At 41.1% G+C, this 1,150,839-nt stretch overlaps 3 protein-coding genes, 5 long non-coding RNA genes and 10 pseudogenes across 43 annotated transcripts, besides 71 other annotated features; 6 read left to right on the top strand and 12 right to left on the bottom strand.

Annotated features, from left to right (window-relative positions):
• RPL4P5 (ribosomal protein L4 pseudogene 5) lies at positions 61,862 to 63,287 on the top strand (annotated as a pseudogene).
• Positions 105,687 to 106,886: an enhancer, noted in NCBI's record as "MED14-independent group 3 enhancer chr9:7433352-7434551 (GRCh37/hg19 assembly coordinates)". NCBI's record gives its function as "activates an origin of replication core promoter dependent on BRD2, BRD4, P300/CBP and CDK7 cofactors, and independent of MED14, by STARR-seq in HCT116 cells {active_cell/tissue: HCT116}" and the evidence as "EXISTENCE:reporter gene assay evidence [ECO:0000049][PMID:35650434]".
• Positions 192,978 to 235,670, bottom strand: LOC105375970 (uncharacterized). 2 transcript variants are annotated; one of them, XR_929460.3, is made up of 5 exons: positions 235,555 to 235,670; positions 212,106 to 212,312; positions 196,362 to 196,973; positions 195,638 to 195,743; positions 192,978 to 193,566 (listed from the first exon to the last, which is right to left on the bottom strand). It is a non-coding gene; the product is annotated as an uncharacterized LOC105375970 (long non-coding RNA). The 2 variants fall into 2 exon arrangements; XR_007061414.1 differs by having other exon boundaries at positions 192,978 to 193,222; positions 195,638 to 196,973.
• Positions 194,103 to 195,536, top strand: LOC102723994 (uncharacterized). Its single transcript, XR_428445.4, has 3 exons — positions 194,103 to 194,319; positions 194,498 to 194,698; positions 195,187 to 195,536. It is a non-coding gene; the product is annotated as an uncharacterized LOC102723994 (long non-coding RNA).
• Positions 219,278 to 220,477: an enhancer, noted in NCBI's record as "P300/CBP strongly-dependent group 1 enhancer chr9:7319761-7320960 (GRCh37/hg19 assembly coordinates)". NCBI's record gives its function as "activates an origin of replication core promoter dependent on BRD2, BRD4, P300/CBP, MED14 and CDK7 cofactors, with strong dependence on P300/CBP, by STARR-seq in HCT116 cells {active_cell/tissue: HCT116}" and the evidence as "EXISTENCE:reporter gene assay evidence [ECO:0000049][PMID:35650434]".
• Positions 255,223 to 255,838: an enhancer, noted in NCBI's record as "OCT4-NANOG hESC enhancer chr9:7284400-7285015 (GRCh37/hg19 assembly coordinates)". NCBI's record gives its function as "activates a minimal SCP1, AML or CMV promoter by ChIP-STARR-seq in naive H9 embryonic stem cells {active_cell/tissue: H9 hESC(naive)}" and the evidence as "EXISTENCE:reporter gene assay evidence [ECO:0000049][PMID:30033119]".
• Positions 299,100 to 299,649: an enhancer, noted in NCBI's record as "OCT4-NANOG-H3K27ac hESC enhancer chr9:7240589-7241138 (GRCh37/hg19 assembly coordinates)". NCBI's record gives its function as "activates a minimal SCP1, AML or CMV promoter by ChIP-STARR-seq in naive H9 embryonic stem cells {active_cell/tissue: H9 hESC(naive)}" and the evidence as "EXISTENCE:reporter gene assay evidence [ECO:0000049][PMID:30033119]".
• LOC105375969 (uncharacterized) lies at positions 329,733 to 337,902 on the bottom strand. Its single transcript, XR_007061413.1, has 3 exons — positions 337,291 to 337,902; positions 334,632 to 335,250; positions 329,733 to 331,321 (listed from the first exon to the last, which is right to left on the bottom strand). It is a non-coding gene; the product is annotated as an uncharacterized LOC105375969 (long non-coding RNA).
• Positions 354,125 to 354,640: an enhancer, noted in NCBI's record as "NANOG hESC enhancer chr9:7185598-7186113 (GRCh37/hg19 assembly coordinates)". NCBI's record gives its function as "activates a minimal SCP1, AML or CMV promoter by ChIP-STARR-seq in primed H9 embryonic stem cells {active_cell/tissue: H9 hESC(primed)}" and the evidence as "EXISTENCE:reporter gene assay evidence [ECO:0000049][PMID:30033119]".
• Positions 364,590 to 819,375, bottom strand: KDM4C (lysine demethylase 4C). Of its 23 annotated transcripts, NM_001353999.3 has the most exons (24): positions 782,035 to 782,265; positions 747,106 to 747,266; positions 734,464 to 734,639; positions 725,493 to 725,607; positions 690,538 to 690,731; positions 660,177 to 660,226; positions 652,175 to 652,278; positions 647,006 to 647,143; positions 559,120 to 559,313; positions 557,473 to 558,396; positions 555,834 to 556,072; positions 553,572 to 553,894; positions 549,714 to 549,822; positions 528,359 to 528,540; positions 526,237 to 526,450; positions 524,309 to 524,385; positions 493,321 to 493,376; positions 491,038 to 491,146; positions 436,368 to 436,553; positions 434,738 to 434,836; positions 412,002 to 412,172; positions 374,881 to 375,000; positions 370,348 to 370,440; positions 364,590 to 365,685 (listed from the first exon to the last, which is right to left on the bottom strand). In NM_001353999.3, the coding sequence occupies exons 11-24, from the start codon at positions 555,874 to 555,876 to the stop codon at positions 365,509 to 365,511; spliced, it is 1,959 nt and encodes a 652-aa protein (NP_001340928.1). In that variant the 5' UTR covers positions 555,877 to 556,072; positions 557,473 to 558,396; positions 559,120 to 559,313; positions 647,006 to 647,143; positions 652,175 to 652,278; positions 660,177 to 660,226; positions 690,538 to 690,731; positions 725,493 to 725,607; positions 734,464 to 734,639; positions 747,106 to 747,266; positions 782,035 to 782,265; the 3' UTR covers positions 364,590 to 365,508. The 23 variants fall into 23 exon arrangements, 17 of the variants coding, with proteins under 17 accessions (NP_001340928.1, NP_001340930.1, NP_001340929.1 ...); NR_148679.3 differs by lacking the exon at positions 491,038 to 491,146 and having other exon boundaries at positions 526,237 to 526,446; NM_001354001.3 differs by lacking the exon at positions 434,738 to 434,836.
• Positions 391,538 to 392,037: an enhancer, noted in NCBI's record as "H3K4me1 hESC enhancer chr9:7148201-7148700 (GRCh37/hg19 assembly coordinates)". NCBI's record gives its function as "activates a minimal SCP1, AML or CMV promoter by ChIP-STARR-seq in naive H9 embryonic stem cells {active_cell/tissue: H9 hESC(naive)}" and the evidence as "EXISTENCE:reporter gene assay evidence [ECO:0000049][PMID:30033119]".
• Positions 392,038 to 392,539: an enhancer, noted in NCBI's record as "H3K4me1 hESC enhancer chr9:7147699-7148200 (GRCh37/hg19 assembly coordinates)". NCBI's record gives its function as "activates a minimal SCP1, AML or CMV promoter by ChIP-STARR-seq in naive and primed H9 embryonic stem cells {active_cell/tissue: H9 hESC(naive and primed)}" and the evidence as "EXISTENCE:reporter gene assay evidence [ECO:0000049][PMID:30033119]".
• Positions 579,425 to 579,524: an enhancer, noted in NCBI's record as "active region_28210". NCBI's record gives its function as "activates an Ori minimal core promoter by ATAC-STARR-seq in GM12878 lymphoblastoid cells {active_cell/tissue: GM12878}" and the evidence as "EXISTENCE:reporter gene assay evidence [ECO:0000049][PMID:35858748]".
• Positions 599,673 to 600,173: an enhancer, noted in NCBI's record as "H3K27ac hESC enhancer chr9:6940065-6940565 (GRCh37/hg19 assembly coordinates)". NCBI's record gives its function as "activates a minimal SCP1, AML or CMV promoter by ChIP-STARR-seq in primed H9 embryonic stem cells {active_cell/tissue: H9 hESC(primed)}" and the evidence as "EXISTENCE:reporter gene assay evidence [ECO:0000049][PMID:30033119]".
• Positions 608,197 to 608,246: a silencer, noted in NCBI's record as "silent region_19772". NCBI's record gives its function as "represses an Ori minimal core promoter by ATAC-STARR-seq in GM12878 lymphoblastoid cells {active_cell/tissue: GM12878}" and the evidence as "EXISTENCE:reporter gene assay evidence [ECO:0000049][PMID:35858748]".
• Positions 622,796 to 622,875: an enhancer, noted in NCBI's record as "active region_28209". NCBI's record gives its function as "activates an Ori minimal core promoter by ATAC-STARR-seq in GM12878 lymphoblastoid cells {active_cell/tissue: GM12878}" and the evidence as "EXISTENCE:reporter gene assay evidence [ECO:0000049][PMID:35858748]".
• Positions 704,654 to 705,830, bottom strand: ACTG1P14 (actin gamma 1 pseudogene 14; annotated as a pseudogene).
• Positions 704,916 to 705,637: an enhancer, noted in NCBI's record as "H3K27ac-H3K4me1 hESC enhancer chr9:6834601-6835322 (GRCh37/hg19 assembly coordinates)". NCBI's record gives its function as "activates a minimal SCP1, AML or CMV promoter by ChIP-STARR-seq in naive H9 embryonic stem cells {active_cell/tissue: H9 hESC(naive)}" and the evidence as "EXISTENCE:reporter gene assay evidence [ECO:0000049][PMID:30033119]".
• Positions 731,392 to 731,951: an enhancer, noted in NCBI's record as "NANOG-H3K27ac hESC enhancer chr9:6808287-6808846 (GRCh37/hg19 assembly coordinates)". NCBI's record gives its function as "activates a minimal SCP1, AML or CMV promoter by ChIP-STARR-seq in naive H9 embryonic stem cells {active_cell/tissue: H9 hESC(naive)}" and the evidence as "EXISTENCE:reporter gene assay evidence [ECO:0000049][PMID:30033119]".
• Positions 750,440 to 751,155: an enhancer, noted in NCBI's record as "H3K27ac-H3K4me1 hESC enhancer chr9:6789083-6789798 (GRCh37/hg19 assembly coordinates)". NCBI's record gives its function as "activates a minimal SCP1, AML or CMV promoter by ChIP-STARR-seq in primed H9 embryonic stem cells {active_cell/tissue: H9 hESC(primed)}" and the evidence as "EXISTENCE:reporter gene assay evidence [ECO:0000049][PMID:30033119]".
• Positions 762,656 to 763,247: an enhancer, noted in NCBI's record as "OCT4-NANOG-H3K27ac hESC enhancer chr9:6776991-6777582 (GRCh37/hg19 assembly coordinates)". NCBI's record gives its function as "activates a minimal SCP1, AML or CMV promoter by ChIP-STARR-seq in naive and primed H9 embryonic stem cells {active_cell/tissue: H9 hESC(naive and primed)}" and the evidence as "EXISTENCE:reporter gene assay evidence [ECO:0000049][PMID:30033119]".
• Positions 762,759 to 762,918: an enhancer, noted in NCBI's record as "active region_28208". NCBI's record gives its function as "activates an Ori minimal core promoter by ATAC-STARR-seq in GM12878 lymphoblastoid cells {active_cell/tissue: GM12878}" and the evidence as "EXISTENCE:reporter gene assay evidence [ECO:0000049][PMID:35858748]".
• Positions 763,248 to 763,839: an enhancer, noted in NCBI's record as "NANOG-H3K27ac-H3K4me1 hESC enhancer chr9:6776399-6776990 (GRCh37/hg19 assembly coordinates)". NCBI's record gives its function as "activates a minimal SCP1, AML or CMV promoter by ChIP-STARR-seq in naive H9 embryonic stem cells {active_cell/tissue: H9 hESC(naive)}" and the evidence as "EXISTENCE:reporter gene assay evidence [ECO:0000049][PMID:30033119]".
• Positions 764,432 to 765,024: an enhancer, noted in NCBI's record as "H3K27ac hESC enhancer chr9:6775214-6775806 (GRCh37/hg19 assembly coordinates)". NCBI's record gives its function as "activates a minimal SCP1, AML or CMV promoter by ChIP-STARR-seq in primed H9 embryonic stem cells {active_cell/tissue: H9 hESC(primed)}" and the evidence as "EXISTENCE:reporter gene assay evidence [ECO:0000049][PMID:30033119]".
• Positions 768,111 to 769,084: an enhancer, noted in NCBI's record as "OCT4-NANOG-H3K27ac-H3K4me1 hESC enhancer chr9:6771154-6772127 (GRCh37/hg19 assembly coordinates)". NCBI's record gives its function as "activates a minimal SCP1, AML or CMV promoter by ChIP-STARR-seq in primed H9 embryonic stem cells {active_cell/tissue: H9 hESC(primed)}" and the evidence as "EXISTENCE:reporter gene assay evidence [ECO:0000049][PMID:30033119]".
• Positions 772,158 to 772,801: an enhancer, noted in NCBI's record as "H3K27ac-H3K4me1 hESC enhancer chr9:6767437-6768080 (GRCh37/hg19 assembly coordinates)". NCBI's record gives its function as "activates a minimal SCP1, AML or CMV promoter by ChIP-STARR-seq in naive H9 embryonic stem cells {active_cell/tissue: H9 hESC(naive)}" and the evidence as "EXISTENCE:reporter gene assay evidence [ECO:0000049][PMID:30033119]".
• Positions 772,802 to 773,447: an enhancer, noted in NCBI's record as "H3K27ac-H3K4me1 hESC enhancer chr9:6766791-6767436 (GRCh37/hg19 assembly coordinates)". NCBI's record gives its function as "activates a minimal SCP1, AML or CMV promoter by ChIP-STARR-seq in naive H9 embryonic stem cells {active_cell/tissue: H9 hESC(naive)}" and the evidence as "EXISTENCE:reporter gene assay evidence [ECO:0000049][PMID:30033119]".
• Positions 778,231 to 778,913: an enhancer, noted in NCBI's record as "H3K4me1 hESC enhancer chr9:6761325-6762007 (GRCh37/hg19 assembly coordinates)". NCBI's record gives its function as "activates a minimal SCP1, AML or CMV promoter by ChIP-STARR-seq in primed H9 embryonic stem cells {active_cell/tissue: H9 hESC(primed)}" and the evidence as "EXISTENCE:reporter gene assay evidence [ECO:0000049][PMID:30033119]".
• Positions 780,952 to 781,171: an enhancer, noted in NCBI's record as "active region_28207". NCBI's record gives its function as "activates an Ori minimal core promoter by ATAC-STARR-seq in GM12878 lymphoblastoid cells {active_cell/tissue: GM12878}" and the evidence as "EXISTENCE:reporter gene assay evidence [ECO:0000049][PMID:35858748]".
• Positions 781,832 to 782,001: a silencer, noted in NCBI's record as "silent region_19771". NCBI's record gives its function as "represses an Ori minimal core promoter by ATAC-STARR-seq in GM12878 lymphoblastoid cells {active_cell/tissue: GM12878}" and the evidence as "EXISTENCE:reporter gene assay evidence [ECO:0000049][PMID:35858748]".
• Positions 782,092 to 782,331: a silencer, noted in NCBI's record as "silent region_19770". NCBI's record gives its function as "represses an Ori minimal core promoter by ATAC-STARR-seq in GM12878 lymphoblastoid cells {active_cell/tissue: GM12878}" and the evidence as "EXISTENCE:reporter gene assay evidence [ECO:0000049][PMID:35858748]".
• Positions 782,372 to 782,731: an enhancer, noted in NCBI's record as "active region_28206". NCBI's record gives its function as "activates an Ori minimal core promoter by ATAC-STARR-seq in GM12878 lymphoblastoid cells {active_cell/tissue: GM12878}" and the evidence as "EXISTENCE:reporter gene assay evidence [ECO:0000049][PMID:35858748]".
• Positions 783,463 to 784,174: an enhancer, noted in NCBI's record as "H3K4me1 hESC enhancer chr9:6756064-6756775 (GRCh37/hg19 assembly coordinates)". NCBI's record gives its function as "activates a minimal SCP1, AML or CMV promoter by ChIP-STARR-seq in primed H9 embryonic stem cells {active_cell/tissue: H9 hESC(primed)}" and the evidence as "EXISTENCE:reporter gene assay evidence [ECO:0000049][PMID:30033119]".
• Positions 789,573 to 789,632: an enhancer, noted in NCBI's record as "active region_28205". NCBI's record gives its function as "activates an Ori minimal core promoter by ATAC-STARR-seq in GM12878 lymphoblastoid cells {active_cell/tissue: GM12878}" and the evidence as "EXISTENCE:reporter gene assay evidence [ECO:0000049][PMID:35858748]".
• Positions 789,643 to 789,732: an enhancer, noted in NCBI's record as "active region_28204". NCBI's record gives its function as "activates an Ori minimal core promoter by ATAC-STARR-seq in GM12878 lymphoblastoid cells {active_cell/tissue: GM12878}" and the evidence as "EXISTENCE:reporter gene assay evidence [ECO:0000049][PMID:35858748]".
• Positions 791,224 to 791,685, top strand: SNRPEP2 (SNRPE pseudogene 2; annotated as a pseudogene).
• Positions 805,162 to 805,670, top strand: PRELID3BP11 (PRELI domain containing 3B pseudogene 11; annotated as a pseudogene).
• Positions 816,497 to 816,616: an enhancer, noted in NCBI's record as "active region_28203". NCBI's record gives its function as "activates an Ori minimal core promoter by ATAC-STARR-seq in GM12878 lymphoblastoid cells {active_cell/tissue: GM12878}" and the evidence as "EXISTENCE:reporter gene assay evidence [ECO:0000049][PMID:35858748]".
• Positions 816,717 to 816,866: an enhancer, noted in NCBI's record as "active region_28202". NCBI's record gives its function as "activates an Ori minimal core promoter by ATAC-STARR-seq in GM12878 lymphoblastoid cells {active_cell/tissue: GM12878}" and the evidence as "EXISTENCE:reporter gene assay evidence [ECO:0000049][PMID:35858748]".
• Positions 819,376 to 819,773: 398 nt separating the features above from the next.
• LOC124902117 (uncharacterized) lies at positions 819,774 to 824,056 on the bottom strand. The gene is made up of 4 exons (XR_007061412.1): positions 823,622 to 824,056; positions 821,257 to 822,365; positions 821,084 to 821,167; positions 819,774 to 819,816 (listed from the first exon to the last, which is right to left on the bottom strand). It is a non-coding gene; the product is annotated as an uncharacterized LOC124902117 (long non-coding RNA).
• Positions 823,726 to 823,945: an enhancer, noted in NCBI's record as "active region_28201". NCBI's record gives its function as "activates an Ori minimal core promoter by ATAC-STARR-seq in GM12878 lymphoblastoid cells {active_cell/tissue: GM12878}" and the evidence as "EXISTENCE:reporter gene assay evidence [ECO:0000049][PMID:35858748]".
• Positions 824,057 to 832,457: 8,401 nt separating the features above from the next.
• Positions 832,458 to 835,931, bottom strand: LINC02851 (long intergenic non-protein coding RNA 2851). 2 transcript variants are annotated; one of them, NR_184133.1, is made up of 3 exons: positions 835,872 to 835,931; positions 835,585 to 835,785; positions 832,458 to 832,696 (listed from the first exon to the last, which is right to left on the bottom strand). It is a non-coding gene; the product is annotated as a long intergenic non-protein coding RNA 2851 (long non-coding RNA). The 2 variants fall into 2 exon arrangements; NR_184134.1 differs by having other exon boundaries at positions 835,895 to 835,931.
• Positions 832,729 to 832,943: a silencer, noted in NCBI's record as "fragment chr9:6707295-6707509 (GRCh37/hg19 assembly coordinates)". NCBI's record gives its function as "represses an EF-1alpha promoter that drives an FKBP-Casp9 reporter gene in an ReSE screen in K562 erythroleukemia cells {active_cell/tissue: K562}" and the evidence as "EXISTENCE:reporter gene assay evidence [ECO:0000049][PMID:32094911]".
• Positions 835,650 to 835,779: an enhancer, noted in NCBI's record as "active region_28200". NCBI's record gives its function as "activates an Ori minimal core promoter by ATAC-STARR-seq in GM12878 lymphoblastoid cells {active_cell/tissue: GM12878}" and the evidence as "EXISTENCE:reporter gene assay evidence [ECO:0000049][PMID:35858748]".
• Positions 835,830 to 835,919: an enhancer, noted in NCBI's record as "active region_28199". NCBI's record gives its function as "activates an Ori minimal core promoter by ATAC-STARR-seq in GM12878 lymphoblastoid cells {active_cell/tissue: GM12878}" and the evidence as "EXISTENCE:reporter gene assay evidence [ECO:0000049][PMID:35858748]".
• Positions 848,168 to 848,778: an enhancer, noted in NCBI's record as "H3K27ac hESC enhancer chr9:6691460-6692070 (GRCh37/hg19 assembly coordinates)". NCBI's record gives its function as "activates a minimal SCP1, AML or CMV promoter by ChIP-STARR-seq in primed H9 embryonic stem cells {active_cell/tissue: H9 hESC(primed)}" and the evidence as "EXISTENCE:reporter gene assay evidence [ECO:0000049][PMID:30033119]".
• Positions 856,512 to 856,771: an enhancer, noted in NCBI's record as "active region_28198". NCBI's record gives its function as "activates an Ori minimal core promoter by ATAC-STARR-seq in GM12878 lymphoblastoid cells {active_cell/tissue: GM12878}" and the evidence as "EXISTENCE:reporter gene assay evidence [ECO:0000049][PMID:35858748]".
• Positions 858,285 to 859,033: an enhancer, noted in NCBI's record as "NANOG-H3K27ac-H3K4me1 hESC enhancer chr9:6681205-6681953 (GRCh37/hg19 assembly coordinates)". NCBI's record gives its function as "activates a minimal SCP1, AML or CMV promoter by ChIP-STARR-seq in naive H9 embryonic stem cells {active_cell/tissue: H9 hESC(naive)}" and the evidence as "EXISTENCE:reporter gene assay evidence [ECO:0000049][PMID:30033119]".
• Positions 858,285 to 859,319: a biological region, named in NCBI's record as "NANOG-H3K27ac-H3K4me1 hESC enhancer GRCh37_chr9:6681205-6681953".
• Positions 858,340 to 858,459: an enhancer, noted in NCBI's record as "active region_28197". NCBI's record gives its function as "activates an Ori minimal core promoter by ATAC-STARR-seq in GM12878 lymphoblastoid cells {active_cell/tissue: GM12878}" and the evidence as "EXISTENCE:reporter gene assay evidence [ECO:0000049][PMID:35858748]".
• Positions 858,530 to 858,819: an enhancer, noted in NCBI's record as "active region_28196". NCBI's record gives its function as "activates an Ori minimal core promoter by ATAC-STARR-seq in GM12878 lymphoblastoid cells {active_cell/tissue: GM12878}" and the evidence as "EXISTENCE:reporter gene assay evidence [ECO:0000049][PMID:35858748]".
• Positions 858,940 to 859,319: an enhancer, noted in NCBI's record as "active region_28195". NCBI's record gives its function as "activates an Ori minimal core promoter by ATAC-STARR-seq in GM12878 lymphoblastoid cells {active_cell/tissue: GM12878}" and the evidence as "EXISTENCE:reporter gene assay evidence [ECO:0000049][PMID:35858748]".
• Positions 864,576 to 865,023, bottom strand: RPL35AP20 (ribosomal protein L35a pseudogene 20; annotated as a pseudogene).
• RNF2P1 (ring finger protein 2 pseudogene 1) lies at positions 870,137 to 870,747 on the top strand (annotated as a pseudogene).
• Positions 875,064 to 875,208: an enhancer, noted in NCBI's record as "145 bp enhancer 135 fragment used in the MPRA reporter construct; PK_construct_1739". NCBI's record gives its function as "activates an SV40 promoter by MPRA in HepG2 cells {active_cell/tissue: HepG2}" and the evidence as "EXISTENCE:reporter gene assay evidence [ECO:0000049][PMID:23512712]".
• Positions 875,129 to 875,142: a transcriptional cis regulatory region, noted in NCBI's record as "HNF4 motif; enhancer activity is reduced when this motif is scrambled". NCBI's record gives its function as "necessary for full MPRA enhancer 135 activity {active_cell/tissue: HepG2}" and the evidence as "EXISTENCE:site-directed mutagenesis evidence [ECO:0005528][PMID:23512712]".
• On the bottom strand, positions 876,441 to 877,814 carry RPS3AP54 (RPS3A pseudogene 54; annotated as a pseudogene).
• On the bottom strand, positions 878,296 to 878,587 carry RN7SL123P (RNA, 7SL, cytoplasmic 123, pseudogene; annotated as a pseudogene).
• Positions 883,122 to 883,221: an enhancer, noted in NCBI's record as "active region_28194". NCBI's record gives its function as "activates an Ori minimal core promoter by ATAC-STARR-seq in GM12878 lymphoblastoid cells {active_cell/tissue: GM12878}" and the evidence as "EXISTENCE:reporter gene assay evidence [ECO:0000049][PMID:35858748]".
• Positions 883,122 to 883,662: a biological region, named in NCBI's record as "NANOG hESC enhancer GRCh37_chr9:6656576-6657082".
• Positions 883,156 to 883,662: an enhancer, noted in NCBI's record as "NANOG hESC enhancer chr9:6656576-6657082 (GRCh37/hg19 assembly coordinates)". NCBI's record gives its function as "activates a minimal SCP1, AML or CMV promoter by ChIP-STARR-seq in naive H9 embryonic stem cells {active_cell/tissue: H9 hESC(naive)}" and the evidence as "EXISTENCE:reporter gene assay evidence [ECO:0000049][PMID:30033119]".
• Positions 891,404 to 891,959: an enhancer, noted in NCBI's record as "OCT4-NANOG-H3K27ac hESC enhancer chr9:6648279-6648834 (GRCh37/hg19 assembly coordinates)". NCBI's record gives its function as "activates a minimal SCP1, AML or CMV promoter by ChIP-STARR-seq in naive H9 embryonic stem cells {active_cell/tissue: H9 hESC(naive)}" and the evidence as "EXISTENCE:reporter gene assay evidence [ECO:0000049][PMID:30033119]".
• Positions 891,960 to 892,515: an enhancer, noted in NCBI's record as "OCT4-NANOG-H3K27ac hESC enhancer chr9:6647723-6648278 (GRCh37/hg19 assembly coordinates)". NCBI's record gives its function as "activates a minimal SCP1, AML or CMV promoter by ChIP-STARR-seq in primed H9 embryonic stem cells {active_cell/tissue: H9 hESC(primed)}" and the evidence as "EXISTENCE:reporter gene assay evidence [ECO:0000049][PMID:30033119]".
• Positions 893,502 to 893,601: an enhancer, noted in NCBI's record as "active region_28193". NCBI's record gives its function as "activates an Ori minimal core promoter by ATAC-STARR-seq in GM12878 lymphoblastoid cells {active_cell/tissue: GM12878}" and the evidence as "EXISTENCE:reporter gene assay evidence [ECO:0000049][PMID:35858748]".
• Positions 893,652 to 893,761: an enhancer, noted in NCBI's record as "active region_28192". NCBI's record gives its function as "activates an Ori minimal core promoter by ATAC-STARR-seq in GM12878 lymphoblastoid cells {active_cell/tissue: GM12878}" and the evidence as "EXISTENCE:reporter gene assay evidence [ECO:0000049][PMID:35858748]".
• Positions 894,432 to 894,681: a silencer, noted in NCBI's record as "silent region_19769". NCBI's record gives its function as "represses an Ori minimal core promoter by ATAC-STARR-seq in GM12878 lymphoblastoid cells {active_cell/tissue: GM12878}" and the evidence as "EXISTENCE:reporter gene assay evidence [ECO:0000049][PMID:35858748]".
• On the top strand, positions 894,509 to 1,007,771 carry GLDC (glycine decarboxylase). Its single transcript, NM_000170.3, has 25 exons — positions 894,509 to 894,993; positions 895,546 to 895,624; positions 919,919 to 920,054; positions 929,882 to 930,046; positions 933,569 to 933,646; positions 934,960 to 935,107; positions 935,454 to 935,650; positions 938,033 to 938,129; positions 945,119 to 945,224; positions 947,248 to 947,387; positions 948,015 to 948,095; positions 950,946 to 951,043; positions 951,536 to 951,620; positions 951,796 to 951,837; positions 952,955 to 953,097; positions 974,809 to 974,884; positions 981,554 to 981,679; positions 983,936 to 984,085; positions 985,457 to 985,569; positions 986,729 to 986,870; positions 989,324 to 989,435; positions 1,000,092 to 1,000,187; positions 1,004,002 to 1,004,174; positions 1,005,450 to 1,005,530; positions 1,007,078 to 1,007,771. Exons 1-25 carry the CDS (start codon positions 894,739 to 894,741, stop codon positions 1,007,219 to 1,007,221), a joined length of 3,063 nt encoding a protein of 1,020 aa, NP_000161.2. The 5' UTR covers positions 894,509 to 894,738; the 3' UTR covers positions 1,007,222 to 1,007,771.
• Positions 894,742 to 895,299: an enhancer, noted in NCBI's record as "H3K27ac hESC enhancer chr9:6644939-6645496 (GRCh37/hg19 assembly coordinates)". NCBI's record gives its function as "activates a minimal SCP1, AML or CMV promoter by ChIP-STARR-seq in naive H9 embryonic stem cells {active_cell/tissue: H9 hESC(naive)}" and the evidence as "EXISTENCE:reporter gene assay evidence [ECO:0000049][PMID:30033119]".
• Positions 894,752 to 894,951: a silencer, noted in NCBI's record as "silent region_19768". NCBI's record gives its function as "represses an Ori minimal core promoter by ATAC-STARR-seq in GM12878 lymphoblastoid cells {active_cell/tissue: GM12878}" and the evidence as "EXISTENCE:reporter gene assay evidence [ECO:0000049][PMID:35858748]".
• Positions 894,992 to 895,061: a silencer, noted in NCBI's record as "silent region_19767". NCBI's record gives its function as "represses an Ori minimal core promoter by ATAC-STARR-seq in GM12878 lymphoblastoid cells {active_cell/tissue: GM12878}" and the evidence as "EXISTENCE:reporter gene assay evidence [ECO:0000049][PMID:35858748]".
• Positions 900,574 to 901,113, bottom strand: RPL23AP57 (ribosomal protein L23a pseudogene 57; annotated as a pseudogene).
• Positions 903,653 to 904,153: an enhancer, noted in NCBI's record as "H3K4me1 hESC enhancer chr9:6636085-6636585 (GRCh37/hg19 assembly coordinates)". NCBI's record gives its function as "activates a minimal SCP1, AML or CMV promoter by ChIP-STARR-seq in naive H9 embryonic stem cells {active_cell/tissue: H9 hESC(naive)}" and the evidence as "EXISTENCE:reporter gene assay evidence [ECO:0000049][PMID:30033119]".
• Positions 904,154 to 904,654: an enhancer, noted in NCBI's record as "H3K4me1 hESC enhancer chr9:6635584-6636084 (GRCh37/hg19 assembly coordinates)". NCBI's record gives its function as "activates a minimal SCP1, AML or CMV promoter by ChIP-STARR-seq in naive H9 embryonic stem cells {active_cell/tissue: H9 hESC(naive)}" and the evidence as "EXISTENCE:reporter gene assay evidence [ECO:0000049][PMID:30033119]".
• Positions 907,692 to 907,741: an enhancer, noted in NCBI's record as "active region_28191". NCBI's record gives its function as "activates an Ori minimal core promoter by ATAC-STARR-seq in GM12878 lymphoblastoid cells {active_cell/tissue: GM12878}" and the evidence as "EXISTENCE:reporter gene assay evidence [ECO:0000049][PMID:35858748]".
• Positions 908,625 to 909,467: an enhancer, noted in NCBI's record as "H3K27ac-H3K4me1 hESC enhancer chr9:6630771-6631613 (GRCh37/hg19 assembly coordinates)". NCBI's record gives its function as "activates a minimal SCP1, AML or CMV promoter by ChIP-STARR-seq in primed H9 embryonic stem cells {active_cell/tissue: H9 hESC(primed)}" and the evidence as "EXISTENCE:reporter gene assay evidence [ECO:0000049][PMID:30033119]".
• Positions 908,625 to 909,548: a biological region, named in NCBI's record as "H3K27ac-H3K4me1 hESC enhancer GRCh37_chr9:6630771-6631613".
• Positions 908,909 to 908,958: an enhancer, noted in NCBI's record as "active region_28190". NCBI's record gives its function as "activates an Ori minimal core promoter by ATAC-STARR-seq in GM12878 lymphoblastoid cells {active_cell/tissue: GM12878}" and the evidence as "EXISTENCE:reporter gene assay evidence [ECO:0000049][PMID:35858748]".
• Positions 908,989 to 909,068: an enhancer, noted in NCBI's record as "active region_28189". NCBI's record gives its function as "activates an Ori minimal core promoter by ATAC-STARR-seq in GM12878 lymphoblastoid cells {active_cell/tissue: GM12878}" and the evidence as "EXISTENCE:reporter gene assay evidence [ECO:0000049][PMID:35858748]".
• Positions 909,419 to 909,548: an enhancer, noted in NCBI's record as "active region_28188". NCBI's record gives its function as "activates an Ori minimal core promoter by ATAC-STARR-seq in GM12878 lymphoblastoid cells {active_cell/tissue: GM12878}" and the evidence as "EXISTENCE:reporter gene assay evidence [ECO:0000049][PMID:35858748]".
• Positions 916,535 to 917,330: an enhancer, noted in NCBI's record as "NANOG-H3K27ac-H3K4me1 hESC enhancer chr9:6622908-6623703 (GRCh37/hg19 assembly coordinates)". NCBI's record gives its function as "activates a minimal SCP1, AML or CMV promoter by ChIP-STARR-seq in primed H9 embryonic stem cells {active_cell/tissue: H9 hESC(primed)}" and the evidence as "EXISTENCE:reporter gene assay evidence [ECO:0000049][PMID:30033119]".
• Positions 941,551 to 941,790: an enhancer, noted in NCBI's record as "active region_28187". NCBI's record gives its function as "activates an Ori minimal core promoter by ATAC-STARR-seq in GM12878 lymphoblastoid cells {active_cell/tissue: GM12878}" and the evidence as "EXISTENCE:reporter gene assay evidence [ECO:0000049][PMID:35858748]".
• Positions 949,135 to 949,429: an enhancer, noted in NCBI's record as "tiled region #10661; HepG2 Activating DNase matched - State 5:Enh". NCBI's record gives its function as "activates a minimal TATA promoter and a strong SV40 promoter by Sharpr-MPRA in HepG2 cells {active_cell/tissue: HepG2}" and the evidence as "EXISTENCE:reporter gene assay evidence [ECO:0000049][PMID:27701403]".
• Positions 972,841 to 974,040: an enhancer, noted in NCBI's record as "P300/CBP strongly-dependent group 1 enhancer chr9:6566198-6567397 (GRCh37/hg19 assembly coordinates)". NCBI's record gives its function as "activates an origin of replication core promoter dependent on BRD2, BRD4, P300/CBP, MED14 and CDK7 cofactors, with strong dependence on P300/CBP, by STARR-seq in HCT116 cells {active_cell/tissue: HCT116}" and the evidence as "EXISTENCE:reporter gene assay evidence [ECO:0000049][PMID:35650434]".
• RN7SL25P (RNA, 7SL, cytoplasmic 25, pseudogene) lies at positions 997,885 to 998,144 on the bottom strand (annotated as a pseudogene).
• On the bottom strand, positions 1,033,184 to 1,127,039 carry UHRF2 (ubiquitin like with PHD and ring finger domains 2). Of its 12 annotated transcripts, NR_046386.2 has the most exons (17): positions 1,126,595 to 1,127,039; positions 1,119,096 to 1,119,326; positions 1,106,065 to 1,106,324; positions 1,079,447 to 1,079,665; positions 1,064,738 to 1,064,847; positions 1,062,430 to 1,062,616; positions 1,058,472 to 1,058,595; positions 1,058,139 to 1,058,246; positions 1,053,313 to 1,053,417; positions 1,047,837 to 1,047,935; positions 1,046,306 to 1,046,412; positions 1,042,878 to 1,043,040; positions 1,042,080 to 1,042,220; positions 1,040,307 to 1,040,403; positions 1,039,529 to 1,039,686; positions 1,035,547 to 1,035,645; positions 1,033,184 to 1,034,205 (listed from the first exon to the last, which is right to left on the bottom strand). NR_046386.2 is itself a non-coding variant. In NM_152896.3 (16 exons), the coding sequence occupies exons 1-16, from the start codon at positions 1,126,745 to 1,126,747 to the stop codon at positions 1,034,059 to 1,034,061; spliced, it is 2,409 nt and encodes an 802-aa protein (NP_690856.1). In that variant the 5' UTR covers positions 1,126,748 to 1,127,039; the 3' UTR covers positions 1,033,184 to 1,034,058. The 12 variants fall into 12 exon arrangements, 6 of the variants coding, with proteins under 6 accessions (NP_690856.1, XP_011516006.1, XP_016869742.1 ...); NM_152896.3 differs by lacking the exon at positions 1,047,837 to 1,047,935; XM_011517704.3 differs by lacking the exons at positions 1,047,837 to 1,047,935; positions 1,126,595 to 1,127,039 and adding an exon at positions 1,126,327 to 1,126,449.
• Positions 1,110,913 to 1,111,032: an enhancer, noted in NCBI's record as "active region_28186". NCBI's record gives its function as "activates an Ori minimal core promoter by ATAC-STARR-seq in GM12878 lymphoblastoid cells {active_cell/tissue: GM12878}" and the evidence as "EXISTENCE:reporter gene assay evidence [ECO:0000049][PMID:35858748]".
• Positions 1,126,222 to 1,126,651: a silencer, noted in NCBI's record as "silent region_19766". NCBI's record gives its function as "represses an Ori minimal core promoter by ATAC-STARR-seq in GM12878 lymphoblastoid cells {active_cell/tissue: GM12878}" and the evidence as "EXISTENCE:reporter gene assay evidence [ECO:0000049][PMID:35858748]".
• Positions 1,126,722 to 1,126,901: a silencer, noted in NCBI's record as "silent region_19765". NCBI's record gives its function as "represses an Ori minimal core promoter by ATAC-STARR-seq in GM12878 lymphoblastoid cells {active_cell/tissue: GM12878}" and the evidence as "EXISTENCE:reporter gene assay evidence [ECO:0000049][PMID:35858748]".
• Positions 1,127,182 to 1,127,321: a silencer, noted in NCBI's record as "silent region_19764". NCBI's record gives its function as "represses an Ori minimal core promoter by ATAC-STARR-seq in GM12878 lymphoblastoid cells {active_cell/tissue: GM12878}" and the evidence as "EXISTENCE:reporter gene assay evidence [ECO:0000049][PMID:35858748]".

Genomic DNA, 1,150,839 nt, shown 5'->3' with positions numbered 1-1,150,839 from the left:
CAGAGAGCTGGATGTATCCCTTTCTCCACAGTCCCCCTCACCACCCCTACATTCACTTTGCAGAACAGAAGGACTTCCAGGAAATGTGGACAAGTGCCTGGCATTCCCAACAAGGCCAGCTGCTTCCCAACACCTAGTAGAGTTCCTGCTGCACCACACACATATAATACGTATGTGTTAAGTTAATTAATGACCAAACTCACCTCTTCTAATTGCTCTGATAAAAAGTCTCTTTGCCATTATTTCTCATTGTATATTGCAACTTTCACTTTTTTCCACCCAAAATAAAAGCAACTCTGAAATATGTTATAGAGTCAATAGTAATCACTTTCCCATGTTCAATCTTTTCATATCATTAGCATTCTGAAAATAGAGGCAATTACTTCGTATTTGTTCCACCTCTTCAAACCCCCCAAAGCACTTTTTTCTTTCTCTCCAATGCTGCTTGTTATCAGTTTTCTTTTCCCCAACTCACTGTGAGTTGGAAGACAGGGATCCTACCTGGTAGCATCCTCAGCTACTTGCTCAGGAGCATGTTCGTAGTGAGTGCTTAATGAAAGCTTTTTATTTCTGAATGGAATCAAACGTTGTTTGTTCTCTGGAAACCTAGACTATTTCTCTATTTGGGGCATTTGAGATGGTCCTTCCCAGAAACAGAGAGATGGCCTCAGTGACTGTGGACTGATCCTTCCCTCCAGAGGTTCCCAAGATTCTGCTCACCCCATCATTAGTGAGTCAAGGGTGAGGGAAAGCCAACTCTGCAATCCATTCGTCTGGGTTTTAAGAATATAAGTGATAACCCTGCAAGCTAAATTAATGGAGCCTATGCCTCAGTGATGACTTATATGCATCATGGGGCCGAAATACAGAAACAAGGCCATTCACGAGACTCTGTGGTTTAGTGGGGAAGAGTGAGGTCTGGAAAGCGGGGCGGGGGAGCTGATTAGCACCATTTTCATTAACTTACAGAAAACCATTAGCGTTCAACTTATGGACAAAAAGTTCCCTCTTGGCTCAACTAATTCATTTTCCAGGTCAGGCTTTCCTGTGTGTGTCTGAGTGCACGTGCGCTGGGATGTGTGGGAGTCATTCTTTTTCTGCTGCATGGTTGATGTGTGCATGTGTCTGGGTCTCATTACATGACTGAAAATGTAAGCAGCTGGAAATTCATGGGACAGAAAGGCAGAGCTCATTACCAGGAACATTAGAGACATGGCCTATGGGGAGGTAAATTGTTTAATGTTAAATTCATAGAATTATTTGGCCTTTGACCCTGATGACCACCCTCTTAGACATAATTGTCTCTACTTTGGGCTTTTTACCACCCCAATGCTTGTTGGTTCTCTTCTTGTCATTCAGCTCCCTTCTTATTCAAATCATAGATCTCAAACCATCTGAAGAATATGAATGTATCCCAAATTTCTATAACACTCTTCTTGTCTAACTACCTAATTTTATTGGATGAGCTCATTCACCCCCATTATATTCCAAGATTAGATGCAATTCCCAAATTATATCTCCAGTCCCGACCTTCTTCCAGGCTCCAGACTGATTATGTAAGCTCTCAAGTTCATTTCTTCTCTTGTTTCTATGTCAGCTGATGGCACCAGCATACACTCAAGTTTCTCAAGATGGGGCCTCAGATCTGTCTTCCATTCTTCCTGCCTCCATCTTCACTCTCAATCTGTGGTCAAGTGAAACTGATTTTCTACTATGAATTATGTTTTTGTCTAAAAAATGCTCATCATATTCCAGGTCCTGCCTTAAGAGCTTTGCAACTCTGTGAGGAAGGTACTACAACTGTCTCCATTTTAGAGAGAAAGAAATGGAGATATTGAGGGGTTAAGTAACTTGCTAAAGGTCACATAGTTTAAAAATGACAGAGCTGGGAAAACCCAGGTGGCTGGGTTCAGCATCCCCATTCTTGAATCCTGTTCTCTGCTGCCCGTATATATCCAATTCCACTGCCTGGTCAAGTCATTGTCTTTCAATTAATAGCCATCTCTTTATTTTCCTCCTGCACAGCAGATTTTTCTTTCTAAGTCACCAACCTCTTTTCTATTATCTCTAATCTAATCTGACTTAAGTAGATCTGATCTCTACTAATTAAAATCCAAACCTTCCAGAACCTCTGAGGCCCTTCAGAATACATCCCTGACTCAACCCCAACCTCATGTCCTGCTACTCTTTATCCAAACACCCTGCCTTTGCCCCCTCCCTCCTCTGGCCTTCCCTTAATCTAATAATAATTACGCTAGCATCAAAGTATTGAGTGTCTAGGATGTATCAGTCTTTGTAATAGGCACTTTATATATTCTCACTCATTATCTTAGCAACCCTACAATGTAAGTATTTGTCATATCCTCTTTTTGCCAATGAGGAAACTTGCACTCTGAAAAATTAAAACTAATCTAAGGTCTCTTTGGAAGCGAGTGGTTGAGTCAGGATTTGAATATAAGTTCTGAATACTTTTACACTGTTGGTGGGAGAGTAAATTAGTTCAACCATTGTGGAAGACAGTATGGAGATTCCTCAAGGATCTAGAACTAGAAATACCACTTGACCCAGCAATCTTATTACTGGGTATATACGCAAAGGAATATAAATCATTCTACTAAAAAGGCACATGCACATGTTTGTTTATTGCAGCACTATCTACAATAGCAAAAACACAGAACCAACCCAAATGCCCATCAATGATAGACTGGAAAAGGAAAATGTGGCACATATACAACGTGCAATACTATGCAGCCATAAAAAGGAATAAGATCATGTCCTTTGCAGGGACATGGATGAAGCTGGAAGTCATTATCCTCAGCAAACTAACACAGGAACAAAAAAACCAAACACTGCATGTCCTCACTCATAAGTGGGAGTTGAAGATTGAGAACACATGGATACAGAGAGGGGAACAACACACACCAGGGCCTGTTGGGGGTGGGGGTGAGGTAAAGGAACTTAGAGGATGAGTCAATAGGTGCAGCAAGCCACCATGGCACAGGTATACCTGTGTAACAAACCTGCATGTTCTGCACATGTTTCCCATTTTTTAAAGAATAAAGAAAAAATAGGTTCCAAATTCACATGCTTTTTCCTATTCAATCAATAAATATATGTAAAAGTATACCAATAAATCTTAGAGTTATTTTCTGGGTTGCAAACGTGCCGTTTGACAATATTGCTGTGCGTGTACCTGGGAAATGCTCCTCAGCATTCCTTAGGACATTTACAAAAGGTGGTGGTAGGAGTGAGGGGTGGAGAGAGGATTACTGAGTTGCAGCTGACTTGATCAGGGAGAGCCAGTGCACTTGGCCACCTGGCTGCACTCAACTCAAACAATCAGGAACTCCAATCCCAAAGAAGCATTAGGTAATCATCATCAGAAAACAAACAAACAAGTGAGTAGCCAATCATATAGCCTGAGCCTTGTAGCTTAAATGAAGGGATGGAAGGTTCATCAGACTCAAAACTCAGCAGCCAGAAACAAGTAAAAATGGTTTTGTTAGAAGTTCCCCTGAAATTCTCTTTTGGCTCCTGCTGTGCAAAGGAAGGAGAACACCTGGCTCCCACAAATTGTGCAAACTATCCCCACATCATAAAGTGAAGGGAAGTAAGACAGCAAGCCTCATAAAGTGTATGTTGGGCCGCTGAGCCTCCTGCTGCCACCCTGATCAATCAGCCAAGTTATCCACATCACCAACACTAGAGGGCACTCTGCCTTCTAGCAGACAAATGCGTGTGCCTGGGCCCTGAGGTTGGGGATTATGTTGTCCACACACAAGATCTCTACTCAGTCCCAATGCAGATCACCCCGATTTATATTTTCTAGTGGGGTACAGGGTGTTATAGCAGACGGGACTTCTTGCTAAGTACAAGAAATAAATGTTTTTCTCCCCAACTGTCATGTCAACTTTTTGCCTGAATCTCAATTCCCTATAAGGGGATGAACAGAAACAACTGCATGTGGTGAAAACTCACCTCAGGCCTCCATATTTTGATCCTGAAATGGAGAGTCCTATTTTTCCCAGTCTTGACGTCTATCCTCAGAGAAAACCTCCCTGGCCACTTATTGCCCTGGCTATAGTCCTCTAATCAGGACTGCTAATTAGAAAAAGTGACTAGAGGTTAAAAAAAAAAAAAGTTTCATTTCATTGAGGCTGTTATAACACAATATCATAAACTGAGTGTCTTATAAACAAAGAAATGTAATCCTCACAGATCTGGAAGCCGGGAAATCCAATATTAAGGAAGAGTCATGTATGATGAGGACCTGCTCTCTGACTCAAAGAAGGTGACTTATTGCTGCATCCTCACATGGTAGAAGAGGAAAGTGGTCTCTCTGAGTTTTGTTTTATGAGGACTCCAGTGACCTCTCAAAGGTCTCACCTCCAGATACCATCACTTTGGGGAGTTAAGATTTCAACATTTGAATTTGGAAGGAACATAAACATTCAAACAATAGCAGAAGAGAATGAATGAACTTAACAGGATGCTAGCTATATGTTACGCAGGTTACTTTGGTCGGGGTGATGGTTTTGAACATATATCTTCTTAATCTTTACAGTAGGCCAATGAGGTCAATGGCACAATCCCATTTTACAGATGATAAAACTGAGGTTCAGGGAGATTAAAGAACATGTCTGGGTACAGCATAGATATGAATAACAATGAGAATTCAAATAGAAAAATAATTCCAAAGGCCATGCTTTAGGCTAGAGGTTAGCAAACTATGGCCAATGGGTCAAATGCAGCTTACCACCTGATTTTGTACTAATGTTTTGCTACAACACTGCCATGCCAATTTGTTTATGTAATTGTCTATGCCTGTTTTTATACCACAACAGTAGAGTAGCATAGTTGTGACAGAGACTCTACGGCCCCCAAAGCCTAAAATATTTACCCTGTGGCCTTTTACAGAAGGTTTGCCAAACTCTGCTTTAGGCATATGTGATTTGAGGCACAAAGAAAAGCCCTAACTTTAAATTTTTTCATAATAGTGCCTAAAATTTTACTTCTACTTCTTTGAGATCAGTATCACCCTAGGACACTATCAAATTTGAGGCATTGAAGCAGAATTATACATCTGCATCATAATTTCTGAATACCTTAAATAGTAATAGGGTTTAGAGCTTGGAAGGAATTGAGGGTTCTGGGAGATTAATTTCAAAACTTCTCATCTGTACAACTGGCAAAGAAGAGGTTCTAAATTTAAAGGACTGTATCACTAAGTACTGTGACATGTTTGGGCTCAAGCAACTTTGCTGTAGGACTGAACTTAACTGAGCGAAACACAGTGGGGCACTCCTGCCCATTTCATAAGAGTGTCATGAATCCTGGGTTTTCCAGCAGCACTGAGAATTCAGAGGAGCTCTGGGTTCCTGGATCAATGCTATTCCAGGGTCTCCAGATCCACCAGCACTGAAAACGTGGTGGAGAACTAGTAGATTGCTTGCTCCACTCACATCTAAAGGGAGTTTCTCAGAGAAGTTGGAACAGACTCATAGCTAGAAACAGCATCTCTGTGGAATTTCCTGGAACTGAGGCTGAGCACTTCCTGCACAGCGAGTGAAGCAGCAAGAAGACAAGAGGATAATCTAAGAGTACGCTTTAGGAATTATCGGAAATACTTTGAATGGGGAAACTATGAAAACTTACACTTCTAGCTCTTTAAGATTTAGCAACTGAGGCTCAGTGCCATTGAAACTAGGTTTTTTAATTTTAATCAAACCATATTTGTACTCACAAGCTGGCAAAGCTAAAAAGCTTTAGTTTCTGTATCAGTCAACTGGAACAATGAGTTGACACCACCACCACCCCCTCCAGGAGTTAGAAAGTAAATTATTTTCAAGGCACTTAGCATTTTTCCCTATGAGGTGGCTCTGACAGCTAGGTTAAGCCTCTTTTCACTCACTATGCATCTGTAATAATAGGGACCTACAATTCTCCGTTACCCTACCATAGAAACAGCTCCAACATGTGTAAGCCAAGCTGTCCTCCATCCTGCATCTTGTCTCTTTCTTATAGTAGTGCAACAGTTACAGCTTTTGTAGCTAATTAGATTTTAATTTTAATCCCAGCCATTATCTTTAATGGTTATGTCATGTCAGCTTGAACAATTTATTTAGCTCCTCCAAATGGCTATTTCTTAATCTAAAAGATGGGCAATAAAATATCTACGTCACAATGAGATGGGGTATGTAAATTGTGTTGTATGTTGTCTTCTGGTTGCTCAATAATATGTCTTCTGCTCAAAATACCAGAATGAATCATTTTTCTGATGGTGAAGGAGACATGCATCATCCGCCTCTTTCTTCAGGCATATCTGCCTTCTGACTACCTCTAACCCATTTCAGTTCGCAGGCCTCGGTCAGTGACTGGGAGGGTTCTGTGTCATCTCCCTACTGTTTCTATCTCCTTACCTGTCTGTCTCTTTCACTTCCCGGGTTTCTTCTTCTTTTTTTTTTTTTTTTAGAATTTTAGGAGGGAGGATTTGCTCATAAACCAGCAAGTGCACTGTCTACAAAATGACATCATGATAGATTGCATCAGTCTTAGATTTAGAAGAGGCAAAAAATGAAATAAAATCATCAATGTCAGGCATCAACAGTAGCCCATAGGTGATACCAAGACTCACGATAGTCAGAAGACATGGCCCCTGTGTTCTCCCCTTTCACATGTGGTTAGTTCCTTGGTTATGCTAATGGTGGTATAATGATGAGGATGGTGTGGCAACCATTTGTGAAGTTTCTGTTATATATCACATATTGTATTTGCCCTTTACAGAGGGAGTCTTAATCCTCTATAACTCTACATAATGGCTATGATGCTCATTTCATAAGAGGGCACTGGGGTTGACTTGCCCGACAGCTCATAAGTAGCTGAGCCAGGATCCAAATTCAGTTCTGACTCTAAAATCCATGCTCTCTCCTCTCTGTAATACTGCCTCTTAGAGGTAGGCTTACCACATCTTTCTTCTGCTTCATTTGCCCTCCTTTCCTCCTTTATTTCTTCACTCTTATTTCTTTCCTCAAAAAACTAAAATGTTTTAAAACCTCATTTTTTCCGTTTCCCTTTCTTCCTAAGAAACACATTCGAGAAATCATCCTTAACAATATCAAATCATTTTTATTGGCGCTCTGCAAAAATGATAGTGGTGTCACACCAGGCACTCTGAAAGGCTGGTGTATTACAGAGGAAAACTGCTCAAACTGCAGCTTCATGCTGTGGTGCTGTTCACAACTACTTCTTCATCTGCTACCCTGGGGCTATGAATGACAACCTGTCAACGTTCTTAGAAAGTTAAAGCTAGGAGGGAAAAAGAGGTCTAGATTCACATTCACTTATTTAACCAATGTATATTAAACTTGAACTATCCTTGAGACTCTGTACTAGGCACCGGGCATACAATGGTAATGAAGCCTTGATATCTGCCCTCATGGCACATATAATCTACTGTGAAAATACAAACAAGTGGCTGGGCGTGGTGGCTCATGCCTGTAGTCTCAGGACTTTGGGAGGCCAAGGTGGGCGGATCACAAGGCCAAGAGATCAAGACCATCCTGGCCAACATGGTGAAATTCCGTCTCTACTAAAAATATAAAAATTAGCTGGGCATGGTGACACGTACCTGTAGTCCCAGCTACTTGGGAGGCTGAGACAGGAGATTTGCTTGAACCCTGGAGGCGAACATTGCAGTGAGCCGAGATCATGTGCCACTGCACTCCAGCCTGGCAATAGAGCAAGGCTCCATCTCAAAAAAAAAAAAAAGAAAAAAAAAGAAAAGAAAATGCAAACCAGTTAGTTAACTGGTAATTAATTAAAATATAGTGGTTTGAGGGTCAAGATAGATTCATGGAGAGTGCTATGAGAGAAAAGGAAACATCTCAGACATAGAACTTGGGTCAATGTCACAATCTCTTAGGATGACATTTAAACTGAGATATGAAGGATAAGTTCACATTAGTCAGGTATACTGGATAGCTTCCTTCCAATTGCCTCATGTTCTTGTCATTTGCTGAATAACAAACTAAATCTAGAAATTGAGAGATGGAATAGGGCTCTCCACTCATGAAAATAAGCTGATAAACCAGCTTACCAAGCTGAGTTCATCATAGCCTGATGCTATGGATTGTAAGAATCTGGGGGTTCAAGGAGGCTGGAGAACACACACAGTCTCCACATACGAGGAACTGAGTTAAACTGTCTTCCAGCTTAGTCATAGAATTTCCAGTATCTCCAATACCATCATGGGCTGAAAGTCCCAGGCCACCATTATAAATCTTGGTTTTAGTCTGGTGCATAAGAAACAGAATGGACGACAACATAAACATGATACATGGGGAAGAGTGATGACATAGAGAAATAACAAATCAAAGCCCACATAATGTTCAATTTAAATGAATCCAAAATACAGAATTCAAAAGGAATATGAAGTTAGATAATATTAAAGGGAGAAGTCTCTCTGTCCCCCAGAAATGAACTACATAATCATGAATTTACTCTGGAAATTTATATGTTAAAGACATTTGACAAAGAATTATAATAAATATGCTTAAGATGCTCAAAGAGATAAATGAAGAAATAAAAACTTTTAACATTTACAAATTTAAGAAGTACAAGTGGATATAAAAGAAAATCAATCAGAAATCTTAGAAATAATGCATGTACTCAATGATACTTAAAAAGTCAACAAATGCAATAAATTACAGATTGACATGGTCAAAGAATTCATGAAATAGAAAATAGCACTGAGAAATTCATCCAGAGACAGTACAAAGATATAAGGAAATAAAGTGTAAAAGAGTAATTAAAAGATAGGAAGGAGAGTTTGGGAGACTCTAACATGTATCCACCAGAGTCCTAGCAGGAAAGAAAGAACTATTTTTACACACACGCACACACACACACACACACACACAGTTTTATACATATACACACATACATATATATATATATATATAAATGAGAGAATTTTCCAAAATTGAAGAATCCTAAGTTCTCAGATTTAAAGTACACTTTAAGTGACAAGAAGAATAAAATAAATCTATATCTGAGCCCATTATAGTAAAATACAGATCATCAAGAGTAAAAAGAAAACCTTAGAAGTTATTGGAGAGGTTTTAGTTGACCCTAGCATAAAAGCAGCTTCCTGAATCCTAAACTCTATACATTTGACCAAAATGTCTTGAGCTCAACAAGAAGCTCAAACAAAACCAACATAAACCACCTCTTCAAAATTACTAGAAGATAGATAGCACCACACACCTGTAAGTAGGGGAAGAAAACCACCAAATTCCAATGAAGCTCTCATGGCCACTGAAACCTTGTAGGTTTAGAGGGTGACGAGTTGCCTTTGGGATCTCCAAGAGAGGGGTGTATCAGACTTAACATAAAACCCAGGTAAAAGTAACTACCAGAAAGAGAACATGCGAAGTCTAGGACTTGGTGGTTTATACTACTGGAAACAGAGAAGAAGCATGTAAGTGAGTGAAATGAGAAGTTCTACTGATATCTCTAAAAAGCATTTTGGGCGAAGAAGATAGAAAAAGACAGCTATCTGCTCAAAGATGTGGCATTAAAGCAACATAAGAAAAATGGGAAGAAAAGTTAAGAGTCCTGCAGAAAAAAAGGGAAATACAAGTTACATGAACTCCTACTCTAATATCTTCACCAACAAAATGATTATTCATTAAAGAAACTGCCTTAACTATTCTAGCACAAGGAAGTCGTCTTCAGTAATGAGCCCTGTCACTGAATTGCCTCGGAATATAAGAAAAACAAGAACTCAGACAAAGTCTATATAGAGCAACTGTAAAAAAAAAAAAAAAAAAAAAAAAAAAAAAAAAAATTCTAATGCATACGTTTCAGTTGATGATAAACTCCCTCAAGAAAAGCAATGATGAGATAAAACTGGAATCCAATATTGAAAATGTAATTTCCTCAATCATTTGCAGATATTAAAATATCTAAAGTCAGAAATTTAAAAATGAAGAATAAAAGCAAAACTGGAAAAATACAATAAATAGTGATTGAACTTCAGAAAGAAATTAAAGAAAAAATCTCAAAAATGAAAAAAAATTACAAAGTGTCTAAGAAAAATAAAATCAAGAGTCATTGAATAAAGATGAAAGAACAAAGAATGAACATGAGAAAATGGAGTAAAAAGAGAGAGAAAATGGTTGAAAAGGAAAGCAAAGAAAATTCAACAAATGTATAATTGAAGTCACTGAAAGGACATTCTTCTCTCTATATATAAATGTGTATGTATATTATATACATATATAATACATATATATATAGTGTGTGTGTGTGTGTGTGTGTGTGTGTGTGTGTGTAATATCAGAAACTTTTCCAGAAATAAGAGAAAAAGAAAATCTACATACAAAAAGGGTTCACCTTGTATCTGGAAAAACTGACCTGGAATGATCAACTCTGAGACGGAGTCTAATAAAACTGAAGACTTAACTAATTATGATAAAGGTAACAAATTGCACAGGTATCAGATTTCTCAAGCAGAAACCTACAAAGGAAAACAAGAGTTAATAGTAATTTCAACAAACTCAAGGAGAGAAAGCAGGAGCCAAGGATTGCATATGAAACTAAGCTCTCCTGCAAGCAGCAAACCTACAGAAAGACAACTATAAATGTGCAAGAATTCAGGAGATGCTCTTCTTAGAAATGCTCTTCTTAGAAGCATTTCCTAAAGAATCTACTAGAACACAAGCTCCATGCAATCAAGACATGACTAGGAAAATTTAGACAAGGGACTAATAATGAGAGGTTAATACATTTAATCAAAGATTCAAGACTAAAATAAGGGTGGGGCATGGATGAGAGAATAGTATGTAAACATTCTATGTTTTGATAAAGTGTAAAAATGCAACTGACTATGAGAAAGAGAAAATTAAAATGGAATAATTGATCATTTAATAGGAAGTAGGAGTCAAATGGTATCATTTAAAACCAACATACAAGATAGTGAAAAGTTAACTAGGAAAAAAAAGGGCACCATAAAATGTATAGACACAAAACTAATCATTACATTAAAAATACAAACTTTTCTAAATACTAAAAGACATTTACTAAACGAACAGAGTGCTATACAAAGACTCTGTTGCATAAAGAAATATGACAGTGTTGAGACCAAACATATTAGTCACATCAACAAATGTAACTAGGCTTAATTTGACTTTCCTTTTCTTTTTTTCAGACCAGGTCTCATACTACCTCCCAGGCTGGAGTGCAGTGGCACCATCACTACTCACTGCAGCCTTGACCTCCCAGGCTCAAGCAATCCTCCCACCTCAGCCTCCTAAGTAGCTGGGATTACACATCATCATGCCTGGCTAATTTTATTTTTGTTTTTGTAGACACAGGATTTCACTATGTTGCCCAGGCTGGTCTCAAATTCCTGGGCTCAAGCTATCCTCTCGCCTCAGCCTACCAAAGTGCTGGGATTACAAGTGTGAGCCACTGCACCTGGCCTCAGTTTACCAATAAAAGAAAATGATTTCAAATTGACTCAAAAGTAAAGCCCAACTCTGTGCCGTACAAGAGAACATCTAAAATAATGTAACTCAAAGAGGTTTAAAATAAATCAATAGAAAAAGAAATTCAAAGGTAACAAATAAAAAAGAGAGCAGAGTGGCAATCCTAATATCAAAGTAGAATTCAATAAAAAAAGCATAAATGAGACAAAGCATATTTTATAACTAAAAGCCAATATTTACAATTTTATATATATAATCACAGACATATATATATATGTACGTATATCTCACAACAACTACCCATATAAAGCAAAACTACAGGAGATGCAAAAGAGGTAGAAAAAAATGCAAAATCATCAGAGACTTTAACATGTTCTCAGTACATGTTTGAGTTTACAATATTTAGGTAGTTTTAGCAGGCTGAAAGAATGCAATCAATAGTGTAGATCTTAATAATACATATATAACAACTCACCCTGATAATAAAGAATAAAACTTCTCAAGAACAGGAAGCATTCATAATAATTGATCATACATTCTTTTGCAAAGACAATGTTGCTAACTTCCATAAAGTAGAAAAATTACAAAAATACTCTCTGATCACAATGCAATATAACTAGAAATTTAAATTGACACCAAAAACCAAAATATGCTTTCACCAGAAAAAAGAAATTTCAAATGAACACTTTTTGAGTAAGTGGAAAAATACAAACAGGAATTATAGAATTTCTATAAAAATAATGCTAATAAAAATACTATATATCAGAATCAATGAGCTATATTTATAAATGATGATTAGAGTAAAATTCTTAGCTTTGAAAATTTATATCAATAACATCTAAAAATGGAAATAAATTAAATACCGAGCTGAGAAATTAGGAAAGGACAACAAAGAAAACTAAAGGAAAGCACAGGAAAGAAATAATAAAGTTAAAAATGAAAGTTATTGATGAGGTAGAGAGAAAAAAGCAAATTCATAAATAAAAATTCTAGTTTTTTTAATGTAAAAACAAAATAGACAAATTGCTAGCCAATTTAATGAAAAAAAGGAGAGAAAATACAGAAATACAGAATGAGAAATGACAAGGGATAAATATTAATACAGAGGAAGATTTTAAATCATGAAATTAATTTGCATACACGTATGTAAAAAAGTAGAGAGCTAGATGAAATGCATAATTTTCTATTAATATTTAATTTACCAAATTTACTTGAGTAGAAATAGAAAGATTAAATGATCCATTTCTGAGGAAGAAATGGCAAAAACAATGAAGGATCCATCCAACAAAAAAGCACAAGTCCAGGTGGTTTCACAAGGGAAATGTTACTAAAACTTTAGCAGTCACCAGATAAGCCTGATGGTACGTCAGTTGTCTCAGAGAATAGAAAATGGAAGAGAACTTTCAGATCCCTTTAATAGGCAATTATAATATTTATATCTAAACCTGATAAAAATAGCACCAAAAAAAGATAATTACAGACTAATATAACATAGGATTATTGGTGGACAAATCCTAAATAAAATATCTTCAAGTAAACTTCAACAGCACATTATGAACACACCATGACCAAGCAGAATTTATGTTAGAAATGCAGGAATTGTGCATTATTAAGAAATTGATTAAAAGAATTCAACAGATTTAAAAAGGTTTAAAAAGAAAAATTTTATAATTATCTTCAAATATGTTGAAAAGACATTTAACAGAGTCAAACACCTATCTTAATGAAAATAGTTAAGATTATAGGAGTGGATATCATTTTCTAATCTTGATAAAATATATATAGATACCTCAGTCCTAAAGCTAACATCTTACTTAATGGAGAAACATTAGAGATGTTCTAACAAGAGTGAGGAACAAGGCTAGCATGATCCTTACCCCTATTACATTTGACAATATATATTGGGGATATTAGCCCATAAAATTAGAGAAGAGCAAAAAGTTAAAGTCATAAGAATTGGAAAAGAAGTAAAACTATTGCTATTTGCAGATAAAATTATGATATGCCTCAAAACCCTTAGAGAATATAATAAACTACTTTAACAAATTTTTTTAAATCAGTAAACTAATATGCAATAAAATTAACATCTAAAAATTAATAGCCTCCATATGCACAAATAATCATCAAGCAGGTGTTACATAATGGAAAAGAAATCCTATTTATAATAGCAAATGTATAAAATGAAATAAACTTAGTAAGAAATATAGAAAACCTATATGAAGAAAACTTTTTTTTAAAAAAGGCAAAAAGTACATTTGAACAAATGGGAAGATATTATTTATTTGGGTATAGGAAAACTGCTTTGGACTGAGTGTTTGTGTGGTGTCCCCCTCAAATTGTATGTTGACACCCTAATTACCAATGTGGAGGAGAGGCCTTTGGGAGGTGGTTAGGTTTAGAGGAGGTCAGGAGTCCTCTGATGAGTAGGTCCTTACAAAAAGAGAAAGAAACTTAAGATCTCCCTCCATCCTTGCATGAGGAAAAGGCTGTGTAAGAAAATAACTAAGAAGCATGCCCTCCCTAAGAACCTGACCATGCTGGCACCCATATCTTGAACTTCCAGCCTCCAAAACATGAGGAATAAATGGTTGTTTAAGCCATTCTATGTCAATTTGTTATAGCAGCCCAAACTAAGACAGTATCTCAGTTGAGCAATCCCAGCTGATGGTACATGGAATAGAAGCAACCCTTCCCACAAAGCCATGCCCAAATTGCAGATTTGTACTCAGATCTTGATTTCTAAATACCATTCCCCACCAGGAGAAATGGCTGATTTCTGGGCTGGGGCAAACAAAGTAAAGATGAGCCTAAAATATATTGTTATGCCAGAAAGTAAAGGAACACTAAAAAATATAAAAGCAGAAATATGTTATAAGGATACATGAGTCACTTGGAAAAAGCTCCAACTGGCCAAATGTGGGGGATTTGATCATTGAAATAAATAAGGATAGCAATAGCAATAGATTACAACCTATTAATAAAATTGAACTCATTAATCCACACTGTAAATAAACAAGCAAGCAAGTAAACAAATACATTAAGAAAAGAGAAAACTCATTCCTATAATAGAATTCTGACTTATAAAAATATACGGAAAAAGTATGAATTTTGAAAACCACCTTTTTGTAATCATCATAGTAAGAAGTGATCCTGGCTAGAATCATCATAGATGTTAAATCTGAGGAACAGAAGAGTTTGATGGGAAGAGAGCACATCCCAAAGTATCTGCCCACATTAAATTATTAAGTACCAAAGGAAAAATAATAACTATATGGTGGAGAAACTGAACAATGCCTAAATCAAATGATCAAAATTGACATCATCTATAAAGGAGAAACAGACATGATGTCACTTCATAATATCTTGACAATAACATAATATCATTTATCTAGTAGTGCTTTCAAAAGTTATAACCCTGATTCTAAACGTGAGGAAATGTTGGAAAAATCACATTTAGATACATATTATTAAATAAACAGCCTGTATTTTTTAATGCCAATGGTAGGAAAGACAATGAAAAGCCAAGAAACTGTCTCAGATTAAAGACTAAAAGTCATAACTAAAAGCAACACCTGATCCTAAACCGGATCGTACAAGAGAAAAACCAAAATTGCTTCCTATAAAAAAAGTAATGGGATAATCAACAAAAGTGGAATAGGATTGTAGATCAAAGTAATCGAAGTTAAATTTCCTGATTGTAATGGCAAAGGTCACTTCTGATGAGTAGAATGTAAGACCGGATCCCTATTCTCAAAGACACTCTATTCTAATTGAGAAATGGAAACTACCGCATGTAACAATCAAAGAATAATACAAAAATTGGTGGCAAATTATGACAACAGAAAGTGATCAACTGAACCAGTGATTTAAGAAGTCTTCACAGAAGATATGACATATTAACGCTACCTGGAAGGAGGGATTGGTTTGAGGTAAGCAGCGAAGAAAGGACAAGCTATCCTTTGTAAAGATGTGCTACCAGTGTAAGCTAAGGCCGGGAGGTGAGAATAAAAATACAGCTCAAAGTGTGAGAGAGATTTGGGGTAGAGAGTCAGTGATGGGGAACGAGGGAAAGTCATTCTATATGTAAATGGGAAGCACCACAAACTTCAAATACACCTCAGTTTGGTTAGAAGAAATTAGGTTGTACAAACATGTGGGTTAATTTTTTTTTTTAACTTGGGAAGCTTTAAATATTTTGCACAAATGTTTTTTTCCTAAGAGTAAGTCCTGTCTTACAAAGGAGACCTCTATCTACTGCTGTCCATAAAACCTTCCGTGATGATGGAAACATTCTAAATCTATACAATCTAATATAGTGGCCTCATGTAGCTAGTGTGGCTGAGGAATTGAACTGAACGTATAACTACACTTAAATTTAACTAACAAATTTAAATAGCAACAGGTGGCCACTGGCCACCATAACTGGACACCACAGTTCTGTACCAAAGCACTCTCACAGCAGGTATGAGTGATACAGACATATAGATATATGCCCTCCCTTCCCATTTGACCTCTCACATGTAGACATACCTGTACCAAAGCACTCTCACAGCAAGTATGAGTGATATAGACATAGAGATGTATGCCCTCCTTTCCCATCTGACCTCTCACATGTAGACATACCTTCAGCACTCTCCTCTAACCTTTATTTTTGTAAAGGTAGCAGAATATTATATAAGGTATGACAGTATCAGAAACCTTAGAAAGTAATTAGGTCAGGGTTTCTCATTTCTGAAACGTAAAGGTCACTCTGAGGGATCACGAAGGTTGAAGCACTCTTGAAAACTAAGCAAATATTTGGAATTCCAGCTTTTTTCCTTCTTTTCTTAAGCTCACCCTTTTGCTTGCTGTAATGAAGTCTGCAGCTCAAGTGTTCGAAAGCTTGAAGCAGTCTTCACAATGACCTCCCACTAAGGCTCCTACAGGAAGGACATGGACGCGTCATAAGGCTGGGAGCTCTTTTCACTGTGATCTCAGCTCCTTGAACCCCATGGGAGAGAAGCAAATTAAGCTACCAGTCTAAAAATTCAGCTCCCAACATTTTGGCACATTTAGGCTTTTCCTTGGGTATAAAAATCCTTCAGGCCCTTATGCTCAAGAATGTATATTTTCTCTCCTAAAAATAAGTGAGCAGCAGGTGCCATACCAAACAAGTCTTAAATGATTTAAGCTGCAGTTGGGAAGGTTCCATAATGTAATTAATTCCAGTTACTGCTCATTTGGAGCTGGGGGAGGCTTTTGATCTAGCTGCATGAATTTCAGATCATTTCTATTGGACAGTTATAATTTTGTTATCAGTCTTTCCAAGTTGAACTTCTAGTCCATTTAGAGTAATGAGCATGCACAAGCACACACACGTCCCTATCAAAGGTCAACATCTGTCAACGCTGCTAAGAATAGGCAATATGCAATATTTAAGGGTTACTTCTAATTCCTTTCTAGAATTCCTTATGACATTTTATGCCTTGGCTCTATTTTATCACTGCTAGGAAAAGGCCATAAATAATTGGCTTGGGATGGGCAAGGGAATGTGCTCAGCCTCTCTTCTGATTATAAAATAATGTGGAGTGTTTTGTAAAAGAGGCATAGAAAACTTCTTCCTGTGTGTTTCGATAAATTCAATTCCAAATAGTTTATTCTCTTGTTCCCATAAAAACTTGCCAGACATTTCCATGTTGTTTTGGCAAATCAGCATTATTACACACAAAAATATTTAAATCTCCATAAAGGGTGACCAAAAAGGGGTAGAAAATCACAGGTCAAACAAAATTTTTAGTTGTTTTTGAAAGCATGCCCATGTTAGTCTTGACTATGTATGTACAGAGCTATGTCTATAAAATTATGCAAACAACATGTAAGAGGGCATGAAATAGGAGGCTTTTCATGAGAAGGTGAGAAAGGTCAGTTGCTGCAACCTAGAGAAGGTTGAAGATGTAGCCTCATAGTCTTGGATGACACCTGCAGTTCTCATGGACAGTGAGCATGTTACATTGAAAGAAGAGACCCAATGGGGACACTCTGTTAATAAGCACACGCTCCCATGTGAACTTGCAAGGAGTAAGAAAGGGGACAGAGACCAATGGAGCCTCATAGAGGTAAGACAACATGAAACGCTTGTTTCTTTGTACCACAAATCCTAGGCACGTGGTATTAAGCCAGTTTATTTCCAGATTCAAGTCTATTCCCATATAGTCTCCTCTCAAAATGTTTTTCTCTGTGCCCCAACATCTAAAGTGATTAGCTCTCTGATGAGTTTGTATGGATATTTCAGTTCCAAAAGCAAAGCAAAAGAATCTTATGATTTGGTATCAAATGAACATTTTAAATCTCACGAGTTATATTATATGCAAACAAAAAAGTATAGAGTTTTATCATTCCCCTCCTCTAAAGCAGTAGTGGTACTCAATGCTGGAAAACACAAGGTGCTTTTTTTCTGCAGACACTCCTTTCTCTCAAGGCCGTGAAAAATTAATGCCATAGAGAATTGAACAAAGAATATATAAACAAACCAAAATATGATCAACATCATTTGAAATCAGGAAATGAGAGTCAATGTTCAGTTATAATGGACTGCATTATTTCCTCCAATTCTTCACTTCCCCAAGATCTACATCCTTTGCCAGTTGACTTTCCAGTTGCTACCACTAAAGGGACAGAGTGTATTTCCCCTACCCCTGACTTTGGATTGGGACACGTGAGAAGCTTTGGCCAATACAATGAAGCAGAAACGACCATGTGCAAGTTCCAAGTCTACACCTTAAGAAGCCTGTGTACTTCCACTTGTCCTTTTATTCCTCCAGCATTGGCATGAGCAGAACATTCTCCAGCTTGCTCACAGGTCCTAAGTGGGTGCTGAGCCATGTGAGCAGAGCTGCACCAGTCACCACAGAGTGAAGCAGAGCATCTCCAGACAATCTGGAGACCTGTGGTCATTAAAGCCACTCAGCTGAACCCAGACCAGATCTGTGAAAACCCAGGAGAACTGCTGATATGTGAATGATTCCAAGGGATTGTTGTTTCAAGCTCTGTCTTTTGCAGAGATCTGTTCTGCAGCATTCTTGTTGTAATAGCACTCTAGTATCAGCCTCCACAAGATTCTTATAGCAAATACTACTTTGGGCTACTGCATACAAATAGGGAATAGGTTTCTGTCAACCTCAGAAATCCCTACACCTCTCTTTCTACGCCCTACCATCTCCCAGTGAGGCCATTCCCCTTCCTCCAGATCAAACATGAGAATCTCGCCTTCTCTTTACCCATACTGCAACTCAAACTTAACTCCCTGATGAGTTAGATTTTCCCATACATGTATTTGACACTTTGCTTACTTTCTCTAAGCCTTAGTTTCTTATTTGGTAAGTGGGGCTAACTATAATAAGTTTTCATTATTGTTATATTAAGTGAGATAATGCATGTAAACTACCTAGTTATAATAGGAACATAGAACTCAAAAACCAATAACCACTATATTCTGACCCTTGAAAATCACTCTCTTTTTAATGAGTGGCTGAAACCCAGAGAAAATATTTTTGAGATAAGATCATTTACAGATAGTTAAGGCAAAAATAATTGCCAACTAATCCCAACTTTTAAATAAATACTTAACATGTGACTTGAAAAAATTCCTTTGAAAATATGGGGATTTTTTGGTTTTTTTGTTTTTTTGTTTTTGCTATCTCTTCTAAGTAATTCTGAAGTTTAGAGAATTCTTAAATTACCCACAAAAGGTTCTCATCTCTTTGGAGATGTTTTAGTCTGATTAGCCTGAAAATTTGAGATTCAAATGATCCATTAACATTTTAGGCATTCACTGAACCAATATTCAGGGGTCAACTACAATACACCACTCCAAGCTAGTTGGTGCATGAGATTAAGGGGGCATAAGATAATTCCTTCTCCCTGGCAAATTATGAAATAAAAACGATGGGAAGTTGGTGCATTGACATAGTAACCACCGCCCAGCGTGGCATGTGCTGAGTTAATTATGAGTGAAGCTGACATTAACTAGAGTAGAAAACGAGGTAGAAAATAGGTGGAATACTTGAACTGGCATAATTTAAGGAGAGATTAACAAAAGCACTGTGTGCACAGAGGAGAGCAGAGCATATGGAGATGGCAAAGAGAATGCAGTACTGCAGAGGTAGTAACAGTGGAGCACTATCACCACCTCATGCCTGAAGGGGTAAGCAAAGAAAGCATTTACCAAATCCAGGAGTGAGAGGGCTGTGTGGAGAGGACCATCTGACAGGAACTGTGATTTGATGGAGGAATCCAGCCAGGCAAAGGGCAAGGGAGCTTGTTGATGTAATCCATACTTGTCAGCCTCCTAGGACAGAAAGCGAGGTCGAGAGACGATCCCTCGAGCATATACTATATCTAAGTAAGAGCAAGCATAGTACTCTATCTAACATGCTAGGTTACAGGAACCAACACCCAAAAGGATACTTTCTTAGCGTATTGATAGAGACATACTTGTGAGTACAATGGTAGCCATTGTCAGTGAAAAGTTACTCCATCTGGACTCTGCCAGGCATTTGGAATTTGAATCATGTTAGAACAGCCCCTGGGAAACTCTCCTACAAATCCAGAGGGCATTAGAAAAGATGAGCCTTAGATGAGATTATAGTAGGCTGGAACTTAAACTATAAATGAGGAATTCTGGGCTCTTTCCGTATCTTTCCTCCAGGGGAGGAACACAGGTAAATGGCCCTCCGAATTATCTCCACTTTAGTCCTGCTTGTTTATGGTCAGAAAAGGTTCTGCCAACACACTCCATAAAAGAAAGAGAACGGAGACGATAAGAGATTATTTTTTTAGCTAGGCTGCTATGTAACATTTTAAACATCATCAAACTGGACTATTTTCATGCTAGTTAAAATAATTGGCACAGGATATTTTTCATGACCCTATTGTACTAAATCTTTACTCTTAGACTCTCCTGGTGAAAATTAAAGTTCACTATTTCCAGTGGGGCCCTATACTTCCTGTCAACATAATTGTGGATGATGGTACCACTTATAATAGAAATAGCTATCATCTTCCATACTATAAAATACTGGTTTGGGTTCAACAGAGCTCTGAAGAGAAAGTGATATTTTGGCATTTTCAGTTTCTTGCTTGCAAAATGCACTAGCCTGCATACATACATAGTTGCTTTCCAATTCAAAATGAGGCTTTTCTTTTGGATCTCTGTAAGTCTTCCCTCCTTCCTGCAATCTCCAAATGATTTTTTCGCCATTATTTTCTTAGCATCATCCGTGGATGAGAATGCAAACAAAATTTCAAGTCCTCCTTGGCATCTCTGATTCTCTGAGGGTTCTATTTATACTATCATAATAGGGATTGATTGTACTATAGGATAAACAACCTTCAGCTTATGTAGGAATGTTTTCAATATCACATTTTCCATTCGCACATGTTCTCAATAAGTAACTCATCAACCAAGTCTTACTTTCTGTGATCTTTAATGCTCGCCTTAGGGCCTCCTCTTTTTCTTAATATTGCAAGATAGTAGCAAATAATTCCATAGTTAAGATTTCAAAGGCACAATATTATAGCCTTCTTATCTCTATTACCCATAATGAAAAACCATATTGCAGCCATAGTTTTCCAAAGGACTGTCTCATAATTAAACAGTATGCTTTTTGGAAATCCAGCTACTGCTTTTTTCTTCTTTTCATCTAAGTCTTCTGCTTAAAAATCTTTTGATGGCATCTAGTCTCTTTCAGGATAAATGCCAACCTCCTTGGTACTGTATTTATGCATTCCACAAATATTTATTGAGCGTCCTATCATAGGCACTGTTATAGATGTGAAAAGTATTTTAAATATCAACCACACTGAGGTGCTTGGCTCTCTCCCACATTCTACCCTTTCTAGACCCTGATTTTGCCTGTGTTGCAGCCCAGAGCACACTTCTAATCAGCCCTCCCCCGTTTTCCTGAAAATTCCTACTTCTCTTCTTGACTTTCCTAAGCAACACCTTCTGTGAGAATCTTCAACTCCCTTCACTATAGTTTTTTCATGACGTTGGCTGAGATTGTGGGCATTCCCGTCTCTCCCCCAATCTGAGTTCCATGTGAGAAAAGTTGGAATTTTGTTGCTCCTAGGGACCTAGCATGGTGTACATGGCCGAAGATTTGCTAAATGAATACAAACCTAACCAGTAGAGAACAAAGTTACTAGTTGAAACCCTGAGAAGAAATTTTCTCACCCACAATTAAGAATTACTCAGCTGGAACTAAAAGTCATCATTGAGACCACCAGTTATTCAGAAACTTTTCAGCACCAGGTGGGAGGCTGATCCGCTAGGGTATTGCAAACCCTGGCATGCACATTACTTGTTCCACATCTGCCCCATCCCCAACACAGCACAGCAGAGTTGCTATGTCTTTTGGGAAGCCGCTCGGCAGAGCAGCACATCCTCAAAGACAGGAGATAAGCCTTGGGAGCTCAGGGAGATCCGCCTGCCCTGAGTACATACCTGATTGTCAGAAATAGGGTAATTGTCTAATCACATTGTAATTTTCTCCAAGGAAAGATGTTACATGTAACCTCTTCATTTCCCCTTTCCCCAACCGTTTGCCTTGCACAGAACTGAATGCAATATATGCTTAATAATACTCTTTCGGCCAGGTGTGGTGGCTCATGCCTGCAATCCCAGCACTTTGGGAGGCCAAGGAGGGCGGATCACGAGGTCAGGAGTTTGAGACCAGCCTGGCCAATATGGTGAAACCCCATCTCTACTAAAAATACAAAAATTAGCTGGGCGTGCTGGCACGCACCTGTAATCCCAGCTACTTGGGAGGCTGAGGCAGGAGAATCGCTTGAACCCGGGAGGCGGAGTTTGCAGTGAGCCAAGATCGGGACCACTGCACTCCAGCCTGGTGACAGAGTGAGACTCCGACTCAAAAAAAAAAAAAGTACTCTTTCAAGGAAGAATATATTTCTGGAAAAAAAGAAAAGGAGGATGAGGCTGCATTAGTTAGTGAATCCCAGCTGCCCTAACAAGTATATCCCAAGTAAGTGTCTCCTCACAGCAGAGTTTTCTCTCTCACTGTGTGATAGCCCATTGCAAATGTACTTCCCAGACATTGCTTTGCTCTGGGTGATGGTTTAGAGACCCAGGCTTCCATCTTGTGGCACCACCAACAGAGGCTAGAGCATCTTCTTCATCTATCCAGTTGGGAGGGAAAGAAAACCTGAAGGCAGCACACTTGCTGCTTAAAAACCTTGCCCCAGAATGGCACACATAATTTCTGTTCCAATTCCGTGGGTTAGTACTAGTCACATGGCCACACCCAGAAGCAAGCAGCTAGGCAGTGCAGGCCTAGCTGAGCAGCCTCTTCCTAGTAACAACTCTGCCCTGGAAAAGGGAACCCCAATTTTGGTGTTCAGCTCCTCTTTCCTGACACAGAAATTCTTTGTTTAGGAAGTGGTAATAAAGAGATATACTTCTATAAAATTAATCCAATTTCTCCAAAAATGAAGCTGTGATCATAAAATACAAACTTCTGACTCATCCGTCATTTCTATATATCCCACTTCTTTTGCTAGGATTACTGCCTAATTTCTAAGAATCTCCATAAAGAGTCAGAGCTTTGAGTTCAGAGGTCTTTCTCTCTTCTTGAAGAATGTTCTGCATAAGATACGGCATTTCTCAGATTGTGCTCTGCAAAACATTTCTCTCTTCTGTGGAAACTTTTCCTAGCAATTAAATTTGGGAAACTCACCATGTTATACTTCGCTCTTGAAGTGTAACAATGCATGTTAGCATATATTACAAATACAAAACAAACACACCTCAAACTTACTTAACCACTAAGTTTATGTTATGAAAGATATCTGTGAATCACAAAATGCTATAGAAGACAGAAAACATAATAATAAGAATTAGCATATATTGAAACCTCTTATGTGTTAGATACCATGCTATCTAGTTAAATACCACCACCCTGTGAGGTAGGAATCATTTCTCCATTTAAGAGAAAAAAATTAGGCTCAAAGAGGTTAAGTGTAAAAGTTCCACTATTAAAATGTAATTTATTTGGGTCACTGAGAAAAATGACTGAGAGACTGTGTATTTCAGTTCTTTTACGGATGTCATCTATGAAAATGACAAAAATGATGTCGTCAGCAACCCCAGCTTAATGCCAGATGCATGGTAGGAGTTCATCCAGAGCTTTGCAAGACCAGTCCAGCAAAACTTGCAAGAAACACTCTATTTGCTTTCTAATCAGGCTTTACTGACATGTGTATTCAGTAGTGAGAATGAAAGAAAAACAGAGGGTGGTCCAGGACTCTGAATATAGAATTTCCCACAGAAGTTTCTCCCTCTGGGACCAATAAGTTCCAGTTCCCAAGAAGTGCTGGAACTGTATGGGGACTAAATTTTTACCAAAAGCCTTGCTAGTTAAAGGTAACACCTCATTAAGCCATATAGGCCCACTCTTAAAGAGCTTAGCTATTCACTTAAGGAACTCCAAGAGCGGACATTGTGTTCCCATTTACCACCTGTCTCCTGGAAATGCCTGAATTTCTGGAAATCATGATTGTGTCATTTCCATCATTGCATTTCTTTTGGGAAAGAAACAGTTTAAAGGATTCAAAAAGCTATTTGATCAGGAATCAAATCTTATAACAAATTAAATTATATTAACAATTATTACTACTTCTATATATATATCTGTTATCATCTGCCAGATTGTTATGGTAAGAATTCTTTATTCATTATCTCATTTCATCCTTACTTCCTTTTAAAATGGGCATTTATCATTACCATCTTACAAATAAGAAAATTGGGAGAGAGGTCAGAAAACCTGCACAAAGTCACAGAAATAGAGGTAGAACTTTAGCTCTATGATTCCACAATCTAGATGGATGGGAGTCAAAGATCCATGGTTGTACCAGTTCCCTATACTGCCTCCTCTTTAGGTTTCATATTTTTCATCCCCAAATCACTCGATAAGGTTTCTACTTAATTCTTCTGTGATCTGCAAAACACGCACTTTTAAAGTTATTTACTTCCTTCTAGGACCAAGCTGTGATTTCAGTAACTGCCACTAATTAGATAGTAGCAGCTTTCTGCATTATAACATGAAATCTCAGATACTAACAATTATGACATGGAATCTCAATTATTAACCACCCACATGTAGAAAAGCATGTGGTTCAGTAAAGCGAATGATGTCATTATTATTTCTCCAAAAGTTTAACTCAGTCAAAGTGATACGTATCATCGAAACAGGTAGATTGACTCCGAATCTAATGAAGCTTATGTTTCCAAGACCATGGGAAGGGTCTTAGCATTTCTGTGTTAATAATTTTTGTATTTTTTTTCAAAGAGGGTTCTCCAATTGTATAAGCTTAAGGATCCACAGAACTCAAAGGTATCACTGTAGTAGTAAAGAGTATGGGCTGTATGGTTGGTCTGCCTTGGGAGCAAATCCTGGCTGTACAACTTAATACCTGTGTGACCTTGAGTGCGTTACTTAGCCTCTCTGTGCCTCCATTCTCTTTTTTTAAAAACATGGGGTTATGACAGAGGATCGATCATAGGATTATTGTGTGAATAAAATGATTTATTGCAGCAAAGCAATTAGCAAAAAGCCCATAAAGTGATCAAAGGTAAACTACTATTTATTACTTTAATAGCATATGTGGATACTGACAGCCTATTTGAGCAAAATTTAATGACCTTCAATACTTACACACAACTGCTATTTTGCCAGCTAGAGTGCCACTATTATCTATTACCAATCACCATTTAAAGAACTGTTTTAACTCATATCTATTAATAGTATGAAAACATATCTTGAGTGAAAGTTCCTGGAATAAACTTATCATTGATATACTTCATTGTATCAAATAATTTAAATCGAGTTGCTGGCCCTAAGAGTTACTTTGGGGTTCCCAGCTTTCCTAGTAAGTCTCTTCAACTCTGAGTTATTGATCACCAAAACTAAAAATTCACCTATCTTTGTGGTCTAAATGTACATACTAGCCATGATATTTTGGTATATTTTCCTGTTTAATTGGCAGCCTACTAAGCTAACTCTTGCTCATAACTTTCTAAGCACAAATAACTATAATGGTAATCACACTGGTTTAGTATTTTACAAAAATTTCATCTAATCTTAATCATAATGCTACACTGCAGTTCAAGCAAGTGTCATTATTCCATTTTGCACAAAGAGCTGAACTTCAAGATAGTTGTATGGCTTGTCCAAGGTAACCCAGTAAGTAAATAGGGAAATAGAAGAAACCAGAATTTCTAAGACTCGAGATTTACATGGAATACATTTTTCAAAGTTCTAATCCCTTAGTAGTATAATGCATTTTCTTTTTTCCTTTTTTTTCCCTAAACCTGGATTCTCACTAAAGACACATATAAATGGGGTAATACTTTTTTTCTACAAAATATATTAAACTAATGATAATAGTGCAGAAGAGGTGTCAATAAATGCATGTAATACTCTTCTAGTGATTGCTGCTAATAACTTCAGGCAGTGTCACCTCTGGAGAAGCCCTCATTTAATAAGCACCACTGTCAAGTCCAGTCTTATGGACGGATAAATGTAATGGGGATTGTCTTGTGAACATTATTTGAGGGATTGAGAAAAATCTCCCATCCAAGAGAGATCCTTCTCTAGACTTACTGCCTTGCCAGAGAATCTGCCATTATTCCTTTTCAATTAAAACAGTGCTGACCCAAGGAAGCTTAGTTTTCACATGCAAGATTCCCTGGAATAGTCCGCTGTTTAAAGGCTGCCAAAGACAATTAAGAATAATGTCACAGAGGTGCAAACTGGAAGCATAATTAAGAATATGATGTGGCAACAAAGCAACATTATCAGATTTGGAACTGGAAGATCTAAAATTTAATCCTACTTTGATTTTTCTACTTTAGTATGCTACCTTCTCAGCTTAATGAACTGATTTTTTTTGAAAGCACTACTTAGTGCACTCTCATTCCGACTAGTATTCCTGGATTTTTTTAACCTTCAGAATTTTCATTTTTTCCTAACCAGTTAATCAATTCTATTAGTGATCTTGAAGAAGGAGTGAATAGCACATTAATGAAATTTTCAGTTGATATTTTTAGGAGGATGTAGAAACACCACTGAGGATACATAAATAAGGCAGACTGACAAAGATATACGGAGGTCTAAGTTAGGAAGGAAGTGCAAGATATTTCCCTAGGACCAATAATCTAAAATACTAGCAATCAGATAAAGTGAAATAAACTTGGTCATAAAATCAAGATACACAGGCTGGGAAAATGAAAGCATATTTGCTATCAACAATAAATAAACAAGTCACAAAACTATTCCATGCCTGGAAGAGTTTAATATTATATAAAGCTACCCCATGAAACAGGAGCCTGGAAAGAGCCACCAGTAACACAAAGAATGACTTTCAGCCTAAGAGCCAAGAACTGGATATCAGAGAGCTTGGGATGGTAGAAATAGAAGTGACACTTGTAATTATCATTGTAATAATAGTAAAGCCTTCTGTCTGCATAGCACTTTAAAATTTTAAAAGCTCTTTCACATATATAGTTTCATTTGATCCCCACAAGGACTCAATGAGGTGAACAAGAAAGGAATCATAATTCCCATTAGAAGAGAAAATTAGAAGTTCAACAGGAAAGTAATTTCTACAAAGCTATTCAATTCATGAATCCAGGACCATCATACAATTTCAGAACTCAATGATTCTTTAGCGATATCTAATCTAATTCCCTCTTTTACATATTAGGAAACTGAGGCTTAGAGAGAGAAAGTGACTTTCTCCAGAGAATTTAATTAGTGATAAAGCAAGCACTCGAACCCAAAGCCTAGTCCATCAATCTTTTCAACAAACTGTTGCCTTCTAGATGTTCTTGAAAGGAGAGGATGATTAAAATAGGCCAGGTTATGAAATCTGGTAGGAAGAGTCCAGAGCTGTTTTTAGAGTTAGATGAGAAAGATTTTCACTAAGGTATTTGCAATAATAATGACACTTGCAATGGAATAAATGAACGTAGTGAACACTCGGAATCAGAAAGATATAGATCAAATAGGCAGAGGGGCAAAAGTGACACCAGCAATATGGGCATTGATTTATGAAGAGAGACTGGGAGATTAAAAGTGCTAAATATGCATGACTTGACTAATAACTAAGGAAAGACAAGGAAGTCTATAAATATCTGAAGGGTACAAATGCTGTAGAGGATGCAAAAATATTTTAAAAGCAAGAGGGGAAAGCCAATACCATTAGGATTAATGAAACCCAATGAAGAAAGGGAAAAATAAAAGTTGAACATAAAGAAATAGTTAAAATGAGATTTCTTTTCTATGTTTGTCTTCTAAGTCCAGAGGTGGAGTCTGGCATTTGGGACATTTAAACTCTGATTGGACCAAAATCCGTAAGCCAATAACATGGAAGCCATGTCCCAAGGAGACACAGGGGCTGAGCACATGCCCTCAAAGGTGGTTTTTATCTCTTATTTTTATAATCCTGGAACCATACAACATTGGATTATCATTCATTTTGAAGACTGAGGCTGTGGAGCTTTGTGTAGTAAGAGTAGTGTGAACTCCTCTGTTCAAGGCAGAGCACTAGAGATGAGCTTACAAACTCCACCAAATGGAGCAAATCAGAATTGACTTTACAAAACTGCCTCAAAAATAAACGAGACATAGCATAATAGCATAGCAGAATAGATGTGTATTGACCTGGCTTCACCCACCTGCCTGTTCCCACATGAAGAATTAGGCAGGACTATCTCTTGCACCAGCAAAGGACATATAAGAAGCATGCTGGCGGATGCAAAGGTTGGATCCTATGCTTTTCTCCTTGTTGCTGGTATTTTACATACGTGGCCTAGGTTGTTAGCCTGGGTTCCAGGTTTATAGCTTTGCCATGCCTCTCAGTATCTGAGATGCCTTTCTGGGCTGGGCCTACCTTGTCTTATTCTCAACACCCATGCCCTTCTGAATTATGTTTCCTTGGTCAGCTATTGCCCTGCCCTGCATCCTAGTCCCCATGAGGTTTGATATTGAGATGTAGCTGATGTAATAATTGTGGTAATAAAAATAACAGCCCTAAGAAAAGACAAGATACCTGCTAAGTGATGAGAAAAAAAATGGTTAAGTCTACTGAAGCCTCTGCATGCCCTCAGCTTCAAAGGCACCTCTCTGCCTTGCCTAGAGCTCAGACTCTGGCTGTCCTACACACTATTCCCTTCCCAGGGATAGTGTCTACAGCTCATCACCAGTATCTATGAACACCATATCTGGCATAGAATGTTCAATAAATATTGATTAAATGAATAAATGAAACCCTTCTGTGAAACTCCATTAATTTATTCATTCAATAAATAAATGTGTTAAATGAACTGCAGCCTACTTGATTGGCCGAGGCTTGATTATCCTAATCTTTGCATGTCCAGATCTTAGGGATTTATTTTTTGGCCCCATATCTTTACCCACCAGAGGGAGTCTGGCTGAACCTGAACCTGGAATATTGACATAAACCTGTTTTGAAATATCATTACTTTCCAGAAATTGTAGTGGTTGGGCCCTGCTTACCCTATGAGAATAATGTAGACTTTGGCACTAGCCATCCTGAAACTCCGGTTTATCCCATGACTCTAGACCATTTGGGTATATGGCCACCTCCAGGGTTCTCAGTGGGTTAACACTCCAGAGCCCGGTCCCTCCAATTTCTTCCTCCCCAAATACTGCTGGAATGCCACCTTATCTCCCACCAGAACCCATTCCATTTACGAAAACAAATCACTTTTTCATTTTAAATCTTTTTTCTCTGTCTCTTCCTTTGGAGACTCATTTGTTCTTTCAAAAACAAAAGGATAACTGAGATTCTCAGTAGGAATTCTGGTTGCCATCACATCTGAGATCACTCATTAAAAATTTGCAGTATGGAAAACCACTGAAGATCATTACAGCTGTAGTCAGAAGCCAATGTGCCAGGATAATGAAAAACAATTCTGCAGTTTCCCCATGCTCTGTTAGTTGTAGTTGTCATAAATGAGTTGTGGAGACTTGGAGTGAATGATCCATATCTTATTGAACTGTCCTTTTTTTATCAGTGACAATTGAAGGTGACTGAGAAGCAGGGCCAGTGTCAGACTGTATCTAATTGGAAACCTTCTCTCATTAATGTCCGATGTTGACTTGGATTGCTTGACGAAATCAGGACCACAACGGAATGGATTTTATTATACAAAATGAACTGGTTGAGCTCTCTTCCACTTCAGTGTTTTTTTAACCTTACCCCACCCCTAACTCTGTGGCAGGAGCCAGCAGAGCAGGAATTTTGAGAAAGGCAGGTCTGTGAACAAACAAAGCGAAAACAGTAATGCAGTGAAGGAAATTGAAACCATATGGACTTTCATGCCACATATGTTAGGACAGTTCTTGGGCACTGCTGTGGAACCAGAAGACCAGGGGGACCTCTGAGAAGTCACTTTGACTCCACATCTTTAGGCAAAACTCCCCTTAACCTAGCCCGGGCGGCTCACAACACATGTTGCACGTAGAGGAGATGGTATGGAGAACACCGTCCACATCCTCCCTCCATCCTTTCCCGCTCACTGGCTGCCTTCATGAAATGCGCCCTTGGAAGCTCTTTTTAAAAGTTTGGGTCTTTAGCTAAGGTATTATATCCAAGAGAAAAAAGAGTGTTTGGATAAAGAAAAGGCGATTTTACTTTAGCTATTTTCCCTTCTCCCTGACCCTTACCACTTCTGGAGGAAATTAGAGAAATAAGGGCTGGATGAAGAGAGATGTAAAATCCCAGAAGACTACTGAATAGAATATTCCAGGCTCACTGAAGAAAAATCTCCAGACCTTCCTACTAAGACAAAAAAAAAAAAAAACAGACTTGTTTTGTTAAGGAAAACATGGCCAGTGCTCGCAGTGTGATTTTTATTAAGTATATTTTAGTGCTATAGAGGTTAAGTTTTGCAATCCGATTTTCGGGAAGACCGCAGTTTACTTTTTTTCTTATCTCTGGCTGCTTAAGAATAAACTAATGCTGACAATAACTACCTACTTTCTGAATGATTCGTTGAGCATTTCACAAATGTAAAAATGCTTTCACAATGCTTAACAAAAACTAAGAAATACAAAAAATTTCATGTGGAAAACACCACAAACCAAGACCCACAGATTTATTCACTTTCTCTAAAACCTTCTAGTCTGACAAATATGGCTTTTTAAAATATACATTTTATTGGTTCAGAGATATGCACAGTCATCTTCAGTTTCAGAAGATGAAGCAATGGCTAATTTAAGCTATTTTTATGCCTAATTAATGCTCATATCTTTTATGGTCTTTGACTCTCCTGACCCTGAGATGCTATGATCCAGCAGAATTTAAGAGAGAGACAGAGAGCCTGTTCTTGACACTACTGTTACATTAGTTTTTGCTCTGCCCCTTCTATCCACTTTTTATATTCTCTTCCTAACTTTTTACCCTTCTCCACTTAATGCCCGTCACTAAGATACCCACTTCTATGGCAACAGATAAACACCATCTTTTCTATTGTAAGCCTTTCAATTGTTTCCTTAGATCCATTCTCAAATCACATTTCTTTGTGTTTCTTTGTAAGAATTAAACTTCCAAACAATTTCATTCTAGTGAATTTTATAATAGTAAACTATTAATGGCAATATCATATTTAATATGTTGCTCACCCTAGGAACATTTGGAAGTAAATAGGACTACTAATTCATTGTACCTATATAAAATTTTGTTCTTAAGCAACACTTCAAACTTTGTGTCATGACATTGATTATATCTCATCCATCACCCTCCTGGGTTTCAGCAAATCAGAGATTCTTAGAGCTGGAATAAGTCTTAAAAGGCTAAGTTGTATTTATCATTTTTCAAATTAGAAAATGGAAGCCTAGAGAATTGAAATGATGCCCAGGTCACTTAGAGAGTCAATGAATGAAGTGGGTCTAGGGCTCAAATCCTGACTCCTAATTCAGTGTTCTTTCCACCACAGCACATAACCAGTTCCATCTCGTACTGTCTCAGATCCCAAGTGCTTCACTCAATGCTACTAAGAGACTCTTTCAGGCACAGAATTCCCTGGCTAAATAGGAAAAGATGGTAGAAAGGGTAATGTGATGTTAAGACAAAATCTACCTCCAGAATGCCTAGTGGTATTGATAAGTGGTATATGCTACCTGAACAGTGATCCAAAGAACACCTAATGCAGGAATAATTTGTATAATATTTTATGCTATGAAAATATATCTAAACATTTTACCCATGCTCGTACATTTTTGCATGACTACAACCTCCACTAGCAAATCTGCCAAGGGTGTCTTTGTAGAAAAGGGAATCAAACAGAGCTGGAAAGTTGTTGATGAGTAGTTGATAAAAATGAAAATAAATTATATAGTAAGCAAAGTAAGCAGGATCCCATCAGAGAATCAAAAATTATATTAATAGATGAGAAGAATTTCCTATAAACTGGAAGTGATGGGGGCCTCAGGAGAATGACCTTTGAAAGGATCTACTCACACACTGTGCTTTGTTGATATCAAACATCTGGCTGGAGAGAAAACCATTCAGTCAATCAACCAGATGTTTAGTCTACCCCCTGCCAAACATCTGGGCGATTGATGGGATCATTTCCTTTTCATTAGGGAGCTTGGCCACAGCAACCCAGAGGTGCAATCACAGCATGAGAACACAGCATGAGAATGACGGATAGCTTGACCCACCAGGATCCCCAGAGTGGGACATTTTTCAGGTCTGTGTGGGTCAATTCAACATCACTTTAGTTTGAGATTTGTTGGCTGTTTGTTGCTCCGAGACACTTTGATGCCAGCACATTTCTAAATCCCTACTGCATAAAGAACCCATGGAGGTTCTGAGATGAAAAAGAACACCTTATTGACATTCAAAAATAGGAGACCATTGGCTGAAAGCTACACTGGTTTCCTCCCAAATTGTCATTAAGTGACCTTCCTTTGCTGTTTCTACTGCTGTCGGGGAAGAGGTGGCGACATTTTGTTGGCACTGGCCTCGGGACTCGTAATGAGTATAGAACTTGGCTCCATTATAAAACATAATCCATCTGACAAAAGGAAATTATTTAGTGGGCACTCTCTTAATTATAACAATTTAGAAGAGGGAGAAGTTGAGGACAACAGCAGAAAGCATAACAATGTCACTTAATGAGAATTTTGTCTTTAGACTCCCTTCTGGTAGACCAGCATCCCCAAGGATTGAAGAGGAAAATCAACATTTACCAATAGTTTCTTGAATTCTAGTCAAAGACAAGGGGGAATAGGGGGAAATAAGGGAGTAGGAGCAAGCAAAAAAAAATGGGGAAAACAAAGGGCTGTATTGTCTTTATATTGAGGAATAACAGGATGACTATGACATTTGTGATTTATCTTCTGGAATTTTTTTCTAGGGGTAGAAGAGGCCTCTGGAGTGAGGGTATAGGCAGTCAGCCATGGGTCATGACTTACCCAGAAACACTGCAAGCTCTGATTCTAGGGATCTTCTGAAAGATGATCTGCAATTTTACTGATAGCCTTGTAGGGAGGCTGACCCTCTGAAGAACACAGTGTTCCTCTCCGAGTTTATCATCCTTGCTTACAACCATAACAATGCTAATGCCTCGCAGGTGTTCAGAACCCTGTCATTTTCACAGTGCTTTCATACAGATGACTTCTTTTGATCCTTGCACTTCACTAGGTGTAGTTTAAAGAAAATGGAAAGAAGAACATAATCAAACCTGGACTCTATGCCTATTACTTTCCAGACACCTTGCTAAGTACTTTCTCATGGCATCTTATTGGGACTATACAAATAAGGGCACATGTATATGTACTTCCTTTTTAAATGAGGAAAATATTGGTCTCAGAGAGGCTAATTTACCTGAAGTCACCCAGCCAGTGAGTGGAATTATAAAACTGGATTGGAATTTGAATCCAAGTCTCTTCCTAAAGCCATGCTTTTTTAGACCATGTTGCTACCACAATCAATGCTTTAAATTTACCCAAAAAAAAAAAAAAAAGCAAAAGACCTTCACTATAGCACTCATATTCCAGAATATAATGTAGTGACATAAAATCCTCATATGTATATATGTGTACATTTTTTTTAATATACACAAGACATCTATATTGGGACTCTTCTTGGAGGCCATCCATGCTAACATTAGACTGTCTTTGGAGTGTCTGAATAAAACAGAGCCAGTTTGATAACATTTATTTAGTCAGTCATTGAAAATCTCTAGAGCCACCATGTACTTAGTAATGTGTACTATACTAAGAAAAAAATATATGAGATGATCCCTGCCTTCAAAAAACACATAATTTTTCTGAAGAAATTAATAAATATCCTGTATACAGTAGAATAGTATTTAAGTTAATACTTGAATTTTACACATTGGTATAAGAAACTACTATAAACAGAATAAGATGGAATATAACTGTTAAATTTTTCCTACAGATAATAATTACTGTAGAGATCTGCTGGATAAGATCAAACAGTACTGAAGTGGGACCTGAGGAGGATACTTATTTTTTTAAGCTCTATCCTATCTGGGGATCTCTCTGGAATGAAATTGGAGGACGTCAGTAACAGGTCACATTCCAGGACCTATAGCTAATCAATGTAGAGCAACTCTGTCAGAGTGGCATTGTTACCTTCATTTTATAGAAGGGGAAACTAAGGCAAACATAGAATCCAAACCAAGGTCTCTCTGATTCCAAAGACGAAATTCTGTTTCATAAACTCGGAGAGGCATGGAATTTTTAGATATTAAAGAAAAAAATATGTATTTTGGGGGAAGGTTTCAGAAAATCTACGAAGTGGGACTAAGAGAGCCATGTTTGTTACACAACAGAATTAGATGAATTTAAATAAAGGTATTTACTTTGTGAAGATAATGTGGATAGTTAGGCCAAATGAAGATTTTTGGAAGGAAAGCAAGAGTTTTCTATAGGAATTAGGAGACTATTGTCAATTCTTTACCAAGATCTTATTTGATTATGCTGACAACAGTCTATATAATGGATTGGAATAAGGAAATACAGGAGTAGAAGAAATCGTTTTCTGTTCTAACGCCATTGTGATGAAAAACTCATCTTAATAATGATGGAAATCCATTCAGATCAGATCTTTGGCTACATGCAATGCATAGTTCAGTCCAGATGGGTACTGACCAAATCTGTGGAGAGACGTTTGAAGTAACCTTACCACTGAGAGGATTTGGGTGATATTTTGAGGACTACCTGCAGATACTAAAATCTGCAGATACTCCAGGGGAATATTTTGCTTCAGTGCTTTTCCCCAGGGTCATTTAAAATGTAGAGTCTTTCTTAGCTTAAATTTATTCATTTACAAAAATCTGAACATTTAGATTTATTTTTTGTTTGATTTTTTAATCTAAATCTGAAGTGAAAATTTGAATCTCCTGTTAAGGTAGACATCTTCTCAGCACCAATTCGCACATACAATGACTCCAGGGAAAGTTTCTGAAGCAAAACTTTCCCCTGGAATATCTGCAGATTTTGGTATCTCCAGGAGGTCCTAAAACCAATTCTTCGCAGATACCTCAACAATGTACTTTCAGGCTTAGACTTCAAAACTCTTCTCTTTGTATCTGCATTCATCTCCTAGGTAATCTCATTCATTACTGTGGTCCTAAATACAATCTCCACACTGATGACCACTGAATTCACACCTCTGGAACTAACCTCTACCTTGAACTCCAAACAAATATGTGTAACTATTGGCTCAACATCTTCACTTGGATGTCTAAAGTTATCTCAAACTTAACATGTCTGAAATAATACTTTTAATACCAACCCAATATGCTCCCAGAACTTCATAATCTCAATAAATGCCAGCTCCATTTTACCAGATGTTCTGGCCAACACTCCTAGAATCATTTATGACTCCACTCTCCCAAACCCCATGTCCAATCTATCAGCAAATCCTAATAGATCTACCTTCAAAACAGATCCAAGCCCACTTCTGCTTGAAGGTCTTTACATTCACTGCTCCCTCAGCCTGGAGTCATCTTCCCCTATGTGTCTGCAGTGCTTATTTTCTCACTTCTTTCAGGTCTTTACTCCGAAGTCACCTCCTCAGGAAGACATTTCCTGACCACCTTATGTTAGGAGGTCCCTCCCCCAACGATCACCCAACAGCCTTTTCTAACCTTGTTTCTAGTACTTATTTCCACCTAATTCAGCAGCCGCTGATGTCATCCTACTTATATCTCCTTGACCATACCCATGGCCTTCCCTGGAGTTCACCACAGACACCTTCCTTACAGCCTATGGCTTTATTTGTCTCTATGATAGATGGTGTTATTGATTTCCTCTGGCCATGGAAACATATTCAGTCTGTGGACAAGGCTGGCCAGAAATGCTGAGAAGTTAGCACTCTAGGAAGCAAAGAAGTTTGCGAAAAAATACCCCAGCTTTTTATCCCACAAGAGGAAGTCTCTGACTAGTTTTCTGCACTGACCTTCAGCAGGTCCTCAGGGGCATTCAGCCCCAGTTGCCCCACAGGAACCCCCTGATTAATGTGCCCTTTATTGAATTTTCTCCTTTCTGCAGCTCACACCTCTACTCCCTCACTGTGCTTCATGGGGTTATCTCCTAAATAAACTACTTGCAGCCAAATCCTTTTCCTAAGGTCTGCTTTTGGGGGAACCCAAAATGAAACATTTTACATGTTTATTTGTTTATCACCTATATCCCTCACCACAGGGAAAACTCCACAATAGTCAAGTTGTTTCATTCCCAGTTCTACCTCAGCTTCTATGTTCTTAGCACATAGGAAGCACTCAATAATTATTTTGTTGAATGAACTTGACTGCATTTGCATTTGATTTCTTGCCATTCGGCTATAGCATCATGGGTTGGAAGGTCTGTGCTATTGACTTGACAGAGAAGACAGAATGGAAGAAGGAAAGCAAGATTGTGAAAGTTGGGGAAAAAAAGCAGGAAAAAATGCATATTCTTTCTCACATGTCTTTCAAGGTCACAGGAGCAAGCTTCTGATAAACAGTGCCCAAATCAGAAGTGGGAGTGGTAATTTGGGGGGTCATGAACTCGGCTTCATCACAAGGCTCTCACACTCACTGGAGCAGTGGGCTCCATCACTGGAGCACAACAGGAGGACCAGGTAGGGAAGGAGTTGTGGACAAGACCTTATCCCCTTCCAGTGCTTTCTCTCTCTGGTCACCGGCCTTTCATCTGCATCTGAAACACAAGGGCTTCTTTGAGTGGCAGCCCTGCTCTGCTGGTCACCAGCTGAGAGGAAAGGTGAGGAGTTCGTGGATGTATTTGTTCTTGACTTCAATGAGCACCTCTTTATTTGGGGAAAATCCATCATTTCAAACACATAAGAAGGACCCCACCAAGTAACAAAGAGAAATGTTCATTAGGATGTTCCAGACGCAGAAATCTTCACCAGGAAAACAACAGATGACCCCATTACAACAGGCTCCTTGAGGTCTACAGGCCCCATGAACGCAAGTTCAATTTCAAACACACAATTGAATGAAAATGGCAGCAATTCTTTTTCCTGGAGATTCCAGAGCAGCCTCTCCAGTGAAAGCCATGAAGTTCTGGGTAGAGGAATGGAGTATTAGAGCTGAGTTTGGCTACCAGCACTGGATGACACTGACAGATGGTACAACCCTGGACAACTCCCTTCACATAACCTAATCTCACCTTCGAAATTCAGAACTTGAGGCAAACATGCTCTATCTAACAAAGTTGTCAGAATTAGATAAAATCATGAGAGAAACATTCTGGCACATCTTAGCACTCAATACACATTTGCTAAAATGCTAAAATGCTCCTCAGTGCTGCTCCAAACTTCACCACATTAAGTGGAGTGACTGCTTCCCCTCTGCGTGCTCCATCTTCCCCACAGACTAAAGTGTTTCCCATTTCCAAGGGAACAGGTGATGAGAAAGCAGATCTGAGCGGCTGATCAGATACTAAGTAGAGATGAATGTGAGCATAAGGTGGGAGGGGGAGTGTTATGTCAAGTCCATGCCTGTACATTGTCAGTCTGGGAAGGTGCACTCCTGGGGCATAGAGATAGGCCTTCTCTTTTTTCCTTCCTCATAATTCTACTTCACATCAGGGTCTTACAGGGCCTCCATAAATATTATTTGCAGATGATATCAGTGATGCTCTGCCTCCCACTCCTCCCCCTTGGATGTCTGACCTCATCTGAAAGAAAGCAGTCTTAGCAGTCCTAGCTTCCCTGTTCCCATGATGGTCAGGGAGGAAGGGGAGGAAGGGGAGGAACTATGGGGAACGGTGGGGCAGAGCTATTGGTGGCCTTCCACCTTCCTGCATCTGTGAGTCCCTGTGGAAAAGAAGTCCTCCACATTCAATGGAGGAACAGCCACAGCTCAAGGCAGGAGTGTGAGAACCCAAAGGCTGCTCAGAGGATTTCCCAATGGGTCTGGATCTCTTGAGGATAGCAGGAAGAGGATGGACTGCAGGACCATCAAGCCTATGTTATGCCTACTTAGTCAGCCCAAGACTTTTCCTGAATGTGTTAGAATCTCCTAAAATTACTGTCCTTTTAGGGCCTTAAGAATCAAGGAGAAGAAGAGAATAAGAAGGGAACTGTGTTTATCGGTTAACTAGTATGTGCAAACTGACTTATACCAGCTTTCTATACATTGCTCATTTAGTCCTTTTAACAACTCTGAAGTTAGTGATACATGTTACCCATATTTTATTTGGAATTCATATGGGTTAAAAAAAACGTGCCCAAAGTTATACAGTAAATGTGCCCTTTTTCACCTCACCCCACTGCTCAAGCAATGCAGGTTGTCAAAGATCCTTCCTATTGCTGTGAGGCATGTGCCATCAGAGCAGGTCATTTTGTGTGCAGGCATTTTGGCTGAACCCTTTGAATGCCATTGCTTGATAATCAGAGACATCATTATGGCATCATGAATGCATGTGCATGTGTTAGTGTGGAGAACCTGTCTCAACTCACATTGAGGACATGATCACTGAGAACAAGAGATGGAGAAGAGCTTGGTCCTGGGATAAGGGGAAACTGCTGTTGCAGAAAAGACAACTGTAAAGACACCATCAAAATATTATAAACTACGATTACCCTCCTGGGAGAATCTACAAAATGTATATTTTGTACAAGGCAACTCACCCTGTAGACTGTGGGAGGAAAAAAACCATGCCTACAGTACCCTAAGGAAGTTCCCTTGCTTGCATAAAACAGCCCTAGGATAGACCAAAAAGAAAGGCCTAACATCTTTGATGAAGAATAATTCAGTCTGAAGGAGAATGACAGTCTTTAAATCTGCACCTCTGTATCCCACCCCACATTTTCCAGCCTTACTCCAGGTAGCTACTCCTCTACCCTAGGTGCATCGGGGCACCTAGAAAGTCACTGCTGCCAATTTCAATGCTGCTATGCACTACCCTCTGTAGTGGCAAGAAAACAGAACTTGGAGTGGTAGAGCTTCAGCACAAATCTTCACAACATGGACGTTCACAAGGAATGAAGGCTTAAGCTAGTACCTTACCTCGCTGAATTTTAGTTGCCTCACCTGAGAAAAGAAGAGGTTTCTAGGAGAATTAAGTTAGACAACGTAAGTAAGCCAATACACCTACCTGCTCAATGAATGGTATCAACTATTGTACTATTGGCAATTGCTATTTCTTTGCTGATTCTGAAGTTTCCTAAAAGTTTAAGTGCTGCACTGTCTGAAGGAGATGAAGAGAGGTAATAAAGATGGCAAGGCCTCTCCATGCTCTTTCATTCTCTGATAATTTCTGGTTCCAAAGAATCCAGAGCTCCATAACCCACTTTAGTCCAAAGAAGCAGGCCAGAGAGACAGGAATGGAATGATGCACACTTAGAAACTGCCTGGGGCCAGTGTGCAAGCCCTCCCTTCTCTGCTGCAGAGACCCGGGCTTTACTCAGCTCCACAGGATGCCTCCATTTGCTGCCAACTCATGGCTTTGCTGTCAGGTGAAGCCAAGGCACATCCAAAATGAGAATGTTACTTACCACCTACTTGGCTTTCATCCAAATGTCTAGGCTTGTCTAGGGCATAAATCCAGGAAGCAGCCCTGGAGAGATGTCGGGTACTTTAAGATGACACTAAAGCCTGTGGCATGGACAGAGTAGAGGAGGCAGGAGAAGATGAAGCAGTGATGATGGTTGCTGTCTCCTCGACAGATTAAGGTGAGAGAAAGTGCCAGACTGGAATTCAGAAAATGAGTTAGTTCACCAGCCTTTCCATTTACTGGATGATTCAAATTTCTTGAGCCTCAATTTTTTCATCTACAACATGGGTTGACGAAGCTACATCTCTATAATTCCTTCTACTTCTAAAAATCTGTCTTAGGAAAAAAACGAGATTTTTAAAAACAAAAGAATAAGCCAGTTTATAAATAATTATGTAGACCCCACAGGATTCTCTGTGCTGTATTAGAGTGTTTAATTTAAAAGAAATATTGCCTTGGTCCTCAGTTTATGATTTTGACCTGACATTAAGGGCTGATTAGGTAGCCTATGGCAATATACAGTGATGATAAATTAGAATGTGTCCTGCACTAGGAATCGAAAGACCTGACTCAGAATCCTGGATCGATCCCTCCCCTGAGCTGTGCAACCTCTGGCAAATCACCTAACCTCTCTAAGCATCATATCCCTTTTTGCCTACTGTACAGAGGTTTGGCAGTCATAAAATCAATCATCAAAGTGAATGCATTTTGTATTCTGTAAAGCTGTAAACTAACACAAGACTTCATAAACACCATTACCATTATTTCCATTGTGGCCTACTTACCACAGCACTCTACAATGTTTTCACCAAGTTTGGATGATAAAATACCCCCAGCATCCTCCCATTTGAACTAAACTCTGACATAGTAGGCAAAGCTCTGTCTATCTCAGCCTTGTCTAGACATGGCTTATAGACAAGACACAATGATGGGGAAAGAGTGGCAGCCACTATCTAGGGACTAGGAGGCTGCTGAGATGGCAGAGGAATCAGCAGAGCTCCCAGTTGATTTGGTCCGTCTTTGGAGGTGTTCTGTGGCTCAGGTCTCTCAAAAGGTTCTGGTCTTCATAATATTTACACAAAGAAATCAAAGTAATTTGGTTAATGGGCACCAAAAGTACTGTTGCAAAAGTGGTGGAGTCACCAAACAGCAAAATAAAAAAATTTGCCCTATATTTTCCTATTGTGAGCCAAGATGCTAAGATGAAATTCAGAAGCTGAAGAAGTCTTCATGGAATGCTGAAGGTCAGTAGCCCTGTAGTGACAATCTTACGAGGCTGTGTAAGTCATCTGGAGGGTGGCTCAGGGACCTTTGCTACGGTACACAAGGCAGGCATATTCTCCCTGGTAACTGGATTCCATTAGCTAATCTTGCTCCCTTCACAGTGGGACTGGATGTTGGGCATGCCTAGTCAATCAAGTAGCTCATAAGTGTGGTTGTGGTGCCGGATAGCTCACCCAGGTCAAAGGCATGATCCAAAACCAAGTCTACACATACACTAAATCCACAAGCCAGGAAGCTGGTATAAGCCATGTCCCTAAAGCCAAGAGGGAAATTCAACAACTAGCTGAGTACAATGCACAAGCAGAATTTAAGAGCCAAGAAGATAATCCAGGAGTTTAGTTGCTAAAACAATAGTATGTTCAAAGCCAGTTGAGGCCGATGCCTGGTTGAAAAGTTTGGGTCATCATGGGCAGTGAAGCTCTCCTAGGAAGACCAGCCAAGAGAGTAGGAGGAGTCATTTTGAAGTTGCCGTGTGTTTAGCTGTCCCAAGCTGTCATTTAGCCTTTACATTAGATTCATGAGTGAAGACAATACTAGAGTAAAGACACCAGCAAGGAATGTTACAACACAACCAGCTCCATCTTCTTCTCTTCTACCACCTAAACCTACTACTCCTAGACTGGAAGGAAATGTGTGAAAACATTTTCAGATGGAATGGATATGATTCTATTTTGTCCCTTCTAAAATGTTACCTTTTGGATATATGTTATTTTTATAGCCAATAAAATATAGAGTATACTATAAAAACAGAAAAAGAGGAACATTTACCATTCCTTATCTTAGTCATTAAGGTCTGCTGCCACTGCTAAATACACTACGGTAGATATTTCTAGAAAGTGTTATGGGCAGTACTGATGTACCCAATTCCAGTGTCACACATCTCTTTTAACAAAAAAATACAGTCCCTTGTTTCCCAATAGTGGTGACTCAGGCTACTGTGGATGGCTAGCAGGACTGCTATTCTTAAATAAGCAGGATGTTTGGCTTTCCTCAAATTATACCCATGGGCGGTCATCTCCTTTTGTTACATGTACACCTTCTTTTGGGTCACTGGAGTATCTCTGACATTGTAGACTGAGGAAGAAGGAGGAAAAAAAGAAATAAAGGGCATAATATCAGCACACACACAATCCAATGAGGCATCCGCAGTATAAATATCTCCACTGAGAGAATGCATCTCTAACTGACTAAAGCAAAGATTGGGAGAAAGTGGAGAAGAACCCGAAAAAGCCATTCTTTTGTTTGGCAGCTTTGATTAACTCTACCCATATAATCAATTCCTCTAGAATACTTGTTTTGAAAACAGGACTGTGTTCCAATGTGAAAACTGAACCTAGCTAAACACAGCAAAGGAATACACAAAACACACACACACAGGCACACATGCACATCTCAATAGCAATCAGCTACCTCAGTTCACTGCTTCTGTTATGAGCCACACCCATCGACATCTGGTATTCCAATTTCCCATCTGATTTCAGCTGACCCTCCTTCCAGCTTTTCAGTTATTCACAAGCATCCACCTTCTGATGCCCACTGTCATAGGCAAACCTCATATCATTTTCAAGACAAAGTGCCCTATTTATTTTTTTATTTGTCTATGTCTCTACTGTTTAACTGTGTATAAAACTGTGCTACAATTTTTATTCATTATTCTCTGTTTTTTATGTGTCACTGATAAAGCTCTTAATTGTTTTACTTCTAACCCCATTTTTCTGCACAAGCCCTATGGTTTTTCTTGTGTGATTTTGATCAGCACACCGATTTTTAGAACACCTAATGTGACACACATTAAAGAGCTGACTATACAAAGTTCTGCTCTTGGCATAGTGAAAAAAATCAGGTATAACCCAGGCAGTGTGTCCATGCAATAACTCCTTTCCAGAATTTTAGGGGAAATTTATGCTTTTCTAAATCTGAAACCTCAAGGAAAATTAGTTTAGAGACTGGGAAAATGGGAGAAAGCATAATCCTCCGGTGAGAATTAAAGTTTAACAATTAATATGAAGACATTACTGGCTCTATAAGCCTCATGGTAACCACAAAGCAAAAACCTTTAATAGATATGCTAAAAATAAAAAGCAGTGAATTAAAACACACTACTAGAGAAAATCACTCAGCCACAAAGGAAGGCAGTAAGAAAGGAAGAGAAGAGTTAAACAACTAGTAAACAAGAAACAAAATGGCAATAGTAAGGCCTTACCTATCAATAATAACATTGAATGTAAATGGACTAAATTCTTCAATTAAAAGACATAGAGTAGCTGAATTAAAAAACAAGACTCAACTATATGCTGCCTTCACCTATAAACACATACATAGATTAAAAGTGAAGAAATGGAAAAAGTTATTCCACAAAAATGGACATCAGAAAAGATCAGGAGCAGCTATACTTAGATAAAATAGATGTTAAGTCAGAACTATACAAAGACAAAGAAGGTAACTGTATAGTAATAAACGGGTCAATTCCACAATAAGATGTAACAATAATAAATATATATATGCACCCAATACCAGAGCACTCGAATATACAAAACAAATATTAATAGGTCTAAAGAGAGAAATATGATGGAAAACATTAATAGTAGAGAACTTCAACACTGTACTTTTGGCAATAGACAGATCATCCAGGTAAAAAAATCAAGGAAGAAACATTGTAGTTAAACTATACTCTACATCAAATGGAACTAACAAACATTTACAGAAAATTTCATTCAACTGCCGCAGAATACACATTTCTCTCATTAGTACACAGAACATTCTCCACATAGGCCATATGTTAGGTCACAAAACAAGTCTCACAAATTCAAAAAAGTAGAAATTATATCAAACTTTTTTATTAAAATGGAATAAAACCAGAAATTAATAACAGGAGGAAAATTAAACAACGTGCTTCTGAACAAACAATGGGTCAGTGAAGAAATTAGGAAGAAAATCTAAAAATTTGTTAAAACAAGTAAAAATGGAAACACAACATACCAGAACCTATGGGATAAATACAAGCAGTACTAAGATGGAAGTTTATAGCAATAAACACTTACATAAAATAAATAAACACCCCAAACAAACAACCTAATGATACACCTCAAGGAACTAGGAAAGCAAGAGCAAACCAAACCCAAAATTAGAACAAGGAAAGAAATAATAAAAAGCAGAGCAGAAATGAACTCAATTGAGATGAAAAAAAATTGGAACAACAAAACAAAAAGTTGGTTTAGCTAGACTAAGAAAATCTTTAGCTAGACTAAGAAAAGAAGAAAAGAGACCCAAATAAATAGACACAAAAAAGGAAACATTAAAACTGACACCATAAAAATACAAAGAATCATTAGGGACTACTAGAAACAACTATACATCAACAAATTAGAAAACCTAGAAGAAATGAACAAATTCCTGGAAACACCCAATCTACCAAGATTGAAACATGAAGAAATAGGAAACTTGAACAGACCAATAACGAGTAATGGGATTAAAGAAGTTAGACATTATTGGCTCTAAGGAACCCACTAACTTCAGGTGGAAAACAAAACCAGGAAATTCTCACACATGATATCAAAAGCCAATGTCAGCATTTGTAGGAACCAGAAGAGAAATGCACAGGAGAGAAGAGGTCAAGTTCCAATCTGTTGGTCTTGCATGTAGCTATTGACCATGTTGTTGGGATGTATGTGCAGCCGATCTAGCTGCTAATGGTGAGTCATGCTCACATTAAAATAAAGATTAACAAGTTTATATGAAGAGTATTATATGACTACTATGAGTGGTTTTTAGAGAAATAAATTTTCAAAGAAAAATAAGTTCTTAATCGGCAATTCTGATACCTGATTCTCTGTAACACTATTTACCTTGCTGAGAGATACAAACATTATATTATTTGAATACTGCTCAGTGATGTTGCTGGTGTTTTCCAGTGTTCAAATATTCATTATAGGCTTCATTTTTTGGTAAATGCTACTAAAATATTATTATTTTTTTTTTTTTCTGAGACGGAGCCTCTACTGTCACCCAGGCTGGAGTTCAGTGGCGCGATCTCCGCTCACTGCAACCTCTGCCTCCCGGGTTCAAGGGATTATCCAGTCTCAGCCTCCCGAGTAGCTGGGATTACAGGTGCCCGCCACCACGCCCAGCTAATTTTTTGTATTTTTAGTAGAGACGGGGTTTCACTATGTTGGCCATGCTCGTCTTGAACTCCTGACCTCATGATCTGCCTGCCTCGGCCTCCCAAAGTGCTGGGATTACAGGCATGAGCCACCGCACCCAGCCAATATTACTTATTTTTTAAGCTGTCCATTACATATCTTTTAACAATAAGTAAAGAGTATAAAGAATGTTGGATATATTTTTTAAATAACTTATGATGTGGGGCATCCCTGAAAATGCCAAAGAATTGCAATTTCTCATTTCCAAAGATTAGTATCTTTCTGGGGCCAGGCACGGTGGCTGACATCTGTAATCCCAGCACCTTGGAAGGCCGAGTTGGGTGGATCACTCTGAGGACACAAGTTTGAGACCAGCTTGGCCAACATGGCAAAACCCCATCTTTACTAAAAATACAAAAAAAAAAAAAAAAATTAGCTGGGCGTGGTGGCAGGTACCTATAATCCCAGCTACTTGGGAGGCTGAGGCAGCAGAATCACTTGAACCAGGAAGGCGGAGGCTGCAGTGAGCCAAGATCATGCCATTGTGCTCCAACCTGGGCAACAAGAGAGAAACTCCGTGTCAAATATACCTATGTATTTATTTCTGGAATTTGGAAATGCTAAATACAGGCATGGTCCTTGGCCAAAATACAGCTCAACTTCTAAGGAACCTCAATGGCATGTTCCTCAAAGGTATATTATAGGCTTGCAATTTGGGATCCAAAGTCCCTGGAACAATATACTATATCCCACAACTGTTCTCATTTCTCTCTTGACCAGTTAGAGTTAGAATTCAGAACCAGCTTATTAATATTTTTTTAAACTCAGGCTTCAGACTTAGACACCATTACAATATGCACATGTGTGCACATATAAACACACACGCCGAAGAGACCACAGTTATAAAAATCTCCTTGGTCTTTTAAAAAAGCAGCCTCCCTTGGCCCAGAAGTCCCAGTCACTATTCGAATGATGGATAGAGGTTTCCATTTCTCACTCAGTCAGCCAGCTCTTTGTCTGCACCCCTTAATTTCAGAAGAAGCAGGAATTCCTCAGCAAAGCCCTTTCGAGGTTCACAAAGGCACAGCTGCCATAAATCAAACATTGGTGACATTGGTGAAGTCAAGGAATAGTGCTGCAAGTAACATTTTCCTCGACCTTGCTGAGAGAAAGTCAAGTCTTGAGTTTAATGAAATGAAATATCTTTATTGTGAACATGAATAAGCCTGCCAGAGTAGTTCTCTTTTGAAGTGACTTAACTGGTCTGTGAAGAGATTTAAGCCCAGTCTCCCAAATCCAAAGGCAGAAGCAGCCTTCATCACCCACCTGGAGGTATAGCCAAGGGAAGGCTGTTTTCTAAGCCCAGAGCTCTGTGCAAAGCTAACTAAAGCTGGGACATCTTGAAGGCATTGAAAGAAAATGAAGCAAACAAATGAACAGTGAATCCAAGAAGAACCAAACTCACCTGTCTCCTGGCCAGTATTTTCTCTCCACGGGCAAAGTAAAAACCCATCATTAGTAATAGACAAAGAAAAGGATGGCATGGTCTGCACTCTGGATTCAAAAATTGACTTTTTAAACCTGCAGACGAATTAAGTTATGAGTGGATGAAAAGATGTTACAGTTATTCATACAGTGGAGAGATTTTTCAAAATACTCTGGTAGAGTCAGAAAGCCCACTGAATTTAATTTGAATTCTAAAACTTTTATTAAAGATACAAGTGTGTTTTTGTTTTTAAACCAAGAGATAATTTTGTCCCTGTGTTATTAAGGATTAATGTAACTCAAAGGCAGACGTGACTTCTATAAAATGAATTTTATTTTTTTCCTCCCTTTCTTCTAGCTATCTGGAAAACAGTAAAACAATTAGGGAAAGAACAAAGAACTTCTCTATGTCTTTAGTTACCCTTGCTGAAGAAACGAGTCCCATATTCTCAATGCTCAATCCTTCTAAGGTTTACTGGGCAGGTCCTAACGGTTTTACTGGGCTTGTAAAATAAACATTTCTGAAGTTGAAATAGTTCACCTTGAGAAAACTTGTTCCAAGTTTTTATCCCCTCTTTTGGATATGGTCCTGACCTATGAACCTGATACAATGAGTTCCAGGTGTTGAACTCTGTGTGGGAAGGAGGTCCTGTCTGCCCTTAACTTTTCATAAAGAGTCCCTGCCCAGATAAATGATTCTCATTGACTTTTACAGATGATTTTTCTCTGGGCTCTCTTTCAACACCTAACTTATACTTAACGTCTTTATCTTCATACACACCCGAGAGAGAGAGAGAGAGAGAGAGATTCAATAATACAGATAATTTCACACTTTATAATTTTTTTTTTGAGATGGAGTCTTGCTCTGTCGCCCAGGCTGGAGTGCAGTGGTGCGATCTCGCCTCAATGCAAGCTCCACCTCCTGGGTTCATACCTTTCTCCTGCCTCAGCCTCCTGAGTAGCTGGGACTACAGGCTCCTGCCACCACGCCTGGCTAATTTTTTTGTTGTTTTTTTTTTTTTGGTAGAGACATCGTTTCACCGTGTTAGCCAGGATGATCTCAACCTCCTGACCTCGTGATCCGCCCACCTTGGCCTCCCAAAGTGCTGGGATTACAGGCATGAGCTGCCACACCCGGCCCACACTTTATAATTTTTATACAAAACATTCCATAATTAAAACGGTATTTATATAATACTTCTAAATTGATAGAGCCATTACAAAGATTTATGGTAGAAAACAAGAGATGGACTCCAACAATTCAGAATTGTCCCCAAACTCTATTGCCTGCCACAGAACATAATCCATGTTTAAAACAAAAAAAAACACCAAAAAATGGCTGACTTACATGAGAACCTATGGATAAAAGCAAGATTATGTGAGATAAAGAGTAGGACGGATAAAGAGTCTGAGTTGCAGTCGCAATGCTCTACAAGCATCTGTATGAATTTAGGAAATAAATCAATCTCTCTGGCGCCAGTATTTCAACTGCAAATGGTAGATTGCAGTGAATGTATCCTAAAGTTCCTTTGTAACCCTGATATTTTATAACTGCATTTATTTCTTAACAAGTTAGCATGTCTTAAATTGGGAGGCTTTCCAACAAATGCACCTTAAAATTGCTGTTGACCAGGTGGCCATCATATAGTTGTCATTGACTAAAAACTTGGTTAAACAACAACTTGGTGTGTAGTAGCTTGGTTGTTATGCTTGAGAATAAGAAAAGACAGCTGTAAGCTTTCAACATTTTAGTTACAAATTATTTGAAGACCATTAGAAGAAGGAATAGGAGAGTTGGTTGTAACTTCTATTGGCAATTTCTGGTAAGATCAAGAGAGCACCAGAAACAAATCTCATAAAATGGGTTTAGAAAAAAATCCTGGAGACAATAGTGGTACACTCATAAGAAACATTGTGACACAAAATACTTGATGACAGCCAGCCACATTCTGGAGGATAACGCAATCATTGACAGCCTGTTGCAAAGTAATTCAAAAGAGCCTACCTCTAAACGTGAAGAAATCTTAGAAATTCACAAACCAATTTATATTTTTCTTTTTTTCAGATAATATGAGTGATAAATGATAAAACATATGTGTTAATCTAAAAGACCTCTTGCATTAAACATAATATTATGTATTATGTTTAATACATATTACTGTACATAATATGTAAAGTATAACATACCTGTTGGTCTTGATAGGTATCATGTAATATTTATAAGTAATGAGAAAGCATTGTCATAGTTGCATCAACAACTTTTTTTCATCTGCATATGTAAATTAAAAGTGCATCTTAAATCTCTGACATCTCAGAAGAGGTAAAATATAGCATGCATAAGCTAGATATTGGAGGATCCTTATAGCAACTTCTGTTTTTTGCCCAGCATCAACCATGAAGAAGTCATCAACTTTTCTTGGAATTCCTAAAATCTTTTTGTACCAAAGTGTTATGGGGCAATACTGATTGCACTAAAGACTTCCAAAGATATATGGAGAAGGAATATTACATCATTAGTTGTATACTCTGTTCCCAGGCAAAAATAAAATCCCCATTGGACCAATTCTCCTCGCCTTTCTCAGGTCTCCTCTTCTTGCACTGAATTTGACTCATCTTCTTTCTTCTACCCATGTTTTAAAACTCGTTTCCTTCTTCTGGTTGTTGGGGACCTGTGTATCATTAGGGTTTGCGTGTACTCCTAGAGTACGCTTACCAATGCTTCCTTTTGACATCTTCAATCTTTCCCTAGGAAGGAATTTTTATACTACCGCTAAAAAGATAAAAATTTCTTCATGTTACCTGTGATTTATTTTCCCTCCCAATTGGCAATATTTGCTGCAGAAAAAGAAAAAGATGAAAACCTCAGTCAGCAATTTAAGGCACAGATCTGTGTTTGGAAACTTGTAATTCTCTACTCATGGACCTTACCACAATTTCCCAAATCATAAAATTGTGAACTACTGCAAGAGAAAATACACCTAGACCAAAGGAAAGAATGACACATCTGATGTCTACTGTAATAAAAAGTAATATTTAACAATAAAACACACAACTGTGTGATTTATTAAATGGAGGCCCTTCTGGAAATTTTTAACTCTAGAGCAAAGGACTTGACTGTACATTTTGCTTTAGGGTTTGGACTTAGTTCACAAAAATTGAATATGGCTGCTAAACCCTTTGAAAGGTTTTTGTTTGTCTATTTATTTTTTCTCTTGCATTAAGCCTGTGGGACTGGACACAGAGAGTGAAAGTAGGTTGTTTGCTTGGCCAGCATCCATATTCCCTTCCTGCAGCAATAGTACCTTGATTTCCTTTTGTGGATTTCACCTTTTCCCTCACATTCTGCCAATGTTGTTTTGAAAGAAATTGACAAAGGTAAATCCTGATTGACCTGAGTCAATTTGCATAGCTAGCCCCTTGGCCACAGGGATTATTAGATTAGCACGTATCCCAGTCAGACTCAATGAGACCTTTGCTGCACCTTCTGGAAGAAAAGAAACCCTCTCTTTTCCTCTGGCCTTAGCAGATTGAGGGAGTAAAAATCTCACTTCTCACATTGCTTTAGCCACCTCAATGCTATGAGCGGGAGCCAGACTGCGGATAAAGGCCACCCCCAGACGATGGTGAGCTGATAGATGTCTGTTGTCTACATTGTTTGCACCCTGAATCAAGCCACTCCTAAAGCTAGCCTTCCCCAGAGTTTTCAGTTACATAATCCAAGAAGTTTATTTTTTGCTTAAATCACTTTGTGTTTCTTTCGCTTGTAATATAAAGAGTCCCAGACAACATAGTGTACGTTTATAGCATCTAAAATAAGAATTCATTCCATATTTATTTTCTCACTCATTTTTAAAGCATTTACAGAGTACCTATTATGTGCCAGGCATTAGAAATAGAATAATGAATACTCTCCAGACCCTGACCCTCCAATAGGACAAGCTAGAGGTATAAGCATATGATACAATGTAATATGGATGAGGTGGAAGGCACTATCAGAAGACACAGGATGAAGCGACTAATTCAGCCTATGAGCGCCAACAAAAAACGTTAGCAGGTGAGGAAGGGACATTCTAAGAGAAGTAAATAGCTTGTGCAAAGGTCCAGGAACTGGCATGGCTCTTCTGGGAAACCACTGAGAGTCTGTTGTGTTTTGCACATGGGTTCCTGAGCTAAGGGCAGAGGGATGTGACTGGAAAGGTAAAATCCTTTATCAATTTTAAAGGACTTTGTACATCTGGTCATCAGTGACTTATGCACAAAGGGATGTCACTGTCAAGACCTGAACCAATAAAAAGATGCAGACATCTTCAAGTGGCAACATGAGTGCGTTTTCCTTGTCTAATCACCTGAAGCTGCCTGACTCAAGCCAGAGTTGCTCTCCTAACTAGGCCTCACTCTCCTCCCCCACCTCTGCTACAAAGAAGAATTGTAAGGCTGATGCTGACAGCCTCCTGTGCTATTGTGCATTTCAGATATTCATCTGTGCTCTGGAAAATGGCTTGAAATTCTCCATGGAGAGTGCAGACAGAAAGGTCAACAATTATGCAAAATGAGTAATAGGCTTGGAGCAATCAGGCCACACAGCTGTTGCAATGAATTCTCGGAAACCCGCCTGCCAGGTGTCTGTGTCTCTGCCCAATGGCCCTGGCCAGGCATCCAAAGCCAAGCCCTTAGTTAACTAGTATTCCTAGACAGCTAGGGGAGATTCTGAATGAAAGCAGAGAAAATCAGAAAAGCCACAGCTCTGTGTACAGGAAAAAAAAAAAAAAAAGTCTTCTTGAGGCTCCACTAAAGGCATCAGTGAATAATCTGTTCTCAGAGGTAAGAGGTTAAACAAGGAGCCAAGAGTTAAAAACTCCAACCTGGGGCCAGCCACACTTCAATGCATAGCCATGAAAATGCCTGAAGTGACCTTCTGTTCTGGGAGAACATCATATAGCCTCCACTTTTTCTGGAGAGGGAATATCAATCCAGCAGGAAAACATTGCTGAGAATCTCCTATGTAAAAGGTGCTAGGGAATGCAGAGACAAATCACACCTTAGGGTCCAGGAAAGAACAGGCAATCAGCCAATGTGTGCCAAATGTAGGTTAGCGAAGCCAACTGCTTTGATAAAAGAGGAAGGGAGTTTCCACATACGGAAAGCATGGCATCTGTTCAAATAAATGGCTGTTCCACAGGTAGGTGGCATCCTCACTGATAAGGAAACTGAGGACCAGAAAAGTGATCCAAGGTAGGGAGAAGAGAGATTGGAAGTAAGTCCAGCCCAATTCCAACATGACACCATTTCCCACTTTTCCAAGGATGGCAGAAAGCAAGAAAACTCTTTCGTAGGTAAACCTCAGCTTTTGAACTAGGATTTATAGAGTTTTACCAAAGCCAGGGTACAAGAAAAGGCACATCTTTCTATAATGTCACTGTCTTAGTCAGCTCATGCTGCCATAATGAAAGGCCATGAACAAAGTGGCTTATTTTTCACAGTTCTGGAGACTGGGAAGACTAAGATCAAGGCACTGGCCAACTGGGTTATTGGTGAGGGCTGTCTTCCTGGTTTGCAGACAGCCACCTTCTCATTCTGCTTCACATGTCTTTCTTTAGTGCATGCACTCAGGGAGAGGGAGAGAGAGAAAGCTCTCTTCCTTCCTCTTCTTATAAGGCCACCAATCTTATTGGATTAGGACTCTACTTTTATGACCTCCTTTAACCTTAATTATCTCCAAAAAGTCTTACCTCCAAATACACTTACTTTGGGGATTAAGACTTTAACGTATGAATTTGGTGGGGGAGAGGGACACAATTCAATCCATAGAAGTCACTTTTACTTGAAAAATTGGGAGGTGGAGAAATTGTTTTTTAAACCAAAAGAAACTCAATTCTCTATGGCTTATAATATAAATTGCTAAAATGTTTTAAGAGGAAAAAGTGGGTCTTCTGGTTATACCATGAGAGTTTTGAGGGCTTACCTTTAAGAATGCTGTGACAATTTTTGAGAGGTCTCAATAGAGGGGAATAGAGGGAGAAACACCTGGAAAGATAGGATGGAGCGAGTAGGTGGAGGGTCTTGAATCCCAGATGGCATGAATCCCTGAATGCTGATGAGGCTGACCATTTTCTGTTAGTCACTCCAGTCTCATTCTCCACCTTCTCCCCTGTTCTGAGCTCAGGACTCTTGCAGGCTTCCTGCTCTCTAACTTCCCCTTGGGTTCCCAGCAGGGGAAAAGTGGGCAGGGGAGAATGAGGTCAGAGAATTTACCCCATCCCTCATTGCTGGGCCCCTGCAGATCATCTCCTTTACTGAAGGCTGTTTCTATACAGCTACTCTCTCTGGGTTATAGTCTTCCGGTCATTATTTCTTCCTTTTGTCCCTTCAATCCCAGAAGTAGTAATGGCTTCACAGTGCTCCTATACCTAGGGTACGGCATCACTTCCTAGCAGTCTTCAAAAATCCTATCCATACTCTTGCAAACAGTCCATTCAGGGATAGCTTCATAGGAGTATGACTCACACAGTCTCACAGAGTTCCAAGCTTAGAAGTGCCTACACTTGCTTTAATACTTGAGATTATTAATAATTTTTGAACAAAGGCCCCCATTTTATTTTTATTACTTTTATTTTTTGAGATGGGGCTTCACTCTGTTGCCTAGGCTGGAGTGCAGTGGCACGACTGCAGCTCACTGCAGCCTCAACCTTCCCAGGCTCAGGCGATCCTCCCACCTCAGCCTCCCAAGCAGCTGGGACTACAGATGTGCACCACCACACCTAGGTAATTTTTGTAGAAATGGAGGCTTGCCAGTCTTGCCTAGGCTGGTCTCAAACTTCTAGGCTCAAGCGATCTGCCTGCGTTGGCCTCCCAAAGTGCTAGGATTATAGGTGAGAGCCACTGTTCCCGGCCTGGCCCCCCGTTTTTATTTTGCACTGGGCCCCACAAACTAAATAGCTGCTCCTGAACCCTTTATTAAACCCTCTGCAAGCACTGCATTCAAGTATGCCGTCTGTTTTTTTGCCAGAACCCTGGCCCCTAAGCCTCCTACACAGAGAGGAGGACACCCCTGGGCTAGCTGATTTGCTCAGTAGGAGGCAAGACTTTTCCCCCAAAACAAAGGAGGCCTTGGGAAAAGACACAGGTGTTCTAACTGGGCTAGTTTACTCCTGAAGCTGAAACTGAAATCAAGACCATGGGGCTGGGCACAGTGGCTCATGCCTATAATCCCAGCACTTTGAGGGGGCTGAGGAAGGTGGATCACTTGAGCCCAAGAGTTCAGGACCAGCCTGGGCAACATGGCGAAATCCCATCTCTTAAAAAAAACTACGAAAATTCGCTGGGCATGGTGGCGCTTACTTACAGTCCCAGCTACTCTAGAGGCTGAGGTGGGAGGGTCATTTGAACCTGGGAGATAGAGGCTGCAGTGAGTTTTGATCACGTCACTGTACTCCAGCCTGGGCAACAAAGCAAGACCCTGTCTCAGAAAATAAAAATAAAAATATCATGGAAGGCAGCAAGCTGAGGCTGAGGCCTGCTGGGTTCAGGACTATGGAGATGATAAAGGTTCAAGTCCTGGCAACACAGCATTTTAGCTCATAACACTTGGACCTCAATCACCGTTTCTGAAACCTCGGCTTTGCCATCTGGATAATACCGGACCTAACTCGATGAACAGTTGTCCACCAAAAAAACTGTAGGTGTATTAATCTCTGGTACATGACAGAATGTGCAATAAATATTTGTTAAATACATAGTTTGAGTTTATATTTAAACTCAAAACAGACTGTGAACTAGGAAGAAGGAATATGGAAGAAAAACAATAATCCAACCATCAACTCTTTTTTTCCCAGTGATACGTGGAAATCAAGGATTCTCTCTGCTGGAGAGTCAGATGGAAGCCGAAGGTCCAGAGCGCTATGGTAGGCACTCCAGATTCCAAAACCCGTGCCTCTGAGCAAGCTATCCCAGGGACAGTAGGGTCATTTGTAAAAAAAAACACAGCAGGGTAATGACTCCAAAAAGTAAGATACTCCTTTCCTATTCCCCACTTGGTGAGAACTGAGTGGCACCATGACCAAATTGCTCAGCTGCATCTGGATCATAAGTAAGGACATATTAATTAATTGTGGACCAGTTCTGCACTGATCCTGCCCACCCTTCCCCAATGGCATAAGAGCACTTTGGCCTCTGTAAGTCACTGGGTCATGCTTTCTCAGCACTTAATAATACACTTATTGGGTACCTACTGTGTACTGGCACTGTGTTAGGGACTTTCATTGTATTGCCTAGACTGATGGTCTGCAAAACTTTTCTTAAAGAGCTGATAGTAAATATTTTACGCTTTGCAAGCCGGATGGTCTCTACAATCAAACTCATATTTATTAACAAATATTTATTGCACATCCTGACAACTCTGGCACTGTAGTCTAAAAGCACCCACAGTCAACATCTAAATGAATAGGCATCTCTATGTTCCTAAAAAACCTTATATACAAAAACAGGTGGCTACTGTAATTTACCAACCCCTAGTCTAGAGCAGTAGGCTCTCCAACTTGCGACTATGTCGGAATCCACTGGGTGGCTTGTTGAAGCACAGACTGCTGGGTCGGACCCTCAGAGTTTCTGATTCAGGAGGTCTGGTGTCAGGCAGAAAATTTGCATTTCTAATAACTTCTCAGGTGATGCTGCTGCTGCTGCTGCAGCTACTGCTCCCACACTTTGAGAACCACTGGCCTAGAAAGTGTAGCCCTTTTTTTTTTTTTTTTTTTTTTAGGTTTTTGGGATGCATGTGCCGGACATGCAGGTTTGTTACATAGGTATATGCGTGCCATGGTGGTTTGCTGCACCTAATGACTTATCACCTAGGTATTAAGCCCAGCATGAACTATTTTTCCTAATGCTCTCCTTCCTCCCACCCTACCCTCCAACAGGCTTCAGTGTGTGTTGTTCCCCTGTGTCCATGCATTCTCACTGTTCAGCTATCACTTATGAGTGAGAACATGAGGTGTTTGGTTTTCTCTTTCTGCATTAGTTTGCTAAAGATAATGGCTTCCAGCTCCATCCATGTCCCTGCAAAGACATCACTTCTTTCCTCTTTATGGCTACATAGTATCCATAGTGTAAATGTACCATATTTTCTATATCCAGTCTATCATTAATAGGCATTTTGGTTGATTCCATGTCTTTGCTATTGTGAATAGTGCTGCAATGAACATGCATGTGCATGTATCTTTATAATAGAATGATTTAAATTCCTTTGGGTATATACCCAGTAATGGGATTGCTGGGTCAAAGGGTATTTCTGGTTCTAGATCATTGAGGAATCGCCACGCTGTCTTCCACAATGGTTGAACTAATTTACATTCCCACCGAAAGTGTGAAAGCATTCCTATTTCTCCACAGCCTTACCAGCATCTATTGTTTCTTGACTTTTTAAAAATTGCCATTCTGACCAGCATAACACGATATCTCATTGTGGTCTTGATTTGCATTTATCTAATGATCAGTGATGTTGAGTTTTTCATATGTTTGTTGGCTGCATAAATGTCTTCTTTTGAGAAGTGTCTGTACATGTCCTTTGCCCAATTTGTGATGGAGTTGTTTGCTTTTCTCTTGTAAATTTGTTTAAGTTCCTTGTAGATTTTGGATATAAGCCTTTTGTCAGATGGATAGATTGCAAAAATTTTATCCCATTCTGTAGTCTGTCTGTTTACTCTGGTAATAAGTTTCTTTTGCTGTGGAGAAGCTCTTTAGTTTAATTAGCTCCCATTTGCCAATTTTTGCTTTTGTTGCAATTGCTTTTGGTGTTTCTGGCTTGAAATCTTTGCCCATGCCTAAGTCCTGAATGGTATTGCCTAGATTTTTTTCCAGGGTTTTTATAGTTTTGGGTTTTACATTAAGTCTTTAATCCATCTTGAGTTAAACTTTGTATAAGGTATAAGGAAGGGGTCCAGTTTCAATTTTCTGCATATGGCTAGCCAGTTTTCCAGCACTATTTATTAATAGGGAATCCTTGACAGGCACAGTGGCTCATGCCTGGAATCTCAGCACTTTGGGAGGCCAAGGCAGGCAGATTGAGGTCAGGAGTTCAAGAACAGCCTAGACAACATGATGAAGTCCCGTCTCTATTAAAGATATGAAAATTAGCCAGGCATGGTGGTGCACACCTGTAATCCCAGCTACTCAGGAGGCTAAGGCATGAGAATTGCTTGAATCCAGGAGGCAGAGGTTGCAGCTGAGATCACATCACTGCATTCCAGCCTGGGCAACAGAGCAAGATCTCAACTCAAAAAAAAAATAGGGAATCCTTTCCCCATTGCTTGTTTTTCTCAAGTTTGTCAAAGATCAGATAGTTGTAGATGTATGCTCTTATTTCTGAGATCTCTATTTTGTTTCATTGGTCTATGTGTCTGTTTTTGTATGAGTACCATGCTGTTTTGGTTACTGTAGCCTTGTGGTATACTTTGCAGTCAGGTATCAAAATGCCTTCAGCTTTGTTCTTTTTGCTTAGGATTGTCTTGGTTACACAGGCTCTTTTTTGGTTCTGTATGAACTTCATAGTAGTTTTTTCTAATTGTGTGAAGAATGTCACAATTTTAATGGGAATAGCAGTGAATCTATAAATTACTTTGGGCAGTATGGCCATTTTCACAATATTGATTCTTCCTATCCACAGCATGAAATGTTTTTCCATTTGTTTGTGTTGTTTCTTATATTCTTGAGGAGTGGTTTGTAGTTCTCCTTGAAGAAGTCCTTCGCTTCCCTTGTTAGCTGTATTCCTAGGTATTTTATTCTCTTTGCAGCAATTGTGAATGAGAATTCACTCATGATTTGGCTCTCTGCTTGTCTGTTGTTGGTGTAAAGGAAAACTTGTGATTTTTGCACACTGATTTTGTATCCTGAGACTTTGCTGAAGTTGCTTATCAGCTTAAGGAGCTTTGGGGCTGAGATGATGGGGTTTTCTAGAAATAGGATCATGTCATCTGCAGAGACAGTTTGACCTCCTCTCTTCTTATTTGAATACCCCTTATTTCTTTCTCTTTCCTGATTGCCCTGGCCAGAACTTCCAATACTATGTTGAATAGAAGTAGGGAGAGAGGGCAACCTTGTCTTGTGCTGGTTTTCATGGGGAATGCTTCCAGTTTTTGCCCATTCAGTATGATATTGGCTGCGGCTTTGATATAAATGGCTCTTATTGAGATATGTTCCACCAATACCTAGTTTATTGACAGATTTTAACATGAAGGGATGTTGAATTTTATCGAAGGCCTTTTCTGCACTATTGAGATACTCATGTGGTTTTTGTCTTTAGTTCTGTTTCTGCGATTAATTATGTTTATCGATTTGCATATGTTGAACCAGCCTTGCATCTCCGGGATGAAGCCAACTTGATCATGGTGCGTAAGCTTTTTGATGTGCTTCTGGATTCAGTTTGCAGTATTTTATTGAGGATTTTCACATGGATGTTCATCAGAGATATTGGCCTGGAGTTTTCTTTTTTTGTTGTATCTCTGCCAAGTTTTGGTATCAGGATGATGCTGGCCTCATGAAATTAGTTAGGGAGAAGTCCCTCCTTTTCAATTTTTGTTTGGAATAGTTTCAGAAGAAATGGTACCAGCTCCTCTTTGTACCTCTGGTAGAATTCAGCTGTAAATCCATCTCACCTTAGGCTTTTAAGACCACAGCTCTGAAGCTGAGTAGCCTATTTGAATCCTGCCTCTTTCACCTGTTAGCTAAGTCACCTTGGGTAGTTTATGTTTCTTTATATTTCTGAGCCTCATCTGTAGAATTAGATGAATAACACCAATTTCACAGGATGTTCGGAGTTAAATGAGTGAATGCATGTGAAGTCCTTAGACCAGGGCCTGGCACATGATCAGTCCTCAAAAACTATTAGCTCCTGCTAAATGTTAGCTGATATCACCTCATTTTATTCTCCCAACAACCCTGGCCAGTTTATAGATGAGGTAGCCAGGGCACAGGGGGTTAAATGCATTGTCAACAGCACAGAGCTGGTAAAGGGCACACCCAGGGCCCTCTGTACTGTCCTCCCTCCCTAGCACCTGAGTCAAACAGACCTTCCTCATTGCCTCCATGAGACCCAGAAGAATAAAAGCCCACATGGAAGATGGGCCTTGTGAGCTAGGAAGCATTCTGATCTGTGTCCCCAGGGTCTGCTCCTGGAACTCAAGTGCAGTTATGCTCTTCAGACTCTGACACCCTCTCCTGTGCTTCCTCAGGCCACACTGGGACCAAAAAACAAAGGAGCCCTCCATCCATCCTTTGCACCCCATTTTCTGTCAGAAGCCACTGACCTAAATGGAACCACCCTGGGCTAGTTTAGGTCTTCTAACATTTACTGGCAAATGAGTTAGATGTTTTACATATATTATCTCATTTAATCCTCAATATGATTTTATATGGCACATACTCTCATTATGATCATTTAACAAATGAGGAAACTGAGGCATAATGGAAGTTGGCCTAAGCCACGCAGCTAGTGAGCCAGCATGCCAATGCAGAAACACAGATCAGAATGCTTCCAACATTTTTGTTCTTTTTACTTATGTAATCTTGTCTCCTTATATAGTTGAGTAGTAAGAAGACTAAGGAAAGAGAGCATTAGTTATTGTTTAGAGCAAAGAACTTGAAATGTCCAAAATGAAGCTTTCTCTCATAGGCAATTTTGGCTAATTTATCTGAAAAAATATGAATAAGTTTAAGTGAATCCATACCTTTCAGGTAAAGACGTGTTTGTAAATGTACTCTTACCAATATGAAACAGGAAAAAAACTGTGTGAGTTTTGCTCATGCATAGGTGGCTTTTATGAGAAGTGGGGAGAGACTTTTATGAGAAGAAAAGTAGAGCTGGAGTGGCTTTAACCCCTTATCGTTAAGAATGAAAAGGAAGAATAATCAAATGTACGCTGAAAATATAACAGCAAATAAGCTCCGAGGTGACATTTGGGCTATGTAGTTTTCTTCTAGCTGTGTGACAATAAGTGCCTGTTCAGCTGGCTTTTCCCAAAGCCAGAGAAAGGTCTCTTAGCTAAAATGTCACAATGCATCTTATTTTCTATTTTCAGTGTGTGTTCTGAGGGGAGACTGACACTCTGTCTTGCCCTCACTCACCGCTTAGAAAATAACAACAGTACAGCACAAAGAAAGTTAGGAAGGAAGGCGCCACTGTGGAGCTGGCTCGAGCTCTCTGACTTTCATTCCACAGAGGGTGCAAGCTTTGGGTGGAGAAGAGGTGGAAGAGATGAGAGGAGGTTCTGACATAACCTCCAAATGTACACTCCTAAGAAGTCACAACAAAAACATTTAACCTATTTTGCACAATTATGTGATGCTCTGGCAAGTGGTTGTTGGACTTACATTTAGAGATCAGAAAATTTTTATTGGCCAATTTAGTGGTTATTACTAAAGGTCTTCGGTCCAAAGAACAGCTGTCATTTGGTGATCTGGAGGTCTGAGCTCTGCCTCAAAGGAAGTCATGACCCTCCTTCTTTCTAAAACTCCCTGCCCCATTTTGGCTTTCAAGGCCACACATAATCTGTCCCCTGCCTACAATGTCAGCCTCATTCTCACCGCTCATTCTCTATTCTCTTGGTATTCTGCTGCTAGTTTTGTTGTTTCATTATTACCAACAGAGGTCTACACCCATGTGGTCCTTTCTTCCTGGGAGATCCTCTAAACATCCTACACCTTCTTTCCTATAACTTCATCTCCGTAACTCCTACTTTTCCATGACCCTTGTGAATCTGGGCCATGTTGTCCAATCTCAGAAGTATATTTGTGTTCAGAGGAGCATAGTCCAGAACCAAAATGTATTTTCAAAATTACTCAATCTTTTCACCGACACATGAAACCCTGATTCTACTGTCTTCTTCCAATAGAATTATTACAAGGGCCAATCAACTGATCAATCCATGTGCCAGCTGCCATTTTTTATTCCATACTTCCTGCTGTCACAGGAACAATGTTTCTAAACCGTCAGTTTCCTCTGTCCATCTCCATTTCGAATCTTTTCACTCAACTACTCTAGACAAATTACGACCCCAAAACATGCCGTCTCATTTTGCGTTGGTCATTTTCTTGATCTGGATTGCCCATCTACCCTTTTAGCCTGTCCAAACCCTAATAATCTTTCATAACTTAGTTCAAATGCCCACTCTTTGATAAGCATTTCAACAGCCGACCCTGTCACTTTTTCCTCTGTTGTTTCTGCTGTCCTCTCTTATAGGGCTTGCAGTATAATTTACATTACTGTTACTTGTTTATAGATCTGTTTCTTCCACTAGAGGGAGAATTCCTTGAAGTCGAGGGTTTCTTCTTACTTCCTTTTGGGTCCATAGCAAAATGATTTGTACAGTAGGTACTAATTATCTACTTACTGAATTTAAGTTCATATGTCATTTTAATATTTACATCGCATTTTCACATACATTTACTTATTAGTCATCCCAATGGATCTATGAGACATATAATATTATCGCAATTTTAAGAGGAAAAAGTGAAGCTCACAAAGTTAAATGATGAGTCTAAAGTGGTACAGCGTGGAGGTGGCCGATCTAGACTTCAAGCCAGGTCTCCAACTCCCCTTGTAGTTGTGAACGTCTATGATTCCGTAATTCTGTTTCAAATTTTATGCCAGAAAGGAGAGGAAAATGATTATTTCATTATAATATTGCAGAGAAAAAAGACTGGCAAATGCTCTTCCGTTATATGCAAGCTTGTATTATGCCCCATTGGAAATGAACATTATAAACATTAGCTTCAACAATGTAACATAACAGCAGCTTCTTTTATTAGCATTGTTTAAATATTTGGGTAATAAGCAGGAACACCTCATCAAACATATGTTCTCAGTCAAATATATATCCTCTATGCAAATTGTATGGAGTTATCTTTATTAGGTGTTATTTATTCAAAAGGCGGAAGGTGCCAACGTGCAGAAAATAATGAACAGACTGGACTGTGGAAAAATGGCTTAATTATGTAGGTCAAGAGTCCTTAACCAGACAACCAGAAAAAAATCACTTTACAGAAAGCATTGGGGGAGGGGGAACTGGCACAGAGATATGCATATATTATCTCCTGGCATATTAAAATAAGACTTGACTAATGTAAAACCACCTTATACAAAGTCCCCAAAAGAACAGAAATCTTTTCCTGTGGGTTGAGAGTGCCAAAACTGGCACAATGAAGGACATGTTCAAGGAGGAAGAACACGGTTTTGCTAATCTGAAGGTCTTTATTTGAATCTCTCTCATGTCCGTCACTTCCTATCTGGGTGATCCGGGACAAGTTACTTCCTTCTGAGCCTCCTCGTTCTCTTTGTGAAATGGGGATGATAATAATATTGAACTTACCAAATTGTTTATTATTAAGAGTAACTGATAAAAATCTACGTGACGCTTTTTCCTGGGGGCAGCAGCCGGGCTGAGAGGAGAGTGGCTGTCTACTCTCTCCGCCATGGCGTGTGTCCGCCCACTGATGTCGCTGTACTCCGAAAAGGGGGAGTCATCTGGCAAAAATGTCACTTAGCCCGCTGTATTCAAGGCTCCTATTCGACCAGACATCGTGAACTTTGTTCACACCAACTTGCGCAAAAACAACAGACAGCCCTACGCTGCCAGTGAATTAGCAGGTCATCGGACCAGCACTGAGTCTTGGGGTACTGGCAGAGCTGTGGCTCGAATTCCCAGAGTTCGAGGTGGTGGGACTCACCGCTCCGGCCAGGGTGCTTTTGGAAACATGTGTCGTGGAGGCCGAAGGTTTGCACCAACCAAAACCTGGCGCCGTTGGCATCGTAGAGTGAACACAACCCAAAAACGGTATGCCATCTGTTCTGCCCTGGCTGCCTCAGCCCTACCAGCACTGGTCATGTCTAAAGGTCATCGTATTGAGGAAGTTCCTGAACTTCCTTTGGTAGTCGAAGATAAAGTTGAAGGCTACAGGAAGACCAAGGAAGCTGTTTTGCTCCTTAAGAAACTTAAAGCCAGGAACGATATCAAAAAGGTCTATGCCTCTCAGCGAATGAGAGCTGGCAAAGGCAAAATGAGAAACCGTCGCCGTATCCAGCGCAGGGGCCCGTGCATCATCTATAATGAGGATAATGGTATCAAGGCCTTCAGAAACATCCCTGCAATTACTCTGCTTAATGTAAGCAAGCTGACCATTTCGAAGCTTGCTCCTGGTGGGCACGTGGGACGTTTCTGCATTTGGACTGGAAGTGCTTTCCGGAAGTTGGATGAATTGTATGGCACTTGGCGTAAAGCCGCTTCCCTCAAGAGTAACTACAATCTTCCCATGCACAAGATGATTAATACAGATCTTAGCAGAATCTTGAAAAGCCCAGAGATCCAAAGAGCCTTTCGGGCACCAAGCAAGAAGATTCATCGCAGAGTCCTAAAGAAGAACCCACTGAAAAACTTGAGAATCATGTTGAAGCTAAACCCATATGCAAAGACCATGCGCCGGAACACCATTCTTCGCCAGGCCAGGAATCACAAGCTCCGGATGGATAAGGCAGCTGCTGCTGCAGCAGCACTAGAAGCCAAACCAGATGAGAAGGCGGCGGTTGCAGGCAAGAAGCCTGTGGTAGGTAAGAAAGGAAAGAAGGCTGCTGTTGGTGTGAAGAAGCAGAAGAAGCCTCTGGTGGGAAAAAAGGCAGCAGCTACCAAGAAATCAGCCCCTGAAAAGAAGCCTGCAGAAAAGAAACCTACTGTAGAGGAAAAGAAGCCTGCTGCATTAACTCTTAAATTTGATTATTCCATAAAGGTCAAATCATTGTGGACAGCTTCTTTTGAATAAAGACCTGATTATACAGGCAGTGAGAAACAAACAAACAAACAAAAATCTATGTGACAAGAAAACTTGGAACATAGTACGTACTCAATTACTGAATATTATCATTACACTTCCTCCACTGACACATACGTCTCTTCTAAACATGAATTTTTTTGAGAAGCTGTGACTTATAGAAAATTTGGGAGGACGTATTCACCCTCTATTTCTATTCCAGATTTTACAATTCCCTTTCTCAAACACCTGTTTAATTTCATTTTCCTGGTGCCTTAAGAACAAACATCCTAATATCTCTAGCCACTTCTTTTAGATTAGGAACAATGACATTCAAGGTAATCAGAAAGGAGGAGACGGGAGAGGTAAATTCCAAAGGACATAAAGGAAATCTATGTATCAACAGACGGCCTTTCGTTCTTTCCCTCTTCGCAATTCTTTCTGCTCAGCCTAATTTGGATCTAACTGGAGCAGTGTTTCTCAAATGGAGGTGGTGATGTTCCCCCAGCGGGTATTTGGCAATGACTGGAGATATTTTTGGTTGTCCCACTGGTAGGTATAACTCGCATCTAGTAGATGGAGGTCAGGAATGCTGCTAAACATCCTACAGTGGACAGGAAAGTGCCCCCATCAAAAAAAAGTTTTCTGATCCAAAATGTCAATAGTGTCAAGGTTAAGAGTCCTAAACTGAACAAATTATGATCAAACTAGATATGCATAAAAGTAAAAGGCCCTAATCCAATTCAAGGATTATTTAGTGAGTTTTGCTCTTGGTGTTAAGCCCCTTACTAGCTCCTAGAGACAATGATCCAAGAGATTTAGAAGTAGGAGAGAAATTTGGCCATTAGGTCTCAATACTATGTGGAAACCTCTTTCTCCATTCAAGACTGATCTCTCTGGAGTTAGGTTCACAAGAATTCTTTTGCAACAAGATACAGTAGCAGTTTATGTCAGACATAGCTTGTAAAAACTGCAGGTTTTAGAGAGTAATTAAAAGAAGTCTTTATATGCAAATTACCAGCTTCTCTTAGCTAGAAGCTATCTCTGGATAGAGCTGCCTAGAGGAGGAATTTTTAACTTTGTTTTAAACATTAATTGGGAAGTTAGCTACTTCTGACTAAGAAATAAGTCCAAGAAGTTTAGTTTGAGATTGTTGTGTTGTTTTTGTGGAGGAAATTGAGAAATGCATATTGCCATATTCTAATCCTCAATGCTATAATGTGATACTTTTTCTTTTCTTTAGCTTCAGTTACTTTTTTTTGGAGACCGAGTCTCACTGTCTCACCCAGGCTGGAGTGCAGTGGCTTGATCCCGGTTCACTGCAACCTCTGCCTCCCAGGTTCAAGTGATTCTCCTGCCTCAGCCTCCTGAGTAGCTGAGATTACAGGCGTGTGCCACCACGCCCAGTTACATTTTTTTAAAAAAGTTAGTGAGGGGTGGGAAGTAGAGGAGAGCTAGAGAGCTGGTGGGAAGTCTCTATTCCCACAGGCAGCTCTTTGGGAAGAGAAAGAGGCTAGGAAAGACTTAATAGTGAGATGAACAGCCCAAGCTGTCTGTCTTAGGTTCCTCGGTCTCTCCTGGCTTTAGAACACAGCACCCATGTGACAGGCTTGGCCAGCACCACTAAAAACTAGATCTTGGGTGGTGGAAAATCTTGGCGTTAAAGAGTAGGGCCTCACAGCCAACACTAAAAGTTCAAGTTTTTTGAATGCCCATGTTTGTTCATATAGAATGGACATCAAACAGATTGGGCATAGCTGGTCATAAAGTACATTCCAGATTTGTGTTAGGAGAGTATTGGGTATGGAGCCTTCAAAGACCTACAGCATCTACAAAAGACACAAAGAGGCAAACAACAGGTCCTTCTCAACCAAGCATGGCACTTTAATGAGGAGCTCAGGGGACCCAATTACAGGGGCCTCAAAGCTGTGGCAAATGGACTAGACACTATGTGCTCATGTAGATAGCTGAAAAGCCTTGAAATCAAAATGGTACATAGGTAAGAGGTGAACTAAATCCAGGATTAGGATAGATATGCATCTACCTAGTATTAGGATAGAAGAGAGACTTGCAGAGGGCCATACGGATGATTGAAACCACCTCTTTACAGATTATGACAGCGAAAGAAATGTAGCATTGCTGACTCTGTCTTTTTTCTAGCCTCACAGGCTGGCTCTCCTTGCTCATTCCTAGATGTAGGCCAAGCGAACCATGGGAGGAATTTAGTTTATGGTTTAACTTTGAAGCAAGGATGATAGTAGTCCCTGCCTTAAACTGACCTCCTCCTTGTTTAGGGGACTGAAACAGCCTTTGTAAGACTGATCAAAGGCCACAAGATTAGGATTATGGGACAGACCTGAATTCTGCTAAAATGTAGATGTAATTTCTATAATCCCTTACTACTCGGGAGTCACGTGGCTAGAGGTCACATGATTTGTGACTTCCTCAATTGCTCCTATAGATAATGTCATTACTAAAGAACCTAAGATTGTTTTTTTCTAATGTTTTCTAGACTTTTTGCATTCTGATTTGCATTTTGATTTAAGAATTAACCCCCATCCTTCTGTTTTGCTGGCCCTGTGATTATTAAACTCTTTCCTGCAAAAACCTGCTGTTTTTTATGCATTAGTTTTTCTGGGCAGGAGGCAAGATGAACCCATCAGGCAATCACACTATTCTTATTGCAGGCTGACCAACTGCCCCACTAACCACTAAGGACTGGGGATGGGAAAGGGAATAAGACTCTCATAGGAGCCTACAATATTAGAGGGCTGAGTGATACCATGTCTGAAGACAGAAATTAGATGGCTGGGACCTAGAAACCAGTCAGGCAAACAATATCAGTGGGCCAGGTATCTTATTCATTCACTTAACATATACTTATTCTCAGTACTCAGGAATATAGTCACACCCATAGAGGACTTTATAGAGCCTGAAATCTATTAGGTGTTAGAGACTCCCTAGCATCCGTGAACAGGAAGAGGTTCAATAGGCAAACAGTATAAAGTGGCCAACCAGTAAACCTGTGTATAATCATGACAGGTGGAAAGTCTGTCACATTTATTGAGCAACTACAATAAGAAATCCACATAACAATCCCATAAGTATATTATTATTACACCATTGTACAGATTAAAAACACTAATGGTCAGAGATATTAAACACAAGTTTTCACAGGTGAAGATAATTAGAGAGAATTCTACTATCTTTATGTCCAAAGCCTGTTCTTCCCTTCCTCTGCACTAAACTTATCAGGGAAGCCTGGAAGCAAATGGTAGGGACTCACCCAAAGAATTTATTTGGGTATAGGATACAAGTCCCTGAGGCATGTGTAGGGAAGAATCAACCCAAGCCTTCCAAAGAACTAGGACATTAAGCAGACAATCAAGGGTCACTCAGGAAAGAAGGGACCAGGGCAGAAGTCCAGCCACTAAGCCTGGGGACAAACCCAGCAAAGGAGCCACAGTAAAGCTGAGCCACTGACCTCCTGGCCCGCATCTTACATCCCAACTGAGGGCACAGTTGTCTAGAGTGGTCAGATAAAGGATGGAACACGGCCGGGCACAATGGCTCATGCCTATAAATCCCAACACTTTGGCAGGCCAAGGTAGGCGGATTGCTTTAACTCACAAGTTTGAGACCAGCCTGGGCAACATGGCAAAACTCTGTCTCTTCAAAAATATGAAAATTAGCTGGATGCGGTGGCAGGTGCCTGTAGTCCCAGCTACTCAAAAGGCTGAGATGGGAGGATGGATTGAGCCTGGGAGGCGGAGGTTGTAGTGAGCCAAGATCGTACCACTGTACTCCAGCGTGGGCAATAGAGCAAGACCCTATCTCTCTCTCTCTCTCTCACACACACACACACATGCACACACACACATAATGGAACACCTGTTAAGTCTGAGTTTTAGATAAATGATTTTTTTATTTAGTATTAGTCATTTTTTATATTATTTGGGAAATATACTAAAAAATTATTTACCTGAAATTAAAATTTAACTGGGCATCTTGTATTTTTACTTGCTAAATCTGGCAGCCCTAGTGACTGTGCCACATGTGGGGATGAAGCCCCACAATCATGAAGGCAAGAGGGGTACAGGGATAAGGAACCTAGTACACAGCTATCAAAACAACCTCCCCCACCCCACCTTTTTTTTTCTTTTAACAAAAAGTTTCCTCCCATGTAGTATTTTGTAATTATACAAAAGACGCTTGGTAAAATGAAAAATGTATTCTTAACGATTAGAAACAAAACAAAATTTGAAACAGGAAAACATTACCCCTGGTAGAATAGGAATGGCGCTTTAGCATAATAAGCATGATGAGGAACGTCCTTCTGAAAAAGTCAGCTCATACTTGGAATTGCCAGGGAGGCACTCTGTGCTGGAGCTGGTGGAATGGTAAAGATAGGAGTCTCCTCACTGTCCAAATTGTAAGCCAATGCCTTTTCCTTCTGAAACTATCACCTTCAGAGGTTTGGCTATTGAGATATTATAAGTTAAGTAGATCATTGCAGGCTAGACAGCTGACAATCATTTATAATATTCTTTCTGTGAGTAAATGTCTTCCAAGCTTCCTGCAGTGATCTTACAAATGAGTTTTGGCAACACAATCTGTTGTTAATTGGGGTTTTACTACACAACCCTGCAAAATTTGGTATGTGTCCCACTGTCCAGCCTCATCACAGACCAGCCTCCTCTAGCTCAGCCTACCAGCTCATGACTCCTCTTTCAGTCCTTGAATGCCACAAGTTCCTTGCTGTGTTGGGGCATTTGCCCAGAATATCCAGCTCTGTGGAACCCTCCACCTCTGACTCCTAGAACAGCACCTTTTCTTTCAAGTAGCCTTGAACAGGATTCCTTAATAACTGCATTATCTAAGTACTATCCATCCAAGAACCCTCAAAATTACTTTCACTTTTATTAACTTATAAATTGATATTTATTATTCACTCTCCACTAGAATACAAATGCTCAAGGGAAAGGCCCATTACTGTTTTACTTTTCACACTTTTTTCAGAACCTAGCACACTGCTTAGCACAAAATAGAAAATTCATTTATAGAATATGTGTAAAATTAATAAATGAATGAATAATCTGAATGAGTTAGTAAGTAAATGAATGAAAGTTTATATCTTATCTTTCCTCTGCAAATCATGTTTTGTTCCTAGTTTATTCCTTATGATTAACACAAGCTCTTTTGACAGCTCATGTTAGCATATCTCAATTATAAGCAGACAGGCACCAATTTATCTAGTTATTTTTTTCATTCATTTGAGAGCCCTTAATATATCAGGCACTGTGCAGATTCTGGTTTTTTTGAACTGTGACAAACCAAATTCAACTCAAAGTAAAATCACAAAACATGTAACATGATGACAAACATCACAAGCTATTGTGGGTCAACAATGTATTTCATATAAATGAATTCCTCTTCCCACATGAACTTCATAAGGCCCAAGTTCGCAAATCAGCCTTTTTGCCTCCAGCCCTGTGTGCTTTCTGGCTCAAATTTGAAATCCTTTTGTAATATGTGGAGTTGCCAGAAAGGGCTTCAAGGTAGTAAAGTTACAAAATGGAGGAGGGAAGTTGGGATGAGATGAACAGTGAAAGGGAAGCAGAGTTCACATAGTTGTGCTGTCACTTCCTGGAACAAACCTGATCAAACTAGTCACCTTTCCCAAGCACTTCTCTGCAATCATGGTACCCGACTTTTCTCATCCTTCCTTTGTGGGATAGTTTCATGGCAACCATTGAATGTCGCAACTGTCTCCAGCCTAATTTGTGGATGTAATTTGTGCTTACGTTCTCCCAACTTTTCCAAACCTGCTAGCCCACAAGTACTGTTCCTAGAAGAACTCTAATGGCTTAGCTCTATCTAACCTGGCATCTTTTTTTTCCCACTGTTCCATCGAATAAAGCTCTCATCTTTCCCAGTAACCTGCCTCTTGAAGAAAGGACTCGGGTACACAAGACTGACCTCTTACTTTGTCTGGGCCTTTTTACCCTAGAGTAGGTGATTCAGAGCAAAAAGAAAAGAAAATTATCAGAAAGCAAATGAGAAGGGAAAAAAAATACAGAAATGCTGTCAAGGTCACCAGTATATTTTTGTTGCAGGATCACCCTAGGTGAAATTATTTTAATTTACCAGTTTGCAGAGATAAAAAATATCCCACTGTGAAAACCACAGTATTCACAGTAGTGTGTGGCACTGATGAGCTACACCATATGATAAAGCAAATTGAGATCAGGCATTTTCAAGACCACTTCATGATGGGGAAAAATCACATAAAGAGTTATAATATGGTTAATGGTATTGCAAGGCTGATCTCACTAATTTTACAATTCTCTTTTATGCATAGGTTATCATACTAATTAGCTGCCTCTGGAATATTTGTCATTTTAACAGAGCAATTTTGCATTTCCCTTTGCTTTAGTTCTGTGGCCTCCAACCTGACATTCACAGGTTCCAACAAATTTCAACACGTCACATGTTGTGGATGATTTGAAACAAGTCACCTTGGAGCCGGAGAACCTTTGAGGATGGCATGGTGGAAAGAACATTGACTTGGAAATCACATGTTGATAATAATGGCAATGTGGATGTTGGCAATTTACTTAATCTCTCTGAAAGTGTTTCATTAAAAATGAAAATGAGGAACCTAACTTTTGGGCTTATTGTGATGATGGAAATCATCTCTCTCACATGCCTAACATGTAGTTCAATAAGTGGTCCATATAGAATAGTAATAAAGCAAAATTCATTTTTTTCCTCCTCTTTTGATGTGTGAAAGGAAAATAAAACTTGGAACCCCAATTTACTATGTCAAAAGGAAAAAAATTAAGCTGAAAGCTGAGTTATGTAAGAAGCTGCCTTTCCTTTTGTTTCTAAGCAGATAGCTACAGATAAAAGCTACATATCTCCACTGGTAGCTACTCTATATTCACCCTATCTTACATAAAGTGCTGATTTACTGACACCAGGCAAATACATAATTGACTATCCCCCTACCTGCTTCCTTTCTCTTGCAACGTGTGAATTCGATAATGTGACCATACCCTCCCTCTTTCTCGTCCAGTCAGCTTTTCGTCTTTAAATATTGAACTCCTCAAAAATCATCTTTGGAGAAAGGCACAGACCCGTCTCCCAGACACATCCTTGAACTTGGCAAAATAAACTTCTAAATTGGTTGAGACCAGACTCAGATACTTTTTGGTTTACAGTTCCACGATTCATGTGAGTAGATCTAGCAGGGAATAGAAAATTCAAAGCTGTTGGGAAGAATAATTTCATATCCCAGAAGCTTCAAGCATTCTTTTCCTTCCCACTCCTCTTGGACAAATCAGAGGGTTTGCAAATGGCAGTACAGTAGAAGCTGATACTTCTCTCAGAGATGTAACACAGGAAGCCAACAATATGCTGTAATCAAGAACAGAGCCTTTAGGTGAGAAAATAAAAATCACTGACCTTGGTTTCAAGCCCAAGTCATGTCTAAATGTTTTACTATGGCCTAGACACCTTATAAGAACTAGATCCAGAACTTACATTTTAATTGCATGTACATGTAGATGACATGCATCATGGAAATGGGAAAAGTTAGAATGTTGGCCTGTGGAAGTATATTGTAATCTGTCAAGTATTATTATTGTTGTCGGTTTTGTTATTGTTAAAATAAAGGTGGAATCTGGGAAATCTACCAACGATAACAATGATTATTGTTGCCAAAGTACTAACAAAAGCAGAAGAAAAAAACTGCAAAAATGTGGTTCATTCACATACAACTCATGCCAATTATAGTTATAACCATCAGGAAAGCTTATCATTTATCCTTAACATTCTCCTCCAGAAATTAATACCAGCATGTAATCTGAAAATTTGACACAATAAAATAGGAGCTGGGCTAAATTCTTGACAATGGTTACTTATGGAAATTATGGAACTTTCTGTTATTTCATGCTGAGAAACTCTACAACATCCAAAAGTTATTATTTCCATCTTTGTTTCTAGTCTCCACTAGATCTTAATTTCCTTTCTTGGAGAAGTGTTTAATTGATGTCCCTTTCCCCAAACCATTAAGGCCAAACCTTCTTGCATTAGTGTAATCATGGACAGAGCTTTAGAAACATCATAGAAATCGTATGTAATAACCCCCAAATGGAGTATTTTGAACCAAATGGGATTAGGTCACATTCCAAGCACAGTGGAACTAAACTAGACACACAGCCTTTAGGAGTTTGCCCCTACTGCTGCTGCCTCACACACCTGAACACTTGGCAGGTCCTGAGAGAGCTCCCCTATTCCACCCCCCAGAGATTTACAGACTTTCAATACTAGAACATTCTCTCTGCCCTCTCTTCAACCAAATAAGTCTTACCTATCTTTCGTGTTTAATCTTAGATATTCCTCCAGAAAACCTTTCCTAATCACCCCCTCCCACCATAGCCAAGGCTACTTTTAATGGTCCTCCTATGTGTTCCCATCACAGCTACAGGGAGAATTTGGATGACCTCTTCCAAAAATCTCTCTCTCCTTCTAGACCACCAGCTGCTGAGAATAGGGACTGAGCCCGCTTCACTGTTTTTTTTCACAGCCCCTCACACATAGCAGCCACTCAATAAATAATAGCTGAATTAATAGGTTTTGAAAATCCCATCTCGAAAGCATTCACAACAAATAAACTGATTCCTCCAGAAAACAAAGTTAATTGCTCATTATCCAGCACATTTTAATAACATCAGCTACCTAAGTTGGTAATTCAGGCTTGAATTATATACTTTGCTTTTGAGAAAACCTATCAGTCATCATCATATCACCACATTTCATTGCTGTGTAGACACCACTCTGACATTATCTTCTTATGATTTAATTTCTGATCAAAGCAGGAACAACCAAGATATGAGACCAGAAATGTGTTGGCTCTGCCATTAACCTTGGTGGCTTTGTGGACGTTCCCCAAGCCTCAGTGTGCTTCATCACTGTCAGCTCTACCCTATGTGCTCCAGGAAAGAAGACAAATGAAGAAATGTAAACGTCCAGAGTGGAGCCCATGGGACTATACGTAGGATTGTTGAAGGAATTACTTGGGTATTTTTGCAACTAAATATGGTTGGCATTCAACATCACAACTTCTTCACATTCTCTCTTTCCGTCACTTTCCCTGAAATAGTCACATCGGCTTCTATTGTTTCCCTATGGGTCTGAGAGGCTCTGTTGAGGTTTTACAGCCTCGTTCCCGAACTCCTACTAACCAAACCCATAAGGTCAGTACCTTTTGAACCTAACTTTAGCTACTCCCCAAGCAGGCCAATTAAGGAGCCCACCTGCTGTAGATTGTGTTGCCTCCCAGAATATGATCACATATGGCTTCTTTAAAGGGGGTGGAGGAATGATGAATGTCAAAAACACGTGTTTATACTTAAACCTGTTATGCACAAGAGCTTTCAACTCTTCGGTAAAAGAGCTTCAATGGGGTTATGTGTGTATCTGCTGCCTTTAAGAATGATTGTCTGTCAAGTGGTTTTGCAGACTCCACAGAATCCCTCAAGGCAGTAGGGAAAAAGCAGAGGGATTGTAACCTGGAAACCAGAACAAGTTGAGGATTCATTCTCACCTCGTGACATCTGCAATTTGGGAAATGGGAAGGCTACAGAATGATCTCATTCACTTGAAGCCAGAGACTCACACCTCCTCCCCTGCCCCTGTGCCTATCATCTGTCTATTTTTAAAGGCAAGGAATCTTAAATGTGCTTCAAAAAACTAAAACTAAAGTGATGCTCACAAAAGCCAAAGTCCCTGGTTCAGTGACTGGATCTCCAGAGAGGAGGGTCAGAGCTTTATTTTTGCTTTCTGTCTCTTTCAAAGCATGCAGGAAAAATAGTTAACAGCCATTTGAGAATTGCAATTGAGTTTATCTCTGCTACTTTGGGTACCTTCCCTCAGGTTCCCAGGAGCAGGTACTTTTGACTAGAGGCAGAGGTCACTTGGTATCTTTTAATGAACCCTCTGAGGCTGACAACTCTGAGTGCTCTCTTAGATTTTTCTTCCCACAAAAAATTAATTTCAGCATTTTACATAAAATTTGTATTTTTATAAGAACCTAGGGACTGCAGCTGAGACAAAGCTTTAGTTTCTGCAATCAAATCTATAAGACAACTATAAGAATAGCTTTACCTTATTAAAAAACACCAGCATGAGGAACATTATAAGATTTAACAAGCCTTCAGTTACACATTTTTTTCCCAGTTACTTTTGAATGCAACTTGGAGTCTCTCCTTATAATGAGACCAGTATTGGCTAGAGTAGGAAAAAAGAATTCTTCTTTAAAACATTCTAAAGAGAAGGTTAAATAAATGGGTGCATGTGGAAAGATAAAATGTCTTGTATTCCCCAACCCTTCCATTTCCCCAGATTATCAGCTTAAAGCCTCAGACTCATGATGACATTGAGGTCAGAAAATGGGTCTCATTTCTTTAATCTATAAAGCAGCAGATGTGAAGGTGGAATAGACTAGCTGATCTTTAAGGCAGAGCTTCCCAGCTGCTGTGCCAGGCACTCCACTAAATCTCAAACGGATCACCAGTGTGCCAAGATAGTGATCGACTTTCTTGATGACTAGGCACAGTTGGACAACAACAGCCCTTAAGCCAATCATTTCCAGCTGCAAGCATCTTTGTCTGTTTATTCCAACGTGCTATAAAAGTATTTTCACTGTATGTATCCGCCATGATGTGAAGGTGTTAGAACACACTGGTTTAAAGTCTCTTCCAGTTCTGTTGTTCAATTATTCTAATTCTTATTTCCTTCAAGTAGGACTTCATTGGTGACCACTGCAGGGCTACTGAGTACTGCTGGGGAGGTGGCACTTCATGTTCTGTGTGATGGTATCCCTAGAGGTTTGCAATGCATGACATGCACAGCCCTGAACAAATGAGCGGAATGTGAAAAGAAAAGAAATATGTGGCAGAGACATAGTAGGTACTGAAGTTTTTTTAAGCAAACAAGAGATTGCCCAATGAACTAATACTTAAGACCATCACTGGGAAAGGGAAAGGTCATGGTAAGTAAAGGGACTCATTTTCCCTTGAGGTACTCACTTTTATGGAAACCTAACAGATCTCTTGTGGAAAACAAAGATGAAAACACAATAAAAGAGGAAATAAAGAGGAGATGCAAAGGCTCTCACTTAACTCTCAGAAAGGTTTTGAGTTGGGCAAGTATCCTGCCGTATGGCACAAGTGAATTGAGGAGCCTCTGTTCAGTGAAGGAAGAATGTTTGATTGCTGAGGGAAGAAATCACTGGGGTGCAAAACTGTGGGGACCCTTAGATTTTCCTCTGACCCAAGCGCCAGGGAACTTGGTTTCCTCAAGAAACAGAGGCTATCAGAAATGAAACCAACAAAAACACAGCAATCCAAATAAAAAGAGTTGAAAACACTAGGCACATTGCAAGAAACTGAGAATGTGAGAACATCTTACTCTTTGCAGAAGAAAGGTACCACTGGTGGGGAAAAGGTGTCTCCTACCATGAAACAAGAATTGGCAGAGTGGAGTTGTGAAGCTGGGAGAAGTGACGTTAAGGAGGCAAAGTAGGTGTAAAGAGTTAGAAGGTCACATATCCACCAAAGGAATTGGGGTAAATTTAGCAGCTTTGAAGGCTTTCAGATAGACACTGTAATCAACACACACAAAAAAGTAAAGGCAAAGAAGACATTGATCATTACAGGAAATTTTTTCACCTCTTTGTATTTCTTAATTACTTATAATCTTGCTTAATTTAAAAGTCATGTGTACACCTTACAGAAAGCCTGATGAAAATGGAGAAGTATAAACAAGAAAAAACTTACCCTTAATGCTACAGACAGGGATTGTCACTGTTAATATTGCACAAATAAATTAAAATGTACTTAGCTATTTCCTATGGTTGAACATTTAGACTCTATTTTTTCATTATGATAAATCCTCAATAAACATATTTTCCCTATCTTTGACCATTAGGAAACAAATATTCTTTGTTCCTATTGCTGATTATTTCTTTAGAATAGATTCTTTTCTGAGGTAGTCTGGGTAAAAAAGTATGAACATCTTAAGAACCTTAACACATACAAACAAATGAAATGCTTTCCAGAACCCTTGTACCAATTCCCACCAACATTTGAGAGCTCATTCAGTGCCCCTGACTAGTTTTGATTATACTTTCTTATACTTTTGCCAAATTAATGTGACATCTCCTTGTAGTTTTAGTTTGTGCTTCAGGTCAAATCTTTTTTATATGTTAATTACCAGCACTAAAATTTTTCCCCCAGCAATAGAATTTTAATGGCAGAAAAGAGATGCTCATGGACACCTTGACCGTGCTGGGAGATGAAGGGATGGAGGGACAGGGAGTGGCAGAGGAAGAACTCAGGTTTACAGATCAGCCAACTACAGACGGTGCACCAAATCTAGCTTGCTGCCTGTTTTTGTGTGGCCCACATGTCTGTTCCCTTTTTAAATGCTTAAAAACAACACCCAAAGAATATTATTTTGTGACATGTGAGAATATGAAATTTTATTTTGTATCCATAAAGTTTTATTGGTTCCATGCTAATTATTTCTGTATTGTCTATGACTTTCACACTGCAACAGCAGGGTTCAGTAGTTGTGATAGAGACATTACGGATCATGAAGCCTCAAATATTTACCATCTGGCCTTTTACAGAAAATGTTTGGTGACCCCTGTTGTAAGCGATTACTTACCCCCTGCTGGGAGTACAGAAATGTTCAGATTAGTAAGAAGCGGTTGGATTGCTCAAGTTTCTTTAGTAAGAGCATGCACTAATCTAAGATACTCATGCACTTCACCTTTAGGAGTGTAGGATACTCATGCACTTCGCCTTTAGGAGTGCAAGAGTGTCACTGAGCAGAGGTGAGCATCATTCAGATACACACCAAGGGAAGTAAGAGAAGTGAAGGACCAGATTGTTCTTACAAGGTAGTCTCAAAGCATAAAAGAATTTGAAAATCTCTGTAGCCACTGAATTATTTGTTTTCCTTGCTAACAGCAAATGTTCAAAGTGAATTGAAGCCATAAGTCTTCCTTGAAACTCACAAACACAGAATACTATATGTATGTGTATGTGTATATATAAATAGTAATGTATATTATATAAAATATATGTTATTATACATGTATAATTATTATATTCTAGAAGAGCAAAGCAAATCCATGAATTGACTCAGTAGCAGAGGAAGGTAGAAAGGTTCTGGTCTAAATATGAAGAAGTCTAGAAATCTAGCATTTGCCATTAACTTGGCCATGTAACCCCGAGAAAATCACCTGACATGTCTGAGATGTGAGCTGGAAGAGAGTTAATGTTTCTATCAGCTCTGGTATTTGCTGATTTTTCTTAGTCTTAATTCAGTGTTGCCTGGATCAACAGCAGCAGCATCACCTAGGAACTTCTTAGAAATGCAAATGCTTGGGCCCTGCCACAGGCTTACAGAATCAGAAGTTCTGGTGATGGGCCCCAGCATTTGGTCTTAATAAGTCCTCCAAATAATTACATTGCACGCTAAAGTCTGAGAAGTACAGATCTCTAAACCGTGTTTCTCTCTTGAAGGTTTTCCAATTCCAAAAAGCATTTAAGATATTTGATTTTAAAATCTGAGTTACACATTTATACTTGCAAACACCTTGCCTCAAAAAACACTCCTCCCAGTGACTCATTTTCTCCTTCCACTGGAAGTATAGGTTTGTTTAAAGATCATATTCATTAAGCAGGACCATCATCCCACCTGAATAAAGATCAAGAACCATGGGGAGGGGTGGGTAGAGAGAAGGATGCCCACCATTCAGCTCACCTACTTGGCACATGTGCCCCTGCAAAGCTGCAGCCTGGAAACAGCCCACAAAAGCAGAGACAGACCCTCTTAGTTATCGACCAGTATGGAACCTGCTGTTACTCAGTGTGGCAAATTATACTTAAGCTATAAAAGGACAACCTCGAAAGTTGTGAGTCTTGTACCTTTTCATGGGTTTGAACTGAGAGTTGATGACAGACAGCATCTGGATGAATTTCTGCCTAACCACAAATGTGAATACCATCCTATCAGTTGGTGCTGTGGGAATGTGCTGTTCTAGAAACCTGGACACCTGGCCTCCTATCCCACTTTGCCAGACTGGTTATGTGATCCTGAGAAACTCATTTAGTCTGTCAAAGCTTCAATTAACTCATTTAGAAAATATGAATAATACCAGTTATTGTACTCACCTCATAGAGTTCTGGGGAAGATCAAGTTGTAAGAAGGGGTGCAAAGGCCCTTGAGCACTCTCAAAATGCAAATTATTGTTATTCATGAATGCCTAATAGTCTTCAGAATATACTGTTTATATCAATTAGGATTATGTTCAACTGAATATAAGAAAAGCTCAACCAAGATTGCTTAAACCAGATAGGATTTTTGCTTTTTCCATGAAACAAGTCCAGAGACAGGCCGCCCAAAGCTGAGAGCAGTTGCTTGAGGAATTCAAAGGATCCTGGCTCCGTCTAGCTTTCTGTTCTAGTATCCTTAGCATTCAGCTTTCACCCTCACAGTTCCAAAATGAAGATCCCTCCCCACCCTCCAGGCATCTATGTTCCAAAGAGGAAAAGGTCTACCTGCTGAATCTGTGCCTTTACAACAACAAAACGGTAACTTTTTTGGAAGCTCCATCTAACAGAGCATATTCAACCAGAATATTAATGAAAGCAACAATTGAAACAAAACATATAGTATAATTAAAATATATGTGTTAAATTCCTAACAGTGAAATAATTTAGTAAACATAGAAATTTACCTTTAAAAAGGGGGAAGGAGTTGGAGGCATCGTAATGTCAATTGGATGAGGCTGCTAAATGGTCTAGGCAAGAGCAAAATACACAAAGACTAGCAGATGGGCACAGGTCTGTGGTTGCAAAAGAGGCTGGTCACCTGCAAAACTGGTATTTTTATCCTCTAACGTGACATAAGGTTCTGCCATCAAGAAAGAAAGGGCTGCAAAGGACATCTAGAATGACTGCTGAATAAGCAATCAAGAACGTTTTTCATCTCCGGTTTATCTTTCTACCTTCTGTTTCAATCTCATTGTCATTAGCTTGCCTCAAGTGAATATCTTGCTACTGATTTGGTTTCCCTTTTAGTTTTTATTATTGGCTAACCTAAGGAATTTTCTTTTAACCTATGAATTTATACCATTTACATCGCTGTGACTTTCAAGTATGGAAAATTTCAATTTTTATCTTTTAGAATGTTGCCACTTCATTATCTCTTTTCCATTTTACCAGAACCCATATTTTGAAATTATTTCCATCATCTTATTTTGTGTTTTCTATTTACTTTTTCTTTGCTTTTTCTCTTTCCATTCTTCCAGTTGAAATAATGAAGTTTTATTTATGCCCCTTCATACTTCTTCTATTGGTATCAAAGCAAACATCCTATTTTTATTCTGTTACTAGCTGCCTTTAATTTCTATCATGCATATTTGACTCACTAATTTCTAAAAGTACCATTATCTTTTTCCCCCTCGTTAACTTGTATTAAATAATACAAGTACCTAAGAATGCTTTAATTCAAATCACTTTTTTTCCTTCCATATTATTGTTATAATAATAATGTATATTTATTTTGGGGGAGTTCTTTTAAAATGGCATTGTATTAAAAATATTAAAACGAAGAGACAATGATGAAAGGGATGGAATTAGAAATTATAGATCATTAGAACTGCTACAAACAACTGTAAAATTTTGCTCTTTGCTCTGGGGAAACATCCTATAACAGGTAATTTAAAAGTTTTTAAAGAATATAAAAGGGGAGCTAAATACCTGAACATTTAAACAAAATGAAGCAAAAAAAGGAAACAAATTCACTGCAAGAGATGGAAATTACATTTTAAAGGCTGAAAATAATAAAGAAATTCACTAAACAACAGGCCCTATTGTCCTGGCTCCTTCAGAAAGATTACTGAATGGAAACTGGGAAGTGGTTTGGGGAATAGCAGATTCTAGGATACAGTAGGAAGTTCACAGGTTGGCAATGGCTAGAACAGCTGAGTTTTGAAGGCACTTTGCAGACACAGGGATGCTGGTGGCCCTGAAGCACAAATAATGAATATTTAGATTACAGATACATAGAATGTATATAGACATATCAATAATAATGCATATTTATATCTATATGTTTACACTTGTTTTGCTTTCTATTTTTTCTTCCTTCCCACATCTTCCTTTTTCTTTAATGAGAGCACATCTTTTACTAGTTCCCTGTAAAAGTATATGATTAGTAAACTGTCATTTTTTTCCTCTGAAAATTTATTTATTTTACCTTCTTTATTAAGAAGTATAGTTTCCCTTGGATCTCAGAAGATATTGTTCCATTGTGTTCTGCCATCCATTGCCACTGCTGGGAAATATACTAGTCTATTTGTGATTCCTCTGTTTGAGAAAATTTATTTTTCCTCTGATTCACTTTAAGATCTTCCTCTTTCATATTCTCCAGTTTCTGACAATGTGTCTAGCATGTGTTTTTTATTTATCCTATTCAGGACTTAGTGTGCTTTGTTAATGGGATAATTCAATTCTTTTTTCAAGTATGGAAAATTTCAATTATTATCTTTTAGAATGCTGGTTCTTCTTCATTCTCTCTGCTCCATTTTACCAGAACCCATATTGGATACACTTCATACCTTTTCACACTCTCCCCCATGTTTCTTAACTGCTCTTTCATGTCTTTCAGTTCTGAGATCTATAGTGTGGATGACTTCCTCAGGTGGCTGTTCCAATCGCATCAATCCTTTTCAGCTGTATCTAATCTGCCATTTAACTCATCAACTGCGTTCTTAATTTCAAATACTATATTTTTTATTTCTGTAATTTTTATTTAGCTCTTTTTGAAACTGATATTTTGCTTACAGACCTATTTTTATTATACACTTTCTTTTATTTCATTAATTCATGTTAAACATATTAATGTATAATCTTTCCTGATATGTTTGGTTATGTCCTCTATTTAGAGTATTAATTCTCCTCTTTCTTGCACATAAACTCACATGTTTATAATTTTGGTATAATGGACTCAAACTCACTGAGTCTTGTTTATCTTTGGGAGTCCTATAAGCATTGCATTTTGAGATTGTATCACAGAACAATTCTCATTTTCTTCTGCCAGGATCTCTAAATTATTAATGATCTTGAATGTATTTTATTTTAATTTCTTGTCCAGAATTCCTACACCATATGAGCTGTGTAAACACTGTTTTCCTCACCCACGCTGGAGGTACTGGGTTTTGATTACTTGTGGATGACTGTTTTTACACAATAAAGCTCCTGTTTTACACAATAATATTACAAAAAAACCCAGAAAACACCCACTACCAATGGGTAGTTTTTCAAGGCTCTGATCCTTATACATGGAACACAAATCCATCTTTCTCACCTTATCTAGGTCAAGGTCAAGTCAGTTGTCACCAGGTGGGGCTGCTTTGTTAATAGCTTTTCTTTCTTTCTGATAGTTATTCAAAGGCTGTAAAGTTACACCTTAACAAATAGGATTTTAACACAGGATTCTAAATAGAATAACAACATTTCTTCTTAAGCCTTAACATTTGCTAAATTGATTTTAAAGTGAAGTCTATTTTTAGCACTTGCTTCCCTTTAGTCTGGTTGCCAGTCACAGCAATATTTGACTCTGTCTTGTTACTTGGTCTCTAATCACCAGCAAATTTTTCTTGTTTCTATCCCCGATTCTCCTTATTCATTTTTGTACTCTATCTCATTCTCATTTTTTCTCATACACAAGTTCACAAGTGTGCCAGTTGTATTTCTTCCTTTAAGTAGTAATTAAGGATGTATGTTCATTTCATAGAAGAGACTCCTTTCCCCTTCTTCCAAGGCTCATGCCATTTCTGATCCTACTTTCAGACAGTACTAAGTACTACTGCCCTTATCTTAGCCACCTGTCAATACCATCATATCCCTTTGTGTTAACAATGCATAAATGGTGCTGCAGTTCCTAATCAGCTGCTGGATCTAAGTTCTTATAGCTCCATCAGAGTCAGAGCTCTTTCTGTTTCCAGTAGAAAGGGACTTATCCTCTGAATATAAGATAGATCATTTAGCTGCCTGGTGGTTCCAGTCCCTTAAGTTTATTCAAAAGTTAGCCTTGATCATACAGGTTGACTATTTCCTCTGCCATGGAATTCCTTTCATGTTCCCCAGTAATTGGCCTGAAGGAAAGTAAGAGGCAACATTATTAGCCTCCCTTCTTTGATTCCAGTGTGTTTAGAGGTAGGGTGACCATGTTACTTAGCTTCCAAACAGAGATACTTTTGAGCATGAAAAGGGGCACTTCTGTAATTTTAACAGGAAGGAATAAGCCAGGACTGCACTGAACAAACTACCCTATTTTCAGGTCCTTATGTATGTAGAAACCATCACTGCTTGCTTTGACCTTATAAAGTTACAGATATGCACACTCACACACACACAAACACACACACACACTATATATATACACACATATGTATATAGTTATATGTGTGTATACATATATATACATGTATATACATAACTTTATACATATACATGTATAAAGTTAAAGGCATATACACATATATATGTATATGTATGTGTATATATATGTATAGTGTATACATATATACACAAATTAGGTGCCATCATGACCATAACTTCATAAGGGAAGTGAGTTACCTAGGCATGTTTCCTAGGGTAGGTCTTGTTTGACAAGACTAAAGAGATGTAGAAGAAAACAAGTATGCAAAATGAGATACCAATTAACAGGGGCAGACAGAAACAAAGAGGGAGAGGAACAAGGGGAAACCATAGGCCCTACGGTTAGGGTAGCAGCTTAGCACTCCTCTGGTATACTTGACTTGGCTGAATTGTGCTCTGTCAATTTGCCACCAAGTTAAGCTGACAGATATTATGAGAATAAGCTTTATGAAGAAAAAGCTTTATGTGTAAAAAGCTTTACTACACTTACTATCATGTTTTTGAGGACATAGTTCATTACAGTTTCTTCTTTATAAATACTCACAGGAGAAATTTCTCACAATTTGGTCTTAATACCAAAAACTTATGTCTATCCTGAACAATTGCTTTACATTATGTTTATTTTATGGACCCAGAATCACGAGCCTATATGCCTTTTGTTTTGCAAACTAGAAAGCTCAAAATAAAATTTGTGGCCTCTAGGAAATGTACGTTACATATATTTTGCATATAAACTCCTCTTATTATTCTTTCCTCATTTTCCCTCTAACCAGATTATCTCACCTGTCTCTATTTTATTTCACCTTTAAAGTTAAAGGCACTTTTAATGAAATGAGAATCCCATCTAGCTCTTTACCAAAAAATTTACTTCTCTTTTTTAAACTATTGTCTTATTTTGATGACTATAGAGATGTAAACTTTATTAAGGCAGCATTATATTCAAAGATGCCTATGTAAGCACAGATTTAGACAGGACTTTTCACTTTGTGAATGAAAGAATGGCAGGAAAAAAAGTCAGTTGCATGTGTCACCAGGCTTAACTCAGACAATTCTTCTTATCAAACATTCTTCATTAAAAAATCTCACTTGACTAATTTTACTTTCAAATGCCATGAACACTGTCACAAATCATTTAGAGTTTCTAGAAGTAAGAATCTGTTATGAGGAACATGCTATAATGATCTGGACACCATCCTGACATTTTATTCCCTTGTTATAAGATTTCTGACAAGCTATGTTTAACAGGAAAAAAAAAGTTTGTAATAAAGCTTAACACTGCAATAATTGACTGCAGTGTAAATAGAACTTCACAATGCAGCCTACTTCCACCACTTTTATTTTTCTTTTTCAGAAAATTGTTTATTGGCCATTAGATCCAAATGTGGAGCATGGCCTTTATTACCTTGCAGGAAGATATTTCAAGATGTGCTATATAAATCCCCTACTGTCCCTCTGTTTCCTCTCACCAGCAGCTCAGTCATCTGGATGATAAATAAGCTCATGCTGGTGTTAGCGTTTAACTAGCAATGAATTTCACTTTATTGCAATATTTATGAAAGCTTTTTAAAATGTGATTAAGTGAAAGTCTTCTCATAGGCTGCAATCAATATTTCCTAGCATGAGGTAGAGAATCCATATCTTCAGAGTTCCTTTGTTCTAGTGAGATCTACACTGCTTTCTGGACAAAGGACTCCAATTTTATTAGTCAGGAAGACCCTTCATTTTAGAAATTGTTTATAGTATTTTTATTATGAAAGTTGTAGTATGTTATGTTTTGCTTTTCTTTTTCTTCCCGTCCCCCCACCCCACCCCTTTGACTGTGAAAGAACATGCGACTGGGGAATTTAGGCCAAGAAACCTGAGTCACAATAATTACCATTTCCAGGCTACAGCACTGTGTTTTCTATTAAGCCTGTAGAGCAATTAGCAATGTTTTACAACAGCTGTGAGAATTGTTGCTTGACCTCATCTGATTGCAGTTCTGACACTTTTAAGAACAAATTGGTAAACAGTGTTGGCTTCAGAGGCCCTTTCAGAGTTTGTAGGAGAGGAGTTGGCCTGTGGGGAGGAGAGTCTTTGACAGAAATGGGCTCAGAGGTAGCCCAGGTTGGAGAACAAATGATCCAAGAAAAATGTTGTCTTGTTAGCATGCAAGGACAGCTGGGATTTTTTAGGCTGGGACTCAAAGGCAAAGCCCATGTCAGCATTTGACAAACCTACAAAGATACCAGCCAGCTTGGCCCAAGGTGAGAGAAAAGACAGCCCTCTTATTCTTAGACATCAACTGAGAATAAATCCTAGATGGAGGAAAAGCCCAGCTCTTCCAATTTTCAATTGTCTGATTGCAATTTCAGTCTTTGCAAGGAGCCCTTTAAGTGTCCCTGTTGTGCCACCAAAGGGGACTTCCAGCTCCAACATGGTCCTGGCTCTGACACGCAGTAAAAACAAAGAAGGTCTTAAATAAGGTGGAGTGACAGCATGCTAGGGATGACCGCAGGTTTTGGAGCCAGCCAGAACTCAGGTTGAATCTCAGCTCACCTGTCACTTGGCTGTGGACAAGTAACTTTACTTATCTGAGATTTAAATTCCTTGTCTGTCAAGTGGGAATCATTTTCTCAAATAAAAGCTAGTGAATGTGACGTGGTAAGAGAAAAAAAATGGTGGATTAGGGAAAGGGTAACCAAAAAGTTCACAGATCAAATTCAGTCTACTGTCTATTTTTGTAAATAAAATTTTATTGGAACACAGCCATGCTCACTAGTTACAGACCATGGCTGCTTTCATGTTACAAAAGCAGGGTTCAGTAGTTTTAGCAGAGATCCATATGGCCAGCAAAGCCAAAAATATTTACTACCAGGCTCTTCGCAGAAAAAGTTCACCAACCCCTGGTCTAGACTATCTGGGATCTTCATCTACAAGGATAATCTGAAAAGCAAAATCTATCGGGTGACTCTTCCTATCAGAGGTTTAAAAAGTGATGTTATAGCATGCAAATGTTTAGTAGTCAGTGGTGAGATGTGTCCCACATACTTTGTTACACGCAAGTAGTATTTAAAATATATTTAAATAATTTTCTTATTTTCTAAATTAGTATAGGTTTAAAGTAACTCTTATAACAGTATTACAAATAGATATTTGTTGCTTTCCCTTATTTGTTCTATAGCTGTGAAGAATAATAGCAAACATTTACTGTTTGTAGTTTTCCAGATGCTGTGCTAAATACTTTATACTAATCATCTCATTTAATGCTCATAAGGATCCTCTGATAGGCGTTAATATTAGCCTCAGAGAGCCTATGCAACTGAGCAATCTCACCAGCTACAGAATGTAAGACAGATCTGTTGAACCCTATGGCTCTGTGGTTGCTCACTGAGCCACTAGGACTGAAACTACAAGCAGTCCAGCAAAACCTATTCTCCTCATCTTCCACAGAACCTGGACTTTATCTGAGCTTATGGCTGAATGACATTTCCCTGCCTCCCTTACAAATGCAGGCCTGCTGGCTGAGTTGTGTCCAGTGGAGTCATGCGTGTCTCTTCTGGGCTGGGGTTTCTAACTGAGCAGGTGGCTCTCCATTCTCCCCTTCCCTTTCACCATACGGCTGCAGACAATGACTAAGTTCTAGAGGATGGCAGAGCTACCAAATGGAAGCAGTCCAGGTCTCTGAACTGCCAAATGGAGGAGAGCTCTTTCAATACCCAAGGATCTACTTTAGACTGTTACATAAGGAAGAAATAAGCTCCAACTTTGTGCCAATTTGTGTTTGCATCCATTTATTACAGTAGTTTAGCCTACCCCAACTCAGAAAGCCATAAAAAGACTTTGATCTACTCTGTGCTTGTCATTATTGCTGTTGGCGTAATAATTTCTCTCACCAACTAACCTTGTGTCCCTTTGATATGTTTTTGTCTCAGAAGCCTTTTCTTTTCCTGTTCCTTCTCCTCTGCCTCTGCCACAATTCCTTTCAGGATCCTCCAGCCCATTTTCTTTTCTTTTCCTCATGGTCAGTGTTTTCCATTATCACTCTTTCCTTCCTGTCTACTCAGCTCCCTTCACCCATGCCAGAGCATCATTCCTTCCTTAATGGAATCATTTGATCCCTTTGAAGTATGAGGCTCGAGTATACACAGAATGCATCTGTGTGACAATGGAACCCTTATCCTGACCCCAAAGCCCTGATAGTATTTAAAAGCACTTAAGATGGCAATAGTCAGAGAAAGAAGTATGTCAGAGAAAAGCAGGCAAGAAAAAAAAAAATGAAAGATGGCCAAATGTGTTCTCTTTCTACAAGTAACTTTACAGTCTAGAAGGAATGCAGTAAAGACAGCCAGTGCATGTGCTTGGGGATTTTACTAAAAGATAGGACGAACTACTAAAAAGGATATATAGGGAGTCCAGTGAGTTCAAATAGTAGGAAGTAAGGTTTGAAACCTCATTTCCAGTTCCACTGAAGTCAAGATAAATTCATAGTTTGTGTATGGATTACTTTCAACACTAAAGAAGAAAGATGCATGTTTTAAAAATCCGTTGTGTGTTTACAGAAACCACAGTATATTATGGTCTTAGCCCCAGATGCCCTTCTCCTATGGCAGACGAGGACAAACGGGCACAGCTTATGAAAGGGTCATCTTTATGGAAAGGCTCTGTGCCCAGAAGTTCCATATAGAAGCTCAGCTCAGAAAAGCACACTGTGGACCTGCAGTGTCACCTCCACTTAAACATTGTCCTTCCATGCATTTTAAATGAAGGACATTGAGCATAACTTTCTTTTAAACAATGTTGATTGGCCTGTGGTTTAATATAGTGAAGACCTATGGGACCACTGATCGACATACAACATTTGCTCTTAGGCTTAATTTTTTTTTTTTTTTTTTGAGACAGAGTCTTGCTCTATCACCCAGGCTGAAGTGCAGTGGCTCAATCTCAGCTCACTGCAACCTCCACTTCCCAGGTTCAAGTAATTCTCCTGCCTCAGCCTTCTGAGCAGCTGGGATTACAGACACCTGCCACCATGCCTGGCTAATTGTTGTATTTTTAGCAGAGAGGACAGTTCACCATGTTGGTCAGGTTGGTCTGGAACCCCTGAACTCAAGTGATCCGCCTGCCTTGGCCTCCCAAAATGCTGGGATTACAGGCATTTGCCACTGTGCCTGGGCAAGGCTTAATGTTTCTAACCCTCTTACTGTGTTTTTTGAGTCTAGTTCTGGTGTCTGCTTGGATCAATTTTTCTGCTAGGCTAGAAGTTGTTATTCCTATTGGGTTTTGGTATGATTGATTATATTAAGTCCACTTCTGAACTTAAAATTTGGCTCTTTTAGAATTTTGCCAAAAATAAAAGGACTTAGAGTAGGGCTTTGATGGTGTCTCCTAGGAATAAAGGATTTGTGAAGATGGTTGAGAGGGAAAAGGGTCATTTGGACAGGGTAAACCTTTGTTACCACGTCCTATGAATAAACTAACCAAACCGAAGGGAGAAAAGAATCTCAAAAAGGCCCTAAAATAATAGCCATCATCATCATCTCTATTAACTAATAATTAGTAACATGAGATAATGAATTCCTAATAAGTGTAGCCATTCACCATAGATTTGAATCCTGGTTCAATTCCTCTTAATTTTTGTCATCATAAGCAGGTAACTTGTTTCTTAGAGTGTTAGCTTCTTTGTTTGGAAAGCAATGATAATAATACAAATCCCATAGGTTGTAGGCTGACCATAAGGGTTAAACAAGACAACATATGTAAAAGTGTCTGGCACATAATTGGTGCTTATTTTCAGTTGGGTATGTCCCCTTCCTAACAGTGTAATCATGATGGAATTGTCAATAAAACTGCCCCGTCAGCCTGGCCAAGGGATGACTGTGTATGCAGTGGGAGGCCAATCACACACTCTGTCTCCTGGGAATCTAAAACATGTGTGAGTCTTTAACAATGAATAATTGCAAGAGATGAGTCTTTCTAATGGGAGTTTCTGAAATAAGAGTATATCAGTCCTTAAGTTCCTCATACCAGACTCCAGAGAACTCTCCTAGTTCCTGCCCTTGACAAGATCCAATTGTTCAATTTTGCCTTAGAGTCTGGGATCTACCCAGTCTCCTTGCTTCATAAATCCCTTTTTCCCCTGAAGTTAGCCACTGGAGAGTTATATGCTTGCAAACAGAGTCCCAACTGAGACACCATGCTACCCTCTACAAAGATATGGCAATACTGACACAGAAGCACAGACTGTAATGATATCTTCTTTGCCATCACTCACCCCTCCAACCAAGGAAAAATCAACCAACCTGGTTTCTACTACTACATAACAACACGGAATAAACCTAGGTGCACATCAACAGTGGATTGGACAAAGAAAATCTGGTACATATACACCATGGAAACTACGCAGGCAGGAAAAAGAACAAAATCATGTTCCTTTGCAGCAACATGGATGCAGCTGGAGGCCATTATCCTAAGCAAATTAACTCAAGAAAAGAAAACAAAAAACTGCACGTTTTCACTTATAAGGGAGAGCTAAACATTGAGTACACATTGACATAAAGATGGGCGCAACAGACACTGGGAACTACTAGAGGGGGAAGGGAAAAGGGGACGTGGGCTGAAAAACTACCTATTGGGTACTATGCTCACTACCTGGGTGACATGATCATCCTTACCCCAAACCTCAGCATCACACCATATATTCATGTAACAAATCAGCATTTGTACCCCCTGAACCTAAAATGAAAGTTCAAATTTTAACAAGTAAATATGTATTTGCTTTTAAAGACAATGGTGATAGTGCGCCTAACAGTGTAAAAATGGTTCCATGTTGACGGCTGGGAGCTGAAATAAATTTTTTGCCTAATGTAGACTCTCTCTTCTTTAAAGTCAAAAACTATAGAACTATGGACCCAAGGGAAGCACTAAGTGGTCACAAGGGACAGGGGCTTGCCCTCTTCCACGGCAAAGCTTAAAGAACTTCATGGAACATGCTAAAGGCTGTTTTGTCACAGAAACAATCTATAAGAGTCACCCAGGAATAGTGCCTCTGTGAGAAGGGTCAACACCGCAATGTTGACAAACAAGTAAATACCAGGATGTGGTTCCCAGCATGGCCAAACCAAGGTAAGTTTCTACCCACTTACAACAACTGGAACTTGCCCTTGAAGCTTGTTCTTAACAAGCAGGCCCCATGAGGCAAAGGAAGCTGTCAGCAGTTGCTATTTCCTACACTCCCTAGAAATCTAAGCCAGGAAAACAGATAAAGCAAAAACCAAGAATGAAAAGCCAAGGTCCAAGAGAGCAAACTAGGAATCCACCGAAGGCATGTGAAATTTAAAAAGAAACTCTTAAAGTAAAAGTATTCCTTGCAAGGAATAGCAATAGACATGCCCGAGGAGGTGGTGTCACATGGAATCTGTTGAAAATCATTTTTAATGCATGGATGATGCTTGTTCTTTGTAGTAAGCCTACAACGGCCCCCTTCTTTAAAATTACAGAATTATTTCAAACAGTAAATCATCCTTTCCAATCATTTTACTCATCTCTACTTTGTTCCTTTTACCACCTGCCACAGCTAAACTTTTTATTTTTCTTCCATTCACTAATGTTTAACCTTATTCAATTTCAGGCAACCAGAATGAAAAAATAGAAGACATACACCCCTGGCAACTCTAAAAGCACTTTATTTCCATCCATCACTACTTCCTTTTCTTGCTTCTCTGAAGAGATATTTCTATAGTTGCCAGATTCAAACCTTTTCCCCACACTCTCCAGAAATGCCCTTCTTCTTGATGACTTTGCCCTGGTAATAATCCTCTTTCTCTCTCCCCTTGATGTTCTCTCCCTCTATTTCTTTTTCTCTCCTCCTGTCTTTCACATTCCTTCTCTCTATAGTGGCTCCCCCCCAACCACACACATACACAGAGCCTACAGATAGAAGGCATTTTGATTTTCCCCTTCTCCCACTCTTTCTGGGAATAGAATAAATCCTAGTATAATGTAATTCAAATCTGGAGAGGAGACAACCATTCTTTTAGCATAATAAGCCACATGTCCTTTAGGAGCAAGTAATTATTCTTTGTAGCACTAACGATCTGATTTTGTTGTAGGTGCTCTATCTAGAGGCAAGGTCTGCTCCATCACATGTAGGGCCCAGTGCAAAAGGAAAATGTGGTGTCTCATTTGAAAGGTGGGGGAAAAGTGCCACTAAAAGTAGCAACATACTAACCTTTGTCCTTTGTTCAGGGGTCTGTCAACGTGTCATGGTGTCTTTTATTTGTTATTTGCTGTTTCGCTCCTTTAAATACAGTGATACTTGCTGGTTGTTTGCAGATCCTCAGAGGTTTCCAGGGGCCCTGTGCAGTGACTCAGTGCACAGCTCACCATCTGCTGGACCCCCTTCCCGCCAGTCACTGGGCTGACCTTCTTGGATGGGGACAAAGAATCCACACTTGCTTTCCCACAGGCCAATGTCTCCAACACACAGAGATGGGTAACTCCCAGTGGAGTGCGTCATCTATGCCAGGACACACTCAGTACCTGAACGGGGTGTCCAGGAGGCCCATCCCACAAAGTCGCCCACTGTGCTGCCATGGCACTGCATGCACCTGCCTGGGTGGGAATAAGGCACGGCAGCAGTAGCTTAGGCAAAGATGGGAAAGGAAAGGATAAGATCTGGTGTCCCAGGCGGCAGGAAGAACAGGTATCCAAGGAATCCTCCCAGAGATTCAAGACACCTAGATTGAGCTGAGGCTTTGATCGCTCCCTGTGCCCAACCCACATCAGACTTCACTCACAAAACACAAACTCAAAGATAAAAAATACTAATAATTTCAAGTCAGTAATAATAGAATGTCCACCACAACAGCCTCTCAATACTCACACAGAGCTAAAGATTAGACACCAGGAAATGCTTGCCAACAGACATAGCTAAAAGTGGAAATTGGAAAGCATTTCCGCTTTCCAAATCTCATGAAAGAACATCTGATTAGGGGAGTCTATCTACTGCAAGAGAGTCAGAGAAGTTAAATTTTTAGGTTTTATCAATGGAGGCTAGAACTGGATAAGGCAAAGCCCCATATTTACCTCTTGATAGTCTTAATACCCACAAAGAGCTGGAGATTAGACAGCGTGAACATGTAGTCATCACCACTATGCTTATGGTGCAACCCCAGGGCCTAATTTCCTGCTCTTTATGGGTATTGAAACTATTTTTCAAATCTCCTCTATCATTCTCCCATTATTCCTTCTGTGCATCCTTCAGTCCAGCCATGGGTGGTGACTTGCATTTTTCCAAGCAGGCTCCACTTTGGAGTTCCTCTACTTTTGCCAACAATATCCCAGAAATACCTTTTCCTTCATTTTAAATCTGTGGAACTACCATTCATCTTTCATGGCCCAGTTTAAACATTACCCCCTCTGACATTCCCAGTCAGAGGCAATCACCTCCTTCCCTCCGTATTCTTTAATGACTTAGTGTGTAAAAACCTATTCATCACGTGTCTTGGTGTTGGCACACCCCCATTAGACTAAGACGTCCATGATGAAAAAATTTTATCGTTCTTTTTATAGCCCCTCTGCCTAGCTCAGGGTCTAACATACACAACAAATGTATGTTGACAAAATGAATCTGTTGAGCAGAGCTACAATTCTCTCCTATCAGACTTGCTCGTAAAGTGAGGGAAACTCATAAATACTAGTAAACGTACAAACAGGGTATGAATGTTGAATCCATTAGAGCAGAATGAAGTAATTATAGAGCAGAAAAGATAGTTGGTATCTCATAATAAGGGAATAACGTAAAGTATAAAACCTCTCTCTTGCTCTCTTTCCTCAGAGGAGTCTAGAATATGGAACTCATCAAGCTGAAGTACCGAACAGAAGCAAGTTAAGTGCCTACCTGTTATTTATATATCTCCCTCTTGTGGTAATTAGAGAGCCTTCATTTACTGTTATGGTAGTCATAATTAGAATTTAATAGAAACAAGGCACTCTTCATTTTTTAAAAAACTGCAATATTCATGTGATTTGAGGTACATAAATCCAGTTTCAGCTATCTATGTATCCTTAAGGTCCTAGTCATGAACAACGTAGACAAGAAGAATATACAGTTGGCCCTTGAACACCACAAGTCTGAACTGTACAGGTCCACTTATAAGTGGATTAAGTAGATTTTTTGACACAAAGCAGGAAAATACAGTATTCACAGGATGCAAAACCTTGAAACCGTGCCAACTTTTCATTTATATGGTTTCCCCCAGGCCTGAGTATGACGGGATTTGGGAATGACTGGATTCGGGTATGCAAATGGTCCTAGAACCAATCCCTTACAGACACCGAGGGACAACTGTATATAAAATATTCCAGTGGGTCCTTTCTTCTCAGTGACATCCGGTACTTGATTTTTTCTTCTTTTTCAGTAAAGACAGATATTCCAATGAAGATGCAGGGTGAATGTCAAATATTTCATAATGTGAAGATTCAGATTCTTTAATAGAGCATTTTTCTTTGAATACATTAGATTCTTTCAGTGCCTTAAATACTCTCTTTGGAAGTTAGTCCTTTTAGATAGACCATTACATGGGAGTTGCATCTAAAACAGATGGTCCTTTAGAATTGACCATAGGAGTATTGTTGTTTTGGTAATGGTCGAGTCCACCAGACGTCATGAAATCATGTATAATCACCTCTGACAATTCAGGGTCTTCTTTCTCTGAATTTATCTAGTGTACTTAAGGTTTTTATTCAAACGTATTTATTATTGGGTACACATGGACATAAAGATGGGAACAATAGACACTGGGGACTCCAAAAGAAGGGTGGGAGAGAGGGAGGGAGGCAACAGCTGTAAAACTTCCCGTCGGGCACTATGTTCACCATCTCATCTCTGGGTGATGGGATCAATAGAAGCTCAAAACTTAGGATCACACAATATATCCTTGTAACAAACCTCCACATGTACTCCCTGAATCTAAAATAAAAATGGAAATTTTATACACACACACACACACACAAACACACACACACATATATATATATATACATATATATATATAGAGAGAGAGAGAGTCTGTCTGCCATGTTCAATACACTTTTCAGGGTAGAAATAAAATGAAACACGATCCTGCCTTCAAGGGGCTTACAATCTAGTAATGGAGATAAATGATCTACCTAATAACAATAAAGAAAATGATAAATAAACGACCAAATTCAGTGGTTCTTAAAGTGAGTACAAGTGATATATGCAGGGGATTTTTAAACATATGTTTCTTTTAAGATTTAAAAATGATATTTCAAGGCCAGGTGTGGTGGCTCATGCCTGTAATCCCAGCATTTTGGGAGGCCAAGGCAGGCAGATAACTTGAGGTCAGGAGTTCGAGACCAGCCTGGCCATCATGGCGAAACCCTGTCTCTACTAAAAATACAAAAATTAGCTGGGCGTGGTGGTGGGCACCTGTAATCCCAGCTACTGGGGAGGCTGAGGTGGGAGAATTGCTTGACCCCGGGAGGCAGAAGTTGCAGTGAGCCAAGATTGTGCCACTGCACTCCAGCCTGGATGACAGAGTGAGACTCCATCTCAAAAAAAATTTTCAAATGGTATTTCAAAAGAACATCCTAAGTGATTCTGATATGCACATCTCCCCTCTTTAAGGGCCACTGAACTAGGAGGAGTTCAAAAGATGTAAAGATTACTTCCTGGATGCGGGCAGTAAAAATTAGGATGCCTTTGAGAAAGAAGGGACAAGTTTAGTACTGGGTAGTTCTGTGACACAGGAGTGTGATCTCCAATATCTACAGGGAGCAGGCAGGTAATATAAATAAGTAAATTAGGTCAATCTAGGTCAAGTTGATGTTAGGGAGTGCTGGGAATTAGGGCAGGTTGGAAAACACTTACCCTTTTTTATGTGGAATAACCACTTCCCAACTCCAGCCAACCATCCCATATAAGAGAAAAAGACTAATAAAGCTGGATCTTCCATTTTCTCAAGAGATACCATACATTTGAATTTTCTGGCAATTAATTTAAAACAATTTAAAGAACTATGTAGTCCCACAGTGCTCAGGCAAAACCAAACATGTGTGCAGATCACATTTGGCCTCTGGACTGTTAGTCATTAACTGAATCCACACTATTTCAGGCTCTGTGTGAGGTGCTAGAATACACACAACAATTTTGTTGCCTGCAAAGTGCCTATGGTCCAGAGAAAATTGACGAGAAAATGGACGATGACTGTGTCATATAGCCAGAGTCTCACAAAACTATGAGAGTACAAAGGAAAGAAAACTCACTGCTGAATGGGAAGAGACCAGCAGGACGTATTTCCCAGTCCTGACATGATGAAATAAAGAAACAGGCCGAAGCTAGCAAAGGCTCCAAAGGCAACCTCTAGTTGCCCTTACTGCTCATCAGCATCAGACACTTCCGTCAGCACCATGACAGTTTACAAATGCCATGGCAACAACCTGAAGTTACTGCCTCTCTTCTAGAAATTTCTGAATGACCCACTTTTTAATTTGCATGTAATTAAAAATGGTTATAAATACTGCTAGCGAACAGCTCAAACACTGCTAGTCTGCGTGCACTGCCTACAGGTTACCCTGCTCCACAAGGAGCAGTCACTCTGCTGTACACTGCTGCTTCAGTGAACCTGCTTTCTTCTACTGTCAGCAGAATTCCACTGAATTCTTTCCTGAGCAAAACCAAGAACTCTCCTGGGCTAATCCCCAATTTTGGGGCTCAGCTGCCCTGCATCACTGGGTTTATGGAAAGCTTCAAAGAGGAAGTGACATGTGAGTTCCATCTAGAAGAATGAGTAAGCATTTTCCAGGTTAACAGCTAGAAACAGGAACAGGCAAAGTGAACGCCATTTATAAGGCTCAGAAATGTGAAAGTATCCCTCTCTAAGAAGATCATCAACTCCATCAGGGCAATATATATATATATATATATATTTTTTTTTTTTTTTTTTTTTTTTTTTTTTTTTTTGAGATGGAGTCTCGCTCTGTTGCCCAGGCTGGAGTGTGGTGGCGCGATCTCGGCTCACTGCAAGCTCCGCCTCCCGGGTTCCCACCATTCTCCTGCCTCACCCTCCCGAGTAGCTGGGACTACAGGCGCCCGCCACCACACCCGGCTAATTTTTGTATTTTTAGTAGAGACGGGGTTTCACCGTGTTAGCCAGGATGGTCTCCATCTCCTGACCTCGTGATCCGCCCACCTCGGCCTCCAAAAGTGCTGGGATTACAGGCATGAGCCACCGCAGCGGGCCTACATATTCTGTCTTTTTAGTGCATTTTATCCTAGGCTGAGCATAGAAGACCCTCTATAAATAGCTTTGACATGTTGTGAGGTTCAAGGATATGAGATAAATAGTAAATACTTTTCCTTAGTGATCTGTAGGAATTATCATAATCTCTATAAAGCCCAAAACCCTTGATTCACTTAGGCTTACCATGACGTAAACAAGGTTCCTCAATTAGGAAGAAAAGAAAGTTTGGAAATCATGAAATTCCCTTCCCAAAGTCACACACAGCTAACCTTCAATTGCTCAGAGGTTGATTATCTAGTAATAAGAAATTCATATTCTTTGCAGTTCTCTCTTTCCTCTTTGATTTCTTTTTGTCTTATTCCATGATCATGTTATCTCCATCAGAAACTCAGGTAGGAGCCAGGTATCCAGCACATCCACTTGGCTACACATTAATAGCTTTGAGACAGAAACTGAGGTATATCAGACTCAGTGATTTCCACATTTTCTGATAATTTTAACCATCATATTCTTCTGATCCCCCATTACTAAGGATGAATTGAGTCAGCTAAACACTTCAAAGTCCAAGTACTGATGCTTCAGACTGCCTTATTCATAAAGGGATATTGAGTCTTAACTCCTTTTGCCACAGAAAGTAGGACTTCTAAGCAGAAACACAATTTCTTCTCTTAGGCTCTAGACAACAGCTACTAGTTCTCATGAGGACCAATACACCTAAACACTTTCTAAGAGGAATGGATGTGATTTCAAACTATGCTTGTCTTCAAGCAACAGAGTTCAGACATTCATATTATTTTGTGTTATGAGCAAGAAATGGAAACAGGAAAATACATTGCCATGTGATATACTATGGAGAAACAGTAAGGAGTAGTGTAAAAGCAGAAAAGGTGAAAATAATTTTCTGCCTCAGCTTTCCAAAGCCTTTAAATCTATCAGGGTTAAGGAAACAAAAGAAAATATTTCTTTTCCAAACTATTTCTTGGTACATAAATCTCCTTCATTGAAAACATTTTTCTCTCTTTCTATTCCCTCCCCAATCCCCAATTTATATAGTGCACTGAAGTTTTCCTTAACATCATTTACTAAATATATCACAATATACTCTTTCCCTGAGGCAACCATTTCAAAGAGACACCTTCCCTCAATCTGGGAATTTCTCAAATAAATCACCCCATTTGGACTTTCCTCCCTCAATATATTTAATGCTGTGAACACATTGTGAAGGTTATAAAAGCTAAAATTCTGCTCTAAAATATGAATATATTTGGGGTGTAGGCTGAAGGTGCAGAATGACTCCTGAGGGCAAAGTCAATTACCTCTTTGGTTTGTTGAGTCTCCAGAACTATTTTACAAATGTTTTTGTTAAAATAATAATCCTCCCCCACAAAAGAAGGCTGTGCCAAGCACTTTTTCCCTTCATGTGGTTTTGGAGGAGAACATTTGCAGGAGAACATACATTTCTGTCTTATTTAAACTTAGATCATTACAAGATTTAAGCGCATCTTGTCCCACAGCCAATACCCTTGGCTATCTGTGTAAATATAAATCAATATTGAAGAATGAGAACTTGTTTAAAACATAATTTCTCACATTTGAGGCCAGGTTATGTTGTGAAACCAGCATCTCCATATTTTTACTTGTTTCTGTCTAGCAAGCAATAGCCTGTGGACCAAATTAGACTCATGGACTGCTTTATGCAGCCTGTGAGCTAAGAATCATTTTTATATTTTTAAGGATTATAAAGTAACAAAAACAAAATGCACAAAGAATAATATCCAAAACTGAAGGTATCAATTTAGGCCCCTAAGCCTAAAATATTTACCATCTGGGTCTTTACAGAAAAGTAAGCTGACTCTTGATCTAGGCAAATAGACACCTTCCTGTTGTTCAGGTCCTTATCAAATTTCCAAGCACAGTTAACTCTATCCATCTTCACTTAAACAACTTATGGTATAAACAACTCACAAAAATAAGAGAAAGCTCTTGCACATTTGATTATGTGATTCATTTTCTGTATTGTCTTGGTTTAGGTTCTCTAAGAAGCATAGAAGCAAACCACAAGCCAAAGATTTAAGTGTAAGAGTTTTATTTGGGAGATAATCCCAGGAAGCACTGATAGGAAAGGAGGAAGTGAGACAGGACGGTGTGATGGTTAATACTGAGTGTCAACTTCATTGGCTTGAAGGATGCAAAGTATTGTTCCTGGGTGTGTCTGTGAGGGTGTTGCCAAATGAGATTAATATTTGAGTCAGTGAACTGGGAGAGGCAGACCTGCCCTCAATCTGGGTGGGCACCATGTAATCAGTTGCCAGCTTGGCTAGGATAAAAGCAGGCAGAGGAACGTGGAAGGACTAGACTGGCTAAGTCTTCTGGCCTCCATCTTTCTCCCATGCTAGATCCTTCCTGCCCTCGAACATTAGACTCCAAGTTATTCAGCTTTTGGACTCTTGGATTTACACCAGTGATTTACCAGGGGCTCTCCAGCCTTTGGCCACAGACTGAAGGCTGCACTATTGGCTTCTCTACTTTTGAGTTTTGGGGGATCGTGTGAGTCCATTCTCCTTAATAAACTCCCCTCCATATATACCTCTAGCCGGTTAGTCTTGTCCCTTTAGAGAACCCTAACTAACACAGTCAGGGAAGCAGCCACTAAGTGTGTGTGTCAGGGCGGGGGGGGGGGGGGGGGCGGGGGGTGGGGGCAGGTATCAAGCAAATGTTCTATTGTGAGTAAATGAAGTTTAAACCTGCAGGGGAACTCCAGCTGAGAGTTATTCCACATGTGAGGTGGCATCTCAGAGTTATTCCACATGTGAGGTGAGGGAGATAGGGCAGGAACACATCAACTCTCATCAGATGTTGGTTGATGGCTCCTTCCAGAATCATGTACTTCTCCAGTGCTTCTAGCTTGCTGCTCAGCTGAGGCCAGCAGAGTGACCTTCGATCATCACAGAAAGCCTTCAGTGGATGCTAGTGGCTAGAAGTCAACTGAAGTTATGGTTTGAGGAGATAGGGGTAGGGCATTAACACCTGCTACATTATATTTCTTGTAAATGCCCTACATTTTAAATAAGCTCCAGACTGTCACTGCTTCTCCAAGGTGGTTGCAATTTCTACAAAACAAAAACTTAAAACAGAAGGGTCAGTGGGAAAAACTAAAGTGTCTACTTCCACAAATTATATTTTTGTCCCTTCCTCATACCATGCATAATAGATGCCCCTTGCCCTTAGTCAAGCACTTTTTTCAATCTAGATTGTAGTTACTGGGCTTTCTTGCCCATTAACAATGAATAATGGACTTGAGCACACCTATGAGTAGCTCATTGAATTCCCTGAGCTCTAGACACACCTCCTGTCCCCCTACATAGCCATAATCTTATCTCTGTATGGTAATCATGGGTATCTATCCTTGTCAGTGTAGTATAGTAACTCACTTCTTGGCCTACTTGTTTACATGTATGAGGAACCCACAATGTTCAAGCTGCAATCATAGCTTTAGGATTACTGGAACCATTAATGTGTCCCGTAGTAGAAATGTCCTCCACTTACTCCCACTGAAGACCAGAATCTGTGGTTTAGTAGAGACTAAATCTGTGGGGATGAGAAGTACCAATTCCCCACATAGGTCACTGGGAATAATGGAAATGCAGTCATTCCTTCTTCCATATCTTGCTTTCCAGAACTATTGAGGATACAACCCTGTATAATGGACATTAGTTCAAAATATATATCACACAATGAAAGACAGTAAGTAGCCCAACCATGAAGGGTATATTCACCAAGATAGCTAAATGTTGCAGTGCTTTAAGAGGCCATTGCAACAATTCCAGCAGGTAGCACTTCCAGAATGGGGTGGTATATTTTAAGATCCGTGGATCCCATGGTGGTAAGGTGCTCATTGTCATACCTTTTTTTCCTGAAAAAATTGGTTGCTTAATCCAAGGTGATGCAGGCTTCTGTGATAATAAATCAAACAATAAGCACATAATCACTCTAGGTCCTCTGACAGGGGTGCCAACTAAGGCAATTGTATGCAAGGAAGGCAAACCCATGCCCAGAACCCATATTAATATAAGAAGAAATGAATTCCAGCCCTTCCAGGTGGAAGGGGTCCAAAGTAATCAACTTGCCATCAAGGAACTAGAAGATTTCCTCAAAGAATGGTAGTACACTAAGAGCTCAGCATTGGTCTCAACTGCTGACATTTTGGAGAGTCTGCAGTGGCAGTTGGATCAGCCTCGGTGAAAAAAAGATCCTTGTTGTTGGGCTCATGGATAACCTCCCTCTCTTTCACCGTGGCTACTTTAATGATGAGTTCATTTTACAAATACTGGTGGCCAAAGACAAAACTTCACTGGCTTCTACTGGGGAAGTCATTGATGTAACCTGGTTGTTTAGGGCCTCCTCTGGTGGGCATCAATAGCAAATACAGAGATTTGCAAATTTTGTCCACAATCATATAGAACTGACTACACATGTCTTCACTACATCAATTCAAGTTGATAGTCAGGTATACTCTGCAAAACTTTGCACAACGGGAGCATTTTCCCTCATCACTGTCTCCTAGGGCCACTCTTTTTTTTTTTTTTTTGAGACGGAGTCTCGCTCTGTCGCCCAGGCCGGACTGCGGACTGCAGTGGCGCAATCTCGGCTCACTGCAAGCTCCGCTTCCCGGGTTCACGCCATTCTCCTGCCTCAGCCTCCCGAGTAGCTGGGACTACAGGCGCCCGCCACCGCGCCCGGCTAATTTTTTGTATTTTTAGTAGAGACGGGGTTTCACCTTGTTAGCCAGGATGGTCTCGATCTCCTGACCTCATGATCCACCCGCCTCGGCCTCCCAAAGTGCTGGGATTACAGGCGTGAGCCACCGCGCCCGGCCCTAGGGCCACTCTTGATTGGGGCTGTAGTGCAGCAACAGTTCATACTACAACCCTTCTGTGATCCAGGCCTGGATACTTCCTCCTCCATCAGTTGGTCATTGTGAACCCCTGGAAGCCATAGGCAAGTGAGCTAAAGAAAAGGCATCAGTACAAAAGAGGTAGGTGTCATGGGAGCCTCAGCAACCTATTCACTCAGCTGTGCCCTGGGGACCTGCTCAGGCCTAAGTCCTGAGTATACTATTTTCATCATACAATGGATTGCTACTGTGTTCTCCCAACTTTACCTCTTAATAGGTCTGATAATATCCAACTCATCACAATGAGCTTCACTTGTATAATCACTTAATGTCCTCCATGAAGCTGAAGAGCATGCCAGGAACTGCATCTCAAACAATGAATACTTTTCTGCTGCAGATGGCATGGCTTTGCTCCAAGGGTCTGTTCTGTGACTCTCCTATTGGGGTTTGCCAGAGACCCTGTCACAGATACCTCTAATAACTTGAGATCTGCTGAGTCATATGGCCCAATCAGCTGTACTGAACTTGTACTGAAAACTGATACTGCTGTAGAAACCTCTCTTTATACTGCATTCAAAACTGGTAGCCTTATGAGTCACAGGATAAATGAGTTGGATATATTCCCAAATGTGGTTGGTGCTATATCCAAAATTTTCATAACAAGTATATGTCTATTTCTTAGTGGTGGGAAGTACAAAGGAAAGTCAATCATAACATGTATCCAGATCCCTGATCCCTAAAAACTTCATCTTTGTGGCAGGCCCCTGCATTTGGTAGGATTTATCTCCCATCCAGCAGTGTGCCTGTGTCTTACAAGAGCATCCAGAATGCTTGCCACTCCCTGTTTCCCAGGCCCAAGTAACATGATACTGTAATAATAAGATGAATATGATAAAACAATATTAAAAATGCCAACAATAATATACCCAAATTTTAATGTACACTTTCATTACCAAACTCTTAGGGAATAGAGTCTAAAAATTAAATTCCCATGAAAGTTAAAACCTCAAGTAATTAAAGTGTCAAATTAAGTTATTTTGCTCTCATGAGTTAGAAGTCCTAAGAAACTGAAGTCCAAATTATTTCTCCCCAATTTCTTCTTTTGGTCAATTCAATTTCAGAGTTCCCAATGCCTGGGTGGAGTTAGGAGCTCTTTAGCAGAGATGTTCTTTAGCACAATGGTCTTGCACTGAAATGCAAGTAGTTTCTTTAGGAAACTACAACTTAACTTACAAAGTTAACTTAATGCAATGGCAAGTCTTTATTGCACCTGAATTCTTAAAGTTTAAGTAGTTAGGCTATGCACTGGTCTTACATCCACCACATTTAGAAGGCAAGCCAGTCCCTCAAGGAATTTGCTCAAGGTCATATAGCTAACTAGTAAGTGGTAGCACCAACAGGCAAACCCTAGGCAGGTGCCCTGAGAGCCTGTGCTCCTAATCATGGTGCACTCCTCACTGGCTTCAGTTTTTCTGAGGTACTGGTTAATCTATGCCAGGTATTCAGAATACGTGATCTATGGGCTTCAGCTCACTTGGACTTTAAATTCATTAAAAGGTTAATTTGGGTACTATATATTTGGCTCTATATATTCACCATATTTTAAAGGGAAAAATACATTGTCTTTTCCCTCAGAGGATAATGCAGTCTTTTTTGAAAAGCAGCAACTACTGTCACCAGATGTTATTTGAGGAAGCTTTCTTTTCCATCTGCTATATTTAAAGCCTTCTAATTTCCCTTTCTCCTTTGAGGTCCTAGATTCTGGCACCCCAAGACTGGATTGAGTACAGGCTCTATCTAGTAACATAGCATTTACATTCTTTTGCAAACAGTCGCTTTCAGTGCTGTACCACAGTGGCTTAAAAAAAAAATCTAACTCTTAATAAAGAATTCCTGAGACCTAAGAAACAAACTCCAAGGTAATGTTTTCCCTTATTCATAATGAGCTAGCCTAGAGTCAACTGGAAACAAAATGGTGTTTGATCACTTTTGACCCTGAATACCAACTGTATCCCTCTCACATCACTCGCCTCACCCCTTACCCATAATTCATAATGGAATTTGGGTCAACCAATCTAATTCTGTCTATGTAGGATATACAAAACTCAGATGACTTTCACTTTACAAGCAGTAAATACTGTACTGCTTCCAATGTGTAAAAAGTCTGTATTTAGAAAGGCATTTTTCCCAATATTGGCCTCAGTTACACCCATGTGGCTTATATTCAAGTGATAGTCTACACACTGAGGACATCCAAGCCTATTAAAAACATCCCCTGACATCAGAGCTGCTGACAGAAAGAATGACATGTACACTTCCTGTGGGAAGCTCCACTTCTGGAGATGAAAGGTCTGGGCTATAAATGCCCAGTTTATCTAATCAATATTGCTAGTTATAGTTAAGTCAGCCCATCTTCACTCCTCCAAGAGAGGTGTCTCCACCAAGGGAGGAGATCCTCCACATGGAAGGAAAGTCTATAATTAGAGAATAAGCATTTTCTCCTATACATGACTAGGAAGATTCCTGCACATAATCTTAGAAAATAAAGTTTTGCTTTTGCTTGAAGATTTAAAGACCATGACATGAAAAAAAGAGTCCTCATGCTCAAAAATAAGTAAGTGAAAACATAGATTAGGTTTAGAATCTATGTGAAGTAGTAGTATATCTTGTCTCTAAATCATACATACATTCCTCCTCTAAGGGCTATTATGAATTCAACCAATTTTTAAGGAAGTCAAAGCAAAAGAGAAGAAATAAAAGGACAATAGTTAGGTCTCCTTTCTTTCTTCCAAAGAGGCAAGGTCCTGGAAAAAACTGATGAAGAAAAGCTTCTGCTGATGAATCCTAAGGTGACATTCATGATCAAACATACTTCCTCAGCATATGAGAATTGCCAACTCCCTCATCCTTTCACTGCTGAAACCACCTTTGCAAAGATTATGATAGTGAGAGGAATCTAGCATGGCTGACTTCATCTTGCTTCTGGTTTATAGGCTGGCCGTCCTCACCCGTTCCTGGGCATAGATCAGGCTAGCCATGAGAAGAATTTAGTTTATAGTTTAAAGCAAGGATAGTAATAGTCCCTCCCAAAACTTAACCCCCTTTGTAAAACTAATGAAAGCCTACAAGATTGGGATTATGAGAGGGGCCTGAATACTGCTAAGATGCAGGCATAGTTAAACTATTACCAGCCATCGTTCAGGAGGTCACAAGACTTGTAAGTTCCCCAGTTACTCCTGTAGGTAGCATCCCTATCGCAGAATCTCAGATTGACCTTTTGAGATGTCTTTGTAGACTTTTGCATTTCTGGTGACTGAGTCCACCCAGACCCACAACTCATTACTCAAGTGGTCCTGTGGTCCCCACCCAGAGGCTGACTCAGCACATAAGGACCATTTTTCCATACCCCTATGATTTCATCCCCAACCAATCAACATTCCCCATTTCCTAGCCCCCTGCCCACCAGGCTATCCTTAAAAAACCCTAACCTTTGAGCTTTCAGGGGAGACTAATGTGAGTGATAACTCTAGTTTCCACACATGGCCAGCCTCATGTTAATTAAACAGTTTCTTTACTATAATTCCATGGTCTCAGTGAACTGGTTTTGTCTATGCAGTGGGCAGGAAGAACTTGTCAGGTGATTATATAGCCCCTTTTGTTGCATGGAAAGTGAAGATATTGATGTTTTCTCTACCTTATCTCATGAGGCTGAGTAAAACTCAAAGCAAAGTAAGGAAGGGCTTTGTAAAGTGTAAAATGAGCCACACATGTTCACTGACATCACTCTTTCCCATGTAAGGGGAAAGTTTGTTTTCTTCATTAGTTGCTTAGTTTGGGTCAGTGTTACTTGATTTCAGGCTGTGCTTACCCATCTGCCCAACCCAGCAAGAATTTCCAATTCATTTCCAAATATAAAGCATTTTGGCCACTGCGATTTTCTACAGTGGATCCTAAACCAGATTTTTCTAATTCTGCCTCTTTTTCTCTTTGCTTGGAGCAGATTTAAGTCTGGATTATCTGTTTGGGTGGCGTCTATGCACAGTTTTGGCTCTATTTTTTTTTTTATCTCATTGGCCATCATTTCAATTTTTCTATTTGTCCCTTTCCTTCACATATAAAAGGCAGTAAAAATAGTAGAAAAGGTAACTACAACTGATTGAGCATTTACCACATGCCAGACATTATGCTAAACACTCTATATAAATTTAATCCTCACAACAGTTCTAAGGGAAGCAAAATTTCTATGATATAGGAGATAATTATGAAAAATTATCAATAATGAGTGAATTGCACATGTACATGTATGTACTCACACACACAAAAAAATTACTAAGGTTTATGGTAGGTATGCAGAGTCCTTGCAAAGAGTCACTAGTACTTCTTTTGTGGAATCCTTTCTTTGTCCCAGGAAAAGCCTCACAAGCTCATAGGCTAAGTTCACACGGCCATCTGACAAGCTTCCTTACTTGGACTAAAAATGATGTCTCACTAAATCCTTGTGATGAGTCCATATTATAGAAATTATCCTTCTCATGTTGTGCATGGGGAAATAGTATTTTAAAAGCTGGCTAAGTGTGAGCCCATTACTCTAAGAAAACAACACAATTTCTCTTGAGGAAACAAATCATTCTTTTATTTGAGAGGCCATGTTTATGAAATGTATAGCTATAGCCTAGTCTGGATTAAGAATAAATAGAGAAAATAATAAATGCTTTTGTTCTGCCTAAGAAGGTAGCAGATATTTCTTCAAAGAGTGAAAGGAAATTTGTGTTTAATTTCGATTTGAAATGCCCATCAGTGATAGACTGGATGAAGAAAATATGGTACATATACACCATGGAATACTACACAGCCATAAAAAGGAATGAGATATGTCCTTTGCAGGGACATGGAGCTGGAAGCTGTTATCTTCAGTGCAAACAAATGCAGGAACAGAAAACCAAACACTGCATGTTCTCACTTATAAGTGGGAGCTGGATGATGAGAACACACAGACACAGTAGTCGGGGAACACACACTGGAGCCTCTCAGTGGGTGTGGGGAGGAGGGAGAGCACCAGGAAGAATAGCTAATGGATGCTGGGCTTAATACCTAGGTGATGGGTTGATCTGTACAGCAAACCACCATGGCATATGTTTACCTATGTAACAAACCTGCACATCCTGCACATGTACCCCGAAACTTAAAAGTTAAAGAAAAAAATTTATTTGATTTGGTTTGGGCTGTTTGGTTTGCTGGGTTACGAGTACAGGTCTTAGAGAAGCAAAAAGCCAGGAACGGGTCCTCAGGGAAGGATGCACCCCAGAGACAAGGAAGCAGATGGTACAGAAAAAAGTTTTCAGTGATTATTTCTTGTGGAAAGGAATAATTGATAAACTGGTGAAACAATGAACATTGATTTTCACATACAGATGTCTCCAATTATGCGTGAAAATCCCCCTCAGTTTTCCACATACATCGAGTAAAAGAATTGTGTCACATACACCAATTCTTGTTTTAGTCGTATCTTGTAGGCATGATAAGGAGTTGAAGAAAATCAAAATATTTTACCCCAAAATACATTTCTTTGACATATTTTAAAATGACTGCCACAGGGCCAGCAGACTCAATTGGCCATGAAATTTTGTGGGGGAAATTTGCATCTGTAAAGAATCTCCATTAATGCAACCAAGACTTCCCTTTCTAGGCCTTTCCCAGATTGAGAATAGATTAACTGAGAGTCTGACATCTTTAAAGTTCTGGAAAAAAAAATTATCATTTATTCTCTCTGAGGGCTGCTACCTGTGAGATTTTACGTACATAACAAGGCCACATTTGCTAGCCAGGCCTCTTTCTTTCTCCATTCCATGACCTGTCTTACCCACTGTTTGTGGCCATTCTCTGAGCCTCCATTCTTTCTGTAACCTGAAAATGGTATATAAGCTTCTGTACCTCATTGGGAGTTGGGTTCTTCATTCTGAAGGCTCTTGTATATACATGTTGCCTGGACCAGCAACCTCAGCTGCCCTACCTGGCATAGATTGTGATATAGCAGGGCTCTTTCTGCTCTACCCCCCAGGCAGATTTCTGGGCATTCAGAGCACCCACTCAGCTTGATCAACAGCCTGACATGCTCCACCCATCCTGTGCCAAGATCCTGGTTCAGAGAAGCCGTCTCTGCTTCATGCCCAGGCAGATCTCCAGGCATTTAGAGCACCCACTCATCTGATTCAGCAGCCCATGCCACCTCACTCTTTCTGGACACAGATCGTGGTGCAATGAGACCCTCTCCACAGCAGCCCAGGCAGATCTGCAGGCATCCAGAACATCCACTCACCTGGATAAGCAGCCCAAGCTGACCCACCCTTCCTGTGCTGAGATACAGGTGCAAGAGGGCCCTCACCAATACACATTCAGGCAGATCTCCAGGCATTCAGAGTGTTTGCTTTCCTTGGTCAGCAGCCTAAGTCACCCCACCCTTCCTGTGTACAGATCTTGTTTTGGGGGCACCTCTCCACTCCATGTGCAGGCAGATTTCCAAGCTTTTCCTACTCACCTAAATCAGCTGCCTGACCCACCCCACCCTTCCTGTGCAGAGATCCTGGCACAGAGAGGCTCTCTCTGGTCAACGCCAAGGCAGATCTTCAGGCATTCAGAGCACCAGGTCTCCTGGATAAGGAGCCTAAGCCACCACACCCTTCCTGTGCAGAGATCCTAGTGAAAGAGGGCCCTCTATGCTACCTACATAGGCAGATCTGCAGGGATTCAGGTCACTTGCTTGCCTTGTTCAGCAGCCTGAATTACCCACCTCTTCTGTGCAAAGATCTTGGTATAGGGGATCCCCTCTGCTCCACACCCAGGCAGATCTACAGCATCTGGAGCACCTACTCACCTGGATGAGTTTAGGCTGCCCCCAATCCCTGTGCAGAGAACTTGGGACTGAGGGGAGTTTCCCAGTTCCATGCCTAGGCACACCTCAGGGCTCTTGGTGGCCACTCACTGGATTCTTCCTCAGTGCTGGTGCTTGTGCCTGCCATTAGCAGACCTGTAGGTGAGACTTTGCAGTCTTGTCCCACCATCTTGCCCCACCGTCTTGCCCCCGACAGCCCCTTCACCCAACATACCAGGGAGCTTAGAGCATTGTGCACTCCATGAATCAGTCCATTGCCTGAGGCAATAGAGAGATTCTCCTGGTAATCAAGAATCAAATATATACCCAGCCATGTTGGCTGCAGCCAGCTTTTACCCATAAGCATCATCTACCAGCTTGTAGCTTGAACCACTTAGCCAAATATAAAACCTGCCAAAGGAAATACAAAGAGATATAAAAGCAAAGCCAAAAGACTCTACTCAGTAAAAGTAGGGGAAAGGGAAAGATAAGACACAGTAATAGCATAGGGGGAAAAAAAAGAAAAAATCTTACCTACATGAAAAATAATTACAAGAATTAGAATTGTCATGTCTCCAGATGTGAAAGAATTGGTGCAAGAATTCTGACATCATGAAGAATCTGAATATAATGACACCATCAAAAAAAAAAAATCACACTAGCTCTCCAGCAGTGGTCCCTAAACAAAAAGGAAACTCAGAAAAGACAAAGAATTCAAAGCACGGATTGCAGGAAAGTTCAATGAGGTTCAAACCGATATTGAAAATCAATACAAAGAAACTTCTAAAGCAATCCAAGAAATGAAGAAAGAGATAAGCATCCTAAAAAGAAATTAATCAGAGGTCTGGAATTGAAAAACTCAAATAATTTCAAAACATAACTGTAATATTTATCAATAGACTGAGCCAAGAAGAAAGAATCTCAGAGCTTGAATACAGGGGTTTTTTTTTTTTTTTGAGCTAACTAAATCAGAAAAAAAAATTTTTTTTAATAAAGAAAATCCTCACAAAATATAGGATTAAGAAAAGCAAACAAACCTATGAATTATTAGCATTCCTGAGAGAGAAGGGGGAAAAGTCAACAACCTGAAAAACATATTTAATAAAACAATTCAAGGAAATGTTCTTAATCTTTCAAAAGAAGTAAATATCCAGATACAAGAAATCCAGAGAACACCTGTGAGATACTATACAAAGTGAACATCACAAGGCATATTGTCACCACAGTGTCCAGTGTCAATGCTAAAGAGAAAATCTTAAAGGCAGCTGGAGAAAAAGATCAGATCACACACAAAGAGAACCCCATCAGGCTAACAGCAGACTTCTCAGCAGAAACTTTACAAGCCAGGAGATTTGGGGGGCCTATATTCAGCATTCTTTAAAAGAGGAAATTCCAACCAAGAATTTTATATCCTGCCAAATTAAGCTTCATAGGTTGAGGAGAAATAAAATCTTTTCCAGACAAGCAAGCATGAGGGGAATTTGTTACCACTAGACCAGCCTTACATGACATATTTAAGGGAGTTCTAAACATAGAAACAAAAGAAAAAATACCTGCTACTACAAAAACACATTTAAGTATATAGCTCACTTACTCTATAAAGCAACTGCAAAATGGAAACTACAGTGATCAGCTAACAACTTCACAGTAGGATCAAAACCTTACATATCAATATTAACCTGGAATGTAAATTGTCTAAAGGCCCCACTGAAAAAGCAGTTGAAAGCTAGATTAAAAAAAAATAAGAGCCATCCATCTGCTATCTTCAAGAGACCCATCTCACATGTAATAACACCCATAGGCTCAAAGTAAAGGGTTGAAGAAGGACCTATCACACAACAGAAAACAAAAAAGAGCATGAAGTCACTACTTTTCTACTAGATAAAACAGACTTTGAACCAACACCTGTAAAAAAAAGGACAAAGGGCATTACATAATAAAGCATTCAATTCAACAAGACTTAATTATCCTAAATATATATGTACCCAACATTAGAGAACCTACATTCATAAAACAACTAATTCTAGACCTTTGAAAAGACTTAGCCACACAATAGTAGTGGGGAATTTCAACACCCCACTGACAGTGTTAGATAGATCATCAAGGCACAAAACTAATGAAGAAATTCTGGACTTAAATCGACATGTGATCAATTGGACCTAATAGACATCTACAGAATACTCCATCCATCAACCATAGAATACACATTCTTCTCATACACACAAAGACAATACTCCAAGATAGGCCACATGCTTGGCCATAAAGCCAGTTTCAACAAATTCAAAAAAATCAAAATCATACCTCTCTAAGTCATTAGGCAAAGCCAGCATCACCTGGCAAAGACATAACAAAAAAGAAAAATGACAGGCCAATATCTCTGATGAATGTAGATGAAAAAATTCTCAACAAAATACTAGCAAATCAAATCCAGCAGCACATCAAATAGTTAATTTAACACAATCAAGTAGGCTTCATTCCTGGAAGGCAAGTTTAGTTCAACGTACTCAAATCAATAAATGTGATTCACCACATAAACAGAATTTAAGACAAAAATTATATCATCTCAATAGATGCAGAAAAATCCAACATTCCTTCATGACACAAACCCTCAAGAAACTAGGCATCAAAGGAACATAGTTGAAAATAATAAGAACCATGTATGTCAAACCCACAGACAACATCATACTGAATGGGCAAAAGCTGGAAGCATTCCCCTTGAGACCTGGAACAAGACAAGGATGCTCCCTCTCACCACCCCTATTCAACATAGTACTGGAAGTCCTAGCTACAGCAATCAGGCACAAGAAAAAAAATAAAAAGAACCCGAATAGGAAAAGAAGAAATCAAACTATCTCTCTTTGCTAATGATAATTCTATACCTAGAAAACCCAAAAGACTTCACCAAAAGGCTGCTTGCACTGATAAACTACTTCAGTAAAACTTCAGGATGCAAAATCAATGTACAAAAATTAGTAGCAGACAGAGGAGATAGAACAATATTGCCAAACAGAAACCTCCAGAGATCATTCCCTCACCCCAACAGGAATAACAAATTGAACAACTTGTCATACCAAAAAAGCACTTCATGAGAACCCAAAATCAGATGAGGAATATAGTACCTGGTTTTAACATCACATTAGAGAAAGATGTGCTGAAAAAGGTAGGAAAGACAGTCTTGAATTGCCTACACTACCACTCCTCCATGCCCCAGCAGTGCCTGCGTGGTCCATAAAGAGAATCTGTGTGCTTGGAGGAGACAGAGTACAGTGATTGTGGAAGGTTGCATTGGAACTCAGTGCTACCCTGTCACAGCAGAAAGCAACATGGGGTGGCACTCATCCATTGCCCACAGAGGGATAATTGAGATGAGCCTCAGCCAGAGACAAATAATCTATCCTAGTCATCAGAATCTGGGTTCCAGCAGGCCCCACCACCAATGGCTAAAATTCTCTGAGGTCCTAAATAAACTTGAAAGGTAGTCTAGTCCACAAGGACTGCAATTCCCAGTGCTGTGCTGGGCTCAGAGCCAGTGGACTTGAGGTGCATGGGACCTAGTAAGACAACAGCCAAGGCAATCATCGGAGTGCTTGTGTCACCATCCCCCAAACCCAGGCAGCACAGCTCACAGCTTTGAGAGATGCTCCTTCCTTTGGCTTCAAGAGAGGAGATAGGAGAGTAAAGAAGACTTTGTCTTGTAACATTGATATCAGCTCAGCCACAGTAGAATAGGACATGAGGCAGATTCCTGAGGCCCCCACTCCAGGCCTTAGCTCCAAGATGACATTTCTAGACACCCTCTCGGCCAGAAGAGAACCTCTTTCCTTGAGGGAAAGAACCCAGTCCTGGCAGGATTCATTACCTGCTGAATAAAGAGCCCCTGGCCCCTGAATAATCAGCAGTGGTAGACAGGCAGTACTTGTTGTGGGCCTTGGATGACACTGAAAGTTGTGCTGGCTTCAGGTGTGACCCAGTATATTCCCAGCTACGGTAAAAATGGGGAAGGGCTCCTTCTTGAAAAAAGGAGAGAGAAGAGTAAAGGCAGCTGTCTTGCAGCTTAGGTAACAGCTCAGCCACAGTGAGGAAGACAACCAAGTAGGTTCTGGGATTCCTGGGGTTCCCCATTCCAGGCCTGAGCTCCTGGACAGCATTTCTGGACCTGTTCATAGCCAGAGGAAACCTCCAGCCTTAAAGGGAGAGACCCAGGCCTGGCAGCATTCATCACAAGCTGACTGAAGAGACTTTGGGCCATGAAAGAACACTGGCGGTAGTCAGGAAATATTCTCCATAGGCCTAGGGCAGCAGTGGCCACAAAGATACTCCTCTGCTTGAGGAAGGGGGAGGGAAGAATGGGAGAGACTTTGTCTTGTGGCTTGGATCCCAGCTCAGCTGCAGTAGAATAGAGCACTAGGTAGATACCTAAGGTTCCTGACTCCAAGACCTAGCTCTGGGATGGCATCTCTACACTTGTCCTGGGCCAGGGGTAACTCAGCATCCTGAAGGAAAGGACAGAAGCCTGGATGGATTTTCTACCTGCCGACTGTAGAGCCCTTTGGCCTTGAGTCAGGAAGTGGTCACTGAAGGCCTTGGTTGAGACCTTGGCTTCAGGTGTGACCCAGTGCAGTCTCAGTGGTAGTGGCCACAGAGGTGCTTGTGTCACCCCACTTGCAGACTCATATAGGTACTACTTTGGTCATCCTGGCTAAGAGCCAAGAAATTCCTAGATTACCAGGCAGAGACTCTTTTTCTCTTCCATTATTTTCTCTAAAACAAATGGAGTCTCTCTGTCCTGAGCTGCCTGGAGTTGGGGAAGAGGTGAAACAAGACCACCAAGCTGGTGCCTCTACGAGTCTGCAAGAGTCACAGTGTTACTGGGCTTGGGGCATCCCCTAATGCACATATGGCTATCATGGCAAGACTTAGATCATAACACTAAAGTCGCTTTGAATATTTGGAAAGAATTCCCAGGAAGGACAAATACAAACTAGCCCAGACTGCAATGACTACAATAAGCACCTAAATCTTCAACACCCAGACACTGATTAACATTTCCAAATATCAAGACCATCCAGGAAAACATGACCTTACCACATGAACTAAATAAGTCACCAGTGACCAATCCCAGAGAGAGATATATGCAACCTTTCAGACAGAGAATTCAGAATAGCTGTTTTGAGGAAGTTCAATGAAATTCAAGATACCACAGAAAAGGAATTCAGAATCCTATCAGATAAATTTAATGAAGAGGTTCAAATAATTTTCATAAGTCAAGCAGAAATTCTGAAGTTGAAAAATTCAATTGACATACTGAAGAATGCAACAAAGTCTTTCAGCATCATAGTTGCTCAAGCGGAAGAAATAATTAACAAGTTTGAAGATAGGCTATTTGAAAATACACAGTCAGAGGAGACAAAAGAGGAAAGAATAAAAAGGAATGAAGCATGCCTACAAACTTTAGAAAATAGCCTCAAAAGGGCAAATCTAAAAATTTTTGGCCTTAAACAGAAAATAGATCAGGGTAGAAAGCTGATTCAAAGGAATACTAACGAAGAACTTTTCAAATCTAGAGGAAGATGTTAATGTTCAACTACAAAAAGTTTACAGAATACCAAGCAGATTTAACCCAAATATGACTACCTCAAGACATTTAATAATCAAATTCCCAAAGGTCAAGGATAAAGAAAGAATCCTAAAAGCAGCAAGAGAAAAGAAACAAACAACATACAACAGAGCTTCAATACATCTGAAAGCAAACTTCTCAGTAGAAACTTTACAGGGCAGGAGAGAGTGGCATGACATATTTAAACTGCTGAGGGGAAAAAGCTTTTATCCTAGAATAGTATATCAGCAAAAATATCCTTCAAGCATGAAGGATAAATAAAGACTCTCAGATAAACAAAAGTTGATTTTGTCAACATCAGACCTGTCCTACAAGAAATAGTAAAGGGAATTCTGCCATCTGAAAGAAAAGAACATTAATGTGCGATAAGAAACCATCAGAAGGTACACAACCCACTAGTAAAAGTAAGCATACAGACAAAGAATGTTATACTACTAATTGTGGCATATAAACTACTCATATGTTGCATAGAAAGACTAAAGTATGAACCTATCAAAAATAACTACAATGACTTTTCAAAACAGACATTATAACAAGATACAAATAGAAACAAAAAAAAGTTAGAGTGGAGGGAGGGTAAAGATGAAGTGAAAATGTATTTTTATTAGTTTTCTCTTTACTTTGGTTTTGCAATCAGTGTTAAGTTGTCATGAGTTCAAAATAATGGGTTATAAGATGTTTGCAAACCTCACTGTAATCTCAAATCAAAAAACAAAACACATACAAAAATAAAAATCAAAAGCAACAAAGTAACTCATACCAACAGAAAAAATCACCTTCACTACAAGGAAAACACAAAGGAGGAAAAGAAGAAAAGGCCACAAAACGACCAGAAACCAAATAATAATAGCCGGAGTAAGGCCTCACCTATCATTAATAACACTGAATGTAAATGGACTAAACTCTCCAATCAAAAGACAGTAGCTGAATGGATTTAAAAAAAAAAAAAAAAGACCCAATGATCTGTTGCCTACATAAAACACACTTTAGAGGGTGGGGCTAAGATGGCCAACTAGAAGCAGCAGCAATCAGAGACTTCCATCAAAAAGAATCATAAATAGTGTGTGAATCCTGCACCAGCAACCAAGGTATCCAGCTTCTCTCATCAGAAATGACTAGGAGGCTGGCATGATCCACAAAGAAGGAGGAAGAGCAGTGTGGTGCAGCAGTCCACCTCAGAGCCACATGGATCACAGGAGCTCCCATGCTGTGCGTGCTACCCACCCAGGGAAATCGCACTTTTTCCATGGAACTGTGCAACCCGTGGATCAGAAGATCCCTCTCATGAACCCAGGCCACAGCAGCCAGCAGGGAAAGACAGCAGCCAGCACTGGGACTTATACATGCCTAACACGCTAAGCTCCCTGGGTGTGGGAAGAGGAGCATCCATTTCTGTAGCTCCAGACCACGCTTTTCCCCTGCTGGAGCCAGAGAGGCTGGATAGCTTAATCCCAAGAGATGTCCCTCACAGCCCAACATAGCAGCTGTGGCAGACTGTGGCCAGAGAGCCTCTTTAGGCCTGACCTTGACCCATCCTTCCTCACTGGGCGGGGCCTCCCTGCAGGAACTCCAACAACTCCAACCAGAGGTTCAAGAACAGAACGCTGATCTCCCTGGACCTGAACCCCTAGGGGGAGGAGTGTCCACAGACTCTGTGGGCCAGCAGACTTAGCCTTTCCTCCTAGTAGTTCTGAGGAATTTGAGCAGCCCAGACAAGTGGGCTTCTCCCCAGCAAAGTACACCCCCTCCACCAAGGAATAGTCAAAGTACTTTGTTAAACAGATCCTGTTCCCCGTGTCACCCAACTGGGTGAGGCCCTCCAACAGAAGCTGTCAGACACCCTGTACAGGAGCAATCCTACTGACATCAGCTTGGTGCCCCTGAGGTCAGAGATCCCAAAAGAAGGAGCAGGCACCCATCCTTGCTGTTCTCCAGCCTCCTTGAGTGACACCATGATTGCAGACAACATGATTCTATAATTAGAAAACTCCATCATTTCATCCCCAAAACTCCTTAAGCTGATAAGCAATTTCAGCAAATTCTCAGGATACAAAATCAATGTGCAATTGATTGAATTGATTGAATTGGTAGAAAAGATAATATCAGAGCAGAAATAAATGAAATTGAAAATTTAAAAGTACAAAAGATCAACAAAATAAGTCGTTTTTTGAAAAGATAAACAAAGTAACAAACCTTCAGCCAGACTACCAAAAAAAAAAAAAGAGAAGATCCAAATGAATAAAATCAGAGATGAAAATGGAAACATTACAACCAATAACATAGAAATCCAGAGGATCATTAGAGGCTATGATGAGCAGCTATATCCCAATAAATTGGAAAACCCAGAAGAAATGACTAAGTTCCTAGATACATACAAGTTATCAAGATTGAACGATGAAGAAATTCAAAACCTGAATAGATCAACAACAAGTAATGAGATCAAAGCTGCAATAATAGTCTCCTAGGAAAGAGAAGCTGAGGACCCAATGGCTTCACTGCTGAATTTCATCAAACATTTAAGAGAACTAATATCAATTCCACTCAAACTATTCCCATAAGTAGAGCAGGGAATACTTCCAAGCTCATTCTATGAGACCAATATTACCCTGATACCAAAACCAGACAAAGATATGTCAAAAAAAGAAAACTACAGGCCAATATCCGATGGGTATTGACACTGAAACCGTCAACAATATACTAGCAAATTGAATTCAACAACGCTTAAAAAGAGCATTCATCGTGACCAAGTAGGATTTATCCTAGGGATGCAGGGATGGTTCAACATATGCAAATCAGTCAATGTGATACATCATATCAACAGAATAAAGGACATAAACCATATGATCATTTCATAGGATTCATATCAAAAAGTATTTGATAAAATTTAACATCCCTTCATGAAAAAAAAAAAACCCTCAAAAAACTGGATACAGAAGGAACATACCTGAGCACAATAAAAGCCATATATGAACAACCCACAGCTACTGTCATGCTGAACAGCGAAAAACTGAAAGCCTTTGACCTAAGACCTGGAACACAACAAGGATTTCCACTTTCAGCACTGTTATTAAACACAGTAACGGAAGTCCTAGCTAAAGCAATTAGACAAGAGAAAGAAATAAAGGGCATGCAAATTGGAAAGGAAGAATTCAAATTATCCTTGTTTGCAGATGATATTATCCTATATTTGGAAAAACCTAAAGACTCCATCAATGAACTATGAGAACTGATGTATTCAGTAAAGTTGCAGGATACAAAATCAACATACAAAAATCAGTAGTAGCATTTCTATATGCCAACAATGAACAATCTGAAAAAGAATTCAAGAAAGTAATCACATTTGCAATAGTAACACATAAAATAAAATGTCTAGAATTAACCAAAGAAATGAAAGCCCTCTACAATGAAAACTATGAAACATTGATGAAAGAAATTGAAGAGGACAGAAAAAAATGGAAATATATTCCATGCTCATGGATTTGAAGAATCGATATTGTTAAAATGTCCATACTATCCAAAGCAATCTACAGATTGAATGTAATCCCAACCAAAATACCAATAACAGTCTTCACAGAAATAGAAAAAACAACCTAAAATTTATATGGAACCACAAGAGACCGAGAATAGCCAAAGCTACCATGGGCAAAAAGAAAACAACTGGAGGAATCACATTACCTGACTTCAAATTATACTACAGAGCTATAGTAACCAAAACAACATTATACTGGCATAAAAACAAACAAATAGACAAATAGAATAGAATAGAGGACCCAGAATAAATCCTTACTGCACTTGTTTTCAACAAAGGTATCAAGAACATACACTGGGTAAAGGACAATCTCTTCAATAAATGGTGCTGGGGAAACTGAATATCCATATGCAAAAGAATGAAAGTAGACTTCTATCACTTGCCATATATAAAAATCAAATAGAAATGATTAAAGATCATCCAGGCGCGGTGGCTCACGCCTGTAATCCCAGCACTTTGGGAGGCCGAGGCGGGCGGATCACGAGGTCAGGAGATCAAGACCATCCTGGCTAACACAGTGAAACCCCGCCTCTACCAAAAAGACAAAAAATTAGCCGGGCGTGGTGGCAGGCGCCTGTAGTCCCAGCTACTCAGGAGGCTGAGGCAGGAGAATGGCATGAACCCCGGAGGCGGAGCTTGCAGCGAGCCGAGATCACGCCACTGGCACTCCAGCCTGGGCGACACAGTGAGACTCCATCTCAAAAAAAAAAAAAATCAAAAAAAGAAATGATTAAAGATTTAAATCTAGGATCTCAAACTACTGAACTACTAAAAGAAAACATTAGGGAAACTCTTCAGGACATGTATCTGGGCAAAGATTTTTTGAGTAATAACTGACAGGCATAACAGGCAACCAAAGCAAAACTGTACAAGTGGGATCACGTCAAGTTGAAAAGCTTTTGCACAGCAAAGGAAACAACAACGTGAATAGACAACCCATGGAATAGGGGAAAATATTTGCAAACTATTCATCTGACAAGGGATTAATAATCAAATACATACGGAGCTCAAACAGCTGTATAGGAAAAAAAATCTAACAATCTGATTTTAAAATGGGCAAAAGATTTCAATAGATATTTATCAAAACAAGACATACAAATGGCAAACAGGCATATGAAAAAGTGCTCAATATGATTGATCATCAGAGAAATTCAAATTGAAACTGCAATGAGGTATCATTTCACCCCAGTTAAAATAGCTTTATGCAAAACACAGGTAATAACAAATGCTGGTGAGGATGTGGAGAAAAGGGAACCCTCATACACTGTTGGTAGAAATGTAAATTAGTACAACCACTCTGAAGAAGAGTTTGGAGATTTCTCAAAAAACTAAAAATAGAGCTACCATAGAATCCAGAAATTCCACTGCTGGATATATACCCCAAAGAAAGGAAATCAGTATATCAAAGACATCTGCACTTTCATGTTTATTGCTGCACTATTCACAATAGTTAAGATTTGGAAGGAACCTAAGTGTCCATCAACAGATGATTGAATAATGAAAATGTGGTACATACACATAACTGAGTACTACTTAGCCTTGAAAAAGAATGAGATCCTGTTATTAGCAGCAACATGGATGGAACTGGAGGACATTATGTTAAGTGCAGGACATTATGTTAATTACAAATAACCCAGACACAAAAAGACAAACTTCACATGTTCTAACTTATTTGTGGGGGCTAAAAATTAAAACAATTGAATTTATGGAGATATGCAGTAGAATGATAGTTACCAAAGGCTGAGAATGGTAGTGGGGGGAGGAGAGTAAATGGGATGGTTAATGAATACAAAAACATAGAATAAATAAGATCTAGTATTTGATAGCACAACAGGGTGACTACAGTGAAAATAATTTATTGTACATTTAAAAATATCTAAAAGAGTACAACTGCATTGTTTATAATACAAAGAAAGGATAAATGCTTGAGATGATGACCATCCCAATTACCCTTATGTGATTATTATGCATTATATGTCTGTGTCAAAATAGCTTATGAACCTCATGAATATATACATATATAACTACTATGCACCCACAAAAATTAAACATGAAAAAATAAGTAGCATTTCTAAACTTCAATAACATTCAAGTTCAGAGACAAATCAAGAATACAATCCAATTTAAAATAGCCACAAATATATACTTAGGGTTACATCTAACCAAAGAGGTGAAAGATCTCTACAGGGAAGACTACAAAACATTGCTGAAAGAAATCATAGATGATACAAATAGGAAAACATCCCATGCTCATGGATTCCACAAACCAATGTTGTGAAAATGGCCATACTGCCCAAAGCCATCTGCAGATTCAATGCTACTTCAAAGCAATCCTAACCAAAAACAACAAAGCTGGAGGCATCACAATACATGATTTCAGACTATAAGCCTACAATAACCAAAACAGCATGGTACTGGTACAAAAACAGACACATAGACAAATGGAACCAAATAGCCTAGAAATAAAGCTGCACACCTACAATCATCTGATCTTTCACAAAGTCAACAAAAATAAGCGATGTGGGAAGGACTCCCTATTCAATAAATGGTACTAGGATGGCTGGCTAGCCATATGCAGAAGAATGAAACTGGACCCTTACCTTTGACCACATACAAAAATTAACTCAAGGTGGATTCAAGATTTACATGTAAGACCTCAAACTATAAGGATTCTAAAAAATAAAAACACTAGGAAACACCATTCCCGACCTCAGCCTTGGGAAAGAATCTATGACAAAGGCCTCAAACAATTTCAACAAAACCAAAAATTGACAAGTTGGATCTAACCAAATGAAAGAGCTTCCGCATAGCAAAAGAAACTATCAACAGAATAAGCAACCTACAGAATGAGAGAAAATATACGCAAATGATGCATCTGACAAAGGTTTAATATTCAGAATCTATAAAGCACTTAAATAATTGAACAAGCAAAAAAAAAAAAAAAATACCCAGGCTGGGTGTGGTGACACACCTGTAATCCCAGCACTTGGGGAGGCCAAGGCGGGCAGATCACCTGAGGTCAGGAGTTCAAGACCAGCCTGGCCAATATGGTGAAACCCTGTCTCTACTAAAAATACAAAAATTAACCAGGTGGTAGCACACACCTGTAACCCCAGCTACTTGGGAGGCTGAGGCAGGAGAATTGCTTGAATCCTGGAGGCAGAGGTTTCAATGAGCTGAGATTGCACCACTGCACTCCAGCCTGAGGACAGAGTGAGACTCTTCAAAAAAAAAAAAAAAAATTAAAAAGTGGGCAAAAGACAAATCACAGTAAGATATCATCTCACACCAGTTAGAATGGCCATTATTAAAAAGTCAAAAAAAAAACAGAAGCTAGTGTGGCTGCAGAGAAAAGAGAATGCTTAACACACTGTTGGTGGGCATGTGAATTAGTTCAGTCCCTGTGGAAAGCAGTTTGGAAATTTCTCAAAGAACTTAAAACAGAGATACCATATGACCCAGCAATCCCATTACTGGGTATATATCCAAAAGAAAATTAATTGCTCTACCATAAAGACACATGCACTTGTGTGTTCATTGAAGCACTATTCACAATAGCAAAGACATGGAATCAACCAAAGTGCTCATCAATGGTAGATCGGATAAAGAAAATGTGGTATATATACACCATGGAATACTATGCAGCCATAAAAAAGAAGAAAATCATGTCCTTTGCAGCAACATAGATGCAGCTGGAAGCCATTTTCCTAAGCAAATTAATGCAGAAAAAGAAAACCAAACACAGTATGTCCTCACTTGTAAGTGGGAGCTAAACATTGGGCAGTCGTAGACAAAGATGGCAAAAATAGACACTGTGGACTACTAGAGGGGGCAGGAAAGAAGCATGAGGGTACTACACTTACTACCTGGGTGATAGGACCATTTAGATCCCAAACCTCAGCATCACACAGTATGCCCATGTAACAAACCTGCTCACATACCCCCTAAACTTAAAAGTTGAAATTATTTTAAAAACTGCAGATGTAAGGCAAGCTATTAAACTGATTGGCTCAATGACTCAGTGACACTCTCTATTCACTAATATTTCTATTCCACCATCCTTAGCATCTGCTTCTAAGGTTGGTTCTATTTATGACCATCAGATTATTTCAACAACAATGGGGCTATATCCTTTCTTTTTCTTCTTTTTTTTTTTTTTTTTTGAGATGGAGTCTCACTCTGTCACCCAGGCTGGAGTGCAGTGGCGCCACCTCGGCTCACTGCAAGCTCCACCTCCTGGGTTCATGCTATTCTCCTGCCTTAGCCTCCCGAGTAGCTGGGACTACAGGCACCCACCACCACGCCTGGCCAATTTTTTGTATTTTTAGTAGAGACGGGGTTTCTCCATGTTAGCCAGGATGGTCTTGATCTCCTGACCTCGTGATCCGCCCGCCTCGGCCTCCCAAAGTGCTGGGATTACAGGCGTGAGCCACAATGCCCGGCCCGGGGCTATATTCTTTCTTATTCACAGTGGAAAATAGTGCTTCAGCATGAATCATGACTCAAAATTATTGTTTTGCTTTCTGATTGGGCCAGTGTGAGTCACATCATGCTTATCCTGGTCAATGTTAGCCTTGGACCTTGAACAAATTACCATTCATTCTATTCCTCTCCTATTGAATAAATGTCCCTGTTTCTATACAATAGGGAGAAGGGGCATTGGAGAGTCAACAACGATGCATCTTTTATAGTGTTTCATAAGAAAAAAGGTGGATGTGTGACCATTCCAATAGAGAGAAGCTGAGAATATATACAGGGAGATATACAGAAGAGGGGGAGAAAAAGTTATAATGATAGGTTGGGTCCACACTATCAAAAAATTTGAGCATCATGGTGAAGTAATTAGTCTTTTAATAAATTAGGGATTATTTTAAAAATTCTAAATTTTTTAAACCGTTATTTTAGGTTCAGAGGTACATGTGCAGGTTTGCTATGTAGGTAACCTGCATGTCACCGGGATTTGGTGTACAGATTATTTCCTCACCCTGGTAATCAGCATAGTACCTGATAAGTAGTTTTTTAATCCTTTCCCTTCTCTTACCCTCCACCCTCAATTGGGCCCCAATATATGTTGTTCTCTTCTTTATGTCCATGTGTACTCAATGTTTAGCTCCTACTTATAAGTGAGAACATGCAGTGTTTGGTTTTCTCTTCCTGAGTTAGTTGGCTTAGGATTATGGCTTCCAGCTCCATTCATGTTGCTGCAAAGGACACGTTCTTATTCTTTTTTATGGCTGCATAGTATATTCCATGATGTGTATGTACCAAATTTTATATATCTTGTCTATCATTGATGGACATTTATGTTGATTCCGTGACTTTGCTATTATGAAGAGTGCTTTATGGTAGAATGATTTATATTTCTTTGGGTATATACCCAACAATAGGATTGCTGGGTTGAATGGTAGTTCTATTTTAAGCTCTTTGAAAAATCGCCACACTGCTTTTTACAATGGCTGAACTAGCTTACATTCCCACCAGAAATGTATGAATGTTTTCTTTTCTCTACACCCTTGTCAATATCTGTTATTTTTTGACTTTTTAATAAGAGCCATTCTGACTGGTGTAAGATGGTATATCACCATGGTTTTGATTTTCATTTTCTAATGATTAGTGAGGTTGAACATTTTTTCATATGCTTGTTGACTGCACGTATGTCTGCCTTTGAAAAGTATCTGTTGACATCTTTTGCCCACTTTTTAATGGGGGTGTGTTTTGCTTAATTTATCTAAGCTCCTTATAGATTCTGGATATAAGACCTTTGGCAGATGCATAGTTTGCAAATATATTCTCCCATTCTGTAGGTTGTTTGTTTACTGTTGATAGTTTCTCTTCCCGTGTAGAAACTCTTTCATTTGGTTAGTTTCAACTTGTCAATTTTATTTTTGTTGAAATTGTTTTTGGTGTCTTCATCATGGAATCCTTGCCAGGGCCTATGTCCAGGATGGTATTTCCTAGGTTATTTTCTAGGGTTTTTATAGTTTTACATTTTACATTTAAGTCTTTAATCCATCTTGAGTTTATTTTTGTATATGAAGTAAAGAAGGGATCCGAATTCAATCTTCTGCATATGGCCAGCCAGTTATACTAGCACCACTTATTAAATAGGGAGTTCTTTTCCTATTGCTTATTTTGGTCAACTTTGTGAAAGATCAGGTGACTATAGTTGTATGGTCTTATCCCTGGGCTCTCTATTCTGTTCCATTGGTCTATGTGTCTGTTTTTGTACCAGTACCATGCTGTTTTGGTTACTGTAGCCTTCTAGCATAGTTTGAAGTCAGGTAACATGATGACTCTAGCTTTGTTCTTTTTACTTAGGATTTCTTTGGCTCTTTTGTCGGCTTTTTGGTTCCATATTAATTCCAGAATAGTTTTTTCTAATTCTGTGAAAAAATGATGTTGGTTGTTTTGTTGGGCTTTTTTTTTTTTTTTTAACAAGGAAGGGTCAATAATCAGATAACTACTTTAGAACAACTTATTTGGAAACCATTTTCAGAATGTTTTAGAGTGAAAAGTAGTCAGTTAGGTTCTCAATATAATGTATCATATTAAATGCACTAAATCCCTAAATTTGATAAAGACAATAGGGGGAAAACTCCAGTAACAGAAAACATTGAGGAGGCTGTGTCTAAGGGACTTTTTGAGTGATGTAAGAGAGAAATAAAGGCAAAGTTGAAAATAACTCAAAATCTGAGAAGACAGGAACGGAAGTTGGCTGGAAGGTGTTAAGGAGAGAAATGAGTTTAGTTTCTAAATTCTAAGGCATTGTATGGAAACTTCCAGTAGGTAGTTAGAATTCAGGTCTGAGAATTGAGTGAGAGGTGAGAATTGAATCAATGGGAGCTTGACAGGGAGAGTAAGGAATTAGACAAAGATGGGAAGAGGCCAAACACAAAACTTCAGGTGGCATCTACTTTCTATGAAGAAACCTGACTAAAATAAGGAAAGTGACTGAGCCAGCAGAGGAGGAGAAAGACAACTGACGTCAGAGGAGCTGGATGAGCATTCCAGGACGAGGCTCCAAGGTAAAGCATGTGGTAACTGCACAAACTTCAAGTAGAATGAAGAATGAGGAAATGCCTGTAATAAAACAGGCATTCGAGGGTATCTGGTGACATTTCAGAGCCCTAGACTCTTCTTCTGTGTATGGTAGCATCTAGATTTCCACTTTGACAAAAGCAGTGGCTGCTTCTTTCATCACTGTTATGGACTGAATTGTGTCACCCAAAATTCATATATCGAGCCCTAATGCAATGGTATTTGGAGATGAGACCTTTAGGAGGTAATTAGGGTTACATAGGGACATAAGGGTAGGGCCCTAATCTAATGGGATTAGTGCCCTCATAAGGAGAAGGAGCACAAGTCAGCTCTCTCTTTCCACGCAGTCACATAGAAAAGTCATGTGAGGACACAGTGAGAAGGTGGCCATCTGCAAGCCAGAAAGAGAGCCCTCACTATAAACCAGCAATGATGGCACCTTGACCTTAAGATCTGTAGCCTCCAGAACTGTGAAAAATAAATGTTAATTGTTTAAGGCACCCAGTCTGGAATATTTTGGTATGGCAAGCAAAAGACTGATACAATAACCAATAAAGCAACAAAGTTTGATTTGCCAGTTCTGGAAAATGCCCCCCTCAGGAATACTTAGACCTCGGTTCTATCCCTGGATCCTAACTAACTCAAAACCATTGGATTAGTAACTTAACCTCTCTGAGCTTCAGTTGCAGAATCCAGAGAAAGAGGACACTGAAGTAAACCATCTCAGAGGTTCTTTTGAACTTTTCTGGTGCATTTTTCCAAGAAGCAATTTCAATGTTGGAAGGTTGGTAAATGTTGTCAAGCCCCCAAATAGCAACCACATCATCTCCATTACTAGAGATAGGTGGTCAGAAAATAGGCCTAGAGGACATTTTAAATACTTTTCTACTACAAAGATTCTTTGCTGTTTAACAAGGTTGTTGGCAGCCCCTCAGATGGCATAGTCAAGAAAAGACCTGGCAGGAAAGAAGTGCCATTCAGAGAAAACACCACTGATTTTTAAAATGTGAATTGCAGGCTTCTCCTCCCCTTTCCTTTATCAACTGTGATTAGGCTGTACTTTGCTCGAGTTTACAATAATGATACTTTTATACTCAGCACTGTGCATTCTGAAGAGTGGGCCTAAAAGTACTTTACCATCTCATAGAGAAGAGTTCTTTCCTAGCAGGGTGTATTGCCAAGCCCTCTCTGCTTTGCCCCTCCCTCCATGGTTTGTTAACCAGCAGGAATGCTTTTTAAGGCAGGGAGGCTAGGGTGAAAGCTCCAAAGAGGCATATTTCCACTGACACAAAAAGCAAGGAGGATCCAGGCAAAAGAGAGAAAAGAAATGAATTCCCATTGACTGAAGGTCTAAGGTGTGCCACATGCAATATTTGATATTTTCACCTGGGTTTATTCATTCTAACTTTATTCCATACAAATGACCACTCAAATACTCTAAAAGAAAAGTTAACCTACTCCTGTGAGTTCCTCTGTGCCAGGCTTTTGCTGTTTTCACTTATTTTGACCCTATAGCCTCTGTACATGAGGCAAGTGAAACCACCATTTTGGAAGGAGCTAACAAATTCATGGTGAACAAAATGGCAGCACTTTATAATCAGGAGTCAGGGAAGCCACTATTCCAAGCTGTCTCCTCTCTCCTAGAAATGAGGAATAGGGAGGCTTAGGAAGAGCATTGACTTTGAAGTTAGAATTTCCAGGATAGAAAAGATACTGAATGCAAATTTTGATGCCACAAATTTGTACCAAGTCAATGTTATTCTATTTATCTCTGGATTTTCCCAAAGTTCACACACTATCACTCAGTCTGGAGCACTCTTATATATCCCAGGATATTCAGACTTGTGTGTGATTCAAACCCATTCGTAGTTAAATATAAAGATGTGTCCTACATTTGTATGCAACTTCATAGTTTCAAAGCATTTTCAAGTGTTAATCTCATTTTATTCACATAAATATGTGATGTTCATTGTCACGTTTTATACGTAAGGAAAATGAAGTATAATATAAAATTTAAATTATTTGGTCTAAATCAGCAACCCATAAAATATTAATAGACAACTCTCAGAGGGAACACAGTTGTATACAAAAACTTCCAACCCAATAAAATTTTAAGTTTTAACATACATACGAGAAAAGTCAAAAAAAATCACAAGCATACAGCTCATGGAATTTTCACCCAAAAAAAATTTAAAAACACACACCACTGTAGCCAATGCACTGATTAAGAAACAGAACATTAACAGCACTTCAGAAGCTTCCCTCATACCCGTTTCATTTACCACTTACAGGAATCAATACTAGGCCAATATATAGGAAAAATGACTATGACTAATAACCTGAGATGATAAAGTTTTTATTGCAAAGTTATTTAATATAGTGAAAAATTACAAACATTATAAATGCCCAGTTCTTAAGGAAAGGTTAAATAAATCATGGTATACTTATAGACCAGAATAATATTCACATTTGGCCTCCAATTAAAATATAGAAAGTGAAGAGTGTAGTTCTCACTCTAACAAGAAGAAACCACATAAGCTACAAAGTCATAGTTTTTTAAAAACCTGTCAGAGATCTGAAAATAGAAAAAAACTTAAATGAACCAGATTTCAGAAAATGATAGCGTTTTGTAGAAGAGAAGAGACACATAGCTGCTTTCATCCTTAGCACAGAGGTAGGAGGAAGAGGAAGCCATCTTAAATGGAAATAAGGAGAAACAATCTGTATTTTTTATAAACGTTTAATAGCTGCATATGAGCTATAATGAAAAATTAAAATCCTGAAGACGGCCAGCCACACAGTGAGTCCATACCCATCTACCACCTCTTTTCTACTAGCCTTCTCAAAGTGAAAGGTTTAGTACACTGATGGATGGAGGCAGGGCAGGAGGGCTGAGACAAATCCCGCATGAAGCATGTGGGAAGTTCCTCAAGTCCAAGTCTAGAGACAGAGAGAACTGACAGAAGTCCTTCAAGTTGCTCCAGTAGGCAGTCCACACCCTCACCTAGCACACTGAAGCTGTCCTCCTAAAGCTAGGAACAAAGCAGAAGGAAAGAGAGCTCGCTAAGTTCAGAAAGCCAAGAAAACAAATTCTCTGTGACCCAAAAATCTAGAATCCAGGCAAGAATGCAGAGAAATCAATCACAGTTTAGAAATCTGGTGACTATCTTCTAAAACAGAGATAAATCTCAAGAATCTCAGACTCTCAAACCTCATAACCTGCTAATGGGAAAGTCCTAATCCCATCCTCAAAACATTTGAAGTAGATGGGGAACGGAATCTAACATTGCAACAAAACCCAGAGCCACTTGCACAACTACTGAGTAGATTCCTTTACTAGAATCTGATAGATCTTATACCAGATCCCATACCAAAGACCTGACAGAAGAAGGAATATGTCCTTTCTTTTTTAAGGGTAAAAATTATTTAATTCGGTCTCCACTTTTTTGGGGGAGGGGCACACAATCTCAGCATACAATTAAAGGTTAGAAGATATGTAAAGGTGATCCAAGCTTAAGAGAAGAAATATTCAATAAAGGCAAGTCCCCAGATAATTCAAACTTGGAAGTAAAAGAACTTTTTTATTTTTAAAAAAAATTTTCTTTTTATTTTACATCTGGGGGTACATGTGAAGCTTTGTTACACAGGTAAACATGTGTCATGGCAGTTTGTTGTACATATTATTTCATCACTCAGGTATTAAGCCCAGTACCCAATAGTTATCTTTTCAGCTCCTCCCCTTCCTCCTACCCTTCACCTGTGAGTAGGCCCCAGTGTCTGTTATTTCTGTCTTTGTGTTCATAAGTTCTTATCATTGAGCTCCCACTTATATGTGACAACATGTGGTATTTGGTTTTCCGTTCCTGCATTAGTTTGCTAGGAATAATAGCCTCCAGGCTTCATCCATATTCCTGCAAAAGATATGATCTCATTCTTTTTATGGCTACATAGTATTCCACAGTGATATGTACCACACTTTCTCTTTATCCAACCTGTCATTCATTGATGGGCATTTAGGTTGATTCCATTTCTTTGCTAATGTGAATAGTGCTGCAATAGGCATTCGTATGCATGTGTCTTCATGATAGAACCATTTATATTCCTCTGGGTGTATACCCAGTAATGGGATTGCTGGATCAAATGGTGGTTCTGCTTTTAGCTCTCTGAAAAATTTCCACGCTGCTTTTCACAACGGTTGAATTAATTCACACTCCCACCAACAATGTATAAGCGTTCCTTTTTCTCCACAACCTCACCAGCATCTATTATTTTTTTGACTTTTTAATAACAGCCATTCTGACTGGTGTGAGATGGTATCTCATTATAGTTTTAATTTGCATTTCTCTAACGATCAATGATATTGAGCTTTTTTCATAGGCTTGTTGGCTGCTTCTATGTCTTCTTTTGAGAATTGTCTGTTCATGCCCTTTGCACACTTTTCAATGGGATTGTTTTACTCTTGTAAATCTGTTTAAGTTCATTATAGAAGCTGGGTATTAGACCTTTGGTAGATGCACAGTTTACAAATATTTTCTCCCATTCTGTAGGTTGTCTGTTTTTTCTGTTGATAGTTTCTTTTGCTATGGAGAAGCTCTTAAGTTTAATTATATCCCACTTGTCAATTTTTGCTTTTGTTGCGATTGCTTTTGGTGTTTTTGCCATGACACTTTGCCTGTTCTACGTTCAGGATGGTATTACCTAGGCTGTCTTCCAGGGTTTTTATAGTTTTGGATTTTTTTATGTTTTTAATCTATCTTGAGTTGATTTTTGTGATTGGTGTAAATAAGGGGTCCAGATTCAATCTTCTGCATATGGTTAGCCAGTTATCCCAGCTATCTATCATTTATAGAATAGGGAGTCTTTTCCCCATTGCTTGTTCTTGGTCAACTTTGTGAAAGATCAGATGGCTGTAGGTGTACTGCCTTATTTCTGGCCTATTCTATTCCATTGGTCTATGTGTATATTTTTGTACCAGTACCATGCTGTTTTGGTTACTGTAGCCTTCTAGTATAGTTTGAAGTCAGGTAACATGATACCTGTAGTTTTGTCCTTTTTGCTCAGGATTGCCTTGGCTATTCAGGCTCTTTTTTGGTTCCATATAAATTTTAAAATAGCTTTTTCTAGTTCTATGGAGAATGTCATTGGTAGTTTGATAAAAATAGTATTGAACCTTTAAGTTGCCTTAGGGAGTATAGACATTTTAATGATATTAATTCTTCCTATCCATTAGCAGACGATGTTTTTCCATTTGTTTGTCTTCTCCAATTTCTTTGAGCAATGTTTTGTAATTCTTATTGCAGAGATCTTTTATCTCCCTGGTTAGCTATATTCCTAGGTATTTTATTCTTTTTGTGGCAATTGTGAATGGGATTGCCTTTCTGATTTAGCTCTTGATTTGACTGTTGTTGGTGTATAGGAATGCTAGTGATATTTGTACATTGATTTTGTATCCTGCAACTTTACTGAAGTTTTATCAGCTGAAGGAGCTTTTGGGCCAAGACTATGGGGTTTTCTAGATACAGAATCATGTCGTCTGCAAACAGAGATAGTTTGACTTACTCTCTTCCTATTTGGATGCCATTTATTTTTTTCTCTTGCCTGATTGCTCTGGCTAGGACTTCCAATACTATGTTGAATAGAAGTGGTGAGAAAGGGCAACCTTGTGCCAGTTTTCAAGAGGAATGCTTCCAGCTTTTGCCCATTCAGTATAATGTTGGCTATGGGTTTGTCATAGATGGCTATTATTTTGAGGTGTGTTCCTTCAATACCTGGTTTATTGAGAGATTTTGAAGGGGGTTGAATTTTATTAAGAAAAGAACTTTAAAATAAATGACGTATAAAGACTTGTGGAAAAAATGCATTCAAAATGGGAATTTCAGAAGGGAAATTAAGATTATAAAAGCAACCAATGAAAATGTCAGAAATGAAAAAGTATAAAACCAAAATGAAAACTTCTTCTAAGAGTGAAATAGCAGATAGAACACAGGAGAGGTATCAGTGCACTTATATAGATCAATAAAAAATATCCAAACTGAAATTCTGGGGGAAAAGAAAGTAGAAAAAAATAGACCAAGCATCTGAGAACTGTCAGAGAATATCAAACCATCTAACTAACGTAAGGATAACTGATAAATATGTAGAAGATGACAGAGGATTTAGAAAGAATATAGAACAAAAACTCATTTCATGATTCTGAAACTCCTGATCACATCTACGACATATAAAAGGGTTGTGAATGGAGGACTGAAACAGAGGAAGAAGGACAAAAGAGTTATTTGGGATATTGTTTTTTTGAGAGAGGGCAATACTGTGTGGCCCACATTGTCTCCCAGTCTGTGAGAGGTGGATACAAGAGAGTGTTGCATCCCAACTCTAAGCCTCGTGGAAAAGGCTTCACCAAAACCACACAGAAAAATTTTTTAAAGAGGTAATTTGGTGGGCTGTATTCCTGCTACCCGCAGCCAAGGGCAGGGTATAAGGGACACCTTCCCCTACCTAAAGAGAAATAGGCTTTGTAATTTGGGATACAGAATGAACTGTTCCTAACACCTGGATGGAAATTCCAAAGGACCAACAATGGAGGGGCTGAGCTGCTTTGCTGGAGGTGAAGAGGCTGGCTGGGCTTCCTGTACTTCCAGGGTGAATAACAGTGGGGTGCTCCTGGAAGAGAGGCAAAGAGAGTTTTTCATCATAATTGCTATAGCAACATTAAATAGTTGTTATTAGCTCAGAATATTCCATAAAGAGTTGCCTTATTTTAAAGCAGGTGAACTCTGTGCCTGTCCAATTTGGAGTGTGGGTGTATATCATTTAGCAGAATTGGCTGTCATTTCTAGCGGCCTCCCTTAGGTTGTGTCAGACAAACTGAGCTGTCTGTAAGTGGCTCTTAGGAAAGCCACCAGACAAAATCAGCTTAGGCATCAAAGGAGAGTAATAATCATCTTTTAGATTCATTTTTTCAGCAAATATATATTGGGGCCCTGCTATCTCTGATGCAAAATGCTGACTATTTTGGAGGCACAGGGGCATGCATATTGTTCTCAATGAGCAAAATAATATATGATCAAATGTGATTAGTATCACCAAGTAAATGTCATGTTCTCCAGATACTTAGAAAAATAAGAGACTATTCAGAGACTATTTTAGAAGAGTGGTAGTTGGTTGAGGGATGGGATGGAGAACATGGAGGAAATCAGGAAAACTCTTAATAGAAGAGCTGATATTTGTTCTAAGTTAGAAGACTGATAGATGTGTAAGAATGAAGTGGATTAGGGGAAAGGTAGTCCTAGCAAAGGGCAGAGGGAGGCAATCAGGTGTCTTGGAGATAGAGTGAACTGTGGTATCAAACTTCAAATCCCTACACCACTACTTTATGCTGTATAACCTGGACAAAATATCTTACTCCTCTAATCTCAACTTATCATTGGTAACATGGGACTAATAGCTCCAATTCTCATGCTTGGCACAGAAGCACCTAGTAATACTAGTTGTGATTGCTGTTAGTCTTGAATAAAGTCATAGATGTAGGGATATGCAGGGTTGTATAGAAAGGATCATAAATAGTGACAACTAGCAGAGGAACAAAGGAAAGGAACAAACCAGTTGTATCCAGACCATGGAGCATGCTAAAGGCCTGGCAAAAATAAAGAATCTGGAGTCATTCTTTAGGCAACGGAGGCATTTGGAGAGTTTTCAGCAGGATCAGAGCTGTGCTTCAAAAGAACTAATCTGTAACTTTTTAATTATTGTGTAGAAGAGTTTAGCTGCTTTCTGTCTAAAACCAGAATCCAAACTCATATTCTTACAAGGCCAAGCCAGATAAAAAAACCAGTAAGGGAACACTCCAACCAAAAGAGAGCAAGTCCTAACTTAGCACCCAGATTTCCATGCGAGAACACCAGGATATGCATCAGATTGTTCTGATTTTTCAAGAAAAATGTGGAGCCTTAGATGACAGCTCCTAATTTTTATGTATTGCATACTTGTTTGTAAATATCATTGATGAATCAAAGATATGGATGGGGGGTGATCAGGCTGGCAGCCTCCCCTCTGAGACCGCCGGCCTGGCACCTCCACATACCTGAAAAAGATCTTTGATTTACCTTTGCACAATCAAGTTCCAGGAGAGGGCTTTCTTTGTTGTTTTGGTTGTTGGTGTTTCCTCAGAACAAGGAAGAAATCTGCCCTCAAAGGTGAATTCAAGTCTACACCTCCAGAGATACAGAAAAATTGCTGACACCTTCAGAATGGACGTTTCTTTTCCACTTCTAGCCATCATTTGAAAATAATATCAGGCTTTAGGCGTAATCAGAAAATTCTATTATAAATGTCAACATTTCTTTCTCTGATAGTTTTATGGCCTGGAATAGCCAGATTTCAGGCCATAATATGGAGTTTTTGGCCAGAATATGGAGTTGTTTATTATTATTGACTCCATAGGATTATTTTTTGGAAGTTTTTGAGAAATGATAATCCTAGAATGACTTCAGAATTCATCAGGACTTCAGAACATAGTCATCTGTTATCACAGTTTTGTCTCCCTTGCCCCCAAGATGTATAGAATAGAGGCAGCATCACTAATGCCAAGCCCTTATGTGCACTAATGACAATCCCCACGGTTACCATGAAGAAAACATTATTATAAGGCCCATTTTAAAGATGAACAAACGGTGGCTCAAATAAGTTAATTAACTTGCTCAAAGACTTGTACTAGTTGAGTGTCCAAATGGGATTCCAGAATTAGAACTCTTTCTACTACCCCATGATATGTCACTTATAGAAGCCACACCTATAACAGGGCATTAAAGTAGAAATGTCCCCGAAGCCTCAGAATTTAAGAGCGATTACATTCCAAAATACAAGGTACAAGGTCTTTTTTTGTTTGTTTTTTTATTTGGTTTTTGTTTTTGTTTTTGAGACAGAGTCTCACTCTGTCGCCCAGGCTGGAGTGCAGTGGCGCGATCTCGGCTCACTGCAAGCTCCGCCTCCTGGTTTCACACCATTCTCCTACCTCAGCCTCCTGAGTAGCTGGGACTACAGGCGCCCGCCACCACGCCCGGCTAATTTTTTGTATTTTTAGTAGAGACGGGGTTTCACCGTGTTAGCCAGGATGGTCTCTATCTCCTGATGTCGTGATCCACCCACCTCAGCCTCCCAAAGTGTTGGGATTACAGGCGTGAGCCACCGCGCCCAGTGGTACAAGTTTTTTTTGTTTGTTTGTTTTTGTTTTTAAAGGTATGATAGACTGTATTACTGTTCACAAATATTTACTGATCCATCCTGGGGTGAGAGGGGAATATACTCAGCCTCACTGACATTAGATTGTCCGTGTAGTTTGCTCTGGTCAAGAAAATGTAGGCAGAAGAATCCAGACAGCAGCCTTGAAAATCAGTGAGTGCTTTGCCATACTCATTTTTACCCTATGTCACAATAACTAACGTTTCAGAGAGAGACTGTACCGTCAGCCTGAGTCTTGGGGTAGAGACATTGAGGAGCAAAACATGGCTGACCCTGAAAGATATGTAGTGTGAGAAACAAGCCTTTTTGTCATGAGCCAATGAAAAATGGTGATCATTTGTTACTGCAACACAACCTACCCTACCCTGACTGATATGGAAGATAATAAAAAACCTGTCAAACAATTCAAGCTTTTCATCCACGTCAAGGGTACAAATAGTCAAAATTGAAGATTAAGACAGCATTTGTGGAGAGGATTTTTACAAAGGACAGTTGGTATGCTATGAGTTTTTCCTTCCTGAAGAAAGGGTACCTGCCTCTTATCTTAAACCTCCTGAGAAGGGCTTCAACAAACCACTCAGAAAGCTGACTAATGTGTTACTCACATTGAAGAATCTAAAAATCAAGAGATGGGTTAGCCAACTGCCCTAATGGTGGGAGCACAGGAAGGGTTACAACTATGTGGATATCATCCTGCAACTCCCAAAGGCACTAAGGTAAAGCGTGAAAAATGCATCGGGATCAGAGATGGCTAGTATAAAGAAAACTAGTATCTCACAAAGTGAATGTTTCTTCACAGCAAGGAGCTGAGGGGAAAATGCTGTTCTGTGGGCTGAAGAGGCAATTGTAAGGAATGAGCTAGAATAGAGGTCATCTCCTGCACCAGGGAGACTACAGGTGAGAAAACCCCAGAAATACAGATTCCCAAAGAACCTACAAAGTACCTCTTAAGCAAAAGAATCCACTTTTAAAACTTACCAGAACCAAATAATGACATCAGGTCACAATCATCTTAACTAAGTAAAAACTTTCCTGTTCTTGTCTCTCTCCACACTTTCTATTCCCATCCACTAATCCTGGAGAGATTAGAAGTGTTGCTTAGCATGATGGTGGAGGGAAGAAGCAGAGCCTGAAAGCAGGATAAGGGAAAAGAGGCTGTCTCCTTCTCCCGCAAGAAGTGGGTGTCCTGCTGCAAGGTCTCCCAAAGAGAGAGGGAAAGTTTTACCCTTTAAGTCAAGTTAGAAATTCGGATTACATGGAACTAGGAATTTTAGTATCTGGCCAAGACTATTGGTAATACCTAAAGTATCTAGAAAATTTGTAGGGATGCCTGAGTTTGTATCCACAGAAGAAGAAGTAAACCAAGAGAAGTGAGTTAAATGGACTTTGGGAGATAACAAATAAAGCCATTTGATCACATCCTGCAAGCAACACTTGTTCAAGACATGGGTTGGATAGACTATATTCCGATAACTGGATGTTATAAATGAAATCCTAAAAATTCAAGATGGGCACAGATCCATGATTGTGAAACAAAGGCTATATGGTCCCAATTCTAGGTGGAAGAGAGAAAACAGAAGTCTTAATCTTGCTGGGAATCAAATTTTCACTTCCTCAGAAGCACACAGATGTGAGCAATAGTGAAAATAAAAAGAATTAGTCAAGGGAAAATGAAACTCTGATCTGAATTTGCTATGTAGATGTGTGGACAAAAGTCATTATAGACTTCATCTTACTTCTTTTGAGGAATATATTAGTCCATTTTCACACTGCTATAAAGAAATACTAAAGACTGGATAATCCATAAGCAAAGAAGGTTTCATTGACTCGTAGTTCCACATGGCTGGGGAGGGATCAGAAAACTTACAATCAGGGCAGAAGGCAAAGGGGAAGCAGTCACATTCTTCATTAGGTGGCAGGAGGGAATGAGTGCTAGCAGGAGAAATGTCAGATGCTTATAAAACCATCAGATCTCATGAGAATTCACTATCACAAGAACAGCATCTGGTAAACCGCCCGCATGATCCAATCACTTCCCTCCCTCAATAAATGGGGACAATTCCAGATGAGATTTGGGTGGAGACACAGAGACAAACCATATCAAGGAAATTTAGATCTAAAATTCTATTATGTCTCAAGATTCTTAGGGTCACATATCATATTAAACGCAGACACACAGAGGCACATAGACACACACAATCTCAGCTTCATGTATGTGGAAGACATTTTGTTGGAGACAGGCTGTCTAGGATTCAGGCTCAGGCCCCACCCCCAACTTGAGGTATCTAGCAACCCACCAACAGTTAGCTGCTTCATTCTGACTGTTTATCTTAAGAATCTGACCTTCAATCAACCATCTATGATGAATGCAGCTCAGGCTGAAAGGCAGGACCCAGCTGAGGCATTTATTCCCAGAGAGATACTCTAATGTTGCAGCCCAGCAGTCTTGGAAAGCAGGCCTTGGGCTATCTCAGTAACCATGCAATTTAGAAGGGAGGACTGTTTATGTGATGGCTGATCCCTTGGGAGACATGCACAGGCCACACATATTCCATCAGCCCCTTCTGTGTAACCCTGTTTAGCTTTCCCTCCACAATACCCCTGGTAATCACTTTTTTTTTCCACCTAGGATGGTGAGAAGGAATTATAGTTGAAAAATGAGGTTGTAATATGCTCTGAGGTCACTAAAAGTACATTTGCTACAGGTCAGCTCCAGCCACAACACAAGGGGCCATGAGTACCACAGATGGTGCTACTACTACTTGGTTTCAAGCCTGAAAAAAATAATCTGATTCTGTTGCTCTGCTTTTGGAATTGCAGAGAAGGGTCACTCAGGGAATGCTTGCAATCTTTAAACCAACTGAAGTAAAATCACATCTTGATCCATTAGTGTCCTGGGAATTAGAAATGCTTTATCTCATGCGTCAGACAATGAGGAACCAGACACATGGAGAATGAAAGTCTTCCATCCCTGACCATCCACTTAACTATTAGTCAACATTCATTTATTCAGCATATACTAGCACCAGTCAGTGTGATGAAGGCAAAGATAAAGACAACATACCCCCGGCCAGGCGTGGTGGCTCACGCCTGTAATCCCAGCACTTTGGGAGGCCGAGGCAGGCAGATCACGAGGTCAGGAGATCGAGACCATCCTGGCTAATACGGTGAACCCGTCTCTATTAAAAATACAAAAAATTAGGTGGGCGTGGTGGCGGGTGCCTGCAGTCCCAGCTACTCGGGAGGCTGAGGCAGGAGAATGGCGTGAACCCAGGAGGTGGAGCTTGCAGTGAGCAGAGATTGCGCCACTGCACTCCAGCCTGGGCGACAGAGAGAGACTCCGTCTTAAAAAAAAAAAAAAAAAAAAAAAAAAAAAAAAAAAAAAAAGGCAACATACCCCCCCTCAATGAGCTCATAGTCTAGTAGAAAAAATAAAACAAATCCCAAAAAATTATCATGCAAGGAAGAATATGTTCTACATCTTTAGAGAAGGATAGATTGCGAGGTTTTCAAAGATAAATGGATTCTTGATCCACAGAAATAAAAGGAAGTATTCCAGGCAGAGGGAACAACTCTGGTGGAGACGGAAAAGCACAGGATATGTGCAGAGGACAGTCTGCAGCCCTGTGTGTGGAGCTAGGGTTGCATAGGAAAGATCGAGTTCCCCTAAAAGCAGACCTGAGGCAAGAATTCGGGCTCATATAGCTTATTTTGGAGTGATTCCAGGAAACTAGTAGAGAAAGTAGTGAAATCATCCAGAGAAAGAAGGGAAAGCCAATGAAGGGTGTGTTAATGGTTGGGCTGCCACTGCTGGTAAGTGGAACACATTCCCCCCAGAGACCTACTGAGAGACTGCATGAAACACAATTCAGAATTGCCCTCCCAAGGGACAAGGAAGCTGGGGTTGTTACCCACCAACTCCCATCTGTCTTTGGTTGAGGGTTGCTGCTTCCTGGGGCGTAATTCCAAGGCACTTTCAGCTGAGCCTACACCTTCATCTAGAGGAAGCCAGCAAGCAAAGGGACACAGGCACTTGAGGCAGGAAGTCTTTCAAGTGTACAGACAACCGTCTACTGAAGCTGCAGGTGACTCTCAGAGACGAGCCATTAACAGCATCTGCTACAGGGCGAAAAACTAAAATACCAGATTATGAGATGACATCAAAGACCTTCCATTCCCTTCATTTGAATTCAAATGATATTTTAGAGTCCTAGGCACCCCGAAAGTAAAAATGTGAATTAAATATGTTTTTTCCTTCAAGAGGCATCTAGTCCTTGAGTAAAGATGGACTTGATTGTCTAGTGAGTGGCCACTAAAGATTTACGAGGAGGTGAGGAGCCTGATCAGACCTAATCTCATAATGGTGAGTGCCCAGAACTGGCAGAAACAGATAGAGATCGGAAGGTATCAATAAACTCAATTGAATTATTGAATTTTGATAAAGGTCAGAGCTAGAGTGGGTGACAATGGAATGGAAAGACATGGGATGTGAGTGTGTGTGTGTGTGTGTCTGTGTGCATGTGACATGGAGACTTAAGGAAAATTGACAAAATAAGTGAAACTGGAAAAATGTGACTGATGATTGGCTATAAATGATGAAGATGAAGGAGGATGGAGAAAATTCAGATTTTTAGTCTTGGAGAAATGCTGGTAGCATAAACAAAAAAGAAATTAGAGGAAGGTAACATATGGGGAAAAAGCAAATTTTTTTTCCTATTTGAACATGAACCCCTAGTACAACTCTCTCCCTTTTCTCTCTCAGCATTCCAGGCACTTCTCCTAGGTCTGGGCTGCAGGCTGCTAGCAGTTCACAAACCATTATAACCACTTCCAGGTCTTTCCAGGTCTTCTGGGCCCAGAGAACAAAGCTGAGGGTTTAAGCCAATCTATTGTTATCAGCTCACAATAAACTCCAGTCTGTTTTGTGTTTTGTTTTTGTTTTGTTTTTACCAGGATGGGCTTTCTTTTTAAGCACAAGTCTGTTCCCACCAGTGAGGCCAATCTGATCTGGGCAGAACATAAGCCTTCTTTCCAACCAGAGGTTAATGCAAAAGCAAGGAAGAACACCTGACTTTAATGACCCTGGAAGCTGGGAGCCTTCCTTCCAAAAATGGTACCACAGGCAGCCTCCCACATGTGCATCTGTCACTATAAAAATATCTTCAATCCTTGTCAGAACATTTATAGCATTCCTTGCTTCTATTTGAACCACAAATGCAGCTGAAAGAATTGCATGGTTCCTCCCCCACCTCTCCTGTCTCAGGTTTCATGTTTGCTATTTATTTGTTAATGAGAAGTAAAAGGAGAGGTAGAGAACTACCCACTAAAGGCATGTTTTCAGAAACTCCACCAAGTCACCAATGGTTTTAACGGGTATGGATTCATAGCTGTTGTGCTTTTCAACTTTTTTTCTTCAGCAGGGAGATGTATCCAGGGGATTACACTCCAGTAGTAGGATCTCCTTGGAAGCCAAAAGCACAGTGCAGAGCATTGGAACGCCTAGGATTCCCACCATGGGGGAGCCTAATACTTAGGCCCTAAGGCTACAAGAACATAAACTGTTGATTGCTTAGAAATTGGGAGTGAAGAGGCTATACTGGTGAATGAGTGAATCTCCAACCTCCAGACAATGGGTAAAGGGAGTTAGGGTTAGCCTGAGGGAATACCTCTGAGTTGAAAGGACTCCCTCCAGGTGCCAAAGGGATACTGAATCTTACTTTGGGCTCCGTATCCTAGAGCCAACCAGCTGAAGTCAGCATCCATCTATACTTCCTCCACAGCCAGCTCACATTCCTGTTGGTAGAGCCGTGATCAGAGCTAAGAGTGCCACCTACAGACACTTTAGTGCTAAATATTTACTGGAAAATCTAAAGAAAGCCATTAGCTATCAATTGTACAAGATCCTAGGAGATCGTCAAGTGTCATTGGAAAAGAAGGGTGTGTGTGTGTGTGTGTGTGTGTGTGTGTGTGTGTTGGGAAAGGGGATGGGTGATAGAACAATAAAAATTTAAAATGACAAATATTCTGGACACGAGGGTAAATGGGAGGCTTCTAGAGGCATAAACAGACATAAGGAATTCAAAAGGGGGCTCTGGGAGTGAGGACACATTCATCTCTAAACTCCTCCTTCTGTCTGTCTCTGTGTCTGTCTCACACGTGTGTGCGCGCGCGCGCGCGCACACACACACACACACACACACACACACACACACACACACACACTCTCTGAGCATAAGCTGCTAGCCAGACTCCCTCTCCCCATTTTCTGCCAACATTTCAGATACTTCCTTGAGGTCTGTTCTCAGAGCTCCTGACAATTTGTGGTGTTTAGTGACAGAACTGTTACTTTCACATTTCTTGCTGTTTTAATGAGACTATCTGTAGCTAAGAAAAGTGACATGGTGGCTGGTCCCCTCCCTGGCTCACTGCTGGTCAGCATTGCCCTTGCTACTTCCAGCCTGCCCTGAATATTCCCATCTCTGCCCAATAGCGACTACCGATTTTCTCAAGATTTGGAGGATATGAAATTTACTCATCTTAGAAGAGAACTGGACATCGTAAACCAAAAAAGGTGGAGGCAAGTCTCAATCAATTTTGTGGTTTATTTTGCCAAGATTAAAGACACTCCTGGTGGGGGGTGGAATAAATCACAAGAGCCTGTGTGATTTCTGCCTGTGCGCCTTTTCCAAAGAGGGGTTTGAGGACTTCTGTATTTAAAGAGGAGAGAGGGGAGTGGGGGAGGAGGAAAAAAAAAGGGAGGGTAGGCATTGAGGCAACTGGTTGTATTCTTGTAAGGCTTTGATTAGCAGTCACTGAATTCACATTTTACATATGAAACAAAGGAGTAGAGGAACAGTCAGTTATGCATTCATCTTGTGTTCAGTAGATCTACATCTTACTTAAGTAAACATAGAGTAGAAGAAGTCAATTATGCATTTGCCTGGGGTGGGAGGAAGGATGATTTCTAGTCTTGTTTTTGTCTAGTATCTGTGAAGATAAGCTATTCATTTACACTGTCAGGGTAAGATTCAACAGAATTCTATTTTAGGGTTAGGTCATAGGGGGCACATGTATTCTGAAAGATTTGGGGTCCGACAGGAATTTTTCCTTGTGAGCAATTTGTGAGGGAGGCCACCTGGGGAGATCTGTGGCCTTCTATGTTGCAGCTATCTAGAAACAAAAGGAAGGCAATTTTTGTTTGTTATGCATGACTCAGTTACCAAGCTTAAGTCTCCCTTTGGCATAGGGAGTTTGAGATCCTGAGATTCTGTTTTTCTTTTGCAGCATCAAACCTTAAAAACATTGGGGTTTTACTGTGTGTTTTGTCTTCCAGATATTTTAAACAGTCAACATTTAACCCAAAGGAATACATCTTTAATGGTAAAATTTTGAACTGTGATATGGTTTGGCCCTGTGTCCCTACCCAAATCCCATGTTGAAGCGTGATCATGAGTGTTGGAGGTGGGTCCTGGCAGAAGGTGATTGGATCATGGGGGTGGTTTCTACTGGTTCAGCACCATCCCCCTAATACTGTCTCGTGATAGAGTTCTCAGGAGATCTGCTTCCCCTTCTCTTTTCCTCCTGCTCCAGCCATGTAGGGCATGCCTCCTTCTTCTTTGCCTTCTGCCATGATAGTAAGTTTCCTGAAGACTCCCAGCCATGCCTCCTGTACAGCCTGGGGAACTGTGAGTCAATTAAACCTCTTTTCTTTACAAATTACCCAGTTTTAGGCAGTTCTTTATAGCAATGCAATAACTAATACAGACTGGGTATAGAAGTTATTTTAGAGGGTGGATTCTCCTCTGCATTATCAAATTACATCACATAAAATTTGCCTATATGTGTTTACTTTTATCACAAATACTAAAATTAACACTTTGCCCTTTTATATGGTATAATGGTAACCCATCAGACAGAACCCAGTATGAAGCTCAGCTTTACCCTCTTCCAGGCTATGGCAAATCATTGAACTGATCTGAGCCTCAGTTTCCTAGTCTGTAAAATGAGGGGAAAAAAAACTCCCACCAGATGAATTATAGATCTAAATGTTTTAATGTCCTTCAAATAAATTCAATGGCTCACTCATAATGGGTACTCCATAAATGTTAATTCTCTTCCCCTGATTCTCCTTTTTCCAGGTGCAATAAGCACAATGATCAGTCATTTCTGAGCCAGCTCCTTTACTTGATATCACTCCATTGTAGGTTGTCTTTTCCAATGTACCCCAGGTTATTTTCCCCTACTAACAGAAGGTCATTACATTAACTAAATACTTTCTTTTGCTTGTCAATGACATCTTACTTTAAATCCAAGCTCTCCCTACTTCACAGAGCTTCCAGTAAAACAGATGAGAGGAAATCATAGTCCTCTGATCACAGGGCCACCATTTCAGCAGGTACCAGCTATTCTTAATGAAAATAGTACCAAGACAACACACAGAAGAAAAAACATTTATGAGAAACTCTAAAATGCACGAGAGGTATTAAGGGGAAAGTGAGTTATAATCATGCTGTTGGATTCTTTTTCCATTTTATTTCTTCTGAGAGTGGAGTTCATTTTCCTGACTCCCAATACAATGACACCATATTAGACACATATTTTTAGAAAAGGTATATTATTGTTGACCTATTATATGTGCTGCTCGTAATCATCCAAGTAATGCCTGGGTGATGGGCCTAACACAACAGGGAGGCAATGGCTAGACAAAGAGCTACTCCCTGAAACGTGCAGAAAATAGTCAAACAAGGAGATTATCCAAAGTTCCATCGCTGTGTACAATACTTATCTTCTTGAGTCAGGAAGAAGGGGACAGACAGTCTTCAGTTTATTTCTCACTGAACTGATCCTTTGTTTCCCTCCCCCCACCACCTACAGAATCTAAATTAGAGTGATTTCCTCCCGCAGAAAAGTCAGGCCATCCATCCTGACATATGCAGATTTGAAGATGATGTGGGAGAGGAAAGAAAGGGCGAGGAAATTTATGTTCTATCCTCAGAAGCTGACTCACGGACCAAGCAGGTAGAACTAAGGTGAGGGTGAAGGGAACATCATTCTTACCCTCTCCGAATTCAGAGCCGAGGCTTATTTTCACTGATCACACAAGTGTGACTAAAAACAAAGTGTAACCCTCACTGCTTTCTGTAAAGACCTTTACCTTCAGCCTTTCAACATGGGCAGCTGTGATCAGAAGGAGATGAGGGTGAACTGCCAAAGCTGATTCAAAGGAGAGAATTGATTTAAAAAAAATCACTGCTTGAAGTAGTGATGTACTGCCATCATAGCCATAAGCCTGAAATGTTGTGGCAACCAATACAAGGCACCACCAACATACTTACTCTGAGTATCTCCAGATATGGTCAGTGGGATGCTGCCACGGGGGAAGGAAACGTTCTATAACTGACCCAGGTAACCTGTGATTCACAGAAAGTTTGAGACTGAAATTAAACCACTTTGAGGTTAGCAAGGACCTTAGAGGCACACAATTAGTCCCAAGGTATGTTCCTAACATTAATTTGCTGAGAACTGAGCATGTATTTCCCCATGGAAACAGGATTATTGTTATGGTTGGTACCTCATCCATCCTCATAATTCACACTGTCTTGAGAAGCAGGAACAGCAGCAGGACTCCATCGTTCCCTAACTGGGTGCTATAATCTGAATGTTTGTGTCCCCCCAAAATTTGTATGTTAAAACTGAATCACCAAAGCAATAGTATTAAGAGGTGGGGGCTTTAGCAGGTGATTAGGCTGGGAGGGCAGGGCCCTCATGAATGGGATTTATGTCCTTATAAAAGCAGCTGGAAGCAGCTAGTTCACCCCTTCTGCCATGTGAGGACACATAGAAGACACCACCTATGAAAAACAGGCCTTTACATAACACTGAATCTGCTGGTGCCTTTATCTTGGGCTTCCCAGCCTCCGGAACTGTCAGCAATACATTTCTGTTGTTTATAATTACCCAGTCTAAAATATTTTGCTTAACAGCCCAAACAGACTAAGACACTGGGATATTCTGTAACATAGGTATAAGCCATAATGCACAAGATGCCCCAGTCACAGGATATACACAGTGTGTCTTCCTGGAGTCAGTTGTTCTTAATAAGTCATTTTAAACATAACTTGTATATGAGCGTATGGAATGGAAAGCTAAATTCACATGAATCTTTAAAATAAAACCCAGATGTGTACAGAAACTAAATGACAGTTAACCCTGTGATCACTTCATATAAATTTGCATTGTTTGAGTTGTCTTTTTCCCACAACCATGACTATATTTGAGGGGAAAATTTGTTTTTTAAATCAATAAAGCACAGATGCTCTAAGAAATCTCTCACTGGGTAAATTCAGTCTGTGTCCCCAGACACAGTTGATTCATTGACTCTCCTCTCACACAGGGGTCTTTCCACAGCAAACCTGAGAAATACTGACATAAAAATATCTCTGGACTGGACCCAAGATTCAGAAGAACTGCATTCAAGCCCCAGCTTCACCAAAATACCATGTGAGACTGAGTTTACTGTGTCTATTGATTGTTCATTCATCTAATAAACATTTTTAACCATTTACTTTGTGCTAGATCCTGTGAGATAGGGATGTTTCTCATCTGTAAAATGAGGATAGTAATACTAGCATACAAAATTATTAAGGTCAAATAAGATACTAAACCCAAAATCATTTCATAACTATAGTTCTGTGCAAATATAAGATACTTTCAGACTTTAGGCACGTTATTGATTAAAAAGAATTTTCTGTGTTAACCTTTGAACTTAATCATTATTTATAGCATTGTTTCCATGCAGGACACACTATGTTAGAGCACTGGGAAACACATCTGCTTCTCCTAGTGTCTTCCTCTAGCCACTCTGCCTCATCTCCTATAGAACCTACGGTGTTGGCCAGCCAAGGATAAAATGAAGCCACATCACAAATAACTTTCCCTTTCCCATTTAAGACCCAACAGTCACTGATCAACTTTTAGAATAAAAAAGAGAATAAATTGGTTTCAAAGACCCTTCTGATACTCTAGGACCCCATGATAAATCCAATACTCTTAATGTATCACAAACAAAGTCTTCGAGTATAATAGACATGAATGTGTCAGTGACTGAAAGTCACTACATGAGGAACTCTGAAGAAGAAAGAAGCTTAAAGAGATAGAAACAGATATTTTCCACAAGTGTGCCATTGCCTTCTGGAGCTAAGGCAGCCCTGAGTTCTGCAGGGAGTTCTACCACTGGCTACTCATGCCCACATCTCAGGACAATGCAAAGTGTACAGTCTTCCTAAAGGAGCTCAGCCTTTGGGGCCACCATGCCAAAGAAAAGCCATTCTGCAATAGGAATAAAAAGGGGATAAAGTGGCAGAAGGAAAGCAACCTCTAACCGAAGAAAGGAGTAGTTTTCATCTCAAAGAAAGCTCTTTCAGAAACTGGAGGCAAGAGCCACACTGGAAATTACTATTGTAAAGGATGGAAATGCTGCCAAGGTATCTGGTTGAAACCTGCCATTCAAAAGGGTTGAATGCAAATAATATTCCTTCAGGCCAAGTAAAGTCACAGAGACTTTTAATTTTTTTTCTTTTTGGCTTTTAAGCCTTAGAAGAGTTATAGGCTACTTGAAAAATAATTTTGTCAAAATCATCTAGAAGCAAAGGAATCAGTGTCATGGTTTATAAGCTTATTCACAAGAGAATGAAGAATCTACCTCCTGACCACATCTGCACGTGGCCATAAAAATAAGCTATTTTTTTCAAATGAACACACATGTACTAAGTGCTCCATGTTTGAAATGCTGGAAAGGTGCTCAGGGTACTGAAATGAGGATGGATAACCCCCGAGTTCTGTTTGCTTACTATCTATTTGGAAAATAAATGCCTACACAGACTCCCTTTAGCAAAGCCTACAGAAAGAGCTTTGCAGAAGGGACTCTACGTCAAGAGGTACCAAACCATGCTGTGAAAATACAGGGGGAAACAGAGATTAATTCTGCAAAAAGATCTGAGAGAGCAAACTGAAGGAGAAATATTTAAAGATAATAACATGAAAGTATAATATAAGTAGGCATAATTTGCAGAGGTTAGTAATTTGGTAAATAAAGCAGGAATAATGGGTCAAAATGGCCAGCCACAAAGAGCAAAGAAAGAGGTAAGAAAATTTAATCAACAAAATATGCTTATACCAATTTTTGCACCATCCTTATTTTGTATCTTCCCAGTTTCCCTTAGTTTACCCAGCTAAGTTTGATGACAGGAGTTCAGCAGATGCTATTGGTTACTTCAACATCCATTGTTTTTCTTCTACTTTTGTTCAAGTGGCTACTCTGTATACGGCCTTTGACTTTAAGACAGACTAACCCACAAGGGTGAATCCTCGGGGGCCATGCCTATCATGGTACCCTTAAACCTCTTCCTGCCAGTGGTTTGTTTGGGAATGAACATGCAAAAAAATTTTGGCCATTGATGCTGGAAGACTTTGAGGAAAGATTTCCTTGATTTCAAAAGTGAACCCAAGGGAAAGACCCGGGTTTTTTTGTTTTCTTACTTCTCTCTCAGGATATTTTCCTGTCTAGATGTGGTGCCTGGAGCTGCTGGTACCATGTTAGGATGATAGAGTGGGAAAATGGAAAAAGGTTGATTCCTAATGACTACACCACTGAACCAACCAGCCCCGAAACCCCTACTTCTCCACTTCATGCATGTGAGAAAATAAATGTCCTCACTACTTTAACCAGCTGTTTCAGGTTTCTGTTACTTGTGCTGAGGGAATCCTAACTGACACCAGGAGATACCATATCTTCGTTCCGCTCTGGCTGGGAAACAGACACACACATGGATCCTAGGAGATGGTTCATTGCCATTGAGTAGTGCATGAAGAAAAATGTAGTAAAGCTTCCTATAAAACTCCTCACTGAAGCTCAGATTTGATTCTGATTAGAGGCCCCTCCACTCATCTCTGTGGGCTCCCCAGCGTGGCTTGCCTATTGAGCCAGGGACCTGTCAGGCTCTCACATTAGATTCAGCTGGCCCTGAGATTAGACAAAAAGGAGCCACTATATGGGATAATTTTGAGAAAAAGAGAGGGGAATATGACCAGAGTTATTACACAAGCTAATCAACAAGACTGTAGTACCTGCACCAGCAATGCCTTCTCCCTGTATGTGGCATCTAAAGACCAGGAATATCTTACACTTCTCCGGCACTTCCTATTTCCAAAGAACTTACAAACATTGTACCACATGTATTTTATCCTCAAGAAAACATTTGGGGGTAGTAAAACAGGTATTTCTGCCTTTATTTAATAGATAAGCAAACTAACATCCAGAGAGATTAAATGACCTCTGTAAAGCCACACATTGGTGTTAGAGAAGGTACTCTGACTTTTGGCTTTCTTGCCCTAAAAAGATGGAAAATATAGAAATATAAATATGAATATATTTAAATATATTTGTTTATATTAATATAACTATATTATTTTGTAAATATATTAGATATAAATTGTATATAATTAAATACAAATATAAATTAAAAAGGATTCAGACCACAGGAAGCTTGTACATAATAGGAGGGTTCACAAAAAATTTTGACGGAGATTTTGAGGAAAGAGTTTTACTCCCAGGTTTTCTGATTTGCAGTCCAAGGAATTTTCACCATATCATACTCAATATAATTCAACAGGCTTTTAATTTCTACTTATTTATTTTTTAGCCTCTGCTACACAGAAGCTGCCCCTCGGGCAAAGTCTCAAAGGAGAGGTACAAGAGGGACAGGGAAGCTGCAAGGCGGGAAGCAAACCCCTAGCGGAGAGAACAGTCTATGCTACCATGACAAAGAGGCATTAATCAGCTTGGTGCTGGGTAACTTCAAGTGGCTTCGTGTTGCTGGAGCGTTGGATACGTCAAACACCAAGGACAAAGCACGAGAGGGGAGCACAATAAAACTACTGTCTGCCTAAGACCTGCTCCTGTCTGCCACAGAGCCCTTTGAAAGCCTGGTTGAGTTGGGCTTTCTTCTGTAAGTCTGCAGTCTTTAAATTTACTCTGTTCATTACCCGCTAAATCACTGAAAATCTGTCTGCCTGATGTCTGCAACTTACTTTGAACTGCATGGAAGAACAACGTGGGTTTATGGATACGTAGATGAATAGCTAGGTAAAAAGATATGCAATAAGGCAAATATATTGAAAAGTTTAGCCAGGCACGGTGGCTCATGCCTGTAATCCCAGCACTTTGGGAGGCTGAGGCGGGCAGATCACCTGAGGTCGGGAGTTCAAGACCAGCCTGACCAACATGGAGAAACCCCATGTCTACTAAAAATACAAAATTAGCCTGGCATGGTAGTACATGCCTGTAATCTCAGCTACTCAGGAGGCTGAGGCAGGAGAATTGCTTGAACCTGGGAGGCAGAGGTTGCAGTGAGCCAAGATCGTGCCATTGCACTCCAGCCTGGGCAACAACAGCAAAACTCCATTTCCAAAAGCAAAGTTTATAGACTCTCAATGGTGCATATGTGAAAGTTCACTATACAATTCTTTGATCCTCTCTGTATTTTTAAACTTTTTTTCATCATAAAAATGTTATGGGAGAAAACACTATATGCCTGTCATCTATTTAAGGTTTTTCATCACAGGTTTACTTTTTTTTAGACAAAAGGACATAGAAAATGTTAAACATTTTATAAAATGAAATAAGATGAGAATTGACTATTTAAGAAACAAGTATTACATTTTAGGTATCAAAAAATCAATTTTTAACTACCTTGCTATAAAGCACACTGAATCTGAGAGAAATCATATAAATTATTTATCCTTAGTTTTTATACAATTATCTTGAAAATGTGATACTCTTCCAGAACACTCCAGTTACATTTGAAAGAATCATAATCATTAAGCTTTACCATTCCATCTGGTTTGTATTCAGACCATCCCAACTCCAGCCAAATCCAAGCTCTACCCTTAACGGAGAGATGTATAAGACAGGAAACACAGGAAGCCCAATGGGATCAAGGTGTCACAAAAACAAGAAAACTTCCCTAAAAACCAAGATTTCTGGCCAGGCGTGGTGGCTCACACCTGTAATCCCAGCACTTTGGGAGGCCGAGGCAGGCCAATCACCTGAGGTCAGGAGTTCGAGACCAGCCTGGCCAACATGGTGAAACCCCGTCTCTACAAAAGATACAAAATTAGCCGGGTGTCATGGTACATGCCTGTAATCCCAGCTACTCCGGAGACTGAGGCAGGACAATCACTTAGAACCCAGGAAGTGGAGTGAGCAGAGATCACGCTACTGTGCTCCAGCCTAGGTGATAGAGCGAGTCTCGGTCTCAAAAAAATAAATAAAATAAAACCAAGATTTCCATGCATCCCTTCTTTTGGTACTCTGAGGTTTTTATACCTTAGGGCGATGCACAAAGTAAGATTTAGGATGGTTAAAAAGCCTACCTTTCTTTTGCAAGGGGTACAGAAATCTTGTGATTGCTAGCTCATTCAAGATATTGAAGATCTGGACATTGATTTTTTAAAATTTATCCATGCACATGTACCCCCTAGAAAGTCTGTGTTTAGCCCAGTTTGGAGACCATTCTGTAAATGAGAAGTTATTACCTACAAAATGTGCTGAGGAAGGAGAGGATCCGTTTTACACCATTACCCTGGAATGAGTGTGGAAGACAGATTTATGGGTGTCAAGAGTGCAGGGCACAGAAATACCAGCGAAGAAGCTACAGCAGTCATTGGGATCTGAAACAGGAGAGATTTTAGAGCAGACACTGGGTAAAGAATTTGAGAAACTCTTCCAAGACGCAATGCTCAGCAGGATTGATGACCCACCAGATTCAGGGAGAAAAGGTAAGTAAGTAAAAAGTGACTATCTGACCCATTATAGTAAGGAATAAATATGCCCTTTAGAAATTTAATATGTAAGCAGCCTTCAAGGATAACACATTACAAAGTTATAAAAATTTCTGCAACCTTCAATTTTACCTTCTTTTAGTTATATTATTACCTGACAGTTCAGCCTAGAGACTATCCCTCAGTACTGTGGCTTCTGTTCCATCCAAGAGACCACACAATCCTTGCATTTGCTGGGCCATGGGGGTGGCTACTTGATCCCAAGCTACAGTCAGGCAATTGAGAGAATGCCCAATAAGGATTAGGAGGTAAAGAGTCTAGGCCCAGCTCTGCCTCTACTTTCCTGTGTGACTTTGGACACAACGCTTAACCTCTCTGACCTTTACCTTTTTTCATCTGGAAAACAGAAGATGTCAGTGAGATGATCTGCAAGGTTCCTCGCCTCTCTAGCCTTATTATAAGGCTCAAAAATCAAGTGACTTTGGATAGGCCAACTCTGTAAGAGGAGTGAGAGAGTTAAGAAGTTGAGTGAAGAACCTGACAGATTATGAAGATGAATTAGCCGCAGGGAGAGTCATAGGTGTAAATTGCTATAGCCTTGGGGGCTTTCTGAAGCCCCTTGTTAGCACCTGGAGGAAGAAGGTGCTAATGATACTGTGGGGACAAAACTGCAGATTATTATTAAGCAGTAGGCAATGGAAAACCCAAATTTACACTAATGTGATCTGAATCAATGCCAATGTCAGCCCCGATGAAGGTCTTCGGGGGTGGGTGACAGCACTCTGAAAACTTGAAAATGATGGCTAATAATGAAGCAAGGAGTCAAACTAATATATGCGTTTCTCATTTTGTTCTTTATAAAAAGACTGCTGTATGATCAAGTGCCTCTTCCCAGCTAAGGAATAGTGTGACTTATTCCCAAATAGTCTATAAACAAATGGACCTGTGTTCTTTTTCAGCAAGGCAAAGAAAGAGCATTGGTAGAAAGTGCATTGGTAGAGGTCTTTTGCATGCGCTACCCAGGCTGACATTCAGACTTAAGGGAGGATTAGCTGACACAGAGCGAGAGGCTGGATTATTCAGTAAAAGAAACAGAGGCATAGAGCTAGTAAACTGAGGCTGGAATCCCAGATACCTAAGTAACAGTTCAATTAGGACTGGTCTTCTAGACAGAGAATCCATGAATTCAGAGTAAAGGAGCCAGACAAACTGATCGTCTGACTCCACTGGGGGTAGGCAGAGCAGTTTTTTTTTTTTTCCACTTTTTCAAGTTCTATAATCTCACTTAGCAAAGCTCTGTGATCTCCAACCTAACCAATTCCATTCCCAATCAGATATTGCATGTGAATGTGGTTGCAAAACAAATGTATTATGTTTCTGTAAGTGGATTATTCCTATTTGGCCCATGTGGAGCCCTTTGAAACAGCATGGACAACATTCCTCATACCCTTCTTCTCCTGTCCATCTGGAATGTTCTTGCCTTTCTATCCAAATTCCCCTTCCTACTTCACGTTTCGAATCTCAATGTCGTTTTGAAACTACCCATCTCAACAAAAGTTGTGTAATTGTAATTGTTTACATTCCTGCAGCTGAGGGACATCTCCTACTCTTTGTTTTAATCCCCTGTCATCCAAAGGACAGTTTGAGACACTTGTAGACACTCTTAGATCTGATTGGTTGATTGAAGAAGATCCTATACCAATGGCCTCAGGACGCTGTTTACCAGGATTCAGAAGTGGCAGACTTATTTCTCCCATCCTGCATCCAGACCCAAATGCTGATACAGCAGTCCCAGGAACAGAAGTAGCTTTCCCCCAGCATCAACCTTCTCTGCTACCAAACTAGCCATCACCTAGTGTGGCCTCAGCTCCCAGCATCTGACTCCAGTCAGGATGCACCAGAGAAAGCTCTCAGAAATTCCTCCTGGTAAGAGCCGTGGGAGACAAAGCAAGACTCCTGTGTGTGTAGGAGAGGGTGGCACTCATGAAGGAAGAAGAGGAAAAAGATGGTGACTGAGAATAAGGAGACAAGGACATGTTTGCACTGTGCATTGAGTCCTGCAGGGTAGGGTGACAGCCCGCAAGGCTGCTGAGAAAGTGCCTCATGAATCAAGGCACCTCAAAAAGAGAAGATATCACAGTTTGAACACCAGAAAAATGGAAACATAGAATCGATCACAACTCAGGCATCAGGAATTTAAGCACAGTCACCAGCAAAACCATGAACTAGAACATGTCTGATCCTCAGTCATCTCAAGTGAAGTCACTCCCTTAAATGCACCAGAGTGTGATAGAGTCCAGGTGTGAACAGCAAATTTTCCAGAATCATGTAGCAATCACTGAGTTCATCTGAATAATGTGTGCTTTCCATAAGTTTCAATATATAAACACCATCTGGCATCAGCAATGCCTCCAAAGTAGTTGTGGGAAAAGAATACAGTCCATGTATTATAACAAATACCTGTCTTTATGTGATGCATGGCAAGTGGAGTGAGATACTTACACAAGTCATTATAACTTAGTAGCCCACACATATATGAAGCCAACTTCAACATGTGAAGTTAATATGTGCCAAGCACTGTTTTCAGTCATTTGCCAATATGGCCTCTTAACTCTCACATCAACTCTTATTATTAAATATTATCCCCAAATAAGAAATTCAAGTCGCAGGCAAATTAATGTCTTTCCAAAGGTCACCCTTTCATAAGGTCAGCTAAGGTAGAGTTACGATTTGATCCCAGGGTATTTGGCTTCAAGGTGCATGATCTTAGCTGCCTTGCCACACCCCTATGCCACCATGCCTTTTAAGGAGCAGGTGACATAGAGATGACAGCAGCAGCAGCAGACATTTCTCATCTGTCTTCTAGCTCCCTCTCGATCCCTTTCATCCAGAGCCTAGCTCCCAAGATCCTCCCAGCTTGAACTCCTTAATCAACCTTATGCTTCTGCTCTCAGAAAGCAAAATTTGAAGAAATATTTATAGGCTTATTAGTCTATTGTAGATAAATGATCTATAACACTCTATCTGCCAACTCTGTCTCTGAAATCATAATTACTGCTAATAGAGATTCTTTTACTGACAATGAAAGAGCATGTTCCTTCCTCCTCTTTGGACACCAGCTGGCATAGGTTTCATTTCCCACTCCCACCAAGCCAGGGACTGCCACAGTCTCTCAGCATCTCAGAAAAGCAAGGGTCATCCTTCCTGGCTGACATCCTGAAAATCCAACATCTGCTCATTGATCTGCTGACCATGCAAAAGTCAGTGAAAATGTAAATGTTTTCCAGGACTCTCAATATCAAATACTTTTCCATATCCACAAATGAGGGGTGCAAGGGGGAGAATCTACAAAGCTTATATCCAAATTTGGGCTTACTTTTCATAAATGGATATTATGAACATGCCGTTTTTCCTAATTTTTGATAATCAGGAGAAGAATCATCCCAGGCTCCTGGAGCTTCAGGAAGATAATGCCTCTATTTCCCCATTGCTCGTTTTCTGGACTTCCACCCACGACAGCCTCCTCCACTGCCCCTTGCAGTCCTCCTCCTATTCCTGATGTTCTTTCCTTCCTTCTCTCTCTCCCAGACTGGAGGCGTCCAGAGCTGACTGCATCCTCCTTAGTTGCTCTCCCTTGCCTTAATGGATACAATGTCACTTCAGGTGCATTTGCATAGACACTCAGTCTATGTTATTTACTTTGTTAAATAAGAAATAGACTCTCCTGGATTGGGGGTAAAAATATGCTTTTGAAGAAGGAGTCAGTGGAGGCCCATATTTACAGGACATTTATTGCTGCCATTTTATGGGGAAAATTAGTCTTTTATGCTTTCAGTAATGATTCCCTAGGCCCTCTTTTCACACCAGCATGCTCATAAATTCCTTGTTTTTACAGCAGGGCAAAAATTTCTAAAGCGTTCTCTTCCTCACTTACCAGGATCAACTGGCAGAGGGTGGAGAGGCATCCCAGGAAGAGGATAGCGTGCTGGCCAGGGCCACGATGCCAGCAGGCCTCTGGGTCCTCTCTGGACACTATTTCCAGAGGTGAAGGGAATGTTGTGTAACTGAGGAAGCCCTTCTGGAGAGCCCACATTGGCTAGAAACACAGCTGGCTCTTTAAACAAGAGAAAGCCCAGGCATTGAGCAGGAAACGCCTGCACGAGCTCTCTTGGGGCTTTGCTGGAGTTGAATGATGCTAGCCAGACACATGCTGTGGAAAATGTTCTCCTCATTCAGGGCATCCGGACTCAGCACATCCCATCTCAAAGTGAGCCAGAAATAACTGCTTTGAAACCTGGACAAGGTGCTCAGAGAAACCAGGCTATGGATCCTGTAGCACCTAAGATGTGCTTTACAGGACCAGGTGACTTCCTATTTCCATGTCCAGTGGCTGGGCCCCCTTTCCTCCCTGCTTAGCACTACTGGCTGAGCTGCCTCTACCACCTCACCCAAACTTAGTCATTTTAGACTCCCCAAAACATTACCCAAAGGCACCAGCAAGCGAAAATAAAACAAGAACTCCTTATGCCTGCTAGTAAGTCAATTCCTATTTACTTAAAAGGGGAAGGGGGCCGTGTTGAGTTGGAAAGCTACTGCATTCTTACTTATGGGCAGCCTTGTGCTTTCAGGTGAATATAATGTTACAGATGTGAGAGGTCACGTCACCTACGAATCAACTCTTCTCAGAGAAGAATATATGTTCAAATTACATGACAGTATTGCTAAACTATAGATTTGGATTCAGTGGGTATGGTGTGAGATAGGAGATTCTACATTTCTGACAGACTCCTCATAGCAGCCCACACTCCTAGTTCACGTATTGTTCGTTGAGTATCAAGGTCTCAGGTAGAGAGCTATAGCATTGGATTGGACAGATTCAAGCTTGAATTCAGCTACTTATTATCCTCAACATATTGGGTAAATTCTTCAACTTCTGAGCTTCTATTTCTTCAACATGAAAAGTAAAACAAATAGTAATAATACTCATCCATCCTTCTTCCAATAGTTGATATGAGTTTTGGGTGAAAATGTATGTGGAGGAGCCCTGGAGGCCCTAAAATGGCTTATACAAATGTTAGTTATTACTATTGACTCCCTTCAATGATACTCACTGTTTTACGTGCTGAGTTACTCCCAGAGTTTGCTAAGCAATAGAAAGAAATGCTTTTTGCAACATAATCAATTGCAGAGATAGAATAAGCGAGGAAGAAATTCCAAGAGCCTGTTTTTCTTCCATTGCCCCCTCAAAGGCCAGTGATAAAACAGACAGAGACAAATTACCTGTCCAGCTTTTAGAGCATTCTAGGGGAGGGAGATTCTACTACATTCCTTGGCAGGCTGTTTAATTTTAAGTAGAAGAATTTCATGGTTGAATCATTACTGGGTCTATACCATCCATATAACGAGTTGATTCAACAAAATCATCAGTTGCGTCTTGGATTTGGTATGGAGTCAACAAAATAGCAAATAGATGGGTTACATTTTTTTTTCTAATCTCATTCAATGTACATTGTTCAATTAAGCAGAAAAGGCTTGGGCTTTAGGGTCAAATATGCCAAGTTTAATTCTGGAGTCCAGAGCTTACTAATTATGTTGACTCTGAACAAATTGTTTCACCTCTCTGAGTCTTAATTTGCTCATCTATAAAACGGGACTAAGAATTTCCATCATATAATATTCTGGGAAATATTAGAATAAATAATATGTAAAGTTCCTGACACCTAAAAGATGGCCAGTAAATGTTAGATTCCTCCCTCTTTGTTCTGATTCTGTAACAAAAACAAAGAACAATTATAGAAATACTAAAAGTTAGCCAAGTTTTTAATACTGTCTATATAGAAGAGCTTTACTAAGCATTTTTAAAAGATTTTCTCATCTAATCCTCATGACAAGCCTTTTACTATTATTATACCCATATTAGAGAAGAGAAAACTGAGTTGCAGAGAACTGTCTTCGTCTGGTCTCCATAGCCAGGAAGTACAATGTTGGAACAAGGTCCAAGGGGAACTAACTCCAAGATGTCCCCCCTTATCCATGCATACTGATTCCCAGCCACCCCCTGAAAATAAACCTTCTATGAGAGCAGCATACAATTCAGTTTTTCCCCACTCTCAAGACTCTCTCATTTACTGTTTGTCTTGCAAGATAGTATAAAAGATGGCACGTTTTGCAGTTGATCCTGTAGACTGTTGTTGACCATTAGTGCAATTTTGTGGAAAAGCCACAGGCCAAGGGCCATTCAAATACAGCAAACAAAACAACAAACCTGTAAAGCAGGAAAATGACCAGTATGTCAACATGTCTCATCTTGCGTCCCTCTGTAAATGGCAAACTTTAAATACATTGTGTGCTTTTTAGCAAAACAGACAGAAACCAGTCATTGTATTTTATATAGTTAGTCATAAAACCCATAGCTTTAAAATGGATAGAAACTAGTCATTGTGTTTTATATAGTTAGACAGTTTCCTTTATTTTGTTTTCTATGTTAAAGTTATAGGTTTTATTTTTAAATAAATCCCCAAATCCTTTGGATCTTCCCGCCTCCTACAAAAAATACTTACCCTAACTTCTCTTTCTTCAAAAGGCAGTTCAGGAGAAGGTAAGTTAAAGTTGGTTTTTAAAAAGAGTTCATTTTCACCGTCACATATATGGAGAAACTGATGGAGAAGTAGGTTAATTTGACATCATGGAGGTCTCAAAACTATATGAGCAGAAGCACAGGGATGAGTTCTTATGTACCCGAACTCAGAATTCCAATTCCTGACTGATTAATGGATTGGTTGATTGACTGACTGACTGATTACACTAACATTTACTGAGAGTCGATCATGTACAATTTGCTGCACAAAGTACTTAACATATTTTACTTTACTTAATCCTTCATAAAATGTCATGAGCTAAATGTTATCCCAATTTACAGATGAGGAAACCAAGTGTCAGAGAGTTTAGGCAACTTGCATCTACCTCTGACTGATTCTGAAGGCTCAGCTTTTAGCCACTCTGTGACAACTGCCCTTAGACTTCCTTTTTTTTTCTTCTCTTTTCTTAAGCTTATATAGGACTATAACACACACGTGTACAAATGTACACACCCACACACACACCCCCCACAAAATAATCACAGTCACTAATTCAGACTCAAAATAGCATAGTAAGATTTACTGTCACCCTTGTCCTGTTCCTAGAAGTGGATCATATAACTGCTTTCTACTAATTCCCTCAACTCCCAAACTCTATAAACCCACCAATAATGAAGCACAAGTTGAATCCAGCAGTTGCTCAAATAAATTAAACAATTGTTATTTTTTATAACTTTAACACATCAAAGCTAAATCCAATACACAAGAGCTTTCCTAGAACAATCTCTTCTCTGTATATTAAGCAAAGGTAAGAGATAACTCTTATGCAACCCAGGAAAAAGACACAGACATGAAAATGTTGGACTGTCGTTGAGTATCAAAGGCACTTGGCTGAGTTCTCCAAAGACAATTTGCAGCTGGAATTCTGTCCCCAGTGTGAATCAAACCCAAAATACTCCGTAAGTCTTACTACCCAGCCTCATTTCATTGTGCTTTGACACCCTTCCATCAAGTTAGGGTCTAAAAGTTAAATGAATTTTATCCTCTTTTTATTCACCATAATATTTCTGATCTCTCACCAAGAGAATTGAAATGGAAAGCCCTTATTACAGAGCTAGGCATATAGAAAATGTGAAATTGAAACTTGGCTGTGACACTTAGGGTGATATGGTAGTTTAAAACATATCTGAAAATTTGACACTCCTTCCATTACTAGATAGAGGCTATGACCCTCCCCTTGAACCTGCAGCTTTCTCAATGAATAGAACACAGGGGAAGTGATGCTGCATGATGTCCAAATCTAGGTTAGAAAGGGGCATGCAGCTTCCAATACTTTCTCTTGCAACAATCATTCTGGGGTCCTTTGGATTCCATGGAGGTAGTTTAGCTACCCCCTGAGAGAGAGAGGGAGAGATAGATGCTTCATCAGTCAGCCCCCAGATTCATGAGAAAAATAGATCAGAAGTAAGCTGTGGGTTTGGGGCAGTTTGTTATGTAACAATGAATAACCAGAACCAGTAATACATGTGGCCCATCTGTGTCCTCTTGAAGTTAAAAAGGTTCAGAAACACTAAGAAAAATCTTAGGCCCTTTAGTATATCTTTCTTTAGAAATTCCTTCACATGGAGAAATATCTGTCCACAATTGGAGAGAAGGCAACAGATGAGAATGTCCCTGAGAAAACTTAGATTTGAAAAGAGCACTGGATGAGGAGAGTCAGAATAACTGCTGCTCTGCCATTAATTAGCTGAGTGAACTTGTGCTAAGTAATTTTCCTTTTTGGGCCTGGACTTCCTCACCTGCCAAATGAGTGGATGGATTAGATTTCTTCACACTCTAACATTATACCATCTAAATTCATACTAAAGTGTGAATGACTGACATCAGATACTTTCCCTGAAAGCAGACTTTGACCAGGTAAAGAATTGGAAAGGTGAAAACAAAGTAGAGGCTGATGGAGCTGACAATCAACTTGTCCCTTGTGACAGTTTAGCCATTCTTTGATCCTCCTTGGACACTTGCTGCTTGGATTCTGGGCATGAAACAGATAGTATATTGAAGATCAGAGGCCCCAAGACCTGGCCAAGGCAGCAGTGGAAAAGAAAAGAAACTTCCCTGCTTACCTCTTCATTGAGACAATGTCCAAGTGAGAAGTTCTGTGTGCCCAGGGAAGAATATTCATCCTTTCTGGATGTTAGCATCTTCACCTCTAAAATGGGATGATAAATTCCAAACTAGCTTATGGCAAAGGATTGTGGGGAGAATAGTGAAACAGTAGATACGAACATACTCTGAAAGCTCTAAGGGCTGCACAACAATAAGACTGGCTGGGATTTACTAAACCCTTACTATGGACCAGGTAGTGCACTAAGAAACTGAAATAAAATTGCTTCTTGAATCCTCCCAACAACACTGTAAGGCAGAATTTACTACAGGTGAGGAAGCTGAAGGCCAGAGTGCTAAAGTAATCTCCCCAGGACTACGCAGCTAGGAAACTGGAATTCAAGCCCATGTTTGTTGTACCACATAACACTTGTCTCAGGAATAACCACTTAAAGCCTGCAAAAATAATAATAATAATAATAATAATAAAGCCTGGGGGAAGGGGTACTGGAAAGTTTCCATTTCTACTGCCTGGTTCTGGTTCTGAGGCAAAGCTGGTTCATGTAGAGTTTAGGGGCTTGAGCTACAGTGATTCTCAATCTTGCATGTACATTGGAACCATCTGGGCAGCTTTCAAAAAATTCTGACACCTGGGTTCCTCCCCAGAGATTCTAATTTAATTGGTTTCATGTGTGACCCAGGCATTGGGCTTCTTAAAAGCTCCCAGGTGATTCCAATGTACAGCCAGGATGGTAAGCCACTGCCCAACCCTGGCAGAGCCCTACAGATAAAGAAACTACCAACATGCTCAGATCTCAACTCCAAATGCTCCTTCCCATGTGAGAAGCAAGATGACAGGATAGGGTGGGGGAAGAGAGAAATGGCTAAGGATTGATGGAATCCAATATTCATTGCTGCATTCTGAATGGAGACTTTCCTGGCAGATACATTACCAGTCAGTCATGTCTCAGCCATAAAACATAGAGCTCTCATTTCCTCAGCGGCCTTATATACTCTGAGTGCTTTTCAGCATTATTAACCTCCATGATCAAAATAGATAGGGAGGCTGAAAGCCAGGGAAAACCTCTTTACGTCTTCTGAATTGCATAGCCAAGCCACACAGTGAGAAAGAAGTCAAGCTTGCGTGTGAGCATTCTTGCTGGAGTCAGACAAACCCAGAGCATGGACAAATTCACTTTGTGTAAATAACAGGTTCAGGAGGGCCATGGATTTTGAAACATAAAAGTGTCATAATTAGAATCATTGACATTAGTGTAACAGCATGCGTTGTTTGAACAGTGTTCCATACGAATGAGGCTATCTCAGCTTCCTTTAGGCACATTTCTATGCTAAAACTAGGTATCTAGAGGAAACATCCATCACTTAGTTCTGCCCATTATCTAAATGCCCCTCCGATTTGGGCAAATCACAGAAATGGTAGGAGACCGAGTTCAATTCCTACTGGGGGAGTCAGAAAAAGACAGATGGTCCCTCTCCCTCTTCCCAAGAAGACAGAGTGTGGCCCTATGACAGCATAGCCACTCAGATGCTCCCACCCAGACCACGGATCTTTGAGGGAAGTGTGTGGAATCGGTCAGAGATTTTCCATGGTAGCTTTGGTGAAGTAGAGGACCCAGAGGCAGGGCAGCAAATGTCCAAGGCAAACAGAGCCCAGCAGCATGGGGCAAGTCTGCTCACCAGGGCCAGCAGGGGTGGGGTCTCCAGGTGGCAATGAACGTGTCTTCAGCAGAACCCTCCTGGGACTCTGCCTCATCCATGCCTTGCCTCCCTCGATTACTTCCTAAACCTGTTGTTTAGCCTTCCTCAATTCCACAGCTGCCCCATTACTTTCTAAGAAATTCACTTTTCCCTTAAATTGACCAGAGTAGGTTTTGGTTGTTTCCAACCAAGAATTCTATTAGTGCAAGGTAACATAAGGGGATCTTATCGCTGCTCCTTTAACTACTGGTGATCTGGTAATACCTACGTGGTCTTCTACCTACAGGTATTTATAAAATGGCATTGTCTAAATACAAACACTTCTCCAGCAGGGTTTATATCTCTCACTTGAAAAAAATTTACATATGAGCAGATTTACTTCTGTATTCTTCTCCACCATGGTGATAATTTTGGGTTGAGGACACAAGAAGGATAAGTCATTTCTTTATTATTTGAGAAGAGTTAATGTCTTAGTCTGAAGAATGGAAATCAATATAGGGCACAGTCTCACTCAGAGGTCATAATAAGAGTTAAGTAGCATGAAGCAAGTTGTTAAAGTGCCAAAATTTAATTCAGTAGAACCCCCTTATCCAGAGAGATACATTCTAAGATGCCCAGTGGATGCTTGAAACCACAGAAAGCACCCTATCTATAACTGTGTTTTTTCCCATATCCATACCTATGATAAAGTCTAATTTATAAATTGGGCACAGTAAAAGATTAGCAACAACATATAATAAATAGAATAACAATATGCCAGCTTAAATACTCTTGTGCTTTGGGGCCATTAAGTAAAACAAGGAATACTAGAACACAAGCACTGAGATAGCCCAACAGTCATCATGATAACCAAGATGGCTGCTAAGTGACTAATGGGCAGTAGTCTATACAGGGTAGATTAAGGCAGACAAAGGAATGATTCACGCCCTGGGTAGGACAAAGTGGAATGGCAGGAGATTTCACCACAGTACTCAGAATGACGGGCAATTTTAAACTTATACATTTTTTATTTCTGGAATTTTTCATTTCATAGTCTTGGACTGCAGTTGATCACAGGTAACAAACTTCAGAAGCAAAACTTCAAAGAAATGGAGTCTACTGTATTCCATTTTTGACTTACAGGTAATCCTAAACTCCACATCTGTCAAATTTGGTCTTTGGATGCAGTACTCAGGTGCACCACATCCAAGATTATCTCTAAACATTTTTAACATTTTTCCTGGAGGTAGGGAGATCAAGTGTTTTGACCTGATAGATCTTTTTGTGGTAACTGAATTGAGGGTGGGATAGGAAAAGAAATCCAAACTCATTCTTCAGCTTTCTGCTGTACTGCCTAAGAGTATCAAACTGCATTTCAGATTAGGAGTTGAAAAGGTTTTCATAGATCATCCAGCGTGCCAACGTAAATGTCACCAAAGGAATCGAATAGAGAGAATGTACCGTCACCTAAACCAGCAATTTCCAAGCTAAAGACTATCTACCCAGCCCCTGATAATCTCTCACTCCCAGAATAGTGTCTCTGCTCACTCCTCATTCACATGTAAACAATGGCTCCGATTTAAAAGGAGATATGGGACAGCTGAAAATTTGTGGGGTTTGGAACCAAAGTGGTTTGAATATTGCTTCTACTGCTATGAGCTCTATGACCCTGAACAAATTCTTTACCCTCTCCAAGCCTTAGTTTCTTCTTCTGCAAAACGTATAAAGTTATAGATTGCCCAGCACAATGCTTGGCAAATAGTTCATGAAAATGGTTGACTTCGTCCAGATAGGTAATTAAAGAGGTATGAGGAATATCAACATTTGTTCATTCATACAATAAACACTCATTATGTGTTCATCATGTGTTAGGATGTATATATACAAAAATAAATAAAACCCAGAATCTGACCTCAGAAAACAGATGATTAAAACGTTGGCTAGAGTATAAAATTATTAGAAATATCTGATGCAAGTTCCACTGTTCCCCATCTTTTCAGAAAAAATCCTACCCTCCCTGCAAAAAAAAAAAAAAAAAAATTAAAAGCCTTCAAATTCCTCTCTCCTAAAAAATCCAACAGTGGATATTTTTTCTAACTGCTTTACAAGACTCAGCCCAATAATGTCTTTCTCTATAATACCTTTCTTTATACCTCTTCTTCTACAGTCTTTCCCCACTCCCAGGCAGGAATATGCTACTGAATGTCTCACGGCTGGTTCTCTAGGGGGAAGAAAAGCCCTCAGTAACAGTGTTTGCCAATTTCTGTAGCATAGTCTCCCCATGGCTGATTTTAAGCTAATACCATGATATCGCTGAACATATACTTCGGAAGACATGTGTACAATAAGCTCTCACAAGCTGGTGCAACCTGACTGCAGCACACCACTGTGGCACCATGTAAAATCAACTCTCCTTCCCATGGAGTCCTGCTGTGCTTGGCACTGCTCTACCTTATGTGTTCATTTCGTTATATGTCCATCCCATCCACCTCTGATAAACTGTTAAGCTCCTTGATGGCAGGAACTTCAATACTTTATTGTTATATCTCCAGCACTTGGCACCCTCCCTGGCCCAGAGTGGTCCTCAGTGAATACCTGTTGAGGAAGCAGAGTCACAGGAAGCTTTCCATTCTCTTTGGCATTCCTGCCTTTCCGGAGATATTGTGAACAGGTCTTATAAAGTTCATGAGGTTTGTCATCAGCTTCCCAAATTCCTTTTTGGCTTCACGTTGTCCTCTCTCTTTTCCTTTCCCATCATAAAGTACAGCCAGGAAAGATTCTAGTAGCAGTCATTTACATCTCTGAATAATTTAAATGTCTTGTTTCCAGAACAGTGCCATGATTTAGCTCTACCTGAGCAATGAATCATTGTCCTTAATTAAGATAATTTCAATGGCAGCAGGCAGGAGTAAAAATTTGAGGGCAGCTAATTATTTTGTATGTATGTAGGAACAGCCTCGTTGTGGAAATACTAGTATTGAAAATGACATTTCAAAATGTATAAATACTCAAGGTCTGAAAAACTCACTAGAAGTCTCTAATATTTGGACCTCAACTAAGGCAAACTGACCATTCACTAAGCCCACAAGTCCAGGAAATCATCAATTCAACTTGTTCTTTTTTAAAGGGAGGTCTCGAAACTCTTGTTTTAACCGTCTCAGTCTAAAAATGAAACTGTCCTTAACCTTGTTTTTTTCATATAAAAGTTGTATCCCTGACAAATAATATCTAATTCAGTCATTATATCAAGAGTTCTAAGAAAGGCCATGTTTAAAGGAACATTAGTAAGAATAATAATGAAGACAATAACATTGTAACTATTTACAGTATGCCAGTCACTAAGCAAAGTCTTTTTTTTTTTTTTTTGGAGAGGTAATCTCACTCTGTCACCTAGGCTGGAATGCAGTGACACAGTCATGGCTCACTGCAACCTCTGCCTCCCAGGTTCAAGTGATTCTCCAGCCTCAGCCTCCCAAAGAGCTGGGATTACAGGCACGCACCACCACGTCTGGCTACTTTGAGATTTTTAGTAGAGACAGGGTTTCACCATGTTGGCCAGGTTGGTCTCAAACTCCTGACCTCAGGTAATCCACCCACCTCAGCCTCCCAAAGTTTTGGGATTACAGGCATGAGCCACTGCACCAGGAGCAAACTGCTTTATATGTGTTCGTTCCTTTACAACCTTCTACAAAACAACAACCAAAAAAACATTGATGATGTAAATAATTGTCCCCTAAATTTTTCTGTAACTTTTTTTTTTTTAAATTTTGGACTTTCCTAAAGTAATGCTGTCATTTCAGAGCTCTAGTGCAGGTAGACTGATTGCATGAAAGCCTTTGTGTATTTATAGCAGATATATTTGCCTACTCTACTCTTCAACTGGCAAGAGCCAGGCCAAGCCCCAGGAAGCATTAATTAAAGCATGGCATGAAATAATATCCACATGAATGGATTATCTCATATTCAATCACATTTGTTTCAGTATTTATTTAATTAAAAACACAACTATATTTATAATGGCAGCTTCTGACTTCCAAGATCTATAGCCTTATTTCTTTCTGGAAACACTCACTGAAGAGGAACTTTAAGATTTCTCTTCATAGCTAAATATATCCTATTTTCATTAGCGGTGCCTGAGCACATAGACATTCACCATAGTTTTATTGATAATTGCACCTGATTAACCACAAACTCCAATAAAAAGAGGACTGAATGCTTTTTATTAATTAATATAGTCAAGTGAAGGAAAACAGCCTACATGAGGGATAGCTTGTATAAAAATAATTGACTCATTAATCTTAACCATATGAACACGTTCACATTAGCAAGGTCAGTCGCTAGAAAGGATTCAAACCAGAATAGCACATTCATGCAAGTATGATTTTGTAGTTCTTTCATTTGGACTAGCGTGGAATTCCTTAGGACAGTGAAGGTTTTCAAAAGGACATAGCCACAAGAAAGGCAAAAGTTTCATAATGGCAATCTTTGCTTCAGTTTTCAAGCTGTCAGAGCATTTGGGGGAAAAGCCTGGATTCCAGTTTATTTTTTCCAGCACATAGGCAGTGTTTGCAACCTAAAAGCAATCCCATACTTCCTCATGCTGTGATGCTGAAGATACGACCATCAGGCGCACCTCCACAGCAGCAGAAGTGTGCGGGCCAGGGGCTGTGAGCCAGGCAGACATTGCTTCCTGGGGACGATAACCAGTTGGGAAGGAGATTTGGGTAGGGGAGCACTTAGGCCTGGAAAGCAGTCATTTAGAATAATAACCAAAGGAAGTACGCCTTCACACAGCAGGTGGTAAACATGTGGAACTTGTTACTCTCCAAGAGTTGAACAAGCCAAGAAATGTAAATAGTTTCAAGAAGGGTTTGAAAAAATTTCAAATGCCCAATCTTTTGCCAGTTGCCAAAGAGAGGTTCAGGGTGTTTGGATGAATTCCCAATTTTTGATGTTAACAGAGGCAGCTGCCATCTCCTTTAGGTCATGTCTCTGGCTCTGAAGAGTTAAAATGAAATATTTCGTGGGGTAAACCATTAGATTGACCCAATATGCCGTATCTTTTGTTCTAGTGCTCTTATGTTGGTGTGGCTTTTTAGAAGCTATATGATTGAAGAAAACCCTCTAAACCTCCATGAATTCATCTGTGAAATGAGCTTGATTATAGCTCTCCTCCCTACAGCATGGTGTTATTGTGAGGATCAAGTGAGATAAAGCTTTCTCAACTGCAAAATGCTGTGCACACGGTGGTGTAGCATTTTTTTCAATAGCCCAAATAATCTGGATGCCTCATGGGAAAATCCTGAGAGGGCCACATTCCTCAAAAAAAAAATCAGCTCTGAAAAAGCTTAGACAGTTATGACACAACTAATGTCTAACGGATTCTCTTTTCCTCTCCACAGCTCCAATCTAGTCATCAACACAGCTGCACCAAATCTGCTCTCCCTGGCCCCAAAACTCCAGATGACTTTTCCCTGTCCCTCTCCAATTCTCTTTTGGAGCTGTATTTGGGAAACCAGTTGTGTGTCTCTTCACATCACCCATATCCCATTGGTAAAATGAAGTCAAGGATCTGAATGAAGTAACAGAAGGGTGTCTTACCTGGGAGTATTTATATGTAAGGATTTTTGTTCCCTCATGATTATCCCCAGCTTTAGAATGGTGATATGTTATATTATAAATTTTCGCTGTCTCACGTAAGTTGTATCATACTAGGATTAGGTTTAGAAATCAGACATCTCAAATCAACAAATACTCTCTCAAACATCTGCTTTTTTTTCTGTGGACACTGTGACAGTGACAAAGATCAGGGAAATCCATGTCATCTTATAAGGGCTTCCATCCCTGGGGGGGTCACCAAAGCTGACATTCTTTATCTCATCATGTTAGTGCCTCCACAATGATTTGCTTGTAGAAAGTTGCCTGTCCAGCTACTATATGTGATTCCTCCGATCACAGTATAGTGAGTATTCTAATTCAATGGCTTTGGAACAGAAAGAATCAGTGTTTGAATCTTAGTTCCATCCTTTAAAAGCTGTGTGACCTTGAACAAGTCACTTGTCCTCTCTGGGCTACCATTTCTATAAAATGGAGATTCCAAACACACACACCTCTCATTGGAATTATATGATATAATATCACTTAAAGTGACATAAGGCACTTGAATACATGGCCTGGTACAAAATAAACACACAATAAATGACAAATATGATGCTCACAGAGCCCTCTAAGGTTCCACACAGATCTATAGGGTGCCACAGAAACTGGGAGTAAACTTGGTGGTGTGAAAACGGCAGCTGCTGTAAGTTGCACAGTGTCATCCCCAGTGATGTGGAAGATGATCACCCAGGGAACAACCAGATAGTTGACTCATTTTGCCAGCGTTCCACCTCAGCTGGCTGTTCAAGATACTGGAAAACCGCTTTTGTTCCAGAGGAGACTACAGCCTTGATCTTCCCCTGGAGTCACTGTGGCAGGTGGCGTTTGTCTTGTCTTCCAGAAACTGTTGTTCTCTTCAAGGATCATTGCTTGTCTAAGCCACGTATTAATTTCTTAATATTCTGGCATGGTCTCCTTCTGATTATTATAGGCTCTCATGTAAGCAGACCACTGCAAGCCCGTTAAATACTGTATTTGCTTAACTGCCAAATAGTCACTGTGTAAACATGCTGTGAAAAGGGATATTTTCAATGAGTTGTATTAGAGGTCAGTGCATAGAGAGTCTCATTAGTTCATGAGGAACCCATAACTCTCTCACTCCTGCTCCTCACATTTCAGGGAGGTTGGAGAGATGTCACAACAAATACACTCCATGCGATCCTTTTTCTCAAACCACACAACCCTTAGGTCTTCCAGAAACTAAGCTTTTGCCTTCATTATCTGAATAACTCAGAAATTAGCATTCACTTTTCTCCAAAAGACAACAATGATTTCCATTGTAGCTAGTACTGTAAAATATTCCCCGAAACCAAGCTGCCCCATTTTTATCTCAGCAGCAATCAGATGGCATGGAAGGAAAAGGAAGGGGTGAGGGGGATTAATTTCAGTATCTCACAGCCACTTGTATTGATTTTTCCCAAGTTTATACAAAAGCAAAGATTTCCCAGCTGAGCTGAGATCAAAAGTGGCACATTTAGCAGGATCTTGAGCATCCAGAAGGCCATCTTGTTTAAATAGCTTTAAGAATCAACAGTATGATTCCTTAAACCTGTGTCTACAAGAGGTCCAAAAGGTTATTGAAGAAGGTGGCCTGTAAGGGAAGCTGTCTCCTAAAAGGCAAAGCTAGTAAGCCCTGCAAAACCTTTCAGGGAATCAGCGTATGATTGCTACAACTAACCAGTCAGAACCTCCCTGTCTCTCTCCTCACTTCACTATATGCTTTCCAAACATCAAGAAGAAAATGAGAGACTTATGCAACAGGCAGCAATGTGAATGTGGCATTATGAGAAAATCCCCACAACATAACTCCATGGAAAACAGCTCCATTGTGAGGGTTTGGATTAACAATGAGGACAATTTGAGAATGCTGCCAAGATCATACTAAGGACAGTTGAAATTATTTTGTGTATTTTTTACATTTGTTTCCTAATTGAGAGGTAATAATCATATATATTTATGTAGCACAATGTGATGTTTTAACCTATGTATATTTCTGCAATGGTAAAAAGATTAAATTAGCTAATTAACTTAATAAGAGCCTCACCAACTTGTGATTTTTTTCATGGCAACAATGTTAAACATCTATTATTTCAGCAATTTAAAAATATACACGTTATGATTAACTGCAGTCAACATGCCACGAGACATTTCATTTAGTATCTGCTTCTAGAACATCAGAAAGTCCTACAACCCCTTAATCAAGAAATAGCATAAATGTCAAAAGATCACAGGGGGAATAGAGACTAGGGTATGAGGGGTATAAGTGGTTAAATTTCGCCAAATATTCTGTGATTCTGTACCATATACAAGTATTTGGTACTTGGAGGCAGAAAAATATAAAGGTGAAGAAGGCATTAATACCTGCCCCAAAGGAGCTCAAGTGGAAGAAAGACAGTAATTAGGGAAGGAGATATTAAGGCCTACAAGGCAGATTTGTTAACAAATTTCTTAACAGAGGTATAAAAATATCTTCATTTATTAGTGGAAAGCTTTATGGTTGGGGTGAAATTGAAGTTGGGTTTGGAAAGAAGTATTAGAAAAAAAGAATAATGGCAGAGGTTAATCTGTAGTTCCTATATTGGTCACTTTGTAGATTGTGATGCCATTAACTAGGCTACAGCAATGTGAGTCTTAGTCCTGTGGGGCTGCTTAACAAAATACCATCAACTGGGTGGCTTACAAATGATAGAAATTTATTTCTCACAATTCTGGAGGCTGGGAATACCAACATCAAGGTGTCTGGTGAGGACCCACTTCCTCACAGATAGCCACCTTCTCACTGTAACCTCACATGTAGGAAGGGGTGAGGGAATCTCTCTGGGGCCTCTTTTACAAGGGCACTAATCCATTACAAACGTCCCACTCTTGTGACCTAATCGCTTCCCAAAAGCCCCACCTTCAAATACCCTCACACTGGGGATAAGATTTCAACATACAAATTTTGGGAACACAAATATTCAGACCATAACAACAGAGAAACAACTTTGGGAGAGAATTTCAATTTGAGATGAACATAGGATTCCTTCCTTCATCCATATGACAATATCAAAAAGATACTTGAAAATTCAGGCCCAACTCTTAAGAAATCTGGTTTGCACTCTCTCTCAGGCGATTTGGGTGTGTAAAGGCCAGAACTATAGCATGCAGAACTGTTGTCTGAACCCACATAATGCAGGCGACTTGCTTCTTATAGCCCAAGCCTTATAGAACCATACCTTTTAGTCATTAACCTCTGAAGTTATGATTTATCTTGAGGGAATTTCACACCAAGGACCACATCTACCTTTTCAGAGTTATGGTAGAAAAGACATGAGATCATTTTTATCTGGAAAAAAACTAAGAAGGTAATTCTTGCCCTTCTTCCCAAAACATTGACCTTCTCTGAGTCTATCTTCTAAGTCCTGAGAGGGCAGAGAACTTTCACCATTATTTTGGTGGAAAGGGTTACTGTAAGGGCTTCTTAGCCTGTTCTAACAAAAGGAAATACCAACCAATGGGCAAAGGCTCAAGTTTTACAGCAGCTTTGTGGAGTTAAAAGCAATGAAGTTTTCCCTTCTAAGAACAGAAGACCTTCCAGGAACCACAATGACTCCTGGGGTGCTTCCATGACTCCAGAGAAAGAACAGGCCTCCAGAAACATGCACTCTTAGCAGTGAGCATAAGTGAAAACTGAGCATTGCCTGTAAATTGTAAAATGCTATTCACATGGCAGGCATTGTTACTACTCAATGCCATCTCCTCATTAGAAACTGCTCTCAGGGAAGCTTCTTATTTCACACATTCATATAAGATGGGCAGAAGCTAATGTAGGCTTTGTGTCTTATTAAAGGAATTTCTGGCATGAATGAGCAGGTGGAAACGAGCATGGGTCAGCATGCATGTGTGTGCACACATATGTGGGAATGTGTGAAGGATACATGGTGACTCCACCTTGATTGAGAACATCATACAGCTACAGGGGAATCTAATCATGATGGAGCCCACAGGCAGAAAAATAGGACATGCTGTAGTCAAGCTCAATTCATTGTGAAGTCACTATTTTTCTTTTTTTTTTTTTTTTTTTTTTTGAGACGGAGTCTCGCTGTCGCCCAGGCCGGAGTGCAGTGGCGCGATCTCGGCTCACTGCAGGCTCCGCCCCCGGGGTTCACGCCATTCTCCTGCCTCAGCCTCCCGAGTAGCTGGGACTACAGGCGCCCGCCACCTCGCCCAGCTAATTTTTTGTATTTTTAGTAGAGACGGGGTTTCACTGTGTTAGCCAGGATGGTCTCGATCTCCTGACCTCGTGATCCGCCCGCCTCGGCCTCCCAAAGTGCTGGGATTACAGGCGTGAGCCACCGCGCCCGGCCTACTATTTTTCATTTCACAATGATGCAAAACAAAAATAGACCCTAATTTTAACAATAGCAATGACTATATATTATATATGTATTATGTAATCACATATGTAAATACATACATGCATATACATATGTACATGTGGACACACACCATCAAATTCATCAGCCAAGACCATCCGATCAGCCAAAATACACTCTTAATAGGCAAAGACCCTCTTTGTCAGCCTCCCTCTGAAAGCATGACCAGCAAGAAAAGAAGGACTTTGAAAATGGAAGTACCACCTACAAAGCACATAGTATCCTAAAGGCAAAGTGAAAATGTGAAACATAGCCATTAGGGAAGTACAGAAGACAAATATGTTTCTCTTATGCACATACACACACACACACTCTCTCTCATTCCCTACCCTCTCTCACAATCAAATGGCAAGTAGACTTAGAACACAAACTTCAGGACCCTAATCAGAAGACCTGAAACAGAAAGGAAAAAAATAGGTCACCCCGCTGCTTCCAGCATTCCCCAAAGAACTCCAAGCCTTCCAACAGCAAGCCTGTCTGCTTCTATTTCTGACTCTTCCTTTAGGAGGCCCCTCAGGGCTTGGCTGCTTCCTTCCAAGAGTACATAACCCAGAACTCTCTGGCAACTTGCTCCAGTTTCTATATTAGACTCAGCATTTGTGTATTGATATTCCTTCTCCCAATCCATTTTCCATCATTAAGAGGCCTGATGCTGGCAGCCAGAAAAATCTGCCGCCCTGGTTCTCTTCCTGCCAAAGTCCATCCATTCGATATTTCACTGAGAAAAAGTAATTGAAATGATTACAAAATCTACAAACTTTAGCATGAGTTATATATTCATGTAAGGAAAAAAAGCTTTAACCTTTCCCTTCGCACTCAACTTGTCTTGAGTTTGAGAAAGACTCAAACTCAAGAGGGTCTTACAATAAGGCCACACAGTTGTTGTTCCTTTCTATTGGAAGAAGGGTGGACATTCCACTTCAAGAACAAAATAAGAGAGCCCCTTGACTGAGGAGGGGGCATTCACCTTCACACAGCAAACACCTGATCTCATATATTAGTCTGTATTAAGGCTTTGTTCAAGTCTAAATTGATACCAATCTCTCAGCCCATCCATCAAGAAGTTGGGGAGAGGGAATTGTTAAGCCTAGCTCAGGGCTGCTAGGCTGGACAGTTCCAGGAAAAGGACAATGGAAAAATACAGTGGCTGACTGGGTGGAAGCGCTGGCTGAAAGAGAGGCATTGTCCAGGATGAAAGTGCAAATCCTTTGGATGAGGCCCCATAGCCTCCCTTCCAACAAGTTTCTCAGGAAAATAGCAGCTGATTTTAAGTGTAAACATTCACTCAACTTCAGGCTTCAGGACCACAGCGAGCCAAACAGACAACCAATTTATCTATCTACAGTTACCTTGCTTTCTCCTTTCTTCTTTCCTTCCTTCTTCCCTTCCTACTTTGTTTTTCCCTTTTTTTTTTTTTTTTTTTTTAATACTTACATATTCTTGCTCCCAGAAAGGTCTTCATTGGCTTCTAAGGAAAAAACTAACCCTCTTGGCATATAATAGAACCATTAAAAGGAGGATAAAAAGAACAAGATATAAGGAATGAATAGAGAGCATGGTGAGGAGAGATCACTGCTGCAGAAAATTTAGCCAAGTATATTTATGGCAACTAATTTATAATCTAACTTTGAACTACTCTGCAGACATAATGATTTGCACAATACTCATGAACTAATGAAAATAAAGCATAACTTGTATCAAGGAAAACAAAATTTAATGTTAAGGAAAAGAGTGACCTAGAGATTTGTTGTGTTCAACTTGAAACTAACAGTTATTGAACATAACAATAGGCCAGACATCTCCTCCCTTAATGCTCACAGTAAGCCTACCATATGGTCATTATCACGCCCATTTTGCAGATGAAAACACGAGCTCTGAGAGGGAGAGTGATCTGGAAATTAAGCAACTTCATGAACCATTTATTCAATGACAACCTGATACATGCCACAAAGTTGTTCTTCATTTGACCAAAGGCCTGAAAAAGCATAGTCATCATTAGCAGCACATTCTTCAAGAGGCAGCTGGTGTGACAAGTGAGCAGAACCTCTCCAACCTGGGCAAGGAAGATAGTTCAGCTGGCATCAATGGACTATTTGAGCTCTACCCACAGGCACAACATGTCACAGAACCAACTTTAGAACACTACTTTACTACTAATATTTATACTGTTGCATAATCTTATATCCAGGAACAGAATCTATGAGGCTACAGCAGGAAACAAAGTCCGTAAACTTGGATCTTGTCCTAAATTTTGTCTTTTGGAGAGGTGATAGGGAACTGTCAAGGTTCAGTCTCTTGGAGTATGTGCCAGGCTCCCCGGGTCTTCCCAACAATAATGAAACAAGAGCTCCTGGGCCAGCCATTTTGCTGTCATATGTCTCTTTCGTATGAGACTTCATTTGATCCTCACGGCAATCCTGGGAGAGACATATGATGGTGAAAACATCCCATCATTCCAAATGAAAATTCCCATCTTGTAGATCAGAAAACCAAGGCCATGAGAAATTAAGGTTTTGTCCAATAAGTGTCATAATTATGACAAAACCTGGATCTCCTGGTGCTGAAGCCTGGGCTTTTTGCCCTACATCCCATTCCACTCCCAGTAAAAAATGCTCTCTCAGAGGATAAAGGACAGCATTATATATTGTGCAGAAAATCCAATTTGAATTGACTATGTGTCTGAAGAGCTGTACACCTGCCTGATAATTTGCCTTCTTCTCTTACATAATCTCTAAGCAATAATTTATGGGCTTCAGAAAGTCGATTTATACAACTAAGCAACGAAAAATTCTGCAATTAATTTTACGTTTGTGCCATGCTTCCTGCATTTCCCACTGTTGTCTGGTTCTGATTTTCTACATCCTGTTCCCAAACTGGGACTCATTCAAAAACAGGAACCTTCTTTGTAGCCTCTACCCAGCTCCCCATTTGCAACAACCTTCAGAGGCCTGAGAAATCATTGTGCCATTATTGCTGGGAAGTCCCAAGGAGACTGGCACAGAGTCATAGACGGAAACTTGACAGCTGCCCCCCATCCCTGCACCCCTCTGAAAGGCAAAATTTAGGACAGGAGCTTAAGAGAGTTTACAGGCTTTGCTTCCTGTTCTAGCCTCAGATTCTGCTCCCGGATATAAGATTAAGCAACAGCAGAAATTCCAGAGTTCTGAAAATATACTGTCAGCTGAGATGACAGAAAACAGATGCTTAAAGTTCAGTTTCTTATGGTGTCTGGTGAAGAGTTAAAGACTTTAACAAAGGATGGGAGTGAGAAAAGCCACAAACTAGCCCCCCTTGAAATCTTGGCTTGGAAGCAACCGTTAGAGAATTGTAGTGATGTCATACTCTTTTGTCCCTGTTAAAAAGAAGTAAAATTTTAAAGTTTAAGAGAAGGAGTATGCAGAGTAACATTTTTCTTTTTATTTCCTTTTTAATCTTATTGACAATTGACAATTTATAATTGTATATATTTGTGGGCTACAAAGTGATAATATGATTTATGATTACAATGTGGAATAATTAAATTAAGCTAGTTAACATATCCATCACCACAAATACTTATTTTTCATACTGAAAACATTTGAAATTTAGTCTCTTAGCAATTTTGAAATGTACAATAAACTAATAATAACTATATTAACCACACCATGCAATAGATGGCAAAAAAAAAAAAAAACAATTATTCCTCCTGTCCAGCTGAGATTTTGTACCCTTTGACCACCATCTCCCCACTCCCCCTAACCCCCAACCTCGGTAACCATCATGCTACTGTCTGCTTCTATGAGTGTGATTGTTTTACATTCCACATGTAACTGAGAACATACAGTATTTCTCTTTCTGTGCCTGGCTTCTTTCACTTAGTATAATGTCATCTAGGTTCATCCATGTTGTCATAAATGAAAGAATTTCCTTTTGTTAAGTCTGAATGGTATTCCATTGTGTATACATAACACATCTTTATTCATCTGTTGATAAATATTTAATGTTGATTCCATAACTTGAAGAGTGCTGTCATGAATATGGGCGTGCGGATATCACTGTGATATACTGATTTAAAATGTTCTGGGTAAATACCCAGAAGTGGGATTGAAGGACCTGGAATATTAGTTCTCACTGGTACTAGGCAGACTGCTCTATTGTGCTGATGTCCGGCTTGGAATTGAGGAAACCTGAATTTTTACCATGTTATTACTGCTCATAACAGATACGCGGGAATCTGGGTTCAAGTGCTAAAATTTTTTAATATAACAGAAGTATATTTACTTTTTTTTTGAGACAGAGTTTTACTCTGTCACCCAGGCTGAAGTGTAGTGGTGCAACATCGACTCACTGCAGCCTGCGCCTCCGGAGTTCAAGTGATTCTCATGCCTCAGCCTCCTGAGCAGCTGGGACCGCAGGCACGCACCACCACACCCAGCTAAATTTTTGTATTTTTAGTAGAGACAGGGTTTCACTATGTTGGCCAGGCTGGTCTCAAACTCCTGACCTCAGTGATCCACCCGACTCAGCCTCCCGAGCAGCTGGGACCGCAGGCACGCACCACCACACCTGGCTAAATTTTTGTATTTTTAGTAGAGACAGGGTCTCACTATGTTGGTCAGGCTGGTCTCAAACTCCTGACCTCAGTGATCCACCCGACTCAGCCTCCCAAAGTGCTGGAATTACAGGCATGAGCCACCGCACCTGGCCTAATATTTACTTTTAAAACATAAATTCACCTAGGCCTTATTTACCTGAGAGTATCATAACAGTTAGTGACAATAAAAACTGAAGTGGCATAGACTCCTGCCTTCACATGCTAATATACAACCATAGTCCCTCATGAAATAACCCCTATTTTCTCATATGTTTCCAGCAATCCCAAGGAACTTTATATGTGCTCGCAAACCAGTCCATTCCTACCAGGCACCTCTATTTCTACTGAACCCAAACCCTCATGGTGCCAAATCTTGGTCCATAGTGATGGGGAAAAGATGCCACTCAGCCCTCTGCTATGTGAGCTAGACCCTCTCAGAGGAGCTAGAAAGCAGTATCGCTTCTGCCCTTCAGCTTTCCAATGTTTTCAGTGGAATAGCTCTGCCATGTTTAACCTACATCCCTTTATCTTCATAGAACCAGGAACAAATACCCAAGAGATAGATGTGAGTGGCAGCCTGCACATGGTACCAGGATGTCCCTTCTCTCTGACTACCAAGACTTAGTTACAACTGAACCAAGCTCCTCATACCAGTGCCCTTTTCCTGAGGGTCCTCAGTACTTCATAAAAACAGACTTCTAGCAAACTACTTCAAACCTACCAGTCACTCAACAGATGCTTACTGAGTGCCTGCTATGCACCAAAAATAACTGACCTCAACTTTCTAAGGCATTGGCTCTCTTTAGATCCCAGACAAATCCTACATCATCTCCACTCCTGCCAAAATGTAAGCACCACCAGCAGTCACTGGTACCCGGATGGATTTCCAACTCTATCATCATTTGAATGCCTGTAATATTAATCATTCTGCACTCAAATATCTCTTTTCTAAAGAAGTACTCAGGCTTAGCTATACTTAAAAAGCTTCTATAGGCAGTTGGGAAAATGAAACAATCCTGCCAACAGAAGACTCCTTTACACCAACATAGAAAAAAGAATAGGCATTACTATTAAAGAACAGGCATTATCAGATTTGCACACACGTAAGATAGGACAGAAATGACTACAAAGGCTTAATCAAATTTCACCAAAATTTAGGCAGCGGTGTGAAAGAAGGTACAATGAAAAATTGTCTTATCTCCTTGAGAGATAAATAGATGCACCTTGTAATTGTCTCCTGTGTACCTTGAGAGGAAGTTACTTAGAAGGTATGTATTTACAGCTCTCAATCAGAAAGCCCATCATCTATCATCTTACACTATAAAATCAAAAGGTCGGGCTTCTTATTGAGCCTCTTTTTTTTTTTTTTTTTTTTTTTTTTGAGACGGAGTTTTGCTCTGTCCCCGCCAGGCTGGAGTGCAATGGCACGATCTGGGCTCACTGCAAGCTCTGCCTCCTGGGTTCACGCCATTCTCCTGCCTCAGCCTCCCGAGTGGCTGGGACTACAAGCGTCCGCCACCACGCCCGGCTAATTTTTTGTACTTTTAGTAGAGACAGGGTTTCACCGTGTTAGCCAGGATGGTCTCGATATCCTGACCTCATGATCCGCCTGCCTCGGCCTCCCAAAGTGCTGGGATTAGAGGCGTGAGCCACCTCGCCTGGCTACCTATTATGTTTTCAAGGAAACACCCTAAAGAAGAGTCACCTCTTTCCTAAAGAAAATTTCATCATTTTATTCTTATATGGCTTGAAGATCCAGATTGTAAAAAGGACCCATACTACCAAGTTAAAGATCACTGAAATTCTTTTTTATCCCGTGGTTCTGTACAGGATATTTTACATAGGACATACAAAATTTTAAGCTTCCAAAGAAGAGCAATTTGCCTTAAAAATTTATTTAATCCACAGGTTACTCACTATCATGAAACAAAAATCAGGCCTAAATGGAAATGATATCTGGAGAAGGAAAGCGGGCAGATTGGGGCTTACCAAGTCTGGAAAGAAAATGAATGGCAAAAAATAAAATGGTTTAGAACAGTACCAAATATAAATTTTGCTGGTTTTATAAGTTTATTAAGAATCAACACTATTCAGGATGCACGCATGCACACACACACATACCACCATGTGCTCAGATATATGCCTCATGCATATATTATATCTCATGCATACATCACTTGTAAATATTTATAGTTTCTAAACATTTTATGATATCATAATTTATTGACCTGATAGTTTTTTTGTTTTTGTTATGCTAAGATGAGAAAGAATGAGAACGTAACATAAGAATAGAATTTGGTCTCAGCATTTTCCTCTGGTCAAACTTTGTCATTTTAGTATCTCTGTAGGACCCAACACAGAATTTGCTTAAAGACAACTGCTTTTTCAGGCTTTTGTGTACCTGAGTGGACCTCTACCTCCAAAGCTGCTTGAGTCAGCCAGAAAATTATCAGTGAAATCATGTTGTGGGGATAGCAACTTCTTAACGCCAAGCAACAACTCAGGTGAAGCTGTTTGAGAGAGGAGCTGAGCCCCTGCTAAAGCTGAATTTCCCATTATGCACCCTGAATTAGCATTGGTGTCAAAAGGCAAGGCCAAGTTCACAACGTCTGCAAAAATGCAACAGTGCAAGGTATTCAGTTTTGTTTTGATTTTTGGTTTTGGTTATCACTGGAAATACCACCTCAGTAGATTTTAACCCTCATCTTGACTCTTTCTGCTACAATTCATCTTAACAGAAAATCCACCCTGGTCTTCACAGGAGTGAATAGGCACCACAGCCCAGACACCCCACAAGTTAGTGCTACTGACTTGTACTTTCTTTGCTATCAAACAGCAAGCCCTTCAGCTCCAGCTGCAAGGATTATCAGCTAAAGACAAGCTGTGCTGGCTAATGAGTTTACTCTGTTGTGTCCCCTCTCACCCAGATATCACTGGCTGAGCTGAGAGGAGTCACCTGGGGACTTTTTTCCCCCTGTGTTGGAGGGGAAGGCAGAGGGCGGGGATTCTGTAAGAAGAACATTTGTTGAAATCTTTAAGAATAAAACTTTCAGGCATTGAAATCTTGTTGATAAATAAACTCTAATATGTAGCAGCCTTGCGTTCCTTTCACCTTCTGTTAGCACAGTTCTTTTCTAGAAATCAGAGCAGATGTATTTGCAGCAAGCTGACCATACCAGGGGCATTTCTAAACATTAACTTTTGCCTGAAGCATATTGTATTTGGCAGCCCGAAACAGGGGACAAGTTCTCTGCCTAATGAAAATTATGCATATCCAAACTCATCTTCAAAGCTCAAATCACTTTCGAAACAAAGTATCTAAATTGGCAATGATTAACTTTTCTAACATTTAATCTTCTGTCCAAAGAGGACATGGTTATCTGTGATTGTATCTGGGTATTGGAATTGTGGAAGACAGTATTTTCGTATTTTTCTACATTTTAATCAAAACAATGCATGCATTTTTGTGGGAAGTGTTTTGTTTTGGATTTGGGGATGAATCTTTATGTATTTTTCTTTTTAGTGTGGCTAGCTCTCCCAAAGCTCATTGCCTCTTTTTGTCTTCCATTCTGAGAGGGTCTCAGGCATCACCTGAGCCAGCCAGATTTTCAGCGCAGCTGGCTGTAGCACATAGACTAACTTTATAGCCTCGTAGGGCTGTAATTTAGGAGAGACCTCAAATCTGTTGAATCAGATACCCAGGGGCAACTCCAACAGGGAGGGGCTCACCAGCTTTATTGCGCTAGTTGGAAAGAAAGCAAAATGACTGAGCGCAGCCAAGATACGCCAAGGGTGACACTTTTATATGGGGATCAGCAATTTAATTTGTCTTTGCATTTTATGAATTGCAGGCAGAGATGTATTTGCAGAGAAATACATGAGCATTTTTGAAAGCGATTAATTAAGCATGCAATTTATATGAAAACAATTTACTGCAGGACATTATCAGGGCACCCAAAATGCACATGCAATTTCCTTGCCTTCTAATTTGTAGACATAATTTATTTTGATTGTGCAATTAGGAAAGAAGACCTTTATTAGTTTTGGTGCAAGTCTAAAGAACTAAGACCAATTTAGCTGTGAAAGAGTCGGCCTTAATGTAAAAAAGGAAGGGGTGGTCTTGGGCTCTGGCCTAGTGGATGAGTGTTCTGAATCCAAAGCCCTGGAATCACATGTATTTCTGTTCCTTTCTTCAACAGGTCATTTAACCACTCTGAGCTCCAGCTTTTTTATATATACATATAAAACAGAGCTGGAAAGATCCCTCCTCCTGGATTGGCATTTTATGGCATGTTTGGAGGGTCTGTCCCACCAGTTTGTCTCTTACTCGTGGCAGGCTGCCCCATAATAGGCCACACTATGTGGCCTAGCCCCTCCCCAGGCCTCGCCTTCAAGGTAAAGGCAATTCCATTGTCTGCAGCAAATTCTCCATAGTGCACTTGCCCATGGACCCCCTGACCCCACTCTTGTAGGTGCCCTTAATGAAGGCAGACAAGAGCCTGCATTGGATTTTCATTTTATGAGAAGCAAATTTTCAGGATTGAAATGGAGCCCATACCCCTATTAGCCTAGTCCTATAACAAACCAAAAAATCAGTCCAAATCATCAAAATTTTACTAGTTATCTTCAAATAATAAAGCCCCCAAAGGGGTGGGTTTTTTTTAGGATTTGGGGAAAACTATCAAATCTTCACAGAAAAATCTTTGGAGGCCCACCAACAGTGAAGAGCGAGCTCATGGGCTTCTGGCCACCACTCCTTTACCCCACACCCATCAAACACAGAAAAGGGGTGTATTAGTCCATTTTCATGCTGCTGATAAAGACTTACCCAAGACTAGGGAGAAAAAGGGGTTTCATGGACTTACAGTTCCACATGGCTGGAGAGGCCTCACGATCACGGAGGAAGGCAAGGAGGAGCTAGTCACATCTTCCGCGAATGGCAGCAGGCAAAGAGAGAGCTTATGGGAAGAACTCCTCTTTTTAAAACCATCAGATCTCTTGAGACTTATTCACTATTGCAATAACAGCATGAGAAACACCTGCCTTCATGATTCAATTACCTCCCACTCGGTCCCTCCCACGACACGTGGGAATTGTGGGATTAAACAATTCTTGATGAGATTTGGGTGAGGACACAGCCAAACCATATCAAGGGGTAAAGGGACCAAGGAAGTGGATATGCACTAGGCATCACACTAGAGTGCCTCCCTATGTTCTGTCACACCGGGGCCAGAACAGCCCCATAAAAAGCTGGTATGTTGGCCAGGCACAGTGGCTCACGCCTGTAATCCCAGCACTTTGGGAGGCCGAGGTGGGTGGATCACCTGAGGTCGGGAGTGCGAGACCAGCCTGACCAACATGGAGAAACCCGTCTCTACTGAAAATACAAAATTAGCCGGGCGTGGTTGCGCATGCCTGTAATCCCAGCTATGCGGAAGGCTGAGGCAGGAGAATCGCTTGAACTCGGGAGGCAGAGGTTGTGGTGAGCTGAGATCGTGCCACTGCACTCCAGCCTAGGCAAGAAGAGCGATACTCCGTCTCAAAAAGCTAGTATGTTTATTCCCACTTTGCAAATGAGAAACTGGAGCTTAGAAAGGCTAGCTGGAATCCAGTTCCAATTGACTGCAGAACCTAGGCTCTTTCTTTCCACTCCACCACTCAAGCTATGGGCTCCCCTAGGAGTACAGAGAGGCCATGTGGTCCTTTTCCACTTGTGAGCCTTCATTTTGGGTGACTGAGCCTTAAAAAACCATTTTACTCATGTTCTCAATTCCGAGTGACACTTAGCCTGTGTTTGCTAAGTGTTAGCAAACTTAGTGATGGGTTAGTCTTTGACCTTTCCTTAGTGTTTGATAAACCACCATTTTTATAATAATATCAATGACAGTTGATCATTTCCATAGTACATACGCAATAGCTATTTACTTAAGTAACCCAGACTTTTCCAGTGTGGGCTTACAACATAAGGTTACATTTTTCTTTCATATACAAATTACATTCCCACAAAATCCCCACTTATCCAGATTAGCAGAAAATCTGAGCGGTTTCCCCTTTCACATGAAACAGCTCCCTCCTTGGTATGATCAAAACTCCCAAGTGTGCTCACTCAGTCCTCAGATTCAGTCTGGGTTCTCGTTTTAAGGGTAAATGTGGATGGTGTGAGCAAGCCAGAAGAAGTGCCTCCTTCACGGCCAATGTTGACACTAGTACCAAATCAGGAAGGTGCCACTGGGAATAGGAACGGGCACTGGAATAACCTGGAAATGAGAAGTGATGCCCACTGGCTTCCACTGTTGCTGTTGCTTATATCTAGCAAAACTCCACGCCATTCTTATGTCATTTACAGTCCATTTTAATGCCTTTCTATGGGGGACACAGTGTCACCACCCAAACCAAAGAGGCTCCCAAAGCTGGCACCCCCAGTGCCCTCTGCCTGAGTAGCTCCTTGGACCCTACCCCACGATCACCGATAGAGGGCCCCACCAATCCCAGCCTGGAGTTCCAATTGTTGCATTCTTAGCTCTCTCAGCTCACCCATTGTTTTCCCCAAGGCAGACCATATCCTGGATCAGGGTGTCTAGTATCAGCCAGAAACCGTCCCCAGAAACAGTTCACTTGCCTTTGTGTTGTGTGGGGGTCACTCATTCACACACCTTCCTCCCTTAGGGCAATTTCCTCTCAGAGCTTCTGCTGACCTTCCCTGTTCTCTGACCTAGATAGGTACGTAGGTCAGGTAACTAGGTACCCCAGTTCATCAGAACTTCCAAAGGCTCCTGGGGCACCTTGTAAATTCATGGAAAGACCCTAAAGTCAAGTGGGGTTTTGCCAGGTATGTAAATGCCTTAAAGGGGTCACTTGGTAGTCCTTCCCAGAACAAAATAAGACTGCCCAGGAGTGAATAAATGTTGCCCTCTAAAGAAAGAAAATTGCCTATAATTTTAAAATGACATTTGGCCAAGTTATTAAAGAGTCAATAAATCGAGTTAAAGTCCTGTCTGCCTGGGCACCCTATAGATAAACCTTCTTCTGTTTAGGGCTATTCAGAGCACATATTCATCAGGATATAAAAGGTATGTGTCCCCAGTCCTCCTAAGTGTATTATAATACAAATAAGAATTATCCCAATCACAGTAATGATATTACACATGACTCACTGGCTGCCTACAGTTACACTGTACTAGAAGCTATTATCTTATTTAATCATCACAATCACCTTACAGGGCAGATATTACTATCATTTTCACATTACCAGTGAGAAAACTTGAGCTCAAGGAGGTTAAGTGGCAAACTAATAAATGGCAGAATTATACCCTGAACCCACAACTGTCAGACCTCAAAAGTCTGTTTTCTTGATAATTTGTTAGTTTTGAGTTAGAAACAACCAATTTGGATAAAAATCTTTAATACATACAAAGGCTGGATGACCTTTGGCAAAATATATTTTTTTGATCATCTATTTCCTTTATGTAAATATAACTAATAATGACCAACTTCCAGGGTTTTGTGAGGGAAAAAGTGCAATAATGTGAAAAGAACTACATAAATCATAAAAGGCACAAAATATGACTGATATTTTTAATTTGTCTCTTGGTAACCAGGGCAGCAACATGATGAAAATAGACCCTGGAAATCTTGATGACAGTGGGCATCACTTTGATGGCAAAGGATGATTGCCTTCATGCCCTGACAACCTGGGGAGACAGGAGGAAGATTCTTCTAACACACCTAAGACATTGTAGTAGATACCTGTCATTTGCGGCTGCTAAGATCTTTTGATAATTCTCCACATGGGGAATCCCACCTTCTCAACATAGACTCAAAACACCAAAAAAGCTAGTTTCTAACCCTCTTTGCTATTTAGAGAACAGACTTGTGATGTAGATGCCATCACTCAGACCCACCCAAATGAGACTGATTCTGAAGCAATATGAGAGGAGAGGTGGAAGATGACAGGTCTATTTTGCTGATACTTTTGGCAAATTTCTGGAGGTACTGGTGCTTCTGGCAGCATGATTTGGGGGTAAGGGAAAGACAAAAATACCCTGATGGCAGCAGATAAACCTGGCTCTGGGGTTGATGGTGGCAGAGGCTCCCTCTCCAGGCCAGTTCTGCAGTGTGCTTCTGAAATGCAAGCTCAGCCAAGATGCTGTTCAGCCTTCCAGTGATCCTCTGTGCTTCCTAATATTCTTGAATAAATTCATTTCTGCTTGAACCTGCTAAAGAGTATAGTGTTGTCTGCAACTAAGAACTAAAGCAGCACTTAAAGCTTCTCCCCTACCAATTATGCAAGGGAAGAGTAATTGTTTGGAGAAGACTGACATGTTTGCTTCATTTAGGATGGGCCAACTCAGCTGCTGCCAAAGGGAGTTCTCTGGCGGGTGATGAAGTTGCTGACAATGTGAGTGAAGACAACAGAAGCTACCTAGTAAGTGCCAATCAATGCACAGATAGGCAACCTGGGCTGCTTTTTGGACACACGTTTTCTACTCTATATGGTCATCCTGAAAGATAAGTAATATTACTACCACTCTACAGTGGAGAGATCTGGAGCTCAGGAAGGTTAAGTGAATTGTGGAGAAACAGCCACAGTTAGTGTAGAAGCCAGTCTTCATAGAGAGCCCCTCTGGCTGCAAAGACGTAAGAATAATACAACGGACTTTGGGGACTCGAAAAATGCTGGGAGTGGGGTGAGGGATAAAAGCCTACAAATTAGATACAGTGTATCCTGCTCAGGTGATGGGTGTACCAAAAATTCAGAAATCACCACTAAAGAACTTATTCATGTAACCACACACTACCTGTTCCCCAAAAAATTATGGAAATAAAAAAAAATCAATAAAAAGCCCCTCTGCTTCCAACACACACCATTTTTCCCCTATCACACTCTGGGATGGAATGTGGACTTAGACCTAAGAATTTCCAGGTGCCTGAGGATCAACTTTCTCCCAAAGAAAGACAGAAATCACCTGCTTTAAAAGATTTATCTACTGTTGTCTAATGACTCTAAAAACAACTAGCTCTCAATATTCTGTTATTCATGTAGGACATTTCTCACAAGCAGGTTTATTTAATCTGAAAGAATAAAGATTGATTTTCCTATTACTCATTCTAGTGATTTTACGTATTTAAATTACGAACTTTTCTAAGAGGTGATTCTATATAATGAAAGGTGAGAGGCATCTATTTAAGGACCAGAGTATTCAACTGTTAGTGGAGGTAATGTTTAAAAATACCGTTTTTTGAGGTTTTTTAATTTTTTTATAATGTTGAGGGAAATTGAGTGAAAAAGTCAGAAGTGTTTTTTGTTTCACCGTGAGCCAGACAACAGTGAAGACACAGGGACTCACTAAGTAGAAGACACCAAAGAAGGTTCAGAAAGGAAGTCGGCTCTCCCCAACCCCGCTCCACCCCCTGCTACCCCCTGTGCCACACCATGGCACTGGCTCTGTGATGGGTACAGCCCCCAAGCCCGGTGCCTCCACTTTTATTGCCTTTATTTTGTGAGAAGAAAGTTATTTACTGTTTAACAACAAGAAAACTTTGCCCAGGTCAAATAAGATATCTTGGGGAAATAAAACCAACCATTCCACAGTACAATCATTTTGACAGGAATCCTCAAAGGTCAGCCACTTCTTACAGTTTAAGAATCTGGAAATCCAAGAATATTCATGTAAAAGGGAAGTTTATGAAGCACGTTACATTAATAGGATACATTTCCTTGATTCTGAGATGTCACGGCTTTTCAAATGCTCCATTGTATTATTAACAGCTTCTTAGAGACAAAACAAAAAATTGTGGAGAAACAGCCATAGTTAGTGTAGAAGCCAGTCTTCATAGAAAGCCCCTCTGGCTGCAAAGACATAAGAATAATACAATGGACTCTGGGGACTCGAGAAAGGCTGGGAGTTGGGTGAGGGATAAAAGTCTCCAAATTGGACACAGTGTATACTGCTCAGGTGATGGGTGTACCAAAATTTCAGAAATCACCACTAAAGAGCTTATTCATGTATTTAAAATGAACATGTTGCTTTTAAGATGTACCCCCAATTTCCTGAAAATAAAACTTATTTTTTAAAAGAAGTCTCTTAGATTCAAGGAAATACGATCACTATAACTACATTCATTCCTCAATTTGGGGATTTCTTGGAAGTTCTTATTGGAGATTTTAGCTTTTCTTGTGAGGTTTTATTAACCCCATGAAGACTTGTAAGTTGAACTATATATACATATATATTATATTATAGTTGAACTATGTATTATATTTAGTGTGTGTGTGTGTATGTGTATATATACACACACACACACATATATATATATATATAACTGGAGGTCCAGATAAATTACTTGGAAACATCCACCCAGACTAAAATGACATTTACAGAAAAAGACTAAAACATTGATAGTCTGTCATTTTTTTGTTTATTCCTTTCTATTAATTAAGACTCTTGGGTTACAAGTAACTAATTCAAGCATTAAACCAAAAGAAGTATTTTATTATAAGGATATACAGAGGTGTTTCATTAATCCCAAAGGTAAAAACAATTCTTAATAAGGAGACAGAAGCCAACAACTGGAAAATTGGAGAATCTTAAGAAATAACCTCTCTGTTTTTCTTGGCTCTGCCCTTTTCTTCATAGCTTCTTAATTCTTGTCTTTCCTTGAAGACAGTCTTCTTTCTTTCTCATCCCTAGGGTGAGGTTTGGCCAGTACTCTAGGGTTTACTTCGCTAGGTTCAAAATTTCCCATTACCAGGAAAGAGACTTGAATTGCCTAACCTGAGACAAATGTCCTCCATTCCTTGGAGGGGAAGTGAGTAGAGGAAGCTGGGCCATGTATAAAGCATTGGTGCCAGGGACTCACCCGTGTGAATGTCATGAGACAGGGGAATGTAGTTCTCAAGAAAAGGAGAGCAGCTCACGAGCTGGGCATTCTGTCCCTCAAGCCCATCTCCAGAACTCCCAAACTCTTTAAGTTCAGAGCCACCTTCTCTGCCCAGCAGCTCACACATTCCAGAAAAACAGCTTGGGATACCAGCAAATCACTGCATGTTTAGGTGACCTCCTGAAGAGGGATGGTGCTTGCAGTAATGGTAAGTTCCAGACATCCAACTTGGAAGACTTTACTATTCCTTTAAGCACATACCCTTTGAACGAATGGTGGTATTTGTAAGACCAACCTTCATGCACTTTTGCTATTCCAATTACTTGTAAATCAAGACACACAAGCTTTTGTTTTTCCACTAAAATTCCTGAGATTTTGCCAATAAAACTGGGGTGCCTGAATAAAATGTGCATGTGAAATTACAGTCCCCAAAGCTAATGGTCAGCAATTTGCCCCAGAATCAGCACAGCACCTGAGATTCAACTTGTGTGTCATGTGATGGGGCACTCAGTTTGGGCTTTTTCACTTTTGTGGCTTTAACTATTTAAAAAAAAAAAAAAACTGTGACAGACATAGGGCCAAAATTGGCTATTTTAAACAATCAAGGTAAAAAATGCCTACTTTTAATGTATGGCATATTTTGACACATGATTTGTATTATTTCATTATTTGGAAAAGATTGTTTTCTGATATACTTGATTATTTTCATCATCCTTGAAACTTTTTTCAAGGATATTAAATATCTGTAAAAACATCAATGATATTAGAATTATGTTGGGAAGAAACCAGCAGATATTCACTGTCTAGAAAGAATTTTTCTCACTGATCTGGTTCAACATGAATGGTTTTCCCCAAGAGGAATGGCTAGAATGGAGCAGCTGTTGCCTTGGGCTGGCCAGAGGTTCTCACTGCATCTCATCTTCTCCTTTGTACTAGGGAAGTCTCTCAGTTGAAGAACTTTGCCCTGTACTTGGACCTTCATGACCTGGCTTAGGAAAAAAATTATGAACTTTCTTGAGTCACACACAGTCCTAAATCCTAGGACAAGGACACTGAAAATCCTTGATGTGGACATTTGACCTTTGAGTAGGAGTCCTTCTGTGGAAATTGGCGGTTGCCTTAACAACTGCTTGAGGGGTAGGAAAAAGAGGCAGGACCAAGATGGCCTGTAACATGGAAACTGTAGCCAAAGTAATCAAAATGGGAGGAGGAAAAACAGAAGAAAAATGAACAGTGGTGTTCTGATGGTGAGACTAGGTTTGTACAGCACATCTTGACCCTGTGGGGGGAAAAAAGCTAAAGCTAGATTTGAATAGTACCTCAAAGACAGTTTCCTTTGCTGTGGTATCCACCTTAAGGGTTGAAGTCTTGTGGTCAATGGGTGCAATTGCTCAGCTACAACATGGTATGAAGGAGATGGGGGCAGAGGATGGCATCACCAGCTGACTACTTCAGAAGTAGCTTCACAGAGTGGGCTACTTTTATACCACTTTAGTGACTTTTCTAGAACCCATTTTTCAGAGCTGAACTCATACTGATGGAACTCTAATACCATCTGAAACCAGAATTCTGAAACCAGAATAACCATTTATTTGTTCACAGTGAGATAAAATGTCAGAAGCCCCATACACTCAGACCATTGGTCTAGGCGTTCTCTTCCGGTAGGTACATTAACTACCCAGGGAACCAAGTGGTAATTGCAAAGTAACTTGGTGTAAGAAGAATAAATTTTATGGGTTGAATGTTTAATAGCATCAGGCTGAAATTGCATAATGTATTCATCTTTACAAAAGGATTATTAAACTTGTCCTTCGACAGGTGCATACTCACACTTGTGCATGCTCAACTCCTCTCCTCTTCTTTTCCAGAAAGGTTTTAGTCACCTTCACTCCTGTGTTCTCCCTATCCTAGGCTTTCTTTGCTGATCAACACCCCTTTTGATTGATGTAGACTTTTTTTGACCTGTTATCAGTTTCAGTAATTTTTCTGTCTGACTTTATAGACAAGTGAGATATTCTCGTTTGTATAGAAAAAAATTAATTGCATGCTTGTTTTGTTTGTTTGTTTGAGAGACAGGGTCCTGCTCTGTCACCCAAGCTGGAGCACAATGAAATGATCATGGCTCACAGCAGCCTCAACCTCCCTGGCTCAAGCAATCCTCCCACCTCAGCCTCCCAAAGAACTGGGACTACAGCTGTGCATCACCATGCCTGGCTAATTTTTTTTTTTTTTTTTTTTTTTTTTTTTGTAGAGATGAGGTCCTACTATGTAGCCCAGGCTGGTCTCAAACTCCTGGGCTCAAGCTGATCCTCCTACCTTGACCTCCCAAAGTGTTGGGATTACAGGCATGAGCCACCACACTCAGCCTACATGCTTATTTTAAATGTTTAACTCTCACACGGCAATCTTGTTTATTTTACTTCCAGATTGTTGGAAGATGTCTTATTATGCCTATAGAAACTTGAAATGCTATCCATTTGTGCTACTTGGGCTTTTAGGACCCTTGGTATTTTATCTTTCAGGCTTTCTAAGCTTCACACTGTATAGCCAAGAGTCAAAGAAAATTAGTATCACAGCCCCAGCCTGTCCTGAGCCTTTGGGATGCAATATGCTCTGATGCTCTCACTTGTTTATTTGTGAATCCCATCAGTTTTTTCTGTAGTTTACAAGAGGTTGGTGGGATGACACACACACAGGATAATCGAGTAAACTTCTACATAAACAGCATCTGCAATTGCAGATACAAGAATAAGTTCCATTATGGAAATACAATAGGTAGGAGTGCTACACCAATAATTGGAAAGGTAAAGACTCAGGGCTTCAGAAAATCAAAAGAAAATAAAAGAATGAGATAGAAGTCCAGATGGCCTCAACATTCAAGCATTCAGTTTTCAAACAACTAACATACTCATATGTGTGTGTGTTTGTGTAATACTATTTCCAAACTTGGATGTTCATATCTCAGGTGAAAAATGAGTGCTCAAAGTCACCTCCCAGCCAATTGTTCCATTTTAGCAGCCTCACTATATTTGTGTGCACTGTACTATTTATCCAATTACTCATTTTTTACACTTTTACCTATTATTTTATAAATAAGAGTAAACAAGAAATATTAAATGTCTGACACTGGCAATAAAATGCATAGCTTTCATACACAATCTAGTTGAGTCAAAGAAGGAACTTATCAAGCATGCCAATAGTAGAAAATCATTAGTCTGAATCGAATTCCTGCTGGACATAAGTCAGTTGAATGTGTGTTCAGTTGTAAAGAAAAATTTAAAAAAGAAAGAACATCTAAATCATGCTGGAAATGTAATCCTGAACATTATATACTGAAGGCAAGATGTAATCAAGACATTTAAAATATTTTTTGCTCTTTATGACTGAGATTCTCTTATCAAGTTTGTTTGTTGTTCAACTTTCATATATTTCACTTTCTTGCATGTTTTCAAGTATATATTAAACTTGAAAGATGTTTTTCAGCATTTGCTGAAAAAGCAAAAATAAATTAGTGAAATACCCAGAGGCCTTGACACTACATTTCTTTAGCGAGGGATGGGCTGAAATGTAGGTGAGCCATGTCGAAACTTTCTGTTACATTGTGCTAGCAAAGCTCTGCCTAAGATGAGAAAAGTGGAGGGAAATCTCTACGAAGGAAGAGATTTCCCCTTTTGCAATGGTGAGCTGATTGTGTTAATCAAGGTTATACACAGCAGATTGTGCTGTCTCTCTGAAGATGTGATCACACCAGGAAGCATAAGTCAAACAGTGAGCTTCTTCTTAAAAGCTGGTCTCCTAGCCATCTTTCACTGATTAATGAGTACCTTGGCATCAAAATCTAAAAGTTGAGAGATAATGAAAAAGAGTAGAACTCCTAGAACCAGCATCACCATCTGTCTGAAGCCTACTTTTACACTTCCCCTGCATTATGTACCAAAATCCCAAAATTATCATATTTCAAACTTTATTCATTTAAGGAAAAGCATAGCATGATCATGAATAGCAGTAGTCATGATCAAAGAGAATTCTAGGAAATTAAGGTAATGAGAGGTCAGATCTAATCAAATTTAGGTGTCCTCAGACTCAATATTACCTTTGGCTTTAGTTTGTGTAAGTTTTGAAAAGACAGAATTCTAATGTTCTATTTTGTGGCACTCAGTGCACAGGTAGAACAACCCATGTTGTTACCACCTAAGATTTGAAGAACATATGACAATACCAAGTACAGGATTGGAAGAAGACATGGAGAAATGGCAGCTTCCATACGTGGCTAGTGTGGGATGTAAATTAGTAGAAATACAGGAGAGCAGTTTGACCATATTTATCCAAGGGAATATCCTTAAGAAGTAAAAATAAATGAATTAGAGCTAAATCTGTCACCATGCACAGATCTCAAACGTTTAATGTTAGAGAAAGCCACATATAACATCACTTATTTAAAGTTTAACACATACAGAACAACTATGCATTTTAATGGATAGATACGTGTAATGTAAAGGCAGACCACTATGGAAGGAAATGATAGAAACTGACTTCAAGCTACTGGTTATCTTGGTGGAGAAAGAAAGAGAAATGAGACTGAAAAAGGGTTGAAAAAGAGTTTCTCCTTGTTTTGTAAAATTTTATTTCTAAAGAAATAAAAATTCTAAGGAAACATGACAAAATAAGATTTATTTAAACTGGATAATGACAGATTGTGAACACAAATTTATTTTCACTCCCTCCCAAACCCCAATAAAATGATAAGTGTAATTTTAAGGCAGAAAATCTAAAAAGAGAAACATAATAGGAAAAGAGACAAGAGAAACAAATTTTAAAAGCTGGAAAGCAGATGGGATTTTCTGACTTCGAAGAACTGAGAAATGAAAATCCTGTGCTGACCAGAGAGAAGCAGAAAGACAGCTTGATTTTCTCTGCAGGCCCCCTAAGAAAGTTTAGACACTAGCAATACAAAGTACTGGAAGTACAGGTGAAAGTCTGGCCAAAATAGGAGGATGGGTTGAAAACAGGAGGATGCTGTGGGAGAAGCAGATAAAAAGTAATGATTATTAATTTTTTTATTTAAACAGTTAAATCTCAGATTCATACCTCTCTCAGAGCAGCTTGGTGGCTGCCCTTCTCACATCACTTGAAAACTGTGAGTTGATTCACTGGAGAAAGTAAAGCAGGCCAGGCATGGTGGTTCATGGCTGTAATCCCAGTATTCGGGGAGGCTGAGGCAAGAGGATTGCTTGAGCCCAGTAGGTCAAGGCTCAGTGAGCTATGATTGCACCACTGCACTCCAGCCTGGATGACAGAGTGAGACCCTGACTCAAAAAAATAAAAAATAAAAAGAATGTAAAACAGAGAGTCTCTCAGCTAGGAGACCAAGCACAGCAGAGGAATTATATTTAAAACAGGAGTAAAGGGTTTCAAGACCAGCCTGGGCAACATAGTGAGACCCTATCTCAAGAAAAATTTTAAAATAAAATTAGCTGGGTGTGATGGCATGCACCTGTAGTCCTAGAAACCCAGGAGGCTGAGGTGGGAGGATTGTTTGAGCTCAAGAGTTTGAAGCTGCAGTGAGCTATGACGGCACCACTGCACTCCAGACTGGGAAACAGTTAGATCCTGTCTCTAAAAAAATTTTTTTTTAATTATAAAAACAGGGCTAAGAGAATTTTTATATGTTGCATTGCTAAATCCACAGTCCTCTTCCCTCACTTGGTTCCTAGAACAATGGCAGTAATAAGTCTGTTATCCTTCACACAAGACACTGAAAGCAATTTCTCCACAGAACTTGGCAATCCCACAAAAAAAGACAAGATCGTCACTTTTGGTGATTCCCCAGCAAAATAACCAAGAGCCAGATACCTCTGCAGGGACTCTCAGACCTCCCAGGCCCCACCTGGGTACTCAGAGGCTTCCCATCAGGCTGCAGTGTTCCACTCTAAAACATGAACAGGCAACTCAAGGACATCAGACATCTGAGAAAAGGCCCTAAGCTGAAAGATAGGGATCAAAGCTAATAAGCAGAAAAAAGCAAGTTTGAGGAACCAGGATGCATACAAGAAAAAGAAAACTTAAAAATATATATATATATATATATAATGCTCAGAGAGATAAGAGATGATGCATTCATTTAAGAAAGGAGAACAAGATGCCATAAAAAAAATTTCAGAGAACAACCAAGATCACTTGGCAATTAAAAAGAAAAGTGAAAATTGAAAGAAAAGAGATAAGAAAATTAGGATATCAATCCAGAAAGTCTGACATCCAAATAATAGGAGTCCCAGAAAGAAGCAGAGAAAAAGGAGAGAGAAAATTATCAAATAGCTCAGGGAAATTGCCCAGTACAGAAGGATCTGAGTTTCCAGACTCGAAGAGCGCAGCAAGGGTTCAGTAAAACGGATGAAAACATGACCATATATAAACAGTTATTGAAAAATTTTAAAACATCAGGTTCAAAGAGAAAACCCTACAAGCTCCCAGAAAGGAAGACAAAAAATCACACAAAGATCAGAAATCAAAATAGTGTCAGTCTATTCCAGCGGGACTACTCCAGCAAATTTTTCTGTGAAGGGCCAGATAGTAAGTAATATGTTTAGACTTTGCAGGCTGCATACAATCTGTTGCATTTTCTTTTTTATTTTGTTTCGGAACTTTTTTTTTTTTTTTGGTTGGTTGGTTGGTTGGTTGGTTGGTTGGTTGGTTGGCTGGTTGGTTGGTTGGCTTTTACCATCCTTATAAATGTAAAAAACATTTTTAGCTCACAGGCCATACAAAAATAGGCCACAGGTGAGGTAGCAGGTGAGACTCAACTCCAGAGGTGGGGCTCAGACACTGGACCAGATTCAAGACTAGCTAAAACAGAGCCAGCGCAGAAGCAGCTTTCAATCAGACATGCCCACCAATGTGCCATGTCAATTTACCATTGCCATGGCAACACCTGGGCGTTACTGCCCTTTTCCATAGCAATGACCCAATGATCCAAAAATTACTACCCCTTTCCTAGAAATGTCTGCATAAACTGCCCCTTAGTCTGCATGCAATGTAAAGTGGGTATAAATATGACTGCAAAACTGCCCTGAGCTGCTACTCTCTGCCTACCGGTCAGCCCTGCTTTGCAAGAGCAGTCCCAGAGCTGTAATACCACCAGAGCTGTAACACTGCCTGTTGCATAAAGCTGTTTTTCTTCTACCTCTGGCTTGCCCTTGAATTATTTTCTGGGCAAAGCCAAAAACCCTCATAGGCTAAACTCCACTTTGGGGCTTGCCTGCCCTGCATCACAGGGATGTAGTTTGCTGACTTCAGTCTAGTCAACAGCAACACTGGAAGCCAGATGACAGTGGAGCAATGCATTCAGTAGCCTGAGGGAAAATTATTTCCAGCCTCTGCCTCTATACCCAGCCAAACTATCCATTAATCTCACAGTAAAAAAGACACATTTAGTCATATAAGTTCTCCAAAAATATTTCATCTAAGCACCATCTTTCAGAACACTACTGAGGCATATGTGTTACCAAAAGGAGAACATAAGTTGAAAAGAGAAAGAAAATGCCATTACAAAATCTGGGACCAAATAAGAGAAAGATGAAGGAAATCCACAGTGTGGTCCTAAAGACAGCTCTCAGATAAGGAATCCATGCCCGATTAGAGCAGGTTCAAGACTTTAGAAGAAATTTCTTCCAAAAGATGGAATTGATAGAATGCCTAATACAACTAAATATATTGAGAGGAGATTTACACAAATCACCAAAAGTTTGGGAGGAATTAAAGATAAATATAACAAAAACTTATAAAATAAAAGATAATTATTAACCTCAGAGGAAAGAAAAGTTGTGCAAGAAAGTTTAAAAAATCACAGAATACCCAACACCTCAGCTGTGGACAGCATTTATGTGGTCATAATATAAGCAATGGCTACCTAATCTCAAAAATTACAATGTATTAGGATGACAGAGGAATGTGACAGAAAAGGAAAGTGAAAGGAAGCCACATCCTAATATAGTGGGAAGTCTATATGTATGCTTCAAAGAATTAAAATAGCCATATTTTATATATTTCATATAATAATATGAAATACTAAACTAAATTAGTCAATGAAAGCCATTGAACCGGTTGCCTTTGAATTTAGGGAAATGGAAGCAGTTATTTAAACATTTAAAACTAAATGATAAATAGTGTTCCCTACACTGACTTGTCTATATTTAAACACTTTCTATTTTACAACTTTTATTTTTAAGGAGCATTCTTTATATATCAATACAAAGTGTTGTCAAATACTGTTTGCCTACATCTTCAAAGTTTTATCATAAAGAATACTAAAATAAAATATTTTGAGGTTTTTTTCCATTAGTAGAAATATTTAAAGGGATATTGTTAATCAAGTTCTTAAACAATCAAAAGTCCTAGAATCTTGCTTCACTGATTTCACCCTCCTATTTTCCTCTAATACGCTTTACTCGTCTGTAAAATCCAGCTGGTCTGGTTTCTGGGGTCACAAGGAAAAGGCATACACAGATTCTTCACAAAAGGAAGCTGTTGCAAGAATAAATAGGAACATAAGGAAGAAGAGGAAAGTGCCTCATCAGCACAATCGCCCTGTGTATTGGATATTTGTCATATTTTGGCCACCAAGCATCTGAAACACATCCTATATTGGGAAAACTTTTCTTTTTATGGAGAGTCAACAGAACACACAAGCTGCCTCCACCGTAGCCTTAAAATACCACATACAGTTGATCCTTGGACAACACAAGGCTTAGGGGTACTGACTGCCCCCCCACAGTCAAAAATCCACATATAACTTTTGACTCCCCCAAAACGTAATTACTAATAGCTTACTGTTAACCAGAAGCCTTACCAGTAACATAAACAGTCTATTAACAAATATTTTTATGGTATGTGTAATATATATCGGAAGAGAGAGAGAGAGAGAGTATTCTTAAAGCCAGCTACAGAAAAGAAAATATTATTAAGAAAACCATAAGAAAGAGAAAATGTATTTACTGTTCATTAGGTGGAAGTGGATCAACATAAAGGTCTTCATCCTCATCATCTTCACATTGAGATGGCTAAGGAAGAGGAGGAGGAAAGGTTGGTCTTGCTGTCTCGGGGGTGGCAGAGGCTGACGAAACCCTTGTGTAAGTGGACCCATGGAGTTCACACTCACGTTGTTCAAAACATGTCGTTCAAGGGTCAACTGTACTCACCTTCCCAGGCTCCCTTGCGCAGCTCTCTAATCCTCGAAACAATTGTTTGAGCTCCCCAATACCTCTTGAATGCAACTCTTTTCTGTGTAAATAAGCCAGAATTGATTTTCATCACTTCCACTTTAGAACCCTATCTTATTCACTTCTGGAACTTGGAAGCTGACATCAGTCTGCTCTTAAATGTAGAATCAGCTGATTGAAGGATGGAGGATGGAGGAGGAGGATGGAAGGATCTGAGGATCCCTGTCTCTCCAGAGGGTTAGTTTATAACTCTTGTCACATAGATGCAAAATATGTGGCTAGATGTTTGCCTGGTGTACCTTTGGACTTATAAAATGTAGTCACCAAAACTAAGGTATTTTTTTAAATGTGAAAATTTCAGATTTTGGCATGTTTTGGCAATCTCTTGCAGCTTTCGGTGAGGTACTGTAAGAAAGAGATAAGTTTAATATCCAGTATAAAAGAGTAAAGAAAATACAACTTTGCTAATAAAGGGTCTTTCAGTTACCCAAAAGTCCAATAATTTTGAGCCTTTCAAATTTCAAGAAACCAAATTCTCTACCCCAAGCCAACGCATAGACACTGAAACTAAACCTTAGAAGGAGTAAAGATCACAGTTATAGGAAAGCTTGACTGCTCAGGCCTCAGCTCAATGAACACAGTACTTTCTCTGTAAAGAATACAGCCGGGAGCAAAGATACGAACCGAGCCAGTGCTTCTTCGTCTAAGGCCATTGCTTTGAATTGCATCAGGGTGGAGCTCATTAAGTTGAGAATCACAAAAGTGAGCAGATCAGAGTTCTGTAGAATTTAAGGAATCACAGACAGTTAAAAACGGATCTGCACCACATTTACTTTCTGTTTGATCTTCTCTTCCCCCAAAGTTTTGTCTTTTTCTCCATGTATTAGCTTTATTTTTTCTCACTACAAAAGGATCTCCTCCACACACTTTTTCAATTAATATTCAAAAACTCCTGGAGGAAGGCTATGATTGGCCCAGGTTGGGCCACACCCAGTGCTCAAACTTGGACTGATTAATTTTAGCCAGATGTCCTGGAAACTGCAATTGGTCCAATCTTTGACTGCAATGGGGGCAGGCTAGAAGAGGCCATTCCTGGAAAGGAGGATGGTGAAAGCAATATCAGATGGTCTCACTTGATTTTGAAGACAACGCTATGAGGTATGTACCACTTTTTCTTGGTAACTTATATTGTTATATCTGTTGTAAAGAAGAATGTTACACTTATAAAAGTCAAACTCCTAATGAATGAATGTAGACTTAGTAAAATGAAGAGCCAGGATTCAGACCCAAATCTATCTAATACCACAGCTCATTTTCTTAAATTTCTTCTTTACAGTGCATCTTAGGGCTGTGTTATTGTTGCAAAACTTGTTTCAAAAATAAATTTCAATAAATGATGATGGAGGTCTACTCTCACTAATGACAAGATTTTTGCAATTCTCCTGGGCTTTTTCTTCTGTTATTATATGCAATGGAAAAGGAAACATCTAATTAAATTGAATCTACAAGAAGCCATGAGAGGAGAGAAAAGAGAAAGGTAAGAAAATATTTTATTGGAGGAGTCTGTGTCATCCATGGCAAGGATGAAGGCAGCCTTACTAAAAAATAAAGATAAAATAAAATAAGTTTTAAAAGAGAAAATACTTCATTGAAGAACAAAAGCCTCATACAGTTTTATAAAATAATGACATTTCAAATAACAGTAACATTTATTGAGCACTTATTATGTGCTCAGCCTTGTTCTAAGTATCTTACATGTATTATCTCATTTACACCTCATAGCTTATTAAAATAAATAACATCTTAGAGACCTTTATAAAAAATGTCTAATTCTGATCTCCTTCCACCCTTTAACAATATAACTTTTATATTCCTTGTTTTTTCTCCATTGGCAGTAATGCACTGTTCCCATGTAGCATTAACAGCAACAGTCAATGATTAGTTCAGGCAATTCTCAAAACCTTCTGAGAATGAAGCTCCCGCGTATCCTGCACCTCAATAACTCGGTTATCTCCATCCCTCCAGGTTATCTCCATCCCTTGTGATACCTGCTGCTGCCAGATTGCTGCTTCATTGATTTATGGTGAACACTCAGTTCTCTATCACATCACACAGCCCCCATCCCTCTCTGTCTCTCTCCACCTTCCCCCTTGACTTCCCAGGATCTCGACACAGTTCTATGATCAGCCATTTCTCTTTCCACATCACCTTCATCTGTAAGTCCTCCCCTCCTTCCTCCACCCCTCCCTGGCTGCACCCCTGCCCTCCCTGAGGGCTGCCTGACCTGTCTCACACAACTCTCTGGTTCAGACTGGAAGACTCCTCTCATCTGTCCTTGAATTTCCTCTATTCCTACTCCATTGTCTTCACCTTTGTCTTTGTTTGGTTTGTTTGTCTCCTCTTTATGTGTCCTCTCATTTCTGCTACATTCAGAATACCTATTTTACTCCTTAAAGCCACTGAGTCTACCCCTCACCTTGAAAGCTTCCTTTGAATCCTTTCATAAAATGTCCCATCCTGTGGATAGCCGAAAACAGAATCAGGGCTCCTCCTTCAGCCTCCGTCTCAATTTTCATTTCTTCCTTTTCAAACAAAAAATTGTTTATATTTATGGATTTCTGCCAGATCTCCCAACTTCTGAGAAATTAATTTTAGTAATTAGAGAGCACCATTGCAAAAGATATAATATTTCACTTTCCATTTCACCACTCCCCTTCTTTCTAAAGGGTAAATTTTCTTAATTTTAATTTTTATAATTCTGACCCAGATTATTAATGTACCTTTTTAAAGAAAATTATTTTACATTCTTATATGTTTACTAAATGTTTAAAGACACAAGCAACTTTCTGGTATTTCCAAGTCTATTATCTTTCATGAACTACAGTGGAAAAATCCCTTTGTAATGTCACCTTTTCTGGCTACATATTTTTTCTTTCATGTTTCTTCTGTGGAACTATAAACTCCCAAATCAACATTTTCTCCTCCATAGTTGACATCCATGATCATATACCTTCCAACTCAGCCATATTGTAACCTATGAATCATTGACCCCATATAAAAGCTTCAACCCCAATTATTTGCAAGAAATAAATTTCCTTTGTCAATATTTAGCTTTAATTCTTATATGAAAATTGAAAAATTGAATCTAGTAGGAATTGCTGCATTTTCTCTTTGATGCATTTTGACGTTAACTGATTTACCTTATTATGATGAGTTTTGCCCAGATGTGTAAGGAATGGCAGGGTACTTCAAACCACTCACATGCTCCTCTTCTTTCTCCCTTTCCATGTGCAAAAGGAGAAATTAGAACTCGGGTCAAGGGCTGGGGCAGTATTGGTTGGCTCTTATTTGAGATTCTGTCTTAAATACTACATCATTTCCCTTATCTCGCACTCATTCTGGAATTTGAAATCCATATGTAATACCCTGGGGGTTTTGTTCTCTTTAGTATTATCCTTCATTAATTTGGCTAAGAGTCGTGAGTGCAGTTAGCCAAGGCCCCATGCCTATACATCTGTCCGCATCTGAAATTTATATGGGACACAAAAAGAGGAAACAGAAACCAGAACCCCTTCTTTTTAAGGTTCAAATTATTAGAATATGACTGATGGCCCAGGGTGACCCAGACCAAAGCCATCTCTCAAGAGAGGTCAACAGAGGGCCTTCCAGAAGACATTCCTCATGATGGAGAAGGAGGAGCCTCAGTTTCTGCTTCTTGCCTGCGTGGAAGGCCGGTTCTCATGTGTGTCCAGGTTTCCATGATGCTTCTTTCAGCAGAGGGCCCTGACTGTAACTGCCAGAAACTCAGGGGCCTGGGCAAAGATAGAAACAAAAAGATAAAATGGGGACTTTGGGTAATCTGCTCAGATTTTCTAGTTTTATGGTCCCGCTGGAGTAAAGAAATACCTAAAAGTTCTTGTACTTAACAAGAGAAGAATGGGCTTTTCACAAACCCGTGGATGAGATTCACTGATTTTCTTCTTTTTGTTTTAAAGAGACTTTATTTTGTACTCTATGCACTCTGTGACTGAAGCAGGAACCTATGTACATACAACAATGGAGTATTTTGCAATCCCACTTTAGTCCATTCACGGTGATAACTGGAGTCCTTTATCCCTCAGTGCCCCTAAGCAGCCATTCTCGTTCACTTTACAGAACAGTTGCCTCTAGCTATGTCATGTACAGAAAATCACTTAATCCATGTGGGTGAAGTGTTTTTGGTTGTCCCCTGCGCTGGTTAAAACCCTGTGCTATGCATAAATGAAAGGCATTTGGCAGACGATTAACCTCATCTGTTCACTATCAGAGTCCTCTTTCACACTTCTTAGAAAGAATGCTAAATTTAAGCACTACATTCATTAGAATAGTAATCAAGTCACATCTCCTTCATCTGCCCCCTATTCTTAAAGAGAATAAATGGGTTATTTAGGTCATTAGCCCAAGTAACATTTTCACAGTATTCCCTCAACAGTTAATCTCTCTTGTGAGAGATTCTAAAAATAAACTGCTCCTCTGTTAAATTACAGCTCACCCCAAATTCCTTATTACATGAATATATCAGCTCATGCATTTATATTTCATGGGTCCAGCATAGCCTCTTCCTGAAAAGCTATAAAACAATTTTTCCATTTCAACAAATATCTCACTTTCTGCCTCCAGCTCCCTCTTCTGGACCCAAAAAGCCACAGAGAATTTCTTAGTTCCTCTTTCCTCTCTGCTCATCTGTTTTCATTGTTCTCTCCCTCTTCCTCCTCTTTTTGCCCATGCTTTGCTCCATTTTGATCCAGTCTTTCAGCTTGGCCCTCCCTTTTCTCTCTTTCAAAGTTCCCTTCCGATGAACTGGCCCAGGTCTCAGAGTGTAAAAGACCATAATCTGTCCTTCCTGGGCTGTCCTCAGTGACTTTCTATCATGGATATATTCTGGAAGGCTGAAGAGTTTCTTTACTGCCTTCTTCTGTTCTTCATTTTCCCACTCCTTTCCTTTTTTTTTGTCCTTGTTCACTATATACTCAGTCAGCTCTAATTGATCCTATGGCAACTAATTCTCCTCCACCATGAATTAAGTTAGTAGCTTGCTCACAGGCAAAGTTTCTTAGCCATCAAAATGAATCGATGAGATTGTTATTATTATTATCACCCAATTTTAGAGATAAGAACATTAAAGCACAGAGAGGCTAAATATAACTTTTCCAAGCTAACAAAGCTAGTAAGTTGCAGAGCCAAGATTCAAATCTATCTACCTAACTCCAAAACCCATGATTTTTCAACCTCCCCATACTGCCTTTGCATGCAAGTGTGCCATGCCTTCCTGTGGTTAGCACTGTCACTTATTACTAAGCTTCATGAGAATTTTGGTTTAAGATACATTTAAATTAAAAAGCACCTATATTGCCCTAGAATAAGAAAAGCAGTTGAAAAATAAAGATAAAAATACAGAGGCTTTATTTGAATGTGGCTTTTGTTGCAAACATTTTTTAAGTTAAGAAAATTAAAAATAATAATATAAAAAAGAAGCTTTTAGGAGGATATTAAGCATAAGCATATATTGGTTGGGGGGGGAGGGTATCATGTTGTATTCCTAAGGGTAAAGAACGTAATTGTAACTACACATACATCCCCCCAGAAAACTAGATCTTCACCTGTTGCCTTTCTCATGCCCATACAAAAACCTATTAAAGTTCCTGTGAATTACCCTAGGGGAGCAAACCAATGTTGGTATTAGGAAAGAGACATATTTTTGTCTTTTTTTAAATAAAAGGGATTCAATTCAGAAATCAAGAATTTCTCACTGATGAAGAAAACTTAGGAACACTTATCTAGTAAGGGCAAAGGAAAGAGTAAGTGTAAGAACAGAAACAGCAACATAGCATAACCATGGAGAGTGAGGCCAGGAGGCACAGACGAATGAACAAGAAGAATGTCGACATGGCAGCAGGTGCGGCACATGAATGCAACGCAGAGCACAGGGACAGAATGATGAGGTGCATGAGGAAGAGCACAGCAGTCTGCCACACACACACAGGCACTCGAGGACCTGGAGGCAGCCAAGCAGACCTACAGAGGGAGGCCGAGAACCTGTGAAGCTGGTAAAATTCTCACTTGCCCAAGAAGTGACCATTTTACCCAGGATTCAAGGGGAGCCCCAAGAGAAATCATTGAGAGTCTCCAGCTTGAAAACAACTCTCTATGAAAAGCTGTAATAAAATCACAGAATTTTAAATCTGAAAAGGAACTTAGAGATTATCTCATTCGACGCTCTAATTTTATCATACTACATATGCTGCCTGGTAAAGAATGCTGGATTTGGTATCAGAAGATCTAGAGAAAAGATAAATGTTAAATAATGTAATGAACAGTGAATCACTACACAAAAGTGTTTTCATCATCATTGTCATCTTGTGTAATCTTCATATTTGACCATAGAGTAGAAAGTGCAAACATTGGTGTCCCAGTTTTACCAATGACAGACTTAAAGAGATTTAGTAAATTATATTCACCAGCAAGTGATAGAGAAACAACACTGTAGAAACTGTCTTATTTCTGGTTGTAATATATTTTACTATGTTTTCTTTGAAGATTAATGTATGAGTATAATGGAGGGTTTGGTGAGAAAAGAAGTGAAACTTGAAAACGTTTTAGCTAAAAGAGAAAACTAGACCAGTATCATTTTTAAAGGGGAATCAAATGGAACTAGACCAGTATCATTTTTAAAGGGGAATCAAATGGAATAATCAGATAATATCTTTAAGTCGGTAAGCCTAATTTTAAAAGGATTAAACTACTTTCCTGGAAAATTACTTTCTCCAGAGAAGCTTCTTTCCCTCAAACTGCTTTTTATTTATTTATTGCCTGAAGAGTTTAAATAAAGATAATAAATTGCATGATCAATAGAAACAACAAAGTTGCTTTGCTTAGAGCTGATAACAGAGTGTATAGATTTTCCATGAATAATTGAAAATGCCCGACAAAGAGGTTTAAACTCTCCTGTCTCTACCCCTCTCTTTCTCTCCGTTTTTCACAGAGCCAATTCCTAAGTCTCCCTACAGAAAAGAAATCAAATGCAACCAAGTCAACCACTCCCATATCCAAGAGGGTTTATTTATTGCCTGCAGGGAGCCACAGCCAGCCATGTGGCAGTAAGTACTCAGGAAGATCAGCAGCTCATGGCTGCACGAAGTCATCTACAGGCCTAGGAGAGGCAACCTGGCAGTTACTCCTTAGGCAAGGCCCAAGAAATAAACGTGTATAGCCAGGCAATTTTTTTGCTGCACTTTGCACTAACTCTATCACCCTCAAGCCTGCCATTCTTCAATGGGCATCTTCAGTGAGATCTCCCCAAGATGAATGTTGGTGTAGTTTAGGGACCTCTCACACTTTCACTCTACCAACAGTGATCCTAGAGAAGCTTTTCTATACATATGGCTCAATTCCCCAGGATCCTAGCAGAAAAAGTTTGTGAAAACTTAAGGCTGCTGTAGTTCAGTGTCTGGTTCAGGCTGCCAAAATTTGGTCCTTTTCATGGCCACAGTCTAGGCTGTGGGGGCTTCTTCTCCCCTTCACTCTCTCTCATTCTCCTCAGCAGTAGCTGAAAAACAATGAGCTAGAAAGTGGAAAACTAAAATCCAAGCCCGCTCTTCCAATGGCTGGAGACTAAGGGGCCAGTCATCTCTACTGTCCCAGTACCCAGCACAGACTATGGCACATAGTAAGTGCTTAAAAAACGTTTGTTAAATGAATTGATAAATACATTTAATATCAAGGGGCCTCCAATTCCTCATTAGTAAATAGGAAAGTTACACTAGGTCCCTTCAAAAATCTCCAGCTCTGAGACTTTAAAATGTCAGTAGCATCACACTTTTAGGCTAGCTTTCAGGATAGTATAATTATATTAATTAAGATAAGGCAGTGTTCCCCTTCTGACATGATGGAGTAAACTGATAGATCAACTCTCACACAGATAACGACTACTTAGAGGCTCTGCAGAGTGAACAAAGCAAATGGCTGTGTGTTTGGGTGCAAAATGGTACGATCACTTAGGAAAACACTTTGGCAGTTACTTACGAATGCAAACGTATATTTACCATAGCATGCATCAGATCTACTCCTAGGTATTTACCCAAGAGAAATGAAAACATACGCTCACCTAAAAAACTTAAACTGCATGTTTATTATGGCTTTACCCTTAATCATTTAGACTGAAAACAAACCATATGTCTTTCAACTAAGGAATAGATAAGCAAATTGTGCTACATTCATGCAGTGAAATAACACTCAACAATAAAAGGGAACAAATGACTAACACATGTAAGAACATAGATGAATCTCAAATGCATTATGCTACATGAAATCAGCCAGACTCAAAAGGCCAGAGGGTGTATGATTTCATTTATATGATATTCTGGAAAAGGCAAAACTATAGGAACAGAAAATTGAATGTTGGTTATCAGGGACTGAGTTTAGAGGAGGCGGTGACAGCAGGAAGACATGAGGACTTTTGGAAGGTAATGAAACTGTTCTACATCTAGGCTTCTAATCTGTGATGGTACTAACACAATTGTATGTGTTTGTCAAAACTCACAGAATTGTATATTAAAGAGTAAGCTTTTAAGTATTTTTATAATTATGTAGATTATACCTCAATAAAATTGACCTTAAAATAAGGCAAAACAAAGGAAAGAAATGGGTCTCTTCTAAATCAGGGCAGACTAAGAAGACATAACTGCCAAAGGCTGTGCATGAGCCTTGATTAATTCCTGGATTGGGAGTGGAGGGGGGGAAAACCAGCCACTTAGGAACAACTGGGAAAATCTGAGTTTCGACTCTGTTGATAATGCAATTGAGATAGTAATTTTTTCTCAGGTGCAGTCATGAGCTTTAGTCTCATAATCTGCCCCTGTTCTTGACAGGTATGCACGGTTGTACTTATGGGTAACTGGTGATGTCTGCAAACTTATTTTGGATATTTTGGCAAAAGAGAAATGAATATGTATATTCAGAAAGAAAGATGAAATAGGAATCTCTTCTGAAATTTCAAAAGAGATTTGAAAGGGTTTGAACGATTTCACAATAAAAATGAATGCATTTTGTTAAACCCTCGTCATGTATACCTGCAACCCCCATCTCCTGACCTTTTGCTGGATGCTGTGGTTTCACTGGCCCATCTCCATTTTCCTCCAGTTCTGTTTTAGGAGTTTCTACCCTTTGCAGTTCTCTGCTTCATTTCTTATTCTCTGATCATGCCTTTCGGCTGCCTGGAAAGCATTTGTTTCCAAGGCTGTTGATCTCTGGCATTGCCCTTCTCGTTCCTCTCCCCTGAGCCAAAGCCTGACCTGTACAGCTTTGCTCTTTTTAAGTATAATCTATATTCTCCAAGTATCTTTAACAGAGTCAAGTGGTATTTAGGCCTCTCCAAGACCATCTACCTTCTCCTTTAAAAACTCCCCATTCAGCTTTCTGCCCTCCCTGTTGAACTGGAAGGACATTCACCATCTTTTCCTCCATTAAGCTCACAGCCTCTGCTACCCAGCCAGCTGGGTCAGGGACGGTTTTGCTTCTCACATCTCATATACTTCCCATCCTTATATTACCCTCCTCCATTGTTCTGTCTCACCTAAAATTTAGCTGTGAATTCCCCTCCTTTCCTCTTGCCTTTTCTCTCTCAGGAACACAGACATACCAAAAGTGATCCTTTCTCATCAGGGCATCACTGTAGGTGTGGTCTAGGTGGACAGGAGCCTCCAGTGGGGAGACCTGAGAGAGCCACAGGAATATCCTGCAGCCTGACGCAGGTACAGATATCTTGGGATGGCATAACAGAGGCATAGGCAAGCCTTTTATGTAAAAGACGAGAGAGTAAATATTCTAGGCTTTGCAGCCAAAAGGCAAAATGAAGCAGCTGTTCTTACAAAAGGCTAACAGTCCTTTACATTTTACACTTAAAAATGTAAAAAAGAAAAAAAAATCTTTGCTCTCAGGACACAGGTGGTAGTTCGTCAACCCCAGGGAAAATACACTGGGTGAACTCTTGGTTTAACTTTAGAAGAGTTAGAAATTGCTTTATTCACCTTCTTTGTTTCACTGACATAAGGGCAGTACCAATAAAAAGAGCTTGGGCTCAGGAGTTATTACACCTCCTGGCCCCAGCTGCTCTACTGTAGTTCTCAGAAAACATCATGACGTCAACCAATACCCAATCCCTACAGAGACCTGTGACTTCCTCAGGATTCTGAAGATAAACAAGTTGCTTAATGTCTGTTCTCTTCCTTGTTATCTTGTGGCAGCTGTCAGGAGGGACACTTGCCTTTCAAAGCCCTTAGAAAACATCATCTTGCTTCCTTTAGAGAATGAAAGCAAGGAGTACCATCTCTTCAATATATTCCTCCAACTGAAAAGTTAATTATAATTGTTATGTCAGTTTTGTGAATGAAATGGTCTGCTGACAAGTGGCTTTTAGAACTGAGCTTAGGCTGTTTTCCATGGTTTCCATGCATGACCCATTAAACATGGCCAGATTGTCTGGCAGGTTTTTGTATCCAGGGCCTCCTGTGCCTTTCTCTTCACTACTGTGAAGATGATGATGCTCAGTTATTCTAAATCCCACCCTAATAAGAACTTCCTAGCAACTGGGAGCTCATTGGACTTCTGTTTTTTTTTTCTCATAAGTATTTCTCTGCCTTATTCATCTGGATATATATATATATATTTTTTTTTTTTTGAGACGGAGTCTCACTCTGTCCCCCAGGCTGGAGTGCAGTGGCGCGATCTCAGCTCACTGCAGGCTCCGCCTCCCAGGTTCACGCCATTCTCCTGCCTCAGCCTCCCAAGTAGCTGGGACTACAGGCGCCTGCCAACACACCCGGCTAATTTTTTGTATTTTTAGTAGAGACGGGGTTTCACCGTGTTAGCCAGGATGGTCTCGATCTCCTGACCTCGTGATCTGCGCATCCCAGCCTCCCAAAGTGCTGGGATTACAGGCATGAGCGACCGCACCAAGCCTCATCTGGATATCTTTAGATGAGTCTGATCCCACTTGGCAGGTAAATTTGGGATATTTGCTCTCAAAGAAGTAGGTATGTAATTTACATGATTATGCAAATGAAACATCACTTCCTTGAGGCAGATCTGCTTGCTCTACCCTGATCGATAACCTTCTTTTTTCAGCACAGCCACATGGATACATATCCATTCAAATAAATTAACATTCCAATCCTGGAAAGCTGATTTCAGAAGAATGAATTGGTAAAATGCTAATAGCAGGTAAAGTGGAGTTCAAACTCACTAATCAAAGAGACATAAATTTAAAACAATTCAGAGCAATCTCTTAGCCATTGAAACTGCAAATCCTTTTGTAAAGGATAACGTTGTGTCAGCTTCAAGGTGATGATGTGGGAATGCCTGCCTAAGCAACACAGCTGGGGCAGTGAAGGCAGAGCATCTGACTTCAAATTCTGAACACTGGCAGTATCCTACTCTATCCCATGAGATAATGTTTAAATAGATCATAGTATGATCTATTTAATAAATAGACAATTATTAAAATTCATGCTCTGTATTAGTCTGTTTTCATGCTACTGATAAAGACATAACCGGGACTTAGTAATTTATAAAGAAAAAGAGGTTTAATGAACTCACAGTTCCATGTAGCTGGGGAGGCGTCAAAATCATGGTAGAAAACAAAAGGCACATCTTACATGGTGGGGGTAAGAGAGAATTGAGGATTAAGTAAAGGGGGTAAACCCCTTAAAAAGCCATCAGATCTCATGAGACTTATTCCCCACCAAGAGAACAGCATGTAGGAAACTGCCCCCATGATTCAATTATCTCCCATGAGCTCCCTCCCACAACACATGGGAATTATGGGAGCTACAATTCAAGATGAGATTTGACTGGGGACACAGCCAAACCATATCAGTCTCTAAGAATAATTAACGATATAGGGAAATGTTCGTGGCATTATACTAAGTGAAGGAATTAGTATACAAAACTGGATACAAAGTATGATCCCAATTTATTTTAAAATATGAATACAAAAATATAGGAGTATGTTTTTGTGTGTTGAATGGCATGTCAAGTGAAGATTCCCTGGATTTACATGTTGAACTAAATTTGCTTAAGCTACTAATTCCATGCCTTATGACAAAGCAAACCTCTTTCTAAGATTTCCTGAGGGATGATATATTCACGGTCATCTCAGCTCCACAATCCTCTTTTTGGTCCTGCATCATTTCAGATTTTAGAGTGTTAGCTCAGCTCCCTCCTCAATTTCTTTAGGTTTTTATTTCTTAGCCCAAACCTCACTATTCAATTTCTACCAAGAAAATAATTACATAAAGAATTCAGGAGTATAATAGAATCAAGCATTTGGAAGAAAGATGCAGGAAAACTTCATACGACAATGTGCAAATCATTACAAACTGAACATTATCATTTTCAAAAATTATGTTAGCTACCTCACCACAGGAAAACTTCCCGTGGCCCATTTGCACATTAAGTCACTCGGTTTCATATTTCATGAGCACATCTTTCCTCATCCTCTCTTTCTTCTCTACCTCTCCTCCATTAGAGCAATAAAATAAATTCTCTCATTTTCCTATGCAAAGCCACTAGACATTCCCTTTTGTAGCTGAGATTCCTGGACAACAGTTCTCTCTAAATCCTGCCTTCTATCCTAGGCTGCTGAACTAGGTATTTCCCAAAGTCAATTCCCACTGTAAGCGTAATCTAGTATACCAATTATTAAAATGGTGGTCCTCAAATCAGCCTGCTCATTGGAATTTGAGAAGTTTTTTGGTCTTATTTTTTATATAAATATTAGTTCCTAGGCCCCTTCAGAAGGTCTGAGGGTGTGGCTTTGTTACAGATTTATCTTTGACATCCATGCAACTCTAGCGTGCAGGATGAAAAGCATGCAGAGTTGAAAAAAAAATGCTGAAATAAAAAGCATTTGCATTGTTACACATATACCATATATCTTTGATTCTATGATGCATTTTTTTACCTCTTGATTTTTTTAAAATTAGGATGCATTTAATAATTTATATCAAAAAGAACTTGCAAGCTGCCAAATAGATTAAGTTGTGACATACTTATCATTTCTTGCAATGCATATGGGAACGGTGCCCAGTCTCTCCAAATATATCATGAAATCTTAAAAGCTTGGAGAGTTTGATGTGACTGATTCATGCATTATGAAGGACTATTATTTAGGCACTGAAAATCCATGAGTAAAAGCTTCTGGCTAAATTTGAAGAGAGGCCTGTGATGTGTAATTCAATAGAAGAAAAAATTATGAGTTTAACAAAATAGGGAATGTGGATAAAATCCCATTACAGTTGACTCTTGAACAATGTGGGGGTTACTGTCTCGGGGTGGCAGAGGTAGAAGACGTAAAGGAGGTGGAAGGGGAGGCAGGAGAGGCAGGCACTCTTGGTGTAATTTGTACTGAAAAAAATCCACATATAAGTTGCCCCATGCAGTTCAAACTTGTGTTGTTCAAGGGTCAACTGCATTGTTTACTATACTTTGACATTAGGCTATATAGATACAGATGTCAAAGAGATCAAGATTTGAAGCACACATTATAGGAGCAGCACAAAACAGAGATGATATGCAGAATTAAGACTGGCCCAAAGTGATTCAGAAGAAACTTTAAACTCATGATGAGAAGGAAACTCATTCTCAAGTGTTATGCAAAGAAAATGGTACACAAATGCCATTTTTTTAGGAAAAAAAGAAATATACTTTTAACTTTGTTTTTCTTGAAATGTAATAAATAGGCTAGGCACAGTGGCTCATGCATGTAATCCCAGAATTTTGGGAGGCCGAGGCAGATCGCTTGACTCCATGAGTTCGAGAACAGCCTGGGCAACATGGCAAAACCCCATCTCTACAAAAAATATAAAAATTAGCTGGGCATAGTAGTGCATGCCTGAAGTCCCAGCTACTTAGGGGACTGAGGCAGGAGGATTACTTGATCCCAGGAAGTCAAGGCAGCAGTGAGCCAGGATTGCACCACTCCACTCCAGCCTGGGTGAAAGTGAGATCCTGTGAAAGAGAGAGAGAGGAAAGAAAGGAAAGGAAAGGAAAGGAAAGGAAAGGAAAGGAAAGGAAAGGAAAGGAAAGGAAAGGAAAGGAAAGGAAAGGAAAGGAAAGGAAAGGAAAGGAAAGGACAAGGAGGGGAGGAGAGGGGAGGGGAGGGAAAGTGATAAATAAACCAATATCCCATTTTATAACAGATAGTACCTTAGAATTGAAGAACTATACCACATGTAGATATTCATAATCATAGAAAAACAACTGGAATGAAATGCATAAAATATTAGCAGTTGTTAAGAAATAGACACAATAATTTTTATTATCTTCTTTGTTTTACTTTCCAAATGTTCTAAGGAATATAGGTAACTTTTGTAATGAGGAAAATCAGGGAATTTTATTAAAACAAATATGGCAGCACAGGCATGTCCCTTTCTATCTCTCACTTCCCCTAAAAAAAAACCATTGGACAAAAATACAAATATCAAAATAAAAGAGATAAAAAAGCCAAAACTAGATTTCAGAGGACTTAAGCTGTAAGCCTTTTAACAATGACATTTTTGTTTTTTGAGTGAAGTCCAAAATGTAAATGATTGTTAAGATTGTCTCCATACTCTTTCTCCATACCCCAAACAATCTTTAATCAAACCCGGAGCCCAGTTTACCAGAATGTCGTTAAAAATGCCAGAAAAAAAAGAGGCTAAGAAGCTGTCCACCTTCTCCCTTTCCAGCATCTCTCATCCAAATGGCAGGCTGTGAAACACACACTTAATTTGATTGGTATTAATGCATGCACATAGATTCCAAAATGTCAGCAAGATGCATTTGCTTTCAAGTTATATTAATTCTGCTGATTACAAAGAGTTGGGTAAATAAATCTTAGTTATACACCAAATATGTTTTAAGGTCCTATCAGATACATGCCTACAATTTTTCTTCTCTACTGCCTCACTTTCATTTATACAGGTATACATTTGACAAAAACTATGCACCAGGCACTATTCTAGGCCCTGGGAAAAGAGTAATGAATGAAACAAGCAAAGTCCCTGCCTTCAATCAGCTTATATGAGGCTGGGGTGAGAGAACAAACCAGAAACAAATAAGCGCATTGAATATAATAATAATAATAAAAAAGAACACCTGGATGAGAAATGCCTGGGGCCAGGCAGGGAGAGAGGAGCAAAGACAGATAGTTTAGTTAGAATGTTCAGGGACTTCCTCTGAGGAAGTCACATTTGCACTGAGACTGGAATGATGACAAGGAGGTAGCCTGCAAAGGATCTGAAGAAGAGCATTCCATGCAGGGGAACAGCAAGGACAAAGGCTGACCATGAAGTGGAATAAGCTTGGTGTATGCACAGAACAGAGTGAGAGAAGGGGAAGGGCTAGAAGGTGAGATCAAAGATTTAAGCAGGAGACAGATCATGTAGGGCAGAGCAGGCCATAGGATAGAGCTGGAATCTTATTCTACTTGTTATATGAAACCTTTGGAGTAATATGATGTGATTGATGTGCCTTTTAAAAATTTATAGCACAATAAGGAGATAAACTTTATTCCTCCTCTGATCTGTTCACGCCTTCAGAGATAAACTAGAATGAGAATATTTTAGAACAAAGTCAGAAAACCTGAAATCAAGACCTATCTCTTCCATCTAGACGCTGCATTACCTCAATCTAGATATTTAGTCCTCCGGTCTCAGTTTTCTCATTTGTAAAATGGAAATACTACATCGTAGTATTGAAATGAGATGAAGGATTTAAAATCACCCATATAGTGTTAGTCAGAATGTCAAGTCCCTCTTTCTTTCCCTCGTTCCTATGAAGAACAGGAGACAGGTACACAGAGGAGGGAATCTGAGGAACCTGCAGAGCTGATGGGATAAGGGAGGCAATGGGAGCATATCCTTTGTTGTAGATTGGCTTCCTCCAAAGCAGACTCTGAAACAAGGATACGAGTTGCAGTAGTTTGTTTGGGAGATATCCCAAGAAGCACCATTAAGGAAGTAGAGAACTAAGAGAGGAAAGGGAAAGAAGCCAGTCAAGAGAATATTATGAAGCATGATACCACTATGGGCAAATGGGGGCTCAATCATCTGAGGGAATACAGGAAAGCAGTGTAGAACACACCTTGGATTTTTCCCACCTGGAGAGCAAGGGGGCTTGGTGTTTACCCATCAAGTCCCTCGGTCCCAAGGGCTATACTTCCTCTGTACTTAGCCTTACTTCCAACCTGTCCTGCCCTTGGGCTGAGAGATCTTCCACAGCCAGAGGAAACTCTAAGCAAAGAGTCACAGGTCCTTGCAGATAGAAGCCATAGGATAGGCAGGCACAGGAATGGTGGGTGCCCAGCAGATGTGGCTGGGCTCTGGAAGCATCTGCCATAACCTCAGTCCCTTCTCAAGCATACTGTGAGGCCCCTTGGATAGGAAAGACCTTTTTGTTGTCTGAACTGCAAGGTGATTTTCTCCAGTCGGTGACAACCCCTGGGAATGCTACATGTGATAATGCCCACTGACTACACCACCAGGGGCCCCATAAAAAGATCCTTCCAGAAGGGCAAAAAGTGTGGGCACAACATCTCTACTCACACCTGCAGGACAACTCATAGTCCTGGCCTCCTTTTGGACCAGGTTCCTGGTTTTTAAACAAAAAATAGTTTGAACCTGTTAGGAATTCCACCTCTAGGGAAATTTTCCATAAACAGCCTTTCTGCTTAAGAAAAAGTTGAAATCAATATGCTTTGAAAATAACCAGGCTTTGCTAAGTTTGGTCATTGGGTGGTATTTATTATTTTGCTATATCAAATGACAAGACCAAGAGCCAGCATTTATTCAGAGACTTTTCCATACATCAGGAAAGAGAGGCACATAGCTAACATAGTATAAATAAGAACTACAAATTGACCTGTAATACAATAAAATAGAACATGATAGAGCCAGATGTCATCTAATGGAACTCTACTGCATTTGAAATGACATAATGTAGCCCAAGAAAGAGCATGCCTAATATCTTTGAGGATTAACAATACAAGCCTTGTGCAGTGAACTATGGTGGTGTCACTGCACTGCAGCCTGGGTGATAGAGCAAGACCCTGTCTCAAAATAATAAAAATAAAAATAATAATAAAAGTTTTCACTTATTGAGCATTTATTATACGCCATGCACATTGCTACACTCTTTATCTACTTTAGCACATTTAAACCTCACAATAACATTGAGATAAGTATTCCCATTTAAGAAATTAGGAGAGAAATTAGAGCGCTCACATTTAACCTGCTTTTAAATTCCCCAAGCTATAATCAAGGCTATAGCTTGCCCTGGGTGCTGTTACTGAGAGATGCTCCTGCAAATGTCAATAACCAGCTATGGCATTACATACTGGAAAACTAATAAAGTATCCCTGAGCCCTGTCCTATCAACAGATGCCAGATGAGTGAAACCTGAAGTAATGTCGTCTATCAAGCATCTTAGGTCCTCTTTTTCTTATGGGCTGATGGAAGCTCATTCACACTTTTGGTTTTACTTTTTAACTGTCAATTATACTCGTTCTGGGTGTCTAAAAATGACTTCATTAAGGGAAGGCTGTTCAAATATTTCTAAAATCAAATGAAACATAAGACCAAGTATCATTTCAAATGAAAATCATTCTTAATTCTTTACCCCCTCAATTGATTTCACGACGAGAATAGAAGATATTTTTCTGACAGCAGAAAACCCAAGAGGTCTTTGATTCCTCATTTTCACAGAATAAAGCATGTAAACAAAAATCATCTTTTAAGTGCTTTATTTGATGTGCCTTTTAAATAGAATTATCAAGTTGGGTTCTCTACGGATTGGCTCAAAATTAACTGCACCTCATTTTCCTTCACTAGGGACCAAAAAATGTGAAAAATATCCACTAGCAACACCCCCACCCTGTCATAGGACAACTTGCTAGTGAAGATGAGAAGAGGCTTTTAAACACAGCAAGATACTAAGTAGTGAATTCTTTCATTTTACAAATCTATTCTCTAGGTAAAAATATTTGCTACGAGAGAAAGCTACACTTGTCATTTCTAGTAAATTCCACCTTTTGGCTCCTTCCCTCTGTTGCTTTTTCCTTTTCTCCCTCTTTATCATCTTCTAAAACCAGAGGACCTACTTGTCCCTTCACTTATTTCTTAAGTCTAAAACCCTTGCACTCACTCTCTGTCAATAGATACAACTCTACTACACATGCCCTCAGTACAGTGACTTTGACAGGTGAGGCCTAGATACAGGCCTCCCATTGGATTACTTATCTATTGCTGCACAGAAAATCATTCTGAAACTCAGTGGCTGCCAGCAGACAAGTCTCCATTCAATGCCTTGTGTGTGTTGTGAGCAGAGACACTGACAGCTTTTGGCCCAGACTCTTTTCCAGAATATTTACACAGCAAACAATGTTGGAAGATAGAGATAGTGTATCCCTTTGGGACAGAGGCCAGATTTGTTTGCCATCCAGTATCATAAAGTTAATGTCTCCTGCCAGGACAATGTTTGAGCAGATTTTCTTGAAGTACTTTTATAGAAGATTGGGATTTCCTAAGATGAGGGTCTTCAGTTGTGAGGCAAACCCACTGTGTGTATAGCATCCACCTGTGCCCACCCTCACATCACCCTTTTAGGGTTTAGGGTTTAGGGGCAAGAGAAACCAATGTAAACATGAGCTCATGCTGACTGCTGTGCTGTAAATAATACAAGTCTTTTTTCTCTGACTCAGGAGTCATGACTTCTACTGATATTCATAAAACTGTCTTGAGTAGAAAACAAAAATTTGTTAGTGTGCAAGGAGGGTAAAATCTCAGATCCTTCTCAGTTTTTGACAGGATTTCAAACAATAAACACTTACTTTCCCACTGTTTCTGAGAGTCAGGAATCTGGAATTGACTTACCCAGGTGGCTCTGGTTCAGGGTCTCTCATTAGTTTCCTGTGAAACTGTCAGCTGGGGCTGCAGTCATCTGAAGATCTGATTGGGCTGGAAGACCCACTTCCATGAAGACTTTTTCACATGGCTGTTGCATGAAGGCCTCAGTTTCTCACCATGTGGGCTTCTCCACAGAGCTGTTGGAGGGTCCTCAAGACATGGCAGCAGGCTTCCCTTAAAGCAAGTGATCCAAGAGAGATGTGGTCAAAATAGAAGATGCAGCATCTTTTTGTAATCTTAAAAATGACATACCATCACTTCTCCCATATTCTGTTGGTTACACAAACCACAGCACACTGTGGAGGAGAACTACTCAAGTGTGTGCATATCATGAGGCTGGGGTCTTTGGGGCCATCCTGGAGGCTGTCTACCACACCCATGTTGTTGGGTAAGCACCACACTAATCCACAAGAAATTTAGTTGGCTTTACCAGATGCTTTAGCACTAGGAGAGGGTAGAACTGATGTAAGAATGGCTAATAAGAAAGAGTGAACAAGGTCATGAAATTTAGAAGTGATTCCCAAAGAGATTATTTCAGCAAGGATATAAACCTTTGGAAGAGCCTAGCAAAGAGAGGACCAATTTAGTATGTTTTCCCTATGAAGGGCAATGGAACAAAGGGATTTGCTTCGATTTTCTTTCTAAGACAGTTGACATCCTCAATTCAGTCTCAAGGAAAATAAAGACTCACCCATTGCCACCTATTCTCCCTTCTTTCTTCCTGAGGAAAGCAGCTCCTCCCACAACAGCTCTCCCATTTTCTCATTTGACCTCCCTATAAAGGTGGGAGCATTTTTCTCATTTTGCATAAGGGTTTGCCAATGCCACCCAACATGCACATTACTGTGCTGTATCCAAGTGGACACTTTTACTATTTCTGATTCCAGAAGAAGCATGTCTAACAATGGAAAACATGTACACTGAGGACATCTGAAAAGGAAGACGGAGGGTAACAAAATGGAAAGGGTGTGTGTCTGTGTGTGCACATGTGAAAGGAGGTTCTACTAGGAGTCAGGGAAGAATTAGCAATACACAATGCAATTCTAATTCACATTTCTCTTGTTCTATACTATGGAGGAGGACAGGGCAGGAAAAGAAATGTGAGGAAAATTTGACTTAATGCTGACTGCAACTTGCAAGCAATAACACATAATATGGAAATGTTTGCCTGGAAAAAAAACACAGAAATATTGTGCATGTGTAGCATGTTGTGTGTGATAAGGGAGGGCTCTGGGGACTTTCAAAAATAAAATGCAATGGTCTTCATTTTAGCAATCAAATGTTTTTGAGCATCTTCCATAAGCCAGACTCTGTGCTAATTCCATTCACATTGAATTTTCATTCAGGACAGCCTTGTGAGGCAGGCATGATCATCCCATTTGACAGGTGAGAAAGGAAAATGTGGCTTAGAGAGAATGTGACTTGCCCTACGTGACAGTTAGTGACAGACACAATATTCAGAAGTACATGCTCTTGTACATCTCACTAGCTCTTTGACAAAACAGGGATGTCTGTTACTTGAAATGGTGAAGAAGAGAGATGCCCAAATCTGAAATCTTTATTGAGACCACAAGTATTTCTATAACTGGGAGAGAATGAAATACACAAAAGAAGTAACAGTGAAGATAATTATACATTTTCCTAAAAGAGGGCCGAATGCACATCCGTTTACATAATCTTTGTCTTCAGCAAACTGTTCCATAGGGTTTCCTCCTCTAACAGTTCAGTGCCTTTGAGTCCTTGAAAGAGGGCTGGTAACAAGCCAAACATGAATGAAGAAAAGGAAGCTCCAAACCCCCACAAAAAGACCCAAGACACCTTGGCCAGAATCCTACTTCATAGGTTCTTCCCTGGAGTGTGCCCAGCTCTGGATGTTGGCCAAGCACATTCATCTGGATGGGGCTTGCTGTCAGGAAATACATTAGAGGACTCCACTCTGACATCTAAACAGTCTTGTGGAACTTTCGCCAGCATTCTTACCTCTGTGGGTATACCAAGTAATTGCCAAGAAAAATGCTAGTAATGGCAATGAACTTCCCACAAGTGAGCCTTCAATTTAATTTTTACAGTCACAGTGATAAGGAAGAGACTCTGGAACATTGATCTAGACAGGGATGTAAGATGCCCGGCTCCATATTTTGCAAACCATCTGTGGCCAATGGGAGTCTACTACTTTCTCTCAGTCTCCCCAGAGTCCTTCTTGGATGTTCAGAGACCACTTGCTTTCAGAGGCACATTAAACATGGCTCACAAGGAAGATCCATAGCCATGAGTGGAAAGACATCTCTCATCTGAGCGATAATATTTTAATTGTTACCAAAGATAAATGACCTGGCTCAGAAATAGCCAAGTACACATGTAGTTGAGGGTGAGAATGAAGTAGTATCATGCATGATGCTGTTCTTGTGAAAATCATTAGAAGACTCTAAAATTATTTTCTTTGAGACTTTTCTCCAATGGAGGAAATTAAATGAGGAATCCTAATTCTTAAAATACCATGCAAAGCCTACAATGCATGGTGCTTTGGTGTCTGGCTGGTGAGATTTCACACACACAATAGATTGTCTCCTTGGGGGGAGCATGGTATACTGGAAAGAGCATGAACTGTGAGGTTGGACAGCCCTGGATTTGCATCTTAGCTCCATATTAATAAACTTTGTGGCCTGGGAAATTTATATAAAGTCTCTGAGACTGTTTCCTTCTTAATACAACTAGAATGATAATTCCTACTTCCTATAGGCTTTGGTAATACCTACCCATGAGAGAGCATAGGTAAACTATCTAATACAGAATCTTGTATATGCTGGGTCCTCTATAAACCATAGCAATGAATTCCCTCCATTCATTTTCCAAGTCCCTAAGTGCAAAACCTTGGGGTACACATTCAAGAAAAAGTCTTTAAGATTTTGAAACCACAGGTAAACTAAGTCTGCAAAGAATCACATCTTTCAAATGGAATTAGATAAGTCATAGGGTATTTAACAGGGTGCTGGTCTTAAAGAGAATAGAAGATTTAATTTGGTTTAGTTCCTTTGGCATTTGCAGGTGAAAACCACCACAAATTAATTAGCACGTCTTCATTTGCTTGAGGATGATTAATAATACTCAGGGAAAGAGGTTTTACATAATTTATCAGTCTGACACAGCCCAACACCTCTAAAGTTCCAAGAACTTCCAATTCCAGCTGGTCTGTGACACTTAAAAACTAGCTGCAAAATGGCACCTCTCTTGTAGACAGTACATTTGCTGTTGTTCTGAAGTGAGGGGAGGGAAATACAATTACAAACTTCCAGGCTACTTTCTTTCTAGTTTGGGAAAATGGTACAAACAAACCCTTTCTACATAAAACAGCTATGACTTGATCACAAGTAATTCACTCATTTCACCCAATAGGTTGATCACCTATTAGGTACAGGTACCTAGATGCTACTTTTTCTTCTCTCCACCAAAAATCTTTGTGGGCTCCCAGCTAGCAGGGCTGACTCTTTTGATGCAAGCAGCACCTGTGTGAGGTAAGTCTTTCGGTATTGTCGAAAATGTCCTTGCCCCAAACACTCAGTGGACTACAATGCACTGAAAAAGATATGAAGTGAGGCAGTTTGTGAGCATGACTCATCAACAGACAACAGGAAACCAAAAGCAAATTTTATTAGTATTTCTGAATCCAAATTGGAATGCTGCTGGCAAAAATATCTTCGTTAACTATGGATGGCCCCAAAAGTGAATGAGAAGGAGGAATCCCAAGAGCAACAACTGTCTTGAAATATTTGGAAGAAGATGTGTGGGGAAAAATGTGAAATTTAAAACAGAAAATAACATTTGTCTTCCTAGGCCTGTGTAGAGCCTGAATTAAACCAGCTGACATAATCAGAGGCCAGATGGGCTAACTGTCTGAATTTAAGAGAGAAGCCTTCCACCCTGTGTGAAAAGTTCAACAAAATGAACTATATAACCTCTAAGATTCATTCCCAATCTAAGACTCTAGGAATCTGACTAGAGCTCAAAACAAAGAAGTAATTCCATTTCTTCCTTGAAACCTATCTTCAGATTGACTGTCTCCACCCTCAATTCCAGTTATTCACCTGGCATTATAAAGCTCAATATTTACAACAACTGCCACTTGGAATTCTTTCAGGATGCCAACTCAGATGGGTTTCCTAACCAAGATCATCCAATGCTATCTCAGTTGAGACTTTCTCTCTCTCTCTCTTTTCTTTTTTTTTTTTTTTTTTTGAGACAGGGTCTTGCTCTGTCACTTGGGCTGGAGTACAGTGGTGCAATCATGGCTCTCTACAGCCTTGAAGTCATGGGGTCCAGCGATCCTCCCACCTCAGCCTCCTGAGTAGTTGAGACTACAGGCGTGTGCCACCATACCTGGCTAATTTTTTTACTTTTTGTAGCGACAAGGTCCCATTATGTTAGCCAGGCTGATCTTGAACTCCTGGGCTCAAGTGATCCTCCTATCTCAGCCTCCCAAAGTACTGGGATTACAGGCATGAGCCACCACACCCAGCCTGAGACTCTCTTATTGTAATATTATAAACCAACTTAATCTGCCTTTAATCTAAGGGAGAATTAAATGGAAGCACATTGAACTTCTCATGGTTTTCAAGCATAGAAAAGTATAGTAAAGGGGCAGAAACTGAGGCCTGGGCCATCTAGGAAAGTGAGTTTAACTAGGTAGTGGCCTTTCTGCGTCTGTCATCTTGGTCTTTCCAAGAATCAGCCTTATTTTTATTTATTTATTTGCTTGTTCTTTCTGTAGACTCAGTTTCTCTAATTCCATGTCTACATGGCAAGAAATATGACTCCCAAATTTGCATCATGTCAGATTCGGCATCAGTCAAGGGCATCTCATTGGCCCAGAATGAATCAGGTGCCTACCTCTCGTCACATCACCTCTGGCCAAGGGGTGGGATGAGGTACTACAAACATGGCTGCTGAGGGCCCATCCCAGTGGAAGATGCAAAATGGCATGGAAAAGAAAGGTGGTCCTCAAGAAAGGAAACACCGGGAGCTGCAAAAAAAAATTCCTAACAGAAGTTCACTACAAGTATATTCCACTAAAACAGTAAAATATTGCAAGGTCTTACTTATTTTTTTCTTCAATCTGGTAAATAGTGAAGGTTGCTGTGGCTTCTATTTGTATCATATCTAAAGTAACTATGTCAATTTTACAGGTACATCGATTTCTTATACTTTAAAGTGACACTTGAAGCATGATTTAAAATTTCAAGTTACAAATAATCAATATTTGCCCTGAGGGAATCCTCAGGCTGTTTTAAAAACCAGAATTCTATAATCCTCTGGTGTCTTAGAGCTCTAGGAAAAACAAGTTACCCTCTTAAAGAAGCGCCTATGGTTTTTCTTCTCCTATAAAGAAGAACTTCGCTTAATGACCCCATGTTACTGGATGGGGTAGGCTCCTCCAAGGGGAATGGAAGTAGTTATTTTTTATTTCCAAAGACATTCAGAAAAATGCTCCATATATAGTTTTCTGCTGTCTGACTTACAGAAAATGTGGCTCTATTCACACTAAATGTTGATCTCAATATCTTTTAGGTGGCTAAAGGCTTTGTGGGGTAGAGGAGAGTATAGATAACAGTTGACAACATCAACCTAACCAAAAAAAATTAAAACAAAACAAAACACCACTTTTCCATCAAATGAACAATTTGCTTTCAAATGGGTAAAAGATGTACAGAAACTCCATCAAATGGCAAATAACGCAAAGACACTCAACCTCAACAGTCATTACAGAAATGCATATTAAAACAATGATGATATACCAATAAACATCTATAATAATGATTAAATTAAAATCGATAATATTAAGTGCTGTCAAGAATGTGGAGTACTGAAAATCTCATCCATTTTTGGTGAAAATTTAAAAATGTAAACTTACTTTGGAAAACAGTGCAGCAGTTTCTTAGAAGGTGAAGCATGTACTTACCACACAGCTTGGCCTCCTACTTGTTATTGACCCAAGTGAAATGAAAACTATGGTCACTTGAAAACCTGTACAGAGGTGACTTTACATATAATTGCCAAAAACTGGAAACAATCCAAACATCTCCCTAATAAGAATTGAATAAACAAACTTTAGTGCATCTATAGAATACTTAGCAGCAAAAAAGAAACAAAATGGCTGATACATACAACAACATAGATGAATGTCAAATGCAATATGTTAAGTGAAAGCAGCCAGACCCAAAAGGCTACATATGATTCCATTTATAGGACATTCTGGAAAAGGCAAAACCACAGACACAGAAAACAGATCAGTGGTTTTCAGTGACTGAGAAATTGAATACAAAGGGACACACACATTTGGAGGGTGAGGATGGGACTGTTGTATATTTTGGTTGGGTGTTACTTCTATGACTGTACACGTTTATCAAAACTCACAGAACTGTACACTAGGGTAGGTTTAACAGTATTAAATTATATCTTAACAAAAAGGTAAAAAAGTAAGATTTTTGCTCTGAAACTTTGGACTATTTTTAAAGGAAAATCTCCAAAGTGAACAACAGTGAGTTAAATAGGAATTAATACTCAATATGCTTTAGCTGTTGATAAGCGTGTACATTGTGGCCCTTTCAACTGTTTTAAACTCAAAAGACCAAGACACCCGCATAAATGCCACCTTCATGCATTTATGAAGTAAAAAACGAAAACCCTTCCTTTGACTTGAATGTGTTCACCTCTACAGCCTTCTTTTTGAGACAAGCGCTCTTTTATCTTGATGGGTTTACCACCTAAATGGAGAGAGGCCATGCATTTCTTACTGGCAATGTCAAAACTGAAGGTTCTCTTCTCAATGTTAAACTCCTCACTTAACAAGAGGGAAAACCTGCCTCTTATTTTCTCTGCCAGATAACTTTTCCCCAACCTGCACTTGAATTCAACTGTCTAAAGTCCAAACAGCTGAAGATGATGCAGGGCTATTCCAATCCACATTGTTCTGCACCACCTCCGGAAGGAATCATTACCCAGCTACTGTAGAGAGAGAGGTCCAGCCCATCAGCCATCTTCTGGATGACATATATGTGCTCTATTAATATCACAAGATGCTTCCCCTCAGCATTCACCTCTTAAGAGTGCATTTTAATCCCGATAAATATTCACAGCTGACACCTTCCATATGCCACGTAGGCTAAAATGGAACGAACGAGTGCTTCAGAGATGATGTTTGAAAATGATGCACTGCGTAGGAGCTCCTACAAATTTCCGCTTTATTGCAGGAACCAGAGGTTAGCATTAAGAAGACTGCCATTTGCTTCTCCAATTTGTAATGCTATTAATTATTCTTGCTTTTTAATCTGCTCTACACTTAGTAGCATCACAAAGCTACAATACAGGGATTTGGTAAGTGAAGACTTCAGATAAACCCACACTCTCTAGAAGTACTGGTTTTAATTCCATCAAAGAAGGCAGAGCTCAGAAACTAGACTCTGCACCTCTCAGCAGTACATGTTTAAATTGGTGTGGAGTGGGAATGGAGTACAAAGTTGGGATGGGGGAAACAAAGACCAAAGTTCATGATGTAAATGTCACTGAAAAAAAAAGTAACTGTGAATGTCCTGGAAGTTTGGCAAGACTTTCCATCTGGGTCCCTCTGGCTGTGCTAAACTACCACAACCCTAATCGAATTTAAGTGCCAGCCTACCACCAGCCACAGCATGTCAGATCTGACGTCAGAATCCTACTGTCCTCTGACCTACAGGGATGCTGTGAGCAGTAATTAATGTCCGTTAAGTGGCGAGTCATCCTTACTCAGCTGCGTTCTGTCAAGTCCTAAGCAGACAGCTGCAGAACCCATGACTCAGAGCACCTCATCAGACCATTTCTGCTCTGAGGAAAAGAGGTGACCTCAACTCCAGTGGTCCACAGTGCAAAGGCCACGACACTGAAGGGCCTCTTGCCACTGTAAATGGTGTCTCCAAGATGGATATACGCCCTGGTTAGAGGTGCCAGGACTGGGCAAGCTGGGCAGAAATGGTTGTTGCTTGATAGAAGGCTTCAGAGTTCAGAACAATTAAATAAACGTAGACAGGTCTGAAGGATAGAAATATTGCCAGAACATTCTTAATGCAAGTCAGAGAGTGAGTGACGATCTACAGTGACTTTCTCCTGCTTTCCAAAGAGCCAACCCTATTCCCCTATGCTGAGACTCTGAATTCATGCGGCCCTGACTAGGACTATTGAATATTAAAAGAGCTAAAATACTCTGAAGGAGAAACTGCCATTTGTTAACTTCTGCATAGTGCCAAGTTCTTTAATTACATCCATAGCATAGCACCTGACACATGATAGGTGCCAAAAAATCCAACGCTTAAATAACACTTGTCGAATAAATGGGGTGAATGAATTCCCATTAAATTTTGCAATAATTCCAAGTAACAATTTACACGTGGGGAAACTAAGGCCCATAGACATCACAGAACTCCTCATAGTCGCAAAGCTATTAACGTTGGAAGAGCTTAAATTGAAATGGGTTTTTCTGACTCTAAAATTCACACTAATTCCTACCTCTGGTAATTTATTCTGTTAATGCTGACATTACCCTAAATGATGTCACCTGCTGTTAAGAGACCAGGAGTTAGCCTCCTCACCCAGATTGTTTGGGTCAAAATGTCCACAGCATCCTCTTCCCAGCATCCTCTTCTATCAATGATTGGTCATAGAATTTCCTTCACATGTAATTATATGTTGATGAGAGAGGAATAACACCCCACAGTTCTTGTTTAGGGGCACTTATTCCACCCTCTGTAGATCTACATAGATTCTGTTTATATGTCCCTGTCTATGGAAGTTAGTAAGAGACAAAAAAAAACTTTATGGTTTCTTTCTCCTCCCTTCTTTCATACCTCCCCTCAAAAGAGTTACCAGCGATTGCAGAGCCCAATCCGTCAAGCCACACACTGGTGTGGGGAAGAAACAAAAGTGAGGTATCATCTCCATTTCCTCTGTCTACACTGCCCCCTGCATGCTGCAGTAAGGATTTCCAGGGTTCCTTCTTGGTTTTCTAGAAGTGGCAAGCTCACTATCTGGTGCATGAAAGTCCTCCACAGCCTTTCTACCTTCCCTGCAGCTCTTGACACTGCCAGCAGCAGACATTGGGAGGAGAGCAGTGGTTCTCCCTGCATCAACTGTAGGAACAGATCAGTCTGCTCAGCAGAGCCAGCTCACCCACAAGTGGAAGCATTTCTCCAGATTCCACCTTAGCAGTAGGTCCCCATTGCATTCTCTGACCTGCCTTTACCCTGGCCTTTGGCAACTAAGGGGCCCCCATTAATAAAGCTAATATTTTGATCTGGCTTTCTAGAGCATACCTAAGCCTGAGGGCCAAAGGTTAGGGGTTAGAGGCAGGTGCTCATCAATCACTACTCTTCCTTCCAAGATTCTGATAAGTTGACATTGCGCATGAGTCCCTTGATACCAGCTTTAAAGGCTGAGAACCCAGACTGTGATATTTTCCTCATCTCTCTTAAAATATGATTATGCAAATTTTCTTTTTTTTTTCCTCTCTGCATTGCCTCTTTTTCTTGGAGGGTGGATAGATCCTGTTTTTTGTTTTGGTTCCTTTACTATATACTGGAAGAGTTCTTCAAATATCTTGTATTTCTTGCTTGGTCATTTAGATTTAGAAACAAATTATTAAAAGTTGATTGGATATACTGTGTATGTATATTAGACTTGTCAATTTGTGATTCTTAATACTGGGTGAACATCTTAAAAACTGGCTCTTTTATTTGGTATAACCCCAATTTCTTCCAGAGAAGAATTATCCAATCCACTGCTGGATCTACTCTTATGCCTATACATAAGATTTCTACAAGCTCTGTAAGAAAGGGCAGGCGGGGGTGAGAGGGTAATGGTGTTCTATTCAATGTGTATATTTTTATTAAATCTTTCCCATTTTCAGCTTTGTGTTTTATCGCTAACACCCTGCCTCTCTGTACCTCATGGCCAGTGCGGTGATGGCCTGGCTGGGTGAGGGGAGAAGAGTACTGGGAAGTCTGCAGGCACTCTGCTCTCAGACTCAATGCCCCTGGTTTCAACTCTGCACTTCATCCCTCCCTCCAGGTCCTGGGACGTTCTGGAGTTCTGCAGCACTGACTGAAGCTCCCCCCATCTGAGGACACTCAGGTTGTTACTGTCCCTACCTTGTTCAGTCAGCCACCCTCTCCACATTCCATCTTCCTAAAATATATAGAAAGTTTTCATTAGCAGTTGTCTCCTTTGCTCTTCTCTCTATGCTTATGGGTTTATATATATTTTATTCCTCTATAATTGTTTTCATGGGGTTTGAGAAGGGAGAGAAAATTAGTCACATGCACTCAGTCTTCAGGCTGCCTTTTCACAGGTATTACTTCCAGTGTTGAGGGAATAGATCAAGAATTGAAAGCAATAAGGGAGCGCCCAAATATGGCCCTATATATTACAAACAGTTGTATCCACAGTTCTCAGAGCAGGGGAGCCAGACAGCAGTGACTCCCTTTAGTGCATGGTAAGAACCTCCACCTTTCCTAGAGGTGGAGGCATGGCCACCCACAACTCTTTTGTACATGCCTGCCCTGACATGGCAAACCCAACCTTGAACCCTCTCAAGTCATCACCACAGCCTCTGCCACAGGGATTGGGAGTCCTCATGCTAAGGGAACCTAACAATCTGGAATTACTGGGGTTGGTATTCAGATAGAACTAACTGTGGCCTCACTTTCCTTTGTAGTTTCTGGCCCAAGCCTCATCTTTAGTTCTGAGCCCACTCAGTAGCCTCCAAGAAGAGCATCAAAGATCCTTTTACGGAACCAACATTGGCCTAAAATTTGAAAGAAGTCAGAGATCGGGTTGGTATAGTGTTTGATGGAAAAGGAGCTGAGTAAACACACTGACAGGAAGAAGGGCAGGCGGCTGAGAGTATGTCAGCCTGTGGGAGCAGGGACCTCGCCATAGGAACAGACAGACAGCAGGAAGCTCTGTGGCAGAGCTCTTTCTAGTTAATTATAAGAGCAGAGGGCCTGGGCAAGGAGAAAAGCCTGAGATAGAGGTGCCATTTTCAGGGGAGTTTCTAAGATACCCTAAAAATAATTTTTTTCTCTTTTTCTCTTTTCCTTTAACCTTTCCACCTCTCTGCTTCCTTTGTTTCTCTTTCCCTGTCTGCATTTTTCATTCTCTTTCCAACATTTTTTTTCTTTCTCTCTCTGTTCCTCTTTTGAAACTTGACAGGATTATTTGGTGCCTGATAAAGATATTCCACACCAACCTCAAGTCCTCAGAGAATATTTTCAACACAGCCATTTCTAGGTCCTGGAAATTAGAATTTACAAAGAAAGTGCTGACAAAAGCCTTAAGTAGGGCAGCCCTGTTCAGCCCCAACCTCATTTAATCAGCTTTCCTAGAGCCAGGCCCAGAAAACAGGATAAACTTCATCATAAAGCTTTTCCCTCATTTTTTACCCACCTACTTCTCATCAACCTATTCATAATGAGCAATAAATGAATCCCGGCCACAAAGCCCCAGACCTGGGCTTAGCATTTTGCTTCACAAAAGACAGAGCTTTCCACATTAATGCCTTTTGCTTTCTGTCATAGACTTCTTGGAAAAGGCATTCTTCTCTATTTTGGGAGAAAAACAAGCCAAAGGGCTTGAGATAGCGAAGATTTAGTGAGTCCTTACTATGTGCAGGCCTCAGCATTTTACATGCATTATCTCATTTAGTTCTCATGGTGACTCTAGGGAAAAGATTCTATTTTTATTCCCTTTTACATATAAGGAACCAGAGACAGAGAGCTATTCACCAAGTTTGAGCAAGAGCACACAGTGAGTGTCTGGTACAGTCAGGACTTGCATCTAAGCATTCTGATTCCCAGGCTCATGTGACTCACTGCACCGAACTGATTTTTTCCTACCCTCTATTCCAATTCTTTGCCACCCCAAACTTATTTCATTTGGTCAGACCAAATCAAGCATATTTAGGGCACAGAGAGCATTCGAACATAGAAAAAGCTTAGGCCTGTTCCCTCCACATATCTCAGCAACCTGCCGCCAACAAACCCAGGTAAGCAACGGCAAGAATTAGCTATACTTTGCTGCACTCCCTTTATCTCACCCAGGGCTGAATTGCAACATCTAATCCTGCTTGAGTAAGAGCAGAGCTTGATACATAAATTTGGAAGTTGTTAACAGATGACATTTGAAACCAAGTGAATAGAGACAGCTGCCCAAACACAGAGGCTAACAGGGCAAGGCAAAGCCTTGAGGAGATAATTTAGGAGGAAAAAGCAAAATTGGGACTATGTAAAGATTAGTGAGCACTAGCAGAGAAGGGAAGATTTTGTTAAATTATAGATTAGCTTCAAGATGGCTGACTACAGACATTGAACACTCACCCTCTCCAGAAAGAACCAAAATTGTGAATAGATAATCACACCTCAAATAGAACACCTAGGAGTGAACACTGGAGTTCAACAGAGAAGTCACAGGAAACACCTGAGGCACAGAAGGAGAAATAGGTAAGCAGCTAGCTTGGCTAGCTTGGTAGGGACACAGAGCAACTCTTATTGTGGAAAAAGTGTAAGAGAGAGATGTTCAGCAGTCACATTCCCACTACAATCTGCTGCAATCCTGACCAAGAGAGAGCTCCTCTATCCACACAAACCCTGGCACTAGCACGGGCAGGTAGTCTAGAGGCCCAAGGGCCCTCTAGCAGACAGATGACTTGTGCTGGCTGGATCACTCACAACCCCAAGACCCAAGCAGCTGCAGCACAGCACCACTGGGAGAGCGTAACTGTCACCAGACAGCATCCTTCCCTGGAAACCACAGACCCCATATCTCCACATTTCTAGAGCCCTGATTGACATCTTCCAGTGTCCACTTGGAAGGCTACAACAGCACAGTGCGGGCTGGACCCAAAGGTTCTGCAGGGTCCCACAAGAAGTACTACTCTCTAGGGAAAGAACAGTGCAACAAACCAAGGAGGCAGCCCCTTGGCAAGGGAAACCACAGCATGTGCTTTCCAGACCCCAAGAGCTCCCTGTCAGGCGGTGAAAAGCAGTCTTTTCCCAGCAGCAACATGGACTCTGTGCTCGGGCTCATAATTGGAGAGTAGACTCCATTGCCCTCTTCCACACACTGCCATGGCAGTTACTGCCACAAGGAGCTCAGGCAGGTGAGTCCCTAGCCCCCACTGGCAAAGTGCACTCTGTGCTTAGACTTGTACAAAAAGACTAGGAGCCCTTTCCCCACTCTACACACTGCTGCAGCTGCAGCTGCCGTTGCTACCATTCGGGGCTAGGGTGGGCAAGCTGGAGGGCTGCCTATATAAGGCTACGAGTGGTGGTAGTGTGGCCTCTGTGCTCAGATTTGTGTGCAGAGGGCAGAGTCCCTTCTCTTCTCTGCACAGTGCTGAGGACACCCCTGTAGACCACCAGGAACCTGAGGTCAGACCTGCCCGGCCTGGCACCCCCCAACCCTAGAACCCAAGCATACTGCCTGAGGACCTGGAGAACACTCCACACATTCTACCACCTCTGGCATCTGTGTACTCCCTCCAGGGTGAAGATGGGCCCACCCAATATGCTGCCAATGACACTGACAATACTCACCCACCCACATGCACCACCCAGGAGCCTGGGGACCATCCTGCTCAGCCCATTGAAGCCACCACCAACACCAGCATGCACCTCTTGGGACCCAGAGGATCATCTTGTCACTGTTACTGACATCACCCACACCACGCCAATTATCCAGGGGCCCAATAATGCACCCACATGACCAGCCTACCGCTGCCACTACTGGCAGCTGAGCAAGCCACTGGATGCCTAAGATTGGCCCACCTGGACCCACTAACACCATTGCCAGCATACGCCACCCTGGGGCCCAAGAACTGGCATGCTCAGCCCTCTGCTGCCACCACTGAAGCCTGAAGACTGGCCCGCCTGTCATCCCAGTCCCCAGGAAAACTTCATCACAGCCTCTACTAATAACCACACCCTAAGCCACTGAGGAAATACCACCAATATTATTTATAATCAAAAAAATCATACAGAGACTACACTATTGCACACACCCAACCAACATCATTGATACATCTTCAAGAAAAATCATCCCCTACACAAGCAAATTCCAAAAAATGGAAGAAGTGACTAATGCACCAGATACACAAATAGCAATGTAAAGACACAACAATCATGAAAAAGCAAGGAAATATGACACCTCCAAAGGAACACAATAATTCTCTAGCAACAGATCCTAATCAAAAATAAATTCATGGAGTCCCAGAAAAGAACTCAAAATTTAGATACCCAAACAGCTCAGTGAGATACAGGAGAATTCTGAAAAGTGACACAAAGAAATCACAAAAATAATTCAGGATATGAATGAGAAATGTACTAAAGAAATATCATCAAAGAGAGTCAAACAGAAATATTGGAGCTGAAGAATTCATTGAATGAAATACAAAACACATTTGAAAGCTTCAACAATTGACTAGATCAAGCTGAAGAATGTCAAAACTTGAAGACAGGTGTTTTAAAATAACTCATTCAGACAAAAATAAAGAAAAGGGGGCTGGGGGCAGTGGCTCACACCTGTAATCCCAGCACTTTGGGATGCCAAGGCGGGTGGACCACCTGAGGTCAGAAGTTCAAGACCAGCCTGACAAACATGGAGAAACCCTGTCTCTACTAAAAATACAAAATTAGCCAGGCATGGTGGCACATGCCTCTCATCCCAACTACTGGGGAGATTAAGGCAGGAGAATCGCTTGAACCCAGGAGGTGAAGGTTGTGGTGAGCTGAGATTGCACCATTGCACTCCAGCCTGGGCAACAGGAGTGAAACTCCATCTCAGTAAATAAATAAATAAATAAATAAATAAGAATTAAAAAGAATGAATAAAGCCTTTGTGATACATGGTTCACCATAAAGTAACCAAATAAATAAATTATCACTTCTCCAGACAGCAAAGAGACCAAAGAAGAGTTCAATAGCCTTTTTAATAAAATAATAGATGAAAACTTCCCAAGTTTATCAAGAGATTTAAACATCCAGACACAAAAGGCCCAGTGATTCCCAAACAGATAAAATGCAAAAAGTTCTTCTCTGTGGCACATTATAGTCAAACTGTCTAAAATCAAAGAAAAAGAGAATTCTAAAAACAGCAAGATCCTCTAGTGGGACAATAGGGAAATGAAAAGAGGAGAGAGAGAGAAAAAAAAAACAGCAAGAGAAAAGCACCTAGTCACCTATAAAGAAACCCCCATCAGACTAACAGCAGAATTCTCAGCAGAAACTATATAAGCCAGGAGATAATAGAATTACATATTCAAAGTACTGAAAGAAAACAAACTGCCACCCAAGGATACTATAACCAGCAAAATAATCTTTCATAAATGAAGAAGAAATAAAGTATTTTCAAACAAACAAAGGTTGAGAGAATTGATTAGCACTAGACCAGGGAAGAAATGCTCAAGAGAGTACTGAACCTGGCAGAGAAAGGACAAGAGTTACCATCGTGAAAACACATTAAAGTCTAAAACTCACTGTTAAAGCAAAAACACAAATGATGAAAAGATCCAAATGGTACCACTATAGAAAACCACTAAACCACAAAGGCAAAAAATAAAAGAAAATGAAAGGAATAAATGATATACAGAACAACCAGAAACCAATAAACAATATGACAAGAACAAAACCTCACATAGGAATAATAACCTTGAATGCAAATGAATTAAATTCTCCACTTAGAAGATATAGACTAGCTGAATGAATTAAAAAAAAAAAAACACACAACCCAACTATATGCTACCTACAAGAAAGAAAATTTACCTGTAAAGACACATACAGACTAAAAGTAAAAGAATGGAAAAAGATATTCCACACAAATGAAAACCAGTAATGAGCAGAAGTAGCTTTACTTATATTAGATAAAACAAACTTTGAATCAAAAACAGTATAAAAAAGGACAAAGAAAGTTATTATATAAGGATAAAGGGATCATTTCAGCAAGAGGATATAACAATTCTTTTTTTTTTGTTGGCGGGGGGGCCAGGAGTTCAAAAAAAATAACAGGCTGGAATATAGTGGGCAATCTTAGCTCACTGCAACCTCCACCTCCTAGGTTCAAGTGATTCTCATGCCTCAGCCTCCTGAGTAGCTGGGACTACAAGTGTGCACCACAATGCCCAGCTAATTTTTTTATTTTTTAGTAGACATGGGGTTTTGCCATGTTGGCCAGGCTGGTCTTGAACTCCTGACCTCAAGTGATCTGCCTGCCTCAGCCTCCCAAAGTGCTGGGATTACAGAAGTGAGTCACCATGCCCAGCCATAACAATTCTAAATATATATGCATCCAACACCAGAGCACCCAGATTGATAAAGCAAATATTAACTAGATCTAAAGAGAGAGAGAGACTCCAGTGCAATAATATCTGGACTTCAACACCCCACTCTCAGCATTAGACAGATAATCTAGACAGAAAATCAACAAAGAAACATTAGATTTAAATTGGACCTTACAGCAAATGGACCTAATAGACATTTACAGAACATTTTATCCAACATTGGCAAAATACACATTTTTCTCAACAGTACATGAAGCATTTTCCAAAATAGACCATATGTTAGGCCACAAAGCAAGTCTCAACAAATTTTTGAAAATCAAAATTATATCATGTGTCTTCTTAGACCACAATAAAACTAGAAATTGAAACTAAGAGGAACACTGGAAATTATAAAAACATACAAATTGAACAACATGCTTCTGAAGGACCAATGGGTCAATGAAGAAATTAAATGTCTGGAAACAAATGAAAATGGAAATACAACATATCAAAAACTGTGAGATAAAGCAAAAGCAGTGCTAAGGGGGAAGTTTATAGCAATAAATGCCTACATCAAAAAAAGAGAAATATTTCAAATAAACAATCTAATGATGTACCTCAAGAAACCAGAAAACTAAGAACAAATCAATGGAAAATCAGCAGAAGAAAAGAAACAATAAAGATCAGAGCAAACGTAAATGAAATAGAGACTGATAAAAATATAAAGGATCAATTAAATAAAAAGTTTGTTCTTCACAAAGATAAGCAAAATTGATAAACCTCTAGCTAGACTAACCAAGAAAAGAAGACCCAATAAACAACTGATACCACAGAAATGCAAAGGATCATCAGAGGCTCTTATGAACAACTATATGCTAACAAACTGGAAAACCTAGAGGAAATTGATAAATTCCTACACAAATACAACCTACCAAGATTGCATGAGGAAGAAACCGAAAACCTGAATAGACTAAAAACAAGCAGCAACATTGAATCAGTAATAAAATACCTCCCAACAAAGAAAAGCTCAGGACAAGATGGATTCACTGCTGAATTCAGCCAAATGTATAAAGGATAACTGATCTGGTTTAGCTGTGTCCCTGGACTCAAATCTCATCTGAATTGTAGTTCCCATAATCCCCATGTGTCATGGAAGGGACCAGGTGGAGATAATTGAATCATGGAGGCAGTTTCCCTGAACCTGTTCTCGTGATAGTGAGTTCGTTCTTATGAGATCTGATGGTTTCATAACGGGCTTCCCCCTTCACTGGGCACTCATTGTTCTCCTTCCTGCTACAATGTGAAGAAGGGCATGTTTGCTTCCCCTGCCACCATGATTGTAAGTTTCCTGAAGCCTCCCTAGCCATGCAGAACTGTGAGCCAATTAAACCTTTTCCCTTTATAAATTACATAGTCTTTGTTATGTCTTTATTAGCAGTGTGAGAACGGACTAATACAACAACTAATACCTATCCTCCTCAAACTATTCCAAAAAGTTGAAGAGAACAGAATTCTCCCTAACTCATTCTATGAGGCCAACATTACCCTGATACCAAAACTGGACAAGGATACAACAAAAAAATGAAACTACAGGCCAATATCCCTGATGAACATAGATGCAAAAATTCTCAACAAAATACTATCAAACTGAATCCAACAGCACCCCAAAAAGATAATACACAATGATCAAGTGGGATTTGTAGCAGGGATGCAAGCATAGTTCAACATATATACATCAATAAACAAGATACACCACAGCAACATAATGAAGGGCAAAAAACAAAAATTTAACACCCTTGATGATAAAAATTCTCAACAAAATGAGGTGTAGAAGAAACATAACTCAAAATAATAAAGGTCGCATATGACAAAACCACAGCTAATATACAGAATGGGGAAAAGTTGAAAGCCTTTTCTCCAAGAACTAGAACGATATAAGGATGCCCATTTTTACCACTTCTATTCAACATAGTACTACAAGTCCTTGCCAGAGCAATCACTGGATTGCTCTGGAACCCACCCCTGATAATTCTTCGTAGGTTCTTTTCTATTTTCCCTAAGTGTCAGCCGGTCTGAGAAATAAAGGGAAAGAGTACAAAAGAGGGAAATTTTAAAGCTGGGTGTCCGGGGCAGACATCACATGTCAGCTGGTTCCGTGATGCCCCCCCAAGCTGCAAAACCAGCAAGTTTTAATTAGTGATTTTCAAAAGGGGAGAGAGTGTATGAATAGGGTGTGGTCACAGAGATCACATGCTTCACAAGGTAATAAAATATCACAAGGCAAATGGAGGCAGGGCAAGATCACAGGACCGGGGTGAAATTAAAATTGCTAATGAAGTTTCGGGCACGCATTGTCATTGATAACATCTTATCAGGAGACAGGGTTTGAGAGCAGATAACTGGTCTGACCAAATGTATTAGGCAGGAATTTCCTCGTCCTAATAAGCCTGGGAGTGCTACAGGAGACCAGGGCTTATTTCATCCCTTATCTACAACCATAAAAGACAGACATTCCCAAAGCAGCCATTTCAGAGACCTCCCCTTGGGAACACATTCTCTTTCTCAGGGACGTTCCTTGCTGAGAAAAAGAATTCAGCTGTACTTCTCCTATATGCTTTTGAAAGAAGAGAAATATGGCTCTGTTCCACCCGGCCCACAGGCAGCCAGACTTTAAGGTTATCTCCCTTGTTCCCTGAACATCGCCGTTATCCTGTTCTTTTTACAAGATGCCCAGATTTCATATTGTTTAAACAATTTGTGCAGTTAATGCAATCATCACAGGGTCCTGAGGCAACATTCATCCTCAGCTTACGAAGATGACAGGATTAAGAGATTAAAGTAAAGACAGGCATAGGAAATCACAAGAGTATTTACTGGGGAAGTGATAAGTGTCCATGAAATCTTCACAATTTATGTTCAGAGATTGCAGTAAAGACAGGCGTAAGAAATTATAAAAGTATTAATTTGGGGAACTAATAAATGTCCATGAAATCCTCACAATTTATGTTCTTCTGCCATGGCTTCAGCCAGTCCCTCTGTTCAGGGTCCCTGACTTCCCACAACACACCACAGCAACATAATGAAGGTCAAAAAAACAAAATTTAACACCCTTGATGATAAAAATTCTCAACAAAATGAGGCGTAAAAGAAACATGTCTTAAAATAATAAAGGTCGCATATGACAAAACCACTGCTAATACACTGAATGGGGAAAAGTTGAAAGCCTTTTCTCCATGAACTAGAACAATATAAGGATGCCCATTTTTACTACTCCTGTTCAACATAGTACTAGAAGTCCTTGCCAGAACAATCAGACAAGAGAAATAAATAAAAGGCATTCAAATTGGAAAAGAGAATATTTGCAAACTGCTCATCCAACAGGAGGCTAATATTCAGAATATAAAAGCAACTCAAACAACTCAACATTAAAAAATAGTAATAATAATCCCCTTAAAAATTAGCAAAGGACTTAAATAGACCTTTCCCAAAAGAACACATACAAATGACCAACAGTTACGTGGAAAAAAGGCTCAACACCACTAATCATCAGGAAAATGAAAATCATATCATGATACACTATCACATATGATATATGATATGATATAGATAATTAGAATGGCTACTATTAAAAAGAAAAAATATAGCAGATGCTGATGAGGATGCAGAGAAAAGGCAACTCTTATACACTGTCAGTGGGAATGTAAATTAGCAGAACCACTATGTAAAACAATACTGAGATCTCTCAGCAGTGAACAATCTTACTACTAGGTATTTATCAGTATATCAAAGGGTTCCCTTACCTCCATGTTTATTGCAGTACTATTCACAATAGCAAAGATATGAATTCAACCTAAATGTTCATCAACAGACAAAGAGATAAAGAAAATGTGGTATATATACGCAATGGAATACTATTCAGCCATAAAAAATTGAGTCTTGTCATCTGCAGCAACATGGATGAAATGGAGATCATTGTGTTAAGTGAAATAAGCCAGGCACAGAAAGACAAGTACTGCATTTTCTCACCCATATAAGGGAGCTAAAAAATTTGATCTCATGGACATAGAGAATAGAATGATAGATACCAGAGATTCTGAAGGATGAGTGTATATGGGAGGGGGATGAAAAGAAGTTGGTTAATGGGTACCAACATACAGCTATATGGAAGAAAAAAGTTTTAATGTTTGATATCAGACTAGTGTGACTATACTTAGCAAGAAAACTTTGTATACTACCAAGTAACTAGAAGAGAGGACTTGATGTCAACACCTATAAATAATAAATATTTAAGATGATAGATACCCCAAATATTCTGACTTTATCATTACGTATTTTATGCAAGTAAAAAACACTCATATGTTCTCCATAAATATGTAAATATTATGTATCAATAACAGTAAAATAAATAAATAGAAAATATTCTAAATAACTACACACACAAAATATATACAGATTACAAAATTATGTGAGGAGTTTTGGCCCACAAGGTCACTTGGCACAGTACCAGGCACCTAGAACACATTCAAAAATATTTGCAATGTTGAATTAAAGTGAAGCAAAAAGTAGGATAAAACTGAAAAGAAATCATTGTATGTAGTAGTAACTGGCACCTCAGCGGTGAACTTTAAAGAGAACTTTCAGGCTGGGTGCTCATGCCTATAATCCCAGCACTTTGGGAGGCCAAGGCAGGTGGATCACCTGAGGTCAGGACTTCAAGACCAGCCTGGCCAACATGGTGAAACCCCATCTCTACTACAAATACAAAAATTAGCCAGGCATGATGGTGGGTGCCTGTAATCCCAGCTACTCAGGAGACTGAAGAGAGTCACTTGAACCCAGGAGGCAGCAGTTGCAGTGAGCCAAGATCACACCATTGCACTCCAGCCTGAATGACAGAGCGAGACTCTGTCTCAAAAAAAAGAGAGAGAACTTTCAATGGAATGATGGAAAGAAGTAAGATTTTTAGGAAATAAAGGAATGAAGAGAAAGCAAAAAAAAAAAATGAGGTGGCAAAGGTGAAGATTGAAGTTTTTATTAAAAGAATGGAAAATATATCAGACTGTTGGGGGATTGATTGAAGGGAATAATGATATTTGCTCTCATTTATTGAGTTCCTACAACATGTAAGAATGGATGAAGAGATGAGTGAATGGGAAGACCATGAGCCAGAGCTAGAATCCTCGAGAAGAATGTCTTTAGCTTGTGGGATGAGTGGTGATTTGAGCAGGGCAGGGAAACCAGTCACTATGAAGGGGAAGTGTGGCATCAGAGGGTAAGGGGATGCAGAATGTCTAAGGTAGACTAAAGTTCTAGAAGCTGCAGAATGATGCAATGAAAACAGCCATAAACTCCCCGACTTAGTCCCAAGACATAGGGTACATGGGAGAAAGAGAAGCTTTCATTTAAGTGAGTTGCAAAGCATGTGATATTTGCAGTGGAGAAAATGGCTTTAGCTTAAGTGAAAAGATAGAGGGTGTTTAAGAAGAAAGGGAAACAACACAGGAATTTGTTGACAACGAAAGGAAGGAAGTTTAAAAGACAATGGAAATGATTAGAAAATGGTTGTATTAATCAGGGTTCTAGCTAGAAATAGGCAAAATACTCGAAGTACCAACAATAGATGATGACGTACCCAACAACCAGCATTAGTGGGGAACCATTACCCTATACACTTCATGGGGCAAGGAAAACAAGTGGTGTTAGTAAACCTAGTAAGAGCTGAAACCATGAAAGAGGGACCACCCAGTAGAAACTGTGTTGTAAAGTGTCGCAGCCACTGTGAGAACCACAGCAGCACAGGAAAGGAGTAGCTGGGAACACTCCAACTCCTCACTCTCCTCCCATAGACTTGTCTCCTACTGATGCCTCCATCAGCTGAGCCCGACCAGAAGATGAGCCCAACCAGGTGATGCTGTCCAGAGTCACTGAAGAGAATAGGTGAATACTGGGTGTGCAGGGGAGGTAGGTTGAGTAGAGAACATCCAGAGTCAGGGAGTGAGCAGAAGGGAAATATCTAGCTGAATGAGAGGGAAAGTTTAGGACAGAATAGCTATAACGGGAGCATGAGGTAAAGTAAAGAAATGGAAAAGTAGTGGAGAGAGGGCCTGTGAATGGCTAGAGTTTGTGTATAATGGCTTAAAAGAACTCTCAGGGGCTCTTGGTCCACAATGAGGACTGTTTATGTGGATTTGTGTGTACATATTAATAGCAATTAGAGCCAAACTTGTTCATAGGCAATGCTTGGTAACATCTAAGTTGGCTTCCCAAGAAATCCCAGTTGTCTGCTTATCCATACTGCCCCCCAGAAACAGTTTGCTTAATACCAGAAATTTCTGCAGTAGGAAGCAAACCCTTTTGTTCTCTACATAAGTTTGGATGTGAGACTTACATTTAATTCAATAAATATGTATAGGTGCTGAAATGACAAAGTTGCTGTTCTATCAAAAGCAGAACCTCCTTGGGTAGACAATGCAGTAACTTAAACTAATACAATTTCTGACCTAAGCTCAGAGATTCTCAAGAAATCACCTTTTTTATAAAATGGAACAAGATCATGTCTTTTGCAGGAACAGGAGTGGAGCTGGAGGCGATTATCCTTAGCAAAGTAACACAGGAGCAGAAAACCAAACACTGCATGTTCTCACTTATAAGTGGGAGCTAAATGATGAGAACTTACAAACACAAAGAAGGAAAGAAACACTGGGGTCTACTTGAGGGTAGGAGGAAGAGGAACAGAAAAATCACTATTGGGTACTAGGCTTAATACCTGGGTGATAAAATAATCTGTACAACAAACCCCTGTGACACGAGTTTACCTACGTAACAAACCTGCACATGTACTCCCAAACCTAAAATAAAAGTTAAAAAAAAAAAAAAAAGAAATCAGCTTTGGATAGGAGAGTGTTTGAGGGCACTAGCATGACTAATGGGGACATTGTGAGACAGAGAATGAAAGCATCAATTGTCAAGGCAGTTGGCCCCAAAATAAACTGCCTTTTTCAGAGCTACATGAGTATGTGTACGTGTACGGGTGTGAGGTTGTGTGTGCACTAAATCCCTCACCCATCCACCCGTCCATTCATCCACCTGTCCATTCATCCACCTCCATTTCTTGCCTTCCTTTCCATCCCTGTATTGCACCAGTTGAATGTGCTGATCAAAGGAGGAAACTGGCTATACTTTTATGTTCTTCAATATCGCTTTTCCTTGTTTTCCTTCCATTTCCCAGCAGTCTCATCACAGAGGATTCCAGCATGAGAAATATGACATAACAATAGCATCACACAATGGATGCCTCATTACGTCCCACCTCTCCTGTGTCTCAGACACGACTACTACCTCTCTTTCCTGACCTCACCCCACTCTCTAATTCCACTTGAGATACCTGCATTTTTGAAGAAATGTTTTTGTTTTCTTGTTTTTTGGAAGAAGGACAAAACAAAGCTCTAGGAGGGTTGGTGTGGGGGAAGCCCCAAAGAAGGTGATTAATATCATTGCTGCTAATTTTCCACAAGCACTTGTCGGCACAGCAGTGAGCTAACTCAGACAGTGCCAAAAGTAATCTCGAAATTATCTGGCATCTCACTCCAGCAATAAAACACAGATTTATGTGGTGCAGCCCATAATAGAAAATGGAATAAAATCATCCTAGATGACTAAATCTCGATGTTTCTGGTCGAGGAGCTTAATAACTGAACTCTTTATACCCCCAGGGACTGCTCAGCCATTTGTTTTCATTTCTCTGACATTTCGTCAGAGTCATATAATCAGATGTGCTGCCCTGCTGCAGGGTCTGGGCCTCAGAGACGAGTGTGTTCCACAGTGGGGTCAGGAGACCCGCTTCTAGGTACTGACCTGTCACCCCTAACTCTGGGAACTGAAACAAATTGCCCCGGTTAAAAACACTCTGATTGTCTTGCATTCCACTTTGGAAATTCTTCCAGGCTCACTGAGACTTCACCTCTCTACTCCTCCTGGTTTCTCTGCCCCATTTGGTCCTGTATCTTGGTTCCTGGTCTTCAGTTAGCCATTTTGGGGTATGGTATAGGCTCCTTCTGCAAGAAAACCCTTCAAAAACCTAAATTACCTTTAGAACTATTTTAAATAGGTTTCATCATTGACGTAATCTTGGTGTGTGTGTGTGTCCTCTGCTACAAAGTGGACTTGTTTCTTTTTCTCTTCTTTTGCTCTACCTTCTTCCATGTTTCCTTCCCATGTCTTTTCCCTCTCCCTTCTTCCTCTCCTTCCTTACCCCTGACAATTACATGAACCTGTGTCTGACACCCACAGGCATTTCTTATTTGCTTGGTGACACTTAGGAATAAAGAAGACACTCATTGCTCTGCCCACAGTGTCATAGTCTTCCTGGATGCATGCAAATGACATGAAATCATGTCATTTGTAGCAACATGGTTGGAACTTGAGATTATTATTATAATAATCTCAAGTGTCAGTTCTAAGTTGTGTTAAGTTACTGAGGAACAGTTTAAAGCAATTTATAGCTGTAGCATGAGCACACATGAGAATGAAATGGTGACATGGAGAAGTAAGCACAGCTCCAGCTAAGGGATACATTTTGGAGTGCAATATAGAACATATGCAGAGGAAAATTGTGAAAACATTTGAAGGCATTTCTGTGCATTCATCAAGATTGTTCTTCTTGTCCTCAACTTAAGAATAGATTGCAAAACCCTACTAGAATAACACTGAGGAAAAGCAGTGCTATCCTCTAGCAGCAACAGGTGATAGGAATATGTCTAACTTTTGGCACTGACAAGGAGTGCAATTATAAATATGGACAGGGCAAATCACACCTGTAGACACTCAGCTGATGAAGACTCCCCTGCAAAGCTTAAACATAGTACAAATGGGTTATCTATGCACAGGAAAAGAAATCAACATTATCAGAGGTATGCCTGCCTCCCATGTTTATCACAGTACTATTCACAATAGCAAAGATATGGAATCAACCCGTGTTCATCAATGGATGAGTGAATAAAGAAAATGTGCTTTATGTACACAATGGAATACTAGTTAGTCATTCTAAAGGATGAAATCATGTCATTTATAGCAACATGGTTGGAACTTGAGGTTATTATCATAAGTGAAATAAGCCAGGCACAAGAAGACAGATATCACATGTTCTCACTCATATGTGGGAGCTAAAAAATTTGATCAGATAGAGGAAGAGAGTGGAAAGATAGCAGAGACTGGGAAGGGTGAGTAGAGAGGAGTGAAGGCGATAAGAGAAGTGCATTAAAGGATACAAACATACAGTAAAATGGAATAAATTCAGTGTTTCATAGAGTAAGGTGACAATACTTAACAAAAATATTTGGTACTCAGGTGATGGACACCCTAAATGCCCTGACTTGATTACTACATATTATATACATGTAACAAAACTTCACATGTGCCCCATAAATTTGTACAAATTTAAAAAAAGAAGAAAAATTAAAAATAAAATACAAATTTTAAAAACATACTGCAGGCCGGGCACAGTAGCTCACGCCTATAATCCCAGCACTTTGGGAGGCCGAGGCGGGCAATGTCAGGAGTTCAAGACAAGCCTGGCCAACATGGTGAAACCCCGTCGCTACTAAAAATACAAAAATTAGCTGGGTGTGATGGTGTGCACCTGTAATCCCAGCTACTCGGGAGGCTGAGGCTGGAGAATTGCTTGAACCCGGGAGTCGGAGGTTGCAGTGAGCCGAGATTGCACCACTGCACTCCAGCCTGGGCGACAGAGTGAGACTCCATCTCCAAAAACAAACAAACAAACAGGCAAAACATAGTGCAAATGCATCCAGGAAGATTAAGAATCCAGTAGTCCTTTATCAGTCCTTGTTCCCAAATGAGACTTTTGATCTACCATGGATCCACGTCAGAGGTAGACTGAGGTGAGATCAGGAATAACCATAAATGCACAGAAAAAGAAAGTCTAGTATTAAAGAAGGAAAAAGATACCCCCTTGGTGACACTGGTTAAGCATTTCCTTGTTTGGAGAATTAACACCGAAATCACACTGATGTTAGATATGTATATGTATCGTAGCTTGGTGTTGAATATATATTGTAGCTTGGTGTGTGTGTGTGTGTGTGTGTGTGTGTGTGTGCGCGCGCGCGCGCGTGTGTGTGTGTGTGTGTTATATGCACATACACATATACAGACTTCCCTTGGTATCCATGGAGGATTGATTCCAGGACCGCCCTCAGACACCAAAATGCACAGATGCTCAAGTCCCTTATATAAAATGGTATAGTATTTGCATATAACCTACGCACATTCTCCTACCTAATTACATGGTTGAAACTTTCAGCCCCTATCTACCAAGGAGGTCCCCAGAAGTGAACAGGGGCTGGAGATCAGGGTCAATCATGTGGCCAATAATTTAATTACATGCACCTGCTGTCTTAGTTGGCTTGGCTGTCACAAGTACATACCATATACTGGATGTCTTAAGCAACAAAAACTTATTCTCACAGGAGGCTAGGTACTTCCAGATCAAGGTGCTGGCCAATTTGGTTGCTGATAAGGGCTGTCTTCCTGGCTTGCAGATGTCCACCTTCTTGCTATGTCCTCATGTGACCTTTCCTCAGTGCACGTACACACAACACACACAGAGCCAGACAAAGAGAGAAGGATCTTTCTTCCTCCTTTTTTAAGGCAACTAGTCTCATCAAGAAGGCCCCTCTCTCACAACCTGATCTAATCCTAATTACCTCCCAAATACCCCATCTCCAAATATTATCAAATTGAGGATTAGGGCTTCAACAGGTGAATTTACATGGCGGGGGACAAAAATATTCAGTCCATAACACTTGAATGTTATGTAATGAAGTCCCATATAAAAAACCCTAAAACAACAAGATTTGGGAAATTTGCGGGTTGCTGAACACAAGGATGTGCTGGGAGGGTGACGTGCCTGGAAATATCATGTAGCACTGTGCCCCATCCCTCAACTCTGCTCACAGACCTTGTTGCCCTATGTAACTCTTCACCTGGCTGTTCATTTGTATACTATATAACAAATCAGTAACCATAATTACAGTGCTTCCCTGAGCTCTGTGAGTCATTCTAGCAAATTATTGAACCTGAGAGGTGGTCATAGGAACCCTCAAATTTGTGGTTCATGAGACAGAAGTACAGACGGCCCCTGGGACTTACATCTGCTGTCTGATATGAGAACAGTCTGCACCCTTAACCCGTAGGATCTGATGCTCACTTCAGATAGTGTCAGAATTGAATTGTAGGACACCCAACTGGTATGGGAGAGTTGGTACTGGAAAAACATCACTAACAGGATGATGTTTTGCCTTCTGATTCACTAGTATAATAGGAAAAATTCTAAGATGATCTGAAGACTTCCACTTCTGATCTGCATGCCCTGTATAATCCCCTTCCTTTAGTGACCTGTGAATATGGTAGGATTTTACTCCAGTGATTAAGTTATGTTATTTGGCAAAAGGGAAGGGATTTTTATATATGTAATTAAAATTCTTAATCAGTTGATTTCAAGTTAACCAAAAAGGAGATTGTGCTTTGTAAGCCTGACCTAATAAGGAAAGTCCTTTAAAAGAGGGTCTAGAAGTCAGAAACCGAGGAGGTCAGAGATTCTCCTCCTGGCCTTGAAATCATAAGCTGCCATGTTGTGAGAAGGCCCATGAGGCAAGAAACTGAGTGGCTGTAGGAGCTGAGGGCAGCCCCAGCTGAAAGCCAGCAATACAGCAGGGGCCTCAGTCCTACAACACAAGGAATTGAGTTCTGTCAACAACATGAGGGAACCTAAAAGAGAATCCTGAGATCTAGAAAGCAATTCAATCCAGCCAGTACTTTGACTGCAGCTTTGTGAAATTCTAAGCAGAGGACCCTGCTAAGATGTGCACTGGGCACATCTTAGCTGAGTCCTGACGACTCCTGTGAGTCATTTTAACCTGCTTCATTTGTGATAATTTGTTAGGTAGTGATAGAAAACAAATATAGCCACATATAATACACCCTGATCAATTTGTCATTCTCCTACTTCACACTTACAATACTGCCCAAGTCTTTTCATGATGTCCTCTTCAACAGGGAGCATAACCAAAGCTTTTGACAGGTGTTCAGCAAAATGATTTGAACATTGTATCTGATTGATAACTGTGTTGCTGAATTCATATTATACTGTCAAGGTTTACAAGAGAGCATTAGGAAAATACTACTATGATTTACCTCAGCGCTTTAACACATTCTACTCTTAAAATAGGTATTCCTGGCCAGGCACCATGGTTCACATCTGTAATGCCAACACTTTGGGAGGCTGAGGCAGGTAGATCAATTGGGACCAGGAGTTCAAGACCAGCCTGGACAACATGGTGAAACCCCGTCTCTACTGAAAATACAAAAATTAGCCAGACATGGTGACACATGCCTGTTGTCCCAGCAACTCAGGAGGCTAAGGCACAAGAATCACTTGAACCCAGGAGGTGGAGGTTGCAGTGAGCTGAGATCGCATCATTGCACTCCAGCCTAGGCTACAGAGCAAAACCCTGTCTCAAAAAAAAAAAAAAGGCATTCCTTGTTATCTGATGGCTTCATATCCACCATTCCACTAAAGCAAGAAATAAATTTCATATACATTTCCTGAAGCCGCACGGTTTGGAATTTTCAAATTTTCTGAGTGTTTTTTGGACCCTATCACAAGGTAATAAAAGAGCAGCTATGACTCAGTTAAAAATGTTCACCCAAATTGCAATTCTAACTTCTTTGTTGAAGAGGAAACCAGCAGCTTCTGCATAGTGTCCTGGTTTAATAGGTAGTCCAGTGGATCCAAGCACAAACTCGATAAGTAAGTTTAACTATGATTTATTTTTCCATTGTTATCCCTGACTTGTCTCCCAAACCCTCCACCACTAAATGGCCCAAGGCCAGAGCATGGCAACCATTGTTTCCTGGATATTGTTGTGCCCCCATCTCCTCATGCACCTTCTACACATCCTTGTTATGTTTCCATCACTTTCCTCATGTGTAACACTTAGATAATGGTGAACGTTCACACCTCTCACAAGTTTGCTAAAATCAAGTGAGGTAACAAATGTGAAATTGTTTCCAAATGAGAAAAGACTTTTATGAATGTGACAAATGCTTTTCTTTAATGAGCAACCATTTTATAGAATAATAGAAACTTGGTGTTGAGAATTTTGTCACATGCCAACTGAATATCTGAATCTCTTTCCCAACAGCCTGTATTCATTCATTCATCAAATGTGTATAAAAAATCAACTAAGATCTATGCATTAGGGAAGGCCCCTTCCAGTGACCTCTAGCTGATACCTTCCACTGACAAGGAACTCATTACATCCTAAATGACCTCATTCCATTTGAGGTAGTTTCGATGTCAGAAACTTCTTCCTCTCTCTGTAGAAAGAGCCCCCAGTAACCTCAGCAGTAGATAAGTTCTGGGCATGGAAAGTGAAGTGTCAAGCGGTGGTTTACCACTAGCTGGGAGATATGAGTTACACACCAGAAGTGAGAGTGAACAAGGCAGGGTAGTGGCTTCATTGTGTGGGTACTGAGTAAATGTCCTCAGAATAGCTAAAAGAAACAATGAAATCTTCACAGAGGAAATAGAACTTAAACGGAGCCTTAAATGTCAGCCAGAACATGAGAAGCAGGAAGGCAATTTTAGATGAGATGAACAAAAGGAATAAAGGCTTAGCATGCACTCCTGGGAAAAACAAGATGTGTTTGACAATACTGGAGGATCCTGAAATCTTGACAAAGGAGTTTAAATTGATACAGTGGGAACCAGGAAGCCTCTGAAAGTCACTGAAGCATTATTAGTTTCATTCTCACAAGAGTACTTTTTATCTGAACAACAAATGGATGTTCTCCTTCATCCAGAAGAGGAAAGTAGAGACAGGATAGTACAGGATAGGTCCAAAGCTGGCTTCAGGCAAAAGGCCAGTTCCAGAGAAGAAGGGTTTGAAACAAGACCAAAGCCTGTGGTTGTTGAATCAACTGTTACTTGTTTTACAAATTTGTCTGAGGGATTGCCAGAAGCAAGTGTCCTCTGGTCACCTGTTCCTTTGTGCAGTGTGGCTTCTGAGGTTTGTGTAAAATTATTTGTTCTCTGCACTTTGCCAAGAGGGATGGAGTATTTTTACTGGCGCCATAATTCAGGAAACATAAATCCTATAGCACAGACACTACAAATAAATGAGATCTTTTTTGTTTTGTTTTTGTTTTGGTTTTGAGATAGAGTCTCCTTCTGTCACCAGGCTGGAGTACAGTGGCACAGTCTCAGCTCACTGCAACCTCGTCCTCTCGGGTTCAAGTGATTCTCCTGCCTCAGCCTCCCAAGTAGCTGGGACTACAGGCGCGCGCCACCATGCCCAGCTTTTTTTTTTTTTTTTTTTTTTTTTGTATTTTTAGTAGAGACGGGGTTTCACCATGTTGGCCAGGATGGTCTTGATCTCTTGACCTCGTGATCCACCCACCTAGGCCTCCCAAAGTGCTGGGATTACAGGCATGAGCCACCAAACCCGGCCGAGATCTTTTAATTAATCTTTGGATTCAATCTCTACATTTCTTCCTGAACATTCCTTACAGCGAGATTTCTCTGAGTTGGAGTTGGGACCATTCTCACATTCCACCACATGGCTCACTCGGGTGGATTTCATGTAAGTTGCCTCTAAGTAAAATGACTGAGGATAGATTTCTTGGACCCTGTGATACTGGATGAACAACATCCTATAGGATGTTATGGTAGCCAGTTTTAAAAGCTGCTAAATCAGAGAGGCTACCTCGGTCTGGGACAGCACTCATTCAGATTGATTGAATATTAGGGAGATGGGTGTTATACACAGTGATTGACCAAGGAGGTTTGCTGTCTTTTGATCCCCTACAGAATGCATAGTTAAGCCACTGGATAGTACATGCTTGGCTTCTCTCACCTGTAGTTTGTGGTCTTCATTTATCCAGATGGGCCTCAACCTGAAACTGGATCAGGATATTTGACCTTTGGGGACAGCTAAAAAAGGGTGGCACCAGTACCTCCAGCTAAGCTTCCACCAGCACTTCAGAAGAAAAAAGATGTGTTCCCCGCTTCTGATTATTTCCTCAGAGTGAGGGTTGAGGCTCAATGGGCCACCTAATTATAACCCCTTACTTCCCTGGGACAGGCTTAGGACTGATATCCTACCACCATTATCTTACCTCATTTGAGGCATGAAGGAGTGTGTTTTTATTTCTAATAGAAACAGAAAGGCAAGCAAGTATAATTTTGAAACAAAGAATGACTTATAATGAAGATCTTCAGACGTTACACATTCTCTTCCTTTTTGAAAAATGCATAGCTTTTTTTCTGAAGGAAATTCTTGTTGCATATTGCTTAAAAGCAGCAGTCAATAGTCAATTTAATAATCTTTCAGGTTGCCATGAGAAACAAAAGACATATTACATGGTGATGTCATAGGCTCTCAGCATGTTTCCAAAGATATTCTTTAAACTTGTTCAAATCACCAAATCTGTATTTCCTAGATAAGCTATGTTCTCCTTTTTTTTGTTATAAACAATTATTTGTTGTGCATCATCCATATGTAGAACTCTGTGGGTGAAATGAAGGAATCGAATGTGCAGTCCCTGTCCTCAAATGTTAAAGGGGCACATCTTTGTTTTGCACTGGTATAACAGGAGACTACAGACTGGGTAATTTATAAAGAAAATAAATTTATTTCCTCACAGTTCAGGATGCTGGAAAGTCCAAGATCAAGGCACCAGCATCTGGTGTGGGCCAAGACACTGTGTCCTTACATGGTGGAAGGCGGAAGGGCTAATAATACATGGTGGAAGGTGGAAGGTGTGCCATGTGAATACATGGTGGAAGGCGGAAGGTGTGCCATGTGAAGACACACGAACCCTGTGTCTTCACATGGCAGAACAGGAGAGAAAGAACCCGCTCTCACAAACCCTTTTAATAAGACCATTAATTAATTTATGAGGACAGACCCCTCACGACCTAAACACTTCCTAAAAGACCCCACTTTCCAGCCAGGCGAAGTGGCTCATGCCTTTAATCCCCACACTTTGGGAAGCCGGGGTGGGTGGATCACCTGAGATCCACAGTTTGAGACCAGCCTGGCCAATATGGCAAAACTCCATCTCTACTAAAAATACAAAAATTAGCTGGGCATGATGGCACACACCTGTAATCCCAGCTACTTAGGAGGCTGAAAAAAGAGAATCGCTTGAACCTGAGGCAGTGGTTGCAGTGAGCCGAGATCACACCATTGCACTCCAGCCTGGAAGCAAGAGTGAAACCCCGTCTCAGAAAAAAAAAAAAAAAAAAAGACCCCACTTCCCAACACCGCTGTGCTGGGGATCAAGTTTCCAACACATTCCTTTGGGGGACACATTCAGACCACACAAGGGCATATGGGTGTGAAGTTGACTGCAAGTAAAAATGAGTAAATAGTGGGAAGAGTGGGGAGGCTGCTGCCTACCCCTTCTTGCAACAGAGTCTCTGATTTTCAGCAACACAAGAGATTAGCTCTGGGTTAGGGCAACAGAGTAGGAATATCATCAGAAGTAGTAATACTCATAACTTGCTCTGAACCAGCCACTGTCTCAGGCAATCTCATAATCACCCGATGCAAGAGCAACTCTTTCTCTCTGCATTTTACAGAATAGGACACGAAGGCATGCAGATTTTTAGAACTGTCTAAGGCCACATATGTATAAAGTGGAGAACCACAATTCAGACTGAGGGATCCAGCTTCTGATCTCATACCTCTGGTCTCTAGGACAAATTAAAGATGTCACGAATATTTTCTAGTGTGGCTCTATCCAATAGAAATATAATGTGAGCTACACAGTAATTTTGAACATACTAATCATCATATTAGAAAAGCAATAAATATTGAAGTTAATTTTAATAATGTTTTATTTAACTGAATATATCTATTTCCATTTCTACATGCAGTCAACATTTTAAAACTATTGGTGAGATATTTTATATTCATTTATCCATCCTTAGTCTTCCTAATCCACTGTTTATTTAATACTTACATCTCAGTTTGGACTAGCCACATGCCAAGTGCTCAGTAGCCACACGTGGCTGGTGAACAGCACGACTCTGGTGCATACAATGAGAGATGTGAGATAGCAAGAAAGATGATTTGACAGAGAGAGAGGGGGAGAGTGATAATACAGATTTTGATCCAAATAGAATAGGAAGAATAACACAGACTTAAAGAATTTTTGGATACTTGTTTTCATCCTTGAGCAATAAATGACAAATTCTATCTATAGAGCATAATTGTAGACACTCTATATCCCAGAAGACATCAACCTTCGAAGATTAGAAATCACAATCTTTAAGCTTCTAGTTACACATCTTACCATGATTCCCTTTGGTAACATCTAGCTTACACGTACCCCAGCTGCCTTAAATTGAAGGAGAGGCCGGAGACAGTAATAGTTAATTTGCTGATAGTCTAAATGCTTCCTGCCCTTCCCTCCAATTTTTCAGATTAAAAATGTGAATTAAATTCAAGGTGTCCCTGTCCAGTCGGTTTTATTCTGAGTTTCAAGGTTCACACCCATTCAGAAAGCTTCCTTTCTTGCCAGCAATTGTCCCCATCCCTTGGCTAAGATCTTGAACTACTTAAACAAAGATGAGAAGGAATGAAAAAAAAAAAAAACTCTGATTAATTTCTATTCTTGTGTCATTACAAGTATATTCTCTAGAGTAAGAAATAAACCTTACAGCCTATGACCCAGCAGGTTCAGTCACTAACACCCAGAAAAAGCTAAGCTGAAATATCATCTCTCCCTGCTTGGGTGTTACTCCTAAGAATTTAACCTTCACTTAAGTTATTGTGCTTAAATGGTGTTGTCAAGGAAACACATTCTTAAACAAGACAAGGGTTGGGTTGAGGTTTTTCCAATTTCAGTTCTCACCTAGAATAAAGCTATTCTGCCTCTCATCAAACTCACCCTCAAATCCTTCACTCACACTAAAATATAAGTCATTCTGCAGTGCTCTGTTCTCAAACTTTACCTAGTAGCAGAACCCCCTAAAAATCATAGTGTTCTTCTTGGAATATCATGAAAAGTTACCATATGAAAATTAAAATCAATAATAATTCTGTATTAAATCAGATATCATCTTAGATTCTAATATATATAAACAATAGCATACACCAAGAGCACGAAAAGATCTGAATGGAGAAAATTTTACGATTAATACTATTCCATCCCTTTATTTAACATTTTTACTAGAGTAGATGAAAACAGTCATACCCAAATGAGTAACAGAACCCTCTGAGCATAAGTTTTTTTCTTGGCACCTTAACTTGAAAACTGATCAGTTACAGAGTCATCCCTTTTACATGGACTTTATCTTTCAATAGGATCCAACACTCTATGTTTGGCAATGGAGAAGTGATGTCAAGTCTCAGGCACCAGTACAAGAGGATGGTTTTTGACATGTGGTCTGTGGTTAGTCCCAGAATCACAGTGTAAGCAAGAAGAGGCATGTGACTAACAACCAATGCCACCATTTCTGAGAGCAAATCCTCCAGAGTTCATCTCATCTAGATCATTCCACTGAATCCTGTCACCACTCCGGTGATTGAGAGGAACCAGCAGGAGTGAGAGGAAGGGGAAGAGGAAGATCAATACACAAGTACAGCAGAGTCCTGGAAAACCGTGGTCCCAGGTATTTCAAAGGCCCTGACCATGCAATTCCTCACTCCCAAGGCAGCTTCTACACAGCCATGGCTTGTCTGCCAGAGCCTTCACATCAAGGCCCCTGCCTACAGCCAGAGCAGCAAAAGCCAAAATTGCATTGATTGAAAGGTGGTTGACCATAGCTCATTCTTTTCAAACACTTTATTATGGAAACTGTCAAACATAAGCCAAAGAGCTCCATTACCCATCACCCAGCTTCACACTTGTCAATCCATAACCCCATTCACTCCCCTCACACATACACTGCATTATTTTGAAACAAATTTCAAACTTTATGCTAATTCATAGATAAACATATCCATTTGTAGCTACAAAAAAAAATAGTTTTTTAAAAAATATAACCATTACCATATTTGAAAAAGTTAATAATTCCTCAGTATCATCCAATATTCAGTCAGTGCTCAACTGTCTCTTATTGTCTTATGTATTTTTAAGTAGTCAGCTTGTTTAAATTCAAATCCAAAAAAAGTCCATATATTATGTTTCATTTCTATGTCCCAACATTTCCTGTAAACAGAATTATTATACTTAGGTGATTATACTTAGTTTCAGTTGTTTTGGCAAGAAGACTTCATAGGTGGTGCTGTGTACTTCCTATTACATCACATGAGGAGGTACCTAATGCCTGATGTTAATATTGATCAAGGAGTTCAGGTGTCACCAGCCTGCTCATCTATTATAAAGTTCCCTATCAGCTTTTCAACTAAAGGTCTTAGCAGGCATTGCTATGAATTGCTTAGATCAATTATCTCATTAAGATTTGAAATGTTGGGATGGGCGTGGTGGCTTATGCCTGTAATCCCAGCACTTTGGAAGGCCAAGGTGGTTGGATCACCTGAGGTCAGGAGTTCAAGACCAGCCTGGCCAACATGGTGAAACCCCGTCTCTACTAAAAATACAAAAATTAGCCAGGCATGGTGGCGCACACCTGTAATCCCAGCTACTCAGGAGGCTGAGGTAGAAGAATCACTTGAACCTGGGAGGCGGAGGTTGCAGTGAGCCAAGGTCACGCCTCTGCACTCCAGCCTGGGCGACAAGAGCAAAACTCCATCTCAAAAAAAAAAAAAAGAATTGAAACGTTAAAATTTTAAATCTACCCTTCTCCTTTCATTAACTAGGATTTTTCTATAAAGAAAAATTTTCAGCAAATATTTGTTTGCTCTGAGGTACACGTCATATAGGAACAACAAGTTAAAGACTGGATTCTGTGCTCTTATTTACCTTTCTTCAGAACCATGGATTCGTTGTCTAGGATCTTTCAAAGGTGACCAATTATTTTTATATGATTACAAATCGATGCATATTTATATCTTATATATATATCAATCCATTCACAGTTCTATTCCTTTTGATTTTCAAAGTGTTCCATCTTCGACCAGTGGGAGTTCTTCAAAACAGCTTCTGAATCTTTTTAACACAATCTCCACCATCTCGATGTTTTCCTTGCTTTCTGATCTGACAAGATTTTCCAGGCTTACTTTGCACAGTTGCTCTCCCAAACATGGAATTCACTATTTCACCACAAACTCTGGTTTCATTTTCTGAGTATTTGTATTTACAGACCACAGTCTGGGTGCTCTATTAATGGCCTGTTCTAGGCCTTTTCAGTAGAAATTGCTGGGAAATATTTATTAGAAAATATATCAAAAATTTATACTGATATTTACAATTCAAATTTAGAATTACAGAGCTTTAATTTAACTTCTTTGATTTTACCATGGTATATGTTTCTCTTATGTTGAAAAATCTTGGTTCCTAATGACATTAACAATTTAAATTTCATTGCATTTCTTCTTCTCTTTAGGATAGATATATCCCACAAGAGAAATCCAAATTACTGAGTTTTTGATGTCATTCTAAATAATTCTTCTTGATACAGTTAAACCACCTACATAATTCACAATTAAGTTGATGTCATTTTTTTAATTTCCTTTTTTTTTTTTTTTTTTTTTTTTTTTTGAGATGGAGTCTGGCTCCGTCGCCCAGGCTGGAGTGCAGTGGTGCGATCTCGGCTCACCGCAAGCTCCGCCTCCCAAGTTCACGCCATTCTCCTGCCTCAGCCTCCCGAGTAGCTGGGACTACAGGCGCCCGCCACTACCCCCAGCTAATTTTTTGTATTTTTTTTTTTTTTTTAGTAGAGATGGGGTTTCACTATGTTAGCCAGGTTGGTCTCTATCTCCTGACCTCGTGATCCGCCCACCTGGGCCTCCCAGAGTGCTGGGATTACAGGCGTGAGCCACCGCGCCCGGCCGTCATTTTTTTAATTTCTAAGAATTGCTTTCTGTTTCAATTTACATGATTTTAAAGTCAATTCTACAAAACAATGCATAGAGATACTTTTATTAGTTTATGGTTTATGTTTACATTTGTATTTCCTCCTTTTACAGATACATACAATACCCTGCACCTTGATTTTATCACTTAAAAATATATCCTGAAGATCATATTAGACCAATATGCAGAACTATGCTTCATTGCTTTACCAGTTGCATGGTATTCCATTGTGTAGGAGCACCATACCTCAGCGGATTCTTTTAGTTATGTAAGGCCAGAGAGCTACAGCTTCATTTATAGGGCTAGAAACAACAGAAACATGCAGTCAGAAACCTCAAAATGTATTTCTCCCCATTTTTTTTCCTCCTTTGTCCCCACTGTGTAGTACGCACTTGACAATTTCTACCCAGCAACCCAAATCCTGGCTATCTTCAGAGTTTCTACCTCTCCCATTCGTAGCCATGTGCCTCAGAAGAAGCTGACCCCATACCCAGCTCTGAGGATAAACCTGGGTTATCTAAGGCCAACTCCAATCCCCTTGGAAGAGATTAGTTCAGAAATGATTGTGTTTCTAGCCAATGAGACACAGAAAAAGTCTTCTAGGAATTTTATTGAAAAAGATACTTCACTGGAATAGAAAACATTTCTTCTGTATATTGAAATATATAGATGTGACTCCTGGAGTTTCTGCAGCCATCTTGCTGTCACCCTAGGAATGAAACCAACCCAGAAGATAGCAGAGAGAAGTGAAAGAAATTGCATCCTTGATGATATGGCTGAGCCAGTGAATCAACCAACCCTGAAAATACCCTACTTCTGAGCCTTTTCATATGCAAAATAATACATTTCCTTGTTGCCTAGTTCCATTTGAGACGATACTTTCCACTGCTTGCAGCTGAGTCCCTAAAAGATACATATGCACAAATTTAGAAAATAATTGATGATTACACAAGTTATTAATTGCTCCCTCTTTCCCCCTTTGCCTTATTTTGTTCACTTCCCGTGGGTACATTTGGGGAAGGGAGTTTGCAGGGGCTCTTATTACACTCACTTCTCTAATGGGTCTATACTTCAGCTTGTTTCTCTGCTGCCACTTGACTTGGACTCACTCCTAGTTCTGGCCCAAGTTTCTAAGTCCTTTCCCTGCTGGTCACTGCTTGGAAAGCCCCAGCCATAAATGTCCTCTCCCTTCACTCCTCCAAAGCAGCAGTGCTAATTTCTGAGTATCAAACTTTTATTGAAGTTTTGGGGTTAACAGAGAGCAACATATGCAAAAACAACTTCACGCTGAATGTCAGCCATTCCTATCCCAAGGAATTCATTGCTCATTCCGTCCACATGGAATTTACCACCGACTACATTCCTTCAGGGACCCTAACTTCCCACCATGTTACTGAGCCTCTCTCTCTCTCTTTCTCTCTCTACTGTACCTACCTTCTTCTTTCCCAGGTACTTTTGCCATATCAAGGTTCTAGTGGACCACTCCAAACCTCCTGTTATTTTACTCCATAGAAAAGTTACCTGGTGTTTGTTTAAACTTCTATTCCAGTGATGCCCATATACCTTCAACACCAAACAAGCTTGTGAAGGCATTTTCCTAAACAAAAGAATAATTTTGCCTCTGAAAGAGGAACTCTGACTTCCTCTTAGGTCAATCTGCTCAAATTCAGCCAGCTCTTAAAATATCATTGGTTTTCTTGTTACTAATACTAAAAATGGGAATAACGATACCTATCTTATAGCATTTGCTAGAAAGCTTTATCATTAAGGTTAGCAAAAATATTTATCTGTGTGCCTCATTTTTCTCATCTGTAAAATGAAGATGAATAATAATACCTACATTATAGCTCATAAAGTTTTTGTGATGATTAGAGGAATTAATATAAGCAAAGAGCTTTGAACAGTGCCCGGTGTATAGTAAGTATTCAACAAATGTTAACAGCTGCTGCTGCTGCTGCTGTTAATCAAACATCTTTGATCTAAAAAGGTTGTTTGGACATGCTGGGATGGGGAGATAAGAGCACCTAGAGCACATGATTACGGTGAGGACTGAATGATACATACGACCTAAAAGAGTACCTGACATATTGGTGACAAGTGAAGGCAGGCTGTTAATGCTGGGGATTAGTAATAGTGTAATAGTGTATGTAAAGTCCTGAACAAGGTAGAAGATCAATAGTATGAGATACTATCATTTTGCTTCTCAGGGAAGTTATGGACGATGTTAGAGACTGAGGCAGGATTAGGGCAGCTGGTGATTTTTAAAATCCTGGCAAGAGGCCTCATTCTGATTCCTATATTATGTGTTATTGTTGTCACTCTTATTAGTATTATCAGCAGAAATAGCAGTAATGTGGTGTGATGGCTGAGCAGCAGTTTATGCCAGGTATTGTTACATATTCTATGGGTGAATAGAGATAGATGTAGCCCAGATCTTGCTTATAAGGTGCATGCAGGAAGAAAGGCCCAGGGTTCATTGCCCACTCCCAGTCTTTACCCTATCTTGCTTGCCAATGGGGACTAAGCCAGCCTTTAGGAGAGTTTGCTTGAAGTCAGCTTTCATTCAAGCAATTGGCACCCTACCAACAATGAGGGTCAGCAGGAGGTTGACAGCATGAAGCCCCATAAGCAGGATGGCTTCCCCATGCTACAGGGGTGATAAGGAAACAGAAAACCAGCCTTTTGTTCTGTTCCTTTCCCAGTTTTTCCTAGACCCAAATGAGCCAGCAAGCCCCAACAGCCACCCCAGGAGTTTAGAATGAACAGGGAAATAAGAAAACTAGAAAACAGCTGAGCCTTGAGCCCAGACACCAGACATTACCAAAGACATGGGGTCAAGGTGACTGGAGGTATTAGAATCCCTCAGGAGCAGTAACAGGATGTCAGGGAACCAGAGAGAGATGCTCTCTGTCCTTCCTGTGGAAGTGCTGAGAGAATTAGAGAATATTTATGGCATTTCCATGGATATTTACAAATTCATCCTACACAGATTAAGCAGGCAACAGCAGCAGGTGCACACAGGTGAGAGTCTAAGCAGTAGGGTAGATTGGTTGGGGGGCCAACCACAGGCCACCTGTCTTATTTGGTGAGGCAGAGCCAAGCCGGGCCCCAGACCCACCGTGTGAGTATCAGGGTGTCTGGGTAGCACACAGTGTACCCAGTGGACACTGGCCAGGGGAGGCCTCTCTGAACATGAGGCTGGGATGATTCGGCCTCCAAATAGCAGAAAATAAAACATCAGGAACTTGGGTCAACTAAACACTGAAAATTGGAGAAGATCTCTTGAGCTACCTGCCCAGAATCTCAAAAGCTCCTCTCTTAGAAACAAAGACCTTATGGAAATAGTTTGTCTCAGGAGTTTCTCAGTCATTTTGCCAGAAATAGACACAGGAGGAAAGGGAGAGAAAAACCTGATGCAAGGAAACCAGCTACTCAACCGACTGACCATTTTGCTTTAATAGAAGCCTCTTAAGAAGGAAACTAATTAAATGCACCTGCACTAAAATGATTACATGGCTATTATCTGCCCACTCAGAGAAAGAGAACCACAAAGTTCAAAACACAGCAAGCAGCAGGCTTAATTGTCTTTCGTAAGGAATGGCTTTTGTTTTGCGCAGTGCTCCATCAAAAACACTAAGTGTTAATATACCCTGTATAATCTATCTGGCCAGCTAACTAGTTTAATCCATCACACACCGTGTGAAAGTATACAAGCAGGTTGGTAATGACAAGTTAATAGTAGAGGCAGGAAATAAAATGGAGAAACACACTTTGATTGATGGTGCAGAACTATTAGGTGCTACTATGGATGGACTCTGTCTGGTTTTATATAGTGGCCAGTCAAAGCAAAATAGATCTAGTAATTTAAAACTTTAAACATATCCCCTCAATTAAAAATTTAAAAGGCCAGTGGTTGTATTGCATTCCTTTTGAACAATAAAAGTTCAATTACAGCCAACTCTCAAATATCTACAAGTGGATCTACCATAACAAATCTCAATCTCTGCTCCTCATTGCCCTGATTATCTGCTCTGCCAGCCCAACCCCCTTAGTTACCAAAATCTCTACTTTGCCTCTATGTACAATCTTATACCAAGCGCAACTGCATGAAAGAGATGGAGCATTTAAAACCAAACATTCGGTTACCTTCTTTGTCTGCAGAGACTATGGGAGAATAAGATATACCAATCTTAGAAGATCAGAGGGATCTACTTAGGCTGATGACTTACTGAAATCTGAAAATAATGCTATCCATGTTTAAGACCGTGAGAGAAAATTAGGAAGTCTCACAGAGGCAAAATGGGAAACACACATGGCTCTCCAGCACTTCTTATTGTTCAATATACTGGAGCATGGTAGAGTCAACTGAACCTCATAAGCAAAGCTGGTGCCCTCTTGGTCTGTTTGGTAGCTATAGAGCACAAATGGCCAATACTTTATAAATAAGTCCTCACATATTAGAATATGTGGTTGTCTAGGAATTTATTCCAGCAATAGAATCTTTGTCTTCCTCTCTCTCTCTCTCTCTTTCTCTTTCATACACACACATGTGATGTACATAAAAGATGAATCACTGTATTACCATTGCAACAGCAAAATAATAGAAACAACCTAATATGTCCATAAAGAGAGGACTGGTTAAATAAGTACGGTACAACCAGCAATGAGATTCTAATAGGTGTTAAAAAAGGAGAAAGAAATAACAAAGATCTCTCTATACTAATACGAAATTATCTCCGAGTCATATTGTCAAGGTTTTTTTTAAAAAAAGCAAAGTGCAGAAGACTGTATATACTATAATACCAGTTGTATTAAAAAACTGTGGCTACCCACACACATACTTCTTATATATGCATAAAATATCTCTCAAAAAACAACATAAGGACTTCATAACCTTGGCTGCCTCTAAGGCAGGAAACTGAGTGGATGGGGACAGGGATGGAGACACTTATTTTCATTATACACTTTCAAACCTTTTGCATTTTGAATGTATGAATATATTGCCTATTGAAAAGCAAAGAAATTGCCTCATTAGACCCCTTAATCTATGCTCCCAGCTCTCACATCCCTTGTTTCCCATCAATTTAGTCACTCTAGTTTCTCTATGTGTGCAGGCACACTATGATCCACAGGTTGTTCTTCTCTAATCTTCGTTTCTGTCTTGTCTATCTGCGTCAGGAATCACTTCTCATTAAAGAGATATCTCCGTTAATATTTTTCTGTGCCTCTCGGTTCCAACCTGACAGTTTAATATCAAATCATCTAGCAATGGTTTTAATTACGTCCACCTGAAGGTCCAGAAATAACTCAGCAGAGCCTCAGCTTAGCAGTGATTTTATGTCACTGACCTTTGGAATATAACCTACTTACTCACTATAAAATAAAGTTGATTCCTTCTCCTAAACGTGACTTCAGAGCCTTATATTGGTCCTACAAAGCTGCAAACTGGCTGTTTCCCTCTTGGATTCTCATACTCCACCCCAAAGCCCCCAAGCCCACTCAATCCACAGAGAAGTTGTCTTGACCAAACTCCAGGCAAGCAGAGAACTGAAGAGTTCAGTCCATTTCTGCTATCACTTCCCACAGCCACAGGATATCACAGATGAGGACCAGTCCCGACAGTTCCATCAGAGCTTTGCATGCTATAGTGATGCCTAGTGATGTAGTGATGCCTTTGCATACTGTAGTGGGATATTAGAGCACCAACTCTACATTCAGTTAAGGTTGGTGCAAAAGTAATTGTGGTTTTTGCCATTACTTTTAATAGCAAAAACCATAATAACTTTTGTACCAACCTAATATTTGCTCTTATTATCCAGCTTTGGACATATTGCCAGAGGTCTCCTGAATGGGCCACATGCTGATCAGCTCTGCTTACCACCTCAGGCTTCCTTGGAGGAGTTCCTTTTGTATCTCTGTGTGTCTTCTGCCAGTTGACCTACCCAACGGGTTTCCCTAACAAAATCTCAGGAAGCAGGGGCTGGGGTCTCAACCCCTCCTACTCTGAAGGCTCTTGATTCAGGCAAATTCTCCACAAGAATCAGCTCTGCAGGCTTAGCAGCCCCATTGAAGCTGCCAGGTATGCAAGGAGTATTTATTTACTTGCAGCTTGCATAACAAAGAGGGCTTACGCAAATTACTGTTTCTTGGACAAGGAAAGTCAAAGGTGGTCTGCTTTCTCTACCCTCAGATGCAGCAGAGGGTGACATAAGCCCTAATTCTCACCCAATCCCACCCCAGATACCCCACTTAACCCCCACTTAAGTGGACATCCTTTAAGTGGACATCCTTTTTAGAAAGCAGTTGCATTTCAGAACACCTAATTCATGATGTCACAGCCTATCATGGAAAAAAAAATTCATCATAGAAGGTCACTGACAGTATTGAGTCAGACTTTCAATTTTGAAATTCTAAGAAGTATCAAGAACACACCGGTCTACTAGACTGATCTTCATATCAGGATAATTTGAATCATTCAGTAGTCAGGGTGGTAGAGTAGAAACAGCATGAGTTTGGGCATTAGAAAGAACAGTGTTTGAAAATGGTCTTTTTAATTCATTAGCTACAACCTCAAACTACTTAATCCACAAGAACTCCCAATTGCTCACCTGTAAAATGGAGATTGTTCTAAGGAATAAAATGATTCAAAGTCTATAAAACACCTACTCTTATGTCATAGGCACTCACATTAGTTCCTATCCCTTAAAAACCCACCATCTACAAGGCCAATGTAATCATCTCTAAATTGGATTACATTAAAGGGATTTCATCATTTGAAATGACAATGCTATTCAAGGCATTGTTTCAGGACTGCAGGAGACTTAGACATGAAAATGACACCATGGTAAGCTGCTGGCTGACTGACCCAACGACAGTCACTCTCAACCACTTTCTACCTTGACACCATCCACTGTTAAAGCTAGAAGAGTGAAGGTGGCCAAATAGGAGCAGCTCCAGTCTGCAGCTCCCAGCGTGATCAACACAGAAGACGAGTGATCTCTGCATTTCCAACTGAGATACCTGGTTCCTCACATTGGGACTGGTCAGAATTGGGTGCAGCTCACGGAGGGCAAGCTGAAGCAGGGTGGGGCATCGCCTCACATGGGCAGTGCAAGGGGTTGGGGGATTTCCCTTTCCTAGCCAAGGGAAGCCATGACAAACTGTAATGGGAAAATCGGGACACTGCCACCTAAACACTTCACTTTTCTAATGGTCTTAGCAAACAGCAAATCAGGAGGTTATATCCCATGCCTGCCTCAGCAGGTCCCACACCCACAGAGCCTTGCTCACTGCTAGTCCAAGATCCAACTGCGAGGCAGCAAGCCTGGCTGAGGGAGGGGCGTCCGCCATTGCTGAGGCTTGAGTAGGTAAACAAAGATGCTGGGAAGATCAAAATGGGTGGAGCCCACCACAGCTCAAGGAGGCCTGCCTGCCTCTGTAGACTCCACCTCTGGGGGCAGGGCATAGCTGAACAAATGGCAGCCGAAACTTCTGCAGACTTAAACGTCTCTGTCTGACAGCTCTGAAGAGAGCAGTGGTTCTCCAAGCATGGTGTTTGAGCTCTGAGAATGGACAGACCGCCTCCTCAAGTGGGTCCCTGACCCCCGTGTAGCCTAGCTTGGAGACACCTCCCAGTAGGGGCTGACTGACACCTCATATGGCCGGGTGCCCCTCTGAGATGAAGCTTCCAGAGGAAGGATCAGGCAACAATATTTGCTGTTCTGCAATATTTTCTGTTCTGCAGCCTCCATTGTCGATACCCAGGCAAAGAGGGTCTGGAGTAGACCTCTAGCAAACTCCAACAGACCTGCAGCTGAGGGACCTGACTGTTACAAGGAAAACCAACAAACAGAAAGGAATAGCATCAACATCAACCAAAAGGACATCCACACCAAAACCACATCTGTACGTCACCATCATCAAAGACCAAAGGTAGATAAAACCACAAAGATGGGGAGAAACCAGAGCAGAAAAGCTGAAAATTCTAAAAACCAGAGCATCCCTTCTCCTCCAAAGGATCACAGCTCCTCACCAGCAATGGAACAAAGCAGGACGGAGAATGTCTTTGATGAGTTGACAGAAGTAGGCTTCAGAAAGTCGGTAATAACAAACTTCTCTGAGCTAAAGGAGGATGTTTGAACCCACGGCAAGGAAGCTAAAAACCTTGAAAAAAGATTAGACAAATGGCTAACTAGAATAAACAATGGAGAGAAGACCTCAAATGACCTGATGGAGCTGAAAACCATGGCACAAGAACTACATGACGCATGCAGAAGCTTCAGTAGCTGATTTGATCAAGTGGAAGAAATGGTATCAGTGATTGAAGATCAAATTAACGAAATGAAGTGAAAAGAAAAGAGAAGTTTAGAGAAAAAAGAGTACAATGAACAAAGCCTCCAAGAAATATGGGATTATGTGAAGAGACCAAATATATGTTTGATTGGTGTACCTGAAAGTGACAGGGAGAATGGAACCAAGTTGGAAAATACTCTGCAGGATATTATCCAGGAGAACTTCCCCAACCTAGCAAGGCAGGTCAACACTTAAATTCAGGAAATACAGAGAACACCACAAAGATACTCCTTGAGAAGAGCAACCCCAAGACACATAATTGGCAGATTCACCAAGGTTGAAATGAAGGAAAAAATGCTAAGGGCAGCCAGGGAGAAAGGTCGAGTTACACACAAAGGAAAGCCCATCAGACTAACAGCAGATCTCTCGGCAAGAAACCCTACAAGCCAGAAGAGAGTGGGGGCCAATATTCAACATTCTTAAAGAAAAGAATTTTCAACCCAGAATTTCATATCCAGCCAAACTAAGCTTCATAAGTGAAGGAGAAATAAAATACTTTACAGACAAACAAATGCTGAGAGATTTTGTCACCACCAGGCCTGCCTTACAAGAGCTCCTGAAGGAAGCACTAAACACGGAAAGGAACAACCAGTACCAGCCACTGCAAAAACATGCCAAATTGTAAAGACCATTGACACTAGGAAGAAACTGCATCAACTAACAGGCAAAATAACCAACTAACATCATGACAGGATCAGACTGACACATAACAATATTAACCTTAAAAGTAAATGAGCTAAATGCCCCAATTAAAAGACACAGACTGGCAAATTGGATAAAGAATCAAGACCCATCAGTGTGCTGTATTCAGGAGACCCATCTCATGTGCAGAGACACATATAGGCTCAAAATAAAGGGATGGAGGAAGATGTATCAAGCAAATGGAAAGCAAAAAAAAGCAGGGGTTGCAATCCTGGTCTCTGATAAAACAAACTTTAAACCAACAAAGATCAAAAGAGACAAAGAAGGCCATTACATAATGGTAAAGGGATCAATTCAACAAGAAGAGCTAAGTATCCTAAATATATATGCACCCAATATAGGAGGACTGAGATTCATAAACCCAGTCCTGAGAGACCTAAAAAGAGACTTAGACTCCCACACAATAATAATGGGAGATTTTAACACCCCACTGCCAACATTAGACAGATCAACGAGACAGAAGGTTAACAAGGATATCCAGGAATTGAACTCAGCTCTGCACCAAGCAGACCTAATAGACATCTACAGAACTCTCCACCCCAAATCAACAGAATATACAGTCTTCTCAGCACCACATCACACTTATTTGAAAATTGACCTCATAGATGGAAGTAAAGCACTCCTCAGCAAATGTAAAAGAATAGAAATTACAAAGAACTGTCTCTCAGACCACAGTACAATCAAACTAGAAATCAGGATTCAGAAACTCACTCAAAACCGCACAACTACATGGAAAATGAACAACCTGCTCCTGAATGACTACTGGGTACATAACGAAATGAAGGCAGAAATAAAGATGCTCTTTGAAACCAATGAGAACAAAGACACAACGTACCAGAATCTCTGGGACACATTTAAAGCAGTGTATAGAGGGAAATTCATAGCACTAAATGCCCACAAGAGAAAGCAGGAAACATCTAAAATCGACACCCTAACATCATAATTAAAAGAAGTAGAGAAGCAAGAGCAAACAAATTCAAAAGCTAGCAGAAGGCAGAAATAACTAAGATCAGAGCAGAAGTGAAAGAGATGGAGACACAAAAAACCCTTCAAAAAATCAATGAATCCAGGAACTGGTGTTTTGAAAAGGTCAACAAAATTGATAGACCACTAGCAAGACTAATAAAGAAGAAAAGAGAGAAGAACCAAATAGATGCAATAAAAAATGATAAACAGGATATCACCACTGATCCCACAGAAATACAAACTACCATCAGAGAACACTATAAACACCTCTATGCAAATAAACTAGAAAATCTAGAAGAAATGGATAAATTCCTCGACACATACACTCTCCCAGGACTAAACCAGAGAGAAGTTAAATCACTGAATAGACCAATAACAGGCTCTGAAATTGAGGGAATAATTAATAGACTACCAACTAAAAAAAGTCCAGGACCAGAAGGATTCACAGCCAAATTCTACCAGAGGTACAAAAAGGAGCTGGTACCATTCCTTCTGAAACTATTCCAATCAATAGAAAAAGAGGGACTCCTCCCTAACTCATTTTATGAGGCCAGCATCATCCTGATACCAAAGTCTAGCAGAGACACAACAAAAAAAGAGAATTTTAGACCAATATCCCTGATGAACATCAATGCAAAAATCGTCAATAAAATACTGGCAAACCGAACCTAGCAGCACATCAAAAAGCTTATCCACCAAGATCAAGTGGGCTTCATCCCTGGGATGCAAGGCTGGTTCAACATACACAAATCAATAAATGTAATCCATCACATAAACAGAACCAATGACAAAAACCACATGATTATCTCAACAGATGCAGAAAAGGCCTTCGACAAAATTCAACAGCACTTCATGCTAAAAACTCCCAATAAACTAGATATTGATGGAACGTATCTCAAAATAATAAGAGCTATTTATGACAAACCCACAGCCAATATCATACTGAATGGGCAAAAACTGGAAGCATTCCCTTTGAAAACTGGCACAAGACAGGGATGCCCTCTCTCACCACTCCTATTCAACATAGCGTTGGAAGTTCTGGCCAGGGCAATCAGGCAAGAGAAAGAACTAAAGGGTATTGAATTAAGAAAAGAGGAAGTCAAATTGTCCCTGTTTGCAGATGACATGATTGTATATTTAGAATACCCCATCGTCTCAGCCCAAAATCTCCTTAAACTGATAAGCAACTTCAGCAAAGTCTCAGGATACAAAATCAACGTGCAAAAATCACAAGCATTCTTGTATACCAATAAAAGACAAACAGAGAGCCAAATCATGAGTGAACTCCCATTCACAATTACTACAAAGAGAATAAAATACCTAGGAATCCAACTTACAAGGGATGTGAAGGACCTCTTCAAGGAGTACTGCAAACCACTGCTCAACAAAATAAAAGAGGACGCAAACAAACGGAAGAACATTCCATACTCATGGATAGGAAGAATCAATATTGTGAAAATGGCCATACTGCCCAAGGTAATTTATAGATTCAATGCCATCCCCGTCAAGCTACCAATGACTTTCTTCACAGAATTGGAAAAAACTACTTTAAAGTTCATATGGAACCACAAAGAGCCCACATTGCCAAGACAATCCTCAGCAAAAAGAACAAAGCTGGAGGCATCATGCTGCTTTATTTCAAACTACACTACAAGGCTACAGTAACAAAAACAGTATGGTACTGGTACCAAAACAGAGATACAGACCAATGGAACAAAACACAGGCCTCAGAAATAACACCACACATCTACAGCTATCTGATCTCTGACAAACCTGACAAAAACAAGAAATGGGGAAAGGATTCCCTATTTAATAAATGGTGCTGGGAAAACTAGCTAGCCATATATAGAAAGCTGAAACTGGATCCCTTCCTTACACCTTATACAAAAATTAATTCAAGATGGATTAGACTTAAATGTTAGACCTAAAGCCATAAAAACCCTAGAAGAAAACCTAGGCAATACCATTCAGGACATAGGCATGGGCAAGGACTTCATGACTAAAACACCAAAAGCAATGGCAACAAAAGCCAAAATTGACAAATGGGATCTAATTAAACCAAAGAGCTTCTGCACAGCAAAAGAAACTACCATTGGAGTGAACAGGCAACCTACAGAATGGGAGAAAATTTTTGCAATCTCCCCATCTAACAAAGGGCTAATATCCAGAATCTACAAAGAAATTAAACAAATTTACAAGAAAAAAATCAAACAACCCCATCAAAATGTGAGCAAAGGATATGAAAGACACTTTTCAAAAGAAGACATTTATGCAGCCAACAGACATATGACAAAATGCTCATCATCACTGGTCATCAGAGAAATGCAAAGCAAAACCACAACGAGATATCATCTCACACCAGTTAGAATGGCAATCATTAAAAAGTCAGGAAACAACAGGTGCTGGAGAGGATCTGGAGAAATAGGAACACTTTTACACTGTTGGTGGGACTGTAAACTACTTCAACCATCGTGGAAGACAGTGTGGCCATTCCTCAAGGATCTAGAACTAGAAATACCGTTTGACCCAGCCATCCCATTACTGGGTATATACCCAAAGGATTATAAAACATGCTACTATAAACACACATGCACACGTATGTTTACTGCGGCACTATACACAATAGCAAAGACTTGGAAGCAACCCAAATGTCCAACAATGATAGACTGGATTAAGAAAATGTGGCACATATACACCATGGAATACTATGCAGCCATAAAAAAGGTTGAGTTCATGTCCTTTGTAGCGACATGGCTGAAGCTGGAAACCACCATTCTGAGCAAACTGTCGCAAGGACAGAAAACCAAACACCACATGTTCTCACTCATAAATGGGAATTGAACAATGAGAACACTTGGACATGAGGCAGGGAACATCACATACCAGGGCCTGTCATGGGATGGGGGGATGAGGGAGGAATAGCATTAGGAGAAATACCTAATGTAAACAACAAGTTAATGGGTGCAGCAAACCAACATGGCACATGCATCCATATGTAAGAAACCTGCTCGTTGTGCACATGTACCCTAGAACTTAAAGTATAATAAAAACAATAAAATAAAAATAAAATAAAATTTAATTTAATTTAAAAAAAAGCTAGAAGAGTTAAATACCCACTTTACCAGGCTTCGCTTCAATGGGGAATAGCCAGGTACATGGCTCTGGGTAAGGAGATGGTAAGTCAAAAGTCTACTAGCAGGTTTTTAAGAATCAAAAGGAATAGAAATGGCTGCTGCTCCCCTTCCTCTTCTTTCCTGCCCTTAATGTTAATGGCTGGAGGGACAGCAGCCCTCTTACAACAATGAAGCAACAAGCATGAGGAAAAGACCAAGAGAATTGCAATGAAACTCACCCTGAGGCTGGGCATGGTAGCTCATGCCTGTAATCCCAGCACTTTGGGAGGCCAAGATGGGCAGATCACTTGAGACGAGGAGTTCGAGACCAGCCTGGCCAACATGGCAAAACCCTTTCTCTACGAAAAATACAAAAAAATTAGCCAGGTGTAGTGGCACTCACCTGTAATCCCAGCTACTCGGGAGGCTGAGCCACATGAATCTCTTGAACCTGGGAGGCAGAGGTTGCAGTGAGCCGAGATCTTGCCATTGCACTTCAGCCTTTGTGAAGGAGTGAGACTCTGTCTCAAAAAAAAAAAAAGAAAAGAAAAGAAACTCGCCCTGTTATCATTAAGCCAACCAACCAACCCCAGAAGCTGCCTAACTCTGGAATTCTTATTCTATGAAATAATTCAACCCCTATTTGTTTCAACCTCTTACCAAAGTTTTCTGCTACTTGTTGCTAAACACATTCTTAAATGACACAAATGCTGCCCTCAAGAAGCCCATATTCTAGTGGTAGAATAAGATATGTTTTCAAATTTCAGAAATACGAAGTGGAAGTTATAAGCATGACTTGACAGAATATAATAAATTATATACAAGTCACAATTACAGTCACAATACCCAAATATTTTAGGGAATCATGGTAGAGACATTGCATATTTAAATGTAGTACTTTATTCCATAGTCAGCATTCTAAAATATGAGTACATTACTGCATATAGCTGAGCTCCTCAGGAAATACAAATGAAAGACACATTGCTTGGAAAATATCCAATTTTGTATATATTTATCTTTTCAGATATATGAAAACCATAAAGCAAAAGGATTTAGAAGAACTGTAGAGAATCTCACAATGCCTAAGGTTATAAAAAGTCAAATTTCCAAATTTATGGCACAACACACATTTGGTTTGCTAGTTTGCCAAGCATTTCTTTGTAAACACTACATAGGTATGACAAAGTTTCCTATTTGCCTAGTACTATAGATAAAGCAAATACGTAAATTGAATAGGCTGCAGGTATCTTCACTTACTGAATTTTTCTATTGCTATTATGTCACGCTGAGTTTAAGTGAAAAGTTTAGAGTGTATAGTATGTTTTGCATAGACTGTATCAGAAGAGAGTTAACAGTATTTTAGTGATTCTGTTTTGCAATGTGTGTGCTATTAGCATAAAGTCTGAAATACAGGCATATTTTTCCAGTTATTTACTGCATAATTCTTAGAATAATGGGACACTAACATAAGTCTCGTGCTTTAAAACATTTCAATTGAGTTTGCATCCAAAATGGCATTGCATTACCAACAGAGACTTCACTAGGTCCAAAGGTGACAGAGCTGGCAGTCTATGAATGATAATTTAAAAAACACTGAGTTATCCTCAAAACACTAAAGCTCCAGTGCTGACTTGGGATACTGCTATCTGTGCATTGTCTGAGATGTCACTTAATCTCTCTGAGCACCAATCTTCTCATGGGTAAAATTTGCAGATTAACACTTATCTCACAAGCTCATTAGAAATGTCAAATAAGAGAAAAGGTAGTGCCTGTGCCTTTTAAACTATAAAGTATGGCACAACTATAGGGCAAGAACACTTCTGGTTGCATGACTGAATCAGAACAATCTTGAGATGTGTGTTAAGTTTTCTACGCTTCCAGTTGGTCTAAAACTCGCAGAGTATAGTCTTTTCTAGGAAATATGTGCTTCTCTGTTCAATGAAATTTCAAAAACATAGAAGCACATAGAAAATCTATATGTTTTTTATTTACGTATGTATTCAACATTTATTGAGTGCTGACTATTGCAACACCGTAACAGTGCCCAAAGATGTAAGGGTAAGTAGGATACACTTGCCTGACCTCCAGAAGCCCAGGGTTTTATAAGAGCTATAACCACACGAGCATGTAGATTATAATATACTGTGACGTGGATTAGTAATCAAAGGTGTTCAGGCAGTTGGTAGTCTTTAAAAGGAGGTGAATGGAACACTTTTAATCTCTTAATTACAATCTGAGAGATCTGGGGAACCAGAAGAAGGGAAAAGAGCTGGGTAAAGACAAATTTTCTCTGTGTCACAGTTTGCTTGGAACCTGCTGTTCAAGCAAAATTTCTCCACGAGCTAATTTCAAGAGCTTCTTTGGAGCCCCTCACATGATGTGTGGTCTTGGTCTGCTGAATCCCTGATGGCAATAAACTCTGTTAAAAGAGACCATAAATGATGAACTGTAATAAAATCCCTTACCCACTTTTGGTTGATGTATTCTTCGCTTTAAGAAATATTTTTGTGATTCAGTGGTCTTTTTGACCTGAAGTCGGGATTGGATAGCATGTTCCTCCCAATCCTGAGCTGGAATCTTTCACCTCAACACAACCACATTCTGCTTACTGTAAAAGCGCTTCCTCGCACCATTATTAAACTGTCAGTACCACAAGATTTTTGTGAGAAATCAAAGTAGATTTTATCCACTCAAAAAACATTTCCTGAGGGGCTATTAGACCCCGAGCATTAGGAACACAGAGCTAGCTGAGACATAGTCTTTGCCTTCAAAGTCCCTACAATCTAGAAAGAGTGACAGCCACAGGATTAAACCTCCCCCAGTAAAATGCTAAAGAGGCCATAAAACAAGGTGCAGTGGAGGCATGAGGGATATACAATGGGGGTTTCCCAAAAGCTCAGAAAACTCAGGGAAGGGGTGAGTGTTGAAATAGGAACAGGTATTCACCAAACGAAGGCACAAAGCTGTGGAACAATCTAGTGTGCTCCGTGAACAACAAGCATTTTCCATAGCTAGAGTATGGGCTATAACAGGACGCAAGGTGGGAGCCGACATCAAGGAAAACTTAGACTAAAAAAACCCCAGGTGCCATGCTAAGGTCTTAAACTCAGCAGAGCTCTCCCAAGGGATTTTCATCTGGTTTTAACGTCAGGTGACTATTGAGGAAGGTGTCAGGCCCGTGTCTGCCATAGAAGGGCAGCTGACGGCTCACTACAGCAGGAGAACATTTCCAAGCTTTCACTGCGTTTAACACCTAAGACTCAGAGACCATATCAAAAAAGCAAAATTGAGATCGCTGATTAGGTCCTCAAGTGCTGAAGGGATGGCTTTTAAAGTGGTCACATATCCTGGAAATAGGCAAAGATAAAGCACCTTCCCAGCCATTCCCCAATCCAGGAACTTCTCCTGGTACCTGATAGGAGTTCAACAGAATCAATCAGGAATTCAGTGCAAAAGGTACTGCTGCTGGACTCCCACTGTGGACTCAGCCATCCCATAGATCACAGAAGAAACCGGACACTATGCCAAGTGACTTTGAAGTCATCAGCTTCTCTGAAAGAAAAGAACAACTTATTCTACCACCAGAAGAATAAAACAGTCCTTATTTTACCACTAGAAGTAAAAAACAGTTCTCAGCAATGAAGCATTCACTCTGTTCAGGGGAATCTTTCACCAGAGCTCTCTAAAAGCAAAGTCCCCCCACACCCACATCAAAAGATTTAGTGCAAACACAGGGTAGGGGGCTAGTTCTGGCTAGGACTCCGTATGATGTTCTTTTTTGCTAAGTGGCTTGCAGGAACGCTAGGGAAGTGGCTAATGTTGAATTGGACAGCAGAGCTTGCTGCTTTGCGGTGTGTGCTGGCCTCTAGTGGAGGCCCCACCCCCAAGTCCAGTTCTCATTCAAAGACAATTAACAAGGTTGATCAGGCTTAAGAACATTTTTATTAACAGTTACACTAATAGGTGGGGCTCTTTACTCTGCTAATAAGTTAGGAGGTAAGATAACAGTCAAGGTAAGATAGATAGATAGATAGATCGATAGATAGATCGATAGATCGATCTTACAATACCTGTGTAGCAGGTAGGAATTCCTTAGGCCACAAGCTGAGGTGAGGAAATAAATGTATCTTTAAAATGCAAATCAAAGCCACAATGAGATACCATCTCACATCAGTCAGAATGGCCATTATTAAAAAGTCAAAAAACAAGAGAAGCTAGAGAAAAGAGAACAAATGCTTATATGCTGTTGGTGAGAATGTAAATTAGTTCAGCCACTGTGGAAAGCAATTTGGAGATTTCTCAAAGAACTTAAAACAGAACTACCATTCAACCCAGAAATCCCATTACTGGCTATGTACCCGAAAGAAAACAAATTGTCCTACCAAAAAGACACATGCACTTGTATTGCAGCACTATTCACAATAACAAAGACATGGATCAACCTAGGTGCCCCTCAATGGCAGATTAGATAAAGAAAATACGGTATACATACACCATGGGATACTATGCAGCCATAAAAAAGAATGAAATCATGTCCTTTGCAGCAATATGGATGCAACTGAAGGCCATTATCCTAAACAAATTAACTCAGGAACAGAAAACCAAATACCACATGGTCTCACTTTTAAGTGGGAGCTAAACATCAGGAACTAATGGACGTAAAAAGGGCAATAATGGAAACGGGACTGTAACAGGGAGAGCAAGGAAGGAGGGCAAGGGTTGAGAAAACTACTAGGCAATATGCTCATACCTGTGTGATGGGATCATCTGTACCCAAAACCTAATTATCATGCAATATATCCAGGTAACAAACCTGCACATGTACCCCCTGAATCTAAAATTAAAGCTGAGTGGGGGGGAGAATTTTAAGTGAAGTGCTAACAAGATAAATAAATAAAGTGCCTCTATTTTTATATCATTTCTATCTCAAGCCCCCTTTTCGCCTGGTAACAGAAGCTCCATCTTGGACCTTTTAGAATAAAAACTCAGGCAACCCAGAATGTTCTGTCTATGCCTTTGTCTAGAGCTTTTGCCCCACTGAGCCATGTCGTGCTCCTCTGATAAGGAGAAGGTGTCTCGTCCTCCGTCACTGCCGCTTCTCCACAGAGGCATCACCTAGATGGATGTGCCTCGCCAACGGTGCCAGTAGCCTGTGTCTTTTTGCATCTGTCCTGGAGGTGTCAAGGTCCCTATGTGGCCACTGCATCCGAGTCCTCATCTGGTCCATTGGTCCTCTCTCAGATAGGTTAGAGGCCTTCTCTCAGGTGGTACGGGGGCTTCTGAATGTTCTCCCATGCTACCCTAGGACTATGGGAAAGTCAATGGGGCCATCTCAGGTTCTCTTTGCTGAGAGACATGCCATATGCCAAACTGGATGAGCCAAGAGACCTGAGAAGCGAAGCACCTTCCTGGGCTTCACCTGAAAAGCAAGACACACACCTGCTCTCCCCTAGGACCCCTACTGAGCTGTGAGCCTTCAGTCATGGCCCCGCATCCAACTGCCCAGCTTTCCTTACAACTCTGCTGCCTCCTGCCCAGGAGACTCTCTCTGGGCTAGATGGGTAGTTAAAGCCAGCTCACTCTCGCCAGCCTCTTGTTTCTGGCACACACAAAGCCCAGGTTCCTAGAGCAATAAAATTTCCCCTACCTCCACCTCTCACAACTCTTATTTCTGTCATGAGTTTCAAAAAGCCAAGTACTCTTCTTGTTCTTTGAGATTCCCATCTGTTGCACCCCTAAACCAAGGGCAGCCACTGACTGAATAAAAAAAGGCCAAAAAATCACAAGAACTAGCTGAATAAAAAACACAGCGGTTGATATATCTAAATATATATCACACCACCACATTGGTTGCTGTCATGAAGCTAAAGATATAGGATGGTTCTGGGCCTGTTCCCACGCAGGAGAGGCCCCAGCCCAGTCTCTGTCTCTCTCTGTCTCTCTGTCTCTCTCTCTCTCTCTCCCCCTCTCCTTCTCCCCTCACCCCTCTTGCTTGCAATGTGGTTCAGAGGTGCAGAACTCTTCTGAGAAGAGGCACAACCACCACTTCTTATTCTTCCTGCTAAGCAGCCAAGGCATGGAGCAACATATGAACTGCCCCTAAAAATGCTTATGGTAGAGGGTTAGCAGAGCCAGCTCAGCTGTGAATCCTGCAGGGGAAAAGTAAAACCTCTCTGGTTTCTTTCTCCAGCTTAGACAAAAGATAGTTTCTATGTGGTCTCCTCTAGATCACTAGAATTTTGCAAGCAGGTTTAAGCTTCAGAAGTTACTTTGTACAGAGGACATCAGGGAAGTCTTCATGCAAGAGTTGGCATTTGACCTGAGTCTTAAGGGATGTGAAGGATGAGCAGAGGGGATTCCAGGGAAGGAATCAACACAAATAAAAGCCTAGAGTTGGGAACACATATCATGGTCCAAGGGAAAGGGGTAAGTTAAAGATGACCCCAAAATTCCATTCCTGGGTTATCAGGCAGATGGTGAAGCTCTTAATAGAACTTCTGTTCAGAAGTTCTGAGGCTTCTTGTTTGGCATTTATTGTAGGCAGCTATGTGTTCTATTTTTCTGTATATATCTTGCCTTCTTGAAAAGAGATCATTTTTTATTCATTTACTTATCCATGTATCTTCCTTGCAACTTTAAAGGAAATAATCAACATACACTGTAATATCTGAAAATGCATCACAAAAGGTATTCCTTGACCTGCTCACTGGCTATTCTTCGTTAAAGAAAATATTGCCAGAATTGTAGATTGCTATATTTTTCTCAAATTACTTTTGAAAATCTTGCAGATGATGGAAAATTGACATATTTCTTCCCTATGTATCTTAGGCTATAGTTTGGGTGAAATTAATATAACAAATCATTAGTGTTAATGATTTAACCTTCAAAATGTTATTCTAAACATTCAAAATATTATTTCTCAGAGTCCTTTGACTCATTTGCTATTTACCATGCCAACAAGGTAGTTTTCTCCTAACGTGAAAAAAAAGTATGACTCTATACTTGTTGTAAATAGATTCTAAAAATTATTTGAGTCCAGCTGGAAATATAAATGTCTAACTGCCAAAGCACATCCTGATTCTATTTTTTGATAGCGTCACAAGACATACAAGAGAGAAGCAAACAGAAATGCCTTTCGTTTTGTCTAAAACACACTCCTCTCAGTTTTTCTCTCATCATATCAAGAAATCCCTTCAGGCCGAGCTGGGCGCAGGTCAGTTCAGCAGGGTGTTGGACCGGGTTTGCTTCAAAAGCCCTGTCTTCCCATCTTCTCCCATGATAGAATAAATGTCCATAACATGAGAGGCTTGCTCTTGTTTCTTGCAGGAGAAATATAGTCCTTGGTTTTATCCTCCTGCTCCTGCCTATTACACATGCCATCCATCAAATCAAACACCAGAGCGTCAGAAACTAGGAGGGATTCTGTGCAGAAGAGTTCCTGAGAATTTGGATAAAGAGCCCAGTGATTTCTGTATTTGGAGCAGCATTTTGAAATCCTAGCCTAAGGAAAGTTGAAAAAACACTATTTGGAAGCTCACACCTGATTCTGCTTGCTTATTTGAGAGTACCTGAAAAATTCTTACTATCCTCAGGAAATATAATCATCTGTCTTTCCTTTCCCAGTGAAGAAGATTTGCCTACCTAGAATTTTAAAATCTAATACTTAAATTGTTCTGCAAGTTTCTTTGTCTTTGCTCATTCCTACCTCTTCACCTCCACATTTTCTTTCCCCAAACCAGAGAAACACAACACACGGTTTATCCTCCTAAAAGCTAAAGGAGCACAGCTACTCTCCACAATCTTTTGGTTTGGACCAACCCATTCATCTCAACCTGACAGAGACCTTGTTTTTCTTTGAATATCCTGAAATTAATACTGCCCATTCCTATTCTGGAGTCAGAGAAGCTTGTGGCCCAACACAACAGCAGGTAGCACTAGAAAGTGAAGAGGCACCAGCTCCCAGGAAATAGCTCGTGTTCTTGCAGAATTGTATCTGCTCTTCATTCAACCTAGAATCACAGCAATTTTAGAGCCACCGGAGACCCAAACAACATGTAGTCCTATCCTGACAGCTTCCCCACTTCCAGAACATATCCCAGGTCCAAGAAGCTCAGATGTAAGACAGACGTTGGGAAGATGGATCACCTGCCTTGAACTCATTTTTACAGCTGATTTGACCCCTGAGTACTTTGATTTCTGGCTACCTCAATTTCCAAACTTATTTCTCCCATTTCCTCTGAGGCTGACCTTCTCCACCTCCACATTCTATTTGTCCTGCCTTGCTGGCTTTCAGCTTTTATGCTCCATTTCCTAAATTCCACCCAGAATTTTCCTTCAGACTCATCCTCTCAATGGACTCCTAACCTGCCAGTGAGCCCTGCCAGATGAACCATATGGGATCATCCTGAAACCCCCAACATCCCTGACCCAAGAGAGCCAGCCTCATGAGCTGGTTGCTAGAAAGTCTAACCTCTTTGCTGCATAAATGAGGAAACTGAAGCCAAAGGTCAAGTTTATGATGGAACAAGATTTGAATCTTGTATCCTGGCTCCAAATCATGGGCTCAGTCTTCTACACGCATTTCAGGACAAATCAATGAAATTACCACTTTGCCTTAGTTTGATCTCAACCATTGGCTACCTTCATCCTTATCTCCCTGTCTGCGAACTCTGTGGGGTTTTTTTTCCTAATCTCAGTACCAGCTCTGGCCCCTGACACGTTTGCAATGGGTGCTCTTCTGGATTCCCCTCCTTTTCATGAGTCTGCAGCACACACACAGAACTATTCTAACACAGGAGGTATTTCAGGGAAGAATTGTTATCTTAAAAGCTTGCTTAGAATAAGGGGAATCAATCAACCAGAAAGCAGGGCATTGAAGATTAACCTCTGGTCCAGGTACTGTGAAAAGGAGAAGAAGGAAACCTACATTTTTTGTGTACTTTCTTTGAGCCAGGCATTACGATCTGTGCGTTATACATATAGCTAGCATCATATTTTGAGCCAAAGCCTTCTACTGCTCACTCCTAATGATTCAGACATGTCTAAAAAGGTTTGGCAAGCTAGTGGGACAGACTGCAAGGGTTGAAATAGAAACTGCTAGTTGCCTACCCAAATCCATTCTCACTGTCTTCCTCAGCAAAGAGCACATATTGTTGGATCCAACAATGTGTCCAGCTACAAGACTTTTTCCAGCGTCTCTCTCAGTAAAGTGTAACCATGGAACTAAGTTCTGCCAATGAATGTGAGGCTTCTGAGAAGTCTCCTTAACAAAGTTGGAATGTCCCCTTCTCCTTCCTTCATTGTGTGTTGCCTGGAACTCAGATCTAATGGAGGAGATGGCCATCCAAGACCTGAGAATAAGAGCTCCAGGCAGAGCAGAGTAATAATCTAGAAGGAATCTGGTCCCTGATGACATCAAGGACTCACCAAACTGTACTGCCTTCCTCTAGACTTCTTTCACATAACAGATAAATTAAAAGGATTTTTTTTTCATTTCTTACATTAAATGCAACAAACCTAGTCCCAGCTAAAACAAAAAGCATGCACTAAAAAGTAGAAGAACAAAAGGATGAAAGGGGCCTCAGTCTCTGACACTATCATGAAGCTGCCCTGCTTTAACATTACTTGAGAGAAAAATAAAGCTTCTAGATTATTTAAGGCTTCCTGGAGGAGATGGGGTCTGAGTTAGAGTTTCCATCAGCTTGAGGGAGACTCTTCTCTACTTGGGCTGTTCCTTGAGCCACCAGGAACTCTCTTTGGTTTCTACGGAGTTTTGATAACCATGGTCAATGCTACCTGTGATTCTGGAGCATTCCTGCTACCACAGATGGGGCCCAATTGCTTGAGCCATCACTCAACACCTGGCTTCCTAAAGGAGGTTGTGAAAGTGCCTGCAACTCTCAAGCCCTGAGCTGGTGTTTGATGCAGCGGTTTCTCCAGGTCCTCTCTGTGAGAAAGGACAGGAAAGGGCCCAGGGGAAAAAAGAAATCCTGGTGCCTATCCCAGTGATTCACTGTTACCAACTCAAAACCGTGAGAGAGAACACAAGCACAATTTAGGGCTCCATTCTCTCAACTTCTCACCCAGCTCTGGTCCTTTACAATGTTTACTGTGCAGCCATCTGTGAATATCTTTGTGAAACTAGTTAAAGCCTTTTATGAGACCCTAAACTTCTAGTTACACTAATTTCCCAGCCCCCCACGTGAATTAGGTCTTGAGTAAACAAAAGGCAGACTTGAGGCTGGAGAGCAATTGTACCGTGTTAAACGGTGCGTTTAACAGGGCCAGCCCACAGATTTTTCCGTTCCCATCCCTGGGCGTGCAGGCAGCACCAAAGCCCATATAATGGACTCTTTATGTGGTACTTGGTTAGAAAAACGTATTGACAAAGAATCACAGACAAATCATAGCTGTGACCTTTAGTGCTGAAACAAGGTTTTCCTTGGGAGTGATTTAATTACCCATGCAGCTCACTGGCTGCACACATTAGCAGACTCTGTCTTTCCAAAGGCCACGGCCAGGCCAGGCTGGTTTGTCTTTCCTGTGAATGTGTGCCCAAGTGCTGCTCCTGTAACGAGGCTCTGTTGTGCCATACAAGGATAAACAGCGCACAGCATCCAGCTGGACTCTGCCAGCCTGAACGATCGCTTCCCAGGCACCTGCTGCCCAAGCCGACCTTGGATCTAGCAGTGCCCCTGGCCTCAGACTCATCGTTCAGATGAATGATGCAGATGCTGGTGCCAGGCCCTGTGGCCTGCTGCAACATGGCTAGACTTTGACTACCAGGTGTAGGAACAGGGGTAGGGGGCCGGGGCTACATTGTGAGGTGAAATATGCTTGTCTTTGCCTCTCTTAGTGCACACTGCCTTCCTCTAGCCTGAGCTCTTCTTGGTCTTGCATTTCTGAGAGCTTGAGGAAAGCAGAAACTATACACTAAAAGCCATGAATTCTATGATTCTGTTTATATGAAACAGCCAGAAAAGGCAGATCCATAGAGACAGAAAGCAGATTATTGGTTGCCACTGGCTGGGGCAGGGGGAATGGAGAGTGATGGCTTCATGAGTCTGGGGCTTCTGTTTGGGCACTGGTGTTCTGTTTGTGATAGAAAGGTTCTAAAACTAGATAGTGGTGATGGTTGTACAACATTGTGAATGTCAACATGTCTCCAAATTGTATACCTTAAAATGGTTAAAACAGTAAATTTTATATTATGCATATTTTAGCACATTTTCAAAAATATGACTGAAGGATTGGGTTGCAAGGGGAGGAATTGGATATACTTACTCCCAAGATCCCAGAAGACAAAACTAAGACCAGTGAGAGAGTTTCCATGAGGCAGGTTACAGCTTATCATGTAAATAGAGGGGAAAGTGCCATTTAGAACAGGCCTACTGTGAGCCAAGGGCCCTTCAGTCCTCATTTCCTTGAAACCCACAACTCTTATGTAAGGGAGGTTTTATTATCCTTATTTAATAGATGAGGAAAAGATGCCTCCCAGAAGCTAAAACTATTTTCTCAAGGACACAGAGCTAACAGGAGGTAGAGCTAGGTTCTTCTACTCTACAGACTGTCTTTTTTTTTTTTTTTTTTTTTTTTTTTTTTTTTTTTTTTTTTGAGATAGAGTCTTGCTCTGTCAATTAGGCTGGAGTGCAGTGGTATAATCATGGCTCACTGCAGCTTAGACCTCCTAGGCTCAAGTCAGGCTCCCACCTCACCCTCCCCTGTAGCCAGGCATGTATCACCACACCTGGCTAATATTTTTATTTATTTTATGGAGACAGAGTCTCACTATGGTACTCAGGCTGGTCTTGAACTCCTGGCCTCAAATGATCCTCCCACCTTGGCCTCCGAAAATGCTGGGACTACATGCATGAGCCACCACACCCAGCCTGAAACTGTGCCTTTTTTAATAAGCCAGTGCCTCTGCAAATTTTCTACTGAAGTCTCCCTAAATATCCCATAGCAAGAGTGAAATGATACATCAAGGTGAATAGACAGAGCCCAGAGGAGTTGCTGAGTGTAAGTCAGTATAATGTTTTGGCTCTCAAATTCATGTTGGTTTTACATGCTTGCTCTATTATCTTAGATTAGTATTTTTCTTAAGTACTAGAATAAAGTTTTCATCAAAATCTTTAAGCAAAAGTATCATTCTGGGAAAATGGTCCATGTTTATCCTGAAGCCTCCCATCTCCCTTCACATTTTCTTAGGGGCCTGCATACTCCAATTTGAGAAGCTGGCACTAGGCTGGCTGCTATCCAAAAGGGAAAGGGAGAGGGAGTGAGGAAAGTGACAGGGAGGGAAGGAGAGAGGAAGGGAGGAATTCTCTGCTACTGGAATTTTCCTGCACTGGGCTCTGATGTATAAGAATTCATAAAAAGCAGGGGTTGAGGTTGGGCCTCAGTGACATTAACCCTTTTTAGTCACAGAAGCATTTTGAAAATCTAATGAAACCCATTAACTCTGGCTTAGTCTATTTTGTATTGCTATAACTGAATGCCACAGACTGGGTAACTTAGAAAGAAAAGAAATGTATTTTTTACAATTCTGAAGTTTGGGAAGTCCAAGGTCAAGGGGCTGCATCTGGTGAAGACCTTCTTGCTGAATCATAACATAGTGGAGAGACTCACATAGCAAAAGAGCAGAGCACCCACAAGACAGAGCCAGAAAGGCTTGAACTCACTTTTATAACAAAGCCACTCTTGATAATTAACCCACTACCTCAATAGTGACATTAATCCCTCATTATCTAATCACCTCTTATTAGACTCCACTTCCCAACACTGTTACACTGGGGCTTAAGTTTCTAACTCGGGGACTTTGGAAGACACATTCGAGCCATAGCAAACCCACTGTAACAAAAATTTTTCAGACACATAAAGCTTCCATGTTATTCTAGGGTGTTTGTGAACCTTCTAAAGCCTATACCCCAGATTATGCATCCCTGGATTACAAAGTCTCAAACAGAAAACGAGACAAACTTGAGGACTCCTTCTAACCCCAAGAGGCTGTCGTCTTGTCCCAGACTCCGTTTTACTCAAACATCAGCCTTTTAAAAATGCGTATAATCTGTGGCCCATTTACTGTCCACTTTGAGTGATACATTTATCAGCTAATGTGATGAACAAATTCAAGCTAACGTGATAATGAGTTATTGGGCATCCTTTCTCCCTCCTCCCCAGATGACAGTTGGATTTTTGTTTCCTTTAGGGGTATTGTAACTTCAGCTGCTTGTGGAGAGATGGAAAGCAAGAAGGTCTTGTAACTTCTTGAATCTCTCCAATTGAGTAGCTATTTACCTGACTTTGTATCAAGTCAGACACAGGGTCCAGTTAAAGGGGATTTCTGGTTTGGAGACTCAGCACAGCATGACTCTAGAGTTGCAAGAGTTTTGTGCAAGAGTGGACTTTGCCATTGCCTGTTTCCCTAGGGAAAGCCTGGTGACACTGACTTAAGTAATTTTAAATAAAGACTGAGGCTGGCTGGAGAAGAAAATTTCACAAAAATGGCTTCAAGAAAGTGGAAAGACCACAAAACTGACAACCAAAAAAATTCTGCCCAGCACTGTCCCTGACTCAGCTGATTAACTAGGACACAGCAATCTTCCTTTTTAAGCCTTGCTTATCTATACTTATCTTTCTATCCCCATCTAGAATGCAATCTATACAGACAAATATATTTAGGTCAGAACATTGGTAACAAGTGACAGAAATCAAAGTCAGACTAACTTCAGCAAGAAATGACTATGCTGGCTCTGTTATGAAGGACGATGAGATCGCCCTTAGGATAGAAGTAGCAGTACTGCTTTGGAAGGGAAACCAGAACTGCTGTATGGGGGCTCCTTAAGAAATAACTCTCTTGCAGCTAAATAGAGGATAAACAATGCGGTGAAGGAGGATCAGCAGCAGCATTGAAGGTGACGTGAAAGAGATAAAAAGAAAGAGGGAATGGACCAGGAGAGTGATGAGCCAAAACAATCTCAAAGTACTGCCAGAAGCACCAACCCACAAACAGCCACAATGTGACCTAAACTTGCCAGTCACCATCTTTGGCCCCACGCAACTCAGAGATGACAAAAACAAGGCTCCTTGGTCAAGAAGAGTTGTTAAATAACAATTCAGAGAAGTCTACTATGGATTATAGTTCTCAAAGGTCAATAAACGGTGATAAAGGTATTTAGAGTAGCATCATATATTCTAGCATCATGAGGTCTCTCCTGCCTATCAGAGATTAACATGGAAAAAGATTAGGGATGGTAGGAATTTTTTTAAGTATTTTTTAAGTTATCTGGATTATTCAGAGTAATCAAATCAATCATGGCAGACACTATTAGTTACATCCCTGCCTCCTTGTTGATAAATCCTTATTTTGTTTGATGTTCACCCTTCCATGTGTTCCTGGAAAGGAATGAACCACAATGGGTCTAATACAAACATAGTGATTCTATGCCCCTTTGGCATGTGACCCTTTCCTGATCTCTGGGTTGGGAAGAGGCTTTGGAGAGGGTTGTCACTGCCAGGAAAAAGAGGATCACTAGAGGACAGTCCCTTCATCATCTAGATATTGTGTATCTACCTGAGAAGCCTAGAACCATCCGAGGCAGCCGTCTTGTAAACAAGAGCGTAGAGGCCTAAAAGCCAAGTTAACATGCTGAGCATAACACACTAAAAGACAGAAAGAGCATGGGTCCTCAATGATATTTGTGAGGCTGGAGAGTCATCGTGAGACTGTTTGTGTATTAATAATAATACAATCCTAGTCTGATTAATTTTGTTATAATGACAATCATCCTAATTAATATAAGAGCAAAACACTGACTTGGCTTTCTGGCTTTCACTTTTTCCTCCCTGTAATTATTTTCATATAATAGACAAAGTAATCCTTTTCAAATTCAAATTTGATCATGGCATCTTCTTCTTTTAAAAATCTTCCTGCAGCGACTTGAATAAAATTTCATCCCTGGCCAGGGACTATAAGTTTTACACAGTCTCCAAACTCATCTTATTCCACATTCTCCTGCCTACTTCCCTTTTTTCTGCCATCATTTACTTTTTCTGCTCTTAACACCCTAAGCTTTTCCTTGTGAGACTGTTGTTCTGGCTATGCCTTCTGCCGATCTTCTTGCCTTCCAGATTGCTGCATGGTTAGTTCTTTCTTGTCCTTCTGGCATCAGCTCAATTATCACCTCCTCACAGAAGCTTTCCCTGAACACTCCAGCTAAATTATCTATCCTCTCATCCCTGAGCCAGACTTTATTACATCACCCTTCATCTTATTCTCCTTATAGTACTTATCCTTATTTGCAGTTATTGTAATTATTTGTTTACTAATGTTGTCAAATTCCTCTCCCTAGTATATCAGGATCAAGAAAACTAAGACCTTGTCAATCTTTCTCACCATAATTTCCTGCACCCTTAAAAAATTGTCTGAAACATCATAAATCCTCAATAATAATTGTTGAATGAAAAGAAGGAAGGAAGGAAAGAAGAGAGGGAGGGAGGGAGGGAGGGGAGAAAGCGAAGAGAAGGGGAGGGAAGGGGAGGTGAGGGGAGGAAAGAACTGTAAGGACCTGAGCCTCAGAACCTGAAATTTGGGATTCAACTATGCCAAAATTGTGTGTCTCACTCTTCTCAGCTTGGCACCTGCAGATTGAAAAAGGATGGAAACAGCAGCCCTAGAGTTACTTCCTCCTAACTTATTTCTCCAGCAGAAAGATACTCCCTCTCCCAATATCTGTATACCACTCCTAGGAATGAATTCTGATGGTCTCTGTTTAAATTATAAAATTTGCTATGGAACTAATCCTTGTGTTTAGAGAAATAGGGTATTACGATTGGCCAGGGCCAGAATTACAGTCCATAACCAGGGTACATTGTGATTGGCAGCTCTACCTGTTCCACAGGGACTAGTAGGAGGGTGGTGCAAGGAGAGGTGGGGAGGGGAGGAGGGAGAAAAGTCAGGGGAGTTAGAAAAGGATTGCTGGGCAGACAAAATCAACAGATCTTCCCTATGAACTACACTGCACCCTGGTCTTGCCAAAATGTTCTCCTAGTTCTCCAGATTTAAAACACACTCATCTCTGACTTATTACATTAGGATAAGTCCTCATCTACACAACCAGAGTAACAGAAGAGCAAATCAGAGTTTAAATGTGCACATATGTGTGCATGCATAACAGAATTACATAAAGAACAAGCTGGGTATGCAAAGCCATACACAGTGGTATAATGAATATTGGGAACTCAGAAGGAGGTAAGGTGAGAGAAGGGTGAGGAATTAAAAAAACTACATGTTGGGTAAAGTGTGTATTACTACAGTGATAGGTGCACTGAAATCTCAAATTTCACCACTATACAATTTATCCATATAACCAAAAAACACCTGTATCTATTGAGATTAAAAATTTTTTGAAAAGAACACCCTGGCTTCATAATGAGGGAGGAGAGATGTAGAATTAGCTATCCACATGGTTTTGCAGATATCTCTTGCTAACTATTGGGCCAATGTCATGGCTTTGTACTACTGCATGGTATGCCCTGCTATCTATTTAAAGTTCTTTTCCCTCCAATCGTCAGTAAAACATGGCTGCTTCCAACATGAAGTCAGCCTCTATTTTCTCTATTCAGACAATGATTCAACCACATGAGAAACCATCATGATCCCCAAACGAATACACACGATGGTTGAATCACAGTCTGGCAGTGTAGTGTGATGGCACAACAGAGGAAGACCCTCTTTGGTGAGGACAGGTCTTCCATTTGTATTGCCATTTAAAGGGACAGTAACTTACAAGGACAAAAACATGTTCTTGGCTCCAAGTCGCTCTTTGGTGGTACATTTTTAAGGATTAATTATACTGGTAGGATTTCTTTTTCCTAACACGTTTGTTTACAAAAATATTGAGCATGCATTACACATCGACATAAATAATTTTCCCCGTATCTTTGTCCTCCAAATTTTGCAGTTAATTAAACTAATTTGTCTGTTTTTGTGGGTTGGAAACTCTTACTGTCATCGTTTCCAATCACTACTTATTTAAATTTCATCCTTGGCCAGTTTCATGATAATGTTTATCTGCTCCAGAGGATTTGAAATGAGAGTAACACACAGGGATGCCATTTAAATTCTTTCTTGAAGCTGAAAAAGTCAAGAATCAACTGGCCAGTTAGATAACACAATTGCCCTTGTAGGATATTTGCTTAAGATAGCTGGGGGCTAATTTAATTCCAGAGTTGCTTATTTGAGTTTCTATGAGGGATTCCCTGCCGTTAACATGCACTGTATATAGAGATTCTAAAGAAGCATTCTCCGAGAACATTCTCAAAAGCAGGTTAAGTAAGTTGTTTTTTTAAGAAAATAAAAATCTGTACAATTTGCTGTCAACATTCAACTCCGGCCTGTTGCCAACTAGAAAGGAGCAAGAGCACTCCGACATTTCAACAGCACTCAGATCCATTATTTGGCATTTCATTAATCCATTTGGAGAGAAATGACTTCTTAATTTTGATTCCTTTAAAATGTTAGCTTGAGACCCTCAACTAGTTTCGTATGCTTACGCTACAGAGAATTTCACAGCCCTGGATTAACATAGAGGGCAGCAGAGAACCATCCAGAAGACCCAAGGAAAGGAAGTCCTGTTCTGTACATTGTTTTTGTCTTGTGCTGTCAGATGCCTTGACATGCCTCTATGGCATGATCTGGCCCCTGCCTACCTCACCTCTTCAACTTCTCCTGAGCTTCTCCTCCCAACAGCTCCCAGCCAGCCAACTTTCACAACTCCCTCAACCCTTCCCCACTCATCCCATCCCTATCCAGCTACATTGACACCTTTCAGCTCCTCAAAGGTGTCTTCTCTCCTTTCTTCCCACTCTTCACCAAACTAACTCCTCCTCATCCTCCAGGGCTCAACCCAAAGCCACTTCTCTGGGGCTCTCCTCCCTGACACCCACGTCTATATCAAGTTCACCATTGTGCTCACTTGCTGAGCTCTTCCCTTCTCCTTCTTACCACGGAGCACTGTTCTCATGGATCACCTGTAATAACAGTTTGCTTAAGGTTTCTTTCTCTCTACTGGTTTATAAGCTCCACAAACAACAAGCAATGGGTCAATATCGTTCACTGCCCTATCCTAATGCTTAGCATGGTTGGCACACAGAGTTAAATAAATACTTGTTGATTCAATAACAAATTGAAAGATGGTGGGTAAGTCCCTTGAACTTTATGATCGGTCCACGTTAAATATTATATGAGTTTGTAATTTTATGCAACACAGAAATGCTAGAACCGTAACAACAAATTCAATTACCACTTGAATTAGGGGTAAAAGAAACTGGCCTGGCTGAGCAGGAGATAAGGGTGATAGGAGACTAAACTAAGCCAGCTTCAGCAGCTACTATTGCCAGGCACTGTATTAGGTATGTTTGGACAGTTTATCTCATTCAGTTTATCTTATCTGCTGTTGTCACAGCAGTCCTTCAGCTTTGCTTATCATTTTCACATTATTCAGATTAGAAAAATGAGGCCACATAGATAGAAAGTGGTAGGGCTGCTTGAATCCGAATCTTGACTATTTGCAATACACCATAAGTTGGGTCTGTGCTTTTTTGGTTAAAAAAAAAAATGGGTATAGAAGTTGAAGAGAAAACGAGTGAGTGGGAAGATCCTGAATTTTCCTCCAGTCTCTCTAATTAGCCCATTCTCATATTACACATCTTCCCACATCCACCCTTCCCCCTAAACACACACACACACACACACACACACACACACTCCACACTACCAATCTCCCTGTAAGCAAATAGTTTCTCTAATTTTTGGTGATAACCTCCACAGTGGATTAGGTATGACTTTAATCAGAAACTTTGGTCCTCTTTCTGCATCATTACCTCTTCTCCACTTTTATTGTGAGTCCCTTTTCAGCTGTGCATATTTCAACACTCATTTATGTGACCATTAAGCCATTATCACCATTTCAGGTTCAGACCAGAATTGCACTTTTAATAAATTATAATAAGCTCCAATTGACTTAAGAGGAAAAGCCTCACTTTTTGTTTCCAGCAAAGCCATCTTTGTCCCTACCTCCTGGAGAAGAGCTGAATGCAATGTTCCACCACAGGCAAAAATGTTCCAAGCAAAAGCTAGACATTACAAAGAAGTGGATGGCATTCAGTGCTGCTGAAACAAGCTCAGTGCAGCCCAGACAGGGATGAGAATGCAGAGACAAATTCCCCGGTGCAGAAGCATGGGCCAGAGGTGAGGCCTTCTCTGACCGCCCCAGCCCCTCCCATCTGTAGCTTTAAGAATCTCTTGTGGTGGGAATTGGTGGCTCATGCCTGTAATCCCAGCACTTTGGGAGGCTGAGGCAGGTGGATCACTTGAGGTCAGGAGATCAAGATCAGTCCGGCCAACATGGTGAAACCCCACCTCTACTAAACATACAAAAATTAGCCGGGCATGGTGGTGGGTGCTTATAATCCCAGCTACTAGAGAGGCTGAAGCAGGAGAATCGCTTGAACCCTGGGAGGCAGAGGCTGCAGTGAGCCAAGATCGTGCCATTGCACTTCAGCCTGGGTGACAGAGCGAGACTCCATCTCAAAAAAACAAAAGAATCTGATGCTGAGGATATTTTCTGATTTATTTTTCCTTGAGTCCTAGAAGCCTTCACTTTTCTTATTTCCTCCTTGTTTATTTGTTGGGTGTATTGGGCTATATCCTAAAATTATACCTTGAGAGAAAGGTAACTCTGCTAAGCTTTCCCAGGCCTGTAATCTAAGATGGGACATGTGAACCTCCAGTGTGAACTCAGAGGCAGAGAGAGCAGCTAAAGTTAAGCTCAGGTTCTCCTCATTCTGGGAGCTAAGAGACTGGACTTTCAAAAGTGAGACTCCTTATATATTTTAAAAGGAGAAAAATCCTAAATGAATTTACAAAAACTTTGACAAATACAAAGTATTTGTATTAAACAGATTAATGCTCTGTTAATATATAGATAATATAATTTCATGGATTTGAAAGATAGATGCTGAGTTTCACTTCTGGTAAGTGCTGAGAAGCTTCTATCAGACCTACCCACTCAAAGGCTCTAGAGTCACCAAAAGAAGCAGAAATTGGAGGAGAAAGTTTACACTTGGAAGAAGGAAATTGCCTTGCATGAGATATTTTTTTTTCCGTACAGTCTTTTTGCTGGAGGATGACCTCAAGAAGCACAACACAGGGTCCTACATTTTGGGCTCCTACAGTATCTGGAGAGTGAAGGGGCATCTGCTGAAACAACCCAAAGTCTGAGGAGAAGTCAATGGCTGGGACTAGATTCATCTCAATGCTCATTCACTCATATTTCTGGCTCCTGGACTTGGAGGACTCAAAAGCTAGAACTGCCCACTACTCATGCCTCTCCACATAGCTTGGCTTCCTCCTAGCACTGTGGCCTGAAAGTAGCTGAGCTTCTTATGTGAAGACTTAGGTTCCAAGAATAAAACTTAACAGCTAGCAAGGCAGAGGTTATTTCATCACTTTTCATGTCCTAACTGGAAAGCCACACAGCATCTCTTCTGCTGCATTATACTGGTTACAGGTGACTCACAATCCCCTAAAAGTCAAGAAGAGAAAAATTATACTTTACTCTTGATGGAGTGTGGTAAAATTCTAGAAGAGAGGTAGGATGAAAGATATTGTTATGGTCATCTAGGGAAAATGCAATCTGTCACAAAAATCAGTGACCTAAGATTCCATCATAAGAAGCTAAAAAAGAAAAAGAAAATAAACCCAGAGTAATTTAAATGAAGAAAATAATAAAAAGCAAAGGTAAATAAAAAGCAATAAACATTGAGAAAAATTTTAAAGTCAAAACTTTGATTGACTACTTGAACTAAATGACGATGAAAACACAACTTATCAACATTTGTGGAATACAGCAAAAGCAGTGCTTAGAAGAAAGTTTATAGAAAAGAAAAAGATCTGAAGTCAATAATCTAAATTTCTACCTGAGGAAACTAGAAAAAGAAGAGCAAATTAAATCAAAAGTAACGGAAGAAAATAAATAATAAGAATTAGGCAGAAATCAATGAAATTGAAAACAGAAAATCAGTGGAGAAAACCAAAAGCTGGTTCTTTGAAAAGAGCAATAACACTGATAAGCGTCTAGTCAGGCTAAGAAAAAAAGAGGGCACAAATTATTAATATCAAAGGGGTAAGAAGGGACATGACTACTGATTCCATGGACATTAAAAGGATAATAAAGAAATACTGTAAACAATTCTATGCCTACAAATTGGATAACTTAGATGAAACGGTGAATTTCTTGAAAGACATAAGCTGCCAAAACTTACACAAGATATAGACAATTTGAATAGGCCTATATCTATTAAAGAAGTTGAATCAATAATTAATATCTTTCTAAAACAGAAAACATCAGGCCCAGATGAGTTTATTCAAGAACTCTACCAAATATTTAAGAAAAAATTATACCCATTTTCTACAATCTCTTCTAAAGGATAGAAGCAGAAGGAATACTTCTTAATTTGTCCTATAAAGCCAGTATTACCCTCAAACCAAAACCAGACAAAGATATTACAAGAAAAGAAAACTGTAGACCAATATATCTCACAAACATAAATGCAAAAATCTTCAACAAAATATTAGCAAATTGAATCCAACAATGTATGAAAATTATACACCACGACCAAGTGGGATTTATCTCACATATGCAAGACTTGTTTAACATTTGAAACTCAATTAATGTAATCCATCACATCAACAAGCTAAGAGAGAAAAATAACATGATCATTTCAATAGATGCAGAAAAAGTATTTGTCAAAATCCAACACCCATTCATGATTTTTTTTAAACTCTCAAAAAACTAAGAATAAATTAGAACCTCCTCAACTTAATAAAGTATATCTACAAAACATCTCCAGCTAAAAATAACACTTAACAGTAAGAAACTAGAAGCTTTACCACTAAGATCAGGTACAAGGCAAGAATGTCTCCTCTCACTGTTCCTTTTTGACTTTGTACTGAAAGTTCTAGCTAGGGCAATAAAACAAGAAAAGGAAATAAAAGGTACACAGATTGGAAAGGAAGAAATAAAACTGTCTTTTTTGGCAGATGACATGAGCATCTATGCAGAAAATCCAAAAGAATTGATTTTTTTAAAACCTTTAGAACTAATATATAGTTATAGCAAGATTGCAGCATCCAAGGCTGATATAAAAAGTTAATTGGCTGGGCTCAGTGGCTCATGCCTGGAATCCCAACACTTCGGGAGGCCGAGGGGGGTGGATCATGAGGTCAGGAGATCGAGACTATCCTGGCCAACATGGTGAAGCCGTGTCTCTACTAAAAATACAAAAAAAATTAACCCACCGTGGTGGCATGTGCCTGTAGTCCCAGTTATTCAGGAGGCTGAGGCAGGAGAATTGCTTGAACCCAGGAGGAAGAAGTTGCAGTGAGCCGAGATCGCGCCACTGCACTCCAGCCTGAGCTTCGGAGCCAGACTCCATCTCAAAGAAAAAAAAAAATTAATCACTTTTCTGTATACCAGCAGTGAATATGTAGAATTTGAAATTTAAAACACTCTAACATTTACGTTAGCACTTCCCAAAAAATTAAATAGGTATAAGATCTATATGTGGAAAACCACACAAAATCTGACTTTAAAAATCAAGGAAAAACTAAATAAATGGAAAAATATTCCATGTTCATGGATAGGAAAACTCAACATTGTCAAGATGTCAGTTCTTCCCATTGACCTACAGGTTCAATGCAATCCCATTCAAAATCTTAGCACACTATTTTATGGATACCAACAAATTGATTCTAAAGTTTACATGAGAGACAAAAGGCCTAAAATAGCCAACACAATATTGAATGAGAAGAATAAAGTGAAAGGACTGACACTATCTAACTTTGAGACTTACAATAAAGCTATAGTAATCAAGATAGTGTGGTATTGGTAAAAGAACAGACAAATAGGTCAATGGAACAGAACAGAGAGCCCAGAGATAGACCCAAGTAAATATAGTCAAATGATCTTTGACAAAGGAGTAAAGTCAGTGGAAAAAATTTTTTAACAAATTGTGGTAGTACAACTGGGCATCCACATGTGAAACAATCAATCTAAACACAGATCTTACACCCTTCCAAAAATTATCACAAATGGATCATAGACCTAAATATAAAATGCAAAACTATAAAATTCCTAGAAAAAAACAGTAGAGAAAACTTAGATGATCTTGGGTATGGTGATGTCTTTTTAGATAAAACACCAAAGTAACAATTCATGAAAGAAATCATTGATAAACTGGGCTTCAGTCAAATTAAAAAGTTCTACCTGCAAAAGACAATGTCAAGAGAATGAGAAAACAAGCTATGTGCTGCAAGAAAACATTTGCAAAAGACATCTGATAAAGAACTGTTGTCCAAAATATACAAAGAACTCCTAAAAGTCAATAGTAAGAAAACAACAGCATGAATAAAAAGTGGGCCAAAGGCCTTAAGGGACACCTCACCAAAAAATATATACTGATGGGAAACAAGCATATGAAAAGATGCACCATGTCGCAAGGACTTCATGACGAAAACACCAAAAGCAATGGCAACAGAAGCCAAAATTGACAAATGGGATCTAATTAAACTAAAGAGCTTCTGCACAGCAAAAGAAACTACCGTCAGAGTGAACAGGCTACCTACAGAATGGGAGAAAATTTTTACAATCTACCCATCTGACAAAGGGCTAATATCCAGAATCTACAAATAACTTAAACAAATTTACAAGAAAAAATCAAACAACCCCATCCAAAAGTGGGTGAAGGATATGAACAGATACTTCTCAAAAGAAGACATTTATGCAGCCAATAGATACATGAAAAAATGCTCATCATAACTGGTCATCAGAGAAATGCAAAGCAAAACCACAGTGAGATACCATTTCACACCAGTTAGAATGGCGGTCATTAAAAAGTCAGGAAACAACCAAACAACCGGTGCTGGAGAGGATGTGGAGAAATAGGAACACTTTTACACTGTTGGTGGGACTGTAAACTAGTTCAACCATTGTGGAAGACAGTGTGGTGATTCCTCAAGGATCTAGAACTAAAAATACCATTTGACCCAGCAATCCCATTACTGGGCATATACCCAGAGGATTATAAATCATGCTGCTATAAAGACACATGCACACGTATATTTATTGCGGCACTGTTCACAATAGCAAAGACTTGGGACCAACCCAAATGTCCAACAATGATAGACTAGTTTAAGAAAATGTGGCACATATACACCACAGAATACTATGCAGCCATAAAAAAGCATGAGTTCATGTCCTTTGTAAGGACATGGATGAAGCTGGAAACCATCATTCTGAGCAAACTATCGCAAGGACAGAAAAACAAACACCGCATGTTCTCACTCATAGGTGGGAACTGAACAATGAGAACATTTGGACACAGGGTGGGCAACATCACACACCGGGGCCTGTTGTGGGGTCGGGGGAGGGAGGAGGGATAGCATTAGGAGATATACCTAATGTAAATAACGAGTTAATGGGTGCAGCACACCAACATGACACATGTATACATATGTAACAAACCTGCACGTTGTGCACATGTACCCTAGAACTTAAAGTATAATTAAAAAAAGAAAAGAAAAGGTGCACCATGTCATATGTCTTCAGGAAAATGCAAATTAAAACAATAATGAGATCTAGACCATCCTGGCTAACACGGTGAAACCCCGTCTCTACTAAAAATACAAAAAAATTGGCCAGGCGTGGTGGCAGGTGCCTGTAGTACCAGCTACTTGGGAGGCTGAGGCAGGAGAATGGCCTGAACCTGGGAGGCGGAACTTGCAGTGAGCCGAGATCGTGCCACTGCACTCCAGCCTGGGCGACAGAGCAAGACTCCGTCTCAAAAAAAAAAACAATAAATAAATAAATAAATAAATAAAAACACAATAATGAGATACCACAACACGCCTATAGAAATGGCCAAAATCCAAAACGTTGACAACACCAAATGCTGGCAAGTCTGTGGAGTAACAGAAACTCTCATTCATTGCTAGTAGAAATGTAAAATTGTACGGCCATTTTGGAAGACAGTTTGGCAGTTTCTCATAAAACTAAATATACTATTGCCATATGATCCAGCAGTCATGCCCGTTAGTATTACCCAAAGGAGTTGAAAACATGTCCACACAAAAAGTTACACAAGAATGTTTATAGCAGCTTTATGCATAATTGACAAAACTTGCAAGCAACCAAGTTGCTTCTTCAGTAGGTGAACGGATAGACTGTGGTACATCCAGGCAATGAAATACTACTCAGTACTAAAACGAAATGTGCTATCAAGCAATGAAAAGACATGGAGAAAGGTTAAATGCATATTATTAAGTGGAGGAAGACAATCTCAAAAGGCTACATACTATAAGATTCCAACTATATGACATTCTAAAAAACAAAAAAACTATGAAAACAGTAAAAAGAGGTGTAGTTGCCAGGGGTTGAGGGTAGGAGGAGAAATGAATAGGTGAAGCATAGTGGATTTTTAGGGCAGTGAAAATACTCTCTATGACACTAAAATGATAGATGTATGTCATTAGGCATTTGTCCAAATTCATAGAATGTACAATGCCAAGAGTGAACCCTACTGTAAACTATGGATTTGGGGTGATGATGATGTGTCAATGTAGGTTCATCAGTCTTAACAAACGCACCACTCCGGTGGTTGATGTTGATCATGGAGGAGGCCCTGCATGTGTTGGGGCAGGGAATATAAGGGAAATCTGTATCTTCCTCCCAATTTTTCTGTGAACCTAAAACTTCTCCAAAAAATGAAGTCTTTTAAAAACAGAGATACAGAGACCACAAATTGCTAATATCAAGAATGAAGGTGAAGGAGGGACTATCACTACTACTGAACCTATAGACATTAAAAGGACAAAAAAATATTATGAACAGCCTTATGGAAATAATTTTTGCAGCTTAAGTATAAATTCCTTGAGAAATACAACTTACCAAAATGCAGTAAAATAAAATAGAAATATGAAAATTCTCATATCTATTAAAGAAATTGAATCCAGTATCAAAAACTTCCCTACAAAGAAAACTTCAAGCCCAGCTGATTTTACTGGTGGCTTCTGGCTAAAAGTTATAGAACTAATATGAATGTTAACACAAATTCTTTCAGAAAATAGAAAGTAAGAGACTGCTTTCCAACTCATTTATGAAGCTAATGTAACCTTGATATAAAGCTTGATAAGGAAATTACAAAAAATTAAAAAATTATAGAATATCCCTCATGGATACAGATTAAAAAATCCTCAAAGAAATATTAATAAATCAAATATAGAAATATATAAAAATTTATATATCTATTATACATATATATATATATATATATATATACACACTCCAATAGGAGTTTATCCCAGAAATATAAGGTTGTTCTAACATTGGAAAATAAATGTAATTCATCATATTAGCAGATGAAGGGAGAAAAGCTATTCAAGCATTTCAATAGATACACAAGACACATTTGATAAAATGCAATGCCCATTATGCTAGAATCTCTTGGCAAATTAGAAACAGAAAGGAACTACATCAATCTGATAAACAGCTTCTGAGAAAAAATCCTATTATTAAACTCCATGGTAAAATATTGAATACTTTCCCTATAAAATTTTTTAAAAAGCACTTTTTTTACTTCTTCTCAGTATTGTACTGAAGATCCTATCTCATGCAGTGGGCAAGAAAATAGGCATAAAGGTCAAAAAGGAAGAAGTAAAACCAGTCCATCTCTATTCACAGATGACATAATTGTTTACTTAGAAAATTCTAAGGATCTACAAATCTATTAGAACTACTAAGAGAATTTTGCAAGGTCAACATATAAAAGCCAACTGCATTTTTGTACATTGGTAGCAAACAAATTGGAAAATAAAATGTTTTAAAATTCCATTTGCAATAGCTTCAAAAGACATAATATAGTCAGAAATGAATGCCTCAAAAGATGTACAAGACTAAAAACTACAAAACATTGCCCAGAGAAACTAAGAAAAAAAAAACTGACAAGGTCTTTTGGAAATTTTGGAAACATTTAGAAATAATGTTGAAAATGTTATCATATTCATGAGTTGGAAGACTACATTTTTATACCATTTCTTCCCAAATCCCAGCAAAAATGCCACAGTCTTTGTTGTAGAAATCAACAAGCTGATTCTAAAATTTATGTGGAAATGCAAAGAACCTAAAATAGAAATAACTTTAGAGAACTTACACTAACCAACTTCAAGATTTACCCTAAAGCTATAGTCATGAAGACACTGCAATACTGGCAAAACAGAAAAATAGACCAATGCCAGACACTTATAAAATAACTTGGTTTTCAACCAAGGAACCAAAAAAACCCAATGGAGAAGGAAAATTCTTTTTTAACAAATGGTCCTAGAGCAGTTGAAAATCCATATGAGGAAAAGAAAATTAGTCTCAACCACTGCTATACACCATAAAAATTACTTTGAGATGAACTATAAATCTAAATACAGAAGCTAAAACTTTAAATTTTCTCTGTAAGAAAACAGGAAAATATCTTCCCAAGTTAAGGAGAGACAAAATTTTCTGAAGTAGAACACAGAAAGCAAACCATAAAAGAAAAATTTAATAAATAAGACCATCAAAATTAAAAATGTCTGCTCCTCAAATTCAACATTTCAAAAATGAATAGGCAAGTCAAACACTGGAAAAAATAATTTCAAAGCAAAAGACTAAAAGAACTTGTGTTCAGAATATATAAAGTACCCCTGGAACTTAATGACAAAAAGAACAACTCAATTTTTAAAAGGGAAGGGAGCATAAGAAATAACAATTAAATTCAGTATGAGCTGGGCACAGCGGCTCACGCCTGTAATCTCAGCACCTTGGGAGACCACAGCAGGCCGATCACTTGAGGTCAGAAATTCAAAAACAGCCTGGCCAACATAGTGGAATCCCATCTCTTCTAAAAATACAAAAATTAGCCAGGCATCATGGTGCGCGCCTGTAATCCCAGCTACTTGGGAGGCTGAAGCACAAGAATCACTTGAACCCCAGAGGGGGAGGTTGCAGTGAGCCGAGGTGACAGAGTGAGATTCTGTCTCAAAAAAAAAAAAAAAAAAATTTTTAATTTAAATGCAATATGAGATCCTAGATAGAATCTTGGAACACCAAAACTATGGGAAACTGGTGCATTTGAATCAAGTCTAATTTAGTGAATAGTATTGTGCCAGTGTTAATGTCCCTGTTTTGACTATTGTACTATGGCTATATGTGATGTTAACATTAGAAGAAACCAGATGAGGCATATACAGAAACTTTGCATCATTTTTGAAACTTTTTTTGTAAGCTTAAAATTAATTCAAAATAAAAAGGTTTTTTAAATGGGGAAGATTTGAACAGACAATTTGGAAATAGATATATATGAATGGCCAATAGCACATGAAAAGTGCTCAAGTAACTAGTCATTAGAGAAATACAAATTAAAAACACAATTCCAGTATACTCCCATAGAGCAGTTAAAATGAAAAAGAGTGATAATATCAAATAGTGAAAAGGATGCAGAACAACTGTAACACTCATACCTTGTTGGTGAGAACATAAAATGATATGATCACTTTGGGGAAAGGTCTCACAGTTTTTAATAAAATGAAACATATACCCACTCTACTAATTTTACTCCTACATATTTATCCCCCAAAATGAAAACATATGTCCACAAAAAGACCTGTACTAGAATGATGACAGCAGTTTTATTCATAATAGACCTAAATGGGAAACATTGCAGGTGTCCATTAGCAGGAGAATAGCTAAAGAAACCGTGTTATACTCATACAGTGTAATACCACTCATCAATTGAAAGGAATAGACCTACTAATACACTCAATGATGTGGATATATCTCAAAAATATTATGTTGAGTGAAAGAAGTCTTACATAAAAGAACAAGTACTGTAACAGTCCATTCATATAAAGTTTTAGCACAGGAAAAAGTAATATAGAGTGAAAAAAATCAGAAGAGTGGTTGCCTAGGAGTTGTGGCAGTGGTCACTGACTACATGGTGGCCTAAGGGAACTTTCTAGGCCATGATGATGTTCTATATCTTTTTTTTTTTTTTTTTTTTTTTTTTTTTGAGATGGAACCTTGGCTCTGTCACCAGGGCTGGAGTGCAGAGGCGCGATCTGGCTCACTACAAGCTTGGTCTCCCAGGTTCATGCCATTCTCCTGCCTCAGCCTCCCAAGTAGCTGGGACTACAGGTGTCTGCCACCACCCCTGGCTAATTTTTGTATTTTTAGTAGAGATGGGGTTTCACCATGTTGGCCAGGCTGCTCTTGAACTCCTGACCTCAGGTTATCCACCCACCTAGGCCTCCCAAAATGCTGGGATTACACGCATGAGCCACCACACCCGGCCAATGTTCTATATCTTGATAGGGGTTTGGGTTACACAGATGTATGAATAAATATTTATCAAATGATACACTTTTTTTTTTTTTGAGATGGAGTCTCACTCTGTTGCCCAGGCTGGAGTGCAGTGGTGCGATTTCAGCTCACTGCAACCTCCGCCTTCCGAGTTCAAGTGATTCTCCTGCCTCACTCTCCCAAGTAGCTGGGATTACGGGGGTGCGCCACCACCCCTGGCTAATTTTTATATTTTTAATAGAGACAGGGTTTCACCATGTTGGCCAGGCTGCTCTTGAACTCCTGACCTCGGGTTATCTGCCCACCTAGGCCTCCCAAAGTGCTGGGATTACAGGTGTGAGCCACTGCACCCAGCCTCAAGTGATACACTTAAACTTTGTACATTTCACTACATGTAAACTTTACCTTAAAAAATACATACAAATATTGAACTCTAGTTAATGATATGTATGCTGAAGTTCAATATTAAATATAATATGTATGCTGAAGTTCAATAATTAAGTATACTGATACCTTCAACAAACTTTGAAATTCACTTAAAAATAAATTGATGGCTAAACAAAGGGATAGGTAGACGCAGAGATGTGTGACAAAGCAAATACAGAAAAAAATGTTAATTTTAAAATCTAGACCATGGATATGTGGATGTTCAATGCATAATTCTTTCCATTTTTCTGAATGTTTGAAATTTTGCATGTTGGGGGAAAAAGAAAAAGGCAGAACTAATTTTTTAAAGTGAATATATTTTACACAGCATGCAGCGTGGTATAACAAGTTTGAAGTTTAATGATGAATAATTACTTCTTAGCATGCTGTTGATGAGTCAACATTACTTCATTTATAGAGAGTCATAACTAACTTACACTGAGGTCTTACTACCCTCCTGCATTGTTCTAAGCACTTGGGATGGGTTATCTCATTTAATCTTCACAGCAGCCAGACCCTCCACTAATCCATATGGCAATATACTGCAAATTAGAGTACACTCTTTCCTTGAGACACTTTACTACTGTCTGCTGGAAAATTGTCATTGTAACTCCACACTTCTACATGGCTCAGAAGTAAATGACACTGCTGGGGTTGAGCAATGCATGGCTTGCGCATTAACTGATAGCCCTGACAAAAGGCCTGTGAAGTACAGTTACTATCCCCAGGGTAATGTTTGGCCAGTCCTACACGTATAGCAGTGGTTTAAAATATTGAAATATTTACAGGTGGGAAAAAATCAAAACTCAAGCTCCCTGTGGTCAAAACTCAGCCACTGCAGTCATCCGGGCACTTCCCTTAGGACCCTCTGCATCTCTCCATGTTCATCAACTAAAGAACTAGAGAGGGCCCCTGGCTCCTTGCCCCAGGACCAGCACCCAAGTCCACTGTGATTGGTCTAACTGGGTATCTGTGAAGATTATTACAGTTTAACAGCATGCCTGATTATCCCTGATTTACTTCTGAAACTAAGAGACACAAAGTAATTTATCAGAGATCTCAAAGCTCATAAGCTATAGAAACAAGATTTGAATTCAGTATTCTGACCTCATACATAACCACTATATCCACCGTCTCAACATCAAAATTCTGAACGTGAGGCTCATCCCAGATTGTCCTCCTGGTCTGCCTTGACCAGCCCTGGTGACCAGCTCTGTGAACTGTCCTAACACATACTGGCCTTTGGGTGACTGTAACCAGAAGGAAGCCCCCACGAGGGACACTGAGTAAACAGTCTCCTCACCTAGCCCTCAGGGCAGAAACACTGGGATATAACAACCACTATCAGTCTGGGTTCAGTGTGCCACATCCCCAGCTCAGGCTGCAGGTCAGAGCTGGGAGGATGATATTGTTTGGCTCTGTGTCCCCGCCCAAATCTCATCTCGAATTGTAATCCCCACGCGTGGAGGGAGGGAAGTGATTGGATTATGGAGGCCGTTTCCCCCATCCTGTTCTCATGATAGGGAGTGACTCTCATGAGATCTGATGGTTTTAAAAGTGGCAGTTTTTCCTGTACTCGCTTTCACTCTCTCCTGCCACCTTGTAAAGAAGGTGCCTGCTTCCCTTTCCACCATGATTGTGAGTTTCCTGAGGCCCCCACAGCCATGCAGCACTGTGAGTCAATTAAACTTCCTTTCTTTATAAATTACCCAGTCTTAGATAGTATCTTTATAGCAGTGTGAAAATGGACTAATACAGCGGATTAGAATACAAGTTTACCAACAGCAACTTAACTCAGAGTGGACAGGCAGCAATTTCCATGTGCCTCAGGTACATGCTGCTCTCGAAAGTGTTGGAAGACCTTGTACCTTGGCCTCTCAAAAGCTCTGGGACTGTCACATGAAAGATGCCCCAGTGGTCTTCATGATCTGTCTCTTTCCTCAAAATGGGTGTCTAATGAGCCCTACCCTCACCCTTCCTCATGTTAATTAGGACTAGACCTGATCTAACAGAATACAAGATGTGATTGCTGTCCTCAGAGATTGCCCATTGAATCACAGCCTACAGTGAACACAGAAGGATCATGACTGGCCAAGGCAAAATTTTTTATCTTTCCCAAAACAAGAGCAGGTCAATTCTTTTAGGGCAGACTTTGTAGTAGCTACTGTTTCTGCCAATCCAGTGTGCCATCCCTTTCTTATAGCCACAGGCCACAGAGAGGTGGCTTTGGGATTCTAGCCGGGTCAGCTCGAATCCTCTCCTGCGATCCTTTATGATTACAAATCCTCTATGATTACAAAGCTATAGGATATAAGCCCAAAGGTTGTATAGATCACATTCCAACTATACCTTACGGCCCATCAGTGTCCTCCAGGGGTGAAGGAAGGCAACAAGCAGGGCCAAGGGAAACAAAGAAATGGAAAGAGAGGAAAACAGAGAGAGAGGAAAGAGCCCTGAGAGCCCTCAACTTCCATCTTCCAAATAACCCAAAATGTAAGCAACTGTCCCTCCTGCAATTTGGCTGTGAGGATCTGCAAAATCTGAGTTGGGTTTCCGTCACTGACAGTCAAAGAGCTTTGACTAACATAGCTGCATCGCATTCCTATAGACATTCAGAATCAATCCATGAATGCTAGAGGAGTGGGGCGATTACTTCTTGGTAACATTTGACATAGAATCGGGACTTGAAAGATGATACAATTTTTATAAGTGAAATGAAGAGGTGAGAGAAATCCACATCATTTTGAGTAATGACCCTGCAACTGCAATACAAATATAAATTCAGCAGCTACTGTAATGTTTGGTGAGAAGAAAATCCTCAAAAAATCGTTGTTAGAATAATTAATAAGTAAATGAATGAGGGAATGAATATAGTATAGGGAGTAGAAATAGATGCTTACCCAACTGTCAGGAAGCAACACATCCACCACAGACACATCAGAAAAATTATAGGACTGTATGAAATACACAAAACAAGCGATAGAAAGACAAAACAGGAAATTATTTTATCTTGCGGCAAATGTTTTATGTTGATAAAACCGTGTTTTATCAACATAGAAAATAAAGCCTAGGCATGCTATCTTACAGAGGAATCTAACCTCCAATGCCTGAGTAATCTGTTCCTTTAGCCCCCAACAATTCTCACTTTTATGCCCATGAAGAAATGGATAACTTCATGTAAAAAAGAGGAGGTAGTAGAAGGGTTTTGAGCAGATAGAAAACAGAATGAGAAATAGATTTAATGAAGAGCTACTGCTCTGCAACATGGGTAGCCTAGTTAGGATGAGAAGGTGAGTGTGGGAGATTAGTTGGGAGGCAGATGGGGCAGTAATCCAGACCCATGAGCAATGTGACCAGAGAGGAAAAGATAAAAGTAGGAGATACTTAAAGGAAAAAAAAATTGCCAAAGTTATTGATTGATTGGGTATAAAGGACAAAAGAAAAGGAAGCGGAAAAGATCTTGAATCCTTATAGTTGAAACTTCCCACCTAAAATGTCACTATCTTGTCCCAGTTTCATCTTCCAGATAAGAAAAATGGCAAATAACATCCTATTCTGAAATTCTCTGTAAGTCAGCCACTAAGAACCCTGATGCTAAAACAACTGTCATTGTGAAGGACTTTTTGTGGCCTTGTGTTCATCAAAGAGGAAGAGAGATGAGAATTACTGCTCAGAGAAACTTTGCTGTTTCCCACAACCTGGCAGTAATTTATTGTGTGTGCCCAGCTGCTGGCTGAGTTGTTTGTTTTCCATATAAACCTCCTATCTCCACACTGAGCCAAACAGAGCCTCAAAAAATCCCTTCTGTGGGTCAAAATAAGCTCATGCTTAACTGACAGAATGAAAATCAAAATACCAAATGTCTATAGAAGAAAACTCTCCTTCTCTTGGACAACTTTCCTCCCCCTCCACCTCATCCCTGATGACTGTTTCCTATCCCCATCCAGGGCAACTGTTGCCTTTGGAACTGCTGCTCGTCTACCCAGTACCATCTCCTCCCCACCATGCTGCCATTCCTCAACAACAGAACACCTGCACCACTGGATGCAGCCATGGTCCTAACCCAAAGACTACATTTCCCAGCCTCCCTTGTAGCTAATATGCTTAAGGAAAGCTGACTCTGTAGTGAGATATGACCTTTTTGTTCTTCCCTCTTTCATAACATCAAAATGTCAGAGAAGAGGAGTGGAGTTCCAGCAGCCATCTGAGGCCATGAGATGATGTTGGAAATAGCAACCAAATGCCAAGAAGACAGAGCAGAAAGGCAGGGAGTCCAAGTCCTTCAAGACTCCCTTGAGGCACTGCCATAACAACTTGGGGCTGTCTACTGTTGGGTGTCTAATATTGTACATTTCAGCTCATTGCATCCACCCCTGTTGAGAGGGTCACTTCATAGATTTTGAAACTGAATCACAGAGAAGTTAAAGGGATTTTCCCAAAGTTTCATAGGCTATGAGACTTGAATCCAGGACCCCAACTGTCCAATGCTTTTTATACCAGAAGGACTTAACCAAAAGGTCCTAGAAGTAGCTTTCAGCTACAGACACTATGGATTAATTTCAGTTTAGTTTTCTTTATCATCCTGCCCCAAGTTCTCTCTAGAAAGGTCTTGCTACCACACTCAGGTTCTTCCTGGCAAAGACCAAATGTCTGCTCTACCCTATAAGAAAGAAACTTACGGATCCTACTACCAAGAGGAGAGAGGCCATGAACAGGCATTATGACTATAAAGTTCTATAACTAAGCTTTAGAAACCAGAGCAAACTTTCTCCAGGCACATCAGAAAAATGGGCCTGCTGAGCAGTCTCCTCAGAAGGGAAGAGAAGGCCGGGCGGGGTGGCTCATGCTGTAATCCCAGCACTTTGGAAGGCAGAGGCAGGTGGATCACTTGAGGTCAGGAGTTCCAGACCAGCCTGGACAACATGGTGAAACCCCATCTCTACTAAAAATACAAAACTTAGCCAGGCCTGGTGGCACGTGCCTGTAGTCCCAGCTACTTGGGAGGCTTAGGCTGAAGAATTGCTTGAATCCGGAAGTCAGAGGTTTCAGTGAGCTGAGATCGCGCCACTGCACTCCACTGCACTGGGTGACAGAGCCAGACTCCATCTGAAAAAAAAAAAAAAAAAAAGAAAGAAAGAAAAAGAAAAAAAAGAAGGGAAGAGAAGTAATTCCATCAGGAGATCATGTGACTTCCCCCATGACTGGACCCTGAGGGCTTTTCACTTGTTCTTAGAAAAAGCCACAGCAACAGCAAATTGGATGCCACACTACCAATGATCCATCCAAAATCAAGGACTGCAGCCTCAGTCCCAAATAGCAGAGACCGAAATCTTCAGTCTTTCAAAGGAAATACCTCCATTTTTAAATCTTTATTGCACTGTGTTGTACAGGACATTCTCTGTACTAGTTTGAGTGATAAAACAATTAACAAACTACCTTACATCTACAGTTGACCCTTGAACAATGCAGGGATTAGGAGTGCTGATGCCATACACAGTCAAAAATCCACATATAACTTTCAACTCCCCCAAAACTTAACTGCTAATAGCCTACTATTGACTGGAAGCCTTACCAGCTGACAATCAATAAACACATATTTTATATGTTAATGTATTATATACTGTATTCTTACAACAAAGTAAGCTAGAGAAAAAATTAAGAAAATCATAAGGAGGAGAAAATATATTTACTATGCATTAAGTGGAAGTGGTCATCATAAATGTCTTTACCCTCATTTTCTTCACAGTGAGTAGGCCGAGGAGGAGGAAGAAGAGGAGGGGTTGGTCTTGTTGTCTCAGGGGTGCCAGAGGCAGAGGAGGCAGAGGAGACGGAGGAGGTGAAAGGGGAGGCAGGCACACTTGGTGTCACTTTTATTGCCCTAAGCAGTTAAAGCCTGTGGTGTTCAAGGGTCAGCCATATATTCATTTTCTATTTCATACTTCTCCCTTGGCCCATGTTTGTCTCTTCCCAAAATCCATTCCTTTTGTAAAAAAATCTTTTGGAGATATGTGTGTGTTAAAAAAATTTTTAAAGACTACAAAAAATACAAAAATTAGCCAGGTGTGGTGGTGCGTGCCTGTAGCCCCAGCTACTAGGGAGGCTGAGGTGAAAGAATCCCTTGAACCCAGGAGGCAGAGGTTGCAGTGAGCTGGGATTGCACCACTACAGACAGAGTGAGACCCTCTCTCAAAAAAAAATAAATAAATAGAAAAGAAAGAAGTGTGAGAAGGAAGGGGTATGGCCTTCAGAAAACTAAGAACTGTTTGAAAGGGAAGAGCAAGGAGAGTGTGAGCTGAAGGAAATAATATTGGGCCCAGAATGAAATACACCCAAAAGGCAGCTGGCTTAGCTTTTTTTGTGCTGCTGTAATGTGTTCTGGAGGCTTCTCGGAAGTTCTCAGAATGCAGGATAATTTGCAGTTGAGGGGCTAATGAATAGCTGTCTCCTAATAATAGAACTTCTAATCATTTTTATTTCTCTAGATCAAAGAATCGTAATTCCTTAAAGGCAAAAACAAACATAGCAAATGCTAGACACCACCACCTGAGGGTAAGTTCTGAGGTTCCCATGGGGTGTCGATCTGGAGTAAAGCTGCCTAAAGAGCAGATTACTGTTCGAAAGAACAAACTAATTCAGCATGTGACCTTAAGACACTGCTTCTCCTGGCCTTCATGATTTCCCATGAGAAAGTCACTATCTTTCCCATTGTTTCCCCCTTTCAGTAAAACTCTCTCATTGCTTTTAGGACTTTGCCTTTAGTTTTCAGAAGTTTGCTTATTCTGTGTCTTGGCATAGATCTCCAATTTATCCTGTTTTGGGTTTACTCATCTTCTTTAATCTGCGGCTTTATGTTGTGTGTCAAATTTGGGACGTTTTCAGCCATTATTTCTTTGAATACCTTTCAGCTTCTTGCCTTTATTCTCTTTTCCTTCCCAGACTTGATGACATGAATTAACATTCATTTATGTTAAAGAATGTTGAAGAATGTTATGTTAAAGAATGTTAAAGAATGTTAATTAACATTCTTTTGTTATAGTTCCATGGGTCATTAAGGCACTGTCCCTTTTTTGTTTTGTTTCAGGCTATTTTCTCTGTGTTCAAAATTTCTGTTTTTCTATCTTCAAGTTCATTTATTCTTTCTTTTATTCCCTGGATTCTGATGTTAAGCCTATCCATGGAGAGTTTTGTTATTGTATTTTTTGGTTTTAAAATTTCCATTTGATTCTTTTTTTATATCTTCTATTTTTATTGTACTGTGATTTTCTCTTTTTTTGGTGAGACTTTCCATTTTATTTGTTTCAAGCATGTTTATAATCGCTTGTTGAAGCATTTTTATGACGGCTACCTTAAAATCATTCTCAGATTATTTTATTGTATTTTTTTAGAGCTGGAGTCTTGCTCTGTCACCCAGGCTGTAGGGCAGTGGCATGATTATAACTCACTGCAGCCTCCAACTCCTGGGTTCAAGCAATCCTCCTGTCCCAGCCTGTCAAGTAGCTAGGACTATAGGTGCATGTCACCACACCTGGCTAATTTTTAAATTTTCTGTGAAGATAGATTCTTACTATGTTGCCCAAGCTGCTCGCAAACTCCTGGCCTCAAGCAATCCTCCCACCTCAGACTTCCAAAGCACTGGGATTACAGGCATAAGCACCGCAGGCCCGGCCTCTCAGGTAATTTTAACATCTGGGTCATATTGGCATTGGCATCTGTTGATTGGCTTTTCTCCTATCAAGTTCTTGGGATAAGTTGAGACCAGATCTTAATTAAATCTCCTGTTTTGGCAGGCCTTCTCTAACACTGCTCAGGCAGGTTGAGGAAAAGGGCACCACATTGCAGCCTGACTGGGTGAAAGGTCAGATTCCACTCAGCCTCTGTTAATAGTCAGTGGGTGGGAAGATCCCTCATGACTGCTGTGCAAGGGTGGGAGTTCTGGCTCCCTATTAAGCCTCTGCTGATGCTGTCCTCATGCCATATTATTCCTCAAGTCCCAAGGTCCTTAGTCCATCTGACTTTTTCTGTCCACCTTTCAGGGTCTTCTTATGTTTGGTTTACATATAATGTCCAGAGTTTTAAGCTGTACTTAGCAGGAGAATTAAGGAAAAGTACTTATATGCCATCTTTTTGGAAGTGGAAATACCTAGTCTTTTTGGATACTGTGTTCTTTTGTGTATACATTCAATCCCTTACTTTTTGAACATTTAAAACACACATTTTTTTTGTACACATAGCTTGTAATTTTCTTTCTGCAGTCTTTGCCTATGTTTTTCTGCAATTTGCGGTTAGTGTTGACTCTTGCTCATGTGTCTGATTCCTCAAGTTTTCTTGATGTTATTCTGAGCTTACCATTACCATTTAACTTTGGGAATCCCAAAAGGCTTGGATTGAGACGATTTGTCTTGATTTCTGCTGGGTGCTTGGAAGCAGTTGCCAACTGGAAAACATTTCTAATTAATTTCTTGGATTACAGGTTTCTCAGACTGCAGGTGACGTAAGTTCAAACTCCAGGACTATATGGAAGTACAGTCATAATTACAATATTATCGATTTTTTTTCTACGCAGTATCATTAATCCTCTCTCTGACCCCTCACTCATAGATGAAGGCCAGGACCCATCAGAGAGGCCCAATGATGCCACAACTTCAGGATACTGTCTCCACCCCTAGCTTCTATCTTTGGAGGTATGTGTTTCATTGTCTTCTTCGTCTTCTCCTCAGAAGAGAATTTTGCTCAAAGAATGTTTCCATACAATTTCAGAAACTCTATTATTTTACTGCACATCCTTCAGAGGGGATGGTCTCTGTTTTTTATAATCAAAGATATTTATTTTTCCCAAATGTCTTTCTTCAAATAGGACAGTCATGTATTCTGTCTGTGCCATAGTTGGGGTACAGGTTTGAGGTATCCCAAGAGCTTGGGGTTTGAGAAGGAAGGGGCCAGCTCCAGCTCTGAGTGCCTGCTTTGGCTTCTGAAGAGTGACCACGTGTGAGGAGGGAGGCTAAGAGGAGTTTTGCATACCCATGATCATTCTAGGTTCCTTCACTTCTGTCTGCTAACATGACCTATTTTTGAAATACATAATTATCTTGTGAAACTGTCATTTTAAAAAGATAAGAAAAACTACTGCAAAAAGGGGCATTCAGGGATTGCCAAGGTGAGAAAATCAAGCAAAGACCCAACCCTAATACCTGACTCAGCCAGTCTTCCCTTCCCCCACAACCTTATTCCCTCACTACCTTATATAGCTATTAAGTTAGGATGGTGTCACATGGTCCTACCCAGCCTGCAGGAAGAGCAAGAGACAAATAGCTTCACATTTTACCAAAAACAGAAACTGGCAGTTTGGGTGTGGCCAGGCCCTGAGTTCAGAAGTTAGGGAGCCGTCCCAGACCCTGTATCTTTTGTTGGTGAATAACTCTCTCATTGGCCCCTAAGAACTTGTTCCCTTCCTGACGAAGGCTGGTGAGGTGAGATCTGCTCCCATCTCTTAGCTTAGTATAAACAACAATAGATAGCAGTCTAGCACCTGTGCTTTCTGTCTTCTACATACTCTGTACCCAGCTGTGTCAAGAATTGTGAAAGATCTGGGATTTTACCCTACTTGTGAGCTAACAAGTTAGCCTGCCACCATTGATGGATGCTGGCAGAAGACATAAGATTCCTGGATCGGAGACAAAAGATTTTATTACTCACAGCACAGCAAGCAGCATAGGCTTTGTATCTGCATCATTTCCCCTGCCCTCCTCCCCACAAAGCCACAAGTCCCATGAGGAGATATGGACCATCCCAGATGGATACTACACATGCCTAGATGGTTATTACACATGCAGTGGGTTTTTATTACAGCTAAGGAACCCTGATCTTAGGAAACCTTCAATCTTATAAAGAGGCTGCTAGCAAACCTGCCCAATCTTCACCCCAGAGAGAGACATTATCTTGTTATACTTGTCAGAAAACAAAGCTGCCCTCTGCCCTGGAGGGAGATACTATCTCTATCTTCTAAGGCTATTTGCTGTACAAATATTCTTGAAAAGATAGTCCATAACAAGCTGACAAAAGACATGCAGAAACAAGAAAGGCCCATACAGAATTATCTTCAAATACTGCTTTGCCACACTCTCTCTTGTTACTCTGCTTCCAAGTGTTGATTTTAGTTAGAAAGTAAACACTCACTTGTGTGATTGTTCAATTAATGTCTGCCTTGCCACAAAACTGTAAGCTCATAAAAACTATGAGACATGCTATTTTTGCTCCACCACAACCCAGCTCCTATTAGTTGCCTGGCACATTGTAGGCATTTAATGTATCAATGAACAGGCTAGCTAGGGGTAGATGGAAAAATGCAAAGTGGTCAGCTTGGTGTTTGCCTGTAACATGAAGCTGGAGGGGTTTAAATCATGGATATGAAATTACATTATTATCTGGCAATGTCTGTGCAATCACACCTTCCTCCCTTGCTTTTTTGAGTGTTCTCTCCATCAGTGTATCAAGCACAAAACAATCTTTTTTGAGGGTTACATAGGAAACTTATTCATCTCTAATATGAGCAAACCATCATCTAATTAAAAATTTTAGATTAAATGTGCTAACACAGATGATCCTTTTTAAAAAAGAATTACAAAGGGACTTCGAGAGGATAATTACAAATGGGAACTGTTGAATCTGAATAAAATTCCTATTTTCTTTAATCACTGAATCCCTCTCCTAACAAGAGCCTGAAACTATCTATATTTAAATATTGTGTGTCACGAGGGTCTCTCCAGGCTTTGGGGGAAATATGATTAAGTTATTGGTAAGACATTGTCCTCAGTCCTTTTCCAGGCATGCAAATTCAGAAGATTCCAGGCTGCAAGGGGTAATCCTAACTGATTTACAAGACCTGGTCCTGAATTAGAGATTACAGGGAGATTGGCTGGACCCTCTGACCACTGCAGCCAGCAACTTGGTTGCACTGTCTTATTTTTATAAGCTGAGCAAATTCTTACAGACTTCTAAGTGGAAGTAAAACTTCTGGAGAGTTGCATCTACCATATCCCAAGGGATCTCACTGGAGAGACTACCAGAAGAAATTATCTGTCCGGCAATTCTGACTAGGTCCTATATATCAAGATTTCTCAAAGTATGGTCTGGGGCTCCTAGGACTTCCTTGACTGCTCAAAATGCCAAAATGCAAGCCATTTTGACCCTCAGAACGTTGCTCAATTTCAGAGACTTCCAATATTTACCTGTGTGATAGAGCTCCTTAAAAATAATTCACTGAATGAGTTGCTGAGGGTGACTAAAGCTTAGTACTCACAAATTTAAATTAGCAGATCACTAGAGTTTATGAAACACACTAACTCAGCATTCTGAGAAGTGTGGCTGCCATGCAACTCTTAGAAAAATCATAAAGCTTCTACTGCTACATGGGTAAGGACGATGTTTGGTTACCAGGCATTATAAATATGGTTTTCAGTTGGTAGCAAAGTGTAGTTAAGAGAGTAGGTTTTCAGCCCGGCGTGGTGGCTCACATCTGGAATCCCAGCACTTTGGGAAGCTGACGGGGGGTGGGGAGGGCAGATCTCTTGAGCTCAGGAGTTCGAGACCAGCCTGGCCAACATGGTAAAACCCCATCTCTACAAAAAATACAAAAATTAGCCAGGCAGGTGGTGTGCACCTGTGGTCCCAGCTACTCTGGAGGCTGAAGTGGGAGGATCACTTGAGCCTGGGAAGTGGAGGTTGCAGTGAGCCAAGATTGCACCACTGCACTCCAGCCTGGGTGACAGAGTGAATCCCTATATCAAAAAAATTTAAAAAAAAAAATTTAAAAAAAAAAGGAGTAGGCTTTCGAGTCAACTTACCTGCATCTGAATTCTGGCTCCCTCCTGTACTATGTGACTTTTGAGAAGTGACAATTTCTCTGTGTCTTTATTTCTCATGTGTAAAGTGGGAATAATAACAGTATCCACCTCATGGGTTGTTGAGTGGACTAAAGGACATAATTCTTATGAAATCCTTAGCATAGTGACTAGCACACAATGCTCAATCAATAAAATTGTGAATCCATGACATTTACGGTTACAGTTATTCTTGCATCAATTGTTATTTTATTAACTGTTAGCTTTTACTTTTGTTCCTGGTTTTCCTGTCATATAATTGCTGCATTGTTATCCTTTTGTTTTTAAGTAGTTACTGCATTGTTATGTCTTGGTCTTGCTTATTTGTTCAACCAACTTCTCTTTCCAACAGGGAAGAGAAAAAGGGTGGGGTAAAGGGACCCGAGGCTACTGCTGCGAGGTTGCCACCCTATCCTGTCTGTCCCAGACTGGTCTGTAGCATGAAGCCCCCTGTGGTCCCCTGGTGGAAGCCCTAGAGGCCAGCCCAGGATGGGAAGCAGACTGAGCGCAGATGAGACTGGCCAGCGCAATACTCATTGCACCCACACACACTCTCCCCTTAGGCCATAGACCCAAGTGCCAGACAATTGGGAGCCCTTAGGGGGAACCAGAATTAACTTTTTAGTTCCCAGAAAGGTTCAGATAAAGGCCAGAGAAATCAGTCTGCCTCTCCCTTAAAGATTCTGAATAATCACCCCTTTTTCCTTTAGCTCAGAAAGATTCTCTGCCACAGCTTTTCTTTAATTCCACTGTCATTCAAACCAGCAGCTTAAGGCTTAGAAAGGAAAAGGCCTATTGCTTTCCTTCCCCATCTTGCTTCCTGCAAATGCCCCTTCCCATAAGAGGTCTTGTGCAGATTTACACAAAAAAGCTGGAGATACCTGGTTTTTAAGGTCAGCAAATGCTGGTTTCAATACTACCTGGGCTACCTTCTAGTTATGTGACCTAAGACAAGTCATTTTACCTTTCCAAGGCTTCGTTTGCTCATCTTCAAAATGTAGGGCCTTCATGAGGCTCTAGCAAAATAATGCATGTGGGGGCAGCTGGCTGGCCCCAGTGGGCACTCTCAAGTATGATTTTTATGCCCGCACACAACACTCACACTCACTCAATAAGTCTCTTCGGTTTCGTGTGACCATGTGACCTTGTGGTCTAATAAGAAGTGCATTTGGTTTTTGTCGCTAACTCCTGGCACAAGCTCCTAAAACCCTTGGGTTTTCCTGAGAGATAAGAGTGCCTTTTGTTCTTCATAAGAGCCCCTTTTGGAGCTGAGGATGGTGACTTACACCTGTAGTCCCAGCTACTCAGGAGGCTGAGGTAGGAAGATAGCTTGAGCCCAGGAATTGGAGGCAATATTTACTTCCAATATTTTTTGGCCCAGGAGTTGGAGGCATGAGCTATAATCATGCCACTTCACTACAGCCTGGGCTACAAAAAAAAAAAAAAAAAAAAAACCACCCTTTGACTGCCACCTAACTTTATGCTAATGAGGTGACTTAGAATGCGACTCCTAGACAGCCTCAGGATGGGGCTAGTCACCAGAAAAACCAAGTTAATCAGTTTCAGCGCCACCTACCGACCTGAGCTCGGAACTGGCTAGCTGGAAATTAAGCTCTAGAAAAACTCTTGAACAAAGAGAGTTGGTGAACACAAAGAGATGCTGGGAGGGTGGCTTGCCCAGAGGGGGCATGGAAGCTCCACATCTGTGCGCCACCCCCATACTTTGCCCTATGCATCTCTCCTACCTGGCTGTTCCTGAGCTGTATCTAATAAACCAGTAAACATAATTGAAGCATTTCCTGAGTTCTGTAAGCCATTCTAGCACATTATTGAACCCAAAGAGGGGATCATAGAAATCTCCGATTTATAATCAGTCAGTCAGAAACATGGAAAACTTAGACTTGCAGTTGGCATCTGAAGTGGAGGCAGTCTTGTGGGACTGAGCCCTTCTGTTAGGGACAAACTGCCCCCAAAAAAGCTTCTTACTGCTGCCCACCCCTCCCCCTAATGCTCTGCAACTTTTCCGTGCCGCCCACCCTTCCCTCAAGCCTCTTTGCTGTTCTAAGCCCTTATCTAGGTGCCCCGGTAAAGCCAGCAGACTTCACTTATCAGACCTTGCTGCAATAAGCAAACCCCAATTACAAACCATCCGGACCGCATCGGGGAGGTCATGGGAAGCATAAACAAACTTCACCTACACCCTCCTGTAATAAACGTCACAAGGTGATATGTGGCGAAATTAACCAGCAAACAACCCCAGGATGCGGCCATTGCAAAGAACTCCCTCAAACGCTCCTCCCCAAAATAAACCCCTCATTCTGTAAGCTTGGGGCTGCTTCCCTTGACTGTTTATGGAGGCAGCGAGAAGATTAATAAAACTTGCTTGCCTGACTTTGGGTCTATTTTTCCTTTGTCTCGGCTAACCTTGCACCTTCAATTTGTGGGACCTGACACTAACTCCAGGTAAATACTATCAGTATTCAATGACATTACTTGACGGTAGTCTGTTGAAACAGTGCATGAGATCCCATATTCTTCTCTCTTACACAGCGTCATGCTAGGTGATGAGGTTGACTACTTAACCAGCAGATCACAGCTGCTATACCCAGATGATTAGTGACCCTTTCCCAGAGTCCCTGGGGGGCCTGTACACTGTCCTGGTATTGCCACTCCTGCCCCCGTCACTTATGTAACTCTCCTTACAGAGCACATTCTTTGTAATATCCCTGAGGGTGGTAAAACTTTCTCCTTTTTGGGTGGATAAAATTTTTTTAACTTTTTATTTTGAGATAATTATAGATTAACATGCAGTTATAAGAAATAATACAAAGAGAGCCTGTCTACACTTTATTCAGTTTCCCCCAACAGTGATGTTTTGCAATAGTACCATACGATAACCAGGATCTTGACATTGACTCTGTCAAGATACAGAACACTGCCATTACCACAAGGATTGTCATAATCCCCTTTTATAGTCACACACACTCCTACTCCATCCTTAACCCTGGGTAACCACTAATCCGTTCATTTCTATAGTTTTTGTCATGTCCAGAATGTTATATATGTGGAACTATACTGTATGGAACCTTTAAGATTGGCCTTTTTTCACTCAATGAAATTTCCAGGAGAGTCATCCAACTTGTTGCGTTTATTAATAGTTTCATATTTTCAATTGCTGAGTAATATTCCATAGTAAGGATGTACCACAATTTGTTTCATCACTCACCTATTGAAGGATATCTGGATGGTTTCTAGTTTGGAACTATTATGAATGAAGCTACTGTTGACGTTCTTGTACAGGTTTTTGTACGAACATATGTTTTAGTTTCTCTGGGATAAGTGCACAAGAGTGCAATCACCAGGTTGTATGGTAACTGCATGTTTAGTCGCATAAGAAAATGCCAGTTTTGTAGAATGGCTGTATCCATTTTCATTTCCCAGCAAAGAATTACTGATCCAGTCTCTCTGTAGTCTCACTCCTTTTAGTGTTAGGCATTATGGTAGGTGTGTAGTGATATCTCATTGTGGTTTTAATTTGCATTTCCCTAATGGCCAATGATGTCGGATATCTTTTTATGTGCTTATTGCCATCTGTATATCTTCTTCAGTGAAATGTTGGTTCATGTTTTGCTTTTTTTCTAATTAGATTTTTTTTCACTGGATATAATTTTTTATTAAGTAATGTGAGCTAAATGTTTTGAACACCTTGAGTAGTTTGTGTAGTATTTTGCACTTCTCCAAACCTACCAATATATATGCACACATACAAACACACACATACAACCAAAAATGTATCTATAAATCAATCAACCTCTTTTGCTTATAAGGATCTTAAATGAGCTCAGAAAAGTTGTCAAAACATATACTGCTGAGGTTCTTAAACTGTTTTAATCAGAGGTGTCTCAGCACATCTGACTATAATGAACCTTCTGTTCAAAAAAATATACAGAATTTTACCTTCAATTTTACAGGGTTCCTGGTGATGTTGAAGACAGCAATGAAACCCAGGTTAAGAAAACCTAGTTGGGTCAGGGGCAGTGGCTTATGCCTGTAATCCCAGCATTTTAGGAGGTTGAGGCAGGAGGATCATTTGAGGCCAGGAGTTCAAGACCAGCTTACCCGCACAGAGCGGCGGGGTCCCCTGGCTTACCTGCACAGAGTGGCGGGGAGCACTGGCTTACTTGCACAAAGCAGTGGGGTCCCCTGGCTTACCTGTACAGAGTGGTGGGGTGCCTTGGCTTACCTGCACAGAGTGGTGGGGTGCCCTGGTTTACCTGCACAGAGTGGTGGGGTGCCCTGGCTTACCTGCACAGAGAAGTGGATGCGCTGGTTTACATGTACAGTCCAGTGGGCTGCACTGAGTTAGCATCTACAGTCAACTGTAGGATTTAAAGGCAAGGCAAGCTGAAGTGATCTGAAATTCCAGCTCTTCCCTTATTTATCTGGGCATTCTTAGATATGCTTCTTAACTTCTGACTTCCAGTTTCTTTATATATAGTAAGAACAACAAAATACTATCCTCACACAGGAGTTGAGAATATTGGATGAGACAATACATACACGTTTCTTGCCATAAAAAGGACATTCAGTGAAGTGTTAGTTCCCTTCCTGTTCCATGGATAGTGGCATAGAGGTATCTTTCCACCTAAAGTGAGCTTGCCTAAGCTCTGGGGAGCTCACCCTGCCCCTCTGCTCCTCTTCCCACAGGAGACCTTTTGTTTCATACACTCCTTTTTACTTCCCTGGTGCACCAGGGTCGCTGCAATGCTACCCTGAACCTTCTCCCTTGGAGGTGAGCCCCATACCTCCCATGGCACAGATCAGATGGGACTCAGCCATTCAGCCTCTCGGGCTTCTATGCCTGAATGAATTCCCCGGCAGGGCAGAGAATGGGGGTTGGAGACTCAGAGCAGTGCAGCAGGATGGTGCATTTAAAGCTGAATCATGACATTGCTCCAAACTGGCAATATGTGTTGCCCATTTGGTCCAAAGGAAGTTACGTCTTCTGACAGCCACCAGAGTAGAATCTTGAAAGAAAGGAACTAGACTTTTCCAGAAAGCAGAGATTACTCACACATGAGGATCCCCAGGAACCATGGAGAGCTCAGGCCACAACGCTCCACTCATGTGTCATGCCCTATTTCAGCAATATTCTTGTTGACTTAAATGCAAAACCAATGTTTCCTCTCCTCATGTGAATAGCTCTTGTTGTTGTTGTTGTTGTTGTCGTCCATTTTTTTGTTTGTTTGTTGAGATGAGGTCTCACTCTGTCACCCAGGCTGCAGTGCCATCACACAATCATAGCTCACTGTAGCCTAGATCTCCCAGGCTCAAGCAATCCTCCCACCTCAGCCTCCAAGTAGTTAGACTTGAGGTATGTGCCACCAAGCCCAGGTATTTGTTTTTTGTAGAGACGGGGTTTTGTCATGTTGCCCATTGCTGGTCTGGAACTCCTGGGCTCAAGGGATCTGCCCACCTCAGCCTCCCAAAGTGCTGGAATTACAGGCATGAGCCACTGTACCCAGCTCTTTAGCTAGATGCAAAGACTTCACATCCACTAGCATCTGTGACATCTCTCAGAAGACAAGCCCATGAAGGTGGCTTGCAGTGGTGAAAGGCTTGGATTCTAGTGCTAGACTACCCTAGCAGCCTGCCTCTCTCTAGCAAGGCGACCTTGGGCAAGTCATTTAACCTTTCTATGCCTCAGTTGCCTCATCTATAGTGTAGAAATAATACCAACAATACCTGCCTCATAGCGTTATTGTCAGGATTAAGTATGAGTGAAACACTCAACAATACACACATAGTTCTTGCCATAAAAAGGACATTCTTAGTGCTCAGCATCTGAGAAAGCACTATACACATAGTAGCCTTACTACTATTATCGTATTTACTACTAGGAGCTGGATGCCCATAAGAGCAAATAACTACAAAATGCGAACAGGACCAGGCTCTCCATGGCCCCTACAACTGTTCCCCATGCTTCTACAGCTGCTGGTCCAGTTTCATCTTCTTCCAAGCCAGCCATTCTGAAGAGTCTTGGAAAATTATCTCCTCTCCCCAGCCAACTAATCCAAGGAAACTATCTTCAGTAAGCAGAGAGTTTAGGGGCAGAATCATTTCTGCAGAGCCAGCAAGCCCTTATCTACATCCTTCTTCTGAGTCAAAAAACCAAAGGCTGCAGCAGTTGTCTTCAGTCAGTTCAGCTAAACTTTCCAGGTGCTGCTTGGTGTTTTCCCTGGACTAGGATCTAGTTTCTCCCTGCCCATTAACAGTGGCTCACTCAAGGCACTTCTTTATTTTCTGCGATCTCCTCGCCATTTTAGCTGCTTGCCAACATAGAAGTGAAAAGTACATGCTCTGGAGTGAGATTGCTGAGGTTCAACTACTAATCAGGCCTTCTCCTCTGTAAACGCATGTAAATTATAGTGCTTACATCATGGGGCTGTTAGGAAAAGTAAGTGAAACTTTACAGGTAAGCATTGCAGGTAATGCACAGTGTCTGGCTTATAAGTGGAAACTCAACAAAGTTTAGCTCTTTTTGTTATTTCTTTTCTTCTGTCCTCACTCATTCCCACCTACATTCTTGTAAAATTGAACCTCAATTGTGATGCCAAAAGGAGAAAAAATTATCCGTTTATAACCATCCCTAATATGCACACACACACACCCAAACACACACACACACACACACACACAAACACACAAACACATACTGCCCAAGACAGCCTTCAGAGGCTGGACAACTCCATGTAGAGATGATGCTGAGGCATTGATAATGGAGCCAAGCACTCCTTTCTCCCACTTGTAAAAGATGGTTTGGAGCTGGTGTTTCTGGGGCTGAGTGGGGGAAGATGGCCCCCTGTTGAATGGGCTCTCATGATAGAGTCAATATCTCACATCCCCTTCACAGGAGTCCACAGTGCACTGTGACTGAGATCAGCTGTTGTTTTCCAATTTCTTTAGTGCCCACCTGCTGTCTAGACTAATTTAATAGCCTCCATAGTACTGGGGAGCCGGGTGTTCGCATGTTCACAGGAGTGGGAATGAAGCTGAGAGACAACCCAAGTGAGGAAAGTTAGCGCTGATGCAGCCATACATCCAGGCGCTAAATAAACACATAGACTACAAATTCTGGAGAATCTTCTGTTAACATCAGATTAGCAAACATGCCCCTCCAGGGAAAATCTCCTGCCTTTCCATGCTTTCCTATAAAGTGATTACTCACATGAGTGAAGGAATTCAAGACATTGATCTCTGTGCTCTTTTGTGGCCGGAGCTCTGTGTTGCTGACTGGGAGGTGGAGGAAGTGGTAGAGGAGCGTGTGTGAGTGTGATTATGTGTATGTGTGTGCTGTGTATGTGCTTATGTTGAGGGGAGGACTGGTGATGGGGAGAAGGAATAAAAGGTACATTAAAAAGAACAGCTCCATTCTCAGTCTTTCTGCATCCGAGCACTACTACCCCTTTCTACCCCTAGCCTATGCAGGCAGTTATCACTTGAGTATCCAGAAACCTATCTTTGGGGATATGGGACAGATGACCTGGAAGAAATTTTAAATGTCTGACCTAGCCGTGACAAATCTGTCTTGCCTAATTTGCACGGGATTCATGTTCATTCTGTCTTTATTGGGGCAAATGTGTATCAGGCTTACGCTCTATTTCTTAGTTCTCGGTGACTTTCTACAGTCTTGTAGCCACGCATATGTTAAGCTTGGTTTTCCTGCTGGAGTGTAGTGTGTCCCAGTGAGCTTCCTTCTCCTTACTGCCACCGCAGGAACCTTAAACCTAGCTCTCTACTCACTCATCTCCCCCTCCCTGCATCCAGCAGCAGCGGCTGTCTCTCTCCCACTTTGGGCCGCTCACTTGCCTTGATTATTTGATTCTTTCTTCTGTATGTGCCTCATCATCCTGAGGACTCCTGGTCACTCAGGGTAGTCTAGTCTATGCTGTGATAGCAAACCACAGTGGCCTTACTGAAATGGTTTATTTTTCATTTAACTACGTTTGCATCATCGTTCAGTGGAAGGCTAATAAATATTTTATACATCACTTCTAACTATCGCCCATAAGATAAAATTAGCCTCAGAAACTCACCTAACTGCCAGGGGCTGGGAAATGTAGGGATCAAGTGGAATTTGAAGTGAACACTACTGTTAAAAACATCAGCTACATTCCCCTTCATCTTTACCCCTAGCTCCCTACCCCTAACCAGTCAGTCACCAATGCCTACTCACTCAATCTTCCCCCTTTCTACAAAATACATCCCATTCCTTCCCATCCCCAAAGATATTACTGATTTCAAGCCCTCATCACCATTGCCTTCAATGGTGACCCCAAACCAAAGCTCCTCTATCCTCATCAGACATAATAATCTTCTTAATGCACAAATCTGGTGATGCCAGTCACCCCCTTAAAACATTTCCACAGATCCCCATTACTTACAGGATACCTCTCTTGGCATGACCCATAAGCCCATCTCATTATCAGCCCTGCCTACCTATCATATCTCATCTCCTCACGTCACACACAGGGACTTGGCCAAGAGTCAAGAGGAAGTGGAAATCCCACCCACCTCCACTTGCCAAGCCTTGATTTCTGGTAATAGGCGGCAGCTTCTGGAGGAAGGGGTGCCTATTTCTCTCTAAGCAAGTTTTTCTAATTCAGACAAATTCACTCTATGCTCAGGAAGCTGGATTCACCCAGAAAGGGGTATATTTTTCTATTCCACACAAAGGCTTTATATTGTCTAGCAATATAGTCAGCTAGCAGTTCTCCAAATTGAGCATCCCTTCTCCCACCTCCAGGCATTGACACATGCTGTCCCTCTGCTACCAATGCCAACCACACCCGGCCCATCCTGCTGGCATGGTAAAAGTTTCTTAGTCTTTGATAACCCTTTTCAGATACATCCTCACACATTCCTAGTCAGAGGTAATCATTTCCTCCTGGTTTCAATTTAGATTCCTCCAAAGGAAAGCCCTGACACAAGGATGGGCTGCAGGTGGCCCATTTGGGGGATGGTCCCCAGGAAGCACAAATAAAGAAATAGTGAAAGTGAGGTAGTAAAGTGAGAAAAGCCAGTGAAGTATGTTCATGAGGAGGTAACTACTTTCTACAACTATGGCTCATTCCCACAGGGAAGCCCTTGAGAAACCATGAAGAATATGCTTACCGGGAAAAATGGAAACTGGCATATTTATCACTGATTCCTGTTCCTTATCATTTGAGGGTTGCCTTTCAGTGCGTTAAGTCTGCAGCACTTCCTGGCTCTCCTGAATGGGCTGAGCATCTGCATGGTCCTGGCAAGGGAGAGCTGTAAGCCCACAAGGCCGCTCTTGACTCTGCCCCTGGGCTCTCAACTCCACGCTCCAGTCATCTTCCTTTTCAATTAGAATTGGTTTGCATCTACAGCTGAGTAGCTTTCTCAGCCTACTTCCTGCCCACAGAAGTTGAAAGACCCACAGGCCTCTTTTCATTTTGAATTATCTCTGTTCATTTCACTTCAATTTAATACAATTCCTTTTAAAATATATATTTTTTTTATGTTTCAAACTATATTCCACTCCACTGGGCAAATGCCACATCTAGATTTCTTTCTGAGATAGGCCATCTTCTATCTTGTGCCAGGTGTGAGGCCACTGCAGGACAAAGCCCTTCAAAGTCTTAGAAGTTCTGCTGTCAAGCACATGTGTAAGAGGCATACCACTACGATTCTCAGAAGCACTATTGTCTCTTCCTGATGTCCACAAGACACACAATTAATTATGTACTTCGGAGTTCTCAACATCGGGTTTCACAGTCACGCCCTGGACTTTTATTTTACTCTAAGACTATGTTTTACTGCCCTGAGTTTGATCTTCTCCCTGAGACCATTTTTCACTTTGAAGTCCTTTTGCTGGCTTTTGCCTGGGCCCTCTATATTGCTTCTAAACTGTGCTTGAAAATATAATAGTTTCCTTTTAAGCCCATCTCTTTCTATCTCTACCTTGTTATTATACATTGCTAAAATAAACCAGTTGGCATTTTCCATATTTTTCCTGGAAATCTTCTTAACCAAATCTACCAGTTCACTAGATATATTTGCTATTGTTTACATTATTCTAGTTAACTGTTGCTATGGTTTGGCTATGTTCCCACTCAAATCTCATCTTGAATTGTAGCTCCCACAATTTTCACGTGTCATAGGAGGGACCCAGTAGAAGGTAATTGAATCAGGTGGGTGGGTCTTTCCCATGCTGTTCTCATGATAGTGAATAAGTCTCATGAGATCCGTTGGTTTAATAAAGACAAGTTCCCCTGCACAAGCTCTCTCTTCCCTGCCACCATGTATGATGTGATTTGCACCACTGTGCCTTCCACCATGATTGTGAGACCTCCCCAGCCATGCAGAACTGTGACTCGATTAAACCACTTTCCTTTATAAATTACCCAGTCTCGGGTATGTCTTTGTTAGCAGCTTGAGAACAGACTAATACAACTGTGTTCCCAAACTTTTCACCACCATATACTCGAGTTGCCCTTTCTCCAGCCTCCAAAATCAGCTTCCTGACTGTCCTTCAAGTCTTCACAACTAGTCTCCATGAGACTTTTCAAGCTGCTGTCAGTCCCCAAACCAATGCCATATGAGTGATGTGAACAAGGGATTTATTATACAGATTACACCTTGCACAGCTGTGGGAGAAACTAGTGAAGTAGAAGTCCCAAAGGGGATATCTGCAGCATCAGAGAAGAGTCACCAAGAGGGACTCCAGTAGGAGCTGGTAGAGCCTGTGTAGTGACTATAGGTCAGCAGGGCCAGTGGTCAGGATGCAAAGTGAAGACAGAGAGGAAACAGAATTCATAAACCTGAACCAACTGGGCAAACTGCAACCCACATCTGTCTCTCATCACCTCTACCTCAAAGATGCAGGTTCCCTCACCACAGAGACACACGTGCATCTGGTTCAGGAGGCAGAAAGGGGAGATTGTGTGGGATTCGGAGGACCTGCAGGTTCCACTGCTGCCCCATGCTGACAAGGTGAGTGGCAGATCAGTCAGGACTGCACGAGCTGCAGCAGCCCTTGGTGCCCTACCCCACCTCCAGAGCAGACCTGCTGAGGCTTCTGTCCCACCTTCCAAGTCTCAGGCAGATTTCTCTTGCAGTCATTCCTAACCCAGAACCGTCCCAGGAAAGGAACCTGGGAAACAGGGCTTCAGGTTAGCCTAGTCAACAAAGTATAAAACCATCACAAAGGCTCTAACCTCATGGTTCTTGTTTTAAAGAAAGCATTTAATAAATATTAAATATTTATTTGTACAAATATTCTCATCACCTAGCCTAAAGCTTGTCACATAGCAGGTGTCCCACCAATGTGTGTTTAACAGAAACTTGGTTTATATACCAGATTGACTGCTATGCCTTTGTTCTCTGAAATATTTCCCCCGACGTAAATGATGTCTTTCTTTTGGTAGAGAGAAAATAACCTTCTGTATCAATCTAATATTTGATTAATTTTCTTTCCCCTGGGAGAGACAATTTATAGCTTATAACTAAAGCACTCTACATTCTACTTACTCCAGAAAAAAGCTGCATTAAAATCCATTTGAACTTAGGAGTAAGAAGAAAGATGAGCTCACGGTGTTACCATTTTCCATGGGGCCTGAGTGAGAGGGCAGGGTTCATGCTTGAACACTTTCTCATTAGCACTTCAGCTCCTGCGCTCAGCTCCAAGCCCCACCTCCCGACCTGACTCAGACAAGGGGAACCGAGTGATGAGGTGATAATGAGGAGCAAATGTTCTGCCCTGTTCCGGGCCAGGCTGGGGCAAAGCAGGACCACAGGGATGAGACTGTACCTGGGTGTTTTAAAATCTTTCTTCATTTGGGATAAACAGCATGATGAAAATTCATCATCGGAATGAAAAAGAGAAGGAAGAGGCTGCAGCAGCAATGAGCACAGATAAGAGTGTAAATTAAAATGTGCTGGCTTGGGCTCCCTGAATACACTCAGGTTATTTTCATGATAGATCTTTTAGAAAATCTTAGCATTGCTATCTGCTACTTAACACTGACTACATGACTGTATGAGGAAGGAAGGGAGGGAGAGAGGAAGGGAGGAAAGGAAGGAGGAAGGAGGAAGGGAGGGAGGAAGGAAGGAAGGAAAGAGGGAAGGGCAGAGAAGGTTTCAGAAGATAAAGCAAATATTTCTGGAGAAGGACATTAGATAGGGCTTCTTTGAAGAAGTGGAATCTGAATGGCGTGCTGAATGATGAGTAAGATTCTGGTAGACAAAGATGTAGGTCAGATTCCTTCAGGTAGAGAGAAGGAAGGAAGGAAGGGAGGGAGGGAGGGAAGGAGGGAAAATATCTCCCCAGAAGATAACAGGTAAAAAGAGATCTTTTACTATCCCAAGCCATAAAGAGGCCCCAGCCTCATGCTATTATTGAAGCTCTGTTCCAAACTAGTTTTTTGCAAGGAAGTTCACAAGGCTCTTTGAACAGCACTGATTCTCCAAGGTCTGCAGAATGCCTAGAAAATGCAAGTGCTTTCCTAGGCCCTAGATACAGGTTTGAGAACCTTTACTCTTCCCAAGGTGGCTAACCCTAACAATATAGGGGTCTGATGGTGAAGAAGAAAGGAGAATGAAATTTTGGTGGGCAAATAGCTGTCTCTGCTATAGCCCTGAGAAGGCCCCCCAATGCCTTGTTGATGAAGTAGAGTCCCTCCACCTCCAGTGCCTCTAGGCCAATTTCTGGTTCTGTTGTACCATTGTCTCTCCTACCTTATTTACTCCCTGCTTCTTATTAATTCCTTTCTCTCTGCCCTCCCCACTGACTTCTATCCCCAACTTCCCCTCCTTTACTTCCAAGGTGTTCATACATTAATTGTACTTACCAGCAATCAAATGAAACAGAAGCATTGTTATGGTCCAACTTTTAAATGAGGAAACAGAGGACCGGAGAAAATAAATCACTTGCCCAAGGTCACCCAGCTAGTTCGAGGCAGATTTGAAACTAAGGAAACTAGGACTTCGGACTCTTAAGACTTCTGTTCTTCTCACTCTTCTGAAGGCACCCCCACCCACTACCAAGTCTACATGCAAAGGGATATGTAAAAGGATGGAGAAAGTTTTTCTCTCACCCACAATTTATCATTGGACTAGTATTCTTGAACATGAGATTCCTCCAATACTCTAAATCTATGTATCATAATCAAGGTTTATAAGTTGTGCTGCTACAGAATTGTGATCCCATGTGGTCCTTTCAATCCAAGAACACCCCAATCCTGAAGATCTAGTGAAACTTGCAGATACCTCCTTTTTTTGAAAAACTATTTTTTTTCTGTTCTGACAGCTAGTGTATCTATTGTGAGTGGTTCACTAATTTATTTATTTATGCATTGACTGTGATGACATCTACTACTCTTGGAGCCAAAAGTATCCAAGGCTCAATATTCAGTGATGCAAGAAACATAGTGAGTGGTAAGACATGGCCCTGTCCTAAAGGAGTCCACAGTCGACTTTGGAAGATGTCTAAAGAGACAAACTAATTATTCTACAAGCCATAGTGGAATAGATTATCTCAATGGCAGAGAAGATTTCAGAAGATAAAGCAAATATTTCTAGAGAAGGACACTAGATAAGTCTTCATTGAAGAAGTGGAATCTGAATGGCGTGCTGAACGATGAGTAAGATTCTGGTAGACAGAGATGGAGGACAGATTCCTTCAGGTAGAGAGAATATCATTATCAATAGCCAGATTTTGTTTGTTTGTTTGTTTTATTATACTTTAAGTTCTAGGGTACATGTGCACAACGTGCAGGTTTGTTACTTAGGTATACATGTGCCATGTTGGTCTGCTGCACCCATCAACTCATCATTTACATTAGGTATTTCTCCTAACACTATCCCTCCCCCAGCCCCCCACCCCCCAAAAGGCCCTGATGTGTGATGTTCCCCTCCCTGTGTCCATGTGTTCTCATTGTTCAACTCCCACTTATAAGTGAGAACATGCGGTGTTTGATTTTCTGTCCTTGTGATAGTTTGCTGAGAATGATGATTTCCAGCTTCATCCATGTCCCTGCAAAGGACATGAATTCATCCTTTTTTATGGCTGCATAGTATTCCATGGTATATATGTGCCACATTTTCTTTATCCAGTCTATTATTGAAGGACATTTGGGTTGGTTCCAAGTCTTTGCTATTGTGAATAGTGCCGCAATAAACATACGTGTGCATGTGTCTTTATAGTAGCATGATTTATAATCCTTTGGGTATATACCCAGTAATGGGATGGCTGGGTGAAATGGTATTTCTAGTTCTAGATCCTTGAGGAATTGCCACACTGTCTTCCACAATGGTTGAACTAATTTACACTCCCACCAACAGTGTAAAAGTGTTCCTATTTCTCCACATCCTCTCCAGCATCTGTTGTTTTCTGACTTTTTAATGATTACCATTCTAAATGGTATGAGGTGGTATCTCATTGTGGTTTTGATTTGCATTTCTCTGATGACCAGTGATGATAAGCATTTTGTCATATGTCTGTTGGCTGCATAAATGTCTTCTTTTGAGAAGTGTTTGTCATATCCTTTGCCCACTTTTTGATGGGGTTGTTTTCTTCTTGTAAATTTGTTGAAGTTCTTTGTAGATTCTGGATATTAGCCCTTTGTGAGATGGGTAGATTGCAAAAATTTTCTCCCATTCTGTAGGTAGCCTGTTCACTCTGATGATAGTTCCTTTTGCTGTGCAGAAGCTCTTTAGTTCAATTAGATCCCATTTGTCTATTTGGGTTTTTGTTGCCATTGCTTTTGGTGTTTTAGTCATGAAGTCTTTGCCCATGTCTATGTCCTGAATGGTATTACCTAGGTTTTCTTCTAGAGTTTTTATGGTTTTAGGTCTTACATTTAAGTCTTTAATCCATCTTGAGTTGACTTTTGTATAAGGTATAAGGAAAGGATCCAGTTTCAGCTTTCTACATATGGCTAGCCAGTTTTTCCAGCACCATTTATTAAATAGGGAATCCTGTCCCCATTTCTTGTTTTTGTCAGGTTTGTCAAAGATCAGATGGTTGTAAGTGTGTGGTATTATTTCTGGGGCCTCTGTTCTGTTCCATTGCTCTATATATCTGTGTTGGTACCAGTACCATGCTGTTTTGGTTACTGTAGCCTTGTAGTATAGTTTGAAGTCAGGTAGCGTGATGCCTCCAGCTTTGTTCTTTTGGCTTAGGATTGTCTTGGCAATGTGGGCTCTTTTTTTGGTTCCATATGAACTTTAAAGTAGTTTTTTCCAATTCTGTGAAGAAAGTCACTGGTAGCTTGATGGGGATGGCATTGAATCTATAAATTACCTTGGGCAGTATGGCCATTTTCATGATATTGATTCTTCCTATCCATGAGCATGGAATGTTCTTCCATTTGTTTGTGTCCTCTTTTATTTCCTTGAGCAGTGGTTTGTAGTTCTCCTTGAAGAGGTCCTTCACATCCCCTATAAGTTGGATTCTTAGGTATTTTATTCTCTTTGTAGTAATTGTGAATGTGAGTCCACTCATGATTTGGCTCTCTGTTTGTCTGTTCTTGGTGTAGAGGAATGCTTGTGATTTTCACACATTAATTTTGTATCCTGAGACTTTGCTGAAGTTGCTTATCAGTTTGAGGAGATTTTGGGCTGAGACAATGGGGTTTTCTAAATATACAATCATGTCATCTGCAAACAGAGACAATTTGACTTCCTCTTTTCCTAACTGGATACCCGTTATTTCTTTCTCTTGCCTGATTGCCCTGGCCAGAACTTCCAATACTATATTGAATAGGAGTGGTGAGAAAGGACATCCTTGTCTTGCGCCAATTTTCAAAGGGAATGCTTCCAGTTTTTGCCCATTCAGTATTATACTGGCTGCGGGTTTGTCATAAATAGCTCTTATTATTTTCAGATATGTTCCATCGACACCTAGTTTATTGAGAGTTTTTAGCATGAAAGGCTGTTGAATTTTGTTGAAGGCCTTTTGTGCATCTATTGAGATAATCATGCGGTTTTTATCGTTGGTTCTGTTTATGTGATGGATTATGTTTATTGATTTGCATATGTTGAACCAGCCTTGCATCCCAGGGATGAAGCCGACTTGATCATGGTGGATAAGCTTTTTGATGTTATGCTGGATTTGGTTTGCCAGTATTTTATTGAGGATTTTCCCATCAGTGTTCATCAGGGATATTGGCCTAAAATTCTTTTTTTGTTTTGTCTCCACTAGGCTTTGGTATCAGGATGATGCTGACCTCATAAAATGAGTTAGGGAGGAGTCCCTCTTTTTCTATTGATTGGAATAGTTTCGGAAGGAATGGTACCAGCTCCTCTTTGTACCTCGGGTAGAATTCGGCTGTGAATCCATCTGGTCCTGGACTTTTTTTGGTAGGTAGGCTGTGAATTATTGCCTCAGTTTCAGAACCTGTTAGTAGTCTATTCAGAGATTCAACTTCTTCCTGGTTTAGACTTGGGAGGGTGTATGTGTCCAGGAATGTATCCATAGTTTTTCTAGTTTATTTGTGTAGAGGTGTTTATAGCATTCTCTGATGGTAGTTTGTATTTTTGTGGGATCAGTGGTGATAGTCCCTTTATCATTTTTTATTGCATCTATTTGATTCTTCTCTCTTTCTTATTAGTCTTGCTAATGGTCTATTTTGTTGATCTTTTAAAAAAAACCAGTTCCTGGATTCACTGATTTTTTGAAGGGTTTTTTGTGTCTCTATCTCTTTCAGTTCTGCTCTCATCTTAGTTATTTCTTGCCTTCTGCTAGCTTTTGAATGTGTTTGCCCTTGCTTCTCTAGTTCTTTTAATTGTGATGTTAGGGTGTCGATTTTAGATCTTTCCTGCTTTCTCTTTTGGGCATTTAGTGCTATAAATTTCAGTCTACACACTGCTTTAAATGTGTCCCAGAGATTGTGGTATGTTGTGTCTTTGTTCTCAATGGTTTCAAAGAACATCCTTATTTCTGCCTTCATTTCATTATTTACCCAGTAGTCATTCAGGAGCAGGTTGTTCAGTTTCCATGTAGTTGGGTGGTTTTGAGTAAGTTTCTTAATCCTGAGTTCTAATTTGATTGCACTGTGGTCTGAGAGACAGTTTGTTGTGATTTCTGTGCTTTTACATTTGCTGAGGAGTGTTTTACTTCCAATTATGTGGTCAATTTTAGAATAAGTGTGATGTGGTGCTGAGAAGAATGTATATTCTGTTGATTTGGGGTGGAGAGTTCTGTAGATGTCTATTAGGTCTGCTTGGTCCAGAGCTGAGTTCAAGTCTTGGATATCCTTGTGAATTTTCTGCCTCATTGATCTGTCTATTATTGACAGTAGGGTGTTAAAGTCTCCCAGTATTATTGTGTGGGAGTCTAAGTCTCTTTGTAGGTCTCTAAGAACTTGCTTTATGAATCCGGGTGCTCCTGTATTGGGTGCATATATATTTAGGATAGTTAGCTTTTCTTGTTTAATTGATCCCTTTACCATTATGTAATGGCCTTCTTTGTCTCTTCTGATCTTTGTTGGTTTAAAGTCTGTTTTATCAGAGACTAGGATTGCAACCCCTGCTTTTTTTTTTTTTTTTTTTTTTTTTTTTTTTTTTTTTTTTGCTTTCCATTTGCTTGGTAGATCTTCCTCCATCCCTTTATTTTGAGCCTATATGTGTCTTTGCACATGAGGTGGGTCTCCTGAATACAGCACACCGATGGGCCTTGACTCCTTATCCAATTTGCCAGTCTGTGTCTTTTAATTGGGGCTTTTAGCCCATTTACATTTAAGGTTAATACTGTTATGTGTGAATCTGATCCTGTCATTACGATGCTATCTGGTTATTTCACCTGTTAATTGATGCAGTTTCTTCATAGCATCAATGGTCTTTACAATTTAGCATGTTTTTGCAGTAGCTGGTACCGGTTTTTCCTTTCCATGTTTAATGCTTCCATCAGGAGTTCTTGTAAGGCAGGCCTGGTGGTGACAAAATCTCTCAGCATTTGCTTTCCTGTAAAGGATTTTATTTCTCCTTCACTTATGAAGTTTTGTTTGGCTGGTTATGAAATTCTGGGTTGAAAATTCTTTTCTTTAAGAACGTTGAATATTGGCCCCCACTCTCTTCTGGCTTGTAGGGTTTCTGCCGAGAAATCCACTGTTAATCTGATGGGCTTCCCTTTGTGGGTAACCCGACCTTTCTCTCTGGCTGCCCTTAACATGTTTTCCTTCATTTCAACCTTGGTGAATCTGACAATTATATGTCTTGGGGTTGCTCTTCTTGAGGAGTGTCTTTGTGGTGTTCTCTGTATTTCCCGAAATTTAATGTTGGCCTGCCTTACTAGGTTGGGGAAGTTCTCCTGGATAATATCCTGAAGAATGTTTTCTAACTTGTTTCCATTCTCCCCGTCACTTTCAGGCACACCAGTCAAACGTAGATTTGGTCTTTTCACATAGTCCCATATCTTTTGGAGGCTTTCTTCATTTCTTTTTACTCTTTTTTCTCTAATCTTGTTTTCTCACTTTATTTCATTTATTTGATCTTCAATCACTCATATCCTTTCTTCCGCTTGATTGAATTGGCTCGTGAAGCTTGTGTGTGCTTCATGAAGTTCTCGTACTGTGGTTTTCAGCTCTGTCAGGTCATTTAAGCTCTTCTCTATACTGGTTATTCTAGTTAGCCATTTGTCTAACCTTTTTTGAAGGTTTTTAGCTTCCTTGCGATGGGTCAGAAAATGCTCCTTTAGCTTGGAGAAGTTTGTTGGAGTTTGCTGGAGGTCCATCCAGACCCTGTTTGCCTGGGTATCACCAGCAGAGGCTGCAAAGCAGCAAATGTTGCTGCCTGATTCTTCCTCTGGAAGCTTCGTCCCAGAGGGGCACCCATCTGTATGAGGTATCTGTCAGCCCCTATTGGGAGGTGTCTCCCAATCAGGCTACATAGGGGTCAGGGACCCACTTGAGGAGGCAGTCTGTCCATTATCGGAGCTCGAACGCCATGCTGGGAGAACCGCTGTTCTCTTCAGAGCTGTCAGGCAGGGACATTTAAGTATGCAGATGCTGTCTTCTGCCTTTTGTTCAGATATGCCCTGCCCCAAGAGGTGGAATCTAGAGAGGCAGTAGGCCTTGTGGAGTTGTGGTGGGCTCCGCCCAGTTCAAGCTTCCCTGCCTCTTTGTTTACACTGTGAGCACAGAACTGCCTACTCAAGCCTCAGCAATGGTGGACGCCCCTCCTCCTGCCAAGCTCCAGCATCCAAGGTCTTTCTCAGACTGCTGCTCTAGCAGCGAGCAAGGCTCCGTGGGTATGGGACCTGCTGAGCCAGGCACCAGAGGGAATCTCCTGGTCTGCCCATTGCAAAGACCATGGGAAAAGAGCAACATTTGGGCAGCAGTGTACTGCTCCTCCAGGTACAGTGACTCATGGCTTCCCTTGGCTAGGAAAGGGAAATCCCCTGACCCCTTACACTTCCTGGGTGAGGCAACACCCCGCCCTGCTTCGGCTCACCCTCTGTTGGCTGCACCCACTGTCCAACCAGTACCAATGAGATGAATCAGGTACCTCAGTTGGAAATGCAGAAATCACCCGTCTTCTGCATCAATCTTGCTGCTGGGAGCTGCAGACCAGAGCTGTTCCTATTGGGCCATCTTGGAAGCAACCAGATTGTTTTTTTTTTTAATCAAATGGAAAAACAAATGTTGCACTTTGGAAGTGATATAAGACTGTTGGGAAATACAGCTGGAAAGTGAAGCCATGATGTGGAAAGCCTCAAATACCAGAGTTTGAGGTCTGGAGTTTTGACCACAGACAACAGGAAGCCATTATGGGTTCCTGAATGGGGTAACAAAACCATCAAAGCAGTATAAAAGCAAAGAGGAGGCTGGGCATGGTGGCTCATGCCTGTAATCCCAGCAATTTGGGAGGCCAAGGCAGGTGGATCACCTAAGGTCAGGAGTTTGAGACTAGCCTGGCCAACATGGAAAAACCCTATCTCTACTAAAAATATAAAAATTAGCTGGGTGTGGTGGCACATGCCTGTAGTCCCAGCTACTTGGGAGGCTGAGGCAGGAGAATCGCTTGAACCCAGGAGTTGGAGGTTGCAATGAGCCAAGATTGTGCCACTGCACTCCAGCCTGGTGACAGAGTGAGATTCTGTCAAAAAAAAAAAAAATTCAAGAAGATAGAAAACAAAGACCACTATTATTCCTACAGAAATGTGACCTCTAAATTCTAACAACTATATGATGTGATTGCAAATGGAAAATCAGTGTGAAATACAGCAATGCTGAAAGTGCTACCTAGAGAAAGCCAGATTGTCATGCAGACACATCTCCAATGGCATTGGAATATCTGCCACTTCGAAACCTTGGAAAATTCATCACTGTCCAGGGACCAGGACCTGACACTCACTGCTTTGCAGATTCAGTAATGCAGATCTTGTCTCTGTCCCAGAGCAGGCTAGAATCAGGGAAACCAGAATGCCCACTTCATTTTTCTGTTGTTTGTTTGTTTGTTTGTTTGTTTGTTTTCCATAAAGACAGGGTCTTACTACATTGCCCATTCTGGTCTTGAGCTTCTGGGCTCAAGCAATCTTCCCACCTCAGCCACCCAAAGTGCTGGGATTATAGGTATAATAGAATGCCACTTCTCAATTCACAGTAAGAAACAGAAATGCCCACTCACATAAGCCAGGATTTTCAGTTGCAAACAATAGAACCTACGCTATCTAGTTTAGGCCATAAAAGAAAATCATTAAAGATAATGCTAAACTCACAGAATTTCCAGGAATTCAGAGCCAGTGAATCAGGCTCAGAGACCCCACAGCCAAGAAGTAAACCCAGATGCTGGATCACTCACAGGTCAGTCTCACTGTCATTGTGGATGCAGCAACACAGCTTGCCCAGTGGATACAATGCATGACACACTGTGTGGTGGCTGCAGGATTCTACTGCTAGGTATTTTGCTTCTGTTGCTCCTGAAAGCCCAGTTACTTCCTGCCATTCTCTCTGGAAAGGTGGATGCTGAATGTGACCTTCTTCGTCATGGGGCCCATCTCACTGGTGGAAACTGGATCACATGTCTGGCCTTAGTGTTCAGGCTGGCTTGGAACCTGGGTACAAAGGTGCAAATCTCAAAGAGAAAAAATCACCAAAATATAAGCTGGGAGCCCAAAAGACGTAGGGTGTCCATGATTATGACAAATGACCACTGCACATCAGCTGACTGACCTGGAGATCGGCTGACTCTGTCACACTATCAGAAAGTTGTTCAACATGAAGTTAGAGAATGGGAAGCTATGTATGACAGTTTTTGTTGTTGTTGTTTTTTGGTTTTTTTTGTAGCATTAAGCTCTAGTAACCTGTTGAATTCACTGCCACAATTCATTCATTGTACATTATGTACAATTCATTGTACATTGTACATTACATTGTACATTGTACAATTGTACATTATGTACATTCATTGTACATTATATACCTAATCGCACTCATTAGGTACATAATTCCATATTCAGTGATGGGTCAGGGGACAAAAATGAGTAAATCCAAGTTAAACTACATTCCTACCCTCAAGGTGTTCACAAAATAGCTGGTAAAATAAGAAGCAGCAGAGTCCTAAGCAGTAGCAAGATCTAGAATAAGAGTGCCTGTGGGTGACTGAAAGAGCAAATAGGACTGTCTTTGAGATTGAAGAAGTTAAGAAATTCGGGATGGACAGGGCATGGTGGCTCACGCCTGTCATCCCAGCACTTTGGGAGGCTGAGACGGGAGGATCACTTCAGCCCAGGAATTTGAGACTATGGTGGGCACATAACAAGACCATCTTTTGTAGAGATGGGTCTCTACAAAGAAAAAAAAAATTAGCCAGGCCTGGTGGTGTATACCTGTAGTGCCAGCTACTTGGGTGTCTGAGGTGGGATTGCTTAAGCCCAGGAGTTCAAGGCTGCAGTGAGCTATGATTGCACCTCTGCACTCCCGTTAGCCTGGAACACAGAGAGAGACCCTGTCTATAAAAAATTAAGCAATGGAGAAGGTTAGATATTGGAGGAGTCAGTAATGTAGATACTGAAGACACTGAGGATGAGAGCTGGTACTGACTGAGAGAAGAAGGGGTCTCAACCAAGAGGCAGAGCATGGAGGCCTTGGAAGGCACTTAGTGGAGATGAGGGACCAGGGTATAGGCAGCAGGTTTCTCTTGAGTTTTCAAGAGAAGAGGAGTTGCCCAGTCACAGTAGCAGAACCAGAGTCTGGAAGCAACAGAGAATAAATAAAGTATGAACCCCAACTGAGGCCAAGGATAAGAGCATTGGCTCAAGGGGACAGGAGTGTTCTGGATGAGAAGAAGGGAAGTAGGTTTGGGAAAAGATGATGTTCAGGTGAGATGAAGAGACAAAGGTGCACTTGTGGAAATAGGCCAGGTGCCTGCCCCATGCAACATGCACTCCACAGAACTGCAGGAAGGGACTGTGCCCTTCCTTTGCCTTCTTCAGAGACATTGCTCTCTCTTCCTTCCCTTTCCCTTCCAAGTCTGCCTCCCAGGGCCACGTCTGTACTTTTATTTGCCTTTTGCAATCTGCAGAGCTAGTATAATCTTTCAGCACTTAGCCTGCAAAGAAGAAAGTGCATTTTTCCTATTAGCATGTACATCTCTCGGACAAAGAACTTGAAATCACCTTCTGAATGCCAGAGTCATTCCAGCATTGACACCTGCTTTCCCAAAGCACCAGTGATAACCCCATCTCCCTGCAAAAACTATAACTTTAATAAAAAACAGGTCACACGCCAGACACCAGTATTGCCAGAACATGCAAACACACACGTACACTCTATCACCAATAACTCGTAAAAGAAAATGAAATCTCTAACAGTATCCTCCTGCCAATTTCTCTAAGAAATTCCCCGGGGAAAAAAGAAGGGACTGTAAATACCTTCAATACTCTGGACATAATGAGTAATGTTTCATGGTTGTCATGGAAATGGTTCTGATCCACAGAGAATGATGGGCCCTTTATCTCATTACTGAAACTCAGTTGGAGGATGAGTGTCACAGGCGTGGTAGAAAAGTATACATTTGAATTCAGAAAAAGGTGGGTTCCAGTCCTAGCTCTTTTTACTGGCTATGTGATATTGGACAGTTACCTCTTCTAGCTCTGTCTCAGCTTCCTCCTCTATAAAATGGGCACGAGAGTCCTACTTCCCAGAGTTGTAGAGAAAATTAAAGAAAGAAATGTATGCAATGCACCTAGTACAGTAGCGAGTAAATGGTAACTATTACTAGCACTGCTATTGCTTAGTTATTATTCTCTTCATCACCTTTATTATTGAACCAAAGTTTCCATTTGGCTCAGAGTTGAACAGAAAGAGTCCCTCATGCCCATGCTGTGAGTTCATCTATAATAGATGTAAAAGCCACCTCCTTGTGATTTGGATAATGGAGGCATTCAGATTCCGTTGAGCATACTGATTAGCCTGCAAGGGCACGGCTGACAGCTCACAGAGGGAAAAGACTGAGCAGTCTCTTAGGGGCTCCACGTGCAGCTTGACCCCTTCCCATCCCTTCTCATCCTCACTCATTCCCACCCACTTTACCCAGACACCTACTTCCTTGTAACAGGCAGTGTGGTGAGTGTCTCTCTCTCTCTCTCTGCCCCCTCTCTTTCTCTCTCTCTGCAGAAAACAATGACTGTACTCATACATTGCCCCTGTAGAAAGTGAAACCGCATGGCTGGGAGAATCCTATCATCATTCCACCCTCTAATGAAAGAGATTGTTTGCAAGCAGATGAAATTAAATTGTAAGCTCTATTGACTTCAACAACAGGTGCCATTTGGGCAAAGCTAAAGGGAGCCATTGAATTGTCAAAAGGATTTAACTCTTCCTGACACCGTGGCATTGGGTAATAGCCTCCCACCAGTTCTGCTGCCAGAGACATCACCACTGCAGATCCATTACACTAGATTCTCACCCTGAAATTCTTTTTAAAATGGTAATTTTCAGGGAGGGGAAACAGATAACTCAATCAGGCTAGAGTGCTAGTGTAGAGCCTGGGTCTCTATCCTGGCTGAGCTCCTCAGTCAAGTTTCCCCATCTGGAAAATGGAGGAATGCAGAGAATTACAGGTACTTCCTAGGGTCCTAAGAAGATAAAATGAGAGCTTAAAGGGAAGACACTCAGTGCAGGACCCGGGACAATACAAGTGTTCACAATTCCTGCATCGTGTAGGGAATCTTTCTTGAGAACACTTTCTAGCAAACACTCACATGCCTGGGAAAATGCAGACTCCTGAAACTCACCCATGAAGATCCTACATCAGTGGCTCTGGGCTGGGCCTGGGCCTGGGCCTGGGAATATGCACTTTTAACAAACCCTCCAGGTAGTTTGTTTTGGTGGGTCCCATCATGATCCTCAGAACCCACCCACCTGTCCCTATGGGGCCAATCCCTGGGTCTGGCTGGTAGGAGTTCATTTCCTCCCAACAGAAAAGGCCTGAGGCAGGGGAAGACTATGGAATGGCGGAAGGGCTGAATACCAGAAAAGGTCAGGGAAAGAGCTGATAGAAGTTTGAGAGCCAAACTTTGGACAATTCGCAGTTTTGCCTCTTCCAGCAGGAGATGGTCAGGAGAGTGCTGAGGGTTAACTTGGGTGAGGAACCGAGGGAACAGACAGCAGCATTCACAGAAGAAAGTACTTTCAAAAAAAACCATTGTGCAAATCCCAGACACCAGCCATAGGCCCTGAAATTCTAGTTTAAAGCAATTCAGTTCCTGTTCCATTCAGCAGGCCGATGAATTGCAGGCATTTGCACTTCTGTGGTACCTTTCAAGCCACAGCCTCAAAGCTCCTTTCAAACACAAATCTGTTCAGCCTCATAACCTCTCTGAGAGATTCTGCAAAGGGATAGTGGGATCACTTCCCTCCCTACCTCAAGGGCAGCCTTTTGGGAGGTGGGAGGCAGGAGGCAGTAGCCGTTTAACAGTCACTTAACCAGGCGTCTTGACAGCTCAAACGGTGGAGAAGGAGCCACTTGGGATCAGCCGTTTCTGGGACACTTAGTCTGAGGCATGCCATTACAGAAATACCTGGATATTCACCTCTGCCTTTTTGGCTTTAGCTTCTTCCTTGTTTAGCCTGAATAGTGTCTGGTGATTTGGCAGACACTGAAAGTTGCCTACCTAATATCTTGCTTCCGTGTAATAGAACCTCAACTTTTTTCTGGGTCAGAACAGCCTCAGGGGGCAGACCATGATTCTTTTAAGCCAAATAAGCAATCCTCTTCCATCTTTCCCAGCCTTCCTTCAGCTATAGGTGACCATATCATCTAGGCTTGGCCAATGAAATGGAATTGAAAATATGCTGGGAAGTATTTGCCAGAATTTGCTACACTACAGTATTGTAACTCTGATATTTCAGTAGTTTTACACAATAAAGATTTATTTTTCTTTCACATTATAATTGTAATTCAATCAGTGGGGAAAGTGTTTCACACTCGTCTAGGAACCCAGACTAATGAAGTCTCCATCATGTTATAACAGAACCATCTAGAACCCATGGTCTCCAAGGTCTCCATGGAAAAGCCTGAAAAGATACTCCTCCTTCAGTCCTCGAAGATGCTCTCCTTGTAGGCTCCTGCCAATCATTCCAGTCACAAATGGGTTGCTCTCTCATCTGAGCTGTAATTTGATATGTCAGGAGTGTGAAGAACAATTAACCACTGGCGTATTGCATAACTTCAAAAGTCTCTTGAGATAAAATGTATGCAAATGATAGTGTCTATTATTATGCCTGATAACAATTCTTTAATTCTGACTTAAAAGAGGAGAGGTTCTGAGACATGTTGCATTTGATCCAATGAAATATTCAAACTAACTTTATATCACTCGGGTGGTAATTTATCTTCTCTGCCTGGAGCAGAAAGAGGTTTCAGTGCAGTATTCATGGATTTATATCGTCTCTCACAAATTGGTTTCTTTTGATTGGAGCATGGGTGTTCAAAACTGTGCAGTCCTTGTCAGCATGAGGTTGCTCTGGGCATAAAGCAAGCAGTGCAGGGGATCCTTGGAGATGAAGGTTGTCACCTCTCCACCAGCTATGTGGCCACGTTAGAAGTCACAGCTCACAGAATGGAAGCCATTTCTTGATTTTAATAATATGCAATGAGAGAAGAGGTTAGAGAGAGGAGAAAAGGGATAGACAATAAATGGACAAGCTAATGGCACAGATGGTTGTGAGAGTGCAGTCAGTTAACAAGTAATGCTTGTACTTTTAGAGGATGGACTCCTCTTTGCTAAAACTACTGTCTAGGAGTCTTCCATCCCTCATTACCTTCCCTTGGATATCTCTGCTTTGCCCAGATTTGCTGTCGGCCAAGCTGTCTCCAGAAACGGAGACTCTGCCAAAGCCAGACAAAGAAAAAAGGCAAGCGAGAGTGTGGGACCTGGTGGGATAACGGCTGTTTTATTCGACTAAGGAGGGAACTGTGTTAATAAACGCCTGTGACACTTAATGATGTGGCTTTCATTTTGAACACATCATTGCTTGATATTGAATCCATCCATTTTGATAATAAACACCACACCATGGAACTCTCGCTTTTTGCCCATAAATAAATAAATAATAGGCACGCGATGCAGGAACTTCCTTTGCACACTGGGAACGAGTGGGGGCTGCAGCTCCCTGCATGCGTTTGCATCTTATGAACTCTATTCAGCCGCATGGCCTCCCATTCGTCTCTCTGGAAATCCAATTTCCCTTTTGCAGGTTCATCTGCCAGTTTTCTAATTTTCACATCAAACTGCATATTACTCATTGTCAGGCTGGTTGTTCTGGAAGAATCGTTAGAATCTTAAACCCTTTACCAGTGCTTTCGGTTTAGCCTCAGACAGTTACTGGGCTTCATGTTTTCCAAAAGATTACTGCCACCACCCCCCTCCAAAAAAAATCTCAAACTTTCAAACCTGCATTCTCTTGGTCCAGGCCAGAGCCAGTGAGAATAACACTTTCTGAAAGATAAATCCAAAATTTTTAATACAACAAAATGGCCCTCCCCACTTATCAAGGAATGTGTGATTCATTTCTCTATTCCCAGCACTTAGCACACAATACATCTTCAATAAATCATTGATGGAAAAAATGAGTAAACAATTACATGAATGGTATGCTGTATATATACTCACTTCTGCAAGATTACATGAATATAGTACACATATATCAAATCGAACTTCATTGCCTATAGTATACATTCATTTTTGTTTAACCCATTTATACTAACAAAAATTATCTTTCTCTTTTTGTTTTAAAAAGATCAGTAATTATTCTTTAAAGAGTAGCTCTATTTGATATAATTAATTTGAATGTCAAAAAGTTGATCCTTATTATGTTACCAGGCTCAGATTCTTCTCAGATCAACAGCTTCCAAATCTATACATTTGGTTCTGGGTTTCTTGCTTATTTTCACATGTCCAAATTCTCAGGATGATAGAAGGATCTAACATGCATTTCTTCTGTAAGGCTGGGATGCATCATGGAAAGGAATCTTTTGGACCCACTGCAGCCAGAGAATGAAGAGGTTCTGCTAGAAATCCATCTCCCTGGGGGTCATTTGGAGACTAGCATGGTACTATCTTACTTGAAGACCATGCTGGTCTCCAAATGTGTGGCATCGCTGCTCTGTTCAGAGAATAGGGTAGGCAGCTATAGGAACCTACCTTTCTAGAAGCCCTGCTCCATGGACTTTTATCTAGAAATTTCCCCCAGACTGTTCAAGGTGCTCCCCAGGTATAAGCTCTAAAGAACTGGAGAAAAGATTGCCTTTTCCTTACAGTTTTCTAAAGATGAGCTTTAAAGGAAGTGCTTCATTCTTTATTAGAATCAAACCTCAAAAGCCAAAGGTTCATGTTCACAGCAGCCAAATGCAATTCCTGTCCCTGAATCCTGTACTGGATGGGAGAAAAAAATCCTACAAAGGACATCCACTGGAATGTGGATGGTAGAATAGATAAAAGTATTGTATCAATATTAACTTTACTAAAGTTGAAAACTATACTTGGTTATGAAAGAAAATATCCCAATTGTTAAAAAACCTGTACATATACATGAAGTATTTATAAATACAGGCTTTGAGGTATGTAACTTAGCTTTAAAGGATTAAAAACATTACATGTAATAAATATGAAATAAAATATAAATATTTTATATACATATGTAAGAAAAGAATGAGCACAAATGATAAAGCAAAAAGCATAAAAGGTTAGCAATAGGTGAATCTGGTAAAGAGTATAACATATTTTTGGTACTATCTTATTCTTTTAATTTTTTTATGTTTAAAATTATTTCTAAATAAAACATTTAGGGCCAGGCAAGGTGGCTGATGCCTTTAATCCCAGCACTTTGGGAGGTCAAGGCAGGAGGATGGCTTCAGCCCAAGAGTTCGAGGCCAGCCTGGGAAACATAACGAGATCTTGTCTCTACAAAAAATGTAAAAAGGGGATGGGAGGATGGCCTGAGCCCAGGAGGTCGAGGCTCCAATGAGCCATGATCATGCTACTGCACTCCTGCCGGGGCAACAGAAGTGAAACCCTGCCTCAAAAAATAAAATGTTTATAATAAATATTTGAAGCCCATTACCATAGACAAAATCAAGCTGGACCCTGTAAACATAACCAGGCTAGGACCAAGCTGGTGATAAAAAGGGGAAATAAATCTTCCATCAGAGCAGAAGATGGCAAACTTTTGTCTGTAAAGGGCCAGATAGTAAATATTTTAGGTTTTATGGGCCAGAAAGGCTCTGTCACAACTACTTGACTGCCATAGTATTGCTAAAGCAGACTTGGAGAGTTTGTAAGTGAATGGGCATGACCATGTTCCAATATAACTTTATTTATAAAAACAAGCCCAAAGGCCATAGTTTGCCAACCTCTGACTTCAATAATTGGGATCCTATTTGCCCCCATTCATTTGGGTCCCTTAGAGGGACGTTCTCTCTACCTGCTTCCCTGTGGCAGGCTCTATCTTTAACCCCTGCCACTCTGGAGCACCATTGCCACTGTCTTCACAGTGACTGACAGCAGGGATATAGACTACCTTTAGGAGAAGTCACAAAGTGAAGCCCTCTCACCCCATGGGCAACCACAGTATATCTATGAGAACACAGATGACAATTTTCACATTCACGCAAGAAACAGACCAGAATGTCATTTCAAATGCCAGTCTAGACATGAAGGGGGAAAGTCACTCCTCTATATGCACACAGGAAAACCTGCTCCTCAGAAATCACAGTCTCGAACAGTGAATGCGTGAATGTGCTGCTTTATTTAAAGAAAAGAAAAAGAGGCTGGGTGCAGTGACTCACGCCTGTAACCACAGCACTTTGGGAGGCTGAGGCAGGTGGATCACTTGAGGTCAAGAGTTTGAGACCAGCCTGACCAACATGGTGAAACCCACCCCATCTCTACTAAAAATACAAAAGCTAGCCAGGCATGGTGGTGCATGCCTCAGGAGAATCACTTGAGCCTGGGAGGCAGACGTCACAGCGAACCAAGATTACACCACTTCACTCCAGGCTGGGAGACAGAACAAAACCCTGTCTCATAGAAAAAAAGAAAAAAAAAAGCAAAAGTTCCTACTTGGGTTCATTGTCCTATCTGAAAATGACCACATATGATGGATACATCAAGACAGGGACAGTAAAAGAAACAAGGAGACAGGGGTAGGGATGGAGTGTGGAGAAGGGAGAGGAGGAGAAGAGAGAAAAATTCAGAGGGAACCCTTAGAATTCCTTTGCTGCTGCAACATTTGTCGCTGGCTCTTACCCTCCCTATCCCCCAGCTGGTCCCCTTGGTTCTCTCGCAGGCATCTGGCTTCTACCCTTATCACACTTACTGTGTGTGCTCACTTACTGTCTCAACACATTTACTGTGCTGTGCTATAGATTCCTGTGGAGAAGTCAACACACCTTCCAACCACAAGCTGTTGGAAGCCCCCAGAGAGGGACATAGACTTGAAGGAGCTCAGCCAAATCCCACCGATAACACAGAGCCCACCACTCACCCCAGCTCTGTGTGAGGGTATGTCCTGTCCCAGGGCGCTTCTTCAGGCTAATGGTGCCTGCCAAGAGCCCCAGGACTGCTTCTATAGAGGCCATTTTATTTGAAAGGTAATGGAGCCCTCGGCAATGCGAAAAACAAACAAGCAAAAAGATGGGAGCATCTAGTGTGACTGACTCCAGAGGCGAGAGGAAGAAAGTGGAAGAAGGAAGGCAGAAGTGTGACACTTGGCAGCTGTCTCCAGCCTTGTCCCCTCATTCTTTCTTACCTTTGTCTTTTGAAGTCTACCACATAGAATTAGGAGAGCACCTACTGTGGGCTTGGCAGATACAGTGTTGAATGGAACAGATGCGGCCCTGCCTCCTGGTGCTTACATCTGGTGTGGGATCCCAACAGTAAACAGGCAATCGCATTAGAGCAAGTAGAGTTCTCAAGCTGGGAGTGCATCAGAATCTTCTAGAGGGCTTGTTAAAGCACAGATATCTTGCGGAACCCCCCCCCCCCACACACACACACACAACAGTTTCTGATTCAGAGGATGTGGGTGGAGCCAGAGAATCTGCATTTCTGTGAAATGTCCAGGTAGGTGATACTGATGCTGCTGGAGGATGACACTTTGAGAGCTGCCACACTCTAGCATTGTTAGTGTTATGAAGGTGGAAGTACGGGACCCAATGGGAGCAGGTAAAGGGGCATCCCATCCAGACTTAAGGCCCGACTTCAGCCAGTATACTTTGAGTGCATCTCAAATCTTCTGCCAGGAATCTCATGCTCTTTCTGCAGGATGTGAATCTGGAAGGATAGCACCTTGGTAGCTGCTGGCAGCCACTTTCCAACCTGAGGAAAGAAGCTGATTGGGAATGCACTTAACAGAGGAGAATGTGAGCCTGAAGATGAGAAAAAACAGAAGTCAATACGTCCCTGCACCCGGCTGCTCCTAAAGCCAATCTGCCTCTGGATTTTCAATTATATAAGCCATAAATTCCCCTTTGGCTTAAACAAGTTTGGAAAGTCTTCCAATAACGGCAACAAATAATATTCTGACTGATATTCACCCACTTGCCAAACAGCCTGAAAGTCTACCATTAGTGATCCAGCCCTTAGCATTTCTACGTCCTCACACATTCATCTAAGGCAGGGGTCAGCATACTACAGTCTTTGGGCCAAGTCTGGACCACCACCTGTTTTTACAACATGTTACTGAAACAGCCACATTCCCCAATTTACGTACTGTCTATGGCTGCTTTTGTGCAAAAATGACACAACTGAACAGCTTGGACAGAGACTGTAGGTCTACAAAGCCTAAAAGGTTTACTATCCAGCTCTTTATACACAGGCAATGTTTGCGGATGCCCAGTCTGAGAAGTCCTTCTGAAGTCCTGTTCAGTGCAATACTTTTTTGTTGTTGTTGTCATTTTTTGTTGTTGTTGCCCAGGCTGGAGTGCAGTGGCGCGATCTCGGCTCATTGCAACCTCCACCTCCTGGGTTCAGGGGATTTTCCTGCCTCAGCCTCCCGAGTAGCTGAGATTACAGGCCCACACTACCACACCTGGCTAATTTTTGTATTTTTTAGTAGAGATAGGGTTTCGCCATGTTGGCCAGGTTGGTTTCAAACTCCTGACCTCAGGTGATCCACCCGCCTTGGCCTCCCAAACTGTTGGGATTACAGGCGTGAGCCACCGCACCCTGTCCAATGCAGTACTGTAGATTTATCCTACCTGTTTAAATTTAGCCCCTCTTGTCTCACACTCTGAAGAAGGGCTGGAGGACAATAAAATGTGGACAAAATTGGTTCCTGAGAGTGACTGGAAACCTCGTTAAAAATGAGTGCCCAACCTCAGTTGTGGGCTAATTCAACAGCTGTCCTTCTTTTCAAGTTTCTTAGAAAACTAAGCACACTTTTACTATATGACCTAGCAATCATGCTCCTTGGTATTTACTCAAGGGAGTTAAAAACTTATATTCACACAAAAACCTGCTCATGGATGTTTATAGCAGCAGCTTTATTCATAATTGCCAAAACTTGAAAGCAACCAAGATGCCCTTCAGTAGGTGAGTAGATAAATGAACTGTGGTACATCCAGACAATGGAATATTATTTGGCACTAAAAAGAAATAAGCTATCAAGCCATGAAATACATGGAAGAACCTTAGATGCATATTAATGAATGAAAGAAGCCAATCTGAAAAGGCTACATACTGTATGATTTCATATGTATGACATTTTGGAAAAGGCAAAACTATGGAGACAGTAAAAAGATCAGTGATTGCCATGGGGTTAAGGGGGAGGGAGGGACAAATAGAACACAGAGGACTTTCAGGGCAGTGAGACTACTCTGTATGTTACTGTAATGATGGACACATCATTATACTTTTATACAAACCCAAAGAATTTAGATGTACCAAGAGTAAATGCTAATGTAAAGTATGGACTTTAGGTAATCATGATGTGTCGATGAAGATTCACCAATTGGAACAAACGTACCACTGAGGTGAGGGATGTGGATAATTGAGGAGGCTATGCATGTGTTGGGGCAGAGGGTTTGTGGAAAACCTCTGTATCTTCCATTCAATTTTGCTATGACCCTAAAACTACTCTAAAAATGAAGTTTATTAAAAAGAAGAAGAAGAAGGTATGGTGGCCAATGATGTGGTGATGACAATCCGCAGCCTGTCTACCTCCTGTGCCTCAGTGCTTGGGTCCGGATGCTCGTCCTCCCTACCCGGGGCTGGGCTATGTACCAGACATCTCCCTTCACCCTCACCCTGGAGGTTAACTCCGCCTCTGTCTGTGCTAACCTCCCATTTTCTTATCCCTGTATAATTTATATAATAGAACACTTTAGAAGTATCTCTGCTCACTTGAATGCTAATCATTCTCGGAAGCCCAATATTATAAAGCAGAGCTGAGTGGCCCACTTTCTCACCCTAAAAGAAAATTGGAATTCAAGAACCTATCATTTCCAGTTGTTTCTTCATAGATACAGGACTGCTGATTCCCTTGTTTTGATGACACACATCCTCCAGTAGCTTCCCAAGAACTTGTGTGTTGTTCTGAGTCTTCTGAGGGCTCTGTAGTTTAGATCAGGACGTTCTTGGCTTTCTCCATTTCAGGATTAAGATTCAGGTTTCTTGCACCTGCTAAAGTAATTTAACAGTCATTCTACTTTTCAGCTTCCAAAATGTATTGCCATTGTCTTTTTGCCTTTTCTTCCCATCCTTATGGATTTCTATCTTTTAAAAAAGATAATTTCTTTGCTATAGCTTTAGTAGGATTTTAAGAGGGAGGGGAGTTATAAGAGTGTCAAATCCATCATCATTACCATCCTATAGCCTTTTTATACACCAATTTTCTGATTTAGCATATAAAACTAATACTTAACCCTTAAAGCTATGAATTAAATTTGTAAGTTCAGCAAATCTTAATATTTTTACATGTTCCAATACTATTTATAAATTGACTTCAACTTAAATAACAAGTTTAAATAATTACTGAAGTATGCATATGAAATTAAAATTACTACACCAGCCCTTATTCTAACAGGCTAAAATTATTTTATGTTTTAGAAATGATAAAATATTAAACATGTACAGATCCTTAATGCAAAAACATAAATAATTTATATTTGGTTTTCTTAAAAAATTCTACTCAATTCTAAATCTGAGGTGAAAGATGCTAATTTATATAATCCCAAACAATTTTGGGATATCTTCCCAAATATTTTTGTATTTACCATCCCCTCTTGCAATGATTTATTAATTACCAAAGAGACTCCTTGTGGGATGATGACTGAATTTTTGTCACAACACGGATGGAACACGTGGATCCCCATGTGTCTATAGTAGGGACTGTTTCCCAATTCTTTCATCTCTCCAGGCAAATTAGCCATACTTACCTACACTACTATATTAATTGATTGGATTTTACATTTTTTGGCTTTCAAAGGATATAAATTGTTTTTATGTGTATTCTTGAAAAACCTTTGAACTGTAGGGACTCCTACAATCTTTTTATCTACTCCCTATTAAAGCTAAGCCTCTTCCAGGTAATAAAATGACTTTCAATTACTCTCTTGATCTTCTTGGTTGCAACTTCTAGGCTTATTCTGCAGACATAATTAAAGGCAAAAACTAGAGGAGCTAAGGCAAAAATCAAGATGCAATATAAAGCAAAGAGTCTGAAGAGATTTGATCTCTGTTGATCCTTTCACACATAATCCCCAGGGGCTCTATTACCAAATGTAAAATGTGCTTGGCCAGGCTGTGAATCCACTGGGGATTCACCCTGGAGGAACATGGAAGCACCCAAGGGGAGGAGAATGTACCTGTCTAATTGTAGAGCTGTGGCTCAATATAGACTAAATGTGTTCATGGAGCTAAACAGAGGGAAAATGGAAACTACTTCTCATGTCATCATCACGTGGGCCTTAAAGAAGCCCGATGGAAAATAGCTTTATGGATGGATGGAGACGAGCAAGCTTGCCAAGACTGACTGTCAATAGTAAGAATGTGCTGGTGATGTCTGCTGGAAGATTGAAGCCCCGCGGTGACACTGACACTACTTATTTTATGTACTGTGGAAAAGAAAAAGAGCTTGGAAAACTAGCTTCAGTTTCTGTACTGTGAGTCAGTTTATGGAGTTGCTCAAAGTTATGACTATGAAACAATCAAATCCAGAAGAAGTTCTACGAGGGACAACTCATCTTCAGTAACATCATTTGCTTCTATCTGTGTCCGCTCTTCTTCCAAGCTGCCGGTAACTGCAACACCTTTAATATGTATGTCTTCTCCATGTCATGCTTTTTATTTTCTCACAATTTTGGTTTATCCCAACGACAGCTGGTTAAAGAGCCTTCTTGTTTTAGGAGATACATACTTGCAGCCTCAGATCTTCTCCATTTCAAATTCCTGAGGACACAAACATCACTGCGCTGCTCTTTTCAGATGGGGCAGAGTTCCTCTTATACAACACCACCTCAAGGACCAATGTTTTCACTGCCCTTGGACCAGGACCCCACTCCTGGTCCAACCAGCTGTTGCGGGGCGGGAGCATTAATGCTGGGTTGAAACCTGGTGCTAAGGTCGGGAAATTCGTTTTAGAAAAGGCATGGATATTATAGACACCATGATGGACATTTCTGGTACATGTGGCTTGGAGGCTAAGGACAGGCAAACTCATTTCCTTGATCCTCTTGCCTTTTCTTCAGGAAGAGAATTCAAAAGGCTAAGGGACAGAGTGCCTGGGAGTGCCTCCAGGTGAACCAGAAACAAAGACTTCTTTATCTGCCTTTAATTATTCCTAAGGAGAGACATTTGGGGTTCAAAGTTTGGGAAGAATAATCTTTTGGGTTTGAAGACTCTTGACTAATGAAAGACCTTTGGCCACTGACCATCTTTTTCCTTCTTTTTGCTACTCTCATGTTGGAGGGCTAGGGATGTTTCTGTTTGGAATGCCTCTGGAAATCCTAAAGGAATAAAGATAGGCCAGAGGATGGGGGAAGGGAGCTGCCTGCTTGAGGCTTGCTCCAGTTTCATTTATTTGTTTACTTACTTATTTACTCACTTTTTAGAGACAGGTCTTGCTCTGTTGTTCAGGCTGGAGTGCAGTAGTGCAATCACAGCTCACTGCAGCCTCCAATTCCTGGGCTCAAGTGATCCTCCCACCTCAGCCTCCCAAGAAGCTAGGAATACAGGCACATGTCATCACACACAACTAATTTTTGTATTTTTTATGGAGATGGGGGTCTCAATCTGTTGCTTAGGCTGGCCTAGAACTCCTGAGCTCAAGCAATCCTCCTACCTCAGCCTCCCAAAGCACTGGGATTACATGCATGAGACACTGTGCCCAACAATTGTTCTAGTTTTAAACAAGAGAGGGGAAGCAGGACCTTCAGATTTCACTCTAAATTAAAATTACTGAGCCTTCCTTGGTGAGAAGGTAGCAGGATTCAAGCCGGAAGTATTGCCAGGATTGAAAATTGAGACATTTGGCTGAGACATTCCTTGGTGGGCTCTCTGGGAAGCCAGCAGGTGAGCAATGAAGTACATCATTGTGATGGACATGAACATGACTTCCGACCAAGATAAATATCACCATAAATCTATGACTAGCCAATCTGTCCTCTGCTGTTTGAGCTAAAGGATAGCATGATGAGATTGGAGCCTTGTCCTGTTCCACTGCCACCCAGGTCTCTGGCCCAAGGTAAGGATGTTCTCCTGGCTCTGGGCACTTGGCCCAGGTGGGCACACTGGGCTTCTGACAGGCTCCCTTCAGCTTTTCTTCCTTCCAGCAGACCCAAAAGATCCAGTTTCACTTGCTCCCGGTGGCCCCAGTCATTCTTTTACCTGGGTTTTCTCCATTTCCAGACCCAGTGAAAAGTAAAGAACAGGATACCTCCCTCCTCTTCCTGCCCATCCAGCCCATTTTCCTGCCACAATCCACAAGCAAACATATAGGGATTCAGATGTCTTCAGAGATCTTAGATTGTATTAATGATGGGTCTCCCTTGAGGTGTGATGGCTTCTCCTTTACTAACTCACTACCCTGCACTGTCCTGGGCATTGGGCCAGCCCAGCAGTTCCCTTCTCCATCAGGGAAGGACACCGGGGGATGAATATGAGGTTCATCCTCAAGGCTTAGGGGCCTTTATTTACATGTCAGTGATAATAAAAATAAAATAATAAAATATAAATAATAAAAATATAATAAGAGGAGAAGAGGGAGTACTGTTTACTGAAGGCTTGCTCTCAGACAGGTGCCATGCCAAGCTTTGACATACATATTTTATTTAAGCCTCACAACAGCCCAATGAACTAGATAGAATCTCCATTTTAAAGAGAGACAGAGATGGTAATAAGTTTGCCCAAGGTTACACAATGAGTAGAGGCAGAATTCAATCTCAGGTTTATCTGACTCCAAAATACTTTTGTCTCTGTGAAAATAATATATTCATTTTATTAAAATATCCATGCCTAAAGGAAAGAATAAAGAAGACAGTGAAGAATCATATGTAATTCCATTGCTCAGATATAATCACCATCAACATTTGGGTATTTCTTTTTAGACCTTTTCCCTCTATGCATCCACATAGAAATACACATACACCAAGCACATATTCATTCATATGTCAAATAATTTTTGAATATATACTATGTTGTGGGTACTACCCTACAGGCTGGAGTACTCCAAGTCCCGACCTTGAAGAGCTTACATTCTAGTGGGGAAGTCAGAAAATAAGCAAATAAGCCAGGCTGGGTGCAGTGGCTCATGCCTGTAATCCCAGCACTTTGGGAGGCCGAGGTGGGAGGATCACTTGAGGTCAGAAATTCAAGACCAGCCTGACCAACATGGTGAAACCCCATCTCTTCTAAAAATACAAAAATGAGCCAGTCATGTTGGTGGGTGCCTGTAATCCCAGCTACTTGGGAGGCTGAGGTGGGAGAATCACTTGAACCCAGGAGGCAGAGGCTGCAGTGAGCTGTGATCATGCCACTGCACTACAGCTTGGGCAACAGAGCGAGACTCTGTCAAGAAAGAAAAGAAAAGAAAAGAAAGAGGGAAAGAGAGAGAGAGAAAGAAAGAGAGAAAGGAAAGAAAGAAAGAAAGGAAAGAAAGAAAGAAAGAGAAAGAAAGAAAGAAAGAAAGAGAAAGAAAGAAAGAAAGAAAGAAAGAAAGAAAGAAAGAAAGAAAGAAAGAAAGGAAAAGAAAAGAAAGAAAAAATAAATAAGCAAATAACCAAACAAATTTGTATTATAATGTATGTTATCAGGTCTGGCTATACAGTTGTGCACTGAAGAACTCTAGGGAGAGCCAATCACACTGCAGTTAAAGTGAATGAGATCCCCAGGAATTGGGCAGTGCACAACCTATACCACACATAATGGGTAATCATATGAGACATAAAGCAGAATAAGGAGAAATATTATTTTATGAATAGGAGATTGGAAAATCCCTCTTTGATTAGGAAATATTCGAGAGTTAAGAAAGTGAGAGAGCAAACTCAGAGGAATCTGAGAGAAGAGACTTTCAAGTGGGGAAATAGCAAATGCAAAAATCCTAAGGCAAGGATGTTCCGGGCGTGATTGGGGAACAGCAAAGAAGCTAGTGGGGGTGGAGGGCAGTGAGTGAGAGGAAAAGGGTGGGATCAGAGAGGTAGTGGGGGCCAGATCATAGGGCCTCGTGGACATGGTAAGAACTTTGGAATTTATTTTTTGTCTTAGAAGTCACTGGTGAGTTGTGAGCAGAGATGAACATCTTCAGAATGAGTCTGGCTGCTGTATAGAGAACACAGTGGGGAGGTGGAGAGGCCAGGTAGAATCAGAGAGTGATACCAAGTGGTAGCTTAGACTAAGCTGAGAGCTGTGGAGTGATAAGAAGGAGGAAATGTTTTAGGCTGTTGCTAACAAAGCAGATCTCAGGTAGTATCAGCAAAATTGCCTACGCATCACTGTAGAATGTGAGAGAAACAGGGAACTCGGGGTGACCCGCGTGGACAGGAGGACGTTATGAGACTTGGAGCACAGAAGGGGCACGCCTGGGGAAAAACAAAAATTCCATTTGGGGAACTTAAGTGTGAGATGCCTGTTAAGCAGCCAAGCAGAGATGTGTTGAGACTGGAGACAGCGTTTTGGAATTTGCACTGTATAGGTGTTTAAAACCATGGGCCAGATGAGACCTCCTACAGAGAGTATAAAAAAGAGAAAAGGTCTGAGGACTGAGTCCTGGAGCAAAGCTACATTAAAAAGTAAGGGAAATGAGGAGAATCCGGCAAAACCATCTAAGAAAGGACAGCCAAAGAAGCAAGAGGAAAAGCAGGAGGGTTTGATGTCCCGGAAACCAAACAAAGGAAGGATTATAAGCAGGAGAGAATGATTAGCTACAACAAAGGCTGCTGGAAGATCAAGTACGAAGCGTGGAAACTGACCATCTAATGGGCTATGTTGATCCAAGTTTGGCATTGATGACTTCACAAGAGTAGTTTGGATGGAATAGTAGGAAGAAAAACACAATCGAAGTGAGTTTAGGAGAAAATGCGCAGGAAGGAAATAGAGGCAAAAACAAATAACTGTTACCAAAAGTTTTGCTGTGAAGGGAAGAAAAGGTGACATGGTAACTGGTAGGAGATGGGAGTCAAGGGAAGTTTCATATTTCATTTTAGTTTTTTGAATGAGTCATATTATGACAAGTTTTTAAGGTGGTGGTAACCATCCAGAAGAGAAGGGGGATGTGATTATGATGGTTCCATGCCCTAAGAGGAGGAGGAATGAGTAGAGTCTTGTATACAAGTTGAGCAATATGTCTTTGCTAGAATAATGGTCACTTATTAATTACAATAAAAGGGAACATATAAATATGTGTAATGGGCATATACTATATATACTACCTTAATGTCTACTTTTTAATTGGCTATCTTATTATAATATTACTTCACAAATAAAGTTAGATCAATACCACATGGTCTCACAGTATTTCAGAGCATGCATCTTCCATAATTTATTTAATCAGTCTCCTCTTATTGGACATTTTGGTTGTTTTTAGTTGTTCACTGATACAGAGAATGAAAAGCCAGCCTCTTGGACTCTGGTACCCTGACTGTGTGCTTCTTGCAGAAGTCATCCTGAGCTAGTCAATATGGGGCTGCCCCTGCCCAAGCTTAATCCCCCCTCTAAGGTTGGAACCCTGATCTACATTCAAGACGCAGAGCACAGATGGGAAGGATCACTTGATCCCCTGCTAATCATGCCACTTGTTCCAACCTCAGCCTCTACCAGCCAGAGGGATGTGCCCACTCTGTGCTGGGTAGGGCACAGGAGAGTTGAAATAGACATTGCTTCTTCCTACTTTGCAACTCAAAAGAGCTAAAAAAAATCTGTAAAGTGCCATGGGGCCATATTCTCTAGCCCTGGAGTTTGAGAATGTTCTAGATCTAATTATATTAAATGTTTTCTTTTAAGAAACATTTTTAGAGATAGAAAAACTGAAAGCACAAAAAACCAAATAGCATGCTCTAAATTTCCCGGCAAAAAAATAAAAAAAACAAGCTGAGAATCCCACTCAGATCTGTCTAACGCTAAAGCACTCTTATCTCCCCACTTTCCATTGCACTCTGTGTTTCACAAAGCCCTGCTCTCCATCACTGCACAGGCTTCCCAGGCTTCCCAAGCACAGCAAGGCAACCCCCTCCTGGGAACAGAGTTCACCCTGAGCCAAGGCCTCAGGGCTTCTTAGAGTCCAGGGTAGGCCCTTCCAGCTTTATCTCCAATGTCTCCTTCCTATGCTCTGCAAAGCCACACAGGCCACTTCCTAGTCCCATTCCCAGTGTATCCTGCAATCTCCTGCTCCTTTCCTTTCCTTCTGCCCTTTCTATGTCCAATGCCCTTCCTTAGCTCCAAATTTTGTTCTACTCACTCTTCAAGTTCTGGCTCATATGCCACCTCCTCCAGAAGATTCACCCAGTGTTATTGGGTTTGCCCACCTCAAAACTCCTACAGCACTTTATCTGTCCCCATCTCATGAGCTTAACACTTACTATCTTGTTTGGAGGTCATTTCCACATATATCACATATTTTCTCCCCTAACTTCATCAGACTAGAAGCTACTTGAGGAAAGGGATTATGTCTAAATTATCTAAGTAATGCCTCCTGTACCTGGCCCAGTACCTGGCACAAAGTAGGCCCTTGTTATACGTTTGAAGGGTGGATAAATGGATGGATGGATGGATGGATGGATGGATGGATGGATGAATGGATGGATGCATGGATAGATAGATGTAGGGATAGATGCATGGATGCATGGATGGAAGGATGGATGGATGGATAGATGGATGGATGGATGGATGGATGGATGGATGGATGCATGGATGGATGGATGGATGGATGCATGGATAGATAGATGCAGGGATAGATGCATGGATGCATGGATGGAAGGATGGATGGATGGATAGATGGATGGATGGATGGATGGATGGATGGATGGATGGATAGATAGATGCAGTGATAGATGCATGGATGCATGGATGGAAGGATGGATAGATGGATGCATGGATGGAAGGATGGATAGATGGATGGATGCATGGATGGATGGATGGATGCATGGATGGATGCATGCATTTCCTACCTATTCCTGGCTTGATAACTTTTTTGGATGAGTTTATTTTGTTTTATTTAAATTCTAGAGCCTGTCCTTACTGACATGATTATGTAGAGCTCTCCCTAGTGCCTCAAAATCCCCCAATACATGTCTTTCTTCCAATCCTGTTGTTAGTTGCCTAGAAGCTCCAACCGTGCTCCATCTCATCTGCTTAAAGACATTACTCTAGGTTTTTCCTGATTACCTGACTCTTAGCTGAAAAGTAAGGTAATAGGCACTTATAATATAGTCTTGCCAGGAGCATCTGCATTTTAATAGGACACTCCAAAGGCAAAAAGTACAGGTTTCTAGTAAAGGTATTTTAGACACCATGATAGGAGGTGGACAGAAACCTGCCTAATTGCCTATTCTCTTACTGGTAAGGGTGGTCCTGTGGCCAGGCTTCCTGTGACTGAGTAGGAATTAACACGAGGAGTCCACATCATTTCCTTTCGCCCCTACCTTGACCCAGGAACTGAGAGCAGAACATCTCATGGTTATTGTCTCAACTGATAGACACCTTTGGCCATGCCAGACACTTTGGCAGGCACTAACTTGGGGGATGCAGAGATCACAGTGCCCAAGAGTAGCTCTTCTCAAGGGTTAAAGTGCACTAGCAAATCTGCAAGCTAGAGACCCTGGGCCAAGGGGGAGGAGGGAGAAGGAAATGCACTAGCAAGGCCTAGCCCACGCTCTGGATGTCTGAAAGCCAAGAGCAGGGATAGGGGTGCTTTCCACAGATGCACCAGGAGGCAGGCAGCCACCAATCTGCCCTTCTGGGCCCTCTCCCCAGGAGCAGGACATCAAGGGCATGTAGGAGGGTTCCCTGAGCTTAGGAAGGGCAAAGCAAGCAGGTTGGGTCACTGCTACCCCAGCAGCATAGCCCCAGCCTCTCTCCAGGGAAGTAGCCCCCTCTACCTAAGCCAGGCTGATCTTCCTAGTGTCCTACTCTAGAGATGTGTTGGCAGCAGTCAGGAAGCCAAGAGGAATCTTTTGAGCACCTGCTCTGCACTGATCCCTGGGATCAGCAAGGCTATAAAAGAAGGACTCATTCATGGAGGAACCAAGGGGTAATGAACAGAAGCATGGGACTTGGGACTGAACTAAGTTCCACCATTACCAGCTGTGTAGCTTTGATCAAAACATCCACTTTTTATCAGGCTTCACTTGGCATAAAATTATAATGAAATAGTACTTATTTAATTGATTGGGGAATAAGAAATGTAAGGCACCCAGCACAATGCCTCACTCACAGTATGAGTTCAAGTAATGTTAGCAGTTGTCAAGGAGATTCCAGTCTGGCTGGTCTGTACATTAGAAATGATATTCAGGCAATGTACAGGAGAGAGAAGCAGCATTCCTAACACATATATACCACCAGCACACCCCACTTTCGGATCCATAACCCTACCATTGCCAACAAGAGCTGGCACCAGCCACTGGATGCCCTGCTGTTCTTCTGGCCTGGCATCCAAGACCCTCCAAAGCATGTTCTGGTCTTAATTTCAATCTTCATCTTTATCCACTTCCTTCAAACCCCTGACATTCTGGCCAGGCCCAATCACTACCCCTACTCTTATTGTTCCTGTCCCTGAGTCCTTGTGGGCTAATTATGCTGACTATGCTGTCACGAGTGTCAACATCCTCTCGATCACTCAAGCCTAAATTAAAAAGCCATTTTTGCCTGGGCACAGTGGCTCACACCTATAATTCCAGCATTTTGGGAGGCCAAGGTGGGTGGATCACTTGAGGTCGGGAGTTCAAGACCAGCCCAGCCTAGGCAACATGGTGAAAACTCATCTCTATTAAAAATACAAAAATTAGCCAGGTGTGGTGGTGCATGCCTGTAATCCCTGCTACTCGAGAGGCTGAGGCAGGAGAATCACTTGAACCGGGGAGGCGGAGATTGCAGTGAGCTGAGATCACACCACTGCACTCCAACTTGGGCAACAGAGTAAGACTCTGTCTCAAAAATAAATAAAATTAATTTAAAATTAAAAATTTCTTTTTAAAAAAAGCCCTTTTCTCCAGGAAGTCTCCCTAGCCTCCAAACTGGAATAAAACTTAACCTCCTCTTAGCTCCCACAGCAGTTTTAAGGTTTGTGACTCCAGAATGCTCTGTATTTTCTCAAGTCCCCCTTTGAAGTGCAAGCAAATCAAAGGCATAAGGACTTTCTGCCAAGTTTAGAATGCCCTGGATGTAACAATACACTAAGAAGGGACACAGGGCACAATTAAGCCACTCCTGCTTTTTATTCACCAGACCCAGAACGCCCCAGCTGCCACGCTCCATTCCCAAGACAGCAGCCTCATGCTGCCTTCAGCAGCTAGTTCTAAGGTACCTGTGGCTCTCCGTCCCTTCTCAGTCCCTGGGGAAACAGAGCTCTCTCTGTCTGAACCTTAGATCAATTGCTTTCCTGGCAGCCTTGAGATATTCCGGTTATTCTCATATTCATAGAATGTTCCTCTCAACTTTTCTGCTTTGTGTGGCTTTAAAACGTTCCCAATATCTGCTTCATTTTGCTGTTCACGCAAGTCTTCATGTTTCTCAGATTTTAAAAACATATTCTCTATCTTTGATACTAGCCAGACATCCTTGGGCACTTCTCTGATCATGCCCCCCATGCAGGCTACTGGCTCTCAACGTTAACCCCTGCAAAGCTCTCTGCCTTGGGCTTTCATCAAAGGAAACCACAGGAAACCCACCCACCCTTATACTTGCTGTAGCAAAATCATTGAGGGCCCTGTCATCTAGACCATTGAATGTCTGCTATAAAAGCCACCCATGTGAGACATTTCTTTGAGAATTTACTGCTTAGAAAAGCTCTTCCTTCTCCCCTGAGGAATGTTCCATAATTCTCTCTGATCATGAGGATTATGTAACAGTTCATGCCCCAGTTTTGGTTTTTAGCTGCCAAGAAGCTAAAGAAGGCCTTGTTAAAGAAACTTAGCTTACTGTTCAATTCTTATGCTCCTTCCTCTAGATTTCTAGATTTCTAGGACAATTCAGCCTGGTCTGCTTGGGTCCTTTGATTATTCCACCTGGGGTGTGGGTTCAACCTGCTGCCTCTGTCACTGGTGGGTCTTTAGTCATCCCAGGAGGATGTTACACACACAAACCTTCCCATCCTCTAGACCTCCTTATTCCTAGACCTTTTTGTCTTGTGTTCTATTTTTCTGGAATGCAGCTTGGGAACTTAGGGAGTCCTAATATTTGAGGTGGGAGTAAAAAGAAAGAATTGGTAAGTTAGTTCCCTTTTCTCCTTTTTAAATAAAAACTGGTTTTATTTTTATCAAATATATACATGACTATAATGTAGAAACAATTTTTCACCTGTTTTAGTTGATTCTTTTAGTGTTACTTTAAATAATTTTCATACAGATTATTTCTATTTATATTCAGCTATTTCTTGGCTTTTCATTTTAAGAAGTACTTATTGACTTACCACTATGGAACATAAGGATGTAAATCCCGTTTGCCACCATCATAATCACCAGCTCTCATCACCATCACACCACTTCTCAACTCCCCTATTCTCAGTAAGTCATATAGAAACTTTGATTCAAGCAATATTTATGTTATTATGATTACAAAAGTGCTATAGCTGAGCCATGTAGTATACTACAATTTCTTTTCCAGAACAACTTTTTGTCCTTCCTGAATTTAATATCTTTTAATATCTTCACTGTTTGTTTTTTCATTTGCTTGCTTTTATGTTCTGACCACTAATTTAACCTCAAGTCTGCCCTCCAGTTGTGTCTCTCTCTTCTCAATAACTTCAAGGACAGTAAATATTCTATTGCTTTCCTCTTCTAGATGAAATCTCTCCCAAAGCATTTTGACCTGTTTGAATATGGACTGGTTTATCTCTAAGTCCACTACACAGCAGCAGTAAAAAGCCCTACTAGCCAAAGGAGAAAACTGTTATCTGAACCTGATAAGAGATGTATCTGCGGGAAAAGGGTCACCCAGTAGGAGTCATGGTCGTAGGTAGGATGCATCTTCTGCCAAACTGAAGTCCAGAAGGGATGAACATGAGCAATAAATATTACAACCTTAGTTTCTTCCTGCTGATCTCCTGCCCACATCTCTATTGGCCAAACCCAATGGTAAATCCACAAGCAAGGCAGCTCAGATAATGTAGTCCGTAGATATTAGTCTCCTGAAGCACAGAGAAGGATAGAGACTAGAACTGAAGAATAACTAGCAAATCATGTCTTTCTATTTTTGGTTTGTTATTTCAGAATACACATTCACTGGTAACTTTCTGAGAAAGGGCACATAAGAGGTAAATTACTTAAGTCTTTATAAATGCAAAAAATATCTTTCTACCTCAAGCTAAATTGATAGTTTGGCTGGATATAGAATTCAAGGTTGGAAGTAATTTTGCCTGTATATGCAAACTCATCTTCTACATTTTCTTGTGCCTTCTCTTGCATTTCTTTGTCATTGTTTTTATGCCTTTTAAATAATCATTTTACTATAATTTTAACTAAGCTTTAGGGTGGAGACAGAGGTAAATGGATGTATTCGTTGCTTCCATCTTCATCTAAGAGTCCAGTAATTGCTTCTTGAGGGTGGGATCAAACAAACGCATACAGTTTAAATAAACTTGTCTCACTCATGCACATTTGTTTACATGGGACAGAATCAGAGGAGACATTCACACCGTGTTAACTGTTTCATTGGATTCATTACAGATGTTTCAATAGAACACTAATAGGACTACTTTCCTTAGAGTTTTTGTAATAAAAGGATTACTTTCCTTAGAGTTTTATGTTACATATTTGAGTAATATTTTCAGTTCTCAAAGCACTTTTTCCTGTTTATTTTCATTTGTCCTTGAAATGACTCAATGAAGTAGACATGGTAGGTGTTACTATCCCACTTACAGATAACCTGAAGCTCAAAGAGGTTGAATCATTTATCCAACTTAGTGGCAGAGACAAGGCTCAAACCTAGGTCTTGAATGCCAAGGTTGGTGCCTTTCCTATGGTCCATGCTTTCTGCAAAGGCGATATTTATGTTTTTATAAACCACTCAGAATGGCAATCAAAGTGGTTTTGGATTCATTTTCCACAGAGTGCCCACATTGGCTCATGACAGTATTTGGACCATCTGTGGAAGACTAAAGAATCATAAGATCTCTCGACTCCAACTGTAAGAGATTCTGATTTATAAGGTCTGAAGTGCAGACCAAGAATATCTATTCTGTTTTTTGTTTGTTTGTTTTTTGAGATGGAGTTTTGCTCTTGTTTCCCAGGCTGGACTGCAATTGCACGATCTCGGCTCACTGCAACCTCTGCCTCCCGCGTTCAAGCAATTCTCCTGCCTCAGCCTCCCAAGTAGCTGGGATTACAGGCATGCACCACTCCACCCAGCTAATTTTGTATTGTTAGTAGAGATGGGGTTTCACCATGTTGGTCAGGCTGGTCTCAAACTCCTGACCTCAGGTGACCCACCCGCCTCAGCCTCCCAAATTGCTGGGATTACAGGTGTGAGCCACCGTACCTGGCCAAGAATATCTATTTTTAAATAGCTTTCTAGGTGATATTAGAATGTAGCTTGATTGAAAACTGCCCCCCTAAAAGGCCTGGAAGTGGTCTGGAGGGTCCCACAGGCTTCAAGGCATGGGTAAGTGAATGGCAGTTCCCAGAATGTAACCATTTAACCTTTCAGACAGCAGCCATCCCAGCCTGCCACAGTCTAAGCTAACAGCTTCATCTCTTCCACTCCTTCCCAAGGACCTCATCAGACCTCACTTCTGCCCTCATTTCCCGGCCCTGCCCACTCACACAATGGAGACTCCCTTGCCAGCTCCCTCGGCTCCTCTATTTTAGCTTGTAAGACTTCAGGGACTCAGCTTCCTGAAAATACTAAAGTGAAACATTCCCTCCCTAATAACTTAGGACCTCTTATGGAACTTAGTTCTCTAAGGAGCCAGAAGGGAAGAGTAAGAAAGCACTCTGCTCAGTCTCTGACTGGTGGCCACAGAAATGTTATCCCAGGCTCTCAGGTGGTCTCCTAGCTGGGAAATATAAAATCCAAATAGCTTTAGGTCAGAGATGGAGCACCTTGGCATCAAAATGCAAGTAACTACATATGAAGGCCTCATGGTACACAGTGGAGGAAGCCAATTTTCTAGAACCTGAAGGTCCCTGAGCTGAAGAAGCTCAAAGAATGACAGAGAGAAAGAGAAGAGGGCTGTACAACAAGAGTTTCAGTGCTTTATTTACCAATGAGAGTATGAGAAGACTGAGCCTATTCGGAGAACCAATGGGAACAACCACCACAGTAACTTAGCAAAAGATACAGAAAACCTCCAGGAAAGAATTTCTGTAAGGCAGGGGCTGGTGCCTGAGCTTATACACAGTAACTCAGCCATTGGAGAAGAGGGATGATTTTGCATATTCTCTAATGTCCTTACCCTTGAACCCTAAGGTGTGCCCCAGTGATATGGTCTAGCTGCGTTCCTACTCAAATCGCATCTTGAATTCCCATGTGTTGTGGGAGGGACCTGGTGGGAGGTAATCGAATCATGGGGGTGGGTCTTTCTCATGCTGTTCTCATGATAGTGAATAAGTCTCATGAGATCTGATGGTTTAATACAGGGGAGTTTCCCTGCACAAGCTCTCTCTTTGCCTGCTGCCATCCGTGTAAGACGTGACTTGCTCCTCCTTGCCTTCCACCATGATTGTGAGGCTTCCCCAGCCATGTGGAACTGTAAGTCCATTAAACCTCTTTCTTTTGGAAATTGTCCAGTCTTGGGTGTGACTTTATCAGCAGCGTGAAAAAAGACTAACACGCCCAGGGTAGCTACCACTTCCAGAGTCCTCTTTTAAGGTGTCTCTTCCACATAAGTCATCTTGCTCTTAACACAAGACCCCAAGCCCCTAGCCCAGAAAATGGCCTGGAGTAGGAATGTAATCCAAGGGTAGTCAATAGAGGCTAAAGCAGAATGTGAGGTAGCCTGGAACAGGAATTCTTAGACAACCAGCAGTGGCTCATGCCTGTAATCTCAGCACTTTGGGAGGCTGAGGTAAGAATAGCCTGAGCTCAAGAGTTCAACACCAGCCTGGGCAACATAGCAAGACCTCATCTCTACTAAAAATAAAAAGTCAAAATTAGCCAAGCATGGTGGCATGCACCTGTAATCCCAGCTACTTGGGTGGCTGAGGCAGGTGGATCACTAGAGTCTGCAGTGAGCCATGATCATACCAGTGCACTCCAGCCTGGGCAACAGAGTAAAACCTTGTAGGAAAAAAAAAAAAAAGAGGTCTCAAATAGGGGAGGCCAACTAAGCAAGCCAATCTGATTCCTAAATAAATTAACTTATTTAAAAAATATTTATTGAGCACCAACTATGTTTAGACATTTAAAAAATCTTATTTAATAAATGCTTCTACTGCATGTACTCTGTGCCAGACACTAATTCATGTGCTTTATGAATATTAATTCATTTAATTCTCATAACAGCTCTGTAAGTTAACTACTATTATTATATCTTTTTAAGGTAAAGAAAACTAAAGGTGCAGAGAGCCTAAGTAACTTGCCCCAAGGTGTATCAATTAATCAATTAATTATTGAGTGGTAGAGACACACTTTTATGTATTAGGGATAGATCAATAAGCAAAAGAGACAAAACTCTGTGCCCTCCTCATACTGATAATTTTTGGTTTGAATGTTTAAAGAGAGAGTCAGTTGAGTGGCACTGGGAGCAGAAGCTAAAAAAAAAAAAAAAAAAAAAAAACCAATGTGAAAGCTGACAGGGAGGCCATGTGGCAGCAGAGTGTTCAAAAGGAAGGTGAGGGAGGTGACTGCAGATGATAGAAAAGTTAAAGGCCAGTGAACTGAGGGTGAGGGCCCAGTAGGAGAAGCAAGTCACATGAAGACCTGCCTGTTGCCAGCAATGTCATGTTCATGAGGCCCAGATTCTTCCTAGAGCCCCTAAGGTCCAGGTATGCAGCCGAGTTTTTTATCCTCTTATTCTTACAATAAGACCACCAGTACTGAATATGAGTAATTTTTGTTCTTCGTATTCTTAAGAGCCTCCAACATTCAGTCCTCTGGTGCCCTAATCCCTTATGAAACTAAGAACTGCACAAAGACAAACCCTAAAAGCCAGCATGCACAAAAAATCTCCTTGAAAGGTTAAAAGCATGAAATTGCACTGTTTTGGGATAAGCATGACCATGGAGAGAGGCACAAAGGTGGGATGACAATCACTCCTGCTTCAGAGAAGTGCAGGGCTTCTTGCAGATAATGCCCTTGGGAATCAGCCTCAGTTAACACCAACTCAACAGAAACAGTGGCAGAAGTTCTAGACCTGCAATTTTCCACTTCAACCAGCAGGCGGTGCAGCAGCACATCACTGCAACATATGCATTAAACAGTGGCCTTGTTACATTGGTTTCTGGGTGTAACATGGGGTAGCTTCAGCATCATCAACAGGGCTGAAAAGAAAGGCCCTCTCCCTCCACCTGGAGGACATCAACAGCTGAGAAAGCTGACATTTGTGAAGTGACATTGGGGAAGAAACAGAGCAAAATGGCAGTCACATGTGGAAACTGAGGGTTTTATGAGCACATCTGAGATGCCCCATGGGAACTCTCAGAAACAATCTGGAAGCATTTGATAGGAGACTGGACATACTGCAATAGCATCTTGTAGTTAAAACAAAAATAATGGTTTGTGTTTTCCCTGAGAACCCATTTAAACCTTCAGATTGATGTGCTGTGGGTGAACATGAATAATTCTTTGATTTTCCTTTGTCTCACCTCAGTTGATGCTGTGCTGCATGGGGAAGGCTGTGTTATTAAAGCTGAGCCAAATCACACTGATCCTCATTCTCACCTCTGCTGTGTCTCAGGAAGCCACATTCCAGATCAGTGAGTCAACTTGATGCTGGTAGGGAACACTCAGCAGGGAGCTTCAGCAATTCCAGTGCAAGTCAGAAAGAGTATTTGGCAAGGGCTGGCTCATTGGAATGTGGTCCATTAGGCAGGGGAGTTGGCCATGGTCAGAATCATAAGACCATCAGAACTGGAAACTTCCACAGGAATTGGCTTTCCCTCACATCACAGACAAGGGAACTGATGAGATCTCATGTGTCCATTGCAGGAATTTCACACAATCATACCCTTCCCCCATATCAATATTTACCAGCTCCTGCTACTCTCCCCAAGAAGAGGGCCAACCTTCCCAGTGCCCTAAACAAACTGGCTTTCTCCTCTCATCCCTTTCCTTCACTAGTATGTTCGGGGCAATACTTGGGAAAGCTTATTTTTGACCAGAAATTCCAGCCTAACTTAATGAGCTATCTGGTCTTCAGCATGGCAAGGTCCCAAGAAGTTGCAAGATTGATGATGGTGATGATGATGAACAGCAATAATGACAGTAGCAACATCCACTTTTTGAGCTGGGCACTATACTAAATACTTTATATACATTCCCTCACTGAATGTTCACCACTCTTCAGAAATAAGTATTATTCTCAAAGTACCAATAGAGACACTGAGGTTCAAAAGTCAAGATATACACTCCAAGTTGCCAACTTATTAAGTAGTAAAGGGAAGATTTGTACCCATATCTGCCTGACTCTGAAGCTCATCTCTCCTCATCTCTTGTTAGATGCGATTCAACATCTACCTTCTCATTTCAGGAAGGAAAGGGAGATCAGGTGTGCAGGAGGCTGAACATACTGCCCTAGAAGGCCATTTCTACCTTCGTTCTCTGTAACTGGTTCCCAATGGCCAGGTCCATCTGCCTCCTACCTTCTTAGAGGTCCCAGGCATTTTCTATAGATTGGTAGGAAAACTGAGGAAGTCAGAAATCTTCTTAAATTAGGAAAATATTATTCAGTGGGGAAAGAAAACCTAGGGGCAAAAAGAGCCTAGAGAGTCAGTCTTGAGGAAAATCAAGTCAACCACATTCACAATCCTATTCATTTTCTAACCCATTTAAATGGAATTCTAATTGCATAAAACAACTAATTTTGCTCATTAAGGTCCAATTAAATTCATCTGAAACTCAGGATAATGGCATTGTTGTTGAACAGCCATATTAAAGATGAAACATAATCTCTCTTGACTCCATTTCCTTTGACAAAATAAAGTTCAGCTGCTAATGAGCCCACAATACCAGGCTTCGTTTATAAATGGCAACAAAGGGTGCCAGTTTTTGAAGAGCAGTTTTTTTATTATCATCATCAACAGCCATTTCCTTTGTTACCAAAATACACAGAAATGATTACGAGAACTTTTTTCTCATTATGGCTTTGATTTTGGGGGAAAAATATGAAATGAATAGCTGCATAATCATATCACGGTAAAGTCACACATTGAAAGTCCATAGCGGGTGGCCTCACAGCCTTGATGCAGGGCATTCTATGGGCTGAGCAGACATTTCAATTTCCAGCCTTTCAGGTCTCAGACAATCCCTCCCCTAGAGTCTAAATCTCTTTGTTTCAGGGCAAACAAGAAATGCTTCTCCCTACCTAGGTGGCCCATACCCCTATATTTTTATAACCTCAGGAAACAACCTGTTTGCTCTCTAGAGTCAAGAAAGAGTCTGTCTAGTGTGAGTCTGCCTTGGCAGACAGACTTGTCAGCCTCTGGCACACCTAGTCTCTTCTATGGGCAGCCATCAGGATGGCAGGAGACTGCCATGCCCCTCCTCAGGGCCTTGCTGTGTTCACAGCTAACCTCACCTGGCAGAGTGCCTGTGCCTGTCAGCCGTACTGCCACTCTCTAGCCCAGAGATGTTAATCTAGCGCCCAAAGTTAAGGCAAATGCTAATGTTACCAGGGGGTCCTTGCTCCCAGGGCTCCCAACATGGTGGCAGGCTGTTTCCAAAATGGTGGTGGTCCACTTCCAAGATGGTGGCAAGCCTCGTGTTCTCTGACCTGGGGTTCTTGGCCTCACGGATTCCAAGGAATGGAATCTTGGGCCATGCGGTGAGTGTTATAGCTCTATTAGAAGCCATGAGTCACGGAAAAGAACCATGGAACCCAGTGACTAGTGTTCAGCTCGATTAGGACGAACCCAGGCACTTAGCCTTGCAGGAACAATGGCAAGCCTTTATCCCGATCAGGAGCAGCAATGGGCACCTCGCTGGATCAGGAGCACAGCGGACACCCTGCCTGATCCAGAGGGATGGAAGTCAGTGGTGGGTCTGCGACGGTAGCAAACAGCAATGGTAGACGGCAAGCAAAAGCTCAGCTCGAGCTGTAACAAACATGGAACATAAAAGAGTGCAGTGGCAAGATTTAACAGAGTGAAAACAGAGCTCTCATACAAAGGGAGGGGACCCAAAGAAGGTAGCCGATGCCAGCCGGAATGCCTGGGTTTATATCCCGATCATTGTCCCTCCTGCTGTGCTCTCAGGCAATAGATGATTGGCTATTTCTTTACCTCCTGTTTTTGCCTAATCAGCATTTTAGTGAGCTCTCTTCACTACCTGATTGGTCGGGTGTGAGCTAAGTAGCAAGCCCCGTATTTAAAGGTGGATGCGGTCACCTTCCCAGCTAGGCTTAGGGATTCTTAGTTGGCCTAGGAAATCCAGCTAGTCCTGTCTCTCACTGTCAGCCCCTAGCCCAGTGTATTAGTCACAGCTGTACATAAAAACAGAACTGATAAGGTATATAGATATAGATAAATATAGATGATATAGATAAAGATGATTAGAGATAGAGAGATATATAGATATATGAGAGGGGATTTATTAGGCGAATTGGTCGTGTGAGTAGGGAGGCTAAGTCCCATGATATGCTGCTTGCAAGCCAGAGAACCAGGGAAACCAAACCAGAAGCGTGGCTCAGTCCAAGTTTGAGTTTGAGGACTGAGAACTGAAGAGCCACTGGTACATGTCCTGGTGTCTGAAGGCCAGAGAACCTGCAGTTCTGATGTCCAAGAGCAGGAGAAGCTGGGTGTCCCAACTCCAGAAGACAGAGAGAGCCAATTCATCTTTCCTCTGCCTTTTCATTCTATCTGAGCCCTTAGCCAATTGGATGATGCCCATTCACATGGAGTGAGGGGGTGTATTAGTTTGTTCCCATGCTGCTAATAAATACATACCCAAGACTCAGTAATTTATAAATGAAAGAGGTTTAATGGACTCACAGTTCTACATGGCTGAGGCCTCACAATCATGGTGGAAGGCAAAGAAGGAGCAAAGGTATGTCTTACATGGTGGCAGACAAGAGAGTGTGTGCAGGGGAACTGCCCTTTATAAAACCATCAGATCTCGTGAGTCTTATTCACTGTCAGGAGAAAAGTATGGGAAAGACCCATACCCATGATTCAATTACCTCTCACCAGGTCCCTCCCACGACATGTGGAAATTATAGGAGCTACAACTCAAGATGAGATTTGGGTGGGGACACAGCCAAACCATATGAGAGGGATTCCTCTTAGCTCACTGATTCAAATGCCAGTCTTTTCTGGAACACTCTGACAGACACAGCAAGAAATACTGCTTTACCAGCTATCTGGTTAGCCCTTAATCCGGTCAAGTTGACACCTAAAATCAACCATCACACCAGTGAGGGCATAAGTCTGGCCAAGTGGCATTCAATCAGGCAAGTGTCTGGTATTCAACCAAGCTTAGGGAGCATCTGATATGTGCAGGGTGTTGCAGAAAATATGGAGAAAAATCAGGCCTGTGGAGCATAGCATGAATAGAGCACATAAAATAAGAATGCAGGTCCATAATCCTTTATCCAAAACACTTGGAGCTAGGTTTGTTTTGTGTGAATTCAGAACTGTTCGGATTCTAGAAAGGCCTACCGAATATCATATATTACCTAACACCCCACGTGAATATTTTGAGGTGATGTGTGTGAATATTCACACTAAATGAATGAATAAAGAATGTAAACAGTTTCATATCAGTTCAGATCAGGTCATTTTGCTTCTAAATGAGTTACGAGTTATGAAAATTTTCCTGGGAGCAAAGGAAGACCTACCTAGGAGGGGAAGAAAAAGGGGTTCTATCTGAAATATGATGAATGACTGGATCCATCTGACACCACCCACTGGAGACCCTTGCACCCTGGAAGGAACACAGGTGTAGTGAACTGAGAGGTGTTAATCTTACTGAAACCCTTGGACTCCTACAGGTAGAGTATGAAAGGCCCATTTCTGAGTGTGGGGCCAAGGGATTTGCCTTTCTCCAAAGAGCTGCTGCAAGAAGTCTGTGTCCAGTGTTCCTGGGGCTGCTGGAGCTGAGGATCAGACTCCCCCAGTCTCCCAGGCTCAGCCTTCCAGGGCAGCTCTGTGGCCGTGTGTGCCTTCCCTCTTTGTAGCCTGTCTTCCATTGAAAAGACTCACCACCCCCACTGGCAAAATCACACACCTGGCCCAATCAACAGAAGGCAAGTCCACAGTTGGCTAACTATATAGCCTTTGCAAATGGGTGAGTATACTAAATAATATATTCAAAATAAATCTTCATATGTAAGAATATATATTCTTATGAAAATATTCACCTAATGCCTCTTAGTCTCCAGGAGCTGTGATAGGAACACATTTAATATTTTTTTTAACTTTGCATGATTTTTTTTTTTTAAATGCTGTAATAGGCCTGGCACAGTGGTTCACACCTGCAATCCTAACACTTTGGGAGGCCAAGGTAGGCAGATCACTTGAGCCCAGGAGTTCATGACCAGCCTGGGCAAAATGGCAAAGCCGTTTCTACAAAAATTAGCTGGGTATGGTAGCATGTGCCTACTTAGGAGGCTGAGGTGGGAGGATCACTTGAGCCTTGGAGGCAGAGGTTACAGTGAGCCAAGATCACTCCACTGCACTCCAGCCTGGGTGACAAAGCAAGACCTTGTCTGAAATATAAAAAATAAAATATTGTAATATACGGAGACAGAATGAATACTATTCAATGAAAACTAAGTAGCTAATTGTGGAATTAGCAACGGTGGCTGTACGACCTTGTAAACATACTAAAAACCACTGGATTTTACATTTTAAAAGGATCAATTTTATGGTATATGGATTATCAATTAAAAAAAAAAAACCTAAACAGTTGAAAGTTAACTGTGAAATGACTTTCAGCTCCACTGCAGTCCTATGACCACACCCTGAGACCTATCACCACTGGAATCTCAAATGTAGAAATCTGAAACCAATGCCCCTACCTCACACCGTGCCTCCTGATGAAAGACCTCTCAGCCTCCCTCTTGCTATATCTGCTGAACAGCTGTCTTCGTTTTCTATTGGTGCTGTAATGAATAAATTTAGTGGCTTAAAACAACACACATGTATTCTCTTACAGTTCTGGAGGCCAGACGTCTGAAATCAGTTTCACTGAGCTCCTGTCAACAAGTCAGCAGGGCTGGTTCCGGACAGAGGCTTCTGGGGACAAACTGTCCCCTTGCCTTTCCAGCTTCTAGAAGCCACCCACATTCCTTGTTTCTGGCCCTTTCCTCTATCTTCAAGGCAGATCCCTTCCATCCCATGGCCTTCTTTGTCACTGACCCGCCTGATTCCCTCTTAGGAAGAATGTGCTTCACACTGAGCCCACCCAGATAATCCAGGATAATCTCCTTGTCTCAAGCCTTTAACTTAGTAACATCTACAAAGTCTCTCTTTGCCATGTAAGGTAACATTCACAAGTTCTGGGATGAGGCTGTGGACATCTTTAGGAGCCATGATCCAGTCTCCCACGGCCTTCCACTCCCTAGAGATTCTTCTCTCTCCTCCCAGTGAGTCCCCTCTTGACATCAACTACCTTTCTTATTCAACCCAAAAATGAGTTGAAAGAAACTGTTCTCTTTCCAGCATCTTCAATTCTCTCACACTCTTTTCTTTACATCAAACCCACCTGGATACCCCCTTCTGGAACAATTCTATAATCTGCCTTCTCTGTTCTTATAATCAGGAAATTGGTCTTCTCGGATAAAATCTCCCCTTTCCTGTGTAAAACCTGCAACTCCATCTCTGCTCCTAATCCCTTTCCCTCCCTTTGGGATTTCTCCAGAAATTATTGTTTAGATTCTCCATCTCTGCCCTTCAACTAGATCCTTTCCCTCAGAAATAAATATTTTCTCCTATCAAAAAGAAAAAGTGGCCGGGTGCAGTGGCTCAATCCTGTAATACCAGCACTTTGGGAGGCTGAGGTGGGCGGATCAGTTGAGGTCAGGGGTTCGAGACCAGCCTGGCCAACATGGTGAAACCCTGTCTCTACTAAAATACAAAAATTAGTCAAGCATGGTGGTGCATGCCTGTAGTCCCAGCTACTCGAGAGGCTGAGACAGGAGAATCGCTTGAACCCAGGAGGCAGAGGTTGCAGTGAGCTGATCACACCACTGCACTCCAGCCTGGGCGATAGACCCAGACTCCATCTCAAAACAACAACAACAAAGAAAACAAAAAAAGAAAAAATGAGGACTTCTTGTTCTGGGCTTGTTTCTCCCTGGCTAAGTATAATTTAAAATCCTAGACATAGTACAACAAATAAACTTAAGAGAACTACAAAGTGTTGAAGGAGGAAAGCAGACTAACAAGGACTTCAGGATTTAAGGAATCTGTGTGAACAGGGTTCAGTTCTCTGCGTTTTCCTTTTATCTCCCATATTTCCTGGACTTGGAACCGGAAAATCCTGTAAATGGCAACTACCAACAAGCAAACACAACTTAAAAAGAAAAAAAGCCCTAGGAAAAGTCTATTCTGTCTAGTCAAAGAACAGGGAAAGGCGCAATCTCGCAAAACAAAAACGTTGACAATACTCCTCCTACCCCTATCAAACGCAAGGCATGGCCCCTGCTTCCACAGTGTCAGTAAAGACCAAACAGGAAGTCTGGGATTCCCCTCCACACTTGGTGGCAGCAAGTGACCCAGGACGAGGCTTCCCTCCCCACCTCCCAGCATTGTGTTGCTGGACTGCGTGTGGGGTTCTGCACTCCTTTCTCCCAATTACATAATCTTCCTTGGAGTTGGTAACGTTTTCTTTTTGCTTTGACCACTGCTTCTTCTTGAAACATGCTCTTCCCTTGCTGTCCAGGAAACCATAGCATCCTGGGTTTCCCACCTCACTGAGTTTCTCAGCCCTCACGCACAGGATCCTCTTTTCCTACCCAACTATGTTTTGCCGTTCTCCAGGATTCTGATCTCTGCTCATTTCTTTTTTCATGTGATATGTTTTCTAAGTAGCCTGCCCTCCATTCCCCTAGATTTTTACTTACTTAAAAAAGTCGAAAAAAGAAGAATAAGCCTGGAAAATGGGGAAAAAAAAAAAGTCATGTTCATTGAAGTGTAATTTACATACAGTTCACTCATTTGAGTGTTTTCTATGAATTTTGACAAATATATACAGTCTTGTTACCACCATCATAATCAAGATAAAGAACATCTCCATCACCCCCAAAATGTTCCCTTACATTCTTTGTTGTCATCCCTTCCCCTATCTCGTCCTTGGCAACCACTTGATCTGTTTTCTGTGCCTATAGTTTTGCCTTTGCCAGGAGATAATTTTCCTGTACACTTTTACATCCACCAATAAAGATAATGCCTTCACATTCATATCTCTCATATCTCTAACGTTAACCTTTCTTTTGAGCTTCAGACTCACCTCTCCAATGTCTCTTGTTTGGGTCGGATTTTTTCTTCATGCGTTGAGAAGGTTGAGTGATTCAAAAGTTACTCAACCTCTGTGAGTTTTAGTTTTATTCCATAAAAGAGGGTAATGGTACTTATTTTGCTGATTTACTGGGAAGGTTAAATAAGATGAATGTCACCAAGGAGACTAGAAGACTGGATGTACACAATAGATGCTCAATATATCATTAATATTGGCTGCTTTTGATGAAGTTTCATTTCCTCAAAGGGACCTCAAAGTTGCCCGGGGTTTCTCAGTCATAGGCCCACTTGCTGGAGAGTTCCGGCCTCATCAGAGACTAGAAATCATTCGCCCCACTGGCCAATGCTATGTGTTCCTACAACATGTCGGGTGAGAGGATGTGTAACTCTTCAGATAACTGCTCATCTGAATTCTCAGGAAGACTTTGCAGTACAATTGAGTCTTGCAACCAACCAATTACTTCATGTAATGAGAATGCCTCAGGATCTCTGGTTAGCTTCAAGTTTATGGGGCTGATTTATATCTGAAATGAAGATTGTTTCATTTCAGATTCCTTTTACTTAAAGGCAAAAATAAAGCACAATGTTATCTTGCAGCAGATACTGCTCCAATGATTATTCATAAGGCCTCCAGGGCATTTACAGTAACGTGTGCATGAACGCCCTTGTTTCACAGTGGATAGGTACAAGGAGAGGTGGCAGACTCATTCACTTCTACACAGTTCTGTATTCTCGGTCTCCATGTTTTCACATACTGTGACCCAATAACAATGTGTAATAAATTCTAAGAAGCCATGTGATACTTCAGTGGATGCTTCTTCTCAATTTCTCTCTAGTTGAACTAAAAAAAAAAAAAAAAGTCCTTTAATAAAAGTTAACTGACAAGAATCACATTGTTCTCATTTCAAACACACAAAAAGGAATTAAAATGTTATGAAATATGCCAGGCCGTGTTTACTAATCCCTTAACCTCCAGAGAAAGGGCTTGCAATTAGTGTTACATTAGAATTGTCACAGCTAAGCAATTTTTTTTTAATACTAGAAGGACTTCAGCTGATTTTATGCTACACGTATACACTAAACATGCAGCTAGTGTAACGCAAAAAAATTAAAATCACAATTGAGGTGCCACACAGTAAGTGAAAATGGTTTAACGGTCTGTCTGGTCATAGAGCTAATAACCACTTTATGCAGAATGCAGTGAAACAAAGGTGCCTTTCTCAATAGCCAGAGTGCATTTGTGGCCAGCACTATTTTACTAAGGCCATATACAGCTGTACTTGGTTATAGGCACATATGTTAAGTGAGACTATAAAAAACAGCTGTATTTGAGATCGCATAGACCTCTGCACATTTTCTCCCTGTGGCAGCCAATCAGAAATCTTGCTGACAGGCAAACTTGTACAGAACAAATGATCCTATTTAGATTAATTCCTCTTAATGCCTTAACCAGGCCTACTTTCCTGGCATATTATAGAGAGAGCAGGTCAGTTCCATTCAAAACCTAGAGATAGAAAATTCAAGCTTGATTAGTTGATAAAATATATGACTACACTGGTAGAGAATGTGGAGTGCTTAGTCTCTGTAAAAAGAAGGCTGCTGGGCTCTACCCCAGCTCAGAGTTCAGCCACAAGGTACTCTGGAATATGAGCACCTAGCCAGGGAGCAGTCTAGGGAACTGGGTTTTAGCTGTGGCTCTTTCCTTACTGTTTTGGTCTTCACTCTCTATTCAGGACCAGGATACACCCATACCCTTTGCCATAAAAGTCTGAAATGCCATCCCAGTCCCTGGCTCTGGGCTTTTGCCCATAGGATGTTAACCAGTGCCCCATAGAGGACTGAAATGTGCTTACTTGGCTGGGCTTCCTTGCTCTCCTGCCTCTGCCATTGACATGAGAAGAACATATCCGGGCTGCCCACTGGGTCCACTAGAATGATGGGAGACCCACGGAGCAGGTGTGTGAGCTAGTCCAAGCCAAGGTCAGCACGGCTGTCCAGCCAAGCCCTGCCTAGATGAGAGAAATAAATGCTTTTTGCTGCAGGCCACTAAGATTTTGCAATTTTGCAATTGTTTGCAATGCGGCAAAATGGTGGCCCCAGTTAACTGAAGCAGTCACCAAAACTGCCTGCCCTTGGGCATCCCTTTTCCTGTCTATCCTCCGGGTCTCATTTATACAATGAAGGAGGGACTGGAGGACCTCTAATTCCTACTAATGACAGCTGCGGACCAGGAATCCTGGAACGAAAAGTGATCCAGACTCAAGGGTCTGAGATGTATTCAGGGCCTAGAAGAAGTTGAAGAAAACACTTCCATTGGTACTGAAGTAGGCAGGCAGGGGACTTTGTCTCCAAAAATATCGCCATGCATGTGCCACAACCATGGAAAAAGTCAGCGACAGAAGGAGGGTCTGAAAAACCTGGGCCGCAGTATGTCCTGATAGCCAGCTCTCCAATAAACTTGTTTTTCTACTGGTTTAAACCCAGACAAATAAGCAAGTCAGAGACAGGACTGGAGAAAATGGAAATCTTTATTTTTAAACACTAGTACATTTTCAGGCTGTTTTAAAAAAGAAAAATCATGTTACATTAGTTCAAAACTATGCATCAAAGCATATTTATTTAAACTCTAATTTTACAAACACATAATGAAAGAAACATATATTTTATAAATATCTACTCGGAATATGTATTATGAAAAAAAGTGTTTAAAAATAACAGCCCCAGATCTCCCTCTTTAAATATATAAAATTCGCATAACAATTCATAAGAATTCTTTCTCAAGAGCCAAAAATTTCATTTCACAAAGGCCAACAACTCAGTTCCCATCAGACACAATCAAAAGTAATAGGAATATTCAAAAATGTAAAAGTTCTGTACAAGGGAAATACAGATAGCACACGGGTAAATCTCATTAGCATACATGCCATTTGTGTTTTAAAAATGTTTTATAAAAACTGCAATTTGAAACAAATAAGTGAGAGTCCTTCCCTGACTGTGGAAAATATATAAATTATCGCCCTACCCGCTGGGTACCGAGGTGCCACCTGCTGGAGCTAGAGAGAGAGGTCCCCGTGTGTTTCCTGACAGGGCCCTAAGCCGCACAAGGGGACCCGCCTCCTCTGTGGCAGTGGCTTTTCCTTGTGGGTGATTCACTAGTATTTCCTTTCACTTAGAAAACTTCTTTGGGATCATAGAAGACAACTGCTCACAAGTGAAAGCAAGACTAGAGATGATTTCAGATTGCTGCGTCCAATTCATTGGGTGTATTTTGTATTTTTGGTGACCAAACTCTGGAAACCCGATTTACCACTGTCAGAGACACACCCTGTCACCTATGCCAGCAAAACTCACGGCACAGCCCCAAGGATGTCCCTTCATCTTCTCTCTTCCAACCCAAGCTGCTCTGTGGCCTGCAGCGATGTATGCAGACTACTGTCTCTTCTGGCACTTCTTCTGGAAAGAGCTCTTCAAAAAAGTGCGGTATACAGGGTCGGCCACATATTCATTCTTAAACCTGGAGCTCAGCACTCTTTGTCTCTTTCTCTCCCCTTGGATAATGTCTGCTCCATAAAACGTGTCTTCAAATCGCATGTCAGAGGCTGTGGACTAAAAGCAGCTGGTGTTATATTGCAAAAGGGCACGGCATTTGATCTTCAGAACACTGGACAAAGATCTGACTCGGTCAGCTGGGGTTAGGGTGCAGATGCCCAGGTCACCAGCTCAGGCTAAAAGGGCCCCAGGCATGGCTTTGGGCTTTCCCTCGCCTCTCCCACCCAAAGTGGGGGGCTCCATTTAGCCCTACTTTCTCCAGGATCTCCCCACCCTCCAACCCCAGGGACCTTCCCCAAACAAAAGCAAGATTAAAGTCTTCTCGTTTTAAACTTCCCTCATTTTTCATCTCCCCTCTGTTTTTGACAAATGTCAACAGTCATCTCTAAGTTACCTTTACTCCTACTTAGCTTTGGGCCTCTGCCCCACCCCTTCCCTGAAACTGTTCTTGCTGAATGAAGTCCTAGTTGCTAATTCCTGTGACACCTTCCTATCCCTAAACTGACTTGACTAGTCTGCCAACTAATTACTGCTTAAAGCTCTCTTCTCTGTCATTTTGTAAACCCACTCTCCTGCTTCTCCTTCTCTGGCTGCTCACTTTTGATGTCTCAGGGGTTCCCTTTCTTAACTATCTGCTCAACTACGATGCCCTAAGGTTTGGCACTGGGCCTTCTCCTCTCCACTCCTGTTCCCTGGGCCTTTGTGCCCACACCCCTGGCTTCAGTGTCTGCAGGAGATGCTCACATCTGCTCCAGCTCAGGCCTGTAAGTGCATTTCCCCAGCAGGCATCACAAAGTCCCTGTCTCAGAGGCCCTTCAAATCAACCTGTCCTAAATTGAACTGAAAGCCTTCCTTCTTCATTGCTGTCCTTCCTACATTCCATAAAAGGCACCACCATGCCCATGCACCCAGTTACATTGGCCAGAAACCTAAAGGCACTGTAGACATTTCCCCACCGTGTCCAGGATTCCTCCTGCATGTACCTTGAAGCCCTTCAGCCTTTCTTCTTGATCCTTACCCTATGGGGCAGGCCCTCACCTCTGCAAAGCACTGCAATAAATGCTGTACCTCCAACCTATTTCCCACAGTACCACTGGAAGAAAGCTCTCTAAAAGCCCTCTTATTATAAGACTCTACATGATCATATGCCCTTGCTTGTAATTTTCCAGCAACCTACTGCCTTCAAGATGACATCCCCACTCCCCAGGCTAGACCTACATAACCTGGCCAGAAGCCTGCCCCGTGCTCTGCTCAGACGGCATCAGTTGCAGGGCCTGGTCATACTTGCCTGGCTCAGGGCCCCATGCTTCTCTGTCTTTGGACACACTGTTTCATTTCTGTGAAAGTTATTCTATTCTACTGTCTCTGCCCTCGGCAAGCTTAAGGGTCCTTCTTTGGGACTCCTGTGGCCCTGACACATCCACTCAGTAAGAGGAGGGCAGTGGTAGAGGTAAGGGGCAAGTAAGTTTCTCCCCATCAGGGGAACCCCATAAAGGTGAGGATATTAGGGACTGTGTACCCAATTTTACATGTGTTCCCCACAGCAAACAATGTGGCTAGTATTTGGCTGCTGTTCAGTAAGTGTTTGCTGAGTGAGGGCATGTGGCTTTTTCTGTGATAATCAGATAAAGCCTAAAGTCTATGGTAGGCACTATTTTTGCTTCCCAATTCCCTACTATCTTGCCTCCTAAAATGCACTGGCAGCTGTTTTCACTGAGGTGGATGACTTCTGATGACATCAACACACAGCACATTTCACTGTGCTGAGACTGCTTCCCCTGGCTGCTGGCAGAGGCAGAGGTGAAAGACACTTTAGGACTTGAAAACACACGGTCCATAGTAAAGAAGAGAAAAACAAGAAAACAGCCACAAGGAAGCCTGAAAACAAAAAATGTACCGAAGCGTAAAGCTGTTCATGTTTCCAGCCAGTTCATGGGACAGTTACTCAGGGTAACAGGCCACCTCCACGGCTTCCCCCACATACCACCTAGTTTCACTAGAGAAGAAAACTAAATCATTATGGGCTGGTTGGGTTCCCTCTGCCATTAGGAGAAAACACTTTTGTTTCATTCATTCTTGGCAAAATACTTCCTCTGAGTAATCTTTCACTTGTGTAAGTGCTAAAGTTATCAAAGAAGAAAATAAAACATCTATGAAAGTGTTGCCACTGTGCAGAAACAGCAAAAGTCGGCCTCTCAAATACAATAATAAAACCGATTTACCAGGAGCTCTAGCTAATTATGCACCGTTGCTATGGTTATTCTGTGAGACAATAAAAGGTAACGGGGCTGCTTCTGAAGTGAGTGGAAAAGAACCCCACACAATCACTGAGGTGGACTGCTGGCTCTTTTGAACAGTTTCTCCCCCAGTCAGCGTGTGTCTGGGTGAGCCGAAGTCATTAAAATACAAGGCCTCCTGACAAGGGCGGCTAACCTCCATCCTTAAAAAACAAAAAAGACTTTTCTAACCATAAAACATCTTCCATCAATGAGTTTTCCAATTAGATTTGTTTTGCCAACTGGAAAAAAAATAGTAATAATCATGGACAGACTAACCAAGGGTCTGAGGGCTATGTACCAACCCAGGGGAGAAACAGGCTGGCTACGACAAGACTGTGTATGTCTTTGATTCAATAAAGGTGGCCAACAGGACTTAGTGACCGTGAGCCTTTGTTCCCTAAGATATTTTCTACTTGGCTTAGCCGCTCAGAATAGCAGGCTGCATTCAGAGTGTATGGATGTGATTTACATATTTTCACTTTTTTTTTAATTAAAAATTTTTTCAGAGAATAAAAAAAAAATTGAATGTTGGTGAGCTTGTTCAGTGAAATAGACCTTAGAAAATCCAGGACCTGTGTTCCGAGACAGCCACAGGGGAAGGCATCCTGGTATCTGAGCGAAATCTACTGTGAAACAAAGAGATTGTGATCAGAGTATGAAAGCAATGAGCTTTCTTCTCATGTGATTAAGAAACAGTATTTGAAATCTACAAGACTCAGCTGGTAGGATGCTTAGTCATACATCGATTAGAAAATGAAAGACCCAAGAGACTTTGAGAGGCTACCTACTCCACTCCCCATCCTCTAAATCTCTAGGTGCTGAAAAAGGAAAAGAAAGGAGCGGGAGGAGCTGGGAATAAGGCAGGGAAGAGGGGAGTCCAAGGAAGACAGGAATACAGAACGAGACGAAGCTATCTCTAACATCTCGAAAAGGAAAGTTTTTCTCAAGAAATTTCAGGTCTCAGAACAGCGACAAGTCATCTAAGGTTTTTCGGTCTTGGTAAGATTTGGCTGGTATCTTTACAACAGGAATATTTAATTTTTTCTTTGCTTGCTGTCATTATCTAGTAGTTACTCTATTTACAGGTGTGTGGGTCCCCTCTGAGCCACATTTCCCATCGAGTGGGCAGCAATACCACCACTCCTCTTGACGATTTCACTTTGAAGGACCTTCCTCTGAAGGATGCAGCTGAGAGGAAAGTCAGTTCCCACCTGATGCAGTTACTCTGCTGTCAGGATCCCATCTGACTGGAAAAAAGCTGCATACACAACTGAACGTTTAAGGCAAGCGTGTCCAACCCATGGCCCGCCGGCTGCATGCTACCCAGGATGGCTTTAACGCGGCCAAACACAAATCTGTAAACTTGCTTAAAACATTATGAGTTTTTTTTTGCTTTTTTTTTTTTTTTTTTTAGTAGCTCATCAGCTATTGTTAGTGTAGTTTATGTGAGGCCAAAGACAATTCTTCTTCTTCAAGTATGGCCCAGGGATGCAAAAAGATTGGACATCCCTGATTTAAGAAAACCCTTGGTTTTTCCAAAATAACCAAATAATCTATAGTGACTCTATCACTGCAGACAAGTATATCATAAGCACTCACTAAACTGAATTATTCAGAAAAAAAATTTCATTTTAGTCAGAAAAACCCCATCCATTCAAATTTCTCTATTTAGGATTTATCATTTCACAGACACAATAGATATAATTCTAAATGAATAAAACTGACTTCATTTCAGGGTCCACTGAATATTTTATGATACAATAATATGAAGTCTAAATTATTGTGAATTATATTTTTCAATGACTGCAGTTTTGAATATTTGTCCATGTTTGTTCATCTTTTAATGGTATGTGAGGGCATGAAACTACTATTTCCTTTTTAAAAAACTGCTTTAGTATTCCCACAACTAGCATTTAGGCTTTGTTTATCCCTTTTATTATGAAAGTCAGAGTTTAGCTTAATGATGAACTGACACAAACATCAGTAACTTTCTGAGACAGAAGGTAGTCAATCCATGAAAAACCTATAAAAGAATAGACAGACATTCAATTATGCCGAGTCCCCTTTGATCTACTCCTGAATACTTTTAATGTTGCTTCTACTAACAAGATTGCAAATGCCTTGATGGTATCTTTGTTTGCTCCTGGTGTTTTACACAGAGCACACATTCAGTAAGTATTTTTGTGCACCAATAAATGTCAACACAAAGAAGCATCATGTGACTTCATTAGAAGAAAAGTAAAGCACATGCATTAATTTCCCCGATTTTGGTTGAATTTGAAGTTTGCATTCAATAGGTTCCACTAAGGAAAATGTTGCATTGGCTTTTTTTAGAATTAATCCAAAAGCCCAAGTATGTTTCCTGCTGGGCTTGGGAAACATGAGGTGAGGACAAGGAATTCACTTGGCAGGTCCCCAAGTGGCATCTGCCAGCACTTACAAATCGAGCTTTCACTCTCTTGGGTAACTCTTCATCTAAAGTGTAGATGTCCTCTCTCTTCATTGCTATCTGGGATCCATCTTCAAACTCAACCTAATGAAAGATAATATAACATGATACATATTAAAAAAACAGCACTGACCATTTTTAAAGGCTCCAATTAACTACATGAAAAGATGAAAAGGACTCAAACAGAACAAACAAGGGAACCAGCCAACAACCAAGGAAGTAAGAAGAGTTATTTCCCTTATTAAGTAGAGGCCGGGCATGGTGGCTCACGCCTGTAATCCCAGCACTTTGGGAGGCTGAGGCAGGCAGATCCCAAGGTCAGGAGATCGAGACCATCCTGGCCAACATGGTGAAACCCTGTCTAACAAAAATACAAAAATTAGCCAGGCATGGTGGCGCATGCCTGTAGTCCCAGCTACTCAGGAGGCTGAGGCAGGAGACCCGCTTGAAGCTGGGAGGCAGAGGTTGTAGTGAGCTGAGATCGCACCACTGCACTCCAGCCTGGTGACAGAGTAAGACTCCGTCTCAAAACAAAAAAATAAATAAATAAACTAAATACAAAATACATTTCAAAACAGGCCAAAATTCTTGGAAATGAGTGTCTTGGAATACAGGATATGAAAACTTTATCTGGCGAAGCAACAACAAAGAAAAGTAGCTGCTGATCAAATGGAAATCACAAAACATGAGACTGTGGGAAATTCAGCATTAAAATGGGTTGGGTCTGTCAGCACGGTTCATTTCTTTAAGAGGCTCTGACAACGTAACAAGGAGAATTGTTTCTCTCTGTGAAAGAAAAGATAATATATTTCCTTTTTTTTTTTTTTTTTTTAAATTGAGACAGGGCCTTGCCCTGTTGCTCAGGCTAGAGTGCAGTGGCCTGATCTCAGCTCACTGCAACCTCAACCTCCCAGGCTCAAGCAATCCTCCCACCTCTGCCTCCTGAGAAGCTGGAACCATAGCTGTGTGCCACAACGCCCAGCTATTTTATTTTATTGTAGTTTTTTAGTAGAGATAAGGTCTGACTAGACTCAAGCAATTCTCCCACCTTGGCCTCCCAAAGTGTTGGGATTACAGGTGTCAGCCACCATGCCCGGCCTGTTTACTCTTATATAATAATCCTCCCAGATAAAATAATTTATGCATTTCTTACAGAGCTTGAACTTTCAAAATTCACGTGTCAAATTCAATCAAATGCCATCAAAGGAGCTGGGAAAATCTGTTTCTCAACCTCCTAACATGTAAACCTCATCAATGTGTGAAAATACATCATCATCTAAAACAAAATGTTTAAAACTTTTCTCGCACTAACCAAATGGAAGCAAATAATTTCATAACCAATTGTTTTTAACATTTTAAAAGATTTTGTCAAAGAAAAGGTAAATAACACCAGCTAACAGAAACCTAGAGCACCTAGGTTTAGATTGGTTTAGGTTTAATACAACATGAACTAATCTAGCAGGAAACAAAACGGATGTAATCAGGTAGAATACTTAATATGTTCTAACTCTGAACCACATGGTATTTTTGAAGTCCCTAAATTTTGTCTGAATTTTTTAAAGAAATGAAAATATGCTTATACTTCTAGTCAAAAGGTAAGTTAAACCACACAGCTGTGCCATGTTAATAAAAAAAAAATCTAGAGTTTGAAAAAAATTTACACTAATTTTTTTTTGGTTTTTGGTTTTCTCTTGAGACGGAGTTTCGCTCTTGTTGCCTAGGCTGGAGTGCAACGGCGCGATCTCGGCTCACTGCAACCTCTGCCTCCTGGGTTCAAGTGATTCTTCTGCCTCAGCCTCTCAAGTAGCTGTAATTATAAGCATGCCGCCAACCATGCCTGGCTAATTTTTATACATTTTTTTAGTAGAGACGGGGTTGCACCACGTTGGCGAGGCTGGTCTCGAACTCCTGACCTCAGATGATCTGCCTGCCTCGGCCTTCCAAAGTGCTGGGATTACAGGCATGAGCCACTGTGCCCAGCTACACTTATTGTTTAATTCACAGAATGTCCAACTGATATATCGCTGCACTTTGCACTAAGCAAACACTCTCTTGAGTGGATGATAATATTAACTGGCCACATCTGTGCCAATGCATTGGTCTAGCTTTGCTGAGACACCCAGGTGGGTATGTCTCTCAGGCACAAGTTACCAATTCTGGTTGATGAACATCCACCACGGTCTTAATAAAGATCAAACATACAATTGAACGTATTATTATCCACGTACTGTTAGCATTTTGAATAAGCTAAACAATACAGTGGAATTAGGTGCCAGTCACATGAGAACCCTTGCTGTCACTTCCGGGAGGGCTAACAATGGGAAGGGTTTTCTTCCTGGCCTTGTTTGAGCAGAAACATTTCTTTAACATTGAACTAGGCCATAGTGTCATCTGATTTACCCAACTTAGTTGATAGCATAGCTAGAACCACCTGTGCCTACTTTCATTTGTTTTAGACCACTTAAAACATCGAAAAGACAAAAAGGCAATTACAAACCTAGAAGGGAGTATGCTGTGCTAGGACTAGGGTAACCAACCGTCCTAGTTCGCCTGGGACTCAAGGGTCCCTTGGGATGTAGTTATTTTCAGTACTAAAATCAGGGATGGTCCCAGGCAAGCAGGGATGGTTGTCCACCCTAGTTAGGGCAGAGCTGAGAGAGAATTTTGGCCCTCTCTTTACCAGCTGCGTGCTCTCGGACAAATTATTAAAAAATTATTCTTAAATCATTAAAAATTTTGTTCACAGCCTTTCTTCCCTCATTTGTAAGACAGGAGTCAATAACATCTATTTTGTAGGACTACTCTGAGGGTCAAAAAACGCATATGCCTAGGATATTAAGCACTGTGCAGCAGGTATTTATTTATCTGTCATATCTATTTTTAAAACTGTCTTTGTTTATTTGATGGTGAAGTTGAATAATTAGACACAAAACACAAAAAGATCTCAAAAGGCCACTTGGCTTAATGAGGAATTTTAAACTACTTGTGCTTGAGAGACAATTTTAATATTAGTCTTAACTTTTTCATTGAGTCTATAAATATGCTCATAGTTTTATGTTGATAGACCATCATAAATTCAACTGAAGTTAACACACTGATTACTAATTAGCCTGAATTTCAACATATTCTCATTATGTGATTCTTTTCATGTAGCAAATGGCTTTGCTACATGTAAGAAGCTTTGCTTTTGCACTTATTATTTAATTAAATGTAATTATTTTATTTTGCATTATGTAGTAATGCTTCTTTTCCAGGATCCTCCGGTATTATAGCCTGTCTTGCAATTTTTGCCTAATTCTGGTCATTCTAATGCAATGAAGCTCCAGTACCTTTACTATTATAAATAACTTGAATTTGTATCTTGAGACTGTCACCAATACCATATGCAAAGGGGGAAATGGCCTTTACACACACAGACACACATACACACATACACACACAATGTATGTGTATACATCCTCCCCTATCCATTCCCCTTAGGTTTTTCTAGACCATGAAAAACACTCTCTCCTAAGTTTTTCAAACTTCTTTGAACACCTTTAATTACACTGTGCTCCAGGTCCTGACGCAGTATCTTACAATGCACTCTTCCATTTAAGCTCTTGCTCCTTATCAGTCTTTGAACAATTTCTCTGTTGAAACTGACAGTCTTATCATTCTCAAGCTGTTTTTCAACAGGCCTGAACCTTCTTGCTTTTTCTCCTTTTACTTCAACCTTCTTGTTTTCACTCTACAGTTTAGCCTGAGAATCTTGATTTCTGACACAGTGTTACTGAAAATTCTACAATGTATTGGCTCTAAATGTCCCCTTTTAAAACCTTTCTGAAGGAATATAAATGTGCACGTGCTATCCATGTTGTTTCCCTTATTAAAGCTTAACTCATTCTCATTTCTGGGTGAAATAAAAGTAATTCATTTTAAAATTGTATATATACTCTTTAATACTACGTAGGGTTCCCTGGTGAACAGAACGTCCAACTGATAGCTGTACTTTTCATTTAAACAAGCATTCCTTTAAGCTTGGGTGGATGATAACCATCAGCTCCTTGTGACATTAACTGGCCACATCTATGTCAATGCACTGTTGTCTAGCTTTGCTGAGATAGCGGGGAGTGGGGAGACTATGTCTCTCAGCAAAAGCCACCACTTCAGGGGCTGCTGGTTGAAGAGTGGCCATCGCTGTCTTGGCTGAAGGTTAGATGAATCGGCCAACTAGTCGTTCCCCATACAACAGAAACAGTGGGAGGCAGCCTGTCTTCTAGTCACTTATCTTTCTGGCAGAACCATATTCCTTACAATTAAACCATTCATCAAATGCTGTTAAGAGTTTCCCAGTGTCCAACTTGGTAATAAAACTCCAGGGTTTCGACCTGGGTCATTACACATTGAATCTTTGCCTCCTGCATAAAATAAGAGGTGTCCCAAATTCATGTGGCTTATTGTTCAGCAGCACACTTGAGATACTATCTCCTTCTGACTTATCATGTCAATCTTAGCAAGCATCACAGAGAAGGAAGAACCCACCTGGTACATGTGGGCAATATTTGATCCAAAATATTTTGCTCCATAGAGTTTGCCATCGGGCCACTTGACTTGGACGACTTCTCCCTCAGCAGGTGGGCCCAGCTTCAGACAGTCTCGGCTCTGCAGAATAAACAGAGACAGGCTTTTCAAAAGGAGTGCCTAAGTGACTGCATTTAGAACTTAGCAAATGATGAACTCCTGGCAATTAAAAGGAGTTATTGCCTCTGTGTTTTATGGATTATGATCTCGCATGGGTGTTCAGGGGAAGAGATATGAGCCAAAGGAGTATTTAAAGATTCAGCCTACATCATAAAGTTGCAAAGGAGCCACCATAATCCAAGCAGAAAAAAACAGCAGCATTTACATTTGCTATTTGAAAAAGAATTGTTTAGGGGGTAACTAAAATATGCATAGAAACCGCTTTAGCTGAGGAATAGACCAGCTAATGATTTATAACACCTGACATTTATATAGCATTTTGCAGTTAACAAAATGCTTCAGCATACATCTCATGTGATCTTATAATCACCCCATGACATAGAAAGAGACTATTAATTATCCCCATTTTACTGACAAGGAAACTGAGACTCCTGCGAGGCTTTAAGTTGCCAGGATCTCTGGAGGAGTGAAGCTATGGGAGACTAAAAGACACCCAGGTGGAAGTGGAGCAGGGGACAAATGGCGTGCGATTGAAGCCGGTAGGACTTGCCAATAAAGCAGAGAAGGGAAAACAGGAGCACCTGCAGCACGGCGGGTGGAGCTGGGTGGGTGTGTCCTGTTTAGCACGGCCCTTCTAAAGACACCCTGGACCCCCCTACATAAATGTGCTTCTGCCAGCATCTCCTGTTAATTGACGAGCCCACCTTTTTCTGCAGGTAATCATGGTGGCACCCATAACCAGAATCTTTTCATTTCAGATCTTCTGTTTCATATTGCCACCTCCCAAGGCAGTAATTCAGAGCAAACTCCCCAGGTGATTAATCCTGAAAGGTGCTTTTTGTTTTTTTAAGGCGTGGCAGGGGGACAGGGAAGTTAGTAAAACATTTAAACATTTGTTCAGACATAGTTTGCAAACTTTTAAATTTGTATGTATTGAGTAGGACACAATACAATTTTAATACAAGGGAATTAAATACTTGACTATGGTAATTTTTATTTTTGCACATTTAGCAATTCATGATTTGCTAATACTGGTATTTTACTGATGAGGACAATCTGAATGAAATGCACACTTGACCAATCAAGCTATAAATGCAGACTGGGCATATTCTGTGGTTTAAATGAGAGGCATACACAGGAAGTATTTAGTTGTTTATGATTGGAAATCTACCATGTACTATTTCTTATTACTAATAGAAATTGTGCCTTATAAAGGAGTGGCCATTTGATTGCTGGGTTAGGAGTATACATGGAAGGCCCGGCTGTTCATTTTTCTAACTGCAGGCTATGCTTCCATTGGAGCTAAAGCAAAGAAAAAAATAGTTTGCTCGGAGGCTCTACAGAACTGACAATATGCATCTAACTTAGCCAAATGAAAGTAAGTCTATCCTTGGCCCTCATAGGACTTGACCTCAGGGCATGTGGAATTGAAAGGGTAGGCTGTGGAGATGTACTCAATGTATTCCCATGGGGTTATCACCTTTCTCTCCATTTCCCTTCCCAAGATTTATGCGGTACCGAGAACACTGGAAGGTATAGCTTCTGAGTACAAACTGATTACATGCGTCAGTCTCCGAGGTTAGAGAGTCGCATCAGCTCTGGATTCCTCTGAGCTGAAGCCCAGGTGCTGGGGTAAGTGTGGCGGCAGGAGGTGGCATATGCTTCTCCTGCTGCTAAAGATGTCTCCCATGTGGAGGGATCTCCACTTGGGTAATACATCTGGCTCATCTTCACCCCCTCTTAGCCTTTTACAAGAGGATTAGTTACGACTTAATTTTATTTTTGAATTCTGAAGGAGACTGTATTTCCCAAACTATGTGCCATGGTGCTCTGCAGTGCTACAGCAAACTCACAGGGACCCTGTGGGATACATTCAAGAGAAGCACGGTGACACTTGTGAGGCACCTAGCTTACTAATACTGATGAGTTATTTGGACCTAATTTACTTAACACATAGAACTGTTAGGTACTTCTTTTGACTGAGAGGCACTATAAAAAGCATGCTGAGGTACTAAGGGTGCCTGCAAGCCAAGAAAGTTTGGTGACCTCTAGCTCAGCTCCTTCCCTTTCTCTCTGGAGCCATCATGCAGACAGAGAACCTGCACTCTGCTCTGCTCCTTCCACGGAGAGGAGCCTGCACTTTCCTGCACGGCCCATCACTAGGTAAGCCTGTCTAATTCCAGGGTCCAGTATTTGAAACCTGTTTGCCAACAGATATAAGCCACACTCCTCAATATCTGCTTTATCACTCATAAAGGTGATACTTTACATCTCCAAATCCTGACTCCTTTGTCTCGCTTTTCCTCAGGCAGGGCGAGACATGCTATTTATTGGGTCCTTCTCGAATCCCAACAGAGGCAAGTCAACGCCTCAGGAAATACATGAGGCTGTACCCTGCACTTTCTTACCCACCACAAACAACTTTCAAGCAGGAGAGTTACGGCCTCCCCTTCTTTATCATTTAGGTCCTTAATTTTACAGATTTGCCCTTCAGCAGAACTTTATTAACCTTTAAAATAAAATCCCTCAAAATAAATCCTGACTTGCAATTTTAGGTACCATATCACCAAGGAGAGCTGAGGGACATGGAAACGTGGACTGGACAAGCATAAATTGCATTCGAGCAGTTTAATCCTAAAAACATAGTTTTATTAACAAACTGAATAGATGAACTTTACTAAGTGACAATTCTTTTTTCAAAAACCTTTTGGAAACAATGCCTGAGATAGTTAGATATCTTTTATTACTAATTGTAAATTCACCTTTCACTCACAGGAAATCTTAATCCAGCATTGGCAGTGCCTGACCTCAACTAACCACTTACTGCTCAGCCTCCTCCTAACGTTGCTCTGTATCCTAATGTTGCTCTCTATCAGCCACAAAGATAAAATTCATAATCTTTCATGCCAAACTCAAGAAGACATTTCAGTTTGCTTTCTCAATCTTCTTGCTTTCAGAACTCTTTTTCTTTACTTATAGAAGAAGAAAAATAACAAACCAACTATGTAACAAGATAAGTTATTCTGTGCCTCCCCCACCTCCAAAACCAGGGGGCACGATTCTCATCCATAACAGCTCCTTTCTCACCCTGCACCAGGTCATTCAGCTGGAAGGACATATATTTTGATTAGCATATAACTTTATTTAGTATGTAAAATTCAGTATTTACTCCTTAGCTACTTTCCAAATGAAGTTAAGGTAGCTCGGAGTAAAACATAAAAGAGCTTATTTCTGTAACATCTACTTTCATCCATAAAGAAATAGTGTCAATTCATCAGCTGTTTCACATTTTGAGTTTGCCAGCAACTTCCTATGACTATGTGGGGTATAAATTTAAACAAGAATGAGACTAGAAGCATGTGAGCTGATGAAAAGAAGTTGAAAGGTTTGATATTTAGGCTTCTCTGATCTCTCCAAAGTAGAAGCTGGTGGGTGTCCCCAAAATTGTTTCAATCACTAATTCAAAACCTATTTACTGACCACCTAATGTGTGTGAGACACTAGGAGGCAATAAAGCCCAGCAGCCCAAGCCAGGGACAGACAGAGGGCATTGCACCCACACGTGAGGCCTGTCACACTAAACCCCATGGCTCTGTGGGGTGCAGGTCTTCAGGGTCCTTGCAAGGGGGGAGATCTATGAGGGCTTCAGAGTAGAACTTTGATTTTATTTACAAATAAGGTTTCTGAGTAAGATTTCATTCGGGGTAGAGAAGTTTCTTTTAAAAATAAAAGGTCTGGAAGATGGCCAAATAGGAACAGCTCCCGTCTGCAGCTCTCAGCGTGATTGATGCAAAAGACGGGTGATCTCTGCATTTCCAACTGAGATACCTGGTTCATCTCATTGGGACTGGTTGGACAGTGGGTGCAGCCCACAGAGGGCAAGCTGAAGCAGGGTGGGGCATCACCTCAGCTGGGAAGTACAAGGAGTCAGGGGATTTCCAATTCCTAGCCAAGGGAAGCCTTGACAGACTGTACTTGGAAAAATGGGACACGCCTGCCCCAATACTGCACTTTTCTCAAGGTCTTAGCAACCAGCAGAAAGGAGATTCTCTCCCGTGCCTGGCTCGGTGGGTCCCGTGGCCATGGAGCCTTGCTCACTGCTAGCGCAGCAGTCTGAGACTGAAGTGCGAGGTGGCAGCCTGGTTGGGGGAGAGGCGTCTGCCATTGCTGAGGCTTGAGTAGGTAAACAAAGCGGCTGGGAAGCTTGAACTGGGTGGAGCCCACCGCAGCTCAACAAGGCCCACTGCCTCTAGACTCCAGCTCTGTGGGCAGGGCATAGCTGAACAAAAGACAGCAGACAACTTCTGCAGACTTAAACTTCCCTGTCTGACAGCTCTGAAGACAGCAGTGGTTCTCCCAGTGAGGCATTTAATCTCTGAGGAAGGGCACACTGCCTCCTCAGGTGGGTCCCTGACTCCCATGTAGCCTAACTGGGAGACAACTCCCAGTAGAGGTAAACAGACACCTCATATAGGTGGCTCCCCTTCTGGGACGAAGCTTCCAGAGGAAGGATCAGGCAGCAATATTTGCTGTTCTGCCTCCAATGGTGATCCCCAGGCAAACAGGGTCTGGAGTGGACCTCCAGCAAACTCCAACAGACCTGCAGCTGAATGACCTGACTGTTAGAAGGAAAACTAACAACCGGAAGGGAATAGCATCAACATCGACAAAAAAGACATCCACGCCAAAACCCGATCTGTAGGTCACCAACATCAAAGACCAAAGGTAGATAAAACCACAAAGATGTGGAGAAACCAGAGCAGAAAAGCTGAAAATTCTAAAAATCAGAGCACCTCTTCTCCAAAGGATCACAGCTCCTCGCCAGCAACGGAACAAAGCTGGAGGGAGAATGACTTTGACGAGTTGACAGAATAGGCTTCAGAAGGTCGGTAATAACAAACTTCTCCAAGCTAAAGAGGCATGTTCAAACCCATCGCAAGGAAGCTAAAAACCTTGAAAAAAGATTAGACAAATGGCTAACTAGAATAAACAGTGTGGAGAAGACCTTAAATGACCTGACAGAGCTGAAAACCATGGCACGAGAACTTTGTGACGCACGCACAAGCTTCAACAGCCAACTCGATCAAGTGGAAGAAAGGGTATCAGTGATTGAAGATCAAAATAATGAAATTAAGTGAGAAGACAAGGTCAGAGAAAAAAGAGTGAAAAGAAACGAACAAAGCCCCAAGAAATATGGGTCTATGTGAAAAGACCAAATCTGCATTTGATTGGTGTACCTGAAAGTGATGGGGAGAATAGAACCAAGTTGGAAAACACTCGTCAGGATAGTATCCAGGAGAACGTCCCCAACCTAGCAAGCGAGTCCAACATTCAAATTCAGGAAATACAGAGAACACCACAAAGATACTCCTTGAGAAGAGCAACCCCAAGACACATAATTGGCAGATTCACCAAGGTTGAAATGAAGGAAAAAGTGTTAAGGGCAGCCAAGAGAAAGATAGGGTTACCCACAAAGGGAAGCCCATCAGACTAACAGCAGATCTCTCAGCAGAAACCCTACAAGCCAGAAGAAAGTGGGGGCCAATATTCAACATTCCTAAAGAAAAGAATTTTCAAGCCAGAATTTCATATCCAGCCAAACTAAGCTTCATAAATGAAGGAGAAATAAAATCCTTTACAGACAAGCAAATGCTGAGAGATTTTGTCACCACCAGGCCTGCCTTACAAGAGCTCCTGAGGGAAGCACCACACATGGAAAGAAACAACCGGTAGCAGCCACTGCAAAAACATGAGAAATTGTAAAGACCACCAATGCTATGAAGAAACTGCATCAACTAACAGGCAAAATAACCAGCTAACAACATAATGACAGGATCAAATTCACACATAACAATATTAACCTTAAATGTAAATGGGCTAAATGCCCCAATTGAAAGACACAGACTGGCAAACTGGATAAAGAATCAAGACCCATCAGTGTGCTGTATTCGGAAGACCCAGCTCATGTGCAGAGACACACACAGGTACAAAATAAAGGAATGGAGGAAGATCTACCAAGCAAATGGAAAGCAAAAAAAGCAGGGATTGCAATCCTGGTTAAACAGACTTCAAACCAACAAAATCAAAAGAGACAAAGAAGGCCATTACATAATGGTAAAGGGATCAATTCAACAAAAAGAGCTAACTCTCCTAAATATATATGCACCCAATACAGGAGCACCCAGATTCATAAAGCAAGTCCTTAGAGACTACAAAGAGACTTAGACTCCCACACAATAATAATGGGAGACTTTAACACCCCACTGTCAATATTAGACAGATCAACGAGACAGAAGGTTAACAAGGATATCCAGGACTTGAACTCAGCTCTGCACCAAGCAGACCTAAAAGACATCTACAGGACTCTCCACCCCAAATCAACAGAATATACACTCTTCCCAACACCACATTGCACTTATTCTAAAATTGACCACATAGTTGGAAGTAAAGCACTCCTCAGCAAATGTAAAAGCACAGAAATCACTGTAAACTGTCTCTCAGACCACAGTGCAATCAAATTAGAACTCAGGATAAAGAAACTCACTCAAAACCGCTCAACTACATGGAAACTGAACAACCTGCTCCTGAATGACTACTGGGTAAACAACGAAATGAAGGCAGACATAAAGATGTTCTCTGAAACCAGTGAGAACAAAGACAACATACCAGAATCTCTGGGACACATTTAAGCAGTGTGTAGAGGGTAATTTATAGCACTAAATGCCCACAAGAGAAAGCAGGAAAGATCTAAAAATCGACACCCTAACATCACAATTAAAAGAACTAGAGAAGCAAGAGCTACTGGAAGACAAGAAATAACTAAGACCAGAGCAGAACTGAAAGAGATAGAGACACAAAAAACCCTTAAAAAAAAAAAAATCAATGAATCCAGGAGCTGGTTTTTTGAAAAGATCAACAAAATTGATAGACCGCTAGCAAGAATAGTAAAGAAGAAAAGAGAGAAGAATCACATAGATGCAATAAAAAATGAAAAAGGGGATATCACCACTGATCCCACAGAGAATACTACCATCAGAGAATAATATAAACACCTCTATGCAAATAAACTAGAAAATCTAGAAGAAATGGATAAATTCCTGGACACAAAGATTCTCCTAAGACTAAACCAGGAAGAAGTTAAATCACTGAATAGACCAATAACAGGCTCTGAAATTGGGGCAATAATTAATAGCCTACCAACCAAAAAAAGTCCAGGACCAGACGGATTCACAGCCGAATTCTATCAGAGGTACAAAGTGGAGCTGGTCCCATTCTTTCTGAAACTATTCCAATCAACAGAAAAAGAGGGACTCCTCCCTAACTCATTTTATGAGGCCAGCATCATCCTGATACCAAAGCCTGGCAGAGACACAACAAAAAAAAGAGAATTTTTGACCAATATCCCTGATGAGCACTGATGCAAAAATCCTCAATAAAATACTGGCAAACCGAATCCAGCAGCTCATCAAAAAGCTTACCCACCATGATCAAGTTGGCTTCATCCCTGGGATGCAAGGCTGGTTCAACATACGCAAATCAATAAATGTAATCCATCACATAAACAGAACCAATGACAAAAACCACACGATTATCTCAATAGATGCAGAAAAGGCCTTCGACAAAATTCAACAGCACTTCATGCTAAAAACTCTCAATAAACTAGGTACTGATGGCATGTATCTCAAAATAATAAGAGCTATCTATGACAAACCCACAGCCAATATCATAATGAATGGACAAAAACTGGAAGCATTCCCTTTAAAAAGCGGCACAAGACAAGGATGCCCTCCCTCACCACTCCTATTCAAGATAGTATTGGAAGTTCTGGCCAGGGCAATCAGGCAAGAGAAAGAAATAATGGGTATTCAATTAGGAAAAGAGGAAGTCAAATTGTCCCTGTCTGCACATGACATAATTGTATATTTAGAAAAACCTATCATCTCAGCCCAAAATCTCCTTAAGCTGATAAGCAACTTCAGCAAAGTCTCAGGATACAAAATCAATGTGCAAAAATCACAAGCATTCCTATACACCAAGAACAGACAAACAGAGAGCCAAATCATGGGTGAACTCCCATTCACAACTGCTACAAAGAAAATAAAATACCTAGGAATCCAACTTACAAGGGATGTGAAGGACCTCTTCAAGGAGAACTACAAACCACTGCTCAACAAAATAAAAGAGGACGCAAACAAATGGAAGAACATTCCATGCTCATGGATAGGAAGAATCAATATTGTGCAAATGGCTACACTGCCCAAGGTAATTTATAGATTCAATGCCATCCCCATCAAGCTACCAATGACTTTCTTCACAGAATTGGAAAAAACTACTTTAAAGTTCATATGGAACCAAAAAAGAACCCACATTGCCAAGACAATCCTAAGCCAAAAGAACAAAGCTGGAGACATCACGCTATCTGACTTCAAACTATACTACAAGGCTACAGTAACCAAAACAGCATGGTACTGGTACCAAAACAGAGATATAGACCAATGGAACAGAACACAGGCCTCAGAAATAACACCACACATCTAAAACCATCTGATCTTTGACAAACCTGACAAAAACAAGAAATGGGGAAAGGATTCCCTATTTAATAAATGGTGCTGGGAAAACTGGCTAGCCATATGTAGAAAGCTGAAACTGGATCCCTTCCTTACACCTTATATAAAAATTAACTCAAGATGGATTAAGACTTAAATGTTAGACCTAAAACCATAAAAACCCTAGAAGAAAACCTAGGCAATACCATTCAGGACACAGGCATGGCCAAGGACTTCATGACTAAAGCACCAAAATCAATGGCAACAAAAGCCAAAATTGACAAATGGCATGAAATTAAACTAAAGAGCTTCTGCACAGCAAAAGAAACTACCATTAGAGTGAACAGGCAACCTACAGAATGGGAGAAAATTTTTGCAATCTACCCACCTGACAAAGGGCTGATATCCAGAATCTACAAAGAACTCAAATTTACAAGAAAAAGAACAAACAACCTCATCAAAAAGTGGGCAAGGGATATGAACAGACCCTTCTCAAAAGAAGACACTTATGCAGCCAACAGACACATGAAAAAATGCTCATCATGACTGGTCATCAGAGAAATGCAAATCAAAACCACAAGATACCATCTCACACCAGTTAGAATGGTGATCATTAAAAAGTCAGGAAACAACAGATGCTGGAGAGGATGTGGAGAAATAGGAACGCTTTTACACTGTTGGTGGGAGTGTAAATTAGTTCAACCATTGTGGAAGACAGTATGGCGATTGCTCACGGATCTAGAACTAGAAATACCATTTGACTCAGCAACCCCATTACTGGGTATATTCCCAAAGGATTATAAATCATGCTACTATAAAGACACATGCACATGTATGTTTATTGCCACACTATTCACAATAGCAAAGACTTGGAACCAACACAAATGTCCATCAATGTTAGACTGGATTAAGAAAATGTGGCACATATACACCATGGAATACCATGTCAGCCATAAAAAAGGATGAGTTCATGTCCTTTGAAGGGACATGGATGAAGCTAGAAACCATCATTCTCAGCAAACTATCGCAAGGACAGAAACCCAAACACTGCATGTTCTCACTCATAGGTGGGAACTGAACAATGAGATCACACGGACACAGGGCAGGGAACATCACACACCGGGGCCTGTTGAGGGGTGGGGGGATGCGGGAGGGATAGCCTTAGGAGAAATACGTAATGTAAATGACGAGTTGATGGGTGCAGCAAACCAACATGGCACATGTATACCTATGTATCAAACCTGCACATTGTGCACATGTACCCTAGAACTTAAAGTATAATTTAAAAAAAAATAATAAATAAAAGGTCTGAAAAAAATTAAGTATATCAAAAGGTCTAAAAATGAAGGGATTTAATTTATGAAATGCAACAACTTGAGTGGTCTGCCCTCCCTCTTACAGGTCTCCAGCTGGTTCACATATCCTTGGGTTCAGCACCAGGAACCAGGCACTAGAGCACAGCTTCTCAAAGCGTGTTCCCAACCCTGGGGCACACATTAAAAATGAGAATTCCAGGTATCCCCAAAGCTCTCTCTGACTTGGGCGACTTCTTTTAAGCAATCTAGAATCTAAGGTCAATTATAGAAAAGGATGTAAAATACTAAAGAGGCTTTTCCTAATGCAGTTTACTTAGTATGTTACTGGAGTAAGTAAACACCTTTGCTGGAAAATTATATGCATTAAAACCTTGACAAATGCATTTTTCTCAGTTGCTGTCCAGACTCTTTGAAGCAGTCCATCTTCACCTAACATAAATAGCTGTTTGCCGTTTGCTGTACTGCCTCTAGGGATGTGTAAACTCGCCTGAAATCTACCAGAGCCTTGTTCACAAGGACACTGGTGTCTGGAGCTGCCAGTAAGCCCGTAGCTGCAGTACTAAATAGATGATGTGAAAATTAAAGACAGAAATCATAATCACGGTGAAGAGTGGCCTTTTGGCTGTGATCAGTTACTTCAAGGACTGATAGGAGTACTCAACCTAGGGCAAGAGGATGGTGTCATTACATTCCTGCCAAAGTCAGGGCCAAACTCCTATACTTGCTCCATCAACTAAAAGGAAAAATTCATCTGCCAGTCTGATTACCTGAATTCTGAAGTCACTGAGTTCTTGGAACTCTTACGAGACCCTTCTAAAGGGATCCCTAGAAGCTGCTGTCCTCAAATGTTGCCTTAGCCCTATCCCCACCCCCATCACTACTCCTTACGTGTATAAACCACAGAGCAGGTAGCCCCATCTGTGAGCAGAGTTGCACCAGATGAAGACGTGGCACATGTGTTCCCAGTAGTTAATCGGCATATAGTTTGGCTCCTCTGGCAGTCCCCCTTGGGGAGAATGCTTAGGTGACCTGGGGCGAAATGCCAACAGCTGCTATCGTTTCCAGAGATAATCACCTGCTCATTACTGGACCCTGGCAGGGATTAACAAGACTGACAGACAGCCACGTAAGTATCATAGTGGCTATCTGTCATCTGTTCGGCTGCCCAGCTTTGGAACCCCCTTCTCCCCAGTCTAATGGGGGCTGAGCTGGCCTGACATCACAGTCACTGAACACTGCCAGACACTCCCTTCCCCAGCTTCCCTCACAGCAAAGACAACTACAGCGGCCTGGCCAGTGGGCTGCACCAGCCCAGGATTTAGAACCTGTGATCAGAGATGCAGAGAAACAAGTAGAAGAGAGAATTCTCTCAGACAGCAGCAGCAGCAGCAGCACCCACAGGCCTACAGCAGAGGTTAGGTCCAGTCTCACCACATAAGGGGAGGCAGTGTGTCCTTCCTGGATGGCATCTGTGGTCTGGTCTTGCCCATAGCTGCAGCTGAACAGCCTCCTTTTTGTTCTTGCCTATTTTCTGACCTTTGTTCTTCTGCATTCCTGGAGATTCTGGAAGCTCCCCAATAACCTTTCACTAAATTTCTGTACAGGCTAAATCAATGTCAGTTTCTGTTGGTTGCCATTAACAACCCTGATAAGTAACCGCTAGTTTGCATGATGACAGATCCCTCCTCCCACAAAATGGAAAGAAACCTCTCACTTAACAATGGAATATAAAACTGGAGGACTTCCCACACCATGCAAAGGCCCAGCTGCAAAACCATCCTCCTCAAAAAGAAGGGAGCATATTGATGGAAGCATCTACCTGTTCACAAGGCTTGGTCCTAGATGACCGGCAGCAGTCTCCCAAGTTTTCAATACCCCCCAGTGTAAGGATGTGCGCTCTCTGAGGATATCCACAAGAATGTATTCCAGACAATAAAGTCACCAAGCACCGGAGGAATGGCCAGCTCTTAGCAATGGCCTCTCAAGGGGGCTACTCTGATGGGGATACACCACTTTGGACTGCTTGTTAAACATGTCATAAGCACCCTTCATGTAGAGATTAGCAAAGAATGCAAACACTTAAAAATTATTTTTAAGGCTGGGCATGGTGGCTCACCCAAAGTGTAATCCCAGCACTTTGGGCGGCCAAGGTGGAAGGATCACTTGAGCTCAGGAGTTCAAGACCAGCCTGGGCAACATAGCAAGACCCCATCTCTATAAAACAAAAAAGAAGAAAAAGTATTTTTATGAGTAATTCTGAGCTTCTATATATTCATTAGGGAGAAACTGTAAAATTTCTTAAAGATAGGAAAAAATTTTAAAACCTCATATTTCTATCACAAGTGATCACTGTCACCACATTTGGAGTTTTTTCCCTGTACTTCTAATTTTTAAAACTAATTTAAAGAATTTTTCTCTGTGCTCTTTTCTTTAAGAATTAGGACATCCTATACATGCACAATCTTTCCCCTGCAGCCGGTCCAGCCTTTATTTTCTTTCATGTTAGAATACAGCTGATCTGTCTCTAAAGCTATTTGTCAAGAGCTTGGAACTGAGTTCATGCCATGTTCCTTCGCCTCCTTCCACAGCATTTTGGGGTGGAGGCCCTTTCTTTTTTATTGGGGTAAAATACCCATAACACTAAATTTACCATTTTAACCACATTCAATTGTAAATTTCAGTGACATTAAGTTCAAAGTGTTGTGACTTCATCACCACTCTCCATCTTCAGAACTTTATCTTCCCAAACAGAAACTCTGCACTCATTAAACACTAACTCCTCATTCTCTCTCTCATCAGCCCCTGGCAATCACCATTCTCCTTTCTGTCTCTGAGAATTTGACTATTCTAGGTACCTCATGTAAGCGAAATCCTACAATATTTCTTTCGTGGACATATATAATTTTGTACCTTGCTATTTGCCACCTACGATTACATCATGAGCATTTTGTTAGCTATTAATTATCTTTTAAAAACTCTGTTTTACTTGCCAAATATATGCAACAGTATAGATGAACCACAACTAATTTAGCCACTCCTTTATTAAATATTTAGGTCACTGCAATTTTCCCCTATCATACATAATGCTATTGTATATTTGTTATCATAAATCTTTGTCTGAATTACTGACTCTATTCTTAGACTCCTAGAATAAGAGTTACTTGGTAAAAAGGCATATAAACTATTTATAAACTTAGTTTCATCAGCTTTGAAAAATTCAACATCAGACTCATTTCTCTAGTGCAGTAAATAAATCTAATGTTAACCACCAGAGAAATTTCTGATTCAGCTGGTCCAAGCCAAATGCCTTTCCAGGCAATCTCATGCTCAGCAGGGTGGGAACTGCTGTTCTAGGAGGTTATCTCGCAGCCTAAACTATACATTCTGTGTATAACGAAAGAACCAATTCTGTGCCCCTTCTTCTGACTGCGTCTTTTTCAGAGTGAGAGCTTTCTAACATGCTTAGAAGAAAATGTGGAATGCTTCCACACTGAGGTATCTGTATCTAAGCGTGTTCTGTGCTGGTTCTAGACCCCTGTAATTTCAGGCTCTGGGTTAATCGATTCAAGCCAAGCTGCTTCTATACTGACACTAATCATTCTGGGAAACTCCAAGTCTATCCAAGTCTACTGTCCACTTTCCCTTTTTAATAGTTTTGACACAGGGTCTCACTCCTGTCGCCCAGGCCGGAGTGACTGCAGTGGCACTATCACAGCTCACTGCAGCCTTGGCTTCCCGGGCTCAGGTGATTCTCCCACCTCAGCCTCCCAAATAGCTGAGAATACAGGTGCGTGCCACCATGCTTGGCTAATTTTTTTTTAAAAGTAGAGATGAGGTCTTGCTATGTTGCCCAGCAACATAGCTGGGCACAACCACTTCCGCCTCCCGAAGTGCTGGGATTACAGGTGTGAGCCAGCACGCCTGGCCTTGTTTGTTTCTAAAGGACACATACACACCCTTTCTGAACTCCAAGATGCTGTGGTTGTCCCTTAAGCTGAAATGAAGCCCATCTTGCTTACTCAAACAGCCAATTTTTTTTTTTCCACCAGTCACACTTGGCCAATGTCCTCATACACAGCTATACCTATTTTCTAAAAGATAGGTCTGTTATTTTCACAAAAATAAAAGCACTAAAACTTATTTGGTGAATTCCTGAAGGCCATCTAGTTTTTTGTGGTTGTTGCTTTTTATAGAGACAAGGTCTCACTATGTTGGCAAGGCTGGTCTTGAACTCCTGCCCTCAAAAGGTCCTCCTGCTTCAGCCTCCCAAAGTGCTGGGATTACAGGTGTGAGCCACAGTGCCTGGTCCGCTGCTTTGTTAGTACGTACTTTCCCTCCAATGATGAGCCCAAAGTGGACACGATGCTTGGTTAAGGTACTGAGGTCCCAGAGACGGAGGTTGTTTTATTATTCTGGAAGTTATTATAGCATTAAGCCTCAGAGGTATATTTTCCAAAGCAGCCACATCTTTATGATATTAGAAATAGGTGAGATTCTGGCATGCAAAAACCTTAAAAGGCCTAGAAAGTACAAAGGCAGCTGTTTTTGGAAATTATTTTTCTGGTTCCTTTGAAGTGAGGAAGCATAACAAACGCCAATAACTAGAAACAGGGTTGACACTGCGGGGTTGACCACACCCAAAAGGGCCTGCAGGGGAGGGACCAGGAAGGCAATGTGGGCACAAGAGCAGCAGTTCTAACCCACTGGTAAGAGATTCTCTGCATTCCTGCCTTCTCCTTCCCTCTGAGTGTGTCCTCTGGGCCAGGGACTGAGCTCAGCACTGAGAAAACAGAGACAAAAAAGACCCAGCCCTCTCGGAGACATTTCTCTCCAAGGATTCAGATCCAGCTGGGGACTCAAATACACACATGAATATCTGCAATACAAGGCACTGTGTGTGACTGTAGGTAGTTAGGCAAAGAGGTGGGAACTCTGTGTCTGTGACCCGCCCTCCCAGGACATCAACTGTGTTCAGGACTTTCCTCTTAAGATTAACCAAAGTTCCTCATGCCACTTCCTCCACGTTAAGCCACCCTGCACACAAACTGAGCTAATTATAGACACCTCTCTCAGGACAAGTTGTGGTGAGAGCAATAATACAGGCCTTAAAGAAAGAGGTGAAAGGGAGAAGCCAGAGGGCGGCTCCTGCGGCACTCTGTGGGGACCACTGTTTGGGGCTCCGGCATTGTCAACCTGATTTCGTTTGGGCTCGCATAGCTGGTCAGTCTATCCCACTGACCGTGTTGAGTGGTGTAGCCAAACAGGAGACAGAGTTGTAGCCCTGACCCCTTCCTCTCCCTTTCTACAGTATTCTGGAATGATCCCACTCGTGATCTCAGGGCTGTGCCCCACCATACCAGGAGCCAAAATAGGAAATCTTCCAAGTTCAACTCCTGAAAGCTCCAAATATAAAAACTACTTAAATAAGGAATTTATACGTGTAAAGCTTTCTGACACTTCCTCTTAGATCCTTCTTTCAGTAACCTCTTCTTTATTTAAAGGTATGGAAGATGTAGGGTGAAAAAATGTTTCTAGAAATCTTGTGCTTAGGGACTCTCTGACCAATGAGCTGACCAAAAATTACTGGCTGCCACCATCGACCATAATCACCACTGCCACCACAGCCACAAACACTACCTGCATTTGTTTACTATGTGCTGGGCACCACACTAACTGCTTTATGCATTACGTTTCAATAATCCCAACACAAATTCCAGTATTCATTACTACTGGTGGCGGCGGCCTGTCTGAAGCAGCCACTGTGAGGATGCCAGCTGCAGCGAGGGAGGCATGGCCAAGGCTGCACATGGGGGCTGGGAACAGGTGATCCCAGTGGGAGCCCCGTGCCCTACTGAGCTGGCAGGGCGGGAGCCCATGCTCCCAGGTGCAGCTGCAGCTGCCCAGCCGTGGCTCTGGACCCGGGCATCCCTGTGCTCTCAGGGTCCCAGGAAGGCCCCTGCCCCGGCAGGCTCGGAAGTGCCTGCTTCCACTCCCTGGCTTCTCCCCGCTCCTGGTATGCACTCTGCAGTGGAACAAAGTTGCCATCGTGTCTTGATAGCTGAGCCCAGGCACTGTAGCGACCCAGCCGGGCGTGTGCATGCTCAGGATGGCACTAACACACCAGACCCCAGACTGTCTCAGCACCTCCAGAAACTAGTTCTGAGGCTGACATTTTGGGTGCTGAGGAGCACGGGAGTGAGGCCAAGGGGCCTGAGGGCGGCTCGGCATGGGCATGCAAGTGCCCCTTGGTGCAGAAAACCTGGGTGCCATAAGTGGCAGTTGATGACGGCAAAAGGCAGACAGGTTATTAGGAGGGATGGGAGGGATCCCTGGTGAAACCCCACCTTCAAGCCAGGGATGGCCTGAAGCCTGGGGCTGGGCTGCCAATTCCGGGTGAAGTCTGCAACAGGGAGTGAGAACTTCCTTGATGAAGTTTTAGCCAATCAAGTGGTGCTTTTTCCAGGCCCATCCATGGACCAATCAGCAAGCACTTCCTCCATTCTGACCCCATAAAAACCCCAGACTCAGCTGGACTCAGACACTCCTTGGGACTACCTGCCTGTGGATAGGAGCTACCCACTTCAGGTCTCCTCTCCACTAAGAGGTGTTCGGTCATCCAATAAAGCCTTTCTCTGTCTTGCTCACCCTCCAATTGTCCACATAATCTCATTCTTCCTGGACGCAGGACAAGAACTTGGGACCTGCCAAATGGTGGGAGTGAAATGGGTTGTAACACGTTCCTGGCTGCCTCACCAAGCTGTAGGCAGTGATACACTCCCAGACAGTGGCAGTGAAGAGTGCCAACCCTTCTGGGTGCCCAGACCTTGGAATTCCCTGAGCCAGAGCTGCCGTAACACTACAGCCCTCCTGTTCTCCACTGCTACTGGGCAGCTGCCCCACACAACGGGAAAGAGCTGTGGGGCCAGGCCAGCCCATGAGCTGCAAGCTGAAGTGGGGTGGTGGTACTGAAAGAGCTGTAACACAAATGGGCTGAAACATGGCCCCCCGGCTCACCGCACTGTGGGCAAGGAGGAGAGAAAAGCTGCAGCTCTTCTGGGAGCCCAGACCTTCAGGTTCCCCAAGCCAGGGCTGTAACACACTGTAACATCCTCTCTGGGGCTCTGCACTTCCTGGCGTCTCCAAGCTTTTGGGCGCCACCATGTTCCCCTTGTCCGGATGCTGATATCCACAGCAGAAGCTGCTTGTCGTATATCTGGTCCAGCCACAGCCTCACATGGAGCCGGCACCTGGAGCTGCCCACCCCACCACAACAGCTGGCATGCCTTGCTGTGTGCAGTGGCCTGGCCCTGTGCTCACACACAACCTCGCCGCTCCAAGCCTGGCTTGCCCTTGGCAGGCACGGGATCCGGGCCAGTAGCATGAGCCGAGCACAGCCTGCTGGGCTGAGTGGACGGAACGAGCCTAGCGGGCATGAGCAAAACTCAAGCAGAGGCGCCACCAGCCACAGAGGTTTCCAGCTGGCAAAGCAACACCCTAAGGCTCCTGTGACATTACTATCTCCAATTTACAGATAAGGTAACTGGTGTCAACTCCCTTGCCTGGTTGCACAGCTAATTAGCAGAGCAAGGAGCACCCTGGGTCTGCCTGCCACACATGTAGCTCTTCCTACCTGGGTAAGAGAGCCAACATCGGCCCTGATGACTGCCCCAGGGCTCACTGTGTCCTCCTGTAGAACACCCCAGGACTTTAACTTCTCACCCCCAAACACGGGGAAAAAAGCTCCATCTATATAGGAAAGATTTTCTCCCCTTTTTTATTGTTGTTGGCAGGGACTAAAATGTATGAGGGGAATAAAATATTTTACTATGTCAATAAAAATTTATGTTGCAAAATGGAGAAAGACAGGCTTGGGGTGAATTTCTCTGTAGTGGTTTCTAAAAATACATGTCAGTTCCAAAAGCTAAAAAAAGAAAGATGAAAGGAAAGCTAAGGATAGGCACGCAGGGGAGAGAAGGCTGCCCTGTGTTTATATGTCCGGCTTTCCAAGGCTCTGGCTCTGCTCTGCAATGTTTGTTCTACTTCTGGGAGCACAGCTTGACCTACCCAGGACGCTTCACACTGAAGTGATGCATGTACTGCTTCCAAGATCTGGGGTCAGGCCACTCACAGTCAAAGAAAACCCATTACTGTGCATAAGCTACTCAACCACCTTATGTCCTGGTTTTCTCATTAATAAACCTTATGTCCTGGTTTTCTCATTAATCAAATGGCGATATTAATGCAATCTTGCAGGGAGAATGAGAGAAGAGAACAGAAAAGCAAAACCCAATTCCTGGCAGCTAGTGAATATTGAGTGAATCACATCTAGATTTAATTCCCATCAACAGGAATATACCTAGAGGATAGGGAGGAGACAAAACCCTTGGGAGGCCACCTTTGGGATTAAAAATAGTGAAGGAAACACTGAGAAGCCAAGAACCCTGACTACGAGAGAAAGGAGGCTACAACAGAACACAGAACTACAGAGGACAATCGTGTTTGTTATCCTCATTGGAATCTGAAACAGCCTGGTAGGGTAGGCAGGCAAGCGTCAACATCCTCCAGCACTGGTAGAGAAGAGTGACTCGCCTGAGGCCACAGGGCTAATAAGTAGATGGGTGGGGCTGTCACTCACTTACCTGGGAATTTTCAAGCATCTCGTGTTTTAGGGAACAAAGGAATGAGTAGTGAGTTAAACAGATATAGTTTTTTACTTCATAGAAACTGCTTCATTGGAAAATGCAGGCATTGACTTAAAAAAAATTAAGTATAAGAACTCCTACATAAGGAATAACAGTGTAAAGCAGAAGCATTTGACAGATTATTGGCAACTATATGGTTCCTATATTCCAGAGAGCTTCAAGATGCCACAAGAGCTAGAGATCAAAAATGAAATTTTGACAAAGCAATCTGTAAAGATCTAGATAAGGAAAATTAGGGGAAAAGAGTAAGGATATAAGTAGTTCTCAGAAGGGTTAAGATCTTTTTTAAAAAAACTTTTTCTGATTATAAAAATAAAACACGTTCATATGGAAACTATAAGAAGGTGATAAAGTTGAAAATCATAATCACCTATGATTACACTCTCCAAAGATAATCAGTAACATTTTGATGTATTTCCTTTGAGGATTTTTCCCTTGCATATTTATATTTTTATACATAATTGGGATCTTACTGTACATACAATTTTGTGCCTGATTTTTCCATTTATTATATTGCATCATTAAATATCCTTTGAAAACATGATTTTAATGGCTGCATAAATAATTCATTTAACCTTCCTCCTGGCTGCACTGGTAAGTGTTCAATGTCCAGATCAAAGGAACAAAGAGCCGTCATGCTTGCACTAGCCAGATTGTGTTTGGGGCACTGTGTTTCCACACCTGAGAGCAACATCTTCAGTGGGACACTGTCCAAGAAAATTTCATCCTCAGAGTGTCCTGGAGGAAGAGCATTCAGGAACCACTTTCTGTTTATTAAATCCTTCATTCCTGCCCCATGACTGAGAAATGAGGACTGTATTGTTTGGATTTGAGAAGACTTAGCAGGGACTTGAGACCTCTCCACAAACATGTTAAGAAACTTAAGCGAAAGAGAGTGTGTTTATTCAGTTTTGCTCTAGAGATCGAGAACTAGGAAGGCTCCTGGGTGTTCCGAAGAGGCAGCAGTTAGACTTCACAGAAAGAAGCCCTTGCTTCCTAACAATTGCAGCAAAAATTGAGAGTGAGCTCCTGTCATTTGCAGCGTTCCAGAATGGATCTGAAAACTCCTCACCAGAGGTATGGCAGAGGAGATGTCTGGCTGTGGGTGGGAGTTCTGGAGGAGTTGGGGGAAAAATAGAGCACAGCAGAGTGGGGGTAAGAATGAACAGTTAAGGGATGAGGTGAGAGGGGAGTGCGCCCCCCATCAGCCTGTCTCACCTACGCAGCACCCCTGAACTGAGACACAGCGACTCAGAACTTCCAGCCATTCAATGGCCTGTCCAACTCTCATTAGAAGTATGGGCAAGGCTGAGACTACGGTTTCTAAATTTTCAAGTCCCATTCTAGTGATCCTCCTCCTTCACCAAAGCATAGAGAATATGCAAAAGGATGGCAGGAAAAAAATCAAACGCAGACACGTAGTTAGCTTTCTCCCCCGCCACCCTCTGGCCACGCACCTTTAACTCTATAATGTCAGCTTCCTCTTTGGTCAAAGGAGAGGAGCATCCTTTGAGGATCAACACCCGAGGAGGAGGCCTGTTAATGCAGCACCACCTTATTCTCTGGTGGGCCCAGAGGGAGGCTGGTTTAACTCAATCAGCCAGGTGATGCGCAAAGGGGTGAAGCAAAATGCATAGAAAGGATGAAGGCAACAGGTGTGTGGGTCTCAGCCACTGTGGTAGAAAAAGCTTTCACAAAGCTTCTGTGGTAAAGCTACAACTGCAAAGACATCACGGTGCCTAAAAATACGTCAAAGATTGCTCACTCCTGGGCTGAGACCTAAGAATAGCTTAGCTCCCTTTGACTCCATGTAATATTCTGATACAAGTGGCATGCCACGTCTTACAGTGTGGAGGCTGTGTCCACATGAACAGCATTTTCACTCTCCACTTCACCCAAGCTGACTGAGCATGTACTCCTGTCACATTCACCACACAGGTGGTGCTCCACGCCAGGAATCCGGGAAAGGGGAAAGAAATGTATATGCGGATGAGTGGAATGGTGGGGCCAGGGGCCACATTCCAATGTTTATAGTCAGAGATGACTAGAGATCACCTATGGCTGTTCTCCCCTACGAGAATGGGAAGAGACCTGAGAGATCCCCTAGGCCAATGTCCCCAGTTGAAAGGGAAGGGCTGAATAATGAAATGACTTGCACAGTCACAAGTCCCCAAGAGCTGCCTATAATTTAACCTTGCATTTCACAGCCCAGCAGTGCAAGGTTTTGAGCAAATGGGTAACACTTGGGGAGAATTTTAACTAGGGGATTAAAAAGCAGAGCCAGGTGACGACCAACCAAAGAACCTGTAAGAATATGATTTGTCAGAAAATATCAGCTCATGGTATTCAGAAACTGAGGAGTGGCCGGGCATGGTAGCTCATGCCTGTAATCTCTCTCACCTTGGCCTCCCAAAGTTTGAGTTTGGGAGGCCGAGGTGAGCGTATCGCTTGAGCCCAATAGTTTGAGACCAGTCTGGACAACACAGCAAGACCTAGTCACACAAAAAAAACAAAAACAAAAACAAAAAAAAAACAAAAAGAGGAGTAATGAGTATACATGCAAAAATGAAGTAATTCAGGATATCCTCAAAGCTGGAAATGTGTTCCTGAGCACAGTAAAAAAATGTGAGCAATGCCATTCTAGAAATACTTTTCACATAAGCTACAGCTTCTATCTCTGTGAGTTTAACATGTCCTTCCTTTTAGATTAAATGTAAATGCATAAAGTTAACCAATCATGCTCATTATACACTGACTTATGCAGACAGGGATATGTGTAATTACTACCAGCATTTCAACAGAGACTACTCTGTCAAAAATGACAGACAGATAGCTAAGATGGTTAAGGAGTGGATAATGAATCAATCTATTTAGTCAACATTATTATGCTTAAAGGGAAGTCAGAAACTCCCCCAAATGATTCTTGTGTTGTTGAAAACCTGTCAAATCAAAATATTCTTAATGTGAAATTAAGAAGAATTTTGCTGTTTGTAGATTCCCAGGCAAGGAGAATGAAAATAATATGTAGATAACACACCATTGTTAGATTTATCCAAACAAGAGCTTTTAATCCACCAAGGCTTAAAAACACATAAAAGGAGGGTGGTAAATTTCGCTTTACTGATGCACGCAACTGTGGAATGCCCGGTTCAGAATCACATCAAGGATTATGTCATGCCCTTTTTCTGACAGTTAATGAACCTCTGAAGTAAGAGCTTTTCTATTCTTTTCACACCAGATATTAGTCTTCATTTGAAGGCTGATTCTTGCTAACATCTGATTTGCTTAATGAACACTGAATAGTTGGTCAATTAATATTTCAATTGTGATATCTTTTTTCAATCTACTAAAAAAGTAACAAGGTTAGTTAGCATCCTCAGTTACTTTCCTTGAAACAGACACCCACTGATATAGATCTGCGTATAGAGGCAACTGGAAACCAAAACATGCCAAAGTGTTGGGGCTCCCAGGGTAAGTGGGCACCTGAAAGTGGGGTCAGTATAAGCGATGCTGGTACTGGAACAGCTGAGACTAGCTTTTATAGAGTAAGCTGGGAGGGGAGGGAGTGGGACTTCAGTGATAAAACAAGTAGGTAAGGAGGTAGAGGAAGATAAAGGATAAAAGGAGATGGGCCTGCTTGCAAACTTTAAACATCATCCAATTAACAGTAACTATGACATTAACAATATACAGGATGTAATTCCTAGCTTTTAGCATGTTAATATGATGCCAGGTGCATTCAAATGAATACATTGTGTGTACACACACACACACACACACAGCCTGTATGAGCATTTTTAAAATCCTGGGAGGATATATGAGAAGCAGGTGAGACGGTGATTTCCAGATGTGGGAGGTGCAGGAATGCACTTTTCATCTTAAATCCTTCTGTATTTCTTGGGACTTTAGCCAGCCATGGGTATGTTATGCAAAACATTGTACATCTACAATTATTAAATATTAGTTGCTAATTATTATTATTACCACTAACCACACACATTTTATCTACCAAAGTTAGTCATCTATTCTTTCCCTTTAAAAAAGGTAAATGAATCTCAAAATGAGAGATGTTCAAGACTCGGTAAGTCATGTAGTCCATCTCCTTCAGAAAATGACAGCTCTTCTCAGGGCAACATAGCAGATGCATCAGCCTCTACACTGGTTCATGATGAGGGAGCCCAGGGGAGGGGAGGCAAAGCCACTGAATAGAAAGGGAAACTAGGCTGGTTGTGGTGGCTCACACCTGTAATCCCAGCATTTTGGGAGGCCAAAGTGGAAGGATTGCTTTAGGAGTTCCAGAACAGCTTGGATAGCGAAAGACCCCATCTCTATGAAAATTTTAAAAAGGAAACAGGGGGATTAAAAGTTCCGGGGTAGAGCACACAAGGCTGCATGCACAGAATAAAGGGTTGGAAACAAAACAACACAAATGAGTACTGAAGAGAGCTAAGGATTAAGAGACGTTAGAATCAGCTATATAGTGAGGCCAAGTCTACATATGTGTAATCATATGCTCAATTTATTTATTTATTTTTAAAACAGCCAAATTCAAGAGGGATAAATGCTCAATTTAAATGTTCGTGTGTCAAGATGGAAGCCCCATAAAGGGTAAATATATTTTCATACTGAAGAATTTCTTGGGCAAAATGACTATTTTATCAAATGGGTGAAAGTTAGTTAATGGGGTTTATGTGTGTGTGATGACACATCCATTTAGAGATGAAGTGCCTGGTCACGTCACTTCTAAAACATGAGATGTCTCTTCTCACATTGAGGCATGGGACTTTTCACTCAGCATCCCTTACATTCTATGTAAAAGAAAAAGAAAAAAAAAAAACCTAATAACAACAAAAACTATGCTTTGCAAACCAGGGGGCTTGGAATGGCCCTAAATTATGGTAACTGCTCTAGGTGTATAAAACAGAGCAGAAGGGAAGAAACTCCAACACAACCAAGTCTGAACTCATCATCCTGGGCCTGGAAGTCTGGGCTTCTTCCGAAGTTCCCTATCTCAATGACAGGTGTCACCTTCCACTTGGCTGAGCAAGCCAGAATCCTGGGAGTTATATTTGACACATCTTTCTTCCTTGGCCCCCATTATCAATCCATCACCTGGTACTCTTGATTTTACCTTCTAAATATATTTCAGATCCTAAATTAGTCCAAATTACCATCATTTCTCCTCTGATTTACTGCAACATTCTCCTAACTGGCCTCCCAGTATTCAGGCAAGCTTGTCCAACCCACCTTATGTTGTTGTTGTTGTTGTTCTGTTTTGTTTTGTTTTTAGGCTTTTATAGTCTCTTATAGTCTGTATTTTAGCAGCCTGAAGCCATCCTTTTTAGTTTCTCTCTAGTGATAATGGGAAAAGAGGGATGAGAAAGGGGTTCTACTGGCCTAACCAGAAATAGAAACTAAGAACCCATGACTGTATTCTCTTCTTTGGACACCCCTGTGGACTTTCCAATTCTTTTTCACTAGAGCCAAAAAAAACCTACTTCATAACAAATCTCTTTGACTTCTGCTCAAGATAGTCCAAGGGGGCTTCCTCCTGCTTTTAGAATAAAACCCCAACCCTATAAGATGGCCTCAAGGCCCCACCCAGTCTGGCCCTTTCCTTCTTCTCCAGGCTCATGATTTACCTCCTCCAGCAGCTGCACTTGCCTTCCCTCTGCCCTGTGTTTAGTGAACTCACCTTACAGATCTTCATTCAGGTCGCACTGATCACCCATCTAGATAAGATGTTTATTTCTAGTTACATGCTCTTACTGGATCATATTCCTGTCATCCCAGGACTTCTCTCAATTCGAAGCACATCTTTTATACATGCTGCGTATGTCACTCTCTCCCACTAGATTGTAAACTCCATGAGATCAAAAACCATTCGAATTTTACTGCTATCATTTTCCCAGAACCCAGCATGATGGGTGGCATGTAGTAGGTGCTCACTGTAAGAAAACTTGGGGGCATAAGGCTACCATCATGGAAGGATAAGGTATTTCTTGACTAGAGAATCCATGTATGACCATATGCAGGTACCCAGATGCGGCTTATCAAGGCCAGCCCTGCAGGAATTCCCTATCTACCAAAAGAAGGGCCTTCATGGGAAGCATTAGCCTTCCCCATCTTTATGAGTCCCCAACTCTAAGAAGAAAGAGGACTTGAGCACCACACATACTATTTCCTCATCCTCATTAGATTTCTCCTGGAGGGAACCTACTCTTAGACACTGGTTACATTTTTGCCCTTTTAATTTCATGCAAAACAAAAAACAAAAACAAAAAAACCCAACAACAAAAAAGCAAAACAAACATAAAGCCCTGTACAAACACAACTAGTTGTTACAGTACATAGTCAGTCAGGTATGAGCAGGGCGGAAGAGGCCTCCTCAGCCCCTGCCACATACACCAGGAGTGTAGGGCGACCATCAGGTGATGGTCAGGTTGTTAACTGTCTCGCTAAACTAATAATTGGTCACAGCTGGCACCAGGGAAAGGCTGTCTCCTAATACATGGGAAACACCTGAAACTGGTGAGCAGCAGCTTCTGGATAAGATCTCAGGAGTGACGAGAAGGAATGCAATGCCCCAGAAGTATGTCAGTGTATAAGATCCCAAGTCAAGAGGTGAAGCTGCCCATGTGGTCTCTCAAGTCACCTGCTTGGCCCTCTTCCAAGTGTCCTTTCCTTCCTTTCATTACTGCTCTAAAGCTTTTTAATTAACTTTAACTCTTGCTCTAAAACTTGCCTCAGTCTCTCCTTCTGCCTTATGCCCCTGAGTCAAATTATTGTCTTCTGAGGCAGCAAGAATTGAGGTTGCTGCAGACTCATACAGACAACTACCACTGCTTACATAATGATATGAGATAAAGTTCCAGCATAAATAATATAGAAAAAAGGTTTTACTAGTATTGAAATACATTTTAAAACTGTAAGGAAAATATTAAATTCATATGCGATACATAAATTATTTCAAAATTCATGTAGGGAACAAAATAGGAAAAGTTACAGGGTCTAGTGTGGCCACTTGCAGCCTGGTCTAAGGGTTATAGTGTGATGAGACAGTCTTTACAATATATATACATATAATTTTAGAGTCTCACTTAATATCAATGGCACTCACATCCACATTCTTTCCATAGTTCTCTTATAGTCTGTATTTCAACATGACTTCAGGTGTTGGCTGCTTAGAACATAAGGACTAAAGCCTGGCTTGTTTTGTGCCAGTCACTTTCTTTTATGGTGTAAATCAAAGAAGCTGCTTTAGATGATTCAATATTATCTGTTACTCAGGGGAAAAGAATGATAATATAACACATAAGGCAATCATTGGGTCAGATTATTTATTTTTTTGTTTTCTTTTAAGACAGGGTCTGGTCCTGTCACCCAGACTGGAGAGCAGCGGCAGAATCTCAGCTCATTGCAACCTCGGCCTCCCAGGCTCAAGTGATCCTCCCACCTCAGCCTCCTGAGTACCTGGGACTAAAGATGCATACCACCATGCCTGGCTAATTTTTTGAAATTTTTTTGTAGAGATGGGTTTTTGCCATGTTGCCCAGGCTGGTATCAAACTCTTGAGCTCAAGCCATCTGCCTGCCTCGAACTCCCAAGGTGCTGGGATTCCAGGTGTCAGCCACTGCGCCTGGCCTAGATTATTAATTAAAGGCTAGAAAGAGTAAATATCTAGCATGTTTTAAAAACATAACCTACAAATATAACTATGCTACTGGAAGTATGCATAATTTAACTACCCCTTCCCTTTTTGCTGATTTGTTAGTCATAAATCTACAAAAGGCATCTTTTATTTTATTTTTTTTAGAGACAGGGTTTGGCTCTGTCACCCAGGCAGGAATGCAATGGTGTGATCATAGCCCACTGTAACCTCAAACTTCCTGGGCTTAAGGGTTCCTCCTGCCTCAGTCTCCCAAGGAGCTAGGACTACAGGTACACGTCACCATGCCTGGCTAAATTTTTTTAAATTTTTTTGTAAAGAAGAGGTCTTTCTATGTTGCCCAGGCTGGTCTCAAACTCCTGGACTCAAATAATCCTCCTGCTTTGGTGCCCCAAAGCGCTGGGATTTCAGGTGTGAGCCACCGTGCCTGGCCCAAAAGAGATCTTTTTCAGGCACAGATCACACCAGCTTTAATTACTCGTGGAAAAATCTACTTTGATCTGAAAACTATGCATATAACATTATTCAACATATTGTACTATTTTAACCTTTAGAAGAAATTAAACATTATACAAATATAAAATTCTATAATGGTATTGGATAAAACATCTAAAGCACAGAAGACTTTCAAATATATCCTCCATTTTATAAAAGGCAAAAAATTAGATGATAGAGGGAAATTGATTTGCAGAAACACACACAACCAACAAGCATTATAGCAGGCAATAGCTTCCAAGCATTTCACTCACTTCTTAGCATAGAACACTCTCTGTAGGGAAGATTAGAAACTGAAGGACAAAAATACACTCACTCCATTCTCTCTGCCTTTTCTTCTATCATTCCTCTTCTCCATTTGCCCACATACTCTGACCTCAAAATTATAATTTATTTAATAATGCAAAAGGCAAGATTTATTACTGGTTCTTTCTCACCCATGAAAATTAACTAACTTCTTTTAAATAAGGTACAAAAAGGAAATAATAAAATGAAGGTAATGTTGCTCATCAATAAGTAGATAGTACTGACTTCTTCTGGATATATCTATCGAATAAGAATCTAAGTTCACTCTATTGCCAAAATAATTTAAATCCCATGGTCGAAAAGGAACATAAACTCTTCATTGATTTATGGGCCTCATATCTTCTGGGATGTGTCACCAATTTATGTGCTATATCCTGGGGTGTTAGCACCTGGGGTTGGATAGAGGTGAAAGATAATGGCTTGTAAACAGGCAGCTCCCTGTTGACAACTCGCCTCAGGAAGCTCTTGCCATTCGCCATATATTTCAGAAATTGTATGCAGAAAGCTGTGCTTACAAATGCGCTACAGGAAAGGTCAGCTCTGGAAAATTTCAGACATTTCTGAAACATGCATATAGCAACCTGATTATACTACACTTAGTCATGGTATCTAGATTTGAGATAAAAATAAAATTACAGCAAGAAACGATTTAAAAGTGTAAAATTTTGCATCATAGGCAGCTAACGTACCATTTTCATTTAAAGAGTAATCGAAGGGTCAATAATGAATGGTGACAATCTGATATTACGATGTGAAGTGATAGTGACATCTGGCCACGTTAGTTATTAGAAGAAACAAAGAATTTTCATAATGTTTATATTTTGTATTAAATGGAAGTTGATTCAGCCCTACCCTAACATTTAGATATGATGTCATGGATATTCATAATTTGGTGCTGAACATTCATGGGTAAGCCTGCCAAGGCCACTGGAGACATTTCCCAACAGTTCTGCTCTCAGGCTGGCACAGGGGACCAGCAGGTGCGCCAATGCCCTGACTCCCTTAACCCTCTCTCACGACAGACTTCTCACTCTCATGGCAGTGAAATAGCAGGTAATGATCGACTTCACCTGAACCAGTGGTTTCAAAGTTTTTCAGGGCCAGAGATCTCCTCGTTTAAAGAAAGTTCACATATCTATAGAAAGAGAGGTTTCTGATTTATTTAAAAAATAAATAAATCTCACAAGAAAGCTAAAACATTGAAGGCTTGAGTTTTCCCTGGAGCTGCTTGCTAGAGCTCTGAGGAAAAAATATTCTTTACCTAGAAAGGACATGAAACTTCATGAACTCAAATTTTAAAGCACATGATCCATTAAGAAAAAGTTGACAAATTGGGCTTCATCAAAATGTATAACTTTTGCTCTTTATACACTATTAAGAAAGTGACAAAACAAGACACGAACCAGGAGAAAGTGTTTGTAAATCAAAGATCTGATAAAGGATATGTACAGACTATTTAAAAAATTCCCACAACTCAATATAAGAAAACTCAATAAAATGTAAAATATATTACTGGTTTGAATAGGCTTTTCATCGTAGAAGACAGATGAATGGCTAATAAGCACTTGAAAAGATGCTCAAATCATTAGTCAATAGGGAAACATAAATTACAATACCGTGAAATAACACTATACATCCACTACAATGGTTATTGTCCAAAAGACTGACAACACAGGTGTTGGTGAGGATGTGAAGAAACTGTAACCTCAAATGTTGCTGGTGGGAAGATAAAATGGCACAGCCACTTTGGAAAACAGTTTGGCAGTTTCCTATAAAGTTGAACACACACTTACCATATAACTTAGTAATCTCACTCCTAAGTCTTTACCCAAGAGAAATGAAAACACATGTCCATACAAAGCCTTGAAAGCAAATTTCACGGCAGAATTATTTATAATAGCCCCAAACAGGAAATAATCCAAATGTCCATCAACTGGTGAATGGATAAACAAAATGTGTTATATTCATACTATAAAATGGGACATTATGCAGACAGGGAGTAAACATTGCAAAGCGTCTGAAAAAGGACTTGTATCTAGAATACACAAAAAACTCTTCTAAGTCAGTAACCCAGTTGACATCTCTCTTCCTCAACGTGACTTCTTTAAACACTCTGGCCCATCACAATTGCTTCATTCCCCGAATTTACTGTCAATAACCTCCACTGGGTGTTTTTCTTGTAAAATATTTCAGATGAGCTCCTGGTGGTGGTGAGGGAGTATAACTGCATCAGTGTGGAGCAGCATAATACATCAGTGGGCTGGGATGGGATGTGACTTCCCAAAGCTGAGATGGGCTCACTGATGAGAGATGTCTGCCACTGTCTTGGCCACTTGGCCCAAAACTCCAGAGCACCTCAAAGTGTAGACACCGACGAAGATCCAAAATTGCTTCCCAAGATCCCATAGCTGAAAAAGTTTCTGGGAATGGCTTTTTTCTTAGTCTTTCCAACTTCCTTGGGTATTGTATTTTGCCTCCAGAACATCCATGTCACTCCTCCTACATCTGTGTTTACACATCTCTGAATCCCCCATGATGCCTAACACAGTGTTCAACACATAGCTCAGAACGGACAACATCACTGGATACTCCCAAACATGGAGTGGATTTGGCTCATGGTGCCCGCTGCCCATGGGTTTAAGCAGGCTCACCCATGAATATTCAGCACTGAGAAAAGATGATGAAGTCCTGGAAATTAATAACACTGCTCTCAAGTTCAAGGTAGTTATTTTGATTCTTTAGGCTGAAGATGAAATGCTATACCTGAGTCTCTCCTGGAAAGAAAAAAGTGGGAAGGAAGTGCCAGGAACCTGTCCTTTGGGAATAAGTTCCCAATGCCAATCACCTTGAGATAACTGCCAGCACAGAAAATAAGAGAAATACCCTCAAGTGAGGGAGGTATATATTTGAAGAAAAACGTAACTGTCAGTCTGTCTTTGTGGCAACTACTGAATCTCCTGCATGGGACATCAGGGCAACGACATACTTTCTCCAGAGGATCCCCAGTGATGAGTGGAAACTGTCGCTATGATGCCTACAGAATTGGGGTCAGTGAGACACACACAATTCGTAAAACAAAGGAACAAGATGCAACTGCAACTTGAGTAAAGGCTTCAACATTTCATTCCTATGTCCAAGGCTGTAATGTAAAAAGTCATATGAGTTACACAAAAGGAAATAAAATTCTAGGACCTGGGAAGTACCACCTCCATGGACTTCAGAGACAGTTCACGAAACTTGTAAGACTAGTCAGGACCCCAGTGAAAGGCACAAGGTTTACAGAGTTGATGAATCAAATGAAACCTGACCTTAATTAGGAGCCCCTGCCCAATAACTGCAGGTTTATTCTTCAAAGGCATAACCAGATTCTATGCCTCTAAAATGGCCTTCAGATTCTATGATTATTTCTTCTTAGTAGACTCCTAGCCAATATGGTAATATTGTTTCCCCTTGATTGGGCAAAGTCTATCTACTTATCTATCGATCTTATGTAAATTGTGTTTATAAAGGTGCATCTGTGTTCTGTAAATATTATACTGGTTTACATACTGTTTTTGAAAATGTCTGAAATAGGAGAATTCAAGCTAACTAATGTCTGATTTATTAAAGTTATGGGCATTAAATGCCTAGAAAAATTGTGACATTTGTGAGAAATGTATATATTAAATTTATAATCATAGTTAAAATGTCCAAGGAAATTTGGCTACATAAACATAACGGTTAGGATTTGATTTATGCATCATGTGAACATTAATCAAGGAACAAATGAGTTTGTTCTTTTTTTATGCAAATATTAGATTTATAAATAAAATTTGTCAGATAAATTTAAACATTTAGAAAAGTAAATTTAGACACTCTTTTACATGTATAAAAGGTTTCCCTCGTAACTAAAAATTAACTGGAATTTGGTGAAGCCTTTCATCTCACGGATTCCCAACTCCACAGTCAAGATAGAAAAGCGAGAGAACCCTAAAGAGTGAAAGGCCATGTGGGCCATGCCTGCAGACCTCTAAACCAAAGAAAGTTTCCAAAGCCTTCTCTGGCAAATGTCCACTGATTCCAAAAGAACCAGAACTTCCTGGCAGGGAGGGGGAGAGGGAAGAGGAGAAGGGCAGCCCTCTGGAGCACACATAACACAAATGGTCTGGGATGGGACAGGGCTTCCAAAGCTGAGGTGAGCTCACTGACAAGGGGTATCTGCCAATGCCATATATGCATGGCTACCTGACCTGAACATCTAGGACACCTCAAAATCTAGGAGGCAAGAGGGATCCAACAATGTTTCCCGGGATCCCACAGTAGAGAACGTTTCTGGGAACAACTCTGTTCTAGTTTCTCAAACCCACTTGGATATTTTCTTTTGCCTCTGGAATACCCAGATCTCTCCTACACCTATGCTTGCCAAGCGAGGGCTTGTGCGGGGCTCAACACTGAAACGGGTTTTACACCATGTCCTACTGGATCTGTGTTTTCCCTTAGAGCAGGCACAGCGTCTTCTACCTCAGCTGCACTAAGCCACAAAGAGCAGAACTTCTAAGGCAATAAGCAATGGAACAAGGGGACTAACCTGCAATCAGGACCTACCTCTGTCACCGTGTATTTTGAGGAGCTTTTGTGCGACTTGGCAAGTAACACGTCTGTGAAATGAGTGTGAACTTACTCTGGAGCAGGGTTTGTTACAGAAAGCCACTGAAATAACACTGAAAAAATACACTCAGAAAACACAAGCATAAATGTAGGGAACTAGGCTATTATAAAGTCTAAAAGATGCTGGGACTACCTTATAGCAAGTGGGAATGATAAATGGACCCAGCAAAATCTCACAAGTACAGGTTCTCATCTAATCTGACAAGTAGGCATGAAGTTCTGAGGACACATCTTCTAACTCCAAATTTCAAGACCAGAAAAGGTTAGTATAAACTAGATGGGAAGGAAAAAGAAAAAAAAAGTTCTACATACTAAAGTTAATATTCTAAAAAATTGGACTTTTCCTACTATATGTCAGGCATTTAGTTTATTTGCTCCTTTCAAATTAGTAGGGGAAAAAAACTGGGGCTGGAAAATTTAAGCAAACTGCCTTTATGTGAGAAAAAAACATTGGCTGCAAGAACCTCAGTTTGCATTGCACAGCCCTCAAAACTAAAGGCCATAACTACTCACCCCCAGAATCTTGAAGAGTATTGTTTTCATGCTTCTTTCACATTTCAACCAAAGCTGAAAAATGTAGCCAGTCCTCATGGAAATTTCAGTGATGGACTCCTGCTATCAAATTTCTAAATGGTCCTGTTTCTCTTCTCATGCCCAGTGGTGAATGTTAAGTGAGAACTCAAGTGTCCACCGTACCATTCTCCTCCCTCAAAGTGAGCTCAAAGTTCAGAGGAAAGGAAGCAGTCATCACTCTACTGTAAACAGGTGCATGCTAGAGGATCCCAGGTTTTGGCAGAGGCTAACAGAGACCCTGGAATCTTTATGCTCATTGAGTACTTTCAGGTGGGCAACTTTCATGCCCATCAAAATAGTGGAAGGCAAAAAAATTCATCAGAAGTGTGTCCCAATTTCATAGACTGACAGATGGAGGTGTGTAATAATACACCTTTTATTACTTCCCTTGACAGCTACAGATTGCATGTGGAGTTTAACTGGGCTGATACACACATTTTGCAGGTGCATTGTTGAGAAAGAATTTTTTGCACATTTTTTCTGGCTAGCACAGAAATAAAGTACCTAGGTAGGGAAAGACATTTCCTGATAGTTCAAAGAGCGTTTCTCCTTACTGCTCCAAATGCTCTCTCCAGTCACATAACGCTAACGTAAGCATTTTTAACGCCTGCCAAAATTCTCAAACATGGATAGGCCAGCCTGCATTAAAGGATTCTCATCTGTTGGGTTTATGAAATGATTTGTAATCATCAACTCTATAAATATGGGAATGTAACTTTCTTTACTAAAGCATCAGGCTCCATAAGGGACTCTATTTGTGTCATACATAGATAAATAGCTTGGGATGATTAAACTTGATATCCTAAATTTGATTTTCATAGGAAACTGAAATTGCACTGTACCCTTAAAGCAGTTCTAGTTAACCAGTACCTGAGGCTTAGAGAACTAGTTCTTCAGTAGCCAGTAACATTGGGGTCACACTACATTTGATGAATAATTTGATGAATAATTCTTCCCAGTGGCACTCACATCTGATATGCACATTGTGTGGATTAGAGAGTTTTTGGACAAACAGAAGAAAAACATCATTTTCTACCACCAGTTGCTCATGCTACAGGTATATCACCTAATGAAAACAAGATTTCTCTGAGGAATGTGAAATGTAGTTAGTGTTTTCACCATATAATTATTCTGCCACGATCTTCAAGATACTGAGACAGAAACAAACCTGATTACATTTTTTTTTTACGTCCTGATGAAACTTTCCATTAGGGTACTGAGCAGGGTACCCATCTCCCAGACAACAGTTCTGATGTAGATGAATTATCAAAAGTGGAAGTGGGATGATCTTAGCAATTAAATCCATGACTTAAATAATGGTGTGTGGGGCTGGGCACCGTGGCTCATGCCTGTAATCCCAGCACTTTGGGAGGCTGAGGCAGAAGATTAAGTTGAGCCCGGGAGTTCAAGACCAGCCTGGGCAACATGGTGAGACCCCATCTCTACAAAAATATCTTGGGACTTCTCAGCCTCCATAATCACAGAGCCAATTCCTTATCATCTCTTTCTACAAGTGTATCTCCTATTGGTTCCGCTTCTCTGGAGAACCCTGCCTAATACAATATTATAAGGGGAAAAAAACTTCCCCTATAGAGTCAGCAATAGTGAGCTGAGGAAGCCTCATTCATCACCAAAGTAAGAGAGGGAAGAGGCTACAGCAGCTAACAACGGTGACACTGTTAGAAAGTATATGGAACTTGAAACACAACACGATTGAATTATTCCTACTAGGAGCCTGGAACGGGGAACCAAGAAGGCAAGAGATTAGGATATTGCAGTGGGGAGCACAAAAGGAGGAAAGATCAGACAAAATAGAGAAGACCTGCACAAAGATGAATTCAGTTTTTGTTTTGTTTTTTTCCTGAAGAAGTTATTAGGCCAATGGCAGTGGCTCACAACTGTAATCCCAGCACTTTGGGATGCCGAGGCGGGAGGATCACTTGAGCCCAAGAGTTTGAGACCAGCCCGGGCAACGCAGTTCGACACCATCTCTACAAAAAAATTAAAAAAAAAAAAAAATTAGCCAGGCATGGTGGCACAGGGCTGTGGTCCCAGCTACTCAAGAGGCTGAGGCGAGAGGATCACCGGAGCCCAGGAGCACAAGGCTGCAGTGAGCTGTGATCACACCACTGCCCTCCAGCCTAGGCGACAAAATGAGGCCCTGTCTCAAAAAAGAAAAAAGAAAAAAAAGACATTACTATTCACCCACATTTAGATAGATGCGTCCTTTCCAATCTATGTGAATTCATGCCACTCCATGGTACCTGCCCCCCTCCAGGGCAACAGTTGTGGCCACATGGGCATATGCAACTGCTGTTAAGCCTCAAATCCTTATCAAAAATGCTAAGTGACAGCTAACCAAGCTGTAAAGAGTTTTGCTTTTTCATTCTCATTGATTTAAATGGCATGCGCTCCAGAAAACTCTTCTGCGGGTTAGCTTCTGTGTTCTTCTCACAACACTCAAGTGTACTTAAAATCATATTTGTTCTGGTTCACAGAGGAAGGAAATGGAGGGTGTCAAAGGAAAGACTTGCAGGATTTCAAACATTACAGGATCACAGACATTCTTTTCCAATGTAAAGACATTCCAGGAAAGCCTCAAACTGGCATGGTGTGTATAGGCTTATGATGTAAAAGAGAATTTAGGGTTCATTAATTCCTATCATGGCTAAAGACCTCACTGTTTTACCTGTTTAACTGTGCTCAGGTTTTGAAATTAGTGCTCAGAAGTCTTTCATCCCACCACCACAGTGTTCCTCACCAAAAGGTCTTCTGTCTTTTGCCAGCTCAATATTCACAGTCTTCACAAGAGAAGGCTAATTCTGAAACAACTATGTAGCCTGCACAGGGCTGGTGAAAGTCCAGGGGCCTCATTCTACCAATGGCTTTTCATGCCTCTCTTGCTCCTGCATATCCCTTCTCCTATTGCTTTAAATGTCCTTTCTTCCCCAGGGTTAAGAGTGGAAGTTCTAGAGACGGATTACATGTAATCAAATACTGTTTCTGAAACTTCTTAATTATGTGTGACCTTGAGACAATTATTCACCATGTTGTGCCTCAGTTTCCTCAACAGCAAAATGTGAAAAATTATAGTGCCTAGTGTGTAGGGTTATGAGGATGAACTGAGTTCATGGTTCCAGTTCTTGGAGCAGTGCCTGGAACATGGTAAATGTCAGTAAGTGTTACTTATTCTTCCAGCCCCAACAGGTGGTAGATTGCTTGTAGTTCAAGTATAGAACCACATGGGTTCTAGACATGGGTCCACGGTAGAGAAAGCATCCATTTACCCGCCTACCTCCCACCAAGACTGAGCAAGGATTACATCTTCTTTCTCTTTATGTTTCCAGCACCTAGTGTGGTAAGTAAGTGACACACAGCAGGTATTCAGTGAATGCAGATTGAGTGCTTGAAGGGATGACTAATTCTAACAAGGGGAGTATGTCACCTAAGGGATGCTGTTTATGAATAACAGTGGCAATGCAGTAAAGGGAAACTCCAGCTAGAACCCTGGTAAGAAACACAATTCACTGTTCTGGGATTTTTAAATAACTTACATTCATTTGCTTTAAAATCTTTCAAATAAGGTCACTTTTGTTTATATACTTGCCATTCTTACCAGCATAGAGAGAGGTAAGTATAACAAAACTAACTGAATCAATGTTTCTTCAACACCTGGAGACCAAAATCCTAGAAACTGTCTTTAGCAATTTCAAAAGGTTACATTTAATTTTCAAGTGCACATAATACACAATTATGACTATTAAAAAGTCGCTGAAAATATCTTTCCAAATACAAACAAAAGCAAAGCATCAACAGAGACCCAGAATGAGGCAGAAGTGATGACTACATTATTAAGGGTCAGCTCCCCAAACTCACACACCCCCCGAAAGGAGAAGGGATAACAGGATCAGCACCAGACTAACTCACTCTCCTCTCAGTCACGAGATTTGATTTCGGTGTCAAAAAAAACCCTCTGTGGAAAGTGCTCTTCTTGTGAAAACACCCTTCTAAAAAGCAAGCCCTGAAACAAAGTCAGTCATTACCCTGGCACACGTTCACTAGTTCCTCAGAATGAGCCCCAAGGTGTTTGCTGAGGGGACAGAGGAAGGAGGAGATGGAGACAGACCAACAAGACAGCCAGACACACACACACGCGCACGCACACACACACACAGAGTTCTAGTCTCCGCCACAGTAACGAAACTACTTAAATGCCACAGCCTTTCTTCTGTGTGACTTTTGTTACTCCCATGTGGAATATCCAAAGATTTAAATACACTGTCGAGTCAGATTAATCAAAGCCACATTCTCTAGTTAAGCATAAAGAAAAGAAAGTCATAAAAGAATTCAAATTTGTTCACATCTTGTAACAGGAAAGAATAGGTGGATTCATATCTGCTATGGTTTGAATAGGTCCCATCCAAAATTCAGGTGTTGCCAATGTGATAGTATTAACAGGTGGACCTTTAAGAGGTGATTAGGTCGTGAGGGCTGCTCCCTTATTTCTTGGCCAAATAACGTTTGGCCAAAAAAAGAATGTGGGAAGATCAGTCTAAGTTCACCTGGATATTATTTAGAATGATAAAGTCTATGAACCAAGTGAATGAGCTACTCAAAAAGCCAAAAGAAAAATTCTGAAGGGCTCAGTTACTTTGGTTTTTTTTTTTAAATTACTCTGGGTAGCAGGCACTCAAGGAAGCCTACTTACCACGATATCCTCAGGAAATGTGTCTCTGCTAAAGGAGCCATCATCAAACATGACCTCATAGAAGGTCTGCGATGTCACAGCCATCACTCTGCAACTGTAATACCGGGTGTTCCGATGCTTCGTGATGACCGTTTGACCCACGGAAATGACCTTCTCGCAAGCCTTGGACTTCTAAAAGAAGGGACACAAAAAAGGAAGAAAAGAAGTAAGAGAACAGGAAAAGAAAGGACGTAAAATAAAAAATATTCATTTGAAAAACAATCATTTATTTGGCCAAGATTTAAAAAAAAAATTTTTAACTTAATATTGAAGAATAATTTCAAACTTACAGAAAAGTTGCAAGAAGACAAATAGTATAAACACTACTTGTTTATACTAACACTCTTTACCCAGGTTCATCCATTGGTTTTGTGTGTGTATGCATATACAAAGAGAGAGAGAAAACAATATGTATGTATATATATACACACGTGTATGTGTATATGCAAATATATCAACTTCAGGACACTGAACACTGATAGGATACTTTAATCTCCATCTATACTCCAGTTGGTCAAATGATCCAATAATGGCCATTATGGTATTCACCTTCCCTACCCTCAAACTCCCAAGCACAGAATCCAGTCTAGAGTCAAGTATTGCATTTAGTTGCCACACCTCTTTAGGCTTCTTTAATCAGGACCATTTCCTCTGTCTTTGTTTATGGTAGTGCTACTTTGGAAGGATACAATTCTTCCTCTTCCTGCTTTTTAATAAAGCATGTGTCTTAAGTTTCCTCATGATTAGATTCAGGTTATACATTTTTGGCCAGAATCCCAAATAGGTGATGTTCTCTTGTTCTCAGGATATTCTGAAGGCACATGATGTTTGCTTACCCCTCAATGATAATGTTAATTTTGATCCTGATCAAAGTATAGTTCAATTTCTCCACTTAATTACTATTTTTCTATTATACTAAAGCAATCTGTGAAAGACAATTTCATCAGTATGTAAATGTCCTGTTCCTCTTAAATCTCTGTTTGGAATTAGTGTCCGTTGAGTTTTGTGCATAATCTTTACTGCAATGGTGGTGTATGCTGATTTTTCCTGCTCTATCACCCATCCACATTTATTACTTAGTTGACATTTGGTAAGCAGGAGTCTTCCATATTTCCCTGCACCCATCCATCCATCCAACCATCCATCCATCAATCCATCCATCCATCTTTCCTTCTATCCACCCATTGTCATTATGGGCTGATGAATTCCTCCTCCCCAGTTGTTTATAGTTCATACTTTACTTTATTATTTTGGTGTTCAAACTGTCCCAGATTTGACCAATAAGAGCCCCTTCGTACTGGTTCTTGTGATCTTTCTTTCTTTCTTTTTCTTTTCTTTTTTTTTTAACAGCAGTTCTTTACTATCTTGTCTGATAAGATGTTTCAGGATCATCTTGCACCAGTCCTGAAATTAGCCATTCCAGGAGTATGGTTCAGTTTAGAGGGGCAGTGACATTAGAAACTCAGATACAGGTGCTTAGGTATGCTCTTATTAGAGGAGTATCTTTGATTCTCAACCTTTCCAGTAGATGGAACAATGAAATACATGCATTTAACATGTGCACATATATGTGCATAAATACACACATGCGTATATCAATTTGCCACAAACACACATATATTGGAAATCACCAGTTCAGAGTGATATCCCTATTCATCCCTGCAGGTTCTTTCTTGCCTCCCTCTATTCCATATTTGTATCTTCATCCTTTTTCAGTGAAAACCTTGGCTTCTACAATATAAACCCATTTACTCATTTGCTCAATCCCTAAATACACCCAAGTAATTTTTAAGACCTGTAGAAGAGCTGTATTAATAGTTTTAGACTAGAAAAACTAACACAAATGACAATTCATTTTATTTTTAAATTAAGAATTAAGACTCAAGTTCAATTACCAGCTCATACTGACAACAGCTGGGTTGCAGTCCTTACCTAAGAATATGGGCATGAATTGTAGACTCCATCTTTATTTCATTTTCTCCCTCCCCCTCTTCTCCTTCCACACATATTCCTGGCATCCTAAAAAACCATGTGTAGGCCTCAGGGTATATACATCATGCTAAGGAAACAAGACTTAAGAATAAATGACTTCTCTCAGAAATACTCTGCAGAGTGATTGGCACATATTAAGTGCTCTAGAAATGTTAGTTTGTTGTCATTTGGGTTGTTTGTTTTGATTTTCAAGATAAGGCTATAGTCCCCGTTCCCCTTTCAGGAACTCCTACAAAGCCTGTACCTACTAGGAAGAGACTGCAGCCAACATCTAATGCCAAAGTCTGCTCTCAAGACTGGATCTTCTTTATACCAGCCTCAAAAGCTCAGGTATCAACTCTGATTTGTTTGATGTCATGAGCTCTGACCTGCTGGGAAGGCCCTGAACCAAGCTCATGGGAAGGTCCAGGCCTTCATAATCCCCAAGGGACCAAAATTAGCCTGACATGTCATCTGTACCTACAGAAAGCAGGGACTCATTAAACCCCAGTCTTTTCTTGCATGGATATTTAGAACACTCCTGGGAAATACAGTTTATCATCATCCAGAATCACTAGTCAATCAGAGGCTTTGCTTTTGTTTCCCCCGTGAATTTCAAAAAAGCTAAAACACCTTGTAGTGTACAGAGTGTTATGCTTATCTTTTTCTTCTAGAAACCAAACAAAGACATTCCCAGAGAGTCATTCATTCACTAATTTCCTCAACAGTCATTTGTAGCTAGCCAGTGGGCACCACATCTGATGTTGGAGAGTCAAATACACAAAACCACTAAGGCTATATTACTGTTTCCTGGAACAGGCCTACACAGGTATGTGCCATGAAGCCATCTCACAGGTGGCGTGAGAGAAGACTGATGGAACACATTCTAGCATGCCATCTACAGCAGGACTCCTCATTCCTGGGCTTGCAGCAGTCAGAATTAGGGGAAGAACACAATCAAGGACAGACAGAGTGACAGGCATGACCAAAGGCCCAGAAGCAGGAAACAGCCATTCTGTTGTGGGGAATGCAAGAGGTCTTGCTATGGTGTGCAAAGTAGGAGAAACTAGAGAAATGGCCCGGGGAGCAGGGGTCAGGGCACTGGGGGTGGGGGAGAACAGTTCTTATGCCATCCTAGGGAATCTAAATGTTATTCTGTGAACCTAGGAAGCCACTGAGGGGTTTAGATGTAGAAGACAGGTGATCCAGGTCTGTATGGCCATAGACAAGGGGCTGGTGGAGCTTAGTGCGACAGTATAGTGGGAGATGAGGGTCTGAAGAAAGGAACTGCGGACAAGAATGCTCATGATTTGGACAAAGGGGAAAGCCCCCTCCCAGCAAACATCTTCGTAAGGGTCTCTAACCATCTCTGTCATCTAGTGTCCCACACACCTGACAGAACAAAAGGATATTTCCCTTCTTTCCTTCCTGAAATCATTCCCCAGTGATTACTGGGTTGCTTGGGAAAATTTTCTGTACCTTTAGGTGTCGGTAGGTATGTAAACATTTGACAAAGCACAACAGTAAGAAGCCCGATTTAATTGCACTATACTTGAAGTAGAAATCTTTAACAGCTAGGTGACAGTATATAACATATACTGAAATAATTACGCAGTTTACGACTTTACCCCCATTCATCCCCTTTAAATATATCCAACCTTTTAAAGTAAGAGAGTGACTTGGATGTAGTAATTAATATGAGTGGAGGCACAGCATGCAGACTGATGTTGACTCCAAGATTGGGCCTGTGACAGCTACTTCTTACAGGTTACAACTAACTCTAGGAGGCCACATTCACAACCTGTGTGGCCACAGACAGTGGCCCTGAGTGATGTGGATTAGGGACACACACAGCTTCATCTTGGCAGAACTTTCTTGCAGATGTTGCCCTCTCTGTCAAACTGAAAAACAGTCATTGTCAGCATTACAAGCATTGTATTTTATTATGATATTAGTTATTTAGTGTATATTTTGTTAAAATTGGAAGTTGAATAAAAATTGTTTGCCCTCCAAGGGGACAATGTGTGGGGATTTGCATTATAAGCTGATTACTCTTACTAGCTGGATGATCTTGGGGGTGTTACATAACCCTCGTCAGCCTCAGTTTGGTCATCTGTGGAAGAAATTACACCTAAATCAAAGGGGTGCTATGAAACAGGATGAAGCACAAAGGAGGCCCAGCCTCATTGGGAGCAGACTCTCAGCAAATCCTAACCGGCTTCATCTAGGAAATGAAGAACATACTGAGACCTTCAGCTCAGGTGAGTCAACCACTTTCCTATGGTATCTGAGTCATTGGCATGGATGAGTGGGCAGCACCCTGACTTCTCACTGACAAGGATCAGTCCAGCCCCAAATCACTGCCAGGAAAACAATCCAGGCACCCACCCTTCACCTCACCCGCTCCAGTAGCCTCCGACTCTACTCTTGTCAAATTCAGGCACATGGCTATTGTCCCCAGGAAGGAAGGCATAATGTGGTCTCCTCTCCATCCCCAGGGCTCCCAAAGCCTTTGTTAACAACTCTCTTAAGACCCTGGCCACATGACTCTTTCAGTTACCATCCCTTTAATGACAGGGTAAACTCTACGAATCAGTGCCAGAACTTGTCTTTTTATCCACAGAACCCAGCACGGTGTCTGTAACACTGTTCCTGACAGATGAACAGTGAATGAATGAATGGATGGATAAATGAGTGGGTAAGTGAATAGGCACAGACAAACTTTCAAAATGGAAGAGGAATGAATTCTATCTGCTCCTGTCCAGAAAAGGGCAAAGAGAAGCAAAGGGGCACTGTAGAGTGATATCCCTATTTATCCCTACAGGTTCTGTTTCTTTGGTTTCTCTTTCTTTGGCTAGGTGTGCATGTATGTGGGTAGCGGAAGGGAATAAAGAAGGTTTATGGTGAAACTCACAGGGTCTGGAAAGTAGAAGAGGCTAGCCAAGGGAAAAGGAAGGTGATGCAGGCTTTATAAGGAAGAGGCTGGCTCCAGATCACAACCATTTTCTTCCTGCTTAGGATATGAAATTTATGCAGATTGGCTGGTTAGAAAAATGGCCAGTATATAAATTAAATACACAACCTTCATCTAAATAAAAATTCTCAGAAACTTCAGGCATGACCATTTCATGAGGAGTATTAAGGGAAATGGATTCTTTCATAATGCTATTTTGATAGGATTTCTGATTTATTTTTGCAGGAAAAATGTATTGACAAGCATACCCCATAACTGATTACATATCCTCAAAAATATTTCCTGTCAGAAAAGTCTAAGAATCTATTGATGTTAAGAATGTCATTTCTGATCAGAGAAGACAGGCATCATGCGAGGGCATCCATCAGATTAAAGAAATGGCTATGGTGTTCTGAAGATTAGTGTGTAAGCTAAGGCTGTAAAACTTGAATTTTCTTTAATATGAACTAAGCAGAAATGAACCAACAGTGGCTTAAAAAAATATACACGTCATTTTAAAAAATGGTAGGGCCAGTTAGAGATGCTGGGGACATGGCCAAAATGTTAAGTAAAAAAACGTTACAGACATTCCATAAAAGCATAAATAATTCCTAGGAACGATAACACATCTAGTTTCCAGCATATGTCCATATTCATGAGGTAATTAAATTCTCCCAATAATTTTGTGAGGTAGTTTTTATTTTGACTAAATAGATGATGTAACATCTACTGATACTCTTGACAAAGTCAAGTGACTTTTCCAAGATCTCAGAACAGTTTAGAAGTAGTCTAGAGCAGTGCTCTCCCATGACAGGTGATATGGTTTGGCTCTGTGTCCCCACCCAAAGCTCATGTTGAATTGGAATCCCCAATATTGGAGGTGGGGCCTGGTGGGAGGTGACTGGATCACGGGGGTGGTTTCTAATGGTTTAGCACCATCTCCCTAGTGCTGTCTTGTGATAGAGTTCTCACAGGATCTGGCTGTTTAAGAGAGAGAGAGAGAGAGAGTGTGTGTGTGTGTGTGTGTGTGTGTGGCATCTCCCACTGCTATCTCTTCCTCCTGCTCAGACCATATAAGATGAGCTGCTTCCCCTTTGCCTTCTGCCATGATTGTAGGTTTTCTGAGGCCTCCCCATCCATGCTTCCTATACAGCCTGCAGAACCATAAGTCAATTAAACCTCTTCTCTTTATAAATTACCCAGTCTCAGGTAGTTCTTCATAGCAATGCGAAAATAGACTAACACAACATAGGTGCTCCAGACCATCAACCAAAAGAATAAACATGGAAAGAAAAGGAAATAAAACCAACCAGAAAATAAGCATGGGAAAAAATGAGTGAAGAAATAAAACCAACCAGGAAGTAAACATAGAAAAACATGAGCAAGGAAATAAAGCCAACCAGGAAGTAACACCAATAGAATTCAAGCAGTGGCCTAAAGAAATTACATTTCCTTTTTTTTTTTTAAGCCTTCCATTGATTGAATGGAAGGTATTGTTCTAGATACTTGTTGAGGCACTTCCCATTTAAGATTTACTTACTTTCCCCAATATATCCACAGGGTTGGATTAGTAACTTGGATTTGGAGCATGTCTGGTGATAAAAATGCAGAATGTATATGCTCTCACTTTTCATCTACGTACACATATGTAAACACACGTGTACACTGTGGTAAATTTCCAAACTGCCCAAAAATCTTCACTCCTCCCCGTTTCCACATCCTGTGCATACGACTTTGTAGATCCTCCTATCAAGGACTGAAGTTTATTTCCCACCCTTTGAATCTGGCCTAGACTGTGGCTTAGCTTGCACTGGCCAAAAGAATATAGCAGAAGTAATGGTACACAGATTCATAGTCCTTCGTTCAAGAGGGCTTGAACACTTCTGCTTTCTCTCTAAGAACCTCAGACTCTGGGGTGTGAACAAGCCCAAGTTACCCTGTTGGAGATGAGAGATCACACTGACCACAGGCCATAAACCTGTGAGAGAACCCAGCCAAGATCAGACAAGCTATTCTGCAGCTGACCACAGATGCATGAGGCAGCATAGCTTAGACCAGAAGAACCCCTCAGCCAAGCCTAGCCTAAATTGATAACCCACAGAATCATGAGCTAAATAGTTATCACTGGTTTAAACCGCTAAATCTTGTGATGATGTGTCACTCACACAGATATGTATGCCTAGAAAAAAGGAACACTGAGAAAATACATACTAAAATGTTAGTGATGTATAACTCTGGGTAATGGGATTTATTTAGTACTTCTTTATGTGTTTCTCTGTATTTTTCATGGATTATATATTTAATAATTTCTGAAATACTACATATAAAAAACTAAGAGTCCTTCCAATTTTTAAAAATTCCTTAAATATCAGCCAGCCCATGTATAGTCAGAACTATTCAACTGATATGCTGAAAACAAAAATGAAAAACAGCTGACCAAGTGAGTTAGGAAGAAAACACCATCTCCAACATTTATTCTTCAGTTCAGTAAATATGATGTAAGAAAGACTTGAGAGAACGAACACTTTGTAAAGTGAAATGATAAAAATTTGGTCATAAAATTTCATCTGACTTACCTACATCTCATATTTAAGGCAAATGTGATATAAGAAAAAAATTGCACTTTTACTGTTTTTAATAATCACCACTGATTCCAAAGACATGTTGTTTCAATCAAATAAATAATTTCATTCTCAGGTTTGGGGCTGTATTAAGAAAAAAACTAATCAGGTCTTTTTGGAATTCATTACTATTCCTGTCCTTCCCATCATACTAAGCCACCTCTAAGGGACAGCACTAATAATAAGATCCAATTGTTCAAATGTAGAAGAGTTTTCTCTCCACTGATACCATGCTGCCTTCAATCAAGTGTGAACTTGGAAATTATACAGGCCCTTATAAGAAAACTCTCTAGCTTTCCTAAGACTACCAATGTTGAAATAAATAGCCAAATTTCAAACAAAAGACAGCTAACTACCAATGATTACAACCTGAAGAAGGAGGAAAGTATGTTCCTAATACCTGGACTGCTTCATCAAAGGCACAACAACATCCAAAAGGCTGACTTAAAAAAATTTAAAGTTAGCATTGAGAAAATCCAATGAAAAAAAAAAATCATCATTCCTTGCCTGATGAGCATTCTACAGCAGTGAACTCTGAGCCAAAATGCCAAGAACAACCTGTCAATCAATGCCACGAGGAAGAGCAATACTAGAATGGGATGGGGTTTAAAAAAAGTGGCATTTAATTACTAATGGCTCACTAAAAATAAGGCACATTCCTAGGTGCTAAGAATAAAAATAAAATAATGAGAGAGTCCCTTCTCTCAAATAGCTCACATACTAGTAAGAGAGACAGACATGGCTGATCATAATGCAAGGTATTAAGAGAGCTCAGATCAGGGAAGGAAGAGGCCCTCCAGAAAAGAAAATGCAGGTAAACATCTGAACCAGGAGGGAGGCTGCCAGGAAGTACACATGCCCCAGGAAGGCTGTTGGAGTATGTGCCAGGGACCTCTCTGGCTACTTTGTGAAGCCCTACTCAGAACTATGTTTTCAAATGCATAAAATAAACACAGAAGATTACAAACAAATAATTATATTAGAAAAATAAACTTGTTTTTCTTTCTTTTTTTTTTTCTTTTTCCTTTTTGGTTCCCTGACCGGAAAGGAAAAACAAATATGCTTTTAAAATAATGCATTAAATACTAATATCTAAAGGTAGGTCTAACAACTATTAATATCCTGATTACAAAGTTGTTGATGAGCATAAATAATATTTTTTAAATTTCTGTTAAAATGGTAATATGATTTCCATTGTAGACAGTTACAAAAACTGTTAATGCAGTCTCTGCCTATGCTCAAGATTGACAGAACTGTTAAATTTGTGCTAGAATTAATGAAAGAAAATAGTATCTTTTCCCATTTTCTAAGACACAAATTTTTCTTCATAATTATTAAAAAGATTTTATCACCTGGGATATTTAATGACGCAGCAGCCAATCTTTTAACAGTAGACTTGGGAAAATGGCAACAATGCTATTTATATAATGGTGCTTGTATATACTGTCACTAAAAAGACACAGTAATGAAATGAAACTCAATGAAGGCACCTTATAAAGGGTTAAGTTATGGAAGCTAAAATAGGTAATTTCTTGGTGGCCTAACCTGACACGGGAATCTAACTTAAATACTCAAGTGGACATATGCACTGCATTCTTAAATATCATTTCTCCCCACTGAGTTTTTGACAGAGACCAGAGAGAAAACAGTTAATCTCTAGGGCAAGAGCACAGGGGGAAGGGCTTTTGTGAGGTAGAATGAGGGAAGATTCTTTGCTTTGGCCGTATAGGTAGTCTCTTATCAGACCTGGCAAGGCTGACCTGTGTTTACATCTGGAAGGAGGGTCACCCATCATCTAGCAGGATGAGTCATGGGCGGAGATGTCACCTTGGGAAAATCCCCAACTGGGTTCTCTATCTACATATGATGTTAATAAAGGGCGTAAATCCAAATGCAATAATGTATGTAGAAACCCACAGCACCAGCAAGGCTGAACAGGTGAAGAAACCAAAGTAAGTAACTTAGCCGACGTACAGGCCAAAGAGCAGGTTTCCATTTGTACGCAATGACCCTTTCACCATCTCAACTTTGTTATTTATCCTTAATTTCTATGAATTAATAACCTGTGAAATATTATTATTGTATTTTTTCAAAGTATCCATCTGATAAAAATTTCTACAAGGATTGCAATAAATAAATCAATACAAACTATTCTTCGTTTACCAAAGGTATGCAGCAGGAACCACTCATCTAAACTTGCCTTGTCATAGTGAAAGCTTTCTTTGTAAATTACAAGAGCTAGGTAAAAATCCTCTGCCCAGAAAAACCTAAATCCCTGGGGCTTCATGAAGAAATACTTGTTCTTACAGCACAAATACACATATGACTCATCAAAACGTCACAAGTATTTAATTTTCCACATGTGTGTATGTTCACGTGTACTTTTATTTCTCATGGGTTTTTAATTACAAACATATAATACAGTGGGAAATGGTGGTAAGCAGTTTCCCAGCAGATTTAAGGTCTTATTCACTTTAATGTCTGTAGAAGCACAAACAACAGGCTGCATTAGATGCTGAGAAAAAACTAATTTTTTTCCATCTGAATCATGAGCTCACCTCGGAGGTAGTGGCCCTGTTTGGTAAGTGAAGAGAACTGGGAAGAGAGAACCATCTTTAGCTATAGCAGAATCTTTGCCTCACTGTGTTAATGTGTAAACCTCTCAACAGGAACATACCACCTGCTTGCTACGTATTCTAAAGAGTAAGCAATTTAATTCATAAAGAACAGAGATGAGAGTTCACATTAGTTAGACAGGTGGAGCTGGTAGTGGGCCACTGCTAAGCTAAAACCTGGCATGAGCTTCGCCTACAGTCACATCCAATTTCATTACTGTTGCTAGAGAATCAGTGAGTTCCCAGATGCTAGACCCTAGAAGCTCTGCCTTGGGCTTTTTTATTTCAGGAGTTCTTCAGGCTTCTTGGGTGCCAACAATATAATTTAGGAAGAGCAATATATTCCCACAATCTCAATCATTAACAGCAGTGTGTGTGTGTGTGTGTGTGTGTGTGTGTGTGTGTGTGTGTAGAAATTAACAAGATGATTCTAAAATGTATACAAAAATGTGAAGAACCGAAAATACTCAAAGCAATGTTGAAAATAAAATAACAAAGTTGGAGGAATTACAATTTGGAGAGAATAAAATGAGAAGGAAAGCATTTACTCAACAATAAGGTAATATTTCCTTTAAATGACGTCTGATGGGACACTTTCAAATGAGAGAAGCAAGCGACACAGGGTATCACTCAGTGGTAACTCCTGCCTATAACGATTTCTGACTCTCAATTACAGTTGGTGAATGGGTTAAACACACTAAAACAGATGCAAATATTTTGTTATTGAACAAGGTAACCCAAAGCAAAACAGACTAATTAAATAGTTTAACAGATTTTCTGTACCACCAAGAAGGAAGTCCAGGTAAATCTTAATACCATGTAAACAAATCCAAGTCATAGTCTCAAATTAGAAAAATGACTACTAAAACAGCACAATCCAAATGAAATGCCATGTGCTCTGATTCTGACAACCTGAATGTTCTATAACTTTTGAAGACTGTTGAACCTCTCTGAAATTCAATTTCATAACCTGTCACATGGGTATAATCATAATATGTACCACACACAAGTTTACTATGAACATCAAATGACATAATGTACTACGTGTAACTATAAAAGACACTATACAAATGTTAGTTATTATTATACTTTTGTAACTCTTATCTACATTGATACACTGTCCCCAACAAAGATGGGTGGTCATTTTGAGCGGGAGACAAAATTAGAGAGGAAGAGGTAACTGTGCCTATAAAGACACACTGCTTACATGAGGAGAGAATGACAGAGAAAGAGAAAACACAAACTTCCTAGGTTTCTCTGGACTTCAGGAGAAGCAACTAAAGGTACGGTGAAAGGGAAGTCAGCCAAAAGCTTTCTAATGTCCATCACATCCACGGCAGGAGTGCAGATTCTGCCTACCTCGCCAATGTTACTCAAAAGGGATAAATCCACAAACTGTTTAAAGTCCAGTATTAATCAGCAAACTAAATCCATCTGTCAGATTGTCTAGTGTTAACTGAGTGGACCCACGTACCCAGCACTGTGCATGAAAGAGAGGTATGTTATGGGGTTCACGTGGGGGCAGGATGGGAAAGAACTGGGGTGCTCTAATGGTAACTGCATCCTTCCTAGTTTCCTGCCTGTGGCCCTCCTGTTCTTGATCACCTAAGGTCCATATAACCTCAATTAAAGTTACTTTCTCAGATACAGTAAGGACACTGCTCTGTTCTCCAAATATGTAATAAACATGACATTTTTAAGGTATAATTAAAAGTTGTTGAATTTAAGGATTTCCAAATTTTGCATTTTCTTCTAATTCCTGAGAAATGTATGGGGAAAGGTGAACAAACTTAACTAAAAGGCCCACTCGAGGGACAAACAAAATGGAAAATAACTCATTAAGGTATCTGATGCTTGCAAAGAAGAAAGTTTCACTTCTCCATGTCTCCTGCTCCAAGCAAAAGCGTCCGAGTGCCAGGTCTGCCCAGGAATGGCTAAGAGAGCCAAAATGATATTTCAGAACATCATTTCAGAAGAAACAGGAATTTCTTACGTTTCTTCAGACATTATAATTTCAGTGACCCACTACACCAGTGTAGGATGAGAAGACAAGAAAGGACATGTGACACTTCAAGATGAAAAGATGCCAACTTCTGACTGGCAATGGTGAAGAAACTACCCATTTTCCCTGGAAAGAAAAGACGTATTGACTTGTATGTGAGAAATGTGCAGAGCCCAGGATGCTCCAATATTCCATGGAAGGACATGACAAAGAAGATAAGGCATTCCTCTGGAATCACTGGCTTCCTGCCAAGAGGCTTCAGGAGGCCTTTTGAGCTAATCCAGACTTTTGTGTATCATATTTGTTGAAAGTGGACATACAATCAAGGCTTGGAGAGTAGCCTTTTAGTTAGAAATATTGGAAGTTATTTCATTTAATTGCCTTTTCTATTGCTTGCAGTTAATAGTCTTAAAAATATACTTTCATTACATTTTGTCAGTATCTAAGGTTTTCATTACGGCTATGGCATCTAATTACTGTTTTCTACATGAAGGAATTGAATATCCTACCTCTTATGTGTTACAAGATGTTGGAATGTCAAATACCCTTTGCTGTTGTGTGTCTGTTGACACATTCCATTTATATTTTTCTACTGTATCTATGATGCTTGACTCTAATACCAATATTAAAATATGAGATTAGTGTCACTACTTAATTTTCTTAACAAGCTATCAGACGATTCTGCGTGCCTTAATTATTTTTTTAAAAAAGTACAAATTGTTGAAAAGCTTAAAATTTCCTGGGAACGGAGAAATATTAATTCTGTGCAAAAAGCAAGCAAGCATTTTGCATGAAAATACACCTTATCTACGAAAAAAATAAATAAATAACCAAATAAATGGTCCTTGGAATGGAAGAGTTGATTTTCCTCAGTAAGTTGGCCCTTGAAGTTGTCAAGTATCAAGTGTCCCATGTAAATTATTTCTTTTTGTCTGTTTGTTTTGTTTTTTTGAGATGGAGGTCTTGCTCTGTCACCCAGGCTGTATTGCAGTGCAGTGGCGCAATCTTGGCTCACTGCAATCTTTACCTCCTGGGCTCAAGTGATCCTATAGCCTCAGCCTCCCAAGTAGCTGGGACCATAGGCGCACACCACCACGACCAGCTAATTTTAGTATTTTTGGTAGAGATGGGTTTTTGTTGTGTTGCCCAGGCTGATATCGCCTCGGCCTCCCAAAGTGCTGGGACTACAGGTGGGAGCCACTGCACCTAGCCCCATGTAAGTATTTCTGAATGCAGGTGCCCCCACCGTGGGGTCTAGGTCTGCTAAGGGGCTCCCTGGTTCCACGGTGCACTCTGTGGTGGAAATGACAGAGCCAAGCATAAAACAGAGCACTGACAAGTTTCACCTAAGCATTCTGATGGGTCTGCTTTTGTGATAAAAACCAAACACCTACACCAAAATGCCTTTGTCTTGAATTTTTTAAAAATCAGGGTCAATTTGCAGTTTTATAAGGACAGAATAAAAAATTTAGGTAAATATTTCTCCTGAAACCACATTATTCCACACAGAACTAAAACCGTATTTTGAGAGAGATGAAAGCTATTAAGTTTTACTAATGAAAATGCGAATACATTGCTGTGATTATTCATAACTAAATAGGTGCTAATTCCCTTCATTCTAATTAAGTTTAAAATGTTATCAATTGTTATTAATTTCTCAATGTACCCATATACATATCAGAACAGATAAAATTTTGTGTTTTTGTCCCTGAGGGTGACTAGACTCAGGAACATGAATTCCTAGCTGACAGGCACAATGTCAGCTATTTCCAGAATAAAGCCGAGTAGTATAGCTGCAGAGAGATTTTACAGGTGCTTCCCAAACTACAAGATGTTAACTACCATGAACCAGGCCTAAAGGATCTCTCCCCAGAAAACAGAATAAGGAGTAGTATGGTAGCAGCCCCTCTCCTCTGAATATGTTTTACATCAAATAATATGAAATTGCTGGTATTAAACCAGTTTTAACCTATAAAACAGCAATTTCATATGTTCATCCTGGGATGTACCATTTGGCCTCACATCAGTATTTTTATCAGGGCTTTAAGATATGGGTAAGTCTCTCAACGGGACTTCAGCATGGTTCTAAGTGGCAAGCAGTAAAGAAGCAGAGCAGGAACCTGAATGCAGGACTGCCTGGAGTCAAGATTGTTTTGAATACACCACACTCCTAGATGCTGGCAACTCCTGATGCTCTCCAGCACGAGCCTTCATGAATCCAGAATTCTGAGAAGTACCAGTCCTCTGAAGCTCATTTCCCAGACTTTGAAGATTGATCAACATAATAGGAGCTCATCAAATGCTCGAGAAATTATTTTTCATTAGCACGAAGAATAGCCTAGAGTTCAACCATTTTTAGAGTAATCTTTCCAAGATCACGTTAAACTCTCTTGCCTTCTTTCGTAGAGTATGCTGAGGCTGTTGTGAGCATGGGAGTTTGCAGTGGCTCTCCTCAAGCCCTTGCTCTATCAACAGAAAGCACAGGGAGAGAAGCATGATGCTCACTGACCCAGCCCTTCCTATGGAAATGGCAAAAGATCAGCAGTGGGAAAACAAATTAGGGGGTTCTGAATAGGGTTCAAAAATGTTTAATGGGATATATTTAAATTTCCTAGCAAAATTAAGAAAAATTTTATCTTCTCTGGCTTTACCTGATAATGTGAATAAGAGAAAGATAGGTTCTGAATGTCAATATTCTAAAAGGTCTGTGCTAAATATTCCTCCTTCCAGGCAAATCTAACCTTCACTTTCTATCATCTGGGATAAGTGGAGAGAGAGCTCAACAAAACCCTTCTATTGATAGAAAGGTGAGGGATTTCTTTTAAAAAATGTGTGTTAGATTTAGGAATATCGATCAGATTCAGGTTTGAATCGCTATAGTATTTTTTTAAATCCTTGCTAAGAATTCTCATTACTCCATCCCTTTGCTTTGGTCAGAAATCTCTCTTTGTCAATAATAACACTGCAAATTCAGCAGGCCATTTGTTAAAAAGCTTATGTAGAAGAAACAAATCATATACAAAAACAAGATGATTATGTAGAAGTCTAAGGAAAAAAAAAGAGTATAGCTGGTCAAAACAAACTTTGTTAAACAGAATTTTAGTTTGCAATATCCAAATTGTTAAAGGAAAAACAATTCTATCATCGGCAAAACATAAAGACACCCAGGATCTTAGAGACACTATGAGGATTTGTGGAAATGACACCATTCAGATCACTGTGAGATAAGTGTTAGCTAAATTCTGGTTCACTTTATGAAAAGGAGAAAGCAGAAACTAAAGGAAGACAGTATCAAGCCATGGAAGTGAGCTCCAGACGAAGTGAGGGAAAATAAAAAGGAAACTGAAAGGATAGATTCAACCCATAGCTACATATGATGTATCAGCCCTGTGGGGGCCAGGGCAAGCTCACTGGCATTAGATGGGCACACTGAAAGTGACAGTAGGCAAAATTCTTCCTCATAATCAGTTCTAAATTAACTAGTTGTCCCTTGGGGTCTTCTCTCTCCCTTCCCCACTACATCTGATTTACCAAGGCCTATAATTCCACCTCCAAAGTGTCCTCATAATCAAGACCCTTCTCCTCATCCTGGGACATGGCCATGGTGGAAATCCAGGTCTCTGTTTCTTCTCACCCTCTCTGGAGCATCAGCTTCCTGTCTCTAATCAATCCCTTCTACTCTCTAATCCACTCCCACTTGGCCTCAAGATTGAGCTTCCTAATACTGCCCCACACATAAACCTCGCATGGGACCATCCACTGTAGAATAAAGCAGAACTCCCCTAAATTTGCCTGAAGCAGTGGCAAAGGAGTTCAAGGAATCCCCCGGGGAACATGGATGAAGGAAAGTCGCAAGAGTAATGCCTAAATGAGAAACTCTTCTTTCTTTTTAATCTTCCCTACTTTGAGGAACTCTTGAAACAAGATAAATAATAGCCTCTCCTGCCTGATCTCAGCATGACCCACTTTGTGCATGTGGGCGCATGTGAGAGACAGCTATTGGGTAACACGTTTGCACCCCACCAAGGGGTGAACTGAGTACCTGTGGGTCTTGCTCCCAGGAAGCCTCCCCAAAACAATCTTCTCCTCACCATGACCCATCTCCTCTAGAAAGGATAATCCTTCCTGTCCCTCACCTCGTCCCTAAAAACAGATCCTTGTTTAGCCAAGAACATTTCCCTAACTTGAAGATGAGAGATTTTTAAAATTTTAATTCAGGGATATATAAAAACGGGGTTTCACTTTTTATGAAAGACAGTCTTCACATTCTGATCACCCAATCTACTTCACCAGCTTCAACTTCCCACTCACCACTCCATCCTGACTCCCCCGTAAACCTGACATGTCTTAGAGCCAGTAACACTGAACTCTTCAGCCTTCCTCAGATATACCAGGCCTTTGAGGAAGTTTGTGCACACACTATTCCCTGTGCTTAGAACACCCTGGACTCTGAGTCAGATTGCCTGGCTTTGTATCCTGGCTCTTCCACCTACTACCTGTATAACTTACAGCAAGTTATATAAACGTAAACTCACTCTGTTTCCATTTCCTCATCTGTTAAAAAAAAATAAAAAGATAATAATAGTACAGGTTGCACATCTCTCATCCAAAATGCTTGGGAGCAGAATTATTTCAGAATTTTTCGAATTTCAGAGTGTCTGCATTATACTCACTGATTTAGTTTCCCAAATCTTAAATTGTGAATTCTGAAATGCTTAAATGAGCATTTCCTTTGTGTGTCATGTTGGTACTCAAAAAGTTTCAGATTTTGGAGCATTTTGGATTTGGATGCTCAACCTATACCTACCATGAATGGGACACTGAAGATTAAATAAGTTAATATCTGAAAAGCCTTTAGAACGCAGCTTATCACATTGTATTAAATAAATGTTTCCCACCACTGTCTCATCAAAAAAAAAACAAAAATGTTTGCTTGACACACTTGTGTGAATGAGGTCTGGTCAGCAAGAATGAAGTCGGATGGAGAAGTTTAAAGAAAAAAGGTTACGTTTACTTCCAGGATGCTTCATGGTCCCTACATATATTGAACTGAACAGTTTTAAGGCAGTCTAAAGTTCTCCATAACTAACTTTTGTGCTAAGCCATATTTTTGATGATCTGGCTAAACAAGTGCTGGGATAAGAAAGGGAAAGCAAGCAGTATAGTTGCCATATTAGTTATCAGTTTCTCTCCAATACTGCAAGTCTTAGAAAAGTGGCTGTATTTTCCTTGGTTTCAGGTCGGTTTAAAAATCTTGGGATGAAGTCAGTTTCTGAGATTTCTACCCCACTTTCATCCCTTCTTCAATAGGTTTAAAATATTTTCAAATGCGGGAAACTGTCTTCAAAGGAACTGTAAACTTTGCTCTTAAAGAAAGAGACCAGAAAAGCAGAGGCCCCCTGTGGAAGAGTATGTGCACCATAATCAGGCTGTGGATCCAAGCGCGTAGAGGATGAGGAGGTGGTAGGCCCAACCCATACCTCATTCCCACCCACTAAACCATACAAACCTAGGAAGAGTTAAGAGAATTTTAGAAAAACAGGTCCAAATCTTTAGGCATCACTTAGGAAAGGAGAAATTGCATTAATAAGCCCTCAAGTTAGAACAATATAAAAATAAATTTATTAAAGCCAGGAGAATTGGATATATCAACATGAACCCTGAACCATTTGAAAAAAAATGCTATTTATCTGCTCTGTCACTAAAGTGGCTCTAGTCCTAAATTAGCCAGCACTCAAATGAAACAAAACATGGTAATGTGCACCTTTCATGGCAAATTTGGTCTCTAGTAGAGCTCCCATAAAAAAGAACCAGGGCTCTTTGATGAATCACTGATTCCCAGTTTGGTACAATAGAAACCAAGATAACTTTGGCATTTCCCACTGCGAAAAAAACAAAGATAGTTTCAAAGATGTCTAGAAGTGTGGATTAGTCCATTCTCATGCTGCTATAAAGAACCGCCTGAGACTAGGTAATTTACAAAGGAAAGAGGTTTAATTGCCTCATAGTTCCACATGGCTGGGGAGGCCTCAGGCAGAAGGCACCTCCTCACAGGACAGCAGGAGAGAGAATGAGTGCTGAGTGAAGGGGAAAGCCCTTTATAAAGCCATCAGATCTTGTGAGACAAACTGCCACCATGATCCAATTACCTCTACCTGGACTGCCCTTGACACATGGGGGTTATAATTCAAGATGAGATTTTGGGTGGGGACACAGCCAAACCATTTAAAAGTGGTTTAAAATTAGAAATAAAGCAGTCACCTAGAAGAGGCTCCAAAAGGTCCAAGGGGAGCAAGAACATCAAGAAGAAAATTTTGGTCAACTGGTACGCAATGGGCTCATAAAAAGCTACAAACCATGATGATGTTTAAAAGAGTCAAGTAACATAAAGTAAGCTAAGCGAAGTCCTACCCACTGATATAAATTAGCTGAATGCTGCTTAATTACAAAAACACAATCATCTGACCACCCGTCTTACATCCAAGGGGCACAACAATATAGTGAAATGCGTATATGCTGAAATGTAATTCTGGCCTTCCAAATAAAAATCCTGTTGGAACGAATTGGATTGAAATGTATAAACCAGAATCAGGGGTAGGCTCTGGAGGAAACAGGCTTTCTAAAAATTCTAGAAAGTTGGAGAGAGATATTGTTCAGGTCCCCATCTGGGAACAGAACTACTTTTTTCCCCTAGTTGATTATATAGTACTGTTGACCTTGATTTTGGTTTAAGAACTAGGGCATCTTCATGTTTATAAAAATTTTATTAAAATGAGAAGCATGGATAATCAGTTTTCCTGAATGAGACCCAAGTATAAAATCCTGTGGTACAGCAAAAATATATCTTTAGTTTCAGATCTGGCAACAGCCTACACACATACCACTGCATATGCCCATTAGGGAAACAGGACCCAGGGGGAAGTTTTGTTATGATAGGCTGCATTCACTTCTACCCTATTTACCAAATCCACTTCTACTACAATTCTGCATCCTTGGCTAATTAAAAGAGAATGTTACAGTGGGAGTGAATGTTTTGGAGTCTCTCCCTGTCAATCCATAATCAACCTGAAATACTGCCTGCCCTTTTACAATTAATAAATTCACATAAAAGTGTACTGATTCTTATTTTTTTCATTAAGTATTTTCTCAATAACAGACACTAAAAGAATAATATGCTATACAATACAATACAGGATAAGAACTACTATTCTAGGGTATAGAATTTGGGAGCCTCAAACATCCATCTTTCCACATTGTTGAGGCCTAGAATGTTTCACTGTTGTTAGCAATGAGAGGTAGCCCATTCCATCATCACCCCAAGATTAGTTATATAGTCATAGGTTAACCCACAGAGCCCTTGCTTTGAGCCCTTCACCAGATTCTGTGTATTGTGGTGTCCTCTCCTGTCCTAAGCCCATGCCTCATGAGGACAGGAAGGAGTTGCAATAAAACTGGCCTGGGAGCTGGCCTAAAGACCCAGAGGCTGGAAAAAGCATTCAGGCTGGGCGCAGTGGCTCATGCCTGTAATCCCAGCACTTTGGGAGGCCAAGGCAGTTGGATCGCTCGAGTCCAAAAGTTCAAGACCAGCCTGGGCAACATGGTACAACCCAGTCTCTATAAATAATACAAAAATTAGCAGGACATGGGGGCGCACACCTGTAGTCCCAGCTACTTGGGAGGCAAAGGTGGGAGGATCACTTGAGCCCAGGAAGCAGAGGTTGCAGTGAGTCGAGATCATGCCACTGCGCTCCAGCCTGGGTAACAGAGTAAGACCCTGTCCCAAAAAAAAATAAAAAACAAAAAAGCATTCAGTAAGTGCTGAGCAAGGACTCAGTTGTATTACTGAGATGAGAGTTAGAAGACACATGGAAGAGGGCCAGATGGTGGAATAACAAGATCCTAGACAAGTTTCTAGAACGGGAGCTGCCAAAACAGAAGCCACCCTACCCACCCTGCTTTCCATTATGCACACAAAAAACACTGCTCTGAATAAGGTGCATATGTGAAATACCTAACACACACTTGACATAAAAGATGCTCAATAAATACAAGTTCTCGTTCTTCTCCACTAATCCCACTCCCTAGCATCGGATAATTATTTTAACAAATTTATACCAAGCTGCTCCTATGGATAGCCAAGTGCTAGTTGATAGAAATAAAAAGACAACAACAACAACAACAACAACAAATACTTTCTGTCCTTATGACCTAGCTACAATAATACTAAAGGAAAAATACACAAAATCACATAAATTAACCAATACAGCGTTTTCTCTATAAAAGTTCTTCCTCTCTTTTAAATAGGTATCTGTCTCCATGTTAACAGCCACGACTTCTAAGGTTTCTAAAGCTATGAATACAACTTAAATGTCACACTTTTCTAGAGGAAAGAATATTAAGAAAAAACACTATGTACCTCATATAAGATGTATAAAGAGGCCATGTTCATTGCAGTGAATTAACAAAGTGCAAGTGATTCTGGTGCTGCTACACTAAATATGCAGATTATTCTAACCTAATATGAAAGTTTACTAAGTAACTTGCCAGGAAAAAACATTGCATGCCATTTTCTCACCTCTGTTATTCAGGCATCCCTTCCACAGGGCATCTGTCTAGTTTACTCAAGTGTGAGATGGCCCTGTGGTGCTATATTTTGCAGAAGTATATAGTGTATAGGTAGCTGACTATTTGTTTGAAGAAAAAATACATTTCCAAGACTTCCAGTTTCATAACTACTATTTATTGTGTTGTCTTTTCCTTACAAACATCTGTGCAACATTCAGATAACTGGGTTAGGAATATATCCAAGTGGAACCTTTGGAAATACAGCCAGAAACTAGGTTATAATGAATCATGGCACAGGGTGGTGAAGCGGACAGCATGACTACACACACCGACAGATGAGCACACACTCATGTGCACACATGAAGGAGACCTTACATCTGAAACACAGCAGTGACATTCAACAAAGGTGTTCAACAAAAACGCTGGCAAACACATGCTAAAAATTTAGGTTGAAATAACAGGGATCAGCTGTGTACTTCCTGTGACACACTTTTTTCCATCTTTAGGAAGTTTTACCCTATTTTTTTCAAGCACTGCCTATTCTAATTATAAACTCTGCTTACTGCTTGATGGAATAATGTATTAACAAATCAGATGAATTTTATACAATTATTCAAAATAATTTTACATCCAAAGCTCAACAAACAATGAATAAGCTCATATATTTAAAATAATTAGCTGGGCACGGTGGATCACACCTACAACTCCGGCACTTTGGGAGGCTGAGGCTAAAGGATCTCTTGAGCTCAAGAGTTTGAGACCAGCCTGTACAACATAATGAGAACTATTTTAAAAATATATTAATTACAAAATAATAATTTATGACACTAATGGAATAGTTGAATTTTCCTTAAAATGGTCCTTTTGGATGCTTTATAGCAAATAATTGGGAGAAATAAAAAAATAAGGGAATCAAAAACCCTAAAGTGAGTAAAAATGGAGACTCTATTGAAGCAACAGTAGGTTTATACTTCATTTCACCTAAATCATACAGGCATCCTCCATTATTCTGTAAAACAACTGGGCCAGGCTGCCAAGTTAGCCTGAACTTTATTTTACAGTTTTCACTGCTATGATTCGGCAATTGCCTATTACTTTCAAATAATCAATGCATGGTTGAGAACACAGACAAACTACAGTTTCTGCTCTAAGAAGCATACCTCTTAGCATTGATAGTTTACACAAAGAGAAATATTTGATTGAATCTGAACTTTTCTATGCTTGATAAGGAAAGAACATTTAAAGCAATAGGGGCAAATCACAATGTTCTTAACCAAAGTTGCCAGATTCTATAAATTCCTACTGGTTAGTTCCCAAACACTTTGGGGAGGAATCCGTACTTGGAGTCGAATGGAAGAAGAATGGATAAGTAACAGCTACTAGAAATATACTTGGGAAATACAGTGCTAACAGTGCTTCCACCTAGAAAATGTAGCAAAGGCAATTTAAGAACACTAAAATTGTTCCCTCATCAGGAAAAGCTGCCTCACGTGATGTTGTAAATTATATGATCTTTTCCCCAGTCTTTACAAAGTATACCAAGCTGAAAGTGGATCTGTAGGAGACAGTAGTTTCTAAATCACCTCAAACTCATCTATTTTCTTTTTCATCATCATTTAGGAAACACATTAGTAACCTAAACTTGACTGAACCACACATGAGAGTTAAGAGGAATGAGGTCCTGATTAAACACCTGGATCTCTTTAATAGCAACTTCAATATAGTCATCAGTAACCACAGGGCTTTGGAATATTAAAACGGTAATGTATGATCCCAAGCAAAGCTTCAGATGAACACCTCTAGCACCATTTGAGGTTTGGGGTTTGGAATTCACCAAATAATAGAGTATGAGCTAAAAAGGCATTTACATTCCAGCACCTGCCACTCATTATCTGCATCTATTTGGGCAAGGAATTAAACCTCTCTGAACTTAGGTTTCTTATCCTCGAAACAGGAAAAACACTACTCACGTGGCCCAGTTCACATAAGATTGTAGCACCAGCAGCAGCAGCAGAAGTAGTAGTAGCAATACAACTTTCATTTTTTGAGTGCTTACTCTGTGCTGTGAACTGAAAACAACATGGTGAGGTGGGATACCATGTTTTATAGATGAGGAAGCTGAGGCTCAGAAATAAGAACTTGCACAGGGTTGCACAATCTGTTACTGGCAGAATCTAAGTGTGAACACCAACTACTCTGACTTCAGAGGTCACGACCTTGTTCACATCTCAAAACGCATTCATATACATCCTCTAATGAGGTAATCCTATTGACTGCACACTGTTAAGGGCAAGGCACCACAGTCATGTAAGGTGTTATTACTAGGTATTTTTAAAAGTTGCTAAAATGTATTTTCTACTGGATACATAATACTATTCTTAGCAAAAGGACATCAACTCAAGAAACTATGGAAAAGGCATGAATGAATATGCAACTTGGAACCTGAAACAATGAAAAAATAAGACAAATAAAATAGATGTGACAGTTGGTGACATCATTTTGTACATTTAAGCATTCACTCACATCTGCCCAGATCCCCAGCCCACAAACATCAAATATCTCTCAAGATGTCAATGGAAATTGCTGAAAGCATTACAAAGAGCTGGGAGATTTGCTGTGTGTGACTCCACAAGCCAATGCTGACGACTTGGCAGGCTGCTCACAAGAGGTTATTAGGGACATAGGAGAAGCATGTTAGGCTGCTAATAGCCTGTGGCCAAGTCTCTCAGGGAAAACAAAGTGCGGCAAGTTAGCAGAGCTGAGCATCTAGACAATGCTTTAGCCTCCTATTTGGTAGCCAGAAACAATCATGGTGAACTGGAAAGCTAACAAAGACATATCAACTATCTCTACGCTGTCATAATATTTCTAAGCATTTAAAACACAGGAAAGATTTCATTTGACAAGGACAGGTCAACAGAAATATGGCTAAATTCATATTATTTGGTTGCAAACACTTTTCCCAGAAATAAGCTCAAAAAAATTGTTCTCTATATTTCTCCTCTACTTTTCTATTTTTTTCTATGAGATTATCCTCACTCCTTCCAGGGCCCCAGGCTGTCCCTCACATATGCCATTTTAGGCAGCAAAGTCCCAAAAGCTCCTGGCCATCCTACCTCTTCCTTTACTGTGCTGCTGCTCTTTGTTTCTTCTAAAGGAGATAAAATAACAGCCCAAGACCACAGTGTACAGTTTCATAGACTGTTCACTACATAATCTCAGGTGGTGATCCCCTCGCAGAAATGGTCTCACTCTCATCCTGGATATGTGCAGTGCACAATGTGTACAACCAAGCTCAGCAGCCCTGTGTACAGATCCAACACCAGAACAGGCATGGAGAGTTTTCTGCATGCATCTGTTCATTCACTCATTCAACTCAGACAGATTTATTGTGCCTAGCGTGCACCAGGCACTTGACAGGTCCTAGGCAAATACCAGGAAATAACAGTGCGCAATCCCTGCCCTCAAGGAACTCACGGTCTAGACATGTCAACAATGAGTCATATTACAGAATAAAGCACATTATGTCTGGGAGGTAGTCTAAAACAGGAGAAAATCCAGACACGGTCTTAGCACTGAGGAAGGGAGGGCACATCTTACCACGTTGGGGTTGACCTTATGTCGAAAGCATGTAATGTTCACCACATAAGGCCAGTCATCAGGCTCCATCAGTACCCCAGCAGCATGGGCACAAGTGACATGGAAGGAGGCCGGGCAGCGACCGTAGGAACACTGGATGCAGGCTCCAGAGACCCTCTTAACCCGGTGTCTGCAGAAGATGCATTTCTGGAAGGTTAAAACAGAGAAGAACATCAATTCACATTCTGTAACCCAGTCAGTTCCCACAATTTACAGAACAATAGCTACTAGAGAAGAAAAAAAAAAAAAAACAACTGATTACATCAACAAGTCCTGACCCCTCCAGGGGCCCTAGTGGTGACAGCATCTGTGGCAATGTAATCTACTTTCTTTAAAGGAAACACACTGCTACGGTCACAGACTGCCAGACATATGTTTAACTATTTCTTGTAGCAAGGAAAGCCAAACACTTTCGCACATACTCCTGCAGGCACAGAGCTCGGGAAAAGACCCCAGAGGTGCTCCTATAAATAATCCATGAATGTTGAAGCTACTTCTGTTTTGCCCTCCTGCATGACAGGTCTTTCTGTGCATCAAGAAGTAGAATATGGGTTTGGAGGACAGGTCATTCTTTCCTAAATTAGATGTGGTCTTCAAAAACACCCAAACAGCATAGGGGCAAGTTAAGTTTTCCAAAGACAAGGAAATGTAAAGTGTTAAATGGTCCAATGTGGAAACTAGCGTTTAATAATCCAAATCTGAACCCTTCATGACTGACAAAAAAAATATGCCTCCCAAAGTGAGAAAATTGAAAATCACCCCAAAGGGCATAATTTGGTTGAATATCTATAGCTGATGATGCCTGGGGAAGAGAAGATGAAAATAAAAACAGCAATAATGATTACCACAATTCGAAAAGTAAATTGCATACAATTAGCCCTAAACATTATCAGTACATTTGTTATGAGAGATAGAGAAAAACAACTTCACTAAATGTAAGTTGTGAACTAATACTTGAGGGTTAGGAAAAAATGGTTGTGGAAAAACATAGGGTTAGGTCTGGAAAGCAGAAGAAACAATGATCAAAAGCTCAAATTTTCATTCTGAAGAGTAAAAAGGATCTGAAATCTGATCAAATGTTGGTGCTCTTCTTTTATAGGTAGATTTTCTTTTCTGGGACAATAAAGGTACTTAAACTCAAGCCCTTTTGAAGACTAATATTTTATCAGAGACGTGCAAGAATCAATGTGCATTTAACTTCTAACTCTTCGTGTCCTCACATCTGATCGGTGACTTAATCTTTTAGATTCTGTCCCTCAGTCTTACTCTGATCTCTGCCTACCATCTATACCAACTGCCACTGCCTCCGCCCACGGTGTCTTGCCCAGCATCATAATGGATTCCCAATGTGTATCTCCATCCTTTATTTCATTCTATCTCCATTTGTCTTCCCCAAAGCTGCCCGAGTGATTCTTTACAACACGAATCTCATGTCACCACCATCGTACTTAATATCCTTCATATAATTAAAGGTTTCTCTTTATCTCCAAGTCACTCCAAAAAAAAAAAAAAAAAAAAAAAAGGGAAAACCATGAGGTGCAAGAGCCAAGTTTGTAAAAGGCCCTTCATGGTCTAAGTGTTACTTCTCACTAGTCCCCATAAGGACCCTATACATTAGGTACTTATGTGATTTCCTTATACATCTAGATTCAATGTACAATTAAGCATTTTTAAGTGGAGGTTGAGGATGTGGCTTAACTGATTAAAAAATCACACACATATATACACACACAAATACACAGAACCATAAAACTAAAAAGACATCATAATCTGCCTAAGAGCATTATTTAATATTCTGTCTTGGTATCTCTTTGACAATCCATGCTATCAGTTTCATTACATTTTTTGTAATTTTTAGTATTTTGGTATCTTTTTGTCAGTTCCAATTATTTGAAATGTGATGGCAGATACAAAAGCAAAAACTCCTATCAGGAGCCCCGGGCATTTTCAATCTTTCAAGAATCTAATTATACAACATAGAGGTCAGTGTTTGAATAAGTTAAGATATTGACAGGTATATGAAAGGTGAAATTATGTCTTATTTTCTTAAGATCTTTTAAGAGTAGGACAGTGTTGTGACTTAGCTAATTAAAGCATTGGTATCTCCCAACCTCCATCACCATTAACTTCATTAAACTGAGACTCACTAAAAAGGCGTAAGAAGACAGAATACACTCAAGCCCAGAGAGGATTCAATCTTTGGAACCTAAGGAGGGACTTGCCCTATTCCAGGAGGACCAGAAGTGGGGACTTCTAAGGACAGAATCACAGTTTCCTTAGGAAGTAAACCTAACAGTAAACTATTATAACTCAATGCTTTGCAAGATGTTTATTCAGAGTTGAGAACACTTAAACATCACACAGGTTCTTGCAGAGACAGAGAACCCCATAAAACCTATGAGGGGAGCCATTGCGAATGCATCCTGTAAGACAGTTAACGCAGTATTTCAGACCCCCATTTTCATTTGTTTGTTGCTAAAATGGTTTTTTTTCCTCCCTGGCAGAAAAATCTCTGGAATTTGATGCCTAAAGATACCTGGGCTACAGAATGGAATCTAGTAGGTTAAAGACATCTATGTGCACTTAAGAATGTTACAACGAAATACATGCTATGAAAGAAGTGAACGAAATGCTACCTGGCACTAGAATAACATGAATAGGCATGCTACAATTAATGAATCATGCCTGGGGACAACAGAGGGAAGAAAGCTTTAAGAAAAGCAAAGACGAACTGGATCAAGATCAATCCCTGCTACCATCTATCCAGGCCCAACCCCTACGTAACTATATAGGAAAAAGGATGAAGCCAAAACAGCAATGACAAACAAGAGACAGTGCCATCAGAGGACCAGAACATGTATGGAATTCCTAGACCATGGGAAACAGGTGGAACTAAACGAACAGAGAAACCAAAGTAGATAAGAACTAATGCAAAATAAGTGTTTGGCAAAGAATATCCTTTAGGCAAAGGATACCAAAGGAGTAAGAATAATTCTCAGCCCCAAAGCCTCAGAGCCACCCCAAACCAAGTATCCACAATAAAAAAAAGAAAAGAAAAGAAAAGAAAAAAGAAAGAAAAAAAGGAAGAATCCATAATTAAAAGCAGCAGAAACCCTGGGTCAACATGAGGTAATTATTTTAAAAACAGTGCCACTCAGAATGTTTTTAACATGATGTTTCTAAAGATCTTTAGGCTGAGAGTGGTGGCTCATGCCTATAATCCCAGTACTTTGGGAGGCTGAGGCAGGTGGATCACCTGAGGTCAGGAGTTCAAGACCAGCCTGGCCAACACGGCAAAACCCCATCTCTACTAAAAATACAAAAATTAGCCAGGAGTTGTGGTGAGCACCTGTAATCCCAGCTACTCGGGCGGCTGAGGCAGGAGAGTCGCTTGAACCCAGGAGGCAGAGGTTGCAGTAAGCCAAAATCACGGCATTGCACTCCAGCCTGGGTAACAGAGTGAGACTCTGTCTCAAAAAAAGGAAAAAAAAATCTTTATGCATACTGAGATTTGATAAACACTACTGTAGGTTAGGTAGGCTAGTTAATGTTTTCTGTATCCCTAACCTACTGAGACACTGACAATTCTTTGTAAATTTTATATTAGAGACAGGGTTTTGCCATGCTGCCTAGGCTCAAAATCCTGAGCTCAAGCAATTTGCCTGCTTTGGCCTTCCAAAGTGTTGGGATTACAGGCATGAGCCATCACGCCACAACCGGCCTTGATTTTGCCTTCAGAATAAAGCCATGAGAATTACTAGAAAATTAAAGTAAATAATATGCCAGGGCAGAGCTCCTGTCTCATCTGAGAGTCAAGGCTAGAGAGGGAAGTAGAAAAAACCTTGAATCAACCCCCAAACTCCTCAAGATAAATGGAGTTTCTGTATAAAAATATATATTAAAAAATAAAAAATTAAATTAAATTAAAAAATAAAATTGAAAAAATTGAAAATTGAAAAGTGTATGTTCTGCAGGGAGGGGAATGAAAGAAGGTTAGAGAGCACTGGACTCCAGGGAGCTGATCACCCAGCCAAAAGCTGTTAGTGGGTATCTCTGACAGGACAGTTCTGGCAAGGCTGATGACAAGAACAGAAGTGGCTCTCTTCCGCCCCAGGATTCCAGCACATCTTGGCGGGGCCACTGAATTTGCATTTCTAACAAGTTCCCAGTGATACTGATACTGTTGATCCACAGCTCACACTTTGAGAACCAAGAGGCTACAGGGTTAAAAAGTGAAAAGGTGTCACTCATGCCGACAGCTTCTAGTACAAGGGAGTTAAGGAAGTGCAATGATTTTTTTTCACCTATTCTTCAGTGTCAAGGGCTGAGAGAATCCTCAGGCAGGTGTGATTTATAGAGCACTGTACTTTCTTGGGGGACTGGATTTCCATACTTATTCCAGTGGCATAGGCCATTAAGGCTACTAATGGATTGAGGAAGTAATGAAGTATCTGGCAATGAGGCTTTGTATATCATTAGATTTCCTTGAGCATCCAGCCTGGCAAAGGGCATCAAGAAATGATGAACTGTGAAGGAGCTGGAGGTTCAAAGCACATCTCCTTCCCCCTTTTTCCTGTTAATATGATTTCTGATTTTTTATTGTTTTGTTTTGCTAGTTTTATGATGTTTTTTTCTTCCACAAACAGGCAGGTATTCCAAAATAGGTGTGAATGCTTTTTAATTGTTGTTTCCTGATTAAGTCACAGGCTAATGATAATGATACATTAGCTAATTTCTTTCTCCTTTTGCCCCCTAAGGACACTTTTTCTAAGCACCACACAGCAAGTTAACACTCCCAGCTCAAACAGGGAACAATGTTTGGCTCAACGGACATCACTATTGCTGCAGGCAAGTCAGAGGATCGAGGCTAAAACCTTCAGTTTGCTCCAAGTCCTTAAATACAGGGTTCGTAATAGAATCCTTTGATTTTTAACCCTACCTGTAAGATTTATGTTCTGCTCATTATTATTCATTAAGTCAATCACTCATGTGTCAATACTGGCTAGCACTGGGGGAAGTCTGAGTTCTACAGTAAAGAGGATAGTCTAGCCACAATAAAATGCAGAATGGAACAACTGCCATTTGAGAGTGAGATTCAGAAGGAGAAGAGAGAGTAGATTAATAAAGAGAAATCAATTTATCTAGTCAGCTAAAGAGTGGCTGGGGAGGGAAGGAAATGGAGGACACTGAAAAGCAAAGTCCCCAGTGCACTGACACCACAGGGTTTGGGCTGTTTTGTGAGAGGCAGCAATTAATATGCAGCCTCACCCACATATGAGTGATACGATAAAACAAATCCTGTTTACTTGGGCAACTGGTCATAACATGATAAGTCCTCTGTCTCTCTTCCCCAAAAGTTATTTCTTATGCACTCCAAGTTCAGAGCATTAAAATAAATGGCTCATAATGCCAAGTGTGTTGAATTAAATCCTTATCATAAATAAGGTATCAGAAGCCATTTATCTCATGGCTTTTTGTTTGGTGAGATTCACCCTGCAAAAGGTGAGAAAGCTAAGAAAAGTCAAGTAGCAGGGAAAGGCCAGTGGGATGAGCTCAGCTAGGTCAAGAGACAGAGCTAAAAAAAATGGACAGAGGTGGCCAGGGATCAGATATAAGGTTACATGTATTCAAAATAAGGCTAATGAGTCACTGTTGGCACTGATAAAATGTTAAATAAAAATCACAAAAGAATTCTAGAACTGGAAAGGCCAAGGCATTTCAGACACAAACAGACAAATTAACAAATGATTTGTGAAAAGTACTACACCAACAGCACAGTCATACTTTGTTTTATTTTGGATCAACAGATACATTACAAGGAAGATCAAGTAAGAATCCTTGCGGAAGCACCTTTTAAGCCAAGTAGCAGAACACTGACTGAACACATAAACAGCCATTAACCATATGAATGTTCCCTTAATGCGTATAATGTATTAATTCATTCTTTCACCCATTTCAATACTTACTAAATATCTTCTATGTAAGATCATTTTGCAAAATGCAAAGGCAGATGAAAAAATGAAAAAGATATACAATCCTTGTATTTAAGGAACTTAATTTGGTATAAAAAACAGCTATAACAAAAGCTTTACAGCCATAATCACAATAGGAAAGATAAAGCACTACTAGATTTAAGAGACGATTGGACTGGCAGGGCAAGGCGAGGCAGCATGTGAGCCTGACCTGGTTACCTACCTCCACCCAGCCCTCAAACCATTCTACTGAGCAGATCTAGAAGAGGGGCAGGAGAGGATGAACTTCATGACAGCTACCTGCGGGGCACCAAATACAGGACAAGGAAGCAGGTATGACTCTACTTTGATGACTCAGGTCATGGAGGAGCCCATGATGTGGCAGGAGAGTGTAGGCAGCTCACCTCTGCACCACTCTGAACTGAAGGCCAAGAGTTACCGAGACCAGACACAGCTGGATGAGTTCCAACCTGATGGCTCCCAAGAATGCACAATAAAGCAAAAACAGGGTTTCTCTCAAAGTTTTCTGTAATTAATTTCTCGGAGTTTAGATGCTATGTGCAGTGCGTCAGCACCAGATCAGACTCTGCACTGGAGGCTTATTGGCAGACATGCTGCACGCTGGCTGAGCCTGCAGCCACAGGGACCCAGGGCCTGCCTCATGGCTCAGAGAAGCTACCCAGCAGGGTTTTAAAGGAATAAGAAAGCCACTAAGAAGAAGTAGACTGTGAGCTTACCCTGAAGGACTAGCAGGCTTCAGCCACTGCATGTGGGAGTGGGATGAAGAAGGAGGAAAAACATTCTAGATGGAAGTAATAAAGCTCAGAGGTGAAAAAACATGAGCAAAATGGAGTCAGGAAGTAGGAGCACAGCCAAGGGATGGCAGGCTGAAAAGGTGGGATCCTGAAAGGCCTTGGACTGTACTCTGGCACAAACTTCACTTGCCCAGGTGAGAGACTCACGATCGCTTAGTAGTAGCAGCTAATTTTTAGGTGGAAATTAGGACTACCATTTTATTACAATTCTCTGAGGGGCTCTGGGTTAAACCTCAGGCAATCAAGCAATTCTACAGACCAGACCACCCAGAAAATCAGCATGATCTTTAGTGGAAATGCCTGTTGGTCAGGCACATCTCTTTGTCCATCTTTTGCTCCTTTACAGTTGGACGAATTCTAAGCTGCCTTTTTATTAAAGGCACCTGTCACAGTATACGAGCTAAGTGTCTGGGGAGTACCTTGACCAACTGCCATACTCCTCTAGTCTCCCAGGTAGGGAATATGTAGTATTTCATAGTTGTCTGTCTGACTTCACAGTCTGACCTGGTTGGGAATTCTAGCTTGGCACAGGAATAAGGGCAAGTCACTGAAACTGCAAAACTAACATGGCCCAAACAGATAGAAGTGAACGGGTGAGAAGGCTGTGGGTGAAACAAGCCAGCCTCTGGATGCTTCCTGCCCTTTTTTCCTAGACCCCTCTTAGCAGAAAATAGTGCTTCCCCTCTGCACTTAACTACCTGTGCTGTGCAGAAAACGCACACATAAAAGCAGCATTTACAAAGAAATTAAATATTAAAGGCAACATTACAATCTCATGTTGAAAGAAGCACTTCGCTGATAGCACACAGCAGCATTTGCTGATGAATCACAAAATAAGCAATTGTTATGTATGTTGAAAAAAAATCAATCACTTACCATTTTTATTTCTCTCATAGCCTGTTTGGGTTCCATCCTTTATTTCAAATTTAAAGGGCAAAAGGGGCACACAATTATAACATACAGAGAGCTTTATTCTGAATACTTATTAAGTGCCACCAAACATCTTTCAGCTGATGGGTGGGGAAAGAAAGCCTCCTAAACCACAAAATAGGTGTTTTCTAAGTACTTCTGTATTTGCATTTTTATTTCTTTTTATGTTCGTATTAAAGAGCACCTATTTCCTAAAGGAAATTCCATTATTTGAAATTACTGTTTACACAAATCCTTACTCTCATTGGATAAAGCATTTATTAGTTGAACTCAGAATTACTGAATTATTTGGTTAACAAAAGTCACCGTCCCTTCTGATACAACTGTACCCTGCTAGAGTCACTGATGTGTATGCTCTCCACCCTATAAAAATCTACCCAGATTCGTTTAATTACTTATTACTTAGAAGAACTCCTTAACTCTATTCAACTTACCCAGTTTTAGATCTCTCTGAATTAATGTTGGAAACTATAATATTTTAATGATTGAATTCACATTAGTTAAATTAAAGGACACATAATTTTCCCATATGGCACAATTTAGGAAGGCTGGCTTACAAGCTCTCTATTGCTCCAAGAACAAGCAAAAAAAAAAAAAGATCTTTGTTTATTATGAATATCAGGTATGATTTGCTATTGGCATTATGGAAGCAAGGACTAGTACACATTTTCTATTCATTTTTGGCCTTGGGCCTGAAGGCCTAAAGGTATCTGAGAAAAAAAACAACAGGATAAATCAAAAATAAGAACTAATTATCCTTAGCAAGATTTGTTCTTGGGCAGTACAAATATCCAACAGCATGAAAGGTTGCAGCTGTGGTTTGCTGACGTTTTTTCAGAGAGTAGTGTATAGTTCCTCAAATCTCTGTTTCATGTATGTTTACTGAAACACATGCATTTATGAGGACCGGGGTGGAACAGTAAAGGTATCTCTGATTCACGGATGTGCAATGAAGAAATTGTGTCCCACAAGTGAGTTTCAAGCACCTCTATCCTGTCCAACTTCCCCCAGGCATTTTTTAACAGTTTAGATGAACCTTTGTAGATATTCCTGCTATATATACTTACCTTGGTTAGAGTGGTTGGGAAACGGAACAATAAAAAGATCTCATCATTTTCCTTTGATAACTACACAAGCTGCTACGCTGGGGTAGTCTTCCTTTTCTGAACACCAGAAGCTATCCCAAGGCCCCTGAGTGCATCTGACCCTTATTAGAAACTGTCACCCATGAATTGTTCTGTCTGTGACCTGCCACAACCTCTTTGCCTCTTGTCTTTCAATTATGCTAGCAGCAGCCCACATTGAGGAAATTTATGATTGAGTTGAAATACCCACACACTGTGTCTCCAAATAAAACTGAGGAAACAGTGATGAAAAGCTATAAAGTCAATGCAGTGCAGACATGTCCCGGGTGACCTTTCAGAGGAAGCACCTTTTCAGGGGAGACAACTGCAGCTGTGAGAAGAGTTAACTCAGTATAGGGTTCCTCCGCATGGACACTGGCTGTCCAGTCCAGAGCCCATCCCTTCTCCTGTAGCCCCCAACCACCACCTTCCCCTACGTAAGTATCTCAGATGGTTGCTACAAGAGAAAAATCACGCAGCAGTGAGTTTGTAGATTCGTCTTCTAGATGAGATAAATTTGGGGTTTCCAATCTCAAGTGGCCCTTAAGGTCACTTAGAAATTCCTTTTACCCTTCCTGTGTCCATGTGTTCTCATTGTTGTGCACATGTACCCTAAAACTTAAAGTATAATAATAATAAAATAAAATAAAAAAAAAGAAATTCCTTTTACCTTTCCCAACTTAAGGAATGGACAAAAGGTAGTAAAACAGGCACTGTTAAAGCCTGAATCCTAACCCTGCCACCATGTGGCTTTGCACTGTATTACTCATCAGGATACTGCTTCCGGATTATTCAGGCCGACTTCCTTTGAGGACAAGTAAATGGTCAATATTTCTGCAGTGATCTATTTGTGATTAGAACAATGGGTCACTTCTCCAAGCTTAGTTGCTTCACTGGATAGGTAAAGATGGTAACAGCACCTATTCCTCATGAAGCTGCCCTTAAAAAGATAGCATACGTAAGAGGTTTAGCACAGTACCTGATACACAGTAAAAGGTAAATAATGCTACCCTTATCCTTCAATAAATCTGTTTTAAAACATTACCTCTCTTCAACCAGAACCAAAGTCCTCACATTCTAAAGACAGTCGTGCCTCTTCCTTCACCTAGATAATACCAGTCACGGGGAATGAAATTCCTCAACTTCCCTCCCCTCTACCTTCAGATCCAGAGACAGTTTCAAAATATTTATGCTTATAATTACTTAGACATTATACAACTAAGTACTTAATGCATTAATAGATTGCTATAGTACAAACTGATGTTTATAGTATTTTAATAACTGTACTTTAACAAAATTGTCTCCTCTGTAATCCTGTATATTTTAAATACTAAAAAGTATTTTTCTGACAAGAGGTCCATACGCTTTACCAAAAACTGCCAAAGGAGTCCAGGACACACACACAAAAAAACCCAGATGAAGAACAATGAAAAATGCGGACCATCCAATGCCAAGTGAGAAGCCTGGATTATAAGTTACATGAATACAGTAACAATAACCACGCACACATGTGAACAGAGATAAAATGAATAAGCAAAAATGAAGAACATCATGGTGTAATTAGGGGAGGCTTGAGTTTTCCGTTTTCTTTTTTCGTGTTGTTATTTTATTATTTTTATAATAATAATGAAAAAAGATGGAGCATAAACCCTGATTATCTTTAGAGCTATTTTATTCGTCGTATTGTTTCAGACTCAGAACTGGCAGATTCACTCTCACAATGAATCAACAACACCATGCTCCACCCTTCATTTTCCTGTGTTTCCTGTTAGCCATTAACAGGTCCTCAAAAGAGGGGTGGCCACAACAGAGGAGTAAGGTAAATTCAAACATGCACATTTTCTTCATGGAAGTAACACCACCCCATCTACATTACCTAAAATGTTCTTTTTCTGTCATGAAAAATTGGATGACTGACTCCAAACAGATATTGGACAAGCCCAGCAATTAACTCTTTAGCCAAAGAGTGAGAACGTTAACTTCTAAAAGTTCAATTAAAAGTAAATATTTTGTGGATGCTAGGCCACACTTTACCTATTCTTGGCATGGCTTTTATAATGCACTTTCCATTCTCCCTCTATTTCTTAATGGAATCTTCTCAATATTTAAAAATTCCATTTCTGTGAGATCTCTTCAAACAGAACAGTCAGTTACCCAAGCAGATGTGTGCAAGAACACGTTCATACTCTAAAAGACGTGTACCGCTTATGTTCTGGCTCACTGGCAATCATACAACTAAAGTGTGGTCTTCTATCACCTCCAGGACTTTTGTGAAAGATGAAGATTACCCAGTCCATCCTGGAATTCCTGCACCTCCATTTCTCTATGGGTGCCTATGTATCAATAAGAAGCCCACAGAAGAAGTGCCCAGCAAGCTTCACGGCAGTAAAAGACAAAGTGCCTCTAAGTGTAGCTACATATATATTTTACTGCTTCAACTGTGAGGCCAAAGTGGTAGTTTTCAATGATAAATTATGAAGAGAAACATATTTCTCTGGAATCCTATCCAAACAGCCCTGGTCAGATTAATGCAAAATGAGGACAGAGAAAGAAGAGTTCAAGGCCTCTAGTTTTTTGTAATAAAGGTAACACTTGCGGTTCATGATACTGCCATCAAAGCAGATTTTCAGGCTAACTCAATACCCTTACCCCCACCTGGCAGAGTAAAGGAGAGTGCATAGGAGTCCCAGCTCTCCCACTAAGATGCAGGTTACCATGTCCCTCTGAGCCTCAGGTTCCACAGCTGTACTTCAGAGGATTACTGTGGTGATTAATGGAATAATGGATACAGAAGTGCTCTATAAACAAAAAGAGGCATCACAAACACGGTCATTCCTACTATTTTCTTTCAAGGATGAAGAAGAAGAAGAAAAAAGAAACAGCAGAATGTAATAATACATCAGTTCTTTTCAGTTTGCCAATGCAAAAGGCCAAAGAGCTTGGGTATAAGATCCACATGGGACAAAAAAATCAGATCACCCCAGTTATCAGGGGTATATATGAAAAAGAGACAAAAAGTAAGGGACGTTAAACAAATAACACTTCAGGAAACAGCGCAGAGAAGCATGTGCTGAGCCCAGGGTCTGAGACCTGTGTCAGGACAAGCATCACCAACTCTTCTTCCTTCTTCTCAATCTAATCTCTACCAGGTTCCCTGGTCAGGCCTGCCTCAGCACCATGTGACTTTTCCTGCCCATGTCTTCCCAGTCGCAGGCTGATGTGCTCGTTCTTCAACCCTTGCTTCCCATTTTCATGGCAAGTGTGATGGCCAAGGCTTAACTCAATATTCTCAGTCTATGTTTCTCAGATTTATTTTTATGGAAAGAAAAAAAATCCTTGTCAGATTCAGGGTTTTCAGCCAGGACTTTGAAGTATTTTGTTCTTGTAGCCATGTTTAGTAAATTATTTTTTTATAAATACATTCACTAAAATCACACATCTGTCTAACTCTCAACAAAAGATAAGAAACTAGACATCTGTGCCCAAATATATTTCTTAAAGTATAGGGGATGTGTATTTCTGCCTTTTCCTAGAGGGAAAAACTCTTTCTTTAAATGATTTTAAGTATAAAGTGTTTTAGTGAAAAAAAATTCTATAGTAGTGGAGTGGAAAAAGTATTGTACTCTATTACTAGACTTGTGTGAAGTTTGCCGAAATCTTTTTTTTTTTCTTTTATTGCCTATGTTTATCCAGTTTGCCAAAATCTTCCACAGTTTTTACCTCTCTCCCAAGTGAATTCAGACCTCCACTCTAGACTTGTACTGGGTTAAAGCCAATCTCATGACAGTGACAAAAGAAAGTTTCCATTGAAAACCATCTGAGAGCCTCGAAAGAAAGAGTCACCTGGTCAGGTTCATTTGAAATATTCATGAACTCAACAGAAGATCAGATTAAAAATAGAGCCCCCAAGCAATGGAGGTTTTGGGGGGGTTTTCCTCAAATTTTAGGCTTTATAATGGTGTTTTCACAACCTGGCCCACCTGCCCATAAAATGCATCCATGCTCCACTAGTATTAATAGTTTCACTTGTAAACACATAATGGACATGAATAGGATGTACAATTCATTCTTCCCCTTGCAAGAAAAGTACAGTTCTCAGTAGTCACATATGAGAAATCATAACAATGGATTGATATTCTGGTGTGTGCCTATTTTTGAAAGTGACAGCTGGACACACTGGACATATCACAGGAAACATATATTCTTACAACGTGAGTCAAAGATAAACATGCCTAGAAAACTATACCTGCTGAGGGAAGGAGGAGACACCACACATCTAACAGACATGTAGAAATAGTGTTACGGTTTTGACTATTCTGCAGTTCTGAACCTTCTATGGGGAGGTCATTTATAAACACAAGCAGTCCATTCCAAAGTCATTCCTTCATTTGACCACACCAGGCACTAATGCAAAGGAAGCTTAACCCTTCTGAAAACATTTTAAACCTGACCAAATTAAAAGTAGCACCAGAGGAATTATTTTTTTTTAGCAAGAACCCACAAGCAATTTACTTGACTAGAGGAAAAAGTGCAAAGAAATCCTTTATCACAAAATAGCTTCTTGAATCTTTCTACCAATAAACCTCCCATCCCTCCAAGAATGCCTACCCTCCCTGCTGATAACAAGCTGTGGAGATAAATATTTTATTTTTTTCTACAAAACCCCAAATGATGTTTTCAAATAAAATAAAAATAAATCTACTACAAGCTACTGTCAAAAATGGTCCTAGAAGAGGTAAATGTCATTTTAAAGGCTGTGTGTCAAAATATTTAGGAGAAAGAATCTGCTTGTCAAGTTCCAACAGGAAGCTCTGAAGAGGTTATAAGTGCATCTATCAAATTTTCATCTACCTTAAGGCTGACCTACTGGGGAAACCACAGAAAGCCTAGCTCTGTGTAATGAGGGAGCTGGAAGGGCTGGGGGTTTCAAGCATTGGACAGCAACAAGGTCACAATCAAGTACAAAGAGGAGGCTTGGGGGATTCTGCAGTGATTCCCCAGGGAAGATGCACTGGCATGGGCAGGCAGGCAGCTGCATTCTGCTTTAAGCCACAGTTCAAGCTTAGGAATGGAACCCAGCTGACGGCCATTCAAAATCCCTCATGAGAACTCTGACCTCTCATGACTCTAGCAAAGCAGCACCCACCAAATCTGAGCAAAGGAAAGGCCGAGCCAGCAAAATATGGCAAGGTTTTGTTTTTCTGGGTTTTTTTAAGTCTAATTTAAAGTGCTTCCATACCCCCACCCTTTGGGAATTACATGCAGTGACTTTTTTTAAGCAAGGAAAATTTGGTTTTAAGGAGTTTATGGGAACATGTAACTTGGACTGGAAAGGTTATTTGCTCGGTATTAGGCTAAAAGCCAAAATCCACTTTTAACCAGAGATGATTTTCATATTATACCTCACAAGAGTATTGTGTCATGTGAGCAGGCTGCAGCGATAAGCAGTGAAGTGAAGTTATGACTTCCCCCAAAGACTCATTAAAATGTATTATTAAGTAGAAAAATTCAGAAAATCCAAAAGGAACCCGTCTAACAGTAAAAATGCTTTCCAACTTATTATTTCCTTTGCTCTGCCTCCCTACAAATACCACTGAGTCAATACTGTGAAGAACTCGATCCTGCTGCAAAAGATGAAAATGCCTCAAAGTTGTGTGCCACTATGGTGCTCTGTATATAATTTTTCCCTTACATGTGCTATGGAGGAACATATGATGACTTCAAGTGACTGCAAAAAAAATAAAATAAAATACACCTGTGAGGATTCTACAATTTGATTTTTTTACGTTATTCAACCCACAAAATACATTAAAACATGGTAAATTAGAAACATTTACCTAGAAAAAAATGGCACTTTCCAATTTTGATTTTTATAATTCCAAATTTTAGCAGCTCTAATATTTTTCTTTTTCCTTCCTGTTTTGTTTTTTAACTCATCTCGATTTTTTTTCTCATCAATTCTTGAAAATTTTCCCCCACCACTTCAATTTTTAAAAAGTAATGATTTCATTTAAGTCAGGCAAATGTGCTTTAAGAAAGCTGGACAAAATATCGGCTTTCTTACCAGATCCTACAAAAATGTGAAAGCACACTTGCAAAGGAGTTCCAAGCTGCTATGGAAACAGCTTTTTTTTTTCTTTTTCTTTTTTTTCCAAAATAACAGTACTCCTGGCTCAGGACTGCTGGCATGCAAGCTTCCAATCCAAGCCCATTGACAGCTTGTGGAGTGGACAGATGAGGCATGGAAAATATTTTAAATTAGTTCATTTATCTTGTTGAGACACAGGAAATGGCGACAAATCTCTCACATACGGAATACAGGAAGACAATGCACCTCCTGTAATATGTAGCAAATGTAATCCATTAAGACAAACCTTTCAGACGATTGCATATTATCTAATAATAGCCACCCCTCATATGTTGAAGGAATATTTTATCATTAAAAGATCCAGAAAGCTGGCTACAAATCATGGACTACTTCTGAATTTTAACAGACTCAAATTTTAGAAGTCAAATAGTTTTGAAATCAATGTTTTTGAGTGATCCTAAGCAGATTGTGGGTCAATACTAGTATAGAAAAATGTAATAAAGAACTGTAATTTCTTAAAGGAGAGTTTAAAAATGCCACATTTTAGGATAAGACAACAAGAGCTGGATTAAAGAGAGAATGTGATGCTCCCTTAAATGTGAATGAACAAAACAGCATTTCTCCTAGGTCCCATTCCAGGGTTCATATCAACGAGTACTTTTGGCCCCATGGCTCCTGCCCACTTTAAGGGTCCTTCCGAGGCAGACAAAGCAGGGCCTCCAGGCCTGGAGGAAGAAGCAAGTGGATACGGGGGAGCCAAACACTGCTCTCAGGATTGGTTGCACCAAAATCACGAGGAATCAGAGAATCCTGCTAAAGACACTGTCCATCTCTGCCCCGCCACCAGAAGTTCTGATTCATAGATCTAAGTGGGAGCCCAGAAATCTGTATTTTTGATAAGTAGTACCTCAAAGCAATTCTAGTGCAAAGCCACATTTAAAAATCACTGTAAGATTACAAATCGGCGTTCTCCATAAACTGGATGTAGATAGAATTTTGAAAAACTACGTGCCCTCTCACACAATTTTAAGTGGACACAAAATTTCTCATCATAAGTTTAAATAATTGTAGAAGCTATACTTCTTGTGGATTAAATATTGACATTTAGAAATAAAACATGTATCTCTAAATACCATTGTCATTTGATAACTCCATCATCCATTTAACAAATAAAAGAACAGGCTCTTCTTTCACGTTTTGTAGCATTCCTTATTCCCTTTAAATTTATATTACTCCTATTCCACTTTCCCTCCAGAATTTTAACTGAATGTAAGATAATTTTATGCCTGAAACTCTTTTAGTTATCACTGTACCATAATCCTCTTTAACAAAAATATGCATATTAATTGAAGTTTAATTTTTTTAAAAAATTTCCTATGACAAGACTCTAAGTTTTAAAAAACCTCTAGTTTGGCTATTATACTTATTTTCAGTTTATAACTGATCAAAGCTACACATGTACTATAACATTGGTAATTATTAAAGAAAAAAGTATATTTTTATTGGAAATGTATCTCAGATAGATGAAGCCTTTAAAAATTATTTTATGAATGTATGTTACAGACTGCTGGAGTTAAGGCATGTTTCTGTGTCATTTTAATTATATTTTTCTTTTTTCAAAAAAAAAAGCCTTCATATTAAAAACTAAATGGGATTTGAGGGGTTTTGTTGCAGTAATGTCTCTTTCTGAGTTATATGCGAACTCTTTCTGAGTTATATGCCTAAACGCACGCTGGTCAGAACCCATCACTGTGTATCAGCTGACATCATTTGGGTACTCCTTTAATTCTGTCAAAAGTGAAAAAAAAAAAAAGAGCCACGTAAGTTGCAATAAAAAGTCTTGTTGTCCACCTACTTGATTCATTCCCTTTTCCAGCTTTATGAGAGCCAGTATTTTGCATCTGGCATGCCAGAGGTCTTCAACCACAGGGCAGAGTACAACGGTGAGCTCAGAGACGCATGGAGGATCACAGATAGATGGCAGAAAGACCAACTGTCTGCCCCACTCTGTGAAGGAGAGGGGACAGGAGACCCTGCAGACTGCAGGCTGGCTCTCAGGCAGATCAACTTTAGAAAAAAGTATGTTTGAGAGTTGGGATATAGAAAAGAACTGTCCTTGTAACTGTCTTTATAAAGGGTACATGGGTGTGTGTATGTATCAGCTGGAAGACCCCGGCCAGATGATCCTGCATGCATAGTCCATGATCTCAGGAATCTGCTGGTAACCCCGTAGCAGTTATCTGAGGAGAAAATCAAAGGCCAGAGAACACACTCAAGGCAATCCAGACAGGATCAAAGGCTGAACAGGGTGGTGCCCAGCACAGCACTTACCTAAGGGCAGTGTGGTAGGAGGAGCAGATGGACTGGAACTGAGAATGAGGGTGGGCGTCTCTCTTAGAGCAAGCCTATTCCAATGTGGACTCACCCATTTCTCACAAGCCTCACCTTTCTAAAAAAGATCCCATTGAGAAACACAGCATAAAGTGTGGATGATTACTTGCCTCTGTGACAGACGGCATATTTACTCAACAGAGTAATAACTATTCCGATGCTGGTGTTGCGGCAATCACTGTATATGAGAGGGGACACACAAAAATGCTGTTTGGCCTAACTCAGAAATTCATAATTAGGGCCAGTGGAGTTATAAAATACAGAAATATCTACCAATTTTAGATGATATTAAAAAATTCCTGTTTGCTCTAGGATCAAATATGCTGGAAAAGAATAACTGTTTTTGTTTTTTTTGAGACGGGGTCTGGCTCTGTCGCTCAGGCTGGAGTGCAGTGGCATGATCTCGGCTCACTGCAACCTCCGCCTCCTGGGTTCAAGCAATTCTCCTGCCTCAGCCTCCCGAGTAGCTGGGACTACAGGCGCATGCCACTATGCCTGGCTAATGTTTTTGCATTTTTAGTAGACACGGGATTTTGCCATGTTGGCCAGGCTGGTCTCGAACTCCTGACTTCAGGCGATCCACCTGCCTCGGCCTCCCAAAGTGCTGGGATTACAGGCATGAGCCACCGCACCTGGCCCAATAATTTTTTTTTTAATGAAAAATAAAAAAGAAAGAAAAAGGGAAAAAATATCTAAGTTCCTCTGAGACTGCATGCTCCATTCACTTCAGGAGGGGTTAACGCATAGGCCCAGTGGGGAGCTCCGTTTTCTATAAATGCTCAGATTATCCCACCACGCAGTCTGAGAAGATAAACATAACAACAGAAAAAATAAATTAAAATATAAAAAAACCCTCTCGCTCCTATGAGCAGGGAAGGAGTGGCAGGAACCATAAACCTAAACACCAGCCTTCCTCTCACAGGTTTCAATATGATGCCATCCTCAAGCAAAATTAAATGTCATCCTAGACCAGAGCTGTTCCAGGGTCAGCCATCATGACCCCGTATTTTACAGTGTAAAAGTCAGGTTAACCAACAGACCTGAAAAAAGCCTGTTTTTCTCCCTCTTTGTTGTTCCTCATAGTTCTCTCTAAACAATTAGATTTTATTAGAAACAACTTTTGGCACAGCACACTGGCTCTTTGAAACAAGGAAAAAGAAAAAGCAAGAAAAATCTTAGAATGGGAATTCTGCAACTGAAAAAAAATCATTTGTTTTAGAGATGAAGAAACTGAGGTCCGAAGAAGTGTTTACTCACTGCCACACAACAATGGCCCTGAGCCAAATATGCCCCTTCAAAGCCCAGTGTGCTCCTCCTCTGCCACAGGGCTCCAATGCCCCTTCCTGGTTTCATTCTGCCTTGCCACTCTGGCCATCTCTCAGTACTCTGCTGTGCTGAGTGCCTTTCCACCTCAGGGTCCTCGAATACACCCTTCCTTTACCTGGGTAACTGTTTTCCCAACCTTACCTTCATCTTGGCCACACCTACTGATCTTTTAGTTCTTAAATGTCATTCCTTCAGAGCCATCCACTCTTGACCCTCCAAATTAGGCCAGGCCCCCTGATGGGCACTCTCATGGCACAACACTTCTTCATAACTAATCATTTGTTTAACGTATCTCTCTTCATAGATCTATGAGGCCCAAGAACACTTGAACCCATATGTTCTTGTTCATCTTTATAAGGAACTGCTCAGGAACTGGAACATGGTAAGTGCCCATTCAATATTTGTAGATAAACTTAATGAAAATAATCAACTACATGTCAGATATTGCTTTGAGGGTATTACATGTTCCATTCATTGAGGTAAGCAATAGTATTATTACTGTGTTACAGATGAAGAAACTGAGCCACAGAGCAGTTCAAAAACTACACTAAGATCATGCAGCTCCTAAATGGACGGATTGTTTAAAATATATACAATGTAGCACTGGGAATCATTGATGATAGCAGCCTTATGAATAGTCATGCAGACCTACACAAAGCCATAATCAATGCTTTGAAAGTTATTAAGGAGAAGGCCTATTAACATAATGGACCCTATTCTAGGGCACTATGTGGGCATTTTCTAAAAGCACTTCATAATAGACTATCTATCATTCATGTTCCAGTAACAATCATCTCTAACACCACAGTGGCTAACAAAACGTTTGTCTTGCTCATGTTGAATCTTGGTTGTGGCTCTGCTCCAGGTCTTGCTTAAGCTAGGACCCAGGCTGAGAGAGCAGCCCCTATATGAACTATGCCATTCTCACAAATGGGAAAACAAAGAGAGATGGTGGCACCATGTAGTGGCTCCGAAAGCTTCAGCTGAGTAGTGGCACAGGTCGTCAACACCTGTGTTAAGTTAGAAGCCCAGAGCTCATGATCTTTTCTTCCTAAGCTCCCCAGCACAGTTAGAAGCAAGAAACTAACGCCATTAAATTCCTTATTTTCACTAAAATGTTCTAAGACAGCAAACACTAGGTTACCCAGAGCCTTGACTGCCCTCAGCATTTGATTACAAGGATCCAAAGATGATAATTTGAGTAACTCTGCCCTGCACACTATAATTCTCCATAGCTTTTTTGTCCTCTCTCTATATAATGTTTTTACTCATAGGATCTTTGCCCAAATGAAAAATCCCCGTTGAGGAATTCAAATCAAATTCTCACAGAGTTACAGTGGACACAACCTCTTCTATCTTACCTTTGAAAGAAGTGATGATAGGGAAGGAACATAATCTATCCAACAATTTTACTGTTTAAACAATGCAATCACCTTGACACACACACACACACACACACACACACACACACACATCAGTCATGTGCTACATGGGACGTTTCAGTCAATGACAAATGGCATATCCCATGGTGGTCCCATAAGATTGTAATACCTAATTTTGGCTATATCTTTTCTATGTTTAGATATACAAGTACTTAGCATTGTGTTATAACTGCCTACCATACTCAGTACAATAGCATGCTGTAGCAGCCCCATGAAGGCTAGGAGCAATAGGCTATACCATATAGCCTAGATGTGTAGTAGTCTATGCCATCAAGGTTTGCATAGGCACACTCTATGTTTGCACACAGACAAAACTGCGTAATGATGCACTTCTCAGAATGCATCCCCATTGTTAAGCAATGCACACTGAATATATCTAATCCAAAAGTTCAAAGTCCAAAATGTTCCAAAGTTTGAAATTTTTGAATGCCAACAAAACACTCAACAGAAATGCCCATTGGAGTATTTCAGATCTTAGATTTACAGATTAGGAACAATCAACCAGTAAGTATATAATGCAAGTATTACAAAATCCAAAATCTGAAACACTTCTGGTAACAAGAATTTTGGATAAGAGATACTCAACCTCAATGTGTATATGGGTCTATGTGTGTGACTTGAAATACTGACTCAGAATGGGGAGGAAATGTTCCTGAACTGTTGAGTATATCCAGGCTTATGAACACAGAGAACTCTACTTATTCGATAAATAATTTAAAAAATGCAAGCACTTCATAAAAATAGATAATAGAGAAACTGCAGGTCCATCCCTGCTGGAGGCTGAACTATAAACAATGGCTATTAATATCAATAGTAAACAAAGAAAAAGTCCTTAATGTTTGGTACTATATTTTATCATTTCTCCTAAATCTGACAATTTTTTTTTGCATACAACTTGATTATTAATTCTACTGAACAAAAGGCATAAGTCCCTTTTGTCAGCTCTGTGTTTTGCTACTGCAAATGCTTGACAAAATTGTCTGCTTCATTGTTTATTCCCTGTAGATCTTCCTGCCTTCAAGGAAGCAGCTCTAAAGCAGTGTGGGATTTGGAGCCACGCGTGACAACACAGTAGGCTTGAGATGAAGTGTCAAGTCAGCAGACAAATGCCAGCTGAGGGAACAAAGCAAGACTCTCACAGGAAAAGGACTGCCCGCAGCCCCATGAAGGCACCCTGAGACTCACGGATGGGAAGCAATCAGAGCTCTGTATCTGCATAAGGCTACTGAAAAAGCCATATCCCTTCCACCATCAGCCCTGGTGAGGACCCAAACTGAAAGGCTCTGGAAAATCCAGTGATGGTTTGTGGCATCATTCTTAACGGGGTGCCTTCACCCCTAGTGCCTTACCTTGGTCACAGTATTATGCCTGCTTGGGCTCTCTGTGTAACTCCCGCTGAATCCCACTTGCTAAAGATTCTGAAACGAAACTCAGGTGGAACACACATTATTCCTAATGGGCCTTCTGGTCTGAGTCTCTCTGTACCATTCTGGTGGGCTAAGGTGGAAAGAAACCTTCTAATGCCCATTCCAGGAGGATTCATTCATAATTTAAGCCTTTCCTGAGTATAAACTCAGGCCCCATGTGAGGCTGTAGTGACACAAACAAGTCAGAGTCTTTGTCCTGGAGGCACGGCAGAATCTCTAGAGAAGGTGGTTTCAGAAGCATTTATTTGATGCCTTTGTTCTCAGGGCCACCATGATGCTTTTCACAGGGGCAAAGGCCAGGCTAAGTGGAAAACACCTGATATCTAGATATCGACCACCAAAACACCTTTCTAAAAAGTCCATTAGCCGGCAACTAGCTCTCTGGGTTCCTGCTCTGATTCAATTTCTAAAGGAGCAAGCACAAGAGATATATAATGTTCATCCTGTCCCTTGAATTTCGGAGGTAATACATGCCTTTCCGTACCAGCACCTGGTCTATCTTCTACCATTAGCCCCTCTGAACTCATCTCCAAGGCTTTAGACACATGCTTTGCAAATAGTGGAAATCCCAAGGATTCATCAACACGAACATTTCCTCATGCAGCGTAATTATCGTACTTCCAGATTTCCCCATTATCCCTGTAGGCTCTGGGCTCGTGAGGTGTTTAATGTTTTTCCAAAGAAATGCCAGGTGTGATTCTGGCATTTATGATTGCCAACATCTTCAAAGTGGAATGCCAGGAACACACTACTGGAGACATTTTCAGTCAATGGGGCAGCACTACCTGTGAGATCAGATGATTTTCACTCATTCACCTGCAGGACAACAGCACAGGCTTCCCTCTGCTGTTCCTCACACACGGTGAGTTTGGTATGCTGGATGGGGCACTGGTAGGAATACTTCCCTAAAGTTATTTAAAGCTCTGTGCACGCCAGCCTTGCCAAATCATAAAATTAGGAAATTGCATTCAGTCAGACTAAGTTCTTCCCTTAGCGCTTTAGGCACCTAGTTATTCTTCAATTTCTTTCCCACAAACACTTGGCCCAGGTCCTGAAGTCCACCCCATATCTACGTGTCTACGTGGCACATAAAAGAGATTCAGGGAAGAAGATGGAACAATAAAACTTCAGGTTTACTGACAACATTAAGTGAAGTAATCCCCCTCCACATACTTTTCTTACAGGAAGATCAGTTACTCAGCCTTCCCATTCACCTGCCTGATGTGAATCTACAAATATTTTAAGAGGGTAATTTGTAAAAAGACTTACAATAGCAGAAGTTGTTCAAGCTGTAGCATTAGTCTCTGTCGTGTGCCTTAGGTTTGCCCACACATTTAGCTCATTTACACAAGTGAATCACTAAGGGCCTGTTTATTAATCAGGTCAACCAAGACTTATTTAAACTACTAGCTAACAGCCCTCTTTTATAAACTAGTGGTCAGTGAACGTTTTTGCTTACAATTCCCCAGAAGAATTCTGGAAGACTATAACGCGCCTTGAATGTTAAAGTTGAGATTTATGGGGTTGTACTGTTTTTAACTTTAAGGTGAAATAGATGCAAAAGGACATTATTTCCCAGCATAGAATTCCAGAATATAATTATATGTGCGCTTAAATTATATTTTTTGTCAAATTTTGAGACAGCAGATTCCAATTTATGTAAAATGTCTGCCCCAAATATAAAACCCAATAGACAAAGGCAGTCCTCATTATCAAAGCAATCTGCCAAAACAGACTTGTTTTTTATCTGAAAAAGTCTGAATTCCTTTTGCAATTCAAATAAATTGTATTAATACACATTCCCATATCAAGCATTTCACTTCTGAATTCTAAGAGAAACAATCAACAGTGAGTAAAAGACAGTCCCAACTATACAATGGCCTTAACACAACAGAACCTCACTTCTTGCTCAGATAACAGTACTGGGCTGGCAAATAGTTCAGTGGGGTAGCTCTCCTCCACAGCCATTTAGGGGCCTAGGCTGACAAAGTGCTGTGATCTCAACATTTGGGCTCTAGGGTCTCTTTGCAGGTCAACTCCATTTCAGAAAACAGTAAGGAGGAGAATACATGGGGGTTATTTAGGAGCCAAACCTGAGAGTAATATATTTCACTTCTGCTCCAATACCTGTGGCTGTGCTCCTACCAGTAAGGGAGGCTGGGTTATGTGGACTAGTTGTGGACCAAGAAGACACCATGGGTTTGAGGGAATGCCTAGTGGATAAGGTACATAAATTCTGCAATAAATCCATGGCCTAGATGAAGTGCCATTTTTTTTTTTCAGTATTTATTACCTAATCTATCTCTACTTTGCTCTTTTGAGACTTGCCCTCAAAGCCTGTACCTTTATCTGTTTACCTGGGAGTGATGCATTTATTCTGTAAAGCAAAAGAAGTTGTGGGAAAGGAGAACCAGCAGCCCCTTCCAAGGTTCACTCTCATGCAGATCAAGCTTGGGAAAGAGTACATGTTAAAAGTTGAGGGCCAGAAAATTAATTCTCTAAGAGATATCAGTGCATTGTACTTCTAGGAAAGTCTTCATTTAACCCTGGAATACACGGATCCCAGTTTAGGAATCTCTATTATATAAAGTATTACAAAACACATAGAATCACAGAATTCGACTATGCAGAGTGTAAGTGCCATTTATAGAGGTGAAAAGTGAGGTAAAGGGTAGTTTGTTCAAAGTCACTCTCAGGCTGGGTGCCGTGGCTCACGCCTCTAATCCCAGCACTTTGGGAGGCTTAGATGGGCAGATCACTTGAGGTCAGGAGTTCAAGACCAGCCTGGCCAACATGGCGAAACACTGTCTCCACTAAAAATAAAATATTAGCTGGGAGTGGTGGCATGCACCTGTAGTACTAGCTACTTGGGAGGTTGAGGCAGGAGAATCGCTTGAACCAGGAGGCAGGGGTTGTAGTGAGCCAAGATCGTACTACTACATTCCAGCCTGGGCAACACAGCGAGACTCCATCTCAAAACAAACAAACAAAAAACAAAGTCACTCTTGTAGAGATTAATGTATATAATGGGGCTATTCTTTACTTCAACAAACTCATTTTGGCCTTTGGCACTAAAGAATATTTCTGGCTTTTTATTACATGTTGAATAGAAGAGTTAATACAACAGGCCTGAAACTGTTATGCCTTGAAAGTTCTGCTTCCAAGGTTGGCCCCTGGCAGACATACAGGAACTTGAATTTCAGGAAGCTTGCCACCATTCATTGATAAGAATGGCTCACTGTACCAAAAATGTACTAACAATATGGTTTATGCTGAATCTGTAAACCTGCTTTTCTTCTGGGAGTCTGAAATTTTGGTACATGCTAGGCAGAGGGTGCCTATGTGATCAGCCCTCAATAAAAACCTGGGCACTGATGTATAAGCAAACTTTGCTTTGTATCCTTTCACTGCAATAAATCTTAGCTGTGAGTACAACTACATGTTACATCCTGTGAATTCTCCCAGTCAATCATCCAATCATGGGGTTGCTCATGGACACCTCCAGTGTACATGTAAGTTACATCCAACAGATAAGTATAGATTGATTTCAAGATATTTAAGAACATTGTAAATATAGATATTTCAGCATATTTGTATTTAAGTTATTGTTTTGGCTATGGGACCTCTAGAAAAGGATGAAGGTAATTTATACTCAAGCTAATTAAACTATGGACCTTTAAAATGCAAGACAATAATGGAAAACATGTAAAATACAGACCTTGGGCTTGGCTAGCAAGTAAAACAAGGATTCTCTGAAAATTACTACTAAAGATATCAGAAGAGAACCTTCCATGTTGAAGAGAACCATTAAGGAGAACATGAATATGGAATTGTGAACATTAATAAGAAAAATGTGTCCAGCATTTTAAAGAAAGAAAAAGAAAAGAAAACCCAGAGGCTCTGTGTTGAAGACAAAAAAAAAAAGGAAACCTAGGAACAATTTCTCTGCTAAAAGCTGTGTCCATGTCCTTCCTACTGGGGTCACTAGGCAAAGTTATATAAAAAACTATGGTGTTTAAATAACATTTTATCTGATTTAATATTTTACTTTTTTCCCATTGATTTTACAAGCTATAAAAAAGTTCCTACAGAAAAGCTGCAAATTACACCACAGCATGTATAAATTATTTTTTTAAAAAGCACCCAATATCCTGTCATCCAGAGACAACGACAATATGGCATATTCCTTGAGTCTTCTCCCAATGCATTAAAAAATAAATAAATAAATGGGAACATTCTGGATATAATTTGTCTTTAATTTTTTTCTCATCAAAACTTGATTTTTAAAGAAATATTAGAAACATTAATTAAACAGACATGTTGATCAACTTTCCTTTAATTGTGCTGGAGATCCTCACATGTGGAACCTGGAGGTCTTTGATCCCAGAGCCTAAATATCTGCTGGCCAAAACACCTGAGAAACCCAAGGTAAGAGGGTGACCATGTGTTTCCTGCCATGGCTCAGACATGCCATTATTTGACAAATATACAGAAATTAGATAGACATCTTTCTCTGTAGACTGACTGGTCTGCAAGTTGAAAATGTGGTGCATGCACTGTGTTGCCTTGATGGGCTGACTTACATTGTGAAGTCCAGGCAATGATGATGAGACTCAGGATTGATGAGGCAGCTTAAAGGTGTTCCTGGGAGTCATAGACCTCCCACTTCTCTTGACTCCACCATATTCCAGAGGCAGTACAGCCAGCAAAATGGTTGAGCAGTTCTGTCACTTAGTGGCTGTATGAGCTCAAATTATTGAACTCTTCTTAGCCCCAGTTTTACAAAATATAAAATGGGAATAAAGATATCAATATGAAAGAGTTGTTGGAAGATTACTAGACAATGTCTGGCCTAGTGCAGAGCTGCCAAAATGAAAAAGAATATTCAACACAAAAACATTAGTATAGCTTACAGATAAATGCTAAATAGCATGCTATTCTATTTCATATTTACTTTTTTTTCAGCCGTAGTTGAGGGGAGGGGCATAGGATGACAACTATATGTCCAAAGCAATGTAAATACGCAAATCAAATTACAAGCACTAATCCAAGATCCATGCAAATGGCATCTTTAATTCACCATATTGTAGGTGTTGCATCTTGAATGCCAATGACCTCTCTTCCCACAGCATGTGTGATAACATGAGCTTCAGCAACAGGTCCGTTCTCAACATCTGTCAGCCCAGTGTCCACATCTGTTTCGATAGCATATATCACCCAGATAGAACTTTGATGAATGAGTGATAGTTTTCACCTAAACTCAAAATACGTTCAGTTGCTTTGTTGTGCAGCAAGAAGGAAGGATTCAGGCTGACAGACATAGAGTGGATTCTCTTAGATTCAAGCCTCTGGGCCTGTGATGTGCTGTAGAAAAATGGTGTAACTTCTGAGACTCCTATTATAATGCCTCCATGCTACAGGAGACAACCTCAGGATGCATCCAAATCATTAACCTGATGCACCTTGGAAAGCTTTTGATTCCAATGACAATTTTTGAGGCTGTAGTAGGACACGTTGGACTAAATCACAAAGGGAAAGGGAAACTCTAGGATACAGAAAGTACATTAATCAAAGGAAGTCATTTTACCCCACATAGGAAGTCAACAAATGAAATTTAAAAAAATTAAACACAAAGGTGTGAGGATCCAGAGGAAAATGACAGATACAAAAGGGAAAGTCCAGGGTCTGACTCAATCAGGAGCTCAGGCTATTGTATCCCCATCCTAAACACGATGCTGGCTGCTCCCATGGAGAATGAGAAACAGCATCTGAAACAGTGGCGGAGGGGATGTAACTTTCCTAATGAATTGATGTTTTCACAGTGAGCCTTCATTGTTATTGTTGTTGTTGTTACTGTTGCTGTGTCTAGATTCCCAGCCTTCCCTGAAAAACACAATGCAAATTTTAAAAGTCCAATATGCCAGATTTTAATAAATTATAGTGAAAATAGCATGGGCTTTAGCATGAGACAAACTAATTTAATCCCAGCTCAGACACTTCCCATATGTATTCCTTGAATAAACTGTTTACCATTTATGTTTCCTTAAAAATCATCTAAGTTTCCAGTAAAAATGGTTTGAAATTATGCTTAGCATAAAGTATCGCAAGAGGAAGATTTTGGGTTTTTTTTTCTTCTGTTGTTCTTGCTGTTGGTTTATTACAGTAGGATGGCCAGAACTGGGCCTGGCAAAGAAGAGACTGAAATACCAAATATATACAGTAGTGTGGAGGATCACAAAGATAACACATGTGATGGCACCAGGTACAGCACTCAGTGCAAGGCTCACATGCCATAAATGTTCGTTCTATCCCATAAGCTGTGTTGCTGTTCTTTTCTATGACTGAGGAAAAGGGAGGGTTGACCTACTTTGAGAATAAACTAACAAATTATCACACCCAAGATTTAAATTTTCACCCAAATAAAAATCCTCAGAATGGATCACACCACTGCACTCCAGCCTGGGTGACAGGAGTGAAACTCTGTCTCAAAAAAAGAAAAAAAAAAAATCCTCAGAATGATTAAAGAGTATGCCCAGGAGATGGAGTCTCCCTCTTTTCTTCACCAGCTTGTCCTTCCTGATAAGCAGTGTTGCTGTAACAGAATACCTGAGATTGGGTAGTTTATAAAGAAAAGAGGTTTATTTGGCTCAAGATTTTGCTGGCTGGAAGGTTCAAGATTGGGCATCTGCATGTGGTGAGGACCTCAGGCTGCTTCAACTCACTGTGGAAAGCAGAAGTGGGGTGGGAGTGCAAAGAGATCACATGGTGAAAGAGGGTATGAGAGAGAAACCGAGGAAGCCAGACTCTTTTTTACAACAAACTCTCTCAGGAGCTAACTTATTCCGTCAGTGAGGACTTAACCCATACAGAAGGGCATTCATCCATTCATGAGGGAAGCACCCCAGAGACTCAAAAACCTCCACTAGGTCGCACCCCCCAACACTGCCACACTGGGATCGAGTTTCAACATGAATTTTGGCAGAGACAAAACACATGTGATGAAACCATAGAAGATGAAACAGGACAGTTGAACTTCAAAACACAAAACCAAAAACAAACCATTAACCGAGCATAGACAGAATGGATTACCAGTCATTTTACTACATGTAAAGAGGTATTATGCGCTGGGATCCGTTCTGGGGGATGCTGAACAAAACACCTGACTGCAGAATTGTCTGACTGACTGCATATCATGCCCACCATCACAGCTGGGATGCTTTCTGCTGGGGTCCAGTTGGGGAGAAAGTTGTTTCATATCCCTACTTTTGTTCAAGAAAGAGGAGACTCTGTTTATTGCTCTTCATATACAAATTAATGAGTTCATCATTCTCAAGGATGAAAATCATCCATTCGCTGGGTATGGCAGGAGATCTTGTCAGACATCCTGAGACCTTTGTAAACTCCTAAATTCATGATGTATTCAAATAGAATACATACCTTTTCATGTAAAATGTGCATTCAGATATACAGAAATAAAAACGTATCAGCATGTCCATGCTGGATGGGTAGGTAGGCTCACTCATTATCTTAGTGATACCCTATACAGCAGCCAAAAAGGCTCAGCAAAACAACTAATTCAATGATCTAGTCCTTTAGGGTTAATAGCAAGTAATGAAAACTGCAAATAGTATATAGGTAAATTGCTAAATCTGAATTTAATAAGATGCCTGGAATATTGCAAAAATATATGCATTCCTTTATAATATAAAGACAGTCACGTGGACTTGATCAAAACTTACTTATAAGCTGAAAAATAACGTGGTCAAACATCATTTATACGTGACTTTCTAAACAAAAGTTTTCATTCTGATTGAGATTCAAGAATAGATTATATAAAAATTGCTCAGCAATGCTGGGCACAGTGGCTCATACCCGTAATCCCAGGACTTTGGCAGACCAAGGTGGGTGGATCATTTGAGGTCAGGAGTTCGAGATCACCCTGGCCAACATGGTGAAACCTCATTTCTACTAAAATATACAAAAAAATTAGCCATGCAAGTTGGCACATGCCTGTAATCCTAGCTACCTGGGAAGCTGAGGCAGGAGAATTGTTTGAACCCAAGAGACAGCGGTTGCAGTGAGCTGAGATCGCGCCACTGCACTCCAGCCTGGGTGACAGAGCGAAACTCCAACTCAGAAAGAAAAAAAAAAAATTTGCTCAGCACTTAAAAGATTCAGATGTTAGGAAATAAGCTCAATACTGACATCCTTTTTCTCTATAAAGTAAGATGCACTACAATCTTTTTATTTGAAGGGAAGATTAGTTTGCTGTTCTTTAGATAGCAAATTCCTGTCTAGAACTGTCTTTTTTAAAAGCTGTCAATGCTAAAATGTTATTTCTGGTTAACAAAACCCATGTGCCCACATCACTATGAGTTAGGTTTCCGAGACACCTGCCACAAGTGGAGTTTATTAGATGATAGATGTATGCGTCTCTCTGCACCTCTCTGAGGCTTTTAGCTGTCTCTGACAGACCAACTGTTTGTCAAAGCTTTCCAACAGATCTGACACCAGGCAAGAGTGAACTACAATTTGATGGGCCCTGCAAGGCTAATGGTACCATGTGAGGATATGTTCAAACTTAATTTAAGAATATTTCTCCCATTCACCTGCAGCCTATATCTCCCAAGGGCTGAAATAATGCAGATATAGTTTTATCACACTGCACACATTTAAAGTACTCTGAAATGAAAAGTAAAACAAACAAAAAACAGGGAGTATAACTGAACTGAGATAATCGTTTTCTTGGAAAATACTGGAAACAATTAATTTCTGCATCTCCATGTTTGTTTTCAGCCTCTGAGAATATCGGGAAGCTACCACCACAAAGGTGAGTATAGCTTAGTGGGAGAGAACATGGGAGTTGGGTCAGGAGTCCAGGATTTACACAGCTCTTCAACTATTATCTATATAACATATAAAATAAGAGTTGTCATAATTACTTCATGAGTAAATTACTGAAACTTACTCAGTGCCAACCATTGTGCTAACATCGCATATATCTCATTTAATCTGCAATGAGAAAATTATCACAATGAAAAAGCAATAGAAACTGTAATATCTAATTAATGATTCTGGCAGTAGGATTTTAGCTACAGAAATAGCTATGTTAGATCGGAACATTCTAAATGGAGGTAGATCTATGCCAAAAGCATTCTAAGAAGAAGATTCCACCCCTGAGAGTCCCATGTCGTCCAGAGGAGAGTAAACACTGAGCATGGGGTGGAATGTTGCTGTCATGGACTGTAGCTCTCATCTCCCAAAACACTTCCCCTTCTCTGATCATCTACATTCTTTCCTCTCACTACTTCTCCTACTACTTTTCTTCACCACTTTGTCCTTCTCCCTACATCACTGAGCTATCATTAGTATCAGTCATTTCCACAGTCAATCTACTAACATTAAAAATGTGGTTTTGATGATTACACAATGTATACATGTATCAAAAGATCACATTGTACCCCATAAGTATGTACAATGATTGTACATCAAATGTAAATGAAATCTTTAAAAACATATAGGGTTTTATATTTAATTTTCAAAGTGCAACGTAAATAACATAAAGTTCATCCTTTAGTGTGTATACTTCTGTAAGTTTCCACAAAACAATACAGTTGTGTACCTCCACCACAATCAAGATACACCACAGTGCCATCAGCACAAAAATTCTTTGTGCCCCTTTGTAGTCAGTGACTCCACCCATGCATAAGGCCCAGCACTAATCCATTTTCTGTCCTTGTGTGTTTTGCTTTTACAGAATGTGACATAAATTGAATTCAACAGTACGGAGCCTTTTGAGTCAGGCATCTTTCACTTAGGGTAATGAATCTGAGATTCATCCATGGTTGATGAAATCTCTAGTTTGTTCCTTTTTAGTGCTGAGTAGCATTATATTGTATGAAGGTACCATGTTTTGAGAATTCATTCCCCAGTTGAAAAACACTGAGTTGCTTCCATTTTTTGGGTGATTATGATATATGTAAACATAAATTTTCATTTCTCTTAAGTAAATTCCTAGAAGTGGGATTGCTGGATGGTATGCTAAATTGTAAGTTTAATTTTATAAGAAACTGCCAGGCTGTTTTCCAAGATGGCTATACCATTTTGCATTACCACAAGCAATTTATAAGCATTCCAGTTGCTAAACGTCAGCATCACTACTTGACACTGTCAGTTATCTTAACACTGACTATTCCATTGATATGTAGTGACATATCATTGTGGTTCTACTTGCTTTACCTAACAGATAATGACATTAAGCATTTTGTCATGTACTTATGTGCTGTCTATGTATGTCCTCTAGTGAAGTGTAAGATAAAATTTTGCAGTTTTTTATAAGGTTCTTTTATTGTTGAGTGTCAAGAGTTCTTTATATATCCTGGAGACAAGTTCCTTATCAAGTGTGTGTTGTGCAAATATTCTGTCCCAGTCTGTGGCTTCTCAAACAGTGTCTTTCAGATGAGATCAGGTGTGTTCAGGGTGGTATGGCCGTAGACTCAAAAAGTGTTTTTCAAAGAGCAGAAGTGTATTATTTTTATGGGGCTCAATTTTTCAATTGTTTTAATGGGTCAAAATTTTGATCTATTTATCTAAGAAATCTCATAGGGCTTTTGTGACGTAAAACCCATGATCACAAAGATTTTCTTCTATAAGTTTTATAGTTTCTGGTTTGATGTTTGTTTATGATCCAATTTCAGTTCATTTTTGTACATAAAATGAGTATGGATCAAGATTCAATTTTATGTATTTATTTTCCAAATTTTTCCAACATCACTTAAATAACAAACTAATTGCCTTGGAACTTTTACTGAAAAACACATGACCATAGGTGTATGTGTCTAGTCCTGAAATTTCTATTCTTTTCTATTGTTACATATGTCTATCCCTTCACCACATTAACTTGCTAATTGTAGCTTTATAATAAGCATTGAAATCAGGTAGTGAGATTCATCCAATTTTGTTGTTCTTTTCCAAATTATTTTGGCTTTCCCTTTCCACATAAATTTTAGAATTCGATTATCATTTTCTATAGTAAATCCTGCTGGAAATTTCATTAGAATTACACTGAATCTATGATCAATTTGGTGGAGAATTAATATTTTAACAACAATGTGTCTTCCAATCAGGTGTAACTTTCTACTTATTTAGCTATTCTTTGATTTCCTTTATTAGCGTTTTATAGTTTTCAACATACAGATTTTGCATATATGCTTTCATGTTATATCTACGCATTTCATTATTTTGGCATTAATGGAAATGGATTTTTATTAACTTTCAAATTTTTCATTGCTAGCATACATAAATACAATGAAATTTTTTAACCTTGTACCCCTGAAAACTTGACACACTCATTCATAGGTTTTATTAGCTTTTTTTGTAAACCTTTGGGACTTTATGGAAATAATCATGTCCTCCTCCAATCAGTATGATTTGAATTCATTTTTCTTGCCTTACAGCACCAGCTAGGATCTGCACTCAGTATGAGGTTGAATAGGAGTGATGGGAACTGAATTCATTACCTTGTTCACAGTCACAGGAAAGAATTCAGTGTATCACCATTATGTCTAATGTTCGCAGTAGGTTTTTTTGTAAGTATGCTTTATTAGAATGAGGAAGTTCTTTCTGTGGATAGTCTGCTGTGAGTTTTTATTGGGAATCAATGTTAAATCCAGTTAAATGTTTTTTTCTCCAGTATATTAATCATATGGCTTTTCTTTAGTCTGTTACTATAGCTAATTACATTGATTGATTTTAAAAAGTTAAATAAGCCTTATGTTCTCAGGATAAACCCAATTAAGTTTTTTATATACTGCTGATTCAGTTTGTTAATTATTATGATGGGATTTTTTGAAATGTATATTCATGATGAATATGGGTCTACAGTTTTCCTTTGCAAGAGTTGAGTATCAGGGTTATGCTGGCCCTATGCAATGAATTGGGAGGTGTTCCCTTCACTTCTAATTTTTTAAAAGTGTTTAGGTAGAACTGCTATAATTTCTTCCTTTAACATTTTACATCATAATACTGAAATTTACAATACACCAATGACAGCATCTGGGCCTGCAGTTTTATTCTAGAAAGATTTTTGTTTACAAATTCAACTCCATTAATAAATAAAACACTATTTCTTATTTAGCTATTTCTTGTTGGGTGAGTTTTGATGTTTTGTTTCTTATAAGAAATTTGTCCATGTCACCTAGGTTTCCAAACTGTAACAACTACTTGTTTGATTTTGTCAGTCTGTTTGTTGTTCCCTTTTCCCCCTGTTCTGCCTGCTTTTGATTTAGCTAAATTTATTTTTATTTCATTTATCTCCACTAATGACTTAAATCTGTACCTCTCTTTTAAAAATATTCTTAGTCACACTACACTTTATAATACCCAATTACAATCTATCTTCAAATAATATTGTAGCACTTCAAATCTGGTGTGAGAACCTTAATATATTCTCAATTAGTCCACCTCATGTCTCACATTGTAATTGTCACACACTTTATTTTCACATGTCCTATAAACCACAATACATTACTACTATTTTGACTTTACCTTCCCTTTACCCATTTAGGGAGTCACATTTCCTTGTGAAAAAAATGACAGCCACATTTCCATGTGATAAAATTACATAAAACTATATACACCTGTTGTATCAATGTTACTTTCCTGGTTTTAATATTATACTATAATTACATAAGAAGTAACCAATAGAGGAAATTGAGAGACAAAACTTTAGAACTGTCACAACTTCCCACGAATCTGTAATTATTTTAAAATTTAAAGTTTTTTGTTTTGTTTTGTTTTGCTTTTAGAAACAGGGTCTTGCTCTGTAGCCTAGGGTGGAGTGCAGTGGTGCAATCATGGCTCACTGTAACCTAGAGCTCCTAGGCTCAAGCAATCCTCCCACACACCTGGCCTAAAATTTAAAGTTTGTTTAAAAAGTTAAATAAACATGTATAAACTTTCCTGGCAATTAAATATGCGTAATATTCTATGTATGAGAAAATGTGTTCCACGTGATAAAAGTTAACTTTAAAACAACCCTAATATCATTTATTTTAAAATGTAGACTACATATTCATCATTATTTTAACATCATTTCACTGTTGTAATGGTATTAGTAGTGTAATACATCATAATAACAATAAGAAGGAATATTTATTGAGCACTTATACAGCCAGGCCCTGGTGGAGTACTCTATGCTGAATCTTACTTGCCACTCAGAACAATGTTAAAAGCTACTATTATGGTGATTTTGATTCTACGAATGCTCCACTGAGAATGTAGAGTGAGAAGAAAGGTTCGGATAGAAAGTAGGGCATCATAGGCCAGGCGCGGTGGCTCACGCCTGTAATCCCAGCACTTTGGGAGGCTGAGGCAGGTGGATCACCTGAGGTCAGGAGTTCGAGACCAGTCTGGCCAACACGATGAAACTCCGTCTCTACTAAAAATACAAAAACTAGCTGGGCGTGGTGGTGCACACCTGTAATCCCAGCTACTCAGAAGGCTGAGGCAGGAGACTTGCTTGAACCTGGGAGAAGGAGGATGCAGTGAGCCAAGATTGCACCATTGCACTCCAGCCTGGGCGACAAGAGCAAAATTCTGTTTCAAAAAAAAAAAAAAAAAAAAAAAAAAAGAAAGGGCATCATAAACATGTATGAAATAGACAGAAGAAAAGGAGCCAGCAAAGAAACCAAAACCAGGTAGCCAAAGAAAAAGAACACAACATGGAACTGTCAGGAAAATCAGGGACAAAGTTTCAAGGCAGCTGGCACGTTCTGAAATAATTAGCATGTGGCAGAGTTGACAGGTGAACCCAGGTTGTCTGACTCCAAAGCTTACAACCATTATTATTACATTCATATTTTCATACTTTGCAGCAAATCATACACCTGAGAAACCGTTGGCACTACCTTTAGTAAAATTGAGGTGATCAAATTGTATACATAAAAGCTTTGAAATGCAGCCTGGAAAACTTCTAAGTGCGGAAAATAAGCAAATGTATGTAAAATGTCATGATGCTAGTGGGTTTATAGTAAGACCAAAGGAGGAAAAATACAACTACCCTTAAGAAAAAGTTGATTATTTTTATAAAACAGATTCACATATATGTGTCAGCATATCAGACCAATATAGTATGCTATTTAAAGACTCCTAAATCTAACACAGCATGGTAAAATGCTGCATCCTCCCAAGTTATTTTCTCCATAGAAAAAAGTCAAAAATCAGCTGGGTGCGGTGGCTCACGCCTGTAATCCCAGCACTTTGGGAGGCCGAGGCGGGTGGATCACGAGGTCAGGAGATCGAGACCATCCTGACTAAAATGGTGAAACCCCGTCTCTACTAAAAATACAAAAAAATTAGCCATGCGTGGTGGTGGCCGCCTGTAGTCCCAGCTACTCGGGAGGCTGAGGCAGCAGAATGGCATGAACCCGGGAGACGGAGCTTGCAGTGAGCCAAGATCGCACCACTGCACTCCATCCTGGGCAACAGGGCAAGACTTCATCTCAAAAAAAAAAGTCAAAAATCATTACTCCAATATGTTAACAATGATTACTTCTGTGAAGTGGCATGGAGCTAAAGACGACTTTCATTTTGGATTTTATACACTTCGGTTTTTAAAAATATTTTGAAGATAAGCATGTTACTTTTGTAACTAAAACAACAGGCCTTTGAAAATAAAATATAAAAATAAAGACCAAGAGTCTTAACATGATCTATATATTTGAATTCTAACCTCAAATAAGCAAGTCACAGTTAACAGTGCAACTGAGCCTTACCTCCTTTGGAGTTGCCCTGCACCTTGTATGTCTCAGGCTGATAACCTAAACTCTGAGCTTGGTCTGTCATTTAAGTGGAACATTTCTCAGAGAAATAGAATGTAATCAAGGACAAACACATCTTGCTTGCTCGTTTGCTTTCCCCAATGCAGGTGGGCTGCCACCCGCCACATGTACAGCAAGCTGAAGTTACAAAAACTGTTGTGCTTTATCTATGCAGAACGTACGTTGTGGTTATGTTATGCACCACAGCTATAGGAAGAAGGGGTCCCCCATATCAGCCTGAGGCTAAAAGCACAAAAGTGATACTACTGTCATACACAGGAAAAAGAGAGTCAATAGTTCAAAGGCTATCACTAAGATAAATGGAGTTTTGAAATTAAATGGTGATTGCCCAGCTAAATTGAGAAGCCTGAAAATGCACATATATTCAGTGCTAGGACTGCCAGGAAAAGGAGTGATTTTGTGTTGCTGGTTCCTTCATTTTCTAATTATGAAAAATAGGATTCTTAGAGAAATATATAAATTTCCTTGTTGTTTCCAAAAATATCTGGGCCACTGATTCCCTCTTGTTTTTAAGTTGACCTGCCAAATAAACAGCTCTGTAATGTTCATATTCTTATACAAAAAATATTTATGAATTGCTTTGAGAAACGTAAGAAGAGGATAATATCAAAAGATAATTATCTCTGGATGGCTTCTTCCTAGAGAAACTTTAAAGCAAATATCTGCAGCACTACTCAGTTTATGCCTTTTACTGTGTACATTAAAACAAGTAACAACAATATAATCCCTGCATTATTTACAAAAAACAACTCCAAGACATCATAGTATTTGGAGCAGTACTACAATGCATAGTGTTTCATGACTCACAGATATTTCATTTTCCTCTGAGCTCTGAATAATTTAAAATTTTATGTTAACAAATACCACTATAAAAATTAAAATTTTGATTTAACATGTTTATTGTCATTTCTAAAATGATCTTAAAATAATTCCATCATATCTGAAAAACATACACTATTGCTATTTGGAAGAGTATATTTGTTTAAATGATCTATACTATGTAAATATCCTGACATTAGGAAACAGAAATGCTTATTATATCTCTGTAAAGAAATACCTGAGAAAAAGGGCTTTATTCTAGCCCTTCTCTTGTGCCTTCCAAAACTACCAAAAGAACAAATGACATCCTTGAAAGTTCTGTAAAATCTTCATCTAAATCCTTTGCGGGGTGGAGAGGGGGATACCATACATCCTTCTGGAATGTAAATCCCATGAGAGGGATGACCTGTCCATCTTATGCCCCTGTCATTGAATGCAAGCCACCATGATCAGCTCTGTATGTATTTATTAAATAAAAAACTGATAAATGAATGAAAGAAAAAAGTGACCTTTATTCTATAATTTTTCTCAAAACCATTAAAATGATGACAAGCTGGAATCCCCAACTGATGTAATGAAGATGATTTTATTATATTTCAAATATATGCTTTGTGACAGAAATATTTTTATGCGGATCTCAATTACAGTTTTTTTTTTTTTTTTAAAGCTGTTACCCCTCCATTGTCCGCAAAGCAACAGGTGTCAAATATAGAACTGTGACATCGTGAAAGCTAGGAAAAGACCTGCGGATCACAATTTTTTGTCTTTTGCTTTTTCAAACTACAGTCACTGACTTATTACATTTCACACTATTTAGAGTTTTTAGAATTAAATATGGGTCAACAATCACTAAATGCATCAACAAGTGACACTTATTAAAATAAATCATACCAAATGGCCAGCATATTATAAGCTGCTCTGACACTACCACTGCTTTCATAAATAAAAAATGAGAATTAAACTTTCATAGTAAAATATTTCACTGGACTACACTGCAAATTTTGACACGGTCAATTCATCATTGTAAAAATCAGATGAAGCTCAGTCAGCTCTGGTCAGAAAGCTCATTAGTCTATTAAAATTATACCTTTGCCAGAATGTCATGATTCTTTTTGCGGAAATATGTCTGCTATTTAGTAAAAATATTTCATGACCATACTTTTTTGCTTTGTCCAAAGCAAATAAATGTTTAAAACTGATGACTTTCTAAATTCAATTATAAGCAACAGATGGCTCTAGGAAAAAAAATTTGAAAGTTTTAATTAACCTTAAGCGCTATTCCTGTAATGAAAAGTAGTCAATTTATTTGACTACTTTTTCCATTTATTTAAGTAAAACATTTTATTATTAAAGAAAGATGGAATATATTTTATATTCCCAACAGAAAAAAAAAGTCCATAGTTTAAAATTTTGTTTTAAGGAAGTTTCATTTCAGAAAACTATTAGTGAAAAGAAGACTTCAATTTAAAACTAAAAGGGATTCCGAAATAAACTCATTTTCATGGGTTTGACAAAATTCTGTGTAGTTCTTAATGCAAATTCCCTTTGATAGGTGGCCACACATCTTGGCAACAAAATCCCGGTGTTAGATTATGTTTTGATTGACTGTAGGACACATTTATCTTTCACTAGAACACTGGACTTCCTTCTGGTCTTGTGTTTGTTTTCAATTTATTTAAGTCTCTTTATTCTAAGAGAGAATATACAAGAGACTTCAAGAACTTACGTCGTCTCACTTGATTATTATACTTCAAAAGGGGAATGGGGTGATAGATACATTATCATCACTGGCCAAATGGACACCTAGAAGAAGACAGTTGTTCACTGTCCCCTGATAATAATAACTGAACATCACATACCTTCAGTCACTATTAACCTAAGAGCACTCTGTTAAACAACTACATACCTAGGAGCAGTAAGATTCTAACCCCCTAGCATATCGCTCTTCTGAGCCACACCCAGATGGTCTACAAGGACCTCAAATTAAGAAAGTCCAATATATACTTCCTCCCACTAAACCCTATGCCTCTCCCAGTATTGAGGAGCCTTGCACGTTGCAGGACCAATCACCCAGCTGTTTATGCCAGGACCTTGGCTTTATTCTGTCGTGCTCCATAACGTGACTGAGTATTCACCAAGCCTGACCAACCCTGCCTCGTATCAATTCATTTCTCTCCAACCTAGGTTCATGCTAAAATCATCTTTCACCTGACTATTGAAACTGACCTTGCTGCCAACATGGTGAGCCACCATACTCCACATTATGCATCTTTTAAAATTTTTCTAGGAGGCTCATTTTAAAACTTTAAAGAAAAGGGCAAAATTGATTTTAGTAATACATTTTACTTTAATCTTATAAATCTAAAATATCATATTGACAATATAAAAATAATCAGTGAGATATTTTACATCCTTTTTCATACTAAGTCTTTGAAATCTGCTGTGTATTTACACTTATAACGTATCTCAGTTCGGATACTAAATGTTTAAGGGTGGTTACATGTGAAAGGTAGGCCTACCAAAACTATAGTTGTATCTAAAGTGCTTCAGTTTTTAAATGTAGCTGCTTCAGATTTTACACATAGCAAATTTAAAGTTAAATACAATTTGAAATTCAGTTCTTCAGTAACACTGACACATTCCAAGCGCAGGGTAGCTGTAAGCAGCCAGCAGTCACCACACAGACAGCACAGCTCCAAAAGACGGGAGGCTTCCTAGAACCTAGAACTTCTTGAGACTCAGAGCTCCCTCTTCATGCTTCACGCTCCAGCTCTACTGAAATTTCAGTTCCTAGACCTTACAGTTCTCTCCACTGCCAGGCCACAGAGCATGCTGTTCATTCTTCTGAACCCTCCCTCCCAGCTAGCTCTCCAGGGCTCAGATTAGGCATTATTAGGCACTGTTTCTTCCAGAAAGTTTTTCTACTGTCCCACACTGCTAAGTCTCATGCCCAAATCTAGTAAGGTCCTTCACTACATTTTGCATTTTTACAATAATAAAACTTTTCACACTGCTGTGCAATTGTCTGTTTAAATTTCAATAACTTCCATTACCCTGTAATATCGTTAAGACCAGAAAGCAAGTAACTTTATCACCTAACTACATATTAAGTCCTCAATAAATATTTATTGAATAAATGAATAAACAAGTGAGAGACCACCAGGAATTCTGCTCCCTCCTTAAAAACATTAATCTGCTCTGATCCTGACAGACCAAACAAGAGCTTATAGGAATTTATGCTGCAAAGAACTGTTGGTCATTAGCCATCGGCAATGAATTTACCTCTTTGTTCTTATGGGGAAGTGACAGTCACAGTCAAGCTGGTATCTTCCATAAATTGTTAGACATCAAAATGTTGAGACAGCAAAAATGTTCACTCGCAAGCAATATTTTCAGTTAATTTAATTTAAAATATTTAATTTACTAAATCCAGAACTGAAAGCAATTAGAATTTTTTTGTCTACTTTGGTCCCCAAAACTATCTCTTACATACGGTACCAAAATCTCATGGTTATGATACATTATTTTACTAAAGATATGTGGCAAATTCTATTTTTTGCTAATGCTATTTCATTTCCATAATTATTTATATCCATAAACAGAAACATTTTCTCTAGTTTTAAGAAATTAAAGTGTATTTATACAAAAATTTAATTAAGAGTTTCATAAAGTTTGTGCTTCTTAGGTCTAGTTTTCCATAATTTTCATATATATTCTGTAATTACTCCTAAAATAAGGGAAAAATTAGTTTATATTTCTAATAGTTTCAGAAGTCAATTCCTCCTCAAAGTGGAAAAAAAGAAGTCAATAGCATTGTGTCCCCGTATCAAAAACATCAATGGTCACTTCATGGAATTTCTGGGTTAAAAGGCAAAACTAAACACACAAATCTAATTTCACCCCTTCCACAGATTCCCTTAAAACAGTAAAGGGAATAATTCTGTAAGTTCAAATGGTGGGGAAAAAAAAAAGGGGGCTGGGCACGGTGGCGCATGCCTATAATCCCAGCACTTTGGGAGGCTAAGGTAGGAGGATCACTTCAGCCCAGGAGTTTGAGACCAGCTTAGACAAGAAGGAAAGACCCCACCCTGACAAAAAAAAAATTAGCTGGAAATAGTAGTGCAAACCTGTATTCCCAGCTACTCAGAAGGCTGAAGTGGGAAGATCACTTAAGCCCAGGAAGTAAAGGCTGCAGTGAGCCATGACTGCACCACTGCACTCCAGCCTGGGCAACAGAGCAAGGCCCTGTCTCAAAAATAAACAAGTAAAAAGAAAGGAAAGAAAACACAAAGTAAAGAAAATTTTGGAAGCTAGAAAGTAAGACAAGTGACAACTTCAGCAAAACTGAGAAAGCTGCATCCTAAGAAGGCAAAATAAAAAAGCCAAAAGTGGCCGGGCACAGTGGTTCACACCTGTAATCCCAGCACTTTGGGAGGCCAAGGCAGGCAGATCACAAGGTCAGGAGGTCGAGACCATCCTGGCTAACACGGTGACACCCCGTCTCTACTAAAAATACAAAAAATTGGCCAGTGTGTGGTGGCAGGCACCTGTAGTCCCAGCTACTTGGGACGCTGAGGTAGGAGAATGGCGTGAACCTGGGAGGCGGAGCTTGCAGTGAGCCAAGATCGCAACACTGCACTCCAGCCTGGGCAACAGAGACAGACTCTGTCTCAAGAAAAGCCAGAACCAGACCATTCATACTCCAGGACTTGCCAAAGATACTGGTGATACCAGGTGTCTCTGGAAGTGCTGAAATTAGGGTGAGGGGTAATGTACGGAGAACTGGCTGAAAGCCGCTGAACAAGAGGTTAGTTTCCCAGACTCCTTCTTCAGTCTATGAAATTAGGCAACTCCACTGCCACAAAATAAGAAAAAAACCTGAAGGTTTACTCTCAGAGCCAGTAAAAGAGGGTCTCTGGAACACTAGCCATTGCTGAGGGTAGAGTCGATATTGGGAAAAAAGTGGACTTACTGACCTTTTCCCTAAGGAGCACTGAGACCACCTGCCCTCCTGCCTCATTGGGCTCTGAGGAGCCCACAGCCAGGCTTTTACCCTTCAGTCTGGAGACTGGACGAGTCTTCTCTAGAGAACCTGACCAGTATCTCTTCCCAATAAAATGCCCAGCCAGATCATAATATTTCAAGTTAACTATCCGACCCAACCCACCAGCACCAGGCTTCTGCTCAGCTCCCGTTATTAAAAATGGGCAAGCAACCAAGGATTATCAGACATCCAAGGACAGCCTCATGGAAGGTAAACACCAAATCAGGTAGATGACAGGCAGTCAAAAACTGTAACGGGACAGAAGATTCCGGGACAGGTTTCTCAAAGGACATGAAATTGATATGCATCCTGGTGTATCTGAATATCTTGAGGAGATGTAAGCATGGCTCAACTATGAATAAATTGTGTTTACAAAGCAATAATAACATAAACCCTCAATTACCTATCCAACCACTGTATGTAAAATACATGGAACACTACTGGAGGGAGAAGAAGGACACATCTGTATAGTGCAACTGACCGAAGCAAATTGAGCTAAATCTTCCCCTCTCCAAAATAAGGTGTCATAGGTCATGCTTGAGACTAAAAAACAAAGTAAATACAGGCATATTATTTAGCTCTTTAGAGGCAAATGACAATAAAGAGATGGATGGGCGGACAGATTGAGAGATACAGACAGACAAAGATGGTTGAATTTGGTTTCCTTTGAGGAAAGGGAAGTAAGGACAGTAGGGGAAGAGGAACAGCTGTCTTTCACATTATAACCTGCAGAAGGACTTGACAATGTAAACCATCTCTAAACAATCTAAAACAAATATGCATGCCCACGCAACTGCTACATCAAAAGTCTACTCCTTTAAGAAATAAAATCCTGGCCAGGCACAGTGGCTCACACCTATGATCCCAGCACTTTGGGAGGCCGAGGCAGGCGGATCACGAGGTCAGGAGTTTGAGACCATCCTGGCCAACATGGTGAAACCCTGTCTCTACTAAAAACACAAAAATTAGCTGGGCATGGTGGCATGCACCTGTAGTCCCAGCTACTCAGGAGGCTGAGGCAGGAGAATCACTTGAACCCGGGACGCGGAGGTTGCAGTGAACCGAGATCGCACCACTGCACTCCAGCCTGGTGACAGACCAAGACTCCATCTCAAAATAATAATAATAATAATAATAATAATAATAATAATAATAATAACAACAATACTGCTAAAAAGTCATCCCTGATTTAGAATTAGTATTAACACTACTATCCTAGGAGCTACTGGGTCAAGGGAGAGGGAGAAGAACAGTTAACAGTTTCAAATTAAATTCATAGGAAGCAGTTAGAAATCAATAAACTCAAATATGTAACAAGGTACACAGACAGTATGCAATAGCTGTCCCTCTCCTCTGTTCTCCACGTTCTTGCCAGTAAGAAGAAGAAAAAAAAAAAAACATGACAATGACATAAAATAAGGAACAAGAGAAAGCAAAGGCCATGTGCCTAAAATGGTGGAGGACAGAACTATTCCCTTCCACCTGATAAGTTACAGGATATCATAAATAATAAACAAACAAAATCATTGCAAGGAATGTGAGAACACTGGATTGAAGAAGAAAGGATACTATATTATGAGGGGATCCTCTCTCTATTCCAGTGGTTTTCAAACTTTTTGGTATCCGGACTCTTTTATACTCTTAAACGTTATTAAGGATCACAAAAAACTTCTATTTATGTGGGTTTTATCTAACAATATTTTTTACATTAGAAATTAAAAATGGAAATTTTTAAAAATATATATTTATGAATTCATTTAAAAATAACAAACCCATTACATAGTAAAATATTTTTATGAAAATAACCATATTTTCTAAAACAAAAAGAAAACAGCTTGAAGAGTGGCGTTGTTTTAAATTTTTGCCAATCTCTGCCCAGTTTAATAAAAGAGAGTTAGAGTCTCATATCTGCTTTAGCATTTGGTCTGTTGTAATATGTTGTTTGGTTGAAGTATATGAAGACTATGTGGTTTGACACACATAAATACTTGGAAAAGGAGATGTATTTTAATAACCTTTCCAGATAATCATGGACATTCTTCATGATACTTCACCAAAACTTCAATGGTAGTTCCTAAAGGTAATGAACTTTTCATACCATGTACTGCAGTAGCTTAAAATCCACTAGTCTATCAGGCATTTGTAACAGATAGTTTGCCCAGGCATAATTTGGTAACATCATGCATTCATCATTTCGAAAATACTCTCGAGGGCTAGGCGCGGTGGCTTAGTCCTGTAATCCCAGCTACTCGGGAGGTCGAGGCGGGAGGACTGCTTGAACCCAGAAGCCCGAGACCACCCTGGGCAACACAATCAGACCTCATCTTTACCAAAAAAATTTAAAAATGAGGTGGGAGGATCGCTTAAGCCCAGGAGATACAGGCTGCAATGAGCCATGATGGCGCCACTGCACTCCCACCTGGGTGACAGAGCAAGACCCTGCTCCAAAAACAAACAAAAAATACAAAATACTGTCACTGAGTTACACCAATCTTCCAAATGTTGGCACATTTTATTACAAAATATCAAAGTCTACATTAATTAATATCACCACTAATCTCATTTAAAAAGCCTGTAAGTACTGGGAAATTATCACACTGATGGATACAAGTTTTCTAAAATTCCAGTTTTCATGTAGAAAGCTCAAATTCTTTCACAGGCAACAAATCTTGTCATTCACTTTTTAGAAAATGTCTGCCAAATACACAAATCAAAGTAATGATTGCTTGGCATTCATTATAGAAAAAAAAAAAGGTTGCATGAAAAAACTGGTAGTACAGCATGCAACTCAAACTATCACTAAAATGTTTTACCTCAAGGCCATGATGTATTATAGCAGGCAGTGGAAGTGCTTTCTAAGTATTTCCTATCGTATCACACGGAATGTAAACAAGGCACATGTTCAAGAATCCAGACTTAATATAATTAACCATTTTAAATTTCAAGGACCTTCTTAAGTGAAACTGGCTTTTTTTTTAATGCCAGATGCCTGGCATTGGAGAATACAATGGTTACTAGTGCAATTTGATGCCTTGGTTTGATGTATGGTAAGTGCCAGCCATTTTCAACAGTGAGCTGCAGCAAGCTTGTACAAGCTCCTGAGAGCGACTGCTAGATCTTCAAGAATTTTGAGAGTTGGTTCACATTATATTGGTAGTTTGAAACTGGACACGGTGAGAATATTTCAACCAATGAAATGTGCAAACACAACAAATGAGGGGCTTTTTTCCCCTTTCCTAGGAGAGCTGCTTCTTATTTACTGCCACATCAGTAGCTTTACCAGCCGTTGCACTTGCATCGTTAGTCTAAAATTCAATGCCTTAGGATGTCTGAAAAGGGTTGGAAACAGTATGCTGATCACATTTTGAGAACCACAGCTCTGTTCCAAACAGTGATTTATCCCCCAAAGGCAAAATGGCTCAGCCAAAAGACACCATAGCAGAGACTGAACTCTTCTGACTGCTGGCCCCTGTGCTTTGAAAGAATCCCAATGCCTTCTGAGAGATTGTCGAATTCATTTCCTCTACAAGAAGGTGGAGAAAAAGCCAGAAATAGATGAGAGGGTATCCTGGTAAATAACAGTACTCATGGGTCATAGTCATTCTCTAGGCCCCAAACTGCTGAAGACTCCCAGCTGTACCATGCAAGGAAATGGCATTTTTAGCAAAACCGTCCTGAACAAGATCGCTTTTCAACATGCGATGTCCGTGCTCAAAATGAAGCAAGAGCTGTATCTCTGAACTTCTGTTTTAGAGAACATCAACCTATTCATCTTACGGTTTTCAGCAATAACTGCAGGGGAAGTTGGTGGAATCTCAGACGTTTGCAGAAGAGCCCTTCTATGCCCTGCTCCCTCGGAGATGACAGAACACGCCAGTTTAACAGGCCTCCATTCAAAGAAAATTCCTGTTGCTTACAAATTGCCCAGAGGCTGTTTAAAATACAGTTATGTTCTTAACAGTGTTATAAAAATAAAGGGGGAAAAATCACTTAAGAGAATAACAGCTAATATTGCTAACGTTCTTTGAGTGCAAACTCTGTGTCAGACTGTTAACTTTTTCATTTCATCCTCACAATCACCATAATTTACAGATGAGCTTCAGAGGGTTAATCTGCATAGCCAAGGTTGCCCAAGTGGAGGATACAGGGCTCAGGCAGTCTTAACCCAGAGCCTGTACTCTCCATCTCAACCTAAGGGAGGCTTCTTATAATTATGTGATCTAAAGCATGATATAGATGAATGCAGAGAAACTTTGATATTGAGATCAATAAATCCAGCCCATGGCTGGCTAAAACAGTCCTAGTATCTGTGTCTAACCAGGAGCTCATGTTAGATAAAGACTTCACTTAATTGTGGGACCACACCTAAAATATACCACAGTGAAATTCTAACTCCAAGTATGAAAATGTTCTCACTTTACACAAAAAGCTTTCTTTGTGGATTTTTAAAACCCACCCTTCTGAGGAAATGAATAACCTAATTTATATTAAAATATGAAACAAAGAAAAGTAACTAATTCCTGACCCCCTTCTTCTCAGAAAAACAAAGAATAATGAATTCATTGTTACACAATAATGACCGTACCTTTCCAAAACTATAACCTCTCTTGCTTTCAATCACTGTTGACCAAGCAAAACCCTACAGATTGTTTAGAGCTGTCTAACAGCTGCCTCGGTTTGGCATGTGTTTGTTGGTATTGACCCAGGCAGTACTAGAGTGAAAGGAATGACCCTGTCTCTGAAACTCCAACCTGGCTCACTCACTCAATTAAAAGATCTGTCAGTAATCACTACTCACACAGACAAGATCAGAAAAAAATGGAGCATTCGTCAATGCAAGCTAGAAAATAAGATTACTTTTTCACAATACTCTTTAATCATGAATTATCTGAAGTCCCACCTGTCTAATAATGTTTTTAAAATTAGCCCTCAGGAAAAAATGACTTCAAAACTGAAAATTTAAAGGCTCCAGTCAATTTCCTTTTGTCTCACAGTTTTTCTCTCAACAGATAAAGAAAAATCCATAGTAACAAGATAACATTTCATGCATTTACACATTTTCTCCTATAGACATCTACAGCCTTCAGAAAGTATATTATTTGTAGCCATGCCCATCTGACATTTTCCATTTTACTCAAAAGATTTTATGGTTTGGTATTACAGCAATATACAAATTTGACAGCTTGCAATAGGATCTAGTCCCTGTAGCAAATCATTCTGACAGTTAAGTACTATACAGCTACTAATGTACTTTTTTTTTTTTGCACTACACTTATTTAAAAACCTTACAAAGCTGGAGACATATGTATGTTGAAATCCTGAAGAACATTATCTTAATGATGTTATATAATTTTATACTGGCCGTGTTAAATAATAAGACACCACATACCATACCACAACCGTGTCATCTGTAGTATAGTACCTCTTACTCCTCCTTTAGAATAGTTCACTATTCAAAGCACTTTTTGTGCACATTAACACTACTGATTACTGTTTAAGCAATAAGTTTTCTCATCATTGTCAATGTTTATTATTTTCTTAGAACTTCTCTGTCTTTAAAAATACCTGAGCCTATGAATAAATCGGTACATGAGTTAATGTGGAACATACTGACTTTTTCTGATTGCCTTTACGACACTACTTCTTTTCTTTTAGCATGATGAAAGATAATCAATATGTCTTTACATTTCCTAAAATGCATTAACAGAGGCCCTGTCAAATACAACCTTGATTCTTTCAGAAAGAAAGCCAAGTTGCTCACGAACATTGCTGTAACATTAACTAAATAGAACTCTGAGTGATCTTACAGCACAAGAGGCAGACCCTATCTCTACCTCTCAATAATTCTATTTTTAGTATTCAGTATATCTGATAACATGAGTCAGTTGGCAAGAGAACATGCGCCTTCGTCTAAGAAATAGGAAGTGTGATTGTATTTTCTCCCCCTTGATTCAACTCTTGAGATGGAATACCACAGTGAAACCACTCTATTTTCAGAATTGATATACCTTTCAAAACTATAATCTTTGGCTTGCAGGTTCACTATTATTTGCCTTCAGGTACAAATTTTAAAGTGTACAGAGGCTTCTAAGCAGAATAGTATGGTCTCAGCCAGACACGGAAAGGCTTGTAGCTCAGTCATCATTGTAGTGTAAATTCCTTTTCAAAATAATGTTCTTCACTCAGAGAACACTTGTGCCTGGGCTTTGTTCACTTGTCAAACACAAATCAGAGGTCATCGAATGCCCAGGGGCAAATCCTGCTATTCCAAAATTCATTTCTCCCTCTATTTGGTTGCAGAAATAGGATTTCAAATGTAAAAGTCCTAGAAAGGTCTAAAGACATAGAAACCAAAGGCACTGTGCTACACCACTGTGAGGACGGATGCATTTGTGACCCATGAACAATGCCAAATTTTTTGTGTTTGTTTGTTTTTTGAGACGTAGCCTTGCTCTGTCGCCAGGATGGAGTGCAGTGGCGCCATCTCGGTTCACTGCAACTTCCGCCTCCCAGGTTCAAGCAATTCTCCTGCGATAGGCTCCCGAGCAGCTGGTACTACAAGCATGCACCACCCACACCCGGCTAATTTTTGTATTTTTAGTAGAGATGGGGTTTCACCATGTTGGCCAGGATGGTCTCAATGCTAAGTTTGTTATGCAATGACAGCAATCAGAACAGACATCCGCTGCATTGAAAGATGTGATTTAATATTTAAATATTCATACAACAGTCCTATTTGAAAACTTTATCTCCAAATAGAGTATTTAAAACTAATAGTTGCATTTAGGATCTGCTACAACTTCCTAAGATTTCTTAAAACCCACAAACCTGCTCTGCTGGCTTATTTACAAAAATACCACAGATCTTTAATTAATTTAAGCTGCAGGAAGTGATCAATGTATACAATAAACATTCATGGTAAACATACAGCAACTACCAGAAATCCATACTTCTTTTTAACTCCTTTTGCTAGATTTTTAAAATGTCCTTCTCTTAAATTTTATAATCAAATCTAAGATTTTTACAGTGATCTGTCTCCAAACCCTACCGCCTTCTTCCTTCTGTGTGATACCATAAAAACATCATTTGTTATCTCTAAAGTCCCATCCTTAATCCTTCTTCCTGATCATTTTTATATTGTAAAAACAAAATAGGCCATTCTGTCTTAATGTGTGTTTTATATATCTCTATGTTCCCTTGTTTTTGTCTGTGCACAATTTTGTTCTTCTTCCAGAGATTCACTTATGACTACGGCCAATCAATCATACTAGTAGAGAAAATAAGAAAGAAAGAAGAAAAGGAAAAAATTCTGAATAAATTCTAAATCTATACCACTTGGGGTCAATTCTTTTTCTTTCAGTCCTCAGGCACACCAATCACCTGTGACTTCACACAACCCCCTAGATGGGCTACGGGGAGAAGGAAACGTCCTCAGTAGCCTCCTATTATCCTACAAAGTGCCAATCCTCACATATTCTTTTGGTGAACAGAGAAGGTGCTGCAGGGCACAGGGAAGGGGTTTGCAGTAATAGGACTTGCCACAAGGATAACTTTTCCCATACAGTAAAGTCATTCAGAAGCAAAGCAATTTATTCTAATGGACAGGTAATAAAAATACTACATAATATAAAACCTGCATTAAATATCAGAAGAATGCTGAAGCTGACAGGGAAACTGGTTCTCCCTTTTGGATATGAAGTCTTTAGCCCATTCAGCTAACTTTTCATTTCTTAAGATTTGTTAGCATTTTCATTTCTGCCCTGTAACAGGATGACTCTACTTAATAACCCGGTAGTTTTGGATAGCAACCTGTAGCATTTTTTTAGCTGGGGCAGCAATTACTTTAATAATTACACAAAAGTGAAATATTGTTAAAGAAAACGAAAGAAAGAACAAATTTAACTGGATGGAGACCACTACAGCCAAACTTATTTTTCATTAAAATGTTTTAGGTTTTTAAAAGTTAATTATTAAAGTATTTAAAATTGGACACAGAAATAAAAGAAAATATAATGTCTTGAAAATAAGTCTAATGTCATCATTGTTGTCCATTTAATTGTATGATGAACAAAGGCCACACCTGTGACATTACCAAGCAAGGTGGCTGGATGAGCTAAAGGATCTCCATGAAGCACACACCATTTTAGGATCAATAAATCCACAGAAGAGCACCAAAAGGCTTGTTTTCCATTAGTTGTCATTTTTTAAAAACTGGCCATTATACATAAGAGGAAAAAATCTGCTCAAGTAAACAAATCCTTTCCTGTATCCGCCACAAAATTCTCCTTGCACGAATAATTTACCAGAGGAGCTTTTCAAAAGCTGTAGGTTGAAGCTCTGAATAAATAAACGACTAACAATAGTGTTACCAAAATATTCAAATACCTCTGCATAAATTCCAGTATTTCATATTCTAGAAAGACTGCTAATAATGAGCATTTTAAAAATAAACAGCCTTCATATAATGGAAGACATTTTAAACTTATGCTTGCCCACCAGTCATTCTATTAGCCTCTTGCAGTTACTAGCTTTATACTAGTGTTGTTTATTACTTATTCAGAAAAACTCTAACTTGCCCCAAGGGACAGCAGCTCTTTTTCTACAGTTAAATGAAAAACTAAACTAAAAAACTGTCCTTTGGAATTCAACACTTTGAATGCATCACGAGCAGTACTTTCGATGCTCTATTGTCATCCCTTGGGCACTCGCTCGCTCTCTCTCTCTCTCTCTCTCTCTCTCTCTCTCTCTCTGCAGGTGTGGCCAGAGCTCTGGTTAGGCACTAGAGAAGGGAGGTGGTAGTTTAAGAGCAACATAAGAAACTGGTGCAGCAGCACCACCTCGTGGGTACTGAAGAGATGCAGCCCTTGCTGCTGCTTCAGGGATGAACCACTTGTCCACTCATTTTCAATCCCCAGCTGACCAGAAGTTCCAAGATCAGAATTTTCAACCAACAAGATGAGTACTGCATGCATGTTTCATAGGCTCTCTGGAGTACTGCTGGGCTCTACAATTTAATCATATGTCTCCTGTGATGCAGATAAGTAAAGTAATGCCTTGCTTTAGAGCAATATGCAGACATGTGTGTGAATTAGATCTGTTACATTTAAAGGAGAAACCGTGGAAAGGCAAAGGCCATTTGTTATTGTCTGATCGCACTCCTCCAGCCACAGTCATTATAAGCCTGACGTGCAAATAATGAATAATGATTTGCTGCCTTTTATTCATTTCATAAATATTTACTCAGTGACTACTATGTGCATATACACATACATCACAGAATTTTAATCTTAGGTGAAACTTGATTAGTATTCAATTTGGTTGTTCAATTTCCATAAGAACAGGTAATGTTAAATTGTTAAATGAGATTATATAATTAATAAGTATATAGTAGCTGATATGCACATGTTACCAGACTTTATTGCTTTGCTAACAAAAAAGAAATTTGGATTTGAAAAAAGAAAAAAATCCAGGTTTGTTTTTAAAAACATTTAACAATTTCTGTTCTGTCAGTCTTGAATTCAGTTCTTCCAACCAAGATATTCTCTAAAAATGACAAATATTGAAAATGTTCTCTTTCTGTCTATATCTTCGCTGTAGACCCGTGGATTCTTAAATGAGGGTGATTTTGCCTCCCAGGGGATAGCTGGCAATGCCTGTTTGGTGAAGGCTGCTGGAATCCTATGATGCACATGACAGTCCTCCACAACGAAGAATTATCTGCTCTAAAATGTCAGTAATGCCAAGGTTGACAGAACAAAAACTGTGTCTGATTCAAAAATGTATACTACATGGCAAGACAAGTGATAATTGTTTGGTGAAATAAATTGATTATGACATCTAAATAATTCTTATTATTTTCCAGTTGTATGAAGAGGAAGGCAGAATGGACAGTCTAGAGTTCAGAAAAGGAATGCCCACAGCTCCAGAAAAAAATATTGAAACTGACACTGGCAGACACATATATATTTATGAAATAGGCAGAATAAAATAGCTTACCTGGACTTACTTTTGCCTGGATGAAATACCACACAAAACTACTCTGCTTTCCTGCCGGCCATGAACTTGTTAGGTTACCATTTAAACTTCAGAAGAATGCCTATGTCAGGAAAGTGTACCCTTAACACGACATACAGGCAGAGCATCCTATTCCCTGGAAAGGTGCGTTTCATTCCCCACATAAGTAAATTGTATTATTCAAAGCCATCCTCTCTGAGTCTGATCACCATGGAACATCAATGAAGACTGGGGCACAGACACTGGACTGCAGTGGACTCACAAGGGTGATGATTCCTTCCTGAGGACTCTTGGTGAAAAAGAATCCAGACTTTCAGTCATTGCCCCTGTCAAACTATTACAAACTTAGACATTCTTCCCCCCAAATGAAGTTGCTCCTCGTATTATTATTCCACTAAAGATAACTACTACAAGCATTTTGATGAGGATCATTCTAAGAAACTTTCCATAAATATAACATTATATGAAAAATAATCTGGTCAAGAGGCTGCTATTTTCATCCAAAAATATTTCACAGATCTCAGTTTACATCTGTAACCATAGCTCTATGTTATCATTTGAATAGACTTTTGGTGATAATGACATTCAGTTAAGACATGCTCTTTTAAAGGTACCGACTGCTTAAGGAAGGAAATGTTCCATGAGAAATGTGATATGCACTATCAAGATGAAGCACAGCACTGTGAGGAAAGCGACAAGCTTCACCATCTTTACTTGCAATTATGATATTTCTAGATATAACACCCTGAATGTGGATGAAATAATCCTGCTGCCCTTCCCTGCTGTTCTCTCAAAAACCCTTTGGGACTGATGTGGGTAACGTTAAATCTTTAAGGAAGCACTTATGGACTAGAGAAGCCAAGACATAGGCCTGTGGAGGCAGCCTCAAGAGCAGTGACTACTCCTTCTGAGGGGCACTGCACTGGTAATAACACAGAAACAAAGGTGATTTTAAAAGGTGGTGTAGAATTTTGACAAATATCTATTACTTTTATAATCAGAAAAAAATATTAAAATGTTAACATTTGTTAATATTTGTCACACCAAACATTAAATTATTTAACATGTGGTAGTTCAACTTTTTTTTGGATATCATATCTTATAGTCCTAATTCTTACAAACGTTTTGTTTGTTTTTTGGTGTCTTTTTTTTTTTTTGGTAATCTGGGTATAAGATTTCAAGCTTTCCTATGGAAGTCCAGGAGCTGAAGAATTATACTCTCTTCTTACTTCTTCTGACAGTCACTGTGACCTTTAGAGGGCCATTTAAATGGCCCACTCATTTCCATCTTAGATTACAAAACTTCCAACTACCACATGCTGAGCATCCTAAGCCCAACACTCACATCAGCCACAGTAATCATCAGTTCCATGAAAGGCCCATATATTTCCTAGTGAAGTGAAATTCTTGATGGAGGTATGATGGCAAATAACAGTGTTCACTTTCACTTCTCCGAAAACAAAATACAGTAGGCTAGACTGTGAGTTCCTATAAGAGAGCCCCAGAGACGGCACACCCAGCTCGCCATTGGGGAAAAGAGCAGTGGGAAAACAAGCAACAGTCAAGAAAAAAGAGTCATAGTGATGATGCCTGAAATGCTGTACAGTGGAAAGACCTTCAGTGGAAAATAACAACGACTCAGGAAATTCTAGAGTTTTAAGTCCACCTGTAAGACGTGCTCCAATACATTAAGGTCATGCAGTTGAACTTTGGGGAAAGTTCTAATTAGGTATGCAATATAAGGGCCTAAACTAAGGATCTGCTGGCTCATAATTGAATAAAACTACAAAGTTACTTCAATGTTAAAGACAATAAAGGCCTATATTTTCAATGAAAAATGCTCTTAACAGAAACCAATGGGAAGATTTTTACACAGTTTCTGAACAAGCCAGAGAGTTTGGCATATTAAGTGACTTGTACCTATTCAAGAGTGAGAAAATATCTTCGTAAAAATAAAAGCTTCTTTATTTCTCTGTGTGTCTCTTCTTGGTGAAGAGATAATGAAATTAGGTTAGATACATTTTGCTAGGTTAAGACCAACCAAAGAGAGTCAAGAGAGAAAAATCTAAACAATTTAAATAGAGTTAGATGGCTCAGCTCCAGTACTGACAAATCTTACCAGATAACCTATAGTTTGAAAGTTCACATTAATTCAGGAAATGTATTACTATCTTTTTCCTCATTTCAGACAGAAATTGAGGAAGGTTATATGCAAACTTACAATATAACAGGAAAAGAATTTGTAAGAATAAATAAATTTAGGCTAAAGGAAAATAAGGGTAGAAAAATAAAAGAAAGCTAGGAGAAAATATACCTTGGGAATGTGTGCATTAATGGAAAAATTCAGAACTTGAAATTAACACTAATTTATGAGGTAAAAAAGAAGCTTTGCCACTCACCAATTTTAACCTCTGTAAAGGTATTCTGCCTACATCTATTTGTGTCCTTTCTGGGACATTAGTGAATCGAACTTCTGGGACCGCAACGGCGCACATGACATGGGCCCACCTACAGGAAAGGAGACATTAAACATAAACAAAAGTTCCCTAAACTTACATACTTCAACTTGGTGATGCCAGTTCTCACAGATGGGAAATACACAGATGAGCAAGAAAGCCAAAAGCCTAAATCCATCACAAACAGATTCTGAACTGTAAACCTCCTGAATGATACCTGGACAGACTCAGTACCACAGCTGCCCAACAACATTGTGCCATGAAGAGCTGATAAAGGCCCACGACTCTATCCTATTAACGTGCACATATTTTTCTACACTTGATCTGCAAAATACTGAAATGTGGGTTTCTTATTTCATTTGATGCTGGAATATGCATGTATGTGCTTAAAGTACTTAAGCTAATCAATATGTGGCAAAAGATTAGTTCAATTAATAAAAGGTATGAACTGGGTATAGCACACAACCTTTTAAAATAATACAAATGTCATGAAGCAAACTTGTTTAAGTAGCAAAAGTTTTCCAAAAGAATTAATGCTAATCTTTAATTAAATTGTTTCTTGCTGCAATCTTACTATAATCAATGAAACCCAGAGACAAAAAGAAATGAAGTTTATCTCATACCCTAGTTTCCTACTTTTTTCACTTTCTGAAAAATGACAACTTTCCCGTTAATACTATTAAATGTCTCATAAATGTTATATCCCAAAATAAATATAAAGAATCATGAGGTTTGAAGAGATCTTGAAAGAATTGTCAAATCCATCAACCTATTTTTAAGCCAAAGCATATTTACTTCACTCAAACAGTATCAGACTCTATCCTGTCTTTCAAGACCACAGGAAGAGAGAACAAGTATCGATCCCACCAGGGCATTCTTCCACATCGAAATAAATACTATCATTCCACAGAAAACACTATTTCTTTTTGTTGTGGTCCAAGCATAGGAAGAGAACGTCTTATCACCCGTGTTTTTACAGGAACCACCTAAACCATCTCACAGTATGGCATCCAGTGCAATATCCAAGAACTAGTGAAGACTTTCAGTATAGTGCGAATCATATCAACCAGGACTGTGGAAGAACATCTTCTTTCAAAAATTAAGCAAACCCTACAGTTCCTTACAACAAATTTTATTAATGTAATAATGATAAATACCTTCACTCCTCCTTCCCAGCAATCAGAAACATGTGCACATGTAAAGAATTATGCTAAATCCACCATTACATTACACCAGGAGTCCTAACTCCAGTGCCCAGGGGGCCAGGCGGAATGTAAGCAAATACACATATACTAGGAAGTCATGGTGAACTGAGGAGTACCTGCCCCACTGACACTGGGTTCTATCCCAACTTGTTATTACTGCCTTATAGGGATATACAATCATTTTCAATTAAAGATGAAAATCTGGATTTTTATGTAAAAATCTCTCAATTTTAAATTTTAGATGCAATTTATAAAATGGTGCCTGGGTCCAACAAAACATATCTTAGACATGAATCTGGCCCTCAAGTGCCAGCCTGCAAAATCCGCCCAGGTTATTTTGACATGTCTCTATTCCAGCGGACCCTGTAATATGCTTTGGCCCCATTTTCAATATTAAAACCTGGTCATGAAAAAAAAATAAAATCCATGCAGAACAGTCATAAAAACTAGACTGCCTTCCTTTTATGTTCACTTATGACTCTCTTTCAAGACTCTCTTCATATTCTCCACCTGATCCCTTTAAATCTTAACATCAATGTTTTCTCCCTATCTTTTCTAATTTAGTACACTTACATTCTCATAAATTTGCTAATGTAAAAAGTAAATGGTTTTGTTTTATTATCATTGCTATGACTGATTTATCTGAAGATCACGGTTTCACTTTCTCAGGTATGCCCTGTTTTAACAGACCAATAGCATTCATCATATTAAACACCAGGATTCTAATGGCACCTGGATGATATGGGCTAACTCCATTTTCAAAACTCTGTGAGTAAAAGAGGGGTTATTTTTCATGGTGTCAAATACAAAGAAGAGAAGCATAACTTGGACTGCTCTTGCCCTGCCGAGATGAGAGTGCAAACAGTAGAAGTCTCTGAAGCACAGAATTCCAACCTCAGATCTGAGCAGCAAAAGCTTTGAAACCACGTGTACAATGAGAGGTAAAGCGAACTGTCATCCAAAGGTTCTAGAATGGAGAAAGAAAAATAATGAAATTCAACACAATTAATGTATTACTTACTTATTGTTCTTCGTTTGCTTAAGAGCACCTCCTCTCAAATTGCAGAGACAGCATTCCTGGGGGGAAAAGAAAATACCACATGATGACCAGACCCACATAACAAAAGTCATTACCATTCATCTAAATATTCTCAGAGATCCTGATTTTTCATTCTAAAATTAAAACCATCAGGAATTACATGAAGGTCTATCTCTGAGAAGTTCAAAAAGAAAGACAGCGGAGGGGGAAATGGTAGAGGTACACCCCTCAAATTTCAGGGTATAAAATTCTCCCAGAGGGAACCATCATGAAATGAACCTGGTATAATTTTAAATTGACACTGTCATCAAAGGAAAGCTGTGACACAGAGAACCTAGCAGTCCAGAGAACCTAGTCCACACACCTAGTATATGCAAGAATTCTAGAGCAGAGAATGCACACACGACGGTGTAGCCTTGTGCTCTGGGAATTCACTCCTGGATACAGGGTGGCTAATGAATGGAGTCTGGGCAGGCTTTTTTCTACTACAAGGATAAGCAAGAGGCTATTTTTAAACGATACTCTTTTCACCAAAGTAACACTTGCGCCTCACTCTTTCTGTGGGCAAATAGTGTTATAAAAAGTGTCCTGATCAACCCCAGCTATCCGGCCCGAGAAAACAGCACCAAGAAACGTTTTGCTTTATCCTTCCCACATAAGCTTAACCTTTCAGCACTCTTATGTGTCTTAGCTTAGAATGTAATTTTCTACTCCAAGATGACTCCAATTGCTACAAATATAGATTTTATTAGTTATTTCTCACTACACTCTCATGAAAAAGACCAGGAAAAGGAGGACCAGAGAGCAGTGCACTGCCTTCTCTTGACCTAAATTGTTTCAAGCTTGTCCTCTCAATTTTCTGCATTAATACATTTTTTAAATTGGTAGAAGTTATTTGGAGTTTTTTCCTCCAAAGTTTATATACGAAACCTCTTTACCCTGTCCACTAAAGTGATGTTCCTTAACAAATTTTGACAATTTTTCCTAGCTTTACAAGGAATCCATCTAACTGATCTACTATTAATGAGGTGTGAAACTTCATAGCTTTTACTTTTCTGAGGAAAACGATACCAAAACAACTGGAAAGAATCATGTATCTGTATAACTTTTGTTAGGCAGTAATAAATGCAAACAACTAGAAATGTCCAACAGGTTTGTGTGTCTGAAAAGTCTCTGTAAATCTATATGAAAATTCCTGGATTCAGAGTAGTAAAAGATACACTGTGTATATTGATTTGAATCCATTATAAACCCAGCTCAAGGAGTTAACAACTCAATGAAGAATTTTCTCTATCCATACCACAAAGCCATATCCTAGAGGCCTTTGGAATAACTGGTTTTGATGAATCACAACAAGCAAAATTTCACAATCCAAATACTGAAAATGAGAACTCTGGTAGTTCATTTTATAAGTTCTCAATTTTAGGTATTTTTCCAGTAATTTAACACACTTTCTACAGAGAAAGAGGAGGTGAGAAAGAAAATGAATGAATGAAAAAGGAAACAAAACTTGAGGTCAAGTACTTTCGTTGTATACATGAAGATGTTAGTTTCAAAGTGGGAATGCAGCAAAGAGTTGTGGACTGTGAAGCACTCAGGCTCTAAGAGAATTAGATGTCTGATTAATGAAAGTAGCAGTGAGAAGAAGCCTAAAGGGACAAGTTAGGAAAGTCAAATACAGCGCAGCAGCATGGAAGCTGCTCAAAAGCACCTGATTAGGATCATTAACAGGTACACATGTTCTAGAGCACTAATCTAACAAGAGGAAAAAGTCTTCTAAAATACAATGTGTAGGCTCAAGATTTTAAATGGATTTTAAGATTCTCCACCATCACAAGAAGATATTCACTCTTCCTAGCCTCCCCTCCAAGTCACAGTATCTAATAGACAATTCCAAGTCCTTGGTTCACCTGACCTCTTAGCACCATACAACACTGTTGATCCTTCCTGAAAGATTTTCTCCCTGTGGTTTCCATGACCCTTAGACTCCTCATTGTCCTCCTGCACCTCTAGCTGACCCTCAGTTTCCTTTAACAGGCTTCTCTTTCACTATCCTCACACACTGGAATTTCTGTAATAGGCCCTATTACTTCTCTCTCCACACATGCCTGCTGAGCATCTGATCCACTACCCTGATTCCGATCACTCTCTATAGGCCAATGGCTCACACCTTAATTCCCTGAGGTGTCTGACTAACAGTGCCACAGGTATCTCAAACACACATGCAAAACTGAACTCATATCTTCTTCTCAAGCCTGTACTCCCCGACTGTTTTCCATCATTGGTGCCTACCATCCATTCTAGCTCATATTGGAGGACACATTTTTCCTCTCATCCTTTAGATCCAATCAACTGAGTTCTGTCAATCCCACCTCCAAATCCACCCTGTTCTCTCCATCATCACTGCCATCACTTTCGCTGATAGTCCCAGTATCCTTCACCAGACCTAAACTATTGCAATAGCCACCCAGAGCTACTCTGAACCCCATGAGAGAAGGTTTTTAATGCTTCTCAGTACCTAATATGGCCTCAGAGGGCTAGAATCATCAGGTCTTGGTCTTGGCCAGCCTCACTGTGTTTAGACACCTCAAGGACCTCCCTGAGGTTCCTTCTGTCCTGAACACTTTAGAGCCAGCCTGCGCCATTCATCAATAATTAAACTAAACACATTCTTGAAATCTCAACCTAAATGTTACTCCCTCAAACAAGAATCCCCAATCCCCTGGCTCAGGTACTTCTATCTCAGGCATTCCCACTGACACTTTCACTGATACTCCCCTTTTATTAGCTTTATTACTCTTGCAACTATTTGTTGCATGCTATCTGCTGCCCTCACTAAACTGTAAACTCACTGAGTGCTATTGGAATATCTGTCAGGTTAATTGCTCTTACTCTATTATGATATCCAATAGAGAGTATACCCTTAATATGAGTTTGTTAAATAAATAACAAAACATGGCAAAACAGGGAAGAGTGAAAATCTTGAAAATTAGCAAAGGATTAATAAAATGCAAAGACCATTTTCACATACTGGGACTTTCTAAGTAAAGTATGCTGCAAGCTTTAGTGAGTTGACAAAGTTATTTTTGCCATGATTTACTTAAGAAATCTTATTTCTTTGTGAAGAACAAAAATATTCATGGCCAGGTACACTCATAAGTTATTTATATGATATCACAGTTTCTGTTCTATTCTCCCAATTTTGAAAAAAAAAAAGTAGGAAACAACCAAAGTCATGTCAAGTTACATCATTTGTTTGACTCAATGGCCCTCAGAGGGTCAAACTAGTTGATCTGGTAAAAACATAAAGATGCCAACCTGTCCATTCATTCATTTGTAGTTTCATTACATGCCTATGATTAAAGCCCAGTAGAAAACATAACAGATAAGACAATTTTTAACCTTTCTTTCCTTTTTTAAATAGTACTTTACTGTCAGAGAACAGAATTGATAACTCTAAAAATTAACAGGTTAACTCTCACTCAAAAAGCAGCCCAAGTTTTCTTAAGAATCTACAATGTCTGATACATGTAAGGCACTACACAAAACAGTAATTGTACCTGTATCATTTTCCTCCAAATCTTTCAATGAAAGAATTTAAGGAGAAGGTAGGAAAGTGCTAGAGTATCCATCAAGACACTGAGTCATTAAACTTGATATCAAGAATAAAAATTAGAAGAACAGAGACATGTATTGAAAGCCTAATGCATTCCACGTACCATGCCAAAAATTTCATATACTTCACCTCCCTTCTTTATCACAAACTTATTAAGTAATTTATTATTTCACTTAATAGATAAAGAAACTCAGATTCAAAAGATTAAGTGATATTCCTAAAATCATCCAACCCAATGGTTATCAAACTTTTTCTGTAAATGACTAGATATTTACTAGTTTAGACTTTGCACAACTATAGAGTAGTTGTAATCACTCAACTCTGCCTCTGGAGGAAAATATTTAAGCTACTGGTTGTGCCTATATGCCAACAACATTGTTATTTACAAAATAGGCAGTGGGCTAGATCAGGACCATGGGTTAAAGCATTCCAAAATCTGATCCAATCAGCAAGGAGAACAATTGAGATTCAAACTTATGTCTGCCTAATCCAAATGTCCATGCACCTTTTCTCTAACATCTTCTGCCCCAAAGCATAAGGCAAGGCATAAGGTATCAAAGTAGAGTGCAAAAATAAACAAGAAGCAATGCCTGCCCTGTGAAGTTCACAACTGACAAGAAGAAAGTTCCTGTATGTACTTAAACAAACCACGAAGATGATACTGGTAGAGGCATTACTAAGTCTCCATTTGCTCATTTCCATAAATAATCAAGAACTCCTTTTCAAAACACAATCCCTGCAAAAGAACCCATATCATAAAAAATTGTGTTACCCGACAGCATATAACAATTTGTGTTCCTATTTGTTTCATTAATCTAGCTAATAAAACATCTCATTGGTATAACATCATTAAGTTTTCCCTACTTTATCCTTCGAAGTAATGATACCATTTAAAACAAACCAAGATTTTAGTTATGTTACGCAATATAACCTCAGGCTAAATGAATCAAATTTAACTGAGAGGAACAACAGTGAAACTGGAGAGCCATGACATATCACAATGTTTAATATAATGCAGATGGCCAGGTTCAAATAAAAGTTCTGCCATTTATTACTCTTATGACTGTGATCAGTTACTCAACCTCTGTGCCTCAGATACTTTATCTGTAGAGGAAAAAATTAGTACTTCCCTAAATTAATGTATGTAAAACATTCCCTAAGCACATACTAAATACGAAAGGTACAGTAGTTAAACATGCACAAGATTAACTGTGGTTCTAGATAACATAAATATAACATTGTCAGTCCATAATCTCAGTGTAGCTGTTTAGCGGGAAACAAAAAAATATGGATCTGTGATGAATAATCCTCTTGAGGTGCAAAAAGCAAGAAATAGAAGTGGAGAGAAAAGAAAACTCTCCAGGAACTCAAAGTCCAGGCAACTGTGGTCTAAACAGCAAAAGATATTCCATAGTTCTTAAAAGCTGCCAGCTCAACTATGAAAGGCAGGCAGATCTTCAGAATCTCCTCAGCGCCCAGATAACAGACCCTGCAGAAGGGAAAGTCCTAATCCCACCCTCAAAACACCTGAAACCTGAGTGGACTTAATCAAACTAAAGCTGCAATAAAGCACATGCCCAGCTCAAATATAAATCAGATTGACTTCACCCCACTGTAGGAACCTAAGAGAAAAAGCAGCACACCCTTTCTGGAAATAATAATACTCATTTCAGTCATCATAGACAAAATGTCTAGCACACAATCAAAAAAGTACAAGATATAATAAAAAGCAAAAAAAAATCATTTATGATCAAGATAGGAAAAAACAAAATGTTGATTTCATTCAACAGATTGAGAAGCAAACTGGAATTGGCAGAGTAAAAGTTTAATGACTATAGAGACAAATGAATAGGAAGTACAGTCGACCCTCAGTATCCAAGGGAGATTGGTTCCAAGACCCCTCACAGATACCAAAATCCAGAGATGCTGAAGTCCTTTATATAAAACAGCTTAGTATCTGCATATAAACCATGCATATCCTCCTGTATACTTTAAATCATCTCTAGATTACTTATAATACTTAATACAATGTAAAAGATATGTAAATTGTTATACTGTATCAATTAGGGAATAATGACAAGGAAAAAAAGTCTGTACATGTTGAGTACAGACACAACCATTATAGGCCTAAATGTATTTCTGATCCACAGTTGGTTGAATCCACATATCCACCCATGGATACAGAGGGCCATATGTATAGAATTGAAAGACAAAAAGAGAATTTTAAAAACCAATACAGATCTAGGGAAAAAAAAAAACTACTCAGTTTATGTATAATTGGAGTACTAAAAGGTGAAAAAAGAGAAAAGGGGTGATAATATTGGAAGAGATATTGACAGAAAATTTTCCACAACTGATAAAAGATATCAACCTACAGATCAAAAAATTGCAGCAAACTCTAAACAGATAAATATAAATAAAACATACCTGGCTACATAGCAATCAAAATTCTGGAAACCAAATAAAAAGAACATATCTTAAAATCAGAGAAAAAAAAAGCCACATTTAGTAAACAATTATATGAGTTACAAGTGACATCTAACCTGAAATTGTGAAGGCAAATAGGTAATGGAATAATATCTATTAAATACTACAAGAAAAAGCAGCCAGCCTAAAAGTCTACCTCCCAAGAAAACAACCTTTTAAAAAAAAAGGAAAAATAGAAACACTCTCAGTGTGATAAAAATCTAACAGAATTTGTCCCCAGGAGATCCACATCATAACAAATGCCAAAATAAAGTTCTTCAGAATGAGGAAAATGAAATCACACGTTACCAAGGATCAGCAGGAAGGAATGAAGAACTCCAAAAATACCTGGGTAAATATAAAATCATTTTTTAGTATCTTCAACAAACAGACACACAGACACATACACACGCACACACACACACACACACACACACACACACACACAGAGTGGGGTAGAGAGAGAGGGAAAGAGGAAGGGAGGGAGGGAGGGAAAGAGAGACAGAGGGAGGGAGGGAAGGAAAGGGAAAGAGAGAATGAACAAATTTCATTAAAAGACAAATGCTTAAAACAAAAATAATAACACTGTGGAGTATAGTATATGAAGAAGTAAAATGTAAGATAAGACCACAAATCAAAGGGAAGTGCTAATGAAGTTATACTGTTTTAAGAGTCTTACACTGTTCATGAAGTAGGATATTATTTGAAGGCAGAGTGTGCTCATTCAAAAATGTAAATTGTAATTTTTGGCAACCACTTATAACAAAGGCCTCTAAAAATTTCCCAGTATTGAATTCTAAGAAACATAAGCTCACAATCAAAACTCAATAAAACACAAGAAACATGGTTCTATCAGCAAAAATTAGTAGTGGAATTAGATGCAAAATGATATGAGCCACAAAATGCAAAATACATAGAGCTAACCCATGAACAATGTAAGCTTGAACTGCATGGGGCCATTTATATATAGACTCTGCCACCCCTGAGTCAGCTGGGCCAACCCCTCATCCTCTTCCTTTTCAGCCTACTCAACATGAAGATAACAAGGATGAAGACCTTTATGATGATCCACTCAATGAATAAATATATTTTCTCTTCCTTATGATTTTCTTAATAACATTTTCTTTTCCCTAGCATAAGTTATTGTAAAAATACAGCATATAATAAATATAACATATAAACTGTGTGTTAATTGTGTTATATCAATAAGGCTTCCAGTAAACAGTAAGCTATTACTAGTTAGGTATTGGGGGAGTCCAAAGTTATATGCAGATTTTTAGCTGAACTGGGGGTCAGCACCTCTGACTTCCATGTTGGTCAAGGGTCAGCTGTATTTTAATAAGTTTTTAAAAATAAGTATATTAAAAATATAAAAAAGAGACTCTAAATGACAAATTATATTTTTAGAAATCAACCATACAGAATTCTACAAAAAAATTGAAATTAGACTTATAAATAATATGTTGAATAGCAGATTACTCCTAAGAACAGAATTAGAGAGGAGAAAGACAGAGCTGAATAAATAACCAAAACCTCACACCAAAAACTATTCAGTAACAGTATTCAAAATGTCCAGATCCAACTGAATGGAGTGTGTGTTTATGTGTTATGTCCCTCACTCATAAAAAATATACTCCAATTGATTTACAGACCTAAACTTAAAAACAGAACAGACCTATAAAAGTATTATAAGAAAATATAGGAAAATATACTGATGAAGTTAGGACAAATACGGCTCCTTAAGAAGACATTTAAAAGACAAAAGATACATATCAAAATTTAAAAATCATAAAGAATAAAATACAACATAATTAACATAAAATAACACAAAAATACTCCCAATACATATATCAAAAATTGTTTTCTGGAAAATATTTTTTAAAGCCCACAGTTACAAAAAATATGTAAAAAGTTCAATGGCTCTTCATTGCCAGTAAGCACATGAAAAGAAAACCAACCTCAAGAATAAAGAAAATGAAAAAGGAAAAGAATGAGATCTAACCTTACATTTTAAATCAGAATATATCTAGTTTGGGGGTCATGTAAGCTGTTATGATGGTTACGGAGAAGAATTTAACATTGTCCATTAAAATTTAAATGCACAGAAATAATGACTCAGCAGGCTGACTTCTTATAATCTAACCTAAATATTTGAATCTATGGAGAAGGACTATATAACGACTATAATTTCATTTCTGTTTATAATGGAGAAAATAGTTACCTCTGGTGGGAACTGGAATTATCAGAAGCCAAAATTTTATTTGTAATGTCAAAATTTTTATAACAAAGCTTAAAATTTCAAACAGTAATGAAAACGACATGGTAAATCCACAGCCACTGGGATACTAAGAATTAAAACAAGTAGTATGAAGGGAAAACACTAAGGAAAGTTAAATAAATTGTGATATCATTTGGGTCCCATACAGCAAGCCATAACACCAGATTATAATACATAGAAAAGAGCTGAAAGGCCAACTGACAAAACAGCTTAAGTAGTTTTCTGTAAAAAATGAAATTTGAGATTTTGAGAGTGTTGGAAATGGGAGACTTTCTTGATAATATCTAGTTCCTTTGTATTAAAGAAAGCAAACTCACAGACACACACATAAAGAAATTAAACCTTTTTACAAGAAACGTACAATTTAAAATTAATGTGACTGTGGGTATTTATATCTTTTTTCTATTTTCTTTTAATTAGATGAAAATTTAAAACGGCACCTATGATCTCTTCCAGACTCTTTCAGTGTACTATAACTTCTTTCCAATCTAACCTACGGTGATATCAAAACTGTTCATCCTTACAGAACAAAATAAATAAATAAAATCAAACAGTCTGTGCTCATTGCCAGCCTTGTTTTATGTTTAATGAGCATGGCTTTTCCAGGAACAATAACACCCAGCATAAAATGATTCACTATTACAAAGATCTGGCTATACTGCTAGTCAGCCAATGTTCCCCAAAACAAAACAGAAAATATATATACTAAAATGCCTGTTGTAACATGATTACTCTATAAGGCAGCTGTTATTTCTGTCTCCAAAGAACAGCATTTAAAAAACCATTCTGCTGTATATTTTTTTCCTCAGGGTGGTTAAAAGATAAATGAAAAAATATAAAATCTGATCATATTCTGAACAGTTTTGTACTTTTCCTGATGAGGTCCCTTTCGCTCACCTAATACCACTGACAAAATCCCCTTTTAACAATGCCAGCTATTTTTAAAATTTGGTTTCATAAAAAATCACCACTGAGATGAAAAGTTAGCATAGCAATTCATAACATGGAATGATTTCTTTATGCCTCAGTTATTAAACCATGGAAAAGAGTATTTATAATCAAAATGCTGACACAACATTGACAGTGGTGAGAACAGCATTGTTGTAATATGGCTGTCACAGTTGTTCATTATTTGCAGCCGAGGGAAATCATGTTCCAATGTCTCTTCTATAAAACATCAGTTAAAGAAATGCCAATACCAACATTCTCAAGCTGCATTGTAGGAAGCTCTCATTTTAGTAGCATATCCATAAGTGCCACTAAAGCCAATTTTCAGTGTCATAGAAAAATAATTAGATTGAAGTACCCCCACAAACACACCCTCATTTATCTGACACGTTCATAACAGAAACACAAAACCGTAAAATAGGGCTCTCTGAGCTGGGAAAACAAAGAGTAATTAATCACATTAACAGAAAACCCGTGCTGATCAGCAAGACATGGGAGAACCATTTCTGGATATGTGGCTCATTATCAGGGCTGGAGAGAAGACAGGATCTCTCACCGAAGGACAGAGCTGGTATGAGTTCTGAGTGATTATATAATTGAATGACAAGTGTCCTGCAGTACCTTTTAAATGGAAATTCCACAAATTTGCAAATCCAAAATTCACCTGTAATGAATTCTGTACTGGCAAGTAAGTTCTCTCACTTAGTGAAAACATTCATTCATTAATTCAACAACTATTAATCACCATGATGTGCTCTAGACCCTGAGCAACACAGTGAATGACAAAGATCCTGCCCTCACAGTTGACTTATATCGGGGGGTGGTGCAGACAAATCTTTTAAGTGAAGTAGGCTTGAATTCTAACCAACTGAAAATATTGAGAAAGTCATAATATACAAACTGAATTTTCATTCAGTATTTTTTGCATTACAGAAATTTAGTTTTTCTTCATCTAATTTACAACACTAACCAAGTAAACTTACTATATTTTATCTATTTAAATATCAGCAGACGACAATTTACATAAAAGAGAACAGAAGAACAGAAAATCATGTTCTGTTTGTTTACAATGCTATGAAAATTAATTTGAGGTGTTCAGAGCACCGCTCTGGTAGCTATGTTACAAGCCAGGCACATATTAAGTGGCAAGAAACATGTAAGACTGGTCAGAAGTACTCTACATGGAGCTTACAACATTTACATAATAGTATTTCCAGGGTCCTGAGCAAAGACTCCAAGATGAACATACATCTTTACTTTGTTAACGTTATACAACATTTGGTTTTCAAATAAAAACCCAGCTGGCTTATTCTTTCTTCCCAGCATGACCACTGACAACAAACAGCAAAGTACTTGATTTCAAATACCTAGAAATAAATTTAACCAAGAAGGTGAAAGACCACTATAAGAGAAACTATAAAAAAATGAAGAAAGAAACTGAAGGAGATACAAATAAATGGGAAAACATCCCAAGCTCATAGATTGGAAGAATTAACATTGTTACAATGACAGTATTACCCAAGGCAATCTACAGATTCAATGCAATCCCTATCAAAACACCAATGACACTCTTCACAGAAACAGAAAAAAATAACCCTAACATTTGTATGGAACCACAAATGATCCCAAATAGCCAAAGCAAGCTTAAGCAAATATCAAAGCTAGAGGCATCACACTACTAGACATCAAAATATACTACAAAGCTGTAGTAACCAACAACAGCATGGAACTGGCATAAAAACAGACACATACATCAAGGGAACAGAATAGAGAGCCCAGAAATTACCCCACATATCTACAGTCATACGATTTGGACAAAGGTGCCATGAACACTCGTTAGGGAATTGACAGTCTCTTCAATGAACAGTGCCGGAAAAATTGGATATCCACATGCAGAAGAATGAAAGTAGACTCCCACTTCTCACCCTATACAAAAATCAACTTAAAATGAATCAAAGACCTAAACCTAAGATCTGAAACAATAAAACTATGAGAAGAAAACATAAGGGAAACACTTCAGGACATTGGTCTGGGAAATGATTTTATGAATAAAACCTCAAAAGCAAGGGCAACAAAAGCAAAAATAAACAAATGGGATATATCAAGCGAAAAAGCTTCTGCACAGCAAAGGAAATAATAGAGTGAAAAGAAGAACTACAGAATGGGAAAAAATATTTGCAAACTACTCATCTGAAAAAGAGGATTACTATCTGGAATACACAAGGAACTCAAACATCTCAACAGAAAAAAAAAAAATCTGATTTAAGAATGGGCAAATGGCCAGGCATGGTAGCTCATGCCTATAATCCTAGCACTTTGAGAGGCCAAGGCGGGAGGATCACTTGAGCCCAAGAGTTCAAGACCAGCCTGGGCAACATGGCAAAACCTCATCTCTACTAAAAATACAAAAACTCAGCTGGGTGTGGTGGCATGTGCCTGTAGTCCCAGCTACTTGGGAGGCAAAGGTGGGAGGATCACATGAGCTCAGGAAGTAGAGAATACAGTGAGCTGAGAGAGCACCACTAAACTCCAGCCTGGGCAATGGAAGTGAGACCCTGTCTCAAAAACAAACAAACAAAAAGAAACAAAGAATGGGCAAATGATCTGAACATACATTTCACAAAATACATACAAATGGAAAACAAATATACAAAAAGAAAGGGTAAACATCACCAGGGAAATGTAAATCAAAACTACAATGAGTTATCCTTTCACCCCAGTGAGAATGTGTATTATTAAATGACAAAAAGTAACAAATACTGGTAAGGACGTGGAGAAAAAGGAACTCTTATCACTGTTGGTGGGAATGTAAACTAGTAAAGCCACCATGGAGAACAATATGAAGTTTCTTCAAAAAACTACAAATAGAACTACCACATGATACAGCAATACCACTACTGGGAATTTATGCAAAGGAAAAGAAATCATTATATCAAAGAGACATATATGCCCCCTCTATGTTTACTGTAGCACTGTTGAAAATAGCTAAGATATGGAATCAACCTAGGTATCCAATGAAAGATGAATAAAGAAAATGTGGCATGTATACACCATGGAATGAAATCTTGTCATTTGCAACAACATGGAAGGAACTGGAGGACATTAAGCGAAATAAGCCAGGAACAGAAAATTAAACACTGCACATTCTCACTCATATGTGGATGCTGAAACAAGTTGATCCCATAGAAGTAAAAAGTAAAACGATACTAGAGGCTGAGAAGGATAGACAGAAAGGAGGAATTGGGAGAGATGTGTTAAAAGATAAAAAATTACAGCTAGATAGGACTAAGTTCTATATTTCTGTGGTCTATACCAGTGTAGGATGACTATAGCTAACAATAACATACAATTTCAAATAGCTAGAGGAGGTATTGCATGTTCCCAACATCAAGAAATGATAAATGTTTGAGATGACGGATATGTTAATTGCCCTGATCACTATACATTGTATGTACTGAAACACCACTGTGTACCCCATGAATATGTACAATTATGTCAATTTAAAAAACAATTTTTTAAGAAAAGCAACAATCAGATTGAGAGACCAACTGATGCCCCACCACCACCACCAAAAAAAAAAAAAGTACATGATTTCTTCATCATGTCACTGAATTAATTTTTGCCACTCAAGAGAAATGCCTGCACTGCAGTTTTTCCACACTCTTCCTGGGGATCTCTCTCCTCATTGCAAAAGAGATGTGCCTTGCAGCCCAGTGACCTCCAGGCAAGCACAGCCTGGTGTGTAGTACAGTATGTTAGGCTCCCTGTAATGTCACTCATTATTCTTCTTGACTTTACTTGTGCTTTCTAGTTGAAGCACTAAAGATTAATGAGGCATTTGTTCTCAATCAAGAAGCTATTTATGAATACAGTTCCACTTACAGTAAGCTATCTAAACTTCTTTTTATTTCTCTCCATTACAGAGCAGAGGTGGGGGGTGTTATTGAGCAAAAGAAAGAGGAAAGAACAGAGAAAAATGATTTGTGACTTTTTAGCCACTCAGCAGTTCCCTAACAGGACGGCTTCCACATCATAGCTATGCTGTCAGGATAACTGATATCCTCTTATGTGCTCTTCTGTTTGGTTAAAGTGAAATAATTATTACCACCATGGCCTTTGCAGGCCAAGGTTTAAGTCTGCAGCAATTCAGAATAATCTGCCACCTCAGGAGGCAAGAGGTGATTTTGAAGCCAAATCTATTACCTCAAATGAGAGAGGAGAGTCCTGTCCAGTGTTTTAAGAGACACCACAGTAGGGAAGAATAAGATAGCAAAAGCAACCACTTGGCTACCCGCCCAATGGTGAATGTCCTGCCTTTGACAAGAACCGGGCCTTTCTTTTTCCACTAGTTTTACTTTGTATAAAGATCAAAGTCGGCCTTGCAGGCTGACAGCCTCTCATCACCTGGTCTTGACAGTATCCCGTGGAATTAAAAAAAAAAAAAAAAATCCAGCATAAAACAGATCAGAGGGAACAGCAATGCCACCATGAACTCTCAAGGCCATAAGCCAATCTGATCTCAAAATCAATCGCTCTGATCTACAAAGCCGCTTCAGAGCTCTTCGAAAAAGAAAAATGCCAATGCTGTTGTCAGTTGGGAAATTGAATTCAAGACGTTATCCAGTTCTGGGAAAGGTCCTCTAGGCAGAACCTAGAGTACATATGAAAGGGAAAAGAACCTGCTCATCCAACCAATAATGCTAATTATTCTACGTTAAGTAGAAAACCAGTAACGCCAGAAGTTAGTGCTGGCTTTATTTTCAATGTAAACAAACAAAAACTAGTCAAATACATTGTTCAGGATTAGGTCAGTGGCTTGGCCTTCTTTCCCCTCCAAAAACAAAAGCTGAGCAGAGGAGGCAAGGCCTGGGAATGAGATGGTCTGGCATCCTGGTTCTCTTAGGACACACAAGAGTGATCCTGGGCAAAGGAATCACAACTCTAACACCCTCCGGTTCATTAGTTGTAAAACGAGGCTTCTGAGATAGACGAAGAATTCCTTAGCCTTTATCGGTATCAAGTTCTGTGGAAATAAAGAAAAGTCTATCCCTGCTAGTTATATTAGCTTACATGAAAATCCATAGTTATTCTGAACACATAGGTCCAAAGTTCGAAAATGAAACTACTTTCTCTAAAGCAGAAGATTCCAAGAGACAAATGCTTGGTAATTTCTAACATCAATTATCAGCATCATTATTTTTATTTGGGAGGTTGGACAGGGGTAATAAAGGTTGTGTTCTGGAATAAAAGTAACATAATCCTCAACCATACAAATTTTCTTTAATAATCTCTACCCTAAGCTAACTCTTGCTGTAGACAGGACAGAAAGTTGCCTTCAGATTCAACTGAATGGAGTTAGGTTGCTTCTTACGAGATGTGCCTCCATCTACAGGAATTACGCTCAATTTATTGGACTCAGCTTCAAACAGTGTTGGGAGTCAAAGATTCTACCTAACATTCTTTCACCACCTGCCTAATATTATGGAAAAGTAAATACAGAGTTACAGGGGTTGGAGCTTCGTGGTTCACAAAGATGTCAAGAGTTACCAGTTTTCTAAGACATGAATTGTCTTTACCTGAAACTTAAGGTTGGAAAGTAGACTAAGGTATACTCCAAAGTTCCAGAGGTCTGATAAATATTTTTCAACAAGTCACTTACAATCTCTAGCTCACAAAATTTAGCAGTACTAGGGGAGTGGGATTTATGAAGACCATTACACCTCAGATAGTTCTGGAAGTTAATTCTATAACTATGATTTATGCAGACAAATGACTTCACTTTGGTTCAGAAGACAAATAAAATGGCCACGTGCAGCACTGAAGGGCATTAGTGGCAACCATTACTTAATATGCAGATGCCACTTACTTATAACCAAGCAATATTTTATACACACACACACACATACACACACACATATATATATAAAATATTGGTGGCTGTTTATATATACATATATATGTATCTGTGTGTGTATATATGTACACATAAACAGCCACCAAAATAGTTTTTTTTAAAATCACTCCAATTGTATATTCCATTCTTTGTAAGTGGAAAAGGAAAGCTAATTCCAAGTGATCATCAAGATATAGTTTGCTTATATCTAATTGTTACTACAATTTTTAAAAAAACTGGCCAGGTGCAATGGCTCACGCCTGTAATCCCAGCACTTTGGGAGGCCAAGGCAGGCAGACCACCAGAGGTCAGGAGTTTGACACCAGCCTGGCCAACACGGTGAAACCCTGTCTCTACTAAAAATACAAAAAACCTGGGCATGGGGGTGTGCACCTGTAATCCCAGCTACTCAGGAGGCTGAGGCAAGAGAACCACTTGAACCCAGGAGGCAGAGGTTGCAGTGAACCAAGATCACACCACTGCACTCCAGCCTGGGCAACAGAGCCAGACTCCATCTCAAAACATACATAAATAAATAAATAAATAAATAAATAAATAAATAAATAAACAAGTAAAATAAAGGACACAATGAATACATGTATGGCTAAGTTGGAAACCCATTTCATGTTTGGGTTTTGATTTCTTAAAACCATTTTGGGAAAAAGAAAAAGAATGTTATGTTTATTATATGTACATAATAAATACAACTTTCTTTATGATTCTGCAGAGTAAAATAAATGCTTTTCAGTAAATAATAAATGTGCATAATTACCTAGTTTATGCATTCCATTATATGGAATGAGAATTCCAACCTATAAAGTGCTCTTACATTTTTCATTACAAAATCTAGTTTTTGATAGCATGGCAATAGTCATCCAAAACTATAATGGTATAATGGATAGCTGCTTTTTTTGTTGTACTATATTACTATCAAGCATAAATATTCAAATTCTCCTGAATTAACTGTAAGGCATATATTGAAATAAAATGGAATTTAAAATACAATGTACTTTGCATCAAAGCAGACAGGGTTACAGTAAGGCCTTAAAATAACTTTTTTATTAGACTTTATTTTTTATAGCAACTTTAAGTTCATAGCATAATTGAAGGGTACAGAAACTTCCCAATTATCTCTTGCCTGCACACATACATAGCTTCCATCATTATCAACATCCCCCACCAGAGCAGCACATTTGTTACAACTGATGAACCTACACTGACACATCATCACCCAGAATCCACAGTTTAGTTTAGGATTCACTCTTGGTGTTGTACATTCTATGGGTTGGACAAAAGTATAATGACATATATTTACCATTATACTATCAAACACAGCATTTTCATAGATGAATGATGTATAATGATGAAAATATATAATGACATGTAATTAGTCATCTGGTCAGTATTTATCAGTGTCACATGTTATTCTTCTATATTTCTCTTACCCACCACCTCTAGGTTAAAAAATGCAATGAGTAAGTAAATTCAGTTTTATTTAAGGTCCCTAATTTTTAAGACAAACTAATTAAAGCAAAATGGAAATACAAAGCAAGCCAGAATAAACAAATTCTAGGGCCAAAAAGAACCTTGGCTGAAGATCTTTAATAAAGCCAAATCTTCTCATTATATTACTTTTACATCTTCCTTCAATTTTGATTTAATATCTAGATTATAGGTATACTGGCTACTGTATTTACCCTGCCTGACCTCCAAGAATTCTTTAAGGTAACAAAAAAGCTCCCTAGAAGGACATAGCACAACTGATACTTTATTTGGAGTTTTTCAAACTGGCAATAAACAATGACACCATAGGCTTAATGCTGCCATGTACAGATTCCAGGCAACTCATGATTGGTCAAAGTCATAAAAGGGAGTTGGATGTTACATTCTGTGACTTTCTATGATGTTACATTATCAATCTTCACATGCAGTTCTCATTCATATTTGTGGCACTCTAACAAAATCCCACAGCCCTCAGTCCCCGAAAGGTCCTGGAAGAAACATCCAAATTTCCTGGAGAGAAACATCTACCAAATGCTATACTGTCCCCCAAATTAAAAAATAATCTTACACACATTCCTTTTTGTTTATTAATTTATTCTTATATTAATTTTATTTTTATATTTACTCTTTAGAATTTTATAATTTAAATTCTTCAGAAGATCACACAAAAAATTCTCCTATTACTTATTAGCAATTACCTTGTAATACTCTACAGAAGATTAAGGACTTGGATTATAATTTATTGGAATAGAGGTAAACATTTAGGTTATCAACATATTCCAGGCATTTAACTAACATCCTCCTTCATAATTAAAAGTATATCCCTAAAGTAGTGTTGATGTATTTCACAGAAATACTTAGCCTTAACAATTTTCAGTATAGGCAAAAAAAAAAAAAAAAAACGGTGGGGGGAAACCCAGAAAGAAAGCTCTCCAAATTCTACATTTTTATGGTGAGCATATTGGCATTAAATTTTAAATTAGCAATAGCCTGCAGGAGAAACTGATGCACAGATTAGACACAAACTGTAGAAACTTAAGTCAAAAGTAATGAGAGGATTTTGGAGACAGGGCAGAACAAGATGGCCAAATAGAAGGCTCCACGAATCATCCCCTCTGGAGGAACACCAAATTTAACAACCATCTGTATAAAAAAGTACCTTCATAAGAACCAAAAATCAGGTGAGCACCCACAGTACCTGGTTTTTAACTTCCTATCACTGAAAGAGGCACTGAAGACGGTAGGAGAAACAGTCTTGAATCACCAACGCCGCCCCTCCCTTATCCCCTGGCAACGGTCACATGGCACAGGAGAGCACAGAAATTGTAAGAGAATGCACTGAATTCCGTGCTGCCCAGTTACAAGAGAAAGCAAACCTGGCTGAGCTGACCTGGCGCCTGCCCACAGAGGGAATATTTAACCAGTCCACGTCAGAGGGAGATCACACATCCCAGTTCCAGCAAGCCTTGCCACCACGGGCTAGAGTACTCTGGGGTGCGAAATAAACATGAAAGGCAGTCTAGGCCACAAGAACTGCAACTCCTAGGCGAGTCATGGTGCTGGACTGGGCTCAGAGCCACTGGACATTCAACTTACTGAGACACCAGTCGAGGCAGCTGAGGAAGTACTTGTGCCACCTCCGACCTCAATTTCAGGCAGCAGAGCTCAATTAAAGAGATCCCTTCCTTCTGCTTGAGGAGAGGAGAAGAGAGAGTAAAAAGGACTTTGCCTTGCATCTTGGATACCAGCTCACCCACTGTAGGACATGGCACTGGGCAGAGTCATGAAGGCTCCATTGCAGGGCCTAGCTCCTGGACATTTCTAGACACACCCTTGGCCGGAAGGGAACTCACTGCCTTGAAACAATGGACCCAGTATTGGCAAGACCCATCATCTGCTGACTAAACAGCCCTTGAGCCCTGAATAACCAGCAGTGATACCCAGATGGTACCCCGTGAGCCTTGGGTGAGACTCCGAGACTTGCTAACTTTAGTTGCAAGTCAGCACATTCCTAGGTAATGGTGGCCACAAGGAGAGATTCTTTCTGATAAGAAAAGTAGGGGGGAAAGTAAAGGTGACTTTCTCTTGCACCTTAGGTACCAGCTTGGCCACAGGAATTGGAGTACCAAGCAGGATCTTGGGGTCCTCAATTCCAGGCCTTGGCTCTTAGCATTTCTTTACCAGTTCTGGGCCAGCGGGGAGCCCAGTGTCCCGAAGGGTGAGTCCCAGGCTGGCACTATTCACCACAAACTGACTTAAGAGCCCTAGGGCCTTAACTGAATATTGGTGGTAGCCCAGCAGTATTCTCCATGAGCCTGTAGTAGTGGCGGTCATGGGCTGAGGCTCCTCTGCCAGTAGAAATGGGAAAGAAAGGTGAGAAGTACTGTGTCTTCTGGTTTGAGTGCCAGCACAGCTGCAGGACAGCAGAACACCAGAAAGACTTCTAAGGTTTCTCACTCCAGTCCCTAGCTCCTGGATGGTACCTCAGTACGCACCTGGGCCCACAACAACTCACCATCATGAAGGGCAGGACACAAGCCTAGCTAGCTTCACCATCTGCTGACTGTAGTGTCCCAAGGCCTGAGCAAACATAGTATCTGGTAGCCAAGTAGTGGTTACAGTGGGCCAGCGTTAGGTGAGATCTAATGCTGTGCTTGCTTCAGTTCTGAACCAGCACAGTCCTAGAGGTGGTAACAACAGAGAGTCTTCTGTCACACTACCTACAGCTCCACATGGCTCAGAACAAACAGAGAGACTCCCTTTGTTTGGAAGAAAGTAAGGGAAGAGAACAAGAGTCCCTGCCTAGTAATCCAGAAAATTCCTCTGGATTTTATCCAAGAACATGAAGACAGTACCTCTGCAAGTCTGCAAGAACCACAGTGTTACTGAGCTTGGGGTGTCTGCTAATGCAGATACAGCTTAGATCACAATGCTCAAGTCCTTCCAAATACCTGGAAAGCCTTCCCAAGGAGAATGGGTAAAAACCAGCCTAGGCTTGGAAGACTACAGTAAATACCTAACTCTTTAATGCCTAGACAGATGAACATCCATAAGCATCAAGACAATCCAGGAAAACATGATCTCACCAAGTAAACTAAATAAGGCACCAGGGGCCAGTCCTGGAGAAACACAGATATGTGACCTCTCAAAGAATTCAAAGTAACTGCTCAGAGTAAACTCAAAGAAATTCAACATACCACAAGGAAGGAATTCAAAATTATATCAGATAAACTTAACGAAGAGATTGAAATAATTAAAAAGAATCAAGTAGAAATTCTGAGTTGAAAAATGCTACTGACATTGAAGAATGCATCAAAGTCTTGTAAGGACAGAACTGATCAAGCAGAAGAAGGAACTAGTGAACTCGAAGACAGGTTATTTGAAAATACACAATGAGAGGAGACAAAAGAAGAAAGAATAAAAACCAGTGAAGCACACCTACAGGATCAAGAAAGCCTCAAAAGGGCAAATCTGAGAGTCACTAGCCTTAACGCAGAGGCAGAGAAACAGATGAGGGTAGAAAGTTGGTCAAGAGGAAGAATAATAGAGAATTTCCCAAACCTAGGGAATGATATTAATGTCAAAGTACAAGAAGATTACAGAATACCAAGCAGATCTAACCCAAAGAAGACTATCCCAAGGCATTTAATAATCAAACTCCCAAAGGTCAAGGGGAAAAAAAGGATCCTAAAAGCAGCAAGAGAAAAGAAAAAAATAACATTCAATGGAGCTCCAAATATGTCTGTCTGGCAGCAGATTTTTCAGTGAAAACCTAACAGGCCAGGAGAGAGTGTCATGACATATTTAAAGTGCTGAAAGAAAAAAAAACATTTACCCTAAAATAGTATATCTGGTGAAAATATCCTCTGAACGTAAAGGAGAAAAAAAGACTTTCCCAGACAAACAAAACCTGAGGGATTTCATAAACATCATACCTATCCTACAATAAATGCTAAAGGGAGTTTTTCTGTTTCTTTTTTTTTTTTTTCTTGAGATGGCGTCTCGCTCTGTCACCCAGGCTGGAGTACAGCGGTGCGATCTCGGCTCACTGCAACCTTCGTCTCCCGGGTTCAAGCGATCTCCTGCCTCAGCCTCACAGGTAGCTGGGATTACAGGTGCTCGCCACAACACCCAACTAATTTTTTATATTTTTAGTACAGATGGAGCTTTGCCACATTTTCCAGGATGGTCTCGAACTCCTGACCTCAAGGGATCAGCCCACCTCAGCCTCCCAGAGTGCTGGGATTACAGGCATGGGCCACCGTGTCCAGCCTGGGAGTTTTTCAATCAGAAAGAAAAGGAAGTTGATGAGTAATAAGAAATCAACTGAAGGTCCAAAACTCACTGGTAATAGTAAGTACACAAAAAAATGCAGCATATTATAACACTGTAAATGTGATATATAAAATACTCTGATCTTAAGGAGAAAGACTAAAAGATGAACCAACCAAAACTAATAATGACAACTTTTCAAGACATAGAAATTATAATGAGATATAAACAGAGACAACAAAAAGTTAAAAAGCAAGAGGCTAAAGTGTAGAGCTTTTATTGGTTTTCTTTTTGCCTCTGTGTGTTTTTGCCTATGCAATGTTAAGTGGTTGTCAGCTTAAAATAATAGGTTGTAAGATAATATTTGCAAGACTCATCATAACCTCAAATCAAAAACCATATAACATATACCTAAAAAATAAAAAGGAAGAAATTAAATCATACCACAAGACAAAATCACCTTCAATAAAAGAAATGAAGGAATGAAGAAAGGAAGAGAAGACCACAAAACAAGCAAAAGACAAACAATACAATGGCAGAACATATCCTTACTTCTTAATAACAATGGAAACGCACTAAACTCTCAAATCAAAAGACACAGAGTGGCTCTGAATGGATAAAAAAACAAGACCCAATTATCTGTTGTCTACAAGAAACACATTTCACTTATAAAGACACACATAGGCTGAAAATAAGCAGATGAAAAAAAGATATTCCATGGCGACAAAAGCAAAAAAGAGCTGGAGTAGCTACACTTGTATCAGTCAAAATAGATTTCAAGACAAAAACTGTAAGAAGAGAAAAATAAGGTCACTATATAATAATAAAGAGGTCAACTGAGCAAGAGAATATAACAATCATAAATATATATGCATTCAACAGTGGAGCACCTAGATATATGAAGAAAACATTAAAAGTCACGAAACAACAGGTGCTGGAGAGGATGTGGAGAAATAGGAACACTTTTACACTGTTGGTGGGACTGTAAACTAGTTCAACCACTGTGGAAGTTGGTGTGGCGATTCCTCAGGGATCTAGAACTACAAATACCATTTGACCCAGCCATCCCATTACTGGATATATACCCAAAGGATTATAAATCATGCTGCTATAAAGACACATGCACACGTATGTTTATTGCAGCACTATTCACAATAGCAAAGACTTGGAATCAACCCAAATGTCCAACAATGGTAGACTGGATTAAGAAAATGTGGCACATATACACCATGGAATACTATGCAGCCATAAAAAATGATGAGTTCATGCCCTTTGCAGGGACATGGATGAAGCTGGAAACCATCATTCTCAGCAAAGTATTGCAAGAACAGAAAACCAAACACCACATGTTCTCACTCACAGGTGGGAATTGAACAATGAGAACACATGGACACAGGAAGGGGAACATCACACTCCAGGGACTGTTGTGGGGTGGGGGGACGGGGGAGGGATAGCATTAGGTGATATACCTAATGCTAAATGACAGGTTAATGGGTGCAGCACACCAACATGGCACATGTATACATATGTAACAAACCTCACATTGTGCACATGTACCCTAAAACTTAAAGTATAATAATAATTTTAAAAATTCAAAAAAAAAACACCTTGAAAAGAAAATTAAAAAAAAAAAACGAAAACATTAGAGATAAAAAGAGAGATAGACTCCAATACAATAACAGCTGGAGACATCAACACACCACACTCAGCAATGGACAGATCCTCCAGATAGAAAAGTAACAAAGAAATATCACACGTAATCTACACTACAGACCAAATCGACCTAACAGATATTTACAGAACATTTCATACGAAGGTCACAGGATACACATTCTTTTCCTCTGCACACAGATCATTCTCAAAGATAGGTCATGTTAGGTCACAAAACTTGTCTTCAAACGTTCAAAAAAAGTGCAATAATATCAAGCATCTTCTTTGACCACAATGGAATAAAAATAGAAATCAATAACAAAAAGAATTTTGGAAGATGTACAAACACATGGAAATGAAACAATATGCTCCTGAATGACCAGTGGGTCCATGTAGAAACTAAGAAGGAAATTGAAACATTTCTTGAAACAAATGATAACAGAAACACAACACACCAAAATCTATGGGATACAGCAAAAGCAATACTAAGAGGAATGTTTACAGCTGTAAGTGCTTATATAAAAAAAGAAGAAAAACTTCAAATAAACAACCTAACAATGCATCTTAAAAAACTACAAAAGCAAGAGCAAACGAAACACAAAATTAGACGAAAAACAATAATGAAGATCAGAGTAGAAATAAGTGAATTTGAAATGAGAACACAACAGATCAATAAAACAAAAAGATGTTTTTTAAAAAGAAAGAAAAACAAAACTGACAAACCTCTACCCAGAGTAAGAAAAAAGGAGAGAAGATCAAAATAAATAAAATCAGAGATGAAAAAGGAGACATTATAGCTGATATTACAGAAATTCAAAGGATCACTAGTAGCTACTAGGAGCAACTATATGCCAATAAATAGGAAAATCTAAAACAAATGGGTAAATTCCTAGAAATATTCAACCTACTAAGATTGAATCATAAAGAAATCCAAAACCCAAACAGACCAATAACAAGTAATGAGATCAAAGCCATAATAAAAAGGTCTCCCAGTAAAGAAAAGCCTAGGACCCAATGGCTTCAGTGCTGAATTCTACCAAACATTTAAATAAGAACACCAATCCTACTTAAACTCTTCCAAAAAGTAGAGGATGAGGGAACACTTCCAAGCTCACTCCGTGAGGCCAGTATTACCCTGATACCAAAATCAAAGGAAACATCAAAAAGAAAACCACAGCCAATAGCCCTGATGAACACTGATGCAGAAATCTTCAACAAAATACTAGCAAACCAAATTCAACAACACATTAAAAAGATCATTCATCATGACCAAGTGGGATTTATCCCAGGAATGCAAGGATGATTCAACATATGCAAATCAATCAATGTGATACATCATATCATTAGAATGAAGAACAAAAACCGTATGATCACTGCAATTGATGCTGAAAAAGCATTTGATAAAGTCCAACATCCCTTCATGAAAACCCTCAAAAAACTGGGTACAGAAGGTACATACCACAACACAATAAAAGCCATATATGACCAACTCACAGCTAGTATTATTTTAAGTGGTGAAAAACTGAAAGCCTTTTCTCTAAGACCTGTAACACAACAAGGATTCCTATTTTCAACACTGTTCTTCAACACAGTACTGGAAATCCTAGCCAGCGTAATCAGACAAAAAAAAAAAAAAGAAATAAAGGGTTTGCAAATTGGAAAGGAAGAATTCAAATTATTGTTGTTTGCAGATGATATAATCTTGTACTTGAAAAAACTGGAAGACTCCACCAAAAAACTACTAGAACTGATAAATTCAGTAAAGGTGCAGAAAATCAACACATAAAAATCAGAAGCATTTCTATATACCAACAGTGAACAATCTAAAAAAGAAATCAAGAAAGTAATCCCATTTACAGTAGCTACAAAGAAAAGTAAATACCTAGGATTTAACTTACCAGAGAAGTGAAAGATCTCTACAATGAAAACTATAAAACACTGATGCAAAAAATTGAAGAGGAAACAAAAAAATGGAAAGATAATCCATGTTCATGAACTGGAAGAATCAATACTGTTGAAATGTCCACACTATCCAAAGCTATCTAAAGATTCAATGCAATCCCTATCAAAATACTAAAGACATTCTTCACAGAAATAGAAAAAAAATCCTAAAATTTATATGGAATCACAAAAGACCCAGAACAGCCAAAACTATCCTAAGCAAAAAGAACAAAATGGAAGAATCATATTGCCTAACTTAAAATTATAATACAGAGCTGTAGTAACCAAAATGACATGGTAATGGCATAAAAACAGACACTTAGATCAGTGGAAGAGAATAGAGAACCCAGAGGTAAATCCATACATCTACAGTAAACTCATTTTCAACAAAGATGACAAGAATATACATTGGGAACAGGACAGTCTCTTCAATAAATGATGCTGGGAAAACTAGATACTTAAATGGAAATGAATGAAACTTGACCCCTATCTCTTCCCATATACAAAAATCAAATCAAAATGGACTGCAGACTTAAATCTAAGACCTGAAACTATGAAACTACTAACAGAAAATATTGGGAAACTCTCCAGAATACTGGTCTGGGCAAAAATTTCTTGAGTAATACCCCATAAACACAGGCAACGAAGTAAAAATGGATAAATGGGATCACATCAAGTTTAAAAGCTTCTGCACAGCAAAGAAAAACACAGTGAAGAGACAACCCACAGAAAGGGAGAAAACATTTGCAAACTACCCATCTGACAAAGGAGTAATAACTAGAATATAAAAGGAACTCAAACACTATAGGAAAAATATCTAATAATCTGATTAAAAAATGGGCAAAAGATCTGAATTGAACTTCCTCAAAAGAAAATATGCAAACGACAGGCCAGGCCCAGTGGCTCACGCCTGTAATCCCAGCACTTTGGGAGGCCGACGAAGGCAGATCACCTGAGGTCAGGAGTTCGAGACCAGCCTGGCCAACATGGTGAAACCCCATCTCTACTAAAAACACAAAAATTAGCCGGGCATGGTGGCATGCGCCTGTAATCCCAGCTACCCAGGAGGCTGAGAATTGCTGGAACCTGGGAGGCAGAGGTTGCAGTGAGCCGAGATTGTGCCACTGCACTGCAGCCTGGGCCACAGAGCAAGACCCCATCTCAAAAAAAAAAAAATACATATATATATATACACACACACACACACACACATATATATATGTATGTACAAATGACAAACAGGTGTATGAAAAGGTGCTCAACCATTGACACTCTTCACAAAATCAGAAAAAACTAATTGAACACATGAAGCCAGAGACTAGGAGGATGGTTACCAGAGGCTAGGAGGTAACCAGAGGCTAGGAAGGGTGGTGGGGGTGAGGGGAATGGGAATGGTTAATGGGTACAAAAAAAAAAAAAGGAAAATGAATAAAACAGTATTTGCTACACAGCAAGGTGACTACAGTCAAAAATAATTTAATTGTACATTTTAAAGTAACGCAATGAGTATAACTGGATTGTTTGTAACACAAAGCATAAATGCTTGAAATGACGTACACCCCATTTAACCTGATGTGGTTATTATGTACTGCATGTCTGTATCAAAGTATCTCATGTAACCCATAAATATATACACTTACAACATACCAAAAAAATTACAAATAAAAATATTTTTTAAAAAGTAGTGAGATGTACATGAAGAGTCAACATAATGAGACACAGATACTAATATCAAGAGTATTGACTTTTGATACCTAAAATCTGGATTTGGTAATGTTTGGAACGTGCTCTAAAATGATTATATAACAAAGGAGGAAAAATTGCTCCAAAAAGAATTATATAAATTGACCAAAAAGGGTTTCAATCAAACAGAGCTGAAAATGAAATAATAAAGCTGATTTATAAGCCATAAGTCAAACGCTATAGCTGTCAGATAGTTGTGCCTATTTATTTGGGTAATACTGAAATAGGGTAAGGCAGGGACTCAAAGCGATGATATCTAATTGGAATTATGAAATATATAAACTGTATCCAAGGATTGACAGTTATTTGTGGAGTTCTTTGTATCATTTCATTTCAGTTGAAGTTGGGCATAGGGCCATAATTCTAGAATCCAAATTAGGGTACAATAAAAAATTGTAACTAATCTCTCCTCAAGCATATGCAATTGAAGCTGCAATATATATTTTGGTTTTTATTTTAATGGACGTGAATGGAAAAGTAAGAAAATGGGAACACAATGAATCAGAGTGACGTCTGAAGCTAATCTTTAGAAATGATGAGGACACAGAAAGTCACAGATAAAGATCCAGCCCACATCACTATGATCTCTATCTTCCTAATTTGAGTCTAGAGCGACATCTACTCTTTAGAATTGGAAAATAAAAAGAGAGCTGATCTATGATTATTGACTCCAGCCATGCGTACACCCTCCACTTTCTGTTTTGCCCAGGCTGAAGCCGAAAAAATTACTCCATTTTAGTATGAATTTATTTATTTATGTCTGGGAATGGGTGAAATAATAAGATGTCTTTGCTTCTAAAATATTTTTATATATAAAAATATTATATTTTTATATATAAAAATATTATATTTTTATATATAAAAATATTATATTTTTATATATAAAAATATTATATTTTTATAATATAGTCTCTCTTTTTAAAGAGAATCTTTAAAAAATAGAACCACCACATACAATTCTCATATACCTCATAAAAAATGAACACGAGGCGTTGAAAAGCACTTACCATGAAAGGAAACACCAACAGAACAATTAAATTTGTTGTATAATCACGTGTCTCAAACTGAATATGCTATAGGAATATTTTACGTTCCTGATGAATAACCTTACCTTCACAAGGCAGGTTTTTTAAAAAAAAAATTCCAGGGAATTAGGAATGAGAGTTAGTGAACTACAAGCCACCAATGAAATATCATCTGACTTCAGCTGCACTATTTGATTTCCATGAGCTCCTTTAGAGCCCTTTATTTACAAGGAGGCTAGGGCTCCTCTGGAGTGTAAAACTGAAGATATGAGATTGATTGCTGAAGAAGTCAGTTTTAAGGATACTTTAAAAATGCAATCATTGCAGCCACAAAATTTAAAGAAATCATACTTAAGTGTTTAGTAAAAATTAATATTGTAACACTCACCACGACACTAAATCAGAGGGTTAAAGTCAGAATATCAATACTGTCAGTTACTTTTCTACAATATTTAAACTTCATTCAATTATTTTTTCAACAGAAATAGGAAGGGAGCTTCATAGAAAAAGTACACTCAAATGGATACGCTGAAAAAACAAGTGGAATCCACTGTGAATTCAGATCACTTACAGGTAGAAATAAATTATGTAGGTCTAAAAATCATTGTAATGTTATATTCAAGAGTTCCCAGTTCAACTGTAAATTGACAGAGATTTACATAGTTTCAATATTAAAATACAAATAGCAAGATTGTATTTTCTGAGGGGGCAAGGAGTTAAAATTAATAGAAAGATGCTTTAAGTCTATTCCAAAGAGTGATTAATCATAGCATTTTCTGTATGAAACATGCTACATGAAAACAGCATAATCAATCAGAACCAGCTTTAGAATCAGGGTGAGTGGCCTAGGCCTGGCCCTAGGTTGCCATGCAAAGACAATGGTACCTTGGACAACAGGACTGCTCAGTGTGTGAGCACAGGAGCCAGGCAGTAACTGTGGATGGAACAGAGAACTCTTAATGCCTTGGTGAGCTGATCAGATAATCTCTAACTTCTAAATTTATGATTCAGGGCGAAGGAGATAACATCACTGACCAAACTGATTCTGCAATACTTTATGTTGGCTCATATACTAGGAATAGGACCTATATAATAAATAAGAGCTTGATATATTTGTATGGTCAAGATTAGAAGCAGGACTTCCTGGCTGTGTTAAATATGCTTTACATTTATTAACATAATAATCACATGAAAGGAAATATGGTCATGTGTCACATAAAGACATTTTGGTCAAAGATGGACTGCACACATGACAGTAGTCCCATAAGATTGTAAGGCTGTTATGTCTTTTGTACCTTTTCTATGTTTAGGTACACGAACACTTACCATTGTGTTAAAATTGCCTACACTACTCAGGACATTAGTAGCAATGGGCTACATCGTACAGCCTAGGTGTGTAGCAGGCTATACCATCCAGGTTTGTGTCAGTACACTGTATTATGTTCACACAATGACAAAATTGCCTAACGATGCATTTCTCAGAATGTATCCCTGTCATTAAGTAATGCATACCTGTACCAAAATGCTTTCTGGGCCCACTGATGCAGGGACTTCTTAAATGGGAGGTAAAACCTCTAACATTAAATATACCAGATTATTCAGACCATAAAGAGTGTCCATATTTTTATCCCTTCTTTCACTCCCCAAAGTGAATGCCAGCAATAAAATCATCCAGAAAGACACCACTCTCAGACTTACTGAGAACTAAATATACACAGTCATGACAAAAATTTTCATCATATAAGGCGTATTCTTTATATTGTCATTCAGGTTTTTAACTTCAGTTGCAAGGAAGTGTAATTCTCTGTCATTAGAGATCATTGAGGAATAAAGTAAATGCTGCTATTACAGCTGAAATCATCGAGCTGAGCACCTGCTCTGAGATCATGAGTGAGGCATACACTGCTGAGGTCTGATTGTTCGTCACTTTCAAGAATGTTCTGATTCCTCTTGAAAGACAATTTTTAAGAAAAATTAAGGTAAAACTTAATCAAATGGCAACAAAGTTGACATAGATTGTTAGAATGGAAAACAAAGATTTGAAGTAAGCTAAACTTTTATAACATTATTATTATTATTATTTTCTTCTGCCCCCAAAAAAATCTGCAGGAAAGTAGTAAGGTAAATTTTTAACAAGGTCTTTAGAAAAACAATTTAGGTCAAGTCAATTCTTGGTCTCTAAATAGGGGATCATTTGTTATTAAATATTCTGCCTAAAATTCACAGCAATGCCTAGTACAGACCAGAAACTCTAAAATGTATTAAAGTATAAATGTAAGGATGAGTAAGTGGGGAAAGACCTCATGCTAGTTGAAAAGTTAGATATGATGTCAGGCACAGGGGCTGATACCTATAACCCCAGCACTTCAGGAGGCCAAGGTGAGAGGATCACTTGAGCTCAGGAGTTTGAGAACAGCCTGGGCAACATAGTGAGACCTTGTCTCTACAAAAGAATTTAAAAATTACCCAGGCATGGTGGCGCATGCCTGTAGTCCCAGCTACCCAGGAGGGTGAAGTGGGAAGATCACTTGAGCCCAGGAGTTCGAGACTGTGGTGAGCCATGATTGCACCACTGCACTCCAGTCTGGATGACAGAGTGAGACCCTGTCTCAAAAAGAGAAAAATAAACACTGGATATGAACACAGTTTCTTCAGGGGTCACTGAGGATCCCCCACCTTGACTGTTACTTGAAATACTTATTTTCAAGTATTGCAAAATAGGGATGGACAAGAAAATGAAGAAAAATTCTGAAGCCTTGAAAATGTAAATGTGGACACGATAAATTGACAGTCCCTGCAGCTTCCTAAGTAGAGGACTGCCACCAGAAATTTACCTAATAGTCGGGCACAGTGGCTCACGGCTGTAATCCTAGCATTTTGGGAGGCCGAGGCAGGTGGATCAAATGAGGTCAGGAGTTCAAGACCAGCCTGACTAGCAAGGTGAAACCCCGTCTCTACTAAAAATACAAAAATCAGCCAGGCATGGTGGCAGGCGCCCGTAGTCCCAGATACTCAGGAGGCTGAGACTGGAGAATTGCTTAACCTGGGAGGCGGAGGTTGCAATGAGCTGAGCTCACGCCACTGCATTCCAGCCTGGGCAATGGAGTGAGACTCCATCTCAAAAAAAAAAAAAAAAAAAGCCAGGAACAGTGGCTCCCGCCTGTAATCCCAGCACTTTGGGAGGCCGAGGCGAGCAGATCACAAGGTCAGGAGATCGAGACCATCCTGGTTAACACGTTGAAACCCCGTCTCTACTAAAAATACAAAAAATTAGCCAGGCGTGGTGGCGGGTGCCTGTAGTCCCAGCTACTTGGGAGGCTGAGGCAGGAGAATGGTGTGAACCTGGAAGGTGGAGCTTGCAGTGAGCCAAGATCTTGCCACTGCACTCTAGCCTGGGCGACAGAGAGAGACTCCGTCTCAAAAAAAAAAAAAGAAAATAAATTTACCTAATATTTCTATAATGGATATAGAACCAGCAGGTAAGATGCTTTTGAGAGGGAAGACTAGAAACACAAGGAAGTGCAGAACTGCACATATAAGCACCTGAGCAATCTTATCTTTTCCCTAGACTTAAATGTGTCCACAGTGGGTAGGGTGGGAAGAAAGGTTAAGCAATACTAAAATAAGCTACTTACTGCTGTCCACGCATTTCTTTTGCACCGGGCACACAGCCATCCATCACAGATCTCATGAGAAGGAATACCATAACAACCTATAAAATAATAGTATGTATCCATGCGTTAGGTCTTTTTCACCTTTAAAATATTGCAGATCTCAGTACTGAAATAAATAAAAATGGGACACTAGCCTACCATACTGTCTTGATTCTCACTGTATAGAACAAAACATAAGCAAGGTGAATGTGAGTCTTACTGATAACTAACACAACAGTTACAGTGAATACTTATGGAACATCTTGAATGGGTAATAAAATTTTAAACTGTCAAGTCTACTAATTTGTTCACACACAGACATCTTAAAATAAGTTGCAATCCATGGGGCAAAGTTTAAGGAAATGTCAAAAATAATATAATAAATACATTTTAACCTAATATTTTTAAATTAATATAATTTAAAATTGCTTCAAAAATTAAGTCTAACTACCTTTAACCTCAATGATAGGGCAAATGCTGCAAATTCAGAGTTAGCAATGAAGGAGTATTTTCAATTCGATTTGTCTATTCAGTTCACGCCTGACCCAAAATAACTATCTAAGGTGATGGCTGATGATGCAAATATACATAGCAATTATATGGCATCAAGGAACACATGTCACTCTGACTTCTTGAGATAAGAGAATTCTGAAATATTTAAATGAGTAATTTTTAATATTTCCAATATTAAAAACCCCTCCGTATAAGAGGGTTAAGATTTAATGAGTAATTTTTGAAAATTTCTGTAACATTTGAGATGAAAACAAAATAACAGAAATGTAATTTCCCAAGGAAAAAACCTATCACAGTTAACCATGTCCATGAAATAATGAGTTAAAGCATATGTGTATAAAATAGTATGGCTACACTGCATAGCTGCTACATTCAGGAATCAGATTATATCCCAATTATTTTGTGTCCTGGTGCTTTACCTATTGTATACACATAATAATGTAAGGTGTGTGTGTGTGTGTGTGTGTGTGTGTGTGTGTGTGTTACAAATTGCCTTCAATACAAAAAGAAGATGGCTACGATTATATTTCAAGCAGATAGCATTTAAATCCCTTGAGGAAGTAGGTAGTCTCTAATTAATTAATAAATGATAGATGAGGAAGCTGTTTCAACCCTAATACAAAGGAATTATTACTCTGAGGTAAATACAGAAGATAATATCTATATTATAAACCATTCAAACTACATTGACAAAGTACAGGCCATACCTAAGTGTGTTACTAGAATGTGTGATTTGGTAAGATCTGGAATATTAAAATGCCTTAAAATAGAGTTGTATTATATGAGATCCCTTTTACATAGTTCATAGGATTTACATGGCAGACCAATAAATATTTACCACTTATCCAATTGTTAAAAATAATAAATTGAGATAGGTGTGGAGACTATCCCAGTGCAGGGGTAAAACAACTGTAATGACTGTTCTCCCCTGGAATACAATAGAGATTCCTATCCTCACGAATGAAAAAAAGTTAACTCAGTACAACAATTCTCAGAACAACCAAAGGAACATTCATTTCTCTTTTAAAAGTCACAAAGAAAAGCAGTCATCAATCAGTATCAGACTTTCAAATTAAGTTTTTATAAACTAGATCTTAAAGTAAGTAAAATCCAAACATGTGAAAGGAACCCCATCATGACTCCTCAACTGGACCCCAAACAAACAAACCAACAAAAAAAACCAGACCTGCTCTCCACGGATACTACATGAAAGTGGTGAAAAAAGGATGAATATACCAACTCATACTTTTACCAGCAGAAATATGAAAAAGAATGATATAACCATTAAGAATGCCAATAGTCCATGCAACAGATCTGACAGGTTCCAAAAAAGTGAGAAATAAAGATGATGTGAAATGCTGAAAAGCCAGTGATTGATGAATTATAGATCCATTTACTTGCATGAACCCGTACGCAGCACTTTGCACAGGAAATAAGGAGACTTGTTCCATCCTCTTCAAGGAAGGCATTGGGTGGAGAATATTCTATATTTTCTTCACTATAAATAAAACACATCTCTGGTATGAGGGGCTTAGTCTTTCCCTCCGATGTAACGACTTCATCTAATTTTGTCTCCCATCTAGCATCATTTTCTTCATTGCTGCTATCTGGCTGAAAAACATAACGTTTCCACATGAGTGAAAAACATGGAAAAGAGCTCATCATTCTAGTCACTCAAATCCACTAACTCCTGTTCCAGACACTAACTTCTAACTTTTGTTCTTCCTGTTGTTCTCCTTGACCAAACTACTAGTTTTTTTTAAATCAATATTCCACCTCAGACTCCCACCCAAATGTTAATCTGCAGGAAAAGGACAATATTCTATATGTCTGTTCATATAAGAAAGCAACTGGCTACTAAAACTGTGTCTTTCCAAAATTAGTTCGTGGAAAGCATCAATTCTTTTGCTTCTTCATATGCACTAGAGTTAACAGATCTGTTTTCATTTACTGAAGAATCATACCTTGCTACACTTGAAGGAGTGTACAAAGACCCCAGTTTTAATCTGTGCAGCAGTATTAAGAGAGGCTTTAAGAATTTTTGCCTCATCACTTGCAGTATTTGAAAGCAAGTGAGAGAGAACTGGCACATGTCACTAAATAAGAAAGGATAATGTATCAAACAAAATTATCACCTCACACCAAAAGATTTTAAAAAGTTTAGTACTTACTTGAAAGTATAAGTAATGAATTACCTTACAGATTTTATATTACTTTATGTTTTATACTGTATTACTTTATATTAAATCTCCACAAATCTTATTATTTTAGTTTGAATTTTTTAATTATTGAGAAATATACAGATTATAATATAGAAATAAGAATCAATAAGTAGTTAAAACCCAGAAATTTAATGACTAAAGGAAGAGAAAAATAATGTTTGTCACTCACCAGTGCCACATTAAAAAACATGAAGGGAATAAATTATTTCCTCTGTTACAAAGGTCTGAAAATGTGAGATATCACACATTTTCTTGCTCTGAAATGTCTGAACAGAACAGTTTATTTTTATAAGGAACTCTAAGACAGACATAATCTTGAATAAAATATTTGTTTCTATAAATAAAAATATAACCCAAAACACAATGTTCATGTCAATATACTTCATAATATATTGTACCTTAAAATGAACCACATAGTTCCACCCTTACGAGATTCCTAAAAATATTTCAACTGTTTGAGTGCTGAGGACTGTGACCCTCCATTAGCTGAGGTGCTATCAGTATAATATCTATGGAATGACGCTGAAAACAACATCACGCACAGCCAGCTGATGAGGATGAACTGGAAAATTTAGTTTGTAGTGAGTCTTGGCTGTGTCTTTTGCATGTTCCACATGGGAAGGTGAAAAGAGACACTTAAAATTTGGACCTAGGGCTGACATTTCTATTATTTGAGAATGACGTTTTCAAACAAAAAAAAACAGAGATTAAGTTTAAGTTCTCTCTTTGAAAGCTTCTACTATTTGTAAGCTTTAAGTTCTGTGTTTCTTAGTAAAAGAGATAGAAAAGTTGAAAGTAACCCACCCATGAAATAAAATAAGATACTCAAAAAAGATTTGGGAGACCAAAGCGGAAGGATTGCTTGAGGCCAGGAGCTCAAGACTAGCCTAGGCAACATAGTAAGACCCAGTCGCTACAAAAATTAAAAAATAAATTTAAAAAATTAGGCAGGTATGGTGGCTCACACCTATAGTCGTAGCTACTGTGGAAGCTGAGGCAGAGGGATCGCCTGAGCCAGAGTACAAGCCTGCACGGAGTCATGATTGTGCCACTGCACTTCAGCCTGGGCAACAGAGCATGACCCTATCTCAAAAGGAAAAGATAAAGTACTTTCAGAAAAGTGTCTCTCAAGGATCATGTAGAAACTGTTTGTGGTTCTATGAAAGCCATCAGCTACCTAAGGACGTCTTCCTTCTTATGTGCAAAGGAAGCCCACAACAATTTACAGTGATCTTGTGGTATGTGGTCACATGGAAGGCAGAGCAGTGAAGGGAACTATGATAGCAGGCTCCTTTACCTTGTGGTACGGCATGAGCAGAGTGCAGATGGCACAGTGTGGCTTCATCCTGGCCACTGTTGCATTATACTCTTGCTCAGCTGCGAAGTTAGGGGACTTCGTCTGCCAAAGGTGGATGAGAGGTTTCGCCCAAGACTCTGTTTCTTCCACTTCCTCCTCAATGGACAGAACCTCAGGCAATTCTTAAGGGAGAAGGCAGGAAAATACCATGAGCATGGGAACCAGGGAAAACAATCACCCTGAGTACAAAAGAAATAAACATTCCACAGAATCTGTGATATTAAGGCCGGAAACCAAACCTACTTTGTCTTTCAAATACATCCTGAGAGAGCCAGGATAAGGGAAGTTGCCTTATAATCCTCCTCAAGCCTCAAAGACTAGATCAGATCCCACGGCCAGACAACCACCCTCATTTTGTAACCCTCCCTATCCCTACCAGAAATAATTACACTGTTCCCTCCTTCCCACATTACTTCTTCCGTGTCTCTACTGCTACGGTAAAAGCTCCAATACTAAAACAGGTTTATGTGTATGAGATTATCTTCTAGTTATGAGAGGAATTCACAGTCCAGAAACTACTTTGCCAATATTTTTACTTTCTTCATCTAACATAGTACATGGCTCAATAAAAGTTTAACTGAACTTCATTGAATTAAATTCTGGGTTCAAGAATTTATTACAATTAACATTTACAGAGCAGCTATAAAGTACCAAGCAATATACTGGCATTACATGGATATAAAAGAAAATCCCTAGTCAGATCTTCTCATAAAATACCCCTAGAGAGTCAAGTCTTTAAAATGTATATTTCTTTTTCTTTCTTTTTTTCTTTTTTAAGATGGAGTTTTGCTCTTCGTGCCCAGGCTGGAGTACAATGGTGCAATCTCAGCTCACTGCAACCACCGCCTCCAGGGTTCAAGCCATTGTACCGCCTCAGCCTTCTGAGTAGTTAGGATTACAGCCACCCACCACCATGCCTAGCGAATTTTTTTTGTATTTTTAGTAGTGGAGTTTCACCATGATGGCCAGGCTGGTCTAGAACTCCTGACCTCAGGTGATCCACCCACCTCAGCCTCCCAAAGTGCTGGAATTACAGGCATGAACCACTGAGCCTGGTCTAAAATGTATATTTCTTTACTCCACAAGAACAGCACTTTATAAAATCTTACAGAGCACCAGAAAAATACAGAAAGACAAACATGTTAGAAAAATACTCTTCAATGCCTATAGCAGAGGGCAGTACATCAGAGCAAGTGGCCAGAATAAAAGCTGCACCCAGTGTCTAGGGCTGTGACACATTCTAAATATCTGCATAAGTAGCTTTCAAAGTCTGATCAATAAATACTGTAGAGCAATGTGCTTAACTACAAATCACTGGTGAGTAAGTGTGTTCCAGCCCTTCCCATGTTGACTTACCTGTTTTAGAAAAAGTCAAATTAGATTTGCACTGATGGCAAAATGGGAAGGACTGAATGAGGCTGAAAATAACTCAAAATATGTCAAATGCCAACTGTAGCACAAAGGGTGGCATTATTATCATAATAATCACGTTATCATGGTTGTTGTTGTTATTATTTTTACAATGGAAAACACTTGGTATTCACCCATGGGTAGAGTATTTGAAAACAAAAGATAAGAGTCTTTGCCTATATTTGCAATGAAGTAATCTGACTCTAAATGTAACCTGTTTCTCGCAGCACTTGGCCTCACCATAATAGCAAAAGGAGATGGCTAAAAAATTATTATAGCATAGGATATACTACAGCTAATTTTATGCATTTATGATTTAATACTGCACCTTTATATTTGGTTACATCCATGTTTGTGTGCATATGTTGTGACAAATTTTAACTTTTTATAATAGATTTATGTTTATAGTAGTAAATGATAAAAGTCTTGTATCTGCATATATTTTATGCCTTCATGACATATCTTTTTCTTAATTTTTTAAATATTTCTAGGCTACATGATTCATTTGTGAGTTTTTTCAAATTGTTCTGAGTCTATGAGAAATGTTCTAATGTATTTATTGAAAAAAATTGCATGTAAGTAGAGTCAAACAATTCAAACCAATGATGTTCAAGGAGTCAAGTGGAATTGAAAGATAACCACAGTTCTCAAAATATGATCTGTGAACTCCAGGGGATACACAACCCTGTTGCATGGCATCTACATAGTCAAAACTACTTTCATAATAACACCCATGATTTGACTATTAACCATTTGAGATTTGTAACGGTGATACGAAAGTAGTAGAGAGTAAAATTGTTGGTGTCTCAGCATGAATCAAGGCAGTGGCACCAAAGGAATCATTATATTGACTACCTCATACTTACAGAGGTAACAAAAAGGCAGTTTCTCTTAATAACACCTTTGATGGGGGGAAAAAAGCATCAATTTTATTAAATCTGTGAAAAAAAAAGAATGTATGCATAAAATATTTCTGTACACACTAAAGTTCAAGAGTGTTCTTTAAAAAAGCACTTGAGCAATTAATTGAATTGCAGGTTGAATTACCTGCCATTTTCATGGAACGCCACTTTTTCCATGAAAAAAATTATTAGCAGACAAACTACAGTCATTCAGACTTGGGTGGCTGGCAGAAATGTGAAGCCCTCTGTGGAACTTTTCAGTTCAGTTATTGTGTTCTTTACCTCCAGAATATGTTTGGTTCTCTTTTATGGCTTCTATCTCTTTGTTGAAATTCTCAACTTGTTTGTGCATTGTCTTCCTGATTTCATTTAGTTGTCTATCTGTATTCACTTGCAGCTCATTGAGCTTCTTTAAGATTATTATTTTGAATTACTTTTAGGCAGTTTGTAAATCTATATTTCTTTATTGTTGGTTACTGAGGTTTTATTTTGTTCCCTCAGTGGTGTCATGTTTCCCTGATTATTCATGATTCTTGTGACCATGAGTTGGTATCCATGCATTTGAAGAACTAGTGACTTATTCCAACCTTTGTAGACTGGCTTTGGCTTGGACAACCCTTCACCAGTCAGTCCATCCAAATTTTCTAGGCAGGCCATCTGGCATGGTCCAAGGGTAGGCTTGCTCCTGGAATCCTCCGGCCTTGTGTCTGCGTCAGTATGTGAGCTGGCCTGGTACCTGGGTTCATGGGGTTGGATCTGGAGCCTAAGTCCACCATGTAAGAACTGAAGCTTGGGTCTACTGAGTTAGGCCAGGATCTTGGGTTCACGGGGGCCAGCTTGGCACCAACATTCCACTGGTGTGGTCCTGTCAACTGCATCCACAGGGATGTTCCTGGATGTTTGGTCTGTGGGAGTTGGCCCAATGCCAGGGTCTTCTATGGTAGACCTGTACCCAGGGTTCACTAGGGCAGGCATGAAACCCAGGTCCACAAGTGCTGCTCTACATCCTAGACCAGGGGACCAGCTTGGAGCCTGGGTCTGTGGGGGTTGTCTTGGCTCTGGAGTGAGCCTGGAGTCTGGGACTGCAAATGCTGGCTACTGTTGAGGCAGACTTGGAGGCTGGCTCCGTGGGTGCTGGTCTGGAGTCTAAGGATGTGGGTACTGACCTGACACTTGAGCTAGTCTTGAGGCTGAGAGATGGCCTGACACTGGAGCAATCCTGGAGGCTCAGTCTGCAGGTACCAGCCAGGAATCCAGGGCGGTGGGACTGTGTGGTGCTGGGTTTCACTGCAACGGACCTTAGATTGGGATCTGAGGCAAAATCTGTTTCTCACATCACTCTCCTTCCCACACAGGTATCCCTATCCCTCTCCTCACTGTACCGCCTGGGATTAGGGGAGTGGTAATACAGGTAATGCAAAACTGTCCTTCCTATCTCTTCAATGCATCTTTTTTCATGTCTGTGCTATACTCAGGTGCCATCATCTCTCATCTGGTTCCTGTATCTCTTTTGAAGGCATTTTTGAGCATTGATAGTTGTTAAATCGATGTTTCTGCCAGGGGACAAGCGCTGTGAAGTCCTATTCCACTGTCTTGCTGATGTTTCTAATTATTTTTTATGGGTTGGGAAAATCATTATTTTTTATGAAAATAAATGTAACTTTATGTAAATGTTGTTTTTATTGCTATTTTTAAATGAATTAATATAATTTAAATTTTCCCTGGTGTGATTTCCAGTAAGTAAATATCAATAAAATGAACCCACAAAAAAGGAAATAAAAGAATCTTCTTTCAGGTCCTCAGAAGAGATAAGAACATAAGGCTTCCTGAGACCAAAAAGACTGAGAACCACTGCCATATACATGTGTACATTTTTCTAAAAGTGTTAGTATCAAAGAGTCACTGCTAAACAATACAGGTCTTAAAAACACCTGATGTAGGCTTCAATCTTAAAGCCAAGCAGTAACTTCATAATCAGCTTGCCTTAATCAACTTGAAATACTTAAGCAAAAAGAAAACAAGAGTCAACACAGCAAAAAGGCCTCCTTTTCTCCCTAGGTTCTTTCAAGAATGTCTGCAAGGTTTGCCAGAAATTGAAGAAAACAAAGATTTTATGCCAAGAGCACTTCATTTTTTTCTTCCTCAGTCAGTGAGCCTCTTACTTCATGGTGGAAACCCGTACTCCTAGACTAAGATTTTTACAAAAACATTGTCATTCCTTGTAGCAAGTAACATGCAGTCAAGAAAACCATGAGCCTAAATACAAAGCAGTTCCTCAAATCTATGTAAGCCTTTCTAAATTTACAGAAGCCCAGTATACCAGGCACCAAGGTATGTGGAACTTTGTCCTAAATAAGGAAACATAAGCAGTGGCTAAAAGGGCCATCCTATGTAAGAGGGCTAGCGCCTAAACAAACACTACTGTGAGGTGGAAATGGGGAAACCAGATACTAACTTGGATCAATGTACTGAAGAAACCTGTTGAAAATATTGCCACCTTGGCAACAATACCTTCAATAGCTGTTTTCAAATTTTTTAATCGCCATGTCAATAAAAATAAAAATTTATTTTATAAACTGTTTCATTTTATAAACGAACTTGCCTATAGATGAAACTCCTGGATCATATACACAATAGACTGAAATTTTTTTTATAGTAGTATTAAAAGTATTCATTCTCACTTAGACCCAGGAAACCAATCATCACCTCTTACTCTGAATATTTCTGGCAGAATTAAAAACTCGAGGACAAAGGTAGTAGAAATAGCTATGCAAGCAGGGCCTAAAAATAGTCCTCAAAAAGAAATATGAGTTAAAACAAAAATATGTGATTTATATGTGTGCCAGCTGGGTATTAAGAAACTGACCACAACTTCTGCTTGTACAATTACCTATAGGTAAAATCACAGTAATTAGCCATTCACAGCCTGCTTACAACCCTCCCTTCTCAGCCTTTCCAAGGTGTCTTAAATGCATCTCCAAAGCTATTCTCCCTGCTTGCCATTCAAATCACACCGCCCACTCCTCAGGACCATAAACAATTCTGTTTTTCAAACACCTCAAAGGGATAGCTAGATTTCTGTCTTGTCATTGATCATTAAATAGACAATCAGTATCACCTCTGATGCTCAAGCAATGATTCCCCAACAGTCAGAGAGGTCTGCCTGGAAGAGACTCAACCCCACAGGACATGTTATGAGAAGGGGAGGCCCCATTAATTTGAAGCACAGGAAATTCTAAAAACTTTCTGGTTCTAATAAGAAAGTCAGGCTTGCTGAAATTCACTTTGAGTATCTTAAGACATTCAGAGAAACTCCAAAAGTTTTCTACTTATACTAATTTGCAGTATTCCTGCAGATTAATAAAACTTCCCAAGGTGAGGGTCACACTGAGATGTTGTTAGCAACGGTGTAAACATACAGTGTTTATTTCAATGATTATTTTTCGTTGCTTTTTATACACATTAATTTGTATCACTTTTCATACAAAAGTGTAAACGACTTTTATGTAAAGTAAAAAGTCACACTAGAAAATATATATTTGAAAACATTAGTCCAAGTGACACCAAATTATTCTAAGATAAGCATGGCTTTAAGTGTAGAGCTCTGCTCCAACCTATCAGAATAAATTAAAATAATGCTTCATTCATGCAGTCTATACAGTCTTGGTTGGGTGATGATTCTAAACCTATTTCTCAATCTGTAAAATGAGTACAAGATTAGTTAAATGTCAGGGTTTTCCAACAAGTTATATGAGATAGCCATAAAGCTGCTATTTGCTGGTATGCGCAACCTAGTACTTCAGGACATGATGATCCTTCCCCTCTAGGCCTCCAACATAATCTCTGCAAAGGTCTGTGGGGGTTCAGTCAGGCTGGTGGGAAAAATTTTAGTTATAATAGCCACAAACCCTCTTGGAAGCCTTGAGAGTTTGCAAAATTTCGGTAATAAATCTGGCTGAAGGCAGCCTAGTCCCCTTACCTTTAGTTAAATAAATTAGAGTAGAAACAAAGGAATGTGGGGCGTTTATCTAACTCACTTCTTTACTCATGTGGTCTTTTTTTTTTTTTTTTTGAGACAGAGTTTCACTTTTGTTGCCCAGGCTGGAGTGCAACGGCTTGATCTCGACTCACTGAAACCTCCGCCTCCTGGGTTCAAGCGATTCTCCTGCCTCAGCCTCCCGAGTAGCTGGGATTACAGGCATGCGCCACCACGCCCGGCTAACTTTGTATTTTTAGTAGAGATGGGGTTTCACCATGTTGGCCAGGCTGGTCTTGAACTCCTGACCTCAGATGATCTGCCCACCTCAGCCTCCCAAAGTGCTGGGATTACAGGTGTGAGCCACTGCACCCAGCCTACTCATGGGGTCTTAATGCTAACCTTTGTTCTACCATGGGTGCTTAATTGCTTTCTACTCAGGAAGCCCACAATGTCAACTACCTTCTAGTGGTGTTGACTCAAGCCTTTGTCAATTAATCTTTACTGAATAAATGTGAGTCTCGCTGGCTGGTCGGGGCCATGGCTGTGACTAAGTAGCCCGGACACTCAGTAGAACTGGCAAAGCAGACTATCTGTGTGTCAGTGTACTTTATTCATCAGTCATTGGGTCAGGGTCTGCAGGACAGAACCCCGCAGCAGCCATCCAGAAAATTTCTGAAAATGTATGCTGTAAATGTATGCTTAAACACTGTAATGTGTTTAAGATGACAACACAGATTAGAACAGAGCCAATCTAGACAGACGCCAAGTTATCTCCTATATATAAGTATTTCCATCAAAAGGTTTAGCCTTGTAGGGAAAATAAAAGCCTTTATTCTCCCATTCACTCAAAAACATCATTGAATATAATTGATGGTAATAAAGAAATTAATGTCTTTTACAAAAGTATCTAAAAGAATCTTTTTTAAAATATGCAAATAAATTATGGCATAGCTATATAATGCATACATTAGAAGAAATGCTTTTGAGGATTAATGAAATATACAGTATGACTATATATATTACACAACATATTAGTTGAATATAATATAATCAATAAAAAATGGGAGCACAAAACCATGTATAGGGAACATTGCCAATTCTATTTAAAAGGTTAAATGTCTGGAATAAAGAGGCTTTTTAAGTTTTCATAGTTATAAAAATATGTCATCTTAAAAGTTTTTTAAAAACTGCTGTCAAAATAATATTAGGTGAGAACTATGAACTGGGGGAAACCTTGCCTTAAGAACAGATTTTTGCCAGATTCGTTCACTCACTCAGGACAGTATCTTTGAACAAATTTTGTTACATGTAAGTGACGTCCCTAAGGAAAATTATTCAGGCCATTTGTGAAAGGGCTGCTGCCAGGACTTGTGGATGGAACTCAGCAGATGAGAAAAGCTATCAGCTCCACTACAGTATAATTTCCCTTTGCCAGTCATCACACTCATTCTGCTGCTTGGGGTGATGCTCCAGTGAGGTGTTTTGGCTGGTACAGCACCATTCTCTACTATGAAAAGCACAGCAGCATCTGTTACGTTTCAGGTACTTGAGCAAAATCTCAGTCCTGGGAGGCATTTATATATGGTTTCAAACATCCTGCAGGGAATGGGGGGTGTAGTGGGGTGGGATAAGTGCAGAAGTGAGATACTCAAAAAGGCAAAGATTCAAACTTGGGAACTTTATAATTTCTGTACTGAATAATGTATGAAACTATATTTAAGTGATTTTTTTGAAATGCTGACCTTCAAACATTTATAAAGCTGTGTTCAAAAGTACAAAAGAGAAAAAAATTACAGGACTTTAGGTATGATTTTACTAAGAAGTGATGACATTGAGGAAAAATCAAATTCTGCATTACAGTTCCCCCAAAATGCTAATGTAATAATGGATAGCAGAGAATTCTACAGTTTAAAGTCTAAAGCACTTAAGAAATTAAATGGATGTATATAGTTTTGTTCTTTATGTATCACCTCTCAATAACACTGATACAAAAGTATTTCAGAAGGATACATTCCAAATGACTCTATATACACTTTAAATAAGAAACATTCCAAAGGACACAACTTCAAAATTCCTATTACCAAAAAAAAAAAAAACACCCATGATAATTATGCTACCTCTGAGGAGATGGGTTTCACCAGGAACTATGGCATTACCAGCGTGGCTGAAGTTTCTTACAGAACATTAGCTCATATTTTATATATATTTTATAACACGCATGAACAAAAACAAGGAATGCTGGGAAGTTTATCTACACTATTAACAAAGGTATCTGGCTATAATCAGACATTTATATGTGTCCACTTCAACTTCTTTTACCAGTATTCTAGCTATTTTGGGAGGTTGTTAGTGTTGAAAGAGTAGGCTGGACACAGTGGCTCACGTCTGTAATCCTGGCACTTTGGGAGGGCGAGGCAGATGGATCACTTGAGGTCAGGAGTTCGAGACCAGCCTGACAAACATGGTGAAATCCAGTCTCTACCAAAAATACAATACAAACATTAGCCGAGAATGGTGGCAGGCGCCTGCAGTCCCAGTTACTCGGGAGGCTGAGACAGGAGAATCACTTGAACCTGGGAGATGGAGGCTGCAGTGAGCCGAGATCGTGCCACCGCACTCCAGCCTGGCAGACATAGCAATAGTCTATCTAAAACACAAGAGTGTAGAGTGTAAACTTTGGAATTGAACAGACAGTATTTAAAGCCTGTTATCTACCACTTACTAGCTTTGTGATCTAGGACAAGTGAATTCATGTCTATGAGCTTCGATTGCCTTACCAGTAAAAATGATGCTAGCATCATCTAAAATAATTATAAGTAATGGTTACTAGTAATGTGTACAACAAATAGGAGGAAACCAGCTCAGTCAATTCTCACATCATGGTAGGAATGAGAAGAAGAAAACTCCTAAAGAAAGCTGGCATATCCTTGGGAAACTTAGCTGTCAACATGGCACCAGAAGGAACATATTCTGAGCATCAAATCAAAGATAGGTGAAAAAGGAGAAAGAGCCACATGATCTGAAGAGAAATAATAGTATTAATACATTTTAAAATTGCTAACACAGTAAAAGTCTCATGTTCTCACCACAAAATATTATGTATTTAAGGTGACACATAAGTCAACTAACTTATTCCACATTGTACTAATAAAACGTAACACCATTTTGTACCCCATAAATTTATACAATTATAAATTGTCAATTTACAATTAAAAAACAAAGATAGGTACTAAGCATATGAAATTCACCATATGCTAGGTAATATAAAAGATTCTGGAAATAAGAAATTAAAAGCAACAGCCCTTTCCCTTTATGGAGTTCAAAACTACCCATGGGAGGCAAGTGCGGTGGCTCATGCCTGTAATCCCAGCATTTTGGGAGGCCAAGGCAGGAGGATCACTTGAGGCCAGGAGTTCGAGACCAGCCTGGCCAACATGGAGAAACCCTGTCTCTACTAAAAATAGAAAAACTAGCCAGGTGTGGTGGTACGTGCCTGTAGTCCTAGATACTCGGGAGGCTAAGGCAGGAGAATCACTTGAACCCAGGAGGCGGATGCTGCAGTGAGCCAAGATTGTGCCACTGCACACCAGTGTAGGCAACAGAGTAAGACTCTGTCTCAAACAAACAAACAAAAACCACTCATGGGAAAAACCTCCAGATTCATAAGCTATTTCATTAACAGCATATACAATACAAAGTCAAAAGATGGCAAAACAAGATCTCCAAGCAAGAAACTATTAACACTAGCATGATGCAATCTACATGAAAAAGAAGCTCCCCATACCAAAAAAAAAAAGATGTCAGCTTTGGTCATCTATGTAAATGACAGCAGGAATCACAGATATTTTGACCCAACAACTAATAGGAGTTATCACGTGGCAGATCACACAAAACAGCTGCTAGGGAGAGAACTTCAAGTAGGGTGGCCATCACACCAACTAAGGAAGATAAAGACATGGACTATTCAGGGGAGCATACAGAAATAAGGAGAGAACAAGGCTATACATCTTCTTCCTCTCATTTCCCTTCAAAATACATTACATGGTCCTGTCAGCTCTACCTCATGAAAGATTCAATCTTCTCCTGGGGGTCCCCAAGAAGATTCTTAACCCAGATCCATGGTTCACTCACTTGAAGGCATTATCAAGTTTACTCCTCAAGAAAAGACTTCATCAACAACTATGGAAATATTTATGTAACACTCAAACACATATACATATCATAGCCAATCATTCCTCCTTAAGTTTCTAGTTTTTAAAGCACAACAAAAATCTCTGTAAAACAAAACAAAGAACATAAACACTAAAACAATGGAATATCAATCCAGAATTTATAGGTTCACTTGACAGGTATAAAGATATACTCATCTCACCATTTCTCTGAAGCCTGGGAACCTAACACCTCCAAAAGGGAAAAGGACTAAAACAACTCTATGAAAATTAAAATGCTGATAAAGAGAGCCACCTTCTAACCATTCACTAGCTGGAAGTCTTGGACATGTTACTTAACTTCCATGACCAACGTGCACAAATGCCAACCTGTAGAATGTTGCCAGCCAGGACTAAGTTTTCATTGGCCAGCGGCAAAACAAAGAATATGAAGACATAAAGTCACCACAATATTAAAATTTGAAATATACATAAACTTTCCATGCTGATTCTACATCTTCAGAGCTAATTTTACAACCAAAGAAAAGGTGAAAGTAACAATGAAAACAAAGTGTACCAAAATATGTGCTAATTCGGTGGTCTATAAGGCTGAGACATTCTATCTCCAAGAAAAAGAAACTGGCGTTCAGGTTGAAAAAAATGTAAAGTAACACACTTGAGTTGTATGAAATTGCAGTTTTCATAGAGTAAAAAAAATTTCAAATATTGACAATTTCATATATATTATAACCTAATACAATCATTATTTTTCTAAAGAATTGAATGCACCATGAAACTGTGCTATCAAAATCTGTTCCTGGGTAGTTTTCTACAGGACTTTAAGAGTAACAAGGTTATGGTTGAATTTATTTATAAGTTAATTTTAAAAAAATAACAAGGCATACATGAACCCAAAGACTCAAACTCTTTCTTATCATCTTACAATCTCCATGCTTTTAGCACATTCAGAAACCTGATCATAAGATTTCATGCTAATCATTGTTTAGAAAAGTTTCAAAATTGAAAGTAAGAAATACAGAAAGCAACAGCATCACATAAATTATAAAGCCAGCATTTTTGTCTCTAATTTAATCAAAACCTGACCAAGCCACTAGCATAATAAAAGTGAGGTGGTTTTGATTTTTTTATTCACCATACTACAGTAAAAATCAACGCCACTGGGACTTCCAGTGGAATTTACTGACAGAAATAAGGCTAAACTGAGAACACCAAATTATTATTACAAACCTTAAGCACTAGATAAAATATCCATTTTATCTGAATGCCAACAACATCTAATGTTTTGTGTCCACATAACGCAGGAAAACACTGGCTGTGACCTATCAACAAACATTCCAAGCCAATCTACTTAGTAATCTGCTGAATTTGCTGTTTTATTGCTTAAACAGACAGAACTATAAATGTGCTTATTATGAAAGTATAGTAATACCTCAAGCTAAAAAGAATTGATGGAACAAAGAGATCATTATGTAAAAATTAATAACATTTGGAGCATGACATGCAGCAGCCATCACACAGCATTTATTTTTCAAAACTGGCAGGGAAAAGAACTTTTTACGCAGGGGAAAGACTTTCAATGGGAGATGTACCTATTCGTAAGCCAAGTCGCAGCCTGCCTACCCTAAAGCAGACAGTCATGTACCCAGTAGCATCTGGAAAACAAAAGATTGTTTTTTTTTTTTTTTTTTTTTTTTGAGACGGAGTCTCGCTCTGTCGCCCAGGCTGGAGTGCAGTGGCGCGACCTCGGCTCACTGCAAGCTCCGCCTCCCGGGTTCACGCCATTCTCCTGCCTCAGCCTCCCGAGTAGCCGGGACCACAGGCGCCCGCCACCACGCCCGGCTAATTTTTTGTATTTTTAGTAGAGGCGGGGTTTCACCGCGTTAGCCAGGATGGTCTCGATCTCCTGACCTCATGATCCGCCCGCCTCTGCCTCCCAAAGTGCTGGGATTACAGGCGTGAGCCACCGCGCCCGGCCTGTTTTTAATATTTAAAATAACATTTATATTTAATACTTTAAAAAAATTTGTAATTTCTGAATCAAAAAGACATCATCATTATATTTGGTCAACATATTCACTTAATAAATCCTTAAAATAAGAGACACAAAATTAAGACTGGCAAATCTACATCAATACAGTTAAAACAGAGAGTAACAGCTTGCCAGGAGCAGGAGGGCATAATTTTCCCCAAACACCTATCTACAAAAGGTAAAGGGCAACAGCCAATTCTAAATTCTAACTCTTTGATTTCTAGTTCTATTTCTAAATTCCACTTCTAACTAATGTCCTTTTGTTTGAGGGACAATTGCAAAGTGTCTGAGAGCCAGCTTGTGTAGTAAAAGTACCAGCAGGACAATGACTACAAGACACGGGGTGAAGTACTCAGAAAATACCACGGGAAATCCCAGGCGATGCCAGAAAAAAAAACAACCTAGAATGAAGTGCAATCAGTGGGCAGCTCTAGTCCTGGGAAAACACACATAGGACCACTTTAGTATTCAATTGTTATAAACAATTTTTTGTTGTTGTTGTTGTTGTTTGTTTGTTGGTTGGTTTGTTTTTTTGGAACCAGAGTCCTGCTGTGTTGCCCAGGCTGGAGTGCAATAGCATGATCTCAGCGCACTGCAGCCTCCACCTCCCAGGTTCCAGCGATTCTCTTGCCTCAGCCTCCCAAGTAGCTGGGATTACAGGTGTGTGCCACCACACTCAGCTAATTTTTGTATTTTTAGTAGAGGCAGGGTTTTGCGATGTTAACCAGGCTGGTCTCGAACTCCTGACCTCAGGTGATCCGCCTGCCTCGGCCTCCCAAAGTGCTGGGATTACAGGCGTGAGCCACCAAACCCAGCCTATAAACAATTGTTCTAATAAAAGAAATGTGAACTAGAGAAAACCATTTAAGGAAGTAATCAAATTTAGTCAAACGGGACTTCCTGAGATTTCACTTACTTAAAAGTGAATAAATGTATACATTTTATTCTTCAAAACAACAGAAAACCTGGGTTAGATGGGTTAAATGATGGTTAAACACCAAGAAAGATCTCCAATTCCACCTCTTCTGTCTGTATATTTAAACACTCAATCCATTACTGAATAAAATATTATATATATACAGACGTCCCAAGAAATAAATTACTGTAACATTGCCTGAAATACACTCTTAATCTAATCCTCAAGGCATGCAGACATTACAGAGATAGGGATCAGGGTGTAAGCTGTCTTTAATTTCAAAAAGATGCTTAACAGCTCATTACAGTAGTGCACTTGCTGAACTGATGACTGATGAAAAGTTATTTGGAAAATTCAGATTAGAGAAAATCAGACCCAAAACCAGGGCTTTAATCTGAATATTGCCAATATCCAAACTTGTATTAACAGATGAGGCTGCCTCTGCACTTGACTAAACACAGTACACTTGGTTATCTGCATCTTTCCAACTTTCTGTGTTGATTATTCTAGAAAACATAAAATTATAGTTGAAGAGTTATAAGTAAAAGTTTAGATTAATGGCAATCAGCTCTTTGGAAAAGCAGCCTTCAACCTGTCACCACATGCTATTTCAGGGGATTCAAAATGCCCAAAATCCATATATGAACTTACAGGTTAGGAACACTTATCATTCATGACCAAGCCTCACATTTTACACAGGAGGAAAGAGGCCAGAGAGAGGGCTTACCCAAAGTCAAAAAACATATAAAGCACAAAGTCAAGACTCCAAAATCTATTGACTGTTAGTCAACCAGACTTTTATTCAGTGGGTGTTCAAAGATTTTGCAACTGCTTGTGCCAGATGCCCCAGAGGCATGAATCGCCAGCCTAAGTTGCATTTTAAATTTCTCACTTAGAAGAAGAGGTATAAACTTGACCACATGGGTAGGAATTCTTAGAATAACTTTCTCTTCTATCATATTGCCCTTCACCATCCAAGCCTAAGTTTCAGGCAAGCAAGCTCTCTTGTTTTTGTTTGTTTCTGGATTTTGTTTTCCACTTTTTCTTTTTCTCAAGTGTGCACTTAAGTAAAGGTGTAGGCTTTTAAGGCTCCAGCTCCGCATGTCTGAGGGGCCCTTTAGTTTCCTAGTTCTGATCGCTCTGCGCCCATTCTGGTCCTGGAAAATTTCTCCTCAACGGCCACAACTTGGCTCCCCCTTACCAATCAGCTGTCACTTTCCCCCTCTCCTTACAACAGCAACAACAAACAGTCATTATGTGCCAAACACTTTTTTAACCCTCAAAACAATTCCTCCATGCGGCAGGTGCTGCTACCATCACTACTTTGTAAACGCAGGCACCGAGGCATCACACAGTAGAGTGCTGGAGCCGACTGACCCTCATTTGTAGGCATGGAGAGATATTATCCTTTGTGCTATTTTTGCCTCTCTATGCAAGTATAAAAGTTGTTTATTTTATATTAGCCATTATTTCTAGTTGTTTTATACCTAGGGTATTATCAGATAACCCACTCCATCATATTGACACTCTGTAAAAAACACTTGTTTGGCCAAATATAAAAGAAATGTTTGTCACAGAAAATATGAAAAATTATCAGCATAAAAAAGAAAACTAAAATCACCTAATAACAGTCTTGCAATTTTCTTATAAATTTCCAGTTAACTTTCACAGACTCCAACAAAACTTCACTGTCAGCACAAGTATGTTAGCTATACTCACCACTAGCACATGGTGGGAATCGCTGAGCAGAGGAGTATCACTGTGTCAGCAAATGCCATGCTCACGACGTCCTCTGTACACTAGCACGGCTTGTCCTTAGTTTACAATTGCATTAGAAACATCATTAACCTCATCTCTTAACCAAGGGGATTGGAAGCACAATAAGCACAAAAGCAGTGAGCAGACTAGAAGTAACAGTAGGAAAAGCTGGAAATTTTTTATTGAAAACAATTTTTCCATTTTTAATTGAAAACAATATAGTAAAATAAGAAATGTTGGGAAACAAATGCACACATGTGCAGGATGAAAGCTTCAAAGAACAAACAATGCACCATGAGGCCAGAAGAAGGGGGAAGGGGGTGTGATAAAGCACATGTTCAGATACTGATGTCAATGCAGGATGATTATTAGCCCAACGTCACTTCAAGGGAAGTTCTGGAGTTGGCGTCAGCACGATTAAAGTGCTGCTGATAAGAATGCTAGTGAGAAGAAGCTTGCCATGGCTTAAAACATTTGTGAGTGTGAATCACATCAAAATGGGCAGCAAGGCAACAAACAGAGATACCAAAGTGGGTGAGGGATGAGAAATTAATTACCTCATGGGTACAATGTACACTATTCAGGTGATGGTTAGACTAAAGTCCAGACTTCACCACTATGCAGTATATCCATGTAATAAATCTGAACTTGTACCCCCTAAATATATTTTTAAAACTTAAAACCTGCAGGGCCGGGCGCGGTGGCTCACGCCTGTAATCCCAGCACTTTGGGAGGCCGAGGTGGGCAGATCACGAGGTCAGATCGAGACCATCCTGGCTAACACAGTGAAACCCCATCTCTACCAAAAATACAAAAAATTAGCCGGGCGTGGTGGCAGGCGCCTGTAGTCCCAGCTACTTGGGAGGCTGAGGTAGGAGAATGGTGTGAACCCAGCAGGCAGAGCTTGCAGTGAGCTGAGACTGCGCCACTGCACTCCAGCCTGGGCGACAGTGCGAGACGCCATCTCAAAAAAAAAAAATTTAAAACCTGCAAAGGTGTAAGTACTTTCTGAAACCATCAAAAGATAATTACTTGCCTCAAAATATTTCCAATGTAAACAAACCTAGCTGAACTGTATTTTACCACTTAACCTTATATTGGAGGCATTATCCCAAGAGTGCTAAAGATGATACTTTGAAAACATTCTATATAGCTGCATAATGTTTCAGTGAATTGCTACACCATGACCATGCTTCCCTTGAACAATTCCCTTTTATGAGACATTTACCTTATTCAAGGTAGGCTTTCATCTCCATGGCAACTATTCTCTGTGTGGAAATACCACATTGTGTGTGTGTGTGTGTCTGTGCCTGTGTGTCTGTGTGTGTCCATACAGGTGTATGTACACACATTTATGTTTCAAAGAATGGTTTTATAAAGCAACAGAAATACAAACTGCAAAGATCAGGAAATTTAAGTTCACTAGTGACTTCTCCTGAACTGACTTAGTCTTGATCTTTCTTCTTTTCTTCCTCACACAACACTCCTTTCTCAGCAATCCAAAAAAAAAAAAAATCCTAGGAAAAAACCCATTCTCTAATTAATGTGCTGAAGACAACAGTATGCATCATTCCTTTGTTGTGGGTGGGGAAAAAAAAAACCACTCTCAGGACCACCGTAGCCTGTACAACCACCATAGCCTAAATAAGCTAGTCCTTAAAAAGGAGTCACTTACTGACCCAACGTAATGTCACAGCTCCAAAAGCCCTCAAACTCCAAGGCACCAGCCGCATCTACAATGGGTCAGCTGCATTTTAACTTTGAGGTAATTCTAGAAGTTGGCACAGTGGTAGAGAGATTTTCAATTCTGTCAAGATACAAAACTGAAAGAGCTGACATATTAAATATATAATTTATCACATTTATATTGGTAATTAAAACAACATGTTTTTCTATACACATATATAGGGAGACTATTTCCTGGACAAGGATTTACATTTTTCTTTTAATATGACAGTATGTAACACGTTGAGGTACTTAACTTTTTAATGGCTGATTTCAAGTATTACTGATTGCCTTATCCAGGGCATTCCCACTCTTGAATCCATAAGTGATTTAAGCTACCATGATTGCAGGGAAATGTTCACTACCAAAAGCATGATAGGGGAAGCAAAAGAGAGGAATGAGAGTGGGGAGACAGATACACGGACAGACAAATAACAAACCACAGTGTAAGGTGATCAGTGGTGCAAGAGAACCAAGCACATATGGAGTCTATGGGCGGTAGAGGTGGAAGAGGAGAGGTGAGTGGTGACAAGGGATTGAAACATTCCAAGAAGGAAAAGAGTGCCACACATAATGTAACAGCCTGGGCAAATACATGGAAGAAAAGCAGCAGGGGGAGGGTAAGGAGAAGTTGTCTAAATCAGGGGTCCCCAACTCCCAGGATATAGAATAGTACCAGTCCGTGGCCTGTTAGTAAACAGGCCACACAGCAAGGGGTGAGCAGAAGCCTAAGCTCCACCTCCTGTCAGATCAGCAGTGGCATTATACTCTCATAGGAACACAAATCCTATTGTGAACCATGCATGTAAGGGATCTAGGTTGCACACTCCCTATGATAATCTAATGCCTGATGATCCGAGGTGGAACAGCTTTATCCCAAAACCATCCCCACCCCTATACCCCTGCCCCATCCATGGAAAAACTGTCTTCTACAAAACCAGTGCCTGGTGCTAAAAAGGCAGGGGAATGATGGTCTGAACAGAAAGGAAGACTCACGTCGCAAAGTTAAGGGAAATGAAGCTAGAGAGAGCAGGCAGCATTGAATGACAACTGGTTTCAAAGCCACACAAAGAAATTGAGCATTTAACCTGTACTGAAGCATTTTACAATTCCAGGAAACCTGAGAGCTTCTGAGCAGGCATCCTCACCAACCAAAAACAAAGAAAGAAAGAAATACTGCCGCAGATTTCTAAGCTGGCCGCCCTTCAGTGGGTTCATCACATCTAGTACGTTCCATGGCCAGAGACAGAGCATTGCCCTCTCCCCTAAGTGCACGGGTGCACCAGAGCATGCATAGTTCACCCATGCACTTCATACACATCCTCCTTCTCTATGGACAGTGAACTCAGGAAAGAGCAGGAATATGCCAATAATATCAACAAATGGCAACAGAAGAATACGTACATATCCTGGATGCTTCGAGAATAAAACAATCCAAACAGCTTTGCTTATCAGTCTAGGTTTCAACACAACATTTGCGTAATTTTTAAACAACTGGGCAATAAAAAGAATTTTAATTGAAGTTTCAGTCACCTTATCCAGCTGCCTAACCTTAGAAAAACATGCAACTGAAAAACATTTCAGTTAAAAGAAAAAAAGAGGCAGTTTAGTATTTTCATTTAAGTTATAAAATATAAACATGTAGTATATATTTAACATTATTTTTCACCAAAAAAGAATAAGTTAGATGCTAATTTTTATGTAAAGATACATTCTAATCATTATTCTTTTATTACATAGCCCCCTCTTCTCCACCACCACCAACTTTCATGTTTTGCTGTTCAACATGGAAAATCTTTTCCCGGAAAATAACAGGCTAGGAGTCACGAAGTCCTTCCTGATCCTGTAATTACAGGATGTGCCACCAGTCAGAATGATCTATGGTGTTTCAGGTTATTTGGGTATCAAAGAGCCACTGCACTGTCCTAAAGAGAATAGCAACGTACAAGTGGCTCATCTCTCAGCTGCCAGTGGCATAGCAGCTCCCAGAGGTCCTGGACCAAGTCACTTTCCCCTGTGCAGCCTTTCTGTTAGGGAGAAACTTTCCAGCTTCAATAGAGAAATGCTCGTTCACCAACAGAAGACACTGATTGTTGTTTAAAGATGCAATTCTCCTATGCTCTAATATAGTTATGCTCCTACGTATGAGGAGTGCAAAAGGAGCAGAATAGTTAGGACAGAAAATCCCCCAAAGGAGTTGGATTTGGAATTGTATGCTCCCAGTGAGTAAAACACTCACTGCACATCACAATCTAACAATGATAATGTTTATTCACTTTCAACTTTGCAAGCAACATAGACACAGAGGCAAATGGCTAAGGTAACATTCAAGTTCCCAATGATGTAAATAATTTACTTCGGGCAACAGAATATTCTCTGTTGCCAGTTTGAAAGCTTGTAAAAACTTTAAGCCATCACAAAACTTCTCTGATTTTTCTAATCAATTCTGAAAAATCCCCAGAGGTCACCAGGGGTCCTTAACATATTAGAAAGGAAAGAAAGACTGTTGCAAAAGCTACAATCATCGTTTCTACAAAATATGTAACCTCAAACCCTTGAGACGACTTCATCAAACCAATCCATTTATAAATCTTGCAAGCTATACAAACTGAAATCAGAACTGCTTTCCAAAAAGAAACTCTGGGCCAATTTATGATGGCCCACATCAAAATAAACTTCCTAGGCAAATAAGGACACAGGAGAAAGCAGCTTTCTCTATGTGTTGGTACAGCCTTAGCATAGCCTATTCCCTTCACAAAAGTTATACTGAAGAGAGTCTACCATGGGAAAGGGAAATTACAATCATGAGCATTATACATTAAGTATTAATTACTTTACACAGAATTGTCATATGTCTTAACACTAAAGGGAAAATGGTTTGTACTGGGTATAATAAAGTAGCAAAAAAAAAAGAAAAAGAACTCAACATTATGATATATGGAAATCAATGCAAATATGTTTCATTACTTCTATTACTTGAATCAGAATTCAACCCTGGATTGGTTTCATACAAACTACTATGATCCCTAATCCCTACATTCATGATATTTTTACTTTTTTATGATACAGGGTCTCCCCAAGTTGCCCAGGCTGGTCTTAAACTCCTGAGCTCAAGCAATGCTCCCACCTCTGCTTCCCAGGCAGCTGGGACTGCAGGAGTCAGCCACTATGCCCTGCCATGATCTTGTTTTCTAACTAAACATGGGACATAAGTGAAAAGTGAGTGAAAGGGGGAAAAAATCTGTGAAAGATATCTACCTACTCTGATAAATTTATTTAAACAAGAAACTTGAGCTTCTTGTTACTCACTTAACAGTATTCTCACAGACACATGACCTTAGGTAATAATTTCCATAAGTAAAACTGGAGAATACTTCAGAGAAGGACTCTTAACAGAAAACCTGCCTGAATTAATCCTCTAAACACAGAAAAAATAAGGCCTTCATGATGCTAGGAGACATATACAAGACACTTACGAATCAGGGATCTGATTTTTAATTTGAGGCAACAAAAATTTCTTTTTTATAAAAGAAAGGTGAGAAGGGTAACCAGGCATGCAGTGGCTAATGCTTATAATCTCAGCACTTTGCGGGGCTGAGGCAGGAGAAATGCTTGAGCTCAGGAGTTCAAGACTAGCCTGGGCAATAGCAAAACCCATCTCTACAAAAAAAAATTTTTTTTTTAAATTAACCAAGCATGATGGTGCATGCTTGTGGTCCCAGCTGCTTGGGAGGCTGAGGTAGGAGGATCACTTAGGCCTGGGAGGTTGAGGCTGCAGTGAGCCGTGATCACCCTCCACTGCACTCCAGCATGAATAACAGAGCGAGACCCTGTCTTGAAAAAAGAACAAAAGGGGGAAAAAGATAAATTTACATCTAGGAATGGTAAATGATTGTAAATGAAACTGCGTTACATCCAGCTGCATCACAGCGATCTAGTGAAGGAAAAAGGATGTTTCACCCCACACCAGTTACAAAAGGATATGGAAAAGGATATGGCACATAGACTTTTACTGAAGGTGGTTAAATTAATGTAAAGAGTTGAAGTTAAAAGTAAAGACAATGTAAAGAAACCTACAGCACGTTAACTCTAAAATCTAACACCTTTAGAGAAATGAGTCTCAGCTTCTTCTGTAGAACCCTAAAACATGTCAAGGCTGACTGATTTTACCCCATGACATAAAACTGGAAGACTTTTACCAGTAATAAGGCTAGCTTATATGAAGTACGTCTTTACCTCTAAGTTCCAAATTCCTTTTACCTGTAAATTATTTATTATGTATGATCTCCTAATAGTACGTATTTGCTACTTGTTGAATTTTTTTTCTATTCAGCAATTTTTTTTACAATAGTTTGTTTTACACACCAAAAAAAAAAAAAAAAATCCCAAAAAGGGTCACCATCTCACCTTCATCACTTGGCGCCTGCTGCTTCACAAGAGTCATCGGAGATCTTGCTGGAGGCCTGCTAAGTGGATGGCGCCAACTCTTAGAGGTTTTGTTCTCTCCCTCTGCTATCTAGTTATAGAACAAAAATGGTGGAGAAATACCATTATCAAAAACAAACTACAAAAAAAAAAAACCCTACAGTTCACAATTATTTATCACTTAATGTTGAAGAAATCTTGTGGTTGTTTACCTCTTGGGGAACTAGTCCTTTAAGAAATTTAAACTTAAGGTCAAAAGAAATAGGAATCAATTCTATTAGTAATTTTAGCCAGAGGTCAATTAATTCTTCTTCCACTTTGTATTAAAATACAAGCTGTAGGGCAGGGTAGGCTTATTAAACCTGCAATAAGCTCAGCAGTTAACAAGTTTTCTAAAGTTCTTACAACTAATGTAAATTTAGGATTATAGGCCAGGCACAGTGGCTCATGCCTGTAATCTCAGCATTTTGGGAGGCCAAGGTGAAGGGATCCCTTGAGCCCAGGAGCTTGAGACTAGCCTGGGCAACATAGGGAGACTCTGTGTCAATAATTTAAAAAAAAAAAAATAGCCAGGTATAGAGGCATATGCCTGTGGTCCCAGGTCCTCAGGAGGCTAAGGTGGGAGGATCCCTTGAGCCCAGGAGGTGGAGGCTGCAATGAGCCAAGATCAAGCCACTGCACAACAGCCTGGGTGACAGGGCAAGACCCTGTCGCCAAAAATAAATAAGTAAATCTAAGATTGCATTCTCATAAAAATACAGGACTGTGGCTCTTGGTCACCTCTAAGATGTTCCCATGTTAACATTTAGCAAGGAATTTTATTTTCTATCCTCACAGAGAAGACAATACTGCAACACTTCTTTCCATTCAGAAATGAATCACCACTTCTAGATCACATAAATAACAATTAAACAAGAAACCAAAAGTATTCTCTTTTTTTAATGATACATTAATGCCATGTTGAAACCACTTAAATTTTACCAATGATTTTTTTGTCCTGGGATTTACAGACTATATATTCCTTTCCCGGGTAGAAAGTCATGTGTATCCTTACACCTTCCAGCTAGGACCCACCTTTTAAGCTCTCTTGCTCGCACAACGCAAAATTTTTAAAGGCAGGGGGAAGGGAAAGAGGATATCAGAGAGAGTTTGAACCCAGCAAGCTTACATCAAGAGTTGACTATGAAAGAAAACAATCTTAGTCTTCTTCCCGGTAAGCTGAAGAAGCAGTGGCCAGATATAGGGAAACTACTCTGGCCTCTGACTCCAACACATGATTCTAAGAAAATGTGTAAGACCATTGTAATCAAAGCTAGGAATAAGAAAAGAATGACAAATGCAATATACGATGACAGCTATCTATGTTTATAATAGCTAAAAAACAATATGGGAAATTATAACACAGCCAAGAAGACATATCAACACACTACTATGCACCATACCGTTGTCATAGCTGGAGCTATAGCAGGAAAAATTACATCAGGTTTCTGCTCTCAAGAAGTGTAGATTATAGAGGGGTAAGGGAATACATAATAAATGAATAAGTCGTATTTATCAAATACTACTCGGTAAATATGTAACGAAGGAAAATAAAGAAGGACAAAGGAATAGAAAGTGATGGGGAGGGGGCAGTTTTATAGGGTAATCAGAGAAGGCCTTTCTGATACAGTGATACTTGAGGGGAACTTTGAGTGCATACATATGATTATCTGGGGGAGGAGCATCTGGGGGAGCAAGAATAGCACGTAAAGTGAGAACATACTCGGTGTGTTCCAGGTACAGCTTTGAGCCCAAGATGAATGGATGGATGGATGGATGGATGGATGGATGGATGGATGGATGGATGGATGGCTTTAAAAAATAACATAATACTTATTGAGTAGATCAGCTAATGCCAGCAGCTATCAGCATACACATAGCATTACACTGAATACTAAAAAAAACTGACCAAAACTACACAAAAATTAAGTGGGGCTGTATTACATCTAGGAGTTATCCAACACCATGGTGTAAGAAAAGGATGTCATGCAGTTGTTCTTACAGGCAAGCCAAGCCTCTCAGCCTTCAATAGCAATGTTGGTTTCTCTACTGTCAGTCTTTGCTTGGGGAAATGATAAAGATGAAGATAAACAGCACTAGATCTATAATCACCTTCCTTGAGAGCAAAGAAATCTGAGAATTACTTTCAGCTCCATTCTACTTTAAAGAAGGTCGCTAAAAATAACTAAAGCAGGCATTTGACTCAGTCACCTGTCCAAAGAATGAATATCTGCTTGGCTACATTTAAGCCATTCATGAAATTAAGTTGCAAATTTTTTTTCCTTTTTTTTTTTTTTTTTTTTTTTTTTAAGAGACAGGGTCTCTCACTCTGTCACCCAGGCTAGAGTGCAGTGGTGGGATCACAGCTCACTGCAGCCTTGAATTCCTGAGCTCGAGTGATCCTCCTACCTTAGCCTCCCTAGTAGCTAGGACCACAGGCACACACCACTAAATTTTTTTTTATTTTTTTTTTGTAGACACAGGGTGTGACCATGTTGTCCAGGCTCATCTCGAACCTCTGGGCTCGAGGGGATCCTCCCACCACAGTCTCTCAAAGTGCAGGGATTACAGAAATAAGCCACCACATTTGGCCAAAGTTGTAAATTTTGCTTATTAGTATGTGAATGCTATTTTCAAACTACTCTTAGGCACCTTTTCAAAGAAACCAGACCATATTTTTTTTATCTTTCATATTTTTGATGTGTTTATAATTCAATGAGATATACAATTCTACATAAAAAGATAAACACTATTGGGTCAAATCAGAAAAGTATATTTTAATTAACATTTTAAGACTGATAAGACGCAAGGTATTCAAAGCTGCTGTCCTTATACAACCTCCCTTGCTCCTACTCAGGGACACAAGGATCTATTTTGAGTTGAAACCAGCAGGAGCAGTGTCTGTTCTGCAGCCAGCGCAACCTATCAGCTCAAACAATTACTCCTTCCTGATCCACCTGAATTCCCTAATCAGGCTGGATACATCAAAAAAAAGTACTGAATTCTGACAATCGCTACAGACAGTCCTAGCTCCCCTGATCCACTCTTATGGCTACATGGACAGTTTCTACTGAATATGGAATATTAATACTGTACAAGGACAATATTGTACAATTTTCCAAAAAGTCACAATGGGAAGCTAAATAATATAGAGGAGTCTTTTCTCAGAGGCAAAGGGCCTCTTTCGAGGAGGGGGCAGGACAAGAAAGGTCACCCTGGTCCTGAGATTCAGGGTCCATGAGGAAAGAGTAAGAAGAAAGCATGACCACGTGAGTCCTGACACTGAAATAGAAGCTGTGGGAAGGCTGGGACCAGGAGGTATTAACTATTGGCAGAAAGTGATCAGTGCCCAGCAGATGAATTCTTCTGCAGGTGACAGAACAATTCTGTAATCTTTACTGTATCAATGTCGATATGATTGTGACTTTGTACTATAGTTTTCTAAGATGGTAGCATTGGGAGAAACTGAGTAAAGGGTACAAAGAATCACTGTGCACTATTTCCCACAACTGCATACGAGTCTACAATTACCTCAAAGTAAAGAGTTTAATTTTTTAACAAAAAAAAGAAAATCAAGCATCGACACGTGGCCATAAGCTCCATGTGCTAAATTATCACTATGTGAGCCACAGCTCACAGGAGGCTTACCTCCCAGTTATTGAATGAATATGATTAAGACCCATAAATGTAAAATGTTATTTATCTGTGCCCTAAAGGAGGATTTCAGTGCACAGCATGTTGTTTTCAAAATGTGCTCTCACCATATAATGAATATGGTAAAAAATGGATATTGCCACATACACTGGGGACTTTGAAGCTATTTCTCTCTCCACTGGGGACCGCTGGGATTTCCCCAGGTTCAAGGCCATTCCCATGGCTCTCCACATCACTCTCTTCTCCCTCTGTTAACACACCATTACTCTCTGCCACTGATGAGCATGACTCAGGTGACTTTGGCCATGAAAGCTCGGATGGGTCTGATTTCTCGGGCTTCTCATAGCCACTAGACAATGGAATGGAATCATCAGCCTCACTGGATATAGAAGGTACACTTCTATATGCATAAGCTTTGTCATCCTCAGTTTTTATGTCTTCTGTTACAGATGTACTTAAGCAGCTGTTTCCTGAGGATAAAACAGAAGACTGTTAATAAATCATGCACTGTATTACTACTAAGTAGAATTGGTAAACTATTCCCAAATGATTCTGTATCTTACACACACATACACACGCATGCGCATGCACATACATGCACACACACAAAACAAACCTCATTTGTACCCATCACATACTAGCTCTGATACTGAACAACCCAGTTCTTCTACTCAAGTATTATGCCAGGGCTCAAAATCTGGAGATCAATGTGCAAAGAACCATGTAGTGACAGAACTAATGAAATTCAGGGCCCTTAGGCAAAACCATCCAGCAATTCATAAACTGGCTAATTAAACACAGTGTAAGAGAAAGCATGATGAGGAGCCGGGCACGGTGGCTCACGTGTGTAATCCCAGCACTTTGGGAGGCCAAGGCAGGTGGATCACTTGAGGCCAGAAGTTCAAGATCAGCCTGGCCAACACGGCGAAACCCCAGCTCTACTAAAAATATAAAAATTAGTTAGGCATAGTGGTGCACACCTTTAGTCCCAGATACTCAGGAGGCTGAGGCAAAAAAATCGCTTGAACCTGAGAGGCAGAGGTTGCAGGGAGCTATGATTGTGCCACGGCACTCCAGCCTGGGCGACAGAGAGAGACTCTGTCTCAAAAAAAATTTAAAAATTTTAAAAAAAGGGACTATAGTGAAATATCCATATGTATTGCCTAACTCTCTATTCTGCATTTGTTGTAATTCCCTTCCCTACCTTCTCTGCCTTGCTATCTTATATCCATTCATCAAAACTCAATTCAGATATCACCTTTGCCAAGAAACCTTGGCTATCCAGCTCTTGTGTGTTTGAAGTCCTTCCTTGGTAAACCAGCAACATCCTATGCAATCTCTATAATGCTACTTACCACATTGGATTGTAATTATGTGGTTATTTGCCTAGCTCTCCACTAAAACATGAACTCATTTTTTAAAAGTTCTGTGGTTTAAACTCTATCCACACAGCTATTTCAAGAGCAAAGGCAATGAGGCTGGAGTAGCAGCTGAGGACCAGTTTAGGACTATGTGAAGACTTTTTCTTTTATTATAGGTGGAATAATACTAAGAAGAAGGTAGTCACAAGACCTAAGCTTTTTTTCTTTTAAAGGATCACTCTAATGGCCACCTGGAGAACTGACTAGCGGGGGTGACTACAGCTGACATTCCTGAATAAGAAGGAAGCAATTGCTGCAGTCATCCAGGCAACAGCTATGGTGCCATGAGTGAGGAGGAAGCAGCAGAGGGAGTCGGATTCTGGCGGAGGGGGGAATCCCATGAGGAAGGATTTACAGGATGAGAAGTATGAGAGGAACACAGGAATTAGCTTATTACAATACAAAAACTCCAACAAATATGAAAGAGGCAAATCACTAAAGCAGTTTCAGAAAAATATGCTACCAAAGGGAGAAAAGGCAAAGTAGCTGAGATTTTCAGACAATGGCTTTAGTACAAAAGAGAAGCAAGGGGACTATACATGTCATTTCACTAGGTTGACTTTTCATTATTGTTGTTCTTAAAACCTTGATCTTTATTTTCTTCTTAAGTCGAAAGCTAAGAATCTACAAAGAATTATCTATAATTGGTTTTCTCTACTCATGTGAATTCAAAAGAAGCCTTCCAAAAACGTATATTGTAAATTGAGTTGCACGAAAAAAAAAAAACTCATTTTAGAATCTTCTTTTTTATTAAACCAAATAGGCACTGCTGACTGCTTGTCTCACAATTCTGCTACACATAGCAGTGAGGCTCCTGACTTTTACAATATTCCCTGGGACTATTGGTTGAGTTACCCATGACTTTGGTAGATTACTGATTAAGCTATGTGGACTAGTCAGATACTTGTCATAGTGAACATCCATTTAAGACATCTGATCATCAACCACCTACTACTTATATGTGAAACCTAATCAACCATCTTCTCACCTGAGAGTTTGATATGATCTGATAAATTCTGCTCCACCTGCATCCTGCTAGCAGATGACTCTTCTTCTGAAGATGCTTCTGTGTTCCTCAGCTTCACTGCTGCTTCTGACTTTTCACTGACCTTGAGGTCATCTGTGACTGAGTCGGGGTTAGGGACCTCTGCCCCATCGACTTCATCTGACACTTCCTCTTCCTCATCAGCCTTAGGCCTTTTAGAGGTAGACCTAGCACACTGGAAGCTGTCAACAAGAGAAGCAGTGGTCAGAGCGGGATGTCTGCAATGGATATGAAAAACACATCCCAATATAAATGTCATTTTCACTTGCTTAAAGAAGGAAACAACTGACATTGTTAATCACTATGCCAAGTCAATGTTCACAACTGAATGATTAAATTTGAAATCAAAATCTTAAACACAATTTTCTTATCAATCAATAAAACTTTAAAATTCACACAACTGTAAATAATTATTAAACATTATTTTGAAAAAGGGCCATTCCTAAAATTTTGTGACAACATTTTAAAAGTCTGAAAATAAAAATAAAGTAAAAAATGTTGAAATGAGACAGAAATAAAATCAATAAATAAAATATTTAGAAAATGAAGAAAATAAATAAAAATCAGAATATCCTGTTAGGCTAGTGCTAAAAGTAAATTTTTTATATTTCAAGGTAAACTACTGACTACTTTTCATTGAGTTTTGTATAATTGTCAGGTATGTATGAAAATAGTTCAAATTAAATGCCAATTCATCAATAGCGAAAGGATTTAAAACAGACACAGGCTAACTGGTGTGTGTGTGTGTGTGTGTGTGTGTGTGTGTGTGTGTGTCATAAAGACACTGTCTCACTATATTGTCCCGGGTGGTCTAGAACTCCTGGCCTCAAGTGATCCTCCCCCACTGCCTCCCAAAGTGCTGGGATAACAGGCATGAGCCACCACATTCAGCCTAATTTTATGTATTTAACATCGTACATCAACATACTATTTTCAGAGTGAACACAATTTTTATCTTCTTCCTGAGTATTTTCCAGCAGGTCACTTGATAGCTTTGGCATATATGCTTTTTACATATGAAACAAACATTCCTAACAATTAGGAACAATTACAAATCAACTCAAAGCAACAGTGTCCAAAACACACCCATATGTATTATACACACACAAGAAACCACCACAGGACTAAGCACTGTAGGAAGTCAGGGAGGGCAGAGAATAGGGTGGCCTGCGATAACCTATATAAATTAGCTTTCACTGCTACTGATGGCAGTAACTGCAGTAGTATGATCATCACCATCATTGCTTTTGTTGCAAATCCATGCATTGGCTGATGTGGGAAAATCTCAACATTATAAACAGTGTAGTATATGTGAAAAAAAGAAGGCTGACATGTGCTTGAGACATCAATGAATCATTCCCTTCATCAGACTTCCCTAAATGGGCTATTTCCAAAGGGAGATCAATAATCTCTAAATATCAAGCCACAAGGCTGAGCATATTAAACAAGCCCATAGTCAGGCTTTCTAAGTAGGTGAGCAAGTTCCATTGATTATTTGAACCTACTGACAAGCATTTTGATCTGTTCAAGTGTCATAAATCCATGTTCTCTATCAACCCAAAAGGCCCACTGTGGTTAATACCTGGAAACCAAGTCATACACCTAATGAAAATATTGTGTTTTCCATCCATGACAGAACAATGCTCAAGATGTTCTCCTGGTGTGTATTCTGAACTCAGGATTGGATACTGCCTCCTTCCAGCGCTGGCTTCTTTAGTGCTGTGAATTAACACAGTTATCAAAGACACTGACTGTCCAAATTAGTATTTCTCAAACTTTTCTTGAATGTAACCCACAGTGAGTTATATATTTCAGATAGTGACACTATATACACACATACACACATACTCACACATGTCATGAGTGAATATTTGCCCTTACCACAGAGGAAGCACTATAATACTTTTTATTCTATTTTACCACCTCATTTTAAAATGTTGGTCCTGACCTACTAACAAACACTTTGACGATCATTGCGGTAAACTACAGGGGGAAATATCAACACCTGAGTTAGTTCTGCACCTCAGGTCTACCTCTTATAAGATGCCGAAGTTTGACTCCATGTTCCTAAGGTTCTTCCACTCACTACCACTCTAAATAAGCAGAAAATAAATATCAGGGAAAAAAAAAAGACAGAAAATAAGCATCATAAGTCTGGGCAAAGATGTAAAATTATGGTGTTACTTAGTTAATATCAAAAAAGTGGACACAAGCTACAGGGGATTAAATACATGCAGGCATTAAAAATCATGTTGCAGCAAATCAATCAGTTACATGAAAAAAACACTCAAAACTGATTGTCAGATTATTAACAGAGCATGGCCCCAATTTTGGAAAGATATATAATATTATAAAATATATAATAAATATATAGGTAAAGGATATATACAAAATGTTAATACTGGTTATCTCTGGATAGTGAGGTTATGAGTGATATGGGATTCCTTCATTATTCTTTTCCTTATTTTACAAATTTCCTCCAATGCACAAATATTACTTTTATAATCTGAAAGAAAAACAATGAGTAATATTGAAGAGGAAAATTTAACATAAAATTGGAAAACATAAGACCCTTAAAAGGTAGCCTAAGGACCTGAGCAACACCACACACACCCTATTCAATAGGTTTTAAAACAACAAGATGCCCACAGCACATCTAAAAGCTTTTGAAATGATCCTGGCCACAAAGATGGAATGGAGAATAAAGTTCACAAGGATAAGCATGTTACAGAAATGCTATATGCTGTGTTTTACATCTTACAAAAGAATAAAACCATGTGCATAAAATGTAGTAAAATATAAGCATCCAGAAGAGAGCAGTAGCTCAGATGTTGGACAAATGAAGAAGATAACCACTAAAGCCAAAAAGCAAAATGGTGGCAAAATGAAAAAGTGGAAAATCAAGTTATTGATTAAAATATGGAAATGCACAGAAAGGAATAATACAACCATAAAACACATTCATGTAAGTGGTCTAACAAGTTCTATATTGTTCTATTTGCCATGTCGAGCAACTTCAGGAATATTCTCAAACAAAATAAATATACATCTCTTCCTATATTGTATTTATTACACACCTAAGAATTAAAAATAATGTCTCACATTTTCAGAAAGGTATTAAGTTATGATGAATAAATAGAAAAAGCAAGTAAATTGCCACATCCAATGACCCATTTTAACTGAGAAAACACGACAGGCAAGGCAGGTCAGTGGGGTGAGGGGTCATTACCTTCGGGATGCTTTTCTTACTTTCCTCCTCCTCTGCAGCCATGCTTTTACTTCAGGGGTGGATGCTGGAGTAGGCTTCGTGTGATCAATGGTGTATATATCCTTTCCTTGTTTCCAAAGCTGATATCTGTCTGGCTGAAATTTCCTCACAAAGATATCCATTGAAATCTTCACCATGTCTTTCCTGCAAGTGCACTGAAACACAACCGGGTTGGAGAGTGTTAAACGTTTCGCTAACTATACAGTAACACAGAGTTGGTCCTTGAACACATCATCCATGAATACTTAGTCACTACATAATGGAGGATAATGCATTACATTATCAAACATTCAATGGGTGATAAACCCAATTTCTTCTGAATAGAGATGAGAATCTATATATTCACATTTATAATGTGGTTATAATGGTTTGTGGACCTCACAGGGAACTATGTACTAAGAAAAACTAAAAGGAAAGAGTGCTCATTTGGAAGCACGCCTGCAATGGAAAGATTATTTGCCCATCACAATGATGTGTCAATGAACTGAGCGCTAAAAGGTCTGTAAAGCTGAAAACCTGGGTTGTCAACAAATAAAATAACCCAATGAATGTGTGATTAGAATACTTTAACCAGTGAGTTGAGATAAATTTACTCTAAGATATATTTTATTATATTTATGGTTATTAACGAACTCTCATAAGGTAACCCAAAATTAGGAGCAAATGAACAGCCTTTTCTACATCACATCACATACAACATCCAATACCATCAACAACAACAACAAACATATCCACTAAAATGAAGACATGGGGTAAAGGTGAGAAGTTCAAAGAAAAAATTATTTTGAATCTACTATGCCTTTAATTCTCATGAATACATAGTTATCAGTCACATCTTATTAAGCAAGTTTTCTATAAAGACTTCACACAAAGTTTTATCAGGTCTAGGCCAGCACTACGCAACAGGGAAGTTATCATTCAAATGGTGGTGCATAAATAATCTCCAAGATTTAACTGATAGACCTTGACAATCCCTAACATACCCGGTAACAGACTGACTGAACAGTTTTGACACAATAAGACTTTAGATATCTTGGTGATACAATTATCACCTCCATGCAAATTAACTCCAAAGTCTTAATATATCCAAACCCAAACTCCCACCACAGAGTTCTCATCCTAATGGCCATTACATTCAAAATACCTAAAATTAATGTCTTCAACTTCAAACCACACTCTGTCGCTACCAAATGATACCACAGTTCTTCTATTCTCCTACATACATAGTCCACATTCCTAGACACTCCCTATGTCTTCACCCCTAAAAATTCAGCCTTGTCTCCATTTACGGCATCTCCTGTCTCAATTCCTTCTGCCAGCATCCTTGCAGCTGCACTGCCAGGCCTTGAATCCTAGCATAACAAGGCTAATTTCCCTGCCTGTAGTCTCTCCTAACAATAATCCATCGTTATAGCTGTTACTTTCGTCTCCCCCAAATCTCTTACAATCTTTCATTCCTGAGTTCAATAAGGTGTAATCACCCTGCTTTTCTTAGACCTAGAATAAGGTCTAAATTTATGAGCCTGGCATTAAGGGCTCCAAGACTTTACTCCACCAATGAGATTTTCAGGTTTCTCTCCCACAGCAAGTCAACATGTATATTCCTCTTCAACCCAAGTCATGGGAGCCCAAATGCCCCTTATGCTTCATTTACTTCAGTATTTTCCTCCTACCACACCACCTTCCTGCATACTAGCCGGCTATCCAGCAAAACTTCATCCTCGGCTCTGAATATAAATTGTCCCAACTGTTCCTCTGAACCTAATACTATTTATCTGCACCACTGCTTTCTATTATTGGTTACATATAATGAGGTTTCTAAGTTACCTTGCATAATTATCTTGCCATTGGAATAAAGAAAATGAAGATCCTGAGAAATTGAAAGATATTTTGGATTAAGATGTAATCTTTTGACAAAAGGGGGAAAAAAGCTTGGACTTACAACCAGAAACTTTCTTAAAGTGTTACTAATATTGCTTCACAAAGAAAAATAAACAGTGAACAAAAGTGATGCTCCCCACTTTAATGAGCTGATTTAGGCCTGATCATGATTACAATTGCAACATCCCTAGGGCAGATAAGCTGGTGAGGTACAGAACACTATTTCTGAGGAAAGTGTCTCAGAAAAAAAAACCTTTGACCTTATTAATATTCATCTTGTTTGCTCAGATGATGCTATGAAGCCTAAACAGAAACAGCAGATAAGCCATGGTCAAAGAGGAGTGTGCTCCGAGACTGGAGGATGGTACTGCTGGACAAACTTGCTAAACAGATGAAGTATGTGACTCGTGGATCCAATCAACCATGTCAGCAGAAGCCAGGAAGAGAGAATGTGGTTATCCAGGAGAGAGCTGTGCAGGACTGTCTTGCTTGATGCTTGGATGTCCATGAACTACACAGAAGACTGACAAGGATTTTGAGACTTTTATACCAGCAGAAATGCTGCCAGCCTGAACTGAAAGGAACAGAGACAGAAAAAAAGAAAGGAATGACTCCAAGGACAAGCCACAGATGCAGAACGACTGAGTGGACAGAACCTCACTGGGCTATTACAACAGCCCTAACAAACTACCCTTCAGGAGGTACAGAAACATGCCACCATGTGTCGTAAGATTTGTTACTTGAGGATTAAATCAACCAGAAAACCCACCTATACTAAATTTTTCTAAATAACCTAAACCCACCAACAATTACAATCTCAGTAATGGTATAAAAGATAATATAAAAAGATTACACCTTTAAAGTTTATTTGGAATTATTATGCAATGGAAGATGTGAAAAAGATTACATCATATCAATTTGCTGAGAAACTGTAAGACCCACAATGCAAATAGTGTTTAAAAGACTAAATTCAAACCCCAGCTTCAACACTGACAAGCTATGAAATCTTGAACAGCTTGTTTAACCTCTCTGTGCCTCAGTTTCTCCATCTGAAAAACTGAGAGTAACAGTGGTAACTATCCTCATGGGGCTGACAATAGAATTAAACTTTTTGTTCTTGTAGAATGTTGCTGAAAATGCTAGATAAGTGCCTATTTTTAAAAGGCCGAATATGGCTTATACAAATTGCTTTTTGGTAACCTGACCACAAGAACATTGAGGTTTCTAGTGTTATCTTATTTTGCCTTACTGAAAAAGTGGAAGCAACAAAAGAAATAAGAATCAGAATACTGCATCTAACAAATGGTCTTAAGGGTCAAGGGGAAGTAAGTGCATAGTGGTTCTGAAGAATCAAACAGGAGGAGCAATCCCAGACTTGTGGGGGATTGAAAAAACCCTAGAGGACTGGGCCATTGTCACAGGAGAGGTGACAGCAGTGTACATCAAGCTCCTGTTTGGATCATATGTTGCAACCAGACTCAACTCCATGGCTTCACATCTAGAGCAAACAACTGAAACTGGAGGCCCAGCAGATGACAGGCATTAATGAAAGGAAATGTCCATAACATGAATTAATACTGCCCAGGTGTCCAAGGTAGGATGCTGTAAAGTAAAATAAGATGGAGGCAGGGGTTCGACTTATGTGACTTCTTCATTCTCCACTGTATTTAAAAAACAAAATAGGCCTCCTTTTAACATAAGAGCTTGGTATTACATGGCAACATGTATGTGGTTTTGGGAGACATGAAATAATATCCACTTGAATCTCAGGATTGAAGAATAACTTTCAGAACATACTGGGAAAAAGTTGATTTCTTGCTTACATAAAATAAAACTCTAGTGAATTTCGAACATATCATATTATAACCTAAAGAGGATAATATTTAAAATTTAAAAAGAATTACTGTCTTTCATAGAAAATTACTAATTTTCCAACAATTATGAAAAGAACCCAATGTAGAAGATCAATTAGATTTTTGAACAGGACAATCATAAAGAAGGGAGGAGCCGATGGCAAACTCTTATTTTGAAGATTTAAATATGTCCAAATGACACGAGGCACATGGCTATAACCTGTAGTCCCAGAACTTTGGGAGGCCGAGGCAGGTGGATGGCTTGATCCCAGGAGTTCTAGACCAGCCTGGGAAACATGTCAAAACCCCGTTTCTACCAAAAATACAAAAATTAATCTCATAATCCAGTCTCAAAACAAATAAGCCCAAATGAAACACAAATTGTTGTCTTCTGGTGATGCCTGAGTAGATATCATATCTCTAGACCTATGCTGTCCTATCTTATCCTTTAGATCTAAAATACTGCCCTTTACAGTAGCCACCAAAAATGTATTTACCGATAAAAATGACTTATGCCAAAAAAAAAATCAAACAACATATTTATTGCTATTTCCTTAAGAAATGGGAATGGATAATTTAAAAAGCAAAAGTTAGTTTTAAACACCCTAAATTTTTAAATCAAACTCTAGCCTCTCCTTTCCCAAAAATGTTATTGCTCTTGAAGGCTATCAGCTAATTATCTTTGAGGCACAATCAAATCACATTAGATCAGAACTACAGCATGAAAAAGGCATCTGTTCTATATTCTATCCAACACAAAGCGAAAGTGCCTAACATCCCCCAATATATAAGGTATAAAAACATGGGACTGTGTATAAAACTTTAAAATGCAAAATGTTCAATGGCTTTAAGAACCCAACAGTTTATATGTTATTAATACAAATTGCCCTCTGAATAGTACTATATATATAATATTATGGACAAATGGAAGACATTCTATATCTCATTGTTTTCTAATAACCCTAATGTTAGTGAAGACAGTAAGAATTAAGAATCTATTATTAACAGTTATTTCTAACTTGTATTATGACTTCATAATTCATAATTGCTCATTATTTCTATAGTAAGAAGTAACAAAGCACTGCTAAGTGTTAGCATCAAAGTAACCTCTTATTTAACCAAGAATATGTCTGGTGGTGGTAACTAACAGGGCCAAAATCATTAATTAGGCCTGACACATAATTTTATTCTAACTCCTCAGACTACACTCTCATAATCACATAGATCTGTGCAAGTTCAGATACGTTAGTCTCAAAAACAAAAAACAAAAAAGGTATAATCCCCTAACTGATTTTTTATTTTATTTTTGAGACAAGGTCTCACTTTGTCACCCAGGCTGGAGTACAGTGGCGCAATCTCGGCTCACTGCAACCTCTCCCTCCCTGGTTGAAGCGATTCTCCTGCCTCAGCCTCCCGAGTAGCTGGGATCACAGGCATGTGCCACCACGCTCGGCTAATTTTTGTATTTTTAGTAGAGACGGGGTTTTGCTATGTTAGCCAAGCTGGTCTCAAACTCCTGACCTCGGGTGATCCACCCACCTCGCCCAAAGCGGTGGGATTACAGGTGTGAGCCACCACACAGGCCCTGAATTTCTTATTCTAATTTTAATGAACCATTAGTGAATTATCTCAGATACTTTGCCCCATCTGACCTTCCTACACCACTCTATACTTAACCATGAGCTACACACAGTGTCTGTCTTATAGAGAAGTATATTCTAGGTGCCTAGAGAATAAGAGTCCCTTAAAAATGTTTGTTAAATAACCTTAAAAAAATATATGAAGAAACAGAGACAGGCGCAGAGGACTCACATTAATTAGTCCAAGGTCACATACCTAATAAGTAACAGAGACTTTGCTAGATTCAAATCTAGCACTTCTACACTCTTACCCAATCTACTGTGGAAATTCCAAAACAAAACCACATTTAATACATACAACATGCTTTATCATTTAAATGGCCACATTTTTCCATCTCAATCTTCTTTATCTATGACCCATAACCAAACTGAAATTGTAGCTGCAAATAAATGTCCGGGACTCATTATATTTGCTTTCTATGCATGATATCATGCTGTGTTGATAGAGTTTAACCAGCCTAGCTAACAATTTTCCAAAATAAGTTTCTTTCCCTCCTCCCACTTCTAATAGGTTCAGATTAATTTCTCTGGAATATTTGCAGGCTTCACTGTGCCAGGATATGTCTCCCTTATAAAGTAAGGCAATTATAAAGCAATTTAAGGTATGGGACTAGAAACTCAATCTTTCTGACCCATGAGAGCACTGTTCAAATAGACAAAGAAAAACTATGCAAAAAGAAGGGGAATGGATTCAAATAGTTTGCTCCGGGGTCTCCAAAAGATTCAGTAGAAATTATTTTTAGAATTTCTGCTTCTCAGCACTTACCTGAATATCTGATAGAAAGGTTGTGGAAGTTCAGAGTTAGAGATATTAAACAATCCACTCCTGCTGTGCCATGTAAAACAGCATGAAATTGAACTCTTTAGTATTCGGGGGTAGATAAAGTTGTTTTGTTCTGAATTCATGCACTCCATGTCACAGTTTATATGGATGATAAATCTGAGGAAGATCAGATAAAAATAGGGCTCTGCACACTCTTAGAGATCTAAATTCCTTGTAAACATAAATATTTGTATGAGTCTATATGATCACATATGAAAACAGACAGGCAGGGTGCGGTGGGTCACGCCTGGAATCCCAGCACTTTCAGAGGCCGAAGCGGGCAGAGCACCTGAGGTCAGGAGTTTGAGACCAGCCTGGCCATCATGGTGAAACTCCGTCTCTACTAAAAATACAAAAATTACTCAGGCATGGTGGCACATGCCTGTAATCTCAGCTACTCGGGAAACAGGCAGGAGAACTGCTTGAACCCAAGAGGCGTAGGTTGCAGTGAGCCGCGGTCGCACAACTGCACTCCAGCCTGGACGACAGAGTAAGACTCCGTCTCAAAAGAAAGACAAAAAAGCAGACAGAAATAGCATGGATGCATATTGTTGAATATAACGTTATATATAATCCTTCTCCTAAAATGTTTTTATTAAAATGTTCAGGTATACTGATTTCCTTGTTAGAGAGTCTTTCAGGTATTTCTTTTTCAATGACGAAGTTAACACAATTAGAACGCATCCTGAACCTTAGGAAGTAAGTCATCCACTTGAATCATCATATCCTAATTTATGGATAAGAAACTGAGGCACAAAAATGCTAACTGACTTGTTGGATGTCACAAGGATAGTAACTGGGGGAAAAGGGGGTTTAAGTGATGTGAGATTCAGTATCCTGCCCACCAGCCTCTTTGGGTTTTTCAATTTCGTAACCACTGAGTACACAGGAACATAATGAGTAATTGAAGGGTCTGAATACAGAACTAGCTGTCTCACAGGTTTCACAATGCTGGCCACAGTAAGTACCATCTGAGCGATGTTGAAGACATTTACCTTTTTCTACTTCTGCTGAATATGAGATAAACACAGCATCTCCTGTCCTCCTCCATCTTTTCTGCACAAGTCAAACAGCAGTATGAATGTAGGTAAATATTAATGAGGAAATAATGTTTTAAAAGAAGGGAAGGGATGAGGATTGATTAACAAATCAATAAGGAGAAAAATTTTAAAACTAGCTATGCATGCATAATAAAATTCCCAGAATAGAAGCTCTAAATAGTATATCAAGGGTGCTCTCACTTGAGAGAAACAAAAATAACAATTTTCAAATAAATTCTAGGTTACCATATTTTTAAATGCTATATGTCATACTAATTTTGAGTGTGAGTCTCTGGAAAAAATGAAACCTTGATTTATTTAGCAGCCATGTCGAAAACAATAACCTGCACTCCATGTACTCTGATTACATGTCTCCTGCCACGTGAAAACTCTTTGACATTGTTTCTAAAGTGGGAAAATACCTAAAGAAAGCTAACTAGACCAAGAGAGTAATGCTTTTAGTCTATTTGATTTTCTAATGTTAACAATATGGTCAGGGGCTGGGTGCAGTGGGGCTCACGCCTGTAATCCTAGCACTTTGGAAGGCTGACACAGGAAGATTGCTTGAGGCCAGAAGTTCAAGAGCAGCCTGGGCAACACAGCAAGACCCCATATCTGGGGAGAAAAAAAGCAGCAGCAGAAATTTAACACTAAATAAGAAAATGAAAACAACTCATGTTTTTGAAATAAAAGTTTGACAATTCAATGACAAAACATACTTTTTCAGCCAAACTTCTCCATAAAAACAGTAGTACTATAAGTAAATAATTCACCATCTCAGATTCACTTTACCTAGCAATCCCTGCCTTCCCTCTCAAGTATGAGACTATGTCTGGCCCCACTATTATATTTTCTCTGTTATTAGTTTCATGAAATGATTTAAAGTGGACAAAAGACAGATGTATTAAACTCGAATCAGAAAAAAAGCAAACAGAAGATAGAAAAACACACAATGGATTTCAGTGTTCTTACAATTTCTCTCTAGCCAAATTTAAACATAATCAATCAGGAAGAATATGGGGAAACATTTCTTGAAAGAAGATTCATTATTATTCTAATAAATCAAAATGAGAAGAACTGGATTTAAATCAGTTTAAACCCAACAGGTATCCAACACGCAGAACTAACTCCCATGACTGTTACCATTAGCTGCCTAACATGAAACTCATGAATAGCAAAACAAAGCTGCATTAAACCAGTCTGTGACATGGTAAGAATAAAGCATGGCAACAATTTGGCAACACATACCAGAATGTTTAAAATATTTAACAGTCTTTTAAAATATGAATAACCTATGACCACAACTGGTGGCATTTTCCTAAGCAGATAATTTTGAATTAATACACCAACTTAATTTTAACAACGCACAGCTCATCTGTGTTTACCAAATATCTTAAAATTAGAAAAAAATTTTCTAATACTCCTTTAAAAAATTATGGTATAACCATGTAAACTGATTTTATGGGAGAAAATATAATCATATGGAAATGCATTACCATTAGGTAGAGAAAATAGGTGTGTGTGTGTTTTCTTTTTCTATTTTCACATACACAGATATTTATATACATATGTGTGTATATATATATACACACACACACACACCCCTATTTTCACAAAATAGGAAATGGCTCCCCCCTAAATAGATGGAGTGAGTAAGAGATCAAGGTCTCTCTCTTGATCTCTCACTCTCTTGATCTTTCTATATTTATCTTAAACCAAAGGTGTTTTATTTCGTACCCATTGTTATTTTCCCTTCAAATCACTTGCCACGTGTAATCATATTTTGTGTATTTTTTTAGTTCTCAGTTGTTTTCAACACTAAAACCTACACTCGGTGAAGACAGGCATCAGGTCTGTTTTACCACTGAATATCTGTCATCATTACATAGTATATGCTCCATAAATATTAGTTGAATGATGGCTAGCCCACTAGAGTAATGCCAGCAATGTTAGAAACAAGTCAAAAATGAAAATTAAAATCGAATGTTGACTCACCATATTTGAATTATTCAATAACTTCCCTCATTTCTATTTATGTAAGTTATTTTAAAATTAAATTACCTGATCATTGTGTAGAACCCTTGATTAGATAACCTTAAAGTATTGCATTACTACATGGGGGAAGTCTGCCTTAATTAATATGAAACATGTCATAAATATTAAGGAGCTTTCTTTGCCCAGGAAATGACATTCATCTACAAACTACAATACAGATTTCTAACTATGCATACACTTGTTAAGAAATTGGTTAATTCAAATAAAATGTAGAATCATCATTGATGTAATGAATCATTAACAAGCTCTGGACAAAAGAATTCCTTGACTACCCGAGGGGCACAGACCGCTGATAAAATCTAGAAAGTGATTTGGTACGATCAGGTGTATTTTTACTCTACAGAGATTCATTGATCAGTCCAAATTTTAAAACAGGCTACATAATAAATGCAGTTTTAATGATCTACATTTCCTCATATTCACAGGCACTTTTAATATATTTAAATCCAAACTGGAATAAATCCAAAAAGGAATCATAAATGCAGCTGAAATCAGCCCCATGTTCTGCCAAGCAGTAAAGACCACTTTAAAACAATTCCAACTATCCATCCATATTTCTAGAGCCAAAAAAAAGCTCCACATTTGTATAACTTATATAATAATCACAGCAAAGATTACTCATCTATATGTGTAATAAGAAATCACTACATGGCTATAGTTTCACTTATTTCTTCAGATGTGGCTGCCTATTACAATCCATCCACTGGCACAAAAATTTTTTTAAATCTTTTCTTTTTAAAAAAAAGGAATGCGCTGTCATCACCAGTGCATAAATATAAGCTGCAGCAGCTATCCATTAAATCAAAATGCAAAACCCTTTCCTCATGGGGTCTGAAAGACCAAATTAAAAGGGAGAAGACGGTAGAGCCGAGGGAATGATGGGGTTAGTGTATGAGTGCATCATTTCGGTTTTGGTTCATCCTACATTCCATGAGTTGTTCCTAAGAGGAGGTACCCTGGGGGTGAGACCGGGGTGGGGGTTAGGGGCGGGGGGTGGGAATACTGTTTTTTAAATAGCAATAAACAATTATCACATACCAATTCTGCTCATACTTTCTCCTTCCCTTTGTCCAAGAACAGGACATAAGTTGAAAATGGCTTCTCAACTATTCTAAGTCATTTTAGCCACAAAGTTATCACACCTGATCCATATAATCTCTGGCCCAAGACTAAATTACAAGCCTTTCCTTCACAGTGCAAAATCATGAAGCCTATGCCACCACAAGCTCTAATTTCCCCTCTCTATGAAATGTATATTGGAAAGAAAACTAACAGGAAGTCCAGCACTTTAATCAAATATTAAATTACATCCATCTTTGGTTCAAATTTAATACTTGTGCTACAGCAATATGTCCACAGTAACCAGCTATGAAGCATTCACTCTACAAATATTTTGGTGCCTAATGTGTCCCAACAGGTACAATTACAGTGACCAAGGTTCATAAGTAAGTAAACTACAAGAGGGAGGGCAGAAGTATAAAAAGTTTTCAATGTTCATCACTGGTTAAGTTTTGGGAAACTTAACAGGGCTATTTTATTCATAAGAAACCATTACTCATTATTTAATCTTTTTAAAAAATTTTACTGGAACTGATGTGGCTGAATTAAATGACAAAATTGCACCGCATGATTTGTTCCTAAGATTTCTCTTCGTTAGGATGCTTTCTGACTAAAAAGAGCACCTTGATTGTCCCCCAAACTCAGGCATGTAATTTAGGGAAGCTAGACTGGCCAAACATTCCACCCCAATGGCAACAGTGATTGGTTCAGAGATGGGCACATGGCCCAAGCAACACCAATGAGGTACAGTGGGAATGTGTCGGTAGCTTGTTATCCTACAGAAGCTAACAGTCATCTCTGCCACAACATGGGAAACAACTGCCTGAGAAAGAAATCAACAGAGCAGAAAGTATGACAAGAAATGTCAAGTAGGTAGTCCTGCATCCAGAGAATGTTTACCCATAGGACCAGCTTAGGCAGAATCGATGCACTTAATATTAATCTCTAAGTATATAACACTCAAAAGAAATGTTAAAATCACCTCTGAACATAGAAAAAAAATTTTAAATAAAAACGGTCCTCCAGACTGGAAATGCATCTACGGTTGAAACCAGAGCGTAACAATTTGTATTTGACATATGAAAAAATGATTTGATAGTCAGCATGGGATGGAATGCGTTATCAGGTAAGACAGTCATGTGATGTGATCCAGGCACGGATGTAAAAGTTAAACGAATAAGACAATCAGTAATGGAACAGTATATATAAGGATCTGCCAAAAGAGACTGTTTACATTTCCATTTTTACATGTGTTCAAAACAATTCAAGTCAGTTAATATGCTTGGAATATCAAGCCTATCAGCAGATAAAAAAAACCCTATGTTCTTAATGTGGAGGCTTGATTTTTAGATTGCTGTTTAAACCAGCCAAGATTTTAAATGTCAATCAGAACATACAAAAAGGCCTTAATATGAAAAGTTTATACATATAAAAATGCAATTCTGGCTCTATAGCATTAAGAAATAAATATCAAAATAGTAATTAACAACCCAGGCCGAGCACGGTGGCTCAAGCCTATAATCCCAGCACTTTGGGAGGCAGACGCAGGCAGATCACTTGAGGTCAGGAGTTCGAGACCAGCCTGGCCAATATGGTGAAACCCCATCTCTGCTACAAATACAAAAATTAGCCAGGTGTGGTGATCCGTGCCTGTGGTCCCAGGTACTCAGAAAGCCGAGGCACAAGAATCATTTGAACCAGGAGTTGGAGGTTGCAGTGAGCCAATATCATGCCACTGCACTCCAGCTTGGGTGACAGAGCAAGACTCTGTCTCAAAACACACACACACACAATTAACCCAACAGAAGTTACATATTCCAATATCCCAGAACCAATATAAAAATTTTAAACACTCAAACTAAAACAGATTATTGTAAAAGCCCAATATAAAATACCATCTCACTTTAATACATAGATCCAAACAGTAATTTTAATAAAATGTCAAAAATATGACATCCAATAACCACAGAGATATAAAATTATGAAGTACCTGAAAATGAATAACATAGGTCCAAAGATAATGTTAAGTAACTGGCATTGAACTACAAAGGTTTTTGGAAGCCTATTTTCAACGAACCCTCACTTTGGAATTATTCTAGCAGTTCCAACAAAGTAAACTTATAACGCAGAAGGGCAGAATTCAACTACTTTTTCTTTTACATTCTTTATGAAACCATAAAATATGTGGAAACAGTTTAACTTAATTATTGTTTAACCACAGCAACATCAGAGAGAGCAGACGTCCTCTCTCTGAGAAGACCTGACTAAGCAGAACACAAAGTTCCTACAACAGAGGCTGCATAAAAAACTGCTTCACCAAGAACTACCCAGCATACACATAAATGGTAATCTTGGTCTCCTTTCCTCAATGGCAAGTAATTGATGGCATTTCTTCATTTATTAAAAATAACTTTTGTAGAGACAGGGACTGAACTATGTTACCCAGGCTGGTCTCAAAATCCTGATCTCAAGTGAATCTCCCACTTCAGCCTCCCAAAATGCTAGGATTATAGGCATGAGTGCACCCAGGGCATTGTTCATTCATGTTTAGTTTTCTAAGTTCATAAGGTGAAGGAGGCCTATCTTAGTTCTTACTTTTGAAAAATTTTAAAACATAATTAATAGATCATAATTTTTAAAAATTCACGCTGATAGTGATAGCAAACATCTACCACTTACTGTGTGCATACTAAGTACCAGGTACAATGATAAATGTAAAGCATTTTCTCATTCAGTCATTATAGATATTGTCTCAATTAATCTTCGTATCCCATGAGAAACTATTAATATCCCTACTTTACTAATGTTGGAATCAAAGAACCATTTACTTATGAAAAGCCATAGAATATGCAAGTGGTAAAGACACAGCCTCATATCTTTTTGGCATCAGTATCTGTACTGCTAAAAACTCACAATATAATGAGAATCCAGGATATGGAGTACTAATAATGTGTATCATCCCGGATCTTCTGAACTCTGAACTCGAGGATAATAGGGCTCTGGTATGGTTCTCATATTGAGAAAACTTACAGAGATTATAAGGCAGAGAAAGTAAAAAGAGATTGCAACAGAAGGCATACAGGTGCAGGTGAGCCCCCTGCCTGTCATGATCTCCAGATAACAGCATCTTCCCTACAAGCCCGTTTCACTCCTCCAGTCCTTCCAACAATTTCACAGCCTAGTTCCTTTTGCACCCAGACTTACTAGGAACAACTGTACATTCATGTGCAAGTCTTTCTGTGAACGTTTTAATCTTGCATATCTTCCTTTCTCAAGAGTCTGTACAATTTTTTTTTTTTTTTTTTTTAGTGGAAGCTTGCTCTGTCACCCAGGCAGGAGTGCAGCGGCACAATCTTGGCTCACTGCAACCTCCGCCTCCTGGGCTCAAGTGATCTTCCTGCTTCAGCCCCCCGAGTAGCTGGGATTACAGGCGCCTGCCACCAAGCCCGGCTAATATTTGTATTTTTAATAGAGACGAGGTTTCACCATGTTGGCAAGGTTGGTCTTGAACTCCTGACCTCAAGTGATCCGCCTGCCTTGGCCTCCCCAAGTGCTGGGATTACAGGTGTGAGCCACCATGCCCGGCCAGGAGTCTGTATAATTTTTGGCCCATTTTTCAGGGAGATGCTTTAGTCACTTCATGATTGAGTTTTTCAGGTTCTTTGTATGTCCCAACTACCAGTCCTTATCAGACACGTTTTGCAAATGTTTTATCCTCCTCTGGGTCTTGCTAATTCAATTTTTTAGTGATATATTTGGTGAGCAGCAGTTTTTAACTTTAACGAGACCCTAAATCATCAATTTTTTTATGATTATTGCATTCTGTGATTTAAGCAGTCTTTGCCTATCCTCAAGTTATAAAGATAGCTCTGTCCCCTATATTTTCATCTAATAGCTTCCTATATTAATTTTCTCTGTCAGGTCTAAGATAAATCTTGAATTAGTAGTTGTGTATGGTGAGGTTCAAGGTTTATTTTGTCCTAAATAATGAAGACTTTTTTTCCCTACTGGATGGTTGGATGCCTTTGACAAAAAACTAAATACCATATATAAATATGGATCTGATGTGGATTAACTCTTCTATTAAGGAAGATCTAGACGTAAACCAAGAACTAGATCTACATACAGATTTATTCTTCATAAACAATCATATCTACAAACAGAGATATTTTTACTTATTTGTTTCTGATCTTCATGCCTTGGCTTACTGCAGTGGCTGTGGCCTTCAGTAAAATGTTACATAAAAGTATTAAGAGTGAGGCCCGGCGCGGTGGCTCACGCCTGTAATCCCAGCACTTTGGGAGGCAGAGGCGGGCGGATCACGAGGTCAGGAGATCAAGACCACAGTGAAACCCCGTCTCTACTAAAAATACAAAAAATTAGCTGGGCGCAGTGGCGGGCGCCTGTATTCCCAGCTATTCAGGAGGCTGAGGCAGGAGAATGGCGTGAACCTGGAAGGCGGAGCTTGCAGTGAGCCGAGATCCCGCCACTGCACTCCAGCCTGGGAGACAGAGCGAGACTCCGTCTAAAAAAAAAAAGTATTAGGAGTGGAAATTCTTACTTTGTTCCAAATCTTAATCTTAAGGTGTCTAAATTTTCACCATTTAGTATGGTATTTGCTTTAGGTTTTTCAGACTTACTTCCATCTAAATGCAAAGTTAACTCTGAAAGTTTTTAATAAAAAAAGCATGCTGCTTTCTCTGCATTTAATAAAATGGTCATATGCTTTTTATCCTTTATTCTGTTAACATGGTGTATGAAACTGATAGACTTTTAAATGTTAAACCAAACTTATTGTGATGGTTAATTTTATGTGTCAATTTGACTGGAACATGAGGTACCCAGAAATGTAGTAAGATATTATTCTGAGTGTTTCTGTAAGGGTGTTTCTAGATACTTGGATAATCCGATTACTGTGAATCAGTAGAGTGAGTAAAGCAGATGTCTCTCCCTCAAGTGGGTAGGCTCCATCTAACAAGCTGAAAGGGCCTTGGAATGAGACCCTGCCTCTCCCTGGAGTAGGACCTGTTTGTCTGACTGCATGAACTGGAACATCAGTTTGCTTCTGCCTTCAGACCACACCTGAAACACAGGTTTTGCTTGGGTCTCAAGAATGCCAGCTCTCAGACAGAAAAGTACATCATCAGTTCTGAGTATTCAACTTATTGACTGCAGAGTCTTGAGGTTTCTCAGCTTCCATAATTAAGTATGCTGACATATCCATAAACAGACACACATATATACACACACACATATCCTGCTGGTATTGTTAGTCTGGAGAACCCTAACAAACTTGTGTTCTGGAGATAAATGTCACATAATATCAATTAGCACTACTGTCCTCACTTTATATAATTTAGTCATATATATCTCTCTATATATAAATTTATAATTTAGTCATAAATATACCTAATATATCCAAATATATATATATATATCATGTATTAGAGAACATAAAATTGATATGTGGTTTTAGACTTTTTTTTTCTTTGCAATTTGCCTTGTGTTAAGCTCAAGGCTTCCTATGCTTACACAGCCAGAGCCACGTTTCTCTTTTATTTCCTACATATAATTTTTCTCTCATTAAAAATAAATAACATGCAAGAAAGAGTAATGGGAAACAAAGCCATTATAAAGCACCCTCCTGGAAATTTCCATTTTTCTAAACTTTCGCATTCAAGAAAGAGAAGTTTAAGAATAAAAAATGTAAATGGGTGTAAAAAGGTTATGTAGGAGAAAAATCTAGGCATACGTTCACTTTGCTTTTTTTTTTTCCCGACGAAGTCTCACTCTGTAGCCCAGGCTGGAGTGCAATGGCGCGATCTCGGCTCACTGCAACCTCCGCCTCCTGGGCTCAAGTGATTCTCCTGCCTCAGCCTCCCGAGTAGCTGGGATTACAGGCATGTGCTACTGCGCCCAGTCTGTGGTTTTTTTTTTTTTTTTTTTTGAGACGGAGTCTCACTCTGTCCCCCAGGCTGGAGTGCAGTGGCGTGATCTCGGCTCACTGCAAGCTCCACCTCCCGGGTTCACGCCATTCTCCTGCCTCAGCCTCACGAGTAGCTGGGACTACAGGCGCCCACCACCACACCCGGCTAATTTTTTGTATTTTTTAGTAGAGATGGGGTTTCACCGTGTTGCCCAGGCTGGTCTTGAACTCTATAAAGACACATGCACATGTATGTTTACTGTGGCACTATTCACAATAGCAAAGACTTGGAACCAATCCAAATGTCCATCAATGATAGACTGGATTAAGAAAATGTGGCACATATACACTATGGAATACTATGCAGCCATAAAAAAAGGATGAGTTCATGTCCTTTGTAGCGACACGGATGAAGCTGGAAACCATCATTCTCAGCAAACTATCCCAAGGACAGAAAACCAAACCCCGCATGTTCTCACTCATAGGTGGGAATTGAACAATGAGAACGCTTGGACACAGGATGGGGAATATCACACACCTGGGCCTGTTGGGGGGTCAGGGGAGGGGGGAGGGATAGCAATAGAAGATATACCTAATGTAAATGATGAGTTAATGGGTGCAGCACACCAACGTGGCATATGTATACATGTGTAACAAACCTGCACGTTGTGCACATGTAGCCTAGAACTTAAAGTATAACTGAAATAAATAAAATAAAATGACAATAAAGAAAGCAAAGATTACAGAAAAATAATAATAATAGTAAAATATTAACATCAGAGTTATGTTCTTAGCTTTCTAACAGTCAAAATTATTAGCTCCAACAGCTTGCAAATGAAGCTGCTTTCTAACCATTTTTCAAACATTCAAATACTCCTCTGCACTGAATAGTTAATCTAGGAATAGCTAAAAAAGTGATAGCAAGAAACAGAAGGATTAAAAATGAAATGTGAGAGGGAACTGTCAGGGTGGCGGAAACACCATCAAGTAGAAAAACATATAGGTAGCTGTTAGGGGCCTTGAGGTAGTCTAAGAAGACTGAGAGGCAGGAAAATGATGCTTCTCTGGAAGAATGTGCGGAAGACACAGGACAGGACACATTGCAAGAGAAGGAATGGATCTCATAAATTTAAACAGCAATGAAACCATCAGTATCAACTCAGATGTCCTGTCTCTCCACTGTTACCCCTCTGCTACATCCTGAATCTTTCTCTGTATTGTTACCTTGTTGCACCAACTGTATTTATCTAGCTAACATGCTTCATATTTCACCTTAAATGCCCATAGACTAGGTCAGCTCCCCTACCACAAACAACTCAATGCCATGAATATGCGGCACGATACTACTGGTCATAATTAGTTGTATCATTATTTCATAATGTCAGCCTCTGGGCTTCCTGTAAGAGGACAAAGATTGTGCTTATCCTGCATCACTGCAACTCCCAACCAGAGTGGTCAATAAATATTTACTGCATGAATTAATAACTGAATAAAAAATGTGTCCATGAATATATTTCCAACAATTATTAATACTACTAAAAGCATTTGTCTAGTATTTTTTTATTTGCTTACTAAAAACTACTTGCTAAGAATCACTTTTTTAATCACTTTACAGTTTACTAAGTACTGAGCACCATTCTAAGTACACTGCATTTAACAACTCAATCCTCAGAGGTTGGCATAATTATTATCCCCACATAACAGATGAGAAAACCAATGCACAGAAAGATTAAGTAATTTGCATAAAGTTCATGGTGGACACAAGATTCAAACCCAAGAAGCCTGATTCCACAAGACATTACTGGCTCAAATTTTAATTTTAAACCAACTATATCATGTCCATAAACAGCTTATATGTATCTTGTAAAATATTTATAGGTCTGAGATTTAACATTTTAGCTAGATAATTCTCACATGCATAATGAATTACAGAAAACATTAGTACTTGATTCTTGATGTTGATTTCTTTTTTTAGTAATTGAGTAATTACATGAGATTTTAAAAATAAATACACAATTTAAAGTTTTCATGTTACCTAAATGCATTTAAGTATTATAATCTAAATGCCCAGAAGAACTGCTGAATTAAGAAGAAATAAATCTGAGTCAGGGTTGTGACAGTCATTACAGCTGATGTCTTTTTTTTTCTCTACTAATGGAACAAAGAAATGTATCTTATTTTACAGAATCTATCATGTTGACTATAAAAAATTTACTATGTGAAAATGTAAATGCTGAAAACATTTATAGGATTTCTTGTTCCTTTAATAAAATCATACTGATTAAAAAGATCATTGCTCATACTTTGTTTAAAAATGAAACCATAAAGTGTTGACTTCATACGGTCTGATTATGTGATTATCTCAGAAGCTGAAAATTGCAATTATCCTTAACTCATCTGAACATTAATGGATTCACTGTCCAAAGGTCAGTTTGCGTTTCTGAACACTAGAAGACTGGATAACTTATCTACATTTCATCTTCAAATGCATTTGGATATAATTTTTTCTTGAATTACTGCTAGCTAGATTAAACACTGCTACAGGAAGGGAGCTTAAGCTATAATGTATGCTGTGTGTTCATCCAGGCTGTTGAGCATACAAAGTACAAGATATATTTAAATGTGTACATACATGCCTAATCAAATTCACTCCTATTGCTTTTTTCAATCAATCAATTTAATTCATTTTCTTCAAAATCACAGCCAATAGAGCCCCCTGGTGCTCCTCTTGTATCCCACTGTGACTCTAGGGTTCCTCACGACTCTGACATAAGTACATAACGAAGTTAATGTTACCAAGCATAACCGACCCAGTAGCTGATTTATAAATGAACTTGTGAAGGCCAGCAGGCATTCCCTACAGTCTTTGATTTATACATGCACTCATTCAGTAGTACACAGAAACTGCATTCACAACATCCTTAAAACACCATAAGCTAGAAGGGAAAAAAGCTTTAAAATGATGGCAATTTCTATTGAGAAGATGCAATAATATGGAAAAATAATCATGACAATGAACGGATGACAGAAAAGTAATAAAGCTAAATACCATCAAAGAGGTCACCATGTTTTTATTTTTGTTTTTGTTTGACAGGGCCACAGACCCTTACCTTGTATATTACACTCACCTATTTGAATTTTGATAACAAGGATTACTATGATAAATAATTTTGAATTTAGTTAAGTCATAATTTAAGACATTAGATATTTAAAAAGACAATTTATACCTTACTAATGAATTATGCTATGTATAAATACTATATTCTGTCTGATGAGAAATAGTTACAATGTTACCTTCTTTACAAACAGAAAGTTTATGCACTCATTTTCTGACAGTTTATACAACCACGACTATCTCTGTTCAGAAAGTAGGTGGATACCTTTCAGTACCTGCATCTAGTAAGGCAGTAACATAAACACAAAACACTATATATGCATGCAAGCCATCTGGATGTAATATGGTTCTTCTATTCACCACCCCACGTTTAGTGCTGCACACATCTAGTAACATGATGACAAGACTGTCCTCCATAATTACCACTGGATAATTATCAAGCCATCCTTTTCTATTTCATGACTATTAGGCTATAGCAATATTTAACTTTTAAAATAAAGGACAACTAATTTTAGATATTACCTTTAGTAAATAAATTTTGTCAAATGTTTGCAAACTCACAATGCTGACATAATATAAACAAACTTGTGTGGCTATTCAAGAGGCACTACATGGTGTTTAAGTGTCAGCCTAAGAAAAAGAAAGTGAATTTGAGAGTGTCCTAGAAGCCACCTCTTGCTGTTCTCCATCACTGAACCCCATGTCGCTCATAAGTAGTCTACTGTTTCACAATGCGTGTATGGATGTCATTTTTCTGTGTGGTTGTCCGTTTCCCACACTAGACTGTAGTGCTCACTAGCCTAGTGGTTCTCAACTGAGGTGATTTTTGCTTCCTAGGGGATATTTGAGAATGCCTGAAGGCATTTCTAAAGGCCAGGATGCTGCTAAAAATGACAATATTGCTGAAGCTGAGAATGTCTGCACTGGGTCTAAGCAACTTGGAGAAAGAGACTGTTTACTGCCTACAAAGGGTGGGCATTCAGATATGGGACAAATGGATACACATGTACATGAAAATTTGTGTCAGTGTGAAATCATCTTTAAACCATCTTTCTCCCTACGACACTCTTTAAAGAACTTCCTTTTTTCCTACTTTCTATGACAATCTTTAAAGAGCTTCCTTTTTATAGGCCACGCACAGTGACTCATGCCTGTAATTCCAGCATTTTGGAAGGCCGAGGTAGGAGGACTGCTTGAGCCCAGGAGTTTTAGACCATCCTGGGAAACAAAGAGAGTGACCCCTAGATGAGTGTGGTGATGCAAGCTTATAGTTCCAGCTACTCAGGAGACTGAGGAGAGAGGATCCCTTGAGCCCAGGAGGTCCAGGCTGCAGTGAGCTATGATTATGCCACTGTACTTCAGCCTGGGTGACAGAGACCCTGTATTTAAAAAAAAAAAAAAAAAATTAAAAACATTTTAAAAGAGCTTCCATTTATCCTTCTTTCAACTGCTTCACAGTCTTTGTGGAATGAAACAGTATATGCATCTGTAATAAATATCAGGACTGCAGCAGTTCTGCCCTGGAGTAGAGAGGGAATGGGGAAAGGAATATTGGCCAAGCTTTTTCTCCATTGTGACTTTGGGAAGGTCTTGACCCCTAAGGAATCTCTCAGGGACTTGGATCAGATGGCCTCTCAGACTTCTGCTTGGGAGGATTACTTTAATCGTTTCTGTATCTACAAGCATTCACTGGATGTAACAGCTTTTCATACGGGCTACACAGTTGTTAGTATGGCAGCAGAGGCCCCTACAGTATTTTATACCACAGCTGTTGTCACTTTCGTAGTAACCATAATCTTAGGTCAGGCTTTTATTTCATTTTAAGAGGCTTTAAATAAGAACATGCCTGGTGATAAATTAAGTTGACAGGCATTTCCTTTTATTACAACTGAAAGGAAGACATATATATCCGTCATGTTATTTGGTGTAAACAACTTATGAGTAGTCATAATTCGTGTAGCCTAACTAGACTACAATTTCACAGAATTAACATGCCATGACTATATACTACAATTCACATACTCTTCTTGAAGTTGTCTTATTAACTATAATATAAACTCTTAAATTGAAACAAATCTATAGAATGACAGTAGATACAAACTTCCTCAGTAAATTTTACCAGTGTAAAAACCTACCAGCTGGCTCTTGCAGTTGCTCAGAGTAAATATGTAGCTTCTGTGTATCAGGTGGCACTATGCTAAGATAACGACAAGCAAGACAGAGTGAGTACACTTAAAATACAATAGGCAGACCAAAGTTCAGAAATCATTCTTCAAGGCATATTCTCCAAGAGCCTCTGACAGGTACCACAGTCTAGTATCTGAAGAAAAGGACAGGGAGGCAAAGAAACAGACCAACACTTTCAAGAGTGAGGGGACTCTGACATCCACTCCTCTAACTATGGTCAAATAAAAAGTAACATCTGGGACTACATGGTGGGACCAGCATGGGGATTTCAAACAGACGATAAAACCATGAAGAAAACTGGGCTCTCTAGTGCTCCTCTTCTCACCTACTTCTTTTAAAAGTAGTGTTTGGGGGTAAATCTACATCAAGCTAAGTCATTTGTTCACTGGGTTCCTGGATATCTCTGAAAAAGGAAGAGAAAACTTGGGCAGGACTATAAATGTTTTATTCTAGGCTCCAGGCTTTAAAAAGGAGGCATAAAAGGAACTTTATGATTTCCTTCTATTGAACCTATCATCTGTGCTCTAATAATATTATCATAACATTACACATAGGCTGGGCATGGTGGCTCACGCCTGTAATCCCAACACTTCGGGAGGCCAAGGCAGGTGGATCGCTTGAGCCCAGGAGTTCGAGACCAGCTTGCATCTATGAAAAACACAAAAATTAGCCAGTGTGGTGGTGCGCACCTGTGGTCCCAACCACATGGGAGGCGGAGGTGGAAGGAGATGGAGGTTGCAGTGAGCCATGAACATGCCACTGCACTCTAGCCTGGGTAACAGAGTGAGACCCTGTCCCAAAAAAAAAAAAAAATCATATAAAGAAAGGCATAATGTATTTTTAACATTATAGCCAAACTACTAGGGGGAAAAAGTAAATATTCCTTACTCAGTGTGATACGATTTTTTTTTTTTCAGACAGAGTCTTGCTCTGTTGCCCAGGCTGGAATGCAATGGCGCGATCTCGGCTCACCACAACCTCTGCCTCCCTGGTTGGAGCAATTATCCTGCCTCAGCCTCCCAAGTAGCTGAGATTACAGGTGCATGCCACCATGCCCAGCTAATTTTTTTGTATTTTTAGTAGAGACAGGGTTTCACCATGTTGGTCAGGCTGGTCTCGAACTTCTGGTCTCAGATAATCCACTCATCTTGGCCTCCCAAAGTGCTGGTATTACAAGCGTGAGCCACCGCACCGGCCTCAATGTGATATAATTCTTATCCTTAGCTGCTGTCACAGTAGTTAAATAATTTCTAGTAAAAATACTATTGTATTATTATTAATTGTTTGACAAGACTGCAGAGTTAACAGGTGAAAGACGGCATTGTGAGTCACTTTTGGAAACACCTGGTTGGAGAAAAACTTTCTGTCCCTGCAATAAAAAGAGTATCTACAAGCAATTATTAAAAAAAAAAAAAAGCTACTTTGCTGAAGCAAACCCTCAGTTGTTATAACTAATGTTTATATGTCTACAATTGTTCTCTCCCTCGGAGAAGCAATATACTTGGAGGTCACACCGTCTCACCACCCAACTTCTCCATGGCCCTCAAACACGGATTCTACAGGCTTTCGATAACACTGTTTATTATTACCATCATCAATTAAAAATATATGTACTCGAATTGTGTTTTATTGTCCATGAACATGAGGTTCAGGAGGGTTAGGCAGTTTGCACAAGGGTTTCTAGCCAAGAAGCAAGAGGGCCAGTATGCAGACCCAGCTCTCTGATTCTGGAGCTGAGTGCATGCCATGTTTTCACCCCCTCCCCACCACCCTGGCTTGACATGGCTCCTGCTATAACATGAACACCCAGACCCACTCCTGGTTCCATTTCACAAACAACACAATTGTGCAACCAATAGAAAATATCAGTCACAACACAGAGAAACAGCAGCCTCCACGTTTGATCTCTTATGGTGGTGGTGGTGACCTACCAGTATTCTCCGACAATGTCGCTGCCACTACCACTGTGGCTGCTATTACTGCAGAAAAAAAAAAATTACCTAATATCATGGTGGTATTAACAAGCTCTAAAAGTGGCCAAAAGGCAGGTTTCTTTTCCCTGGAAAGAACAGGGTCCCATAAGAGAGTTTCAATGGAAAGCGAATGCCAAAAACCCTCATAAAAGGCAGGACACAGCTTTCCTTCTTGCAACTAGTCATCTTGTAAAGAAAATAGATGGTAGGGTTAGTGCACAATATTTATAATGAAACATAGAAAAGGACTTGTGATAAAAATAAGTATCAAAAGTGACAACAGGCAGCATTATGCAGAACATAATCTTCCTAAGCAGCTGTGTGCCAGGGAGAATTTGCACATGTGTTTGCAAGGCATTACAAATAAAACAGCTTATGCCAGAGTCATTATTTTCTACCTCTAGATAATGCAGCTTGAAAAATATCACAAACAGAAGATAATGGCTCATATTAATCAGCCCCACTATGAAGTGGGTCAGCAAAGCCAGCTGGTCCCTTGTCCATCGTAACCAAATGTAAGAGCTGCAACTGTGAGAAAGACTGCAACTTAACACTGCCTGACCAGTAAGACACTATTTCAGAAACAGAACCAAGCCAGAGGATGGCAGAGAAGGCTTCAGTACCAGAGACACTACCAGAAACTATAGCGCTCCAGCTGAGCTCTGAAGCCAAAGAAATGGATACCCTACTATGCCTTGATAAAAGAAAGATTCTGCTACCAAAAAACATAAAGCATGCCAGCTGGTTAATCACCTAAGCTGCACAGACAACATCTAAATACATGAGGTCCCTGGGCCTGGTCAGACCTCATAAAGAAGGGATTGGTGATATCTTTCTGTAAAAATATTTTAGGCTCTGTGTATTATATGATCTTTTGTCACAACCACTCAAGTCAGCCATTGTAGTACAAACGCAACCTTAGATAATACATAAACAAATGAGCATGGCTGTGTCCCAAAATAATGTTATTTACAAATACAGGCAGGGGGGTATAGTGTGCCAACCCAACTTAGAAATGGAGTTTCAGAAAAACAGGTGAGGTGACATTTGACCCTTTTAGTGGGCAACAAACACCAATTACAAGATAGCCTTCGTCCGCACCCACATTACAATTTTTTTTAATTTTTTAAATTTTTATGGGTACTTAGTAGGTGTGTATATTTGTGGAGTACATAAGGTGTTTTGATACAAGCATGCAATGTGAAATAAGCACATCATGGGGAATGGAGTATCCATCCCCTCAAGCATTTATCCTTTGAGTTACAAACAATCCAATTACACTCTTGAAGTAGATTTTTAAATGTACAATTAAGTTATTATCGACTATAGTCACCACATTGTGGTATCAACTAGTAGATCTTATTAAATCTATTTTTTTGTACCCATTAACCATCCCCACCTCCCCATCACCACCCCCAACTACCCTCCTCAGCCTCTGGTAACCATCCTTCTACCATGTCCATGAGTTCAATTCTTTTGATTTTTAGATCTCATAAATAAGTGAGAACATGTGCACACTGCAGTTTCTGAAGGAACTAAAACACACTCTGGAAATGAGGCAGAGGCAGAGGTGGCACAGTTCTGTTGTATTTCCAACCCTAGCTAAAGACAACTGGTTGTATTGTGCTCTTTTACTAGCATTATAAAGATTGAGAACAATTTTGTACTAGACAAAGCGTCACTGTGTTCCATCTGCGGTTAGTGACTTGCTCTGGAAATTAAAGTTAATACATCAAATTCTGAGACACTTTGATACAGAGTGTGTATTTTTCTCCACAACTGAGTTAACTGACTTGGTACTGCTCATAAGGCAAATGTGGCAAGGAGCCAAAAGATTATAACTATTTTACATAAGAAGAAAGGGAAAAGCTGAAAAAATTTCAAGCGCCAAACGTTAAAAGCCATCATGCCATTAATCAGAGGCTGGTCACGTTTTCCTTTTCTAGAGTCATACTTCGATAAAGCTGCGGCACAGATTCCATGCAAATATGCAGGCAACACAATAAGAGGGCTGAATGATTATGTGAATCCAGATCAAAGGCATCCTTCTCTGCTCTTGGAAAAGGGGCCTCTATACTCAGCTCTGCAGGGCCTGAGTCATGGTCCACTGCACTGCATGAAAAACAAAGGGTGAACCAAGGACAAGAAACAAAACAGCAAACAGCTTTGTCTCTATTCAAAGGTAAAACCAAAACCTACTGACACAACTGTGCATTGGGCATTTCATCTCTCTGTGCCTTACCCCACCTAAGGAACTGATTACCTCTTTCTCCTATCACTGACCAAAAACTGATACTATTAAAACTCTGTCCACTCCTACCACCCCACAGTAGAAGAATTTCTGCTAAAATATAGAGAGGCATTCAGATCTTGGCTCTAGTCTGGAAGCCCAAAGGCTTTCACCATCCAGTAACCAGCAATGGACCTTTTATGCTCCCAGGAGATGCACCTGTTCCTGAAGGGGAGGAAGAGGGGTCTAGCCACAAAATTCCTTTAGTACATCATTGTTCACGTTAGCAAACTAATAAAGAGTTCCCACTCTTCCAACAGAAAGTCCCTGATGCCTCCTGCAGTACTAGAGACTGAAGCAAAATAATTAGTATCGGATTCTGGCCTTTAATTCCCAATTTGCAATATTCTGTTCCTGGTCAAATTACTTAACCCTAAATGGAACTAAACAAGAATTTTCTGAATTTGCCAAATACTAAAACCCATGAAATAGGGAGTGGGTACATGAAGTCTGCCCATTCAGAGATTCTCAACTGACCTGACAATAGTTACTGGCTTTCACTCTCCATTGTTGGGCTAGGTACTTTTAAGAAGTTACATAGAATGCTAAATCATTTAAATTAGAATATCTTAGCCTTGTAAAAGCTGCCTTTCACAATTTCCTCAAAGCTATGAATCCAAACTCCAGAAACCTGCACATTATTAACATATATAAGAATTTTTCATATAATTTTATAGATAGATCAATAAGGCCTCTCCTTGGTCCCCAGGCTAACACATCGTGAACAGACAAATAAAAAGATCATGTCTGAGACTTGTCAAGAGTAGCTACCAGAATAGTTCATTGTCAATAAAATCCTTCATTTTATTCAATATAACAAACAATTATGAGCTGATGGGTGCAGGAATTGTGCAGAGTTCTACGAAAATACAGACATAATTAATTATACCATAGCCCCACTCTTCCAGGAACATAAAAACAAACATACTATGAAGACATTGACGTGACCGAGTACTAAGCAGACATTCCAAGAGTCTCAGGAGAAAAGAGGAGAAAGTCATATTGCATGGGAAAGGCAGCCCTGCTGTTTGAACTAGACACTGAAAGATATATAGGATCAGAATCCTATGTATCTGTGTACGAAGGGACAGAAGACATGGAGGAGACAATTCACCTGAGAATGTATACTGCCTGACTGGTTTGATGTGAGCATAGAATGAGGTGAAGTATCCATGAATGCAGTGAAGGAAGAGAAAGCAAAGAAGTCCTATGCGCAAGGTTTGCTGACCCCCGACAGCTACTTCTGAAACCTCAGAGAGGCTGAAAAGGTAAATTCAAGATGAAGACTTTAATATAAAAACTAGGTATGTGGTGACTTTGGAGAGCAAATTCAGCTAAATGGTTGGAAGAGGAACCAGATTTCCAAGGGTCAAGAAGTGAATATGTAATGATGATGAGGCAGCAGGAAGCAGAGAATACCATTCAAGTTTGGGAGAAGAAAATAGGGATGATATGGTGGCATATTAGGAAAATCAGTGTATTCACTATTACTCATAACTAATTCTATAGTTGACGTTTTTAAAAATCCTCCGTTCTCTCAAAGGTCACAAATCATATCTGAGGATCAGCAAGAAAAGGTCCACATGAATTGGTAAAATATTTGTATAACATGGTACACTGAGACTTTTATTTGAAACAAAATATTACTCCCTTAAATACACATTATTTTCAAAATGAGCTATCAAAATCAATTTTATATTTCATATTCTAATAAAAGAAAGCTTTATAGTCTAGGCAGCTTAGAACAGCCTCCAGAGCAATTTGAAAGACAAAGAGATTGATCAGATTATTGCATTGCAAGTATTAAATGTTTCTTTTGAAAATAAATGCAAACAGCCAAGTTAATTCAAACCATAGGTCAAAGCAGAATAAATTATGTTTAAATCTCTCAATTTCATCTTCAAAAAATAAAGGCGGGAAAGCCTTTACTCCATGAGAATCAAAACTGCTGAATAAGCTGGTGATTAAATACACAGACCACTCTATATTTCAAGTGAGAACACTCAGGCTGTCTTGTTTGAGTGAAAGGGAGATGTCTGATGCTTTTCATAATAAATATCCATTCATAAAATAAGCTAAAATGAACAAAAAAGATCTACTGCCTACTCCAGCTATTTTACAGAGAAACGTTGGCAAGGAATTTTCTAACATCTAAAATAGTAAAGTATCAATTAATCATGAAAATGGCTCAGATAATGCATTACATTTTATCATATTCATTCTGCTGCCTTAAACCATTTTTAAAATGACATCACATAAAAATGCAAGTACCAGTCATTTAAAGAAGTAAAATCTTTAAAAATATTAGATCTCCCTCCCCCGACTGCAAACCGTGCTCACTGTACAAATGTTGAGTAACAAGGACTATCATAAAGAAAATAACAACCACTTATAGAGAACCACATTTAACCTATTTATCTTACGTTCATCTTTCTAAGAGCACTTATGTCACTGGAACAAATACTGCACATGATCTTTCTTTTAAAACATACTCTGGGGCCGGGCACAGTGGCTCACACCTGTAATCCCATCAGTTTGGGAGGCCAAGGCAGGTGAATCAACTGAGGTCAGGAGTTTGAGATCAGCCTGGCCAACATAGTGAAACCCCGTCTCTACTAAAAACACAAAAATCAGCCAGGCGTGGTTGTGGGTGCCTGTAATCCCAGCTACTTGGGAGCCTGAGGCAGGAGAATAACTTGAACCCAGGAGGCAGAGGTTGCAGTGAGCCGAGATCGTGCCACTGCACTCCAGCCTGGGCAACAAAGTGAGACTCCATCTCAAAAAAACATATAATAATAATTATTATTATATATATATATATATATACACACATACACACTGTGAACAATTTCCCATATCAGTAAGTATTGGCCTAACAACATTACTGAATGGTTTCATACTCTTTTCCTATAAAACTGTACCACGATTGATTTATTTATCTAACCCTTTACTCTTGGACATAGGCGTACCATCAGGTTGCTTTGCTTTGCTGTTTTAAATAACTCTATGTTAAACATCTTTACATATACCAATAACTATTTCTAAATCCTTAGATCAACTTTTCAGAAATAAAATGTCAGGTTGTAGGGGGTGCATTTTGTAATTTTTCACACATTTTCCTCAAATTTCCTTTCATAAAGATTAAATCAGTTTACAGTATCATCAACAATGTATTTTTTAAGCCCATTTAAGTTCAGCCTTATAAACTCTGGTTATTATATTTTTTAAATATGAGCTAAGTAACAGCAGGGTCAATTTTCAAAAATCACACTGCCATACCCCAATATTAAAGGCATAAAGAGAAAAAAAAATTTAAAACTTAAAATGACAAAAGATCAATTATCATAATCATATATTTATAACGTGTCATTTAAATAATATTGCTATTGTTTTCATGACTTCATACCCAATTCACATACAAAGTACTAAGTGAAGTAAATCATACAAATTTTTCTCTTTTAATTATAAATGAATTTGGGCATCTCTATGCTACATGATTAAATGCATGAAATAGGACAATGACAGTCAAATTCTCAATACAGTTAAGTGTTTTCCCAAAGTTATGTCTAAACTGTATACCATGGGTAATTGTCCTGTTATAATTATCTGTAGATTGCACAGAGTTTAACACTCGGCTTAAATGGTCAGTTCTGGTTACAAGAGATACTCAATAGCCCCCACCATAAATACACACTCTTAACTCCTGTTCCCAAGACATTCCTCTTTTTCATAGAAAGCCGACTCCCAACAAAAAACAAAATGCAACTAGTGGTGCCCATAATCTCATGGGATGTATCAGTCTCCATAAGGGCACCAGAATGTAATCAGATCATGACTAGAAGAAACTGATACTGGGCTTCAGAGTCCAGAAGACAGAGTTTATTATCAGGTTTTAATTTATAACTCAAAAGCATATAAGGACAGGGAGAGATGTGTTAAAGGATACAAAGTTACAGCTAGATAGAAGCAATAAGTTCTAGTGTTCCATACCACTGTAGGATGACTATAGTTAATAGAAATATATAATTTCAAATAGCTAAGAAAGAAGACATTGAATGTTCCCAACACCAAGAAATGATAAGTGTTTGAGATGATGGGTATGTGAATTACCCTGACTGATCACTATAAATTGTATGTATTAAAACATCACTATGTACCCAATGAATATGTACAATTATTGTCAAGTTAAAAAAAAATTAATAAAATAAAATTTAAAAATGTTAAAGAATGAATAAATGAATGCCTCCCTTCAGAGATGGCAAAGAATAAGTACTGTAAAGCTATTCCTCCTCCCCCCAAAATTCAAGTATTTTCTGTTATCTGAAACATTTAAGGAAAGGTTCATGGCATGACTACTAAGGATCTGAGATTTTAACTCAGCCACAGCTTTTTGGTAGAGCAGTCAAAGAAAAGATACTGAACCGGATGAACCATGAAAAGGCATATGCACCTCCTTAAAGGTATTTATTAGTTAGTTAACCATAAAAAAGTATGCTTTCTCTCCCTGAAAACTTCAACTTTTATGTAAATGATAATAAGCAGCTACAATAAACGTTATCAGGAGGGAACATTGGCTAGCTAGAAGAGCTAGTTTTGAGTTTAATCAGTATTAATAAACAGAATACAGAGATAATCTCACTTAAACCAGCATTTGATGATCATCTAATTGCTAAGGGACAATGAGGCAGCTTAAATTTGCTTTGAATTTAGTAGGGATCCATATTAACAACTGTCCAGTACAGGTTTTCACATAAATACTTCCCCTCAAATCTATCAACACTCTAAAATCTGTATGGATGAATTTACCCCATACCTAGAGGCTGCACTCTCAAAGACAGGGAAAAATAAAACCAAAAACAAAAAAGCCTAGATCAGTGTAATTTTCTTCATTCTAAACATAGATTTCTACTTACCATGATTATTTAAAATGCCAACATTAACAAACACAAGGGAAAAATCATAATGAACTATAGAAAGAATAGTTCACATCAATAAAACCTCTGGAAAGGAGAATTTAAGGTTCAAGACAACCTTCTATAATAAAATTTGCTAATCATTTCAAAATATTTATGCATCTCAAAACATCACATTGTATGCTGTAAATACATACCATTTTTATTTGTCCACTATATCTCAATAAAGCTTGAGGAAAAAAAAAAACAAGAAAAGATACTCCACCAAAAAAAAAAAAAAAACCAGCCACATGGGTGGCCAGAGAAGTTTCAAAAGTTAACTATGAAGAAATGTGACTCCTTGGGCTAAATAAGCTAGTTATACTTGAGCCTTAAATCAATTAATGCAGGGATCTCAAAAATCCAGAAAGAACATCAATTTATCTCTGATTCTTTGGCTTCATTAACAAAAAAAATGGTCCCTCTCCCTCTCCCCACGGTCTCCCTCTCCCTCCACGGTCTCCCTCTGATGCCGAGCCGAAGCTGGACTGTACTGCTGCCATCTCCGCTCACTGCAACCTCCCTGCCTGATTCTCCTGCCTCAGCCTGCTGAGTGCCTGCGATTGCAGGCGCGCGCCGCCACGCCTGACTGGTTTTCGTATTTTTTTTGGTGGAGACGGGGTTTCGCTGTGTTGGCCGGGCTGGTCTCCAGCTCCTAACCGCGAGTGATCTGCCAGCCTCGGCCTCCCGAGGTGCCGGGATTGCAGATGGAGTCTCGTTCACTCAGTGCTCAATGGTGCCCAGGCTGGAGGGCAGTGGCGTGATCTTGGCTCGCTACAACCTCCACCTCCCAGCCGCCTGCCTTGGCCTCCCAAAGTGCCGAGATTACAGCCTCTGCCCAGCCGCCACCCCGTCTGGGAAGTGAGGAACGTCTCTGCCTGGCCACTCATCGTCTGGGATGTGAGGAGCCCCTCTGCCCAGTCTGGGAAGTGAGGAGCGCCTCTTCCCGGCCGCCATCCCGTCTAGGAAATGAGGAGCGTCTCTGCCCGGCCACCCATCATCTGGGATGTGAGGAGCGCCTCTGCCCGGCCGCAACCCCGTCTGGGAGGTGAGGAGCGTCTCTGCCCGGCCGCCCCGTCTGAGAAGTGAGGAGCCCCTCCGCCCGGCAGCCACCCCGTCTAAGAAGTGAGGAGCCCCTCCGCCCAGCAGCCGCCCCGTCTGGGAAGTGAGGAGCGTCTCCACCCGGCCAGCCGCCCCGTCCGGGAGATGGGGGGCGCCTCTGCCCAGCCGCCCCTTCTGGGAAGTGAGGAGCCCCTCTGCCCGGCCGCCACCCCGTCTGGGAGGTGTACCCAACAGCTCAATGAGAACGGGCCATGATGACGATGGCGGTTTCGTCGAATAGAGAAGGGGGAAATGTGGGGAAAAGATAGAGAAATCAGATTGTTGCTGCATCTGTGTAGAAAGAAGTAGACATAGGAGACTCCATTTTGTTCTGTACTAAGAAAAATTCTTCTGCCTTGGGATCCTGTTGATCTATGACCTTACCCCCAACCCGGTGCTCTCTGAAACATGTGCTGTGTCCACTCAGGGTTAAATGGATTAAGGGCGGTGCAAGATGTGCTTTGTTAAAAAGATGCTTGAAGGCAGCATGCTCGTTAAGAGTCATCACCACTCCCTAATCTCAAGTACCCAGGGACACAAACACTGCGGAAGGCCGCAGGGTCCTCTGCATAGGAAAACCAGAGACCTTTGTTCACTTGTTTATCTACTGACCTTCCCTCCACTATTGTCCTATGACCCTGCCAAATCCCCCTCTGCGAGAAACACCCAAGAATGATCAATTAAAAAAAAAAAAATGCAAACAGCACACTAAAAAAAAAAAAAAAATGAGGAAAGTGTCATATCATCACCATGTCAATACTATTTGCCTTTCTACAAGGTCACTTTTATAAGTACGTATATTTAGAACGAAATCCTACTGTTCAGATAAATATCTACTATAAGAAAAGGTACTGCATTTCTGCTTAAGAGTTATTTGAAACTAACAAATGCCACCAAAGGAATGGCAGGATGATTCAAGTAGTTTTGCAAATTTATTCATATTAATAAGAAATAACTGTGTAAGTCACAAAACAGTTAATGTTCTTTAATGCAGTTAGTAATGCTTCAGATTATAAATTTCAAAGACTGATTCTACAGTTAATATCAAATAGGTGATTATCTCTTCAGATGTAACCATAAAAATTGGGATTCAATATACAAAGCTGAATTCTGATTCAAGTGAATAAAGTGACACACACTGCAGCATCTCACCTAGAAAAAAACAGGAAATCAAATTACACTTAGAAGAATAAGGAGAAGTATATCTGTTTTGAATAAGGGACATATACGAGACTGACAAACCAATAAAAAAGAAATGAAAACCCAGACAAAAATGCAAATGGTTATAAAAGTGTACAGCAATGGTTCTCAGTTTTCATACACATTATAATCTCCTAACAAGCTGGTAAAAAAAAAATATCAAGGAACAAGCCACACACCCAAGATTCTGACTTACACCAGGATGGGCCCCAATACTGATTAAAAACTCCCTAGATGATTCTAAAGCACAGCCATATTAGAAAATGACAAATAGATTAGGGATAAACTGGATTCAGGTTATTTGAAACAATTTCAAGTAAACAATTTGAAATTCAAGGACCTAGAGGAAAACTAAGTTGGTCTCGGCCTCATACCATACAATGAAAACAATACTAGATGGGTTTACAAAAAAATTATAAAATTTTTAAAAATCTAAATGACCATGACTATAACATTGTAATATACAAAGCCTTTCTGAGCATAAAACAAAATGCTGAATAAAGACAATAAGAAAGAAGACTGGTAGTTATGATTAACCTTATCTAAACAAACAGCTCTTCTTATAGGCATTAAGAAAGCATTAATGCTAACAGGAAAATGAAATATAAAGGACAAAAAGGAAAGAATTTTAAAAACATAAAATGACTACTAAAGATGAGAAATGTTCAGTTTCTCATGTAAATAAATGTATTGAAAAATTTCCATTCTTTACCAATAAAATTAGAAAAAAATAGCTTTCACATCTAGAGCTATTTAGAGTACAAAAAATCAGAACAGAAGTACGGTTGTAGAAACTCTAAGGTGACATTCTTCAGAGAAATTTGGCGCAAGTGAATGTAAACACCTCCCAGAGATTACACTGGGAAGGACCTAGAAATGTATTCACATGGCTATATTTGTTTTTGTTAATTTACAAAAGTACGACATTTTCATTTGATTCTGTTAAACACCCCCTGACCTCTTCCATAATAATCCTTCCCTTCACTATGACTTAGACCAGTTGGGATCAGAGGAGCTGCTGGAATATTTGGGATCTGGCCAAGAAGCAAATGAAGTGAGATGCATTTATTTTGAGTTTAGAGATAAATTTTAATTTATAAATAATAAAAAGGCAAAAACAAAAGAAAAAAGGAAACAAAAAATAATGTTTTAGAATTATTTAATAATTCAATTAAAGAGTGAAAAAGACAAGTTTTCTGCTGATTGAACATAAAATGGCATTAAAAAATGTAAAAGAAAATTCATAATGAACTATAGAAAGAACATGAGTGACATACTGATTATAAACTCAGAGTATATTCAATATATTCAAATATTATTCACTGTGTATGCACACAGACAACATAAACACACGCACATAAACAAACACCTTGAAAAGTCTCAAAATATTACAACTCACATATCACAGAAACTTGGTAGAGATTTACCCTAAATGTGGATAACAATCCTAAAAATCTGCATGGCATACAAATACCAAGTTGTGACAATAAAAGAAATGTTTTAAAACTATAAGTAATGCTCTCCAAAAATATGTTAAATAAATCAAAAACTGAATCACCTTGCCATATTCTCTTCAGAAATATTACAAAATTACTGCGATGTGAAGAGGAGATCAATAATAGGTAGGAACAAAAAGTAAAGAAAAATGTCACGGAGGTGTGTCAGGTACATCTCTATATAATTAATAAAAAATAAAATTAAAATATGGTATTGATATATTAGCAGAACCCCACTTTACATATCTTACTTTCGAAGTCAGAAAATGCAGTAAGCATAATTTCTTTAAATATAGATTGTCAAAATCTCTCCATGTATAGTATCAATTGCAACTACTTCATCTCCAATCCATATGATCCACTAACCCCCTTGATTACACAAGCAATACCATAGGATCATTCTCATCTAATGACAAATGAAGTGACTGGACATAACTCATTCAATTTTTCATACCAAGGAATTCATGCAAATTTACATTCATTTACCACAACTGAATTCTCATTTGAATGGTATAAATTTTGCCATAAAATACCAATAGAAAAGACATCTGGACCAAATAAAATATCATAAAATCTGTGAGTTCCAACTGTGCTGCTTCTGATTTCTATGGAATTAAGTACAGACAGCCCAGTCCCTTCCATGACCAGGAAAAGTTTAAGCAAACATTAAAAACACATTTTGCATAAGATTCAAGACCTTAACATGTTAAGATTATTTCCACTATCTTGAAAAATATTAATAAGTACCTTAGATTAAAAGCCAAGCTCAATCAGTTACTATTGTCTATATGTAGTAAAATCCTGGTTTTAAATGATATTTAAAATCTAAAATATAGTTAAATTCACACAAATATTATCTCTAAGTAGTAAATTCCATCTATTTTGATAAATTCTCAGATTATAAATTTAGTAGCCCCATCTTTAATTTTCTCAAGTAGATCCTACTTAAAAGATGATTTTGTCAAAATTAATTAATTTAAGCTTACAACACTTTCTCCCTAATCATGAGTTCAAGATACAAACATTTAGGCAAATAAATATCAACAAAAAATACATCAATGCTACTACTAAATGCTTTATAATCCACAAATTGCTCTGAATTTATGCTACCCAAAATAATATTTATATATACATTTTCACAACCAGGGTGACAGGTAAAATTGGTTTAGTTAATTGTTTCAAAGGAAGGATGAAACTGGTGGTAACAGAAAAAAGATAAATTATATTCATGTTATATTATTGTTTACCTAAGATCAATTGACTAACAAGGAAAAAATGAGAGAGAAAACAAGCTTCCTTGTGTGTAAGCATTTTTATGAGCATGTGAGCATTTTCGTGAGTATGTGTGCGGGTCCACGGGTTCGTGCAGTGAGTAAGAGGTGGAAGGTATGTCTGTGGCTGTGTAGAGCAAGAAAGAGAGTGAGAAGGAGATCACATAAGGTCCCTGGATGATCACAATGTAGAGCAAGACAAAAACAAGATCACTGCATAATCATTGAAACACATGCAAAAATAAGAACACTATACAAACCACAGGAATAACCCAACACCTCTAGTTCCAGCTAATTTGAGTAACTCCCATGTTTTTGCTAATTACACTTTTAGCTTGCTCCAGTCCCCTTGTTGTATAGCTAAAATGAAGATACCAGATCATACAATTGCCCCCACATTCTGCCAGCATCCAATCCAAACCAAAACCACTCTTCTTTGAACCCTTCCCCTAACAATACCTAAGCAAGCCGAAATCTACTAACAAGCTCTTCCTAAGATCAATGGTTCCCTATGCTGTGCTGTTTCCCCTGTTGCACAGAGGCAAAAAAAAAAAAAAAAAAAAAACCTCTACCTTGACAAAAAGTGTGTTGCTGGTGGATTTTAGAGGACATTTACAGAAAGAATATTCAAGTTAAATTTTTATCCCTAAGTAACCTATATATTTAACTTTCACAATGAAAATGAGTGCCAAAATACACAGCAGTTTTCATGTATTTGATCATACCCTAATTTAGGTGATGAAAGCAAAAAGATGTGAGCCAAAATCTAATGAGTCACCAAAAGACATGCTGCAGCTCTTTTGAACAATGTACTCAAACTATTAAAAGGAAGTGCCATTCCAGAACTGATGTGCATGAAATCCTGCAAATGAAAAGCAATTTGGAGAACAGAGTTTAACACCCCAGCTTCCAGACAATTAAAGGATAAACTACCACTGTAATATTAAGCACTTCCTGCACTGCCTAGGCCTTCTGAATCTGGCATAAGTTCAAATGCAAGGATGTTCAATCAATAAAGATAATAAATTCAGATGCCAATTCAACAGCACCCTCTGCTTGCAGATAATTTAATTTCATTTAAGAGGATTTCCTAACCCAACACATAATTCGACAAAATCTATCTTTTAAATTATGAAGCTAATGTAACCCATTTAAGATATATAAATTTAAGCTAACCAGAAGGAATACATTATGACATTTTTACATTTAAATAGGCCCGACATGACTGAAAATTAGCAAGGATCCAGGTAAAAGTCTGTCTGGAGTTTGACACTGATCTCCTGGCAGCAAGGCATAGCAAAGTGAATCTCAGAATTTAGCAAGCATGAGAAACATCTGGGGACCCTGTAAAAAAAGATTCTGGCTTAATGATTATTCAAGTGAGGCCCAGAAATCTGCATTCTTGACAAACATTTCAGTTGTTCTGACACAGAAGGCCTTCCATTCCCACTTCTACACAATGCAGTAAAGTATTCTATAGCAGCAGACTAAAGTGTTTCCACTGGGGCAGATAATTATTTGTGCAACCTTTTTTTTTTTTTTTGAGACAAGATTTCCCTATGTCGCCCAGACTGGAGTGCAGTGGGGCAATTATGGCTCACTGCAGTTTTGACCTCCTGGGCTCAAGCAATCTTCCCACCTCAGCCTCCCAAGTAGCCAGGACCAGAGGCACACGCCACCATGCTCAGCTAACGTTACCCAGGCTGATCTAGAACTCCTGGGCTCAGGCGATCCTCCCCACTAGGCGTCCTGAAGTGCCAGGATTACAGGCAAGAGCCACTACACCTGGCCCTTATTTGTGCAATTTTAAAGTGGTGTTTTATCCAAAGAGAAATGCGAAGTTTGTAAAATAATTTTCCTCAAATGATAATGACTTCAAAAGACTTACAAATCTTTACAGAAAATAAATTAACTACTTAACATCTATGCTCTAAAAATGACTATAAATATTTTTGTAGTTAACAGGAAATCACATTCAATTGTTTCCAACTTGAATAACAGAGGTAAGAAAAAAAAGAATAAAAATCAGTTAAAATTCAATCAGAGGCCAGGCTCAGTACCTCACAAATCCTTTACAATCCCAAAACTTTGGGAGGCTGAGGCAGGAGGATTGCTTGACTCCAGGAGTTCCAGACAGCCAGGGAACCATGGCAAGACCTCGTCTCTACAAAAAACTTAAAAAAAATTATGCGGGCAAGGTGGCACATGGCTGTAGTCGTAGCTACTCAGGAGGCTAAGGTGGGAGGGTCATTTGAAACCAGGAGGTTGGGGCTACAAGGGGCCGTGATCATGCCACTGCACTCAGCCGAGGTGACAGAGTAAAGCCGTCTCAAAAAATAATAATAATAAATTTGATCACAGAGGTAACCACTGCTCAGCATTTAAGACTATCCTTTACTCCCCCTATGCTTCCTTCTATATTCCTTGAGTTTTGCTTCATTATATAAAACATCAAGGTAAAACTGTCAAAGGAAAGGCAGATCACTACTACGTGAAAGCCTTAATTTAAGGAAGTACACAATTGTAATAATTACAGAATCCACAGCCCTAAAACAAAGAAAGACTTGCAGTTAGCTCACAAACCCCACAGGAAGAAGTTTCATAACGGAGGGAAAGCACACATGGAACAGCCTATATTGCATTCAAGCCATCCTGGTAGCAGAAGAGCAGTGGCAGCAGTGACATGCCACTACACGTAACATGCAGATGAGCCCTATCTCATATCAAAGAGGCTGCCATCTTCCTCGTCAACACAGTACTGGAAAGAAACAAAACACAAAATTAAAAAAAAAAAAATAGAAAAAATAGAAAAAAGACAAAGAGGCAGCCATTGGCCTCAGTACCTTACAACCTAGATTCCAGGAAGCTTGAGTGACTTCTAGCTTGGAGGATTAAACACACACACACACACACACACACACACACACACACACACTTTGAGGGCTAGAACATGAGAAAGAAATAGATAAGGCTAAAACAGACATAATAAAATAAAAGGGAAAAGGGAGCCAAATACATGGGTAAGTTTAATAAATTACAAGAAACCAGTTTTATCTTAAAGTTATTGCTCTGCTACTTCACCCAAACACAATGCGGTCAAACCCATTATAACAAAGATGAAAGTATACGCTCTACCAATAACTGCTCTACCAATTTATATTGGAACCCTTTTTAAAAGAGCCCTTTTTAAAAGAGTTTCAAATCATCTGAAGTTTTCAAGACAACATGTAAATCCATATGGTTATGTGAAATCTTGTGATACTCAAACACTGGCAATTAATGTAATTCAAATATTTCTAAGACACTGTGAGGCACCACAGGATACAAACACAGACACATATACACACACACAAGAGAGAGAGAGACACAGACACAGAAACATACACACACACTTGCTCACATCTGCAGGCTGGTCATGCCCTACAGACTCCTAGGTACAGATTACTCCCAGGCTTCCGGGTGAATGTGATGTAGATTCAGCTGAGAATGACCGTGGTAAGGAGCGCATGGCCATCTCTGGCTTGGCTGCCACAACGTCAAGCATGAGGGCAGTGGCATAGATCTGACATTAAGCATCTCATCCATTTCCCTCTCACTCTCAGTTCACATGGCTGCATGCATGCCCTGCCCTCCTGGTAACAGTCAGAGGAAAAGCAAAATTAGATCATTGGCCCTGAAATGTAATATGGTTTTTTTTAGTTGTTATGCTTCATTATTCTATCATATGTTCTGATAATTTGTTTTCATTTAATTTAGGATAATGCACACTTGATTCTAAAATATATGCTCTCTGATAAAGTCTAATATACAGCATCTATAAGAAACAAATTTACAAGAAAAGAACAACCCCATTAAAAGTGGGCAAATGTAAACAGACATTTTCCAAAAGACATACATGCAGTGAATAAACATATGAAAAAAAGCCCAACACCCGTAATCCCAGAACTCTGGGAGGCTGAGGCCGGCAGATCACTTGAGGTCAGGAGTTTGAGACCAGCCCAGCCAATGTGGTGAAACCCTATCTCTGCCACAAATACAAAAATTAGCTGGGCATGGTGGCTTGGGAGGCTGAGGCACAAGAATCGCTTGAACCCAAGAGGCAGAGGTTGCAGTGAGCTGAGATTGTGCCACTGCACTCCAACCTGGATGACACGGCAAGACTTTCTCCAAAAAAAAAAAAAAGGAAGAGATGCCTTCCTCTCTCAAGCATGAGGGAATCAGTCTAAACAGGGTGAATATTTTGAGGTTGCATTATTAAGTAAAGAACAAATATTACACAAAGCTCACCCAATGTAGAGCAGCCAAAAAGAATGATACGTTTTTTTCTTGTAAATTTAAGTTTCTTATAGATGCTGTATATTAGACTTTATCAGAGAGCATATATTTTAGAATCAAGGGTACATTATCCTAAATTAAATGAAAATGATAATGAAATAAAGTTCTGGGAAAGGAATATGGTAGTTACATGTCTTATGATATATGGATACTTACGTGCTGTAAAAAATGAATATTCGGTTCAAATACAATGCTAGTGAAATGTAACAAAAATGACAACTTACATATTTAAATGGTGGCTACGTTTTTTTTCCCACTTTCAATAAAATTATGACATCTTAGAGCTGTAATGACTTTCAAGAATATCTCTGCCTTGTGGATGATTTTAAATTTTTAATATTCAAGTAGCAATTTGCACTGTTATTAATCCTTTAGCATATAGATCTTATTTTTATAGAGGTGGATTAAATGAAAGTTGACACAATTCCCGCAAAGATTTTAAAAGCTATACTCATCTTGTTCTCCAAGGTAGTGACAACAGCGGGCAATAATTGTTCACATTTTGAAGCTCTAATAACATGAAAGTCAGGAATGATTGTCTCAGCTAGGCACAGTGGCTCACACCTGTAATCAAGACCAGCCTGGGCAACATGGCAAAACTCCCTCTCTACAAAAAATACAAAAATTAGCTGGTCATGATGGCACATGCCTGTAGTCCCAGCCACCAGGGAGGCTGAGGCAGGAGGATCACTTGAGCCTGGGAAGTAGAGGTTGCAATAGCCAATACTGCACCACTGCACTCCAGCCTGGGTGACAGAGTGGGACCCTGTTGAAAGAAGAAAGAAAGAAAAGAAGGAAAGAAAGAGAGAGAGAGAAGGAGGGAAGGAGGGAAGGAGGGAAGGAAGGAAAGAAGGAAGGAAGGAAGGAAGGAAGGAAGGAAGGAAGGAAGGAAGGAAGGAAGGAAGGTAGGTAGGTAGGTAGGTTGGTTATTGGATTTAAAGCACATGGGGTAAAAGTAAAAATAAAAAGTGGTTTCTACCCACAGGATAAAGCCAACGTTTTTTACTTAGACTTTCAGTTATTTCCTCTGCCAAGAGTAATTCAATATAAATAACATATATAAATGCCAAGAGAGGGACGGAATCACTTGCTGACCACCCACGTGATAATCTTCAAATGTATCCTTACCAAAGTGTTTAACTTTTAAAACAAGGAACCCTATCATTAATTAGAAACAGACTGCTGCCTATTCTTCAATTTTAAAATATCCATTCTAAAGTAACTATGTGATAGCTCTAAGTAACCATAACCACTGTAACAAAGTATAAGTACCTTTAACATCAACACCCAACTCTACATCCAATCATAATCCCAGCATGCTTTAAGGCAGTGGTCCCCATTCTTTCTGGCACCAGGGACTGACAAATCTGGTGTGGGGTGGTTTGGGGATGATTTAAGCATGTTACATTTATTGTGGACTTTATTTCTATTATTATTACACTGTAATATATAATGAAATAATCACACAACTCACCATAATGTAGAATCAGTGGCGGCCCTGAGCTTGTTTTCCTGCAACTAGGCCATGCCCTCACGGGGGGATGGGAGACAGTGACAGATCATCAGGCATTAGATTCTCATGAGGAGCATGCAACCTAGATCCCTCCCATGTGCAGTTCACAACAGGGTTCACACTCTATGAGAATCTAATACCACCGCTGATCTGACAGGAGGTGGAGCTCAGGCAGTAATGCCAGCGATGGGGAGCAGCTGTACCTGCTGCCCTTGCTAGCTCACCTCCTATGGTGCAGCCCAGTTCCTAACAGGCCACTGGAACCTAACCACAAGCAGTCTGTGGCCTGTTAGGAACTGGGCCACACAGCAGGAGATCTGTGGCTCAGGGGTTGGGGACCCCTGCTTTAAGGAATGTTTACAATCTTTAACATCACTGAACTTTGTCTAATAATGTTAGAAACTACAGACAGAACAACAAATATAATACAATGTTGCTTTGAGTAACAGGTCTATGCATTCCTCATAAATGAAACATGAGTAAGTTAACCTCTATGAAAGAACAATAATATTTTATTATTAGTGTATCTGAAAAATAAATATTTATATAAGAAAAAAATTACCATCTTTCTACTCTCCTCAGACTCTTCTCTTTCCAAATATTCCTAAAACCATGATTTGCATAGCAGAAGTAAAAACCATTTGAAGTTACACAACAGAAGACTGACAAACCACTAAGCCACACACAACTCTTCAAAAGGCTCTGCATTGCTGGAGTGATTTGGAATCTTGTGGTTTCCCAAGGGAAGCTATAAAAATCAGGGAGAATGAAAAGAGTGCTGGCTGAAAAACCAAACAGATGGCTTCACCGACTAAAAAGCCAGCTGAGCTTAGAAGATTGTTCCCATTTAGAGTATCTTCCAAAAACAGCTTCATACGGTCGGTTTTCATTTTCCCATTCTTTGCCACTGTTATACTACTATTCCAGAGTTTGGACAGTAGGAGCAAAATATTAGCTTCCTGTAGAGGAGAACAAAAGACTATTTCTTTTCATCCTCCTAAAAAAGTTTAGAACTGAGCTGCACTCTCTGGGTCATCATGAGCCATCCCCTGGAAATGGGGCTTATACCATGGGAATAAGTGTACACAAATATATTTAACAAATACATATTGCACATAACATATAAATATGTTTTATGTTCATCCTATAATATATATCTATATATTAAATATTATATACACATTCATTCACACAAACATGCAAACATTGGCTGGAGGAGGGCAGTGCAGGTGATCTGGAGCATACCTTGCAAATCTAATTAGTACTAAATTATTCTGTCCCATTTATGTGATATATGTTAGCAATTTGTAAAATATTGAAAGTAACTGACAAAATGATTAATTTTAAACATTTATTCTGGCCGGCCACGGTGGCTCATGTCTGTAATCCCAGCACTTTGGGAGGCCAAGGAGGGCAGATCACCTGAGGTCAGGAGTTCGAGACCAGCCTGGCCAACATGGTGAATCCCCATCGCTACCAAAAATTCAAAAATTAGCTGGCCACAGTGGCGCACTCATGTAGTCCCAGCTACTCAGGAGGCTGGGGCAGGAAAATTGCTTGAACCCGGGAGGCAGAGGTTGCAATGAGCCAAGATCATGCCACTGCACTCCAGCCTCGGCGACAGAGCAAGACTCTGTCTGAAAAAATTAAATTAAATTAAATATAAAGCATTTATTCCACAGGAGAGAAGAAAAAAACAGTGTTCCCAGACCTCAGGAAGCAATGTTCTATTATGTAGCTAGTGTTGTGGTGAAGACTCCCAGCCTGCTAGAGCAGCATGTGCACAACAGGTAAGAATGGCTTGTTTGCTATCAAAGAGGTTAATATCCAATAAGATGTAAGATTACAATAAAAACTGTTGTTTAAACACAAAAATACCCTACTATATTACACATAGGAAGAATAAATACTTGGCATTATGCCCAAAACAAAACCTAACTGCAACAAGTAACTCTGCAAGAGAAACACCTTCCTTAGAAGTACCCTACTATATATAACAAGCAGAAGGCTCTGCCATGCACCAATGAACTATTTACCTTTCACCACTGGCTATTTTTAAATTTTAATTTGCTTTTTCTGTCTTCAGAATTTCAAACTTTAAATGTGAATGACAATTCTGCAAGAAAAACGAACAAGGAGAGTAAATTTTTAATTACTCGCTGGGTGAGGCGGCTCACACCTGTAATCCTAGCACTTCGGGAGGTTCTTATGTTAAAAATAAATATTAAAATTTTAATTATCATCTATAAATTGTTTTAGTCTTTCTGATTGACTACAATAACTTACTTGTTTCCTTTCTTGTCATTTCTCTGATAAAAGTGGCAAGAATGTACATAAAATCTACACAATAAAATGGCCAAAATATTATATGTAACTACAGGGATATGGGTCTAGAATCTGTAACTAAAACCAAGTCAATAAAAGAACACATTTAATGAATATTTTCTCAATGCTAAGTTCTAGGCACTGTGCTAAAATCTTTTCATTCCCCTTCCTCTAGCTCTGTAGGGGAGGTCTTATTACCTTAGCTAAGGAAACTAAAGCACAGAGGAGATAAGTTACTTAGCTAAGGGCACATAGTTATTAGGAAGCAAAAATGGGAGTTACCAACAGGTCCCTATTACTCAAAAGCCTGTGCTCTTAACCTACTACACTATGTACCTCCCAAAATATTGTTTTCACAGGAACCTTTCTACAAACTGGCTTCCAGAGAACAGAATAGCCATGGGAAGGCTCATTCTCATTCATCAGAATGATATGGCGTTCAACCTAAACCAGGAAAAGCAAAACTGAAAATGGGCTGAGTGATTTCTCATGGGAAATTTTCACTTTATCTTAAAATAGTATTACCTAATTTACTGGACCATCAAAAGTGACTAAGACTTCACTATATTAAAAAGTGAAAAAATGAAATATTCAATGGCAATAATGTTTTTGTTACCTATAAATGTATATATGCATTCTTTTTTTAGCAAATCAAATATATGTAAAGTAATACTGTTTGTATACATGTATACCCATGCCCACAAATCTCCATGATTTTAGCATATATAATTTTTAAAAATAGACATGCAGTTCTGCATGGGGTAGTATCTTTCTAACATATGTAAAATCACTCATTTAGTAAGCAGTGAAGTTTAAAAACGAAACATACAAACAGCTGGATATCCTGAAATCACAAGATATCTTTTTTTATATTGTTTGTTTATGGAATTTTTTCCCTTCTCTCTAGGATTTGAATAAACTCCATATATTCAAGCTACCTTCTGGCACTACATAATTCTAGTTTCCATTTGAAAGCCAAATAAGTTACAAAAAATTGTTTGTAAAAATTCAAAGCAAAATATGTGAAATATTAAACATAAGTACACTTTTCTGACAATGTAATTCAATAGCTTTTACTAAACAAGAAGATGACATTTTAAAACTCTTACTGTTTATTATTCTTTCATCTACTTTTCATGTCTTCAAAAAATTCAAGCCCTAAATCTGGAATATAAGTTTCTTGTTGACAAAAATCAGGACTTTTATTTTCTATCAAGAAAAATTCCCCGCAAAAACTTAATGCTGTTCAATAACAACACATAACACAAACTACAAAGACATACATTAAAGCAACATACTCATGGCTCTTTTTGTAATCTCTATTTTGAAGTATCATACTTCCTAATAAAAACGAAGTTTTGGATGATTCTGTTAAGAAAAGACATTGGTTATGAAATATTACAATGAGAAATTAGAAAGGAGAAATATAGGCACAATATCCATCTCAAAAAAAAAAAAAATTAGCCGGGCGTGGTGGCGCGCACCTGTAATCCCAGCTACTTGGGAGGCCAAGGCAGGAGAATCTCTTGAACTTGGGAGATGGGAGATTGCAGTGAACTGAGATCATGCCACTGCACTCCAGCCTGGGCAACAGAGCAAGACTCCATCTCAAAAAAAAAGAAAAAAAAATACACATGAAAAATCATGTTTTACTGTAGCTAAAAAATATGTGAACAGGATATAAAAATTGAATAAAAATCAAACATTTGAAAATTACAGGTGAGATGAGTAGGGATTAAAAATAATATGATTATAATTATAGAATGCCTAATGGAACAATTTTACGAACATGCCAAGGATATGCCTAAATTATTGAGATTTTTGTAAGTAATGATGAGAGAGGAAAAAATAATTGAGATATTATCTTTTATATTCTAAAAAACAGTAGGAAGAAAAGCTGGTGGTGGTTGACAACTTTTTCCCTGGTTAAACAATACTCATTCTTCTAAGTCAGTAGTTAAGGAACTTCGTATTTAATAAATTTCTGGAAAATTTTCCCCAAAACCAGTTTAGCCGTTGTAATATTTAAATTATACATAAAACTTGTGTCATTGTTATTAACAAAAAGCCAAATCACTACTGAAAGAAAAAAATCTGAGTGTATGTGCACACATGGTTGAGAATAAAGAAATCTGGTATACCTAATTTAAAAAAAAAAAGAAATATTATTTTTTAATCCTGAATATTAACAACTTTGCCTCATCTTGGTAATAAAATCTTATTTTTTTGGAAAAAGAAGGATCAGTTCATATCCAATTAAAGTTCTCAATGAAAATTAGAGTGGGCCGGGCGCAGTGGCTCACGCCTGCAATCTCAGCACTTTGGGAGGCCGAGGTGGGCGGATCACGAGGTCAAGAGATTGAGACCATCCTGGCCAACATGGTGAAACCCCATCTCTACTAAAAATACAAAAATTAGCTAGGCATGGTGGCGCGTGCCTGTAGTCCTAGCTACTCAGGAGGCTGAGGCAGCCTGGTGACAGAGCGAGACTCCATCTCAAAAAAAAAGAGAGAGGATATAAGTTGGTATTTAATTTTAGATAAAATTATCCAATTTTTTTTTTTTTTGGCGGGGTCTTGCTCTGTCACCCAGTCTCGAGTGCGGTGGCATGATCTCAGCTCACCGCAAGCTCCGCCTCCCGGGTTCACGCCATTCTCCTGCCTCAGCCTCCCAAGTAGCTGGGACTACAGGGACCGCCAGCACAAACGGCTAATTTTTTTATTTTTTAGTGGAGACAGGTTTTCACCATGTTAGCCAGGATAGTCTCAATCTCCTGACTTCATGATCAGCCTGCCTCCGCCTCCCAAAGTGATAGGATTACCGGCGTGAGACCCCGCGCCCAGCCCCAACTTTAATTTTTACAGTGATTTTTTTTACAATCAGGAAGACCTGGGCCAGGCGCAATGGCTCACACCTGTAATCCCAGCACTTTGGGAGGCTGAGGCAGGCGGATCACTTGAGATCAGGAGTTCAAGAAGACCAGCCTGGCCAACATGGTGAAACCCCATCTCTACAAAAAGTACAAAAATTAGCCAGGCTTGGTGGGGCACACCTATAATTCCAGCTACACAGGAGGCTATGGCAGGAGAATCACTTGAACCCAGCAGGTGGAGATTGTCATGAGCCAAGATCACACCGCTGCACTTCAGCCTGGGTGACAAAGTGAGACTCCATCTCAAAAAAAAATAAATAAATAAAAATAAAAAATCAGGAAGACCTGGAAAAAAATGCAATTCAAAAAAAACCATTTACTCTAAAAACAGCCATACCAAAATCTTTGCCCTCACAGTATCTTTCATTGCCAAACCTCCATGTTCTTAACTAAAATACTTACTCCATTTGTGATTTACACACTGTCTTACATGTGTATTAGAACTATACATAAGTAAATACTTATCAAATTACCAACAAGTTAAACTTTACTGGAATGGCTTTTATTTGTCCTTTTAAAGTTAATTATTACACAGCATTCTTTTTTAAATTGTATGTCAAATTCAGCCTGAAAGTAATTTTGCAGAGCCAGATTCCCAGGGGAAGAATACTGTTCATCATCAGAATCACTATTTTCCAAAAGGAAAGTTGACCCTGAATGTGGTCCAAGCCACTGCTTTCCTAATGCTGTTTTATTTCAACCACTGATGGTTATGCCCCCTCACCAAGCAGTGCATGTAGTAGATAGCTAAAATCTATCTCAGATAGGCAAGTAATGCTGGTATTTATCTTTCCCTTAGGCATAATATGTCACCTTCAGAATTTAAAAAACCAAGGGGCTTAGAACCTGAAGATGTAATTACCTGTCAGATTCTACTAAAGGCTTTTGAAAGTTAACATCCTATACCTATTGTTCCCATAGAAAAATTCCAGAATGTCCAATAGAAAAGCTGATTCAATTTATGCTATAGTCTATTTTGTGTCATTTAAATATAGTATTATCTGATACATGCAATACATACTTCTTACGGAATTAAAATTCTTTGAGATGGTATTTCACCACTGATGAAGTACAAATGAACTCCCTACACTTGCTTGTACAACCTAAAAAGCAGCAATAAGATAAACAGCTTTTTCTTAAATTAGCTCTACACCAAAGAGGAAAACTTAATGCATGAAAGATGGTTACAAAGTGCAGTAGTGCAGAGTTCCTCAATCTCTACATGATTGATATTTTGGGGCCATATAATCCTTTGTAGTGGAGGCTGCCCTGTGTATTGTACGATGTTTTGCAGTACCCTTGGCAGAGGCCGCTGATGCCATTGGCACCTCCCCCATCATGCAATCAAAAAAATGCCCCTAAACGTGGTCAAATGTCCTTTATGAGACAAAATCATCCCAGGGGTCAGAACCAATGAAGGAGTAGAAATGGCCACACACGGGTTGCAGTTTGGCTCTGCTGCTTTGGCTGTGCACCAGGGGGAGACACTTAACCTCTTTGCCTCAGTTTCCTCCTTCCCCAAATAACAGCTGTAAGGACTAAATTAGAAAAGGTTTGAATAGTGGCTGCTGCTACTGCTACTGCTATGATTGCTTCAATTGTATACACTGTAGCATCTCTCTAAACTTCAGTCTCCCTATGACCCAAATGTATGGTTTTTCAACAAAAGTTTTCTCAAGGGCCCACAACAAGGTGGGAGGGGGCATTACTAAGCTTATGGATTACAGATTCTTCCTCAAAGTCCATTTCAAGGCCCTAAGAATATGATCCAAACCCTAATTGAAACTAATAATCCCTGTGCCGCAGAAACAGGAGAGTCGGCTTGGTCACTGGAATGCTACACACAGTCCTCCCTCTGCACTCCGGCTTCCACTCTGTTCTGAAGGGGAACATGACCACAGCTCATGTGGAGCTACACACCTGTTGGAATCCAGCACCAAATGCCACTTTCTCTTTCATGAAGTACATGCCTGATGACATTCTAATCATCTCCCTCTGGCCCCACCCCAAACACCAAGGCCTCTCATAGCATTTGTACTCTGCAGATAACAAGTGACTCACAATAGTCACGGCCCAAATGAGCTCACTTCTCTGATGAATCACTGACACTTTTTCTGTCCTCACTCCTCTCTTTACCCTGCAGGGCACAGCCAGGGCACTGACCATATTATTGCTTAGGATATCTTTTCAACTGGACAGCTACCTTTAGACAATTAATTACAATTCTCTAATAGGTTGATATAGTTTTTATATATAGCTCCACAGTAAATATTTTTCTCATATAAGACTGCCAAATGTATATGACTATTGCTGGCTGAGGATGGTGGCTCATGCCTGTAATCCCAACACTTTGGGAGACTAAGGCGGGTGGATCACTTGAGTCCAGCAGTTCAAGACCAGCCTAGGCAACATGGTGAAACCCCAACTCTACAAAAACTACAAAAATTAGCTGGGTGTGGTGGCACATGCCTGTAGTCCCAGCTACTCAGGAGGCTGAGGTGGAAGGACTGATTGAGCTTGGGTGATGGAGGCTACAGTGAGCCAAGATTGCACCACTGTTCTCCAGCCTGGGTGAAAGAACAAGACCCTTTCTTATGAAAAAAAAATATATATATATATGACTATTGCTTACTGACATCCACAGACCCAACAAAACTAATGACTAATTTTCATGCATGCGTGTTTAGTTGATGGCCATTCTTTAAGTACATAAAATGTCCTTGTTATCTAAATGAAGAGGTAATAAGCAAATTACTGTGACCTAAAAAAAATTAACTCTAGCAAGTTTATTTATTGTGTATCACTGTTAACCAATTTATTTATTACTAAAATTATATTGTTCAGTATACACTCCTTTAGCTGATAAGTCAGGCGATGGTAGTTTCACACTGGGGGGCTCCAGATAGAAAAACAAGGGGAGTATCCAGCAATGCATGCTGCCCTTGTTACTGAGGGAATTCAAGACATAAAGTGTGTTTGTGTGGGGGGGGTGAGAAGAGAGAGGGTTCCAAGTGCCTATGGAGGCAACAAGTTAGGCAACTCTGTGTAAATGCCAGGGTTCTCCTGATGAATCCTGGTAAAAGAAGACATCAGTCACAGGCAAAGAAGCATAAGAATGCAGTTGCATATTTCAGCATGTACTCAGAGGATCCCATACATCAGAATTCTCTGAGGTGCTTACTGCAAACTGCAGATGCAAAGGAGTGGGACCAAGCCCCTGCATTTTTGCAAATTCCCCAGGTATTTCTCATGTGCACTAAATTGAAAGGAACTAATAGATTAGGGGGTGTTACTCTTTTACAACAAAAGAACATTCATTGCTGAAAAGGTATGAAAGAATGATACATGAATATCATATATATGATACATAATAATATAATTATTATATTATAATAATAGTATAATCATATGATATGTTAATAATTAATATATTATATATTAATTGTACTATTATATGTAGTATGTATTCATATTACATATGAATATGTTATATATTATAACATGTTTTATTATATACATATGAATATATAACATGTTATAGATAACATATATAACATACTGTTGTTATATATAACACATATATTCATATTATATATGTACATATTTATGATACATATGTTATATATTTTGTATATTATGTATAAGGTATGCAGATTTTTTCAAAAGACATTTTTAAATAACTGCCACTAAATTCAACGCGTGCTTTATTTTCCACATATTCACTGTATTAGGTGCTCATTACAAAATAAGTGGAGTTCTATAAAAAGATTCTAGAGAAACTTACAGAAACAACTCATGTTGACAAGTCAGTGAAATAGTGTCAGAATGGGGCAGCGTTATTCTGAGAATGTGAAAATTCAACATACATATCCAAAAAACCTACCTGTGGCCACCCTGGAGTAGTTCCCATCAGTGGCTGAATCTGACCTCTAGTAGATCTTGAGAACTGCTGACTGCTAATAATTTAATTTCTGCAGGGAATCTTAGGCGATAGAGACACTTAGCATAGCACCAAGGAGTGTGTCTTTCTCCTCTGCCAAACTAAAACCAATTAAATCAAATGCATCACATTCATCCAATTACACCAGTAAGAGTTAAAATGAGACTAATATCCCAAAGACCCTCAGGACTCATCAACAGTGAGTAACATCCTTAAGGGATCAATAAAATTAATGACATTTTAGTAATGAGACTTCTTATGAGCCATAAAAGAAAGAATTGGCAGAGGGTTGTAGAAATCGTCTATTTTGATCCTCAAAAACTAGAGAAAACATTTGAAAGAAGCCTTCAAACTTTTTTCAAAACAGGGAAGATGAACTTTTTAATATTCTATTTTGGCACCCACAAAAGTATCCTTTCTGCTTGCACATACCAAGAAGTTGGGGTCAAATACACCCGGATTGCAATCCTGACTGGGACTCCAGCAGAGTGACCTCAACCAGACAATTCATGAGTTTCAGTTTCCTCCTCAATAAAACTGGGCTGCTAAAAAGAGTCTACCCATTAGGACAGACCAGTGACTGGGGAAGAGTAGCACTTACCTAACCAACCAGCCTCTGCACCACAATTTCTACCTTATTTTATCATTTACATACACTGTCCTTCCTTACTGAATTGTTGCCAAAAAAAAAAAAAAAAAAAGAAAAAGTCAAACAGGATAAAGTGTACACTGCTTTGTGAAAAGTAAAGCATTACTCTCAAATGTTAGCTGATATTAATTTGGAAATGGAAGAATAAACACAATTAAAAGAGGAATGACACCCAGGATAGTTGAGTAAATAGTAAAAGGGCACTCAGTTTCTTTAAATGACTTCAAGTCTCTTTCATTCCTTCAAGATTTATTGAACAAAAGGCTATAGCTAAACATGTGTCTTCAATGACCTATAACAGATATTAGACATAAGCAAATACAAGAAAGAAAGGTCTAAGCCCTAAAATTAAGGTAAAGATAACTAAGAATTTCACTGTAGAGAGAGATTACTTCTAGCTGAGGGTGAGGAGATAAATCTTCACAAAAGAGGAAGCAGTTGGGATAGCCTTGAAGTGTAGTGTTTGGATAAAGAAGATATTCCTGGCAACAGCATAAGGAAAGCAGGAAGATGAAGCAGCACAGGTACGAGGTGCAAGGTAACTTGGTTTTACTAAAGCACAAGGGTGTGGGTAGTGCTGGGGCCATAAACAAGAAAACAGGCTACAGATAAGCTGTAGAGGGTCCCAAACATGCAGCCGGCAGCTGGGATTCCCTGCTCACACTACTTCCATAGGGAAACCTCAGAGTTCTGCATTAGCAGAATAATCTGACACTAAAGAGGAAGACAGAGCCAAGGGGTAGCCATCAACCTCCAAGGTAGTTAAAAAGTGAAGGCTTGAACAAAAACGAGTGGGTAAGAATGCAGCAAGCAAAGTGACTAATCATAGGCGATAAAAAATAACGGGCACGACAATAACAAAGCAAAGACCACAGCTTTCATCCGCCACAAACAGGTGATGCCATTATTATTAAAAAAAAAAAAGAGGACATAGGTGATATACTATAGTCCAGGATACCGACGTAACATTTGAAGTGATAATAGAACTACCCTCTACAATCTTGGTGAAACCACGAGGAAGTAGGATACACAGATCCGAGTAATAAGGGGAATGACAAAGGGTCTAACCAGGCAAGCAGCACCTACTATATCTCAGCCCTGTTCTGGACAAGAGATACATGCACAAACAAGACAGACTTAAAGCCTGCTGGCAAGAGACTTACATTCTGGTATAAGGAAGACAAACGACCACATAAAGAAGGTAAAGAAAGAGGGGCGAGTTCAGGACAGAGCTCTTTGGCTCTCTAACACTGGAAGGCCTGGTAAAGGAGGCTGTGAAATAACGGCTGGAAAGCTGGAAGAAAACAAGGTGAGTATAGTGTTATGAGAAGAATGTGTTGCAAGGATGGAGAGGGTGAGGGGTTGAGTAACATGAGGATGAAGAACTGACTCCTGGTTTTGGCCTAGAGACGACCTTGATAAAAGCTGTTTGATAGCCCAACTGGAGTGGGCTAAAAAAGGAATAAGTGGTGAGAAAATAGAGATGGTGAGTACAGCAACTCTTTCCAACAGTGTAAAGGTGTGGGAGCCAAGATAAGAATGTTCTCAAGAAGGACAAAGTGGTAGGATGATACCAAAAGTTCAAATGAAATGAGAACAGACTGGTTGGTTGTTTTGGGAAATGTATAGGTCAATGATTACAGCAGTTTCAGTGGAACAGCCAGATCAAAATAGTGATTAGAATGCCTTGAGAAGAATGGGAAGTGGGAAGGGGCAAGGAAATTGGTGAGACACAATGCTAAAAGTCTAAGAACTTAATCTTCTTACAAGGCTAACAGGGTGGGAACTGAGAGACATGTTCACTTGTGTGGAGGGTTGATACGTAGATGAAAAAACAAAGTGGCATATTGTGATTTCTCCCAAGAGCAGAACTGAGACCAGCAGTTTCGTGTGGTCCCTGGAAGCCTCTACGTAGATGAGGGATGATCTCCTCAAAGGAAAGGGTCTTCTTTTGGGGAGCAAGTCCTACACATCTCATATTCTAATTAACATCACTTATTATCAATTCCATTATCACCACAGGTCAACATGATCAGAAGCATTATAAAATATAGAAGCTACAGTTACTATATGGAATAAATGTTAGAAAAAAGAGGCTGGGCGCAGTAGCTCACACCTATAATCCCAGCACTTTGGGAAGCCAAGGCAGGCGGATGACTTGAGGCCCGAAGTTCGAGACTAGCCTGGCCAACACGGCAAAACACCATCTCTACTAAAAACACAAAAATTAGCTAGGCTTGGTGGCATGCGCCTGTAATCCCAACTACTCAGGAGGCTGAGGCATAAGAATCACTTGAGCCTGGGAAGAGGAGGTTGCAGTGAGCCAAGACCATGCCACTGCACTACAGCCAGGGCAACAAAGAGAGACTCTGTCTCAAAAAACAGATAGATAGATAGATAGATAGATAGATAGATAGATAGATAGATAGATAGAAAATTTTTTTTGAAAGGATAGAATCTAAGGGGTTAATTTTCTTCTGTTAACAATGATTAAAATCTGTGCTGGCTTTACCAAAAAGCTATAGTCACCCAATCAATATATTTTCCCTCCATCTAATAAATAATAATTAAGATAAATGAACATGTATACATTTAATTGCATCTACCAATAGCTTCGACATGTTTATGAATAAGAAAATAAGCAACAATTAAAGGACAGTAATGCAGTCAAGAATTGCCAGATTTCCACTGCTGAACTACAAGCCATAAGTCCCCATAATATGGAGCCTCACAGATCAATGAAAACATCAAGAGTTTCTTTTAACAATCTGTAAACTACTAAACACACCCCAATGTTGCTGGATTTCTGAATGTCCGTTTCTCTAAACCATAGCTGTGATAAGCAGTGCCTGGAGGCATTTGTTTGTTTTCCCACCATGTGTTCTTAGCACCCGGCCTTCCTTACTCGTGCTAGAGTGAAGAATGAGGCAGAAATAAGAGTCTGAGGTTAAGACTAGAAAGAGCGGATTCTCACTGAGGAGGAAATAATCATTTTTATTCTGTAACTGCTTGCTGCTATAAGCCAATCATATAATTTTAATTATGCAAAAAGAAACTGAATATGGCCACAAAATATTTTCAGAGCAAAAAAATGAAAACCAGCTCTCACAGAACAAAGATTCCACTTTTCACCTCATGTGTCCCTTTCATTCATTTTTATTTTGGTCCTTTTTTTTTTTTTTACAAATTATCTCTCTACAACTGCTTCTCCACTTGTTTCTATTCACAAACGCCTTATATTACCTCAGTTAATTCTTACATTATTTTTCCTCCTTCACAACTGCCTCTCACAGTTGAGTCCTACAGCCTCAGGAAATGTTTTCCTGGAAGAAGGAATGCCTAACAGCCCCTTGACGCCAAACTGGGTAATCTGCTCACAAAGAGAAGGCACCCGGTCCACGAAAGAACCACCATCTAAAGGGGCTTGACTTTCACCATCGCCAGCACTTTCTTAACTGAGTTCACTGACCACAAGCTTTTACAGTTCGCAGCGGCTATGCTCGGAAGCCGCTCTCTAGTAATCCAGGGAAGAGGAATCCAGGGTACTTTACGGAAGCCACTGGAAACGTTCCACTCCAGTGACTGCTAATCCTAATATCCCAAGCTAAGCTGCGGCTCAAGATAAAAAACAGAATTTTTTCACGTCCCAATGCCCTTTCATAAAATACAAACTTTAAACTTCACAAGAGGTAGTACCACATCATATCAAGCTACCACAAAACCAAAAACAAAATTAAAACATGATTTTGAACACATGAATCTCAATTAAAAAGTTTATGTAACTCACATGTCAGCTGAGAGGGCTAATGAAAAAAAGAAAGAAAAACAGAACTAATTGGAAAATTCCCTTACAGTTCTCCGAACAGCATCTTTCTGAAACGGTGAAGGGCTGATGGTAAACAAGCCAAGACGGTTTTAGAACTGAGGGTCTGCCCAGGCATGGTGGCTCCCACTTGTACCAGAACTTCGGGAGGCCAAGGTGGGAGGACTGCTTGATGCCAGGAGATTGAAAGCAGCATGAGCAAGATGGTGAGAATATGTCCTTATTTGAAAAGAGGGGAGGAGAGGGGGAAGGGGGAAGAGGAAAAGGGGAAAGGAGGAAGGGGAAAGGGAAAGGGAAGGAAAGAAAAAAAGCTTTTAATTTACAAAGAGAACTGAGCTTCTCTTCGCCAAAAGAAAATGAAGACGCCCAACTGATGAAAGCTTGTGTCTCCTTTATTTGACCTCCATTATTATATTTTCCCATAGTAACTACCTCCTACAATGCTGTTCATAATTATTCCGTCTGAAGCTCTGCCACAGCTCTCACATGAGCTGTATCGCCAACAGTGACAGCCCTGGATGTTTACGCACGATGATAAGGACTTCCAGTGAGGCACTGCTTGGCATCCATGAAAGAGTTCAAAGAGGAAAAATGCATGGTCTGTACTAGAAAGCTAAATTTTAAAAAGGATGCATGTTTCGTTGAATGTTCATTCTTATACACCTGGTTCATTTCAGAACTTCAGAAGTAGGAAGCCTAAGATTCACTAATACAAAACATCAACACTTCTACCAAAACGTGTTTTAAAATAACCACTGTCAGAACACATTATTATTAGAACTAAAGGCTGTACTCTGACCAACAAAATGCTCCACCACCCCAAATATTCATTGAAAAAAATATATAGTGGACAGCCTGTCTTATTTTCATGTTAATAGCAAAGTGGAATGCAGAAACCAAAAAAAAGAATATACAGGGAAAATAACTTTAAACATTTTAAGTTTTTGTGTTTAATAAAAACTCCTCAGACAAAATCCACAGGAGTTTCCCAGGATGACACATTATGCATCGGTACCCCAGCAGAACACAAGTGTAACATTCAACGTTGGAATAATCAGAGAAGATCTAATTAAGGGACTGAATTGGCGTGGGCAAGGTACAGAAAAACCAGAGGATAGACAGAGTGGTGCCCCAGGCCAGCTAACAACTGAGGTGTCAATAATCTAGTCCTAAAAGGACTAGAGAAGAGTGTAATTCCCCAAACTAAGGACAGAGCAACAGAGGATGGTGTGAGGCAAGTCCAACAGAGCGCTGCAGCCCTGGGCCCTCACTCTCCTCCTCTTGTAATTTCCTGCCTGGGCTCTACCAGAAGCCAGAGGGAAAGGGGGCCTGTGGTGGCGGCCCATACAGATCTGCAACCCTGGGCAGACAGGTAAGAGACTAGGGCAAAGTGGACTTGGAGGCACAAACTGCAACTAACAAGCACAAACACTGTTCAGTATATTAAACTAGTCCACACCATCTGTCACGATGGATTAAACAAACAAAAAAGCACATGCAACCAGTAACCACTTTCTCTCTCCAGTATGTTCTTATTCTGTATTAAAATATAAAACCACAGCTAACTTTTTTTAAAAAAAGAAAAAGCCAGCAGCTATTAGAAAAAGGATTCTGGATTACCATATCTGAGCTTTATAAGAAGTAAACATTGTCTCGCCTAAGGCACCTGAGGAAGACATGCTGAGAACTGTTCAAAAAACTTACCAAGAAATTTCTAAATATCTGAGGAGGGAAAGAAGAATCCCATGCCCCACCTGAAAGGCTGCAGCAGCCATAAGCATCGGTCTCTTCTCAGATTCCTGCTTTTTTCTCTTACAGATAAAGATGAAATCCAATGTGCTGAAGACACAGTGGTCCCCCTTGGTTCTCTGCCCCCAAAAAGAGAAGACTGGATTCTGCAGTCATTGACACAGGAAGCATTTGAAACAATCAAACAAACAATAATGACAACACACATACATACAAAACAAGATAAAGAGCCATTTGATGGAATTATATTAATGACTTATTTTTTGGTCATTAATTACAAGCCATTAGTTCAGATGTCAAACCCCACAAGACTCTGAAGAACTTGCCTGTAATGTATGGGTATTCTATGTTCTGTCTCTTGATGATCCCTCGGCAAATAAGAATACAATTCTTGGAATTCATGGAAAGTAAAAGTTTGCACCTTCATTCTGTCATTGTAATCATTCAGTCATTCACTCATTCAAATAAATCCAAGAATACAATTCACTAGTGATGCACATTCATATTAATCTTAAAATTCAAGCTGCGCTCATAAGATAGCCACTCAGAAAAAAAGTCAGTATAAATGAAGTATCTCAAAGGAAAAAAAAACATTTAAACGGAAACTGCAACTACAAACCATACTTGTGCAATTATTAGTCACAATAGCCAGAAAAGAGGGTCACATGCAGCAACAGTGCAACATTCTTTGCAGAATTTTTTTAAGATTAAAAAAAAAAAAATCTGTCTGATTCCAATGCTTTGCATATGTAACAAACGAGCTATTGTATAACCATAATCTCGGCCCCCAGGTGAAGTGGGGAGGAGGCAGTGCTTTACAAACCCGTAAAGAGTAAAAACATTAAATCAAACAGGCTTTACCAAATAAATACCCATAAAATAGATTTAGAGGGGAGAAAATTCATACCTGAGGAGAATCTAAAGCATATGACAAAACAAGAAATGAGAGGATTTATTGAGACATCACCCTGTGACACTGCCTTTTAAGTTAATTTGGAAACATCACTTTGGAAACAAATCTAATGTGCATCCATTTCTGTAGCTAACGCACAGTTTAAGTGGCTTGAGTCAGAGAGGGAGAGATAAGCATCTCTTCCTGAATTTCTGGCTGAAGTTCAATTATTAGTGACAGTGAAAGAAACTTAGTGACATTTGTCAGTTAACTGCTTGAGGATATGTTGGAAGGCTGTTTATTTCTCTGTTTTGAGACAGGGTCTGGCTCCGCCACCCAGGCTGGAGTACAGTGGTGCAATCATGGTTCACTGCAACCTCAATCTCCCAGGCTCAGGTGATTCTCCCACCTCAGTCTCCCAGGTAGATGAGACTACAGGCACGGGCCACCACATTCAACTAATTTTTGTATTTTTGGTAGAGATGGGCTCTCCCTGTGTTGCCCAGACTGATCTCAAACTTCTGGACTCAAGCAATCCTCCAACCTCAGCCTCCCAAAGGGCTGGGATTACAGGCGTGAGCCAACATGCACAGCCTGGAAGATTGCTGAAGATGTTACCCAACTATTTCCAGGAATTCTACTTCTTTTAATGGGGGGGAAAAAAACAGTAAATGTAATCAGAAACCTGTGATAGGAAATCTTGCAACAGGGTGGCTTTCCTTATGACTATAACCATGATAGTACTATGCACATGCCCTGCATAAGGGCAAAGGTAAAAGAAATTAGAAATGTTCAGTGTTATAACATTGCATAAAACAAAAAATTAAGATAGGAATTAGATAGAAATTCACAAAAACATAGCAGCAGCAGCTAAGATTGGGCTAAACTGTGTAAGTTAAAAGTCTGCATGCTTCATTCTGTCATCATACATTCATTCATTCATGCAGCAAATATTTGCTGAACGTGTACTATGTACAAGTTATGGTGCTAGGCACTGGGCATACAGGTGTGAATAAGGCAAAATCCCCTTCACAGAGCTTGGGATTGTGAAGAGGGTTCCAATTCAAATTGAGAAATGATATCAGTGAGAAGATGACATTTGAACAATACTTCAGAGAAGGGAGGGACCGAGCCATGCAGATTGGGGAGGGGTATTCTGGGAAAAGGATCATGGAACCTGGGGGACCTAGGGCATTAATGTGCCTTACTGTGTTGGTACAGAGTGGGCAAGGGTCATGGAGGTAAAACTCGAAGTCAAAGATGGGGGGTAGGGGTTGGGGCAGGGAGTGATCACGTAGCATTTGCTCACCATGGTAAGCATATTAAATTTTAATGGAAGCGAGATGGGAAGCTAGGAAGGGGAGATTCTGAGCAGAAGTATACACAATCTGACAAATGGTTTTAAAGCTGTCATGCTGGCTGCCGAATAAAGAATAGAGAGAAATAGTAAGACTGTGAAACCCACTGGCATAGCCAGGCCAATGACTTATAGTGGTTGGACCAGAGTAATAGTGGTGAGTGTGGTGAGCAGTGGGCATCCCAGAGATTCTAGAGCCAACAGAATTGATTGGGTGTGTGATTAAACAGAAAGCGAGTGAGCAGTGATGACTCCCAGAGTGTTTGGCCTGAGCAACTGGAGAAACAGAGTTGCCACTAAATGAGGTGGAGAAGTCTTTTGACAGCACTTTCTGGGCTTGTTAACGTTTGTGAAGCCCATCAACATCCAAGCGGACGTGTGAAGTAATCAGCCTTGATTTCATGGCAGGAGTTTGTGGGTTCCAAGGAAAAGTCCAGGCTAAAGATACAAATTTTAGTAGTCATTAGTAATCAGCATACAGATAATATTTAAAGTTGCAAGACTGAATTTGATCATAAGGTAATTCGTGTAGACAAGAAAATGAAACCTGAGGACTAAGCCCTAAAGCTCTCGAAGGTATCAAAGAAAAAGGAACCAACAAAACTGACCGAGAAGGGAAGACCATGTAAGGCAGACGGAAACAAGAAATGTGTACCATCTCAGAAAGCAAGGAGAAAAGCCGATTTAAAAAAATAATAAAGGAACAACTTTATCAAGTGCTGCCAGGAGGTCATGTAAGATGAGAATTTTTAAATAATATAATTTGGTGTTGGGGCTCAGAAAACTGATACCTCAAAACATGCCATTTTGACATACTGCAGGGGAAGAAACCTCAAGGCCTCTCTGACTTCCTCCTGGCCCCAGTCCCTTTCAAAGAAGGTGAAGTAGTTCCTTTACCTGCCTAAGATCCAGACCCACCAAGCAGAACAAATGTTTTTCTTTCCCTCTGTGCAAGACCAAGAATGTAAGCACACCTTCAGACCCTTTCACAAGATAATGTACAAATTAATCTGTTCCCTGATTTCATTCACTCTCCCTGGTAATTTCCTCAAAAGAATTCCGCTTTCACCCCTCCACCTCCAATAACCTATTTTGTCAGGATGATATACAAGTTTCTATTTCTTTATATTGATTAATTAATTTTTTTTTTCTTGTTCTGTTGCTGAGGCTGGAGTGCAGTGGAACGATCTCGGCTCACTGCAACCTGCACCTCCCCGGTTCAAGTGATTCTCCTGCCTCAGTCTCCTGAGTAGCTGGGATTACAGGTGCCCACCACCAAGCCCAGCTAATTTTTTTGTAGTTTAGTAGAGATGGGGTCTTACCATGTTGGCCAGGCTGGTCTTGAACCTTCCCAATTGCTTCTACAGATAACATCACTATTATAAAACCTAAGACTGTTTTTTTATTTTCTTTTTTGAACTGTTTTTCAGACTGACCCCATGGGACTCATGAGTCATGGCACAACTGATCCTGAGTGGACTCAGCACATGAGGACTGCTTTCCACACCCCTATGATTTCATCCCCAAACAATCACCAGCACCCATTCCCTAGCCCCCTGCCCACCAAATTGTCCATAAAAACCCTAACCTCCAAGGCTTTGGAGTGACAACTCCAGTTCTTCTGCATGGGCTGGCCTCACATCAATTAAACTCTTTCTTTACTGCAATGCCACAGACTTAGTGAACAGATTTTGCCTTTGTAGCAGGCAGGAAGAACTTGTCAGGCAATTCCACAATGAATGACCACTGACTTTGACAAAAGCAGTTCTGATAGCATGGAGTAGGTAAAAGGCTATGGTATTTAAAGAGAGAATAGAAAAATAAATATGGCCAGGTGCAGTGGCTCACACCTATAATCCTAGCACTTTGGGGGGCCAAGGCAGGTGGATCACCTGAGGCCAGGAGTTCAAGACCAGTCTGGCCAACATGGTTAAACCCCATCTCTACTAAAAATACAAAATTAGCCAGGCATGGTGGTGCACGCCTGTAGTCCCAGCTACTCCGGAGGCTGAAGCAAGAGAATCACTTGAACCCGGGAGGCGGAGATTGCAGGGAGCCAAGATCGCGCCATTGCACTCCAGCCTGGGCAACAAGAGTGAAACTCCATCCTAGATAGATAGATAGATAGATAGATAGATAGATAGATAGATAGATAGACAGACAGACAGACAGATGAAATTGAAAGATGAAATATAGGCAATTCTTCTTTCAAAGTATTGTTAAATAGAAAAACAAAGAAAAGGGATAGCAGGTAAGATGGAAAGAGGGATTAAGATTTTTTTTTCAAGCTTCTGCACAGCAAAAGGAACTATCAACAAAGTAAACAGACACCTTACATAATGGGAGATAATATTTGCACACTATACATCTGACAAAGGTCTAATATCCAAAATCTCAATGAAAGAAAGAAAGAAAGAGAGAGAGAGAGACAGAAAGAAAGAAAGAAAGAAAGAAAAGAAAGAAAGAAAGAAAGAAAGAAGGAAAAAGAAAATTCAGAATCTGTAAGAAACTTAAAACAACAAGCAAAAAACAACCCCAATGAAAAGTGAGTAGGCTGGGCGTGGTGGCTCACACCTGTAATCCCAGCACTTTGGGAGGCCAAGGCAGGTGGATCACAAGGTCAAGAGTTCAAGACCAGTCTGGCCAAGATGGTGAAACCCCATCTCTACTAAAAACTACAAAAATTAGCCAGGCATGGTGGCCGTTGCCTGTAATCCCAGCTACTCGGAAGGCTGAGGCAGGAGAATCGCTTGAACCCAGGCAGCAGAGGTTGCAGTGAGCTAAGACTGTGCCACTGCGCTCCAGTCTGGGCAACAGAGTGAGACTCTGTCTCAAAAAAAAAAAGTGAGCAAAGGACATGAACAGAGCCTTCTCAAAAGAAGACATACATACAAGCGGCCAACAAAGATATGAAAAAATGCTAAACATCACTAATCATTAGAGAAATGCAAATCAAAACCACAATGAGCTACCATCTCAAACCAGTCAGAATTCCTATTATTACTAAAAAGTCAAAAAATAATACATGCTAGTGAGGCTGTAGAGAAGGGGGAACACATACACTGCTGGTAGGGATGTAAATTAATTCAACCACTATGGAAAGCTGTTTGGAGATTTCTCTAAGAACTTAAAACAGACCTACCAACTGACCCAGCAATCCTATTGATGGGTATATACCCAAAAGAAAAGAAATGATTCTACCAAAAAGACACATGCACTCTATATTCATCACAGTGCTATTCACAATAGCAAAAACATGGACTAAACCTAAGTGCCCATCCACAGTAGACTGGATGAAGAAAATATGGTACATACACGTCATGGAATACTATGCAGCCATAAAAAGAATAAAATCATGTCCTTTGCAGCAACACAGATGCAGGTGGAGGCCGTTATCCTAAGAAAATTAACCTAAGAACAAAAAACCAAATACCACATGTTCTCACTTGTAAGTAGAAGCTAAACATTGGATACACATTGACACAAAGATGGGAACTGTAGACACTGGGGACTACCAGAATGAGAGAGGGAGTACGGCAAAGGCTAAAAAAAGCTACCTTTTGGGTACTATGTTCACTGCCTGGGTGATGAGATCAATTGTACCCCAAACCTCAGCATCACACAATATACCAATGTAACAAACCTGCACATCTACCCTCTGAACCTAAAATAAAAGTTTATATTTTTTAAAAAGAGAAGATATTTTTCAAATGGGAGAAATAACAGCTTGTATGCTGATGAGACTGATCTAGTGGAGAAGGAAAACGTGATGATGCAGTGAATGAAGAATTGAGATGCCTGGACAATGGTCTTCAAGTTGCAAGAGGGGCTGGGGTCAAGTGCACAAGTGGCCTCACTTAGACCCATAAACAATTCAATCAGGTAAAAGAATGGGAGTTCAAGTGTATGGGCACCGGGACTGATAGGTAGGAAAATGTGCTGTGTGCAGTCTGCAGAAGTTCTCTATTTTCTCAATGAGATGAGAAGCAAGACAATCAGCAAAGAATGAGGATGGAGACAGGAGGAGAGAGGGAGAGCCAACGAACTCGGCAACATGGCTGGACTGCTGGGCATCGTGAACAACTCATTGGAGTCCTAGAATTTAGGGATAGGAAATGGGATGGCTGCATGCTTATCTCCAGCCATGGTCAGATACACAGGGACAAGCAAGAGAAATAGCTAAGTTGAACAAGATGGGGATTTTTGCCAGATGAGTATAACAAAGTGAAAGAAAGGCAAGGTGTGAAACCAAAGGTATCTTTACAATGATGGATCATGCAATAGAAACCAGTGAAAGGGGGAAGTAAGAAGTTGAGGTGAGTGAGCAACCATGAAAAGTAGGATCAATGGATTTTAAACCCTACTGGGGTCCAAGTGCATGCTACAGTTTGGGTAGTGGAGAAAAAGAGCTTGAGAGACAGGTGGTGTAGATCAGAGGAAGGCATGCCTGAAACTGAGAATATGGATACCTATATGGTGCTCATATTAAGACCAGAAGACTGAGTAAGGGAGGCAGGGGCTGCCCAACAGCCATTTTCCTTCCTGAGCATCTCTCCCACAGCCCTGCAATTCATGCCTAACTTCCCACATTCTCCAATTCACTCCTGCCAATGAAAATAATTCATACCTATATAAACGATATTTTAACTCTTGAACAACAACAACAAAAAAAACAGAATGACCTCAACAATCTTCGTGGGTGGAATATGAATAGGCAGATTCCCTCATTCAACTTTGTATCATTTCCCCAAAACCAGAGAGAAAAATTAATGAAACTGGGATGTTTCTACTCTAATCTACAAACATTTGTCCATCCACCAAGCACAGAAAAATACAGTGCTGTTGCTTTGAAAGTTGCTTAGCCAAAATAGAACCTATTCAAAGGTGATCAAAATTTCTAAAAACAAGAAGGTCCATTTTAGAAGACATAATCCTCTTAGTAAGTATGCAACATTCAATGCTTAAAACAGAAATAAAATAAAACATCCTGCTAAAATCTCTTTGTAAGTTAGAACTGGCTTTATTCATATTTTATTCACACATATAAATTATCTTGCCTGTAACTAAAGCTTAATATATATTTGCTGGATAAAGAAAAAGAATTTCATCTGGTCAAACGAATTAGCCAATAAAGAAAAATATCAGCCAGGCACAGTGGCTCACTCCTATAATCCCAGCACTTTGGGAGGCCAATGCAGGAGGATCACTTGAGACCAGCCAGGGCAACACAGTGAGGCCTGTCTCTATAAAAAAACAAATTAAGAAGTCCCAGCTGCTCGGAAGGCTGTGGCAGGAGGATCATTTGAGCCCTTGTGATAAAGCAAGACCCTGTTTCAAAAAAAAAAAAACTCTCATTAAAATTGCAAACACATTATATTTTTACCACTGTCCTTCAGAAGTTTATATTGAACCTCTTCTTTAAAATGCTCATAGGCTCCCCATCACTCAGAATAAAAAAGGTCCGGATAACTCTGTAAAACTTTCAAGACACTTCATAGCCCAGCTCCACCCACCCTTCTAAACACACTACACCTCAAATCACTCAGAAGTGACTGTCAAAAACACCTTACCACATCTAGCCCCCATCTTTACTCAGGTTGCTGACTCTCTCCTTCCAAATATATACTTCCAAAACACCATCCAATCTTCACCAGGTCAAATATGATGTCTCTCACAAAGCTGTCCAAATTCATGCCATGTTGGAATTAAATTCCCCCCATCCTATAACCCTGATTACCTTGTACTATTTTACAGCATCTGTCAGTGATAAAAGCCCAGCCTGTCATTAATTCAAGTGCTGGAAAGGAGTCTTTGCGAGCTTCTCATGCCCCAGCATAGGTCCTTCCATGATGGCAAACTGCAACCTGACACTTGATAACGTCATCACTATTAACAGGCAGCTTCCAAAGGAAGCTGGAAGTGTAAAACTAGCCCTTTCCTTGTTCTTCGAAGGCTATACCTTGGATACAGGGCATAGCCACCAAGACTAAGGCTCCAATAAGGTCCAAGGAATATACAAATTGTTGTAGCATTCGAGGAAAGAAAAACAAAAGCAGTCTCTTTATTCTTGAGACAGTCAAGTGGATTATTTCCCGTATTTTTGTTATCTCTCTTAAGGGTTAAAAATAATCAAATTTTGCCAGTAGAATAGCATAATATGTGTCAAATACAATTAGGAAAATGACTTCTTAATGACTAGACAGTAACAATCATTTTATCTCTTTTGAATTAAAATGGAATGTAACCCCGAACCTCAAAGTGGCAGGCATCTCCAAGTGTTCATCACAGTAGTAGTGAGAAGACAATACAGCAAAAATGATTGCTTCAGAGGAAGGTCATTTTCTTTTGTTACCTAATGCTTTACTATGCAACCCCCTAAACCCCTCACAGGAAATCTGAAGCACCTAAAACAAACTCTCTTAGGTAGATGCATGAACACCTGTTTTGTAAAACCTAAACAGTAGAAAGAGATCACGTGCTTCTTGCATATTTTTACCAATAAGACAATATAGGGTGAGCTGCATTCTAGCAAATTAATAAAGTATCTTTGAAGTAGTAAAGGAAGTTTAAAATTTTTCCAAACTAAAAAAGCACCCCACAGAAAATTCTATGATTTAGAACGTTTTATCATGTTAATTTCAGTAAGACTAACTCGAGAATTTCAAATTGTGCCCCTTTTTATAAGTCCAACACTTAATTCTTAAAATAGAGAAAGATAGGTAGACAGCAAAATCAAAAAGACTCTGTCTTAGTACATTTGGGCAGCTTTAACAAAGCAAATTACAGATAATTCACAAATAATAGAAATTTACTGTTCACAGTTTTAGAGGCTGGCAAGTAAGTCCAAGACCAAGGTGCCAGCAGATTTGGTGTCTGGCGAGGGCCCATGCTCTGCTTCAAAGATGGTGCCTTGTTTCTGTATCCTCACATGGCAGAAGAGATAGAAGGAATGGGGAAGGCGAATTTGCTTCCTCAAGCCCTTTTGTTAGAACACAAATCCCATTCATGGGCGTGGAGCCCTCAATGCCTAATCATTTACTACAGGCCCCACTGCTTAATACTAGTGTATTGGGGTTTAAGTTTCATCACTAATTGTGGAGGGACACCAATACTCAAACCATAGCAGACATAATAATAAATACAAACAATGCTAATGTTTTTTAATGTCAAAAGGCACTCATGAATTGGTCCAATACCTCTGCACCCCTCATTATAAGCACTGATCTTACCAAAAGCATGTGGCATATCATAACGGTATTACAAGTAGCCAGGAAATGATGTACTCATCTGTTACTGTCTTAGACAATGCTTTATTAAAATGGGAAAATATGGGCCAGGCACAGTGGCTCATGCCTGTAAGCCCAGCCTGTAATCCCAGCACTTTGGGAGTCAGAGGCAGGCAGATCACCTGAGGTCGGGAGTTCAAGACCAGCCTGACCAACACGGAGAAACCCTGTCTCTACAAAAAATACAATATTAACTGAACATGGTGGCGCATGGCTGTAATCCCAGCTACTCGGGAGGCTGAGGCAGGAGAATCGCTTGAACCTGGGAAGCAGAGGTTGCGGTGAGCCGAGATTACGCCATTGCACTCCAGCCTGGACAATAAGCGCAAAACTCCGTCTCAAAAAAAAGGGAAAATACAAAATGTACTATGTTGTAAACAAATAACAGTCTCAGGCTTTCAACTGCAAACAAGGATGATGGAACAGAATTGAAAAAGAAACGCAGAAAGTGCAGTTGCTCCTAAAGGAGTGCTTAAACCCTGACTGTTAGCTCATTCCCTGCTCTCAACTCTCATACTATCCCTTCCATCTACATTAACAGTAATATGTGTCCATTAAAACCGCATAAACTATCAGAAACTCTGACATTAGTGTGGCCTCAAAGGATGTCAAATACACCTTATTACTTTTTATAGTAACTGTTTGAATTGTCATCTGGGAATTTTGTGATTCTGCTTATATGGATTATCATAATAGAGTAGAAACTGTCCAATTTTTCCCATGTGCTAGCTTTCCTGATAAGAAGGAAGGAAAGGCAGCCAGGTTGGCTGTCACTGAAATGACTCCCCTTGGGCTCTGCCACACCCACCAACAGGGCAGGAGGACAAGTGAAGTCCACTGACCCACCCTTCAGAGAAGAGGTATAGGTAACAGCCCTTTGCCTGCCTCTCACAAATCCCAATGGAGAAGCGCACTGTACATGAAACGTATTCTTCACCAGCTGGCGCAAGGTATGAGCTAAAGAAGGAAACACATGATAAAAGCCCATTTTGCAAACTAGAGCCTAAGACAGTGCATTAGATTCTTTAAATGTTGCACTACATCACAACAAATGGGTTTGTTTCACCATATCCTTCAAGATTACCTAATTACTTGTTTTAAATCAACTTGCTTGCATTTAAATTTTAATACTAGGAAACATTTTAATGAAAGGGTTTTTTATTTTTCATTTCATATCCCTGGGTAGCTAATTTTTTGAAAAATATAATCAAGTTATATTATCTAGAAAGAAAATGGACAATTCCTTATCCCAGAATAAGTACTAGTGCTTTATTTGTTTAGCTGCAAACACAGAACTAAAACCATCGTTACTTAACCAAGGTTATGTCTCAAGTATGTCATAGTTTTCACTTCCACTGATTCCAGGGAGGACTGATACGACCAGTATTTTCTTTGCTTTTTATTTTTTATTTTTTGTTAAATTCCTCAACATACTGAAAATGCCCACTGATTTGGAACAATATAGAAAAGGTACCATACGAAAAACTCCAAGAATATCACAATTCTTGAAATATCAACAATAGAAATAGTGAAAAAAAATATTCTTTTCCTTATTTCTTTATCAAAAGTAGTTAAAAAAAGGATTAAAAAACACACATGGTAACACATAGGGAATACCAACACATCTCCGGGAGCAACCATCAGTTCAGCAGACACTAATACCTGCTATCCTCATTAGAATCCAGTTACTGGGGAAAGAAACAACCTTACAAACATTTCTAAGCAGAAATGCCTTTGGACTATAGCAAAACCAAAATTAGTTAAAGCTGCAAATATATAAATTCTCTCTCTCCCAGTATATTTATTACCCTTCAGATAGAACAATGAACAATTTGTACATGGGTTTTCTTTACTTTCAATCTACTCCATTCACATACATTAATGATCATTTCTGTTTTTATCCACTGTGTTTGGCAGAGGCATTTGTATTCATTCATTCTACAATGAATGCCAGGACTATGAGCTTCCTGGAACCCTGCCTCAGAGAACAGCGCCTATGTGAAGCATGTCAAGGAATGCCAGCATGGTGTGTACATCTTCTCCAGCAGTCTTCAGAATAACCCTAGGAGACAGTACTTTATCACACAGGGGAGAGGTTAAGGGTCCTGACTGCAAGAAGTGACAGCAAAGCTGAGCTGCATGGTATCAAGTATTCGTTAGTCTGGGGAGGAGCAGCTCAACTTGCTGCTAAAGGAGAATGCAGAGAAGCATAGAATGGCAGGAAAGGAGGAAGGGGCAGGTGGGCAGGAAATAAGGCTGGCCAGAAACAGCAAGGCACCATGAAGGCCCCTCCCTGGCTCTGCCTGCACCTTGAGAAAACCTCTTTCCTAAGGTCACCTGCCATCTTCCCGTTCTGTGCCAACCTCCTGGGAGAAACCTTCACAGATGGTCTGGCTACCATCTAGTTTTGGCACTGGGTTTCCACCTTCCTCACAAACCTCACAAACTGCCCCAAGTCCTGGGCAAAAGTAGGGGAGCAACCCTGCAGAAGGGCCTCATGACCTAAGAAGCCAGAACCAGGATCCAAAGGACATGGGGTGTTTACCCCCTCAGGCAACAGTGCCCAGTCCCTGCCACCTCCCCGAGCCCCAGCACCAGCCTCCTCCCATGTTCTTATGCAGAGCCAGAAACATTCAGCTGGGTCACACACGTTCACAAACATGTCCTTTGCAATACGTCAACAAAAGCTTCATGACCACAATAATTTAATTAAGTTTTTAGATATAATAACTTATTTTAGAGATCAAGGAGATTAGTCAAATTTCTCCCTTTTGAACTAAATATGAACATTTTATACAAGTGCTAACATTGTTAAACAGGTCTGACTTATCTAGCAGAGGTAGGAAGTGAAATGTATCATGAAGGACAGGCATGAATTTCAACTATTTAACACTATTCATTCTAAAATTCACTAATGTACTAGCTTATTTTCTTAATCGGGATATGTAATTCATCAAAATCATTAACTAGCTTGACAGCCCACAGTCATCATTACAAATATCAGATGCAATTACGCACACTGAAGAATTATTGATATTTATACTCCTGTTTGAAGCTAGAAACAGGTAATTTATCCAAAGCCTCAAATCTAGCAAATTATGGAAACTCTAATCTTTCAGATTCCTCATCGCTGATCATTTTCTACCTTCTTGTCTTTTTACTTCCATATTAAAAGTTGGAGGTTTTTTTCCCTCATCCTCTAAGTGATGGCATAAAAGTTTTTTATTAATAGAGCTATACATAATTTTAAGTAAATTAAGTAATTTAAGCCAGCCCTTTTAAAAAAATAATCTGTTATTTTTTTCACTGCACATGTGATAACTGGTTGCTATAGAAATATTTTAAAATAAAGATAAGCAAATTAAAACCCTGCAAAGATGACGCTAAAATTTAATAAACATCTTTCTATAATTTGTAATACAAGTAAGCATTCAAACTAAGAAAAGATCCTATTCTATAACCTTTCTTTAATCCATGACCGTGTATTACAAACATCTATCTACACATATCAATAAACGTACCTCCACATCATTTTTAATGCTAATTAGCATATCATGACTGGATGTACCATCATCTATTCAACTATCCCGCAGCGTTCAACATTTACTTGCTATCAATTTTTTCAGTTTCACAATCAACACTGTGAAGACTATCCAAATAAATACATTCTTGGGCAACTACTGATTATTTCCATAGGACAAATTCCCAGGTGTGGATGCAGGGTCACAGGGCACACATTTCTAAGGCTGGTGCCTTGGCATGCTCTGGGGTGTACTAATTTGCATAGTTTAAAACTGCACTGAGTATTTCCATTTGTCTTCTGCACCAATCTGAGAGGTGAGAAATGGCACTAACCTCTTTGCATTTCTATGACTACTAATGAGATTATATTTACGTTTTGTAGTTATTTGCTGACTATATTTCTGCTTTAGTGAACTGCCTGTCTTTTGCCCAGTTTTTCTAATTTTGGTGTGGAGGGACCCACAATTGTGCCTCTCAGTGCTTTAATTTTCTCTAATAAGATGGGGGTAATAACATTATCTATTCTATAGGACAGTTGTAAAAATTAAACAAGTTAATGTAAGTTCAGCCTTATGCCTGACACAAAGTAAGGACTCAATGAAGTTTAGCCATTTAAAGATTAATGAATTACAAATGGGAATTTCTTTATATATTAATGTAGTGCTGCTTCTCAAACTTGCCCAAAAACGACCCCTAATGGCAAAAAAGAGTAACTCATAACCTCATGGCATCTGAAGGTAAAAACCATGCAGCATACCAGATGTATCAAATTTCCTTAAAACATGGTTTTATTTTAAAATATTCAAGTACATTTTATATTCAGCTTCAAAATATTTCAATTTTACCATATTTTCCTTCTCACGAACTTGCTATTAAGTGACATCCAGGGATTACTTGGACATGCACCTTATTAAGGATATTAACCCACTACCTATCATATACTTTTCTATTCAGCTTGCAATTTTCAAAGATATACGTGAAATCTTCTTTCATGGTGTCCACCAATGATGTGCCGCTTCAAAAGTCTTGCTCCACTCAAGGATCAAATAAATACTCCCCTATATTTTCTTCTAATATATTTAACATTAAATATTTTTTTAAGAATTTTTTAGCGGGACAGAAATCCAAATTTGTTTTTCCTCACCCTCTTTTGCTGTCAAATATACTCTAAAATACTAAAGACTTCAAAATAAGTGTATATATTTACTTGTTTCATTAAATGTTTTTACAAAGTCTGCCATGTTAAAAATACGAGTGAAAGCTTATTTTTATTTTTTTTTTACATAAATACAAACTGGAGAGTATTCTATAATTTTGGACACAGCATTTAATACAAGAAATCTTTGAAACATCAGACAGTGGCAAAGACCCACCTACCCTTCTGGTGATTTTTCATGGGCCCTGCTGAATAGCTTGAGTTCACAAAATCAAATTCCTATCCCAATATGCACAATGCCACTGGATGTGCTAGATCAGATGGTCATCACACACCCAGATTAATGATCTACAGCACTACAGAAAGGTGTTACACTTGAGAGCCTTTTGGGTCCAGTAAGAGGGGCAAGTGCAGCACTTTGCAGCTCTCTGTCCCACCTCCATTGCCTAACTACATCTGTTCTCTTGGCCACATCGTGAACTCCAGGACATGCTTCCACTAGCACAGAGCTACAGCTGGACAAGAAGCAGACCCCTCTCTCTGCCTATCCATATGTAGCTGATTATAGAATTACATTCTTTACTTTCTAATACTCTCATGTAGGTTTTAGCATTTTCAGTATGTTTCACATATTTGTTTTATTTTCAAAAGAAAGAAATCAATTTTTTAAAAAGTTCCTGGGGCAGATCTGGTAAACAAAAATGGGAGAATGCACTCATGGTAACTGTCACAGGACAATAAGAGACAAAGGGAGTCCAAATTGCTTTTAAGAGGTTAATAAATATCAATACCTCGTAGAAAGAAAAATGTTTATTACATGCCATGTGTCAGTCACTACTCCAGGAGTTTACTCTCATTATTTGATTTAATCATTACAACTAACCTATCATTATTGTTCCAATTTGGTATTATTATCCCAATTTATAGATGAATTGCCCAAGATGATATTACCTGTAAATGACAATGCTAGGATTCAAACCCAGGCAGACTAAATGTCCTCTCTTTACCACTAAAATCTACTTAATGTCCCCAATTAAGCTAGGTACCTCCCCACCCCCCACCTCAGAAACTTAGCAAAAAGAGGCCTCTTTGCTAAGTCAGTGCTACAAAGACTACATCCTCCCCCCAAGAAGATCTTGTCACACCTGGTCCCACAGGGATGTGTTCTGCCCTGATTCTCCGTGGCTAAATGGAGCATGTTGGGCCAGGTGGGGTCCTTCCGTGGACGCCCGTTCCCACCTGTGCCCCACTCAAGCCTCATTCTCTCAGTGAAAGAATGAGTGGTGGGGGACCTGCACACACTGCTACTTGTCAGCTTGTAAGGCCCTCCCAATACATTCTATTTCATTTTTGTACTGTGTGTGCCTGTCTGTACCCACTTCGCACAGCAGCTACACTAAGTAACATGTAGAGATTAAACACATTAACAGTTTGCAATAGATTTGGAAGAAAATTATAACCTCATTTCACAAAAGACAGCACTTCAACTTGATGGTATTTTAGGTTAAATGCACAAACTTCCTACACATAAAATGGGCACTTCATTTAAGAAACAACTAATGTAAAGGGAATATAAACAATAGTATAAATAGCCCTTACTACATTAAGTTACATCCATTTTTATCATCTTCTCTTCAATATAAAACATACCGATTACAAATGTGTAACCAATAAATATCTTCTAAGACTCTAGGTCAAGGTTATAAGGAAAATCCATTCCTTACAAAGGACTTTGCAGGAAAAAAAATGTATGAAGCGACACTGTCCTCTGCTGGTGAATTTTCCACACTGTCTATGAATCTTTGAGTAGAAAATTTAATATGTTAATATTTAAGTACCATAGTCCATGATACAATTTACAGTCTAATAGTGACTTTTAATTGTATGAAAATGTTAAACAAATACATAGCCAAAGCCAATACAAAATTTCAGGCTGTTTTTACAACAAGGAATAAAGAACGCCATTTTATCTGAATATAGTTTCAACACAGAATTCCACTTTACTTCTTTCAACAGCATTTTGAGTTAGTAATTGTATTAGTGCTGTTTACTTCCATTTTAGAATCAACGTGAAATGTCCCTTAATTAGATATCAATTATTAATTATAGAGTAATGCTTTAAATGCTGAAAAAGTCCTATGAGTAAAGACACATATTTATACTACCCTCTTCCCCTAAAGTTTTGGCTACAAGTTAAATATTCTGGAGGAAACAAATTTTAAAACATCTCTGCTATGTGTCTATAAGATGCATTTAGACATTGGTCCAGAGCTCTACATGTACAGATACTACTGAAAACTTTAACAATAATTTTACTGAATTTTAAATAATACATGAAAATAGACTTGCAAAAAAAATAAATAAATGAATGTCAACCTCACAGAAGTAGACCGCATAAAAGATGAGGGTTTGCCTGTCTGTATCTCAAGTTCATTCCTCTGGCCATAGCATTAACCATGTTTATCTTTCATTTATTTTTCATTCAATTTACATATTTTTAAGATTGCTTTTTAAAAATACAGCTTCATGCTAAAGAAGTATTCCTTAACTACTCTTTGTCACATAACAATATATTTTGAAGATCATTATCACATCAATACATACACCCTGCTGTTTTTAACAGCTGTATAGCAGAGATTTTTCTAAAAATCTATTGAGTCAATCCTTTAATGCTTGTAAGCATATTTTCACAATAGTAAAATTGGGCAGAGGTGTTATAAATGACCTTGTTTAAAACTGGTTACGAGAATAGTTTCTAGAATCCTTGATCCATATCATAAATCTTAGATTGTTCCCATGAAATAAAATACCTATCTACGTCACCCATATAAATAAACAATACTATGCAATGCTGTTTTCATTTTTGCCATACTAATATTTAAAGGCAATTTCATTTTAAAATTCACTTGAGTCTACAACTGTGCACAAATAACTACAAAAATCATGTAATGCCAAACACTTTTAGTAACCCAAAGAGAAATTTTTAAAAACCAAACCTGCCTGGCACAGTGGCTGACACCTATAATTCCAGCACTTGGGGAGGCTGAAACGAGAGGATCACTTGAGCCCAGGAGTTCGAGACCAGCCCGGGCAAAAAAGCAAGACTTCATCTCTACAAAAAATGTAAAAATTAGCCAGTCATGGCGGCATGTGCCTGTAGTTGTCCTAGCAACTCAGGAGGCTGAGGTGGGAGCACCTGTAGTCCCAGCTACTAGGGAGGCTGAGGTGGGAGGCTCTGGTCAGTGTACCAGCCCTTTGCCTCAGAGACAAAACCATTGAGGCAGAAGACTTGGAGTCACTAATCTCCCAATTCGCCCATAGACTCTATTGAGACAACAACAGGTACTTAGGAACGGTATACCACGATGCTGAGAATTCCTTCCATAGTGTTGCCTGGAGAGGTTTACCCTGTGGAGTTTCCACAAACGAGAAGTACCATTTACTTCAATGCTTAATAATAATTACTTCTAAGAAAACAAATCTGACACCATCTGCAATCATGTCCATCAGTTCCAGAAAGCAAACGGAGAAAAAAAACAAGGGAAAAGTGCTCTCTCATCATGAAATCAACACACACAGCATCATGTTAATCTACAACTAAACTTGACATGTGCCCTTTGAAATTCTATGTCTGTATACTTTCCAACCTCAAAATGTTTCTTTGAAAACAGAGTGTGTTGCATCTTCCCAATTTTCTCGGTAAGTAGCTATGCGTCACTTACTCAGTCATTTGAATCTGGGCTCCAGATTCTCCACAACTCAAAGCCTGGATACTTTCAGAAATATGGATCTGAACTCCAAATCATTTTCTTCGTTTACACAGAGGCCACTCTAACTGGCAGGATCCTCAATGTGAACATAAAATAAAGGGTAATAGGAATTGAAGGAGAATCTGTGCTCAGCACATTTTTCAGTCTGAGGGGCTGAATGAAGTCACAGGCTGATTTAGCTTTGCCCCAGACACCTTCCATCTCAATAACACCAGCAAACATGTCTGTATAGTAACTGGATCAAAAAGCAACATAAATTGATCACAAGGACCCTACACTATAGAAATGCCATTTAAGATACCCTGCTATAGTTAAACCCACCTACAAATCTGAGAACGGCAGTTATCTGTTACGAAGTCTTGGTCATGCTTTCTCAAAAGAATCATTTTAGGGCTTAGGATTCAGCATTAATTCTGAAGGTCATAAGTGTATACAGCACCCAAATTCAGAAGAACCTCTCTGATATTCTAAACAAATGTCAAAGACTAAAGGAGGAAACCATGTTTTCTGAAAATTATGACCATATACCTAAGTATGTTCCCCCAAACTAATGGCTGTAGTTGTAAGGCAATCTAGACATTTCAGGACAATCAACACTTGGTAGAGTCAGTTTGAGGGGAAATTATACAACCGAGAAGAGTTTCATACAAGGGCTAATCAGGGTTTAGAAGTGTTTCTTCATAGTCTTTTCCCTCATCTATCCCTCAATCTCCTGCCAAGACGGCCTCCAATGTGTATCCCTGTTGGCATACTGATGTTACATTTGTTCCTCGTTAACTATATATACTATGGCATCCTCAAAAATAGAAAAGCTTGCATTTAATTTTTTAATATAGATGATATATACTCTTTGGCTGTTTGCTCTTTTAAGAAGCACATCAAATTAAAGGATATTTTAAGCACCATCTGCTCTCTGCAACAATGGACAATAATGTTTTAAATCTATAGTATCCTTTATGGTTATTGCAGTTAGCATTTTGTTGTGCTGAGGATTTTTTTGTTTGTTTGTTTTTTGTTTAATGTAGCCCTCCTTGCCTAGGCTCGTACTTAGAAACCAAGCTAGGTTTTTTTTTCTTTTGTGTTATTCCCAGTTTAATTTCCCATTGCCACAAAACTGTTGACTAACGCCGTTTAGTTACTTTTTCCTCTCGTATCTTCCAAATTCACTGGAATACTCCTTTATGATGCCAGAGAAAGGCATTACTAAAGGAATTTATTAAAGTTTTTCTTAAAAATACATTCCTTCAAATATACAGACCCAGTTATAAATGCTGTCATTCAGTAAAACAGAAACTGCAAAGGCATTATAAATCTCTTCCAGTATTAACTGTAGTGGAATAAGCCGAGGTGACAGGTGTGGACACAGCCCATCAACAAAGACAAGACTGGACCCGTGCACCAAGCACAAGCCCACCTACCATCTGCTCTGCACCCAGGGAATGCAAACAGAGCCATGAGCTAAGGTGTTCATTTTCAACATTCTGATTTGTTAACAAGATCTGTGCAATGAACTCTTATGTACTACTGTGGTTCTGTGATGCCCCTCAAAAAAAAAAAAAAAATCCACTGCAAACCACCTGTCACATTCTTTTGGGATACGCTACAACAATTTTCTTGTAGTAAGTATCTATAACCCAGAAATGTTTTACTTGCTGTAAATGAAAGACATATATAGATATAGGTATAAATATATAGATAGACATAGATACAGATTTTTTTTTCTTTTTTTTGAGATGGAGTCTCACTCTGTTGCCCAGGCTGGAGTGCAGTGGCACAATGTCAGCTCACCACAACCTCTGCCTCCCAAATTCAAGCAATTCTCCTGCCTCAGCCTCCCAAGTAGCTGGGATTACATGTACCCACCACCATGCCAGCTAATTTTTGTATTTTTCGCAGACATGAGGTTTCTCCATGTCAGCCAGGCTGGTCCTGAACTCCTGATCTCAAGTGATCTGCCCACCTCAGCCTCTCAAAGTGCTGGGATTACAGACGTGAGCCACCGCGCCCGGCTAATGAAAGATATATTGAACAGAATGATATATTAAAGACATGGCAAAATAATCTATAGGATCTTGAATAACATTGTGTAGATTTTCGAAAAGATACAGATATATGCTGATATTTTAAGAGATATACAATGAACTGTTAACAGTTTTTTACCTTTAATAAACTAGAAAGGGTGCCATTAAATATTTTTATTTTTACAAATTTCAACAATGGATATTTGGGTAGTAATATTATTAGCCATAGTGATTTCCTTTCCAATGCTTTTCTGTAAAATTTTTAAAAATTACAGTGTATGGACACAATTGGTTATTCAATGATTCCTATATCATTGGACATTTTAGTTACAATTCTATTTTCACTGATAAAACTGGCACTACAACAATCACCTTTTGCCTACATTTCTGCTCATTTCCTAAGAGTGTGAGAAAATGGTAAAAGCGCAAGAAGATGTTTACCAAGACTGATGCACACTGCCCACCTTCTCTTCAGGATGCTTACTCCAATCATATTCCTGCCAAGAGAACACAGTGCCCACTCTACCAACTACATTCTCCTGGGGACTGGGCATTTTCTTATTATCTTTACTAATATGATTTAAAAAAAGAAAAGAAATCATTATATAAGTTTGAAAACTGTTTCAATTTTATTTACCTTCAAAGAAACAAGTTTTCATGCTATTTCAATAATCAACAAAACAGTCATCTTTTTAAAAAATTAACACTCAAAATCAAAGGACAACCCTGAATATGCATTCCTAAGAACTGGGAATATGCTGCCAAAAATCAATGAAAATGATTATCAGGCCTTACAAAAATACCTTTTACGAAAATTTTAAACAGTTAATAGAAACTAATTGGGTTTTTTTAATCGAATCAAAAAACCTGAAGTATATGAAACTGATGTGGGAAATACAGTCAAAGCTTAGCAGTAATCTCTACCATCCAGGATGGTGTTTTTTCCAAGGGATTACAAAACACGGCCTTTCAAATTCAACAAGGGGCACAAGAGCTACACTGTGTTTCTGAAGATATAAGCAACAGCTCCTTCAAATTCCTTCTCTCAGCAATCTGGTCCACAAAAACCCACTGTTAGTTATTGGCACTTCTTTTCATACTGCCTTCATTTTAGCAAAAAAGTACACCTGAATGCGAGTGAGAAGTCAGTAAAACTATCTAATATCCATCTGCCCAGCCTGCTGTTGACACTTACCCTGCAAACACTGTCCCCACAGACACTGTTTCTCAGCACCTCAGGCCTGAACTCCACCAGTCTTCCCCCAAATTAATATTCAGGGAGTTCCCTGACATAAAAATGACCCACAATGAGTCACTTCCTAAATATGTACTTGGGGAGAGGGACATGGTGCCAGGCGAGTTCTCCCATCACCACCCGCATCCTCACAACCTGTGAGGCACAAGTGAACGCCCTCTTTACAGGTAGGAAAACTAAGCCTCACAGAAACATGTCATTTGCCCCAGGTCACACAACTATTCCACACAGAACGACAATTCCAACACAGTCCCAGGTGATTATGTTGGGTTTTTTACGTGCACTCCTGACAGCCATCAGGACATTTACTAAGCTCTTCAGAAAGAGGTATATACAGTGCATTCCTATCTTTAACATCTACTCTATTTCTTTTCCAACACTCTCCCTTCCTCCCCTTAAAAGTACTACTGGGCATGTTTACTTGATCATGAAATATGTGGGCACAATTCTATATGTGTTCACAACACCTATTAATTCTTGGAGAAAAGAGACTGTAAATGATATATGTACAAAACATTACACATCTCCAATTTATAAATAGATATTAAGTTAATGTTTTGGAACTCAAAATTCATACTGGTGGAAAAAAATAGAAGATGCAGAAGAACCCCAACCCAAACAACAAAGGCCTAATTTAACTCCCTAAAAACCCATGGCTCTCAACCCACAGCATCCACCAGAGTCACAGGAAGATTTCAGAAATGCAAATGTTTGTCCCTTATCCTCAGATATTCTAATCCTACTGATTTTGGTGGGGCCAGGGGTCCATACTTATAATGTTCCACAGAGCTGAGAACATAGACTGAAGTCTGTAAGCGCCACTATACAGAAACTACATGTCTTACTTAGTTTTTTAGCCACAGCACAGGGCCCACCAAATAATAGGTGCTAAAAGTAAATATGTGTCACGAAATGAGGTATCAGAAGCACATATTGTGGCAGATTCTGTCAATGAATCTTTTTCCTTCTTTCTTCCATCTTTTTCTTTCTTCTCCACAGGCAGAGCCCCTTTCCCTAAAAACACCAGTTACTCGCCAGTTACCTTTCCAGCCTTTCTAACAGTTGGCCACAGGACATAAAAGGATGTTTTCAAGTGTGTTTCAAGGAAAGATTTTCCTCGCAAATGGGGGTAGATGAGCCTAGTTCTCACACTGTCTCGCTTCCTGCCCTTGGCAGCAAGATGTCTGAAGTAAGCACAGCTATCAAGACAAGCCTGCCCAGAGACAGTGAATCTGAAGGACAGGAACTGCATGAGACCTCATGAGGTTGCTGAGCTGCTACACCAACCCTAGGAGCACATATCTGACAATCCCTTATGTGAGGTAAGAGCCCTTTTGAGATAAACCACTGTGTGTCACCTCAGCAGAACCTGCAGGGGTGGAAGTGCAGGAAAGCCTGCATGGATGAGAAGCTGTGGGAAGCCAGGGCATCTGACTATGGCAAACTCTGGGGGGTGCCCAGGGCCCTGCTGACTCTCCCACCAGTCCCTCCTTCCCTCCAGGGGTTGGCCAGCCTGCTTCTCTCAAACGTCACCTCATGTTCTGCCCACTGCTTTCTCTTCTGGGTAATCATGAGCCAGAAAACACACTACCAACTTTTGCCTTCTTCTGCAGTCACCATGTCTAGAATAGAGCCTTTAGTAAAAATTTTTCCTATGTGTTTACTATTATAAACACTGAAAAAATATGGAAAAGTCCAAACTAAGGCATTAAAAAAAAAAAGAATCCTAAAGCTTCAAAAGTGCTACACTAAAATTTGGCCCCTGATAATCATACAAACATACATTGAGATAGGTGGCCCTTAACTTTGACCTCATTCTCTATACACAAGTCCTTTTATCCAGACAGATGCCTCAGAACTTCCCCACACACACTTGATAAAATGAAAGAGAAGGTAGAAAACCTTTGCTCTCACCCCTACCGCCTTAATCAAAGAGCAAAGTCAAAGCCTCAGAGTTAACGACGGTTGCACTACAGACTAAAAAGGAATTCACATGTAGGTTTATCGACAGAGAAGACGAATCCAAAATAACATGTCCATTGGCTTCTCTTTGTGTTTTGAGACAGGTCTTGCATTGTTGCCCAGGCTGGAGTGCAGTGGTGTGATCACGGCTCACTGTAACCTTGAACTCCTGGGCTCAAGCAGTCCTCCCACCTCACCCTCCCAAAGTGCTGGGATGACAGGCGTATGCCACCATGCCCCTGGCTCCACTGACTTTAGGAATCCAAACTCAACCAATTGTGAGATAGAGTCCAAAGCCACTTGGTGGTGACATCAGCTACAGCTTTCATGGGACAAGACCATTCTGAATCTTCAAGAATCTTGAGAGTGATCCCACAAATCACACACGTGGCTGGCGCTTATTTAAGCCATTACACCTAGAAAAATGAGTCCAGAAGGGTACAGGACATTGGGGGCAAACCTACATCTAAGCCGGGCCTCACTGCCCTATTTTCTTCTTCATCCCAAACTCCCTCCAATTCAACGTAAGATATAGGACCACCCTGAAAATGACACATTGTAAAAAGGGGGCCAGTATAGGACAGAAAGCAATTATCTCTGAATGTGCATCATCACTGATCAAGAAAAATAAGATGTGTCTAGTGCCCAGAGCTCGATCTGACATATTGGAGACAATGTCAAATATTATTACTATTGTATTTAACTACAAGAAACTAGACTGAATTAAAAACAAACTAATTCTCAATAGAGTATAGAAGTTATTCAAAAGGCAAATTTACTTTCTTTTAAGGTACTGACAAACTATAGACTCAAAAGCAGATAATGCCTTGATTTCAGGTTAAGAACTAAACATCAGCATCATGAGGCTTATCACTTCCTTTCAAATCCCATAATGCAGCAAATGCAAGTTAACAACAAATGAAATCAGGCTCCCTAGCTCCAGACTTCAGCAATATATACTAACCAACTGGTTTGATACCATCATACCTGAAGTCTCAGACTTCTTGAAGTTTCAGATATCCTGAATCCCACAACTCAATATTTTTTCAGTATAAAAAGAGGACATAATGTGACTATGTTCTTCATATCTCTTAATACTTCTTCCAGATGTGTGAACACTCTCTCCAGAGGTAGAGGTTTCTCATGAGCTAGCAAGTTAAACACACACACACACACACACACACACACCCCCATGGAAAAGGCACAGAGGACTCATAGGGCAGTGAAACCACTCTGTATGATACTACAATGTCAGATGCCTGTCATTGTATATTTGTTCAAACCCACTGAATGTACAACACCCAGAGTGAGCCCTAATGTAAACTACGGACTTTGGTCTGGTTGCCTGGGTTTCCTTAAAAAATAAAAGTTTAAAAAAAACTATGGACATTGGGGGATAATGATGCATCATTGTAGGTTCTTTATTTGTAACAAATGCACCTCTCTGGTTAAGGATATTGATAATGTGGGGGGCTATGCACATGTGGGGAGAAGGGGAATATGGGGAATCTCTATACTTTCCTCTGAATTTTGCTGTGAACCTATAGATGCTCTTAAAAGTAAAGCAAAAAAATAAAAGAGCGCAGCAAAACTACTCATCAGCTCTGTTACACTGTACCATCAGAACCTAGGAATCAGAAACAGCAAAAAGTAGAGGTAAAAAAAAAAAAAATGCAGAACATAAAATCCCCATACTCACTAAGTTCATATTATATATGTCATGTCAGACACTTAAAATTGAAATGCCAAGAACTGTTAAAATGAACAATACTCAAAGCAGTCTACATTTTCTTTCCTTCACATGTCACAGGAACAGAGAAATATCACTATACTAGTATTTTGTGATCAAAAGCATATTAAAATATAACCTAGAGACTCACCACAAAAATGATCCCTGATTGTTTTAATAAAGACTGCCCAAGATTAAAGATTTTCTGGAAGGATGCTACCAGATTTAAGAAATATCTAACTTAATTTTAGAGAATTGAAATATAAAATAGAATGAACCCACATCATGGCACTTACATGCTAGACAATTTAATAGTTGAAACCCCTGCCAGATTAAAGGGAAATCAGTTTTAAAATTCTATCATCTCTTTTTAAACTTGTTCAAACATTTGAGGATTCAAGTATCAAAATGTCTTAAAATTAGATAGTAAGGTAGTACTCCTGGAGTTTATAAGAGAACATTCCCAGCTCTGCAGTACAGTTTTTCAACTTTCTGACATATCATGTTAATATGATCACTTAAAATTAAAATAAAAGATATCATTTTTGTGTCACCAACTATTACCTTTCCTTCCAATAAGATAATATTTATTCTGACACAGTAAGTCTCTTTCACTGCACACACTGTAATAAATACACTGCTTCAGACGGTATAAACGAGATATGACTGTCCCCAAGACAATGATTCTTTTTTACTCAAGAAAATCAGTACAGTAAATAACTTTTCTTCCCTTCGAGACAATCATAGTGCTTGAGGCTGCTGAAACACAAACACAAAATATCTTCACAAATGTCTCCAAACAGTCAAGCTGAAAATCTAAGCCAAAGTTTCATTTAACAGCCTGTCAGTTTTTTGATGTGAAGCTAATGAATGCAGTGGCAAACAAATCCATCAAACCTAACATCAAACAACTGCACTTCATCCCAGCAAACGGAAAAATGAAATACAACCTGCCGGCCGGCGCTTTGATCCAACCTGGCCAGGAAGCAGACCTGTGAGTGTCACGGCAGCAGCTGCACAGAGTAATCACGGACTTCATTCCACCACAGAAGGAAAGAATGCTCCAGAAACAGAAAACAGTCAGCTCAAATATGCACAAATGTCTTATTTCAACTGCTAAACGAGCTGTTGAAGTATTTTTAAATCTCTATCAAGAAAAAATAATTGCATTTCACTCTGTTATGCCAACATTCAAAGCTACAAAGATTCCTAAAACAAAGAACTAGATGTTACGTTCCATTAATACTACAACTTTGCAAGTGGAGTTTTATTAAAAGCCCCTCTGTTCTTTCTGAAAGCTCCTTGAAGACAATATATATGTTTTTCTTCTTTGTACACACATGTAGCACAGGAGGAACTCACTGGGCACTCACCAAATCTGACCTCTGCCCATCAGCAGCAAATGAACATGTGACTACCTGAAACATCACTCTCAATTTTTTTCAGTAATGATCTTGTCTTTGATTAGAGAAATGGGGGAAAATTACACAACTGCCTTCTTAGGTCAGTTGTTCCTGCTAAATGCAAGGCCCTTTTGTTCTGGAGCATCTTACAGGATTTGGCTATGCTATATTTTGCAAGTTAAGACAAGAGAGCAGAATGATCCTCATTGAGGGAAAACACAAGCAAAGACAGAAATGAGAGGAGAATGGTAAGGCCTGGGCCATTATCAGAGAATATTAGAAACAGGGATGGTCAAACTAAGCAGCTACCAAAACTAAAAGGTAAATGTCCCTTCACTCTCTCCTCTGCCTATTTTCCCCAGATCTTCTACACAATCCATACACACACAAAAAAAGTCTGTTTGAGAGATGAGGCAGTTTGGATGGATACTGTGAAAAAAGACCATCTGGACTGAAGGACTGAAAAAACAGAGAATTTACGCACAGGGACAGACACCTCTCCTAAATACAATAATTCAGCTGAGAATATCAAACATCCAGGAATTTGCTAAAATTTGGAAGTGTATCTGAGCTTTACACAAATAATGAAATTTCTAATCAAATGTACCCAAATCTTAAGAGCCAGGAAGATTTATTGAACAACTATCACATATCAATAGGTCAGTAACAGATTCCGATGAAAGCCACAGGAGCCCCCTCTCCAGTCCTGCTCCAGGGACACCAGAAGAAGTCAAGTAGCCAACAGCAAAGGAAGCAGACCTTGAACCCCTCCCAGTGTCAACTCTACTCTCACCCCTGTTCTCATAGAACAATGACTCACGAGTGATGAATTCATAGAAACATACATGATGCCTGGCACACAGCAGATAAGCCTAGTCTCCATAAGTAGAACTTCTCCCCCTTCTACCAGCCATCTGAGACATCTGAAAAGGTCCCTAATGACAAAGCCTGTTGACTTATGATCAAAAGGTCCCTACTGGGGAACATGAGGTTATCTTTTCAAAACCTACTTTTTTTTTTTAATTAAAAAACAAATTGCCTTCTCTAACAGCTCTTTTCTGAGTCACCTAATTAAAAATACTGGTTTGTATTACACAAAATTATATTTTTATATATATATATATATTTCATAGTGTTTGTGATTACATATATGCACATATAATGTATGCAGACCCCACACTCTGCACTATTTTGCTTATTTAATGCTGTACAACAAATAATTTATCAGATACTTATACACATTCAATAAACCCCATGTGACAGGTAAAGCAGGTGGCATCACCACCAATGCCTCATTATGAAAAAGTGCTCATATTTTCATAGTAATTATAAAAGTATTGTTCATAATCACTTATGAACAATGACTTTTTTATAGTTACCATTTAGAACAAACTGATGAAGACAAAGAATTAAGACAAATATGGGCATCCTCAATGCTAAAAGTCTTTTTAGTGCAATTCACTACACATCAGTTTCCAGGAAAACACATAAATGTATGCCCAGTGCACAAATTTGCCAGGGATTAGAAACTACATATACATGCAACACAGTAAATTCATAAGGTTACCTAAAGAATCAGACTTGGAGATCAAAAATATGTGTCAAATAACTGATTAAAGATACCAAAATCTGGGTAAAAAAAATGCTAACTCAGCTTACTATAATGTAAGGTAATTTATTATCCAAGAATAGACATGAAAATATTAGTATTGATGGTATAAATTAAGAAAGCACATGATATTTTAGTGAAACATTCGAAACTATCTCTTTATAAAGTTATTTTCCTGTTTTTATGCAAAATAACTAAAATTGGTTACATAACTCAAAATATTCTTTTTTCTTAATTTTTGTTTTTATTTTTTGTAGAGACAAGATCTCACTCTGTTGCTAAGACTAGTCTTGAATTCCTGGCCTCTAGCAATCCTCCTGCCTCAGCCTCCCAAAGTGCTAGTTATAGGCATGAGCTACTGCCCCAGCCCAAAGCAGATTCTAAATATGTCAATGATAAATTGGTACCCCCTGTAGTAGTAGGCAGATGCTTCCCCTCCTGCACCCCCAACAAAGATGTCCTCATCCTAATCCCAGAGATCTTTGAATGCGCTATCTTGCATGACACGTGGGATTTTGCGGATTGCCTGCTCTGAAATGCAGGAACTACACAGGAGGACTAGAGAGAGGCTTCTAGGAGAAAAGTCCAGCCTCTGGTTCACAGTCAGCAACAAATATGAACGTTTAGTCTTACAACTGTGAGGAAGTGAATTCAGCCAACAACCCAAAGGAGCAAGGAAATGAATTCTTCCCCAGAGTCTCAGTAAGAAATGCAATCCTGCAAACATCTTGACATTTAACTGGTGAGACCAATGCTAGGCCTATTACCTACAGAACCATGAGATAATAAATGGCTATTGTTCTAAACACAAAGTTTGTGGTAATTTGCTACAGCAGCAAGAGACAACTAATATATTCTCAGATGACATCACCTGGCCAAAGGAAGTAAGGGGTGGCCATAACACTGAAAAAATCTCAAATACATTCAGTTAGAGCAATTTTTAATTAGCTGGCCAAAACTGCATTGTAGCACTGAATATTTTGTACCCAGAACCAAACAAAACAGTCATAGCCCTTACTAAACTGAATAAACAGATAGTCACATACCTAAGTTCTTTTCTCTAACCCATAGGGTAGAGAGGTATTTCTAATTTATATATGAAGAATAAATGACTTTCCTAATGTTACATGGCTAGCCAGAGAAGAAAACTTGGTTGTCAGATCCAGCCTCCTCCACCACAGTGCAACACTTCACATTCCCACAACTGTGATGGGCTCTGTCAGCTGGGATTTCAGAGAGGAGCACTACCAGCCTCTCTTCCTTCCACTCCACACCCACTCTACTTCCACATGGAAATGTGGAAATGCAACTCCAATGTACATGGTAGTTTAGCTTCTCCCCAAGGCTGGAATGTCCTATTCTGGCCAATATCATAGGCTACTTCTGAGACCTGTATTAAACAAGAATCAATATTTGTGGTGACTCTGAACAGCTGTAATAGCTGACTTATATCTGTAAGTAAAGGTGCAAACTATAAAATAACAGACCTTGTTATAACCTCGTGGCCAAGACACTGCTTCAAGGCAGATGCAAGCATTACATTTCCACAAAAGCAATGCAGTGGTTGGCCAAAGTACACACACTGAGTTCTTAGAATACACAGGATGTACAATGTGAAGTAGTAGTACAGTTCTGTTCCTTTCTGAATTACTCAGCATAAACAGAAATTACTTAGAACAGAAAAAGTCTTCTAATACCAGGGGCTTTCCTTTATGTCAAGAATGTATTCGAATGACTCCTGGGCTGCCAAAGGGCTATATTTTATTTATCTTTTAATATATTATGCAATTTTCTAAATACACAGGTAAATTAAACTAAGAGTTGTCTCCCCTAAATATACTTCTGTCTACGTTCACCTGATGGCTCCACATGTAAGTTTTATCAGTGTAGAATGAATGATATTCAGTTGAGCCATGCAATGGCCAAAATAAGACCACATACGCTTTATTTATCATTTTCTGCTAAATCTACGTCAACTTTACATCCTCTGTAAAACACACAGTTTTATTTAGAAGCTGCCCTCTGCCAGCCTGCACCTTTCCCTTAAAAGCCACAGGAAAGGAAGCAAACCTAATAGAAACCACCATCACTTTGAAGATGTCTTCTATTTAACACCACAGGGGGAAAGTAATTAAATTTAATAGAAGTTATTGCCTGTGAAAGAAAATACCCACTATGTGAGCTAAATTAAATACACTGGGCAGGAGATGCAAAATTTTATACCAAATTTAACATGAATATGTATTTCCTGTTAAAATGTGTTCTACATGATTACTTTCAAGAATTTCATTTCTGCACTAAGGGCAGTTTTAATCATTTCCTCCTACCAACCTCCCTCCATCTCTTGCTACAATTTTATCAGACACTCCCTTCTGTAAAGTGCTGTTTTCTAAGCCACAAACTGATCGCAAACAGGGAGAGATCTGAGTCTACCTAACATGGAGCCACATGATGCCACTGGAAAATCTTGCAAAACACCAACTGGAGGCCTCAAGATAAAAAGCAAACACACGTCGCATCAAATTACCTATCAGGGTAAATTGCTCCACATTAATCTCAAAACAGACAAATTCAGCTAAAATTGGTAATATTGGCTATGTAAAATAAATGTATCGAGCCTGAAGTGAATTGCTGTGGTGAGAGGCACATGGCGCCAGTGAGGAAGAATAAATAAATGCTGCACAGGATCGTAGGGTTCCTACTAAAATAACCAGAATACACATTTAATTTTTGCTTTATTTTTGAGGCATAGCTTACCAATTTGGCAACTTTTCCATAGTCAATCCATCTGACAGTAGCAAAATTTGTAGATTCTGCACAGTTGAAACCATGATTAAAACCAGCATGGTAGCCATATGGGAAAGTGATCATGAATTCTCCAGCCTCCTGGGTTATCTGCAAGGTAGGAAACATATAATATTTTGTAAAAATAAGACTTCCTAAATTATGAATACAATTAAAATATATTTCCCATTAAAAAACAAAGAAAAAAAGTCTTGATATCAGAGCACTACCAAAAAGAGTTCCACCAGATTCATTACTTAATCCTTTAATAGTGCTTTTTCAGGAAACGTTTAAAAGACTTTCCTAAATAGGATGTGGCTTGCTGGCACTTGAATTAAATCAAACAATCCATACTCAAAGCTATTACATTTTAATTGAAGGTATCTTCAGGTTATTCAAGTAAATTTGTTCATATTAGCTATCAAGCTATATATTCTTATATTTTAATAACTTGCATTACTGGAGTTACATATAAAAATCATATAATAACTGACATTGTTAAAGCTACAGCTACAGAAACTTTGATAATACATGCTTGGCAGGCTATATCATGAATTCTTGTTGGTAAAGAGTTGGTGATATTCATCAAATTATTTTTTCCTAGCACCTAGAAAACATTCAATTAAGCACAGTCCATTTCACAGTAAAACTTCTGTTAAAAGAATTATTCAAATATATGTATGTTAGAGTGAGTGCATTTTTAAGTATAATTAAAATAACTCGCATAAATAAGCCTGAGCCTTTAAAAAAGAATTTTAAATGTATTTACCCTGTTTCTATTTTTTAGATTAAAGACTTTTTTTTTACAATCACCAAAGCAACACAAAATATCCCATGGTCTACAGAAAAAGTGAAGAAAAATGTAGTGTTGTTTCTTTTTTAAAAAAGTATCTATCCGATACAAAAATTATAAAACTTATTGCTCACTCCTTCAAATGGAATAATATAATATATTTGTTTTGGATTATCTGATCTTAAAATGTTTCTAACCCAGCAGCACCCAATAGGATAGACCCCTTATATCTTTAAATTCTTTCAGTTGCTGCAAAGTAATATAAAAATACTCATAGGATTTGGCCACTGAAGCAATGTTTCTCCTTGACACATATTGCCAAAGTATTTAGCAAATGCTGTATGTTCACATTCAGAGCCTGTATTCTCTGCTAGCTCTGATAATAAAAGTTGTAAAACCACATTTTTAATTATCCTACTGACCCTAATACAACTTATATTTTCTTTGAGATATAATGTACATATAATAAAATGCTCAGATAATAAATGTACAGTTTGATCTGTTTTGACAAATGCATATACCTGTATATCCCATGCCCCTATTTTCTTTTTTTATGATAAAAATCTAAGGAAGAAATATATTTATTAAATATATCAACCTCAGAAAATTACTTATCTCTGGGAGGGAGAAGAGACTGAAACAGTAATAGCTACATTTGTAGTATTTTGTTTCTTTGGACAAATATCTGTATATACATATAGTGTTTTTTAAAGTATTTTATTTTCAGTAACAACTTTATTGAAATGTAATTCACATACCATAAAATTCACTCATTTAAAGTGTACAATTTGTTGGTTTTTAGTATATCACAAAGTTATGCAACTATCACAATTAATTTTAGAACATTTTATCACCTCAAAAAGAAACCCCCTCACCCTTTAGCTGTCATCCCCAAGCCCCTCATTCATCCCAGCCCTAAGAAAACCCCTGATTTATCTTCTGTCTCTACAGATTTGTTATAATGGATATTTAATATTAATAGAATCATATAAAGTATGATCTTTTGTTACTGAATTCTTCCACTTAGCATAAACTTTTCAAAGTTCACCCAGGTTGTAGCATGTGCCAGTACTTCACTTCCTTTTATGGCTGAATAATCTTCCATTACATAAAATATATCACACTTGCTTATTTATTCATCAGCCAACAGACATTTGGTCATTTCCAATTTGGGCACTAGGAATAATGGTGCTATGGATAATTGTCCATGCCCCTATTATTTCATCACCCAAGAGCGCTCCCTCATCCCTAACCTAGACCATCCCCTGCCCATCCCCTACTCCCACCTCAGTAATAATCACTCTTCTGATACCTTTCACCACTGATTAGCTTTGCCATGTTATGGATGCTAAAATGGTATTGGAGATGGGGAAAGTATTATTTTTCCCAACAATTCTGAAATGTAACTCATAACACCACTGTCCCGTGCCAAAGAAACCCCAGAAGATGTTCTGCTGCAATGAGCTCAGTTGTCACCTGGCAGCAGAGACAGGCTTACCAGTGCCCAGCACGGTTCAAGCTCCATTATCTGAGCCACGTGAGAACATAGCCCAACTCTCTCCTTTCCTGGTCTCACTGAATCTAATTAATTATCTAGGTGCTTCTTTCTTATCCTACGTAATGAAACAAAACTCACCCTGCTCCCACATAAAGGTGAGAGGAGAGGGAGGACTGCTGCCACTGGAACAAGAAAACTACTTTTCCCGCTCCATGGAATCCTACCTACAAACCTTCTCTACCCTACCTAGAAAATCCAGCTCATGCCATGATTTAAAAAAAAAAAAGAGCACCTGTTACACAGAATGCAACTCTGAATTTTAGGCCCCTGTCATTTCCAAAAACAGGTCAGTCCCAATCTCATACCATAAAAGAAGCTAGAGAAGAGAGTGGATATAATCTAAATGCAGACATCAGCTGTTTATTACACTTATGTTTTCATACATATGTATGAATATGGCAAATACAATGAAAGAAGGAAAAAATGTATTCCAACTGAGACATTATTACCTACAGGAAGAGGGCTGAGTTGAAGAGGAAGAGTACGTTACTATGCAACATATACTATTCAAAACTCTGTCTATAGATTATCTTTCTCGTCACAGTAACCCTATTAAGTAGTCACTATTTTTATCCCATTTTACAGTCGAAGAAACTAAAGCTCGGAAAGATTATGCGACTGAATCAGGAATGAACTCAGGAGGTTTAATCCTGCAGCCTGTGCTACCATTGTGCTGCCCTATCATATGTTACGCTATCATCACCAGGTAAATGTGGTTCTTGAGGAATACAGTGTCATGACAGGCCCTGTGTTGAGGTGGAAAGGGGAAGTGACAGTATTAAATATGAGGAAGTGCCACTGCCAATCAACCCTCAAAGTCACTGGTGTTTCACCATTTCAGGACTTAAATTCATCTCGCCACTTTCCACAGAAGCCATCCACAAAACACCAGATGAGAGCCCAATGCCTCCAGCGATCTACCATGTAGTACTGGTAGAGAGCTGCAGCCTAGAAAGAGGGTGCCAGGCACCTCTAGAAAAGAGCTCCAAGCTCCAGAGGCCTCCCTCCTGGGGAAAGGGAGCCAATCCCACAGCCCTGCTGCCTCACATAACTTCTCTTCACGTATCAGCCTTAAGCTACCACCAACACCTAACACCAGCCCCAAAGGAACAGAGAAGGATTTTGTGTCTTGGGGATACTGTTGCATTCCTTCACGTCTACCTTGTAACAGTCCAACTTAAGTAAAAGTACCTAATGAAGCTGATGCCAACTACTTAAAAGAAGCACTGGATGATGATGTGTCTGAGACTCACAAAAGCCTGGTGCCCAGAGGTGTCTGCAGATGGGACAAAGCCCCACAGCCACAGCAGCCCCTCTGAGTGGCACAGCCTGTGCCCTCTGTACCCAGCAGTTCTGCAGCCCATCCATAGTGCCTCCCTACACCCGCAGGCAGCCCCCACGGTGCACATCTCGGAGGCACGATTTTTTCATGGTAAAAACGTGCGAGTAAACCAGTGATGAGGGCACATTCACAAAAGCAAGCATATCTTGTGCGTGACTGCTGCATAGACAGTTTATGAGGGAGCAGGGAATCACCTCAAGCTGAAGAATGAACCCTGGCACTTGAAAAACTTCTACTTTGAACAAATCCCCCCCACCCTCCCACACACACACACACACACACACACACACACACACACACAAAAAGAAGGCCACAGTAAGAACCTAAAGTGAAGAAAATGTAAAGATTTAGTCACAAGCAAAAAGCTTCCAAGATGGAAAGCAGCAAGGATTATGAGAAGAAAAGTCAAATAAAAAACACAGAAGGGCCGGGCGCGGTGGCTCACGCCTGTAATCCCAGCACTTTGGGAGGCCGAGGCGGGCGGATCACGAGGTCGGGAGATCGAGGCCATCCCGGCTAAAACGGTGAAACCCCGTCTCTACTAAAAATACAAAAAAATTAGCCGGGCGTAGTGGCGGGCGCCTGTAGTCCCAGCTACTTGGGAGGCTGAGGCAGGAGAATGGCGTGAACCCGGGAGGCGGAGCTTGCAGTGAGCCGAGATCCCGCCACTGCACTCCAGCCTGGGCGACAGAGCGAGACTCCGTCTCAAAAAAAAAAAAAAAAAAAAAAAACACAGAAGAAGGAAGAGCTATTTTTTAATGTTTCTGCAAGCAGCTAAGTACTTAATCCTCCTGAGACTGAGAGGGAGATTTTATTTATCTGGTCAAAACCTTTTTTCATATCAGCTGCTTCACATAAAAATGTTTGAGCTCTGCAATAATTCTGACCCAATAACCACCCACAGACACAAAGAATGTGGGATCCAGCATCTACTGAGTTTTATAGAACCTAATCTTCAGAAAACTCGCAGAAGCAATATCAGATTATTAAATCATCAGGCAATTTTATCCATAATGAAATCTCGATTGTATTATGTCTAAATGTGTTTACAAGCAACATAGTGCTACCATAATCATTGATTCTAAGCAACCCATTGCTAATAATTGCTCTGAAATTTTTAGAAAATAGATCACATATACATAAATTATGTTACTCATAAAAAAGATTTTAATATAGAAGTGCTTCCTCTTATTTTATAGAATGTGCTACATTTTATTTTCAGTACAATTATAAGTGAACTATAGCAACATGAAATCTCTAGTAAATATATTTGAAATAAAATTAATTTCTAATTAGGATTTAGATAAATAATTGATATGCTATAAAACATAAATTTGAATTTCTCTACCCACATCCTAAAAATTCTACTGGAAGTTAAAGATACATTACTTCTTAAATACAAATCCTACACAAACAAAATTAATTTGTGTAAGATGAATACTAACATACCTTGTCAAAGGGAATACCATATTTCTTCAATACTGATGGAGAAATCAATGTCATCTTGTGGCGAAGAAATGCATCACACCCTTGGGAGCTGCTTGGGAAAAAACCTAAAAAGAAACAATAAATGTAAGTGGCACTGTGTCGATTAAGAGAAAATATCAAATAGGTTTTTTAATGTGTAAGTTCTAGTGTTCTTACTGTTTGACTTATGCAAGTATGGACCTCTTCTGCCAAAAAGCCCTTGTACTAAAACTCAGAGTCAGAGTTAGAATTCTTAAAAATTAAAGGATACATCACCAAAGGTTGATCTTCTTTACAAACAGATTTACCATAAGTTGTTTTTGTAACCTGTAAAATTACTCAACTTTAGGAATAAATTTCAATTTGAAACAAATGTGGATTCAATCTATTATCTGATAAATGGAGAAAATATTTAGGGAAGTTAGGAAAGATAAATACGTGGGATGCTGGATCTATAGCTAAAAATACAGGGGAAAAAAAGGAAAGATAAGTATGCATTCCTGAAGCACTCATCCCAATCCTCGGCATACAGCAGACAGAGTAGTTCCCCCACCTTTCTGTTTCTTTTCTGATTAATCTGAAACTAATTGCTACTAATCTCCTGAATGAACTTCCCAGCCATCACCCATCAACTGTCTGAGAACCTGCCTGAACAGCCTGAATGGGAGAAGTGTTTTGAGGAGGCTTTTAAATGAGGAAGTTAAACATACAACAACCCTTTCATTCAACAGTATATTATACGCCAAGACAGAGTCAGTTTTCTCCATCGCTGACTTCAAACCTGCAGTTCTGTCTGAGGCAGACTCTCATTAACTCAGTGATGCAAGCTGGAAGAAAATGAACATGTCTGATGTACTGCTCCACACCTTCCTCACTCAGAGGGAAGGCAGCCATGCTGAAGGGATTGGAAAAACAAGAAACAAGGAAAAGACAGAGAATCATGGAGGGAGAACACAAAAGGAAGAGAGAAGGCACCAGGAAGGCACATGCAATGCATATGTGTGACAGGATGAGGCGTAGATGCTGTCTGACTCCTCCACCACCAGAATGAGGGGGGAAACTGCTGGAAATGTGACATCTAACTCTGTGGATCTCTCTATGCAGATAACTCAAGAACGTGACCAATTTGGCCAGGTACGGTGACTCACGCCTGTAATCCCACCACTTTGGGAAGCCAAGGCAGGTGGATCACTTGAGGCCAGGAGTTTGGGACAAGCCTAACACAGCAAAACCCGGGTTCTACTAAAAAATACAGGCCAAGTGCGGTGGTTCACGCCTGTAATCCCAACACTTTGGGAGGCTGAGGCGGGTGGTCCACAAGGTCAGGAGTTCGAGACCAGCCTGGCCAACATGGTAAAACCCCGTCTCTACTACAAATACAAAAAAATTAGCGAGGCATGGTGACGCACACCTGTGGTCCCAGCTACTCAGGACACTGAGGCAGGAGAATTGCTTGAACCCGGGAGGTAGAGGTTGCAGTGAGCCAAGATCGTGCCACTGTACTCCAGCCTGGATGACAGAGTAAGACTCCTCAAAAAAAAAAAAAGGAAAAAAGAAAAAAAAAAATTAGGCGGGCATGGTGGTGCGTGCCTGTAGTCCTAGCTGCTCAGGAGGCTAAGGCATGAGATTCACTTGAACCCAGGAGGCAAGGGTTGCAGTGAACTGAGATTGCACCACTGTACTCCAGCCTGGGCAACGAGAGAGACTCCAAAAAAAAAAAAAAGATAGGAAGGAAGGAAGTTCAATAAAACATGAGAAATGTTAATTCTTTACAATGTCTCTTAATAATGCAGCCCTCTGCTTATGGTTAATATTCATAATACATAAACACAAAATAAAACACTGGTGAGTGGAGGGAAAGTAAGACACTAATATAATGGCCATGTCCACACAACAAGATGTCCTAAGTCCTACACACAGAGAAGGGCACCAAGGGGCAGTCCCCAAATGCACAATCCATGGGAACGTTTTTATAAACAATTCAAATGGATCCATCAAACTTCTCAAATCTGTAACTTTCTGCAACACTGATGAATTAAGTTTTAAATTAAAATCAGTGAAGAAAGAAGAGTCTATTCCATTTTCTTTCAATATAGATTTGTAATCAGGACCTGAACAATGTGGTGACTGGTCATAAGTTAACCTAAATTGGAAAACCACTGAAGGAAGGTAATTTGCAGTATATTAAGAATTTCACATTGGTTCAGAATTTATATTTACAATATGCTATCAGAATTATATTTTACATAGTCCTGAAAAACACTTCATAAACAACGCATCTTATGTACAAAGTATGTGCCTTAAAATGAATTTTACCTCAAAATACCTGCAGGGCTACATGGTTCATACTCACTCTCACTCCATAGTCTATAAAACACAGTCAATTCCTTGCCATACTAAAGTCAACTGCCTTTTTTTTTTTTTTGTCTTTTTTAAGATATTATACAGGATCAAGCAAGCAAAGATGGTCTTTGGAATCATTCTTCCAATCCAAATAATAAGTTAGAGGGATGGAAGGCTAGGATAATAAAAAGCTTGTATTCCAGAGACCCCAACAGAGCCCTAAAACCCTAAAAGCAATCCACAATAACCTTTCCTAAGAACACCAAAGTGCTGCTGAGAGTTTTGCAACACAGAGAAGTGTGTAGGATCTCATAAGCTCTCTCAAGGATCACGTGCTATACCCATCCAAAGGATGTTTCACATACAATGTAAAAGTGAGCATGTGTGAAAAGCATTATTCTAAGTGAAAAAAGCAAAAAACAAGTCTACACATAGTATGATTCCACTTATATGACACTTTAGAAAAGGTAAAACGATAGGGACAGAAACCAGATTAGTGGGTGACAGGGAAGGGGAGAGTGGTTAAGTACAAAGAGGTGTGAGGGAACTTTTTTGGGGTATTGGAAATGTGTTACATGTTGATAACAGTGGCTTATCATGTGGTTTATTAATTACACCACTGTAAACATTTGTCAAAACTCAATGAGCTCTATTCTTAAAATAAGTGAATTTTACTGTAGATTTTACCTGAATAAAACTGACTCAAAAAAATCATTAAATCTTTTGAAACTATTTTTGAAATAGAGTGGATGTGTCTAAAAATATGGAACAGGTGTGTTCCTTCCTTCAAATGAGAAGTTCTCTATACTGTCAACTGGTTTATAGTTTATAATATATTAGCTATTGCTAAGAAATTATTTTTAAATCCCAATCTTTTATGATTCAAATACAAACACACGCTATAGTATTAAATCACCAAAAATTTCAGCCTTGAGAAAAGAGTTTAAGATCAAAGCTTAGTGACATTTTTATGGGTATACAAACACTAATTTGGTGAAGATAATGATAGCCATTAACTTTTTAGGAAAGGGGAGAGAAAGACAAGAAACAAAGGAGGGAGGAAGGAAAGAAAATCAAACATGTAGATCTATTTCCAAACTAGTAAAAAATTTTTCTTTACAATTTTACTTGATAATTGAAATTTGCCCAAGTATGCTTTGATGAAGTTTTATCGTGGTTTTATATGACTGGTATGAGGCTTGAAAAATATAGCAACCATATAAACAAAAGCTAAGGAAAAGAATACAAGAAAAAGGTATAGAAAATTGGTTCAGTGAAAAATGCTTTCAGAAACAGATGTACTGTATTTGATTTACACATGAAATTTCTTGGCAAGCTTATTTATGAAAAGAACCAATGACCTACATTGTATGCAGAGAAACCTAGTAACATTTACCCACAGCTCTACTTGAGAGGTTGACATGAGAGGCACATATTACATTTGGCCTCTTGGTGCTTGCTAACGTTCACGGAGTGGTTACTCAGGAATGGATAGAAAATTATCCTTTCGCAGGCCTCACTTGACCCTAACGTCCCATAATCCATCAACATCTCTACCAGCAGAGCGCTCCAGGAGGAGTGCCAGGAGAACTTCATACTGATCCTGGAATGGAGAATGGCGCTTCTCCTAAACAAGTGGCTTGTTTTAATCTCCTAGACATGGTGCGCGTTGTGTAATGGGCAAGTTTTTTCCATTTCAAGATAATTAGCAGAAAACCGAGATTTAAAATTTCCACCCAGTTTAACTGGTGTGTGTGTCATTACACGCATGGGGTTTTTTTTACTGCATTCCTGAGACCACTTAATTTCAGCTCTCACTTCCCACCCCCTTGAAATATCCATGGATAATCTACGCACAAGTCACCAAGGACTCCCCAAGCCAAGAACATTGGGATCAAACTGGTCAGAGTTAAACTAACCAGGATTCTTCTGGCTCTGCCTCTGCCCAGCCCCATTGGCACCCTCAAATCAAAGAAATCTTCACTTCCCCATAATTCCTCCCTACTAGTTGACATTCATTTCCTGAATTCTTCCTCTCCATTCTCGGTTAAGAGAAGGGAACTAAAAGTCTTTCACTCACAAATGAATTATGTTATTTGGGTGTATTTCATGTATTATTGCCCGATGTCTAAAATCCCACTAGGAACATGGCTGGATATAAAATATCCAATTACATTTAAATACAGACAGTGATATCACTGACATCAAATTGTTAAGAAATTAAGTTTACCAACCGTTTCTTCACTCTTAGTGAAATCCAGCTGATAGACGAAAATAAACATACCCTGACGCACCACACATTGATCTCCATGCCTAAGGCATGAGTTAGGCATGAAGGCAGAGGATATATCACTGGTCTTTTGCATTTTTTATGGCTTACAGGGTACTTTAAAATTGATTATTTATAATCAGAGGTATTTTATTTATAAGCCTTTCAAAACTAGACATTTCAATATAATATTTCAGACTATCAGCTAAGTGAATGCTTAAGGGAATAATATTTACCATTTTGAGAGCTAATAAAAGTACATTTCCCTAATTTCCAAGAGAGAGGTATGAGAGCAGGTTAATTTAGAATCTGTTCATAAAATTAAAATGATTTATTTATTGCTGCTCTTCTATTCTCTTGACAGCAGTGGCTCATAATCCTTTTCGGACCAAACGATCTCAGGGGATTTGATGATGGCGTTCCCAGAAATCTACGTATATGCCCAACTTTGAATATAATTTCAAAGAGTCCACTGAATGCCTGTCTGCATCCCACCCATTGACCTTTATCTACCCCCTGGCACAGGGATCTCTGCAAATCGGGCTATGACCTCTTACTCCACAGGATTAAAATCAAGATTACTAGCCATTAAAAAAATTCCACAATGTGCGTGCACGTGCACACGCGCACACACACACACACACACACACACACACACACAAATGCTTAAAAGCATGAACTAAACTAACCCTTGGTAGCAATGTTTCTTCTATTCCCTTTTGCTAAATACTGCTTTTTTAATAAGGTAACAAAACCAACATTTGTTTCAAGTAAATATAAGGATCTAAAAGAATTGACTCACTTCCACTACACTGTCCTTTGAAATAAGTTTCCTCCTAATTGTTCACACTTTCAAAACTGGCTGCACAAAGTCCTAAATCACATATTTTGGACGAGTAACCAAAATTTTCAAAGTAAATCCTTTTCAGTTTTTTAAAATAATAGCATTTTATTCCCAATAAAGGACAAATGAAATATGAAATACTACTTTTCACAAAAATCTGTACACTTTCTCAATTTACCTAACTTAATATAACAGCAATATTATCTTTTTTCTAAAATAGGTGAGATTTAGACATTTTAAAAACTGAAAATCTTCCAAACTGTCATTCATGATTTAACATTATAACTCTCTTCTCCTCCATATTTGCAATCCAATTGTATCAAACCAAAAATTAGAAAGAATGCAATGGCATTACAGACGAATATAACAAGTATAAAAATTGTAACAATTCACTTGAGATTTTTATTACATTTATGTCTATATAATATGGGGAAAACCTGTATAAATAAGAAAGCAGCTGAAGGGCGAAATCAAACTCCTGGCTTTATTAGATGCAGGCCTAATGTCTTTTGGATAAAATATTTGTAGGTGCCACAGTCAATCAAGATTTCAATAGAAACCAAAGATGAAAGCATTCATGCATAAAAGGCAAGTGTGATAATTATGATGCGCAGACAAGATAATGGAAAATATCTGAGCCTACTTTTCATTTTATGAATCAAGTGTTGCTATCAGCTAGACATTCTAAAATGCTCCATCATTCGCACTGCATTATTTTATCATTTTAATTATTTAGCAGAATTCAATTATTTTGGCTGGCATCTGGTCATCAGATACAAATCCTTCACTATCTTGCAGGGTCTTTTCCCTGCTTTATTCCTCAAAATATTGCTGCAAAAGAGTTTTGAATAAACAGGCAACTGATTTCAAGTTCTTGTTCATCCTTCAAGTTCATTAACCTCTTACTGATTAAACAAACGGTAACCATTTTCTGGAATGTCATTTTCAGACAGTTTACGTCAAAGCATTAGAAGTTTATATCAGAAATTTTAGTCTGTGACTCAATATTGTAAGGTTTACATCGGCTTCATTTTAAAAGTTCTCTGGTAGCAAGATTAATAGAAAATGGTGGAAAAATTTTATTACAGAGAAGAAGACAGTTGAGAATATAGTCTTAACACAAAGTTCACTTCCTACGTAGTTAAGTGTTACAGTAATCATCTTATAAGCTCTACTCTAATCTATTATCCAAAACTTATTCATGAAAACAGTCCCTAACAAAGTTCAAGATTACAATTACATCAATCGCTATTATTACTATTATGTATTACATTTTTAAAAAGACACTTTATAGTTATTAGCCTGACAAAATTATAATAATGCTTCTTAAAATGTAATACTATAACTGTTCCTTCTAATACTCTTCTGTAATTTAGGGAAAAGTAACCTTTAGGTGCCATTAACAGTTTCTGTTAAAAACTGTCAAGTCAAGCAATGAGGTTTCTCAGTGTCCCCATTTCATTATTAATTGAAAGCACATATAAGGCAGGAACAAAATTCTTTTCCTAATAGAAGGCAAACCTAACACACCAATGAAACTTAGATCTGCACTGGACTAAAAGAGCACTGCTCACTGAGGACTCAATCCTGGATAAAGGCAGAAGGCCTTGCTCCTCAGTTGTCACTCAAATGGAACTCCACTTTTCCCTGGAAATAAGTCACTACCAGCCTACATCTTCTTTCTGGAAGGGTGGCTAGCAAAACAGAAGATAAGGATGGCAGGGGGTGAATGTGACTCTGCTTCCCATACGTAAGTAGATGAGGGCAAGGCCGCCTGGCTTATCTTTAAAAAAAAGGAGGAAGGAGGAAGGTGGCTGCTTGCATTGGCATTGTCTACACACACAAAAGCAGGCACAGGATCATCAATAGAGGTCCAGAAAAGTTCTTTATTCTGGCCCTAAAGAAGAAGCAGCAGGCCATGAAAAATAAAAATGCAACCTGCAGTAAAGTAAGTTTAATTTTGCCAGTCCAAGAAGGCCCAAAATCTCATGTGTATTGTTACTCAGAGCCATTCACCTTCACACTTCCCTAAGGGCACACCTCCAGTCCCAGTGGGCCACAGAAGAACTGGGCGTCGGCAGTGACATAACCCTTGGGGGAAACAGCAGATCAACAGAAAAAGTAGTCATGAAAAAACCATACCCCAAGATGCAGCAACAATACCGTCTGGAAGAATGTAACTTAATTTAAAAAAAAATTATTGGCACAATGACGTTGAATGCATTACATTAAAAACAATTTTTTTAGAAACTACCAAAACAGATTAAGGGCAATCACTTGATGAAATACTAAACAGTCAACTAAAATAACCATGACGATTATGCAATAGGGAAAAAATAATATTCACAAACTAAGGTGAAAAAATTTAAAATTGTTCAATTAAAAAAACATGTAAAAGTCAATAACTTGAATAGAATAAAACCAACAGAGTAACGGTCTATATTGTAAAAAGTACCTCAAAAACAAAGAACCTACAAAACACAGAAACATATAAAACACAGAAAACAAATTTAAAAAGCAAGTTTTACCTTGAGCTAGTCTTTCAAGTCGTTTTCCATGCTCCGGAGGTATAGCATACCTAAAATTTTAAACATAAGTAAAAATTTTAGGTTTATAATTTTTCAGCTAGTAGCCTAAGGACATCTATTCCTAAATAATGTCACATAAAAGAAATTCAACACCAAACTCCACTTAGATGAACTGAGTAGAGATTAGAAAGCCAATCACAGAGTCATATTCCTTAGACAATGAACAGAAAAAAAATATGCCTATAAATTACCAATTTCAATGTCACAACTCATCATGCCAACCACATTTTACAAATTAGGGAACAAAGGCCCAAGGCAGGTAAACTGCTCAGCAACAAGACAGCTAGTCACAGCCTAGAGACCCTCTGTGCCAGCTCTCATAGCACCCCAGCACTCTAGGGTTGTTTTGGTTGTATGTTTTTCGTTTTGTGGTTGGTTGATTTTGGCTTTTGTTTTTAAGAAAATCTGGGTTGCTCTCTTTCTAAATTTTAAAATATTTTTATTGACAAGCAGAACAGAACACAAAATTATTACACCAACATTTATATTTCCACCAAATCTTACTAAGAACACCGTAATTTTCAAACAGACTTTAATAAGCAAAAGATTATCAGCCTTAAAAAAAGTTTTATTTATTTCATAATTATGTGACTTTCAAAATCTTGATTACAGCAAAAAATTTTCACCCTTAAAGAACAGAAATACTCATTTCTAGTTCCATAGTTATTTTTACTATGGACTTGCTAAGAAATTTTAAAACAACAATCTCATAATATCCTATACAAATACTAAATTGTAAAGGCATTTTAATGAGGAAATTTAATGAGGATATTAACAATAAATTTGAATAATCATTCCATGTTTTACATATAAACTATACTTTTGAAGACCTCTATTTGCTGTACTTACTAGCTCAATATATACTTAGTACAAGTTACTTCTTACTAAAGTAACTTAACTAATTTTACTTAACACCACACTTGGTTTCATTTAATGCTACTGATAACATATGCAAAACTTAATTGGATCCAATATAACTATGCAATTCACTAAAAGAAAATTCAATCATATATCCTGTTGCTTAAGGCACTGCTAATGAAATTGTTCCAACCGAAATGGGAAGACAAAATTTTAGCATAACTAAATGACTATCACCCAATGTATATTTATGGCCACTTCTTACCAGTTCTTAATTCCTGGCTTACATCACAAATATACCCAGAAAAGGGGTGTGGGTGTGGGTGTGGGTGTGGGTGTGGGTGTGGGGGTATGTCCCTTCCAAACAAGAGGGTCAGCCTTCCTCATCACACACATACATACACACACACACATACATGTAATATGAATATGCCTGCCAACAAAAAGGTAGGATATGGAGATATTTATATATGCAGATTCATTTTTCTGAAAAATTGGTAAAGTTAAAGCTCCTCAATCTAAAGTTCAACCATATGCTCACAGAAAATTTAGCTATCCTTATCTGCAGAAAGGAGGAAAAAGTAAGGCAAGATGGCTCTACTCCTACTCTGATCCTCAGTTTACTCCTAGGATCTGAATCATACCAATTCAATCTCCTCATTCCTCTCCTCCTAGGTAGGCTTACTGGCCTATTATTTTCTACAAGTATTTCCCAGGTGCAGCTATTCCTATCTTAGCCAAATGATTTAATTAGTTCTACTTTTCTTCTTTTAGATGGAAGACAGTGTCTCAATTTCTTTTCAAATTCTATAAATATCAAGTTCATTTTAAAATCATAACTAATTATTAATAAAATTCTTATGGTTAACCAACTATTGCTATAGTTTAATAGCTTCAGAAATAATCAAAGGATGAAAACTTCCTTCCAATCACAGCCCCGTACACGGAAGACATGTAATATTTCCCAAGTAGAACTAAATCCTCAAACTGAAAGCCATACTGTGGTAATATCCAGTGAAGCACAACTGGGCAAAAATGCCTTCAAGCAGAGGTCACTCTCCTTCCCTGCCTTAGTCATTATCTTGCTCAAAGTGAACCCACTCATCTCCATGCTTATCCCTGTGAAATATTTTACATGCTTCTCTCTTCTGTTATCAATGCTATGCTTTGTTACACAGTATTTAAATAATGACAAAGCTATGTAATGTTTCCTATACAAATAACTTTGAAAGTTCCCTGAATGAGCCCAAAACCCTGCCCGAGGGTCTGACAAAGGACAGTCTGAAGATAAGTAATAATGCTAATAAAACTGGAATGTCACCATCAGATTTTTCTGTTTTTAATGTTTCCACATAACAAAGGAACTAGGAAAGACTAATTTTAATGTTTTAGAAATTCAACCAAGAGCCAAATCATTGTTCTTGCCATGAACAATAAAATCAGAGCACTACCCCACTCAGCAGTCAAGAAGCAATATGCCTCCATGTACCATCTTGACAACCCCAAAATCTTGCTCAAAAGATACTACTATTCTTTTAATCAATTATCTCACTCTGTCAATAAAGCCCTAGGGGATCAAAGAACAATTCTGTTCTCTAAATACAAGTTGCAGGGCTGGAAGGGCCCTTAAAAATAATCTTGTTAGGCCAGGTGTGGTGGCTCACGCCTGTAATCCCAGCACTTTGGGAGGTCGAGGCGGGCAGATCATGAGGTCAGGAGACCGAGACCACCCTGGCTAACAAGGTGAAACCCCATTTCTACTAAAAATACAAAAAATTATCCGGGTGTGGTGGCGGGCGCCTGTAGTCTCAGCTACTTGGGAGGCTGACGCAGAAGAATGGCGTGAAGCCAGGAGGTGGAGCTTGCAGTGAGCTGAGATGGCGCCACTGCACTCCAGCCTGGGTGACAGAGCAAGACTCCATCTCAAAAAAAATCTTGCTTAGCACTTTCTAAGCCTTTTTCCTGTTTCCATACCATTACAGAGGCAGAATCACTAACACCTCTAATTACCAGCAATAACTGGCACCTGGGAGAATGAAGGACAGCAGAAACATACATCCCTCAGGGATGAAGTACCCAGCATACCCTGAAAAAAGCTCCCTAGCTGATTCTGACAGGGTAGTACATTATAATGAATGAACGAAAGAATGGGGTGATTTCTAATTACCATATCTAAGAACCTCTGCTTGGTCCTGACTCCCCACAACCTCCCTGATGTCGGATGATAGATTTGTGTATGCGAAGCTTTTTTATGTTTTTCCTTCAGATTTTTTTTTCCGGTAATACCACAATGGCCCAAGTCAGAATGCTAAACAAAAGCTTCACATAGCACTTTCAAACCTGCAGTCTATGTGTGTAGGCTGACAGACAGCCCTTGCCTGTAAGAAGGTGAGCACCTGGCTTCAGGGGCACTCAGTCACATTGCATTTGAACACTAGACTCACTGACTTCTCTGCAACAGCACCCCTGCTAACCCTACACCACGGCACTACTTTGATGGGCAACTGCAGCAATTTGAAGCCAAACACAACTCTAATCTGTTTCAAAGCATGCCATGAGAAGAGAGAGAAAGAAAGAAAAGACAACAAAACAGCAAGGTGCATATATTTTCATGTGTTTTCCAGCAACCAGCTTCCTCGGTAGAGGGGAACGCACGTTAAACAAGAACTGGAAAGCACCATCTAAGAGACATTGCACAAGCCACTTCACCACGGTCAGACCTAGTCTACCTCACAGAACAACACGGAACAGATCGACTGAGTCATATTTAGGAGCTCATTATACACTGTCAGACCTCATCTACCTCACAGAACAACACGGAATGCAGCAACTGAGTCATATTTAGGAGCTCATTATTAAAAGATGGCTAAATCACTTCTCGGCCTTTTGGCTAAGATCAAGGGTAAATGATGGCTACAAGGCAATGAGGTGAGCCTGACTTGCTGCCCCCCACATCCAGTAAACTTGAGAAAATGTTCAAAAAGTATCAGTTCAAACAATCCTAACATCAAGGGTCAGACAGGCACATAAAAGGCTGATTACAATTTGAAAGAACCCAGGAAAGCACAGTACCTTTTTGCAACCCATCGGAATATCCAAAACTCAACTCTCCAGCAGCCTGATGATCAGGCCCTATGTTCTCTTTCTCTACTGCACCATCACAGGCCCGAGCAAACGCAGGATACTCAAATCACCAGGTGGTTGAGTCATTTGGGTTACTGTCCCAAAATTTTCCTTTATAATAGATGTGCTGCTAGTAAGAATCACTTTAAAACAATCTAATTCAATTCAGGAGATAGGTGCTGAGCACCTGCCACATATAAAGCACTGCAGGAAGAACTCAAGGCATTTTCCATGTAAGTAGCGGGGGTAGAAATACATACAGATATTGCTAAGACCTATCAGAATGAAGCCTAGATTCTGACACATGGATCTCAGCAACATCAAGTGCTCAGGCACATCTACTATCATATGGCAGTTAGTGTGAATAAGAAGAGGATAAAAGAGAAGGGAAGACCTCTGACTTCTCAAAACACCCAAAGTTATCGCCACTAGAGATGAACTCTAATGCCTCAACTCTGGGATACTTATCTTACATCTGAAATAAGTATCATTACCCACTTACATTTCTAAGATTACTTCATAGTTCTACCTACCAGGCACCAGGACAAAATTAGTCTTCCTGTCCTAAACAGGAATAAGATACAACAAAACACCCACTCCTCTTTCAAATCTCAGCTCAAGACCCGCCCAGGAGAACTCCCACTCCCTCTCTTGTTGTATCAACAATCTCACATGCAGGTGTCCACCCTGGCACTCAGAATACATGTGTATTTCTACCTTCCTGCCTCCCTACTATCCTATCTCAGCTCCCTAAGAGGAAGGGTCTATGGCTTTCTCCCGGAATACAGCACCAGAAGAACAGATATTCTGTATTTGCTGACTTATATCACTCTCAAATGATAAACCATATTCCTGCTCCTCCAAGATGGAAGTCCTGGAGAAGAGGAAGGAAACGGGAAGATGAAAAAATCACGAAAGCAGAAAATGGGAAGGAAGGCTATGTCAGCAAACCTCATTTCCTGACTTTAGGGTCAGTCTGGTGTGCTCAGGACCAGCAACTGCATCCTCAATCAAACGTCTACTTCAGTCAAACTCCCAAGACCTAAATGTCTCCCAGGACTCCCTAGCAACTTTTTTTTTTTTTTTTTTAACTGTAGAGATGAGGGTTTCACTATGTTGCCCAAGCTGGTCTCAAACTCCTGGGCTCAAGTGATCCTCCCACCTCTGCCTCCCAAAGTGCTGGGATTACAGGCCACCACAGGCCACTGTGCCAGTCCACATTTTCATTATAGCATGGTCTCCCCATGCTTCATCCTTGCCTTCTCTTCATTCCTCCTGGGTCTTACCCAGAGCTATGTTGCCTACGAAGTCCACAGGCTGTGACAGACAACATGTGCTCAAGATAGATTGGGCAGACTTGGGGCTCCGAAATTCCACATAAACCACTTTCCCAGAAGAACTGCCCTAAAAATTTAGCTCCATGAATTGTAGCAGCTGCCACAAAAAAAGTCATCTAATTCCGTTATAAAATGAAAAATGAGTAATAAAGTTAAACAGCAACATGTTTGTACTTTATTAAAATATGCTAATAGTCTTTATCTAAACAAGTTTTGAAAATCAGTAAAAGTCACTGTCAGACAATAGCTGAAACAGAATGCCCTGAATGAGAGCAAATGATAGGAGGTAAAAAGCCCTTTAAAAAAACCCGGGGCTTTTAAGAAGTTTTAAATCCTGCTGCTCTGATAACATCCAAGTGTTTACTAATTGTTGTTTAACATAGTACTATGGACATACCTCATTTTATTGCACTTTGTTGTGCTTTAAAGATGCTGCATTTTTACAAACTGAAGGTCTATGGCAATGCAGTGCTAACCAAGCCTATCTGTGGCATTTTTCCAACAGCATGTGCTCGCTTTGAATGTGTGTGTCACATTTTGGTAATTCTCACATTTCAATCTTTTTCATTATTATATCTGTTATGGTGATGTGTCATCAGTGACCTTTGATGTTGCCACTGCTATTGTTTGGGGGCACCACAAACCATGCCCACATAAGAGCGTGAACATAATAAATGTGTGTGTTCTGACTGCTCCGTCGGCTAGCTGATCCTCTCTCTCTCTCTCTCTCTCTCTCTCTCTCGCTCTCTCTCACTCTCTCTCTCTCTCGCTCTCTCTCTCGCCTCTAAGTGTTCAAGAAAAAGAAGAGCTCCATGCCTCTCATTTTAAATCAAAAGCTAGAAATGATTTAGCTTAGTAAGGAGGGCATTTTGAAAGCTAAGATAAGCTGAAACTTAGGAATGCAAAGAAAAAGTTACTGAAGGAAATTAAAAGTGCTACAACAATGAACACAATGATGATAAGAAAACAAAAAACATTGCTGATATGGAGAATGTTGGCATGTCTGGACATAAGATCAAACCAGCAACATTTCCTTAAACCAAATCCTAATCCAGAGCAAGGCTTCAATTCTCTTCAATTCTATGAAGACTGAGAGAGGTGAAGAAGCTGCAGAATAAAAGCTGGACTCTAGCACCATGACGTTTCAGGAAAGCCATTGTATCCATAAGAGAGAAGTACAAGGTGAAACAGCAAGTGCTGCTGATGTATTAATAGACATTGCAGCAAATTATGAAAATCTAGCTAAGATCATTAATGAAGGTGGCTACATTAAACAACAGATTTTCAATGTGGAGGAAACCTCCTTATACCTACTAGAAGATGATGCCATCTAGGACTTTCACAGATAGAGGAGTCAATGCCTGGCTTCAAAGCTTCAAAGGGACGGGCATGGTAGCTCACTCCTGTAATCCCAGCACACCTGTAATCCCAGGCCGAGGCGGGTGGATCACCTGAGGTCAGGAGTTCAAGACCAGCCTGGCCAACATGGTGAAACCCCGTCTCTACTAAAAATACAAAAATTAGCCAGGCATGGTGGTGCATGCCTATAATCTCAGCTAATCGGGAGTCTGGGCAGGGGAATCACTTGAACCCAAGAGGTGGAGTGGTGCGCGCCTGTAATCCCAACTACTCAGAAGGCTGAGGCAGGACAATTGCTTGAACCCAGGAGGCGGAGGTTGCAATGAGACGAGATTGCACCATTGCACTCCAGCCTGGGCCACAAGAGCGAAACTCTGTCTTAAAGAAAAAATAAAAAGCTTCAAAGGACAGGTAGAACTCTATTGTTAAAGGCGAATATGGCTGGTGACTTTAAATTACATCCAATGTTCATTTACCATTCTAAAAATCATAGGACCCTTAAGAATTATACTAAACCTACTTTGCCTGTGCTGTATTCAGGAGACTCATCTCACGTGCAAAGACCCACACAGGCTCAAAATAAAGGGATGGAGGAATATTTTACCAAGCAAATGGAAAGCAAAAGAAAAGCCAGGGATTGCCATCCTAGTCTCTGGTAAAACAGACTTTAAACCAACAAAGACCAAAAAAGACAAAGAAGGCATTACATAATGGTAAAGGGATCAATGCAACAAGAAGAGCGAACTCCTAAATATATATGCACCCAATACAGGAGCACCTGGATTCATAAGGCAAGTTCTTAGAGACCTACAAAGAGACTTAGACTTCCACACAATAATAGTGGGAGACTTTAACACCCCACTATTAATATTAGACAGATAAACGAGACAGAAAATTAACAAGGATATTCAGGACTTAAACTCAGCTCTGGACCAAGTGGACCTAATAGACATTTACAGAACTCTCCACCCCAAATCAATACCTCTTTATTTCTCATCTTCTCCGCCAATAACAAGTCCTAACCACTCTACCACCTCAAAACCTTGTGTCTATCTCCCAGCAGTATCACTCCAATTTCAACCTTTATCAGCCTTCAGCTAGACTATTGTCACTATTACAGTTTAAAAACCTTCATACCTCACTGCCTGGCTTTCAAGACCTCCACAATTTAACTCCAACCTTCTTAAATATGAACATTCCACTCCCTATAGGCTGGACTAAGAATTATTCTATCACTCACATAGGTGTCAACCTCACTCCTCCCCTCAAAATACCCCTCTCCGTGTTTCAATTCACCTCTCAAACCCCACCCAGATTCCACCACTTTGAAGCCTTCTTTGACCATTATAAATTTCAGCCATCTCATCCCTTTTCTTCCTCCCAGAGCCCTTCAATTGTATATTATGTAGTATTATATACTACTTCCCAAAGCAAGATGCTGCTCAATGTGCACACATCATTTTTGTCTTGATAGGTCTTGAGTTCTATGAGGTAGAAAAAGCCTACCACCACCCAGACATTTTAACATAAACTATCCATTTTCATCTACCTTGTAGAGTGCCTGCTCCACAGCCAGGCCCTAAATTATGGGACACAATTGCTCAGTTATGTAGCTAATTCCAAATTCTTTGAGGATAAGAATGTACTTTGCACCTTTTTTGTATACTTTGAAAACCATCAAATAAAATGCCTACCATTGTATATCCTCAAGTACATACTGGTTTGTTAAAATTAATAATTATTCATTTAAGCTTTGGGACAGTAGGGTTTTTCTTGAGCTATTCTGCATATTGCTCAAGTACTGCTAACACTAAAAAACTGAGTCACTAATGAACTATGAACACACTAATTAGATATTTACAGGATTATGTTGCATTTAAAACTGAAGTCTTTTATAAATTTTTTTTAAGATTTATTTTGAAGGCCAAGGAAAACAAAATTCCTTTAAACATATCTTCAGGTGATTTACTCAAAAATTAAACATAAACAGATATAGCCCTGCAGTTGTGAAACAAACACTACCTTGAACTGAATGAGATTAGGCCAACATTTCACAATAATAGTAAGTAAATCTATACTTATGAAAATCTACTTTCTCTAGTTCAAGTTTTCTCTAGGAACTGCCCTCTTCGTACTTCTTTCAAAATATGCTCAGTCCACTTACTTGTTTACCAGTACTTCTCAAAGACTAACTCCTACTTCTCAGATCACTCCCTCAAAATTCCCTATTGTTTTTTGGGAGCCCTGGGGCTGTGTGTTTAGGAACAAATGGTTTCTGTTGTCCCACTGCCCAGACGTCTGTCACAGGGCTGTCACAGGCAGCTGCCATAGGTCCCTCTGTCACTGTCACCAACAGGGGCTGCAGCACCTACAGATGTCCCAGCTTCCACTCACCTTGTGACATCCAGGACCACAGAGGGGAGAATTCCTTCCAGGCCCACGTCATGCTCAGGCAGGTCAGTCCTAAAACAAGCCTGCCCTATACTCCCTGCGCCTAACTAAGGCCGTGTGAAGTAGTCATTTCCTCCCTTATTTATGTTTCTGCTTGTTGTTGCTGTTTTGCTCACAATCATCCCCTGTGAAGAAGAAAGCCCAGTACCTCAAGGACAATTTTTTAACAGATAACAACCCCAAAATGATCCCCCGGCCCCATTCCTCGCATAAGCTTGTATGCCTGACTTGCCCTCTACCTTCACTAAAGTGTTCAAAAACACAGTGAAAAAGAAGAACTGACCAATAATATGATTACAGCTCATCACAGCCATCATTTATTGAGCACTGATAACACACCAGAGCTTATGCTAAGATGTTATAATACAAGTTCTACTACTACCTCCATTTAACTAATGAGGAAGCCAAAGCTTCCTTACAGGCATCTCTTCACTCAAGCAAAGTGATGACAGAGCTGGCACCTAACCCCAGACCTATCTTAACTCCAAAGTACAAGATCTACTCTCCAAACCCATTTTCCAACACTGTTTCCCCAACAATCACTATGAAGATGTCAAAAGGAAAGAAGTGACAGGGCCCATCTGTCCTCCAAGGGAAAAACCCCCCTTACAATGAACAAGCAAAAGACAATGGCATTTTAAATAAACCGCAGATACAAAGAACAAGACCAGCAAACCACTACCTGAAGTGGTTGTTTTTTTCAGGGGGGATGCAAGGGAGTTCTTGTTACAAAAACACTTTATGAATCAAAAAGTAAAGTATATTTCACAAAACTCAAAATTCCTGAAGTAGTTAATTTATAATACACTTTTTAATCAAAGCATACTCATAACCAATTGTCAAAAAGATTGAACCACTATGGATTTTATAGATGCGACTATGTTACATTTTCACATTACTTATGGTGCTAACAAGTTTTAATACTTGTGCATTTATTAAAGATTAAGCATTAAGTTTTAAATTATGAAGTCTTGTTAGTTAACTGTGGAAAGTAGAACATTGCATACTTAATTTTCAGTTCTTAAAAACAGATGAACGTGAGGAACAGAAAGCATGGCTATAGGGGATGCTGCAGGCAGGCTGCCAAGTCCCACTCCTGGCAAGGCCCTTGCTGCCTTCATGAGTTCAGGTTCCCTCCCCCAAGAACATACCCCTTGAAGAGGGAGGGAATGGCGGCCCACATGCAAGGGATGGTCCAGGCTTGAGTATAAAGGCTTGGCCATCTTGCCTGAATTTGGGGCAATTCTGAAGGGCAATGTCAGCTCCAGCACTGCCCTTAGGATCTGCCAGGACTCTGCTGGAGTTCACCTTCCCCTTCTGCCCAGTTCTGCCTCCCCCACTGTGAGCAGTATTATTCCTGGAGCACTATACAAGAAAGCCCTGGCACACAATCTCAGAGTGAACTCCCCAAGTAATCTAAGCTAAAACAGTAACAATAAACATGTTTGTAAAGAGGTGTCACTTAAATGCCAGTCCTCTTGCCTTGTAAGCTAGGCATCTAAGAGTACGGCCTGGAGAATGAGGTGCCTGAAATGAGGCCCTACAGAACCTGAGATTAAAAGCCCCTGAGAAAAGGAACTCAGCTAGAGCTCAGCCGCACCCTTAATGCCATTCATGGCCCATTTCCTGACATAACATTCAGATGAAAACCAGAAACCCTAGCAACCATATGTGCAGGCAGTCATAACTGTGGAAGCCACAGTGAGAAAAAATCCTTACAAGAAGGGAATAACTAAGCTTTGGAAAGTTGGGCAGTTCTTTTTAATCTGGAATTTCAAATACAATTCGATAACCATATACATGTAAATTAATTCCCCGAGCGATCAGAAAAATTAGTAAGTTACCATTACCTAACATCATTGTTATAAAATCTAGTAAGACAATGGCACAAAACTTGACTTTCAAGAAATAATATATTTTATATTACCTAGTCTACTGAATATTTTCTAAGTAGAAAATAATTTAGTGTTTTACACACTATTTTTCGTGAGAAAAAAGGTATTCTAAATTAGTTGATATCAACTCTGAACAACTTTTAAAAAGCTTTCCTGACCTCTCCAAAATACTCAACATATAATACATGCAGTAGTAAAGCGACTTTTCTAGTACAGTCAGCCCTCCACACCGAGAGTCCCACATCCATGGAGTCAACCAATCACAGATCAAAAATACGTGGAGGGGAAACGGTCGTGTCTGTACTGAACATGTACAAACTGTTTCTCTGGTCAGTATTCCCTAAACAATTCGGGATAACAACTATTTACATAGCATTAACATTGTATTAGGGCTTACAAGTAATCTAGAAATGATGTAAAGTATAGGGGAGGATGTGCATGGGTAACTACCACGCACTTTATATCAGGGACGTGAGCAGCCACAGGTTTTGGTATTGTGAATGGAACCTGGAACCAACAGTTCATGGATACTGAGGGGTGGCTCAAATCGGTGATCCAGTTAACCGATTTTCAAACTGCTTTTTATGGCACACCTCAAAGTTCCCAGGGTTTCCTGGGATGAATGCTATGTTACCTACGGAAACTCTCTTCACGTGAGGATATTTTCCTCAAGTTTCCTCACGTAGGACTGCCTGCACGTATGGTTGCTAGAGTGTCTCTAGTTCACCTAAACGTTCTGTCAGGAAATGGGCCACCAGTGGCGTAAGGGAGAGGCAAAGCTCGAGCTGAGTTCTTTCTCTCGGGGGGCTTTTTATCTGGTGTCTTCATAGGGCCTCAGCTCTACAAGGTGCCTCCAGGGAGGGTTTGGTGCGAGAAAGCTTCTCACCACACATTTCATCCATATCAGCTCTGCCTTATGTTTTCTGCTTTAAATATTGAGATTCTGCAGAAACTTTCATGTATAGAAAGTTTTGAAAATCTCTGTGTTAAAGCTTTTCCAAAGTAGGGACCTATCACAGAAAACATTCTTTCTGGTTGATACATAAGGGTTCTGTGTAAGATTTGGATTCCATGTAAGATTTTAATTCCACTGAAATTTTGCCCACAAGCGTTCTGCTACTGCAATAAAAGACAGTGGGGAAGTGCAGGGGAGGGGCTAAAAGCTTTGTGTGTCAACTGTTAGTAAGTTTCATAAGTAGAAGCCATTCTGTCAAGTTCACATGTTCATGGTATTATTGACACCTAGCTCAATACCTGACACAGGTGTGTGCTCAGTAAGTAATGAAGAAATTGGAAAAACATATAAAATCATAAATTACCAAACATAGATGCAATGTTTTGTAACAGCATCAAGCATTAATAAAACAGGGAAAGATGCCATTTCGAGAAGATTCTAAAATGTAAGAACACAAGAAGTTGACGATAAATGAAAAACATGCCCATATAAAGCTGTCTGCCCATATCAAAAATTTTCTGAAGCAAACTTTTCCCAACAAAAAATAATCTTACCTTATATAGGAATCTTCTGAGAACATTACTCTTTCCAAATGATCATTTATTCAAATATCAATTGTGGTTTCTGATACCAAAATGGTGCTATAGAAGCAAGCTGGATTCACTCCTCCCACAACCTTCACAGAAAACCAAAAACAAATATGCAGCACTGGCCGGGCGCAGCGGCTCACGCCTGTAATCCCAGCACTTTCAGAGGCCGAGGTGGGCGGATCACGAGGTCAGGAGATCAAGACCATCTTAGCCAACATGGTGAAACCCCGTCTCTACTAAAATACAAAAAATTAGCTGGGTGTGTAGGTGTGTGCCTGTAATCCCAGCTACTTGGGAGGTTGAGGCAGGGGAATTGCTTGAACCCGGCAGGCGGAGGTTGCAGTGAGCTGAGATCACACCACTGCACTCCAGCCTGGTGACAGAGCAAGATTCCATCTTCCAAAAAAAAAAAAAAATATATATATATATATATACACACACACACACACACACACACACACAAACATATATTTTTATATACACATATATACATTTTTACATACATTTTTCTATATATATATATATATATGTATATATATATACAGCACCAAGTCATCACCAGCAATTTCCTAGAACTCAAATATGAGGAGGAGTCAGATCCCAGAGAAGTAAAAAACTTCCAAGCAAATAGTAAGAGAATAAGAGACTTCTATATCCTCAGCACCCCTTCCTTTGATCTGCCTGAAGTCAAGTGTGCAGAAAATAAACCCCCCACTCACGGTTTCTACACTAGAATAGAGATCAGGGTGGACAACCAGCTTTCCCACCATTGTGGGTTTCCTAGGAGGACACTGTCCCTTCTTCAATCTGTAGGAAGCACTGGGAGTACCTGAAGAAAGAAATATCCCTCAAGACAGCCAGACACAAAGAGCGATGGCAGGAATACCATTCCCAGCCCTGGAAACTCAGCAATTCAGCCAACGGAGATGCCAAATCAGAGTGGCAGCTCAGCAGTGCTACACTGTAGGAGGTCTGTCCCACAGGTCTCCTGGGAATGAACCCCTAGCTAGCCCTCTCACACCCTTTGGAAAATACCCCATTCAGGACAGGGGGCACTCTGATCCTTTACTAGAGCTAAGGAAAACCTGGGCTGAAGGCACCATCTGGAACCAAAAAGGAAACAGTAACCTAGCAGAAAAAGAAAAGAAAAGAAAGAAAGAAGGGTCAAGAATATCCTTGGTAAATAAATCCAAGGTAAATTATAAGAATCTCTAAGTAGACATATTTAATAGTAACCAAAAAAAAAAAAGGATGGGTGCAGTGGCTCATGCCTGTAGTCCCAGCACGTTGGGAGGCCAAGGCAGGTGGATCACCTGAGGTCAGGAGTCCGAGACCAGCCTGTTCAACATGGTGAAACCCTGTCTCTAACTAAAAATACAAAAATTAGCTGGGTGGCCAGGCACGGTGAATCCCAGCACTCTGGGAGGCCGAGGCGGGCGGATCACAAGGTCAGGAGATCGAGACCATCCTGGCTAACACGGGGAAACCCTGTCTCTACTAAAAATACAAAAAATTAGCCAGGCATGGTGGTGGCGGGCGCCTGTAGTCCCAGCTACTCGGGAGGCTGAGGCAGGAGAATGGCGTGAACCCGGGAAGCAGAGCTTGCAGTGAGCAGAGATTGCGCCACTGCACTCCAGCCTGGGCGACAGAGCGAGACTCCGTCGCACAAAAAAAAAAATAAATAAAATAAATTAAAAAAAAATTAGCTAGGCATGGTGGCACATGCCTGTAATCCCAGCTACGGAGGGCTGAGGCAGCAGAATTGCTTGAAACTGGGAGGCGGAGGTTACAGTGAGCTGAGATCACGCCACTGAACTCCAGCCCAGGTGATAGACCAAGACTCTGTCTCAAAAAGAAAGAAAAAAGAAGAGAGAAGACTGAGATAAATAACTAAGCCTACAATAACGCAAAGTCATAGACATACATCCACAAGAAACAATAGCAAACAGGGAACCATGACCTTCTCAAATGGACAAAGCAAGAAACCTGTGACTGACTGGCCCTAATAACATAGCTATATGTAAGCTCTCTGATCAGGAATTCAAGATAGCACTTTCAAGGAAACCAGTAATCTCCAAGATAACACAGAAAAGGAGTTCAAGAATTTATCAAAGAAATTTAACAAAGACGGGGCACTTTGGCTCACGCTTGTAATCCCAAAACTTTGGGAGGCCAAGGCGGTCGGATCACGAGGTCAGGAGATCGAGACCATCCTGGCAAACACGGTGAAACCCCGTCTCTACTAAAAATACAAAAAATTAGCCAGGTGTGGTGGCGGGCACCTGCAGTCCCAGCTACTCGGGAGGCTGAAGCAGGAGAATTGCTTGAACCCGGGAGGCAGAGCTTGCAGTGAGCCGAGATCGCGTCACTGCACTCCAGCTTGGGCAATAGAGCAAGACTCTATCTCACAAAAAAAAAAAAAAAAGAAAGAAATTTAACAAAGAGATTGAAATAATTTTTAAAAAATCAAACAGAAATCTTGGGACTAAGAAATACATTTGCTGAACTAAAAAATTAATCAGAGGCTCTCAACAGCAGAATTGATCAAGCAGAGGAAAGAAACAGTAAGCTTGAAGACAGGCACATACATAGACACAGGAGAAAAAAAATAAATTAAAAAAAAAGATTGCCAACAAGATATAGAAAATTACCACTAAAGACCAAATCTAAGAATTACTTCTGTTCAAGGGGGAACTGAGCAAGAGCAAGGAGTAGAAAGCTTACTCAAAGAAATAACAACAGAAAACTTTCCAAAACTAGAAAAAGATAAATAAATAAAATAAATTTAAAAAAAAAAATTAGCTGGGCATGTTGGCACATGCCTGTAATCCCAGCTATGGAGGGCTGAGGCAGCAGAATTGCTTGAAACTGGGAGGCAGAGGTTACTGTGAGCCGAGATCACACCAGGTATAGAAAAGTTAGAGATCACCAAACAGATATGACCCAAATAAGATTACCCCAAGGCATATAATAAATTTCTCAAAGGTCAAAGATAAAGAAAGGATCTTAAAAACAGGAAGAGAAAAGAAGCAATGACATATAAAGGAACTCTATCTAACTGGCCTGGCAACAGATCTCTCAATGAAATCATATAGGCCAAGAAGTAGTGAGATGGCATTTTCAAAGTGCTGAAAAATGGGGATTGTCATCCAAGAATACTGAAACCAGCAAAGCTGTCCTTCAAACATAAAGGAGTGATAAAGTCCTTCCCAGATAAATGAAAGCTGAGAGAATTTGCCATCACCAGACCCATCTTACAAGAAATCTTAAAGGGAATTCTTCAATACGAAGCAGGGAGGGGAAAAAACCCACTAACATGCAAGAAGAAAACATTTAAAGATGCAAAACCCACTAAAATTAAGTACATGAACAAATTCAGAATACTCTATTACTGTAATAGTGGTATTGATATGGTTTGATATTTGACCCCTCTAAACCTCACGTTGAAAGCTGATCCTCAATGTTGGAGGTGGGGCCTAATGGGAGGTGTTTCCATCATGGGGGTGGATCACTCATGAATAGCTTGGTGCCATCTTCACGGTAATGGGTGAGTTCTCACTCCATTAGTTCCCATGAGCTGGCTGTTAAAAAGAGCCTGGCCCTCCCTTCCTTCTCTCTCTCTTTTTTTTTTTTTTTTTTTGAGATGGAGTCTCGCTGTGTCGCCCAGGCTGGAGGCAGTGGCAAGATCTCGGCTCACTGCAAGCTCTGCCTCCCAGGTTCACGCCATTCTCCTGCCTCAGCCTCTGAGTAGCTGGAACTACAGGCGCCCGCCACCACGCCTGGCTAATTTTTTGTATTTTTAGTAGAGACAAGGTTTCACCGTGTTAGCCAGGATGGTCTCGATCTCCTGACCTCGTGATCCGCCCACCTCCGCCTCCCAAAGTGCTGGGATTACAGCCGTGAGCCATGGTGCCCAGCCCCTTCTCTCTCTTACCATGTGATCTCTGTACATGCTGGCTTCCCTTCAACTTCCACCATGAATGGAAGCAACATGTGACCCTCACCAGATGCAGAAGCCTAATCCAGAACTTTTCTAAACATCAGAATTGTGAGCCAAATAAATCTTTTTTCTTTATAAATTACCCTGCCTCAGGTATTCCTTCATAGCTACACAAGGAAAGTCAGATGGAATCCACACATAACTCCAGTATGAAGCCCCAAAGAAAAACATCTCAAAAACAATAACTACAGCAACCTACTAAAAAGCAGGCAATATTAAAACATGTAAATTAAGAAAACAAAAAATCAAAACATGGGGTGGGGGGGAGTTAAAGCACAGGGTTTTTTTGTTTTTATTTTGTTTCTATTCTTTTCTGTATACGTTGTCACCTCTTTAAATATTTAAGGTAACAGATATCCCAGTTACCCTGATTTGATCTTTATATATTATATAAATGTGTACCCCAAAATAGGTATAACTATTATGTATCAATGAAAACAAATAAATAAATGATAATTACACCATCCATGAATAAGATAAAGTGGCTTAAAGGGGTCCATAAAAATTGGCTTATAAAGTTCCACCACAATGAACTCCAACAAAGTACTGAAGCATTTTCAAGATTTCCTATGATTGAATTTTTTTTTGTTTTTTGTTTGTTTGTTTGTTTGTTTGTTTGTTTGTTTTGAGACAAAGTCTCGCTCTGTCACCCATGCTGGAGTACAGTGGCGTGATCTCGGCTCACTGCATCCTCCTCCTCCCGGGATCAAGCAATTCTCCCACCTCAGCCTCCTGAGTAGCTGGGATTACAGGCACGTGCCTCCACACCTGGCTAATGTGTTTTTGTATTTTTAGTAGAGATGGGGTTTCACCATGTTGGCCAGGCTGGTCTCGAACTCCTGACCTCCGGTGATCCACCAACCTCAACCTCCTAAAGTGCTGGGATTACAGCTGTGAGCCACCACACCCAGCCTGAAGTTTAGCCTTTAAGGGAAAACTACCTGTACAGCTTCTTTACAGTTGGAAATCTCCTTGAGAATTAAGAGGCTTTCAAAAGTGCACTTTATTCAAAGCAACCAAACTACAAGTAACATGCAAACTGAAAAAAATACACAAAGCCTGAAATATTAAAATAAAAATAAACAGTAAATGGTCAAATGTTTCTGTTAAAATCAAACATTTCATAAGTAATGTTAATCTTCATTAGGTAGGCACAGTAAGATAACTTATCAGACATGAAGACAACAAAGGCAACCCAACTAATTCAAGTCCTTTCTCAAGTATAATATCTTCCCAAAAACCACTCAGTTTTTTAACCACACTTAAAGGAAAATTGTTAAATAAGTTTTCTGTCTCTGATTAGAAAATTATATTAGAGATCATACAATTGACTGCTATGTCCTCTCAGAAATACATATTGTAGGTCAGGCGCGTTGGCTCACACCTGTAATCCCAGCACTTTGGGAGGCCAAAGCAGGTGAATCACCTGAGGTCAGGAGTTCAAGACCAGCCTGGCCAACGCGGCAAAACCCCATCTCTACTAAAAATACAAAAATTAGCCAGGCATGGTGGCACATGCCTGTAGTCCCAGCTACTCGGAAGGCTGAGGCAGGAGAATCGCTTGGACCTGGGAGGCAGCAGTTACAGCCGAGATCACACCATTGCACTGCAGCCTGGGCAACAGAGCAAGACTCCATCTCGAGAAAAAAAAAAAAGAAAGAAAGAAATATATATTGTAAAGTAACTTTATGCATGAGTTCAAGAAACTTTATGCATGATTCCTCAAATAAGTAAATCCTCTATGAAGCCCACACAAATAATAAGTCACTGGGAGGAAGAGAGGAGGGGATAGATTCATGACAATTGGCTATATTAAGTTTGAGGTATGTTGTCTGTAGATTTCTCTTATGCAACAAATATAAATCTGTGATTATCACTGACAATCAAAATATGGTAGAGTGGCTGAACATTTCTAATAAGCAGTTTTCTATAATTCTAAAATTTCCTATATATCAGACTAGTTCTAATCAAGGCATCACACAGGATGCATGACTGTACTATTCTATAGGCTGACTTTGTAATATTTATCCCTAAGAAGCTAAAAGTATGTTAGATTAACAACAGCTGAAAGAAGCATGAAACTGCACATATCTATGACATACAAGTTGTGATACCTGGTCAACACACAAAAATAGGATACATGTACCACTGCTCTCAGGAAGTTGAATATCTCATGGGAGAGACAAGACCAAAATACACAAATTAATGAAGAGTTCTATGAGAACAGAACATAATAAAGTAGTAAAACTGACCATTAGAGCTATATAAATCACAAGAAAAAAGACCAATGTTGGTTCAAGTAGTGACCAAAAAAACTTACAAATTATAGATGTGTTAGTTTCAAGTCCAGTGCAGGGATTTATTTCCACCTACTGCCTGTGCCTTGGGTAAAAGTTATCAATCACTTGCTGGAAATGCTTTTACAATAACTTAAGCAAACATACATTTTTAATAACTGTAATATTATATATAGATATATTCCATCTTAAATATCCTCAGTTTTTCATTTTTGACACTTTTACAAAAAAGGAGTTAGTTGGGGTAAGTTAATCAACCTTCATAAGATTTTAAGCAAGGAGCCCAGACAATCTCAAAAAAGTATTCTCAATCTAGAGAAACACAATGTTGAGATCATTTTAACATGAATTAAAATACATTCCAAGTAACACATGGAAAAACACACTAACTTTAATGTAAAAACTATTTGCTCTGTACTACTGCAAGACTAAAGAGGACTGTGTTACAGCCTTCAGAAGCTGGGCTCAGACTCTATGTCTCTTCTCACAGTCCTAGCAAATCTTTTTTTGTTTGTTTACTTTTATTTTAGGATTGCAGGCATATGTGAAGGTTTGTTATACAGGTAAACTCATGTCATGGGGGTTGGTTGTAGGGATAATTTCATCACCCAGGTATTAAGCCTAGTACCCAGTAGTTATTTATCTGATAGGTTAGACAGATAAAGTACACTTAACTCCTGACAAGGACTGACTAGCTTCTGTCAATGTACTTTGCCAAAGGGGTCAGAATCTAAGTATAGTCTAATTAAAAATCACCAACTATTCCCTAGAGAGAAACAAAACCCTCCGTCAAGACATAACTCAATCCTTCAAATGTGGGGTTTTCTTTCTGACTTCAAGAATGTTTCCAAGTAACACATCTAAAGAAAGAACCTTAGGTGGCAAACAAACGGTGTTGGTTCAGACATTTCTCCTACCTACACCTCCAAACGCCCCCCCATCCCCATCACCTGTCAATTATCACAAGATTAGAATCTAGCCACATTACAGCCCTCTGAAAATCTTTCTTATGCCACAGTCTGGCCCCCCAAAATGAGGAGCACGTTTCTCTTTTAGTTCTGCATAAAATCTAATTAAAAGAAAGTTGATGGTGTAAAAAGAAACACAGGGAGGCTTTCTTCTTGCCTACTCCTTCATCTTTACTCTTTTCTTTTCTCCTTAAAGCTATAGGAAAAATCAGTTAATAGTCTGAATCCCAACTGCAAGACTTATTAATAACTAGATAAACCTTTAAGACTCTAAATAATTCTGAGTCTTTTTTTTTTTTTTTTTGAGACGGAGTCTCGCTGTGTCGCCCAGGCTGGAGTGCAGTGGCACGATCTCGGCTTGCTACAAGCTCCGCATCTCAGGTTCACGCCATTCTCTTGCCCCACCTCCCGAGTAGCTAGGACTACAGGCGCCTGCAACCACGCCCGGCTAAATTTTTTTTATTATTCTTAGTAGAGACGGGGTTTCACCATGTTACCCAGGATGGTTTCGATCTCCGGATCTCGCGATCTGCCCGCCTGGGCCTCCCAAAGTGCTGGATTACAGGCGTGAGCCACCGCGCCCAGCCAGTCCTCAGTTTTAAAATGGGGCAAAAAAAAAAAAAATCCACCTACTTGAGACATCTGTCGTCTGTGTTACCAGAGACGATTTCTTTTTTTTTTTTTTTTTTTTTTTTGAGACAGAGTCCCGCTCTGTCGCCAGGCTGGAGTGCAGTGGCGTGATATCAGCTCACTGTAACCTCCACCTTCCTGGTTCAAGTGATTCTCCTGCCTCAGCCTCCCGAGTAGCTGGGACTACAGGCGTGGGCCACTACGTCGAACTAATTTTTGTGTTTTAGCAGAGACAGGGTTTCACCACGTTGGCCAGGATGGTCTTGATCTCTTGACCTCGTGATCTGCCTGCCTCGGCCTCCCAAAGTGCTGGGATTATAGGCATGAACCACCGTACCCGGCCACCAGAGATGATTTCTAACAGTGATTAGTATGGTTCCTGGCAAACATCAAAGGACTTCACTAAATGAAATGGAGTCACCAAAGACAACACACTTTACAACCTTGTTCAAACCCTACTAACTAAAAAGCAAGCTTATAAAAAATGAACACATGTGCAGTAACAACGGAACATTTATAAATCTATTTGTAATCCTAGCTTTAGAAATGCAATCATGAAAAAAGCCACTTTCCTATATACTATGGGCAAATAACAATTTTTGCATAACAAATATTAAATTGCATGCATTTTCTACCAACTCCAATCTAAACAATGACATTAAGTAGTGTGTGAAAACAAAAAAAAAAAGAGATACCAAAAAAATGATAAAGCTGGGTAAAATAACTTGTTAACTACTAACATAGTAATTTTTTTTTTTTGCCGGGGGGGGAGACAAAATCACTCTGTCACCCAGGCTGGAGTGCAGTGACACGATGTTGGCTCACTGAAACCTCCACCTCCCAGGTGAAGCGATTCTCATGCTACAGCCTCTTGAGTAGCTGGGATTACAGGCGCACGTCACCACACCCGGCTAACTTTTCATATTTAGTAGACAGAGGGTTTTGCTATGTTGGCCAAGATGGTCTTGAACTCCTGGTCTCAAATGATCCGCCCACCTAGGCCTCCCAACCATGCCCAGCCCTAACACAGTAATTTGCGAGGTGAACAGCATTAATGCTTGCTTTCCATGAAGTACACAATAAAGAAAGTTGGGTAAACATTCTGGTTTTTCCCTAGAGTTATGGATTTAACAATTTCTTTTCATTTGAAGGGATGTCAATGTTGTAGGTGGTGGTGGTCGTGGTGGTGGTGGTGGTGTAACTAAAAGAGTAGCAAAAAAGATTCAGCAAGCATCCTAAGGGGAATTTACACGCCCTTACTGAGCAGTAATTCATTAATATGCAAATTTGGAACATTGCTAATAACAAAATAAGCAAAAGCAGGTAGAAAAGGGATTCTCACAATGGGTAAGATTTTGCCCTGAGTCTTCTGTTTCTTCAATTCATTCCTTTAAATCTACCATCAATATAGCAGGTTACTGCCAGGCATAGTGGCTCAAACCTGTAATCCAGGACTTTGGGAAGCCAAGGCAGGAAGAGTGCTTGAGCTTAGGAGTTTGAGGCTACAATGAGCTATGACTGACTGCGTGGGTAGACTGCCTTAGCTCAGGAGTTCCAGGCCAGCCTGGGCAACATAGCAAAACCCCATCTCTAAAAAAAAAAAAAAAAAAAAAAAACTTAGCCAGATGTGTTAACATGCACCTGTAGTCCTAGCTACTCAGGAGGCTGAGGTGGGAGGATCGCTTGAGCCCGGGAGGCAGAGGTTGCAGTGAGCCAAGATTGCACCACTGCACTCCAATCTGAGCAACAGAGCGAGACCCTGTCTTAAAAAAAAAAAAAAAAAGTACAGCTGGCTACTCTGGAAAACTATTTGCTTTGCACGTTGACTGACATTATTAGGATTAGTTCCAGTTCATAATTTCATCATCAAAGTACCAACGTTAAACTTGATCGGTAACAATCCAGTTACCAATCAATTAATTAGTAAAATCTCAACACTTCAGGAAAAAAGAGTGAGACTTTCCAACTCACAAACACTAGATATCCTGGATGGTTCCTTTAGGGAATTCTGTGCTGAGCAGTGGTCCACAGAGATCAATGTTTTGGGGCTGCAAGCAAGTGGGTGTGTGCTAGAGTGGTATGTGATCCACTTGATCAATAAATATTTTACTACCAGTTAGCACTGTATTCTCTTCTTCTTACAAATATAGCTAGCAGCTATGTACAAAGCTAATACCATACTTTTTGGTATATTTCCAACACTTTTTAAATTTTATTAGCAATATTATCTTTTCTGTTTTGGGGTTTGTTTTTGTTTGTTTTGTTTTTGGTAGATACAGGGTGTCCCTATGTTAACCAGGTTGGTTTCGAACCCCTGGGCTTGAGCAATCCTTCTGCCTTGGCCTCCCAAAGTAACAATACTATCTTTGAAACATACAATGGCCAGGCATGGTGGCTCATGCCTATAATCCCAGGACTTCGGGGGGCCAAGGCAGGAGGATTGATTGAGCCCTGGAGTGTAAAACCAGCCTAGGAAGGCTCAACATAGGAAGATCCCATCTCTACAAAAATACAAAAATTATGGGAGGCCGAGGCGGATGGATCATGAGGTCAGGAGATCGAGACCATCCTGGCTAACACGGTGAAACCCCGTCTCTACTAAAAATACAAAAAATTAGCCGGGCGCGGTGGCGGGCGCCTGTAGTCCCAGCTACTCGGGAGGCTGAGGCAGGAGAATGGCGTGAACCCGGGAAGCGGAGCTTGCAGTGAGCCGAGATTGCGCCACTGCAGTCCGCAGTCCGGCCTGGGCGACAGAGCGAGACTCCGTCTCAAAAAAAAAAAAAAAAAAAAATACAAAAATTAGCCTGGCATAGTGGCACACACCTGTAGTCCCAGCTACCTGGGAGGCTGAAGTGGGAGGATCACTTGAGCCCAGGAGGTTGTGGCTGCAGTTAGCCATCATCGCAACACCGCATTCAGCCCGGGAAACAGAGTGAGACTCTGTCTCAAAAAAAAATACACACACACACACACACACACACACACACACACACACACACGCACACAGAGAGAGATATGCCTAAAACTAATCAATAACCTATGCGGTTAATTTTATTACTTCAACTTAAGAGTATTTCTAAAAGTATTTTCTTATGTAAAGGGCAAATTTCTCTAGAAAAAGCAATTAAAACCAAAATGAACCATGGTTAATTCTAAGTGCATTTTTTCTAGACAAAATAGCAAAATAATGCAGCTTTACACCATCCAGTAAGTCTTAACATTTGAAATTAGAACATATTACTGGGTCTAAAGTTACTAAATAGAAAAATTAACAAGTATGAGTTATTACCATGGGCTGCTAATTCAATGGATCACTAAATACTATCAAGCTGCCTAATCCCTAATGTTCTTAGATTTTTTTTTTTTTGATCTTCAAATAAAGAGTTCCTTCAGTAAGACTGTTCACTGAGCAAATGTTTACTGAGTACCTACCAAGTGCCAGGCTCATGCCAAATGCTGTGCCAGGCACTAGAGGCATGCTAGTTAAAAGACTGGTGGGGCCAGGAATGGTGACTCACGCCTATAATCCCAGCACTTTGGGAGGCAGACACAATAGGACCACTTGAACCCAGGAGTTCATGGCCAGCCTGGGCAACCCAGCGAGACCCCATCTCTATAAAAAAGAAAATTTAAACCACATAATAAATGAATGAACGAATGAATGAATGAATAGTGGGGCTCCCCAACTCCCAGAGCTCACATTTTAATGGAGATGTACATTAAACAAGCTTAGATCAATTTGGCACCATATAACTTGCTCATTCTTTTAAAAAGTAAGACTTGAATTATATAATTCAACAATAATCAAGTAATTAGTTGTAAGTAAGCAGCTTCTCTCTTCTAGACCAAAGGGAGAAAGAAGGAATGGAGAGGAGAAAGGACAGGAAGAGATAGGGGTAAGGTGAATAGAAGAGAGTGGAGGGAGGGAGAAATAAAGGGAAAGGCTGAGACAGACATCCAATGGGAGCATCTGATTTCCTAGACTGAGCCATGCCTCTGGTTTATCCCAACTACAAACACTGGGAAAAATCCGTTATACTTAAATTGGGTTCCTTTTTTTTTTTTTTTTTTTTTTTTTTTGAGACGGAGTCTCACTGTGTTCCCCAGGCTGGAGTGCAGTGACGCAATCTCGGCTCACCACAACCTCTGCCTCCTGGGTTCAAGTGATTCTCCTGCCTCAGCCTCCCGAGTAGCTGGGACTACAGTCATGCACCACCATGCCCAGCTAATTTTTGTATTTTTAGTACAGATGCGGTTTCACTATGTTGGCCAGGCTAGTCTCGAACTCCTGACCTCGTGATCTGCCCGCCTCAGCCTCCCAAAGTGCTGGGATTACAGGCATGAGCCTCAGCGCCTGGCTGTCATTTATAACCAAGAACACTTATTAATACAAATTTATGAAGTTCATGTTTAAAACACTTCATGCCATGTATACATACAACATATATTTGCTAAATGAATGTATGAAACGTTAACATCTATTGAGCACTGTGTTACATCTCCAGCTGTGATATGTACTTTGTACATAGCATGTTATTTAATCCACACAATTGCCTTACAAGGTGGGTGCCAAAACCATCTGAGTATTTTAGGAGAGAAAATTGAGGCATGGAGGTTATTTAATAATTGCCCAAGGTCACATGCTCAGTAAAGAGTAAAGAGTTTTGCAAAACTCAAGACTGACACAAAAACCTGTGCTGGTAAGTACTACACAACACTGATCAAAAGTTCTAATGAGAAAGCATTGAACTAATGTGTATCTATCCTGAATAATTGGATACTTCTTAACTGCTACACAGTATTTTAACAAAATCTCAGTTTACTGAATGAAATTTAACAATGTCCAAAATGCTACAACCCATTCTTAATTTTCTAAAAACCTTCAGGAAAACCTTTCCTGATTTTAGACCTTTTCACAGCTTAAAACACATCCTCTTACACCTTATCTCCCTTGTTCTCTACAGAGTAAATTTGAAAGTTAGTTTTTTTTTTGTTTTTTTTTTTTTTTTTTTTGAGACGGAGTTTCGCTCTTGTTGCCCAGGCTGGAGTGCAATGGCGCGATCTCAGCTCACCTCAACCTCCGCCTCCCAGATTCAAGCAATTCTCCTTCCTCAGTCTCCCGAGTAGCTGGGATTACAGGCATGTACCACCACACCCGGCTAATTTTGTATTTTTAGTAGAGACGGGGTTTCTTCATGTTGAGGCTGGTCTCGAGCTCCTGACCTCAGGTGATCCGCCCGCCTCGGCCTCCCAAAGTGCTGGGATTACAGGCGTGAGCCACCGCACCCAGTCGAAAGTTTCTTATTCATTTTGTTTGTACCCAGTCTGGGAAAGAAAGACTCAAGATACCATCTGAATTCTATATCCTCTAGCAGTTAAGCACTCACACAAGAGGCTTGGAAGGGAGAATCACATTTTTTTTTAATCACTGAAACTCCTATTCTATTATAAATACATACATTATGGCCAAGTTCAGACTTTAAGTAACTACTATGACTAAAAAAAAATTATTTTCATGGTTATTAAAATAATAGTAATTATGAGTATTTGTATAATACTTTACAGTTTACAAAGCATTTATACACAGTATATACCTGGACCCTCCTAGATATCCCTTAAGTAGACAGAGAATAAATCATGCCTCCATTTGGCAGTGAAAGAAACTCATGATGAAAGGAGTGTAGTGATTTGCCCTAAGTCATTCCCAGTAAGTGACAGATTGGGGTTTTAAAACAGGACTTCTGGCTCCAAAGTCAATATTCATTCCAAGAAAATAATACTTTACCACTGACTGTCAAAGCAGTTTTCTATCTGCTTACTCTAAGGATACTTTTCCCCCTAAACCTTCAACCAGAAATGTTCAAATAAATCATCAGCTGCTTTGAAGTCTCTTCAGTACAAACCTGTGTTCATGAACACTTACTCCGCAAACCTGCCACACACGGTAGCTAGAAATGTATGTCTCCTATGTATAGCAACTCAGGAAACTTAGTATTCTTAATAGTTACCTTTTAGGCTTTTATTTTTATTTATTTTTTTATTCTTTGAGACAGTGTCTCCCTCCGTTGTCCAGGCTGGAATGCAGTGGCACCACCTCGGATCACTGCAGCCTTGACCTCCCCGGGCTCAGGTCATCCTCTCACCTCAGCCTTCCGATCAGCTGGGGCTACAGGCGTGAGCCACTATGACCGGCTAATTTTCTTATTTTTTTTTTTTGTAGAAACAGTTTTGCCATGTTGCCCAGGCTGGTCTTGAACTCCTGGGCTCAAGTGATCCGCCTACCTTGGCCTCCCAAAGTGCTGGGATTATAGGCATGAGCAACCGCACCTGGGCTAGAAAAGAATCTTTTTTATTAAAAGTTTCCATGCCTGCCCTTAAAGAGATGGATCTAAAATAATTTAACACTCTTCTAATTCAATACAACAATTCTTTACAGGGCATCGCTCCTATAGCCAGGCCCTGTGTGTTAAGTGCTGATGATTCAAAGGTGAAAAAAAAACACACACAAAAAAAACAAAACCATGGACCTTAACTTCAAGGCACACACAGGCAAGCTGGAGGATGGTCGGGGAGAAAGGAGGTGGGAAAATGAGGGAGATGGCAGGAGGGGTGGCCACAACCAGTTGTAAGATGCCAAAACAATGTCTAAAGTAGGGGCAGCACATAGTCCAGAGAGTCTTTAAGCAAACCCTAAGTGAAACATGGACAGATGAGAGCAGCATGGGCCCGTAAGTAAGGAGGGAATCGTAGGCAGTCTTTGCAATAATCCCATCCAGAGCCTGGTACCTGGAGGTAGAATTCAAGAGGAAGGAGTAGACTTGAAATGCCAACCTATAAGGTCAGAGACAGAAGAGAAAACAATATAGTGACAGATATGTCAAGCACAGGAGAGGCCACCCACTAGAGAAAAGTAAAGGCAACCATCCCATACTGAAGGGGAGATACAGCTCAACAAGGAGAGGACAGGCAGAAGAGGACGCTGGTGCACACGCACCCACATGTGCATACAGAACCTTGCAGCCCTTCATCCTCTCGTTTTGTCAACTCAATAAAAATATTCCTGTGACTCTGATCATGAGTCACAGAATCAGAATGACTGGAGGTCATTCTGGCTAACCTTGTGACTTGGGGGAGTGAAGGAACTGGAGTCCAGACAAGCAGAGTTATTTGCCCAAAGCCACATGCACTAGTGCATAATAAAGACTACAGCCCTGATTACTGGGCCCTCGTGTCCTAAGCTCTGCCAAACCGCCTGCCTCCAAATACTTCCATGAATTTGTGTTGCTTCTAACATCTTTCAAAGCTCACCTCAAATATATTATAAGGATTGCTAAAATGAATTTTAATAATGACAAAGTTTACCTCAAAATTATTTATGCTGAGGAAATGTAATATTTCATACATCTACTAGAAAATATCTGTAGGGGCATTTATAACACTCTCTTCCTACAGTAGTTATCTTAGGAAATAGTATGTAGAATCAGTGTTACAACTCACTACTACATTTTATTATTTTATCATTATAAACAATGGCCAAGGTTAAGGATAATAGTGACAGTATAAATCTACTCTTAATGCGTCTGATGGAGGCTGTATACTTAATAACTAATAGAGTAATTAACTACTGCACATATACAAGCTGCAAGAAAGAAATACTTTGAAAATGGGCATAATTATTCTCACTCATGATTAGTGATGCTCTTTCCCAAAGACACAAGACACCAGAATCCATCTTAGCCCTGACCAGAATATTCTTCCTGAAGTGATCATTAGGAGACAACATCAACCTGTTCCCAGGAGAAGACAAGACAGCCATCTTTCTTAATTAGAAAGCAGACACTTCATTTAAACTTTCCTAATACTGAAAACTCAAATTAACGTCCCAGGCATCCTCATTTATTAATTCCTTAACAAATCCCCAGAAAAGTTTTGCTACTAACTTTTCAGATTTCTTAAGCAAGACATAGTATGTAGTTGCCTACATACTAGATTTTATTAACATGTTGAATTCACCCATTTCATTCAATTTTATCCACACTTTAAGTGAATGTCAGAAAGAGCATCAAGATAACAAAGCAGCTGAGAAACTGTCCAGGAGCCTAACCATTGTTGAAAATATTTCTCCTAGTCTCTCCAAGCTAAGTTCTGAAAAAACTAAAAGATGACATTCCAACAAACTTTACAGTAATGCTGTACAAACACAACAGAGATCCCTGTCCTTAAGCATGTGCTCAAACCAGGCCCACAAATAACACCTGAGTGCTGGGTGCAGTGGCTCACACCTGTAATCCCAGCACTTTGGGAGGTTGAGGCAGCAGGATCACTTGAGCCCAGGAGGTCAGCACCGGCCTGGACAACACACTAAGACTCCATCTCTACAAAAAGTAATAACAAATAAACATCTGAGTAATGAATAATCCGATCACATTCTCTTGTCACTGGAGCCTGTATGAGTCCTAGACCACCTATTAAAAAGTTTCATTTGGCCAGGCGTGGTGGCTCACGCCTGTAATTTCAGCACTTTGGGAGGCCAAGGAGGGTGGCTCACCTGAGGTCAAGAGTTCGAGACCAGCCTGGCCAACATGGTGAAACCCCATCTCTACTAAAAATACAAAAATTAGCCAGGCGTGGTGGCACACGCCTGTCATCCCAGCTACTCGGGAGGCTGAGGCAGGAGAATCGCTTGAACCTAGGAGGTGGAGGTTGCAGTGAGCCGAGATCGCACCACTGCACTCCAGCCTGGGCAACAGAGTGAGACCCTGTCTCGAAAAAATAAATAAATAGAAATAAAAAATAAAAAATACATTGGCTGGGTGTGGTGGCTCATGCCTGTAATCCTACCACTTTGAGAGGCCAAGGTGGGCAGACTGCCTGAGCTCAGGAGTTCAAGACCAGCCTGGGCAACATGGTGAAACCCTGTCTCTACTAAAATACAAAAAATTAGCTGGGCCTCTAATCCCAGATACTTGGGTGGCTAAGGCAGCAGAATTGCTTGAACCCAGGAAGCGGAGGTTGCAGTGAGCCAAGATCGCGCCACTGCACTCCAGCTTGGGCGACAGAGCAAGACTTCATCTCAAAAAAAAATAAAATAAAATAAAAATAATTAGAGGAGGATGAACCAGAAGATCATGAAGATGGTTTGAAACTACACCCAGGAAGTCAGCTCTTCACTCCTAACTACCTCCTACATACCATCCAACAAATGCTCAAAGTAAAGATGCCCAATAAATTCTTGAAGCCTAAAATATTTATCAATTCATGGTTCACAAAATGGACTACAGGCAACTTTACATATACAGTCATGCATCACTTAATAACAGTGATAGTTTCTGAGAAATATGTTGTTAGGCAATTTCGCCATTGTGTGAACATCATGGAGTGGACTTACACAAATCTAGATAGTGGATCTACTACAGACCTAGGCTATATGGCATAGCTTATTGCTTCTAGGCTACAAACCTGTACTGAACTAAATATTGTAGGCAATTTTAACACAAAGTATTTAGCTACAAAGTATTCATTTAGCTAAACATATCTAAACATGGAAAAAGAATTTTTCAATTGCATTATAAACTCAGGATGACCGTTGTATCTGTGGTCCATCATTGATCTAAACATTGTTATACAGTGCATGACTGTACGAGTTACCATGGGGTTTATGGTTTCCAAGCACAATCCCAGACAGAATAGAAGACAATTAACTATTACAGTCAAAAACTTCCTTACAGCTCACATAAATCTGAATCCACCAAATCAAAGAACAAAATCCTCTTCAATATGTGCCTGATGCCCAAATTTCAAAACTCCAAAGTAAATGAATATTAAACAAGTAACTTGCCAAGACTTGGGCTCTCCAAAGTGGAGATAATTAATGCTATAGAGGTCCATGTCTTCGGTGTGCCATGCAAACGTGGTCTTCCACATGCCAAAATAGAGATATGGGGTATTTACACCCTCAATAGAAATGCCACACTCTTCTTCAACCACATCCAAGACTGTATTGAGGCGAGCTATGTTCCATTCATCCACACCCTGGAATGAGAGAGAAAAAAAGAGAGAGAAATCAAATCTTACTAAACCATGAAAGATAGCATTTACTAATCAAACCACTATCCACCAAAATTATTACATTGTATATTCTAACTAACTGAAAACTGAAAAATAAAACAACTCTTATTCAAGAGCCACATACATATGTCCATTATTATTGGTCAAAGATTACTACCAGCATAATGTGGTTCCATACAACTATCTGGTAGAAATTTATACCAAATAGCTTCCTGATGCCAAATGGAAATGAAAGTTACAGACCCACTCCCAACTTGGCTGTCAGCAAAAAATTACTGATTCAAAGTAGATGATCCGGCATGTGCTCTCCCTCCTTGGCACACCTTTTTGTTTTTGGGGTTTTGAGATTTGGGTTTTCTTGGGATTTTTTTGCACATTAGTTTAGAGGTAATATTCACCATCACATATCACATCAAGAAACCAACAGCAAAATATATCTTCTGCTATCTCTCTCCCATCCCTATCCATTCAATCTTAGCATGTAATACATTGTTTCCTTAAAGTTCCACTCTAATTATTGGAAAAACTCTTGGCAGTATCCACTGATCACTGTGCTTCTACTGATGCTTCAAATAAATATTTACCTCTTATGTTAATGGAAAAATTTAAACACATAATGCCTATTAAAAATACTTATCCCAACTTTGGTAAAACTGCTGGAATAATGTAGTTTTATAACAGTATAACAATATGGATGGTGATGGCAGAGCGAGGGAAGGTTAGAGTCACTACTATAAGAGTTAAGGTGATAGGAAAAGATTCTGGTTTGATTAGAACTTAACAATCATTTTTTTTTTTTCCCCTGAGACAGTCTCACTCTGTCGCCCAGGCTGGAGTGCAGTGGTGCAATCTCAGCTCACCGCAACCTCTACCTCCCAGGTTCGAGCAATTCTTATGCCTCAGCCTTCCACACAGCTGGACCTACAGGCGTAGGCCACCGCACCCACCTAATGTTTCGTATTTTGAGTAGAGACAGGAGTTTCGCCATGTTGCCTAGGCTGGTCTCGAACTCCTGGCCTCAAGTGACCTGCCCACCTCGGCCTCCCAAAGTGCTGAGATTACAAGCGTGAGCCACCACACCCGGCCAATCACTCATGAATTGACTACAGTTCACAACTGCTTAGAAATTTTTACAAACTATGCATTTTTACCATATATTTTTATCAAATTCTAAATATCAGAGACTAGGCATGTTCCTGTGTAATCATGGGGAAACTGAAATGCCTTTAAAGCCATTCCAACCTTTTCGTGCTAATGCACTATTAGAGAAGCGCATTGGCCAGGTGCAGTGGCTCACGCCTGTAATCCCAGCACTTTGGGAGGCTGAGGAAAGCAGATCACTTGAGCCCAGGAGCTCAAGACCAGCCTGGGAAACATGGCAAGACCCCATGTCTATTTTAAAAATAAAAAATTGAGGGTATTAAATTCATCTATGTCTACCAAAATTGTCCTCTCCAATAACTATACCAATGGCTTCACATACAACCACTTCTAACATTTCCTGAACACACTAAAAGCTTTTAGAGTTGTTCTGTTTTCATTTTGGTCTTTAAATGATTTTCTAATCAGTGTGTTAATCTTACTGTCTAAAGCTTTGGGGTTAAAAAACTATTGATGAAGCAGCTAATGAAACTCTGACTCAGGTAACATAACTGAACATGCCAAAGGACATAATTTAATTCCCAAATTCTCTTAAGTAGCCACTCTATCTACAACTTAGGCCACACGCTGAGAAGCTTGTTATTTGGAAACTGGTCAAAGTATCCGTTTAGAGAAGATCCGGCCGGGCGCGGAGACTCACGCCTGTAATCCCAGCACTTTGGGAGGCCGAGGCGGGTGGATCATGAGGTCAGGAGATCGAGACCATCCTGGCTAACACGGTGAAACCCTGTCTCTACTAAAAATACAAAAAATTAGCCAGGCCTGGTGGCGGGCGTCTGTAGTCCCAGCCACTCGGGAGGCTGAGGCAGGAGAACGGCCCCGGGAGGTGTTTGCAGTGAGCCGAGATCGTGCCACTGCACTCCAGCCTGGGCGACAGAGCAAGACTCCGTCTCAAAAAAAAAACAAAAAAAGAGAAGATCCTAGGTTCCAACTTTTCAGACCTCATAGAAGTTCAATCACATTATGTAAAATATTTTATCTCATTCTATTTATAGCGATGCAATCTCTTAACTCTAGTCCAATCAGACTTCAGTCCAATCACTCTAATAATAGAGTCCTATTTAAAAGTCATTAGTGAAGCAATGAATCTGAAGTAATAAATGAGCACCATATTATAGGAACCATTTTTAAACTGAATGAGCTTGCAAATTTAGACACAAACTATTTCTCTAAAATTCCTACATATGGAGACATCTAAGTTTTATTTCTGACTGACACTATCTTTTAAAAATAACCAGGGTTGAATCCCTTGACATCCTAGACCCATGGTATGAGGGGAAGAGGGTAGAGATCAAATAGTGCTGGACAAAAAGACCTAGATTATAACCCCAGCTCTGCAGGTCACTGAGGGGAAAATCACGGAGCTTTTCTGAGCGTCAAGTCTTTCTTCATGGAAACACAAGGGTTCTTGTACCCTCCTAGAGTTGCTCGGAGCACTAAATAAGCTAATGAAAATAAACTTTAATAAAATAAAATTTAATTATTAGAACTGATATAATAAATATCACCACTATTCTCTAGCAAATCTTACTGGAAAGCCTCCCAAAAAACAAGTCAAGCATGTGAGAAGTGATTATTTAATAAAATGTGTTTAAATTCACTACTGAATTTCTCCCCGTTAATGGGCAAATAACATATTTGCAGCAGTTTCTTCTCAGCAAGGCAAGGTTGCTAAAAAGTAATTTATTTTGCTAAAATAAAAAGTCATATAATTTCAATTAAGCAGTTGTGCAAATATTAAGAATAACCAACAGAGATAAATCTTATTGTTTCAAAATTCTTTCTCCAATTTTTGTTCTCTACTATTAAACTAGCTATCTGACTCCAAAAACAGGCTCCACAAAGGCTCTTCTGAACAGTACCAGGTCTGTCTCATATACTTAGACCAAAAATGCACCTAGTTATCATTAAAGTGAAGTGTTATACAATATACTACCTCATTACACTATACACACTTGTATCTTACATTTATTCTAAACAATCCTATAAAATAGGTAATGTTATTCCCAAATGAACAAATGAAAAAATTAACACTCCTAGCTAGAAGTAGATGGTAATGATTAACCTAAATCTATCTGACTCCTGGACCTTCCCTTTTAAAGGTTTATGCTTCTAGTCCTGATCCTTTCAAAACACAACATATCATCCTCTTCTCTCAGCATCATTGTCAACAAAGATCTGAGGTTCAGGAGCAGCAAACACGTGAAGCTGCTGCATTCTTCCCACCAGAGGCAGTGCCACTCTACACAAATACCAGCAAGGCTTACACTGCAGACTGCTTCACTTGAGAGCAGGTGACAGGAATGATTTAGTGTAAAAGCAGTCTCCAAACCCCAGCTACACACAAGCCCCACAATGACAAGTTAGAATCTGCCGAACTGTTTAAAACTTAATTCCATCAGGTTTCAGCAGAAAGGCTGCACACCAGCCCAAGTTCACAGACAAAAGTCTCCTCCTGGATTCTGTCTCCCTCGAACAAAACTCTCCCACACATGTTCAGCAGGCACATGAGCAATATTCATAACTCACCTGACTTCCAATGGACTAACTGGAGTCCTAAGCCTGGGAGTCTACGTGCCCCGGCCCCTTTCTCCTTTCATGCCAATTACCCAGTTGGAGCCTGTCCTGCCCCATTCCTTTACGTATCCTGCATCTGTTTTCTGAAACAACTCACAATTGGACCACGATTTTTGCACACAGGTGTAACTGAGAACTTTATTAGGGATATTCCCTTTCAATCAGTGATAGTATCTTCCTCCTATCAGGAATCAGACAGCAGTTTAAAAGCACTCGTAGGCCAGGCACAGTGGCTCATGCCTGTAATCCCAATACTTTCAGAGGCCAAGGAAGGAGAATCACTTGAGGCCAGGAGTTCAAGATCACCCTGGGCAACACAGTGAGACCCCGTCTCTACAAAAAATTTTAAAATTAGCCAGGTGTGGTGCCTCACGCCTGTAATCCCTGCTACATGGAAGGCTGAGATGGGAGGATCAATTGAGCCCAGAAGGTCAAGGCTAGAGTGAGCCAGTGATTGCGCCACTGCACTCCTGCCTGCATGACAGAGCAAGACCCTGTCTCAATCAGTCAATCAATCAATGCATTCCTAAATCTTCAATGTCTCAACTAGGCCATCCTGGACTCTCTCCACAGTAACTGCACTCAGTCTCTGCAAAACTGAAGGGAACAACACAGCAACATGCCATGTTAGAAACCTTGAGAAATAATGAGCCATTTCCACCTACAGAAAGAAATAATGTGAAAATCATAGTAGCTCAATTTTTCCCAAAATATTTCCAATGCAACATTAGAAATATGGGTCCTAGGCTGGGCGCAGTGGCACACGCCTGTAATCCCAGCACTTTGGGAGGCCGAGGCAGGCGGATCACCTGAGGTCAGGAGTTCAAGACCAGGCTGACCAACATGGTGAAACCCCATCTCTACTAAAAATACAAAAATTAGCCGGGTGTGGTGGCACACACCTGTAATCCCAGCTATTCAGGAGGCTGAGGTAGGAGAATCACTTGAACCCGGGAGGCAGAGGTTGTGGTGAGCAGAGATCATGCCACTGCACTTCAGCCTGGGCAACAAAGCGAGACTCCATCTCAAAAAAAAAGAAATATCAGTCCTATCAGATGCCAAGGTCGAAAAACTTTGTCCTCTTTAACTCTAGCTCTTAAGACAGTCACAGTGCTGACAGGCACCCCCAAAAGCACTCATAAGGAAACCTGTGTAACTTCGTTTAACTCTGCATTTCCCAAAAATCATTTGACCACGGAAGCTTGTTTGTATAACACATTTACATCATGTAAAACAGTGCTGTGTGGGACAACATATTAAAGGAAGCCTTATGATAGGCGGTTCCCTAAACACTGTAGTGCAAATGTTTAAGTCAGTAAAACAAAAAATTACTGTGACCACATCAGAGATGCACTTCAGAACCCGGGGTGTGTGAAGGGGTGGCTAGAGAATGGTCACATTTATTGTCAAAATACACATATTTAATTTGATTATGTCACTAAAAATAAAATAGTGTAAATTAGAAAAACTTAAAACAAAAGATATTTGTAAATGAAGATAGTCCAAAGGATTAAAACTAGGAAAAGAGAAGACTCAATCCAACGTTATAAAACTATAAAATGTACTGAAAAACAGAGAAAAAGCTTTTTTAAAAGTACGTAAAAATGATGGTTTATGCCTGTAATACCAGCACTTTAGGAGGCTGAGGCAGGATGAACACTTGAGCCCAGGAGTTTGAGACGATCCTGGGCAATAAAGAGAGAGACCTCATCTCTACCAAAAATTTTAAAAAATAGCCGGGTATGGTGACACATGCCACAGGTCCCAGCTACTCAGGAGGCGGCTGAGGAGGGAGTTGAGGTTGCAGTGAGTCATGATTGTGCCACTGCACTCCAGCCTAGGCAACAGAGTGAGATGTCTCAAAAAGAAAAAGATGGCATGTCCATCAAATATTACAAAAAAGATTTTTTTAGACAAAAAATAGATTATTAGTAAACTTTTGAAAACTGTGTCACTGCTGCACTCACCCAGCAAACAGTAAAATGGAATGAAGAATTTCAATCTGAAAGAGTAACCGAGTATCAGAATAGCACCATGCTGCACTGGAATCAAAAGTTCTCCAACCAAATGCTGGCTCCACCACTCACCAATTATAGGATCTGATGGTTTCTCAATCGCCTTTCATGGCAGAGCTACGCCCAGGGTTCAGTGCTGCAAATTGGGCCACAAGAAGACTGTGGCTACCTTGAAAGGACCACAGGAAAAGTCCAGTCTTTCACTGAAACTGTTTTCAAGAAAATACATTATTCCTAGCAGAAGTGGAGAAAGCCCTAAGGCTTCCCAATAGTACATAAATCCACACATGCCTACCTTATAGGACAGTTGTAAAGAAAGGATTACAAAACACAAGTGAAAATATTTTGAAAAATTGCTTAAATTTTTCATTTTCAAAGATGGGGAGAGGGTTCAGACCACAGCTTTTTAGAGGGGCACCTCGACGGATTCACAGCCCATTCCACTTCAAAGAGGGCTGTCAGCATCCTGTTCCAAACAGCATGGCAGCAGGCCGGGCACAGTGGCTCATGCCTGTAATCCCAGCACTTTGGGAGGCAGAGATGGGAGGATCACCTGAGGTCAGGAGTTCAAGGCCAGCCTGGCCAATATGGTGAAACCCCATCTCTATAAAAATATAAAAATTAGCCAGGCATGGTGGCACATGCCTATAATCCCAGCTACTCGGGAGGCTGAGGCACGAGAATCACTTGAACCCTGGCGGTGGAAGTTACAGTAAGCCAAGACTGCACCACTATACTCCAGCCCGGGCAACAGAGCGAGACTCTGTCTCAGAAAAAAGAAAACAAAAAACAAAGAGTACAAGAACACAGCAGGAAGTGGAGAGCTGAGTAATAAAGCAGGACTTACAAACTCAGGTGCCCAAAGAGCCAGGCAGGTAACAGCAATTAGTGAAGGCAGCCAGGTATATGTCAAAAAACGTGGGTATTGGGGGTGATGTGTATTTGGAGACAACCTACTATCCTGTCTAAAGGAGACAGCCATTACTCAGTCACTGGGAATGCTGCCAGATTTTCTGATTTTTTTTAAGCCACAAATCCCAATTTTATGTGACATTAACCAACTTTTAAAAACATGTGGATCAGTCCTGGTGCAGTAGCTCACGTCCGTAATCCCAGCACTTTGGGAGCCCAAGGCAGACGGATCACCTGGGGTCAGTTCTAGACTACCCTGGTCAACATGGTGAAACTCCATCTCTACTAAAAATACAAAAAAAAATTAGCCAGGCGTGGTGGTGTGGGCCTGTAATCCCAGCTACTCAAGAGACTGAGACAAGAGAATCACGTGAACCCAGGAGGCGGAGGTTGCAGTGAGCCGAGGTTGCAGTGAGCCATGATCGCATGCCACTGCATTCCAGCCTAGGTGACAGAGCAAGACTCCGTCTCAAAAAAAAAAAAAAAAAAAAAAGAAATGTGGATAAAAGAAAATAAATCTGTGGCCAAATCTGCAAAAAATGTAGCAGGCATTAAAGAGTCCATACTTATTACAGTAATTTTAAAAGAATAAAGGAAGGAGGAGTTTTGGAGACAGGCTATAAATATGAAGTTAGTGGTTGTGAGCTTACTGCTTTAAAATGAATCATATATTTGTCCAACACTAAATAGCTCTATCAGTTACTCCATAAATGTGTCCAGTAACTGGAGTGAGACTATACAAGTGGTAGGAACCTAACAGGAATCCACTCTATGAGCATGTTTTATCTCTCTGTTCCATGATCAATATGCAAATGGCCAAAGAAAAACAAAGTAAAATGGCAAAACACAAAGCCTGAGCAATTAAGAAAACTGATAACCAGCTCCAGGATAAGTAGGATCTAGCACAGCCCTGAACAAAACTGTGTAACTTCTTAAGAGAAGTCTCTGTGAGGCAGCAGAATGGCAGGGAAGGTCTGCTAGAACTTAGCCATTTGCCAGGCACAGGTGATGATTCTGTGAACTGCACCAAAGACGGCCTGATCATGCATTCTGCTTTGTCCACCAAGTGGAATAGCTATAGTCACTTGCCCACAAACCTGAGAAACTGCTACAATATCAACACGGAGACTGTGGAAGCAGCCCTGGATGATTACTGAAACACTTCCAACTGAACACACAAAACGTGAAGATGTTCTTCACTCTGGCATATTTTAGGGGCTGCTTTCTCATTTGTTGTACATAAAAGCAGAGTTGGCTACAGAAAAATTGATAAACTGATACACACGATTATTACTAATCATATTTTTATGGTACTTTCCATATAATAGAAGAGGAAAAGTCTATATGAACCTTGTTCCCCAAAATTAGGTCAAAACCACTAACCTGTCACTCTCTCGCTAAGTCTTTCCATATCTTCACAGTTATCACTCTATATTCCATCCTCAACAACATCCTTCCCATTTCCTGCTGTCACCCTCAGCACCTTCAATATTATCCTCATGTGGCTGATTTCCAAACAAAGCTATGAGCCCCCATCTTTCTCCTGAGTTTCAGTGCCACAGAGCCAACTCCAAACTGGGCCAATAATGACCAATAAAAATTTTTGAAATTCAAGAATTCACAGGGGGAACTACCACTTCATTAGAAAATCCAATTATTAAAAAAAGATCTGCCACCTAGATTCTGTAAGAATCTGAGAAAATACTGAAAGAACCTGTTAAAGATTCTCAAGTTTCCAGGTCTACCCCGTAACTTAACGAAGTCATCAAAAAGAATATACAGATGGGCAGGACTACAGTCTTTCTTCCACCACAAAAATGCCATCACCAAGTTACATTTAGATGTGCTCTTGGTCTTTCCAAGGGCTGACATAGCTAGCACCCATTTAAATTGCCTCTCTCAAAGCTTGCTAACTGTAGAGCTGGGGACATGTCTTCTACCTAACAACATGGCATGCACCACCATCTCACATAGAATTGGAAAGAAACAAGAGGTGGGATAACCCCCATGCTAGGAAAACAAAAGCAAAACATCATTTCATTTTACAGATGAAAGGAAGGTGCCCAGTCAGTAACTTACAGGACTCCTTATTTGAAAATTAGAACAGAGGGCTGGATGCGGTGGCTCATGCCTGTAATCCCAATGCTTTGGGAGGCCGAAGTGGGGGCGGATCACAAGGTCAGAAGTTTGAGACCAGCCTGGCCAATATGGTGAAACCCCGCCTCTACTAAAAATACAAAAATTAGCCAGGCGTGGTGGCAGACGCCTGTAGTCCCAGCTACTCGGGAGGCTGAGGCAGGAGAATCACTGGAACCTGGGAGGCAGAGGTTACAGTGAGCCAAGATCCCACCACTGCACTCCAGCCTGGGCGACAGAGTGAGACTCTGTCTCAAAAAAAAGACAAAAAAAAGAAAAAGAGAAAATTAGAACAAAGGCCAGGTTCAGTGGCTCGTGCCTGTAATCCTAGCATTTCAGGAGGCCAAGGCAGGCAGATAGCTTGAGCCCAGGAGTTCAAGACTAGCCAGGACAACATAGCAAAACCCCATTTCTATAAAATACACAATAATTAGCTGGGCATGGTGGCACCCGCCTGTAGCCCTAGCTACTCAGGAGGCTGAGGTAGAAAGAGCACCTTAGCCTGGGAGGTCAAGGCTGCAGTGAGCCATGATTGTGGCACTGCACTCCAGCCTGGGTGACAGAGTGAGACCTGTCTCCAAAAAAAAAGAGGAAATTATAACAGAACAGTTAGTCTCCTCAACAGCAAATGTATCATCTGTCCAGTATATCATAGCTCTTTGTAAACAATCCCCTCATAAATACTGGAATTGGTCTCATTTTTATATTTCAGCATTGTGACATGGTGTTTCTCATTAACCCATTAATGTGAAGCTTTTTATTTTTTTGAGATGGAGTCTCACTCTGTCACCCAGGCTGCAGTGCAGTGACGCGATCTCTGCTCACTGCAACCTCCACCTCCCAGGTTCAAGCGATTCTCCTGACCTCAGTCTCCTGAGTAGCTGGGATTACAGGCACATGCCACCACACCCAGCTAATTTTTATTTGTTTTAGTAGAGACAGGGTTTCACCATGTTGGCCAGGCTGGTCTCCTGACCTCAAGTGATCCTCCTGCCTCGGCCTCCAAAAGTGCTGAGATTATAGGCACGAGCCACCATGCCCAGCCACATGTCTTAATTTTTAAGTGTAAAAACACTTTAAAATTTTAAGTAAAAAACACTCATTTTTAAGAATTTTAAAAAGACAAATTTGGCCAGGCGTGGTGGCTCACACCTGTAATCCCAGCATTTTGGGAGGCCGAGGCGGGAGGATTGCTTGAGTCTGAGACTTTAAAACCAGCCTGGGTAACACAGTGGGACCCTATCTCTACCAGAAAAAAAAAAAAAAAAAAAAACTGGCCAGGTGTGGTGGCAAGCGCCTGTAGTCCCAGCTACTAGGAAAGTTGACGTGGGGGAATGGTTTGAGCCCAGGAGGTCACGGCTGCAGGGAGCAATGATGGCGCTACTGCACTCTAGCCTGGGTAACCGAGTGAGACCCTGTGTCAAAGGGAAAACAACAGACAAATTTATGCCTTTCCTCATTTGACTTGTATCATCCCGTTTTAGGACTCTTATCCAAGCCCACATTAGAAGACTTTGTCTTTAAAGAAAAGACCATCCACCAAACTCCACTACTGTGCTGGCAACTTAAAGCTAGGCTAATGTAAAATACTGCCACAAATTCATACAGCTGGAACAAGCCCTTGAAGTTTCAAAGGTAACACGCATGGAGAAAAAATAACATAAAATTTGGTTAGTTCTTTAAAGATTTCAAAATTCAATCCATTTCACACCATAGTGTATAGTCTTTTCTCCATAAAAGAAAACAGTGCCTTCTAATAACTAAATTGAAAGTTCTGGTCTACACTTTAATATAGACTGAGGATTTCCCTGGATCTTTACACAATGAGAATAGATCCGTATGCAGTACATTTTGCTTATAGTTAATCATAATGTTTGACATGATAGCTTTTTTGCTGCTTCTTTCTAAAAATGTACTCCTTAAATCTTTATTTTAAAACAAAACTATTTTCCCTTTTGCATTTTTATACACCAAATACCTACGATTTTACAGCACTGCTTTCTGTTTTAGAATTCTCAACAACAACCATCATATAGCAAGTTTTGAAAGAAAAATAATTCTGCAGTGAAAGTGCCACATAAAAAGATAAAGGCAAATATGAGTACAAAAAGGACAGAGAAAAAATGGGGAAAACGTCCAGTCAAATAAAAGACTGCAGTGAGCTTGAGACTCCCACCTTGAGTCTAGACTACTGATAGTGTGAAGTTAATGGAGTTTCCTGGTTCCAGGCAGAAATAACTCCAATCCTCTTGGGAGAAAAGAATCATACATTTAGATCCAGAATTATTCCACAAATTAACATCAAGTCTACGCATACAAGCAAAGATCACTGTGCATACCGGGAAGAAAGCCAACACTGCAGAGAGATAGCGCAAATAATGAACAAATTGTTCAGACCAGCCCCTCAAGCAGGACCACTAATATTGAGTTGTCTTATTCTGTCGTCAAGGAATAAGAAATGTTTAAAGAAATAAAAGACGGAATTGCTAAGACAAGCAAAGAAAAATAAAATATTTGGAATGTCCAGTCCAACCTGAAGGAGAGGTGAACTCCTAGAAAAGAAATATATCATTATTAAACTAAAAACTCAGTGAAAGAGTTAAATAAGAGAAACAGTTAACCAGTATTAACAAGCAAAAAAAGTAGTTAACCAGAATATAATATTTAGGACATTAACATAGTACAGTACAGAAATACAATGAGATTGAAAGTCTGAAAGGTAAGTTAAGCAATACTGAGGATAGAATATGCAACATTATAAGACAGAATCTAATCAGTCCAGGAACAATGAGAAATACAAAAAAACTAAATAAAATAGTAAAAATCTATTAAAATTAAAATTAAGACATTTGTTCATTAAAAGACATTGTAAATAAGACAAACAAAATAGTGAAAAGAATAGCCACAACTAGAGCAAATAATTCAACAAATATAACTGGGATAGTTTTGGTATCCAGAATAAAGAATTCCAAATAAAGAAAAAGCCAAAAGATCTAATAGAAAAATAGAGGACAGTTCATAAAGACAGGAATATGAATGGCCGATAAAGACATGAAAAGATATTCTAAGCCATTTTTAATCAGAGAGGTGCAAATTCACATAACATATTTTACAGGCACAAGAATGACATCAAGTAGTAAGATATTAAGCGTGAAGACTGGATCAGCATGAAGAAGCTTTTAAAGCTGATGGAAATGTTCTGCGACTAGACTGGTGATGGCTGCACGAAAATCACTGAAGTATACACTTAAAATGGGTGAATTTTGTATTGTATAAATTATAGCTCAATAAAGCTGTCTTAATAATGATTATAAGCTGGGCAGAGTAGCACACGCCTGTAATCGTAATACTTTGGAAGGCTGAGGCAGGCGATCACTTGAGTCCAGGAGTTTGGGATAAGCCTGGGCACCATGGCGAAACCCCATCTCGACAAAAAATACAAAAATTAGTTGGGTATGATGGTGCAAGCTTGTGGTCCCTGCTACTCAGGAGGCTGAGGTGGGACGATCACTTGAGCCCAAGAATCTGAGGTTACAGTCAGCCAAGATCGTACCACTGCACTCCAGCCTGGTTGACAGGGCAAGACCCTGTCTTAAAAAAACAAAAATGATATACAGTGCTAAAGGAATATAAAGTGATACAAACTCTTAGAAAAGCAATTCAACAGTATCTGGTAAAGTTAAATACTCTATGAGCCAGCATTTCCATTCCTACGTAAATACCTTTGAGAAACTTTTACACATGTACATCAGGTACCATGTATGGGATGTGTTCACAGCAACAATATTTATTTTTAAAAAAAAAGAAAGAAAATGTTCACTGGCAGCAGAATAAAAAAAAAGTTGTAAATTCACAAAGTAGAATATTATACAGCAAAGAAAATGAATGAACATTACAATAGCTTACAAAATAATATGGATCAACTGGGAAATACTGTTAGGTGAAAAATATCAAAGACCCAGAAAACTACACAAAGTGATACTATTTTTAATAAGGTCAAAAATAAGCCAAACTAAACATATTGTGTTAAAATACGTGCATGCATGAGAAAACTATTTTTTACAAGGCAAGAAATCAAACACAAAATTCAGGCCACCCCAGAGTGATGGGGGTGGCATAGCAGGAAAGGACTAAAAAAGAGTGGTTGGTCCCTGAGCAGTGCTGTTAATGTTGTAGTTGTTGACTGCATGGTGAGTTTGGGATATTCAAAATCATTATGCTTTAAAACTTAAATATATTGTACATATATAAATCAAATATTAAGATTTCAACAAGCTGATTTATTTATTTATTTTTTTGAGACAGAGTCTTGCTCTGTCCCCCAGGCTGGAGTGCAATGGCATGATCTTGGCGCACCGCAACCTCCGCCTCCCATTTTTTTGTAGAGATGAGCTTTCACCGTGTTGGCCAGGCTGGTCTTGAACTCCTGACCTCAGGTGATCCGCCCGCCTCAGCCTCCCAAAGTGTTGGGATTACAGGCGTGAGCCACCACACCCAGTGATTTTTTTAAGTTGTGCACTTTTATTCAACTGGTCTCAAGTCAGTGTACAGGTAAGCCCTGGCTGCCTGTACCCACTCCCAGGGAGACCAAAAGCCTTCATACATCTCAAGCTGGGGGACAAAAGAGGGGGGCCACGAAGGCTGATCATTCAAAATAAAACAAACTTAAAAAGTATTAAGGCAAAAATTTAAAAAAATTTGCATTACCTAATTTACAAGAAACCTCCCCTATGTGGACTCGGAGGAGGACTAGGCCATTCTCCTTAGACACAAGTCGGGTGGCTTTTAGGAGGGCAAACAACTTCCTGTAACAATGCATCTCACGATATTTGGAATGACTATTAAAAAAAAGAACAATGTACAAACAAGAAATAGAGTCCTCAGCCACACTGCAGAAATTTGGGGGATGTTCACTCCAACCGACTGCTGTCACCTTCACCGTTCCAGTTTTTAAATCCTGAGTCAAGCCAAAACAAAAACAAAAACAAAAACAAAACAAAACAAAAAATAAAGCCATGCCAATCTCATCTTGTTTTCTGCACAAGTCAGGTTTTGTCAAGAAAGGGTGTAACACAACTAAGTCACAGTCCGCCTAGAAGCATTTGAAGGATGGATGATGGAGCCGGACTCATCATACTCCTGCTTGCTGATCCACATCTGCTGGAAGGTGGACAGCGAGGCCAGGATGGAGCCGCCAATCCACACAGAGTGCTTGAGCTCAGGAGGAGCAATGATCTTGATCTTCATCGTGCTGGGCGCCAGGGCGGTGATCTCCTTCTGCATCCTGTTGGCAACGCTAGGGTACATGGTGGTGCCGCCAGACAGCAATGTGTTGGCGTAAAGGTCTTTGTGGATGTCCACATCACACTTCATAATGGAGTTCAAGGTAGTTTCATGGATGCCACAGGATTCCATGCCCAGGAAGGAAAGCTGGAAGAGTGCCTCAGGGCAGCAGAACTGCTCGTTGCCGATGGTGATGACCTGGCCGTCAGTCAGCTCATAGCTCTTCTCCAGGGAGGAGCTGGAAGCCGCCATGGCCATCTCCTGCTCGAAGGCCAGAGCAACATAGCACAGCTTCTCCTTGATGTCACGCACGATATCCCACTCAGCCGTGGTGGTGAAGCTGTAGCCACGCTCGGTAAGGATCTTCATGAGGTAGTCAGGTCCCGGCCAGCCAGGTCCAGATGCAGGATGGTGTGGGGGAGGGCATATCCCTCGCAGATGGGCACACTGTGGGTGACCCCGTCACCGGAGTCCATCACGGTACCAGTGGTACAGCCAAAGAAGTACAGGGACAGCACGGGCTGGATGGCCATGTACATGGCTGGGGTGATGAAGGTCTCAAACATGATCTGGGTCATCTTCTCGCGGCTGGCCTTGGGGTTCAGGGGGGCCTCGGTCAGCAGCATGGGATGCTCCTCGGGAACCACATGCAGCTCCCTTTAGAAGGTGTGGTGCCAGATCTTCTCCATGTTGTCCCAGTTGGTAATGATGCCATGCTCGATGAGGCACTTCAGGGTCAGGATGCCTCTCTTGCTCTAGGCCTCGTCGCCCACATGGGAGTCCTTCCGACCCATGCCCACCATCATGCCCTGGTGCTTGGGGTGCCACACGATGAAGGGGAAGACGGCCGGGGGTCATCGTCACCTGCGAAGCCAGCCTTCCACATGCCGGAGCCGTTGTCGACGACGGGCGTAGCAATATCATCATCTATGGTGAGCTGGTAGCGGGTGTGGACAGGCAGCAGAGCAGTGAGGGCCAGGGTCTGTGCTCACGGGGCGGACGTGGTCTTGGCCAACAAGATGATTTTTAAAATCATGACAAAGAGACTATCGGCCAGATGGGGTGGCTCATGCTGTAATCTCAGCACTTTGGGAGGCCAAGGCGAGCAGATTGCTTGAGCTCAGGAGTTCCGAAATCAGCCTGGGCAACATGGCAAAACCCTGCCTCTACTAAAAATACAATTAACTGGGCATGGTGGCGCACGCCTGTAGTCCCAGCTTTTTGGGAGACTGGGGCACCAGAACCGCTTGAACCCAGAAGACGGAGGTTGCAGTGAGCCAAGATTGCATCACTGCACCCCAGCCTAGGTGACAGAGCAAGACTATCTTAAAAAAAAAAAAAAAGACTATCTCTTGAGTCATATCCCATGAGGCCACTTCTGTCCTGGCACCACACACGGCAGGATCTTACTGACAAGAAGATAGTGGTATATTTCTCAAAAACGACAGAGGCATTTTCTTAAGCAGTGACTCCTAAACAAACATTCTTCACGGCTCTGACAGATGTCAAAAAGTATAAATCACTGGGCTGCGGATTGGACAAACTTAAAATGGCAACCGCAGAACAGAACTCTTCACAATTCTCTTGGTCAGAATCAGCTAGTGAATAACTATCTCGTTAAGGCCTGGAGACTTCTGTCTTGCTTTGCTTTAGTACTGCCACCTGCAGCAGCTAACACTGATTCAGTACATACCAGGGAGCAGGCCCTGTACGAGGTGTTTTATTTATGTCACCTCATTTTGTCCTGCCAGCTAAACACTACCATCAACTATTATCAACACTGTTTTATAAATGAGGGGACTGCAGCAAAGACAGATAACTTGCCAAGACCTCACAGTTCATAATCACAGGGCCGGGGTTCAAGGGTGAGAATGAAAATTCTAACCCATGCTGGCTCTATTGTTTCTGAAGCCACGTGGCCAAACGATAAACCAGTAAGTCAACTCTGACTACACACTTTTTATATCATCAGGGAGGGAGAAACTTCCCTCTATCTCCCAATATCTAGGAAAGTCAGTACTTTGGTAACTACATTTTCTATTTTTTTTAAAAGACTCCCTGTCAAGAAGATGTTTTTAAAAATACTGGCATAGAGGAAGTGCAGGATATACTCACAGATATGCATTCTGTTTTTTAAAAAAAATAGGCTAAATAGAAATATTAATTTTATTTTACATATCTACAGATGGCTCTTGTAGAAAATCCTAAAGGGGCCCAAACCATATGAAGCCCCCCTTTAAAGGAGATCAATTATCTCAACATATACTAAAACAGCCATATCCCATGCTCAGAACCATCAAGGTACCTTTACATATGAAAAATTTAAAACACAATAATCTATACTACTTTACGACCAGGCACAGTGGCTCACACCTATAATGCTAGCACTTTGGGAGGCCGAGGCAAGCAGATCACCTAAGGTCAGGAGTTCAAGACCAGCCTGGCCAACATGGTGAAACCCCATCTCTACTAAAAAAAAAAAAATACAAAAATTAGCCAGGCAAGGTGGTGGGTGCCTATAATCCCAGCTACTACAGAGTCTGAGGCAGGAGAATCCCTTGAACTCAGGAGGCAGAGGTTGCAGTGAGCTGAGATTGCACCATTGCACTCTAGCTTGGGCAACAAGAGCAAAACTCCATCTCCGTAAAAAAAAAAAAAAAAAGGCCGGGCACAGTGGCTCACGCCTATAATCCCAGCACTTTGGGAGGCCGAGGCGGGTGGATTACGTGGTCAGGAGATCGAGACCATCCTGGCTAACATGGTGAAACCCCATCTCTACTAAAAATACAAAAAATTAGCTGGGCATGGTGGCGGGCGCCTGTAGTCCCAGCTACTCGGGAGGCTGAGGCAGGAGAATGGCGTGAACCCAGGAGGCGGAGCTTGCAGTGAGCTGAGATTGCACCACTGCACTCCAGCCTGGGTGACAGAGCGAGACTCCACCTCAAAAAAAAAAAAAAAGAAAAAAAAGAAAAAGAATAATCTATACTACTTTATTCATATTTTCTAGACTATTAAGCCCCTTGACAAATTCAACTTTTTTTTTTTTTGAGACGGAGTCTCACTCTGTCGCCCAGGCTGGAGTGCAGTGGCGCAATCTCAGCTCACTGCAAGCTCCGCCTCCCGGGTTCACACCATTCTCCTGCCTCAGCCTCCCGAGTAGCTGGGACTACAGGCTCCCACCACCACGCCCGGCTAATTTTTTGTATTTTTTTAGGAGAGACGGGGTTTCACCGTGTTAGCCAGGATGCTCTCGATCTCCTGACCTTGTGATCCACCCGCCTCAGACTCCCAGAGTGCTGGGATTACAGGCATGACCACCGCACCCAGCCGACAAATTCAACTATTTAAACTGTATATAATACAGTATAACACAGCATCTCAAAGTCATCATGTCTTATAATAAGCTTTTATGGCAGAGACTGCCTAAGTACTCAGGATCTAGTTTCACCTTCCTTACTAATGGACCTCATTTAATTGAAAGAGCAATATAGCTGAATGAAAACTGCATTTCCAGCTTCTCTTGCAGCTAAGGATGGTCACAGTACAGGGTTCTTTCTGGCCAACGAAAGGTCAGCGGTCATCACTGAGTAGAGCTTCCAGAATAGAGCTTTGAAGGACTACCTCAGCAGGCACAAGCCCTTTGTGCCCTTCACTCTTCCTCCCTCTTCCTTCCATGAGACATTCAGACATGATTATTAGGCTCAGGCATCTACCAGGAAAACATGAGGGTAAAGATCTCATCATAGGCCGGGTGCGCTGGCTTACACCTGTAATCCCAGCACTTTAGAGGCCGAGTTGGCTGGATTACCTGAGGTCAGCAGTTCGAGACCAGCCTGGCCAACATGGTGAAACCCCATCTCTACTAAAAATACAAAAATTAGCTGGGCGTGGTGGCACACACCTGTAATCCCAGTTACTGGGAAGGCTATGGCAGGAGAATTACTTGATCCAGGGAGACGGAGGTTGCAGTGAGCCTGGCCGACAGAGTGAGGCTCTGTCTCAAAAAAAATAAATAAAAATAAAAAAGATCTCATCATAAAGAAAGCAGAAGAATTGGGAGGAGTATGGGTCTATAATGACATCATGGAACCAACACACTGGCCCCAGGCTACTTACCTCAAATTTTTACATGAAAGAAAACTAAATGCCCAATTTGTTTCAGCCACTGATTCTGAGGTCTTTATTACTGGCAGCAGAATATTGTCTGACTGATATATTTCTTCGATAGTAAAATCCACAGATCCCCGCTTCCCCCACTGACTAGTGGATTAAAATAAGAAAAAAAATAACAGAGTCTATGACACTAACGTGATCTAACAAAAGGAAAAGTGAGTACCACTTAATTCTTGAATGGTAGCAAAGTATGGGCTGTACTTGAGCCTTTTCTTAACCACTAATACCTGGAAAATCCCAGTTTAAATAAAGAATATACCTGTTCTTCCCAATTCCTCTATACCACTCTGTGATTTTTCCTTCAGTTTCTCCCAGTTGTTGGTTTTTTCCACCTTGCTTCATTTTCTCTACAGCTGCTATTTCTTAAAGCAATGTCAGATTTAACACACTCTCATAACACATGGCAGAGGGCTGGTGCTACTGAGTTTCCCTTTTATTCTTCATAAAGAAAAACAGCCTAAGGTACTTCCAGTGGCCTCATTTTCATTCTTCATTCTTCACAGAATAAAATTCTGGATCATACACATAGGCACATTATTCCTTCAATGGAAAAGGAAAACTAACAATAATTCTCCTAAATATTAAACTATACTTCATCATTATAGGACATTTGGAAAGTAAACTTTAAAATATCAAATATATAAATCTGCAAAGAAGAGAAAACCATTTTATCATTTTAGTGACATCTTTCTCTTAAAAACTTGTTGTAACTAGCATATATTTAGAATCAGACTCCTGGCATTCATGACTCTAACTCTGCACCAGTGACCCCCCAAAAGCCCACTGACAGCTGGTGACTTATTTTGAAGAAACCATACTAGGATGCTGGGGTGTGGGAAGCAGCTCCACGACCTCCCTCATCTCAGCCAGACCTGCTGCTCTCTACCCTTGGGCAAGTGAATGAATTATGAGGGAGATTGTAAGCAATACTGGAAATCCAGAGTGGGCATTCCAAAATCTTGGAGATATATCTATACACGGTTATCCTGGTTTCCTCACATACCACTGTGTTACAAACATTTTCTTAACATTTTATTGTACATATTACTTCATGGCTTTAACAATTTGTATCCGTATTTCTCCTTTGTAACATGTAAGTTGTTTTACATTTTTTGCTGTAATAAGGAAAACACTAAAAAAAATTTTGGTACAGAAACACTGCCCCATATTTTTGATCATCTGTAAAACAGATTCTAGGAGAAGTTGTAGATGAATGGTTCCTTTCTGACAAGAATTACTTGAATCTTTCTACTCTATTTATAAATTCACCCCAGAAAAAAAACACAGGCTTTTATATCTTACAAAATTATAATAAAGATGAAATCTAGATTATCTTTATATTCCTTTTTGTGAAATGGAAAACAGCAGGCCCAAAGCAGGAACTGGGCTTCCAATAGATATACCTTATCAAAGCCCTTCTGTAAACCTGCAGGCAAGGCTGGGTTGCAGGGGAAATGCCCTTCTGACCAGCAGAGGCCTCAACAGACACCAATCCAAGACAAGAAGAGCTCCAGAGTATACACAGTGTTCAAGCTCTAACCATCCTTCCTGGTGACTGTCTGAAAGAGTAGAGACAGAATAGGAAAGGGGGGTCTCCCAGCTCTGCCACTAAGTAGGAGTCATCTAGGATAAACCCTAACATTCAGTCTGAGCTTCCTTATCTATCAATGTGTTGACTATTATACCAGATGATCTCCAAAGTTTTTTCCAGCTGAAATTGTCAATGACTTTATGTTCACCAGCCAAATTCAGCACTAAAACTCTCACTTTTCACCTCTGAGTTTCATGTTCTTTCTCCTTTAGTAATTCTCACTGAATTCTCACTGCTGTGTCCCTAATACTTTCCCACAGAAATCTGCCCCTCTAGGCATGCCAATCATCCAGAACTCACAAAACAGGCTCAGCTTCCTCATCCCTCACATTGCTCACCATGCCTAATGTCCATAATGCCCTGGATTCTCAGTACAGTCTTGTGGACTTTGCCAGTGCCCAGTAATCTTCACCTCTTTACACTCCTACTGTGTGTAGTATTCATGCCATCCACCAGGCTTCTGCCTGTATAGTGTGTGTTGTTTATCCCTCAGGGAAACCATTCATGACTCTCAAGCTAACCAGTAAGCTCCTTGCACTGGCCAACACCCACCATTGCTGACACGTCTCACAATCATCGATCACTCAGAGTGATTCTCCACACATATTTGTTGATTTATCAATTTACCAGGTTATTAAACATTTAAGTATGTTTCAACTGTGAAGTTTAACAGTTGAGAGGTAAAGAGAAGAGTGAAAAGAGAAACGGCCAATTCTACTCACATCCTATCCAACCCAATTTTTTTTTTCTTGAGACGGAGTTTCGATCTTGTTGCCCAGGCTGGAGTGCAATGGCGCCATCTCGGCTCATGCCAACCTCTACCTCCCAGGTTCAAACAATTCTCCTGCCTCAGCCTCCTGAGTAGCTGGGATTACAGGCATGTGTCACCACGCCCGGCTAATTTTATATTTTTTAGTAGAGACGAGGTTTCTCCACTTTGGCCAGGTTGGTCTCGAACTCCCAACCTCAGGTGATCCACCCACCTCAGCCTCCCAAAGTACTGGGATTACAGGCGTGAGCCACCGCACCTGGCCCCACCCCAAATTTTTAAACTATGTCTGACAGAAGATCAGACGGTCTCTACGTGAACATTCCAAGGTCAGTATTTCCTTACCTCAAGTGGCAGCCCAACCTGCTCTGGGGCAGATGTATTCCTTAGAAACTTATTCCAGAGATGGCCGGGCACGGTGGCTCACACCTGTAATCCCAGCACTTTGGGAGGCCGAGGCAGGCAGATCACAAGGTCAGGAGATTGAGACCAGCCTGTCTGACATGGTGAAACCCCGTCTCTACTAAAAATACAAAAAATTAGCCGGGCGTTGTGGTGGGCTCCTGTAGTCCCAGCTATTCGGGAGGCTGAGACAGGAGAATGGCCTGAACCTGGGAGGCGGAGCTTGCAGTGAGCTGAGATCACGCCACTGCACTCCAGCCTGGGCGACAGTGCGAGGCTCCGTCTCAAAAAAAAAAAGAAACTTATTCCAGAGACAGACTGAATTTTCCCACAGTGATCCCACCTAACCTTCCTACTTGCACCATTCTCAGGGGCAACAACCACATGGGCTTTAACTGCTCTTCCAACAATTCCTGCACCATCCCAGCTGTGCTGCTCTGGCAACACCCCTCTGAAAACACAGCTTCTAGAACTAACGGAAACATTCTGGATGCAATGTGACCAATAAAGCTGTCCATCACCTCCCCTGTCTGGATGATAACTTTTGGGGTCATGCAAGCTGACCTGCTTCACTAAAGAGCAGCCATAACATGCTAGCAGATAAATGAGCTGTGATTACCTAGAAGCCTTATTTCACAGAACTAAAACCTGAAAGTCACAATCCTACAAGCCAATAGCTCTCTCTCTGCGTCAAAACCTGTCTAGGATGACATCTTTGCCTTGGATGTGAAATTTAGGCAGTTAGTGTTCTGGCTTTGAACGATTTGTTATTTCAAAGTAAATGATATCCTGACATGATAAAAATAAAAAATGGAAAGGAACTCTCCTGGTGACTCAAACCGTTTAAACTGTTTTACCTCATTTGGAAACCCACAGCCTCAAATAAATTTGCTGTCCAAGAGCACCATCTGCTGGATGAAGGTATTTAAGCTACCCCATTGAGGGAGAGGGAAAAAAAGTCTATAGGTTAAATGCCACTATGTCTAACACCTTGGTGTGAAAAGATTCCCATGCCTCACCAACAGGTTTCTTATAAAGGAGCTCTTGATTTGACAAAATTCTAATACAAGAGAAATCTGGAACTGACAAAAATTCACTATCATTGAATTTAGTTCATCTTAAATATTGCTTATCATAAAGTAAACATTTCTGAGCTGGAAGGAACGAGAGAGAGCAGTTAATTCAATTTCTTCCCCTTGTAGATGAAGACTCTGAGAAAAACACAGAGCTTTCCTGAAAGTCACAGCTAGGAATGGCAGACATTGATTATAAACGAAAACAGGTCAAATATTCTGTGATGTTTAATAAAGTCTTCAATCTCAAGAAGCTGCAGAAGAATGGCAGAAAATGGGGCAGTGGGTGTCTGTGCAAGGTGCCACTCTCTCAGGTTAGCAGCGATCTGGCCACCCACTGTGGACTGTGCCCTGCCCCACACTGACCAACACAAGATCAGGAGCTGTCATACTCTCCCGCCTCCACCCACCCACATCCTTCATATTAGATTTATCTGCTTTCCTCTACCTGTGAAAACCATCCTGCCAATAAAAACAATAAAAATAAGATACATTTTCTTTTTTTTTTTTTTGAGATGGAGTTTCACTCTGTCGCCCAGGCTGGAGTGCAGTGGCGCGATCTCAGCTCATTGCAACCTCTACCTCCCAGGTTCAAGCGATTCTCCTGCCTCAGCTTCCCCAATAGCTGGCACTACAGGTCCCTGCCACCATGCCTGGCTAATTTTTTGTATTTTTAGTAGAGACAGGGTTTCACAATGTTGACCAGGCTGGTCTTGAACTGCTGACCTCAGGTGATCCACCCACCTTGGCCTCCCAAAGTGCTGGGATCACAGGCATAAGCCACCGCGCCCGGCCAAATAAGATAAATTTTCAATCATCTTGTTGAAGAACATCTATCATCATGGGAAAGCATTCACAATGGGTCAAACAGAAGGGGGATAAAACTATGTTCATTGTACCACAAAAATTTTTTTTATATGCAATTATGGAGCATTCATAGAGAAAAAATGGAAGGAAATATACAAAACAGTTTTGACAGCTGTTTTCTCTGAATGCCAGGATTATGAATGATTTTCATTTTCTCTATGTAATACCTTCCCATATTTTTCATATGTAATGTTTATATTAACAAAAAGGTAACTTTTACCTTAAAGTGGTGTAATTTATACTTATAGATTATCAAGAAAACTAAAAACAAAATGGAAAGAATAGGACACCAACCACCCATCCACCTAGTACGAGCATAGCAAAAAAAAAAAAACTTTTCCCCAGCTCAAGAAGAAATATATAAAACATTTATATTTTTTTGTATTAAGATTCTCCACAAGGCCAGGCACAGTAGCTCATGCCAGTAATCCCGTAACTTTGAGAGGCGGAGGCAGGAAGATCACTTGAAGCCAGGAGTTTGAGATCAGCCTGGGCAATATAGTGAAATCCCGTCTCTACAAAAACTACAAAAAATTAGCTGGGCATGGTGGCGCACACACGTAGTCCCAGCTACTCAGTAGGCTGAGGTGGAAGGATCACCTGAGCCTGGGAGGTGGAGGCTGCTGTGAGCTGTGATTGTGACACTGCACTGCAGGCTGTGCAATGGAGTGAGACCTTGTCTTAAGAGAGACAGAGAAATAAATAAAAAAAAGATTTGCCACAATATTTTTCAAACTGTTTTAAATTTTCTATCACTTTTCCATTAATAAATACCTGAAGATAACAAAAGCAATAGGCCAGCAAATTAATATTGAAGAAAAATCTTGGAGGTACAATTTAAAATATTTTCTATATTTTGAGATGCAGAGACATGAGTTCACATGCTGTCCACTTGTAAAATTTTGCCTGGTTTATAAGACAAAACACAGGACATGATGTACCCCAAAGAACTCCATGGCTTCCAGTTTGAGAATCACTGTCTCTGAAGGTGATTCGTTCTTTCAGAAACATATCAGGAATGCAGTTACCTGAAGGCCAATAAATAAAGATAGAACACAGTTACCTTGCCCTAAGATCTCTGCATCATCTATGTGCAATAGATAAGTCATCTTTTGCTATGTATCTTACCGAAGCAGTTGTCAAGGTGTTTTCCGAGGACCACAGGAAGACACGCAGACCTTGTCAGAGGGTCTGTGACATCAAAACTATTTTCAAAATTATACCAGAACATTAATTAGTATTTGCCTTTTTCACTCTCATGAGTATAGAGTTTTCCAGAAGCTATAGGACATATGACTTTATAACAGATTAAATGTAGAAGCTGATATAAAAATCCAGCTATCTTTTTTTTTTTTTTTTTTTTTTGAGACCGAGTTTCACTCTGGTTGCCCAGGCTGGAGTGCAATGGCACTATCTCAGCTCACTGCAACCTCTGCCTCTTGGGTTTGAGCAATTCTCTTGACTCTGCCTCTCGGGTAGCTGGGACTACAGGTGCATGTCACCACACCCGGCTAATTTTTTTGTATTTTTAGTAGAGATGGGGTTTCACCATGTTGGCCAGGCTGGTCTCGAACTCTTGACCTCAGGTGATCCACCCGCCTCGGCCTCCCCAAGTGCTGGGATTATGGGTGTGAGCCACCGTACCTGGCCACAATCTTCTATTGAGCTAGACATAAGAGATTTGAAAAATGTAAAATAATGTGACTCTTCCTACTAATTTTTTAATTGGGGAAATACAGTCACCTTTTCTTTTTCTGTCTGCTCCTCTCTACCCTATGGTCACCTTGTATAAAATAATGTATGTTGATATATAATGGACTGTTTTAATGAATTAAATATTTTTTAAATATTCTCTTAATTTTTTTTTTTTTTTGAGACGGAGTCTTGCGTGAGCCACCACGCCCGGCCTTAATTTCTAATACAATAAAAAACAATAGATATAACCTCCTTAAATGAAAGTTATTTGAGGTTCACAATAATTATTACAATTGTAACAGGGCCTTAAGATGAAAGTTTGAGAACTACTGTCTTGGAGTAAAAGAGTTCAGAAAAATGCACACTGGGGAAGCTCACCTGAACCCTCTTCACCCTTCTCATCCGAAGCCCTCCCCAAGCCTCTTGCTGTAACTAGACCATCTTGCTGCAGTCTGTTATCAGATCACAATATTTTTCACAGCTATTTTTCCAATGCCATGCACTCATCAGACCCTATGCTAGAGACTGGAGCTAGAGAATACATGAGAAATGACACCTGTCACCAATGAACTCAGAGTCTACTGCAGAAGAAATAGCCACGAAAAGAAATACCACAAAAACAAATACAAGTAACCTTCATCCTCTGTTATCATTTTCCAACTATTTGCTACAATAATTTTTTTACCCAATATTCACTGTCCAAATCAAAGACTCTCTATGATGGTGTCCACCAACAGAACTGTTTCAGTTGTATACAAATCTAGGTCAGAGAATATAGTCTGCAGCTAAGTTGTATCTCAGATGTTTTCCCAAAAGGATTATTTCTAGCGCCCACATTAAGTGTATTGGCATTACTGCTGTCATCTTCCCATCAGTATGAGTGAAAATGTCTCCTGAAAAAGTAGAAAAACCCGAGGAGAAAGTAAGTGAGCATATGAGACCTACAGAAGCCTACGAAGAGTTGGAAGTGATGGTGCGTACTGAAGGAAGGAGGCCCATCAGATATTAACTTGACATGTCCCAATCTCTTCAACATAGCAGAGTTGCTCCTGAAGAGCTTCACCATGTGACTCAAGATTTTGAAAAACTAGAGAAATTCCTTTTGCAGTGGACTCATAGCCATTCTCAGGGTAGGAGACCAATGATTATCTGGCTGGTACAGGAGAGGGTAGGGGACACCTTTGGAGATCTGGAGGCAGCAGCAACGAAGGAGCAACGTGATTCAGTGAAGGAGCTAAGTTTCAAAGCAAGTGCAAAATGGTCTGAAACATCCAACAACAGTGTGAGATAGCAGAAGTTGAAGGTGACAGGTAGGGCACCATCCCCTCACAGTGAAGTGTGGCTACCTTCCTCCAGTGACCTGCAGAAAACTATCATCAAAGATGGTTACACACACAGGAAATTCTCAGTCTTTATGAAATGCTATCCCATAGGTTTATTACAGAATCCAAAGGCTAAATTGCTCCATGGGTACTCTGACAGTGAGGATAAGCTACCCCCTTTTGGTGCAAAACATTGGTTCCAAGGGGCCACTGAAGACTGACCTGCATGTTATGCTATGAGGCATTTAAACTGGAAAGCCAGCACGATGGAGAATAGAGATGAGGATGAGAGGAGGAGCTATGTGTCACCGCTCAGCAAAGGGAAAATCTTGCAAAGACGACTTGAATACACACAATACACTGGAAGGTCCATCTAGGGTTATAGATTATGAAGGTAATAGCATGAGCAAAACATGTAGAACTTCATTTTATACCTCTATTTAATGAAGCATTACCACGAGAAGAATCATCATTATGCTACACAATAGGTATTGCTAGAAATGCAGCCCAAAATAGGACAGAACACAAACCTGATGATCCTTTGTCACTGTACTAACATAGGTAATGCTGATGTCTATTCTTAGCTCTCACACACAGAAAAAAAGAGATGTAGCTTTGCCTTCAAAGGTCGATGCAGGTGTACATGGCTACTGGCCATCTCAGCAATGTTATACCTTCTGTCTTTTCTACAGACATCTGCTGACTTGCAGGTCCTTTAGCCAAATCTTATTTTCTCTCAGTCCCTCTTTTATCTTTATCTTTGTGTGTTTGTTTTGTTTCCCGAAGAAACTCCTGTGCTGCGTCTAACAGAAGGCTGAGTATTTTAATGTAAAGGCTTGTTAACAAAGGCTAATTAAAACTTCATCGGCAGACCAGCCCTTAGTGAAACATAACAAAAAAAAATCCAGATCTTAAGTTCCTTATGTGTATGTACTGTTTCCAAAGAATCATCTAGGACTTACTCAGGACCAAAGATGGCTCTATTTCTAAGATCTTGTTTTAACTACAGAAGGTTCCTGAAATTACCAAACACTCCAATTTCTTTCTTGCAATGAATCAATGTAGTCAATTATATTAATCTCATCCTCCTGAGAACATTCCAATTTTATTTATATCCCATCTATCTCAAAAAGGATTTGTACAGTCTTCCCCAAGAACAAATAATTATCCTCCATATAAGGGGCTGACAAACATTTTCTGCAAAGAAACAGTAAATATATTAGGCTTTGAAGGCCATATAATCTGTCACAACTAAAGCACCTCTGCCACGGTAGTGCACAAATATATAATATGCAAATGAAAAAGACTGGGCTCCAAGAAAGCTTTATTACAAAAACCAGCAAAAGGCAGAACTTGACAGCCAAACCCTGCTCTTCAATATATACCCAAAGGCTGGATTCGCCCCATGCCTTTGAGAGTCTTGGTTTTTTGGTTTTAAAAATAATAACTTGCTTAAGTTGTGTTACTGTTGCCATAGGTTACTGTCCATGGTGTTCAGATTTTTTAGTATAACCTAAGGAAATCAAGCTCTGAAAGCAGCAGCAGAATAAAAGAGGGGCCAGCCGGGCACAGCAGCTCACGCCTATAATCCCAGCACTTTGGGAGGCCAAGACAGGCAGATCACTTGAGGCCAGGAGTTAGAAACCAGTCTGGCCAACATGGCGAATCACGGTCTCTGCTAAAAATACAAAAATTAGACAGGTGTGGTGGCATGCACCTGTAATCCCAGCTACTCGGGAGGCTAAGGCAGGAGAACTGCTTGAACCCGGGGGTGAAGGTTGAGACCGCGCCACTGCACTCCACCCTGTATGACAGAGCATACTCCATCTCAAAAAAAAAAAGAATGAAAGAGAGGCTAAGACCTGACAAAGGGCTAATATCCAGAATCTACAAAGAACTCAAACAAATTTACAAGGAAAAAACAAACAACCCCATCAAAAAGTGGGCAAAGGATATGAACAGGCGCTTCTCAAAAGAAGACATCTATGCAGCCAACAGACACAAGAAAAAATGCTCATCATCACTGGTCATCAGAAAAATGCAAATCAAAACCACAATGAGATACCATCTCACACCAGTTAGAATGGTGATCATTAAAAAGTCAGGAAACAACAGATGCTGGAGAGGATGTGGAAAAATAGGAACGCTTTTACACTGTTGGTGGGAGCGTAAATTAGTTCAACCACTGTGGAAGACAGTGTGGTGATTCCTCAAGGATCTAGAACTAGAATTATCATTTGACCCAGCCATCTCATTACTGGGTATATACCCAAAGGATTATAAATCATGCTACTATAAAGACACATGCACACATATGTTTACTGCTGCACTATTCACAACAGCAAAGACTTGGAACCAACCCAAATGTCCATCAATGATAGACTGGATTAAGAAAATGTGGCACATATACACCATGGAATACTATGTAGCCATAAAAAAGGATGAGTTCATGTCCTTTGCAGGGACATGGATGGAGCTATAAACCATCATTACCAGCAAACTATCACAAGGACAGAAAACCAAACAATGCATGTTCTTACTCATAGGTGGGAATTGAACAATGAGATCACTTGGACACAGGGCAGGGAACATCACACACTGGGGCCTGTCGGGGGTTGGGGGGCTGGGGGAGGGATAGCATTAGGAGAAATATCTACTGTGAATGATGAGTTGATGGGTGCAGCAAACCAACATGGCACATGTATACCTATGTATCAAACCTGCACGTTGCACATGTATCCTAGAACTTGAAGTATTATCAAAAAAAAAAAAAAAAAAAAGAGAGAGAGAGAGAGATCAAGACACAAGCCAGGGGATTTCCAGGCCCTCTCCCTCTTCTGTCGAGGATGACTATTCTGATCTAGTCCTTTAAAAACACCCTCACCCCTAATTCCTATGCTATATCCCAGCTGGATGAAAACTACCATGGCACCTTCTCTGCTCCTTAAAAGATTTGCCTGGGGCTAAGAGACAAAATTCAGACTCTGGAACAAAGCAGGTGGGGCTGCTGTGGGGCCATGGGTCAGATCCACGACCCAGGACCACAGCCCTGTCTCAGGCCCCTCTCCCATATCCCACAGCTGCTATTCGAGTTTTTCCTCACCCTCCTATGCTCCTGCTCAGCAAACAACCTGCAATTTCAGCAAAAATACTGACACTGTTAGGTGTGGTCTCACCCTTCAATTTACCTAGCTCTGGTCCCACCTTTCACTCTCTCTCCTTTCACTGGAACTTAGTCATCAAAGCCAAGTTCAGATGTCGTCCCCACTCCAGAAAGTCTTACTTGAATGCAGGCCTGCTCATACTGCCTCTCCCGCAGGCTGCAAAGAGTCAAGCCCACTGCACCAACTGTCCCTCCACCCCACAAAGTCTATGAACTACTTGAGAAGCAGGATTCGTATCCATCTTTGCACCTTGCACAAATTACTTCTCTTATCTCCCCATACCCTCTCCAAGAACTCCCACCCCCACCAAAAAACGGCTACGATTTTCTTACCATTCTTTTAAGATTAAGGTAAATAGCTACCACTAGAAATTCAAGGAAAAAGGAAACTGCAATTTGATGACTCTATAATTCGTTTCAAAATAATGCCATGAACCACGAGAAACCAGTTCTTGGTACAATTTAAATACTGAACTAAAGAATTAAACAATATAAAGATAAGACAGTCAACAGCAAAACAATCCATGGGCTTTTTAAATGCACATTCATTACAATGAATTCAAACATTCCTGACAGTAAGCAATTATTACACTCACTCTACATCATGCCCTTTAATGCACTCTTTTCTTTTGTTATTCTTTGTCTACCTCAAGGCGGGTAAATACAAGTTATTTCTCATTTGTTGAATTTAGGTGTCTTGAGTGTGATTGGTTTTGTTTACCAGAAGCAGTTTACAACACTCCTCTCATGTCTTTCCTTATGCTACAAAAGCATGAAAATGTCAGTCCAACTCAGGAGCTGCTAAATGCTTCCACACAGCCTGCAGAAATTCTATAAAATACTGCCTTGTAGGTCCTACCAAAATGATACATTCCCAGCTCTAAAACCTGTAAACGATGAGGATGTTTTAAAACTGCGTGTTTACAAACCAGTGGATTTTGTTCATTGGATTTTAATAACAAAAGTTACACAAATCTGAAGTCTAAAGTCAATGTTCCCTTGAAGAAATGCCAATGAGTAAATGGCTTTCAAACACAAGCAGTAAATTGATAAGCACTGCAAACCAAAGTCCATCAACCTCATCTTTACAGTCAATGCTTATGCTATTTCACTACCAAATACATACAGCTAATTCAGGACATTTTTGTATCAATTTTTCTGAAAATGTTCCCAAACATGCTGCTTCTAACTCTTAATCATATATACAAAAATAAGGGAACAAAAAGGTTAATTATCTTAAAAGAAAAAAAACTTAAGATTGAGTTTTATTTTATTTTCAAGCACTCAGACATGCAACTTTCAGGCCAGGATCTGGATGACCCATCAGCTCAACCTTCTTCTCAGAAGCCTGAACATTTGCCAGGTTACAACGCACAGGAAGAAACTATGGAGAAAGTACAAAATATACCCATCAGCTCAGGGGCAATATCTAGTTGACAAAGACCTAGTTTTACATATTTCCACAACTATGAGACTGACTATGCATAATGACTTCTCTAATACTGGTGTGGGGGATAAGAGCGTGTCATGGCCCTTTTACTAGCCTCCCAACTTTGGAAAAGCACTTGACCCTCTCTGGGCCCCATGTTTTGTTAAGTGTAAAAGGCCAACAGTACTTAAGCTGCCTCACCCATTCCAATGGAAATCGCACAGAAGCTGGTTTAACAAGGCAAGATGCCACATTCCTTAAGGAAGCCTACTGGTAAGAGCATAAAGATACGGGACCCACACAAATGTTTTCAATATGCCCACTCCCATCTGCCCACATCCCTCACCATCAATTTCCTACATGTCCTACTTGCTGCCACACCCTTCCCAGACAATTGCTCTAAGCACTAGAACCTGCTCTTGGCCTCTCTCTGAGCCCTCACCTTTATCACACATGTGCATAACTTGCCCCTGCCTATGGGCAACATCTAATGACTTGCCCACAACAGCTAAACTTACATTTAGCTCATAAGAAATTTATTATTGCTAAAGAATAAATCAGCAAACAATACACTTGAAACTGAAACGAACAAAAATCCACCATGTAATACAAGGTACGATTTGAAATTGGTAGTCTAGATGTGGCTTGTGCTAAAAGAAACTGAAATGATCCTTCTGGAAAGCAATATTGGAAATGTTTCAAAAGTCAAAAAACTGTAAAAACCTTCTCAACTCTTTGGTGGTAAACATGAACACGCATGCAATCACAGGCATGCATATATACATACACTCACATAAAACAGAAAGACCAAAAGGAAATCATAAAAAGGATATTCCTGGGCAGGGTGCGGTGGCTCACACCTGTAATCCCAGCACTTTGGAAGGCTGAGGTAGGCAGATCACAAGGTCAGGAGATTGAGACCAACCTGGCCAAGATGGTGAAACCCCGTCTCTACTAAAAATACAAAAATTCGCTGGGCATGGTGTCACGTGCCTGTAATCCCAGCTACTTGGGAGGCTGTGGCAGGAGAATAGCTTAAACCAAGGAGTCACAGGTTGCAGTGAGCCAAGATAGCGCCACTGCACTCCAGCCTGGGCTACAGAGTGAGACTCTGTCTCAAAAAAAAAAAAAAAAAAAAAGGTTATTCCTGTTTGATAACCTTATGAGCAATTTTTTATTCTCTTCTTCACGTTTTTCTGTATTTTTCCATTTTCCTACATGTACATATACTACTTTAATAAACAATACATTCTCAACATAGAGATTACTTATACTAGTAAAAATTCAGATGCAGAATGAGGAAAGGCTATTTTTTTAACTTTTATTTTTACTATTTCAAACATATACGTATTTAAAACACCAGTCTGTCAACTAGCTTCAATTATAAATATTTTGCTGGGCTGGGCACAGTGGCTCACACCTGTAATCCCAACACTTTGGGAAGCTGAAGAGGGAGGATCGCTTGAGCCCAGGAGTTTGAGACCAGCGTGGGCAACATAGGAAGACCCTGTCTTTACAAAAAACATTTTAAAAATTAGCTAGGCATGGTGGCGCCTGCAGGTAGTCCCAGCTACATAGGAGGTGGAGGCAGGAAGACTGCTTGAACCCAGGAGGTCAAGGCTGCAGTGAGCCGTGATCATGCCATTGCATGCCAACCTGGGTGACAGAACAAGACTGTCTCAAAAAAAAAAAAAGTGGGGGGGGGGGCAGGGGGAGGGGCCAATCTTCTTTCATCTATATCCATTCAACTTTATTTTCTTAAGTAACTGAAAAACAAATCCCAACCCTCGTGTTATTTCAATCATATATCCTTCAATATGCATCTTTAATTGATAAATTAAGAAAATTACATAGCCATCATTCCATCCAATATGACAATTCTACAATATCATATATCTTCAAAAATAAGAATCGTCTTTGAAATAAGTGTTCAGCAATTAAAAATTCATATTTGAAATTGTGCTACTACCTCATACGCAGGATATATAAAGAAGTATAAACCAGTAAGAATCACTAAAACCACAGAAAAGGGAACTTAAGCCAAAAAAAAAAGAAAAAGAAAAGCATGACAAAAAAGAAGTGTATAAGAGACTTCACTAAAGGGGAAATCCAAACATTCAGTGAACATAAGGGGAAAAAATCATAATGCAACTTAAAACCAAAAGATACGACTACACACACCAACAGAGTGGCTAAAATTAAAGAAATGACAATATCGAGTGTTAGGGAGGATGTGGGGCAAAGGAAACTTGAAAACATTGCTATAGGAAGTGTAAGCTGGAAAAAATGTTTTCTTCTAAAGCTAACCATGTATATATAAGGTATATAAGAAGGTATAAGGTATGAAGTATAAGAAGCCAGACATAAAAGAATGCACACTGAATGATTCTAGTTATATAAAATTCAGAAACAGGCCACACTGAGCTGTACTGTTAAACAAAAGAAGAAAATGATTACCTTCAAGTCAGAAGATCTAGTTACCTTTGGAGGAAAAGGGGAGCCTATAGTAGGTAATAGGGCAGGTAAGGGAATTCTACGGTGCTGGTAATGTTTTCCTCAGTGTCAGAAATGGTACACAGGTGTTCACTTTACAATAATTCATAAAGCTCTAGGTTTATGTTCTATGCACTTTCTAGCTTGTTTTATATTTCAAAATAAAAAAGGTTTTAAAATAATATAATAATGGAATTAAGGCAAGGATTATGAATGAATGCCATAGATGCCAAATCCACTGAATGAAAGGCTGTTGGGGACAGATAGTCAGCTAATATTTGAGTATACCCCATAGATCACTTATTAGTTACAAAGGGGAATCCTTGACTGAATCCTTAAAGGAGGGCGGGGGGACAGTTATAACATTACTGGGAAAATTTGAATATGGTCTATACACTAGATAATATTATATAAATGTTAAACTCTCTTGTCATTAAAAGATACATGCTTATATAATTCAGGGTGAACTATCGTGATGCCTGCATCATACATCAAAGACAGAAAGACAGACAGATAGAAACAGAGATAAAGAGACACAAAGAAACATTAAGCAAATGTGGCAAAATATTAACTATAGATCAAGTATCCCTTACCCATAATGCTTGGGCCCAGAGGTATTTCAGATGTCAGATTTTTCCCCATTTTGGAGTATTTGCATTATACTTACAGGTTGAGCATCCCTTCCAAAATGCTCCAAAATCCCAAACTTTCTGAGTTTCAACACGATGCTCAAAGGTCATGCTCAAAGGAAATGCTCACTGGAGCATTTAGATTTTGGATTTCTGGATGAAGGATGCTTAACCTGTACTAGTGAACCTAAGTGAATGGTATCCAGGTGTGTATTGCACTAGTTCCACCTTTCAGTAGATAAGAAATTTTTCGAAAGAAAATAATGGGCCAGGCCTGGTGGTTCACACCTCTAATCCCAGCACTTTAGGAGGCCGAGGCAGTTAGATCTCTTGAGCTCAGGAGTTCAAGACCAGCCAGGGCAATATACTGAGACCCTGTATGTTTTGAAATAAATATTTCAAGAAATAATAAATTAAAAAAGAAAATAATGAGAGAGGGCATAGAAGGTTTCAAAAGACAAAGAACTTTTAGAATTAGGGTTTTAAAATATCAGGAAAAGGCAAAAAGAATTAGAATATAACCAATGAATTACGCCACCATTAAAATGGCTAGACTGTAATAACATGTACTTTTTAAAAATATATATATATATTACAATTTGTCTGTGAAAAAAAGGACAATATAAGCCTGTTCAAATATAACATTTTTTTAATGATTGAGGGAAAGTACTGGAAAAATATATCTAAAATACTGCTTCTGCTTTAAGGTGTCAGTATGATGCATCATATTTCCTGTTTTCCAAACATTTTTATAATGTATTTTTGCTTTAAAAAGTTTTAATGTAATGAAAAGATCAGCCAGATAACCACATACCATGTTACTACTGAACAATTTCAGGTATTTGTACGATTATCTAGCTTCAGTTTGAAAAATACCAGCAGCAGAAATCCTACTGATGAATATTTCCTGTTGTCCTTTGAGGAATTATGGATCACCCAAAAGCACAACAAAAGAACACTTCTAAACTGCTTAAATGGTAACAAAACTGTCACATCCAATGATCTTTACAAAACTCACTGTAAATATGAATGTACCTCATCATATATGCTCCCATTAATATCTGCACCATAGATAGGTGCCACAAAAGTTAAGTTCTTCCAGTACTTGCGCTCCAAATCTTCGTAATCCAAGTATCTTGGAGTACAATATCTGTAAAAGGTAGATGACAAAAATGTACAAACCAGTAAGTCAGTTTTAGGGTTTTTCCCACCAAATTGATTTAAATCACTTTCTAAAACAAAATCCTACCAAAACGAAAATACTGCATGTTGTCAATTCTAACAAGTAAACATACAAACTGATTTACATAGCTATCTGAATAGTCTTAAGATTGCTGAATACTCAATATTACTTTACATTTTATTAGAAAACTACTTTCACGAAAACAACAATAGAAGCAGAAAAGCAGTTTAAAAGTCATTATTTCAGCTTTAAAGTATTTTTAAAATCTTTAATCAACTATACTATGCTAAGAAATTTTACATATTTATATAAAAATGACATAACACTTAGAGAAACACTGACAAACAATAATCTCACTAAAAATCCAAGAAAGTAAAGTTAAAATAAGATATTTTGCAGTTATTATATTGGTAAATGCTGAATATATTAATGGCAAGAAAATAATGACACCTCTTAGACAACTAGAGTGGGAATATAAGCTGGCAAAACCATTCCAGCATATAATTTTTCTAAACATATAAAAAGCTTTTTAAAAATTGACATATCTGACCCAAAATCTAAAAGTAGAAATTCACCCTAACAACAGAGAGATGTGTACAATAACAGTTGACCCAGGATGTTTGCTGCAGCATTAATTGAAAATACAAGTTTATATCCATCAACTAGTAATTAGCTAAAAAAAATACAGAATATAAAACAAGATAGCTCTTTCAAGATACTGACATCAAATTCTATCCACAGTGAATAAATCAGGTTACATAATAGTGTGTATACTATATCCTATTTACAGTTTAAAAAACCTGTAATTGTATATTAAGTCATTAGAAAGAAATGTACACCAAATTATTAATGGTTATCTCTCACATAGAAATTACAGAAAAGCACTTACTTCTCTGTATTATTAGGAATTTGAACAATAATCTCACCACATAAAAGGAATACCAATGTTTCTTCAGGAAGAAAATAAGCAAAGAAAGAAACAAATGAGAATATAATGAAGCAAAGTTAAAAAGGTATTTAGCAGTAGTAGAATCCCTATAAAGCATACTGGACATTTTAGATTGACTACAGAATAACCGACATCTACACTCACTATACTGGGGACCCCAAACTAGTTATCTGTGTAACAAGAATACCAAATAATGGAACAACTGTATTCAAAATACCAAACAACTTAATTTAACAACTGTATTTAAAACATAGAACAATTTGAATTTACCCAGAACACTAGAATATAAAGCACAGTCAAAAATAAAAAGGATGGGCATGGGATGGGCATGGTGGCTATAATCCCAGCATTTTGGGAGCCCAAAGCAGGAAGATCATTTGAGCTCAGGAGTTCAAGGTCTGCCTAGGTAGTGAGACCCTCTATTTTCTAAAGAATTAAAAATTTTTTTTTTAATGTTTTTCTTCTGTTTTGTTTTGAGACGGTCTCACTCTTGTTGCCCAGGCTGGAGTACAGCGGCACGATCTCGGCTCACTGAAACCTCCGCCTCCCAGGTTCAAGGGATTCTCCTGCCTCAGCCTCCCCAGTAGCTGGGATTACAAGCATGCACCACCATGCCTGGCTAATTTTGTATTTTTAGTAGAGACGGGGTTTCTCCATGTTGGTCAGGCTGGTCTCGAACTCCCGACCTCAGGTGATCCGCCTGCATCGGCCTCCCAACTCCTGGGATTTACAGGCGAGAGCCACCGCACCCAGCCTTAAAAATGTTTTTAATAAAAAGGATTAGCATGAAAGCACTATTAATCTGTCATCATTCCACCACTTCTGCTAGTAGGTTCCAGTAGTATCGGGAATTCCAGGCACAAGCTAAGCAAGCTAACTAAAGATCAGAGTCAGGTGACAGAGACAGGTGTACATCCCTATTTCCCGGAGAATGGGTCCCCAATCCCCAGTAGGGGTCCGCGGCCTGTTAGGAACAGGGATGCATAGGAGGTCAGTGGCAGGTGAGCATTACTGCCTGAGTTCCACCTCCTGTCAGATCAGTGGCATTAGATTCTCATAGGAGTATGAACCCTGTTGTGAACTGTGCATGTGAGGGGTCTAGGTTGCACACTCCTTATGAGAACCTAATGTCTGATGATCTGAGGTAGGACCGTTTCATCCCGAAACCATCCCACCACTCCCATCCATAGAAAAATTATCTTCCACAAAACCAGTCCCTTGCCAAAAAGGTTGGGGACCACTGCCCCAAAACACAGAATGATCAGAAAGGAGAAGATAGCAGAGATGCTGTTTATTAGGACTTCTACAGAAACCTCCAAGATTGTTGGAAACTGAAGCCCTAATCTGCTTTACACCTATACCAAGACCAATCTATCACTATGTACTCAATCAGTAACAACTTTTTTTTTTTTTTTTGAGAGTCTTGTTCTGTCACCCAGGCTGGAGTGCGGTGGCATGATCTCGGCTCAATGCAACCTCCGCCTCCTGGGTTCAAGGGATTCTCCTGCCTCAGCCTCCCGAGTAGCTGGAATTACAGGCATGTGCAGTATCAATTTTTTAAAACTCATAACTCTAAGAGAGAAAGATAAAGTTTGGTATTGTCCATTGAAGTTAAATTCTAAAATCCTTAAATATATTAAACAAATATTAATTCTAAACAAAATAAATGACTTGGCTAGTAACTGATCAGAGTCCTTCCTAATGGACTGTCCTTCCTAATGGACAATCACAGCTATTCCACAAATCCAGTGTAAATTTGCCCGATACTGATTCAACCATATCTTCTTACCCAGAACCTCTCACTCATTGCAGTACAGTTCTTAAGAGGTGAGCTCCAGGGCCAGGCTACACATGTTTAAACTCAGGCTTCCATTCATAAGCCACAAAACCCTAGACACGGGGCTGAATTTCTCTGGAACTCAGTTATTCTTCTAAAAAATAGGGATAAAAACAGGAAGCTTGTTGTGAGGGCTCCATCAGATAATTATGGAAAGCACTTGGCTCTGTGCCTAGAGGAAAGTACACATCAGTAATGTGATTCATATTACCTACCATTATAAATTTTTATATTAGAGTTATATCGGAAATCTCTAGGTTTTCTTTGGACTACATTGCATTATCAACCAAATGAGCATGTCATCGTCTCTACTGCTAAGACTGAGTACATTACAGACGGTGCACCAATGCCAGGTCAGGTGCTAAAGAAAAACAGATGAATGGAAAGATCCCAGCACTTTGGGAAGCCGAGGTGGGCGGATCAGAGGTCAGGAGTTAGAGACCAGCCTGGCCAACATGTTGAAACCCCATCTCCATTAAAATACAAAAAACTTAGCCAGGCATGGTGGCACGCACCTGTGGTCCCAGCTGCTCGGGAGGCTGAGGCAGGAGAATCACTTGAACCCAGCAGGCGGAGGTTGCAGTGAGCCGAGATCACGCCACTGCACTCCATCCTGGGCAACAGAGCGAGACTCTGTCTCAGAAAAAAAAAGACAGCCCAGCAGAAAACCTCTTGTCTCCAACAAAAATTAATCTCCTAACATGACCATTCCACAACCAGGTGATCCTGGCACAGCTCTGTGTTGACAAGTAAGAGCATTGGTTCTTGAGGCTTAGAAATCCATTTCCTTGGCATTTGAAATAAATTTCTACATGAAACTGGCAGAAGAAATACAAAAAATATGAATTTCAAAAGTTGTTTAACATTACAACAATTATAATGAAACTAGTCCAAATCAAAAGACCAATTAACTTTATTTATTTATTTATTTATTTTTTTGGAGACAGGGTCTTGCTCTTGTCACCCAGGCTCGGGGGCAATGGTGCAATCACAACTCACTGAAGCCTCAGCCTCCCAGGCTCAAGTAATCCTCCTGCCTCAGCCTCCCGAGTAGCTGGGACTACAGACACATGCCACCATGCATGGCTAATTTTTTATTTTTTGTAGAGACAGGGTCTCACTTTGTTGACCAGGCTGGTCTTGAAACTCCTGGCTCAAGCAATTCTCCAACCTCAGCCTCCCAAAGTGTTGGGACTACAAGCGTGAACCACTGTACCCAGCGTAAATTAACTTCAAAAGAAATAAAATTAAAGCTAGAAATAATTTTTCAAATAATTTCCCATAATGGTTACATTTTACAACTTAAAAAAAACCAAAAATTTTTTAAACCATCTCTAAACCCCAGAATGTCAAGAAATGTATATTCTGTTAATAAGTAAATCTTTACAATTTGCCTAAAAATTTATACCATTTTAAGTGGATTTTAGTTTTTATAACACTATTTATTCATTTGAAAAAGCACCTACCATATCCCAGATACTATACCAAGCACTGTGTACACAGTGATACACAAAACAATGTCACCTGAATGGCTATCTTCAGAAAGAGTAAATCTACAACCAAGTCAGTAGAGTAATAATTTAACAGAGATATGTATAAAATGTGTACTCAGTAAAATTATCTTGAAGTAGAAAACCGATACCATGCTGAAATAATCAAATGGGCTAGAGAGGATGATCAAAGTTTCTTTATAACAAGAGAAGAAAGAACTTCAAGGCTCAAGTCTTAATAATATTTTGAATTGCCAAGTAATACTAACAATGATTGCCTCTTAGAGTTAAAGTTATATATGGCTATATTTGAAATTTTATTTATTTTTTTCAAGACAGGGTCTCGCTCTGTCACCCAGGCTGGAGTACAACGGTGCAATCACGACTCACGGTAGCATCAACCTCCCAGGCACAAGCAATCCTCAGCCTCCTGAGTACCTGAGACTACAGGCACATACCACCTGCCTGGCTAATTTTTGTATTTATTGTAGAGACTGGATTTTGCCATGTTATCCAGCTGGTCTCGAACTCCTGGGTTCAAGCATTCCACCTACCTCGGCTTCCCAAAGTGCTGGGATTACAAGTGTGAGCCACCACAACCAGCCTATTTTTGAAATTTTAAATAAGCACATATTACTTTTGTAACTGGTAGAAATGTTTCTGACCATCCTTCAAAATCCATCTCAATAGTGCCTACAAAATGAAATTACCCATTCCTTATGAACAACCACAGAAGCCTTGTATTCCTTTGAAACCTCATAGCACTTTGTACCTTTCCTATGGCAGTTATGACAATTATCAAGAGTATTAACAATAGTTTTTAGTAAGTATCCCTTGAAATATCAAAGGAGCCAAGCAGAGTTACTACTCAATGACCTAACCTATTCAATTAACACTTTAAGAGAGACACTGGAAATGGGTACTAAAACACAGTAACAGAAAACAGTCAATAGTTTATACTTGTAAACAGGTTTAATTGCCTCTGCAATCTTGTTTCAACAGCATTGCACTTATAAAAGAATTCTGGAAGAGTCTGAAAGAAAATGCTTCCAATCTTTGTTGAAAGTTTCATGTTCTCGATTAATAAGATCTGAAAGAATAAAACTCTATTAATACCAACCCAAAAAATTCAAAAGAAATGATTCAAATTATATCAAATATAAAATTTTCAATTTCTTTGGAATAGCCAGAATGTTCCACAGTAGGAATTTAACATGCAGAAATAAGAGTCTTCAAGTAGCATCATGTGCTTACAATGTCAAATATAATTTTTTTAAAGGAAGATACCTAAATTCATTCAAAGTCTTAATCTCATTCACACCCATCCAGGGAATTTGGAAACTATGATTTTTTGTTGGTCTTTCAGGTTTTTTTATTTTGTTTTTGTAAGATTTATGCTTTCATCTGGGGCCTTAATTATCATATCAGAATTTTTTAAAAGAAGTTTAATAATAATAATTGTGACAACATTTAAATATGCCCACAAATTCATTGACACTCCTCCCTTCAAGAAGTAGAGCTTCATTCTCCTCCCCTTGAGTGTAGGCTAGCTACACTTAACAACTGGCTTGTAACAAACAGAATATGGCAGATGTAACAGTGTGCCACTTCTTTTTTTTTTTTTTTTTTTTATTGATAATTCTTGGGTGTTTCTCACAGAGGGGGATTTGGCAGGGTCATGGGACAATAGTGGAGGGAAGGTCAGCAGATAAACAAGTGAACAAAGGTCTCTGGTTTTCCTAGGCAGAGGACCCTGAGGCCTTCCGCAGTGTTTGTGTCCCTGATTACTTGAGATTAGGGATTGGTAATGACTCTTAACGAGCATGCTGCCTTCAAGCATCTGTTTAACAAAGCACATCTTGCACCGCCCTTAATCCATTTAACCCTGAGTGGACACAGCACATGTTTCAGAGAGCACCGGGTTGGGGGTAAGGTCACAGATCAACAGGATCCCAAGGCAGAGGAATTTTTCTTAGTGCAGAACAAAATGAAAAGTCTCCCATGTCTACTTCTTTCTACACAGACACGGCAACCATCCGATTTCTCAATCTTTTCCCCACCTTTCCCGCCTTTCTATTCCACAAAGCCGCCATTGTCATCCTGGCCCGTTCTCAATGAGCTGTTGGGCACACCTCCCAGACGGGGTGGTGGCCGGGCAGAGGAGCTCCTCACTTCCCAGTAGGGGCGGCCGGGCAGAGGCGCCCCTCACCTCCCGGACGGGGCGGCTGGCCGGGCAGAGGGGCTCCTCACTTCCCAGCAGGGGCGGCCGGGCAGAGGCGCCCCTCACCTCCCGGACGGGGCGGCTGGCCGGGCAGGGGGGCTGACCCCCCCCACCTCCCTCCCGGACGGGGCGGCTGGCCGGGCGGGGGGCTGACCCCCCCACCTCCCTCCCGGAGGGGGTGGCTGGCCGGGCTGGGGGCTGACACCCCCACCTCCCTCCCGGACGGGGCGGCTGGCCAGGTTGGGGGGCTGACCCCCAACCTCCCTCCCGGATGGGGCGGCTGGCCGGGCGGGGGGCTGACCCCCCCCCCACCTCCCTCCCAGACGGGGTGGCTGCCGGGCGGAGACGCTCCTCACTTCCCAGATGGGGTGGCTGCCGGGCGGAGAGGCTCCTCACTTCTCAGACGGGGCAGCTGCCGGGCGGATGGGCTCCTCACTTCTCAGACGGGGTGGTTGCCAGGCAGAGGGTATCCTCACTTCTCAGACGGGGCGGCTGGGCAGAAACGCTCCTCACCTCCCAGACGGGGTCTCGGCCGGGCAGAGGCGCTCCTCACATCCCAGATGGGGCGGCGGGGCAGAGGCGCTCCCCACATCTCAGACGATGGGCGGCCGGGCAGAGACGCTCCTCACTTCCTAGATGTGATGGCGGCTGGGAAGAGGCGCTCCTCACTTCCTAGATGGGATGGCGGCCGGGCGGAGACGCTCCTCACTTTCCAGACTGGGCAGCCAGGCAGAGGGGCTCCTCACATCCCAGACGATGGGCGGCCAGGCAGAGACACTCCTCACTTCCCAGACGGGTTGGCGGCTGGGCAGAGGCTGCAATCTCGGCACTTTGGGAGGCCAAGGCAGGCGGCTGGGAGGTTATAGTGAGCCGAGATCACGCCACTGCACTCCAGCCTGGGCACCATTGAGCACTGAGTGAACGAGACTCCGTCTGCAATCCCGGCACCTCGGGAGGCCGAGGCTGGCGGATCACTCGCGGTTAGGGGCTGGAGACCGGCCCGGCCAACACAGCGAAACCCCGTCTCCACCAAAACCAGTCAGGCGTGGCGGCGCGTGCCTGCAATCGCAGGCATTCGGCAGACTGAGGCAGGAGAATCAGGCAGGGAGGTTGCAGTGAGCGGAGATGGCAGCAGTACAGTCCAGCTTCCGCTCCGCATGAGAGGGAGACCGTGGGGAGACGGAGAGGGAGAGGGAGAGGGAGAGGGAGAGGGAGAGGGAGACGGAGACGGAGAGGGAGAGCAACAGTGTGTCACTTCTGAAACAGGGCAAGGAAAGACATGTGGCTTCCTTCTTGCGATCTCTCTCGGATCACTTGCTCTGGGAGAAGCCAGCTGCCATGACATGAAGAGCAGTCCATATGACAAGGAACTGAGGACCCCATCAAAAGCCATGAAAGGGGAGCACTCTTGTAAGAGAATCTTCCAGCCACAATTAAATGCTCAGATGACTGTAGCCCAGCCAACATGCTAACTGCAACCTCATGAGACCCTGAGGCAGAATCTGAAGGTCAGATTCCTGACCTTCAGAAATTATGGGTTGGTTTAAGCAGCTAAGATTTGGGATTATTTATTTATTTATTTATTTATTTATTTATTTATTTTTTCGAGACGGAGTTTCACTCTTGTTGCCCAGGCTGGAGTGCAATGGCGTGATCTCGGCTCACTGCAACCTCTGTCTCCCAGGTTCAAGCAATTCTCCTGCCTCAGCCTCCTGAGTAGCTGGGATTACAGGCACGTGCCACCACGCATGGTTAATTTTGTAGTTTTAGTGGAGACAAGGTTTCTCCATGTTGATCAGACTGGTCTTGAACTCCCGACCTCAGGTGATCCGCCCACGTTGGCCTCCCAAAGTACTGGGATTACAGGCATGAGCCACCATGCCTGGCCAATTTGGGATAATTTGTTACACAGCAATAAATAACTAATGCAATGGTGGCCTTTCAAGTCATTCAAGGTTTGCTTTTAAAAGTACTAATCTTCTAATACATATAAATCATTTAAGGCTTAAACATTATCAAACACACACCAAAAAAACTGCCCAACAAACATGAATCATGTGTAGAAACGAAAACTCATGGCAACTATAGGATAAGAAGTTCCACTTATAACTGCTAGGAACGAGATAATAAAATAAAGAGCAATTTCTTTAAGTCAAATGTTCAGCAACCACCTAAAGAACAGAAAACAGAAACAGTTCAATGAAGGGTGAAAAATTGCATGGGAGACTCCTGCTTTTCATTTATAAGCTCCTCTGTCTACTTTGTTTCTTAACATATTTACATAAATCTTTGAAGGAAACAGAAATAGCAAACTGATTCTACTCACTTGCCACTGTTGGCCAGCTGCCTGAACTCCTTCACAGTCATCGCTTTTTTCTGGATGTTGTACTGAGTGAACAGTCCTGACTGCCCTGTGACCATCTGCTGAATTGGTGCTGGAATGAGCAAATTATCAATGTCATCATAGCACTGTCTTGGCTTCCACTCCTTAGGAGGAATCACCTAAAAATAAAATAATGAAATAAAATATCATCTTGAAAATACTCCAAGTAATTTAGCTTTTAAGTATTCTGATAAACTACAACTGAAGAATTTCTCAGTATCTCTATGACAAATGTGTAAAAAAAAAAAAAAAAGATGAATATTTGCAATAAAGCAATATGATGTTATTCAATAGCAAAATTTATTGAGTACTCACTATCCCAAACACTGTACTTGTATTAAACTCATTTTGAGTAGGTACTATTAACATCTTGATTTTAAAGATAAAATTGAAAGACACACAGAAGTAAAATAATTTGAAGTTAAAATGGCTAAAGACTACTTGAGCTGAAATTCTAATTAAAACAGTTTGAATTCACACTGAGCGATTATGTTAACCTGCCTCTCAATAGATGAAATTGGCAGGGCGCAGTGGCACACACCTGTAATTCCAGCACTTTGGGAGGCCGAGGCAGGCGGATCACCACGTCAGGAGTTCAACACCAACCTGGATAACATGGTGAAACCCCGCCTCTACTAAAAATACAAAAATTAGCCGGGCGTGGTGGCACGCACCTGTAGTCCCAGCTACCCGGGAGGCTGAGGCAGGAGAATCGCTTGAACCCAAGAGGCAGGGGTTGCAGTGAGCTGAGATCGCGCCACTGCACTCCAGCCTGGGTGACAGAGTGAGACTCTGTCTCAGGAAAAACAAAAAAAGACGAAATTATGTTTACATAAATAATTTCTTCCCCAAAGAAGTTCATCTTTATTGAATATGATCTAAGTACCTATGTGCTGTTTATATTATTATGAGAAAAATAAGTAAATACATAGTCAACATTATATTCTTTTTTTTTTTTTTGAGACGGAGTCTCACTCTGTTACTCGGCTGGGGAGCAGTGGCACGATCTCAGCTCACTGCAACCTCCGCTTCCCTGGGTTCAAGCGATTCTCCCACCTCAGGCTCCCAAGTAGCCAGGATTACAGGCGCCTGCCACCACGCCCAGCTAATTTTTGTATTTTTAGTAGAGACAGGGTTTCACCATCTTGGCCAGGATGGTCTTGAACTCCTGACCTCATGATCCACCCGTCTCGGCCTCCCAAATTGTTGGGATTACAGGCGTGAGCCACCACGCCCGGCCAACATTATATTCTTTATAGACTTCTCACACAATATGGCGATAGCACAGCGGTATGCTAGTAGATCTTTAATAACCAGCTTTCCAGAAAGGTGGAGGAAACCTTGATTTGTAGCTTTTACCTGTGTCCATGGCATAGTACTCCCACCATGGCCAATCTGAACCTACCAACGTGACATCACTACATAAGCAGCTGGGAAGAGATGTGCACTATCAACTCTCAAATGCCAGTATAAGGTGCCTCAGCACACCAGTGTTTGCCTGCAGTATTTAAGTACTTAATTACTAAGAGTGAAAAGATACAGAAAACATTAAGACCAAAAATACATATTGATAGGATTTAAAAGTAGAAGGTAACAGCCAGCCGTAGTGGCTCACACCTGTAACCTTAGCACTTTGGGAGGCCAAGATGGGTAAATCACTTGAGGCCAGGAGTTCTAGACCAGCCTAGCCAGTATGGTAAAACCTGATCTCCACTAAAAATACAAAAATTATCCGGGCGTGGTGACAGGCACCTGTAATCCCAGGTACTCGAGAGGCTGAGGCAGGAGAATCACTTTGAACCCAGGAGGTGGAGGCTGCAGTGAGCCAAGATCACACCACTGCACTCCAGTCTGGGTGACAGTCCATCTCATAAACAAATAAATTAAATTAAATTAAAATAGAACGTACAACGTCATGAAGCAATTCATGATCTATTGCTGGAACTTTTCTTTTTTTTTTTTTTTTCTTTTTGTTACAGATGGGGTTTCGCCATGTTGCCCAGGCTGGTCTCAAATTCCTGAGCTCAACTGATCTGCCTTGGCCTCCCAAAGTGCTGGAATTACAGGCAATAGTCACTGCACCTGGCCACTTTACCACCTTTAGAAGTTTTTTTAATTTTTTTAAAACAAACTTTTTTTTTTTTTTTGAGACCGAGTTTTGCTCTTGTTGCCCAGGCTGGACTCCAATGGCCCAATCTCGGCTCACCGCAACCTCCACCTCCCGGGGTCAAGCGATTCTCCTGCCTCAGCCTCCCAAGTAGCTGGGACTACAGGTGCGCACCACCATGCCCGGCTAATTTTTGCATTTTTAATAGGACGAGTTTTCACCATGTTGGCCAGGATGGTCTCGATCTCTTGACAGCGTGATCCGACCACCTCTGCCTCCCAAAGTGTTGGGATTACAAGCATGAGCCACCGTGCCTGGCCTAAAACAATCTTTTTAAGGTTTTTTATTGAAAAACAGCACACATGTAGAAAATGCATAATCACAAGCACACAGCTCTGTGAATTATTACAAAGCAAACACCAAATGACCTACTGCCCAGGTGTAAGAGGCAAGATATTGCTGGCACGATACAGGCCCTCCAAGCGCCCTTTTCCAGCCTCATCTTCCCTATTGCCCAAGAGGTAACCACAATTACGGTGTTTATGGCAATGACTTCATTGCTGGGCTTTAGTTTTATGCTTCTATATGCATACCTATACACCAGTTTTGCAAATGTATAAAAATGTAACCCTACAGTATATACTACTTGAGGTTTATCTTTTATACTTCACTCATATTTTGTGAGATTTAAATATAACGGCCTAGGCCAGACACGGTGACTCACTCCTGTAATCCCAGCACTTTGGGAGGCCAAGGTGGACAGACCACCTGAGGTCAGAAGTTTAAGATCAGCTTGGCCAACATGGTGAAACCCCATCTCTACTAAAAATACAAAAATTAGCCAAACGTGGTGGTCAATGCCTGTAGTCCAAGCTCCTCCGGAGGCTGAGGCAGGTGAATTGTTGCAGTGAGCTGAGATCACACCACTGCACTACAGCCTGAGTGACAGAGTGAGACTCTGTCTCAAAATAAATAAATAAATAAATAAGCAAATGTAACAGCCTATGTAGCTGAAGTTCTTTGATTTTCATTCCTACTCAGTATTTTGTCTTATAAATATTTATGTATTTATAAACTGATAACCATTGATGGGCATGTGGCTTTTTCTAATTATTGGCTATTGCAAATAATGCTATTAATATTTTTGTACAGATATTCTAGTGCATATATGCACATGGGTCTCTAAAACATCCATGCATACACAGACACTTCTAAGAGTCAAATTACTGACACATAGGATACGTGTAGTTCAAATTTCATAGATATTGCCAACTGTTGCAAAGTGGTTGTACCAATTTGCACTCCCAACTGCAATATACGAGAGTTCCCATTCCTCCACACCTTCATCATCACCTAATACTGTCCATCATTTAACTCTTAGTCTTTCTGTTAAGTGTACAATGGTACTCAAGTGTGAATTTTATTTGTATTTTCCGAATAAATGAAGAAAGAAACCTTTTCATCCATATGTTTACTGACCTTACTGATACTTTTTTTTTTTTTTTGAGACAAAGTTTCTCTTTTGTTCCCCAGGCTGGAGTGCAATGGCGCGATGTCAGCTCACTGGAACCTCCACCTCCTGGGTTCAAGCAATTCTCCTATCTCAGCCTCCCTAGTGGCTGGGATTACAGGTGCCTGCCACCATGCCCAGATAATTTTTTGTATTTTTGTAGAGACAGGGTTTCACTATGTTGGCCAGGCTGGTCTCGAACTCCTGACCTCAGGTGATCCACCCGCCTCAGCCTCCCAAAGTGCTGGGATTACAGGCATGAGCCACCGCGCCCAGCTCACTGATACTCTCTTTTATAAAGTACTTATTCAAGTCTCTTTATCATTTTACTATTGCATTGTTGGGTTTTTCCTTATTAATGTATAGAAGTCTTTTATATATTCTTTTATATATCCAAGGAGAATACTCTTCGATGTGTATGTGTATATGGAGGCATATACAGAGAGAGAGAGAGAGAGACAGAGAGAGAGAGAGAGAGAGAGCATATCTGCACAAGAGCATGTAAATATATTCTCTTATCCTGTAACTTGCCCTCCAATCTTTTTTTTTTAAGAGACAAGGTCAGGCTGGGCACGGTAGCTCACGCCTGTAATCCCAGCACTTTGGGAGGCCAAGGCGGGTGGATCACGATGTCAGGAGATCCAGACTATCCTGGCTAACACAGTGAAACCCCGTCTCCACTAAAAAAAAATACAGAAAATTAGCCGGGCATGGTGGCAGGCACCTGTAGTCCCAGCTACTCTGGAGGCTGAGGCAGGAGGCAGAGCTTGCAGTGAGCCAAGATCACGCCACTGCACTCCAGCCTGGGGACAGAGCGAGACTCCATCTCAAAAAAAAAAAAAAAAAAAAAAAAAAAAAAAATTTCCCTACTCAAGGACATAAAAATGGTCTACTTTATATTCTAAGAGTGTTAAAGTCTTGTCTTTCACATTTAGGTCTACATGTACCTATAACTCTGAAACTCAAGTCAAGCGTCATCAGATAAAGAAACTTGGGGTCAGGAGATGAGTAACTTGGCCAGTGCTATACAGCTTATAAGTGAGAGTTGTTAGCTCAAAAAAAATAAAACCACCTCACAGTGAGCTGTCAATTTTACCTTAATTTTCATTAGCAATATAAGGATACTACATATTTTATATCCTCCAACGTATGTTTGTTTAAAATGAGAATACTGTCCAGGAACGGTGGCTCACGCCTGTAATCCCAACACTTCAGGAGGCCGAGGCTGGAGGATAACTAGAGCTCAGGAATTCGAGACAAGCCTAGGCAACATGGCGAAAGCTCAGCTCTACAAAAAAATACAAAAATTAGCCAGGTGTGGTGGCACACGCCTATAGTCCTAGCTACTCGGGAGGCTGAGGTGGGGCGACTGCTTGAGCCCGGGAGGACAAGGCTGCAGTGAGCCAAGATCACACCACTGCGCTCCAGCCTGGGTGACAGAGCAAGACCCTGTCTCAAAAGAACTAAATAAAAATAAATTAAAAAATAAAATAAAATAGATAGATATACATTCATAGTATATGTTACTGAAATCACACCCTCATTATTTTATTTAACTTTTTTTTTGAGACAGGGACTCTGTTGCCCAGGCTTGAATATAGTGGCATGATCGCAGCTCACAGCAGCCTGGACCTCTCAGGCTCAAGAAATCCTCCCACCTCAGCCTCCCAAGCAGCTAGGACTACAGGCACATGCTCCTACGCTCAGTTAATTTTTTGTTTGTTTGTTTGCTTTTTGAGATGGAGTCTCACTGTTGCCCAGGCTAGAGTGCAGTGGAGCAATCTCGGCTCACTGCAACCTCAGCCTCTCAGGTTCAAGTGATTCTCGTGTCCCAGCCTCCCAAGGAGCTGGGATTACAGATGTGCACCACCACACCCGACTAATTTTTGTATTTTTAGTAGAGACAGCATTTCACCATTTGTCCAGGTTGGTCTCAAACTCCTGGCCTCAAGTGATCCACCCACCTCAGCCTTCCAAAGTGCTGGGATTACAGGCGTGAGTCACTGTGCCTGGCCTTTTTTATTTATTTATTTTTTTTTTGGAAAAGATGTGGTCTCGCTATGTTGCCAGGGCTGGTCTCGAACTCATGGGCTCAAGCAATCCTCCCACCTTGGCCTCCCAAAGTGCTGGGACTACAGGCGTGAGCCACCATGCCCAGCCACACTCAATATTTGAAAAGAATATGAACAATCAGACTATATGAATATGAATAACCTTACTACATTCATATGAATATGAATAACCTTACTATTTTGATGACATATTGAAAGGGGAGGGGCACTATATTTAAGAATGTTATAAAAACTAACTTTTTTCCTCGGAAATAAGCCAGAATAATAAAAAAATGGAACACAGATTTATTCAGGCTCTTCATTAGCAATAAAGATATCCACAATCAAAATTAATATTATGTGTAGAATTAAATGTTTTTCTGTTTTGTAAAAAAAAAAAAAAAAAAGAAAAGAAAAAAGAGCCCTCTCCCGTCTCCCGTCTCCCGTCTCCCCTTTCCACGGTCTCCCTCTCATCCCTCTCCTGTCTCCCCTTTCCACGGTCTCCCTCTCATGCCAAGCCGAAGTTGGACTGTGCTGCTGCCATCTTGGCTCACTGCAACCTCCCTGCCTGATTCTCCTGCCTCAGCCTGCAGAGTGCCTGCGATTGCAGACGCGCGCCGCCACTCCTGACTGGTTTTCGTATTTTTTTGGTGGAGACGGGGTTTCGCTGTGTTGGCCGGGCTGGTCTCCAGCTCCTAACCGCGAGTGATCCGCCAGCCTCGGCCTCCCAAGATGCCGGGATTGCAGACAGAGTCTCCTTAACTCAGTGCTCAATGGTGCCCAGGCTGGAGTGCAGTGGCGTGATCTCGCGTCGCTACAACCTCCACCTCCCAGCCGCCTGCCTTGGCCTCCCAAAGTGCCGAGATTGCAGCCTCTGCCCGGCCGCCACCCCGTCTGGGAAGTGAGGAGTGTCTCTGCCTGGCCGCCCATCGTCTGGGACGTGAGGAGCCCCTCTGCCTGGATGCCCAGTCTGGAAAGTGAGGAGCGTCTCTGCCCGGCCGCCATCCCACCTAGGAAGTGAGGAGCGCCTCTTCCCGGCCGCCATCCCATCTAGGAAGTGAGGAGCGTCTCTGCCCGGCCACCCATCGTCTGGGATGTGAGGAGCGCCTCGACCCGACCGCGACCCCGTCTGGGAGGTGAGGAACGTCTCTGCCCGGCCGCCCCGTCTGAGAAGTGAGGAGACCCTCCGCCCGGCAGCCGCCCCGTCTGAGAAGTGAGGGGCGCCTCTGCCCGGCCGCCCCTACGGGGAAGTGAGGAGCCCCTCTGCCCGGCCACCACCCCGTCTGGGAGGTGTACCCAACAGCTCATTGAGAACGGGCCATGATGACAATGGCGGTTTTGTGGAATAGAAAAGGGGGAAAGGTGGGGAAAAGACTGAGAAATCGGATGGTTGCTGTGTCTGTGTGGAAAGAAGTAGACATGGGAGACTTTTCATTTTGTTCTATACTAAGAAAAATTCTTCTGCCTTGGGATCCTGTTGATCTATGACCTTACCCCCAACCCTGTGCTCTCTGAAACATGTGCTGTGTCCACTCAGGGTTAAATGGATTAAGGGCGGTGCAAGATGTGCTTTGTTAAACAGATGCTTGAAGGCAGCATGCTCGTTAAGAGTCATCACCACTCCATAATCTCAAGTACCCAGGGACACAAACACTCTGCCTAGGAAAACCAGAGACCTTTGTTCACTTGTTTATCTGCTGACCTTCCCTCCTTCCCTCCACTATTGTCCTATGACCCTGCCAAATCCCCCTCTGCGAGAAACATCCAAGAATGATCAATAAAAAAAAAAAAAAGAAAGAAAGAAAAAAGGAAGTTGCTTGCCTATAAAATATTTTGCAGCAATTTTCTAAAGACAGAGAAGCAAGGCACACAATAAACTTACAAAAATCCAAATATTACCTTGTGCTTTTTGTGTACAAGTTCATTTAAATTAAAGAGTTCAAATGGAATATATTTTCAGAAGTTCAGCTCTATAACAAAAATCTTATTTTAACTATAATTTGAAATCCTAAGACATCAGATTTTCTTGCATAGGGAAACACAACATACTGAGATCTTTAAAAGATTCCAAAGTTAAATCTTTATGTTTAGTGAATCTAAATGAGGGAAAGCCATTCCTTCTGAAGTTCACCTTCCTGATTATATCAAAACAGAATATACCTTCTTTTATCAACAACCCCACAAACCCAGCCTGGCCCCTATTCCCTGTGGGAAACTTTCTGCTAAAATGTGCATTTGCACTACTTGCCTTGAAATAAATTGCAATTTCTACCATCTACCTAGTGAGCAAGGAGGAGGAAGAGAAAGAGTGGTGCTTCTTATAATCTTTCTTCACCTTGTGAGCAAAGATAGCTATTTGCACTCTCTAGGCTGTTCATAAAACTACATGATGTGCATAAGCTACAGTCCAGGACAATCTATGTTCAGATTTCTGTTGGGGACCAATTTCACCCACTTCATATATAAAAAAAGTTCATCATAATCTCCTTCCACAAAAACAGTACAAGTTTTACATGTGAAGAGACTGCCACTCTTTTCACTTTCGCAACCTGACCATCAACTTTGTAGACAGTCAAAGTGTCAAACCTTCCACTCAAAAAATAAATGTTAAATTTAAAGCATGAATCTAAAAAATGGGAAAGAGAAAAACCAAGACAGACTGTCATCTGAAGCTAAAGTCACTACTGTTGCACCTACTCGACCAATTTCTTCAAATCATAAATTAAGACCAATTCATTAAATCTTGTCAATAGTGGATTAACGGGCCAGGCACAGTGGCTCATGCCTGTAATCCCAGCACTTTGGGAGGCCAAGGTGGGAGAAGCACTTGAGCTCAGGAGTTCAAGACCACTCTGGGTAACACAGCAGACCCCATCTCTACAAAAAACAAAAAATAAAAAAAATTACCCAGGCGTGGGTAGTCCCAGCTACTTGGGAGGCTGAGTCCCAGCTACTTGGGAGGCTACTTGCTTGAGCCTGGGAGGTCAAGGCTGCAGTGAGCCACGATCACACCACCCAGCCTAACAGGGCAAGACCCTGTCTCAAAAAAAAAAAAAAATAGTGCATTAACAAAGAACATCATGGGTGGCTCGGTTCCCCAGGACTAGCCCCCAAAGCAAACCAGCTTCATTAATGCAGTCTTGATTTTTATAATATGATTTGATTCGGTACAGTTTTATACATATGCTACTACTGCAACTTCCAGAACAAGAGGGAAAGTAAGTAAAACTGAGCTTATGTGACTTGACGTCAAAGATGGCAAAAATGATTTGAAACAGTTCGTTGTATTCCTAATAATGAGTAATAGGAAATTATCACAGGATTGAGTAAATTAATGTCTCCAACTTTGTCAATGAGTCTCAATTTTAAAAATGAGGCACGGTCTGGACTCAGGTGTGTTTTGTAATCATAGTTCTCATTAACTTTATTCAGTTACATAATGCAGACAGCGACGCAGGTGTGCTCTGTGTGCATGCAGCTCCCTTGTGAGGGTAGCTGCTGTTTCCTCTTCTAAAGTTACTGAACGTGCCACCCTACCTCACAAGACACTCCACTAATTTCAGTGGAACACAGTACATGTTTTCCGGAAACAAAAGTGGGAGAGAACAGGACAAAGGGCTGCATTCAGAGCCCAGAGAAGAGAAGAGATGGTTATCCCCAACCTCTGCCCTCCACCTCCCGGGTTCAAGTGATTATCCTGGCTCAGCCTCCCGATTAGCTGGGACTACAGGCGCCCACCTCCAAGCCCGGCTAAAATTTGTATTTTTGGTAGAGATGGGGTTTCACCATGTTGGCCAGGCTGGTCTCGAACTCCTGACCTCAAGTGATCCACCCACCTCGGCCTCCCAGAGTGCTGGGATTGCAGGCGTGAGCCCCACACCCAGCCCAAATGAGATTTTTTTTTGATGAGCTAACCCAATAAAGAAGTTAAACTAAGGATAGCTCATCTGAGAAAGTCATTACGAAGCTTTAGTTTCTGTTTGTTTTCTCTTTATCTTGTTTCCTCTCTCTCTCACCCACCCCTAATTAATTTTCACTCAACTTAATATTCCCAAATTTTAAAACTTTTCTAGGAAGGGGCCAGGGGCAGTGGCTGATGCTTATAATTCCAGCAATTTGGGAGGCCAAAGCGGGCAGACCACTTGAGTCCTGGTGTTCGAGACCAGCCTAGGCAACATGGTGAAACCTTGGCTCTACAAAAAATACAAAACTTAGCCAGGCATGGTGCTGCATACCTGTAATCCCAGCTAATTGCGGGGCTGAGGGAGGGGGATCGCTTGAACCTGGAAGGTCCAGACTGCAGTGAGCCAATATCATGCCACTGCACTCCAGCTTGGGTGACAAAATGAGACACTGTCTCAAAAAAAAAGAAAAAAAAAAAATTTTCTAGGAAGGGCATGAACTTTAACAAGATACATGTCCGGGCACGGTGGCTCATGCCTATAATCCCAGCATTTTGGGAGGCCAAGGAAGGCAGGTCATTTGAGGTCAGGAGTTTGAGACCAGCCTAGCCAACATGGTGAAACCCTGTCTCTACTAAAAACACAAAAATTATCCAGGCATGGTGGTACATGCCTGTAATCCCAGCTATTCAGGAGGCTGAGGCAGGAGAATAGCTTGAAACCAGGAGGCAGAGGTTGCAGTGAGCTGAGATCGTGCCTCTGCACTCCTGCCTGGGCAACAGAGCGAGACTCCCGTCTCAAAAAGAAACAACAACAAAAAATATATATATATACAACCTAATTACAGGCCTCAGGGTACAGATACCAGAAACAGTAAAGTAGTGGGTTACAAGTAGCATCAGGTCCATTTGCAGGAGGAGTTGAACACCAATCCCAATAGTTCTGGAAGCTCTCTCCTCAACTATCTTCTGTTTTCCATGCTATCTGACCTCCATAGCTGGGGATTTCAAGGAGAACCCTTTACATAAGTGCAACTGAGTGGTTCGGCCTGGCAGCAGACTCTGTCAGGACTCAGGGATTTATGCAGTGATATTGACAAGTCTACAGAAACCCAGATTATAAATTTAACATTTAGAACAATAATAAATTGAAACAAGTGCAATGAAATATATTCTTCCATGGGAAATTTTTTAATTAAAATAGACTTACATTATAGAAGGGACACACAAACCATCTCAAGTTGGACGATGAATTATATCATATAGTGGATCTCTCTTTCAAAGATCTTACTTTGGACCTATGCATCCAAATGTGCAATGAGTTCTCAGCACCTCACTGACCACCCCTATGACTCGGGGCATGTCACTTACACCCACAAGGCTTAAGTCACTACCATTTTTTTTTAAGAATATTATCTGGCACCCGTAAGAATAAGATAAGATGATATTTTCAAACATATCCAGACCAAAGACAACTTCTCCCATCTTCACTGGTCTGGGTCACCATTGGCTCTTCACTAGATAAATATAACTATCCCAGACAAGGTGCTTTATTTGTGCTCTGCCCCCACAACACCAATTCATTCTTCATGTAGGAGCCAGTGTGATCTTTTCAAAATAATGTCCCAAAAATAGCAAAAGAAAGAAACAAACAGCCACCATATCTTCCTCTCCCACTTTAAGCCTGTCAGTGCTTCCCTCTACACTTAAAATCCCAAATGCCTTACCATAGCCAGACAAGTCCACTGACCACCTTCCTATTCCTCCCAGCCACAAAGTACAGGTCAGCCTCCAGGCCGCTGGACTTGCTATTCTTTCTGTCCCCATATCTTGAAAAGACTGGTTTATTTTTATCCTTTGGATCTGTGCTTAAATGTCCTTATTTCATCATTCTAAGATGCTACAACTAGAATGTAAGCTCCATGGGGGCAGGAACATCGTCTGTTCTGCTCCCCCATATCCCTACCTCTAGCACCTGGCATAGTGTCTGGCACATAGCAGGCAATCTCCACATTTGTTGAACAAATAACCAGAAAGAAAAGAGAATAGGCAAATGTAGAGAGAGAATAAGTCAGTTTGTGGTTGCCTATGGGCTGGGGGTGATAGCAGGGAATGGAGAATGACTGCTTAATGCATATGAAGTTTCTTTGGGGGATGATGAAAATGTTACAGAATTCTATAGCGGTAATGATTGCACAATTCTGTGAATATACTCAAAATCACTGAATTGCACACTTTAAATGGATGCATTATACAATATTATTATATGATAAAATATATCAATAAGTGTTATATAAAAAAAAAGAGGCCGGGCACAGTGGCTCACGCCTTTAATCCCCGCACTTTGGGAAGCCGAGGCGGATGGATCACCTGAGGTCAGGAGTTCAAGACCAGCCTGGCCAACATGGTGAAACCCCGTCTCAACTAAAAATACAAAAAAATTAGCGGGGCATGGTGGTGGGTGCCTGTAATCCCAGCTACTTCGGGAGGCTGAGGCAGGAGAATCACTGGAACCCGGGAGGTGGAGATTGCAGTGAGCCGAGATCACGCCATTGCACTCCAGCCTGGGCGGCAAGAGCAAAACTCTGTCTCAAAAAAAAAAAAAAGAAAGAAAGAAAAGAAAAAACATAGAAGGAAAGAAAAAGGATAGGAGAGAGAAATTGTGGTTAACCTTCAGGTTAATAATTGTTGTCTACAAAAAAACTGACAAAAACTATGAATACTCTCACACCTCTGAAACCCATACATGGATCTCCTTGGTTTCCATCAGCCACCCTTGGTTGGTTTTGATTTTTTTTTTTTAAGCCTTAGAAGACAACCTAGTATGAATAGTTATACTTGAAGGAAAAATAAGACAATTACTATTTGAAGAAATCAAATGTTTCACATGGATTAACGAGAACAAAGATTTTGCAAATTTCTTCCTTCAGAAACAATGTCCCAAATCGTGAAAACTAAGAACATAAATTAAAGGCCAAGTGATTGTTTTTCATTTAAAGCATCGAAGGATAATCACCTTTGCAAGACCCGCACGATGGGCTCCTTTAGACTCCATGTATGCAAGGTATTTGTTGAACTCCCGGAACTCCTCCATGGAGGGTCTGAAGGTCATTATCTTACAGCTGGGGTTCAGAGGACTTTCCACCTCGGCCACCTCCATGATGGTTAGGGCAGTGTCTGGAGAGAAGACAGTAGGGTCAACAGAACTGAATTATTATATGCTTTAGGTCATTTTTAACAAATAGTATGTCAGCTCCCCCAGCAGGAACCCTTCTCTTTCAGTCACTTCCCATTCCCTTCTACCAGTCTCAGGGAGACTCCCTCATCTCTGCCTGAACCCCTGAACAAACAAGGGCCTCTAGTCATTCCTCTTGCCAAGTTCCCTATGCCAGGTAGAGAACCACTGATCTGACTATACTGTTAGCCTCCTCAAAACCCTTCCAAGTAAAAATAAATTTTCTAGGCCGGGTGCGGTGGCTCACGCCTGTAATCTCAGCACTTTGGGGGGCCAAGACGGGCAGATCACAAGGTCAGGAGTTCGAGACCAGACTAGCCAACATGGTGAAACCCCACCTCTACTAAAAATACAAAACTTAGCCGGGTGTGGTGGTACATGCCTGTAATCCCAGTTACTCAGGAGGCTGAGGCAGCAAAATTGCTTGAACCTGGGAGGCTGAAGTTGCAGTGAGCCAAGATCTCGCCACTGCACTCCAGCCTGGGTGACAGGGTGAGACTCTGGTCTGAGCGACAGAGTAAGACTCCGTCTCAAAAAATAAATAAATAAAAAATAAATAAAAATTTTTTTTTTGAGACAGTCTCGCTATATTGCCTAGGCAGGAGTGCAGCGGCGCAATCTCGGCTCACTGCAACCTCCACCTCCCAGGTTCAAGCGATTTTCCTGCCTCAGCCTCCCCAGTAGCTGGGATTACAGGCACCCGCCACCATGCCGGGCTACCTTTTTTGTATTTTTAGTAGAGATGGAGTTTCACCATGTTAGCCAGGCTGATCTAGAACTCCTGACCTCAGCCAATCCGCCAGCCTCTGCCTCCCAAAGTGCTGGGATTTACAGATGTGAGCTACCGAGCCCAGACGTAAAAATAAATTTTCCTTTTCTCTTTTTCTTTTTGAGACGGAGTTTTACTCCTGTTGCCCAGGCTGGAGTGAAATGGCGCAATCTCGGCACACCACAGCCTCGACCTCCCGGGTTCCAGTGATTCTCCTGCCTCAGCCTTCCGGGTAGCTCGGATTACAGGCATGGTCTACCACACCCAGGTAATTTTGTATTTTTAGTAAAAATGGGGTTTCTCCATGTTGGTCAGGCCGGTCTCGAACTCCCGACCTCAGGTGATCCACCCGCCTTGGCCTCCCAAAGTGCTGGGATTACAGGCATGAGCCACTGTGTCTGGCCGTAAAAATGAATTTTCTAACCTTGCAAGTTTACAAAAGATGTTGCTTCTATATACCAGTTCTGAAACAGACTCTCACTCACATACGTACCTGTACAAAGGCCTAGTCTAGGCTGAGTAGAGAATGTTAAAAATCGTTAGTTTACTCAGGTGTGCTTACAGATTGTCATATCATGCCTTCCTACAGTAATTAACAAGCCATCCATTCAGCAAAATCGCCAAGCACCAGGCAAAACACGGAAAAGAATGACGATGGAGACAGAAAGGGATGAGGTCTGTCTTCACCTTCCAAACTGTCTAGAGGCTGAACAAACTTCAATATAAAAATGTACACAAGGGCTGGGAGTGATAGTTCACACCTGTAATCCCAACACTTTGGAGGCGGGCATATCACTTGAGGCCAGGAGTTCAAGACCACCCCGGGCAACACGGTAAAACGCCATCTCTACTAAAAATATAAAAAATTAGCCGGGCGTGGTGGCACACGCCTGTAGTCCCAGCTACTAGGGAGACTGAGGCAGGAAAATCACTTGAACCTGGGAGGTAGAAGTTGCAGTAAGCCGAGATCATGCCACTGCACTCCAGCCTGGGTGATGGAGTGACACAGGAAGAAGTAACTAACTCCACCTGGGTTAATGAGCAATCATTTTCCCAGAAAGGGGGAGAGTTAAGTCTTATAAGAAGGTATGGGAGTTGGCCAGACAAGAGAAAGGGCACTCTAGGCAGCAGAAATATCTGGAAGTACCGCTGGAACGGACAGGAGTTTAATAATGTGTCTGGAGCATAGAAAGGAAAGACTATAGGAGATCAAAGTAGGAAAGTAGGCAGGTTTTACTATGAAAACACAGGCTTAATCTCGCTGTCAATAAACAGGATGATTCCTTCAGCAAACATTTATTGAGCACCTATCATGAGACAGGCACACAGAATGCAAAGGTAAGTAAGAAGCACTAAAGTGGCTGCCTCAGGAAGGAGTCCCACCCCAACCTTCTTCTAAATCCATTAGGACCTGGCATCTGACAGCACAAACAACAAATCCTCCTGGAAAAAAGTTTTCCTCTTTTTTTTTTTTTTTTTTTTTTTTTTTTGCTGAATTTAATCTGCCTGACAGAAAAATTAGAAATGAGGGATGGGGCAGATAAAAGGGTGAAACGTCATGAGATAGTAACAGGTTAAAACAGAGCAGGGCTGGCCAGGGCTAGGGCTCATGCCTATAATCCCCGCACTCTGGGAGGCCGAGGCGGGCGGATCAGTTGAGGTCAGGAGATGGAGACCATCCTGGCTAACACGGTGAAACCCCATCTCTACTAAAAAATACAAAAAAAAAAAAATTAGCCAGGTGTGGTGGCAGGCACCTGTAGTCCAAGTTACTCAGGAGGCTGAGGCAGGAGAATGGCATGAATCCAGGAGGCGGAGCTTGCAGTGAGTGAGCCCAGATCACGCCACTGCACTCCATCTCAAAAACAAAAACAAAAAAACAAAAAAAACAGAGCAGGGCTACAGATAGTGATGTAGTCATTATTTGTTTAAAGAAAGTTTGGCCAGGCGCGGTGGCTCACGCCTGTAATCCCAGCACTTCAGGAGGCCAAGGCGAGCGGATCACACCACCACACCCGGCCAATTTTTGTATTTTTAGGGATGGGTTTCGCCATGTTGGCCAGGCTGATCTCAAACTCCTGACCTCAGGCGATCCCACCCGCCTCGGCCTCCCAAAGTGCTGGGATTACAGGCGTGAGCCACCGCACCCAGCCTAGAAAGTTTAAATGAGCATCTATCTCACAATGCACACATGAGGAAGTAGGAGATACATAAAATTTAAACCTCACCACCCTTTAGGAACTTACAATCCAAAGGAGAAAATAATCTGCACAAAAATATATTAACACATGGTAGAAAATATTCTGAATTCTCCCTGCCTCAGGGAGGGGGCCTGCAACAGGGAAAAACCTTCCAGGCTACATTCCTACCTGCCTCTGTTCACGTGTAGACAGGTACATACCCCCAAATTCATGGGCTTCAGGATAGCAGCCTCACTCTATATAGTATACACACAGTCCTTTAGAAGCATCTGGATCTGGTCCAGGCACGGTGGCTCACACCTGTAATCCCAGCACTTTGAGAGGTCGAGGCAGGCAGATCACTCGAGTCCAGGAGTTGGAGACCAGCCTGGGCAACATGGCGAAACCCTGTCTCTAAAAAAAAATATAAAAATTTGCTGGGCGTGGCCGGGCACAGTGGCTCACGCCTGTAATCCCAACACTTTGGGAGGCTGAGGTGGGTGGATCACCTGAGGTCAGGAGTTCGAGACAGCCTGACCAACATGGAGAAACCCCGTCTCTACTAAAAATACAAAAATTAGCCAGGCGTGGTGGCACATGTCTATAAGCCAAGCTATTCGGGAGGCTGAGGCGGGAGAATTGCTTGAACCCAGGAGGCGGAGGTTGCAGTGAGCTGAGATCACGCCATTGCACTCCAGCCTGGGCAACAAGAGCAAAACGCCATCTCAAAAAAAAAAAAAAAAAAATTAGCCAGGCGTGATGGTGAGCGCCTATAGTCCCAGCTACTCGGAGGCTGAGACGGGAGGACTGCTTTACCACCCCGGGGGGCAGAGGGTGCAGTGAGCCAAGACTGTGCCACTGCACTCCCACTCCAGCCTGGGTGAAAGAGTGGGACCCTGTTTCAAAAAAAAAAAAAAACAAAAATCTGGATCTGGCCCTCACCTAACTACTATGGCCTCGTCCATCATCACTGTCTGCACTGTACTTTACACTCCAACAATACTCACTGACTTGTGCTTCTGTAAACAAGCAAAGCTTTCTGTGTTTCTGCACGGTATTCCTTCCCCTCACAGCAGCCTCTGCCTGCTTCCTCACCTGACAAACTCCTGCACACCCCTGAGATTCCTAATCCTCTGGAACAGGCCTGCCTGACCCATCACCGTGTTCCCAACTCCCCCTCTGCGTTCATTATAGCAGTTGCCTGTCCCAACTGCTGGCACTTCCAACCACCCACTGAGCCATCAGCTCCTCCAGGGAAATGCCGGCTCGCCACCTCTTTAAGCCCTAGCATACAGTCTGGCACCCCAGCCTGGCTCACAGTATCTGCTGCAATAATTATTTGCCAGCTGAATGAAGGAGTAAGTGCCAAATTGTTAACATATTTACATAATGATACCAAATTCAGGAAAAGGAAAGCAGTAGTCCCAAACACAGAAAAGTTACTTAGAAAACAGATTCACTTGCATGACTGGTAAAGAATAATGCAACAGAAAAATCTGGGCAGTGAGAACAGGGTAGAAGCCCACAGATCACCTTTGTAGAAACATTTGGTACACAGAAGGCAGTGTTCATCTTCGACAGGCTAAAGAACAAGGGTGGCCCGAGCATTTCCCTAGGCAGAGGAAAAAGCCAATAGGAAAAAGGAAATCACTGAGTCATTCAACAAATAGTTATTGTATGCCTAACTGCTGGGCAGTCATTCACCAGGGAACAAAGTCCTGACACTAATGGAATGAAACAGACAATAAAAAGTACATGCTATGAAGAAGAACCAAGGGTAAGGGGATAGACTGCAAAGGGGAGGGGTGGCTATTTTATACAGGGTAGGCAAGGGAAGGTACTTCGGAGGAACAAAGGGCTGAAGGAGGGAATTAATCATACAGATATCTGGAAGAAGAACATTTTAGGCTGAAGGAACAACAAGGAAAGAGACTATCGGACTCTTCAAGGAACAGCAAAGAGATGCGTGTGGCTGGAACTCAGTAAGCAAGGAGGAGAATGGTGAGAAATGAAACTGGGGAGAAAAGGAGTTTGGCATTTACTCTGCATGAGATGGGAACTGATCCTGGGGTTCCTCCCCCTCTTAGTTATCCAGTTCTTGGTACTCAAACATCCATTCCCCTTTAAGGAGATAATGGCTGTCTCTAAAGAAACTTTTCTGGACCATCTGAAGCAGAGAAATGAGCTGGCTCACATATTGTAAATCACATTCTGGCTCTTGTGTCAAAAAGGACAAGGCTGGAAGCAGGGAGGTCGACAAGGAGGCAATTTACACTAACCCAGGCAAGTTAAGACGGCAGCTTGGACCATGATGGGCAGAGGGAAATGCTCAGATTGTAGATTGCAAATACATTCTGAACAAAATTTCTTGACAGAAGTAAGAGAAATACGAATCAAGATTTCTGGTCTAAGCAACAGAAGAATGGCTCTGGGCCTGGGCGTGGTGGCTCACGCCTGTAATCCCAGCACCTTGGGAGGCCTAGGCAGGCAGATGACCTGAGGTCAGGAATTTGAGACCAGCCTGGCCAACATGGCAAAACCCTGTCTCTACTAAAAATACAAAAATTAGCCAGGTGTGGTGGTGCGTGCCTGTGATCCGAGCTACTAGGGAGGCTGAGGCACAAGACTCACTTGAACCCCGGGGGCGGAGGTTGCAGTGAGCCAAGACGGTGCCACTGCACTCTAGCCTGGGCAACAGATAAAGACTCCGTCTCAAAAAACAAACAAATGAAAAATGGCTCTGACAAGAAATTGAGGCACAGAAATTGTTAAGACATGCAGCAAATTAGTGGCTACTAGAATTAAACCTAGACCTTGACCTAGTTTGCTAACTGGTCTAGGAAATATACTCTGCCAGTTTCTAGCATCACTACTCCCTTGATTACACAAAACTATTTCTACCTACAAATCAGATACATAGATTAAAGACCTAGATAGCTTAGGTTTTAGACCTTTTTCAATCTTGGAAGTTAATATAGGATAATCATAAAATTTTAAATATGTTAAATAATCTAAAAAGTTAACTTTCACTACACCACCCAGATCTTTGCCAATATGATGGGCAAAAAAGTATGGTTAAGTTTCATTTATTTGATTCTTAGTGACAGTGATCATTTTTGAACACACATAGCCATTTGCATTTCTTTTTCTGGGAGGTGCCTACTTACATTCATTACATTTAAAAGGTATTTATATTAATAAATGTTCTGTTCCTTGAGTTCTTCCTAATCTATATTTATCATTACTAAACTTAATCATGCTACAATTAAATCCCCAGTCCCTCTTGTTTCTCTTTTACCTTTATTTTTCTGAACCAAGAAGAAACAGAAGTTTAAAATGTTCTTCCAGTAATGTTTCCAAGTCACAGGAAAATAGGTATATCTTAAAACAAGCACCACTATGATTTTTAGCTGAAGGTGATAATCATTTTTTTAAATGCTACCCTTCTTTTGACTGAGTCCACAAAGTGAATGACAATACTATCTCTGAAGGCAACTGTTATCTTGCTTCCACAGAGCTGGTCTTCAATGTTTCTGAGACCACCTACAGCAAAAACGATATTTATAGCAAGTACCCTAAGAATTTTTTTAATAAGCTAAAGACCTTTCCATTGAATAAAGTCCAGCACTAACTCATATAACAACCCATGTTTGTTTCTGAAAATTTTTACATTATGATAAAGGACAAACATCTACTCTCCTTGTTCTAATGAGAACGTGTCTTTATTTGGTAATAAAAAAGAAACCAAGTCTGATGCTTTCCGGCCAAATGTAATACTCTATCCAACATTGCCTTCCTTCCCTGTCTACACCTGTGTTTCTGACTTGTATTCTCTTAAACAACTTCTGTGGGAGGAGTAAAAACTGACAGCTCTCATTGTGTATTAGTTTCTCCAACAAAGCCTGCCACAGAACTGATGTGCACTGCTGCCTCTGAAGAGAACAGTTCAGTATCTACTTTAAAACACAGCCCTCTAGGAACCTAAGCACTCACAGTTAGCAGACTATGTCTCTGGCTAGAAAAAGAAGGATTCTGGGCCCTACCTGAGGTGATGGAGTCTGGCCTTTCAATCCCAACACTCAGCACACTGGGTGTGGCCTCACAGGAGCCAAGCAAGCTTCTGCTCTGCACACTGCTTTGGCTGGGCATTGTTAGGGATTGACTTGTGTCCCCCCAAAAGACACGCTGAAACCTAACCCCCAACACCTGTGAATGTGGCCTTATTTGGAAATAAAGTTTTTGCAAATGTAATCAAGTTAACATGAGGTCATATTTGATTAGGGTCGGCCCTGATCCACTATGACTGGTGTCCTTTTAGGAAGAGAAGAAGCCAGGCGCAGTGGCTCATGCCTGTAATCCCAGCACTTTGGGAGGCCAAGGTGGGCAGATCACCAGGTCAGGAGTTCAAGACCAGCCTGGCCAATACGGCAAAACCCTGTCTCTACTAAAAATACAAAAAAATTAGCCAGGCATGGTGGCGGGTGCCTGTAATCCCAGCTACTGGGGAGGCTGAGGCAGAAGAATCGCTTGAACCCGGGAGGCAGAGTTTGCAGTGAGCCAAGATCGCACCACTGCACTCCAGCCTGTGTGACAGAGTGAGACTCCATCTCAAAAAAAAAAAAAGAGGAAGAGGAGAAGAGACAGACACAGGAAAGAGTGCCATGTGAAGATGGAGGCAGGGACTAGAGTCATGCAGCTGCAAGCCAAGGAATGCCAAGGACTCCTGGCAAACACAAGAAACTACAACAAAGGCTGTAAGCAGATTCCTGCCTAAATCCTTCAGAGAAAACACGGTCCTGCCAACACCTTGATTTTGGCCTTTAGCCTCCAGAACTGTGACAGGATAGACGTCTCTTGTTTTAAACCATCCCAGTTTGTGATAATTAGTTACATTAGCCCTAGGTAACTAATACAGGCATGAAGGGCCAGACTGGAGGGAAAGGAGAAGAGGACCACGTTCTCCAATCTTAGCTTTATCAACAGCAAAGCTCCTAATACTCTGACTTTTCATCTAACTTCATCCTTCTCAAATGGTTCTAAACTGGGGAGGAAAAGGGAAGTCGCAGGCCACCTCCACAACTCTCCATTAATCGTTAGCACATCTACCCAGTTATTGAACCACAAGAGGGCTTGAAAGGGCCCCCCAGGCCTGGGCCCCAGCTTAGAAAGCAACACAGCAAAGAAACTCCCTGAGCCTCCTGACCATTTTTGCCTAAGCCAGGACTCATTTCTCTCTCACAAGTCCAAGCAGCTTTTATTTCATCCGTTTCATCCCATTCCGATCACCACTCCATCTTGTTCCACCTGCCTGCTGAGGCCAGGGGTAGGAATGGAAGAGCAGACTCAAGGAGATAGTTCTGGAACAGAGTGCCTTGGATCCTAGACCAAAAGGATTTTTTTTTCCTCTTTTCTTTTGCTATAAAGAATACAGTGGGCCGAGTGTGGTGGCTCACACCTGTAATCTCACCACTTTGGGAGGCCAAGGTGGGTGGACCACTGGAGGTCAGGAGTTCACAACGAGCCTGGCCAACATGGTGAAACCCTGTCTCTACTAATAATACAAAAAAAATTAGCCAGGCATGGTGGCATGTACCCGTAGTCCCAGCTACTTGGGAGGCTGAGGCAGGACATAACAGACCTAACTGGATTTTTATTTTCTCCTCAGGACCAGGAACAATAACTGGATTTTAATCCCTCCCACATGCCTCCTCCACTTAGTAGCTGTGTGACCTCAGGAAAGTTACTTAAATGAGGCCTCTGCTTCCCCATCAGTAAAATGGGGTAACATTACCTAACCAACTGCATTGTGATGGGGATCCAGTAAGCCACTAAATGTAAGAATTTAGCATATTGCCAGGCTATAGTAACATCTGCATGCTGGCTTTGAAAGAAAGAAAAAAAAAACATTCAAATTAAATATCTTCCATGAGCTTCTTCCTCACTGCCTACAGATGCTCAAATTTCTCCCATATAACTTTCAAAGGCTTCCTGTATGTCATGTCCCCTCCTAGACTCACCCAAGCTACAGCCTTCTCTCCCCAGCCTCTCACAGACAAACCCCAACAGAGAACGGGGTTTCTTTGTCAGTTCACCTCCTGACTCAAATCTTCATCTGCAATCTGATGTCTGCCTCCACCAATGGATTGAAATCACTCCAGAAAAAGTTGCCAGTAACTTTTTAATTGCTACAATCAATATGTTGTTTTTAGTCCTCTTACCAACCCTTCTGCAGCCTCTGAAACCAGAAAAGCCTCTCCAGGCACAGCTTTTGTGGGTGGTGGGCAACTAGCCCCTCCTCACTCTCTGATGGTCACTGCACTCTCTGGAACTCCTTTCCATGCCCCTATTCCTCAGCGAACCCCTCCACTATTGGTATGCTGCAAGTCTCTTTCTGCAGTTATCTTCCCTTTCCACCAAACACAGACACTATGGGAGATTTCATCCATGCTGGCCTCAACTGTCCTTCCCAATACACCTCGGAAAAATGCTACATGGGCCTCTCTCTCATGAATCTCAGTCCAGTCTGCTAGGCACAGTCATTTGAAGATGAGTATAAAGCTGTATAGAGACAATAATGAATCTAAAACTTAACAAGGATAAAAACGAATCTGTCCTCCAAAATCTGCTTCTCTATCCCAGTCTTGGTCCTTATTCATTCAATCCATCCACAGTTTAGCTTGCCTCTTTGTGGCCAGCACTGACCACAGCTAATCCTCAAAGAGCTTACAAGTGCAGGAAAGAACAAGTACACAGGCGGTTATTATACCACAGGTCAGGTGCTGCAATAAAGGGAAGCAGAGAGGACCACAAAACCCTTTAGAACAAGAACAGTGGGAGCTACCTTTTACCAGGGTAAAGGTGGAGAAAGAAGTGAAAAGTGAAAGCATCTCCTACACACCAAGCCCATCCTCTACTGCACGGCCAACATCAGAATCCCAAGAGCCTTCCCAAGCCTACCCTCTCTTACTCTCCACTTCTAAGTGGTGACCTTTGTAGTCAATTCAACATCCTGAGCATCTTTCACATCCATTCTCTAGTCTCCATACCAACTATTACTATCCCGAGTGACTTCTGTCGTTCTTTTCTTCAACCACCCCAAGAGTCTTTGCTGATTTTCCCACCTTTAGTTCACCACCGTCAATTCTCTTCCATACATCTATATAAACATAAAGCAAACTTTCTAGACACAAAACTGATGATGCTATCCCTCTTTTAAACCCTTCAATAGCTCAATATCGTTCCAGTATGGAGCCATGAATCTAGCTCCTGCCTTTCCCCTCCCTCCTCAAAGACCCCTTTTGCCCACTTGAAACCTTTGCTTCACTTTAAACCACTCGATGTTCCCAAAGGAGTGAAGCCATTTCCCTCCTTTGCTGTGCTATATATAGACATATGTGTCACGTGTACGCCGTTACGAATACCTTCTGTGAGCAAGACATCTGTTAAGTGCATTAATGTTCATTCTCTTAATTAAATCTCATAAGAACTCCATTGAGAGAGGGACCATGAATATCCCTATTTCACTAATGACAGAGAATAAAATGCTTGCTCAAGGTCCCAAGTTAGTAGGAGCAGAAGATGGGAAATGAGCCTAATCTGAGATTCTACTCATAACTGCTTTGCTATTTGCTTCTCCTATCCTCAGTGGTGCCTATCTGGCAAAACTCATCTTTCAACTTTATCTTACACGTTGACTCCCTTATGAAGCTTTTTGGGCAACACTCCCCACCAACTGACAACGTCCTTTTTAAATGCTCTCGGCACTCCACACACGTCATCAATCTTCATTATTCACAGATTCCGTATCTACAAATTTACCTACTCACTAAAATTTATAACCAGGCCAGGCATGGTGGCTCACACCTGTAATCCCAGCACTTGGGAGACCGAGGTGGACAGATCACCTGAGGTCAGGAGTTCGAGACCAGCCGGGCCAACATGGTGAAACCCTGTCTCTACTAAAAGCACAAAAATTAGCCGGGCATGGTGGCAGGCACCCGTAATCCCAGCTACTGAGGAGGCTGAGGCAGGAGAATAGCCTGAACCCAGGAGGCTGAGACTGCAGGTGAGCCGAGATAATGCCACTGCACTCCAGCCAGCCTGGGCACAAGAGTGAGGTTCTGTCTCAAAAAAAAAAAAAAAAATTATTTATAACCCCAAAATCAGTATTTGTATCACCATTTGTATGGTCATTCACAGACACGCATAGCGCAATGAAAAATTTGAATTGCCCAATGCACACATTCCCAGCTGAGGCCAAACAAAGGCTTTCTTGTTTCAGCTCTCATAATGCAAACAAGTGTCCATTCTATGGTCTATTTAGTGCCATGATTTTTGCACTTTTACACTGTCTGTTGGTGATTTAGCTGCTTAAAATGGCTCCCAAGCATAATGCTGAAGTGCTGTCTTGTGTTTCTAAGTACAAGAATACCATGGTTTATGGCTATAGCTATATGGCTTATGACAAAAATTCATGTTACATAAGGTTGGTTCAGTCATGAGTTACAGTGCTGTTGGCAACAAATTTAATGTTAATAAATCAACAATTATATTTTAAATACAGTGTCTTTAAAAAAAAAACACAAAAAACAAGATTATGTATTGATCAGTTGATGAAAATGTTCTGACCAGAGGGTGACAGGAACCTAAACTTGTACTTCCACTAGGAGCAACATTTCAGTATTTACTAGTTCATTGTTCATGATGACTTTATAGAACATAACTACTGCAAATAATGAGAATCAACTATACCTTGGCCCTTGTAATAAGACCATTCAGAAAAATCCCCTGCCCCAAAGAAGCTTCCCAGCCTACAGGGGTAAATTCAGGCAGCCACTCCTACAGACTACAATTGACTAGCCTGGCACAATCACTTCCCCGGGACTCAGAACTAGAGAGCAGAGACAATGCCATGAGGGGCTACAGCAGCTACTGTCTGCTATATGCATAAACAGAAAATGAGAGAAGGAAAGAGATCAGCAGAGAAAAGTAGAATCAAGAGAATGCAAGGCCCCAAGAAAGATGAAGGGACCAAAAAGCCAAGACTGAATCATCATAGGCATAATGAAATCATGAGCTCAATGCCTGAAGAATCTGCACCTTCAAGAGACTGCATTCTGGAGAGCTGAAATCTACATTATATGAGACATTCCAAATATGATTAAAGTCGCTTTTTTTTTTTTTTTTTTTTTTTTTTGAGAGGGAGTTTCACTCTTGTTGCCCAGGCTGGAGTACAATGGCGGAATCTCGGCTCACTGCAACCTCTACCTCCCTGGTTCAAGCAATTCTCCTGCCTCGGCCTTCCCAAGTAGCTGGGATTACAGGTGGACAGTATCACACCCGGCTAATTTTCGTATTTTTTGTAGAGACAAGGTTTTGCCATGTTTCCAGGCTGGTCCTGGACTCTTGAGCTCGAAGAGATCTGCCTGCCTTGGCTTCCCAAAGTGCTGGGATTACAGGTGTGAGCCACAGCACCTGGCCAATTTCTCTTTCGTTTTTTTGTGGGTTTGTTTTTAATAACAGTATGAGAATTAGGATACTTGAGAAGCAATATGAGCCAGAATCCTTGCAGATGTTTACAAATTCCCGATCTCTTAACTTTTTACTGTTATAATTCCCACACCTCGTTTGAGATTAAAAATAAATTACCTCATCTTTAATGGTGCTTTCCAAAGGATTCAACTTAAATTTGGTAGAAACAATAACACCGCTGTATTCACAGCTAATCTATTTACATAATTTTTAATTATATCTCATACTTACACAGCTGGCATAAACTGGATGGGAAATACTGTTGACCTGCTGAGTATTCAACTGGTATTTGGATATATTAACAATAGGCATAGCCTACTTAGCCCTGTGTGTGAGGTCAGTGGTGTTCTTTAGAGAGAATGTATGGTATCCCTTATCTGGTTAAGATAAGGGTGAGTCAGAGCTACTATAGTAGGCCAGTAAGATTAAGTAGCTGTAGGTGGCTGGCTAGTTTGCTTAAATAGCTCAATTAGTAATTGCATTCAGTGCTACAAAATGAATTTTGAGCCACTCAGGTTAATTTCATAAAGATTACACCAATGAACCAATTATTAGAAAGGATTATTATCAAAACGCAAATAGGAGTGAATAAACCTCCATGTGATGCACATCTGGTATTTGTAAAACAGCAGGTTTCCCACTTGCCATTGTCATCAGTTTATATTTGATAATAGCATCAGTCATGATTCAATTACCCATAGACACTGCTCTGGTTAACTTAAGCAGAAAGGGATTTGATATTGACTGGTGTTAGAGCACTGTTGAAGGTTGCAAGAGCAGACTCTCAGCTCAATCCCCAGGGATGTCTCCCAGAACACTGCTGCAGCAGGAGCTGTCAAGGGAACTGCCACTGCTACTACAAACAGAAGATCAGGGTCCAAGTTCATAGCACCTTGACTGAGATCTGGGGAGCAGGAAGTTGCTGTGGAACCTGTTTGTTTCACGAACACACCAAATTAGTTATGATCTAGGGGTCAGGAATCGTGCCAGAACTATTTCTTCAGACCCAAGCTACTTCTGCTAGATCTACTCCAGCAAGAATGCCTTACAGGTTTCCACTCTCTCCTTACCCTGCTCAGTTCTGAATCTAAGTCTTTTCATATTAAAAGACTTTAATCAGCCAGGCACGGTGGCTCACGCCTGTAATCCCAGCACTCTGGGAGGCCGAGGTGGGCAGATCACGAGGTCAAGAGATCGAGACCACGGTGAAACCCCATCTCTACTAAAAATACAAAGAATTTGCCAGGCATGGTGGCGGGCACCTGTAGTCCCAGCTACTCGGGAGGCTGAGGCAGGAGAATGGCTTGAACCCGGAAGGTGGAGCTTGCAGTGAGCCAAGATCACGCCACTGCACTCCAGCCTGGGCGACAGAGCGAGACTCCATCTCAAAAAAAAAAAAAAGACTTTAATCAGGCCTGGTGAGGTAGCTCAGGCCTGTAATCCCAGCACTTTGGAAGGTCAAGGTGGGTGGATCACCTGAGGTCAGGAGTTAAAGACCAGCTTGGCCAACATGGTGAAATCCTGTCTCTACTAAAAATACAAAAAATTAGCCAGGCCACTTGCACTCCAGTCTGGGCGAACATGAGACTCCTTCTCATAATTAAAAAAAAAAAAAAAAGGCACCAAATCTCCACCTAGATAGACGAATCTCACAAATGTAACACTGTGACACAGAGTCTTGCTCTGTTACCCAGGCTGGAGTGTAGTGGCATGATCCCAGCTCACTGCAACCTCCGCTTCCTGGGTTCAAGAGATTCTCCTGCCTCAGCCTCCCAAGTAGCTGGGATTACAGGCATGTGCCACCACGCCCCGCTAATTTTTGTATTTTTAGTAGAGGCGGGGTTTCACCATGTTGGTCAGGCTGGTCTCAAACTCCTGACCTTAGGTGATCCTCCCAGCTTAGCCTCCCAAAGTGCTGGGATTACAGGCGTGAGCTACCGCACCGGGCCTTGGAAAAATCTGATAAACTTTTGTATTTAGCTGTGGAAGCAGAGAGCTGTCACTTGAGTGAATAAGTTATTTAGCTACAAAGGCCTGAAACCCAGGAATGGTGGGGTGGCTCATGCCCATAATCCCAGGACTTTGGGAGGCCCAAGCGGGAGGATCACCTAAGGTCAGGAGTTCAAGACCAGCCTGGCCAACATGGTGAAACCCTGTCTCTACTAAAAATACAAAAATTAGCCAGGGGTGGTGGCAGGTGCCTGTAATCCTAGCTACTCAGAAGGTTGAGGCAGGAGAATTGCTTGAACCCAGGAGGCAGAGGTTGCAGTAAGACGAGATCATGCCACTGCACTCCAGCCTTGGTGACAGAGCAAGACTCTGTCTCAAAAAAAAAAAAAAAGAAAAAATTAGGCAAGCATGGTGGCATGCCTGTAGTCCCAGCCACTCAGGAGGCTGAGGCAGGACGATTCCCTGAGTCCAAGAGTTCAAGGCTGCAGTGAGCTATGATTTTGCCACTGCACTCCAGGCTGGGAAAGAGTGAGATCCTGTCTTTATGGGGAGAAAAAAAAAAAAAAAGGCCTGAAAACCTGTATGTTTTGAAGAAAAATGATGGAATGATGGGACTAGTTATCCTGACTATCAAACTGAAGAATTTCAAGTTTTTATGGCTTGCAGTTGGAAACCATTTCAGTTTCCAATTACAAACCATTTTAAATCTAGAGGATGGCTTGTTAAGAATGTTACATTTGATTAGCCAAACATGGTGGAAGCAGGTGGAGGTTGCGGTGAACCAAGATCGCGCCACTGCACTCCAGACTGGGCGACAGAGCAAGACTAAGTCTCAAAAAAAAAATTTTAACTTCAAGGACCTGGGGGCAATAAGGAGAACAGATATAACAACTTTCTTGTCTTAGACAGGTAAAGGGAACAATCTCAAAAATGTAAAACACAGGCATTCACTACTGAAAGAGCTACACTCACTACAGAAAAGATAAAATGAGGCAGATCACATTGTCATTCTAAAAGTCCTCCCACAGCCCCGGAGATGTGCCCAGCTGAAGCTGAAGGAAGACTCTTTGCATGACTTAACAGCTGGGGCAGCTAACATTTAAGTACTTAACATGAACATCAAGAGGTTAACAAACTCACTCAAAAGCAGCTTTGAAAAGATAAAACCTAGCAGTTACTGAGGTTTTGCTGAGAACGTAAGTGGCAGAAAGGAGTAGAGAGCTTTGGGTGCTTAAGGTCTGCTTCCACCCTGCTGTAGATGAAAACACCAAAAGTATAATATTAATAAAAAGAATTCTTCCCAGATAGCTGCCTAAATTGACCAAAATCCAAAGGAAATCAACAACAGCAATACAGATTAGACAACTGACTACAGAGTAAGTGAAAATCTGTTGTTTCCTTACTTGGGGGTAGGGGATGAAAATACAGAAGGGTGAGGAATCCTGGAAAAGTTGACAATACAAGACAATAAAAACTTAAGGGTCAAACTCAATATACAAACCTAAGTGCTATAGGAATTCCTGGGGAAAAGATAAGACTACAAATGGGCACAGTAGGAGAAGCCTTTAAAAGGTGGGATTGAGGCCCAGCACGCGGGCTCACGCCTGTAATCCCAGCACTTTGGGAGGCCGAGGCGGGTGGATCATGAGGTCAGGAGTTTGAGACCCACTGGCCAAGATGGTGAAACCCTGTCTCTACTAAAAATAACACAAAAATTACCCGGGCGTGGTGGTATGTGCCTATAATCCCAGCCACTCGGAGGCTGAGACAAGAATCGCTTGAACCCAGGAGGTGGAGGTTGCAGTGAGCTGAGATAGCGCCATTGCACTCCAGCCTGGTCAAAAAGAGCAAAACTCCAACTTAAAAAAAAAAAAAAAAAAAAAAAGTGGGTTTGAGACAGGCCTTGAAGATAAATGGGACTTGAGCCAAAGAAAGATGTGTTGAGGCTGGGCACAGTGGCTCACGCCTGTAATCCCAGCACTTTGGGAGGTCAAGAGATCAAGACCATCCTGGCCAACATGGTGGAAACTCTGTCTCTACTAAAAATACAAAAAATTAGCTGGTCGTGATGGCATTGGCCCGTATTCCCAGCTTCTCGGGAGGCTGAGGCAGGAATCACTTGAACCCGGGAGGCAGAGGTTGCAGTAAGCCGAGATCGTGCCACTGCACTCCAGCCTGGCAACAGCGCGAGACTCCATCTCAAAAAAGGAAAGAAAGATGTGTTGAGCGGGGCATGGTGGCATACACCTGTAAAGCCTGTAGTTCCAGCTACCCAAAAGGCTGAGGCAGGAGAATACCCAGAGCCCAGGAGTTCAAGGCTTCAGTGAGCTACGATCGCACCACTACATTCTAGACCAGGAGACACAGTGAGGCCTCCATCTCTAAAAATAAAAAAGAGAAAGGTGTGTTATCCTTCTATGGGATATACGGAACGCACAAAAATAATTTTTAATTGTTCATGTATCAAAAGTAACAATGGTTCTCAACCAGGGGTGATTTTGTATCCTTGAGACATTGGCAATGCCTGGAGACATTTTTGTCACAAGAGGAAGAGTTCAAGTTGCATCTAATGGGTAGATGCTGTTAAACATAAAAAAGTCCCCACAACAAGGAATTACCAAGCACCAAAACATCAGCAGTGCAACTGTTTAAAAACCATTTGTCGCTGGGCGCAGTGGCTCATGCTGTAATCCCAACACTTTGGGAGGCCGAGGCAGGCGGATCACCTGAGGTCAGGAGTTCGAGACCAGCCTGACCAACATGGAGAAACCCCGTCTCTACTAAAAATGCAAAATTAGCCAGGCGTGGTGGCCAATGTCTGTAATCCCAGCTACTCCGGAGGCTGAGGCAGAAGAATTGCTTGAACCTGCGTGGTGGAGGTTGCAGTGAGCCGAGATTGTGCCACTGCGCTCCAGCCTGGGCAATAAGAACGAAACTCCATCTCAAAAAAAAACCATTTGCTAGGGCCTCAAGAAATTCTAGCGTAAGTTCAACAATAGACATGTACAATAATGTTCATTACAGCATTTTCATAAGAACTAAAAACTGAAAACTCAAAAATCAATCTACAAGAAAATAAGGAAATGAATCACAATATATTCACCCGATGGAACTACACAGCAGTGAAAATTAACAAATCATAGCTACTCCCAGGAATATGGATGAATCACCAAGCAGGATGGCTCACGTCTGTAATCCCAGCACTTTGGGAGGCCGAGGCAGGCTGATCACTTGAGGTGAGGAGTTCAAGACCAGCCTGGCCAACATGGTGAAACCCCATCTCTACTAAAAATACAAAAATTCGCTGGGTATAGTGGCATATGCCTGTAATCCCAGCTACTCGGGAGGCTGAGACAGAAGACTTGCTGGAGTCCAGGAGGCAGAGGTTGCAGTGAGACAAGATTGTGCCACTGCACTTGCACTCTGACCTGGGCAACAGAGAGAGACTCCATCTCAAAAAAAGAAAATAAATATGGATGAATCTCAGAAAGCCTTAAACTAACCAAAGCGTAAGTCCATTTTCACAAATCTGAAATCAAATTTAATCTACTCTTTAAGGATAAATGCATAAAAGACAAATCCATTTTTTTAAAGCAAGGGCATATGGAACACAAAAATCAGGACATGGTTGCCAAGGAGAGAAGATGGATGAGATAGAAGAGAAACATACAGTGATATCTGGGTGAATTCATAGAACTATACCATGTCTTTTGCATGCCCCAAGTATCATATAAAACCTTTTTTAAGATGAAACAATCAATATAGGTAATATATTTCTATAAATATCTGCAAGAAAATATTTTAATGCTATGTTAAAATTTTTTTTTTAAACACTCTGTCACCCATGCTGGAGTGCGGTAGCACAGTCTCAGCTTACTGCAATCTCCACCTCCCAGGTTCAAGTGATTCTCCTGCTTCAGCCTCCCAAGTAGCTGGGATTACGGGTGTGTGCCACCACACCTGGCTAATTTTTGTATTTTTAGTAGAGACAGGGTCTCGCCATTTTGCCCAGCCTGGTCTCAAACTTCTGGGCTCAAGTGATTCGCACACCTCGGCCTCCCAAAGTGCTGGGATTACAGGCATGAGCCACCACGCCCAGCGTAAAACTGTTCTTTAAGAAATCCCTCTGTATGTCAAGCAATTACTCTTGAGTTTTTAAATTTGACAGTTCCATATGTTTGTATATTACCTAAAGGAAGACAAACCTGCATGCCTGGTGAAGGACTGTGAACCCAACAGAGGACTGTAGACTGTTTTTTCATTGTATTTTGTTACATTAATTTCAATGTCTAGGGTGGCCAGGCACGGTGGCTCACACCTGTAATCCCAGCACTTTGGGAGGCTGAGGCAGGTGGATCACTTGAGGTCAGGAGTTCGAAACCAGCCTGACCAGTATGGTGAAACCCCGTCTCTACTAAAAGTACAAAAATTAACCAGGTATAGTGGCATGCGCCTGTAGTCCCAGCTACTCAAGAGGCTGAGAAAGGAGAATTGCTTGAACTCGGGAGGCGGAGTTTGCAGTGAGACTCCATCTCAAAAATAAATAAACAAATAAATAATAAAAATAAATAAAATAAATGCCTAGGGTTTGGTTATGCATTTGTATCCAAGCCCTTAAAATGGAAATAACTTGCCTAGGTCTCTTCCCCCAATCTTACTGTATTATACAACCAGTAACACATCTACAATACCTATACTTTTTTTTTTTTTTTTGAGACAGAGTCTCACTCTGTCGCCCAGGCTAGGGTGCCATGGTGCGATCTTGACTCACTGCAACCTCCGTCTCCTGGGTTCAAGCAATTCTCCTGCCTCAGCGACCTGAGCAGCTGGGATTATAAGCGTGCGCTAACACACCCAGCTAATTTTTGTATTTTTAGTCGAAACAAGATTTCACCATGTTGATCAGGCTGGTCTCGAACTCCTGGCCTAAGTGATCTGCCCGTCTCAGCCTCCCAAAGTGCTGGGATTACAGGCATGAGCCACCACGCCTGGCCTATGAATACCTATACAAATTAAACTGACAGATTAAATGGACAATCAAGTGTAGCTCATTTGGTAAAATACCTTTAACTTTTAAATAATCATAAACTATAACATCAACAATGACACTGGCATTAAATAAATAATTTGTCTAAAGTATCTGCTTTCGTTTTTTAAAAAATGGTAATTTATGGTAGCATTTGCACATTGTGGCTGGGCACAGCCTGTAACTCCAGCACAATGGAAGGCTGAGGCAGGAGGATCGCTTAAGCTCAGGAGTTCGAGATAAGGCTGGGCAATATAGGGAGACCCTGTCTCTCCAAATAAAATTAAAAAATTAGCCAGGTGTAGTAGTGTGCACCTGTAATCCCAGTTACTCAGGAGGCTGAGGCAGGAGGATCACTTGAGTCTGGGAGGTCGAGGCTGCAGTGAGCCATGATCTCACCACTCCACTCTAGCCTGAGTGACAGAGTGAGACCTTGTCAAAAAAACAAAAAAGAAAAAGAAAAGCCAGGCACTGTGGCTCACACCTGTAATCCTAGCACTTGGGGAGGCCGAGGTGGGTGGATCACCTGCGGTCAAGAGTTCGGGACCAGCCTGGCCAACATGGTGAAACCCCATCTCTACTAAAAATACAAAAATTGGCCAGGCATGGGGGTGGCACGCACCTGTAATCCCAGCTACTCAGGAGGCTGAGGCAGGAGAACTGCTTGAATCCGGGGGGCAGAGGCTGCAGTGAGCCAAGATGGCGCCACTTCACTCCAGCATGGGTGAAAGAACGAAACTCCATCTCAAAAAAAAAAAAAAAAAAGTAAAAGAAAAAAAATCAAAGAAAATAATCTGTGCCAGGCGCAGTGGCTCACACCTGTAATCCCAGCACTTTGGGAGGCCGAGGTGGACAGATCACTTGAGGTCAGGAGTTCAAGACCAGCCTGACCAACATGGATAAACCCTGTCTCTACTAAAAATACAAAATTAACCAGGCGTGGTGGTGCATGCCTGTAATCCCACCTACTTGGGAGGATGAGGCAGGAGAATCGCTTGAACGCAGGAGGCGGAGGTTGCGGTGAGCCAAGATCGTGCCATTGCACTCCAGCCTGGGCAACAAGAGCAAGACGCCGTCTCAAAAAAAAAAAGGACCAGTCTGGCCAACATGGTGAAACCCCGTCTCTACTAAAATACAAAAATTAGCCAGGCATGGTGGCAGGCACCTATAATCCCAGCTACTCAGGAGGCTGAGGCAGCAGAATTGCTTGAACCCAGGAGGCGGAGCTTGCAGTGAGCCGAGATCGCGCCACTGCACTCCAGCCTGGGCAACAGAGTGAGACTCTGTCTCAAAAAAAAAAGAAAAACAGACTGTTCTCCTACGAATATTAATTTAGAAACCTAACTCATTTACTTTCTAAATCCTTATTTTTATGTAACTGGATTGATAAAGGGAGAAGGCAGCCAAACAAGGCCATTCCAACAGTTTCCAAAATTTGCATTTCACAGGAGTGTTAAGTTCACACTGAAAGCCTGCTGGGCTTGCACTGTCTCCCTCAGGGGGGCTGGAATGGGGAGAGGCTTCCCAACACCTGCAAGAGCTACTTGAGTCTCCCAGGTAGGTCACAACCCCTTGGGCCTGCTTTGGCTTCCTGGCAACTACCATGCAGGTCACCCATTGAGGCCCTCCAGCACTCAGCCTGGGCAGCGAGCCCCTCACCAAATACTGGACTGTACTGCCCCTGCACCCAGCTGTGGCCTGGACCAGCGCTTTCCAGCAATTCTACATTGTGACTTTTATGAGATTATCCAGCCTATTTAGTCCTATCAGAAGGACTCATGGGAGGCCATGGAGACTACTCATCCTTAGTTTCAAACATAAAAACTAAGCCTTAAATTTGAAATACTGGCCGGGTGCAGTGGCTCACACCTGTAATCCCAGCACTTTGTGAGGCCAAGGCAGGTGGATAACCTGAGGTCAGGAGTTCGAGACCGGCCTGACCAACATGGAGAAACCCCGTCTCTACTAAAAACACAAAATTAGCAGGGCATGGTGGCGCATGCCTGTAATCCAAGCTGGTCGGGAGGCTGAGGCAGGAGAATCACTTGAACCCAGGAGGTGGAGATTACAATGGGCTGAGATCGTAACATTGCACTCCAGCCTGGGCGACAGAGCAAGACTCTGTCTCAAAAAATAAATAAATTAAAAAAATTGAAATACTTAGAAAACATATTTCAAGACAATTTAATACGCAAACTTTCCAATTATTCCTAAAGATTCACAATCAGGCCAGGTGCAGTGGCTCACACCTGTAATCCTAGCACTTTGGGGGGAGGCCAAGGCAAGAGGATCACTTGAGCTCAGGAGTTTGAGACCAGCCTGGGCAACTTGGAGAGACCTCATCTCTTAAAAAAAAAAAAAAAAAAAAAAAAAAAAAGATTCACAGTCGGGCGCAGTGGCTCACGCCTGTAATCCCAGCACTTTGGGAGGCCAAGGCGGGTGGATCACGAGGTCAGGAGTTTGAGACCAGCTTGGCCAATATGGTGAAACCCCGTCTCTACTGAAAATACAAAAATTAGCTGGGAGTGGTGGCATGCACCTGTAGTCCCAGCTACTCTGGAGGCTGAGGCAGAAGAATCACTTGAACCGGGGAGGCAGAGGTTGCAGTGAGCCAAGATTGCGCCACTGCATTCCAGCCTGAGCGACAGAGCGAGATTCCATCTCAAAAGGAAAAAAAAAAAAAAAAAAAAGGATCAAAATCGCAAAAACCATATACGATACCGGCTATATTGAAAAAAAAAAAAAAAGACGTTGAAAAACATCAAACACAATAATCTGACCATCCTTGCTTTTTTCATTATTAATGAATGCAAGAAATACTATTTTAGAGAATTATGGCAATTTGCACATTTTTTGTTAACTACCTGTCAAAAAAAAAAACAAACTTGAGGGAAATGAATGTGATGTATTATCATGCCATATGCAATCTGTGACACTGAAACTTGGAAAAGTATTTGTTGATCATGTATTCCCTCAATCCTGATACCAATACACAGCTTCCTTGACATGAAATACACAGATATTGACATGTATTTTCAATATCTACAAAATGAAATAGGAAACCATAAATCCAAACTGATAAGTTGACAGCTTGACAAGTTTAATTTCCCCAAAGTCTCAAATATTTAACCAACTTATAATAAAATTAAATACAATCATGATATAAGCACAAAGTCAAGTCATAGTCTGTTACCCAACATTTTTCCTTGATTTACAACACACGGGGTTCTTTTTTTTTTTTTGGTGTTTTTTGTTTGTTTGTTTTGTTTTTCCTTTTTGAGATGGAGTTTCACTCTCGTTGCCCAGGCTAGAGTGCAATGGCACAATCTCAGCTCACTGCAACCTCCACCACCCAGGATCAAGCGATTCTCCTGCCTCAGCCTCCCAAGTACCTGGGGTTACAGGCATGCCCCACCATGCCCGGCTAATTTTTGTATTACTAGCAGAGAGGGTTTCCTCATGTAGGCCAGGCTGGTCTCAAACTCCTGACCTCAGGTGATCCACCCGCCTCAACCTCCCAAAGTGCTGTGATTATAGGCATGAGCCACCGGGCATGGCGTAACACATGGTTTTAATAAATACATGACCAAACCCTCATTAATGTTCACAAAAATAAATTCTATCTAGACTACATTTTGTCTAATTCATAATTTTTCTTTGTTGTTAAACAGCAAAACAAATGTGTCCATTGACCCTTTCTCCATGTGCTTGCTCTTGGAGCAGGAGGCATTGTCCATCTACACAAACTCCTTCAGTAGCATGATATTGAGATCTATCCTCATTGACAACTCTTTGAGTACTGACGTCTTATTAAAAAGAACCTTCTTATAAAAAAAAGTCTTGCATTTGCTTGGTTCTTTACTGTGCTTTAACATATGTTACTTCATTTTCATTCTTAAAAGTTCTCTGTGATGTTAGTTAGCAGGCTGTGATTATTCCCATTTGAGAAATGATGAAACCAAGACTTAGAAATGGAAATAAATTTTCTAAGGTCAAACAGCAAATAGGTGCAATGAACTGACTCCAAGTTTTGTATCCCGGACCCAGATCCCAAATATAACTGACCTCTTTGCTAGGCTCTCCAGCTGCCAAAAAAGAAAAGAGAAGAGAAGAAAAAAAGGAAAAAGATCACACCAAAGCCCACTAAATAAGGAACAAATCTTCTCTCCACTAGATAAACAATTCTGATCAATTTTTAAGAAATGTATGACATGTTATTTAAGATGTTCCAGATTGCATGGAAAAAAAAAACAGCAAGCTTAGAAATCCTTTCTTAAGAAGCCTAAAATGAGTAACAAAACTTAAAAACGACCCAAGAAAACTGCAAACCAGCTTCACTTAAGAGTATTGATGAAAATTTCCTTTTTTAAAATGAACAAACTCCAGGCCAGGTGTAGTGGCTCACGCTTGTAATCCCAGCACTTTGGGAGGCTGAGGTGGGTGGATCATTTGAGGTCAGGAGTTCGAGACCAGCCTGGCCAACATGGTGAAACCCCGCCTCTACTAAAAATACAAAAATTACCCGGGCATGGTGATGGGCACCTGTAGTCCCAGTTACTCGGGAGGCTGAGGCAGGAGAATCACTTGAACCCGGGAGGTGGAGGTTGCAGTGAGCAGAGATTGCATCACTGCACTCCAGCCTGGGCAACAGAGTGAAACTCCCTCTTTAAAAAAAAAAGAAAGAAAAACAAAAAGTGTCAAGATCATGAAAATCAAGACCATGAAGATCAAGGAAAAAAAAATCAAGATCATGAAAATCCTTCTCAAATCCATATTTGAGATTGAAGGATGCTTAAAAGACCTACAACAAGAATACATATTGCACAATTCTGGACTGGATACTTTTGCTATGAAGAACATTAATTACTATAACAAATAGTGAAATATGAAGAATCTAAAAATTAGATGATAGTAATGTATCAGTGTTAATTTCCTGATTTTGATGGATATACTGCAGTTATGGAGAAAAATGTAGGAAATACACATTGAGTTACTGAGGAGTGAGGGAGCATGAAGACAACCATTTGTGTAAAAAAATGTAAACACACACATAAATTTATATAGAATATCTCTAAAATTCCCTAAAAGGGAAGCCCAGCAGGTTAAAAAAAAAAAAAAAATCCTGTTCAGCACTACCCATCAGCTGGGGCCTGCCTATCTGTCACCAAAAACTATGTGATCATTTATGTGCTTTCCCAGGGACCGAGATTTTCTAGAAAGAGCCCTAATGAGAAGACACAAGCATTTCAGATCCAGATTCTAGTTCTTCTTGCCAGTTTAATTAGGGAACCACACTGAAGACATTAGTCTTCCAATGCCTGACACTCTCGGTCGACTGAAAAAGTTCATATTCCCTAAAAGGGAATTTTAGACAGAAGGGAACTAGCTGTCTAAAGGCTAAAAGTGAGAACCATGTACACATTTTACCCTTTAATACCTTCTGAATTTTATATCTTGTTACATACCTTGTATTGCCTATTTGAAAATACTAAAAGAAATATTATGTGTGTATATATAATACAAACTTAGAAAAATAAATAAAATTATCAAAAAAAAAAGGAAAATGATTTTACCTATCTCAGGGCCAGATTCTTCCTGCTAATGAAAGCTGCCTGAATATTATAGACTGAGAGGTATCACTTTATGTGCCCAAATTTTAGGGAAGGATTCCTTTTTGAAAGTTAAATAGATGGCCAGATGGCCAAGCACAGAAGATCACGCCTGTAATCCCAGCACTTTGGAAGGCTGAAGCGGACATCACCTGAGGTCAGGACTTCAAGACCAGCCTGGACAACATGGCAAAACCCCATCTCTACTAAAAACGGCAAAACCCCATCTGTACTAAAAACACAAAAATTAGCCAGGCATGGTGGCAGGTGCCTGTAGTCCCAGCTACTCGGGAGACTGAGGCAGAAGAATCGCTTGAACCTGGGAGGCAGAGGTTGCAGTGAGCCGAGATCATGCCATTGCACTGCATCCTAGGTGACAGATCAAGACACCGTCTCAAAAAAAAAGGGGGCCGTGCATGGTGGCTCACGCCTGTAATCCCAACACTTTGGGAGGCTGAGGCAGGCGGATCACAAGGTCAGGAGTTCGAGACCATCCTGCCGAACGTGGTGAAACCCTGTCTCCACTAAAAACACAAAAAAATTAGCCGGGCGTGAGGTGAGGGGTGCCTGTAGTCCCAGCTACTCGGGAGGCTGAGGCAGGAGAATGGCGTGAACCCAGGAGGCGGAGCTTGCAGTGAGCCGAGATCGTGCCACTGCACTCCAGCCTGGGCGACACAGCGAGACTCCATCTCAAAAAAGAATAAAAAAAAAGCAAAAAAGAAAGTTAAATAGATAAAAAACAAAATGAGATAAACTACCTGCAAAAAAAACACTTCAGTTCACCCACTCAAAGGGATGCCTGTGACCATTCAAAGTATCTGATGGACTCTCAGAACAGAACAGAATCAACAATATACTAATGATCAGACAAAGCCTGTCCTGAGGACTGGAATTTAAACAAACATCTGGTACAAAAAACAAATGCAAAGATGGAGGTAAAAAGGGAGCCAAATGAAGGAATTTATCGCTTCTTTAACCTTATTCAACAAGAGAAAACGTACTGGCAGAGAAGAATGTTCTGATAAGCAGAGGTGAATGCTCAAGGGTCAGGGAAGCCCAGCAGGTTAAAAAAAAAAAAAATCCTGTTCAGCACTACCCATCAGCTGGGGCCTGCCTACCTGTCACCAAAAACTATGTGATCATTTATGTGCTTTCCCAGGGACCGAGACTTTCTAGAAAGAGCCCTAATGAGCAGACACAAGCATTTCAGATCCAGATTCTAGTTCTTCTTGCCAGTTTAATTAGGGAACCACACTGAAGACATTAGTCTTCCAATGCCTGACACTCTCGGTCGACTGAAAAAGTTCATATTTCTAAATGTACAATGCTAAAAATGGAAGCAGGACTATGAACTCCACTAAAATGTCCCACACCGAGACCCCCACTAAAGGGGGCCAACTGTCCTAAGTCTGACATTTCTAATTTCAAAAATTTTCCCATTCCTTCCCAGTAAACAGCAAATCAATACTTGAAATTATAGCTTTTTGTACGATTATCATACATAAGTTGAGCATCTCAAACCAAAAATCTGAAATACTCCAAAATCTGAAAGTTTCGAGGGCAAACATGACACTCAAAGTAAATGCTCATTTCAGATTTCAAATTCTCAGATTACAGATGCTCAGTTGTAACTATAGCATCTGTAATGTATAGTAAAATGCAATATTCCCAAATCTGAAAAAAATATAAAATTCATGTATTTCAGATAAGGAATACTCAACCTATACAATATATTTTCATATATTTTAAAATATTTACTTTGCCAAGCACAGTGGCTATTGCCTGTAATCCCAGCACTTTGGGAGGCTGAGGTGGGCGGATCACCTGAGGTCAGGAGTTAGTGACCAGCCTGGCCAACATGGTGAAACCCCATCTCTACTAAAAGCACAAAAATTAGCCTGGTGCGGTGGCACACACCTGTAGTCCCAGCTACTCAGGAGACTGAGGCAGGGGAATAGCTTGAACCCAGGAGGTGAAGGTTGCAGTGAGCCGAGATCACACCACTGCACTCCAGCCTGGGTGACAGAGAAAGACTCCATCCCCCTGCAAAAAAAAGAAAAAGAAAATAGAGTACAGCATAGTTGATAAAGTTTTGTGAAACTTTTGTTTCAATTTTATATATTTATGTGTGTTGGGTCACGATGGGTAAGATGTATTTCCCAATGCGTGTCCTGGTTTTACAGTTCCTTCATTTTTGCATATATGTAAAAGTCATTAATTTGCACAATAAATGTTCGTTGAGCACCTATACTATAGTGCTAGTGAGGGAACAGTGTGCTATATAGAATAGAAGGAAATAAAAATACTTGGTCTCTGCCCTTGTAGAATCTTTACAGTGTAGAAACAATCAAATAATCACAAAAATATACAATTATAAACCACTAAGTGTTAGGGAAAAATACAGGGAATTAAGACAGCTCATCATTAGGGAAGCTGATTTAATCAGAGAAGAGAAATGAGTAACAGGTCAGGTTTCTCTGAAGAAGTACTTTCAAGTAGAGATCAGAAAGATGTATGAAAAGGGGGAAAATGAGAGGAGAAATCAGTCAGGCAAAAAACAGCACATTCAGGAAGGTTGTATACAGTTTGAAGAAAAGAAAAGCCAATAGGTAGAGAGAACATGAAAAACCATCTAGATAAGACATGGGTGGAGCTTGGGGTAGAAAGAGATATGGCAGGAATTTTAAATATCCTGAGGCCTATGAGAACAATCCAATAAGGCAATAGGCCTTAAAGATCATGCTGGAAAGAGATTGGAGGGAGGATGGGAGTGAATGGTAGGATAATGCATTGGAGGTGGAGACAAGCGGATTGATCCCCACAATATTATTCCTGAAGCAGAAGTTACAAGGTGTTAAGTGATACTTTGGATGTGAGGGCTGAGGAACCATGAAGTGTTGGATAACTCATAATGAAATGAGTGAGCAATGAAATGAGATGAGATGCAGGAGAAATTCCAGAGAAGCAGAGCTGAGAGGAAAGATCAGAGTTACATTTGTTATACTTAACAAGTAGAGATGCCAAATTAATACCTGGAACTGGATGGAGATATAAAAAAAGAAGTCATTAGCACAAAGGCTTTGATGACTCATCATTGTGCTCCTTAAATATCCACCCATAGTAATATACAATATAAACCCAGAAGAATCCAGAATAAATTTGAGGCTTTATGCAGTAGCAGTTCATAAATACCATAGTAGCTGAAATACCATGTGTATCTGAACAGTATACAGTGCAACAGTTAACTAAACATTCACACTCTTAAAATAATCCACTTCCATGAAATCATAGGGAATCCAGTCTATTGTGTTCACTGCTGTCCACATCTGACACAGTGTATGGCACATAGTACAAGTTAATCTACTGAAGAAATGTATCCACTACTATGCAAAATATACCACCCATCAAAAATAAAACAAACAGTACAAATAATGAGCAACTGTGCAAGGGAAATCTTTGTACTATGAAACATATAAATGAACCAATTAGGACATTTTTCAAGGAAAAAGGGAAAAGAGTTATTTAGCACTTAAGTGCTCATACCCTAATAGTCTATATTCTGTTCTATGCTACATATATCTAATGCTATATTCTGTTCTCTAATAATCAGCTGAATTTCAACATCGGAAATTCCAACTGGGCAGCCTATTGTAAGTACTCCTACCATTCTCTAGAAATCTCTGAGTAATACAAGCAACAACTAAAATGTAATAAAAGCTTGATGCTGAAACTATAACAAAATCTCATCTAAGTTATTAAAACAAAACAAAAACTGTTAAAAGTGTATTCTGGCTGGGAGCGGTGGCTCATTCCTGTAATCCCAGCACTTTGGGAGGCCGAGGCGGATGGATCACCTGAGGTTGGGAGTTCGAGACCAGCCTAACCAACACGGAGAAACCCTCCGTCTCTACTAAAAACACAAAATTAGCTGGGCGTGGTAGCGCAGGCCTGTAAGCCCAGCTACTCAGGAAGCTGAGGCAGGAGAATTGCTTGAAACTGGGAGGCGGAGGTTGTGGTGAGCCAAGATCGCTACATTGCACTCCAGCCTGGGCAACAAGAGCGAAACTCTATCTCAAAAAAAGAAAAAGTGCATTCTCCAATGTGAAAAGGGCAATAACTGATTATTTTTCTTTTTCCTCTATCTTCTCCTGTTTCCCAGCTTTTCTAACAAACATGAATTTTTATTAACTTATTTTCCCTCTTCACAATGGTAACACTGATTCATAGGAGAAAATTTAGAAAATGCACATAAACACAAAGGAAACAAATTACCCACAATTCCATCACCCAGAAGTTACTAACTACTGTCAATATTTTTGTGGGAACCTTTCTCTGGGCTTGCATGAGGGTAGGGAGGGAAGAGAGATACACAAGTAATGGCATGATTGCTTAAGACTATGAAGGAGACTACAGAATGCTGCTATGGCCAGTGTGCAGGATTGAGAGAACACTAACTTGAAGAAGTTGACAACTGAGCTGAGCTTCCTGAAGAATGAGATGGAATCAATCAAAGAAGTGCAACTGGGGTAGCAGTCCAGGCACAGGGAACAACAGCATGGGCAGAGTACCAAGCCCATTCAGGGAACTAGGAAGAAAGATGAGTTTGGTAGGAAGGAGACTGGCTGGGCAGTCACACACAGAGCTGAGAGTTAGGACTTTTTCCCTAGAGAAAGCAGCCTTGAAGCAGGAGCAGGGGGGATAGGCTTCCTTAAAGGAATTATTCTGACTGTTAGTATGGGAAAAGGATTAGGCCCAGAAAGTGTGGATTTAGAAGATCGTAACCACGCCCCCTCTACCCCCCATCCATCCCCCCCCACCAGCGGAAGGGTAAGGAGGATGAGGAAGTAGGGAATCTTTAGAGGGTCGGGGAGTAAAAAAGACAATGACCTGGCCGGGTGTGGTGGCTCATGCCTGTAATCCCCCAGTAATTTGGGAGGGTGAGGGGGTGGATCACCTGAGGTCAAGAATTCGAGCCCAGCCTGGCCAACATGGTGAAACCTCATCTCTACTAAAAATACAAAAATTAGCTGGGCGTGATGGCAGGTGCCTGTAATTTCAGCTACTTGGGAGGCTAAGGCAGGAGAATCGCTTGAACCCAGGAGGTGGAGGTTGCAGTGAGCCAAAATCACACCACTGCACTCCAGCCTGGGCAACAAGGGCGAGACTCCATCTTAAAAAAAAAAAAAGACAATGACCTAATATATTATATTATATATTATATAATATAAAGACAATGACCTAATATATATTGTATTTATATTATAAAATTATATTTTAGGCTCCACAAAATGGTCTACATTTGTAGCGATAAAAAAGATACTGTGACTTTAATTATGATACACCTCCTAAGAAATTCATAACAGAAATAGAGCTTGCAGGCCAAGCACAGTGGCTCACACCTGTAATCCCAGAACTGTGGGAGGCCAAGTCAGAAGGATCACTTGAGCCCAGAATTTTGAGACTAGCCTGAGCAACACACTGAGACCCCATCTCTACAAACAGAAATTTTTTTAACTGAAAAAGAAAAGAAGGAACAATGAGAACACATGGACACAGGGAGGGGAACATCACACACCAGGGCCTGTTGTGGGGTGGGGGGCTGGGGGAGGGATAGTGTTAGGAGAAATACCTTATGTAAACAACGAGTTGATCAGTGCAGCAAACCAACATGGCACATGTATACCTATGTAACAAACCTGCACGTTGCGCACATGTACCCTAGAACTTAAAGTATAATAAAAACAGAAAAATGGGCAGGCATGATGGCTCACACCTGTAATCCCAGCACTTTGGGAGGCCGAGGCAGGCGGATCACGAGGTCAGGAGATCGAGACCATCCTGGCCAACACGGTGAAACCCCGTCTCTACTAAAAATACGAAAAAAATTAGTTGGGCGTGCCTGTAATCCCAGCTACTCGGGAGGCTGAGGAGGAGAATCACTCCAGGGAGTCGGAGGTTGCAGTGAGCCGAGATCATGCCACTGCACTCCAGCCTGGGCGACAGAGGGAGACTCCATCTCAAAAAGAAAAAGAAAAAAGAGACAGAGGTTGGGAGAGAAGCATTAAATACTAATATTTAACAAAAGGGAACACACATTTTTCAGTAGATATTGAGCTTAATCAAAGTACAGAATGTACCTATCTTATCACTAAATATAGAGCAAATAAGTGAATATCAAGGGAATAACCATGAGCAGTATAAAGACTGTGCTAACAGGAAGGGATGATCAGGCCAGGTGCAGTGGCTCACGCCTGTCATCCTAGCACTTTGGGAGGCTGGGGCAAGCGGACTGCTTGAGCCCGGGAGTTTCAGACCAGCCGGGGTACCATGGCAAGACCACAAAAATCAGCCAGGCATGATGGCATGTACCTGTAGTCCCACCTACTTGAGAGGCTGGGGCTGGTGGACTGCCAGAGCACAGCAGACAGAGAGGTTACAGTGAGCTGAGACTGTCACTGCTGCACTCCAGCCTGGGCATCAGAGTTACACCCTGTCTCCAAAAAAAAAAAGAACAGGATGATCTTAATACTGACATCCAGAGGCCGGGCACAGTGGTTCACACCTGTAATCCCAGCACTTTGGGAGTCCAAGGTGGGCGGATCACCTGAGGTCAGGAGTTCGAGACCAGCCTGAACAACATGGTGAAACCCTGTCTCTACAAAAATACAAAAATTAGCCAAGCATGATGGTGGGTGCCTGTAATCCCAGCTACTGGGTTGGCTGAGGCAGGAGAATCGCCTGAACCTGGGAGATAGAGGTTGCAGTGAGCCGAGATCGCGCCATTGGCACAGAGTGAGACTCCATGGACAACAGAGCGAGATTCCGTCTCAAAAAAAAAAAAAAAAAGACATCCAGGAAAGGAAAACACAGCATTAACCATAGAATAAAGCCCCACTTTAGAGAACTGGAGAACTGAAGTTGGCAGTGGAATAGGGAAAGATCAACAGGCCCCTTCAAGGCTTGAAAGAGTATCACCAAGCCAGGCACGGTGGCTCACGCCTGTAATCCCAGCACTTTGGGAGGCTGAGGTGGGCAGATCACGAGGTCAGGAGATCGAGACCATCCTGGCTAACACAGTGAAACCCCATCTCTACTAAAAATAAAAAAAAAATTAGCCAGGCATGGTGGTGGGTGCCTGTAGTCCCAGCTATTCAGGAGGCTGAGGCAGGAGAATGGTGTGAACCCAGGAGGCGGAGCTTGCAGTGAGCAGAGATCGTGCCACTGCACTCCAGCCTGGGCAACAGAGTGAGACTTCGTCTCAAAAAATAAATAAATAAATAAATAAATAAATAAATAAATAAATAAAAAAGAGTATCACCCAAGACTAACTATCCCTCCTTACGCATGCAGTCATTCAACAGATGTTTAACCTAGCAATTACATTATATATATATATATATATACCCAAGAGTAGAGAAAACACGCGTCCACACAAAAACTAGTTCACAAATATTCATAGCATTACTCAGCCAAAAGCAGAGATAACACAAATGTCTACCAACTGATGAATAAACAAAATGTGATGTATCCATAATAGAATATTAGCCATTAAAAGGAATGAAGTACTGATACAGGCTGCAACATGGATGAACCTTAAAAAACATTATGCCAAGTGAAAGAAGTCACTCACAGAAGACCAGATAGTGTATTATTCCATGTATATAAAATGTCCAGAATAGCCAAATCTATTGAGACAGACAGCAGATTAGTGGTTGCCTAGGGACAGAAGGGGATAGAATTGGAGGGAACTAGGCAATGACAGCTAATAGGAACAGAGCTTCTTTTGGGGATTAAAAAAATTCAAAAATTCATTGTGGTGATGGTTGCACAAGACTATTCATTTACTAAAAGCTTTTATTTATTTATTTATTTATTTATTTATTTATATTTTTACTTTTTTTTTTTTTTGAGATGGAGTCTCAGTCTGTCACCCACGCTGGAGTGCAGTGGTGCCATCTCGGCTCACGGCAACCTCCACTTCCAGGATTCAAGTGATTCTCTTGCCTCAGCTGGGATTACAGGCGCCTGCCACCATGCCTGGCTAATTTTTGAATTTTTGGTACAGACGAGGTTTCGCCATTTTGGCCAGGCTGGTCTTGAACTCCTGACCTCAGGTGATACACCCGCCTCGGCCTCCCAAAGTGTTGGGATTACAGGCAGGAGCCACGGCGCCGGGTCTGATTTTCAACTTTAGAAAAGCAACTGACTAAAGTCTGTTAATAAAAAGAAATAAGTCTTCGGTTTAAATTGTACTGTATTACCAAGTTTGCGGGATACTGTAAAGCTTATGTGAAAACTTTTCATAACACTGAAATTGGGAGAAAAAGCACCTAAAAAACCCGAACAACCGTGTAATCCGTTCCAAAACAAACTATGGGCGGGTTGCGCGGAGGCCAGCAAGGTAAGAAAGCAAGCGATAATCGCAAAGCAGAGCCGACTGCTTCCTAATAAAAAATGGACCTTTAAAAATTAAAACCACTAGTTTTCAACCACAACACTTCGAAATGAGAATATTAGTCACCGTTGCCATAGAAACAGTAAAGCCAAGCTGCCCGGAATTTAGACATTTTTTTAAATACCGCAAACTGAAATGGGTGAAAATAGGGCAGAGTTTAGTGTGAACCTAAGTGGCCGGAACCTACTAGTAACTTTCACCAGGATAAAAGTGACTCTGCTTTTCTAACCTACATTTCCGAACAGTGCTTTATAAATCACCTCTCGGGGTTAGTTTATCAAGCGCAAAAAAAAGTTTACCTTGTCTCTTCCGGAAGAAGGAACCTGACAAAACCCCTCCCGGTAGTATTGCCCACAATCAGAGCCAGCCAGCGCAGGCTTGCACCGCGCAGCAAAGGGGGAGCCCAGCATCAAGTCCACGCGGAAAGCATCTGAATCCCGGCTGCTGGCTTTACTGGCGGAGCACAGAGGAAAACCCCAAGCTCCTGCCTACAGCCCCGGCCTGTCTGGCTCCCTCCTCCACGTCCCCACTCCACGCCACGTTCTGTGCCTGGCAGTCCACGCGCCCTAATCCAACTCGCATTTATTTAAGCACCCGCCGTCTACACCGCATCATGGTTCCTCCAGGCACTGCAGGAAGAAATGGCCCCATGCCGGGGGAAAGAAACACCAAAAGGACAGCCGCGAGGGCTGAAGACGACCCCGAATGACGGGATGACTGCCTGCAACGGGTGGTCAGGAGAGGAGCTCCCACCCTCACCCCGCGGGTCGTGACACTCCCAGGGAAGGGAGGGCCCCGAGGGGTGCACCAGGCCCGGCCTTCCTGGAGTCCGCCACAGCCGACTGGCGGCGTTAAGAGGTCCGCATCCCAGGACCGCCCGAGCGCTCCTCTGCCCCAAGGAGGCGACCCCGACTCCGGATCCCGGGAAAACGGCGAGCGCGGGTACCGAACCTCGGTAAGGGCCGGAGCGGGCTGTCACCGGCCCCCGCATCCCTCCCCTGCGGCCGCGGCCGGCCGCTCCCTCCCCAGCTTGACAGTCGCTGCAGTCACGGACGGAGCGTCTCTGCCCCAGCGTCGCCGCTCGCCCGGACGCCCGCACCCCCGTGCCCCACGCGGAGGGGGGCAGTGCCGGGAAGACCTCTCCGGACCCTCCCCCCGCCCTGGCCCCCAGACTCCGGAAAAGCGGTTACCTGGCGCGCGGGTTGGGGCGAGAGCACGACTCGGTGGAGGAGGAAGAGAAGACAGTGGCCTCCGGCCCAGGGAGATTTGGGAAATTTGGGAGACTTGTTCCGCACTAGGTGACAGCTGTTCGCTGCGCACGCGCACAGGACCCCGGCCGCCCGATCACTGCGCCGCGCCTCACCCTCCCGTCGAGGGGGTGGGTGGGAGGCAGCGGCGAAGGCGCGCGCACCGCCGGCTCTCCCTGCGCGAGGGCGCGCGCGCCGTCACGTGACCGCTGGGGCCCGCACTTGGTGAGTCACGTGGGCTTACAAACAGCTTAAAGGTGCCCGGCACGCTCTTGCTTTGGGCTCAACTTCCGCGCTGTGGTTAACTTAGGCTTGCTGGCGCGCATCTTCTTGTCCTTTGGACACAGGCATATCCCATTCTTTCCGGAGGGGAAAGATACTCGCGTAGAAGGAGAAAACAGGTGCACAGAACCTTGCCCGGAAGCGCTGGCTGGGGTCCCGCAGGGCTGGACCTGATGTAGTCCACGCGCCACACGTCCTCCTGGGCGCCGACGCGCACCTATGGCGGCCTCCGACGCGCGGACGTCAGCGTGGCGTTACCGGGGTGGAGCCTCGGAATGTACTGGAGAGCCTGGCGAGAAAGTCGGGGCTCGCAGCTCTCCGGCGATGACAGCGCTGTGTTCCCGTTCTCCCTTCACCCGGTGGCCGGGACCACTGAGCCTCCTTCCCACAATGGGAGATCCCGAATAGGCGAAGAGTATCTTCGTGTCCCAACCCTTTAACAACTACCGCGCAGGAGCGTGTCAGCCTCTGGAAGCAAAACTGTCCGGTGTTGAGTCACCTACACCCAGCACGTCCCGCCCCGACCCGCCCAAGTGTGCTCTTAAGATAGGGAGGCACAAAGGTGACCCCAATAGGAATCCTGGGCTGGCGGTCCCTCAGAAACTAGAGTTGATAACAGTTTGGCCAGAACTGAAGTGACTAGAAATGCAGGTGCCTCCAGCGTCTGAGACTAGATAAGTTAACTTCCTACAACTTGTTGCTTTTCCTCTGTAACTCCGCCTTCCGAGGTGTCAGAAGGAACCAACCAGACCTTAAGCCCCTGTACTGCCAAAGACAGATGGTTGAGCATCAGATGTTTTGCAAAGCTGAATGATTTTTTTTTTAAACTTCCTACAGAGCTCCCAGCTGGGTCCCTTGTGGCGTTTTCTCTAACGTCTTAGCTAAGAAAGATTGGGCATATCTTCACACCAGTGAGCAAAGTTGGGCTAATATGCTGAATTTTCTGTTACATTATACTGATAACAGAATTTTAAAAATATATCGACACCGCTTACCACGCGCTTGAACTCGTTTCTCACTGGGGTGAACATTGTGAGGACAGATGGAATGTGATTAATTGAGCTAAGGCTAACGGGATTATTGGGTCACCATATTTCTTTAGTTGTTAAAAACAAAGTTCCGCTACACACACAGACACACTCTTTTTTGAGACGGAGTCTTGCTGTGTCGCCCAGTTTGGAGTGCAATGGCGCTATCTCGGCTTACTGCAACCTCCGCCTCACGGGTTCGAGAGATTCTCCTGCCTCAGCCTCCCGAGTAGCTGGGATTACAGTCGCCCGCCACCACGCCCAGCTAATTTTTGTATTTTCAGTAGAGACAGGGTTTCGCCATGTTGGCCAGGCTGGTCACAAACTCCTGACCTCAGGTGATCCGCCCGCCTCGGCCTCCCAAAGTGCTGGGATTACAGGCGTGAGCCACTTCACCCGGCCACACACAATTCTGAACTTGGCTAACGTATACTCAACTGGGAATTTTCCAAATGTGTGCATGTAACGTCAGGATCCCAACCATCCTTACAAGTAAATTGGATATGCTAAAATAATAAATATGCAACCTAACACTTACTTAGAACAGTAATGTGAGCTACACACTGTCTTCAGAGCTTCACATGTATTAATAAATACTTATAATAATTCAATGAATAGGTACTATTAATACCTCATTGTTACAGATGTGGAAACTGAAGCATAGCGGTTAAGAAATATGTCCACAATCAAGCAGCTAGGGTCTTTTGGAAGCCATATGCTATATTAGAAATCTTGTGCACCAGAATAAAAAATCTGGAAACCTGAAATCCATTTTCTTCAGAATTTGCAGATGCACAAATAACATTTCTTTACCATTGTGAATTAGAGTATGACTTTTTTTTAACCTGAAGAACTGAAGTGGATATACGAACCTTGCTAACTTCACTGAGCACTTTTTAATTTTAAGGAAGATAATGTAAAATGTCAAAACACTTCAAAAGCTGTAAAGCACTATGTGAATCCATTAAGTGCTTCACAGTCTTGGAAAGTGAAGAGAGCCTACTAGAAAATCAACTGGACTCATGGCACTGAGGGCAGTCTTGTGTCCCTAATGTATCAAAATACCTCCATATTATGAATTATCGTGAAAACATTTTAGCCATATAGTAAATTTTTTATTTAGATTCAATTGTTTAAATCCCAATTGCAATATATTAATGGAAGGCTGTATGAACAATACATAGATTCCCCTTGAAGTTTATATGTAATGTGAACTAACGAACAGATCATCAGATCACCTCAGAGACAATACTTGTTTTTATTTTATTTTATTTATTTGTTTGTTTTTTGAGACAGAGTCTTACTCTGTTGCCCAGGCTGGAGTGCAGTGGCGCCATATCGGCTCACTGCAGCCTTGACCTCCCGGGTTCAAGCAATTCTCGTGCCTTGTGCCTCATTCTCCTGAGCAGCTGGCATTACAGGCATGTGCCATAATGCCCAGCTAATTTTTGCATTTTTTTATAATTGAGACAGAGTCTCACTCTGTTGCCCAGGCTGGAGTGCAGTGGCGCGATCTCAGCTCACTGCAACCTCCGCCTCCTGGGTTCACGGCATTCTGCTGCCTCAGCCTCCCAAGTAGCTGGGACTACAGGCGCGTGCTACCACACCTAGCTAATTTTTTGTATTTTAAGTGGAGACGGGGTTTCACCGTGTTAGCCAGGATAGTCTTGATCTCCTGACCTTGTGATCCACTCACCTTGGCCTCCCAAAGTGCTGGGATTACAAGCGTGAGCCACCATGCCCGGCCTAATTTTTGTATTTTTTGTAGACAGGGTTTCGCCACATTGGCCAGGCGGGTCTCAAACTCCTGAGCTCAAGTGATCTGCTGGCCTCCGCCTCCAAAAGTGCTGAGATTACAGACGTGAGCCACCATGCCTGGCCAATACTTGTAAGTTTCTTAAAATATATATAATGCAGCAAATTTATATGCTGCTTTTTTTTTTTTTTTTTTTTTTTACTTTGAGACAGGATCTTCACACTGTTGCCCAGACTGGAGTGCAGTGGCACTATCACGGCTCAATACAGCCTCCACTTCTAGGATCATGCAGTCCTCCCACCTCAGCCTCCCATGTAGCTGGGACTACAAGCGCACACCACCACACCTGGCTAATTTGTTTATTTCTTTGTAGAGTCAGGGTCTCACTATGTTGCCCAGGCTAGTGTCAAACTCCTGGGCTCAAATGATCCTCCCGCCTCAGCCTCCCAAAGTGGTGAGAATACAGGAGTGAGCCACTGCCCTGGCTGCAAATTGATATACTTCTAAATAATAGTCTAATTTTGAATCTGTTGAAGTACACTACACTTTTTACAAATATAAATAATTGAGCTGGGCACAGTGGCTCATGCCTCTAATCTCAGCACATTGGGAGGCCAAGGCGGGCATATCACCTAAGGTCAGGAGTTCAAGACCAGCCTAGATAACATGGTTAAACCCTGTCTCTACTAAAAATACAAAAATTAGCTGGGCATGGTGGCAGGTGCCTGTAATCCCAGCTACTCGGGAGGCTGAGGCATGAGAATCACTTGAATCCAGGAGGCAGAGGTTGCAGTGAGCTAAGATAGCACCACTGCACTCTAGCCTCGATGACAAGAGCAAAACTCCATCTCAGAAAAAAAAAAGAAAAAGAAAAGAAAACAAAACAAATATACAGAATTGAATGAGGCTGGGCTCGGTAGCTCACGCCTATAATCCCAACACTTTGGGAGGCCGAGGCGGGCGGATCACCTGAGGTCAGGAGATCGAGACCATCCTGGCTAGCACGGTGAAACCCTGTCTCTACTAAAAATACAAAAAATTAGCCAGGCACAGTGGCAGGTGCCTGTAGTCCCAGCTAGTCCAGAGGCTGAGGCAGGAGAATGGCATGAACCCGGGAGGCGGAGCTTGCAGTGAGTCGAGGTCGTGCCACTGCACTCCAGCCTGGGTGACAGAGCAAGACTCCATCTCAAAAAAAAAAAAAAAAAAAAAAAAGAATTCAATGATAGTAATACTTAGTGTTTTTATTTACCTTTACCTTTATCAAATATGTATGTTACTTATACAGGAATAATGAGAGATGATTAGTCCATGAGGGCTCTGCCCTTATTAATGAATTAATGCCGTAACTGCAGGAATGGGTTCATCCTCTTCTCTCTTGTTCTTTGTCCTTCTGCCATGGGATAATGCAGCACAAAGTCCCTCACCTAATACAGCCCCTCAGTCCTGGACTTTCTAGCTTCTAGAACTGCGAGCCGATAAACTTCTGTTCATTATAAATTACCCAGTCTGCCAGGTGAGATGACTCATGCCTGTAATCCCAGCACTCTGGGAGGCTGAGGCAGGAGGATCACTTGAACCCAGGAGTTCAACACCAGCCTAGGCAACATAGCGAGACCCCATCTCAATTAAAAATAATAATAAAAATAAATTACCCAGTCTGTGGTATCCTATTATAGCACCACAAAATAGACCAAGACATGATAGATAAAAGATAGAAGTCAGTGTTTATAGATTTAATAATCATGGAACAAGTCCATTATTTCAGGTAAATGCCTGGTGTGCTTACTCTTAGGCCTGAGTTGGAAGACTTTCAGAAATAAGGGTGGAAGAAAAGTTTTAGATCCATGAAATCCTTATCATTGGAAAGACAGTCCAAACTGACTAAGAAGAGGTAGAAGTTCTGCTCTAGGTGAGCTTATCATGGCCATTCCTGATAAGGATTAGGATTTGTGCCAGAGTCAACCAAACCATCCATTGGGGTAGAAGGAGAGGAACTTCTTGAGATACTGATTAGTATTGTAGTTACATCAGAGCTTAGATCAAAAGCAGCTGCTATTTCTGACTCCTCAGTGGTCCCCTGGAACTAGGGTGAGGCATGGGTTTCAGTCCAAGCACACTTCTTCCATTAATGATCATAGAGTGCCTGGAATATCACAGGACATCTTTCATCACTGAGGGATAAAATGCTCCTCCACCTCAGGCATGAACTTAAAAGATATCTTCATTGAGGAACACAGATATTTTATTGCTATTTTTATAAAGTCTCTGATTATAATAGGAAATAGAGCACTTGGCATATATAAATAAAATTCATATATTAGTTGGAAAGAGACCACAATATAACTTTTTGGAAGTTGCTTTAACAATCCCTGGTTTTAGGCTGAGCGCGGTGGCTTACGTCTGTAATTCCAGGGAAGGCGAGGTGGACGGATCTCCTGAGGTCAGGAGTTTGAGATCAGCCTAACCAACATGGTGAAACTCCGTCTCTACTAAAAATACAAAATTAGCCAGGCATGGTGGTGCATGCCTGTAAACCCAGCTACTCAGGAGGCTGAGGCAGGAGAATCGCTTGAACCCAGGAGGCGGAGATTGCAGTAAGCCGAGATCATGCCATTGCATTCCAGCTTGGGCAACAAGAGCGAAACTCCACCGGAAAAAAAAAAAAAATCCCTGGTTTTGAGAACGTTACCAATTTTTTGTTTTACCTGTTCCTCCTTAATTTTTTTTTTTTTTTTTTTTTTTTTTTTTGAGACGGAGTTTCGCTCTGTCGCCCAGGCTGGAGTGCAGTGGCGCGATCTCGACTCACTGCAAGCTCCGCCTCCCGGGTTCACGCCATTCTCCTGCCTCAGCCTCCCGTGTAGCTGGGACTACAGGCGCGCGCCACCATGCCCGGCTAATTTTTTGTATTTTTAGTAGAGACGGGGTTTCACCGTGTTAGCCAGGATGGTCTCGATCTCCTGACCTCGTGATCCGCCCGTCTCGGCCTCCCAAAGTGCTGGGATTACAGGCGTGAGCCACCGCGCCCGGCCATCCTCCTTAATTTTTAACTCAGGAATGTGACTTGCTTAATCTCTCCAGCAGTAGCTCCTTTGGTATCACAAACAAGAACCTAATTGTCATGGGCTTTCTTCTGCAGAACAAAATGTTGCCTTGTAAGATATTTTCACATTCTGTAGTTTACCTCAAATTTATCAAATTCACTGATTTTAATATTTCCCTTTCTCCCTACCTAATTGCTCTGATTTTTCTTTTCTACTCAAATTCTTCCAGAAGGTATTCTGTCTGATCAATGAGCTCAATTTTCAGCCTGCAGCTTTATAATACATTTTCTAGGGGCCTTGAGCTGACTATTGTGAACAACTATCCTGTTCCATCTTCCTTAAGTGTTCTGATTATGCATAATTGAGATCTCATCATTCAGCTAAAGTTGTAAGTGGCTTCTCTCTTCTTGAACTAATGTTAATATAGTTTGGGTCCTTGTCATATCCATTCCCTGTTGTGATAAATTGTAAAATGTAGCCACAAGATCTTCCCATGATCCTTTGCAATGTGACTTTGCCCTTCCTTCCATCAAGAGATCAGCTATATCCCCACCTGCTGAATCTAGGCTGATTATTATTATTATTATTAATTTTAAGACAGGATCTGGGTGTGTTACCCAGGCTGGAGCGCAGTGGTGCAATCTTGGCTCACTGCAACCTCCACCTCCCAGGCTCAAGCCATCCTCCCACCTCAGCCTCCCTAGTAGATGGTACTACAGGTGTGCACCACCATGCCTGGCTAATTTTTGTATTTTTTGTAGAGACGGGGTTTTGCCATGTTGCACAAGGTGGTCTCTAACTCATGAGCTCAAGCAATCCGCCAGCCTCAGCCTCCCAAAGTGCTGGGATTACAGGCGTGAGACACCATGCCCGGCCTAGGCTGATCTTTTGACTTGCTTTGATCAACAGAATGTGACAGAAGTGATGTGATATGACTTCCAAAGCTAGACATTAGATACATTGCAGCTTCTGCTTTCACTCTCTTATGATACGGTCCTGAGACTGTCATGTAAGGAAGTTCTTCTAGCTTACCAGAGAATGAGAGGTTTCATGAAAAAATAACCAAGGTACCCACCCAGTGGACTGCCAGCACCAGCTGCCAGATGGGTAAGTGAGGCCATCTTGACCTTCCAGCCCAACCACCTCCTACTGAATGCAGCCACAAGAGCAAGCCCAGGCAAAACCAGCAGTTAACTGTCAGCTAACCCAGAGAATAGTAAAAAATGATAAACCACTGCTGCTCTAAACCACTACGTTTTGAGGTTATTTATTATGCAGTAATAGCAGCTAGAACTGCCTTCTCTGTCTTTCACTTTCTGACCTTGTTGAGCCCCTGGCTCTTCATTGACTAATCCAGATAATACAATTTCTTTTCTATTACTTTTCTCCTCAGTGTCAAACTTAAGAGAATTATTCATAACTTTAGCATCATCGTTTTTATAATCAAGAGATTCTTTCCTCTCCTTTTGGAAACCTATGATGTGCTTTCAGTTGTTCCTGAACTTGGTGTTTTGGCTATTTCAACTTCCTATAAGACAGAAGCTATGCTTCACTTTCGCTTCAAGTGCTTTTGCCTCGTGAAGAGCTTTTTTTTTTTTTTTGAGACAGAGTCTCAATCTGTCACCCAGGCTGAAGTGCAATGACACGATCTCGGCTCACAGCAACTTCCACCTCCCAGGTTCAAGCGATTCTCCTGCCGTAGCCCCCTGAGTAGCTGGGGCTACAGGTGCGTGCCACCATGCCCAGATAATTTTTGTATTTTTAGTAAAGATGGGGTTCCACCATATTGGTCAGGCTGGTCTCGAACTCCTGACTTCGTGATCCGCCCACCTCAGCCTCCCAAAGTGCTGGGATTACAGATATGAGCCACCGTGCCTGGCCATGAAGAGCTGTCTTACCTCTAAGAAATTTTCTAAATTCTTGTTCATTATTTTAATATGAACTTAAACTTGTCTACAAATTGCCTTACATTTTCTTCTTGGCCTACACCACAGCAAGTACATTTTCCTCTGGCTTTAGGTTACTCTTTTTTTTTTTTTTTTTTTTTTTTTTTGAGAAGGAGTTTCACTGTTGTTGCCCAGGCTGGAGTACAATGGCACAATCTTGGCTCACTGCAACCTCCGCCCCCCTGGTTCAAGTGATTCTTGTGCCTCGGCCTCCCAAGTAGCTGCGATTACAGGCATGCACCACCACACCCGGCTAATTTTGTATTTTCAGTACAGACAGGGTTTCACCATGTTGGTCAGGCTGGCCTCGAACTCCTGACCTAAGGTGATCCTCCCACCTCAGCCTCCCAAAGTGCTGGGATTACAGGCATGAGCCACTGCGCCCAGCCAGGTTACCTTTTTTTAATTTTATTTTTTTATTTTTTTGAGACAGGCTCTCACTCTGTTGTCCAGGCTGAAATGCAGTGGTGCAATCATAGCTCATTGCAGCCTTGAATTACTGGGCTCAAGCAATCCTCCCGTCACAGCCTCCCAAGTAGCTGGGACCACAGGCATGCACCACCATGTCTGGTTAATTTTTTTTAATTTATTTTTTGTAGAGATGGGGTCTCACCATATTGCCCACACTTAGATGACTTTATTAGTGTTACCTGATTTTATCCAGCCCCATCATGAGAAAGATACATGTAGTCCTATTTTGTTGGCTGTTCTCTTCAAATTAGTTATTAGCTCATGAAACTTCTATTGATATCCTGACACCTTTTTAAGGATTCCTGGCCAGGCTTGGTAGCTCACGCCTGCAATCCCAGCACTTTGGGAGGCTGAGGTGAGTGAATCACCTGAGGTCGGGGGTTCGAAACCAGCCTGGCAAATATGGCGAAACCCCATTTCTACTAAAAATACAAAATTAGCCGGGCGTGGTGGTGCATGCCTGTAATCCCAGCTACTTGGGATGCTGAGGCAGGAGAATTACTTGAACCTAGGAGGCAGAGGTTGCAGGAAGGCGAGATCGCGCCATTGCACTCCAGCCTGGGCAACAAGAGCAAAACTCCATTTCAAAAATAAAAATAATAATAATAAGCTTGCAAGTGTGCTCTTTGTGAAATTCCACCATGGCATACAGTGGCCAGGGCCAGAAAGTGCAGAAGGTTATGGTGCAGCCCATCAACCTCATCTTCAGATACTTACAAAATAGATCGCAGATTCAGGTGTGGCTCTATGAGCAAGTGAATATGCAGATAGAAGGCTGTATCATTGGTTTTGATGAGTATATGAACCTTGTATTAGATGATGCAGAAGAGATTCATTCGAAAACAAAGTCAAGAAAACAACTGGGTCGGATCATGCTAAAAGGAGATAATATTACTCTGCTACAAAGTGTCTCCAACTAGAAATGATCAATGAAGTGAGAAATTGTTGAGAAGGATACAGTTTGTTTTTAGACGTCCTTTGTCCAATATGAACATTTATTCATATTGTTTTGATTACACTTATGTTTTTACAAGATGGCAATAAATGCTGTGGGATTGTTTGTATTAAAACTAATAATACTAATAATAATAATAAATCTTTTTTTTTTTTTTTCTGAGACGGAGTTTCACTCTTGTTGCCCAGGCTGGAGTGCAATGGCGTAATCTCAGCTCCCCGCAACCTCCACCTCCCAGGTTCAAGCGATTCTCCTGCCTCAGCCTCCCTAGTAGCTGAGATTACAGGCATGTGCCACCACTCCTGGCTAATTTTGTATTTTTAGTAGAGACAGGGTTTCTCCATGTTGGTCAGGCTGGTCTTGAACTCCCGACCTCAGGTGATCCACCTGCCTCAGCCTCCCAAAGTGCTGGGATTACAGGCGTGAGCCACCACGCCCAGCCAATTCCTGTTGTTTTTTTTTAATTGTTGTTGTTTTTTGTTTGTTTGTTTGTTTTTTTTTTGAGACCAAGTCTTGCTCTGTTACTCAGGCTGGAGTGCAGTGGTGCGATCTCTGCTCACTGCAACCTCTGCCTCCCGGATTAAGGTGATTCCCCTGCCTCAGCCTCCCTCATAGGCGCATGCCACCACACTCAGCTAATTTTTGTGGTTTTAGTGGAGGCAGGGTTTCACCATATTGCCCAGGCTGCTCTCGAACTCCTGGGCTCAAGTGAGCCACCGGCCTTGGCCTCCCAAAGTGCTGGGATTACAGGTGTGAGCCACAGCGCCCAGCCTCTGTTCTTTCCTAGAAAGAAATCCTCCACAGACTAAAGGGCAAATGCCAGTAAGGCAGTGATAGGGACGGCATTCCAGGGCACTCCCTCTAAATTCTAGATCAGAGCGGGCTGCTCAAGCAGCAAAGGCCCTGCTCTAAGTTGTGCAGGCAAAGATTTTCTGGAGCAGTGGTTCTCAAAATTTGTTCCAGAAACTGGCAAGGTTAAAACTATTTTTATAATAATACTATGACATTATCTGACTTTTCCGTTCCCATTCACTCAGGAGCATACAGTGGATTGTTTCCAGAAAACTCCATTGCCCTGAAAGCTAAGATAATGTGTATTTCTATATTCTTTTTTTTTTTTTTTTTTTTGAATCGCCCTGTCATCCAGGTTGGAGTGCAGTGGCGCGATCTCGGCTCACTGCAATCTCTGCCTCCTGAGTTCACACTATTCTCCTGCCTCAGCCTCCGGAGTAGTTGGGACTACAGGCGCCCACCACCACGCCCAGCTAATTTTTATGTATTTTTAGTAGAGACGGGGTTTCACCGTATTAGCCAGGATGGTCTCGATCTCCTGACCTCGCGATCCGCCCCTCTCGGCCTCCCAAAGTGCTGGGATTACAGGCTGGAGCCACAGTGCCCGGCCATCTATATTCTTGTGTCTTAAATTGTTCTCAGGTTCTTTGGTTGGTTGGTTGGTTGGTTGGTTTGGTTTTTTGGAGACAGAGTCTTGCTCTATCACCCGGGCTGAAGTGCAGTGGAGTGATCTTGGCTCATGGCAGCCCCAACTCCCTGGGCTCAAGCAATCCTCCCACCTCAGACTCCTGAATAGCTGGAACCAGAAGTGTGCACCACCACACCTGACTAATTTTTTTCTTTTTCTTTTTTTTTTTTTTTTTTTTTTTTTTGAGACGGAGTCTAGCTCTGTGGCCCAGGCTGGAGTTCAGTGGCAATCTCGGCTCACTGCAAGCTCCGCCTCCCGGATTCACGCCATTCTCCTGCCTCAGCCTCCCGAGTAGCTGGGACTACAGGTGCCCGCCACCACGCCCGGCTAATTTTTTGTATTTTTAGTAGAGACGGTTTCACCGTGTTAGCCAGGATGGTCTCGATCTCCTGACCTCGTGATCCACCCACCTCCGCCTCCCAAAGTGCTGGGATTACAGGCGTGAGCCACCGCGCCTGGCCTGTTTTTTTCTTAGAGACGAGGTTTTGCCATGTTGCCCAGGCTAGTCTGGAATTCCTGGGCTCAAGCGATCCTCCCACCTTGGTGTCCCAAAGTGCTGGGATTTCGGGCGTGAGGCACCACACTTGGCCTAAACTTTTCTGTTTTAAAATACAAAATGGGCCGGGCGCGGTGGCTCACGCCTGTAATCCCAGCACTTTGGGAAGCTGAGGCGGGCGGATCACCTGAGGTCAGGAGATCCAGACCATCCTGGCTAACACGGTGAAACCCTGTCTCTACTAAAAATACAAAAATTAGCCGGGCGTTGTGGCGAGCGCCTGTAGTCCCAGCTACTCGGGAGGCTGAGGCAGGAGAATGGCGTGAACCCGGGAGGCAGAGCTTGCAGTGAGCCGAGATTGCTCCACTGCACTCCAGCCTGGGCGACAGAGCAAGACTCGGTCTCCAAAAAAAAAAAAAAAAAAAAAAACATATATATATATATAATGGCTGGCTGGGCACAGTGGCTCACACCTGTAATCCCAGCACTCTGGGAGACCGAGGTGGGCAGATCACTTGAGGTCAGGAGTGTGAGACCAGCCTGGTTAACATAGTGAAACCCCGTCTCTACTAAAATACAAAAAGTATGCTGGGCGCGGTGGCTCATGCCTGTAATCCCAGCACTTTGGGAGGCTGAGGCAGGCGGATCACCTGAGGTTGGGGGTTCAAGACCAGCCTGACCAACATGGTGAAACCCCGTCTGTACTAAAAACACATTAGCCAGGTATGGTGGCACATGCCTGTAATCCCAGCTACTCAGGAGGCTGAGGCGGGAGAATCACTTGAACCCGTGAGGCAGAGGTTGCAGTGAGCTGAGATCACACCATTGCACTCCAGCCTGGGCAACAATAGCGAAACTCCACCTCAAAAAATAAAATAAAATACAAAAAGGAGCCAGGCATGGTGGCATGCACTAGTCCCAGCTACTGGGGAGGCTGAGGCAGGAGAATCTCTTGAACCCGTGAGGCAAAGGTTGCAGTGAGCCAAGATCACGCCACTGCACCCCAGCCAGGGCAACAGAGTGAGACTCCGTCTCAAAAAAATAAAATAAAATATAATGTAATGTAACATAATACAATAAATATAGTATGGCATTTTTTTTTTTTTTTTTTTTGGAGACAGGACCACATTCTCTTGCGCAGAGGTGCCATCACACCTCCTCTGTGATCCTGAGCTACAGCAATCCTCCAGCCTCAGCCTCCCAAGTAGCTGGGACTACAGGCACACAACAGCACACCAGCGAATTTTTTATTTTTTGTAGAGACAGGGTCTCACTATGTTGCCCAGGCTGGTCATGAACCACTGTGCTCAAGCGATCTTCCTGCCTTGGCCTCCCAAAGTGCTGGGATTATAGGTGCGAGCCACCATCCCTGGCCTAAATTTTTCTCAGTTTTAAAATATAACAAATACTGATGGAAATACCCATGAAGACAATTTTCAACATTAAGAAGGTTTGAGACCAGAAAGTTTGAGAACTGTAGATTGGAGGGAACATTATCATAACAAAGATCAAATTTTCCTTGACTCTCAATCCTGAGATGCTCCTTTGACTTTAAGGCCTCTCCTTCCTTGGGATGTTTGACCCAGAAAATGGGGTCAAAAACTGCTGCTGCAAACATCTCCAGTGCCACCACCCAAGGTCTGGGGAGACCTATTGGGTCAAAGGTGAAAGGGCAGGGAAGGAGAGGGACCAGGAGGTGGAGGAGGAGGAATAGGAGGAGGAAGAGGGCTGGCCGTGCACCTCCATCCCATATATCTGCTGGAGGCATGTTTCTGCAGGGTATTAGCCCCACCTAGCTCTCTCAGTGCCCCAGGTATCCCCTGCTCTCCCCACCCCCCACCTTGCCCTGGTGCCTTCTGCAGTCCTTCTCCCTCTCAGCATCCCAAGGACTCTTCTGCTTCCCCACAACCCTGGAGCACACCACTCCTGGAGTCTGTGTGCCCAAACCTCCAACAAGGACAATAAAGACAACCTTACCTGGCAGAAATTAAGCTGTTGGCTGAGGGTGGCAGCTCATGCCTGTAATCCTAGTACATTGGGAGGCCAAGAAGGAGGATTGCTTGAGGCCAGGAATTCAAGACCAATCTGACCAACATAGTAGACCCTGTCTCTATTATAAATATTTTTAAAAATTAAGCTGTTACTAGTTTTTTCTTTTTCTTTTTTTTGAGATGAAGTCTCACTTTGTCGCCACACTGGAGGGCAGTGGTGCGATCTCAGCTCACTGCAACCTCCGCCTCCCAGGTTCAAGCAATTCTCCTGCCTCAGCCTCTTGAGTAGCTGGGATTACAGGCGCACGCCACCATGCCCAGCTAATTCTTGTAGTTTTTAGTAGAGATGCGGTTTCACCATGTTAGCCAGGATGGTCTCAATCTCTTAACCTCGTGATCTGCCCGTCTCAGCCTCCCAAAGTGCTGGGATTACAGGCATGAGCCACTGTGCCCGGCAGCTGTTACTAGTTTTTTAAGGAGATCACATGTGAATTAGATCCTGAGTTCTCCTATGTTTGGAAATAATTTTTTTCCAAACGCTGTTGCTATTGAGGCTCCAGAAGTCAGTCTGCCTCCCCACCCACCCCACCCCTTAGAGGTAACAAAGTGTTGTTATCTGGATGAAGCTGATTTTTTACATAGAACTGGAGAGGGGCCGGATATGGTGTCTCACACCTGTAATCCCAATAATTTGGGAGGCCAAGGTGGGAGGATTGTTTGAGCCCAGGAGTTTGAGAACAGCCTGGGTAGCATAGCGAGACCTTATTTCAAAAAAAAAAAAAAATTGGAGAGGATTTCACATTAGTGAGTCACTTAGCTGTCAGGTGTCCCCCACCCCAACAAGTCAAGTGAATTTGACTAGCTGCAGATTCCATATAGAAAGCAGAAAATCTGGGACAGGCATGGTGACTCACGCCTGTTATCCCAGCACTTTGGGAGGCCAAGGCAGGTGGATCGCTTGAGACCAGGAGTTCCAAACCAGCCTAGCCACATGACGAAACCCTGTCTCTACTAAAATACAGAAAAATAGCCAGGCTTGGTTGTACACACCTATAATCCCAGCTACTAGGGAGGCTGAGGCAGAAGAATCACTTGAATCCAGGAGGCAGAGGTTGCAGTGAGCCAAGATCCCACCACTGCACTCCAGCCTGGGTGACAGAGTGAGACTCCCTCTCAAAAAAAAAAAAAAGGAAGCAGAAAATATTGTGTTATTCTTTGTTCTAGCTTCTCCTTACTTAATAACAGTTAACAACAACATAAGATAACTGTGAGACTAAAGATGCACACTCTTGATAATCCTTGTTGCTCATTAACTCAGTAAATGAAAATGTGCCTCATACCTCCCGTGTGCCCTGAATTGTGCGGGGTGCTGGTTATAGTTATGTGCAAGGTAGATGTAATTTTGCTTGAACGAAGTGCCTCAGTGATGTCGTTGAAGGGGTAAAGCCCCCACCACTGACAAAACCATTTCAGTCGACCTAATTTCATTAGCTCTACTTAAGACAAGAGGATTGATTGATTACCTAGCAGCTGTATTGTTTAGTCTGTTTCATCCCTTATTATTTTCATATTAGTAATCCTTTGTCAGCAGCATTTTTTTCTACAAGGATGTCTCTTAAAAGCCACACTTATGTTTGCTGATTGATTTTTTCCTTTTTAGACCTAGACCTAGGATTTTTGTTTTATTTTTTAAACTGAGCCTCGCCCTGTCACCCAGGCTGGAGTGCAATGGCACAATCTTGGCTCACTGCAACTTCCACCTCCCGGGTTCAAGCGATTTTCCTGCCTCAGCCTCCTGGTGAGACCCCATGGGTCTCCCCAGACCTTGGCTACTGACACTGAAGATGTTTGCGGCAGCAGTTTTTGACCCCATTTTCTGCGTCAAACTCCCCAAGGAAGGAGAGGGAGCCTCAAGGAGGGCCTTAGAGTCAAAGGCCCCGGGGTTCAAGCGATTCTTAGATCGCCCCACTGCCCTCCAGCCTACTCAATTGAGTGAGACTCCTTCTAAAAAAAAAAAAATTCCCCACCCCACCAAAATAAAGGAGCCTGAGGAATCTGTGAACAATACCAAAGGGCTGATATTCATGACATCAGAGTTCCAGAAGGAAAGGAGAAAAAGTGCAGTACAAAAAAAAAAAAAAAGTTGAAGAAACAATGGCTAAAAATTTTCTAAATTTTGGCAAAAGACAATAACTGATACTCACGAAGGCCAGCAGAACCTTAACAGAAAAAACCCAGAGAGTCTCTCTGAACTAACTCTGTTTCAGGGGGCTGCTTGATAATAAAATAAATAAATGAATAAAAAAGACAGATCCAAATGAATCCAAATTGAGATAGATTGCAATCAAACTTTGAAAATATAGACAAAGAAAATCTTGAAAATAGCCAGGGAAAGATAATGTATTGCCCACTGCATTCCAGCACTCTGGGGGGCCAAGGCGGGCGGATGACGAGGTCAGGAGTTCGAGACCAGCCTGACTAACTTGGTGAAACCCCATCTCTACTAAAAAGACCAGCCTGACTAACATGGTGAAACCTCATCTCTACTAAAAATACAAAAATTAGCCAGGCATGGTGGCACACACCTCTAGTCCCAGCTACTAGGGAGGCTGAGGCAGGAAAATCGCTTGAACCCGGGAGGTGGAGGTTGCAGTGAGCCGAGATCACTCCACTGCACTTCAGCCTGGGTGACAGAGCAAGACTCCGTCTCCAAAAAAAAATTAATAAATAAATAAAAACATTTTATTATTGTTTTTGAGCCATTAGAAAAAAAAAAGAAAAAACTGTATTTGTGTGTGTGTGTGTGTGTAACAACATTTTAAAATGCTTAACAGGCCAGGCATGATGGCTCACGTGGATAATCCCAGCACTTTGGGAGACCAAGGCAGGTGAATCCCTTGAGACCAGGAGTTCAAAATCAGCCTGGGAAACATAGTTAGACCCTGTCTCTATTATTTTTAAAAAGTAAAAAAAAAAAGTGCTGAATAAAAAGTGTCACCAAAAGACAAAAAAAAAAAAAAAAAAGAGCTGCCACCTCAAAATTCAATGAAAATATTCTTCAGGAATAAAGATGAAATAAAGACATGCTTAGATACAAGGAAACTAAGAGAATGTGTTGCAAACAAAACTCCTCTGAATAAATTGCCATAAGTTCAGATATAAGAGAAATTACATCAGAAGGAAGCTAGGAACATAAGAAATGAATGAAGAACAATAAAAAGGCTAAATACCCGAGTAAATAGCATGTACCCGGGTAAATAGAATATTCTTTTCCTCTTGAGTTTTTGTTTTTGTTTTTTGTTTTTTGAGATAGAGTCTCGCTCTGTTGCCCAGGCTGGAGTGCAGTGTCGCAATCTCTGCCCACTGCAACCTCCGCCTCCCTAGTTCAAGCGATTCTGCTGCCTCAGCCTCCTGAGTAGCTGGGACTACACGCACGCACCACCACCTTGGCTAATTTTTGTATTTTTAGTAGAGATGGGTTTTCACCATGTTGGCCAGGATGCTCCCATTCTCCTGACCTCATGATCTACTCGCCTCAGCCTCCCAAAATGCTGGGATTACAGGTGTGAGCCACTGTGCCTGGCCTGAGTTTTTAAAAATATATTTCATAGTTGAAAACAAAAATTAAGGTAGACGGATCATGAGGTCAGGAGTTTGAGACCAGCCTGGCCAACATAGTGAAACCCTATCTCTACTAAAAATACAAAAATTAGCCAGGCATGGTGGCATGCGTCTGTAGTCCCAGCTACTCAGGAGACTGAGGCAGAATCACTTGAACCTGGGAGGCAGAGTTTGTGGTGAGCCGAGATCCTCCCACTGCAATCCAACTTGGACAACAGAGTGAGACTCCGTCTCAAAAAAAAAGAAAATAATTATACTACTGGCTGGATACAGTGGCTCATGCCTGTAATCCCAGCACTTTGGGAGGCTGAGGTGGGCGAATCACTTGGGGTCAGGAGTTCGAGACCAGCCAGGCCAACATAGTGAATCCCCATCTCTACTAAAAATAGAAAAATTTGCTGGATGTGGTGGCGCGCGCCTGTAATCCCAGCTACTCCGGAGGCTGAGGCAGGAGAATCGCTTGAACCCAGGAGATGGAGGTTGCAGTGAGCCAAGATCGTGCCACTGCACTAGATCCTGGGCAACAGAGCAAGACTTCATCTCAAGGATAAATAAATAAAAATTAGGCCGGGTGAAAGGCCAGGCGCAGTGGCTCACGCCTGTAATCCCAGCACTTTGGGAGGCCGAGGTGGGCGGATCACAAGGTCAGGAGATCAAGACCATCCTGGCTAACACGGTGAAACCCCATCTCTACTAAAAATACAAAAAATTAGCCAGGTGGGGTGACGGGCGCCTGTAGTCTCAGCTGCTAGGGAGGCTGAGGCAGGAGAATGGCGTGAACCCGGGAGGCGGAGCTTGCAGTGAGACGAGATTGCATCACTGCACTCCAGCCTGGGCAACAGAGCAAGACTCTGTCTCAAAAAAACAAAACAAAACAAAACAAAAAATTAGGCTGGGTGTGGTGTCGCACACCTGTAATTCCAGCACTTTGGGAGGCCAAGGCAGGCAGATCACCTGAGGTCAAGAGATCGAGGCCATCCTGGCCAAAATGGTGAAATCCCGTCTCTACTAAAAATACAAAAATTAGCTGAGTGTGGTGGCGCGCGCCTGTAGTCCCAGCTGCTTGGGAGACTGAGGCAGGAGAATCACTTGAACCCACGAGGCAGAAGTTTCAGTGAGCCAAGATCACACCACTGCACTCCAGCCTGGCAACAGAGTGAGACTCCGTCTCAAAAATAAATAAATAAAAATAAATAATAAAAATTAATTATGAGATAGCTTTTACTTTGCTATTTATTCATTTTTATTTATTTTAGAGATGGGGGTCATGCTATGTTGCCCAGGGCAGTCTCGAACTCCTAGCAATCCTTCCTCCTTGGTCTCCCAAAGTGCTGGGATTACAATTGTGAGCCACATTCCTTCCAGCTTACTGGGCTATTTAAAGGTTTCTAATACTACCATATCCTGCTGATCAAAAGCTCTAACTTGCAAAAAAAAAAAAAAAAATCTACCCTGCATATCAATATACTCATATCTATCTATCTAGCTATCTAAAACTGTGAGTAAAACCAAATGGGTAACCACATTTAATGCTACTTTACTGGATAATGTTATTTGATGCTGAGAAGTTTTAAACCTGGTGTCCAGGAGTGAAGCCTTAGTGTAAACACATGATTGTGTCCAGTGATTTGTCATTTTACAAATCCCACACTAGATGGCAGATTTTAAACAGGATTTTCTGGGTCACAAATTAATTAGGAAAAAAATGGCTAGGCACGGTGGCTCACACCTGTGATCCCAGCACTTTGGGAGGTGCAGGGGGACAGGTCACCTGAGGACAGGAGTTCAAGACCAGCCTGGCCAACATGGTGAAACCCCATATCTACTAAAAATACAAAAATTAGCTGGGCATGGATGTGGGCGCCTGTAATCCCAGCTACTCGGGAAGCTGAGGCACAAGAATCGCTTGAACCCAGGAGGCAGAGGTTGCAGTGAGCAGAGATTTCACCACTGCACTCCAATTTAGGTGACAGAGTGAGACTCTGTCTCAAAATAATAATAATTAGGAATATCTACATATAGATCTGCAAAGGAAAAAATCCGGATGTGGAGGCTCATGCCCGTAATCCCAGCACTTTGGGAGGCTCAGGTGGGAGGCTGAGGTGGGAGAATAAATTGAGCCCAGGATTTCGAGACCAGCCAGGGCAAACATGGGGAAACCCCATCTCTACAAAAAATATAGAAATTAGCTGGGCGGCCAGGCGTGATAGCTCATGCCTGTAATCCCAGCACTTTGGTGGATCACCTGAGGTCAGGAGTTCAAGACCAGCCTGGCCATCACGGTGAAACCCTGTCTCTCAAAAAAAAAAAATGAAAAGAAAAGAAAAGAAAAATTAGTTGGGCGTGGTGGCATGCCCCTGTAATCCTAGCTACCCAAGAGGCTGAAGCAGGAGAATTGCTTGAACCAAGATCATGCCACTGCACTCCAGCCTTGGTGACAGAGCGAGACTCTGTCTTGAAATAAGTAAATGAATAAATTAGCTGGGCGTGGTGGTGCCCACCTGTGGTCCCAGCTACTCCAGGGTGCTGAGGCAGGAGGATCACCTGAGCCTTGGGAGGTCGAGACTCCAGTGACCTCTGATCTTGCCATTGCCCTCCAGCTTGGGGGACAGAGTGAGGACCTGTCGCCCAAGCTGGAGTACAGTGGCATGGTTTCTGCTAACTGCAACCTTCGCCTCCCAGGTTCAAGCGATTCTCCTGCCTCAGCCTCCCGAGTAGCTGGGATTACAGCATGTGCCACCATGCCCTTCTAATTTTGTATTTTTAGTAGAGACGGGGTTTCTCCATGTTGGTCAGGCCAGTCTCAAACTCCTGACCTCAGCTGATCCATCTGCCTCGGCCTCCCAAAGTGCTGGGATTACAGGTGTGAGCCACCAGGCCCGGCCAGCATCTGTTTTTTAGTTTAGTTTAGTTTAGTTTAGTTTAGTTTAGTTTAGTTTAGTTTTTGAGAGGGAGTTTTGGTCTTGTTGCCCAGGCTGGAGTGCAATGGTGTGATCTCCCTCACTGCAACCTCTGCCTCCCGGGTTCAAGTGATTCTCATGCCCCAGCCTCCTGAGTAGCTAGAATTACAGGCACCTGCCACCATGCCCAGCAAATTGTTGGTATTTTTAGTAGAGATGGGGTTTTGCCACGTTAGCCAGGCTCCGAACTCCTGAACTCAGGTGATCCACCTGCTTCGGCCTCCCAAAGTGCTGGGATTACAAGTGTGAGCCACCTTGCCCAGCCCAGCATCTGTCATTTTTTGACTTTTTAATAATAGTCATTCTGACTGGTGTGAGTTTGTATCTCATTGTGGTTTGCATTTCTTTAACGATTAGTGATGTTGAACATTTTTTCATGTTGTCCAAGTGTATGTCTTCTTTTGAAAATTATCTGTTCATGTCCTTTGCTCACTTTTTTTTTTTTTTTTTTTTTTGAGATGAAGTCTCACTCTTGTCCCCCAGGCTGGAATGCAATGGTGTGATCCCGGCTCACTGCAACCTCTGCCTCTCGGGTTCAAGCGATTCTCCTGCCTCAGGCTCCCAAGTAACTGGGATTACAGGTGCCTGCCACCATGCCCAGCTAATTTTTGTATTTTTTTTAGTAGAGATGGGGTTTCACCAGGTTAGACAGGCTGGTCTTAAATTCCTGACCTCAGGTGATCCATCTGCCTCGGCCTCCCAAAGTGCTGAGATTACAGGCATGAGCCACTGCACCTGACCGTCCTTTGCTCACTTTTTTAATGGGGTTGTTTGTTTTTTGGCTTGTTAATTTGTTTAAGTTCCTTATGGATTCTCGATATTAGACCTTTGTTGGATGCATAGTTTGCAAATATTTTTTCCCAGTCTGTAGGTTGTCTTTTTATTCTGTTGATAGTTTCTTTTACTGTGCAGAAGCTCTTTACTTTAATTAGGTCCCGTTTGTCAATTTTCTGTTTCAATTTAATTATATTTATTTGTTTGTTTTTTGAAAATAGAGACAAGATCTTGCTATGCTGCCCAGGCTAGTCCAGTGGGACTGAAAAACTTTTTTTTTTTTTTTTTTTTTTTTGAGACAGAATCTCGCTGTGTCGCCCAGTCTGGAATGTAGTGGTGTGATCTTGGCTCACTGCAACCTCCCCCTCCCAGGTTCAAGCGATACTTGTGCCTCCGCCTCCCAAGTATCTGGGACTACATGTGTGTGCCCCCATGCCCGGCTAATTTTGTATTTTTTTGTAGAGACGGGGTTTGGCCATGGTGGCCCGGCGGGTCTTGAACTCCTGGTCTCAAGTGATCCCCCAGACTAGGCCTCCAAAAGTTCTGGGATTACAGGCGTGAGCCACTGCTCCTGGTGGATACTGATTTCTGTATACTGATTTTGTATCCTAAAACTTTGCTGAAGTTCTTTTTCAGATCTAGGAGCTTTGGGACAGAGCCTTTGGGGTTTTTTAGGTATAGAATCACATTGTCTACAACAGAGATAGTCTGACTTCCTAATTGAGGTTCCCAAACCTCAATTCTTGACTTCTGTGCACCCATAGGCTCAACACCACATGGACGCTGCCAACTCTTAGAGCTTCCACCCTCTGAAGGAACAGCCTGAGCTGTACCTTGGCCCCTTTTAGTCATGGCTGGAGTGTCTGGGATGCAGGGCAACAAGTCCCTAGACTGCACACAGCACAGGAACTCTGGGCCCAGCCCACAGAACCACTTTTTCCTCCTAGGCCTCTGGACCTGTGATGGGAGGGGCTGCCATGAATACCTCTGACATTCCCTGAAGACATTTTCCCCATTGTCTTGGGGATTAACATTCAGCTCCTCATTACTTATGCAAATTTCTGCATCTGGATTGAGTTTCTCCTCAGAAAATGAGATTTTCTTTTCTGTTGCATTGTCAGGTTGCAATTTTCCAGTCTTTTATGCTCTGCTTCCTTTATAAACCTGAATGCCTTTAACAGCACCCAAGTCACCACGCGAATGCTTTCATGCTAGGAAATTTCTTCCACCAGATACCCTAAGTCATCTCTGTCAAATTCAAAGTTCCACAAATCTCTAGGGCAGGGGTAAAATGCTGCCAGTCTCCTTGCTAAAACATAACAAGAGTCACCTTTGCTCCAGTTCCCAGCAAGTTCCGCGTTTCCATCTGAGACCACCTCAGCCTGGACTTTATTGTCCATAATACTATCAGCATTTTGGTCAAAGCCATTCAACAAGTCTCTAGGGAGTGCCAAACTTTCCCACATTTTCCTGTCTTCTTCTGAGCCCTCCAAACTGTTCCAATCTCTGCCTGTTACCCAGTTCCAAAGTAGCTTCCACATTTTTGGGTATCTACAGCAGTGCCCTGCTCTACTAGTACCAATTTAATGTATGAGTCCATTTTCACGCTGCTGATAAAGACATACCTGACACTGGGAAGAAAAAGAGGTTTAATGAACTTACAGTTCCACATGGGTGAGGAGGCCTCACAGTCTTGGCAGAAGGCAAGGAGGAGCAAGGCACGTCTCACATGGATGGCAGCATGCAAAAAAGAGAGGGCTTGTGCAGGGAAACTCTGGTTTTTAAAACCGTCAGACCTAATGAGACTCATTCACTATCAGGAGAACAGTGCAGGAAAGCCCTGACCCATAATTCAATCACCTCCCACCAGGTTCCTCCCATGATATGTGGGAATTATGGGAGTTACAATTCAAGATGAGATTTGGGTGGGGACACAGCCAAAGCATATCACTGCTGTCAAGCAAAGCTGAGAGATTTAATTGGTAAAGAAACAACAAGCCCTTTTTAGATTCAGGCAGTTTAATACTGATAGCAATACTAAGATTGGCAAAGATGCCAGCGCCCTGTGTCCATTTTCCTACCAGACAACACCAAAACAAAAGAGGTCAGGTGATAATGCAACATGGGTGATGGGAGCTCTGTTTCTGCAGAGCCAATTTCACACTAAGCAGTTTGATGGGATGCTGGGGGGTGGGGGCGGGGACAGGTGTAGCCTCTTTGCCTAATTGTCCCCTAGCACTGCCCAGTCATTGCATAGGCTGCTGGAACCATGAAGATTTGAACTTTGGAGCATCTCTTTGACCACCCATGAGAAACTCTTACAATAGCTGCAATGCAGTAATACCCAAACCCTATCAACTTGAGTGTGGTTGGAGTTGATGTGTTAGACAGACATATAGATCCCTCTGAAAAGTTGCACAGCCACAGACTTAGCACAGACTGGGGACTACCTTCCATTGTGAAGTCTCTTATTGGTGCAAGAAACAAAACATTTGTGTAAGAACATTCAGTAGTTGATCCTGTAGAGAAAACAATGGAACAGGAATCTACCAACATTTCATTTACAAACATATTTTAAGTAGGTGAGAGGCTTATATACAAGTCACATCCTCAGGACACAGAAAAAATCCTATTTTGACTCAGGAAGCCATAATCACTGTGAAAGGAGTCAGCCTCGGCAATTACTTTGCAGGACTGATGGCAAGTATGTTATCTCCAAATGCTAATAAAGGGCAAGAAACAGAGGAATGCAGGCCAGGCATGGTGACACACTCCTGTAATCCCAGCACCTTGGGAGGCCGAGGCAGGAGGATCACCTGAGATCAGGAGTTCGAGACCAGCCTGGCCAACATGGAGAAACCCTGTCTCTACTAAAAATACAAAATTAACTGGGCGTGGTGGCGCATGCCTGTAATCCCAGCTACTCGGGAGGCTGAGGCAGGAGAATCACTTGAACCCGGGAGGCAGAGGTTGTGGTGGGCTGAGACCACGCCATTGCACTCCAGCCTGGGCAACAAGAGCGAAACTCCATCTAAAAAAAAAAAAAAAAAAAAAAAACCAAACATGGGTTTACATAACTTTCCACTCCTTTTTCATCCTGATCACTTATCCAGGTAGCAGCCTAGAAAAGATCAATCTCTTTCTGGGGACAGCTGCATTTAATCACTAAATTAAGGTGCCTTGTTAAGTTGTGTGTGTCAGAGGCATTTGAACCAGACCAACTCCATCTTGAATAGGGGCTGGTAAAATAAGGCTGAGACCCACTGGGCTGCATTCTCAGACGGTTAACGCATTCTAAGTCACAGGATGACATAGGAGGTCAGCACAAGATATAGCTCATAAAGACCTTGCTGATAAAACAGGCTGCAGTAAAGACGCCGGCTAAAACCCACCAAAACCAAGATGTGAGCGTGACCTCTGGTTGTCCTCACTGCTACACTCTCAGCAGCGCCATGACAGTTTACAAAAGCTATGGCAACATCAGGAAGTTAACCTATATGGTCTAAAAAGGGGAGGCATGAATAATACACCCCTTGTTTAGCATACCATCAAAAAACAACCATAAAAATAGACAACCAGCAGCCCTTGGGGCTGCTCTGTCTATGGAATAGCCATTCTTTTATTCCTTTACTTTCTTAACAAACTTGCTTTCTCTTTACACTACGGACTCTCCCTGAACTCTTTCTTGCGCGAGATCCAACAACCCTCTCTTGGGGTCTGGATCGGGACCCCTTTCCTGTAACATGTATACCAGGAGAAAGGAAGTAGAGTCAAGGTATCAGTTCACTGTTGCAAACTGCATCTAATACCAAAAGCCAAACGCAAGAAGTTAGCAGCAGTAAGATGGCCCTGAGACAGGGTCCAGAGTCTGATCTCTCAGTACTGGGTGAAAGGGTCACACTTGCTGAGATGTGCCCTCCCACAGTGTGCAGCTTTAGCAGGAATCACTACTTAGAAATGCAAACAGTCTCTGTAACAGAAACAAAGAGCCAATGAGCAGATCAATTTCAGATGGTCCCATCAGAAATAAGCCCCTTTCTGTAGGCAATTGTGACCCAGCTGGTCCAGCCAGCATCCATGATGTTTTCACAGCTTTGTCTTTCGAGTCAAATCTGCAACTGTCCCAGAGCCTGAGTTTTGTTTTTTAAGCAGAGCAACTTTGTCAAATTTGGTTTGTCTTAGCTAGCTAATAGGCAAGCCAGCCCAGAAAACTTGTCAGTTACAAACTTTCTCTGAAAACAAAACAAAACTGGATGAGGTCTCTATCTTCTTTTATGTCCTTGGGAGCTTGACCTTGTAACCACGTGGTGGTACTTTCTTTTTTTTATTTTTTGAGACGGAGTCTTGCCCTGTCACCCAGGCTGGAGTGCAATGGCATGATCTCGGCTGACTGCAACCTCCACCTCCTGGTTTCAAGCTATTCTCCTGCCTCAGCCTCCCCAGTAGCTGGGACTACAGGCGTGTGCCACCACGTCCAGCTAATTTTTGTATTTTTAGTAGAAACAGGGTTTCGCCATGCTGGCCAGGCTGGTCTCGAACTCCTGACCTCAAATGATCTGCCCATCTCGGCCTCCCAAAGTGCTGCAGTTATAGGCGTGAGCCATCACACCCAGCCACCACGTGGTGGTACTTTCTTTTGGTCTCTGCCATTTTACAATAGAGGGCTGGGTTCAATCCCGGTTTAGGAAGTGAGTACTTTCTGGTTGATACCTGTGTGACCTTCACCATTTGTTGATTCTCTTCCCCTGCATGAACAATGTCTGGCTTCCCTCCTTAACCTTCTTAAATTTTCCTTTCTGGCTGGGTGCGGTGGCTCATGCCCGTAATCCCAGCACTTTGGGAGGCTGGTTTCCAACTCCTGACCTCAGGTGATCCACCCACCTCGGCCTCCCAAAGTGCTGGGATTATATACAGGTGTGTGAGCCACAACTTCCGGCCTCATTCTTTTTTTTTTTTTTTTTTTTTTTTTTTTTTTTTTTTTGAGACAGAGTCTTGCTCTGTCACCCAGGCTGGAGTGCAGTGGCATGATCTCAGCTCACTGCAACCTCCGCTTCCCGGGTTCCAGCGATTCTCCTGCCTCAGCCTCCCGAGTAGCTGGGACTACAGGCGCCCACCACCACGCCCGGCTAATTTTTGTATTTTTAGTAAAGATGGGGTTTCACTGTGTTAGCCAGGATGGTCTCAATCTCCTGACCTCGTGATCCGCCCACCTTGGCCTCCCAAGTGCTGGGATTACAGATGTGAGCCACCACACCCAGCCCCAGCCTCATTCTTTGATCTATTTGATTTTAGGTGGTTTGGTTTATGGGGACCCTGGGTAAGGAACATACTCCAAACTGTTGGTATTATCCTCCTGATAGTGATGATAATAGTCTCCCTGGTGCACTGTATTCTCCCAAAGGTTTTAAATGTTTACATGCAGCCATCTCTAGAATGTCAAATGGTCTCTGTTCAACTGGAATGACAAGAGCTGAAAGAAATGTGCAACCATGAGGACACAGTAACCTATAAATGACACACTGAGGCCAGAAACCCAAAATGGTGGTAACGGAAAATGGCGCTAAGGCCCTAAGTTCTGGTCACACTGTCAGCTAAGTGAGAACCTGACCAGAAAGGGATAATTTTTTTAAACAAAATTATGGAAGGCCATTGTTTTGAACTGAGCTCATGCGCTAGGCCCCAACAGACCAAACCAAACAAAAATGGAGTTGCTTGGCCGGGCGCAGTGGCTCATGCCTGTAATCCCAGCACTTTGGGAGGCCGAGGTGGGCGGATCACCTGAGGTCAGGAGTTCGAGACCAGCCTCAACATGGAGAAACCCCGTCTCTACTAAAAATACAAAAAAAAATTAGCTGGGTGTGGTAGGTAGTGCATGCCTGTAATCCCAGCTACTCAGGAGGCTGAGGCAGGAGAATTGCTTGAACCTGGGAGGTGGAGGTTGCGGTGAGCTGAGATCGTGCCATTGCACTCCAGCCTGGGCAACAAGAGTGAAACTCAGTCTCAAAAAAAAAAAAAAAAAAGCAAAAAAAAAATGTAGTTGCTTCTGTTAAATGTGACATAATCAAATGAAGACTTTAAGGAAACTCATAGATCCTAGAACAGACCACGTTTTGTTTTTCTCCTGTAAACATGACGTTCCCAGTATAAGAAGGTACCCTCTACTGAGTCCTTGTTCCCACCTTGCAAAGCCCACAGTGTTCTGTTTCCCAGTGAGTTTCAATATCAAATAAGTACATTTATGACGGTGATAGTGACATCAATGACTCAAGTTTTGGTCAATCTCTAAAAATTGAGAAAATGACCAAAAGAGGGTGATTGTTAAAGCGAACTAAGGATGGCCTGAGAAGGACTCTGTACTTCTGTATTTGAGTCCTTTTGGTCAAGCTGCAACCTAACTAAATAGGTACACAAGATTGAAAACTAAATTAGGAGTATTTGCCTGTAACAAGAGCTGAGTCTTGGCCCATCCCAGCAGCCATACTTCAACCACTCATACACTGCGGAGTGTTCAAACTGTTCAAATAAGGCAAACGCGGAGCTGTAACGAATCCACTTAAGGACCTCACCTCTGATTTCTATAGTCACTTCTCTTTTTTGTCTGTAAATTTGTTCTGACCATGAGGCATCCCTGGAGTCTCTCTGAATATCTGCTGTGATTCTGGGGGCTACCTGATTCATGAATCATTCATTGCTCAATTAAATTATTATTATTATTACTTTTTTTTTTTTTTGAGACAGAGTCTCGCTCTGTCGCCCAGGCTGGAGTGCAGTGGCACGATCTCGGCTCACTGCAAGCTCCGCCTCCCGGGTTCACGCCATTCTCCTGCCTCAGCCTCCCGAGTAGCTGGAACTAGGGGTGCCCGCCACCACGCCCAGCTAATTTTTTGTATTTTTAGTAGAGATGGGGTTTCACCATGTTAGCCAGGATGGTGTCGATTTCCTGACCTTGTGATCCTCCTGCCTTGGCCTCCGAAAGTGCTGGAATTACAGGCGTGAGCCACCACGCCCAGCCGCTCAATTAAATTATTTTAAATTTAATTCAGTTGAAGTTTTTCTATTAACAAGCCCATACTATAAAGTATCAAGTTTCAGCTTAGAATCAGGTCCAGGAAATTAGGATCAGGATTCCGAAAAGCCCTGTTGCTTTTTCTTCGCAGAAGCAAAGCCAAAATGCTGCAAGGCCTCATGGCCATATTCCAGGTGCAACTGACAAGCCTTTTTTTTTTTCTTTTTTTTAAGACTGAGTCTCGCTTTGTTGCCCAGGCTGCAGTGCAGTGGCACAATCTCGGCCCACTGCAGCCTCCATTTCCTGGGTTCAAGCGATTCTCCTGCCTCAGCCTGCAGAGTAGTTCGGACTACAGGCGTGCACCACCGCATCCAGCTAATTTTTGTATATTTAGTAGAGATTAATTTTCGCCATGTTGGCCAGGCTGGTCTTGAACTCCTGACCTCAGGTGATCCGCCCGCCTCTCCCTCCCAAAGTGCTGGGATTATAGGCATAAGCCACCATGCCCGGCCTAAGGAAGGCTTTATTAAGCCTTTTTTATCTCGTCAGTATTTAGGCCCAAAGTGACCCACTCAGAAATATGCACATCTGGCTGGAAATCATTAGCTTTTATGGGTCAGACATCTGATTTTACAAGAGCTCATTAGCAACTAAAATCAGTTTTTTAAAACTCTAAAAGTATATTTCCATATGGAGAGTACCTCCTTTTTAATGTTATTTCCTTTTTTCCAGAGGCTCCAATAGGCAAGACATACAGCAAAAATAATCAGTTATGGAGATTTGTTTTTTTTGTTTTTGAGACAGGGTCTCTGTCATCCAAGCTGGAGTGCAGTGGCGTGATCTTGGCTCACTGCAACCTCCGCCCCACTCCCCTGGGCTCAAGCAGTCCTCCCACCAAAGCCTCCTAAGTAACTGGGACAACAGGAGCGTGCCAACACACCTGGCTAGTTTTTTGTATTTTTAGTAGGGATAGGGTTTCACCATTTGCCCAGGCTGGTCTTGAACTCCTGTACTCAAGCATTCCACCTGCCTCAGCCTCCCAAAGTACTGGGATTGCAGGCATAAGCCACAACGTCTGGCCCTGTTTCTTCCATTTATTTCTTTTCTTCTTCTTTTTTTTTTTTTTTTTTTTTTTGGAGACGGAGCTTTGCTCTGTCGCCCAGGCTGGAGTGCAGTGGCGTGATCTCGGCTCACTGCAACCTCTGCTTCCCGGGTTCAAGCAATTCTCTGCCTCAGCCTCCCGAGTAGCTGGGATTACAGACACCCACCACCTCACCCGGCTAATTTTTTGTATTTTTAGTAGAGGTGGGGTTTCACCATCTTGGCCAGGCTGATCTTGAACTCCTGACCTCGTGATCCATCCACCTCGACCTCCCAAAGTACTGGGATTACAGGCGTGAACCACCGCGCCCAGCCTTCTTCCTTTTTTTCATACAATTTTTTTCTGGCCACACATTAATGAGAATACTTTTTGTTTGTTTTGTTTTGTTTTTTGAGATGGAGTCTCGCTCTGTCACCTAGGCTGGAGTGTGGTGGTACAATCTTGGCTCACTGCAACCTCTGCTTCCCGGGTTCAGGCGATTCTCCTGCCTCAGCCTCCTGAGTAGCTGGGATTATAGGCATGCGCCACCATCCCTGGCTAATTTTTGTAATTTTTAGTAGAGATGGGGTTTCCCCATGTTGGTCAGGCTGGTCTCGAACTCCTGACCTCGTGATCCGCCCGCCTCTGCCTCCCAAAGTGCTGGTATTACAGGCATGAGCCACTGAGCCCGGCCAAGAATACTTCGTTTTTTGTTTGTTTGTTTTTTCAGAGTAGGAGTCTTGCTTGCCCGGGCTGGAGTGCAGTGGCGTGATCTCAGTTCACTGAAACCTCTGCCTCCTGAGTTTAAGCAATTCTCCTGCCTCAGCCTCCTGAGTAGTGGGGATTTCAGGCGCGTTCCACTGTGCCCAGCTAATTTTTGTACTTTTAGTAAAGACAGAGTTTCACCATGTTGGCCAGGCTGGTCTCAAACTCCTGACCTTGTGATCCACCCGCCTTGGCCTCCCAAAGTGCTGGGATTACAGGCGTGAGCCACCACATCCGGCCAAGAATACTTGGTTTTTAATACTCAGAGAATTTAAATACGAACCCACCCACCAATGGCAAGAAGCAATTATTTATGTATCCCACTAACACTTTTTCTTTGCAGCTGTCCCTGATTGGGATGGTTCCCATAGCATTCATAAAATTACAAGTGTATAACACTTTTTTTTTTTTTTTTTTTTTTTTTTTTGCAGCTTCATGGTTGGTTTTGGCCAAACTTTTTATTTAGTATTCTGTAGTGGTTTAACACACACTTAAACGGTCTTATTGGGGGAGGGGAAAGGGGAGGTTCTTGCAGATTCCCAAGGAAATGTCAGAAAGGCAAAATGGCCAGCATTATCCATTTGCTTTTTGGGGTTTACTGGGTGAATAGCACTTTCCTTACATAGGCATGTGATTTCAGGTTTTTCATACTGAGAACATTGAGATTTCAGTTGGAAGACACCCTGAAATCTTATGAGTAGCATACCCCAACCACCCTCTAATAGCTAGCTTGTTTGTATAGGTAGAATGATTCATCTCTCCATTTTAGATGGCTAGATGTTTTGTGGAAGATCTTAGAATTGCCTGCCTCATTTACTGGGAAAAATCAGATAGGAAGTGGCCTTTAGGGATACTTTTACTTGGAAAGTTACAACACTAGTACAAGTTTTTTTTTTATTTTAGTAGAGACTGAGTTTCACCGTGTTAGCCAGGATGGTCTCAATCTCCTGACCTCGTGATCTGCCCGCCTCGGCCTCCCAAAGTGCTGGGACTACAGGCATGAGCCACCGCGCCGGCCTTTCCTTTTATTTATTTATTTAATGATACAAAGTTTCGCTCTTGTTGCCCAGGCTAGAGTGCAATGGTGCAATTTCGGCTCACTACAACCTCTACCTCGCAGGTTCAAGGGATTCTCCTGCCTCAGCCTCCCAAGTAGCTGGGATTACAGGAGCCCACCACCACACCTGGCTAATTTTTGTATTTTTAGTAGAGACGGGGTTTCTCCATGTTGGCCAGTCTGGTCTCGAACTCCTGACCTCAGGTGATCCACCCACCTCGGCCTTCCAAAGTTCTGGGATTACAGGCACAAGCCACTGTGCCCGGCCGTGTATTACCATCTTATATGTGTAAAGGACAGGCGTGAGCCACTGCCCTGGCTGCAAATTGATATACTTCTAAATAATAGTCTAATTTTGAATATATTGAAGTACAGTACGCTTTTTACAAATATAAAGAATCGGGCCAGATGCAGTGGCTCATGCCTATAATCCCAGCACTTTGGGAGGTTGAGGCAGGAGGACCACATGAGGTCAGGAGTTTGAGACCAGCCTGGCCAACATGGCGAAATCCTATCTCTACTAAAAATACAAAATTAGCCAGGCGTGGTGGCGTATGCCTGTAATCCCAGCTACTCAGGAGGCTGAAGGAGGAGAATTGCTTGAACCTGGGAGGCAAAGCTTGCAGTGAGCCCAGATTGAGCCACTGCACTCCAGCCTAGGAGACAGAGCAAGACTCCGTCTCAAGAAAACCCCCAAAAACCCAAAAATGGATAAAAAGATTAAGGCAATTCTTTTAGTAGTGCAAACATGATTGTCAGTGATGAATGGCACCTTGGGAGGTAACCTTGGAGGAGGAGGAGGTATTGATGGGACCACCTGCCCGAGAGTTGAGGAAAGCAGTGTGGAGGGTGACCATGGTAGCCAAAGAGAAGCGGAGGAAGGCGAAGGTGTTTCCAAGGCAGGAGAGCACTGTGGTCTTGAAGCATTCATTCCCTGGTAAAAGTGGTTGAGGAGACAGCTTTGAGCTGGTGATAGCCAGATGTGTCATCACTGACTTAGCTGGCCAGAAGGACAGGGAAAGAGAACTTGCTGACAGTGGGACTGACTGAGCGAGCAGTGTCAGGGGGACACAAACTATTAGAGATTCTTGATCACATTGAGTCAGTCGAGAAAACCTTCAAAACATTTACACTTCAGACAAATAGAGAATCTCGGAAGTCTCTCTGAACCTATTCTGGTTTGAGGGGCTGACCAGTTTTAAAAAGAGAATCTGGCCGGTTGTGGTGGCTCACGCCTGTAATCCCAGCACTTTGGGAGGCTGAGGCAGGCGGATTGCCTGAGGAGTTTGAGACCAGTCTGGCCGCGACGGCGAAACCCCATCTCCATTAAATATATAAAAAAATTAGCTAGGTGTGGTGGTGTGCACCTGTAATCCCAGCTACTTGGGAGGCTGAAGCAGGGGAATTGCTTGAACCAGGGAGGTGGAGGTTGCAGTGAGCCGAGATCGCGCCACTGCACTCCAGCCTGGGCAACAGATCGAGACTCTGTCTCAAAAAAAAAAAAATAAAGAAAGAAAAGAAAAGAAAGAAACCCCATCTCTACTAAAAATATTTTTTAAAGTAGCTAGGTGTGGTGGCAGTTGCCTGTAATCCCAGCTACTTGGGAGGCTGAAGCAGGGGAATTGCTTGAACCACGGAGGTGGAGGTTGCAGTGAGCCGAGATCGCACCACTGCACTCCAGCCTGGGCAACAGATCCAGACTCTGTCTCAAAAAAAAAAAAAAAAGAAAAGAAAAGAAAAGAAAAGAAAGAAACCCAATCTCTACTAAAAATATTTTTAAAAGTAGCCAGATGTGGTGGCAGGTGCCTGTAATCCCAGCTACTTGGGAGGCTGAGGCAGGAGAATTGCTTGATCCGGGGAGACAGAGGTTGCAGTGAGCCAAGATCGTGCCATTGCACTCCAGCCTGGGCAACAAGAGCAAAACTCCATCTCAAAAAATAAAAATAAAAATAAAAAAGAGAGAATCTGTGACATACGACAGAGAAGATGGAAAATTATTCAGCAAAAGAAACATTATACAAGGCAATTACCACTATCCAGAAAAATATCATAAAGGTTATAAGCAAGTCTCTGATACTCGAGTGGAAACAGAGAAAGACACACACACACACACTAGATGCACTCCAGCAAGAGCCCAATGTGTTCACCCTCAGTTGCTGCAAGTTAAAGTCGTCCCTCCTGCACCATCTCCAAACACACTGCGCTCTACCCCTGCAACATGCTACCTGGTGGAACATTGTCACAGTGGCCTCGGCCTCGATCTCCCTCAAGGATAAGGGGATCACATTAGATTTTTTAAAACAAAAAGGCAGAGAGAGATTTGACTCCAGAAGAGGAAGTAGGAGATGTGATGATGAAAGCAAGAGATTGAAACAATGTGAGGAAGGTGTCATGACCCAAGGAATGAGGAGAGCCTCTAGAAACTGGAAAAGGCAAGGAAACCGATCCTCCCCCAGAGCCTCTGGAGGGAGTGCAGTCCTGCCAACACCTTGATTTCAGCCCAGTGAAACTCATTTTGGACTTCTTTCAGAACTGCAAGACAATAAATTTATGTCATTTTAAGTCACTAAATTTGTAATAGTGGCAATAAGAAAGTAATACACCCAGAGGCCGGACACTGTGGCTCACACCTATAATCCCAGCACTTTGGGAGGCCGAGGTGGGCAGATCACGAGGTCAAGAGATCGAGATCATCCTGTACAACATGGTGAAACCCCATCTCTACTAAAAATACAAAAATTAGCTGGGCGTTGTGGTGCGTGCCTGTAGTACCAGCTGCTCGGGAGGCTGAGGCAGGAGAATGGCTTGAACCTGGGAGACAGAGGTTGCAGTGAGCCGAGATCGTGCCACTGCACTCCAGCCTGGGCGACAGAACAAGTATCCGTCTCAAAAATAATAATAATAATAACAATAATAATAATATGTCCAGTTTACTTCTTTCTTGGATATACCATTTCCATTAAATAATGGATGCTCGCTGAGCATTACCTTCTTTGTTGATGTTTTCATTTTTGATCCATCCAAGAATGGACATGTCAGAATATAACAATACCTGCTGATGCTTTCTTTGTTAGTGTCTAAGTGTCCAAAAGCACTCACTAACAAGCCAACAATTGCTGCTTAAATGGAGTATACCAGGCAGCGGTGTCAGGCAAATGCTGTGCCCAAAACCCTAAATGGCACTTACTGCCTATTGCCACAGGCTCCAATCAGTGTAACTGTCAGTCACCATCACTTGTAGCTGAAAAGGCTCATTAGAACTGTTCCAAATGAGAGGTCAGTCTGAATAGCCTGCTGGATAGTTTCCTTAAGCACTCCTCTTTCTTCTAGCTACTTCATCAGTATAGTAGTATTATCCCCTCTCCTCCCTTCCTTCTGGCATCCTGTACTGTTTTACTATTATGAAGGTAAGCTCTTAATCATGTATTCATCCCACGATCACTGTTTTAATTATGGCATTTCCCCACTGGGAACATTCCTTACAATCAAAAGAAGTGTTATACATACTTAACACTTCTGTTCTTACAATATATTCAGCAGTATCAGTTACAACCATTTGGGTATGTGAACTGTTCACTAAATAAAACATCATACAGTAAGTTTCAAGGGCCACAATGGTATGGCCTCTTCTACCACAGACAAATAGATTAATTTTGGCAGGCGTTGGAAATCTGGTAGGTCATGGTAGCTTCATCAGAAACATGCAGTCCTTTCCTTCGTTAGAGGCATCAGTTCTTAGACTGCTGGAGGGCTTCAGTGTAGTAAATCTATATACATAGTCCCCAATTTTTTTTTTTTTTTTTTTTGAGATGGAGTCTCGCTCTGTTGCCCAGGCTCTCTTCAGGGAGTGCAAGGCAGTGCAGAGGACACCAGCAGTGGGGTTGACTGGAGCAGAGTGGACGTTTCTTTCCTTAAAGGAACAGAGGTCAGGGTAAGAGAGAGGAAGAGATCGGGGGTGTGACAGGAGCAGTTCCACACCAATAAGCACAGTTTTGGACTTACTTTCAGATTTAAGTTGCCTTCTGCTCAGCATCTACAAACTTTTTTTCTTCTTTTCTTTTGAGACAGAGTTTTGCTCTTGTCACGCAGGCTGGAGTGCAGTGGCGTGACCTCGTCTCACTGCAACCTCCGCCTCCCAGGTTCAAGGAATTCTCATACCTCAGCCTCCCGAGTAGCTGGGATTACAGTCGCCCACCACCACGCCTGGCTAACTTTTTGTATTTTTAGTAGAGACGGGGTTTCTCCATGTTGGGCAGGCTGGTCTCGAAATCCTGATCTCAGGAGATCCACTCACCTCGGCCTCCCAAAGTGTATGGCGCCCAGCCAAGCATCTACAAACTTTTACAACTAAGACACCATTCAGGCAGCTGCTTCAATCCTACCACTGTAAATCTCTTGCTGTTTGAGTTTTGTTGTTTTTGTTTTTGTTTTGTTTTTATGAGACAGTGTATTGCTCTGTCGTGTATCGCTCTGTTGCCCAGGCTAGAGTGCAGTCGTGCGATTTCGACTCACTGCAACCTCAACCTCCTGGGCTCACGCAATCCTCCCACCTCAGCCTTCCAAGTAGCTGAGACCACAGATGTGTGCCACTACACCCAGCTAATTTTTTAAAAAATCTTTTGTAGGCCGGATGCGGTGGCTCATACCTGTAATTCCAGCATTTTGGGAGGCGGAGGCAGGCGGATCACCTGAGGTTGAGAGTTCGAGACCAGCCTGACCAACATGGAGAAACCCCATCTCTACTAAAAATACAAAATTAGCTGGGCATGGTGGTGCATGTCTGTAATCGCAGCTACTCGGGAGCCTGAGGCAGGAGAATCACTTGAACCTGGGAGGCAGAGGTTGCAGTGAGCCGAGATCGCGCCATTGCACTCCAGCCTGGGCAACAAGAGCAAAACTCCATCTCAAAAAAAAAAAAATATATAGACATAGGGTTTTGCCATGTTGCTCAGGCTTGCGTCAAACTCCTGAGCTCAACAGATCTGCCCGCCTCAGCCTCCCAAAGTGCTAGGATTACAGGCTTGAGCCACCAAGCCCAGCCTCCAAATCTCTAAATATTCACTGATGGGTAGCATGTACTATCAGACCCAGGGAAATCTTTTCCATTTCATCTAACCCAGCCCACACTGTCTAGTAACAACTAGGACACTGGGAGGAAACTGAATCCTCCCAATTCACTGCTTAGGCAAGAACATGCACTACAAGATCCCAGGGAGTCTTATCACAGCCCTTAACCTGGCCCACATCCCTCTTTCTTCCAAAAAGGCTTCGTGACCTTACCAGGCTCAGGTTGGATGCCAAATTTGTCAAGGCTAACAGAGTTGTCCTAGGCTATTGGGGAACCAGCACGGAACAGTTCCTCTACAACTACAAAAACAAATTTTAATTTTTAATTGGATTTAAACATTGCTTTTAGGCCAGGCATGGAGGTTCATGCCTATAATTCCAGATCTTTGGGAGGTCAAGGCAAGAGGATTGCTTGCACCCAGGAGCTCAACACCAACCTGGGCAGCATAGTGAGACCCAATCTCTACAAAAATTAAAAAATGGGCCAGGCGCGGTGGCTCAAGCCTGTAATCCCAGCACTTTGGGAGGCCAAGGTGGGCAGATAATGAGGTCAGGAGTTTGAGACCAGCATGGCCAATATGATGAAACCCAGTCTCTACTAAAAATACAAAAAATTAGCCGGGCGTGGCGGCAGGCACCTGTAATCCCAGCTACTCAGGAGGCTGAGGCAGGAGAATTGCTTGAACCCGGGAGGCGGAGGTTGCAGTGAGCCGAGACCACGCCACTGCACTACAGCCTGGGCAAAAGAGCGAGACTCCGTCTCAGGAAAAAAAAAAAAAAAAAGAGGGCCGGGCATGGTGGCTCATGCCTGTAATCCCAGCACTTTGGGAGGCCGAGACGGGTAGGTCGCTTAAGGCCAGGAGTTTGAGACCAGCCTGCCCAACATGGCAAAACCCTGTCTCTACTAAAAATACAAAAATTAGTCAGGTGTCGTGGCACATGCCTGTGGTCCCAGCTACTTGGGAGGCAAAGGCACAAGAATCGCTTGAACCTGAGAGGTGAAGGTTGCAGTGAGCCCAGATTGCGCCACTGCCCTCTGTCCTGGGTGGGAGAGAGAGAGAGAGAGACTCTGTCTCAAAAAAAAAAAAAAAAAAAAAAGTTAATTTAAAATTAAAAAAAAAAAAAAAAAAAAGCCAGGCATAGTGGCATGCACTGGTAATCCCAGCTACTGGGAAGACTGGGGTGGGAGAATCACCTGAGCCTGGGATGTTGAGGCTGCAGTGAGGTGTGATTGCACCACTGCCCTCTAGCCTGGGCAACAGAGACCTTGATTCTAAAAAAATAAAAATAAAGAAATTAACATTGCTTTAAGTGTGACAGAACCACCAACTATGTACAAAGTGTCCTGGATTATGTTCAGAGCAGCACTCACCTGCAGCTGCTTCTTCAGTCCTCTTCCAGGGCAGCCCATAGTGCTTCATCAAACATCCTTTAGCCTCTTCCACATGAATGCAGAACACTCCAACTATTCAACAACTTTCAGGTCACAGACCATCATGTCAGCCATCTGTGGAGTGAGGGGATTGTATTTGTCCTTGATTAAGCTTCTCAGTAGTACAGGGTTACACTTCTGAGATCAATTGTGGTTCCAAGAAACAATGAGTCGGTGAATTATCTCAGGTACCCACTTTTCACATTTTCAAATGAGGATAGAAGACCACTAGAAGATAAACTATAAGGCCAGGGGTGGTGACTCACGCCTTTAATCCCAGCACTTTGGGAGGCCGAGGTGGGCAGATCACTTGAGGTAGGGAGTTTGAGACCAGTCTGACCAACATGGAGAAACCTGGTCTGTACTAAAAATAGAAAATAATCCGGGAGTGGTAGCACATGCCTGTAATCCCAGCTACTTGGGAGTCTGAGGCAGAAGAATCACTTGAACCCAGGAGGCAGAGGTTGCAGAGAGCCGAGGTTGCAGTGAGCCGAGATCGCACCATTGCACTCCAGCCTGGGCAATAAGAGCAAAACTCCATCTCAAAAAAAAAAGAAGATAAACTATAAATATTAATACATCTAGCTGGGCACGGTGGCTCACACCTGTAATCCCAACACTTTGGGAGGCTGAGGCGGGCAGATCGCCTGAGGTCAGGAGTTCGAGACCATCCTGGCCAGCATGGTGAAACCCCGTCTCTACTAAAAATACAAAAATTAGCTGGGCGTGGTGGCAAACGGCTGTAATCCCAGCTACTTGGGAGGCTGAGGCAGGAGAATCGCTTCAACCCAGGAGGCGGAGGTTGCAGTGAGCCGAGGTCGCGTGCCATTGCACTCCAGCCTAGGCAACAGAGTGAATTCCGTCTCAAAAAAAAAAAAAAAAAAAATTAATACATCCGATTGTGGATAGCTGTGGGGGTCATTCTGTTATAATCTTTTTGCCCTGCAGGACTGAAAAGTGCAAGATTATATGGCTCAACAATAACCGTGACTGCACAGTTTTCAAAAAATCACTGGTATATCTGTCAGGGCAAACTGTTGGTAATGAAAAATAAGAAAAAGGGGCCAGGTGCAGTGGCTCATGCCTGTAATCCCAGCACTTTGGGAGGCTGAGGTGGGCAGATCACCTGAGATCAGGAGTTCGAGACCAGACTGGCCAACATGCTGAAACTCCATCTCTACTAAAAATACAAAATTAGCCGGCCGTGGTGGCAGGCACCTGTAATCCCAGCTACTCGGGAGGCTGGGGCAGGAAATTGCTTGAACCCGGGAGGCGGAGGTTGCAGTGAGCCAAGATCGTGCCATTGCACTCCAGCCTAGGCGACAAGAGCTAAACTCCATCTCAAAAAAAAAAAAACAAAAGAAAAAAATAATCACTCGTACATATTCAGACAATTTGTTTGTTGTATAGGATATCAAGACATATATTACCAACAGCTTCATTATTCACAATTGTCTGCATTGCTGAAATATTTTTGAATCCACTTTAAATATTCCAAATTTGATTTTGACTCAGCATTTCCAGTCGGCTTTAAAGACCAAAGTATTTTTATCAGCTTGAGGGGTGCTGGCAGGAAAGGGAGTGAAAGAGTGTTTAGGCCCTCATAGGTGGTTGAGGAGGTGGTTCAAATTGACTAGATGGTGGTAGTGGGTAAGATCGCCAGGAAATACTGGAACCCAGGGTCCCCAGGTTTTCAGGTTTTTGGGTATACGACGTGGAAATACTGTAACCCAGGGCCCTGGGTTTTCAGGTTTTTGGGTATACAACATGAAAAAATACCCACTTGAGACCCTTGAGTGTTGTTTCAAAAAGTTCCAGGAAGAAGCTGAGCCTCAGCAAAACAAAAACCAGCTGGATCCAGAGATGCCTGAGATGGATACAAAATGTGGCTAAGTCTTATTACCATACTAAAAACCCTCGCCCAGGTGTTATAGAACCTAACTGGGGTCCACTCACCTGCCTGACACAGTGAGGTTGTGCAGCAGTAGAAAGGAAGGCATGTATTTATTTTTTGTTATTTTTGGAGACAGAGTCTTGCTCTGTTGCCCAGGCTGGAGTGCAGTGGTGTGATCTCGGCTCACTTCAACCTCCGCCTCCTGGGTTCAAGTGATTTTCCTGCCTCAGCCTCCGGAGTAGCTGGGACTAGAGTTGCCAGCCACCACACCCAGCTAATTTTTGTATTTTTAGTAGAGATGGGGTTTTGCCATGTTGGCCAGGCTGGTCATGAACTCCTGGCCTCAAGTGATCCGACCACTTTGGCCTCCCAAAGTGCTGGGATTACAGGTATGAGCCACTGCACCTGAACTTGTTATTTTTCAAATGTTTTGTTTTGAGACAGGGTCTCATTCTGTTTCCCAGGCTGGAGTGCAGTGGCACGATGATGGCTCATGTAGCCTCAACCTCTTGGGCTCAAGCAATCCCCCTGCCTCAGCCTCCCAAGTAGCTGGGACTACAGAAGTGCACCATCATGCCCAGCTAATTTTTTAATTTTTTGTAGAGACAGGGTTTCGGCATTTTGCCCCTGATCTCGAACTCCTGGGATGGAGCAATCCTCCCGCCTTGCCCTCCCAAAGTGCTGGGATGAGAGGTGTGAGCCATCATGCACAGCTGAAGGCATCTATTTGCAAAGATGCAAAGCAAGGAGGATCAGGCAGCTCATGCCCAAATTCTGACCTCCCTGATGCCTTGCAGTTTTCTTTTTCTGTTCTTTTTTTTTTTTAAGGCTGGGGTAAATTTCAGGAAAGCCAAAGTTACAGGCAAAATTGTAAATCAATAGATGGAGGTTACACTTTGGTTCTGGCCTAAAAAGGCAGGATATCTTGAAATAAGGGCTTATAGTCATAGGTAGATTCAAAGATTTTTCTCATTTGCAATGGGTTAAGAGAAGCTTCGTTTAAATTTTGGGGACAGCAGAAGAGAATATTAGCTCAGGATTGTAGATGTGATCCCTCCAAGCCCCTGAGAAAGAAATTTTCAACAAAGAACAGTGGTCAGACTTCAGTCTTCAGTTCCCCCTTCTCTGAGGTCTAGGTGCCAGCAGATCCATTCAGTAGGGGTCCAGGTTTCTGAAAAACAATTGAAAGACCTATGTTAAAATGTTATCTTCCATTTCTACACAAAACCAAATACCCCATGATTTTAACTTCCTTGGCTATCATTTTAAGCTACTATTAACTTTTTATTAAGTTACTTATTTACTCTCAGGGCTAGCTATGTGCTGGTAATTTCTCTTGAAAGAACTCAAGACTTTTTTTTATTTCTATGCTTAGATACTCAGCAAGCCTTTAAGAGGGGGTCCCTGCCCTGTCTCATAGGGAGGAGCTTCTTTTTCGCCATTTTCTTTCTCTCTCTATTTTTTTTCAATATCGGCTGGGTCTCCCTATGTTGCCTAGGCTGGTCTTGGGCTCCTGGCCTCTAGCGACCCTCCCTCATCAGCCTCCCAAAGTGCTGGGATTACAGGTGTGAGCCACTGCGTCCCGTCCCTCTTTTCCTCCCCTCCCCTTCCCTCTCCTTTCCTTTCCCTTCTTTCTTTCTCTCTCTCTCTCTTTCTTTTTTTTTTTCTTTTCTGAGGTGCAGTTTCGCTCTTGTTGCCAAGGCTGGAGTGCAATGGCGCAGTCTCGGCTCACAGCAACTTCCGCCTCCCGGGTTGAAGCGATTCTCCTGCCTCAGCCTCCCGAGTAGCTGTGATTACAGGCATGCGCCACTATGCCCGGCTACTTTTGTATTTTTAGTGGAGACAGGGTTTCTCCCCATGTTGGTCAGTTTGGTCTCGAACTCCCGACCTCAGGTGATCCGCCTGCCTCAGCCTTCCAAAGTGCTGGGATTACAGGCATGAGCCACTGCGCCCGGCCTTATTTGCTATTTTCTATGCATGCGAGGTATGTAGAAACATGATAGAAAACTGCACCAGCACGGCTTTTGCTCCACCTCTACATACGACTAATAAAAGCACTGTTTTCACCTTTGTTCAGGGAGGCACCGCTTTAAGAATTACCCCCAGTGTTTCCTTACTTGTTGCAAGTAATAACATCCCCTTGTCAAATCCTTGGTTGTGGTCACGGTACTGTCACCCACCAAGTAAGCAAACTCACCCACTGGGTGGGGAATAGTCCTGCAAGAAAAAGTCTTGGCAGGAGGGACAAAGGTCAGCCAGAGGGTCACTCCACCATCCTCACAGTCTCAACAAGAATAGGGAACACAAGAGAAAACTGCCCTACTGGCCCTTGCTTTCCCTATCTGCGGCCTCCGGAATCCGGTGTGGAAGAAGTGTTCAGAAACTGTGCTGAGGCCCTTCCCTATTCCCCCACGCCATCCACCTTACCCCAGTGGCAACTTTCTGGCCGGACAGGTCAGGAGCCCAGCTAAAAAGGTGAGTGGGCCATCAGCCTATACAGGCAACGAGAGTGTCAACCGCCAGATTACTACTGCCAGTTACGAAAAAACGGTCCTCTGGAAGCGACGTTCTCTGTGCGCCACGTAACACGCTGCAGGAAAGGTACACTGGGGGGTATCACGTGACCGTCAACCGCTGGGGCGAGCAGGCGCCTAGAACCCAGCGATCGTCCATGGCCAGGGAGCTTCCAGTCACGTTCCTCTCTCTAATACCATCCTCCGCGCCTCACCTAAGCAAGCGCCACCTTCTCGCAGCTTCCTGCCCCCTAAAGCCTCGGAAGTCCTGGCCCTCCCAAGGTGGGGAAACGGAGGAACGGACGTGAAGGGAGCTGTGGGACGCGCGACCGTGGAGCTGGACTGCACCGAGTCCCAGCGCGCATCCGGGCTCCGGGAGTCCCACCGAGCCGTGACGTCAGAGGCGGGGCCGAGCACTGGGCGACCTCTGAGCTCGGGGCTTCGCGGGTCCGGCGGCCTCTTGTTTCGCCTTCTTGCTCTTGGGCCATCTTCCCTAAGTGGGAAGACCTAGGTTTTGCCAATCGGTTACCCGAGACCTTGGAGCAACGGCCGCGTTTGTTTGCAAAACTCTCCTCATTGTGTGGCACCCGCCCTGCGCAGGTGGAGCCTTTAAATGGGAACACCTGGACGAGGCTCTGATGGGAAACGGGGGCTGGAAGTTTGTCAGGAGCACGGAGACAGGTCGCCCTTCGGCCTGAATTTGGCGTAACTAGGACTGTGGGTACCTCCTGGCCCCAGACTGTTTACCAAAGCAAGCTTGCTGCAAGCTGTTGTAGATAAGCTTTAACCTCCGCTGGTCCTAGGTGCTCTGAAGACCTTCGGCTTTTTATTTTATTTTATTTTTTGAGATAGAATTTCGCTGTCGCCCAGGCTGGAGTGCAGTGGCGCCATCTCGGCTTACTGCAACCGCAGCCTCCTGGGTTCAAGTGATTCTCGTGCCTCAGCCTCCTGAGTAGCTGGGATTATAGGCATGTGCCACCACGCCCAGCTAATTTTTGCATTTTTTGGTAGAGACGGGGTTTCCCTATGTCCAGGTTGGTCCCGAACTCCTGGCCTCAAGTGATCCGCCCGCCTCGGCCTCTCAAAGTGTTGGGATTACAGACGTGAGCCACCGCACCCAACCTGGAAACACTTCCTGGAAACACTTTTTTTTTTGAGAAGGAGTCTTGCTCAATCGCCCAGGCTGGAGTGCAGCGGCGCTCCAGCGGGGCGATCTTGGCTCATTGCAACCTCTGCCTCCCAGGTTCAAGCATTTCCCCTGTCTCAGCCTCCCGAGTAGCTGGGACTACAGGCGCCTGCCACCACGCTCGGCTAATTTTTGTATTTTTAGTAGAGACGGTGCGTCACCTTGTTGGTCAGGCTGGTCTCGAACTCCTGACCTCAGGTGATCTACCTACCTCGGCCTCCCAACGTGCTGGGATTACAGCCGTGAGCCAGCGCGCCCGGCCTTCAAAACACTTCTTTATAAACAATTTGCAGTGTTGCAGCCTGGTCATCCGGGGCTTTGACCTAACATTTTTTATACTAAAATGTTAGGTAACTCCATATGCTCATTAATGGATTTGGTCTGAGACTAATTGCATAGTTTTTATTTAAAATTATGTTACACTTTGATTCGTGTGTGTCCTGTTTTAATACTGCAATACTCTTGATTTCAGCTTCTTTAATAATTAAATATCTCAGTGGTGTGTGATCCCAGGGAAGTATTCTTGGCACAGTTTTGACATGTTTACTTGGTTGGAAGGACATTGTGGGAATATAATGAAGCCGAAAACATGGGAATATTGCGAGTCAAAAATATGGTTTTCCCTGTATTTCAATATCCACAAAACTGAAACATGCCCTACATGTGTCCTTGAGTATATTACTAATAAGGTATACAATATAAGGCTTCCATCTCAGAAGTTAAAGTGGTGTAGAATTGCCAACATTTATACAGAATTTAGTATTTGTCCAGCACTGTTCTAAGTGCTCCACAGGTTTTAGCACCTATTACCCTCAGTGAAGTTATTACCCAGTGAATAGTCCCATATTACAGATAAACTAACTGCCTCACTATGAGATTGAGTGATTTGCTCAATCACTATGAGATTGAGTAATTTGCTCAAAGTCACACAGAGCCAGTATCAGCTTCTCTCTCTATTTTTTTTTTTTTTTAAATAGGCGGGGTGGCTATGTTGCCCAAGCTGGTCTCCAAGTCCTAGGCTCAGATCCTTTGGCCTCAGCCTCCCTGGAGTAGCTGGGGACTAGGGCACACGCCACCACACTGGGCAGGATCTGCTTTTTAAAGTAGTCTTCTGTACTCTTAGTGCAAAGGAGAACTGGACTGGAAGTCTGGAGGCCTATACTTCAGACCTAGCTCTACTATTTACCCAGTTGTTTGACTTATTTTTTTATTTTTTTTATTTTTTTTGAGACGGAGTTTCGCTCTTATTGTCCAGGCTGGAGTGCAATGACGCAACCTCGGCTCACTGCAACCTCTGCCTCCTGGGTTCAAGCAATTCTCCTGCCTCAGCCTCCCAAGTAGCTGGGATTACAGGCATGCACCACCACACCCTGCTACTTTTTGGTATTTTTAGTAGAGATGGGGTTTCATCGTGTTGGCCAGTCTGGTCTCAAACTCCTGACCTCACGTGATCCACCCGCCTCGGCCTCCCAAAGTGCTGGGATTACAGGCGTGAGCCACCGAGCCTAGCCTCAGTTGACTCTTGAATGACATGGGTTTGAATTGCATGGGTCGACTTATACACTGCTTTTTTTCAACCAAATGCAGATTGAACATACAGTATTCACGGGATGTGAAACCCTGTATGGGGAGGGCCCAATTTTCCTATACTCTTATTCCTCAGGGCCAGCTGCAGGACTTGGGTATGCTTGGATTTTGCTATACTTGGGGGTCCTGTAATGGTTATAAGACCAATAACCAATCGTCTGTGTATACTGAGAGACAACTGTACTATAGAGCTGTGTCTCAAGTTTCTTCACCTGAAAAATAAGGATTCTACATCAGTGCTGTTGACTTCCCTGAAGAGTTATGAATATCAATACATTGATTTTTAAAAGTAGAAGCATTTGGTTGGGCGCGGTGGTTCACGCCTGTAATCCTAGCACTTTGGGAGGCTGGGGTGGGTGGATTACCTGAGGTTGGAAGTTCAAGACCAGCCTGACCAACATGGTGAAACCCTGTCTTTACTAAAAATACGAAAAATTAGCCAGGTGCAGTGGCGCACGCCTGTAATCCTAGCTACTTGGGAGGCCAAGGAAGGAGAATCGCTTGAACCCGGGAGGCAGAGGTTGCATTAAACCAAGATCACGCCATTGCACTCCAGCCTGGGCTACAGAGTAAGACTTCATCTCAAAAAACAAAAAACAAAACAAAAACAACAACAAAAAAGTAGAAGCATTTTTAAAGCAGTAAAACACTGTATGAAACAGATGTTATATTGCAATTATTTCACAGTCTTGGCTATTGAAGTAAGCCAATTAGGCAATTTACTAAATTATGACCCAGATGACTATATTTATGTCCCTGAAGTAGAATTACCTTTAAATTTCAATTGTAATTAACATTTTTTTGCCAGATGAAATAATTCATTCAGTTCTGATAATAAACCACATTTGCACAATAGCTGTATCCTTTTAAAGACAATTATGTAGATGATTACCTTTGAAATCACCTCAGAGACACTAATTACTAGTAAAAAATGAGTTTCTCAATTGCTCATAATAGTAACAATATAGCAAATTATAGAGTCAAATTTTGATGTTTTAAACTCCAGTGGACTCTGGAAAATATAGACATAGAATGACAGTAATCACTGATTTTTTTTTTTTTTTTTTTTTTTTGAGACAGAGTCGTGCTCTGTCACCAGGCTGGAGTGCAGTGGCACGATCTCGGCTCACTGCAACCTCTGTCTCTCTGGTTCAAGCGATTTTCCTGCCTCAGCCTCCCAAGTAGCTGAGATACAGGCACACGCTACCATGCCCGGCTAAATTTTGTATTTTTAATAGAGACGGGGGTTTCACCATGTTGGCCCGGGATGGTCTTGATCTCTTGACCTCGTGATTCACCCGCCTCAGCCTCCCAAAGTGCTGAGATTGCAGGCGTGAACCACTGTGCCCAGCCTTATCATTGATTTTGAAAAATGATTCTATATTGACAATAATTTTGCCTTTTTATGAGCCAATAAATTCTTATTGTTTATGACTGTTTACATTTAGTTACATTACTTGCATCAGACAAGTGCTAGTAGTTATACTGAACTATGCTATGGCCACAGACTCTCCTCCTGCTTACCTTGGATTTCTAAATACCAACCCCAGCTGACATGGAATAGGGCTTTGTATCTGGCGGATGCTCATTAACCGTTGTTAGCCAACTCTGAAAGTTGTCTTCTTAGCATGCAAATACTTGTAAAAATTTTACAGAAGGGTGACAAATTCTAACAGTCTACCTTCAGTTGATTTTCTTATTTTTTTTTTTTCAGACAGAGTCTTGCTCTGTCGCCCAGGCTGGAGTGCAGTGGCTCACTGCAACCTCCGCCTCCCGGGTTCAAGCGATTCTCCTGCCTCAGCCTCCCAAGTAGCTGGTGCCTGCCACCATGCCCAGATAATTTTTTGTATTTTTAGTAGAGATGGGATGTCACCAAGTTGGCCAGGCTGGTCTTGAACCCCTGACCTCAAGTGATCCACCTGCTTTGGCCTCCCAAAGTGCTGGAATTACAGGTTTGAGCCACTGTACCCAGCCCAGTTGAAATATTTTAATCTCCCTTGATTCTCTGGAGAAGAAATGACCTGTATATTTTCTCTTTCGCTTTATTTTTGGAGGCTGGCTGTTGGGTTTCTGAACACGCTCTGTACTTCTTGTGGTCTCCTAATGAATTTTAAGTAGTTATTACCATGATAGTTTACATTAATTTGGGCTGACTCACTATCTGTGTGTGCCTGTTTGCTTCATATTTCATCGTCAGCAAAAAACTGGTGCAAATGCATGGTGGGGGCACATGATATAAAACATCAGTCTCTAACTTGTATTATGGCTTTAATTTTCTCTGTGTCTTCACTTTATGATCAAAAGCAGAGTGGATTTTCTGCTTGCTTTTTATTGGAATGTTGGGAGTGATTAAGGAACTAAGACATATTTTGAAAAAATCAGCCTTTGATGTGATGTGATACTTACATGAATTAATATTGTGCATTTATATAATTAAAGGACCTATGCATTTAACTTATGCCTTCAAGAATCACTGTTGCAATTCAACACATCATCATATATAATATATAATACATAATATTATTATAATATATAATATTATATATAATATATAATATTATATATAATATTATAATATATAATATTATTATAATATATAATATTATAATATATAATAATATATAATATTATATAATTATATATATTATATAATATATAATATTATATATATTATTATATAATAATATTATTATAATATACTCTCTCTATATATATAGTGTGTATGTGTGTGTGAGACAGGGTCTGGACAGGTCTGCCCAGGCTGGAGTGCAGTGTCACCATCTCAGCTCACTGCAGCCTCAACCTCCCAGGTTCAAGCAATCTTCCCACCTCAGCTTCCCAAGTATCTGGGACTACAGGCATGCACCACCAGGCCTGGCTAATTTTTGTATTTTTAGTAGAGACAGGATTTTTGCCATGTTACCAGGCTTGTCTCAAACTCCTGAGCTCAAGCGATCCGCCTGCCTCGGCTTCCCAAAGTGCTGGGATTACAGGCATGAGCCACCGTTCCTGCCCTGAAATGTGTACACTTTTTAATTTAAGAATGAAAGAAGACCGGGCGCTGTGACTCATGCCTGTAATCCCAGCACTTTGGGAGGCCGAGGCAAGTGGATCACCTGAGGTCAGGAGTTTGAGACCAGCCTGGCCAACATGGTGAAACCCTGTCTCTACTAAAAATACAAAAAGTAGCCAGGTGTGGTGGCAGGCGCCTGTAATCCCAGCTCCTCAGGAGGCTGAGACAGGAGAATTGCTTGAACCCAGGAGTCAGAGGTTGTAGTGAGCCGAGATTATGCCACTGCACTCCAGCCTGGGTGGCACAGCAAGACTGTGTCCCCCCCAAAAAAAAAAAAAAAAGAGCCAGTCAGGCACAGTGGCTCACGCCTGTAATCTCAGCACTTTGGGAGGCTGAGGTGGGCAGATCACCTGAGGTCAGGAGTTCGAGACCATCCTGGCCAACAAGGTGAAACCTCATCTCTACTAAAAATAGAAAAATTAGCCGGGCATTGTGGTGTGCGCCTATAATCCCAGCCAGTCTGGAGGCTGAGGCAGCAGAATTGCTTGAACCTGGGAGGTGGAGGTTGTAGTAAGCCGAGATTGTGCCACTGCACTCCAGGCTGGGCCACATAATTAGACTCCGTCTCAAAAAAAAAAAAAAAAAAAAGAATGAAAGAGCCTTGCTGGGTGGTGGCTCACACCTGTAATCCCAACATTTTGAGAGGCCAAGGCAGGCAGATCACGAGGTCAGGAGATCAAGACCATCCTGGCTAACACGGTGAAACCCCATTTCTACTAAAAATACAAAAAAATTAGCCAGACGTGGGGGTACACGCCTGTAACCCAGCTACTCAGGAGGCTGAGGCAGAAGACTCACTTGAACCCGGGAGGCGGAAGTTGCAGTGAGCCAAGATCACACCATTGCACTCCAGCCTGGAGACACAGCGAGACTTTGTCCCAAAAAAAAAAAAAAAAAAAGTAAAAGAAAAAAGAAAAAAAAGAGAAAGAGCCTTTGTTTTTAAATTTAAGCGTAATTTTAAAAAAATTTTTTTTGAAATATATTCTCACTCTGTAACCCAGGCCCCAGATTAGAATGCAATGGAGTGATCATAGCTCACTACATCTTAAATTTCTGGGTTCAAGTGATCCTCCCTTCTCAGCTTCTTGAATAGCTAGGACTACAGGCATGTATTGCCTCAGCCTACTAATTTTTAATTTTTTTTTTTTTTTTTTTTGAGATGGAGTCTCACTCTGTCGCCCAGGCTGGAGTGCAGTGGTGGGATCTCGGCTGACTACAACCTCCAACTCCCAGGTTCAAGCGATTCTCCTGCCTCAGCCTCCCAAGTAGCTGGGATTACAGGCACCTGCCAACACATCCAACTAATTTTTGAGTTTTTAGTAGAGACGGGTTTTCACCATACTGGTCAGGCTGGTCTTGAACTCTTGGCCTCAGGTGATCTGCCCGCTTCAGCCTCCCAAAGTGCTGGGATTACAGGTGTGAGCCACTGCACTTGGCCAAACTTTTAAATTTTTTTGTAGAGACAGGTTTTCACTGTGTTGTCCAGGCCGATCTTAAACTCCTGGCCTCAGGCAATCCTGCCACCTTGGCCTCTCAAAGTGCTGGGATTATAGGTGTGAGGCACCATGCCTGATGTTTTAAGTGTAATTTAATAATAGTATCTTTAAGCATTATTTTATTAGATCTTGTTGCAGCTCTTTTACTACTGTAGTTCAATGAGCTCCAAGTTCTTGTCCCACGGTTGAGAAGAATGAGGTACATGGACACCAGAGAGTAACTAAGGCAGAGTAGAATTTGTTGAGCAAAAGAAAAGCTCTCAACAGCAAGATGGGACCCAAAGGTGGGTTGCTAGTGATGAGGCCGAGTCTAGAGGTTTCTATAGGCTTGAAATGGGGAAGTGTGTGCTGACTGGTCTGTGGGTATGCTTGAAAAACACCATTCAGAAATAGGCACAAAAGTGTAGAGGACCAATTGGGGAAGGGAGGTAATGATTCAATACATCATCTCATATATATATATTATATATAATTATATATAATATATAATATTATATATAATTATATATAATATATAATATTATATATAATTATATATAATATATAATATATATAATTATATATAATATATAATATTATATATTATAAATATATATTATAAAAAAATAGCTGAAGGATAAAGACCAATCAGGAAAGAGCATGCCAAACAGGAATGGGATCTCTAAATCTGGTTTGTGGATTTAGCCAGAACTTGTAGCTTGGTTTTCAGGCTTCAGACTATCCTTAGCTCGAAGGTTGAGTTTCACCAGGGACCCATCCCTGTCTGCCTAAAAATTTACCTGCCTCCTATCACTATCAATCTCCTGTATGATGACTCTACAAGTAAGTGGATAAGGCAAAAGCCTTTCTAAACAGGTGATGGGTATTCATCTTTCTGCCACAAGATATCACTATGTTTAGTCTCTGGACCTACCTACTTACTCTTTTTTTATTTTGTTTTGTTTTTTTGAATACAGAGTCTTGCTTTCTCACCGAGGCTGGAGTGCAGTGGTATGATCTCGGCTCACTGCAACCTCTGCCTCCTGGGTTCAAGCGATTCTTCTGCCTCAGCCTCCCGAGTTGCTGGGAATACAGGTGTGTGCCACCACGCCTGGCTAATTTTTAGTAGAGACGGGGTTTCACCATGTTGGCCAGGTTGGTCTTGAACTCCTGACCTCAGGTGATCCCTCCCAATGTGCTGGGATTCCAGGCATGAGCCACTGTGCCCGGCCGCTACCTATTCTTTATTCCTTCCAGGTACTACTCAGTGTTAATCAGTTTCACTGTACACTGGTTATCAACTTGAGTCCAGTGATATACAACACCCATGCACACAATTTATACTTAATGGAACCCCATGATTGTTACTGGAGTATTTAGCATTACATATTACCCCTTTTATAATAGCTATACAAAAATTACCCATGAGTGAATGAGCTGAAGCAGGTTTATTGCTTATGGATAGGCAGCAAGGAGCAACAGAAGCCTAGGATTTATTGTGAGCTGGTCCCCCAAGGGTCAAGAAAGCTGCCCAGGGCAGACAGGGTCTCAACTGTGTGTACTCCACTTGAACCACAGCCGAGAAATCCCAGAAAGCAGCCCTCTCTGGGTTATATCCTCAGGGGCCACAAGACTTGCTGGGCTAAAATGTTGGAGGACATGTCGCTTCTAGGGGAAAAAGAAACAAAGTCCAGGCTGTTCCAGCCAGTTCCTCCCCTATCTCAGGATACTGCATTCCAAGCATATTCTATAGTTATTCTTTTTTTTTTTTTTTGAGGTGGAGTTTCGCTCTTGTTGCCCAGGCTGGAGTACAATGGCACGATCTTGGCTCACGGCAACCTCTGCCTCCCAGATTCAAACAATTCTTCTGCCTCAGCCTCCCAAGTAGCTGGGATTACAGGCATGTACCACCACGCCCGGTTAATTTTGTATTTTTTTTTTAGTTGAGACAGGGTTTCTCCATGTTGGTCAGGCTGTTCTCAAACTCCCAACCTCAGGTGATAACGCCCGCCTCAGCCTCCCAAAGTGCTGGGATTACAAGGTGTGAGCCACCGCGCCTGGCTCTTCAGTTATTCTTGAAAACCACGGCCAGGCGCAATGGTTCGTGCCTGTAATCCCAGCACTTTGGGAGGCTGAGTTGGATCACTTTAGGTCAGGAGTTGGAGATCAGCCTGGCTAACATGGTGAAACCCTGTCCCTACTAAAAATACAAAAACTAGCCATGTATGTTGGTATGCATCTGTAGTCCCAGCTACTCGGGAGGCTGAGGCAGGAAAATCACTTGAACCCAGGAGGCAGAGTTTGCAGTGAGCCGACATTGTGCTACTGCATTCCAGCCTGGGCAACAGAGTGAGACTCTGTCTGAAAAAAAAATAGTAATAATAATTAAACCACAAGCATGAAAAGAAGAACTGGGTTGGGGTCTGAGGCCACCCAGAGAATTGTTCTCCACCCCAGCTCAAAACTTGGTCTTATTGTTGTTTCATCATGATGGATGTCTTCGTTGCTCCTCACAAACCCACTCACTTTTGGAATACCCACTTCTCTCTCTGGAATGTCCACTTCACAGAGATACCATGGCTATTCTTCCCTTTCTGTCAGTTCTGGCTTGCCATTCATTCCCACCCAACTGCAACATACCAGCTAGTAGCTGTTTTTCTCAAACCACACTCATGGACTACATCTCAAAAATAACTCCATTCTCTGAAGTATAGAACAAAGAAGGTCCAAATGGCCTCACTCCCAAGGCTGAAAGTTGTTCTGTAAGCTCAGCTAGGACTCTCAGGCAGGGGCCTCAGTTCTCCATATGGGCTTGCGAAGGGAAAATAAAACTTGGGGCCCCAAAAATCACTAAGCTAAAGAGAAGACTGAAGCTAGGAACTGCTTAGGGCAAACCTGCCTCCCACTGTATTCAAAGTCATTCCTCAGCTCGCTGAGATACACATCTGACTGCTTCCTTTGAAAAGGCTAATCAAACTCAAAAGAATGCAACCGTTTGCCTCTTATCTACCTATGACCTGGAAACCCACTCCCCTCTTTGAGTTGTTCTGCCTTTGCCTCGAGTCTGCCTTTGCGTCAAATTGTCACGCCTTTCTGGAAAAAACCAATGTTCATCTTACATATATTGATTGATGTCTCCCTAAAATGTATAAAAGTAAGTTGTACTGGGACCACCTTGGGCACATGTAGTCAGGACCTCCTGAGGCTGTGTTATGGGTGTGCATCCTTACCTTTGGCAAAATAAACTTCCTAAACTGACTGAGGCCTAACTCAGATATTCAGGGTTTACAGGCTTCTTGGGCTTCCTCATGGTGGCAGCTGAAGTCTAAGCAGGAGCCTTCAAAGAGTTCAGAATTGCATAATGCCAGGGCAGTTCAAAGAAAAACATTGTTTGGTAAAAGTGCTTAACCTATACACCAAAGGAAAATTTATAGCTGATGTTGTTTTTTTGTTGTTTGTCTGGTTTGAGACAAAATCTCGCTGTGTCACCCAGGCTAGAGTGCAGTGGTGGCATCTCAGCTCACTCCAACCTCCATCTCCTGGGTTCAAGCGATTCTCCTGCCTCAGCCACTCAGGTAGCTGGGATTACAGGCGTGCACCACCACACACGGCTAATTTTTATATTTTTAGTAGAGATGGGGTTTCATCATGTTGGCCAGACTAGTCTCGAACTCCTGACCTCAAGCAATCTGCCTCCCTCGGCCTCCCAAAGGGCTGGGATTACAGGTGTGAGCCACCGCGCTGGCCTGTACCTAGTTTTGAATCATGCGTTTCTACAAAGCAGCCTGAGGAAAGCATGCCAAACAAACCTCCACCCTGAAAAGGAGAAGATGGCCCTAGGATGGGTTAATAATCAAGGGCCATGAGGAAAGGATAACCTAAGGTGGAGTCCTAAAGGCCTAAAAAGGTGGGATCAGTTTAATGTATACAGTCTTTTTTTTTTTTTTTTTTTTTTGAGACAGAGTCTGGCCATCACCTAGGCTGGAGTGCAGTGGCTCGATCTCGGCTCATTGCAACCTCCGCTTCCCAGGTTCAAGCGATTCTCATGCCTCAGCCTCTTGAGTAGCTAGGACTACAGGCGCCCGCCACCACGCCCGGCTAATTTTTATATGTATTTTTAGTAGGGACGGAGTTTCACCATGTTAGCCAGGCTGGTCTTGAACTCCTGACATAGTGATCCGCCCACCTTGGCCTCCCAACGTGCTGGGATTACAGGCGTGAGCCACTGCGCCCGGCGGATGATCCATTTTTACAGATGGGAGGCATGTACTATCTTAAGCGTGAGAGACAGGCTACTAGAAAGGCCAAGACCATGGATTTCAACAAGTGGGGAAAAGTCCCAAAGGCGCAGATGGTTATAAAGGCCCTCCTGGGATAAGATACTTTGGCTGTAGACGCTGTAGAAAGTACTGGCCCCAGGAAGGAAAAATGGAAAAGCTGGCTGCAGGGTCTGGGGATATCCTAAGAGAACTTTCTGCGGCTGTAGGCTTTGGGAAAAGGGCCCTGAGGGCTGAGGGACAGGGCTGGGTCTGTCATCTAGTGACATCCGCACCCACCGAAGCTCCGCTGGGCTGCACCGCCAACTCTGGTCCTCTAGAGAGCTGCGAGGATGGGGATCAAACACTCAGTGGGGCCGGGCAGGCTGTCTGTGTCCGCAGCCCGCTCAACACGACGCCGGCATATCGCAGCGAACAGGAGAGGAGACGTCGCAGTCCCAGTAGTCTGTCTCCGCGTTTCTTGGCTGCCTGGTCCCGGCCCTGGTGCAGGGGGAAGACGATTACTTGGGATCTTGGGTCGGGACTCGGAGGGGCAAGGTAGAAAGGCAAAGGGGGCCGGTACTAACGGTGCGATTTGAGACTGTTCTACCTGAGTGACAGCGGACGCTCGCGCACGCGCGGAAAGACTTGGATGCCGCCCTCCCTGCGGCGCCCGAGGACCTCACGTGACCCCGAGGTCCTCACGTGACCCCCCACCAGCCAGCGAAGCGGGGTGGTCAGCGCCTCCGCAACGCATGTGGGTCAGCTGGCTGACGGGACCAGGATCTTCCCGGCGGCTCAGTGCAGTCGCTGAGCTAACGCCACAGTCTGGAAGTTGCCTGTTTCGTCAGAGCTGGGGAGATACTTGGGCAGGAAAGAGGAACTGAGGCCCAAGCGGCCGCGGGACTCCTTTAGGGCGGGACCTGCTGGTGTCCACCCGCCCCACTTAGTAATAGGTTTCCACGCCGGCCTGGGACCTTCTGGAGCGGTGACCTCAGAGGCGCGGCCATGGAGGTACCAGTGCAGGTGTCACCAGCCTCTGGGCGGTCCCTAAGGATTTTTTTTTTTTTTTGAGATGGAGTTTCGCTCTGTCGCCCAGGCTGGAGTGCAGTGGCGCGATCTCGTCTCACTGCAACACCCTCCTCCTGGGTTCAAGCGATGCTCCTACCCCAGCCTCCCGAGTAGCTGGGACCACACGAGCGCGCCACCACGCCCGACCAATTCAAGGGGAGCACTTCAACAATGACCATGTTGTAAGCTTCCGGGAGCGCAGATTCCGTGTGTTGGCGGCACCGGTGTGGAGTGTGTTCTACTCCCGCAGGTGTGAGCCTTCAGATGGGGAACGTGCGCTGGAAATTTCTGAGGAATGCTTGAACCAGGCCGGCTTTGGGCTGAAATTGAAAAAATTAGAAGTGCAGGTGTATCCTGGTTCTTTTCAGTGTATCGAAGTCGGGCTGTTGCAACCTTCGTTTTTGCACTTTAACGTTAGCTCTTCAGGGTATTAAATTTAGGGCTTTTGTGCTGTCAGAGGCAGATGGCCAAACGTACCGAACATTCTGCAAAGGTGAAATGAATTTTCTTAACTGCCCTGAAGTGTCTCAACTGCCAGGCCCTTGCGGGCCTTTGTTCCGTAACGTTCTCAGCTAAGAAAGATTACACGATCAATGGATTTGGGCAGGGTAATTGCTAAGTTTCTTCTTTCAAGTTATACTTTGATGTAAAGACTCCATTTCAATGCTACAAAACTCTTAATTTCAGCTTATTTGAAACATTCTACGAGCTCTACTCCCAGATGTTTTCTTGGTTTTGAGGGACACAGTGAGGATGAAGGGAACATGATATTCATGGTGGTAAAGGCAAAAATGTTGTTTACTCCACACACAAGACGAATTTTCCCTATACTAGAAGACAATTGAGTATTTTCCTAATAAGGTGTACAATATCGAGCTTCCAAGTCTACTTAGGAGACAAGGTGATGAGAGATTATGATAAGAGCAACAAGTCATAAACATAATGGTGACTGAATTATCTATAATCACCAAAGACTCAATGACTCATATCCCATGCTATCTCAAAGACATTTCACCCAGTTTTTCCCTCCATTGGTTCAAAATAAGATCACTGTCTTCTCCCTGACATGCTTTTTTTTTTTTTTTTTTTTTTTTTTTTTTGAGACTGTCGCTCTGTCGCCCAGGCTGGAGTGCAGTGGCTGCAAGCTCCACCGCTCCACCTCCCGGGTTCACGCCATTCTCCTGCCTCAGCCTCCCGAGTAGCTGGGACTACAGGCGCCCACCACTACGCCTGGCTAATTTTTTTGTATTTTTAGTAGAGACGGGGTTTCACCGTGTTAGCCAGGATGGTCTTGATCTCCTGACCTCGTGATCTGCCCACCTCGGCCTCCCAAAGTACTGGGATTACAGGCGTGAGCCACCGGGCCTGGCCTTTTTTCTTTTTTTTAAATTTAGATGGGGTCTCACTCTGTTACCCAGGCTGGAGTGCAGTGACCTGATCTTGGCTCACTGCAGCCTCCACCTCTCACCTCACCCTCCTGAGTAGATGGGACTACAGGCACAGGCCATCACGCCTTGGTATAGCATGATTTTTAAATTTGACTTCTAGGACACCCATTTTCTTGGTTTTCCCCTACTTCTGTTTCTGCTCCTGATTCTCAGTGGTTTTTGCTAATTCTCTCTTCTCACCACCTTTTAATTTGGAGTGTCCCCAAGTGTAATTCATGGTCCTCTTCTGTATCTAACCCTCACTTTCTTGGTGATCTTACCATGTCTCATGGGTTTAAATTTTATCTGCCATTCATCTCTGGTTATACATTTCTCAAATGCCATACTTTTACATCCAACTGCCCTCTTTTTTTTCTTTTCTTTTCTTTTTTTTTTTTTGAGACGGAGTCTCGCTCTGTCGCCCAGGCTGGAGTGCAGTGGCATGATCTCGGCTCACTGCAACCTCCACGTCCTGGGTTCATGCCATTCTCCTGCCTCAGCCTCCTGAGTTGCTGGGACTACAGGCACCTGCCACCATGCCTGGCTAATTTTTTGTATTTTTAGTAGAGACGGGGTTTCACCGTGTTAGCCAGGATGGTCTCGATCTCCTGACCTCGTGATCCGCCCGCCTCGGCCTCCCAAAGTGCTGGGATTATAGGCGTGAGCCACCACGCCTGGCCCCAACTGCCTTCTTGACATCTCTACACAGATGTCCAATAAACATCTGAAAATTGATGTGTCAATACTGAACTCATGATCTTCCTCTCTACACCTACTCCACCATGGCCTTTCCCATTATAAATGGCAGCAATTCCATCCTTTTAGTTGTTTATGCCAAAGCCTGCTTTCTTCCATTCCTCCAGTCATCAGGACGTCATGTTGACTCTACCTTCAAAACATGTCCCAAATCTGACCTTTTCTCAACCACCTCCACAGTGAACACCTTAGTTAGCTGTATTGTCATTGCAGGAGCCCCCTAACAGCTGTCTCTGCCTCTATCCTACTCCCCTCCCTGCCCCAGCCTCCCAGTGTCAATGCAGCAGCCGGAGTGACTGTTTTAAAAGCTAAGTCAGATCACATCACTCTTCTGCGGAAAACACTATCATGGCTTCTGGTTTCATTCAGAGTAAAAGCCAAAATCCTTAGAATAGCCTTCAAGGCCTGAAATGACCTGAATTCTGTTAGTCATGGTTCTAGCAGGAAACAGCTGGCATGTTCAAATTAGGATAGTTTAAGGAGAATTTTTAAAAGGGGTTATTTTAAAAGGTGTGAGTAGAGGAAAAGGAATGATTGTTCAACAACCTTGGGTCTAGTAACAGCGGGGCCTTTATAGCATCCCTACGCTGGAAGGGGCAAGGAACTGAGTGGTACCAGATCCCCAAAACAGAGAGGACTGAGGCGATAGCCACCTGTCAGGAGTTGAACCCTTCAGTGGGATGCAGCCAGCCAGTGAGCATCTTGCTTAGAGAGAGCAAGAGCGATGAATACCCAGATCCGACTCTCCTCACTCGCTCTCTTTTGTAGGTGCCCTGTTAGGAGATCCAACAGAAAGCCAGATGGCAAGGGTGTAGTCCCTAGAGGGCACCCTCCTGGGCTCACAGCAGGATGGAAGAAGGTAAAGGGTGGTCTGGAGGGCCACATATGGGATACCGAGCACCCTCTCTAAGCTCAGCCTGACCCTCCCCTTCCATTCATTCCCTCAAACCACACTGGCCTTGTTATCCTACAAGATCCCCATGCTTCTCTCTTAGGGCCTGTTTTAGCTACCCCCTCTGCCTGGAATATTCTTTCCCACATATTTTTTGGGCTAATGTCCTCATTTCCTTTGGCCTTTGCTCAGCTATCATTATCCTCTCAAATAGGACATCTTGGCCGCGCATGGCTGCTCATGCCTGTAATCCTAGCACTTTGGGAGGCCGAGGCAGGTGGATCACCTGAGATCAGGAGTTTGAGACCAGCCTAGCCAACATGGTGAAAACCCATCTCTACTAAAAATACAAAAATTAGCCAGGCGTGGTGGCACATGCCTGTAATCCCAGCTACCCAGGAGGCTACTCCTAGCTACTCAGGAGACAGGCAGGAGAATCGCTGGAACCCAGGAGGTGGAGGCTGCAGTGAGCCAAGATCGTACCACTGCACTCCAGTCTGGGTGACAGAGCGAGACTCCATCTCAAAAAAAAAAAAAAACAAACCCAAAAAGGACATCTTGATCACCCATTCAGCACTGCCACCCACCACCCAGCACTCCTGACCCTGCTACACTGTTGTACTTTTTCTTTCATCCATAGCACTTAACTTCCTGCATATTCTATCCTTCACTTATTTATTTTGCACTGTTTATTTCCTCCATCCCTCCACTAAGATTGAGCTCCGCAAGTGGAAGAATCTTTGTCAGCTTAGTTGATTGATGTATTCTAAGTGCCTAGATCAAATAATGCTTGTTGAATGAATTAACGGTCCTTTAGTACTTACTGAGTTCTAAGTTCTTTAAATGGATAGCGTTACATACAAAGAGAAAGGAACTACCATTATTCTATTTTTCAGATGAGGAGACTCTACTTTTTCACATTTTTCTTTTTTTAAAATTTTTTCAATATAAGTTTTACTTTTTTTTTTTTTTTTTTTTTGAGGCAGGGTCTCACTCTGGTTGCCCAGGCTGATATGTAGAGGCACAATCTCGGCTCACTGCAGCCTTAACCTTCCAGGCTCAGGTGATTCTCCCACCTCAGCCACCTGAGGATCTAGGATTACATGACCAGCTAATTTTTTGTATTTTTAGTAGAGGCAGGGTTTTGCCATGTTGCCCAGGCTGGTCTCAAACTCCTGGGCTCAAGTGATCCTCCTGCCTTGACCTCCCAGAGTGCTGGGATCACAGGCATGAGCCACCACACGTGGCCAGAATTTTTCCTTCTTAGCAGTGTCTTCAAACACTTGGTCTATTCCGTTCTTTTTTTTTTTTTTTTTTTTTTTGAGTTGGAGTCTTGCTCTGTCACCCAGGCTGGAGTGCAATGATGCGATCTTGGCTCACTGCAACCTCCGCCTCCCGGGTTCAAGCAATTCTCCTGCCTCAGCCTCTCAAGTAGCTGGGACTACAGGCACACACCACCAGCCTGGCTAATTTTTGTAGTTTTAGTAGAGATGGGGTTCTACCATATTGGTCAGGCTGGTCTTGAACTCCTGACCTCAGGTGATCCACCCGCCTCAGCCGAAGTGCTGGGATTACAGGCTTGAGCCACCACACCCAGCCGATATTCTGTTCTTTATTAAAAGTAAGGTTCTGGCTGGGTGGGATCATAATCCCAGCTACTTAGGAGGCTGAGGCAGGAGAATCTCTTGAACCAAGGAGGCGGAGGTTGCAGTGAGCCGAGATTGCACCATTGCACTCCAGCCTGGGCAATAAGAATGAAACTCTATCTCAAAAAAAGAAAAAAAGAAAGAAAATAAAAAGCTTGCCCAATCCCTGATCTACATGACTCAAAATATAAAATGCAATTGTGTTCCGAGTCTACAAATTTTCATATATTTTCCTCAACAAATGTAAACTACATATAGTTTATATAACACAAATAATCTTAATTATTAACATTACTGTATAAAATTTAAAAACTAAAATTATTTGGGAAAGCACAGTCACAGATCCTTCCTGTGACTTGTGTTTTTCCCAGGCAACTAAAATAAAATTGTTCTTTTAAAAAATTAAAATTACTTTCACAATTTTGTTTTTGAGATGGAGTTTTCCTCTTGTTGCTCAGACTGGAGTGCAATGGCACGATCTCAGCTCACTGCAACCTCCACCTCCTGGGTTCAAGCGATTCTCCTGCCTCAGCCTCCCAAGTAGCTGGGATTACAGGCATGCACCACCACGCCCAGCTAATTTTGTATTTTTAGCAGAGACAGGGTTTCACCATATTGGTCAGGCTGGTCTCAATCTCCTGACCTCAGGTGATCCACCCGCCTCAGCCTCCCAAAGTGCTTGGGATTACAGGAGTGAGCCACTGTGCCCGGCCCACAATATTTTTTAAAAGTTATTTTTCTTTTAACATTTTCTGAACTACCAAATGGCAAAATATATTATGGTTAATGAACATGGGCTAGTCACAGTGGCTCACACTTGGAATCTCAGTGCTCTGAGAGGCTGAGGGAGGATCACTTGAGCCCAGGAGTTGGAGGCTGCAGTGAGCTGTGATCACACCACTGCACTCCAGCCTGGACGACACAGCAAGACTGTCTCAAAAAAAATAAATAAATAATAAAAAGAATATAAAGATTTAGAGTTAAAATGACAAATAAAAATGAACAATATTATTTAATTTCTGGAAAATGTAAATAAATATTTTTTTTTGTTTTTTGAGACGGAGTCTCTCTCTGTCTCCCAGGCTGGAGTGCAATGGCGTGATCTTGGCTCACTGCAACCTCTGCCTCCTGTGTTCAAGTAATTCTCCTGCCTCAGCCTCCTGAGTAGCTGGGATTACACACGTGCACCACCACGCCCAGCTAATTTTGTATTTTTAGTAGAGACGGGGTCTCACCATGTTGGTCAGGCTTGTCTTGAACTCCTGACCTCAGATGATCCACCCTTTGGCCTCCTAAAGTGCTGGGATTGCAGGTGGGAGCCACCATGCCTGGCCTGTTAAATATTTTTGTAAAAATAAAACTAACATGATTTCAGCATTCAACATCCATTCCATAGCCAGCATTAACAGCACCATATATATTTTTTTTTTTTTTTTTTTTTTTGAGACAGAGTCTCGCTCTGTCACCCAGGCTGGAGTGCAGGGGCGCGATCTCCCTCTCACTGCAAGCTCTGCCTCCCGGGTTCACGCCATTCTCCTGCCTCAGCCTCCCAAGTAGCTGGGACTACAGGCACCAGCCACCACGCCCGGCGTGAGCCACCGCGCCCGGCCAACAGCAAACAGCACCATATTTCAGGTATTAGATCTTTTTTTTTTTTTTTTTTTTGAGATGGAGTCTTGTCTCTGTCACCCAGGCTGGAGTGCAATGGCATGATCTTGGCTCACTGCAACCTCTGCCTCCCCCATTCAAGCGATTCTCCTGCCTCAGCCTCCTGAGTAGCTGGGACTACAGGCCCATACCACCATGCCCGGCTAATTTTTGTGTTTTAGTAGAGACAGGGTTTCACCATGTTGGCCAGGCTGGTCTTAAACTCCTGACCTCAGGTGATTTGCCCTCTTTGGCCTCCCAAAGTGCTGGGATTACAGGCATGAGCCACCACGCCTGGCCTCATGTATTAGATTTTGACAGGTGTATATACAACTTTAAGGATAGTATAAATTGCTTAATATTCCTAAAGTTTCTCAACCAAAGGTGTTGTAAATACTGTGCTAAGTGAATTCATGAGTGATCCTGGAACTACTCATTGAAATATGAAGAGAAGCACAAAAAATCCCTTGCAATCACACTATCTGAAAGGAAGGATTTGATAAAATAATTTTTTTTTCTTCTTTTTTTTTTGAGATGGAGTCTCACTCTGTCACCCAGGCTGGAGTGCAGTGGCATGATCTCAGCTCACTGCAACCTCTGCCTGCTGGGTTCAAGCAGTTCTCCTGCCTCAGCCTCCCAAGTAGCTGGGACTGTAGGCACCTGCCACCACGCCCAGCTAATTTTTTGTATTTTTAGTAGACATGGGGTTTCACCATGCTGGCCAGGCTGGTCTCGAACTCCTGACCTCGTGATCCACCCACCTTGGCCTCCCAAAGTGCTGGGATTACAGGCATGAGCCACCGCGCCCGGCCGACAAAATAATTTTTACAGTCTCCTGCTTAAGTACTTCTGCCACTCAAACCCTCTCCAGTCTTTGAAGTAGTATCTGTCTCTGACATTGGCCATGCACAGCTGAGGAGCATTTATAGCATTTGGACACAGTTGTGGGTTTTTTTGAGGACATAAAGCAAGAGATATGCTGAAGTGTTTATCTTCCTAAGGCTTTAGCAGTTTAGTATGTGTTAAATGAGATTTATAGGAGGCCATTGTTTTAGACTGACCTCCTGCACTAGGCCCCAGCAGACCAGACCAAATCAAAATGGAGTCACTCATGCTAAAGTTTATATGACCTTTCAAGAAAGCAGGAGAGATAGGCCGAACGTGGTGGCTCACGCGTGTAATCCCAGCACTTCGGGAGGCCAAGGCGGGCGGATCATGAGGTCAAGATTGAGACCATCTTGGCCAACATGGTAAAACCCGGTCTCTACTAAAAGTACAAAAATTAGCTGGGTGTGGTGGTGCGTGCCTGTAGTCCCAGCTACTCAGGAGGCTGAGGCAGGAGAATCGCTTGAACCTGGGAGGTGGAGGTTGCAGTGAGCCAAGATTGCACCACTGCACTCTAGCCTGTCAACAAAGCAAGACTCCCTCTCAAAAAAAAAGAAAGAAGAAAAGAAAAAGAAAGAAAGAACTCAGGAGAGATATGACAGCAAAATCCCTAAACAGGCCAGTTTTAGCCAGCATGATAAGGCAGTCCTCTCTACTTTAACTCTTACAAGAAAAGTAACCTGGGCGAGGCGCGGTGGCTCACTCCTGTAATCCTAGCACTTTGGGAGGCCAAGGCAGGTGGATCACCTGAGGTCAGGAGTTTGAGACCAGCCTGGCCAACAGGGCAAAACCCCGTCTCTACTAAAAATACAAAAAAATTATCTGGGCATGGTGGCCAGCACCTGTAATCCTAGCTACCTGGGAGGCTGAGGTAGAATCGCTAGAACCCTGGGGGCGGAGGTTGCAGTGAGCCAAGATCACGCTACTGTACTCCAGCCTGGCCTGGGTGACAGAGCGAGACTCCATTTCAGAAAAAAAAAAGTAACCTGAAGTAACTTGATGTTAACCATTCTGCTTTTTGTGTTATTCTATTTCCTTGTTCCTGTTCATACTACCGTTTACAAACTGTTCTGCCATGCCCAACAGAGCACCTTTGCTAAATCTTTAGATGAGATGTTGCCTAAATAAATCTCTAACAAAAGCCAATTCGATCTTCAATTATGTTTTTTATGTGTTAAAATTTTGTTTTTTAAACTTATGTTTGTGATATGTAGGGGCCAGTAAAGTGCAAGTCCCTCTTACCAAGTCTGGGTGTAAATATTGCCTTATCGGGTATCTCTGAAAAGCCCCAAGTACAGGCTGCATCTTTCCACTGGGCCATGTAGCATAAATATAACCACAGTAAAGCATGACCACTGGAAAAAATGAATGTCCAGATAAACCTGTGCAATCCCCCTGTGTTGCTATTAACTTAAAACCTCCTTTGTATTGATTCACAAGCCTCTGAATTTCCTCTGAGGATGCCAGGAACAATTTGATGACCAGAATCATCAACTTAATTGCTTCAATATATGCCTAATTACTTGATGCATTATTGTTAAAAGTCTGTAACCTTTCGGGGGACCCACCATAGAAAGGATGCATTTGAACACCCAGCTACTGACCAAAACATCTGTGTTACAGTGGACGCTATCTCATTCAAGTTAAGTTAACTAAAGGCTGCTCCACAGATGTCTGTTAATGAATTTAACTCTTTTACTGCCCCACATCTAACTTTTGAGTAATTGGAAATACATAAAAATAGGGTAATTTCACTCTATTTAAAGGAAACCTAAATTAAAGCCTAGGAAGTAAAAAATGTGTTTGCATTTGCAGAAAGGATCTTAGTCTAGCAGAAGGCATTGAGTAAATCCTAAAATTTAAATGTGTCTTAATCTCTTTGTGCTGCTATAACAGAATCCCACACACTGGATAATTCATAAACAGAAATTTATTCACAGTTCTGGAGGCTGAGAAGTCCAATATCAAGGCACTGGCAGGTTTGGCAATTCTGATTCCAAGATGATGCCTTGAAGGTTGCATCCTTCAAAAGGGAGAAACACTTTGTTCCACATGGTGGGGATAGAAGGGCAAAAGAGATAGCGCAAGCTCCCTCCACCAAGCTCTTTATAATGGCATTAATCTGTGAAAAGAAATTAAATTTTGGGACCCCAAACTCATTTAGCCAAAAAGAAAAGTCAAGCTGTGAACTGGGTCACGCAAAACTGCCTCGCGCTTTTGGTTCCTAAACAAGATGGCTACAAGATGAAAAGCTACATGCCTCCCCCATATTTTGCCCACAAGGAAATTCCTGGTGAGTTCTTAGAAGTTCACCATGGCAGCCGGGAGCGGTGGCTCACGCCTGTAATCCTAGAACTTTGGGAGGCCGAGGCGGGTGGATCACAAGGTCAGGAGATCGAGACCATCCTGGCTAACACGGTGAAACCCCATCTCTACTAAAAATATAAAACATTAGCCGGGCATGGCGGCGGGCGCCTGTAGTCCCAGCTACTCGGGAGGCTGAGGCAGGAGAATGGCGTGAACTCGGGAGGCGGAGCTTGCAGTGAGCCGAGATCACGCCACTGCACTCCAGCCTGGGCGACAGAGCGAGACTCCGTCTCAAAAAAAAAAAAAAAAAAAAAAAAAAAAAGAAGTTCACCATGGCAATGCAATTTTTTTTTTTTTTTTTTTTGAGACTGGAGTGCAGTGGTGCGATCTCGGCTCACTGCAACCTCCACCTCCCGAGTTCAAGCAATTCTGTGCCTCAACCTCCCGAGTAGCTGGGACTACAGGTGCCCGCCACCACACCTGACTAATTTTTTTTTTTTTTTTTTTTGTATTTTTAGTAGAGACTGGGTTTCACCACCTTGGGCAGGTTGGTCTCAAACTCCCAACCTCAGGTGATCCACCCGCCTCAGCCTCCCAAAGTGCTGGGATTACAGGCGTGTGCCACTGTGCCCAGCCGACAATGCAAATTGATAGCTTAGCTTTACAGGTGCGGTCACCCCAGCCCACCAGACAAAAATGTGTACCTGATTGTTCCCCTACCCCATTTTGTCCGTATTATCTTAGGTAAAATGCAGATTCCCCATATTTTTTCCCTGCCTCTTTTGTTTATGTAAAAACTGTGTGCTTCTCAATATCCTGCCCTTTCCCCTTTAAATTTGGAACCCTCAAAATCATCTTCGGAGAAAGCATAGACCTGTCTCCTGTGCGCTTTCTTAACTTTGACAAATACATCTCCTAAAATGATTGAGACTTGTCTCATCATTTTTCTCGACTGACATCTGGTAATCAGGAAGGGATCCTAGATGAAAGTGGCCCAGCCTGCAGCAGTTCGCCTCTTGGTGCTTGGTGTTGGCTTGGACACCTTACAGCCCAAACCGACAAGACAATTTGCCAAAGTCCAGGACCTCTTTCCTCCGAGAATCTCTGATCTTCCAGCATTTTTCAGCTGGGGGTCTGAGGTTTATTTGCTGTTTTTTTTAAAAAAAACAAAACTCCCTTTTTGTGGGAGTTTTTCCATTCGCTTCCACCAAGGAAGGCGAATTCATCTGCTTCTGCATCAGTGGAGAGCGATCTCCGGCTTGGCCCCGTCACTAGGTAAGAAACTGGTTTGGGATTCTGTCTTGCAAATTCTTTTAAATGACTAAAATTAGCATGAACAACCAGCTGGTGTTAACTTCTGCTTACACTTAGGGCGCTCAGAAATAGTTGTGCTTAACTGTTTTGTTTCTGTCTTGGTCAAATCAGAAGGGGAACCCTAAATTACTGGGAACAAGGCCTCTGAAGTGGGAGGAAAACAGCCAACAAGAGGGAAAATATAAGAGAAAAGAAAAGATTTTAAATTTTAACTACTAAAGGGGCTCTATTTACATAACAAGGCCACCTTTTTGCCAGCCAGACCAAACTGAAAGAGCAATGCCTGTATTTCTGAAATAACAGCATTTTGTCTTAGCTGAAATATGGTAATAAGATTTTAAAAAGGCTGGGCACAGTGGCTCACACCTGTAATCCCAGCAGGTGGGGAGGCTGAGGCAAGTGGATCACGAGGTCTGGAGTTCAAGACCAGCCTAACATGGTGAAACCCTGTCACTACGAAAAATAAAAAAATTAGCCGGGCGTGGTGGTGCGTGCCTGTAATCCCAGCTACTCAGGAGGCTGAGGCAGGAGAATTACTTGAACACGGAAGGCAGAGGTTGCAGTAAGCCAAGATCACACCATTGCACTCCAGCCTGGGCGACAGAGAGAGACTCCGTCTCAAAAAAAAAAAGATAAAAAAATTTTTTTAAAAATGAGCTTAATGGTTAAAAGTCAGCTTAATTAAAAAGTTAACATCCAAGATGTGTGTGTGTATGTGTGCATGTGTGCATGTTCGTATTTGAAAGGCCTTTGTGTTTTTGTTTTTTGTTTGTTTTTCTCTCCTGAGACCTTGTCTTTTTTTTGCTTCTCAGTTGACTGAGTTCTGTTTTCACCTGATTTTTTGACTAAAACAGTTATTGTAACAGAAGCTCCTCTTAATTTTTTTTGTTTTTTGTTTTTTTTGAGATGGAGTTTCACTCTTGTCACCCAGGCTGGAGTACGATGGCATGATCTCGGCTCACTGCAACCTCCGCCTCCCAGGTTTAATCGATTCTCCTGCCTCAGCCTCCTGAATAGCTGGGATTACAGGCACCCACCACCATGCCCTGCTAATTTTTGTACTTTTAGTAGAGACGGGATTTCACCATGTTGACCAGGCTGGTCTCGAACTTCTGACCCAAGGTGATCCACCCACCTCGGCCTCCCAAAGTTATGGGATTACAGGCCTGAACCACCACGCTCAGCCTACTCTTGGATTTCTAAGGAACAATGAGACAGAGTCTCACCATGTTGGCCAGGCTGGTCTCGAACTCCTGACCTCATGTGATTGACCCACTCAGCCTCTCAAAGTGCTGGGATTACAGCATGGGCCATCACGCCTGGCCTAAAGTTAAATGATTTTATCTGGAAAAATCTTTCATAAATCTTTGTATTTTGCTATGGAAGCAGAGAGTTGTCACTTGAGTGAATAAATTATTTAGTTACAAAGGCCTAAAAACCAGGATGGTTGGGGTGGGTCATGCCCATAATCCCAGGATTTTGGGAGGCCCAGGTGGGAGGATCGCTTGAGGCCAGGAGTTCAAGACCAGCCTGGGCAACATAGCAAGACTCTGTCTCTGTAAAATCTTTTTAAAAATTGGCCAGACATGGTGACTACCGCCTGTAATCCCAGCAATTTGGGAGGCCGAGGCAGATGGATTACCTGAGGTCAAGAGTTCGAGACCAGCCTGGCTAACATGGTGAAACCCCGTTTCTACTAAAAATACAAAAATTAGCTGGGTGTGGTGGTGCACGCCTGTAGTCCCAGCTACTCAGGAGGCTGAGGCAGGAGAATTGCTTGAACCCAGGAGGCGGAGGTTGCAGTGAGCCAGATCGCACCACTGCATTCCAGCCTGGGTGACAAAGCAAGACTCTGTTTCAAAAATAAATAAATAAAAATAAAAAATAAATAAAAATAGCTAGGCATCGTGGCATGCTTGTAGTCCCAGCCACTCAAGAGGCTGAGGCAGGATTCCCTGAGCCCAACAGCTCAAGGCTGCAGTGAACTATGATTGTGTCACTGCACTCCAGTCTGGGAGACAGAGTGAAATCCTGTCTCTAACAAAAAAAAGAAAGGCCTGAAAACCATTTTTTTTTATTTTGAGACAGATTCTCATTCTGTCACCTAGACCGGTGTGCACTGGTGCGATTTCGGCTCACTGAAACCTCCATCTCCCGGGTTCAAGTGATTCTCATTCCTCAGCCTCCTGAGTAGCTGCAATTACAAATGTGTGTCACCACACCCAGCTAATTTTTGTATTTTTAGTAGAGACGCGGTTTCACCATGTTGCCCAGGCTGGTCTTGAACTCCTGACCTCAAGTGATTCACCTGCTTTGGCGTCCCAAAGTGCTAGGATTACAGGCATGAGACACTGTGCCCAGCCAATAATTAAAAATTTAAAAAAGAACACACACACACACACACAATAAAAAGAGCCTGGAATGTTACAAGTGTATTATAGTTTATTGAAGTAAAAATTACATTTATGACATCATGAACAATTGTCTTATGACACAGTGACAAGGCTTGAAATTTAAAAAAGGAAAAAAGGGAACAATTGTCTGTTTGCCAGTCAACTAAAATACATACTGCTGGCCGGGCATGGTGGCCCATGCCTGTAAGCCCAGCACTGTCAAACCAATGATCTCTTTTTTTGATAAATGATTTATTAATGAATCACATTCTCTAAAATATTCCAAATCAGAAAATGTTGGGTTAAATACTTGTCAAGTTTCACAAGGTGATTAAATATACAATTGTGGGGTCCCACTCAGAACACTGGAGTTAGTATAAAGATTATTTTAAGCTGAAGACATTTGAGATGGAACAGATGCAGAAAGAAGCTTCCTTGGGACTTCCCTTATTTGATTAAAAGTAGAAACTTCTGAGAAATGAGGACGGACATAAATTTCCTGTTTGGGGTGGCTTCTACTCCCAGGGGAGAGACCCAGAATAAACCTACCATAAATCCCCTCTCTGGCAGTTTTATGAACCTGAAAAAGACCACTCACACCTATATAAGAAAGTTTGGTTTGTGATAATGTTTGCATGTCTCCCATTTGTTCTTCTAAAAACACATTTGTCTTTTTTAGAGAAACCTATTTGTCCTTCCTATAGAAGTCCTTTTTGGCTAGGCGCGTTGGCTCAAGCATGTAATCCCAGCACTTTGGAAGGCTGAGGCAGGCAGATCACCTGAGGTCAGGAGTTCAAGACCAGCCTGGCCAATGTGGTGAAACCCTGTCTCTACTAAAAATACAAAAATTAACTGGGCATGGTGGCAGGCACCTGTAATCCCAAGCTTCTTGGGAGACTGAAACAGGAGAATCGCTTGAACCTGGGAGGCAGAGGTTGCGGTGAGCTGAGACTGCGCCACTGCACTCCAGCCTGAGCAACATAGTGAGACCCTGTCTCAAAAAAAAGAAAAAAGTCCAGGCCGGGCACGGTGGTTCATGCCTGTAATCCCAGCACTTTGGGAGGCTGAGGCGGGAGGATCACGAGGGCAAGAGATTGAGACCATCCTGGCCAACATGGTTAAACCCTGTCTCTACTAAAAATACAAAAATTAGCTGACCGTGGTGGTGTGCACCTGTAATCCCAGCTACTCAGGAGGCTGAGGCAGGAGAATTGCTTGAACCTGGGAGGCAGAGGTTGCAGTGAGACAAGATGGCACCACTGTACTCCATCCTGGTGACAGAGTGAGGCTCCGTATCAAAAACAAAAAAAAATTAGCAGGGTGTGGTGGTTCACGCCTGTAGTCCCAGCTACTTGGGGGGCTGAGGTGAGAGGATCACTTGAGCCTGGTCAAGGTTGAGGTTGCAGTGAGCTGTGTTTGTACCACTGCACTCCAACCTGGACAACAAAGTGAGACCCTGTCTCCAAAAACAAAAATGTAGGTAAATACCATCATTTGTGACAAGATGGATGAATCTGGAAAACATTATGCTAAGTGAAATAAGCCAGGTATAGAAAGACAAATACTACATGATCTCACTTATATGTGGAATCCAAACATGTCAAATTCATAGCAGCAGATAGTAGAATGATGGCTACCAGAGGCTGGGGAGAGTGGAGACGAGGAGAATGGGGAATTGTTAATCAAAGGGTGCAAAATTTCAGATAGAAGGCTTTGAGATTTACTGCACAATAGAGTGACTATAATCAATAATGATGTAGTTTTATCTAGCCATCTAAAATGGAGAGATGAATCGTTCTGCCTATACAAACAAGTCAGTTATTAGAGGGTGGTTGAGGTATGCTACTCAGAAGATTTCAGGGTGTCTTCCAGCTGAAATCTCAATGTTCTCAGTATGAAAAACCTGAAATCAGATGCCTATGTAAGGGAAGTGCTATTCACCCAGTAAACCCAAAAAAGCAAATGGAGAATGCTGGCTATTTTGCCTTTCTGACATTTGTTTGGGAATCTGCAGGAACCTCTCCTTTCCCCTCCCCCAATAAGACCATTTAAGTGTGTGTTAAACAACTACAGCATACTAAATAAAAAGTTTGGCCAAAACCAACAACAACAACAAAATAATAATAACGATGTAGTTTCTCTTTTTTTTTTTTTTCTGAGATGGAGTCTCACTCTGTCACCCAGGCTGGAGTGCAGTGGCGTGATCTCGGCTCACTGCAACCTCCCGCCTCCCAGCTTCAAGCGATTCTCCTGCCTCGGCCCCCCCAAGTAGCTGGGATTACAGGCGCCCGCCACCACGCCCGGCTAATTTTTGTATTTTTAGTAGAGAAGGGGTTTCACTATGTTGGCCAGGCTGGTCTAGAACTCCTGACCTCAGATGATCCACCCGCCTTGGCCTCCCAAAGCGCGGGATTGTAGGCATAAGCCATCATGCCCAGCCATAGTTTCTCTTTCAAAATAACTAGAAGAGTAAATTTCAAATATCTCACTATTAAAAATGATGGATCAGCCAGGTGCAGTTGCTCACGCCTGTAGTCCCAGCACTTTAGGAGACTGAGATGGGTGGATAGCTTGAGCCCAGGAGTTCCAGACCAGACTGGGCAACATGGTGAAACTCCATCCCTACAAAAAAAATTAAAAATTAGCCAGGCATGGCGGCACACACCTGTAGTCCCAGCTATGCGGGAGGCTGAGTTGGGAGGATCACTTGAGCCCTGGCAGTTGAGGCTGCACTGAGCTGAGATCACACCACTGCACTCCAGCCTGGGTGACAGAACAAGACCCTGTTTAAAAAAAAAAAAAAAAAAAAGATAAAAAATAATTTTAAAAAGAGAGAGGGGTCCCACTCTGTTGCCCAGGCTGGTCTCAAGTGGTCCTCCTGCCCTAGCCTCCCAAAGTACTAGGATTACAGGCGTGAGCCACCATGCTGGGCTGTGAGACTCCTGTTTTTACAGAAAATTAAAAATTAGCCAGCATGGTGGCATGTACCTGTAGTCCCAGCTATTTGGGAGGTTGAGGTGGGAGGATTGCCCGGGCCCAGGAGGTCAAGGCTGCGGGGAGCTGAGATTGCACAAGTGCACTCCACCCTGGGCAACAAAGCAAGACCCTTCCCAAAACATAAAATAAAAATAAAAATGAAAAATCAACTGGAGTCAGGCAAGGTGGCACATGCTTGTAATCCCAGCACTTTAGGTGGCTGAGGCAGGACGATCCTTTGAGTTTGGGAATTTGAGACCAGCCTGGGCAGCACAGTGAGACCCTGTCTCTACAAAAATAAATTTTAAAAGCTGGCCACGATGGTGCAGGCCTATGGTATCAGCTACTAGGGAGGCTGAGGCGGGAGGACTGCTTGAGCCCAGGAGATCTAGACTGTGGTGAGCCATGCTTGTGCCACTGCAAAGTCAGACCTGGGCAACAAAGTGAGATTCTATCTCAAATAAATAAAATAATTGCTGGCCAGGTGCAGTGGCTCACGCCTGTAATCCCAGCACTTTGGGAGGCCGAGGCAGGTGAATCACCTGAGGTCAGGAGTTCGAGACCAGCCTGGCCAACATGGTGAAACCCCATCTCTACTAAAAATACAAACTTAGCCAGGCCTGGTGGCGCATGCCTGTAATCCCAGCTACCTGGGAGGCTGAGGCAGGAGAATCGCTTGAACCCGAGAGGCGGAGGTTGCAGTCAGCCAAGATCCTGCCACTGCACTCCAGCTTGGGCAATAGAGTGACACTCCGTCTCAAAAATAATAATAATAAGTAAAATAAAATAATAATAATTGCTATTATGTCTGTTGATCCAAAGTCCTGTTTTGGCAGTATTATATGTATTGTGATTAAAACAAAGTGAAAACCATAATTATTTTCTAAGTTGTGTTTCTTTGGGTAGTCAAATGGTCTTGAAATCTGGTGCGTAACAATAAAATCAATAAAAACAGTTCTTGGGATAGAAAATCTCAGGGTTAGTATGTCAGGACATATTTTCAGAAATGAACACTAGATGTCAGCTTTTAGGCAAGCTTTTCTGAGTCACTGACCCATTTTTACCTCCCGACAAAACCCAAGCCAAGTCTTTTCTGAATGTAGAAACTTTCCTCCTCAGGGAACTCCACTTCCGCAGGGCTCTCCCACTGACACCCCTGATAGGGTAACATTTGAGCTATTAAAATTAGCAGGAACTAAACTAGAAAGTGAAGCACCTATGGAGGTTTCTGGGGAGACATTAAATAAAAAACAGAGAAACAAACAAAAAATATAACCTGCAATTCTCTCCCTCTATTGTACTTTACTATCATTTAAAAGAATAAACACAGGCTGGGTGCATTGGCTCATCCTTGTAATCCCAGCAATTTGGGAGGCTGAGGCTAGAGGATCACTTGAAGCCAGGAATTCAAGACCAGGCTGGGCAACATGGCGAGACTCCATCTCTACAAAACGTAGAAGAATTAGGCAGGTGTGGTGTTGTGTGCCTGTAATCCCAGCTACTCGGGAGGCTAAAGCAAGAGAATTGCTTGATCCCAGGAGGCAGAGGTTGCAGTGAGCCAAGATCATGCCACTGCACTCCAGGCTGGGTGACAGAGCAAGAACCTGTCTCAAAATAATAATAATAATAATAATAATAATAAATATATGGCTGTAATCTCAGCACTTTGGGATGCCAAGGCAGGCGGATCATGAGGTCAAGAGATTGAGACCATCCTGGCCAACATGGTGAAACCTCGTCTCTACTAAAAATACAAAAATTAGCTGGGTGTCGTGGCGCGCGCCTATAATCCCAGCTACTCAGAAGGCTGAGGCAGCAGAATCGCTTGTACCTGGGAGGTGGAGGTTGCAGTGAGCCAAGATAGCACCACTGCACTCCAGCCTGGCAACAGAGCAAGACTCTGTCACAAAATAATAATAATAATAATAATAATAGTAATAATAATAATAATAATAATAATAATAGGCCATGGCTGGGCGTGGTGGCTCAAGCCTATAATCCCAGCACTTTGGGAGGCTGAGGCGGGTGGATCACCTGAGGTCAGGAGTTCAAGACCAGCCTGACCGATATGGTGAAACCCTGTCTTTACTAAAAATACAAAAAATTAGCTGAGTGTGGTGGCGGGTGCCTGTAGTCCCAGCTACTCAGGAGGCTGAGACAGAAGAACTACTTGAACCTGGGAGGAGGAGGTTGCAGTGAGCGAAGATCACATGACACTGCACTCCAGCCTGGGCAACAGAGTGAGACTCTGTCTCAAAAGAAAAAAAGAAAAAAAAAAGGCTAGATGCAGTGGCTCACACCTATAACCCCAACACTTTGGGAAGGCAAAGGCGGGCGGATCACCTGAGGTCAGGAGTTCGAGACCAGCCTGACCAACATGGCTAAACCCCATCTCTACTAAAAATACAAAATTATCTGAGCATGGTGGCGCATGCCTATAATCCTAGCTACTTGGGAGGCTAAGGCAGGAGAATCGCTTGAACCCAGGAGATGGAGGTTGCAGTGAACTGAGATCATGCCATTGCACTCCAGACTGGGCAACAAGAGCAAAACTCCGTCTCAATAAATAAATAAATATTAAACATAAAAATAATTTCATCTTTGTAATGAAGAGGGTGGAGCATGGGGAGAAGGAAATCTTCCTGAACCAATTACAAAGACCTCATGTCGTGCGTGCATGGTTTAACAGCAAGTTTTTTCAGCATTTGCTTTCTTTTCCCTTTTTTTGTAAGCAAACAAACAAACAAACAAACTCTACTCTCTGCCTATTTATGCCTTCAGTAACTATTTATGAAGTATTTACGGCGTACAACTTAGTACATGTCTCAGTCTGTGGCAAATGATGGAAGCCTAGAAAACACATATGGACAAGGTCAATCCTCTACCCTTGAGACCACTGCAGTCTCATGGGGGAAATAAGACAGTTACATAAAATGTCATAGTGTAAAGTACAGTTTCTAGCATGCACATTTTTTGGTGGCACAGCACAAATTAAGTATTTTTTCTCATTTTTTATTTTGTTTTTTTGAGGCAGATTTTTGCTGTGTCACCCAGGCTTGAGTGCAGTGGCGCCATCTCAGCTCACTGCAACCTCCACCTCCCGGATTCAAGTGATTCTCATGCCTCAGCCACCCGAGTAGCTGGGATTACAGGCACCGCCACCATGCCCGGCTAATGCTTTTTGTATTTTTATTAGAGATGGGGTTTCACCATGTTGGCCAGGCTGGTCTCGAACTCCTGACCTCAGGTGATCCACCCGCCTCGGCCTCCCAAAGTGTTGGGGTTACAGGCATGAACCACCATGCCTGGACAGAAATTAAGTCTTACTAAGAGGCATTTTAGGCCGGGCGCAGTGGCTCACGCTTGCAATCCCAGCACTTTGGGAGGTCAAGATGGGTGGATCACCTCAGGTCAGGAATTCGAGACCAGCCTGACCATTATGGCGAAACCCTTTCTCTACTAAAAATACAAAAATTAGCCACGCGTGGTGGCAGGCACCTATAATCCGAGCTACTCAGGAGGCTGAGGCTGGAGAATTGCTTGAACCTGGGAGGCGGAGGTTGCAGTGAGCCGAGATCGCGCCACTGCACTCCAGCCTGGGCAACAGAGCGAGACTCCCTCTCAGAAAAAAAAAAAAAAAAAAAAAAAAAGAGGCATTTTACTATTTTATATTGGGTAAGCATGGAAAAGGAGGCAAACTAATTTATTTGAGTGTGTAGAGAAGAAAAAGCAAGTTTTCCTTAACCATGGTAAGGTTCATGGCTGAGACTCCTATAACAAAATACAGATTAACAAGAGAAAAGCATACAAATTTGTGTAATATAAGTTTTACATGATGGGGAGTCTTCCTAAGGAAATGACCCAAAGAAAAGTCTGTGTACTTTTATGCATAGGTTTGAGAAAGTGGATAGTTGTGCAGAAGTATGATTGAACAAAGCGGGTATGATCTCACGGTAATAAATTGGGGGCATGAGATTAGCAAGACCTGTTTGTTCAGATTATTCTTGGTGTCCCTGTGTGACATTCCTTCCACCCTGATATAGGGCAGGACACCTGCCACATGAGGGTTTTCAAGAGAGATAAGAGGATGACCTTCCTAGGCTTTATGGCCTGCTTCAGAGACGGGTGAGGGAGATGTGACAGTGGCCTTCCAGTATATGCTGTTTTCTCAACTTCCAAGGTGCTATGTTTGGGGGTTGGGTTTCCTATGCCATATCAGTGCTTACAGTATGACAAGCAGCATGATGAGTGCTTTACAAAGCCTGCACTACATGTCAGGTAGTTTTTACTCATTTGTAAAATGAGCAATCTTCATTTTAGAAAGACTGACCAAAGGCCCAGTCATACAGATAGACGGTAGAATCCGGAATTGAAACTAGCTTCCTAAGCTACAATGGAGTGAAGCAAAAAAAGGAACTAAAACTAGGTCTAGGCTGGTAGGCTGGGTGCAGTGGCTCACGCCTGTAATCCCAACAATTTGGGAGGCCGAGGCAGGTGGATCACGAGGTCAGGAGATCGAGACCATCCTGGCTAACACGGTGAAACCCCGTCTCTACTAAAAATACAAAAAATTAGCCGGGCTTGGTGGCGGGCGCCTGTAGTCCTAGCTACTTGGGAGGCTGAGGCAGGAGAATCACTTGAACCCGGGAGGCGGAGCTTGCAGTGAGCCGAGATCGCGCCACTGCACTCCAGCCTGGGCAACAGAGCGAGACTCCGTCTCAAAAAAAAAAAAAAAAAGATTTTGAAGCATATGTTTCAACAGAGCAGATGGAGAAAGTTACGTCAAACGTCTTGAGAGGAGGACATGGAATGCCAAACACAAGGATCTAAAAACGGTAGTGGTGCTTTAATCCCACTGCCTTGGGACAGTGACGGAAATCAGGGACAAGAAGAAATACATTTCTTGAATTGGGCAGCTGAAAACCTAAAAAAATCGCTATCAAGTCCATTTATTTGTGTGTGTACATTTATTTATTTGTATTATTATTATTATTTGAGATGGAGTTTCGCTCTTGTTGCCCAGGCTGGAGTGCAGTGGCTCATCTCGACTCACTGTAAGCTCCGTCTCCCGGGTTCAAGCGATTCTCCTGCCTCAGCCTCCTGAATAGCTGGGATTACAGGCACGCACCACCACGCCCAACTAATTTTGTATTTTTAGTAGAGATGGGGTTTCTCCATGTTGGTCAGGCTGGTCTCGAACTCCCAATCTCAGGCGATCCGCCCACCTTGGCCTCCGAAAGTGCTCGGTTTACAGGCATGAGCCACTGCGCCCTGCCTGCATTATTATTTTTTAATGAGACGGGGGTCTCACTATGTTGCCCAGGCTGGTCAGTAACTCCTGAGCTCAAGCAATCCTCCTGCCTCGGCCTCCCAAAGTGCCATTTATATTTTATATACTCTAAAGGACCATGGGGCAGATACAGCACAGGCGGAAAGTCAGCTTTGAGTTAAGCCTGTTGGAGATGTAACAATACCAGGCAGAAACCCAGAAAGATGGGGCGTAGGGCTGGGTGCAGTGGCTCCCGCCTGTAAGCCCAGCACTTTGGAAGGCCAAGGCAGGCGGATCACTTGAGACCAGGAGTTGAGACCAGCCTGGGCAACATGGCGAAACCCCGTCTCTACCAAAAATATAAAATTAGCAGGGCGCTCACCTGGAGTCCCAGCTACTCAGGAGGCTGAAGTGGGAGGATCGCTTGAGCCCGGGAGGCGGAGCTTACGGTGGGCCGAGATCGCGCCGCTGCACTCCAGCCTGGGTGATAGAATGAGCCCCTGTCTCAAAGAAAAAAAGAAGGAAAAAAAAAAAAAAGAAATGGAAGCAGTGTAGGACCGAAGACGTCTGGGACGGAAGCTCACCCCCAGGAAGGCCTAGGGAGAGAGGCACCGGCGACGTGTCTGCACCACGCGTCACCGGCACGCGCGGTCCACACTCCAGCGCCGGGTCTCGCGAGAGCCCCAAGCGCGGAACCGAATCTGCAGGCGCGCCACTCTTTGCCTGCGGCACCCTTCCTCCAGTTCTCAGGGTGATGGTCGCGATAGTTGCACCAGCACATGAGGGCGAAAACCTCTTGTGCTGCCTCCCCGTGACTGCCAGTTCCCGGACCACGTTCTCCCCAAGAGCCCAAGAAGGGCAGACAGCCAGGCGCGCTTGGCTGGTCTCGGGAGGAGGAAGTGGCGGAAGTGGGATTTGGGAAACAATCCTGGAGTCGGTGTGCTACGCATGCGCCGAGGGAAGCGGCCAGGCGGGTGGAGGCGGTGACCGCGCGGAGGCACCGGCGGCCCAGAGGCTTATAGTCTCGCGCGCACAGCAGCGCGCTACGCGGCCATCACAGCACAGCCGATCCAGAGTCCAGTCACGTGACCCGCTCGTGGCAGTCCGTGTGGGGCACTGTAGTAGCATTTAGTGAGTCAGGCGAACCTAGCGGGCTGCCGCCCCAGATCAGTTTCTCCGTCAGATTCCATTTCTCCAGCGGCACCTGAACCGGCGCGGTCCTCTGCGTCTTCTTGCTCCCTGGGGATGGGGCCCGGAGCCCCCTTCTTCATAGAAGGGAAAGAGATTTGAGCAGGTGGAAGGAACAGGTGCCCAGGACGCTGTCCCGACGCCCACACGATGCGCTGAGACCTGAGCTTACCCTCGCGTGTCCCATCGTGCGGTGGTTCTGTCGCGGCCCTATGGGGAGGGACTCTGTCAGACGGGGACGTCACGAGGCGGCCTTGCCGGGCAGGGTATTGGGGGTACCGGCTCCATAGTTTAACTCCGCCTAGTAGTGACCGCGTCTTTTTGCGGTTTTCCTCAGTCCTGTGGCCGGAGACCTCTGCAGTCTCCCTCCCGCAATGGAGACGTCCTAGGAGGTCTTCTGTTTCCATGTTTAGGGAAATGGGAAACCTACATAGTTTAGTAACAAATTGAAAGAGTAGTCCAAAGTCTTCCAACAAAGAAGACTGCAAGCCACCATGGCTTCCCTGGCAAATTGAACGATATATAAGAGGAAAACATAATTCCAGTCTTTAATAGTTCCAGAATAAAAGGGGGAAGGAAGATGAAAGCGGGTAACACTTTTAAACTTTTTAATGGCCTAGCATAACCCTGATAGGAAAACCTGACGAGAACAGCGAATGGAAGGAAAAGTGTATGCAAGTTTTGCTCATGAGTCTAGACGGGAAACTCTGTAAGCAAAATATTAGCAAAATCTAGTATTATGTGAAAGGAATAATACCATAGCCAAGTTATGTGGTTTTTTGTTTTGTTCTGTTTTGTGGGGGTTTTTTTTTGAGACGTTTTGTTCTTTTTTTTTTTTTTTTTTGAAACCTCCACCTCCTGGATTCAAGTGATTCTCCTGCCTCAGCCTCCCGAGTAGCTGGGATTACAGGCGTGCGTCACCACGCCCGGCTAATTTTTTTTGTATTTTTAGTAGAGACGGTGGGGGGGTTTCACCGTATTGGCCAGGCTGGTCTGAAACTCCTGACCTCAAGTGATCCACCCGCCTGCCAAAGTGGTGGGATTACAGGCGTGAGCCACCTCGTCCAGCCAAATTAGGTTGTTTTAACATGAGAAGACAAATTACTGTAATTGAAGATACTAACTAATTAATGGAGAAAATATCATCTTAATAAATGTAGAATAATTTATTAAATTTAACACTTATTCATGATAAACACTCATGGAAAACCAGGAATAGAAGAGAAATTAATCTTATAGAGGGTATCTGCAAAACACCATACACCAAACATCCTACTTAATGGTAAAGCGTTGAAAGCGTTTAAGAACTTGGGGCCTTTAACTCTACAGAGTTTCCCAGAGTTGTGACTTTGATGATTCCATATACATAGACCATTTCAACATGTTTCTCTGTCCTATTTCCTGCTAATTGGTATGTTGGATTATTTTATTCCTTGGAACATAGTAATCATAATTATTTTGTAATCTGTATTATGATAATTCCAGTGTCTGAATTTTTTTCAAGGTTTTTTTTTTTTTTTTTTTTTTTGAGACAGAATCTCACTCTGTCACCCAGGCTAGAGTGCAGTGGTTTGATCTCAGCTCACTGCAACCTCCCTCTCCAAGGTTCAAGCGATTTTCGTGCCTCAGCCTCCTGAGTAACTGGGACTATAGGTGTGTGCCACCATTCCTGGCTAATTTTTTGTTGTTGTTGTTGAGACGGAGTTTTGCTCTGTTGCCCAGGCTGGAGTGCTGGAGTGCAATGGCATGATCTCGGCTAACTGCAACCTCTGCCTCCTGGGTTCAAGTGATTCTCCTGCCTCTGCCTCTCAAGTAGCTGGGATTACAGGCGCCTGCCACCACACCTGGCTAATTTTTGTATATTTAGTAGAGGTCAGGTTTCACCATGTTGGCCAGGCTGGTCTCAAACTCCTGACCTCAGGTGATCCACCTGCCTCGGCCTCCCAAAGTGCTGGGATTACAGGCATGAGCCACCACGCCCAGCCTTTTTCAAGTTTCTTTCTGATGTTTATGTTGTGTATACATCCATGGCGTCTTTTCATTTTGCCCAAGCTGGACTCAATCTCCTGGGACTCAAGAGATCCTCTTTAGCTTCTCTAGTAGCTGGGACTACAGGTGCATGCCAGTGCACCCACAGTGTCTTGTTTCCTTGTGTGTTTACTTTTTGTTCTTGAAAAAGTATTTGTGAGAAAAAGTACTTGTGGCTTCATTTGGAGAAGATCTTTGTTTGCTTCTGCTAGGTTCCTTGAAGCCCTTTCAGTCTGAGACTAGCTTTCATGGGTTGAAGTTCTTTGGATCAAAGCAAATGCAGGTTACAAACCTGGGCGAAAGCTGCCCAGTGACCACATCTACTTAAAGATGGGATTTTATTTATTTATTTATTTATTTATTTATTTATTTATTTATTTATTTATTGAGACAAAGTCTCACTCTGTTGCCCAATCTGGAGTGCAATGGTGCAATCTCAGCTCACTGCAACCTCCCAGGTTCAAGCGATTCTGCTGCCTCAGCCTCCCGAATAGCTGGGACTACAGGCATGCACCACCATGCTCAGCTAATTTTTGTATTTTTAGTAGAGATGGGGTTTCACTAGTTGGCCAGGCTGGTCTTGAACTCCTGACCTCATGATCCGCCCACCTCGGCCTCCTAAAGTGCTGGGATTACAGGCATGAGCCACCGCACCCGGCCAAAGATGGGATTTTAAAAATTTTGCTTTGCCTCCTCCCCACTCCCATTATAGTCAATGCAAAAGCAACCTTTCCCAATGTTCTGAGATGCTGGTCCACCTTCACTCTTAGGGCATAGCCTATGGTGTCCCAACTTAATATGGGAAGGGTCACCTAGTAGCATTTTTACCATGGAAAGCCCTAGACGTTGGATGCTGTTTCCATGCCCTGTGAGGCTACTAAAAACAGAACTAGATGTTGCCTGACTAGCAAATATCCTCAGGGCAAGAATAGCTTTTGTGCTTCTCTGTTCCATTTGCTTCTCTGGGTTCTCACCTTCTCTTAGCTTTTATCCTAATAATTTCTTACTATCTTATCAGCAACTCGATGTTTTGGGAAATGTGCCTTATATTTTATTCAGTCTCTTTATTTTATTTTATTCTTTTGTTTTGTTTTGTTTTGAGATGGAATCTCACTCTCTCACACAGTCTGGAGTGCAGTGGCGCAATCTCAGCTCACTGCAACCTCTGCCTCCCAGGTTCAAGTGATTATGCTGCCTCTGTGTCCCGAGTAGCTGGGATTATAGGTGCCCACCACCACGCCTGGCTAAGTTTTGTATCTTCAGTAGACATGAGGTTTCACCGTGTTGGCTAGGCTAGTCCTAAATTCCTGACCTCAGGTGATCCGCCAGCCTTGGCCTCCCAAAGTGCTCGGATTACAGGCACGAGCCATTGTGCCCGGCCTGTTCAGCACCTTTAGTTATTATCAATGGGCACATTGGTTGAATAAACCAGCCCATCATAACTGGAAATAGATGTTTGACATTTCATTCATTTTCTTCAGTCTGTTTATTTTATATCTGAAGATACATTACTGAAGGCTAAGTTCCTGTATCTTTTTTTTTTTTTTTTTTTTGAGATGGAGTCTTGCTCTGTGGCCCAGGCTGGAGGACAGTGGCGCAATCTCAGCTCACTGCAACCTCCGCCTCTCTGGTTCAAGCGATTTTCCTGCCTCAGCCTCCTAAATAGCTGGAATTACAGGCGCATGCCGCCATGCCCAGCTTATTTTTGAATTTTTAATAGAGTCAGGGTTTCACCATGTTGGTAATTGAATTTTGATAGGGAGATAGCCAAAGTCAGACTGATTTTCCTTATCCTTTTTAGTTGACAAGTTCTTTTTATATGGATAGGCCGTTTTTTTCAGGGTCAGACTTGGAGAAGATTTACTGTAATTAGTCTCTTAGCTGTTGGGTCCCTCTCCCACTAGCTAAGTAGGCAAAGAACAACCCCCAACTTCCAGGGAGAATGCAGGAAATCAGCTAATTTTTTTTGTTCTAGTTTTGTATCTTTTAGTGTTCACATGTGCATATACACATAGATATGATTGACTATGCAATATGGGTAATTATGGACATTCATTATTTACCAGGTCCCCACTATGTGCCTTAAACTGTGCTGTGCGCTTGATTTATACCTTTGAACGTAAGTTCTTGGACTTATGAAGCAATTAAAGAGCTAGATTTTCGAGAATAATGAAGCCAATTAAAGAACAGTGAAGAATAATGAAGTCAATAATTAGTGAATAATAATGAAGAATAATGAAGTCAATTAAAGAGCTAGATTTTCGAGAATAATGAAGCAACCTATCTTTTTCTTTTTAAGAAAGGGTATGGTTCTGTTGCTCCGTCTGGAGTGCAGTGGTGCCAGTCATGGCTCACTGCACCCTTGACCTCCTGGGCTCAAGTGACCCACCCGGGCCTCCTAAAGTGATAGGCATGAGCCACCACACATGGCCAAGCAACTGTTATTTAATTAGAATTGTCATAAGTGCAGCTGTGACAAAGTACAGGGTGTTATAAAAGTGTAAAACAGAAAGACATAACCTAATTTGGAAGATTTGGGTAGGTTTCAATGAATAAGTTACAAATTAGTGAGAGAACTGAAGGAGGAACTGGCTAGGTGAAAAGTTGTGAAGTGAGCCTTGTGGGCAGAGGGAATGTAATGTGCAAAGGTCCTGAGATTGAACAGAGCTCGAAAACTTACAGGAATTGGAAAAAGGTTGGTGCTGTTGCAGCATTCTGAGCAAAGAGGAGAGTTGCCAAGATGAGTCTGGCCACATCATATAGGACTTTGTGGGCAATGTTAAAGAATTGTGACATTGGCCGGGCACAGTGGCTGATGCCTGTAATCCCAGCACTTTGGGAGGGCCAGGTGGGTGGTTCACCTGAGGTCAGGAGTCCGAGACTAGCCTGACCAATATGGTGAAACCCTGTCTCTACTAAAAGTACAAAAAAATTAGCCAGGCATGGTGGCTCACGCCTGTAGTCCCAGCTACTCAGGAGGCTGAGACAGGAAAGTTGCTTGAACCCAGGAGGCAGAGGTTACAGTGAGCTGAGATCGCACCACTGCACTCCAGCCTGGGCGACAGAGCGAGACTCCCTCTCAAAAAAAAAAAAAGGAAAAAGAAAAAGAATTGCGACATCATCCTGATAATAGAACAATTAGAAATTTTTTTTAAGGTAGTAAGTTTTTTAATACACTTAAAAATACAAGAGCACAGGCCAAGTGTGGTAGCTTGTGCCTATAATCCCAGCACTTTGTGAGGCCGAGGCAGGTGGATCACGAGGTCAGGAGTTCGAGACCAGCCTGACCAGCATGGTGAAACAACGTCTCTACTAAAAATACAAAAAAAATTAGCCAGGCATGGTGGCGCGCGCCTGTAATCCCAGCTACTCGGGAGGTTGAGGCAGGAGAATTGCTTGAATCCGGGAGGCAGAGGTTGCAGTGAGCTGAGATCACACTACTGCACTCCAGCCTGGGTGACAGAGTGAGACTCCATCTCAAAAAAAAAAAATAAAATACAAGAGCACAAATCCACATTTATTTATTGACTTTTCATTAGTTTAAATCCTTGAGGGGTCCAGCATCACTCAGATCTGTGTCCAATAGCCTTAGCAGGAAGATTGCTTCAGAATTTGCCACGAATCAGGCCACTGTTTCCGTGGGCCCAAGTTACCTTTACCCAGATTACTCTGGTTTTTTTGGTTTGCTGCCAGATGTCACTGTGTTGTTCTTTGCTTTGTGTACATAAGCGCATCTCTTGCCCAAATAGACTTCTGTTTCATCATGGGCATAAACATCTTCAATTTTAAGAAGAGCAGTCTACTCCCTTTGGTTCCGGAGACCCTGCTTATAGCTGGCAAAAATGGCCTTGGACCACAGCTCTCCAGACATAGTTCCTTTTAGAAGTCCTGTTCCTATTCCCAGCAGGCCTCCACAGGAACCAAGATGGTGGGAACAGAATTATTAGAAATTTTTTAAGCCAGGGGGAGATGTGCTCAAATTATGTTTTTTTGTTTGTTTTGTTTTGTTTGAGATGGAGTTTCGCTCTTGTTGCCCAGACTGGAGTACATTGGTGCGGTCTTGGCTCACTGCAACCTCCTCCTCCTGGGTTCAAGCGATTCTCCTGCTTCAGCCTCCCAAGTAGCTGGGATTACAGTCATGTGCCACCATGCCAGGCTAATTTTGTATTTTTAGTAGAAGCGGGGTTTCTCCACGTTGATCAGGCTGGTCTCGAACTCCTGACCTCAAGTGATCCACCCGCCTCGGCTTCCCAAAGTGCTGGGATTACAGGTGTGAGCCACTATGCCCGGCCAAATGTTGGGTTTTATAATGCAGTATTACTTAGCTGAAAATGGAGAATGGGCATGGGCACAAGTGGAAATGAAGACTCCAGTGAGATGACAGAGAGTCTAGCAAAAGATGAAGGCATTTTGAATAATAGTGATGATAGTGAAGTCTAAAGAAGTGTATAGATTCACAAAGCATTTAAAAGGTAGCATCAGGCTGGGTGTGGTGGCTCATGACTGTAATCCTAACAGCTGGGGAGGCTGAGGTGGGAAGATTGCCTGAGTCCATGAGTTTGAGACTAGGCTGCGCAACATAGGGAGACCCTGTCTCTACAAAAAATAAAATAAAAAATATTAGCCAGGCGTGGTGGTGTGTGCCTGCAGTCCCAGCTACCCAGAAGGCTGAGGTGGGAGGATCACTTCAGCATGGGAGGTTGAGGCTGCAGTGAGCCATGATTGTGCCACTGCACTCCAGCCTGGGTGATGGAAGGAGACCCTATTTCAAAATAAAATAAAGTAGGCCAGGCGCAGTGGCTCACCCCTGTAATCCCAGCACTTTGGGAGGCCGAGGCGGGTGGATCATGAGGCGGGTGGATCACGAGGTCAGGAGTTCGAGATCAGCCTGGTCAAGATGGTGAAACCCCATCTCTACTAAAAATATAAAAATTAGCTGGGCATGGTGGCGCATGCCTGTAGTCCCAGCTACTTGGGAGGCTAAGGCAGGAGAATCGCTTGAACCCGGGAGGCAGAGATTGCAGTGAGCCAAGATCGTGTCATTGCACTCCAGCCCGGGCGACAAGAGCGAAACTCCGTCTTAAAAATAAAATAAAGTAAATGAAAAGGTAGGATCCTGGGAGTGTGGGGATAAATTTGATATGATGAGATGATCAAGAGAGCTGCCATATTTTTCTGAAGGAATTTAGATTCCTCTCACTCCTCCCAGGAAAACAAAAGACTTATATTCTCTTTCTGGAATAAGACTATACTATTCAGGAAGCAGAAAGTAAACATTGAAAGTTTGGTCAACATGAAACATAACCTAGGCAAACATAGTTGGATGAGAGAGGGAAATGCCTACAAAAGGAGCTAAGTAAAAGCTGTACAGGTCTAGGGGCTTTTTGGTGGAATCAAAGGAATTAGAGGAGTTTCTGTTGAGGACCTACTTTTTGGACTCAACTCATGGCTGTGCTCCCCTGTGTCCCCTCACCCTTCATGGGCCTCATGGGTCACCCTGGTTTCTGAGACCTAGCTTCCCATGGTCTGACCCTCACCACTGTCACCTGCATCCCCTTTGTGAGCTTTGGGATTGAGGTCTATCTAGTTTCAGCCTCTGAGGCCAAACCACAGTGCCTCTTCTACCCTAATTAGATAAAACTGTGTTTCCTGTTAATAGCTGTCAGTTACTGAACACCCACTCCATGCCGTCCACTTTACTCTGCATGGAAGCTATCCCATATCACATTTAATCCTTCTAACAACTTTGAGGAAGATTCATTATCATTCTGCATTTTAAGATGAGGAAATGTGGAAAAATGAAGGTCAAGGAGTTTAAATGTCTGGCCCAAGTTAATAATTCCTATAATTGGCAGATCTGAGACTCCAACGCTGATCTACCCAACTGCACAGCCCAGACTTTACAGGCTACCGTGTCTAGTTTAGCCTCTCTGCTTCACCTCAATCTTAGCTCTGCCTAAGATTTGCGAGCCTGTCTGGAAACATTACTTGGATTTCTGATCATTTCCTTTGCCCGGCAGTGTTGAGAATTGGGGCCTATAAGAGGTGATTATGTCATGAGGGCTGTACTCTCATGAATGGATTGATGCCATTATCTCTGGAGTGGGTTAGTTATCATGGAGGTGGGTTTCTGATAAAAAAAAATGAGTTGGGGCTGGGCGCAGTGGCTCATGCCTATAATCCCAGTACTTTGGGAGGCTGAGGCGGGTGGATCACCTGAGGTCATGAGATCGAGACCAGCCTGACCAATATGGTGAAACCTCTGTCTCTACTGAAGATACAAAAGAGCCAGGCATGGTGGCATGTGCCTGTAGTCCCAGCTACTAGGGAGGCTGAGACAGGAGAATTGCTTGAACTCGGGAAGAAGAGGTTGCAGTGAGCCGAGATTGTGCCTCTGCACTCCAGCCTGGGCAACAGAGAGACACTCCATCTCAAAAAAAAAAAAGAAAGAGTTGAGACCGCTTCCTCTTCCCATCTCTTGCCCATCCAACAAGGCCCTCACGAAATTCTGGCACCTTGATATTAAACTTTCCAGCCTCCAGAACTGTGATAAATAAATTTCTTTTTAAAATAAATTACCAGTCGGTGGCATTCTGTTATAACAACACAAAACAGAGTAAGAGAGCTTGCCATTCTTGTATTACATCCTGATTCCTTCCAACTTTGCCATGATGGCACACAGGAAGAGCCAGAGCCCAGTCTCTGAGAAAACAATTTCTGTCAATGTAACTTTAATTGGAACATTTAGGGCAAGAGGATTAATTATTGGGCAACTTTACTGCTTAGTCTACTTTTTTTTCTGACACAGAGTCTCGCTCTGTCACTCAGGCTGGAGTGCAGTGGCGTGATATTGGCTCACTGCAAACTCCACCTCCCACCACCTAAGTCTGGCCCTGCTTAGTCTGCTTGATTATTTGTTATTTTTCTCTTAAGTCTTTTCCTGTATGCTTGGTTTTCTTCAAGACCGTTTTGATTAAAGCCACTTTTTGTTTCACTGCTGTTTTTCTCTGAATGTGAACACAGAAATATGTGTTAGGTTTATGTATGCAGCTGTTTATTCCTGCATTATCTTGTATTGGTAAAAATCTGAAATAAACTACATGTCCATATTGAGTCTGGTTAAATAAAAGATGATAACATATGGCCCAGAGTGGTGGCTCACGCCTGTAATCCTAGCACTTTGGGAGGCCAAGGTGGGCAGATCACTTGAGCTCAGGAGTTCAAGACCAACCTGGCCAACATGGTGAAACCCCATCTCTACTCAAAATACAAAAATTAGCCAGGCGTAATGGTGCATGCCTGTAATCCCAGCTACTCTGGAGGCTGAGGCAGAACTTGGGAGGCAGAGGTGAGCCAAGATCGCACCACTGCACTCCAGCCTGGACGACAGAGTGAGACTCCGTCTCAAAAACAAAAATTATCCAGGTGTGGTGGTGTGTGCCTGTAGTCCCAGCTACTCCAGAGACTGAGGTAGGAGGGTTGCTTGAGCCCTGGAGGCAGAGGTTGTGGTGAGCCAGAATTGCATTGCTGTACTCCAGCCTGGGCAACAAAGCAAAGCCCTGTTTCAAAAAAAAAAAAAAAAACAGAGAGAGAGGTTATTGGACTTTAGATTGACTGGAGCTTCGAGATTTTTGTTATTTTTTTAGTTTCCTTTTCTTTACCACTTAAAAAAAATACCATTGAGAGCAAGCTTATTTTAAAATTAGATTTTTTTGTTTGTTTGTTTTTGTTTTTGTTTTGAGATGGAGTTTTGCTCTTGTCACCCAGGCTGGAGTGCAGTGGTGCAATCTCAGCTCACTATAACCTCAGTCTCCCGGGTTCGAGAGATTCTCCTGCCTCAGCCTCCCAAGTAGCTGGAATTATAGGCGCCTGCCACCACGCCTGGCTAAAATTTTTTTTTTTTTGAGACAAAGTCGCGCTCTGTTGTCAGGCTGGAGTGCAGTGGTGCGATCTCCGCTCACTGCAACCGCTGCCTCCCTGGTTCAAGTGATTCTCCTGCCTCAGCCTCCCGTGTAGATGGGATTACAGGCATCTGCCACCACGCCCAGCTAATTTTGTATTTTTAGTAGAGAGGGGGTTTCTCCATGTTGGTCAGGCTGGTCTCGAACTCGACCTCAGATGATCCGCCCACCTCGGCCTCCCAAAGTGCTGGGATTACAGGCGTGAGCCACTGCACCCAGCTGCCACTACTTTCAATGTCAAAAACCACAATTACTTTTGCACCGACTACACCTAGTATCTACTGTTTCTAACTTACATATCTAAAACTCTTGGTTCAGGTCTCAATGGTACAATTTATTCAATGACAATATGCAAAGGGTTTTGTGTTTCTGTAGTGCACTGGTTCTCAAAGGACATTGTCAAAATCTCTAAGATTAACCCAAGTTTGTGGGCTGTTTCTGGGATTTCCAAAATTTAACAGGCACTGGGGTACAGAAGAAAAAGCATGAAGGTTGAAGCTGATAGACATGGATCAAAGCCTAATTCATCTCTCAGCTAGTTTCAAAACAGAAGCCAAGTTAAACTGTCTAGGCTTTATTTTCTCATCTTTAAAATGGGGAGAGAAATATTAACTCAGAGGGTTGTGGGGAGACCTGAATTAGAGTATGCCCATGGAGCAACTGGTGAATGGAAGGTGCTCAAGTCCACAGGTGTGTTCTCACTCCCTCTAGTAACAAAACAGTGCAGTCGGCCTGCCACACTTGCAGTTTACATCCTAGATCCAACCAACTGCAGATCAAAAATGTTCAGAAAAAAACAAATAATAAAAAGCAATAATACAACAATAAAAATTATACAAATAAAAAACACAGTATAACAACCATTTAAATAGCACTTACATTGTATTAAGGTATTATAAATAACCTAGAGATTTAGAATATTTGGAAGGATGTACATAGGTTACATACAAATTTGACACCATAGTATATGCACCAGAATATATTAGGGACTTGAACATGCGCGGATACGCGCAGATTTTGGTATCCGTGGGGACAGAGTGGGGTGTCCGGGAACCCTGGAGGCTTGTGTTAAAATGCTCTTTGCGGCTCGCTATATTGTAAGGCGGTGCCAGCTGCCGCGGCAGCCGATTACCCGAGTCTCGCTCCTGCATGGCCAGTGAGCCCCTGGCTGGGGTGGGAGCCTCAATGTCTCAGGCTGTGCAGACAAAAGGAACTCAACCATTAAGCAAAACATGGGAACTCAGTTTATATGAGTTACAATGAACACCTCAGTGACTCTCTTACAGAAGGCAATAACAGATGGCTTAGAAATTGTGGTTTCACCTCGAAGTCTGCACAGTGATTTAATGTGCCCAATTTGTTTGGATATGTTGAAGAACACCATGACTACAAAGGAGTCTTTACATCGTTTCTGTGCAGACTGCAACATCATAGCCCTTAGAAGTGGCAACAAAGAATGTCTTACCTGTTGGAAAAAACTAGTTTCCAAAAGATCACCAAGGCCAGACCCAAAGTTTGATGCACTCATCAGCAAAATTTATCCAAGTCGTGATGAATATGAAGCTCATCAAGAGAGAGTATTAGTCAGGATCAGCAAGCACAATAATCAGCAAGCACTCAGTCACAGCATTGAAGAAGGACTGAAGATAACTGCAGCGAGGCAAGAAACAATAGATTGAAAATGGTAGTGGAGCAGAAGATAACGGTGACAGTTCACACGGTAGTAATGCCTCCACACATAGCAATCATGAAGCAGGCCCTAGTAACAAATGAACCAAAACAACTGATGATTCTGGGCTTGAGCTTGATAATAACAATGCAGCAATGGAAATTGATCCAGTAATGGATGGCGCTAGTGAAATCGAATTATATTCAGGCCTCATCCCACACTTATGGAAAAAGATGACAGTGCACAGACAAGATACATAAAGACTTCTGGTAACACCACTGTTGATTACTTATCCAAGTATCTGGCTGTGAGGTTAGCTTTAGAAGAACTTCGAAGCAAAGGTGAATCAAACCAGATGAGCCTTGATACAGCCAGTGAGAAGCAGTATACCACTTATATAGCAACAGCCAGTGGCCAGTTCACTGTATTAAATTGCTCTTTTTCTTTGGAATTGGTCAGTGAGAAATACTAGAAAGTGAACAAACCCATGGAACTTTACTATGCACATACAAGGGAGCACAAATGAGCTTTTAAAAACCAATTCTGAGACTGAACTTTTTTATAGTGCATTTCTTTAATATTAAAGATGTACCAGCCGGGCGCGGTGGCTCACGCCTGTAATCCCAGCACTTTGGGAGGCCGAGGCGGGCGGATCACAAGGTCAAGAGATCGAGACCACCGTGAAACCCCGTCTCTACTAAAAATACAAAAAATTAGCCGGGCACATTGGCAGGCACCTGTAGTCCCAGCTACTCGGGAGGCTGAGGCAGGAGAATGGCGTGAACACGGGAGGCGGAGCTTGCAGTGAGCTGAGATCGCGCTACTGCACTCCAGCCTGGGTGACAGAGCGAGACTCCGTCTCAAAATAAATAAATAAATAAATAAATAAAAATAAAGATGACTGGCATTACTTTTATGGACAGATCTTGGATATGTTGTTCAGTTTTCTTTCTGAGCCAGACTCGTTTACGCTATTCAAATCTTTTCCCCTTAACTTAAGATTTCCTTTTTGGAAGGGACTGCAATTATTCAGTACTGTTTTCTTTTCTTTAAAAAAAATACCTGAAGTTTCTTGTGGGTTTTTTCCCCCCACAAAGTGTGGTTCCACTTGGAGCACCCTTTGACCCAGGAATTTTTCATAGTTTCTGTATTCTTAAAGATTCAGTTGGCTGTCCTTTTCCCGCTCCCCTCAAAAGATTTTTAGTCATACACAATGTTAAATATTATGTATTCCGACTTTTTTTCCCCTGGAGTCTTGTATATTCATAGTTTTCTATATAAACTGTGGTACCATCATGAAGACCCAAGGCTCAAATTTACTGTCCTTAAAAACAGTTCTCATAGGATTATTCTTTTCATGGTATTTCTTTCATAATATCTCATTTTAAAAAGAAGTTCTTTATGAACTTAGTGTCCATTGTCATGCAGTGTTATTTTTTTTTTCCATTTTTCCCGCATAATTTTGGAATTTCTGGTCCTGGAAAGAATCAAACAAAATCTTAAGTTCCATGAGAACTTGGTTCATGAACAGATTTTGCTGAAGAAAGAAAAATTAAATTGGTAGTAAAATACAGTCTTCAAGTATTAAAAAAAAATGCTCTTTGCTGAGGGAAAACACTAGATTAGTTTGTTAGGGCGCATCTAATTTTTTAATGTGACCATTAGATGGCAGCATTCAGGTGGGATTTCCTGTATCAGACCAAAGGCTTCTCCCCTCTCCCCACTTCCACCCAAAACACAAAAACAAGCTATCCTTCTGAGTGCCTCAGTTGGAACAGCAATTGAGGGATACTGTTTGGGAACGCGATTGCCAAGGGCGAAACTAAAAGAATTCTACTAGGTAGAAGAGGGGAATAATAATAAGAGTTGATAGTATTTACATGCACTAGGCATTCACTGTTCTAAGCACTTTTATATATGTTAAAATAAAGGGTAGGTAAATAAATTAACAAAACTCCAGTCCACAAACCCCCGTCTCATATAGAGGGGAGCTATAAAACTTTTTTTTGTTGTTACAGACAGGTCTCACTCTCACCCATGCTGCAGTGCAGTGACATGTGCTTGTAGCTCATTGCAGCCTCCAACTTTTGGGCTCAAGCAATCCTCTTGCCTCAGGCTCCTGAGTAGCTGGGACTACAGGTGCCTGCCACCATGCCGGCTATTTTTTATTTTATAATAAAATAATAAAATACCTAATGTATATTTTATATTGTTAAATATAATATTTATATTATATATAAATACAATGTAATATTAATATAACATTAATATAATTAAAATATAATATTTATATAATTATAATATAATAATAAGGCTGGGCGCAGTGGCTCATGCCTGTAATCTCAGCACTTTGGGAGGCCGAGGCCAACATGGTGAAACCCCATCTCTACTAAAAATAGAAAAAGTAGCCGGGTGCGGTGGCAGGCGCCTGTAATCCCACCTACTCCGGAGGCTGAGGCAGGAGAATCACTTGAACCCTGGAGGTGGAGGTTGCAGTGAGCCGAGACTGCGCCACAGCACTCCAGCCTGGGCGACAGAGCAAGACTCCATTTCAATAATAATAATAAAAATAAAATAAAATAAAAATAGCCATCATGGTGCCAAGCACCTATAGTCCCAGCTACTCAGGAGGCTGGGCAACCACCTTTGAGAAAAGGCTATCTAGTCACAACTGCTTTTTTTTTCTTTCTTTCTTTCTTTTTTTAATAGAGACAGGGTTTTGCCATGTTGCCCAGACTGGTCTTAAACTCCTGGGCTCAACCTATCTGCCTGCTATGGCCTCCCCAAAGTGTTGGGATTACAGGCTTGAGCCACTGGGCCTGGCTTACAAATATTATTATTTTTTTTGAGATGGAGTTTTGCTCTTGTTGCCCAGGCTGGACTGCAATGGCATGATCTAGGCTCACTGCAACCTCTGCCTCCCAGGTTCAAGCGATTTTCCTGCCCCAGCCTCCCGAGTAGCTGGGACGACAGGTGCGTGCCACGACGCCCAGCTGATTTTTGTATTTTTAGTAGAGACAGGGTTTCACCATGTTGGCCAGGCTGGTATCGAACTCCTGACCTCAGGTGATCTGCCTGTGTCAGCCTCCCAAAATGCTAGGATTACAGGCGTGAGCCACTGCACCCGGCATGAAAGAGTGACCTTTGGAAACTGACTGAGTCTGTTCCTCTTCTTGGGAGCTGCTGCTTTTCTTTTTTTTGAGACAGAGCCTTGCTCTGTCACCCAGGCTGGAGTGCAGTGGCGCGATCTCGGCTCACTGCAAGCTCCACCTCCCAGGTTCACGCCATTTTTCTGTCTCAGGCTCCCGAGTAGCTGGGACTACAGGCGCCCGCCACCACACCCGGCTAATTTTTTGTATTTTAGTAGAGACGGGGTTTCACTGTGTTAGCCAGGATGGTCTCGATCTCCTGACCTCGTGATCTGCCCGCCTCAGCCTCCCAAAGTGCTGGGATTACAGGCGTCAGCCACCGCACCCAGCCAGAGGAAGACTCTTAACAAATCTTGTCCATTGGAAAGGCACTGACTCAAATCTGCAGAACAAATCTTACTAAACAAGCATTGTTTACTATACTTTCTCTGGTCATCTCCCCACTACTTGCCTCCCCATTCCCAGAAACCCAAAACTCCTTTTCTTCTGTTTAGTCTGAGATGTTATATCAGTCCCAGTTCTAACCAGCCCTTGGGGTTACTCATATGGGTGTTTCCACGTATACATGCAAGATGCACAAGTTAGTGAACTTCTGTTTGCTTTACTCATGCTAATCTGTCTTTTGCCAGACTAGTTTACAGGGACTCAGCTGGAGACCCTAAGATGAGTAAAGGAAAATTACTTCTTTTCTCCCATGCATATGTTTCATCTTGACTCTACTTGGCTTTTTTTCCTCTTCATTTTTTGTGAAGGCTGTATGTGTCTGGGCTTCAATATTTTCAAATGTATGGATGAGTTGTTCGTCTTCTTGCAGTATCTTTTTTTTTTTTTTGAGATGGAGTCTTGCTGTGTCGCCCAGGCTGGAATGCAATGGCACGATCTTGGCTCACTGCAACCTCTGCCTCCCGGTTTCGAGCAATTCTCCCATCTCAGCCTCCTGAGTAGCTGAGATTAAGGACACCCGCCATCATGCCCAGCTAATTTTTTGTATTTTTGTAGAGACAGGGGTTTCACCATATTGGCCAGGCTGGTCTCGAACTCCTGACCTCAGGTGATCTACCCACCTCGGCCTCCTAAAGTGGTGGGATTACAGGTGTCAGCCACTGTGCCTGGCCATTGCAGTGTCTTTATATCCAATGCACTCACTTTCTAAAATGCATAGAGGATGTTCTATGTGCTATTCCAGAGGTCATTTTTGCAGAGATAATGGCATTTGAGATAAAACACCCATGGTTTATTTGCTCTTTTCACAAGCTGGTCACTGAGTGAACTTTGGAATTGACTCTGATACCTGTTGGTGTAAAGCTCTGTCCAGGCAGTGCTGGATTACACCACCATGGCCAGCAAAGCCAGGAAACTCCATGTGGAAGGGAAAGGCCTCAGTGAGGTGACCCACTTAAGTGTTTTGCCCAATGCCACAAGGGGGGCAAAGTCTGACCATTCTGAAAACTTGTTCCTGTTCCCTTGAGCCACTGTGGGATTTCCTCCCATCTTTAATCACTGGCCATCATAAGCAGTGATTGGAATCGGGTGCATTCCTTCCTTGTCATTCACTCTGTAGCCTTGCACAAATGGGCTGACCTGGGGTTAATTGTTACCTCAGAGGTCACAGGGATCTCCTGCGCACACATTCCATGCAGTCTTTTCCTGTTTCCCTTCCCTCTGACCTCACCGGGTTGTCTGGTCACAGTGTCCCCACCCCATTTATGACATTTTCTCCTCTTTGGTCTCCAGGACTCTATGCTGCCCTGCCTCCTCTCTCTCAAGACTTCTTTGCTTCCTTAAGGAGCTTTGCTCTCGCTCAAGTATAGGTGACCCTCAAGGTTTGGTTGGATCTGTGTGGTTGAATCCTTTCCCAAACAGCCTGCTTGAACACTGTATGCTAACTCACTTCCCCTCACCCAACCCCTGGAGATAGCTCTGGAGCTCAGATCCCTCAACCTGACCTCTGACCTCCACCACACAGGAGCAACTGGCCTGCTCTGTCCTTCCCCTTCGATGCTCCCACCAACCCCCAAGCTCACCTTTCTGGAGCTAGTCAGCTTCCTACACCCTGGACCCACTCTTCACGGACAGCCCTGTTTCCATTATGGTGGCCAAAACCCTCCCATTTGTTAGACTCACATCTCAGGAATGACCTTTGATCATTCACCTGTAAGTAGCAGTAAGGGTCTTCATTGCATTTTACTAATATCAAGTAACTGTTTTTTGTTTTGTTTTGTTTTAGACGGAGTCTCACTCTGTTGCCCAGGCTGGAGGGCAGTGGCACTATCTTGGCTCACTGCAACCTCCGCCTCCCAGGTTCAAGCATTCTCCTGTCTCAGCCTCCTGAGTAGCTGGGACTACAGACGCTTGCCACCACGCCTGGCTAATTTTTGTATTTTTAGTAGAGACGAGGTTTCACCATCTTGGCCAAGCTGGTCTTGAACTCCTGACCTCAGGTGATCTGCCTGCCTTGGCCTCCCAAAGTGCTGGGATTACAGGCGTGAGCCACCGTGCCAGGCCAAGTAACTGGTTTTTGTTTGTTTGTTTGTTTGTTTACAAATAGGACTTTTTGTCACTATTAAAAGTCTGAATTTTAAACAGATACTTGAATTGGTGGTTCATATCTATCAGCTCATTCAACTTTAGCACCTGTCTTGTCCCCAGGAGCTTTTCCAGAACTACTGCCTTGACCATGAAGCTCAATGAATTTTCCCAATTCAAACTTGGGCCGCTTTTCTTTTGAGATGGAGTCTTGCCCTGTCGCCCAGGCTGGAGTGCACTGGTGCTATCTCAGCTCACTGCAATGTCCGCCTCCCGGGTTCAAGCGATTCTCCTGCTTCAGCCTCCTGCGTAGCTGGGATTACAGGCGTGCCATCACACCTAGCTAATTTTTCTATTTTTAGTAGAGATGGGGTTTCACCATGTTGGTCAGGCTGGTCTCAAAATCCTGACCTGGTAATCCGCCCGTCTCAGCCTCCCAAAGTGCTGGGATTACAGGTGTGAGCCACTGCGCCCCGCATGCATTTTCACTTTTCTAATCAGGACATCAGGCAGAGGATAAATAGACTGGTAAGCCTTTTCTTTGTCTTTTCCAATGCTATCTGGAATCAATTTATTGACCACCTTTTCAAGTCACTTTTCTGCACCTCTCAGGTCATGTTTTCAGTCATCTCCTTGGCATACTTGTTGGTATGTGTGTAAGAGGTTTTCTGTATCTGACTGGTTTTTTTTTTTTTTTTGAGACGGAGTCTTGCTCTCTTGCCCAGGTTGGAGTGCAGTGGTGCAACCTTGGCTCACTGCAACCTCTGCCTCCTGCGTTCAAGCAATTCTCCTGCCTCAGCCTCCCAAGTAGGTGGGATAACTGGTATGTGCCAGCACACCCAGCTAATTTTTTTTTTTTTTTTTTTTTAGTAGAGACAGGGTTTCACCATGTTAGCCAGGCTGGTCTCGAACTCCTGACCTCAGGTGATCCGCCTGTCTCAGCCTCACAAAGTGCTGGGATTACAGGTGTGAGCCACAGCGCCTGGCCGACTGTTGTTTTTTACCAACACAGAATAGGCAAAGCAAGCAGTAGTAGTCTTGGTAAGCAAGACATTGGCAGTCTTGACATTAACATGAGCTGCAATCATTGCCCTTTTTTCACCATGGAACACATTTTGTCACTGCTAAGATCCATGCCATGCAAGTTAGGCGTTTTTGCTCTGAACATCCTCGATAATAAGCTTGACTTTTCTAAATGCAACTTCATCATTCAGCAAGGTTCACTTCAAACAAATGACCCTTGAGCAAACAGAGACAAATTTTCATTTCTGGAGTCCTGCTGACTAGTATTTCCCAATATTTCTTACACTGAACATAGCAGGTGCTTCCACATCATACCAGTCTTTCTTAGAAGATGGATCGAATACCTTCTTCTTGGCTCCCTTTTTGCTGCCTTTCATAAGGAGCTTGTTCTTGCCAACCACCAAGTCGCTGCTCGAAGAGCCAGAAAGGTGGAAATGCAACTCATATGAGAATTTAGGCATAGAGGGCAGGGTGTGCCATCTATGTGACCTCTCATGTAATATCTTCATTGTTAAATTTTTATTTGTCTTTTTTAAGCCTTGCCTAACTAAGCAACACCTTAAGAAATTTGGCTACCAACTCACAGCTGTTCCTTTCAATATTTTTGTTTTAAAAAATTTTTCGGGAGTGTATTCCTCCACCGTGATCCCCTCCCCCCACTAATATTAGGCTTAATTATATATATTTTAAAACTTAATTTTGGCCGGGTATGGTGGCTCATGCCTGTAATCCCAGCATGTTAGGAGGCCGAGGCAGGCGGATCACCTGAGGTCATGAGTTCGAGACCAGCCTGGCCAACATGTTGAAACCCCGTCTCTACTAAAAGTACAAAATATAGCTGGGTGTGGTGGCACGTGCCTGTAATCCCAGCTACTAGGGGGTGCTGACACAGAATTGCTCGAACCCGGGAGGTGGAGGTTGCAGTGAGCCAAGAACACACCACTGCATTCCAGCCTGGGCGACAGAGTGAGACTCCATCTCAAAAAAGAAAACCCAACTTAATTTTATCTATTTTTTTTTCTTTTTTTTGAGACGGAGTCTCTTCTCTGTCACCCAGGCTGGAGGGCAGTGGTGCGATCTCGGCTCACTGCAACCTCCGCCTCCCAGGTTCAAGCAATTCTCCTGTCTCAGCCTCCCGAGTAGCTGGGATTATAGGTGTGTGCCACCACACCCGGCTATTTTTTGTATTTTTAGTAGAGATGAGGTTTCGAACTCCTGAGCTCAGGTAATTTGCCTGCCTTGGCCTCCCAAAGTGCTAGGATTACAGGCATGAGCCACCATGCCTAGCCTATTTTTTTTTTTTGAAGAGACAGAGTCTCACTGTTGCCCAGGCTAGAGTGCAGTGGTACAATCATAGCTCACTGCACCCTTGAACTCCTGAGCTCAAGTGATCCTCCACCTCAGCCTCCCAAGTAGTTGAGACGACAGGTGCATGTCACCAAGTCTTGCTAATTTTTTCTTTTTTTGAGACAGAGTCTCACTCTGTCGCCCAGGCTGGCGTTCAGTGGCACTATCTCAGCTCACTGCAAGCTCCGCCTCCTGGGTTCACACCATTCTCCTGCCTCAGCCTCCTGAGTAGGTGGGACTACAGGTGCCCGCCACCATGCCCGGCTTTTCGTATTTTTAATAGAGACAGGGTTTCACTGTGTTAGCAAGGATGGTCTCCATCTCCTGACCTCGTGACCCACCCACCTCGGCCTCCCAAAGTGCCGGGATTACAGGCGTGAGCCACCGCGCCTGGCCCTTTTCTTTCTTTCTTTCTTTTTTTTTTTTTTTGAGACGGAGTTCCACTGTTGATGCCCAGGCTGGAGTACAGTGGCGCGATCTCGGCTCACTGCAATCTCCACCTCCTAGGTTCAAGCAATTCTCTTGCCTCAGCCTCCCGAGCAGCTCGGATTACAGGCACCCACCACCATGCCTAGCTATTTTTTGTATTTTTTAGTAGAGACAGGGTTTAGCCACGTTGGCCAGGCTGGCCTTGACTTCCTGACCTCAGGCAATCCGCCCAATCGGCCCACCTTGGCCTCCCAAAGTGATGGGATTACAGGCATGAGCCACCGCACCAAGCCAACTTTTTCTTTTTTGTAGAGATGGGGTCTTGCTATATTGCCCAGGCTGGTCTCCAACTCCTGGTATCCAGCAGCTGTCCTGCCTCAAACTCTCAAAGTGCTGGGATTACAGGCATGAGCCACTATGCCTGATCAATCTCTCCTTTTTAAAATGATTGAATTATTAGCATTTAAATGTATAGCCATATTAACTTATTCTGACTTAAGAGTCCCAACTTTCTTCTTGACCTATCTGTAAATACAGAAGCTAGAAAACTACAACCCCAGGCCAGGCGTGGTGGCTCATGCTTGTAATCTGAGCACTTTGGGAGGCTGAGGTGGGCAGATCACCTGAGGTCGGTAGTTCAAGACCAGCCTGACCAACATGGAGAAACCCCGTCTCTACTAAAAATACAAAATTAGCTGGGCATGGTGGCACATGCCTGTAATCCCAGCTACTCTGGAGGCTAAGGCAGGAGAATCACTTGAACCCAGGAGGCGGAGGTTGCAGTGAGCTGAGATTGGGCCATTGCACTCCAGCCTGGGCAACAAGAGCAAAACTCCGTCTCAAAAAAACAAAAAAAAAAAGGCCGGGCGCAGTAGCTCGCACCTGTAATCCCAGCACTTTGGGAGGCCAAGGCGGGCGGATCACGAGGTCAGGAGATCGAGACCATCCTGGCTAACACGGTGAAACCCCGTCTCTACTAAAAATACAAAAAAAATTAGCTGGGCGTGGTGGTGGGAACCTGTAATCACAGCACTTTGGGAGGCCGAGGCGGGCGGATCACGAGGTCAGGAGATCGAGACCATCCTGGCTAACACGGTGAAACCCCGTCTCTACTAAAAATACAAAAAAAATTAGCTGGGCGTGGTGGTGGGAACCTGTAATCACAGCACTTTGGGAGGCCGAGGCGGGCGGATCACGAGGTCAGGAGATCGAGACCATCCTGGCTAACACGGTGAAACCCCGTCTCTACTAAAAATACAAAAAAAATTAGACGGGCGTGGTCGCGGGCATCTGTAATCCCAGCTACTTGGGAGGTTGAGGCAGGAGAATGGAGTGAACCCGGGAGGCGGAGCTTGCAGTGAGCAGAAATCGCCCCACTGCACTCCAGCCTGGGCGACAGAGCAAGACTCCGTCTCAAAAAAAAAAAAAAGGCCCGGCGCGGTGGCTCACGCCTGTAATCCCAGCACTTTGGAAGGCTGAGGCGGGCGGATTACGAGGTCAGGAGATCGAGACCGCGGTGAAACCCCGTCTCTACTAAAAATACAAAAAAAAAAATTAGCCGGGCGCAGTGCAGGCGCCTGTATTCCCAGCTACTCGGGAGGCTGAGGCAGGAGAATGGCGTGAACCCGGGAGGCGGAGCTTGCAGTGAGCCAAGATCGCGCCACTGCACTCCAGCCTGGGCGACAGAGCGAGACTCCGTCTCAAAATAAATAAATAAATAAATAAAAATAAAAATAAAAAAGAAAAGCAGAACCTCCCTGGCAGATAGGTGTGTAAGTGGGTCTTTTTGAAAACCTGTGTAAAAGGATGCCTAGGTGCTGACTTGTTTCTTCCTAATGGTCCAACCTCTAGCATTCGTGCTCAGCCTAGGGTCTGAGTGGCTGCTCCTGACCTGGATCTTGCAGGAGGAGTTTGCGGAGGTTACACAACTTGCTCAATACCTAGGGGACTGGCATCAAATCAGCCCATCCATGATATTTAATATAAAGATATGTATCAGAGATTAGGGGGTGGCTAAAGTACCCCCCAATTCTCTTATTCTGTACCAGACATTACTCTGGATTTATAATACTCACATCTTTTGAATGATATAGTTTTTGCCATTTGATATCTTGTGAGCATTTATTACAAGATTTCAGCCCAGTAAACGACCAAAGAGGTCTTGATCTTATTGCATCATGTTGATTTACCCAAGTTAGGAACATTGTGATAAAAGCAAATAAAAATAGCAGTCTCTTTAAATATTTGGGTTTGCAAAGACTAACACTCTGGTAGTATAAGAAGAAGAAGGGAAGGAAATGATGACTTATTCAAAACTCACAATGACTGTATTTTACAAATGAGAAACAGAGGCAGAATAAAGTTAAGTAAACTGCTACAATGTACATTTTCAGTAAGTGGCAGAGCCGGGACTCATCCATAGGGATCTTGGTCAGGACTGAGATCCAGCTCCCATTCCCACAGCAAATCACGATTTACTTGGGGTAGCCCCCTGACTTGGCCAGGGCATGAATGTCTTCTGTGCGATTTTTTTTTCCATTAAAAAACACATTGGGCCAGGTGCAGTGGCTCACACCTGTCATCCCAGCACTTTGGGAGGTCAACGGGGGCTGACTGCTTGAGGCCAGGAGTTCGAGACCAGCCTGGGGAACATGGTGAAACTCCATCTCTACAAAAAATATAAAAATTAGCTGGGCATGGTGGTGAGCACCTGTAGTCCTAGCTTCCCAGTGGGGAGGGCAGGTGCTGCTGAGGCGGGAGGATTGCTTGATTCCGGGAAGGCAAGGTTGTGGTGAACCAAGATCGCACCACGGCACTCCAGCTTGGGCAATGGAGCAAGACCCAGTCTCAAAACAAAACAAAACTAAAAAAATCCATTGCATTAAAAAAAAGTTTTATTAAAAACAACAACAACACACTTCAAAGCTGGGAGTGGTGGCATGTGCCTGTATTTCCAGCTACTTGGAAGGCTGAAATGGGAATATCTTTTGAGCCTAGGAGTCAGAGGCTACAATAAGCTATGATCATGTCACTGTACTCCAGCCTGGGTGACAGAGGGAGATCCTGTCTTTAAAACCACACAAAAAAATTGGTTGGGCGTGGTGGCTCACGCCTGTAATCCCAGCACTTTGGGAGGCCGAGAAAGGCGGATCACCTGAGGTCAGGAGTTTGAGACCAGCCTGGCCAACACAGTGAAACCCCGGGTCTACTAAAATAGAAAAATTAGCCAGGTTATGGTGGCATGGGCCTGTAGTCCCAGCCACTCAGGAGGCTGAGGCAGGAGAATCGCTTGAAACCGGGAGGCGGAGGTTGCAGTGAGCCGAGATCGCGCCACTGCACTCCAGTCTGGGCAACAGTATTGTTTTTGAGACACAGTCTTGCTCTATCACCCAGGCTGGAGTGCAATGGTGCGATCTCAGCTCACTGCAACCTTCGCCTCCAGGTTCAAGTGATTCTTCTGCCTCAGCCTCCTGAGTAGTTTGGATTACAGATGCCCACCACCATGCCCGGCTAGTTTTTGTATTTTTAGTAGAGACGGGGGTTTCACCATGTTGGTCAGGCTGGTCTCGAACTCCAAGCCTCAGGTAATCTGCCCGCCTTGGCCTCCCAAAGTGCTGGGATCACAGACATGAGCCACCAGGCCTGGGGGTAAAAAATTTAAATATAAATAAAGTTTCAAGGAAAAGAGCTAGAACCAAAAAAAGAGTATTTTCTATTGGATCTATAGAAAGAGCAGTACCTATTATTTATGCGTGAAACTTACAATTTGAATGAGACAGTTCAGAGCCATGGGGTTGTGTTGAGTCACCGGCCAGCTGTACATTAAAATCCTGATACACACACACACAAACACACAAAGTAATAGCCAGGTGTGGAAGCAAATGCTCTATGCACATTGCCCGTGTGTCCTTAACAGTAAATTAGTGGCCTCTGGGCTTTGAATCAGTCTTTGGCTTTCTGTCCTTTCACAATCCTGTGCTGGTCAATGAGATACTTGAAGGCAGGTCCTCCTCTAGTGCATTTTCTCTACCACCTGTGACCACAGTTATCTTTTCGAATCTGCCTTTCCTCTTTAATTGTAATAAACGAAGAAGTATCTACTTCATAAATTTGCTCTTCGATAAATCCAAGGACTCTAGCTGGACACTCACAGGGCCAGTTAAGAGCTGAGTGGATTTTCTCTTTAAAGGAAGTCATACTGAGTTGTTAATGAGGCTTGGCATGGCAGTAATTGCTTTCAAAGGAGAAACTAGTTAACACAAATGTATCTTTAATTAGCTTATAGTGGGAAGTGATATTTTTGGACAGGGCCCCTGTATCCCTCCATTCCCTCCTTCCCCACTTCACACTTAGCCAGCCAGGAAAGAATATTAAGGTACCAACCTTGCATCTAAATCCTTTATAATTCTGCTTCTCTTGGGAAAGAAAGTATCACCTGGGAGCTAGTCCTGCTTGGCTGTTTTATTAGGAATCCAGAATCTGCATATGTCATATCTCATCTTTAGTAAAAGAATCTGAGAGGTCACAGCATGGCATTAAACCTAGTGCAATAACATTGACATTCATATAGAAACTTCACTTCTGGCTGGGTGCGGTGGCTCACGCCTGTAATCCCAACACTCTGGGAGGCTGAAGCAGGCAGATCACTTGAGGTCAGGAGTTTGAGACCAGCCTGGCCAACATGCTGAAACCCTGTCTCTACTAAAAATACAAAAATAAGGCCGGATGCAGTGGCTCACACCTGTAATCCCAGCACTTAAAGGAGGCCGAGGCTGGCGGATCACCTGAGGTTGGGAGTTCGAGACCAGCCTGACTAACATGGAGAAACCCCGTCTCTACTAAAAATACAAAATTAGCTGGGCGTGGTGGCACATGCCTGTAATCCCAGCCACTTTAGGAGGCCCAGGTGGGCAGACTGCTTGAGCCCAGGAGTTCAAGACCAGCCTCCGTCTTGCTCCATCACTAGGCTAAAGTGCAGTAGTGTGATTGTGGCTCAAGCAATCCTCCCACCTCAGCCTCTCCAGTTTCAGGGACCACAGGCACATGCCACCACACCTGACTAGTTTTCGCCTTTTTCATCCATGTCTCTGCAAGGACATGAACTCATTCTTTTTTATGGCTGCATAATATTCCATGGTGTACATATTATTAAGTCAAGAACTTTCACCTTTTCACTTAAAGGAAGTGCTTTACAGCTTCTCTGTGGCATATCCAAATTGCCAGCATCACTATTCTGAAATTTTGGGCCATTATTAAGTAAAACACAACACTGCAATATCCTGATGGTCAATCTGAGAATGGGACAACTGAGAAAGCTACGAAGTGACTGAGGGTGCACAGCATAAACAGCATGGATACACTGGACGAAGGGATGAATCACATCCCAGGCGCGATGGGGCAGGACAGTGTGAGATTTTGTCATGCTCCTTGGAACAGCATGTAGCTTAAAACTTATGAACTGTTGGCTGGGCACGGTGGCTCATGCCTGTAATCCCAGCACTTTGGGAGGCTGAGTCGGGTGGATCACCTGAGGTCAGGAGTTCGAGACCAGCCTGACCAACATGGAGAAGCCCTGTTTCTACTAAAAATACAAAATTAGCCGGGCATGGTGGTGCATGCCTGTAATCCCAGCTACTCAGAAGGCTGAGGCAGGAGAATCGCTTGACTCCGGGAGGCGGAGGTTGTGGTGAGCTGAGATCGCGCCACTGTACTACAGCCTGGGCAACAAGAGTGAAACTGTGTCAAAAAACAAAAAAACAAAAAAAAACCCAACAACTTATGAACTGTTTATTTCTGGAATTTTCCATTTATGGTTTCAGAAGGTGGTTAACTGCAGGTAACTGAAACCATGAAAAGCGAAACCACAAATAAGGGGGTCTACGGTACTCTTCCTCAGGGGCAGTCTGTGTATTGCAGCACCTTCAGTTGTTACTATGAAAGCCCTGCTGGTGCTGTAGTTAAGTTTTGGAAACAGGGTGTGTTCTATAATGTTCCAATTAAATACTGGTGTTTTCACAGCCCTCTGTCTTGGGCTATGAACTTCACAATTGTTTTTCCAGTGATATAGTTCCTTTCTCTTCTGTCCTGTGTTCTCTGGCTGCAGAGTCGCTGGTTGATTTCCTCTCAGCCCTGACCCGTTTATTCTGTTTTCTTTTATTTTTCCTTCATTATGTAAGACAAGAAGGCTGGAGGAGGCTAGAGTACGAGGCATTCCATTCCTCAGCTGGGATAAAGCTCTGGCACAGTCCCTTCCTTCGGAGAGTAAGCTTTTGCTATGAAGCAAGCTCTGGACATCCCCCTCAAACCTGTCCACACTCAGCCTTCCTTAATTTATCAAAAATATTACCATTTACGTGTTCCTACCTAATGTGTCAAAAAAATTTATTGATTTTCAATTTGTTCATTTTTTTTTTTTTAGAGATGGAGTCTTGTTCTGTTGCCCAGGCTCGAGTGCAGTGGTGCGATCTCAGCTCACTGCAACCTCCACCTAGTAGCTTCGAGAGATTCTCGTGCCTCAGCCTCCTGAGTAGCTGGGACTACAGGCACATGCCACCATTCCCAACTAATTTTTGTATTTTTAGTAGAGATGGGGTTTAGCCATATTGGCCAGGCTGGTCTTGAACTCCTGACCTCAAGTGATCCACCCACCTTGGCCTCCCAAAGTGCTGGGATTACATGCGTGAGCCTAGCCTTTATTTTTATTTATTTATTTTTAAGACAGGGTCTTGCTCTGTCACCCAAGCTGGAGTGCATTGTCAAAATCATAGCTCAATGAAGCCTCAAAATCCTGGGCTGAAGTGCTCCTCCTGCCTCAGTCTCCTATGTCCAGCCCAGAGTGGTTTTAGATATGTAGGGTTTACCATTATCTTATGTTCTAGTAACCTAAGATGCCTGGGTATTTTTGTGTCCTTAGTAAATGGCCACAGGTATCTTTGAGGGAGTTCAGAAGGAAGATTTATAGTATATTCTCATAGCCTGGTAAGATCTTTTTTCAAGAGTCCTTTTTCAACCTCCCCTTCATCTGGGTCTGTGAACTCTCTGAAGTCAGGGAATTGGTTGAAAAGCTGGGTCTCTCAATTTTGGAGACTTATATCAAGTTTTTGTTCACCAGATCAAGTTACATCTTTAGTAGTCTGCCCATCAATTTGTGAACACCAAAGATCCCCGTGGATCACCTGACGGGTTACCCCTCTGATCCACTGCCCATTATGACAACGTTGCTCATCTCCATTGACCAGTGCTGCCACTTGGCTTCTACCACTCCAGGATTCCATCATTAACATTAGAATCAAGGAGCCCATCTCAACAGTTCCATTGTGTACCACCATCTTATATCTGTAGAGGACCGCAGCCACAGGACTTTTCAAAAACACTGGTGCTGCTCTTACCAATGGACTTCCCAATACTCTGGTGAAGGGATTGTCCTCTGGTTTCTTCTGAGGGATACACTGAAAGTGCGGAAGAGTGTGTTACTCATGACAAATCTACTTCAACATTCCTTTCTCACCAAGACTTAGATCCTTCTCTATTATTCCAAGGACGTTCTAGGATTTCTTTTTTTTTGAGACAGGTTTTTTTTTTTTGGAGACATGTCACCCAGGCTGGAGTGCAGTGGCACAATCATGACGCATTGCAGCCTCAACCTCCCAGACTCAAGCAATCCTCCTGCCTCAGCCCCCAGAATAGCTGGGACCACAGAGGCATGCAACCACACCCAGCTAATTATTATATTTTTTGTAGAGACAGGAGTCTCACCATGTTGCTCAGGCTGGTCTAGAACTCCTGGGTTCAAGTGATCTACCCTCCCCAGCCTCCCAAAGTGCTGGGATTACAGGTGCAAGCCACTGTGCCCGGACAGAAGTCCTAGTATCTTAACCTAATTTAATGAAGGCACTGTTAAGTATGATTTCATCAATCAACTCAGCAAACTAAAAAGCCACTCCTGGCTGATTGAGCTAACACACTGAATCCAGAATCTCTCGTACTACAAATAAATCAATAATTTCAATTTTATATTCCTTTTTGTCTGGTTTAGAATCCACTCCCATAGAAACCCTCTGGTGATAATATATATTAGCAACATTTTGCAATTCTTTCCTTGTGTAAGCTTCTCCTCTGATGTCAAATGTTCTACTCATCTTCTTGGGGTATGGTTAAGATCTGATTCTGGTTGTGGATCTGAAAGCAAAGAAGCATTGACATTCCATTGCAAGGTTAGTGCCTTTAGCGAAGTCATTACAGGATCTTCATGCAAGGTATTGCCAGTTTATGAAAGAGGGCAGGAGGAATGGGTTTACCTATCAAAGGAGACTCAGTGGGATTTGGGGTTTCAAGATAATAAAATTCATTCCAAGCTACAAACATGTTCCCATTCCAAGTTCGAAGATTTCTTTCTTTCTTTCTTTGTCTTTTTTTTGTTTTGTTTTTTCCTTTTTGCGGAGAATGGGGTCTCGCTATACTGCCCAGGCAGGTCTGGAACTCCTGGGCTCAAGCTATCCTCCCTCCTCTGCCTCTCTGAGAGCTGGGATTACAGGCGTGAGCCACTGTGCCCAGCCCTTTCTTTTCTTTTTTTGAAACGGAGTCTTGCTCTGTTGCCCAGGCTGGAGTGCAGTGTCTCAATCTTGGCTGACTGCAACCTCCACCTCCTGGGTTCAAGTAATTCTCCTGCCTCAGCCTCCTGAGTAGCTGGGATTACAGGCGCCTGCCACCATGCCCGGCTAATGTTTGTATTTTCAGTAGAGATGGGGTTTCACCATGCTGCCCAGGCTGGTCTTGAACTCCTGACCTCAAGAGGTCCACCCACCTCGGCCTCCCTAAGTGTTGGGATTACATGCGTGAGCCACTGCACCTGGCGATTTCTTTCTCATTTAAGAGATGGAGTCTTCTGTTGCCCAAGATGGAATGCAGTGGTGTGATTATAACTAGGACCACAGGTATGTGTCACAATACCGGCTTTTTTTTTTTTGAGATGGATTCCCACTCTGTCACCCAGACTGGAGTGCAGTGGCGCAATCTGGGCTCACTGCAACCTCCACCTCCCAAGTTCAAGCGATTCTCCTGCCTCAGCCTCCTGAGTAGCTGGGATTACAGGCGCTCGCCACCATGCCTGGCTAATTTTTGTATTTTTAGTAGAGATGAGGTTTCACCATGTTGGCCAGGCTGGTCTCAAACTCCTGACCTCAGGTGATCCACCCACCTTGGCCTCCCAAAGTGCTGTGATTACAGGCATGAGCCACCGTGCCCAGCCCTGGCTAATTTTTAAATTTTTTGTAGAGACAGCCAGGCTATGCTGCCCAGGCTGGTCTCAAACTCCTGGTCTCAAGCAATGCTCCTTCCTCAGCCTCCTGAGGTGCTGAGATTATAGGCCTGAGCCACCATGCCAAGCCTTTTTTTTTTTTTTTTTTTAATTTTTAAATTTTTAAATAGCTGGGACTCCTGGAGCAGTACCCCCAAGACCTCATGGATACGAAGGGTTTCCAATTAATTCCAAAATTTCACTTATGGTCCAATTTCATCATAGTGCCTAAGAAGTTCATCTGAATTTATGCCATATTATCCATAGCCAGAATTCAGAGCAATTCTGGAATCAGACAATTTGACACCTGTAAACTGTTCAAGTCTAGGGTCTACATCAACACCCCCCAACTTTTTTGAGATGGGGTCTCGCTGGGCTCCCCAGGCTGGTCTAGAACTCCTGGGTCCCGGCTAGGACTACAGGCATGTGCCATCATGCTCAGCCCCATGAACAACTTCTATATGTATAGCTCTGCGTAAAAAGACCATTGTCAACTGCACATATATAAGTTTATTTATTTATTTATTTATTTTTGAGACAGAGTCTCACTCTGTCACTCAGGCTGGAGTGCAGTGGTGAACTCGGCTCACTGCAACCTCCACCTCCCAGGTTCCAGCGATTCTCTGCCTCAGCCTCCCAAGTAGCTGAGACTACAGATGTGTGCCACCGCGCCTGGATAATTTTTTTATTTTTTGGTAGAGATGGGGTTTCACCACGTTGGCCAGGTTGGTCTCGAACTCTTGACCTCAGGTGATCCACCCACCTTGGCCTCCCAAAGTGCTAGGATTACAGGTGTGAGCCACCGTGCCTGGCCCCTTTATTCATTTCAAGGGCTATGGTTCCCGAAATGTCACCAAGTTTGTTACATTACTGTCCACTTTCTTCATCCTCTTCTCTTTTTCTTTTCTTCTCTTTGCTTTTTTCTTCTTATTTTTAAGTCTTCTTTCTTTTAGACTTTACATAAGAATATTCTGATGAATGCCAGTTGTGGTGGCTCATGCCTGTAATCCCAGCACTTTGGGAGGCCGAGGCAGGCCGACCACAAGGTTAGGAGTTCGAGACCAGCCTGGCCAACATGGTGAAACTCCATCTCTACTAAAAATACAAACAGTAGCTGGGCATGGTGGCGGGTGCCTATAATCCCAGCTACTCGGGAGGCTGAGGCAAGAGAATTGTTTGAACCCGGGAGGCGGATGTTACAGTGAGCTGAGACTGCGCCATTGCACTCCAGCCTGGGCAGCAGAGTGAGACTCTGTCTCAAAAAAAAAAGAAAAGTATTCTGATGAGACTTCTGAATAAGAGGTGGAAGCTGGCTCAGGACAAAATATTTGTGCTAGAGCAGAACGGGCAGGGGAGGAACAAAAGTGGAGGCAGGCCAGGTGCGGTGGCTCACGCCTGTAATCCCAGCACTTTGGGAGGCTGAGACGGGCGGATCACCTGAAGTCAGGAGTTTGAGACCAGCCTGACCAACATGGAGAAACCCCGTCTCTACTAAAAATATGAAAAAATTAGCTGGGCGTGGTGACGCATGCCTGTAATCCCAGCTACTCGGGAGGCTGAGGCAGAAGAATCGCTTGAACCTGGGAGGCGGAGATCGGGACATTGCACTCCAGCCTGGGCAACAAGAGCAAAACTCAAAAAAAAAAGAAAAGGGGGAGGCAAAGGAAAAAACTCCCTGAAAGCTCATACAATGGCAGGGAGTGAATGTGTCTCTCAGGAATCTCTTGCCTTTTTCACCCAAACATTAAGCCCTCCTCAATCTGCTTTTGGCTTCCATTATAGCCTTTGTTTGGGTTTATTCAGGAAAACTAACTGTTTTGAAAAAGCACTATAACTGTGCTTCCTCTGGTCTCACACCACACTACAACAATCAACACAGAAGATTTCCATGATCTGGCTGGGCGTGGTGGCTCATGCCTGTAATCCCAACACTTTTGGAGGCCAGGGTGGGCGGATCACTTGAGGTCAGGAGTTTGAGACCAGCCTGGCCAACATGGGGAAACTCCATCTCTACTAAAAAAAAAAAACACAAAAATTAGTGCGTGTGGTGGCATATGCCTGTAGTCCCTGCTACTCTGGAGGCTGAGGCAGGAGAATTGCTTGAAACTGTGAGGTCGAGGTCACAGTGAGCTGAGATCGCACCACTACACTCCAGCCTGGGCAACAGACCAAGGCTCTGTCTCAATGGAAAAACAGAAAGAAGAAGATGACTTCCATGATCCCGAAATATATGGGGATTTCTCCCCACCAACAAGCAAGCAGTCGGTTCTGAGGCAGACACCAGCTGGGTGCACTCCACTTCAATTCTGACACTCTATCTAGGGATACCGCCAGATCCCAAGGGTTGAGGGCTCAGTCCCCAAGACATCAGTTGCAATTCTAGGCCTCCAGAACTTCTGACGGATCAGCTTGAAGCTGGGGTTTCCATGATCCCTTCTTTGGGTTTGATTAATTTGATAGAATAGCTCACAGAACTCAGGGAAACACTTATGTCTACTGATTTTTTATAAAGGATATTACAAGTAACACAGATGAAGAGATGCGCAGGGCGAGGTAGGTATGGGAGAAGGGGTGAGGACCTTCCATGGCCTCTCCCCATGTGCCACTTTGTGTGTATTCAGCTATCCAGAAGCTCTCTGAAACCTCTCCTCTTGGGTTTTTGTGTGTGTGTTATTTTTGTTTTTTTTTTGAGACCGAGTCTTCCTCTGTTGCCCAGGCTGGAGTGCAGTGGCATGATCTTGGCTCACTGCAACCTCCACCTCCCGGATTCAAGTGATTCTCCTGACTCAGCCTCTTGAGTAGCTGGGACTACAGGTGCCCGCCACCACGCCCGGCTAATTTTTTGTATTTTTAGTAGAGATGGGGTTTCACGGTGTTAGCCAGGATGGTCTCGATCTCCTGACCTTGTGATCCGCCCACCTTGGCCTCCCAAAGTGTTGGGATTACAGGCGTGAGCCACCGCGCCCGGCCAATTTTTGTATTTTTAGTAGAGATGGGATTTCACCCTGTTGGCCAGGCTGGTCTCAATCTCCTGACGTCAAGTGATCCGCCAGCCTTGGCCTCCCAAAGTGCTGGGATTACAGGCATGAGCCACCACGTCCGGCTCTTGGGTTTTTATAGAGGCTTTATTAGGAAGGCATGATTGATTAAGCATTGATCATTGACCCTCTGCCCTACTGAGAAGTTGAGGGTGGGGCTGAAAGTCTCAACTCCCATTATGTCTTTGTCTTTCCAGTGACCAGCCCTATTCTGAAGCTGTTAGTCACATTAGCATACAAAAAGGCAGGAGTCTGGAGATTCCCAAGACTTTAGGAGTTGCAGGCCAGGAAATGGGATGAATACCAGATATGTATTTCACAACATCACACAGACAAATAAACAAAAAACACTCAATGCATTTCAAGCAGAGGAGAATTAAATGTCAGGAATGGGTGCATACAAAACCACTGGAAGAACTGGAAGAGCAAAAACCAGGGAATACCAACGCTATCTTCAGGTCAACCACTGAAGCTCTAGTCTAGTACACAGAAATTCCTGCTGGGGAACTGCAGGACATTCCCATTGGTGGATACAGCTTCCCAGCTACCTCAAGATGGGGTGCTGGTAAGGAAGCATGTCATGTCTGCAGTGGTCCATGCATCTGTCTGCTGCAGTCAGAAAATAAGAAAACAGTTTTTACCTTTGTTCCATTTCCCAATTCTCTCTCTCTCTCTTTTTTTTTTTTTAGGCAGAGTCTTGCTCTATCACCCAGGTTGGAGTGCAGTGGTGCGCTCTCCGCTCACTGCAACCTCTGTTTCCCAGGTTCAAGTGATTCTCATGCCTTAGCCTCCTGAGTAGCTAGGACTACAAGCACGCCCACCAAACTTGGCTAAATTTTTTTTCATATTTGTAGTAGAGATTGAGTTTCGCCATCTTGGCCAAGCTGGTCTTGAACTCCTGTCCTCAAGTGACCTGCCCGCCTCGGCCTCCCAAAGTGCTGGGATTACAGGAGTGAGCCACCGCACCCGGCCCCAATTCTCATATACATATATGTGTGTATATATACATGTTTTTTTTTGGCAGAAGGCAAATAACATCCATCACCACGGAGCCAAAGGGATCTGGGAATTATTGTTCCCTGGCTTCCAGTCCCTCTGATACATAGAAACAACATAGACAGGAATAGGAATAAATGCAGATTACCTCCTCCCTCCAATCCTTCCCCACAACCCCCACCATCTGGCACTGAGGAGATCTCCCAACTTTTATGAAGGTTGTAATTTCAATTCCAAATGGCCGAAAAACTTTTCGGAGACATTCAGCCCAGCCGTCCTAGCTCACCACCCGCCTCCGTCTGCCATACAGACATTTTACCTACTGTTCTTTGTGGTGTATTTTCCTGCCCTCTTTTCCATCTCTACTTTCCTGCCTCTCTGGATAGTCTGTGCCTCCTGGGTACGGAGCCCAGAATCTGTTAAGGGTGATTGGAGGAGGAAACTTAGCAGATAAGCAAGAAAGAGAACAGGTTTTATTTTCCCCTAGTCTAAGTACAAGTAATGTTCTGATTACTTCTGTCCTCTCTTCCCCATATTAGAACAACTGGAATTTTAAAAGTTCATTCTCTTGCTAAAACTGTCATGAGACAGCTGGAGATGGTACATTTACAAAAAATCCAGTTCTAGATGGCTAACTTTCAAAGTAAGACGACAGTGAACAATGTCTATCTTAATATCCTTTGTACTTTTGCTGGGCGCAGTGGCTCACGCCTGTAATGACGGATCACGAGGTCAGGAGATCGAGACCATCCTGCCTAAAACGGTGAAACCCCGTCTCTACTAAAAATAAAAATAAAAAATGGCCGGCCGTGGTGGCACGTGCCTGTAGTCCCAGCTACTCAGGAGCCTGAGGCAGGACAATCGCTTGAACCCGGGAGGTGGAGGTTGCAGTGAGCCAAGATCGCGCCACTGCACTCCAGCCAGGGCGACAGAGCGAGATTCCGTCTCAAAAACAACAACAAAATATCCTTTGTAGTTTTACACACACACGTATATGTATATACAGTACATATATTTAAAAAAACATATACACACACACACACAGTTCTTTTTTTTTTTTTTTTCCTGAGTCTCGTTCTGTGGCCCACGCTGGAGTGCAGTGGTGCGATCACATCTCACTGCAGCCTGAAACTCCCTGACTCAAGCAATCCTCCCACCTCAGCCTCCAGAGTAGCTGGGACTTCAGAAGCACGCAACCACGCCCCACTAATTTTTGTATTTTTTGTAGAGACAGGGTTTCACAATGCTGCCCAAGCTGGTCTCGAACTCCTGGGCTCAAGCTATCCTACCGCGTCGGTTTCCGAAAGTGTTGCGATTACAGGCGTGAGCCATAGCGTTACATGTGGTGGGGGGGAAGAGAGAGAAAGAGAGAGAGTGAGAAGAAGGAGGAGGAGGAGGAGGAGGAGAAAGAAGGAAGAAAGAAAAGAAAAGAAATATAGAGAGGGTGTTCAAATCTACTGTTCAAGTGCTTTCCATGTACATATAATCTCTTTTTAAAATCCCATCCAGCTCTGTTGAGATGAGAAAACTGAAGCTCTGAGAGGTTGAGTAACTTTATCACGCTCCCGCAAAGATAAAAGAACCGCCATCTGCCCATATTAATTTCCCTGAGATGAAATGTGACAGAGAAAGATACCTCAAAATTAAGGAAATGGAGAGCTTCGAGAATCATCTTCCATCTCCGCCGAGTCCCCCAGGAACTTGGCCCGGAGTCTTTGGGCTGTCCCACCTGATCTTGCCCCAGTGCGGCTCCACACCCTGGCGGGCGGCGTACGGAGCGTCCCGGCCCCCGGCACCAGCCAGCGTCGGAGTGGGTAGGACTGGAGATGGCAGCCTCCGGTCCAGGGGAAGCGGGACTCCACGGAAGGGCTGGGAAGAGGGTAGGAAGAGGGGGCGGGGGCGGGAACTGTTCCGCCCCCTCCCCCTCTGTCTACTTTCATTGGCCAAGGGCTTCCTGGCCCCAACCCACCTCCCGCCTCCAGGGCGCCGCTTAAAGTGTGCGGAGCAGGTGCCTTGGGTGGAGCCACAACTTTGCGCGAGTGTCTTGGTTGAGCGCAGCGCCCATTCATTGCCCGCGAGCGTCCATCCATCTGTCCGGCCGACTGTCCAGCGAAAGGGGCTCCAGGCCGGGCGCAGCCGCCACCCGGGGGACCGAGGCCAGGAGAGGGGCCAAGAGCGCGGCTGACCCTTGCGGGCCGGGGCAGGGGACGGTGGCCGCGGCCATGCAGTCCTGTGCCAGGGCGTGGGGGCTGCGCCTGGGCCGCGGGGTCGGGGGCGGCCGCCGCCTGGCTGGGGGATCGGGGCCGTGCTGGGCGCCGCGGAGCCGGGACAGCAGCAGTGGCGGCGGGGACAGCGCCGCGGCTGGGGCCTCGCGCCTCCTGGAGCGCCTTCTGCCCAGACACGACGACTTCGCTCGGAGGCACATCGGCCCTGGGGACAAAGACCAGAGAGAGATGCTGCAGACCTTGGGGCTGGCGGTAAGGACCTCCACCCGGCCCTCCGCGGCCTCCCCTCCGCCCTGCCCGGGCTCTGCCTGCGCGGCCTCCCGGCTCCTACCCTGAGCTCTGCTGCGCTCCGCGTGGTCCCCGCACCCTGGGTCCCGGGCCGTGGCGTGGAAGCAAATTCGTGCCTTTGGTCCTCGTGCCTTCTTACTTCTTAACAGCTTACTTTCTCCTGCACCCAGTCTTCGTGCCTCAAAAGTGTACATTTTTAAACCACCCCCAGCCCAAGTGGCCCTGTGGATGGACCTAAACTTTGCAAGAGGAGGAAGACCCCCTGATTAAGAGTGGGCTTACCGGTTAGCTCCGGTTGCAACTGAAATCCAACCCCGAGTGGCGGAATCTCCACCCCACTTCACGATTTTCTTTCCTCCAAATCATTCTGGCTTGCTCAGAGTTTTCCTTTTCTTTTAAAAAGAACCCTAATTAGGCGATTTCAATGAGGTTCCCACAAGGCTTTGTAGTCGCAAAACACAGAGGTGACTCTTTTAACTCAGAGGCACTTTCCTCTGCCTTGCGTTTTAATTTTAGAGCATTGATGAATTGATCGAGAAGACGGTCCCTGCCAACATCCGTTTGAAAAGACCCTTGAAAATGGAAGACCCTGTTTGTAAGTGGCCGGGAGGGCTCCCTTGGACTTAGATTATTCTGGCCTATTTGTCTTTTGTGGTTCCCTGAAAATCGAGCTCTGGGGTAAGGATTGCTCAGGACTGGGAATGTGTGGATTAAAATAAAACAGTGGCGGGTACCTCCGGAGCCGCGGGAAGGTGGGATATTTGGTTCTCGGAGCAGACAGTTTTGTGTTAGGAGAGAGTCGGTGTTGTGCGGTTCTTGGTCTTTATCCTAGGGCCCCCGCGAGCTTCCCCTGCGTTTTGTAGCAGATTCCCCACTTCCCAGGCACCCTCTCACCGGCCAGGGTGCTCTCATACTTTGGGTTGAGAGGTGTCATTACCTGCGCAGACCCGGATAGACTCAAAGGATCTAGGAATTGCCTAAGGTCGTGCAACTGGGGAAGTGACCAGACATCTCGCCTCCCTCCCCCAGGCTTCTTTAGATCGCAGTATCTTCCAATTGTTTTCTTACCTCACGTCCAAATTTTATTATTTACCAACTGAAAGACAGCAGTACTTTTCGAGTCCGAATGGTTTTTCTTTTCTTTTCTTTTTTTTTTCGTTTTTTTTTTTTTTTTTTTTTGAGACAGAATCTCTGTCGCCCAGGCTGGAGTGCTGTGGCTTGATCTCGGCTCACTGCAACCTCCGCCTCCCTGGTTCAAGCAATTCTCCTGCCTCAGCCTCTTGACTAGCTGGGATTACAGGGGCGCACCACCACACCAGGCTCATTTTTATATTTTTATTAGAGACAGGGTTTCTTCATGTTGGCCAGGCTGGTGTCGAACTCCTGACCTCAGGCAATCCGTCTGCCTCGGCCTCCCAAAATGCTGGGATTACAGGCACGAGTCACTGTGCCCTACCCCGAATGGTTTTTCTAGAAAAACACACAAATAAGATTTACATTTGTTTAAGAAAGGTCAGTTTAGTCATAGACTTTCTTAGAATTTTATTTTAGGTTTAAAATATTTTTAATGGTCCAAGATTGCTTTTCAGGGGTATTTTTATGTGGGTATTTGACTTCCATGGGGTGGGGGGACAATCCATAAGTCAAGGGCACAGGCTGAGCTCTTAAAAAAAATCTCATCTGGTTATCTCACTTTCAATCATGGAGATACTTATCTCTTTTTCTTCTAGAGTCAAATGAAGAGAGAGCAGCTGTTTTATTTTGTTGCTATGATAGAAAGGATCTAGTGTGCAGATGGCAAGCTTTATTTTGTTTGAAGGTGGACATTTGAGGTATGGAGCCTATCTGCTTCAGGTTGGCTGCTCAGGCTATGCTGAGGGCTGCTGCCTTTGTTGGTTTCAAATCTGATGGTCGTTGAAAACCTGCATGTTTTGCTGAATTGAACTAATTGAGATTTAGGGATGGTCGGAGGGAAGCCTTATCTATTTCCATTTTAGAAAATCAGAATCCTGGCTGGGCACGGTGGCAAATGCCTATAATCTCAGCATTTTGGGAGGTCTAGGCAGGTGGATCGCTTGAGGCCAGCAGTTTGAGACCAGTTTGGGCAATATTGCGAGACCCCATCTCTACAAAAAATACAAAAATTAGCCGGGTGTGGTGGTGTGCGCCTGTAATCCCAGCTACTCCGGAGGCTAATGTGGCAGAAACACTTGAGCTGGGCAGTGGAGGTTGCAGCGAGCCAAGATGGCTCCACTGCACTTCCACCTGAGTAACAGAGTGAGACCCTGTCTAAAAAAAAAAGAGAAAGGAAGAAAAGAAAAAATCAGAATCCTAATTCATTTGATGTGTGAAGAGTGAAGAGTTGTGTATCTTTAAAGCAGGGTATTTTAGGTGAATATTTGAACAAGTGAATCCCTTCCTGAGACTTTCAAAGTCAGGGAATGTTTAGGTTAGCTATTTTTATAATATATATACTCTAAAATAAAGTGTTCTTTTCAGAGCATTAGAGCCTGGGAAACATGGCAAAGTTGTGTATCCTTTTTTAGTTTAGTTCTTGGTTCCAGCTGAATAATTTGAACATTAAGGGATTCTGATTCTTCACTGTGGAAGTGGGCTCCTGAAAAGTAATTTGCAACTTGAATATAAACTTAATTTTTTTATTTTTTATTTTTATTTTTGAAATGGATTCTTGTTCTGTTGCCCAGGCTGGAGTGCAGTGGCATGATCTCTACTCACTACAACCTCTGCCTCCCCGGTTCAAGCCATTCTCCTGCCTCAGCCTCCTGAGTAGCTGGGATTACAGACGTGCACCACCATGCCCGGCTAATTTTTTGTATTTTTAGTAGAGATGGGGTTTCTCCATGTTGGCCAGGCTGGTCTTGAACTCCTGACCTCAGGTGATCCACCCACCTTGGCCTCCCAAAATGCTGGGATTACAGGCATGAGCCACCATGCCCATGCCATATAAATTTTAAACCTAGCAGCTTCTGTGACATTTTGAGCTTGTTCCATCTAGTTTGGGATGATTCACGCAGAAAATATTGCACAATCAGAAGTCCCCCCATTCCCTGAAATGGACCAGTTCTCCAACAAAGCTTGTTTCTTGGAATAGTGAGCTGGGGGTGTTGGGAGAGTGGAGGAGGATGCATCTGCAAAGGATGAATTTTGACTCTGAGGTGTGCACGTGTCATGGTGAATGAATATTCTCCAGGTGGGGAGAGCAAATTGGTGCATGTAAGCTCTGGTAGTAGCATTTCCATTTAATAGTGGAGCACCATTACTCAAACTTGGCTTCATGTGAATGCCTGTGTTCTAGTGTAGTCAGAAAGGAATTCTGGATTAAATATTTATTTGCCATGTACAGAGAAAACTGTAGTGAGAGCTAGTTATAGGAGTGTTAAATGTCTTCATTGCAGAGTAAAGATTGTGATCAGTTTGGAAATACTTGGGTTACTTATTACACATAACTCAGTAATCTCAGACATTTATGTAGTGCTTACCATGTACTGGACACTCTTTAACGTGCTTTCATGTATTAATGTATATTACAACCCTATGAGGAAAATACCATTAATACTTCTGTTTTAAAAATGAAGAAACCGTGATATTCAGATGATGCATGACTTGCCCAAGGTCATAGCTGGTAAGTGATGGAGGCAGAATTCAAACCCAGGCAGCCCAGCTCCACTGTCCACACTCCATCCACTACTTTGCTCTCTCTTCATTTTGTCCTTTGCAAGGTCGTGGGTGTACAAAGTGGAAAACTTCTGTCCTGACTCACCTGGAATATCCAGTTTACAGATGTGCACAAACCCAGTTGCACTAGAATCACCCTGCCATATGCCAACTGCCCCAGTGGAAACGCAGCAGCTTCCTGGCAGCACAGACGTGGGAACACTCAAGCCTGCTGCTAGGGCAAGGGAAGGGGTCACGGAAGTGCAATACTGAAGAATGAGCAGTGATGCTCTGCTAGATAAATCTGGGGGAGGCTGCTGGAGGTAGTGGGATTAACATGTATAGGACAGAATGGCCGGACAGAACCAGGGGAGGACGGGTGGTTCATCAGTCACTAAGGATGCTCCCCCTCTTCTTGGACAATTCAGAAAGTGCCTTGACAAAATACTTTGATCATGAACTGGCTGCTAAGTAAGTCATTATTCAGAGAAACAAGCAAAGCTATTCAGTTCAAAATCCTGTCCTGCTCAAGTGAATCCTGCATTCCCCATCCACACGCACTCAACAACAACAAAAGGACTAGAAGGATATGTGTCACTGGCAACACTGATTTCTCTGAATGGTGCCCTTATTAGTGGTTTTAGCTTTCCTTTAATTACTTTGCAGTTTTGGAATTTTCTGCAGTGTAGGTATTCATTTTATAATTAATTCAAAGTTAAAAATTACTTTATGACCAAAGCCAGTTACTTTTAGCTATGGTATGCCTCGCTGTGTAGTCTTTTCAGTGAATTCATCTCAAGGCAACTAGACTGAACTAGACTGAACTAATCATAGATAAACTGCAGGGATTAAAGTTTACACAAAATTGCACATTGCTTGTGGAAGAGAGAGGAGAAACTAAACCCTCCAATGTTCACATTATTCAACTAGAACTGAGGAGATGAGTTGTCAGAATGATGGACTTGTGCCAGCTGAATGTTCCAGAGTGATTTCTACTAAATGGTTAATGGAGGGCAGTGAGCGGAGGGAGGGAGCATTGTGTAATGCAGCTGCAGGTGTTGGCTTTGTCACCCTAGTTGGGTTGCGCACTCTCCTGAACTGACCCCAGGGGCAACTAGGCCGTGGCAGCTGTTCCCCAGGCCGAGGCCACGACTTGTCTTTAGCCAGATGATGCCCATTGCCAGGTCCTGCCTGTAGGCCCCGCAGTCTGTGACAAGGCTTTCCTTTGGCCATTCCCGACTCATTCAATTCCCAGCTTATAGGAATTATTATTTCTTCTTTAGGATGATTCCAATAAATTTCCATTAAATGACTGTAACAGTAAAGATTAGCTAAATGAGAGAAACAAAGGCTGTAATGAGCTTGCTGTAGCAAGGGAGTCAGACTTGCATATTGGCAGAGGAGAGGAAAGCTTTATTGTGGAAAAAAGGGAAGCCTTTAGGTGTGTTCTGATTGGAGGTTGTTTACAAGGGAAGCTGTCTGAGGATTTACTAGAAGTCGGGCAACTGATGTGATTGGTTATGGGTACATGTTTGGCTTAGCCTGGTTGGTCCTATGTTGGAAGTGGGACAAAAATTAGGGAAGCTATCAGTTATTAATCGAGTTCTGGCCATTTGGGGCCAATTGTTAGGGAAGTTGTTGTTCGGTTTCCTGGATTGTCACTAGAGATAGCAATCTGGCTTTCTCTGTAAGTCTAACTTGTAGCAGGCTGGCTTCCTTGATTGTTTATTCTAAGTAAGCGGGTTAGTTTCCTGGACAGGTGTGGGTGAAAGTTCTATTTTTAAATATGGTCTGGTAATTGTCTATTTGTATATGTAGTCCCTCACAGCAGAATCTGTTTTGTCCATATATATATATATATATACTTTTTTTTTATGGTGAAAAGATATATATATATTTAGAATTAGGCAGCTGGACTCAGTTTAGATGATCCCAATTTTGTTGGCAACATCCAAAGCATCATAATCAGGAGCCAGTCGAACATATACCTTCTTCTCTCCATCAGGCCGAATCAGGGTGTTGCCCTTGGCCACATCATTGTCATAGAGCTTCTTCACAGCCTGTTTAATCTGGTGCTTGTTGACTTTAACATCCACAATGAACACAAGTGTGTTGTTGTCTTCCATCTTCTTCATGGCGACTCAGTGGTCAGCGTAAACTTGATGATAGCATAGTGGTCAAGCTTGTTTCTCCTGGGGGCGCTCTTCCGAGGATATTTGGGCTGTCTCTGGAGTCGCAGGGTCTTGGACCGCCGGAAGGTGGGTGATGTGCGGATCTTCTTTTTTTTTGTGGCTGTGGACACCTTTCAACACTGCCTTCTTGGCCTTTAAAGCATTCTCTTTGGCTTCGGCTTTAGGAGGGGCAGGAGCTTCCTTCTTCGCTTTCGGCGCCATCTTGTGAAAAAGCTCTGTTTTTGTCATTAATTCTCAATAGGCAGATTGGACTGTCACCTTGTTGCCTAATTGTTAAATGTTTACTGACTACTATTGAAAGACACTCTGAGGATATACTTTTTTTTTTTTTCTGAGACAGAGTCTCGCTCTGTTGCCCAGGCTAGAGTGCAGTGGCACGGTCTTGGCTCACCACAACCTCTGCCTCCTGGGTTCAAGCGATTCTCCTGCCTGAGCCTCCCGAGTAGCTGAGACTACAGGCACGCACCACCATGCCCAGCTAGTTTTTATATTTTTAGTAGAGACGGGGTTTCACTATGTTGGTCAGGCTGGTCTCAAACTCCTGACCTCGTGATCTGCCTGCCTTGGCCTCCCAAAGTGCTGGGATTATAGGCGGGAGCCACCGTGCCCAGTGAGGATATACATTTGAATAAACATAGTCACTATCTCCAAGGGGCTTACATCTTACCTTCTTAATATAAATAGATCAGACAGACAGTTAAAAAGTTCTAGGTGCCATGAAAGCTGTGGGTAAAATGTCATGAGCGTTCAGAAATGATGTGAAATGGGATGGAAAGACAGAGTTAAGAGTTGGAATATATCTTCTCAATGTAAAGAAGCAAAGATGAAGCTGGGAGCAGTGACTCACGCCCATAATCCCAGCACTTTGGGAGGGCGAGGCGGGTGGATCATCTGAGGTCCGGAGTTCAAGACCAGCCTGACCAACATGGTGAATCCCCGTCTCTACTAAAAATACAGAAATTACCTGGGCGTGGTGGCGCATGCCTGTAATCCCAGCTACTTGGGACGCTGAGGCCGAGGCAGAAGAATCGCTTGAACCCGGAAGGTGGAGGTTGCAGTGAGCTAAGTCGCGCCATTGCACTCCAGCCTGGGCGACAGTGAGACTCTGTCTCAAAAAAAAAAACAACAAACAAACAAACAAAAACTCAAGCAAAGGCAGTACCTTCACTGAGAAAAAGGAAATGGAGAAATGCAATGTGCAAGACATAATTCGGCAAGCACTTGAATGTTGTTGCGGGATCATCCCTGATGGAATCTTAAATAATTATGCTATCAATTATTTGGGGGATATTCAGATAAATGTCGAAGTATATCATGGTAAAAGTGGAGGGGTGAAAATATTTGTTTTAAAAGTGATGAGATTACAGGCTGACACCTGTAATCTCAGCACTTTGGGAGGTTAAGGTGGGTGGATTGCTTGAGCCGAGTAGTTCAAGACCAGCCTGGGCAACATCCTGTCTCTTTGAAAAAAAAAAAGTAAAAAAAAATTTTTAATGTGTTGAGTCCTAAAATAAATTATGATCAGTTTTTCCTTTCTTATTAAAATTAGAATCCCAAACTAGAAATCTCAGTCTTGGCTGGGCACAGTGGCTCATGCCTGTAATCCTAGCACTTTGGGAGGCTGAGGCGGATGGATCACTTGAGGCCAGGAGTTCAGCATCAGCCTGGGCAACGTGGCAAAACCCTGTCTCTACTAAAAATACAAAAATTAGCTGGCTGTGGTGGTGCATGCCTGTTGTCCCAGCTGCTCAGGAGTCTGAGGCAGGAGAATAGCTTGAACCTGGGAGGTGGAGGTTGCAGGGAAGAGAAGGTTGCAGTGAGCTGTGATTGCGCCACTGCACACCAGCCTGGGCGACAGAATGACTTCATCTCAAAAAACAAGACAAAACAAAATTAAAAAACCCTCAATCTTGATAAAGTATCTTTTTTTTTTTTTTGAGAGAAGTCTCGCTCTTATCCCCCAGGTTTGAGTGCAATGGCTCGATCTCAGCTCACTGCAACCTCTGCCTCCGGGGTTCAAATGATTCTCCTGCCTCTGCCTCCCAGGTAGCTGGTATTAAGTCACCTGCCACCACGCCTGTCTAATTTTTGTATATTTTAGTAGAGACGGGGTTTCACCATGTTGGCCAGGCTGGTTTCGAACTCCTGACCTCAAGTGATCCGCCTGCCTCGGCCTTCCAAAGTGCTGGGATTTTCCAAAGTGCTGGCATTACAGGCGTGAGCCATTGTGCCCGGACTTTTTTAAAAAAAAAAACAAACAAAACCAGTTCTGCTCTGTCACCCAGGCTGGAGAGCAATGGCACGATCTCGGCTCACTGCAACCTCCGCCTCCTGGGTTCAAGCAATTCTTCTGCCTCAGCCTCCCGAGTAGCTGGGATTACAGGCACCCACCACCACAGCCAGCTAATTTTTGTATTTTTAGTTGAGATGGGCTTTCACCGTATTGGTCAGGCTGGTCTTGAACTCCTGACCTCAAGTGATCTGCCCGCCTCAGCCTCCCAAAGTGCTGGGATTACAGTCATGAGCCACTGTGCCTGGACTATTTTGGGTTTTTTAATTTTATTTTTGAGATGGGGTCTCACTCTGTTGCCCAGGCTGGAGTGCAGTGGTGTGATTACAGCTTACTGCAGCCTCGACCTCCTGGGTTCAAGTGATCTCGCACTTCAGCCTCCTGAGCAGCTGGGACTACAGGCGCATGCCACCATGCCCGGCTAATTTTTGTATTTTTTCTAGAGACAATCTTACTGTGTTGCCCATGCTGGTCTCGAATTCCTGGGCTCAGGAAGAAATCCTTCCGACTCTGCCTCCCAAAATACTAGGATCATAGGCGTGAGCCACCTTGCCCGACCAACTTTATTTTTTAGAGCAGTTTTAGGTTCATGGCAAAACTGAGTGAAAGCTACAAAGATTTCCCATTAAACCCACTGCCTCCACACAAGCGTAGAGTCTCCCATTATCAGCATTGCCTACCAGAGCATTTGCTACAATTGAACCTACATTAATGCATCATTATCACCCAAAGTGTTTTTTTTTTTTTTGAGACGGAGTCTCACTATGTCACCCAGGCTGGAGTACAGTGGCACGATCTCAGATCACTGCAACCTCCGCCTCCTGGGTTCAAGCGATTCTCCTGCCTCAGCTTCCTGAGTAGGCGAGACTACAGGCATGAACTATCACGCCTGGCTAATTTTTGTATCTTTAGTAGAGACGGGGGTTTCACCATGTTAGCCAGGCTGGTCTTGAACTCCTGACCTCAGATGATCTACCCACCTTGGCCTCCCATAATGCTGGGATTATAGGTGAGCCACTGCGCCTGGCCTCACCCAAAGTGAAGATTGTTTACGTTAGGATTCAGTCTTGGTGTTGCACATTCTAGGGGTTTAGACAACTGTAGTATAACATCTGTTCATTATTATCATTTTTATTTTAAAACATTTTATTTTTATTTTATTTTATTTATTTTATTTGAGACAGTATCTTGCTATGTCACCCAGGCTCGACTACAGTGGAATGATCACAGCTCTGTGCAACCTCGACCTCTCCGGCTCAGGCAGTCCTGTCACCTCAGCCTTCCAAGTAGCTTAGACCACAAGGAGAACCACAGCACCTGGCTAATTTTTTAAATTTTTTTGTAGACATGGGGGTCTCAATATGTTGCCCAGGCTGGTCTCAAGCTTCTGGGCTTAAATGATTCTCTCATTTTGGTCTGCCAACATGCTGGGGTTGTAAGTGTGAGCCACCACACCCAGATCCTATTATTATTATTATTTAGAGACAGGGTCTTGCACTGTCACCCAGACTAGAGTGCAGCGGTATGACTATAACTTACTCTAACCTCAAAACATATTCAGTGCTATCAAACTGAAATCAATTATACTGTATTATAAATATAGTGCTATTCTTGAGGGCTATTATGGTACATAGGACCATTTGCCCATACATAAAGTGCCCTAGACTGCTTAGCTTTTGGTTTTTGGATTGGTGTTTGCTATCACCTTTGTTATCAGTGGGTTATTAAGGTACTATTGCCAAATCTCCTTCTACAGCTTCCTCCATCTGCTTCCATTCTGCACTTATTGAGAGTCAGATGTAGAAGATAAGATACTGCTTCAGGCACTTGGTGTACAAAAGTCAGGAGGTAAAAGATGATAAAGATATCCCCAGCTATAGGTTATAACTTATAAGGAAATAGATATTGAATAGTTTGATGGGTCTGCAAATAGGATGGAGACTTCGTCTGAAGTTATGGCATGAGCAGAGGCATGGAAGTGTGGAAATACGTGGTTATTTGAGGGACGGTGAATAGACCATGTGGTTAGAATGTTAGATTGCAGAGGGACATGAAAAACAAGGTATGGGGCCACAATATGGAGGGCTCAGAGCCAAAAGGGATTTATTTTCCCCCCTCTAAGTAATGGGTAGACAGGAAAAGTTACTATAGAGGGAAGTGGAAGGATTGATCCTGTGTTTTGCAGAGTGCCTCTGAGATCAGAGGAGAGGGAGGGGGAGAAGCGGGAGAGGGAAGGGGAGCCTCCAAACTAATGCAGGTCTAACTTTGGTGGAAGGGGAGAGAAGCAGAATGAAGACTGGGTAGGAAGAGTCTTACAGTACAGAACAGATCTAAGAGAGTTTCCATCAGGCCCACATGGAGTCCTGGAGCTACAGCTGCCCATGGGAGGAGTCTTATATCTCCAGAGAATGAATGAGTCTGCATTAGTTTTCCGGCAGAGCTTAGTCACTGGCTTCGGGCAGCCCAGGAGAAGCATGGCGGGTTTTTTTTTTGTTTTTTGTTTGTTTGTTTGTTTGTTTGTTTGAGACACGGTCTGGTTATGTCACCTAGGCTCAAGTGCGGTGGTGCGATCTCAGTTCACTGCAACCTCTGCCTCCCAGGCTCAAGCGATCCTCCCTCCTCAGCCTCCCTAGTAGCTGGGACTGCTGGCGTGAGCTACCATGCCCGGCTACATTTTGTATTTTTTGTAGAGATGGAGTTTCGCCATGTTGCCCAGGCTGGTCTTGAACTCCGAGCTCAAGCAACCCGCCTGCCTTGGCCTCTCAAAGTGCTGGAATTAGAGGCATGAGACTCATGGTTTTGGGTTTGTTTGTTTTTTTCTTTTTGAGACAGAGTCTTACTCTGTTGCCCAGGCTGGAGTACAGTGGTGCAATCCTGGCTTACCGCAGCCTCCACCTCCCAGATTCAAGATTCTCCCGCCTCTGCCGGGCGCGGTGGCTCACACCTGTAATCCCAGCACTTTGGGAGGCTGAGGCGGGTGGATCACAAGATCAGGAGATCGAGACCATCCTGGCTAACACGGTGAAACCCCGTCTCTACTAAAAATACAAAAAAATTAGCTGGGCCTGGTGGCGGGCGCCTGTAGTCCCAGCTACTCGGGAGGCTGAGGCAGGAGAATGGCGTGAACCCGGGAGGCACAGCTTGCAGTGAGCTGAGATCGTGCCACTGGACTCCAGCCTGAGCGACAGAGTGAGACTCCGTCTCAAAAAAAAAAAAAAAAAAAAAAAAAAGATTCTCCTGCCTCAGCCTCCCAAGTAGCTGGGATTACACGCCTAGCTCATTTTTGTATTTTTAGTAGAGATGGAGTTTTGCTGTGTTGGCCAGGCTGGTCTCGAGCTCCTGACCTCAGGTGATCCACCCTCCTTGGCCTTCCAAGTGCTGGGATTACAGTTGTGAGCCACTGTGCCTGGCCAGAAGCATGGTTTTTGTACAGACGTGGTGGTTGATCCAGAGAGGCAGGAGATGAGGCTGTCAGTCAGTTTCTAGATGGGGTAGTGATGTTGATGTCATTGATTAACAGAGGGGGAACAGGGAGAAGTGGAAGAAGAGATTGGGTCTTGCTTGAGCAGAATTGGGTTTGAGGTATTCGTGGAACATGCATTTGGAAAAGTTGAAGCAAAAGTTGCAAAGTAGAGTCTAGAGATCCAGAGAGAGAAGAGATGGAGTTGCAGATTTAGTGAGTTTTCCGACAAATTCATGAGAATTAGTGAAATTTCCCAGGGATGGAGTGTGGGGAAGAAAGAAAAGCCAGGATATAAGGAAATAAAACATGCAGAAGGAGAGAGGCAGGGCAGTCTGAGATGAAGTCATCAGAGGCAGAAGGATATATTTTCAGGCAGGGAGTTACGGACCCCTGTGTCGTATTCTCGACCTTTCTTAGGCAGAAGAGGGAAGAAAGTCTGCATAAAGACATAAGGATCCTCCGAGGTGGGAGGAGTTGAGGGGCTGCATTTCTGACGATCTCTCTGCATGAGAGACAGGAAGGCTGAGACTGAGTACTAGGGAAAAGTGAATTTCAGAAGAGCTATTGTGTGCATCTGGGTGGCGAGGACCCTTGATCGGTCTGCAGGGAGGGTCTGCTGAGAGCATCTGGGTGGCGAGGACCCTCGATCGGCCTGCAGGGAGGGTCTGCTGAGATTGAATAGCGGGAATTTGTAAGGCCTGTTTGAGTGTCCTCCACCCCACCATCAGTCAGTGACTTGGAAGCAGGAACAGAGAAATGTGGTGACTGAGTTCAGCCGAGGGGAGGACTTCAAGGTCCACTAGTCAGCTCAGTGAGGTTGAGAGAGAGGTGGGGCAGCCCCACCCACATTCTGCCTGCAAGCTCAGTGACCCGCCTCAGGAGGCTGGGAGTGAGGGCCCGGGCTGAACCGGGGCGCGTGCTAGAGAATAGGGACGTGAGTCGCTGTGGGCGAATCTGTGTTGTGACTTCTATTCTTCATGTCCTCTTCCCCACTCCATCAAATAGCACTGTGCCTTGCTTAAACAAGTCTCAGTTATACGATGTACGGATAACTTTGATCTCATTTTGACTCAAGTTTGCTTTACTTTTTGTAAGTCCAGAGTATTCATACAAAAATGCAAACTGAGAATTTTAGTAAGAATTCTCAATGCCTGTATCATCAACATACTAACTGACTGAACAATGAAGAAATAAAATTTTGGGAAGTCTGAAATTATTGTAGACACTGCATTATTTTATACAACTTTCTTAATAGCTGCAGGTTTCCACTGATAAATGTTTCTCTGAGGCTCACACATTTTGGGATGTAGTTGAACCAAATGTGAGAACAATTTATGCATTGATTCATCATCATGAGTCTGTGATGGGTGAGTTCCTGGGCTAGCCATACGTGAAAGTTTAGGTGAATTTTCATTGCAACACATTGATTCACCTGTATTTTCTGAGCATTTACTATAAGAGATTACAATTTACTTGGTGTGATTCTCGGTTGGACTGCAAATTTCTCCATATGACTTTTTTTTGAGGCAGGGTCTCACTGTCACTCAGGTTGGACTGCAGTGGCATGATCATGGCTCACTGCAGCCTCAACCTCCTGGGCCAAACAGATCCTCCCACTACTGCAGCTTCCTGAGTATCTGGACTACAGGCATGTGCTACCACATGGACTAATTTATTTCATTTTGTAGAGACGGGGGTCTTGCTGTGTTGCCTAGGCTGGTCTCAAACTCCTGGGTTCAAAACATCCTCCTCCCTTAGCCTCCCAAATTGCTGGGATTACAGGCATGAGCCACTGTGCCCAGCCCATATGCCTTTGATCTATAAAAAATTATCTTTTTCTCAAGCATGATACACTGTTTGAGTTGGACTCTTAGGACACAGTCTTCCCTTCTTGTTCTTGCTCTGTAGGCCATGACAATGTACCTTTGGGGCAGCAAAGAGGGAAAACAAATCCTCTGGGACCTGCACTGATTCTCATTTCAAACTCAGCATTTGGCCTGAATACATAGGTCAGCTGGTATTCCAGATAAATACTATGAATTGCAATGTTTCTCTGTACATTTCTTAACATTTGTAGATTAAATGAAAAGGGGCCTCCCACAGGAAGGAGTATGATCCAAGTTCAAGGAGTAAAATAACAAGACATATCATCCCTTGTCCCACTCCCCACAGTGAATGTTGTTTTGGTTTTGCTACAGCTGGTAGGGTCTTGAAGCTATGCATCTCTCGGGTGATCAGGAAGAGCTGCAGAGACTGCTCACTCATACGGAGACAAGGGACCAAGGAGTCATCAGAAACATAGATGGGACACGCCTCAGCTCCTTTTGAGTGGAGGTGTCCTGAGGAGAGCGGTAACCCCTGAGGGTCAGGAAGGACTGAATGAGGCGTGGTATTAATTGGCTGAGCAAGAAGACAGGGAAGAGCCTGGCAGGCTTAGAGCAAGGAGACTCAGAGCCCCAGGTTGGGCCTGCGTGCCGCTGCCCTGACCATATCCTTACACGTGGCACAGCTCTGCTGGTCTGCAAGGGTTTTAGGTTCAGTTTCCTCTGTACGCTGTGCAGAGCGTAGCGTATGGATTGGCTTGGCTTTCTCGAACGATTCAACACATTCCGTGATTCAGCTGACTTGGCTAGTGAAACCCTCCTCTGCCCAGGGAGGAAACTTGACAAGTAACAGGGAGTTGGCTCTATGGACTGCGTAAGTGGGCTTGATCCAGGTGGCTATGGGGGAGAGAAAGGAGTGCTATAAATGACTGGGTGATGTTGGGGAAAGGATCAGCATGCAGATGGAATCTGCTTCCAAATTCTGACTTCCCTTCAGAAAGATGAGAAAGTCCTGCCATGCTGTCATTCATGGTCTGTTTATCTTGATTGACACCCCAGCCCCACCCCATGGTTCCCTCTCAGCTTCACAGCTGAGGATTAGGATGTTGGCAAGAACAATCTGCCCAGGCAGTCTCTGTCCTCACATTCTGGCCCCAGCTTTCCCCTTACCCTCTAGCAGAGAAAGGCCTTTCTCAAACTGGTGACATTGGGCAAATTCAAATATGAGTGTGTTGGTTTTCAGTCCTGATGATTTCCTTGGAGACCTTTTCCTAGTGTCTTGCCAAGCACATGGAGGGCGAAGAGTGAGGGAGGCTCTGACGCGGTTAGTGGCTGCTGTGTGTGAGGCGCTGCTGGCTGGGCTCCCCAGAACATGGTCTGTGGATGGCCTACTGATGCCTGGGACTGATGGGATGTACACCCATGTACCCATGTATTTTACAAGGAGGATTTCATTCTACATGCAACATTTTAATTTTATTTATTTATTTTTTTTCTGAGACAGAGTCTCGCTTTGTCACCCAGGCTGGGGTGCAGTGGCACGATCTCGGCTCACTGCAAGCTCCGCCTCCTGGGTTCACACCATTCTCCTGCCTCAGCCTCCCAACATTTTAATTACAAATACACAATATAGGCACATTGTTCAAAACTCAAAAGCACAAAAATATATACAGGGAGACCAGGTGGGGTGGCTCATGCCTGTAATCCCAGCACTTTGGGAGGCTGAGACTGGAAGATTGCTTGAGTTCAGGAGTTTGAAACCAGCCTGGGAAACATAGTGAGACCTTGTCTCTCTTAAAAAAAAAAAATATATATATATACATATATATATATATAGTGAAAAGCAAGCCTCCCTCCCACATCTATTATCTTGTATTTATTATCAATTTCTTGTGAATCATCACAAAGATGTTCTGCTAATATATAAACAGATGCACATATAATTATTTTTAAAATATAAATGATAACAATATTGTGGGTATATATATATATGGTGTAAAACTTTAGGTATAGCATTTTTAGATTGTCAAAGAAGCAAAAAGCAAAACCTGAATACATTTTCCCTTATAATTGAGGCCAAAAGAAATTGTAGGGTTATGTTTGGGGTAATGGGTTAAGGATGGGAAACAATGTGTGCATGTGTGTGTGTGTGTGTTTAGTTGTAGCAGGTATCTTGACTCATACAGATTGCCTGTCCATTTTAATGACATTTTTCCAGTTCTTGTGGAAATTCACATAAACAGGATATTAAAACCTAGTCCTAGTAATGTATTGAAAATTTAACAGCTACTTGGGGGCCGAGGCAGGCAGATCACCTGAGGTCAGGAGTTCAAGACCAGCCTGTCCAATATGGTGAAACCCTGTCTCCACCAAAAATACAAAAATTAGCCGGGCATGGTGGCAGGTGCCTCTAATCCCAGCTACTCGGGAGGCTGAGGCAGGAGAATCGCTTGAACCCAGGAGGCGGAGGTTGCAGTGAGCCGAGATCGCACCATTGCACTCCAACCTGGGCAACAGAAGACTCCATCTCAAAAAAAAAAAAAATGAATATTTAACAGCAAAATCATCTTATTGCTATTGGAAAGTATTTATTTGATGCAGTGGTTAGTGCAAAACTGTTGCTATTTTAGGCGCAGTGGCAAAGGAGTTGCTATAGAAGGGCTCTTATGTGGAATGATGTAAAGAGGAAGCATTCATTCTAAATTCTGAGAAGCAGAATTTAGCAAGCAGAAGCAGCGCAAGTTCTTACCTGCAGATTCTTAGGAAGTGATGCCTAGAGGCCACTGAACTCTGTTCTTGGTACATTAGGACCAGGAGATTATGCAATGCTCTGAGGCAGAATAAACAAGGTCAGAAGCAGGCATTTATTCTGCAAGAAAAGAATTTACTGTGTAGGTTCCTGAAGGATTGCCTGAATTCCTTCATGGCTGAGAGTGCAAAATAATGCACAGCTGCTGGCTGCCCTGCATAGCTGTAGGCAAGGATCCGGAAGATGCCATCTTGTCTCCAAGTGTTTCTTTTTCTTTAGGCAGGGTCTCACTCTGTCACCCAGGTGGGAGTGCATTGGTGCAATCACTGCTCACTGCAGCCTCCACCTCCCAGGCTCAAGCAATCCTCCTGTCTCATTCTTTGACTTTTTTTTTGTAGAGACGAGGTCTCACTATGTTGGTCAGGCTCGAACTCCTGGGCTCAAACAATCCTTCTGCCTCGGCCTCCCAAAGTGCTGGGATTAACAGGCGTGAGCCACTGCCCCCAGCCTTCAAGCGTTTCTTAATGGATTCCCCCTTTTCTCATTTGGTCTCTTTCCCCCCTGGTTAGTTTCATTGTAGTTCATGTTCAGGAATTAGGCTTGTGCACAGGAGCAAGCTGGTTTTGTCCAGTTGAAAGGAAAAGGGTGAGGAATGTGCTCTGCTGTGAGCTTTGCTCTGGGGGGAAAATCTAGTTTTCTTTTTCCCTTTTCCCATTTGCTTTCCAAGGTTTGGATGGCACAATCACCTTCTCAGAATGCTTCTTTTACTACTCAGGAGGAAAAGGCTGCCACTTTGGGATTGAAGGACCCCATACTGTTTCCTCTAGAAAGGTAGCTCTTTTCCACGGGAGAAGAGGTGTACAGTGGTAGGAATTGTGTCCTTAGTTAGGATTTGGGGTTTTATTTAGACATCATCATGTCCCTTAACTTGGACTTAGACACTGGATTCTGTGAAGTTCAGTTTCAGGTTGGTTCAGCAGGTAGATCTCTGATCATGGACTTTTCTGTCTTCTCTCCTTTTCTCTGCATCTATTGCTATCTTGACACCAAAGTTACTCAAACTCTGGGCTTCTAGGTACACTGGGTTTGTTCTCCTGCAGATCTGGCCAAAGTGATATTTCATGAGTGGGTCTGAGAAATGGCAACCAGTGAACAAACATTTGAAACAATTCAGACACTCACTAGGCTGTATGTTTGGGGAATTCTTTTTATTATATGTGGGTGTGGAAGCCTGAGGTCTTAGATTTTATCACAGTAAGAAGCAGCTTACCCCTCTGTTCATCAAGTCACAGACTGTCTTGGCTTCTAGCTGGGAAGTTTTTGTTGGGAAGTTTTGTAGTGTTGGGCAATGGATGAGTGAATGGAAAGAAGCGTGACTAGGGACCTACTCTTAATGGCTCGAAAATGTCCATTAACTTGTTGTATAGGGGACAGCTCATTCTATTAACTCACTTTGTTCTCAACAGAAGGTAAAATTGGGCATAACTACCAAGCTATCATGAGAACCAATCCAGGAAAACTCATTAGTCCCAAGCTGGATAGGGGCAGAGTCCACAGGTGCTTGAGAAGTTTGGGTGGTCCTATAGAGACTAGAGTATATATTTATCACCTTAGAAACTTCTTTGTCTCATGTTTGACAGTTTTTATGCTTCTGGGTCTTACAGATAATTAATATTTTGTTCTTTATTTAAGCTAGTTTGCCTTTTTTTTTTTTTTTTTTTGAGATGGAGTCTCGTTCTGTTGCCCAGGCTGGAGTGCAGTGGCGTGATCTCGGCTCACTGCAAGCTCTGCCTCCTGGGTTCACGCCATTCTCCTGCCTCAGCCTCCCGAGTAGGTGGGACTACAGGTGCCCGCCAACACACCTGGCTAATTTTTTTGTATTTTTAGTAGAGATGGGGTTTCACCGTGTTAGCCAGGATGGTCTCGATCTCCTGATCTTGTGATCCACCCGCCTCAGCCTCCCAAAGTGCTGGGATTACAGGCATGAGCCACCACGCCCGGCCCACTAGTTTGCCTTTTAAAAATTTCAGGTATTTAATTAAAGTGTGTAAGACATCAGTGGCTGCTCTGCAGGATGCTGATTTGTATCTGGAGACCCAGAACTGATGAATTGGGCCAGTGGGTTCCTGGCTGGTCTAATGTGGCATCTTCTCTTCCTTACTGTTTGAGGACATGGGGCAGGGCATGACCAGTGCCTGAGTGGCAGGTGGTGACTGAAGGGAGGGAGATGGGAACTGGGCTGTAGTCAGGGCTCTCTCGCAAGGGGCTTGACCTTTACCTATTACCTCCTGGACACCTGTGCGGAGAGGTATGAGAGAATGGGTTTTCTTGTGAAAGGAAAATTCAAATCTCTCTTTACTTGAGAGTCTAGGGACTTCAGACATCACCATCCCCCATAGCAGCTCTGATGATTTTCACATTTGAATGAAACACTTGAAATTTTTAAAAGGCCAATTAGTATAAATGAAGAACAAAATAATTAATTATAAAGACCCACAGTCTTGAAACACAGTGGCAGGCACCATCTTAGTTCTTGTGTTTCTTCTTCTGTCAAGTGAAAAAATAAACTACCATTTTTATCTTCCGCAATACTCCCATTCAATTGAGCTGCTTCTTTTTATTTTTTATCTTTTTATTTCAATCCTGCTCCTTCTGTAGTCAATTGCGCTTCTTGACTGGTCTCCTGGAGCTAATTGTCAGGACTGGGGTGGTGCCCCACCCCCTTCCTGGGATCCTAGCCTTCTCCTTCCTTTGGGTGAGATCCTATCTACTCCTTCTCAGGAGGTGGCCTCTGCTGCAGACCCATAAAACTTTAACCCTACCTTTCCTATCAGTGAGAATTAACATAACAGCTAGGGCTACTATCACAGGAGTGGAAAATAAACCATAGTAAAGAGACCTTCCAAAAGTCTGCAAGCAAAATCTAAACACATTTGAGCACCTCTCTATGGGGCGAGAGCATAGATTTTTGCTGAAGGCAGGCAGAGGGGTGGCATTTTGTGTTCTCAGAGGGAAGCGATCTGGAGTTTGATTTAGTTCAGGATTCTTCTCAGCTTCTAGCCCCGAGCTCCAGGGCTTCTATCACCTCCATGACTTTCCTGAATCTGAGTCCTTGAAGTGCATTTTTCAGAAAACTTGGGTCCTACTCTTCCCCTTCCTTTGGGTGAGATCCTATCTACTCCTTCTCAGGAGGTGGCCTCTGCTGCAGACCCATAAAACGTTAACCCCACCTTTCCTATCAGTGGGAATGAACATAACAGCTAGGGCTACTATCATAGGAGTGGAAAATAAAACCATAGTAAAGAGACCTTCCAAAAGTCTACAAGCAAAATCAAAACAACACATTTGAGCACCTCTATATGCAGCGGGAGCTAGATTTTTGCTACAGTACCTAGTGAGGGACTGTAATTTTGGCTCTTGGCACAATAGCCAAATTCCTATCCCTCTAATCCTATTGTGTCTCCTGGGGCTGGGTATGAGGAAGGAGAGTCCTGCACTGGAAGAATTACCTTAGCGGTTTCACTTACTATGAGGACTGTTGGTTTCAGTAACCCTTTTGGCTCCCATCAATGTCCATTTAGCTATTTCTAATTATTTCAACTACTATAATATTATTTTTCTCCAGGCATGCAGCCAAATAAAGTCAGCCATTGAGTTGGTTCTCTCAGCCGTGCTGCTTGTGGAACAACGTGACTGCAAGGCCATATTGCTTCCCTTTCCCATGCCAGGCCGTGTGAGTGAGAGAGCAATCAGTGCAAATCTTTGGGCTGGATAACTGGCGGTGCTGGTTTGACCTCCGGCCGGGTCACTGAGGGATTGTTGGGGAGGCTGCTGCACCCCTCTGCACAGACTTCCAACATATCCCAGAACCATAGCACCAGCTCTCTTAAGCCAGAGGATAATGTTAGTTAGTAAAGAGAATGATGCTATTGGGGTCGATTACTTCCACTAGTAGAATCTTAATGATGTGTGGGAAACCATGTCTCTGGCAAAGTGCTGGAGTTCACCTGAGCCTTTTTTTTTTTTCTGGAGACAGTGTCTCGCTCTGTTGCCCCGGTTGGAGTGCAGTGGCGTGATCTCAGCTCACTGCAATCTCCGCCTCCCTGGTTCAAGCGATTCTCCTGTGTCAGCCTCCCAAGTAGCTGGGATTACAGGCACATGCCACCAGGCCCAGCTAATTTTTGTGTTTTTAGTAGAGACAGGGTTTCACCATGTTGGCCAGGCTGGTCTTGAACTCCTTGACCTCAAGTGATCCTCCTGCCTCAGCCTCCCAAAGTGCTGGGATTACAGGTGTAAGCCACCGTGCCCCACCAACCTGAGCCTTTTTTAACTGGCCAGCTGGGCCCAAGAGTATTATCGTGTCTCCTAAAAATGACTGATACAGTTTTTTTAATTAGTTTCCTATGGCTGCCATGTAATATAGTACCACAAACTAGGTGGCTTAAAACAACAGGAACCTGTTCACTCCCAGTTCCGTAGTCAGAAATCAAGATGTTGGCAGGGTTGGCTCATTTCTGGAAGCTCTGAAGGAGAATCAGTTCCCTGCCTCTCTCCCAGGTTCCTTGGCCTGTGGATACATTGCTCCAGTCTCTGCTGCCATCATCACATGGCATTCTTCTTGCATGTGTGTCTGTGTGTCCCAATTTTGCTCTTCTTATAAGGACACCAATCATTGGATTACGGCTGACCCTAATCCAGCATGATCTCATTTTAACTTGGTTACATCAGTGGAGACCCTATTTTCAAGTAAGGTTATATTCAGAGGTACCATGGGGTTAGGATTTCAAAGCATCATTTTTGGGAACACAATTCAACTTGTAACACTCCTCTTATCCATCTCCCTCCTGGACTATAGTGCTGGCCTCTTACTGTATCTCCCTGGGCCGGGGTCTCCCCTCAGTGACCTTTCCACACCATCAGTAGAATTATCTTACTGTATTGTAAAAAGAATCATACTATCCAGCTTTATTTCCAAAGGCTAAACTCAGTTTGACAGACAGAGCCCTTCACAGACTGTTGTCATTGGAGAGCTGGACCAACGCAGAACAGGGACCTGTCCCCCCTGCACAGGATCATAATTGAAGCCGGACTCGCCTACAAGGCACTGCTAATTAATCTTTCCTCCTACTGGGCGTCTGAATCATTCTGCCCCTAAGAAGATTATTTGGGAGGTGATTGGACTTTTTGCATGATTGTTCCTAGGGATGTTGTCCTTGCCTATCTTCTCAGATGTGGGTTTATTGCATTTTTACTTATTTCCTAAACTTTCAATGGAAGAAGGCAAGATCATCTTCCATAAGGTAGTTAGATTATATTACTCATGAAACTAATAACTTCAAGACTCTCTTTCCTTACTCTACTGTGGCAAAGTACCATATCTCTCTCTTTTTTTATTTTTTTTTTTATTGATCATTCTTGGGTGTTTCTCTCAGAGGGGGATTTGGCAGGGTCATAGGACAATAGTGGAGGGAAGGTCAGCAGATAAACAAGTGAACAAAGGTCTCTGGTTTTCCTAGGCAGAGGACCCTGCGGCCTTCCGCAGTGTTTGTGTCCCTGGGTACTTGAGATTACGGAGTGGTGATGACTCTTAACGAGCATGCTGCCTTCAAGCATCTGTTTAACAAAGCACATCTTGCACCGCCCTTAATCCATTTAACCCTGAGTGGACACAGCACATGTTTCAGAGAGCACAGGGTTGGGGGTAAGGTCATAGATCAACAGGATCCCAAGGCAGAAGAATTTTTCTTAGTACAGAACAAAATGAAAAGTCTCCCATGTCTACTTCTTTCTACACAGACACAGCAACCATCCGATTTCTCAATCTTTTCCCCACCTTTCCCCCTTTTCTATTCCACAAAACCGCCATTGTCATCATGGCCCGTTCTCAATGAGCTGTTGGGCACACCTCCCAGACGGGGTGGTGGCGGGACAGAGGGGCTCCTCACTTCCCCGTAGGGGCGGCGGGGCAGAGGCGCCCCTCACCTCCCAGACAGGGCGGCTGGCCGGGCAGGGGCTGACCCCCCACCTCCCTCCCGGACGGGGTGGCTGCCGGGCGGAGACGTTCCTCACCTCCCAGACGGGGTCGCGGCCAGGCAGAGGTGCTCCTCACATCCCAGACCGGGCGGCGGGGCAGAGGCGCTCCCCACATCTCAGACGATGGGCGGCCGGGCAGAGACGCTCCTCACTTCCTAGATGGGATGGCGGCCCGGAAGAGGCGCTCCTCACTTCCTAGGTGGGATGGCGGCCGGGCAGAGACGCTCCTCACTTTCCAGACTGGGCAGCCAGGCAGAGGGGCTCCTCACATCCCAGACCATGGGCGGCCAGGCAGAGAGGCTCCTCACTTCCCAGACGGGGTGGCGGCCGGGCAGAGGCTGCCATCTCGGCACTTTGGGAGGCCAAGGCAGGCGGCTGGGAGGTGGAGGTTGTAGCGAGCCGAGATCACGCCACTGCACTCCAGCCTGGGCACCATTGAGCACTGAGTGAACGAGACTCTGTCTGCAATCCCGGCACCTCGGGAGGCCGAGGCTGGCGGATCACTCGCGGTTAGGAGCTGGAGACCAGCCCGGCCAACACAGGGAAACCCCGTCTCCACCAAAAAAATACGAAAACCAGTCAGGCGTGGCGGCGCGTGCCTGCAATCGCAGGCACTCGTCAGGCTGAGGCAGGAGAATCAGGCAGGGAGGTTGCAGTGAGCCAAGATGGCAGCAGCACAGTCCAGCTTCGGCCCGTGGAAAGAGGGAGAGGGAGACCGTGGGGAGAGGGGGAGGGGGAGGGGGACCATATCTCTTGTGAATTTATTTCCTGGGAAAGCATGTGGAGTGCGGAGTGTGTGTGTGTGTGTGTGTGTGTGTGTGTGTCTGTGTGTGTGTGGTGGAGGGTGAAAGTATTTTACTTGAGGATAAAGATTGATGCAAATAATATTCAGATAGAGTTCAATAGGGTTAAAACAATGTTAAGTGTCTTCCTTGCCAGTTTGCTGTCTTAGGTTTTGCTTTACCTACGTTTTTCTCTGATAGAGGAAAAATAAAATAATCAATTCCCAGGGTTAAGTGACTGAGTCCCCAAGAAGATCTTAAAGAAGACAGCCATTTGCCTAAGTAGTTAAATCCCAGTTAAATTTTAGTAGCATGATCTATCTCTATGCAGAGAGGTAAAGAAAGAACCAAATGATGTCATTTCTATCTAAAAAGTACCCTTCAGTGGCAGGGCGCGGTGGCTCACGCCTGTAATCCCAGCACTTTGGGAGGCTGAGGTGGGCGGATCACGAAGTCAGAAGTTCGAGACCAGCCTAGCCAATATGGTGAAACCCCATCTCTACTAAAAATACAAAAATTAGCCAGGTGTGGTGATGTGCGACTGTAGTCCCAGCTACTCAGGAGGCTGAGGCAGAAGAATCGCTTGAACCTGGGAGGTGGAGGTTGCAGTGAGCCAAGATCGAGCCACTGCACTCCAGCCTGGGTGACAGAGCAAGACTCCCTCTCAAAAAAACAAAAAAGGACCCTTCAGTATAAGAGCTGTCCATGTAGCAGCTCTCAACTTAGTCCAGTGAGTTAAAGTGTGAGATTGGATTAGTAATCCTTTAATTTAAAGTCGTGTGACCTCAGCCAAGTGACCGTCTTCAATCCTCAGTACCCTAGGCTGTGCGAAAAGCATATGGTACAATTCCTGGTGGAATAATGTTCAATAAATGTCAAATGCTATTATTATTTTGTGATTATATGAATGACCCGAGAAAGGGTCCCACCTGCATCCAAGTACATTTATACTTCTTAATAACCAAAGTGCCTTCATGAGAATGCTGGTAGAAACTGCATAAGGGTGTGTTTTTTTGCTTTTGTTTTTGTTTGAGATGGGGGTCTCACTCTGTCACTCAGGTTTGAGTGCAGCGGCGCCATCTTAGCTCACTACAATCTCTGCCTCCCAGGCTCATGTGATCCTTCCACCTCAGCCTCCCAAGAATCTGGGACCACAGGTGTGAACCACCATGCCTGGCTAATTTTTTGCCTTTTTTGGTAGAGACGGGGTTTCACCGCCTTGCCCAGGCTTGTCTTGAACTCCTGACCTCAGGTGATCCGCCCACCTCAGCCTCTCAAAGTGCTGGGATTGCAGGTGTGAGCCACTGTTCACAGCCCTGCATGAGGGTCTTTGATTACAACTGATATTTTCTATTGTTGAGTGATGGCCTTTTTATAAGTTGCCCTTTCAGTGACACAAAGGAGGAATGTGCAACTGAGTAGAACAATTTTAGAGAAAATGTAGATTATGTGTTAATTAGACTGAAGCTGTGCCTACTTCCAGAGAGTATGAGGCAGTTTAGAAGGTAAAACACAGTATTTTACTGGGAGTAAGACAGAATTTTTATTTAGCGTATATACAGCAGAAATAGAAAGGGAACAGAAAAAGCCTGGAATGAGGCAAGTGTTAAAATGGGCAGTTCTAGCAAACAGAACCGAATAAGGAACAGTCAAAACAGTGATGGGGGGGCCAACCTTGAGGAGAAATTGAGTGTTGTTTGGGGACTTTTTTTTTTTTTGAGATGTCGCATACAGTACTTAGTGTTGGTTGGATGGATGACTCTTACATTTTCCATATAGTTATTCTGTCATAAATACTCAAACAAAATGAGGGATTTAAACTGTAATTAGAGCTCTTTTCTGAGACATCTGTCTGTAACATTTCTCTTTTTCCCACAATTAGGTGAAAATGAAATCCTTGCAACTCTGCATGCCATTTCAAGCAAAAACCAGATCTGGAGATCGTATATTGGCATGGGCTATTATAACTGCTCAGTGCCACAGACGATTTTGCGGAACTTACTGGAGAACTCAGGATGGTAATGTATTTCTCAGTTCAGGAACAGGATGACTGTGATTTGCATAATTCTCTCCATCCTCCATCTGTCCCCTTGCAGTCTCAGAGCCTCCACACTGACACCCACCTCCTAGTGCTGTCTCCAATGTCCGGGAACCTACCGGGTTTCTCTGGATCGAGAAATGTTCTTGCTCAAATGTTGAGGAAATAGAAGTTTCTTCCCACTTCCAGTCCCATAAAATCTACTAGGATGCTAAATTGTGGATCTGGTCATCTCTTCCTCTTCTGCAGCTTAATTTCTGTGCTGTATTTGAGTAAGATGTGAAACCTGCAGGTGGGCAGATTCAGGCCTTTACTCCTCCTTGGAGACCCTGGGACATAGGCTACTTCTGAGCTATCTCATTGAGTCATTGGTGGAGTCTGGGAGAGAATCTTGGTCCACTGTCTTCTCTCAGGATTCCCCGCCTACCACCCTGCCCAGACGGAGTCTTGCTGTGTATCCCAGTCTGGAGTGCAGTGGTGTGATCTTGGCTCACTGCAACCTCTGCCTCCCAGGTTGAAGCAATTCTTCTGCCTCAGCCTCCCAAGTAGCTGGGATTACAGGCACCCACAACCACCCCCGGCTAATTTTTGTATTTTTAGTAGAGATGGGGTTTCACCGTGTTGGCCAGGCTGGTCTCGAACTCCTGACCTCAGGTGATCCGCCCGCTTCAGCCTCCCAAAGTGCTGGGATTACAGGCATGAGCCACTGCGCCTGGCCCTTCTGTCAGGATTTTTAAGGGGGACAGATAATTGTGTTCCCTTCCCCTCCCACCCCCAAAATTTTTGATTCACAACTGACTGACAAAAAGACATGGTGTTGGAGATCATAATATCAGCTTTATTGCTAGCACTTTCTAGAGAAAGAGAACATGTGCATTCTGTAGACAGGCTCTTCTAGAAAAGATATGAGAGAGGCCTGAGCTATGCATGCTCAGTTACTTATTCCAGTCTTACCTCAACAGTTAGATAAGTCACTCCTACTTCTTCTTTTTTTTTTTTTTTTTTTTTTTTTTTTTTGCCTGAGACAGAGTCTCACTCTGTTGCCCAGGCTGGAGTGCAGTGGGATGATCTTGGCTCACTGCAACCTCTGCCCTTCGAGTTCAAGTGATTCTCCTGCCTCAGCCTCCCGAGTAGCTGGGATTACAGGTGCCTGCCAGTGTGCCTGGGTAATTTTTTGCATTTTTAGTAGAGACGGGGTTTCACCATCTTGGCCAGGCTGGTCTTGAACTCCTGACCTCATGATCCACCCGCCTTGGCCTCCCAGAGGGCTGGGATTACAGGCGTGAGCCACCGCGCCCAGCCAAGTCACTCCTACTTCTAGGGGTGTGTGTGTGTGTTCATCTGTGTCTGTCTCCTGTCCACTCTGGTCCTCACTGATTGTGTGGTGTGTGTGTGTGTCTGTCCATCCATGTCTGTGTCTCCTGCCCACTCTGGTCCTCACTGATAGAACAACACTGAAAGCATTTCTCCTGCATTTGAGAAAATACTTCTAGTCCACTTCCATGCTATTTTGTTGTTTTCCATTGCTGTTTGCTGTATGATGTAAAGAACCAAAAAGGCCAGGCATGGTGGCTCACACCTGTAATCCCAGCACTTTGGGAGGTTGAGGCGGGTGGATCATCTGAGACTGGGAGTTTGAGACCAGCCTGACCAACATGGAAAAACCCTGTCTCTACTAAAAATACAAAATTAGCTGGGCGTGGTGGTGCATGCCTGTAATCGCAGCTAGTTGGGAGGCTGAGGCAGGAGAATTGCTTGAACCTGGGAGGTGGAGGTTGTGGTGAGCCAAGATCGCAGCATTGCACTCCAGCCTGGGCAGTTAAGGACATCTGCCTCTGCTGTTCACTGGGATATAATGTCTAACTGTGGAGGAGGAAAGGTGGGGACTCCTAGGCTCTTTTTTCCCATCTTTTTGGATTGGTGCCATTTTATACACCAGAAACACTGAGTTGAAATTTTATTTCAAATGATGAATTAGTCTTAAAAGGAAGACATCTTATTTGAAAATATAGGTGTCCACTTTTCATTTCCAGCATGGAAACAAATCAGACATAGATGGAGTATGGTGATAATTCCTAGGTGATTTTTTAAAAGTTAGTTTGTGGAAGAGGTAACTTTAATTTCTAGCAGGATCATCATGACATGAGGACAGAGTAAGTGGTTGCCTCTGCAATTCAAAGTATTCCTAGCAAGGGGCACAGATTGGCTTTTAGATTAACATATGTAAAAACCAACTTTACTTAAGGGAATGCAGGCTTCACTAAGTGGGAAATCATAAGTTGTACCAACAGGAGCTTTTGAAATACCCAAGTACATGCTCCCAATCAATGAGTGTTAACAATTTGATAAACACTTTGCATCTTTGTCTGCTTTTCCATCATTGCAAATGTAATCCTGGTGGGTGCATGTGCTTTGTCGTAGATGCAATTATTTTTATCATATCATTATAGGAGCCAGATCTCTCAGCACAATCATTCCAGTATTGCTGTCCCTGTACATAACTCTTAGTTTCAATATGCTCCACTTTATTAATAAGGGGACAGGAAAATCAAAGAACTAGTTTCTCTGTAGCGTCTGTGAATGCGTTTGCATTGATGAAGGCTTCTTTTTCATTGTGGTATTGGTAAAAATTTGAATGGTAAATTCCAAGGTTAATTTCAAAAGAAAATGGCCTGTTTCTCTTCCCCCTTAAGAAAAGCCTCAAAAGTACATGAACGGGCTGCAGCATTCCAGCCATCTGAATACTGGCCAGCAGCCTTTGCTCTTGGTGGCCATAAAGAATATTCACCATATTGCTTTCTGGCTGTGGGCGGATGTTAATTTACCGTAGGAGCAGCCAGTGTTTTGAGAAGGAGATGATGTTGTCCTGTACTTTTCATTTACTTTTCAGGTGCATTTTAAATACTATTTCTTTCTATTCTCTGAAAGCTGATCTGAACCAGAGAGTGATATTACACCCCACCAGCGCTGATAGGGAGGGCTGTGCACATGTGGGTGGTAGATTTCACATTATCATCCTTCTGAATGGTTTCCATAGAGATGGAACCAACAAATTCCGGAGACGTGAGGGGAAAATAAATGGATGACATAGCCTCGAAAGAAAACAAACATTTGGGCTCTTGAAAGAAAATTTACATCAGGTCTAGAATTTATTTTATGGGTTTCACTATTCCAAATTTTCAACTACTGATAACATCAGAACATTTACATATTCCTTGTAGCTATTTCTGTTTGGTATATTTTTGTCAGCAGGATTAAAATGAGAGAATCTCAGGAGTGTTTGTCCTGCAAACCCCCATAACCCCCTTTCCCAATTCCAAAAGAAAGTCACAGCCAAAATGATAGAGAACACTAATTATTTTGGGTTAAATATTAATGCCATGTTGAATATATCAAGCATCCTATTTGAGCTGAACTAAATGCCTTCTTGGATGTGCAGATACCTTTTTATATGTTAAAATATATTTAGGAACAAACCAGTTGAATTAGTCATTTGGAACATAGACATTATAGATGACAGGCATGTTTTCTTAATCACTATGTTTTACCTAATTGAGTCAAACTCTTGTAAACATGATGGCAGGCCTTTTGATAGTATTTTTCTCCTGAAATGAGGGTTATTTGTCATCTCTCAGATCCAAGGCTCACTGTCCTTTAATAGATCATTGTTAAGAGCATTAACACCTGTTTAATTTCAGTAGTGCCAAAAACCTCTAGACTAATACAAGAAGTTTACATGTAAAAGGAGTGAGATTACATATTTGGCATATTTGCAAGACAACAATTTTAAAGGTCTCTACCTTTAGCAATGCTAAATAACATTAACCTCACCTTGGACTTATGAAAGGATTGAGAGAGAAATATTACATAAGGGACAGAAAAGATGTAACTAATTTGAATAAATAGTTTTTAAGTGGAAATATGTAATAATATCTAAACAGAATTCTGCAGAAGTGCTTTTAGGAAAGGTCTATCAGCATATGCTTTAAAAACTTTTTTAAAGATGAAAACGAAAAAAACTCCAACTTTTCAAGAGCCAATGGGTCATTGAAAATACTGATCCTAAGCCAGGCATGGTGGCTTGTGCCTGTGGTCCCAGCTCCTTGGGAGGCTGAGGCAGGAAGATCATGTGAGTCCAGAAGTTTGAGGCTGTAGTGCCCAATCATCGCACAGGTGAACAGCCACTGCACTCCAGCCTGGGTAGCATAGCACAAGCCTGTATACAAACAACAGAAAAGAAAATCCTGATTAGGCCAGGTGCGGTGGCTCACGCCTGTATCCCAGCACTTTGGGAGGCCGAGGTGGGCAGATCACTTGAGGTCAGGTGTTCAAGACCAGCCTGGCCAACATGGCAAAACCCTATCTCTACAAAAAATACAAAAAAAATTAGCCAGGCCTAGTGATAGGCACCTGTAATCTCAGATATTTGGGAGGCTGAAGCAGGAGAATCACTTGAACCCAGGAAGAGGAGACTGCAGTGAGTGGAGATTGCACCACTGCACTCCAGCCTGGGTGACAGTTAGACTCCGTTTCAATAAAAAAGAAAATACTGGTTATATACTAGGTCTTTTTTTTTTTTTTTAAGACAAGGTCTCCGTCTGTCACCTGGACTAGCGTACAGTGGTGCTCTAATAGCTCACTGTAAACTGGAACTCCTTGGCTCACGTAATCCTCCTGCCTCAGCCTCCTGAGTAGGTGGGACTTACAGGCCCCTCGCCAGGCTAATTTTTTTTTTTTTTTAAATTTTTAGTAGAGACAAGGTTTCTCTGTGTTGCCCAGGCTGATCTTGAACTACTTGCCCCAAGAGATTTTCCTCCCAAAGTGCTGACAGGTGTGAGCCACCACACCTGGCCTGTATACTGAGTCTTAAAACATACACAGACACATATAGACAGAAAGCTAGGGATTTTAAAAGTTTTTGAATGTCTTATGAATTCAAAATAACTTACAGATGCTAATTTACAGTTGCTATTATTCACTTGAATAACCTTTGGACAGTACATTAGTCTGATTTGAGCATTAAGAAAAATCTCTCATATAGGTGATGTTATTTCCATTGAGAGGCAAGAGATATTGGCTAGAGCGACGTTTAGTTATTTATCCCAGTTCACAAGTACACTCATGCCCTGCGTAGTGATATTTTGGTCAGTGACAGATTGTGTATATGACAGTGGTCTCATAAAATTGTAATTCTGTATTTTTACTGTACCTTTTCTGTATTTAGAAACACAAATACTTAACCATTGTTGTACAATTGCCTATAGTATTCAGTACAGTAACATGCTCTACATGTTGGTAGCCTGGGAGTGATAGGCTATATCACGTAGCCTAGGTGTGTAGTAGGCTATACCTTCTAAGTACACGTAAGTACACTCTATGAGGTTCACACAACAATGACTAAATCACCTAACGATGTATTTCTCAGAGCATATTTCTGTTAAGCCATGCATGACTGTAGAAAATTAATAAGATTAAGGCTTGGCACAGTGGCTCACTCCTGTTATCCCAGCAATTTGTGAAGCTGAGGTGGAAGGATCACTTGAGCCCAGGAATTTGAGACCAGCCTGGACAACATAGTGAAACCCTGTCCCTACAAAAAAAAAAAAAAAAGATTGAAACCCAGGGCTTCAGCTGGGCGTGGTGGCTCACGCCTGTATTCCCAACATTTTGGGAGGCTGAGGTGGGTGGGTCTTTGAGCCCAGGAGTTTGAGACCAGCCTGGCCAACATGGTGAAACTCCATCCCTACAAAAAAATATAAAAATTAGCTGGGCGTGGTGGTGCATGCCTGTAGTCCCAGCCACTCGGGAGGTTGAGGTGGGAGGATTGCTTGAGCCCAGGAGGTGGAGGTTGCAGCGAGCCAAGATCAGGCCACTGCACTCCAGTCTGTGTGACAGAGCAAGACTCTGTCTCAAAAAACAAAACAAAAACCAAAAGCCAGTGCTTCTTAATACTTAGTAGTTTTGAAGATGCAAGGATATCTGTGAATCACTGTAGTGTTTAAGAGAATGCAGACAGATATGCTCTTTCTGGAGAGGAACATGGTACTATGCTCTGGGAGCCTTAGAACTAATTATCAGGGTGGGCGTGATAATTACACATGACTCACGCCTGTAATCCCAGCACTTTGGGAGGCCAGGGTGGGCAGATCACCTGAGGTCAGGAGTTCGAGACCAGCCTGGCCAACATGGTGAAACCCTATCTCAACTAAAAATACAAAATTTAGCTGGGTGTGGTGTCACGCACCTGTAATCCCAGCTACTCAGGAGGCTGAGGCAGGAGAATGGCTTGAACCCAAGAGGTGGAGGTTGCACTGGGCCGAGATCGTGCCACTGCACTCCAGCCTGGGTGACAGAGCAAGACTCTATCTAAAAAAAAATAAAAACCCCAAAAAACTAGTTATCATATATAATTTGGAATTCTACTTCTAAGAATGTATCCTTAGACAAAGATAAAGATCTTAACTATTATGCTATTTCTAATATTTGAAATCAAAAGTATTCAACTGGAAGGAACTCGTTAAATAAATCAAGATTTACCTGAAGAAATTATAACTTAAATAATTTATTTCATAAGTTATTTAATACCATAGAGCAGTTAAAATCATGTTTTTGAATAGTATTTAAAGATGTTATGTTAGACATTGTTCATGGAATAATGTTAACTGAAAAAAGTTAAGATACAAAAACTTCTTTTATTTTTAGTAGAGACAGAGTCTCGCTATGTTGCCCAGGCTGGTCTCGAACTCCTGGTGCAAGTGATCCTCCCACCTTGGCCTCCCAAAGTGTTGGTATTACAGATGTGAGCCTCCACGCCTGGCCAGTACTACTTTTAGTATAAATAGATTATGATGTAGAAAAGAGATTGGAAAAAATGCACCTGAATGTTAACTGTAGTTATGTTAAAGTTTGGAAATTAAGTGATTTTATTTTCTCAATAGTTATCTGGATTTTCCAACTTGTTACAAAGAACATGTATAACATAATCATAAAAAAGGTGGTAAATGTGTTCCTGACCCATAAGAGATGGTTAATGAATGGTAGCTGGTTTCTTTAACATTTGGAACATACAATAAAAAGAAAATTTAGTGTTAATCATCTTACCTCCCAGAGAAAACCAGCTTACATTTTGGTTCATCTACTTGTTTTTACAAACTTATAAAAACGAGAACGTTTTGTATTTTATGTATTTATTTTTTGAGACAGAGTCTCACTCCCGTCACCCAGGCGGGAGTGCAGAGGCGTGATCATGGCTCATTGCAGCCTCAAACTATCCTCCAGCCTCATGGTTATTTTTTGTTTTTTGAGATGGAGTCTCGCTCTGTCACCCAGGCTGGAGTGCAGTGGCATGATCTTGGCTCACTGCAACCTCCGCCTTCTGGTTTCAAGCGATTCTTCTGCCTCAGCCTCCCAAGTAGCTGGGACTACAAGCACGTGCCACCACACCCAGCTAATTTTTGTATTCTTAGTAGAGACGGGGTTTCACCATATTGGCCAGGCTCGTCTCGAACTCCTGACCTCGTGATCCGCCTCCTCAGCCTCCCAACGTGCTGGGATTACTTACAGGCATGAGCCACTGCGCCTGGCCTGATTTTTTTGTAGAGGTGAGGTCTCATATGTTGCCCAGGCTAGTCTCGAATTCCAGGGCTCGAGTGATTGCCCACCTCAGCCTCCCAGAGTGCAAGGGTTACAGGTGTGAGCCACCATGCCCAGCCTCCATCTACTTTTCTTTCATTACTTTTCTTTCTTTCTTTTTTGAAAGCTTTGAAACCAACATCTTCTTATCTTTGACAGGGAGTGTGGTGGGGAGGTTGCCTTTCCAAGCAGTACAATATCGAGACTTTGAAATAATTTCCTGAGACTTGTATTGGGGTGTTGGTGTGCGGCTATGTGTATGTGTGTGAGTGTGTGTGAGAGAGAGAGAGAGAAAGAGTGTGTGTGTGAGAGAGTGTGTGTTTGTGTGTGTGTGTGAGAGAGTGAGTGTGTGTGTGTGTATACAACAGAATGGATTTTTGCTTGAAGAGACTGGCTTAGCAACTGTAAATTAGTTTGCCAGATTCTAAGTGGGTGGTGAACTGGAATGAATGAGGCACACAATACATGGTGTAGGCAAATAGAAAGGGAAATCTGAACAGAAATGGGGTCATACAAAAGGCATAGACAACAGGCAGGCAGTTGTGATCTTGAATCAGACAAGATCTACACACATGGCTTGACACCGTGAAGACAGATGTGGCACTACTCCAGCCAAGTGCTTAGATTGCTTGGGTAATAAAAAACTTTCATTTTACTTGGAATCATTATTTGTCATGTAGAAACACATACACATGCAGGAATACACACATACAATCTAGTCCATCTGATAAATAGGAAAGACTTAGTATATCCATAAAGACAGGCACAAGATATACGACAGGAAGACAGAGAATAATGTTCCAAAGAATTCATCACAGCACAGAAAACAACAGAAAAAACAAGCAGTGTCTGCTAAAAAGGAAATGATAATTAGACAGTGTGAATATAATACTATGCATTCATTGAAAATGATGCTGTAAAACATATTTGCTGATGTGGGAGATGTTCATGATGTACTAATTTTTTTTTTTTTTTTGAGACGGAGTCTTGCTCTGTTGCCCAGGCTGGAGTACAGTGGCGTGATCTCAGCTCACTGCAACCTCCGCCCCGCGGGTTCAAGCGATTCTCCTGCCTCAGCCTCCTGAGTAGCTGGGACTACAGGCACGTGCCACCACGCCTGGCTAATTGTTTGTATTTTTAGTAGAGACGGGTTTCACCATGTTAGCCAGGATGGTCTCGATCTCCTGACCTCGTGATCCGCCCGCCTTGACCTCCCAAGTAAAATAGGTGAGGTGTGGTAGCTCTCGCCTGTAAGGATGAAGGAACTAAATTGGCTAACTGACATATCCAAAGCCACATTCTTGGCTAATAATTGAAGGAGATAAAGTTAGAATCCATGTTTACGTTGCCTTCTAAACATTTCCATCCTGGAATTTCAATAGCCATAGAGTTAACTGCCATGGACTCTTAGTAACTGGATAATGAGAATTCTTAAGTAGACCTCTATTAATTTCTTAGCATGTAGAACTTCTCCTGGTTAACATAAAACAAATATCCAAATAAATAAATAAAATGTTTGAGTATTACATGTTAGATTCTTGGATGCTTTCCTATTGTAAAATGTGAATGAGGTCTTTTATCTAGGGGAAAGATAATAGCAAATGAAATTTCTGTTTATGATATTATAGGTAGCCTCAAGTGCAGTGGCTCATGCCTATAATGCCAGCATGTTGGCAGGCCGAGGCAGGTGGATTGCTTGAGCTCAGGAGTTCAAGACCAGCTTGGGTAACATGACAAAACCCTGGCTGTACAAAGAATACAAAAATTAGCTGAGCGTGATGGCATGTGCTTGTTGTCCCAGCCACTTTGGAGACTTAGGCCAGAGGATCTCTTGAGCCTTGTACATTGAGGCTCAGTGAGTCGTGATCATGCTATTGCACTCCAGCCTGGGTGACAGAGCGAGACCCTGTCTCAAAAACCAACAAACAAAAAACAAAAAAACAACACCAGAGAGATAGAAAAATAAGTACTGCTTATCCCCAAACAAAGGGTAATATTGTTACTATGATTTAATTCTAAGCTTTACAAAGGCCAAAAAGAAGCTTACTGGTGTGTTATGTAATTCTCCTCAAGATAGGCAAATTATTTTCAGGTACTGAATTCTGAAATGATAGCATTTTGTGTGCTTCTCTAAACAGCAGTCAGTTTGGACAAGACCTTTTGTTTCCCTTGCAGGATCACCCAGTATACTCCATACCAGCCTGAGGTGTCTCAGGGGAGGCTGGAGAGTTTACTCAACTACCAGACCATGGTGTGTGACATCACAGGCCTGGACATGGCCAATGCATCCCTGCTGGATGAGGGGACTGCAGCCGCAGAGGCACTGCAGCTGTGCTACAGGTGAGAGGCCTCTCAAAGTGCTGGAATTCCAGTTGTGGGCCACCTCGCCTGGCCTTGTTTTCTTTCTATAGTATATTGTGAATATTACTTTAGTCAGCTTTCTAGAGTATGACTTTTCAGAGAAACTGAAAAACTCAACAGGTTCAAAAACCTAGAGGTTGGATATTTCCTCTCAGGGTCCTTCTTGGTGTCTCCACCCGGATTTTGGTTGGGGTTGGGGAAGATCAGACGGGAGGGCTGAGGTTGGCAGGCGAGGGGTAAAGACATCTGCATATTTGGTGAGGGGACTATTTTTGGGAGGAAGGACAGGGAGCCGGTGCCAGGTCCCCCACTGGGAAGTGCTGGCTTGGGGAAGCAGCCAAGCGCAGGCCTGGGGGCTGCGAGGGTGGGCCAGCAGGGTTGTTCAGGGGACAGGGTGAGGTCTCTCAAGGCAGGGCAGTGAGGCTAGGGTGGAAATGTGACCTTAAACAGCTGACTCGGCACCTAGCTTTGGGAGGGCAGAGGGCGGGAGCAGGGGAGGGGGAAGCTCAATTAGGAGTGGACTTTGGATAGATGTGGCTGGGGGTGGGGGTGAGGGTGTTTCAAGGGCAGGTGTGGGTCAGACGTGAGGATCTCCCCCATAACACACACACATGACTGAGTGCCCGGGAGCCTCTCCGTTGTTCCAAACCTTGGCAGCATAGCTGAGTGTAAAGGCATGAGGGTCTCTGTTTGGTGGGGTTGTAAGAGGGTAGTGACAAAGGTCCTGGCACTGTGGTCAAGGGTGGATTCTCAGGCCCATAGAGTAGGACTTCTATTATCTCCATGGCACTTACATGGAAGTGCCATAATTTATTTAATCTCTCGTCTATTACACATATAGTTTATTTCCGTCTCTTACTGTTATTAATAGTACTTCATGTGCATCCTTATAATAAATCTTTGTCAAAACTTCTGATTATTTCCTGAAGAGCCATTTCTGGAAGTGGACTTACTGAATCAGGATGGTTCTCCATTTCTTCTGCTTCCCTTATTTGCCTTGCCAGTACTTAGGAGTGTACCTTCCTGGTGGAATTCTCATGTAGATGGCCATCTGGTTGGGAAAGACGCACACATGCTGGCCGTGTCTTAGGTTTTGTGCTCCTAGCCCTGAATGCCCATGTAAGCCTCTTTTTTGGCTTATGCAGAGTTGGGGTGGGGAGTGAGCTCCATACTTGGTCAGCAAGTTTAGAGGCCTCTGGTGCATTCCAGCCATAGGCCTTTCTGATTCCTGAGCAGCCGTTGGGGGTGGGTTCAGGTTCTCCCTTCTGTCAGGGACACACAGCCACAAAAGAGTGCCATCCACCCACCTCTCTGGTTATTATTCTCAGCTTTTTGCTAATTTTCATCTTCCCTCTTTTTTTAAAAAATTGCTTTTTATCTTATTTCATTTATTTATTTATTATTTATTAATTTATTTATTTATTTGAGACGGAGTCTCGCTCTTTCGCCCGGGCTGGAGTACAGTGGCGTGATCTCTGCTCACTGCAAGCTCCGCCTCCCGGGTTCACGCCATTCTCCTGCCTCAGCCTTCCAAGTAGCTGGGACTACAGGTGCCTGCCACCACGCCCGGCTAATTTTTTTTTTTTGTATTTTTAGTAGAGATGGGGTTTCACCCTGTTAGCCAGGAGGGTCTCGATCTCCTGACCTCATGATCCGCCCGCCTCGGCCTCCCAAATTGCTGGGATTATAGGCGTGAGCCACTGAGCCCGGCCGAGTTAATTTATTTGTTTTAATTATTTTGTTTTTTTTGAGACAGAGTCTCACTCTGTCACTCAGGCTGGAGTGCACTGGCGCTATCTCGGCTCACTGCAAGCTCCGCCTCCTGGGTTCACGTCATTCTCCTGCCTCAGCCTCCCACGTAGCTGGGACTACAGGTGCCCGCCACCACGCCCGGCTAAGGGTTTTTTTTTTTTGTATTTTTAGTAGAGATGGGGTTTCACCCTGTTAGCCAGGAGGGTCTCGATCTCCTGACCTCGTGATCTGCCCGCCTCGGCCTCCCAAAGTGCTGGGATTACAGGCGTGAACCACCCCGCCCGGCCCTCAATTGTTTTTTTGAGGCAGGGTTTGACTTTGTCACCCAGGCTGGGGTGCACGATCTCAGCTCACTGCAGCCTTGACTTCCCCAGTTCAAGTAATCCTCTTGCCTCATCCCCCCAAGCAGCTGGGACTATAGGCCCATGCCACCATGCCCAGCTAATTTTTGTATTTTTTGTAGAGATAGGGTTTTGCCATGTTGCCCAGGCTGGTCTTGAACCCCTGAGCTCGAGCAATCCACCCACCTCAGCCTCCCAAAGTATAAGGATTACAGGCGTGAGCCACCATGACCGGCCAATTTTATTTTTTTAATACAAAAATTGGCTGGGCATGGTGGCACATGCCCGTAGTCCCAACTATGTAGGGGCGGGGTGCTGAGGTGGAAGGAGCACTTGAACCTTGGAGGTCGAGGTTGCAGTGAGCTGTGATGGCGCTACTGCACTCCAGCCTGAGCGATAGACCGAGACCCTGTTCTCCCCCCACCAAAAATAAAATAAAAATAAATAAATAAACTATTTTATTTATTAATTTATGTATGTATGTATTTATTTATTTAAGACAGAGTCTCGCTCTGTGGCCTAGGCTGGAGTGCAGTGAGGCGATCTTGGCTCACTGCAACCTCTGCCTCCCGGGTTCAAGCAATTCTCCTGCCTCATCCTCCCGAGTAGTGGGATTACAGGCGTGCACCACCATGCCTGGCTACGTTTTGTAGTTTTAGTAGAGCTGGGGTTTTGCTATGTTGGTCAGGCTGGTCTTGAACTCCTGACCTCAGGTGATCCACGCACCTCGGCCTCCCGTAGTGCTGGGATTACAGGTGTGAGCCACCGCACCTGTCCAGTTTACACTTGTATCTAATCACTGTCCTTTGCTTTATTTTCTTTTTCCTCATGGTATATTTGAAACATTTTGAACCATTTTTTAAAAATTGTTATTGAGTAAACATAGAAATTGAACCATCTTAAGACTGACTTTCTAAATGGGGTTAGAATGGGAATTGGATCTATGAGGAATGCTAATCAGTAAATGCCATTAGTTACTGATGACTCAATTTTTTTTTAAATTTTTTTTTTGAGACAGAGTTTTGCTCGTCTTACGCAGGATGGAGTGCAGCAGCGGTGCAATCTTGGCTCACTGCAACCTCGGCCTCCCTGGTTCAAGTGATTCTCTGGCCTCAGCCTCCCAAGTAGCCGGGATTACAGGCATGCACCGGCTAATTTTGTATTTTTAGTAGAGACGAGGTTTTATCACGTTGGCCAGGCTGGTCTCGAACTCCTGACCTCAGGTAATCTGCCCGCCTCGGCCTCCCAAAGTGCTGGGATTACAGGCGTGAGCCACCGCACCCGGCCTACTCAGTATTTTTTATACTGTGCTTAGACTTACCCTCGGTACTATGTTTGCTTTGCGTTCTTAGAAGATAGTCCTATTTATTTAATGTTCACGTTGGAATGTGCTTTTTCTTTTCAACAGACACAACAAGAGGAGGAAATTTCTCGTTGATCCCCGTTGCCACCCACAGACAATAGCTGTTGTCCAGACTCGAGCCAAGTAATTAATTTGATTCGTGTTTTAAACTCAGTATAATGTCATGTTCATCTCTGCTGTTTCTTTCTCTTTCTCACTTCCAAACTGATTGGAGGTGAATCTGAAACAGGGTTTTTTGCTGTTTAAATTGGGGTTGCTGAGTTTTGCCTTACCTCTCACTTTCTTCTGGGCATCTCTCTGGTAAGTAAACTGTGTCAGAATTGAGTGGGGAAATACACAATTGCCATTGCTTTATAGTAAGTTGTGTTTTGTTTTCTTCTTCTTCTTTTTTTTTTTTTTTTTTTTGAGACGGAGTCTCGCTCTGTCGTCCAGGCTGGAGTGCAGTTGAGGGAACCTAGGCTCACTGCAAGCTCCGCCTCCCAAGTTCACGCCATTGTCCTGCCTCAGCCTCCCGAGTTGCTGGGACTACAGGTGCCCGCCACCACGCCTGGCTAATTTTTTTTCTATTTTTAGTAGAGACGGAGTTTCACCGTGTTAGCCAGGATGGTCTTGATCTCCTGACCTCGTGACCCGCCCACCTCCGCCTCCCAAAGTCCTGGGATTACAGGCTTGAGCCACTGCGCCCGGCCCGTTTTGTTTTCTTTTTGTAGAAAGAATAAAAATATTGTTTTGATCAGGTTTTGGAACGTTTGAAAAACAGAGAAAAATGGGACTCACATACAACTGTTAAGATTTTGTGTGTATTCCTTGCAAACGTAGTTTACAGAGGGTGTGCAGAGTCCCTAGGTGAGATGCTATGTAGTTTAAAGTGTAGTACTTTTCTTTCGTGCTGTAATCAGGTAAAACAATCCTCGCAACAACCACTATTGGTAGATATTTGCTTTCCCTTTGTAAAAGTTGAGCATTCTTCCCCCTACCCATACCACCATCCCTTCAGAGGGGGGGTTTCTGACATATAATTGGCATTATTAGTTCAGGAATCTAAGGAAGTTCTTCCTCCTTGTCTTACTTATGGTTTTCCATTCACTTAAGAGTGATGCCAGTGAAAGAGGTGATGGCTCTGTTGTTAACAAATATTGGCTCATTAGCCCTAGGAAGCAATGCTCTTGGGCCTCTCTGAGGAGTAGATTGTGACAGGAAAGGGCAAAGGGGAGTCAGAGGATAGAAGAGAGGAACAGAAGCAGAGCTGTTGGATGCGCTTGAGTTGCTGTGATGTAGTTACCACTGAAGTGCCTGTGGGACGGGATGTGGGCAGGGGTGGGAGGCCACTGTGGGAGGGCACAGAAAATGAATGCTGTCTTACTGGAAAAGAAACGTTAATTAATTTTCCCTTATAAACCGAAAGCACGATTGTTCTTTGTTGTCTGTCTTTCCAGATATACTGGAGTCCTCACTGAGCTGAAGTTACCCTGTGAAATGGACTTCAGTGGAAAAGATGTCAGTGGAGTGTTGTTCCAGTACCCAGACACGGAGGGGAAGGTGGAAGACTTTACGGAACTCGTGGAGAGAGCTCATCAGAGTGGGGTAGGTATACCTTTCTTGTGGGGGGTCCGTGGAGGCGTATCCCAACTTGTATCTGTCTACCTATCTCTCTCTCTGTCTTTTCATGTGCCTTAATTTCTTTACCATTATCACATGGAATGGTAAAACTCTCCTTCCTGACTCCTTGCTGCTACTTTTTTCTGTTCCCGGATTCCTGGCACATGGTGGGCACTCAGTATGTATTTACTGAATGAATGAATGAGCAATGGAGTTCACAGGATGTGAACACACTCTGCCCGTCTTCCTGTAGTTAAGATAATTTCCTACTCTCCCACTACTCTCAGGGAAAGGTAGCAACCTTGTTCCTTTTCTCTCACTTCCTTTCTAGAGCCTGGCCTGCTGTGCTACTGACCTTTTAGCTTTGTGCATCTTGAGGCCACCTGGAGAATTTGGGGTAGACATCGCCCTGGGCAGCTCCCAGAGATTTGGAGTGCCACTGGGCTATGGGGGACCCCATGCAGCATTTTTTGCTGTCCGAGAAAGCTTGGTGAGAATGATGCCTGGAAGAATGGTGGGGGTAACAAGGTAAAGGGGCTCATGTTTCTCTACTTTTATTGTGATTATGATTTCCCTGATTTCTTCTGATCACAAATGTTGATTTCTATCTGAATTCAACTGGGCCATGTTGAGTCAGTTAAGGAAATGTACAACATAGATTCAGAAGAACAATTCTGTTTGGGATATGAGCTAGTACTTCTCAAATACTATAAATTTGTAAATTTTTGAAAAATTTTGTGTATAATTTACAATGTATCGAAGTCATGTAACGCATTTGCTTAGATTGATGGACGCCTTGAAAGACTAAATATTTTAGGCATGTTTTGTGTCTCGACAGTTTTCGTTCTCAAAAGCATTATGCCACGTGGCTCTGTAAAGACAAATGCACTGAGACTGCAAAGTACACACTGAGTTTGCTCCGCGTTCCTTCCTAGAGGCTTCCGCCACGTGGCCATTTGAGTAATTTCCAAATTTCCAAATGTACTTTCCTGACTGCTTCTCATTGGTGAAACTTCTCAGATTAAAAACGTAGATGTTCAGAAGTAGTCTTTGTTCCTTAAAAAAAAAAGAAAAGAAAAGAAAAAAAGGGCTGGGTGCGGTGGCTCACACCTGTAATCCCAGCATTCTGGGAGGCCGAGTCAGGCAGATCACAAGGTCAGGAGTCCCAGACGAGCCTGGCCAATATGGTGAAACCCTGTCTTTACTAAAAATACAAAAATTAGGTGGGCGTGGTGGTGGGCGCCTGTAGTCCCAGCTACTTGGGAGGCAGAGGCAGGAGAATCACTTGAACCACGGAGGTGGAGGTTGCAGTGAGCCGAGATCGCGCTGCCTCACTCCAGTTTGGGTGCAGAGCGAGACTCCATCTCAAAAAAAAAAAAGAAAAAAAAGGAAAAAAAAGGAGCGGGGGACCTAGATGCATTCCAGGATTATTACTGGGGAAATTTAGAAAAAAAAATTATGTTTTTGACCTTTGATAAAAGCTGGACTTTAACATAAGTGAGTAAGCTGAATTAGTCAATGATGTGATGATAATGTGAAGTGTGTTTTTTTAAAATTTTATTTATTTATTTATTTATTTATTTTGAGACCAAGTCTCACTCCATCACCCAGGCTGGAGTGCAGTGGTGTAAACGTGGCCACTGTGTCCAACTAATTTTTTAAATTTTTTGTAAAAACAGGGTTTCACCATATTGCTCAGGCTGGTCTTAGGGCTCAAGTGATCTGCCCACCCCAGCCTCCCAAAATGCTCGGATTACCAGGTGTAAGCCACCATGCCTGGCCTCTGTATACTTTAAATCATCTTATTAACACCTAATGTTATGCAATGGTTGTTACACTGTATTGTTTTTAAAAATTTGTGTGATTTGTTTTTTTTTTTTTATTTTTTGAGACGGAGTCTCTCTCTGTCACCCAGGCTGGAGTGCAGTGGTACGATCTTGGCTCACTGCAACCTCTGCCTCCCAGGTTCAAGTGATTCTTGAGCCTCAGCCTCCCAAGTAACTGAGATTACAGGTGCCTGTCACCATGTCTGGCTAATTTTTGTATTTTTAGTAGAGATGGGGTTTCACCATGTTGGCCAGGCTGGTCTCAAACTCTGGACCTCAGGTGATCCGCCCACCTTGGCCCCCCAAAGTGCTGGGATTATAGACATGAGCCACCATGCGCGGCTCATAAAATTTGTGTGATTTTTAATTGTTGTATTATTTTTTATTTTTTTGAATGTTTTCAGTCCGTGATTGGTGGAATCTGTGGTGTAGAATCCACAGAGAGCCAAGTCTTTTCAATTTTGTCGTATATTTCCACTTTTCCTGTGTCTCCTAAGAAGTTCAGAGTGAAACTTAATCCTCCCAGTCACCATTATTGTATTTGTCTGGGAAATTCCTGCAAAATTTTCTTTCAAAATTCCTAGACTTATTGTATATATCTTGGTGTCTCAGAGTACAGTCTAAAAATCAGTAATCCTGCTGGGCACAGTGGCTCATGCCTGTAATCCCAGCACTTTGGGAGGCCAAGGCAGGCGGATCACCTGAGGCCAGGAGTTCAAGACCAGCCTGGCCAACATGGTGAAACCCCATCTCTACTAAAAATACAAAAATTAGCTGGGCGTGGTGTCAGGAGGCTGATGCAGTAGAATCGTTTGAAACCAGAAGGCAGAGGTTGCAGTGAGCCGAGATCACGCCATTGCACTCCAGCCTGGGCGAAAGAGCGAAACTCCGTCTCAAAAAAAAAAAAAAAAATCAGTAATCATGTTTAGATGAGGAACGTTTAGAAATTGTTTCTTTATAAATTTGCACCCAAGTGCATTTGCTGAATTCACTTCAAGCTGGGAAGGAAAGAAGTAATTCTATTTATAGCATCTCCCAGTGCTGTGATTATCTGTGCTAACTGGATGCCTTATTCTTGGTGTAGAGATGCCACTGGGAAAGAAGTGTATCGTCTTGCTCTTCAAACCAGGGAGCAACACATTCGGAGAGACAAGGCTACCAGCAACATCTGTACAGCTCAGGTAAATCACACGTCTGACCTGACTACTGAATGCCTTACGATACACAGAAATGAGCTACTCATTCATTCATTCATTTGTTCATTTATTCACCACCTCCTGAGCAGTGAGCACACCAGAAATGGCAAGATCTTATTGGTGTAGAAGGCTCATTGTCTTATGAGAACCAAAATACAGTATTGGCTGGGTACGGTGGCTCATGCCTGTAATCCCAGCACCTTGTGAGGCCAAGGCAGGCAGATTGCTGGAGCCCAGGAGTTGGAAACCTGCCTGGGCGACATGGCGAAACACCATCTCTATGAAAAATAAAATAAAATAAATTAGCCGTCAGTGGTGGTATGCTCCTGTAGTCCCAGGTGCTAGGGAGGCTCAGGTGGGAGGATCACCAGAATCTGGGAGGTTGAGGCTGCAGTGAGCCATGATTATGCCACTGCACTCCAGCCTGAGTGACAGAGGGAGACTCTGTCCCCAACTCCTGCCCCCACAAAAAAAGTTAAAGAAAAAGACACTGTGTTTTACTGGTGTTCTTTATATGTACACCATTTGCCTATGCTTTCTCTTCACCATACATGTTTTAATACTAAAAAAAATAAAAAGCATTATTTGTTTCATTTTACCCATAATCACATCTTCAGATCCTGAACAGGCAAAGCGTAAGAAAGGACAAAAAAGGCCAGTCTTCACTTTTATATACAGACTTAAAATATATGTAAATAGAAAGATGGATATCAGGGTCTCTAGTATTCTTGGCGTTGGGCCAGGTTTGTTATGGGTGGCAGTTGAGACACCCTCTCTTAGGACTGAGAAGGAGCCTCTCCAGGAATGGGTTGAGGAAGGCAAAGCAAGGGCATTTGTGATGACTGTGCTTGAGGGGATGGTGGTAGTCATGAGGCACTCTTACTGGGAGATTATGACTGGCATTCTTTTTTTTGTTTTTTCGAGACAGAGTTTTACTCTGTCGCCCAGGCTGGAGTGCAGTGGCGCAATCTCAGCTCACTGCAACCTCTGCTGCCCGGTTTCAAGCAATTCTCCTGCCTCAGCCTCCTGAGTAACTGGGATTACAGGCGCCTGCCACAGCGCCAGGCTAGTTTTTGCATTTTTAGTAGAGACGGGGTTTCACCATCTTGGCCAGGTTGGTCTTGAACTCCTGACCTCATGATCCACCCACCTCGGCCTCCCAAAGTGTTGGGATTACAAGCATGAGCCACTGCACCTGGCCATGTCTGGCATTCTTTAAAAGGATGGGATAAAACAGGAAGAGCTTCCTGGGTTCTGACCAGGGTTCTGGGTTCTGCTCCTTGAAGTTGCTCCAGGGCTTAGGTCGAAGTGTTTGTGAAACCCAGCCAAACCCTAGGATCAGTTGGAGGCCCACTCCTGAGCACAGGATCCATTCTAAGTGCATCTCTTTTTTTTTTTCTTCTTCTTTTTTTTTCTTCTTTGAGATAGAGTCCTGTTCCTGCGTCACCCAGGTTGGAATGGGGTGGCGCAATCTTGGCTCACTGCAACCTCTGCCTCCTGGGTTCAAGTGATTCTTGTGCCTCAGCCTCCTAAAGAGCTGGAATTACAGGCCACCACACCCAGATAATTTTTGTATTTTTAGTAGAGGCAGGTTTCATCATGTTGGCCAGGCTGGTCTCAAACGCCTGACCTCAAGTGATGGTCCTGCCTGGGCCTCCCAAAATTTTGGGATTGTAGGTGTGAGCCATGGCACCTGGCTTCTTTTTTTTTTTTTTTCTTGAGACAGATTCTTGCTCTGTTGTCCATTCTGGAGTGCAGTGGCATGGCCATAGCTCACTGCAGCCTCAACCTTCAACCTCCAGGGCTCAAATTATTCTCCGGTCTCAGCCTCCTAAGTAGCTGGGACTATGGGTACATTCCACCACGCCCAGCTAATTTTCAAAAAAATGTTTTGTAGAGGCGAGGTCTCACTTTGTTGCTCAGGTTGGTCTCAAATTCCTGAGCTCAAGTGATCCTATCTTGGCCTCCCATAGTGATAGGATTATAGGCATGAGCCACCGTGCCTGGCCACTGTAATTGCATCTCTTCCATGAAGTGTCAGAGAGAGATGTCACAGGTGCTTCAATGGGAGGTAGAGTGCTCTTTCGTCTCAGGGCTTTGGCGTCTAGAACCACCTCTGAAAAGCTTCTCCAGGAAGGCAGTGGGCAATAAGATCTTCTTATAGTTGGTTCTGCAGCCACGGGTCTTTGGAGCCATTTCCTCAGTTGGTCCTTTTGTATTATGTTTTGCCTCAGGAAGGTGCCACCTCTTTTCAAATATGAGCTCTTCCAGTATGATAGGAAGGAAAGGTGGTTGGCACAGGCTTTTCCTCTGTTGAACAGCAAGCTGATCTTTATTTATTTATTTGTTTTTTTGGTTGTTTTTTTTTTTTTTGAGATGGAGTCTTGCTCTGTCACCCAGGCTGGCATGCAGCGGCCCAATCTCAGCTCACTGCAACCTCTGCCTTCCAGTTTCCAGCGATTCTCTTGCCTCAGCCTCCTGAGTAGCTGGGATTACAGGCGCCTGCCACCATGCCCAACTAATTTTTCTATTTTTAGTAGAGACAGGGTTTCACCATGTTGGTCAGGCTGGTCTCGAACTCCTGATCTCATGATCTGCCCACCTCGGCCTCCCAAAGTGCTGGGATTACAGGCATAAGCCGCCATGCCTGGCCACATGGTGATCTTTATATGGTGGCCTCACTTTCTGTAGCTTACCCTCCATTTGTTGAATTCTCTGCTTACGTTTTCCCTTTCGGTGCAGCTGACTGCTCCTGTCTTGCTGTTTCTCCTCAGGTTCCTCCAGGTTTCCGTCTGATCATAAGTCCATTTAGGGCCTCAGTTTTCTGCCTCTAGGTTCATTTTCCAGGTGAATTTGGGCTGTCTGCAGTGAACCAGTTATGTTCCTGTTTCTTTCTTTTTTTTTTTTTTGAGACGGAGTCTTTCTCTTGTTGCCCAGGCTGGAGTGCAATGGCGTGATGTCGGCTCACTGCAACCTCCGTCTTCCGGGTTCAAGCGATACTCCTGCCTCAGCCTCCTGAGTAGCTGGGATTACAGGCACCCACGACCATGCCTGGCTAATATTTTTTGTATTTTTAGTAGAGATGGGGTTTCACCATGCTGGCCAGGCTGGTCTCGAACTCCTGACCTCAGGTGATCCGCCCGCCTTGGCCTCCCAAAGTGCTGGGATTACAGGCATGAGCCATTGTGCCCGGCCTTATGTTCCTGTTGCTTAATTTCTTCCAGTTCATGTATAGCTGATAATTTATTATTTAACTTGGGTTGAAAGGTCTGTATCTTTTCCAGCAATTGTTAAAATGTTTGCCCTGGAGATGGCCATACTCCAGCTTGTCTGATTTTCATCCTCTTATTCTGATGATCTTCTAACTCTTCACTGTCTATTTCACTGCATATGTGCCTTTTCATAGTTGATTGCATACAAGAATTACTCATAACTCCAGTTTCACTCTTTGTGAGCATGCAAGTCTCCCTGTTTTGTTAGGAGATGACTGGTGTCTTTTGAGTTGTTCCTTTTGTGCTGTAGGTCTTTGACCCCCGCCTTCTGTTGTAGCAGCTGTTCCACATTCTTCTCACTCTTGCTCTTCTCTCTTGTCACTGGGGTGGGTGGGGGAGTCCACTCTTAGTTTCGCATCGTGGATGGGGCATGACTCTTTTTTAATCTCTGAAAGTGTGTTAATGATTCTTTTTTAAATAAATTTTTCTATAGGGAGTCTCTCTGAGCCTATTCTGGCTCAGCAGGCCCCATTCTAAAACAAAACTGAAAAAACAGGGTGCGGTGGCTCACACCTGTAATCTCAACACTTTAGGAGGCCAAGGCAGGAGGATTACTTGAGTTCAGCAGTTTAAATCCATCCCAGGCAACATAGTGAGACTCCTGTCTATATAAAAAAAGTACAAAAATTAGCCAGGTGTTGTGGTACACACCAGTATCCCAGCTACTCAGTAGACTGAGGTGGTAGGAGTGCTTGAGCTGGGGAGGTCCAGGCTGCAGTGAGCTGCAATCACACCACTGCACTCCAACCTGGGTGACAGAATCAGACCCCACCTCTACAAAACAAAAAGGAAAAGAAACAATTTTTTCTATAAATTTGTGGCATTACTACAGATGTCTGAATTTTCATTATGTTCTGTTCTTTATATTCTCTTATTTCTTTTTTTTTTGGAGACGAGTCTCGCTCCATCGCCCAGGCTGGAGTGCAGTAGCGCCATCTCGCTCACTGAAGCTCTGCCTCCCGGGTTCACGCCATTCTCCTGCCTCAGCCTCCTGTGTAGCTGGGACTACAGGTGTCTGCTACCATGCCTGGCTAATTTATTGTATTTTTAGTAGATACAGGGTTTCACCATGTTAGCCAGGATGGTCTCGATCTCCTGACCTCATGATCCACCTGCCTCAGCCTCCCAAAGTGCTGGGATTACAGGCGTTAGCCACCATGCCCGGCCATATATTCTCTTATTTCTTAGCTTCTACCACAATGAGCAGCTCTTTCATTGGCTTTTCTTATTTTTAATATAAAAATCTTTTTAAAATAGAGATGGGAGTCTTACTTTGTTGCCCAGGCTAGTATTGATCTCCAGGCCTCAAGCGATCCTCCTGCCTCAGCCTCCCAAAGTGTTGGGATCACTGGTGTGAGCCACTGCATCCAGCCTTGTTGGCTTTTCTAAAGTCAGGTGTAGTAAAGAATAATTTACACTTTATTAGCTTTTTTTATTGAGATGTAACTCACCGTAAGTTTCACCAATTGCAAGTATACAGCTCAATGGTTTTTACTCTATTTACAAGGTTGTGCAACTATCACCAGTATTTAATTTCAGAATATTTTTATTACCCCAAAAAGAAATTCTATTCCTATGAAGTAGTCACTCCTCATCCCTCTCCCCTTCCTATAGCCCCTGGCAACTACTATTCTACTTTCTGTCTCCCTGGATTTGCCTGTTCTGAATATTTCATATAAATGGGATCATACAATGTGTGGCCTTTTGTACCTGGCTTCTTTGCATAAGGTTTTCAAGGTTCATCCATATTGTAGCATGAATGTGTACTTAATTCTTTTCTATGGCTGGGTAATATCCCATTGTTTGGACATGCTACATTTTGTTTATCCATTCATCAATTGGTAAACATTTGGGGTGTTTCAAATAAGCCTGCTGTGAACACTTCTGTGTAAATTTTTGTATGGATGTAATGTTTTCAGTTCTTTTGGTTATATTCCTAGCAGTGAAATTGCTGGGTCATATAACTCTACATTTAACATTTTGAGGAACTTCCAGACATTTTTCAAAGTGGCTGCATTATTTTACTTTCCTACCAGCAGCATATGAATATTCTAATTTCTCCGTATTTTCACCAATGCTTGTTACTTCCTATCCTTTGGTTATAGCCATCCTATTGGATGTCAAGTGATAATCTCACTGTGGTTTTGTTTTGTATTTCCCTAATAACTAATGATTTTGAGCATTCATTAGCTTTTGAGGCTTTTAAGTACCTTAATTGTATTATTGTTATTTTATTTATTTATTTTAGAGATGGGGTCTTGTTATGTTCTTCTTGCTGGTCTTTAACTCCTGGGCTAAAGCAATCCTCCCACCTTAGCCTCCCAAAGTCTTGGGATTACAGGCGTGAGCCACTGATTCAAGCCCTTTGTATTTTTAAGTTTGTTCAATTTGTGAAAGAAATTGTCATTTTCTTGGTCTCTATTTTAATTTTTTTGGTTCTTCTTTTGATATTCTAGTGCCCTTTGAAGTTTTTAAAAAGTGGTTTTATACTTCTCATCAATTTGTTGTTCAGCCGTGTGATATAGCCTCCTGATTATGGAAGGAATCATCTGTAGATTAAAAAGGGACATGAACCAACCTCTACAATATTGTGGTGGAGGCTGCCAGGGCATTCTGTGAATGTCAGGCCTGGGTTTCTGTTTCCAGCAACACAGCCATGAGCATTTGGGCACAGTGTGTCACAGATTCTTTACCTCAGCCTCGCCTTTTCCACAGCTGTAAAGTGCTGTGGAGTTTCTGTGTTTATTTCTGATTGTTGTAAGGAGTCCATAAGAGTGTTTACACTTTGTCTAGGACTTTTAGTACAAGAATGCCTACTTCCATGTTTTCTGATGTCTCTTTCTCCTCATTTACTTCCTTGTTTGCTGACTTCACCTTTGGAAACTGTTTCTTATTTTGCATTGGCTCCATAGAGACTTCCTCTAGTAGTCTAGCAGAAAAAAAGATGTACCTAACAAAATGGACCCAGTATTGAACATCAACTGTATTTTGCAGAGACAGGGTTTTGTATTGTCAACCGGGCTGGAGTCCAGTGGCGCAATCATAGGTCACTGTAACCTCGAAATCCTGGGTTCAAGTGATCCATCTCGGCTTCTGGAGTCACTGGGACTACAGTTGCACACCACCCCGCTCCCAGCTGAAGTGCGCATTGCCGTTTTTGCCAGTCCTTTGCCACAGATTCTCCATTCAACTCTTGGTTGGCAGAAGTTCAGCCTCTAGTGTTTTATTTAAGTTCTTAGGAGAATTTTATTCCTGAAGTTCTTGAATGTTTGAAAATTGCTTGTTTCTTTTTATTCTTGAAGAATTGCCTGGTTGAGTGTAAAATTCTCAGATCTCACTTTTTCTCCCTGAGGTCTTTATTGCTTCACTGTCTTCCAACATTAAACATTGCTTCTCAATGTCTGATGGTAGTGTGATCTTTGCCCTTAAGGGTGACATGATTTTGTTGCATGGAAGAAGCCCTTCGTAATGGTCAAATGTGAAGGTTTAGTATAGTAACAACTCCAGGGTGTCTTGGATGATGGTTCCTTTCAGGTAGTCAGGCAGGTTATATATTAATTGTCCCCAACTATCAAAGAATGTAGGAAATCTGATCATTTTGTTTTGTCGCTGTCTTCAGTTTTGACATCCCAAGTCAAGTAATTACACCCTCCCACTAATTGTCCTCCATCACGTGATTCTTTAAATGTTCTTATCTTTTAGGCCCTCTTGGCGAATATGGCTGCCATGTTTGCAATCTACCATGGTTCCCATGGGCTGGAGCATATTGCTAGGAGGGTACATAATGCCACTTTGATTTTGTCAGAAGGTGAGTTGGTAATCTGTCTAAAACATTTGGGCATAATAAAATTGATAAATTTGAGTAAAATTGAAAATATTGCATGTCCAATACTATATGCAAAATTAAAAGTCAAGTGAGAAACGAGGAAAAATACTTTCAACATCCATGATTATTTTGTTGTTTTGCTTTCTTTCTTTCTCTTTCTTTTTCTTTCTTTCTTTCTTTCTTTCTTTCTTTTATTTCCTTTTTCTTGCTTTCTTTCTTTTTTTCTTGCTTGCTTGCTTTCTTGCTTGCTTGCTTTCTTGCTTTCTTGTTTGCTTGCTTGCTTGCTTGCTTGCTTCCTTGCTTAATGGAGTCTTGCTCTGTCTCCCAGGCTGGAGTGCAGTGGCACGATCTCAGCTCACTGTAACCTCCACTTCCCGGATTCATGTGATTGTCCTGCCTCAGCCTCTCAGGTAACTGGGATTAAGGTACACGCCACCATGTCTGGCTAATTTTTGTATTTTTGGTAGAGACAGGGCTTTGCCATGTTTTCCAGGCTGGTCTCGAATTCCTGACCTCAAGAAATCCGTCCACTTTGGCCTCTCAAAGTGCTGGGATTACAGGCGTGAGCCACCATGCCTGGCTTAGACTGAGTGTTAATATTTTTTTCTCTTTTACTCCTGGCAAGCTGTGATATTTTTAATATGTAGAACTCTTACTTTCCTACCGGCCCCAAACATAAGAAGGATGAACACCCTAATAGAAAAATAGGCAAAAGACATTAAATGTAATTTTAAAAGAAATAAGTATACAAATAAATGGCCAGTAGACATAGAATTTTAGCCTCATTATTAATGAAAGAGATACAAAATAAAGCAATAAACTAGTATTTATCCCATTACATTGGCAATCAGAAGAATGCTGCTATGTAGTGAGCTAGACATGGTTACTCGTGTATGTAATGTCAGCTACTCTGGAGGCTGAGCCAGGAGGATTGCTTGAGGCCAGGAGTTCAAGACCAGCGTGGGCAAGAGCGAGACCACATCTCTATAAAAAAATAGAAATAGGCCAGGCACAGTGGCTCATGCCTGTAATCCTAGCACTTTGGGAGGCTGAGGCGGGTGGATCACTTGAGGTCAGGAGTTCAAGACCAGCCTGGCCAACATGGTGAAACCCTGTCTCTACTAAAAATACAAAAATCAGCTGGGAGTGGTGGCATACTCCTGTAGTCCCAGCTACTCGGGAGGCTGAGGCAGGAGAATTGCTTGAATTTAGGAGGCGGAGGTTGCAGTGTGCCAAGATTGCTCCACTGTACTCCATCCTGGGCAACAGAGTGAGACTCCATCTCTCAAAAAAAAAAAAAAAAAGTGATTAAATCATGGTTCATCCATATGTTTGACTATTGTACAGCCATTAAATATGGTTTAAAATAGTGATCTATAGGAAAGCATAGATGAGACCAGGTGTGGTGGTTCACACCTATAATCCCATCGTTTTGGGAGGCTGAGGTGGGAGAATTGCTTGAGTCCCAGAGTTCAAGGCCAGCCTGGGCAACATGGCAAGATCACTGTCTTCAAAAAATTTAAAAAATTATTAGCCAGGTGTGATGGCATGAGTCCTTGATCCCAGTTACTTGGGAGGCTGAGGCAAGGGGATTGCATGAGCTTGAGCCCAGGAGTTTGAGGATGCAATCAGCTATGATCATGCCACTGCATTCCAGCCTGGACAACAGAGTGAGACTGTATCTCTCAAAAAAAAAAAGGTATAATTTTATATATATATATATATATCTGATACTACCTGCTCCCCCATTTCTTGAGAAATAATACACCAAAATACACGCAGTAATGCAATTGTATGTTGATTTTCCTTACTCTTTTATATGTATTTCATAATTTTCTACAGCATGATAATAAACATGTTTAGTTTTTTAAAAAGCAATCACCAAAGCACTCCCCAGGACCAACAAGAGTCTAGTAGAATTTATCTCTTTATTATTCTGTGACATGTCAATGGCTGAGGAGCAGGTTTCTATATGAGAGTTTGGGGGATCTCCTATCTTGTGTAGGTCTCAAGCGAGCAGGGCATCAACTCCAGCATGACCTGTTCTTTGATACCTTGAAGATTCAGTGTGGCTGCTCAGTGAAGGAGGTCTTGGGCAGGGCCGCTCAGCGGCAGATCAATTTTCGGCTTTTTGAGGATGGCACAGTAAGTCAAATTTTCAGTATTTTTACCAGTTTTTCAAATTTTCACATTGTTTCTCATTAAAAGGTTTTCTCTTTGTTTTTAAAAAATAAAAAGGAAAACTTTAGGCACAGTCCTATTTTTTCATAAACAAGTGTTATTTACATTATGCAACACTGTGGTCTTTTCAGTAAAGGATCATTCACCCTTTGCTTTCTTTTAGACTTAGTGTTTTCATATGTGGGACTGAAATGCACATATTTTGTTCATAATACTCCTCTCTTCACAGTATGACTGACTTTAAGATAAAGGCTCTGATAACTGATATACAGGTTAAGGGAAGAAAATCTCCTCAATATCTGATAAGTGGGTTAAGGGAAGAAAAAGATAAGCATGTCTAGCTTCAAAAGGAGTGTCCTGCAGCCATGGAATGTTAGAGTTCAGAGGTGGCTGGCAAAACTCGAAGCCTTGTGAAACCTGGGACTGGTCTAGCCACCTTCCTCTAAGCCTTAGCGTGGAGATAATTGTACCCTGATATTTTGGAATGATGGGATTTTGTTTAGCACTGTCTCCCCTTTGACCTCTCTTGGGATTCCTCCAGTGATGTGGAGTTTAGAGTTGATGTTTTCCATTTTGTTTGTGTTTCTGTAGCTTGGTATTTCTCTTGATGAAACAGTCAATGAAAAAGATCTGGACGATTTGTTGTGGATCTTTGGTTGTGAGTCATCTGCAGTAAGTAAAATAAAAACATGCGTTCCTCATCATAACTATTGGAGGTGGTAGCAAAAGTAGCTTATCCCCTGAGTGTGAGGGAGAAGGGGCCCAAGTGTGACACTGGTAGCTTGTTGTTAAAATTATTCCACTGACTATCCCTTGCTAGTCACTGCTGACAGCTGGAGGTCACTGCTGTAGGGCTCCAGCCAGTATTATGCACCCAGGCTAGTTGGAAAGATTGTTAATGGTGTTTCATTGAAAGTGCCTCTAGGCTGGGGATGGTGGCTCATGCCTGTAATCCCAGCACTTTGGGAGGTCAGGGGGGCGGGGGGGCAGATCACCTGAGGTCAGGAGTTCAAGACCAGCCTGACCAACATGGAGAAACCCCGTCTCCACTAAAAATACAAAATTAGCCAGGCATGGTGGCACATACCTGTAATCCCAGTTACTCAGGAGGCTGAGGTGGGAGAATTGCTTCAACCCAGGAGGCGGCGGTTGCAGTGAGCTGAGATTGCGCCATTGCACTCTAGCCTGGGCAGCAAGAGCAAAACTCCATCTCAAAAAAAGAAAAAAGAAAGAAACTGCCTCTACTACAAAGATGCAAGACATTTGTATCTTGGTTATGTCATTCATTGGAAAATTATGATATTCATTTAATACATATTTATTGAGGACCCAATATGTGTCAGGTGCTATGCTAGGCCCTGAAGACACAGTGGTGAATTAGACATGCTTCTTGTCCTCCTGGTGCTTACAGTTTATTAGGGATTCAGATAAACAAGCTTAAGATTAGAATCCAGGTGACTGATGTGTGAAGATGTTCTGGGAGCTCACAGGATGAGCTCCTTACCAAGAAGATAAGCAGGAGTTATCTAGACCAAGATGGCACAAGAGGGAAAGGAAGATGGGTCCGAGTGTTCTAGACACTGGAGAAAGCAGTCACAAAGGCTGGGAGAGGGAGTACATGAAAGCTATAAGCAGTTCAGTGTAATGAGTTGCTTTCTAAAATAATGAAGTAGTGGGGGAAAGCAAGAGAAAAGTTACCATTCCATGGGATGAGAGTGAAAGAGAGCCGACAGTAGCTACCTAGACCTGTGGCAAGGTGTTAATCACAACAGCCTACACTGCCTGGTGTGTATTAATCACTAAGTAAATATTTGTTAAATGGATAGATGAAAGGAAGTAGAAATACCTTCCAGAGTGCTGAGTGGTGCTGTCTTGCTTATCTGTGCCCTCTTTGAGAGAGGACTTCAAAGGGTTATACCAGATAACATTCATAAATGATCAAAGAAGCATCACAGTGTTCTCTTTTAAACCTCAATTAAACAGGACTGAGTTAGCTCCTTCTCTGTAGAACTCTGCACTAAATTTAATCACAGATATTTGGTTCATGCATTTGAGAAATGTTTCTGGAGCATCACTAAGGGGTCAAGAGGGCCATTATTTTAGTTCATTTGCATTGGAGTACCTGAGGCTAAATAATTTATAAATAAAATAGCTTTATTTGGCTCATGTTTCTGCAGGCTGTGCTGTGCAAGAAGCGTTTGCTTCTGGTGAGGGTTTCAGGAAACTTCCTCTCATGAAGGAAGGGGAAGAGGAGCAGGCATCACATGGCAAAAGAAAAAGGAAGAGAGAGAGAGGAGGGAGGTGCCAGGCTCTTTTTAACAATCACTTCTCATCAGTTCTCATGGGAACTAGTAGAGTGAGAACTCACTCATTACTGTGAAGACAGCGCCAAGCCCATCTTCAACACTGGGGATCACATTTCACCCTGAGATCTGGAGGGGACAAGTATTAAATCTGTATTAGTCATATTATTAGCCTGGCAAGGAATGAGGATCAAGCCATGTATTGATTATATATTCTGGATATTAAATCCTTATCAGATATATGACTTACATATATTTTCTTCCATTCTGTGGGTAGTCAGTCTCTTAACTTTCTTGATAATGTTCTTTGATGCACACACATTTCAAATTTTATAGAAATTTAATTTATCTAATTTTTATATATGTTTATTGTTTATTCCTTTGGTGTCACATTTAAGAAACCATTGCCAGATCCAAGGTTATGCAGATTAGCCCCTATATTTTCTTTTTTTTTTTTAAGATGGAGTCTTGCTCTGTCGCCCAGGGTGGCGTGCAGTGGCATGATCTCAGCTCACTGCAAACTCCACCTCCCAGGTTCACGCCATTCTCCTGCCTCAGCCTCCCGAGTAGCTGCGACTACAGGCACCCGCCAACACGACCGGCTAATTTTGTATTTTTTAGTAGAGACGGGGTTTCACCATGTGAGCCAGGATGGCCTCGATCTCCTGACCTTGTGATCCACCCACCTCGGCCTCCCAAAGTGCTGGGATTACAGGTGTGAGCCACCGCGCCTGGCCTATTTTCTTCTAAGTTTTAGTAGTTTTAGCTTTTAAATTTACATCTTTGGCCAGGCTCAGTGGCCCATGACTGTAATCCCAGCACTTTGGGAAGCCAAGGCAGGCAGATTGCTTGAGCCCAGGAGTTTGTGACCAGCCTGGGCGGCATGGTGAAACATCGTCTCTAGAAAAATACAAAAATCAGCCAGGTGTGGTGGCATGCACCTGTAGCCCCAGCTACTCAGGAGACTGAGGTAGGAGGATTGAGCCCAGTAGGGCCAAGGCTACAGTGAGTTGAGATCGTGCCACTGCACTCTAGCCTGGGTGCTAGAGAAAGACCCTGCCTCCAAAAATATTAAATAAATAAATAAATAAATAAATAAGTAAAATTATATATTTGATCCATTTTGAGTGCTTTGTGGCCCAGCCACCCAGAAGCCTGGATGTCCACATGTGGCTCCAGGCACAGTTCTGGCCCTATCATCTCTGTGTTTCTCCTTCAGGAACTGGTTGCTGAAAGCATGGGAGAGGAGTGCAGAGGTATTCCAGGGTCTGTGTTCAAGAGGACCAGCCCGTTCCTCACCCATCAAGTGTTCAACAGGTTTGTGTGTCTTGTGTGACTTCTGCGTTTTGTGCTTTGGTAATCAGCTAGGGAGTTAGGCAGAGTGCTGCTGCTGATTTCGCCTGCTGTGGCCTGGTTATTCTGGCTCAGCCGTGGCTCCCAAGTATTTCATCCTCATAACGATCCCGTTCCTGACTTGGGAAAAGCACACTTTGTTTCCTGGTGGCTCTGCTCCCTTGGCAGTCAGGAAGCAGGGATGAATAATTGCCAGGCTGAAGTTCACTCCCAAGAGCCCTATATCCTCTTCTTCCCAACCTTCAACTCATACCCACAGTCAGCTTCTTGTCCAAGACATCCTCTGAGGTTTGTGGGGGTCTGTGCCCTTCTCTCTGAGTGTAGTTGACATATTGTCCGTGGCCAAAATTGATCTGCATTTTGAAAGTAGATTTCGGTGTGTCTTATATGTCAGGAGGATGTGCATGGACTCATATCTACTTTTGGGGCCCCTAATTCTGTGTTTTGTGTTCACAGCTACCACTCTGAAACAAACATTGTCCGGTACATGAAGAAACTGGAAAATAAAGACATTTCCCTTGTTCACAGCATGATTCCACTGGTAGTTATTTGTGGCCTTTTTTCTCATTTCCAAGCTACCCCAATCCCACGTCTCTTGGTCCTACCTAATATGCTCCAAGAGCAACAAAGGGGTGGCCATGCTGGGAGAATGGAGGGTTGATTGATGGACTATAGAAAATCACTAATGTGATACATTTTGGATGTTCTTCTTAAAGGGATCCTGCACCATGAAACTGAACAGTTCGTCTGAACTCGCAGTAAGTAGCTCACTTCTGTAAGTGGATACTCAGCAAGGGGCAGTGTTCTAGCTTCCACCTAAGCCCAGAACTAGTGAAATCTACTGGGACTGTGATTCTGTGATTGAAGAACTATTTTAATAATTCTTTACCTTGCTATTCACCAATCTTGGGAGTAACCCTGTATTTCTCACGACTTCATCATTTAAATGTATGGGTAAACTTATTATTTTTTAATAAAATTAATTAAATGTATATGGTATTTATGCCTTTCTATCCTATCCCTCCCCCACCCCCACCCCCTTTTAAACCTGTCATATTAAAAGCTTTTTTAAAAAAAATTGTTTATAGTTCTAAATCTCAGGTAGAATTACGAACCTTAAGCCGTCTTTCTAGAAATCATTCCTGTATCAGAAAGATAGGGATTCAAGTCAACAGAAGATTTGTGCAACTCGCTGTTGTGGTTGGCAAGTATCTCTACTAGGCCAGGATCCATTTTAGCGAAGCTTTTTTTTTCTTTCTTTCATTTCTTACGTTTATTCTGAAGTGACATATCATATCAGACGAAAGAAATCATTTTATATCATGATAAGAATATTTCCCTCTCTATTTTTTTAAAAAATAGAGTCAAGGTCTTGCTGTGTTTGCCAGTCTGATCTCAGACTCCTGGCCTCAAGCAGTCCTCCCACCTCAGCCTCCCAGAGTTCTGGAATTATAGGTGTGAACCACTGTACCTGGCCTTCCCATTTACTTTTGTGTTTGTTTCTTGTTCCACTTAGTGAAGAAAGAGAACAATCTATTGCTATATAAGAGTTTATGCCAACCATACCTGAAGCAACTCATTGTGTTTCATGGAAAGAAATCTGTTTTGGGGGCTTTTCTTCCCTGAAAAGTTAGCAAAACATTGTATTTTTGTGTAAGTTCCCTTTTTGGACAACTATGTCCCACTTTTAAATGAAGACAGTAACGGTACTTACCTTATAAGGTTGTGGTGGAACTTAAATAAATTAACATATGTATAGCGCTTAGAACAGTGCCTGGCACATAGCTTTTCTCATCATCGTCATTATTATTAAAGTTATTATTGCTATTGCTATTATAATATGTATATATGCATTTTTGTTTTCTTTCTTTTCAGCCTATCACATGGAAAGAATTTGCAAACATCCACCCCTTTGTGCCTCTGGATCAAGCTCAAGGATATCAGCAGCTTTTCCGAGAGCTTGAGAAGGATTTGTGTGAACTCACAGGTTATGACCAGGTCTGTTTCCAGCCAAACAGGTAAGGGCATTTCTTTTCTTATTGTTTCAGCAATCTATTCTTGTATAGCATACACCACAAAACTTAAAGGCTTAGAACAACAACTTTTTTGTGTTATTCTGTGACTTGCTAGACAGTTCCACTCCACTGGGGAGAGCATGGCTAGAAGGTGCATCGTGTTCTCCCTCACATAGCTGGTGAGGAGCTGTGGGCTGGGAGTGCATTTGAGGATGTTCACTAGGGCCATAGTTTTTCTCCATATGGGGCTTTCCTTGTAGTTCCTTGAGCTTCCTTGTTCCTTACAGCACAATGTCGGGGTTCAGAATGCGTGTTCCCAGATGAAGCATGGAGAAGCTGCAAATCTCTAATGGCCGAACCTCCTAAGTTACACTGCATCCCTTCCAGATTAGTCTATCTATTAAAGCAAGTCACGAGGCGAGCCCAGATTGAATCGGGGAGGGGACAACACCTGGGTGTGAATTTTGGTAGATGTCGTTCATTGCGGACTGTCTTTGGAAGCTAGCTTACTACACCTGTCAGTGACACAGCATAAGAAGAAGGATCAAGCACACATGCTGAATTCCAACAAGTGTCTCAGTTTAGCAGGGCCAGGAGAACCTGGATCCTGCTTTGGTAATGTCACTAACTTTGAAAGGTCCCTTCTCCTCTTCCAGCCTCAATTTCTTTGTAAAGGAAAGACTTTGAAGAAGAACAGTGATTTTCAAAAGCAACAGCCTCCAGCAAAATCTCCTGAGCACTTGTTAAAAATACAAACTCCGGGCCCCGCTCCAGACGCACTGATCATAACCTCCAGGGGGTGAGACTAAGACTCTTTATTTTTATTTTTATTTATTTATTTGTTTTTTTAGATGGAGTTTTGCTCTTGTTGCCCAGGCTGGAGTGCAATGGCGTGATCTCGGCTCACCGCAACCTCTGCCTCCTGCATTCAAGAGATTCTCCTGCCTCAGCCTCCCGAGTAGCTGGGATTACAGGCATGTGCTACCACACCTGGCTAATTTTGTATTTTTAGTAGAGATGGGGTTTCTCCATGTTGGTCAGGCTGGTCTCTAACTCCTGACCTCAGGTGATCCGCCTGGCTCGGCCTCCCAAAGTGTTGGGATTACAGGTGTGAGCCACCACGCCTGGCCTAGAATCTTTATTTTTAAGACAAGACCAAGTGATTCTAATACACAGTCAATTTGGAATCCCCTGGATTTGTGGTCTCTCTGCCTTCATGATGATAGATGACAGATGGACCGATGGACAGATGATAGATAGATAGATAGATAGATACATACATACATACATACATACATACATACATACATAGATGAATGATAGATGGGCAGGAATCATGTTATCGGTATGTGAGTTTACATTTTAGAATATCTTTAGAAAATGAGTTATGGTATCTGCCCCTAGGTTCTTCACCTCCTGCTGCTCAAAGTATAGTTCTCTACCAGCAGCCTCAGAGTTGACCCCTCTGGGAGCTGGTTAGTAATGCAAAATTTCTGTTTCAAGATGCCCTACCTTCTGTTTTGTAACATAGACTACACAGCAAAGCCATTTACTTTGTAAAAACAATACACCCTATAAAATACAAACCCTTTGGGAAGAGGGTATGTGGCAATGAAAGGATACAGTGCTCTCAATTGCGTCTTAAAGTCTCACTTCATAAATAGGTAGGAGCTGATAGCATGAAAGTCAAGCTTTAGTATACCTTCTTTAGAACTTCATTACTTATTTTTGTTTTGTTTTAAGAGACAAACCTCAGTGAATTCTGAACCTTGAGTCTATGATAGTTATTAAATGTTGAAAATTAAGAAATTTCGCCCTCTAGTGACGGAATATAATCACATTTTCACTGTCATATTGGAGAGTGATTTTTCAAGACTATTTTAATTCTGGTTATTAGCTCTTGCAGTAAATTGTGATCCCAGCCAGGATCCCAGAAGACTGACCTAAGAATCAGGAAATTTGTCTTCTTAAAGCAGTGGTTTACAGCCTTGGCTAGGAATTAGATCCCATGGTGACTTTATAACATCCCTGATGCCCACATCACAATCCCAGATTGAATCATAATCTCAATGGAGAATGACTGGGGTGAGGGAAGGGACCCAGGCGTGAGTATTTCTTTAAAGTTCCCTACATGATTCCAACTGCAGCCAAGGTTGAGAACCAGTGTCTTAGACATTTCTCCGCTGTTTTTCCCTACATACCTGGTGTTCTTTCTTTGTCCTAATTTTTCTCATTCATATGATGGACAGTGAGACTCCACACCCTATCCCAATCTTGCAGAGGGTAAGAGATCTTCATCATGATGTCGTTCCTGGCAATGATGTCTTCTCCAGTTCCTGAGATTCCCAGCTATACCATCCATTTCCAAGAGCTGATTTGAGCATGGCAGGGGCTTTGCACAATGTTTAGGCTTAGATAAAGGAATGAAGGATGTTTCTGGTCATGAGCAGAAGCTGCTGTGACAGATGAGAAAATGCCTTATTCTTTGTTGAGAAAGTACAAGGGCCATGCTTCTGGTGAGTAAAGCAATTTGATGTCTTAATTCGCAGAAAAAAGGAAGGGATACACCACATATTCCATATATAAGTGATTTTTTTAACCTTGTTTCAATCCTATTTTGGCTTATTTGTGCTAATCTCTGCACAAGTGGGTGACACATTTCTTGTCTTATAATTATTCTGTGTCTACAACAGGGCTTACATATTGGCTAATTTGTCATGATTTACTGCTGGCTAGAGTCCAGTGAAATCTAGGGGACCTATATGCACGTCACATTTTTTGTAAGAAGAAACACAGGTTTCTTGACAACTCTGCACAGAGGGAGAATTTCGAATACCATGTCAGCCACTGATGTTATACTCAAAATAGCAGGTGCAGTCACAGGTGTCATCAAGGAACCATTTCCTGGTAATTTCATTTATACCTGACTAATTAGAGTCAGTCAATGTGTCTGTAGAGTTCTGTAGTCACAAAAAGTTTTGAATCTGAATGTTTCCTTTCCCTTTCATTATTGTATGATATTTCAGATATAACCATAGCATAATTTTTAGGAAGTAGCCTTAGTAGTATTTCACAACTCTAAAGTATTTTTTATTGTGGTAAAATATACATAACACAAAATTTACTGCTTTACGTATTTTTAAGTGTACAGTTCAGAGGCATTAAGTATATTCACACTGTTGTACAGCCATCACCATTATCCGTCTGAGAGCTTTTTGATTTTCTCAAATTCAAGCTCAGGACCTGTTAAACAGTAACTCTTCGGTTCCTCTTTCCCTTTTTCCCTGGCCCCTGGCGGCCTCCATTCTACTTTCTGGCTCCATGAATTTGACTACTTTAGGAACCTCGTATAAGTGGATCATACAATATTTGTCCTTTTGTGTCTGGCTTATTTCACTTAGCATAATGTCTTCAAGGTTCATCAATGTTGTGGCATGTGTCAGAATTTACTTCCTTTTTTCTTTTTTTCAGACAGGGTCTCATTCTTTTGCTCAGGCTGGAGTGCAGTAGCAGGATCTTGGCTCACTGCAACCTTGGCCTCCCAGGCTCAAGTGATCTTCCTGCTTCAGCCTCCCGCTTAGCTGGGACTACTGGCACGCATCACTATGCCTGGCGATTTTTAAAAGTTTTTGTAGAGACAGGAGTCTCACTACATTGCCCAGGCTGGTCTGGAACTCCTGACCTGAAGTGATCCTCCTGCCTTGGCCTCCCAAAGTCCTGGGATTACAAGCATGATCTCCTGCGCCTGGCCTACTTCCTTTTAAGGTGGAATATTTCATTGCATATATATAGCACATTTTGTTTATCCCTTCATCAATTGAGGGACACTTGAGTTGTTCCATCCTTTCGGCTATAGTGAATAATGCCACTTTACATTGATGTACAAGTATCTAGTTGAGTCCCTGCTTTCAGTTTTTATTTTGGTATATATTCAGAAGTGGAGTTTTTGGATATAGGGTAATTTTATGTTTAATTTTTTGAGGAATCGCCGTACTGTCTTCTGCAGGGGTTGCACCATTTAACATTCCCACCAGCAGTGCACAAGGGTTCTGATTTCTCCACGTCCCCCACCAACATTTGTTATTTTCTGTTTCCTCAAGTAATAGCAATTCTGGTAGGTGTGAAGTGGTATCTCACTGTGGTTTTGATGGACATTTCCCCAATGATTAGCAATGTTGAGCATCTTTTCATATGCTTACCATGCATTTGTACATCTTCTTTGGAGAAACGTGTATTCAAGTCCTTTGCCCATTTTTTAATTGGGTTTCTTGGGAGATTTGTTGTTGAGTTATAGCAGTTCTTTTTTTTTTTTTTTGAGACGAGGTCTCGCTCTGTCGCCCAGACTGGAGTGCAGTGGCGCGATATCGGCTCACTGCAACGATCGCCTCCCGGGTTCACGCCATTCTCCTGCCTCACCCTCCCGAGTAGCTGGGACTACAGGCGCATGCCACCACACCCGGCTAATTTTTTGTATTTTTAGTAGAGACAGGGTTTCACCGTGTTAGCCAGGATGGTCTCGATCTCCTGACCTCGTGATCCACCCGCCTCGGCCTCTCAAAGTGCTGGGATTACAGGCGTGAGCCACCGCGCCCGGCCCAGCAGTTCTTTATATCTTTTTTTTTTGAGATGGAGCCCTGCTCTGTTGTCCAGCCTGGAGCGCAGTGGCGCCATCTCGGCTCACTGCAGCCTCCACCTCCCAGGTTCAAGTAATTCTCATGCCTCAGCCTCCCGAGTAGCTGGGATTACAGGTGCCTGCCCCCGTGGCCGGCAAATTTTTTTGTATTTTTAGTAGAGACAGGGTTTCGCCGTGTTGGCCAAGCTGGTCTCAAACTCCTGACCTCAGGTGATCTGCCCACCTCGGCCTCCCAAAGTGCTGGGGTTACAGGCGTGAGACACCATGCCCGGCTTTTTTTTTTTTTTTTTTTTTTTGAGACGAAGTCTTGCTCTGTCGCCCAAGTTGGAGTGCAGTGGAGCAATCTTGGCTCACTGCAACCTCCGCCTCTCAGGTTGAAGCAATTATCCTGCCTTGGCCTCCCAAGTAGCTGGGATTACAGGTGCCCGCTACCACACCTGACTAGTTTTTGTATTTTTAGTGGAGATCGGGTTTCACTATGTTGGCCAGGCTGGTCTCAAACTCCTGATCTCAGGTGATCCTCCTGCCTCAGCCTCCCAAGGTGCTGGGGTTACAGGCGGGAACACCACGCCCAGCCTATATGTTCTAATTCCTTATCAGATATATGATTTGCAAACATTACCTATCATTCCATGAATTTCCTTTTCACTGTTTACAGTGTTTTTTGATGCACAAAGGCAACTCTAAATATACAATAAATATAAAGGATTTGCACCTTATCTAGCATAATGTCTGTGGCCTTCTCTGGTAAATATTAGCTTTTGGTCAACCTGGATAGTCTAACCTTTATCCACTCTTAGTCCATTTTTATTTACATTAACTTTTTCATTCCTACTATTCATGATCTACCATGGTGCAATTTAGATTTATATTCTGTATTATCTGCCTTGACCTGACCCATGAGAGCGACATAGACCCTGACTGGAGAGGAGGCCTTTGCACTGGAAATGCTATGTTATTGACCCAGATACCAGTTGGCCCTGAATGCTGGTAACTGTCTGTCAGAGACGCCACTATGCCTCTGGTATGCTTGTGTCTTATTTGGGGTTTCCCAAAATCAGACCCTGAAACAGGAACTTCAGTACAAGAAGTTTATGTGGTTGCTGATCCCGGAAAGCACAGTGGAGAAGTACAGAGGTGAGACAGGGAAGTGAGGAAAGCTGGAAAAGGTTGTATTAGTGACCAGGTTATCACCATCACTGTATGGGATCCTAGAGATCAGTCCCATTGGGGGCACTGAGGGAGACTGGATGGAACATGCCTCCGATTTGTCCCAGTGAAGAGCTGAGGAAGCCAGAGTATTTACCAACTGCTCCTTCGTTGCCCGGGAAGGACTGAGAAGCTGGAGTTAGCAACACTTGTTCTTCATTTGTTGAAGGCTTCACCCCGGGGGCCTTAACCCCTCAATACTTGAGGCTTGATAGTTATGGGCTGTCTTTCAACCAAGAACGTGCCTGGCAGAGAACACCCTCAGGTGGAGAGGCAGAGATGCTTGAGTTCATATACGGTCATTTTATGTCGGAGCTGTCCACAGAAGCTGGAAGTAAGCTTCAGGATGAAACAAAGACCTGTGAGCAGCACAATGATCCTGTCTGCTACAGGTTGCCTATAGTAGGCATGGCCTTTGGCAAATGGATAATAAGTATTATATAACTAGATTAAGGAAGAAGAGATGCCAGTGCCTTTCAGGGGAAGATGGCAGCCTGAGTGGGTCCTGAATGGAGAAGGGGACTGATAGGCAGGTAGGATCAGGAAGTGTTATGGAGCAGATGGGCTTGCTGCCTGATGTGCACAGAAGCCAATAACTATGGCACCAGCTTTTGAGAAAAGAAGGGCTTTATTTATTGCAAAACCAGCCCGCAAGGAGACAAGAGTCAGCTGAAATTTCTCTCCTCTATTTGGGATCTGGGGCAAGTTTTAAGGGATCAGAAGGCAGGGGAAGGGATTTGGGAATGCTGGCTTGGCAAGGTCTAATTAGAGGGCTTCAGATTTGACAGCTTACGGTAAGGTATGCTGAGCCCTACATCTTCCGGATCAGTAGACCCCTCACTTCTGAAGAAGTTCTGGCATGCAGGGTCTGGTTCTCTTCCAGCCTTGTTGGTTCCGAGGGGCGGAATCCCTGGTTCTGGGTGTCGTTAGAAGTCAAAGCTTTTTCTATTGCACATTCCCAGACTACATGACTTGCAACTGTGGACTCTGTTATAAGGTAACTCAACATTTTGTTATCAACAGAACAGGCCCAGTGTGGGCTGGTCCTGCAATTATAGAAGCAGAGAGCCTGCAAGAGTCAAGGAGCCCTAGGGTGAGGGTAAGAGTTCTTTGGGGCCTGAAGAGAACTTGGCTTATGGAGATCCACAAACCCTGAGACGAAAGGCAGTTGTCTGAAGGAATGTTCCTGGGTCGAAGGTCTCTCTGGCCTTCAGGGTGCTTCAGGGGAAATGAAGAGTGGGGCCAGGTCTTCCGTAGTTCTGAGACTGTGTGGATTCTAGCCTTTGTAGATGAGGAGATTCTCCCAGTGATGCTCCCACTGCCCCCAACAGAGGACTGACAGCTTGCAGACTGGTTCTGCTGCTGAAGATGTTGCAGCAACCTGAACTCAGCCCTAAGGGTGAATGGAGCCGTAGCCAGCAAAGGGAAAATTTTAGTTGCACACTTCACTGGACCCAGCAACAGAGAGGAAGCACAGGGAGAGTGCTCAGAACAGGTTGCCCGGGCAGCCAGCGTTATAGGCACTGGCGTGAGGCAAAGTCAGCTAGTTATAGCAATACAACTTCGATCTCAGAGCTGGCTGACATTCAGTATTAAGTAAAAAGGACATTCTGCAACTAAAACCATGAGTTTCAATTTTAAACAATCAGGACTGGGCACGGTGGCTCACAGTCCCAGCACTTTGGGAGGCTGAGATAGGAGGATCACGTAAGGCCAGGAGTTTGAGAACAGCCTGGGTGACATAGTAAGACCCCATCTACAAAAAAAATAATAAAATTATCAAATAAATAATCAGGATGGGATACTCTTGAAAACAAAATTAGTGACTTGGAAAGGTACTTGGAGGAAATATTCCAAAACAAAAACCCAAAATATACAGATTAAGGCTGTGAGGGAAAAGTTAAGGAACTCAGAAGACAGATTCAGAAGATTCAGCATTTGGGGATGAGAACATGGAAGAGTTAATTAATATTCATCTGAGGAAGTGAAAAAAAATTGTATAACCAAAATGATGGTAAAAAATGAAATGATTAAAGATAAAAGCTAGAATGAATGACCTAGAAGATAAAATAGTCACAAGGATTAATAAATACAAAAACTGATTATTTGAAAGATCCAGTGAAATCAGTTAACTCTTTTCTTGCCTAAGGAAAAAATATATATATACAAATAAGAAATGAGAAAGAACATACCCAGATATAGATAAGATCCAAAGAATTATAAAGGAATAGTATATGCTACCCTGTGTCAACAAATTTAAAAACATAGAGAAATAAATGATTTCTTAACAAACATTTAGGAACATAAGGGCATGTTGAAAACAGATTAACAGAGGCTGATCACATGGAGTGAAACTAGAAATAACAGAAAGATGAGCAAAATTCACAAATATGTGGAAATTAAATAACACCCTTATAAATAACCAGTGGAACAAAGAGGAATCACAAGGAGAACTGGAAAGTACTTTGAAGCCAGGTGCAGTAGCTCATGCTTGTAATTGCAGTACTTTGGGAGGCTGAGGCAGGAGGATCACTTGATCCCAGGAGTTCAAGACTAGCCTGGGCAACATAGCAAGACCTCATCTCTCCAAAAAAATTAGCCTAGCATGGTGGCAAGCACCTGTGGTCCCAGCTACTTTGGGGGCTGAGGTGGGAGGATCACTTGAGTCCAGGAGGTTGAGGCTGCAGTGAGCCATGATCACGCCACTGCACTCCAGCCTAGACAACAGAGTGAGACTCTGTTTCTAAGAGAAGAAAAAAAGAGAGGAAGTACTTTCCAACTAATTAAAATGAAGATACCGCATATCAAACATCACGGGCTGTAGCTAAAACAGTGCTAACAGGAAAGTTTATAGCTGTAAATAACTACATTAAAAAAGAAGAAAGAGCTGGGTGCCATGATTCATGCTTGTAATCCCAACACTTTGGGAGTCTGAGGTGGGAGGATCACTTGAGCTCAGGAGTTCAAGACCAGCCTCGGCAACATAGTGGGACCCTCTTTGTACAAATTAAAAAATTAGCCAGGTGTGGTGGCATGCATCTGTGGTCCCAGCTGCTTGGGAGGCTGAAGTGGGAGGATCACTTACACCCAGAGGTCTAGGCTGCAGTGAGCCATGTTCACACCATTGCACCCCAGCCTGTGACAGAGCAAGATCCTGTCTCGAAAAAAAAAGAAGCCTGGACCAGATAGTGAGACTTAGTCTCTACAAAAAATTAAAAAAGTAGCTGGGCACAGTGGCGTGTTTCTGTAGTCCCAGCTACTCGAGAGGCCGAGGCCAGAGGATTGCTTGAGCCCAGGAGGTTGAGGCTGCAGTGAACTGTGATGGTGCCGCTGCACTCCAGCCTGGTTGACCCTGTTTTAAAAAAGAAAAAAGAAGAAAGATCTTAAACCAACTTAATCTTCCACCCTAAAACAACAGAGAAAGAAGTACATTAAGCTCAAAGCAAGCAGAAGGAAGGAAAGAATCAGGATTCGAGCAAAAAAAAATCAATAACGTAGAGATGGGGAGCAGGAGAGGAGGGGAATTATAAGAAAATAAAATATAGTGAAATAAAATTTAGTACAACAGATGTTAGCTGCGTAAAACTGCGTGTGTGTGTGTGCACAGGGGCATAGGTGGAAAGATGTATGAAAGGATGGGACTCAAACAGTTGTCTCTAGGTGGTAGAATATCAGGTGATTTTACTTTTTGTCCTTATGTTTTTAGATTATTTAAAATTTTTAAAGCCTTGATCATATGTTATTTAGTCAATTCAAAAAAGATATTTTTATGGTGGAGAACATGCGTATTGTGAAACAACTAAATGCATAGTAAGTTGGTTATAGGCTCATTTGCACCTGGTTCTCCTGATCTCAGAGGGTTCCTCCATCAGCTGATGGATATGGGATAAGGTTGGCTTTGAAGCTTGCCCTGGGGCTGGAGGCAAAACATAACCACCTCCATCTGCCCTAGCGGCACCTCTATCCTAATAAATACAGTGAGGTAGTCTCCCAGGGCACCCAGTTCAAACTCTGCAGAATAGGATAATATTTAACATCAAGTGGACTCAGAATACAACTCTCTGGTTCTCAAATGACCAAGTAGCAGAATGAAATGTAACTTTCAGGCCTGCATCTGGATTTCTCTGCGTGTGGCGCTGCTGGCTCTGCCTCATCCTTGCTGCTGTGCCTTTCCGCGCTGTCTTCTCATCCAGGGCATTTCTGTGTTATGCGCACAGAAGGCTTTTGTTCTTTCTGCAGTCATTCCCTGCCCACATATATGCTGCAGCAGGGACCTTTCTCTTTGGTGAATTTTCTTTCTAAGAGAGAATTCATCAGCTCAAGGGAAAGGTTAGGATCTAGAAAATGTGAGGTTTTTAAGGCTCTGTTATGTGGCTTCCTACCAAGTCATGTTGTAGGTTTCTCTAGCAACAGAAAAGTGAATGAGATTTAATTCAGGAATAGACAGTCAATATGGATCATAAAAAGGTTTTATAAGTGCTATAGATTGAATGTTTGCATTCCTTCAAAATTCACCTGTTGAAATCCTAACTCCAGGCCAGACGCGGTGGTTCACGCCTGTAATCCCAGCACTTTGGGAGGCCGAGGCAGGCGGATCACCTGAGATCAGGAGTTTGAGACCAGCCTGGCCAACGTAGTGAAACTCCATCTCTGCTGCAAATACAAAAATTAGCCAGGTGTGGTGGCAGGGGCCTGTAATCCCAGCTACTCGGGAGGCTGAGGCAGGACAATTGCTTGAACCTGGGAGGCAGAGGTTGCAGTGAGCCAAGATCGCACCACTGCACCCCAGCCTGGGCGACAAGAGTGAAACCCCATCTCAAAAAAAATAAGAAGAAGAAAAAAATAAATTATAACTCCAAGGTGACGGCATTAGGAGGTGGGAGCTTTGGCAGGTAATTAGGTCATGAGGGTTGTACAATCCTGAATGGGATTAGTGCCATTATTTTAAGAAAGACCCCAGAGAGCTCTTTACCCCTTCCACCATGTGAGGACACAGCAAGACCACAGCTATCTATGAACCAGGAAGTGCGCCCTCACTAGACACTAAGTCTGCTGGCTTCTAGGATCTTGGACATCTCAGCCTCTAGAACAATGGGAAATAGCTTTCTGTTGTTTATAAGCCACCCAGTTTTTGGCATTTTGTTATAGCACCTGGATGGATTAAGACAATAACCATAAATTTTGTCAAGATAACTTTGCTTGATGTAGCCAAGCCTTCACTGGTCTGCCTAGTTCCTTAGGACATTTTGATCCCAAGGGTGTTTGAAGGGCCTGAAAGAAAAAATGTCAAGAAGCTTATCCCTATTTTCTCCTATTTATTTGTTCTACCCATAAACCCCGGGGAGGGTTTCCAGCTTGGTGTAGAAAACAGCCAAATAATATTTAATTACCTTTTCATTTCCCACTGAGCCCAGCGGGGCTTGCTTCAGCTTTTTCTCCATAACACTTTGCCACTCTTCAAATCATTCAGCAGCTCATAAGTACATTCTAGGAATTGCTAGTTTAGAATTATGATGTGATGTTTAAGGCAGACAGAAAGAGTAATTAACACCTCCCATGGATATGTAAAGTGAAAGACAAGTTGGAATTATTATTAGCTCACTTGGCTTAAAAAATTGAGGAAGTTGTTTTTGTCCTTAAAAACTGCAAACTGTGATTGTTAATGTAGACGGAGGTGGCCATTGCTTTTCCCAGAATCTCCTTCATGGGAAGATTCTTAAATTGTGGTGTGAACAGGGCTCTCAATGGCTGTCAGAATTAATTGTGCATGAGAATCACCTGGAGGGCTTGTGCAATTACTGAGCCTCACCCTACAGAGTTTCTGATTCAGTAAGTCTGGAGTAGGGCCCCAGAATTTGCATTTTTAACAAATCCCCAGGTGATGCTGAGGCAGCTCGTTTGGCCACCAGCCTGTGAAAACCACTAGGTTTACCAGAGGTTCTTGGACCTGGCTGCATGTTAGAATTACCTGGGGAGACTTTTGAAGAACACAGATGCCCTACCTACTGCACAAACCAGTTACATCAGAATCTTCGCTGGGGATGGAGCCCATATGGGAGAGTTTTGGGGTTTGTTTTTTTTTTTTTTGCTTCTTTTGAGATGGAGTCTCACTCTGTCGCCCAGGCTGGAGTGCAGTGGCATGATCTCAGCTCACTGCAATCTCTGACTCCCGAATTCAAGCGATTTTCCTGCCTCAGCCTCCCAAGTAGTTAACCGATGCTACAGGTGCCCGCCACCACACCTGGCTAAGAAGTGGGAGAGTTTTTAAGCAAAAAACTCTCTAATTCTAATGTGCATCACTGGGTTGGAGAGCAATTTGGCCTGGAGGAACACCAAAGAGAAAGGTTTAGCAAGATGGATGTGGCTATCATATGCATATCACAAATAATTTAGTGCAGGGAGGGTCAAAAGCCCACTATTTGCCGTCTCCCTCCCCTCCCTTCCTGAGCTCATGGTTGACATCACTGATCATTTCTGGTAAGTTTTCCACCGAGCCTAGTGCAGCTTCAGAAACAGAGTACTCTGGGGGCCAAATATGAGAGACCTGTAAGCCCTCTCTGATTTCCCAAAGAAACAGTCAGAATGCCAGGAAAAAAGCAGGGTGAGGGATGAGGAGAGCCGTCTTTCGGGAAATGTAAAGCAGTGAGAAGGAACTCCTCTTTCCCAATTTCCTTAACTCTCAAGAGTATATTTTGATTTTTGAAGTTTGTTAGACTTTAGGGCAGTGGTTCTAACATTGGACTGCACCCCAGAATTTCTGATTCAGTATTCGTGGAGTGGAGCCTATGAATTTGCATTTCTTTTCTTTTTTTTTCTTTTCTTTGTTTTTTTTTTTGAGACGGAGTCTTGCTGTGTCGCCCAGGCTGGAGTGCAGTGGCATAATCTCAGCTCACTGCAACCTCCACCTCCCAGGTTCAAGCCATCCTTCTGTCTCGGCCTCCCAAGTAGCTGGAATTACAGGCACCCGCCACCACGCCCAGCTAATTTTTGATTTTTAGTAGAGATGGGGTTTCACTGTGTTGGCCAGGCTGGTCTTGAACTCCTGACCTCAGGTGATCTGCCTCCCGAAGTTCTGGCCTGAATTTGCATTTCTAACAAGTTCCCAGGTGATGTTGATGCTTTCTATTGTCTGGGAACTAGACTGAGCGTGAGAACCACTGCTCTGAGGCGCTCTTCTGATACCAGCTGATTTATCTACGTTTTTTGACTAGATAGCAAAGGTTAATTATGGAACTAAACTTATGTCAAATTGATACAGATTGGTAAGAACATTACAGAGTGTTGTGTTGAGGGGTTTTGATTTTAAATCCATAGAGATAGAGACCTGGCTAACGTTAGGGTACTTGAGACATGCAGTACATGGAGTTTCACTGGTTAAAATCATACCGTTTGCAAGGTATTTGTACTGTTAAATTGTTAGTCACCTGTTTTTTCCACCTGGTAGATAGGAATCTGCACCCATTTTTCCCTTATTTTCTTGAGAGTGGTCCTCTGAAGGTGCCATGAACTGAAGTGGGTCATTTCGACAGTGGTTGTTAGGATCACTTTACTGCCATCATTTTTACCGTATCGGTTTCTTAGCTGATGTTTCACTTGCATCGTTTTTGTTTCTCAACGTAAAGGAGAGTTTGGATGAGGGGAGTCTGACATCAAAGATGTCCAACACCAAACCCTTACGTATCACAAGCAACTGTGAAGTATTTCCTTCTGGGGGGTGACACTGGGTAGGATGGATGGGGGTCGCTTTTTTCTTCTTCTTTTGCTTTATAACCCTTCTGCACTGATGATGGATTTTTTTTTAAAAAATCACATAAATGTATTCTTTTATTTATTTATTTTTTAAGATAGAGTCTTGCTCTGTTGCCCAGGCTGGAGTACAGTGGCACGATCTCAGCTCACTGCAACGTCTGCCTGCCGGGCTCAAGCGATTCTTGTGTCTCAGCTTCCCAAGTAGCTGGGATTACAGGTGTGTGCCACCACACCTGGCTAATTTTTGTATTTTTATTAGAGACAGGGTTTCTCCATGTTGGCCAGGCTGATCTTGAACTCCTGACCTCAGGTGATCCACCTGCCTCCACCTGCCTCAGCCTCCCAAAGTGCTGGGATTACAGCGATTCTTGTGTCTCAGCCTCCCTAGTAGCTGGGATTACAGGCGTGAGCCACCATGCCTGGCCCACATAAATGTATTCTATCATAAAAATTTTAAGTTCACCTGTGAAATAGATAGCATTATGTCCACGTGACAGATGGGATCCAGAGGAATAATTTGCTTGGAGCCAGACAGCTTTGAAAAGGGCAGCAAATAAAAAACAACTTTGATATTAGAGGTGAGAGAAACTCCCGGGTGGCTGCAGGAAATACCTGTTTGTGAGATCTGCCTGGGAATGAGTGACTTTAACATGATCTTGTTGTAGGAAACATTTAACAGTATGTGCCACCTAAGGGCTCCTGTTTGCAAACAACAGAAAATGGCTTGCATTAACTTCAGCAGAAAAATAATTTACAGGGAAGTTATTGGGCAGTTCACAGAGTTGATGGAAAAGCTGGAGAATTAGACTTCAGCAGTGAGTAAGACCCAAGAAAGGCTGGCAGCAGAGAAGAAAATGGAGTCTCACCATGCGAAGAGTCACCATCTTCACTGTGGGAAATATGGAACTGTCCCATTCCTTTGGTCTGTCCATCCAGATTCATAATGTCCTGGCTGGAGTATTGCACAGGATGTTTCACACCTCCATGTCTTATTAGTGTTTAGTGACTGGGAATGTCTAATCCTTTTTGCTTTCATAGGGGAGTGTAGGACCGTGTCTCTCCCATAGACTCACACAAAAGAGGGAATTCCCCCAGATAATAAAGCCACTGAAAGGCTCTGCATTCCCACACACACCTCTAAACTCAGCACCAATGAAAACCCAGTTGATTTTCAACATCCTAATGTAACCCTCCTTCGTACTTTTAAGCACATTGACAGCATGTCCACATGTCATTTTCCCAGCATCATTTTCTGAATTGCATTTGTACTTACTGCTCGTTGGCTATGGTAGTTTGCAGATACTTTCTCCCGTTCTGTAGCTTGTCCTTGTAACCCTAATGGGAGCAAAAAGTTTTTAATTATGATGGAGTTCAATTTATCAATTTTTTTCTTTTATGAATTGTGCTTTGGGTTTCAAATCTACCCTAGATCCCAACAATTTTTATTCTGTTTTTTGTTTTTCCCAGAAATTTCATAGTTTTATGTTTTACATTTAAGTCCATGATCCATTTACAGGTGATTTTTATATAAGCTGTGAGACTTAGATTGTGCCTATGGATGTCTAAGTGTTTCAGTTCCATTTATTGAAAAGGCGATCTTTCCTCCATTGAATTACTTTTGCAACTTTGTCAAAAATAGTTGGGTATATTTGTTTGGATCTATTTCTGGATTCTATATTCTATTCCATTGATCTATGTGTGATCTCTGTGTACATAGGCTTGATTATTGTAGCTATATATGATAGTCCCCACTTATTTGCAGTTTCAGTTACCCATGGTCAACTGGCTCAAAAATATTAAATGGAAAATTTGAGAAATAAGCAATTCATCCTAAGTTTTAAATTGTACACCATTCTAAATAGTGTGATGAAACCCTGCAGCATCTTGTTCCATCCCACCTGGGATGTAAATCAGCCCTTTGTCCAGCATATCCACTGTGTATATGCTACCCACCCATCAGTCACTTAGTAGCTGCCTTGGTTACCAGATCAACTGCTATGTTATCACAGCGCTTTCAAGGAACAGTGAAATCGTACAGTGGCACGATCTCACTGCAATGTCTCATTGCAAGGAACCCTTATTTTATTTAGTAGTGTACCCAAAGCACAAGAGTAGTGATACTGGTATGGTGGTGTAATTGTTCTATTTATTCTTAGTTATTGTTGTTAATCTGTAACTGTGCCTAATTTATAAGTTAGATTTTATCATAGGTATGTATGTATAGGAAAAATCGTAGTACACCTGGGTTTGGGTGCCATCCATGGTTTCAGGCACCCACTGGGTGTCCCGGAAGATATTTCCTGCAGATAAGAGGGGGCTACTGTTAATAAGCCTTGCCATCAGATGAACTGATTTGTGCCAGTTTCTTTCTTTTTTTTTTAAAAAAAGTAGCTATTCCAGTTACTTTGCCTTTACATATGCATTTTAGAATAATCTTGCTTGTGTCTATAAGAAAATCATTATTTTGGGGGAGGATGATGTATATTTTAGCTTCTAAATGTTACATTTTGTACAAAGGGCTGTATGCTGGATGCTATAGATATTATAGGTAGTTGAAGGGAACAAATTCACCTCATATTTAAACTTATAATTTATCACTCATAAAATAAATATTTTTCATGAAAAGGTATCATTTTAAATGTAATAAAATATTTTTTTTAAAAACATACCCCGAGAAACTTTTTTTTTTTTTTTTTTTGAGACAGAGTTTTGCTCTTGTTGCGCAGGCTGGAGTGCAGTGGTGCGATCTCAGCTCACTGGAACCTCCACCTGCTGGGTTCAAGTGATTCTCTTGTCTCACCCTCCTGAGTAGCTAGGATTACAGGCACCTGCCACAACGCCCAGCTAATTTTTGTATTTTTAGTAGAGACGAAGTTTCGCCATGTTGGCCAGGTTGGTCTCGAACTCCTGACCTCAGGTGATCTGCCCGTCTCAGCCTCCCAAAGTGCTGGGATTACAGGCATGAGCCACCATGCCTGGTCAAGAAACTTCTTAAGAAGTTCAAATATAAGAAGTAAAATAGGTCCACTGCTTATAAATAACTTCAATGGGAACTTCACTGAAATCACACACTAAAGGTGGCCATCCGTGCACAAACTATGATGGTGTGTTAAAAACTATAAAATGATTTTCAGAATATTTAGGGAAAATTAAAACAAAAATAGATATGGTCAATCTAGATATTTAGTAATTCAAAAATATATAAATCTTAATTTCTTGGTACTATAATTTTTAAAACTTTAGAATCCACAGCGTGGTCTTTTCTTATGGCACATTTTTAACATCTTTTGACTTGTATAAAAATACAACATTCTATTTGAGAACACAAATACTGTTTTCTCCATATAATTACAATGTGATTCAGTGGGAGTTTTGGTGACTGCTGGTGTTCACCATAAATTATTACTTTAGTGCATTCTGCAGTCTTGCAAAATGGGTTTCATGTTACTTTTTGCATATATAAAAAGCATGCAGCTACAGTGACCCATGTCCAAATATTCCAAAGCAGTCACCATCTGAGAAATTGCTTATGGTGTCTATAAAGTTAGCCACGATGTTTTTTAATCCCCCCGGCCATGAGCCTGAGTCTCACTCTGTGGCCCAGGCTGGAGTGCAGTGGCGCGATCTTACATCACTGCAGCCTCCACCTCCTTGCTTTAAGCGATTCTCCTGCCTCAGCCTCCCAAGTAGCTGGGATTACAGATGCACACCACCACACCTGGCTAATTTTTGTATTTTTAGTAGAGACAGGGTTTTGCCATGTTCGCCAGGCTGGTCTCGATCTTCTAACTGCAGGTAATCCGCTCGCCTCGGCCTCCCAACGTGCTGTGATTACAGGCATGCAGGCATGAGGCACTGTGCCTGGTCTGCAACATCCATTTCTTTTTGTTTGTTTGTTTTTGTGATGGAGTCTCACTCTGTTGCCCAGGCTAGAGTGCAGTGGTGCGATCTCAGCTCGCTGCAACCTCCGCCTCCCGGGTTCAAGCAATTCTCCCGCCTCAGCTCCCTGAGTACCTGGGACTAAAGGTGCCCACCACCACACCCAGCTAATTTTTGTACTTTTAGTAGAGATGGGGTTTCACCATATTATCCAGGCTGGTCTCGAACTCCTGACCTTGTGATCCACCCACCTCGGCCTCCCAAAGTGCTGGGATTACAGGAGTGAGCCACCACGCCCGGCACAACATCCATTTCTAATTCTCAGTATGTTTGGCTAGGGTTCTTAGTAAAGGGAAAGATAAATTAATTTTTAAAATCTTTAAAATTTGTTTTTTCTTTGAACTCCCGTTCCAACCTTGGCAAAGGAACTTTTAGCTCTTCTGAACTATCACCCTCACCCTATCTCTGCCATGTCATCTACAAATTCTTTTTTTTTTTAAGTTTACATTGAGTATTGCTCCTGAACTTGCACACCTGTGATGATACACTGATACTGAAAGGGCCTGGGTTATAGTCATCACAATACTGTTGAATTCCATCAACTCCAGCTGTTTTCACCTTGTGGGCTCTTATACCTGTTATTCAGTTGTTCTACTTTTTCTGGTCTATTGAATTTCTTGTGGATTCTTTGTAGAATGAATCTGAGTTTTGGAAGAAGTTGTCTGCTCAATTTCCCCATTCTGCATTAAGCAGCAGCTCCTTAATCAGCCTGAGTAAATGCCATACACTGGAGGGTCTTGTTTTTCTTTTCTTCTTTTTTTTCTTGAGGTGGAGTCTCACTCTGTGGCCCAGGCTGCAGTGCAGTGGTGTGATCTCGGATCACTGCAACCTCCACCTCCCAGGTTCAAGTGATTCTCCCACTTCAGCCTCCCAAGTAGTCTGGATTACAGGCATGCACCACCACGCCCGGCTAATTTTTTGTATGTTTAGTAGAAATGGGGTTTCACCATGTTGGCCAGGCTGGTCTCGAACTCCTGATCTCAGGTGATCCGCCCACCTTGGCCTCCCAAAGTGTTAGGATTACAGGTGTGAGCCACCACGCCCGGCATGGAGGGCCTTGTTTTTCTAGGACAGTTTAAGCTGTGCTCACATAAACTTGGTGTTTCTGAGGCTCCCCGTTCACTGGCCAGCCCTGCAGCTCCAGACCATTCACTACTTCATTTTAAACAGATGTCAGAAAAGCACTGACCTAGCCTGTCCTCCATATATAATAGTTTGTTGATGGTTGCTTAGTCTGGGTTATGTAGATAAGCAATTATTTTTCATAAGACTTTTCTACCAACAGGTGGCACTAACAATTTGTTTTACTAATGCCCCAGTAGTAATCCTTGTGTCACATTTGAATATATCATTTGCACTTTTTGGGTTGAAACATAGCTGATTTTTATAGATGTTTAAGGCCAGAGAGAGAGAGAGAGAGAGAAATCCAGCATTTCTGATCAAGTCTTTAGCATATAGTCTTTCTCCTACACTACTGGCTCATAGCCAGTAATCTGCTTCTTCCTTCATTCCTAGTCTACACCTTGATTGGCCTTTCAAGAAAGTCAGATGAATAGAATTCATGAGAAAAACATAGGGGTAAATATAAAATGTTTTTCTTGAGGTTCCTTACTGTAGGGGAAAGGATGACATTCATATTGATTGCCTGTGCTGGAGGAATTCAATTTTTAAAATATTTACTAAATACTTATTGCAGAACTACTACATGCAGAGTACTGTTCTATATATTCCCTGTTGAAGAATATACAGAACTCTGAGAATTAGACCCTACTGTCAGAGCTTATGCTCTAATTGAGATAAGACAGGCATACAAAGTAAATGTGAAATCGGTAATAATTTTCTATGTCCAGTACATGTATAGGATATTAATGTCAGATAAGATTGTAGAGTAAAATGCTATGATAATTTGGAGGAGGTAGAGGATTATTTCTTTAATCAATCTATCAAATATTTTTTATGTCAGTGTTCTTGGAATAGAGAATACAATTGTGAACAAGGTTGACAAAATTCTTGCCTTCAGGGAAGGCCTCTCTGAGGAAGTGACAGAGCTGGATTGGTGGCTTTAGGGAAGGCTTTGCAGAGAGTTGTAGCCAGTTGAAGAATGGGCAGGATTTGGCTGAGAAGCATTTGACCTTGATGATCTCACTACACATCACATCTGCCCTGTGTGATGGGTACTGTTACTATCCCCATTTTACACATCTCTCAGGCACATAGGCACAGGGAGATGAAGTTACTTGTGATGTGAGTGGTTTCCTGAAGCACGGCATATTCATTTTCTTGTCCTCAAAATGAAAAAACCTCAAATAGGCTAGGACTTGTTTTTCAGAAGCCAGGAAAACAGAAGAGCAGTCTTTGCCTTTCTTCTTGGAAGAGAGCGGAGATAGCTGCAGCTGACTCAGTGCGGGTGACGAGGAACGGGGTGACTCAGGTCTTGTAAGACAGGCTTTCTTTCTTCTTTTCTTTCTTTTTTTTTTTATTTTTTATTTTAGCTAAACCCCCCAGTTCTATCAATCAGACAAGACTTCTGCTAGAAAGAAAATCAGCATTTGCTCCCACAACTCTCCGTCCTTGGAGAGCACAGTGTGCTCAGAAGAGCAGCACTGCTTGCAAAGGGAGCCCGTAGCTCTGGGAGGCAGGCTGACTCCACACCCAAGTCTTCATCTGTCACTGTTGGCCATTTGGCATGTAGCACTCAGACCTCAGTTTCTTTGTGTGCAAAATGGGGGTGATGGCATGGAGAACATACACATTTTTTAAAATTCTTACCGATTTTCTGTGGGTAACATTAAAAAAAGTTATTTTATTTTTAAATTTTCATTTGTTTAAAGTTTAAATTTTTGTATCTTTTTTTAGTATTTAATTTTTGCCTTCAGCTTCGCAGACATACACATTTTGAATGGGACTGATACATCTATTACTCATTTCCCTTCCCTTCCTGCACAGGGTACTGGGAACATGAAATAACAGTCTACGATTGAGTCAGCATTGCTCACCGGAATGTTAGTCATGGCATATGCCCTGAAAGTGGTGCCTTCCAGGACCGTTGAGATGAGGATGGCCAGCCCCTAACAGCCATCTGCATCCGGGGCCTGGGAGAGCCGAACCTGAGACTGCCAGGAATGGTGTCACATTAAAAGTGCCTCATTCTTTTGGGGCTGATCAGGCCCTTGACTCGATATTTGGTAATACTAAGAAATTATAGAGTGATGATTTGTTTTCACCTCATAGGTGTGTCTTCCTTAAACCTTGTTAAGATGTTGACACATTACCCATTTAAAGGGGGAAAGAAAAGGGAAAAAAAAAGGAAAAAACTGAAGTTCATTGTTCTAGGTGTGACAATTGTGTTTGTAGTTATTTATTTATTTTTTGAGACGGGATCTCACTCTGTCACCCAGGTTGGAGTGCAGTGGCACCATCTCGGCTTACTGCAGTCTCCGCCTCACAGACTCCAGTGATCCTTCCATGTCAGCCTGCCCAGTAGCTGGTACTACAGATGCATGCTATCACACCAGGCTAATTTTTTGTACTTTTAGTGGAGACACTGTTCCGCCATGCTGCCCAGGCTGATCTTGAACTTCTGAGCTCGAATGCTCTGCCCACATCGGCCCCCCAAAGTGCTAGGATTACAGGCATGAGCCATTGCACCCGGCCTGTAGTTATATTTTTAAAAACAATACTTATCTTTGAAGGCTGCATATTGACATTTGAACTGATGATAGGATGTTTGAAGTTTGCTTCAAAATATATAGTTCAGCATGAAAGTGGTTAGTGAGAAATATAATAGGAAACAAGATTGACCGTAAACCAAATTGTTACAGCTGGCTGACACACACGTCGTAGTTCCTTTTGTTCTTCACTGTATTTTGGTATAGTTTTGAAATTTTTCATAATAACAAAAGGCTATTTTCAATGCGTGGTCCTGAGCAAGGATATAGAAAGCTCCATCTTTGGGTAGGAGTGGTTGAGCTGTAGTGCACAAACTGGATGCTGTTGCTTTGATTGTTTTGATTGTTCAAGACCTTTTGACTCCAGCAGAGCTCCTTGATGAGCTTCTCTCAGCGTCTGGACAGTGACCATGTGTCACGTGCTGGTGAACCCCTGGCCAGGGCCCAATAAATATTGAATGAGTAAATGAAAGCCAGAAGACCTAACCGTGATCCCTTTCTTCTTGTCTTTGCAAGCGGAGCCCAGGGAGAATATGCTGGACTGGCCACTATCCGAGCCTACTTAAACCAGAAAGGAGAGGGGCACAGAACGGTGAGTATGGCAGGAGGTGGCGCTTGCTCACCATGGGGCACAGAGGTCCTGGCTCTCAGGGTCCCTTCTGTGGGACACTCCCTCCAAGCCTTCTTGGAAGCAGATGAGGGAACATATAGTCAAGAAACAAATTTCTGTGAACTAGCCATTATGATCCTTGCTTCCAAGACATCCCACTTGACCATTTTGAGGAAAAACATTCAGAGATAAAAGACTTGCTCAAACCCAGAATGCAAACGTCAGCCAGTTGGCTGTGGAACTGCTCTCTAGGGAGCAGAGGGAGGAAGAGGGCAGGAATGTTGCCATTGCAAGCATCCTCTCCTTGGCTCAGCCCCGGCCCTGGGCCTGGATGAAGGGCAGAGACCATGCTTTAATTCTTCAGTAACCCCTGTTGTGCTGAAGCCCGGTTCTGGTCATAGTATGCTCAAACAATATTTGTTGAATAAATAAATTCTCCATTAGATGATTCTCAACTTCAAGCACCAAAAAAGGCATAAAGCAGAGTTCACGGTCCTGCTTCAATGTTTGCTTTGGATATGAGAACCTGGTCTCCAGGATCCCAATCGCCTCTTGGGGACCACTGTGGGGACCAGCAGGTACTAATGGACACCACTCGCTCCCCCCAGGGGCAGTGCCTGTAGCAGTGGCCTAACTCAGGCCTCAGCTTGTGCCAGAGGAGGCCTGTGTTCCTGGTTCCTTCATTTTGATGGCCAGTGCTATGCTAGAGTTTGTACTGAGCTGTGGGGCGGAAGTCCTTAATAGGAGCATCGCCTAGGAGCCGAGAGCAGGGCAAAAGCATCTGCTGATACTAGAGAGTTGCAGACAAAGGGGATAGGGTGGTGCTGGCTGGCTAAGTAAGTAGGGTGGAGTGGTAGTGGCCCGATCTTAGTCCATTTCTGGTTTTATTACCACTGGAAGGTTACTTATGGCTAGTTGCCTGGAATTTGCAATAAAGAATGCTGAAAGTGTTTCACTTCCCTTTCATAACAGGGGAAACGAAGGAACATTTTTTTCCCTCCTTCCCTTGCATAGTTCATCCTGATTCCACAGGTGTGTCTTTCCAGGCTTTCATCTTGGTTGGGGAATAGAATTTTTTTTTTTTTTTTGAGATGGAGTCTCGCCCTGTTCCCCAGGCTGGAGTGCAATGGCCCAATCTCGGCTCATTGCAACCTCTGCCTCCTGGGTTCAAGCGATTCTTGTGCCTCAGCCTCCTGAGTAGCTGGGATTACAGGCATGCGCCACCACGCCCGGCTAATTTTTGTATTTTTAGTAGAAACAGAGTTTCACCATGTTGATCAGGCTAGTCTCGAACTCCTGACCTCAGGTGATCCACCCGCCCCTGGACCTCTCAAAGTGCTGGGATTATAGGTGTGAGCCACTGCGCCTGGCCCTTTTTTTTTTCTCTTCATAGCTCACTGCAGCCTTGAACTCCTGGGCTCAAGGAAGCCTCCCAAAGTGCTAGGGAGACCAGGATTACAGGCATGACCCTCTGCACCTGGCCCTAGAATTCATGTCTAAAGATCTTTGAAAAACAGGCCATTCGTGAATTGAATAAATGATTAAACCCTGGTCAAGGACTGCTTGCCAGTCCAGAGAGAAGTGAAGTGGTCAACCAGACAGACACAGACCCTGAAATTCCCCCACAGTTTGTTCATTCGTGGTTCTGAATTCTCAGCTTTCTAAGGAATGATTAGTTTAGAACTATAATTGCTCTTGGGACCTGAGAGTCTCGGCACTTTCACAGAATCAGAAAGGAAACTTTGGAGCTCCAGGTGTCCAGCCAGTAAAACAATGCCAGATTCTCTCCTGTCTGTTTTTCCCTCATGGCTTCCATGTTCTGAGGTCGTCTCTGGAGTTCCTCTTCATTAGTATCTTTCACCACGAGGTGCCCAGGAGCCTGGGGATGCTGGAAAGGGGCAGCCTGTCCTGTGTGACATCTCCACCCGACTCCTCCACTGCTTGGCGGAGAGGCCGCAGAAAGCAGTGTTTGCAGAAAGCAGGTGACTAGCTAATGGCAAAGGGCCAGCTAAAATCCAGATTCTTTCCACGCAGTAATGCTTCCCACCCCTCGCCATTTCCCAAATTTCCCAATCTGACACCAGGAAGTAGCTGTGAATGTCCAGCAGCTGGGGACCAAACTGGAAAGGCCAAGGAGAAAGAATGAAAGGCCTTTGGGTTTGGCCTGGGCGGGGTTCTTCCGTGACTTGTGGATTCTTTCTGGTTCCTGTTCCCTCTCTTTGTGTTTTCCTGTCCTCCTTCCCTTCTCCACCCACTGTGTGTGATGTTTCTCTTGGCCCCATTGCCCATCCTGCCATCACTGAAGTGTCATGAGAGGCCATTTCACTCTGCAGGAGGGAGAGGGGCTGGGTGCTGTGCTTCAGGGAGAGGGGGAAAGGGAGAGGCAGGGAAGCCCTCCAGCCACTGAGCTGGTAGAAATACAAAGCTCATTAGCCTGGAAATGTTGGCATCCTTCTGGATCAGAAATTTTAATTAGCTCGGGCATGGTGGCTCATGCCTGTAATCCCAGCACATTGGGAGGCTAAGGCAGGCAGATCACCTAAGGTCAGGAGTTCAAGACCAGCCTGGCCAACATAGCAAAACCCTGTCTCTACTAAAAACACAAAAATTAGCCAGGCATGGTGGTGCACGCCTGTGATCCCAGCTACTGAGGGAGGCTGAGGCAGGAGAATCACTTGAATCCAGGAGGCAGAGGTTGCAGTGAGCTGAGATCGCACCACTGCACTCCAGCCTGGGCAACAGAGCAAGACTCCCTCTCAAAAAAAAATTTTTTTTAATTAAAGCCAACTTTCTTAGTTAGAGAAGAAAATGATTTAGTATTCACTAATCAGGGAAGATTTTTTCACATCACTGATGTCTGAGGCAGCTGCTCCCACACAATAGATTCTAATGGAATCCAGCAAAATATATCATTCTTTTTTGAAAGGGAGTGTGGGGAAGTCATGTGCAGGGAGTGTGGGGAAATCATGTGCTACAGAAGTGCCTGGGCTCCTGATGGGTCTTTTCTTTCAAGCTGCTTTTTGAAGTTATTTTCACATTTTCTCTTAGGTTAAATTTCAGAGGTTCCTAAAATGGAATGCCTAACTTCTTGATTTATGAGTTTACTTTGGGAGAATACAAATTTATTTAACAAACACTTATATGGCAATTACCATGTACCAGGCATGGCCTTTAACACTTTATAATTAATATTTCAATTTGTCAGTCAAATCCTGACTTACTCAGCAGACCTCCAGATCTTACGAAAAAATAAAAACTCTAAAGAAAAACAATTAGGTTTGCTGTTCAGAGTCTGAGTTTCCTATACAAAGGGAAAACATTGACCAAAGGAAACAAATTATGTTATATGTAAATCAACAAAGAAAGCTCAAAACCTGTATGGGAATATTTTTTTCTTCCCAACTGCCTGAGACAAAGTAGTGGCCTTTGGTTGTTAGATTTTACCAGTGGTAAGACATTAGTTTCCCTTGCACAGGAGATCTCCTTAACCCTTCACTCATTCAACAAGTCTAAAGATGACCTCATGCTATTCTATGCCACGCGGCACCCTGGGGAGTTGAGAAAACATAGCACCCCCTAAATGGGCATCAATGCACCAAATGCTGGATTTGCTTTGGATAAACCAAAACTTCAAATCTGGGTCGTGTTACTTCCATATCCCTCACAACAATACAATTTTTTTCCCCCAAGAGAGACTCTCACTCTGTCACCCAGGCTGGAGTGCAATGGCATGATCTTGGCTTATGGCAACCTCCGCCTCCCGGGTTCAAGTGATTCTCATGCCTCAGCCTCCCAAGTAGCTGGGACTGTAGGCGTGCACCACCATGCCTGGCTATTTTTTGTATTTTTATTAGAGACAGGGTTTCACCATGTTGGCCAGGCTGGTCTTGAACTCCTGGCCTCAAGTGAACCGCCTGCCTCAGCCTCCCAAAGTGCTGGGATTACAGACATGAGCAACCTCGCCCGGCCAACACTACAATTTTAAACTGAGGAAAAACTTAACATTATAAAGAATAATTAAAGTCCTCTAAATCCTCATAGAAAACCAGAAATGTCTGACAGCAACATATAAATGAGTGCTTCACAAAGCCACTGTGACTTCTCTTTCCATCGCTCCTTGTACCAGGATGTGTATTAGTTTCCTATGGCTGCTATGATAAATTTCTACAGGCTTAGTGGCTTAAAACAACACACATTAATTTTCTTATAGTTGCAGAGGCCAGGTGTCAGAAATTGGTTTCACTGGGCTAAAGTCAAAGTGTTGGTAGAGCTGATTCCTTCTGGGGGAGACAGGGGAGAATCTGTTTCCTTACCTTTCCTGGCATCTGCAGGCCTCCTGCGTTCCTTGGCTCGAGCTTCCTGCTTCAGTCAGCACATCTCCCGCTCCCTCTGTGGTCCCATCTCCCTCTGCTTCCCTCTGATGAGGACACTTAAGAATATATTTAGGGCCCAGCCCAAAATCCAGAAGAATTTTTCCATCTCAAGATCTTTCTTTACCTTAATCCCATCTGCAAGTCCCCCTTGCCATATAAGGAAACACCCACAGGTTCCGAGGATTAGGACAGGGATGTCTTTGGGAGCCCGTTATTCAGTGTACCACAGGGTGGTTGACGTTTTTATATGTTTGTGTTTCAACAGAACTCACCTGGTATGAATTCTTCATTTTGGCTTTCTATGAATATTTTATATTTATTTTTAACATTCCCCTTTCTCCTTCTTATCAATATTCTGCCCTGAAGGGATCCTTTCATCCAACGATCCTTTTGTAGACTAGCAATACCTGTGAGAGAGGACAGTGCCTCCAGCTTGGGTCCTCAGAAATTAAAGAAAAAAATTAACTACAAAAGGGAAGCATTCAAACAAGAAAACGGATTTGAGGACAACGTGACATAACCAGTATGAGACCAACAGCCGTTCTAAAGGGACACAAACCTTCTGACAGTAGAAGAGTGCAAAGTAGTTCATGTTTGCCTTTGGCTAATGTTTTCTTTTTGTACACGTTTATTTTTCTTAAGTAGACTCCTTTGCTGTTTTTGAGGAAAGAGCTGTAAGCTAAGATTTAACTTCATAGCCTATTTTCAATAATGCCCATCCATCTCTCTGTGGGATAAAAAATAGGAGGATGATTTTCAGGGTAATCATGGCTTCTCCTTGATGCTTTTTGTTGGGGAAAACCTTCTGACTTACTTTCCCACTGGGACACATCGTCAGTTCTACAAGAGCCTGTGTCCACATGGTTGTTTGGAGGAAATGAAGGATGATTTGAGTCTGAGAATTTTAGCATTGCACCTACTGTCCAGCTTCCATAAAAATTCAGTGCAGCTGTAAGCTCTAACTTAGGCTCAGCTCTTGAGGCACTTTGCCTTGATTTCCTTAACCTGAAGCTACATCCCCTTGTCCATGTTTCTGCTGCATCTCTGGACTCTAGACAGTCATTCACAGGCCACCATTGTTAGTGAGTGAGTTGTGTGAACCCGGGGTAGGGGTTGGTCATTTTTATTTTTAGCTATTTTTTTTTTTTGAGACGGAGTCTTGCTCTGTTGCCCAGGCTGGAGTGCAATGGCGCGATCTCGGCTCGCTGCAACCTCCACCTCCCGGATTCAAGCGAATCTTCTGTCTCAGCCTCCTGAGTAGCTGGGACTACAGGCGTGCGTCACCACACCTGGCTAATTTTTGTATTTTTAATAGAGACAGCATTTCGCCATGTTGGCCAGGCTGGTCTTGAACTCCTGACCTCCACCTCCCGAAGTGTTGGGATTACAGGCGTGAGCCACCATGCCCGGCCAGGTTGATCTTTTTTTTTTTTTTTTTTTTTTTTTAAATACGGAGTTTCACTCTTGTCGCCCAGGCTGGAGTGCAATAGCGCAATCTCGGCTCACCGCAACCTACACCTCCTGGTTTAAACCAATTCTCCTGCCTCAGCCTCTCGAGTAACTGGGATTACAGACGCCTACCACCACACCCAGCTATTTTTTGTATTTTTACTAGAGACGGGGTTTCACCATGTTGGCCAGGCTGGTCTCTAACTCCTGACCTCAGGTGATCCACCCGCCTCGGCCTCCCAAAGTGCTGGGATTACACGCGTGAGCCACTGCACCTGGCCGGGTTGATCATTATTAATGCTTAGTTTATGGTTCTTATAGAAACTAATAATTTATTACAGAGTAAACATCCGATAAATATTGATATAATTGGTGTATTGGTACTGGGAGGCCTTGGAATTAACGTCTGTCATTATCATCTGTCCTGGATAAGCCAAGCAGAGCACTGAAGCTGTGATGTGGGCCCTGAGTCCTTGAGTTTAACTTCCAGTCTCATGTTCTTCTAAGGTGCTTTCTGTGTATCCTAACTGAGACAAGGTTAGAATAAGTCCAGGCCTATTTTTATTGTACTGGGATAAAGGAAGATTGTATTGATTTCCTGAGCATCTTCAGGGAACAATATTTAGGGATTCATATGGAAACTTTTTTTGGACATTGCTTTGCAATGACAAATAATTAAATTGTAGCAGATTTTAAAGCACTAGTGTTCAGCCTAAATAAAAACAGGTGGTGTCTAATTTGTGCTACAAGCATGTTGTAGTACTTTTCTGTCATTATTCATAGTCTGATGATGATTTTGCTCTTTCTTTGCTTCCTTTCTATTCTGTAGGTTTGCCTCATTCCGAAATCAGCACATGGGACCAACCCAGCAAGTGCCCACATGGCAGGCATGAAGATTCAGCCTGTGGAGGTGGATAAATATGGGAATATCGATGCAGTTCACCTCAAGGCCATGGTACTTGTCTTCTCCTTAGCAGATGGGAGAGGCCGGGATGGGGAGTGCTGGTGGGGATCAGGGACTTGATGGATTATGTAAATGTCTTCTCTTGCATTCTAATGAAAAGTCTGCAGTTCTTCCTTTGACCAGAGTCTACTCTACCCCTCCCATCACCAACAGGGAGAAATCCCCGTTTTCTAATTCCAGCTTGTGTAAAAAACTGAATGAATTATTCATGGTGGTAGTAAGAGTACTCCTTGCAGAACCTGCCTGCCTCTTTCTGCCCAATCTTCCCTCTCCTTCTCGCCTTCCCCACTTAATAATCAAAATGGCAGTCACACTTACACATCTTCGTGTCAGGAATTGTAACACAAATGTCAGCTTTGCAAATATCCATGACTGTGCCAGCCCCATCATGCTGAATTCCTGGCATCATGCAGCTTGGTTTCCACCAACCCCCACTCTCAACCTCCCAACCTCCAGGAAGAAGTTGCTTAGCAACCGTATCTGCTTCCCACCAGCGGACTGGCAGCTGCATCTTAAGCGGGAAGGAAACCAGTGGAATAGCAATGTGATTTTGATGGTGGTGTTATTAGGCATGGAGACTGTGAACTCTGTGCAGTTGCCTTCTAAAGGAAGCTGAAAATCCACAATGCTGCACCTCTCTTCGATCCACCTCTACCCTTCCATTGCTCCACAAAGCTTTTTTCCAACAAGTGTTCCAGGCCAGTAGTTGAAATTATTAAGTCCCTCCATTATAGTAATATAGGACATGACTTCCCTGGCCACCCCCATGTTCTCAAACATGCCTGCTCTGATATGCTGGCCAGGAAAACAAACAGGGATGTGACTTTTATATATGCTTGCCTTCTGTAAAAGGAAAGAATAAAGAAGACTTTTATTTACAGAAACACTTCTTGTGGGAATTCTTTTTTTTTTTTTTTTTCCAATTCCTGTTCTTTATCTTTTTGTTTGTTTGTTTTGAGACGGAGTCTCACCCTGTCGCCCAGGCTGGAGTGCAGTGGCACGATCTCGGCTCACTGCAACCTCCGCCTCCCGGGTTCAAGCAATTCTCCTGCCTCAGCCTCCTGATTAGCTGGGACTACAGGCGTGTGCCACCATGCCCAGCTACTTTTTGTATTTTTAGTAGAGACAGGGTTTCCCCGTATTGGCCAGGATAGTCTCGATCTCCTGACCTCATGATCCGCCCGCCTCAGCCTCCCAAAGTGCTGAGATTACAGGCGTGAGCTACCACGCCTGGCCTCTGTTCTTTATCTTTTTAAATGACAATAGTTGTACATAGTCATGGGGTATATAGTGATGTTTCTATACATCAAATGTATAGAGATCAGATCAGGGTAATCAGCATATCCATCATCTCAAGCATGTATCATTTCTTTGTGTTGAGGGAACGTTCAATATCCTCCTTCTAACTATTCAAAATTATATATTGTTAAATATAGTCATCCTGCAGTGGTATAGAACTCTACAACTTACTCCTCCTATCTAGCTGTAATTTGGGAATTTTAACTTCAACAGAAGGCAAGGGAAAGGAATGGATATGAGAAGATGAGCAGAGAGATTAACTATGAGAATGGACGCACCTAGAACCACAAACGTCTGAAATCGTTATTGAGATGACTTGAACCAAGGGAAAACCACCTTAGAGAGTTGGGCCCAAAATATCCAAAAATCTTGTGAATAGTCCTTTTGGTCTGGACCATAGAGACCTAGCCTGAAAGGATCTTATTATTTCTTTTTTTCTTTTTTCTTTTTTTTTTTTGACGTGGAGTCTCTCTCTGTTGTCCAAGCTGGAGTGCAGTGGTGTGATCTTGGCTCACTACAACCTCCACCTCACCGGTTCAAGCAATTGTCCCTGCCTCAGCCTCCTAAGTAGCTGGGATTACAGGCACCTGCCACCATGCTCGGCTAATCTTTGTATTTTTAGTAGAGACGGGGTTTCACCATGTTGGCCAGGCTGGTCTCGAATTCTTGACCTTAGGTGATCTGCCCGCCTCGGCCTCCCAGAGTGCCGGGATTACGGGCATGAGCCACCACACCCAGCCAGGATCTTATTATTTCTTTGGAATGATTTGTGAAGGGAGTAATGGCTGTGGTTTTTTTTTATTGCTGTCATTGTACTTTGAGACAGTTCCAGGAAAGTAAAGACTGAGACTTCATCTTTCTTCATCCTTTAAAATGAAAGGCGAGGATTTGGCCAAGAAAGAAACATATCCTCCCTCCATGTCCTTCTCTACCCCTTTTCTTTCACAGGTGGATAAGCACAAGGAGAACCTAGCAGCTATCATGATTACATACCCATCCACCAATGGGGTGTTTGAAGAGAACATCAGTGACGTGTGTGACCTCATCCATCAACATGGAGGACAGGTCTACCTAGACGGGGCAAATATGAATGCTCAGGTGGGAACTGAAGAGGCCCGCCCTTAGTTCCCACTGAGAAAATGGATATGTGGAAAAAAAAAAAAATTCTGACTTCTTGAGAGGCTTCCTGCCTGAGGGAACTCAGACCCACGACCTGACCACTGGTGGTTGTTGATCTCTCATGGCCTTGGAAAGCCACTTATCCTGGCATCAGCTTTATCAGCTGTGAAATGGGGGCTCAAAGGGCCCAATCCTGATTACTTGGGGGACAGAGGATCTATGTACTGTGAACCTCTGAAGAAATGCTGTTGGGAGCCCCTGCAGGAGAGGAGTGACACAATCTTTTTGAGACTCTTATTGGTGTTTGCTTTTTTCCTTTTTCTTTCTTTCTTTCTTTTTTTAGATGGAGTCTCACTCTGTCGCCAAGGCTGGAGTGCAGTGGTGCGATGTCTGCTCACTGCAACCTCCACCTCCTGGGTTCAAGCAGTTCTGCTGCCTCAGCCTCCCGAGTAGCTGGGACTACAGGTGCATGCTGCCACACCCAGCTAATTTTTTTAAATTTTTTTATTTTTATTTTTGTATTTTAGTAGAGATGGGGTTTCACTGTGTTGCCCAGGCTGGTCTTGAACTCCTGAGCTCAGGCAATCCACCTGCCTCAGCTTCCCAAAGTGCTAGGATTACAGGTGTGATCCACCACGCCCGACCTCTTTTTTTTTTCCTACCATTTTAGAGCCTTTCTTTGGTTCTCATTCATTTCACAAGTGTAATCCAGAGATTGTCTATTGGTTCTGTAGCATAAATGAATTCTGTACCTTTGGTCACCATCAAAATTAGTCCTAACACCCAAGTGGTGGGAAGGCTAGTGGGATGGCATGCCTGGTATCTGGGTCATCTCGGGAAGACTGCGAGCCTTGCCTTCCCTCTCTCAGTTCAGCCTCCTCCCTGGTGCCCCCGCAGCCCCTTCCATCACTGTGCCCAACGGGGCCGTTCGGTAACGTGCATCATACTAAAGCCGACCACGCAGGGGAAGGTAGCGCTGCTCAGGGAAGAGTTGCCTATTTCAACAACATGGAGGTTCTGCCCTTTCTTGTGTTAGAGACACTTCTCTCCCTTTGTGGTGTGTGGATAATTAGGAAGAGACTGTGTATTCAAATCCATATTTTTAAATCTAAATTGGACTAAATGGTCAGTTGCTATTTCCATAGCAACCACAAGCACTCTGCCTATCGGATGCCAGTTTGTGACTACGGAACTGGGCCAGTATAGAGGACATTTCTGTGAACACCATGGATGTGGCTCTGCCTGCTTTTCCTCTGAGGGGAGAAGGCAGCACCGGCCAGCCATGGCCTTCACACTGGAGGGTGCTTCCAAGCTCTTGACTTTTGCTTTTGGCCCTTGCCTTTGTGGTAGGTGGGAATCTGTCGCCCTGGAGACTTCGGGTCTGATGTCTCGCACCTAAATCTTCACAAGACCTTCTGCATTCCCCACGGAGGAGGTGGTCCTGGCATGGGGCCCATCGGAGTGTAAGTTCTGGGCTGCTGGTTTCAGGATGGCTTTGGAGACAGAATGAAGGAGTGGCCCTAAATAGACTACTCATCCCATCAAAGTCTTCATGTGTTGAGGATACCCTCATCGGTGTAGTGCACTTGTAGGGGCTGGGGGAGGAGCAGCAAAATGGGTGCTTTTAGGGGATTTCCAAAGAAAAGCGTAATTAGATTTTACTAACCATAGCATCTGGCCTCACTGAGCTTCCAGTTGCACATAGACAGCAGGTTTATTAACAGAATAATGAATAGGGAACTTCACCTGAGCATACGTATTGTAACTGGAATATTGGCACTAGAAAGTGCCTTTCGGACTTTTGGATTTCCTAGCATTTTTTTTTTCTTTTTTAAAATCAGCTAATGGTTCCATTGAAAGTGAATTAGATGTAAGGTGTTGAGATAAGTAACACATAAGTAAGGAAGAAACAAACCTGGTTACTAGAAATAATTGGATGAAGCCAGAGTAGGACTGAAGGAATATTTCTTAGCTGTGGATAACTTTTTACACTGAAATCAAATCATCTTGGGAAAATGATGATGAGAGCAGCTGTTTTCCTGAGCTGCTTCAGTCTCCCAAAAATATGCTAAAGAAGTCAGTTTTCAGAGTTGCTGGAAGCTTGGCCTTCTTACTTTTTTCTTCTTTCTTGTTTTTTTTTTCTTGGACTACGGTTAAAGTGAGATTCATTTTGATGATGATTATTTCTAGTAAATGTGTGAGCTCCAGTGCTTCAGCTGTCAGGGAGGTGGGGAGAATGATGTTCATGTCAGCCCATGGGGCATCTTCTCATCAGCCCCTCCTATGTCCATCTTGGGAAAGTGTATAGGGGTGAGGGAATGGGGCTGGGAGTGGGAGGGAGGGACATGGAACTCCACTGTTTTATGGCTGCCTGCCTCTATCAAGCCCTCCACCACATTTCTTGGGTGAGCCCTGGGACACTGATGGCTGGTGGACCTCCACCAGAGGAGGAAGGAAGGAAGGATCGCTTCCTGAACATCTGCCTCCCAGCAGGTGGAGAGTCCCTTCCACTGTCAGAGCTCCTCTGCTAAGAACAAGGCTTTCTGGGAGGGCCCAGAACCTTCCCATTAGATTAAACTGAATCGTTTACATTTTCTGAATTTGCACTTAAAAAAAATACAGGAAGAAACATCTCGCCCCGTTTTTGCCCAATCATCCCGTCATTTCACTAAAGCGGAATGAGGATGCCTGTCCTGTGGGAACCGTCAGTGCGGCCCCATGGGGCTCCAGTTCCATCTTGCCCATTTCCTGGGCTTATATCAAGGTGAGGCCTGGGAGTATGTGCAGGTGTGCAGGTGGGTGGGGGCGTCAGGCATGCATGGGGACCGGATACTGCAGACTTCTTGGCTTAAAAACAAATAAATTCATGATCTGAGATGTGGTTCAAAGAATATTGCTGATGGCCTGGGTGGAAGAAACCTTCCTGAAGAGATGAGCTAAAAATCATTTCATCTCTCCTTCATTACACTACTTCTTTTGGGTTCTCAGAGTGGGTTTAACATCAGAGAAACTGAAACATCAGATATATTTTTCCAGACACAGCTAAGTTCCATGAGTCATATGGATGTTCTGGCCGCATCCTTTGGTTTCCTGCAGGATTTATATAGCCCCTTCCGAGTGAAAAGCAGTGCATGTACTAATTATTCCACTTTGCTGAGATCCTGCTATATATCTCACTTTGCTATATATTTCTTGGGGGGGGCCAGAGGAGAAGATGAAAAATAGCAGAAATTTGCTTCTCTGGTTTTTCCCCAGAGCTCTTTGGCCTTTAGGGTTTGTGGTGCTGTGCTCTCTGCGTAATTAGTCAGAGTACAGGCTTCCTTCCTTTGTCTTATTCCAAATAACACCAGGGCCAGAGTTGATTTTCTACAGTTCTTGTTCACACTGCCCTGCCCACCTCCTGGACTGACAAGACTGTGAATAAGAACACTTGTTTGGCTGCTCATTAGAGCAGTCTCCCCAAAGCAGTGCCCCTCTTTAAAGGAAGGCGGGCTCCCACTGAAACAAAACCCCCAAAACGCAGCTATGCCAATCATTCCAGAGGACTCTGTGGAGCTGACTGTTTATTTCTGGAACAGCATGGCATTTATGATTCTTCACGAAAAGTTTCTTGGAAGCCGGAACAATTCTGTACCTCAGACACTAACACTTGCTTTTAAAAATGATACTCAAGTTGTTTTGCAAACAACACAAGCAATCAGAATAAAGGTCTGCTTCTTTGTAAGCAGAATCAAATTCCACTTCCCTTTTGATCTCTGGGTTCTGTAAATCTGGGTTATTTGTATGAACATATTTGGGTTGGAGATGACTTCCCACATATAGGAAATAAATGCCCCAAGGTTGGTTTGGCTACATGCCTGGAACAACAGCTGGTGCCTCAGTTTAAAAACTAAATAAATAAAGTAGGGTTTAAGCTGCCCCCTCTGGCCTTGGGCCTTCTCTTATTTCAGGCTGTTATTACTTATCCCCTGGACTCTAGCTTTAGCTGCTTCTCTCCCTGCTGCAATTCCACAGGCGCACCTACAGGACTGCTAGACTCACCCTAGGCCCCCACGTATCTCTCGTGGCTTCCTGTTGCTTTACCTGGTTCTCACTAGCCTGCACGAAATCCTTAGGGGATTCTTTCAGAATGCACATGCCTAGGCCCCATTCCAAGGAGAACCAAACTGAGCACATGTAGGGTTGGACTTAAGCCGTCTGCATTTTTAAAAAATCCCCCCATGAGACATAGGTTGAGAGCCAGTGGTTGGCTGGACAAAGTCGAAGTCCTTCCTAGAGAAGTTTTGGGCTTAAAAATGGAGTCACAACTCACCTTGCCCTACATCCACTCCCAGATGACAGTCATGTGCCCTCCCCTTCCACGCCTTCATTTCTGCCATTCTTCTCACCTGGTATACCTTCTCCTTTCTCTTTCCCTATCCGAATTCTACTTATTTCTAAGTTTCTAGCCAAGTTCTGGCTCTTAATCTAGGAACCCTTCTTTGACCAGCCTGGAGCAATGTGGCCCCTTTTTACTTTGGACCCCCTTAATGATACCAAAGTACTACTGTTGTTTTATTTGGTGCTCTCTCATTCTCTTTACATTAGTTATGTATTTAATATATATGCCAACTCCATCACATGTGAGGTACTCTGGGAAGAAAGTAGGCCATAAGAATTGGTGCAGTCTTGATTTGAAGCTCTTTGCAGTGATGATGTGTATCCCTTATGATCACAGGGACTCTTAACTACCAGGACAAGATTGAGCAGTTTTTAAACATAAGCAGCCTCTACTAGGGACAATGGGAAAATAAACCAGACAAAATTGCTTCCGTGGAGATATTGGCCCAGATCCCATCGGATTCCTGGCAATTATCAAGACCTCTCAAATTCATAGTAAACAAACAAAAAAATCACAAAACACATGTAATTTAAGAACAATTCTTTTCTCTCTTTAGATAACACAGTAGTCAGTAGTCAGCTTGCCCTGTTGTAGGCTTTGCTACTACAATAAAGAACGTAAAACTACTATTAAAAGAAGAAAACAAAAATGTATTACAGGCTTACAGGGATCTGACAGATATCCTTGTTGGAATTTTCCACTCATCTTTACTCCAGAGTCATGGTGGGCTGCCTTCCTTTGTGGGTGGAGTTTATCTGGGGGTGTCTTTTGGTTGGTTTCTTCACATTCGTGTTTGCCTGTTCAATGGCTAATGGCTCTTTTTCCCTTTGTTGCAGATGATGGGAGGCAAGGGTCTTAAACAAGCCACGGAAACTGCGATATTAAATGCCAACTACATGGCCAAGCGATTAGAAACACACTACAGAATTCTTTTCAGGGGTGCAAGAGGCAAGTATCAACTTTAATCTATCATTACTTTGGTTTTTTTCTTGGCCAAACTAAGTTTGACCTAGATGCGCTTTTCTGACATGGGCAAGAGACTTCTATTTCTTAGCACATATCAGAAAATAGTGTAGAGTTCTTGGAAATAACTCGGGTTTATTTTATTTTATCTTGTTATTTTTGAGATAGAGTCTTGCTCTGTCACCCAGGCTGGAGTCCAGTGGCAGGATCTTGTCTCACTGCAATTTCTGCCTCCCGGGTTCAAGCGATTCTTTTGCCTCAGCCTCCCGAGTAGCTGGGACTACACGTGTGCACCACCATGCCCGGCTAATTTTTATATTTTTAGTAGAGACAGGGTTTCACCATATTGGCCAGGCTGGTCTCGAACTCCTGACCTCAGGTGATCCACCTGTCTCAGCCTCCCAAAGTGCTGGGATTACAGGCATGAGCCACCACGCCCAGCCATAACACCACTTTAGTTAACTGTTTAGGGGCATTACTATATGCAGGTTTCTCCTAGGCTCCTAGTCTACACAGCAGCCCAGGTCAATAAAGATTCCACAACACTGAAATGTGTACATAAATACCATAAGCTAATTATTTACAAAGTGCTATGATATGCCTTGAAAGAGTAGAGTAACTCAGACTGGGTAGAGGCAGGATAGAATGGTTGACAGCGCCTTCTTGCTGGAGCCATTTGAGATGGGCCTGGAAGCCAGCGTAGCCGATGAGAGCCTGAGTAAGCAGAGACACAGGAGCAAACCAGAGAAAAGAAAGCTCTCTGGTCTGGAGTGAAGGATGGGATAGGGGAGAGGGAGCAAATGACAATGAGGCTGGAAATGTAGCGTGGGGCCTTGAAGGCCTTGGAAGGCTCTGGACTTCACCCTTGAGCTGGACAATAGCCATTAAAGGTTTTTGAGCAGGGGAGGGTAGGGATTCATGAAGAGACCGTTACAATCATTAAGACGGCGGCAAGGGGGAAACATGCCTTAGAGGTAGCAAGGGGCTGGGGTGGTGGCTCACACCTGCAATCCTGTAATCACACCTGTGATTGAAGGTTAGCTAGCCTCTAGGGCTTACAGTAGAGGGAATAATAGGCAGGGGAACAAAGTCACCCTGGAAGTGATGGGAGGGAACTAAAAACCAGGCATCCTTTTACACATTGGGCTGTGGGCTCAGGACCTAATAGCTGAGTCTTGGAAGTGGTGAGGCCCCAGGAAAGAATATTGAAGGTGAGAAGCCAGAACAAAACGCCTCAAGTAGATGGCTACATTAAGAGGGAGGGAGAAGTTGGGTGCCTGGTGAGGGGCACTCCACACCTGAGGCAGCTTTAGAACCCTGGCAGTGCTTGGCACAGTGCCTCTCCCTCAACACCCCTGCCTGGCCCTCCTGCTGCCGTGTGGCTCCACCTCCTCCCTGCAGCCTCCACTCCCTCCTCTTGCCCACCCCCGACCCCACCCCGGAGCAGCTGCTCTCCCACTTGGTATTGTCTGGCTCTGTCCATCTGACTCCAGGGTCCAGGAGAGAGTGGAGGCTGCGCCTGCTTTGTTTCTCTGGCAGTCAACAGACAAATGCACGTGATGACGCATAATAAGGAGAGACACTGTAAAGAGCGGGTGGCTGATTTAATCTTACTTAAGTTTATTTAGATTTTTTCTGCTTTTACTGAGGTATGATTGACATCTGATTTTAAATTATGAGTCTTAAAAGGAACCTTTGTCTATAACAATTAGGAAGCCTTTGGTAGCCTTTGAAAGTAGTTTGGGCACAATGGTGAGGCAGACGCTGGGTGTTTAAAATGGGCTGAGATGTGGATGGAGGTCGGGAAGGAGAGGGGAAAAGGATTCCATGTTTGCAGGTAGTGAAGGAGGAGGGGGCTGCTTCAGTAGGATGTAGTTATATTTTCTTTTTAACTATGAAAACAACATGATTTTAAGCTGTGAGAAGGGAGAGCAAAGATACCTTTGAGAGAAAAACAGATGGGGGAACAAAGTCACCCTGGAAGGGAAAGGCTGGAACTGAGAACCAGGTACAAGTCCTTGCTATGGGCCCAGAGTAAGAGCAGGACAGAGACCAGGACCTGGAGCTTAGATCAGAGAGACAGACGTCAGGAACCAGCCCACCCGCCTGCACCTGGGCAACAGCAACAAAGCGCTTATGGGATCTTGGTTTCTCTGGTCCAGGTGGAATGTAGCTCTATAGCTGTGATCTTTAATTTAATGGCTGGTCTTACCTTATAAATCAGTATCCAAAGGGGTGGTTCCACAGTTTGAAAAAGAATAGGACCAAATAACCAGAAGTGCTGGTTAAAATGCTCCCCAGAGAGCAGAAAACACAGTTGTGGGCAACATGTCTCTAAGCAGCACAATAAAATGCTTCTGTGAAGTGGGTACTAAAGAAGTGACAAGAGCTTCTGATTAATTCAAATCTAGCTTAGCTCCTGCTCTGTGAAATGTATCCTGCTTGTGTATTGGCTTTAAGGAATAGCTTCAATATTTATTTCATCAGATTACATAAATAATGTATATATGCTCAACACGGACATTTTGGAAAATAATAAAGCATGACAAAGAAAATGTAAATGGTCCATGGTTCCATCAATCAGTTATAGCCATTACTAATATTTTCTGTATTTCTTCTCCTCTTTGTTTGTACAATTGATCATACTACAGATAGTTTTATTAGTTTGTTGTCCAGGCTGAAGTGCAGTGGTGCCATGGCAGCTCATTGCAATCTTCAGCTCCTGGGCTCAAGTCATCCTCCTAACTCATCCTCCCAAGTAGCTGGGAACACAGGCATACACCCGCCACACCTGGCTAATTTATTTATATATATATTTTTTGTAGAGACGGGGTCTTGCTCTGTTGCCCAGGTTGGTCTTGAACTCCTCTGCTCTAGTGATCCTCCCACCTCGGCCTCCCAAAATGCTGGGGTTATGGGTGTGAGCCACTGCACCTGGCCTACAAATACAGTTTTTAGCCTATTTTTTAAATGTATATTATGAGCATTTTCCCCTGTCACTAAATATTCTTTGAAAGTGGCACTGTCAATTCCATTGTGTAGATGTGCCATGATTTAACCAATTGTATAGTTTTTCTTCCCTTTGTTTGCATTTATTACAATGTGGCCGTGAGTATCCTTTGCTTGAAATTTTAAAGAATTTTGCCTGATAATTTCCTTAGGAGAGAGTCATAGAAAAAATTATTATCTCAGAGGATATAAATGCACTGAAGCTTTTGACATGTATGGCTTCAATTTTTTTCCCAGAGACTTTGTGCCAATTTATCTCACAGTGATAACATATGAGAGTGGCCATCACACAGGGGCCTAGTGAGGACTGAGAACTAGACAGAAGAACAAGTAAACAATATATCATGGCCAATTTGATAGGTGAAAATGACCTTATTGTTTTAGTATATGTAGCCAATGCGCTCAATGTTTCCCTAGTTCTTAGTGCCAGCCTTGTCCATCCAGGGTAACTGTGTTCCCCCATCTGTTCTGTCTACTTCCTTCTCCTTCACAGCTGACTCTCTGATTTCACAGCTTAAAATCATGTTGTTTCCATATCTTAAAAAGACATATAACTGCATCCTATTGGTTTTTTCCCTAATTGCTTATTTGTTCATATTTTAAACTTCCTCACGTTTAATTTTATTTAGTAGCAGCCGGGTGTGTTGGTTCACACCTGTAATCCAAGCACTTTGGAAGGCTGAGGCGGGTTGTCTAAAAGTATGACACTTACATTTAATATATAGTACCTAATAATAATGATAAAGACTATGCTGCTGGTTTATGTATTCACTACATAATGCTTCTTATCATTATTATTATTATTATTATTATTTTTGAGACAGAGTCTCGCTTGGTCACCCAGGTGGGAGTGCAGTGGTGTGATGTTGGCTCACTGCAACCTCCGCCTCCCAGGTTCAAGCGATTCTCCTGCCTCAGCTTCCCCAGTAGCTGGGACTACAGGTGTTCATCACCACGCTTGGCTGATTTTTGTATTTTTAGTAGAGACAGGGTTTCATCCTGTTGCCCGGGCTGGTCTCAAACTCCTGACCTCAGGTGATCCTCCCACCTTGGCCTCCCCAAATGCTGGGATTACAGGCGTGAGCCACTGCGTCTGGCCCCCATCATTATTTTAGAGTGTATTCCTTCTACTGTAAAAAAAAAATGTTAACTGTAAAACAGCTTCAGGGCGGTCCTTCAGGAGGTATTCCAGAAGAAGGCATTGTCATCACAGGAGATAGCAGCTCCGTGTGTGTTACTGTCCCTGAACACCTTCCAGAGGACAAGATGTCGGAGGTGGGGCTAGGTGCTGTGGCTCATGCCTGCAATCCCAGCAGTTTGGGAGGCCAAGCCGGGAGGGTTGCTTGAGCCCAGGAGTCTGAGACCAGCCTGGGAAATATCATGAGACCTGTCTCTTCCAAAAAAAAAAAAAAAGAAAAAATTAACCACCATGGTGGTGCACACCTGTAGTCCCAGCTACTTGGAAGGTTGAGGCAGGAGGATTGCTTGAGCCTGGGAAGTTGAGGCTGCAGTGAGTTGTAATGGTGCCACTGCACTCCAGCCTGGGTGACAGAGTGAGACACTGTCTCAAAAAAAAAAGATGAGGAGGTGGAAGACAATGATATTGAGCATCCTGAATCTGTAGGCCTAGACAAAGGTGTGTGTTTGTGTCTTAGTTTTTAACAAAAAAGTTTAAAAAGTAAAAAGAAATTAAATATAGAAGAAAGCATATAGAATAAGGACATTGAAAAAGAAAATATTTTTGTACAGCTGTACAATGTATTTGTGTTTAAAGTGTTATTACAAAAGAGTCAGAAAGGTTTAAAAAATTTAGTTTATAAAGTAAAAAAGTTACAGTACGCTGGGCATGGTGGCTCACGCCTATAATCCCAGCACTTTGGAAGGCTGAGGCGGGCAGATCACTTGAACTCAGGAGTTCGAGACCAGCCAGGCCAACATGGTGAAACCCCGTCTCTACTAAAAATACAAAAATTAGCCAGGCATGGTGGTGGACATCTGTAATCCCAGCTACTCGGGAGGCTGAGGCATAATAATCGCTTGAACCCAGGAATAGGAGGCTGCAGTGAGCCGAGATTGCGCCACTGCACTCCAGCCTGGGCAACAGATTGAGACTCTGTCTCAAAAATAAAAAAAGTTACAGTAAGCTAAGGTTAATTTATTATTGAAGAAAAAAGTTTTTTTAAATAAATTAATATAGCCTAAGTGTACAGCGTTCACAAAGTCTATGGTAGTATACAGGAATGTCCTAGACCTTCCCGTTCACTCACCACTCACTCACTGACTCATCCAGAGCAACTTCAGCCCTGCAAGCTCCATTCATGGTAAGTGCCCTACACAGATGTACCATTTTTTATGTTTTATGTCGTATTTTTGCTCTGTCTTTTCTATGTTGAGATATGTTAAGATACACAGATTCGGACCATTGTGTTACAATTGCCTACAGTATTCAGTACAGTAGGAGCAAGAGGCTGTACCATGTAGCCTAGGTATATATAGTAGACTTTACCAACTAGTTTATGTAAGTACACCATGCTGTTTGCACAATGACAAAGTCATCTCACAATGCACTTCTCAGAACGTATTCCCTTCATTAAGTGATGCATGACTGTATTCTGCTAGAATGAGGAAAGAAAGGAATTACCTCAGGTAAGATGATACTTTTTTTTTTTTCTTTTTTTTGAGACAGAGTTTCGCTCTTGTTACCCAGACTGGATTGCAATGGCGCAATCTCAGCTCACCTCAACCTCTGCCTCCCGGGTTCAAGCGATTCTCCCACCTCAGCCTCCTGAGTAGCTGGGATTACAGGCATGCACCACCATGCCTGGCTAACTTTGTATTTTTAGTAGAGACAGTGTTTCTCCTTGTTGGTCAGGCTGGTCTCAAACTACCGACCTCAGGTGATCCACCCACCTTGGCCTCCCAAAGTGCTGGGATTACAGGTGTGAGCCATTGCCCCGGCAAGTTGATACATTTTAAAGGAAGAATTGCAAAAATCCACAGCTGTCTACTTTTATAGGAGGCAAAGGTTTGATCTGAATGGAGTTCCCATTAGTAGGAGGAGATGACTTTGTTAGTATCCCAACGTTTTCTTTATGTTTTAATTTCTTATATGCCTATCCATTTTTTTTTTTTTTTTTTTTGAGACAGAGTCTTGCTCTGTCACCCAGGCTAGAGTCCAGTGGTGCAATCTCGGCTCACTGCAACCCCCGCCTCCCCGGCTCAAGCAATTCTCCTGCCTCAGCCTCCCACTATGATTACAGGTGCCCGCCACTGCACTCGGCTGATTTTTGTATTTTCAGTATAGACGAGGTTTCGCCATGTTGGCTAGGCTTATCTTGAAATCTTGACCTCAGGTCTTCTGCCTTTTTTTTTGTTTTTCCATCAGACAAACAGCGACTTTGCCTGCAAATACCTGTCCCTGCGGAGGTTTCCAGGTGGCCCTTGCTGTATGGGTGGGCAGGGGCCTCAGGGGCTGGGCCCTCACATCCTTGGCTCACAAGTGACCCTGCTCAGTCCCGCTTACCTGACCTCATTCTCGGGGAAACCTCATTCTCGCTTGAACTACAGGGAAACAGCCGGGAGGTTTGATTCTGTTAGTCATGTTCTGTGGATTTCAGCTAAAAGGCTTGACCAAGCATTGATTGCCCAGCAGAGCTTTCCAGAGTAGTTACCCAGTGAGTTCATTTATTCCTCAGCAGCCGCCTTGAGGATGGGGGATAAGTAAGGTCTGGTCCCTTCTCTCAAGGAGGGTTTTGAGCAGCCCTATTTTTTCACAGCACACTCCCATATTGTTCTTACCCTCAGAAGACAATCAACATATGGGGGCGGTGGTTCCCACTTAGATAGCCACCCAACGTTTACCTTGCTTTTCCTTCATCCCCCCCCCTCCTGTCCTCCTTGCCCCTTTCACGTGGTACCTTCTCAGCTGTAGTCACTGTTAGGTCCAGCAGAAACACCTACTCTGTTAACACGAAAAGTTGGTGCTGAGTGGTTTATTCAGTTTCCACTTGATATCGCCCCAACATTGCCCTATAGCAGGTTTGTGTGTCCTAAAAGCTGCAAAGAACATCTTAGGATCTGGCTTCTGACAGCCACCAAGTTGAAATTTCATCCCTTTCAGGGCTCACATAGAGATGGAGAGAGATGCTGGAATTCCACCGCAGTTTCTATTTGAACGCAATAGAGTATGGATTTAGAAAATAACATCTGAACCTCATTTAGAAAATGGAGCTCTTCCTAAACCTCTTGGCTATGGTGGGGACCTCTTCAGATGGCACTGTAGTATTAGCAGTGCTGTGTTGGGCTTGGCTTGACGGTGCCTTTCAGCTATTACTGAACCTCTGCTTGGAAGACTCTCCTCTTGCGCTGCCAGCAAGAGTGCCTCCTCCCCCACTGTGTCTCTCCCCTCCTCCCCTCCCTGCTGTCTGGTGTCATTCCGAGCAGTGAGCTTCCATTAGCCTTCGTCCTCCAATCATTGTCACAATCAGGGCATTTTGTTTTGTTTAAGAGACGGTCTTGCTTTATTACCCAGGCTGGAGTACAGTCACATTATCATAGCTCATTGCAGCCTCAACCTCCTGGGATCAAGCGATTCTCCCACCTCAGCCTCCCAAGTAGCTGGAACTACAGATGTCTGCCACACACCTGGCTAATTTTTAAATATTTTGTAGGATAGGGTCTTGCTTTGTTGCCCAGGCTGGTCTCCAACTCCCAAGCTCAAGCAATCCTCAGCTGAGCATTTAAGAGTCCTGGTATTAATAGTTGATAAAAACTTAGTCTAATGATTTTCCCCTTGAACATTCCACTTACTATTCTGTTTCAGCATTTTTTCCCTATGTTTACCTACCCATGAATAGGATTTTCTACCTCTTTTTTTTTTTTTTTTTTTTTTTTGAGAAAAGGTCTCACTCCGTCACCCAGGCTGGAATGCAGTGATGTGATCTCGGCTCACTGCAGCCTTGACCTCCTGGGCTCAAATGATTCTCCCACCTCAGCCTTACACGTAGCTGGTACTACAGGCAGGCACAACTGCACCTAGCTAATTTTTTGTTTTTTTGTAGAAACAAGCTCTCACTATGCTGCCCAGGCTGGTCTCAAACTCCTGGGCTCAAGCGATCTTCCTGCCTCGGTCTCCTGAAATGCTGGGATTACAAGTGTGAGCTACCATGCCCGGCTGAATTTTCTGCTTTTGAATCATACTCCTTACAGTTTATTCCCCATCATTGTTAGAAAGCATGTTTTGCCTGGGCGCAGTGGCTCACGGCCTGTAATCCCAGCACTTTGGGAGGCTGAGGTGGGGGGATCACTTGAGCCCAGGAGTTTGAGACCAGCCTAGCCATAGTGAGACCCCATCTCTACAAAAAATACAAAAATTAGCTGGGCATGTGGTGCACACCTGTAGTCCCAGCTACTCTCAGGAGGCTGAACTGAGAGGATTGCTTGGGCCCAGGAGGTCAAGGCTGCAGTGAGCTGTTATGGCACTACTGCACTCCAGCCTGAGTGACGGAGCGCTCAACTGTGTCTCAATTTCTTTTTTCCTTGAGACAGAGTCTTGCTCTGTCACCAGGCTGGAGTGCAGTGGCATGATCTTCGCTCACTGCAACCTCCGACTCCCGGGTTCAAGCAATTCTCCTGTCTAAGCCTCCCAAGTAGCTGGGACTACAGGCATGCGCCACCACGCCCAGCTAATTTTTGTATTTTTAGTAGAGATGGGGTTTCACCACGTTGGCCAGGATGGTCTTGATCTCTGGACCTCGTGATCCGCCCGCCTCGGCCTCGCAAAGTGCTGGGATTACAGGCTTGAGCCACCGCGCCTGGCCCCTATTTCAATGTTTTTGAAGTTTTTTTTTTTTTTCTTCAAGCGTGGTTTAAAAATATGCAGTTTCAGTATATTCAGAGTCTTACGCTCTTTATAGTTTTATTTTCAAACAAAACCACTTCTTTTTTTTTTTTGAGATGAAGTCTCGCTTTGTCTCCCAGGCTGCAGTGCAGTGGTGCCATCTCGGCTCACTGCAACCACCACCTTCCAGGTTCAAGCAATTCTCTCACTCAGTCTCCCGAGTAGCTGGAACTACAGGCACCCGCCCCTACACCTGGCTAATTTTTGTAATTTTTTTTTCGTAGAGACAGGGTTTCACCATGTCGGCCAGGCTGGTTTTGAACTCCTGACCTCAAGTGATTTGCCTGCCTCAGCCTCCCAACGTGCTGGGATTACAGGTGTGAGCCAATGAGCCCAGCTCCACCTCTTTCATGTTTATTCATTCTATAAGAAGCAGAGCAGTTCGTAGACTGTCTTCAGGGGCTATTAATTACTGGAGCTATTCTTCACAGGCTTGAGAAGTTATGCTTGCTCTGAGTCTCTATAAGTGGATTCATTTTTGCTGAGAGTGAGGAAAGTGGGTTAAGAAGAAGGAGTACATCATTATCTCATGAGTAGATACTTTCCTGGAAGGAAATTCATCAGTTGGTGGACCGTGGAATTTGGGAAGCCCCGGAGGAATATTGGTCTATTTATTAAAACGCTGACTTAATGGTTTATTCCTGATGATGGTTGTGTGGTCAGTAGCTCATTCTGGGGAGCTACTGGCAGCCTGGACCTAGAGAAGAAGCCTGTTTATGAACTACAGGTCGAATATCCCTAATCTGAAAATCTAAAACTTTTTCTAAAAATTTATATTTATTTTTTTGAGACAGGGTCTTGCCCCTATTACCCAGGCTGGAGTGCAGTTGTGTGATCGCGGCTCACTGCAGCCTCGACTTCCCAGGCTCAGGTGATTCTATTTTTAGTAGGGCTAGGGTTTGGCCATGTTGCCCTGGCTGGTCTGGAACTCCTGATCTAAAACGATCTGCCCACCTCAGCCTCCCAAAGTGCTGGGATTACCAGCATGAGTCACTGTGCCTGGCCTGAAAATCCAAAACTTTTGGGTGCCCACATGAGGCTCAAATAAAGATCTGTAATTTCAAATAAGGGATATGTCATTGGTAGAACAAAGTGAACTGGGTCGCACAGACTTTGGCCTCATTAACTCCTTGTTACTTACGGTATACTGTTTGACGTCGCGTATTTCTAATTCTTTGTTTGCAGCCTGAAACCAAAACATCAAAAGGTCCTTCAAAGAAACATAAAATTCTGTATGTGTCTTATGGATATATGTTTAATATATCCATACCTATATATACGCAAAAGTAATTATTTGATGTTGAGGGTAAAGTTGCTGAAAAGTGTCAATGGCTCTAGAAATATTTTGTATAAAAGGATCAGGACTATACAACACATTTAACTGTTGCAAGTAGATTTTATGTCCGCAGAATAGAAATAATCTCATCCCCAGACACCTCCGGTCATATGTTCAGTAATGCCCCCCACCTGCCATTAGCCATAATCAGGTTCACAGGTGTGTAGTGAGCTGAAGATAAGACACATCGGCACAGTGTGCTAAACATTTTTATTTGTAATAAGACTAAATGAAACCTTTATTGCCAATAATAAACTTACCCGGTGCCCATGGCTTCTTGGTCCTCGCTGATACACATAAAAAGCTGATGCACTTATTTATTAAATTACTTATTCATTTGTTTGGGTAAAACAATAAGCTGATGCTAATCTTGGGCTGAAACAACTTTCCTGAACAGGTTATGTGGGTCATGAATTTATTTTGGACACGAGACCCTTCAAAAAGTCTGCAAATATTGAGGCTGTGGATGTGGCCAAGAGACTCCAGGATTATGGTAAGTGGCTTTTGACATTCATGCCGCCGCCCATGCTGGCTGTGGACCACTTCCTAAAGCACAAATGGAAAATGCAGGCACCACAGTAAACTGATCTGGGGGATAAATGGGGAGCTCAGGGTTCTTGGCAACCTCCAAAATAATAGAGAAAAAAGTTTGCTTATGACTGCACTGGTCCTGCCCTTCAGAAGATATTAAAATATGCATCTTGAATCCATTAACAGCCAAGAAAAGTGTTTAAGATTAAAATTAAAACCCCTTTGAGTTGCAGTGAGTGTAGTGGTAAAGGAGACAGAGCAAGTAACCCATCGAAGTGGTAGAGACAAATGGCATTGGAGTTTTATAGCCACCTCTGTCATGGCGTAGCTGTTTCAGCTGCTTCTAGAGATGAAGAAATAAGTGTAGTAGTTTTCACAAAGAAAATGCAACTTTCTTTGAAGCATTTTGAAAGACACGGACACTTTACCTGTGCATTAGTGGGTGTTCATTCAGCTCAGCTCACTACATTTTCCTAGTGAACAATGTTATTAATATTAAAATATTAAGACCATATTACTTTTTTGGGGGTTGGGGAGACAGAGTCTCACTTTGTCGCCCAGGCTGGAGTGCAGTGATGTGATCTCAGCTCACTGCAACCTCCACCTCCTGGGTTCAAGTGATTCTCATGCCTCAGCCTCCCACGTAGCTGGGACTACAGGTGCACACCACCATACCCAGCTATTTTTTTATATTTTTAGTAGAGATGGGGTTTCACCATGTTGGCCAGGCTGGTCTCAGTCTCCTGAGCTCAGGCAATCCACCCACCTCGGCCTCCGAAAGTGCTGGGATTACAGGTGTGAGCCAGCACGCCCAGCCAATATTACTATTATAATAATATGAAAATGATAATAATATCAAGGATCTTTCAATTCTCAGAAAGGCTAAGTTGGGGAGAACATTGCCATTCAATGGATATGGAGTCCTCTCTGAGTTTTAATGACTTGTTTTTGGAAAAAAAGAAAAAAATCTTTTAAATTTAATAGTTTCACTACTGCATCATAATGGGAATCCCATGTGTGTGACTCACTCCTCTCTTGAATGAATGATCTTATTATGCAGTTACACTGATAATAGATGGGAAAGCCAGAGAAAGGCTTCATTAATGAAATTACCAATCCCATCCTCAAGATCTCTGCTTGGCAACTCTTGTAACCTGACAGTAGAACTCCTTTCCCCTGACAGCCTCCCGGCTAGCGATTGGGTAATGGCCGACTCAGGAAAACACACTCACTTTGTGGATGCCTTGCCTACTTCACACATCTAACTGCAACAGCATTTGCAAGGAGAGAGAGGAGGGGCTCACAGGGAGGTGGTAACTGAAGTCACCACCCAGTGTTTCTGAATCATGTTGTCTCCTGACCTCAATGTTGTTTTGAAGATTGATAGAACCGTTTCCACACTTGTCCAAAAGCCCAGAATTGTCCAGGTGCCTGGCACATAGTAGGCACTCAACACATAGTGTTAATAAATGAGAGACCAAATGAATAGCTAAGTCGAAAAACAATGAACATGACAACACAGTTTCCAGGTCTTAAAGCATAACCGCTGAATGTGAATTTTTAAGGAAGAGAGCTGATAATCTGTATATTTAACACGCAGCTTCTGTGTGAGTCTTTTCAGGCAATTTTGGGGCATACTGCCTTACCCAGCAGTTCCAGGCTAATTATCAGACCAATTATCAGAATCACCTGGCATGTTTTATGACTCATAGATTTTTGGACCCTACCTTGGACTTCCTGAATCAGGGCCCAGATGCAGGAATTTCTTTTGCAAGAACTTCTCAGGTGGTTCAAAATATGGGGACCACTACAGCAGGATATGTTGGACTGAATTTGCTCACACATGGAATTAAGGGCAGACGTGATAGGTAATCAGCTTGTTCTCTTAAAAAAAAAAAAAATCCCTGTCTGGTTTGAGTGACAAAGGTGTATGCATTTACCAAAACTCATTAAATGGTACAGTTAGGATTTGTGCATTTCACTGTAAGTTTTATCACAAAAATATGTGAACAGATACTGAATTCTAGTCATGATATATATGCTGAAGGGTTTAAGAGTGAAGTGTACTAATGACTGCAGTGTACTTTGAAATGCGTCAGAAAGTAAGACGGATGGCTGGATGAGTAGATGTGATAAAGCAAACAACAGCATTGTAGAATCTAGGTGGTGGGTATATGGGTGCTCACCTACAGTCCTTTCAACTCATCTGGATGTTAGTGTTTTTTTTTTAATAGAGACAAGGTCTTACTCTGTCACCCAGGCTGGAGTGCAGTGTTGTGATCTTGACTTACTGCAGGCTCACCTCCTGGATTCAAGTGATCCTCCCACCTCAGCTTTCTAAGTAGCTGGGATTACAGGCACATACCACCACACCCAGCTAATTTTTGTATTTTTTGTAGAGACGGGGTTTTGCCATGTTGCCCAGGCAGGTCTCAAACTCCTGGGCTTAAGCAATCCGCTGGCCTTGGCCTCCCAAAGTGCTGGGATTATAGGTGTGTGAGCCACAGCACTTGGCCTGAACATTTTTAAATAAAATGTTGGTAGAGAATGTTTGAAATCATGCAGATGTTACTTTAAAGTACTCCATGTAATAATGATGCTCACCAGAATTTGAGAACCACTGCACATTGGGGCAAGATTAGTTCAGAGGTGTATCAACCTGGGAGTTGTTCTTCAGCTTTTAAAAGTTTCATAGGCCTGGTGTGGTGGCTCATGCCTGTTATCTCTGCATATTGGGAGGCAGAGACAGGCAGATCGCTTGAGCTCGGTAGCCCGGACAACATGGTGAAACTCTGTCTATGCAACAACAACAAAATTAGCTGGGCATGGTGGCGTGCACCTGTAGTCTCAGCTACTTGGAAGGCTTAGGTGGGAGGATCACTTGAGCCCAGGAGGTTGAGGCTGCAGTGAGCCGTGAGTGTGCCAGTGCACTCTAACCTGAGCGATACAGCAAGACCCTGTCTCCAAAAAAAAAAAAAAAAATGCTTTACAGAAAAATTATAAGAAATGAAAATGTTGTTTTTGATTTTTGTCCTGGAAATCTGTCTCTTGACTACATACCTTGTTGCACTACCTTACATGTGAAAACCTTTGGAAACAGAAACACACTGAGCCTGTGTTCAATGTAAAGGCAAAGGCTTTCCACATACTGGCCAAACTTCAGTTTCCTTATCATACAAAATGGGGACAATAAGATTTGCTCCAGAGTCTTTAACACTTGTTATCTCATTATTTAACTTTTGATAAGCTATAATATTTTTATTTCTCTTAATTGCACATAATACATGATAATTACTGAAAGACTCTAAAATACAATCGAAGTGAAAGAAAAATCCCAGTCTCATTTTCCGGCCATATTTAGAGTTAACATTTTATGTTTTCTTCAAGGCATCTTCCCTCATAAAATACACATATAAGTACTTTGTCCTTTTATTTATATATAGAAATGGGATATCATTATGTGGCTTGCTTTTTTCACTTAATATTTTTGAATGTTTAGCCAGTTTAACACATTTATGTACTTTTGAATGGTTGTCTATTTACCATATAGGTGCTCTGTAAAATTTGCTTATCTGATCCCCCATTGTTGGATATTAGGTTGTTTCCTAAATTTTTCTTCTATGAACAGCACTGAGATGAGTCCCCACATACATACATTTGCAAATGTATCTGATGATTTTCTTAGGATAAAATATAAGAAGGGATACGAACTTTTCTTCCAAACTGGGTAGGCCACTGACCTTCAGTGAGGCAAGTTCTCCTGTCTCCCTTTGCAGGATTTCACGCCCCTACCATGTCCTGGCCTGTGGCAGGGACCCTCATGGTGGAGCCCACTGAGTCGGAGGACAAGGCAGAGCTGGACAGATTCTGTGATGCCATGATCAGCATTCGGCAGGAAATTGCTGACATTGAGGAGGGCCGCATCGACCCCAGGGTCAATCCGCTGAAGGTGCGTAGGCCCTGGAACATTGCTTGAAATGTTCCTTAAACTAGAAAATGATGTCTGGACAGTGTACCAGCAACTCCCGAACTCTCAACTGAGGATGATACTCTTCCCTAGAATAAGGTAATTCTTCTGAGAAGATGCAGTTGTTACTTTGAAGTTTCCATCGTCTTGAACAGCATAGCAGTTACTCAAGGATGATGTGGTTGTGGAAGCTGTCCACAGCTGTCTAGTTGGAGAATTTGTAACATTCTGCATCTCTGTTTGATGTACTGTAGTGAGATTATGGCATAAATAAAATTTACATATTCACATCACAAACTCTGTACAAGCACACATTCTTATATTAGAGCAGTTATCTCTGAGAAAACTGGATTGACATTTGGACTGGATGTTACAATGTTTATGCCCCATGTTGGGGAAAAGTTGGTTGGGCATTACTCTGCCGCTTCCAAAACATGTTAATTTTACATCTGGTCAGAGTCCTAAGTTTCTTGTTAGTCCAGATATTAAGCTGGAAGATCAGGAGTGGAGAATACCATGAAGGCTGTGGTTGTGTCTTCATGGCTGTAAGCCAGAGAACAAGTCTGATATGACTGCAGCAGCTGGGGCAGGTTTCCAAACTGCCTACCTGTAGGAGAGGGCAGGGACCAGTGACTTGCAGAAGGCAGGCACCTCTCTAGAGGTGAGTTCACAGAGTCATGGAGGCATACAAGATGATTATGCTTACCACCGTTTATTACTCTTTTCTCTCTGAAGACACCTGCTTCTTTCAGGATTTAGGCTATTTTTTTAAATGGCAATAAACATTTCAAAGAGCATAATAGTGAGTTATAATACAAGTGGATAATACCACTCATATGATGATATCAGATTTTAAAATGAGCCAAATTATGCTATATGCAGTTTATTAACATATGCAGTAATAGTATAAAAGCATGATGAGAATGGTAAACACCGAATTCAGAAGAGTGGTTAGCACTGGGATGGGGATATACAGGCAGCACCAAACGTGTAGGTAATTTTTTCTAAAAGATGAAGCAAATATGACAGAATGCTCATTAGACTTTACTGGGTGGTGGATGTGATGATTATTACCATAACGTTCTGATATTTAAAATATTTCACAATTATAAATCACATTGTACCCCCCTAAATTGAAAGAAAACAACAGCTTTCTCTGCCTGGGCTCCTGTCAGAAGATTGACGGTTGAGGTGCAGGGTAGGAGGAGAAGAGAGTGTATTGCTCTGACCCCTCCTCTGTCCGTGTCTCTGTCTCAGATGTCTCCACACTCCCTGACCTGCGTTACATCTTCCCACTGGGACCGGCCTTATTCCAGAGAGGTGGCAGCATTCCCACTCGTAAGTTCTCTGAATCTGAATGTGCCAGCTGGGAAGGCATGGGCCAGCTCCTATCCTGACGGGTGTACGCTCTTAGCCTCATGATTACAGAAACCATATGTGGGGCACCTTGTGAAATAAGGGTCTTGAAGAGGAATGAGGAGCAAAGAAATTGGCTTTCAGAGGCGAGGTCACACAGTATCAACCACAGATCTGGGAACCCATAGGGAACAGAGTGGGGGAAAACTGAATACGAGTCCTGCCCAGTGGACCAATGTGTTTCCCTCCACTGTGGGACAGGGAGATGGCGCCCAGTGCAACCTTCCTTTCCTTTCTGATTCTTATATGGAGGAGAAGGTTCTGTGTAGTCTGTTTGAGTGAGGTAGGGAGAAGGCTAAAAATGTGCCAAATTATGCTATGTGCTGTTTATGGATCTATGCAGTAATAGTATAAAAACATAATGAGAATGGTAAATCCTGTATTCATTGGAGAGGAGAGGAAACAAAATGATGCTTTTTTTTTCTTTCTTTTTTTTTTTTTTTTTTTGAGACGGAGTCTCGCTCTGTTGCCCAGGCTGGAGTGCAGTGGCATGATCCTGGGTTCACGCCATTCTCCTACCTCAGCCTCCCGCTGGGACTACAGGCGCCTGCCACCATGCCCGGGTAATTTTTTGTATTTTTAGTAGAGACGGGGTTTCACTGTGTTAGCCAGGAAGGTCTTGATCTCCTGAACTCGTGATCCGCCCACCCCGGCCTCCCAAAGTGCTGGGATTACAGGCGTGAGCCATCACGCCCAGCTGATGCTTTTTTTTTAATCGTTCAAATTTTTATTTTAATACACAGTATGAGAAATTAACTTTTTTTTTTTTTTGAGATAGAGTTTTACTCTTGTTGTCCAGGCTGGAGTGCAATGGCACCATCTCGGCTCACCACAACCTCTGCCTCCCAGGTTAAAGCGATTCTCCTACCTTAGCCTCCCAAGTAACTGGGATTACAGGCATGTGCCACCATGCCTGGCTAATTTTGCATTTTTAGTAGAGATGGGGTTTCTCCATGTCGATCAGGCTGGTCTCGAACCTCTGACCTCAGCTGATCTGCCTGCCTTGGCCTCCCAAAGTTCTGGGATTAAAGGCACGAGCCACTGCGCCCAGCCGAGAAATTAACTTTTAAATCAACTGAATTGTATGGAAAATGACATAGCAAATAAATTAGACCTATGTTAAAAGAGAAGGTCAGCTAAATATCCAAACTTAAGGATATAATGGGCAGATAAACATAGATTCCAAAGTCTTCTTTAAGCAGTTGAAGTCTTTCAAACACAACTTTGCTATAAACTGGTCCAGATATCAACAGCACATAGGGATGCTTAACAGGGGTGGTGATCAGGGACACGCCTCCTGGGAAATGCCTCTTTTTTTTAAATGGTAATGTAGGGTTGGATTTTAGGTTCTCAGAATATTTGCTGGGCTGATGGTGTCTTAGGTTGTGGGACTAGCATTGCCACCTCCTTTGCCCTAAGAGAAACCTCCCAGAACATCTCACAGCATTTCCATCTTTTGTCCTTTGCAGCCCTTCGTGAAACCAGAGAACAAATTCTGGCCAACGATTGCCCGGATTGATGACATATATGGAGATCAGCACCTGGTTTGTACCTGCCCACCCATGGAAGTTTATGAGTCTCCATTTTCTGAACAAAAGAGGGCGTCTTCTTAGTCCTCTGTCCCTAAGTTTAAAGGACTGATTTGATGCCTCTCCCCAGAGCATTTGATAAGCAAGAAAGATTTCATCTCCCACCCCAGCCTCAAGTAGGAGTTTTATATACTGTGTATATCTCTGTAATCTCTGTCAAGGTAAATGTAAATACAGTAGCTGGAGGGAGTCGAAGCTGATGGTTGGAAGACGGATTTGCTTTGGTATTCTGCTTCCACATGTGCCAGTTGCCTGGATTGGGAGCCATTTTGTGTTTTGCGTAGAAAGTTTTAGGAACTTTAACTTTTAATGTGGCAAGTTTGCAGATGTCATAGAGGCTATCCTGGAGACTTAATAGACATTTTTTTGTTCCAAAAGAGTCCATGTGGACTGTGCCATCTGTGGGAAATCCCAGGGCAAATGTTTACATTTTGTATACCCTGAAGAACTCTTTTTCCTCTAATATGCCTAATCTGTAATCACATTTCTGAGTGTTCTCCTCTTTTTCTGTGTGAGGTTTTTTTTTTTTTAATCTGCATTTATTAGTATTCTAATAAAAGCATCTTGATCGGAAGAATGCCTTTCTCTTGGTGTACTTTATAGTTTTACCACCGTTACAACCTAGATTCAGTGGGAGCTGAAGGGCAATGAGAACACCCAACCCAATAGCCATTGTTACATCATCAGTTTTGCCTTCGACTGGCTGAAGAAACAGTTGTCTTGGTCAACAGTGAAAACCACTTTGACCCTTTTTGTTGGAACTGAGTTAGAGTGCATGTAACTGTACTCCAGCTATGGAAGGTCAATCAAATAGCAATTTATCTTTTCTCATTTAAGTCCAGAGGTAATAAGCCAAGCACTGGTGCTCCTTCAGTTTTCCCGCTCTGCCCTCCTTTGCATAAAATTTTCATCCGCATGGTCTCAAGAAGGCTGTTGCATTTCCAGGCGTCTGACATACCCATTCTAGTTAGGATTAAAAGGGAAGAGCAAAGGCCAGGCGCGGTGGCTCATGCCTGTAATCCCAGCACTTTGGGAGGCTGAGGCGGGAGGATCACCTGAGGTCAGGAGTTGGAGACCAGCCTGGCCAACATGGTGAAACCCCATCTCTACTAAAAATACAAAAAATTAGCCGGGCATGGTGGTGCATACCTGTAGTCCCAGCTACTTGGGAGGCTGAGGTGGGAGAATTGCTTGAACCTGGGAGGCAGAGGTTGCAGTGAGCTGAGATTGCACCACTGCACTCCAGCCTGGGCAACAGAGTGAGACCTTGTCTCAAAAAAAAAAAAAAAAGAAGAGCAAAAGGCAGCTTCCACCCAAATCTGCTTCTTTTGAAATGTTTTCGAATATGTTCCACTCAGTAACTGCTGCAGCTGGCCAAAATTGGTTCAAATCTCACTCCCAGCTACAAGAAAGTGTGGGGAAGTCTGTTACCTGGGCATGTGACTGCCCCAAACAAAATCAGGAGTATGTTAATTTTTAAAAAGGTGGGGAGAATGGGTTTTAGGTTGGCAACTAGCATGCCTGCCACAAATGACTTTGCCTTAGAAGTAGCAAATGCTCTAATCATGACTACTTGGTTTCTTGCATGGCTGCTTCCTCCAACATTACTTAGTATCCCTAGGCTTTAATGCTAGTGATCTGGGTGCTCTATTGAATTATCTGCAAGTATTCCACTTATTTTTATATTTAAAAAGTTTATACAACAATTTACTTTAGCCTAACAAAGCAGTACAGAAGTGATGGGATTCACGGTTCCTTTTTTACACAATAATTAAATGATATCTATTAAATAGTGCATCTCAGGTATCAGGCAATTTTTTTTTTTTTTTTTTTTTTTTTTGAGACAGAGTCTCATTCTTGTCACCCAGGCTGGAGTGCATTGGTGCAATCTCGGCTCACTGCAACCTCTACCTCCCAGGTTCAAGTGATTCTCCTGCCTCAGTCTCCTGAGTAGCTGGGATTACAGGTGCCCACCACGAGGCCCAGCTAATTTGTGTACTTTTAGTAGATACGGGGTTTTGCCATGTTGGCCAGGCTGGTCTCGAACTCCTAACCTCAGGCCTCCAACTCCTGACCTCAGCCTCTCAAAGTGCTGGGATTACAGGCGTGAGTCACCATGCCCAGCTTGGTATTCTTTTAAGTGTTTGAAATACTACCTCATTTGACCCTCACAATGTTCCACTCTTACACATGTGGGGAAGGGTATGAAGAGATGCCTAAAGTCCCACTACCAGCCAGTAAGAGGGAGGGGCAGAATTTGGACCCAGCCTTACTGGCTCCAGTACCTATCAGCCAAAACAGGATACCCTGCTGCCATGGCAACTGCAGACCTGGGGACTCTGCCCTTCCTGAGTTGGAAACCCTGCTTAGTGCAAGCTAGCCATCAGGCCCTGGGACGGCCCCTTCCTAGGAAGGACAAGTGTATGACAGTAAATAATGGAAGCAAACAGCAATTCTTTTCTACTTACTTTACACAGTGTTTGTAGTTGAGTGCCAAGGTTGTTTCCATGGCTATTATCCATTACTTGCCCCCAGAACATAGCAGAGCCAAACATAGGCGATTAAGAGTCAAGTGAATCACTTGTCCTTCACTATTAATTGCTCATGTGTTACCTAACACTTGTGCCAGTCTTTCCCTGCCCCGGATCTTATCCTGAAAGGCACTGCCCCTTGAAGCCCTGTCCCCAGTCACCTTGCTTTACTAGTCATTCTCTGTATTTCATCCTAGCCATTTTCTGTATTTCATCATTTCAAAAATACCTTCTTCATATCCCCATGAAATAGGCTTTCTCTGTTATCTTCTATCTTGCCCCTTGGTTTGTTTCCTCCTGTACCCTGGGCACAACTGGTAATTTTTTTTTTTTTTTTTTTAACAGAGTCTTGCTCTTTTGCCCAGGCTGGAGTGCAGTGGCACGATCTCGGCTCACTGCAAGCTCCACCTGCCGGGTTCACACCATTCTCCTGCCTCAGCCTCCTGAGTTGCTGGGACTACAGGCGCCCACCACCACGCCTGGCTAATTTTTTGTATTTTTAGTAAAGGCGGGTTTCACCATGTTAGCCAGGATGGTCTCGATCTCCTGACCTCGTGATTCGCCCGCCTCGGCCTCCCAAAATGCTGGGATTACAGGCATGAGCCACCGCGCCCGGCCCACAATTAATTTTTTAATGTTCACTCAGTTTTTGTCTCTTTGTTTTGGTCTCTCTAGCAGAGACCGTATTTTACCCATTGTTGGATTCTCAGTGCTGAGCCGGGGCCTTCCAAGTAGTATGTGTTCAACAAATAAAAAGAAATATGGGTCGGGTGTGGTGATTCATGCCTGTAATCCCAGCACTTTGGGAGGCCGAGGCCCGTGGATTGCCTGAACTCAGGAGTTCAAGACCAACCTGGCCAACATGGTGAAACCTCGTCTCTACTAAAAATACAAAACACTAGCCGGACATGGTGGTGTGTGCCTGTAATCCCAGCTACTCAGGAGGCTGAGGCACAAGAATCGCTTGAACCCGGGAGGCAGAGTTTGCAGTGAGCCGAGATCACTCCACTGCACTCCAGCCTGGGTGACAGAGCAAGACTCTGTCTCAAAAAAAAAAAAAAAAAGAAAAAAGAAAAGAAATATGGTGGGCTGGGCACAGTGGCTCACCCCTATCATCTCAGTACTTTGAGAGGCTGAGGTGGGTGGATCACTTGAGGTCAGGAGTTCAAGACCAGCCTGGCCAACATAGAGAAACCCTGTCTCTACTAAAAATATAAAAATTAGCTGAGTGTGGCAGCACGTGCCTGTAATCCCAGCTACTCAGGAGGCTGAGGCAGGAGAATCACTTGAACCTGGGAGGCCGAGGCTGCAGTGAGCTGAGATCGGCCAATGCACTCCAGCCTGGCGACACAGCCAGACTCCATCTCAAAAAAAACAAAAAAACAAAAAACTGAATGATCTCAAAGAGGCGCATTGCCATGGAAACCCATATTTCCAATGTCTGCTGTGAGCAGTTCTGTTAAAGATATGTACAAAATGCCAGAGCTTGAAGATGGGGCCTCTGAAATGGCTTTGTGTAGAGTGTGTCCCCTAAAATTTTTCTGTTTATCATGGAAAAATATACATAATATATATTTGTGTATATATATACATAATATATGTATATATACATAATATATATCATATATACATAATATATACATATACATAATATATATCATGGAAAATATACATAATATACATAATATACAAAATATACATAATATACAAAATATACATAATATATATCATGGAAAAATATACATAATACAAAATGTAGCACTTTAACCATTCTCAGGAACAATGTATGAGTTAAGTACATTCACAATGTTGTGCATGTTTGAGCAGAGGTGGTTTTTTTTAGTCAAGTGAAGCAGCGGGAGTGGAGAGGAGCAGTTTTAAGACTGGGAGCCTGAGGCCATCATGCGCACCCATCCTATGAACTGGGTATCCCCTCTGCATCCTCACAGCCCTGGGCCCTAGCCACTTCCACCTGGGACCCACCACAGGCCACTGAGAGCAATCCTCACCTGGTAGCCTGGTGTGATAAAGAGCAAGAGCCCTGGCCCCATCTGAAAACCCATGAGACCTACGTGCTCCAGGAAACAGCCCAAACCCTGGCCAACGTCTGACCAACAGTTCTGTCGCGAGCCCTGCAAATCACTAAAAGGGCTCACGATTCAGCTTCTAAATTGTTTGTCTCAGATGGATTCATGCACCCCGCAGTGGCACCTAAATCCTTTTTCTAAATGAGGGGCACTAGTTTTGTCATTGGAAACCTGATGCCCCTTATCCAGATAAAGGGTTGCCTCTCAACTTGCATTGTTCACATTTCAGGGAACTTTCCATAACTCTAGGCCTTTAAGGGATAAGGCTGGTCTTAGTTAACCTTGCATCTTTTATGCAAGTCTTACCATTTTAAGAGAAAGCCCCCTTTTCCCTGGCTTTGGCCAGGGATCCTACAGTTAGTCCCAGACTGGCGCTTTGGCCTTGAGCTCTGATCTGCTTGGCTCCTTGCTCCTGCCAGCACTGAGTCAAAGAAGTCTCTCCCTGACCCTCCACTCTTCCCCAACCAACTAGGCAGCAAGATTGCTGAACTGAGTGGACCACATGGGAGCCCAGATCTGAGACAAGATATAGGGAAGGGAGTGAACATCCCAGGGATTAAAATGTCTGAGAGGTTGAAAATTGTGTTCAGAAGGCCAGGTGTGGTGGCTCACACCTGTAATCCCAGCACTTTGGGAGGCTGAGGTGGGCGGATCACCTGAGGCCAGGAGTTTCAGACCAGCCTGGCCAACATGGTGAAATCCTATCTCTACTAAAAATACAAAAATTAGCTGGGTGTGGTGATGGGCACCTGTAATCCCAGCTACTTGGGAGGCTGAGGCAGGAGAATTGCTTGAACCTGGGAGGCAGAGGTTGCAGTGAGCCGAGATCACACCACTATACTCCAGCCTGGATGAGAGAGTGAGACTCCAACTCAATAAATAAATAAGGAAAACTGTGTTCAGAGAGCAGCAGCCCCTGAGAGTAGGGCTGGTGGCAACATCCCTGGATCATTACAGTATCCCAGGATGGCAGGTTGAGGGGCTGGAAGACCACCTTTTATGGATGCGGGTCACTATCCCTCTATGTAAGATTAATGCAGAGCATGTTTGTATGTGTGAATATTATTTTCTTTTCCTTACTGTGGCCTTTTTCTTCCTTCTCTTCTGTTCATAACATGTCATTCTCATCCTCTGCTGCTCTGAGTGCTTCATCATACCCTCTCCCTGCTTCTCCTCTAGTCCTGGTTTGAGCCTGCCTCCCAGCTGTTGCTTTTCACCTTGCCAAGCTCTCACTCCCCAGCCTTCGGACACGTTCCTTTGGTCTGGAGCTTTTCCCACCACTCCCCACCTCCCATACATACAACTCCCTGGGGATGGAGATAAGTCTCTGACATCTCTGTTACAATTCTGCTGTCAAATCATCCATACCAACATTTGTTTGAATATGTTGTGAATTTGGGGCAGGGGGTGATCTCTGATGCCTAGAACTGGAAAGGGTTTTCCATAAAAGCAGTACTGCTAAGTTATGGTTTAATAGGCTTTTGTAGGGTAATCTAGTATCCTACCCTTTTCCTCCATATCAAGCTTGTCCAGCCCACAGCCCATGGTCTGCATGTGGCCCAGATGCTTTGAATGTGGCCCAAGATAAATTTGTAAACTTTCTTAAAACATTATAAGATTTTGACCGGGTGTAGTGGCTCAACACCTGTAATCCCAACACTTTCGGAGGCCAAGGCAGGCGGATCACCTGAAGTCAGAAGTTCGAGACAAGCCTGGCCAACATGGTGAGACCCTGTCTCTACTAAAAATACAAAAATTAGCCGGGTGTGGTGGCACGTGCCTATAATCCCAACTACCAGGGAGGCTGAGGGGGGAGGATCGCTTGAACCCAGGAGGTGGAGGCTGCAGTGAGCCAATATCACACCATTGCCCTCCAGCCTGGGTGACACAGCGAGACTGTATCTCAAAAAAAAAAAAAAAAATTATAAGGTTTTGCTTTTTTTTTTTTCTTTTAAGCTCATCAGCTATCATTAGTGTATGTTATGTGTGCCCAAGACAATTCTTCCAATGTGGCCCAGGGAAGCCAAAAGATTGGACACCCCTGCATATCATTGTTCCTATGGGAAGTATTTGTACAAATTCATACACACAAAAGATTATTTCATTTTCAACCTACATCAAGAAAAAGATAATGGCTTTCATTCTTTCACAAATTAACTTCTGAAACAAAGCTAGGGATTGCATGCAATTTCTTCTGAATTCAGCAGAATCTATGGAGGACTAAAAAAAACCTACAAATTCCTTTTTAAGTGGAACGGCATGAAAGGAAACAACTTGGTTGCAGTAAGAGGTCTAGGGTTTTCAGAACTGACACAAGTGAAATCTTAGTGTGCTTTTCATCTGTTTGTTCCATTGTTGCATTTAGTTTAACCTCACTAGTAAAATATTTGTACAGTTCTGGGTGTAACATTTTAAATTTCCTACAAAAGAGTTGTGAAGAACATTTGAAAAATCAAAACAAAAAACTCAGTGAGACTCAGAAGATTTAAGTGCATTAAATAACAACCAAAGTCATAAACTCCCAAAAACAGGGTGGAATCCAACAGCTCCAGGAGTGAGGTCAGTCATCCTAAAAAAGTGCAGACTTCCCCCACCGGTGCTGCCACTGGGAACTTGATCTAAAAGTGCTACTTGCAGCAGAAGTAGCAAGCAGCCGAAGTTGAACTAGATGCAGACTCTTTCTTTAAAAGTCTGGCATAAGGAATGGGGAGAAAAAAAAAAGATAACTTGTTTGTGTTCAAGACATTTCATCCAATATGAACTACAAAGGAATATCAATGTTATGCAAAATACAAAATCTAGATGTTTTTATTGGTTAAAAGAAGCTTACTTCATTGCATTCCAAGATACAATGAAGAAAATTCTATCCATGGACAAGGCAGTTGGGGTAGCCTATTAAATAAACTTGCAAATAGCAAAGGAGTGAGTATAGTCTCTGGTATCAGACATGTTGGAGGGTGGGAATGGAGGGTTAGCTAGCAACACTTTTTTTTTTTTTTTAAATAAAGACTCTATCAGCCAGGTTGGAGTACAGTGGCTCAATAAGGGCTCACTGCAACCTTGACCTTCCTGGCTCAAGCAATCCTCCTGCCTCACCCTCACAAGTAGCTGAGACTACAGGCACATGCCACCACGCCCAGCTATTTTTTTGAATTTTAGAAGAGATGAGGTCGTACTATGTTGCCCAGGCTGGTCTCAAATTCCTGAGCTCAAGCAGTCCTCCTGCCTTAGCCTCCCAAATTGCTGGGTTTACAAGTGTAAGCTACTGCATCAGTACAGCAACACTATTTCTGTATTTTGTCAAAAAGACAGCTGTTAGCTTGGGACAGTGTCTGCCATTCATAGAAGTGCCGTCAATCTCAAGCCTAATGCTACTAAGCATGAGGCTATTTCGGGAGAAGAGGCTGAAGGAAGGTGCTATAGTTAAGCAGGCTCAATATAGTCCTTAAGCAATTATTTCCCAGAAGTAAGTTGCATTTAAGAATAAAGCTTGGGGCTGGGTGCGGTGGCGCACGCCTGTAATCCCAGCACTTTGGGAGGCCGAGGTGGGAGGATCAAGAAGTCAGGAGATCGAGACCATCCTGGCTAACACGGTGAAACCTGTCTCTACTAAAAAAAAAAAAAAAAAAAAAATACAAAAAATTAGCTCGGCGTGGTGGCGGGCACCTGTAGTCCCAGCTACTCAGGAGGCTGAGGCAGGAGAGAACAGTGTGAACCTGGGAGGCAGAGGGTGCCATGAGCCGAGATTGTGCCACTGCACTCCAGCCTGGGCAACAGAGTGAGACTCCGTCTCAAAAAAAAAAAAAAAAAAGACTGAAGCTCGGTCAGGCACAGTGGCTCACACCTGTAATCCCAGCACTTTGGGAGGCCGAGGTGGGTGGGTCACTTGAGGTCAGGAGTGCGAGACCAGCATGGCCAACATGGTGAAACCCCATCTCTAGTAAAAATACCACACACACACAAAAAGTAGCTGGGCATGGTGGTGCATGCCTGTAGTCCCAGCTACTCAGGAGGCTGAGGCAGGAGACTCATCTGAACCCGGGAGGTGGAGATTGCAGTGAGCCAAGATTGCACTACTGCACTCCAGCCTGGGCGACAAGAGCGAGACTCAGTCCCCCACAAAAAAATAAATAAATAAATAAATAAATAAATAAATAAATAAATAAAAAGAAAAAAGCCCATGGTAATTATAGTATGAAAATAAGGGGAGTCTCTAAAAGAAATATGCATCACGCAACAATCATTGTCAGGTATTTTTAGATGAAATTTAGTCAGGTTGCATATTAGTTCTTTGTTTCTTTTGTAGCAAGGAGGTCTCCCTATGTTGCCTAGGCTGGTCTCAACTCCTGGCCTCAAGCAGGTCTTCCCACCTTGGCCTCCCAGAGTGCTGGGATTATAGGCGTGAGCCACCATGCCTGGCCAGGTCTCTTTGGAATACTGTCCAAACCTGATGTCAAGGGCAAAAGGACATAAGATAAAGTAAAAGTAAATTCTTGAGTAAATAAACGAAAAACAGTGAGGCAGAAAAAATAGTGAAAACTAACATATAGCTTTGAATTTAAATTCTAGACCCACTAATGACTAGCTGTGACTTAGGGAAAGTAACTAACTCTCTGAAACTGCTTCCTTCTCTGTAAAATGGTGATAATGACATTTACGTGAGTACTGTTGGTATTGTTCAGACATTATTTCACTTATGGAGGTGAATAATACCAACAGCACTCACTTCTCTTTTTGGATACAGACTGAACATGTATGGAAATATTCCCATCCCTACTTCAAAGACATGTACATGCTGGTGAAATATTCCTGCTTTCCTCACTTAAATTTCCTCAGTAAATATTCCTCTTTACCTATTTCCCATAGAAAAAATAGGTTCTAAAAGAAGAAAAGGAAGTCTGCAGGTGGTAGAAATAAAGAGGGAACCCACAGAACTTGAAACCACATGGCCCATTGAGGTTCCTAGACTGGATACGTTGTGCCTTAGGAATTAGGGGGTTTCAATAATGCTGGGGAAGTCTGGGCACGATGGCTCACGCCTGTAATCCCAGCACTTTGGGAGGATGAGGCGGGAGGATCATGAGGTCAGGAGTTCGAGACCAGCTTGGCCAACATGGTGAAACCCCATCCCTACTAAAAATACAAAAATTAGCCAGGTGTGGTGGCACATGCCTGTAGTCCCAGCTACTCGGGAGGCTGAGGCAGAAGAATTGCTTGATGTGGGAGGGAGAGGTTGCAGTGAGCCAAGACTGCATCACTGAACTCCAGCCTGGGCGACAGACCGAGACTCCATCTCAAAACAAAACAAAACAAAAAAGTGGGAAATAGATATTAGGAATTGAGGCTGCAGTCATATTGGATAGTAAAGAGCAGAAATGGGCACATTTAGAATTGGGAAAGCCCTGTTCCAATATAAGGACTGAAAAATCAGTATCTACTAGTCCAGAGTCATTGCAAGAAACAAGTTCCCCATCTCAGGTCATGGGTTGAAACAAAGTCATCCAACAAGAGTCTTGGCTGCATGTGAATACAGAGCCAATTCATACTATCTGCATGGTGAAGGAGTCCCATTTAACAAAACATAATATTTGGTTCAGTTTCAGAAAACCATATAAGGCCCCAGCAGAAATAATCTAAAAATTTCTCCAAAGGAAGCAGTTGCATCCATAACGAAGCCATGAACAAAACCCTCTCAGAAGAAAAGTCCTATAGAAGATAAGCTTGCAGATACAAATTTATTTATTTTTAAATGAAATTCAATGTTAAGGACCAACAAATGGCAAAATTCTCACTTAAAGAATCAGAAATGAGAGAAAGATTAAAAGAACTCTGAAAGAAGTATGTTTTAATGCTCAAAAGACTAAAATCAATAAATAAGAACAGGAGGTTATGAAACAAGAACAGATAAACTTGAAAACAAGCTTAAAATAGTTCTCCAAAAAAAATTATTTAGATCTTATTTAGACAGGTTAAACTGCGGACTAGACACAATTAATGAGAAAATTTAAGGAATTGGAAGAAAGAAAACTAACGAAGTGGGGAAATCACCTAGAACACAGCACGGAGGGAGGATTTAATAGGATTTAATAGATGTTAACTTGTGTAGGGTAGAAGAAAAACTTGTAAGACATCGAAAAGGAGATAGAATGGGAAAGGAGAAATATATTTAAAAGATAATAAAAATGTCCAGAACTAAAGATATGCACTTTCAATTTAAAGGGGCACAATGAGTCCAAAACAGAACAAATAGATATTAATACACATCTAGATACATTTTAGTGAAACTCAGAAGCTACTAGAAAACACATAGCCTTCAAAGAAAAGACAATCAAACTGACATTCAACTTTTTCAGCAACAATAGATGCCAAAACAGTGGTATATCTACAAGATGCTGAAGAAAGGTAATTAGCAACCTAGAATTCTAAACCCAGACAATTTAACTTTCTAAAACCAGTGTAAAAAAATGAAGACATTTTCAGACCTGCTAAGATTGAGAATATTTACTGTTCAAAGACTGTCACTGCGAGGCCGGGCATGGAGGCTCCTGCCTGTAATCCCAGCATTTTGGTAGGCCGAAGCAGATGGATCACCTGAGGTAAGGAGTTCGAGACCAGGCTGGCCAACACGATGAAACCGCATCTCTACTAAAAACACAAAACATTGGCCGGGCACAGTGGCTCACGCCTGTAATCTCAGCACTTTGGGAGGCCAAGGTGGGCGGACCACGAGGTCAGGAGATCGAGACCATCCTGGCTAACATGGTGAAACCCCCGTCTCTATTAAAAATACAAAAAAATTAGCCGGGCGTGGTGGCGGGCACCTGTGGTCCCAGCTACTCGGGAGGCTGAGGCAGAATGGCATGAACCTGGGAGGCGGAGCTTGCAGTGAGCTGAGATCGTGCCACTGCACTCCAGCCTGGGCGACAGAGGGAGACTCCATCTCAAAAAAAACAAAAACAAAAACAACAACAACAACAACAAAAAACACACACACACACACACAAAATTAGCCAGGCGTGGTGGCACACGTCTGTAATCCCAGCTACTTGGGAGTTTGAGGCAGGAGAATTGCTTGAACCCAGGAGGCGGAGGTTGAAGTGAGCTGAGATCGTGCCACATTGCACTCCCGCCTGGGCAACAGAGCAAGACTCTGTCTCAAAAAAAAAAAAAAAAAAAAAAGACTGTCACTGAAAGGTCTAATGGCACAAAAACATCTTGAAGTATTCAACAAGAAATAGTGAGCAAAGAAATAGATAAAATGTGTCAGTAAATCAGTAAGTCAGATATTTTAAAAATAACTTGGGATTTTAAAAATAAGCTATAACTAAAATTCTAAACACTGACATGGAAAATAGATCAGAAAAGATAATTTGGAGGGAAGTCCAAATTATCTTTTCTGATCTATTGTCCCTGTTTGCAGATGACATGATTGTATATTTAGAAAACCCCATAGTCTCAGCCCAAAATCTCCTTAGAGATTTTGAAGTTGCTGATAAGCAACTTCAGCAAAGTCTCAGGATACAAAATCAACGTGCAAAAATCACAAGCATTCTTATACACCAATAACAGACAAACAGACAGCCAAATCATGAGTGAAGTCCCATTCACAATTGCTTTAAAGAAAATAAAATACCTAGGAATCCATCTTACAAGGGATGTGAAGGACCTCTTCAAGGAGAACTACAAACCACTGCTCAACAAAATAAAAGAGGACACAAACAAATGGAAGAACATTCCATGCTCATGGATAGGAAGAATCAATATTGTGCAAATGACCATACTGTCCAAGGTAATTTATAGATCCAATGCCATCCCCACCAAGCTACCAATGACTTTCTTCACAGAATTGGAAAAAACTACTTTGAAGTTCATATGGAACCAAAAAAGAGCCTACATGGCCAAGACAATCCTAAGCCAAAAGAACAAGGCTGGAGGCATCACGCTACCTGACTTCAAACTATACTACAAGGCTACAGTAACCAAAACAGCATGGTACTGGTACCAAAAGAGAGATATAGACCAATGGAACAGAACAGAGCCCTCAGAAATAACACCACACATCTACAACCATCTGATCTTTGACAAACCTGACAAAAACAAGAAATGGGGAAAGGATTCTCTATTTAATAAGTGGTGCTGGGAAAACTGGCTAGCCATATGTAGAAAGCTGAAACTGGATCCCTTCCTTACACCTTATACAAAAATTAATTCAAGATGGATTAAAGACTTAAATGTTGGACCTAAAACCATAAAAACCCTAGAAGAAAACCCAGGCAATACCATTCAGGACATAGGCATGGGCAAGGACTTCATGACTAAAACACCAAACGCAATGACAACAAAAGCCAAAATTGACAAATGGGATCTCATTAAACTAAAGAGCTTCTTCACAGCAAAAGAGACCATCAGAGTGAACAGGCAACTTACAGAATGGGAGAAAATTTTTGCAATCTACTCATCTGACAAACGGCTAATATCCAGAATCTACAAAGAACTCAAACAAACTTACAAGAAAAAAACAAACAACCCCATCAAAAAGTGGGCAAAGGATGTGAACAGACACTTCTCAAAAGAAGACATTTATGCAGCCAATAGACACATGAAAAAATGTTCATCATCACTGGCCATCAGGGAAATGCAAATCAAAACCACAATGAGATACCATCTCATACTGGGTAGAATGGTGAACATTAAAAAGTCAGGAAACAACAGGTGCTGCAGAGGCTGTGGAGAAATAGGAATGCTTTTACACTGTTGATGGGACTGTAAACTAGTGCAACCATTGTGGAAGACAGTGTGGTGATTCCTCAAGGATCTAGAACTAGAAATACCATTTGACCCAGCCATCCCGTTACTGGGTATATACCCAAAGGATTATAAATCATGCTGCTATAAAGACACATGCACATGTATGTTTATTGCGGCACTATTCACAATAGCAAAGACTTGGAACTCACCCAAATGTCCAACAATGATAGACTGGATTAAGAAAATGTGGCACATATGCACCATGGAATACTATGCAGCCATAAAAAAGGATGAGTTAATGTCCTTTGTAGGGACATGGATGAAGCTGGAAACCATCATTCTCAGCAAACTATCACAAGGACAAAAAACCAAACACCGCATGTTCTCAATCATAGGTGGGAATTGAACAATGAGAACACTTGGACACAGGAAGGGGAACGTCACACACCGGGGCCTGTCATGGGGTCGGGGGGAGGGGAGAGGGATAGCATTAGGAGATATATCTAATGTAAATGATGAGTTAATGGGTGCAGCACACCAACATGGCACATGTATACATATGTAACAAACCTGCATGTTGTGCACATGTACCCTAGAACTTAAAGTATAATAAAAAATAAAAATAAATTTAAAAAAAGATAATTTGGAGGGAAGTAAAACTAGTGTGAGCTACTTGTCTTAAACATAAAGAGACAAAGCTTACCCATTAAAAGACAAGACTATGCTAAAGGATAAAGGTGAATGAAAAAAGAAGTTTAGAATACAAGCAATATATCATTTGTATGTTTTCATTATAACACTTGAAATACCTACATTTTGTTTATTGAGACCTGTACATAGGTGCATTAAGTATAAAAAAACACTGAAAAGGTATCAAGAATTTTGCAGTAATGTCTTGGGTACGGAGGGGAATGGGAAGTGTGACTGAAAGTATGTCAGCTTCATTTGTATTATTTTATTCTTTCTTTTTTTTTTTTTTTTTTTTTTGAGATGGAGTTTTGCTCTTGTCGCCCAAGCTGGAGTGCAGTGACATGCCCTTGGCTCACTGCAACCTCCTCCTCCTGAGTTCAAGTGATTCTCCTGCCTTGGTCTCTTGGATGCCTGCCACGATGCCCGGCTAATTTTTGTACTGTTAGTAGAGACAGGGTTTCACCATGTTAGTCAGGCTGGTCTCGAACTCCTGAACTCAGGTGATCCACCCACTTCGGCCTCCCAAAGTGCTGGGATTACAGGTGTGAGCCACCGCGCCTGGTCTTATTCTTTTATTTAAGAAATAAGTACTTAACAACGACCAATACTGAATAATCTGCATGCTACAGTATTTGTCGTTTCCATATTTTAAAAACAAAAACCTCAATAAGCATAGAGCATAGCATAGATGTTACTTTCCTTCTGCTGGAAGTGTTTAGCTATAATAACAAAAGAAATAGCTTCTTTGTCACGTTGTTGGGAAGTCTGTCATATACTAAAGACACATAGGTGTTTAATAAATATTATTTTTCTTAGGCCAGGTGCAGTGGCTCACACCTGTAATCCCAGCACTTTGGGAGGCCAAGGCGGGTGGATCACGAGGTCAGGAGATGAAGACCATTCTGACCAACACGGTGAAACCCTGGCTCTACTAAAAAATACAAAAAAACAGCTGGATATGGTGGTGTGCACCTGTAGTCCCAGCTACTTGGGAGGCTGAGGCAGGATAATCACTTGAACCCCGGAGGCGAAGGTTGCAATGAGCCAAGATCGCACCACTGCACTCCAACCTCGGCGACAGAGTGAGGCTCCGTCTCAAAAATAAATAAATAAATAAATGAATAAAATGAAATATCAGTTTTCTCTGAAATAGAGTTCATTTGTGGTACAGTGTTATGGTTTCTTAGATTAAAAATCTGTCTTTGAAAGGCTGCTTTGGGCACTTCAAATTCCACACAAGATGGAGCCAAGTATATTCCAGTCTATTCCTCTTGCTAATTATAAATAAAATCTAGGCACTCTCGGATATGTGGAATATCCTGGGAGTAAGCTTCCTGGGGTCTTTCCTATACTTACTTTTTGCCTTCTTTTGCTTTCTTTTGGCTTGGGTGCAATGGTCTACAACCAGAAAACATCAATGGATACAGACAAAGAAAAAAAGCCAAATGAATGGGAAAAGGGGTAACGCCGCAGGAGAAAAAAACCTGCCTACTCCACATGAACACCATGGGAGAAAACCACACCCATTCTTCCTGGTCACTGGGTCTGGCCAAGACTGTGGAGTGGACCCTTGTAGACTATGCCTGCCCTGCACTGAGTGATTGGCTGCAAAAAGGCAGCACCCCATCCACCCCAAGTAGAGATTGAAGTAGGACTGAAGAGGAAAGGGAGCCACAGAAATTGATTCTTTAAATCTTTGCAGGAAGTCCTGGGCAGACCCTCTAGTAGACCATGCATCACACCGACCATAATTCAACACAGCAAAATGAACTGTGAATGGCTATAGTTCAGGTTTCAGATTGGCTTCTAGGTAACACCCAAGCGAGGCCGACTAGAAAAGCACTGCAAAGGCTCTGAAAACTAAATTTACATTGAAATGCAGCCCATAAAAGCGGGCCAGAACATGCACTCTGAACCTAAACTGCTTGATTTCCTTATAAAATAGATTTAAATAGAAATCAGAGTCTCATAGTACTCACAATGTCCAGTACACAATGCAAAATTACTGATCTTATCAAGAAACAGGACAGTTTCAACTTGAAAGAACATTACAAAGACCCAAATGGAAATTTCAGAATAGAAAAATATACCATCACAAATAAAACACTTACTGGATGGGCTCAACAGAAGAAATGTAGATGATAGATAAAAGAATCAGTGAACTCAATCACTAGAAATTACCCAATCTGAACAACAGAATATAAACCAAATAAAAATGAACAGACTCTCAGAGGCTTTTGGGACAGTAATTAAATATTTAATATTCATGTCACTAGAGTTCCAGCAGAAGAGGAGAAGGAGTGGAGGGTTGAAACCATATTTAAAGAAGTAATGGCTAGAAACTCCCTAAATTTGACAGAAGATAAACATCTAGATTCAAGAAGCTGGTTGAACTCAAAACAGGATAAACCTGAAGAAACTCATTCTCAAACACATCATAATCAAATTTCTGAAAACTAAAGACAAAAATTCTTGAAAGAAGCCAGAGAAGAGCAATGCATTATCCATAGGGGAAAAACAATATGAGTAACAGCAGATTTCTTGTCAGAAATCATGGAAGACAGAAAGAAGTGGCAAGATATTTTCAAGTGCTAAACAAAATGCCAACCCAGGAAAGTGAAAATATCCCTTAGGAATGAAGGTGAAATGATGACATTCTTGTAAGAAGGAAAACTAAGACAAGTTGTCACTAGCAGACCTGATCTAAAAGAATTACTAGAGTAAGTTCTTCAGGCAGAAAGGAAATAATAGAAAAAAACTTAGAAAATTAAGTTTGGAAAGAGCAATGGCAAGGGGAACCATCTGGGTATTAAACGATTCTTGTCCTTCACAGTTTAAAAAATTATGTTTGGGCCAGGCGCAGTGGCTTACGCCTATAATCCCAGCACTTTGGGAGGCCAAGCTGGGTGGATCACCTGAGGGCAGGAGTTCGAGACCAGCCTGGGCAACATGATGAAACCCTATCTCTACTAAAAATACAAAAAAACTTAGCTGTGTGCGGTGGTGGTGGGCACCTGTAATCCCAGCTACTTGGGAAGCTGCGGCAGGAGAATCGCTTGAACCCGGGAGGCGGAGTTTGTGGTGAGCCGAGATTGTGCCATTGCATTCCAGCCTAGGCGACAAGAGCAAAACTCAGTCTCAAAAAAATAACATAAATTATGTTTGACACCAAAGGCATGATGCATATAAAATAAGAAACTGATGAATCAGACTTCATCAAAATTAAAAGCTTTTTTCTGAAACACCCTGCTAAGAGGATGAAAATGCAACTAACATTACAACAAAAAATGCAACTAACAGACTGGAAACAATATCTGTAAATCAAATATCTAACAAAAATATATGCTGGGGAAAAGATAGTCTCTTCAATAAATGGTACTGGGAAAACTGGATACCCATATGCAGAAGAATGAAACTAGACCCCTACCTCTCACCATATACAAAAATAAAATAAAAATGGATGAAAGACCTAAATCTAAGACCTCAAACTATAAAACTACTACAAGGAAACATTGGGGAACTCTCTAGGACGTTGGTCTGGGCAAAAATTTGTCGAGCAATACTCCACACAAGCACAAACGACCAAAGACCAAAGCAAAAATGGACAGATGGGATCACATCAAGTTAAAAAGCTTCTGCACAGCAAAGGGAACAATCAACAAAGTGAAGAGACAATCCACAGAATAGGAGAAAATATTTGCAAACTACCCATCTGACAAGGGATTAATTATCATAATATATAAGGAGCTCAAACAACTTTATAGAAAAAAAATCTAATAATCCAATTAAAAATGGGTAAAAAATTTGAATAGACATTTCTTAAAAGAAGATATACAAATGGCAAATAGGTATATGAAAAGGTGCTCAGCATCACTGATCATCAGAGAACTGCAAATCAAAACTACTATGAGATATTATCTTACCCCAGTTAAAATGACTTTTATCCAAAAGACAGGCAATACAAATGCTGGTGAGGATGTGGAGAAAAAAGAACCTTTGTATATTGTTGGTGGGAATGTAAATTAGTACAAAAATTATGGAGAACAGTTTTGAGGTCCCTCAAAAAACTAAAAATATAACTACCATATGATCCAGCCATCCCACTGCTGGGTATATACCTGAGAGAAAATCAGTATATCAGAGATATGTGCACTCCTATGTTTGTTGCAGCACTGTTTACAATAGCTAAGATTTGGAAGCAACCTAAGTGTCCATCAACAGCTGAATAGAAAAGAAAATGTGGTACATATACACAATGGAGTACTATTCTGCCATAAAAAAGAATGATATCCAGTCATTTGAAACAACACAGATGAAACTGGAGATCATTATGTTAAATGAAATAAACCAGGCACAGAAAGACAAACATCCCTTGTTGTCACTTATTTGTGGGATCTAAAAATCAAAATAATTGAACCCATGGACAAAGAGAGTACAAGGATGATTACCAGAGTCTGGGAAGGGTAGTGGGGTCTGGTAGTGGGGAGGTGGAGATAGTTAATGGGTACAAAAAATTAGTTAGAAAGAATAAGGCCTTCTATTTGATAGAACAACATGGCAACTCTATAGTCAATAATAATTGTATATTTTAAAATAACTTAAATAGTATAATTGGATTGTTTATAATTTGAAGAACAAATGCCTTGAGGGGATGGGTAACCCATTCCCTGTGATGTGCTTATTTCACATTGCATGCCTGTATCAAAACATCTCATGTACCCCATAAATATATACACCTACTATGTACCCACAAAAATTGAAAATTAAAAAAAAAATTAAATCTAACAAAAGACCAGTATTCAGAATATATAAGAAATTTAAAACCCAACAGTAAAAATCAATCCAAAAAAACGCAGGCAAAAGATTTGAAGACACACTTCATGGATACGTAGGATGGCAACTAAACACATGAAGTGATGACTAAGTCATCAGCCATCAGGAGAATACAAAATAAAGCCATGATGAGATACTACTATACATCTATTAGAATGTCTAAAATAAAAATACTGACCATACTTACTGTGGGCAAAAATACATGGCACTGGAATTCACACATTACTGATGGGAATGTAAAATGGTACAGCCACGCTGGGAAATGATTTATTATAAAGCTAATAATATACTTATCATGCCACCTAGAATTATGTCCACACAAAAGTCTGCACAGCAATATTTATCAGCTTTATTTATAACAGACAAAAACTAGAAACATCCCAAAAATCCTTCAAGGCATGAGCAGATGAATAAACTGGAATACTACTCAACAATAAGAAAGAAAGAAACTATTTGATATATGCAATAACTTAGATGGATGTCAAGGTTATCATGCTGTGGGGGAAAAAATCCAGTCTCAAAAAGTCACACACTATGAAATTCCACTTATATTTCATTCTTGAGATGATAAAATTATAGTGATGGTGAACAGAACAATGGTTGTCATGAGTTAGGGTTGGGGAAAGTTGTGACTCTAAAGGATAATAGGAGAGAATTAATTTTTTGATGATGAAACAGTCCATCTTCTATTATGGTGGTGGTTTATACCACTACCACCCTATGTATATATGTAAAAAATGAATGTATATATGTGATAAAATTCTATAAAACTATACGTACATACACCCAAAAATGAGTTCATATAAAAACTGGTGAAATTCAAGTAAGCTCTTACTTACTATTATTGTACCAGTGTCAATCTCCTGGTCTGGACAACCTACTATGATTACGTAAGATGCTATCCCTGAGGGAAACTGGGTGAAAAATACATAGAAATTCTCTGTACTATTTTTGCAGCTTCTTGTGAGTCTATAATTACTTCAAAATTTAAAAAGAAAGGCCGGGTGCGGTGGCTCATGCCTGTAATCCCAGCGCTTTGGGAGGCCAAGGCAGGTGGATCACCTGAGGTCAGGAGTTCGAGACGAGCCTGGTCAACATGGTGGAACCCTGTCTCTACTAAAAATATAAAACTTTAGCTCAGTGTGGTGCCACATGCCTGTAATCCCAGCTACTCGGGAGGCTGAGGCAGGAGAATCGCTTGAACCCGGGAGGTGGAGGTTGCAGTGAGCTGAGACCGCGCTATTGCACTCCAGCCTGAGCAACAGAGCAAGACTCTGTCTCAAAAAAAAAAAAAAAAAAAAATTTTTTTAACATGAATTGGGATTGTTCTTTATAGAAATGGAGCATTCTATAATAACTTATGGATTTGGTAAGATCACATTTGTGACACTTTGTTAAGTATCTGTGACCCAAATAGAGACATTTTATGTTGGGGGCGGGGGGTAATTTAGTATTGGGTGGATATAAGCCCAAAAGCTCATCTAAGATTTACTGATTTCTTAAGTAGACATCAACTAGCTAAATTCAAACGATAAAGTATTTGAACAATCTAGTTCACAATCTTCCACACAAATAGATAAAGGGTAAATTTATGTTGGAAGTGAGGGGCACCTCAAAAATTTCTCTTGGCATCTAGAAACTGGCAAAGATCTATTTAGAAGCTCCTTAGAGTCAAAGAATTTCCAGGCAAAATGCCCATGGGATTACTGTACTTTCTACAGTTACCATTTTCATCTATTAACTGGAGACTTCACTAGAGACTTACTTTAAATGCCTGTATTTTCTCCTAAAGAAAATCAATGAGTTAAAAAATTCTTGGCTGTGGTTAAGGAAACAGTATTTCAGAAATAAAAGTGAATTCACGGTTATGTCATAAAAGATCTCAATTGAGTAAAGAGGGTGATGTTATCCAATCTGGGGCACTTTAAGGAGGAAAAGCAAACGGTATTATTCATAATAATTTTGGAGCAACAAGTGCAAATTGGATCTTTCCTGGGCAAACTGGCACTCAGGGCCACCCTATCTGTATTAGTGATCTTTTACTGCATAATAATTACCCCATGGCTTAATGGATTAAGACATCAACATTCATCATCTTTCTGTGTCTGGAATCCAGGAATGATTTAGTTGGGTACCTGTGGCTGAGGGTCTCTCACAGGGTTGCAATAAAGGGCTGAAGTCATCTCAAGGACCCTCTGGAGGCAAATCCACTTCCAAGCTCACTTCTGTGGTTTTTGGTAGGCTTCAGGACTGTTGGTGGGAGACCTCTGTTCTTTGCCACATGTGCCTTTCCATTTGGCAGCTCACAGCATGGCAGCTGGCTTCCCCCAGATTGAGAGAGAGGGTGGTCCAAGTAGGAAGCCACAGTATTTTTGTGACCTAACCTCGGAAGTGACATCTGATCACTTCTGCTGTATTTTGTTGTTTACAATACAATGTAAGTCCAGCCCACACTCAACGGGAGGAGATTACACCAGGGCATGAAGAGCAAAAGGTAGGAAATCACTGGGGTCCATCTTAGAGGGTGCCTACTATATTACCAACCAATTTATAAATCGCTTAAGTCAACTGAGTTGGGTATTAAAGAATTAGCTCTAAAACACTGAAAATTTTAGATTCAATATTAAAAGGCCAACTAAATTCAATTCCAGGCCAGGCATGGTGGCACACGTCTGTAATCTTAGCACTTCTGGAGGCTGAGGCAGGTGGATTGCTTGAGCTCAGGAGTTTGAGACAAGCCTGGGCAACATGGTGAAACCTCATCTCTATAAAAAATACAAAAACTGGCCAAACTACAGGTTTCACATGCCTGTAGTCCCAGCTACTTGGGAGGTTGAGGCAGGAGGATAGCTTGAGCCCAGTAGGTAGAGACTGCAGTGAGCCATGATCACGTCACTGTGACAGAGACCGTCTCAAGATAAAATATAGAATGAATTCAATTCCATACCTGCTGTTAGGCTGAGGAAGTTAGGAATGTTTTTATCAGTCAGGATAGGCTAGGTCATGCTCTGCGAACAACTCAAAAACTTTAGGGTCTTGCCTTTACATCTCTCTCATGTTGCATGTTCACCACAAGTTAGCTGGGTGCTCTGTACCATTCTTATTCTGAGATCTAAGCTGACAGAAAAGTCCCATCTGGAGGGTTACTAGTCTCCATGGAAGAAGAAAGAAAACTCCGAAGGGCAAGGAAATGACCTGCCTACAAGTGGTATACAGCATATCTGCTCACGACTAACTGGCCAACTCGTCACATGGCCCTATCCAAACACAAGGAAGCTTGGAAGAACAATCCTAGCACGTGCACTTCTGAGCCAAAGATACCTGGTGAACAGTACAAATGGCTACCACAGTCCACTCCCCTGTCACCAAGTATGCAACCCATTCTTGTCTCTCACAGGAGTTATACACCCTCTAGAGTGGTTTATAATTTTAAAAAACTGACAAAACCAAGTATTAGAGAGGATGTGGGGCAACCATAAATCTCACGCACTGCTGGCAGGAAGGTAAAATGGTATAAACCACTTTGAAATGTCATTTTTGTTAACAATTAGTGACACTGATGGGTTGTATGGTAAGTACATAATTTTGTAAGAGTTTTCCAAAGACTGACAATGGCTCACAGCAGCTTTGTAACAGCAAAACCCTGTAAACAATCCAAATATCCATCAGATGAATAAACCGTGGCATATCCATAAATATTACTCAGCAATACATTCAAATTTTGGCAGTATCTAATTGTTTCATCTGTTGCATCTTGTCTTCACAATCATGTTTACTTCCAAGAATTTTAATCTCAAATTACTCTTCACATGGCAGCCTGCTTTATTCTGTCAACACAATGCAATTTCATACCCGCGAATCTAGTCATGAAAGAGTAAGAAAGATCATCTTCATCTTTTTCAACAGCAGTCACTTGGTCTGCCTGCATGGTCCCTCTAAGAAGCTTCCGATTTTCTTATATCCAGTGAAGGTATATCATCTTTTTTCTGTGTAGGATTAGATTAAGCCAGGTTACTAAATATCACTTCCTTCAGGAACTGTGACAGTCTACTTGTAGGGACCAGACAGAGTGGGCAAGCAAGGGTAACTCTTTCCAGTGTAAGCTCAAGGTGAACGGGCCACCAAGCTCAATTCTTGCAATCAGGGCTGTCCTGAAGAATAGGGAAAGGTTTGGTTCTTAATAGGCAAATAGCAGATATTGGGCATCAGAGCAGATCTCTACTCAGCTCTTCCAAACAGGATCTATACTGAAATCCAAAGCTTTAAGTATATAGGTAGGGCCCCTTTCTGTTAGCTGTTATAACAGGGTTATGAGAGAGTTATGGATGTTTAGATTGCCAGCTTCTGAAACTTTGCCAGCTTCCAAAAGTTTACCAATATACTCAAACACTAGCATGCACATATTTGTCGAGTGAACCATATTACTTAGAAGTGAGTAAAACCAGAAAGTTTAAATCCTATCCAAATTAAAGTGATTGATTACTTCATAGTAATCACTGTAACCTACCAAATGTAATAAATTCCCGTGAAAAAAGCTTCTTTCAAACTTAGGACTAAGAGACAACCAGGTATTATGTACCTCCTGAAGGACAACCACATCACCTATGACAAAGTCTTACCCATCCCCTGCCCCCAAAAGTCAAGTCTGAATCTGGTCATGCTTTAATTGTAAACTACCAATTAACTGAAAATAAAGAGAAACATGTTAAACTACACCACAGGGTTCCATTATCTATGTTCTGTCAGAAATGCTTCAGAACAAACAATCCAATTTCAACACACTAATTGCAAAGGGGAAGAGGGGGAAGAAAGATTGAGGGGATGTGAGGGGATGTATACAGATTAAAATATTCTTTTTTTTTTGTTGTTGAGACGGAGTCTCGCTCTGTCGCCCAGGCTGGAGTGCAGTGGCGGGATCTCGGCTCACTGCAAGCTCCGCCTCCCGGGTTCCCGCCATTCTCCTGCCTCAGCCTCCCGAGTAGCTGGGACTACAGGCGCCCGCCACTACGCCCGGCTAATTTTTTGTATTTTTAGTAGAGACGGGGTTTCACCGTGTTAGCCGGGATGGTCTCGATCTCCTGACCTCGTGATCCGCCCGCCTCGGCCTCCCAAAGTGCTGGGATTACAGGCGTGAGCCACCGCGCCCGGCCCAGATTAAAATATTCTTAAGAGATAGCAATTAATCACAATGTGAGGTCTTTATTTGGATCCTGATTCAGACAAACCAACTGAAAACAAAACAGCAATTTATGACATTTGAGACTATGGAAATTGGAACATTTACTAGATATTTGATGATGTAAAGAAACTGTTTAGTATTGTGGTTATGTGTCCTAAAAGTCCCCATTTTCTAGATACCAACTGAAATATTATGTAAAAGAACCTTGATGACTCAAAGGTTCAATAATAATTGCTAAGCTTTGGGCCGTTCTTCCCATCTGTGAATATGCTAAGCCACCATCAGCCTTCTTTCCTAGTCTCTCATGTTATAGCTAGAGTTCAGACAATACAAAGCGGAACCGTCGGAATCAGCTATTTTGCTAATCAAAGTGGTAGAAATAAACCAGTTCAAGTAGCTGAAACTGGAAGACATTTCCCACTCTTCATGCAGAAATGCGGCCAATACGAGGGGATATAGTATGAATGATGCAATTTAATGATTCATTTTCAATTTAAGAAGATCCTATTTAAATGCAATGCTTCAAAATAAAAATGATTCCAACGTTTAGCTCTAAGAGACATAGTTCCAGGTATTTCCCACAACCTGATTTGGAATTTAGTTACATTCAGGAAAAGCACTGAAACTAGCTGGCCATATATCCAAGAGTGAGGGCCTGCCTATATAGCAAACATCACCAGCTCTGGACACAAGACTGCCTAAGTTTATGGCACAGATCCACCTTTTGATTGTTGTATGACCTCTGGTCAAGTTATTTAACCTTTTTGTGCCACTGATATTCACCCATAAGACAGGGATAGCATTTGTTGTTGGTAGAATTCAATGAATACAAATAATACATACAAATGACTAGTACAAAGTAAGTATTCAACGAATGATATTTATATGGCTGTGAACTTAGGGATGCAAGGACTGACTGGATCACATTAAAACTTTTCTCTGATGAAAACAATGTAGTTTTTTGGGGGTGTGTGGTGGTCAACAGGGTCTTGCTCTGTCACCCAGGCTAAAGTGCAGTGCTGTGACCATGGCTCACTACAGCCTCAATTTCCTGGGCTCAAGCAATCCTCCCACATCAGCCTCCCAAGTAGCTGGGACTACAGGCACACACCGCCACACCCTGCTGATTTTATTTTTTGAGAGACAGGGTCTTGTAATGCTGCCCAGGCTGGTCTTGAATTCCTGTGCTCAAGTAATCCTCCCACCTTGGCGTCCCACAGGGATTACAGGTATAAGCCGCCGTGCCTGGCCTAGCAGTATAGTTTAGAGAATAGAACGTTTTAAAACATTCTTATGTCTGTGAAATAAGTAGCACTGATTAGACTAAAACTGAACACAGGACAGAAACTACAGAAAATGGTCACTAGATTACCATTTTAAATTTTTTTCCTATTAGAATAAACTTAAAAACAAAAAACAAAAAACAAACTGAGGGCCGAGTGCGGTGGCTCATGCCTATAATCCCAGCACCTTGGGAGGCCGAGGCAGGCGTATCACGAGGTCAGGAGATCAAGACCAACCTGGCTAACACGGTGAAACCCCGTCTTTACTAAAAATAGAAAAACAAAATTAGCTGGGCGTGGTGGCAGGCGCCTGTAGTCCCAGCTACTTGGGAGGCTGAGGTGGGAGAATGGCGCGAACCCAGGTGACAGGGCTTGCAGTGAGCCGAGATTGTGCCACTGCACTCCAGCCTAGGCAACAGAGCAAGACTCCATCTCAAAAAACCAACCAAACAAACAAAAACTGAGGAAGAAATTTGTTCTGAGTGCTTAAGATTTCATTCTGGTTCTCATTACCAGTACAAAGTAAAAAAAATGTTTCAATAGAGATGCACAATGAAAAACTCCAGAAATATAGGATCCTTTAAAACTGATAACATAAGCCAGACAAGTGTAAAAAAGTAAAGCAAAATGAGCTGTTTTTCTGATCATAAAATATTTATTAAGGTATACTTTAGGGAATATAGTGAATATAAAATTTAGGATCACAATATGAAGCAATTTCAAATCCTCTCAAAGGTCAGCACAGCCCTCAAAACTCTGCAGATGTAAAACCACTGGTGAGACACTAAAAGCAGTTCGACTAGTAGAGAAGTGGATTTTCATGAACATTTACAACTAGAGCATATGAATACCTCTTTTAAGTGCAAAACCACACCACATTACACTAATGCAGCAACAATGCATTCATTATTGTTCTCATTAGTCATTAGTAGTCAACTTGCATAAAACACCAGAAAAAAGCACAATGGAGTTCACAAAGTGGGCTAAAAAAAATGAACCTGTCCTTGCAAAACACACATTGTAATGGAAGAAGAGACGTTAAAAAAGTATATGCACACTTTAGAAGCTGTGTTCATTCCAAGGATCTCAAGTGTCATTTCCTTTTCTGTAAAATCAAATTACAAGAACCAGGCACAACTAATATTTGGGAGGCAGTGTGTAGCTAAAATTTCATTTAACTAGTTATTCAATGATTTTTAAAATCCCCATAAATCTTTTCTGTCCTGAGGTAGTTGCAAAATAAATCATAACTTGGATATCAACTAGAGCTGAGGCTTTGACTTTTTACTCATTAAAACTAGTTGTTACAGGAACTACCTTTAGATATTTAAAAGACAGTTGAGAAATGGGCCTCTTACTACACACACAAGATGATGGCTATGTGGGAAAGAGGATTAGCTGCTTCAGAACGTGAGAGATACAGTCCACCATTTCTTCCACCCTCCCCACCCATTTTAGATTCTTTATTGTCCAAAAAGCCACCATGAACAACACAGTGAAAGCAGGCAGATCATCGTCCTTTGCTGTAGCCAGGGAAGAAAAGGTCAAGTAGAGTCTGCAGAATCTCATTGGGAATCATGATGTAATTCTGGCCAAGATCATGCCGGCAAGCAGGGCAGGAGAAAACCTGTGCCTTAAAGGAGCGCTGTAGGCAATCCTATGGTAAAAACAAAAACATCCAATTTAATCTGAGCATAAAGCATGTAAGTACTCAGCAACTTATGCTTTTAAATAGGAACCAGAAACTGGTAATGAGAGAAATGTACAGAATGAACAAACATAAAGGCTTGAATCTGCACTATGGAAAAGACTACAGTCATGGCTTTAGTTTCATCTCTGGCAGATATTGGGAGCCTTCAGGTAAATTATTTATGTAATTTGTGCATCAGTTTCCTCATCTACTAAAATGGTGGAGTTAGAGATTACATATGGTTGCCACTAGCCTAATCTTCTGGGTTAGATTTCAACCCTGTCCTTTCTAAACAGAGCCCTAGAGGGGGAAAAAAAATCTGGATTCCCTTGCTTAGAAATGAATTTTATATTTTACCAAACCACTTAACACATATGGTGAGTCTTCAAAAAATATACTTAGCAGCCAGGTATGGTGGCTCATGCCTGTTATCCCAGTACTCTGGGAGGCTGAGGCAGGTGGATCACCTTAGGTCAGGCATTCAAGACTAACCTGGCCAACATGGTGAAACCCTGTCTCTACTAAAAAATACAAAAATTAGCTGGGCAGGGTGGTGCATGCTTGTACTCCCAGCTACTCCACAGGCTGAGACAGGAGACTTGCTTGAAATGGGGAGGCAGAGGTTACAGTGAGCCCAGATCGCACCACTACACTCTACCCTGAACGACAGAGTGAGATTCCGTCAAAAAATATATATATATATACACACACACACACGCATATATATATATTTAGCAGCACTAAATACATTAAACATACAGTTAACTCAAGATCAGGCACAAACTCGTATGTAGATTTGTTTCCATTTTATAAAAGAAACTGAAGTTCTGAAGTTAGGGCACATAATCACCACTGGGTAGAGCAAGATTCAAACCTTGGCTTGACTAAAACACAAACTTTCCTTTCACACCACACTGAAAACACAATATTCAATTCATCTGGGCATGATGCTAGGTATAAACTGTTTTATATGATTTATTAATGAAAACACTCCAGTTTGCGCTATAATATATAAAACATATAAGCTATTACAGACAAGAGCAATGACCTCTTACCTTCTTTCCCATTTCAGCCCCTCCTCAAAATTCCAAACATGATAGAATATCTCAAATGACACATATTTGAATTATTATCACTATCTAATTAAAACATGCATTTACCACCAAGACGTAACTAAATGCTTCTTAACTAGAAGGTTCCGCAACTATCCCGCTTCACGGAAAATGCTTCTTAGCATGCTAAAAACAGGTATAGAAATTAGTGTGCCTTCATACCTAACAGGGAAAGTGAGGAAGGAATTCTACTTACTTTACAGACATTGTGGAAGCACTCAGTTGTCACAGGCTGGTAAACTAGCTCCTGACAGCAAACGCACATAAAAGATTGTTCCAATTTTTTCAGAAAATTCTAGAACAGTATCCAAGGATAAGGAAAGAAAAGTTAGCAGTTCATAATATGCTAATAAAATTCATCTACTGTGTATTTCAAAACAGCTAGTAGAGAATAATTCAAATGTTCCCAGCATAAAAGATGTTTATAGTGATGAACATTCCAATTACCCTGATTTATTATATGTTATATGAACATATCAAAATTTCACATGTATCCCAAAATATATCCATCTATTATTTAGCAATAAAAATGTTTCAGTCACATTTAATGTCTTCTATTTAGAGGCCGGGCGCGGTGGCTCACGCCTGTAATCCCAGCACTTTGGGAGGCCGAGGCAGGCGGATCACAAGGTCAGGAGATCGACACCATCCTGGCTAACACAGTGAAACCCCATCGCTACTAAAAATACAAAAAATTATCTGGGCGTGGCGGCGTGTGCCTGTAGTCCCAGCTGCTGGGGAGGCTGAGGCAGGAGAATGGAGTGAACCAAGAAGGCGGAGCTTGCAGTGAGCTGAGATCACGCCACTGCACTCCAGCCTGGGTGACAGAGCGAGACTCGGTCTTAAAAAAAAAAAAAAAAAAAAAAAAAAAAGTCTTCTATTTAAAAAAATCAAGTACTCTTGATTTTTAACTACCTGAGAAGAGCAAAGTTATATAAAGAAATCCCATTCCATACACATTAGTTTTAAATCAGAGTATTGGGTAGGAAAAGTTGCAAAGTCAATATATGATGTTAAAAAGTCAATGTCCCCCTAAATGTCACATTCCAGGGACAAACTATTTTTCACTTAAAAAATAAAAAAATCATGGGCAACGTGTCTCAAGGTCATTACATACTGACTGCCTTTTTTCAAAAAGCTGTTTTGCACAGTATTCCAAAGTATGAACATGTATTATCTATTCAATCTTCTGCTGTTATAAAACTTGAATATTTGTCTTTAGGAGCTTAAAAAAAAACACTAGGAAACAATACTCTGTAGTATCTAATACCATAAACAAAACATTTATTTTCCTAGGATTATTCTGTCATATTTTACCTCAATCCTAAAATCCCATACCTTCCTGATGCTAATGTTTATTTACAGTAGGAGGAAATTATAAAAAGTAGAGCCACCTAATGTAAACATGATCAAATGGATACCCTGTATTCTTCAAAAGCCATTACTGGCTCCATTTCATCTTGGCTGGTTTTTTTTTTTAAGCTAGAAGGAAAACTAGTTTTTTTCCTAGTCATAAAGATAATCCTTCAGTTATTTTAGGTAGTAAGGGAGTATATTTCATATTTATTTTTTATATTAATAGAAAAAGTTAAGGCCAAGCATGGTGGTTCACACATGTAATCCCAGTACTCTGGGAGGCTGAGGCGGGTGGATCATTTGAGGTCAGGAGTGCTAGACCAACCTGGCCAACATGGCCAAAACCGTCTCTAGAAAAAAATACAAGAAATTAGCCGGGCGTGGTGGCGGGTGCCTGCAATCCCAGCTACTTGGGAGGCTGAGGCAGGAGAATCACTTGAACCCAGGAGGTGGAGGTTGCAGTGAGCTGAGATCATGCTACTGTACTTCAGCCTGGGAGACAGACCACAACTCCGTCTCAAAAACAAACAAACAAACAAAAAAACCTTACAAGTTTCAAATTTAAAAATTGAATGTCACATTTCAAAAGATGTCTCATATTAACTGATTTATGAACATGGATCATTAAAGTCAAATATATTACAGACAAAGTATTATAAACACATTTTTAAAATATGGCAATTATGTGGAGATGCTGGAAACTTTATAACAGGTACTCTCTCCCTAACAAACACCTTTGTTAATGACCAATATTTAACCTGGTACTTCCACAGTTCCTATAATACGGGTATATCTAATACAGGTATTTTGAGTTACAGGTAGCTACAATGTGCTAGGCACTCATCTACAGTGGTAATAAAAAGGCAGTCTGTGCTCTCCTGGAACTTACGTTCCTACAGCAGAGTAAACAAACAAAAACTGTTTCAGATAGTAATAACTGATGAAACAGAGCAAACTGACTCATGCCTATAAACCCAGCTACTTAGGAGGCTGAAGCGGGAGGATTGCCTGAGCCCAGGTGTTTGAGATCAGTCTGGGCAACATAGTAACCCCATCTGTTTGGACTTTTTAAACTAAATTTTAAAGAGTTGCCATTTTAGAAAGGGTAGTTTGGGAAGATCTCTCTGAGGAATCTATTTATACAGACTTAAAGGATATGAAAGAGTGAGACACATGAAAAGAGAATTCCAGTCAGAGTAACAGTATGTATGTAAAGGCCCAGGGGTATCAAGACGTCGAGCATGTTTAAATAAAACAGTGACCACTGCAGTCAAGCAATCTGGGCACAAGAGTACCAGTTTAAGAGGAGACTACAGATGTAGGTAGGGCTGCTGATCACAGGGCCTTTGGAAGGAGTTTGGACATAAATATATATACACATATGTATTTATTTAAAGTCACTGTTGGCTAACACCTGTTTTTTTCTGGCTTAATAAATGTGTTCCTGGCTTATCTGAAGAGAATGGGCATGAAACTTGTCCAGGGCAATAGTACATAACATCCAAAGTAATCACTAGCAGCAAGGTCACAATAATATGACCTAGGAAGGTCAGAATCTGTCCCAGTGGGACACTACCCATAGGGAAGACAACTTTCACACCACTCAGGTGGCTTTTTCCTCCATCTGTAATTGCTTCTCTCCCACCTACAGTGGAAACTCACCTCAGTTATCACTAACAAGCCCTATCTTTCCCAATCAGAGAATAATTAGGCTGATTAACAACTGCTTCCTGTATCTTAATTTCCTATAAGTGAAAATGAGTGTGACCTAACAAAGTCAGACTCTGCTTACGCCTGGGTGTCTTGGCTAAAATACAAGTAAACACTTCTCAAAGTGTAATCACTTTCCCCTGTCCTCTAAACATGTAAGCTTCATTTTGCCAAAGATAACTCAATGTATCACATTTATAGACAAAGGAAGTAACGATTCCAATATAAATCCAAATATTTGATAAATTTCAGCATTTCTAAAAGTTTAAAAATCATATTTAAAAAATTCTTCCTTAATAATAATGACTATTTCTCACAAAGGAAACTCTGTAGAGTTTTTGTGTTGCTGCTTTCAGCCTAGATAGAAAAGACATACAGACATGGGGGCACATCAACACTTTGGAGAGAAAGAAAACAGAAAAGTAATTGTATTATAAATGACAAGGGGTCAATATTTAATAGAAGATTCAAATTTATAAGTAAAATTAAAGACACAATAAGTGAGGAAAGAATGAAGAGATAGTTCATATTTGAAGACTCCAACTTTAGGGATTTGATAAGAAGGGCTTGTTTGCAAAACACAGCTTAACACAAAGCCCACACATTAATTAACTGTGATTCCTTTTTACTTTAAAATTATGTGATTAATTTAAAGATTAAGAAAAAATGAAAATTTAGAAACATAAAATACTTAATAGATAATCTGGTTAATTTTACCACTTAGTTTAACATGTAGGTTTTGAAAATTGTGCTGAACTGCTTAAGACTTATGCGGTTAGGTAACTTTGAACTGTAACAAAAACTTTCGTGGTGATTTTTAGATTAAAATGACGATGTTTCACAAACTGAAAATTCTTCTGAGGAACAGTACCTCAAAGTAAAGTAACTTTGGGCATAGAGAAGTCAAAATCCAGCATCTAAGAGGTTTAAAGTAAATTTAGGCGCATGTATATGTGTTGCCTCAGATTATTTCTGAAAGGTAGTGGCACTGGATTAGAAAACCGGGTAGAAGGATGAAGTTTTGACTGATGTGTGAAAAACAGACTTCATGAGACAATTATTTATCATTTGTTAATATCAGAATGTTATTATTTAAAAAAATCTTCACATACTGGTCCTTCCACAAGATGTGAAAGCACTTCATCCCACAGCTTCTGGTTTTGACAATCTTCTCTGATGAGATGTTGCTGTTGAGGAGTTAGTTGAAAAGCCTCAATTGCTTCTGCTGAATCTGATGCTTTGTACACTTTGGAGGCACTTGGACAGTCATCTAGATTTATTTTAAAAATGTATCAGCAGACTTACAAGTGGTTCTAAGCAGAACTATGAAACAAAAGAGTTAACTGGCACAAGTAATGTTTAGCAGAAAGATAACCAACATAAAACAGCATCTAATTTCCCCTAAAATTTAGGATACTGTTATTTCCTGCTATTTGGCTCTGACACTATTAAACAAAAGATCCATCTTCTACCATGCCCCCCCAGCCAAATCCTTTGCTTTCATTTAAGTCTCAATTTATTTTCTTAATATTTCTCTTTATTAAAAAGTATGTTGGCTGGATGCAGTGGCTTCTGCCTGTAATCCCAGCACTTTAGGAGGCTGAGGCAGGAGGATCCCTTCAGCCCAGGAGTTCAAGACCAGCTTGGGCAACATGGAGAAACCCCATCTTTACAAAAGATACAAAAATTAGCCAGGTGTGGTGGTGTACAGCCGTGGGCTACTTCAGAGGTTGAGGTAGGTGGATCGCTTGAGCCCAGGAGGTCAAGGCTACAGTGAGCCAAGATCTTTCCACTGCACTCCAGCCTGGGTGACAAGAGTGAGACCCCGTCTCAACAACAACAACAACAAAAGTATGTTATTATTATTTATATTTTGCAATCATTACCTACCATCTGAAATTGGCCTTTTTGTGGTTCCACTGGGCTGCTTCTTTGACTGTCCTTTAGGCTTCTTCCCTTCTTTATCTGAAGGGTAACCTGCTGGATACTGATGGGGGGGGAGGAGGGAGAGTACAATGCAGATTTAAGCTTCACAGAGAAGGGGGGTTTAGATCCTGGTGAGAAATTAAAAGGGAGGGGAAGACTACACGTTCCCCAAACTGAAAAACTTTACATAAAAGAAACAGACATTTAAAGGAAAAGAATTCAAAGCACAGACAACTATTAAAATCCCAATTTATGTAGCTGTGACTGCTAAGAGATTCCATTTTATAATACACTGATCTTAAGTTTCAGATCTAAGAAAGGTAAGTCTTCAGGAGTTGTGATTAGATTTCCTTAAAGTTTAAGGAAAGTAGAATACAGAAATGAAGGTAAATGAGAACCAATCATAGAGCACAACAGATAGAAAGCAGATGGATTGGATCACAGTAAATTGTGGAGTTGATCTAAAAAAATATCAAGAACATTAAGGGTCAAACTTCTCATCTCCTAAAGTTAGCGGCAGGAGCTTTTACAAGACCTAAAGCAACTAAATTACTAAATCCTCCACCAGCTAAGAGTTAGATTTGAAGTAATACATTCTATCTATCATCCTTATGTTTCAATGGCTACCTTCTTTGAGGGGGTGGGTGGGGTGGGAGAAGCATGCTTTGTAATAACAGTCATGCTTAAAGCACTGTATGTTTCAGGCCTCAATGACTATTACTCATCATAGCAGATGGGCTCACATGCTTCTGCTCACAGTTTCAAATATAACCTATCTAGAACAATGCTCTCAACAGGGACATCTGAAAAATCTTCTGAAAGTGAATTTGACAAAGTTATTTTTATATTAAAAAGAATTATTTTAGTAGTTGTTTTAGCAGTTGATGGCCTTATTTTCAACAATCAATTCTATGAGTTTAAAAAGACAACAAAAACAGAAACAGACTTGCATTAGAAGACACACACTCACCTGCCTGGGTGGTCAGACACTTGCCCATAGTTCAGCCCCTACACATGCAGTGTGGGCAGAGCCAGGGGAAATGATAAAGCTGGCAGTTTTTACGGGAAGCACAACAATGGGGAATGATGGGAGATGAACTCAAACCATGCTCTGAAGTCAGTGTCAGGGACAAATTCTAGGGTATACAGGCAGTGAAGGGATTAATGCAGCCATACCATCCACTATGCACACAAAATCAACGAAGTCTTTATGGGTTAACAGCTGAGCATGGGCAAAGGGGAAAAAAGACAAAGCACTAAAGGTGGTGGCAGGGCAGGGAAGCAGCTTTGCGGGGGAAGAGAGAAAAGGGGTGAGGAAAAGTGAGAAAGGGAGAAGGCAGACCACTCTTATAAAGCCACCTCCCCACCCTTCCCCTACCAGAGAGACACCCCCTGTGCCCTCTAGGATAAATGTCCTTTTCCAGGGCCTCCTATACCTAAATTTTATGAATCCCTTTCCCTCACACTTCAAGTCATTTCCAAATTGATTTGGAAATATTTTACTTTTAATTAACAGGTCCAACTTTTCCCAAGCACAACCCTTGGTCCCAGGGCAGTCTGACATCTAGGATACTACCTTTTCTCTTCTTTTCCTCTGTCTATTTGCATGATCTTATTCCTCACCCCTTATAGTCCACCAGTCAATTGCTGTGGGTTATATCCAGTGTTAAGGCATGTAGATAGAAGAGGTGTATATTTTTATGAACACACAGGCAGCCTAGACAAATGTAATCTAACCTGTAAACGTAGACATAATCTCCTTGACCGTTCTATTCCTTCAGAGGTCCAAGGAGCAGGTTCAACATCATCTCTTCTTAAAAGATAGCGCCAAACCAAGAATCCATGGCTTGATGAAATCTCTGGCCAGTATTTCACCACCTAAATCACAATATTTCAGTGCCAGTTTGAGATTTAAAATTTAGACTTATTCATCACATTAGTGGTATCAAAATAATCTTTGCCAGAACTAAATGCAACTTCTGAATATTCTGCTTTGCTGTAAGGACAGTAAGTCAAGAATATTCACTAAAACAGTTTTGACCTTAATTCCTATTACAGTACTTCCCATGAGGACAGACTGCTATAAATTTAATAGAGTAACAAGATTATGCTAATTAACAGAATTTTGTATCGTAAAGATGGCAGCAAATGCCTCTTTTTAAACAAAGAATGAAAATCTATTACTATGATGTGCTGCTTTGAAAATCTATTACAACTAAAATCATTCAAAAAGATATATAAAAATCAAGTTATACAACAGCCAGTTACTTAAATGGCTTTATTATAGAGAACATACACTTACATTTTAAAAAAAAAAACCTTAACCCAACTCTGCCCCTAGGAACTCGAAATAAGCCTTAAAAGTAAAGTGCTGAAGTTAAGAGTTTGCTTTATGCATCTGTTCAATTTCCAGAAAAAGTAGCAATATAAGATGGCTACTGTTTCCTCGAGCCCACCCACAGTAGTTCCTTGCAACAACCCTGCCTTGAAAGCCCAGGAAGAATGACAAACAAGATGTCATGCCAGATAGAGCACCTTATAAATGCCATCATATCTGTTGCCTTCTTCAGGAGCATATTTGCTGATCTTCCTCCCTTTAAAACTGCGTATCACTCTGACTGGCTTACCAGCTCTCCAATTCCGAGACTCTGCTCCAATTTTATCATCCAATGGAGCATCACAGTTTAGGGCCAATGCCCTAAAAAACAACAAAGAAGTCTTTATACCATGTAATTTTTCTTCAAGTACACAATCGAGTCATTAGCTCAATTAAAAGGTGAATTATACCTTACCTGATGGTTAAGATTCTATGATTCTTTCCATATTATTCCAGATAATAGGATTATGCTTTCCCCCACCAGCAGAGAAGACAAATCAGTTTTCTGATGTCACCCCCAAGCCAGGGGATTGGTTCTCAGATAGCCTGTAGGGTTCTTCTGAAAGTAATAACATCTGTGCCACGTATAATAGAAAACAACTAGAAATACATGGAATTTTTCTTTAAATAACGTTTGTTGGGGGAAGGGAGAACGTTGGAAAACTAAAGCAAATGATTTTTTCAATAGTGATCTTTGGTAAGGGTGTAAGGTGAATTGCTGGAATAATGTAGAAAGAAATCCAGAAATATAAATTTGTCAGCAAGGTACAAATGACCTTCCCAGGTCTACTTTCCACATTCCAGACAATAGAGAATCCTTAAAGTTTAAAAGATATTAAGAATAAGTGGTGTATGAGAATGTTCTTTAAAGGTCTCCATAAAAAGATAAATTTCAATAAGCCTGAAGCATCCAAATGCCTGTGCTAATGACAATGAAGACTTCTGGCTGCTTGAGATCACTACATTTTACTGATAATGCATTAATGCATGGTCAAAGAAGAACACTGAATTGGAAGTAGTACCTGACTTAGCTGGAACTTATTTAGTATATGCATTCACCTAATAGTAGTAAATCAATGAGCTTATTAGATGTTAGAAGACCTTACTCTTGGGAGAACCTAGTTGTACCAAAATCTGTATTTAAGTTATTTTTACTATTTTAAAATAACAATTTTAGAATCAGTTTAAAATTAGCATTTTCCTCTAGGACACCTACGTCTTAAGTGAAAAGAAAACACTGAGAACACTTAAGGTTTAAAAAACAAACAAAAAACAGAACTATACCCAATCTGGTGAAAGCAGATATGACATAAAATACTTCTTCAGGGTTTAATTCTTTTTATGCAGGCTCAAGTTAAAAAAAATAGACGTCAAGAAAATGACTAACCTATTGAAAAGAAATGTCTTGACCATAATTATATTTTTAGTGAGTAAATAAACTTGAAAGTATTTTGTTTTAAAAAATAACTTATATAGCTGTGGTCAAAGAGTTGAAGCTTCCCAAGTTACCTTTTTTTTTTAATCTAAAAGGAAGATGCATTAAAATTCTGAGAGGTAGAAAAAAACACAGCCATCAACTCTAGGGCTACTATTACGTCTTACAGAATACCTATTGAGATATTACACCTATTTTATCTTAAAGAGCTAGGGTAAGTTTCATTCATGTCACTGAATGGAATGCTTTAATGCTCACAGATACCTTCAGTCATAATTACTGCCACCACTAACTGGCACTGTCAACTCACTTCTGGCTTCAGATAATTAGGCTATTCAAGTATATGAAAAGAGTCCAAGAGGATGAAACTAGGCAATACAGCAACAAAGCTCCTCCATTAATCTATCTGCCACTCAGCCAGTCAGGTGCCTCTGACTGCCCTGATAAAAGATGGCCAGGTTACTTTGCTGCCCTCTTCAGTTTCTTAAAGTTTGAAGAGCTGGGAAGAAATAGGAATAAACTCAGAAGCAAGAAGGTGTCGAACTACCTCTTAGCAAAGAAGCAAAAATGAATTCAACCATACACTACTGGGCAAAGAGTATACTATGGGTCAGAGCAAAGTGCCTTTCACCTCAGTTTTCATGTTTGTAAGACATACAGGTACCTTTGCCCAAGCACTTTTACAATCACAAGGCGTATTCACAACTTAACGTATAAACTGACCAGATGTTAAAGTCTCTCTGATAATTCAATCCTAAATTGTTTTCAGTTGATATTTCATTTTCACTATCTCCTCTTTATAGAAAACATGTTTACTGCTTGTCAATTATTTTCTAATGAGATTGTAGCGGTACTTATCAGATTGTCCAAAAGTGTGAAAGGAATCTTAACATGTACATTACAATGGTGGGTAGTTATGAAGGAAGTTCCTTTCAAGCAAAATTATCGATTATTAAAGGGAAAAATAATTTTCAGATTTGACAACTTGAAAGAGTCCTTTTGCAAATTTGAGATACATTTTCATTGACAAAAACACATCAAAATATTTATTTTAAGACACTCTTCTTGAAGGACTGCTTTCTTGCTAGAAAAGAATAGCTAAGCTCCTGTCTCAAGAATGTTTTCACCAGCAAATCTGACCTGTCTCCTCTGCTGGTTCAGTAAAAATAATCCTACTATCAGAAACAATATAGAACACATAAAAACAGAGATTCTATGTAAATTGATACGCATGAAAGTCTTGAAATCATACTGGTATATTCTTTACATCACACAGTAATCAGAAATTAAGGGGACACTACTTAAAACTGAGTGATTTAGACTCAAAGTGAAAAACACTCACTTTTACTCAATCGACAAAATACCCTTAGTAACAGGATATAAAAACTGTTAACTTTATGAAATGTTCACAAAAATTTCAGCAGGACAAACTATAATGTGATTTTTGCTATCTGGTGGTCTGGGTTACTTATTAATATTGGTATTAGCATGCATTTATAAAATAAAACATTTTGAAATTAATAAATTTTCTGTACCCACGGGAGCTGAGATGTCATTAGTATTTCTATAGAATAAAGATCAGCACACGGTGGCTCTTTTGTAATGTCTTAAGGGGATTTAGTTAGAAAAGATCACTTTTGTAACTAAATGAACATTCCCTTTAACAACTCTTAGAAGATATCTGATTAGCAGACATTCTAAAAGTACATTCAGTACAGATCTGATTAAGTTACCTTATGTTTCATTTATGTACATAAATGTGGCTCCCAAACATAACTTTATTTCAAATTACTGAGTTTACTCTAAAAAGGAGTTTGTCACTTTTAGCTTTGACCAATGGAGTAGTAGACAAGCCACCTTATTCTCAATTTCACTTAAATTACACAGGCTCCTTTCCTTCAAAGTTGTTAACATTTTCAAATGCATATCACATGTATTCAGTAAGACTAGAAATTATGGCATTTAAAAAATAACAGTATAAAGATATGTTAGGATGCTGAAAAACAATTACATAATCAGGCACTGGAATTTTAATTTCAGATCTTTAACTCCCAGTTTGAAATTCTCCTCTGCAACGTAAGTTACAATTTACAGTCCTATAATGAAACTTTTATTCAATGTTCAAATTCTAAACAGTGTCTATAGTAGTACCTGTTCATGTTTGTTAATGTTTGATCAGCTGAAGGTGCACCAATTCTTTTGTTACCAGCAAGATTTTTACCACCGCTTCCAGTGTATGTGAACTCATCACCTCGGTCCTGTCAGAGAAGATTTTCTTTATTAAGAAAGCTAAACCCAAGTATAATTTCATCAATTCTTATTTCAGAGTCAAAACATTTCATTAGGATGTTATGAGTTGACATTTTCTCTTGAGGCATCTCCCAAAATAATGCAAAATTTAAATGCAATCTTGTGTGTAGTATACTTTCAAGTCATATAACTTGACCTAACACTTTCACTTTAAATTATACTTTTCAACATCTCCAAATATGGTTAGTCTCATGCTATATATGTAGTAAAATAATCAACAGAATGTTACAAACAAGGTAAGGTCTTATGGATTTAAATATTATATTTTATTCAATTCAATGTTAAAACTTATCAATACTAGCTTGTAGGTTCTTTATAGATAATACCACTTCAACAAACACTCCATAACCAAATTTCCAACTGACATCTACACCATACCTAAGTGTGCTGCCTCAAATTTCAAATTCTGGCATTGACAATAAATAAGTACTACAAAAGCAAATTTACCTAAAAACTTCACCTTAACTTTTTTTTTTTAAACAGAGTCTTGCTCTGTCACCCAGGCTGGAGTGCGGTGGCACGATCTCGGCTCGCTGTAGCCTCTGCCTCCCAGGTTCAATCGATTCTCCTGCCTCAGCCTCCCAAGCAGCTGGGATTACAGGAATGTGCCACTACGCCTGTCTAGCTTTTGTATTTTTAGTAGAGATGGGGTTTTGTCATGTTGGCCATGTTGGTCTCCAACTCCCGGTCTCAAGTGATCCACCCGCCTTGGCCTCCCAAAGTGCTGGGATTACAGGCATGACCCACTGCGCCCTGGCTTTCATATTAAAATTCTAACAGCATAGTTAAGTTCCCTTTATTTCACATTCTGTGGGTTCACCCATATCACACATTCAGGTAAAATAATAGCCTCCCATTAAGAAGAAATTTGGAAAAAATTTGAAAAATCTAAAAGTAGTATAAAGTATCTACTAAATGTAAAAAAAAAAAAAAAAAAAAAAGCCAAAAGCTCTCCAATTACTTCTATAGCAGCTACAAATTTATATGGATATTATTGTCTCTATCTGATTCAGTACTTGAAACAAATTAAGAAAAGTAACTATCAGTGCACAATTAATCCTACTAACACTAGCAAAATAGTGATTCTTTAATGCAAGATCATTTTAATTAGTTTAGACAACTTAGACAATGATGTTTTGTGTCTACTAAATTCGTATTATAGAAGTCAATTATTTATACTTTGTTTTTCCCTTGGATTAAAAGCCACAAATAAACATCTCATGGTCTTAAAGTGTTATTGGTCCAAAACCCTTAAATTTACTTTCACCTTTTGTTAATCCAATATTAAGGTCTACATATTTTTTAAACAAGGTATTACGAAACTTAATCTTTAGTATGTATTCTATGAGAAGGAATTCTAATAAATACGTACATCTAGAACAGTTTAGAATACTTCTTAAACTGATCAAAACCAGTCTTCCACCCGGTATCTGGACAGACTCCACAATATTCATATTCATAACTCTGTCAACTTTTCAAGTTATTATGGGAGTGCCATAAAGAAAAAGTAATGGAAAGTAAGAGAGCATAATAAGACAAATGTAAGCTAAATAGTATTTAAAACATTTCTGATTATTCTTCAAGCAGCAAATCAAGGAAACATGGCTAAAATTCTGTACCATTAACTCATTTGTACTTTAATCATTACATCAACAAAAACATTATATTATCACGAGGGAAAAAACTGTCAAGACTGTAAGAGCTCAAACCATATTATTTCAGGCTATTTTTCCTATGGAAAGGCCAGGCGCAATGATTCATGCCTGTAATCCCAGCACTGTGGGAGGCCAAAGCAGTTGGCCTGCTTGAGCCCAGGAGTTCAAGACCAGCCTGGGTGACATAGCGAGACCTTGTCTCTATTAAAAAATAAAAATAAAATATTTTTCCTATGGAAAAATAATCAGCCTAAATTTGTTGCATCTTCTAGTCAATGATCCATTAAATTGTGCCTGGCAGGCAGTAGCCTAAACAAGTTCTGCTGCCTGGGAAGAGCTCACATAAAGCAGCTCTATCTGCACAAGGGACACAGCACTGCCCCAAAGTAACTCAGTTCTTCAGTTATTCCCAACCTCTATTCTTCTCCCAAGCTGCTAAAGCAACTGCCTAAGACAACAAGCTGGATGCTCACATTCTTGCCATCATCAAGATCAGGTGGAAGACCTTTATCCCAAACTTCTCAGCCTCCTCCCTATAGACTATCAGATAAATAATTCCAAAGCACAATGAAGACAAACATTCTCCAAACTCCTTTAATGACTTAATTCAAGGTTGTCTAGACCATAGCCTCAAATGTTACCAACTTCTCTCATAACACCCTTTACATCCCTGCAAAACTGTACCACTGCTAGTGTAACACACATCTACTACTGGTGGGTTAGGTGGTGTTAGGAGAAGCATTTTACGTATAATTAATTCATTTAAACCTCACAGCAAGCCTTTAAGTGCTATAAATCTTATTTTACAGATGTGGCAGAGGTTCAGTAAATCGCCTAAAATCACACAACTAGGAAAAGAGATGGCTCCACAGCCAGGACACAAAACCAAACAGACTCTGGCTTCCGAGTCTTCTCCTGAACACTGAGCAAACTACTTCTCAAGACAACTGAGAGGTCATCTTTGTGGGTCCTCACTTCTCAGAAGAGGTCACCAAAATACAAGGCACTAAAACTGGCATTTGATTAATTCTTAAGTTACTAGGCTAAAATATTAACTCAGTTATCAGCAGGTACGCAAGAGTATTACATCCATTCACCCAGACAGAACAAAGATCACTGGCTTCATGAAATTTATACCAAATTCAAGAATTCAGGAAACTTTTTTTCTTAAATGTGAAAAGCTTATTCAGGTTTCCTTTTCCTAATCCTATAGATATACTTGCCTACAATAGAAAGATCAAAAAGTTGAAAATGCTTATAAAATATATAAACATTTCCAGACACATTTTAGCTGTCAATCAAGGCCTATATGTCATCTTAGTCCTAAAATTTTTCTTCACATTATGTAACAGACTTAACTAAGACAATTAGCAGTTCATCAGTACTTATCTCCACAAATGTTTTAACGTTTGACCAGTAAGTATATTCAAAAACATGGAAACAAGAAAATAAACTTCATATATTTAAGATAATATTCTTTTCTTCTTTTTAAAGACAGAGTCTCACTTTGTCATCCAGGCTGGAGTACAGTGATGTGATCTTGGCTCACCGCAACCTCTGCTTCCTGGGTTCAAGTGATTCTCCTGCCTCAGCCTCCCAAGTAGCTGGGATTACAGGCATGCATCACCACGCCTGGGTAATTTTTGTACTTTTAGTAGAGACGGAGTTTCATCATGTTGGCCAGGCTGGTTTCGAAGTCCTGACCTCAAGTGATCAGCCCACCTCGGACTCCGAAAGTGCTGAGATTACAGGCATGAGCCACTGTGACTGGCCTTATTTAATATTCTGCTACAGAGAATATAACTAACATTTGAGTCCGTGCTATGTGCAAAGGGCCACATAAATTATCTCAGTTAATGTAATCATCTTCTCCACATAAAATACTATTTCTTCTTTTTACAGATGGGGAAACTGAGTTACCAGAGTTAAATAATTTGGCCCAAGTCTCAAATACAACAAATGTCAGAGACCAGATCAAATACAATTGCTCAGACACTAAAAACAAATGTTAAAGAGACTACATTTCTAGTTGGTTTATTTATAAAGCCTTCAAAAAATTCCAAGAGCTGACTGTAATAAACTATATAACATCTTTTGTATTTCTGACAAATATACAAAGATATAGCTTCAAAATATGGATGCTAAAGAAGAATGCAAAGGATGAACCTAAATATTTCCATTTCCATTTACTTTGCCATGTTAATGTAAATGCACTGCCAAATCCGCCTTTCAGAAAGCCAGCACGCTTTTCTATTTGTCTGAAAACATACTATATTTTGTGTTCTCTCTCCATAACTACTCATATTGATTCATCTTTGTAACAATCCATGAAAGCAAGTAAATACCTGAAGACCACATATCTGATGAATGGTAAAAAAAAAAAAAAAAAACAAAAACCCAATTAGAAAATGGCCAAAAAACCTGAAGTGCTATACTACTAAAGAGGCTATACAGATGGCAAATAAGCAAACGAATCACGTCCAACAATAAGATATCAACACACACCTATCAGAATGGCTAAAACAAAAAACAGCAACAACAGCGAATGCTGGTGAGATGCAGAGAAACTGGATCACTCATATACTGCCGATAGGAACATAAAATGGTAGTCACTGGAGAAAACAGTTTGGCAGTTTCTTTAAACAACTAAACATGCAACTGCCACATATGACCCAGGAATTGCACTTCTGGGGCATTTATTCCAAAGAAATAAAGACTTACGTTTACAAAAAACCTGTTCACAAATATTTACTGTAGCTTTATCTGTAATAGCTAAAAACTCAAAAGAACCCAGCTGTTCTTCCATGAGTAAATGATTAAATGAACTGTGGTACATCCACACCATGGACTAGTACTCATCAATAAAAAGAAATGAACTATTGATACATGCCACAATCTCCAGAGAATCATGCTGAGTGGAAAAAGCCAATCCTAAAGGTTAATATATAATATGCTACATACTTCCATTTATAAAAATTCTTGAAGTGAGAAAATTACAGGAAGAAATGAGGCTGGGAGCAGTGGCTCACGCCTGTAATCCCAGCACTTTGGGAGGCTGAGGTAGGCGGGTCACTTGAGGTCAGGAGTTTGAGACCAGCCTGGCCAACATGGTGAAACCCCACCTATACTAAAAATACAAAAATTAGTCAATGGCGATGCATGCCTGTAGTCCCAGCTACTCGGAAAGCTGCACCAGGAGAATCACTTGAACCTGGGAGGCAGAGGTTGCAGTGAGCCGAAATCGCATCACTGCCCTGTAGCCTGGAAGACAGAGTGAGACTCTATCTCAAAAAAAACAAAACAAAACAAAAAAAAAACACTCAGCACGGTAGCTCATGCCTGTAATCCCAGCACTTTGGGAAGCCGAGGTGGGCAGATCACCTGAGGCCAGGAGTTCCAGACTAGCCTGGCCAATATGGAGAAACCCCATCTCTAGTAAAAACACAAAAATTAACCGGCCGCCTGTAATCCCAGCTATTCAGGAGGCTGCTTGCAGTGAACTGAGATGGCGCCATTGCACTCCAAGCTGGGCGACAAGGGCAAGATTCCATCTCAAAAAAAAAAAAAAAAAAAAAAAAGAAAAGAAAAAGAGAAAAGATTAGTGGTTGTCAGAGGTTAAGAAGCAGTGGGGGGGCTACGTCTGATAGGTGTAGCTATAAAAGGGCAACACAATAATGGAAACTGTGGTAATATAAATGTTCAGCCTGACTGTATAGTGTCAATATCCTGGTTCTGATATTGTACTATATAGTTTTGCAAGATGTCACCACTGGGAGAAACTGGGTAGAGGGCACAGGATCCCCTTCCCGCATTTTTTTTTTTTTTTTTTTTTTTTTTTTTTTTTTTTTTTTTTTTTTTTTTTTTTTTAAGGAGACAGGGTCTTGCTCTCTGTTCACCCAGGCTGGAGTGCTGCGCTGGCATGATCATGGCTCACTACAGCCTCGACCTCCTGAGCTCAAGCAATCCTCCTGCCTCATCCTCCTGGGTAGCCGGGACTACAGGCACATGCCACCACACCCAGCTAATTTCTCTGTTTTTTTGGTAGGGACAGGGCTTTGCCACGTTGCCCAGGCTGGTCTTGAACTCCTGAGCTCAAGAGATTCACCCACTTCAGCCTCTCAAAGTGCTGGGATTACAGGCATGAGCCACTGGATTCGGCCCTCTGTATTGTTTCTAATGCTACACGTGAATCTACAACTATCTCAAAATAGTAAGTTTAATTTTAAAAAATAAACTCTATAGATTTAACACTGGAACCAGTTTTTATTTTTTAAAAGAGAAAACTTAAAGAAGAATGACCAAAAAAAGCTCTATAGAGGATGGGCACCGTGGCTCACGCCTATAATCCCAGCAGTTTGGGAAGCCAAGGTGCGCAGATCATCTGAGGTCAGGAGTTTGAGACCAACCTGGCCAACATGGCGAAACCCCAGCTCTACTAAAAATACAAAAATTGACCAGGTGTGGTGGCTCACGCCTGTAATCCCAACACTTTGGGAGGCCAAGGCGGGAGGATCACCTGAGGTCAGGAGTTCGAGACCAGCCTGGCCATCGTGGTGAAACCCCATTTCTACTAAAAATACAAGAATTAGCCAGGCACAGTGGTGCATACTTGTAATCCCAGCTACTCAGGAGGTGGAGGCAGGAGAATCGCTTGAATCTGGGAGGAGGAGATTGCAGTAAGCCGAGACTGAGCCACTGAACTCCAGTCTAGGTGACAAGAGTAAAACTCCGCCTCAAAAAATAAATACATAAAAATACAAAAATTAGCCAGGTGTGATGGCAGGCGCCTGAAATCTCACATACTTGGGAGGCTGAGGCAGGAAAATCACTTGAACCCAAAGGCAGAGGTTGCAGGGAGCTGAGATCACACCACTGCACTCCAGCCCAGGTGATATAGCGAGACTCCATCTCAAAAAAAAAAAAAAAAAAAAAAAAAGGAAAAAAAAATAAAAGCTCTATAGAGAATGTGTTTTCCTTATAATAATCACTTAACAAACACATATAAGTCAAACCAGTACATGTAAAGAATAAACACTGTCAAATGATTTACTTTCTAACTTGTATAAAACTGATTACTTCAACAAAAACTGTGCTAAAAAGACACAACAGTATTTGATGTATCCTAGGCAAAGCTATTCTATTTTACAAATGGTCAAGGCAGGTACTAATGAGTAAGGTTGTATAATGACTTACGACTTCATCCGCAAATCCACCAGCCAGTACAAGAGAATAAGCCCCATCATTACTTCGACCATGAATTCCACCAACATGGGGTCTGTGAACACCTGCTTCGCTCACCTATAAAACAATTAAAGAGAGTCTCAAAATACCTCTGAACAGTTAAGATACATTTACAAAATGCTTTCATATATATTCTTGGTACCTAAAGACCCAAGAAGTGAGTCTCACAGAGTTCTATCTTTTGCTCTCTCATTTTAAATCTCCTGGTACCTAAAGATCCAAGAAGTGAGTCTCACAGAGTTCTATCTTTTGCTCTCTCATTTTAAATCTCCTCAAACATATCCTTTAGGTTCTGAGAATTCTAAAACTGATTGCGTAGAATTCTGAGTTGCACAATAACTAGTAAATAATCATCTTATGTCTATTGGAACTTCCAGCTCAACTCAGCTAAAAGAGGACTACCAGCAGTCTATACCGTTTCTCTCTTATTTCTAGTCTTGGATAGTGGCCCTGTTGCCTACCTAGTTTGTGAAGTCAAAAATGCAGGAGTTATTTTAGCCCCATTCTTCTCCCTTATTCCTCAAACCCTTTTGGTTACAAGGATTGCTGATTTTACCTCCTAAATTTCTCAAATCCATCTTCTTGTACTTCCACTGTTCAATCGTAGTTTGAGTCATGAATGCTCACAACAGATCCTTTTTTTACTGCCTCTAGTTTTGCTCCTTCAAACCCATCCTATCTATCACAAACTGGATGATTCTTTTAAAAATAATTCTGCTTTTGACTTTCAACTTCTTAAAATATATTAAGTGGTCACACAGTATCAAACCCAAGTCAACATGATTTATTACCCTCTCTAAATATGGCTCCTATCTATTTTTCCTAGCCTTATGTGCAGCTTCTCCTTCAAGGAACATATATGCCTGAGCCAAAACTACTCAATATTACCCAAACATGCTATCCATTTCTACTTCAATGGATGACGGCTTTTCCCCTCATATCTTCATTCCTGCCTCACTGAAACAAGTGTCACTTCTTTGTGAACTTCAAACTCCCTGAAAAAGGTATTGCAGTTCATCTGTTGGTCATACAATTGGTTTTGGGTTTTGTTTTTTTTTTTTTTTTTTTTTTTTTGGGTAGAGACAGGGGTCTCACCATGTTGCCCAGGCTGGTCTTGAACTCCTGGGCTCAAGCAATCCTCCAGCCTCAGCCCCCAATAGTGTTGGGATTATGGTGTGAGCCACCACGCCTGGCCAATACAATTGTTCTTAGCAGAGTAAAGGAAACTGAATTCAAGCTTGCACAATAATTTGGGGCGGGGGGCGGGGGTGGAAAGGCACTTTAGAAGCTTTTAGAAGCCAACAAGAAGGTGACAGCAACAGAACCTGGAAAGGTTTTGGCTTTTGAAACACCTCAGCAGAAGGTACCATTTGATCTCCCCACCTCATCAACCCTGGCCAAAATAATCTGTTTTTCCTAAATCTTCCCCACTTTCTAAATAGCAAATCCATCTCACTAGATGCTCAGGAAAACAACCTCATAGTCATCTTAGACTATATAAGGAGGCTTTCAGAGTTTAGAAAATAAATACGTGACAGACAGGTATACGAAAAAAGATGCAAAAAAATAAGGCAATTAGAAATACACAAAGTGTATTTTTACTATATTTATAGTAGTATATTCAATTTATATACAGTATTTTATTGTATTTATAGATCCAAAGTCATAATAACCTAAACTCTGAATACTGGTTCAACCAAAATTATAATACAACTATTGCAAAGATAAGAGAACACAGAGAGTATTAAACTAAATGTTTCATCTTCCACAGAAAGAAGTTAATATGGCTGGGCACGGTGGCTCACGCCTGTAATCCCAGCACTTTGGGAGGCCAAGGCGGGTGGATCACCTGAGGTCGGGAGTTTGAGACCAGCCTGACCAACATGGAGTAACCCCATCTCTACTAAAAATACAAAATTAGCTGGGCATGGTGACGTATACCTGTAATACCAGCTACTTGGGAGGCTGAGGCAGGAGAATTGCTTGAAACCAGGAGGCGGAGGTTGCGGTGAGCCGAGATTGTGCCACTGCACTCCAGCCTGGGCAACAACAGCAAAACTCCGTCTCAAAAAAAAAAAAAAAAAAAAAAAAAGAAAGAAGTGAATACAACTAAAAGATAAATTAAAAACAGTATAAATACATTATTTATTAATAGAAATAAGAAGGTAGGGCAAGGCACAGTGGCTCATACCTGTAATCCCAGTACTTTGGGAAACTAAGGCAGGAGAAATTGACCCCAGGGATTCAAGATCAGTCTGGGCAATATGGTGAAACCCAGACTCTACAAAAAAAAAAAAAAACACAAAAATCAGCTGGGTGTGGTGGTGTGTGCCTGTAGTTTCAGCTACTCTGGTGGCTCAGAGTAAAGGACAGCTTGAGCCCAGGAGGGGACTGTGATTATGGCACTGCATCCAGGAGGAGGGGGGAGGAGGGAGGAGGGAAGAGACAGGAGGGAGGAGGGAGGAGGGAGGAGGAGGAGGAGGAGAAGCTGCTGCCACACCTGCCACCACCGCCGCCACTAAGCCTATAATCCCAGTGCTTTGGGAGGCCAAGGCTGGAGTACTGCTTTAGGCCAGGAGTCTGAGACTAGCCTGGGTAACATAGCATGACCCTGTCTCTACCAAAAAACAAAACAAAACAAAAACACAGCCAGGCATGGTGGTATACATCTTTACATCTTTAGTCCTAGCTAGGTGGAATGATCACTTGAGCCCAGAAGTCTGAAGTTACAGTGAGCTGTCATTGCTACTGCACTCCAGCCTGGGTGATAGAGCAAGACCCTGTCTCTTAAAAAAAAAAAAAAAGAAAGAAAGAAATAAGAAGGTAAATGCATAGGAGACAACTAAAATTTTAAAGTGGCTGCCTCTGAGAAACAGAAAATGATGATGAAGCCGGGTGCAGTGGCTCACGCCTGTAATCCCAGCACTTTGGGAGGCTGAGACAGGCAGATCACCCGAGGTTGGGAGTTCGAGACCAGCCTGACCAACATGGAGAAACCCTGTCTCTACTAAAAATACAAAATTAGTCAGGCGTGGTGGTGCATGCCTGTAATCCCAGCTACTTGGGAGGCTGAGGCAGGAGAATTGCTTGAACCCGGGAGGTAGAGGTTGTGGTGAGCCAAGATCGTGCCATTGCACTCCAGCCTGGGCAACAAGAGTGAAACTCTGTCTCCAAACAAACAAACAAAAAAGATAAAAGTAGGGCGCGTTTTTAAAATATAAATTATTTACTAGTATTTAATATATACATAGCTTTTCAAGCCATTTTTATGTATTACAGTTGGCCCACAGGTTCCACATCTGCCAAGTCGAGAGAGTAAAAAATATTTGGGAAAAATAAACAGACGGCTGTGTCTGTACTGAATCTGTCCAGACTTTTTCTTGTCATGATTCTGCAAACAATACAGTGTTAACAACTATTTACATAGCATTTACACTTTATTAGGTATTATAGGTAATCTAGAGGTGATTTAACATATAAAGGAGGATGTGCATAGGTTATATGAAAATACTGCACCATTGTATAAAGGATTTTTTTTTTTTTTTTTTTTTTTGAGACAGAGTCTCGCTCTGTCACCCAGGCTGGAGTGCAGTGGCACAATCTCGGCTCACTGCAACCTCTGCCTCCTGGGTTCAAGCAATTCCCCTGCCTCAGCCTCCTGAGTAGCTGGTATTATAGGCGCTTGCCACCACACCTGTCTGATTTTTGTATTTTTAGTAGAGATGGGTCTCACCATGTTGGCGAGGCTGGTTTTGAATTCCTGGCCTCAAGCGATCTGGCTGCTGCGGCCTTCCAAAGTGCTGAGATTACAGGTGTGAGCCACCACACCAGCCTGAGCTTGTGTGCAATTTGAGCATCCACAGACTTTGGTGTCTATAGGGGATCTTGGAACCAATCCCCGACAGATACCAAGGGATAAGTGTATGTTATCTAAATGTTATATTGTATTAAAGGTCTAAGTACCAGGGCCATTCAATATAAAAATTAAAGCCAGGCCGGGCGCAGTGGCTCATGCCTGTAATGGGAGGCCAAGGCAGGTGGATCACGAGGTTAGGAGATCGAGACCATCCTGGCTAACACGGTGAAACCTCGTCTCTACTACAAATACAAGAAATTAGCCAGGCGTGGTGGCAGGCGCCTGTAGTCCCAGCTACTTTGGAGGCTGAGGCAGGAGAATGGCGTGAACCCACGAGGCAGAGCTTGCAGTGAGCTGAGATCGCACCACTGCACTCCAGCCTAGGCAACAGAGCAAGACTCCATCTCAAAAAAAAAAAAAAAAGGCCCCTCTTATTTAATATTCAGAATCCTGGGTGTCTGTAATTGGAAATGGGAAATTATTTTATTCTTGGATTAGCTGGCACTTCCTCTGCCCAATGTCTTAGCATTTGTTCAGGAGGATAAATCCCAAAAACAACACCTGAAACAAGCTTAGAGTTCCACGACATTCAATGAGAATTTGCCACATGATTCAAGTTTAATATTTCAAATGCTAAATTTTTGGCAGGAAAGGCTGTTTAGAAAGCTTAACAATAATGGTTACTACCACAACTATAACAGAACAGTAAAAACAAAGTGATGAAAATGCATAGCTAATGCCCAATTCTGTGATGTATGTTCCTTTGTTAACCTCCAGGAAGAGTACACCCATCCTAAAAAATATATTTCATTCTAACAAGTGAATGTCATGTGTTAGGTTCACTTACAATCAACAGACATTAACATTGCTATAATCTGATAGCCAATTCTCCCCTTTCAACTAAGCCCAAGTTAAAACATACCTGAACTCTAAATCTCCAAGTTGATCCAACAGGAATACCAGGAATGGGTCCATAATGATTAGAAGGGACAATAGTACATTCTCTCGTACGACCAACACAAGCCATTCCCTACAAGACGCAAAACAAACGTTGAGAAATCAGTTATGTTAAATTTTAATGAAAGCCCTTAATTCTGAGATGTGACTAGGAACCCAACTGTTTATGTAATTTAAGTACCATTGATATTAACAAATAATGATACTGTTTAATCTTTTATACCATTACTACTATTGGTATTAAAACATTATATATTATAACTTGCTATTAGGAAGAAAAGGGGAATTTCTTCTTTACCCTGCCCCAGTCTCTTCGGCTTTCAGTACTAGCTGACGGCATCTTTGCTTTCTTTTTACTCATCTTGAGTCTTTCACCAGCCTTTACAACTTCACTGGAATCAGTTTTACAAGAAGGACAATACCTTTAAAAGAAAAAAAAGAACGAAGGCATTTTCACAATACCATATTAAAGCTAGTAACAGAATATTAGCCTTCCTAGGTAAGAGCAAGTTTTAAGATGTATTATTTGGTATACATTACAGAGCTTTAACTGGCATTAAAATACTAAACTTTTCAAAATATTTACATGGTTAGGCTGGCTTTAAAAATATCCTTGTCATTCCTTTAGATAACTTATAAATCCTCAAATTCAGTTCAAAACTCAAAGCTATGAGATTCAAAATGATACCATGAACTCTAAACTTATCACTAACCCTGAGAATAGAAATTTGAAGTTCCTGTCATTAAAACAAAAGTAGCTAGATCTTCCTAGAACATTCAACTGTGTAACAGATACAACTCCCCATCTAAATTGGTTATTAGAATTCCCAGAGAAAAATGGTAGTTTATATAACAAGTATACAGGACTTCAAGGATGTTTGTTTATATTAACCTTATCGCTAGCTTCATTTTAATTGCTTATGCTTGTTTGTCCTTTAGCCTATTTGTAATTGATTACCCTACTGTAACTTGTATTTCGTAAACTGCCTTGAATCTTTTCTAAAAAGCAAGGTATACGTCTACAGAATGAGAGGAGGCTATTCTTATGTCACCAAGCAAAGGAAACTCTGGGAATACTCTAACAAAGATCTAATGGCTACTGCCCAATTAATCTTAAATTTCTTTGCCCATACTTTCTATTTCACAATTATCTATTCTACGTAGCTTTTAGAGCAAAGAAGACTATGCCCACAAGTCAATCCAATTATGAGATACTTTGTTGAGCACTATAGGAGAGAAAAATTTAAATAATTCAGTCCCTGATCTTGAGCAAATTATGTTTGAGAAGGCACTAAATACTATGAAGTAAAGTCCTTTCTAGTTGGGAAATCAGGAAGGCTTCCAAAAATAAACTGTCCTAAAGAAAAGCTGTATTTTATCTGATGGGCTCATCTTTATAACTAACTGTATTAAAGATTCTGTGATTTAAAGCAAGTATTATCTCTCTGATGAGAAAATTAGTGCACAGGTTAAATATCCAGACAACATGATTTGGAGAAGCAGAAAAGATTTAAGGTTAAGGAGTTTCAGGTGAAGCGAAAGACCTTGATACGAATGTAGAGATATATTCCAGAGTAATACAAAACACTCTTCTAATTATACCATCCTAAAGTCATCTCTGGGATTGATTCACTCCTTCAACAGGTTTGTTCAGAACCTCCTATGTGCAAGGCACTATTTTCGTGCTGGGGATAAATGTTTGTGATAAAAATGTTTGTACATAGTAGTGAAGGAAAGCCAGAACATATACGGAAAGAATTTCAGAAAGTGTTAAGTGGAAATACATCAGGGTTATATGTGACAAGAGTGACTAGAAGTGGTATGCTTCTTACAGTAGATAACCTAAGAAAAGCATTCCTGGCAAAGAAACAGTTAAGTGCAAAGGTCCTGAGGCATAAAAAGAAATGGTATGCTTTGAGGAAGACAAAGGTGGGTAGAGACCAAGGTTAGTAAGTAAACAGGTTAGTGATAAGCAACCGAAGTTAGAGAGTAGATATGGACCAGGTCATAAATGGTAAGGGCTTAGATTTTTTTTATTCTAAGTGAAATAGGAAGACATCAGAGGGTTTCAAACAGATGAATGATCTAATTCAGGCCTTTTTAAGCTCATTCTGCTGCTATGGGAGAACGGATAGTACATGGAAGCAAAGAGTCTAGTTAGACATCCGTTACAGAAGTTCAAGGAAGAGATGGTAGTTTGGGCTGGGAGGTGAGAATGGAGAAATATTAAGAACTGTCAAAATCTATTGAGGTAGAGTATGTGAAAGAACAAAAGAAGAATTGGGATGAAGTTTAGCTTTTTGGCATGAACAAGTAGATAAAATGATTAGTACTATTTAATGAAGACTGGGGGAGGAGCAGGATTTTAGGGAGTTTGTGGAAATCAAGAACTCCATCTGGACTAATTTTGTGGTCCCAGTCAACTAACCAACTGCATACAGGAATATAAAGCCCAGGGGAAATTAGATATGAAGACATAAATTCAGAACTATTAGCTTGGTATTTAACATCTCATAATTGGACGAGATCATCTAGGGAACAAGCATAGTTCCCTAGCATAGAAAAGAAGTGGATGGTGCTTTGGCAGGGTTGGGGGTGGGAGTGGATGGGGTGCTCTGAAATCTGGTAGGTGACGGGAACCCAACAAGAGACTAAGAAGGAAAGGCCAGTGAAGTAGGTAGAAAATCGGGATTACCTGATCTCAAATCTATAAAACAGAGTAACCAGCTAAGCAGTTGAGTAAGGAATGAGAACTGACCCTTAGGTTTAGACATAAAAAGTGTCTGTGAACCTGACATAAGCAGATACAGTGGAAGGAAAGCTAGACTGGAGTGCTGAAGTATGAATAGGAGAGGAAATGGAAACAATTAGTAGAGATAGCTCTTGAGAATCTTTGCATGAAAGAAGCAGAGAACGGGGTAGGCAGCCAGTGGGAGAAATGGGATCAAGGAAGGTTTGTGTGTATTTTGAAAATTCAAGAGATTCTAGAATGCTAATGAGAATGATCTAGTAATGGCAACGTGGGAGAGGAATTAACTGAAGAAGTGAAGTTTCTGGAAAGACTATGGAACTGTGAGAGCAGGTGAAAGAGCGTATTTTAGAGAAGCAGGAATATGTCATCCATTGAACAAGAAAGAAGGAAAATATGAGACGTCAGAGGAAATAGTTATTAGCGATGGTAAAATTCAGAGTGTGATCATATGAGGTAGTAGTAGGAGGTAAAAGGAAGAAGATATATCCTTTCCCCCTTTCTCTCACCTCTACAGCCTGTCATAATACAGCAATTGCCTTCCCAACAGGTTAGGGAGAGATCAAAGGAACAATCTATTTTTCACAGATACCAATTACCCACTTGTGACATCAGTTATTTCTGACTCAGTCGTCCGTCTTACTTAAAAACGCTCACCAGTAGCAATATGGCACATAGTTTAAAAAGAAAAAACCTCCTTAACATGGTATTAAAAGGTTCAACTTTGGAAACATTTTTCCCAGTCTCTTTTCTAATAACTTCTTTTTGTAGTTATCACCACGCCATAGGAGAAAAATAGATTTTGGCAAGTATAATTGGAGCCTTCTTCAATGTATCAACGTCACAGGATTAAATACAGTAATCCATATAAACCACTTTGTTAGTGTTTAGTAAATATTAAGTACTATTATAGAACATAACAAGGATATCTAACATGGTTAGGGGTAGAGGACCATCCATAAAGGATTACCAGAGGAAGCCACATTTAACTGAAAAGCTGAAGGATTAGTATCGTCTTGAAGTTAACCAAAGAGGGTAATGTTTCCAGGATAAAAATATGTCAAGTGTGACAACCTGAAAAAGAACATGGCTTACTTAAGGAGTTGAAAGATATTTAATCTGGCTACAGTGTAGAGTATTTGGGGAAATGAAAGAGGAAAGTGGTAAGAGATACTGCTGGAGAAGCAACTAAATATCACACAGGGTCCTCCTGTAAGGCAACATAAACCATCTGAAGCAACAAAGCAACATGATCAGATTTGCATTTTTGAATGAACACAGAGTCTATTATCAGAGAAGAAACGGAAGGGATTAAAAAATGGAGCAAGAGATGGTTCAGAGGTTGTTACAGTAATTGAATAGAGCTATGAATGCTAAGTAACCACTGGCCATAACATTTTAAGCACTTTTATATTATGTATCTTTAGAAATCTACTTTTGGTGGTTCAAATACATATTTCATGTTTACACAGCAAGAACAACAACAACAAAAACCTGATAATCATACCAGTATTCCTCTTCTGGGACTTTATCCAAAGGTGGATTCAGACAGTAAATATGATAAGCCACATTACATTCATCACACAGAAGCTGCATGTTGGGTTCATGTTTCCCACCACATACACGACAGGAGCAAGAATGACATTTCTTTTCTGGGTCTCCACCACACAGGTCACATTCAGGGTCATTTCGCCCTATTAAGAACAAAATTATAGCAAGTCTAGTCTTAAAACATTTTTTATATCTATGAATCTCATAAAGAAAAGCCCATGGAAACAGCATTTTTTTTGAAATGGAGTTTTGCTCTTGTTACCCAGGCTGGAGTGCAATGGCGTGATCTTGGCTCACTGCAGCCTCTGCCTCCCGGGTTCAAGCGATTCTCCCGCCTCAGCTTCTCGAGTAGCTGGGATTACAGGCATGTGCCACCACGCCTGGCTAATTTTTTTATTTTTTAGTAGAGATGGGGTTTCTCCATGTTGGTCAGGCTGGTCTCAAACTTCCAACCTCAGGTGATCTGCCCGCCTCAACCTCCCAAAGTGCTGGGATTACAGATGTGAGCCACCACACCCAGTCTTTTTTTTTGAGATGGAGTCTCACTCTGTCACCCAGGCTGGAGTGCAATGGTGCCAATCTTAGCTCACTGCAGCCCCTGCCTCCTGGGTTCAAGTAATTCTCCTGCCTCAGCCTCCGGAATAGCTGGGATTACAGGCGCCTGCCACCACACCCAGCTAATTTTTGTATTTTTAGTAGAGACAGGGTTTCACCAGGTTGGCCAGACTGGTCTCAAACTCCTGACCCCTCAGGTGATTCACCAACCTTGGCCTCCCAAACTGCTGTCACCCAGCCAGCATACAGCTTTTCTAATGAAAAGAAAGGAACCAAAAAGAATAATCAAGTGTGAGGTTTTAAGAATAAATGCCTGAGGCCGGGCGTGGTGGCTCATGCCTGTAATACCAGCACTTTAGGAGGCTGGGTTGGGCGGATCACGAGCTCAGGAGTTCGAGACCAACCTGGCCAACACAGTGAAACCCCGTCCCTGCTAAAAATACAAAAGTTAGCCAGGCATGGTGGTGGGTGCCTGTAATCCAAGCTACTCGAGAGGCTAAGGCAGGAGAATCACCTGAACCCGGGAGGCAGAGGTTGCAGTGAGCCGAGATTGCGCCACTGCACTCCAGCCTGGGCAACAAGAGCAAAACTGTCTCAAAACAAAAAACAAAAAACAAACAAAAAAAGCCCCATCATGAATTAAAAGACCTAGAATCTAATCCTGTCTCTGTTACCAAATATTTGATATCAAGTAAGAAAAATCCGTTAAATGAAGAGGTACAGCTGCATTCTAACCTTCAAATGTTTATATAAGCCTCATTTATTACCTCCCAGAAATTCAAGGCTCAATCAGCACTATAATTCTAAGGCTTTACTCGTGTAAAAATAAATCTCATTATTAAAAACTAAACTTGGGTGGCTAACAAAATTACAGAAACAGGCTTTTTCTTTGGACAGAATCTATAACAGAAGAAACAGCAAGAAACGCATCAACAGATAAAAAGACAATATGGTATATACATATACAATAAAATATTATTCTGCCATAAAAAATAATAGAATCCTTTCATTTACAACATGGATGAAACTGGAGAACATTATGTTAAGTGAAAGAAGCCAAGTACAGAAGGACAAATGTGACATGTTCTCTTCCATATGTGGGAGCCAAAAAAAATTGATCTTGTGCAGGTGGAGAATAGAATGATGATGGTTATCAGAGTCTGGGAAGGGAAGTGGGACAGGGGATAAAGAAGGGTTGGCTATAGGGTGCAAAGATACAGTTAGACAGAAGGAATAAAATCTAGTATTCAGAAGCACGATGGGGGACTACAGTTAACATTTACTGTATGTTTCAAAATCGCTAAAAGAATAGATTTAGAATGTTCCCAACACACACAAAAAATGATAGAATGTTTGAGGTGATGAATATCCCAGTTTCCCAGATTTGATCATTTACACACTGTATGCCTGTATCAAAATATCACATATACTCCTTAAATATCTACAACTATTATATATCCATAAATATTTTTAAAATAAAATAATAGCAATAAAATACCAAGATAATATATTTCTTCAAAAATAACACTTAATCATTTAGGAAAAATTCATTAAAACAAAATGAATCTTAGATCAAAACTGTTGTCTTGAAAATAAATTTGTATGGTCTACAGTTTTATACTTCCTTCCAAGTTATTCACTGACCAGTAAAAATAAAGTTCAATCATGTACAACACATGTAGTCTAAGACCAAAAACAAAAATCCATACTTAAAAACTTTCCATCTGCAAATGAAAGGGGATGGGCTCCAGGTCTCTCAATCTTGAAGATTTCATCTACAGATATTATCTTGCAGTCATTTAATGTTCCTTCAGAACCCCTGTTTAAAAAAGGAAGAAAGGTTAACTTCTGCCAGCAAAATCTAAGGTATATACAAATAATAATTAAAAGCCAGTTTGGAATCTCACTGAAATCTGTCTATTTATAAATTGAGATTAGAGCTATTCCAATCATTCTGAACTATTGTTTTCAATAGTAGGAAAAGTCCATAGTGATTAGTTAACATTCATAGTGTAATATGAGAAAAAAAATACAGACTTCATTAGATAATCTGGTAAGAAGTAGCTAACTTGTAAATTTAAAGACTAGATAAAATGGCACTCTGTCAATTAAAATGAAAGATTTAAATAACTTCCTGTTAAATCTGTGCAATATTAAACCTTTCTATCAAGAAATAAGGTATGTTTTCTGTTTGTTTTGTCCTTTGGTAGAATTTTAACATTTCTTTTATGTAAGCAATATATTTTTATATACTTTTGTGAAAATGTAATTATATGGGATAATTCTGTAACAATTTATTTAAAAAATCTACAAAAAATAAATTTCCAATAAATATAATTTCTAGGCAAAAATAAGATGCCCTTTTCATAAAGTCTTTCAAATACTACACCATACTTGTCAGACTCAATTCATATTTGTTTGTATATACTTCTTCAAAGTTTCCTACTACGGGTGTGGATTTGTACATTTCTCCATTTATTTATTTGTTTGTTTGTATTATTTATTGAGATGGAGTCTCGCTCTGTCACCAGGCTGGAGTGCAGTGGTGCAATCTTGGCTCACTGTAGTCTCCACCTCCTGTATTCAGGCAATTCTCCTGCCTCAGCCTTCCAAGTAGCTGGGATTACAGGCCTGCGCCACCATACCCGGCTAATTTTTGTATTTTTAGTAGAGACAGGGTTTCACCATGTTGGCTGGGCTCGTCTCGAACTCCTGACCTCAGGTGACCTGCCCGCCTCGGCCTCCCAAAGTGCTAGGATTACAGGCATGAGTTACCACACCCAGCCCATTTCTCCTTTTAATCTGTTGGCTTTTGCTTTATTAGCTACAGATTTAAGAAGCCTAAATCTTACTGAATATCTTATCTCTAGTAATGCATTCTGAATCAAAAGTTTACTTTCTTTTGGTTAGCACTTGCTTGAAGACTTTTTCCATCCTTCCACCTTTTCTTTAAAAACTTTCAATGTCAAATATACACAAATGCAAAAAACTGCATAAATGCATAGCTTAACCAATTATCAACATGCACATCCGTTGTGACCACCAATGACAGAAGACATAGGAATATCAACTACCTCAGAAACCCTCACCTTGTCCCCTCACAATGACAACTTCATGTCCTCCGAAGTTATATTTACCTTAATTTTTTTCATGTCACTTGTCTACCTCCCTAAAACAGTTTTGCCTGTGTTTGAAAAGTCTCTAATCTATAAATTCACATGCCATCTCTTTCCTCCTTGAAATCTGTTAACAAGTCCAACCATTTGTCCTATAGTGTTTCTCACAGTGTTGATTTTTGATATTTGCATTCCCAAAGTATGGGTTAAACAGTTTTTTCTGTCATTCGCATTTCTTGTACATTGGTAGCTGATCTGGAGCGTAGGTCAAAAAACTTTAAAAATAAAGTTTTATTAGAACTTAGTTATGCCATCTGATTTTTGTATTATCTATGGCTGGTTTCATGCTGTTAACAGGGGAGTTAAGTAGTTGTGACAGACCATCTGGCCCCCATGTTAAACTATTTACTATCCGGCTCTTTACAGAAGAAAAATATTGCCAACTCCTGGGCTAAAGACTCAGTCTCAATCAGATTTAGGTTCATTTTCTTGGTAAGATAATTTCATAGGTCTATTTCCATCAGGAAGTACCTATTTATTTATCTCTTTTCCTCTCCTGACGGCAGCTACTAATGCTCAATGCCTACATTAATTCTTTGGGGATTAGAAAATGTTGATATTCCCATTCTATCATTCCTTTCTCATCTCATTTACTTGGCACAATTTTACAGAGAAATGACCTCACTAAACTAGTTGGTGACCCAGTAGTATAGCTCATATAACAAAGATAAAATGCTGACTTAGCAGTTTTAAAAATAAATCATTCTCTAACAACTTCCATACTGACTGTGTTACTATGGACTCATGGATTTAAATATATTTGGTATGTCTCAACCCACTTTATTTTTCTTATCAATGTTCAAATTGTCTCATCTTTGACCAGTGGGAGCTTCCAGTTGACTCCCAAATCCTTCTGACGAGAACTTAGCAGACTTTGTGGGACTCCTTATTTGCATGACAAGATATTCCAGGTTCATCTTGCCCATTTTCTGCCCCCAGCCAGGAGTTTCTTTCAGTGGGAAAGGTATTTCGAGACCATAGTTAGGTACTAGGAAAGCTTACTGCAACTAGGTTGATTACTGTTTGTACCCTATACATTTTAAACATACACATTAATATACACACTCAAACACAAAACATCTCATGAGTTCATGCTAGTATTTTATATTCAAATTCAGGGCTAAAGGATATTTACTTTTTAAAAAAATTATGTGTCTTTTTTCCTTTTTCCCCCAACCAGAAAAATCCCAGTTCTTAAGGACACCAAAATTAGAATATTACAAATACTCCTTTGCTTTATCCCACATTACACGCAAGACATTGTTGCCAGCTGTCAATTACTGAAAACACTTTAAATTTTTTGCATATTTCCCTTCTACGTTTTAGTTATAATATAGCTAACTGTGTCAGGTCATAGAGCCAGTACATACTATACTTTCTCCTTTATGTTCAGTTAGTTCTGTTTCTAAATGTAAAAATATTTTAAATGTTTAGCGCAACTCTTTATTTCAAATTATCTTCAGTCATCTTGATTGTCTGAACCTAGTTCTCCTGAAGATTCCTTAGGAAGGGTTCATGAGAACAATATTCCCCCAGTTTTGGAAGTTAATGACAATTTGTCTATAGCTGTTATACTAAAGGCTAGTTTGGCTTGACTTAAAATCCTTGGCTCTCCTTTACTTGACTAATGCTTTTCTGGAATGTTTTCCTTGTAAGCATGTTATACTGTTCCTTATTTTCTCACTCTCTTCTAACTTCATACAGAATTTAACATCGATCCTTTCGCTTATTTTCATAAGATAAATTTCCTAAACCCTTTAAAGGGTCTAACTTCACTTTTTGCTAGCAGCTAGAGTACACATTTCTTGGAGAAAGAGTCAAAATTCTGGAGACTAAAATCTAATCTGATAGAAGGCCAATCAGTGGTGGTCTGGGACCAATGCTACAGATGGTAGCGGTAACTGTAATGGGACCCAAGGGAACTTTTGGGAGTGATGAAAACATTGTGTTTTGATTAGTGGTGACATGCGTATATCCATTTGTCAATGTTCACTGTATTTAAGATACACTTAAGGGTAAGTACATATTACTGTATGTAAGTTATACCTCAAAAACAATTTTAAAAAGACAGCATGGAAGCTTACTTACTGAAATCTTTTGGCTATATTCTCCTCCCCTATTTCTAACCGGACTCCTTTTTCCTTTGTCTCTATTCTCCTGGTCCTACTTAGTTTGGAACCTATTCCCACCAGTTTCTTCTCAATATAGAGCTTTAGTCCTGGAATGGAGCTTTAACCGACCAATTTAAAGAGTTTAAAGAGTACTCTAGCCCCTTCAGATCTTACTGCAAACTGCTTGTACTTACTCATATGGGGGTGGGTCAGGAATCTGGGAGTAGCTTAGCTGGGTAGTTCTGGCTTAAGATCTTTCATGAGATTGCAGTTAAGCCATTGGTCAGGGGTGCAGTCTCATTTAAAGGCTCTACTCAGGGAAAATAAAAAAGCTGCCTGGATAGCCTCATCACATGCAACTGGCTTCCCTCAGAGGGAGTGATCCAAGAGGGCGCACCCAAAATGGAAGCTGGTATCTTTTTAAAACCTCATCTTGAAGTGGTACAGCATCACTTACACCATATTCTATTGGTCACAAAGAGCCACCCTAGTGAAGTATGGCTGAAAACCACATGAGGGTGAGTATTAGTAAGCAGGAATCACTGGGGGTTACCTTAAAAGATGGCTACCATAGCTGCTATTTTCAAATTAGTTTGCTGAGCTAATTCATTATTTGGAATTCTTGGGCCCAACACATATTTCTCCTGCACAGCCACTGATACTACACAGGTCTTGAAGCTTTCCACTGTTTATCCCACCAGCTATTTGGGGGTTATGATACCATACCACCCTGTTTCATTGTAGATGCTGTCCATGAGTTTGTGAATTAGATAATTTAGTAATATTTTGCTCTATATTACCAGGACATTTAAGGGGATTTGAAAAGTCTTTGCTGTTGTCATCTTCTTACAATCCCAACCATCCACCTCTTTTCAACTTCTGTGATTTTATATTTAAGGAGTCTTTCTTAAGAGTAGCATGTGGATTTTTTTATTTTAATCTAGTTTGTTGATCATTGTCTTGAAATGCTTGACTCACAGTTAATATAAAGGCTGATACAGTTGTGTTTGTTTCTGCCATTTTACTGTATGTTTTCTACTTTATCTGCTTCTTTTAGTCACAATTGCCTTATTTTGGATTAGACTAATATTTATTTTTTCACTTTCAGTGTGTTAATTTGTTAAAAATCCTTTATTTTTAGTAGTTGCATTAGAGATTGGACTGTGCAAACCTGATATAATCTACTTTAAATTTTACTTTCACTACTTCCCCAATGATGCCAGAATCTCACGACTTCATTTACCAACCCCATCTTCTGCATTATTGTTGTCACGCATTTTTTTTCTATGTATATTTTAAAGTTCACTATTTAAAAAAAATTATTTATACTTACTCATACATTTACCCTTTCCCTGCTCTTAATTCTGTCCCATATTTCGATGTTCCATCGGGAATCTCATTCCTCCCACTTAAATAACTCCCTTTATTATTTCTCTTAGTGCCTGTCTGTTGATGGTGAATTCTTTCAGGTTTTATTTGATAATATTTTTATTTTGGCTTTATTTTTGACAGGTATCTTCATGAAAAAGATATTTTAAGTTGGGAAATTTTTTTTTTTTTTTTTGAGATGGAGTCTTGCTCTGTCACCTAGGCACGATCTCAGCTCACTGCAACCTCCACCTCCCAGGATCAAGCAGTTCTCCTGCTTCAGTCTCACAAATAGCTGGGGTTACAGGTGTGCACTACCACGTATGGCTAAATTTTTTCCTTTTAGTAGAGACATGGTTTTGCCATGTTGGCCAGGCTGGTCTTGAATTCCTGACCTCAAGTGATCTGCCCGCCTTGGCCTTCCAAAATGCTGCGATTATATAGGCGTGAGCCACCACGCCCAGCTGGGAATGTTTTTAAATTAGTATTTTCACATGCCATTCCACTGTCTCCTAGCTTAAATTGCTTCTAATGAAAACTTGGTCATCTTCACTGTGTTATCTTTAGTTTTTAGCATTCTTGTTTGTGATATACCACTGTGCATTTTCTTTATATTTATCCTGCTTAGAATTTACAGAACTTCTTTGACCTGAACTTGTATCTTTAATCAGTTTTGGAAATTTTGGGCTACTATATTTTCAAATACTGTTTTCACTCTACTCTCTTCTTTAGGAATTCCAAATATAAATATATATATACACATATATACATATATATACACACATATATACGTGTGTATATATACGTGTATATATATACACGTATATATGCACATATATGTGTGTATATGTATGTATATACGTGTATATATATACATACACACACACACACACACACCTTTCATCAAGTCCTATGTGTCTAACACTCTTGTACATGTTTCAGTATGGGTAGTTTTTATTGACTTATCTTCTGGTTTCCTAATCCTATCTTCTGCTGTGTCTTATTTGTTATTTTTTTATGTTTTTTAATTTTTTTTTTGAGACAGAGTCTCGCTCTGTCGCCAGGCTGAAGTGCAGTGGCGCAATCTTGGCTCACTGCAACCTCTGTCTCCCAGGTTCAGGTGATTCTCCTGCCTCAGCCTCCCGAGTAGCTGGGACTACAGGCACCTGCCACCACGCCCAGCTAATTTTTGTATTTTCAGTAGAGACGGGGTTTCACTATGTTGGCCAGGATAGTCTTGATCTCCTGACCTCATGATCCACCTGCCTCGGCCTCCCAAAGTGCTGGGATTATAGGCGTGTGCCATGGTGCCTGGCCCTTATTTGTTATTAAATCAATTTAACAAGGTCTTAGGAAACTATAATTCTCAGTTCTAGAATCTCCATATAATTATTTTGTGAATTCCAATTCTCAGCTGAAATTCACCATGTTTTCAGCATATTAATCACAGTTACTTGAAAGTTTCTCTGATAACTTGAATTATCAAGATCACCTATGGGTCTATTCCCATAATTGGTATTCCTTCTGTTTTCTGATTATGTGGCACCGTCTTTTGGCAGAATGGCATTTTTGCCTCCGTCATGGAGCCAAAAGCTTCAGATATTATCTTATATAAAGGAAAGTTCAACCTTCCTACTGCTGGAGAGATAATGTGGTGGTTTAACATTTAATCAGCATCTATGCTGAGTCAAGGCTGGTTTACAGTCTTTAAGTAAGATTTAGTCTACCTGTATGCCTTAGCCATCCACTTTTCAAACTAAAAGACCTACATATTCTGTGGAGCCATTACACCAGTTACCCTAAAATCCAGTGTATGCCTTCTAAGACTGCTGAAAATGCCACTTTTTACTACATTTCCAGCCTCTTGTCCAGCAGAAGTCCAGTATTCAACCAAAGCCCAAAGGTGAAAGCAGGCCATATGCTTGAGGCATCCCAAATATCTGCCAAAAACTCTGCTGACTTTTTCCATCCTACTCCTAGCTGCTCTGAACTAGATTTTACACTGCATCCAGAATTAGCAGATTCCCTAGGGGCAAAACACAACTACAAAGCTACCTGCCTTATGAGATTCTTACCTCTCCAGAGACATACCCGCAGTTGGTTCTCTTTGATTCTCTGGTGCATTCAAAGAGATGACTATTTGATCGGGCTATTTAGTTGTTTTAGCTAAAAGCACTAATCTACTGCCAGCTGTCCCACCCTACCTGCAAACAGGTGCTTTCCATGTACTACTTTAAGTGATTCAATAAATGTCACAAATTCAAGGCCAAAGCCACTTTTTCACTTATGTACCATTTTTGTTAAAGGCTTATCAAGACACTCTTTATGCACAAAACTAAATGCCATTGATCATAATAAAAACATGCATATAATCAATTCATTCCCCAAGAAATATCCTATTTCACTGAATCTAATAGGCCGATACTTGTAAAAACAATTTATGTACTAATAAAAAAGAAACTAGACTGAAATCAGGCAGTCTAAGAATTCCCAAATAAAGCTGGGACACTAAATGGTAATCAGCAACTATAAGACACATTATGTAATTTCAAGTAAGAAAAAAAGACTGTGATGAGGTGTCTAAGGAACACCTTCAAATAAAGCTTAGACACCAACCCATTCTCACAGTTAAAATGAGAAATAAACCACACCTTGCAGATAGAAAAAATTCTTGTTTCAATACTGCCACTGGGTATAAGGAAAAAAAAGCATCCTCCAAGAATTAAATGATAAGCTAGGATTCAGTCCGGTTCAGAGGCCTGAATTCATGCTACCTATGTGGTCTAAAAAGGCTCAAGCAGAGTATTTAAGTTAAAGTTAAATGGCACTCCCAAGTGACTAGTAAACAAGCAAATTCAAATCTTTGAAAGAATTCAACTTCTGTCAGCCCAACAGCAAATTTAAGATACATTTTTATTTCAGAGATGTTAAAATACCAAAAAAAAAAAAAAAAAAAAAACTATTCTCTCGGAATCTATGAAATACCGTACTGAAAATCTATTGTAACTAGTGCCTAGAACAAGGCCTGGCACACAACAGCAAACAAAACAAACAAAACATTAACATTCCAGTGGTATGACAGGCAGAACAATGGGCCCCAAAGAGGTTCATGTCCTAATTCCAGGAACCTATAAATACGTTACCTCATATGGCAAAAAAGACTTTGCATATAAAAAACCTTGAAATGGGAAGATTATCCACGCAGATCCAATATAATCACAGGGGAAGGGGAGGCAGAGGAGAGAATATGAAGGGGATGTAGCCACAAAAAGAACTGTCAAAGAGAAGCAACATCGTTGGCTTTGAAGGTGGAGAAAGCAGGTAACAAGCTAAGGCATGTGGGAGGCGTCTGAAACATGGTAAAGGCAAGAAAATGGGTTCTCCCTTAGAGTCTACAAAACTGAATCATATCCCTGCTAACAATGATTTTTGCCTAGTGAAATTCAAATCCATTTAAGATTTCTAACCTCCAAACTGTACTATGCTTTATTGTTTAAGCTACTATGTTTGTGGTAATTTGTTGTAGCAGCAATAGGAAACTAAATACAAATGGGGTGATAATAAATAAAATAAAGAATTCAGAAAAAGTCAGAGTAAGGGAGAATTTAAGTAGCTTATGTCTGGTATGTATGTGATTTTAAAAAGGGTGATTAAGAAAGGTAACTCTGAAGATACTTTTGAGCAGAGAACTGAAATAAGAGACAGAGTAAGTCAAATGAGTATCTGTGTAGGAGGGAACATCAAGTACAAAGGCCCCAAGGCAGGAGCATGTTTGCGTGATCAAGCAACACAAGGAGGCCAGCATGGCCGAAGCACAGTGACCAGTGACTTACAACTTGATATGCATATTAAGTATATATTCTGTAAGAAGCCATGTTCAATAAGAAGTATATCACTATAGAAATTTCTTAAGTATGAAAAAAATTTAGTAAATACATAAAACTCTGTAAAAATGACACTGAACCTAAAATGCATCTGTAGCTTTTTTTTTTTTTTTTTTTTTCCTTTTTTTTTTGAGATAGAGTCTCACTCTGTCACCCAGGCTGGAGTACAGTGGCGTGATCTCTGCTCACTACAACCTCAGCCTCCTGAGTTAAAGTGATTCTCCTGCCTCAGCCTCCCAAGGACTTGGAATTACAGGCGTGCACCAGCATGCCCAGCTAACATTTTTATATTTTTAGTAGAGATGGCGTTTCACCACGTTGCCCAGGTTGGTCTAGAACTCCTGACTTCAGGTGATCCGTCCGCCTCAGCCTCCCAAAGTGCTGGGATTACAGGCGTGAGCCACCACACCTGGCCATAATTTTTATATTTTTAGTAGAGATGAGGTTTCACCCTGCTGGCCAGGCTGGTCTCGAACTCCTGACCTCAACTGATCCGCCCACCTTGGCCTCCCAAAGTGCTAGGATTACAGGCACAAGCCACCATGCTCGGCCTTTATCTGTAGTTTTAATAAGGTAAATTAATTTTCTTCCTATAGGATTCAAATACTACTTTACTTACAAATATCTAAATCAGCATAACTTCACATGGTAGTAAATATTATATTACAGTAGTAAGTGAACAAATTATTTTAAAAAATGTTTTTGAATCCCAAACTTGTTTTCAATTTTTTTCAAAGCTAAAATAAATAGAAAATGACAACATGAAAATAGAATTTGATAACTAGAATTAGACAGTTCAAGCATATGTACTTTTTGGTACTCACAAATTAAAAACAGAAACAAGCATGAACTTTAACTCCAAGTTCCCTTATCAAATCTCCAAGGCAGATTAAAAATCATGTCCTCTATTTGCTTCTTCCTTTGCACCTTCAATACAATAGAGAGGATCAAAGCTGAAGGTTAGTTCTTTGTAAAAGTCTAATAAAACCGATAAACCTCTGATGAGAATGGTCAAAAAGTCACAAACTAAATTCAGAAATAAAAAACATCGTAACAGATTAACACATTAAAAAGATGTAGGTACCAAAAAAATTTATGACAACAGATTTTAAAATTTAGATGCAATAGATAAATTCCTAGAAAATTAAATTTTAGTTCAAGAAATAGAAAACATGAATAGTCCTCTGATCATTACAGAAACCGAACTGACCATAAAAGAACTTTCCCACAAAGAAAACTCAGCCCCAGATGACTTTATTGAGAAGTTCTACCAAACATTCAAGACAAGGACACAAAACTCTACCGTAAGAAAGAAAAAGAAGATTCCAAATTATTTTGTGAAACTAGCATAAATCCGTGAAGGACACTGAGATAGGAAAATTAACATGTAAATTTCACGCATTAATACAAATGTAAAAATCCTACACAAAACACTGTCAAACCAAATCTAGGAGAGCATATCTACAAAATTCCTATATCAAACATTGTAGTTATTGATGAAATTTTATATGTTTTCTCTTGGAAAGCAGGGGAAAAAGATGCCTGTTATCACTACTTATTTTCAACAATGTAATTCAGGGCCCAACTGGTGAATAAGGACAAGAAGAAGAAATCAAAAGTAAAGAAAAAGACAAAACAAAAATGTAATAATTCACAGATGATTATAATTCCAAACATTTTGAAACAATCTACATGTAAATTAAAATTAGTAAATCTAGTAAAGCTACTGAGTCCAAGATCAAAGGATACTTGTATTCCTATATACCAGAAAGAGAAAAGATGACTGCAAAATTCAAATGGAAGTACACAGAGCTAAGAACATATAAAACCTACTTGAAGAACAAGGCAGGATCATGTGCTCTGTTGTATTATGAAAGTGTGGAACTGATACAAAGATACACAAAAAACAGACCCATGGTACAGAATAGAGAAGTCAAAAGGATTCACCAAATATAAGATTCTTGATATGACAGAGGTGATACTGAAGATCAATGGGAGGGAAATGGGCTTTTCAATAAACAGTGCTAGGAAAAATGTTTATTCATATGTATTGAGTTAAATTAGACCCTTACCTCACTCACACTGTACACAAAAATCTACTCCAAGTCAATTAAAGACCTAAAGAAAGGCAAAACCACAAAGCTTTTAGAAGGTAATACAAGAGTATCTTTAAGAAAGACATAGAAAGTACAAGCATAAAGGAAAAAAAAACTTTCTTGAACTTTGATAACCTCAACTGCATTAAAATTAAGAAAACTACTATTCAAACATCGTAAGGAGAAAAAGACAAGCCACAGAATTAGAAAAAGTATTTTTGCCACATATAACTGAAATAGTCTAGTCTCCGTAATTAGAACTCCTAAAAATGAATCAGACACATTATTTAATTAACAACAAAAAAAGTCACCAAATTGGAACCAGGTCCTCACAAAAGATATATCCAACTTGTCAATAAAAATACGAAAAGATTCTCAACCCCACTAGGAGTCAGAGAATTGCAAATCAAAGCCAAAATGAAATACTATTACATACCCACCTGATTAGTGGAAACTGAAGTCTGAAAAAACTAAGCATGGATGAGAAAACTAACAACAGGAACTCTCATACTGTTGCAGAACTGTAACCTGGTACAGACACTTGGTTCTATCTACTCAAGTTGAAGATGCACAGGTTCTACAACCTAGTAATTTTAATCCTAGGCATGATACATCCTACAGAAACTAATGCACACAAGTGCCAGGATACAGGTATAGGTACAAGAACCTGATGGCAGCACTGTTTCTAACAGCCCCAAAATGCCTATCAACAGCAGAATGCATTTGTTCTTTCAACCTGTTATTTATCCATTCTTACCAGTGAGGATGAAAGATTTCTAATCATTAAAAAAAAAAATTTTTTTTCTCCAGACACGGTGGCTCATACCTATAATCCTACCACTTTGGGAGACTGAGGCAGGCAGATAGCCTGAGCTCAGGGGTTCGAAACCAGCCTGGACAACAAGGTGAAACCCTGTCTCTACTAAAATACAAAAAATGAGATGGGCATGGTGGCATGCGCCTGTAGTTCCAGCTACTCCGGTGGCTGCGGCAGGAGAACTGCTTGAATCCAGGAGGCGGAGGTTGCAGTGAGCCGGGATTGTGCCACTGCTATGCAGCCTGGGCAACAGAGCGAGACCCCATCTCCCAAAAAAAAAAAAAAATTCTATCCATAAGCCACACTGGTTCCTTTTTAGCTATTGTGTTCCTAACGTTTCTAGTAAAAACTTTAATGACAAAGAATAATACTTTACATTTTATTGTACTGTTGGGATAGCTATCACATAACCATTCTCTTTATCAAGCCGGTATTTGCCTATCCATAATTTCCACTCAAGTCTTTTTTTTTTTATTGAGACGAAGTTTCACTCTTGTTGCCCAGGCTGGAGTGCAATGGCATGACCTCAGCTCACGGCAATCTGCGCCTCCCAGGTTCAAGTGATTCTCCTGCCTCAGCCTTTCGAGTAGCTGGGATTACAGGCATGCAACACCGCACCCAGCTAATTTTGTATTTTTTAGTGGAGACAGGGTTTCACTAGTTGGTCAGACTGGTCTCGATCTCCTGACCTCAGGTGATCCACCCACCCTGGCCTCCCAAAGTGCTGGGATTACAGGCGTGAGCCACGGCACCTGGCCCACTCAGTCTCAGTTCCACTTCTAAAGCCAGTGTGTTCCCACTCTTAACTATACCTCAGGATCACTTGGGAAAACTTTTTTTTTAGACAGAGTCTCGCTCTGTAGCCCAGGCTGGAGTACAATGGCATGATCTCGGCTTACTGCAACCTCTGCCTCGTGGGTTCAAGTGATTCCTCTGCCTCAGCCACCCATGTAGCTGGGACTACAGGCACGTGCCACTACACCCAGCTAATTTTTGTATTTTTAGTAGAGATGGGGTTTCACCATATTGGCCAGGCTGGTCTCGAACTCCTGACCTCATGATCCGCCCACCTTGGTCTCCCAAAGTGCTGGGATTACAGGCATGAGCCACTGCACCCAGCCAGGAAATCTTTTTTTAATAGCAAGCTTTTTTAGCTCAATGCTATGTGTGCTGTTATCCTACTGTGTACACATGCTTTCTACTTCCAACACTCAAGTAGGTTAAAAGGCTCCTAACATAGCCAGTTTATTTAGGGGCTTTCTCCTTCTTCATGATTTGCATCCATATCAGGGTTTCAAGTTGTTTAGAAGTCTGTGACTGAGCTATACCCTTAGTCTAGCAATAGAATCACACTTTTGTTTGTAAGAAGTTCTGAAATCTGTTCTCTAAAATGTTAAGTTTTCAACACCTCGCATCATTTTTTTTTTTTTTTTAAATCTCAGGAGTCAGCAAACTTTTCCCACGAAGAGCCAGAAAGTAAGTAGTTTTGGCTTTGCAGGCTAGATGGTCTCAGTTGCAATTATTCAACAATACTGTGGAGCACAAAAATAGCCACAGATAATACATAAATTAATGGCCACTGTTGTGTTCCAATGATACTTTATTTACAAAAATAGGCAGCTAGTGGGCTATAAGCTTGCCTATCCTCGCTTTAGATTTTTAATCATTGTTCCAAGATTTGTCACCTTGTATCACTAATCCAGTTAATCAGAACTTGACACAAATATTCGTTTAGCTGTTTCTCTTATTTTTTTTTTTTTAAAAACAAAAATTGTCAGGGTTATTCTAAAACCCTCGGCACTCAATAAAACAAATCTAACAATTTATTCTAAAGAAAAGAAATGCACAAAAATGCATATACAAGGATGTTTATGTAATTACTGATAATAAAGAACTGGAAATGATTAACAGATTTTATTTATTAAAAAGGAAATTAGTGACTATTCAGCAAATTATTCAGAAGCAGCAGACACAGAAAAAGAGTGATAATGTTTTCCAAAGTGTAAAAAAGTAACTCAAATAACGCCTAGTACTTTATCACTTTGGGAAACATCTGAAAGTATTTCTTAAAAAATTAATGATAGAAAGCTGGGCGCAGTGGCTCATACCTGTAATCCCAACACTTTGGGAGGCAGAGGCGGGTACATCACTTGAGGGCAGGAGTCGAGACCAGCCTGGCCAACATGGTGAAACCCCATCTCTACTAAAAATATAAAAGTTAGGTGGGCGTGGTGTCATACGCCTGTAGTCCCAGCTACTTGGGAGGCTGAGGCAGGAGAACTGCATGAACCCAAGAGGCAGAGGTTACAGTGAGCCAAGATCATGCCGCTGCACTCCAGCCTGGGTGACAGAACAAGGGGCGGGGGGGAGGAGAGAAGGAGGAGGGGGAGAGGAGGAGGGGGGGGAGAGAGAGAGGGAGGGAGGGAGAGAGACAGAAAGAAAAAAAGAAAAGAAAGAAATGATAGAAATATCTGAAGGATTTGATTCAGGTGACATTTTGCATTCTGAATTCTCTTCATTAAGTTTAAATTCTGTAAGGTGAAAAATCACTATGAAGGAAAATTTCAGCTAGTCTTAGAAGTCCAGCAGACAGCTGGTTAAGTAGTCATCCACTGCTATTACATCAACACAGATCCTCATAGCAATTATAGTTATTAAAATGCTTTTATATATTGTTTTGTTCAATCTATAAGAATCCTATGAGGAAGTAAGAATTTCTGTAATAAAACACTCAGTTATTTCCAACATTCTTCCAAACAGTATCTCCAACCTTAAAGTTGAAGATCTAAGCCATTCTTAACTTTTAAAAATTCTTAAGAATTTATAAAAATATTCTCCTTCAGTATGGAAATTTCCATCTTTTATAGACTCCATCTTTTTTTACTAAGGTACACGTGCTTAATACCTAAAAATACATTCCTTGATCAATTCAGTTAATTAAATGGCACCAGTGAAGACAATCTTACCCCAGGAAAATTTTCACACGAAGTTCTTTTTTGGTCCTTGAGATTGTCTTCAATGTGGTAATTTCTGCATCAAACCAGAATCCTCTTTGTCCAGGACTTTCTACATTATAATTAACCATTACCACATCACCAACATTTAGTTCATTCCATTTCAAAATGGTTCTAGCTCGTGGTCTAAGATCCTTGACATTCATTTCTAGAGTACCGCTTTCTGGGTATCTGAGGAGAGAGAAAACCATATGGCTTATGATTACCAAAGACAACTAAAGTTTTATGCAATGTACAGAAAAACCTAATTTGCTGAGTTAATCATCTAAGAGAAAGAGTAAAATAGGTTGAAGTGTCCTTAAATAGCAGGTGTTATTACTTCATGTTGGTTTCTCACCTGTACTGCGATACCTACAGGGTAGTTTCTATATCAGCATGAACTGTCTCCCCATTCCCACTAGGCCTTGGAGATGTGGATCTCTTCATGGCTTGCAGGTTGTCAGGCAAGTAAGTGTTCAGCCCGCATTCAAGAACCACAATCATCTACTTTGAGGGAGCTATATACAATTTTTCTAGAATAAACTATATGTTATGTATCTATTCAGTCACGTATTACTGTTATAATCTAGATATTCGCAATGGGAGACTGAATATTTGTAATGGCACTTAAATGATATACACTCATGATTTGACTTCCCAGAGCAAAACTATTCTTGTTAAAGTCTTATTAAGACGTTCATTGCTAGCTGGGAAAGTAGGGGACTGGGGAGGGTGATAAAAACATAAGCTCTTGCTCTACATTTTTTTAACCCAAGTTTTGTTTTGGTTTCTGAGACAAGGTCTCACTCTGCCACCTAGGCTGCAGTACAGTGACACGATAATAGCTCACTGTAGCCTCAAACTCCTGGGCTCAAGAAATCCCCGAGCCTGAGCTGCCTGAGTAGCTGGTACTACAGACACGTGCCACCACACCCAGCTAATATGTTTTTCTTTTGTAGAAGCAGGGTCTTACTATGTTCATGACGCTGGTTTAGAACTCCTGGCCTCAAGCAACCCCCTGCCTTGGACTCCCAAAGTACTGGGACTACCGGCATGAGCCACCATGTCAGGCCTCAAGTTTTTTGTTTTGTTTTGTGAGATGGAGTCTTACTCTGTCAGCCAGGCTGGAGTGCAGTGGTGTGATCTCAGCTCACTGCCACTTCCACCTCCTGGGTTCAAGTGATTCTCCTGCCTCAGCCTCCTAAGTAGCTGGGATTACAGGCATGTGCCACCACTCCTGGTTAATTTTTGAATTTTTAGTAGAGACGGGGTTTTGCCATGTTGGCCAGGCTGGTCTCGAACTCCTGACCTCAGGTGATCCACCCGCCTCAGTCTCACAAAGTGCTGGGATTACAGGCATGAGCCACCGCACCCGGCCCCAAGTTTAAGTTTTAACAGGACTAGATGATGGCCTCTTTCTGATCTTTGTACAAGTTCATCAAGTTCTGCCATTTTGCAGTACTTATAAGAACATGAACCTGGCATATTCCGATAGTCTCCATTTTCCCTGAAAGAGAAAGGAAAGATTCCAGTTTCTTTCTTTCTTTTTTTAAAATTTAAGTTCTTGGATACCTGTGCAGAAAGTGCAGGTTTGTTACTTAGGTATACAGGTGCCACGGTGGTTTGCTGCACCCATCAACCTGTCATCTACATTAGGTATTTCTCCTAATGCTATCCTTCCCCTAGCCCCCTACCCTCCGACAGGCCCCTCTGTGTTATGTTCCCCTCCCTGCGTCCATGGGTTCTCATTGTTCAACTTCCACTTATGAGTGAGAACATGTGGTGTTTGGTTTTCTGTTCCTGTGTTAGTTTGCTGAGAATGATGGTTTCCAGCTTGATCTATGTCCCTGCAAAGGACAGGAACTCATCCTTTTTTATGGCTGCATAGTATTCCATGGTGTATATGTGCCACATTTTCTTTATCCAGTCTATCATCGACGGGCATTTGGGTTGGTTCCAAGTCTTTGCTGTTGTGAACAGTGCTGCAATAAACATACATGTGCATGTGTCTTTATAGTAGAATGATTTATAATCCTTTGGGTATACACCACCCAGTAATGGGACTGCTGGGTCAAATGGTATTTCTGGTTCTAGGTCCTTGAGGAATTGTCTTCCACAATGGTTGAACTAATTTACACTCCCACCAACAGTATAAAAGCGTTCCTATTTCTTCACATCCTCTCCACCATTAAAAGAACTAGAGAAGCAAGAGCAAACACATTCAAAAGCTAGCAGAAGACAAGAAATAACTAAGATGAGAGCAGAACTGAAGGAGATAGAGAGATGAAAAACCCTTCAAAAAAAAAAAAATCAACAATCCAGGAGCTGGTTTTTTGAAAAGATCAGCAAAATAGACTGCCAGCCAGACTAACATAGAAGAAAAGAGAGAAGAACCAAATAGACACAATAAAAAATGATAAAGGGGATATCACCACTGATCCCACAGAAATACAAACTACCATCAGAGAATACTACACAAATAAACTAGAAAATCTAGAAGAAATGTATAAATTCCTGGACACATACACCCTCCCAAGACGAAACCAGGAAGAAGTCGAATCCCTAAATAGACCAATAACAAGTTCCGAAATTGAGACCAATAACAAGTTCCAACCAAAAAAAGCCTAGGACTAGACGGATTCACAGCTGAATTCTACCAGAGGTACAAAGAGGAGGTGGGTACCATTTCTTCTGAAACTATTCCAAACAACAGGAAAAGAGGGACTCCTCCCTAACTCATTTTATGAGGCCAACATCATCCTGATACCAAAACCTGGCAGAGACACAACAAAAAAAGAAAATTTCAGGCCAATATCCCTATGAACATTGATGCAAAAATCCTCAATAAAATACGGGCAAACCGAATCCAGCAGCATATATCAAAAAGCTTATCCACCACGATCAAAATCGGCTTCATCCCTGGGATGCAAGGCTGGTTCAACATATGCAAATCAATAAACATAATCCATCACATAAACAGAACTAATGACAAAAACCACATGATTATCTTAACAGACGCAGAAAAGGCCTTCTACAAAATTCAACCCCTTCATGCTAAAAACTCTCAATAAACTAGGTTTTGATGGAATGTATCTCAAAATAATAAGAGCTATTTATGACAAACCCATAGCCAATATCATACTGAATGGGCAAAAACTGGAAGAATTCCCTTGGAAAACTGGCACAAGACAGGGATGGCCTCTCTCACCATTCCTGTTCAACAGAGTGTTGGAAGTTCTGGCCAGGGCAATCAGGCAGGAGAAAGAAATAAAGGGTATTCAATTAGGAAAAGAGGAGGTCAAATTGTCCCTGTTTGTAGATGACATGATTGTATATTTAGAAAACCCCATCATCTCAGCCCAAAATCTCCTTAAGGTGATAAGCAACTTCAGCAAAGTCTCAGGATATAAATCAATGTGCAAAAATCACAAGCATTCTTATACACCAATAACAGACAAACAGAGAGCCAAATCATGAGTGAACTCCCATTCACAATTGCTACAAAGAGAATAAAATACCTAGGAATACAACTCACAAGGGATGTGAAGGACCTCACCAAAAAGAACTACAAACCACTGCTCAACGAAAAAAAAGAGGACACAAACAAATGGAACAACATTCCATGCTCATGGATAGAAGAATCAGTATTGTGAAAATGCCCATACTGCCCAAAGTAATTTATAGATTCAATGCTGTCCCCATCAAACTGACAATGACTTTCTTCACAGAATCAGAAAAAACTACTTTAAATTTCATATGGAACTAAAAAAGAGCCCGTATAGCCAAGACTATCCTAAGCAAAAAGAACAAAGCTGGTGGCATCATGCTACCTGACTTCAAACTATACAAGGCTACAGTAACCAAAACAGACATGTAGACCAATGGAACTGAACAGAGGTCTCAGAAATAACGCCACACATCTTCAACTATCTGATCTTTGACAATCCTGACAAAAACAAGAAATGGGGAAAGGATTCCCTATTTAATAAATGGTGTTGGGAAAACTGGCTAGCCACATGTAGAAAACTGAAACTGGACCCTTTCCTTACACCTTATATAAAAATTAACTCAAGATGGATTAAAGACTTAAACGTAAGACCTAAAACCATAAAAACCCTAGAATAAAACCTAAGCAATACCATGCTGGACAAAGGCATGGGCAAAGACTCCATGTCCAAAACACCAAAAGCAACGGCAACAGAAGCCAAAATTGACAAATGGGATCTCATTAAACTAAAGAGCTGCTGCACAGCAAAAGAAACTATCATCAGAGTGAACAGGCAACCTACAGAACGAGAGAACATTTTTGCAATCTATCCATCTGACAAAGGGCTAATATCCAGAATCTACAAAGAACTTAAATTCACAAGAAAAAAACAAACCACCCCATCAAAAAGTGGGCAAAGGATATGAACAGACAGTTCTCAAAAGGAGACATTTATGCGGCCAACAAACATATGAAAAAAAGCTCATCATCACTGGTCATTAGAGAAACGCACATCAAAACCACACTGAGATACCATATCACGCCAGTTAGAATGGCGATCATTAAAAAGTCAGGAAAAAACAGATTCTAGTTTTTACATGTAGCCAGCTCTCTAGAAACATTCTAAAAAGAAAAAAGCCAAGAAATTTCATCAGAAAGTAAAACCATGTAAAAATTCTATCAGTAACTTGGCTGTACGTATATTTCCTAATAGTAAGTATTACAAACCTAACCTGACCTGAACCTAAAGCTTTATAAGGTTCTTCAATTTTACATATTTTTATTTATTGTTTTTAGAGACAGGGTTTCACTCTGTCACCCAGGCTGGAGTGCAGTGGTGTGATCATGCCCGCTGCAGCCTTGGCCTCCCAGGCTCAAGCAATCCTCTTACCTCAGCCTCCCAAGAAGCGGGGGCTACAGACGCATGCCACTATGCCTGGCTAGTTTTAAAACTTTTTGTGGAGACAGGGTCTCACCATGTTGCCCAGCTGGTCTCAGACTCCAGGGCTGAAGCAATTCTCCCATCTTGGCCTCCCAAAGTGCTTGGATTACAGGCATAAGCAATCATGCTGAGCCAGGTTCTTCACTTTTAGGCCTAACTTCCTGATATCATCAGACCAAAGAAATCAGTAACAGTCCACACTGGCTTCTATAAAATTAAGACCTGCTGCTCCTCAAGTATGCTCACTGCAGCACTATTCACAATAGCAAAGACTTGGAACCAACCCAAATGTCCATCAATGATAGACTGGATTAAGAAAATGTGGCATATATACACCATGGAATATTATGCAGCCATAAAAAAGGATAAGTGCATGTCCTTTGTAGGGACAGGGATGAAGCTGGAAACCATCATTCTCAGCAAACTATCGCAAGTACAAAAAACCAAACACCGCATGCTCTCACTCATAGGTGGGAATTGAACAATGACAACACTTGGACACAGGAAGGGGAACATCGCACACCCGGGCCTGTTGTGGGGTGGAGAGAGGGGGGAGGGATAGCATTAGGAGATATACCTAATGTAAATGACAAGTTAATGGGTGCAGCACACCAACATGGCACATGTATGCATATGTAACAAACGAGCTCGTTGTGCACATGCACCCTAGAACTTAAAAGTATAAACAAACAAACAAACAAACAAAAAAGCTGCTGCTCCTATGTATTGCTAGGTAGTAGAGGGACAAAGAAATGAGTAACATCTGGTTCTTACTCTTAAAAAGCTCAATCTATCAAAGGTAGGCCAGGCTACTACAGCAGTGGTTCTCAAAGTATGGTCCCAAGATCAGCAGCATCAACATCATCTGGAAATCCAAATTCTTGGGCTCCATCTCAGACCCTTAGTCAGAAACTCTGGAAATGAGGTCCAGCAATCTACATTTACAAATCCCCTCAGTGATTCCGATGCATGCTCAAGTTTAAAAACCCACTGTGCCATAGAAATACAGGAATTAGTATTTATGATATTAAATATCATATCCTAGAGTGAGGCAGCATTAAAAAGGTAGAAACTAAGGGAAGAAATCTTGAACCGTTACCCAACTAAGAGTGGCCTGCTCAAAACCAAAGTGGGCCTGAAGTTAGAAGGAGCTAGCTCTGGCTCTTCCAAATCAAACAAGGACTATGTAAGCTCAGGACTCTAATAGTGTACCTAACTCATTTCGATTAAATAGATATTAATCCTGTGTGGGATCTTACGTAGGTGATGGGGGCTGGGGGGCAGTTTTAACTCTAAGAAAAGCCACTCTGTGTTCACGTAGTTCTGACATAGGAAAGAGAAGGTACTTGATACTGAATCAAAGATAAGCTTTTGGAACTCATTCTATGCCTTAAGTCCATGAAGAAATCGACACACTCTTGCCACAACAGATCTAACACTTAGCCTAAATGTCCCTGCCAGCCTCAATCATCATCTTTCCTAATTCAAACCATTTTTAATGAATTTCCTTCAACTCATGTGACAAGGTTTTGGATCCTTGTATCAATCCTGGTGTCTTCACTCAAAAGATGTTCTATTTTCAGTCTGCCTAGGTTTAGATTCCCAATTTAGCTTCTCCCTCAACTTCCCACCAACCCCTCAACTTAGCTTCTGGCCACTGTGTATACTTGGGAAAGTTACCAAATCTTTTGGACTATATTCCTAACCCGTAAAACGTACCTAATGGTAACTGTATCTCATATGGTGGTTTTGAGGACTAAAATGAGAAGTCTTTTAAATCACTTAGAACAGTACATAATGGGGGTAAAGTAAATGTCAATTAGTATTTTTTTATTATGCAGAAATAATCTTAAAGAAGGAACCTGACAAGTACAAAATTATGTCTATAGTTCTACTCTTCTCCATTTCAATCCCTACTTTTTTTCTTTTTTTGAGACGGAGTCTTACTCTGTTGCCCAGGTTGGAGTACAATGGCATGATCTCAGCTCAGTGTAACCTCCGCCTCCTGGGTCCAAGCGATTCTCCTGCCTCAGCCTCCCAAGTAGCTGGGACTACAAGTACCTGCCACCACTCCTGGTTGGTTTTTTTGTATTTTTAGTAGAGACGGGGTTTCACCATGTTAGCCAGGATGGTCTCAATCTCCTGACCCCGTGATCTGCCCGCCTTGGCCAATCCCATTTTTTAATGGTCAAACCTAAATTTAAAGTCTGTAGCCCAACATCTGGTATTTATACACTCGTGTTGTTTCACAACGGTTTGGTCAGAAAAATAACAAACATTTTTCTCAATCTATAAAATGAGGTTAAACTAGATCTTTTAATGCTTTTCTAATTCCACAGTTGTAAATTCATTTCCTGCCTCAATATTCTTAAGTCCATGTAAGACAGAAACCTGTTCTATTTCAGATAATATTCCTTTCTCAGCTGTAAAGTGAAAATTACTTGGACAACACATTATCATCATTCTGTATGTTTTTAAATAACACTGTAAAAAGCATATTTCAGTGGCAAAAGAACCACCTCCATTAACCTAACTCTGTCAAAATTAAATACCCAGAATGGAAAGATTTTGAACTAAGTAGAGAACCTCAACAAAGTTTTAAAATTGTATATACAGTTATGTTTATATGGAGACAGGGCACCACAGCAAGGGAATTTAAGCTATTCCTGCACCAAAACTAAATTTGTACAAACTCAGGAGAGAATTATATAGTGGATTATATATATTCTATCTGTACTCATACACATACATAGTTAAGTCTGTAAAAGGTAAGTCATGAAAATGAAGCATACATTTTTAAATTCTAACCAAGGAGACAGTAAGTCAATTGCTAGGGGGAAGAAAAAACAAAAAAACAGAAAAGGAACATAAAACTACTCTTAAAGTCGGGAACCTATTATGCGCTCAAATGTTACCTAATATTTTCCTGGGCATCTTCAGCTACACATATTTTAAAATATACAGTGACAACTCTAAAGCTCCACTCTCGCCTAAACTTTTCAGATTCATATAACCATCTACACCCCAAACTGAAATGTCCCAGAAGCACCTCAAATGCAAAGCATCCAAAATGGAATCCCCCTACCCCATAATCTGCTGGTGCTCAGTATTCTCTGAGAAAAACCCTTCATGCTCTTAGAAGTGTAAGAGTTATCTCCAATTTATCTTATGTTGCCTTTATCCAGTTACTTAGTCCCATTTACGATAACCTGTTAATGACTGTTTAATGTAACTCTATATCCTTAGTTAAAATCTACCTTTCTCAGACTAGGCCCAACACACTTCCCCATCTTTAGGATCACACCTTTCAATCCATATCATATTTCTGCCAAAATGAAGATTCTAAGACACAGACCTACTTAAAATATTTTATGAAGTTTGATTACAATTTGTTGACAGGCTATGGGAAAACAAGTACTCTCATATATTGCTGACAAATACAAAGTGGTATTTTCCCCTCTTAGAGGGGCATCTGTTAATTACCAGAAACACTGTCTATACATTTGCTTTCTGACCCAGGAATTCCACCTCTAGGACTGTATCCTGGACATAAATAAAATCCTGATGAAAAGATACACAAGGCTATTTATAGCTGCACTATTTGTAACAGGTCTAAAAACAATCAAACGTCCATAACAGAAACCCTTAAGATAACATAATACAGGTACATAATAGAATATTGTGCTCCTATAAAAAAGAAATGAGAAACATACTAGGAAGTGATCTCCAGGATATATGAACTTAAAAAAAATAAGGTGCAAACGGTATGTGTAGTTTCTATTTTCTATCTAGTGTATATATGTATAAATACACATATATACACTAGATATGGGTATATGGCATATATACAAATGCATATATACACAATACACTTTTATTAAAACAGAAGCGTAAACCAAACTAACATTGTTACTTAAAAAACTAGGTGGGAGGCTGAGGCAGGAGAATCGCTTGAACCCAGGGAGGCAGAGACTGCAGTGAGCCCAGATCGTGCCACTGCACTCCAGCCTGGTGACAGACTGAGACTCTGTCTCAAAAACAACAACAACAACAACAACAACAAACAGGCCGGGCGCGGTGGCTCACGCCTGTAATCCCAGCACTTTGGGAGGCCGAGAAAGGCGGATCACGAGGTCAGGAGATCGAGACCATGCTGGCTAACATGGTGAAACCCCGTCTGAACTAAAAATTAGCCGGGAGTGGTGGCGGGCGCCTGTAGTCCCAGCTACTACTCGGGAGGCTGAGGCAGGAGAATGGTGTGAACCCCGGGGGGCGGAGCCTGCAGTGAGCCGAGATCGCGCCACTGCACTCCAACCTGGGCGACAGCGAGACTCCGTCTCAAAAACAAACAAACAAACAAAAAAAAAAAACAAAAAAAAACTAGGTAAGAAACAAGATAGAAGGAATCAGGATGGAAGCTCAATTTCTCTTAGTATATTTTGTTTTGGAGATTTAACTACAGAACTATGTAATGTGTCACATAATTATAAACACAATTAACAAAATGTGAGAAATCCCTAAAAACCAAAAGCATAATGAACGAAACTACACAACTGGTAGCCTAACACCACCAGGATAAACAATTACAAGTTATGTGAAAGCACACCAAGTTCACTAGACAGCCCAAATGATATATTTCCTAAAGACAAAAAAAACACGTAACTTTTCAGTAGTCCTATTGTTTGCAATATGAAAGTATTGTTAGTCTGAAACTACCGTGAGTAGGATAAAGCAAATCAGTGATATCACTAGGAACTGTGATTTTCAGGTTAAGAGAAAATAAACATAAAACCACAGAGGTTAAGTTGTAACCCTTTCCTCCTCTAAATTTAATTGGAACTATCAATATTCACCCATGGTATATTTAAGTATTATTTCCTAGTTCTTTTCCAACGAAAAGACCTAGAAACATGACCAAACACATATCAGTAAGCAGCACAGACTATGTGCTCTAAATACCATTTCCAATTCGAAATAACTGGGATTCCTAGACATGGCTGAACCCAGGGCTGGAACATTCTGTTATACCTGAACACAAAGAAACATTCAAAAACTATTATGTCACTTTAAACTTGAAGGATCTTCCAAAGGCTAAAGATGAGACAATATAAGCATCAAAGTAACAACTGGGATAGGTTAAAAATAGGTGTTAAAAGGCACTGGAAGTTCATAATAATACTTAAAAGTATCAATCTCACCGGTCAACCTTTGAAAGATTCTAGGGAATTACAATACAAGCTGGTAACAAATTTTGAGTGTATCAGGCTGACAACACCTGAATCTTACCACAGAAAAGTATTATGTGTCTCCTGATGGGATACCATGCCATAGGTAAACAAACACTGTCTCTCAAGTAGTCTTATCTAACAGAGTTTAAATCAAATTAAACTTTAATTATTAGCTTCTCAGGAAACTAACACATAACAGAAGAATGTGTCAAATATCACTACAGGAATGTGATCAGTAAAATCCAGACTGAGAAAATTGTACAAGACAAATGACACAGTTTATTTAAATAAATGGGGGGGGGGGAAGGGGAAGAAATCTGTAGATAGAGACTTACCAACTAAATGTAATGGGTGGGGTTTGTTTTTGATCCTTATTTGAACAACCTAAGTACATTTTTAAATAGATAATTAAGGAACTATGAACATTGATTGGTTATTTGATGTTAAGGAATCATTGGGAATTTTATGTGACATTTGTTGTTACACTTTGTATGTCAGTGTTTCCAAGTCTGTTCCCAGGTTCAATGATGTAGCAGAACTCACAGGACTCCTCTACACATTATAGCATGAAGCTATACCCATGGCTGAGTTAATACAGTCAAAAAACAAACAAAAAACAAACAACAATGAAAAGCAAAATCAGCAAAGGGAAAAGGCACATGAGGTGACCAGAGGAAACCAGACACAAGCTCTCTAAGAGTCATCTCCTAGTAGAGTCACACAGGGCATGCTTAATGCCTCCAACAACCAACTGTGACAACACATGGGAAATATTGTCTGCTAGGGCAGATTAGAGCATTCAAGATAATTAGGGGCTGATAACAGGTACTGCCTAGCACATACCAGAATTCCAGACTCCCAGAAGCAAGTGTTCAGCATAAACCATACTGTTTGCAAAAACAGTTTAGGCACAGAGAACTATTTTTAATCAGAAAATAATGGGAATGTTCCTGAAATCTAAGGTTTCCAAACAGCAGGCCAGGGCCAACCCATATAAGCTGACCATTTTAGGGATACCAGTCTCAGATCTGATGTTAACTCTTTTCTGCAAACTCTAAAAAGAATCCTTTTTAAGCCATTTTGTCCGTTGGATACTCTGGGAAACAGACGACAAGATGAAGGTAACACCTATGAAAGACAGGGAAAGAAAGGAGAACTAGGCAGTAAAAGCCCTTAGACCATGATGCTGGTCTATCATTTTGAAAGAAGGAAGGGGCAGGAAAAGCCTGAGTGCTGTTCAACTCTGACAACATCTTGGCCAGTCTAATGGTAAGCTCAGGTGTGAAATTAACATTGGGCAGAAATTGCCAAATCCAGAAGCACTGTCACACTTGGTCACTGGCTGAGGGAGGCCAAGAAAGAGCATAGCTTTGCTTCAAACACTGTGGCAGAGTTAGAAAGTGCTGTAGTTGAAGACGATCAGCTAACTGCACTACTTGCAGCTGGTCAGTAAAGGTCTTTCTTAAGACCTTTACTTCTTAGGATCCAGTTTCTAGGGCCACAAATGAGGCCATTTGCAATGGAAATCATATAAGGTTCAGGACTTGCTTCAAAATAATACAGTGGTGCTCAAAGGTGCTGGTAAAGGTAAAGACAAAATTGGCTATGAGTTGATGATGGTTAAAGCAAGGTGATGGGCTCATGATACTGCTTGTTCTGCGATGTTTAAAGATTTCCGTAATAAACACAAATGCTACGCAATTGAAAATCCAAACACTGGCTAAACACAAAAGGCTCTTCCTATTTTTTGAAGTTTTTCCTTATGTGTACAAACTTTAAAAGGTGACATTCAAGGCTTACAATGAAGACAAGTAGTCTGTCTACTGCCACAACCTACCACATTCTTAACTCCTGTTACTCAAGAGGCGAAAACTTTCCATTCTTATCTTATTTACCTCCACATTTTCAAACAGCATGCTTTGTATTTTTTGTTGTTAAACTGTTACTCTTAACATCCACCAAATACAGTTCACTTGCCTCCATCCTCCTCTTATAATTACTAACACACAGCACTGCATTAAGCGTTCACATATACTTATAACAACCCTTAGGACAGTCTGGCATTATTCTATCCCCATTTTACAGATGAAGCATAGAAGTTATTTATTTGGACGGTAATAAAAACAGAGACGTTTTTCAAACTGATCACCTGGCTCTAGAATCCATACACTTAACAGAGACAAACTTTTTCTTCTTCTTGAACATATTATAGAAACTATGTAGTTTGTAAAATCAATATTTTTTACATGTTAACTAAATAGTATTCACAGATAAGTAATGAAGTATGCTTTAATTACATTTCCTTCCTTCCACAACTGTGTTTTCCTTTGAGTATTTGGTTGCTCTTTTTGGTTGTTACTATGTACCTATCATTAATTTATCTACATTCCTACACAGTTGTAAAACTGTTCAGACATCTTAGGTACTCTGTCTTTTTGCAACTTTGAAACATTTCTTCTAGAGCCTCTGTCAAATTCCAATCTGGACACCTTGCTTTGTCCAGATTGTAGGCTTTGTAGGCTTTACGCCTGGTCCACAGCTTTCATGCTAGCATCTCCTTCCATTACCTCCTATATTGAATCCTATTTCCTGGAGAGCATGTCTTCTTTCCTGTTTTAAACACTAGGTAGGGTTAAAAGTGGTTAAAATGTTAATACAAATTAACCAATCCTCTTGTTTTTAGTTCTATTCCACATGCCTTCCTCCAAACTACCTAGTGAATTCAAGGCCTGAGCCTTCCCCAAGGTTCTCCAACACCAATTTGCTTGCTTTGTTTGTTGGCTTCTCGTACATAGGTTTCAGTTTTCTCTGGCCTGCTAAACTAGGCAATGTTAATTAGTGTTGTGCCTTCCAAAATTTTGTTGCTTTCTCTTGTGTTTTGATTTCTGTGCCTTTTTTTGTCCTCGGGGGTTTATGGATTTATTATTTTACTGTCTTCTAGGATGGTTTAGGAAGGAGTGGAAAGAAACATGTATCTTAACCTGCCATGTTTAACTGGAAATCTTTATTTACCTTTAGTTTCATTTCTTCTTACTCACTATATGCTTTCTACACTCCAGCTGTATTAATCTACTCTCAGGTAGCCCCATATTTTCTGCTTCTTTATCCTTGTATACTGCTGTTCTCCTTCAGGAACTAAAATATCTCCTCTACCTTTATACTCTCAAAGCTAGGTATGCATATTTCCATCATACTATAAAACAGCAATTTTTCACTGAGGAGCAAGTACCATGTTCAAAATATAGAGTGTTTGGGAGAGACCAGGCCCACAAATGTCTGGAAACATGTCCAACTTACTAAACAGAAAACTGTGCTTTTATATAAAAAGGTCTTAATCAAATATATAATAAAGTATGACCGCCTGACATCTATTTTGCTAATAGTAGAAACAACATAATTAGGTTAAAAGGTACGTGTGCTGGCTGGGCGCGGTGGCTCATGCCTGTAATCCCAGCACTTTGGGAGGCAGAAGCGGGCAGATCATGAGGTCAGGAGATCAAGACCATCCTGGCTAACATGGTGAAACCCCATCTCTACTAAAAATACAAAAAAATTAGCCGGGTGTGGTAGCAGGCACCTGTGGTCCCAGCTACTTGGGAGGCTGAGGCAAGAGAATGGCGTGAACCCGGGAGGCGGAGCTTGCAGTGAGCCGAGATTGTGCTACTGCACTCCAGCCTGGGTGACAGAGCAAGACTCTGTCTCAAAACAAAAAGTATGCCAAAAATAAAACTTATAAGTATTATTTGTTTGTTTATTTATTTTTTGAGACAGAGTCTCACTCTGTCACCCAGGCTGGAGTGCAGTGGCGCCATTTCAGCTCACTGTAATCCCCACTTCTTGGGTTCAAGTGATTCTCCTGCCTCAGTCTCCCAAGTAGCTGGGACTACAGGTGTGCACCACCACACCAAGCAAATTTTCCTATAGAGACGGGGTTTCACCACGTTGGCCAGGCTGGTCTCAAACGCCTGTCGTCCCCAAGTGATCCACCCGCCTTGGCCTCCCAAACTGCTGGGATTACAGGAATAAGCCACTGTGCCCAGATCTAAGTATTATTTAAGAGTATGTAGACCGGGGCTGAGGCAGACGAATCACTTCAGCCCAGGAGTTTGAGACCAGCCTGGGCAACATGGCGAAACCCTGCTTCTACTAAAAATTAAAAAAAATTAGGCCAGGCATGGTGGCTCACGCCTGTAAACCCAGCACTTTGGGAGGCTGAGGCAGGTGGATCACTTGAGGCCATGAGTTCGAGACCAGCCTGGCCAACATGCTAAAACCCTGTCTCTACTAAAAATTAGCCAAGTGTGGTTGCACACGCCTGTAATTCCATCTACCTGGGAGGCTGAGGTATGAGAATCGCTTGAACCTGGGAGGCGGAGGTTGCAGTGAGGCAAGATTGAGCCACTGCACTTCAGCCTGGTGACAGAGCAAGACTGTATAAAAAAAAAAAAATTATCCAGGTGAGGTGACGTATGCCTGTAGTCCTAGTTACTTAGGAGGCTAAGGCAGGAGGATCACCTGAGCCAGGGAAGTCAAGGCAGCAGTGAGCCGAGATCATGCCACTGCATTCCTGCCTGGGTGACGGGAGTGAGACTCTATCTCAAAAACAGGAAAAAAAAAAAAAAAAAAAGGGTGGCGGGGGGGGAAGAGTATTTACCAAAACAACCTGTCTTTATTAATTAGTAAATGAAAAGCAAAAAGTTTTATACCATTATCACCAGGTTATTTTCAATATTATTAGAAGAAAGAGCTAGGACCAGTGGCTAATGCCTGTAAGCCCAGCACTTTGGGAGGCCAAGGGGGAAGGACTGCTTGAGCCCAGGAGTTTGAGATCAGTCTAGGCAACATAGGGAGACCCTGTCTCTACAAAAAGAAAAATTTTTTAAATTAGCCAGTTATGGTGGCATGCACCTGTGATCCCAGCTACTTAGGAGGCTGAGGTAGGAGGATCACTTGAACCCAGGAGGTCAAGGTTGCAGTGAGCTGTGGTTGTGCCACTGCACTCCAACCTGTGTGACACAGTAAGACCCTGTCTCAAAAATAAATAAAGAGGCTAGGCGTGGTGGCTCACCTCTGTAATTCCAGAACTTTGGGAGGCCGAGGCAGGTGGATCACTTGAGGTCAGGAGTTCTAGACCAGCCTGGCCAACATGGTGAGATCCCATCTCTACTAAAAGTACAAAATTAGCCGAATGTGGTGGAATGCCCCTGTAATCCGTTACTCAGGAGGCTGAAGCAGGAGAATCGCTTGAACCTGGGAGGTGGAGGTTGCAGTGGGTCAACATGATACCACTGCACTCCAGCCTGGGAGACAGAGCAAGACTCCATCAATCAATCAATCAATACATAAATAACACAGGTCAAATAGTTATTGACAGATAAGGAAATTAAAAGCTGAAAAATTTAAGAGAAAACAAAAACCTTAATAATAAACTAAAGACCTGGAATTCAAACCAAAATCTTTTTTTTTTTTTTTTTTTTTAAATAAGAGATAGGGTTTTGCTATGTAGTCCAAGCTGGCCTCAAACTCCTGAGCTCAAATGATCCTCCCACCTTGGTCTCCCAAAGTGCTAGGATTACAGGTGTGAGCCACCATGACCGGCCTCAACCCAAATTCTAAATCTAGTGCCTAAACTATGTAGCCTGTGACAGAACCACTGCTCCGTATACTTAATGGCCAGCGTGGTACCTCTTTGAAAAGCAGATTCCTAGGCTGGACTTGGTGGCTCATGCCTGTAATCCCAGCACTTTGGGAGGCCGGGGCAGGTCAATCACCTAAGGTCAGGGTTCAAGACCAGCCTGGCCAACATGGTGAAACCCTGTCTCTACTAAAAATACAAAAATTAGGCAGGCGTGGTAGTGGGTGCCTGTAATCCCAGCTACTTGGGAGGCAGAGGCAGGAGACATCACTTGAACCCTGGAGGGGGAGGTTGCAGTGAGCTGAGATTATGCCATTGTACTCCAGCCTAAGCAACAAGAGCAAGACTCAGTCTAAACCAAAAAAAAAGCGGATTCTTAGGCCCTACCCAAGGCCCACACAATGAGGAAGCAGGGAGAGAGAGGGTCCCCTCAGGAATCTGTTTCTTAAACACCTTACATGGGTGAAAATGCAGTGTTTCTGACCATCTTTGAGAAGCATAAATGTAAAGGGACGATATATAAGTTTGAAGAGGTGAAATCAACTGGTATCTGTAAAGTTCTTTTTCTAAGTACTAAGTGATCTTGCAACACATGAGCAACGAGAAAATGAAATGCATATCTAACTTATTCCTTCCTCCTTTTGATTACCATCCACTCAGGAGCCTACAAGTCATAGACAGTTAGAGGAAATACTCTAAGTCTTTGGTAAAGACACCAATAACAACCAAGAAGCAATAGAGCAGACAGGTTATTTTACCAGGGTTCTGAAATTAAACAACTCATTCTAGTTCCCTCCTGTACTCAAGACTGACATGACACTTAATTCAAGAAAAATCTACTCTCTCTCCCATCAAAACCTAGAAATAATTACATTTGACACTATTAAAAACATTTTTGGAACTCTTAGAAAAAAGATCACTACATCAATATACTCAAGAAAATCAGTTTTGTTACTTTTTGGAAAAACTTTCATCTAAAAATACCACTTGATTTTATTCAGAATTGGCTCACTGACTTCTATTTGCAGTAGCCACAATTAAGGCTACTCAAAATCATGTACCACAGACTGAGAATAGCTCCAGAAATCTTAAAGAATGCTGGGAGCAAAGACAACATATTTTAAGACGTTTGCCAGATGAGTTTTTAATTATAGCCTAGCCTAAGTTACCCACAAAATTCTAAGTGATGCTGTAACATTTCATTTGATTTCAATCCCATGGTAAAGCCTTGACACTGTATTAAAAGTAACAGTTGAACCTATTTGGTTTAAGCAACCCTTTTAATACTAAAAAGTATGTGTTCTCCCCCACAGAGAAGTACATACAGGTGTTTATGGACAAGAAAAAGAACTTCTCTGGTTTATAGTATCTGTTCTGTGAAAGCATTCTGACTAGAGAGATAAACAGAAATTTTTAAGTTATTTAAACAAACTGACATGCTATAGATAGATGGTGTTTTACAATAGTTTTTTAAAAGCATGCTTCTCTTAAAATGAGAGGTAGTATGGTAGAGTAGTTGCAAGCATGCGCTTTTTGGAATCTGCCTGCTACTTACTAGCTCTCTAACACTGAGCAAGTTACTTCTTTAAACCTCAGTTATTCCCACTTTACACATAAGAAAACATCTACACTTCACTGAGTTTCTATGAAGATTACATGAGATAATCCAGGTAAAGTATCTGTATACTGCTTGGCACACTGTGTTATTTTAACAAGAGAATTATTGGATTAAGCTACTTTAATTTGGGCTTCACTATGAAAAGGCTCCTGGCGATCATTTGCCCACAGTTAAAGACTGCAACTTGCCTAGCCAAAGGTAGCTTCATTCTTAAGATCAGATACAGACATATTAACTTTCATAAGAATTTTCCTTCTTTACATAGACACTTCCTTGTTCAAACTACTAGGTGTTTTCTAGCTTACTTTTATTCTTATAGAAATCAGCTAAAAGTTATAACCCGAGACCTCTAAATTAGACCACTAAGTTAAATAAAGCAATAAAGGAAAAGCAAGTCACTAACAAGAATAGTTTCCTTACACTTACCTTTTTAACTGAACTGTAAGACTGACCGACAGTACATGTTAAATCCTTGGTTTTAAGAGGATAAAGAGAACAGGTGGTAGTGTGGTAACTATGGCCTAAAAATTAAAGCCTAGACCATATCATCATGAAGTTCGTGCCATGCCAGGCACAGTGGCTCAGGCCTGTACTTCCAGGACTTTAGGAGGCCGAGGTGAAAGGATTGCTTGAGCCTGGAGTTCGAGACCAGCCTGGGCAACAAAGTGAGACCCCATCTCTACCCCCCCAAAAAAAAAAAAAATCAAAAATTAACTGGTCACAGTGGTGTGCACCTGTGGTCCCAGCTACATGAGAGGCGGAGGCAGGAGGATCACTTCAGCCCAGAAAGTCGAGGCTGCAGTGAGCCATGTTTGTGCCACTGCATTTCAATCAGGGTGATGGAACAAGACCCTGTCTCAAAAACAAAACAAAACAAACAAAACAAAACAAAACAAAACAAAACCTTATGCCAATGTTTAGAGAACTTTTGAACTGATTGAAAATTTATGGATTGATTATTCTGTAATGACCAGAGACTGAGCTGCTTCATCCACTGGAAACATTTCAAGGAAAAGCATTTTACAATCAGGGAAGAATCTGACATCTATTTCAATCCCATCTCCCGTTCAGGAAGCTTGTCTTAGAAGGACTGACTGGAGGTGGTGGCTCACACCTGTAATCCCAGCACTTTGGGAGGCTGAGGCTGGTGATCACTTGAGGTCAGGAGTTTGAGACCAGCCTGGACAACATGGTGAAACCTTGTCTCTATTAAAAACACCAAAACTAGCCAGACGTGGTGCCAGGCACCTGTAATCTCAGCTACTCGACAGGCTAAGGCATGAGAATTGTTGAACCCAGGAGGCAGAGGTTGCAGTGAGCCAAGATCGTGCCACTGGACTCCAGCCTGGGCAACAGAGCAAGAAAAACCTTAGATCTCGGAACAGTCAACTATTACATAGTATTTCCCCCACTCAAGAATTTAACAGACAAATTTCCCCATAAATACATTATGGACATTAATTTCTATGAAAAATTAATATGGGTAAAGACTGTATAGTGGAGAAATGGTCCCTCATTTAAAGTCAACTACAGATCATTTAGCTTGAATGAAATATAATTTTAGAAAAGAATTAGTTCCAATAATTTATGTCTATAAGGAAATAAAATGGAAAAAAAAAACCGGCCACAAACCACCTAGACATACTAAAATAAGAATGAATGCTCAGATTCTTCAGGTATTGCATATCATCTTTGGTCTTTAAAATATATTTAGTTAAACTGTCATATATCAACTCCTTTCCCCTATACTGCTATTTGGCAGCAGTTGCCTGATAGTAATGGATAAGGCTGGGTCAAAAGGAATTTATCAATGATTTGTTCTCAAACTTGAGTATGCATCAGAGCCACTCAAAGGACTTATTAGAACACATACTGCTCAGCCAACTCCAGGACTGATTCATCATATGCCTGGAGTGAGCCCAGGAATTTGCATTTCTTTTGTTTTTAATTCTGCTTTTTTTTTTTTCTTTTTGGGAGGGGTAGAGACAGGTTTTCACCGTGTCACCCAAGCTGGAGTACAATGGCACAATCTTCACTCACTGCAACCTCCACCTCCTGGGCTCAAGCCATCCTCCCACTTCAGCCTCCCGAGTAGCTGGGACTACAGGTGCACACCACCATAGGTGGCTGAGTTTTTTTTGTAGAGACTGGGTTTTGCCATGTTGCCTAGGCTGGTCTCGAACTCCTGGGCTCAAGTGATCCACCTGCCTTGGCCTCCCAAAGTGCTAGGTTTACAGGTATGAGCCACTGCACAGGCCAAGAATTTGCATTTCTAACACGTGGTGCTGATGCTCCTGGCCAAGGACCATTATTTTGAGAATCAATGAACTAAGGCAGTGGTTCTCAACCATGGCTAGACATTAGAATCATAGGGAATTATTATCACAGGGAATCACAGGGAATGAAATAGAATCACAGGGAATGATTAGAATCATTACAACTTTTGAAGACATCAATGCCAGGGAGAGGGAAGGGGGCTCCCTCAGAAGGATTATACTAGAAATTCTATGCGGAGAGGTCTCATGCACCGATTATTTTGAAAACTTCCTAGACAATGTGTAGCCAGGGTTGAGGAACACTAGTCTAAGTAACTAAAATTAATCTAAATAAAATCCACTGAAAGCAGATGCTTTTTATATACAAAAGCAGGATAAAGATTTTCGCAGCCAAATGATGAGTACAGATAAAATTTGGCAGGATACCCTAAGTTGTTGACATACCTACGGTTTAGCTCAATAGAAGTTGCGTGTGTGCTTTTTGCTTTAAATCCCAGGCAAAGTCTAAAGCAAGTCTTCAGCTCATACTTGCAATTAAATATTTATATAAAATGTTGACCTCTGACAGCAACATAGAAAAGTTGGCTATTATCAATTATATGTACCATGTCTGTGCTGAATCACAATACTGCATATTGGTTAACTCTTGGGCTCTTGAGTCAGACAGTTTAATAGATGTGACCCTTGGCTAATTATATAATTAATCCTTGGTTTCCTCATATGAGATTTAATGTAGCTAACATTATAATCATGCTAAATATTACATAGCATCTGTGTAAGAAGTTATGCTCAGAGTCCGGCACATAAGACAACATTCTCTAAAATATCATAAGCTATGCCACAGATATTATTAAAAACACTAATGAAATGACTGCCCTTCAAGACCACTACTTCCCTCAGTCAACATCCTGACTCTTCAACAATAGCTTCAGGGTCTCTACTTGCAAGACTGCTGTCAGTTTTGTGAATTTAGATGTTTAGGGCCCTTAAAAATGTTAATCTTAACTTTTAATATCTTAACTACAGAAAGGATAATTGATGGGAATACAGAACATTGAGGAAGATATACAACTGAACAGTACACACTTACTAAAATGAAACAAGAAAATTTGATGTTTTCTCCCTTTTTTCTTTTACATTAACCACTTAATGATTTATAATTGCCTCTATTACCTTAACATTTTGCTTAAGTCCTCCTCCCTTTTCTGTTCAAAATACCACTAGAAACAAGAGTTTTCATTCAAGTATAGTCTCTCTCCAGTAACCAGGGTTTGGGTAAGGGGAGGTAGTTCTCACAGCCAAGTTGTATGTGCCCACTAAAGGAGTGGTTTTAAAAATGACTTAAGAATTCCTTGAAATCTAAATCTCTAGAGTTTAAATTTAATAATTCTGCTGTCAAAGTTCTCCCTGAGTACTGATTAGGTTGAGTTCTACTAAAACAAGGTTAAGGACAGATAAGTGACATAGAACAGCAATCCAGAAAAAAAACTTATAAATATCTATCTACTTTGTACATGATGTGAACCCAATGTTTGCTTTGCACTATCTGCATAAAGGTGTGAACCACAAAGTTGACAGCTTAACGTAGGCCTTAAGGCTGACAATCGAATATTCACAAGAAACCTTCAACAATTCAAGAAGGCTCACGCCTGTAATCCCAAAACTGAGGCTTGAGGTCAGGAGTTCAAGACCAACCTGGCCAACATGGCGAAACTCCATCTCTACTAAACACAAAAATTAGCCGGGCGTGGTGGTGCACATCTGTGTCTCAGGAGGCTGAGACAGGAGAATCGTTTGAACCCGGGAGACAGAAGTTGCAGTGAGTCAAGATCACACCACGGCACTCCAGCCCAAGCCATAGAGCAGGGCTGTCTCAAAGAAACAAACAAAAAACAATTCAGCCTATGTTCACCAAGAAATCTATAGAAAAGGACCATTTACAAGCAACTAGTAAAACTCAAATTTTAAAACATTTCAAATCTCTTAACATAACCTGTTTTTCATAAACTTAGTGTTTGTATCTGTAATTTTTGAAGGAATAGTGGAGATAAATTAGGAAACAAATTATTTCAGTTATATTTTAGAATTACATCTTCTACTATATCTTAAATTTTTTTGGTTTGGTGTTTGAAACTCCTCTACCTAAGAAGAAACATCATAAATCTATAATGGCTATCATTCCTCATAGACTAAAGATTGTTTTTAACTCTGCTCTGACTGGAGTAGAAGTTGAAAATGCAAGAGAATAGCTATTTATCTTGGCCTAATTCAGCAACGAATTCTGTTTTAATGAAGCTTCATTTCAAAGACTGATAATCTGGTCTAGTAATCTATTAGATACGTAGATTACTATAAAAAACAGCTTTTAAACAGCTCCATTTTAACTGACAAACATTGCATACCCCAGAATAATTCCAGAGGCAGGTTTCTTTCATCTCATGTACAATACATCTCCCTGCTTTTGCTAAATGACAGCTTGTTCAAACTACACTGCTACACTCAAGAGGTTTGCAGACACAATTGTGCACAGGTTTGCCAAATAATGCTTATCACTCTAGGAGAAAAATGAAAAAGTAGTTCTTTGAGAGAAATACCATAAAGCCATAAATGCAATGGGATGGTAACCTATAAGCACTTAAAGCCTATTTAGTTAAAGTACAAAAATGTGACTTTGAGAGACACTGGCTTAGAGGTAAAAATGACATGCTGTCATTACAGGTCATCTAATACAATTACTAACTTCATAGATTCTCTTTGCAGTGCATCATCTCCAATAAGTCTTCCCATCTATGGTTGAAAATGGCCAATGCTAGTTTACTGGCTACTTCTCAAGGCAGACCATTCTCCATCTTCAGAGATATTTGACTGGTAGGAAGTTTAGGTTATCCTGAAACTTCCCTTCTGTGTTATACAGAAATCTCTTCTAAGAGCTTTTACAATATGGGAACAATCATAATCCAGGTCTTTCAAGCTAAGTATTTAGTTTTTTTGGCTACTCTTCACTGTAGTTTTACATTTTGAGTCCTACTCTGAACATGCACCAGGTCCTGATGGTATTGTTTTTAAGGCATGAGAGCTGGAGGACAATATTCCTAGTAGGGAATAGCCAGTCCAGTACAACAGCAGCATCATCTGGTTTGTACTAGGTATCTTACTTCTAATGAAACTAGCCGGGTGCGGTGGCTCACACCTGTAATCTCGCACTCTGGGAGGCTAAGGTGGGTGTTTGAGATCAGGAATTCAAGACCACCTTGGCCAACGTGGTGAAACCCAGTCTCAACTAAAAATACAAACATTAGCCAGGTGTGGTGGTGCATGCCTATAATCCTAGCTTCTTGGGAGGCTGAGGCACGAGAATTACTTGAAACCAGGAAGTGGAGGTTGCAGTGACCTGAGATCGCACCACTGCACTCCAGCCTGGGCCACAGTGCAAGACTCTGTCTCAAAAATAAATAAATAAAATAAAGCAAAACAGATTTACAGCATAACTATATGACAACCACATTCTATCGACTCACTTGGAGCTTACTACTCAATAAAAAAATCTGGCCAGGTGCAGTGACTCATACCTGTAATCCCAGCACTTTGGGAGGTTGAGGTAGGTGGATCACCTGAGGTCCAGAGTTCAAGACCAGCCTGACCAACACGGTGAAACCCCGTATCTACTAAAGATACAAAAGTTAGCCAGGCGTGGTGGCAGGCACCTGTCATCCCAGGTACTCATGAGGCTGAGGCAGGAGAATCGCTTGAACCTGCAAGGCAGAGGTTGCAGCGAGCCGAGATCGTGCCACTGCACTCCAGACTGAGCAACAGAACGAGACTCTGTCTAAAAAATAATAATAATAAAATAAAAAATCTGCTTATTACTACTGTTAGGCTATACCAGCTTTCTTCAATGCATCCTCCATTCAAAGAAGAACTTGTTTGATGACTTACTGAAATCAACATGTACTTCATTATATTTTATAATTCATTTTTCTAATGATCACAAAGAATGAAACTTTAACATGCTTTGTATCACAACCATATCGGGCTCATAATGATTCTTTTATCCAGGAGCTTATTTATGTTATACATCTCATATTTTATATAGTCCTTTCCTCTTTTTAAAGAGGTGACATTTACCTGTTACTAAGCTTCTGTTATCTTTCATTTTTCAAAGAAAGTTCAGCTATCGTATCTTTAAGTTGCCAGCATTGAAACATTTAATTCCATCACGTAAAATTATTTAGGGCAGGTAATTTTAGTCTTTTCACACATGTTGGATTTAGATTCCCCTTTACTTAACATTCATTCTAACTGACAAAAAAAGTTGCCAAATATATGCTAAGGTACTGTGTTTTGTGCTCTAAGATACACCAAACTGAAGGGTAGGTCCTATCCATTGGATAGTCTTACTTCAAAAGCAACTTTAAGAGCCCCTAAAACTGTAAAATTTAATAAGCCTTAGTTCACTATTTAAAGTTCCTTATTCTATGTCTATGTTGTGCCATTCTGCATAATATTATTTGCCAAACAATAACTCTTATTGGCCAGAATCAGATTCAAGGTAGTAGTTTTCCTAATTGTTTCTCCCCTTTCCACAACAAATCTCAAGAACTTAAAACATTCTACTTATTTACCTGTTTTGACACAGCATTTATAAACCCAGAGACCACTTACTATTAATACACCAACTTCAACCCCTTTCTACCCCAGCCTCAGTTCAGTTCTGGCCAATCTCAGATCTAAATACTCAGATAATCGTTGGTACTATTACCATCTATCATGTCAAGTAAGCAGTGTTGGCCGCTTAGCCACAACCACAATAAGTACCAGAAAAGTAAAGATTAAAGGGATCTACTTTTGATTCATTTCCAGATATCCTGGAAATCTGAATACTGAAGTGTTGTTATACTGTTTTGTGGTATGAAAAATAATAAGCGTTCTAGGATTTCTAACTCGTACTTGTTAAGAATTTGGTAGCATAATATTTTCCATACATATTAATGTATTACTTGATTAGTGACTTAAGGTCATTTAGTGTGTTTAATATACTAAATCTGTCCCAACAGTAACTTTCGTACTACAATTTTTTAAATGGATAAAGACAATAGTTTACTGTCAGAATCTAAACCCTCAAGACAAGTTCTTAATACCACTTCCATCCTAACAGTTTAAAACCTATTTTGGGCCGGTCGTGGTGGCTCAGGCCTGTAATCCCAGCATTTTGGGAGGCCAAGGTGGGTGGATCACTTGAGGTCAGGAGTTCGAGACCACCGTGGCCAACATAGTGAAACCCTGTCTCTACTAAAAAATAGAAGAATTAGCCTGGTGTGGTACCAAGCACCTGTAGCCCCCAGCTACTCAGGAGGCTGAGGTAGCAGAATCGCTTCAACCTGAAAGGCAGAGGTTGCAGTGAGCCAAGATCGCACCACTGAACTCCAGCCTGGGTGACAGAGCAAGACTCTGTCTCTAAATAAATAAATAAATAAATCCTATTATCTTGGGGAAGTGGGACTGGGGAGTGACTGATAATCAGTATGAGATTTCTTTTTGGGGGGTTGTTCTAAAATTAGTTTGTGGTAGTACGTCAAAAACAACGAATTATACTCTTTAAACAGGTAAACTGTATGTGAACTATCTCAATAAAAAGCTGTTTAAAAAAAATTTTGCACTGGGCACAGTGGCTCACGCCTTTAATCCCAGCACTCAGGAAGGCTGAGGTGGGAGGATCACTTGAGCCCAGGAGTTCAACACCAGCCTGGACAATATAGTGAGACCACATCTCTACAAAAAAATTAGCCGGCCAGGTGTGGTGGCTTACGCCTGTAATCCCAGCACTTTGGAAGGCTGAGGCGGGCAGATCACCTGAGATCAGGAGTTTGCGACCAGCCTGGCCAACATGGTGAAACCCCATATCTAGTAAAAATACAAAAATTAGCCAGGCGTGGTGGTGCGCGCCTCTAATGCTAGCTACTCGGGAGGCTGAGGCAGGAGACTAGCTTGAACCTGGGGAGGTGGAGGTTGCATCACTGTACTCCCAGCCTGAGTGACAGAGTGAGAATCTGTCTCAAAACTAAAATTAAAAAAAAAAAAAACTAGCCAAACATGGTAATACATATGCCTATATTCTCAGCTACTTGGGAGGCTAAGGTGGGAAGATCGCTTGAGCCCAGGAGGCGGAGATTGCAGCGAGCCAGGATCACATTGCTGTACTCCAGTATGTGCAACAAAGTGGGACCCGGTCCCCACCCCCCAAAACATACACATATAGATGTCACTCTAATGCTATTACACTACATATTATAAAATACAGTTTCCAAAATACTGTTAAAATACATATCAAAATACCTAATAGAGGCCAGGCGCAGTGGCTCACCCCTGTAATCCCAGCACTTTGGGAGGCCAAGGGGGGCAGATCACTTGAGGTCAGGTGTTTGAGACCAGTCTGGCCAACATGATGAAACCCCATCTCTACTAAAAATACAAGAATTAATCAGGCGTGGTGATATGCACCTGTAATCCCAGCTACTTGGGAGGCTGAGGCAGGAGAATCACTTAAACCCAGGAGGCTGAGGTTGCAGTGAGGCGAGATTGTGCCATTCAGCACTCCAACTTGGGCGACAGAGAGAGACCATCTCAAAAAAAGCCCACCTAATAGAGAAAAAGACAAACAGAAACCCATACACCCTAAATTAAGCCAGTATTGTGATACTAAAAAATAAACCACTTAAGAACCAGAGATAATCGAGAGCTAAAAGGACCTTTAAATTAGAGTACAACCACCAAAACCAAAAAGTAACAAATGAACATAACCTCTAAAGGATTTCTTCAGAAAGACTATTTAAAATAATCTTGAAATAGAAGGCTTTGGTTTCTACAAATGAAAATATGAATAAAGTCCTCAATAGCTTGAGCACTTACTCATCATACTGGATATGGTAAATAACGTCTTCATCAGCAGCAACACAGTCTGAATTAGACGTAGAGGGTACACTGTCCAATTTATTTGTGTTCTCTTTGGATTTATGCTTTATATTTCCATTAGTCCTTTTACAAGAACTGCCATTCTTCAGTGGAGTTTTGCCACGTGACTGTCCATCAGAAGCTCTAGTAACACTATGTATGTGTGCTTCAAACCAAGCACCAAGGCCGACATCTCTGGCATCCACCAATTCATTTACCTAAAAAAAGTTTAAAATCAGTTAATGAAGCTTAATTTTGTCTACTGCTTCAAAAACCTTAATGTAACTCAAGTTATTTGTGGGTTATCATGGTAAACAATATTTGCAGCTACTCATGTTTAAAGTGGTTAATAAGATTAGATCAAAACTATTCTTTCTGATTTGTGCTATCTTAAATCTATTGACTAAGATGAAAACTAACTTTCTTCCTCATTTCCTTCAATGAAATAGGTGTTTTCTTTACGCCTTACTGACGTATACACTAGACTTTTGAAAATATTATTCTTTTGTACCTAAGAGTCATTCTTGCAAGTCATCCAGTAAGAATGACACTAATGAAAAGCCAGGACTTTAAGCTAATATGACTAATCTGTTCCATTAATTTCTTCATAATCCTAAAGATAACTTACACAGTCCAACCAGAAAACAGTAAAGTATTAAAAAGAAAACAAAACTTGAAAATGAGAGAATTATGCACAATAAAAAAAAGAGTCTAATGAACCCATCTATACAAAATGGTGAAGTTCGATCACTAGTTAGTAACTCACTAGGCAAATACATTTATCTACCACCTCAAAGAACAAAGATAAAATATAAAAATGAACAGGGCGTAAGACACAAAATGGAGGTAGTCAATTCCAGTGGCTGATCCACAACTAACCCATGCAATCTGACAAAAGGAAGGAGTATTAAAAAACAGGTGTATCAGAGAATTAAGAGTTATGAAATGAAAGGTTTAAAAAACAAATCCTCTCCTTTTAAACGCTGTTTAAAAGATCAGGCCAGGCATGGTGGCTCACACTGTAATCCCAGCTCTTTGGAAGGCCAAGGCAGGGGCAGATCACTTGAGGTCAAGACCAGCCTGGCCAACATAGTGAAACCCCGTCTCTACTAAAAATACAAAAATTAGCCAGGCGTGGTGGAGCATGCTTGTAATCCCAGCTATTCAGGAGGCTAAGGCAGGAGAATCACTTGAACCCGGGAGGTGGAGGTTGCAGTGAACGGAGATCGTGCCAGTGCACTCCAGTTTGGGCAATACAGCAAGACTCTGTCTCAAAAAGAAAAAAAAAAAAATGGCCAGAGCCCTTTTAGGACAACAACCAAGAGAAATTCCTTCAACTTTCTTTTTAAGCCCTTAAAAAGGAAAAAATGAAATCAACACAAGATCACTATTTCATCAAGTTATCTTTTCCTTGAAGGGAGAAGACACCACTCTTAAGGTGTCTAATAGATGGCATACCTCGTGGGAGAAGTAAGTTAAATATCAGTATGCCAGATATTATGCAAGGTTCTTTACTTAGATATGTCTAACCCTAAGAAGTTTAATTCCTATTTTACAAAATACGGAAACAAAGGCTCTGAGAAATTAACTTCCTCTAGGTTAAAGCTAATGAAATGTAAGGTTAGGATTTGAAGACATCTTGACTTTGAAGCTTATGTTCTTGCCATCATACCATGAACCTTGATATAAATGACAAGACAGGTATACAGGAACTTCAAAGGTAAGTGAGGAACTTAGAAATAAGTTACTGAAAATATAAAAAGGTTTCAAACCACAAAATGACAGAGGGTAGAAAGAATACAGACTAAACAAAAACTATCAACTGTCACTACCAGAAGAGGTACATTTGACCAAAGGCACTGTATGTAATGAACATGGTAGCAATGAAATAGCTTGAAAGACATAAAGTTTAATATTACACAAGAATGAACAGTTTAGGAAAAAATAAAAACCTAAGAGCCAACCATGCTGGGTAGGACAAACAATCAGAGATGGAGCATGTTATACATTACATAAATTAATTCATGTATTAAATAAACATAGGCTCATTTCTCCCATACTAATCACTGACAAATTTAAAGACATTTAGTCTCTTGTAGACAACACAGTAAAAATGAAAATAATCAATGTTAAGGTCCATCATACTTGGGAGAATAAACTGAGGTTACTACTCTGTCGCAGCAAATCAAAATGTAAGTTTCATATATTACTATAAAAATATTGCATAGCAGAGAATGCAGCATATAGTTGATACTAAAATGGTAACAGCAAAAACACATTAAGCTATATCATCAACCTTACTAAGGAACACGAGGCGGCACAAATGAAGTACTGAATTTGCCTATCAAATGTAAGATACTAGCAGGCAGATCTAATAGCTGGCTACCTTAACATCTAACAATAAACTAAAGTTAACAGACACCTAAATCAACCTCAAAATACTGCCATTGCTTGAACATCAACACATAGAACATATCAGCTCACAAAGGTAGGGCATTCTTTGAATATAGTAAACCTAGATTTACAACTGGACGTAAGAATTTTTTTTTTTAAGACAGGCTATCTGCTGCCCAGGCTGGATGCAGTGGTGTGATCACAGCTCTCCGCAGCCTCCTACTCCTGAACTCAAACTCCTGAGCAGCTAGGACTACAGGTATATGCCACCACACCTAGCTAATGTTACTTCTTGTAGAGACAGAGTTTGCTATGTTGCCCAGGCTGGTTTTGAACTCCTGGCCTCAAACAATCCTCTTTCCTTGGTCTCTCATAGTGCTGAGATTACATGCACAAGGCACCCTGCCTGGCCAAAAAAAAGGATTATCCTACTAAATATAGTAAGTACCCTACTAAGTATTGCTGTGAGTAAGCACTCACAGAAATGCACATAAACTGGGTGGGGACAGAAATGCTCTTAAATTCAAAACTTTCTGCACATTGGATAGACATACTAAGTCAAGCAAAATTTGAATAGGCCAAGATGCATGCAAGATGTTAAAGCTGTGTTATAAAGCCTGGATTTTAAAGGCAGTTCAGAGGAAAAATACTTAGGCCTGTATGATTAATATGAACACAGAAGATCCTGCCATGGTAACTAAGTAATCTAGTACAAATTAAGAACTGAAGTAATTAGCTAAAGGAGTAGCAAAATAGCAGACAAAAGAGGAAAACAGAATTTGCCTATGTGGGAGCATCTGAATTATACTCATGAGATTTTAATTTATTGATGTAACTAAGTGACAACATGGAGAAGCCAATGCCACTGAAAGAAGAATTACTCATTCCCCAAGAGAAGGGGAAATACAGGAAAGCACTAGGTTTGGTCAGGAGGCAGAGGGAACAGGGGAAAATTAGGGCCCAGAGCCTTTATTGTGTTTTCCATGGGAAAGGCAAGGCAGGGGAAACAAGATGGCTAGTTTGAATAATGTCAGTGGGCTTTGGATTGTAGGGGTGGCCTCTAGTTGTTTGGTACCTGGCTGTGGGTGATCAGGGCGGAATATTGGCTTGGTGTTTAAGAGTTAGATAAGGGAGGTAGTTAAGTGCATGGACTCGGGATTACATGTTTTTGTATATAAAAGGCAGGCTCACTGATCAGCTGTTTACTATCTCTAGGAATAAGCTAGCTCTAGGAAAAAGGGCAGTCTCTCCTCAGCCAGTAAGGCCCCCAAAGATGTCAAAACATCATAAAATATACAATTATTTTTAAAAGATTAATATGGGGAGGAGAGGAGTTGAACTAAAAAGCTAAAAAAAAGTTTAAGCCAACCACATAATTCTACACTTAAGAGCTGCATTCATTCACATCAAAGATATAGCCACATTAAGGGCCAGGCACAGGGGCTCACGCCTGTAATCCCAGCAGTTTAGGGGGCCAGGGTGGATGGATCACCTGAGGTCAGGAGTTCAAGACCAGCCCGGCAAACATGGCGAAACCCTGTCTCTACTAAAAGTACAAAATTAGCCGGGCATGGTGGCATGCACCTGTAATCCCAGCTACTTGGGAGGCTGAGGCAGGACAATCACTTGAACCCAGGAGGTGGAGGTTGTAATGGGCCAATATTGTGCCATTGCACTTCAGGGCAAAAAGAGTAAAACTCCATTTCAAAAAAAGAAAAGCCACATTTAGACAAAAAGTTTCCCCTGTCCAAATATCTAATATTTTTAAAACCTGAAGTATGGGAGGCAAGGGGCAATCATTAAAAAAAGAAAATACCAACAGCAAATATTTGATGGTTTTACTATATGCTAGGTACCATTTGTTTTGCAGAAAACACTCCAGCTCTGCAGGTAAACCTAGGTTCAAGTTCTTCATCTATCACCCACTAAGTGTAACCATGAACAAGTTACTTAATTTGTCCCAGCATCTTGCAGTGTATTTGAAATAAAGTGAGAAAATTCATGTAACGTGCCAACCCAGCAAGCATATAGTACACACAAATGAAACAACTGTCTCCTTACTAAGTATATACGTTCAATGTTAAGACTCATTAAAACTCAGAGTATAGCCCGGGTGCAGTGGCTCATGCCTGTAATTCCAGCACTTCGGGAGGCCGAGGCAGGTGGAGCACCTGAGGTCAGGAGTTCGAGACCAGTCTGGCCAACATGGCTAAAACCCCCATCTCTACTAAAAAACACAAAAACTAGCCAGGCGTGGATCCCGCCACTATACTCCAGCCTGCATGACAGTGCAAGACTCTGTCTAAAAGAAACAGAAACAAAAAAACCACAAAACCTCAGAGTACAGTCTTATTACCATACTGCTGGTAAACATTAGCTGTTTACCATTACATACTTTACCTCCTTTAATTATAATACAAAATAATTCCCATTTTCTAATGAGGTCCAGACATGAAATACATTTGCTCAAGAGATACACAGGTAAAAAATGTGGGAGTTAAGCTGAGAATACAGGTTCTCCAACTCTGAAAATTGTTCTCTCATTGTACCATCTTCCTTTTTTTTTTTTTCCTGAGACAGAGTCTTGCTCTGTTGCCCAGGCTGGAGTGCAGTGGTGCGATGTTGGCTCACTGCGACCTCTGCCTCCCAGGTACAAGCAATTCTCCTGCTTCAGCCTCCTGAGTAGCTGGGATTACAGGTATCCACCACCATAGTGTCTAACCTTTTATATTTTTAGCAGAGATGGGGTTTCACCATGTTGGCCAGGCTGGTCTCGAATTCCTGACCTCAAGTGATCCACTTGTCCTCCACCTCCCAAAGTGCTGGGATTACAGGCATGAGCCACCACACTCGGCCCCATCTTTCTTTAATCACAAATTTTAAAATGCAGGGCTGGGTGTGATGGCTCACACTGTAATCCCAGCACTTTGGGAGGAAGTGGCAGGAGGACTGTTTGAACCCAGGAGTTCAAGACCAGCCTGGACAACATAGTGAAACTCTGTCTCTACGAAAAATTGAAAATTAGCTGGGTATGGTGGCACAGACCTGTAGTCCCGGTTACTCAGGAAGCTGAGGCAGCAGGATCGCTTAAGCCCAGAAGGTTGGGGCTGCAGTAAGCTATGATCATGCCACTGCACTCCAGCCAAGTGACAGAATGAGATCGTTCAAAAAAAAAAAAAAAAAAAAAAAAAAAAAAAAAAAAAAGCAAAAGCAATATGGTTCCATTTACATAAAGTTCAGAAACCAGAAAATTAGGGATTAGGGTTGCATAAATAAGTTAAAGATTATTAATAGGTTGTTAAAGGTTAATATTAATAAGAAAGTTAGTAAAGAACAAAGAAATGATTACCATAGAAGTCTGGGTAGCAGTTACAACTAGGGAAGAGGGAGTTATAATCAGGAGGAGGCACCTGGTAAGTTCCTGGGAGTATTGTTATTCTATTTCATAACTTGGATGGTGTTTATAGACAGTGATCGTGCTCTTTGTATTGTCTAATACATTTCATAATCAAAAAGGTTAAACATCAAGAACTGTACTGTGGACAAAAGAAATAAGAAGTTATCAATGATAATTCTCCTCTTTCCAGTACTTTCTATTATACAATGAGCATAAGAAAACATGTAAGAAGTTTAACAGTGCCACATGCTCAGCTAAACTGTAAAGGCTTACCATCATCATTCTAAACAGTCATTATTTAGTCCAGGATGACAGCCACTTGAAAGTACGATCTTTCTGGCATCATAAAAAGCTTCCATACACAAAAACCAAAATTAAAACGAACTTAGGTTCGAATGTCCATCTTGCTTCAGAAAATTAGTTCCCAATCTAGACCCAGTGTGATTCAATTTATGTTAAATGCACATATAATGTGAATGGATGGACCCAGCCTCTGTACAATCTTTCATAGGCTCTCCATATGTAGTAGTGGTATCTAGTTTCTTGCAATAACATATGAAAATATCTGAAACTGGTTAAATATTGCTCAGTTATCAAACAGAGCAAAATAATGATATTGAGCAATAAATAACTTCAGATTAAAATTTCTTTTTTTTGAGATGGGGTCTTGCTCTGTCACCCAGGCAGGAGTGCAGTGGCGCGGTCTAAGCTCACTGAAACCTCCACCTCCTGGGTTCAAGTGATTCTCCCGTCTCAGCCTCCCAAGTAGCTGGGATTAGTCGTACGCCACCACAGCCAGCTAATTTTTTTATTTTCAGTAGAGACGGAGTTTCACCATGTTGGCCAGGATGGTTGCAAAAGCCTGACCTCAGGTGCTCTGCCTGCCTCGACCTCCCAAAGTGCTGGGATTACAGGTGTGAGCCACTGTGCCTGGCCTAAAATTTCATCTTAACATACTGTTTAAATGTTTACCTATGCCAGTTTTGAATAAAGTTAATTTGAAAATTCATCTTTTGTACCTGCTTATCATGATGTTCAAAGAATATTTCAGTCAGAAGGAAAAGTCCAAAAATGTTTGCTCATCCATAAAGCAATTTCAACTATAGAAAGCTCTACATGTATAAAAAAAAATATTTACCAAGTGGCATAACCAAGAATTCAAGACAAAAGCAATACAACGCCCAATTTTTAAGTGACTTATAATCAACTTAAAAGTTTTTATATATTAACTACTCAGACTTGCACTATGGGAAATACAAAAAACCCAATGCAAATATAAAACAAACTAATTCAAGCCAGGCACAGTGGCTCATGCCTATAATCCCAGCACTTTGGGAGGCCGAGGCAGGTGATCACCTGAGGTCAGGAGTTCAAGACCAGCCTAGCCAACATGGTGAAATCTTGTCTCTACTGAAAGTACAAAAATTAGCTGGGCATGGTGGCGGGTGCCTGTAATCCCAACTACTCAAGAGACTGAAGCAGTAGAATCGCTTGAACCCAGGAGGCAGAGGTTGCAGTGAGCTGAGATGGCTCACTGCACTCCAGCCTGGGCAACAAAGAGAGATTCCATCTCAAAAATAAAATAAAATAAAAATAAAGCAAATCATTTCAAAAGTAGCAGCTTCTAAATGGTTTTCAGTTTAGTCAACAAGTCAGTATGTGATAAAAATTCTGTGAAGGCAGAATACCGATTACAAACATATGCTAGATATCCACCTATTTATGGAATGAGCTATCCAGAAATATGTACTTCTATCTGAAAAATATAAAGGCACCAGTCAAAATTTCAAATACCTATGACAATTACTAAGGTTCATCCCCCAAAAAGTAAATAAATCTACAGTAGCTTCAACTAAGATTAAACAGCTCTAAATTTATTATTGTATGAACAGCAACCTTCTGAGAATTTTATTACTAGATTCCAATGTGCTCCTAAATGGGGAAAGGGAACCTTAATGTAAGATTTACTTGCCAATTTGTATAACCAAGCAGCAGCTGAACTGAAATTTGAAACCAGGTCTCCTGGCAAAGCTCAAGTCTTTAACATCTATACCACATAGTAATAGGAAATAGAAGAGATGTCAAATAGAGTTTAAATTCTGTAGTTCACAGCCAAAGCACTAACACTGAAAATAAAAAGCAAAGACCTCCTGAGAGAAGTAATTTCTCCTGATGCTCTTCCGAATTCGATTGGGGAGGGAAGAGGAAGGAATAGTGGAGTATTGAGAAGTTTGCTAAACAGAAATTTAAGTTGACCCAAACTGCTGAACTTTGATTAATCTCAGATGTGCAGATACATAAACTGGCCCTCCTTTGAAAGCAAATCCATCCTGTCAATGCCCAAACAATCAATTCAAAAGCAGCAGCTTCTAAACTCTGGCCAAAGATGAAAAGTAATAATGTAAACTTAATATACAGATAGTTACATAAATATTCATAGATGTATATATACACAGGTTAGTACAAATATGTATTATTTCCTTGCTGTCTGTTGAAGGCTCTAAAAGCAATGACACACCAACAGTAAGAAGCATACCTAGAGCCGAGATCTTGATTTTTTTTTTTTTAATTTATTTACTTTGAGACGAAGTCTCACTCACCCAGGCTTGGAGTGCAGTGGCGCGATCTCGGCTCCCCGTAACCTCTGCTTCCTGGGTTCAAGTGATACTCCTGCCTCAGCCTCCCGAGTAGCTGGGATTACAGGCATGTGCCACAACGCCCAGCTAATTTTTTTTTTTTTTAATTTTCGGCAGAGATGGGGTTTCACCATGTTCACCAGGCTGATCTCAAACTCCTGACCTGTAGTGATCCACCCTCCTCAGCCTCCCAAAGTGCTGGGATTACAGGCATGAGCCACTGCGCCCGGCCTCTATCCTTTGACAATTAAAGGAAACAGGGAACCTTGGAGAAATGGTTGATTCTAGGACTGAAGCAGGAAATATACAAGATGTACCTGAAGCATGTTGTAGTGCCAGAAAGTAAGATAATGCTTAAGAAAAACAAAACACCCACAATAATGGGGGTATGTCAAAGGGACATAGCCATCAAATAAACGAGTTTCTAAAGGCCAAAAGTGGAACAATTTGATCATGAGTTCATACTGATGTAAATGTCTGAATAAATACACCTCCCATGTTGAGTAATTTTAAATAATTTTTTGTAGATACTCTGCCCTCAAGGCAGTGAAGTACATTAACTTCCCACTCCTTAAGTGTGGACTGTACAGTGACTTTCTCTCCAACAGTACAGTATGGAAAGACAGGAAGGAGGTGTGGGAGTAGTTTAATAGTGGAGAAACTTGACAAACACTACCCCAGCCAGATGATTAAGGTTCACATCAGTGTTAATGTTATCATTGATGTAAAACCTAAGTTATACTTAGCAAATAGAATACTGATAGTATGTGCCCTATATACGTGATGAAAATACCTCTGCGGTCTTCCTCCCCAAAACAAACCCAGACAAATAAGGAAAACAAATGAATCCTAACAGGGGGAGATTTTACAAAATACCTGACCAGAGCTCCTCAAAATGGTCACGGTAATTGAAAAAAAAAAAAAAAAATCCTGAGAAATTGTCACAGTCAATGTCAAAGGAGATTTAAAAACTACACACAGTATAGTATCCTAGTGGGATTCTGGAACAAAAAGAGGACATGAGGTAAAAGCTAAGAAAATATGGGTCATTAATTTCAACAAATACACCACACTAACTTAAGATCTTAAGAGGGAAAACTAGGTGTGGGATATATGGGAACTCTCTCTACTATCTTCAATTTTGCTACAAATCTAAAACTGTTCTAAAATAAGTTTATTTTAAAAGTAATGATGGAGGTGGTAACACAAATAAAAAAGTAATAATGTAAAAAATGTATTAAGTATTGGTATTTAAAAGGTGGATGAAATCAGAGTAATATAGAAAAAAATGGCAAGTTGGCTTTCAGTGCTAAAAATTCTCTCTTAATTGTGACCACTATATAGCACTGTTTTAATTTACATAAGTCTTAACTTATTCCCAGATTCTACCTTTTGTTATTGCAAATTTTTTTCCTGTTCTAATTCACGCATTAATTCCTTGAGCTATCAGCAGCTCAATGTTAACTTTGAAGATAGCCACTTTAGTGACTGCTCATAACTTTCTAAAACATTTTCTCAGCTCTCCCAGGTATCCATAGGCTGCAACTTTGCCTTCTCTAATATTTACACTTTATTTTGTTCTCCTGCCTAATTGCATTATCTAGTACTTCCAGAAAGATGTCAAATAAGGAAGCATGAATTGGCTTCCTTGTCTAGCTCGTCTTTAAAGGGAATACCGGTATAGAATGTGTTTAAAATATTAACCTATTCTGTCTATTCCTCTTATCAAGAGTTCCTTTATTTATTTATTTATTTTTTTTGATACTGAGTCTCACTGTGTCGCCCAGGCTGGAGTGCAGTGGCGCAATCTTGGCTCACTGCAACCTCTGCCCTCCAAGTTCAAGCAATTCTCCTGCCTCAGCCTCCGGAGTAGCTGGGATTACAGGCACCTGCCATCGCATCCAGCTAATTTTTTGTATTTTTAGTGGAGACGGGGTTTCACCATCTTGGCCAGGCTGGTCTTGAACTCCTGACCTCATGATCCACCCGCCTCGGCCTCCCAAAGTGTTGGGATTACAGGTGTGAGCCACCACGCCCGGCCGAGACTTTTCTTTAAAAAAAAAAAAAAAATCACTAATGACTCAAATTTGTATTTAAATGCAGAAAACATTTTAAATTAATATGTTTTCTTTGGCTTATTAGTACAATGAATTATATTGAAACATTTTATAATAATGAACTGTCCCCACATCCTGACAAACCATATTTGCTTAAAGTAATATATTTTTAATAAGCAGCCATAATTTTTTAAAAGCAAGTTAAATCAGCAAATACAGCCATAATTCTATTTGCTGACTAGAACTTAGGTTTTATGTCAATGTTAGTGAAGCTGATGTGCTTTTTGTCATGTTTTAGTATCAGTATTAAACTCAATTTATAAAGCAATAGGAAGCTTTCCTTCTTTATGTTGTAGGTCAACTTAGGTAACATTATAATGATCTACTCCTCATAGGTTTAAAACAATTCAGCCATCCAAGCCTGGTACTTTCTTTGGAAACATGGTTCTAATCTCTTCTTAATCTTTCTATATACATATGTAGATCTGTTGGCATTTTTCCATATATCTAAAATTATCTCCATTTGAATAATCTTGAGTAATTTACTTCATCTACCAATTTTTTGGTCTTAAATGCTTTGAAAAACAGTATAGGTGCCCATTTATCGCAACTGATAAGAATTAGGAAGTTACAAAGATAGGAAAGGATAAAGCAAAACTGCCATTCGATTATTTCTACACAATTTATTAGATTTGAAAAGGTTGCTGGTTACAAAAGCCAAATAAATCAATTTCATTTCTCTATATCAGCAAACAGATTACTATTTTAGAAGATAACCATATATAATAATTGCATCAAAAACAAAGCTACCAGAAATAAAGCAAAATATTAAATATGTAAAGAAAGAACTAATCAAGATATCAAAGATCTAAGTTAGCCGGGCATGGTGGCTCACGCCTGTATCCCAGCACTTTGGGAGGCCGAGCAGGAAGATCACTTGACCCCAGCAGGTCAAGGCTACAGCGAGCCGTGTTCACGTCACTGCACTACAGCCTGGGTGACAGAGCCAGACCCTGTCTCAAAAAAAGAAAAGATCTAAGTTAATGGAGAAGTCAAGTCTTTTAATGTTCATGAATTAAAAGACTCAACATTGTAAAGATGTCGATTCTCCAAGCTGATCTATAGATGCAATCTCCATAGAATCCCATCAGATTTGTAGAGCTTTATATGCTATTTCTACAGTTTTTTGTATGCAAATATTAAAAGCCAAGAGACCCTGAAAGAGGAAAGAAATTGGGGAGATAGGAGAAAGGGAGATCAAAACAGTCTATAAGGCTACAGTACTCAGAACTGTAATCCCAGCACTTTGGGAGACCGAGGAGGGCAGATGAGGAGGTCAGGAGTTCGAGACCAGCCTGACCAAAATGGTAAAATCCCGTCTCTACTGGAAATATAAAAATTAGCCAGGCATGGTGGTACGCGCCTGTAATCCCACTACTTAGGAGGCAGAGGCAAGAGAATAGGAACACAGATAGACAAACAGACCAATGGAACCAAGTATAGTAGTTTGGCAGTACCCTGTGGGTGAACAACTAGCACTTCTATTCCTAGGTAGAAATTCTTGAACATATGCACCAGGTTAACAGAAGGTTCAAAACAGCACTGTTTAAAACAGATGAAACTGGAAACAGCCCAGATATCTATGAATTATGGATTAAATATACCGCGGTATGTTAATAAAATGGAATGACATAATAGTGAAAAGGAATAAAACACAGCTATATGCAGAGAATCTTTCAATGCTGAGAAAAAGTAGAATTCCATTATATAAAATTCAAATACAGACAAAACATACTGCCTAGAGAAATATACGTAAGTAGCAAAAATAAAAAACAAAAAGAGTATAAAAGAATAAGCAGTTTACCTCTTAGGGAGACACAGAGAGAAGTGTTCTGATAGGGACACACACGAGGCTTTAAACAGGTATTTAAGGCTGGGCGAGGTGGCTCACCCCGGTAATTCCAGCACTTTGGGAGGCTGAGGTGGGCGGACCACCTGAGGTCAGGAGTTCGAGACTAGCCTGGCCTACATGGTGAAACCCTGTTTCTACTAAAAATACAAAAATTAGCCGGGCGTGGTGGTGCACGTCTGTAATCCCAGCTAATCAGGAGACTAAGGCAGGAGATTTGCTTGAACCTGGGAGGCAGAGGTCATAGCGAGCCAAGATTGCGTGCGCCACTGCACTCCAGCCTGGGTGACAGAGCAAGCCTCCGTTATCAAAAACAAACAAACAAACAAAAAGTATTTTAAATCAATCTACTTCTTAACCTTGGTGCAATTACACAAGTATTTCCTTTATTGCTCTTTAAACTGTACATATACATCTTGTACATTTGTCTACGTATTTCATATCAATTTTTAAAAGACTACTTTTAAAAGTTATGATATTAACATCCCAATCTTTACTTTCAAATGGCAATCAATGTTTACTTATTCAAAACATCCTGAACAGAAAATAAATTTATTTGTATTCTCACAACAGTAAGTCTGAAGAAAACAACATACCTTATATATTCCAAAGCCAGGATCAATAAGACGGGCACGAGCTGATGTAGATGGCTGATTGGAAGGTCCTACCCTCGGAGCTTTCTTTACTTTAGGTGGACTATTAGAACAGGGTTTAGCCTCAATCTGTGTAGATGTGCCAGGAAGATGATCAGGGTCTGGGCGAACTAGCAGCTGAATTATATCATTCAGTCCAACATCATAATCAAATAAGGTATATCCATTTTCCAACTAGAAAATAAAGAAAGAATAGTGAAATGCTTCTCTAAAATGTATCTTACTACATTTTTAGTTGCTCAAATGTCCTAGCCAAACTTAAAATCCATAGCACTACAGTTTAGAGATTTTAAAACCATTCTTAATACTTAATGGCCTCTGATGTCAGTGTCTTCTCTGGACCCCAATACATTCTCTCTCTCTCTTTTTTTTTTTTTTTGAGACGGTGTCTCACTCTGTCGCCCAGGCTGGAGGGCAGTGGCACGATCTTGGCTCACTGCAAGCGCCTCCTCCCGGGTTCACACCATTCTCCTGCCTCAGCCTCCCTGAAGTAGCTGGGACTACAGGTGCCCGTCATCATGCCCGGCTAATTTTTTTTTGTATTTTTAGTAGAGACGGGGTTTCACCGTGTTTGCCAGGATGGTCTTGATCTCCTGACCTCGTGATCCACCCACCTCGACCTCCCAAAGTGCTGGGATTACAGCGTGAGCACCGCACCCGGCCATAAATTCTTAATAATTACTCCATATTCACTACAGAGAACACTGCTAGCCATTAAAACAAAAAAAATGGGCCGGGCGCGGTGGCTCACGCCTGTAATCTCAGTACTTTGGGAGGCCGAAAAGAGCAGATGACGAGGTCAGGAGTTTGAGACCAGGCTGACCAACATGGTGAAACCCCGTCTCTACTAGAAATACAAAGTATTAGCTGGGCGTGGTGGTACGCACCTGTAATCCCACTACTCAGGAGGCAGAGGCAAGAGAATCTCTTGAACTCCAGAGGTGGAGGTTGCAGTGAGCTGAAATTGCGCCACTGCACTCCAACCTGGGCAACAGAGGGAGACTGTCAAAAAAGAAAAAAAAAAAGGTGGCGGGGGAGGCTGGGCTCCGGGCCTCACATCTGTAATCCCAACATTTTGGGAAGTCAAGGTGGGAGGATCACTTGAGCCCAGGAGCTCCAGACCAGTATGGGTAACCCCATCTCTACAAAAAATAAAAATAAATAAATAAATAAAAAAACGTAGCCGGGTGTGATTGTACATGCCTGTGGTCCCAGCTACTCAGGAGGCTGAGGTGGGAGATCACTTTAGCCCAGGAGGTCATGGCTACAGTAAGCCATGATCATGCTATTGCACTCAAGTCTGGGCAACAGAGTGAGACCCTGTCTCAAAATAAACAAATAAATAAATAAATCCCAAAATGTTTCATTGTGGCTGTGACCTTATGACCTACACAGAAAAACTCTAAACTAGATTTAATTTCTCAAGTTTTATGTTTAATCAGTGCTTGAATCAACTTCAAGAAATGTGAATTTTCAAAGTTGTTTTATGACCTTATTTTTCATAAAGACATTAAGTCATCAGCTCAGTGTTTCACTTTTTTAAAAAACACATTAAGTCAAATATGTTATCTTTCTAAAGCATTATCAGTAGGTTTTTATTTTTTAAGTCAAGCAGAAAAAAAAACAAGAAGGGATAATTCTAATTCTTGCTCATGTTACTCCACTTGCCTGAAGTTCTCTAATTCTATCGATCTGCAATTATCAAGTTTTATCAAGAAGTCTTCCAGGAAGAATAGTGAATAAATTATTTGCAACCCACCCATATTTTGGTAAGGGTTATGGGTTGAAATCCTAATCCATGGTACTTGAGAATGTGACCTTATTTGGAAACAGTCTTTTAAAGAGGTAATCAGAAAATAAATTTAACAAAAGAAATGTAAAACCTACTGTTACGAGCTAAGTTGCGTCCCTGCCAAAATTTTTTTGTTAAAGTCCTAACCCCCAGTACCTCAGAATGTGACTTCATTTTGAGATAGGGTCTTTAGAGAGGTAATTAAGTTAAAACAAAGTCATTAGGGCCCTAATCCAATATGGCTAGTGTCCTCATAATAAGGGGACATTTGGAAAGATGCAGCCGGAAGACAATGTGAAGACACAGGAAAAAGGCAGCCATGTGACTGGAGTGATGTACCTAATATAAGCCAAGAAAGAAAATTTCCGGCAAAGTGTAAAGGGTTCTCCCCCTAGAGCTATCAGAGGACGGCCCTGCTGACACCTTGCTAGACCTCTAGAACTGTGAGACAGTAAATTTCTATTGTTTTAAGCCACCCAGGTTTTGGTACATTAGTACAACAGCCCTAGGAAATTAAGTCTCCATTTTGTTTCTTTATAAAGTTCAGTTGGCAATTTCACTATGATACAGTGAAACAAGAAAACTAAACTCCTTTCAGGCCACAACTATCACTTTCCCAGAAACATAATCAATTTTTAAATTGCTCATTTTCTACTCTTCATATGTATTACTTTTCAACATTCACAACTCTAACACAGTAACATCATATTTGAGAAGTCAACCAAATGGAAATAAAAGTATGTCCTGAATTTAAAACTTTTAATCTACTAGATCAGTAATTTGAACTCAGGTGGTCCAAGAACCCAACAAGCACAATCTCAAACACTACAGGTATTCACATTTGTCAAGTAGAACAAGGGATCAAGAATTTCACAAGTTTCCCAGTCAGGGAATTAAATTATGTACTACCTCACAAGTTACCATGCTTACTCTAAATAAGCCAAAGTAGTATTCCAAGTCAGTAAGCAAGTAAGCCCTGATAAGGATAGGGATGGGAATATTGCTTCCTTGATTTAAAAAAAAAAAAAAAAAAAGGAACATCCTCTAGTCTTGAACTCCCGTGGAGGGAAAAAAACCCCAAAAAACTCAAGGAGCAAACACTGCATTCACACCATCATTTTGACATTCTCCAACACCCCCACAAAAAAACCCAAAACAAAATACCTTACTAATTCTGGAGGAGCTGAAAAAGCGTAACATACAACTGACAAACATTATGACTATTTTTAAATGAAAGTGCTTAAAGATAATTAAAAAAAACTAACAGTATAAAACATGCAAATTAACTAGTAGCATATTTCCAAAAATGAAGATAGCAGTTAAAGTGATAAAACTGCTGGAAATTGAAAGAACATTTTTCCACTTAGGTTTGAGGGACCAGAGTCAGAGTGACGTTGAGGGTATTTCTACAGTCAGCTCCTGGTTAGTTTCTACTAAATGACGGTCAGGAGTAAATACAAACTGTTTCAACTGGTGCTTTTTAAAATTTGATTTGACAGGAAAAAATGTCGTAAGAGCACCATGTCTAAGCATATCACGGCATGAGACCCTATAAGTTACATCCACAGTAACATATAACCACCTTTCCTCATGCTTGCTATGACAGGCTTTTTAAACCCAGATTATCCACTCCTTCGCTAATTCATAGGTACTCCTCCAGTCTTCCTACAATAGTGACCATTTATCTACCGCAATAACAAGTTCCACACAACTTTATTCCACAAAGCTTCACATATTATGAAGAGCTGTGAAGTGTTGAGATGATTTACTTGAAAAGTACCGAAGTTCTTCCACATTTAATGAAAGTGAAGATTGAAAGTTATCTCTGACACTCAAATTAAGCTCTAAGTAGGGAAAAAAGGAAGCGGTCATTTAGAAATCACAAACATCTGTGAGTCAGAAGCATGTAACTTAGGTCCATCAATGTCTCAAAAGCAAATGTTTGAGAACTGCCATACTCGAAGATGGAGATGCAGTATTTACAATACTTAAGAAGCAAAAATGGTTAGGATTTTTTGTCAGACCACTCTTGAAATTTTACTGAGTTGAAAGAAGAAACTCCAGGTAACAAGAGGAACTGCAACAATGATGCAAGGGAATACTAGAAAGCAAATGCCAAGTGGAAGTGGCTGAGAGGGCAGTGGGAAGTCATTCCCAAGCAACTACTGACTAGGGATGCCAGTGAAGGGCAAAACAACTTTCACGTATCCATCACATATTATATATGTGTGTATTATATATGTTATATACATCATATATAATATATACATAGATATTCCTTTAAATAGGCAAGTACTTTTATATTCTGTGTGAAAACCAAGTGGGAGAGGCAACTTTTTTCTTCAACTATAGTTCATGCCCCACATTGTTATCTATTTTAAGACCACCTCTATAGTGGTAAGGAGTGAAAGAATGACGAGAGAGAATCCTTTAAAATAGGAAAAGCTCTGGATTCTCAAAAGATTTAGGCCGGGCGCGGTGGCTCACGCCTGTAATCCCAGCACTTTGGGAGGCCGAGGCGGGCGGATCACGAGGTCAGGAGATCGAGACCACGGTGAAACCCCGTCTCTACTAAAAATACAAAAAATCAGCCGGGCGCAGTGGCGGGCGCCTGTAGTCCCAGCTACTCGGGAGGCTGAGGCAGAATGGCGTGAACCCGGAAGGCGGAGCTTGCAGTGAGCGGAGATCGCGCCACAGCACTCCCGCCTGGGCGACAGAACGAGACTCCGTCTCAAAAAAAAAAAAAAAAAAAAAAAAAGATTTAGAGATCCACCAACATAATCTCTTCCTTAAAAAGACCCAATCCCCCGCGTGCCTCAAACTCAACTTCCCAGATAAGAATGTTCACAGCATGTTATCCTACTCTAACCAAAACTTATAGCCCTGAATTGCAGGTCTCCATTTTGACCCTCAAATGTGGAGTCAAGGCTGGGCACGGTAGCTTACGCCTGTAATCCCAGCACTTTGGGAAGCCGAGGTGGGCGCATCACCTGAGGTCCTGTCCTAGATAGAGACCATCGTGTCCAAAATGGTGAAACCTCGTCTCTACTAAAATACAAAAAATTTGCCGGGAGTGGTGGCGCACGCCTGTAGTCCCAGCTACTTGGGAGACTGCGGCAGGGGAATCGCTTGAACCCGGGAGGCAGAGGTTGTAGTAAGCCGAGATCGCGCCACTCCAGCCTGGCGACAGGGCAAGACTCCGGCTTAAAAAAAAAACAAAAACAACAACAAAAAAAGTGGAGTCAATTAACACTGCCTTCTCCAACTTCACCTACATACAGATCACCTGGAGATCTTGTTAAAATACAGATTCTGCTTCAGTAGGTCAGCTTCAGTAGGTCTGGCGTGAGGATTTCAGGTAAAGCTAATGCTGCTGGTCCTGAGAATCCAGGGACCATACTTTGAATAGTAAGAGACTAGTGGGAGACTATCTATCAACATTCATTTTCTAAACTCTGGTGTTATCAGAATCTCCCGTGGGGTCTTGTTAAATTCAACTACTTGCAGTTCTGGGGTGAGCTGAACATCTATAATAAATATCCACAAGCGATTCTGATACATACCAAAGATTAAAAGCTGGAGCCTAACATACGAATGGAGTATGGGGGGCGGGTACCACTTAAATAAAAATAAATGTATTGTCTACAATTTATGACATTTTTCACTACGTGGCAGTAAAGTATTTTGAAGTAGGGGTACCTTTTTCCAATGAGGACATGGTATTTTACAGGACGGGGACTCTCTGTGATGCCATTCCAGTAGTTACCTGCTACAGGCTGGCTACCTCATCTGTGGAGCTCCAGAGACCACGAAAGATAACACTCATTGCCATAGCTACTTGTCAGCGCATAAGAAAGTGAACACACAGCTGGTACCAATGACCTTCCTTTTCTGTTTCCAAGTTAATGGCTGGCACCAAAGGTCTATTCCTCTACCCTACTGGTTTATCACTGGGCTGAAGAAACCCAAGTAGTGAATTACCCACTAGGACCCTGGAAGAGGAAGTACAACGGTTATCCTCAGTTTTCCCTGGAATCTGGAATGAGCTTCCTAGTTTACTGAAAGTCTACTTTGTTGCCTTGAATTTAACCCAATCCCATATGTGATAATTATTTTAGCATATTTGATAATAAAGATTTTAGGAGTGTTGCCCAAGAACATCCTTCATTTCTATCTCTGGTGCTGAAATCACCAGTGTCCTAGGAATTCATGTACTATTTGTCCCCAGCTAGAAAATAAAATGCATCAAACGATTACATGCTTTTTCACTTGTGATCAAAAGGAAACGGTATCAGCCACTTGAGGCACAGCAAAGCAAATCTATGTAGTATTTAACAAGTGTACAATTATTTCAAAAGCAAAGCTTACAACTAAATACCTGTTTTTACAAGTCAAACACTAAGAAGTCAGTACAAAACTGGCTGCAAACACAAATCAAAGGTGCTATAACATTATTTTAAAGAGAGAAGGAAAGGGGAAAAAAAAGCTCTCTCCTTCCCAAAGTGTAATTTGTTACTATGAAATTTCTGGACAGTCTTCGAAGACTAAGCCTGTGAAGGGGAGGAAAATATTCCTTTTAAGTAGTTTGCAACTGTAGGCTACTTCTACCAAATCAAAGAGCTACACTTATTTAAAACCACAGGATTGGAGCCAAACTGTGGTCTATCAACTCAGGATGCCAACTTTTTAGTGTATTAACAACAACATGAAGACAAAGAAAAATACGATGGGTCTGAGTGGCTAGGGATATAGATTGTAAGAGACTTGTGGAATAGGAAAAAAACTTAGACTGGCCAGACCATAAAAATACCAGAGATGCCCACAGACAGCCTTCAAGTATGCACCGCTGGCTATGCTGCAGTGCTATGCTTAAAGCGTGAACGACATGAGTATTAGAAGGCGAGAAGTAAGAAAAGCAAACAGTCTTACACTCCTTTTCACTTCGGGAATAAAACTCTTGGCTTATATAGGGCATTCGTAAACCCGGCCCCCGGTTAAACCGACAGTTTCTTCATGCCCAGGTCTCTAACCTCCCTCGAGACATTCCAAACCTAGGAAAGGCGGCGAGGGAGAGGGACCAGAAGTTCTGGAAACCCTTCGAATCTTCAGTTTGCGCGAATCCTACCACAGTCAGGAAGCAGAGTTAGGGTTCTTATTCTTGAGAGCTCAATGCCCGAGTTTCCCCTGTTTGAGAGCCGAAGACGCGGAAGAGCCGCGGAAGCCAGGCGAACGCTCAGCCGGGTTAGCCAGCTCTCCGGGTCTCCCGCGCGGTGGCATGGCCGCCAGAGCCCTCTGCCCTCCCCGCCCTCTGGGGGCCCCAGGCCCCGCCGAGCGCGGGAAGCGAGGGACCTGGGCACCCAGTGCCTACGGCCGCTGTCCTACCAAATACAAACGGCGAGATATTTGCGCTCCGGACGCCCTCACTTCTGACCCCGCGCGGCGCACCTCCAGTTGGGGCTGGCAGGGACCCACTCCCCACCATTCGGCGGGACTGGGCCCCGCACCCCGCGCCTCGCGGGGGCTGCCCACCCGCAGCGGAGCCAGGTGAGCCCTGCGCGCGCGGCGCACAGAGCCCTCGGACCGGTGCGTCCAGAGGAGCCCAGCTGTTCCGGCCCCCAGCCTCGCTAGGGGCGCGGCGGGCGCGCCTCACCTGCTTGCCCCGGTAGAAGAGGCGCTGGCATTCGGGCCGCACGTCGAACAGCGCCCACACCCGCTCGCGCAGCTCCTCAATCGTGGCTTTGCGAGACACGTCCTCAATGGTGCACGTCTTGGAGCCATCAATGGTGCGAACCTGTATCCACATCTTGGCGCCTAGAGAGGAACCGGTCCCCTTTGTCTCCCCCTGAGCTCTGGGCGCCGCGCCCCGCCCGGCCCGCGCCGCTTTCCCTGCGGCTCGGGCCCTCAGCGGCAGGCGGGCGAGCGCGCCCACCGGACCGACCGGACGCCGGGCCCGACAGGCGGCGACGACTCTCAGCGCGCGCGCCCGACTAGCCGACTTGAGGAGAGACGACCGGAACCACTCTGAGGCGCTGCCGCAGACACCGCCTCAAAGATAGGAAGAGGCCATGTCTGCGCCGCGCAGAGTGTTTACTTATAGAGCTGGAGCTCCCACATGGAGGTCACGGCGCCAAGCCGGATCTCGCGAGATCCACGCCGGGCTCCGCCTTAAAGAGGAAGCGGCCCGGGAGAGGGTTACAGACCCGAGGGAACGAAAATGGGCAGGCGCGGAGAGGGCGGGTCGGAGGGGCGGGGCTACCAAAAGCCGTTACTTGCCCCACCGCCTGCACCTGGCCACTGGGCACGCCCTCTAGCCTTTGGGTTTCGGAAGATTGCGCGGCTACCACATCGGTTGCCGTTTTGAGGCCTCGTTTCAGAGCTGAGGGGGCGGGTGCCTCCTCAGGCTTAGCGGATATGGTTCTTTGGTCTCAAAAACACACCAAAAATAAGAAACCCTGGCGTGCACTTGTATAATCCTGGAAAGGGGGCGCGGGTGGGTGCGGCCTAAACTTCCGAGAAAGAACTGAAGGAAATGTGTGCGCTCCACCGCGCTCAACAGGAAAGCTCCCGCCACGCGGCCTGGCGGGTCGGGTCGCCCGGGAAAGGCCCCGGGGGCCCTCCTGCTTCGCGAACACGTTTCCCGCCTGGCCGCAATGCTACTTTCGCGCGGAAACCCACTTCCGAGGGTTTCCCGTCGCCTGGCGGAGGCGGCAGCTCCAGGCCTATCCTCAGGCCGCGGGTCCCGCTGGGATCGCCCTCTCTGGCTTGCAGCGCTCCCAGCCGGCCCTCCGGCCTTGGAGAAGTCGGGGCAGCTGCCCGAAAGGCCGCTCTCTAACTCCGGACATTTCCGTTCGTAGACTTTCCGCGTTAGGGGTGCCTTTGGCCTAAGGGATTGCGGGTTTGCGGGAAACAGTTTTAAATAATGCAGAGCTACGCGCCTCCGAAGAAAGAACTCCAAAGACCCTACTAGGATTAAACCCTCAGAAGTGGGCCCAACGCAGCACTACCTAACAGGGCTTCCCCCACCCCCCACCCCGCCTTCTTAATCCTTCCCTGCTACAGCTGGGGAGTCGGGGTGGGGGTGAGTGGGTTTATTTTATTTTATTTATTATGTATGTATGTATGTATGTATGTATGTATTTAGAGACGGAATCTCTCTCTGTCGCCCAGGCTGGAGTGCAGTGGCGCGATCTCGGCTCACTGCAAGCTCCGCCTCCCGGGTTCACGCCATTCTCCTGCCTCAGCCTCCCTGGGGTAGCTGGGACTACAGGCGCCCGCCACCGCGCCCGGCTAATAGTCTCGATCTCCTGACCTCGTGATCCACCCGCCTCGGCCTTCCAAAGTGCTGGGATTACAGGCGTGAGCCACCGCGCCCGGCCAAGTGGGTTTATTTTAAATGAAAATATGTCTTCTCAAGAAGGGAGAGAGGATATAAACGTAAACAAAACAAGACAACTTGGACTTCACATTTGCCAAAATCGGTAACTTAAATATTCACATAGGTGCTAATTATTCCCATAAAGGTACAGTACCATTTTTTTGTAATAAACTAATAAACAGCTAAAATAATTACAAGCACAGACAAATCCAGTAGTATATCATGAAAAAGAAGAGAAAGGCCGGGCGCAGTGGCTCAGGCCTGTAATCTCAGCGCTTTGGGAGGCCGAGGTGGGCGGATCACTTGAGGTCAGGAGTTCCAGACCAGCCTGGCCAACATGGTGAAACCCCATCTCTACTAAAAATATTAAAAAACTAGCTGAGCATGGTGGCAGTTGCCTGTAGTCCCAGCTACTCGGGAGGCTGAGGCAGGAGAATTGCTTGAACCCGGGAGGCGGAGGCTGCAGTGAGCTGAGATCACGCCACTGCACTACAGCCTGGGCGATAGAGTGAGACTCCATCTCAAAAAAAAAGAGAAAAAAAAGATGGCCCAACACAGAAGAGACAGAAAAAATTAACTGCACATACATATTTTGGGTTTCTGCCCCTGTGAAAATTTCAGTCACCTAGAACCTCTAAATATAATTCACTTGTCTACCCCTATTTTAATTAAAGCAAATATTGAGTATTTATTACATATGTAAATGAGATGATATTTAGGTTGGTGCAAAAGTCATTGGGGTTTTGCCATTTCTTTCGGTGGCAAAAACCACAATTACATTTGCACCAACCAAATCTACCTAAAGCACACTTACTACCTACCTCAATAAGGCGAAACTATTTATTATAAGGTTATGCTATTTACTATTATAACGTTATACTATGGCTTTGTGGAGTTACGTTAGGATTTTTTTTTTAGTTACCTCTCACAAAACAAATTACAATCTAGTTGAGATAAGATTTAACAAAAATAAAATATTAAAGAATAACTTAGTACTAAACACTGATGTTGGCGCAAACCATGATTACAGATGAGAGGAGAACTAGAATGATTAAGAAAAGGGGAACTAGAATGATCTGGAAGCTTAAAAATAACTGTACAACTTGACACGAGTTATGTGATACATTGTAGTAGGAGGCAGCATTTAAATGTTCAGTTCATGGATTGAGATAGACCGGAATTATAATCCCAGTTTTACTGCTTGCTTAAAAATGTGATCTTGTACAAATAACATCCTCAATTTCCTCAATGTAAAATGGTGCTTGAAATAACCTAATGATTGTAAAGTGGTTTGCATACTATCCCTTAGTAGTACACAATAAATTATTTTAGTACTGCTGTTATGGAGAAGATTTAGATAAACAGAGTATGCCCAAAGAGGAAAGAGTGCTTAAACAAAGACAAAAAAGTGTGCATTTTTTACAGGTCAGAAGAGACTGCAAATCAGAGAATGGTTGACTAAATAGAAAAGGGCAGTGTGTGAAAATTAACATTCAAAGCAGATGATTTTTGTGGGCCCCAGGGAAAAACTAAGATTTTTAAGGAGTAGATGGATGTAATTAAATATGCATTTGAAATAATAGCAAAAGGAATCTGGACAGATGCCTTAGGGAAAAAGTAAGGAAGAGGGACATGAGGGGAGAACTTATTGTCAGAAAGTTTACAGAGGAGGCAATTGTGTCAGTTTTGGTGAAATTAGTGGCGGTAAGTAGGAGAGGAGAGGATGTATTCCAGAGTATTCTAGAAAATTGAGCCTATAAAACTTGTAGGATTGTGGATATAAAGGATGAGGAAAATGGAATGTTGAGAACAGTTCCCAAGTTTCTAGCTTAGGAGATTTAAATTGATGGCTCGAGCAGATGGTGATGCTCTGAACTTGTAGAGGAGGCAAGTCGGGAAAATACAATGAGTTCCAAATGAGCTGTGTTGCATTTGAAATGCATCCAAAATATAGCATCTGTCTAGCTGGAGATGTCTAACTGACCACTGGAAATAGAAGTTTGACGTATTGAAGAGAAATAGGAAAGTTCTTAAAGAGGGACTTTTTAAGACCTCCTGTACACACTCTTATGAGATTTATCTTTCTTAATGTGATGGGGCTTTAATGGAGAACTGCAGGGGTGGGGAGGGGATAAGATGACTGTCTCAAAATTAGGTATCTACTGAGACTGTATAGGATTTGTGTATAGATCCCAAACAATCTATATTGTTAAGCACAGAGTTTAGAGATGTAAGACTCAAAAATGATGTATTTGTCCTGCAGACCAAATGAATTACATCTGGAAACATAAATTTACATATGCAGTAGGCGACTTAGGGTATAAACAAATAACTGCAAGTAATGATTGTATATGTAACAAAACACACCCTTCCTGTGTTTCTCCATGTAGTACTGTGTACTGTTTTCTCTCTTTGCCTGCAATACTGTTGTTGTGTGCTTAGGCATCTGCCCAGTTGTAAAAACAAAATAGTTCTCTGACAAAAACAGCAATATTAGACAGTTGGGTTTTTTTTTGTTTGTTTGTTTGGTTTTGAGATGGAATCTCACTCTGTTGTCCAGGCTGGAGTGCAGCGGTGCAATCTCGGCTCACTGCAACCTGTGCCTCCCAGGTTCAAGCGATTCTTGTGCATCAGTATCCCACGTAGCTGGATTATAAGCATGCACCACCACGCCTGGCAAATTTTTGTATTTTTAGTAGAGACAGGGTTTCAACATGTTGGCCAGGCTGGTCTGAAACTCCTGGCCCCCAAGGATCCACTTGGTTCAGCCTCTCAAAGTGTTGGGACTACAGGAGTGAGCCACAGTGCTCAGCCAAGACAGTTTTGGCATATCATACCTTACTACCAAGTGTGTAGCTGAAACCATTTGGATATGAACAGGGAAAATAAAGAGAAATTATTTACATGGATGAAAAGCAAATACTAAAGTTTGTACCATCAGTCATGATCCAATATTTGTTCAAGTCAAGAGGCAAAACAGAAAAAGGTTGATTGTAGAACAAATTCCAGAATCTTATACTTCAGAATGTCTTGTTTCTTAACTACTGTCTCAAAGCCAGTAACTTATTTTTAAAGAATGAATTACAACCTATCCTCTGAAGCTATGATTAATACCTTTTCATCTGCCCTTTTATGTTGGATGTCTTCCTTTTTCTCCTCCAGGGCCACTCTCTACCTGTTTGCAGTCCTAGAGTCCAAGAGTAGGAAGAATATAGAGGCAGTACCCTCAAGCTTCCAACTGAGGTTGACCAACGGGGAGGGAGCACAGACAAAAACCTGCATGATACGAAGAGAATGAGATCAGGATATTCCCGTGGCTTTCTCCCTGCAAGACCAAGTCAGGCTGTCTCTTGCCTTTGCATGATGTCACTTGTCCTCTTCAGGTGACCTGCTCCACGTGACTCGCTCTTCCATGTTCTGGTAACCTATCTTTCCCTCCCCTGTTGCTTTGGGTTCAGGGGTTGTTACATATTTGCAGTCGCTAGTCCTAGATGCATGCATATTCTTTCCATTCCCTATATCGTGTTCCATACTCTTATCATTGGTCCCATGGGGCGGGGAAACCATTAAATTCTCTTAACTGGAGGATTTGGATTATAATCTCTAATGCTATTTTAGAAAGGACTACATGTTACAAGAAATGCACTAGAATTTCCATTGGCTAAAAAGCACTTAATATGGTTGCTCATTACTTAAATTAGTCATATTAAATTAGTCAAAGTGTGCTCTTTCTTTTTAATAGAATCACATATTTTTACTATGAAAATCTACTTTAGAGCTCATTCTGGTCTAACCTTCTCTTTAGCAAATGGTGAAATGATTTGCACAAGGACATGTAACCAATGAAAGAGTGTTAAAGTTTAAACCTCTGGTCTCCTTCCTCCCTGGCCAGTGTTCTTTAGCTTTCAATTGACCCTCTTGTTTCTCTGGAGGCTTCCCCTTGAACTTTGTCCAAATAACTTTGAACTTTGTCCAAAGAATAAACTTCTTTTCTGCAGTGAGTGACCCTGGTTCTTTGGACAATCCGATAGCTCAGGTAGGAGTGGGGACCTGGGATTCTCACTAAAGACTTGCAATGTATCCCCATTTTCAATCTTATGCCTTCCTCTGCCTTCTGCAATTTGTCATTCCTATTGCCGAACATTTCTGAGGGTCTTTGAATCAATTAGCTCATTTCTTATACTGATGACAGTGTTTAACAAAATTTAGGAGGGCTGGGCGCCAGTGGCTTACACCTGTAATCCTGGCACTTTGGGAGGCCAAGGTGGGAGGACCACTTGAGGTCAGGAGTTCAAGACCAGCCTGGCTAACATGGTGAAACCCTATCTCCACTAAAAATACAAAAATTAGCCAGGCATGATGGTGCTTGCCTGTAATCCCAGATACTCATGCCTGTAATCCCAGCTGAGGCAGGAGAATCACTTGAACCCAGGAGACAGAGGTTGCAGTGAACTGAGATCCTGCCACTGCACTGCAGCCTGAGCAACAGAGCGAGACTCTGTTTAAAAAAAAAAAAAAAATTATTAGACTGATCCTCTACTAACCCCCAGCAGACCAGACCAAACCAGCATGGAGTCACCTGTGCTAAGTGCCACATAATAAAACTGAACTTTGAAAGGGGCTAGTTTTCAAATAAATAAATAAATAAACCAGGAAATTCATAGCAACACAGCCACCAATCAGAGGGGCCCCAGTTTACCTGAGCCTGCATGATAAGAGAGTTCACTCTAGGCCAGGTATGGTGGCTCACATCTGTAATCTCAGCACTTTGGGAGGCCAAGGCAAGCGGATCACCTGAGGTCAGGCGTTCGAGACCAGCCTGGCCAACATGGTGAAACTCTGTCTCTGCTAAAAATACAAAAATTAGCTGGGTGTGGTGGCACACGCTTGTTGTCCCAGCTACTTGGGAGGCTAAGGCAAGAGAATCGCTTGAAACTAGGATGTGGAGGTTGCAGTGAGCTGAAATCGTGCCACTGCACTCCAGCCTGGGCAACAGAGCCAGACTCTGTCTCAAAAAAAAAAAAAGTTCACTCTGTTTTAACCGTATGAGGAAAGTAACTTTGAAACGGTCAATCTGCTTTCTGCTTTCTTCAGCCCTTTGCCTATAAAGCCAACCCCCTCTGCTCAGCTTGGAAGAACACCCATTCTGTTTTATAGAATGAGATGTTACCCAATTCCAGAATCACAAAAGAAAGACAATTAGATCTTTAAATTTGTTGTAATTTTGTGTGTGACATCATTTAGGGTTCAACATCCTAATGATGGGGTTAACTTAAGGTTCAACTTCCAGTTAGGTTGTCACATGCAACTTACTTTGCAAAAAAAATTTAGAGATTTATAATAAAAGTACTTTACTATCTCTAACAGTTTCTGTGGAGCGGGAGTTCAGAAACGGCTCAGTTTAAAAGCCTGAATCTGGCTCAAGGTCTCTCATGCCAGTATCATCAGATGGGGCCAGAACTGGAAGAACAAGGACATGGTTAGTTAGGACCTAGCTAGGTCTCTCTCTCTGTCTCTCTCTCTCTCTCTCGCCCCCCGACCCCCGTCTCTCTCTCTGTCTCTCCTCTTTCCTGTCTCCTCTCTCTCTTCCTTTCCTTAAGAAGTCTCAGGATCTCTCCATGTGGTCTCTCTCTGTGGGCTAGTTTGGACACTCACAGAATTGCCACCTCAGGGGCAGTCAGACTGCTTACATGGTGGTTGAAGACATCAAAGACGGGTGAGAATTCTAGTGAGCAAAGTGGAAGTTGTATGACTTTGTGTGGCTTAGCTTTGAAAGTCATATAGTGTCATTTCTTTTTTTTTTTTTTTTTTTTGGTTGGTGTTGTTTGTCTGTTTTGAGACAGGGTCTCACTCTGATGCCCAGGCTGGAGTGCAGTGGCGTGATCTCAGCTCACTGCAACTCTGCCTCCTGGGTTCAAGCGATTCTCCTGCCTCAGCCTCCCGAGTAGCTGGGATTACAGGCACACCACCATGTCTGGCTAATTTTTGTATTTTTAGTAGAGACGGGGCTTCACCATGTTGGCCAGGCTGGTCTTGAACTCCTGACCTCAAGTGATCCGCCTGCCTTGGCCTCCCAAAGTGCTGGGATTACAGGCATGAGCCACCACGCCTGACCACAGTGTCATTTCTATCATATTCTTTTGATCAAAACATTCACAAAAGCACTCTCAGTTTCAAGGGGAGTAAATAGAGACCCCACATCTCAGTGGGAGGAGTGTCAAAGTCACTTTGTAAGAAGAGCACATGGGATGGAAGATATTATTGCAGCCAATTTTGGAAAATAGAATCTGTTGCACAACTCTTCTATCTAATTTTTCAATCCCTTTTTAGTACAACCACAGAGTTTTAAAATTATGAAATATGGGCCAGGCATGGTGGCTCATGTCTATAATCCCAGCACTTTGGGAGATAGAGGTGGGAGGATTGCTTGAGCCCAGGAGTTTGAGACCAGTCTGTGCAACCTACAGAGACCATGTGTCTACAAAAAATTTTTTTAAATTATTCAGATGTGGTAGTGCACATCTATAGTCCCAGCTACTTGGGAGATTGAAGCAGGAGGATCGTTTGAGCTCAGGAGCTTGTGGCTGCACTAAGCCATGATTGTGCCACTACATTCCAGCCTGGGTAACAGAGCAAGACCCCATCTCTGAAAAAAAATTATGAAATATATTAGCCATATTTTAAAAGGTAGAGAGAATAATATAGTAAACACTCTTGTATTCACCACCTTGCTTTAGAAATGTTTCGAATAGTTAAAACCCCTCTCTGCTTACATTCCCTTTTCTCTCTCTTTTCCAAAGAGATAAACATTGTCTTGAATTGGGGATTTATTATTGTCATGTGCATCTTTATACTTTTAATATGTGTATGTGTATTTCTAAACAATAATAAATTTGGGTGTCTTTTTAAACTTAACATGATTTTTTTATAACTTTAAAACTTGCTTTTTTAAAATCATTATTAGTTTTCTGGGATCTGTTCGTGTTGACGTGTAGCTCTAGTACAAACTTTTTCTTAAAGGGTCAGAGGGTAAATATGTCAGATCTTGAAGGCAGATGATCTGTATTGCAACTACTTCATTCTACAGTTCTACAAAAGCAGCTCCACTCAGTATATAAATGAATGAATAAAACTTTGTTCTGACAAAACTTTTTTTACAAAAATAGGTATCAGAGTATAGGATGTGGCCTGTGGGCCACAGTTTGCTGACCCTAGTTCCATGGCATTCATTTTTACTAATCTATCATATTCCATTGTTTAAGTATACCATAATGTAGTCATTCTCTCTTCTCTCTCTCTCTCTCTTTAAAGATGAAGTCTTGCTCTGTGGCCAGGGTGGAGTGCAGTGGCACGTTTCTAGCTCACTGCAACCTCAAACTCCTGGGCTCAAGTGATACTCCCACCTTAGCCTCCGAAGTAGCTAGGACTACAGGCACATGCCATCCTGCCTAATTTTTTTTTTTTTTTTTTTTTTGGTAGAGATGAAATCTGGCTATGTTGCCCAGGCTGGTCTGGAACTTTTGGGCTGAAGCCGTCCTCCCGCTCCAGCCTCCCAAAGTGCTGGGATTATAGGCATGAGCCACCATGCCCAGCCAATCATTCTCTTTTTGATGTATATTCAGGTTGTTTCTATTTTTTACTCTTACAAACAATGTTCTAAACATTCTTGTACATTCCACTGTGTGCAGAGTTTCTCTGGGGTAGAGATCAACAAGTAATCCATAGGCTTTTCATCTTCTAAGGATGTGTTAGTATCTTGTTTCTGTTCTTTTGAATTACATTAAATATTCCTTTACTATCATTTAAATGAGGTTTTTGAGCAAGAGTTGAGTTAATCTAGCATATTTCTCATATTCTTTAATTTTGTTATTTCCCTTAATTATTGAGTACACAGTAGATCATCTTTAGTCCAATAAACATTAGGTTGAAACTAATGACTATTGCTTTTGGGTTTTGTTTGGTTGGCTGTTTTGTTTTGTTTGAGATATGATTTCGCTATGTGGCCCAGGCTGGAGTGCAGTGGTGTGATTAGGACTTACTGCAGCCTCAACCTCCTGGATTCAAGTGATTCTCCTGCCTCAGCCTCTCAATTAACTGAGACTACAAGTGCACACATCACACCCAGCTAATTTTTTTGATTTTTATTAGAGATGAGTTCTCTCCATGTTGCCCAGGCTGGTCTCCATCTCCTGAGCTCAAGCAATCCTTCCGCCTCAGTCTCCCGAAGTGTTGGGATTACAAGCGTGAGCCACTGTGCCAGCTGACTATTGCTTTTGGCAAACTTAATGAGTCCATCTTGCTCCCAATTGCACTGTCATTATAAGCAGTACTTTCACTTTTTCTATTTTCTACTAAGTGGTATAAAGTAATATATACAAAATGCAACAAATTATCTAAGTAATTATCCAAATAAATCCCATTATAATATAATAAAATGATGATATTAGTAAAGCTAAACTGTTTGGCAGGCAGGCAAGGATTTCAGGGCTTCGACAAAAATGCATTTTTAAAAAGGTGGGCAGAATTTTCCTTGCTCTTGTTGATACGCAAATGCTTTCTCAAACTCCTGACCTCAAGTTTTTTTTGTTTTTTTTTTTTTTGTTTTTTTTTTTGAGATGGAGTCTTGCTATTTCACCTAGGCTGGAGTGCAGTGGCACAATCTTGCATCACTGCAGCCTCTGCCTCCCAGGTTCAAGCGATTCTCCTGCCTCAGCATCCCGAGTAGCTGGGACTACAGGTGTGTGCCACTGCTCCCTGGTAATTTTTGTATTTTTAGTGGAGATGGGGTTTCGCCGTGTTGGCCAGGGTGGTGTCAAACTCCTGACCTCAAGTGATTCACCTGCCTCGGCCTCCCAAAGTGCTGGGATTACATGTGTGAGCCACCAAACCCAGCCTCAAGTGCTTTCCTTTGTAAATTGCAATACAATTTATAACCCGTCAAACTTGTCTCCATGCACATCTCAGGATCTTCTGGCAGAGTATTTCTTACCCAAGATAATCTGTCAGTGTACTATGTGGGTCTAGCCTCGACTTATTCACACAGTGACTGGATAGGGTTCTAAGAGAGCCAGTGGAAGCCTCCAAGGCCTCTTGAGGTCCAAGACTGGAATTGGCACAGGATCACCTCAACAGATTTTATTGGCTAAAGCAAGTCACAAGGCCAGCCCAGATTCAAGGAGAGGGAAAATTGATTCTTCCTCTTGATAGGAGGAGCTGCAAAGTCTCATTGCAAAGGAGTGTGTATATTGGGAGGGGAATAATTATGGTCATCTTTTTTTTTTTTTTTTGAGACAGAGTCTTGCTCTGTTGCCCAGGCTGGAGTGCAATGGCGTGATCTTGGCTCACTGCAGCCTCCTCCTCCAGGGTTCAAGCGATTCTTCTGCCTCTGCCTCCTGAGTAGCTGGTATTACAGGCACGCACCACTACATTTGGTTAATTTTGCATTTTTTTTTTTTTCTGAGACAGTGTCTTGCTCTGTCGCCCAGGTTGGAGTGCAGTGGCGCGATCTCAGCTCACTGCAAGCTCCGCCTCCCAGGTTCATGCCAATCTCCTGCCTCAGCCTCCTGAGTAGCTGGAACTGCAGACAGGTGCCCATCACCACGCCTGGCTAATTCTTTGTATTTTTAGTAGAGACGAGGTTTCACTGTGTTAGCCAGGATGGTCTCGATCTCCTGACCTCATGATCTGCCCGCCTCGGCCTTCCAAAGTGCTGGGATTACAGGTGTGAGCCACTGTGCCCAGCCTGGTCATCTTTATAATTAATCTAAAACACCATCTCTTCCTAACCCTAATTATAATAGATTAATAGATTACTCATTGATAACCTTTTATAGCTTTGGTAACATCTTGTCCTCTATTTTTCATAATCTTTCAATCCCTCAGTCTACCACAAATTATTGTTGTGAGTATGTTTCATACATTGCTGGTTCAGGCTGAATTTTGCAAAAGAAATCTGAATTTTGAAAAAGAAATCTATTGAAAAAGAAATCGGCATATAAGTGAACCAATACAGTTCAAACCTGTGTTGTTCAAGGATCAACTGTATTGTGATTTTTTAAAAGCAATTTTTATGAATTGCTATTCATAGCAATTACTATTAATTTTAAACAATCAAAACAATAATCCTTAATGTCTTTCACTATGATATATTCTGAGGAGTCACTCAAGAAAATATATAATTTTCCCTTAGTTAGGCTTAGAAAAAATTACACTGAGTCACAAAGGTTAAGGTAGATCAAAGTTTACCAGCATTAACTGGTCATCGGTATCTTTTTGGCTGATAAGTATTGGTTCACTTATATGCAGATTTCTTTTTCAATATAACACAGATAAAAAATACAGTATTGGAGGGACTCGAAATCCACTTATATGGAGGACTGACTTCAAATATGCACAGGGCCTACAGTGGGATTTGAGCATGTGTAGATTTTGGTATACATGGGAGTCCTGGAACCAATACCCTGTAAACCCAGGGATGACTGTATTTAGTTTCTTAAAATGTGTCACAAATATGTACAATTTTAATAATATGGGTGAACAACAACCTAATTAAAAATAGGCTCAGTGGGAGAGGGGCAGAGAAAAAAATAGGCACAGGCCCTTCACAAAAGAGGACATCTAAATGGCCTCCACACCTATGAAAAGATCCTAAATATCACTATCAAGGAAATGTATGTCCCGCTAGCATGTGCTAATGATTAGAAGGCTGATAATATTGAGTATTAGCAAGAATATAGAGCATCTGGGACTTTCATATATTGCTGGTGGAGTGTGAGTTGATTAAACCAAGTTGGAAACCTGCTGGGTAGTTTCTATGTACCTAGTCTAGGAACAATTCTACTCGTAGCTATGTATGCAATAGAAATTAGTGCATATGTCCAATAAGGTACAAGAATGTTTGTAATAGATTTAGTTGTAATTGGCCCAAATTGAAAACCACCTAAATGTCTACAAATACGAGAATGGATGAGCAAATTATAGTATATTTACATAATGGAATACTACATAGCAACAAAAAAGAATGAACTACTGATACACACCACAACATGAATTGATCTCTAAATCATTACACTGAGTAAAAAAAGCATATTCTGTATGACTAACTTCATGTAAAGTTCAGAAATATGCAAACTTAATTCATAGTGTTAGAAGTAAAAACTTTGGGGAGTGGAGAAATTGGTCGTATTAACTGGGAAAGGTGCAAAGGAACCTTCTAGGTGATCATAATATTCTATATTATGACCTGGGTAGTGACCACAGGGTGGTTTATATATATAAATATTTATTGAACTATACACCTGTGATTTGTTCACTTTAATGTATGTATATTAAATGTTTACGCATGCCTATATTCACATAATTATATAGATGTTCTTGTTAGAAAAATGGGACTTTTTATTTTTATCTATTGGTGGTATAAATTAAAGCATAAATTCTATCCCTGGCCTCAAGATTGACCTGTATAGAGATATTAAAAAGGAAAAGATTTCTTCCTCCTCTTTCACAGTTTAATTAGGGTGAAAACCCAGCATAAGAATTTGATGTGGAGGCTAGGGGCGGTGGCTCACGCCTGTAATCCCAGCACTTCAGGAGGCCTAGGCAGGTGGATTACTGAGGTCAGGAGTTCGAGACCAGCCTGGCCAACATAGAGAAACCCATCTCTACTAAAAATACAAAAATTACCTGGGAGTGGTGGCACACACCTGTAGTCCCAGCTACTCGGGAGGCTGAGGTGGGAGAATGGCTTGAACCTGGGAGATGGAGGTTGCAGTGAGCCAAAATCATGCCTCTGCACTCCAGCCTGGGGACAGAGCGAGACTATGCCTCAAAAACAACAACAACAACAACAACAAAAAACGTTAATGTGGCCAAAGGTAAAGAAAAGCTACATTTATAATCTTCTATAGGTTCTGCAGCTAAGGGTATTGATGAGAGATTGTTTAGTTCTTCTGATTTTTGAAAGGTATGGTACTGTGCATGCATGCACATGCAGGCATGTATGTATGTGTACATGTATGTATGCTGTGTATATGCACACATATATGGGTATGTCTGAATGTGGGAACGTGTGCTATGCGTGCATGTGTGATGCATGTGCATGCATGCACATGTGTTTTCTACTAGATTTACACAGGAATAAGGAGGCATAACTTCACTCTAAACTAGCAAATATTTTGTGAAAGTGTGCATACTTTGAGTCTCCCAAAATCGAACAATTCTGCTGAAGCTTCTGTGTACTATCTTTCCAGACACAATGAAAATTTAGGGAAATATTTAGCTTCAGGTGAATTGCCCTAGGGTGTGGTGGGGCACAGGGCACAGGGTCTAGGAGAAGTACATCACTTCTGTGTTAGGGAATAGGATATTCCTAAAGTGGCAAAGTGTAGAATCTCACTGAAAAGGGTAAAGAAGAAGCTCTCTGTGCAGAGTGAACTTTGAAACAATGTGGGAGCATGTCTAGGAACTGTGGTGCTCACCCTAGGAGACCCATATGAAAGGCTAATTTCTTTTCCTTTGGACCCATAGCACCAGTTCTGTGCTTTTCTGTAATTTTTTTTTCTCAGCTGGGCTTTTTTTTTTTCTTTTTCCAAGACAGGGTCTTGCTACGTTGCCTAGGCTACTCTTGAACTCCTGGGCTCAAGCCAGGAATTTAGCCTCAGCCTCCCCAGTAGCTGGAATTATAGGCACATGCCACCACACCTAGTTCTATGCTTTTCTTACACTGTAATTCACTCTAGCTTTTTCCCAATTCTTCAGAAAACTGTTAGCCATTCTTCAGCCTCATGTTAGTCCTGTTACGAGTGCAGTGGGCAGAGAATTAAAGAGACAGGCTGTAAACAGCAGAGCAGCCTGACCTGCTTCACCTCTCTCCCAAAACCAATATAACTGGAACCACATGATTCAGAGAGGGAAGCTGGTGATTCTAAAATTTACAAGGCCCCCTAGGAGTGAAATAAGCTAAACTCCATTGCAAAGAGGTGATTAGGAGCTATGTGAACACAGACTGCTGCAGCATTGACAAATGCAGGACTGGATGGAGATGAACCCCTTGACGTGAGACAAGGGTAGGGAAAGTAGAGGACAGTGAGCTTGACTTACAATGTGGTTTAGGTTCTTCAATGAAGAGTCTAAAGGGGCATGTGAAAGAGAAGATAGAAAATAATGAGACCTACTGGAGTGTGTGTGTGTGTATTGAAAATATCTGATGTGTACAATTTTTAAAAGCCAAAACAAAGAGCCAGAATATGTTTTCATTTAGCTTTCTGAGACTGAGATTGGCGGGTATAAACTGAAACAAGATACAACTTTTTTTAAAAGAGGGGATTATACCTAACATATATTCCTTGAGGATTTCAATTATTCTGAAATTCATAGAGCAGTGGAAGAAAAATCATAGGTTAGGAAATGAATGTGGTTGAAATTGGCACATATAAATAACTTTATACAAAAATCAGCAAATATGCTAAATGAATTTTAATTATCAAAAGGTCAAAAGACAAAGAGAGTGAATGTAATTGAGGCAGTGAATGTGCCATTGTCAGATTTTGTATTCAAGAACTTCAGAAAAATGACTTTCACCACAACTATGAAAATATTGATAAACAATTTTTGTATGTCCCATTGTTTTTTTCATTGTTTTTTGTTTTGGACAGGGTCTTGCTGTGTCACCCAGGCTGGAGTGCAGTGGTGCAATCACAGCTAACTGCAGCCTTGACTGCTCAGGCTCAAGCGATTCTCCTACCTCAGCCTCCTGAGAAGCTGCAACTACAGGTGTGCACCACCATGTCCAGCTAATTTTTTTTTTATTTTTAGTAGAGATGAAGTCTTGCTATGTTGCCCAAGCTGGTCTTGAACTCTTGGGCGCAATCAATCCTCCTGCTTTGGCCTCCCAAAGTGCTGGTATTACAGGTGTGAGCCACTGCACTTGATGGTTCCATAGTTTTAGAAAGTTAGTAGACATAGAAAAGAGACTCCTGACTGTCTCCATCGAAGAAGAAAGTCTAGTTAGGCCAATACTAGACATAATAGCAGTACATAGAGGAAATAGAATTCCTCTGATTTTCTTGTATCTTTTCTGGATCAGTTCCAGTCCATAATGACTAGGATGATGGCTCTGAAGAGGGCTCAGTTCTGGAGCAGTCAACTCAACCATGGTGTCGTCATTAAAACATCCAGACCCATGGTCATTCTACTTTCTATTGTGTATAGAACCAGTTTATTATAGTCTTCAGTTAATTACTTTCTGTTGTATCACTTCTAAGAAGTTCGTTCGTTTTTTTCTCTCTCTCTTTCTTTCTCTCTTTCTTTTTTCTTTCTTTCTTTCTTTCTTTCTTTCTTTTTCTTTCCTTCTTTCATCTTTCCCTTCCTCCCTTCCTTCCCTTCTTCCCTTCCCTCCCTCCCTTCCTTTCTTTTGTTTTTGACATGGAGTCTCACTCTGTCACCTAGGCTGGAATGCAGTGGCATGATCTCAGCTCACTGGAGTCTCCACCTCCTGGGTTCAAGCAATCCTCCCGCCTCAGCCTCTTGAGTAGCTGGGACTACAGGCATGTGCCACCATGCCTGGATATTTTTTGTATTTTTAGCAGAGATGGGGTTTTGCCATGTTGGCCAGGCTGGTCTCAAACTCCTGACCTCAGGTGATCCACCCGTCTCAGCCTCCCAAAGTGCTGGGATTACAGGTGTGAGCCACCGTGCCCAGCCAGAAGTGTTTCTATTCTCATTGGCAGGCATTTATCTATGGCTTTAAAATATTGGTGATTTAAATGCTTCAGACAGTGTATTGGCTTGCTAGGGTTGCCACAACAAAATACCACAAACTGAAGGTGGTTAATGAGAGAATTTCAAGTTCACGAGTGTAGCATTATCTCATTGGCCTTTCTAGCTGCCTACTTCATGGACAAAAATTAAATCCCTCTTTGTGGATAGGAAATAAAGGAGAAAAATAGGGAAATTCAGGAGAGTCTTCAAGACTGAAGAAATCCTTTAAGAATGAAGCCAGGCAGTCCTGAAATGGAGTAGCTTAACAGCAGAAATTTATTTTCTTATAGTTCTGGAGGCTGAAAGTCCAAGATCAAGGCATCAGCAGGTTGGTTGTCTCCTGAGGCCTCTCTCCTTGGCTTGCAGATAGATGGCTGCTTGCTTTCTGTGTCCTCACATGGCCTTTTCTCTGTATGTGCATCCTCAGTGTCTCTCCCTCTTCTTCTAACAACACCAGTCAAATTGGATTAGGGCCACACCCCTATGTTCTCACTTAACCTTGTTACCTCATTAAAGACCCTCTCTCCAAATATAGTCACATTGAGGGTTAGGACTTCAACATAATGAATTTGGGTTTGAGGGCACGATTCAGTCCACAATTGATGTCTAACTCCATTTCAGGACTGCCTGGCTTCATTCTTAAAGGCTTTCTTCAGTCTTGAAGACTCCTGAACTTCCCTATTTTTCTCCTTTATTTCCTATCCACAAAGAGGGATCTAATTTTTGTCCATGAAATAGGCAGCTAGAAAGGCCAATGAGGTAATGCTACACTTGTGAACTTGAAATTCTCTGATTAACCACCTTCCTTTTAAGATTACAACTTACTCCCAATTATAAAGAGCAAAATACCTTAAATAAAGGATGAATTACTATTAGAAAAACCCCTGGAACAAATTTAGGGATTTAAAAATTACTTCAGCCAGATAGATATTCAGATGGCTAAAAACTGAATGAATTGTAGCCACATGTTGAATATTGAGCTTAGAAAATTCGGTCAACTTATCTAAAATAGAAATAAGATCATTGGCAAATAACAAAAAAACAACTGAATAGAAAGCTGACACTGTGGGAAAGAAAACTGATCTTTTTACTTTACAAATTAAAAAATCTAGATGTGATTATTTTCAAAGCTCCTTTTTTTAATGGTTCATATTAAATCCTAAATTGGTAAAAAATTTTGCTTTTTGGAAGGCCAAAGAGGGAGGATCACTTGAGCTCAGGAGTTCAAGACCAGTCCTGGCACCATAGTGAGATTGCCCTCTTCTTTACAAAATTTTTTTTTAAATTAGCTGGGCAAGGTGGCACATGCCTATAGTCCCACCTACTTGAGAGTCTGAGGTCATGATTGCTTGAGCCTGGGAGGTCAAGACTGTAGTGAGCAGTGGTCATGCCACTGCACCCCAGCCTGAGTGCCTGAGTGACAGAGTGAGACCTTGTCTCCAAAAAAAAAAAGCAAGAGAGATTTTGCTTTCTAAAGCTAGGTAGTTAAGATTAAATCTTTTCCTTGAAAAAACAAAGGACCCAATAATTCAAATGAATACATTCTAAAACTGTGCAGTGAGAAAACAAATATGTAGTGCACACAAAACTCAAAGACAAACACTGTGCTGAGATAAATTGTTTTGAAAGATGATTGTTGTTCTGACTTGGCTTTCCTGCTTTATAAATAAACACAGTATAGAGGCAAGAGAAGAACCTGTGGCTGTTCACTCTGCAGATCTGAAGTGCTTCTTGTGTGCTGGCAAGTTTTGGTGTGCTTGCTCTCAGATAATTCTTCCTCTTTTTAAAAAGTCCAAACCCGTCATCAGAGTTTCAAATATGATATTATGATCACTTAAAGTTATAGACATAGAAGGCATTCTTAATTTAATTTTCAACATTCAAGTCAGAAAAATTTACAATCTGTTCTTTTTCACCAGCAACTATAACCACAGAGTTTATCCACTGTAAATATCTTAATTTTATTTGAAAATCCAGGTAACATATCTTTATTGCTTTTGCTCTATAATGTGTTCTGAGGAAAATAAATCTTTATATACATGTATGCCTCACCCTAATATTCTCCAGAACAAAGAATATTTCTCCCCTTTTCCCCCTGCCCAACTCTTTCTCCCCTCCCCATCCTTTCTCAGACATTTTTCTATGTGTGTATAGCTTTCGCTCAACACTTAACAAAATACATTTCCTTCTCATTATATGTAAACCTATTTTAATATTTTTGATGGTTCTGCATAATATTCCATTATAACACATCTCAATTGATGGACATTTTAGGAAGCTTTTAGAGTTTTGCTACTATAATCAATGCCAACGTGAGCACACACATACACATCTATATTTCTGAACATAAATGATTATTTTCTTAGAATAAATTCCTAGATGTACATGTTTTTTTGTTTTGTTTTTTGAAACAGAGTCTCACTCTGTTGCCCAGTCTGGAATGCAGTGGTGTGATCTCAGCTCACTGCAACCTCTGCCTTCTAGGCTCAAGCGATTCTCCTGCCTCAGCCTCACAAGTAGCTGGGATTACAGACGCCTGCCACCATGCCCAGCTAATTTTTGTATTTTCAGTAGAGACAGGGTTTCACCATGTTGGCCAGGCTTGTCTTGAACTCCTGCGCTCAAATGATCCACCAGCCTCAGCCTCCCCAAGTGCCAGGATTACAGGTGTGAGCCACCATGCCTGGCCTAGATGTACATCTAATTATTGAATTAAATAACATGAATATTTTGACGCAAAGAATTGAAGCTCACTTAACCAAAGAGACAGAAGCTGGTAAACGGCCTGTTAATCAAAACAGCTGGTTAAATAGAGAAATATAATATAATATAATATATTTTATAAATATATATATATGAAACATTCTATTTTAACTTAAAAATACATTAAAAATATAAATATACGGTGGCTCATCTTTATAATCTCAACACTTTGGGAGGCTGAGGTGGGAGGCTAGCTTGAGCCCAGCAGTTCAAGACCAGCCTGAGCAACATAATGAAACTCAGTCTTTACTACATAAATAAATAAATAAATAAATAAATAGATAAAATTAGCCTGGCATGGTGGCATGCACCTGTAGACCCAGCTACCTAAGAGGCTAAGATGGGAGGATCTCTTGATTTTTGGGAGGTCGAGGCCGCAGTGAGCAATGGTTGAGCCACTCCCTGGGTGACAGAGCAAGACCCTCTTTTTCTCCCTGTCTCTCTCTCTCTGTACACACACACATACACACACACACACACACACACATGCACATTCACTCACTAAAATTAGATGAAATAAAAAAATAGTGTTTAATTTTTGTGGGGACATAGTAGGTGTATATATTTATGGGGTACCTGAGATATTTTGACACAGGCATACAATGCATAATAATCACATCAGGGTAAATGGGGTATCCATCACCTCAAGCATTAATCCTTTCTTTGTGTTACAAACAATCCAATTGTACACTTTAGTTTTTGTTGTTGTTGTTGCTTTGTTTTGTTTTGAGATGAAATCTCACTCTGTCACCCAGGCTGGAAGGCAATGGCACGATCTTGGCTCACTGCAAGCTCCGCCTCCTGGGTTCAGGCAGTTTTTGTGCCTCAGCCTCCTGAGTAGCTGGGATTACAGGTGTGCACCAGCATGCTTGGCTAATTTTTGAATTTTTAGTAGTGATAGGGTTTCACTATGTTGGCCAGGCTGGTCTCAAACTCCTTAACTCAAGTGATCTGCCTGCCCCAGCCTCCCAAACTGCTGGGATTATAGGTGTTTGCCACTGCACCTGGCCACTTTAGTTATTTTTAAATGATCAACAAATTATTGTTGACTGTAGTCATCCTGTTGTGCTATCACATACTTGATCTTATTCATTCTATTGAACTATGTTGTTATACCCATTAACTGTCCCCTCTTCTCCCCCCCACTACCCTTCCCAGCTTCTGGTAACCATCATTCTATTCTCTATCTCCATGTGTTCAATTGTCTTAGCTTTTAGCTCCCGCGAATAAGTGATAACATGCAAAGTTTGTCTTTCTGTGGTTGGTTTATTTCACTTAAAATAATGACCTCCAGCTCCATCCATGTTGTTGCAAATGGCAGGATCTTGTTCTTTTCCGTGGCTGAATTGAATAGTACTCCATTATGTATATGTACTACATTTCCTTTATCCATTCATATGTTGGTGGACACTTAGATTGCTTCCAAATCTTAGCTATTGTGAATAGTGCTTCAAGAAACATGACAATGCAGACATTTCTTCCATATACTAATCTTCTTTCTTTTGGGTATATACCTAGAAGTGGAATTGCTGGATCATATGGTAGCTCTATTTTAGTTTTATGAGGAATTTCCAAACTGTTCTTCAAAGTGGTTTTACTAATTCGCATCCCCACCAACAGTGTACAGGCGTTCCCTATTTTCCACATCCTTGCCAGCCTTTGTTATTTCCTGTCTTTTGGATAAAAGCTATTTTAACGGGTGAGATGATATCTCATTGTAGTTTTGAATTACATTTCTCTGAGGAACAATGACGTTGAGCACCTTTTCATATACTGGTTTCCCATTTATATGTCTTCTTTTGAGAAATGTCTATTCAGATCTTTTGCCCATTTTAATTGGATTATTAGATTTTTACCTACAGAGTTGTTTGAGCTCCTTTGATATTCTGGTTATTAATCCTTTGTCAGATGGATAGTTTGCAAATATTTTCTCCCATTCTGTGGGTTGTCTCTTCACTTTGCTGATTGTTTCCTTGCTGTGCAGAAACTTTTTAACTTGATGTGATCCTATTTGTCCATTTTTGCTTTGGTTGCCTATGGTTGTAGGGTATTACTCAAGAAATCTTTGCTCACTCCAATGTCCTGTAGGGTTTCTCCAATATTTTGTTTTAGTAGTTTTATAGTTTGAGGTCTTAGATTTATGTCTTTAATCCAGTTTTATTTGACTTTTTGTATCCAATGTGAGATAGGAGTCTAGTTTCATGCTTTTGCATACGGGTATCTAGTTTTCCTAGCACCATTTATTAAAGAGACTATCATTTCCCCTATGTATGTTCTTGGCACCTTCATCAAAAATGAGTTTACTGTAGATGTATGAATTTGTTTCTGGGTTCGCTATTCTGTTCCATTGGCCTATGTGGCTGTTTTTATGCCAGTACCATGCTGTTTTGGTTACTACAGCTTTGTAGTATAATTTGAAGTCAGGCAATGTAATCCTTTCAGTTTTGTTCTTTTTGCTCAGGATAGTCTTCCCTATTCTGGGTGTTTTGTGGTTCCATATAAAATTTAAGATTGTTTTTTCTATTTCTGTGAAGAATGTCATTGATATTTTCATGGGGAGTGTACTGAATCTGTAGATTGCTTTAGGTAGTATAGACATTTTAACAACATTGATTCTTCCAACCCATGAACATGGAATATCTTTCCATTTTTTTGTGTCCTCTTCAATTTCTTTAATCAATGTTTGATAGTTTTTATTGTAGAGAACTTTCACTTCTTTGGTTAATTCCTAGGTATTTAATTTTATTCGTAGCTATTGTAAATGATATTACTTTCTTGATTTCTTTCTTAGATTGTTCACTGTTGTCATATAGAAATGCTACTGATTTTTGTATGTTGATTTTGTATCCTGCAACTTTACTGAATTTATTTATCACTTCTAATAGGTTTTTGGTAGAGGCTTTAGGTTTTTCCAAATATAGTATCATATCATCTGCAAACAAGGATAATTTGACTTCTTCCTTTGCAATTTGAATGCCCTTTATTTATTTCTCTTGTTTGATTGCTCTAGGTAGGACTTCCAGTAGTATGTCAAATAATAGTGGTGAAAGTGGGCATCCTTGTCATGTTCTAGATCTTAGAGGAAAGGCTTTCAGTTTTTCCCCATTCAGTATAATACTCACTGTGAGTCTGTCATATATGGCTTTTATTATGTTGAGGTAGGTTCATTCTAGGCCCAGCTTTTTGAAAGTTTTTATCATGAAGGGATGTTGAATTTTATCAAGTGCTTTTTCAGCATTGATTTAAATGATCATATAGGTTTTCTCCTTCATTCTGTTGCTATGCTGTATCACATTGATTGATTTACATATGTTAAGCTATCTTTGCATTCCTGGGATTAAATTCCACTTGGTGGTGATGAATGTTTTTTATATTTATTTATTTATTTACATATTTTTTTGAGACAGGGTCTCACTCTTTTGTCCAGGCTGAAGTGCCATGGTGCAAACATAGCTCATTTCAGCCTTGACCTCCCAAGCATAAGCAGTCCTCCCACGTCAGCCTGCCAAGTAGCTGAGAACAGGAATGCACCACCATGCCTAGATGATTTTTTATTTTCTGTAAAGACAGGGTCTCTACAAAACTAGGCTGGTCTCAAACACCTAGACTAAAGCAATCCTCCCATCTTGGCCTCCCAAAGGTGGGATTACAGGCAGGAGCCACCACATCTGGCTTGAATATTCTTTTTAATGTGTTGTTGAATTTGGTTTCTTAGTATTTTGTTGAGGATTTTTGCATAAATGTTCATCAGGGATCTTGGCCTGTAGTTATCTTAATGAGAACAAAGACAAAACATACCAGAATCTCTGGGACACATTCAAAGCAGTGTGTAGAGGGAAATTTATAGCACTAAATGCCCACAAGAGAAAGCAGGAAAGATCCAAAATTGACACCCTAACATCACAATTAAAAGAGCTACAAAAGCAAGAGCAAACACATTCAAAAGCTAGCAGAAGGCAAGAAATAACTAAAATCAGAGCAGAACTGAAGGAAATAGAGACACAAGAAACCCTTCAAAAAATTAATGAATCCAGGAGCTGGTTTTTTGAAAGGATCAACAAAATTGATAGACCTCTAGCAAGACTAATAAAGAAAAAAAGAGAGAAGAATCAAATAGATGCAATAAAAAATGATAAAGGGGATATCACCACCAATCCCACAGAAATACAAACTACCATCAGAGAATACTATAAACATCTCTACGCAGATAAACTAGAAAATCTAGAAGAAATGGATAAATTCCTTGACACATACACTCTCCCAAGACTAAACCAGGAAGAAGTTGAATCTCTGAATAGACCAATAACAGGCTCTGAAATTGAGGCAATAATCAATACCTTACCAACCAAAAAAAGTCCAGGACCAGATGGATTCACAGCCGAATTCTACCAGAGGTACAAAGAGGAGCTGGTACCATTCCTTCTGAAACTATCCCAATCAATAGAAAAAGAGGGAATCCTCCCTAACTCATTTTATGAGGCCAGCATCATCCTGATACCAAAGCCGGGCAGAGACACAACCATAAAAGAGAATTTTAGACCAATATCCTTGATGAACATTGATGCAAAAATCCTCAATAAAATACTGGCAAACCGAATCCAGCAGCACATCAAAAAGCTTATCCACCATGATCAAGTGGGCTTCATCCCTGGGATGCAGGGCTGGTTCAATATACGCAAATCAATAAATGTAATCCAGCATATAAACAGAACCACAGACAAAAACCACATGATTATCTCAATAGATGCAGAAAAGGCCTTCAACAAAATTCAACAACTCTTCATGCTAAAAACTCTCAATAAATTAGGTATTGATGGGACGTATCTCAAAATAATAAGAGCTATCTATGACAAACCCACAGCCAATATCATACTGAATGGGCAAAAACTGGAAGCATTCCCTTAGAAAACTGGCACAAGACAGGGATGCCCTCTCTCACCACTCCTAATCAACATAGTGTTGGAAGTTCTAGCCAAGGCAATTAGGCAGGAGAAGGAAAT

This window comes from Homo sapiens, chromosome 9, assembly GCF_000001405.40.
Source record: "Homo sapiens chromosome 9, GRCh38.p14 Primary Assembly".
Taxonomy (NCBI): Eukaryota; Metazoa; Chordata; class Mammalia; order Primates; family Hominidae; genus Homo; species Homo sapiens.
The sequence above is the reverse complement of the archived record's forward strand: the minus strand, read 5'-3'. Positions and strand labels throughout refer to the sequence as shown.

What these genes read in the sequence shown, in the direction of transcription:
- KDM4C (NM_001353997.3), bottom strand. Translation starts at nt 747,249, where the DNA reads ATGGAGGTGGCCGAGGTGGAAAGTCCTCTGAACCCCAGCTGTAAGATA. An exon ending in ATAAGGTCAACCCCAACGTG is followed by an intron (nt 434,837 to 436,367) that starts GTAAGATGTGCC and finishes TGTTGTTTTCAG; the next exon opens with TTCACAGCACAGAGTAAGCA. An exon ending in AGAGAGTGAAAGCTCGATTT is followed by an intron (nt 365,686 to 370,347) that starts GTAAGTGCTGGC and finishes AGCTGCTTTTAG; the next exon opens with TCCACAGCCTCTGACATGCG.
- GLDC (NM_000170.3), top strand. Translation starts at nt 894,739, where the DNA reads ATGCAGTCCTGTGCCAGGGCGTGGGGGCTGCGCCTGGGCCGCGGGGTC. An exon ending in ACCCATCAAGTGTTCAACAG is followed by an intron (nt 951,044 to 951,535) that starts GTTTGTGTGTCT and finishes TTGTGTTCACAG; the next exon opens with CTACCACTCTGAAACAAACA. An exon ending in TCTTTTCAGGGGTGCAAGAG is followed by an intron (nt 989,436 to 1,000,091) that starts GCAAGTATCAAC and finishes TTTCCTGAACAG; the next exon opens with GTTATGTGGGTCATGAATTT.
- UHRF2 (NM_152896.3), bottom strand. Translation starts at nt 1,126,747, where the DNA reads ATGTGGATACAGGTTCGCACCATTGATGGCTCCAAGACGTGCACCATT. An exon ending in GTCCCAGAAGAGGAATACTG is followed by an intron (nt 1,058,596 to 1,062,429) that starts GTATGATTATCA and finishes TTTCTTTTAAAG; the next exon opens with GTATTGTCCTTCTTGTAAAA. An exon ending in GCCGAAGAGACTGGGGCAGG is followed by an intron (nt 1,058,247 to 1,058,471) that starts GTAAAGAAGAAA and finishes TGCGTCTTGTAG; the next exon opens with GGAATGGCTTGTGTTGGTCG.